We start from the raw sequence: 925,076 nt of genomic DNA, 5'->3' as shown, positions 1-925,076 counted from the left end.
TCACACACCCCCCAACATCAACACACACCCCCAACATCAACACACACCCTCAACATCAACACACACCCCCAACATCCACACACACCCCCAACATCAACACACACCCCCAACATCCACACACACCCCCAACATCACACCTACCCCCAACATCAACACACAGCCCAACATCAACACACACCCTCAACATCAACACACACCCTCAACATCACACACACCCCCAACATCAACACACACCCAACATCAACACACACCCTCAACATCAACACACACCACATCCAACACTCCCAACATCCACACACCCCAACATCAACACACACCCCCAACATCACACACACCCCCAACATCAACACACACCCCCAACATCCACACACACCCCCAACATCAACACATACCCCCAACATCAACACACACCCTCAACATCAACACACACCCTCAACATCCACACACACCCCAACATCACACCCCCAACATCAACACACACCCTCAACATCAACACACACCCCCACTCACACACACCTCACATCACACCCCCAACATCCACACACACCCCCAACATCAACACACACCCCAACATCAACACACACCCTCAACATCAACACACACCTCAACATCAACACACACCCCCAACCTCAACACACCCCCAACATCACACACACCCAACATCAACACACACCCCCAACATCAACACACACCCCAACATCCACACCCCCACACCACACACCCCCAACATCACACACACCCCAACATCACACACACCCCACTCACACACCCCAACATCAACACACCCTCACATCCCACACACCTCCACCTCAACACACACCCCCACATCCACACACACCCCAACATCACACACCCCACCACCCACCCCAACATCCACACCACCCCCAACATCCACACACCCCCCAACAGCACACACACCCCCAACATCCACACACACCCCTCACATCCACACACACCCCCAACATCACACACACACATCAACCACCCAACATCCACACACCCCCAACATCACACACACCCCCAACATCCACACACACCCCACAACACACCCCCCACTCCCACACCCCCATCAACACACACCCCCAACATCCACACACACCCTCACATCACACCCCCAACACCCACCCCCAACATCAACACACACCCCAACATCACACCCCAACACACACACCCCCCAACATCCACACACCCCCAACATCCACACACACCCCAACATCAACACACACCCCCAACATCCACACACACCACCCCCCAACATCACACACACCCCAACATCCACACACTCCCACATCCCACACTCCAACATCCACACCTCACCCCATCACCACCACACCCCCCAACATCCACACACACCCAACACACACTCCCCAACATCAACACACACCCCCAACATCACACACCACTCCACCCCAACATCAACACACACCCCCAACATCAACACACACCCCAACATCAACACACACCCCCAACATCCACACACACCCCCAACATCCACACACACCCCCAACATCAACACACACCCCAACATCCACACACACCCCCAACATCAACACACACCCCCAACATCCACACACACCCCCAACATCACACACACCCCCAACATCCACACACACCCCCAACATCAACACACACCCCTCAACATCAACACACACCCCAACATCAACGACACACCCCCAACATCAACACACACCCCCAACATCAACACACACCCCCAACATCAACACACACCCTCAACATCAACACACACCCTCAACATCAACACACACCCCAACATCAACACACACCCCAACATCACACACACCCCCAACATCAACACACACCCCCAACATCCACACACACCCTCAACATCACACACACCCCCAACATCAACACACACCCCAACATCAACACACCCCCCAACATCAACACACACCCCCAACATCAACACACACCCCAACATCAACACACACCCTCAACATCAACACACACCCTCAACATCAACACACACCCCAACATCAAGCACACCCAACATCAACACACTCCCCAACATCAACACACACCTCAACATCAACACACACCCCCAACATCAACACACACCCCACATCACACTCTCACATCACAACCAACACAACACACACCCAACATCAACACACACCCTCAACATCAACTTACACACCCCAACATCAACACACACCCCAACATCAACACACACCACACTTCATCACACACACCCTCAACATCAACACACACCCTCAACATCTACACACACCCTCAACTTCAACACACACCCATCATCCACACACACCCTCTACATCAACACACACCCCAACATCAACACACACCCTCAACATCAACACACACCCCAACATCAACACACCCCCATCATCATCACACACCCTCAACATCAACACACACCCTCAACATCAACACACACCCCAACATCAACACACACCCTCAACATCAACACACACCCTCAACATCAACACACACCCCCAACATCCACACACACCTCACATCAACACACACCCCCAACATCACACACCCCCAACATCAAACACACACCCCATCAACTACCTCTACTCAACACACCCCAACATCAACACACACCCACATCTCACACACTCCCCTACATCACACACACCCCAACATCAACACACACCCCCAACAGCAACACACACCCCCAACATGCAATCACACCCCCAACATCAACACACACCCCAACAGCACTCACCAACAGCAACACACACCTCTCAACATCAACACAACACCCCAACATCAACACACACCCCAACATCAACACACACCCCAACTTAAATCAACACACCCCCAACATCACACACACCCCCTCAACCCCATCACACACACCCCAACATCAACACACCCCCAACATCTACACACCCCCAACATCAACACACCCCCAACATCAACACACACCCCCAACATCAACACACACCCCCAACATCAACACACCCACCTACAACACTCACACTCACACCCAAGCAACTCTCACACCCACTCAACACACACACACACTCCCAACATCAACACACACCCCCAACATCAACACACACCCCAACAGCAACACACACCCCCAACATCAACACACACCCCAACATCAACACACACCCCCAACATCAACACACCCCCCAACATCAACTCACCCCAACATCAACACACACCCCCATCATCACACACACCCCAACATCAACACACACCCCAACATCAACACACTCCCCAACATCACACACCCAACATCACACACCCCGCAACAGCAACACACACCCCCATCATCATCACACACCCCAACAGCAACACACACCCCAACATCAACACACACCCCAACAGCACTCACACCCAACATCAACACACACCCCCAACATCACACTCCACATCACTCACACCTCAATCAACACACACCCAACATCAACACACACCCAACATCCACACACACCCCCAACATCCACACACACCCTCACATCAACACACACCCCAACATCAACACACACCCCAACATCAACACACACCCCCAACATCAACACACACCCCCAACATCAACACACCCCAACATCCACACACACCTCACATCACACACACCCCAACATCACACACCCCCACATCAACACACACCCCCAACATCAACACACACCCCACATCAACACACCCCCAACATCAACACACACCCCAACATCCACACACACCCCAACATCAACACACACCCTCAACATCAACACACACCCCCAACATCCACACACACCCCCAACATCCACACACACCCTCAACATCAACACACACCCCCAACATCAACACACACCCCAACTTCAACACACACCCTCAACATCACACACACCCCAACATCCACACACACCCCCACATCAACACACACCCCCAACATCAACACACACCCCCAACATCCACACACACCCCCAACTTCCACACACACCCTCAGCATCCACACACACCCCCAACATCCACACACACCCCCAACATCAACACACACCCCCAACATCAACACACACCCCCAACATCCACACACACCCCCAACTTCCACACACACCCTCAACATCAACACACACCCCCAACATCAACACACACCCCCAACATCCACACACACCCCCAACTCACACACACCCCAACATCCACACACACCCCAACGCCACACACACCCTCAACAGCACACACTCCCCAACATCAAACACTCACATCCACACACTCTCACATCACACACACCCCAACATCAACACACACCCCCAACATCAACACACACCCCCAACATCACACACACCCCCAACATCAACACACACCCCCAACATCACACACACACCCCAACATCAACACACACCCCCAACATCAACACACACCCTCCAACATCCACACACACCCCCAACATCAACACACACCCCAACATCAACACACACCCCAACATCAACACACACCCTCAACATCAACACACACCCCCAACATCAACACACACCCCCAACATCAACACACACCCCCAACATCAACACACCCCCCAACATCAACACACACCCCCAACATAAACACACCCCAACATCAACACACACCCAACATCAACACACACCCCCAACATACACACACACCCAACATCAACACACACCCCCAACATCACACACACCCCCAACATCCACGCACACCCCCAACATACACACACCCCCAACATCAACACACACCCAACATCAACACACACCCTCAACATCACACACCCAACATCAACACACACCCCCACATCACCACACACCAACATCACACACCCCCAACATCCACACACACCTCAACATCAACACACACCCCCAACATCAACACACCCCCAACATCAACACACCCCCAACATCAACACACACCCCCAACATCAACACACACCCTCAACATCAACACACACCCCAACATCAACACACACCCTCAACATCAACACACACCCCCAACATCCACACACACCCAACATCCACACACACCCCCAACATCAACACACCCCCAACATCAACACACACCCTCAACATCAACACACACCCTCAACATCAACACACACCCCCAACATCAACACACACCCTCAACATCAACACGCACCCCCAACATCACACACACCCCAACATCCACACACACCCTCACATCAACACACACCCTCAACATCAACACACACCCTCAACATCAACACACACCCCAACATCAACACACACCCTCAACATCAACACACACCCTCAACATCACATCAACACACCCTCAACATCAACACACACCCCCAACATCAACACACACCCTCAACATCAACACACACCCTCAACATCCACACACACCTCAACTTCACACACACCCCCAACTCAACACACACCCTCAACATCAACACACACCCTCAACATCCACACACACCCCAACATCAACACACACCCTCAACATCACACACACCCCCAACATCCACACACACCCCCAACATCAACACACACCCCCAACATCAACACACACCCCAACATCAACACACACCCCCAACATCAACACACACCCTCAACATCCACACACACCCCAACATCAACACACACCCTCAACATCCACACACACCCCAACATCCACACACACCCCCAACATCAACACACACCCCCAACATCAACACACACCCTCAACATCCACACACACCCCAACATCAACACACACCCTCAACATCCACACACACCCAACATCAACACACACCCTCAACATCAACACACACCCCCAACATCAACACACACCCCCAACATCACACACACCCAACATCAACACACACCCTCAACATCAACACACACCCCAACATCAACACACACCCCCAACATCCACACACACCCTCAACATCAACACACACCCTCAACATCAACACACACCCAACATCAACACACCCCCAACATCAACACACACCCCCAACATCAACACACACCCCCAACATCAACACACACCCCCAACATCAACACACACCCTCAACATCAACACACACCCCCAACATCAACACACACCCCCAACATCAACACACACCCCAACATCCACACACACCCTCAACATCAACACACACCCTCAACATCAACACACACCCCAACATCAACACACACCCCAACATCAACACACACCCCCAACATCAACACACACCCCCAACATCAACACACCCCCAACATCAACACACACCCCCAACATCAACACACACCCCCAACATCAACACACACCCCCAACATCAACACACACCCCCAACATCAACACACACCCCCAACATCAACACACACCCCCAACATCAACACACCCCCAACATCAACACACACCCTCAACATCAACACACACCCTCAACATCCACACACACCCTCAACATCCACACACACCCAACATCAACACACACCCTCAACATCAACACACACCCTCAACATCCACACACACCCTCAACATCAACACACACCCTCAACATCAACACACACCCTCAACATCCACACACACCCTCAACATCAACACACACCCTCAACATCAACACACACCCTCAACATCAACACACACCCTCAACATCAACACACACCCCAACATCAACACACACCCTCAACATCAACACACACCCTCAACATCCACACACACCCTCAACATCAACACACACCCTCAACATCAACACACACCCTCAACATCAACACACACCCTCAACATCAACACACACCCTCAACATCAACACACACCCCCAACATCAACACACACCCCCAACATCCACACACACCCTCAACATCAACACACACCCTCAACATCAAAACGCACCCCCAACATCAACACACACCCTCAACATCAACACACACCCCCAACATCCACACACACCCCCAACATCAACACACCCCAACATCAACACACACCCTCAACATCAACACACACCCCCAACATCAACACACACCCCAACATCCACACACACCCCCAACATCAACACACCCCCAACATCAACACACACCCTCAACATCAACACACACCCCCAACATCAACACACACCCCCAACATCAACACACACCCTCAACATCCACACACACCCTCAACATCCACACACACCCTCAACATCAACACACACCCAACATCAACACACACCCCCAACATCAACACACACCCCCAACATCACACACACCCTCAACATCAACACACACCCCCAACATCAACACACACCCCAACATCAACACACACCCCCAACATCAACACACACCCCCAACATCAACACACACACCCCCAACATCAACACACACCCCCAACATCAACACACACCCCCAACATCAACACACACCCTCAACATCAACACACACCCCAACATCAACACACACCCTCAACATCAACACACACCCCAACATCAACACACACCCTCAACATCCACACACACCCCCAACATCAACACACACCCCCAACATCAACACACACCCTCAACATCAACACACACCCCCAACATCAACACACACCCTCAACATCAACACACACCCTCAACATCAACACACACCCTCAACATCAACACACACCCCAACATCAACACACACCCCCAACATCCACACACACCCTCAACATCAACACACACCCTCAACATCAAAACGCACCCCCAACATCAACACACACCCTCAACATCAACACACACCCCCAACATCCACACACACCCCCAACATCAACACACCCCCAACATCAACACACACCCTCAACATCAACACACACCCCCAACATCAACACACACCCCCAACATCCACACACACCCCCAACATCAACACACACCCCAACATCAACACGCACCCTCAACATCAACACACACCCCCAACATCAACACACACCCCCAACATCAACACACACCCTCAACATCCACACACACCCTCAACATCCACACACACCTCACATCAACACACACCCAACATCAACACACACCCCCAACATCAACACACACCCCAACATCAACACACACCCTCACATCAACACCACCCACATCACACACCCCAACATCAACACACACCCCCAACATCAACACACACCCCCAACATCAACACACACCCCCAACATCAACACACACCCCCAACATCAACACACACCCCAACATCAACACACACCCTCAACATCACACACACCCCAACATCAACACACACCCTCAACATCAACACACACCCCCAACATCAACACACACCCCCAACATCACACACACCCTCAACATCAACACACACCCCCAACATCAACACACACCCTCAACATCAACACACACCCTCAACATCAACACACACCCCCAACATCAACACACACCCCCAACAGCCACACACACCCTCAACATCCACACACCCCTCAACATCCACACACACCCTCAACATCAACACACACCCAACATCCACACACCCCCAACATCCACACACACCCCCAACATCTCACTCACACCCCCAACATCAACACACACCCCCAACATCAACACACACCCCAACATCACACACACCCCCAACATCAACACGCACCCCCAACATCAACACACACCCTCAACATCAACACACACACCCCCAACATCCACACACACCCTCAACATCCACACACACCCTCACATCAACACACACCCAACATCAACACACACCCCCAACATCACACACACCCCCAACATCCACACACACACCCCAACATCCACACACACCCTCAACATCCACACACACCCTCAACATCAACACACCCCCAACATCAACACACACCCCAACATCAACACACACCCCCAACATCCACACACACCCCCAACATCACACACACCCCAACATCAACACACACCCCAACATCAACACACACCCCAACATCAACACACACCCCAACATCCACACACACCCCAACATCCACACACACCCTCAACATCAACACACACCCTCAACATCAACACACCCCCAACATCAACACACACCCCCAACATCAACACACACCCCCAACATCAACCCCCCCCCAACATCAACACACACACCCAACATCCACACACACCCCCAACATCAACACACCCCCAACATCAACACACACCCTCAACATCAACACACACCCTCAACATCCACACACACCCCAACATCAACACACACACCCAACATCCACACACACACCCCCAACAAACACACACACACCCAACATCCACACACACCCCCAACATCCACACACACCCCCAACATCAACACACACCCCCCAACATCAACACACACCCCCAACATCCACACACACACCCCCAACATACACACACACACCCAACATCCACACACACCCCCAACATCCACACACACCCCCAACATCAACACACACCCCCAACATCAACACACACCCCCACATCAACACACACCCCCAACATCAACACACACCCCCAACATCCACACACACCCCCAACATCCACACACACCCTCAACATCAACACACACCCTCAACATCAACACACCCCCAACATCAACACACACCCCCAACATCAACACACACCCCCAACATCACACACCCCCAACATCAACACACACACCCAACATCCACACACACCCCCAACATCAACACACCCCCAACATCAACACACACCCTCAACATCAACACACACCCTCAACATCCACACACACCCCCAACATCAACACACACCCCAACATCCACACACACCCCCAACATCAACACACCCCCAACATCAACACACACCTCAACATCAACACACACCCCCAACATCAACACACACCCCAACATCAACACACACCCTCAACATCCACACACACCCTCACATCAACACACACCCAACATCAACACACACCCCCAACATCAACACACACCCCCAACATCAACACACACCCTCAACATCCACACACACCCTCAACATCCACACACACCCTCAACATCAACACACACCCAACATCCACACACACCCCCAACATCCACACACACCCCAACATCTACACACACCCCCAACATCAACACACACCCCCCAACATCAACACACACCCCAACATCAACACACACCCCCACATCAACACGCACCCCCAACATCAACACACACCCTCAACATCAACACACACACCCCCAACCTCCACACACACCTCAACATCCACACACACCCTCAACATCAACACACACCCAACATCAACACACACCCCCAACATCAACACGCACCCCCAACATCAACACACACCCTCAACATCAACACACACACCCCAACATCCACACACACCCTCAACTTCCACACACACCTCAACATCAACACACACCCAACATCAACACACACCCCAACATCCACACACACACCCCCAACATACACACACACACCCAACATCCACACACACACCCCCACAAACACACACACACCCAACATCCACACACACCCCCAACATCCACACACACCCCCAACATCAACACACACCCCCAACATCAACACACACCCCCAACATCAACACACACCCTCAACATCAACACACACCCTCAACATACACACACACCCCCAACATCAACACACACCCTCAACATCAACACACCCCCAACATCCACACACACCCCCAACATCAACACACACCCCCAACATCAACACACACCCCCAACATCAACACACACCCCCAACATCAACACACACCCTCAACATCAACACACCCCCAACATCCACACACACCCCCAACATCAACATACACCCCCAACATCCACACACACACCCCCAACATACACACACACACCCAACATCCACACACACCCCAACATCCACACCACCCCACATCAACACACACCCCCAACATCAACACACACCCCCAACATCACACACACCCCCACATCAACACACACCCCCAACATCAACACACACCCCCAACATCAACACACACCCCCAACATCAAAACACACACCCAACATCAACACACACCCCCAACATCAACACACACCCCCAACATCCACACACACCCCCAACATCCACACACACCCCCAACATCCAACACACCCCCAACATCAACACACACCCCCAACATCAACACACACCCCCCAACATCAACACACACCCCCAACATCAACACACACACCCCCAACATCCACACACACCCAACATCCACACACACCCCAACATCAACACACACACCCAACATCAACACACACACCCCCAACATCCACACACACCCTCAACATCAACACACACCCTCAACATCAACACACACCCTCAACATCAACACACACACCCAACATCAACACACACCCCCAACATCAACACACCCCAACATCAACACACCCCAACATCAACACACACCCCAACATCAACACACACCCTCAACATCAACACACCCCCAACATCAACACACACCCCCAACATCAACACACACCCCCACATCAACACACACCCTCAACATCAACACACCCTCAACATCACACACACCCCCAACATCAACACACACCCTCAACATCAACACACCCTCAACATCAACACACACCCCCAACATCAACACACCCCCAACATCAACACACACCCCCAACATCAACACACACCCTCAACATCAACACACACCCCCAACATCAACACACACACCCCCAACATCAACACACACCCTCAAGATCCACACACACCCCCAACATCAACACACCCCCAACATCAACACACACCCCCAACATCAACACACCCCAACATCAACACACACCCCCAACATCAACACACACCCCCAACATCCACACACACCCTCAACATCAACACACACCCCAACATCAACACACACACCCAACATCAACACACACACCCCAACATCCACACACCCCCAACATCAACACACACCCCCAACATCAACACACACCCCCAACATCAACACACACCCTCAACATCAACACACACCCCCAACATCAACACACACCCTCAACATCAACACACACCCTCAACATCAACACACACCCCCAACATCCACACACCCCCAACATCAACACACACCCCCAACATCAACACACACCCCCAACATCAACACACACCCCCAACATCAACACACACCCTCAACATCAACACACACCCTCAACATCCACACACACCCTCAACATCCACACACACCCCAACATCAACACACACCTCAACATCAACACACACACCCTCAACATCAACACACACCCCCAACATCAACACACACCCTCAACATCAACACACACCCCCAACATCCACACACACCCTCAACATCAACACACACCCTCAACATCAACACACACCCCCAACATCAACACACACCCTCAACATCAACACACACCCCCAACATCCACACACACCCCCAACATGAACACACACCCGCAACATCCACACACACACCCTCAACATCAACACACACCCCCAACATCAACACACACCCCCAACATCAACACACACCCTCAACATCAACACACATCCCCAACATCAACACACACCCTCAACATCAACACACACCCCCAACATCAACACACACCCTCAACATCAACACACACCCCCAACATCAACACACACCCTCAACATCAACACACACCCTCAACATCAACACACACCCCCAACATCCACACACCCCCAACATCAACACACACCCCCAACATGAACACACACCCGCAACATCAACACACACCCTCAACATCCACACACACCCTCAACATCAACACACATCCCCAACATCAACACACACCCTCAACATCAACACACACCCCAACATCAACACACAACCTCAACATACACACACACCCCCAACATGAACACACACCCGCAACATCAACACACATCCCCAACATCAACACACACCCCCAACATCAACACACACCCCCAACATCAACATACACCCCCAACATCAACACACACCCCCAACATCAACACACACCCCCAACATCCACACACACCCCCAACATCAACACACACCCTCACATCAACACACACCCCCAACATCAACACACACCCAACATCCACACACACCCCCAACATCCACAGCACACCTCAACATCAACACACACCCCCAACATCAACACACACCCCCAACATCAACACACACCCCCAACATCAACACACACCCCCAACATCCACACACACCCCCAACATCCACACACACCCTCAACATCAACACACACCCGCAACATCAACACACACCCTCAACATCCACACACACCCTCAACATCAACACACATCCCCAACATCAACACACACCCTCAACATCAACACACACCCCCAACATCAACACACAACCTCAACATACACACACACCCCCAACATGAACACACACCCGCAACATCAACACACATCCCCAACATCAACACACACCCCCAACATCAACACACACCCCCAACATCAACATACACCCCCAACATCAACACACACCCCCAACATCAACACACACCCCCAACATCCACACACACCCCCAACATCAACACACACCCTCAACATCAACACACACCCCAACATCAACACACACCCAACATCCACACACACCCCCAACATCCACACACACCCTCAACATCAACACACACCCCCAACATCAACACACACCCCAACATCAACACACACCCCCAACATCAACACACACCCCCAACATCCACACACACCCCCAACATCCACACACACCCTCAACATCAACACACACCCTCAACATCAACACACCCCCAACATCAACACACACCCCCAACATCAACACACACCCCCAACATCAACACACCCCCAACATCAACACACACACCCAAAATCCACACACCCCCAACATACACACACCCCCAACATCAACACACACCCCCAACATCAACACACACCCTCAACATCAACATACTCCCCAACAGCAACACACACCCCCAACATCAACACACACCCCAACATCAACACACACCCCCAACATCCACACACACCCCCAACTTCCACACACACCCTCAACATCCACACACACCCCCAACATCAACACACACCCCCAACATCAACACACACCCCCAACATCAACACACACCCTCAACATCCACACACACCCTCAACATCAACACACACCCCCAACATCAACACACACCCCCAACATCAACACACACCCCCAACATCAACACACACACCCCAACATCAACACACACCCCCAACATCAACACACACACCCCAACATCAACACACACCCCCAACATCAACACACACACCTCCAACATCCACACACACCCCAACATCAACACACACCCCCAACATCACACGCACCCCCAACATCAACACACACCCTCAACATCAACGCACACCCCAACATCAACACACACCCCCAACATCAACACACACCCCCAACATCAACACACACCCCCAACATCAACACACACCCCAACATCAACACACCCCCAACATCAACACACACCCCAACATCAACACACACCCCAACATACACACACACCCCCAACATCAACACACACCCCAACATACACACACACCCCCAACATCCACGCACACCCCCAACATACACACACCCCCAACATCAACACACACCCAACATCAACACACACCCTCAACATCCACACACCCCAACATCAACACACACCCCCAACATCCACACACACACCCAACATCAACACACCCCCAACATCCACACACACCCTCAACATCAACACACACCCCCAACATCAACACACCCCCAACATCAACACACCCCCAACATCAACACACACCCCCAACATCAACACACACCCTCAACATCAACACACACCCCCAACATCAACACACACCCTCAACATCAACACACACCCCCAACATCCACACACACCCAACATCCACACACACCCCCAACATCAACACACCCCCAACATCAACACACACCCTCAACATCAACACACACCCTCAACATCAACACACACCCCCAACATCAACACACACCCTCAACATCAACACGCACCCCCAACATCAACACACACCCCCAACATCAACACACACCCTCAACATCAACACACACCCTCAACATCAACACACACCCTCAACATCAACACACACCCTCAACATCAACACACACCCCCAACATCAACACACACCCTCAACATCAACACACACCCTCAACATCAACACACACCCTCAACATCAACACACACCCTCAACATCAACACACACCCTCAACATCAACACACACCCTCAACATCAACACACACCCCCAACATCAACACACACCCTCAACATCAACACACACCCCCAACATCAACACACACCCCCAACATCAACACACACCCTCAACATCCACACACACCCCCAACATCAACACACACCCTCAACATCCACACACACCCCCAACATCACACACACCCCCAACATCAACACACACCCCCAACATCAACACACACCCTCAACATCCACACACACCCCAAACATCAACACACACCCTCAACATCCACAGACACCCAACATCAACACACACCCTCAACATCAACACACACCCCAACATCAACACACACCCCCAACATCCACACACACCCAACATCAACACACACCCTCAACATCAACACACACCCCCAACATCAACACACACCCCCAACATCCACACACACCCTCAACATCAACACACACCCTCAACATCAACACACACCCAACATCAACACACCCCCAACATCAACACACACCCCCAACATCAACACACACCCCCAACATCAACACACACCCCCAACATCAACACACACCCTCAACATCAACACACACCCCCAACATCAACACACACCCCCAACATCAACACACACCCCCAACATCCACACACACCCTCAACATCAACACACACCCTCAACATCAACACACACCCAACATCAACACACCCCCAACATCAACACACACCCCCAACATCAACACACACCCCAACATCAACACACACCCCCAACATCAACACACACCCCCAACATCAACACACACACCCAACATCAACACACACCCTCAACATCAACACACACCCTCAACATCCACACACACCCTCAACATCAACACACACCCTCAACATCAACACACACCCTCAACATCCACACACACCCTCAACATCAACACACACCCTCAACATCAACACACACCCTCAACATCAACACACACCCTCAACATCAACACACACCCCCAACATCAACACACACCCTCAACATCAACACACACCCTCAACATCCACACACACCCTCAACATCAACACACACCCTCAACATCAACACACACCCTCAACATCAACACACACCCTCTACATCAACACACACCCTCAACATCAACACACACCCCCCAATCATCAACCACACACCCCCAACATCCACACACACCCTCAACATCAACACACACCCTCAACATCAACACGCACCCCCAACATCAACACACACCCTCAACATCAACACACACCCCAACATCCACACACACCCCCAACATCAACACACCCCCAACATCAACACACACCCTCAACATCAACACACACCCCCAACATCAACACACACCCCCAACATCCACACACACCCCCAACATCAACACACCCCCAACATCAACACACACCCTCAACATCAACACACACCCCAACATCAACACACACCCCAACATCAACACACACCCTCAACATCCACACACACCCTCAACATCCACACACACCCTCAACATCAACACACACCCAACATCAACACACACCCCCAACATCAACACACACCCCCAACATCAACACACACCCCCAACATCAACACACACCCCCAACATCAACACACACCCCCAACATCAACACACACCCCCAACATCAACACACACACCCCCAACATCAACACACACCCCCAACATCAACACACACCCCCAACATCAACACACACCCTCAACATCAACACACACCCCCAACATCAACACACACCCTCAACATCAACACACACCCCCAACATCAACACACACCCCCAACATCAACACACACCCTCAACATCAACACACACCCCAACATCAACACACACCCTCAACATCAACACACACCCTCAACATCAACACACACCCCCAACATCAACACACACCCCAACATCCACACACACCCTCAACATCCACACACACCCTCAACATCCACACACACCCTCAACATCAACACACACCCAACATCCACACACACCCCCAACATCCACACACACCCCCAACATCTACACACACCCCCAACATCAACACACACCCCAACATCAACACACACCCCCAACATCAACACGCACCCCCAACATCAACACACACCCCAACATCCACACACACCCTCAACATCAACACACACCCTCAACATCAACACACCCCCAACATCAACACACACCCCCAACATCAACACACACCCCCAACATCAACACACCCCCAACATCAACACACACACCCAACATCCACACACACCCCCAACATCAACACACCCCCAACATCAACACACACCCTCAACATCAACACACACCTCAAAATCCACACACACCCCCAACATCAACACACACCCCCAACATCCACACACACCCCCAACATCAACACACCCCAACATCAACACACACCCTCAACATCAACACACACCCCCAACATCAACACACACCCCCAACATCAACACACACCCTCAACATCCACACACACCCTCAACATCAACACACACCCAACATCAACACACACCCCCAACATCAACACACACCCCCAACATCAACACACACCCTCAACATCCACACACACCCTCAACATCACACACACCCTCAACATCAACACACACCCAACATCCACACACACCCCCAACATCCACACACACCCCCAACATCTACACACACCCCAACATCAACACACACCCCCAACATCAACACACACCCCCAACATCAACACACACCCCCAACATCAACACGCACCCCCAACATCAACACACACCCTCAACATCAACACACACCCCCAACATCCACACACACCCTCAACATCCACACACACCCTCAACATCAACACACACCCACATCAACACACACCCCCAACATCAACACACACCCCCAACATCAACACACACCCCCAACATCAACACGCACCCCCAACATCAACACGCACCCTCAACATCAACACACACACCCCCAACATCCACACACACCCTCAACATCCACACACACCCTCAACATCAACACACACCCAACATCAACACACACCCCAACATCCACACACACACCCCAACATACACACACACACCCAACATCCACACACACACCCAACAAACACACACACACCCAACATCCACACACACCCCCAACATCCACACACACCCCCAACATCAACACACACCCCAACATCAACACACACCCCCAACATCCACACACACACCCCCAACATACACACACACACCCAACATCCACACACACCCCCAACATCCACACACACCCCCAACATCAACACACACCCCAACATCAACACACACCCCCAACATCAACACACACCCCCAACATCAAAACACACACCCAACATCAACACACACCCCCAACATCCACACACACCCCAACATCCACACACACCCCCAACATCAACACACACCCCCAACATCCACACACACCCCCAACATCCACACACACCCCCAACATCCACACACACCCCCAACATCAACACACACCCCAACATCAACACACACCCCAACATCAACACACACCCCCAACATCCACACACACCCAACATCCACACACACCCCCAACATCAACACACACACCCAACATCAACACACACACCCCCAATATCCACACACACCCTCAACATCAACACACACCCTCAACATCAACACACACCCTCAACATCAACACACACACCAACATCAACACACACCCCCAACATCAACACACCCCAACATCAACACACCCCCAACATCAACACACACCCCCAACATCAACACACACCCTCAACATCAACACACCCCCAACATCAACACACACCCCCAACATCAACACACACCCCCAACATCAACACACACCCTCAACATCAACACACCCTCAACATCAACACACACCCTCAACATCAACACACCCTCAACATCAACACACCCTCAACATCACACACACCCCCAACATCAACACACACCCCCAACATCAACACACACCCTCAACATCAACACACACCCCCAACATCAACACACACACCCCCAACATCAACACACACCCTCAAGATCCACACACACCCCCAACATCAACACACCCCCAACATCAACACACACCCCCAACATCAACACACCCCCAACATCAACACACACCCCCAACATCAACACACACCCCCAACATCCACACACACCCTCAACATCAACACACACCCCCAACATCCACACACACCCCAACATCAACACACACACCCAACATCAACACACACACCCCCAACATCCACACACCCCCAACATCAACACACACCCCCAACATCAACACACACCCCCAACATCAACACACACCCTCAACATCAACACACACCCCCAACATCAACACACACCCTCAACATCAACACACACCCTCAACATCAACACACACCCCCAACATCCACACACCCCAACATCAACACACACCCCCAACATCAACACACACCCCCAACATCAACACACACCCCCAACATCAACACACACCCTCAACATCAACACACACCCTCAACATCCACACACACCCTCAACATCCACACACACCCCAACATCAACACACACCCTCAACATCAACACACACACCCTCAACATCAACACACACCCCCAACATCAACACACACCCTCAACATCAACACACACCCCCAACATCCACACACACCCTCAACATCAACACACACCCTCAACATCAACACACACCCCCAACATCAACACACACCCTCAACATCAACACACACCCCCAACATCCACACACACCCCCAACATGAACACACACCCGCAACATCCACACACACACCCTCAACATCAACACACACCCCCAACATCAACACACACCCCCAACATCAACACACACCCTCAACATCAACACACATCCCCAACATCAACACACACCCTCAACATCAACACACACCCCCAACATCAACACACACCCTCAACATCAACACACACCCCCAACATCAACACACACCCTCAACATCAACACACACCCTCAACATCAACACACACCCCCAACATCCACACACCCCCAACATCAACACACACCCCCAACATGAACACACACCCGCAACATCAACACACACCTCAACATCCACACACACCCTCAACATCAACACACATCCCCAACATCAACACACACCCTCAACATCAACACACACCCCCAACATCAACACACAACCTCAACATACACACACACCCCAACATGAACACACACCCGCAACATCAACACACATCCCCAACATCAACACACACCCAACATCCACACACACACCCAACATCAACACACACCCTCAACATCCACACACACCCCCAACATCAACACACACCCTCAACATCAACACACACCCCCAACATCCACACACACCCCCAACATGAACACACACCCGCAACATCAACACACATCCCCAACATCAACACACACCCAACATCCACACACACACCCAACATCAACACACACCCTCAACATCAACACACACCCAACATCAACACACACCCTCAACATCAACACACACCCTCAACATCAACACACACCCCCAACATCCGCACACACCCTCAACATCCACACACACCCAACATCAACACACACCCCCAACATCAACACACACCCCCAACATCCACACACACCCCAACATCCACACACACCCTCAACATCCACACACACCCAACATCCACACACACCCTCAACATCAACACACACCCAACATCAACACACACCCCCAACATCAACACACACCCCCAACATCAACACACACCCCCAACATCAACACACCCCCAACATCAACACACACCCTCAACATCAACACACACCCTCAACATCCACACACACCCCCAACATCCACACACACACTCAACATCAACACACACCCAACATCAACACACACCAACATCCACACACACCCCCAACATCCACACACACCCTCAACATCAACACACACCCAACATCAACACACACCCCCAACATCCACACACACCCTCAACATCCACACACACCCCCAACATCAACACACACCCAACATCAACACACACCCCCAACATCCACACACACCAACATCCACACACACCCTCAACATCCACACACACCCCCAACATCCACACACACCCTCAACATCAACACACACCCCCAACATCAACACACACCAACATCAACACACACACCCAACATCAACACACACCCCCAACATCAACACACACCCCCAACATCCACACACACCCAACATCCACACACACCCTCAACATCCACACACACCCCAACATCAACACACACCCTCAACATCAACACACACCCCCAACATCCACACACACCCCCAACATCCACACACACCCCAACATCAACACACACACCCAACATCCACACACACCCCCAACATCAACACACACACCCAACATCCACACACACCCCCAACATCCACACACACCCCCAACATCCACACACACCCCAACATCAACACACACACCCAACATCCACACACACCCCCAACATCAACACACACACCCAACATCCACACACACCCCCAACATCCACACACACCCCCAACATCAACACACACCCCAACATCAACACACACCCTCAACATCCACACACACCCCAACATCAACACACACAGTCAACATCAACACACACCCCCAACATCCACACACACCCCCAACATCAACACACACAGTCAACATCAACACACACCCTCAACATCCACACACACCCCAACATCAACACACACACCCAACATCCACACACACCCCCAACATCCACACACACCCCCAACATCAACACACACCCCCAACATCAACACACACCCTCAACATCCACACACACCCCCAACATCAACACACACACCAACATCCACACACACCCCCAACATCCACACACACCCTCAACATCAACACACACCCAACATCAACACACACACCCAACATCAACACACACCCCCAACATCCACACACACCCTCAACATCCACACACACCCCCAACATCAACACACACCCAACATCAACACACACCCCCAACATCAACACACACCCTCAACATCCACACACACCCCCAACATCAACACACACCCCCAACATCAGCACACACCCCCAACATCCAACACAACCCCAACATACACACACACCCCAACATCAACACACACCCCCAACATCCACACACACCCCCAACATCAACACACACCCTCAACATCCACACACACCCCAAAATCCACACACACCCCCAACATCCAAACACACCCCCAACATCAACACACACCCCCAACATCAACACACACCCAACATCAACACACACCCAACATCAACACACACCCCCAACATCAACACACACCCAACATCAACACACACCCAACATCAACACACCCCCAACATCAACACACACCCCCAACATCAACACACACCCAACATCAACACACACCCTCAACATCAACACACACCCTCAACATCCACACACACCCTCAACATCAACACACATCCCCAACATCAACACACCCCCAACATCAACACACACCCCCAACATCAACACACACCCAACATCAACACACACCCTCAACATCAACACACACCCTCAACATCACACACACCCTCAACATCAACACACACCCTCAACATCAACACACACCCTCAACATCCACACACACCCTCAACATCAACACACACCCCCAACATCAACACACACCCCCAACATCAACACACACCCTCAACATCAACACACACCCTCAACATCCACACACACCTCAACATCAACACACATCCCAACATCAACACACACCCCCAACATCAACACACACCCCAACATCCACACACGCCCCCAACATGAACACACGCCCGCAACATCAACACACATCCCCAACATCAACACACACCCAACATCCACACACACACCCAACATCAACACACACCCTCAACATCAACACACACCCAACTCAACACCCACATCCTCAACTCAACACACACCTCAACATCTACACACTCAACATCATCACACACCCTCAACATCACACACACCCTCAACATCAACACACACCCTCAACATCACACACACACCCTCAACATCAACACACACCCAACATCAACACACACCCTCTACATCAACACACACCCTCATCATCACACACCCTCAACATCAACACACACCCCCAACATCAACACACACCCCAACAACACACACACCCCAACATCAACACACACCCCTCAACATCAACACACCCCAACATCAACACACACCCCCAACATACACACACACCCCCAACATCCACACACACCCCCAACATCAACACACCCCCAACATCAACACACACCCCCTACATCAACACACACCCTCAACATCAACACACACCCCCAACATCCACACACACCCCCAACATCAACACACACCCCCAACATCAACACACACCCCCAACATCAACACACACCCTCAACATCACACACACCCCCAACATCAACACACACCCCAACATTCAACACACACCCCCAACATCAACACACACCCTCAACATCCACACACACCCCAACATCAACACACACCCTCAACATCAACACACACCCCCAACATCAACACACCCCCAACATCAACACACACCCCCAACATCAACACACACCCCCAACATCAACACACACCCCAACATCAACACACACCCTCAACATCAACATACACCCCCAACATCAACACACACCCTCAACATCAACACACACCCTCAACATCACACACACCCCCAACATCCACACACACCCTCAACATCAACACACACCCAACATCAACACACACCCTCAACATCCACACACACCCTCAACATCAACACACACCCTCAACATCAACACACACCCTCAACATCAACACACACCCTCAACATCCACACACACCCCAACATCAACACACACCCTCAACATCCACACACACCCCCAACATCAACACACCCCCAACATCAACACACACCCCAACATCAACACACACCCCCAACATCAACACACACCCCCAACATCAACACACACCCCCAACATCAACACACACCCCAACATCAACACACACCCCCAACATCAACACACACCCTCAACATCCACACACCACTCCCCAACATCAACACACACCCCAACATCAACACACACCCCCAACATCAACACACACCCTCTACATCACACACACCCTCACATCACACACACCCCCAACATCAACACACACCCCAACATCAACACACACCCTCAACATCAACACACACCCCCAACATCCACACACACCCCCAACATCCACACACACCCCCAACATCAACACACACCCTCAACATCAACACACACCCCCAACATCAACACACACCCCCAACATCACACACACCCTCAACATCAACACACACCCCAACATCAACACACACCCCAACATCAACACACCCCCAACATCAACACACACCCCCAACATCCACACACACCCCCAACAGCAACACACACCCCAACATCAATACACACCCCCAACATCACACACACCCCCAACATCTACACACACCCCAACATCACACACACCCCCAACATCAACACACACCCTCAACATCCACACACACCCCCAACATCAACACACACCCCAACATCAACACACACCCTCAACATCCACACACACCCCCAACATCAACACACACCCCCAACATCCACACACACCCCAACATCAACACACACCCCCAACATCAACACACACCCTCAACATCCACACACACCCCCAACATCAACACACACCCCCAACATCAACACACACCCTCAACATCACACACACCCCAACATCAACACACACCCTCAACATCCACACACACCCCAACATCAACACACACCCCCAACATCAACACACACCCTCAACATCACACACACCCTCAACATCCACACACACCCTCAACATCAACACACACCCCCAACATCAACACACACACCCCAACATCAACACACACCCCCAACATCAACACACACCCTCAACATCCACACACACCCCAACATCCACACACACCCTCAACATCACACACACCCCAACATCAACACACACCCCCAACATCTAACACACACCCTCAACATCAACACACACCCTCACATCACACACACCTCAACATCAACACACACCCCCAACATCAACTCACACCCCCAACATCAACACACACCCCCAACATCCACACACACCCCTACATCCACACACACCCCAACATCAACACACACCCCCAACATCACACACACACCCCCAACATCAACACACACCCCCAACATCACACACACCCTCAACATCAACACACACCCCCAACATCCACACACACCCCAACATCAACACACACCCTCAACATCAACACACACCCTCAACATCCACACACACCCCCAACATCAACACACACCCTCAACATCCACACACACCCCTCAACATCAACACACACCCTCAACATCCACACACACCCTCAACATCAACACACACCCCCAACATCAACACACACCCTCAACATCAACACACACCCCCAACATCCACACACACACCCCAACATCCACACACACCCTCAACATCAACACACACCCTCAACATCAACACACACCCTCAACATCCACACACACCCTCAACATCCACACACACCCCAACATCAACACACACCCTCACATCCACACACACCCTCAACATCAACACACACCCTCAACATCAACACACACCCCCAACATCAACACACACCCCCAACATCAACACACACCCCCAACATCAACACACACCCCAACATCCACACACACCCTCAACATCAACACACACCCAACATCAACACACACCCCCAACATCAACACACACCCCCAACATCAACACACACCCCCAACATCAACACACACCCCAACATCCACACACACCCTCAACATCAACACACACCCCCAACATCAACACACACCCCCAACATCAACACACACCCCAACATCAACACACACCCCCAACATCAACACACACCCTCAACATTCAACACACACCCTCAACATCAACACACACCCTCAACATCAACACACCCCCCAACATCAACACACACCCCCAACATCAACACACCCCCAACATCAACACACACCCTCAACATCATCACACCCTCACATCAACACACCCCCAACATCAACACACACCCTCAACATCAACACACACCCCCAACATCAACACACCCCAACATCAACACACACCCTCAACATCAACACACACCCCAACATCAACACACCCCAACATCAACACACACCCTCAACATCCACACACACCCCAACATCAACACACCCCCAACATCAACACACCCCCAACATCAACACACACCCCCAACATCAACACACACCCCAACATCAACACACACCCCCAACATCAACACACACCCTCAACATCACACACACCCCAACATCAACACACACCCTCACATCAACACACACCCCCAACATCAACACACACCCCCAACATCAACACACACCCCAACATCAACACACACACCCAACATCACACACACCCTCAACATCAACACACACCCCCAACATCAACACACACCCCCAACATCAACACACACCCCCAACATCAACACACACCCTCAACATCCACACACACCCCACATCACACACCCCCCAACATCCACACACACCCCAACATCAACACACACCCCAACATCAACACACACCCCCAACATCAACACACACCCTCAACATCCACACACACCCCCAACATCAACACACACCCTCAACATCACACACACCCCCAACATCAACACACCCCCAACATCAACACACACCCCCAACATCCACACACCCCAACATCAACACACACCCCCAACATCAACACACACCCCCAACATCAACACACACCCCCAACATCAACACACACCCCCAACATCAACACACACCCCAACATCCACACACACCCTCAACATCCACACACACCCCAACATACACACACACCCCAACATCAACACACACCCTCAACATCAACACAAACCCCCAACATCAACACACACCCTCAACATACACACACACCCCCAACATCAACACACACCCCAACATCAACACACACCCCCAACATCAACACACACCCCCAACATCAACACACACCCCCAACATCAACACACACCCTCAACATCCACACACACCCTCCAACATACACACACACCCCCAACATCAACACACACCCTCAACATCAACACAAACCCCCAACATCAACACACACCCTCAACATACACACACACCCTCAACATCAATACAAACCCTCAACATCAACACACACCCTCAACATACACACACACCCTCAACATCAACACAAACCCACCAACATCAACTCACAACCCCAACAATCAACACAAACCCCAACATCAACACACACACCCTCAACATCAACACACACCCTCAACATCAACACACACCCCAACATCAACACACACCCCCAACATCAACACACACCCTCAACATCAACACACACCCTCAACATCAACACACACCCACATCAACACACACCCTCAACATCAACACACACACCCAACATCCACACACACCCCCAACATCAACACACACCCTCAACATCCACACACACCCTCAACATCAACACACACCCCAACATCAACACACACCCTCAACATCAACACACACACCCAACATCCACACACACCCCAACATCAACACACACCCCCTACATCAACACACACCCTCAACATCAACACACACCCCCAACATCAACACACACCCCCAACATCCACACACACCCTCAACATCAACACACACCCTCAACATCAACACACACACCCAACATCAACACACACCCAACATCAACACACACCCCAACATCAACACACCCCCAACATCAACACACACACCCAACATCCACACACACCCTCAACATCAACAACACCCTCAACATCAACACACACACCCAACATCAACACACACCCAACATCAACACACACCCCAACATCAACACACCCCAACATCTACTACACACACCCCAACATCATCAACACTCACCGCAACATCAACACACACCCCAACATCAACACACACCCCAACATCAACACACACCCCTCAACATCAACACACACCCTCAACATCAACACACACACCCAACATCAACACACACCCCAACATCAACACACACACCCAACATCAACACACACCCCAACATCAACACACACCCTCAACATCAACACACACCCCCAACATCAACACACACCCCAACATCAACACACACCCTCAACTTCAACACACACACCCAACATCAACACACACCCTCAACATCAACACACACCCTCAACATCAACACACACCCCAACATCAACACACACACCCAACATCACACACACCCCCAACATCCACACACACCCTCAACATCAACACACACACCCAACATCAACACACACCCCAACATCAACACACACCCCCAACATCAACACACACCCTCAACATCAACACACACCCCAACATCAACACACACACCCAACATCAACACACCCCCAACATCAACACACACCCCTCAACATCAACACACACACCCAACATCAACACACCCCCAACATCAACACACACCCTCAACATCAACACACACACCCAACATCAACACACACCCTCAACATCAACACACCCTCAACATCAACATCACACCCCCAACATCAACACACACCCTAACATCAACACACCCCCAACATCAACACACACCCCAACATCAACACACACCCTCAACATCAACACACACCCCAACATCACACACACCCTCACATCAACACACACCCAACATCCACACACACACCCAACATCAACACACCCCCAACATCAACACACACCCTCAACATCAACACACACACACCCAACATCAACACACCCCCCCAACATCAACACACACCCTCAACATCAACACACACCCCCAACATCAACACACCCCCAACATCAACACACACCCTCAACATCAACACACACCCCCAACATCAACACACCCCCAACATCAACACACACCCTCAACATCCACACACACCCCAACATCAACACACCCCCAACATCAACACACACCCTCAACATCAACACACACCCCCAACATCAACACACACCCCCAACATCAACACACACCCCCAACATCAACACACACCCTCAACATCCACACACACCCCCAACATCAACACACACCCTCAACATCAACACACACCCCCAACATCAACACACACCCCAACATCAACACACACCCCCAACATCAACACACACACCCAACATCCACACACACCCTCAACATCAACACACACCCCAACATCAACACACACCCCCAACATCAACACACACCCCCAACATCAACACACACCCTCACATCCACACACACCCCAACATCAACACACACCCTCAACATCCACACACACCCCAACATCAACACACACCCCCAACATCAACACACACCCCCAACATCAACACACACCCTCAACATCCACACACACCCCCAACATCAACACACACCCTCAACATCCACACACACCCCCAACATCAACACACACCCCCAACATCAACACACACCCCCAACATCCACACACACCCCCAACATCAACACACACCCCCAACATCAACACACACCCCCAACATCAACACACACCCCCACATCAACACACACCCCCAACATCAACACACACCCCAACATCCACACACACCCTCAACATCCACACACACCCCCAACATACACACACACCCCCAACATCAACACACACCCTCAACATCAACACAAACCCCAACATCAACACACACCCTCAACATACACACACACCCCAACATCAACACACACCCCCAACATCAACACACACCCCAACATCAACACACACCCCAACATCAACACACACCCCCAACATCAACACACACCCTCAACATCCACACACACCCCAACATACACACACACCCCCAACATCAACACACACCTCAACATCAACACAAACCCCCAACATCAACACACACCCTCAACATACACACACACCCTCAACATCAATACAAACCCCAACATCAACACACACCCTCAACATACACACACACCCTCAACATCAACACAAACCCCCAACATCAACACAAACCCCCAACATCAACACAAACCCCCAACATCAACACACACCCTCAACATCCACACACACCCCCAACATCAACACACACCCTCAACATCAACACACACCCCCAACATCAACACACACCCTCAACATCAACACACACCCTCAACATCCACACACACCCTCAACATCAACACACACCCTCAACATCAACACACACACCCAACATCCACACACACCCCCAACATCAACACACACCCTCAACATCCACACACACCCTCAACATCAACACACACCCCCAACATCAACACACACCCTCAACATCAACACACACACCCAACATCCACACACACCCCCAACATCAACACACACCCCCTACATCAACACACACCCTCAACATCAACACACACCCCCAACATCAACACACACCCCCAACATCCACACACACCCTCAACATCAACACACACCCTCAACATCAACACACACACCCAACATCAACACACACCCAACATCAACACACACCCCAACATCAACACACCCCCAACATCAACACACACACCCAACATCCACACACACCCTCAACATCAACACACACCCTCAACATCAACACACACACCCAACATCAACACACACCCAACATCAACACACACCCCCAACATCAACACACCCCCAACATCACACACACACCCAACATCAACACACACCCTCAACATCAACACACACACCCAACATCAACACACACCCAACATCAACACACACCCTCAACATCAACACACACCCTCAACATCAACACACACACCCAACATCAACACACCCCCAACATCAACACACACACCCAACATCAACACACACCCAACATCAACACACACCCTCAACATCAACACACACCCCCAACATCAACACACACCCTCAACATCAACACACACCTCAACTTCAACACACACACCCAACATCAACACACACCCTCAACATCCACACACACCCTCAACATCAACACACACACCCAACATCAACACACACACCCAACATCAACACACACCCCCAACATCCACACACACCCTCAACATCAACACACACACCCAACATCAACACACACACCCAACATCAACACACACACCCAACATCAACACACACCCTCAACATCAACACACACCCTCAACATCAACACACACACCCAACATCAACACACCCCCAACATCAACACACACCCCCAACATCAACACACACACCCAACATCAACACACCCCCAACATCAACACACACCCTCAACATCAACACACACACACCCAACATCAACACACACCCTCAACATCAACACACACCCTCAACATCAACACACACCCCCAACATCAACACACACCCCTAACATCAACACACACCCCCAACATCAACACACACCCCCAACATCAACACACACCCTCAACATCAACACACACCCCCAACATCCACACACACCCTCAACATCAACACACACCCAACATCCACACACACACCCAACATCCACACACACCCCCAACATCCACACACACCCCCAACATCCACACACACCCCAACATCACACACACCCCCAACATCCACACACACCCTCAACATCAACACACACCCAACATCAACACACACCCCCAACATCAACACACACCCCCAACATCAACACACACCCCCAACATCAACACACACCCTCAACATCAACACACACCCTCAACATCCACACACACCCCCAACATCAACACACACCCAACATCAACACACACACCCAACATCAACACACCCCCAACATCAACACACACCCTCAACATCAACACACACCTCAACATCAACACACACCCTCAACATCAACACACACACCCAACATCAACACACCCCCAACATCAACACACACCCTCAACATCAACACACACACCCAACATCAACACACACCCAACATCAACACACACCCCCAACATCAACACACACCCCCAACATCAACACACACACCCAACATCAACACACACACCCTCAACATCAACACACACCCCCAACATCCACACACACCCCCAACATCCACACACACCCTCACATCAACACACACACCCCCAACATCAACACACACCCAACATCAACACACACCCCCAACATCAACACACCCCCAACATCTACACACCCTCAACATCAACACACACCCTCAACATCAACACACACCCCCAACATCCACACACACCCCCAACATCCACACACACCCTCAACATCAACACACACCCCTAACATCAACACACACCCCCAACATCAACACACACCCCCAACATCAACACACACCCTCAACATCAACACACACCCCAACATCACACACACCCTCAACATCAACACACACCCTCAACATCAACACACACCCCCAACATCAACACACACCCCCAACATCAACACACACCCCAACATCAACACACACCCCCAACATCAACACACACCCCAACATCAACACACACCCTCAACATCAACACACACCCCCAACATCACACACACCCCCAACATCCACACACACCCCCAACATCCACACACACCCCCAACATCCACACACACCCCCAACATCAACACGCACCCCCAACATCCACACACACCCCCAACATCCACACACCCTAAACATCAACACACACCCCCAACATCCACACACACACAACACCCACAGAAAATGCACACAAACGGCATTACCATCGCCAAATCCCCACCATCAACATACTGGGGGTCACCATTGACCAGAAACTTAACTGGACCACCCACATAAATATTGTGGCTACAAGAGCAGATCAGAGGCTGGTTATTCTGCGGCAAATGACTCACCTCCTGATTCCCCAACGCCTTTCCACCATCGTCAAGGCACAAGTCAGGAGTGTGATGGAATACTCGCCACTTGCCTGGATGAGTGCAGTTCTCAAAATACTCATGAAGCTTGACACCATCCAGGATAAATGAGCCCGCTTGATTGGCACCCCATCCACCACCCTAAACATTCACTCCCTTCACCACCGGCGCACAGTGGCTGCAGTGAGTACCATCCACAGGATGCACTGCACCAACTTGCCAAGGTTTCTTCGACAGCACCTCCCAAACCCGTGACCTCTACCAACTGGAAGAACAAGGGTAGCAGGCACTTGGGAACACCACCACCTGCACGTTCCCCTCCATGTCACACACCATCCTGACTTGGAAATATATCGCCATTCCTGCATCATCGCTGTGTCAAAATCCTGGAAGTTCCTACCTAACAGCACTGTGGGAGAACCTTCACCACACGGACTGCAGCGGTTCAAGAAGGCGGCTCACCACCACCTTCTCAAGGGCAATTAGGGATGGGCAATAAATGCCGGCCTTGCCAGCGACACCCACATCCCATGAATGAATAAAAGGAAACACACACACACACACATCCACACACACCCCCAACATCCACACACACAATATCCACACACAGAACAGCACACTCACCCTATGTCCACATTTGTAATACACACACACACACACACACACACACACACATAAAAACATTAAAGGCTGCCAGCCTTCAGATGTCAGTGGAGGCATCCTTCGTGCCAAAAAGATAAGCAAAGTCCTGCGAAAGTGCCCTCAGAACGCAGCCATGCACAGGTGTCATGGAAAGATCAAGTTCTTAGTCGAATTTTATTTTCCAACCTCTAAGGTATTAAATATTTGGGTTTATTTTGTGAAATAAAATACAGCACTGTGAGTAAAATACCACATGAGGGCAGCCTGAAACAGTTTGTGCTTTCACTGACTGCTGAGTCTGATCGCCTCTGAGCATTTAATCACATTTAAATCAAATTCAGTTTTCTTCTTTCATTTCTAATTTGTTTCACATATCAAATGTTTTCTTTTAAGCTTGAACTGGTTGAAAACTTCGGGTCCTCCCCCAAACAGGCATGATTCCCAGGTGGAGATGCTTGGGAGCCCACATCTTGTACGTTAATGACCTTTGGACCAGAAATGTGCCCAAGGTCATAAGGGCATCTTAACGGAAGACAGAAGTCCTAGCCCTAGTGGTGATATGCCCCAGTCAGGGCAAGGTGGCAGTGGTAGAAAGTCCCGTTCATCATTTGTTGCCGAGGTTATATTTTACAAGTGCAATTCTTTGTGTGTTTTAGGTCCAGGTATTGCATTTGTTGTGTATCCAGAGGCTTTAACCAGGCTTCCTTTATCTCCGTTCTGGGCTATCATTTTCTTTTTGATGCTTCTTACACTCGGACTGGACACGATGGTAAGTCACAGCCCACCTATGACTGACCTGCAGTCATTTTGTTTACCCAAGATGTGCATGAATTGTTATTTTGTCCTTTCGGAGTCTCGGGTCAGGTGTTAAGTGAAGACAGCATCATCCACATGCACTAGCACCCTGCTCACAGATCTCATGGTTATCTCTGTTCTATTTTTTTCCTCTTTACTGATTAATTTGCATTTTGGGGTGATTTATTTTGTGCTCATACATCGCAAGATGAAAGGCATCATTACAGCACTGGGGGTTGGAATATCTTTTCCACTTCTGATACTCAATCTTAATACCCAGGTCATGGAAACATGGGCTAACTGTGGGGTAAACTATTCTGTACCCTGTTAACAGAGTGCCTAAACCACCAACCGCAGAAAAACACTCTCTCATGCATCCCTGTCACACTTCCATTTCGCTCACCAACCATTCTTGTGGCCTTTCTGAATTAAATTTCCAGTTAATGCCAAATTCTCGGCAATTTGTGGTACAGTGTTATAACCACTAGAATCTCACCTCACACCACTCAAACTTACAGATAAGAGACTTTGGAATAAATTTATCAATGCAACAGTCCCAGTGAGGAGCCATGTTTGAAGGGAGTGTGAATTGGAGACAGGCAACTATTCTCTGACTTGTGCTCCCTTCGAACGCAAGCCGTTGCTGAGAGTGCAGAATCAGCTAATTCACCCTTTTGATCTCAGCTTTTGGATTACATTTAAATTCAGACCATAGAGATGAAGGGGCATTGTTTTGACTCATTGCACCACCGGTTGTATTAATATGGAACTATAACTAATATAATATAATAAATATATATAATATAATTTAATATAATCAATATATTTTAATTTAATTAATATGATAATATATCACACTAATAGTAATCTAATTCTTCAAATCAAAAAGTAAATGAAAAGCACATTTAATATCCTGGTAAATTGCTAATTAATGTCACATTCTGGGCAATTTGAGGTACTTGTGGCCTTATCACCATTAGAAATCTGTAACATTGCTGATGGGACATACTAGGACCTGGAATGTGGTTTTGATGTGTACTCCCTAAATGTGATGATGGCTCACCCATTATTGCAATTCAGCAAGCTTACTGAAGGAATACATCACATGACTGAGTTGAGGTAAAAATATTATATAACCACTGATATTACATAACTACTGATACTGAAAGGTACATGCCTCGCAGATTTACTGGTTATAACGCTCTTTAACTACCAAAATTTACAAAATTTGTTTCAGGTGCAAGTAACTGTTATTCTCGTCCTATCACAACAACAACTTGCATTTATATAATGCCTTTAAAGTAGGAAAACATCTCAAGGCCCTTCACAGGAGCGTAATCAGACAAAAATTGACACCGAACCATAGAAGGAGATACTGCACAGTGGATGTGCAGACGTTTGTAGGAGACAAAATAGGAGCAATTTTAACCTAACCTGCCTGGCAGGAAGCACACAGGTTCAGGTCGAAAACTTGCTTTACACCTCGCAAATCGAGTGTAAAATCGGGCAGGGTGTAAAATGAGTTTCCGATCCAAACTTGTTCACTTCCTGCCAGGGGGGTTAAGCTCAGATGATCCCCAATATCTTTTAAAAACATATAAATAACTAAGAAAAATAAGCAAGGCTTTGGAGAGGGAGGAGCAAGAATAACCAAATAATTATGGTGGTTCTTTGGTTCTTACTGGAGATGTTGTTGGTGTAGCACTGTCCAGGGATGGTTTCTCCAGTGTCTGGTCTTCAGTGACCAGTATTGGAACAGATGGGCAATTGTTTTGGTCCAGGTCTGGCTGACTGACTGACTCCAGTCAGAGCCAGAGGGCAATATCCATGAGGGAGTATCGGAAGTCAGTATCAAAGCTTCATAACCATTCCCTTCTGGCTCTGGTGTAAACATCAGCCACCCTCAATGATGCCAAAAAACATTATCCCACACACGCAGCCAGCTCAGAATTTTTACTCGACAGCGTAGAGGGAAAGAAATTAAATTTTTTTTAGTTTTGGAGTTTTTTCCCGCACCATTCACACTTCACGGTGGCGGTTTGTAAATTTTCTGCTTGATTGTCACAGTGCACTCCATGTATTGTAGTACCACAGGAGCACTGTGAAAACTACAACTCCGATGATACATATCTCCCTTCCTCGTGTGCACATATATATATTCATACACATACATACAGAACTTATCCACAGCAAGTAGAGCTGCTGATACTTTCCTACCCGATGAGTGTGTCACTTGGGTTGTAACGGTGCACTCAGGGTATTGTAGTTCAACAGCAGCAGGGCGACAATTACAATTCACATGATGCATCTCTCTCACGCATACAGAATTTGTCCACGGCAGCTGGAAACCTCAGCATCCAAACCCCCAGGTGAAATTTCAACTCAAGCCCCAGGCTCCAGACAAAAGGGCAGGCCAATGTGTGGAGAACTTATTGCAGCTGTTTATAACATTAAATAAGCAATTTTATGGATAATTTTGTTGATTGTTTTTCAGAATTTTTAAAGTTTTTGTTGTGGACCAAATGTTATTCTGTTTTATATGCACTTACTCACCAAAGTGAAAAAGGAAAATAGTGGCTGGAAACAGTGTGAAGAAATAATTTGAGAAAGTTGATTGTTTGGTTTTGTGGTGCTTAGTGGTTATTAAAAATAGTGTTGAAAAAATAGAGGGTTTTGATTACTCGGTTTTCTGTTGGTTACTCGCATTCCTCATTGGTTCTACTTGCTACTTGCAATTTAATTGTTCACGTTGAGTCAATCCAACATCAGATAAGTTGGCTGAACTGAGCTTCTGACCCTATATCCTCTCCATCACCAAGGCAGTCTACTTCCACCTCCATAACATCGCCCATCTCCACCCCTGCCTCAGCTCATTTTCTGCTGAAACCCTCATCTCCACCTTCATTACCTCTAGAATCGACTATTCCAATGCTCTCCTGGCCGGCCTCCCACCTTGCACCCTCTATAAACTTGAGCTCATCCCAAACTCTGCTGCCTATATCCTAACTCGCATCAAGTCCTGTTCACCCATAACCCCTGTGCTCACTGACCTACATTGGCTCCCAGTCCAGTAATACCTTGATTTTAAAATTTTCATCCTTGTTTTCAAATCCCTTCATGGCCTGGCCCCTCCCTATCTCTGTAACCTCTTCCAGCCCTACAAACCTCTGAGATCTCTGCACTCCTCCAATTTTGGCCTCTTGTGCATCCACGATTTTCTTCGCTCCAGCATTGGCGGCCGTGCCTTCAGCTGCCTAGGCCGTAAGCTCTCAATTCCCTTCCTAAACCTCTCTGCCTCTCTCTCTCTCCTCCTTTAAGATGCTCCTTAAAATCTACCTCTTTGATCAAGCTTTTGGTCACCTGTCCTAATATCTCCTTATGTGGCTCGGTGTCAAATTTTGTTTGATAATCGCTCCTGTGCAGCGCCTTGGGACATTTTACGAAGTTAAAGGCGCTATATAAATGCAAGTTGTTGTTATTGTTGTTGTTGTTGAGCTGTCACAGATTGTTTGCACTGTGTGATGCTTTGGGTGCCCTGATGTGCTACAGTTTTGAGGTATGGCATTACTGAAACTATACTTTCAGATTTAATGCAAAGAATGCATTCTATGGGCAAGACTTCCAATTATGTAGATATATTATAGTTTGGAAAAACCTCTTTGTCGTGCTCAGTGAGTAAGTGCAACATATTGTGTGGTCCTGTGCCTTACAGACCAGGAAGCTTAATCCTGTCTCTGAGTTTGAATGGATACTGTATTGTTATGGTTATGGTACTGGACTAGCAACCCAGAGGTTGTGAGTTCAAATCCCACCATTGCAAGTTATGAAATTGAATTCAATAGATCTGGTAATCTATGGGCTCACAAATGTTTTTCTGTCACCCCCGGCCTACATATGATTCCAGTCCACAATATATGATTAACTCTTAATGCCCTAGCGGCCTAGCAAGCCACTACAGCGGCTCAAGGAAAAGGGCAGTAGAAATAGCAATAAACGTGGCCTTGTCAGCATCGCCCTTATTCTGATGCTGTCAATGCACTTGAGCTGGAGGGGATAAAGAATCTTGTAGCTCCCACTCCTAAATCACTATCAACTGATTCCTGTTACAATGTGTGTGTGTGTATAGACGTTAGGATCTGGCTGGCTGTGATGCCCCATGCATCAATAGCCTACACATGAAGATTAACCCCTTGGACGATGTGCAACTGCTCACGAAGACCTATCCCATCATTCGTCACTGTTGGCGTGAGAGGTGGGAGAAATTGAATAATTTTTGAAGGTTTCCTAGAAGGTGACAGTTACATTACAGAAAGCTAATAGTGTTGAGTTTGAATGTAGAATTCATGTACTGATACCATCTGTTCCTCCCGATAGCCAAATTGAATTACTAACTTGAAGAGAGCACATAAAACACAGCCAGGTTGCCTATTGTTGAGTTTTGCCTGCTTTGTGAATGTTTAAAGTCAAAAGGTTTTACATCATGACATCCAGAATAGTTAAAAGTTTTGCTCCAAACCAATATTTATAAGCTCTATATCTCATTAAATTAGAATGATACAGTATAAGAAAAAACTCAAAATATTGTCATGTTGTCAACAACTGCAAATTCCTCCAAAATCTACAATCTTCTTTGTGTCTCTCCTCCAGTCAAGGGAAATAAAAGCACCTTAGCAACACATTTTTTTCTGATAACTGAGGTTTTGTATAGCGACTCAGAAAATTCACCTTTAAGACAACAAACCATTCAATTGACGGGCAGCACTCTCAGTAAAAATGTAATCTTCAGATCGGGTTCAGGCCCTTCTCACATGGAGGAGGTTGATAGTTTCTGATGTGTATCGAAGGTTTGAAGGGGAGTTAGCACATTTATAATCACAGTTCAATGTTAATCAAAAGCAAAATGCCACGGATGCTGGAAATTGGAAACAAAAACCAGAAAATGCCGGAAGCACTCAGCAGCTCAGGCAGCGTTCAACTACTCATCAGTAATATCTTCCTGTTTGGACAAAGGGTCCACACATCTGAATTTCAACAACTCTCTTCTCTCCACGGAGGCTGCCTGACCTGCAGAAGTGTTCCCAGCATTTTGTGTCTTTTTGTTCCAGCTCTATGTTGCCCTCACCACAAAAGTTGAGTTTGAACTGCATATATAAAGAAGGAAAAAGTGACTTGCATTTATTTCGCACCTTTCATGACCTCGAGATGTCCCAAAGCGCTTTACAGCCAATGAAGTACTTTTGAAGTGTTGTAGTCACTGTTGTAATGTAGGAAAATATATCACAAAAAGACTGGGGTAGATTTTCAACATGCCACTTGGGCGTAAACCTGGGGTGGCAGATCAGCCACCCGTTACAGCAACTGCCCGATTTTCATTTCCACTAATTTCAATCTGAAATTGAAAATCTACCTCACACTTTCATGTAGCTTTACTTCAAACATTAAAAATGTCACCGTCTAAGATTATGGTCTAAAGAGGGTGTTGTCTTTAAATGTTTACTTTTATGAGTACAGGCGCATTGGTAGATTTGAATAGCTCCAACCAGGAAGAAAAAATTCAAAAGTGAATAACAGTAAAGGTCAGCATTTTACAATTAAATGTATATTTATAACATATCTTTTTTTTCCCACTTAAATCCAAGTTTGCAACCATTGAGACCATTGTGACTTCAGTAGTGGATGAATTCCCTGGATACCTGCGGCCTAAGAAGCCACTGTTCACATTAGCCTGCTGTGTGGTTTTCTTTTTCATGGGCATTCCAATGGTAACCCAGGTAAGGTATTGTTCCAATTTAAGCAAATAATATTGTTTACACCACAGCTAGAAATTCCTCCATTTGTTGCTTTTGAGCACAAACGAAATGAGAACATTTTGCGAGGGCAGGGAAGGCTAGCATGTCATCCCCATCTCCCTTTCCTCCCTGCCCACTCTGGGCACCACCACACTCTTCACCCTCTGGAAGCAACACTACACTCTGGGTAAGGGCTCCTACATCTCTCCTAACGCACACCAACTGCCTTGCAGATGCCCAAAACACATTCCTCCATACTAACATCCACTCACATCTCTCACTTCTCTTCTCCCATCACAATTGCCACACACTCCTGAACTGACAGCCTTATCTTCACACATAACCTTCACCCCCTTAGCTTGCAATAAAAGACATTTTCACTTTGAATCACACTGGGCGCTTGTCTCGTGATTTGTTGGTTGTGAACGTTACAGTAAGTCAGGAAACAGACCATTCAGTAGGTTTGGGCTTCTTCACAAAGGTGGGGGTTCCAGGCAAAGTGCTGCTGGGCCAGAGAGTTGTGTTTTGGTGTCATCTGGTATAAGGATTTTTTTTTGAACTCTCTCTTTACCCTTTAGGGTAATCCAGAAGTAAGATCAACCAAGGCTTTAAACTTTTATAGCAATTGGTTTTATTAACATTAAAACGCAACAGTTTTGCAGATAGAGGTGCTTACATCCTTAGTCAGTCATGCAACTCAAAGCTCAGGATGGTCAAAGACTTCTGGTTGGGGAGACTGAGGGGTTAATTCTTCATCACTGTCCTTCTTGATCTTTTTCTGGTCTGTCTCATGGACTGCCTCTTCCTTTCACTTTAGAATGGCTGCTTTTGTACCATTCATGCTGGCAAACAAGCCGCTGGTAGTTTTCCTCTCTGTCTTTCCCATGATTCAAATAGGCTAATGCTACAATCTGTTTACAACAGATTCTCACAGACTTTCAAGGCTTAGCTCGGCAGCTGTCTTATCTTTAAGACATACAGGCCCCTTATCTCCGCAAAAGTACATCGTCTCAATTAGCCTTCAACAGTCTGAAGCAATAATAATACCTTTCGAACTTGGTCAAGCGCCCCAGAATGCTGTCTTGAGCAGTCAAGTTGAACAGTTCTGTGTTCTATCCTTTGTTGTTAATACTTTTAACCAAATTCTGCTCTTTAAGCAATTCAGGGTTTCTAGCCCATCCTTTTAGTTTCATTAAAACTGGTATCAAAAATCTATATTGAAAAGTTCAAAATCCTTCCAGTGTATTGAAGGAGCTAAGGTGGAGATGCTGCCATGGCAGTCAATCAATTGATGAAGACATCCTGCAGAATCTACCCTTTGATGTCCCTTGCAGAGACAAGTGAGGACGCGACCTGGTTTGCATCACAGATGAGTTGGATGTCCTGGGAGTAAAATGAAGTGTAGGTGTCAGTGATTTTAAAAAAAATCTGAAGGAACAGGTTTAAAAAAGCTTGTCAGAAGCCTGTAATCAGTAAATGAAGTTGGTGCACTCTTCTGCTCAGCAACTCCTCACTTATACTTGTCTGAGCTGTTGGACTGTTTTTTTTCGGGTGTAACTTTACACTGGGTGCAGGAGCTGCATAAACGCAATGAGTTTCCATGTATTTGACGAGTACATTACCCCGTGCAAATTACCCCGTGAAGGGCTTCGAGGGGTGTAAGGGTTGTACTGTTAAAAAGATTGAGAAAACTTGCATTCAGCACAATAATGGTGTAAATGCACCCAAATGCATTAAAATGCAAATTTTCTCCACCTTTTTTACCATACTAACAGTGTAACCATGGTGAAAATAGCAAGGAAATTCAAGGCCCTTATTGCCTGTCTGTGAAGAATGTCGGATTATAACGACAGTGAATCGTTTCTCTGTATTCCCTTGTCCAATGAATATGATACAACAGTTGACATTTGTTCATGAGGGAAAGGCTTGATGGGTAAAGTGGCCTTTTTTCTCTACAGACTTTCTTATGTTCTAAGAACTATAGGGAAGAATTGTTCTGGTTACAGTGTCACTATACATTGGCAACCACAGCACTGCTTTCCTTATATTGTTCAGGATTCAAACATATCTGTATAGTTCGATTGATTACTGATTATTTTTAAGCTGACTGAAGACGTTCTGAGGATGAATACAAACAGTCTTGGGGGTGGATGCTGAAACTTTCAGCCCTCCTTCCTATGGTTAAAAGGCTTTAGGACTCAGAGATAACATGCTCTTATCTGAGGGACCTAAAGATCTAGTAAGTCAAATGATTAGCAATTGCATGAAAAATCTAACCCTAGTCTCCAGTTCTGATATTCACTGAAATTTAGGAATGGATAGTAAATGCTATGATGGATGAAAATCCCAAATGTTTGCTTTCAGTAGGCTCAAGGATCAGTTGTTATCATGATCAAAAGCTGCTTTCATATTGCACTGTCTGAAATTAAATGAAAGAAACAAGGAAAAGCATCTGCAGAGCTAGGAGCAAAAAGGAGCTGTGTACTTGTGTACGTACTGTACAAGGGAACTGAGGCTAGTGCGTCTTGTTCTGACCCGTCTCATGTTATTCCTTTATTCCAAAGGACGGTATATTTGCATGTGCATTGTGGTTTAACCTTGTTCCCTGCCCTCTCCACCCCCTTCATTTTACCGCAGTTGTTTTAAAGTGATTATTTTTGAGACTGAAATGATGGATGTTTACAAAAACTTGCATAGATTAATTTTAGCACTGTAGTTAAACATTTGCACAATCCAAAATGTTTACTGATTTATTTTGTAATATTAGAGTGGGATCTACATGCTGCAGCTGGTAGACACATATGCAGCCTCCTATTCCCTTGTCATCATTGCAATATTTGAACTAGTTGGAGTTTCATATATATACGGTAAGACCAATCTATTTAATTGAGTTTTATTTTTAGTTGGTGCGGTTCCTGCAAAACCATTAAGTATATTGAATCAATATTTTGTGACATCCATAACAATATTTGTATAAATCTGTTGACACAAGGATAATTGAATTGAGCATAATTCCATAACATAATGCAAAGTAAGTCGATTCATCTCTTTACTCAGAGTTTTTCCTTTTGCCAGCATGAGTGGCATATCCCGTGCTAGCTAATTAGTTACTTTGATAACTTTTCCGTCCTATTATGGGAGAAATCTACATTAAAAAGCCAACTAATGACACATGGCCCCAGATAATGTCTGCTTTCCTGTTTAACATTATAATTATAATAAACCAACCCACACACTTTCACATAATCCTCTGTCTCAGACAAAGCAGTTTTGCCTTTTGACAGCTGATTGCTGGAATCATGTTTTGCATAATTTAATGGTTGTGGTGAATAATCACACCGCATATCTTATGCTCTGAGCTGTAGCTGAGAAGATGTTTCTGTAAGTGTCAGCTTGGCTCGGTGGTAACACCCTTACCTCTGAGCCAGAAGGACTTGTGTTCAAGCCCCACTTTAGGACTTGATCACATAATCTGGGCTGATACTTCAGTGCAGTATTGAAGAAGAGTTGCATTGTTAGATAAGACATTAAACTGAAGACCTGTTTAGGTGGACATAAAAGATTGCATGGCCGTGTGTGAAGATAAGCAGGCATGTGGTGCTGGTCAACAGTTATTTTATTACTACACCACCAAAATAGATAACTGGTCATTTATCCCATTTGCTGTTTGTGGGGTTTCACTGTGTGCAACTTGGTGCTGTGTTTGCCTACATAACAACAGTGACTACACTTCAAAAGTAATTAATTGACTGTGAAGCGCTCTGCAACATCCTGAAGACATGAAAGGCACTAAATGAAATGTCTTTCTTATCTGTTTACCATTATATTAGTGTTAAAAATATATGCCATGTTAACATGTTGTTGTGATTTAAATAAAGTAAGGTGGAAGTGCATAAACAGAGAATATTATAATATATAAGCCTCAATTTTAACTCTGGGTGGGAATCAGGAGTGCGGGGGCTGAGACGGGCAGAAAACCTTCTAGCACCCGGGCCTCATTACCATTTTTCGACACTGACCCCCGCTCAAAGCTGGTGGGAAAGATGTCACCGCCGGCAGGCGAGAATCAAAATTTGTGAGGAAAAGAGGTCTCTGCTGGGGCTCATGGAAATGGTCCTTGGCAAAATAAGTAAGGAATGGGGAGGAAATGGGAATGTCCATGACTGAGGACGGGTTTGGGGTGGGGAGGTGGGGAAGTGAAGCCTGAGGCAGGCCAGGCCCAAGGTATGCCTGAAGAGCACTCCTGTCCCTGCTGGCCTACAAAGAACGTTTAAATATTAAAAAAAGGTTCAATTTGTGTGCACCTCCTGTGGAAAGGACTCTGGTTACCGCCAGCTTTTGCTGATGGGTTGGAGATCGTGCAGTCCTTTGTTGGGCGCACGTTTAAAATGCATTCCAATGAAATCATCAGGATGAGACTTTCCAATTTAAATTAGGCTCCGCTCCTCTAGAGCTAATTCAAATGGTTGGGGGAGCGGCTGGAAAAGAACTTGGAGCATGAGGGGGAGGATCCAGTTGTCGTGGTCCATGTAGCAACCAACGACATGGGTAGAACTAAGAATGAGGTTCTGCTGAGACAGTTAGTTTGAGGAGCTAAGGACTAAATTAATATGCAGAACTTCAAAGGTAATAATCTCTGGCTTACTACCTGAACATTGCGCAAATTGGGATAGGGACAAACAGATCAGAGAGTTAAGTGCATGGCTCAAAGAGTCGTGTGGCAGGAAGGGTTTTTGATTCATGGAGCACTGGCACCAGTGCTGGGAAAGAGGGAGCTGTTCCTACAGGATGGGCTGGGACCAGCGTCCTGGTGACTTGAATAACTAGGGCTATAGACAGGGTTTTAAACTAAAAGGGGGGTGGGGGGGAGGGGTCAGGTGAGGGGAAATTTAGAAACCTAATGAGAAAAGTTAAGACAATAGAACAGTGTAGTGACTTGGGTAAAGATAAGCAGAGTGTGGCAGGAAGGAATAGAACGTTTACCAATAATAATTCAACAACAAGTAAGGTCAAAGCAGGAAAAAAAGGTAAAAAGTCAAAATTAAAGGCTCTTTATCTGAATGCAGGGAGCATTCGTAACAAGATAGATGAATTAATTGCACAAATAGAGATAAATGGGTTTGACCAAATAGCCTTTACAGAAACATGGTTGCAAAATGACCACGGTTGGGAACTAAATATTCCAGGGTACATGACATTTAGAAAAGACAGGCAGAATGGAAAAGGAGGGGGTGTAGCCCTAATAATAAAGGATGACATAACGACAGTGGTGAGAAAGGATCTTGGCTCAGAAGATCAGGAAGTAGAATCAGTATGGGTGGAAATTAGAAATAACAAGGGGCAGTATTAATCATGAAATAATAGGAGATTGTAACAAAGGAAATGCAGTCATCATGGGGGACTTTAATCTGCATATAGACTGGGCAAATCAAATTGGCAAATGCAGCTTGGAAGACTGGTGGGAGTAGTTTATAGGCCCCCTAATACCATTGGACAGAGTATTAATCATGAAATAATAGGAGATTGTAACAAAGGAAATGCAGTCATCATGGGGGACTTTAATCTGCATATAGACTGGGCAAATCAAATTGGCAAATGCAGCTTGGAAGATGAGTTCATGGAATGTATTCGAGATGGTTTCCTAGAGCAATACATCATGGAACCACCAGGGAACAGGCTATTTTAGATCTTGTATTATGTAATGAGATAGGGTTAATTAGTAATCTCACAGTAAAAGAACCTTTGGGGAAGAGTGATCATAATATGATAGAATTTCACATTGAGCTTGAAAGCAACGTACTTAAGTCAGAAACTAGAGTCTTAAACTTAAATAAAGCCAATTACATGGGTATGAGGGATGAGTTGTCAAAGGTAGATTGGGAAATTAAATTAAAGGGTTTGACAGTTGAAAAGCAATGGCAAACAGTTAAAGAAATATTTCAATATTCTCAACAAATATACATTCCATTGAGAAACAAAAACTCCACGGGAAAAGTGATCCACCCGTGGCTAACTAAAGAAGCTAAAGAGAGTATTAGATTGAAAGAAGAGACTTATAATGTTGCCAAGAAGAGTAATAAGCCTGGGGATTGGGAGAGTTTTAGAAATCAACAAAGGATGACCAAAAAATTGATAAAGAGGGAGAAAATAGAATATGAAAGTAAACTAGCAAGAAATATAAAAACGGATTGTAAGAGCTTCTACAAATATGTAAAAAGGAAGAGTGCAGCAAAAGTAAATGTTGGTCCCTTAGAGGCTGAGACAGGAAAAATTATAATGGGGAATCAGGAAATGGCAGATGCGTTAAACAAATATTTTGTATCTGTCTTCACAGTCGAAGACACAAAAAGCATACCAAAAATAGTGAGGAACTTAAAACAATTAATATCACTCGAGAAAAAGTACTGGACAAACTAATGGGACTAAAAGCCAACAAATCCCCTGGACCTGATGGCCTACATCCTAGGGTTCTAAAAGCGGTGGCTGCAGAGATAGTGGATGTATTGGTTATGGTCTTCCAAAATTTTCTAGATTCTGTAATAGTCCCAGTGGACTGGAAAGTTGCAAATGTTACCCCGCTATTCAAGAAGGAAAGGAGAGAGAAAAGAGGGAACTACAGGCCAGTTAGCCTGACATCAGTTGTCGGGAAAATGCTGGAATCCATTATTAAGGAAGTGGTAACAAAACACTTGGAAAATCATAATATGATTAGGCAGAGTCAATATAGTTTTATGAAAAGGAAATCGTGTTTGACAAATTTATTTGTGTTTTTTGAGGATGTAATTGGCAGGGTAGACAAAGGGGAACCAGTGGATGTAGTATATTTGGATTTTCAAAAGACATTCGATAAGGTGCCACATAAAAGGTTGTTACACAAGGTAAGGGCTCATGGGTTTGGGGGTAATATATTAGTATGGATAGAGGATTGGCTAAAGGACAGAAAACAGAGTGTAGGGATAAACGGGTCAGTCTCAGGTTGGCAGGCTGTAAATAGTGGGGTGCCGCAAGGATCGGTGCTTGGGTCTTAGCTATTTACAATCTATATTAATGAGTTAGATGGAGGGACCGAGTGTAATGTATCCAAGTTTGCTGATGATAAAAAGCTAGGCAGCAAAACAAGCTGTGAGGAGGACACCAAGAGTCTGCAAAGGGATATGGACAGATTAAATGAGTGGGCAAGAAGGTGGCAAATAGAATATAATGTGGGGAAATGTGAGGTTATTCACTTTGGTAGGAAAAATAGAAAAACAGAATATTGTTTATATGGTGAGAAACTATTAAATGTTGGCATTCAGAGAGACTTGGATGTCCTCATACAAGAAACACAAAAAGTTAGTATGCAGGTACAGCAAGCAATGAGGAAAGCAAATGGCATGTTGGCTTTTATTGCAAGGGGGTTGGAGTACAAGAATAAGGAAGTCTTATAACAGTTGTACAGGGCTTTAGTGAGATCTCACCTGGAGTACTGCGTATAGTTTTGGTCTCCTTATCTAAGGAAGGATATACTTGCCTTGGAGGCGGTACATCGAATGTTCATTGGATTAATTCCTGGGATGAGAGGGTTGTCCTATGAAGAGAGGTTGAGTAGAATGGGCCTATATTCTCTGGAGTTTAGAAGAACGAGAGGTGTTCTCATTGAAACATATAAGATTATGAGGGGGCTTAATAAGGTAGATACTGAGAGATTGTTTCCCCTGGCTAGAGAGTCTAGAATTAGGGGGCATAGTCGCAGGATATGGGGTCGGCCATTTAAGACTGAGATAAGGAGGAATTTCTTCACGCAGAGGGTTGTGAATCTTTGGAATTCTCTACCCCAGTGGGCTGTGGATGCTGAGTCATTGACTATATTCAAGGCTGAGATAGATAGATTTTTGGACGCTAGGGAAACCAAGGGATATGGGGATCGGGCAGGAAGGTGGAGTTGAGGTTGAGGTTGAAGATCAGCCATGATTTGATTGAACGGCAGAGCAGGCTCGATGGGCCATATGGCCTACTCCTGCTCCCATTTCTTATGTTCTTATGACATCAGGAATGTGGCGCAATCCCTTCCGCCATCTTAACCAGCATCCCCCCTCCCGTCTGTCCACACCATTTACGCCCTGTGTGTGTGTGTTGGGGGGGGGGGGGGTGAGCGAGGTTAAAGTACCCCCTATCATTTCTAGCAGAAACTGTATTAGCTTACAATGCCTGTTTATTCAACATTGTAAGTCAATAAGACATGCCGCTGTCCACCACAGGATGGCGCTGTTTCTGCAAACATCTATCCTGAACAGCAAAAACTGGAGAACAGGGAAATTATGATGGGCCAGAAATCGCTCCAAGCGGAGAGACAATGCTCACCGCAGCTCCTGCGAATTTAATTAACAAAAATACTTACTGGTGGCTTTGTGACGTCCAATTGCTTGAATATGAATTTTAAACGAAATGTGCGCTATCAACCAGCCTCTGAGCAGCGTGAGTTGTCGCACGGCTGGAAGCGTCTGTGAGGACAAGACACGCCCACAGGTTCAGGCTGCATTGCTCAAGCAGGCAAGCAGACTTCATTCATTTAAAGTTAGTATTCTGGATATCAATGTAAATAAAAACTTTAATTTTTTTTATAAAAGGCCAAAGAAATAATTGAATTAAATTTAAGAGACAGAAGGGAAAAGTAAAAAAAAATGTTTTAATTTTTTAATTTTTAATTTTTTAATGACCAAAAACTATTAAAATAAGGAGTAATATGAGACTCCACATTTTTAAAAGTTAATTTTTAGTTGTTTGGCAATCATCAAGACTAACCGCACTTTTAAAACTTAGTTTAGACCTGGTATTTTTTAGCGAACCTGTTTGGTGGCATATTTAGTTACTTTCCAGCTGGGCAGATAAACAAGTTTGCACTTTTTGAATGTTTTGTCTGATTGCAGCGTGCGATGTCCCTTTAATTCAAAGCTGTCATATCGCTGGCGAACCACTGGGAGCAAGTTCACGATTTCCACGTTTTGCTGCTCATATGCAAATGCAGGAACTTGCTCCTTCAATTCACCACTAAAAACTGAGAGCGCTGTTGGGCTCCTCCATTATTTCAGGAGCGATTTCTGGCCCAATGAATCTGTAATAAACTGACATTTACAACCAAAAGCCTAGATATTTAAATAGGTTTTTACAGTCTATAATAACTTCACCCTATATTATGTGCACGAGTTATTTTTACAGACCCGATCACTGATAGCAAAAATAAAAATGAATTTACATATATGTGAAAATCCCAATCAGTATTACTGCACTCTCTGCATGGACCACTATCATTGTGAAAGCAACTGCACCATGATCAAGATATTTATATCTCAGAGTATAATAGCATTGAGCAACTCTTCAAAAGGCATTGAAAAATGTACAGAATTAGAGCTCAATCCAGGACAAGCTTCTGAAAGATGAAGAGAGAAATAATCATATTTGCAGCTCTGAATCAGGAATCTAAAGTTATCATATTAGCAGTGTAAGAACCGACCACTAGTCTTGTCATTGAAAACATAAGAATCTTGCTTTTCACACGTTTTAAACAAATGTTTAATCGATAGATATTGGTCTGCTGCTGAATTTATTTAACCCCTGAGAAAGAACTCACAACTGCAACACAATGAATTATGAGTTTTTCACACTAGTGAAATAAAGCTAGTAAGACACCACACATGGAGCAATATCCTCCATTCTCTATATTAGAAATGTAATAAGTGCAGTCACACACCTATAGATACAGCAGGCTTATGTTCCAGTTATACTGCATATACCAGCACTTGCCTATAGAAGCATTGAAAAGGAACAGCACCAAGTTACACTGACAGAGGGAAGTCGGGCTTTGCTGATCCGTACTTAAATGCACACACAGAACTCTGCTCATTGACCTGTGAATTTTTAAAAATAATATAAATGAACAAACTGTCTAATCAGCTCTTTTATGACATTTAAAAACATAATTGCACTCCAGTGGACTGCTTGGTTTTTTTTTTAGACCTCAGTTCTAGAGCTTCAAAAGTTGCCTTTAAACTGGTTGGAATTATGTTGCAGCAAGAACAACGATGAAATTATGTGACACTGCTTCTTGGAAGTGGTCTTGTACCTGACACCAAATCCAAGATTGACTCCAGTTTGACTGCAGTTATACTGAAGTTTTGCACTGCTTTGAAGCTGCAACTATTTTGCAGCAACCCAAAGTGGGCAGTGTAGCTTTCCTATTTGAATGCATGTAAGTTGTTTGAATTTTATACAGGTGGACAATTTTTGTTTCCAGCTAAAGCTGTCCCCTCGTTACGTTATCCTCCTGCTAAGCAGAGAGCAGTTCAGAGAGGTGGGAATACATGAAAAAGTAATGACTAAAAATTACTTTAACCCCCCTCGACCACCCCCCCCCAAAGAACGTCAGTTAATATTGTATTTTTGTGCTAACAGGATTGAACCGATTTTGTGAAGATATCGAGATGATGATTGGATTTCAGCCTAGGTATTTCTGGAGAATTTGCTGGGCCTTTGTCACCCCTACAATTCTTACAGTATGTATCTTATCTTCTAATACTGCTATGTGTTTCATTAGCCAATGTTAATACTAGACACTGAGAAATAACTGCAGCTATGTTGCACCCTCTGTATAGTGGATACAAGTCTATAATATATAGGGACATAGTAATTACTAGACAAAAAAGACCAAGGTCCATCTAATTTATCTTCTACCATCCTGGTTGTTGCATGATAAAATGATGATGGAGTTGTCGACTAATCATAGCAATCAATCCTTATCAATTAGTCTACAGCAAACCCAGAAACGATGTCAGGAAAACCCCAGTGGTGGAGAACTTTGGGAAACATAGGCCCAAAATCACCTGTTCCTCCCAAGCATGTTACACTTCAGGTTAGGGTTATTGGTCCATACTTTAGTGATGGAATAAGTAACATGTCAGATGCTGGGCAATTTAATTTTATTTTTCAGTATTTAGTACTCCACATATTCTCCTTTTAGATCTTTAATGTTATCTTCTATTATCATGCTTCCTTTTTCAATTTACAAGGATATAACATTTCTACAACAACAACTTGCATTTATATAGCGCCTTTAACGTAGTAAAATGTCCCAAGGTGCTTCACAGAAGTGTAATCAGGCAAAAATTGACAACGAGCCAAAGAAGCAGACATTAGGATACGTGGTCAAAGAGGTAGATTTTAAGCAGCATCTTAAAGGAGGAGAGAGAGGCGGAGAGGTGAAGATGTTTGGGAAGGATTCCAGGGCTTGGGGCCTAGATAGACAGAACAGTGTGACACATGACCTTGAGTATATTGAATCATAAGGCTACAATATCATCAAAACAGGTTTCAATTATGTCATGAACCACCAAAGCAAAACTGAATTGGTTTGAGACGTAACAAACTCTGAGATTGTGTTATAACCTTTTGACATACCTCATCCAGCTGCTATTTTATATAATTTACATCACAAGGGATGAGTTTTAGCAATGGAGCATAAACTGATCATTCAGTATCCATAATTAAGCTGACACTATTTTCATGATGTCATGATAAATGGCCTGATATCATTGTAGCTTCTCATCATAGGGCAATTATCCACCTTCAACATTTAAAACATCAAACCTATTAAAGTAATGGTTTACAAAAATCATTAATTTACACTCAAGCTCCACTCCAGAGCCTTGAGCACATAATCTAGGCTGATACTCCAGTGCAGTACTGAGGAGGAGCGCTGCACTGTCAGAGGTATCATCTTTCAGACAGGATGTTAAACCAAGGCCTTGCCCGCCCTCTCAGGTGGATGTAACAGATCCCACGGCACTAATCAAAGAAGAAAAAGGGAGCTCTGCTGGTGTTCTGACCAACATTAATCCCTCAACCAATATCACTAAAACAGTTTATCTGGTCATTTATCTCATTGCTGTTTGTGGGACCTTGCTGTGCACAAATTGACTGCTGCATTTGCTTACATTATAACAGTGACTACAATTCATAAGTACTTCATTGGCTTTGAAATGTTCTAAGGTTGTGGAAGATGCCATATAAATATCAATTGTTTTTTCTTTATTGATGCAAATTGAATAGGTGATGAATAAGTGCATCACATACCTTATGAAGTTATCCTCACCACTGAAATATAAATAGGCATTTCATACTTATTACACTCCTCTCCATGTATAGTCTAATATATTTTCTTATATCTATAAACATGATCTACTACTGTATTGTCCTCTGGTATATATGATGTTACCTGTGAACTGTGGCATGGTGAAGGAGTATAAGTACATTCGCTGTGGGTAGGGGGTGTTGAGGTAAGAAGTTTACTGCCTTATGTGAAGCCCAATAGGATGAGCATAGAGGGTCCTGATGGTCTTTTCTCACTTCAGTTTGTATGTTTATAAGTTGGAGTTTCTGTTGCCTATACATTTGTTGGATTATAGGTACAATAATTACGATGACTTGTATAGTTTCTAAATCATAAACATATATATTTTATTTCATTTTCTAGTTCATCCTCTGCTTCAGCTTTTATCAATGGGAACCCTTGACATATGAAAACTACAAATACCCGGCCTGGTCGATGGTGATGGGATGGTTAATGTTGGCCTGCTCTGTCATATGGATCCCTATCATGTTCGTGATTAAGATGCACCTGGCCCCTGGTAGCTTTATAGAGGTACAATGATCGGATCCGCATCTTGAATGTTGAGTTTTGTGCACTTAAATGAATGATTCTACTGCAATGAACATTATGTGAATGTTTCTTTTTTCTGAAATTGTGTTCTGTATTTTCAGAGGCTTAAGCTGGTGTGCAGCCCTCAACCCGACTGGGGTCCTTTCTTAACTCAGCACCGTGGAGAGCGCTACAAGAATATGATAGACCCTCTCGGGACCTCTTCTCTTGGACTCAAACTGCCCCCCAAAGACATGGAATTAGGATCGCAGTTCTAGTATTACCTATTTCTCTGCATAAATATATGGGCTTAACATATTTTCTTATTTATGTATTCCTTGTTCCTTTTTAACATATATTTGGCTGTCCTCTCACATTATGATCTCTTCTCTTTTAAAATAATTTTATTTTTTTTCCAATTCGCATTTCCCTGTTGTACTGTCATTCCTTTCCCTCAGATTTTGACCGTTCACTTATATCTTCCTCTCAGCTCTCCATACTCTCGTTTTCCATTTCTTTAGCTCACTCTCTCTTGCTTCCATCTCTACCTCCCCCCTTGATTCTCCTCCGGTGCTCATCGGCTCTAACGATCCTTCTCATCTCTCCCTCTTTACTTTGTCTTTCCATTTATCACATACTTTAGTCTCTTTCCCCTCATCCCGCCCATTTATCTCCTATCCCACCTCTTTTGGCTGTCTTCCGATTCCAAGTTTCGCCCGCCGCCTTTATTCACTCCCTTTTCCTCCCACTCACTAACACGTGTTTCTCCGACAAAATCTGTCCTGTGATTCGTGCCTAACCGTAGTCTGAGTCTGAACGTTCTAGTTTCCCCATTTACTTTATCTACAGCTGAAAAAATAATAATTGTGCAATTCTACTTATTATATCCCCAAATACTGGAAGAACTTGTAAAAGTAATGCATTGTTTAGTCTTGCTGTTCTATTTCTTTTCGATGGATGTTGGGGTTAATAAGATCACCCCAAGCCTCTGCAACACCAAGACAATGTTGGTTGTTCCCGCTCCCCATAATTGGCCAAACCGTATTTCTCTCATTCTATGATGTAACCTTTAAGTATTCATGCTTTTAAAAAGTGAGCAGTGTTCATATAGTGCGTGTTAGTGGTGTCACGTCCCTCTAAGTATCTTATGAAAATGTAGAGATGGTGAGTATAGCGTAGTTTAGCCAAAAAAAAAATTCTTAAAACAGTTTAGTCTGAAATTTACAGTAGTTGACTTCCGGGGATTTTTTGTCAATATTTCTGTCTGTCTGTCTTCGTGTTAAGAGGGTCTCAGGTAAATTTTACGTTCAATTTTTTTTGTTCCCTTTTTAGATATGACTAATCCTCGTCATGTAAATGATTTCATTAATTTCCATATAGCGTATAGATGTGCCTCAATGCTGAAACCCATCAAAGTCCATTTATATATTTGTTTCCCCTGGTATTTGGTGTGGAAACGTTAATTATGATTTAACCAGTCACTGCATCCTGATACTTAAAACCTTTTTTTAAAATAAAAGTAATTTTAGCACCTTAAAGTTAATCGCGATACTTTTTCCCAGTTTTTCTATCCTCCTATAAGCCATCTTCAGGCAGTGGGTACCAAAGACAGATTGTTTGTGATAGCCGAGCGAAGGTTGCTGAAAGCTGCCGAAGTACATTTTATTATTAAGTTTGCACATTGTCTTTCAACACATCAGGTTGACCATTGGCCTTAATGATGTGTTCCAGTGTCAGAAATACAAGGTGTATTTGATGAAACGTATATAGATTAACCTGTACTTTGCCATATATAATAAGTCACTTGTATGTAACATACAAGCACTTTAAGTGGACCTATCTCTGTATAGGTTAATTCCTAATTACTTACGTAATGTCATGTATGTTTATGCATTCTAAATGGGGTACTGCTGCCTATGGATATAGATATGTGCCTCAAATCAGGTCATCAGAATCATCTACTGATCACACACACACATACATCTAAGTTAATGTGAGTGTTGCATCACCTATGCTCGGTGGATATCTTGCATACGTAATGTACATGATTCATTTAAAAGATCATCATTCTTGAGGCCCTACCTCAGATTTTGTATCTATGTGTATAAAATACGATTTAATGCATTATATATTTGCCTATATGATGTTCAAATTAGAGATGATCCTATAATGTAACTTTAAGAAACACGAAATAAATGTTAATGTTTTAAATGTCACATGTTGGCTAATCAATACAGAAACGGTGTGTTTATTTTAAGAAGGTGAATGCAAATACACTGTGCTCAGAACTGCACCCAATTGTATTGTCGTCCAAAGCAACCCCCACCCCCCACGCCTTGCCTTCACTATTTATGACATGATCACTTGATTATATTCACTAATGCTCTTGGAACGAAGCTTAGTATTAACACAGATGGGAAATCACAGTGTGGAGAAACATTCATTCACACGAGTGGATTTGCTGGGGTGCAGCGTTGCTTGTGCCTTTCCTCCAATGTATCCTTTTTTGCCTGTTCGCAGCGAGCTTCTCATTACTCGACTGCTCGACTGATCCATAGGGGGTGCCCGGCAAATCCAGAGGCGACGTTATATCGCGAAATGACAAAAATCCAGGGTCCGCAAAAAAAAATACTCGACGCTAAATTACACGTTGATCTCCAATCGTCCGCGCGTTGAACATTTCACACACGCCTGCAGGGTTACATTTTTTGAAAAAATTGTGTATGAATCAAACCTTCGACAAACCCCTCCTTATTTTCCCATCGAGGGTGGACTGCTCCTGGGAGAAAGATCCAACGCGAGTGAAGCACACAAGTCACAACAGCCTGAGCCGGATTGCCAAGTTTGTGCACGTTATTAAACAAAGTAAATAAGGTCGCGCTGCCGAGAGAAATTTATTTTTAAAACAAAAAAATGCCGCAGAAGCAAATGGATATAATTCCGGTGATTTTAGCTTTCATGATCTCCGCAAAACCAGGTAAGGTGATAATTATTCTATTGCATAGAATACAAAAATAAGGGGGGGGGGATGCACTGACTTGGTGGATCCAGTACAGTTTAAAGAGATAGCTGATTTTTTTTCAAGTTGCAGTTTTCAAGGTACCGCCTTGTGGCTTTGGGACAGTGAAAGAGGCGATGGAACACGCGCATTAATGCACAATCTCCCTTTTGAGATTTTATGGGTTTCTAAAGGAGCTTGTTACAGTGCGCCGTTACAATTATTTTAAACCAAAGGGCGAATTTATTTTTTTCTCTTGGTAGAATTAAATTATTTTGCTTGTACGACTTGCACTGCACGGGTCAGTTACTTGCAAGCTTAATGGTGCTTGACTTGATTCCTTGAGTATGTTTGAAAACAAGCTCTAATAACAATCCGACTGGAGACTTGTTATAAATACAAAGCTCACGCTTTTCTTTTCTCCATCTGGACCCTTATTATTTCATCTATTAATTTAGCCGTGCGGATTGAGAGATACCACCGTGTGCTCAAATGCTGTCAGAACACAGTGCTTCCATTGCACTATACGCTAGTCATTGCGAAAATATGAATTTAATTCAGCCCGTCAGCGGTTCTATTGTTAAGTAAAATTAAAGTTGAGGAACTATTTATAATGTTGGGATTTAACGTTGATTGGAGTCGAGGTCAGTTTTCCTCGTGTTAAGATTTGAAACGAGTTGAGTCGTAGGTCGATTTTAATAACTTAAAAAAAATCAACTTCGTGTAAATTTGCAGCATCTCGGTTTGCGAATCTACTGCGGGAACATTCATTTTTAAAGGATATAAGGGTACGGTTCATTCATTAACATATGCAAGCGGCACACGATGCAATCCTTCAGTAAAATATAAGTATCGAATTCATAAATGGGGCAAAAGATAGTGTGGAACGTGAACACCGCACTCCCAATGTCAGATAACTGATAACACAGCGTGTGACGAGCAGGCTGGGTTATATACAGTGGAGCGCCGCTATATGTGACAGCTTTAACCGTTTGTCGTCACACTTTCTGCTGGAGGTTGAACAGGACAAGATTTTCGATTTTTATTTTGAGGAGTGACCCGATGGAGGTCTTTAAGATTATGAAAAGATTTGATAAGGTGAAGGTAGAGATGATGTTTCCACTTGTGGGGAATCCAAAACCATGGGCCATAAATATAAGATAGTCACTAATAAATCAAATAGGGAACTTCTTTACCCAGAGAGTGGTTAGAATATGGAACTCGCTACCACAAGGAGTAGTTGAGGCGAATAGCATAGATGCATTTAAGAGGAATCTAGATAAACTGGTGAGATAGAAAGGAATAGAAGGACATGCTGATAGGGTTAGATGAAGTAGGGAGGGAGGAGGCTCGTGTGGAGCATAAACACCGGCACAGATCAGTTGGATCAAATGGCCTGTTGCCGTGCTGTACATTCTATGTAATTGGAAAGTATTAGGATTGCAAAACTATACCAGGTGCATTCAAATCGAGTTTATATTAAACTTCCCGCTAACTTATCGTTTAATTGTTTTGAAAGCTGCAACAACTATTCATTGATAAAAGGAACGAGTGATTCGCGGGGTAGTGCAGTTTAAGGAATAAAGCTAGAAATTGGACTATTTACATTAGTTGTGCATACTTAGTATTTTCAGCGGGTACACTTACAAACTGATACTGTTGGAAAATTGGACTTTATTAATAGCTGAAAAAATATTTCGCTTTATTTAATCTTTACTCTTTGTAGCGCGGAGAATGCTGCAGCCGTTTTGTTAAGACTGTTTTGTTTCTGTAGTCTTAGGGTTTGGAATGGACCCTGACTTGCAAATTGATGTCATCACAGAACTGGACCTTGATAATACAACTACGGGAGTTGCTCAGGTACCGGGATTATATAATAACAGCAAAGCATATTTGTTTCAAGGTAAATGGGACAACGAAATCAATCATTTTCCTTCACTTCCTTAGTGTTATCACCACCATCCCATACAGCCGGTCTCTCTCTCCTCAGTCAGTACAAATAAACCTCTTCTAGCTAGTTTGCTGTTCTAGCGGAAGGTTAAGCAACAAAAGGGATACATGTGGCACGGATATTCAGACAAAAACACACACACACAAACATCTCAGAAACAAAGGGGGAGTGGGGCCATTAGCTTCCAAAGCACGTCGGTGGTCACGGACGAAACCTCTGTAATGAATGCTATCAAAGTCGTCATATTTTATTCATGACTTTTGTGATGTTCCGCTGAAGCGAGCAAAAAGCAGAGAGTTAAAAAAAATCACCATTGTGTGAAAGAGTAAAGAATTACAATGTGTGTGTGATTTAAAGAGTTATTGCGAACTTAACTAAACGATAAGAAAGTTGCTGAGGCTGTTGAACCTTTCCGTCTTATTCTTTGGCCGTGTGATTATTAACGATTTGATTGTTTAACTGGGAATGTTCTGCCCTGTCAACAGCACGTGGAAGTGTGACCAACTTTCTGTTTGCTTATACAGTTTTCTTGCTCTTTTCGAATTTACAGTGGATCTGATAACATTGACATTCTGTCATTATTTATGGATCGCTCTATACCATAACTTTTGACATTTCATATGTGTAACATAGGCCAGCCCATGTCAAAAGCACATTGCACAGAAACTGTGTAGATTTTACATTTCCCGCCTGGCAGATTGGACCCAGTTTAATTCAAGGTCCAATTCTTGTCCAAAATACCGCATCATGGACAGGTACAAGAGCTGATTTGACTTTGATTGGCTGCTTAACTCCGGTTCATGTTGTGCTATGGGTCTAGGGGAAAGCAGGTAGCTATTATTACGTGCTATGATCATTCGGAATATTTTGTTCATGTAAATAAATGATAAACCCAATACAAAACGAGGCGTGTAATTGCATTAACTCCCAAGATTTGTGATGGAACCTCCACTCAGGAAAGCCTTTGGTGGCATTTTAAGGTCTTCCCATTACAATAATTAGCCATAGCTGCAGTCTTTGGGTTTTCTTTCGTTACCTTCTGACATTTGTAGGATTTTAATTAAGTACATTAGACTGACGTTCTCACGATCTGAGATATGTGTGTGCGACGTTTAAACTCATGAATGCACGGGACTGTTTTAAACAGGCTGGAAATGTTCCAACAGTGCAGTGGCCTCACTCAGTTGGGAGGGCCTCGATTTATACAGTGCAAGGAGAACATGGATGCCCTTTGAACCCGATGCACTCGGTCATTTGCATTGATTGCACTTCCCCAGGGTGTGAGGACAAGACACTAGGAACTCATCGCCCTTCAGCTAATTATAATATTCACCCAGTAGGCTTATATTAATACAATACGTTTGAAGACTAAAAGATAAATCCTCTCTTTAATTTATCAGAACAGATTTTCAATAATCTAGATTGGAGTTATTATTAGCAGTAGACATTAAGTGTGATTGAACAGATGTGAAGGCCATCTTCCAGTTGAACACTTGGTCTTTACTCTCTGTGTTGATTTCACGTCAAAGTGAGCCATGCAAGCATGAGAGAACAACTGAGAAAACCCTCTTGTGACAATGCTGATCGCAGGTGCTGAATATCTAAAATGTAATTGGCAATACACTGCAAAGGACATCTACTCTTCAAAGGATTTAGTTCCTTTTCTCATTCATCAGCTTGTATTGATGACACAGTAAACAGTCGATGGGTCTGAATTTCACAGTCATCCCTCCATCCTGACATGGATGAGAATCTGGCATGTCATCTTTAAGCAAGTGAATGTAAGTTGCATAAAACAGTTCAAACTAAACCCAATTACAAAGTTTGCCTAAGGAATTCTTGATTTCAAAATGGAAACGACTGGTCCCTGGCATGGGCAGGGTAGGAATCAGATTTGACGCGGAACTATTTGTGAAAAATACACTTACTGGCCTTGACGTGACAGCAACACATGAAATGAAAGTCCAAACTTCCTGACAATATTAATGAAAGATATAAATATTCCTCCATCATGTATTCTATGATGGCCTGAATTTCACCACGAGAGCCGATTCATCGATTCATCTCATTCTGTGCACCTGCTTTATAGATTTATGCAAAAGTTTTTGCGGTTTAATATTCTAACTCGAGGCCGCTGAGCTGCGCACAATATTTCCACAAATGTGCTGTTGTCTAACGAAGGCACATATTGATGCTTCCCAAATTGAGATGGTAAAATAAACAGAGAGTGAACATTACTCAGTGACTTCTGAGGAGATCAGCAGTGGGGGATGTCAGGGGAATGGTATTTGGAAGATTGTGTCTTATGGCTTCTGTCGTGACTGATTGTGCTTGTTTTCCTCAGATGTGGAGAGACAAATACAGGCGGCTCCACACATGGCCGAGAAAGTGATTCAACTGCTTAGAAATAAAAGCGAGTTCACAATTGTAGCCACGGTCCAACAAAAGAGTTTAACCTCTGGGGTCATCTTGTCCATTCATGAGTCTGATCTCAGGTAGAGTAATGTGCAGCGCGCCCGGTGAATGAACGAGTAAGAATTTTATACAAGCAAGCCTGCAACCAATTGGTTAACACCGTGCGAGTTTCTTCACATGGGGTTTAAATTTGGGCTGAAATGGGTTGTTGGAAACTTTTCCACGGTTTAAGCACCCAAGTAATTTGTTAGCCCTGGCTTTAACAAGGTAAGCCTTTTGATACATCCATAACTCACTGGATTGGTTTTATATTTTATTTAACAATGTGTATGGATTTACAGAATAACGGGGTGCCTTTGGGAGGATTGCAAGGTAGTAATCCAATGGAGGTTGCAGACGCTGCCATAAACTGCACGAGTATAGCTCCAGCCATTCATCATTCCCATCTAAGTCCTGAGACCAGATTGCCACTGAAATTGCTCCCGTCTATTTTCTTTAATGATTGTTTATATATCTGTAGCGTTGAGGGGTGCTTTCTTTTTCATTTTCAGTCTGTTAATTTCCTGCTGATGGATGACCTAGCAGAATCACCTGCTCCATAGGGTGCATGTATATTCAATGTTTCAGGTTGCTGAATAGTGACATCCGCAGTTATAGTGCTGAAGTGTGGTCCCCTTATCCAGATGGCAAAATCATAGAAAGAAAGAAGAAGTAAGACTTGCATTCATATAGCGCCTTTCGTAATCTCGGGGCATCCCAAATCGCTTTAGAACTTAGTACTTTTGAAGTGTGGTCACTGTTGTAACGTAGGAAATACGGCAGCCAATTTACGTGCAGCAAGGCCCCACGAACAGCAATGTGATAATGACCAGATAATCTGTTTTAATGATGTTGGTTGAGAGATAAATATTGGCCAGGACACCGGGGAGAATTCCCTATGCTTTTCTTCAAAATAGTGCCATGGAATCTTTTATGTCCACCTGAGAGGGCAAATGTCTCATCCAAAGGACAGCACCTCTGACAGTGCAGCACTCCCTCAGTAGTGGCACTGGAGTATCAGCCTAGATTTTCTGCTCAAGCCTCTGGAGTCAGACTTGAACCCACAATCGGAGGTTAGAGTACTACCACTGAGCCACGGCTGACAAAAATAGAACCATATTTTTATTCTGCTATCTGGATAAGGTAGCTGATCTTAGCGATGCAAATTCCGGGGGTTGGCACACGGACGTCACTGATTTGCGATGTAGATTGTAGAAGCATCAGGTGTACAAGGCACACATTTCTGCCTGGGCACTGGGAGAGCAGCTTGACCTCCTGGTGCTGCTTTCCTCTTTTTATATGCACCAGTGCACTACCAGTGACTGGAGGGCCAATGAATGGGGAGGGGAAGCACTTGTTTCCTGTGCTACTGATCTCTGCTCAGAGATCCCAGGAAAATGTGAGTCCCCAGTGCCATAAGGGTCACTGATGTTAGGTCATTTCTTTTGGAGTGCACAGTCAGTGGTGGGAGTACTATACATCTGCCATTGATTGTGTTCTATCAATATGGAAGTGCCTACAGTGGATGAGTGGTTGCGTCCAGACTTGAAGGACTATGGATTGTGTTGTAAACACTGACTGATGCCAAGTGATGAATGACAGATAATTACTTGTCATTATTTGTTAGTAACAAGGTAGGTGTGAACATTGCAGAATATTTATCCTGGTATAGCAAATTGACAGAAAGAAAGTTTTACAATTCATACATGAAAATCAGAACTTTTTAAGGAAGGCTGGGAGAATTGACTGTGGACATCTGAAGCCTGGTAGGTGGTTATGGATAGTAATATACTGAGGCAAGTTAGTCAAACTCTGCTCTGATGGTATCATTGACTATTTGATGGATTAATAAAATGGCCTCTCATGTGTGACTGACTCTTAGTTTCATGCAGTGCTTACTGCACTTGAGACATACGTCCTGGGAGTTTGACTGTTGGGACTTTGGTGTGGATACACAGGCCTGAATCATAGCTACCGGCAGATCAGGGTGCAGTCAGAGACATGTCAAAGATCTGGCCGTTCCAGAATATTTGAAATCATCTCCATTTTCAGAAAGTAGTCAAGCTTGATTCTTCTTCAATTTAGATTAAAATTCGGTCCTCTTTTACGTAACAAGCCTGGTTGCGCCACAGTGGCGTCCCCCATTACCTGACTACATGCCTGTCTAGAATTACTTGTAGGTCACACAACTATGCATTTCCAAGGGACCAAGTCTGGATGCACTGAAGCAACAAATCATTTCCAACAGATGTGATTATTCAGTCCAATCCAGAGTTTGTACTTTCGATGCATATACATAGAGTTTATCATTATAAACTTCTGATTTGAGTCTGCCCTCGCCTTTAACAGGGCTTTAGATGCAAGTGTGGTGCTTTGTTCCTCAGAATATATTGCTCAACTAGTGTATTAACTGAGAAATGTGAAACGTGTTATTTATGAATTGTTGGGATTGAAACTACATACTACCAGGTACTGTTGTGCTCTTAATACCATGGATTTTGATTGTGTTACTAAGAAGACACTTATTTTTGAAGGGGCGGATTTTAACCTCACTCACTTGGTGGGACACTGACAGGATCGGATCGACTGCCTGTTTTTACACCCTGCCCAAAAGGAAAATCAGATGGGGTATAAAACGGGCAGCCGATCTAATCCCGTCAGTTTTCTGCTGGGCGGGTTATGTTAAAATGGCACCCTTTGTGTGTGTAGAATCTTTCTAGATTTGCGCATCTTCCAGCTGGGAAAAATCACTGGGATGTTTGCTCTTTCAAAAGATTTCAGTCCAGAAACCACCCAGTTTGCCCTTCTGGGATCAGGTAAAAGAGTTCTTTTTCCTTCCTGCCCTCCTCCACCTCCACCCCTGCCACCCCCCCACATCCGCCAGCAACTGTTTTAGTCACAAATGAGACTGAATTAAGTTAGTTTTGTCCTTATTTGGCACATGGCTGTACCTAAAACAAAATGTCACAAACTCACTGAGATGAAAGAGTTTGTAAAATGTCTGACAACAAGTTTCTATCTTTTTTCACCTGGAGAGAAGCAGAGGCTCTGTATATAGTACTCAGTCAGAAAAGAGTCCAATTAGAGTTTGGCAGACAAATAGCAACAGAACAGGAGGGAAGACATAATTAAATAAAATATCTGCCAGATTTCACAAGGGTGTGTAGAAGCTGCTGAGGTCAAGCAAATTGATCGGCAAACCTTGTCCCTAGATTTTATACCATTTGGAACCTTTCCGGGCTGAAAAAGAAACTTAATGAAGATAGAGATTTATGTGATTGGGACTGGAAGTGTTGGTAGTAAAAGAAATTGTGATGGAAAGAGAAGGCAAGCTAACATGTGTTTGGCCATTACTTTCTAGTTGGCTAATAACTGTGTGGGGAGAGATGAAATGGCACATTGAGTTATTTCACTGCCCCCTTCACCCCTGGAGTTCTGGTTTAAAATCAACAACAACGCAACAACCTGTATTTATATAATGCCTTTAATATGGTAAAACGTCCCAAGGCGCTTCACAGGAGTGATTATCAAACAAAATTTGACACCGAGCCACATAAGGAGATATTAGGACAGGTGACCAAAAGCTTGGTCAAAGAGATAGGTTTTAAGGAGTGTCTTAAAGGAGGAGAGGGAGGTTGAGAGGTTTAGGGAGTTAATTCCAGACCTAGGCAGCTGAAGGCACAGCCGCCTATGGTGGAGCGATGAAAATTGGCGACATGCAAGAGGTCAGAATTAGAGGAGCGCAGAGATCTCTGAGGGTTGTAGGGCTGGAGGAAGAAACAGAGATAGGGAGGGGTGAGGCCATGGAGGGATTTGAAAACAAGGATGAGAATTTTAAATTTGAGGATTTGCCAGAGCGGGAGCCAATGTAGGTCAGCGAGCACTGGGGCAATCAAACACAAAATGCTGGCACTTTCTCCTGACTGTAAGGTTTTAATTGTATTAACCTGGTTTCTAGTGAGCATTTTCAGGGCTGGATTTGAAGGGTGACAATTGGGACACATGTCCAGGCTAATTTTATGAAAAGGGCAGTCAGTTGTAAGACAGCCATGGTGTGATGATGGTAGTTTGTTTGCATATTGCAAAGTGCAGGGAAATCTTAAGTTCTGAAGCTTGCTGCTGTGCATTATGGGGACAAGGGATTGGCAATTATACTGGTTCAGTGTTACACGGTACATGCACAGATAGCTTGACTGTAGCTATCACTGTGGCAGCCCTTTAGTTCCAGTCACAAAAATAATTCTTGAAGTCAATGTGATTAGTGGGGTATGGTCACATGAACAAGACTGACATGCCATGTGACCGTTTTGCGAGCCCACAGCATTTTTTTTGAATGCCCATCTCCTTTTCACTTAGGAGTGAAGGCTCTGCTACAGAGACTAATTATACTCAGCAGTTGTTCAGAATTAATGGTATTTATTTACAGAATTGTGCAAATTGATTTTTATTATTTTGGTTAACGCTGCGATAGGGATCCGAATGTTTAAATCGAATAGCCAACCTTGGAAAATGTATTCTGAAGTTTCCATTACCACAGTTTGCCCAAATTCTGAATGCAGTTAGTCAAATTCCTTAACCTCATACCCAGTACATTTCTTTTGTTGAGCTAATATCCAAGCTAAAGTATCTCACTTATTTTCTTTTAAAGAAGTGGCCATATTTACCTCTTTTTTTAAGAAAAGACCTGGCAAGTAGGATAATACTGGCATGGCACTAAGAGGTGATCAGAGAATGAACAATCTGTGAGTGACCACTACTGTCCGAAGACTCAACTTTAGGTTTCAACCTTATTTACTGAGCAGGAAGAGGAGGAGGAGGAGGAAAGAAGGGTTCACCCTCCTGAGGAGATATTACAGGTTTTTGTCTGGGTTTTGGAGAAACCATGATGGTCTTTTTGGAAGGATGATTAACAGAGGATACCTCAGCACCATGTAAATAGAAAATGAGTGGTGAGAGATAATTTCTTGCCTAATGACCCAGGGCCTACAGCGACTCAAATTTAGACATAGCAATAATCAATGATCTTATTTAGACAGGCAATAAGGATGGTTGCTGTCGATTTTTAAAAAATTCTCACTGGTGCAGTAGAAGAGGTTAGGGTTAAGGTATGCCAGTGGGGCAGAGCACGGAGAATTTTGTTTTACAGCTGGTTCTGCTTTACCTGAACTAAGGGTATTGATGTTTGTTCTAGATTCTAAATTTGAAGGTCGCCTCCGATATTCTCGGGTTCATTGGTGCTGGTCACTCCTGTAAGCATCCCTTACGTCTTATGTTCAAGATTATGCCCGAACTGTCCAATATCTAGTTATGCAATTGTGTGAATTAGAGGCATAACAATGGAACCTCTTGTGATTTGAACTGGACATCTTTCATAAATGCCCTCGTGTGCACTGCTCCAATCTTTCAGTTGGCGGACTGAAAGCACTTTAATGAGACAAGGCTCAATGCAAGTTGTTTCAGTTACTTTGTCTCCTAGAAAGCAAGTGAATGTACAAAGTAATAGTGATAATTAAATCTCACCTTAATCCACTTAACTTCAGATCCCTTCTCATGAACCAGAAAAGTAATGAAAATGCACCACACTATCCCTGTCAGTGGGTTTAACTTTTCCTGGTTCTGACCAGGTCTGGGCTTGAGAGGAATGCGTTTTCCCTTGTGAGGCCAGGTTCCCTTTCCAGACCTAATTGGACTGATTGACATTATATGAGTCTTCATTGGAAAATTGGATAGGGCCTATTATTGGGTGGGGGTAGCGCGATGCGCTATTACCCAATACCCAATGCCCCCTGCACAGGCAGGACGAGACTTTCGTCAGGCCTGAGGAATTACCTGCAAGCAGCGTTCCAAATCAGTGTTGAATGAGGATTCAATGCAATTCAGTCTTTCCACCAGCAGAGGGAGCTCCAATTTCTTAAAGGCAGGCTGTCTATTAAAAATCTCTTAAAGGTAGCTGGTACCTGTTATTTGCTGAAAATAACTGTCCGCTTCTGCATGGAGTCTGAACAGAGATCAGACATAGCACATGCAAATCACAGATGCAGCTCACATCCCTATGTTTACAAACTGATGAGTTAAAACATTGAATAAAGGTTGCTCACTACTAAATCCCACATCCTTCAGTCTGCATGCCAGACCTCACCAATCTGCCAATCTGAGTTTATACCAGGCCTGTGAGAGTGTGTGCACCAAGGTTCTCTGCTGATGCACTGGAGGCCTTGTGCAAGAGGTGGACAGAAGGAGGGATATCCTATATCCCCAGGGAGGTGGGAGGGGGGCAAGAGGTCCTCCAGACATATACCCAAAAGGCCATGGGAGGCAGCGGGGGACGAAGTCAATGCCAGACGCACAGCATCATGAACATGGATGCAGTGCAGGAAGAAGTTCGATGCTTTGATATGAGTGGCCAACTTGAGTGAGGTCTACTGTCAAATGGTGTCTCCAATGAACTGCGCTATGCACTACACCCCCCATCCCCCACATACCACAAACTCTTTCCATCAGTACTCAACTCTTCCAATCAGATGCTTCCTCCCACCCTTACACATTACCAATGTTGCAAGCCGCCCACCTACAACTCACGGGCCACACATGCTGGCAGCTATTCAACCATGACAGGCACATCACCCAGACACACGTCTCGCTTTCTTGCAGGAGAAGTTGGCGCATATCAGGAGGCAGCAAGTGACAGTGGCATTTAGCCCCTCGAGCCTGTTCTGCCATTCAATGAGATCATGGTGGACCTGTGACCTAACTCCATATAGCCTCCTTAGCCCCATATCCCTAAATACTCTTGGTTCACAGAAATCTATCAATCTCAGATTTAGAATTGACAATTGAGCTTGCATCAACTGCCATTTGCAGAAGAGCATTCCAAACTTACTCCCATCCTTTGCGTGTAGAAGCATTTCCAAACTTCGCTCTTGGCTCTAAACGGTAGGCTATATCCCCACCTCCTAGAATTCAAGTATAGGAGACCTCCAAAAACAGTTACAAATGTCTCAGCAGCCAGAAGCAATAATCCAGCCATTAACCTGTAAATCTTGCATGGCCCCTTTAAATAGCATTTGTGGGGGCCCTCCAGTCATCATAAGAAACATTCAGATGGTCGGGGTTAAGACTGTGCATTGAGTTGAGCGTTAAGTCTCATGCACACTGATTGTATTCATTTTCTCCTTACTTTACATGCTTCCGGCGTTTGGTATTTGCGCCTGCGCTAACTTCTATACCAAGCTGGTGTCTGGCGCACATCACGCTGGGAACGTGCATGTGCAGCCAAGACGCCATCTTGGATGTTGGAGAGGCCGTGCAGCACAGAAACAATGAGCGGTACATGGCCCAGTTTAGCGCCCTTGTCTTTTTTTCTGCCTGTGTATGTAGGAAGTGGGAGGATTGTCTTCCTGTCAACTTCCCCCTTCAGGGATACGCCAGTAGGCCTGACAATAAAACTGGCTATCTTCCCCTCTAGAGTGGATTCTTGGCGGAAACTTCATGCTAAGCTCAAATGAACAGGTCATTCCAATGGTAAACGCTGTGAATGTTCATTGTACCCTCAAAACTAACTTCTATTTTCTAAAGTGTTCTGGTTCAGATGCTTCGTCTGAATCTTAACCGATATTTCCCAGATCTGCTGTTTGGTGAATTTAACCCCTTAGGAGGTACAATGAACTTAACAGCATTTTTAACATGAATTATACCAAGATCCTTCTGTGGAGGCATAGTCAGAAATCCTGAAAGTTGACAGTGATATTGGAAAAAGAAAGAAAGGTTTGCTTTTATGAAGCACCTTATAATGTCTCACAGAAATATCTCACAGTGCATCACATTCAATGACTTCTGGGCATCCAAAGTAGAAGAGAGTTTCATTCTGTGGAAGTAGCATTCAGCCTATTGATTACACAAAAGTTCACTAAATATGAAATTCCAAGTAGATCTCCGATGGCATTGCCCGCAGGTAATTCAGGCAAGAAAATAAAGCAGCCAGGCACGGAAGGACCATGGGATTAGGGACCACAGCAATCAGGCAGGGAATGAGGTACAAGTCTGGGGATTGGGCTGGGTGGGGAGTTGAAATGGGGTGCAAGACCCAACTGCAAAAATGATGGAGCAGGTTTGTTTTCCTGTTGTCTAGCAACAAGGAGTGATAAGGTGCATGGCTTGGCTAGACCTGGGAAAGTATGAAGTTGGGCTCAGAGGCTGTCAGTGAGGCTCACCCAAGTGGCTAGGTTCATTTAGCTGATGCTTGTATTATAAACAGGAGCAGTTGCAGGTTTTTGGTGGTTTGCCACTTGAGGTTGTGGAGGCCTTTCTAATAAAAAGCAGTGTGGCTCTTGTGTCAATTGTGGCATTGCAAAAATATAAATTTCAAGGGAGCATTTTAGTGTTTACCTTCACAAAAGATAATCTCAAATGTTCCTGAAACATTTCCAAACCTGTTTGAACACTGACTGGCAAATTTGCTCCCATGAAAATTGTACCAAGAAATCTATTCAGAACTGTTGATGACCCATGTCCAGGGAGGTGAGGAGGGTAGAATATCTACTTGAACAATATCAGAATACCCAAAACATTCATAGTCTAATTTTCCTTCACCTGGGTCTATTGAATTAATGTCTCATAACAGCGTTTTTTGTATATTGTCATCTACTGCCCTAAGAAACATGTATCTTGATTATTTGAATGTATTTGTAACATGGAGTAGGTAAATTCATATTTTTATTTGCAGAATTGTTATTTTTTACATCCTATTCTGTGATAAATGTCAATGTTAGGGCATGTTATAGAATGGAAAGGAACCAATAGTACTACTGAAAGAAGTTCGGGGGGGGAAATAAAGGAATTTAATTGGTTGATTTTGTGATAGTTGCTGGTAGCTTTTTAGAATAAAAAAGTTTTCTAAAAAGATTGTGATTTTTTTTAGCACAGGTCGTTTTTATTGAATTTGATATTTAATCTTAGCCTGCTTAAACTTTCTGCTCTTTGGATGCATGCCAAATAGAAGGTTTTTAATTATATTGATAAATTGTCATCCAATTATGATTAACATATGTACAATTTCAGACACTTGGAAGGGTTATGCCTTCTTGCCAACCTTGACATTGCATTGTGCAAATCTTGTCATCACTTCCAGCTGAGGAAACAGGAATAAAAGAAAGGCCCCAAAACCTTTACTCTTTATCAGAGGTAGAAATGCCAGATAACAATTTGTCAAGAAATGGAAAGTAATAATTGATCTAATGAAAAGAACACGATGTGCATCTAGAATCTAGACTTCCTTGGTTAAGTCTGCTTCTGACCAGGATGCAGAATAAGCTCTTTGGTTCCTCATCCTTTCGAGCAATTCAACATGCCTCCGAGATCACAGAGAGCCACTTCCCGATAAGCTACTGTCCAATGAATATCTTTTCAGTATGAAGTAGTGAGGAGATCCTCTGGATTGAAAGATCTTAGGAATTCGAACAGAGACATCCTTGCCTTGCCATACATATAAAAATAAAACTTTCTCATGGTTGGAGGACATTTTGAACTCCTTTTTACAGTCAAAACTTCTGTGGATTATGCCCTGGGCCAAGTTCAGTACTTGGCGGGGTAAATCTTCCATTGATTTAAATGGACTGAAAATTGGTTGGTTTCTATAACTTGCAGGCGAACACTCTCAGAATTTCACTCATGTAGTGAAGACAAAAATTTATCCTGGTGTTCCTGCATGGAATGACCAATTCTTCTTAGCTAATATTTGCTCTTCACAATGACTTACAGCTGTGAGTGGGCACTGCCATGACTTGGACCAGTGATCATTGGATGTATATTCCAGTGCACCGATAGGGTGTAATCCTACGGCAAGCTCATCTAGTGTTCTCATCTTTTAAAAGTGATAACATATAACAACAAATGCTGTACTTGGGAAACAGTAGCATTAGGATGGAGCCAAATCCCCCAGTTTCGAGGCATCCCAGCTTTGACCCTATTAAGGGAGCCATATCAACTTGGATTGTAATTTAAACACGGTTAGAAGGCCTGATGTGCTGCTAAATTGTTGTGATGCCTTTGGGAGAAGAGAAGAGATCTTACTTTTTTGAAATTGTATTCTTTTCCAGTGTTCCTTTTGTACCCAAGAAATTGGAACAAATTCTCAAAAAGGTACAATTTAAGATGGTCATTCTATCTGTCATCACTCTCTGGGATGTGGGCGTCGCTGGCAAGGGCGGCATTTAATGCCCATCCTTAGTTGCCTTTGAGAGGGTGGTGGTGGGCCTTCCTCTGGAAACACCACAGTCCATGTGGTGAAGGAACGCCTACAATTCTGTTAGGTAGGGAGTTTCAGGATTTCGACCCAATGACAATGAAGGAACGGTGATATATGTCCAAGTCAGGATGCTGTGTGACTTGAAGGGAAACTTGGAGATGATGGTGGTCCCATGCACCTACTGCCCTTGTCCTTCTGGGTTCGAGAGGTGCTGCCGACGAAGCCTTGGCGAGTTGCTGCTGTGCATCCTGTAAATGGTACACACTGCAGCCACGGTTTGCCGGTGGTGGATAGTGCCTTGAATTCTTGAGTGTTGTCGGAGCTGCACCCATCCAGGCAAATGTAGAGTATTCCATCAAACTCCTGACTTATACCTTGTAGGTGGTGGAGCAGTTTTGGGGAGCTGCTCTCTGCGGAGTACTCAGTCTCTGAGTTTCTGGTAAATGGCGGCCCCCAGGATGTTGATGGTAGGTTATTCGGGGTTGGTAGTGCCATTGAATGTCATGGGGAGGTGGTTAGCCTCTCACTTGTTGGATATGGTCATTGCCTGGCGCTTGTGTGGTGCGAATGTTACTTGCCACTTACCAGCCCAAGCCTGAATGTTACATAAGAACATAAGAACATAAGAAATTGGAGCAGGAGTAGGCCAATCGGCCCCTCGAGCCTGCTCCGCCATTCAATAAGATCATGGCTGATCTGATCCCAACCACAAATCTAAAGAACACAAGAAGTCGGAGCAGGACCCGGCCACATAGCCCCTGGGCCCTCTCCGCCACCCACAGGGCATTGACCGATCCGAACTCAGCTTTATGTCCAATTTCCTGCCCGCTCCCCATAACCCCTAATTCCCTTTACTTCTAGGAAACTGTCTATTTCTGTTTTAAATTTATTTAATGATGTAGCTTCCACAGCTTCCTGGGGCAGCAAATTCCACAGACCGACCACCCTCTGAGTGAAGAAGTTTCTCCTCATCTCAGTTTTGAAAGAGCAGCCCCTTATTCTAAGATTATGCCCCCTAGTTCTAGTTTCACCCATCTTTGGGAACATCCTTACTGCATCCACCCGATCAAGACCCTTCACAATCTTATATGTTTCAATAAGATCGCCTCTCATTCTTCTGAACTCCAATGAGTAGAGTCCCAATCGACTCAACCTCTCCTCATATGTCCGCCCCCTCATCCCCGGGATTAACCGAGTGAACCTTCTTTGTACTGCCTCGAGAGCAAGTATGTCTTTTCTTAAGTATGGAGACCAAAACTGTATGCAGTATTCCAGGTGCGGTCTCACCAATACCTTATATAACTGCAGCAATACCTCCTTGTTTTTATATTCTATCCCCCTAGTAATAAAAGCCAACATTCCGTTGGCTTTCTTGATCACCTGCTGCACCTGCATACCAACTTTTAGATTTTCTTGCACTAGGACCCCCAGATCCCTTTGTACTGCAGTACTTTCCAGTCTCTCGCCATTAAGAAAATAACTTGCTCTCTGATTTTTCCTGCCAAAGTGCATAACCTCACATTTTCCAATATTATATTGCATCTGCCAAATCTCCGCCCACTCACCCAGCCTGTCTATATCCCCTTGCAGGTTTTTTATGTCCTCCTCACTCTCTACTTTCCCTCCCATCTTTGTATCATCTGCAAATTTTGATATGTTGCACTCGGTCCCCTCCTCCAAATCGTTAATATAGATTGTAAAGAGTTGGGGACCCAGCACCGACCCCTGTGGAACACCACTGGTTACTGGTTGCCAGTCCAAAAATGAACCATTTATCCCAACTCTCTGCTTCCTGTTCGATAACCAATCCTCCACCCATGCCAGAATATTACCCCCAATCCCGTGATTTTTTATCTTAAGTAATAATCTTTTATGTGGCACCTTGTCGAATGCCTTCTGGAAGTCTAAATACACTATGTCCACTGGTTCCCCTTTATCCACCCTATACGTTATATCCTCGAAGAACTCAAGCAAATTTGTCAGACATGTCCAGGTCTTGCTGTATGCGGGCATGGACTGTTTCATTATCTGAGGAATTGTGAATGGAGCTGAACACTGCATTCATCAGCAAACAGCCCCACTTCTGATTTTATGATGAAAGAAATGTCATTGATGATGCAGCTTAAGATAGTTGGGCTTGGAACGCTGCCCTGAGGAACTCTTACAGCAATGTCCTAAAGTTGAGATGATTGGCCTCCAACAACCACAACCATCTTCCTTTGTGCCAACCACGACTCCAGCCACTGGAAAGTTTTCCCCCTGATTCCCATTGACTTCAGTTTACTAGGGCTCCTTGGTGCCACATTCGGTCAAATGCTGCCTTGATATCAAGAACAGTCACTCGCACTTTACCTCTGGAATTCAGGTCTTGTGTCCCTATTTGGACCAAGGCTGTAATGAAGTCTGGAGTTGAGTAGACCTGGCAGAACCCAAACCAATCATCGGTGAGCAGGTTCTTGGTGAGTAAGTGCTGCTCGATCGCACTGTTGACGACTCCTTCCACCACGTTGCTGGTGATTGGGAGTAGTCTGATGGGGTGGTAATGGGCTGGGGTGGTAATGGGCTGGGGTGGTAATGGGCTGGGTTAGATTTGTCCTGCTTTTTGTGGACAGGACATACATGGACAATTTTCACAATGTCGGGTAGATGCTGGTATTGTAGCTTAGCTTAGCAAGGGGCGTGGCTGGTTCTGGTGCACAGATCGTCAGCACTATATGCTTCAGCCTTGTCTTTTGAACTGAAGTGTTGGGCTCCACCATTGCTGAAGATAGGGACGTTGACAGATCCTCCTCCTCCCATTAGTTGTTTAATTGCCCACCACCACTTACAACTGGATGTGGTAAGTTTGCAGAGCTTTGACCTGATCTGTTAGTTGTAGGATTCCTCAGCTCTGTCTATAGCGTGCTGTTTTCTCTGTTTATCATGCAGGTAGTGTTGTGTTGTAGCTTTACCAGGTTGGCACCTCATTTTCAGATATGCCTGCTGCTGCTCTTGGCATGCTCTTCCACACTCCTCATTGAACCTGGATTGGTCACCTGGATTGTTGGTGACGGAGGAGTTTACGCAATTGAAGTCCCAAAGTGACACAACAGGTTTCATAGATCAAATTCATTTTGGAGCAAGCTGGATATCTGGGTAAATCCTGAGTCATTTTTGCCATGCATTTGATCAGGAAAGGATAACAGGAACAGCTGAATTGAGTAGATCTCTGTCACTGGTGAAGGAGGTTTAACAGACAATATAATAGTTGAGTAATACAGGTATAGAGTCCAACTCTTAATTGGGCAGAAGAGTAATAAATTATGTATTGTATGGTATAAGGCACCTGTCCTTATAAAATAGTGCTGTTCAATACATTAGCCACTAGCCACATGTGGTTAATTGGGAATCCAGATGTGACGAATTGCACTTCTGATTATCATAGAATCATAGAATGGTTACAGCACGGAAGGAGGCCATTCGGCCCATCGAGTCCGTGCCGCAAATAAAAAATGAGTAATAGACACAGTCATTGGTCATGTGATCTCAATGCACATATTCGCACAGTGTATGGAGGTGTACTTACCCTTTTTGTGCTTTTGTTGGTAAAATGGTAAGCCGAAAAGCAGAGTGTGTTTGTGTCTTTCGATCATTGTGGGTACTTTACTCCCTTGGTTACTGAATGGTGATGGATGTTCATTAAAGGAAAAAACACACATGAAGTGCATTTACATGTATTGTGTGTATGTAGGTGACTTCTACTAAAATTAGTACGTGCGGCTAAAACGGTGTCGCTGTAGCCACAGCTGTGGCTAGTCAACGATTTCTGTTAGACAACCCTATTCTAAAACAACCTATAGTGAGCAGTGCCACGGACAATCTGCTTATAAAGGCAGACCTCCAGTGGCATTGCTCACGGTGAGTTTGATGTTATGCTGTGATGGGGAGGGCTGCAATTTGCTATTGAAAGAATTTAGACAGAAGTTTGAAAGAGACATTGAAGTAAATGTTTATTAATTGGTTCCTGGAAAATAAATAAACCATGCTCTCCTTACTAACTGCATGTTTTCCCCTCAAGTAAAATATAGCTGTGTCTATTAGACTCAGAAGAAAGGTGGTTTTAGTGGATACTGGAGGCTTTCTCCACATATGACTCACAGAGATTGGTGCATGCTGTAATCTGCTACCTTGCCAGGTCTTCCTTTGAGATAAGATGACAGCCCCATTAACTCAAACCTCCAGCTTCTTAGACAGGGACTGGCTTCCAATAGAAAACATAATTAGAGACATTCCAGTTCTGGCCTCCAGCGCATCCCCGCGTTTAATCGCTCCAGCATTGGCAGCCATGCCTTCTGCTGCCTAGGCCCTGAACTCTGGAATTCCCTCCCTAAACCTCTCTGCCTCTCTACCTCTTTCCCCTCCTTAAAATCACCTCTTTGACCAAGCTTTTGGTCACCTGTCCTAATATCTTCTTTTGTGGCTTGTTGTCAAATTTTGTTTGATAACCGCTCCTGTGAAGCGCCATGGTACGTTTTATTATGTTAAAGGCGCTATATAAATGCAAGTTGTTGTTGATGTTGTTGTTGTATAAGAGGCAATATTTCAGTAAATGTAATTATTTATTTGTAAAGTTTGTAATTTTTGTATGTCTTATATTGTGTTGCAAACTTTACTCCCAGTTCCCAGTTTCTCAGCGTGAAACTAAAATGGTGGCTGAATGGGTTTTCAGACATTATTCTCAGTGGTTTCATTGGTTTGCCTTTTTATTGGTTAATTTCACTGACATTCTGAATTAGTTGCTTTTGTTCATTTAATTTTTCATTGATGTATTTACCTGCTTTTCTCACATTCAAGTGTTGTTGGGATTTATCACGGTTTTATAAATGATGAAGATTGAATCAATAAGGTACTGATGTGACACAAAATTTGAGTTTAAAAAGTTGAAAAAGCTATTACGCTGTTGTGTGGCAGACAACATTTAAAATAAAATTAGATGATCCCCAGTGGCACTGCTCATGGGTAGTCTGGAACCTGGTGGATGGTTGTAATGCTTGGCCTGTCTCTTTAATGCCACTGTTCAAGACGTCTTTGTGGGAAAGAGGTCTAAATAGGCAAATGCAATTAATTGTATGTGCTTGCAAACTAGAGTTCGTTCAGAGGGCAATTGTTAACTGCATTGTAAACTTCAGTATCCGTTTTATTTTTCTGGAATATGACAGTGAGTGCTAGATCATAGCATTAAGAAATATATCTATCTCCTTCTTGAATACATCTAATGACTTGGCCTCCACTGCCTTCTGTGGTAGAGAATTCCACAGGTTCACCACCCTCTGAGTGAAGAAATTTCTCCTCATCTCGGTTCTAAATGGCACACCCCATATCCTGAGACTGTGACCCCTGGTTCTGGACTCTCCAGCCATTGGGAACATCCTCCCTGCATCTAGTCTGTCTAGACCTGTTAGAATTTTATATGTTTCGATGAGATCACCTCTCATTCTTCTAAACTGTAGTGAATATAGGCCTAGTCGACCTAATCTCTCCTCATACGTCAGTCCTGCCATCCCAAGAATCAGTCTGGTAAACCCTCATTGCATTCCCTCCATGGCAAGGACATCCTTCCTCAGATAAGGAGACCAAAACTGCACACAATACTCCAGATATGGTCTCACCAAGGCCCTGTATAACTGCAGTAAGACACCCCTGTTCCTGTACTCAAATCTTCTTGCAATGAACGCCAACATACCATTCGCCTTCCTAACCGCTTGCTGCACCTGAATGCTCGCTTTCAGCGACTGGTATACAAGGACACCCAGGTCTCGTTGCACCTCCCCTTTTCCCAATCTATCACCATTCAGATAATAATCTGTCTTTCTGTTTTTACAACCCAAGTGGATAACCTCACATTTATCCATCTTATACTGCAACTGCCATGTTCTTGCCCACTCACCCAACTTGTCTAAATCACATTGGAGCCTCTTTGCATCCTCCTCACAGCTTACATTCCACCCCAGCTTTGTGTCGTCTGCAAACTTGGAAATGTTACATTCAGTTCCCTCATCCAAATCATTGATATATATTGTGAATAGCTGGGGCCCAAGCACTGATCCCTGCGTTACCCCACTAGTCACTGCCTGCCACCCGGCAAAAGACCCGTTTATTCCTACTCTCTGTTTCCTGTCTGTCAACCAATTCTCAATCCATGCCAGTATATTCCCTCCAATCCCATGTGCTTTAATTTTGCAGACTAACTTCTTGTGTGGGACCTTATCAAAAGCCTTCTGAAAATCCAAGTTCACACATCCACTGTTTCTCCCCGATCTATTCTATCAGTTACTTCCTCAAAAAACTCCAGCAGATATGTTAAGCATGATTTCCCTTTCATAAACCCATGCCTACTTTGTCCAATCCCATTAATGCCTTCCAAGTGTTCTGTTATCACATCCTTTATAATAGACTCTGGCATTTTCCCCACTACTGATATTAGGCTAACTGGTCTGTAATTCCATGTTTTTCCTCTCCCTCCTTTTTTAAATAGTGGTGTTATATTTGCCACCCTCCAATCTGTAGGAACTGTTCCAGAATCTATAGAATTTTGGAAGATGACCACCAATGCATCCACTATTTCCTTTAGTACTCTGGGATGTAGATTATCAGCCCCTGGGGATTTGTCAGCCTTTAGCCCCATTAATTTCCCGAGCACTATTTTTTTACTGATACTTGGAGCTCTTTGATATCCCTTTCATTTAAGTACTGTTTGCATCACTGATTTTTTTTACCAGTGTGACTTTATGACTATCACTCAGCCTGAATTTAGTAAGGATAATTGAACATTATTAAATGACTATTGTAAAACACACACTTGACTTTTAAAATGCCTTGCATGAAATTTTATAGATGAGGATATTCCTATTGCAAATAATGTGATTGGATAGGAACATTTAGAAAACAGCTCTAATGTTTATCATTACTCCCCTCTTTTAATCCATTAATGCACCTTTAATTTTCTTCGTATCTACGTTCAGATCCTAGCTTCTCCTTTGCGAAGCAGGATATGGAAATACACCTAACCCATGTTCCGTAGTGTAGGTGAAGCTATTCTCTAAGATATGGAGCAAGTACCATCAAGGGAAGAAAGTTAGATTTTAATAAATATTCAAAAGCGATATGTGGGGTACATTTTATGCAGCAGGCTAGACAAAAATAGCTATAATTGATTGGTCAGTAGAGGGAGATACTATAGTCCAATCTGATTTGCATCAGTTTGTTTTTTATATTTATTTGGATCTTCCTGCTCATATATAACGGAGATTTCACACGACAGTGCTGAAATGTAATCAGGATACTATCTGATATTGAACATATTCATCAAGAAGCAGGAAGGTCAGTGGTACTACTGTGGTATAGGTCACCAATCGTATGTGGGGTAGAGCAGATGAAGAAATTTGAATCACTGACTGCTAACTGTAACATTCCTTACTTTCAGAATGAAAATATACTCTCTGCCATGCCTCATGCTCTCCTTCTCCTTGGACAATCTTCAATTGTGACCTGGCTAGAATAGTTTGAATCTGCTTCATCTACTGTTAGAGGTCCTTTCAATTATGAAAACACCAGTTGTCCCTCTTTCAAAAAAAGTAAATAAGGATTTCTGGGGTGGATACAGTATGCACTTGTACTATTACATAAAAAGTACACACTGAAGGATATGTTTTACTCTTCTTCTTAAGGAGAATGTCGTGTCTTGACACTCATGTAAGCTCGATGCTTGGTCTGGTTGATAGGAACTGAAGATTAGCACTTAGTGAAGAGGTTTTATTTGAGGGAGGAAAGTAAGATCATTTGGGTCTGGCCTGAAATTTCTTAAACAGACATGTCATTATTTTCCTGGTTGCAAGTTAGGCCCGAATGCGGAATTTGCAAAGGCAATCGAACTGTTCACAAGTCAATTAATAGAGTAAGTCCAGTATAATATGTGTTTTAATAATTACATTGTGACTGTGATGCTTTTATGTTGATACAGTTTGCACTAAATCTTTGTCCTTAATGTTGAATAGTTTTCCCCTTATTTTTTGTTGCACTGAACGCAGGTATTTTGAACTGGAGAGCAGCGGCCAAAGGGATGAGATAAGATATCACTACCGTTTCGACGGTAAACCCCGCACCGAAGTATTCCCATATCGACTGGCTGATGGGCTGTGGCACCGGATTGCACTCTCGGTCAGTGCTTCTCATCTCTTATTACATGTGGACTGCAACAGGTAAGACTTAGAATACGGCATCTATGGTTAGGGGCGTATATTTAGCATTGTGCACGTGGAATCTTTGACATTGAATGCGGTGAAGTCCACAACCTCCAACTCTCTTGAATCACATTACTTGGCTTTAATTTTTTAATAATATTGAGTACCTTCCTCTTTCTGAGAGAATTATTAACTGTTGGTACCAGAGAACCGATTTACTGAAATCAATAATGGGATGAGGATGATAAATAAGAACTATAAGTCACGTGAAGGCAAAATGATCCTGAAATCAGAGGACAGACTGTGTTTTTCACTTTTGCTATGTTTTAGGCGATATAACGCTCACCAAAAACAGTTACTTAAACACGAACCATTTCTGTGCTGTCGGTGGGAATGCAGGGATTAAGGTTTGACCAATGATTTAATGCAGGAATCAGTATTACTACTAGTTTAATCAATGATTTAATGCAGGATTCAATATTAATATTAGTTTAATCAATGATTTAATGCAGGAATCAGTATTAATATTAGTTTAATCAATGATTTAATGCAGGAATCAGTATTAATACTAGTTTAATCAATGATTTAATGCAGGATTCAATATTAATATTAGTTTAATCAATGATTTAATGCAGGAATCAGTATTAATATTAGTTTAATCAATGATTTAATGCAGGATTCAGTATTAATACTAGTTTAATCAATGATTTAATGCAGGATTCAGTATTAATATTAGTTTAATCAATGATTTAATGCAGGAATCAGTATTAACACCAGTTTGACCAATCATTAAAAAAAATGCCAAATTTGAAATTTTACCTGAACTGAATTTAACAAGAAGCTTGAGTGATTTCTTAATCTAACCTTTCAATGTAATATTTAGCCTGCTTGTCTTTCAGTATGTTTTCACAGTTTATAAGTTTATTCTGTTTGTTTTAATAAAGCTTCACATATGCCAGTTAAAGGGTACAGCGAATACTAACCCTTGACTAGCTAATATATATCCTTTTGTTCAGTCAGTGCATAACCTGTGAAATTTGTTTTTTTCTGAACATGGAAAGATCATTAAACTTGACCAAAAATCCTTTAGAAAACACACAGCCCAACATCGATACATGTTAACTTCTAAGTGCTTGGGTGGGTCTCCTGTTTATTTGAATGACTTTACATGTCAATAGTAAAGTAAACTTTTTTTCCAAGATTTTCTGACCCGAGGAATTTGGGAGAGCTAATAAACATTCTTGGTAAAACCTGACCCAGCATATTTTCCCTGCAGTTTCATGTCTGATAATGCAGCATACTTTTTGAGTTGAAACTTTTTCTTTAGCAGCAGTGCACTGTTAATCTCATAATATAACTGATGCTTTGGTTTAACATCTCATCCAAAGGACAGCATCTTCAATACTGCATTGAAATGCTACCTTAGATTATGAGCTCAGCTTCTCGAGTGGTACTTGAGTTCACAATCTTCTGACCCAGAGGCAAAAGTGCTCCCAACTGAGCCAAGCTGACATTAATAGGATACAGTGCAGTTCTTACCAACAATGTGGCTGAGGTTCCGGTGTTAGCAGAAAATATTTCTCTGACATACATTTTTTTAAAGCATGTTATTTTACTATGTGTGTTTACAAGAGATATAATTTTACCCTGCAAAATCACATAGCATTTTTTTTTGTTCTTGGGTGTGGGCAACACTAGCAAGGCCATATTTATTGCTTATCTCTAGTTGCCCTGAGAAGGTTATTGCTGGCCCACCTCCTTGATTTGTAGCATTGTACAGCTAAGCAACCACATAGTGTGGGCTAGAGTCACATGTTGGCCAGACCTGGTAGGGGATTATAGGTTCCCTCCCTGAGGAACCTTAGCTAGATTTTTAAGACAAGCTTTTCTGATGCCAGACATCAAATTATCAGATTTATTATGTCTAACATCACAATTTGCCATTAGGGATTCTGAACCCATGACTCTGGGCTGTTAGCCGAGTAACATAGTACACCACTCCACTTGTATTGCAATTAGAGCTTTCCTGGAGGTTGTGAAGCTATTTGCAGACCAGACTGGTCTTTGGAGAGTCTGTTCAAATAAACCTTTTTTGCAAACAAATATTGATGCCTTTAAAGGATGGGTGAGAAACTTGCAGACAGTCATTGTCCAAAGATTAAGGGCCAGTAGATTGTTTAGCTGGACTGAGAGGACAGCTGTTAGTAATCTGAGCCCCGAATATATACATTGTTGTCATTAATTAAGTTTACATGGCTTCTAAAACTGTGTTTGAAATTATCTGAATTGTACTGGAATGTATTTCCACCTTGACTGGAGTTTTGGCAATAGACAATTGCTGCAAATTGGAAGGCATGATCTCATGATGCGCTGCCTGATTTACACACTACCTTTGAAATGAGTAAGTTGGAGCCATGTGCATGGTATTATAAACATAATTAAGTTATAGAAGGATGTGTATTGGCTACCACTTTCCAATGATGAGGTTAGCCAAAAGCATTGGTCTATAAGGACTCTATAAATTAGGACTCAATCCAAATCATTGTCAGACTCATCATGGGGAGAATGTAGTTTGATGGTATTTAATTTGAAATGGAGACCACTCCAGATTAGCAATCTGATTTTGTGTCAGATTGCTCTGTCTGAAAGAAAGCAGTCAGCATAGTTCTCAATGGAGTTTTTACTCCTTGGTCAACATATGTATAAATGTTACAAATGATAAATCTATCTTCTAATCTGGCTATGAAAAGTAAGTAACAGTGAGTCAGCTGGAAAAAGATTCTACCTATTGTGTGACAGAGCCCTCTTTTGATATTTTTATCATGAAAGGGTAGAAATTTGTTCCAACTATTATACTACAATTTAGACCTGATAGTTCCTAGCGTATGCAATGGAAAGCAGTCAATAAGTGTCAACACAGCTGAAAGTATAACAATGTGTTTTAAAATTGTTCCTCTAAATATAGTGTGCAATTTCAGTGAAGAGCAACTAAAGGCTATAATCTAGTTGACAGATTTATAAGTTGCTCAAGCTGCCCTCTGTTTGAACAAAATAAACCCCATGATTGTAACTCCTTGGGTGTTTATTCTGGTTTGCATATTTGCCACCCTAGTAGATTTAAAGTATTAACTCTTTATGTACAGAATATCTGCTGTAGATTTTTATTGTGGCATACAGTACTCCAGCTTGGCTGTGACTAGTGCAGAGGGTTATGAAACACTTCTTTATATATCTTTGCTGATACAAAGTACTGCATGGAGGCTTCAGCTTTGGTTAAGTTGGTAACACTCTTCCCATCTGAGTCAGTTGTGAGTTCAAGCCCCCACTCCAGTGACCTAAGCCCATAATCTAGGCTAACACTCCAGTAGAGTTCTGCGTTCTTGGACGTATAGCCTTTCAGGTGAGATGTTAAACTGAGGTGCAGTCAGGTGGACATAAAAGATCCCATGCCACTATTTGAAGAATAGCAGAGGAGTTTGCCTCAGTGTCCTGGCCAATATATATCCCTCAACCAACATCACTTAAAAATGATTACCTGGTCATTATCACATTGCTGTTTGTGGGACCTTGCTGTGTGCAAACTGGTTGCTGTATTTCCCTATATTACAACAGTGCCTACACTTCAAAAGTTATTTAATTGACTGTGAAGTGGTTTGGGATGTCCTGAGGTCTTGAAAGTTGCTATATAAATGCAGGTTCCTTCTTTCTATATTATTTGCCATTTGACTGCAGAAATATCCCGCATGAAGGAATTGAATGTTTGTTTATAACAAATTCCTTCTCTGATCACTTGTCATGTCCCATTATGCCACGTCTTTCAAAGACATCACACCTGAAAGTGGCCCTAGTCTTCATGCCTCAGAAGTGGCCCACTTATCATAGAATGGTTATAGCACAGAGGCCATTTGGCCCATCGAGCCTATGCTGGCTCTTTGTAAGAGCAATCCAGTTAGTCCCATTCCCATGCTCTTATCGAATCACCTTCAGGGCATCACATCTCAAGTGTCACATATCCTTTGGGCAACAATCAGTGAATTGCTGAAATTGGCACTCTCCTGTTAAAATACCAATTAAATATTGGATTGACGATATATGAATAAATCGAAAGCAGTTTCTTTCAGTCGGTAAGTACCAGTGGGGAAGGATTAGGCAGAAATCTGAACAATGAAATGCCCGACATATTGTTTTTCAAATCTATCAATCCTGGAGTAGCAGAAACCAACCAAGATTATCTGGTCATTATTTTGTGGTTTCTGGGACCTTGCTGTGCATCATTTTGTTGCTGTGTGTCCCTACATTACAATAGTGACTCCACTTCAAAAGTAGTTGGGACATCCTGAAGTCGCAAGTTTGTTTCTTATTTAAAAGTCTTAAATATTGATGAGGTGGCAGAATGCCCTGATATTTCAATATCTTGTGCCCTAAGAATTCCCCCCTACCTGATGGGTTCCTGATCTCAGCTGACATGCTAAGCAATGGCCAGGTAATTCCTAATAAGGATGGAAAATTGGAGGAATGACCCCATGGCACACCCATTTATACATTCAAGTGACAGCTTAAGAGATTGCTGGTCGTGATCTGGTGGCAGTGACAGGTTTAAAGGTGCATTGGTAGAGATCTCGCAGTAGTGAGCTTTTTTTTCTTTTTTTTACTATAGCTAGCGTGCAGCACAGGAGCCCAACTGTTTTGTGGGGGAGGAAGATAGTTCTGTTTTGTAACTAGTACCATCTCCAGCCCTGCAACCCTCTGAGAACTCTGCATTCCTCCAACTCTGATCTCTTGCCCATCCCCCACTCTTTTCGCCCACCATTGGTGGCCATTCCTCCAGCTATCTAGGCCCTATTTTCTCGAATTCCCTCCCTAAACCCCTCTGCCTCTCTGACTACCTCTCCTCCTTTAAGACCCTCCTTAAAGCCCACCTCTTTGACCAAGCTTTAGGTCACCCTTCTTTGGCTCGTCTTCAAATTTCATCTGATTACACTTGAAGTGCCTTGAGACTTTTTTCTATGTTGAAGTGTTATATAAATTCAAGTTGTTGTTGTTGTAACTAATATTAGCCTTTTCGAAATCAAGCTCACCTTATAATTTCAAAACATTTATATTCGTTGCATTCTTGGGATGAAGCTGTAGAATTTTTTTTTGTTTGTTGAAACTTGTCAGCATTCAGATGATTAATTAAAAAAAAATGAGAATCTATCATATTTCGCTCATTATAATTAGGGGGGAAAGGTCCATCAAATTGTTGGCTGAAACAGTGGAACTGAAGAACTCTGCCTCGCTGCAATGCTAGATTGGGTAATAAGCTGGACAGTATGTACACTTTGTTAGAGAGAGGTTATATAGTGCAAGTATAGTTTCCTGCCAATTCTAACTCTCATGGAGTTACGTAGCTCACAACTAATGTACCTTGCACAATGAATTATTGTTCCTTAATGGGATTGTGACTGCAGGGCATCAAATGGAAAGATCTGGGGCTAATGCCAACTAGGGTACAGATGCCATTTAAAGGAAATCTAAACCCAAATGGTGGCGCAGATGCAATTTAAAGGAAGAGTAAACCCAAATGGACAAAAAATAATTTATTGTGTGACTTGCAGTTGAGTTCATTTAATTGTAGGTGTCTTTTCTCTGCTGAGTCTTATTCTTTGTGTCAGAGCATGCTGTGCTCACTTAATTGAGCCTTGTGGGTTGCCATGACATATGTTCTTGCAAAGAACTGTGAGTAAATATTGCTGAGGACTAGTTTGCCATGTAGAATTTATACCAAGATTCTGTCCTTGGGATTAAGTAGTGAAGGCAATGTCTGAAATGGTGGGCTTCAGCAATATCACTTTCTTACAGGACTATTGAGAATAGCAGAATAAATGCAACGGTTGTGTTTATAGGTACGGTAGTATAGCGGTTGTCTTACTGGACTAGCAATCCAGAGTCCTGGACCAATAAACCAGAGAATGTGAGTTCAAATCCCACCATGTCAATTTGAGAATTTGAATTGAATTGCTTAATAATACAAATCAGATATCAGTAAAGTGACCACGAAGCCATCAGATTGTCTTAAAAACCCAACTGGTTCACTAATATCCTTTTTAGGGAAGGAAACCTACCATCCTTGCCCGGTCTGGCCTATATGTGACTCCAGACAAGCACCCACGTGGTTGGCTACTAACTGCTCTCTGAAATGGCCTCGCAAGCCACTCAGTTGTATCAAGCCACTACAAAGAAGAAGGCCCACAACCACCTTCTTAGAGCAAACAGGGATGGGCATGAAACTGTAAGCAATATAAAAACACTATCAAAATATCACAATTAGCAACTTCAGGCACAAATACATGCAAACGCTGTATTTCCAAGTTTTTTTTTGGCTTGAACCAATTTGCTGTCATATAAATTTATTCAGTTTGGCCAAAACAGTGTTGGGTCACAAATCTGGGTTTATTTAAGTTTCAGCCTTGCCAGCGACGCCCACACCCGAGAAAGAATGAAAAAAATTTCTAATTTTGGAAACTTTTTTCAGAATATCATGAAATATCGTCTTTTGCTCTGTAATTCCTTTTAATTCTCTTTTCAAATCTAAGTGCAAATTACAGCCCTGGAAAGCTGCAATGAATTATTATTCAAAGTCAATCATGATATTTTACTAATGGGCCTAGAATAGAAATGGCTGTTAATTGGTTCTGTTTTCCATTTTTGAATAGCCTTTCAGTGTTTTGGTTAATGACACTTTATATTCTGACTACTAAGGCCTAGGGCGTTTTCTCTGTTAGGATTTTTCCCCCATTTGAATTTCTAGACATCCCTTCTCCTGAAGGTTGGTGACTTTCAGGATCACTAGGTTATGTGATCTACTACTGGTTAATCTGATACCAGTTGTGCTTTGCTGCTTCATAACCGTTAGGTGAAAGAATGGCATTGACAGTTGAAAATGTATGAGGACTATTTAAAAAAAATGAAGTAGATATACTTCAGCCTGGAAAACGTTTCAAGCAGCTTTCCTATTGAAATTCTGAAAAATTTGGCAGTACTTGAGTCCTGTCCAAGTAATTTACTCAAAGTTTGAACTTGATAACACTGAAGCCCTGAAAGAATCTCATCATATGCTCACCTACACTGGCTGTAGAAAGATTGCATTTGAGCAGCTGTGAAAAATGGATAGAGATTTTTTTTAAAAAAGGAGATTGATTGATTGAAAAGATGATATCTCCACATTGAACCTTACAATCTTTCTGTGCTGTTGAAATGGGTGAATAAAAATCAACTTGTCAATCACCTGTTCATGTGGAATATTAATGACTCAATAATTTATTATCATAGGGTGGTTTGTTAAAACTTTTGACACCGACTGTTAAACTGAGAAAAATATGTGCTCTTTTCCATAGGATTTATGAACGTGTCATCGATCCTCCGCAGACCAATCTCAATCCAGGAATCAGTTTATGGCTCGGTCAACGGAACAGTCGACATGGGCTATTTAAGGTAAGCAGTGCTAATAGAACCAATTTAATTGAGCTAAATAACTGGGTTGCAATCGAATTCTGAAGTCCATTTACACGCATCAATTACAGTGCAGCAGCATGGATGTATTAAAATACCAGTGTTAATATACAATGCCGTTAAATGCTGATGATTATTTGATTAAGGATATGTTTATTCCACATGTCGTAATATTTCATGGCACTTATTGCAAATATTCAAGGGGTTGTCCTCTCGGTTGGAAACAATGTCTACCATTTGAGCAACCAACAGAAATATTATCATCCAAAATAATATAATTGGAATCAGAGGAATGAGTTCTGGACTGTAAAATAATTTATCTGGCATCGTTAGATAATCTTGTGTTTTACAGCAGTGAGACAGTTGATATAATTTTTCTTCCTTGGTATTGCGCTATTGCTTTCCCATGTCTCTTATAATCACAGTACTTTCAAAAATAGAAGATGCTGATTCGTTGGGGGAGGGAGTGAGGGGGAATGTATGCATTCATGCCAAGTTTTTCTATTGGCGAGAAACATGCTGCTGTAATCTCGAATCTCAATGCTGGGTTTTGTCAGTTAATGGTTGCAAACTTGTCAAAGGGTACAGATTAAACATTGCAAAATTCACAATGTATTGGAAATGTGCAACAGGAAAACTAGAATATGATTCTGCCTCTAAAAGCAATCTAGAAATTGCTGTTTAACTGAACTTAAAAAAAGTTGAAAGTAAGAATTTTGATGTGTGCACTGAATATAGAGATTTTAAGTAATAAGAGGTTTTGAAGCCATGCAAAAAGTTGAAGATATCCACCTTTTGAAGCCCAAAGAAAACTGTGGAAATTGCGGCAAAATCGTTGGAAACTCAATGGGAAAACTACATTTTATAATGGCCTTGTTCCCTATGACTTTTATTTGTCAACTGTTATTTTGAAAGGATTGAGTAATAAGGAATTAGATTCTCTGTACGTTGGCAAAGCTGCGTTTATTGCCCATCCCCTGGCTGGCTGATGGAGGGGCACTGAGGTCTTTGTTGTGATGGTGCGATTGTACAACTGAGTAGCTTGTTAGGCCAAATTAGAATATATGCAGGTTAGACCACATAGGGGAGGGGTGGCACATTCTCTTTCCTGAGGGACATTAGTGAATTAGTTGGATATTTGCAGCCAACTCACAAGTTAACAGATATAATGATATAATATAATTTTCCAACTTGCCTTGGCAGGATTCAAACTTTCAATCTCTGGGTTGCAAGCCCAGTATCATAACTACCACACTATCATACTCTGATGCTTTCAACTTGCAATATCAAGTAACTATTGTTTGGGTAGGCAGCTTGACCCTGTTCTTTCAATCACAGCATTTACTACATTTTGGAAATAATCATATTTTTGCTTTAATTCCCATTTTGGAGCCCTGCTTTAATTTCTTTTTCTTCTGCAATGTACTGATGTGAGGCTGTGTGTCTATGACAACTGCCCTTGTCGAGGTAGATGTGGTTGTGGCTGCAGACTTCGTAGGTTGCTGCTTACGTCACTGTCTGACTGGTTAACAGGAGATGCACTTGTAGAGTGAGGTGAACATTTCAATTTGTCAGCTCTGTAAGAGCCAATTTTTCTCTTGACAGAAGGAGCTCTTCCTGGCAATCTGGCCAAGCTCTGATCTAAGTTATAGCTATGTTGACCTATGTGCATGTCCCGTAGACCTGTGACTTACAGAATTTTACAGCACAGAGACAGGCCATTCAGCTCGACGGGTCGATTCTACTCGAGATCCTCCATGCTCCTTTTTTCTCCACTCGAGCCTCCTTCCACCTTGCTTCATCTCACCCTGTCAACATAGAAACATAGAAAATAGGAGCAAGAGTAGGCCATTCGGCCCTTCGGGCCTGCTCCGCCATTCAAAATGATCGTGGCTGATCGTCTAACTCAGTACCCTGTTCCCACTTTTTCCCCATATCCCTTAATCCATTTAGCATTAAGAAATATATCTATCTCCTTCCTGAATACATCTAATGACTTGGCCTGCACTGCCTTCTGTGGTAGAGAATTCGACAGGTTCACCACCCTCTGAGAGAAGAAATTTCTCCTCATCTCGGTTCTAAATGGCACACCCCATATCCTGAGACTGTGACCCCTGGTTCTGGACTCCCCAGCCATCGGGAACATCCTCCCTGCATCTAGTCTGTCTAGTCCTGTTAGAATTTTATATGTTTCGATGAGATCACCTCTCATTCTTTTAAACTCTAGTGAATATAGGCCCAGTCGACCCAATCTCTCCTCATACGTCAGTCCTGCCATCCCAAGAATCAGTCTGGTAAACCTTCGTTGCACTCCCTCCATGGCAAGGACATCCTTCCTCAGATAGGGAAACCAAAACTGCACACAATACTCCAGATATGGTCTCACCAAGGCCCTGTATAACTGCAGTAAGACATCCCTGCTCCTGTACTCAAATCCTCTTGCAATGAATGCCAACATACCATTCGCCTTCCTAACTGCTTGCTGCACCTGAATGCTCGCTTTCAGCGACTGGTGTACAAGGACACCCAGGTCTCGTTGCACCTCCCCTTTTCCCAATCTATCACCATTCAGATAATAATCTGTCTTTCTGTTTTTACAACCAAAGTGGATAACCTCACATTTATCCACATTATACTGCATCTGCCATGTTCTTGCCCACTCACCCATCTTGTCTAAATCACATTGGAGCCTCTTTGCATCCTCCTCACAGCTCACATTCCATCCCAGCTTTGTGTCATCTGCAAACTTGGACATGTTACATTCAGTTCCCTCATCCAAATCATTGATATATATTGTGAATAGCTGGGGCCCAAGCATTGATCCCTGCGTTACCCCACTCGTCACTGCCTGCCACCCGGCAAAAGACCCGTTTATTCCTACTCTCTGTTTCCTGTCTGTCAACCAATTCTCAATCCATGCCAGTATATTCCCTCCAATCCCATGTGCTTTAATTTTGCAGACTAACTTCTTGTGTGGGACCTTATCAAAAGCCTTCTGAAAATCCAAGTACACCTTATCCATATCCTTCTATTCCTTTCTCCCTCATGTACTTATCTAGCTTCCCCTTAAATGCATCTAAGCTAATCGTCTCATCACCATCTGGAAGTTAGTCTGCTGCTCTTTACTTGTGTATTTTTTCTGAATTGTGATAGGATAGCGTAATCGCACAATGTTTAGTTTTGTAATGGGTGCATGTTGATAAATTTGAGACAAGTATTTTGCAGTTACCCAATGGTGCTTACCTTTTAAGCTGTGCAGTCAGTGACAACTCCAAAAGGACGTGATGGTTTCAAATCCAGTTATCTTCACTGGCACTGCGCCAGCTACGTTAATGTTTTGAAGGAGCACTGGTTGGCTATTGTACAGAAATATCTGAAAAATACAAACTATTGAATGAAGAACGGCTAAAATAAAAGTCTTAAGAGCCCAAACGAAGAATGGTCAGCAGTACTTGATGCATAACTGCACCACCATATAGCGACCATGTTATGCAGGCCTGACATTTGCAGGTTCCTCAGGAAACCAAAGAGTTCTGTCTGTTGTCATCCTAATGTTGACTGTTTTTCAGCATGTTTTCCAAATTTTTAATGAAACACTTGTGTATGCTGCGTGTGGAAGACTGGAATTGCAACCCATTGTAGCTTAAGGGGAGTCAAGGAGGTGGGAATCAGGGATGGGGGAGCAACTGCTGCTGAAGATATTGCCATTAGTATTCAGTACTTATGTGATGCAAATTAATTTTAAATTTCTGCGTGTGTGCTTGTGATGCTTCGGTAAGTCTAATTAAGAGAAATGTTGTTACCTGCTACAGTAAGGCAGCTTGATATCTGATGAATTGATCGAAGTCTGATACTGTGAGGTGTTCATTTGACTGAACTGTTCCAACAGATTATTATGAGACAGCAATCTGTGTGAATGCTATAAACTGATTATAAATGAATGAATGGAGGATCTCCTCAAGTAGTGTTTTTTAACTGCACTTAGTAATTACCCTTATACCTAGATGCAATCAAACCTGTGCATCAAGCTCTAAACCCATGTATGATAAACACTTCCATGAATAGAGAAGAGTCAAGCATGTAAATGCACTGAAAATTAACCATATTTTTGAGCCGAATTTGAGCTTGCAGTAACGGCCTTTAATAGTATTACGGAAACAGTTGTTGCATTGTCTCTTGCAGAGGGATCAGTACAGTGCTGAATAGCCAATTACCATAATCCACAACTTCAAAATATGCCAGGACAAAATATCTCTACCTGGAATCTGTTTCTAATTGTGCTAGCTCAGCTGTCAGTTAGAAGGAAAATTGATGATATTGTTCTTCAAAACATCTGTTATTTATACTGAGACTGGCTCTGGTACTCCCACAGATGGTTACCATATGTTTAAGGTCATAGATAAAACACAATATTAAATATTCAAAACTGTTGTAATTTATGCGCAGTATTAAATTAGAAATGCAATTTGATATTTTAAGGGAAAATTCTGAAGTAGTTTTACTTTATACTTTTAAGAACGCCTGGTTGCCTGCATATCTGACTTGAATAGAATGGCACTTATTAATGTTGATGTTTGACAAATGGTTATGTTTATTTAATAAAAATCTTCCTGTACCTTTTGCCTATCAAAGTCTTGCACAATGAAGTGAACTAGTTTCTAATTAAATCCTGCATTCTGAATTTACCTACTGTCACCCATGTCCTACCTCTGTGTGTCTGTTCACTGTTGTTTGTGTGTAGATGTTTGTGCGTTTATTTTTGAAGTACTCAAACAAAAGCTGTTAGCTATTTGTTTTTCTCTATATACTCTATAGAGGCTGCAAGTTCAAGCTGCTAGTCTGCACAGTTAGTTATTTCCAATTACAGAGAGGTGCAAGGGCCATAGAGTTGTGATGGGGACGTCAACTATCTGAATATAGATAATATTAATAGATAATAATAGTGTAAAGGGCAAAGAGGGGGAGGAATTTTTGAAGTGTGTTCAGGAGAACTTTCTTGACCAGTACGTTTCCGGCCCAACGAGGAAGGAGGCATTGCTGGATCTGGTTCTGGGAAATGAGGTGGAGCAAGTGTCAGTGGGGGGAGCATTTACGGAACAGTGATCATAGTATCATAAGGTATGGATCAGCTATGGAAAAGGACAAGGAGCACTCTAGAGTAAAAATACTCATTTGGAGGAGGGCCAATTTCAGTGGGATGAGAACGGATCTGGCCCGGGTAAATTGGAATCAAAAATTGGCAGGCAAAAACTGTAATTGAACACTGGGCGGCCTTTAAAGAGAAGATGGTTTGGGTGCAGTCTAGGCACATTCCCACGAAGGGGAAAGGTAGGGCAACTAAAGCCAGAGCTCCCTGGATGACGAAAGAGATAGAGAGTAAGATGAAGCAGAAAAAGGGGTCATATGACAGATGTCAGGTTGATAATACAAGTGAAAAAGAGGCTGAATATAGAAAGTACAGAGGGGAAGTGAAAAAGGAAATAAGAGGGGCAAAGATAGAGAATGAGAATAGACTGGTGGCCAACATAAAAGGGAATCCAGAAGTCTTCTAAAGGCATATAAATACTAAACGGGTAGTAAGAGGAGGGGTGGGACCGATTAGGGACCAAAAAGGTGGCATGGAGGCAAAGGGCATGGCTGAGGTACTAAATGAGTACTTTGCATCTGTCTTTACCAAGGAAGAAGATGCTTCCAAAGTCACAGTAAAAGAAGAGGCAGTTGAGATACTGGATGGGATAAAAATTGATAAAAAGGAGGTACTAGAAATGCTGGTTGTACTTAAAGTAGATAAATCACCCGGTCCGGATGGGATGCATCCTAGGTTGCTAAGGGAAGTAAGGGTGGAAATTGTGGAGGTACTGGCCATAAACTTCCAATCATCCTTAGATACGGGGCGGGGGGATGCCAGAAGACTGGAGAATTACTAATGTTACACCCTTGTTCAAAAAAGTGCGTAAGGATAAACCCGGCAACTACAGACCAGTCAGTTTAACCTCGGTGGTGGGGAAACTGTTAGAAATGATAATCCAGGACAAAATTAGTTAGTATGCAGGTGCAGCAGGTGATCAAGAAGGCCAACGGAATGTTGGCTTTTATTGCTAGGGGGGTAGAATATAAAAACAGGGAGGTATTGCTGCAGTTATATAAGGTATTGGTGAGACCGCACCTGGAATACTGCATACAGTTTTGGTGTCCATACTTAAGAAAAGACATACTTGCTCTCGAAGCAGTACAAAGAAGGTTCACTCGGTTAATCCCGGGGATGAGGGGGCGGACATATGAGGAGAGGTTGAGTAGATTGGGACTCTACTCATTGGAGTTCAGAAGAATGAGAGGCGATCTTATTGAAACATATAAGATTGTGAAGGGGCTTGATCGGGTGGATGCGGTAAGGATGTTCCCAAGGATGGGTGAAACTAGAACTAGGGGGCATAATCTTAGAATAAGGGGCTGCTCTTTCAAAACTGAGATGAGGAGAAACTTCTTCACTCAGAGGGTAGTAGGTCTGTGGAATTTGCTGCCCCAGGAAGCTGTGGAAGCTACATCATTAAATAAATTTAAAACAGAAATCGACAGTTTCCTCGAAGTGAAGGGAATTAGGGGTTACGGGGAGCGGGCAGGAAATTGGACATGAATTTAGATTTGAGGTTAGGATCAGATCAGCCATGATCTTATTGAATGGCGGAGCAGGCTCGAGAGGCCGATTGGCCTACTCCTGCTCCTATTTCTTATGTTCTTAAAATTAACAGTCACTTGAATAAGTGTGGATTAATTAAGGAAATCCAGCATGGATTTGTGAAAGGCAAATCGTGTTTAACTAATTTAATTGAGTTTTTTGAAGAGGTAACAGAAAGTGTTAATGAGGGCAATACGGTTGATATAGTGTATATGGACTTCCAAAAGGCGATTGATAAAGTGCCACATAATAGGCTTGTCATCAAAGTTGAAGCCCATGGAATAAAAGGCCAGTGGCAGAATGGATACGAAATTGGCTAAGTGACAGGAGACAGAGAGTAGTGGTGAACGGTTGTTTATCAGACTGGAGGAAGGTGTACAGGGTGTTCCCCAGGGGTCGGTACTCGGACCAGTGTTTTTCTTGGTATATATTAATGATGTACAGGGCACAATTTCAAAATTTGCAGATGACACAAAACTTGGAAGTGTAGTGAACAGTGAAGAGGATAGTGATAAACTTCAAGAGGACATCGACATGCTGGTGGAATGGGCAGGCACGTGGTAGATGAAATTTGACGCAGAGAAGTGTGAAGTGATACATTTTGATAGGAAGAATGAGGAGAGGCAATATAAACTAAGGGGTGCAGGAACAGAGAGATCGGGGGGTATATGTGCACAAATCGTCGAAGGTGGCAGGGCAGGTTGAGAAAGCGGTTAAAAAAGCTTACAGAATCCTGGGCTTTATAAATAGTGGCATAGAGTACAAAAGCAAGGAAGTTATGATGAACCTTTATCAAACACTGGTTTGGCCACAGCTGGAGTATTGTGTCCAATTCTGGGCGCCGCACTTTTGGAAGGATGTCAAGGCTGCAGAAGAGATTTACTAGAATGGTTCCAGGGATGAAGGAATTCAGTTACGTGGATAGATTGGAGAAGCTGGGGTTGTTCTCTTCAGAGCAGAGAAGGTTGAGAGGAGATTTAATAGACGTATTCAGAATCACGAAGGGTCTGGACAGAGTAGTTAGAAAGAAACTGTCCCCATTGGCGGAAGGGTCAAGAACCAGAGGACATAGATTTAAGGTGATTGGTTCTTTTGCCAAAGGCAACCTGAGGAAAGGGTGGGGGTGTGGCACTAGCTGGATTGCTCTTGGGGAGAGCCGGCATGGACTCGATGGGCCAAATTGCCTCCTTCGGTCCTGTAACCATTCTACGATTCTGTAATAATTAAAATAAACAAGAAATTCAAATAGGAACAGTGAATTGGAGTGTCAACATCAGATTTGGATTCCTTCATGGGTCAAATGATCTTTTAATAAGAACATAAGGAATAGGGGCAGGAGTAGGCCCCTCGAACCTGCTCCGCCATTCAGTAAGATCATGGCTGATCTTCAACCTCAACTCTACTTTTCTGCCCGATCCCAATATTCCTTGGTTTGCCTAGAGTCCAAACATCTGTGGATCTCAGCCTTGAATATACTCAACAACTGAGCATCCACAGCTCTCTGGGGTAGAGAATTCCAAAGATTCACAACCCTCCGAGTGATGAAATGTCTTCTCTACTCAGTCCTAAATGGCCGACCCCACATCCTGAGTCTATGCCCCCTAGTTCTCGACTCTCCAGCCAGGGGAAACAGCCTCTTTTCATGGTGCTTCAAATTTTTTAAAGTCAAAATGTCTAGACTTACTACACTTTCCCAGGGGAATTTATTTACCTCAGTTGGCCGTGTGTGTGGCCTTAATTGTAAGAAATGAAACCCGCTACATCACAAGGGGATGAGATAGCTGGGACAGGGCATGAGTCTCCAGCATACCAGTGAAACCTGGCAGGGAAAAGACCTCAGGTGAGGTGTAGGGGCGTTTAAAAATCCTACACAATTTCAAGGCAAGTGAGTTAGGCCTTTAAAGGCCATTCTTGTAGTTTTAAAAAAATATTTGTTCTCAGCTGGCACTTCGGCAGTCATTTATTTAATTTGCCCTCTGTTTTATTTTATTGGCATCAGAGGGTTTGCCATCAGGAATCTTGTGAGGTGATATGTTCGAAGGAAAAGGTGACCAGCAGAAGGATGCCAGGTAGATGACTCTGCCCAAGAGGTGCTCTGGGCCCTCCTGCCTGCACCCACAAATGCAGAGAAGTAGCAAACTTCACTTTGGCAGAAATTGTTAGTGGAGGCTTCTCTTCTCAATGATGAATGTGCCAACAGATCCCTGGTGGCATTACTATGAGATATGAATGCCCATCCAACTGTTACGCTGGAAGGTTCTCCAGAAGCCTCCTGATCACAGCAGGTCATGTTTTACACGGTATTGCACGAAAGAAGACATGCTCAGGTAAACAGAATCCTGCTTAGCCACACCTGTCAAGATGCCACAGTCATTTCTGCGAGCCTAGCAAACTCCCGCGTGGTAACCTGCCTTCTCAGTAGAGGGGACGATGCCAGCTTGGATACCAGTGGCTATCAAGCAGCATGGAGCTTGCAATGTGTAGGTACAGTAATGGGCGGTTGTGGCCTGAAGCTTGGCCGCACTTTCTTGCAGGGGCATGTTGCTGTGTTGACCTACGGGATGGTGTTGTAGAGTGATACAGAGGGAAAACCCTCCTTGCATGCATCTGATGCAGCATCAACCCAACTTCAGCAGCCATCAAAGAGGAAGCCCACTGCTGGTCCGTACTGTCACTTGTCTGAAGATTTGTATCTGCACCTACTGGTCCCTTTCCTTCTATCTGACCTGCCACTTCTTAATGCCGTACTCCTTCAAACTTGGCAGAGAGATGCCTTTTAGTGCTCTCCAGAAGCTGTCTTAAATTTTAGTCCCTTTCCTTGTGACACTCCCCATTACCTTTTGGCCCCATTCTTCTAAATTTGACTTGCATGCAGTTTTGACCTTTTAACCAGTGTGGGACCAGTGGAGATTGAACCTAAAATTGATTATATAAATAAGGTTAGACACAAAAATTTGCATGTTATTAGCACTTGGGATTCTAACAGGACTTGAGACAGTGCAAGCTGGAATAGAACTGTTCTGAAGCTAAAGATGAAAATCATTGCCGTAGGGTGAAATGGAAAAAGAAGCCACACATCCAGTTTGTAGATCTACTTCATTATTTGTTATATTAGTCAATAAAATCAAAATGTATTTAATGCTTCATTGTCTGAGGGGAACTAGAAATAAATGTTAAAGCAAGTTTATTGAATAAAGCACACCACAGCAATGTTCAGAGTGCACAACAAGAATCCTCAGGTACTGATCCACAAAATACCTCATTGACTTTGATAGACCTGTATCAGCCTAAGTCTAACCTCCAACTGATAGACTAAACTTACTGAAATCTGTCCTCCAAATTGACATAAATTGAAAAATACATCTTTAAGCCTGGGGCAGATTTCATATTTGAACCAATTTGGAGACAGTCCAATATAAACGACAGTCAGTTTTGCTGCTGTATTTATCCCATTCTGTTTGCCACATCCATTCTGTTCTGGTCATTATATTAACAATTGCATTTATTTAGTCTGCGAGTATACAACATTGTATTTGCCACAAATCTGATCCACTCAGTGATGGGGTTGCTTCCTTGTGAAGTAGCAATGTAAGTTCAATCCACCAATGTGGATTCACATACTGAGCACTGATTAAGAATTGCTGATGTATGAGAATTTTATCTTAAAGAAAAATGTAATGATTGGTTTCAATTGCGTGTGCCAAATGCTACTGATTACATTTGAAATTTCATCCTAAATTGGAGAATAATAGTACAATCCAATTCCGACTCCTTCCCACCATACACATTTGATATACTTAAAACCCACTAATTACATTGCAAAATGTTTGAAGGTTATAAGTGCAGAGCAACACTCCTCCAAATTTGACACAATCTTGCTCAGCGATGTCACAAACTTTTAAAATGGAAATCTCACACTGCTGTAATTTTCTGAAGTAGAAGGCAGAGTATGTGAGCTGTAATGTGCACCTAAACTATACTAAAGTACCCTGTTAAGTCACTTTTTATCAGCAGTATAAAATCCTGTGTTTTTTCAGATTTTATTATTAGAGGAAAAAAAAGGAGAAAATAATGGGGGACAAAATGGTCCCTAAAAATTTTTTTATGGAAAATCAGTAAAACACAGTTTTTATTTTGAACATCACTGCAACTGCAGAAAACAAGGAAGGGTCTTAAATAAAAAGTGCAGTGACGCTAAATGACAACTCACAATTATTTACACTGTTCAAGGACACTACTTTCTGGGGCTCACCCTCACTCAATCCCTTGATAATGTTTTTACTGTGAAGAATTTCACTGTGCTGTGCCTCTAGTCATTTATCTGCCATTATGATAACGGGATATTAAAAATTTGGTGGACATTATGTACAGGGGAACAGCTGATCTTGCCGTTTTCATTTAGACATGTGAACTGAGTCAGCCTTCAATGATCTCAGTCTTCAATCAGTGTGGTAAATGTGTCAATGAACTGCTGCTCTTGCTCCATACCTCACTAGGAATGAAAGACTGACTTTTGCTATAGTACAAAGAAGATAGTTCTCCCTGCAGGAATTGAAGGTGATCCAGGTCCCTGTAAAAAAAAGTACAACATTCATTTGTTTTCCTGCCAAAAACTGGGTCGACAGATGTACATGCATCTCATCAGTGACCTCAGCATTGCACAAACAGTGTGTGCTGATGTCACCAATGCAATTCACACGGACACGTGCACTTCCAGACCAGATTTATGGTAAGAAAATGCCTCATCTCATCTGCTGCTGAAACCTTCATCCATGCCTTTGTTACCTCTAGATTTGACTATCACAATGCTCTCCTGGCTGGCCTTCCATCTTCCACCCTCCATAAACTTGAGCTCATCCAAAACTCTGTCGCCCATATCCTAACTCGTACTAAGTCCTGTTCACCCATCAGCCCTGTGCTCACTGACCTACACTGGCTCCCGGTCAGGGAATGCCTCGATTTTAAAGTTCCTATCCTTGTTTTCAAATCCCTCCATGGCCTCACCCCTCCCTATTTCCATAATCTCCTCCAGCCTGACAACCCTCCGCAATCTCTGTGCTCCAACAATTCTTGCCTCTAGCGCATTCCCAATTTTCATCGCTCCACCATTGGTGGCTGTGCCTTCAGCTGCCTAGGCCCAATGCATTACAATTCCTTCCCTAAACCTCTCTGCCCGTCTACCTCTCTCTCTCTCTCTCTCTCTCCTCCTTCAAGATGTTCCTGAAAACCTACCTCACCTGCCCTAATATCTCCTTACGTGGCTTGGTGTCAAATTTTGTTTGATGATGTTCCTGTGAAGTGCCTTGAGACATTTTACTACATTAAGGGTGTTACATAAATGCAAATAGTTGTTGTTGTTGTAATTGTGTTGTCTCACATGCGTAAGTTCCAAATCATGAATTGTTTATTTTCTAGAGGTAATCGCTATCCTAGTGTGCATTTTCTTTCAACTCACACAATTGTGCACCTAAATTGTACTTAAGTATCTTGTAAAGTCAGTTTTTAATGCCAATATAAAAGCTTGTTTTTGTCAGGGTTTATTTTCAGTGTGAAAAAAAACAGGAGAAAATAGTGTGGGAAAAATGGACCCCAAAAACATTTGTAAATGTTACTTGGTAAGTTGCTTATTTAATTGAAAAGTAATTGTGTTATCCTTTATTGTGCAGAGGTTTGAGATTGTTGGCAGTTGTTTCAGTTCAGTGGATGTCAGTGCTTTTGGAAGCTCTTTGTGGTTATTGATCCCATGACTTACATTGGGAAGCTCTGCAAAATGAAACCAGAATAGACACGAGCAGTAAAGTTGGAACCCCAAGAGAGTAATGAGAATGGGGTGAGATTAGAATTGAGAATTGGATCTGAGGCAAGATCACTGCATGCTGGAAAGAAATTGGAAAAAGGTTTGACGAAGACTGGTAAGAAAGTAATTAATGTTTAGTTGGTAAGCAAGTAGGAGGGATTTGGGGCTTGTATGCAGAATTGAAGAGCATACATACCAACTATCAGCTTTTTAATCCATCTGTCAGAATGTCAGAGCTTTAAAAGAGAAATTCGCCTTTGTCACTGGGTTTGAAGGGTGTCGGTATCAATCAATCAGACTGATTGGGTGGTGGGATTGAAGGCTATTGGAAGCAATCAATCAATCAGATGGTTCTTCTCGTCTGTTAATTATGCATAATATTAAGGCAGAATTGTTTTTAGAGGAGCCGACAGTTTGAGAGTTGCGATTATGGACGTGTTTGTTCCCGAAGAAGATATATGTAACAAGTAGGCTTGCTAAACTGCAGCTTTTAAAAGACTTTAGTATTCTTCAAAAGAACTTTCTGGAACATTTCCAGCAGCTGTCTAATGTGAAGCTTTATTTTTTTCAAGACAAGTTGCAGATGCTTTTTTGAGATGAAGCTGCTTGGAATAAATAAATGAACTAGTTCTATTTGAGCATTTCTGTCACTGCATAGTTGAAGATTTGGAAATAAAATAGGGAGTGGGCTTTGAATGCTGAGGAGTTTAACTCATTTAAAGAATTACAGTGCAATCTCCATATTTTGGATTTTCCTACAGTGTTGCTACTGTGATGCACGATGCAGACTGTTGGCCTGTTTGTGAATGAATTGTGGTGCCTGGCTGTGTTCTGTAACTTTGAAAATGGCTTTCAGTCTGTTTACATGCTCATAGTGGAGGAAGTCCCTCTTCTTATGATGCAGTAACCAAAGAGAGTGCCGACACCGTTCATATTAGAGCAGTCACCATTCACAGGGAAATGTGAGGAGCGACATTAATAACCAAGAAGAGTATACTAGATAGTACACTCCAGACTGAAGGCAGCTGGTGACGGCCATTTTGAGAGCACAAAATTCAGCTCCCCCCACCGCCCCCCCCCATTCCTGCAAACCATGCTTTTGTGCAATATATTTATTTTGTAATGATTGCACTGTGTAATGGCTTGTTATTTCCGATAGAAGAAAATAAACCTTTTTGATAATCAAAAGAGCAATATAAGACAGTCACATTTTGAATGACTTTCCTTTATCATTTTAATAGGCAGCACAACCCATTTATCTTAAATGAGTGAACCCCTCTGTTGAAGTGGTGGACAGAGGCTTGTTTTGTGAGTATGTTGAGCATTGACCAACATTAATTTCTAGAAATGGGCAAAAAGGTTTGTTAGCATCTCAAAGGTGAGAAAGCAGGTAAATATTTTAGATGTGATCCTTCAACAGAATTCCGTTCTACAATTTTGTTTCCATGATTATTTAAAATAGTTAGGTCAGCATACCTTCAATTCATGCAATCCCACACCTGCCCCTAGGCTGCCATGGGGGTCTGGTGTGGAGATGCCGGTGATGGACTGGGGTGGACAAATGTAAGGAATCTTACAACACCAGGTTATAGTCCAACATTCTCTCTCTCTCTCTCTCTCTCTCTCTGCCTTTTGGGTCTCTTTCTCTCTCTGGCTTTGTAATCTGACCCATTGTGTATTCAGTATACTGGGATGTAATGTTTTCCGTGGCTGACCTGTCTGAACACCAACGACACCTTTGATTGGTGTGATCGTGTCCCAGCCTAATATATGCGATGCGATTTGAGAACCTTTCACTCACTCACCTGACGAAGGAGGTAAGCTCCGAAAGCTTGTGATTTTCAAATAAAACTGTTGGACTATAACCTGGTGTTGTAAGACTCCTTACATGGGGGTCTGGAGCAGGGACAGGTGCTCATGTTGGTATGTTTTATGTAGAATGTATTGCTGCTTGGGATTACTGCAGGTGTGTGTTGTCAAAAGTTTTCAGTTGACATGATCCAGATTTACTGGACCTGTACAGCTGCTCTTATTTTCGTTTTCACCACATTTCAAATTTCTGTAACCCCTCCAGAAGAAATTATTTTTGGCTTGAAAGGCAGAATTACAGTCGGCACAAAATGCCAGAAAATGCACCAAACGAAGTATCTGAATCAAATATTTTCTGGGGATGTGTCCAAGTGCCCCTAGAAAATAAGTCTTATTTCGCATTCCCATCTCCTTTCAGTAAATTCTAAATCCTCCATGCTGCAAATCACACTTTTGTGTACTTGAGATTCAAATTGGACATACCTACAGCTTAAGTTACGACACTCCACTACATTTCAGACACTCCACTACATTTCAGTCTAACACCTCATCTTCCCATGTCGTAAGGCCTATACCTATAGTTGTTTTTTGGTCTGAAATCTTTTATGGGGCTGGATTAGCTGTTCACAAGCTATCCATCTGTTTTTTGCTGGTTTTATTGGTTGGCGTGTATGGAACAGTAGGTGTAGCAAGGCGCATGGGGAGCACACTGCTGCTATAAACCACAGATATGCGGCATGATGAGGATGTGTCTGATGTACTGAGGAATAGACTGACTTGGTTCCATTGTTTTTTTTTATTCGTTCACGGGATGGAAAGTTTCAGAAACAAAGGTAAAAGAAAAGTTCACAAAATAGACTTTGATTGTGTATTAAAGGTCCTACCCAGTTCTTTCGGGCAAATGAACATTTCATTGGCCAGTTTAGAAAGAATAAAAGACACAAAGCAGGCTGTTACAAGGCCAGTGCTTTACTTGAATTAAATTTGATGGTGCTAATAATAGGCCCCTCTGAACAGGATCTGTTCCTCACACAGCTGAACAAAGTAATTCAAATGAAATACTTCGTGTTGAGCACAGTTGCATCTTAATTAACATTTTAATGAACAGGCTGCCTTGTTACTTATTATAGAAGTTACTGCACATCATTGAAGCGACTATCAATGAACATCTTCTGGCCTGCAGCTAGGTCTCGGGCCTCATGCATAATCCCCTCAATACCCTGTAACAGCCAGAGATTGTATGAGAATCTTGAATTAGAAAAAGTCTCTGAAATTCTTATCAGAATTCCTGCATGGATATTTTCTTCCTTTACACCTGCGACTCCGAATGCCAACTGCGATAAGAGAATGGGGGGACCTCCAGAATAAACAGCTCCTGGAAATCTTGGCATTGGCAACAAAAGATCTCCAATCGGCTTTTTCATTAACCGTGGCTGGAGGGCTTTCCCCTTGTGACTTGCTTAATGGGTTATTTCATACTTTGTTTTCTGGTGTTTCCTTTCATCTGTTTTAAAGCCATGTGGGAGTGGGGGAGGGTGAATTTCTGTAAGGGTTGTCTTGCTTGTCTATTGTAACTGGAGGGAGGGTTGTGGAAACCCCAGAATAATGGCGTGCTCTTTTTCTGGAGTTTCCGTGGCTCCCCCACTGAAGTTATGGTGCCGGGGTCCGATGGTGGGTGGGGGTCGTGGGGGAGGGGGAGAGGGGAGGAGAAACCCTCACCTCTGTAAATTCAACCCCCTTGGAGTCTTTATAGTCATGATGTGGAGATGCCGGTGATGGACTGGGAGATGCCGGTGATGGACTTCGTCAGGTGACGAAGGAGAAAGCCTCCGAAAGCTTGTGATTTTCAAATAAAACTGTTGGACTATAACCTGGTGTTGTAAGATTCCTTACAGGAGTCTTTATAGGAAAGAGATTTGTTCCCTTTTTCCAGAGGGCAGTTCTGCACTATATTGAATTTCTTGCCATTTCTTAATTAATAAAAGGCTGGGGCTCTTTTCTCTAGTAAAGAGGAAGCTGATGGGTGACTTAATCGAGGTCAATAAGATTATGAAGGGGTTTGATAGGGTAAACGTAGAGAAAATGTTTCCACTTGCGGGAGAATCCAAAGTTAGGGATGATAAATATAAGATAGTTAATAAATCCAATAAGGAATTCAGGAGAAACCTATTTAAAAACCTGGTTAAAATGTGGAACTTGTTACCACATGGAGTAGTTGAGGCGAATAGCATAGATGTCTTCAAGGGGAAGCTAGATAAGTGCTTGAGGGAGAAAGGAATAGAAAGTAATGGTGGTAGTTCGATGAAGTAGTGTGGGAAGAGGCTCGTGTGGAGCATGAACACCGGTGTAGACCAGTTGGGCCGAATGGCCTGTTTCTCTGCTGTAAATTCTATGTAATTTCAACATTTTAAATTTTATTTTGAAGGCACCATGTTTGTAGATGGAAGGATGGCACATGTACATTTTCTAGCTGGTGTTCTGTCTCACAATTCCCACTTACCTTGGTGACAAAAAAAACTACAAGAAAAATAAAAGCAAAATTTGCCTTAAATAATTGGAATAACTACTTTTCCTGTGATGTGACCCTCTTGGCCAACCCTGTGCTCAGGATTGTGCATTGGCCAAGCACTGAGTACAGATACATGGCAGAGACTGAAGTTTTCAATTACAGCACATGTTACAGTTTGTGAAATATAAACATTTGCTGCTAGGCACAAAATGATGACTGCTGATGCAAAGTCTATAAACCATTTTACAAGGGAGTTACATTGTTGGTTGAGAAAAAGAAATATTAAAGGCTGGCAGGAAGCCAGCAGAACTGTCCCTGTGCTGGAACAGGCTGGTAAGACCAATTGCAGGATTGTGCACAGTTTTGCAATGGCGTTCTTCAGGAATCTTAGCCTGCACGAGCTGGTGTCTTTGGACAGGTTCATATACAAGGGTTTAACCCTGTATGTGAGTGCTGACACAATAGTGTGTTCAAATAAAGTCTAAGTTCCAAATGCACCTTTCTGGTATACTTCCTCTGATGCTCATCCTCTGTCTCCTCCACAACTTTGCCCATAGGGATATGCATAGGCAGCAAGCAGGTGAACTCATTAGCAGCTTCAATGGTGCAAACAGTGACAGATAAGAGATGCAGTAGAGTTTTAAACAGCTGTCAAGAAGGCTCCAAAAAGTTCCCGGAATGTATTTTGTCCAGAATAGTGAGGAAACCGTTAGTTGCTAAGAGATACAGAAAGAACAGAATTATACTTTTAACAACAACAACTTGCATTTATATAGTGCCTTCAACATAGTAAAACATCCCAAGGCGCTTCACAGGAGCAAACAAAATTTGACATCGAGTCACATGAGTAGATATTAGGACAGGTAGGTTTTAAGGAGTGTCTTAAAGGAGGGGAGAGAGGCAGAGAGGTTTAGGGAGGGAATTCCAGAGCTCAGGGCCTAGGCAGCTGAAGGCACGGCTGCCAATGCTATAGCATTGAAAATCTGTGATGCAAGGACACGGTGAAACTCTGTCCTAACATGGCTGAAGTAATTTTTTAATTTGAACAGTGGTGTGGGAAAGTTTGAGATTTGTGAAGGCCCATTTTATATGGATACTCAGATGAACCAGTGCTGTTTAAGCTTCCAGATCACATTATTTGAATCCCCCCTCAGCTGCATTGTATTCAGCCTTTTAAAGAGCCTTACGCATGGTCTGTATGGAGGCTCCGAGCATTCAAAGTGCTCCTACTGCACATCATTATGCATTGAGTGCAGAGTAGGCCTCAGGGTTCCATGTTTTATGATACAGGTCTCTCGTGCCCAAAGCACTGCAGCGTTTCAGGTACATCTGACTGCATTATCAGTGCCTGTGTGTTCATTTTCTCAAATCTTAAAATGTCACACACCGCTATCTAAATTGGAAAATTCTTTCAGTTACTTTAGGGCTGAATGTGACTTGCTGATGCTTCAACATTCCACTCAAAAAGGCCTTTAGAAGCCAGTATGGAGAACTGTATGTACCCTCCTATCTAATCCATTTAACATTTTAAGCACCTCTATCAGTTCACTCCTCAATTTTCTATACTAAAGGTAATATAAGCCAAGTTTATGGAACCAAAATTAAAAACTTTGGTTTCTGCCATGCGTCTGTAGTCAGTGCTTGCTCCAAGCACACATTGGCCAAGACGGTCACGTTCCAGGAAAGGTAATTATTTCAATTATTAAAGGCAAATTCTGCTTTGGCATTTTTATTTTTCTTGTATTTTTTTTTGATCAAGTCTGTAGCTGTGTTGAATTTTTATGCAGCCGGTTCCAACCACCTCAGCGCAAGAGATCTTTGCCACACTTTCCAAATTTCAGCGCACACTTGCAGCAAGCAGATCGGTGACGCATTGTTTGCCAAGGCCAGTGATTTGATTAATTTTCCTCTAGAAAGCAGTCGGCAACAAGGAAAAGCTTCCCTTCAACAGTGTGTCACAGGATTCCCAGGGCTTAATTTACTGCACTCGTGGCCGTACATACAACTGCATTCATGAATAGAAAGAGTTACCATTCCATGAATAAAATTATGCATGTGAACGCTCGTTGCTTGGCAGCTCCCTTGACTTCTTTATCTTGCTGCAGTCGACGGTGCCAGCATTATCTGAACGGGCCAAGCAGATTGCAGAAATGGCTGCTGGGGGGCCAAGAATATGCCCTGCAGCTCAGGCACCACTGCGTCACCCAAGAACCAGGCCTGAGGAAAAGTAAAATGCAACTCGCGCTTCTGAAAAGGGGGTCACAGTGGAACACATCCTTGGCAAGTTTGAACAGCAAGCCTGTTGCTTGGACACATCAGGATGTATTACAGCTCAGCCCAACAAGACCTCTGAGATTATCGTCTGCTGTGTCCTGTCCCGCTTTGATTTGCAAAGGGACCTAACCATGGAGCAGTCAGGAGAAGAAAGGCAGCAAAATGCAGACGTTGATAAGAAATTGCCTGTAGAACAAGAAGCTCAGTTGGAACAAAATCGTTTTTATACCTCCACCGCGTAACAATTATCTCCACATCTGCCTACTGCCCTTGCCATTGGGTCCAGCTGCACATCAACACCCATGAATACCACATTATTTCTCCCCAAATGGACTTCATACCAAATGAATTAGCAGGTTACATTCCAGTACTGGTCACATCAACTTTTATTAACCCTTGACAGTGTATGGTGCAGGTGTATTTTGCCATGGCACTTTTCCTTAGCGTAAGTGTGTGGTGTGTATCTTCCATTTTCTGATTGCTCCTAAGTTTTCCCATGTGGGAGGAAGAATCGAAGTCAAGTGAATGGCTGCTGGGTGTCATCGTCTTGTAGGGCTGGAGGTGACCCAGTACCTCTTTGTACTGAAGCAAAATACTGCAGATGTTGGAAATCTGAAATAAAAACAGAAAATGCTGGAAAAGCTCATTAAGTGAGGCAGCTTCTGTGGAGAAAGAAACAGAGTTAACGTTTCAGGTCGAAGACCTTTCATCAGAACTGGAACTGGATCAATTTGTACAGGGTCAGTTCATGACTCTGCAAGGCACTACAGTAAATGATCCAGTGACTGCATGAGCCAATATGTTTGGAAGGACAAATCCAGCAATTTGAGTGGGGTGGCAAGGAGATTTGGTTCTGGTAATGCGCTGAGAGACATCATCGGCCATGCCAGCTCCTGTCATTTCCCTGCTCTTGGACACACTCTTTCAGTATGCCTGCACATTGATGTCAGAACAGACTGGTGTGTAACAATGAGATTGGTGAATCCCTTTGTGATGGCTTTCTCGACATGCTGAATCCAGACAAGACTGACTGCTGTAGATTGGAGTCTTAAGATCTGTAAAGGTCCAGTTATAGCACTTGTTATGGTAGTTATGCCTGTGGTTATGATTTGGCCAGTGGAGGCTGCAGTGTAGAAGGCTCTAAAGTGGCCACATTCTGTCTGTAGCTCACTCAGATGGCTATGCAGCACCACACAGATGTGGGTTGTGGACTGATTGATGGATATCCCCAAATACAGGCTGCTTAGCACCCTTCAAATGCCTCCATAAAGTACTTTGGTAGCTCAACATCAATGCATTTGTAAGCAGACCCCATGAGGTACATATCCATAGGCTCGGATAGGCTGGCAGCAGGCTGGATTTTTTTTTTATGCGCCCAGGAGGAGCACTCCTGCTCCTCGTTGCCCCACCCAAAAAAAATGGACCATTTCTTGGACTGTTTTCTGAGCGGCCTCCGACAGCACCTTTTTAGGACCACTGGTTAGGCTGCACCTCACCTGTTACAAATGGGCGGAGCATGCGCGGTATATGCTCCACCCATTTGTACCTCGAAATTTTAATTGGAGACCTAGGTATGTCCTAGTACCTCTAGTTGCATATTTAAAGTGGCCTCCTGTCTGAAACAGGTGGGGGCTCCAGCCACCCATTTTGGCACCCTACCCATGATGGCGGCATACATGGGATTGTAAGTGACCCGACGCCATTTTTTGGGCCGCTACCACCTATTTTGCAACAGGTAGAGAGAGTTAAAATTGGCCCTTATTTGTCATGACTGTCACAAATCATGAAATTTGTGGTTATTTATTTAAAAGATTAATTTTGGCAGTATTTTGCTGAACAAGGGTTCAGACAATGACTGTGTATTCTTTCAGTTCGAAGGGTTTTAGTTCGCTTCATTCTTGTGAATTAGATTAGTTGGGCTAAATCTTCAGTGTAAATACCAGGTCATGTGTTAGTTGGATGGGCCTCTGTAAATTGGTCCCAGCTATTCACTTTGGAATCCTAAATTGTTTTCTAAGTATTTCATCATTGCGCAATGTTAGACTTGAATGTGGTGATGGTGGTTTTATGTTAAAACTGGCTAACTGGGGTGCGTGTGAAAATGGCCCATAATAAAGCTACAAAGTGTTACTGTATTGTATTTTTGTTTGTAAAAGCTTTTAAAAAAATCATCTACTTCCCTTCTTCAAAAAAAAATGTTTCATGGATAAAAATATGGTCTAGCTGCAGATTGTCTAGTCGTTGCATTCTGAAGGGTTAATCCGACTAAGAAGCTGAGCAGTTGGCTTGTATATCCTGTATGGAAATCCCTACCTGAGAGCAAATGGCTTGAGACCACATCCTGTAAAGAGTGGAGAACTAGAGGACTGAACAGTTGGCATTCACTGTGCCAGGACTTTGTTTCATTCCAAGAGACCGTCCTAACTCCTGGGACCGGGCCAGTGACAGCCTTATATAACTGTACAGTGGAACGATACACACTCTATGTTTATCTGCAAAAAAAATTTCACCAGTCGGGAGACTAGTGAGGGGTGGAGTTTAATTTTGCTTAAACCAACTAAAATGCAATTGCTGAATTTTAATTGATTTTTCACAAACTCTGGCTCTTCGATCCACCAGGATAATTATTTGGTGTCCGGTTTAACACTGGGTTGATGTTTGGGATGACTATAAATTCAGCCATAAGAACATAAGAAATAGGAGCAGGAGTAGGCCGTACAGCCCCTCAAGCCTGCTCCGCCATTCAATAAGATCATGGCTGAACTTCTACCTCAACTCCACTTTCCCGCCCAATCCCATATCCCTTGATTCCCTTCGTGTCCAAAAAACTATCGATCTCAGTCTTGAATATACTCAACGACTCAGCATCCACAGTCCTCTGGGGTAGAAAATTCCAAAGATTCATAACCATCTGAATGAAGAAATCTTTCCTCATCTTGGTTCTAAATGGCCGACCCCTAGTTCTAGACTGTCCAGCCAGGGGAAGTAGCCTCTCAGCATCCACCCTGTCAAGCCCTCTTAAAAAAATTTTTATGTTTCAATACGATCACCTCTCATTCTTCTAAACTCCAGAGAATATAGATCCATTCTACTTAATCTCTCCTCATAGGACAACCTTCTCATCTCAGGAATCAATCTAGTAAACCTTCGTTTCACCCCCCCCCCCCCCCCACCCGAAGGTAAGCATATCCTTCCTTAGTTAAGGAGACAAAAACTGTACACAGTACTCCAGGTGTGGTCTCACCAGAGCCCTATATAATTGCAGCAAGACCTCACTCTTGTATCCAACCCCCTTGCAATAAAGGCTAACATACCATTTGTCTTCCTAATTGCTTGCTGGACTTGCATGTTAACTTTCTGTGATTCGTGTACAAGGACACCCAAATCCCTCTGGATGCCAACATTACCTTTTAAAAAATATTCTGCTTTTCTATTCTTCCTACCAAAGTGCATAATTTCATATTTCCCCACTTTATACTCCATCTACCACCTTCTCGCCCACTCACTTAATCTGTCTCTATCCCTTTGCAGCCTCTTTGTGTCCTCCTCACAGCTTACTTTCCCAACTAGCTTTGTATCACCAGCAAACCTGGATACATTACACTTGGTCCCCTCATCTAAGTCATTGATATACATTGTAAACAGCTGAGGCCCAAGCACTGATCCTTGTACTAGTTACTATCTGCCAACCCGAAAATGACCCGTTTATCCCTACACTCTGTTTTCTGTCCGGTTACCAATCCTCAATCCATGCTAATATATTACCCCCAATCCCATGAGCCCTAATCTTGCGTAGCAACCTCTTGTGTGACACCTTATCGAATGCTTTTTGAAAATCCAAATATACTACATCCACTGGTTTCCCCCTTATCTACCTGGTTGGGAATAGGTCGGGTGTTTGACGCTAGCAATTCTGCACTTGCTCTTTCCACTTGTTCGCTCTCCTACTAAAGAATTCAAAGTTCAGAAATTTTGCAAAAAGAAGTAACCATAAATTTGAGTCTGTGTTTGGTTGAGGGCTGGTGGGAGAATTTATAATGCAACTAATTTGCAACTTCGGTGGTTTGTAAAGCCAGGTCATCTGTTAAATGCTGCAAAGTGGTTACTCAATGGAATGATATTCTTTCTCCTGTCCCCACCCCCAAAATATTGTACAATACAGCTTTAAATTTTTGCCTTCATTGTAGTAGGAACCAAGTTGGCATAGGATTGTATTTTGCTCAGGCCAGGTCTGCTGAACAAATTCTGATGTATTTGATTCTTTGGCCTGGTTTGATGCTAAAAATATATATCTTGAACAACAACTGTGAAGACACCTATTGATTATCTTTAATAAGCATATCAAACATTTGAAATAATTTAAACCTGATTGATAACTGCTGATATTGATTTTATACATAGTAACAGTATTTTGCAATAGCTTGTGAATTCATTCACAAAACAAAAATTAACAGGTCTGTAAAAGTTTCTCAATTAGTGATTGAATCATTCACATTATCAAATGTTCATCGTGCATTTAACATAATGATTGCACTCTGACCTTGTTACAAAATAGGCACACCATAAAGCCATGTGAATAGCCCAATCCTGATAGAGAGGCTTGTCAACTAGCCGTATACATTAGTAAAGAACACTATGATATGGAACCTTACAATGAGTGCTAGGGTAATACTTTTTGATTTTAAAAATGGATAAAAGCCTTCCATGAGACTTAAGTGGCTAATTACTGTTAAGACACTGCTCCCCATCGTACTGTGAACCAAAATGTATTCCTGACACGTCTGACTGTTCTTTCTAAGAAATTGTTCAAGCCATTTGTGAGTGACTCCAGCCACATGAATACTAATGTTCTAAATTTGTGTCACTTATGCTCATTTTCCCCTATTTATGATTTTTTTAGGGCATTCTGCAAGATGTCAAAATCATCTTGATGCCTAATGGATATATAATACAGTGCCCAAATCTTAATCGCAGTAAGTACCAAGTATATTCCTGCTATAATAATACCCGTCAAGCGCGGCACATTACCAAGCACATTAACCTTATGGGAACGTGAGTGAGTGTAGGAAAGCCAATTTGAATTCACTTTTCTTGGGCTTTGTACAAAGAAAGAGTAAATATTAAAATAAGAAATCTGCAGTATGTTTCTCCAAAGAGCTTTAATTGCAGTTTTTTTCTATTGGGATTTCCTGCTGTGTCTACTGAGTAGAAATACCAACTGAGCAGTTTAGTTTCTGACCGTAATACATGTCAAGTGCTGTACATGACCAAGATTATTGAATTCTGAATTTCTATAAATGTTTTTGATCTTGGCATCAGCTTGGTTCAGTTGGTAACACTCTCGGCCACCTCCCCACCCCAAAACCCATTCAGAAGGTTGTAGGTTCAAGCATTCACTATGGACTTGAGCGAAGCTGACAATTCAGTGTAGTACTGAAGGAGTTGTGCATTGTTCGAGATGCCTTCTTTCAAACGTAACTTTAAACTGAGAGCCTGTCTGCCAGCTCCAGTGGGCTTTAAGATCCCAGGGCACTATTTTTGGAAGAGCAGGAAGTTCTGGCCAATATTCATCCCTCAACCAACACTGCTAAAAAGAGATGAATGAGTCATTTCATTCATGTGCTGTTTGTAGGACTTTGCTGTGCTCAAATTGGCTGCAGCGTTTTCTTACATAACAACAGTGACTGTACTTCTAAAAGCAATTCATTGGTTATGATGTGCTTTGGGGCATCCTGAAGATATGATAGGGTGCTATATAAATGCAAGTTTGTTCTTTCTTTCCTTCCTCATAGAGTGGATTTATTTACCCTTCTGAAGATGGTTCCATTCAAATAAAATGTTCATTCTTGTCACTTTCTTGAAAAACTTAAATGTCAGTTATGTGCAGTGCCCAGCACTTTCCTCTAGGCACCCTGAGCTTCTGGTAGCTTGAAAGATATGAAGAACTTTTTATTTAGATTACCATACACTCCTGACATCAGTGGTAGTGCTGACAAGATCAAACAAATGAGCTGAGCTACAAAGAGAATGAAGTAGATCATTAACTTTCGAGAGGCTGAAGCTATATTTTCACAGGAAATAACAAAAATAATTTGAAAAGACACTGGACCTAAATTTTAAAAATTATGAAGGGAATTGATAAGGTGGATATGGATAGAAGCAAGGGATTATGCTGATGTGCAAAAACAAGCCAAACTTATAAAGATTTTTTTTTACCCCTCTTGAGTTGGATGAAACATGTTGCCACCAAATCAAACAATGATTGTGAAGGGAATTTGACAGATCCTACAGTTTTGAGAGAAATATGAAGTTGTTAGATTGTGTCCCAAAGGAAAAACTGGACTGGATGGTCTTTTCTTATCCCTGAGTTCTTCTAGCTAATTGAAGCGCTGTAAAGCATATCTTTCCAGGGCTCATCAAAGTGCCTGCAAAACTAAAGCATAGGGTATAGTTTTTAACACATCATGAGTTTTTACTTGTGGTTTTCCCTTCCTTGAATTAACATCATTGTCACAATCTGAGCTAAGATTTGGAGAGCTTGATAGGAAGGGACAGGCGTGTGGAAAAAGAGAACCTCACTTGAGAAAATAGGCACTTTTGCCTGCTCCACAGCTCCGTACCTGGAGAGAGTGGCTCCAAAGTTATGGTATTGATTGCTGGAGTACTAATGTTCATCTGAAGTTCTCTATTTTAGTGGAGCCCTTAGCTAATTTATTTGAACAGGTTAATGCCTGTGTTGAACAAGCACCTGTCAACCATGCCAACCATCAGTGTTTTGGGGGTTAGTCCGCATGCCAGGGTTAGCTGTCAAAATATGTCATGGTTTCGGCCCCTTCCCCTCAGTGCTGATGGAAGTGATTCTGGCTCTGCATACTGTAGATGGGAATTCTCACAAGAACAGGAATTTTCACCTACAGTGTTCAGTTTTCAGTGTCGCTCCCATTAGCAACATGACTCTGGTGGGAGTGGTGTTAAGGGGAGAACTGCTGGAGAAATGGATGGCCATGAAGGGGAAAAAAGAAGGGGGCAATAAAAAGGAGATGGAACGGGAGGAAATGGTTGGCAGTGAATGGGAGAGGGCAGGGAGCAGAAGCTGGCAGTAGTGCTTTGGGGAGATGGCAGAAACTGGGCATGGCTCTCAGGGGTGGGGAGGAAGGAGAGTGCCAACATCAACTGAAAAATCTGGGTGCGAGAGTGCCAGAATGAACTGAGGAATGGGGTGGGGAAGAATCACAATACGAACTAGGGGTGGAAAAAGTAACAGCTTGAACCAGGGGTTGGAAGACTGTCAGCTTAAATTGGGAGGGTTGAAGGAGGATATTGTGTCACTGTAAAAGAGTACGGAGTTGGGGTACAGTGACTCTGAAATGGGTCTGGGCGGGGTGGGGGTGGCGGCAGAGTGACTCTCTGACCTGGAGGGAGTGGTTTTGGACGTGGGAGAGTGACTGTTGAGGAATCTCTTGGGGAAGTGATGGTCTGATGCTAACACTTAGTTTAATCTTGTTAAAGAGAAAAGGAAAAACAAGCAATTATGAAACATTCAAATATTTAACATTAACCAGATTGCATCATTTTTAATGTGAAATTGCATCATTTTCTGGGAGAGTGTTTTCCTGAACTCCCTTGGAATTCAGTATCAAATGTTTTGCCTGCATCATTTCTATTGCCTCCTTCAGACTTTCATGTCCTTAAGACCCCCGCCGCCCTAACCAATGCAAGGGAAGGAATGCTTTGCATGCCCACAGCTTAAGCTACAAAGCCCAAGTAACTGCTTGTTTGCACATCATAATCACGTCCTTAAATTGACAGCTTTCTTTTTTAAGGAAGGGGAGGAGCCATGCCAGTTAATTTAAAGCTGTTGGGCAGCTTTTGCTGGTTTTCTAGGTTGACGTGTATGCACAACTTATTTTCAAGGCCAGTGGTTCCTAACTTGCGAAGCTGAATTGAGTGAATTAAGCTGCGGAACCAATTTTGGCTTTGCTAGAAATTTCCAGCAGTCATACGGAAGATGGTTGAATTGGTACCAAATCAGTAGAACATGATCTTGGATTCAGTTACCCTGCAGGCTTTGAAGTGACCCTTGACATCTTTCCTGCTCGTTGTGAAACAAATGAGAAGTGGTGGGAGTTTTGTGACTGTTAAGAATTCGTAATTACTAATTATAGTAATTGTAGTATGGTGTAGTGCCAATATTCATCAGATCCTGAGTCCTGGCAGTGATTAAGCAGGTCACCCAGTGGAAAATATTTTGCGGCCAAACAGTAAGATAGCAATGCACGTTGAACCCAAACAAAACACAAGTGTCACTACTATTTCCTCTGGTGGGGGCATAACCTTAAAATTAGAGCTAGGCCATTCAACGGAGATGTCAGGAAGCACTTCTTCACATCAAGGGTAGTGGAAATCTGGAACACTCCCCCCCCCAAAAAGCTATTGAGGCTGGGGGTCAATTGAAAATTTCAGAACTGAGATTAATACATTTTTGTTAGGCAAGGGTATTAATACAGAACCAAGGCGGGTAAGAACAGAACGTAAGAAATAGGAGCAGGAGTAGGCCATTTGGCCCCTCAAGCCTGCTCTGCCATTCAACAAGATCATGGTTGATCTTCTACCTCAATGCCATTTTCCTGCACTATCCCCATATCCCTTGATGCCTTTAATATCGAGAAATCTATCCATCTCTCTTTTGAATGTACTCAATGACTGAGCCTCCACAGCCCTCTGGGGTAGAGAATTCCAAAGATTCACCACCCTCTGAGTGAAGAAATTTCTCCTCATCTCAGTCCTAAATGGCCTACCCCGTATCCTGAGACTGTGACCCCTGGTTCTAGATTAACCTAGCCAGGGGAAACATCCTCCCTGCATCTACTCTGTCGAGCCCTGTAAGAATTTTGTATGTTTCAATGAGATCACCTCTCATTCTTCTAAACTCTAGAGAATACAGGCCTAGTCTACTCACTCTCTCCTCTTATGACAATCCCGCCATCTCTGGAATCAATCTGGTGAACCTTCGTTGCACTCCCTCAATGGCAAGTAAATCCTTTCTTAGGTAAGGAGACCAAAATTGTACACAATATTCCAGGTGCGGTCTCACCAAGGCCCTATATAATTGCTGTAAGACATCTTTACTCCTATACTTGAATCCTCTTGTAATTAAGGCCAACATACCATTTGCCTTCCTAATTGCTTGCTGCACCTGCATGTTAGCTTTCAGTGACTCATGTACAAGGACACGCAGGTCCCTTTGAACATCAACATTTCCCAGCCTCTCACTATTTAAAAAATACTCTGCATTTCTGTTTTTCCTATCCAAGTGGATAACTTCACATTTTTCCACATTATATTCCATCTGCCGTGTTCTTGCCCACTCACTTAGCCTGTCTATATCCCCTTGAAGCCTCTTTGCATCCTCCTCACAACTCACATTCCCACCTAGTTTTGTGTCATCAGCAAACTTGGAAATATTACATTTGGTCCCCTCATCCAAATCATTGATATAGATTGTGAATGTTAAGGTACAGATCAGACATGGGCTGAATGGCCCACTCTTGTTCATATGTACAGGCTGTGTGGCAGTGTGGGGGAAGGAAACTTCATATGCCTACAAAGAGAGGGCCTCTGTGACTCTCTCAAAACGATTTATCCAAAAGTCATCCCTCTGATCAGTTATTTTATACTAGAATATAGAAATTAAGGAACAATAGTGCTCTATGTATTCTGACTTTCAAAACAAGGACTGAAGGACAATATCAAAAGCTGTCTGTTCGTTTTAGGAAACATGTTCAGTTTGGTCATGCAGTACCTGCAAAATTGGACGTGCCTTGAAGATTTCTACATTTTTATTTCTAACTGTTGTTCCCTTCCAGTAACGATGCAGTCCTTGACTTGAGTGATTCAAATGATTGTGACATTCCACAGCCATTATGACTGTCAATGTATACTTGGTTAAACTCTGCTATCCTTGCTCCACTGCTTATACTTAAAATACCTTTCAATCAGCTTGCTTCCGGTAGTCAAACTGAGTGTGATTGATGTTTTCTGAATGCTCAAACTAAAATGTAGAAGGTGTGCCAATCATGGAGACATTGTCTCCTAACCTAATGCCTCTTACAGCACTTTAAGCTGCCATCATTAAGGTGCCTGCAGCTGGTTTTGACAGCTAGTTTTTGGTTGGGTTGGAGGATTGAAAATAATGTAGTGTGTATTACAAAAAAAAAATCATAGAATCCTTCAGCACAGCAGGAGGCCATTTGGCCCATCGTGCCTGTGTCGGCTCTCTGAAAGAGCTACCAATTAGTCCCATTCCCCTGCTCTTTCCCCATAGCCCTGCAAATTTTTCCTTTTTAAGTTTATATCTAATTCCCTTTTGAAAGTTATTCTTGAATCTCCCTCTCTAACCCTTTCAGGCAATGCATTCCAGATCATAAGAATTCACTGAGTTTAAAAAAAAATGTTTCCTTATCCCCATGGCTTTTTTTGCCAATTATTTTAAATCTGTGTCCTCTCGTTATCGACCCTCCTGCCTGTGGAAACTGTTTCTCCTTATCTACTCAACAAAAACCCTCATAATTTTGAACACCTCTATTAAATCTCCCCTTAACCTTCTTTGCTCGAAGGAGAACCATCCCAGCTTCTCTAGTCACTCCACATAACTGAATTCGCTTATCCTTGATACTATTCTGGTAAATATGCTCTGCACCCTCTCCAAGGCCTTGACATCCTTCCTAAAGTGTGGTGCCCAGAATTGGACACAATACTTTAACTGAGGTCTAACCAGTGATTTGTCTTTGTTCTATTTCTATTTCTTTTCCCTTTCTCCACACGTACACTGTCCTTGGTGGTGAGGTTGGAGCAGTCAAGCCCTTAGAGATCTTCATGGGCCCTGTCAATGCTTTGGTATTCCTTGGTCAGGACAAACATTTGAGTGTCCTTCTTCCTTCCTCCTTCCATGTGGTTTGGTCAAAATGAACAGACTCACATGTTTTAATGGACCAGACTGCAGTGCGTTCCTTCATTTCCTTTAATGCCCGTTTAACCTCTGTTTCATGTTGCATCCCCTCAAGTGGCAGCTCATGCATTCTCGTGTTGTAATTGCATCAATGTTGTCCAATGCAAATTGCTGACGAGCCACAAGCTTTGCTATGGCGACACCTTTTCAGCCACAGGCACTAATTTTAGTGGACACGCCTTACACACAATACAAGTAAATGTTTTTAACATGTGCATATTTATTTAACAAACCTCTATTACTATTCAGTAACCAAGGAAATAAAGCACCTCCAATGAAAAAAAACACTTGCACACCCTGCTTTTGGTCTTACCATTTTACCAACCAACAAAACAAAAAGTAAAAGTACACCTGTGAATGAGTATTGAGATCATGTGACCAATGACTGTGTCTATTACTCATTTTTTATTTACTAATTAGAAATGCAATTCACCACATTTGGATTTTCAATTTGCCGCATGTGGCTAGTAGCTAATGTTTTCAACAGCACTATATTATGCACTTAATTATTCCTCCCCAGACTGATAGAAAATAACAAAGTTGTATCTGCTGCGCTAAACTTTAATTTGAACTGTACCTGGTGCATGGTCCTTCAATATTTAACCTTCCATGATGGTTATAGTTTGCCGCTGACCTTCCATGGAAATCTCTCTGGACTATTATTATCTCGCTGAGTTCAGATGGACTACTGAATTGGAACAAGACGGGCTGAGATATTCTTTCAAAATCTGACTGGTACAAAGAAAACTTAAAATATGTATTTTCTAAAACTGAAAGAGAGCTGCCAATAAACATATATCCAAACAATACTCATAAGATGCTTGTACTTGAATTGAATGGCTTGGCCTATCCCTCAGTTACCTGTAACAGAGGTAACATCTGTTGTGTATCAAAACAAACTCAGTCATTTTCTGTGAGTGAACCTGTTTTTAACTCTGTCTTTACAGTAACAGAAGGAAAGATGCCATCAACATGATGCTTAATATCATAGACAAAAATGTTTAATTTTTGTCACAGCGAGCATCATCAGCAAACCTGATCTGGGGCAGGAGGGCAGCAGAGAGGACAGTACTGTGCAAGGGAGCATACAGTGTTAGGGCTGTTAATAAGGGTGTAAAGGTAGCCCTATTCCGATCACCACCACCACCACCCCCCGCCCCCCGCCCCTTGGCTGCTGGAACTCTCACCTGATGTGTTTTGGCTTCCTGCTGCTTTCTCAGCATTGAGCCAAGCAATCGGCATTAACTCGTCTCAAAGCATTTAACTTGTGCAAATACACATCTGTTTCCTCAATGCTCAAACAGGCTTTTGCTTTTCTAAAGCTTTAAGTTTTGGGTAAGTGGGGAGAGTGCACGGGGCACAGAGGAATCAAGGGGGAACACATGCAACCATAGAGGAAGCTGTGAGCTGGTACGGCTGGTGGAAGAAGACTTGGAGCTGGAAGAATGATATTGCACAAGGCGATGTACAGGGTAAGGGACTTCTAGTGTGGGGATAGGGGCAATAGGGAAAAGGGTTTAATGTTCATTGTGGAGCAAACCTTAGGCCAGATAAAGCACTGGGGTAGATTTTCATCTTGGCGACCTGGGCTTTAATCATCGCGTGTGGACAGCACTGAAAGGAAATTCCTGTAGGGAGTGTTGCACACATGTTGACATTTTAAATGAATGGAACGCAATCTGGATGGTTCTGTAAGAGGCATGCAATACTCTGCACCAGATTTTCCTCTCTGCGCTCTGCTCAGGCAATGCTCAATGCCCAGGCTGTGAAGATGAAAATCTACCCCACTATCCTCTCCATCTCGCTGTGAGCAAAGCCACGGAAGATCAATAATTCTGAGCCATGTATAATCCACACTGAATACGTGCTGGAAAACTGACAGCGTTATTCAAAGGTCGCAGCTGTTCATTTATGATCTAAAACAACTACTTGCATTAATAGAGCACCTTTAACGTAGTAAAACCTTTCACGCTTCAGGAGCGTTATCAAACAAAATTTGACACCGAGCCACATAAGGAGCTATTAGGACGGGTGACCATAAGCTTGGTGAAAGAGGTAGGTTAAGGAGCAGCTTATGGAGGAGAGAGAGAGGTGGAGAGGTTTAGGGAGGGAAGTTCAGAGCTTAGGGCCTGGACAGCTGAAGGCACGGAAATGTATTGCCTTTAAAAAATTGACTGAACCACCTGAAAGATGTTTTCCCCTCTCAGTAATAAGGAAATGTGCTCAAACCAAGTTTGAAATATTGCTGGTTCTTAAAAGCCAATACAGTTCCCTGACATTGACCATGTCATGTTCTTTGTTGGGTCTGTGCAGGAGATGTAACGACCATTGTTTTGTGATTGGTGGCAGTAGCTCAGACCTGTGTTTTCGTGCACCACTCGCATGACTGAAATGAATCCAATTTTTTTTGGGCAACATACGAACATACGTACATACGAACATACGAAATAAGAGCAGGAGTAGGCCATTCGGCCCCTCGAGCCTGCTCTGCCATTTGATAAGATCATGGCTGATCTGATTGTGACCTCAACCCTACTTTCCCGTCTACCTACTATAACCTTTGACTCCCTTGTTAATCAGGAATCTGTTTAACTCAGCCTTAAAAATATTCAATGACCCTGCCTCCACCGCTCTCTGGGGAAGGCAGTTCCACAGACTCACGACCCTCTGAGAGAAAAAATTTCTCCTCATCTCCGTCTTAAATGGGAGACCCCTTATTTTTTAAACTCTGTCCCTGAGTTCTAGTCTCTCCCACAAGGGGAAGGCAAATGACCTTCTCTTCCCTGTGTGAGTGCTTGACTTTGACCAGCCTTCTCCTCGTGCTAATGCCTGCTTATCAGACCATAACAGCAATAACTTCATTTAAACCTCACTGCCACACTATGTTGGAGGCAAAGGAGAGAAGCTCTTTGAGCGTAATCCTTAAAGCACTACTCACAGCATAGTTTAAATCCATCATTTATTCAGCATCTGTTCGTGTCTGTCGAGCAGCGAATGGGTTAATCCTGCCACATTTCACATTTTATTTTCATTCAAGGGGAAGATGACTAGGTGAGGCACAGTGGGGTTTGGACATTTTCCATTTTTAGCTTTTAAATTGGCTGGTTGCTGTTGGGTGCATTTCAATAGCAGGTAAAAGGGCAGCGCATCTTTTATCAAGCTCTCTGGAGGCACCTGCCAGACTACTCTGGGTCCAGGGATCTAATTAGCACCAACTTCAGTGTATAGAAGTGAACAGTGTGTTGGTTTGATTTTTATTTATTTTAATTCAAGCAACTGTTAGCCTTTGAATGAACATTTCTCTCAAGTTTTTGTTTTCTTGCTATGTGAAACAGATTGCGTACCTAAATAGACCTCCAAATTCTGTCTTGCTACAAGCTGTCTGCTCACATTAATCTCCAGCAACTCCTTTACAGTTACTGAAGCAAAATCTGGCTTTGCAATACTTGTGTATTTTTGGAAAATGTGAGAAATGTGCCTCGAGTTCCCATGGAGATACTATGACCCTCCTCTCAGGAAAATGGCTTTGTCAGTGTAGTAGATTGCTGCTATTAGGAATTTCAAAAATAAAATGGGAGGGGATTTTGAGGCCTCCTGCACGGTGGAAATGAGGCTCCATCGCCCCAAATATGATGGTGAATGACTTATCACCCTGTAGCGATGTTGTTTTCAAATCCCTCCATGGCCTCCCCCCTCCCTGTCTCTGTAACCTCCTCCAGCCCTGCAACCCTCTGAGATCTCTGCACTCCTCCAATTCTTGCCTCTTGTGATTTTAATCACTCCACCATTGGTGGCCGTGCCTTCAGCTGCCTCGGCCTTAAGCTCTGGAATTTCCTCCCGAAACCACTCTGCCTCTCTTCCTCTCTCTCCTCTTTTAAGACGCTCAATAAAACCTACCTCTTTGACCAAGCTTTTGATCACCTGTCCAAATATCGCCTTATGTGACATGGTGTCATATTTTGTTTGATAACGCTCCTGTGAAGTGACTTGGGATGTTTTACTACGTTAAAGGCGTGATATAAATGCAAGTTGTTGTTGTTACTATGGCTGCTGCAATCTTCCCCTGGACTTACTACTGGACGGCTCACTTGAATCAAGCGGTTGGTCCTCTTAATATGCAAATCGTGGTGCCATAACATGCATGGGACCCTGTTTGGCATTTTAGGACAGTAGTGGTGTGGAGCGTGCACTGTGAATGCTCCGCCCAGTACCAGCTGGCACTTCAGCTCAAGAGAACCCCAAAGGTAAGTTTTTAACTATTTTTGTGGGACTGGGAGGAGCAGGAGTATTCCTCCGGGCTCCACATAACCAGTCTGGGCAGCGGCCACTCCGGGTCCCCTCACCAAAGACCTTGCTTCCTCTGGCTGGGCCATCTGATATTGCAGCAGCCAGAGCTTCCCCAGGGCACTGGCTGGCTGAATGAATGTTAATGGGGCCCGGCCCTCAAAATGCTTCCCGCTGGGACTATGGGATAGCCGGTGGATGCGCTCTGCCGCAGGCCATCTGAAGTCTGCACCGAGGGTGGGGGTGGGGGGAGGGAAAGCAGGTGCGCTTCTGACTTCATTTGGATAGTTTCGAGCTGTCCAATTAATAATGTTGCAGAACCCACTCATGAATATAGTCCAGCACCAAAATTGCTCCTTCTGTATCTCTACTACTGACGAACTGGGTGCAACATTTACACAAAATTGTGTACATTTTAAAGGACCTCACCATGAATGATTTTATTGAGTGAATTGTGATGCTGATTCCCAAGGACTTGTTGTTTTAAAAAAAACATATGACCAGCAAAACCAAAGTAAATGGAAATACATACATAGGTTTTGCACCTCCTATTTTTGTTGTTCTTTCCCCTCACAAGTGGTAATGTAAATATCAGCTGTGGCTGAGTGGTAGCACTCTCGCCTCTGAGTCAGAAGGTTGTGGGTTTAAGTTCCACTCCACTGACTTGAGCACAAAATCTCAGCAGACACTCCGGTGCAGTATTGAGGAAGTGCTGCATTGTCAGAGGTGCTGTTTTTCCGATGAGACGTTAAAATGAGGCGCTGTCTACTCTCTCAGGTGGACGTAAAAAATGTCTTGGCACTATTTTGAAGAAGAGCAGATTATCTGGTCATTATCACATAGAAAATAGGAGCAGGAGAAGGCAATTCGGCCCTTCGAGCCTGCTCCTCCATTTAATATGATCATGGCTGATCCTTTATCTCAATACCATATTCCCACTCTCTCCCCATACCCCTTGATGCCTTCTGTATCTAGAAATGAATCTATCTCCTTCTTAAATATATTCAGTGACTTGGCTTCCACAGCCTACTGTGGTAGAGAATTCCACAGGATCACCACCTTCTGAGTGAATAAATTTCTCCTCATCTCAGTCCTAAATGTCCTACCCTGTATCCTGAGACTGACCCCTCGTTCTGGACCCTCCAGCCAGGGGAAACATCCTCCCTGCATCCAGTCTGTCTAGCCCTGCCAGAATTTTATACGTTTCAATGAGATCCCCTCTCATTCTCCTAAACTCGAGTGAATACAGGCCTAGTCGACCCAATCTCTCCTCATTCTACAGTCCTGCCATCCCAGGAATCAGACTGGTGAACCTTCGCTGCACTCTCTCTATGGCAAGTATATCCTTTCTTAGGTAAGCAGACCAAAACTGCACACGATACTCAAGGTGTGGTCTCACCAAGGCCCTCTATAACTGCAGTAAGACATCCTCTTGCAATGAAGGCCAATATACCATTTTCCTTCCTAACTGCTTGCTGCACCTGTATGTTTGCTTTCAATGACTGGTGTACAAGAATACCCAGGTCCCTTTGTACATCAACATTTCCCAATCTATCACCATTTAAATAATACTCTGCCTTTCTGTTTTTCCTTCCGAAGTGGATAACTTCACATTTATCCACATTATACTGCATCTGCCATGTATTTGCCCACTCACTCAACTTGTCTGAATTTCCTTGAAGCCTCTTTGCATCCTCTTCACAACTCACAATCCCACCTAGTTTTGTGTCGTCAGCCAACTTGGAAATATTACATTTGGTTCCCTCATCCAAGCACTGATCCCTGCGGTACCCCACTAGTCACTGCCTGCCACCCTGAAAAAGACCCATTTATTCCTGCACTCTGTTTCCTGTCTATTAACCAATTTTCAATCCATGCCAGTATATTATCCCCAATCCCATGTGTTTTAATTTTGCACACTAACCTCTTATGTGGGACTTTATCAAAGGCCTTCTGAAAATCCAAATACACCACATCCACTGGTTCTCCCTTATCTATTCTACCAGTTACATCCTCAAAAAACTCCAGTATGTTTGTCAAACACGATTTCCCTTTCATATTTGTCCAATATTTTCTAAGTGTCCTGTTGTCACATCATTTATAATAGACTCTCTAACATTTTCCCTACTACTGATGTTAGGCTAACTGGTCTGTAGTTCCCTGTTTTCTCTCTCCCTCCTTTTTTAAATAGTGGTGTTATATTTGCCATCCTCCAATCTGCAAGAACTGTTTCATAATGTATAGAATTTTGGAAGATGACAACCAATGCATCCACTATTTCCATGGCTACCTCTTTTAGTACTCTGGGATGCAGATTATCAGGCCCTGGGGATTTATCAGCATTCAATCCCATTAATTTCTCCAGCACTTTTTTTACTAATACTAATTTCCTTTAATTCCTCCTTCTCTCTAGTCCCTTGGTTCTCTCGCATTTCTGGGAAGTTATTTGTGTCCTCTTCTGTGAAGACACAACCAAAGTATTTGTTTAATTGCTCTGCCATTTCCCTGTTCCCCATTATAAATTCTCCCATTTCTAAGAGATCTACATTTGTCTTCACTAATCTTTTTACATACTTGTAGAAGCTTTTACAGTTCACTTTTATGTTCCTTGCAATCACATTGCTGTTTGTGGGACTTTGCTGTGTGCAAATTGGCTGCCACATTTCCTACTCTTCAAAAGGACTTCATTGGCTGTGAAGCGCTTTGGGGTGTGCTGAGGTCATGAAAGGCTTCATATAAATGCAAGTTCTTTCTTTACTACACTGTAAACTTGTAACATTGAACTTTCAGGCAGGCCTTCCAAAACTCTCTCAAGCTCCTGGCCTTTTTAAAGATGCTGTATTCTGCAAAAAGAGCTTGCAAGGCAAAGACTTATCTGGTTCAGGTCGCAGATACCCCAAGCTGGAGTAGGTTACTGACTCTGCTGTTATTTTTGACCAGTTTTGAGATGGGAATGTCAAAGGTGTAGAAAATCCTCTTGTGTGCTATCTTAAAAATATCATTTAGTGTGTTTGGGTAAAATTTCTCCACATTGTTGACAAAATAATTGACCCATGGGTTAAATACTTTGTTAAAATAGTGAACAAGGGAATTTCACTGGAATGTGTTAACCAATTTGTTAGAAATACCAGAAAATTCTACCCCAATTGTCTGAGCTACCAATATCTAAGCACATCCTTGTTTTTGATCGGTTCCTTGATGGTGGCCACGAAGTGACCTTGGAAAATTTTCCATTTTCCAAAGTGTTCTATTTTTTGCCAGAGGATTGCAATAGTTTAATGCGCTAATGGTCAATGTTGCAACAAATTATGTGATTTTAAACAGTTTTTTGACATCAGTAGACAAAGTGTAACTTTGTTTTTGTGACTCTCTGATAAGCTCGATTTTCCCGGGAAATTGCCGGGGCAGGGGGGCTCCGAAAATCAGGGGATATTCCGTTCGGGTTCGGAAGCTGGCTCCGACCTGCCGACTTCAGAGTTCCCCACGGGCGCGCCTGTGTATACGCGAGAGCCCCGAATCCGGAAGTCCCGCCAGCAATTAAAGCCGGCGGGATGATAGTTAAAGAGCCAAATGTACCTCACTGAGGTAGTTAAGGCACTTTACTTGTGATATGTTAAGTCGTTAGAATGATTTTTAACTTACTTGGGCAGCTTTCCCACTGCTTCTGATTCACGCCTGGTGAAACCTGACATGAAGGGCAGGATCAGGCAAAAAGAAACAAAATAAGTTAAATAAAAAACCATTGCACGAAGTTAAAACACAAAATCAACATACCTTTCCACCCTGCTCTGATGTCTGATGTCTCCCTCTCCGATCTCCCCCTCTTCACCCCCCCCCCCCGATGTCTCCGCCCTCTTTGTCTCCCCCCCCCCCCGATGTCTCCGCCCTCTTTGTCTCCCCCCCCACCTCATGTTGCAGCTCCTGACGACAGCCAGCCTATCAATCAGGCTGGCTGCCGGGCACACAACCCAGAGAGCACGTTAATCATCATCAATTATGATGCAATCGCATCAGAAATGGTAAGTTTTGTTTATTCGGGTTTGCGCACCTTCACACCCCCCCCCACTGCCATCCCGCCACCATTTCAAAATTGAGCTCAGTAGCTCTGAAATTTTTGGTGTGTCTTTAATGTAAAATTAGAGCTTTTGTTTTCCTGGGCATGCAGATTAATGGAGAACCCATTTCCACCCCAAAATCTTTTATTCCCCTCTCACCGCCCCCCCCTTTATTCCCCTCTCACCGCCCCCCCCCCCCCCCCATCCCCCCTTCCCCTCACTAAGTTTCCAAACGTTTTTTGGTGCTTCCCGCAATACCTCTGCCTCATCCCCTGGTGCCTTATTAACACATTTTAATGAGGGCATTGGTGCTTCAGTCCTGAATTTCCTGGTTTTACGCTGGCAATGCACTTGGAGTAAGTTAGAATGAGAGATGCAAAGAGCAGCTGTTGCCAGCATCAGCTGAGACGTGCGCAAGAGTGTTTTTGAGCCTGAAGACTGCTGAAAGTTTGAGTAATGATTACTGCCACTGGGAATGACTTTTATCAGCGATTGATTTTTCATTCAGCCTAGACATCTTTGGACTTGTGTCTGATTGCCTGTGGGAGTTGAAGAATACTGGGAAGTTTTAACCTCTCGCTGTCCACAGTGAAGCCTTCCCAATAGAATTCCCTATGGGAATGCCTTTTGTATGGCATTATTGCAGAGGAGGTGGAGCAGGAGAGGATGGAAGAAAGGAGGATGCACTGCAATAGATATTACACCTGCCCCCCCTCCCCCCAATAAAAAAAGAAAATACAGCCCACAATGTCCTATTAGGGCATGTATTTTTCAGGTGGCTGACAGAATTTCCTAGGTCTCCTGAAAAGTGCATCAGTTTGGATTCACGGTAAAGCAGCAGCAAGTTGGGGCTATCCAGTCTTATAAGGTTGCTGGCTTTCTGAAAATCCAGGATTATTATATGGCATCCACCTTGCATTGCGATCTCGCAACAGTCAACCTCCTCAACAGAAAGGGTTTCCACCCCCCGAATATCCAGATTGTGGAGGGTTTAGAGGTCAGGCTAACTGAAATTGTGAGCCCTTTTTCTGTTCCTCCTTGCATTGCCCTTATTCCCTTCTTCGGTTGTCGGAGCCAGATCCTGCAGTGGACGACATTCTTGAAAAGTTTGATAAAATCACACATGAACCATTCAGTGCAGCTACCTGATATGGGACTCAGTCATTGAACTACTTATCTGCTGTTCTCCTAGCCTACTTGCTGCAATCATCAGCTTAACTTGGCCTTTTAAAGGCTGCACTCTAATTTCCAAGCACCTCGAGCCACGTTACTTCCATTTTACATGGGATTTGCACTGGAGATACTCCAATGAATATACAAATGAGCTGATACAGGAAATTCGGCAGGATTCAGCTCCAGAACCAGTGCAAATCCTGGGCGACTCACCATTGGAATTTTGGGACAGTTTCTACAGTTTGCCCCCTTGGGAGTTCTTTATCCTGACTGTGTCGAACAAGGTGCTAAGATGAGGGGGGAGGGGGGAGGTGTGAGGTGTGGCGGGGGGATGCAACATGCTCTTGTATGGGAATGGAAGCAAATTGGAGGGTAGTTCACATTGTGACCTGTCCCATGCACATCCCAGTGACTGGTTACAAAGACCGAGGAGGCTGATTGTTGCCTTGTTAAAAGAAGTACAAGGTGGAAGAAACTAAAGAGGGAGGGAAGTAAATTTAAAAAAAATTATATTACAGCAAAACCATTGCAGTCGATCATTAAGATGTCTTTCATTTTAATGCAGCAGACCTTTAATATAATGCTGTGGGTGTTTCCAAACTAGGGACCATTGACTTCCATAGCTAACACCAGGGAGGGAATGTTTGAATGCGGGCACTAGCTTCCTTAATGGAACAGAAGGGAATGTTACTTGTGCAGCACAACCAAGGAGAAATGTCGAAGTCAGGCTATTTTTTATCAGCTCACATCCTGTCTCTCTTGCAGCACTGATTTCTGCTGAGGATGATGGCAACCCCCCCCACCGGCACCTTACACTTCACTCAGCCCTGGCGTATAATGAGGGGCTTTAGAGAGCCAAATTGTCGGTGATTGTAACTACATAAAGGGCTAATTGGACACTTACTGGGATCCAAAAAAAAACAACCCAGAAATAGTTCACACAAACTCTCTGATTCTCTGTAGCATGGCACAACCATGTTGCTTCACTTAAGAAAAAATAGTGTGCTCGGGTAGAGATTTCTGATCGAGCTGAGGGGGAGGGTTGTTGGTGAAACTGTGGCACGACCCCAAGGGTGGTGGCCAGAATTTGGGGTGGAATTCAGATCCGCTGAGTTTCAGTCTCTTGCAACTTCCCCATTAATTTGCTTTGCAGAAGGGGTTTCTCCTGTTTCGGCCCCCTTCTGGTCTGTTTAAATTCATCCTTGAGGGGGCGTTCCTGGACTACCACAGGAAGATTGTCCAGCTTGTCCAAATAGGCCTCGGCCTACACGAGGGATCGATTACGTTAAGAAAGCTCCGATTTCCCTATGGGTGATGAAGACTTTTTTTTGGTGCTCTAATATTTGGTCCATTTTGGGCCTTGGATACTTCCTCTTGGAGCAGAATGATACAGATCCAAGTTCCACTCCCCACAGGCCCAGATGTATGCCTCAAATATTTAAATGACCCTGGGATTTGGGACGTGGTCAGCGGTAGGCCAAAGTCCTGCTCCGCCGCACTTCGCTCCCCTTGAAAGTGTCTCCGGAGCTTTTAGGCTCTTTTCAGGATGAAACAAACAATTTTGGAAAGTTATTTAATAAAAATACAGACTATGTCGATCCAAAGTGCAGTTATTGCACAACTGTGGGGTATTACCCAGAACACACCAGATGAAGGAGAAGCAACAAACACCCTCTTCCCCAATGGGTTACCTTATCAGCTAGATGATTGGATTTGTGAGTATGAAAATGTATCTACTACTTACCGTCTTAGTTCCAGGCATGGACCTTTGTACCTACAGGCCTCAAGTACACTATTGTCTGATGCTATGACTGATTCAGTTTCCATCGACACCACAATTTAGATGAGTCATGGCAGGCTGTTCATTCTGGCTTCCTTCGTCTCATATAATCAATCTCCCTCATTTTCTTTTCTCTCCCTTGTTTTCTTTTCTCTCTCTCCCACTCCCTCTCGTGCTTTCTTTTCCCTCCTCTCCCTCTCGTGCTTTCTTTTCCCTCCTCTCCCTCTCGTGCTTTCTTTTCCCTCCTCTCCCTCTCGTGCTTTCTTTTCCCTCCTCTCCCTCGCGTGCTTTCTTTTCCCTCCTCTCCCTCTCGTGCTTTCTTTTCCCTCCTCTCCCTCTCCCGCTTTCCCTCCTCTCCCTCTCCCGCTTGCTTTCTCTTCTATTTCTTGCTTTTTCTTTGTGCCCGTGCTTTCATCTCTCTCTCTCTCTCTGTGTCTCTCTCTTCAGAGTTCTGCAGTGGTAGCATTCTTGCTGCTCAGACCAAAGTTATGGTTTCAAGCCCCACTCCAAGATTTGAGCACATAATCTACGCTGACACTTCTGTGCAGTATTGAAAGGCGTTTTCCCAGTGAACTGGCCAACATTTATCTCAGTTAACACCACCAAAAGCAGTTTAATTTGTCATTCATTTTATTGCTGTTTGTGTCCTTATATGCAAATGGCTGATGCGCTTGCCAGCAAAACACCATTGACTACACATCAAAAGTAACTCGCTGGCAGTAAAGTACTTTGTATGTGAAAGGCACGATATAAATGCCAAATTGTTTGTTCATGTTCTCTCTCTCTCGTGATTCATTCACTGGTCTCTTGGTGTGTTCTTTTTTTCCAGTTCCTTTTTCCAAGCATTCAAACTGTTAATTTTTATTCCTTTTTGAGTTCAATTGCACCTAAATATACAAATTGGTAAAATTGGGGACACAATGTACTGCAATTTCAAAGACTACAAAAATCCCATTGCAATGCTATACTCTTGATGCATCACTATAATGTAAGGAATCTTACAACACCAGGTTATAGTCCAACAATTTTATTTTAAAATCACAAGCTTTCGGAGATTATCCCCTTCGTCAGGTGAATCACCTGACGAAGGGGATAATCTCTGAAAGCTTGTGATTTTAAAATAAAATTGTTGGACTATAACCTGGTGTTGTAAGATTCCTTACATTTGTCAACCCCAGTCCATCACCGGCATCTCCACATCATCACTATAATGACAGTGATGTGTAATACAGGATGGTATACTGTCCACCCTGGATTTTTTTTTTCCTGAAACAAGTCCTTATCTGATCTCAATGAAACCAGATAAAGCTGTAGCTAGACTCGCTCTCCTCCAGGTCCCCACCCCTGCTATCATACATGTTTCCGGCTGCTCCTGATTCAATTTCTTCTAGTGCATTGCTGGCTATTATTCTTCTACTCATTTGCCCATTTTGGAAAGGTCTGTGTTTTTGTAGTAAGCGCACTCGGAACTTCAGGTTACCGCTGTGCTTATTTGTAATAATAATAATTATTAATAAAATCCTTTTTAAAAAAAAACACAGAATTTTGTGGGCCTGGAAGTTTGGGAAAGGCTTGTTCTTGCTGGTCGGTGGATAAACATCTAAATCCACCAATGAGGGCTCATACTTAAAAACAGACCTTTCTAATCCTTCAGAACCATACGATTTAAACGGACGGAACGAGTAGAATAAGAAATATAGGCAATTGGTAAGACGTATGAGCACAAATATAAACTGTTTCACCAGGACTTCTGGGCTACATGTGGTCCATGGGGTTATAGTTTGGATACTCCAGCCTTCTGGCATCAGTCAGGCATTCTACTAAACCCAAGGAAGCCTGAATTGGAGGAAATGTTTTGGTTATATATTTAGAATTTCAAGCTGTTCAGTCATTAGCTGGGAAATTCACTCCAACTAACCTAATAAACTACACAGTATTACTCCAGCAGAAAAAGCACAGTACTCGGCACAACAAGATTATTCACTGTTTAGTTTATCGATGATTGATTGCACTCCAGCCACAACCTTCACATTTTCCCATCTCCCAGTCAAATCAAGGTGGAGGAGGAGAAGCAGGAACTACTGCGTTCGCTATTGTGGTGCCTTTGCTTCCATCTGGCAGGCTGACATAACAGCGCAGCAGTAAGATCCCAGCCAGCTGTACCTGGACAGTGGAAGCTCGAGGATTGGGTTGTTGTTGGGAGAGGAAGCCCTTGAACCGCACTTTCTTCCAGGAAATTGTCTTTTTCCGCTGCTGCTGGTGCCCTTCCAGAATCAGAACAAGGTGGTCTTGTAGCACTGTCAGAGTCAGAATCATAGAGTCATAGAGAATCATAGAATGGTTACAGCACGGAAGGAGGCCATTCAGCCCATCGAGTAAGTGCTGGCTCTCTACAAGAGCAATCCAGCTGGTCCCACTCCCCCACCCTATCCCCGTAGCCCTGTAAATCTTTTCCCTTCAAGTACTTATCCAATTCCCTTTCGAAAGCCACAATTGAATCTGCCTCTGCTACTCCTTCAGGCAGTGCATTCCAGAGAACCACTTGCTGTGTAAAAAAGTTTTTCCTCATGTTGCCTTTGGTTCTTTTGTCAATCACCTTAAATCTATGTTCTCTGGTTCTCGACCCTTCCGCCAATGGAAGCAGTTTCTCTCTATCTGCTATGTCTAGACCCTTTATGATTTTGAATACCTCTGTCAAATCTCCTCTCAACCTTCTCTGTTCTCAGGAGCATAACCCCAGCTTCTCCACAGTCTATCCACATAACTGAAGTCCTTCACCCCTGTAACCATTCTGGTAAATCTCTTCTGCACCCTCTCAAAGGCCTTCACATCCTTCCTAAAGTGCGGTGCCCAGAACTGGACACAATATTCCAGTTGTGGCCGAACCAGTGTTTTATAAAGGTTCATCATAACCTCCTTGCTTTTGTACTCTATGCCTCTATTTATAAAGCCCAGGATCCCAAATGCTTTCTCAAGCGCTTTCTCAACCTGCCCTGCCACCTTCAATGATTTGTGCACATGTACCCCCAGATCTCTCTGTTTCTGCACCCCTTTTAGAATTGTACCCTTTAGTTTATATTGCCTCTCCTTGTTGTTGCTATCATAATGTATCACTTCACACTTTTCTGAGTTAAATTTCATCTGCCATGTGTCTACCCATTCCACCAGCCTGTCTATGTCCTCTTGAAGTCTATCACTATCCTCCTCACTGTTCACTATCCTTCCAAGTTTTGTGTCATCTGCGAATTTTGAAATTGTGCCCTGTACACCTAAGTCCAAGTCATTAATATATGTCAAGAAAAGCAATAGTTCTAATATCGACCCCTGGGGAACACCACTGTATACTTCCCTCCAGCTCAAAAAATAACCGTTCACTACTACACTCTTTCTTAGCCTATTTTGTATCCATGTTGCCACTGCCCCCTTTATTCCATGGGCTTCAACTTTGATGATAAGCCTATTATGCGGCACTTTATCAAACACCTTTTGGAAGTCCATATACACCACATCAACCGTATTGCCCTTATCGACCCTCTGTTACCTCATCAAAAAACTCAATCAAGTTAGTTAAACATGATTTGCCTTTAACAAATCCATGCTGGCTTTCCTTCATCAATCCACACTTGTCCAAGTGACTATTAATTTTGTTCCTGATTATCGTTTCTAAAAGTTTTCCCACCACCGAGGTTAAACTGACTGGCCTGTATTTGCTGGGTTTATCCTTACACCCTTTTTTGAACAAGGGTGTAACATTAGCAATTCTCCAGTCCTCTGGCACCACCCCTGTATCTAAGGATGATTGAAAGATTATGGCCAGTACCTCCGCAATTTCCACCCTTACTTCCCTCAGCAACCTAGGATGAATCCCATCGGGACTGGGTGTCTTATCTACTTTAAGTACAGCTAGCCTTTCTAGTACCTCCTCTTTATCAATTTTTAGCCCATCCAGTATCTCAACTATTCTTCATTTACTGTAACATTAGCAGCATCCTCTTCCTTGTTAAAGACAGATGCAAAGTACTCATTTAGTACCTCGGCCATGCCCTCTGCCTCCAAGCGTAGATTTCCTTTTTGGTCCCTAATTGGTCCCATTTCTTACTACCCGTTTACTGTTTACATGCCTATAGAAGACTTTTGGATTCCCTTTTATGTTGGCTGCTAGTCTATTCTCCTACTCTCTCTTTGCCCCTCTTATTTCCTTTTTCACTTCACTTCTGAACTTTCTATATTCAGCCTGGTTCTCACTTGTATTATCAACCTGATATCTGTCATACGCCCCCTTTTTTGACTTCATCTTACTCTCTATCTCTTATGTCATCCAGGGAGCTCTGGCTTTAGTTGCCCTACCTTTCTCCCTCATGGGGCTGTATCTAGACTGTACCTGAACCATCTCCTCTTTAAAGGCCGCCCATTGTTCAATTACTGTTTTGCCTGCCAATCTTTGATTCCAATTTACCCGGCCAAATCCTTCTTAGCCCACTGAAATTGGCCCTCTTCCAATTGATTTTTTTTTACTTTAGAGTGGTCCTTGTTCTTTTCCATAGCTATTCTAAACCTTATGATACTATGATCGCTGTTCCCTAAATGTTCCCCCAATGACACTTGCTCCACTTGGCCCGCCTCATTCCCCAGAACCAGATCCAGCAATACCTCCTTCCTCGTTGGGCTGGAAACGTACTGGTTAAGAAAGTTCTCCTTAACACATTTCAAAAATTCCTCCCCCTCTTTGTCCCCTACACTATTACTATCCCAGTCTATATTAGGATAGTTGAAGTCCCCCATTATTATGACTCTATGGCTCTTGGACATCTCTGTAATTTCCCTGCAAATTTGCTCCTTTGTATCCTTCCCACTAGTTGGTGGCCTATAGAATACACCCAGTAATGTAATGGCACCTGTATTGTTTCTTAATGCTAACCAAATAGATTCTGTCCTTGATCCCTCCAAGATATCCTCTCTCTCCAGCGCTGCAATATTCTCCTTAATCAATGCTGCCACCACCCCCTCCTCCTTTCCTTCCCTTTCTTTCCTGAACACCTTCTTTCCCAGAATATTTAGTATCCAATCCTGCCCTTTTTTGAGCCAGGTCTCCGTTATCGCCACATCGTCATATTCCCATGTGGCTATTTGCGCCTGCAGCTCACCAACCTTGTTTACCACGCTTTGTGTGTTTACACATATGCACTGCAAACCAGTCTTAGACCTTTTTGTATTCTCTCTTTATCTGATCCCACCTAATACCGTACTGTTTCTTGCTTTAGTGCTATCTTTCTCTCCCAATTCTTTGTGCACCTTGTTGCTCCTTTCTAATGCTACATCCTGGTGCCCATCCCTCTGCCAAATTAGTTTAAACCCTCCCCCACAGCACTAGCGAACCTCCCCGCAAGGACATTGGTCCCAATTCTGTTGAGGTGCAACCCGTCTGGCCTGTACAAGTCGCATTTCCCCCAGAACTGGTCCCAATGCCCCAGGAGTCTAAAGCCCTCCCTCCTGCACCATCTCTCCAGCCACACGTTCATCTGCTCTATCCTTCTATTTCTATACTCACCAGCATGTGGCATGGGAGTAATCCAGAGATGACTACCTTTTGAGGTGCTGCTTATTAATCTCTTTCCTAACTCTCTCAAATCTTCCTGCAGGACCTCATCCCTTTTTCTACCTATGTCGCTGGTGCCGATATGGACCACAACCTCTGGCTGTTCACCCTCCCCCTTCCCCTTCAGAATGTTTTGTAGCCGCTCAGTGACATTCTTGACATGGCACCAGGGAAGCAACATACCATCCTGGACTCACATCTGCAGCCGCAGAAATGCCTGCCTGTTCCCCTAACTATTGAATCCCCAATCACTATTGCCCTCCTGGCCTTTCTCCTCCCCCACTATACAGCTGAGCCACCCATGGTGTTGTGGACTCGGCTCTGGCTGCACTCCCCAGAGAAACCCTCTCCCTCACCAATACCGGTTAGAGTGTGAGATGCACTCAGGGGTCTCCTGCACTACCTGCCCGGTTCTCCTTGACTGTCTGGCGGTCACCCAGTCCCCCTCTGCCTAACTATCTTATGCTGTGGGGTGACCACCTCCTGAAACTCTTCCACGTAGCTCTCAGCTTCGCGGATGTGCTGCGGTGACGCCTGCCGCTGCCCAAGCTCCGAAACCCGTATCTCGAGCTCCTCCAGCTGGCGACACTTCCTGCACATGTGGTTGTCCAGGATAGAGGCATCCTGGAGTTCCCGCATGGCACAGGATGTGAATTCAACGGGACTGAGGTGCCCTGCCATGTCTCCACTTAGTAGATTACTAACTAAACTTACCAGAAATAAACTAAAGACTTAAAAAAAACCACTCACCAGCTACTTACCAATCAGCCACTCACCAATCAGCTCCATCCCTTGTGCTGACATCACTTTAGGTTTATTACTCACTGGGCTTTGCTTTTTATCTGCTCCGATGCTCTGCCCCCGGTCTCTCGCAGGTCCACGCTTGCTCTGGACTCCTGGCTCCCGATGAAGTTTGGAACGGCCCAAAATTGCACTCATCCCATCCTTTCTCTTGAGCCTCCATAGTTGCAGTGGAGGAGAGGCTGTGCTTAATATTTCCCAGGGCTGAGGTCAGGACACAGGTCGCATAGGAGGCGAGAAAGAGATGTTCGTTCAGATCGGCCCGTATGTGTGCAGTCAAGGGGACAGAGTGAGTGCAGAGAAGCCACATATGCAGATTAGGTGTCAGCTGTGACTCATGGGGCACTCTCACCTCCGAGCCAGACGGTTGTGGGTTCAAGCCCCACTCCAGGAACTTGAGCACATAATCCAGGTTGACATTCCAGTGCAGTAGAGAGTGAGTGCTGCACTGTCTGAGGTGCCGTCTTTCAGATGAGACGTTAAACTGAAGTTCCATCTGCTCTCTCAGTTGGATGTAAAAGATCCCATGACACTGTTTCGAAGAAGAGCAGTGGGGTTCTCCCTGGTGGCCTGACCAATATTTATCCCTCAACCAACATCACTATCTGGTCCTTATCACATTGCTGTTTGTGGGGTCTTGCTGTGCTCAAATTGGCTGCTGCGTTTCTTACATTATGACAGTGACTACACTTCAGAAGTACTTCATTGGCTGTCAAGCGCTTTGGTACATCCTGAGGTTTGTGAAAGGTGCTATATAAATGCAAGTCTTTCTCGACTGCTGGCCTACAATGCCCACTGAATTCAAAGGAAAAAATCAATGGAGCAAGAATACAAACTCACAGAGAAACTTCTATTTCAACATCACCTATTTGTACTTCAAACTTAAGTTCTAATTTATAACAGGGTGCTTACCCATGGCAGGCTACTACTACTGTTCTCTCGGGCTGTCTGCCGGTACTCCCTTTGCTGCACTCAGGCCTCCAGCTCTCTGGCACTGGGCTTTTTCTGTCTCATTCCCTTCCTGTATCCAGAGTCCTCCTCAGTCGCTGTCCTTGGCTATGTCCCCATCTGAGTTCTGCTGCCCAATAACTGCCTCTCTTGCATGCACTCTCCTATTCAGCTTCTTGCACTCTGCTTGATGTGTTGTCTCTTGAATTCTCTTGGTCATTACATGGTCCTTCTCAGCTCTTGCTGCTGCCCCAGTTATTCCATTTGTTTTCCCATGTGATGCGTCTCCTGCTCTTGATTTCCCACGCTGTAACATCCAGGTACCCAGGTAGCGTATCCTTCTCTGTTGATATCTCCCGCACTGTAAGTGGTATTTGGTGCTCAACCCAAAACTTGGACAGTCTACCAAACTGTTCTGGCTCATTCCAGCGCGGATACGATGGGCCGAATGGCCTCCTTCTGTGCCGTAAATTTTCTGTGATTCTATGATTTTAACCTCTGGATCTGACCCACTTTACTTCGGGAACATCTGGGAATCACCTGTTTATTTTTGAGAGAAAACTTATTAAATATGAATTTTTTTTTTCTTCCAATGTTTGTTTAAAGAAGCGTGCAGAATCACACGCTAAATTACTGCAAATAAAACTTTTCACCTGATCGTGTTCCTGGATGAAGCTATTCATTCATTGAGTGGCAGAATCTTTAATTGGAGAATCAGGAAACTGATTTAAATCCTGTTAATAATCAGAATCAGGAAAAAAAACGTAATTCATACAAAATGTCAATCATTATTTTTAATATACTGTACTTCGCTATGTCTGTCAGGCCGAACAGTGACGTCGATTTGCAGGTGAGGTGAAGCTTTTATATAGCATCGTTCATGACCTCAGAATACCACAAGGCACTTTACAGCCAATGAATTAGTTTTCAAGTGCTGTCGCTGTTGTAATGTAGCAAATGCAGCAGCCAATTTGCGCGCAGCAAGGTCCCACAAAAAGAAATGAGATAAATGGCCAATGTACTCAGTTTTGTTGGTGGCGTTGGTTGAGGGGTACTGGGGGAACTCCTCTGCCCTTCTTCGAATAATGCCGTGGGATCTTTTACGTCTACCTGAGAGGGCAGATTGGGCCTTGGTTTTCCGTCTCATCCAAAAGACAGCACCTCCGACAGTGCAGCACTCACTTAGTACTGCAGTGAAGCGTTGGTATTGACTTAAAGGCAAGAGTGCTACCACTGTGCCAAGGCTGACACCATTACTGGCTTGACCTGTTTTGTTTCTAACCTCAGCCAGTTGATCCCTCCTTACTGTTTCTAGGTCATGTAGACTCCTAATTGCAACTGGGTGTGGGGTACTAATTGGGTAATGGGTGTACTAAATGTATTTGTTTGGCTATGCACCTGCATGCATATCTGCACATACTTCAATCGCAGATTATGAGGAGATGGGGCAAGATAACAGGAACGAGTCCGGGATAGAGACGCTGGATAGCGATCAGGACTGGGAACTTTTGGATTTTTTAAAATTAGTTATCAATCAACTGTGGGGCCCCTGGCTATTTTTGTTTTCCCTCTTTTCCCCCTCCTTTAGTCCTAGAGGTGTTATTACCAACTGCGCAACTGGGATCAGCTAATGCACAGACCAATGCTTTCATTCTTTAGAGTCACATTTTTGCCAATGGTTCACATTGAGATTATCTGTGAAAATGTTGCTTATGACTCCTGGGCAGCCACCTACAGCTGGTGATCTAGTATTAGATTTCAACAGAATAATTTATACCCAATGTTATTTTGAGACTGTCAAGACCTAACATTTTCCTATTAAAATTTTACAACAAACTGCTAAGCTTCTTCCTGCACACTAAGCTTCACAAGATTTCAGTTTGGGAATTATTGAGAACGATAGACCCGGAGTGTGTTCATATCAAATTCCTCCTTCCACTATTTTAACCCATTTATAATAAAGGGGATAATGTCTCTGTTAAAAGTAAAAGAGAGAGGAATTTGATATGCATGCACTCAATGTGCATTCGATAACATCACTGACAGTTATTTCCAGGCGTTATAGTTGCATGTAAAATGGTCCTGCCAGTAGAATATGAAAATAAATTATATATTTCAAAAAATGACCTGAAGATATAACTGTATTTGTGAAATTCTTTTCAGAAGCATATTTGTGCACTTAAATGTACATTTGGAGACCTGCAAATTTTTTTCTTGTTTTTTTTAGTTTCTGCATCTTTTTCAAAAGGTACCGATTTTGCAGGAAATCACAGCAGAAGTGTGATAACTCTCCCCCCGCCCCCCCACCGCTCCCCCCCCCTCCCCAATCCCTTTTTCGTTCCTTACTGAGGCATTTGGCACCCTTCAGTTCCTCGCTGCAGCGGCTATTGTTCATGAATGAGCCTTGATATTGGAAGCCTATTCAACTGCAGGGTTATCACAGTTGAGGTTCAATCTGATGTTCACACACCATATCTCCAGTAGGCATCACTGGGCAGCAATCCCTTCACTAAAGCCAGCTGTAGCAACTCTACTGCAATGCTATATTGTCATCTTGCATTGAAAACTGAGCTTCCAAAGAGTTCAAATTATTTCTGCAGCTTTCTTGGCTATAGGCAAGATATGTTTATCCCAGGTCAGCTTTCTTCAAAAAAAATGATGCTGTGATCTATTTGAGCAACTGACCTAGGACCAGAGTACACAACTTGTCTAATCTGCAACTGAACATCTTTAACTGGCCTACAGACTTTTAACAATCTTAATGGGTTGTGCTAAATGCTTCTATATATAAAGAGATTAATCTCTGATGTCATATGTCACACCAGGTCATTGAAGAAGATTAAAGAAAATATCAGACCAAATACTATGCCTTGGGAGGAATCCAACATTACTGTATGTCATAATTGTTCATAGATTACTGTCAGTTGAAGTTGAAAGCTAATAGCCATTCAAGCAGTCACAATTCTATAGATATTTTGGCTTTGCTAGCAAGACTGGGCATCATGTATATTTTGAGAGTTCTGATATATTGGGAACCAGTATCCTTAATTTCTTTGCCATCTTTCACCCGATCGATTCTTTCTCCTTGTCCAGGCAAAGTTTTTAAAGAATGAGGGATATCAGTAATTCAGGTCGTACATCTTGAGTACCATCTTGAGTTTTATGTATTTAATAATGCTAAAGGTGGTACTTGGGCAGTTGTCTTTTTGTCTTATCAGAAATCATCATACCATACAAGTTACAGCACAAAAAAAAGGCCAGTCGGCCCATTGTGGCTGCGCCAGCTCTTTGCGACAGCAATCCAAAATTAATTTCAACACTCTGCTCTCTTCACAATACAGCCATAGAAACCGCCATCATCTGACTGGAACTTAGAAGTAAATATGTCGTTTTAAAAATGCTATGCCTTTGCTGTGGCATAATATTTAACATTCTGTGCATGGTAGGGATCAATACTAATTTATCAGTTTAGACATCCAAGTTTCTCCAGTAGTTACCAGTAATATTTGCAGTATAGCCTTCAGGTTGCAATAAAGGTATTGAGTTGATGTGCACCTATTTGGAGTGACATGGAGTCAACAGACCTTAATTATTCCACTGACTCTGTGTCGCTCTCTGGACCGTGGAGCTCGCTGGAATTCAGACACTGGTTAAGTTCTTAGGCTTCAAAATTCTGCAGACCTTTTGAAGAGGTGGACATGCAATGGGCCGAAAAAGAAAGACTTGCGTTTATATAGCATCCTTCTCGACCTCAGGGCGTCCCAAAGTGCTTTACAGCCAATGGAGTACTTTTGAAATGTAGTCACTGTTGTAATGTAGGAAACATGGCAGCTAATTTGTGTACAGCAAACTCCCACAAACAGCAATGAGATAATGACCAGATAATCTATTTTATTGATATTGCTCGAAGGATAAATATTGGCCAGGACACCAGGGCGAACCCTCCTGCTCCTCTTCGAAATAGTGCCGTGGGATCTTTTACGTCTATCTGAGAGGGCAGATAGGGCCTCAGTTTAATGTCTCATCCAAAAGACGGCACCTCAGACAGATGAACTTTTGCCCATCGCTTTAGCCTTCTGCTGACCCCATCCCAAACCCTGGGGATGATGTCCCGTGCCCCGTGCCTCTGGAGCTGCAACAGAGGCCACAGAAAATTTGGAGCGGCACCCTGCCTGAGGCCTTCATCCGACCAGAGATTGGAAGAATTAAAAGGAATCTTTGTTCTCCTCAGGGAATGTTAAGGCAGCATTCTGAAGGTATTAAAATCCCTCTGGGATTGATTACCTTTGGTCCTTTACTTCTCTAGGTCTTCAGGAGGCCCACGTACCATCAGTAGGCATGAGATCCGCTGGGCCTTTCAGGGATGAGCTGGGTGAAATACCAGGAAAGTCCCCCAGACGTGCCCCCAAAGTTAATGCAGGACCTAAAGGGAATGGGCTTAAGAAGCATTCATCTTTCCTTGTGCGCAATTTATGGACTATCTTGTGTTGGGAAGTTACCCGGGAGATCGGGGTTATGTCCTAAATTTCCTTCCCCATCCCCAGTGACGGGAATACCTGATTTACACCTTCTCAAACCTAAGAATTTCAGGGCCTTAAACATTGACAAAAGTCCAACGGTACAGATTAAAAATTAAGTTTTAGAATGTCGAACCAACCCTGTGAACTTTTAGTTTGCTTTGCATCAGTTGTAGCTATATTGAAACTGGTGCAAAGCCAGTTTTGTGTGAGAATAACTTCTTTAATGGTCTCACAGTGCTTATCAGAATTCAATTCTGTTGGCTTCCCTCGAGTTACCCTACACTGCTTTGCATTCACACAAACTGCATAGTATAATTGGCCTTCTGGTAACTGTTTTTAACCAGCACTCTGAGTTTGTCAGTGACCTGAGATGTTAAAATGTGCTGCAATTGAACTACTCTGAAGTATTTAGTGAAGAAATTCTTATCTTGCCCAATGATGCAAACAATTGGATGATGCTTGCTTCTTTTCATAACCGAAAAATGATTTGCTTTTCACTTGAATACAAGCATGGTCAACATTTTCAATTTAAATGTTATGCCATAGTTTTAAGATTGCATCTCCTTATTCACATACAAGAGAAATCAATGCAGATGTTATTAATCAATAAAGATGAAACTTTTTTTGTGAACTGCGTAGAAACAATCAAGTAAAATTAGCCTTGAAATAGTTTGTATCAATGTCATCTAAAGTAACCAGTTTTGAAAGCATTTGGGGCGATTTTTGTTTGTCTACTGCCCTGTTTCTCACCGTGAACACTGATTTAAGAAAAATAATTCTCAGGATGTGGGCATTGGAGGTAAGGCCGGCTGAGATCCGTGTGGTGAAGGAGCTCCCACAGTGCTGTTAGGTAGGGACCATCAACGATGAAGGAATGGTGATATATGTCCAAGTCGGGAAGACGTGTGACTTGGAGTTGATCGCGTTCCTATGCTACCCTTGTCCTTCTAGATGGTGGAGGTCGCAACCTCAGGAGGAAGCAGAGAAAGATCATTCATGTGGCACTTCTGGTTGGAAATGCTTCAGCCTTGTCTGTTGCACTCATTCGCTGGGCTCTGCCATCGTTGAGGATAGGGATATTCATGGAACCTTGTCCTCCCTATATTTCACTCCTCATTAAACCAGGGTTGGTCAACTGGCTTGATGGTGATGGAGGAGTGAGGGATATGCCGGGCCATGAGGTTACAGATTGTGGTGGAATAAAATTCTGCTGCTGCTGATGGCTCATAGCACCTCATGGATGCCCAGATTTGAGCTGCTAGATCTGTTCTGAATCTATCTCACTTATCACGGCGGTACTGCCACAAGACATAATGGACGGTGTCTTCAGTGTGAAGACAGTCCTTGGTCTCCATGAGGATTGGTCACTTATACTGGAATCAGCTTTTTTAAAATTGAATTAAAATTCTCAAACTGCTGTGGTGGGATACAAACTCGTGTTCTCTGGATCACTAGTCCGGTAACATAACCGCTACTGCATCCCGATGCCTTTATCGAGCAGACCTTGATATTAGGCGGCCAACGCTCCCATCCGAAACAGTCGGGAGCCTCGTTAAAATATTTATATCGGAGGTCCCTTGATGCGTTAAGGACCTCTGTCCAATTTTGGTCTTACGCTGGAACTGAGCGTTGAGTGGCCAAACCAGCAGTTCTTAAATGGATCGTTGTAAGCTGCTTCAAAGATACTTTACAGAAAGCTTTTCCAATGATTATCATGGATCAGAAGAGCATGGATGCACCTCCTCGCCCCACAGAAACTTTATCTTCCTTGACCTCCCGCGCCCCCCCCCCCCCCCCCCTTCATGGCACACTCCTGGCTCAGCTCTGCGGAGGTGCCACCAGATTTGATGCCGAAGCCCGATTGGTGAGCTGTCTGGCAGCTTGCTGGGCATATTAGAAATGAGGTCTGACCACAACGCCAAATAGACGCCAACATCATTGGACAGGCATAACGGACGCCCCTCCCACTCCTGTTGCGTTGTAACACGTTGAAACACAAAACACTGTGAACTAATTATTTTGTACCAGTTATTTATTTTCTAAAACCTTACCGCTACCCCTCTTGTGACTTTTGACGTTTGATTGATGACTATTGAAAACCAAATAAACGAGGAACTTTTAATGTTTGCTCAGTTTGATGACTGGATTAGGAATTCGGCACGGTGAGAATGAATGGAAAGTGATTCACAACCATTACACTTGGTTGAGTAATGCATTTGTTTGGAGACTGCTCCATTCACTCACATCTTTAGTAGTTTGTAGTCACTGCCGAAACAACACTGGACTTTTGTGTTTATTCATTTGTGGCCATCCTGAGGCACGTATCAGGTCTGTAGGTGAAAAGTTTTGTGAAGTGTCTTTTATTTGTTAATGAGCTATTTCTTGACACCTCAATTCCTGCTAACCCAACTGATTCGTGCTCCATTTTGAACAGCGCATAAAGGATACAAAATGAGATGACATATTGCAATGCAAAAGCACCTCATTAATGCAGTTGCAAAATACATTTTGTGCTGCAATTCGTATGTTAGAAATCCAAAGTACAAATGCAAACATGAATTTTTAAACAGATTATCAAAATTAAGATTTTATGATGCACAATTTTAAATAATTAATAATTGCAAAGATGCGTAGAGAGGAGAATTCTCTCTGCACATTTCCCTTCTCTCGCATTTAGATTGCTTTCCCTGTCTTTAGACCTAATTCCACACTGCCTTAAATGACGTACTTGGTTTGAAATGACACCAAATGAATCAATTCTTGTCCTCCTTCAATGATGATGTTCTGGTTTTTGGACCAGTAACAAATAGAGAGCAAGTGCATTGAAAATTTGGAATGTTTGATTTGTGCAAAAGTCATTATCTGTAATGCTTTTTTCATAGTATGACCTTGTGAATTAATGGCATTTGCAGCATACTTAACATTCCTCTCCTCTGCGCCTCTGATTTTTCTTCCCTTTCTTTTACCCTGGGGCTAAATTTGCTTGGCTCTTCCGATACATTCCTGCTGCACTCTGCAGCTGGATGGCCTGGAAATGGGCTGGGAGCCAGGATGTGTTGGGTCCCAGCCTAACTTGCTTGGCCTTGTAAGGGCTGGAGCCTCTGCCTATCCCTCTACAAGGCTAGTGAGACAAAGTAGGGTGGAGCTGGGGGGGTGGTGGAGGACTCCCTACTCCAGGAGATCCCGCTTCCCCTACCTTAGTGGGATCTGGCGTAAGGCTAAATGGCAGTGAGATTATATGTACTGGCCTCCAGAATGGTGCAGTGGGCTTCACTGACTGGGCACAGGCCGGGGAAAGGCCTGAAACCCTGAATAAAAGGTTTGTTTTTTTACAGAATATTTTAGTATTGACCCCGTTACAAAGAAATGATGGTGTTTCCATGATGCTGCTCTTGTCCTTCTTTGTGGTTCCTACATATGTACTAGAGTAAACATTAATGACTACCAACAAAACAGATTGTGCCCAGTTATTGTATTCTCATCGCCAAAATGAAATATGTCAAAGTTAAATTAATTTTAGCCAGATTACTAAACTGTTGAAAGCAACTATAGACAATAATTAGGTTTATCTCTTAATACCACTGTTGGTGATGGAGAGTTTCAATCAATTGATGAATAATTGTCATCATTAATGTTTGCCTATATTGTGGGGCCGATATAGAAAAGTAATATTGGCTAAAAAGGAGGAACGATGTTCATTTTTCTGTTCTCATGTCTTTCCAGTTTTTAAAACTTAGCATCACTTGATCAAACTTTAGGAGTATGTTTGATTTGTGTGCATAAATAACTTTTAAAAACGTCTTTGTTGAAAAGTGGATCTGAGGGGGCACGGTGTTACTGCAAATCTGATAACTAAGCTGTGTGCAAATTTAACTGCTTTGAAAATACCAAAGTTATATGAAAACTGTAAATAGTGCAACTGTGCTCCCTTCAGAAAAATACTTTTCGGGGGTATGATAGCATAATGCAACTTGCGAATAAATCAGTGGTTGCACTTAAATAAAATTCTAACGGGATGCATCGGGGAAGGAATGGAGATGATGTGGCAATGCAGATTCATGAAATGTGTGCTTTCACATAGTTGTCACTATGGAAATTGTCGTGAACCTGAAGGCTTGTTTTGTCATTGCTCTGGAAATCATGGCCATCTAAATTTAAAGAGTGGAATGTTGGGTTGTGTGTGACAATGCTACTTTTCAGTGGTTTTTTGAAGGCAGTGCAAAACAAAATAAGACCTCTTGCCATTACCATGGAAACTGTAAGCTAAATGAAAACACATTTAGTGAATCAACATGATTGCCCGTGGGGTCATTAGTATGGTATTCCGTACATTCTCTCGAGAGATTCTTACGCTTCTGTCCTTTCTTTACTTTTGCCTTTTGAAGCATGCCCGACATGCAGTGACTTCCTTAATCTGGTGCAAGGCATTATGGACCTGCAGGAGCTTCTCGCCAAAATGACGACAAAAGTGAGTTTACTGGAATACAGTCTTGCTCTTCTATTGGATTTTTAACTTTTAAACATTGGCTCCATCATATATCGTAGTCTTTCATATAGCCATAGATAAATGGATAAGCAGACGGAACCTTCCATTGCAGGATTCAAAGCAAGGGCTTGTAATTTGTTTTTTTGGTCTCAATGGATTTGTGGTTTAGTTGGGTGACTTCATAATGTTGAAAATGAACTGAAGACAGAGGGCACTGAACGAAGAAAAACTGTTTCCAAAATGAAATACATTTTGTTTTCTTGAATTGTGTCTCATGAAATCCCCTCCCCATGAAGTAATCTAACCCTATTAATAGAATAATGTGTTATGGAGTAACATAGGAACATTCAATTCAAGTGTGAAAATAAGTGGCTAGCCTGTATTATAGTATATGAACATCTATAGAGCTTCATTTCTATCATTGGAACGTGGGAACAAGAGTAGGTCATTCAGCCCCTTGAGCCTGTTCTGCCATTCAATAAGATCATGGCTGATCTGTATCTTACCTCCATCTACCAGCCTTGGTTCTGTAACCCTTAAAATTCTTGCCTAACAAAAAATCTATCAATCTCAGTTTTGAAATTTTCAGTTGACCCTTAGTCTCAACTGCTTTTTGGGGGAGAGTTCAAGATTTCCACCACCCCTTTGTGTGAAGAAGTGCTTCCTGACATCACCCCCGAAAGGCCTAGCTCTAATTTTAAGGTTATGTGCTCTTGTTCTGGGCTCCCCCACCAGTGGAAATAGTTTCTCTCTATCTACCCTATCAAATCCTTTAACCATCTTAAAAACATCTCAATTTGATCAGCCCTTAATGCTCAAGTATATCAGTTGCCAAACTCAAAGAATGCTGCATAGTTCATTGTATATTCAGTGACTTATTCCAGCTACAAAGGGCTAAATTAAATTAAACTTGACAAGAATGATGGGGAGAAAACTTGACAGGTTTGATTGTCCTTCATGTTACCTTGGAGATGTGATTTAAAAAAAAAACTAGCTGAAGTCGCAGGATTCAGTGCTGCAGAGTGACACGTTTCAAATTTTATTGATAACTACAATTCATTTTTCAGTGTGGAAAATGTTTTCAGCATAATGAAACTTATGTTATAATGGTGACTTTTTTGATCTTTTCTCAAATTGAGATCAGGATGCAGTTCAATCATCTAATCTCTTCAAGAAAATGGAACTTTCTGGGAAAGGAAGTTCAATAGTAAACTGAATTATCAAATTGGTGACCCTTTTAGTGATTTTTCTTTTAAGCAGTGAAATTCCTTCTATAGTACGTTTCGCTACCATGAGAGATTCCCAGTAATGATTAACTACTGTAGAATACAAAGGGAAAGCATGCAGTGTACAGTGTGCTTAACAATAGAGTGGCAAGTGGTAGGGTCAAGGGAAATGAAGCTAAAAATGTTGGGATTGATTTTAATTCCAGTTTGTCATAAGGTGGGTGTTGTGATTGTGTTGCCCTCCTGATGCCCTCGGCTCCAGGCCCAAGTCATTTTGAGGACCAGGCCTCATTAACATTTGATCAGCGAGCTGCAAACACTGAATCAGTCTCCACAGGCACCTTGTCACTAGGAGTGGGTGGGAAATCCAGCAGATCCTCCCTAGAGCTGAGCTGGCAATAATAAGGCAATTGCGTGGCGACATCATGAACGGGCCGAAAGATTTTTGTGGGGTCAGCAGGAGATTCTTCCTGGCCCCACAAACATCTATTTAAAAAAAAAACTTGTACTTGCCTTTTGCTGACTGGCCTGTACTGGTCCCTTTAAGGACTGCTGAGTTAAACCTCTCAATGCCTGGTCCCTGATTCACAGATTGAAAGACTGCTGCCTGAAACAGGCAGGCACCTGGGCTGCCCATGTGAAGACCCCAATGAAAATGGCCATACTTGGCGCGGGAACTGGGCAGGAAGTGATGAATTAGCCATTTTCGGCTTATTGCCGCCAGGGGTAGAGTCGATAAAAATTGGCTCCGTTATCTTTATGTTGTAATGTACCCGAGCTTTTTATTGTAATCCAAAATAAACATTGCAGTACCACATTCAACTGTTACTCTCTACAGGCACATTTTGCATTATGATGATGTTAGAATTCACTTGATCGAAAATATGTGCATTAGAAAATATTATAAATAGATTTTGTTTCCAATAATCGTTTCACGATAGCTGGTACGGTAGCATGGTGGTTATATTAGTGGACTAGTAATCCAGACGCCTGGACTAATATTCTGGAGTCATGAGTTCAAATCCCGCCACGGCAGCTGGGGAATTTAAATTCAATTAATTAAAATAAAATCTGAAATAAACAAAAACTAGTATCAGTAATAGTGGCCATGAAACTACCAGATTGTCGTAAAAACCCATCTGGTTCACTAATGTCCTTCAGGGAAGGAAACCTGCTGTCCTTACCCGGTCTGGCCAATATGTGACTCCAGACCCACAGCAAGGTGGTTGATTCTTAATTGCCCTCTGAAATGGCCTAGCAAGCCACTCAGTTGTTCAAGAAGGCAGCTCACCACCACATCTCAAGGGCAATTAGGGATGGGCAATAAATGCCGGCCTTGCCAGTGATGCCCACATCCCATGAATGAAAAAAAATAAAATATGAATGTGAAGCCATAACAATTCAGGTTTTCTCCTGACACTTTTAAATTGTGTTCCCAGCAAGAAAAATACAGTTTCCATTAACAGCTCAAGTCTCCTGTGAACCAAAACCAACAACGACTTGTATTTATATGACGCCTTTAACGTAGTAAAACATCCCACGTAGGCTCACCACTTAAGTAAAATTTGAACACGCCAGAGATGGCATAGGATGCTTACTAATTTCTCCTGTCCACTCCAAAAGTTGGTAAATATCACATGGTCAGACTGTTGTATGGTGGTAAATATCACATGGACAGACTGTTTTTAGTGGTAAATATCACATGGTCTGACTTGCATAGTGGTAAATATCACATGGTCAGACTGTTGCATAGTGGTAAATATCATGTGGACAGACTGTTGTAAGATGGTAAATATCACGTGGACAGACTGTTGTAAGGTGGTAAATATCATGTGGACAGATTGTTGTCAGATGGTAAATATCATGTGGACAGATTGTTGTCAGATGGTAAATATCACATGGTCAGACTGTTGCATTGTGGTAAATATCACTTGGACAAACTGTTGTAAGGTGGTAAATATCATGTGGACAGACTGTTGTCAGGTGGTAAATATCATGTGGACAGACTGTTGCCAGGTGGTAAATATCACGTGGACAGAATGTTGTCAGGTGGTAAATATCACGTGGACAGAATGTTGTCAGGTGGTAAATATCACGTGGACAGAATGTTGTCAGGTGGTAAATATCACATGGTCAGACTGTTGTAAGATGGAAAATAAGACATGGTCAAGCTGTTGCAAGGTGGTAAATATCACTTGGGCAGACTGTCGTATAGTGGTAAATATCACATGGACAAACCTATGGGATTTCTTTGAGGATGTAACAAGTAGAATAGATAAGGGGGAACCAGTGGCTGTGGTGTATTTTTATTTTCAGAAGGCTTTCGATAAGGTCCCACACAGGAGGTTGGTGAACAGAGTTAGAACACATAGAATTGGGGGTAATATACCGGCATGGATTGCGAATTGGTTAACAGACAGAAAACAGAGAGTAGGAATAAACAGGTCTTTTTCAGGTTGGCAGACTGTGACTAGTGGGGTACTGCAGGGATCGGTGCTTGGGCCCCAGCTATTCACAATCTATATCAATGATTTGGATGAGGGGACCAAATGTAATATTTCCAAGTTTGCTGATGACACAAAACTAGGTGGAAATGTGAGTTGTGAAGAGGGTGCAAAGAGGCTTCAAGGGGATATAGACAGGCTAAATGAGTGGGCAAGAACATGGCAGATGGAATATAATGTGGAAAAATGTGAAGTTATCCACTTTGATAGGAAAAACAGAAATGCAGAGTATTTTTTAAATAGTGAGAGATTGGGAAATGTTGATGTTCAAAGGGACCTGGGTGTCCTTGTACATGAGTCACTGAAAACTAACATGCAAGTGTAGCAAGCAATTAAGAAGGCAAATGGTATTTTGGCCTTTATTACAAGAGAATTTGAGTACAGGAGTAAAGATGTCTTACAGCAATTATATAGGGCCTTGGTGAGACCGCACCTGGAATATTGTGTACAATTTTGGTCTCCTTACCTAAGAAAGGATATACTTGCCATTGAGGGAGTGCAACGAAGGTTCACCAGACTGATTCCTGGGATGGTGGGATTGTCGTATGAGGAGAGATTGAGTAGATTAGGCCTGTATTCTCTAGAGTTTAGAAGAATGAGAGGTGATCTCATTGAAACATACAAAATTCTTACAGGGCTCGACAGGGAAGATGCAGGGAGGATGTTTCTCCTGGCTGAGGAGTCTAGAACCAGGTATCACAGTCTCAGAATAAGGGGTGGGTCATTTAGGACTGGGGTGAGGAGAAATTTCTTCACTCAGAGGGTAGTAAATCTTTGGAATTCTCTACCTCAGAGAGCTGTAGAGGCTCAGTCATTGAGTACATTCAAAACAGAAATCAATAGATTACTAGATATTCAAGGCATCAAGGGATATGGGGATAGTGCAGGAAGATGGCATTGAAGTCGAAGATCAGCCATGTTGAATGGCAGAGCAGGGTCGAGGGGCCGGATGGCCGACTCCTGCTCCTATTTCTTATGTGCTTATGTTGTAAGGTGGTACATATCACTTGGTCAGACTGTTGTAAGGTGTTAAATATCACATGGACAGACAGTTTCATTTAGTTTAAAACTAATATCCAATTCATTTGCAAGTATAATTTTGTACAGAAGCAGTAAGATGCAGCAAGATATGGCTGATACAAATTGTTTGATTCTGCCTTCATTATTTTCAAACTACAAATGCCTAAAATGCCGTTTCCTAAATCATATTTCTTGTACTGCTCTTTATACGAAAACATTTTTGGATGAAATATTCTTTCATAAAACTTCAAAAACACAATGCTGCACATGGGTAACACTGATTGATACCTCTTTATTCATCAAGTTCAACGACACTATGATGGGAATGAACAAGTCAGCTGTTAGCCAGGATTTGTTGATGTTTTAAGCAAAGCATATTTTGAACTTTCAGAGCAAAGATTCCTCAATGGTTCAACCATCTAACCATTTTGGATGTAATGCATTTCTCAGTAAGCTCTCATACTTTGATACTTGATAACACTTAAAATGTCTTGATTGTCATGGTTTGAAATATACAAATAAAATAATCCATTGTCCTTGAAAGGACCAATTATTTGATTAGTACATAGAGCCAAGCTTCTACATCCTGGCTAACCTGCCTGTATCTTGTAGAGACCTCGGTTCTGGTCTCCATTTTGAAATTTAATTGACTATGTAGTTGAGATATTGGAGATGGTAGCACGACCACATTTATTACGCATCAGTAGTTGTCCTGAGAATGTGATGGTGGACCTCCTCCTTAGAGACCTGCAGCCCTTGTGGTTCTGGGGCTGCCACACTGCCGTTTGTAGGGATTTGTTTCTGAAACATATTTATCCTTCTTATCTGTAGTCTTTTAAAGAAAATCGAGAGGTTTCCCAAATAATGACTATATCAATCTAATTTATACTATAGATTACAAGTAATATTCTGAAAGGTTATGATGAACTACAGGATAATTTTTTAGATTTAAGTGCACAGATCCCTAAGAGATTTGTGAATGGGTACCCATGCAGTTGAATTCAAATGCACATTAAAACTTGGCAACTGTTGTATATATTATAGGGCAGTTTCACATGTGCTGAGCAGCATGGGTAAAAATGACACCCATTTTGATTTCAGTTGTCACACTGGATAAACCTACCTCCCCTCATGCTACTTGACTATTGTCGACCAGACAGTTAGTTGGCAACTGCAGAGCTGCATTTCTCTTCCCCACCAACCCCCCCACCACACCGCCGGCCGTACTAACACATTTATTTGGAGTCTTTCCAAAACATACATGATATTAAATTGGGCATAATTTGTATGATAATCAAGAAACCTGAAAGCGTCAGATTCCAATGATCTACTGTTATTTTGATTCCCATCTCATTCCTAGTAGTCTCCAGAGAAACACACCTTGAATAGTATGCAGGTAGATGCAGACGAGGGAGGCAACTAGGGGCCAAATAAAATTGTGCGCAATGTTTAAGTATAATCCAACCCGAGGGAGTGACTTCAAGGCTAAAATCTAATTCTGGGGTTCAGATGATTACAAACTGTTCATGCAGAGCCTTTTACTTTAATGGTTTCTTCACTCAAAGGGTGGTGAGTGTCTGGAACGAGCTGCCAGAGGCAGTAGTAGAGGCGGGTACAATTTTGTCTTTTAAAAAGCATTTGGACAGTTACATGGGTAAGATGGGTATAGAGGGATATGGGCCAAGTGCAGGCAATTGGGACTAGCTTAGTGGTATAAACTGGGCGACATGGACATGTTGGGCCGAAGGGCCTGTTTCCATGTTGTAAACTTCTATGATTCTATGATTCTAATTAGTTGAGTAAAAATTCAGTACAAGAAGAGATGCAACAATTTTGATTATAAATCTGATCTTGAAATTTTAAAATGCTTTTTTACATATTGGAGCAAATCTACAGAAATGGAGCTGGTATCTATTTATAGTTACACACAATTTCTTTTAATTCATTTGAGTGCTTGAAACTTCTGGGGATGAATTAAGTTTTCAAAAATAACTTGCATAGTGCTTTTAAGTAGAAAAATGTCCCAAGGTTCTTCACAGAGGTGTAAGGGGAAAAAAATGGATGTGAGCCAAAGAAAGAGATATTAGGAGGTGTGATCAAAAGCTTGGTCAAAGAGATAGGTTTTAAGGAGGATCTTAAAGGAGGAGAGAGGAGGTGGAAGGGTTTAGGGAGGAACTCCCAGAGTGTGGATGAAAGCATGATTGCCAATGGTGGGGCAATGGGAGGGATGAAGCACAAGAGGCCAGAATCCGAGGAACAGAGTTTAGGTGAGGGAGTTAACACTGGAGGTAGTTATAGAGAAATGGAGGGGTGAACACATGGAAGGATTTAACCATTTTAAAATTTGACGTACTGGAGGACTGGGAACTAATGTTGCTCATTGGGGTCGGGGTGGTCGGGAAGCAAGACTTGGTATAGGATGGGGGCAGCAGAGTTTTGGAGATGAGCTGAAGTTTATGGAGGGTGGAGGATGCAATATGAGCCAAGAGTGCATCAGACACTGTCCTTTAAATTAGGTGCCTGCTCCTCTGGGGTGGGCAGCCTTCTCATGCCTGAAGACAGGGAAGTAAAAACTGTGGGAGGCGCAAATACATCAGGAATACAGCGGGAACCCACCGCTGTGCGGCGGGATTTAATGAGTGAAGAATAAGAGACTGGGAGATAAGCAGTAGAATTATGACAGGAAAAATAGAGTTTCAGTTTTTCATTTTGTTTTGTCTATGAAAACACCACAGGAGATAAACTAGTTTCACCATTTAATAATGATATTCTTTTTAAAAAAAAGTCACATCAGACTCTTAAGTGAAAAATGTTAATATTGTGATGGTGTTGACTATGTTGTAAACTCGAGTGCAACAGAAATGACTGTTCCAGAGATGATGACGAAAGGGTTAAAACTTGCATTCAACTGTGGCTGTCCCTGAAAATATCCATACACAGACTTGCTGAGCAACTTCAGATTTTCCATTAGTCTTCATCTTATTTAATGAATAAATTGCATATAGGGTGGACCAATTTATATTGTGATTAATTTGAAGAGTGGTTTCAAATCTACATGCTTCCCTCTCCCTGTTTCGCATCCCTCTGTGAAAGTGACGCATGATGATTGGATTCATCCTTTGAGTCCTAATTTGTGGTTCCAGCTTTCAGAATATGTAAAACTTGGGAGGAACGATTTTTCTGTATTATTTTTGCGATTGCACAAAGTAGAATTATTACAAAGTCCTCTGACCTTTTTTCTTTTTACTTTGTCAGAACCCGCTACAGAAAACTGCCAAATGCAATTGCATTTTTGATTTATTCTGATGTGGAAAATCCCATCTTCATCTGGAATTTTCTTCTGGCACCTCATTTTACAACCTGCTTGATTTTTTTTTCCATTGACTTCAATCGGGCGGGGTGTAAAACAGGCTACCAGTTTGCCCATTCTGAGCTTCTGCCCAAGACCAATCTCACCCCCATTGTGCTTTCCTTACCCACTGCAAGGAGATAAATAAATTTGTTCCTCTCACATACCACAGATAAATAAATAATGTCTGCATGTAACATGGGGGAAGCAGGTTTTTACCTTTTATTGTCCATCTATTTTGGGTATGGCTTTTTACAGCAATGCCAAGAAATATACAAAACTTAACACTAAAATATCTTGCATTTTTCCTTCCATTATTTAACATTACCAAAATGTTCCACTTTAACAAACATGTTCAAATTAAGGACTTTTATTCAAAACCTCCCACCAAACTTGAATAATTGTCCTTCCAGAATTTCCGCTGTTGATATTTTGTTGACATTGTCTGTGATAAACTATACATAAACAAATGCAAATGGTAACTGTTTAGAATAGTTATAATATAAAGGCTATAGAAAGCCATATTTCAAAGTACAAAGTATCATTTGTCACACACGTAAACTGTTGCATATGCTAAATAACCCCATGAATACAATAACCATATAAATTGGGCCACTCTGCATCTCTGCAGCACCCCATTCTGTTGCCCCACCACAAACACTTTCACCTCTCTACCTCTCTCGTTTTCCACAAAATTCACCTCTTTCACCAAGCGTTTGGTCAATCCTCCTTCCTAATCGCCCTGCCTTTGGCTCTGCATCCATTTTCCTCACATCCCTGTGAAGCACCTTGGAATGTTTTCCTACTTTAAAAGGTGTTACCTAAATGCAAGCTGTTGTTGCTGTTGTCGATCGTCACCGTTCAGATTGATTAGAACACGGGTGGATTTTAATGCCGCTGATGGTTGTTCCAGTTAGTCATCATGACATGGAACAATGATCTCCTAAAGTGGACGATAAAATCAGTTCTGCCATCAATAGTTGTGGATTGTGTAATGACGCAGGGCAGTGGTACAGTGAAGCTTTGTGCCCTGACGTTGTAGGATCTTACCCAGTAATTTCTGCACACAAGAAATTCATGATCTGGCCCTTGATTTCAGGAGAGGAGGCAGTCATGAACTCGGTAGTTCCAAATGGGAGGGATAAACTACAGGCAGGCTATCTTATGCTGCATTCACACAAATTGATGCAGTTGTCCATGATGTCATTTTTGGAGAAGCCTAAAAGCAGGTCACTTGCTGCTGATATCCCTGCATTATCAAAGCGAAAAGGAATAAAAATGCAATAAAAGCTTGGTCAGAAATAAAAATTAAGCTCATACCTCACACTACAGGGATGATTTTAAACCCCAAGAATGGGGGGGTTGTGGGCGGGTGGGAGTTGAAAGTACTTTTGTTGGGTCGCAACTGCAAAATTTTCGGACTTTGCATTCCCAGTGGGAAATCTGTACTTTTACATGCCGACGTTAAAGCCGGGTTGCGGTCGCGACCCAAAAAACAACTATTTTCAACTCCCACCCGCCCCCAACCCACCCGTTCTTGGGGTTTAAAATCACCCCCCACATCTCTTTCACCCAGCCCATACCTCCCTTCTTGCTGCTCTTAACTCTCACCTTCTCTTATCTCTCTGTCTCTCTGCCTCTCTTTTCTTGCTGTATCTTGCACTATTACAATTCTAGACGACAAGCCATGTCACAACACACTTCCCCTATTTTAAGCATAAAAAGGCAGAACTTTCCTGTAAATCAAATGGATTCTAGGATGGTGGAAAATCACCATAGGTACCTGCACATGAATCATTTGCTGCTGCAGCATTGGTGACTCAACATCCCTTGACTTTATGTTTCAGCATTCGATAATTCTTGCCCTCCCCAAAAGTTCTGTAAGAGACATTGCGAGGTAAAATGTCATTCCTGTTCGTAACTTAAATTCTATGGCAGAGAACAATCCTGTTGCAGGATTTCCTGGAGGTACTGTCCCCTGTTCAGGAGCTTGTAGAGATTTTGTAAAAAAAACTTTCGTCATATGGCTGACAAATGCAAGTCTTGCCAAATTGCTTCAATACCTTTTCTTGTGACAATGATAGAAAGAGAAGCATTAGAGGCCACCATCTGTCAGCTTTTGCAGCACCATTACACGAGTTATCATGTTTAATTACCTATGCCCAATCCAAATATCCAGTCTCTTGTGGCATGACTGGTTTTATTGTGTAAACTGTGTCCAATATCTCCTTGTATATTTTAGTTACAGAATTTAACTGCCTCTAATGTTACGATCAATGCTGCTATTTCTCAAGTGTGGATTTTGACTGACCATCTCACCTGAGATCAAGGGTCATTATAATATTTGACAATTGCTATCGGTGTAATTTTCTGTCGCCTTCACAGCTTTGTTTAATATTGTGAACACTGCTGTCTCAGTGACTAAACATACTTGTGCTCAATATTAATATACTTGAATTTTGGTTTAGAATCTTGACACTGGGTCCATTTGGCACTGTGGAAAATGATAGCTTAGACTGTGAAGAGAATTCCCTGGGATGGATATTTAGATCGGGACCCTTTGGGGAATAACACCGAGCTGTTCTCTGAGTGATGGAATGTGAAATCGCAGTTTCAGCTGTGCCGTTGGGCAGTGGAGAATGGAAGCCAGGTGCTTTCTCTCAGATAGACAGGAAGATCAGCACCAGTTACCCACGGCCGTGCTCATACATCTGCCAATAGTTGCCTCAGAGCACCAGGTAATGGGTTGTCTTCACCTGTCCTCTTTGGTCCGACACAGAGGGAGGTTGAGAAGGATATTAAAATGGGATGAGAAAGTTGGAAGAAAGCAGAGACGATTTGACGCAAACACAGAAAAAAAAAATGCTCCCATTGCCAGCGGTAGACGTGCAGGTTTCTCAAAACTCTGATCCAAAGGACCGGCTTAATCTCCTGGCCTTTCCTTCTAGAGACAAGCTGGTACTGGCGTATGGATCAATGGGTACTGGCAGTCCTCTGGTGACACTTCTCAAGGAGCCATTCTGCTTACTCTGAGCTTGATTCTGCGCTCACCCGAAGTCCACATGTGCGCACACTATCCAGCAGGGGTTACTGGATAGTGACCTAAAACCGGGAACTCTGGCTGATCTTCTCCTCCCATCCCACCAAGAAAAAGCCTGAGGGGCACTGAGGCCAATTGTTCCACTTTCATCACTGCCATCAGTGGAATCAGTACTGACCAGATGTATCAGCCATGGCTCTGTTGGTAGCATTATCGCCTTTGAGTCAGAAGGTTGTGGGTTCAAGTTCCACTCTGGAGATTTAACCTCTAAATCTAGGCTGACACTTCAATGCAGTACTGAGGGAGTGCTGCACTGTTGGAGGTGCCGTCTTTCAGATGAGACGTTAAACTGAGGCCCCATCTCCTTTCCTTTGGATCCCATGGCACTATTTTGAAGAAGAGCAGAGGAGTTCTCTCCAGGCTCCTGGCCAATATTTATCCCTCAACCAATATCACTAAAAAAAACAGATTATCTGTTCATCACCACATTGCTGTTTGTGGGGCCTTGCTGTGTGCAAATTGACTGCTGTGTTTTTTACATTACAACAGTGACTACACTTCAAAAAGTACTTCATTGGCTGTAAAGCACTTTGGGACATCCTGAGGTCTTGAAAGGCACTATATAAATGCAAGTCTGTCTTCCTTTTCCCTTCCTTATCTCCTTCCTAAATGTGTATTTTAATCTCGCTGTTAATCTTTCTGTTGCAGTTGAACTATGCAGAGGCCCGGCTGAGTGAGCTGGAGAGCTGTTACTGCGAGAAGACGTGTCAGGTGAACAGAGAAGTGCACCGCAGCATGGAATCATGGGTTGAAAAGTGCAAAAACTGCACCTGTAAGGTAAGTGGTTCACAGAGGCCAGGTCTCCAAATGTCTGGAACTCAGGGTGGTTTGAAAGTGCACAAGTTTATAATTGCCCTTCTCTTTCTCTTAGTGAAGGCTGAACAGAAACATTTCAATAGGATACAACATTGGTGGGGGGTGGGGGGGAATGTACCAGGTGATGTATGGTGTTTTTTCTTTCATGGTACAAGGCCCAGTTTATACTGCCAGGATCAGGCCATAGGGTTGATCAGGGTTGCTGAATTAGTTTGACTGAAGGTCCTTTCATTGGAAATGTCAGTAAGGTTAAGGTCTGGAGTCTAAGTGGACCTGTGGAAAAGTGGGAAAAATGACACTTCCTGTTGCATGTGAGGTGCCAGAAATTGGACAGTCCAAGTCTACATAGTGATTAATTCCCTGTTTGAAAGCTATTCAGCTACCAAACTGATATGAAGGTCGGTTGTACAGGAGAAGGATGAGTGTTGCGTTCTCCTATATGATGAGAAGATCAAGTAAATAACTTTTTATTAGGAAAGGTTGGCCATGATATTACCCACCCACCAATTCTAAGTGAAGGAAGCTTCTCCATCACTGTTCGGTTTTGGGCTGGGCATAAGGTGGTAGTCTCCGAAAATGGCAACATATTGGACCATCAACGTATGACGGCACAGAGTGGTGAGACGCAAATTGCACCAGTACACTAGCATCAGTGAAGGTGGATACTGATGTGGAAGGATACTAGCAGAGGATAATACGTGTGTATATTTAAATAAAATGCATATATGAAGAGCAGATAAGTATTTATTAGTGATACTGCTTACCTGCAGAGTTACCTTTACCTTTAACGTCAGCTGAACAGAAAAGAGCTGTCATTTATACTTCCCACCTGCAATTAATATAACGTTGGTTCAGTGCCTGTCAGCTGATGTGCCCATAAACCACAATGCTAATCATATCAGTGTCCATTTCTACTGTACAGACCCATTAAAATGACAGGCAAGTCACTTTTGCGGAATAGTGATGCTCCTCTGCTCTGGAACCACAAAAGTATAAGGGGTTCCCTATGCAGGTGAAGCCCAATACATGTGCAGTAGCTATAAGCTGCTGATCTCTGCTTAGCCAGTCTAGGTCAAGGTTGTGCTTCATCCTAGCTGCAGTCCGTGTTATATGCCAGCTTCAGCTGCTCTCTTTTCCCTGGACACTTTGCTTCCTGGCTCCAGTTTCGTCAAGACTGCTGTACTCAAGCCCCACTGTCCTCCGACCTTCCACAGATCTAAAGTTATTCTGGCGCTCAGCCTATCTTACACTGTTTGGATGTGAAGGTCTCATAATCCAGATATGGACTGTGGTTGACATTTGAGTGGCTCAGGTGTTTGCAGTGAATGCAACAGCATAGCCCCCACCCCCACTTTGCGCCTACTTGTCCTCTGACCAGATACAGCACACCTCGCTGACCTGGTTTCATATCAATATGATACACGTCTGATCTCAAGCTAAAAGGAGCCGTTGATCTTTCCACCTGTCTCCTGGCACCAAAAGGTACCAGTTTGCTAGTTTGAAATCATACTGTGCTGGCATCTAATCCTGCCACAAGGTTGATTGGATTTAAAATGTCCAAAGTGTGCAGCCCCTGAGCAAACTATTCCTGGAGAAAACTGAGGCTACCTATTTAGTGCAATTAAAACTCACAAACCTAAGGTTCTAACTCAATATAATGTTACAATCACTACTTATACCTAACCCGTTGTCACTAAATGCAAAAAGTGCATGGCATTGGAGACCAGGAAACAAATGCTCAAAACCCTTAGCGACTATTTACATATCTATCTTTATAGTGTATATAAAACCTGTGTAGTCTGTAAATTAGTGGATTATATGTACATGAGGCACTTCAATATATTTTATAAAACTAGTTAAATGAACCTTATGATTGTGACAGTTTGCTTAAAATGTTTTAGAAAGTAATTGTGAAATTATTTCTCGAGCAGCATTGGAGTGGAACAAAAAAACCCTTAAATTCAAGAAAGATATGACCCAATGGTTTCCAAGAATTATAGCCTATAAAACATAATTTTTTATTTCCTTCAGCAATTTTCTCAGCCAGGTTTCTCCCCTACTCTTTCAACCCTCTCCTGAAGGCTTTGACTCACTGGGGTACATTTCAATGGATGTCTCAGCCAAATGGCCAGTATTCATGTCTGTGCCTCAACAGGAAGTGTTGGCAAACTACTCGACCATTTGGGGGTGAGCGGGGGGGAGTGGTGGAAAGAGGAGCTGAATCCAATCCTGTCCTTAGCCAGTGCCTTTCCACACATTTACCGCAGGGGTTGAAGGAGAGCAATCAGGAGAAGGAATCCTGGCTGAATTTCCCAGAGGCGCTAAAGCCAATTACAGAGTTCCTATCACTTCCCTAGCATATATGCATCTAAGTCAACACATACAATGGACAGAACTTGAGTCCTTCCTGGTCTGTATGGCTCAGTTACTCATTGGATAAATTCACTGAACCATTAAGAAGTAAAAGCTAAATTCTCACTGCTGCCTTTTCTCTCCTTCAGAATGGAGCCGTTGAGTGCAGGCGACTCATGTGTCCTCCTCTAAACTGCCCGTCAGATTTTCGGCCAGTGTACAGACAGGGCAAATGCTGCAAAGAATGTAGACGTAAGTAAGGAAACTGACAACTACTTGACATTTCACTGTGTTGTACACGTGGTTTATCAAAATAGGCACAATTCTTTCATTTTTACTTTCACTTCATTACAGTTAGTAATAAAGTTATTGTATAAAAAGGGATTATAAGGTTGGAGGACTGCTTGTCACTTGAAGCCTTCATTTTGAAAATGTGAAGATTTTGGGGCAAAATGCTAAGTAGAGGATTCCCCTTCTATCGCTTTTCTTTCCTTTTGTGTTGTGTTTTGCTTTCCCTCCTATTCCCCGCTTTCAATGGACTGCAAGCCACCCTCACACCACACACCACAACAAGATTGTTGCTGAGAGCTTGTATTTTCCCAAGAGAATTTTGGGCACAAAATCTGCTTCCTGCGAAACTGCCAGCGTATGACTCTTCTGATTGCTCCTGCTGTTTTACGTTGTTTTGGTGATGATTGTGGACATATACATCACCTAGACAACAAAACTAGGCAACCGTGTGGGAAGCTGAGGGGGCAAAGACCAAAATTAGATGTACGTACGTGAATGCCAGAAATATTTGAAACGAAGTGATGGAATTAGTGGCGACTGGAAATGATGGTGTTGTGGAATTGGAGAGATGGCTAATTCAGGACAAAGGAGGTGAAGGATACACGAAGGAATGGTGGAAGGGTTATTTCATCTGTGAGGGACAGCTGAGAAATGAAGGTCGTCGAGCTAGCACCCCGGGGAGCTTTGAAATTCATTAGGTAGAAAGGGGCCAGGATAACGTTTGGGATTTGCTGCAGACTTGCAGGTTAAAATGAGCAAAATGACTCTTCACTTCATGACGATATTTGAAGAGGTACCACGAGAAGAAAGCTGGTGCTGATGGGGGACTTCAACCAGCCCAACACAAAATGCCATTTGGGAAGCACTCTGACCTTGTCAGTGTAATGTATGACTGCTCCCTGACTCAGTGCTTCAGAGAGCATATAAAAGGTTGTTGGTTCTCTTCGAGGCTCAGTTCTTGTGTGTGACCCAGATTCTGTTTAGGGAGTAGAAGTAGTTGAACAGCTAGATGATAGTGACAATAGTGCCATAAATTTCAGTCTCAATTGTTAATTAAAAATGTTCCTAAATGTATCAACAGGGAAAAGAAAGAGAGATTAGAAAAACAAAAAAAAAAGTTTTTTGAAGCTTGAAGGGAGAGTGTGATCACTGGCTGATAAGATTGTATAGAAGCAAATCAAATGCAAGATGTCAGGATGCTAAAACAGAATTAGAAAGGGACACAGCAGCAGATGCAAAACAAAATGCCAAAAAAATTTCTTCCAAGACTACATTTTGAGAGGTAGTCAGGAAGGAAGTTAAAACCTTCAGGGACCAATATGCAGTTGAACAGGAGATTGTTAACATGTTAAGTAACTACTGCTTGGAGGATTTTTTTTATAATCTGGGAGGAAACTAACAATAGTTGATCCAACATCAAACACACGTTATTTGTGCTTCAGGATTTTGACATTAGTGAAGCAGAAATGGGCTGAAGGCAGTGAAAAGCAATAAATCCCTCAGGGTACTTTGAGAAACAAGGGATTAGGTTTGTCAAGCAGTGACTGTGTCAGTTTCAGGGAGTTGGTGAAGACGGGGGAAGGATCCAACAGACTGAAAATGGGCAAATGTATTCTCGTATCGAGAACGGGAGTCAGAGTCGGACAACCTGTCAACTGCAAATTCGTTAGCCTGACCTCAGTAGTCAGAAAACTAAAGGAGTCAATAATTAGAAAAAGATGGAACCGTATCTGTATCAAAATGAGCTGAGAAGTGACCGCCAATGTGGCTTTATAAGGGATAGATATTACCTGACAAACCTCAAATTTTTTGAGGAGGTGACATTTCAAACTGATGAGAAAGGTAAGGGGGGCGGGGCTGTGGGCAAGGGAGGAGAAGTTGTATGACATTTTGGACCTAGATTTCCAAAAGACCTTTCATAAAGCACCACATGGGAGACAACTGTACAAACTAAGTGAGCATCAGGGTAAAATAAGAACATGGGAACAGAAGTAGGCCATTCAGCCCCTTCGAGCCTGTTCCACCATTCAGTTAGATCATGGCTGATCTATACCTCAATCCCATTTACCTGTCTTTGCTCCATATCCCTTTAGATAGCTAAAAAGCTATCTAAAGGGAAGGACGCAGAGGATAATGGAAGGAAAACTAGATCATAGTGGGGGAAGGTATTACTGAGGTTCCCCGGAGGTTGAGCTGGGATCCCTGCAAGGCCTAGTATCCATAAATGACCTTGAATTTCAGTATTTATGCAGGCTAGTTAAATTTTTTGAATGTCACCAAGCTACAGACTGAGAAGGTAGACAATATCTTGCAAAAGGTAATTCAATAGAGTTTGTAGTTTGCAAATGAACTTCAGACAAATGTACGGTGCTGCATGTTGGAAGTAATATGAATCACGTCTGCTCTGTGAATCGAAAGGGAAGCTGAAAGAGCCCTCAGGTGTTTGTTGACTTGTTGCTTATAATGTTGAAACAGCATGAAGTGACAATAAAGAAAGCAAATAGATTCCCTTCCCAAATCAGATGAATTCAAATCTTCAGGGTCTATGCTGAAACCGTACGCTGCTTGATCAGGCCACATGTGGATACACTGACATAGGGGAGCCACCATACCCTGGTATCAGAAGAAAGAGCTTGGAGGACTGATGTGATTAGCTAAAGGAGTTCTTCTCTCTTGAAGGGACATGGCTTAGAGGGAACCTTATAGAGGTAGACAAGATCCTGAATGGGATAGAGAAAATACATCTGTAGTAGTACTGTCAAATATGCCAGGGCAGCAGGAGAAAAATATATTGATTCATGCTGTGAAGTGCAAATTGAGGAGAGATGTCAAGAAGTATTTATTTATTTACATAGATGGCAATGAACAACTGGAATGGGATGCCAGAAAGGGTGGTTCAGGCCAGAACACTGGACCTATTTAATAAATAGCTGGAATAGAAAGACAGCAGGATTGGTATTCTGGAAGCATGAGAGCAGGTTGGCTGAAGGGCCTTCTTTATCAAAATCTTTCCATGTTGAGTGCTAGATCCTGTAAATGTGAAAATTCATCCCAGGATGTTGTGTTCTCATTTGACTCTTACTGACACTGGCATTAAGCATTAACAGTAGTGTATGATGCAAAACTGAAAACTCAAATTTGGTGGGAATTTTGCCAGCTCATATTCACTGTCAAAAACACGTTATTGCTGATGTTAACTTGTGTTTTAAAACCCCAAGTGAAAAATATAGCCCCAAGTAATTTATTTATCTCTAAAAGCAGCTTTGCATTCAGTTCTAGCAAAGGTTGTAATACTGAACTGTTTCCCCTCCCTGAGGTTACGATTGGATCTATTATACGCTAATAATAGAGGCAATGAAAAATCAACTCAAAACATTCTGTTACACTTCAGATATTCTTTTTAAAGGTAAACACAGCTTACAAAGGGTCACTGTTCTTGGTTTAATGCACAATATAATAGTAGTTTCAAGCTTTCACATTAGAAGAAAAATTGGCTTGCAGACTTCCCTTTGAGAGGGTAATGATTAATACTGGTTTGTTATAGCTTTATCAGCCCATAGTCATTTCTGACCTGTTTCAAAGTAAAGTTTAAAGTTGAGTTCAAAAGTCATACTGCAGTCATGGTGGGATCCACCCTGGCTGCTGTTGTGGTGCCACAACCTGCTTGTGTATTGGTGGGAAAGAATCAGAAGGTGTTTCTGTGCTCGTCTGGTTATTTTGAAGCCAAACTCAAATACAGTCTTCTCATTTCAATTCCTATTAAGTGTCAGCTTGGCTCACTGGTAACACTCTTGTCTTTGAGTCAGAACGTTGCAGGTTCAAGTCCTACTCCACGACTTGAGCATATAGTGTAAGCTGATACACTGGTGTAGTACTGAGGGAGTGTTGCATTGTCATAGGCGTTGTCACTTGGATGAGACATTCAGTCAAGGCCCTTTCTGCCTGTTGATGCGGATGTAAAAGATCCCACGGTACTACTTGAAGAAAAGTTCTCCCTACATTTATGCCTCAACTAACACTACCAAAAACAGATTAACTGGTCATTTATCTCAATGCTGTTGGTGGGACCTTGTGTGGAAATTAACTACCAAATTTGCCTATATAACAACGGTAATTAATCGGCTGTGACACACTTTGGGATGTCCTGAGGAGATGAAAGGCACCATATAAATGCAAGTTCTTTCTTTATCTCAAAAGTAAAATACTGCGGATTCTGGAAATCTGAAATAAAAACAGAAAATACTGGAAATACTCAAGTCAGGCAACATCTGTGGAGAAAGAAACAGAGTTAACCTTTCAGGTCAAAGACCTTGCGTCAGAACTGGAAGAAGTTGAAGATTAAACAGTTTTTAAGCAAATACAGAGTCAGGGAAAGTGGGGGGGGGGAAGTGGAGGAAAGAACAAAAAAGGTCTCTGATAGGGTGGAGGGCAGGAGTGATGATGGTGCAAGACAAGGATGGTAATGGGACAAGTAAAGAAACAAAAGATGGGTCTAGAGGAGCTGGAAATGGCAACATCAGGACTGTTACCAGCACCTGCTGTCTGAAAAAATGGGAGCAGTGGTTATGATCTGAAGTTATTGAAATCAATGTAGAACCCGGAAGATTGTAAAGTGCCTCATCAAAAGATGAGGTGATGCTCCTTGCACTTTCGTTGAGCTTCATTGGAACAGTGTAGGAGGCCGAGGTCAGAGGGCAGTGGGGCAGAGAATTAAAATGGCAAGTGACCGGAAGGTCAGAGTCATGCTCTTGGACTGATAGGATGTGTGCAGCAAAGCGATCACCCAATCTGCTTTTGGTCTCCCCAGTGTAGAGGAGACAACATTGTAAGCAGTGAATAGAGTATACTAAATTGAAAGAAGTACAAGTAAATCACTGTTTCACCTGGAAGGAATATTTGGGGCCCTGGACGGTGGGAAGGGAGGAGGTGAAAGGGCAGGTGTTGCATCTCCTGCGCTCGAACTGGAAGGTGCTGTGGGGAGGAGAGCAGGTGTTGAGGGTGTTGGAAGAGGGGACCAGGGGACCAGGGGACCAGGGTGTCGCGGAGGGAACGATTCCTTTGAATGCTGGGGAAGATGTGCTTGGTGGTGGCATTGCACTGGAAGTGGCGGAAATGGCGGAGGATGAAATGTTAATTGTGGAGGCTGGTGTGGTGGAAGGTGAGGACATGAGGGACCATATCATGGTTCTGGGAGCAAGGGGAAGGGGTGAGGGCAGAAGTGCGGGAAATAGGAAGGACACGGTCGAGGGCCCTGTCAACAAAAGCGGAAGATAATCCTTGGTTGAAGAAAAAGGAAGACATATCAGAAGCACTGGTGTGGAAGGTGGCATCTTCAGAACAGATGTGGCGGAGATGAAGAAACTGGGGGAAGGGAATAGAATCCTTATAGGAAGCGAAGTGGGAGGAAGTGTAATCAAGGTAGCTGTGGGAGTCGGTGGGCTTATGGTAGATATTGGTTGACAGCCTATCCCCAGAAATGGAGATAGAGAAGTTGAAAAAGGGAAGAGTTAGAGATGGACCATGTGAATCATAGAATCATAGAAAGTTACGGCACAGAAGGAGGCCATTTGGCCCATCGTGTCCATGCCGGCCGAGAAACAGCTAGCCAACTTAATCCCACTTTCCAGCACTTGGTCCGTAGCCCTGTGGGTTAAGGCACTTCAAGTGTGCATCCAAGTACTTTTTGAATGAGTTGAGGGTTTCTGCCTCTACGACCCTTTCAGGCAGTGAAGGCGAGGGAAGGGCGGAAATTGAAAGCAAAGTTGATGAAATTTTCCAGTTCGGGGTGAGAGCAGAAAATGGCATCAAAACAATCATCAATGTACTGGAAAAAAAGATGAGGGAGGGGACCTGAGTAGGACTGGAACAAAGAATGTTCCATGTATCCCACATACCTTTTGTGTGTGTGTGTGTGTGTCTCTCTCTCTGTCTGTGTGTGTCTCTCTCTGTCTGTGTGTGTCTCTCTCTGTCTGTGTGTGTCTCTCTCTGTCTGTATGTGTCTCTCTCTGTCTGTGTGTGTGTCTCTCTGTCTGTGTGTCTCTGTCGCTCCCCCTCTCCCGCGCTCAGTCTTCTTCCCCCTCTCCCGCGCTCAGTCCCCCTCCCCCTCTCCCGCGCTCAGTCCCCCTCCCCCTCTCCCGCGCTCAGTCCCCCTCCCCCTCTCCCGCGCTCAGTCCCCCTCCCCCTCTCCCGCGCTCAGTCCCCCTCCCCCTCTCCCGCGCTCAGTCCCCCTCCCCCTCTCCCGCGCTCAGTCCCCCTCCCCCTCTCCCGCGCTCAGTCCCCCTCCCCCTCTCCCGCGCTCAGTCCCCCTCCCCCTCTCCCGCGCTCAGCCCCCCTCCCCCTCTCCCGCGCTCAGTCCCCTTCCCCCTCCCCCTCTCCCGCGCTCAGTCCCCCTCCCCCTCTCCCGCGCTCAGTCCCCCTCCCCCTCTCCCGCGCTCAGCCCCCCTCCCCCTCCCCCTCTCCCGCGCTCAGTCCCCCTCCCCCTCTCCCACGCTCAGTCCCCCTCCCCCTCTCCCGCGCTCAGTCCCCCTCCCCCTCTCCCGCGCTCAGTCCCCCTCCCCCTCTCCCGCGCACAGTCCCCCTCCCCCTCTCCCGCGCACAGTCCCCCTCCCCCTCCCCCTCTCCCGCGCTCAGTCCCCCTCCCCCTCTCCCGCGCTCAGGCCCCCTCCCCCTCTCCCGCGCTCAGGCCCTCTCCTCCCCCCTCCCGCGCTCAGGCCCTCTCCTCCCCCCTCCCGCGCTCAGGCCCCCTCCTCCCCCCTCCCGCGCTCAGGCCCCCTCCTCCCCCCTCCCGCGCTCAGGCCCCCTCCTCCCCCCTCCCGCGCTCAGGCCCCCTCCTCCCCCCTCCCGCGCTCAGGCCCCCTCCTCCCCCCTCCCGCGCTCAGGCACCCTCCTCCCCCCTCCCGCGCTCAGGCCCCCTCCTCCCCCCTCCCGCGCTCAGGCCCCCTCCTCCCCCCTCCCGCGCTCAGGCCCCCTCCTCCCCCCGCCCGCGCTCAGGCCCCCTCCTCCCCCCTCCCGCGCTCAGGCCCCCTCCTCCCCCCTCCCGCGCTCAGGCCCCCTCCTCCCCCCTCCCGCGCTCAGGCCCCCTCCTCCCCCTCCCGCGCTCAGGCCCCCTCCTCCCCCCTCCCGCGCTCAGGCCCCCTCCTCCCCCCTCCCGCGCTCAGGCCCCCTCCTCCCCCCTCCCGCGCTCAGGCCCCCTCCTCCCCCCTCCCGCGCTCAGTCCCCCTCCTCCCCCGTCCCGCGCTCAGGCCCCCTCCTCCCCTCCGTCCCGCGCTCAGGCCCCCTCCCCCCCGTCCCGCGCTCAGGCCCCCTCCCCCCCCGTCCCGCGCTCAGGCCCCCTCCCCCCCCGTCCCGCGCTCAGGCCCCCTCCCCCCCCCGTCCCGCGCTCAGGCCCCCTCCCCCCCCCGTCCCGCGCTCAGGCCCCCTCCCCCCTCCCGCTCTCAGTCCCCCTCCCCTCGTCCCGCGCTCAGGCCCCCTCCCCCCCGTCCCGCGCTCAGGCCCCCTCCCCCCTCCCGCTCTCAGTCCCCCTCCCCCCTCCCGCTCTCAGTCCCCCTCCCCCCTCCCGCTCTCAGTCCCCCTCCCCCCTCCCGCGCTCAGGCCCCCTCCCCCCCGTCCCGCGCTCAGGCCCCCTCCCCCCCGTCCCGCGCTCAGGCCCCCTCCCCCCCGTCCCGCGCTCAGGCCCCCTCCCCCCTCCCGCTCTCAGTCCCCCTCCCCCCGTCCCGCGCTCAGGCCCCCTCCCCCCCGTCCCGCGCTCAGGCCCCCTCCCCCCCGTCCCGCGCTCAGGCCCCCTCCCCCCTCCCGCGCTCAGGCCCCCTCCCCCCTCCCGCTCTCAGTCCCCCTCCCCCCTCCCGCTCTCAGTCCCCCTCCCCCCTCCCGCTCTCAGTCCCCCTCCCCCCTCCCGCGCTCAGTCCGCCTCCCCCCTCCCGCGCTCAGGCCCCCTCCTCCCCCCGTCCCGCGCTCAGGCCCCCTCCCCCCTCCCGCTCTCAGTCCCCCTCCCCCCTCCCGCGCTCAGTCCGCCTCCCCCCTCCCGCTCTCAGTCCCCCTCCCCCCTCCCGCGCTCAGTCCGCCTCCCCCCTCCCGCGCTCAGTCCGCCTCCCCCCTCCCGCGCTCAGTCCGCCTCCCCCCTCCCGCTCTCAGTCCCCCTCCCCCCTCCCGCGCTCAGTCCCCCTCCCCCCTCCCGCGCTCAGTCCCCCTCGTCCTCGTTTCTTATATATGTCCATAATTCTAATTTTTCATTAGGCTCTTTGACAAGATGGATAGGTACTATTAATTGCTTGTATCTGAGAAGCACTTCCATCACACTCCATTTCAACAGTAATATCAAAGCTATTATCAATTTTATTTCTAATTCGCCTGTCTTGCCACATTCACTGAGGGTGTACGTACCATGCCTGAGGCTGTTACTGAAACATGGCTCACAGTATTCATCTCCAGTCTTGTTCTAGTTGAATTCTGAACATATAATTGTTGATTTTTTAAAAATCTTAGCTTGACAGCAGATCTGGGTAAATTCCAAACCTCCTGGGTCAGCCCATCATAGTTAGTTTTTATTGCTCACACTGTGATGCTGGAACAAATAGTAATATTACAGTAATAAAACATCGGGAATAGCTTTATTCTTGTAATTTAACCATGTATTCCTAAAATGTACATTTAAGATTCAATTCTGCCTACTTTTTCTGCCAATTTTTTCATTTACCCTTTTCCTGAAAGTGTTGATTCCTTGTTGGCATATAGTTCCATGTGTGATTTAATGGGGTGAATAAGAACAGACAATTTCCTCTGTTTGCGGAATAAATGATGTGGAGTCAACAATTGAAAATTGTCATTGAGTGCGAGGAGGGAGGTTAGGAGATTTTTTTTTACAATGCTGTTAAGAGCATGGAATGCTTTGCCACAGGAGTAGTTGAAGCAGAGACCTCTTTTAAGGGGAGAGTGGATGACCACTTGAAGTACTTGATGATAGAGGGCTTTGGTGGAGAGAACAAGGCATGTTATTAGTTTTATGTTGCTCTAGCAAAGAGGCAGCACAGACATGAGGGACCGGATGGCCTCATTCTGTGCTGTAAATGTCTATGATGCCCTTCAGTATCTTGCCAAGTGGCCATAAGAGTTGATCACATGAGCCTTGATGGTGAGCATCAGCAGTCTGTTTGACCCATGCGGTGGTGGTGACAAAACTGCTAAGTACAATCCTGTCCTCTTCTGACTTCTTCACACATACACTTCCACCAGGGGCAGCTGAATCGGGGTCAGGAGCAAGAACTTTACTGCCCCCCCCCCATCTTAATCCATCGGTGATGAAGCTAAATGTGCAATCTCTACCATCATCTTACCTGACCTTAGACAACCCAGCACAGATCAGGGAGTGAACCTGGGACCTTCTTGGTGTGTATAATTCAACTAATCATTCCCATAATTCAAATTTCTCGCCTTCATTTTTGAAGGATCTGATTCCCACTTTGGGATACGGTTTCTCACTCGGGTACCTTGCCTATGTGACCATTGTTCATGTGCAGGCTTTGATGTCAAGTGTCAACAGGCTATTCACCCATGGAGGATGAGATGCATCATGGCTGAGCTCAATCATGTCCTCACTTGACCTGCATTATCAGAAGGAGGCACTGGATAGTGACTCCGAGTAGCAATCCTGGCTAATTTTCTTCTTCTCAAACCCTGGGATGTATTAATTGTACCCATGTGACTTATATAAGAACATAAGAACATAAGAAATTGGAGCAGGAGTAGGCCAATCGGCCCCTCGAGCCTGCTCCGCCATTCAATAAGATCATGGCTGATCTGATCCCAACCACAAATCTAAAGAACACAAGAAGTCGGAGCAGGACCCGGCCACATAGCCCCTGGGCCCTCTCCGCCACCCACAGGGCATTGACCGATCCGAACTCAGCTTCATGTCCAATTTCCTGCCCGCTCCCCATAACCCCTAATTAGTGTTAATTGTATTCAGGTGGCACGTATCAATTGGGAACTCTTGTATCCTTTTATAAGAGAGCTGATCGAGGGTGTGATGTGGGTGTAATGTGGAACTCTGTGAATAAAGGCTTGGAAGCAACTGAAGACCAGGCTCTAGTATTCTATTCTTCACCACCTGGCTGTCCAGTTTATTACAGGATGCTGCAGCCCACTGTAACATCCCTGCTGCTGTTCCAGCTGGGATCAGCTAACTCAGCACAGACTGGAATTCAAACTTGAAACCATCCTGGTCTGCATCATTCAGAGACAGAAACTTGATCTTAAAATACAAATTTAATTAAAAATTATACTTTTCTTTTGCTTATCTCATTTTCCCATTTGTTTCAATTCTTGCTTCTACCACGTTCCATCTCTTTTCTAATTTTTACCAACAACTGCTATAACTATAGATCTTAACAAATCTTATTTTCTGTTACAAAGGTAATGTTAACATTACTTTGTCTTTTTCTGCCTAAATATCCATGGTCCAATTTAGAGGTAGGAACCATATTTAAAAACAAAATACTGGTTTATGAATGCCTGAAAAATGGCTCCAGAGGTGTTTTTTAGCCAATCAAGGAGATTGACATGACCATCTCATGCAGCCAAATCAGCTCTTGACGTGATTTTCTGGCGTTGAACAGAGAGACCTGTTGTTATTTGGCACGTTGTCTCATCAGCAGCTCCAGCAGTACGATCAGCTCCAATTGAGACTTTGTTGGGGCTTGGATGTGATTGAACCAAGGGTTAAGTGTCTAATGCCATGAGCACACTCTGTCTCTAATTAACTGAGAGAAGCCTGAAGAATAAAAGCTACACAATGCATCCTGTAGGCTTTGTGTTCCAATATAGATCTTAATAGTCACAATAGGTTTTTTGATGGGGAGGGGGAAGGGAGAAACAGGATGAATTGATTCTAATTCTCTCACTTTGCTCTGTCTGCCATGCAGTTTTATTGGATTTAAAAATTGCATAATTATTGCATTCCAGGTGAAATCATTCTAAGAGAAAAATAAGTGCAGTATAATGTGTGGTGTATGTGGATTTAATCCATTGTAATTTCCCCAATGTTGTGAAACAACTGCATTTTGTTTTTGTAATGAAGGCAATGTTTTCTGGTTATATGCTTCATTCAGATTAAAGGAGCTGTAATTTTCAGTGTGGTCTCGCTGTTTGACAGGCAGGTAACTGCAGATAAAACTGAGTATTGAAGTGGGTGAGTGGAACTAGAAGGAATGTCCCAAGAGTGTTTGTTGCAGAATTGACGACTTCTGCAAGCAGAATATCCAATGCCACATCCTTGTACAAGACTTGCATTATCAAATGTATTGCCTATTGTTAAACACATTCCAGTTTTTTTTGTGTGTCTTCAAAGCATAGTTATAATATGGCGACTTGCCAAGGGATGGAGCACCTTGTGTGGAATACGCTGTTTGTGTCACGTGGGAGGATATTGCAGGCAGTTAATCAAGCAGCAAGAAGATGTCTACGTTATTGTGCAAAACTTCATAATGGATGGGTCACAGTGCTGACTAGGAATTGTACAGAAAGATCATCAGCTCCTGCTCTTCACCCAATTCAACAACAACAACAACAACTACTCGCATTTATTTAGCGCCTTTAAAGCAGTAAAACGTCTCACGGTGCTTCACAGGAGCACTTTCAAACAAAATTTGACACAGAACCACTTAACGAAGCAGGTGACCAAAAGTTTGGTCAAAGAGGTAGGTTTTAAGGGACATTTTAAAGGAGGAGAGGTAGAGAGACGGAGAGGTTTAGGGAGGGAATTCCAGAGCTTTAGGGCCTAGGCAGCTGAAGGCACGGTGGAGCGATTAAAATCAGAGGCCAGAATTGGAGGAGCACAGAGATCTCTGCGGGTTGTAGTGCTGGAGGAGGTTACAGAGATAGGGAGGGGCAAGACCATGGAGGAATTTGAAAACAAGGATGAGAATTTTAAAATCGAGGCATTGCTGGACCGGGAGCCAATATAAAGGTCAGCGAGCACAGGGGTGATGGGTGAACGGGACTTGGTGCGAGTTAGGATACGGGCAGCAGAGTTTTGAATGAGCTCAAGTTTACAGGCTGAATCAGGCTGACTTCTCCATCTCATGGAGCTCTGCCTTTTGGTCCTTCCAGCTGACAGAAACAGTAGAACTGCTGCTGGAATTGCGGGAATTACGAAACCTCACATACGGCTCTAGCGATTTACTCAGCAGGAGTGCACTGGATTAACATGATAGCTCCGAATTCCAGCAGCGCTGCCCTGCTTCTTCAATCAGGACCTGCTGTAATGAGGATTCCTGAGACAGTGGAAGCTGTATGGCAATCCATTGCGCTCCTGCTCAGAAAGCCGGTAGTGCCGCCTGTGACTGTTTTAAACACCTACATTCTCACCGGCAGATCAGCTGCACAAGGTGCTGTCAGCGCCTCATCTCACTTGTATGGTTGTGTGATTGGTGGGGGAGCGGAAAGGACGATAGCTCATGTTAGAGCAACTGACTGATCCAGGTTCACAAAGGCTGATCCTGAAGATACCAGCCTGCTTGCCCCCACCCCTCCCTTATCCCATCCCCCACTCCCGCCGAATGATCTGCATCCTCCACAGGCACCTATTAAATCAACAACAACTTGCATTTATATAGCACCTTTAATGTAACAAAACATCCCAAGGCACTATATTTAGGAGCATTATCAAACAAAATTGGACACCAAATCAAAGAAGGAGACATTAGGATAGGTGATCAAAAGCTTGGTAGAAGAGCTTGGTTGTAAGGAACCTTCTTAAAGGAGGAGAGAGAGGTGGAAAGGTTTAAGCAGGGAATTCCAGAGCTGAATGACTAGATGGCGGAAGGCATGGCCGCCAATGGTGGGCAAAGGAAATGTGGGTGCACAAGAAGCCAGGGTTGGAGGAATGTAAAGTTTTTGGTGGATTATTGGGCTGGAGGAGGTTACAGAGATAGGGAGTTTCTCAGAGTTTTGGATGAGTTCAAGCTTATGGAGGGTGGATGATGGGAGGTTGGCCTGGAGAGCATTGAAATAGTCAAGCCTAGAGGTAAAAAAGGCATGCATGAGGTTCTCAACAGCAGATAAGCTGAGGCCGGGGCAGAGGCGGGCGATACTACTGAGGTGGAAGTAGGCGGCCTTGGTGGGTGGAGCGGATATGTGGCCGGAAGTTCATCTTGGGGTCAAATTGGACGTCAAGGTTGCGAATGGTCTGGTTCAGCCTCAGCCAGTGACCAGGGAGATGGATAGAGTTGGTGGCTAGGGAATGGAGTTTGTGGTGGGGACCGAAGACAATGGCTTCAGTCTTCTCAATATTTAGTTGGAGCAAATTTCTGCTCATCCAGTACTGGATGTCGGACAAGCAGCATGGCAAATCAGAGACATTGGAGGGGTTGAGAGAGGTGGTGATGAAGTAGAGCCGTCAGCATACATGTGGAACCTGATGCATTTTCGGATGATGTCGCTGAGGGGCAGCATGAAGATGAGAATTGGGAGGGGGCAGGGACTCCAGAAGTAACTGAGCAGGAAGAGAAGTTATTGTAGGTGATTTTCTGGCTATGACTGGATAAATAATAATGGAACCAGGCTAGGGCAGTTCAACATAGCTGGACAATGGAGGAGTGGCATTGGAGGAGGATGGTGTGGTCAACCATGTCAAAGGCTGCAGACAGTTCGAGAAGGATGAGGAGAGATAGTTTAACGTTGTCACAGTCACATAGGATGTCATTTGTGTCTTTGATAAGGGTTGTTTCAGTACTGTGGCAGGGGTGGAAACCTGATTGGAGGGGTTCAAATATGGAGTTGTGGGAAAGATGGGCATGGATTTGGGCAGCGACAACACGTTCAAGGACTTTGGAGAGGAAAGGGAGGTTTCAGATGGGGCAGTTGTTTGCAAGGACAGAAGGGTCAAGGGTGGGCTTTTTGAGGAGGGGAGTGATGGTGGCAGATTTGAAGGGGAGGGGGATGGTATATGAGGAGAGGGGACTGACAACAATATCAGATAAGATGGGGGCCAGGAAAGGAAGGTGATCAACAGTTTGGTGGGAATAGGTTCGAGGGAGCAGGAAGTGGGTTTCATGGACAAGGTGAGCTCCCTCGAACCTATTCCCACCAAACTGTTAATCACCTTCCTTTCCTGGCCCCCATCTTATCTGATATTGTTGACGGAGAGGGCATGAATGGAGATAGGAGAGAAACTAGAGAAATGTGCGAGTTCATGGCTAGGGTGGGGGGAACATTAGGGGAAGTTTGGCTTGGTGGGTTTGGGGAAGGGAGGGAAGTGGCAGAGGCAGTCGAAAAGATGGTTTCAATCTTAGTGACAAAGAAGTCCATGAACTCCTCACACTTGTTGTTGGAGGTGAGGATGGAGGAGGCAGGAGAGAGGGGCTTAAGAAGACTGTTTGTAGTGGCGAAGAGAAGCCTGGGGTTATCTTGACATTCCAGGATGATCCTGGAACAGTGAGCAGGTTTGGCAGAGGAGAGCTGGACCCGATAGTGCTTTTTGTGGTCCAGCCAGATCTGGCGATGAATGGCTGGTTCTTATAAATCCATAGGTTTTCAGTAGACTGCACAGGGAATGAATTAGCATCTGAACAAATGGTGCTTTCACATGAATATTTCTATTAACTGACATGTACTCTACCAGCAGTCCTACTTTCTGAGCTATTGCTCTGATTTTTCAAAAATGAAAATGCAATTTTCACAGAGACGCTGCTTCTCTGTTGCTCCGATTGTCATGTCCTTTACAAATGGGGATTGTTTTTTTTCCCTTCAGAAAATCAGTAGCTCATGTCCTGTTAGCTGCTAATGAGCACTTCAGACTGTTACAGCTGCATTTTGGGTATAATCCAACCTTGTTGTAACACCAACTGTTGTGTGTGTTTTATAATGAGATGTAGGCTTTACTGCTTTGTTTTTTGAAGCAAACTTGTGAAACATCAAAACTTTGATCCCCATTTATAATTATAAACCTCACGAATGTGGAGCATTTGGAATAAAATTAGACCAATCTTTTGCGAGGTTTGTTTTCTTCAAAATTCTCGAAATGCAAATGTCCCCACCGGTATCTATGCTGAGGGCTCTGCAGTCCAACCAATGGTAGCAGCCATGTTATCTTCTGCCTGTCCTTGAGTGGTTTTCACAGCGGCACTTCACCAAAGCTTTAAAAAGATCTGTGCTCTCACGTTTTATTTTATATATTTTTAATTGTGCAATTACATGAAGAAGACTTAGACTGAAGATTGGAAAATTACATGAAAGGCCATTGGAGGAGTGGTGCCATTAAGTGGAGAACTAGTGCCATTGAGTGGAGTATTAGTGCTACTGAGTGGCCTACTAACGCTATCGAGTGGTGGGATTTGCGTATGGCCATTCTCGTTATCTCCCATTGCCCTGAGCTGTCCATTTCAGCACCACTGCTATGGTGAGATAATGTGCAAATTGCCAGGCACTTCCCTTCAGGAACAGAGGGAGAATTTCAGGAAAAATCAAAACCCTACAGATTAAAAGGTCCTGGTTTCGATTCCTTGGGCGTGATTTTTACCTGGAGCAGGGATGAGAGCGGGAGGGGTTGGGGGGTGGTGGGGCAGTGGGGTGGGCGGGGGGGGGGGGGAAGAGGGAGATATTTGGGCGTGAAAGTTGGCGGGTCGGAATTTGTGATCTCGACCCAATTTTACTTCCGGGTTTCCTGCGCGATAGCCAGCCAGATTGACAAGCTGGCTGCTTGCCGGGCGGGAAAGCTGCCAGGGAGTGGATGCCAGGTAAGTTTAACCTTGAAGGGTGGGTATTGGTAATTGGGAGGAGAGGGGGGGGATCGGACATCTGAGGAGAGCTGAGGGGGCTGGAGGTCCTGGGGTGGGGGGGTTTTACAGGACATCGTGGGGAGGGGGAGGCCGATCGCTGGGATCCGATCGCAGTCGGTTGGGCCTGGAGGAAACAGTCCTGCTCCTGATGAGCCAGCCCTTCACGACTCCTCCTACCTGGCGATATTGACGAGCCCCAGGAAAGCTGTCCGAGAGGAGTTAAATTTAAAGCTCAGTTAAATTCAATTTAAAAAAAACACAACTTAACGTCTCTTAATGATGTTAATTGCCCTGCTAAATAGCTACCCCCGCCAGCACTAATTGGGGACATGACCTCCGCGAGTACGTTCCTTGGACGCATCGAGACGTGCCCGTGTTAAACCCGGAAGTGGGCGCGTTGGAGCTGGCTTGCAGTGGCGACCCAAAAAACTACAATTTTTACTATTTTCTCCTCTCACCCACCTCCAACCCACCCATTCTTGGGGGTTAAAATCCCCCCCCCCCCCTTGTCTCTGCTGTTAGTTGATCTCAGCCAGACAGCAGTTGGAGCACTACAATTGTTTGGAGCACTCTTGTTCATCATCTGGCAGCTGGTTTTATAAAGCATTGACAGAAGGGAAGGGGGGAAGAAATCAGTCTCGGTTGAGACATTACAATTTTTAGCAACAGGGAAAAGCCTTTTGGCCTTACAAAATGGTTAATTTTTCAGAGAAGATTTCCACCTACCTATCTTTCTACTCTATCGCTCGACCCCTTTTCTCTTTGGAAATATATAAATTAACCCATTTATATTGTCAGCTTCAATGATCCTTTCCTGATAACTTATTCCACAGCCATCCAATATTGATTGCTACATTGACTCCAGCATGATTTACTGTCCCCAGGAGAGAAGGAAGTTGCAGAGTTTACAAAATGTGACCCACTCAATATTATGTCTTGTTGCCTTTAAAATAATAGCAACAATTGGATTATTCCTACAACATTAAACACTCGGACAATGGATTTTAAAAAATGGAGGTGTCTAAAAATAGCATAGAATGTAAACCGAATTGATGTCACGGAGCGGCTGCAGGGCATTCTGGAGGGGGAGGGTGAACAGCCAATAGTCGTGGTCCATATTGGTACCAACGACATAGGTAAAAAAAAGGGATGAGGTCCTGCAAGGCGAATTTAAGGAGTGAGGAGATAAATTAAAAAGCAGGACTTCAAAGGTAGTGATCTCAGGATTACTACCGGTGCCACGTGCTAGTGAGTATAGGAACAGGAGAATAGACAGGATGAATGCGTGGCTGCAGGGATGGTGTAGGAGGGAGGGATTTAGATTCCTGGGACATTGGGACCGGTTCTGAGGAAGGTGGGACCTGTACAAGCGTGACGGGTTACACCCGAGCAGGACCGGGACCAATGTCCTCGCGGGGGTGTTTGCTAGTGCTGTTGGGGAAGGTTCAAACTAGAGTGGCAGGGGGATGGGAACCTGAGCGGGGAGTCAGAAGGGAATAAAATTGAGAGCAGCAAGAGAGAGGAAGACCCAGGGGAAATCTACAATACAAATAGTACAAACAGTTGTTCAAGAACAAGTGAGAGGGAAAAGCGTAGAGCAGTGGAAAGAAAGTGTACTTTAGGCACGACAGATAAAATAAAAACTAGAAAGCGTAAGGCGATTAACCCAGCATCAAAGCTGTGGCAGGGGGTTGGGAACCTGAGCAGGGAGACAGAGGAAAGCGTGTCAGGAAGGGACAGAAGGTAAGGAGTAAAAGGTAAAGTGTTAAAAAAGGAAAAAGCAGGAACTAAGTGTCACAAAACATATTTGAAAGTTCTTTATCTGAATGCACGTAGCATTCGTAACAAAATGGACGAGTTAACGGCACAAATAACTACGTATGGGTATGATCTTGTGGCCATTACAGAAACATGGCTGCAGGGTGACAATGACTGGGAACTAAATATGCCAGGGTATTTAACAATCAGGAAGGAAGGGGAGGTGGGTGGCTATGTTAATAAAGGAAGGAATCACTGTAATACAGAGAAATGATATTGGGACAAAGGATCAGGATAATGAAACAGTTTGGGTAGAGATAAGGAATAATAAGGGGAAAAAAAACATTAGTGGGCGTAGTATATAGGCCTCCTAATAATTGCAACTCTGCTGGAAGAAGTAATAACCAGGAAATAGTCCGGGCATGTAATAAGGGAACAGCTATAATTATGGGGGATTTTAACTATCATATTAACTGGACAGATCAAATTGGGCAGGGCAGCCTTGAGGAAGAGTTTATTGAGTGTATCAGGGATGGATTTCTTGAGCAATATGTAACTGATCCTACAAGGGGGCAAGCAACCTTGGACCTGGTCCTGTGTAATGAGCCAGGATTAATTAATAATGTCCTAGTTAAGGATCCCCTTGGAATGAGTGACCATAACATGGTTACGTTCCATATCCAATAAGAGGGTGAGAAGGTTGGTTCTCAAACAAGCGTACTGAGCTTGAATAAAGGAGACTATGATGGTATGAGAGCGGAATTGATTAAAGTGGACTGGGAAAATAGATTAAAGGGTAAGGCGGTACATGAGCAGTGGTGTTCATTCAAGGAGTTATTTTACAACTTTCAAAAAATATATATTCCACTGAGGAAAAAAGGGTGTAAAAGAAATGACAGCCATCCGTGGCTAAGTAATGAAATTAAGGATAGTATCCAACTAAAAACAAGGACATATAAGGTAGCCAAACTTAGTGGGAGGATAGAAGATTGGGAAGTCTTCAAAAGACAGCAAAAAGTAACTAAAGGATTGATTAAGAAAGGGAAGATAGATTATGAAAATATAAAAACAGGTAGCAAGAGTTTCTATAGTTATATAAAAAGAAAAAAGGTGGCTAAGGCAAACATAGGTCCCTTAGAGGATGAGACTGGGAAATTAATGGTGGGAAACACGGAGATGGCAAAAATGCTGAACAAATATTTTGTTTCAGTCTTTACGGTAGAGGACACGAAGAATATCCCAACACTGGACAAACAGAGGGCTCTAGCGGGGGAGGAGCTAAATACGATTAAAATCACTAAGGAATTGGTACTCAGTAAATTAATGGGACTCAAGGCGGATAAATCCCCTGGACCTGATGGCTTACATCCTCGGGTCTTGAGGGAAGTGGAAGTAGGGATTGTGGATGCTTTGGTAATAATTTTCCAAAATTCTCTGGACTCGGCAAAGGTCCCGGCAGATTGGAAAACTGCTAATGTAACACCCTTATTTAAAAAGGGTAGTAGGCAGAAGGCTGGAAATTATAGACCAGTTAGCCTAACATCTGTGGTGGGTAAAATTTTGGAGTCTATTATTAAGGTGACAGTAGCCGACCATTTGGACAAACATAATTTAATAGGACAAAGTCAGCATGGCTTTACGAAGGGGAAGTCATGTCTGACAAATTTGCTTGAGTTCTTTGAGGACATAACCTGCAGGGTGGATAAAGGGGAACCAGTGGACATAGTGTATTTCGACTTCCAGAAGGCATTCGACAAGGTGCCACATAAAAGATTATTGCTCAAGATAAAAAATCACTGGATTGGGGGTAATATTCTGGCATGGGTGGAGGATTGGTTATCTAACAGGAAGCAGAGAGTTGGGATAAATGGTTCATTCTCGGACTGGCAACCAGTAGCCAGTGGTGCTCTGCAGGGGTCGGTGCTGGGTCCCCAACTCTTTACAATCTATATTAACGATTTGGAGGAGGGGACCGAGTGCAACATATCAAAGTTTGCAGTTGATACAAAGATGGGAGGGAAAGTAGAGAGTGAGGAGGACATAAAAAACCTACAGGGGGATATAGACAGGCTGGGTGAGTGGGCGGAGATTTGGCAGATGCAATACAATATTGGAAAATGTGAGGTTATGCACTTTGGCAGGAAAAATCAGAGAGCAAGTTATTATCTTAATAGCGAGAAACTGGAAAGTACTGCAGTACAAAGGAATCTGGGGGTCCTAGTGCAAGAAAATCAAAAAGTTAGTATGCAGGTATAGCAGGTGATCAAGAAGGCCAACGGAATGTTGGCTTTTATTGCTAGGGGGGATAGAATATAAAAACAGGGAGCTATTGCTGCAGTTATATAAGGTATTGGTGAGACCGCACCTGGAATACTGCATACAGTTTTGGTGTCCATACTTAAGAAAAGACATACTTGCTCTCGAGGCAGTACAAAGAAGGTTCACTCGGTTAATCCCGGGGATGAGGGGGCGGACATATGAGGAGAGGTTGAGTCGATTGGGACTCTACTCATTGGAGTTCAGAAGAATGAGAGGCGATCTTATTGAAACATATAAGATTGTGAAGGGGCTTGATCGGGTGGATGCGATAAGGATGTTCCCAAGGATGGGTGAAACTAGAAGTAGGGGGCATAATCTTAGAATAAGGGGCTGCTCTTTCAAAACTGAGATGAGGAGAAACTTCTTCACTCAGAGGATAGTCGGCCTATGGAATTTGCTGCCCCAGGAAGCTGTGGAAGCTACATCATTAAATAAATTCAAAACAAAAATCGACAGTTTCCTCGAAGTAAAGGGAATTAGGGGTTACAGGGAGCGGGCAGGAAATTGGACATGAATTTAGATTAGAGGTTAGGATCAGATCAGCCATGATCTTATTGAATGGCGGAGCAGGCTCGAGGGGCCGATTGGCCTACTCCTGCTCCTATTTCTTATGTTCTTATTGACAAGGCACCATTGTGTTAGTCTATTTTTCTGACTTTGTTGCTACTGTTGTGACTTGATAAATATCCAGTTCAATCAAGTACCTTGTTTGCTCCTTGTCATGATACATTTATAACCCTGCTTTAAGTCAGCATGTATTTCTCAGAAAACAAATGTGTTGTGAGATTCGCCAGATGTTTATCCTTTCCCCAGCCTAAACCAATTTAAACAGTTTTTTTTTACTCACCAGTTTTTCTCCCCTCCCCTCTGTTCCGCAAGATTTTGAAATAAAGTTCCATGGGTGCTGGTTGCCCTTTGCAATTTGTCCAAGAAGCCATTATTCATCCAGAAGTTTTGATGGTAAAGGAGGCATTGCCACCTATGGGGATCTTGCCCTCATCTGATGCCCAAGTGTGCAATTCCAGCAGGGCCATATGGTTAACCAATTATCCTCCTCCTAAACCAGCAGTACTGAGTCCAATTGCAGTTTCCCTACTGCTGCCCTGGCTGAAGTCAGCTAGCTCAGCATAAAAGAGGGAACAAACCTGGGCCTTTCTTGGTCTGTGTGGCTTAGTAGCTCACTGGATAATCCTGCTGAGTCATCGGGGAAGGCCACATGAATGCATTTAAATGCACTAAAGACATTCAGAGTATCACGTCTATTTGTACTGCTGTTTGTGTTGCCTGCGCAATTAAGAACGTGAAGTACGAGGATGCAAAAAGAACATTTGGTCCGTCAAGCCTGTTGATTTGAAAAGACAATTTAAGACGACATAATAAAGTGCAATTTAATGTAGCATGTACTCGAACCAAATTATTTCACCTCTTGAAGGAGGTGAACAATCACACACATTTTTCCTCAACCCCTAAAATAATTGAGTGCAGCTGAAGGATATGCATGATGTCATCTGCATTGGCCAACTCTGGCCAGTTGGATGTCATCCATGGTGCTTTCACAGTCCCAGCAGCACAGATAAGTTGGGGACGGGTGGGAAGTTAAAATAATGGAACTTTGCAGGGCGACTGTAACCAGACTCCAACACGCCCGCTTTTGGGTTCAACGGAGGCGCGTTTGGCAACGTGCGAGCAACCTACTCATCGGAGGCAGGTCCATAATTAGTACAAGTAGGTGGGTGCTCATCAGAGTAATTTACCTCATTATCACATGTTAATGAGGCAATTTTAAAATGAATTTCACAGGCATTAGAATTTAACGCCTGCAGCACGGGTTTCCCAGACTCCGGGAATCCCGGCAGGTAAAAGGAGGTGAGAAGGGCCAGATCCATGAGGTTAGCGTCTTTATTGCACAGCTTGTGGGCCAGGATGAGTGTCTCACCAAGCTTACCTTTTAAATACCCCGCGATCGGCCAACACTCCCCCACCTCGCCTCCCCTGTCCAAACCCCGAACTCTTCCCCCGACCTCCCCTGTCCAAACCCCGAATTTTCCCCTGCCTCCCCTGTCCAAAACCCAAACTCTTTCCCCGACCTCCCCTGTCCAAACCCTGAACTCATTCCCCCGACCTCCCCTGTCCAAACCCCGAATTTTCCCCCGACCTCCCCTGTCCAAACCCCGAATTTTCCCCCGACCTCCCCTGTCCAAACCCTGAACACTTCACCCGACCTCCCCTGTCCAAAACCCAAACTCTTTCCCCGACCTCCCCTGTCCAAACCCCGAACTCTTCCCCCGACCTCCCCTGTCCAAACCCCGAATTTTCCCCTGCCTCCCCTGTCCAAAACCCAAACTCTTTCCCCGACCTCCCCTGTCCAAACCCTGAACTCATTCCCCCGACCTCCCCTGTCCAAACCCCGAATTTTCCCCCGACCTCCCCTGTCCAAACCCCGAACTCTTCCCCCGACCTCCCCTGTCCAAACCCCGAACTCTTTCCCCGACCTCCCCTGTCCAAACCCTGAACTCATTCCCCCGACCTCCCCTGTCCAAACCCCGAATTTTCCCCCGACCTCCCCTGTCCAAACCCCGAACTCTTCCCCCGACCTCCCCTGTCCAAACCCTGAACTCTTTCCCCGACCTCCCCTGTCCAAACCCCAAACTCTTCCCCCGACCTCCCCTGTCCAAACCCCGAACTCTTTCCCCGACCTCCCCTGTCCAAACACTGAACTCTTTCCCCGACCTCCCCTGTCCAAACCCCAAACTCTTCCCCCGACCTCCCCTGTCCAAACCCCGAACTCTTTCCCCGACCTCCCCTGTCCAAACCCCGAACTCTTCCCCCGACCTCCCCTGTCCAAACCCCGAACTCTTCCCCCGACCTCCCCTGTCCAAACCCCGAACTCTCTCCCCGACCTCCCCTGTCCAAACCCCGAATTTTCCCCCGACCTCCCCTGTCCAAACCCCGTATTTTCCCCTGACCTCCCCTGTCCAAACCCCGAACTCTTCCCCCGACCTCCCCTGTCCAAACCCCGAATTTTCCCCTGCCTCCCCTGTCCAAACCCCGAACTCTTTCCCCGACCTCCCCTGTCCAAACCCCGAACTCTTCCCCCGACCTCCCCTGTCCAAACCCCGAATTTTCCCCCGACCTCCCCTGTCCAAACCCCGAATTTTCCCCCGACCTCCCCTGTCCAAACCCCGAATTTTCCCCCGACCTCCCCTGTCCAAACCCCGAATTTTCCCCCGACCTCCCCTGTCCAAACCCCGAACTCTTCCCCCGACCTCCCCTGTCCAAACCCCGAATTTTCCCCCGACCTCCCCTGTCCAAACCCCGAACTCTTCCCCCGACCTCCCCTGTCCAAACCCCGAATTTTCCCCCGACCTCCCCTGTCCAAACCCCGTATTTTCCCCCGACCTTCCCTGTCCAAACCCCGAACTCTTTCCCCGACTTCCCCTGTCCAAACCCCAAACTCTTCCCCCGACCTCCCCTGTCCAAACCCCGAATTTCCCCCCGACCTCCCCTGTCCAAACCCCGAATTTTCCCCCAACCTCCCCTGTCCAAACCCCGAACTCTTTCCCCGACCTCCCCTGTCCAAACCCCGAACTTTCCCCCAACCTCCCCTGTCCAAACCCCAAACTCTTTCCCCGACCTCCCCTGTCCAAACCCCAAACTCTCCTTGGCTTTCCTGCCCGACAGGCAGCCAGCCCCCCCCCACCCCCTCCCTGCTCTCTTCCCGGCTCCGAGTTAATATCCAGGCCATGGTGGCGCATAGGGCATTTCATCAATTTTGTCTGTGCTCATTTTCACAGTCTTCAGCCCTGTTTATAGTATGTTAAGTCTGATTGTTTTTAAGGTCAACTGACATACGATTTATTCTTTTTGCTGGGAGCCTTCTACCCACACATCCATTATTTTGTTCAGGGGTAAAGGATTCTAATCTAATTCCAGACTTCCTTGAGGCTTGTTAACTTAGCATGTGCATGCTGTAGTTTTACAATTATAGTTCAAGCTAAATAATCTGCTTACATCGACATTACCCATGCCTTTTGGTATTTTGAAGACCTGGATCCCACGTTGTCTGCATTTTTAAGATAACATGTTAAGAACAATTTAGATTTCTGTAGCGTTCCTCATGAGCATAAAAGTGTTTCCGAGCGCTTTATAAAGCGGATGACAAAAATAGACACCAAATGGGGAAGAAATAACAAGGTGGCATTGGGGGAGTTGAAAACACATTGAAAGGAAGGCTTTAGGAATCTGTCAAAGGCAGGGGAAGGGGTGGATCGACCGAGGTGTGTCGGGAGGTAGTTCCAAAGGATTATGTCTCTGGTCAAGACTAGAATCATTTTCGCATTCAATCATTTTCAAAGAAAACATATTGCCATTCTTTTAGACAGCATTCTTAAGTTAGAGTTAAAATCACAGAATCAATCTTCTCTAAACCCTTGTTTGTACACCAATATCCATTTGATACTCAGAATCGCAATATTCCAAATGTGAATATCAATAAATTAGATCAATTTAAAATCGATTTCAACTTTTGGGCAAATAACCTTGAGATATGTTCCAGCAATTGGCCTTGATCACTGTTTCATGTTGACTGGATATTTTTTAAGTGAATGAATCATAGAATGATACAGCACAGAAGGAGGCCATTTGGCCCATCATGCCTGTGCCGGCTCTTTGAAAGAGCTATTCAATCAGTCCCATTTCCTTGCTCTTTCCACATGGCCCTGCAAATTTTTCCACATCAAGTGTTTATCCATTCCCTTTTGAAAGTAATTATTTAATCTGCTTCCACCGCCCTTTCAGGGAGTGCATTCCAGATCACAACAACTCACTCCGTAAATTTTTTTTTTCTCAGGTCCCTCTGGCTCTTTTGCCAATTATTGTAAATCTGTATTCTCTGGTTACTGACCCTTCTGCCACTGGAAACGGTTTCTCCTTATTTACTCTATCAAAACCCTTCATGATTTTGAACACCTCTATCAAATCTCCCTTTAACCTTCTCTGCTCTATGGAGAACAACCCCAGTTTCTCCAGTCCCTCCATGTAACTGAAGTCCCTCATCCCTGGTACCATTCTAGTAAACCTCCTCTGCATCCTCTCATCCTTCCTAAAGTGTGGTGCCCAGAATTGAACACCAGTCATTATCCCTTTAATCCCATGGGCTTCAATTTTACAAACAAGTCTATTATGTGGTACTTTGTGAAACGCCTTTTGAAAGTCCATAAACACATCAACACACGACCCTCATCAACCCTCTCTGTTACTTCATCAAAGAACTTAATCAAGTTAGTCAACTACGACCTGCTTTCAACAAATCCGTGCTTGCTTTCATTAATTAACCCATATTTTTCCAAGTGGCCATTAGTTTTGTCCCGGATTAATGTCTCTAAAAGCTTCTCCACCACCGACGTTAGGCCGACTGGTCTGTTGTTGATGGATTTATCCCTCTCTCCTTTTTTGAACAGGTGTGTAACATTTGCAACCCTCCAGTCCTCGTGCACCACTCCCATAATCTAAGGAGGATTGAAAAATTGTGGCCAGAACTTCCACAATTTCCGCCCTTACTTCCCTCAGCAACCAAGGATGCGTCCCATTCGGACTGGGTGATTTTTCTACTTTGAGTGCTGCCAACTTTTTAAATACTTCCTCTTTATCTATTTTTATCCTATCCAATATTGCTATTACCTCCTCCTTTACTGTGACAATAGCAGCATCCTCTTCTTAGTGAAGACAGATGCAGAGTACTCATTTAGGACCTCAGCCATGCCCTCTGCCTCCACAAGAAGATCTCCTTTTTTGTCCCTAATCCGTCTCATGGTTGATAATTTCCTCTCTTCCTCTTTCTAAAATCACCCAAAACTTTACTAATGGACTCCATTTCATTGTATCCACGTATCATGTTTGCTATTCCAGTGTGTGTTACCTTATATTCAATATTAATCTGATTATCTTAATCCATTTGCTTAATTGATCCATGTCCCTTTGAATGCTTTAATCTCCCTTACTCTCTCTGCTACATAGCTTGGTATCACTAGTAAATTTAACGTGAGATAAAAGCAGTAATGCGAAAGGATCTTATCTCAGAAAATCAGGATGTAGAATCAGTATGGGTGGAGCTAAGAAATAACAAGGGGCAGAAAACACAAGTAGAAGTAGTTTATAGGCCCGCTAACAGTAGTTACAGTGTTGGACAGAGTACAAATCAGGAAATTAGAAAAGCATGTAACAAGGCTAATGCAATAATTGTGGGGGACTTCAGTCTTCGCATAAACTGGACAAACCAAATTGGCAAAAGTAATTTGGAGGATGAATTCATGGAATGCATTTGAGACAGTTTTCTAGAACAATATGTTGAGGACCAAACTAGGGAACAGGCTATTTTAGATCTAGTATTGCGGAATGAGACAGGGTTAATTAGTAATCTTATAGTTAAGGATCCTCTGGGGTAGAGTGATCATAATATGATAAAATTTCATATTGAGTTTGAGAGTGATGTAGTTAAATCCAAAACTAAGGTCTTAAATTTAAACAAAGCCAATTATATTGGTATGAGGGGCGAGTTGGCTAAGGTAGATTGGGAAATTAGTTTAAACGATATGATGATAGATAAGCAATGGTGAACATTTAAAGAAATAATTCATAATTCTCAATGAATATACATTCCCTTGAGGAATAAAAATTCCAAGGGAAAAGTGATCCAACTATGCCTAACTACAGAAGTTAAGGATAGTATTAGATTATAAGAAGAGGCTTGCAATGTTGCCAAAAAGAATAGTAAGCCTGAGGATTGGGAGGGTTTTTGAAATCAGCAAAGGATGGCCAACAAATTGATAGAGGGAGAAAATTGAATATGAGAATAAACTAGCAAGAAATATAAAAATATTGTAAGAGCTTCTACAAGTATGTAAAAAGGAAGAGATTAGCGAAAGTAAACGTGTGTCCCTTAGAGGCAGAGACGGGAGAAATTATAATGGGGAATAAGGAAATGGCAGACATTAAACAAATATTTTGATCTATCTTCACAGTAGAAGACACAAAAAAATACCAGAAATAGTGGGGAACCAAGGTTCTAATGAGAGTGAGAAACTTAAAGTAATTAAAATTAGTAAAGATAAAGTACTGGAGAAATTAATAGGACTAAAAGCCGACAAATCCCCTGGACCTAATGGCCTACATCTTACGGTTTTAAAAAAGGTGGCTGCAGCGATAGTGGATGCATTGGTTTTGATCTTCCAGAATTCCCTAGATTCCAGAACAGTCCCCGTGGATTGGAAGGTAGCAAATGTAACCCTGCTATTCAAAAAAGGAAGGAGCGAGAAAACAGGGAACTATAGGTCATTAGCCTGACATCAGTAGAAGGGAAAATGCTGGAATCTATTATTAAGGATGTAGTAACAGGGCACTTAGAAAATTATCATATGATTAGGCAGTCAACACGATTTTATGAAAGGGAAATCGTGATTGACAAATCTATTAGAATTTTATCAGGGTGTAACTAGCAGGGTAGATAAGGGGGAACCAGTGGAGGTAATATATTTGAATTTTGAAAAGGCATTTGATAAAGTGCCACACAAGAGATTAGGGCTCATGGGATTGGAGGTAATATATTAGCATGGATTGAGGATTGGTTAAGGGACACAAAACAGAGAATAGGAATAAACGGGTCATTTTCGGGTTGGCAGGTTGTAACGAGTGAGGTGCCGTAAGGATCAGTGCTTTGGCCTCAACTGTTTACAATATATATCAATGACTTAGATGAGGGGTCCGAGTGTAATGTATCCAAGCATGCTGACGATACAAAACTAGGTGGGAAAGTAAGCTGTGAGGAGGACGTAAAGAGGCTGCAAAGGGATAGAGACAGATTAAGTGAATGGGCGAGAAGGTGGCAGATGGAGTATGATGTGGGCAAATGTGAAATTATCCACTTTGGTAGGAAGAATAGAAAAACAGAATATTTTTTAAAAGGTGAGAGATTAAGAAATGTTGGTATTCAGAGGGATTTGGGTATCCTTGTACACGAATTACAAAAAGGTAACATGCAGGTACAGCAAGCAATTAGGAAGGCAAATGATATGTTAGCCTTTATTGCAAGGGGGTTCGAGTATAAGAGTGAGGAGGTCTTGCTGCAGTTGTATGGGGCTCTGGTGAGGCCACACTTGGAGTACTGTGTACAATTTTGGTCTCCTTACCTAAGGAAGGATGTACTTGCCTCAGGGAGGTGCAAAGAAGGTTCCCAAGATTGATTCCTGGGATGAGAGGGTTGTCTTATGAGGAGAGATTGAGTAGAATGGGCCTATGTTCTCTGGAGTTTAGAAGAATGAGAGGTGATCTCATTGAAACGTCTAAAATTCTGAGAGGCTGTTTTCCCTGGCTGGAGAGTCTAGAACTAGGGGTCATAGTCTCAAGATCTGGGGTCAGCCATTTAGGACCGAAATAAGGAAAAATTTCTTCACTCAGAGAGTTGTGTATCTTTGGAATTCTCTACCCCAGAGGGCTGTGGATGCTCAGTCATTAATATATTCAAGACTGACATTGAAAGATTTTTGGACACTAAGGGAATCAAGGGATATGGGGATAGGGCGGGAAAGTGGAGTTGAGGTAGAAGCTCATCCATGATCTTATTGAATGGTGGAGCAGGATCGATGGGCCGTATGGCCTACTCCTGTTCCTATTTCTTATGTTCTTATGTACATTCCTCAATATCACTTACGAATAGTGTAAGCAATGATGTGATAAAAATTGAATTTTTGTCTTCGTGGGCTTGTATATCTTGTAAATAGTTTTTTTAAAAGCTGCGGCAACGCAGAGTTACGATGAATTCCACTTTGTTATAAAGCTTAACTGGCTGCTCAGGGACACTTCAGCTGGCTTACTTTTTTGATCTGTACGTGAATTGGATTATTCACATTTAATTATCGTGAACTGCGTTGTCAACAGGTGCTGTGGTGCTTGGATCCCAGTTAATGTGTGATTACCTTCTCATTAGCATTCCACTGGATGTTCTTCGGAAATAATTTATGTGCATTCATCCTGGTTTAATGGCAGACAAAAGTGCAATTTCTAATTATTGCCACACGTTAAACAGGCTGGCTGCTGGATCTGAAAGCTGCAGGTGGAGGGAAAGCGGATGTCACAAGGCATCTTTCCCTTCTCCATTAAGTGGTTAAGATTGTTAAAATTCTACTTTGCTTTACTTCATCAAAGGATATCAAAGGAAAAGATATATACAAACACAAACTAAGTTTCTGCGGTGAGGAGAGATCCTTTGAGAGTCTTTACTGAAGCACAGCCTTCTGATGGAAGCAGAATCATTATCGGAGTGTTGCACAGGAGATGGTGGAAGAAGTATTTTGCTTGGCTGTTTGACCTGAAAAAAGTCTGAAGCTTGAAGGAAAAGGAAACCAATCCTTTGCAGGCTCTTTCTAGGTTGTTTATATACATTTATTGTGCTTGGTAGTGTCTTTTGCTTCTGTAATTCGTTTGTGTGCATAAATTCAACCAGTAGCTTTAGCCTGTACCATTTGGGTCCTGAGTGTAATATTTTCCATGTTTTGAGTGACACAAGATGCAGTGGGAAATCTCCTGTTAGGTTTCTGGGTTTTTTCTAATGACCCAGATTATTTTGACGCTCTTATCTTAGATCATTTAAATGGGCGAGTTCCATTTTTCCCACCCTTTAAGAATGTCTATTGTAGAATCTTAAAATGGTTACAGCACAAGAGGAGGCTATTTGGCCAATTGAGCCCATGCCAAGATCTCGGTTAGCTTTTGGTGACAAGCCTGGAAAACGAACAGCAAACCTTGTACGGTCATTGCTTTTCGTTTCCAGACTTGTATCGCACTTCCATTAGATTTCAGTCCATTCATCAAAAGTGGTAGAACACATCAGTCCTCATTTTAATTGAAAAATATTCAACAAATTTATTAAACAAAAGGTGAACTAGTACAGATGTAACTAATAGAAATTTACAGTAAACATTTTTCCAACTAACTCCCAAGTGGTCTGAAATAGTAAAAAAGATAGCAACTCTAAAAGCTAAGCTAATTCATATATTTTATAAATAACTTTTAAGTGTTAGTGTTTCTTTTCCTTGAATTTCTTACCACTGCAGCAGCCTAATTAATTTACACTTGTTTCTTGGAAACTCAAACCAATCTTTTTCTCTTTCATAAGTTTCAAATTGACTCTGATTTGAACAAAACTGTTCTTTTATATTTCCTGGAATATTGTTAGCAGGACTTCCTAGGTTTTCCTAGACTCCCAACACACAAAACATTTTACAATTATATTAGGAAAAAGAAGGTGGTCAAGAGCAATGTGGGCTCCTTAAAAACTTATAATGGTGATATTGTAAATGAAAACAAGGAAATGGCGGACGTATTAAATAATTACTTTGCGTCAGTATTTACAGTAGAGGAAAAGGATAGCATGCTGAACACCCCAAGGAAACTAATTTTGAATTGGGGACGGGGGCTCACCATAATTAACGTAAGCAAATTGACAGTAATGAAGAAATTGGAGGCACTTAAGGAGTGACAAATCCCCAGGATCAGATGGTTTCCATCCCAGGGTTTTAAATGAAGTGATGAGAACACTGCACATGCCCTAACAATAATCTTCCAAATTTCTCTCGATTCAGGAACCGTTCCTTTAGATTGGAAAATTGCGCATGTCACTCCGCTATTTAAGAAAAGTAAGAGAGGGAAACCAGGAAATTATAGACCAGTTAGCCTAACATCTGTTGTCGGGAAATTACTAGAGTCTATAAGTAAGGAGAGAGTGACTGATCATCTTGAAAATTTTCAGCTGATCAGAGAGAGCCAGCATGGATTTGTAAAGGGTAGGTCGTGCCTGATGAACTTAATTGAATTTTTTGAAGAGGTGGCTGAAGTAGTGGACAGGATGAATGTCTATGGATATTGTTTATATGGACTTCTGGAAGGCATTCGATAAAGCCCCTCATAAGAGACTGTTAGCTAAAGTTAAATTCATGGAATTGAGGACAAATTATTGACCTGGTTAGGAAATTGGCAGAGTGGCAGGAGACAGAGAGTAGGGATAATGCGCAGGTACTCAAATTGACCATAAGACCATAGGAGATAGGAGCAGGAGTAGGCCATTGGCCCCTCGAGCCTGCTGTGCCATTCAGTGAGATCATGGCTGATCTGATTTTTACCTCCACTTTTTCCCCATATCCTTTGACTCCCTTGCTGATCAAAAATTTGTCTAACTCAGCCTTGAATGTATTCAATGACTCAGCCTCCACAGCTTTTTGGGGTAAAGAATTCCAAAGAATCACAACCCTCTGGGAGAAGAAATTCTTCCTCATTTCTGTCTTAAATGGGCGACCCCTTACTCTGAGACTATGCCCCCTAGTTTCAGATTCCCCCATGAGGGGTAACATCCTCTCAGCATCTAACCTATCGAGTCCCTTCAGAATCTTACATGTTTCAATAAGATCTCCTCTCATTCTTCTAAACTCCAATGAGTATAGACCCAACCTATTCAATCTTTCCTCATGAGGCAACCCTTCCATATTCGGAATCAATCTAGTGAACCTTCTCTGAACTGCCTCCAATGCAAGTATGATTGGCAGGATGTGACTAGTGGTGTCCCACAGGGATCTATGTTGGGGCCTCAAGCATTCATTGTATTTATTAATGATTTAGATGACAGGATAGAGAGCCATATATCCAAGTTTGCTGATGACACAAAGATAGGCAGCATTGTAAGCAGTGCAGATGGAAACATAAAATTACAGAGAGATATTAATAGATTATGTGAATGGGCAAAACTGTGGCAAATGGATTTCAACGTAGGCAAGTGTGAGGTCATCCACCTTGGATCTAAAAAGGATAGATCAGAGTACTTTCTAAATGGTGAAAAGCTCGAAACAATGGAGGTCCAAAGAAACTTAGGGGTCCATGTACATAGGCCATTAAAATGTCATGGACAGGTAGAAAGTCCTACAAGAGAGGGGGCGGTACTGGACCTAATTCTAGGGAATGTGGCCGGCCAAGTGGAAGAAGTGCTAGTAGGTGAGCACTTTGGTGACAGTGACCATAATTCGGTGAGATTTAAGGTGGTCATGGAAAAGGACAGGGAGGGGCCGGAAATAAAGGTTCTAAATTGGGGGAAGGCCGATTTTAATAGGATAAGGCAGGATCTGGCCAAAATGGACTGGGATCAGCTGCTTGTAGGAAAATCCGCATCGGAGCAATGGGAGTCTTTCAGAAGGGAGATTGAGACCATACAATGGCAACATGTTCCCGTAAAGGTCAAGGGTGGTTCCAAGAACTCCAGGGAACCTTGGATGTCAGGGGATATACGAGAATGGATTAGGAAAAAAAGGAGGGCTTTTGGCAGATACAAAAGACTAAAGACGGAGGAAGCCCTAGAGGAGTACAAAAAGTGCAGGGGGATACTTAAAAAAGAAATTAGGAGATCAAGGAGGGGCCATGAAATAACACTGGCGAGCAAAATAAAGGAAAATCCTAAGATGTTTTATAAGTATATTAAGGGTAAGAGGATGACTAGGGAAAAAATAGGGCCCATTAGGGACAAAAATGGAAATCTGTGTGTGGAGCCGGCAGATGTAGGAGGGGTTCTAAATGAATTTTTTGCATCTGTTTTCACTATGGAGAAGGACGATGTAGACATAGAAATACGGCAGGGGGACTGTGATATACTCGAACATATTAACATCGAGCGGGAGGAGGTATTGGCGGTTTTAGCAGGCCTAAAAATGGATAAATCCCCAGGCCCGGACGAAATGTATCCCAGGCTACTGTGTGAGGCAAAGGAGGAGATTGCGGGGGCTCTGACACATATATTCAGAACCTCTCTGGCCACAGGGGATGTGCCAGAGGACTGGAGAACCGCTAATGTAATACCATTATTCAAGAAGGGGAGTAGGGAAAAACCGGGGAACTACAGGCCAGTGAGCCTAACATCAGTGGTCGGAAAATTATTGGAAAAAATTCTGAAGGACAAAATTAGTCTCCACTTGGAGAAGCAAGGATTAATCAGGGATAGTCAACATGGCTTTGTCAAGGGAAGATCATGTCTGACTAATTTGATTGAATTTTTTGAGGGGGTGACTAGGCGTGTGGATGAGGGTAACGCAGTGGATGTGGTATACATGGATTTCAGTAAGGCCTTCGATAAAGTCCCCCAAAGGAGACTGGTCAAGAAGGTACGAGCCCATGGAATCCAGGGTGCCTTGGCACTTTGGATACAAAACTGGCTTAGTGGCAGAAGGCAGAGGGTGATGGTCGAAGGTTGTTTTTGTGACTGGAAGCCTGTGGCCAGTGGGGTACCACAGGGATCGGTGCTGGGTCCCTTGCTGTTTGTGGTCTACATTAATGACTTGGATATGAATGTAAAAGGTATGATCAGTAAGTTCGCTGATGATACAAAAATTGGTAGGGTGGTAAATAGCGAGGAGGATAGCCTCAGTCTGCAGGACGATATAGATGGGTTGGTCAGATGGGCGGAACAGTGGCAAATGGAATTTAACCCGGAAAAGTGCGAGGTGATGCACTTTGGAGGGACTAACAAGGCAAGGGAATACACAATGAATGGGAGGACCCTAGGCAAGACAGAGGGTCAGAGGGATCTTGGTGTGCAAGTTCACAGATCCCTGAAGGCGGCGGAACAGGTAGAAAAGGTGGTAAAGAAGGCATATGGGATACTTGCCTTTATTAGCCGAGGCATAGAATATAAGAGCAAGGAGGTTATGATGGAGCTGTATAAAACACTGGTTAGGCCACAGCTGGAGTACTGTGTGCAGTTCTGGTCGCCACACTACAGGAAGGATGTGATCGCTTTGGAGAGGGTGCAGAGGAGATTCACCAGGATGTTACCAGGGCTGGAGCGCTTCAGCTATGAAGAGAGACTGGGAAGATTGGGTTTGTTTTCCTTGGAGCAGAGGAGGCTGAGGGGGGACATGATTGAGGTGTACAAAATTATGAGGGGCACAGATAGGATGGATACTAAGGAGCTTTTTCCCTTCGTTGAGGGTACTATAACAAGGGGACATAGATTCAAGGTAAAAGGGGATTTGAGAAAGAACTTTTTCACCCAGAGGGTGGTTGGAGTCTGGAACTCACTGCCTGAAAGGGTTGTGGAGGCAGGAACCCTCACAACATTCAAGAAGCATTTGGATGAGCACTTGAAATGCCATAGCATACAAGGCTACGGACCAAATGCTGGAATATGGGATTAGAGTAGACAGGGCTGATGGCCGGCGCGGACACGATGGGCCGAAGGGCCTCTATCCGTGCTGTATAACTCTATGACTCTCTAGGTGCAGAAAATAATCAAAAAGGCTAATGGAATGCTGGCCTTTTTATCTCGAGGACTGGAATCGAAGGGGGTCGAAGTTATGCTACAGCTATACAAAGCTCTGGTTAGACCACATCTGGAGTACTGTGTTCAGTTCTGGGCACCACATCTTAGGAAGGATATATTGGCCTTGGAGGGAGTGCAGTGTAGATTTACCAGAATGATACCTGAACTCCAAGGGTTAAATTACGAGGAGAGATTACACAAACTAGGCTTGCATTCCCTGGAATTTAGAAGATTAAGGAGTGATTTGATCAAAGTTTTCAAGCTATTAAGGGGAACTGATAGTGTAGATAGAGAGAAACTATTTCCACTGGTAGGGGAGTCTAGGACTAGGGGACATTGCCTAAAAATGAGAGCCAAGACTTTCAGGAGAGAAGTTAGGAAACACTTCTACACGCAAAGGGTGGAAAAAGTTTTCTGCAATCAGCAGTTGATGCGAGCTCAATTGTTAATTTTAAATCTGAGATTGATAGATTTTTGTTTACCAAAGGTATTAAGGGATATGGGGCTAAGGCGTTTACAGATAAGCCATGACCTCACTGAATGGCGTAACAGGCTCCAGGGGCTAAATGGCCTACTCCTGTTCCTATCTTCCTGTGTTCCTGTGTTTTGAAAATCTAACCAATCAGTCATGGAGAAGCTGAACCGAACACACAGCATTGTTTAAGTTTGAATTATTTCTCACTGCGAATTGTAACCAAGAAAACTTGCAACGTTTTCTTGATACAGGCTTGGTAGATGAATTTGAACTGTCATTGGTTTTTAAAGTGCTTATTTACTGAGGCTGGGGATTTCCTCACAGCTGCTTCCACTGTGCCCTGTTGACTCCTCTGGTCCACTGGGGTTGCCAACTCTGGTTGGATGTATTCCTGGAGGTTACATCACATGATCTCTCACTTCCAACTGCCCCGCACAGTGAAACAGCCTTTTCCCCCATCTCTAATATATTTGCAAAGAATGAACAAAAAGTTTTCAAAGAATGAAAAAAACACTTTTTTTAATGTCCCCTATGATTTTTCTCCCTGGTTGCTTGCAACAGTGCCCAGGAGGTCAACCTTTGATTCTGGAGACTCCAGGACAATCCTATGGTAAACGTGTAAACGGCGTTTCTGCTGCACTTCTAGTGAGGCTATTGTGGCAGAGCAGGAGCAGCTTTTAGGAAATTCCCACCCTTTGATTGCATTTAAAGGGACAGACACGAATCAGAAGTCGACAACAATATCTCATTTTTGAGATAACTACATGAATTCAAATATTAATGCTGAAAAGGGTAACTGTTAGCATGGGACTATGACCCAGACAATCAGCTCATGAAGGGCATGTTCTTTGTCCATCAGGAATCTGATACAACCATTGAAATAGAAATATTGGGGCAATTTTAACCCATCCACCCGATTGGAATGGGCCAGCCGCGCAAGTTAAAATTGCCTTTGAACACTTACTGCCTCATTCCCATCTCGTTCCCATCCTATTCCCGCATGTTGCCACCTCAACTGATCCCTTTTTTTAAGTGACTGAGGCCTCTTCCTGACTCATGTGGGAGCCTCATTACAACTGCAGAGCTGGGTCCAATGTTGTCATTAGGACCCTGATGGCATTTTAATTGCCGACTGAGTGGGACAACAGCCCCACTCACTGAACCTGGTCAGTAGAAAGAAGAGGCCCCAGAATGTAAGTGTTAAACTTTCCATAGTGTGACCAGGAAGAGCAGGAGTTCTCCTCCGAGGACCCACAGGGAAAGTCTAGGCCTCTCTTGCCCCTATCCCACCTGTGTGACTGGGCAGAAACCTTTGCCACACGACATATCTGAGTGTCCAATCTTCGCCCACTAGCAGTCAGCTAACTGCCTCTTTTTATGCCCACTTCACACGGGCGCTGGTTGGCGGGATGCAAATAAGGCCTGGGAGTTCAAATACCTCAGGACACAAATTGATGAAATATGGTAGTGCTTCACCATTGCCTCGCTCCCCTCCCCAATTGCCCTTAAGAAGGTGGTGGTGAGCCGCTGCCTTGAACCGCTGCAGTCCGTGTGGTGAAGGTTCTCCCACAGTGCTGTTAGCAAGGGAATTCCGTGATTTTGACCCAGCGACGATAAAGGAACGGCGATATATTTCCAAGTCGGGATGATGTGCGATTTGGAGCGGAACGTGCAGGTGGTGTTATTCCCATGCGCCTGCTGCTCTTGTCCTTCTAGGTGGTAGAGGTCGCGGGTTTGGGAGGTGCTGTCGAAGAAGCCTTGGCGAGTTGCTGCAGTGCATCCTGTGGATGGTACACACTGCAGCCACTGTGCGCCAGTGGTGAAGGGAGTGAACGTTTAGGGTGGTGGATGGGGTACCAATCAAGCGGGCTGCTTTGTTTTGAATGGTGTCGAGCTTCTTGAGTGTTGTTGGAGCTGCACTCATCCAGGCAAGTGGAGAGTTTTCCCCCTGACTTCAATTTGACTAGGACTCCTTGATGCCACACTCGGTCAAATGCTGCCTTGATGTCAAGGGCAGTCACTCTGACCTCACCTCTGGAAATCAGCTCTTTTGTCCATGTTTGGACCAAGGCTGCAATGAGGTCTGGAGCCGAGTGGTCCTGGCGGACCCCAAACTGAGCATCGGTGAGCAGGTTATTGGTGAGTAAGTGCCGCTTGATAGCACTGTCGACGACACCTTCCATCACTTTGCTGATGACTGAGAGTAGACTGATGGGTGATAATTGGCTGGATTGGATTTGTCCTGCTTTTTGTGGACAGGACATACCTGGGCAATTTTCCACATTGTCAGGTAGATGCCAGTGTTGGAGATGTACTGGAACAGCTTGGCTAGAGGCACGGCTAGTTCTGGAGCACAAGTCTTCAGCACTACAGCCGGCATGTTGTCGGGGCCCGTAGCCTTTGTTGTATCCAGTGCACTCAGCCATTTCTTGATATCACGTGGAGTGAATCGAATTGGCTGAAGACTGGCTTCTGTGATGGTGGGGATATCGGGAGGAGGCCGAGATGAATCAACCACTCAACACTTCTGGCTGAAGATGGTTGCAAATGCTTCAGCCTTGTCTTTTGCACTCACGTGCTGGACTCCGCCATCATTGAGGATGGGGATGTTTACAGAGCCTCCTCCTCCCATTAGTTGTTTAATTGTCCACCACCATTCACGACTGGATGTGGCAGGACTGCAGAGCTTTGATCTGATCCATTGGTTGTGGAATCACTTGGCTCTGTGTATATCCAGCTGCCATGTTTCATCCAATAATGTGCATACTTCTTCAGTAAGTTCCAGTAAATCTGTGAAATGTCCGTGCAAGGAATTGGAGCACTTTCTCATTTTGGACACCCTAGATATTCTGCTTTTGCAAATTGGGGCCCGTCTTCAACATATCAAAACTTCTACCTGCCATGAAGATGGAGTGGAGGTGGAGGTGGAGCTGAGCAGTGGGAGGCCTGTCGCAATGTAACAGTTGATGGCAAACTCTGTGCTACCAGTGTAAGTTCAAAACTGTTTCTTTTGTTTTGAATTTGGTACCTGAGCCTGTGCAATCAATCGCAGTTCCGTAGGCTTTCAGGGCAGTTGAATTTTAAATGCCTCCGGTACTGCCCACATCAAAGCTGGTTGCCAAGGGTGACCAGGCAGACCCTGTCGTCCGTTGTTGCTATAGATTTAATGATGGAAATAACTTTGGGTGACATATATGCATCATTTGCATATTATTATAATATACCCATCCATAATTAGGTGAATATATTGTGCATCCCCATCACTTCCTGCAGGAAATCCTGGAAGTGACGAAGAAGAGTGGGGATTTGGTGGTTTGGTTCACTTCACATTTCCCCCCCCCGCCACCAAAAGTCCATTTAAGCTGGGAAGCTGGTGTAACTTGAGCAGAAAATCTCAACTCCTGTCCACATGAGCATAGCAGAGAAGGACAATGTTATTTGTCTTGATGGCGACCTCTGCAGAGCGCCCCCTGCTGCTCCGGTGTGAATTTTTATTTTTGCACATCAGCTGCCCGAGTGGTGCCGGAGTGAGATTGCCACTTCGTGCTCAATTAGGACAACATAGCATATTGAGACTGCCAAATCTCATTTTACCCAGCACGCTTATGAGAGAGAGAAACACACTTTTTTTTGGCTGACATAGATTGTAATTGAGGAAAATCAAACTTATTAGCAGACTTGACCTGGATATAGGTTTAAATAAATGTTGCTTCCATGTAGGCTTATATTGTGATTTCCAATTTTGTTGTATGAATAAAACCTCATATCAGTGTGGCATATGATGAATAGGAAACGTGTGGAATAGTTCTAATCCAATAAGGACTTAAAAAGCAATAATTTAAAAATACTCAAATGCTACATACATTCGTGTTATCACAACAATTAAGGAATCTTACAACACCAGGTTATTAAGAACAGCCATAAGCTGTTTCCATAGAGATGTTAGCTCTGCACTATCCAAGATAGAGCTAGAATATGAGCTGTCGTAGTGTGTACAACAATGTGATTTTGGAAGAGCTTCAAAATTAATTTGTCACCATCCGGGTTATAGAAATAAGAATGATTGAAGCAAGGCTTTGTGGCTTACTGGCCAGAGATTTCCAGTGATGATCCTGTTTTAAAAAGTGAACAAAACTCATCTTAGACTTCACATGTTTCTGAATATATTAGTATATTTTTTCAGCAAATACACTGAGGCCAAAAATGAAAGCTTAAAGAATTTTATGATATATTTTTCTTATAATTTCTTTAAGATTAAACTGAAACATCGCACCTGTATCATCCTCAAAGTCAAATGGTGGCCAACTTCACTCAATGTCTGTTGTTGATCAACCTCTAACTTTGAAAGTTTACCACAGAGGGGCTATGGATGCTGAGATAGATAAATTCTTGTTTGGTTAGGGTAACAAGGAATATGGAGCAAAGTCGGGAAAATTGAGTTGAGTTGCCGATCAGCCATGATCTAATTGAATGGCGGAACAGGCCCGAGGGGCTGAATGGCCTATTCATGTTCTTAATGTTCCTCTGTTCATCCACTTTGCCCGAAGAAGCCACATGCTGGCTGAGTCATGACAATTCTTAGGCTATTAACCTTCCCTTGGATCCCAGTGGTCAGAATAGGGTTGGTTAAAGCTCGGACGGAGGAAGGATATGCCCATGCCCCCAAACTATTTTCCATATCCATACCGTAGAATCGTACACAACAAGCCTATTAAATAATGCTGGTTTACAAGTGTCTGTGAAGGATTACTGAGTTGCCTGCTGCTTCTTCATTGTGTATGCATAGGGGCTGCATTAAATGTGCTTCAGTATCAGTGGTTGGAATCTTGGATGATTTTTGTTTTTCTCCGTCAGAGCCCAGTAGCTCTAAGATCAATTGTAATGCCCTTATTTCTGCTTCCACTGAGAGATCATTTAACTCAACATTGACCAGTGGTGAAATGTTGGACCATCCTCATCTGAATGACTCAGCTGCTCTGGATAAACCCTCTAAGCTGTTGAGGGAGCCTCTTACCTAACTCTTGACCGATGAAAGTGTCGTGCAACAGAGGCAGAGGAGACATGACAAGAAGTCTTAGTAAATATAAGGTCTTGGTAACCTTCAAGAAAACTCATCGAGGAAATAGATTATGTGTATCATGGGTCCTGTCCTATTTTTTTCCTTTCCACAGAGTAATAGTTCCTTTTAATATTGGATTTTGTGATTCTGTGCAAAATAGTTTGGCACTTTTGTGTCAAAATAAGTCATTCAGTAGCTTGTTATGCCACGGACATCAATGTCCTGATCAAATGCATGGTATGTAAAATGTATCCCATGTCACAGGTCAGTTTGCAGATGATTACATTTGTAAAAAGTACCAAATACTTTCTCAGTAGAGTAAGCAAGAATGGATTTTCATATAAGTAATAAAAAAAAAATCAATAAACAATGTTTATTGAGCAAATCAATTTATTTTATATTACTTTCTATTTTATCTAACTTTCTATTTTTACTAATATAAACACTATAGATATAACGAAATTAGGAAAAGAAATCGGTCGAAACATTTTGAACATTTGAGCACAAACAACGTCAATCTTTCTGACAGGGTGTTCCCAAGAAAATACAAAACAGATGGTGGTATATAAGGTTCTTGTAAATTTAAACAGGCTGGCCTAAAGGTATTCTATAGTATAGCCTGCTGGTAAAACACGGCCCCCTCTCTGGGTTTGGTGTAACTGCTGATCCAGTTATGTTGCAGTGGTCGGGATATCTGCATGTTGATGATGCAAAGCAACATTTTTATTTGATCGTTGCGAATCTCAAACCTGATTTAATCTCTAGCAATCTGCTTCCTCACCAAATTGAATCATTATGGATGAAATATTATGACACTAATATCATTGTCAGGGCATCTTTACAGTCTTCAATTAAAAGAAAGCATAACATATTTATCAATTATTCTTTCAGTTTGATTGCTTGGCATGATTTATTGTAACGATTATGATGTTTCCTGATGTAGAGAGCGTACGCCCACTATTATTAACAGCCTCACTCTTGAGTTTTCACTCTCCTTTTCCCTGCACTCTGCTTTTCTTTCCTTATGCCTTATTGGGGTGACCATTGCATGATGGGGGTTTATTTTTTGTGATTTATTGATTAAAACTTTTGTTGAATACAGTCATTCTTCTATAACACATGGATCTACATTACACATTGAGGGAGTAGGTGATCTTTCCAGAGTGGCTTGGGTCATGAATGACGTTTGAGATTGATTCCAGAAGGTGGTATTGGTGCGTACTCAATTTCTGATGCGTTTTGGTTGTGCCACTGAAGCTTTTGAGTTACCCTTTTGGAGTGAAGTAGAGCATGTATAGTCTATGACCTATTGAGGGTGTTACTGAGAAAGGCATTTTACTTCTTTCTTTCATGGAATGCTAGAAGTGTTGATCATAACAGCTGCATTTGATTACTTTGGCACTAATTGCTAAACCACGCCGTGCATGTCCTGCCGCTGCTATTAGCTATGTACAAAAATTACACCATATTTTAATTACATTTTTGTCCATGCGCAATTTTTATTTTGCCTCATTATGGAAATTATTGTTATAATATGGTGTTGGATGTGGTGGAAGAATTTTCATGGCCCACCAACCACAGCCCTGTGCCTCCATTTAGTCATATTTGAGACGGGGAGTAGTAGCACTCTGATGCCATTCGCTGTGTTCAATGTTTACACAGATAAACAACTGTATTTAGCACAATTGCTATCAAAATAAGCAGATTTCTTGTTAAAAAATGTTTGCCTTCTATAAATCACAGTAGCTTTAAAGTTTAGTTTAAACAGCAATAATTTGCTTCCTACATTTAATTTAATCTGCTCTACTTCATTAATTTACCTCATCAGAATCTGTAGGGGTGATTTGGAAAGGCTTCACTCCTGACATGGAGCCTCACTAGACAGGACTGCATGTTGAAGATAGGACTGTAGTATTATAAGACTCACTTTGTGAATCATGCTCCTGTTCAGCAATGCTGCATGGTGGGAGTGGAACTTGGCAACATTTCCCCTTTCTAAAGATCCAACTGTGTTTTTTTATTACTGAATCATTAGAATTATCTGGATTCATGTCTGTACAGAATTAAGTGAATTGTCTTTTAGTTCAGGTGCACCTTCCACTGTCCTTTCCAACTTCAGTTATCATTATTACAAAATTACAGTCACCTCCAGTGTCTCTCTTTAGCTATTGACTACAGTTGACTAATGGAATCCGTTGAGATCATTAACTGGAGCTTCCACCCTTTACTATTATTCTGGGGAAATATTGATGGCTTTCGAAGTAATCACAAAATAAATGAACTCCTCCAGTTTATAGATTGGTCCCCAGGTCTGCTTGGAGATATTATGATGTAGCCAAAATCCCAATGAAGTGACTAGACCTCACCAGTGTAATTCAAAGACAATCCAGTCAGGCACATATTTCATATTTTAACCTTGTGAGAAGTAAGCTGTCACCTCGAATTGCCAGGGCAGCACTTAGTGTGAGGCGTATATTGATTGCCAGTTTTTGTTGGAAAGCTTCATGCAGAATGAAAGTCGTGTAGAGCACTTCCATAAAAGATAAAACAGCAACCCATCTTCCATACCTCCACATCTAGCTCCCCAGCATCAATGATTTATCCCTCACCGCTTCTATATAATGTTGTTCGGGTGTAATATATGAGCGTTTATTTTAATTTGAACTCTCATTTGTGTGTACTTTTCCAGTATTAATGTTTCTATTGTATTCAACGATTATTTTTGAGTGGTGATATTGCGGTATTCTGCAATATGTTGCTTTTAAATTATGAAATGCATTGGTTTTCCAGAGCAGATGTTAGTGATTGGAAGTTTTAAATTGGAATTCGTAACAGTTGCCTTGCATACAATAATGATAGGCTGTTCCAGCTCACTTTCTCAGCGAGAAACTGATTCAGAAAATAAACTCTTCCAATTTTGTTCATCTCATTCTAAAGGCAGGTGTGAGATATCAACACCTTCTGTCTGTCCCCAAGTTAGTTTTTCTAATTTTCCAATTTTGGTCTCAATGTATCATTGAGTGTCGCATTTATGAAATTTGTCCGAGTCTCTTGCCATCGACTTTTACTTATTTATTTTTGGATAATAATAGAATTTGGATAATAGTCGAATAATATAATAGTGGAAAATTGCCACTATTAGAATCTTACAAATGTGAAACTTGTATCATTGTTTTTCTGTATATGAGCATGAAATCTCTATGATATTTCTTACAAGATTTATTGACATTCTTCTAATGTTCCAGTGACTGAAGCGTTAAATGTTGTTAAAGAAAGAAATTACATTTATATAGTGTCTTTCTTGTCTTCAGAATGTTTCACAACCAGTGAATTACTGTTGAAGTGTGGTTAGCTATGTGGGCAAATGCAGCAACCAATTTGCGAACAGTAAATGACTATTTGGTCAGTTTTGGTTGAGGGATAAGTGTTTTCCAGGACTCCAGGAGAGCTCTCTTCTCATTGAATAGTGCCGTGGTTTCTTTTACATCACCTGAACAGGCAGGCAGGCAGACAGGGTCTTGGTTTGATGTCTCATCCAAAAGACGACACCGTCCCCAGCAGCAATATACATTGTGCCACTGAGGCAGCAGTTGCAATCTCTTCATGAGATCTCAAGATATGTTTGGATGAAGATAGCCCTTTAGAATATTTGATCTCATCCTTGCAGAATACCTACACTGGAATCTTCTCATTACAGAATCTGGCTTTTTCTTAGAGGAGTCCAGTATCCTTGCCTCAAACACAATTCCTCACAACCTGGTCATAGGAACATAGGAACAGAGTAGGCCATTCAGTCCCTGTTCCGCCATTCAACTAGGTCACGGCTAGTCAAACTGTTGATCACCTTCTGTGTAAAGAAATACTATCTGTCTCTATCCTAAATTTTCGATTCACAACCCTGAACCTGTATTCTCTTGTCTTGGCCTATCTGAAAGTAATACTTCAGATTTAAGCACTGGAATTCCTTCCCCAAACGTGTCCACCTGTCTTCCTCTCTCTCCTCCTTTAAGACGCTCCTTAAAACCTACTTCTTTGACCAAGCTTTTGGTCACCTGTCCTAATATCTCCTTATATGGCTCGGTGTCAAATTTTGTTTCATAAGATTCCTGTGAAGCGCCTTTGGAGGTTTTACTATGTTAAAGGCGCTATGTAAATGCAAGTTGTTGTTGCTTACTTTATCCCACTAAGTGGCTTCTGCACATCTATAGGACCCCTCAGATGTCTCTTTTTGGGACTGAGTTGTCCTGGCTTATCAAGTTATTCCTCATACCTTTCCCCTATGACATTGTTCCCCTCTTTGCTACCTCTTGGGCCCATTATATCTCAATGAGCAGAATTGTGCTGCACCTTCAGCATGATCATCCAGTGGAGATCAGCAATGTTTTTTTTTCCACTCACTGGCTGTTATGGACCTTGCCCAATCACTGAGGGCAGCCAGAAAATCAAATCGTAAACTGAGCTTGTTTTTTTGTGTTGTTCTGGTGCTTTGGAATTGCCCTGAAATTTAACCCGGGCAGGTCCCAAAATCCATGGGCGGCATAGGCCTTATTTCAGAACTGCTTCAGGGAGAGGTGATATACATCAAGGTCTCAGTTATATCTGCCTATTGTCCTGGACTCCGGCTGAAAGAACAGGTAAAATGACTGCAGACTTGTGGTCTCTGTCAAAGCAGTTCCTCAGATAATCGTTAGGTAGGGAGTGCTGAAACATGGCCTTACTTAATGTTGTATTGTGTTTTGTAATTATATTTCCCTCCTTCTGATCTGCTAGGAGTATCTCCTCTATTCGCCGCTGTGCACCCCAGCACAGTTGAGTTTTGCAAGCCACTGTTCAGAAGAAGCCTGATGTGAATGTCCATCAAGGCTGGGATTTGAACCCAGGTCACTCAGTCGTGGCATAGTTGAATAATTTGACTTCTATTCACACACAGCACTGAAAATCTGATGTGCTGTGTTGAAACAGAGTGGGAGTATTCTTTTCTTAAATGATATCCTGTGAGAATATATTCTTATAATTATTGTTCACACTAAAGTCTTGCATTTCATTATTTTGGACACTGCAGCAGTTAACTGCTTCTTCAATACCTATAACAACCATTTCTGATGGTGTGCCAGGGTGATTATGTACAGCTCTTCCAACCTGACAGATTACATATAACAGGAATCTATTCTATTTGGTTCTGCAGCTATATGTCTCTATGGGGGTCAGAAGCTTGCTGAAGGGCAGCGAGCATTGAAATCCAACTGTCGGGAGTGCAGAGTAAGTATGAAATTGGCTTTATTTTTGTTACTGGATTCTGCATTACACAATCATCAAATTAGATGAAGCATTCACTAAAAATGGGGACAATTTGAAAATGTAAAACTAACAATCCATGATAGGGCCTGATTGTAATGAGATGCTCATTGATCACAACCAGTTTCCAGCTCCAGTCTCACAGACACAACTTGGCCATTTTTAAATTGCTTTCATGCTACAGGCATTGTTTTTACATCCACTGATGACAATATTTTGCCACCAAGCGCCAAAAAACAAATTATCGTATGTGAAATAAAATAGCCCAGCTAGCCCGCTGCTTTCTGGAACAATGCCAAACATCGGACCTGAAATGTCTAATGAGTAAACAGAATAATTACTGTGGGTGCTAATGCCTTTGACTGCTGGGAAGGACCTTTGTAACTCACTTGTACCAGCAGTCAGTGGATCTGTGACACTTGTGAAAGAACAACGGGAATGTACCATTACCAGTAATTACTTTAATAGTTCACTGCATTTTATGTTCTGGTAACTCTTGGAGGACTGGAGCTGTGTTGACTCCTAAAGTTGTACCGGTGGAATATTTTAGTTTGTTCAGTGTATTACGAACATATATTCACCTTCATGAATAGAACTCCATATACAATCCAAATAATCCATATGGAGTAAGTTGCCTTGGAATGCTGTCTCATCAAGAATTAAATGCATACTTGCTGATCCAACCTCCGCCCTCAGCATATTGCATTATTCAGGATATATCTTCAGTTCTGTCATCTGTTGTTGACAGCACAGTTAGCACTGGGTCAGTACATTAAGGATTTTGATTTCCATTGTATTCTGGTTCTACGTGCACAGTATTGGTAGTGTTTTTCTTTCATTTTCTATTGAATTTTGAAATGATCTTGGTTTGATGGATGCCCTTCACAATTTCATGCCTAAGGGGCTTCTGGTTTTGTTTAGTCTGATTTGCCTTCCTGGTTCCTATTGATGCTGGCTTCTGGATTTAAGATTTGTGTTGACTGTCTTGGATCCAGTTCAGTAACTCATACTGAGTACCTGTTTACACGGTCTTCTGATGTTGTGTGCATTTTACAAGTGCAAAGCTTGTTCCAAGGTGTAGCAAGAGGGTCAAGTGTTGCAACCTCATTTGCTGGATGTCCGAGCTTGATGGCCCCAAGTATGAGGAGGCTTTGAGAGCTACGCCAAAGAAATGTGGCCTTTCATTCCAGAACAAATGGGGAATTGATTGGAGACAGGAATTATTCATGTGAATGACCGACCAAAAATGTATCAGCTGAGCAATGCTCTATGATGACGTGGGCCGGGAGTCCTTATTGACTCAAGTCTCCTGCTTTAACGTCAGTTACAAGACTGCTAAACCTCAGAGCGGTAGCAATGATTAATGTATGTCTTGGACTTGAACCCCGTTAAGATTACAATTTCAAATTTTGGACCCAGGCACATACTAAATGCAGTGATGATTAGCTGGAAAATCCCAATAATCAATGTAAGAAATATATTAGAATTTACCCTTGTATGTCTAGGGTTTAATATGTGATGTTATTTGAGTTGACCTACATCAGCCAACATGAATAATATTAATTAAGATTATATTCTCCCAACAGCCTAAATAAAGTGCAGTATCTGTTGAAAACCATTTAACTCTTGAATCACCAGAGATCAGGAAATGAATGGCAACAGAATTGCATCTCTTAACACTACTTTATTTTCCTAAACCAAGGGCCAAGAGATTGATTAAGAAGGGAAAAATAGAGTATGAGAGTAAACTTGCAAGGAACATAAAAGTGGACTGTAAAAGCTTCTACAAGTATGTAAAAAGAAAAAGATTAGTGAAGACAAATGTAGGCCCCTTACAGTCAGAAACGGGAGAATTTATAATGGGGAACAGGGAAATGGCAGAGCAATTAAACAAATACTTTGGTTCTGACTTCACAGAAGAGGACACAAATAACTTCCCAGCAATGCTAGAGAACCAAGGGACTAGTGAGAAGGAGGAATTAAAGGAAATTAGTATTAGTAAAAAAAAAAGTGCTGGAGAAATTAATGGGATTGAAAGCCGATAAATCCCCAGAGCCTGATAATCTGCATCCCAGAGCACTAAAAGAGGTAGCCATGGAAATAGTGGATGCATTGGTTGTCATCTTCCAAAATTCTATACATTATGAAACAGTTCCTGCAGATTGGAGGGTGGGAAATATAACCCCACTATTTAAAAAGGGAGGGAGAGAGAGAACAGGGAACTACAGACCGGTTAGCCTAACATCAGTAGTAGGGAAAATGCTAGAGTCTATTATAAAGGATGTGATAACAGGACATTTAGAAAATATCAGTGGGATTACACAAAGTCAATGTGGATTTATGAAAGGGAAATCATGTTTGACAAACCTACTGGAGTTTTTTGAGGATGTAACTGGTAGACTAGATAAGGGGGAACCAGTGGATGTGGTGTATTTGGATTTTCAGAAGGCCTTTGATAAAGTCCCACATAAGAGGTTAGTGTGCAAAATTAAAGCAATGAGATTGGTGGTAATATACTGGCATGGATTGAAAATTGGTTAACAGGCAGGAAACAGAGAGTAGGAATAAATGGGTCTTTTTTGGGGTGGCAGGCACTGACCAGTGGGGTACAGCAGGGATCGGTGCTTGGGCCCCAGCTATTCACAATATATATCAATGATTTGGATGAGGGAACCAAATGTAATATTTCCAAGTTTGCTGACGACACAAAACTAGGTGGGATCATGAGTTGTGAGGAGGATGCAAAGAGGCTTCAAGGCGATTTAGATAAGTTGAGTGAGTGGGCAAATACATGGCAGATGCAGTATAACGTGGATAAATGTGAAGTTATACTGCATCTGCCATGTATTTGCCCACTCACTCAACTTGTCTAAATCGCCTTGAAGCCTCTTTGCATCCTCCTCACAACTCACAATCCCACCTAGTTTTGTGTTGTCAGCAAACTTGGAAATATTACATTTGGTTCCCTCATCCAAATCATTGATATATACTGTGAATAACTGGGGCCCAAGTACCGATCCCTGCGTTGATGTACAAAGGGACCTGGGTGTCCTTGTACACCAGTCACTGAAAGCAAACATGTTGGTGCAGCAAGCAGTTAGGAAGGCAAAGGGTATGTTGGCCTTCATTGCAAGAGGATTTGAGTACAGGAGCAAGGATGTCTTACTGCAGCTATACAGGGCCTTGGTGAGACCACACCTGGAGTATTGTGTGCAGCTTTGGTCTCCTTACCCAAGAAAGGATATACTTGCCATAGAGGGAGTGCAGCAGAGGTTCACCATACTGATACCTAGTTTGGCAGGACTGTCGTATGAGGAGAGATTGGGTCGACTCGGCCTGTATTCACTCGAGTTTAGAAGAATGAGAGGGGATCTCATTGAAACATATAAAATTCTGACAGGGCTAGACAGACTGGATGCAGGGAGGATGTTTCCTCTGGATGGAGGGTCCAGAATGAGAGGTCACAGTCTCAGGATAGGGGGTAAGACATTTAGGACTGAGATGAGAAGAAATTTCTTCACTCGGAGGGTGGTGAGCCTGTGGAATTTTCTACCGCAGAAGGCTATGGGGGCCAAGTCACTGAACATATTGAAGAAGGAGCTAGATAGATTTCGAGACACAAAAGGCATCAAGGGATAGAGGATCAGCCATGATCATATTGAATGGAGGAGCAGGCGCGAAGGGCCGAATGGCCGACTCCTGCTCCTGTTTTCTATGTTTCTATGTTAACTCTTTGGATGCAAAGATACCTTGGTTATTAGAGGAATTATTACTAATAATACGATAATAGGAAGATAGGAACAGGAGTAGGCCATTCAGCCCCTTAAGCCTGTTCTGCCATTCAATTAGATCACGGCTGATCTGTATCTTAACTCCATCTACCTGTCTTGGTTCCATATCCCTTAATAACCTTGCCTAACAAAATTCTATCAATTTCAGTTTTGAAATTTTCAATTGACCCCCAGCCAAACAGCTTTTTGGGGTAGAACGTTCCAGATTTCCACTACCCTTTGTGTGAAGAAGTGCTTCCTGACATCACCCCTGGACGACCTAGCTCTAATTTTAAGGTTGTGCCCCCTTGTTCTGCACTCCCCCACCAGAGGAAATAGTTTCTCTCTAGTCACCCTATCAACTCTTTTAATCATCTTAAACACCTCAATTAGATCACCCCTTAATCTTCTATACTCAAAGGAATACAAGCCGAGTCCATGCAACCTCTCCTCATAAATTAACCCTTTTCAGTATCATTCTGGTGAATCTGCACTGCACCCCCTCCAAGGCCAATATATCCTTCCTGAGATGCGGTGCCAGAACTGAATGCAGTATGGGGTTTAACCAGAGCTTCATACAACTGTAACATAACTTCCACCCCTTTGTATGCCAAATCCCTTGAGATAAAGGCCAACATTCCTTTTAAATTATTTTTTCTACCTGTCCACTAGCTTTTAGCGATTTCTGTACATGGACCCTAAAGCTCTCTGCTGCTCCACAGATCCTAGCTTCTCATCATTTAGAATATGCTCTGATCTATCTGCCACAGTTTTGCCCACTCATTTAATCTATCAATGTCCCTTTTCATCTTTCAGCTCCCATTGGGAGAAGGGTCGGTAACCAGCGGACACAGATTTAAGGTGATCGGCAAAAGAGCCAGAGGGGACATGAGGAAACATTTTTTTAAGCAGCGAGTTGTAACGATCTGGAAAGCACTGCCTGAAAGGGTGGTGGGAACAGATTCAATAGTAACTTTCAAAAGGGAATTGAATAAATACTTGAAGGGAAAAGATTTACAGGGCTATGGGGAAAGAGCAGGGAAATGGGACTAATTGAATAGCTCTTTCAAAGAGCTGGCACAGGCATGATGGGCCGCATGGCCTCCTGTGCTGTACCTACGATGATTTGGTTTGGTTCAAGGTTCTCTAGTAGCTAGTAAGGAGTCATTCCAGTATGAAGAACATTGGACATGCAGTGACATTATTGCAGCAATCAGTTGTATACACTATTAATGGAGGCGACAGAACAGCAGCTCAAGGGATCATCCTGTGCAGATTTTCCTGGCTGAGAAATGCATGTTTTCTTTGCAAATTGCAAAAGGGTATTTCTGTTTGAACGAGCAGGTTCTTTCCACCTTATTCAGCCAACAACAGCCCCAGTAGACATTCTGCAAAGTGCATTTTGAGCCGAGCCCAAGAGTCTTGACATTTTTCTTGGTGAGCCTGGGAAAATGAAATGACAATCCTTTTGTGCTAAGTTGTAATTATCCTGGGAATCAAGGGGTTGATGTAGCGCTGATTGGGGTAGGGAAAATGGACAAGAAGGAGCCTTCTGCATCCTCTCCAACTATCTCACAGCAATGATTTATCAACATAGCTCCCTGTTACTAGCCCATGGATCATCTGGGGTGGGGAGATGGCATCTGATGGTTATTAAGTCGTGATTTGCCTAGCCAGATGAAGGGGTAAAAGAAAAAAGGTAATAGAGGGATGGTTACTGTACATTTTTGATAATATGCTCAGACTTGGGGAGAGGGTGTAAAAATGCAGATGAACTGAGTTGCATGTTTCGTTGTGAAAAACTTTGGGTGAGGTAAAAGTAGATTGTATGCTGACCTGAAGCATTATTAATCCATACTGGTCTATGAATGGAGTACTGTCCCCTATTCTAGCATTGTTTTGGTTTACTGCTAAGTGTATATGGAGGTTTAGATAAAAAGGAAGATGATATTTTTCTCACCTTTGGTTGTAACCTTTCTCATTCATTAAATGAGATTCAGCCTTTTCGCTCCACTCGATCTATCTGTCAACTCTTGTGTATGAATTGGAATTATTATTGACATAAATAATTTTGTTGGACTGGCAATGTAATGTACTTTTTAGTCTTGTTACTGCCTGCGCTGGCTAAAGATGCTGAGGAAGTGTTGAATGGATCTATATATGCAGCTGAGTTGAGGAAGGAAGCCCGGTGTGCATGTAGCTATTAAAGGGATACTGGAGGAAGGTGTCCCTTGTGTCTCATGTGCAACAAAACTGTAAACTCATTTAAAAAGAGCAGGTTGACAATTTTTTTGCACATAGTGTACAGGGGGAACCCTCTCCCAGTGTGTCTTCGTCCATTGTGGCCAGGTGTTTATGTCAGCAGGTCGGAGGCTGTGTATTCTGCGGCGAGTGACTCACCTCCTGACTCCCCATAGCCTTTCCACCATCTACAAGGCACAGGTCAGGAGTGTGATGGAATACTCTCCACTTGCCTGGATGAGTGCAGCTCCAACAACACTCAAGAAGCTCGACACCATCCAGGGCAAAGCAGCCTGCTTGATTGGCACCCCATCCACCACCCTAAACATTCACTCCCTGCATCACTGGCGCACTGTGGCTGCAGTGTGTACCATCCACAGGATGCACTGCAGCAACTCGCCAAGGCTTCTTCGACAGCACCTCCCAAACCCGCGACCTCTACCACCTAGAAGGACAAGGGGAGCAGGCACATGGGAACAACACCACCTGCACATTCCCCTCCAAGTCATACACCATCCCGACTTGGAAATATATCGCCGTTCCTTCATCATCGCTGGGTCAAAATCCTGGAACTCCCTTCCTAACAGCACTGTGGGAGAACCGTCACCACACGGACTGCAGCGGTTCAAGAAGGTGGCTCACCACCACCTTCTCAAGGGCAATTAGGGATGGGCAATAAATGCCGGCCTCGCCAGCGACGCCCACATCCCATGAATGAATAAAAAAAATGACAAATTATAGAGCTTGTGTTTAAGGATTGAGCTTCATTTGAAGAATGGGTAAGATTGCACTGATTGGGAGGGGGGTCTGGGCATGAATTACTTTGTTTGTTACATGTAGCAAGATGGTAAATGCCTTCAAAAGGAACATATTTACGATGTCACTACACATAGCAACCAGAACAATGCTTCCCCTAGAGTAAGGAATCTACCATTTTCTATCAATCTTTGTTGCAGCCCTATATTCTATTAAAAAATCTGTTTTTACAGAATCTAACTATAGACAAAGTTATTTAGAATGTCAATCATTAACTGAAAATGGATTCAAGTTCTGAAAGGGCTAACTGTAATGACATGCCTGTAGCTCCAAATCAGCTTTACTTTAAGATACAGTAGAGGTCTGTATAGAGGTCTGTATTCATCAAAGGATCTCCACATATAACTGATTGAGACACTGCAAGAATTTTTGTTGCATACACTGTATTAAAGTTTCATAAGTAATGTTCTTCATTGTGGTGTGAAAGTAAATTGTTCTAATAATAGCTCTGATTCACGCTTGACAGAATCGAACAATGGCCATTGTTCATGAGACGTGTCCAGCTCTGGATTGCCCGCTGATTGAACGCATTCAGCCTGAAAACAGGTGCTGTAATGTATGCCGTGGTAAGTATGAATGTTTCAACTTAACACTCCAGTCACCTGTTTGAAGCTGTTTAAAATTCAGATGCTTATTAGGACCTGGTTTTTTTTGACAGCATTTGAAATGCTTTGGGCTGCAGCAGTATACAGACAGCATAACAAAGCTTCCCCAAAAACCCCCATCAAGTGTTGAGATTTCCAATGGATGCTAATTATATAGCTATGTAACACAGCAGTGCAAAGAGTTGAGCTCTAAACTGTACCACTTAAGAACATAATTCTACTTGAGAGCAAATTTACCACTACCCCCATTCTTTGTAAAATGCCTGGTAGGAAAATTTGGACAAATGCTAGATGAGCCCCAATCATCTTCACATGAACATACAGCATCTAATCTTTAGTCCACAATTCAGACTCCTTTTAAAGAAAGTACTTGCACTTATATCACACCTGTCATGTCCTCAGGACATCCAAAAGTGCTGCACAGCCAATGAAGTATAGGAGGTGAAATTCAAGTTCGGGGAACAAAACGGGTGGTAGCAGATTAGCTGCCTGACATACCACCTGCCTGATTTTTCCAAAGTCGGCCAGAGTGTATATCGGGCTGCCAGTCCACTACCACCCATTTTGTGCCCCTGCTGAGGTTGAATTTCACCTCCCAAGTCGCTGTTGTAATGTAGGTAAAAGTGACAGTCAATTTGCACACAGCAAGATTCCACAAACAGCAATGAGAAAAATGGCCGGTTCACCATTCCGGTTGTGGTAATTGACGGATAAATGTTGGCCAGGAAACTGGGTGATCTCTTCAAATGGTTTAATGACCAACAGTTATACAAAAAAAGGCAACATATACAGCGGGAGAAATTGATCCTTGATGCGCACAAAGTACCAATTTCTGGGGGCAATTCACTGCAATGCAAGGAGCCCTGAAAGATGTCTGACCCTATATTGAGCCTCTTGCATATCTGAATGAGGGACCTAATGTCCGTTTTTTTGGCCCTCTGCTAAACTGGCCACCACCCAGCAGAGCAGAATCCCCAGGCCTGCTCCGCTCAGGAATCTTCTGCGGTTGCTTCAACAAAAAAGAGCTTTATTTTATATAATGTGAGGTGGAGCCAGAAGAAGCAGACATGCACCTCCAGACTCCACAACACTCCCAAGACCTGTTGCTGGCCTGCAATCGGCTTACTTCTCATTCTGCATTCTCACAACTCTGCCATTGGTGGCTGCTCCTTCAGTCACCTTTCCCAGCTCTCTGGAACTCACTCCCTCAATGTCTCCGTCTTGCTAATCCCTGCCTGTCTTCCGAAACCTTCCATTAAACTGTGCTTTACTTTCTACTGACCCTCTTCCTTTCCGCCACCCACCCTAGACTTTTCTATCTGCTGTCCTGTAAAATGCTCAGAGATATCTCTTTATTCATGATGAGGTGGAAAGAAATGTAAGTTGCTGTTACCCTCAGGAAACTCTAAGGGCCTCCAAACTGATGGAGATGGTAAAAAATCAATAGAACACAACTCCTTGTTTAATAAGTGTTAATCATTTCACCTGGGACAGCACTTGGGCACTTCAATTGGCCTCAGTGGGTTATGTGGATAGGTAAAATCAACCAAGGTTCCTGTTCCTAATTGCTATCCAGTGCCCCTTGTTGGAAAGTGCATGTGTGCAAATGTCGAGTCCAGACTGGATTGGGATTGCCTTTTGTGCCACCCCCATGGTCAAATAGCCTGCCAACACCCACTGCCAAGGATAATGCATGAAAAATGGCCACATGGCTGAGATATTGGAATGCGATCAGCACCTGTGGAACTTAACTCTAGTAGGAGACGATCTCTTCAGGAGAGGTAGAGAGAAAATTGGGGAAGGATCATTATGGATACTTGCTGACATATAGGGGTCAATTTTAATGTGCCGCAATCGGCATTAACGAGGCGGTAATGGTCTCAAAATGGGGTCGGTAGACTTACCACCCTGTTAATGCTGGCAATCTTCCCACTGCCATTTCTGCAGGGGCCTATCGCAGGGTGGCTGAAGCAGCTGCCTGTCGCAAATCGGGGCCTTATGACGTATAGAAAAATCCAAATTTTTCTTGAGAAACAAATGAGTTCTTTTACTGTGAGGGAGGTGAAATGCCTCGACAGGGGAAATCTGTTATAAAAGCATCTGATTGTAATAGAAAACTGAAGTTGAGGACTGGAGGGGTTGCTGACAGGAGTGGCATTGCCTGTGAAGATAATGGACAATGAGTTGGACTGCGGAGAGTTCCAGAGCCTGACCGACCTGCCTTCATGGCTGAAGAAGGAAGCATGGCAGTGGATAGACAGCAATAGGAGATTTAAAAGTAAATAGCCTATTTTGTCCATATCCCTTCCTTTGTTTTAATGTTTTTTTCTGTCAAAACCTCTGCATTTTCCTTCACACAGTATCTATAAAAATGATTTTTTTTGTCTCAGTTTCTAATTACGATGAACATTCAAGAGTTTTTCCCCTTTAAAACAAAACAGCAGCCTAAATTCCAGTTTTTTAAAAATGATTTATCTCAGCGCAGTAAATAAAGTGAGTCTGACACAGGTCAGCTCAATGCTGCAAATGAGCCACTAAAGGAGTAGTCTATTCTGTGCCTCACTGCATGTTGCAGTGTGTTCAAGTAGCAAGACATTCTGGGCCATTGTTATAGCTGCATTGTATTAACGTTTTATCTATGTAAATGAGCCATTTTGCTACCAGTTGTGATTTTAATCACCATCAATGAGTTTCAAAGTCCCAATGTTCTATCATTGTTTACTGCACTCTGTCGCAGAGTAAATGATCAGACACAGTATAGAGTAGCTGGCAAATTTTCTTTTTATAATGGATTTGAAAGGGGCTAATGACTATTGCAGGTGCCAGCTTGCTTGCAACTCAGGAAAGAAAGGCACCCCTCAGGATTCACAGACGATTAGTTTTATTGATTGATCTGACAAGTGCTTTTTTTGGGAGAATTAGTTTTAATAAGAAAATGCTGCATAATGAGTTAAGAGGATTTGGAGAGTCTCGCAATTATTTCTCATTGGTGCCAATGTATGCTGCTCACCTTGTATTCACTGTGACCTTCAGACACCTGCTGGAGGAACTGGGGCTATCAGCCAGTCACTGATATCTAAAGTTATTCCTCGAAACTCGTCGCTGCCTGTGTTCAGGAGGACATGATGTCCCCGCTGCAGCAAATGGCAAACCTAAAGGACAACGTCTGCAACTGCTGACATCCCCAATGCCTTGGGTCACATTGACTGCTGTCACATATTCACCCCTGTACTTGCTGAGAATGCTGACCTCTGTGTTCACCTGACGAAGGGGGAAGCCTCCGAAAGCTTGTGAATTTAAAATAAAATTGCTGGACTATAACTTGGTGTTGTAAAATTGTTTACAATTAACAGCAAAAGACATCTATGAATGTACAAGCGGAGTGAAATGCTAACGGTATCTGTATGGGGGTAATTTTAACCGCTAAGAATGGGTGGGTTGGAGGCGGGTGGGCAGTGAAAATACTAACTTGGGAGCGGGACCGCATTCCGGCTCCAACGCGCCCATTTCTGGGCTTGACCCAGGTGCGTTTGGGTGCATGCGCAAACAGATACCTGGAAGTCCCGTCGGCACTTAAAACTAGCAGGCCGACATGTAAAGGGCCAATTAACGCTGTTGAGCCACTCAAGGCGATTAAGTCTTTGTGTGTTCAGCCAGGCAAACAATTTTAACTTTCCCTGAACGTGTTTCCCATGGCCTCTGAAACATGCCATGGAAACAGAAGTGAGTTGCAGATGACCCTCATTTGGACCTTTTAAACCAGTGATTGACACATGTGAATAAAAGATGAGCTTCTGCAGTAGGAGACACAGTTCTCTCAGATAAACCTTTGGCTGGGAGTTCTTTATGTTTAGACTGAGATTTCTTGGTTGAGACTGAGAATTCTTGTGTTCAGATAAATATAACTACATTTTGGACCCCCTCAAACTGACATCATCAGGATGGGGAGCACAATGGATCTGTTCCACAGTACATCTGAGGAGGAGGCACATCACCATCTGCGGCAGGCACGGCGTGCAGTTCTGAGAGTTGCAGGTGCACAAAACATAGGTGCACCACAAGGACCTAAAGAGCAGAGCAGTGAGGGAACCAACGGAGGGGCCGAGGTTGCAGGAGGCACTATCCATGTGAGAGGGTTTACAGCAGAGGCTGAGCTTCCTGGATCTCTCTGACGAGCAGTGCCGACACAGGCTCAGATTGAGTTGCCATATGGTCGTGGACATTTGAATGCTCCTTCATACAGAGCTGCTCCCGACTGGACCTGGTAGCATTGCCGTTTGCAGTTAAAGTCACCACTGCCCTCACTTTCTTCAGCTCCGGGTCCTTCCAGGGCACCACCAGTGACATCTCCAGGGTGTCTCAGTCGTCTGCAAGTAAGTGTATACGACAGATGATGGATGGCTTGTTTGACAGGTCATGCCACAATGTGAACTTCCCCTGCGACGACACCAGCCAGACTGTTAGCCTTTATTGCAAGAGGGTTGGAGTATAAGAGTCAGGAGGTCCTGCTGCAATTAAATAATCGGGTACAGTAGCATAGTGGTTATGTTACTGGGCTAGTAATCCGGAGGCCTGGACTAATAATCCGGAGTCATGAGTTCACATCCCACCACGGCAGCTGGGGAATTTAAATTCAATTAAATAAATAAAAATCTGGAATTTAAAAAAAACTAGTACCAGTAATGGTGGCCATGAAACTACCGGATTGTCGTATAAACCCATCTGGTTCACGGATGCCCTTTAGGGAAGGAAACCTGCCGTCCTTACCTGGTCTGTGACTCCAGACCCACTGCAATGCGGTTGATTCTTAATCACCCTCTGAAATGGCCTAACAAGCCACTCAGTTGTACAATCTTGCTACAAAAAGTCATAATAAGAATAAAACCGGACGGACCACTGGGGCACCGGAGATGACAACGGCAAACCAAGCCCAGTCGACCCTGCAAAGCCCTCTTCACTAACATCTGGGGACTTGTGCCAAAATTGGGAGAGCTGTCCCACAGACTAGTCAAGCAACAGCCTGACATAGCCATACTCACAGAATCATACCTTTCAGCCAATGTCCCAGACTCTTCCATCACCATCCCTGGGTATGTCCTGTCCCACCGGCAGGACAGACCCACCAGAGGTGGCAGTACAGTGATATACAATCAGGAGGGATTGGCCTGGGAGTTCTCAACATTGACTCTGGACCCCATGAAATCTCATGGCATCAGGTCAAACATGGGCAAGGAAACCTCCTGCTGATTACCATCTACCGTCCTCCCTCAGCTGATGAATCAGTCCTCCTCCATGTTGAGCACCACTTGGAGGAAGCACTGAGGGTAGCAAGGGCACAGAATGTACTCTGGGTGGGGGACTTCAATGTCCATCACCAAGAGTGGCTCGGTAGCACCACTACTGACCGAGCTGGCCGAGTCCTGAAGAACATAACTGCCAGACTGGGCCTGCGGCAGATGATGAGTGAATCTATTTGACCTCGTCCTCACCAATCCATCTGACGCAGATGCATCTGTCCATGACAGTATTGGTAGGAGTGACCACCGCACAATCCTCGTGGAGACGAAGTCCTGTCTTCGCATTGAGGACACCATCCAACGTGTTGTGTGGCACTACCACCGTGTTAAATGGGATAGATTCAGAATAGATCTGGCAGCTCAAAACTGGGAATCCATGAGGTGCTGTGGGCCATCAGCAGCAGCAGAATTGTATTCCAGCACAAATCTGTAATCTCATGGCCTGGCATGTTCCTCACTCTACCATACGATGACACTGGCACAACAAATATACTTTTCATGCTGGTGGCTTCAAAACAGCTGATTTATGATTTCTTGAAGCAACCAGAACTCACCTATTCTGTGTATGGGTGTTGTGTGTGTGTGTGTGTGTGTTTGTGTTTGTGAGATGATGCAGTGCATTCACAGAAGAGACGAGCCACTGTGACTCATGGGGTGACATCAGGTAGCTTAAAATCAGACTTTTCCAGCCTCCAGTGCCAAGGGAGAGTTGGCATGTCATGTACTTTTTCAAAAATTAACTTCTCTCCTATAATCTGTTTGCATTCAAGGCCAGATTGGGCAGGTAGCTGGCTGATGCACTAGAGGTTGGGTCAGCTGGGAGCTGGCAACTACAGGATCTGATTGGGAAGAAATTAGCATTAAGAAACAAAGCAAGCTGGAGGAGAGGTGCTCCAGAGCTAGCCGCGCCTCTCGCCAAGCTGTTCCAGTACAGCCAAAACACTGGCATCTACCTGACAATGTGGAAAATTGCCCAGGTGTGTCCTGCCACAAAAAGCAGGACAAATCCAATCCTGCCAATTCCTGCCCATCAGTCTACTCTCAATCATCAGCAAAGTGATGGAAGGTGTCATCGAAAGTGCTATCAAGCGGCACTTACTCATCAAAAACCTGCTCACCGATGCTCAGTTTGGGATCCGCCAGGACCACTCGGCTCCAGACCTCATTACAGCCTTGGACCAAACATGGACAAAAGAGCTGAATTCCAGAGGTGAAATGAGAATGACTGCGCTTGACATCAGGGCAGCATTTGACTGAGTGTGGCACCAAGGAGCCCTAGTAAAATTGAAGTCAATGGGAATCAGGGGGAAAACTCTCCAGTGTCTGGAGTCATACCTAGCACAAAGGAAGATGGTAGTAGTTGTTGGAGGCCAATCATCTCAGCCCCAGGGCATTGCTGCAGCAGTTCCTCAGGGCAGTGTCCTAGGCCCAACCATCTTCAGCTGCTTCATCAATGACCTTCCCTCCATCATAATGTCAGAAATGGGGATGTTCGCTGATGACTGCACAGTGTTCAGTTCCATTCGCAACCCCTCAGATAATGAAGCGGTCCGTGCCTGCATGCAGCAAGACCCGGACAACATCCAGGCTTGGGCTCATAAATGGCAAGTAACATTCGTGCCAGACAAGTGTCAGGCAATGACCATCTCCAACAAGAGAGAGTCTAACCACCTCCCCTTGACATTCAACGGCATTACCATCGCTGAATCCCCCACCATCAACATCCTGGGGGTCACCATTGACCAGAAACATAACTGGACCAGCCATATAAATACTGTGGATACAAAAGCAGGTCAGAGGCTGGGTATTCTGTGGCGAGTGACTCACCTCCTGACTCCCCAAAGCCTTTCCACCATCTACAAGGCACAAGTCAGGAGTGTGATGGAATACTCTCCACTTGCTTGAATGAGTGCAGCTCCAACAACACTCAAGAAGCTCGAAACCATCCAGGACAAAGCAGCCCACTTGATTGGCACCCCGTCCACCACCCAAAACATTCACTCCCTTCACCACCGGTACACTGTGGCTGCAGTGTGTACCATCCACAGGATGCACTGCAGCAACTCGCCAAGGCTTCTTCGACATCACCTCCCAAACCCGCGACCTCTACCACCTAGAAGGACAAGAGCAGCAGGCACATGGGAACAACACCACCTGCACATTCCCCTCCAAGTCACACACCATCCCGACTTGGAAATATATCGCCGTTCCTTCATCGTCGCTGGGTGAAAATCCTGGAACTCCCTTCCTAACAGCACTGTGGGAGAACCTTCACCACACGGACTGCAGCGGTTCAAGAAGGCGGCTCACCACCACCTTCTCAAGGGCAATTTGGGATGGGCAATAAATGCTGGCCTCGCCAGCGACGCCCACTTCCCATGAACGAATAAAAAAAGAAAATAGGGTGCTGGTGAGACCACACCTGATATACTGTGTACAGTTTTGGCCTCCTTACCTAAGGAAAGATATACTTGCCTTGGAGGGGGTGCAATGAAGGTTCACCAAACTGATTCTTGGGATGTCACATGAGGAGAGATTGAGTGGAATGGGCCTATATTCTCTGGAGTTTAGAAGAATGAGAGGTGATCTCATTGAAACGTATAAAATTGTTAGGGTGGATGCTGAAAGGCTGTTTCCCCTGGCTGGGGACTCTAGAACTAGGGTTCATAGTCTCAAGATAAGGGATCGGGCATTTAGGACCGAGAAGAGGAAAAATTTCTTCACCCTGAGGGTTGTGAATCTTTGGAATTCGCTCCCCATAGGGCTGTGGATGCTCAGTTGTTGAGTATGTTCAAGACTGAGATTGATGGATATTTGGACACTCAGGGAATCAAGGGATATGGGGATTGGATGGGAAAGTGGAGTTGAGGTAGAAGATCAGCCATGATCTTATTGAATGGTGGAATAGGATCGAGGGGCCGAATGGCTTACTCCTGCTCCTATTTCCTATGTTCTAATGAGAGGGCAGTGGGTTTCAGCACTCCGGCTAGCTTCCCACGGGTGCAGTAGCAATATGAGAATCTCCACATCAACCAAGACTGTTCATAAACTGAAAGGGATATCACTCCATCAATGCACAGCTGCTGTGCCACCATCGGAGGAGGTTTCCGCAGGTGTGTGCCAGATTCCGTGGCAGCTACCATGATTCCTTTATTCTGCGTGAGTCCAACATCCCGGACCTCTTCCATGCACAATACAGACTTAAGGGCTGGCTCCTTGGAGACCTGCAGACATGGCTAATGACACTTGTGAGAAATTCCACTCATGAGGCACAGCAACGATACGACGACAGTCACATCACCACCAGGCCTGTCATTGAACAAGCCATAGGAATGCTGAAGATGCGCTTCAGGTACCTGGATCGATCTGGGGGAGCCCTTCAGTACTCACCAGTGAGGTTATGCAGAATAATAGTCATCTGTTGTGTCCTGCACAACGTCGCTCAGCAGAGAGGGTTACAGGTGGAGGAGCTCGAATGTGCTCATGAAGCATCTGCATCTGCCGGCAACATGGAAGAAGAGGAGGGTGAAGATGGACAACACATCACCAGAGCAGCAGCGCACATGGCTGCCCGTGATGCCATGGATGCACTCATATCTAACAGGTTCTGATAATGAAATCGCAACTGAAGATCGCGAAGTACTCGGGCTGCCTGGAACAACCATCAGCACCAGCACCAGCACCAGCCCCTCCGTTTGTACAAAACAGTCCTTCAACCACGCATGCACCCATTATACACCCACCCATCACGTTTTGGCATTCATGAAAGGCCGATTTCACAAAAGGGACTCGAATGGGCAAGACGTGGCAGTGGTGATGAGAATTATAACATTTAATGTGCATTTAACAAAAACAAATATAAATGAAAAACATGACTTTCAGTCTGGCACCGTTGTGCATGCCCTTGGTAATTACAAAACATTAGTCTTTCTAGTGCTTCTATGTGGTGCATCCCCTGTGGCTTCAGCAGAGGTAGTGGCAGGTTGCTCAGATCCCTGCCCTGACTGATGAGATGCTTTCAGCCTACGACCTCTGGGTTTTGGAGCCCGTGTGGGCACCGACAAAGACTGCTCCACCTGCACCTGTGTCGGGGCAGACTCGGCCGTCGGGAGAGGAGACAGTATTGTGGGTACTGGTTGAGGGGGCCAACAGGTGAGATGTGGGAGCGCTTTGGGTGGAGTCCCCACTTCCATGTCCCCTTTTGCCATCATCCCTTTCCTGGTCCGGCACAACATCACTCCCACCGCTCTGCTGGCTAGCAGGCTGGTGAGGATATTTGGCGCTTTCTAAGGCCACGGATGAAGTTTCTGGCTGTCTGTTTAAGGCAGCAGACATGTTTGTATCCAGAGTCCACACGGCCATTGTCATGGCCTGCATGGACTCATTTGAGAGCCGTGCTTGAAGCTCAATGAGGGCTGCCATTCCCTCACTTACCTGCGACATTAAACCACTAGCGATGGATTTAGACTCCTCCATCTTATCTGCCATTGTGGAGAGTGTGTGACACCTTTTCCATTACCTCACAAAGGTGCAGCTGTACCTCTTATCATTCTCACTCTCAACGATGTCCCCCAGGGTTCAGCATCTGTATCCACTGAGCAGAGCTTGGAGAGGAGTGCACCCCCCCTGCACGGACTCTTCGCAGCTGCCCCTGCCACCTGTGTCTGCTCACTTGTGAGTGAATCACCAGGTGACAATCCAACTATCTGGCTAACAGGATGCACCGAGGTGTGAGTATCTGCGCTGGTGCATGGCTGGTGATGGTGTGCCCTCAGAGGAACTGAGCTCCTCTTCCATGGCCCCGACCTCCTCATCAATCTGTAAAGGCCCTGGAAGAGAACATAAAGCAGTATTAAAAAATCATCACAGAAGTTAGTTTCCATTGAGCATACTGGGGTGTACAACAGATCAAACATTGACAATATCAATTCATGATGTGTGTGAAGGATGTTAAAGTTCTGTCACCAGCTGTCTGCATGTTCCCAGTCTCACCATCTCCGACGGCCAGGCAGTCAACGTGTGACTGATGTCCATCGCCTCCTCCTCCGCATCTGTCAGGGGCACTATTAGTGGTGGCCCCCCTCCTGTCCTATTCTTATCCCGTGCACTTTGCTCTCTCTTCTCCTATAAGTGCAATGTAATGTGTCCAAGTTTGCTGACAATACAAAGCTAGGTGGGAAAGTAAACTGTGAGGAGGACACAAAGTCTACAAAGGGATATAGACAGGTTAAATGAGTGGGCAAGAAGATGGCAGATGGAGTATAATGTGGAGAAATGTGAGTTTATTCACTTTGGTAGGAGGAATAGAAAAACAGAATATTTTTAGAACGGTGAGAAACGATTAAATGTTGGTGTTCAGAGAGACTTGGGTGTCCTCGTACAAGAAACACAAACTGTACTCACTTTTCCTGACCTGGTTAGGTCATTAAAACACTTCCTGAGCTGCACCCATAACCTGGACACCATGCTCCTGCTGCTGAGCTCCTTTGCCACCTCCAGCCATGCCGCCTTGGTGGCAGAAGCAGGGCGCTTCCTCCGATGAGCCGGTATTGTACATCCCTCCTGCTTCTGACACCAGCCAGTCGCAACTCAAAGGAGGAGTCGCTGAAATGGGGTGCTGCCTTCGCCCATATTTGAATTTTCCTCCTTTCTCCTTCAAAATCCATGCTTGCAATGGCCCTTTAAATACTCCAGGTCACAGCACGTCGTTTGTGTGCGCAGTATGCCCACTGCGCAGCTTGGAAACGCGAAACCCGGAAGTAAAATTTAGGGCCTTCAATTAATTCGTAATCGCTCGAACCAATGCACAGAAAATTTTTCCGGGTTTCCCACGTAACTACTCACCCACCCGCTGACTTCCTGCCGCCATGTTGAAAATAATGTCCTCTTTATTAATTACAGGGGTAATACCCATATATCATTGATTCTTGGCAAATGTAGGCTCAGTGGTTGTTTTTCCTTGGGTGAGATTTGGCTTGTGGATGACTCTGTATTAAACTCTGATCATCAGTGTCTGGATATATTGTCCATAACGTAAAACGTCTGCCTCATTCTCAAATAATAAATGTAAACAATTTTACAACACCAAGTTATAGTCCAGCAATTTTATTTTAAATTCACAAGCTTTCGGAGATTTTCTCCTTCCTCAGGCAAATGTTTTTCTCCTGATGCTGCTGTCTCCAACTTGTTTACCAACCCGAATCCTAATACTGCTGCTTCTACCTGCCATCTGAGTCCTGCTGCTGCCTCCAACTCGGCCACTAAATTAAGTCTGGATACAACTTAATCCAGACTTAAGTAGTATCCACAGTTCCAGAGACAAACAGAGAAAGGTCAAGACAGAAGCACAAGAAAAAAGAAAAGAGAAAGAGACAGTATTAAAGGCAAAAAGGGAAGGAAGTAGAAACCCCTCTGGAGAGACACACAAATAAGTGAAGAAAGAAAGAAAGATTTAAGGAGGAAAGACAAATAAAAGAGGAGTGAGTTGCCTGAGGAAGGAGAAAATCTCCGAAAGCTTGTGAATTTAAAATAAAATTGCTGGACTATAACTTGGTGTTGTAAAATTGTTTACAATTGTCAACCCCAGTCCATCACCGGCATCTCCACATCATCAAATAATAAAGGTGAGGTTTTAAAACAGTGGCTCATGATTTCAGAGTCAACTGTGTGTATGGGATATGTTATCGGGTACACATACTCCTGGAGCGCACACATGGGACTTGCTATTTGCATTTCATCAGGAAAATTAGTGTGCAGCCTGGAGAAAGGCTGCTTACTCATCTTTTATATCCTGCACACTTCATGTTTGAACTTGTCAGAGTAAATATGAAGGACCGGCGGAGTTAGGAACAAGATCATTTATCTGTCTAATATGATCGCAATATCACTGCCTCTTTTAGAGCAGTGGGCCAGGTCCTTACGATACAACTAGTGAGTGGACTGTTTTTGATTGGGATCATTTACCCCACAACTTTAGCATGGGTGTGACGTAGATTCCACTTAGTGCTGATGCTGAAGTTGGACTGAAAATGAATCCTACTTGACTCACTCCTCTTTTATTTGTCTTTCCTCCTTAAATCTTTCTTTCTTTCTTCACTTATTTGTGTGTCTCTCCAGAGGGGTTTCTATTTCCTTCCCTTTTTGCCTTTAATACTGTCTCTTTCTCTTTTCTTTTTTCTTGTGCTTCTGTCTTGACCTTTCTCTGTTTGTCTCTGGAACTGTGGATACTACTTAAGTCTGGATTAAGTTGTATCCAGACTTAATTTAGTGGCCGAGTTGGAGGCAGCAGCAGGACTCAGATGGCAGGTAGAAGCAGCAGTATTAGGATGCGGGTCGGTAAACAAGTTAGAGACAGCAGCATCAGTGGCCGCTGCATTGGAGACATAATGGCAGTGGTGATATTGCTTATTCTGGGAATGGGGTGAAGGATCTCCCTATCTCTGTAACCTCCCTCCAGGTCTATAACCCTCCGATGTCTCTACGTTCCTCCAACTCTGGCCTCTTGGGCACCCACACTTCCTTTGCCCCACCATTGCTGGCCAAGCCTTCTGCCATCTAGTGACTCAGCTCTGGAATTCCCTCCTTTAACCTTTCCACCTCTCTCTCCTCCTTTAAGAAGGCTCCTTAAAACCAAGCTCTTTTACCAACCCTTTGGTAACCTGTCCTAATGTCTCTTTGGTTTGGTGTCAAATTTTGTTTGATGATTCTTTTGTTTGATATAGCACCTTGGGGTGTTTCACTACGTTAAAGGCGCTATCTAAATGCAAGTTTTTGTTGTTGATTCATAGGTGTCTATGGAGAATGCAGTTCATTCGGCAGCAGGGGGGGCGGGGGGTGCGGTTGGGGAGGGAAGGGTTGGGGTGGGGGAAGGGAAGGGGGCAAGCAGGCTGATATCTTCAGGATCAGCCTTTGTGGGCCTAGATCAGTCAGTTGCCCTAACATGAGCTATCGTCCTTTCCACTCCCCCACCAATCACACAACCACACAAGTGAGATGAGGCGCTGACAGCACCTTGTGCAGCTGATCTGCCGGTGAGAATGTAGGAATTTAAAACAGTCACAGGCGGCACTACCGGCTTTCTGAGCAGGAGCGCAATGGATTGCCATACAGCTTCCACTGTCTCAGGAATCCTCATTACAGCAGGTCCTGATTGAAGAAGCAGGGCAGCGCTGCTGGAATTCGGAGCTATCATGTTAATCCAGTGCACTCCTGCTGAGTAAATCGCTAGAGCCGTATGTGAGGTTTCGTAATTCCAGCAGCAGTTCTACTGTTTCTGTCAGCTGGAAGGACCAAAAGGCAGAGCTCCATGAGATTGAGAAGTCAGCCTGATTCAGCCTGTAAACTTGAGCTCATTCAAAACTCTGCTGCCCGTATCCTAACTTGCACCAAGTCCCGTTCACCCATCACCCCTGTACTCGCTGACCTACATTGGCTCCCGGTCTGGCACTGCCTCGATTTTAAAATTCTCATCCTTGTTTTCAAATCCTTCCATGGCCTGGCCCCTCCCTATCTCTGTAACCTCCTCCAGCACTACAACCCGCAGAGATCTCTGTGTTCCTCCAATTCTGGCCTCTTGTGCATCCCCGATTTCCATCGCTCCACCATTGGCGGATGTGCCTTCAGCTGCCTAGGCCTTAAGCTCTGGATTTCCCTCCCTAAACCTCTTTGCCTCTCTACCTCTCTACCTCTCTCTCCTCCTTTAAGAAGTTCCTTAAAACTTACCTCTGCGACCAAACCTTTGGTCAGCTTTCCTAATATTGTCTGTGTGGCTTGGTGTCAAATTTTGTTCATCAACATTCCTATGAAGCGCCTTGGGATGTTTTACTATGTTAAAGGTAATATAGAAATGCAAGTTGTTGTTGTTGTTGTTGTTGTGGGCCATGGGTTTGACACCCTTGCCTTATGCCATTATGCAAAAGTAATTAGGTGCCACTTGGATAGCCAGATACAGTACATTGTAAAGGAAAAGTGTGATAACTGTGCATGTACCTTTTTCTTATTTCTGTTACACCTTATAGGCCTCAGCTGTACCAGCTCTACTTTTTGGAACTCTCTTCCTAAACCCTGCTGTCTTGCTGCCTTTCTCCCAACCTCTAACCATGCTTCACCCTTCTCCACTGCTACTGTTTGGGATATGTTTCACCTCTGTGTAACGTCATGGGACATTTTCTTTGTTAAAAATGCAATACGAACATAAGTTGTCCGTCCTGGCATGTGTTAACATGAAAAGTGTAGAGGGGCTACAGGGGGCAAATCTAAATGAGTAGGTCTTACTCCAAATGAGTTAAACTTGAATCCCAAAATTAAGGAGTGATAGAGGAAGACAGAATAGGAGTTCAAGAAGACTTTCAACACAGAAGAAAAAATTGGTTATTTATTGCAATTTGTTGGTTCACTTTGTGTAAGTCAGCATCCTAAGAATACCCAGAAGGATATCTCTATAAATGCAGGGAATTTGGTTAATAAACTGGGGAGAATTTGTGCCTGGAGAAACAGGTACTCTAGGAGACAGCAACATAACATTCTCAAATTCTACTCCTGAAGAGCTGAAGACTGCCTGTGTAGAAGAGCACTTAAACATTCGAGGGTAGATTGTATGACTTAGTGCTGCCGGTGTGGAGCTTTGTGGCGCGGGATCACACATCGAGAATTCAGGTGTAGAGGTCAGCACACCCAACACAATTTCCTATCCATTAAAGCTGACCTCCATGGCTGAATTCCTGGTTTGAACCGTTGCATGAAGCTCTAATTCATACAATCTAACTGCATACGGCTTATGGAAGTTTAACTATCTGTTATGAATAATGCATTTAAATTGAGTTTGAGTGGAACTCCGGGGAGATAACTTTGAGGCTATTTATTTACATCTGCGTATATTTTCTGACTGTTTGCTTTGGTTGATTGGTTGTGCTACTGAACCCTGAAGAAGGTAGGAGAGTTGAGCAGTAAAGCTGAGACTTTTTGTATTGAAAAGATTCTGGATTTTATTACTGCAGTTCCAAATTTCTTTTCGCTGCAGTTGTGTAATCAATACATTGATCTTTTAAATAAGTCTTATTGGTTTCCACAGGATTGTTTGGTGTAAGATATAACACTGACAGGAAAATGATTTTGTGCATTTATATTTATATAGAACTACATAGAATCTACAGCACAGAAATAGGCCATTTGGCCCAACAGGTATATGCCTGTGTTTATACTTCACTCCAGCCTCCTCCCACTCTAATTACATCTTCCTACCCTGCCCCCATATCCCTCTTTTTCCTTCTCCCTCCCCTTAAATGCATCAATGTTATTTACTTCAACCGCTCAATGTGACAATGAGTTCCAGATTCTCACCACTCTCTAATTTCTCCTAAATTCTTCATTTGATCTGTTGGTGCCTATCTTATATTTATGCCCCTTTGTTCTGGACTCACCCACAAGTGGAAACAGTTTTTGCACATTTGCCCTAATGAACACCTTCATAATTTTAAAGACCTCCATCAGGTCTCCTCTTAATCTTCTCTTTTCCAGAGAAAAGAGCCCCAGCCTGACCTCACATTCCTGATAGTTGCACCCTCTCAATTCTGGTAACCTCCACGTGAACCGTTTCTGCACTTTCTCCATTGCTTCAGTATCCCTTTTGTAATATGGAGACCAGAACTGTACACAGTACTCCAAGTGTGGTCTAACCAAGGCTTTATTTAAATTTAACATTAACTCCCTGCTTTTGTATTCTGTTCTCCCAGAAGTGAAACTCAGTGCTTTGTTTGCACTCTTTGCAGCTTTATCAACTTGTATTGCTACTTTTAGCAATTTTTATATCTCTATTCCCAGATCTCTCTGCTCCTCTACTCCATTTAGTTTCTTATGCTATTGGAATCATTGATGTCTAGAATTACAATTGTTTTCTATTTAATTTTAATGTAGAAATTCTATGAATATCCAAAGCATTATGTTTAAAAGTGCTGTACTTGTTATTCTCATTGCATAGGCCCATCACTAGTATACTTGAACATAGGTTTAAATGAAATGTTTCTCTTCCGTTTCCTTATATCAGTCAGTGTGATGGGGATCTCCATATGTTCCATTGCAGATGTCCATTGTATATTTTAAGTTTTGCAAAACTTGTTCATCTGCAGCTGAGATTAAAGGCAGTAATGATATAATTGTAATACAAAGAAAATACAATTATTTTAATGGAAAGTTGAATTATCTACCGAGATTACAACATCTTTGAATTGCCAACCACTCAACTGCTTTGCTGGGTCTAGCAGTAACAATTGCCTAATCTTGTAAATGTCCTCAACTTTTCTTCAAGACAGAGTGGATTACAGATAATTTAAAATGACACATTTCTCAGGTCAGTAACCCAAAGTGTTGGCCTTGGAGAGCTGGCAGAAGGTTACTAATGGAAGTAAGAAAGTGAACTTTAGAAAATCATAGGAACATGAGGTATTCTTGGTTTCTCACAAAATTGTTGACACAAAGACAGAGAGGCTACTATTCCAACCTGTCTTCTCACTGAATTTTAAAGAAATTATTCCACTGCTTTAACACCCCAGCAATATCAAAACATTTGGCCCAACAGTAATTAGGGCCCTGTTGCTTCTCCATTAGCAACTGCAATTACTAATCAGAAGCTTCTATTCTCGATGTTCACACCGCCCACCATCAGGTGGCATTGGGAATAATTAGTCTCTTCAGGAATAGCCAAGAATGACCGTTACATAAAATATAGTGTCTCATACCTCCAGAGATTCCACTTTCCAGAGACTTAACAAACTAAGAATCTTGCTGAATGCATAAAAGCAATTAGCAGGAAGAGTGTTAATTCAGACACATCAGAACATTTTGAAATATGACATTTTATCCGGCCAATCCAACATCCTGTGAAGCAAATATATATATTTAGATGTCATTTAACAGAATATGCCGAATTTTCATATTTGAGTGGGCTGGAAATTTTCAAAATATTTTCTATATTTCCACAGGTGCTAGATGACAATAGTTTGATATCCTTTACTTTTCAAATACTCTAAACAAAGCATATGTAATAAATGGATTACCAAAGGCCTCCCAGTGAAATATGCAGTTTATTTTCACTCATGAAACTGTCTAACTCATTCGCAATTTTTCCAACCTAAATTATCCAGGCAGTCTCAGTCATGGAAATACAAACCCTTCTTTGATTGACGGGCACTGAATATCTTAACACAAGTCAACCAGTAGAAGGAAAATTCCAATATAAAAATGCCTGAATAGTTGCAACCTAATAGGACATTAAGACCTTTTGTGCAATTCAGTGACAGAGTTCAAAATGTTGTGAATGATTTCAGTTTGTAACACTGAATGCTGAATCTTTGGACGCTCCAATCCCGGCCTGGAGTCTTGATCACCTAAATTAATAACTGTAAAATCGGGAGTGCCACAAATCAGCTGACCTCTGTATTTGGTTCTCTAATCCTCCTTTTCTTCATGAAACTTATACTAAATCTTGAATTAATAAGTTGAACATGTTGATAGCCAAGATATCAATCACAGATGCCAGTTCTTTGATAAACACTTTGTTAACCACATATGTTTTATGTTAGGAATGGATGCATTTTGGTTTGGAATACAGAGCAGCTTGTTCATATATGTAAATAATTTAGCTTTTCTTTTGTTGCAACTCTCTTCTGCTATAACCATATTTACATTGCAGGCCATGATTTCTGTGCTGAGGGGCATCAATGCGGTGAAAATTCTGAGTGCTGGAATCTGAACACAAAAGCTATATGCATGTGCAAGAATGGCTTTGTTCCCATACAAGGCGACTCGGCATATTGTGAAGGTAGGAGGTGGTTTTCATTAGCACTTTTGACTGTTTAGGCCTTTTTGTTGTGGCTTGGAATACAGAGCGATTTGATCATGCCCTCAAACAAATGGGCGTTCTGCAGCTATTTGTGTTGTGAAAGTCAATTGTGAAAGAGGCAGTCTTTTGTTTTGGTAACTGTCTGATGGAGAAGTTGAAAAGTGGGTATCCATACTATCTCTCCACTTTTAAGAAGTGGCGTTGAGGTAGTGATTAAGTTAGTGGTTTTAAGATTTGCCAGACCACCAAGGAGACATTGTCAATTCGTTCGTACTTCATAAAAAAAATTCATTCTCAGGATATAGGCGTCGCCAACATTTATTGCCAATCCCTAGTTGTCCTCTGGAAGATGGTGGTAAGCCGCCTTCTTGAATGCAGCATAATTTTGTGACAAAATATGAAGCACCGGACCATAGCATTACGGTTTGCTGATACACCAGAACTGCATAGGATGAATACTGAATGTGTTATGAAGTATACAACATAATTTCTATTCATTATATAGTCAGTAGCATAATTAAGGTGAGTTAATACAAAAGTTAGAAACCCATTTGAAGTTGTACATCTGATACGGTTGATCAAATTATGCGTGCATGTACATTTCTGCAGTACTATTTGGCTGTCGAGAACAGTCCAGGGACTGTTTGGGAGAATTTTTCAGTGTTGACCAACTGATGTGAATCCTCAGGGGTCCTAGTACAAGAGTGCTTGAGGATAAATTTTGAACATTGTTTTGAGGTGAATTATCCAGGTATTTGCAAGTTTTGCTGCTTTGCATCAGTGATTTTCTATTTCAGATCAGAAGCTGCCGCATTGTATAATGGTACTTCTCCCCCAGAAACTGATGTACTTTTGAAATTTATGAGCCTTAGTTGTGTGTGATCCCAAGTGCTGCCTTGCATTTAAGAAGTGCACTCACTGTCAGCTATTATAAATAATGTTCTCAAAATTGAAACATGAGCAATAATGCTGCACTTAACAAACAATCAGCAACTGAGGGAATAAAAATTACAACATTTTTGTGGTAATAATAATCGTGATCTCAGACACCGTGGCACTAATTGATCGGTACTATAGAGGGAATTGGGCTCTTTCACAGATGGTCTACAGTGTTTTGAAAGCATTTTTCACGGTAGAAAAACAATCAGTGAAAGATGAGTGCTTCTTGACAAAGGTGTTTTTTTCTTAAAAAAGCAATAAAAATCTCAAGAAAGTGGAAGTTAAAAATACATAAGCAACTGGCGAGAGGCAGCACTTCGGATCCATTAATGATCAGCGGTTCGGGAAATGTAACTGAAATATTTGCACTGGCATGGCAACAACAACTCAGTGAAGGATTTTATTCCCACAGTACTGATCTTTCTAGCAATCTGTTCTACTTTGATCAAACTCTTTTATTTTTGTGCTGTGCATAAATTTTTATCAAGAAATTCCAGTCGGCAAGATAGAACGCAACTTTCTGTCTCCAGTGGTGAAATGTTATGAGCACCTGATAGGGGACATTAGGGTGATAGGGGTGGGGGGGAGGGGAGGGGAATTTAACTGTTGGCAGATTTAATTTTGCTACTGATTTCTGTATAACAATTTCATTATGACATTGTCTCCACCCTGTCACTAGGATTGTGAAAAATGGAATGGGGAAGGGGTGGTGGTGTTTGTCGATTGTGGTTTTAAAGACAATGCAGACATTTTAGTTGTCCAGCGGTCCAAAGAACTGTGCACCTGATGTTCAAGTGCCTTTGACAATTATCTTGCATTGGGCAACTGTCTTTCAATTTTCATCTACGAAAACACTGATTCACCTTGTTCGTCAACCTGGACTTTAAGGGTGGTATAGGGTTAGAACCATTCTGGTTAGTATGCACTCCTTCAAGATCAAACAATTCCTGTGAACAAGCAAAAAGTGTAAAGTAATTGTTATTTTGAATAATTGTCGCTATTTCTAGTTATACAGAAAATGACTGGTTCTTGTCACAGAGCTGCTGACTGTAAATGCTCCTGGGACCTGCCAGAAAGGAATCTTCACTTATCTTTAATAAGAGTGAGCATTGAATGAATGATTGATTGATTGAAAACCAATACTTAACTCCAAATGACTTGACTTTAATGGAGCCTGATGAACAAAGTTGGTTTTGAGAATGGATGTGACATATTTTCTTGACAATAATAGCTTCTTTCCATTACCTTCCAATTATCTCCCCTCCTGCCCTGAAGGCACTGAGTCATGCTGGGTAAGGTTCCACGGGCATGTTGCCATGGCCTTCAAGCCTCCTCCGATACCATCGCCCAAATTGCCATTCTTCATATGTTAACTAAGGCAGCAAGTGTTGGCAGGATACGTGACCATGGGAGCCTGATGATTAAACTTAATCCTGCCCTCATCCATGTACACCTTCCAGCAGGAGTAACTGGGTAGTAGCTTGGAGGGAGGGACCCTGGTTGATTTCTTCCCTCCCTCCCTGTTGCAACTTAGAACACCCTTCTTTTCATCCTGCTCAAATCAGCTAACACAGTGATTGAAATTTGTGATTCGAATAGCTCAGATTCCTGCAGAACTATAAGGGGAGCCTTGCATCGGTTTCTTTGAAGCAAAGGTTAAAAGTGTTCTTGCAATCCTTTTTGGTCTTGAAGTGAGAAGATGCTGTCAACTGCGAAGGGTTTGATTTAGTATTACAGTGAGGTCATTTGAGGGACTAATCTACACTCTTGATCTTGCAGTCCTCCAGTAAACTGAATCAAAGTATAAAATAATTCAATTGGTTCAAGAAAATAATTGCTAACAAACGGTTATATGTAAAGTACCATCTGTTAGAGACCTAGCAGCTGGCTATTAAGCATTTGTGAATCATATTTCTACATGATCTGGCTTATATTAGAAACCAACAACAATAATGATAGGAAAATAGAGGGACTAATGGATAATAAGCACTCTCATTGTAGAAATTCACTTAACAAGCAAGAGTAGTCGACAATAGATAAATGGAATCTATCAATTTAAAATCATTATTTTAGGTATTGATTAATTGCCAGTTAACCAATGATGAGAAAACATGGGCTTTCTGAAGGTGGTCCTGGGTGAAGTTGAATTCATAATTAATGATTGATTTCAATATTCCAGCTGAATGTTGAACACTAGAATGCTTAAGATAATTTTCATAGAATCATAGAAGTTACAACATGGAAACAGGCCCTTCGGCCCAACATGTCCATGTCGCCCAGTTTATACCACTAAGCTAGTCCCAATTGCCTGCACTTGGCCCATATCCCTCTATACCCATCTTCCCCATGTAACTGTCCAAATGCTTTTTAAAAGACAAAATTGTACCCGCCTCTACTACTGCCTCTGGCAGCTCGTTCCAGACACTCACCACCCTTTGAGTGAAAAAATTGCCCCTCTGGATCCTTTTGTATCTCTCCCCTCTCACCTTAAATCTGTGCCCCCTCGTTATGTCAAGGAAATAAGAGATGAGAAAACATTCCTTGCTAACCTTAATGACCACTGACCCGCACTCAACTTTTAAAAAGGGGATTCAAATATGGGATTAAATTTTGCAACTGAGAAAAATGTGAAGTAACCCTGGACAAATCCATATGTCGGTGAGGTTCCTGGGTTACTGTCCCTCAACATTTCCTGGTGAATTGCTTTTAGGAAAGATCCAATTATGTTTTTAAGGGGAAAAACATCTCAGCAAAATCTAATCAGAACATTTTCATATTAATACCTACCTCTTCCCAAAATTCATAGCCATTTTGACTATTATATTAAAATTCTATCCTGTTAACAAGGTGTCATGCAAAATCCTAAAGACAGAATTGTCTACAGATAGACTTTGTTTTATTAACAAGCTTCGTGTACAGGAAATTCAGTGCAAAGGAAAAGGAGGAAAGATGGAACACATAAAGTTCAAAAGGATCTTGGGGGGGAGGAGGGAAATAAAAGATGCAACAGAATTTGTTTAACGAGGAACCGTTTTAAAATTATAAACTAATTAGCAGCAGAAAGTAACCTCACCTGTAACCGATCAATAGATGTGCCATTCGCTTTGATCTCAACTGCCATAGCCCCACCGTCCTATTCGCTTCTTTGTTTCTCTGTCATCTTCCATTCATAGGATTACATTGAATTTACAACACAGGAACAGGCCATTCTGCCCAACTGATCTATGCCGGTATTTATGCTCCACACGAGCCTCCAACTCATTTTACTTCATGTAACCCTATCAGCAAATCCTCCTAGGATGTGCTGATAGGGTTAGATGACATATTCGTTTGTCATAGTTTCAGGGTTACAACTGTGCAAAGATAACAGTATCAACTTGTAGCTACCAAAGCTCTGGCCTTGGTCCATTCTCGATTTCCATGCCACCTATGAATGGGACTATACCGCTAGACGAATGCTGTTCCAACTTTCTCAGGCTGGGTCAGATATCTATATCCTTCAAGCCACTCCTGCCTTATTACCTGTAGATGCTGATATACTGGTAAGACTAATAGACTATGGTCAGCTGAGAGAAAAGAAGGACAAAGAATCTGACCAGGAAATGTAATCAATCTCGCCACATTTCACATTTTTTTCATTTTCTTATAATGCAATTTCGAGTGAAATCTGATAAGTGAAGTTGTATGATACAGTATGTGCAGACAATAATCTTTAAGAGGGTTTATTTTTGTTATTTTTTGCCAGCTTTATAAATTCACAGATTAGAACCAAGATGAGAGATCGGGGAAAAAGTAAACATCTTTGACCAGGAGAAGGGTACAACAGTAAAGTAATGTACAGTTTAAAAACCCATGGGAAATGTTAACGCTTGTATCTATATTTGTTTAGAACCATTAAGCACTGTAACTGATTGCTTACATTTCTAACAGATCCTCTTTTACTGCTTCTGGGTAACAATGATCTCCTTCACTTCCTCCTCCCCCTCTACCCCATCCCACTACTTTACTCTGCCGCCATCACTTTTGGTAGCTGATCCATGGCATTTATTTCCTGGAGCATGTTTTCTTTGTTCTTTCCCTCCACGCCACCAGCACCCATCCTCACCCCCTCCAACCTCCGCTGTCTCCCCTCCAGGACTACCCGACATTGACTTTAAAATTCCTGCTCACATCTTCTTTCCAACCACTCTGACATATGGTAACGTGGGTGACCTGATTGCCACCTGTCATGGACTAGCCATGGAGCTGTGGGCTTCCTAAAGGTGCCTTTACATGTGCTGCCTCCAGTAGTTCAGATTGCAGATTTCAGATTCTGTTATGCTGGCTCCCCGCATTTACATTGCTGGAACTGGCTCCTTTTCTACCAGCAACATAATCATACTTGCGACCTCCAGGATATGAGAGCCGATTTTAGCAGGACACCAGCACACAGACGTCGCTCTCTTGTGATCTGAACTGCGGAAGCAGTCAATATCAAAGAGCCTCGAACAGAAAGGCACAGTATCTGTGTCATTGTTTTGTTTCTTGCTTCCCGCCATGTCTCACCTTGGCGGGCCGCAGACTCCACCAGTGGAGCACAGTCCAAAGTGTGAGAACCGCTGCACTTGAAAGGCAATGCCATCATTGGACAGAGACAGTGCCTTAATTATGAATTGCCCTTGCTGATCTGATGAAGGACTTTGTGTTACATTTACATTTAGTACACATGGCAGCAGCATCATTTTGTTAATTTTCCTTCTTGAGCTGATGAAAGGCTTTCACCAGTTCAAAGGTAGTTAGCAAAACAAAACTGTTAACTATGTGACTCACTGCCAGTATAGAGTGTAGCTAACACTGGAATGCACAACTCTCATTGAAAGGTTGCAGCACGGAAGGAGGTCATTCGGCCCATCGAGTCCATGCCGGCTCTATGCTAGAGCAGTCCAGCTAGTCCCACTCCCCCGCCCTATCCCCGTAGCCCTGCAAATTTTTTTCCTTTTAAGTACTTATCCAGTTCCCTTTTGAAGGCCATGATTGAATCTGCCTCCACCATCCCCTCAGGCAGTGCATTCCAGATCCTAACCACTCGCTTGTAAAAAAGTTTTTCCGCATGTCACCTTTGGTTCTTTTGCCAATCACCTTAAATCTCTGTCCTCTGGTTCTTGACCCCTCCACCAATGGGAACAGTTTCTCTCTATCTACTCCGTCTAGACCCCTTACGACCCGGAATACCTCCACCAAATCTCCTCGCAACCGTCTCCGTTCCATTGGAACATGAGTAGGCCATTCTAGATTCTCGAACGGTCCCAGTGGATTGGAATGTAGCAAATGTAACACCGCTATTCAAGAAAGGAGGGAGAGAGAAAACAGGGAACTACAGGCCAGTTAGCCTGACATCAGACGTCAGGAAATGCTGCAATCCATGATTAAGGACGTGGTAACAGCGCATTTAGAAAATCATCATGTGATTAGGCAGAGTCAACATGGATTTATGAAAGGGAAATCGTGTTTGACAAATCTATTAGAGTTTTTTGTGGATGTAACTGGCAAGGTAGATAAAGGGGAACCAGTGGATGTAGTATATTTGGATTTTCAAAATGCATTCTATAAAGTGCCACATAAAAGGTTGTTACACAAGATTAGGGCTCATGGAGTTGGGGGTAATATATTAGCATGGATTGAGGATTGGTTAACGGACAGAAATCAGAGAGTCGGAATAAACGGGTCATTTTCAGGTTGGCAGGCTGTAACTAGTGGGGTGCCGCAAGGATCGGTGCTTGGGCCTCAGCTATTTACAATCTATATTAATGACTTAGATGAAGGGACTGAGTGTAATGTATCCAAGTTTGCTGACGATACAAAGCTGGGTGGGAAAGTAAGCTGTGAGGAGGACACAGAGGGTGATTTTAAGAGGCAAATGTGGGTCCGTTGGGGGCGGGAGGGGCTCCGAAAATTGCAAAAATCCCGTTCGGGTTCGGAAACCGGCTCAAACCCGAGTTTCCCAAGGGCGCGCCTGTGTGCGCGCAGGTGACCCGAAACAGGAAGTCCCGCTGGCAATTAAAGCCGGCGGGATGACAGTTAAAGAGCCAAATGTACCTAATTGAGGTACTTAAGGCACTTTACCTGTGACAGAATAAGTGATTAGAAAGATTTTTAACTTCCCTGGGCAGCTTGCCCACTGCTTCTGATTCACACCTGGTGAAACCAGGCATGAATGGTCGGATCAGGGAAAAAGAAACAAAATAAATTAAATAAAAAACCATACAAGAAAGTTAAAACACAAAATGCACCTACCTTTGAAACCTGCACCGATGTCCCCCTGATTCCCCCCCCCCCCCCCCCCGATCTTCTAGTCCAGCGCCGGATCTTCCATCCCGCCCCCCCCCCCCCACCGCTGGTCTCCTGTTCCTGCCAATCAGGCTAGCTGCCGGGTGCGAAAGCCGGAGAGGACGTTAGCCACTATCAATCAACGTGTGATCGCATCAGAAATGCTAAGTTTGGTTCATGCGGGTTTGCCATGCGCCCAATCGCCCCTCAGCTGCCACCCCGCCTCCCCATTAATATAGGGGCCACAGAGTCTGCAAAGGGATATAGACAGGTTAAGTGAGTGGGCAAGAAGGTAGCAGATGGAGTATAATGTGGGGAAATGTGAGGTTATTCACTTTGGTAGGAAGAATAGAAAAACAGAATATTTTTTAAATGGTGAGAAACTATTAAATGTTGGTGTTCAGAGGGATTTGGGTGTCCTGGTACATGAAACACAGAAAGTTAACATGCAGGTATAGCAAACAAGTAGGAAGGTAAATGGTATGTTGACCTTTATTGCAAGGGGTTTAGAGTACAAAGTAAGGAAATCTTGCTGCAATTGTACAGGGCTTTGGTGAGACCACATCTGGAGTACAGTTTTGGTCTCTTTACCTAAAGAAGGATATACTTGCCTTCGAGGCATTGCAACAAAGGTTCATTAGATTGATTTCTGGGTTGAGAGGGTCCTCCTATGAGGAGAGATTGAGTAGAATGGGCCTATACTCTCTGGAGTTTAGAAGAATGAGAGGTGATCTCATTGAAACATAAACGATTCTGAGGGGGCTTGACAGGGTAGATGCTGAGAAGCTGTTTCCCCTGGCTGGAGAGTCTAGAACTAGGGGGCATATTCTCAGGATAAGGGGTCGGCCATATATGACTGAGATGAGGAAAAATTTCTTCACTCAGATGATTGTGAATCTTTGGAATTCTCTACCCCAGAGGGCTGTGGATGCTCAGCCGTTGAGTATATCGGGATCGGGCGGGAGAATGGTGTTGAGGTTGAAGATCAGCCATGTTCTTATTGAATGGCTGAGCAGGCTCAAGGGGCTGTATGGCCTACTCCTGCTCCTATTTCTTATGTTCTTATGTTCTTATTCAGCCCCATGAGCCTGTTCCACCATTCAATTGGATCACAGCTGATCTGTATCTTAATTCCATCTACTCGCCTTGGTTCCATAATCCTTAATACCCTTGTCTAAGAAAAATCTATCAATCTCAGTTTTGAAATTTTCAGCTGACTTAGCCTCAACAGCTTTTTGGGAGAGAGAATTCCAGATTTTCACTACCCTTTGTGTGATGAAGTGCTTCCTGACTTCACCCCTGAACGGCCTAGCTCATTTTTAAGGTTATGCCCTCTTGTTCTGGACACCCCAAACCAGAGGAAATAATTTCTATCTACCTTATCAACTCCTTTAATTGTAAATACCTCAATTAGATCACCTCTTAATCTTCTATATTCAAGAGAATACAAGCCTCGTCTATGCAACCTGTCCTCATAATTTAACCCTTTTAGCCCCGGTATCATTCTGGTGATCTCATATAAATCTTAGGTTTTCAATCTAAGTACTGAAATTCCAAATTCAGTACTTTCCCCCTATTATGTTTTTTTTACGACATGACAGAACTGTAACTTCCTTTCACACATTCTTAAACCGCCCAGAAATCTGAAACTTCTTGTTGTTTTGTGCTGAGAATTTGGCCCGGAGATGTCTGGAAGGCTAAAGACAAAATGATCATATTTTACACGTGAGTTAGTGAGTAGTTCAGAAGAAATCTACGTTTTATTTTACCCATTTTTTCTTTTCAACTTCCAGCCAGAAAACCTTTCTGGTGATATTTCCAAATCTTCCCCTTGGCTATACTCCATAAGCGCAAGGAAAACCAGGAGCAAAATGTTGAAACTTTGATTGGACTGTGGAGTTGTGGAATGCTGCATGAGTTCATCATCAAGGCCTTAATAACACTGAAACTTTTTGGTCACTTTTCGTGATGTGTTTTTACCCCTTTTTTTTGGAGGGGTCTGAATTCTCACTGAACATGGACAAATCACGTGGTGATGTTCACTCCTGCTAGCGCACTACTTTTTACTTGTGTCTACTTTTCATGAAGAATAGCGAGAAGAGAGCGGCCTACATTTTCCTATGAGCGCACAAAGAAAAAGATGTCAACTAATGAACTGTTTTACCCTCCTCCCATGGTTTCAAATGGTTAGAATTTTCCTCACCCAGCTCCGGTGCAATCTAAACCGAGGTATTGAACAAGGGTGCCAGGAGAACATGAGTTCAAATCTCACCATGGCAGTTTGAGAATTTGAATTCAGTTTTAAAAAAAAAATCTGGAAATAAGAAGTTGAGATCTGTTAAAGTGACCATGAAGCTGTTGGATTTTCATACGAACCCAACTGGATCACGAATGTCCTTTAGGGAAGGAAACCTGCCGTCCTTATCTGGTCTGGCCTCCGCGTGACTCCAGTCCCACACCAACATGGTTGACTCTTAACTGCCCTCTGAGGTGACCGAGGAAGCCAGTCAATCGGCTCACAGCCACCTTCTCAGAGCAGTTTGAGAATTTGAATTCAGTTTAAAAATAAATCTGGAAATAAGAAGTTGATCTCTGATGGGCGATAAATGCCAGCCCACATCTCGAGAATGAATATAAAAAAAACCAAAGTGGTGTCTCAGTTGTCTGAAGAAAATATACGCATTTGCCCTTTTCTCAGAGAATCTCTGCAGCCTTTTTGATCATTTATTGATGGAAAATAAATCCTGTTGTAATAGCTGCTTGTAGATCCATTATTGGGTCAGGGCTCGGGTAAATTATGGGTTTGCCTCTGGAGATGAGAGGCATTGCGTGATAATGAACAGTGTGAAGAAAAATGAAAAAAGTGCAGCTGGCTAACACTCAATGGTGCCCATCATGTAATGTCTTCCAGAATCTGAAAGTACGATTGTATAATAAACAATACTGTGGTTCATTCAGTCGTGTAATTATCATCCTAAGTCCCTTGTTTTTGCATTCATATTCAATTATTCTAACGATGTCTATGGTTAAAATTTGTGGATTGGATCAGGAGTTCGCTAATTTAATTAGACTTGAATGAGCATGCGGTTTCTGTCGCCTGAACCTTGACTTCATTTCACTAACCGTGTTTAATACAAGTGCAAAGCTCGAAACAATATACCACAGGAGGTCTCCATTCAATCAAGTGTGTCATCCAGTTCTGTGTGTCACTGGTGTCCAATTAAAAAAAAACAATTTTCAAGTCTGAGTTTTTCTGTAAGAAAATACAGAAATTTACATTTTAAGCGAACCTTCTAATCACTTGAGATGTGAAAACTGGGCTATGTAATTGGGTGTTTAAACTATGCAGTCAATCAGTCCATCCTTTTTTAAAATCAAAATGTTTTCTCTCGTTTTGGAGAATTTGAAGTCTCAAATATATGAGTGTGCTGGATAATTCTGATCGTGTTATAATCTGCAAGGGTTATTAGCTGTGCAGTTGGCAGTTTTTTCTTGTTGCCTTTAGGTTTATGTCCCAAGCGATTAAAGCAGAAGCACTGACAATAGCTTCATGGATCTTCACTGAAGTGTGGAGGCTTTCCGGAGCTCAGACTTCTTTCTGGTGAAGTGTGGCTTGGTTTGAAAGAACACAAGGCGGCTCTTTGACTGTAACCTGTTCTTTCATTGTAAACGTGAGCACATGGGGGAAAGTTGGTTGCTGTTTTTCGCTGCTGGCATACATTTACAGCACGCTGCGTAGAGAAGGGCTGTGCGCTAGATGAAGGCTTGCAACGAAAGATATGGTGGAATTTTTGGTGTTCTTAGTCTGGCTTTGGACTAAATAAAATTCAAACTTGCATATCATTCTGATGGCTTGTATAGCAACATTCTTTTATTATGATTCACATTCTCATAAATGATCACCGCTTGTGAGAACACACAACTTGTTTATTCCAAACTGGTGTTGAATTATTCCTCAAGCCCATATAGCAGAAATGACCCAGTCATATGTCAAATAGCATTCAACAATAGACTGCTCATCTGGAGCAATGATCAATGAAATGCCATAATAAGTAACAGTAGAGTTGACCATTGGACTTTATCCGATTTATTACCAGTAAAAGGGAATTCATGAGCCAAAACAAGAACATACTGACCCAGTCCCATTGGGTTAAATGGCCTCCTCCTGGGTTATAATTTCTACAAGTCCATGAATAAGTAATCTCAGTTCAGTTGCTACATTTACTGTGCAGAATAACATTTTCAAAACTTCTGATTTGCCATTGTCCTCTGATCCATTGATGGACAGATGAAGGTCAAGGCGGATGATTCCAAGTACATTGATTTTTGTATTCTTGGCGTAATTCCCAATAGCACACCTGGGATGAATAGGTGTCTCGTTGCATTCCCAATATTAAGCAGTCTTTACTGATGATGCTGCTGAACCTTATTTGGTGCAAGTTTCCTTTGGTAATACAAGAGTTGCTGAGTCACTTGTTTATATCAAAGGGTAATTAACTTAAATACATGTGAGGCAGTCTGGCTTTTAGAAAGAGGACTCTGTCCAAGCAGTCAAGCAACAAAAGGCTGCAAAAGACAGCAGACTGCAGGGAAAAGAAGTTCTGCCCTGGCCTTTCGGACAGAATGCAGAGGAGTTAGTCAGCATACGTCAAGTGAGATGACCCACTGAATTGGGGTAGCATAGTATGTTCATTATTTTTATATTTTGTGGTGATAGGTAGTATTGATTGAACTCAGTGAATCTGATCTTAACTTGCTCTGTCCCTTGCTTTGAAAAAATGATTCAAACTAACCCCATCTAATGTTAACTCTTATCTGCCTTCAGAGAGATTGAAGAAATACATGTACAATAGACACACATAGCCAGTTCAGGTCACAAGGGAGCTCCATTGTTACCACCTCCCCTGCTCTCTGAATTGCATAAGTAGATAGAGAACTGTATAAGTCAACTCCTATGAAAGTAAGATGCTCAGACCATTTATGTCAGTGAATGACGCCACTGAACCCGAGAAGGTATCTGGAACCAAATTTGCAACAATGAAAGACTTCTGATAAGGTTACTTGAAGCAACACTAAGATTGATACCAGAAGATATCCTGACAGAAGTCTTTGCTTTGGCAGAAATCCCGGAGCATCTTGGTTGGTGCCATGGATGAAGGTGCTCTGGGGTTCCGCCAACACAAAGACTTCTGCCAGGATGTCTTCTGGTAGTAACCGTGTTGTTGATTTCCGGGCCATGTCACTTGCACGACTCATGCCCATTGCACGAGCCGTGGCGTTGTACGAGGGTTGGCTCCAGGTTAGGCAGCTAGAGAGTCTGATCAATTTGTTTAGTAAATACTGGGCCAGATTTTGTTGTAGCAAGCAATTAACGACATCTGCCGTTAGTTAGATTTGCCCCTTGCACCCTTCAGCTCAAAAAATCTTTTGCCCACAAAGTTGCTGAAAGTGCGAGCTGATAACGACGCAGCGAGGGAAACAGGGCATCTGGGACCAGAGTGAACAGGGCAAGCAACAGGGTATCTCCTTCACCAATGAAATTTAAGCATTGGGAAATAAACAGCGGAGGGACTGAGAAGGGGCAGTGAATTGAAGAGGGTGAATTTAACGTCAAATCAGGTAAAGAAAGAGAAGGAAATAAAGATTGGATTAAGAGAGAGAGAAAAAAGTGACAGAAAGGAAAAGTACGGAAAATAAAATTAATATTTGACAGTAAATTTTTGGTGCCAGAGAGGTTGATTGGCAGTCATCGCATCGTTAAGCGGGTACTTGTGTTTTATAATTACTTGCCCTAAATATCTGCGGTAGGTTTAGTTTGTATTTACCGCACAAATACAGCAACTTCATGATATTCAATTCCTGTCAATGGTGAGGCAGACACCGAAATGACCTTTTCTCAAAGCTAACGGCGGACAGGCGCAACTCGGACGGTAACTTTTGGATATGCGCATTTAACCGCACATCTGCTCCTCGCCTGAAGTCGCTGTACCATTTACGCATAAATAACGGCGAACGCCATGAGCCTCATTGTTATTTTGACAGCAAAATCTGGCCCAATATAAATTTGGTGGGGTTGTGGAGTTAAATTGATCACCCAGCGATCGAATCAACTGCTTGCAGGCCCCTTAAAATTCAAATCCCCCGTCCAATCGCCATACTGACATTGCACACTGGAATGCACAGATGTTCCCGGTGCCTAGCATTTCAATAGTGCAGATGATAGAAAGTACATTGGATAATCTACTTATGTCATTTGCTTAGCATCATAATAAATGCCCTCCACCCACCATATGGAGCCAGACATATTACGTAGCCCTCCGTCACACTGGGGGAAGTAGAGCAACTCCTGAACATTAATCTGCCACACTCCACTGCATTTACACTAGAGAGCCGGCGTGCGTCCAGCTGAAAGTGCAGGCTCCTTTAGACCATGCCTATTCCTGTCGATCTCTGGAATGCCTTTGCGCTGACAGCAAGTGCCACAACCCTTACTGTGCAAACTGACTGGGCGGAGTTACTCAGTCTGGCGATATGCGAGCTGAATTAACGTCGATAGACACAATCATTAAAAGCTGAGGTGCTTCAGCGACCTTGTTATTTTAATTGCGGACGTTCATTTGTCTCTGTCACACAGTTGGGCTCAAAAGCTTCGCCGAGCCAGCACTCCCGATGGTGATGGTAGGGCTCAGAAATATAGGAGAGAAAGATAAAGGATGTGAAAAATAATCACGTTAAAATGCTTTTTTTTTAAAAGGCTTATTGATGGTCAGCCCACGTCTTCAGAATAAAAAAAATGTGCACAGGAAGCTCTTTGGAAAAGTGATGTGCTTTGAATAGGAATGAAACCGAAGGATGATTTACATGTCTGCCACAATAATGACCTTGGGGAACAGTGGTAATCCAGGTCCTCTTTAATCTTGCACGTTATATGGGCATACCTGTGAATTCTCCTGCATCCAAATGCAACCTCATTTAATAAAGTGGTATTGTTAATTCTAATACGGATACCATTGATCCCAAACATTGGGTAATGATTCCTTTATAGGGAATAGATTTTCAGGCCTCAGTGTATTTGGAATCAACATGAGTTATTTTTGCTTAGCAGGGACTATGATTCAATATTCATCATCCCAATTAACAAATGGCAGCTGCAGTGCTATAAAACACTTAAATACAAGATAATCGGAATACAAGTATGGAAGTAGAAAAGTATATTGAAACCATCCAATTTGCTTCTTCCAGTACTGTACAATTTGCATGATTATGGCATCTGTCCGACCTAGTTAATTAGCACAGGCAAAGGTTTTGGGAAAAGGTCTGAGATTTTTTCCCTGCCTTCGCCCAAAGATAATGCTTTTGTGGAATCATGAGAACTATCACGCTGACTCTGTAATGGGCACTTTTGGAGAGGAGTGCTGCTCGTAGGGATTGCTGGCTTGGGAAACCACTGATCGCTGAGATCACTGCTGAGGAAACCGCAGGCCCACTGTTCAGGATTTTCCATCTGTCAATTCAAATGGGTGGAAAATAGAGATCTGCAGGCCTCTGATTTCCCAATCAGCACCCTCAGTGAGCTGGAGAATCATCTGTATGTCCATTCGTAAAAACCACCGTTGTGTTTGGAAATCAGGGGCGCTATATTGGGCAATGTAGCGCCCATTGTTTCAGCGCTATGCGGCCCCCTGAAGCGCCAAGATGGCGTCTTGACTGCATAGGCACGTTTCCAGCGTGACGTGCGCCGGATGCCCCCCATCATGGTATAGGAGTTAGCGCAGGCACAGGTAACGAACGCCGAAAGCATGTAAAGTAGAGAAAATGGATACAACCAGTGTGCAATGCTGATTTAAAGTGACAGACACCATTTTGGCACTTAACGCTCAACTCAACGCACAGTCTTAACCCCGACCATCTGAACATGTCTTAGAGTGCCAGGAGGACCCCCACCAGCGCTATTTAAAGGGGCCATGCAGGATTTACAGGTTAGTGGCTGGATTATTGCTTTTGGCTGCCGAGACATTTGTAACTGTTTTCGGAGGTCTCCTATACTTGAATACTAGGACTAGGGGACATAGCCTAACATTTAGAGCCAGGACGTGCAGGAGTGAAGTTAGGAAACACTGCTACACGCAAAGGGTGGGAGAAGTTTGGAACGCTCTTCTGCAAATGGCAGTTGATGCTAGCTCACTTGTGAATTCTAAATCTGAGATTGAGTATTAAGGGATTTGGGGCTAAGGCAGGTATATGCAGTTAGGTCACAGGTCCACCATGATCTCATTGAATAGCGGATCAGGCTTGAGGGGCTAAATACCACTGCCACTTGCTGCCTCCTGATATGTGCCACCTTCTGCAAGAAAGTGGGACGTGTCTGGGTGATGTGCCTGCCATGGTTGAACAGCTGCCAGTGTGTTTGGCCTGTGAGTTGAGGGTGAGCGGCTTGCAACAGTGGTAATGTGTAAGGGTGAGAGGAAGCGTCTGATTGGAAGTGTTGAGTACTGATTGAAAGAGTTTGTTGGCATGTGGGTGATGGGGGTGTAGTGCATGGAGCAGTGGATGCGGCTAGTGGTGCAGTTGGTAAGAGATGCCACTTGACAGTTGACCCCACCTCACCTTGACCACTCATGTCAAAGCATTGAACTGATTCCTGCACAGCATCCATGTTCACAATGCTGTGCGCCTGGCATTGACTTCATCCCCCGCAGCCTCCCACTGCCTTTTGGGTATATATCTGGAGGGCCTCTTGCCCAATGCCCACCCTCCGGATATAGGATGTCCCTCCTTCTGTCCACCTCTTATATCAAGGCCTCTCGTAAATTAGCAGAAAACCTTGGTGCACGCACTCTCGCAGGGCTGGTGCAAACTCAGATTGGCAGATTGATGAGGTCAGGTATGCAGATTGGAGGATGTGGGATTTAGTAGTGCTCAACCTTTATTCAATCCTTTAACATAACTCATCAGTTTGTAATCATAGGGACGGGAGCTGCATCTGTGTTTTGCATGTACGATGTCTGATCTTTGTTCAGACTCCGTGCAGACTGTTATTTTCAGCAAATAACAGTTACCAGCTACCTTCAAGAGATTTTTTAAAAAGACAGCCTGCCTTTAAGAGCGTGGAATGCCCCCTGCTGGTGGAAAGTGCAAATTGCATGGAATCCTCGTTCAATGCTGATTTGGAACTCTGCTTGCAGGTGAGTCCTCAGGCCTGACGAAAGTTTCGTCCTGCCTGCGCAGGGGCCATTGGACACGGGGTCATAGCGGATCGTGCTACCCCCATCCAATAACAGGCCCTATCCAATTTTTTCCCCCCAGGTGTTTATATATACACTGATCGACTTCATTTATAAGACCCATGCAGCCAGCAAAGAAAATAAATGTTCATTCTAAGCCCCATTCCTCCAGAGATGACTAGGCCATGTGCAAACAGAATATATTTTAGCATAGGGTAAGGCTATTTGAGAAATGAACTGGGTGAATTGATGCATTTCCCTACAGAGCCTCTGTATTGTATGTTCTCTCGCTTTATTTGACTTTAATGATGTTTTTATTTGATTTTAGAGAACAGAATTATCTATCCCCATAAAAAGAGGGAGAGTGACTTTAATATCGTCTGCGATCTGAAAAAGATTGTTTCTGATTTCATTGTTTTTCGATCACAGGGAATACTATATCTGTATTTCAGCGAGTTGTTGTGGAACGTATTGAAGAATTTTGGTAATGTAACCTGAATAACACTAGAACATTACCTATTTCAAAGACTAATTCCTCCAAACTTTACCTAGAAATAACGGCAAAGAGGTTTGCATCCAGTCAGTGCAAGTCAAAAAGCTGACGTGCCAATTTCTACTTTAAACAGAATGCAAGGAGTCCCTTGAGATCCAGTGTTGGTTATCCTGCCTCTTCTCATGGCTGGCACTGCTGTTGACATGGCATCGGGTTGCTGGTCCTGTGTGCGATCCCATGGTATTTTTTTGGCGGTGCAGGACCAATTAAGTTCTTGAAGTTCTGGGATAATTCACCAATGTGAGAGCGCAACTGTGTGTGGGTGGGAGGTGCAATAGTGAGACAGGAACATAGCATGTGAGTGTTTGATGGTGGGAGAGCGAATAAGAGATGCTAATTGGGATTAAATGTCTAATCTATATTTAATGTTTGCTTTTAGCTGCTGTTTGAATTGTCGTTTGTCATGCCTTTAATATAAACAGGTAAACTGGTTGCTGTGTCTATTGGCACTCTTTGTTCAGACTAAAATGGTAGGATAAGAGGCAGCTGTTCGACTCCTTTTTATAACGCTTGCATTGGTTTGCATTTTATTTCTAAATAGCATTCTGGAAAACACTGTGTAGAGATAATTACTGTGTATCATCAAGCAGAACATTGTTCACTGTAACAGTACAGGAATATGGCCCATTTCGATGACAGTTCACAAAGCTCAATACAAATGAAGGGAAGTCATGCAGCCCATCTTGGTCATTCCATAGACCTCCTAATTACAACATCTCACTGTCTCTAGAATAATTTCAAAGATTCTACCCTCATTATTTTACCCAGAGGACCAATCCTGGTTTTGGTCACATTTTGTGTGAAGAAGTACTTTCTCATATCAGTTCCAAGCCTACCATTAATACCAGTCTTCTTGTCCTGGGTTTACTTTCTCTCTTCCAACAGGCACCAATCCAGTGGAACATGCCCCATTCATGCACTCCCCAATAATACACTTCGTAGGTTTCGTCCAATCTCATGTCGGACTCTCCTGTATGTACTGTTCATGCCTGGGATCCATTTTAAGGAACTGTCTTGGCCATCACCGACCACTTTGTATCCCTCACTAACCGCATTCCCCTACCCCCTTTCAATCCAACTTCCTTCTATGTCCACTCCTGGATAAAACCCTTCCTCCAAGTCACTTATAACTGCACTTTGAAATTCCCAACTGTTTAACCTTTGACTCTCCATTCAGCACAATACTTCTGCAGCCATCAATTTGCTCAACAACTCCCTCACGTCCACTTAGCAAAATCTTTACTTTCTTCCATCCCAGTCATTTCCCTTGGTATTGGCTGCATCCACAAGACTAAGGGGCACGGATTTGAGTGCATCTGGCACACAACTGATTTAGCCATCCATTACCAACAACAACAACTTGCATTTATATAGCGCCTTTAACGTAGTATAACTTCCCAAGGTGCTTCAAAGGAGTGATTATCAAACTAAATTTGATACCGAGCCACATAAGGAGATTAAGACAGGTGACCAACAGCTTGGTCAAAGAGATAGGTTTTAAGGAGGAGAGAGAGGTAGAGAGATAGAGAGGTTTGGGGAGGGAATTCCAGAACTTAGGGCTAAGGCAGCAGAAGGCACAGCCACCAATAGTGGGGCGATGGAGTGCTGAGCTCTCGAAGGGTTGTAGGGCTGGAGGAATTTACAGACATAGGGAGGATACCACATCAAGCACTATTGGGTCTCACTCTTCTCTGCCAAAATCACCCACTACTCCAGGATCATCCAGGAGGGCAAAGATTACCCCTGGCTTTCTTTCTCCACTTCAAACAGTCTCCTTCAATCTCTCCCCTTGCCCCCTCCACACTCACCTCCAACAACAAGTCCGAGGAGTTCATGGATTTCTTTCACAAAGAATGAGACCATTTGTTCAGCTGCGTTTGCTGCTTCCCCTCTCCCCTTACCTTTGCCCACTAAGCCGAACCTCCCCTTCCTTTTCCTCTCCAAGGTTTTTGAACTTGTTATCTCCTCCCAAATCCGTGTCCATCTTTCGTGCAACTCCCTGTTTAAACCTCTTCAATCAGATTTCCACCCCTGTCACAGCACCGAAATGGCCCAACCAAAATCATAGGCCTCGATATTAACCATCCAAGCAGAGCATCTCCAGCAATAGCTTCCCTTTCCACCTCCACACCATTATCTCCAGAATCCCCCAAGGATCTATCCTTGGCCCTTTCCTCTTCCAAATCTACATGCTGCCTCTTGGCGACATGGGGTCAGCTTCCACATGTACACTGGCAGGTGGAGAGCTCTATCCCACAATCACCTCTCTTGACCCCCTCTACTGCCTTGGCGTAGTCAGACTGCTTGTCCAACATCCAGTCTTGGATGAGTCGCAGTTTCTTCCAGTTAAACTTTGTCTTCACCACCAGCAACCACCCCCCGCCCCTCCCTGACCCCGGCACAAACTCTGTACCCTTGCCATTGATTCTGGCCTCTATCGCAAGCTGAACCATACTGTTCACAACCTTCATGTCCTAGTTGACTTTGAGCTGAGCTTCTGACCCCATTTCTGGCTACTTTTACTCCTGTAACACCATCTGCCCTCACCCCTAACTCAGATCATCTGCTGCTGAAACCCTCACCTACAACTTTGTCACCTCTGGACTCATCTATTCCAGTGCTCTCCTGGCTGGGATCCCATCCTCCACCTTATGTAAACTGCATCTCATCTAAAGTTCTGCTGCCTGTGTTCTATCCCACACCAAGTCTCCTCAACCATCGCCCCTGTTCTTGGTGACCTACATTGGCTCCCGGTCCCCCAATGCCTAGAATTTTAAATTCTCATGGTCATGTTTAAATCTCTTCACATCCTCACCCCTCCTTATTTCTGTAACCCCCTCCAGCTCTACAACTTCCTCCCTTTCTCCCCCCCCCCCCCACCCTCCAAACAGACTCTTCAATCCTCCGACTCTGGTTTCTTGTGCATCCCTTTTCCCATCGCTTGGTGATTGGTGGTCGTGCCTTTGGCCCTCCAAGCCCTGCAATTTCGTCCCTAAATCTCTCTGCCTCTCCACCTGCCTCTCCTCCTTTATGACCCTGCTTTAAAACTCAACTCTTTCACCAGTATATCCTTCTTTGGCTCAGCGTCTATTTATTTCACTATGCCTTTGTGAAGCACTGTACAAGGTTTTTCTATGTTAAAAGTGCTATAAAAATGCATGTGGTTGTTGTTGAGTCATTTGAGCTAGTCAAGGACCTCTATCTTGGAGATATTGATCTTGTTGCATTTAGTTGAAGAACCTCTTGTGATGGGTGGCATTGCTAGATTCTTAGGGAATACTTTCAGGTATTGATCATCTGGTTTGCGAACAATTTTTAGTTCATCCTCAGTTTTAGAACCCCTCCCCTCCCATTTGCATCCTTAAGGTATCTTGTATATTGTTCTCAGTGGTTTTCCTCCCCTTTCTCCCTACAAAGAATCGAAAGAAAGAACTTGCATTTATATAGCGTCTTTCACGACTTCAAGGCATCTCAAAGTGCTTTACAGCCAATTAAGTACTTTTGAAATGTAGTCACTGTTGTAATGTAGGAAACATGGCGGCCAATTTGCGCACAGCAAGGACCCACAAACAGCAATGAAATTAATGACCAGATCATCTGTTGTTAGTGATGTTGGTTGAGGGATAAATGTTGGCCAGGACACTGGGAGAATTCACCTGCTTATCTTCGAATAGGGCCGTGGGACCTTTTACGTTCTCCTCAGAGGGCAGCCGAGGCCTCGGGTTTAACGTCTCATCCAAAAGATACTCCCTCAATACTGCACTGAGATATCAACTTAGGTTATGTGCTCAGGTGTCTGGAGTGGGACTTGAACCCACAACCTTCTGACTCAGAGGCGAACGTGCTGCCACTGAGCCATGTCTAACACTTTAAAAAAAAATTATATGGTGATTACCTGAAATAAACTGAAATTGTTCTGGATCTGTGGAACATAAATATTAGAAAGGAAGAACTTGCATTTATAGAACACCTTACCACCTACTCAGGATGAGCGAAAGTACTTCACAGCCAATGGATTACTCTTTGAAGTGCAGTCTCTGTTATTATGAAGGCGAATGCAGCAGCCAATTTGTGTACGGCGAGGACCCACAAACAGCAAATAAGACAAATGAATAGTGAGGGTTTTTTTGGTAATGTTGGCTGAGAAGAAAATGTCAGCTGGAACACTGGGTGAACGTCCTGCTTTTTTTCAAATTGGGTTTGTGGGATCATCTGCACTTATCTCAAAAGTCAGATGGGGCCTTGGTTATCTTCTCATCTGAAAGATGGCACCCCTGAAACAATGCAGCACTTCCGTAGTACCACACTACAATGTCCACCGAGATTGCAGGCTCAAGTCTTGAACCCTCAACCCTTTGACCGGGGTGAGGGTGCTAACAACTGTGCTGAGCTGACAGCTTGGGTAACACATGAGTCCCCTGCTTCTATAAGTACTTGGCCATCTGCAGTTTGCTCTGCTCCTGCAGGAAAAGGGGAGCTGCAAGCTGCATCCTGAATTCTGACTGGAAAGGATGTGCTAACGTAATAGTCTGCCATTTGCTTGTTAAAAAGTAGACTTTTTGCTGTAGTGTGAAAAACAATTTAAAAAAACATGTGAATAAACTGCAATTGAGATTGCTTTTTCACATCAGTGCACAGAAAATGATGCGTCATTACATTGTAAAACCCTTTCCCGTCTTAGCCAATAGTCCCTTCTTGTAGAAGCATCATTGCCCATGGACTGGATCCTTTACTTCAATTGATGAATCTTGTATTAGTCTTAGAAATTGCACAGGATTTAGGCTGAAGCGAAGCCATAGTGGCAGTGACAGAAGCTCATTTGTTTACTAGATGAATCCTGAAAAGATGCACAAAGCTGTCCTCCAGTGTTCTCTCTTCCTCTCCTTATGGTACTGGCTCTTGCTGAGCTCATGGGCGTGGCAACCCAAGTTGACCTTCTTTTTGTAAGAATCTAGACTATTGGTGTCAACAGGCTGTTTAACCATGGAAGAGACATGAAGGATTCCCGTGAAGCTGATCTCACCTGATGCCCACGCACATACATTCCAGGAGAGGTCATGGAATAGAAGTAGCCAGTGTGAATCCTGGATGATTTTCCCCAAGAGTACTGATCCCAATTGTACCACTCGTACCACTGCCGCAGCTCAAATCACCGAGCTCAGCACAGGCCAGCGACCAGATCTCAGATCAGCACAGTAAGCAAAGTGCTCCTAATATACAAGAAGAGATCTCCAAGCGATAACAGGCTGGAAGAAAATGATAGGTAATGAACAGGAGGAAAACAGATCAGAAGGATAGAATTGGGTGGAACAGTTCAAGAGAAGGCACAGTCAAGAGAAATGTTTTTAAGGAGACGGGGAGGTGGTAAGGCAGAGGGATTGGGTCGGGGTCGGGGTGAGGGCGGGGGGGGGCGGGTTTCGTATGAGTTCCAGAGGGTAGGGCAATTTTGGGTAAGATAAAAGCAGCCATTAATAGTGGATCAGAGGAAGGAGGGAACAAGGAGTAAATTGATGTCAGCATGTCTGGCTGGAGGAGATTATTACATAGAATTAAATGGAATTTACAACACAGAAACAGGCCATTCAGCCCAACTGGTCGATGCCGGTGTTTATGCTTCACACGAGCCTCCAACCACCCTACTTCTGCATCTCCTTCTATTCCTTTCCCCCTTATGTTTTTTATCTAGCTTAAATTTGCCTCAACTACTCCATGTAGCAAGTTCCACATTCTAATCACTCTCTGTTGCAGTAGCATGGGGTGAGGTCACAAAGCGGTTTGAAAGTAGTGAGTGCAAAGTGCGAGGGTACTTGAAATCAATTTGTTGAGACACCGCCAATGAAGTTTGATGAGGGTGAAGGTGTGGGACTTTATGCTGATGAGGATGGGGGCTGTGGCATGTTGAATGAGTTGTAAATTGTGAAGGATGGACAATTGTAAACAAATTTACAACACCAAGTTATAGTCCAACAATTTTATTTGAAATTCACAAGCTTTCGGAGGCTTCCTCCTTCCTCAGGTGAATGTGGAAATGAAATCCTCGAACCCTTCGCATTTATAAATCACAGAACAATACCTGGTGATTACAGATAGTCTTTCCAACTGCCCGTTGCCAAGGCAATCACAGTGTGCAGACAGAGAGGTGTTACCTACAGGGCCACCAAATGTACAAAAACAGAGAGAGAGAGGCAGAAACATAGAAACATCCGGAAGGAAGAGAAAGACAGCAAATGACCCGTTATATTAAAAACAGATAACTTTTGTTCGCTGGTGGGGTTACGTGTAGCGTGACATGAACCCAAGATCCTGGTTGAGGCCGTCCTCATGGGTACGGAACTTAGCTATCAATTTCTGCTCGACGATTTTGCGTTGTCGTGTGTCTCGAAGGCCGCCTTGGAGTACGCTTACCCGAAGGTCGGTGGCTGAACGTCCTTGACTGCTGAAGTGTTCCCCGACTGGGAGGGAACCCTCCTGTCTGGCGATTGTTGTGCGGTGTCCGTTCATCCGTTGTCGCAGCGTCTGCATGGTCTCGCCAATGTACCATGCTCTGGGGCATCCTTTCCTGCAACGTATGAGGTAGACAACATTGGCCGAGTCACAGGAGTATGAACCATGCACCTGGTGGGTGGTGTCTTCTCGTGTGATGGTGGTATCTGTGTCGATGATCTGGCATGTCTTGCAGAGGTTACCGTGGCAGGGTTGTGTGGTGTCGTGGACGCTGTTCTCCTGAAAGCTGGGTAATTTGCTGCGAACGATGGTCTGTTTGAGGTTGGGTGGCTGTTTAAAGGCGAGTAGTGGAGGTGTGGGGATGGCCATAGCGAGGTGTTCGTCATCATTGATGACATGTTGAAGGCTGCGGAGAACATGGCGTAGTTTCTCCGCTCCGGAGAAGTACTGGATGACGAAGGGTACTCTGTTGGTTGCGTCCCGTGTTAGACTTCTGAGGAGGTCTATGCGATTTTTCGCTGTGGCCCGTCGGAACTGTCGATCGATGAGTCGAGCGTCATATCCCGTTCTTACTAGGGCGTCTTTCAGCGTCTGTAGGTGTCCGTCGCGTTCCTCCTCGTCTGAGCAGACCCTGTGTATTCGCAGGGCCTGTCCATAGGGAATGGCCTCTTTGACGTGGTTAGGGTGGAAGCTGGAAAAGTGGAGCATCGTGAGGTTGTCCGTGGGATTGCGGTAGAGTGAGGTGCTGAGGTGCCCGTCTTTGATGGAGATTCGTGTGTCCAAGAAAGAAACTGATTCTGAGGAGTAGTCCATGGTGAGCTTGATGGTGGGATGGAACTTGTTGATGTTATCGTGTAGTGCACCTTAAATAACCAGTTCTTTACCCAAACACACGGAACAGCCATGGGGACCAAATTCGCACCACAATACGCCAACGTTTTCATGCACAAGTTCCAGCAGGACTTCTTCACTGCACAGGACCTCCAACCAACGCTATACACCAGATACATCGACGACATTTTCTTTCTATGGACCCACGGCGATGAATCACTAAAGAGACTACACGATAACATCAACAAGTTCCATCCCACCATCAAGCTCACCATGGACTACTCCTCAGAATCAGTTTCTTTCTTGGACACACGAATCTCCATCAAAGACGGGCACCTCAGCACCTCACTCTACCGCAAGCCCACGGACAACCTCACGATGCTCCACTTCTCCAGCTTCCACCCTAACCACGTCAAAGAGGCCATTCCCTATGGACAGGCCTTTCGAATACACAGGGTCTGCTCAGACGAGGAGGAATGCGATGGACACCTACAGACACTGAAAGACGCCCTAGTAAGAACGGGATATGACGCTCGACTCATCGATCGACAGTTCCGACGGGCCACAGCGAAAAATCGCATAGACCTCCTCAGAAGACTAACACGGGATGCAATCAACAGAGTACCCTTCGTCGTCCAGTACTTCCCCGGAGCGGAGAAACTACGCCATGTTCTCTGCAGCCTTCAACATGTCATCAATGACAACGAACACCTCGCTATGGCCATCCCCACACCTCCACTACTCGCCTTTAAACAGCCACCCAACCTCAAACAGACTATCGTTCGCAGCAAATTACCCAGCTTTCAGGAGAACAGCGTCCACGACACCACACAACCCTGCCACGGTAACCTCTGCAAGACATGCCAGATCATCGACACAGATACCACCATCACACGAGAGGACACCACCCACCAGGTGCATGGTTCATACTCCTGTTACTCGGCCAACGTTGTCTACCTCATACGTTGCAGGAAAGGATGCCCCAGAGCATGGTACATTGGCAAGACCATGCAGACGCTGCGACAACGGATGAACGGACACCGCGCAACAATCGCCAGACAGGAGGGTTCCCTCCCAGTCGGGGAACACTTCAGCAGTCAAGGACGTTCAGCCACCGACCTTCGGGTAAGCGTACTCCAAGGCGGCCTTCGAGACACACGACAACGCAAAATCGTCGAGCAGAAATTGATAGCCAAGTTCCGCATCCATGAGGACGGCCTCAACCGGGATTTTGGGTTCATGTCACGCTACACGTAACCCCACCAGCGAACAAAAGTTATCTGTTTTTAATATAACGGGTCATTTGCTGTCTTTCTCTTCCTTCCGGATGTTTCTATGTTTCTGCCTCTCTCTCTCTGTTTTTGTATATTTGGTGGCCCTGTAGGTAACACATCTCTGTCTGCACGCTGTGATTGCCTTGGCAACGGGCAGTTGGGAAAGACTATCTGTAATCACCAGGTATTGTTCTGTGATTTATAAATGCGAAGGGTTCGAGGATTTCATTTCCACATTCACCTGAGGAAGGAGGAAGCCTCCGAAAGCTTGTGAATTTCAAATAAAATTGTTGGACTATAACTTGGTGTTGTAAAATTGTTTACAATTGTCAACCCCCGTCCATCACCGGCATCTCCACATCGTGAAGGTTGGAGATATAATAGCTGGTTAGGGAAGCATTTAGAGAAGTTGATCATTGAGACGATAAATGATTTGGATTTTTGCGGCAGTAGTGGAAGGATAGGAGAGGTGGGCAATGTTATGGAGGTGTGAGAACGTGGTCTTGATAATGAATGGATATCGGGAAGAAATCTCAACTCCAAATTAAACAGTACAAAAAGTTCCTGCTCTTTTACTATAACAACAACTTGCACCTTTTCGTAGTAAAACATTCCAAGGTGCTTCACAGGAGTGTTATCAAACGAAATTTGACACCGAGCCACATGAGGTATTAGGACAGGTGACCAAAAGCTTTGTCAAAGAGGTAGGTTTTAAGGAGCGTCTTAAAGGAGGAGAGAGAGGTAAAGCGAGGGAATTACAGAGCTTTGGGCTTAGGCAGCTGAAGGCACGGTCGCCAATGGTGGAACGATTAAAATCGGGGATGCGCAAGAGGCAAGAATTGGAGTAGCTCAGAGATCTCGGAGGGATGTAGGGCTGGAGGAGGTTACAGAGATAGGGAGGGGCCAGGCCATGGAGGGAGTTGAAAGCAAGGACGAGAATTTTAAAATCGAGGCATTCCCGGACCGGGAGCCAATGTAGGTCAGTGAGCACAGGGGTAATAGGAGAATGGGACTTTGTACGAGTTAGGATATGGGCAGCAGAGTTTTGGAGGAGCGCAAGTTTATGGAGGGTGGAAGATGGGAGGCCAGCCGGGAGAGCATTGGAATAGTCCAGTCTGGAGGTAACAAAGGCATGGATAAGGGTTTCAGCAGCAGATGAGCTGAGCAGGAGCGGAAACAGGCGATGTTACGGAGGTGGAAGTAGGCGGTCTTTAGACTTGACCTGAGGTAGTGAGAGAGGTTAATGGAATCAAGGGCAGATGTATATTGTGCTGGAGGATAGCTTCAGTCTTGCCAATATTAAGTTAGAAGAAATTTTGCATCGGCCTTAATGTCAGACAGGAAACTCACAAGGAATAAAATTCTGCACTCATCCTATGGTAATGAAGAAGATTGTTCAAAACAACCTCCAAGAAATTGTTGAACTTTTTCTGAATCTCTGAAGGCCTCCCTCACCTCAGTTTCCCCACATGCAGTGTTTTTTTTTGTTGATTCCAAGTGTGGTTTATTGCTTTTCCACAGAGAATTCTGTTTACAAGTTTTTCTCTTTACCACTTTTGAAGTTCTTGCCTGAATGCAGCCTCCCGTAGCCACAAGAGTTTCCACTTCAAAGGGTGGTGGCAGGGGAGCCTCTATCCATCCTGTGTTTGTTTTGTTGGAGTGTCTACAGTTGCTTCCTAAAGCAAATTCACTGTTTCACTGAAAGTTTTGACTGCCCTGTTCTGTGCTTTGAGGTACTCACTTCAAAAGAGCCGAGTATATAGGTATTACATTGCAATTAAATCTTTCTACTAAAAAAGGAGAAAGTAAGATTTCAAAGGGCGGGAGGAGGAGAAGAGGCGCCGTATTAAACTGCTAGTACATTTGTGTTCTAAAAAAGATCACATTTGATATTCTGCTTTAAAAGATGATATAGTAATAAATATAATTTCTCGATTTCATCAGCGATTATTCGATTCCAGGTGACAGAGCTCTCTTAATCCATTCAGCCCATTCAGAGTTGCTGCAGAGTTCTAAGAGCAGATTTTGTGACACTCCTCTCGCAGCATAGATCCTTACTGAACAGAAGTGTGGGTTGCAGAATTGGACAGGGAGCTTCACGTGCTGCAAATTTTGCAACCAAGGGAGTTTTCTAATCTTTTTGAGGAGCAACGCGAGCCTCGTTACATTTTCAAAAACCATGCAGATTAGGGTCGCCAACTCTGGTTGGACATATTCCTGGAGGTGTCATCACATGACCTTTTGCATCCCGATAGCTTGGCCCCCCACGTTCCCGCCATTGGTCCCCAACAAGTCTATACTCATGGTACGCCGCCTTCCTGCGCCAATTGGAAAGCGAATAGACTCTTTATTATCCGATTGGATGTTTCTTGACTGTCAGTGCAACAGTTTTTTCCCCATGTCCAATATTTTTAGAACTAGTAAACAAAAGTGTTCAAAGAAAATTTTTGAAAAAACACTTTTTTTTAAAAGTCCCAATGGTTTTTCTCCTGGGTTGTTCTCAGCAGTGCCCTGGAGATTAGTCTTTATTTCCAGGAGACTCCAGGGCAATCCTGGAGGGTTGGCAACCCTAATGCAGATGCATTGTAATTGGTTGTTTGTCAAATCTCATGACATGGGAGAGTCTCCATGGGTGGTGGTGCTAATCTATAGGCACAAAATGGCCTGCTGTTTAAGAGCTGTATTCTTAAAATGTTGGTTAAAAAGTTTGCAATTTTGTTGCTTTTTACATTGATTTATTTGTATTTTTGGTGTTGCATTATTTCTTGTTTTGCAAGGCTTTTATTTATGGTGTCAGCTGCGGCTTAGTGGTAGCATTCTCTCCTCTGCGCCAGAAGGTTGTTGGTTCAAGTTCCACTCCAGAGACTTGAGCAGATAATCTCGGCTGACACTCCCAGTGCAGTACTGAGGGAGTGTTGGACTGTCGGAGGTGCTGGCTTTCGGATGAGACGTTAAACCGAGGCCCCGTTTGCCCTCTTTGGTGGATGTAAACAATCCCGTGGCACTATTCAAAGAAGAGTAAGGGAGTTCTCCCTGGTGTTCTGACCAATATTTATCCCTCAGTCAACATCACTAAAAAAACAGATTATCTGGTCATTATCACGTTGCTGTTTGTGGGACCTTGCTGTGGCTGCCACGTTTCCTACATTACAACAGTGACTTTGGCTTTGGGACGTCCTGAGGCCATAAAAGGCGTCGTATAAATGCAAGTCTTTGTTTTTACAAATCCTTTTTCCTACAGTTGACTTACTTCCAGCTGCTATTTCACATAGCAACTTGTTCCCTTGAAGTTTATGCTGTATTGTCACCCAAGAATGAAAGTAGTTTTGAGAGACTGTAAGTTGAAGGAGCAAATGTACAGTGATGAACATATGGCCAACCTTTGTATCAGTTAATACATTTTGCAGCTAGGTTTTGTTTCAATGCTTTGATGTGTGAGACCCATGGAAGATGTGAATGTGATGAGGTTTTTGAATTGTACCTTGGTCTTGAACACTTGCTGTGCTGAGAGAGGTTTGTGTGAGGGCTTGCATGGATAAGCAGTAAATGTGGAACAGGCTAATGGGTAAAAATTTGTGGCATGGAAGCTTGAGCCATCTGCCTCATACATGGCACTTCCATCCTCTGGGGAGGGAGCCCTCAGTGCCAAATAGGACAAACCCAACTCATACCCACGTTATGCAGCAGCATTTCCACTTTGCCAGACATCAAATGGGTACAGGCTGCTCTGCCACTTGCCCACATCATGCCTCCATTTTGACATGTCTATCCTTTCAGCCTGACCATTCATTTCGTCTCCCCCATCACCCCCCCCCACCCCCTGCCATCACCCCCCCCCATCACCCCCCCCCATCACCCCCCCCATCACCCCCCCCATCACCCCCCCCATCACCCCCCCAACTCCCACCCCAACTCCCACCCCAACTCCCACCCCAACTCCCACCCCAACTCCCACCCCAACTCCCACCCCAACTCCCACCCCAACTCCCACCCCAACTCCCACCCCAACTCCCACCCCAACTCCCACCCCAACTCCCACCCCAACTCCCACCCCAACTCCCACCCCAACTCCCACCCCAACTCCCACCCCAACTCCCACCCCAACTCCCACCCCAACTCCCACCCCAACTCCCACCCCCAACTGTCCCTCCCCAACTGTCCCTCCCCAACTGTCCCTCCCCAACTGTCCCTCCCCAACTGTCCCTCCCCAACTGTCCCTCCCCAACTGTCCCTCCCCAACTGTCCCTCCCCAACTCCCACCCCAACTCCCACCCCAACTCCCACCCCAACTCCCACCCCCAACTGTCCCTCCCCAACTGTCCCTCCCCAACTGTCCCTCCCCAACTCCCACCCCAACTCCCACCCCAACTCCCACCCCAACTCCCTCCCCAACTCCCTCCCCAACTCCCCGCAGAACATAAGAACATAACATAAGAAATAGGAGCAGGAGTAGGCCATCCAGCCCCTCGAGCCTGCTCCGCCATTCCACAAGATCATGGCTGATCTTCTACCTCAACACCATTTTCTTGCACCATCCCCATGTCCCTTGATGCCTTTGATATCTAGAAATCTATCGATCTCTGTTTCGAATGTACTCAATGACTGAGCCTCCACAGCCCTCTGGGGTAGAGAATTCCAAAGATTCACTACTCTCTGAATGAAGAAATTTCTCCTAATCTCAGTCCTAAATGACCCACCCCTTATTCTGAGACTGTGACCCCTGGTTCTGGATTCCCCAGCCAGGGGAAACATCCTCCCTGCATCTACCCTGTCGAGCCCTGTAAGAATTTTGTATGTTTCAATGAGATCACCTCTCATTCTTCTAAACTCCGGAGAATACAGGCCTATTCTACTCAATCTCTCCTCATACAACAATCCCGCCATCCCAGGAATCAGTCTGGTGAACCTTCGTTGCACTCTCTCTATGGCGAGTATATCCTTTCTTGGGTAAGGAGACCAAAATTGTACACAATACTCCAGGTGCGGTCTCACCAAGGCCCTATATAATTGCAGTTAGACAACTTTACTCTTCTCCTCAAATCCTCTTGTAATAAAGGCCAACATACCATTTGCCTTCCTAATTGCTTGCTGCACCTGCAGCAAGCAATTTCAGTCACTCATTTACAAGGACACCCAGGTCCCTTTGAACATCAACATTTCCCAATCTCTCTCCCTTTGAAAAATACTCTGCATTTCTGTTTTTCCTACCAAAGTGGATAACTTCACATTTTTCCACATTATATTCCATCTGCCATGTTCTTGCCCACTCGCTTAGCCTGTCTATATCCACTTGAAGCCTCTTTGCATCCTCCTCACAACTCACATTCCCACCTAGTTTTGTGTCATCAGCAAACTTGGAAATATTACATTTGGTCCCTTCATCCAAACCATTGATATAGATTGTGAATAGCTGGGGCCCAAGCACCGATCCCTGCAGTACCGCCTGTGCAAAGACTGCCAACATTTTGTAAAAAAGACTTGCTTTAATTTGTGGCCAGATCCACTTTTCTTTAAGTGACCACAATCCTTTCAAACTACAGCTGCAGCCTTTTAAGTTTTGCAAACTCCTGTGATTTCCTGCCACTGCTCCCATCTAATCACACACCTTGTGTGAGGCGTCAGTAGCACAGGGAGCTTATTTGATTTAAATGCAACAGCAGGTCTCGCATGATCCGATGAGCCCAGCTGCCTACTCTGTCAGCGCACACTGTAGCACAGGTGGCACTTATGTCAAGATGACATGATCGACACACTAGATAGCACATGGTTAGATGACATTCCAAGTAGATGGAGATTAAAGCATACTCAGCAGGAATTGACCCTATTTCCACGCGACTGATGTGACCAACATCGTTTGATGTGTTTGGTGCATTAAAGAACTATATTTGTGTCTACCTTGCATCAAACTAGCCTGCCATTGACTATGGACTCAAGCACAGCACAAGATACTTGCAATTTAAGCCATAAAAAGCCAAATTCCATTCTTGTAGTCAGAAACAATGGCAAACATGGGATTAATTTTTTAGATCTGATAATTAGTGAGTCTGAATGTGCCTATTGTAATCTTCTATCCAGATGAGAATGCAAACAATTAAATTCTTCCTGTAGTAGCCGCCCACTTCTATAACCCCCTACTGGATCCATCTGGAGTATCTGCCTTGGCTGGGTATCCGACTCTTGTGAAGTGTGAAGGATATGATCTAAAGACCTTGTTCTATGTTTACCTAGAATATGCAGTTGTGTTCTGACATAATCTCCAGTTCTGGAATATACTTTCCCTGCATTCTCATGTGCTAAATCTGCATTTGGGAGCTGTTATTTTACTATAATTAAATTGAAATTCAAATCACACTTTTGGCAGAAATTACAGCAAAATGCAACTCTGTGAATATGCCTTTAGAGACTTTAACGTTGACAGAGCACTAAGGGATGCTGTGTGTTGGATTCGGTGTCTATAGTGTTGTCAGCACACCTACTGTTTTGTAAGTGAAGTTGCATCAGGAACCCCTGTTGGGACTTGCTACTTGTCGAAATGTTTAAGGTGAACTGAGCTGTTTAAGAAACAATTGGTAACTCAGCGCATGCATTGAAAGTGGCTTCAAAATAGGCAGTGAACAAAAAACCTTTCTCATTCTTATAACCATTGAAACTAATTTGTTCAGATCCCCTCAGAGTACGATTAGTCACAGTGAACATTAAGTATGTGTGGTGGAGGACTGTACGCTACTGCTTAATAATTGTGTGGTTGTGCTGATGTGTGCTGAATAAACTTCAGCGGATCAATTTTGAGAGAAATGAAAAATAAATTGTAAATAATATATGGGAACAGGAGTGGGCCATTCAGCTCCTCGGGCCTGTTCTACCATTCTATTAGATCATGGCTGATCTGTGCTTTAACTCCATTTAACCGCCTTTGCTCCATATCCCATGATACCCTTACCTAAGAAAAATCTATCGATCTCATTCTTGAAAATTTCAATTGACCCAGCATCCACACCCATTTAGGGGAGAGCGTTCCAGATTTCCTCTACCCTTGGTGTGAAAAAGTACATCCTGATTTCACTCCTAAATGGTCTGGCTCTAATTTTAAGATTGGGTCCCCTTTTCGGGATTCCTCAACCAGAGAAAATCATTTCTTTGTATCTATCCTATCGATCCCATTATTATTTTAAACACCTCAATTAGCTCACCCTTCAACCTTCTAAACTCAAGGGAATACAACCCAAGTTTATGCAACCTGTGCTCATAATTTAATCCTTCAAGCTCTGGCATCATTCTGGGAATCTGTGGTTTATCCCTTATAAGGCCAATGTAGTCTTCCTGAGGTGGGGTGCCCAAAACTGAGCATAATACTCAAGATGGGGTCTGACCAAGGCTCTGTACAACTAAAGCATAACTTCCTCCCCTTTATATTCCAAACTCCTTGAGATAAAGGCCAACATTCTATTTGCCTTTTTGATTACTTTTTGCACTTCCTTTTAGTGATTTGTGTACATAGACATCAAAATCCCTTTGCTGCTCCACAGCGCCGATTAACCAGCTCACCATTAAGCATAATCCGATTTTGTCTTTCTCAGACCTAAACGAGATGACCTCACACTTCTCCACATTGAACTCCATCTGCCAAGGTTTAGTCTACTTTCCTTCCAGTTGTGGCCTAACCAATGTCTTGTGCAACTTCATTTTCTTGCTTTTACATTCAGTGCCACTTCGTTTAAAAAAAACAGAATCCCATTTGCCTTTTTTTTAATAGCCTTTTCTTTCTGCATTCCCATCTTCAACAATCTATGTATCTGCACCCCTACATCTCTCTGTTTCTACACTTTCAGAATCTTACCATTTAGGTTATACTTTAACTGTTCTTTTTCCCAAAATGTTCTACATGTTTATCTATACTGAACTGTATCTGCCCACTCTGCTAACCTAAATCCTTCTACAATCTCAATCATCCTCCCAAATTGCCATGCCTGCTAATTTGATTTCATCGACAAACTTCAATATAACTTCTCATCTGCCAATGTCTAAATCATTTACATAAATAGAAAACAAAAAAGCACACATTACCCAACTGGTTAGTGCATTTGCTATTTCCTCCCCAAGCTCCCTCGGTAATCTGGAATGCGTACCACCTGGGACTGGTGACTTTTCTATTTTTAATCACATTAATTTGAATATTTATCTCCAGGAATGGCTCTTCCACAACCTTCTCAGGTACTCCCGCAGTTTTATTTTCTCTTTTTGATGTAAAACCTGATGTGAAATATTAAGCATTCCCTCACTCTTCACTATGGCTCCCTTTGTCTCTAAGTGGTCCTACCCCTTCTTTATCACTCATGTGCTTATAAAAGTCCTTGTTATTTTTGTTTATGTTGATCTCCAGTTGTCTTTCATACACTCTGTTAGCCATCCTAATCTCCCCTTTTTTATACTTTTTATATTTCTTACAGTTTTCTGCTGTACCGTCGGCAAATATTTATCATATGTCTCCCCTTTTACCAATCTCATCTAATCTCCCTATTTACCCATAGAAACCCTGCCTTTGATGTGCCCTCTTTATTTTCAGTTGGAATGTACTTACCCTATAACTTATCCATCTTGTATTTAAATATCTCCCACTGCTAGTCTGCTGTTTGATCTGCCATTTTTTCTTCCCAACCAATTGAACTGGACTAGGTCTGCTTTCATTCAACTGTCCAACACCATTATCATGGACTCCTCTTTATCTGTTTTCAATGTAATTCTGATTAGGCTGTGGTCACTGTTTCCAAAGTGTTCTCCTACATTTAGGTTGCTCCCTGGTCCTGATTCATTACCTAGCACCAGATCTAGCATTGCATCATTCCTCGTTGGATATGTAACACGCTGATCAGAAAAGCAGTCCACAAACTTTCATCTTATCCCAGTTTCTACCTTCTAGATTTTTTGACATTATTTCTAATGCTTTAAATATTTGTATCTAAATACCCTGATTGTTTTCTTCTTTCCTTCACTATCCTCAGTACCTCCTTTGCCCTAAACTATGCCTCAATACCCTCTCGAGCTTGCAATTTAAGTCTTGCCTTTTCATGATACTTATTCTTGACCCCTCCCCTATCTGCTCTTTTTTTAAAAAGTAATTAAGCCATATTGGTCTTTTGAGGGATTTATGGGAGAAGGCTCGGTGTGTGGGTGAAATATGGCTGACTCGCTATGTCGGCCATATTTCACTTTGCACGAGTTTTAACCTATGAATACATGAGGCAGTCCTGGGAGAAGTGTGCAGCTAAAATTGCTTCAATAGAAGCAACTGCGGAAATGGTCTTGGCTAAGATTAAAGCACTTAAAGCTTATAGTGTAGCTGAACCCAATTCCATTTACTGCAGAATGCTCGAGGAAACTGGCTCACATAGTCAACAATTCATTGAGATCTGAGCTGCTCCTCATGGATTAGAGGGAGGCTCATGTGGTCCCATTATTTATGGGAAAGAAATAAGATTCTGCGATTTATAGACTCGTGAGTCTGACATTGGTTATATGGAAGCTGTTGAAAAGTATTAAATAGGATGTGATTTATGATCATTTGCAGAGTTCAGCAGTTATTGGGAATTCCCAGCATGGCTTCAGGAAATGTTGGCTCTGGCTCACTAGTCTGATTGAATGACAAGTATAGTGGATGATGGTCCTCCTGTTGATGCTAACTACCTTGATTTCCAAAAGGCATGTGATAAAGTAGCGTGTGGAAGGATATTGAATAAAATTAGGTAATATGGCATTATTGGACAGATGTTTTGCTGGATAGTTAACTGGTTGAAATCACTTTGGCAGAGGGGAATGGGAATGGATTTTAAAGGGGTCTGGTCATGAATGGAGATCTACTAAGCTTTGTGGTGGGTCCATTGTCATTCATCATTTTCATTAATGATTTAGATGAGAGCATAAATGGAACCTTCAATTTGCAGATGACATGAAAATGTGCATGGTAGGAGTAATTGAATGTGGGATGGTCACTGGTGGATGCCGTGGGGAATTCGGGAGAAACTTCTTTGCCCAGAGAGTGGTTGGAATGTGGAACTCGCTGCCACAGGGAGTGGTTGAGGCGACTAGCAGAGATGCATTTAAGAGGAGGCTAGATAAACACAAGAGGGAGAAAGGAATAGAAGAATATATTGATGGGGTTAGATGAAGTATGGAGGGAGGAGGCTCGTGTGGAGCATAAACACCGGCATGGACCTGTTGAACCGAATGACCTGTTTTTGTGCTGTACATTCGATGTAAACTATGTAATACTATGTCATTTAGACCAAATTAAGAGATTGCTAGTCAAATTAGGCGAACAGGATAAGTATCATGGGCTTGGGTTGAGAAATACCATGCAGGAGGGACTCATTAAGGGTAACAAATCAAGAACGAGATTTGGGGGTAGCAGTTGATCATTTGTTACAGTTGCAGAAGCAGTGTGAGATACCTATAGGGAAAGTAAGTAAGGGAATTGTTGGGACCATTAAATGTAAAATGAAGACAGTATACTTGGGCTGCATAAGGCTTTAGTACATCCGCTGTTGGATTATTGTCTACAGTTTTAGTCCCTACACACGGTGAAGTATATCATGGCTCTGGAGAAGGTGCAGAAGAGGATGGTCAGAATGATACCTAGTTTTAGGGCTCTGAATTATGAGGAAAGGGTCCAAGAGTTGATGTTATTTACCCAAGAGAAATGCAGAATTGGAGGGGAAATGATTGAGGATTGGATTCAGAGATGGTTTTCTTGGTTCTTTGAAATGGATGAGGATGGTAGAACTTGAATATATGGATATAAAATCTGCAGGAAAAGAGAACACGCATTGCAAGAGGTGTTACCCTGCAGCTAGAGAGGAATAGTGAGGCAGAGGGAGAAAAATGAGAGCACTTGGGTAAAGCAGGAAACCTCTCCGAGTCTCAAGTTGTCCGATCGGTATACAGTGCTAGGTACCTATAATATAAACAAGAATGGAATTGCAGAGGAGTGAAATCACAAGTAACACCACAGTACCGTGAAGCAAATCATTATCCAGTGTCCTGCCACATTGGGTGGACTTAGACTTGCGGTAAGTGAAATTTAAAGGGGAGTATCAGAATGGAGGGACAAAAATTCTCCAAGTCTTTAGAGAAGCACTGAAGGCATCACCATCCATTGGCACGCTTTGCCAAGGTTTCAGGGGAGGGCACTAAGCAACGACAGGCAAAAAAGGGAATGGAAACCGAGGATGTGGACATGAGACTGCAGACAAGTGACCGAGGAGCCGAGCGCCTGACTCCTTGTCTGATGGCTGCTGAAATAAAGTTGGTGATGCATGAGATGGTTCTGAGGAAGGTGTGCCATGAGCCATTCTACAATCCCCAGGGAACAGCATTGCCGCATAGCTGCAAGGAGCTGGAGCAAGGTTTCAGGTCGCAGCTAACTGTTGCTGTCACTGGATATGCGATCTCTATGTTGCAGGGTAGCTGCAGGTGCCTGTGTAGAAAATGGCACAGTCCGCACTCAGCTCTATGCTGGACACAAGTGAAGACATTTCCCCACAGTCAGAGCCAGCGAGGCGTGACAATACCCGCATCTATGGTCGGTGGCATTATAGTGGAGTAATAATATCTTTCAAGAATACAAGCAAAATATCCAGCATTGCAAAAAATTAATTGTGAAAATGCTGGTTCAGGCAAGCCATTTTATTCTTGTCCTTTTCTGTTTTAAATGCACACCATAAATGTTTGAGCCACCAATTTGATGTTGCTCTGTTTGACAAGTTAGGGTGACGAGCGGTTTGACTGCTCGTTATCCACCTGCCCAACTTTCTTTTCCATTGACTTCGGGCTGGGTGTATAACGGGTGGCCGATCTGCCACAGCCTATTTTCTGGCACCACCGAAAGTTACAGGAGCTTGACCAGTCCTGTCTGTTTATAGAAAAGCTTTGAGACCGTCTATTGTATGATAGTGATATGCAATGTGCACAAAACACTCTCAAATCACAACTGAACGATCTTCCTTCAAAAACCGCACACATGAAAAGAGAAAGCTCAATGGAATGAACGTCGGGTGGGTTCTGCGTCAGGCGGATTCTGAGTTCAGCGGGCGATCTGCTTTGCCCGGGCGGTGAATGGAAAAATCTTCCCGTGTCGTTCTTAGGTCTTGTTTCTCAATTTAAAAATTGAAATGCGAATTTTATTGAAAGCAAATTAGGCCAGTTTTCTTTTCGCTTTTGTAAATACAAATAAATAATTTTTCCATTCATCATGAGTCACAGCACGGGTACCAGTTTCATGCTTAATTAAGTAATGCCCCTGAGGCGATGTGAATTTTTCTGATAAAAATCGCACATCTGCGTACAAGCAGAAATGTGTTGCAACACTGTTTTCATAATATTTTCCTCCGGTGGGCAAAAATAACATTTATTTTCCCCTAGCAGGAGTGTGCAAATCCGAGAACAAAAAAGTTCAAATCATATGTCACAGTTTTATTGCATGTTCTATTTGACACCAGAATCTACTTGCAGAGTGGCATCAGTCAGCAGACAGTTCTGCTGCCCTGTTCCCGATGCATTAGGGTTGCCAACTCTAGTTCGATGTATTCCTGGAAGTTTCAGCACATGACTTCCTGCCTCCAACTGCCCCGTCCAAACAACTGTTTTTCCCATCTGCAATATTTTTATAACCATTAAACAAAAGTGTTCAAAGAAAATGAAAAAACAAACATTTATAGCACAGAAGCAGGCCATTTGGCCCAACTTCTCTGTGCTGGTGTTTGTGTTCCACACGAGCCTCCTCCCACCCTACTTCATCTCACCCTATCTGCATCCCCTTCTGTTCCTTTCTCCCTCATGTACTTATCTTGCTTCACCTTAAAGGCATCATTTTTAATACCCTGATGATTTTTCACCCGGGTTGCTTGCAGCAGTGCCCAGGAGATTAACCTTTAATTCCTGGAGGGTTGCCAATCCTACATTGCACTCTGCTGAGAGAAACTGTACTTCTGAGCATGCATATTTAAATGCGTGTGTAGAGTTCCATTCAACGGTGTTTGAATGACTGAGAGTAACAGTTTTAAAGTTAGTGAACAGTTATATATAATTAATATTAACATTAAAACTTGAAGATGGACCAGCAGATTTCCTGCCTGGAAGCTTTTAATTAAAAGGCTTGAAAAGTGAACCTTGCATCAGTTACAGTTATATAAATTAATCCATCTTCCAATTGACTAACTTACATTGAATTACATCAAAACTGCAGCACAGAATCAAGCCATTTGGCCCAACTGGTCTATGCCAGCGTTTATGCTCCACACGTGCCTCCTCCCTCCCTACTTCATCTAATGCTATCGGGATACCCTTCTATTCCTTTCCCCCCCCCATGTACTTATCTAGCTTCCCCTTAAATGCATCCATGCCATTTGCCACAACTACTTCTGGTGGCAGCACGTTCCACATTTTTATCACTCTTTGGGTGAAAAAGTTTCTCCTGAATTCCCTATTGGATTTATTAGCGACTATCTTATATTTCTGACCTCTAGTTTTGGACTTCCCCGCAAGTGGAATCATTTTCTCCACGTCTACCCTTTCAAACCAAATCATTATCTTAAATACCTCTATCAGGTCACCCCTCAGCCTACTCTTTTCTGGAGAAAAGAGCCCCAGCCTGTTGAGCCTTTCCTGATAAATATATCCTCTCAGTTCTAGTATCATCCTTGTGAATCTTTTTTGCACTCTCTCCAATGCCTCTATATCCTTTCTATAATATGGAGACCGGAACTGGGCACAGTACTCAGAGTGTGGTCTAACCAAGGCTCTCCAAGTTTAAGTTAACCTGCAATTACACCACACATTCTGCAGCAGTGTGTCAGAAATACTGATGCCAAATGATATGGAGTTAGATCACAGATCAGCCATGATCTTATCAAATGGCGGAGCAGGCACGAGGGGCTGAATGGCCTACTCCTGTTCCTCTGTTCCTATGTTCCTATGTTCCAAAGGGGTGATTTTAACATTGCCTGCTTGGTGGAAACTGGGCAGGTGCGCAGTTAAAATCACCTGCTGCCCCGATCCCACAGGCTATGATTTTAACCTGCTCTTCTGAGCAGGTGGATGGGATACTCCCCTCCTCCCTCTCCCACCAGAAACCGGCGAGGTCCTTCTTTAAATATGCAGATCGGGTTCTGATGATGTCATCCGGGCCCGACTGCTATTTTAACCATGGGCCTGAGCAGGTCCACCTAGAGGAGTCGGGCCCAAAAAATCTTTTTAGTTTTTTAAAAATTGCCTTGTGGGGCCAGAGGAAGCACGAATGCTCTTCCAGATCCCAACGGCTTCCCCTGCCCTCCTCCAATCGAGAGGCCCTCCCGAAACCCCCTCCCCACAAAATACCTGAGTATCGGGGAACAGTTCCTTCAGTCCCTGGTGGTGGCCTCCTGCCACCTGACGTTGCGCTTCTGCCCACCAGCCAGCTGCTGCCTCCCACCGGTTTCAGGCTGGAATCTGACCGGGGGCCATGGAGATGAGGGCCGGCAGTTAAAATCTCCAGGGCCTCTGCTCCCCCACCTGTCTGCCTCCCATCCCAAGTTAAAATTAGGGCTCAAATCTCACACAATGGACTTGATTTTGGAATCCAAGTGCAAGTATGTTGGGGGCGGGGGGGCTCCTAAAATTGGGGAAATCCCGAGCAGGCTCGGAACCCGGCTCCAACCTGCAGACTTCCGGGTTCCCCACTGACGCGTCAGGGTGTGCGCACGCCTCCCGAATGCGGAAGTCCCACCGGCAATTAAAGCCGGCGGGATGATAATTAAGACAGTTAGTTAGATAGTTGAAGTATTTGAAGTACTTAATTTTGTGCACATTGAGGCAGGGTCCGATTTTCAAACATCCTCAGCATGTTTCCCGTGCTGTGGGAAACACTCCATGTTCTACCAGATGTGTTTCAGCCGGCAGCCAGTTGGACATCCAAATGCCTGTTCGACATATGGGGAGAAAAGGTGAGTTATTGCTGCAGGGCACTCTGTTCTTTCAGACAAACTTTTGGCTGGGAGATCTTTGTGTTTACTTTCCACTCACAGTTCTTTTGTTCACACATATTTACCAACTTTTTGGACTCCCTCAAACTACACCATCAGGATGAGGGGGGGATGGGGTGCCATGGCTGCATTCAGTCCTGCAACTACACATACAACCACTATAAAGTGACCCACTGGGTGGCATCAAGTGTCGCCGTTCATGGTGAACCTCATGAAAGGGCCCTATCACCAAAGCCAGCAAGGAATAGCCAAGACGTGGCAGTGGTGGTGATAAACATAACATTTAATGTGAGTTTAACAAAAAACAAATATAAATGAAAAATATAACCATCTGTCAAACACCCTTGTGCATATCCTTCGCGATCACAAAACCTTAGTCTTTCTCTTCCTACTACTTCGACGTGGTGCATCCCCTATGGCTGCAGCAGAGGTAATGGCAGGTTGCTCATGTTCATTCCCTGACTGCTTAGATGCTTTCGGCCTATTCCCTCTGGGTTTTGGAGCCCGTAATGGCCCCTCCAAAGACCGCTGCACCTGCACCTGTGCAGGGGCAGACTCGGCCACCTGGAGAGGAGGCAGCATTGCAGGTATACTGGTTGAGAGGGGGGCAACAGGTGAGAGGTGGGAGCGCTTTGAGTGGTGTCCCCACTTCCATGTCCCCTTTCACCATCATCCCTCTCCCTGGACCAGGCCCACATCACTCCTACCACCCTGCTGGGCAACAGTGTGGTGGACGTGTGTGATGCCTTGGAAGGCACTTCTAAATTATTTGTCAGCCTGTTTAAGGCAGCAGAATGTTGTTCACTGTGAGTCCAAACGACAGTTGTCAGGGCCTGAATTTGCTAGCCTTCTCTCTATTGCAGACGTTCCTGCACTTACCTGCGACACTATCTCAGACATTTCAGCAGTTATGTGCGACACTATCTTAGATAGTTGCTCACGTACCTGCGACACTATCTCAGAGATTCCCTCCTGTACCTGTGCCACCATTCCACTCATGCAGGAGTTGGACTCTTCCATCCTCTGCGCTATTGTGGAGAGTTTGCGCGGCACCTGTTCCAGTACCTCGCAAATGTGCTGCTGTCCCTCGATCATTCTCCTTTTCAAGGATGGCCCCCGGGGTTCAGCATCTGCGTCCAGCTGAGCAGAGCCTGGAGAGGCGTGCGCCCACCGATGTGGACTCTCCACAGCTGCCCCTACCACCAGTGTCTGCTCGTGCTCACTTGTGTGTGGTGACTCATCAGGTGCCAACCCAACTTGGACCCACTGAGGTGTGAGTATCTGCACTGGTGGATGGCTCGCTAAGATGTGACGGTGCACCCTCAGAGGACGGCAGGTCCTCTGAGGAATCACCCTCTGCCATCCATGCAGTCGTTGAAGGGCCAGTAAGAGAACAGAAGGCGATATTAAGCATCTTCACAGATGTGTCATGTTGCGATGAGCATACTGAGGTGTTCAACATGCCAATCATTGTTAACATCAATTCATGCTGTGTGTGATGAATGTTAAAGTTGTCTCACCAGGTGTTTGTGGGGTACCAGTCTCGGCGTCCCCGACGGAAAGGCACTCAAGGGTGCGGCTGATCTTGAGCGCCTCCTCCTCTGCATTTGTGAGGAGCACTATTTGTTGTGGCCCTCCTCCATTCTTCGCCCTCTCGTGTGCATTTTGCGTTCTCTTCTCCTAGAAGGGGAGAAAATACAGACGTATGAGTGAGTGATGGTGAAATAGCTAACCAATGAATACATTGCTTTGGGTGAGGCTGACTGTAAAAGAGATGCATCAGAGGGTGAATATGAGACAGAGACATCACATTGGATGAGGATTGGGGTGAGTGGTGGGGTGACTAATGGAGAGGTGAGGAAGTGCAGGTAAGTTGAGGATGAGCCTTAAGTGGGTGTGAGGAGTGATGTGATGGAGTAGTCTTGGCAGTGCAGAATGAGTAGGGGTGGGGGGGTGGGAGTGATGTGTACCATGGAATGTAGGAGTATCAGTAAGTGTACTCACTTTTGCTGACCTAGTTAGGTCATTGAAACGATTCCTGCACTGAACTCAGGTGCGGGATATGTTGCTGCTGCTGGTGACCTCCTCTGCCACTTCGAGCCAGGCCTTCTTGGTGGCAGAGGCAGGGCCCTTTCTCCCGTCTGCGAGGTAAAACACTTCCCTCCTCCGCCTCACCCCGTCCAGTAGCTTCTGCAGTGAGACGTCATTGAACCTTGGAGCAGCCTTGACTTTGTGCTGCTCCATTGTGATTTCTGGGCCGTTGCTCCAGCAAAAGCCTTTGGAGCAATGGCCCTTTAAATAGAGCTCTTCCAGCTGACAGCCTGTGATGCCAGTGTGCAGTCCGCCCGCTGCGCAGCTTACGGACGGCAAACCCAGAAGCCACGTTTAGTGGCACCAATTCACTTGCAGTCACGTGGGAAACTGACATATATTTTATTGGTCGGGTTACCCAGGCGCCCATTCACCCCTCTGCTGCCATCCCGCCTCCATTCTAAAATCGGGGCGAATATGTAAGAGATTTTATGGGAAATTCCAATAGGTAACCTATATTAGTCAAAGCATATCAGACAAATCTTCCCCTTCTTCCCCCTTCACCAACCTCACACATCCAAAAATAATTTTTTTAAAATTCATATCTAGAGTTTCATATGATGCCTAAATTAACTTACTTCAAACCATCCCACATATTCCAGTCTAAATGATATTCATCGTTAACCAAGCCATGTGTGCACACAGCAGGACTGCTGTACAACACTGAGTGAAGTATAACTTAACTCCTACTTGCTGGAGGGATCAAAGATTGACTTGGTCACAGATACATTAAACCACACTATTTAACTGCGTCTGTTGTAATACAGTTAATACCATCAAATGTTTTAGAATTGGCGATTACAGTAAAAGTAAGCTGTTACTTAATGTCAATCAACAGAATGTAAATCATCTACATTTGGTTGCTGTCTTCAGTTCTTTGGTTTGGCTTATCTCGCATGTACTGTAATTTTCGGTTGCTGTGCTACAGTACATCTCTCTTTGCTTTGAAGCCTACACTATTTAATTAACTGTTGTGACACACTTTGTGATCTTCTAATTAAATCAAAATAACTTAACCTTTCTTAAATCCTCCAACATTTCATTCTTAAATACTCTCTCGACATCTGAATGCCTTTTTGAGCCTTTTGACCTAATTTTGGTGAATTGAGTCTGACCTTTCTTACCTTAAAAGCATCACAATGAAAATTCCTCTTCAAGGGATATGAACAGTAATGACCAATTCAGCCATATGGATAAATCTCAAAGTTGGATTTCAACTAAACATCTATGTGTCAGAAATTACATTCTCAAAGTTTAAGTAGTTTTGACAAAAGAACCAGATCTCCAATAATTTCTTCAGTTTATTTCTTTCCAGTGTCTAAATCACAATAAGGAGAAATATCCACTTATTTCCGAAGTCTCAATTCTGAATTGATGGCTGACACTTTCATGGTGTACATCTGATTTGGAAAAGAAGGATAAAATGGCAGCTCTAAACCTGCAATTATTTTCAAAGCAGTTTTTTTATTGCAGTGTTGTATTTTTTAGTTATATTTTTGACTGATATAGAGACCAACTTTGGCCATTTTCTCAAAAAAGTAGACATAAGTAAAAAGTAGTGAAATGTAGGGAGAAAAGTTATCACTAGATTATTCATCCATGTTCATTAGATATTCATCCATGTTTATCACTGATCTGAGCATTCACACCCTTCCATAAAAGGGGTTAAGAATGCTTGAGAAATGAGAGGGAAAAAGTACCAATTTTTGGTACTACAGCCATATTAAAGGTCATCGATGTTGAACTTGTGAAGCATTCCACAAATTAAAAAGGTACATATTTTAGACTGTGAGACCTAGCATTAGGTCTCAATGTGAAGAAAGATTTGGAAATATTACCACAGCAGTGTTCGGGTGAATAGTTAAAGGGGCTATATAAATGCAAGTTGCTGTTGTTGTTCTTGCATACATCTATAACAATTATGACTTTCCTTCATTATCTATATATGCTCTGTGCTGTTACTTTACTGTAATATTTATGCATTACCTTGTTGTGCCCTTCGTTGAGTTGTACAACTTCTGCACTTCCAATTAGGTTCTCTGAATTGTTGATAACTAAGGGTGCATTCATATCACAACTAAAGTGTTGGTGTGAAGTGGTTTGACTCTGCAACATCACTGCAGTTCCAGTACAAATGCAGTCAGAATCATCCCTCACAGGTCAACCTGACCCTACCACCAGTGTTGAGTGAGACTCCCTGGAAAAGACAATCTCCCGTTGCTCTGTATTGTTACATCGTGACTACAGTACAGAAACAGGCCAGTCGGCCCAACTGGTCTATGTCAGTGTTTATGCTCCACATGAGCCTCCTCCCTCCCTACTTCATCTAACCCTATCTGCATACCCTTCTATTCCTTTCTCCCTCACATGCTTATCTAGCTTCCCCTTAAATGCATCTATGTTAGTTGCCTCAACTACTCCTTGTGGTAGTGCGTTCCACATTCTTACCACTCTTTGGGTAAATAAGTTTCTCCTGAATTCCCTATTGGGTTTATTCGCAACTATTTTATATTTATGATCTCAAGTCTTGGACTCCCCACAAGTGGAAACATTTTCTCTGTTTACCCTATCAAACCCTTTCATTATCTTAAAGACCTCTAGCAGGTCACCCCTGAGCCTTCTCTTTTCTCGAGAAAAGAGCCCCAGCCTGTTCAGCCTTTCCTGATAAATATATCCTGTCCGTCTGGTATCATCCTTGTGAATCTTTTTTGCACCCTCTCCAATGCCTCTCTATCCTTTCTATAATATGGTGACCAGAACTGTGCACAATACTCCAAGTGTGGTTTAACTATTGGAGTCAGTTCAGACCTTCACATCCAATTTATATTCCACAGTTAGTGTAGGTGCCAAGTGATTTCGGCTTTGCACAGACGCTACACTTGTGGAGTGTGATATTTAGTTATTTAAGCTATCCTCCCCCATTGCAAATTTCCTCACATTGCTCCATTACAGAGATTACCAGCCTTTGGAAGGCATCATTGCTAAACTGGATTTTTCTCATTTGACACTGAGCCATTTTCACAAGGAACTGTGCACGATAGCACACTCCACAGTTGGATTACCAAACCTTTGGACAGTTATACCAGCTAAATGGCTCATTAGCTACTTGTGTTAAAGAACTGTTATTGTAGCTGTTTCATGATTGGCTGCTGATTTTTGGTTGCTAGTAACAAAATCACATTCTCAGAAACCGCACGCTTCCAAATCAGACATTCCCGCAATTTTGTTGGCTGTTTATTAATTACGGAGATTGGGCATTTCTCCCATTTTTTTGTCAAGAGGAATATTGTGCTTCACTGATTCTAAAAACTTGAAGAAAAAGCAGCTTGTATTATCAAACTGTCAATTGAGAGAGTCTTCAATTAAACTTAAATTTTGATATGTTTTGATTAAGAAGGTCTTTGAAAATCAGACAAATGAGAATCTATTCCCGACAACTCATACAAAATGGAGCAAAAAAACTAAGATGTGAAAAACACGCTGTAATCTACTGATCGCAAACATCGCACACTAACAGTCAAGATATTTTCTACATTTTTCTTCTAATTGCCCTTTGTTTACAGCACATCATGCATTAAATTTGAAGGTACAATGAGGATGTTTTGTTTAAACATGAAAATTGACCTTCACAGCACAAAGCACCAGAACCATTTTATTTAGCTTGGCAAAGCTGACTAATTCCATAACAATATTCTTTGCTTGAGCTCATCACTGCATTTGTCAGAAACATAACCCCCTTACACATGCTAACAGACTTAGGCCTTGGAAGTACATGGTGAGATAATAGTGATGTATGCTTACTGCATTCATCTTAAAATCCTCTCTCCACTATTTTAGCAGGGCACTGATCCATTTATTTTAAATGGGTTGATGAGTCCACCAAGGCAGTGGAGAGAAGAATGCCATGCAAACGCATTAAGCATTCAAACCTATAATCCCACAGCCCAGTTTCTGGACCCTAGAGCAAGCTCATCAAAACCGTTGGACGACTCCTCCAACTTGCCAAAACTGCGCTGGAATGTTATTTCTACGCAGATGGTTTCAGCTTTTGAAGAATGTCCAAAGCAATCTGACTGTCAATTATCATGGTGTTACAGTGGCAAACATCTATTTTGGCAGAGGTATTTTTTTAATGAGAATTTGCAATCAATGATAGCTAGTCAGCAATTCAACTGGCAAGGAATCTGTAATCACTCTTTAATAAAAAGGACTGTACTGATTTAGAAAAGACAAACAACATAATTTAATTTTATTGTACTCAATACTTGGGCAGCATTCTGTAGGTCAGTTTATTACCACATTACAGGGAAATAAATTAGCCAGTTGTGTTTTGAGTGCATTTATTCTTGTAGAGCTTTTTTAACCTATTGAACTAACAGCTCACTAATCAATGTTCATTGTTTAATGATTGATGTTGGAGAATCTGTTCTCACTGACCCTAAACTGCTTAATAAGGTGGACTCAGACCAATTGAAATCAAAAATATCCATTCTGATTTACATGATTTTGTAATACTTTTGCAACTTAGATCAGGGACAACATGCCACTTGCCTGCAATTTCTTTCCATCCTCTGAAAATGCACTGCAACTCTTTTCCTGGAGCTATATTATCCTATCACATTAAAAGCTCCTTAGCGTGGTATATGGGCACTTAATGGGGCAGAAATTGCTCTGAGCGGCGAACCAACAGTGCTCGCCGCTTCATAGATTTGTACTAACCCAGTAACTTACTCCGGGCACTTCCTCGAATAGGAAGCGGAGAAGAGCTCAGTGTCAGTTCAAGCGAAGCAAGGACCCTGGGAGAAGTGAGAGGATCGATCTCTCTCCTCGAACAATCAGATCGCAGCATTTTTGACAAGCTGCGTTAACTGTCTCTGCAGGCTTCCAACGTGAAAACCAAGCAGTGAACGGTACAACATTAAAATCATTGTAAAAACAGTAAGAGATGCAAAAAAAGAGAGGGTAAGAAATAATTGAATTAAATAAAAGAGACAGAAGGAAAAGTTTTTAAAAAATTATAATTTTTTTAATTTAAAAAAAAATATTTTTTAATGACCAAAAATGATTAAAATAAGGAGTTATGAGACTCCACATTTTAAAAAGTTAATTTTTGGTTGTTTGGCAGTCATTAAGACTTGCCGCACTGTTAAAACTTAGTTAAGTCCTGGTATTTTAAGTGTACCTGTTTTGTCATTACTTACTTTCCAGATGGGCAGATGAGCAAGTTGGTGCTTTTTCAATGATTTTACTGATTGCATCCGGCGATATACCTTTTAATTCTAAGCGTTTCACTGAGCATGTGCGAATGCCGGAACTTGCTCCTCCATTTCGCCACTAACAACGGTGAGCGCTGTTGAGCACACCATTCTTTTCCAAGCAATTTCTGCCCCAATATTTCTTGTTGCAGTTCTCTTTCTCAGGACAGGAGGAGAGAAAAGTTTGTCCATTTGCCATTTGTGAAATTGGAATCATAAGTATAAGGAAGACACTTACAATTCTGCTACAATGGGCAAGCACGGGAAATCTTTCCCTTGCTGTCAGATCATGTTATCGTTCAGTCTGAACTTAACATTTCAAAAAATTGACATAACCAGAAACTGAGTAATTTAAATACACTAATAAATAAAAACATAAAACAGAGGCACTCTCCTTTAGCAGATTGTCATAGAGCCTTATATGAAAAGGTCACTGACTGCATTATCTTGATTAGGAAACTGGCGCCTCATTCTCTCGCTGGCATTTCATGATGAAAGAACAGAGATGTTCTTGGGAACATTGGATCAATGCTGTGAGATAATGGACTGCTGGTTGCTCTGTTTTCTGCCTGACAGACGAGCATTGCTTTCATCCATTGTTGCAAATTGTGTTCGTTCGAAGCCAACAAATTTGCTGATCCTAGGTAAATGATTGAAATGGATCTGCATTGTAAACAAAATCAATGTAACAAAGCAAGGTCCTGCAATGAGCATTATTCTCGTCATTCCCACTGAAAGGTGTTATTATGGCAGTCTGAATAGCACCCTCTCCCACTGCATGATATAAATCACGACATAAAAAGCCTTACTCTTACTTGGCTGTCTTGTGCTGATGATATTAATGCTCTCATCTATCCTTTTTATTATGTCTCAGTCAGTCGACTGCAGGTCAGTGCACAGTAAGCTGAATACTAACCAAATGAAGGTGGGTTTCATTGAATTGATGACACTCAGTTATCCAAGTAATATGATGAACTCTGCATGAGGAGCAGCAAGAACAAAACCCATGTCCTATCTCTGAACAAGTTACGGATTTTGAGCAGCAGATAAGTAAACATGGCCCTTACATAGAGTTACATAGAAATTACAACAGGTAAACAGGCCATTTGGCCCAACCAGTCCATGTTCGTGTTTATCCTGCACTTGAGCAGCAGTCCTAATCCCATGTACCTGTTCTGTTCCCAAATCCTTTTATTCTCCTTTCCTTCAACCACCTATCTAAACTATTCTTAAATGTTGACATTGTGCTCGATATTACCAGGGCGGCGGGTTTGCGGCGGGGGGGGGGTCTATTGGGCGTGTGGGTAACGCGCCCGGTGAAATCAGTCTGTCCCGCGCGCGATCGCAGCCTAATTTGATCCATTTACCTGTTCTTCTGGGTTCCCCGCTGCTGAGCTGCGTGTCGGGCTGACTGCGCATGCGTAGTAAGGTCTGTCAGCTGGAGGAGCTCTGTTTAAAGGGGCAGTCCTCCACTGACTGATGCTGCAAGAAATAGGAAGAATTACAGCATGGAGCAGCCCAGGGGGAAGGATGCTCCCAGATTTAATGATGCCTCACTCCAGGTATCATTGGACGGGGTGAGGAGGAGGGGGAGGACAGAGATCTTCCCCCCGGCGGGCGGGAGCAAGCGGCCTGCCTCTGCCACCAAGAAGGCCCGGCTCGAGGTGGCAGAGGAGGTCACCTGCACCACCAACATATCGTCCACCTGCATACAGTGCAGGAGGCGCTGCAATGACCTAAGTAGCTCAGCAAAAGTGAGTACACTTACTCATTCCCTTACACTCCATCAGCCACATCACCGCCCCCAACCCATATCTCCTTCTGCACTGCCAACACTACTCTGTCACATCACCCCTCACACCTACTCAAAGCTCATCCTCAACTTACCTGCATTTACTCACCTCGCCAGTACTCATCCCGCCACTACCACTCAACCCAATCCTCATACAATCTCATGGCTCTATCTCATACTCACCCTCTCATGCATCTCTTTCACGGTCAGCCTCACTCAACCTGCCACTACCTGTGCTGCAGCCAGAGGGCATGCATCACATATGTGCAGTAGGAAGTGTAAGGCAAACGTGTTGTGAGCATGAAGGGGATGCACAAGGGTGTTTGAGGGTTTGTCATGGTTTTTACTTATATTTAATTTCTGACCAACTCACATCACATATTATATTGTCACCACTACTGCCACGTCTTTGCGAATCTTGTCTGGTTTGTGCAATAATGCCCTTTCCTGAGGATCACAATGAAGACCCACACCTGATGCCACCCATTGTGTCACTGCAGAGTGGGTGTAGGTGTATTTGCAGAGCTTTTTTGTGCAGACGACTGAGAGACGTCGGCGATGTCCCCGGTGGCACCCTGGAAGGATGCGGAGGAGAAGTTTTTGAGGGCAGTTGTGACTTTGACAGCGACAGGTAAGAAGATGGTGCTCAGGCCAGCCGGGAGCAGCTCGGCATGAAGGAGGTTGCAGATGTCCACGACTACATGTCGAGTGACTCTGAGCCTCTGTGTGCACTGCTGCTCAGAGAGGTCCAGGAAGTTGAGCCTCGGTCTGTGGACCTTGTGGCGAGGGTAGTGCCCTCTGCGATGCATCTCTCTCTGCGGTTGCCCTCCCTCCTGCTGTGCAGGTGGATGTGTCACAGCACTGTGTTGTGGAGCTCCACGTGTCAGAGGTGGATGGCGTGGCTGGCGAGGCTGGTGATGCTGTTCGCCCTCCGAGGAGGTCATGACTGCAGCTACGGCGGCCCCCATCCGGAAGATGTACATCTGAGGGGGTCCGCAAGGTAGGTACATGTGTCTGGACCCCGGGGTAAGTGTGCAAGTTGGTGAATTTGATTGTTAGGAGGAGGGTGTTGGAGGCCAAGCTTTGTCCAAAGTGACAGAGTGGCCTCCTGCAATGAGTGAGGGTCTCCCCCTTCCCACCTGTCAAATTGACCTTTGCAGCTGCCACAGGCTGATGGCTGCAAAACGTCCATTTCAACTGGGACGGTTTCCCCCAGTACGGGAAACAGTCCCAGTTGTTTGTAAAATCCCACCCCTCCTGAAATATTCCCTTAATCAGGTCTGTTAATGACTTGAAATACCTCAGTAAATACTGTCAAGTGGCATCCCACTGGCTTTAATTGCCTGCGGGATTCCCACATGCGGGGGCTGCGTGCGCACGTCAGCGCGTCTGTGGGGAACCCGGAAGTGGGCGGGTTGGAGCCGGGCTCCCGACCCGCTCCGGGATTCCCTGATTTTCGGAGCCCCCCTGCCAGGAATGCACCCGATAGCGGGTGCTAATATCGAGCCCATTGTCTGTTTCAAGTTCTGAGTGCATTTGATAGCCTCACAACATTCTCTGTGTGAAAAAGCTTCTCCTGAGCTGACCTCTCTCCTAATCTCTTGTATTTAGTCTTATATTTAGATCCCCTTGTTCTCGACCCCTCAGTAGCTGGAAATAGTTAGTTTCTATTTACTCTGTTGCATCCTGCCCTAATTTTAACCACCACATTCACTCATTAATCTCCTTTGTTCTAATAAAAACAGTCCCAGTTTTTCAATTCTTTCTTCATATTTGTATTTCCTCATGCCAGGCAGCATCCTAGTGAATCTTTGCTGTATCCTTGCTCTTGCCTGAACATCCTACCTTTAGTATAGAGCCCAAAACTGCACAGAGTGCTCCAACTGTGGTCTTACTATGGTTTTATATAGATTCACCATTACATCAACTTTGCCAAAGAACCCAATTTTCCTTTATCTTCTTTTATAGTCTTATCCACTTGAGGTGCTGCTTTTAATGTCTCGTGAACCTGAACCCCCAAATCCCTCTGCTCTTTTACATAACCCAGCTTTCCTCCATTCAAAATACAATACTTTATTTTTTTACCATAATGTATCACTTCACATTTACTGATATTGAATTCCATTTGCCACATTTTGTCCTTTCCACTATCTAATTCAATCTTCCCTTGCAGCTTCCTTTGGTCCTCATAATTATTTACCATGCCTCCTGTTTTAGCACCTTGTGAAAATTTGAACTCCCTTTATCCCTATATCTGGATCATTGATGTATGCAGTGAACAGATTTGTTTCAGAACAGAACCCTGTGGGACACCAGTACCCACTTCCAACCAAACCACTTTGAGAAACTGCCCTTAACTCCCACTCTCTGTTTCCTTCCTTCCAACCAGATTTTAATACGATCTTCTGTTGTCCTCCTAATTCCGCTCACCTTAATCTTTACGAATAGTCTCCTGTGTGGTACCTTGTAAAAGACTTCCCAAAATTCCACATTCACTGCATGTCCCCTTTTCGCCAAATCTGTCCCTTTGTCAAAGAACTTGATCACATTTGTCATGCACGATTTTCCATTCTGAAATCCATGTTGACTGCTTCTAATTATTTTGTCTTCATCTGGATATTTATTAATTTCATCTTTAATTAAAGATTCTAAAATTTTCCCTACCATAGATGTTCAACTAATTGCCCAGGTTAGCTCTGTCTCCTTTTTGAAAATGGCTCTTACTTTAGCTGATCTCCAGTCCTCCAACACACATCCACTCTCAATAGGACCCTGAAATGTAATTGCTGGAGCCTCCGTTATTTCTTTCCCCATTTCCCTCAGGATTCATAGAATCATAGAAAATTTACGGCACAGAAGGAGGCAATTCGGCCCACCGTGTCCACGTCGGCTGAGAAATGAGCCACCCAGCCTAATCCCACTTTTTCGCATTTGGTCTGTAACCCTGCAGGTGCACATCCAGGTATTTTTTAAATGAGTTGAGGGTTTCTGCCTCTACCACCCTCTCAGGCAGTGAGTTCCAGACCCCCACCACCTTATGGGTGAAAATTTTTTTCCTCATTTCCGCTCTAAACCTTCTACCAATCACTTTAAATCTATGCCCCCTGGTTATTGACCCCTCCGCTAAGGGAAATAGGTCCTTCCTATCCACTCTATCTAGGCCCCTCATAATTTTGTACACCTCAATCAAATCAGCCCTCAGCCTCCTCCGTTCCAAGGAAAATAACCCCAGCCTATCCAATCTGTCATCATAGCTAAAATTTTCTAGTCCTGGCAACATCCTCGTAAATCTCCTTTGCACCCTCTCTAGTGCAATTACATCCTTCCTGTGATGTGGTGACCAGATCTGTGCGCAGTACTCAAGCTGTGGCCTAACTAGTGTTTGATACAGTTCCAGCATAACATCCCTGCTTTTATATTCTATGCCTCGGCTAATAAAGAAAAGCATTCCATATGCCTTCTTAACCACCTTATCTACCTGTCCTGCTACATTCAGGGACCTGTGGACATGCACTCCAAGGTCCCTCACTTCCTCTACACCTCTCAGTATCCTCCCATTTATTGTGTATTCCATTGCCTTGTTTGCTCTCCCCAAATGTATTACCTCACACTTATCCGGATTGAACTCCATTTGCCACTTTTCTGCCCATCTGACCTGTCCATTGATATCTTCTTGCAGTCTGCAGCTTTCCACCTCACTATCAACCACACGGCCTATCTTTGTGTCATTCGCAAATTTCTTAATCATGCCCCCCCGCCACATTTAAGTCCAAATCGTTAATGTATACCACAAAAAGCAAAGGACCAAGTACCGAGCCCTGCGGCACCCCACTGCAAACAGCCTTCCAGTCGCAAAAACACCCGTCAACCATTACCCTTTGCTTTCTGCCGCTGAGCCAATTTTGGATCCAATTTGCCACATTCCCTTGGATCCCATGGGCCTTTACTTTTTTGACCAATCTGCCATGTGGGACCTTGTCGAAAGCCTTGCTAAAACCCATGTAGTCAATTGCACTACCCTCATCGATCCTCCTGGATATATCCCATCAGGTCCCAGCACTTTGTCCTCCGTTAGCTTAACTAACTTCCCGAATACTTTCCTTTTTATTTATTATAATATTTCTCATTTCACGTTTAACCAATTCAGCGTTCCACAATATCCTTCTCTTTTGTAAACACTGAAGGTAAATATCCCTGACAATTGCTGCTTATCCTCCACTAACTCACTGTTCTTTCCTTTCAGGGGTCCCAGCTCACATTTAACAATTCTCATTTTACTGATATATTTATAGGATACATGACTGACCTTAACATATTTCAGGTTCTCTTAAAATCTCTCATTGCTTTTCTTCAACCTTTCTTAACCTCTTTCCTTATTTTCTCGTATTCTCTTTTTTGTTTTTATCAGACCTAACATCTTCAATTTTAGTTTGCTCCTAATCTCTTTATTCATCCACCGCATTCTGCAACTAGATGCAGTCTCTTTTTTTTCATGCCACGTATTTATTCTGCAACTTTGCAATCTCCTTTTTACAGACATCCCACTGTTAATCTACAGTCCTGTGTGCCAGTGTCTCTTTCCACCTCATCTCAGATAGCTCATTTCTCGTCTTTTTTAAATCCGCCTTAATTCAATTGGGTGCTCTTGTTTTTGTACTAATTTTTTTACGTTTCTATTTGGAGCGTAAACCATATCATATTATGGTCATTACTCTTGAGATGCTCACCCACATTTAGCTTAACTACCTGATCTATTTCCTTCCTCAGAACTAGATCTAGCAATGCTTCTCCCTTATAGGCATACAATCATACTGCTTGAGAAAGGAGTCCTGCACATATAGGAATTCCATTCCTTTTTCTACGTTTACTCTCTCCCTGTTCCAATGGAAGAGTGTGTAATTGAAATCTGCCAGAACAACAATTTTGTTATTCCTTCTCCTCTCCCTGATCTGTCTGCCGATCTCCTCTTCCATTTCCTTTCTGATGTAACGATCCCTTTTTTACCTTTGATCCTTAACCATAACGGATTAAATTTGACCTTGGGCCACCTGGCGGAAACGGGATTGTAAATGGCTTACCACCCCGTTTACAGTGGTGCCACGGCTGCTGCCACCTTCGTTGGGCATCCAAAACACCCGCCTGTTCCAGGCAACATGTCCTTTAAATTTGCAAATTGTGGTCCTATGCCATACACAGGACCCCGATTGCCATTTTTGGACAGAGCTCGGTGGAGCGCGCTCTGTGCGCTCTCTGACTAGTTTCAGCTGGTGGTCTAACCGCAGATTATCCCAAAAGTAAGTTTTTATTGATTTTTTGAACCCAGGAGGAGCAGGAGTGCTCCACTAGGTTCTCACCCCTGCAACCCCGCCGTGGTCGGACCCTGCCCTGGACCTACCCTTTTCATAAGAACATAAGAAATAGGAGCAGGAGTAGGCCAATCGGCCCCTCGAGCCTGCTCCGCCATTCAATAAGATCATGGCTGATCTGATCCTAACCTCAAATTTAAATTCATGTCCAATTTCCTGCCCGCTCCCCGTAACCCCTAATTCCCTTTACTTCTTGGAAACTGTCTATTTCTGTTTTAAATTTATCTAATGATGTAGCTTCCACAGCTTCCTGGGGCAGCAAATTCCACAGACCTACTACCCACTGAGTGAAGAAGTTTCTCCTCATCTCAATTTTGAAAGAGCAGCCCCTTATTCTAAGATTATTCCAGGCTGGGTCAATATTGGGCTGGCCCAGAGCCCATGGGTTACCCTAGGACACAGCCTGCCGGGCCTATGGTAATGAGGCCCAGCCCTCAAAATGGACCAGGCCTCCTATCGACACAATGAGGCAGCCAGCCAGTTGGCCACCCGTTAGTCAAAATCCTCCCCCTTGATTCTGTCTGAACTTCTTTTTTTTGTGCATGTAACTCCTCCTTACAGCATATATTCCTTCCTTCAAGAATAGTACCACTGCTCCTCTTTCTTACCTATTCTGTCCCTCCTAAAGATATTGTAACCTGATATGTTTATTTTCCATTCCTGCCCAGTTTGCTGAGATATAACCTTCTCCTTGCTGCCCTAGACCTTTCAAAGTCATGGAATCTGGCAGTACAGAAGAAGGCCATTCGGCCCTTCATGTCTGAGCCAGTTCTTTGAAAGAGCTGTCCAATTTAGTCCCACACCCCAGTTCTTTCCCCATAACCCTTCAAACTAGTCCTCTTCAAGTACATGTCCAATTGCATTTTTACATGTCCAATTGCTTTTGCTTTTGCTCTGTGGAGCTGAAAGTATACTCTCCATGTAGTATCAGTGCAGTGTTATCATTGCTTGAATCTTTACTTTCCATTTTGAAGGGCAACCCAACCTAAATCTTAAAAGTACTTGTGAAAGTGAACTGAGGTATGACCACTAAGACTTGTTTCTCTTTGTAACCAACTGAATAATGATGCCAGTACTGTAAATTGCATGCAAGTCTGCGATGGTTTGGGAAGTTGGGCTCACAATCCATTAAAGCTAGAGACATATTTACTGCTCGTTCAATAGACTGAAACATTGAAGTATTTTCCTCCAATGTTTGAAGCCCTGCTTCATATTCTCTTCAAACTTTAAGGTTTGGGAAGGCATTGCATTCCAAGTGGTACAGCAAATGGAACTGGATGCTTTTAATGATCTGTAGTGGCTCAAATTCATTTTTCTACCTGATGCTTTTACAGCTTGTGTATGATGCCATTCTTGAAGCCATGTAGAAATTCATTTCTGCTGTTTCTATGGAGACAGGTTACTTCAGATGTGCTGTCCATCACAATAAGCATTTTATTTGACATTGAATAACCTTGAGATGTTGCTATACAGGCATCTCTCTCTATTAACTTCATTTATCCTCGTTTATTGGAATGGCTCATCTTCATAGCACTTGACAGGCTGAATTTACCCGAATTAAAAAAAAACCTCAATAGTCACCATCAGAAGTGCTTCTCAGATTAAGACACTGGCGGTGTTTATGACTCATATTGTACTTGATATAAAATAGCACTAGCTTTTCTGAAACGTAATGGTTTTTTGCTTCACCGTGTTGCCTTCCTCGAGCAGGTACTGCTTTCTTGTGCTCTGTTCGCTGTTCTCCCTCACGATTTGATCAAAGTATTGAAGGCACTGAAAGTAGAACAATGATGGTTTTGAAAATAAATCTTGAGGGACGTGAGCTATTCAACCAGTTTTTCTCTGATAGGAGAATGTGCTGGGCAAGCAGTTTTCAGTAATGAGGAAAATCAAATCATAGTTTTGTTTTAAATTTGTTTTTACAGTTTTGTGGATCACACGGAAACAAATATTAGAAAGGGATTACATTTTAATCATCTGAAAATGCTTGGTAGTCGTTTCACAACCCAATCCACGACTTGAAAGGCAACGTAACCGTATGGTTTTTTGTCAGTTGCTGCCAGGATGGTCAGTGCTGGGGTGCTATGGTGTACAGGCTGCAGAAACATCTCCTCAGCCGTGACACGTTAATGCAGGGCCTATTAGCAAGTTCGAATTGACGATTGGAGAAGAGAAAATTGAGAGGAGACAAGATGCAGGTGGTTGGACTGCTTCGAGGAGTGGATCCTGTGATTGAGCAGGCTACTTAACTTGGAATTTGGACCTAGATGTGGAAGACATGAAAGCTGGGGTATCTGTGCAACAATTTGTTACTGGTAATAGGATGTGCAATCTCATGGAATACATACGGAATACATCCCCATCAATAAACCTTGTTCTTTTTTAAGAAACAGCTGGTTAGGAACAGCACTGAAGATTGTTTTTTTAATTATTTTTCCCTCTTTTCCCCCCCCCCACTTTGGAAGCATTGACTTCCATCAAATGTAGGTGTCAGCCGTGGCTCAGTGGTAGCACTCTCACCTAATGAGTCAGATGGTCATGGGTTCAAGCTCCACTCCAAAGACTTGAGCACATCATCCAGGCTGACATTTCAGTGCAGTACTGAGGGAGTGCTGCATTGTGGGAGGTGTCTTTCAGATGAGGCATTAAACCCATCTGTCCTCTTAAAGGTGGCTGTAATGATCGTACGGCACTATTCAAAGAATAGCAGGAACATTCTCCCAGTGTCCTGGCCAATATTTATCCCTCAACCAGCGCCTAAAACAGATGGTATGGTCATTTATTTAATTGCTGTTTGTGGGAGCTTGCTGTGCGAAAATTGGCTGCCACGTTTCCTACATTACAACAGCGACTACTCTTCAAAAGTATTTCATTGGCTGTAAAGCACTTTGGGACATCTTGAGGTCATGAAAGGCACTAGATAAATGCAAATTTGTTCTTTTCCTACATGTCTGTGCCTCAAATATCAAGTTTTAGCAGGCTATTCAACCATGTCAATGGTAAAATATGAGCTCCTCCCAACCCACCCCCCCCCCCCCCTCCAAGTATACTTTCTGGCAGAGATTACTGGTTGGGCTTCTAGCTGGTTCTTCTCTCCCAACTGGAGGGCACAGGGCTCAGTTGTGCTTCTCCTACAATAGCCCCCCACTGAGATCAGCACAGGCCAACGATTAAACTTAGCATGTTCTGGTCTATAAGAACATAAGAAATAGGAGCAGGAGTAGGCCATACGACCCCTCGAGCCTGCTTCGCCATTCAATAAGACCATGGCTGATCTTCTACCTCAACTCCACTTTCCCGCCCTAACCTATATCCCTTGATTCCCTTAGTCATCAAAAATCTATCGATCTCAGTCTTGAATATACTCAATTTTACAACACCAACTTATAGTCCATCAATTTTATTTGAAATTCACAAGCTTTCGGAGGCTTCCTCCTTCCTCAGGTGAATGTGGAAATGAATTTACCTGAGGAAGGAGGAAGCCTCCGAAAGCTTGTGAATTTCAAATAAAATTGCTGGACTATAACTTGGTGTTGTAAAATTGTTTACAATTGTCAACCCCAGTCCATCACCGGCATCTCCGCATCTTGAATATACTCAACGACTGAGCATCCACAGCCCTCTGGGGTATTCCCAAGATTCACAACCCTCTGAGTGAAGAAATTTTTCCTCATCTCGGCCCCGAATGGCCGACCCCTTATCCTGAGACTATGCTCCCTAGTTCTAGACGCTCCCGCCAGGGGAAACAGCTGGAGGGCAATTAGGGATGGGCAATAAATGTTGGCCTTGCCAGCGACGCCCAGATCCCATGAACGAATTTTTAAAAAATCAGTTTTAACCAACTGAGCCGTTGAAGGAGCAGAACTGAGGGTCTTAAGGATTAACATGATTGGATTGACATGGTTGAATACCCAATGAATCATGATGGTTTTGGGACCAGGGATACATCGGGGGTGAAATTCAACTTCAGCAGCAGCGCAAAACGAGCGGCATCAGATCGGTCGGCCGTTATACACAGCTCCCGATTTTCCTTTCCATGTGGGGTATAAGTGGAAAATCCAATTATAGCGCTGCACACTTTGAATACTGATACGGAATTTGTTCAGAATTTGCTAATAACAATCGCTGTACGTAAATACTGGGATTACGCGTAGCTCGCTAAGGTCAGGAACAAAGTGGGAATGCTGTAAATAGGCTGTGGGGCTGTTAGTTAAATGCCAGCTTGAGGTGGACCTGCACAATTGTTTTGCAAGTTGTAAAATTCTCAACAGATATTATAAATCAGATTGATGATCCGTTGACCCAAACACACATACAGTTTGCATTGATATATTGAAATCAGTTTTGCTCAATTACACCTTGGATAAGAATACAATCCAGTGAATGGTGAGCAATGTAGGATGCAAGGTTAGATATATATGTTTAAGACCTTTTTTTTTTCATTCGTTCATGGGATGTGGGCTTCGCTGGCGAGGCTGGCATTTATTGCCCATCCCTAATTGCCCTTGAGAAGGTGGTGCTGAGCCGCCTTCTTGAACCGCTGCAGTCTGTGTGGTGAAGGTTCTCCCACAGTGCTGTTAGGAAGGGAGTTCCAGGATTTTGACCCAGTGACGATGAAGGAATGGCGATATATTTCCTTGGATTTTCAAACTCTTAGTTTCAGCTTGTTGCCCTGTATCTGACTGCACAGTCTGTTTGAGGTGTTCCTGAGAAATAATTTCTTCACAGGCAGTCCCGTATTTCACCCGTTTACTGGCACACCTGATCATTGACCACTTAAAAACTCTGGATTAAAATGGTTTACAGTTCCTTGTTAGCTAAGTCTGTTAGAATTTAGCTGGTAAAGCTTGCCATTGCGAGGAGATTAATAAACCAGAACTGGCTCAATTTGGGTCACTTAGAGTTTGCAATTTTCTAATGTTAAGGAGATATAAAATTGCTTTTGAATTGAAAAATAAAAGACAGAGAAGCATATTAATAAAAGCAGGAAATGGGGGAGGGAGAATAAAGCAAACATTCAAACAGACATAGAGAGGAAGTATCAGTGGGATGATTTTGGTTGACAATAACAGATCATCTCAGTCATATAATAGAAACGTAATAGAAATAAAGGAACAAAGGGCATGTAAATAGCAAACAACAACAAGCACTTGCATTTAATGCAGAAAAACACCCCAAGGTTTCTCACAGAGATGTATCATAATACAGCATCGAAGGAGGCCATTCGGTCCATCGTGCCTGTGTCGGCTCTTTGGTAAAGCTATCTACTTAGTCCTGCTGCCCTACTCTTTCCCCATAGTCCTATAAATGTTTCCCTTCAAGTATTTATCCAATTCCCTTTTGAAAGTTATTATTGAATCTACTAAAAATTGATAAAGAGAAGTACTGGAAAGGCTGGCTGGACTTAAAGTAGATTAGTCACTCGGTCCAGATGGGATGCACCCGAGGGAAGTCAGAGTAGAAATTGGGGAGGTACTGGCCATAATCTTCCAAACATCCTTACATACGGGGGTGGCGCCAGAGGACTGGAGAATTGCAAATGTTACACCCTTGTTCGAAAAAGGGTGTCAGGATAAACCCAGCAACTACAGGCCAGTCAGCTTAACCTTGGTGGTGGGGAAATTTTTAGAAACACTAATCCTGGACAGAATTAGCAGTCACTTGGACAAATATGGATTGATTAGGGAAAGCCAGCACGGATTTGTTAAAGGCAAATCGTGCTTAACTAACTTGATAGAGTTTTTTGATGAGGTAACAGAAAGGGTAGATGAGGGCATTGCGGTTGATGTGGTGTATGTGGACTTCCTAAAGGTGTTTAATAATGTGCCGCATAATAGGCTTGTCATCAAGATTGAAGCCCATGGAATAAAAGGGGCAGTAGCAACATGGATACAGAATTGGCTAAGTAATAGGAAACAGGGAGTAGTGGTGAACAGTTGTTTTTCAAATTGGAGGGAGGTGTGTAGTGGTGTTCCCCAGGGGTCGGTACTAGGACCATTGCTTTTCTTAATATATATTAATGACTTGGACTTGGGTGTACAGGGCACAGTTTCCAAATTTGCAAATGATACAAAACTTGGAAGTGTAGTGAACAGTGAGGAGAATAATGATAGACTTCAAGAGGATATAGACAGGCTGGTGGAATGGGCGGACATGTGGCAGGTGAAATTTCATGCAGAAAAATGCAAAGTGATACATTTCGGTAGGAAGAATGAAGAGACAATATAAACTAAAGGACACAATTCTAAAAGGGGTACAGGAACAGAGAGAGTTGGGGGTATTTGTACACAAATTGTCAAAGGTGGCAGGGCAGGTTGAGAAAGTGGTTAAAAAAGCATACGGGATCCTGGGCTTTATAAATGGAGGCATAGAGTACAAAAGTATGGAAATCATGATGAACCTTTATATAACACTGGTTCAGCCACAGCTGGGGTATTGTGTCCAGTTCTGGGCACCGCACTTTAGGAAAGATGTGAAGGCCTTGGAGAGGGTGCAGAAGAGATTTACTAGAATGATTCCAAGGATGAGGAACCTCAGTTACATGGACGGACTGGAGAAGCTGGGGTTGTTCTCCTTGGAACAGAGAAGGTTGAGAGGAGATTTGATCGAGGTGTTCAAAATCATGAAGGGTCTAGACGGCGTTGACTCAGAGAAACGGTTCCCATTGGCAGAAGGGTCAAGAACCAGAGGACATAGATTTAAGGTGATTGGCAAAAGAACCAAAGGTGACATGAGGAAAAACTTTTTACACAGTGAGTGGTTAGGATCTGGAATGTACTGCCAGAGAGGGTGGTGGAGGCAGATTCAATCTTTGCCTTCAAAAGGGAACTGGATAAGTACTTGAAAGGTAAACATTTGCAGGGCTATGGGGATAGGGTGGGGGAGTGGGACTGGCTGGATTGCTCTTGCATAGAGTCGGCACAGACTCGATGGGCCGAATGGCCTCCTTCCGTGCTGTAACCTTTCTATGATTCTACTTCAGATAAAAATGGACGCTGAATCAAAAGAAGAAGATGCAAGGAACGGTGATGAAGAATGTGGTGAAGGAGATGCCTTTTAAGAAGGGCCTCAAAGGAGGAGAGGAAAGTGGAGAGACAGAAGAATTTATGAAAGGAATTCTAGAATGTGGGGCAGTGAAAGGCCAAGGGAAATGTGAGGAAATGGGATCAGTGAGAAACATAGAAAACCTGGGCATTAGGTTGGAAACTATAAAGCTCCGATTTTAACTTGGGGTGTGAGTGCAGCTTGCAGAGGCCGGCAAGCTCGCATGGAGGCGTCGCGTGGGATTTTAACTCCCGGGCCACATTTCCATTTTGGATGTCTTATTCCTGCCCAAATCCGTCGGGAAGCACGATCTGCTGGGCGGGCAGGGGCAGGATTCGGAAAGCAGAAGGCCGTCGCTGGGGATCCAAGGGATTGGTCCCCAGCACTAAGGCGGGGGATTGGCAGGGATGTTCCAGACGAAATTGCGGTCGGGGAAGAGGAAGTATAAAGTTTCCATGTGGGGCCTGGAGGACCATTTCTGCTTCTCCTGGCCCACAAGGAAACAATAAGAAAACATTAAAATGATGTCCCTTCCTGGGCATGTTCTGGCCCTGCTCTTTCTTGCCACCAAGTTTCTTTGGCGGGTTCGGCACTGTGCGCGACTTGTGCGATTAAAAGTTAAAATTGTGCCGGGATCCTAATTGCATCATCGGACCTCGACTTTTACATAGTAATGAGCCCACAGCCAGTGTGTGGTGAACGCCTTTCCTGAATCCAAAAACTGCTCGGTTAAAATGGCAGTGGGTGGGAACGTGTTGGGGACGCAGTGGGAAGCGGATGACCGCCATTTTAACCACCCACCTGCCCTGTTCCTGACAGTCGAACAGGGTTAAAATTGGGCCTTAAAACTGGTTTGAAATTTGAGCAGAAGATGCTGGCAAAGTACAGCAGGTCCACCAAGTCTAAGAAAAGAAAGAACGGGTCAACAGGGAGAGACAGCACTATGTTCTGACGAAGGGCCTCCCTCCACCTAAACTACCAATCCATTTTCCACCAACCCCAGGTTGGGGGAGAGGGGAGGGAGTATTTTCTAGGCAATGCTTTTTCAACTCCATAACATGACCCCAAATGTCCATTAGTGTTCGTGATGAACCACTATCATCATATATTATTTTGATTTAGTATTTATTGGAACTAAATATAGCTCTTTTTGTTTTGAAAAGCTAATAATTTTTTTATTGAACTTTGTTGAGGTGAGCTGAACGATTAAGTTGTGTGCCCTTTTGTTTGAGTGTGATTTACGGAGCTGTGTATGTTTGGGGTGATCTCCATTTTAGTTCGGGATTCAAATGTGGACAAAGAAAATGTTTTGAATCATTGATGCACCAAATTCAAGATTTCCATCATTATTCTGTAATAAGGATGACTGGCGGTTTTCCAGTTCCTCAAAATAAACAACCACTGTATTCAAGTCTCAGGCCCTCTTGCTTTGTATGTCTTACTCCACATGGGCTCCTGAGCTTAATCAAAGTAGCATTCCTGAGTCGACCTGGGCTTCCCACCTGCCTCTGCCATTTTGTGTGTTTTTAAATGTAATTTATAAAGAATATAAAATAGAAGTTGCCCTTATCTAGGTTCAAAATTTAAAACAAATTTACTTTATGTATTAAAAAAAATCCTTCCTTGGGAGATTCAAACTTGATTAGCCTCAAAAAGACTTGCTCTGTATTAGATGGAGGATCGCTGGAAAAGGATGTATAAAATACGTTTATCATTGGTACCTGTATTAGACATATGCCTAGGGTATATTTTTCATTAAATATACTTAATTTTAGATCACTTGAATGCCTGATATGGTTATAACTCTATGTAAAATTGTAATTAAATATTCTCATTGTGATATTCCATCCCCAGAGTGTATTAATTAAATCTCTTTAATGTGGCGGTAATGAAATGTTAAGTCATTGACCTCGCGTCCATGACTCCCAATCCCATGTGTCTTCCCCTCCATGTCTCTTCCACTGTCTGCTTCTCATTCACATCCAATTACCCAGTCTTGCATTTTTCCACTGCCAGCCAATTTGGCCTATTACCTGAATGTAGGAGAGGAGAGGAGAAGAGAACACAAAAACTGTGTGTGAGTGTTTATTGTGTATGTAGAGAGGGAGATTGTGGAGTCTTCCTCCATTAGTGTTCGCTCTGCTGTTCACAACTTAACAGTTGCTTTTTCATGGTTAATTTACATCTTCTTTGAATTGGGTTAGAAACATTTTATTTTCTCTCAGCCACTGGTCCCCTGTAGCCATTTATTCTTCCTCACAGAAAATGTCGAATGGTCGCCTTGATTAAGTTTTTTAAAAAAACACAGCATCCGTTCTGTTCCCCTGAAGGGCAGTGCGATTATCTCCCTGATTGAAAGGCCTAAATGTGAGCGGCATAGCAATAACAAGTAATAACTCTAAATTCAATTCAGCAAACTTTCTATTTTAATATCTGAGGAATGAAATGCATTTCAATTCAGATTGTGGCTGGAACTGTTTATTTTTGTGAGCATGTTTTGATTTCATCAAAGCCATTTGTGGAGTCGTGTAGCTTGTGAAACACAGGAGAGTTCTGATCTGTCCCTGAAGATAGTGGGAACTGGAGCTTAGATTTTTCTCCATGTTTGTTCATGAAATTATGCAAGAGGCAAAGGGGCAAAGAGACATTCTTTTTGTGTTCAAATCTCTGCAACACCACCCCCCCCTCCTTCCTTTCTTTCTCTCTCTCCCTCTTTCACATACATTCCTGCAATATTTATACTGTCCATTGCCAGGATTTGTGTGAATGATTTGTTGCAGTAATTTTTTAACAAGTTATATGGACTAGAGATAATGAAATAGCACCCAACCACTGTTTAATAAAATTCTACAGCACGCAAGGAGGCTATTTGGCCTGTTCCACCCGTCTGGCTCTCTGAAAGATCTACTCACTGGGTGGTAACATTTGAGAGCTAATCTTATTTGGCATATGTCCACAAAAGTAAATAACAATGAGACAAATAGAAATCAAAGGCCACATTTTAATTGATTTCTAACAGTTGTGCACCGAGGATATAATCTTCGGTCTTCCAGCTCTAAGTTCTCTGTAGCTCATGATAGCCTTATGCTGTAGGCACATGTCTATTGAAATTGAGATTGATAATACAATACTTCATTCATCAGATGTGATTTTAAGCACCATTATGAGCTCTGAGCAAAAGAACTCATGTTTTGTTAAAGTTGAGACACTTGATTCAAATAGCCTTTGACAGAAGTCAAATTTCCTCTCCAAACTGAAGAGTCTTTAAAAGTTGTGAACTTTAAGCTTCTACGGTAATAAAGAATGTGCCAGTGCCCCATGAATTGAAACCCCAGTCTCCCACTGTACTCTTTGAGCCATGCATTTAACTCTCTGATCTGTTTGTCCCTGTGCCAATTTGCAGTGGCTCAGGTCGTAATCCAGAGATTATTACCTTTGAGGTTCTGCTTTTTAATTTAGACCCTAGCTCCTAAAACTGTCTCAGCAGAACCTTATTCTTAGTTCTACCGATGTCGTTGGTTCCTACGTGGACCACGACAACTGGATCCTCCCCGTCATGCTCCAAGTTCTTTTCCAGCCACGAGGAAGTATCTTTAACCCTGGCACTGGGCAGGCAACACAGCCTTTGGGACTCTTGGTTTTGGCTGCAGAGAACAGTATCTATCCCCCTGACTATACTGTCCCCTACCAATAACACATTCCTTTTTACTCCCCCCCCCCCCGCCATTTGAATGGCCTCCTGTACCACAGTGCCATGGTCAATTTGCTCTCAACCGCACAGGTAGCAAGTATCTCGCACCTATTGGACAAGGTCAAGGCTGTGGCTCCTCCAGCACCACATCCAGGGTCCCCATACCTGCCTGACTCTCAGTCACACTCTCCTATCCCTGACTACTAAACAAGTCTAAAGTATTACCTAATCTAAGGGGTGTGACTGCCTTCTGGATCAAAGTGTCCAGGTAACTCTCCCCTTCCCGGATGTATTGCAATGTCTGCAGTTCAGACTCCAGCTCAACAGTGCTGTTTGGAAGGGAGTTCCAGGATTTTGACCCAGTGACGATGAAGGAATGGCGATATATTTCCAAGTCGGGATGGTGTGTGACTTGGAGGGGAATGTGCAGGTGGTGTTGTTCCCATGTGCCTGCTGCCCTTGACCTTCTGGATGGTAAAGGTCGCGGGTTTGGAAGGTGCTGTCGAAGAAGCCTTTGCGAGTAGCTGCAGTGCATCCCCCCACTTTATATCACCGAATATACCCGGGGCCTCCGATCCCCGCACTTTATATCACCGAATATACCTGGGCCCTCTGACTCCCGCACTTTTTATCTCTGACTGGGGCCTCCGACCCCAACTCTTTATATCTCCGACTGGGGCCTCTGACTCTGGGAAAGAGGAAGCTGTTATGTTGGGACAGGCTCCAAATAAACCAGGCTGGGACCAGTTTCCTGTTGAATTGAATAACTAGGGCTGTCAACTAAACATGGGGCGGGAGGTGTCAGGTGAAGGGATATTTAGAAATCTAATGAGAAAAGTCACAGCAACAGAGCAGTGTAGTGATTTGGGTAAAAATAAGCAGAGTGTGGCAGGAAGGGACAGAGAGCTCATCAGTTATAGTGCATCAGCAAATAGGGTCAAAGCAGGAAAAAATGGTAAAAAGTCAAAATTAAAGGCTCTTTATCTGAATGCATGGAGCATTCGTAACAAGTTAGATGAATTAGTTGCACAAATAGAGATAAATCGGTTTGAGCTAATAGCCATTACAGAGACATGGGACTCTATTTTAAAAGTAAAAAATAGGTGGGTTAGGGGCGGGGGGCATTGAAAATTGCCTACATTTCAGACCCGCCTCCAAACCGCCCATTTCTGGTTTTCACCGGGCCGGGCGGCCAACCCACTCCCAGGAGGCTGGTCGGGCCTTAAAATTTTTCCAGGCTTCAGGCCTCCATTTTTAACTAATTCCCAATTTCAATCCCGGGCAGCCGGGATTCTCGGGCCTTCTGTTTTAAGCCTCGTGAAAGGAGGCGAGAAGGCCCGAGTCTAACAGGTACGTGCCTGGAAAGGCACAGCTTGTGGGCCCGTAGGAGCAGGAGTGCTTCCCCCAGGCCCAACAAATCTTCCTGCACCGATTCCCGCGGACCCGCCCAATCGCGGACCCCCTTGATTGACCCCCGATCCCGTCCCCCCTTGACTGACCCCCGATCCCATCTCCCATGACTCACGATCCCCATGGCCACCTGTGCCCCTTGTCCAACTATGCCCACCCCGTGCCCCCCCCCCACTCCATGCAAACAAAGGCTTACCTGCAGACGTCCTCTTCCTGGCTGGTCTCCCGTCAGACTGAGACCAGCCTGTCAATCAGCCGGTCAGTCGGACGGGAAACTGACCAAAAAAAAGATGTCCTTACGTCAAAATCGTAAGGACGTCTGGGAAACCCATACTAATGGGTTTCCCGACCTCACATTGACCCCCTCGCTCCCTTCCCGGCTCCGTTTCAAAATTGAGCTCATGGTTGCAAAGTGACCACGGTTAGGAACTAAATATTCCAGGGTACATGACATTTAGAAAAGACAGGCAGAATGGAAAAGGAGGGGATGCAGCCTTAATAATAAAGGATGACATAAGGACAGTGGTGAGAAAGGATCTTAGCTCAGAAGATCAGGAAGTAGAATCAGTATGGGTGGAAATAAGAAATAACAAGGGGCAGAAAACATTGGTAGGAGTAGTTTATAGGCTCCCTAATACCATTGGACAGAAAATTAATCATGAAATAATAGGAGCTTGTAACAAAGGTGATGCAGTGATCATGGGGGACTTAAGTCTTCATATAGACTGGGCAAATCAAATTGGCAAAGATAGTTTGTTGGAAGAGTTCATGGAATGCATTCGAGACGGTTTCCTAGAGCAATACATCATGGAACCAACCAGGGAACAGGCTATTTTAGATCTTGTATTGTGTAATGAGACTGGGTTAATTGGTAATCTCACAGTAAAGGATCCCCTGGGGAAGAGCAATCATAACATGATAGAATTTCGTATTAAATTTGAGAGTGACGTACTTAATTCAGAAACTGGAGTCTTAAACTTAAACAAAGCCAATTACATCAGTATGAGAGGTGAGCTGGCTAAGGTAGATCAGGAAATTAGATTAAAGGGTATGATGGTTGATTTAAAGAAATATCTCAGTATTCTCAACAAATATACATTCCATTGAGAAATAAAAACTCCACGAGAAAAGTGATACACATGTGGCTAATTAAAGAAGTTAAGGATAGTATTGGATTGAAAAAAGAGGCTTATAATGTTGCCAAGAAGAATAGTCAGCCTGAGGATTGGAAGAGTTTTAGAAATCAGCAAAGGACGACCAAAAAATTGATAAAATGGGAGAAAATAGACTATGAAAGTAAACTAGCAAGAAATATAAAAACGGATTGTAAGAGCTTCTACAAGTATATAAAAAGGAAGAGTGCAGCAAAAGTAAATGTTGGTCCCATAGAGGCTGAGGCAGGAGAAATTATAATGGGGAATCAGGAAATGGCAGAAACGTTAAATAAATACTTTTTATCTGTCTTCACAGTCGAAGACACAAAACGCGTACCAGAAATAGTGGGGAACCAATGGGCTAATGAGAGTGAGGAACTCAAGATAATTAATATCAGTAGAGACAAAGTACTTGAGAAACTAATGGGACTAAAAGCCGATAAATCCCCTGGGCCTGATAGCCTACATCCGAGGGTTCTAAAAGAGGTGGCTGCAGAGATAGTGGATGCATTGGTTATGATCTTCCAGAATTTCCTAGATTCTAGAACAGTCCCAGCGGATTGGAAGGTAGCAAATGTAACCCTGCTATTCAAGAAAACAAGGAACTATAGTCCAGTTAGCCTAACATCAGTCATCGGGAAAATACTGGAATCCATTATTAAGCAAGTGGTAACAGGGCACTTAGAAAATCATAATATGATTTAGGCAGGGTCAACATGGCTTTACAAAAGGGAAATCGTGTTTGACAAACTTATTAAAGTTTTTTGAGGATGTAACCAGCAGGGTAGATAAAGGGGAACCAGTGAATGTAGTATATTTGGATTTTCGAAAGGCATCCGATAAGGTGCCACATAAAAGGTTGTTACACAAGGTAAGGGCTCATGGTGTTGGGGGTAATATATTAGCATGGATAGAGGATTGGTTAAAGGACAGTAAAGAGAGTTGGGATAAACGGATCATTTTCAGGTTGGCAGGCTGTAACTAGTCGGGTGCCGCAAGGATCGGTGCTTGGGCCTCAGCTATTTACAATCTATATTAATGACTTAGATGAAGGGACCGAGTGTAATGCATCCAAGTTTGCTGATGATACAAAGCTAGGTGGGAAAGTAAGCTGTGAGGAGGACACAAAGAGTCTCCAAAGGGCCAATTACCGCCCCATCAGCCTACTCTCAATCATCAGCAAAGTGATGGAAGGTGTCGTCGACAGTGCTATCAAGCGGCACTTACTCACCAATAACCTGCTCACCGATGCTCAGTTTGGGTTCCGCCAGGACCACTCGGCTCCAGACCTCATTACAGCCTTGGTCCAAACATGGACAAAAGAGCTGAATTCCAGAGGTGAGGTGAGAGTGACTGCCCTTGACATCAAGGCAGCATTTGACCGAGTTTGGCACCAAGGAGCCCTAGTAAAATTGAAGTCAATGGGAATCAGGGGGAAAACTCTCCAGTGGCTGGAGTCATACCTAGCACAAAGGAAGATGGTAGTGGTTGTTGGAGGCCAATCATCTCAGCCCCAGGGCATTGCTGCAGGAGTTCCTCAGGGCAGTGTCCTAGGCCTAACCATCTTCAGCTGCTTCATCAATGACCTTCCCTCCATCATAAGGTCAGAAATGGGGATGTTCGCTGATGACTGCACAGTGTTCAGTTCCATTCGCAACCCCTCAGATAATGAAGCAGTCCGTGCCCGCATGCAGCAAGACCTGGACAACATCCAGGCTTGGGCTCATAAGTGGCAAGTAACATTCGCGCCAGATAAGCGCCAGGCAATGACCATCTCCAACAAGAGAAAGTCTAACCACCTCCCCTTGACATTCAACGGCATTACCATCGCCGAATCCCCCACCATCAACATCCTGGGGGTCACCATTGACCAAAAACTGAACTGGACCAGCCATATAAATACTGTGGCTACAAGAGCAGGTCAGAGGCTGGGTGTTCTGCGGCGAGTGACTCACCTCCTGACTCCCCAAAGCCTTTCCACCATCTACAAGGCACAAGTCAGGAGTGTGATGAAATACTCTCCACTTGCCTGGATGAGTGCAGCTCCAACAACACTCAAGAAGCTCGACACCATCCAAGATAAAGCAGCCCGCTTGATTGGCACCCCATCCACCACCCTAAACATTCACTCCCTTCACCACCGGCGCACTGTGGCTGCAGTGTGTACCATCCACAGGATGCACTGCAGCAACTCGCCAAGGCTTCTTCGACAGCACCTCCCAAACCCGCGACCTCTACCACCTAGAAGGACAAGAGCAGCAGGCGCATGGGAACAACACCACCTGCACGTTCCCCTCCAAGTCACACACCATCCCGACTTGGAAATATATCGCCGTTCCTTCATCGTCGCTGGGTCAAAATCCTGGAACTCCCTTCCTAACAGCACTGTGGGAGAACCTTCACCACACGGACTGCAGCGGTTCAAAAAGGCGGCTCACCACCACCTTCTCGAGGGCAATTAGGGATGGGCAATAAATGCTGGCCTCGCCAGCGACGCCCACATCCCGTGAACGAATAAAAAAAATATATAGACAGGTTAAGTGAGTGGGCAAGAAGGTGGCTGATGGCGTATAATGTGGGGAAATGTGAGGTTATTCACTTTAGTAGGAAGAATAGAAAAGCAGAATATTTTTTAAATGGTGAGAAACTATTAAATGTTGGTGCTCAGAGGGATTTGGGTGTCCTTGTACAAGAAACACAAAAAGTTAGCATGCAGGTACAGCAAGCAATTAAGCAAGCAAATGGCATGTTGGCCTTTATTGCAAGGGTTTTGGAGTACAAGAGTAAGGAAGTCTTATTACAGTTGTACACGGCTTTCGTGAGACCTCACCTGGAGTATTGTGTACAGTTTTGTTCTGCTTATCTAAGGAAGAATATACTCGCCTTAGAGGCGGTGCAACGAAAATTCACTCGATTAATTCCTGGGATGAGAGGGTTGTCTTATGAGGAGAGGTTGAGTAGAATGGGCCTATACTCTCGAGTTTAGAAGAATGAGAAGTGATCTCTTTGAAACGTATAAGACTATGAGAGGGCTTGACAGGGTAGATGCTGGGAGGTTGTTTCCTCTGGCTGGATAGTCTAGAACTAGAGGACACAGTCGCAGGATAAGGGGTCGGCCATTTAAGACTGAGATGAGGAGGAATTTCTTCACTCAGAGGATTGTGAACCTTTGGAATTCTGTACCCCAGAGAGCTTTGGATGCTGAGACGTTGAATATATTCAAGGTTGAGATGGATAGATTTTTAGACTCTAGGGGAATCAAGGGATATGGGGATTGGACAGGAAAGTGGAGTTGAGGTCGAAGATCAGCCATGATCTGATTGAATGGCGAAGCAGGCCCGAGGGGCCATATGGCCTACTCCTGCTTCTATTTCTTATGTAATGTGGGGGCATGTAACCTTTGATAACTCCTTTTTATCTTTTTAGGCTTTCACATGATACACACCATTCCCCACCCAGGAGAGTGAGGACACAACCTGCTCCTAGGTTTTGGCTACTTTTACTCTCCAGCTGGTTACACAATGGTGCTTGAATGTGCTCCAAATTTATTCTCCCTCTCCCTGTGGGTCAGTATTTCCCTCAGAACATCTTCCTGATGAGATTGGGATTTACTGTTATGTGTCTTGTATTGTGCAGCGCATCAGGTTGGCACAGCTGATAGCACTATTTCCTCTGAGTAAGACAGTTAGTTGTCGGTTCAACTCCCACTCCAGAACTTGCGAGGCTGAGCATTGTCAAATGTGCCATTACTCAGATGAGATTTTAAATTGAGGTTTCAAAGATGGACAGGGAGTTTTCCTGTTGTCCTGGCCAACATTCCTCCCTCAACCAACACCACCAAAAAAAAATCGTATTATACAGATATACCTCATTTGCTGTTTGTGCAGAGTGGCTCTGGTTTTTGCCTACATAACAGTGATTACACTTCAAAAAATAATTCTTTGGATGTGAAGAACATTCCACTTTGTGGGGGAGACCAAAACTAGGGGCCATAACTGTACGAATATCACTAATAAATCCAGTAGGGAATTCAGGAGAAACTTGTTCAGCCAGTGAGTGGTTAGAATATGGAACTCACTACCACATGGAGTAGTTGAGGCAAATACCATAGATGCATTTAAGGGGAAGCCAGATAAATACATGAGGGAGAAAGGAATAGAAGGTTGTACTGATAGGGTTAGATGAAAAGGGGTGGCAGGAAGCTCGTGTGGAGCATAAACACCGGCAGAGACCAGTTGGGCTGAATGGAATGTTTGTGCTGTACATTCTAAGTAATTCTTATAGCATGTGTTTTATGGTTAGAGAAATGCACTTCCTTTTTTGTTTTAGCCTCTGCCTGAAATTCGATTTTCTTTAGCTCTGCAAGCTGAAGTAACCAGCCTACATTTAAATATAGCTCACATTTGTTAAGAACTGAAATGCTATGTATGTTCCATTTGAAATCGTTAGTTTGAGTAACAGTTTTGGAGAAAGGATCTAGTTGTAATTTATGCGAAGAGATTCAGCTAATAGTCAAACTCTTGCACTGTGGATGATAGGTAATCAGAATTATATGATAGGACCTTAGACAACTGCCGCGTAAATTTTAATGGAATTTAAATTTACACTTTGACATTACTGGGATCCCAAAGAATGACCAGGAGGAACAAAGTTAAAGAATGATTTAATTTCACAAAATAAATCTTAACGATAATGGATGCCACACCTCATTAAGAAATTCTGTGGGATTCTACCTCATTTCCATATATAGATATATATAGATGTGTGTGTGTATATATATATATATATATATATATATATATATATGTAACATTCGTGCCACACAAGTGCCAGGCAGTGACCATTTCCAACAAGAGAGAATCTAACCACCTCCCCTTGACATTCAACGGCGCTACCATCGCCGAAACCCCCACCAACAATATCCTGGGGGTCACCATTGACTAGAAACTTAACTGGACCAGACACATAAATACTGTGGCTACAAGAGCAGGTCAGAGGCTGGGTATTCTGCGGCGAGTGACTCACCTCCTGACTCCCAAAAGCCTTTCCACCATCTACAAGGCACAAGTCAGGAGTGTGATGGAATGCTCTCCACTTGCCTGGATGAGTGCAGCTCCAACAACATTCAAGAAGCTTGGCACCATCCAGGACAAAGCAGCCCGCTTGATTGGCACCCCATCCACCACCCTAAACATTCACTCCCTTCACCACCGGTGCAACGTGCCTGCAGTGTGTACCGTCTACAGGATGCACGGCAGCAACTCGCCAAGGCTTCTTCGACGGCACCTCCCAAACCCGCGACCTCTATCATCTAGAAGGACAAGGGCAGCAGGCACATGGGAACAACACCACCTACACGTTCCCCTCCAAGTCACATACCATCCCGACTTGGAAATATATCGCCGTTCCTTCATCGTCACTGGGTCAAAATCCTGGAACTCCCTTCCTAACAGCGCGGTGGGAGAACCTTCACCACACGGACTGCAGCGGTTCAAGAAGGCGGCTGACCACCACCTTCTCAAGGGCAATTAGGGATGGGCAATAAATGCTGGCCTTGCCAACGACGTCCACATGCCATGAACGCATTTAAAAATATATACACACACACACACACACACACACACACACACACACACAGATATCATTATAAAAATAGAATGCCCTTTCCACCCTGTATGATGCCACATTCATTTTGCCGCACTATTAAGTCAACTTTTTCCCACTATAATCTCCTATGTCCACACTTATAATGGAAACCGCCTATGCAAACTTGTCATGCAGTAATTACACTTTCCCACCAGTTATGGCATTATAGCACCTCAGTGTTTTGTACAGGAGCTACTACTCCCAACTGCTGCAACTTTGATACAGTGCCTTTCACAGAATAAAACGTCCCTCGGGGCTTCACAGGAGCGTTATCAAACAAAATTCGACACCGAGCCACAAGAGATATTCGGACAGATGACCAAAAAACCTGGTCAAAGAGGCAGGTTTTAAGGAGTGTCTTAAAGGAGGAGAGAGAGGCAGAGAGGTTTAGGGAGGGAATTCCAGAGTTTATGGCCGAGGCAGCTGAAGGCACGGCCGCCAATGGTGGAGCGAATAAAATCGGGGATGCGCAAGAGGACAGAATCGGAGGAATGCAGAGATCTTGGAGGGTTGTAGGGCTGGAGGGGGTTGCAGAAATAGGGAGGGACGAGGCCATGGAGAGATTTGAAAACAAGGATGAGAATTTTAAAATCGAGGTGTTCCCGGACCAGGAGCCAATGTTGGTCAGTGAGCACAGGGGTGATGGGTGAACAGGACTTGGTGAGAGTTAGGATACAGGCTAACTGTGGAACCTGACATTGTGTTTTCGGATGATGTCGCCAAGGGGCAGCCTGCAGATGAGAAAAAGGAGGGGGGCCAAGGATAGATCCTTGGGAGACTCCAGAGGTAAAGGTGTGGGAACGGGAAGAGAAACCATTGCTCCTTGGAGAACAGAACTGCAGAGAAACACCAATGCTTCAACCAACTCTACTTCCCGAATTTCTGTAAGTTTTGCTGCTTAATTGTAAATAATAAGATGAAATTAAAATATTATAGAAAAATAAGGACAGAATGTGTGACTTTAAAATGAGGATTGAATTATGTTTACACAACATAATTCAGTTTTGGATGAGCTCAAGTTTATGGAGGGTGGAAGGTGGTAGGCTGGCCAGGAGAGCATTGGAGTAGTCAAGTCTAGTGGTAACAAAGGCATGGATGAGGGTTTCAGCAGCAGATGAGCTGAGGCAGGGGCGGTGATGGGCGATGTTATGGAGGTTGAAGTAGGCTGCCTTGGTGATGGAGCGGATATGTGTCGGAAGCTGATCTCGGGGTCAAATAGGATGCGAACAGTCTGGTTCAGCCTCAGACAGTGGCCAGGGAGAGGGATGGAGTCGGTGGCTTGGGAACGGAGTTTGTGGCGGGGACTAAAGACAATGGCTTCGGTCTTCCCAATACTGGATGTTGGACCAGCAGTATGACACATCAGAGACAGTGGAAGGGTCGAAGGAGGTGATGATGAGGTAGAGCTGGATGTCGTCAGCATACATGTGGAACCTGACATTGTGTTTTCGGATGATGTCGCCAAGGGGTAGCCTGCAGATGAGAAAAAGGAGGGGGGCCAAGGATAGATCCTTGGGAGACTCCCAGAGTTAAAGGTGTGGGAACGGGAAGAGAAACCATTGCTCCTTGGAGAATAGAACTGCAGAGAAACACCAATGCTTCAACCAACTCTACTTCCTGAACTTCTGTAAGTTTTGCTGCTTAATTGTAAATAATAAGATGAAATTAAAATATTATAGAAAAATAAGGACAGAATGTGTGACTTTAAAATGAGGATTGAATTATGTTTACATGTCCTGGCCCAATTATCCCCTGCCCTCTAACCCTGTTTCTCTTGGTGACTACATTTGGCAACACCACTGGAGATCGTCAAGCATCTGTATAAAAATAGAGCAGCATGTGGGATCTAGAATGATACCACATTTACGCAATCCCTAGACCAGACTGGATATAAAACACTGATGATTTTGTCACTCACGTCATGTGGTTCAGTATTCTTGTATCATTGTGGATTTACACTAAGATCCAGGAGGTATTCTTTTTTTTTATTGTTGAGTGAAGTTGGTGAAGGAACAATGTTCATGGTGCAGGACAGCATCAAGGTTGAGACGAGTGGAAGAAGTGAGGCTAATCAGGAAGCGGTGATTAAATGGCACTTTGAATTTAAAAGCTTGATGATTGCAGATGGAAGGATAGCAGAGGGAGGTAAATAGATGTATAGTTATACCTGGGTCTGAATAAAAAGCCTTTGAGATAAAACCATTCCCGCAAGCTCAGTGTGTAGTCATTATAGCAGAGAGAGTGGAGGCGTTTCTCCAGGATGTCAGAATAATACTTTGGGAAAATGGAATTACTTCTGTGGGATCTAATCTAATGGTATCTGACAGGATGTTGTATGGGCATAATTTTAACATAGTGCATAACTCCTGGGGCCTCTGCTGTAGTCCTGAAGATATTTTTTTAAAGGAGCTGTTCCAAACATCGAATTGCTGTACCAAAGTTGTGGACTTCACTGAAGGGTCTTTTATGTCTTTACGTGTAACATGCTGTGATTGGCATTGTATTCAAATACTATTTACTTTCAGCAGTATTCAATGCTCCCCAGGGCATTCCCATTAATATCTGAACAATAATTATAAATGAGAATTGTGACAGCAGGAATTGTCAATTTCAAATGGAATAAACTTCTGACTGCAGCATTGAGAAATATTACTTGCATTGAGTAATTATATAATGTTTCAGCCTTTGTTATAACCTTTAATAAACCAAAGCCTCCAGACACCAGAAAACTGTTCTGAAGTGACCTGAAAAGACATCATTTACTTGTGAAATATTAGGCTGGATGTAATTGACATAGGTCTTATTAATCCTTTGTCTGCACACAATAAATTTATAGCTGTAAAAATTCATGTTAATACATGTCTAAGTCCTATTGTCATAATACCGATTCCTTCAAATGAAATAATTTCACGCCATTTATAACAGCGCCACTACAGGAACTTGCTTTGAAACCCTTTTTGTCCAAATTACATTGTAAATGTAATGAGGTGGTTTACCGTTCATCAGAATTTCTCAGTCGTATTATTTCTTTCTTTTACTCCTTCTGTACACTTTATGTTGAATGGAGCTCAGCATCAAGCGTTCAAAGTCAGGCACATCAGGATTTACATGCTGAGTTAAACTCCTGTGGTTCTGTCCCAACCTCAAATACAGAACCAACAGCACCAGTCCAATTTTGAATGAGTCTTCTAATTAGTTCTGAATTATGGGTAGCTTTGTGCTGTGGTCTAGCATCCACTGGCACTCAAGGCCATGAGATTGAAACTGCCGAACTTTATTTCACTTGGGTTTATTATAGTTGGCAGAAGGCACCTGGACTGGATTCAAACTTCTAAACCCAACCATGAAGTCCAATCCACTGTATCACCAAGTTAGGTCATATTTCTAGTGCTGGCCCATTTACAGTGGCTTACTGGCCAGACGGAAGAGGAGCAGGCAGAAGACTCTCCTGCCCCGACCAGAATTTGGGATGGAGCGGGAAGCAGGGCAGAAATCCAGCGGAGCCGGGTTCTGTTCCATATTCCTTCATTTTCGGAGTTAGAAAGACAATAAATACTGAACCTAATTCCATTTACAATGTCAGATGGACAAAAAAGGTTGTAGTGCTGTCATTAGGTTATATTTCTAATACTCAACTATTTACCATGCAAATACTATGGGATGGAAGCCTTTAGATGTTCACGGTGCGGCTAAATCCATGCCTGGGTAGTTTTCTAGGTGGGTGGGAAATTGATGGCAAATCTTGGTACATTGTGCACTGTTGTGGATGGCTGACTAAAATGCTGATATAACTGCAGAGCAATTTTCTGAGCTATGGTGGCAAATTTATCGAAGTATGGCCAATGGTAAGGACAGGGTAGGACATATGCTTGAGCCATGAATAGGGGCTGGGTTGCAACAAGGGAAATTTATTTTTGTAACCCACCCAGATTGTAGTTCTTGCCCTGTTGATTATATGACTTCAGCTACATCAGAGGGATAATAAGACATATTTATCAAAAGCCTATCAGATGGATTACGCAGGTGGAATTCCCAGGGTAGCCAATGAATGGCCCAAAGTCTTTACCAGACGGAAAGGGGAGCAGGCAGATGACTCACGTTACCAGAATTGGGGATGGAGCGGAAGTACGGCAGAAACCCAGTCGATCCGGGTTCGGCTCCAAATTCCTACTTCCATCCCCCTCTCCCTGTGGGAGATCTACCATTTTACACTCTCTCCCACCCCAAACCTTTTGGTCCTCAGGAGCTGGTCAATAATTCCATCAACCCATTATTTCTTAACTGAGTGTCAAACCAATGTTAACAACTCGAAGAAAATTATTTATCCAGTGTTGTCCATTGGTACCTGAAAATTAGTCTAAAGTAAGGCAGCACAGTGATCACCAAAATGAATATCCAGCAGGGCTTTTATCGTGCCAGTGGTAAGTAGGGAGGGCAGCGACACTCGCCCAGTGAAAAGTGAACCATCTGTCTGTGTTGACTTGTGTTTCATTGCAGCTGAGAATCTTTCATGCCCTGGCATTTAATACTGGTATAAGGTAGCAGCTATTGAAACAGTACTGATATAAAACTGTCACTATAAACATATGGAGTTGGATTTGCTTCCTTCATAGTGAATAGGGGAAATCTAGGCCACAACGATAAACTCTTGTGTATGAATTCATCACTCAGTTATGACTTTATACCGACACAGAATGAATCTCTGGAGAGTGTAAAAGTAACCTGCATTTGAAATGGCCTTCCTATGTTTTCTCAGCTTCCCACATATTTTTTCATAATCCAATCAGTGTGACAATGCACAGGGATATATTATGGATTTACATTCTAATGTGTATATTTATTGTAAAGCAATTTGCTAATTTTGAAAGAAGTGCATATGAGGAGGGCACATTGGAACAAAATACCTTGCTGTGCAGTTAGTTAGGGCACCAGAGCCATGAAAAAAGCACTTGGGCACTGTGTGCATTTCATCAGAATGTAAATGGGACAGAGTATGGCTTCGGCAATGTGTTTATGCCAATGATTCAATTTAGCTGCTCCATTTTATGAAACAATTTAGATATTCCATACTGAAGTCATGGGCTCAATTTTAAAAGATTGCGATCTCGCAACCCTAATGAGGCCAATTAAAGCCTCTTCCGGGTTTCGCGCCCGGCAGCCACCCTGATTGACAAGCTAGCTGCCGACAGGAGTTTAAAATCCGAGGGGGGAGAGAGAGACCTCATTAGCCATTGCGAGAGAGAGTGGCGGGGGGTGGTAAGACAAAGATTGGCCGGGGGGGGGGAGGGGGGGGGTGTGAGACAAATATCGGCGGGGGGAGAAGACAACGGAAGGGAGGGGAGAAGACATAGGAAGCAGGTGGTGTGCAGAAGACATTGGACATCGTCGGGGGGAAGACATTGGACATCGAAGGGGGAAAGAAGACATCGGAAGGGGTGGGGGGGGGAGAAGACACAGGGTATCGAAGGGGGGCGAGAAGATATCGGACATCAGAGAGACATCGGACATTGTAGCGGGGTGGGGGGGGTGTGCAGGTGACGTCATTTGCAAGGTATGTTTATTTGTTTTTTTACAATAGGAAATGTAATTTTATTTCATTTATTTACTTTATTTTTCATTGATCCGGCCGGATTCACCAGGTTTCACCAGGCATGAATTGGAAGCCGCGGGAAAGCCGCCCAGGTAAGTTCAAAATAGTTTTAAGTGGCCAATATGCCAAAAATAAAGTACCTTTAAGTACCTCAGTGAGGTACATTTGATTGTTTAAATATCGTCCTGCCGGCTAGAATTGCCGGCTCCAGATTTCTTCGATTATTTTTTTTTGCTCTTCCCCCCCCCCCCCCCCCCCCTCCCCCCCTCCCCGCCCCTGTCCCCAACACACCCGGACTTCTATTTTAAAGTTGAGCCCCATGTCTCAGAATGCTACAATGGACCTTATTCCAGCCGTCATCAGCTGAGTGCACTGCAGTTCTTCTGTTACTTCAAATATTCCTTTTAAATTTCTGTTCCTTTAATCTTGATCTTTTTCCTTCCTTTATTTTAGTATCCTTTCACTTGCTAACGACGTGTGTCAAATTGTTTGCACTGCATCGAATTCTCTGTCTTCTGGATTTTAAGTCAGAGAATGAAAACCATCTCAAAATTGATAATGCAACTTACCTGAGTGTTTGCAACTCTTTTACAGAAGTATTTGGTCCAGCATATAAGTATAGATGGTGCTTAAAATGGCTCTAGGAAGCACACGACCATGCTATTTTCTGAAGTGCACGATTCTTAAAATTGAGCTGAATTACTTCATTATTATTCATATTTTTAAAAAAAATCCTACATTCCAGTTGGACTTTAAACTAGCTGGTCTCAAGTTGGTCAATCAAGGAGCCATTTGGTTGCTACAATTGGCAACACACTGTTGGCTTACAGATATTCCATCTTTGGGTTTGCTCTGACCACAACACCTATGTTATCACGATTGTCAATATATGGAGGCAAATTTATGTTTCAATAAAAATTGAAAGGTTTTTTTCACCTGAAGTTAGAATGACAGATTTGTGGAACAAAGATTGAGCAAAAGCAGCTGAGTTGTGTTGATTAACTGTTTCGGAAATGAACTGGATATAAAACTGTTTTAAGAATAGTTTTGGAAGTTGCAGGGATAGATATAGGCTGTGATACCCAAATATTCCATGGGGGTTGATTCTTGCAATGCTTGGGTTAAAAGTGAGGTAATGTTGGTGAAGGAAGCAAGCTAGAGTTCAATAGTGGAGATACTATAGAATATTATCAGTTAACTGTGTGGATGAGAGTTTTATGCAGAACTTTGGTTTAGGAGTGTTAATGAATAGGATTGTTCATGATGGGCTAGATTCTATATCAATTGTTGAAGGAGCAATCTTAATGGGCTGGATGGCAATTTTTCATTCCATGCTTTCTTATATTACAGCAGTCGAACTTCCGTTTGGACACCTATTATTAGTCCTTTGTACACAGCTCAAGTGATCCAGTGATTAGTAATTCTGGCCCACATTTCTAACTCTAATCTTGCCAACGCACACATTCACAGAGTAAACCCACATGCTGATCGACTATCTTGGGAAATGTCTCCATTTGATACATTGCAGCTCAAACCAAGCTGTAATAGCACTGTGTTAACATCAATCATCTTACATTCTGTCCAAAATCATGTATTAGAATCTAGAGTATTTTGTGGGGCTCAGTTAAAATGGTTCCAGTACATTTTTCGTTGTTAATCACAAGAGAGAGTAGCCACACCCCATTAAGTTTGCAGTTGTATTGCAGTATGGAGAAAGGTTGACAAAATTGTAAGGGAAAGAAAAGGGAGAAGGAAAAATGAAAATAATAAATAAGGAGAAATGAAGAAAGGAGAAAAAAGTTAGCAGAAGGAGTAAAAAAATAAGAAAAGGAGCTTAACACCATCCAGGACAAAGCAGCCCACTTGATTGGCACCTCATCCATCACCTTAAACATTCACTCCCTCCACCACCGGCACACCATGGCTACAGTGTGTACCATCTACAAAATGCACTGCAGCAACTCGCCAAGGCTTCTTCGACAGCACCTCCCAAACCCGCGACCTCTACAACCTAGAAGGACAAGGGCAGCAGCCGCATTGGAGCAACACCACCTGCACGTTCCCCTCCAAGTCACACACCATCCCGACTTGGAAATATATCGTCGTTCCTTCATCGTGGCTACATCAAAATCCTGGAAGTCCCTATCTAATAGCACTGTGGGAGAACCTTTACCACACGGACTGCGGCGGTTCAAGAAGGTGGCTCACCACCACAATCTCAAAGGCAATTATGGATGGGCAATAAATGCTGGCCTTGCCAGCGATGCCCATATCCCATTAATGAATAAAAAAAAATTAATGAAGAATGTTTTAAATTGAATTGGATCTAAATTCACCTCCCTTCACTGTTGTGCAAACATGAACAGTTTATGTTTTATGCGTGAAACTTTGAAATAAAGTCCATTTTGAACATGTAAACAATTATGGCATTGATTTACATTGAGCTCATGAGTTTTTCTGCAGTGTCTGTCTCTGCTAAAGGCAGTCCATGCAAGTAGCAAACCTGGCCATACCCTCCATTTAGGTCAAGGTCTTTGGTGTTCTGCACTGCAGTTTCAGGCTGCTGCCAATGTAAATCATTAATGTCAGCATCACGAGAGTGCTCTGGAGGTTTGAGATATACAGATCTTTGTTGTGGTTGATTGTGAACATCCTCCCAGTGGTATTTAAAACAAACACAACTTGCAGGAGAAACGAAAACAGTTTTTTAGCATTCATTTCCTATAGATTTCTAAGAGAGTGCGAGGATTATATTGTCGAGTGCACATCATCTGGGTTTTAGTAAGGGTTTAAAATGAACAGAAATCATTAATAACACAAAAAAAGTCTGCCACTTCTAGCTGTTAGGTTACAGCTAGCTTGATTACTCCACAGCTAAAGTTCTAAAGTGCTGAACTTCAGTAAGTGGAGTGATTTGTGTTTTCCTATGGCAGCGTACTTCTCAGACACATGTACATGTGAGTCTGGAAGATACTGAAGGCATGCGAGTACATAGAAGAGCTTCCCACACCACTCAGCAACCCAGCCACTGACTTCCCTGCTCACTCCCGACATTGACTTTAAGCTTTGCTATTCCCTCTCTTCCCTGCAACCACCCCGTCCCTGTCCCCCACACTTGACTGCAGCTCCATATACAAACTTGACGTTTTGCTCTGCAACAGACCCAGCCATTCTTGCTCTCAGGTGCTGGTTTAAGCTCCAATCTTTCCCAGTCCCTTCTCATCTTAGCTCCTCACTTGAGGACAACCTTTTCTCATGACTACATAAAAGACCAGTCACTCTAAAAGATTGATGGAAAATAATCTCTGTATATGCCTAAATTGGAAATTTTTGAACTAGAAATAATAGCTACAGATAAATTAACTGTATTCATGTTGTATGTCATCTCTGGTATGAGATGGTTTTTGCAGTAAACCATTCCTGATTACAAGTTGTCAGCTCTCTCTCCCTCTCCCACCCAGGCCAGGTGCACCTGCCATGCAGAAGTGTTATTTACGCTGTGCGACCGTTTCATGATAGTCCATTTTAGCAGTACCATCGCTGTTATTTATTCTAGACCCATCAGCGAACCTTGACATATTTTTCTGCAGAGTTACCTGCCTATTGCTCATTCATCAAAGTAGAGGGCACCCTCTCCTACTCAGCCTGCTCGTAAGTGGTACGTCAAAAATAAAATCCATTAAATATTATCTTTTTTCATTTAATATTATCAGAATTGTACAAATAGCATAATGAAGGCAGCTATGTGGCAAATTGTTCGACATGAAGCTTTGCAGTGCAAGTTTAAATCGTTGAAGGGCCAGAGACGCTATTTATATTTAATATATATATATACATATTTGCCAAATATATTTGACGAGGTTTATCATCCTCAGCCAGACAATGAGGACTGTGGCAATACCCATGGAACAAACTTGACATCATGCCTGATAGATGCATGGTACCTGCCAAATGATTCCTGGAAGTATCCGCAATGACCTGTTCACTTTCTGATGAACTCGCATCTTTTCACTCAAAAAGATTTAAAGCCAGTCACATTTAGGAAAACACGGGTGAAGTATTTAAGAACACAACTGCGTTGGCAAGAGAATGACAGCACAGATGCTAACACGCTAGAAAATGCGTGCTCACGTTTGGATGTCAGGACTTCAAATAAATAAATTTAACATATCTCTCCATGAGATTTTCAAGCTCCTTGTTGAATAATAAAGAGTTTATAGTTGGAGAATGAAATTTGAGGATGTCCCATGACTATTATTGAACAAGCTGCCAGTCCACTAAGAAGCCCATCTCTGCAGTTTCCATTTAAGAGTATAGGAGCGAAGGAATGAGAGATTCAGGTGCTTTTTCAGGACTCAATTTTGAGTTCCAGAGGTGAGGTGAGAGTGACTGCCATTGACATCCAGGGAACAATCGACCGATGTGGCACCAAGGAGCCCTAGTAAAACTAAAGTCAGTGGGGATCAGGTGGAAAACTCCACAGTGGCTGGAGTCATGCCTAGTATAAAGAAAGATGGGTGTGGTTGTTGGAGGCCAATCATCTCCGCTCCAGGACATCGCTGCAGGAGTTGCTCAGGACAGCGTCCTAGGCACAACTATTTACAACTGTTTCTTCAATGGTCTTCCCCCCGGACCAAACTCTACAAATTTCTGTTTGAAATATTCATCTGAACTGTTGTAATCTGGCACATTTTCAGAATTTATTTCCTCATAAAAACATTGGAATATTTGTTTATTTTTAAAAGCTTTTTTTTCTAAAAAATAGGATTGGAACGTCAACAGCCAATGGTCTGAGACTTGAAATTTTCAGCTGTGCTCGTAGCAGGTGGCAGATAACAAGTGAAGGGGGGAACAGACAAATCATAGGGAGCAAGAAACAGCTTAGGAAAGATCAAGGGTCGCAAGCAAAGAATGGAAATAAAAGCACAAAACAATTGGGATTAAAAAAAAGGGAGATGGGGAGGACGAGTAGATTGGAAACAGGTTAATGAAGACAAAATGCAAGACAAATCGGACACAGCAAACTACTGATCCTTGAGTCTTACTTTAATTTCATATAAAATAATTAATTTGATTTACCAGGGGTAAACTTGACGATTATCTGTACAATAATAACCTAGGGAACATCACTGATTCACAAGATCCTACCTGACCAACCTTTTTGACTTCTTTGAGGAAGTGACAACCCAAATGGACGATGAAAAATTCTCCAATGGTTTTAATAAGGCGCTAGACAAAGTTCCACATGAAAAGCTGTTAGTTAAACTCAAAGCTATGGGGATTCAGGATAAACCTTGGGAATTGATTTAAAAAAAAACTGAAGGGTAGAAAACAACTGATTCTTGTTAGAGCAATTATGTCAGAGTGGTGGGGGAGGGGGGGAGAACAGAGTCAGGTGACCCTGGGCTCCATTTTGGGACCACTATCATTTTTTATTCATGTTGATTCAGAAAGTTCGTGCAAAGTTGTCAAATTTGTCGATGATGCCAAACTAGGAAGGGCATTGTAATGGAAGGAAGCATCTCAGAAACAACAGAATGAGTTGGACAAAATATGTATGTGGGCAGAGCAATTGCAGATGAAATTTAATGCAGACAAATGTATTCTATGAATGGTATTGAAATGGTCTTCGGAGACTTGACACTTAGTATGCCCACTGCAGTGGAGCAATCAACAAACAATGCTGAATTACTTAGCCAAAACAGTGAGCCAATACAGGTTAGAAAAAGTTGTGCTCTGGTCAGATCGTACCTTAAGCACTGAATCCAGTTCTGATTACTAAGACACAAGGGAGACCTTCAAGTGCTGGAGACAGTGCAGAGAAGAGCCTCGATGCTGGTCGCTAGTGCCAAAAGCCTTTGTTATGAGGAAAATACAGGAGAAACATGATTTTCAGCCTGGAAAGGAGGCGTCTGAGAGGTGATCTTGTAAAGGTTTATGAGATAGTTAAGGAAATGGAAAAGGGGAATGTAGAATGCTACTTTATACTAAATTGCAAGAATCAGACAAGAAGACATAGGTTCAAGCTCGTAAAAGGTAAATTTAGGACTAATGTCATGAAATTCTTCACACAGAGTGATCAGTGAATGGAATAGATTTCCAGGAAGAGTAGTGGTGGCAAAATTTCAGAATCATTTAGGAAATAATGCAACGCTAATCCGGGGGAAACCTTCGGATCTTTCTGGATGAATTAAGATAGGCCGAATGGACTTCCTCATCGTAACTATCCTGTGAATTCCAGAGCTTGAATGTTCTCTTTCTGTCTTGGTGACCAAAACTTTACACAGTACTTGAAGTGGTTCATAAATTAATCTCTCAAGTGAGGTTTCCTTAGCTTCTCGCCACGTCCCCAGTTTAGGGCAAACAAAAGCTCTCTACACAAGATGCTTCACCTTAGTTATTTTAAACTATTAACAGGTCAACTTGGGCATCTTTCAGGCCTCATTTAAAAAAGAGAAATATGTAAGTATACCTTAGAACTCAGGGATCATTGCAGAAGGAAAGAGCACAACATTTAGCAAGCTTGGAGGGAGATGAAGTGAACATTCATCACACGAGAGAAGAACAGAATGATTCATCCTCAAAGGAATGTTAATCCTTCTATTTCTTCATCTCGTAACACTGAATGTTGGTGACTGAGAGAAAGATATTTCTATGGATTATAACAACAGTTCTATTTGAACTTGAGCAAGTACAAGGAAAAACAAATTTTTGATCATTCTATTTTACAGAGTGACCACTAAATACCTTAGCCTAGGAATTACTGTTGATGATAAGAGCAGATGATTGTGTAATGCTTTGGTATGACAGTCCTCTGTCTGCCATTTTAAGAGTTATTAACCCATTTAAAATAAGCAGAAAAATGCCAGTAGCCAATACTTTAAGCATTTGTCTGCTACAATCACCAACACTAACGTCTAGACTCTCGACCATTCCTAACCATACACAGAATGCGACAAGGGCAGACGTTAGTATCATTCGGGATGGATTAACTGAGATGGACCAAAAGGACTTCCTGATCCCTAATTATCATGTGACCTTGTAAACTATGCACTTCCATTGTTATATTAAATTTGCCACTGCCAAACCTTGGCTGGTATAGTCTTTAAAAGGTTAAAGTAATTTAGAAGAATGATTTAAAATATTTATGGCCACTGTTATTACAGTAGAAGTGGCTTGTTGAAGATAAAATTACTTTCAAGTATGAAATATCCAAAAGTTTAGCATACTTAAGTACTTTTGACACCATAACTAATTTAGGGAAAGGCAGTGCCACTTGTAATAGACTCCAGAAACCAAAGTCATTGAGTATTCTATTTTTATTAAATATTAATTTGAATATTTTATTTCATATTTGACTTTAAGTAGTGTTATTATCATACATATTTGGAATCCCGCAGTGACAATTTTGTTGATGGGTGAAGCTTACTTTGTTATGCCTAATTTTCCCGATTTTGGAATTGATGCAATCATATAACTGTGTTTATGGCTGGATTTGATTATTCGCCTCAGTTTGCAGGTAATGCGTGTGAGCAGAAAGGTTAACTGTGTGCTACAACCAGAATTGATGTTATTGGAAAAAGAACAAGTGGATTTGTGTTGCTGTTGAACGTTGAACAAGTCAAGGCTGTTTTCTTTTCCTACCGTTTGCACTTACTTGGGTCTCCCTACACCGTTAGTGTCAATGCTCTCCTGAAACCTGTTGGCTTGGAAGTACAGGAAACAACTAGGGGGTACCCCCCCCCCTTTAATTTTTCCTCTCCTCCCTCAGTGGATCACCTGCCCTCAACTTCGTATCTTCCCAATGTGACACAGTGGAGATTGGGAACTCAGCATGTGATGGACTGCAGGTATGAATCTATGGCCTACCACTTTTTGGAGCAATGAAACAGGGCTTTAGTACATCATTTGGCTACAGCTGTAACTCAGACCCATTTCTGCCTGACTCTTGGCCCATGATTTCCTGTCTGGATGTTGGAAAATTGGTGTCCATGTGTTAAAACGTGCAGAAAGATGAGTGAAAACCTGTCACAGCATCTGCTACTCCAATCATGTCAAAACAGTACTAGTTTGCATTAGTATTCTGCATGTTCAGCCTGCACCCACTGTTTATTAAGGACAATTAAGTACTATTGCCTGATCTGCCAACAATGCTGACCTGACCTACCCCAGATCCTAGAAAGCCTGAACAGCATTACATAATGCTCATTACTTATCCTAGCTAGGTGGTCTGTTAAGGTACTTGAGAAGTGTGAAATTGGTATTACCATTTCCCTCCCGGGGATGGACATATTTCTGGTACCAATAGTAATAACAAAATGAGCATAGAATTATCTCAGTGGAAAACGGGTTGATTTTCCCTCGAATTAGCTAACTGTAAAATACTCCACAAAAAGGATTATTTACGCCCATTTGTATAAGTGAAAAATGTGGCCACTGGTTGGTGTGAATCACTTTCTGTCAGGAATGCTTTGAGCTGTGTCGGAAGAACCAGTGTTCAGAATTTGTACAGTAGTTCCATTGCGCTCAATAAATAATATGGCTTTTCATTTCATATTACTGATGACAAAATATCCCCCAGCATTTAGCCTTCAACTGTCGAGATGAAAATAAGGAAAAGTGCATTATCACAGAAATACAGGCTTTAGTAATGATAGATCCAAGTATGCATTTTCAAGCTATTAGTTCCTTCAGCCATTGCATCGTTGTGGATATTAAAAAGGTTTCCTTTTGATCCCTGGAGATCTTGGACAAAAAAGATAGTTGGTGTGATGAATTGCTTTTTTTCTGAAAAAGCACATCAGTTTTAAAAAAAAAACAGCTTTCCTTGTCAGAGAACTGGAAACTTGTGCATCTTGTTTTTCTAACTGGGAAAGCAGTCAAGAGTAGAAAAGGAGATAATATGTTTAAAATTACTTCTGTCCAATAATGGTTTTCTGGGTGGACGATCCTTTAAGTAAAGCTAGTTATGTCTTCGTGGTTGAATGGGTGGATTTTTCCCAAGTGCCATTGAAAAGAGCCAGGCGGCAATAAAGGCCTTGTCTAAAAGTGCCATTCGTTTTATGAACGAGGAGCGGATTTCATTCCCTGAATGTGTAGATATTGACTGATGCAAGCCACCTCATTCTGCATGTCAAGGCATGTTACCTAGAAATGATCCTCAGGCAATCCAGGATAGTGGCACTGCTCAGCCAAAGCACTGTGTCAGGATTCCTGATAGGAGGCCAAGGGTAACCCGCTTCAGCCATGGCTGATGATTCTTTTCCGCCATCTGAGGTCAGAGACCTAGAACAGGTACAATGATGTGGAGATGCCGGTGATGGACTGGGGTTGACAAATGTAAGGAATCTTACAACACCAGGTTATAGTCCAACTGTTTTATTTGAAAATCACAAGCTTTCGGAGGCTTTCTCCTTCGTCAGGTGAGCTCACCTGACGAAGGAGAAAGCCTCCGAAAGCTTGTGATTTTCAAATAAAACAGTTGGACTATAACCTGGTGTTGTAAGATTCCTTACAGGTACAATGAAGCATTGAGTCCTACACAAATAATAGTTGAGTAGACCATTGGGAGTCTCATCTCGTTTCCATGCCTTGATATGTTGGGGGAAATCCTATAGTACAGTCCAGCAAGGGTCTCCAGAATTCTAGTGGTTTGTTGCATCCTCCATAATTTGTCCATTACAAAGTGATTGGGCCTTCCATTTGCAGATGAAGATGAAGAAGATGGAGAACATCAATTGCCTGATCAGGAAGAGGATTCGCAGGAGAGAGAGAGAGGAGGTGGCACAGGACAACCCGCTGCCAACAGCACGTCATCACCAGTGTTTTACACTAGAAAGGGTGCATTCCATCTGCATGAAACAAAAAGCCCTTGCTTATCTCTTGCCTTGCTCGCAGATAACTATTATCCAACTCTGTGGTGCTGCCAATATTCTCACGGAGAGGAAACTTGCAAAGATGAATCACCATATAAGAAAGATAATAGGAGGTCTCCATTAAAATAATGTACAAATATACTGAATTTTGAAATATTTACTTATTTACTTCCATATTGTCACTTCTTTATTATGGAATTATGACTACTGCTATTATTACTACTTCTCTCCGTGACCACCCCTTTTGCCTTAAACTCTTCTCGTGTGTGAACCTAGTCCTTTACTCCAATCTGGTGCTACCTCAGTATCTGGAGGTTGAGAGATTTGGGATAGGGCTGTACTAAAGGACTGAAATGGCAATCGTCTCAGTGATACCGATGTCCTTGCAGGTTCTGCTTCTAATGTTCACTGAGCCCAGGCCAGAAGCTCCCTCCTGTACTGGCATTGGAAGAGGCCGGATTGCTGCAGCCGCATTGTCACTATCGTGGGGAAAGTCGAGGCACAAACGCACAGAGGTGAAGGATTTGTTTTATATGAACTTATGGAAAAGGACAGGGAAAAAAACCAACTGGTCCGTCAAGCTTGTCCCATCCCACATGGTGAAACCTGCTCACAGTATTAAAATCATTCTCGTCCTTATCCTCAGAAGCCATGCAATCTCCTGGAAGAGGCAAAAAAAAAACTAGAGACAAAACCTTAGGTCAAATTAGTCAAAAAACTCTGGGAAATTCCTTTTAGACCCCTATATATAACCGAGCAATCTCCAGAAGATCATGGTGCCTGGTACCACTCTCCCCGTTAACCCACTTACCATCTATAACTCAATGTTCGCAGAAACTCATTCAGTTCCCATTTGAATATTTGCAGTGAATCCACACCTGCCACACACGCTGGCAATTTTTTTTGCAGATTGACGACTTTACGAAAAGCAGAACTTCCTGGCATCAAAACTAAATCTATGCTTTTGAAACTTGGATTGTTATTCCTCATTATCTCCCTGTATGGTGAGTTGTACTCTGTACTATTTACGCTTTCCCTGGCTGAGAGACAGGTTGAGCAAACTGTTTAGCAGCTTCTGTCAGTCGCTCTGTAATTGTCTAGCCAATGATGCCCAAGAGCAGCAGGTATGGATGAGCACTCAGACTTTTAAAATTCATTTAATTGTGTAATTTTCTACCCATCCTCTGTGGGAAACAGCTCACCTCTGTGTGGCATCTTCTCCAGACTGTACCACAATGACCTTCCTCTGCAACATTATCAGTACGCTCTTGTTAACTGGGACCAAAAAAAAACTTGTAAAATGTGATTTTGTTGTCAAGAAGCTCGACACTATTCAGGACAAAGCACTCCGCTTGATTGGCACCCCAATCGCTGGCTTATACATTTATTCTCTCCACCACCGGCGTACCGTGGCTGCAGAGTGTACTATCTACAGGATGCACTGCAACATCTCACCAAGGCTTCTTTGGCAGCACCTTCCAAACCCGCGACCTCCGTCACTGGGAAGGCCAAGGGCAGCAGGTGCATGGCAACACCATCACCTCCAAGTTTGCCTGCAAGTCACACGCCATCCCGACTTGGACATATGTCGCCGTTCCTTCATTGACATTGGGTCAAAATCCTGGAATTCCCTACCTAACAACATTGTGGGAACATTTTCACCACATGGACTGCAGAGGTTCAAGAAGAAGGCCCACCACCACCTTCTCAAGGACAACTAGGGATGGGCAGTAAATGCCGGCCTTGGAGCGATGTCCACATCCTGAGAATTAATAAAAAAATTATAATTGCAGAGTTGTCAAATAGCAGCTTAGAGTATGTCCCCATCAGTAAAATCAAGTGACAAAGAATTATGATTAACTTCGATCTGTATCAGGCTTTTTAAAATCCTTTCAAGAATGAGTGCTGATGACATATGCTTGGAAGGAAGTCCTGAGGCGAACAGTGTGAAGTGAATGAATTGACTTAACATTATTTAACCCAGACTGCTTCATCAATCATGTCATTTTAACTATCTGTTAATTCAGCTACATTTGCCGTTGGCCTCAATAATTCCCTCAAACTGCTTTCTCCAATGATATTAGCACATTAAACACCAGTAAAAAATAAAAAACAGAAATAGGAAGAAAAAGATGTTGATTGTAATTCTTACATTTGGGTTTTAAAGAGAACCTTACGATGACTATTGCTTTTTAAAATTATTTTGTAGGAACAAACTCATTGTGGGCAAACTTATTGATTAGTCTTGGTATTTTTGACTATTTCCCTGGTTGAATGGAGATGGGAACAGGGCAGGTAAATGTAGTTAGAATCATTTGCGCACATGGAGGGTAGACACCAACATAGACTGGTTGGACCGAAAGACCAGTTTCCACATTGTAACTTCGATATATTTCTATCTTTTGATGCAGTGATTTGGAGAGGTTTAAGTCTTATTATCTGATTACAAATCCTAAAAAAGCTTCTTTCATGAATTATCTGTGGATGCCTCTCCTCTTCAGACATGTGGGAGGAGCTTATGTGAGGCATCGAGGGGGCCTGCTGTTGCCTATGAACAGGTGGGCAGGATAGATCAACTGGTCCATCAAGCCTGTCCCAAACAGTCACATAACATAGCACCCTAACTACCAGTGTTCCCTCCCACTAGTAGTCATGTAAATCTCCAGAGAGAGGCAAAAACAAACCCTAGGCCAATTCAGGGGGAATCTGGAAAATTCCTCTCTAACCCCCAGTGGAATTGTATATCAGCATAAATCACTTCCTTTAATAAAGGAAATTTAAAATAAATTTGTTGGACTATAACTTGGTGTTGTAAAATTGTTTACAATTGTCAACCCCAGTCCATCACCGGCATCTCCACATCATTTAATAAAGGGTACAGCAGTGTAATGGTTATGGTACTGGACCAGTGAGATTAAATCACACCATAGCAAGTTATGACACTGAATTCAATCAATCTGGTAATTTTTGGTCCAGCACCAGAGAATTTATCTTGGAAGCTGTTGGATTGTGTTGTAAAAAAACCCAAATGGTTCACTAAAGACCTTCGGGGAAGGGATCATGCTACTCCAATCTGGCCTGATTTACGTGTGGTTGTAGTTCACACTATGTGGCTGCCTAGCAAGTCATTCTTTTACACAAAATGTGTTACTCAAGAAGGCGGCCTACCACCACCTTCTCAGGGCAGTTAAGCATGGGATGGACAATAAATGTCGTCTACAAGCATTGCTCACATCCCAAGAACAGTTTAAACAGAAGGAAGGAATAACTTGCATTTATATAGCTCCTTTCACGAGCTCAGGATGTCCCAAAACACTTGACAACCAATTAAGAACCTTTGAAGTCTAGTCACTATTGTAACGTAGGAGACGTGGCAGCCAATTTGCGTACAGCAAGGTCCCACAAACAGCAATGAGGTAATGACAAGATAATCAGTTTTGGTGATGTTGGTTGAGGGGTAAATATTGGCCAGGACACCGGGGAGAACTCCCCTGCTCTTCTTTGAATAGTGCCAATGGATCTTTTGCATCCACCTGAGAGGGCAGACGGAGCCTCGGTTTAATGTCTCATCCGAAAGACAGCACCTCCGACTGTGCAGCACTCCCTCAATACTGCACTGAGGTGTTAGCCTAGATTTTGTGCTCAAGTTCCTGTAATGGAGCTCTAACCCACAATCTTCTGACTCAGAAGGTAGAGTGCTACCACTGAGCCAAGGCTGACACTTAAAAAAAATGTTAAGAGGGGAAATTTGGAGGAGGGGGGAGGAACACAAAATTATTCAGGAAAATTTGTTGAGAAAGTGTCTGCTTGTTTTTATCCGGTGTTGATAAATTGTGGGGGAATTTTTCAAATGATGATATGAATACTATTCCATTAGCCAAGAATGATATCTTTCAGTGTCTGCCAGGTGAGCAATAATACTTTACACAAAATCAGTTAATAACATCAGCTATAAGTATGTTAAGATTTTTTTTTTGTTTAAGATGTATTGTTTGTATTCGATCCAATTGAAAACTGAAATTATGGCCTTCATGCAAAATAGGTTCATTATGAAGTTGTGATACTAAGTTGGATATATGACACTAATGAGTAAAGATTAATAGATTGTGCTGTGAAAGATGAAATGACAAGAACTTCATTGGTCATTTCTCTGTCAAACATCTTTGCAGATTTGCTGTTATTCGATTGAACTTTGTTACACCTCCAGTGCACTTTGACAGCACCTCCCAAACCCGCGACCTCTACCACCTAGATGGACAAGAGCGGCAGGCACATGGGAACAACACCACCTGCAAGTTCCCCTCCAAGTCACACACTATCCCTACTTGGAAATATATCGCCGTTCCTTCATCGTCGCTGGGTCAAAATCCTGGAACTCCCTTCCTAACAGCACTGTGGGAGAACTGTCACCACAAGGACTGCAGCGGTTCAAGAAGGCGGCTCATCACCACCTTCTCAATGGCAATTAGGGATGGGCAATAAATGCTGGCCTCGCCAGCGATGCCCGCATCCCATGAACGAATAAAAAAAAACCACCGACACTGTCTTTAGGAATGAAAACTTATCCATTGGGATGATTTTGATGTGCAGTAAAACAGATAGGATTTACGGTACATTCCTTAAAGAAATTTTAATTACAATTATTGTCATCCTAAGGCTGGTACAATTATATTGGTGTACCTTGGCATTACTTGCAATGTTTTCAACTTTAACCCCAAAGGGGGTGAGGGGTAACGAGGGCAAACTAAACCCCAGGATCAGTGCCATTCAGTATCGTCACTGAGTCAGAGAGATTTATTATTATACAGCCCATTGCGTTTCCTATTGGTTAATCTTTTGTACAAAGTATCAACAGATTTTGCCTCATAGAACTGCGGCTGTTTTTTATTTATTGGATTTAAAAAAAATGTTTAAGTGCTGTACAACTGGAACAAGCACGAGTACAGTAGTTCATTCAATAACATGATTTATTGTCACTTTCACTGGCACAAACGGAGAATTGGATTGAACAAGGTGGCTTCAGGGCATTCTAGATCACTGGAATTTTGTATCCAAATTTCTTCGAGTGATCTGAGTATGAAACCATTTGCAGAAAAATAAAATCTTTCATAGCAACCTCGATAGTAGGAGTTTTTAGAACCGAACTGTCGGAAGTAAGTAACCGTCTGAACTCGATGCAGAAATAGCAGCTTTTGTTTAAACACGGTGGTCCAATAAAGAGGGGGTGGAGGGCAGTTCCTTGTTCCTCATCAGGTAACATGTTGCGGTCTAAATGTTCTGAGATCCTGCATCACAGGCAGGGCCTTGCGTGCAGCGGGCAGCTTATCAGAAAAATCAAAGGTGCGCTGCCCAGATATTCTGCCCACAATGGATGGAAATTGGCAGTCGGTGCACCTGCACATAACTGGAAAATGTAGTCCATAAAAATACATATACAGGCAACTGTACTTTGAACCTGCATTTCCTCCACTAATTAAACAACCCTTGCAGTTAACATGACAAATGCTGCGATTAGCACTTGTGTAAACCAGATTGTTAGTATTTTCCTTCCTCTCTGTTCACTAATAGACAAGAGCGATTGTCATCATCCCTTCATCCCCCATGATGTAGCAGCTAAGTATTGCACTGGCAAAATTACCAGAGAAAATTAAATAATTTAAGGTACAAATGTTTATGAATCAGGAGTAGAAGGTTATTCAAGCTGAGAAATAAATGGCAAAAAATTGGGCCGTCAAAGTAGGCTGAAGTAAAAAAGCAAAATACTGCGGATGCTGGAAATCTGAAATAAAACCAGAAAATGTTAGAAATACTCAGCAGGTCAGGCAGCATCTGTGTAGAAAGAAACAGAGTTAACCTTTCAGGCCAGTCTGACGATCTCATTCCTTCTGAGGGTGCAATGTCACAGGACATCCAGCCACGCACCAGCGCAGATACTGGCATTTTGGTGGGTCCCGTTGGCCAGATAGTTGCGATGTCACCTGGTGATTCATTCACAAGTGAGCACGAGCAGACACTGGTGGCAGAAGCAGCTGTGGAGAGTCCGAGTCGGGAGGGCGCCCTCCTCTCCAAGCTCTGCTCAGCTGGACACAGATGTTGAACCCCGGGGGCCATCGTTGAGATTGAGACTGAAAGAGGTACAGCTCCACCTTTGCGAGGTACTGGAAAACGTGCCGCACACAGTCCACAGTAGCAGAGAGGATGGAGGCGTCACTGGTGGAGTGGTGGCGCAGGTCAGTGTGGGAATGTCTGCGATGGAGAGAATACTATCCTCCATTGAGCTTCAAGCATGGCTCTCTAATGTGTCCATGCAGGCCATGACCATGGCCGTGCGGACTCTGGATGCCAACATGTCTGCCGACTTAAACAGGTAGACAGATATTTTAGCTGTGGCCTTAGAACTGATCTGCACCAAGCTGCTCTCCGGCAGAGTGGGTAGGAGTGATGTTGCGCTGGCCCAGGAGAGGGTTGATGGTGAAAGGGGACGTGGAAGTGCTCCCACATCTCACCCGTTGCCCCCTCTCAACCAATATCCACAATGCTACCTCCTCTCCCGATGGCTGAGTCTGTCTCTGCACGGGTGCAGGTGGAGCAGTCTTTGGCGGGGCCCTCACAGGCTCCAAAACCCAGAGGTTGTAGGCTGAGAGCATCTCAGCAGTCAGGGCAGGGATTTGAGCAACCTGCCACTACCTCTGCTGAAGCCACAGGGGATGCACCATGTAGGAGCGGTAGGAAGAGAAAGGTTAAGCAATTGTAATTCACCAAGGGTATGCACAAAGGTGTTTGACAAAATGTCATGTTGTTAATTTATATATTTTTTGTTTATATCACATTAAATGTAATAATTCTCACCACCATTGCCACATCTTGCCCATTACTTTGTCCCTTTTGTGAATTTGCCCTTTCATGTGCTTCATCATGAACGCCAAGACATGATGCTACCCATTGGGCGCATGTGCACTGCGTGTATGTGTGATTGAAGGACTGTTTTATGCAAATGGAGGTGGGGGGAATTGGTGGTGATGGTTGTTCCAGGATTATTTCAAAGTCTTCAATTTGTAGATCTCATAATGAGAACCTGTTAGAGATGAGGGAATCCCTGGCATCACGGGCAGACATGTGCGCTGCTGGTCTGGCAGTGGGCTCCCCATCTTCATTTTCCTCGACCTCATCCTCATCCTCCTCTTCCTCCTCCTCCTCCTCTTCTTGGATGTTGCCGGCAGATGAGGATGCTTCACGACCGCATTCAACCTCCTCCACCTGTAACCCTCTCCGCTGAGCTATGTTATGCAGGATGCAATACATGATGATTATTCTACACACCCTCACTGACGAGTACTGAAGGGCTCCCTCAGATCGATCCAGGCACCTGAAGTGCATCTTCAACATTCCTATGGCTTGCTCAATGTCCGACCTGGTGGTGATGTGGCTCTGGTTGTACCACTGCTGTGCCTCGTTTTTGGGGTTTCTCACAGGTGTCATGAGCCATGTCCGCAGGGGGTAACCTGAGTCTCCAAGTCTATCTTCTGTATGGAACAGGTTCAGGATGTTGGACTCAAGCAAAATGAAGGAATCATGGCAGTTGCCAGGCAACCTGGCACACACCAGCAGAAATCTCCTCCGGTGGTCGCATACCAGCTGGGCATTGATTGATGGAGTGATGTGCCTTTCAGCATATGAACAGTCCTGGCTCATGTGGAGGTCCTCGGATTGCTGCGTGTGTGCAATCAATTGCGCCCTGCACCTGTGGGAAGCCAGCCAGAGAATTGAAACCCACTGTACTCTCAGTCTGGCTGATATCGTCGCGGGGGAAGTTGGCGTAGTCGGATGCTCTGGCAAACAAGCCATCCGTCATCTGTCGTGTACGCTTATGTGCAGACGGCTGAGAGACCCTGGAGATGTCATCCGTGGCGCCCTGGAAGGATCCAGAAGCAAAGAAAATTGAGGGCAGTGGTGACTTTAACTGCAACGGGCAATGCGTGGCCGCCAGGCTCAGCTGGGAGCAGCTCTGCATGAAGGAGGCTGCAGATGTCTGCAACCACCTGGCAACTCAATCTCAGCTTGCGCAGGCACTGCTCCTCAGAGAGGTCCAGGAAGCTCAGCCTCTGCCTGCAGTCCCTCCGATGTGGGTAGTGCCTCTTGAGACCTTGGCCCATCTGTTGGTCCCGTCTCTGCTCTTCTCCAGGTCCTTGATGCACCTCTGTCTTGTGCCCCTGCAGATCCCAGAAATGCATGACATGGAACAGATCCATTGCACCCCCCATCCTGACGATATCAGTTTGAGGGGCTCCAAAATATTGGTAAATTTGTTTGAACACAAGAATTCTCAGTCTCAACAAAGAAATCTCAGTCTGAACACAAATTACTCCCAGGCAAAGGTTTGTCTGAGGGAACTGAGTGCCCAGTTGCAATATCTCAACTTTTATTGAGATATGTCAATCACTGGTTTAAAGGGCCAAATGAGCTTTGGCTGCCACTCGCCTCCGTTTCTATCATGTGTTTCAGAAGCAATGGGGGACATGTTCAGGAAAAGTTTAATTAATTTCTGTTGCAGAATGGACAAAAACTTAATTGGCTAAAGTGTTTCAACTCCCTGAATTGGCCCTTTAAATATCGGCCCGCCGGATTTAAGTGGCGGCGGGACTTTCGGGTTTCTGTTGCATCCTAACGCACCTGGGTTGGAGCCGGAATGCGGTCCCACTCCAAAAAGCTGGTACTTTAACCTTCAACCCGCCCCCAACCCCCCCGTTCTTGGGGGTTAAAATGACCCCCGTTAACTCTGAAATGTTCTTTCTTTTTCTTTTTCTTTCTCCACGGATGCTGCCTGACTTGCTGAGTATTTCCAGCTTTTTCTATTTTTATTTAAGCTAAAGGAAAAGTGTTTTACAAGGGATCAAGAAAGTAAGAGGTTTTCAATATATGCACAATCCTCCCAATATAAAACAAACAACAGCTTGCCATGCTAAACAGTCATTAGGATTGCATGTATTTGTATAAATAATACCTTTAAAAGTGCTCATTTGGTACTCTTTTGCAACCTAGTTTCTAAATGAATCTGAACTCTGCTAAAATAGAAAGGTTCAGTCATCTCAGATCCAGCACTGATTACCTGATGCATTTGCTCGAATTCCCGTTGCACAAAATTCCTTCTAAACTGGCTGTGAGAATGAGGAGCTTTACAGGTGCATGCATCATGGGAGGAGGAGGAGGAGCAGCTGGGAAGTGGAGGTGGTGTGGGGAGGGAGGAGGTGGTAAGGAAACTGATGGTGATGAATCGAGGGCCTTCCAACAGGAGAAGTGGCATAACAGTTCAAAATTAATTGGTAAGACAAGCCACATATAGGGGGTAATTTTAACCCTCAAAAACCGGTGGGCTTGGGTGGGTAGTAAAAAATAGTTCAATTCTTCAGCAGGACCGCATCCCGGCTCCAACTTCCGGGTTTAACCCAGGCGCATTAGGATACGCGCGTGCAACAGAAACCCGGAAGTCCCGCCCCCCACTTAAAGGCTAACCGATACTTAAAGGCGCAACGTACCTCATTGCGATAGTTGAGGCACTTAATTTTTTGTGTATTAGAAATGTAAAACAAATTTAACCTTACCTGTTCGGGTTTCCCATCACTTCTGAATCATGTCAGGTGAAAGCAGGCGGGAAGGGCCGGATCCATGAGGTGAGTGCCTTTATTGCACTGCTTATGGGCCAGGAGGAGCAGGAGTGCTTCATCCAGGCCCAACGAGCTCACCTGGTTGACAGGACCCCCGTGATTGGCTGCCGATGGTGAATCCCCCCCCCCCTGCCCGGACGGTGGAGCCTCCTCCCCCCCCAATTTTCTCCAAGGCACACTTGATGTCATCGATGTACCCCCAGCTCCTCCCCCCCACGATTTGTTCCATGGCCCACGATCTGTCTCTCCTTCCCTCTCTCCTCTCTGATTCACGTCCCTTTCTGTCCCGACAGACAGCCAGCCTGTCAATCTGACTGCCTGGCACGTGAAAAACCCAGAAGCGCAAATACTTACCTTCAGTTGAGTTGTTATTGCAGAATGTGACGCACTCACTTGACTTCTGGGTTTCCCACGCGAGTATCCACGCACGTGCTGAGTTCCCGGCTCCGAGTTAAAATCATGCCCATAATGTAGTCTAAAATAGTAACCTGCCCACCAGCCAGGTAACGATTCCTGGGTTCAGACGGGAGTCCGACTTCCAACTTTGAAATGGGACACGGGGAGTTAAAATTTCCCATGCCTCAAGCTGCGGCGGGGTTAATGGTTTGTGCCCGCCTCAGCCCCTGCCCACACAAGTCCCACCTGGAGTTAAGATCTAGGCTGAAGTCAGTTAACTGAAGGCACTAAGTGCAATAGAGGGATATGATGTTACATCTTTGAGAAAAACTTAGCTTCAGCTAGGGCAGGATTGGGAACGGAATATTCTTGCCTATATCATTTTCAGAAGAAATAGAGAGGGGATAAACGGAAAAGGAGTGACCTTATTAATTAAGGGCTTGATTATAGCTATAGAAAGTTTTTATTATGTTGGTGCTCAGATGGACAGAGATAATGAATAATGAAGAATGTTACCATATTGGGAATGCATATATTAAAAAGATAAATAGTATGAAAGAAATTGACGATGATCTTTGAAGGCAACTTTGAGAAGTTTGCAGTTCCCCACCTCACCCCAACACCCCATTCCACCCACCACCCCACATCCCCCCACCACTCCATGCCATTGAAAAGTAAAAGCTCAGTATAAAGGAGAAAGTTATACCAGGTAATAGAGACAAGGAGGGTGATGATTAATTATATTCTGATTAGGCTGCTGTGACCAGGAAAAAAAGGCAGGGATTCATCATTGGAACCCTGCTGAACACAATATGATTAAATGATCTTGATGGTATTACAAGCCGTAATACTTAATTTAAGATAGTTTCTTTTAACAATGAATCAAACCTGTCTGTTAACCTTTTTATAAGTAGAAAAGAAACTGTATTAGAATTGAAGGCCTTATGAGCAACAATGCTTTTCAATCGGATTCTGTTGCTTTAACCAGGAGGGTGTGGGTCTCTGTTACTCAGCTTCATTTCCCCATGATTAAGAACACTGGTGGCTGTGTGTCAGCTTTATTATGTCTCAGCCAGGACAACAGAAGAGGACATATTTAGATAAGATTTTAAAAACGGAGCAGGGTGGGGGGATATTTAAAAATAACTCGTTTTTGTTGTATTTGAAGATTGAAGTGCATTCTCTAAAGACTGACCTGCATTTCCTACTAAGCAGAAAGAACTTGCATTTATATACCGCCTTTCATGATGTCCCATAGCGCTTTACAGCCAATGAAATACTTTTGAAGTGTAGTCACTGTTGTAATGTGTGAACAAATAACTTCCAACAAACAGGATCAGAATTGGGCCAAATCTTTGTGAAGCACAGTTCCAAAATAGAAACTTGTCTCTGCTTTAAGCTTCTGCTTCAGCAATGGAACAATGTGAGTTCTGTTATAAACCCAGTTCTAGTAAATTGGACAATTTGATAAAATGACAGCAAAGAGCCTCGTTGTTAGATCATTCTAATGTTCCTCGAAAAAAACTGGATGTTGGTTAACGAGTGTGAGTTAGGATCTCAAGATTTTCATTTACTCTGCATCTTGCTTTCCACAGAGAACATGTTAAAATTACAACAAAGGAATCTTATTTTTTTGTTTAGTAAGGGATTCATGAGTAGAATTCAGACAAATATAAAAACTGAGGGGGAGAAAAACTGGGAATAATTTAATCCATTCATTTGTCCTTGATCTTTCAGCTTGCTGCAAGAATATCGATAATAACATAAAGGACTTTTTAATCTGGGGTGGCACAAGATGAATAGGATCAGTTTTTGTTCAGCCTAATGGTTATAAAATGGAACATAGGAGTGTCATGGTGATGAATTTACTGCTATGTTTGGAGTTGTGTAGCACATAATTCACTGGCACAGGATAATATTGTAGCTGAAACACTTTGGAAAGGTAGATCAGTGTCAAATCTTGACTGATGGGCTAATTTACAGTCAAGGATTTCAGTAACCAAATAGGGCTTTGGTTTGTTGTTTTTGATTTTCTCTGGTTTTCTTTATTTGCTAACTTTTGACAAAGAGTTCACAACAGGTAGAGATCAAACTATCATAGCATCCATCCACTCTGTCAGTAAGTAAATGTCCATGCCACAGGTCAATTTTTTGAAAGGCTAATTTGAAAATGGGTTTAGCAGAACTCGGTGGTCACTGAGTCGTTCCCAGACTCAAATGAAAAATGATGTTTTCAATTCTCTTTGTAACAATGTGCGTTTTTACATTCAAAACTGTTTAATCTTCACATGCAGATATTCCCAAGACTCCACAAAACTCTTTCATTTCTCTATCTTTAAGAATGCAAGTGCTTCCCTAGGAATATAATACTGCAGAAAAGAGCACCAAACTGCTTTAAACTCCTTGCCCTCCGCTATTAATAAGTTACTATGATTATATAATAAATTATTATACTATCTGGCAAAGTATATAACACGTCAGGCTCATGTGTCCGTTGCCATTCTCCAGTTGTAAAGTAACAAGAATAGTATAGTACACAAAGCTATTTTTCAGCATCCATTTGAGGAAGTTTACTTTCAAAGGCCTCCATAGTCCTGCTTCCCACCTCCCCTCTCTGCTCCTTCCCTTTTATTACGAATTTCTCCCTGACACCATTATTTCCCCCTCTCTTCCTCTCCTGCAGGTGCTGCTTCCTCGCTAGGGCGTGGTTTTAGGGTGCTGGGCACCCTCTGGTACTTTGCCCAGGTGGCCATGATTCACCCGTGAGCCTTGGTGTGCTTATCATCGGGCTATTTTACCATGATAGTATCACACTTCTTCTCTCACCCAACCTCCACAGGTACACGCTTCCAGCGAGGGTTGCTGGATAGTGATTAGTCACGAAAATCCTGCCTGGTTTTCATCTCCTTAACCCAGGCTCTCTGAGCCAGTTACATGGCCCCAACACTGCTCCAGCTATAATCAGTTTACTCAGCACAAACCTGGCATACATTTAAACGTAACGAATGATGGGAAAAGACGATCGGACATATCAAGCACATCTCATGCAGGCATGTGCAAACACATACACCACTGATCGATCCCCTAGTCACACCATTTCCCTGTAAGAGGCAAAAGACCGGCAGCCAAATTCAGGGAGAACTATGGGAAATGCCTCTCTGACTCCCTAACGCGTTCAGGCAAATCTCTAGGGGACCACCATAGCCCATAACTCTTCATAATAATTAACAACTCAATCTCTATAAATTATCCTTGGCTAACTCAGCACAGAATCAGTTCAAATCTGGATCTTTCTGGCCCGTATGGCTCAGCTGATGATTAAATTCACTGAGTCATTTAATGAGCCTTCATTTCTCTTTCATTTTCAGTGCCATTTACTCAGTGGCAATTCGCAAACTACATTTATTCAAACAAAATAGATGCCTATTGCCGAGCTCCCCTCACAGTCCCCGATTTTTATCGCCCAGCAGTAGTGGCCGTGCCTTTCAGCCGTCTAGGCCCTAAACTCTGGAATTCCCTCTTTTAACCTCTCCGACTCTCTTTCCTCCTTTAAGGCGCACCTTAAAACTTACCTCTTTGACCAAGCTTTTGATCACCTGTCCTAATATCTCCTTATGTGGCTCGGTGTCAAATATTGTCCGATAACGCTCCTGTGGAGAGCCTTGGGACGTTTTACTACGTTAAAGGCTCTATATAAATGCAAGTTGTTGATGCAGTGAAAACTCAAACTCTACTAAAGTCGACTGGACTAGTTGATTTCCAACACTGCTTTGATGACTCAGTTTGTTACAATGTGAAGTAGAGACTCAAAGATTCGGATATAAAAAAAGTAACCAACAGAGCTTCTATGTTCCTGCAAATCTTGTGTGGGCAAAATGTGTAATTGTATCAGTATGAGGCTTCTAACTCAGAGGTGAGAGCACTACCACTGAGCCAAGACTGACACCTTGAAGCTGGAAGAATGAGTGGGGATGGGGTGTTGCAGAGGGGCGAAACTGAAAGGCTTCATTATTTTACAAAGGAATAGTCAATAGTTCAATAGTACCATTTTATAAATGAAAAGTATTTGACAGGATATTAAACTGACTGCGTTTTATTTCTAAAGTTGCTAAAATGTCGGTTGTTTTGTAAAACATTGTTCCAAAATCCTTGATTATTTGAAGTCATGAGCAATTGGCTACTTTACATGTACCACTGTCAATGTATAACATCCAACGATGTAATGTATTCAGTGTTGCGCCTCATTCCCTTTCACGCAATTCTTGTGACACCTATTTCCATCCTGGTTTTTCACACCATTCCTGCCATTGCCGTCGTAATTCATTGCTAAAATTTTGGCTGTGTTGATTGGGTCCTCCACTCTTGGTCTGCAAGAATAGTGGTGCTCTCCTGTGCTTTCTTTCCAGCTCAGTCTCCAAAATGGCTGGTGGCTTGATGCATTTGTCCTCAGTGCCACCTGCCTTGGAACTCTTAAGATCAGGCCTATGGCTTGATGCTGCTCTCCCATCCCTCTCTTGCGGCTGCTGTTTCCCTGTCTCCTCCCCCCCACCACTCAACGTGACTGGACTCTGACCCCATGCTGCCTGCCTACCCCACTGTGACCACACCTTAGTAGGGAATGGACCCTGACCTCAAAGCCCCCCCCTCACCCGCAGTCTCAAAAACTGCATTCTTGGCCAGCGCAGAGAATAGATTTAAAGTTCCTTAAATGCTTTATGAGCACTTTTTAAAAAAAATAATAGAGGTGCTTAAAGAAATTTAAGCAGTTCCCAGCTTTTTGGACTACGGGTGAGGACCTCAGTAGCTGAGGTTTGAGGTCAGGGCTTGGGGTCGGGAAGGACTGGGAAAACCTGTATTATCTAAAACAGTCGGTAGCATCTATTTTATATAATGTGCGTTTCCCCAGGTAACTGTTGGGGAAATGCTTTTAAGAAATTTCCCCCCTGACTGCTATCATCCAACTGCCGCAATCTGACCCTCGGTCCCGATACCCAGTTACTTAAAAGGATTTCCCCATCAGTAAGCTAGAGAAACCTGTATTATTCAAATTAAATACTCAACAATATCTATTCCTACACGCCATGTCCACTCTTGCACCACCCAATCTTCCTTTCCAATGCTGTCTGACACCCCTCCCCTATCCTTTCAAGGATTCCCTCCTGCCATGATCTTGCCCTCCCACCCTGAGGAACCTATACTTTCTACTCTCTCCTGCTGCCTTTTGCCATTCCCACTTCCCACCCTGTACAAGAATGCCTTTGACTCCCTGCTGTCCCACCCCGGGGAAAACCCCCGTCCCCGTTTTCAGTACTCCCACAGCCAGCAACCCCCAACTGCCCTGCCCAAATGCTCCCACACTCGACACAGGGCTATCCCGTGATCCCGTGGTTGTCACATCCCCTTTGCACACTTCCGCCACAGCCAATGCACAAACCCCCCCTCCGCACTGCTCCCATACCCCAGAATTCAATTTCCATTTCTCCTGAACTGAAGGGGTAGTTAACATATAATCAAAAGTAAGGAAAGCAGCTGGCAAACTATCAGCAGGAACACTTAAGGATTCATAAAAACAATTAATTTTGAATGGCCTGCCAGAAGATGGGAGATGGCAAACCAATTAAATAGTTTTTTTGCCCTCAGCCTTGGTGAATATGGGCTTAAAATAACTTTTCAAATATAAGGAAAAATTCACCGATCCTGCACTCTAAGCAGTGAGCCACATTCAGAGGGAGCACTGGTCAGAGATAGAGTTACAACCCTGAGTCCCTGTGTTATCGATTATCTGACCCACCTTCCCTACGAGTGCAGATCCCCACTGGGATTGCAAGAGTTTGCCCTGTAATAAAAATATTTAAATTGACATATTTCACAATTAAATGATTAAATTAAATATGTCTTTTGTGTTTTTGAGTGGTTCCACTAATGTTTTTACATGAAGGCCTCAGTCTCCCTGAAAAGCCTGGTCTTGAAGTTGTTGCCAGCTGAATTGCATAACCCTTGATTAACCTGCGCCCGGTCGTTACGATGCAGGCAGCACTTTACATTCGTGCTGCCTGCTGTTTTAAATGATCGCTGCGTGCAGCCAGCGCTGTTTGCGCTGTTGATTGGCTGCATGCATCAGCAGGGGGCCCCGATATTGTGCCTCTTAAAGGGGAGGTGCATTGTGGCTGCAAGAAGTGGTAGAAGTCATTTGGGAAGTGATTCAGTGCTCTAATATTTTGATGAATGGCTGAGCCTGCGAGAGAGTGTGCACCAAGGTTCTCTGATGATGTATTGGAGGCCTTGGTGCAAGAGGTAGAGAGAAGGAGGGGCATCCGTTATCCACAGTGGGGCAGGAGGCCCTCCAGAGATATGCTCAAGAGGTAGTGGGAGGAAGTAGGGGAGGAGTTAACCTTGGAGGAGATGCATTGAAGGTTCACTAGATTGATTCCTGGGATGAGAGGGTTGTCCTATGAGGAGAGATTGGGTAGAATGGGCCAATACTCTCGAGAGTTTAGAAGAATGAGAGGTGATCTAATTGAAACATATAAGATTCTGAGGGGGCTTGCCAGAGTAGATGCTGAGAGGTTGTTTCCCCTGGCTGGAGAGTCCAGTACTCGGGGGCATAGTCTTAGGATAAGGGGTCGGCCATTTAAGACTGAGAAGGGGAAGAATTTCTTCACTCAGAGGGATGTGAATCTTTGGAATTGTCTACCCAGAGGGCTATGGATACTGCATTGTTGAGTATTTTCAAGGCTAAGATAGATAGATTTTTGGACTCGAGAGGAATCAAGGGATATGGGGGTCAGGCTGGAAAGGGGAGTTGAGGTCAAAGATCAACCATGATCTTATTGAATGGTGGAGCAGGCTCGAGGGGCCGTATGGCCTACTCCTGCTCCTACTTATTATGTTCTTATACTATTATGTAATGCAGCTCATTCATGGTTTTCAAAGAAAAATGGGCCGAGCCATGGAATTTGATTCTCATAACGGTGGTTAAAAATGCCACAATTCCTTGTAATAAATATGGAATTTGACATTCAGTCAGTGTAAATCAGTGACCCAGATAACAGATTGAGTGTTACATAGCATAACATTTTCCCTCTCACCATGCACAACAGTGCAGGACATCTGCTAGTATTTTTTTTAAAAGGAAAGTGTCTGCTAGATAAACAGAGCTGCTGTATATTTGGATTCACATTTTGGTATTTATACAGAATAGATGTGCTGAACCCGGCTTTATATGTTTGTTCGAGCAAAATGTTTTAAATGTTTTTTTGAGTGTATTTTAAGTGCTTTGATAGACGAGATCTTTCTTTTCCAGCGGATAACAATGCTGGCCAATTCTAGGCCAAGGAAAGGTGGGGGAGTACAAAACTAGAAGTCATAAATATAAAATAGTCACTAATAAATCCAATAGGGAATTCAGGAGAAACTTCTTTATCCAAAGAGTGGTAAGAATGTGGAACACGCTACCACAAGGAGTAGTTGAGGCAAATAGCATAGATGCATTTAAGGGGAAGCTAGATAAGCACATGAGGCGGGGGGGGGGGAAAGGAATAGAAGAGTATGCTGATAAGGTTAGATGAAGTAGGGAGGGAGGAGGCTCATGCGGAGCATAGACACCGACATCGGCCAGTTGGGCCGAATGTTTTTGTGCTGTAGTTTCGACGTAACTCGATGAAAGATTCTGAAGCCTCCCCGAAATTTTATTTTGTGATCTTTTCTTGCGGTTTGAGTGGAAACCCCACATACTTAGTCGATCAGATGTGATGACTCTTGCTTTAATACTCAACTACACATCAAAAATATTTTTGCTGAAATCAAGAGTATCTTTGCTAGTCTCATTCTCCCATATCCAACTGGGAAGTGACTGGAATATATGATTCGATTGAAAATTCCATTGTGTTTCAGTGTGTCGCCTGACATTCTTTGGCTTAACATGGTGGCACTTCCATTTGGCAAATGTCTAAACGGTATGTAATTCAACAGGAGGGTTCGAGTTCTAAACTCTGCAAAGGTTATATTGGGGCCAAATTGCATTGAAAATACAGCACGTGCACACGTCAAATATGCTGTGAAAGGCCAGCAGAATGGAAAAGCCACTTTTGGCTGATCGTAAAATTCAAAAGAAGAACACTTTCGGCAGTGGACTAGAGCTAGGGTAATCAGGGAGAATGAAAAGTCCATACCCCTGCATGAAATCCTTTAGTACAAGTTTTGACAGTCCTAAAGGATTGTTGCAATGTGGCTGTTTCTGAGGTGATGGATTCAACACATCCTTCTTTGAGGCAAGGAGAGAAAGTCTGAAGTGCCTTGTGATCTCTGTAATGGAACAATGTGAAACTTGCACTGAACTGCAAGAATGTCAACAGGCCAGTTGGTGATGAAATATAAATAACAATGTTCTACTTTAAATATGTTGCAAAAACTCCAGTAAAGCTCCATAAATTTTTACCACTTGTATTCAATCTGGTTGTGAAAGAAGTTGATGCTTATTCTAGATTCCTACATCAATTCTGCCTTAAACTGCGCACATCTTAAGAATATTAAAGCATGGAATGAGAAAAGGTCATTCAGCCCATCAAGCCCATTCTTTCCACAAGCTGGTAATAATTTGCCCTGTCGCTAATTCTACCTAATGCATTTAGCCTGAAGGAAAGTTCTGCAGCTTTATTCTCTGATCCCCAAAGGTAATCGAGCAAAACTGCAGAATATTAATCTAACTTTATGATATAATTATTCAACACTGACTGCCTTTAATACACGGCATTTCCACCTTCCACCAACAGAGGAGCTATCAAGGACTACAGGTCATTTTTGATCCTCGGAGAGGGCGCACACTGGGCGGTAGTGGATCGGCTGCCCATTATCCACCCCGATCCACTACCCCTCGTGTTGCACCCCCTCTGAAGTTGAAAGTTCCCCTCATGTATTTGTTGAACTCGAGACGAGTCAACACAACATCTATGCGGGCGATTTCTTCCGTTACTCCTGCCACGTTGTCCTAACTTTGGCGGAAGTTCAGCAGGAACCCCACTTACAACATGTAGACAGGGTGTCTGCCGACGCTACAGCCGCGAAGCGGGAGACGGTCTGAGGAAATTCAATCCCTCCTCCCCCTCCCGCCCCCCCCCCCCCCCTACTGTTTTGCTACGATTCTGTTCCTCTTCTCTGTGGTTAAAATTTTCTTCCAATTATCTTGCCCGTAACTTGTATTTTTGTATTCATGTCCTTTATTTGACACTCACAGTCCAAAGTAAATATTTTCACTGTTGATACCTATCATTATTTTGAAGACCTCCAACTCTTGGTTGTCTGTTCTCCTATGAAACAGTTTCATATTAGTGAGTTCCTCTTCATCAGCCGTGGCATAGTGGTAGCACTGTCGTCTCTGAGTCAGAAGTTTGTAGGTTCAAGCTCTACTCCAGAGACTTGAGCACGTAATCTAGACTGACACCTCAGTGCAGTGCTGAGGGAGTGCTGCACTGTCGGCAGTGCCATCTTTCGGATGAGACGTGAAACCGAGGTCCCGTCTGCCCTCTCAGGATGTGGTCTCGTGGCCAATATTTATCCCTCAACAAACATCACTTCAAAAAAAAAATGACTATCTGGTCATTATCTCATTGCTGTTTGTGGGAGCTTGCTGTGTGCAAATTGGCTGCTGCGTTTCCTACTTACAACAGTGACATTACCACATTTTAAAAGTACTTCATTGGCTGTAAAGTGCTTTAGGACGTCCTGAGATCATGAAAGGTCCATGAAAAATGCAAGTCTTTTTTTCTTTCTTTTCCTTTCTTAAACCCTCACCAATCCATTAATGCCCTTTTCAAGGTATTGCAATCAATATTCCAGATATGGCCTCACCAGTGATCTGTACAAGGTTAAATAACTTATTTTGACTTTCCATCAAATATGCTTGAATTGCATTCAGTACTTAATCAGTCTTCCTGAAAGGCACCGTGTTGGATTTTGTTATGTAAACCAGATAAGCAGTGCCTTCTGGCTTGTGTTTCCTTGTCTATTATGGTGCATGCTTTTACCTAAAACACCCAGGTATTTTAATTTGATAGAAATTGAATTTTCTTTTGGTTGCATTTTATTTTCGGGAGTGCAGAAGAAAAATGCAAGAAGAATATTTCACCATGTGAAAGCTATAGGTTCTGTCACTTATAATACCTGACTGGCACTGAGCTTTGTTTGATATTCTGTCTCTCATTTGATGTGCCTTTTATTGACTTAACGCAGTCTACGTATGCATGATGGCCAATACACGTGAAACAGTGGCACTAGAATTTAGTGGCCTTTTCTCAAACAAGAGCCTTTGGTGGGTACACTGAATCAAATTGGGTTAGTTCAGATGAACTAGCTGTGCATCTGCATGGTCTTATTTGGAGCACTTTGGTTCACATACGATCATTCTAGACAATCTCTTACTTTGCTGGCTGATTTGCACATTAATAATGGCGTGCATCGTTATCACGCCGTTATTTTTCGAGCAAGATCCGATCCAACAAAATTTCCTTCATTGCATTTCAAGTTTTCAAAGATTTATCAAATTTCATGGAGATATTGCTTCTCTAATCTCTTCTCTGATATAGAAAGGGGGCCGGTCTGTTTTTGTGATTTCTACTGGCACAGATGATCCAGAGAAGGGTCAGCGAAGGGTCAAGTAAATGTTTGTCTAATCTCTTTGCAGTCTAGTGAGGTGGTAGAATACGATCTGTTTTTTTTTCCGGCAGACTAAGCTCATGCTCTGTTTTCTCAAATATCCAAATATTAGGCTTAATAATAAGCCAAAAACAAGTGAATGTTCATGTTAAGAGTCATTGAGCATCAAACCTCAAGCAGTAACTGGTATGGGTTCAAACTGGGCCAATTCAAATTACTTTGCTCAGTTATTAGTTGATTGGTATCTGATCAGAAGGTCAACTACCACCCTTCTTTCACCAGCTATTTCTTTAATAAGTCCAGGTTCTTGCCTCCACCATCCTACCCAGAAATCAATTCCAGTCATTGGGTAAAGAATGGCTTCCTCCTGGATCAGCCCTAAATTTACCTTTCACCGGTTTGAACTTGTGCCCCCTGCCCTCCGGTCAGTGTAGGGGCCTGTATTCACTTTGTTTTTCCTATCTGGTACCATATACTTCTAAGAAGTCCTCTCTTAGTCACTTCAGTTCAATGCTGAAGTGTTTCTGCAGTATCTCTGTAATCCAGTCCTCTGTTGCTGGGGATGAGCCTGGTTATTTTTGTCTGCAACGCTTCCAAGGCTTCACTGTATCCCTTTTTTCTATAGTGCAAAATCTGGACACTATATTCAAGATATTGTTTTACTGTATTCTTGGCTATTTTTAAAAAAATTCTCACGTCAGCTATTGGGGATGAAGGTGAAGAGCATGTACCTGATATTAATTGTTTAATATGGGTATACACCTCTCTGAAACACCTTGGGATGTTATTCTATATTAAAGGCGCGATATAATTGCACATTTTTGTTCTTGCTCATGTGGGTGGGTGCTAATCTTCTGCTTATGACTCGCTTCATTACTTAGAAATCAAAGATTCAAGGGATGCGATAAGAACATAAGAGCATAAGAAATAGGAGCAGGAGTAGGCCAATCGGCCCCTCGAACCTGCTCCGCCATTCAATAAGATCATGGCTGATCTGATCCAAACCTCAAATCTAAAGAACACAAGAAGTAGGAACAGGACTCGGCCACTCAGCCCCTGGGCCCGCTCCACCACCCACAGGGCCTTGACCGATCCGAACTCAGCTTCATGTCCAATTTCCTGCCCGCTCCCCATAACCCCGAATTCCCTTTACTTCTAGGAAACTGTCTATTTCTGTTTTAAATTTATTTAATGATGTAGCTTCCACAGCTTCCTGGGTCAGCAAATTCCACAGATCTACTACCCTCTGAGTGAAGAAGTTTCTCCTCATCTCAGTTTTGAAAGAGCAGCCCCTTATTCTAAGATTATGCCCCCTAGTTCTAGTTTCACCCATCCTTGGGAACATCCTTACTGCATCCACCCGATCAAGCCCCTTCACAATCTTATATGTTCCAATAAGATCGCTTCTCATTCTTCTGAACTCCAATGAGTAGAGTCCCAATCTACTCAACCTCTCCTCATATGTCCGCCCTCATCCCCGGGATTAACCGAGTGAACCTTCTTTGTACTGCCTCGAGAGCAAGTATGTCTTTTCTTAAGTATGGACACCAAAACTGTATGCCGTATTCCAGGTGCGGTCTCACCAATACCTTATATAACTGCAGCAATACCTCCCTGTTTTTATATTCTATCCCCCTAGCAATAAAAGCCAACATTCCGTTGGCCTTCTTGATCACCTGCTGCACCTGCATACTAACTTTTTGATTTTCTTGCACTCGGACCCCCAGATCCTTTTGTACTGCAGTACTTTCCAGTTTCTCGCTATTAAGATAATAACTTGCTCTCTGATTTTTCCTGCCAAAGTGCATAACTTCACATTTTCCAATATCGTATTGCATCTGCCAAATCTCCGCCCACTCACCCAGCCTGTCTATATCCCCTTGTTGGTTTTTTATGCCCTTCGCACTCTCTACTTTCCCTCCCATCTTTGTATCATCTGCAAACTTTGATATGTTGCACTCGGTCCCTTCCTCCAAATCATTAATATAGATTGTAAAGAGTTGGGGACCCAGCACCGACCCCCTCTCTCCCTCTTTTCCCCTCTCTCTCCCTCTTTCCCCCCTCTCTCCCTGTTTTCTCTCCCTCTTTATCCCTTTCTCTCTCCCTCTTTATCCCTTTCTCTCTCCCTCTTTATCCCTTTCTCTCTCCCTCTTTATCCCTTTCTCTCTCCCTCTTTCCCCTCCAAATCTTGAGGTTCTGACATTCGTCCTGAGCAATAATGAGATAAAGCCTTAAAATGCTAGCACTTTACAAACTCTGAGCAGGTCCTTCAGAATGCCACTGTGGCAATGCAGCCTGGAGCTGAGCCAGTGCAAATCAATTGAATGGGTAGCCTGCAATAATTTATCATTTGGAGATAGCATCTGTGTGATATTGAAAGGCAGAATTAGTCAATATCATTTGGAGAGCTGTGGAAGGACAGAGCATGGCAGGGCATTGACACTTTCAGATAAAAATAGGCCAGTCAGAGTGAAAGCATAGGGGAGGGCAGAAGGTGCATGGTGATAGGATCGGGTGTTTTAGTATAATCTTGCTGCTTTTTTTAGTGATTAATGGGTTGTTAAGAGTCATCTATTTCTGCTAAAAGAAGCTAGCTCCCAAAAGAATATTCCTGTAAAATACTTGCTAAAGTGGCAATTTTGATGTTAATGACAGTAGCGATTTCAATTGACTCTTTTATGCTGCTGATAAAACTCTTGGCCAAAAATAATTCACTCAAGTATGTTTTTTACCCTTAGCAGCTATGGAGATTGGCATTAAACAGGGTGAAAGATGAGGTAAACAGCACTAATATTGTCAGCAGGCTGTTTTAGTGCTATTCCAAGTTTCTACCCGATGGAAGAAAAGAAGTTAAGAGTACTAATGTTTTGTCGTTATTTTAGCGCTGACTGCTCAATAATGTAAATTAATGGCTTATTCCTTGCTGGTGCTATTTTCTGTTTGGAGCAATAACTTCCTTATTGGTGCCCATTGCTGCTGCCCTGACTTTCAGTTACTCTGAGTGAAGTAAGTGTACTGCTGAGTATTACAGCTGTAATATTTGTTGTCCTGCAGAGGACTGACATCGCAGAGCACCCACATAGAATACCCCCGGGCCTCTATGTACAGGTTAAGAAGCAGTTATCTCTCCCCAACTGAGGAGCAGTGCAGGTCAAGTCTGAATCTGTCCCAAGTACATGGTTACAGTCTATGCTGCCACCTGAATGACGAGCTGCCGGGCTAGTCTTCAGATGGTAATGCATTCCTATTAAGGTAATGACAACTCTCCATTGCTAGACCTCGAAAGGGAAGATCACAGTGGTAAGTAGCTATTGGGTGCACAGAAGCATAAAACGGGTTACCGAGTCTCACCAGTACATCAACTTTGGTGTGGAGATTCACCTGCAATCCCAAAGGTAGCAAGGGTTAAACTAACTTGTGCAGTCTGCTGAACTTCAGGCTGGAAAAGCCTTTGCCAATTACCTTACCCACAGGCTGCTGAAGATGTTGGACACAGACTCATTTAGAGCATCCACACCTTGCTTGCACAGAGGTCGTCGTGGATACACATTAAGTGGATGCACTATACACAAAGGCCAGCATATTCTGCCCAAAGAGGTCTACTGAGAGGCCGACATCTTCAGATATGCCGGAGGATGGTTTCTGCAATTCTGAGCTCCTCTGAACACTTCTCTGCTGACAGCCTCTTCGGAACAGTGCTGTTACCTTGCCCAAGCACCTGCCTATCTTGTGAATCATAGAAAGGTTACAGCACGGAAGGAGGCCATTCAGCCCATTGAGTCTGTGCCGGCTCTATGCGAGAGCAATCCAGCCAGTCCCACTCCCCTGCCCTATTCCCATAGCCCTCCAATTTTTTTTCCTTTCAATTACTTATCCAGTTCCCTTTTGAAGGCCATGATTGAATCTGCCTCCACCACCCCCTCGGCAGTGCATTCCAGATCCTAACCACTCGCTGTGTAAAAAAGTTTTTCCTCATATCAACTTTTGTTCTTTTGCCAGTCACCTTAAATCTATGTCCTCTGGTTCTTGACCCTTCTGCCAATAGTAACAGTTTCTCTATCTACTCTGTCTAGACCCTTCATGATTTTGAATACCTCTATCAAATCTGCTCGCAAACATCTCTGATCCAAGGAGAACAACCCCAGCTTCTCCAGTCTATCCACGTAACTAAAGTCCTTCATCCCTGGAATCATTCTAGTTAATCTCTCCTGCACCCTCTCGAAAGCCCTGCACATCTTTCCTAAAGTGTGGTGCCCAGAACAATACTCCAGTTGTGGCCAAACTAGTGTTTTATAAAGGTTCATCATGACTTCCATACCTTTGTACTCTATGCCTCTATTTATAATTATAAGACCATTCTATGCCGTTTCAGGCAGGCAGCTGGCCAGCGGGATATGAATGAGGTCCTGCCGTGAATATCAATTGTGGCCTCCCTTGGAGACTCCCGTACAGGAAGACCATCGGCTTTCCCCGGCTTCCTGCCTGGAAGCTGCAATCCACCCCTCTACCTTATTGGCCCAGGAAATGTTGGATTTTGCATTTTTCTCACACGTGGTCAATTTTAGGGGGAAATTGCGGTGCGTCGGGGGTGGGGGGGGCTCCGAAAATCACAGAAATCCCGTTCTGGTTCGGAAGCCAGCTCCAGCCCGCCGACTTCCGAGTTTCCCAGGGACCCACCTGTGTGCGCCCGGACGACCCGAAGCCAGAAGTCCCGCCGGCAATTAAAGCCGGAGGGATGACAGTTTCACCGAGGTACTTAAGGCACTTTACCTGTGACAGATTAAGTGATTGTAATGATTTTTAACTTACCTGGGAGGCTTGCCCATTGCTTCTCATTCACGCCTGGTGAAACCTGGCACGAAGGGCCGGATCAGGGAAAAAGAAACAAAATAAATTAAATAAAAAACCATAGAAAGAAGTTAAAACACAAAATGAAACTACCTTTGCACCCTGCTCCGTTGTCCGATGTCTCCTTCTCCAATCTCCCCCTCTTCACCCCCCCCGATGACCCCCTCTTCACCTCCCCCCGATGTCCCCCTCTCCCCCCCACCCCCCCCGATCTTCCATTCCAGTGCCCGTAGACGTCTCGCTCTCTCTCTTCCCACCACCCGCTCCCCCCCCCCCACCCCCCCCCCCCCCCGCCCTTGCGTTGCAGCTCCTGGTAAGCTTTGTTCATGCGGGTTTGCCATGTGCACCTTCACCCTCCCGCTGCCAACCCGCCATCATTGCAAAATCAACCCCAGTGAGATTCTGATCTTAGCTGGATTATCAGAGGAAGGCACTGAGCAGTGGATTCCCCTCAGGGAGCGAAAATGGAAAGACTGGTCTCTTCTTCCCCCACCCCACCACAATCCCCCTCCTGCGCATTCTACTGTTAAAGAGCAACATAAGGATAGGCATGTGAGTAAATCACCTGGTCTGTCGTCTTAGCTGGAGAACAGTGTATGACCTGGAGTGATCTGAGAGAGGCTACAAATGAGAAAACAAATTAAGTAAAATGGACATTGAATGGGAACCTGCCATCAAAATTGATGTTTTATGTTCTATGGTGATAGTATCACATATCTTGCACTGCATTTGGGCTGTATTATAGTGTAAGCTTTAATCTGGTATCAGGACCTGACGTGATACCAGAACCAACCTGAGTGAGATGTCCTGGAGCAGGTAGTTTCCTTATTGTTCCCTGTGGAGACAGTTCAGGCCTTGGTGCAAAGTGGTTTTGGCTTCACCCTAAGTTAAAGTGTGAGAGCACATGTAGATCATTTGAATTGGATTTCTTAATTTACTTTTCTTTTCTCCTTTATTTCTCCTGTTCCTCTCCTGAAGGCACTGACCACTGTTTGACAGGCGCTGAAGCCCTCTGATATCTCATGCGCGTGGCCATTCTCATGTATGAGCCCACACTGTTCAATCACAGAGGACATTACAGGGAGCCCAATCCTGTTCTCACCCAATATCCACAAATACACATTCTCCACCATGGTGGGTTGTGATTGTGTTGAATTGTGATTGTTGGGTGATTTTAATTTTTTCTTTTCCTCCTTGTGTAAGTGTCGAGAGACAATCGCTGCACCCCCAACTGCTCCTGTGGCAGTCAGTGAACTCTCTGAGACGGGAGTTTGATCCTGGTCTGTTTGGCCTACTCCCAAATCGTGTGGTGCACTTAACCACAATTACATAGAATTACATAGAATCTACAGCACAGAAACAGGCCATTTGGCCCAATGAGTCTATGCGATGTTTATGTTCTACATGAGCCATCCCCCCCACCCCTCTTCATCTTACCCTATCAGCATAGCCTTCTATTTCTTTCTCCTTCATGTGTTTATCTAGCTTCCCCTTAAATGCATCTATGCGGGTAGCTTAATTATATTTCTACATAAGCTTTATTGAATATAAAATGGGTATTTAATTCACAAGAGATCAAATCTAAAGCATAGTTATCAATTTTGATGAACTATTCATTCATATTTGGAGGTGCAGTGGCTTCTCTGTATGTGAAAAACTTACTTTAAGCATTCGTGACTCAACACAGAACTGGGCTATTCCATGCAGATCAGAGAGATCTCACGATATCTACCCTCATTATACGGTGTATGCACATCCCATCATATGAAATTCAGATGCATTTTCTTACAAATTGTGTATCACCTCCTGGAAAACGAATACATTTTATGATATAGTGTGCGTGTCCTGTGCAATTTATGATGACTATAACTGCTGACTTCAAGTATTAAAGTCTCTAAGAGTTCCACAGCATCCTCACAGTTGTCAGTTAACTTTGTACCTTGCTTTAGAAGAGGTCAAAACTTTGAATCCATTTTCATGCAAGTCAGGGATTCACGACAAAATGAAATATTGAAAATGGTGCTTCGAGAAATGTGTCAAGAGCAGCAAGGAAAAGTCTTCAGAAGTGGAACGGAAAATGTACTCGGTCAGCGCAAAGTTCTACGCCAACAGGTGCCTCGTGTATTGAGGTGGTGACTGCTGCCTAGGTTTTACCCGATCGGACATAGCCTCAGTCATTTGAGTGGGGCGTCTAGGTGATGTGGTGACATCCCAACAGACCTCTCTGTCACTCAGGCTCATACCTGCGATTTCCCCTGCTGCTGGGTACTGTGGGTAGATGTGGGAGCAGATCACTTGGTATCAGTAATGTTGTTGAAGCCCTCTATTTCAATCTAATTCTCCAACATGCTGAATCCAGACACGTACGACTCAGTAGATTGGAATCGAACTTAAATTGCTGTAAAGATGCATTGCAAGGCAACATATGTAAAATGAAGTACAATGTGAGCAGTATTGATCTTTGCAACTTTTCAACAAATTTTGTCCTCACCTGCTCCCAGGTTCAATAGGTGCGACAGTATTGACTCGTCTTGCCATGTCCATGAAGACTGCTTCAGCACTGCTCTCGACCTTGAGCTCCCAAAAGAGTTCCCTTCCTTCAAGGACCTCCTGCAGCATCAGATCTAAAGCAGCTTTCGTGAAAGAAGCAGTTTGAGTTCTTGAACTTGCTCCAGCTATTTCTTCCCCATGACACCTTTTATAGGGAGAGAGGCAGTACTTTAGGAACTGCTGCACCCCATATCCCGGCCTCTGACTCCTTCGTGCTCCCAATGTGTTGTCTGCTATGCGTTGGGAGTGTTACTATATTAGTTAAATTGGCTGAGCTTGCATTATGGCACAAGGTCAGCTCACTGTATCATAGGTATGTGCCCAAAGAACTGGTGCTGCTGTGCCTGTACTACATTATAATCCTCAATAACTCTCTGCACTATGAGTTTTTAACCCTTCTCCTTATTCCTCAGTAGTTTTAAAAAAAAGTCAGTGATGCTGTGACCAGAACCGTGAAGTGGTCCCTGTTCAGACAAATAAAATTCTCTCCTACAGTAAAAGTTGTTCACATCAGGAGAAAGCACAACTTGTTTGTACAATATGTAATGTACAGTGCCTTCACTGAATCAGTCAGTCACTAGTTGAAATTGTATGAGTGGTGATATCCATTGAAATAGCACAGATTGGACTTAGTGTGCAACCAAGTTGACCTTGGGCAGACTCACCAGTGTTTCTGCTTTTTTCTTTCTGGTGATGTTTCTGTGTTCAAAAAGTTAATAATTTTGTCAAGGCCAAAGAATGACCCATTCACTACTGTTGGCAAGTATTCCTTATTACTGCTTCAACATACACGTCAATGGAAGAGACCGATCATTTGGATTGCATAATATCTGGCAAAGTATTCAAAAGAGCACTGCTTTAAGTTGTTTCAATGTCTTCAGGACAGATGTTGCCAGCATCACAGTGATTTTCTTTTTTACCATCAGTATATTTAGCAATCTTGTTTTGAAATTTTCTGTTGAACGACAGGCAGAGAATCACAAAATGGTTGTACATACCAGCATATTAATTGAAAACTTGGAAGAAGGTGACGATTTGTAAAATCGTTCCGAAAGTGTTGATGTTTAGCTTTGCCTTGTGAGCAGCTTGATGGTGTTTGAGGAACTGTGCTGCTGTCTCAGAGAACTTCAGTAACATAAATATTGTACAAAACTGAATTATTTTAATGTTCAGATACAAAGACTGATGAGTGAGAATAAATAGTCTATAAGGATTCCAGATCTGGATTTTTTTTTTGGCCAGTAGAAGTGTAAACAGGTTTAACATTAATCTTTCCCTATTATTGTTTCTGAATGTAGAGATGCCGGTGATGGACTGGGGTTGACAATTGTAAACAATTTTACAACACCAAGTTATAGTCCAACAATTTTTATTTGAAATCTACAAGCTTTCGGAGGCTTCCTCCTTCCTCGGGTAAATAAAAATTGTTGGACTATAGCTTGGTGTTGTAAAATTATTTACAATTGTTTCTGAAGGCCAACACCTATCTATATTCACAAGGGTCTTATGGTAATTTTTTAAAAATCCTTTTCCATTGACCCACTATATTTCCTAGTTAAAATAACAAGTCTATTGGAAGTGACTTATGTCCAAGTTACATTACTTTAAAGCGATTTTCTAATTTCTTTCTCTTTCAAATGAACTCTTGGATTGTTGCAGTGAAAACTCAAGCTGTTTGCATTTGTTAAAGATAAATGGTGCAGGAGGAACAGAGTGGCAAGATAAATTAACGTGCTGTGCCTAAGAAGTGGCACAGAGTAAGCCACATTGTTTGTTCTTGACTGTGGCGGTTTTTGAATTAGTAGTGGTTTCAATTAACTGACCATAGTCATTGGCATCCTGTTGCATGATTATCGGTTGCTGAGTTTGCACTTTTACACTTTTGGCCGAATATCTAATGCTTGTGTCTGCAGTATAATAATGTGCTGGAAGCAATATCACGGCAGTTATCTCAGGCTGAGGCTTATTGCAGCTTAACCTTCTCAGTTCTATCCGTTTGTGTGAACTTGTCAAATATAACATCCAAATCATTGAGCAATAATTTATCTGCTGGATCCATGTGGCATTGCTAGAACTGGAAATACCCCTGAATGTTTGCTGTGCAATTTGTTTTACTAAATGTTTGAATTCACTACACCTAATGAAGTCTGTATAGATGGAGGTGTTAGATTTTAGGTTTTCTCGCCTGATGACATGGTCTGATCCAAATATCAATCTGTATATGTGGAAGACAAAGAATCCATGGAAGGTAAAATATTTTATAAAATTACAGAATATTCATTGTATTTCCATAATTCAAAATTATTTTGGAAACCATCTCTTCATAAATACTTAATGAATGCTGAAGTCTTGTAAGAGTGTGCTTTGAACATGGAGGCACCAACAGTAATACATGTGCTCCCATAATTCCTATTGATGCAGATTCCCTTATTATTAATGTCTTTGGTATATACTTTGTCTGGCAGAATGTAAAGCCTTCTTGACATTGATTGCGGCCAGATGCCAGAAATTGATATAATGTATGCAAAAAAATCACTGGTTTGTCAGGGCTATGGTTGGATTCAGGCAGACAAAAGAGATTCTGTAGCAACATTTTATCCAAGAACAGGTCCTTTCACTTAATCACATGCCTTTGTATTGATTTTCACTGTTACTCACATTTGCAACATTTTAACTGCATCATTGCTTTCCTCGATTCTGGTGCAGATGTGCATCCCTTTCATAGACTATGAAGCACTTAGTAAACTGTTTAAGATTTTCAAAGGAAATGGTGATTTTTTTTTCTTAGTTTGCATTTTGGAATTAAACATAGATATCTTGTAAATATAATAAGCCATTTAAAGATGCCATTTCGAAATCACAATTAGCTTAACTATCTGAAGCATAGCATGAGTCAGCTGCCTCATTTATTTATAACAATAGAGTCAACGAATGTCTGGAGGGGAAAATATAAATTTGTCAAGTAAAAAATAAAAGATGCTGGCAACTGATTAAATTGGATACCATATAGTGAAGACGTGTGAAAAAAATCTGTGTGTTTTGCTTTTTACAGCCCTTGATGATGCTTTACTTCTTTTTATAGAGAGTGTCCCCATCAGTGTCCCATTTGAAGAATGAATCTCTCAGTCAAATGTGAAACCTATCACCAATTTCATATGTATAAAAATGGCGAATGATGAACATCCCATTTTGGAAAATTTATTGTGTCCAAAAGTGTGGGGGAAGGTGAACTGCCATCAGGGATAATTGGATTGACCCAGCATGCTTTTCGGATCTTATTATTTGAACTGTGTGTATGTGGACTCACTTTCAGGTCCCTTGCTTTGTCAGGCTCAATAACTTTTCAGGCCAATCTGCCAGTGTGCTCAAGAGCATTCACCACTTTAAAAAAAAATGTATATTTTTATAATCTAAAAGAGACATGGTAAAAAGACAAAATTAAAGGTTCTTTATCTGAGTGCGTACAGCATTCGTAATAGGATAGATGAATTAACATCACAAATAGAAACAAATGGGTATGATCTCGTGGCCATTACAGAGACGTGGTTGCAAGGTGACCAAGGTTGTTTAACATTTTGGAAGGATAGGAAAAAAGGTAAAGATGGTGGGGTAGCTCTGTTAATAAAGGATGAAATTGGCATAATAGTGAGAAATGATCTTGGCTCAGAAGATCAAGATGTTGAATCAATTTGGGTGGAGGTAAGAAATATCAAGGGGAAGAAATCACTGGTGGGAGTAATATATAGGCCCCCTAACAGTAGCTATACTGTAGGGCAAAATATTAATCAGGAAATAAGGGGGGCTTGTAAAAAAGCTAATGCAATAATCATGGGCGATTTTAACTTTCACATGGATTGGACAAATCAAATTGGCAAAAATAGCCCTGAGGAGTTGTTCATACTGTATTAGGGACTGTTTCTTGGACTCATACGTCGGGGAACTAACCAGGGAACAGGCCATTTTGGATCTGGTAATGGATAACGAAACAGTATTAATTAGTGATCTCAAAGTAAAGGATCCCTTGGGAAGCAGTGATCATAACATGATAGAATTTCACATCCAGTTTGAGAGCGAGGATCTTGGGTCTGAAACTACTGTATCCAACTTAAATAAGGGCAATTATAAAGGAATGAGGGCGGAATTGGCTAAAGTGGACTGGGTAAACAGATTAGATGGTATGATGGTGGATAAGCAGTGGCAAACATTTAAAAAGATATTTTATGACTCGCAACAAAAATATATCCCTGTTAGGAGGAAAGACTCCACAAAAAGGGTGAACCAACCATGGCTAACTAAGGAAGTAAAGGATGGTATCAGGTTAAAAGAAAAAGCATACAACATGGCAAAGATTACTGGTGAGCCCGGAGATTGGGAAAACTTTAAAAACCAGCAAAGGAGGACTAAAAGAATAATAAAGAGGGAGAAAATAAATTACGAGAGTAAACTAGCAAGAAATATAAAAACTGACAGTAAAAGCTTCGAAAAAAAAAAGGAAGAGGGTAGCTAAGTAAACATTGGTCCCTTAGAGGATGAGACTGGGGAAATAATAATGGAAAACAAGGAAATGGCAGAGGAATTGAACAGATATTTTGTATCTGTCTTCACAGTAGAAGACACTAATAACATACCAATAATAGTAGAAAATCAAGGGGCAAAGGGGAGGGAGGAACTAAAAACAACCACTATCACTAGAGAAAAAGTACGAGGTAAACTAATGGGTCCAAAGGCTGACAAGTCCCCTGGACCGATGGCTTGCATCTGAGGGTCTTAAAGGAAGTGGCTACAGAGATAGTGGATGCATTGGTTGTAATCTTCCAGAATTCACTAGATTCTGGAAAGGTCCCAGTGGATTGGAAAACCGCAAACGTAACACCCCTATTCAAGAAGGGTGTGAGACAGAAAGCAGGTAACTATAGATCAATTAGCCTAACATCTGTCTTTGGAAAAATGCTAGAACCCATTATTAAGGAAGTAGTAGCAGGACATTTGGAGACTCATAATACAATCAAGGAGAGTCAACATGGTTTTATGAAGGGGCAGTCGTGTCTGAAGGAACAGAGTGTCTTGTGGCCAAATTTGCTGATGATACAAAGATAGGTGGAAAAGCAAGTTGCGATGAGGACACAAAGGGCGCGTTCTCGGCGGGGGGGCCTCAGAAATCGTGAAATCCAGGATCCCGACCGGATCCCGCCCACTTCCGGGTTCCCCGCTGACGCGCCGGCGTGCGCGCGCAGCCCCCGCTGGTGGGAATCCCGCAGGCAATTAAAGCCAGCGGGATGCCACTTGAGATTATTTATTTAGCTATTTCAGGTCATTAACTGACCTGATTAAGGGACTCTGTGTGATTTTGGATCAACATGGGACTGTTTCCCACACTGGGGGAAACACTCCCAGATCGAATGGACGTGTTGCAGCCGTCAGCCTGTGGCAGCTGCAAAGGTCCATTTGACAGGTTTGGGAGGGGGAGACCCTCACCCATTGCAGGAGGCCACTCTGTCACTTGGGACAAAGTTTGGCCTCCACCACCCTCCTCCTGACAATCAAAGTCACCAACCTGCACACTTACCCCGGGGTCCGGAGACATGTACCTACCTTGCGGACCCCCTCAGATGTACATCTTGCGGATGGGGGCCGCCGTAGCTGCAGTCATGACCTCCTCGGAGGGCGAACAGCATCACCAGCCTCACCAGCCTCGCCATCCACGCCGTCCACCTCTGGCACGTGGAGCTCCACAACAGAGTGCTGTGACACATCCACCTGTACAGCAGGAGGGAGGGCTACCGCAGAAAGAGATGCGTCGCAGAGGGCACTACCCTCGCCACAGGTTCCACAGACCGAGGCTCAGCCTCCTGGACCTCTCTGAGCAGCAGTGCACACGGAGGCTCAGAGTCACTCGACATGTAGCCGTGGACATCTGCAGCCTCTTTCATGCCGAGCTGCTCCTGGCTGGCCTGTGCACCATCTTCCTACCTGTCGCTGTCAAAGTCACCACTGCCCTCCCGAACCTCTCCTCCACAGCCTTCCAGGGTGCAACCGGGGACATCGCCGATGTCTCTCAGTCGTCTGCGCAGAAGAGCCCTGCAAATACACCTACACCCACTCTGCAGTGACACAATGTGTGGCATCAGTGGTGGGTCCTCATAGTGATACCCAGGAGCGGGCATTATTGCACAAACCGGACAGGATTCGCGAAGACATGGCAGTAGTGGTGCCAATATAATGTGTGATGTGAGTTGTTCTGGGTGTCCTCATACATGAAACACAAAAAGTCAACATACAGGTGCAGCAGGTAATCTGGAAGGCAAACGGAATATTGGCCTTTATTTCTAGGGGGATGGAGCATAAAAGCAGGGAAGTCATGCTACAACTGTACAGGGTGCTGGTGAGACCACACCTGGAGTACTACGTACAGTTCTGGTGCCCTTATTTAAGGAAGGACATACTTGGATTGGAGGCAGTTCAGAGAAGATTCCCTCGGTTGATTCCGGGTATGGAACGGTTGTCTTATGAGGAAAGATTGAACAGGTTGGGTCTATACTAATTGGAGTTTAGAAGAATGAGAGGAGACCTTATTGAAACATACAAGATTCTGAGGGGACTCGATAAGGTAGATGCTGAGAGGATGTTACCCCTCATGGGGGAATCTAAAACTGGGGGGCATAGTCTCAGAATAAGGGGTTGCCTGTTTAAGATGGAAATGAGGAGGAATTTCTTCTCCCAGAGGGTCGTGAATCTTTGGAATTCTTTACCCCAAAAAGCTATGGAGGCTGAGTCACTGAATACATTCAAGGCTGAGTTAGACAAATTTTTGATCAGCAAGGGAGTCAAAGGATATGGGGAAAAGGCGGGAAAGTGGAGTTGAGATAAAAATCAGATCAGCCACGATCTCATTGAATGGCGGAGCAGGCTTGAGGGGCCGAATGGCCTACTCCTGCTCCTATCTCTTATGGTCTTATAGAAATAAGAATTGAGGGTGTTGAAGTATGCTATGATTTGTCAACAACTCCATTATCATTGTAACATGGAACTATCAGGATGGTAGTCGGCAAAATAGAAGGACCTTCGTCTTTTCTCGTCCAGCAATTCCTATGTCCTCAGTAAATTCTAATTCTAAATGGTTTTACAACACAGTACTTAGAACTTAGTTCCAAAGATGTCATAGACCCAAGTGAAGCTTGAGCAGCATGTTTGATTGCCGAGATTTGATTTCAGTCTTGAAGTTATTCCTTAGTATACATTATTATGTCATAGATGAGCAGTTTAATTGTATCTGGGGGACTTGGTCAGTTTTGATAATTACCAGTGTCCACCTGCCAGCTCACGTCATGTAGCTGATGCCCGGTGGCATTCATGTAAGAGGACTGACAATTGTGGTGATGATGCGACTATCAGTGATTTGAAGAGAAAATGTCTTCAGAACTGTTTCTGTATCTCAAATGTAAAGTTCGGAAAACTTGGATTGTGTTTGTCATGGTACGGTCCATTGACACAGAATAAACCGCTTTTATATTCTTTTTAAGATCTTTTTCTTTCAAAATTGAATCAATGGTATCACTCTCGTAGGAGCTCATTATTTTACTGAGCATTCCCAATATCGAAAATCAACCTATAAATAAAATAAGTATGTTTTATGTATTATTAAAATGAAAAAAAATTCTTGGCTTCAAACGGAAAACGAATCTCTGCATATTTGTCAAAAGCTTTTCCATTACTGTATGTTCGTGAACTCTAAATTGTGACACAGTTGTAATTACTGAGATGATGGACAGCCTTTGACTAGCTGTTGAACTTTTATTTCCAGTGAGGGGGTGACAATATTTCTGAAACCATTCTAATCTTCCACTACCCCCTTCTTTCCTCAACATGTTGATTCATGCTAAGATACAGTTCCATGGGGATGGCAGCATCCCTGCAGTATGTTGCCCAATTGGCCAGTCTTCACGTGTGAGATGGATTTTCACCTCGAATGACATAGAATTTACAGCACAGAAACAGGTCAATTGGCCCAACTGATCTATGCCAGTGTTTGTGCTCCACACGAGCCTCCTCCCACCCTAATTTTAAATTCCAGAAGCGAGTTTTGCCTTGGGCCCTCACACATCATCTATACTGAAGCACTTTCCATTAGGGGCCAATGAATCGCAATCAACAGATTGAAACTTGGTTAATATTCCCATCCCTCCCCCTTGGCTGCCAACCCCAGCCTTCGAGAATTAGTTGTATCATCTCCACTACAACCCCGGCTGTGACCAATCAATTCACACAGACAAGGGATTGCATCTGGGACCTTGTTGAACTGTATGGTTCATTACCGTACTAACTGGTGCCATTACACCCAGCCATCAGTGAGCTGAAACTAATTTCGCTGAAGCACTCCAAATCATATATAGTCCTTTAGAATTCAAACTGCAGACTCTAATTCACAGAATTTGAATTTTGAATACAAAGTCTATTTAATTAGAGGTAAAATACTTGTTAAGCATCTCTGCTGCTCCTTCATTTTTTAATATAAATTTACCCTCTTCCTCCCTTAGTATGTCTTCTTTGACCATGCTCTTGATTTGGTTGTACTTATAGAACCCTTTGCTTTATGTTGATCACTAGCCATTTTTTATACTCTACGATCCCTTCAAATCTTTCTTTGCTTCTGTCTAATGCCTTTGATGTTTCTTCTGGTATTCTTTTATATTTCTAGCATTAACTTCTTAGACTTCAGTTTTGACTTAATCTCTTCATTCATCCTGGAAACTCCAGATTGGATCAACCCGGGGTTAGCTAAGTAGTACTAAAAAATTCTCTCATTCTTTTTCCAAGTCTTTCTCTCTTTATTTTGCTCTCTGGTTTATTTCCATTTCTCACTTTCCATTTTCCTGCAGCTCTCTTTCTCCATTCGCAGCCTGCCCAGTTGTGTTTCTACTTGCAGCTGTGGCGACTGGACCATCGCAGCGTCAGTTGTGTTCGTGAAAATGTCCCATTAACCTTGTGGCCTGTAAATCCGGCCATGCAGCTCCCGTGTTTCGAACGCTAAACAGCCGACCAAGCCCTCAATGTGGCAGGCAGGAAACACATGCATATTTCCAGCCGGAAGTGCACCACCTGCCATTTTGGTGAAGGAAAAGAAGTAGGCGTCCAGGGCCCATGACTGAACCGGGCTTTCGACCCTTTGCACGTGCACATAAGGGATCTAATGCTTGTTTGATGCTCCCAATGCAAGATTGGTTTGCTCTGAGGCAGCCGGTGCTGGCGCCAGCTGCATTGAATGAAACCAGACCTTGGGACCGCCTGCTAGCAAAAAGGCACATTTTTGAAATTTACTTACCTGGATTTGGAGCCGGGAGGAGCAGAAGCACTCCTCTCTACCCCGTATTTAAAGAACATGGGCCACCACCCTCTCTTCCCTTCCCCACCCACCCCCCCACCCCCACCCCCGATTGATGCCGCTCCTCCCGAACAGACCTCCAATCTCTCTTCCTGGTCCCTGAATCACGACCCCTGTCCTCCGATCCCTCTCCCCCGTCCTCCAATCCCTCACTCCCGACCTCCGATCTTCCCACCGCCCCCCCCCAGCCTCTGATCTCCTGATCCCTGGCCACCTATCCCACGACCCCCTGCCTTCACTTACCTGAGGGCCGCTGAGACATGGGCAGCGGCCCGATCTTGGTTTACTCTTCATTGGCTGTCTCTTTGCCCCACGCCGTTGGAATGAGGCCCAAAGCCCAATATCGGGGGCGCCTCGGGCCTCACCATTCAGGCACAGGGCATATGTCCTGCGCTTCCCCGCGTGCCCAAAAATGGGCTTGCCCAACTTTTTAATTGTTAACTATTTGCCATTCTTTAAGAAAACAGACACCAGGGTTAAGAAAAATGCACCAGTGGTTAATAATAATGAAATCATTGATGGTCTCTTGTTATAGACTGAAATAAATCACTTCTCTATTTTAGAATATAACCACATAAACAGCATTAGAAGCCGCAGACCATTTCTGAAAACACTAGAAATGCTGCTAGGTGGTCCTTTCTGAGTGCTGTTTGAAGGCTTGATATAAAGTGCAATTTCGGTACTTGTTGCATCTTTTAATGCATAGCACAGCCAATAAAGTTCGCTCTGCTGTCAGCTTTCATATGAAAATCCATAAGTATACCCATATAAGAAGAAAACAAACCCCTTAAGTAAAGCATAAATCATTGGTGGAACCTCCTCTATTTCATCCCAGAAGGCCAAGATGGGTCGAAATCTAATTTTTTCGAACGAAACATTTAAACCGTGTGAATAAATCACTATGTTTGGGCATATAATTTCATTTTTTTCATGCCCGTAGCTGTTAACAGTATAATGTAAAGGAAAAAAATGCCCATTTACAGGCATGGGGTTCATTTGACATTCTCTTTCTTTATTATTTTGTGTCTTAAGTCGAGAGCCAGTGCCAGAGGTACACATAAAGTCCTGTAACTGGTGGAAATTGAGGAGAATTCATGTTTCGTATCACATTTTCTTGGTCTTTTATGGCCCTATAAATGGCTTCTATAAGAAATAAAAGTCTGCTTTCATTCCTTTCATTTGCTGTAATGTTTTCCTTCCAGTCACGTGTGTGACTGACAGGCTTAGGTATGATATGAGTTGGTGCTGCAACTATGACGACATGAAGCCACCATCTTAACCCTTTTGACCTCAGTATTTAGCATTTTTGGGTTGAATCCTCTCGGCGGGAACAGAAATCATGCAATTATTATAAGATCACCGATAATTTTCCTGATACCCAGGTGTCATTTGGAGGAAATGCAATATAGAGTGTGTTTAAATTCATCTAGTTTTGTTAAAAATGGCCCCCAGTGATCCGACAGTGACCCAGTGATCTCACAGTGACCCGGTGATCTCACAGTGACCCGGTGATCTCACAGTCACCCAGTGATCCGACAGTGACCCAGTGATCTCACAGTGACCCAGTGATCCTACAGTGACCCAGTGATCTTACAGTGACCCACTGATCTCACAGTGACCCACTGATCTCACAGTGACCCAGTGATCCTACAGTGACCCAGTGATCCTACAGTGACCCCAGTGATCTCACAGTGACCCAGTGATCCTACAGTGACCCCAGTGATCTCACAGTGACCCAGTGATCTCACAGTGACCCAGTGATCCTACAGTGACCCCAGTGATCTCACAGTGACCCAGTGATCCTACAGTGACCCAGTGATCTCACAGTGACCCGGTGATCTCACAGTCACCCAGTGATCTCACAGTGACCCGGTGATCTCACAGTGACCCGGTGATCTCACAGTGACCCCAGTGATCTCACAGTGACCCCAGTGATCTCACAGTGACCCCAGTGATCTCACAGTGACCCACTGATCTCACAGTGACCCCACTGATCTCACAGTGACCCCAGTGATCTCACAGTGACCCCAGTGATCTCACAGTGACCCACTGATCTCACAGTGACCCAGTGATCTCACAGTGTCCCCACTGATCTCACAGTGACCCAGTGATCTCACAGTGACCCCAGTGATCTCACAGTGACCCCAGTGATCTCACAGTGTCCCCAGTGATCTCACAGTGACCCCAGTGATCTCAGTGACCCACTGATCTCAGTGACCCCAGTGATCTCACAGTGACCCCAGTGATCTCACAGTGACCCACTGATCTCACAGTGACCCAGTGATCTCACAGTCACCCAGTGATCTCACAGTCACCCAGTGATCTCACAGTGACCCCAGTGATCTCACAGTGACCCAGTGATCTCACAGTGACCCACTGATCTCAGTGACCCCAGTGATCTCACAGTGACCCACTGATCTCACAGTGACCCAGTGATCTCACAGTCACCCAGTGATCTCACAGTCACCCACTGATCTCACAGTGACCCCAGTGATCTCACAGTGACCCCAGTGATCTCACAGTGACCCACTGATCTCACAGTGACCCAGTGATCTCACAGTCACCCAGTGATCTCACAGTCACCCACTGATCTCACAGTGACCCCAGTGATCTCACAGTGACCCCAGTGATCTCACAGTGACCCCAGTGATCTCACAGTGACCCCAGTGATCTCACAGTGTCCCCAGTGATCTCACAGTGTCCCCAGTGATCTCACTGTGTCCCCACTGATCTCACAGTGACCCACTGATCTCACAGTGACCCCAGTGATCTCACAGTGTCCCCAGTGATCTCACAGTGACCCACTGATCTCACAGTGACCCCAGTGATCTCACAGTGACCCACTGATCTCACAGTGACCCAGACACAACTCACGTGAGCCCCATTGAGTGCAGCCTATGGTGAAGGCCTCTGTCAGTCCCCTCTGGAGAGAAAACTTTTTGTCCAAGGATTCCTCCCCCCAAAATTTCTCTTTCCACATGTTCATATCATTTCCACAAAAAATCCTCTGGAGAGAGAGAAAAGGAATTGATAAAAAAACAAAGCAAGGGATTAAAAAGGCACAGCGAGAGCCCAGAGCTCCCTCATACTCACTCACTCACTCATTCTGTTGCACAGGCAATCTCTCAGCAAACATCACTGACAAACAAAATCCCCTGTTACAAAGTAGGGAATCTTAAGAAGAGAGAGAAAGACAGAAAGACATTCAGGACAGACTGAAGAGCACATGTTATGTCTCTTTCTAATAGAAGTTTGCGAGGTTTTGTCTCCTGCTTTTGCCACTCACTCCCCCTAAAAGCTGCCGGTCTGTCTGTCCTGGCTAGTGTTTACTGCAGGGTCCAAACTGCCCCTGTGTTTGTTTTCCCTTCTGTTCCTGAGCAGGGGACAAAAAGCTTGTAGTTTGTGGTCAATTTACAGTTTGTGGCTTTTCCAATCAGCCTAAGAGTTAAAACAAATTCATGACATTTAAAAGTGCCAAAGCAAAGAACTTTCTTTTTAAAAATCAACGGCACAACAAGATCTCTCACTCAGTTACAGGGACAATCTCTCAGCAACATTCATTTACACAGAAACAAAGCCCAGTTTATAAAGCAGATGAATCGAAAGAGTAAAAGATTGAGAGACAATCTTTATGGACAACAACTTGTATTGATACATTTCAACAATTACTGCAACAACAAGACCCCATAAGGGCTGTGGGGAAAGAGAAGGAGGGAAATGGGACTAATTGGATCACCTGTGGCTGGCATCGACATGATGGGCCAAATGGCCTCCTCCTGTGCTATGATACTGTGTAAGAGTTGAGACTGTTGGGACCTCTACAAGAGAGCACTTTCCAAAAATGTTGGGCACTTTTGGCTTTATATTTTACAAGTCACGTGCTTGTGGCACCTTGGCCCGAAAGGTTAGTCGTTCTATGCCTTGCTCATTTGTGGTCATTTTGCTTTGTATAAGAATCTGACCTTGAGTTAGCATTGGCAGAGTAACTCTGCACCTTTTACTGGAACATTTACCTCATGAAATTTAATTTTCCATTCACTTACGTAAACTGGTGCATCATATTTCATTGGTAGATGGTAGCTAATATTTGAAGAAATTGTGATACAACATAAGATAGTATCTGCTGGCATCTTTCATCTAAATGGAACGTTACAGACTTAATTTTGGTTGGCAACTCAATTCAGTGTTAATGTTGCAGGTGATCTCTAAGATAAATTATCCTTGATGTGGAGATGCCGGTGATGGACTGGGGTTGACAATTGTAAACAATTTTACAACACCAAGTTATAGTCCAACAAATTTATTTTAAATTCCACAAGCTTTCGGAGGCTTCCTCCTTGGTCAGGTGAATGGTGACACCGTTCACCTGGCGAAGGAGGAAGCCTCCGAAAGCTTGTGGAATTTAAAATAAATTTGTTGGACTATAACTTGGTGTTGTAAAATTGTTTACAATAAATTATCCTGTTTCACAAACGTGGATATGGTAAAGAAAAAATTGGGTAAGGTTGTCCAGCATCTGTTGCTAAACATGAGGAATGGATGTAGGGAACTCAATGCTAAGGTAAGTAATCCACTGTTTTAAAAAAAAGCATTGTTGAGAATCCTGCCTCCATAGGAACTGCAATCTGATGTAAAAACATTTTTGAGGGGAAAGGAGGAGGACCAAATTGGAAACAAAACATTCATATTCTCAAGTAAAATGTGCTTAAAACCCTCAATGCCTCTATTTGTATATACCTGGAGGTCAGCAGTGGCTGGTGACCTTTCTAACAGGTAAAGCACAGCAATACATGTCTCTTGAAGCCAGTGTGTTACCATGGCAATGAGCCCTTCCTGTGGAATCCCACCACCAACCATAATTTAGTTTTTCTTTTATAAGAGTCCAAGTAAGTGCATAACTCAAACGCAGAATGAAAGAACTGCTCGACATTCTGTGAGCCAAATTTCCCTTGGATTCTCTTAATGTTAATTAAAGAAAGTGTTATCTGCAGAAAGGTGGAAGTTGACAAGAGGGGTCAGAACAGCAGTACTGGATACTGGCAACAAAATCCCATCCAATATTGTAGCTCAGATTTTGGTAATTACAAATTATCGTGCAGTGTAAAAGACGGTTCTGCATATCTGTGCGCTGACAGCAATGTTTACTCCCGGCCCAGTGAGGCACTGCCTCACTTGACGAGCCATCTCTCCTGGAAGTGGAGAATCAGAAACCTGGGTGCAACATACAAATGTCCACTTCAATTTCAGATGGCACAGTTCCTATCACAAGTCCACACACAAGCGTTGTTGACCCTGAACAAGAGGGAGAGCACGACAAATTTACACTCGCATTTTCAAACCTGGTTTTATGTTTGCATGGGGGGAAAAATGAACAGCCAAAGAGGCTTGCTTGTAAACAGTCAAGCCTATCCAAGGAGACGGAGAAGGAAAGTAATGCAACCATTACAATATATTAACATTTCTGAAAGATAGAAACATGATTTTTTTGCTAGCACAGAGGAAGGCCCATTCTTGCCTGTGAAGTGTTTTGTTCCTTTTTTGGATGCTGACTTTACACAGTCCCATTTTCCTCCAGAATTCGATGGAACAGCTTTCTAACAATCTCAAATCTTTTCAAAAACCTAAGTGGGGTAAAGATCTTGTCAGACTTCCATCGTTCTGCTGCCATCTTGGATAGTGGAGATCTGAGGGTACTGCTGGAGGAGCAGCTCATGCTGCTGTAAGCTGGAATCACGCTCTCTTCCCCACCATTCCCTGAAGGATCACGTCATCATTCTTGACTTGAAGTTGATGGATTAGTTCGAGGTTGTGGTTGTCTGAATTAAAGAGGTAGATTAATGAGGTGTGATTGTGTTTTTCAGTTTTTTTTTTAATATGATTTACCACCTAGCTCAGTAGGGATTCTGGATGAGCTGAGTGGAAACTTAAATTGTGCAATTGACGTATTAGCAAAGATAGTGACAGCCAGATGTTCAACTAAAGATCCTTCCTTGGGCCCACAATTACATCTTATAGTCAAAGGTTATTGCCACCTACTGATTACGACAGGCTCTGTCAGCTCTTTAACGGAACTCACGAATGCATTAGGAATTCTGCATCATAAATGAATATAATATGGCCTAAATGATACCAGTTCCTCAAAGAACACAAATAGTAAATTATATTTTTTAAGCTTTTGTATTGTATTGATTACATTTCACAGTGTTGGTACTAGTGCTTCCAGCGGAAGCAACATGCTATACACAAAGCTAAGCGATTCCACAACCAACGGATCAGATCAAAGCTCTGCAATCCTGCAACATCCAGTCGTGAATGGTGGTGGACAATTAAACATTTAATGGGAGGAGGAGGCTCTGTAAACATCCTCATCCTCAATGGATAGAGCAAAGGCTATGGGCCCCGACAACATCCCTGTTATAGTGCTGAAGACTTGTGCTCCAGAACTAGCCAAGCCTCTAGCCAAACTGTTCCAGTACAGCTACAACACTGGCATCTATCCAACAATGTGGAAAATTGCCCAGGTATGTCCTGTCCACAAAAAGCAGGACAAACCCAATCCGTCTACTCTCAATCATCAGCAAAATGATGGAAGGTGTCGCCGGCAGTATTATCAAGCGGCACTTACTCACCAATAACCTGCTCACCGATGCTCAGTTTGGGTTCCGTCAGGACCACTCGGCTCCAGACCTCATCACAGCCTTGGTCCAAACATGGATAAAAGAGCTGAATTCCAGAGGTGAGGTGAGAGTGACTGCCCTTGACATCAAGGCAGCATTTGACCGAGTATGGCACCAAGGAGCCCTAGTAAAATTGAAGTCAATGGGAATCAGGGGGAAAACTCTCCAGTGGCAGGAGTCATACCTAGTTCAAGGGAAGATGGTCGTGGTTGTTGGAGGCCAATCATCTCAGCCCCAGGACATTGCTGCAGGAGTTCCTCAGGGCAGTGTCCTAGGCCCAACCTTCTTCAGCCGCTTCATCAATGACCTTCCCTCCATCATAAGGTCAGAAATGGGGATGTTCGCTGATGATTGCACATTGTTCAGTTCCATTCGCAACCCCTCAGATAATGAAGCAGTCCGTGCCTGCATGCAGCAAGACCTGGACAACATCCAGGCTTGGGCTGATAAGTGGCAAGAAACATTCGTGCCAGGCAATGACCATCTCCAACAAGAGAGAGTCTAACCACCTCCCCTTGACATTCAACGGCATTACCATCACTGAATCCCCCACCATCAACATCCTGGGGGTCACCATTGACCAGAAACTTAACTTGACCAGCCATACAAATACTGTGGCTACAAGAGCAGGTCAGAGGCTGGGTATTCTGCAGCGAGTGACTCACCTCCTGACTCCCCAAAGCCTTTCCCCCATCTACAAGGCACAAGTCGGGAGTGTGATGGAATACTCTCCACTTGCCTGGATGAGTGCAGCTCCAACAACACTCAAGAAGTTCGACAGCATCCAGGCAAAGCAGCCCGCTTGATTGGCACCCCATCCACCACCCTAAACATTCACTCCCTTCACCATCGGCGCACAGTGGCTGCAGTGTGTACCATCCACAGGATGCATTGCAGCAACTCGCCAAGGCTTCTTCGACAGCACCTCCCAAACCCGTGACCTCTACCATCTCGAAGGACAAGAGCAGCAGGCGCATGGGAACAACACCACCTGCACGTTCCCCTCCAAGTCACACACCATCTCGACTTGGAAATATATCGCCGTTTCTTCATCGTCGCTGGGTCAAAATCCTGGAACTCCCTTCCTAACAGCACTGTGGGAGAACCTTCACCACACGGACTGCAGCAGTTGAAGAAGGCAGCTCACCACCACCTTCTCAAGGGCAATTAGGGTGGGCAATAAATGCCGGCCTCGCCAGCGACGCCCACATCCCATGAACGAATAAAAAAAAAATAGTGCTACTAACTGTCTGTACTGCATTCATTCCAATTTGTTGCATCTGGTCAGATGCACAAGTTTTTTTGAATATCTTATCACACTTAAAAAAAGAAAGACTTGCATTTATATGGTGCCTTTTACCACCTCAGGATGTCCCAAAGCGCTTTACACCCATTCAAGTCCCGAGGCCTGTGTGATGTTCATTTCATATAATGATACGTTTGTTTTTTTTTACAACTTCAGAAATATTTAAATGAAAGAGGAAAAATAAAAGCAGTTGAGAGTCTGCCTTATTTTATGTGTGTCTTTGTGGAAGAATGCCAAGGTTAAGCGGGATGATTCAGTTCAAACAGTGAGAGTTAAATTTGGGTCCATGTGGTGCGTGCACCATGTAGATTAATGAGTTAGTTTTTATAATATATATTTTCACACAGTTAACTATAGTCATACCATGGCCAAGTACCTTCATCCAGTGCAATTGGTCTCTGCCACCAACAACAATTTACTTTTACGTAGCACCTTGAGCAGAGGAAAATGTCCAAAGGCAATTCAGAGTGTGAGGAAAATAGGCAGATTAAGAGCAGTGACCAGATGCTTGGTCAAAGTGGTGGATGTTAAGGAATGTCTTCAAGGAGAATAGGGAGGTAGAGAGTTTTACGGAGGGCATTCCAGACTCTTGCAGACCCCTTCTCCTTTTGCCCCACTATTGTTAGCTGAAGGTATGTCTACCAATGGTGGGGCAAAGGAAGAGGATGATACGCAAAAGGCTGGAGTAAAAACAATAGAGAGTTTGGGGGACTGCTGTAGGGCTGGAGGAAGTTACGGAGATAGGTTAGGATACAGATTTTAAATTTGAGGCATTGGGAGACCAGGAACCAATGTAGGTTATCGAGGACAGGGGATGACTGAGCAGGATTTTGTACGGGACAGGATATGGGAAGCAGAGTTTTGTATAAGGTGGGGTTTATGGTGGATGGGTGACTGATGAGAACATTAGAGTAATCAAATCTGGAGGTAGCAAAAGTTTATTGCAGCAGATGGGCAGACATACGAGCAGAGTTGAGAGTTGTTTCAGAGCTGGAAGTAGGCATTGCAACTGTGACTGCTGCCTTGATAAGAATATTCAGCAAGGGCATCAGGTGAGTTGTTAACCCTTAACTCCTCTTCAAGAAGCCATCTGGCGTTTACCACTCAGTCTCTGCCTGAGTTAACGATGCCTGAATTTGGCTCGTCAATCTCTCTTACTTCAACCAGTTCGGAGAATATTAGCACCCACATCACTAACTTCCAATCAGGATCCGCACAAGTTACTGAGTGAACGAATTAACCCTTTCTTGACAATTATCAAAGCAGTTTGACAAAGTCATGACAAAATTTGTTAACTTTTGAATCATAGTTAGCAGCATTTAAACAAGTATGAAAACAATTGGATATGGTTAATTGACAAAATAAGTAAGAGGTTACAAAGGTAGCTCAATTATATCACAGTAATTTAGCATTAACTACTTGCTGAATACAATTTTGTAGTTGACATCGGTGTTTGAGATTGATATAAATTGCTGAGATTAATTTAGGATTCGACTGATTGGATAGCTGAAAAGTTAACAGCTTTCAATCGCCAATCTATTGTATCGATTGAAAGAAATAAAAATAGAAAGAACTTGCATTTATATAGCGCCTCTCACAACCTCGACGTCCCAAAGTGCTTCACAGCCAATGAATTAAAGTCTGCATCTTGTAGAGGGTGAACAAAGCAAGGGAATACACAATAAATGGGAGGATACTGAGAGATGTAGAGGAACAGAGGGACTTTGGAGTGCATGTCTGCAGATCCCTGAGGGTAGCAGGACAGGTGGATAAGGTGGTCAAGAAGGCAAACGGGAAACTTGACTTTATTAGCCGAGATATAGAATATAAGAGCAGGGAGGTTATGCTTGAACTGTATAAAACACTAGTTTGGCCACAGCTTGAATACTGTGTACAGTTCTTGTCACCACATTACAGGAAAGATGTGATTGCATTAGTGAGGGTACAAAGGAGATTTACAAGGATGTTGCCAGGACTGGAGAATTTTAGGTATGAGGAAAGATTGGATAGGCTGGGGTTGTTTTCTTTGGAACAGAGGAGGTTGAGGGAAGATTTAATTGAGGTGTATAAAATTGTGAGGGGCCTAGATAGAGTAGAAAGGAAGGTCTTATTTCCCTTAGCAGAGAGGTCAATAACCAGGGGACATAGATTAAAAGTAATCAGTAGAAGGATTAGAGGGGAGCTGAGGAAAAGAAGTTTTCACCAGAGGGTTGGAGGGATCTGGAACACGCTGCCTGAAAGGGTGGTAGATGCAGAAACTCTCATTGCAATTTTTTTGTTTGTAATAATAACCTGGAGACACAGGCAGACAGTCCTGTTCCAATTTTGGCCCATTTCTTTTTTCGCTGGTTGCTGGTGTTGTCGTAAATATTGACGATGCAGATACTGCATACAGTTTGAGTGATGATATCCACATTGACAAATTAATGATTGTGTGGGAGCACTGTAAATTTATTGAATGATAACGTATAGTTGATTGGAGTGAGTCTTGGCTCAGTGGTAGGATTTCCCCCTCTGAGTCAGAAGGCTATAGGTTCAAGCCCCACCCCAGACAGTCCTGAGAAGGAGAGAGTAAATTACTGGGTTGACATCCAGCGGGTTACTTGTATCCGACCAGAGGTCCGGCCTCTGACTTCTGGATTGACATCCAGTGGGGTTCTCACGTCAGAGGGGTGGGAGTAGAGTGGTGAGCCCCCCATCGCATCTAGCTGGTTCTCCTGGCAGATTGTTGCGAGTCAGGCTAATGATCCGTCAGTGTAAAAAGGGACTTAGTTACTGAAACAACCCAGAGCACAATCTACTGAATGTAAAGTAATAGAAAAATGGCCTACCTCATGTACTGTAAAGCTGATTTGTGGATAATAACAGTATAAAATAGTAACCTAGTTAATCAGATGATGAACTACAAAAATAAAAGCCATATAGTTTGTGTCCATTGTCTGAAACTAAAGATGAGATTATGGTCTTATGTATTCCATATAGATGTCACCAGTCTAATATTTATATCATAAGATTTTGTTTACTATCGAAAGAACTTGCATTTCACGACCTCAGGACGTCCCAAAGCGCTTTACAGCCAATGAAGTACTTTTGAAGTGTAGTCACTATTGTAATGTAGGAAATGCAGCAGCTAATTTGCACATCGCAATATAGTGCAGGACACCAGGAGAACTCCACTGCTCTTCTTTGAAGATTTCCATGGGATCTTTTCCATCCATCTCAGAGGGCAGACGAAGCCTCAGTTTAACGTCTCAGCTGAAAGGCAGCACCTCTGACATTGCAGCACTCTCTCATTCTTGCACTGGAGTGTCAGCCTAGATTGCAGGTAGTAAGGGTGCTAAAATTGGCTATTGTGCCCTGGGATAGAAAAAGGAGGAAAAAATAATTTCAGGTTCCGACTCATGTTTAAGTCTCATCCGAAAGACGGTGCAGCGTTCCCCCAGTGCTGCATTGGAGTGTCAGCCCAGGTTATGTGCTGAAGTCTCTCGAGTGGGACTTGAACCCACAACCTTCAGACTCAGAAGTGAGAGTGTTCCCAATGAGCCAAGGCTGACAGATGTATTCATTCATTATATATACAGGTGGTAAGGGTGCTAAAATGGCTTTTGTGCCCTGGGGTAGGAAAAGGTGGGAAAAAAATCAGCAAAAGTGTCAACTCCTACCACCTATTAAGCGACTCCTACTGGAAATTGGATGTCAGATGAGGGGAGGATACACTGGGCTGGATTTTACTGTGAAAATAACAGCGAGGCTAACAATGCTCACCGTTATTCATGTGCAAATCGGACAGCGACTTCCAGCGACCGCACGTGCGCAGATAAACGTGGAATTCCGGAAGTTGCTGTAGGAGATGCGATCCTCCTCCAAAAGCTGCGTGAATGCGGCATCTCATCGTCTGGCTGCCCGTGAACGGCGTGAAGTTCCTGTACTTACCTCATAGATACGGACTAATCTCACCAATGAAAGTTAAGTCAAGTCATTTCATGGGCTCGAATTTAGCAGGCCTGCGGGTTCCCAGCGGGTGGTCCTCCGGGAGCGTCGAAAACGCGAACGGCGAAATTAGTGGGTTGCCCACGCGATCGTAGCAGGCAATCCACTAATAGGAATCAATTACCTGCTCCTCCGGGGTCCACGGCGCTGGCCTGCGCGTCGGGCGGGCTGCGCATGCGCAGTACGATCTGTCAGCTGGAGGCTCTCTAGTTAAAGGGGCAGTCCTCCACTGACAGATGCTGCAACCAATGGGACAAATTGCAGCATGGAGCAGCCCAGGGGGAAGGCTGCTCCCAGTTTAATGATGCCTCACCCCAGGTATCATCAGATGGGGTGAGGAGGAGGGGGAGGACACAGATCTTCCCCCCGGCGGGCGGGAGGAAGCGGCCTGCCTCTGCCACCAAGAAGGCCTGGCTCGAGGTGGCAGAGGGGGTCACCTGCGCCACCAACATATCGCCCACCTGCATACAGTGCAGGAGGCGCTGCAATGACCGCAGTAGGTCAGCCACAGTGAGAACACGAAGTCTTTCCCCGACACTCCGTCTGCCACAACACTGCCCCCACCCCAAATCTCCTTCGGCACCGCCAACACTATTCTGTCACATCACCCTTCATGCCCACTCACACCCCATCCTCATCTTACCTCCACCTACTCACCTCGCCAGTACTCATCCTGCCACTAACACGCGACCCAATCCTCATACAATCTCATGGCTCCATCCCATACTCACCCTCTCGTGCATCTCCCTCACGGCCAGCCTCACTCAACCTGCCACCACCTGTGCTGCAGCCACAGGGCATGCATCACATATGTGCAGTAGGCAGGGTAAGGCAAACGTCTCGTCAGCATGAAGGGGGTGCACAAGGGTGTCTGAGGGTTTGTCATGGGTGTTACCCATATTGAATTTCAGAGCCACAAACAGCACACATTATATTGACACCACCACTGCCATGTCTCCGCGAATCCTGTCCATTGTGTCCAATAATGCCCGCTCCTGGGTATCACTATGAGGACCCACCACTGATGCCACCCATCGTGTTACTGCAGAGTAGGTGCAGGTGTATTTGCAGGGCTCGTCCGCGCAGACAACTGAGAGACATCGGCGGTGTTGCCGGCTGCACCCTGGAAGGATGCGGAGGAGAAGGTGTGGAGGACAGTGGTGACTTTGCCAGCGACAGGTAAGCAGTTGGTGCTGGGGCCAGCCAGGAGCAGCTCAGCATGAAAGAGGCTGCAGATCTCCACGACTACATGTCGAGCGAATCTGCGCCTCCCTGTGCACTGCTGCTTGGAGAGGTCCGGGGAGCTGCGCCTCGGTCTGTGGACCCTGTGGCGAGGGTAGTGCCCTCTGCGACGCGTCTCTCTCTGCGGTAGCCCTCCCTCCTGCTGTGCAGGTGGGTGTGCCGCAGCACCGTGTTGGGGGGCCCCACCTCTCCGAGGCGGACGGCGTGGACTGCGAGGCTGCTGGGGCTGGTCATCCTGTTCGTCCTCCGACGATGTCAACGCACCACCCATCTGGCAGGTGTTGGTGTGAGGGGTTGTGCAGGGTAGGTGGGTGGGTCCTCGGACTGGGGCTGCGGTTTCGTGTCGGTCTGTCCTCTGGCTTGGCGGGGGTTGGTGGAGGGCAGGGGTTGCCCTATGTGACGCGGTGGCCTCCTGCATGGGTGAGGGCTCTCCCCCGTGGAGCGCACCTTGGCACCTGCCACAGGCTGCTGGCTGCAACACGCCTGGTTTGAAGGGTCCTGTTTCCCCCAGTGTGGGAAACTGACTGCTTTGACCGTAAAATCCCACACTTCCTCTTTTGACAGCTGCTTCAGCTCATTAACTGACCACAACGAGCAAGGTAAGTACTCTCAAGTGGAACCCCGCTGGCTTTAATTGCCTGCGGGATTCCCACCAGCGGGGCTTGCGCGCGCAGCCCCGCACGTCAGCGCGGTACCCGGAAGTGGCCGGGATTTCGTCCGAATCCGGTCACGTGATCGGAGATCGGGATTTTCGGGGCCCCCCCGCTGGAAACCCGCAGGTAACCCGACCCTAAAATCGAGCCCCATGTCTCACTACCATTTTAATGGCGTGGTAAGTCTTAATTACTGCCAAACAACCTCTCTGGCACTGAGAATGAACTTTTACACGTGCGGAGTCTCATTCCTTCAGCTTTTAAATAATTTTTTTTTACTTTTTCTTTTATCTCTGTCTCTCAATCCAATCGTTCTTCCCCTCTCTTTATTTTGATGGCTGAACTTGATTTGATATTGAATTCACTATTCTAACTTACACTTCCTGGTTCCGACTCGGAGCTGTTATTAACGATGCTTCAATCTGACTGGGTAAGCAGTTACACAGCTGCTTGCCCTGTTCACACAGGTCCCAGATGCCCTGTAGAGGGCGTGTCCCGCTTTTTGGCTCTCTAATTTCCAGGAACTTGCCGTGCAAAAGCTCATAGAAAGTCGATGGGCAAGGGCAAGTCTAATGAATGGCTACCGCGTTCGTTCACCGTTCACAGCAACATCCGGCCCAATCTCCCTCGTGGTTGATTGTGTTTACAATTATACCTCGGCTCATACTTGAAAAATGTCCACTTGCTTGGGTAACTGAGGAGCTACCAGGTCATGTAGGACCATAGCCCTGAATTAGTCACAGCCTTCAGGAAAGGACACGATAAAGAGGGTACAAATGTTCTCAAACTCTAAAATGCAGTTCTTTATTCTTGAAGGAAAAATACAGTGAGCTTGTGTGCTAATGCACCAAATACATTGCAGTCTCTGTTACTATGGCCCCGATATTTACCGGGAGTCAGGGAGGGAGCGGGGGGCACACATGTTTGAGGCCGGAAATGCCGCCAACGTGGAGGAACTGCCGAGTTTAACGGCAGGACCCGTTTCATTTTTTTTTTACTGCGTTTCCTGCCCGGTAGCCAGCCAGATTGAGCGGCTGGTCGGCTGCTGGGCAGGAAAGCTAGCCGTACAAGGGGGACGGTCCCCAGCAATCGGAAAAGACCAGGGCATAGTGGAGGGGTGGCTCGGAGTGTGAAAAGGAGGGAAAGCTCGGGGCATAGTGGTGGGGGTGGGCAGATCGCAGGGGGTAAGGGGGTAGGCAGATCACGGGAAGGGTCGGAAGTTCGCGGGGTGGGGGGAAATCGGCAGATCACGGCAGGAGATTTGCTTGAGGGGTTGGGGGAAGCACTCCTGCTCCTCCTGGCCCACAAGCAATGATGGAAAAGTACTTAACAGCTGGATCCAGCAGTTTTCGCCACCTTTTATTGGATGGATTTCCCGAGCCCTGAGAACCTGGCCTGCAGCCGTTAAATTCAGATAGAATCATAGAATGGTTACAGCACAGAAGGAGGCCCTTGGGCCCATTGCGCCTATGCCAGCTCTTTGTAAGATCAATCCAGTTAGTATCAATCCGTAGCCCTGAAATTGTTTTTCCCTTCAATCATGTATCCAATTCCTTTTTGAAAGCCACGATTGAATCTGCTTCCACCATCCTTTCAGGCAGCACATTCCGGATCATAACCACTCGCTGCGTAAAAAAGTTTTTCCACATGTCGCCTTTGGTTCTCTTGCCAATCACCTTATATCCATGTCCTCTGGTTCTCAACCCTTCCGCTCTTATGTTCTTATGTTATGTTCCCTCATCCCTGGAACCATTCTAGTAAATCTTTTCTGTCGCATCCTTTCTAAAGTGCGTTTAGTATTGGACACAATATTCCAGTTGTGGCCGAACCAGTGTTTTATGAAAGTTCAACATAACTTCCTTGCTTTTGTACTTTATGCCTCTATTTATAAAGCCCAGGATCCGTATGCTTTTTTAACCGCTTTCTCAACCTGTCACCTTTCCTGCCACCTTCAAAGATTTGTGCACATATAGCCCCAGGATTCTCTGTTCCTGCACCCCTTTTAGAATTGTACCATTTAGTTTATATTGCTTCTCCTCATTCTTGCTGCCAAAATGTATCACTTCGTACTTCTTTGCCTTAAATTTCATCTGCCATGTGTCTGCCCATTCCATCAACCTGTCAATGTCCTCTTGAAGTCTATCACTATCCTCCTCACTGTTCAGTATACTTCCAAGTTTTGTGACATCTGCAAATTTTGAAAAGGTGCCCTGAACACCAAAGTCATTAATATATATCAAAAAAAGCAGTAGTCCTAGTACCAACCCCTGGGGAACACCACAGTATACTTCCCTCCAGTCTGAAAAACAGCCATTCACCACTACTCTCTGTTTCCCATCACTTAGCCAATTTTGTATCCATGCTGCCACTGCCCCTTTTATTCCATGGGCTTACAAGCACTTATGTGGCACTTTATCAACCGCCTTTTGAAAGTCCATATACACAACATCAACCGCATTGCCCGCATCGACACTCTCTGTTACCTCACCAAACAACTAAATCAAGTTAGTTAAACACGATTTGCCTTTAATAAATCCATGCTGGCTTTCCTTTATTAATCCACACTTGTCCAAGTGACTATTAATTTTGTCCTGGATTATCTTTTCTAAACGCTTTCCCACTACCGAGGTTAAACTGACTGGCCGAAAGTTGCTGGGTTTATCTTTATACCCTTTTTTGAGCAAGGGGGTAACATTTGTAATTCTCCAGTCCTCTGGCACCACCCCCATATCTAAGGATGTTTGGAAGATTATGACCAGCACCTCTTCAAGTTCCACCCTTACTTTCCTCGGCAACCTAGGATACATCCTATGTGGACCGGGTGACTTAACTACTTTAAATACAGCCAGCCTTTCTAGTACCTCCTCTTTATCAATTTATAGCCCATCCAGTGTCTCAACTACCTCCTCTTTAACTGATTTCAGCATCATCTTCTTCCATGGTAAAGACAGATGCAAGGAACTCATTTAGTACCTCAGCCTCCATGTGTAGATCCCCTTTTTGGTCCCTAATCAGCCCCACCCCTCCTCTTACTATCCGTTTACGATTTATATATGTATATAGAAGACTTTTGGATTCTTTTTTATGTTAGCCGTCAGTCTATTCTCATACTCTCTCTTTGCCCCTCTTCTTTCCTTTCTCACTTCTCCTCTGTACTTTCTATATTCAGCCTGGTTCTCACTTGTATTATCAACCTGACATCTGTCATACGCCCCCTTTTGTTAATTGTGTCCATGCGATTTATATCAATTAGTGTTAATTGTATTCAGGTGGTGGGTATCAATTGGGGACTCTCTTGTATCTGTGCATGAGAGAGCTGATGTGTGTGAATCTCTGTGAATAAAGGCCTGAAAGCAACTCAAGACCAGGCTCTAGTATTGTATCCTTCACTGCATGGCTATCCACTTTATAACATGGTAGCAGAGGATGGTTGCCTAAAGGTGAAGATTGGAAACGACGATTTTTTTTTGGACATAAAAAATTAAACTTGAAAGCCTAGTGGCCATTATGGAAAATTGCAGAAAGCAAGTTTCAATCGTCGAGGTATGATTTCCCTCCGTTGTTCTCAGAGTTTGAACCGTGTGACCAGTGGAAGAATGAGTTTGATAGGTGGACACGGGTTACTACTCTGCCAAAGAGAAAACAGGCATGATGTGGAGATGCCGGTGATGGACTGGGGTGGATAAATGTAAGGAATCTTACAACACCAGGTTATAGTCCAACAATTTTATTTTAAAATCACAATCTTTCAGAGATTATCTCCTTCGTCAGGTGAGTAGTGAAAACAGGGCATGGTCTTGGCGTTGTCGCTTCCTGAACAAAGTAAAATCAGAAATAAGGTATTTTCTGAGATAGATGCAGATCGTTTGGATAATGATGAAGGTTTCTAATAGAATTTCTGGATCAAACCTACAAGAAAGATGAACTGTTAAGTGCCTGTGAGGCCTAGTCAGCATTTGATAGATTTCGGAAAATGGACGGTCATTCAAAGAAAGAGCATATCATGGACTTGGACAAATTGTACAAAAGGTTAATGAAGTTCACATTGGGAATTCCTGGATCGGTACAAGCGTTTAAATTACTTGATTGTGCTAAGGTGTCTCATATGGACAGGCAACGGGTCCTAACTGGCGTCCAGTTCTCGGAAAAGGAGACTCTGTTGAATGAAATGTCTACTGCCTTAAAAAAAAATCCTAGGGAAACAATCTTTCCCTTCAGCCTTCATGGGACAAATGGGGCTTTCCTCTGTGACACAAAGAATAGAAGATTCGATGATTACCAGTTTTCAAAATATTTCAGATGCTAAACGCAGGCGCCAGACCAGGTTTCAAAATTTTCAAGAGACCGGATGCAGGCATCAATATGACGGGATGGTTAAAGACAGCCAGATTAGTGATGAAAGCAGGTACAGTAAATCCAGCTATAGCAACAGAAGACAAAATTAGGACAGTAATAATGGACAAATGAATCCCAGGAATGCCCAAGGAAAAATCAGTAGTTGCTTTAGATGTGACTTCAAGTATCATTGAGATGAATTGCCCAGAGCGAAAACGCAGGGCCTTTGAAGAAAGTAGTTCTGACGAAGAGGATGAAGATAAGGATGAATATGAACAGATTATACTGGTCACAAGGAGTTTTAGTCCTGTGAAGAATGTATTAGTCGCGGATTCCTTTCATTGTGCAGTGTTCGTGCATGTACATCAACTGTATGCAGGGTAGATTGGTTAAAATGTTATCTTGATTCACTAAGTAGTGAGAATTGAAGCAAGGTTAAGGAATATAAAAGTTCTAAATGTCATAAGAACATAAGAAATAGAGCAGGAGGAGGCTATACGGCCCCTCAAGCCTGCTTCGCCATTCATTCAGATCATGGCTGATCTTCAACCTCAACTTTACTTTCCTGCCTGATCCCTAAGTCCCTTGATTCCCCTAAAGACCAAAAATCTGTGTATCTCAGCCTTGAATATACTCAATGACTCAGCATCCACAGCCCTCTGGGGTAGAGAATTCCAAAGATTCACAATCCTCTGAGTGAAGAAATTTCTCCTCATCTCGGTCTTAAATGGCCGATCCCTTTATCCTGAGAATATGCCCTCTAGTTCTAAACTCTCCAGCCAGGGGAAACAACTTCTGAGCATCTACCCTGTTAAGCCCTCTCAGAATCTTACGTTATGTTTTAATGAGAAAAAGTTTTAGGTTTGGAGATGACAACACCTTGAGGTCACTCAAGAGAATGGTAATTCCACATAAAATAGCAGGAATAAGCCATTTTATAAGTACGGATGTAATCTCTAGTGAGATATCTATGCTTTTGGGTAAACCGTCCATGAAAAAGGCAAAAGTGAAACTTGACGTGGAACACGATGAGACAATCATTTTTGGGAAATTGGTTGATTTGCAGTTTACCCAGTCAGGGCATTATTGTATCCCCTTAATAAAACCTGATGTTTCTCATCAGCATGTTGGACAAGTATTAATGGCATCACGCGATAAAGGTATGAGAGAAAAAACAACAGTCTTAAAGTGAGTTACATGGACAATTTGCCCACCCTACTTGTCAACTTTTAAAAATCCAGCTAAAAGATGCAGGTGTAATTGATGAGAAGTATACAAGGCTCATAGACGAGATTAGTGAAAACTGTGAAATCTGTAATAAGTATAGGCAGACACCCCATGTCCCATTGTAAGTGTTCCATTAGCACGTGACTTAAACGAGGTAGTTGCCATGGATCTAAAGGTATGGGACAAAGACAGAAATGTTTTCATCTTACATTTTATTGACCTGGCTACGAGATTTAGTATTTCTACACTAATATATAGTAAGGAGAAGAAGATTATTCTCGATAAAATTATGGAAAAATGGATAGGGACTGGACTTGGGACAGCAACAAAGTTTTTGACCGATTAATAGAGGTGAATTCGCTAACGTGGAGTTCAGAGATATGTGTGAGAATACGAATATAATAGTCATGAATACTTCAGCTGAGAGCCCTTTCAGCAATGGTCTTTGTGAAAGGAATCATGCTGTGATTGATGGCATGGTGCATAAAATTTTGGCTAATCGAACAGAGTATAAATTGTCAATTGCCCTAGCGTGGGCAGTTCACGCAAAGAATCCTCTTCAGATGGTTGGAGGATATAGTCCTTACGAACTAGTCTTTGGGCGCAATCCCAAATTACCTTCTGTTTTTTGTGATAATCCTCCTGCTTTAGAAGGCACTACAATTAGTGTCATTTTTTCTGAGCATCTAAATGCTATGCATGGAGGGAGACGGGCTTTTATCGAGGCTGAGGCATCAGAAAAAATTCATGAAGCCCTGAGGCATTGTATTCGACCATCTGAGACAGAGTTCAATTCAGGAGAATTGGTATACTATAAAAGAGAGGGTCATAGGGAATGGAAAGTCCCTGGTAAGGTAATAGCTCATGATTGTAAGACATGATGTGGAGATGCCGGTGATGGACTGGGGTGGACAAATGTAAGGAGTCGCACAACAACAGGTTATAGTCAAACAGCTTTATTTGAAATCACAAGCTTTCGGAGCTTTCCTCCTTCGTCAGGTGAAGTTCTGACGAAGGAGCAAAGCTCCGAAAGCTTGTGATTTCAAATAAAGCTGTTGGACTATAACCTGGTGTTGTGCGACTCCTTACGATTGAAAGACAGTAATTGACCAACATGGTAATCAAACTGTTAAGGTTCATTCCTCACGTTTAATTGGAATTAATTATAAAATCTCGGACTCTGAGCAGTTGATAAAAGTAAACGAGACACCTTGTGCCTCAGAAGTTCATGATTTTTTTTGATGAGTTTCAGACTGAGGTAGATCCAGGGCTGGACAGTGGTAATGTCAGTGATCAAGAAACACTTGACGGAGCTATCACGTCCACAGAACAATTACCAAAAGTGGGTACACGGGTGACATATGTGACGGGGACTAATGAATGGAGGGATTCAACAATTTTGGGATGTGCAGGCAAAGCTACTGGTAGGTTTAAATATTGGTTGAATGTTCAGGATGATGCAGCAAGGTCCATGGACTGGCAGAATGGGGTAAAAGAGTGGAGAGTACAAAAGCGGAGTACAAGTAGTGATAGGGAGTCTGGAAGTGAATCTCGTGTCTGAAGACAATCGTGAACTGGAGAAGGAAGAGGGAGATCTCACAGTCGTAGTCCCTAGAGACATAAAAGTGGAAGTAGAAGATATAGCTGGGCTCGGTCAGACAATGAAGCTAAGACCACAGAACAGTCACATAACAGAACTAGAAGCAGAAGTCCTCATGTTTGTGAAGTTTTGATGGCTACCAATAAACTTGAGGATAAATGAGGAAGAGAGGCAAAACAAAGGGAGTGAGATAGTTGGAAAGAATTTAGAGTTTATTCGGAGGTAACAGATAAGGGTCAACCAGCTTTGTCACATAGATGGGTTTGTGCTGAAAAGTACCTTGCAGATGGGACTTATAAGGCTAAAGCGAGGTTGGTAGCTCGGGGTTTTGAAGAGAAACTGGGTGAGACAGATGTTTGAGTGGATTCTCCCACTGCTGGAAAGGTAATCTTAAAAATCTTTTTGGCTCTTTTGGCAACATATTCATGGGAGTGTCGATCAGTTGACATAAAAGCCACATTTCTGCTGGGCGATACTTTTCAGAGAGAAGTGTTTCTAAAACCGTCTAAAGAGGCAGCAGATGTGGAAGGCAAACTGTGGAAACTAAATAAATGTGTTTATAGCTTGAATGATGCTTCCAGGGTATGGTACTTTTTGGTGAGTTCCTGTTTTGCAGAAAATAGGTTGTGTTCAACTAAAATCAGATCCCACCATGTTTTATTGGTACCATAATGGAAAACTATCAGGCATCTTCATGGTACATGTTGATAGTTTCTTATGGTGTGGTACTGCGGAATTTGAGAAGTTCGTCATTGATAAGATTAGATAGAATTTCAAATTGGGAGTTAGGCCTGTGGTGCTTTTAAATATATTGGTTTAGATATTCAGCAGAATGGGTCTGGTATAACTTTAAAGCAGCCGTCCTATTTAGAGAGTGTTACTCCCATCCCAGTGAATCGTATTAGGTCATCACGGAAAGGTGATGTTATATCTAAAGAAAAGACAGAGCAATTATGAAGCTTGATTGGTCAGTTGAACTGGTTGTGCACTCAGACTAGACCAGATGGTAGTTTTGATGTGTTGGAGTTAAGTACCTCAATGAAACACCCCATAGTAGAGAATGTTTTAAGGGCAAATAAAACATGAAAATTAAATATTGATGAATGCATACTTACATTCTCATGCTTAGGTGACCCAAAGAAAATGAAGCTAGTTATCTTTAGCGATGCTTCACATACTAATCTTCCTGATGGGTATTCTAGTGCAGCTGGTTTCATAGTGTTTCTTATGAGTGAGAATGGGAAATGTTGTCCTTTAGCTTGGGAAGCTAAGAAAATAAAAAGGGTTGTTTGAAGTACTTGGGCTGCTGAAACACTGACTCTTGTCAACACAGTGGATATGGGATTCTATTTGGCAAATATTTTGAGTGACATGCTGAACAGTGGGAGTACTGAAGATAGTATACCCATTGAATGTTATATAGACAATCGTTCATTGTGGGATAATGTACATCCTACGAAAAATGTGAGTGAGAAAAGATTACAGATTGACCTCGCTGGCTTGAAACAAATACTGTAGAGAAAGGAAATCTCTAAAATTAAATGGGTGGATTCAAGCCATCAACTGTCGGATTGTTTTACTAAAAGTAATACATGTACGACGAAAGAGATCGAGAAAGTAAGATGAAGCAGAAAAGGGTGTTATAAATTGGATAGTCATGTGGTGAGGGATAGAATATTAGAGCCTGGTCTTAAGTTGCTTCAAAGCCTTTATTCACAGAGATTATTAGGGGTCCTGGAGAAGAGTCGCCTCACAATGTAATACCTTAAAAAGTATAAGTTGTACAGAGTATGGAAATTTTTCATGTTTTTTTTAATTTTTGTTTGTATTGTGTATAAATAAAAAAAATTAAACTTTTTATATGGAGAAGGGAATCTGTAAATTGTGCCCATGTGATTTGTATCAATTAGCGTTAATTGTATTCAGGTGGTGGGTATCAATTAGAGACTCTCTTGTATCGATTTATGGGAGAGCTGACCTAGCAGTGTGGTGTGTGTGAATCTCTGTGAATAAAGGCTTCGAAGCAACTTAAGACCAGGCGCTAATATTCTTTCCCTCACCACATGGCTATCCAATTCATAACACCCTTTTCTGCTTCATCTTACTCTCTCTATCTCTTTCGTCGTCTGGGGAGCTCAGGCTTTGGTTGCCCTACCTTTCCCTCTCGTGGGAATGTACCTCGACTATACCCGAACAATCTCCTCTTTAAAGGCCGCCCATTGTTCGATTACAGTTTCGCCTGCCAACCTTTGATTCCAATTTACCCGGGCCAGATCCGTTCTCAACCCACTGAAATTGGCCCTCCTTCAATTAAGTATTTTTACTCTAGATTGCTCCTTGTCCTTTTTAAGAACTAATCTTCATTCCCCAGAACTAGATCCAGCAATGCCTCCTTCCTCGTTGGAAACATACTAATCAAGAAAGTTGTCCTGAACACACTTCAGAAATTCCTCCTCCTCTTTGCCCTTTATACTATTACAATCCCAGTCTATATTAAGATAGTTGAAATCCCCCATTGTCACTACTCCATAGTTCTTGCACCACTCTGTAATCTCCCTGCAGATTTGCTCCTCTGTATCCTTCCCACTAGTTGGTGGCCTGTAGAATACACCTACGGCCTTTAAAGAGGAGATGGTTCGGGTACAGTCTAGGTACATTCTCACGAGGGGGTAAGGTAAAGCAACTATAAGTTGCATGAATTTCCTCACACAAGGTGACAGCTCCAAACTAACCAAGATCTGTTCACATCTTGAACAATAGAGCTTTTATTGAAGGGTAATAATAGCACCCCAAGTGCAACACAAACATAATTTCAGAACTGCAAACTCCTGTCTTCAGTGAAGTGACAGCAAGGTCGTACTGACATTACTTTCACCACAGTGTGTGATTTTCACCGTACAGTTGCACAAAACAAAAGTTTACTCTTTTCACTCTTAGTGACTCATATGATTCGGTGTAGGGTCCTCACATACTAGAAGCAGTAATAAGGTCACTTGAGAATTTAGCGAGAGTGGGAATTAGGTGAGGAGGGGGAAGGAGGTGTTAACTTTTTTTTAAAAAGTGAAAAAAAACAAAGCAGACTAAAAAGTAATTATCTATAAATAAGTAGGTAATTTAGCCTAGAGAAGTGGCGAGCACCAAGGGAGGAGCCTCAGTTATCAGTACAAAATGGGAGCAGAGTGGAGTTGATAGAAGTGGCGCTGAGCACCAGGGGAGGAGCCCCAGCTATCAGTACAAAGGAGGGAGCGGAACAGAGCCGAGAGAAGAGGGTTTAAACTAATTTGACAGAGGGATGGGCACCAGGGTGTAGCATTGGAAATGAACAACAAGGTACACAAAGGATTGGGAGAGATAGATAGCACTAGAGTAAGAAATAGTACAGTATTAGGTGGGATCAGACTAAGAGAGAATACGAGAAAGTCGAAGATAGGTTTGGAGTGCATGTGTATAAACGCACAAAGTGTGATAAATAAGGTTGATGAGCTGCAGGCGCAAATAGCCACATGAGAATATGATGTAGTGGTGATAACAGAGACCTGGCTCAAAAAAGGACAGGATTGGGTAATAAATATTCCTGGATACAAGGTGTTCAGGAAAGATAGGGAAGAAAAGAAAGGAGGTGGGGTGGCAGTATTGATTAAGTAGAATATTGCAGTGCTGGGGAGAGAGGATGTCCTGGACGGGTCAAGGACAGAATCTATTTGGCTAAAGTTAAGCAACAATAGAGGCACCATTATTGATTTACCTGTGTTTTAAATCATTATGACTGCCTTTAGAGATCCACAAATGCAATCCAAGTTAGATGTATTTGATAGACACACATATTGAGTTGATCTAGATTCTGTGGTATATAGTGGATTCGTTTCTTTAAATTACAGTGGTAATATTCAAAACCAAGTCTAGAATATGCCATGGTATTTTTGTTAACTTCCTCTTATCCCTACAATTACTATTTTACATTTGTTCATTATTGTGTTGTCTTAGTTATTAAATGCACAAAATCATTTCAGTTATTGTTGCCTTAAGTTTGTATCCTTCTGACGTTTCCTTGCAAACATATTGGGCCGGATTTTGCTGTGAGTGGCGAACGTACAGCACTAGCTGTTCGTTGGACTTGCACTTGCCCATCGACTTTCCATGGGGTTTTGCACTACACTGCAAGTTGCTGACAGCGGGAGATCCAAATAGCATGGCGCCCTCTACAGGGCATCTGGGCCCTTTGTGAACGGGGCAAGCAACTGTGTATCTCCTTAACCAATCAAGTTGAAGGATCCTAATTGGTCTTATATCATGATTGTAAACCATCCCACTGACGCCACTTTAGCAACTCAAGACAAACTGTTTTACGTAATGTAGCTAATGACCTCAACCTCCATCTCTGTTTACAAGCTGTTTGTTCCTCTGAGGAATGCATGGCCTTTCTTATTTGAGTACAGCCCCCTTATTTAGCCTTGCACAGCCCTACTAATGTCAGTTTCTTAGCAACCACATCTCTTGATTTGGTGTAAACCACCTTTTGACATTAATGTTGTCTACTCTATGGCCTCCCTGATGTTCTGCTGTGTGAGCTGTCCTTGTTCTCACTGAGGTGCTGAACTTGTGCCCTCTTATTTTCTATGCTTGTTTTAAACCATATTCCTACAATAGGCATCTTGGAGATGGGATTAGAGCCATACATGTGAAAGCAAAGCTTTACACTAAGCAAGAGTAGGAGACTTGCGTGAGGGTGGGCAAAGGTGAACAACAATAATAGGCAGAGACAAAAAAGGGACACATGAAGAAAAAGCGGCACTGAGTAGGTGCTGCACTGTTAGAGGTACCATATTTTGGATGAGACGTTAAACCGAGGCCGTCAGCCCTCTCGTGAACGTACAAGATCCCATAGCACTATTTTGAAGAAGAGCAGGGGAGTTCCACCTGATGTCCTGGCCAACACTTCTCCCTTAACCAACATCACTAATGTGGTGATGCCGGTGATGGACTGGGGTTGACAATTGTAAACAATTTTACAACACCAAGTTATAGTCCAACAATTTTATTTGAAATTCACAAGCTTTCGGAGGCTTCCTCCTTCCTCAGGTGAATGTTGTGGAAATGTTCAGGTGGTTCATTTCCACAACATTCACCTGAGGAAGGAGGAAGCCTCCGAAAGCTTGTGAATTTCAAATAAAATTGTTGGACTATAACTTGGTGTTGTAAAATTGTTTACAATTGTCAACATCACTAAAACAGACGAGCAGGTCATCTCATTGCTGTTTGTGGGACCTTGCTATGTGCAAATTGGCTGCCGTGTTTCTTACATCACGACAGTGACTACACTTCAAAAACTATTTCATTGTGTGGAAAATGTTTTGGGATGTCCTGAGGTCATGAAAGGCATTATCTGAACGCGAGTTCTTCACCTTCTTCTTAATGCCCTTGTTTATATAATCCAAAATTCTATTGGTCTTTTTTTCTGGTTTTATCACACTTTTGGGGAATTATGTAACTGAACCTCCAATGTTATAAGCTCTAAAAGGTATAATAAAAATACATACAATAACAAACAAACCTATAACTATCACATAAGTTAAGGATGTATAGATATTACGGCAGGTTCCATTTAAAAATGATTGTAATTGTAGAATCATAGAATGGTTACAGCACAGAAGGAGGCCATTTGGCCCGTCAAGTTTGTGCCGGCTCTTTGTAAGAGCAATCCAGTTAGTCCCAATGCGCCACGTTTCCTCGTAGCCCTGCAAATTTTTTCCCTTCAAGTATTTATCCAATTTCTTTTTGAAAGCCACGACTGAATCTGCTCCCACCACCCTTTCAGGCAGTGCATTCCAGATTATAACTACTTACTGCGTAAAAAAAAGTTTTTCCTCATGTTGCCTTTGGTTCTTTTGCCCATCACCTTAAATCTGTGTCCTCTGGTTCTCAACCCTTCCGCCAATGGAACAGTTTCTCTTTATTTACTTTATCTAAACCCTTCATGATTTTGAACACTTCTATCAAACCTCCTCTTAACCTTCTCTGCTCTAAAGAGAAGAAAACACAGTAAAATGTATTCCAGACGTAATCTCTTTTTGTACTTATTACTGAATACAACAGATACAATCTAGACAGATTTGTTCGCAGTGTGACTTTTAAAAAAAAATAATCGTTTCAGATTCTGCCTTGCGAAGTAATGTTGTCATAGCTGATGAATATATAACATCTGAAGTATTAGATGTTCTTTTCACAGCAGGCAGGATATTAATCATGTTAGTCACTGTAACCTGATTGTGCTTAACCTCATGTCTTTTAAAAAAAAGTGTTAATCATGTTAGATTAACCTTAACCATTGTAACTTGGAAACAATTATCCTGGCATCTTAAAAAGAAAATCCCATAAAATAAACCCAGTTCTTTGAGTGTGCAGTGATGTATTCACCATGTGATAGTTAATTGCAACAATAGTTATTAGGAAGGGAAAGATTCATTTGTTAATTGTATCCATGTGATTTATATCAATTAGTGTTAATTGCATTCAGGTGGTGCATATCAATTGAGAACTCTCTTGTATCCATTTATAAGAGAGCTGATCTCGGGTGTGGAGTGGGTAATGTGGATCTCTGTGAATAAAGGCTTGGAAGCAAATGAAGATCAAGCTCTAGTATTCTATTCTTCACCACCTGGCTATCCAGTTTATAACAACATTTGTCTGCAATACAAGCCATCTTGGTTTGTAAATTGTCATAGTAATATTTCAGTGAAGAGACTTTCTGCTGTTAATTGGATCTAATGGGGTGTTTGAACTAAAGATCATCAGTAAATAGTTATGAAATAAAAACAGAGAATGCTGGAGAAGCTCATCAAGTCAGGCAGCCTCTGTGGAGAAAGAAACAGAGTTAACGTTTCAGGTCAAAGACCTTTTGTCAGAACTGGAAGATGTTAAAAGAGTTAAAGTTTTTGAGCAAGTAAAGAGCCAGGGGGAGGGGAGGAAAGAACAAAAGGGAAGGTCTCTGATAGGGTGGAGGGCAGGAGTGATTAAATGACAAAAGGGATGATGGTGCAAGGCAAGGAATGTGGTAATGGGACAGGTTAAGAAACAAAAGATTGATCAGGAGTAGCTGTAAATGGCAGCAGCAGAACCATTACCAGCACTAACTGACCGAAAAAATGGGAGAGTGGTTATGATCTGAAGTTATTGAAATCAATGTTGAGTCCGGAAGGTTGTAAAGTGCCTAATCGAAAGATGAGGTGCTGTTCCTTGAGCTTATGTTGAGCTTCATTGGAACAGTGTAAGAGGCCGAGGGCAGAGAGGTCAGAGTAGGAGCGGGAAGGGGAATTAAAATGGCAAGTGACCGGCAGGTCAGGGTTTCGCTTGCGGACAGAGCGGAGGGTTTCGGCAGAGCGATCACACAGTCTGCGTTTGGACTCCCCAATGTAGGGGAGACCGCATTGAGTGCAGCGGATGCAGTACACTAACTTGAAAGAAGTACAAGTAATTCGCTGTTTCACCTGGAAGGAGTGTTTGGGGACCCGGATGGTGGGAAAGGAGGAGGTGAAGGGACAGGTGTTGCATCTCCTGCACTCGCACGGGAAAGTGCAGTGGGGAGGAGAGTGGGTGTTGGTGGTGATGGAAAAATAGAAACATAGAAAAAAGGAGAAGGAGCAGGCCATTCGGCCCTTCAGGCCTGCTCCGCCATTCAATATGATCATGGCTGATCCTCTATCTCAATACCATATTCCTGCTCTCTCCCCATACCCCTTGATGCCTTTTGTGTCTAGAAATCTATCTAGCTCCTTCTTAAATATATTCAGTGACTTGACCTCCACAGCCTTCTGTGGTAGAGAATTCCACAGGTTCACCACCATCTGAGTGAAGAAATTTCTCCTCATCTCAGTCCTAAATGTCCTTCACCCGTATCCTGAGACTGTGACTCCTCGTTCTGGACCCCCCAGCCAGGGGAAACATCCTCCCTGCATCCAGTCTGTCTCGCCCTGTCATAATTTTATACGTTTTCAATGAGATCCCCTCTCATTCTTCTGAACTCGAGTGAATACAGGCCAAGTTGACCCAATCTCTCCTCATATGACAGTCCTGCCATCCCAGGAATCAGTTTGGTTAACCTTCGCTGCACTCCCTCTAAGACAAGTATATCGTTTCTTCGGTAAGGAGACCAAAACTGCACACAACACGTCAGGTGTGGTCTCACCAAGGCCCTGTACAACTGCAGTAAGACATCCTTGCTCCTGTACTCAAATCCTCTTGCAATGAAGGCCAACATACCATTTGCCTTCCTAACTGCTTGCTACACCTGCATGTTTGCTTTCAGTAACTGGTGTACAAGGACACCCAGGTCCCTTTGTACATCAACATTTCCCAATCTATCACCAATTCTATCACTATTGACACTCTTCACCATTGGTGGAAGAGTGGCCCAGGATGTCGCGGAGGGAGTGTCCCTTCCGAATGCTGAAAGGGGAAGATGTATTTTGTGGTGGCATCGCGCTGGAGGTGACGGAAATGGTAGGGGATGATAGGTTGAATGTGGAGGCTGGTGGGGTGCAAGATAAGGACAAGGGGACCCTATCATGGTTCTGGGAGGGAATGGAAGGGGTTAGGGCAGAAGTGCGGGAAATAGGATGGACACGGTCGAGGGCCCTGTCAACTACAGTGGAGAAGGATCCTCGGTTGAGTAAAAAGGAAGACATATCAGAAGCACTGGTGCGGATGGTGATATCGTCAGAACAGATGCGACGGAGAAACTGGGAGAAGGGAATAGAGTCCTTACAGGAAGCGAGGAGGGAGGTAGTGTAATCAAGGTTGCTGTGGTAGTCGTGGGCTTATAGTAGATATTGGTTGAAGCCTATCCCCAGAAATGGAGATAGAGAAGTCGAGGAAGGGAAGAGTTAGAGATGGACCATGTGAAGGTGAGGGAAGGGTGAAAATTGGGAACAAAGTTGATGAATTTTCCAGTGCGGGGCGAGAGCAGGTAACAGCACTGATACAGTTGTCAAAAGAGGTGAGGGAGGGGACCTGAGTAGGTCTCGAACAAGGAATGTTCCACGTATCCCACAGGCATAGCTGGGACCCATATGGACCCTCATAGCGACACCTTTTATTTGGAGGAAGTGAGTGGAGTCGAAGGAGAAGTTGTTCAACGTAAGAACAAGTTCAGCCAGGCAGAGGAGGGTGGTGGTGGATGGGGACTGGTTGGGCCTCCGTTCAAGGAAGAAGTGGAGGGCCCACAAGCTGTCCTGGTGGGGGATGGAGGTGTAGAGGGACTGGACGTCCATGGTGAAAAGGAGACGGTTAGGGCCGGGGAACTGGGAACTGTTAAAGTGGTGGAGAGCGTCAGAAGAGTCGTGGATGTAGGTTGGAAGAGACTGGACAAGGGGAGAAAAAATAGAGTCAAGATAGGAAGAAATAAGTTCCATGGGGCAAGAACAGGCTGAAACGATGGGTCTACCGGGGCTGTCCTGTTTGTGGATCTTGGGAAGGAGGTAGAAGCGGGCAGTGTGGGGTTGGGGAACTATGAGGTTGGAGGTCGTGGAGGGAAGATCTCCAGAGGAGATGAGGTCAGTGATGGTCTGGGAAACTATGGCTTGATGTTCGGTGATGGGGGTCATGGTCCAGGGGGAGGTAGGAGGAGGTGTCAGAAAGTTGGCGTTCAGCCTCTGCAAGGTAGAGGTCTGTTCACCAAACAACAGCAGCACTGCCCTCGTCAACAGGTTTAATGACAATGTCAGGGTTGGACCTGAGAGAACGGAGTGCTATAAGTTTAGAGGCAGGTGGGTTGGAGTGAGTGGGGGGAGTAGAGAAATTGAGATGGCCGATGTCATGCCGGCAGTTCACAACGAAAAGATCAAGAGAGGGTAAGAGGCCAGGGTGAGGGGTCCAGGTGGACCGAGAACACTGAAGGCGGGAGAAAGAGTCCGTTGTGCGGGAGGAAGACACCTGGCCAAAGAAGTGGGCGCGGAGGCGAAGGCAACGGAAGAAGAGCTCAGCATCGTGTCGAGCTTGAAATTCATTGAGGTGGGGGTGTAAGGGGACGAAGCTGAGGCCTTTGCTGAGGACTGATCGTTCAGGGTCAGAGAGTAGGTCAGATGGGGACAGTGAAAACACGACAAAGGGTGAGATTTGAGGGAGGGATGGGGTCAGAAGAAAGCGAAGGGGAAGAAGGATCAAGAGGGGCATTGGTATCTAAGAGTTGTTGAAGCTTGCGGTCTTTGACACCTGAAAGGAAGAAAATAAGTTTTTTGTTAAAGCGCCGGATGAGGCAAAGGATGAAATGGAACTGCGGACCAGGAAAGCTCTGAAGTAGAGTGAGTCGGTGCTGCTGGAGAGAGAGGTCGAGAGTGTGCGTGCGGCAGCGCATGGCGTTGAGCGTGGATCTCAGGAAGCGGCGAGAGCAGTGGTTCGAGGAACGCTGAATATCGTGGAGATATCTGTAATCACGGGTGGATCCGAAACATTAAGGGTGGAATTTAAGTCGGAAACCACGTGGAATAAGTTGGAGCCGTAGACAGTTGCTGAGGAAAGGGATGTGGCTGTGAAAGCGAGTTTTCGAAGAAACCCGATCAAACATGAGAAGGGAAACAGAAAGCAATGAAGGTGAACAAGGTAAAAGAGACAAAGGGAAATCCCGTCGGAGAAAACAGCAGAATTTGGGCAATCCTGGAAGAGAAGCAGCAGTGAATTAAAAACTGAATCAAAAGCAAAATACTGTGGATACTGGAAATCTGAAATAAAAACAGAAAATGCTGGAGAAGCTCAGCAAGTCAGGCAACATCTGTGGAGAAAGAAACAGAGTTAACATTTCAGGTCGATGACCTTTCGTCAGAATTGGAAGATGTCAGTTTTTTAACAGATTTTAAGCAAGTACAGCGCCAGGGAAAGCGGGGGAGGAAAGAACAAAAGTGAAGGTCTGTGATAGCGTAGAGGGCACGAATGATTAAATGACAAAAGGGATGATGGTACATGGCAAGGAAGGTTAAGAAACAAAAGATTGATCAGGAGTAGCTGTAAATGGCAGCAGCAGAACCATTACCAGCACTAGCTGACCCAAAAAATGGGAGAGTGGTTATGACTTGAAGTTATTGAAATCAATGTTGAGTCCGGAAAGTTGTAAAGTGCCTAAACGAAAGATGAGGTGCTGTTCCTTGAGCTTACGTTGAGCTTCATAAATAGTTTTGGACGTTTTTGGTTGTGGCATTAAGAAAGTCAGTAGTTTTATCACTCAATGCCTGGAAAGATTCATTGTATGAAGTGTTGCTTCTTGACCCATGCCTTACTTTGGTCTGGATTTGAAGAAGATTTATACAGTCCTGCCCCGCTCAGCTCCGACCAATGTCTGTGAGGGGACCTAAAACAAGTGTTAAGCCCCTCACATACATATATAAGGGACTTAACCCTTGAAAAATGGCTTGACCGAATTTTGGATTGGATGTTTATCAGGCGTCCTTTGGGGACGCAGGATGTTAGTCCCTAAAATTGGGCCTTGTTGCGCCTGATTTGTGCCCGTAAAACTGACGCAACAAGGTACAAATTCTACTCCATCATGTTTGCTTTTTTTATTGTTTGAAGAGAAAGAAGAACTTTTGTTTTCATCGTGATGTATTTACATGCAATAAGCCGGTAGGCAGGATTTTCCTTCTTGCCTTTGTCAGCATTCTGATGGTAATGGGGTGGGCAGGGGTGGAAAATTGGGTGGGGACCCATGTGGCCGGATACTGTATCATCCAGTACTGCACACATAGAAATATTCCAGTGCCACTTTTGTCTGAGGCTGGATCGACCTGTCCAAATATGGGCAGAGGTACTCTAAAAAGGCAGCAGTGACAGAATGAGGTCAGGTGTCACGTTTTCCATCATTGCAGCCCTAATAGCACTGGACGTCAGAAACACCAGCATTCAGCAGGAATCCAGGAAAGGTGCAATGCCTGGAATAATTCAAATGCCCCAAGAAGAATCCAAAACAGAATGGAGGACAATGGATTGGCAGTTCTATGTCAATAGAATTGGCCAATACATTGGAGTCTGTAAATATATGCAATGTCTGAGGCTGACCCCCCACTCCTTTAAGCCGCCGCAGGCATCTGATTCTTACAGCAGTGACCATTTTCTGGCCACCTACCCCCCCCACCACCAACCTCCCTCAGCAGTGAATTTCTCAGTGCAGGTATGAACTTTGCTGACAAACTGAAATTAGGGCTCACCCCAGGAAGTTCACCAGGTCTGTGGTAGTTCACTTGGACAGATGGGAGTCCCGCAATCACAGCTAAAATTCTTGACTCGTGTTTTTAGGTAACCTGTGTTATTTTGTCATCTTTGTCCGACTCATTTGTTTGCAAACTTCCCCCTCCACCACCCCCCCCCCCCACCATGCCATAATGTGGTCTCCCTCTGAGAATGTGGATTGTTTCCAGTTATCTGAAAAAAAGAAAATATCAGCCATGCAGCAAATGGTCAACAGTTAGAACTGAGACTGCGAAGGTTTGAGCTCCTTGATGGAGACCTTATCTAGTCCACCACAGAACCTGGCATTGTGTGCAGATATCTGATACAAACACCTTAGGCACATAGCTGCTAAACCATTGAAGAAATCTGACAAATCTGAAAGATATGTTAACAACAACGACAACTACTCACATTTATTTATGTAGTAAAACGTCCCAAGGCGCTTCACAGGAGCATTTTCAAACAAAATTTGACATTGAGCCATGTAAGGCGATATTAGGACAGGTGACCAAAAGCTTGGTCAAAGAAGTAGGTTTTGAGGAGAGAGAGGTAACGAGGCGGAGAGGTTTAGGGAGGGAATTCCAGAGCTTGGGGCCGCAGCAGCTGAAGGCGCGGCCGCCAATGGTGGAGCGATTAAAATCGGGGATGCGCAAGAGGCCCGAATTGGAGGAGCGTAGAGATCTCTGAGGGTTGTAAGGCTGGATGATGTTATAGCGATAGAGAGGGGCGAGGCCATGGAGGGATTTGAAAACAAGGGTGAGAATTTTCAAAATCAAGGCGAAAGAATCAAGATGCAAAAGAAAAGAGTGCACAAAACATAAAAGAAAAGTGTTCACAAAATACTCCTAAGCCCCTTTCTGTCAGTTTCTTTCAGTTGCCAACAGCAAAAGCCCATGAATTATTCCTGGAAATTACTCTGAGTGATTTTATTACAAAGACACTTAATGCGCTCATATCGAATTACTTCTCCACAATTTTGGAGGAGGCATTAATCCATTTTGGAATAAACTGGTATTGCCTCTGTTAAAATCGTAGAGAGACGAATGCGATGCGAGTACATTTAATGCTGTACAATAATGTCGACGACAGTAATTTCCAGGCTATAAAATCAATCTGAGCAAAGCCAGCAAGATGTCCCACAATGCGTGCTTTCACATTATAGGCTAGATTTTCCATCCATTCCTAGTCAATGCGAGGAAAGTCCAGGCTGCGTTGTTTTCAAAGGCAAAGACTGGGGATTTAATTTGCCTTGCCTTGCGATTATACTTTAAAGGAAAACCCAATGCCACTGCACTCAAGTCTCCAGAAACTGCAGTCATGCCACCAGATCTTTAATAATTCAACTGCTAATAGCCACATGTACTAATACATTGTACCCATCTAACCTTTCAACTTGTAATCTTTAACCTTTGTCTGCTCTCCATTTTGTTACAGATAAAGATGAGTGTGCGAATGGCACACACTACTGCCATGCAAACACTGTGTGTGTGAATTTGCCTGGATCGTATCACTGTGACTGTCTCCCAGGATACACCAGAGTTGATGACTACTCCTGTACAAGTAAGAGCAGTCTAGGAAAACTAAGGGTTTGTGGAGCAGATAAGTTTCAAAACGACAAGGCATTGATTAATATGCTTTGGAAACTATCCGAGCTGGAGAGAATTCAGCATTCTCTCCAGCAGCAGCACAAGAAAGTCCAAGATAGATGGTCCCCCATTCCTGCTCTTTTGTAAATAAGGGCAGTGTGTGACCCGATGGTGGGTGAGTTGTACTCATGATAATGCTGAGAGTGTTCTGTCTGTGGTTGTCCTTCAGTTGTAATACTGAACACGTACTCGTGCTTTAGAATTTGTATTTGTCATTCTTAAGTAAATATTGGTAGAGTTTAAATGAGAAATGAGCAGTTTCAAAGTATCCTGCTGTTGGTTGGCTGTATGAGCTGTCGGATGTTTTTCAACATTGTTACGTTTTTTTCCAGGGATAGATTGTGACCCAAATTTAGTGCCGAAGTCACCTTTTAACTTCCCAAATATACCTTTTTTATTTCCATTATTGGAAGGCAGAAGAGAGCCCCCAGAGAATCATTTGCTTCCTCTCCCCATTTATCTGTTGACAGGGAAGAAGCAGAGTCTCTTGCTGCAATTTGCTGACTGTGCAATCTCAGTTAGCTGAGGAGATTACACATGGTTGGTGTCCAGTCACTCTCAGCATTTGAAAACTGATGTGTCGAACACTAAATTAAGCCTTACTCATTTTTGAAATGTAAGCTGAGCATTGCATGTTTAATGGAGTAAGATCTTAGCATTAGGAACATGTCACAAAAAGAATTTGCTACACCTGGGGAAAAAAAATGAGCAAATTGTTCCAAGTAATGGATCCTCTGTAACGCACTCTATTTGATGAGAGCCAGATAAAACTAGAAGGAAGTATTTAATGGAACGCAAAATCTTCCTGGCTGTACAGAGCTTAAAATATTTTCTTTCACAGCTTTTGCCTGCACCCTTATCACGGCACTGCGCCCCCCCACCGCCCCATTACCTTAAGTGAAGAGGGTGTAATGAGCCATAATCCTCATGAGAATTGAGACACCCCTCCTCACATACAATCTTCGAAAAATGAGGACTTGCTCACATTTTCATCCACAATCCTCCTCCCTCCATTCAACCCCATTGAAGAAATTAAAAGGAATAATATAAGAAACATTTTGTGGGCAGGTTGTTTATTGAAAATAAACCTTTAAACAACAATAGCCACAAATCTCATAAATGTCAGATGCAAGTGAGTTATATTGGCTACGATGCCAGTTTATCTTTTTCCAGTAAACCACCCATCCCTGATGTGTACTTATACAATGCTCCATGATTAATATTTACGTAAATCGTTAAAGATGTTTATAGGTAGCTCAAAATAGATTTTTAGTGCATTTAACAATCAGATTGATTAGTAACAGTGTTGCAAGGCAAGCTTCTAAATCCCATTTCAAGCTTGGACAGTGAGGTTGTACTTTAGGGCCAGTGTCCATTGTGAAGAGGATGGAAATATTATTGGTGGTTACATATTATGAGTGTATTTAATTATACCACATTTGTGCCACTACTGATTATCTGGTCATTCATTCATTTGCTGTTCGTGGCACCGTGCTGTGTACAATTGGCTGTCATGTTTGCTGCATAACAATAGTGACTACACTTCAAATGCAGTCCATTGGTTGTAAAACGTTTTACGATGTCTTTAGGTTATAAGGCACTACATAAATGCAACTTCCTTCCCTTCCCTCCCACCCACGCACCCTTTTGCAACCCTCTGTGTAAATTAGAATATAAGGCAATAAGGGAACCACAGAAGTCATGTGAAGAAAAAGGGAATAAGAAATGAAAAAATAGGCAAGAGAAAAAAAGAGTGAAAATGGGGGGGAACTCCAATTTGTGGTGTGAAGTTGATGAGACATAGTGAAGTTCTAACACACTGTGGTACAAAGTGATAGATTTCAGTTTCCCGTGTTTTCTTCTGTTTGCTAATGTTAGTGCAAAACGTCAGCATCAATATAAAGTAAGGAAAACATTTCCTGAGTACTACTCATGTAATGCATTCTCCTGATGAATGTTGAGGGAGATGGGGAATATCTGATGATGTGTTTCTATTTCAGACCTGCTTTAGCAAGAGGTTCTGCAATACTGTTTGGGTTGTGGGTGCACGAATCTTGGGTGGGGGGTGGGTGGGTGGAAGTGGGTTCCACAGCAGCTGGAACAACATAAGCACATTGACCTGTGCACTGCCCAAGTGGTTGGGAAGGTCACTGTGGGTCACATCCAACACTAAGACCCTTTGGAGTAGAAATTGCTTTGTGGGCTACTTTTAACATATTGGCAAACATATTTTGGTGAAATTCCTGTGTTCACTATTTTAATGAGGTTATTAAGACATGTAATAGAATGGAATTAATCAATGTGGATAAACAGTACACAAAGGAATTTCTACCTTAGTGTCTATACAGTGCTCTAAGTAAACTAAAGAAATAGAACCTCATTTACAGTGATTCTTCACTTTCACTTCTATCACCACATGATATTCTTTTGTTGTTTTTAAGGTTCTTAATAATCTAGCATCAAAAGATGAAAGTATAATATTTATAACAACTTTATATATGTCCTGGATAACATTTATCCCTCAACAAACATTACTAAAACAGATCATCTGGTCATTATCACATTGTTGTTTGTGGGATCTTGCTTTGTGCAAATTGGTTGCCACGTTTCCTACATTACAACAGTGAGTACATTTCAAAAGTACTTCGTTGACTGTAAAGTGCTTTGGGACATCCTGAGGTCTTGTATAAAAAAGAATTCAGCAGCTCACTGTCACCTTACAAACTCCATTTTCCAGACTGACTCATATCTCTGGTCATAATCCAATCAGTTGTTTAATTGAATCATTAACAGTTAGGCGCTCATCGCTAAATATTCATACTCAGTTCATATATTATTACAAACCTGGACTGTGTAGGTGTCGTCGTAACAGGACATAAGTAATGCTTCTCTGGCATCCTAGTATTTTGCTCTTTACGAAGCTTACCGTCCACAGCAGGAGGTTCCTTCTTATTCCTGCAAGACATGAACCCTTCTGAGTATCATCACCACAATCTGGAAAGTTTCAGACTTGTTTGCTGTTGCTCCATATTGGGGAAAGAGCAAACTGGAATGCGTGAAGAGCTCACTTGATTTAAGTGAGCATGTCAGACCCTTGGTCTTATTGTTCCTTTGCCTGATTGGTAACTATTAAGACAATTGTATTTCAGTTGGAGGGAGGTAGGGAGATGTAGAAAATGGACGTATATGCCCCAGCTGCCGACTGGCCCCTGTGGTGCTCGCAAAGAGTTGCTATGGAGACAACTGGTGGACAATTCTGTCAGATGTTGTACAGCTGCTGCCCACATGAAATAGTAGGAGGTAAATGAGCTTTGCTTTGAACAGAGCATCAATAAGTAGACTTAATACCAAGAGCTGCAGCTTGTGGCAGAGCTCCTTGGATTCATACTGCAGCTTCCTGCTTTATTCTGGGTGTCTTAAGTCCTGCCATTGCTGCTATGAAAATGCTGAAATTATTCATGAAAGATTGTGTATGTGTAATTCTTCATATTCCTTGCCTTGCTCCCTCAGCTGGGAGATGATGATAATCTGGAGCCATGGACCTCCCTGTAGTTTCCTGAAATGAGCCACTTGGTCACTGGAAGGTGCTTTCTATGACAGCTCTTCCAACAGTGGCTGAAACTCAAATCATTTGAGGTAACAGGTCAAATTTCAGTTGACGTTGCAATTTTAAACCCTTTTCTCCGTGTGAGAGTTCAGCACTCCAGAGTTAGTTAGTGGGCCTTCACATTTAGATAATTTTTAGTACACCTGGGAAATATGGGCTCCCAGAGAAATGAGAAGAATAATAGTTTAGTAGCAATTTTCCTTCCAAAGTTACTAAGTTCTTCTGAATTTAGTTTTGGCATGCACTTACTGAAAGCCACTAAATTAGAAAACCCTGAGGCTCTTCAAAATGTAATAATCTGAGCGTGACATATTGGGGAAAAAAGGCCTCATCATCTGCAATTGGTGTGTAATTTGTTGCACTGTTGCAATACATAAAGATGTAGGGGAGCTTTTCACACAGTTTACTCTCTTGGATTTTATTGCTAACTGCCTGCTGTCTTTGGTGATTGTCTATCTTTCGGTTTATTCTGTGCTGTCATGTGCTTCCTTAATTAGCCTATTTATTTCGGATAAATATTTAGGATAAAACCTTCCAAACCCGCAAACTCTACCACCTGGAAGAACAAGGGCAGCAGGTGCACGGTAACACCATCACCTCCAAGTTCCTCTCTGAGTCACACCTCACCCCGACTTAGACATTTATTGCTGTTGCTTCATCATCGCTGGGTCAAAATCCTGGAGCTCCCTACCTAACATCACTGTGGGAGAACCTTCACCACATGGACTGCAGCGGTTCAAGAAGGTGGCTCATCACCACCTTCTCAAGGGCAATTAGGGATGGGCAATAAATGCTGGCTTTGTTGAGATGCCCGTATCCCGAGAATGAGTTTAAAACAAAAAGGATGGTGATGACCATTTATTTTGCCATTGCTGTTTTGGGCTACAAATCAAGAATTGAGCAATCTTATCAAAAAAAAAACAAGGTTTAGCACAACAGCTCTTAATGGAATCAATACTGAAGGCTGAAAACCTTTAGGAATTTGTGAAGTTGTATAATGATGTACATCCTAGAGTGCCTTCTTATTGAAAGCCAGAATGTTTCCGACCAATCAATTGAAGTTGCAGAGTGGTCAGAAATTCCAGGCAGGTTTTCTCTCTTCTGTATACATGTCTGCAGTAGATACAGAAAAAAAAAACTAATTTGTTAACATAAAGGCATTCTCCTCTCTAATTTTGGGTTGATCAATACAAGCTATTGCTTTTGAAGTGGCTGTCAGGTCCTTTTTTATTAGTTTGTTTTCAAAGAAAAAGTTTATTTAATTAAACTTGTAAAGTGCTGTGATTCTGGCACTTGTCAATGCATGTCAAATTCTCCCCTTTCAGTATAATGTAGAATGGTTTTAGAAATATCTGTAACTGTATTATCAGACAAATCTTGGTCAGTGTGATTTAAATTCACCGCAGCAAATCTAGTATTGGTACTGCAAGTGCTGGACTACTGTAGCTCATTACTTGCGTGACTATTTGTTCTAGTTCGTCTTAGCAGGCAAATTAAGCATTTACACAAAGGGCTTCAGACAGTGAGGTGAAATACCCGCCACAAATAACATTGGGAGCAAATCCTATGAACTGTTGTGCCCTTTAACATTGGCTGATACGAAACAGATAAGTACCACTCCAGCAATTGGGCTGGCAAACAGAATTAACTGACCTGAGTTCAAAATAAGATCCCTGGAGCCCTAATCCAAAGGTTTTGATGAGCAAGTTGCAATTTGGCTCTTGTGTCACCCTGTTATGATGACAAGGAACCCAAAGCTATCAAGGACTGAACGGAACATAATTTGATGTACAACTGCTACTTCATTGTGCTACTTCTCCATACTTGAGGATAAGACAATTGGTTTCATAATTACAACAGAGTGTTTAGTTTAACATGGCATAGCTCAGTTCAGAATTACAGCATCAGTGCCTTACCTGAGCTCAAATAAATAAAGTATAGCAACAGTTTTCAGCTTTAAGAATTATAGCCAAACTTGGTAAAGTTGGCTCTTTTTCTGCATTTTACAATGAATTACCAGACAGCAATCATGCTCCTCCTGTTTGTCTATATCTTGGATGATTTACTGTAGGAATGTAACTATTATATCAAAATAGGTCTGTCCTCCTCTGCAAAACACTGATTCCAACCTCTGGTGTACATCTTCAGTGTGTTGTTTTCTTTCCTGGTATCGTTGTCTTCTAACTTCAGCTTATATCTCAAATGTTTGTTCACTGTTATACGACACCTTTTTAAAACTCTATTCAGAGGACTCCCAGGAGTTGTTCTGACAGTTTAAACACAAACTGATCAGCTTCTATTTCTTTTGAAAATGCTTTTGACGTCTGCTTAAACTTCAAGATAACTGAGGTTAAAAAAAAAACTATTTTTAGCAAGTTGAGAAGAATATTTTACTCCAGGTAATTTGACCTATCAGTCATTCTTCACCGATTGGAATTTATATTAAAATTATAGAAACACATTTGTGCAAATAATTATTGCCAAGCCCAGTGGTTTATTATGACTGAATACGTTAAGTTTTCTTTATATATACATGGAATTCCAGTATTTCTACTGGCATTTTGGAGATCCCATCCCTGGATTGTGTCCTTTTGCAATTGGGTCATTGATTTATAGCAGAAGCGTCCCAGCTTTTTTTTATATTTGTGGTTACTTCGGTGCATACAATGGAGTCTCACAGACCACGATTCAATATTCAATATTCCCATTCATTTGCATAAAGTGCAAATACGATGAGCTTGGTGGTCCGATTTAGGATTTATCCACCAATGAAACAGTAGCATTCGCAACTGTCCTTTCCAATCCTCCAGGCCCATGAAATTCAAAAGAACAAGCCAGCAACTAAGAAATAAAAAATAAATGGAACTGAGTTGCCTGGGTTTCTTGGGTCAAATTGCCATGGCGCGTAGCCCGTTGTTTCGACACCGCGGAGCGAATGATTAAGCTCATTTCCATTTATATTTCATGGAATTTTGAGATATTTTCTGTTGTTTTGGAGATTGCATTCTGCATGACAAGCACAAATCATGGTATAGCATTTAGTATTATAAATGAGGACATTGTGTGCTGTTGTCAGTAAGGGATTTTTGATTAAATCCCGGCTAATTGCAGTCTTCTTGGAGTCAGCATTTCAGTCACTGGTTAGACTTCTAAAATGTGAAGTTATCCATCAAGTGGTAGGTTGCCTGCAGCTTTTCCTACCAGCATTTACTAGAATGATACCAGGAATGAGGGACTCGAGATGCTGGGATAGTTCTCCAAATCTCCCATTAACCTTTCTGTTCCAAGGTTATGGGAAAATTTAATCGAGGTGTTCAAAATTATGAAGGGATTTGATAGAGTAAATACAGAGAAACTCTTTCCACTGGCAGGAGGGGTGGTAACCAGAGGATAGAGATTGAAGATAATTGGCAAAAGAACCAGAAAAGGTGGTGGAAACAGATTCAACAGTAACTTTCAAAAGGGAATTGGATAAATACTTGAAAGGGAAAAATTTGAAGGGCTATGGGAAAAGAGCAGGTGAGTGGAACTAATTGGATAGTTCTTTCAAAGAGCTGGCACAGGCACGATGGGCCAAATGACCTTCTGTGCTGTATGATTCTATGATTTTTTGGGGTCATGTACCACTGAATATATTGTTAGAATTTTCCAGAGCAGAATAAGCAGGCATTTTAAGATCCATAGGGCTAATGGAGAATTTTCTCTATGTAATGCAGCACTTTAGGTTTAGCTGCCCAGTTTAATGTATTATTTATGCCCAAGAGGTCTCTAGTATAATGCCATAAGATCATTGATTTAAAACAAAATGTTGTCTATATCCAGCATTGATTTCAACAGTGGGCTAAATACCCAGCTCAGATGTGACATGAAAATGTAAATTTAAGATGGATACTATCTATGAATATTTAATAAGGGACCCGATTAAAGAAGTTTTAAGTTGTCCTTATCTTTGCACCTTACATTTTCATTTATCTGGTGCTTGAGCTATGAATCGCTGAAAGATTCTGTTAGGCTGATGAAATCGATAGAAAAATGACTGACCACACCAGAGATTAGTTAGTGATTATAAACCTACACATGGTGCATTAACATCCAGTTTGGTTTCAGTGTCCATTTGGCATGTTTTCAGACTAGCTGTGATTATTTTTAGTCTGACAACCATCAAAAAGTTGCTGACCTGGTTATGGGATGTTCAGGGAAATCATTCCATTTCCTACAGCGCTGAATAACAGAGGGCACAGCACCTCACGAGTGAGTGAGTGCGCAGGAGATCATTGTCTTGTTTCAAATATGTTGGTTAAATTCTAAGTTGGAAGTAGAACCAAATCTTAAATTAATAGTCCCTTCCAGGTCAACTTTTAAAACAGAATTAATTGAAATAATCATTTCAAAATGCATTTAAGGGGAAGCTAGATAAGTACATGAGGGAGAAAGGAAAAGAAAGCTTTGCTGATAGGGTTAGATGAAGTAAGTGGGAGGAGGCTCGTGTGGAGCATAAACACTGGCACAGACCTGTTGGGCCAATGGCCTGTTTCCATGCTGTAAATTGTATGTAAAAATAATGTTTCCCAGCCTCAGCTTCCATTTGAACGACTGGCTCATGAAGGAATGGGGGAGATGCTGGCACCTTGATTGATTCCTACCCTCCTTGCAGTAGGTTTGCAGCACATATATAAGTGCAGACGTTTTTGAGGTGCTGGGCATATGTCTCCAAAAAAGCAGACAGAATTGATGGCAAAGAGAAAAGTGGTGACAAATTAGGTTGGACAGGTAGAAGGAATAGGGAAGTTTAGGTAACTGAGAATGTATTGGATGAAATGGACCAGACATGGTCACAAATGATGGTAACTGTTTACACTGCACCACTTCATGTTTTTCTATAATGAAGCCTTGCTTCTGCTATGCACTGAGCTGAAAATGGAGCATAAAATTCAGCATGCTTACACCGATGATTAGAAGCTAAATTTAAACAGGCTTCAGATTATCAGTGTAAACTGGACCGATGATGGTACTACTGAAACCAGTAGTGAGCTAAAAACATGGTGCATTATTCTCATTTGAGTTTTTTGATTGTCTCTGGCTGTGAATTGCTGCTTGTGTCACCAGCTGTACCCAGGCAATGCTGTTTTTCAGACAAGGGATCCTTAAACTGACAGCATCTTCAGAAGAAACTAGAGAGGAAGTGCGAGCAACAGAAAATGTATTTGGCACTTCGATCTAAATTAACATCACCTGGTCTTCCACCACAGCAATGTTTGTGCCTATCTAGATTTCTTTCAAAGCACTCTATTTGTGCTCCAGTCGATGGTTTATCCGCTGACATTTTCCATAACTCCAAGGCACTGTCCTTTTTTCCACTCTTTTGCTTCTTTACATCGGTGACCTCTTCCGTTAATTATCTGTCCCCATCCATTCTTTTGCTGATGATTCCACGTATCGATCACCTCCAGTCCTCTCGTGCTCACTGGGCTGAATCGTTAATTCTAGATCTTCTTCATGCCCATCAGCATACGCGCCAACCTACAAACCTCGCTAACGCTGAGGAAGAGCTTCAAAAAAAACATACAACCGAAAAACAGCCCCAAATAAAGGCCCACAACCAAGGTTACTAAGGTGACTTCAGGATTTTTAATTACTGTTTTGGGATCACATTTCCACAATTTCAGTTTGCTTTACTGTGAAAACCGAAGCTCAGCAATCTCACCTATGACATATGAAAAGAAGTAGTTACAGTGATTGTGCAGTAGGACATGCGCTTAGAATGACTTAAGCTATACTCATTGTTACCTCAGTTCCTTATACGAAAAACATGAAAGTACACAAAAGTGCATATTTGTTTGCAGTGGTAGATTTTGTGATTTTTGAAGGAGGAAAGTGAACACTGATGGTGCAATATTTATTACCTGGGGATGGGGTCTGGGAGCATGTTGCAACATTTTGGACTGGGCTATAATTTTGCTTTTGAAGCCAAAAATAGAATGCCTCTAAATTCCCAGGTGAGTCCAGCAACAACACAATATCATCTGTAAAGAGGAGCAAGTTGCAGAAGTGCTCAGAATACACACTTCAAGGCCCTCCCTTACAATACCGTCTAATTCATCATTGATTAAGACATCAAATAGAATGGGTGACAGCATACAACCTTGTTTCACTTCTTGTTTGAGAGAGATAAGTTCAGTGTCTCTTTTATCTTCACTTGCATGGATCATGCGGCTAGAGTGTACATCGTGAATAAAATCCAAGATTTGGCCATGAGGAGTTTTTTTTAAATTCGTTCACGGGATGTGGCGTCGCTAGCAAGGCCGGCATTTATTGCCCATCCCTAATTGCCCTCGAGAAGGTGGTGGTGAGCCGCCTTCTTGAACCGCTGCAGTCTGTGTGGTGACGGTTCTCCCACAGTGCCGTTAGGAAGGGAGTTCCAGGATTTTGACCCAGCGACAATGAAGGAACGGCGATATATTTCCAAGTTGGGATGGTGTGTGACTTGGAGGGGAACGTGCAGGTGGTGTTGTTCCCATGCGCCTGCTGCTCTTGTCCTTCTAGGTGGTAGAGGTCGCGGGTTTGGGAGGTGCTGTCGAAGAAGCCTTGGCGAGTTGCTGCAGTGCATCCTGTGAATGGTGCACACTGCAGCCACAGTGCGCCGGTGGTGAAGGGAGTGAATGTTTAGGGTGGTGGATGGGGTGCCAATCAAGCGGGCTGCTTTATCTCTCAAACAAGAAGTGAAACAAGGTTGTATGCTGTCACCCATTCTATTTGATGTCTCAATCAATGATGAATTAGACGGTATTGTAAGGGAGGGCCTTGAAGGGCTTGAGGCACATGGTCAAAAGCCGTAACAAAATGAATGAAAGCAGTGTAAATGGATTCCTCCAAGCCTTGCAATCTTCTTACACGTCCCCATGAACAAAATGTTCCTTTCCTTTGCCTCCAATGCATCTGATACGCTGTACCTGACACCTGATATGCGATGACAACCCGAGGAACCATTGTTCGAGCAAGATTCCAGGTAGCTTTCGAGCTCATTAGGATCTCCCCATGCTTGTGGATAGAAGACACAAATTATGCATGTGTCCAGCAGACACCTATTCACCGGCCTCAGAAGATTCAGGCAGCTCTAAGGTGTTTTGGTGGTTCCTGCCCCTGTTCTCCCAAGATCACTACCATTTTCCTTCTCACATAGACCAAGAACCACAGAGTATTTTTTCCCTTATTGACTCTGGGGTTTTTCTGTTTTTCGCCTCTCCCAGGAGATTACATGGCTGCGGGGGTGGGTGTGAGGATGGGAGTTCGGAGGAGGGAAGAAGTGTTTCACCACAATGGTCTGGCCATCATGGTGTGGGGCAGGCTTAATGGACCAGCTGGCCTTTTCCTGCCTGTCAATTTCGTATGGTTCGTACGCTGAGGGTTGACATTTATGCTAGTGCAAGACAGTCAAAAGACTACTTCTACATGTAATGATGAGCACCTTCAAATGTAGCCATACAGATCTATATCTCTGCTGGTTTAACTGAGTTCTAAAATTGCTGGAATGCTTGGTTTTAGCATTTCCAATGGCTAGAGACAAAATCTTAACCATGTCCAGCTGACATGCAATATTTTCCCCAAAGGTATGAAACCTGCTGTCAAATGCCACCGAGCCAGCAAGGGACCCTCATGTTCCCCAACCACCCACGAGCCAGGAAGTTGCCTGGGATCTCATTAATAATGCGGTTCTTTAGGTTAATTTGCGCAAATTTGCCAATTCACTCAAGCATGAAATAACGTTTCAGGGGCAACTTGTAAAAAAAACTTTTAAAACACTAATTTACACTAAGGGCTTTTCCTGACGGGGCTGAAGAAATGGTGTGAAACATTCATGGTTGGTGTGGATGTGGAATGCCAATTAAAAATTTCAAAGTGAAATATTTCATTAGAAAGAAATTTACAGTAAAAATAAATGAAGCAGGCAGCAGAATTAGCCCTTCCACTGACACCTGCCCTTAGTTAAGGGAGGACATCAATTATTGTTTGCACTAGATTCCTTAGTTTAAAATTAAGTATTTGAAATATATTCTGCAAATGGGCTGGCTTCCATTTAAAGGTCATTTTCGAGCTTAAGATATAAATCTCCCACATGTCTGCTGCAGACACAGTTAGGTTTGCTAACCTTCCAGGATTGTCCTGGAGTCTCTAGGAATTAAACATTAATCTCCTGGACACTTCTACAAGCAATCTGGGAGATAAATCATCGGGGCATTAAAAAAAAGTGTATTTTTTCATTTTCTTTGAACACTTTGATTTATTAGTTATAAAAATATCGGAGAAGGAAAAAAAAGCTGTTTGACTGGGTGGGGCAGTTGGAGTTGGGAGGCCATGTGATGAAACCTCCAGGAATGCATCCATCCATATCTGGCAAACCTGGACCCAGTGGGGGACCTCACGTGAGTTGAGTCCTGGTCACTCAACTTCCCCATTATGTACTTGTGCGGATCTTCGGACTAATGCACATGCTCAAATTCTCAGAGCTCTATGCATTCGTGAAGGCTGACTACTTGTGTGTGTGTGTGTGGAGTTCTGGCATGCACACAACTCTTGAGAATTCACCCCTGCACACAAAGGAATTTTTAGGGCATTCTGAGGCAAATTGAAGTAAAAGTGCCTCAGGCAACGAAAAACTGATTTCAGACGCTGACAGACCCTCAGAAACACTGACATTGTGAAATGTTGACACTTAACATGCATGCTTCAGTTCTTGTTTGTTTCAGTTCTTCTATGACCTGGTTTATTCATGTCTCTCCTAAATCTAACCAGTAACTATCAGTTTTATCTCACTTGGCTCCATCAGTTGGCCTTCAGTCATCAGTGATCTAATCTCACGGACTCCTCTGACCTTGAATGAAACTCCTGAGTCTCTTCCATTGAAACTACCACCAAGAAGCTTGGTTTCCTCTGTAGTCAGACACTTATTTTCTCGACAGCATCTCTTAACTCTCCATTATTCTAGTCCTCCCAAGGCTTAAATACTGCTCCCATCCTTGGAGAAAATCTTCTTGAAGTCTTGCCAAGAAAAAAAGTTGACATTTGATAGACGATGTTTTTTGCACCTCTAACCTCCAGTATCTCTCTCTCTATTACAACCTTTCTCATCTGTCTATATGTTATTGTTATTCTAAGTGGTTCTCTGAACTTGCTTTTCATATCTCCTATAATCTTCAGGATTTTTATGACCCACACTTAGTGTCACCTAATCACTACATTCTGATTCTTGTCTTTTACTGTTCTCAATCTTGGTGGTGCCCTGCACATTGAACCCTCGCCTCTCACTTCGGGTTCTCAACAAAAGGATTGAAAGGAAGATATTGCTCTTCTTGAAAATGAAGCTATTGTGGCGACCTTGAGCATTTATCAGGGCTTTCAGCATAAGCAACATTGCAGTGAAGGACACTAATAAATAGCTAAATTTAAATGACCTCTTTGCTCACTGATTATTTTAATTGGATCTGAGTTCTCTTTAATGCAAATTAATTTATTGTGCAGGATGCATTGATTCCATCTACAGTTTCAGGTGTCTCATTGCACTGAGATTGATGGACTTCTGAAGCGCAATCTTCACACGGAGTCCAACATTTAAGGCTTTTAAGATTGAACTGGGGACTCACATAGATTAGCACAGCTCCTGAGTCTCTTGTACTGTTGAAAGCATCTCTCAAGTCAAAGTTTGAGGAAAAACACGTTTGCGATTATTTCAACACACAGTACCTCAGTCTGTCTGTTATATTCAAGCCTACTTATTCTGAGACGATGAACACTGATTCCAAATAAACTTTATCTAATTTTAATCTTTTGTTTTTCACTACAAGCAACTATCCAAAACTCTGCTGTCCATATCCTAACTTACACAAAGTCCAGTTCACCCATCACCCCTGTGCTGGCTGACCTACATTGGCTCCCGATCCGGCAACACCTTGATTTTTAAAATTCTCCTGCTTGTTTTTTAATCCTTCCATTGCCTCGCCCTTCCCTATCTCTGAAACCTCCTCCAGCCCTACAACCCTCCGAGATTTCTGCGCTTCTCCAATTCTGGCCTCTTGCGCATCCCTGATTTTCATCACTTCACCATTGGCGGCCATGCCTTTAGCTCCCTGGGCCCTAAGCTCTGGAATTCCTTCCCTAAATCTCTCCACCTCTCCACCTCTTTCTCCTCCTTTAAAATGCCCCTTAAAACCCACTGATGTGACCAATCTGTCCTAATTAGCTGGAACTGGCTCCAACCGGCATGGCAAGGCTGTCTGCACGTTCTGCGGACAAAGACTATGAAAATACTTACCTCATGGTCTCCGACGTGCACTTGCTCCCTTTTCAATTTTTTTTCAGTTCGGCGCTGTGATTTCTGCACAGCTCCCTTCATATCGATAGAGACTGTGGGAATGGAAGCCACGTCCACAGAATCTGTCAAAAAGTGACAGGCAGGTAAGTACAAATCATACATTTGAAGTAAACTTCTGTATGTTGGTTTAAATAAAAATTTATCACATATTATAAAAAGCCAAGCAAATAATTTAATTTAATTAAACTTACAGAAATTAAAAGTAAAAAAAAATTAATTTTTTTTAAATGATCAAAAAATATCAAAATAAGAGAAATTTGACCTTCCACATTTTTAAAATTTAATTTTTTGTTGTTTCACAGTCATTAACTGTCACTGCACTTTTAAAAAGTAGTGTAGGGCTGATATTTTCCAGCGTACCTTTTGGTGGTGTAAATATCTTCGTTCCAGCTGGACAGATGGGTAAGTTTATGAAGGTTTAACGATTTCGATGATTTTTGCGAAGCATGTCTCTTTAATTCGGAACTGTCAAACCACCGGTGAACCGATGGGAGCAAGTTTGCAATTTTGAGGTTTTACTGCGCCTGTGGGCATTTGCAAACTTGCACAATCGATTCGCCGGCGGAGAGACGGGACACCATCGGAATTCGACATCCCGAGGTAAGTAATTTCTGGGCCAGTATCTCCTTATGTGGCTCGCTGTCAAATATTGTTTGATAACGCTCCTGTGAAATGCCTTTTACTACGTTAAAGACGCTTAAATAGATGTAAGTTGTTGTGTTTAAATGGTTTTCAGTTTAGGTTTTAAAGCCAGACGTTTACAGTACATCTCAGCTTAAACACAAAAGACAACAGAAACATAGTGAGAAAGCATGGTGTCGGTTCATCTGTAGTGTTTTCCATTTTCTGGTCTATTTTGGGACTGCTTGGTAATAATATAGTAAGTCAGTATCCACAAGGCAAGCAAAAGCTGATTTTATACAGTCACATGGTATTGTCATGCAGGGGATGAGCACAAAAGTCACAATCCTTCTTTTGTTACTTTGCACAAATGTTATTTGCCAAAGCATGAAGCCATCACTCAAATTAAGTCAACAAGTACCAGATGACTGTAAAATTAGAACACACATAAAAAAATTAACAAACTTTAAGTGACATTAGAGATTAGAAGATTGTATTTTACCACACAAAATATTGGATATGTGCCACAGATTCCTAGCATGAGCAATTACTGCAGTGTTGATTAACTGCTTAAAAAAATGAACAATACTTGGTTATGAATGGGATTAAAGTTTATAAGGATGCGCACAGATAGAGTGATCGAATATCTAGTAGAGCATTATAGTTTTTCTGGTGCTGGAATCATGGAAGTTTCATCTGTGGAAAGCAACTGGCAAAGAATGAATAATAAAATAACAACTTGCATTAATACAGCGCCATTAAAGTTAAAAAAAAATCCCAAAGTGCATCACTGAGGCATAATCAAAAAATGGATACCAAGCCAAAGAAGGAGATATTAGGAGGGGTGACCAAAAGCATGGTCAAAGAGGTGGGTCTTATCGGATTAGAAGGAGTTGAAGAGGTGGAGGGATTTACAAAGTGTTGGGCCTAGGTGACTGACAATGCCTCAGCAGCGGTGGGGTGGAGGGAGGGGGAATTTATCATATCTTCAGAATGTCCCAAAGTGCATCGCAAGTGTCAGCTTGGTTCAGTGGTCGCACTCTCCGCTCAGTGCTAGAAGGTTCAAGCCCTACTCCAGGACTAGGGTACATAGCCTGGGCTGACACTTCAGTGCACTACTGTCGGAGGTGCCGTCTTTTGGATGAGACATTGAATCAAGGCTCAGTTTATCCTCTCGGGTGGACGAAAAAGATTCCACAGCAATACTCAAAGAAGTGTCAGGAGTTATCGTGGTTTCCTGACCCAAATTTGTCCCTCGTGCAACGTCACCAAAATAGATCAACTGGTCGTTTTTCTCATTATTGTGAGAACTTGATGTGACCAAATTGACTGCCTGGTTTTGCCTATACGACAACAGTGATTGCACTTCAAAAGTAATTCATGGTCTGTGAAGCAATCTGGGGTGTCCCGAAGATGTGAAAGGTGCTATATAAATTCAAGTTCTTTACTTCACACGCACATTTCCCAGTTCCAGAATGGATGGCACACTGATAGAACCATGGAGGAACAGATACAATTTTGTTTTTAATAAATTGTAAGAACTTAGGTAAAAGAGAAGTTAAATTAGGAAGTATAGGTAAAAATAATATAGAATTAATGTTAAAATAATAAATATTGAATTAAACAGGAATAGGGAAAAAGATTGGTCGAGCAGAATGTTTTATTCTAATTTTTGAAGTTCATATTTTATTAATATTGCACTATGGCAGTATTAACACTGCACTTGGTACCTCAATAGCATTATTCCAGCCTCACAATGCATGAGCTGAAATCTTTAAGAAATGGCCAGTTCCAGGAGTACAGAGGCATAATCAAAAAATGGACACCATGCCAAAGAAGGAGATATTAGGAGGGGTGATCAAAAGCCTGATGATTTAATGGCTTGGCGGGGGGTGGTGGAGGGCAGGGGTTGCCCTATGTGACGCGGTGGCCTCCTGCGTGGGTGAGGGCTCTCCCCCGTGGAGTGCACCTTGGCACCTGCCACAGGCTGCTGGCTGCAACACGCCTGGTTGGAGAGAGACTGTTTCCCCCAGTGTGTGAAACTCACTGCCTTGAACCTAAATCCCACACTTCCTCTTTTGACAGCTGCTTCAGCTCATTAACTGACCTCAACAAGCAAGGTAAGTACACTCAAGTGGAACCCCGCTGGCTTTAATTGCTTGCGGGATTCCCACCAGCGGGGCTTGCGCGCGCAGCCCCGCACGTCAGCGCGGTACCCGGAAGTGGCCGGGAATTCGGCGCGATCCGGTCACGTGACCGGATATCGGGATTTTTGGGGCCCCCCCGCTGGAAACCCGCAGGTAACCCGACGCGAAAATCGAGCCCTATATGTCCAAGTCAGGATGGTGTGTGACTTGAAGGGGAACTTGGAGGTGATGGTGTTCCCCTGCACCTGCTGCCCTTGTCCTTCTAGGTGGGAGAAGTCGTGGGCTTGTGGAGGCAGTTAGCTTGATGGTCCGATTGCCTTTTCTCATTCCAACCTTTCTTATATATGTAGTGGCCAGAATATACTGGCAGAATAAATAGTTCAGAACTTGATGGATCAAAATAATGCATAAATTGACAAAATTAAGAAAAGGCTAGTTTGCTCATCAACATTTACAGTGTGTGTGCAACTGAGGTCGTTTGAGGGTTTCCGTGTGAAATGAGGGATAAGTGGATTAGAGCTGTGAGAAGGCAGTGAGCTGTGACTAAGGTAGAATTTTTGATATCGAGCTGCAAAGTAGAGAGACTCTGCATGCAAAAGATAAAATCAATAATGGATAAATTTTCACCTTTGATAAAACACTGGTTAGGCCTCATCTTGGAGTACTTCTGGGCACCACACTTCAGGAAGTATGTCAAGGCCTTAGGGAGAGTGCAGAAGAGATCTACTGGAATGATACCAGTGATGAGGGACTTCAGTTATGTGGAGAGACTGGAGAAGTTGGGGTTGTTCTCCATAGAGCAGAGCAGGTTAAGGGGAAATTTGATAGAGATGTTCAAAATCATGAAGGGTTTTGATAGAATAAATAAGGAGAAACTGTTTCCAGTAGCAGTAGGGTCGGTAACCAGAGGACACAGATTTAAGGTGATCGGCAAAAGAGCCAGAGGCGACAAGAGGAAATATTTTTTTACGCAGCGAGTTGTAATGATCTGGAATGCACTGCCTGAAAGGGTGGTGGAAGCAGATTCAATAGTAACTTTCAAAAGGGAATTTGATAAATACTTGAAGGGAAAAAATTTACAGAGCTATGAGGTAAGAGCAGGGGAATGGGACTAATTGGACAGCTCTTTCAAACAGCCAGTACAAGCACGATGGACCGACTATGCTACTTGTAGAACCCACTCGATTTTCATCAATGGAATGAAAATCAGCGGGCGATCTGCTCCACCAACTTACGCTGCCTCGGCGATGAAGGTGAAAATTTACCCCCAATATTTTTTTGTATTTACAAATGACATTTTTAAAAATATGATTAGTTATTTTGTGTCATGCACTTTATCCAGATAAATATTTTTTAAAAAGTAGATTACTTAAGAAATACTTATTAAAAATTCCAATATTTCCAATGCTGTATTAAGAACAGTTGTTATTAACTGCATAATAAATAGGAAATCGTATTCAATTGCTGCAAGCATTCGGAATGACTTAAAAATGTAATTGATTGTGGAAAGCACTTTAAGCTGTTTTGATATGAAAGACAGTATGGGGGTGATGATGCAGCCTTCACGCTATCAGTGGACTTCCCTAGATAATGTAAGGTCAGCTCATTTGCATAATCCTTGGCACACCAGGAGTGTCGGGCCCGGAATGTCGGGTGCCAGTAGCTGGGTAGTTTTCCAGGATGGGGGTAAGTACACTAGCATGGGATGTTTGGGGTTCGGGGTGGGGGGGGTGCGCAAGGCAGGTAGAGGTATTGGGGCAGGGGAACCAGGAGTTTTTTTATAATTACAATCTCCCATTCAATACCTGTTCCAAATGGGCACTGTGTGGTTGGGGCATTGCTCAGGAGCTCCAACCGCATTATGGGGTAGCTACTAATTTAAATGAAAATTGGGAAACCAACGTGCCGAGCTTATGGCTTGTGTGCAGGCTCCCAGTTCTTTGGTGCCACATTGGGGTCTGCCAGGGTCCTCAGGTAAATTGTAGCCTCAAGTATCCGTGCCTGATAATGTGGGGAGCAGTCACTCAATGCACTTCAATGGATCAAGCCCCTGCCAGTGCACTATCTGCCTATATATAAATGCAAACATTAATTATATTTCATATACGACAAACATCTTGACCAATTGCAGGAAGGGGAAAGCTACTACTTATTTACACCACCAACGTTCTAACCCACTCCAGGCCGGGGATCATTTTTGTAAATAACTTGCATTTTTCTTTCTTCGCTTAAGGGCTGCTTAAGATAATTGCATTTCTGTCCTCGTGCATCTGTCTGTAACAGATACGAAGAACTTGTGCAGTACAGTTGAGTTTGTTCCCAGACATCATGTCCCTAACCTAATTTCTAAACGTTGACATCTGTTTGTGTCTGCAAGCGGCGGCTAGATTTATTTTTTCTGAGCAATAAACTGTCAACAGCATCAGACTTTAATATGATTTAAAGTGTCCAATTGACAGCAAATGATTCTTATGGAAACAAAAAGCCATATTATTATGTTGGAGTTGCAGTTTGTGGAACTCAGCCAGACAGGAAACTTTACCGATAAAAGCTGTTTTGTTTGAAGCAAAACGGTTGAAACCTTTGTGGTCCAATTTACTAAATACCTACAGTCTTAATGTTTACTACTAATTACTTGTGACATAACATTTTCACTGGTGAAATGAATATGGCCATACCACTGATACAGTCATTGTTGAAAGATCCCCTATCTGACAATTTCACACGAATGGAAATGTTGAGTTGTTGAAATGGGTTGGGCCTGACTGTATGCACTCATTTTCCCAACTGATGGAATGCCACTGTGACTATTTGTAGTGCGTTTTTAGGTGATGAATACAAATTCACAGCTTTTCTGATTATTTCTAATTGGCATCTGAAGCAAATCACTTCAGCGAGACTTCTTCATCTTTAGGAACTAATTTAGCTCTTGCACTTCTTTCCAGTTGTATTGAGGTGGTGATATAATGTGCCGGTTTGCCTATCCTTTATTTTAAAGTATACTCTTTCTTGATTTTAGAATGTGCACTTAATGCACACTGTATTTGACATTAACTGCAAAAAGCCGATGTGGTATCAATCTGTGCCTCAAATGAACAGAAGAGAATCATAGAGACCAATGTGCAAAACTCAGAAAAGCTGACAAACAGACGCAAAAGAGATGACAACTCAAAAAAACAACATACAACAGATAAATAGCCCTAACTAAAGGCCTATGAGCAAGGCCGCAGCTTTAAGATGACCGAGTGAGTTAAATTCCTTTTTATTACATTGGATTTCAGGATTTTTATTGATGTTTTGGGATTACAATCCTCACTTCAGTTTTTCTGTCAAAACTGAAACCTAATGGCCTCACGTATGACATATGAAAAGAAGCAGTTACAATGGGTGTGCAGTGGGACATAAAACTTGCCATGACTTGCAAAGCTTGCCGGCTCCCTGGATGACTCAAGATATAAAGATTTAAAATGAAACAGAAAAAGGAGGCTTATGGTAAATGTCAGGCTCATAATACAGAGGAGAACTGAAAAAGGAAATAAGAGGGGCAAAGGGAATCAATGAGAATAGATTAGCAGGTAACATAAAATGGAATCCAAAAGTCTTTTATGAACATATAAATAGTGAAAGGGTAGTCAAAGGAAGGGTGGGATCAATTAAGGACCAAAAAGGAGATCTTCTTGTGAAGTCAGAGGGCATTGCTGAGGTACTAAATGAGTATTTTGCATTTATCCACCAAAGAAGAGGATGCTGCCAATGTCACAGTAAAGGAGGAGGTAGTAGAGACATTGGATAGGATAAAAATAGATAAAAAGGAGGTACTTAAAAGGTTGGCAGCGCTCAAAGTAGAAAAGTCACCCGGTTCGGATAGGATGCATCCAAGGTTGCTGACGGAAGTAAGGGAGGAAGATGGTGGAGGCTCTGGCCACAATCTTCCAATCTTAGATATGGGAGTGGTGCCAGAGGACTGGAGGATTGCAAATATTACACCCCTGTTCAAAAAAGGGGAGAGGGATAAACCCGGCAACTACAGGCTAGTCAGCCTAACATCTGTGGTGGGGAAACGTTTACGCTCTGAGACAAAACTAATTGTCATTGGAAAAACATGGGTTAATAAATGACAGCCAGCACGGATTTGTTAAAGGCAAATCGTGATTGGTTAATTTGATTGAGTTCCTTGATGAAGTAACGGAGACAGTTGATGAAAGTATTGTGGTTGATGTTGTGTATTTGGACTTTCAAAAAGCGTTTGATGAAGTACCACATAGTAGACTTGAAACCAACGAGATTAAAGGGACAGTAGTAGTGTGAATATGAAATTGGCTAAGAGACAGAAAGCAGAGAGTGGTGGTGAAGGGTTGTTTTCAGACTGGAGGGAAGTATACAGTGCTGTCCCCCAAGGATCGGTATTAGGACCACTGCTCTTTTTGATATATATTAATGACCTGGACTTGGGTCTACAGAGCATAATTTCAAAGTTTGCAGATGACACAAAACTCAGAAATGTAATAAACAATGTAGAGGATAGTAACAGACTTCAGGAGTACAGAGACAGACTGGTGAAATGGGCAGACACATGGCAGATGTAATTTAATGCAGAGAATTGTGAAGTGATGCACTTTGGTAGGGAGAATGAAGAGAGGCAATCTAAACTAAATGGTACAATTTTAAAGGGGTTGCAGGAACGGAGAGACCTGGGGGTATAAATAAACAAATATTTGAAGTTGACAGGACAAGTTGAGAAGGCTGTTAAAAAAGCTTTATAAACAGAGGCATAGAGTACAAAAGCAACAAAGTTATGCTCTACCTTTATAAATCACTGGTTAGGCCCCAGCTGGAGTATTGTGTTCAATTTTGGGCACCACATTTTAGGAAGGATGTGAAGGCCTTAGAGAGGGTGCAGAGACGACTTACTAGAATGGTACCAGGGAAGTGGGACGTTAGTTATGCGGAGAGACTAGAGAAGCTGGGGTTGTTCTCCTTAGAGCAGAGCAGGTTAAGGGGTTGATTTAATAGAGGTGTTCAAAATTACGAAGTATTTTGATAGAGTAAATAAGGAGAAATTGCTTCCTGTGGCAGAAGGGTCAGTAACCAAAGGACACAGATTTAAGGTAATTGGCAAAAGAACCAGAGGGGAGATGAGGAGAATTTTTTTTTGGCAGCGAGTTATGATCTAGAACGCACTGCCTGAAAGCAGATTAAATAATAACTTTCAAAAGGGAATTGGATAAATACTTGAAGGGAAAAACTTGCAGGGGAATGGTACTAATTGGATAGCTCTTTCAAAAAGCTGGCACAGGCATGATGGGCCAAATGGCCTCCTTCTGTGCTGTGTCGTTCTATGATTTTATGACTTCAGCAGCTATACCCAATATTCTATCAGTTGTATTATTGGGCGAAAATGTGCAATTTTTGTAGTACTGGATTTAGAAATTTTTGATGGGGAAATGAGCCCTTATGGTGCAAAGTTTATTTTCAAGGGGGACTTTCGGGGCATCCACCCCACCCCCTCCCCACCCCCCCAAATTTTTTTTTCGATTTTTGTCTCTTTTCTGGTGCATTTTCATTTGTCTCTGACCTTCTCCTAGGCTTTCAACAATACCTGTCGGAAGCCAGCTGCAAAGAAGTGTGCAAGGGCAACCTAGATTGAACTCTCTCCTCACCTCCCAACGAATGAGGCCGTGTCTGGTCTCCATTCAGCAATTACCTATTGCTCATTAGGTAATTCAGCAGATGGGGGAATGTACAGGTGCAAACTGTATGGCCCCAAAATACGGTCTCACCTCCTTCCTTCTCTCCACTCATTGTGAATTAAAACTAACATTTTTCAGTTAAAGTTATGCAAACATAAGATGAAATAAGAGGCATTTTAAATATTTCTAGGTCTGCTGGTTCAAACCATCATTACAGTGTTAGGACAATTGATCAAGACAGCAAGGTCTGATATGTTCACTTCAATTTATATTAGAAAGCTTTCAAAGGAATCTAGCTAGATTTCTTGAGGTGACTTACCTGCTCTATCAGATATCAAAGAAGTCATGATTTAGAATGGTGGTATTGTTTGCAGTTACTGCATAAAATAACATGTTTTATTCACGGATATTCAATAGTAATAGTACATGAAATGTAGGATGCATATCTCCTCAAATCTGAAGTAAAGGTTGATGATTCTTCAACATTATTTGATCTTTATCTTTCATCTAAATAACAGAGGTACAGGTGATTATCAGCATCACGGTGTTATAGATCAGTTTGTTATTTACGTTAATGGCAGCATTCTGTTCACAGTCAGGAAAGAATGCATCAGAAATAGATTGGACTTTTGAAGATGTATTGATAGAAGTGACAGTTAATAGCTCTTGTGAAAACCAAGCCTTATCTCCACAGTGAGAGCATCCTCAATATGTAGTGTGGCACTGCAACCATGCTAAATGGAACAGATTAAGGACAGATTTAGCAGCCCAAAAGTTGGCATCTATGATGTGCTTCAGGGAATCAAAATTGTATACTACCACAATCTGTAACCTTATTGCCCATCATATCTCTCCCTCCTCTATCACCATCGAGCTGGGAGACCTAAGTTCTGGAATTCCCTCTCTCAACCTCTCCGCCTCTCTCTCCACCTTTTGAGACGCTCCTTAAAACCTACCTCTTTGACCAAGCTTTTGGGCACCTGTCCTAATATCTCCTTATGTGGCTCGGTGTCAAATTTTGTTTGATGATGCTCCTGTGAAGCGCCTTGAGACATTTTACTACATTAAAGGTGCTGTATAAATCCAAGTTGTTGTTGTTAATGGTTATTCCAGGTGATGCAAGTGTTCCTGGTGATACCTGGGTTTCAAATTTCATGGGCATTAGTATAATGAAGCCAGATCATAGGTGGTTCGTATGCTTTCCTATTTACTGGAGTCATTGGAGAAGGGGTGGTAAACCTGCAGTAAGTGAGCGGACCAATATATTACACAGTCTCGCATTGCAACAAGTTAATTTTTGACAGTTAAATCAATGTTATTGAATCAAAATCATTCCTGTATATTGTTCAAAACTGTTAAGATGAAGTGAAAAATAAATGAATCTTGGCTAGTCTTAAGCTTGTTGTCTTGAGAATATTCTGAGCAATTTCATGGTCAAGTACCCAGCCATCTGGATCTACTTCTGAACACTTAGCCACCTTGCACCATTACAGCATTTTTGAGTCCTGTATCTTATAAATAATTGCATATAATATTGGTATTTTACTTCGCTTAAATTTACATAGAATTTACAGCAAAGAAACAGGCCATTTGGCCCAATTGGTCTATGTCGGTGTTTATGCTCCACATGAGCCTCCTTCCACCCTATTTCATCTAACTCTATCAGCACATCTTTCTATTCCTTTCTCCTCATATACTTATTGGCCTCTTAAATGCACCTATGCTATATGCCTCAACTACCCCTTGTAGCAAGTTGCACATTCTAACCACTCTCTGGGTAAAGGAAGAGCTACATACAAGTCTAAGAAATTAATAAAATGCTGTGTAACATTTTCAGTTTCAAATGGTTGCATTAAATTGTGTCAATATTACATAGAATTACATAGAATGTATAGCACAGAAACAGGCCATTCGGCCCAATAGGTCCATGCCGGTGTTTATGCTCCACTCAAGCCTTCTCCCACCCTTCTTCATCCAACCCCATCAACATATCCTTCTATTCCTTTCTCACTCATGTGTTTATCCAGCTTCCCCTTAAAAGCATCTATGCTAGTCGCCTCAACTACTCCTTGTGTTAGCGAGTTCCACATTCTAACCACTCTCTGGTTAAAGAAATTTCTCCTGAATTCCCTATTGGATTTATTAGTGACTATCTTATATTTATGGCCCATAGTTCTGATTTCCCCTGCAAATGGAAATATCTTCTCTACGTCGACCCCATGAAACCCTTTCATAATCTTTAAGACCTCTATCAGGTCACCCCTCAGTCTTCTCTTTTCTAGAGGGGTACTACTGGGTTATGGAGTTTCTTGTGTAGTCTCCCTAAATATGTACATTAATTGAAGTTTAGAGTTCGAATGATAATGACACAATATTGCCTATAGGGTATCTTAATGGCTCCACTGGCATATGGCAGGTAAGAAGCATGAGTCGGTTCAAAAGTAAATATTTTGACTGTCACACAGAGATATCTTTAACAAATAGGGAGGAGATGAGGAATGTTAATTCTCAGTATAGAGTTGTAAGAATGTCAAAGGTGCTGAAACCCTCTAAATCTAACTGGTTTCAAATAATAAATCACAACTGGTGTATGGTCAAAGCCTAACCCACAATTTGACAGAATTGGGATACTTCTGAAATGGATCAAGGCACGTCATTTTCTAAACGAGGCATTTCAGTTCCTGACATCAAAACGATAAAAATAAGTTGTCCAGATATGGGCAGTTTGGGTCTGCTTGACAATCTGTAATGCCACAAAGGGGTTAAGGCAGAAGATCCGCAGACATAACCAGCATCTGCTTCAATAATAGGACCGTGCACTGAATGCTGAACAGGTGAATGTCTTCCTAATTGGCCCAACATTCGAGTTTCAGAATGCAATGAAACATTGCAGTTCTAACTAATTTGCAATTGACACTGTTTCCATTGAATTCAGGCCTTAATTTAGATGTGGAATGGTGAAGAGGTCACCATGTAGATAGTGTGCCCTTCCAATTAAGTTTGCTCGGTAGATTGTATTAAAAGATGGGATAGGAAAAGGCATTGACAGCAATGATCTAGGGACAAACATAACCTCTGAATTATCTAATCGCAAAACTCAGTCAATCATACTACGGAGACAGTATGTTACTGTCTAGGTAGGATACTTAAAATATCAGAGCTACTGTTGGCGGAAAAAGAAAGGGAGCATCTTATATCTATCCCAGACAGTCATTTATTAATCGCTTTACATTTCAAGCGTGGGAAGGGGAGTTCACCTCTTGGAAAAGCCTTTCATTACAATATCAAGTCATAGCCATTTCTGCCTTTTTGTTCAATAGACACATTCTACAGAATATATATTTGTCCCGTTTATACTCATAAATTTGGATGCTACTGTTGGGACCAAGCCAAAAAGAACAAAGAAATAAACAATTTTCCAAAACTAACTACTCTCTGCCTCTCGCAAAATACTGTTCTGCTCGTCACTTAACAGATTTTAATGGGCCATTGTGTTTTTCTGCAGTGTTAACATGAAAGACCTGTCTAATTAGCAAGTTGGAATTTATTAACAGCAACTGTCACATTATCCGATGATTAGTATTTATGGAGGGGGTTAATCTGTTTGCTGTCATGCAAAGGTTTGAAACAGATTTTTACCATTGGGAATCCCTCCTAGTATTTTGCATAATTTCAACCACAGCTATTCTTAAAAAAAAATGTAATTTTTTTTAAAATCCTGTGCCTGTATTTTGTGGTACTCTCTCTTCTGCAAGCATCTGGTGTTAATGTTGAGTTTCTAGGCTCCAACTGGTTGAAGGGTTTCTTATTGATGGACTACTTATTCTATCTAACAAGAAATATGTCTGTTTATAATTGTAACGGGAGGTGGGGTGGGGGTTGGGGGCGACCTTTCGGTTGGGTAACGGTCGTCCAAGATCAGGGAGGGTAGAGCCCGAGATCGGGAGGGTAGCGTGGTGATTGGGGTGGATGGTGGGTGGGGAGCAGTGGCCAGCAACGACCCATGTGGTTTGAATGTGGAGATGGGAGGAACACTTCAGCTCCACATTCAGGTAATTATATTTTAAACACTTAACCTTGTTTGCAGTCCTTTTAAGTACTGCCTGTTAGGCCACATGTAGACCTGGTTTTCCTGAATGCAGCCAGCGTCAGCTGCCTTAGGGCAACCCAATGTTGGAGAGGGCGCCTCAAACAGGTATTAAGCCCCTTATTTGAATATGGAAAGGGCCTAATGCCTGTTTTAGGCATGGACCCTTGACGCCTTTTTTTTGCCTACATCAATATGGTGGGCAGCACACTTCTGGCTCATAATGAGAATGTGCTTCTTGCCCGCCATATTGGAGGCTCAGGCACCCATTTACTGCCCGAGAAACAGGACTGTCCAATTTCCAGGCCATTATTTTATAAGAGAAGTATGGATAAAGCATCTTATATTTCTGACTTTTCATAACAGCACTATCTAACGTACAGTATTTAATAAAGTTATTCATTGCCAGTTTTTTATAAGCCTGTTATAAAGCACAATCTACACTGATGCAAAATGGTTTTTGGCCTTGTATTAATGTGAGCGTAGTTTAATTGCAAAGTTCCAACTTACTCAAGTGTTGTGAGGTCACCCCCAGAAGGTAATCTTGCATCACTTCAGCTGCACATGAGCTACAGTATAACTGCAGCCTTGCATTTAATTTATGTTGGTTGGCAGCAGTAATAGGAGACCCATTGTACCCAAAAAAGAAATAGTGTTTCTCTTTCACTGCAAAGATTGTTTCAACAGGTTGAAGTGAAGGATCTCTATAATAAAGGAGGTAGATATGAGTATCTCTAATTCTAAAGCATAAAGACTATCTGCTCTGCTGTTCTCTAGGAATTCAATCCCAGGGACTGAGCTTCAGTAAACTGGGCATCCATGCTGCTATTTATTTGTACGGCACGCCTTCCAATTGATTTTTTACTCCTGTTAATACAATCTGCAGAGCTGTCGATCACAACATTTGAGCAGACTCCTTTCTCTCCTCCAGAGCACGACGAATGTGGAAGCAGACAGCACAGCTGTGACGAGACTGCAATTTGCACGAATACTGTCCGAGGACACCGATGTACCTGCAAACCTGGCTATGTGGGCAATGGAACCATCTGTCGAGGTAGGAACTGCAGCTGGTTTGGAACGAAGCGTAATTTGTATTGCATGCTCATTTAAAGACACGTACATCTAAGTCTAAGAGAACACAGTACTGAATGGCATCACAATCTCCAGGCCTAAGTAATCATCTTAAAAAATATACACAAAGTTTCAACTTCAAAACAATTTTCGGTTCAGTTCACCTTTTTTTCCATTCATTCTGTCTTGGTGCAACTGCAAAAATCCTGGAAGCTTCCAAGTTATGGAAGTTTCTGCATCGATTCTATTCCAGAAGAGCAATTTTTTTTGACCCATACGAACTTATGAAAATGACGGGCAGGAAAAGGCCAGCTGGTCCATCAAGCCTGTCCCTCACTCATGATGCCTGGAGCATCATGACTGGACACTTCCTACCTCGTCTCCGTAACCCCCCTCCCCATTGCTCCCCACCGCAGCCATGTAATCTCCTGGAAGAGGCTAAAAAAACAGGAAAAAACCCAGGGCCAATATGGGGGTGGAAAAAACTCTGTAAAATTCCTCTCCAACCCTCTCAGGTGTTCAAAACCCATCCAGGAGATCACACTGACCATGCGTATGTTAACTGTTAATCAACTTACCATCTGTATGATGCAATCTCTGCCCCAACCAAGAACTGGACCAGCTCCCTCTTGAAGGCATATGGAGAATTCAGCACACACTGCCCCCGAGCCGGCAATGCATTCCAGAGGCCCACTACTCTCTGAGAAAAGAAGCAATGCCTAACATCTAGGCTGTTCCTACTTTTGCATACCTTATATGCATCACCTGTTCCAGCTTTCATGAGGCGCTTCAGTGATCTCAGTGTTCTCTTGCGATGCTTCAGTGGTACAGAGCCTTGCTCAGACCCCCATCTGAAGTACTGTGTTCAGTATAGAACGCTGCACTTCAGGAAGGCTATTTTGGCCTTGGAGGGGGCGCAGTGCAGATTCAGCAGAATGATACCGGAGCTTAAAGGGCTAAATTATGCATAAAATGACAAGCTGCATAAATTTGTAGTCTCCTGAGTTTAGAATGTTGAGGGGCGATCTAATCAAAGTTCTTAAAATGATAAAGGCATTCGATAGGGTCGGTAGAGAGAAACATTTCCTCTGGTGGGAGAATCCAGAACAAGGGGGCACAATCTTAAAATGAGAGCTCGGCCGTTTAGCAGAGAAATTAGGAAGAAATCTGGAAAACTCTCCTCCAAAAGGGTGTTGGATGTTGGGTAAATTGAAAATTTCAAGACTGAGGTCGATGGACTTTTGATAGGTAAGGGTATCAAGGGATGTGGAGAAAAAGGTGGGTAAATGGATTTCAGGTACAGATCAGCCATGATCTAATAGAATGGTGGGAAAGACTCGAGGGGCTGAATGGCCCACTCCTGATCCTATGGTGCTGTGATGTCATTCCTTTTGTTTTATAGCCTGATATATTTTCCAGATGTGTGTGTATATATATATATATATATATATATATATAAAGAAATTATTATAGTGAGCATTGATTTTTACTTTGTTTCTTTTTAGGAACAACATAGTCAAAATGCTTGTAAGGCAGCTCTGAACAGAAATAGCACAGTGAAAGTAGAAGCTTTTACTCCCTATACATTCTGTGTTGCTTGTTGAAAAGCAATTTTGTCCCAATTGTCACAAACCAATCTTTTAAGTACCTTTCGCTGTTTTTACTTTCAGTGGATTATAGAGAAAAGGCACAGTTGCTGAACTTTCGACAGTGCCTTAAATATGTTCGTTTGTGTCAGTACCTCTGATGAATGTAATCAGAACAATGCTTTCCAAAGGAGCATATATTAAAAAAAATCTTTCAAGATACAACTAGGAACAGAGACTGGTAAAAATAAATCAAAAGCAGAACAAAACGCCTTCATCAGAGCGTTCTGTGTTAAGTGCATATTCTGTGTGATGTTTGTAATGAAAACAACATCGAGAATGTGGAAAACCTATCTTTGTTACTTGTAAGAAGTGTTACAAGTCTTGAATGTAGATGGAGCAGACGGAGAAAGAGACGCTGTCGTTCAGACACTCTTTCCCCTGTGTTCATGGGTGATCAGATGGGTATCAATAGGACTATTCATGATACTTCTGGCAGATAGCTACATGCTATTTATTTGGATCTGGTAGTTTTGTAAACGGTATTTGCATAATGCGGGGATTGCAGTCGCTGAACGCCTGGAATTATCATGTTCTGTGTAGCTGTTGGAGTTCAAGAGAGCACCAGATATGTTGGTTAAGTGCACGAATGGATTGAACTAGTTCTCAAACACAGGCTTCAAATTTCTTCAATAAGTTACATCGCTGTTGCCCCTTTTAAAAAAAAACTGCGCTCACTGGTACCCTGCTCATTTGCATTCGCATTGGTGTAAAATCCTTGTAAAATGGGTGGAAGCAGCTGAACTACCTGGAAACTTCCGTGTAGCCTTTTAAAAAGACGGTTTAGCCCGCAACCTTCAGCAGCAGACTGGAGGGCAACCAGCTAGGCGAGGGAACGCCTCCATGGAAGTACAGATTGCAGAACTAATTGGAATCTTCAGCGATGGGAGCAGGGGATGTTGCTTTGTCGCCCAGAAGCCATTACTGGATCTGATTCTCTTCCTTGAAGAGGTCAGGAAGGGCCGAATGACAAAGGATGAAAGCATCATGGCAACTTCCTACATATCGGGTGTTGACATGGAGGATCTTCTTCCTAACTCGCACCAAGTCCCTTTCACCCATCACCTCCGTGCTTGCTGACGTACATTGGCTCCCGGTCTGGCAATGCCTCGATTTTAAAATCCACATCCTTGTTTTCAAATCCCTCCATGGCCTTGCCCCTCCCTATTTCTGTAACCTCCTCCAGCCCTACATCCCTCGGAGATCTCTGCGCTCCTCTAATTCTTGCCTCTTGCGCATCCCCAATTTTCATCACCTCACCATTGGCGGCTGTACCTTCAGCTGCCTAGGCCCTGAGCTCTGGAATTCTCTCCCTAAATCTCTCCATCTCGCTAACTCTCTCTCTCCCTTTAAGATGCTCCTTAAAAACCTACCTCTTTGACCAAGCTTTTGGTCACCTGTCCTAATATCTCCTTATGTGGCCTGGTGTCAAATTTTGTTTGATAATCGCTCCTGTGATAAGAACATAAGAACATAAGAAATAGGAGCAGGAGTAGGCCAATCGGCCCCTCGAGCCTGCTCCGCCATTCAATAAGATCATGGCTGACCTGATCCCAACCACAAATCTAAAGAACACAAGAAGTAGGAGCAGGACCCGGCCACTCAGCCCCTGGGCCCTCTCCACCACCCACAGGGCATTGACCGATCCGAACTCAGCTTCATGTCCAATTTCCTGCCCGCTCCCTGTAACCCCTAATTCCCTTTACTTCTAGGAAACTGTCGATTTTTGTTTTAAATTTATCTAATGATGTAGCTTCCACAGCTTCCTGGGGCAGCAAATTCCACAGACCTACCACCCTCTGAGTGGAGAAGTTTCTCCTCATCTCAGTTTTGAAAGAGCAGCCCCTTATTCTACGATTATGCCCCCTAGTTCTAGTGCCTTGGGACATTTTACTACATTAAAGGTGCTATATAAATGCAAATTGTTGTTGTGACGCAGTATCTGGACACTGAGGGAGTGAAATCCCGTCATTTTGAGGTAACTGAGTGGATATCTGGTAGGCGCCTCAGTGCAATGTCAGGCAACTTCTGTGGAGAGAGAAACAGAGTAAATGTTTCAGGTCGATGACCTTTCATCAGAACTCACAAACGGAAATCCCGTCGGAGAGAAAAGTAGAACTTCTTCAAGGTGGGAATTCCTGGAAGAGAAGTGGCCATGAATGAAACACTAAAACAACAGAAAAATACTGTAGATGCTGGAAATCTTACCTCTGTTTTTTCTCCATCCACAGATGCTGCCTGACCGGCTGAGTGTTTTCCAGCAATATTTGTTTTTATCCCTTTCTCTCTGCTGCCTGGCAGTGATGCCAAAACATAAGAATTGGGCTGCTCTGCTGTAAAGGATGTACTGCTCCCTGGCTGATGTTGCAGAGGTCCCCTGTATCTGCCTGAAGTGACCCTGTACCATAGAAACTGGTCACCTTCACAGCCACTGAAAGAGCAGTGCAGGCACAGGAACGTGGCTGCAGGTCACAGACATGCCCCACTGCCTACTTGGTAAGATGCACTCTTCTTATGCAGAGCTCCTCAAGTGAGATCCTGAGATGCCTGGTACCTGGTGGGCTGCATCCTCCTTGAATGGTGCTTGACTCTTCCTAGTTTTATCCTTTGCTCCTCCTCCTTCTCCCCCATGATAATGGCATAGAGTGATGTACCTGTTTCTGAGAAGCCCTGACTGCGGATATGCGGAGGGGGGAGGGGACCCAAAATCTTCCAGTGGGCTTACCCTGTGCGAGAATCGAGTGCGAGCCTTTGTAGAATAAAAATGCAACAGAAGAAAGGGTTGAGGAAGCATTTCCAAACTGCAGAGATCACAACACAAAATTTTCAGACTCTTCAAGCCCACAAACACCTCACTTCCATCTTGCTAGGTGATCCTTGCAGTTGCTGAGCCTCATATTTCTCGCTCCAAGTTACCAAGAGTGCAATAGCAGCTCAAACCCAGGAAACTCGGAGCTGCCACATCACTAGCTCCTGCTCTGACATATGCAAATGTAGCCACTTGGCGGGTGGGTTGCGGGAAGGCTGAAAAAGTGCGAGGATGTTCGGGTGGGGGTGGGGGGAACGGGGTTGGGGGGAAGCAAGTGTGTTAAAGACACATAAATGACAGAAATGGCTTCCACCTGAATTTCCTCACTCAATAAATTTTCTGTACCGTTCCTGCATGGTAAGTACATCAAAAACGCCACAGAAATTCACCCCACAGTGTTGAGGTTGTATGCTTGGTGAGGTAGAAATAAAGAAATCACCAGGCAAAAAAAGATGCTCCCCGTTACGTTGTGTGGGAGTGGCATGCCGTTTGTGTGGGAGTGGCACCCTGTCATGCGGGAGTGCCACGGTATCGTATGAGAGTGGCATGGCATAACATGAACTGCTGACGGTATCTGGTGTGTTGTCTGTCTCGGAGTGACCAAATTGTGGCTTCGGGTAAATTGGGTCGAACCATTTAGTTTTATAGGTGGTCAGGGTTGGTTCAGATATAATTCAACCATGTTATTATAAAAAGAAGTAACTTTCTTATTTGAGGTTCAATTTACCAATGTTTGAGCCTCTTTATTAATTGTAATGGAGTTCCAATCAGGAAAATAATTTTGTAAATACTCATTTGTGATTAACAAGGTAGGACTGCTTTGAGTAAGTGTCACTAAAACTCAAATATAATAGCACCAGTTTGATCATGTAAAGCAAATTATTCAAATAAAAGCCTTCACAGAAAATAGATTTGGATCGTGAAAAAGAGTTGATCCTAAGGATGTGTTCCCCTCTGATACAACAGTTGGACGGTTTCTCAGCAGTGCTCTCGATACCCATTCTAAGCACCAACCCACTCCCTGCCTCACTCCTGGAAGTGCTGGTACACTCATCCTACATTACCAGCAGAAGTTTTAGACAAAGAATTCACTTCTACCTGATAGATTGGGACCTTGATAAAGATCCTAAGGATGTGATCCCATCTGACATAATACTCGGACCATTTTACTGTACTCCTAGATATAGATATTGCATTAAACCAGCAATGAATTGAAAGCTAGAAATTCTCAGCAGCACTCTCATTTATTGCTAAATGAGCTTTAAATGAAGTGCGAAAACTTGCAATACAATAGATCTGCTTGTGCTCGGGTAGATCAATGTAAATTCCACATTATCAAGTGAAAATATAGTGATTAGGTGGAGAATAGGAGATGACAGAAACAATAATAGTCTAAGACAAAAAGAGGCATGATGAGAAATTAGTGAAATAAAAGACATATATATGAGACCCAGAGAATGAGTGAATATTTAAAGCAGGACAGCTAACTGAAGAGGGAAGTGTGAAAAACTGGCAAGCTGCAGTGCCTCAGGGGTCTGGTGGAAGAAAAAGGCAAGCTGACACCAGGGGGGGTGCAGATTACCCTGCTGACAGTGTACCGATGGAGTAATCCCCAACACAACCCGCTCCCCGTCCCATTCCCGGACGTGCTGGGACACCCATCCTACGTTATCAGCAGAAGCTGCACGAAGTTTCAGACAAAATGATTCACTTCTGCTGGAATAATTAGGGACATTTTCAGAACAGTTCATCTGATAGTGGAAGAGATTGCTGTTTCCGAGATTTAAAAAAATCATCTCCAAATCAGTGACTGTCACAGAGTTCCCTGTTTCTCCCTTATTAACATCTACAAAAATTAGGAACTGAGTGGAGTTTCTGACTCCTAGTGACAATAACAACCATATTTCCCTAAATAATAAAGGCTGCAGTAATTCTCCAGAGAATTTACCCACCCTGTTCCCAAATCCCTTCAACCCCTTTTTCCTTCATCCACCTGTCCAATCAAACCTTGAATGTTGACATTGTTTCTGCCTCGACCACTAACCCTGGAATTGAATTCCACAGCTCTCTCTGTGTGAAGAAGTTTCCCTGATCTCAGTTCTACATCTCTTACATTTAATCTTGAATCTATGGCCCCTCATTCTTGAGCCCTCAACGACGGAAACAGTCTACTTCTATCTACCTTGTCCCATCTTTTCGTGATTTTAAACACTTCTATTATGTCACCCTGTAATCTTCATTGTTCTAACAAAAAAAAAACACATTTTTCAATTGTTTTGTTTTTATTAGTATTACCTCATTGGTCAGCGTATCTATATTGAACTCTGTCTAAAGCCTCAATATCCTTCCTATAGTCTGGAACCCAATACTGCAAGCAGGACTCTCACTGGGATCTTATTATAAAGCCTCATCATTACCTCTTGACTTTTACATTCTACACCTGAGATAAAACTTCAAATTCTATTTGTTTTTTTCATAGCCTATGACCCTGAGGTGCTGCCTTTAATGTTCTGTGATCCTGTATTCCCAAATCCCTCTGCTCGTACACATTGCATGTTTGGCAAAGATAACTGCTTTAATGTCGAACTAAATTAATTTCCATGAAACTTGCACAGTTCACATAGCAATAGGGATGAAATGTAAAGTTCAATTGTAATGACTTATGACTTTATATGCAGCAGTATTATCTCTTTTGTAAATCAGTAAATGCAGTGTTATACCTCTTAAAAATAATTTATGATATCTCAGTGAAATCCTTTCTTCCTGTCAGCTGACTCATATTGTACGTGTGGTGTAATGGCATAATGTTGAAAATTACACCACCTTCCTGTCATATAGTGCAAAGGCTGCCGAGAAACCTAACAGCCAAGCAGTAACAAAAGATGTGCACACTGGCAATAAAGGAAACAAAACTAAACTAAGCAGAGTACAGCTGACAATGAATCTTTGCAGCCGTGGTTTATGATACCATCCAAACCCCTTAAATGTATTTTAGCCAACATTTATTTCTCTTTCTCTAATAAGTATAATCGTTGACATATTTTGATGCTCTATTTGTTACAATATTTCAGGTATTGAGCACAACAGCCTTAAATCATTCAGACTTGGAGCCTTTCTGAAATGATTGCCATAGTAACAGGGACTGATTTATCGCATCATATAATTAGCTTTAAAACTCCACAAGTCTCGTTAGAAACTGTCAGCAGGTTAGCTTATTAAATAAAGTTGTTGCATAAATTCAGTTTCTTGGACAAATACAAACATTGCTTGAAGCCTGTAAGTAATTCAAATTGGTAAAGTGAGTTCTAATGAGGTAAAAAGATTTTCTTCATGTGTGATATTTTACAGAATGCTATGCTAAATTTGTTAACATCATGTAATTCCAGGTTGTGACTTGAAGCTGGTAAAACCCATATATCAAGTTATAATTCTCCCCCCCCCACCCCCCGCCCAGTTATTTTTGGAGTGAACACCTGAATTGCCTCGAATTATCTATTTTTGCCATTGTCCATCAACCTGAGACTGTTCATATCTTTCAACTGCTGGGCTGCAACCTCAGATTTGGTCTTATGTAAATGTCAAAGAAAGTTCTATGCCCACTTTAGGTAAGGCTGGGTTGTGGTTTCAGGTGGGTCAGGTTGGGCACATCTTTTGAAGAACTATATACTTCATTGGCTGCAAAGTGCTATGGGACATCCTGAGGTTGTGAACGGCGCTATATGAATGCAAATTCTTTTCTTTTTATATAAAAAAACTCAACTAAGACACGCTGCATAGAATTCCCCCAGGTTCACACATCCAGTTATGTGTTTATAGTATATAATCGTATACACCATGGCATTGCTCATGGCCTGAGGATGAGGCTGGGCAAATAATGGGCAAAAGATTAGGAGAGAGCAGGAATGCAGGGTTTATGTAGGCCAGAGCAAGAGAGCAAGCAGCAGGCAAGGGCCAAGGTCTGTCGGAGAGCAGAAGGCCATGAGAACAAGTGGTAGGGAAGGCCAAGACTTAGTAGTTGGAGTCACTGGAAGAAAACAACAGGGTACCTACCAGCAGTTGTTATGAAGGAGTGTTTGAACTTGCCTCTTTATTTTTGCTGGACTGGCTGCAGAATGGGGAAACTGCTATGACGGCTGAATGTCAAAGAGAACTGTGCAACAAGCCTTTTCTTAAAAAATCAAAAAGCTCAGATGTGACCTACAGACAGAAAAAAATGTTGCTTTATCCCTATCTAGAATTTAGCTTTCATTTCTGACTTTTGCTACTAGCATGTATGTCAAGTCTGGTCAAGACAGCATGAAGGGGTTTAAAGTGTAATAAGGATGATCATAGCATTGGATCAGAAGACGTATTACATCATCTGTTGATACTATACTATTGAATCATTGGGGGGCAGTGAATTACAGTGAAATAAATGATACACTGGAAGTGTTCTCTGACCATGTGTAGAAATTCCCATGTTGAGTTTGAAGTTTTAAATGAAATCCTGCCCTTGGTTCATGATTGCTATTGTTTACAGAGACCAGTTCTGATCTGTGACATTTACACATCACAGCAGCAATTGTGTCAACCAGAGACTTTCTGTGAGAAAAATACCCTCATCTAGAACATGACAAGGTCATGCTCCTAACTGATGAGGGGGAAGGGGTCTTCAGTATTAACACCTGTTTTATTTGATGCATATTTAGTTCATAAAGCACCATTTTATCAAGTATGCTATAATTTTCTTGTCTGCAGTACAGTTGGAATGGCTTATTTCTGCATGCTAATTAAATTAGCATTCACAGACTCATGGACAGGCAGATGGTTCCCAGCATGTCCATTTGTAAAAAAAAATTAATTCATACTCTGATAAAAAGAAGTCAGTTATCCCGTATGATGCAAATCCATGGCATTTTTGAAGTAACAATTTAGCATTTCTGAACATGTACACAGATAATCATACCATTCCCATTTGAATACAACTAAGAGTTTCATTAAGTCGCTGAACAACTTGGATTAAAAACACAGTTCGGAATTCCAATTCCAAATCCAAAATTCAGTGTGGCAGAAAAAATATGAAAAGGCACTGTGGGCAGGGGGAGGGCCAATCTAAACCAACCTACACATAATTTTTCAATGGATAGCATTACAGACAGGTAGAAAGGAAGCTTTGAAAAGATCGCCTCTTCGAATTCAGCATTGAAATAATACTGATACGGAGCACCCAAAATATATTTTTTAAGCTACTGATTTATTAATCATTTTTTCCAGTCACCAACAGCAGGAACTCAGTTTAACGTTTGCTACCTGACTGATTTTATGATGCACTGCCTATGTATTAAACCATTGGGATTTTATTTTCACCTGATTATTTTAAATGTAAAAAATAGACAGTTTGGAGCTCATTTCTAAATGGAGTTGAACATTTATTTCAGATTGAGGTGACATCATTATTTACATCGGCAAAAAAGGTGACTTGCATCAAAGTATCTACCTTCAAAAGGAATATTGGGGCTGTTTTTCTGACCGTTGGGTTTGGTGCTGTTAGCGCAGATCAGGTGTGAGTGTCTGGATTAACAAGTGGCCAGCTCTGTTTCACTTAACATGGCATCATGTGGCCGAGACTTGCATTGGTACTGAACACCAGTGCACCTGGTGTACACAAAACCTATAAAGGCCAGTGATGTTAGATAGACTGAAGTCCACTTCAGGTGCTCAATATGCTTATAAAGCAGGCGTTAACTGGTAGATCTGCTCGGGCATTTTAGGTCCTGCTTCCGCAAAAGGAAGCCTGCTTGGTAGGTGTGAGAATAAAGCTGCTACAAAGTCATGCAATTTATCAGTTCATGTATTTTTTTTATTTTGCTTATACCATTAATGCAATTAGTACTTTCTTAAAGCTGCACTCCATCTCCCATCTGTCGATATTTGGGAAAGGTGCTGTAATTGTCCAGAACTTCAGTAGTACCTGTACTCCACACCACTCTGTGTGTTGGTTCTGATGGAGGATCAGAGGAAGCATGCAAGACACATGTGTTTACACCTTAGGCACTCAAGATGTAGCCATCTTTACCACCCATTTATGCAGCCTAAGGATATTGCCCCAGATTTTAATACTTTCCCTGTTAAAAATAGTTAACAACATGAAAGAGCATACCATCTTGACCAATTAAAAAAAAATTATTAACATTCTGTCTCCCCCCTCCCCCCTCCCCCCCCCCAACCCATCGGTCCTCTAATTCTGGCTTGTAGTGCAACCCAATCCCTCCTCCCTTTGCCTCACCATTGGTGGCAGAATCTTCAGCTGCCTTGGTTCCCCCACTCTCTTGAACTGCCATCTAAACCCTGCTCTCCTTCATTCCTCTCCTTTAAAAGTCTTCTCAAAACCCACCAGGCTTTCCTAATCTCTCCTTCCAAGGCTTGCTATGTTTCCCTGTCTATTTCCAATTGAAGGGCTTTGGTTTTTTTCTACTTTATAGGTGCTACATCAATGCAAGTTCCTTTTGCTGTTGTTGATGTCTGTCAGGTTTCCCAAAAAGGCAGGACAGCATTGAAGGCACGCAAATGGCCATATGGGTCCATAAACCCAATGCCATCCCCCTCATGCACAGAAAAGGGTTCCATTTCATAAAAGTGCAGCTGGCCTCCGATCATAGGTGCAGAATCATACACATTAATGCCAGCTGCTCTAACCACAAGCTGCTTCTCCGTGATTCCCCCCCTGTAGAAGGCGGAGGCGAATTGGATCGCTGCTGGATGTCAAAGTCCACCTGAAAGGATGGATGTGGCCCAACACTTCCTTCAATTTATGTAGTCAGTGGTGCCCATCGTTATTTCAAGGGCCAGGAAGAACAGCTGGATGGCTGCTTAGAGACCAAGACTATCACTGGAGCCTTGACTCATGACCCCTTTGAGACAACCACAGGCAAGACCCGAAGAGAGGTGAAATGAGGTGCATGTAGTTACCATGTTTTCGGTGGAGCAAGCATTGGGTTCAGGTGCCAATCAAAGAGAGTCTTGCAATACAGCCCAGTGAAGCTCTCAAAGTTTACTGTAGTCTGCTGTGCCTTTCTCCACTTGCACCCTGCAAATAGAGCGTTTCCATGGAGCGGGTGGAGCAAGAGAGCCAGCCTCAACCAGGGACTGCAGAGAACACTGACATTGACCCAGAAGAGAAGTCTATAGAACCAACTGTTCAATCAGTAAGAGTTTTAAGGCAGGCTTTAATAGATAGCAGCTTCAGTTAAGTGTTCATGCCGTTCAGTGCACAATAGCTATCTGCCCAAGTGCAAAAAAAAACAAGATCCCCACCACTGCCCTTGGTCTTACATTAAAACCCATTGCATTTCTCCATAACGATCTAAATCTACCTCAGCATAACGAATGGTTGTGAGATATTAGTATGCCAATTAAGCCAAATTTAATTAGCTGTAAAAATGTGTGGCACAGGTGTGTTTACCCTGGTGCTTCCCCTTTGTGAAAGTGTATGCTGTTGGTTTTCTACTTTCCTGGTGCATATGTTGACACTCTTACCCCTGATTCAGAAGTTTATGGGTTCTAACCCCAGTGAGCAAATAATCTCAGCTGACACTTGGGTGCAGTACTGATGGAGTGCTGCCTTGTCGCAGGAGCCATCTTTCAGATGAGATGTTAAAACCAAAGCCTTGTGTGCTCAAGTGGACATAAACGATCCAATGGTATGATTCAGAGAAGAGCAGGAGTTACATAGAATTAAGTAGAATTTACCGCACAGTAACAGGCATTCAGCCCAACTGGTCTGTGCTGGTCTTAATGCTCCACGCGAGTCTCCTCCCACCCTACTTCATCTAACCATATCTCCCAGTATCTTAGCCAGCATGCCTTCCTCAACTAATAGCACCAAAAAAAGGTCACTCAATCATTCATTTGTGAAGAATTTGGGTCTACTCTGTAAAAAAAAATACAAGTTAAATTTACAGTCTCATGGTTTGGATAATTATATATTAATTGAACTTGCAGATTTATTCCTGAACCATACAGAGATCTCATGCTTTAGCAGGAAGCACAGATAGGAGGGTCGAGACGACAGTATTGGAACTGTAACTCCAACCTGTGCGCCATGCGAGCATGGCTTCCCTGCTGGGAGTGCAGGAGTATGAATCACCCCTCTTACATAAACTTCCACTCTATTATATGGGCTGATTTTGCAGGCCTGGCCAAGTTAGGGTATTTCTGTTCTGCTGCTGGTGTTAAGGCTAGCCAGCCAACAGTTTTCTTTGTCAGTTGATTTAACTAATTATTCATAGCTTCCTGCACTGCTTTAATCTTGTGCAGGAAGCAAATCCTTATGGGGGATGCACAGCATCTGGGCAGCAGTTCAAATTTCAAGGGATGTGCACACTTAAGGGGAGCTGGCTGCATATGGGATAAATATTGTTTCAGCTTTCAACTGAAATTTAAATATTGTTTGCCTTTTCCAAGAAGTGGCAGTCAAAAATGTGAAGTGAAAAGAAACCCAATGTGAAGGCATGAAACAGATTCTACAGGCAAGTGACAGATTGATAAAGCACTCATCCCTCTGTCTGATGGCTGGCAAAATGGTGTGCAGCTGTTAGCCTGTTCAGAACCAAAAGTCACTCTTCCCCCAGAGGACACTGCTGCAACATTCTTGGCAGCAGCTCGTGATCAGGTTCAACACTGTGTACAATATCCGTGGGACCCGGGAACAGATGCAGGATAAGATGGTACACGTTAAAGAATCTAAAGGATTTGATAGGGTTATCGAAGAGAAGATGTTTCCACTTGAGGGGGAATCCAAAACTAGGGGCCTAAATATAAGATAATCACTAATAAATCCAATAATACATTCAGGAGAAACTTCTTTACCCAGGTTAGAATGTGGAACTTGTTACCAGATGGAGTAGTTGAGACGAATACGTAGAGGCCTTTAAGGGGAAGCGAGATAAGTACATGAGGGAGAAAGGAATAAGATGATATGCTGACAGGGATAGATTAAGTCGGGTAGGAGGCGGCTTGTGTGGAGCATAAACACTGGCACAGACCAGTTGAGCCGAATGGCCTGTTTTTGTGCTGTAAATTCTATATAATCTGACACTGAGAGATTGAGTATATCGGATGGAGAGATTGAGTAGAATGGGCCTATATTCTCTGGAGTTTAGAAAAATGAGAGGTGACCTCATTGAAACATATAAAACTCTCAGAGGGCTTGACAGGATAGATGCAGAGAGGCTGTTTCCCCTGGCTGGAGAGTCTAGAATAAGGGGGCATTAGGGGTGGGCAATTTAGGACTGAGATGAGAAGGAATTTCTTCACTCAGAGGGTGGTGATTCTTTGGAATTCTCTATCCCAGAGGGCTGTGAATGCTCAGTCGTTGAGTATATCCAAGATTGAGATCGATAGATTTTTGGACACAAAGGGAATCAAGGGATATGGAGATAGGGTGGGAAAGTGGATTTGAGGTCGCAGATCAGCCATTGAATTGTGGAGCAGGCTCGAGGGGCCTATGGCCTACTCCTGCTCCTATTTCATATGTACATATATGAAATATATGGAAGACTGCCCGATCGTCCCATTTATCAGACAGTCCATGATTGCACATTACAAAATGTTACCTGTCAACCTGTTTAACTTTTACTGTTCCACGATGCAAAGCCTCCACACAAAGTTTAAATGGATTGGGCCTCCCGCTGAGACTACGAGTCCCGCAGGTCAGCCGCTCGAAGTATCACCCCCATAGTCGGTTACTGACACCTAAGTTGGCCAGCAAGTTGTGCATATGTCTGTCAATATTCTTAAGCTCCTTCAATTACAGTATTCGAAGATTATTTTTCTTGAGAAAACAATCCCAACCTAGAGAAAGGCCTCCCTGGTGAAGCATGGCTGGCAAATGCACGTCTCCTCTAACACGACCAAGTAGCTGAGGTGAGGTATGTGAACCCATCTATTTGGGTACCAGTACAACCCCTTCAGCTGCAGGCAGATTTCTCCCTGTTCTTTTTGTGCAACCACTTCTCATCCTCAAGCTCCCTGAGGCATGAGGAATTCCCAAAGGAACGTCAATCAAAATGCGTCTGGATGCTTAAAATGCGCTTTAAAGCTCCCCGAGATGTTATGGTATGTTAAAAGGATTTTAAAAAATGGAGCTAACAAAATGCAAAGAAGGGTCCCAAAAAGCAAAACAAACAATTATGAGCAAAACCATTCTGAACCGGCACAATGCATATGAACATGACAAATTGATGGGCAGGAAAAGACCAGCTGGCCCATCAAGCCTGCCCACATTCATGATGGCTGGAGCATCACGACTAGACATTTCTGCCAACCCCCCAATGCCCGCAGCTATGTAATCTTCTGGGAGAGGCAAAAAAACAGCGAGAAATCCAGGGCCAATAAGGTGGGGGAGAAAAGTGTGGAAAATTCCTCTGCGACTGCCTCTGGTGATCGAAACCAGTCCATGCTGAGTGAAAGAAAAAATAAACTCCAAAGGGCATTAAAGATCTTTGTTTGAGACTGTTTTTAAAGGGCCCCAGAGTACTACCTGTGCACTTCCTGGGCAAACCTTGGGAACTCATTGGCCGATTAAATTTAAATAATTTTTTAGAATTTAATGACACTCTTGCATGTCATCAGGGAGAGCCCAGTGCAGCCAGCCTGTTAAAAAAAAAGTAGGGGGCACAATCAGAGTGCAAAATAGGTTTCACCTTCCCCCATTGGCGCTGGCCATATGCATGTGCATAACAAGTGCATCTGACCACGAAATTACCTCATGGCTTGTTCAATTATTTTTCAAAACGCGTTTCAGCCACTGCATTACTGTGTATCATGTAGCCACACATATGCTGTGCTAATTAACATGTATTTCTCAACATTTTTGGCATATGCACTTTACAAATTTATTAAGGGGGGTGGAGTAGACCTGATAATAAAAGATGAGATAAGACAGTAGTGAGAAAGTATCTTAGGTCAGAAAATCAGGATATAGGATCAGTATGGGTGGAGCTAAGAAATAACAAGGAACAGCAATCACTGGTGGGAGTAGTTTATATACCCCTAACAGTAGTTATAGTGTTGGACAGAGTATAAATCAGGAAATTAGAGGAGCATGTATCAAGGGTATTGCAATAATCGTGGGGGACTTTAATCTTCATATAGACTGGGCAAACCAAATTGGCAAAAGTAGCTTGGAGGACGAGTTCATGGAATGCATTTGAGACAGTTTTCCAGAACAATGTGTTGAGAAACCAAATAGGGAACAGGCTATTTTTGATCTAGTATTGTGTAATGAGACAGGGTTATTTGGTAATCTTATAGTTAAGGATCCTCTGGAGGAAAGTGATTATTATATGATAGAATTTCATTTTGGGTTTGAGAATGATGTTGTTAAGTCTGAAATTAGGGTCTTAAATTTAAACAAAGCCAATTACATAGGTATGAGGGGCGAGTTGGCTAAGGTAGATTGGGAAAATTGCTTAAAATATATGACAGTAGATAAGCAGTGGTGAACATTAAAAGAAGTATTTCATAATTCTCAACAAATATACTTTCCCTTGAGGAATAAAAACTCCACGGACAAGGTGATCCAACCGTGGCTAACTAGAGAAGTTAAGGATAGTATTAGATTAAAAGAAGAGGCTTGTAATGTTGCCAAAAAGAGTAGTAAGCCTGAGGATTGTGAGCGTTTTAGAAATCAGCAAAGGATGACCAAGAAATTGATAAAGAGGAAGAAAATTGAATTTGAAAGAAAAGTAGCAAGAAATATTAAAATAGATTGTAAGAGCTTCTACAAGTATGTAAAAAGGAAGAGATTAGCGAAAGTAAATGTGGGTCCCTTAGAGGTAGAGACAGGAGAAATTATAATGGGGAATAAGGAAACGGCAGAGATGTTAAACAAATATTTTGTCTCTGTCTTCACAGTAGAAGACACAGAAAAAATACCAGAGGGTCCAATGAGAGTGAGGAACTTAAAGTAATTAAAATTAGTAAAGAAAAAGTACTGGAGAAATTAATACGACTAAAAGCCGGCAATCCCCTGGACCTAATGGCCTACATCCTAGAGGTGGCTGCAGAGATAGTGGATGCATTGGTTTTGATCTTCCAAAATTCCCTAGATTCTAAAACAGTCCCCGCAGGATTGGAAGGTAGCAAATATAACACCACTATTCAAGAAAGGAGGGAGAGAGAAAACAGGGAACTATCGGCCTGTTAGCCTGACATCAGTAGTAGGGAAAATGCTAGAATCTGTTATTAAGGATGTAGTAACAGGGCACTTAGAAAATCATAATATGATTAGGCAGAGTTAACATGGTTTTATGAAAGGGAAATCGTGTTTGACAAATCTATTAGAGCTTTTTCAGGGTGTAACTAGCAGGGTAGTTAAGGGGGAACCAGTGGATGTAATATATTTGGATTTTCAAAAGGCATTCAATAAGGTGCCACACAAGAGGTAGTTACACAAAATTAAAGCTCATGGGATTGGGGGTAATATATTAGCATGGATTGAGGTTTGGTTAACCGGACCAAAACCAGAGAGTCGGAATAAACGGGTCATTTTCAGGTTGGCAGGTTGTAACTAATGGGCTGCCGCAAGGATCAGTGCTTGGGCCTCAGCTGTTTACAATCTATATTGATCACTTTGATGAGGGGACCGAGTGTGATGTATCCAAATTTGCTGACGATACAAAGCTAGATGGGAAAGTAAACTGTGAGGAGGACTCAAAGAGGCTGCAAAGGGATATAGACAGGTTAAGTGAGTGGGCGAGAAGGTGGCAGATGGAGTATAATGTGGGGGAATGTGAAATTATCCACTTTGGTAGGAAGAATAGAAAAGCACAATATTTATTAAAAGGTGAGTGATTAAGAAATGTTGGTATTCAGAGGGATTTGGGTGTCCTTGTACACGAATCACAAAAAGTTAACATGCAGGTACAACAAACAATTAGGAAGGCAAATGGTATGTTACGGGGTTGGAGTATAAGAGTAAGGAGGTCTTGCTGCAATTGTACAGGGTTCTGGTGAGACCACACCTGGAGTACTGTGTACAGTTTTGGTCTCCTTGCCTAAGGAAGGATATACTTGCCTTAGAGGGGGTTCAACAAAGGTTCACTAGATTAATTCCTGAGATGATAGGGTTGTCCTATAAGGAGAGATTGAGTAGAATGGGCCTATACTCTCTGAAGTTTAGAAGAATGAGATGTGATCTTATTGAAATGTATAAAATTCTTCGAGGGCTTGATGGGTAGATGCTGAGGGGCTGTTTCCCCTGGCTGGTGAGTCTAGAACTAGGGGTCATAGTCTCAGGCTAAGGGGTCAGCCATTTAGGACTGAGATGAGGAGAAATTTCTTCACTCAGAGGGTTGTGAATCTTTGGAATTTTCTATCCCAGAGAGCTGTGGATGCTCAGTCGTTGATTATATTCAAGGCTGAGATCGATGGATATTTGGACACTAAGGGAATCAAGGGATATGGGGATAGGGTGGGAAAGTGGAATGGAGGTAGATCAGCCATGATCTTATTGAATGGCGGTGCAGGCTTGAGGGGCCGTATGGCCTACTCCTGCTCCTATTTCTTATGTTATTATTATTACTGATTTTTAAAAAAATTTGTACAGGGTTTCTTTTGGTTATATTTAACACACTGAATTTTAGTACGGGTTTAGGTACACTTCTCAATGAGTGACTATTAATTTCCTTTGCAATGACGGTGAACAGATCGAAATATACATTGCAATCTGAATGCAGCAAGATTTTTGAGATGTTGTAACATGGTGTTGAGTTACATTTGTTGCTGCTCAAAATCGAAACCTTCACATATGTTTAATTTCTTCATTACCGTGATGTTGCGAACTCTGGGAATTGGACTATTTTCTTCAGGCTATAAGTCTGTCAGTCCTGAAAGGTACCATAAATATCATAATATTAATCACCAGTCAAATGGTTATATATTACAGTTTGAAATCTCAATTTATTGCACTGTGGGTTTTTTTTTTGAATTTTACACATTGTATTTAAAACCTGCTTTTTCATACTCACAACTAGTTTAAATTTCGAGCTGTCTGACTTATTTACCGTATACATGTTTGTCAAAATAAGGTTAAGTGTAAGTGATATTAAAAGAGCTTCCTCAGGATGTATCCCTTCTATATAATCTCTTGAAGGAGGCATTTGCCACTTTCTAATAGGAACATAGGAACAGGAGTAGGCCATTCGGCCCCTTTAGCCTGTTCCACCTTTTAATTTCAACATCCAGGCTTGGGCACATAAGTGGCAAGTAACATTCGCGTCAGACAAGTGCCAGGCAATGACCATCTCCAACAAGAGAGAGTCTAACCACCTCCCCAAGACATTCAACGGCATTACCATCACCGAATCCCCCACCATCAACATCCTGGAGGTCACCATTGACCAGAAACTTAACTGGACCAGCCATATAAATACTGTGGCTACAAGAGCAGGTCAGAGGCTGGGTATTCTGCGGCGAGTGACTCACCTCCTGACTCCCCAAAGCCTTTCCACCATCTACAAGGCATAAGTCAGGAGTGTGATGGAATACTCTCCACTAGCCTGGATGAGTGCAGCTCCAACAACACTCAAGAAGCTCGACACCATCCAGGACAAAGCAGCCCGCTTGATTGGCACCCCATCCACCACCCTAAACATTCACTCCCTTCACCACCGGCGTACAGTGGCTGCAGTGTGTACCATCCACAGAATGCACTGCGGCAACTCGCCAAGGCTTCTTCGACAGCACCTCCCAAACCCGCGACCTCTACCACTTAGAAGGACAAGGGCAGCAGGCACATGGGAACAACACCACCTGCACGTTCCCCTCCAAGTCACACACCATCCTGATTTGGAAATATATCTCCGTTCCTTCATCGTCGCTGGGTCAAAATCCTGGAACTCCCTTCCTAACAGCACTGTGGGAGAACCTTCACCACACAGACTGCAGCGGTTCAAGAAGGCGGCTCACCACCTTCTCAAGGGCAATTAGGAATGGGCAATAAATGCCGGCCTCGCCAGCGACGCCCACATCCTATGAACAAATATTTTAAAAATTGGATCATGGCTGATTTGTATCTTAACTCCATCTACCCTTGTATAGAACCTTAGTTAGACCACAGTTCGTGTACTGTGAACAGTTCTGGTCTCCATATTATAAAATATATATAGAGGCATTGGAGAAGGTGTAAAAATGATTTACTAGGATGTACCAGAACTAAGAGGCTGAACCTGTCAGGAAAGCTGGCTGGGGCTCTTTTCTCTAGAAAAGAGAAGAGTGAGGGATGACCTGTTAATGGTCTTTAAGTTTATGAAAGGGTTTGATAGGGTAGACGTAAAGGAGATGTTTCTACTTGCATGGGAGACCAGAACTCGGGGCCATAAATATAAGATAGTCACTAATAAATCCAATAGGGAATTCAGGAGAAACTTCTTTACCCAGAGAGTGGTTGGAATGTGGAATTCGCTACACAAGGAGTTGTTGAGGTGATTAGCATAGATGCATTTAAGGGGAAGCTAGATAAACACATGAGGGAGAAAGGAATAGAAGGATATGCTGATAGGGTTTGATAAAGTAGGGAGGGAAGAGGCTCATGTGGAGCATAAAGACCGGCATAGATCTGTTGGGCTGTACATTCTATGTAATCTACATGATACACGCCTTGGTGCCATAACCCTTTGCCTAACAAAAATCTATCAATCTCAGTCTCAACAGCTTTTTTTGGAGGGCGGTGGGGGTGAAAAGTTCCAGATTTCCACCATCCTTTGTGTGAAGAAGTGCTTTCTGACATCTCCCCGGAATGGCCTAGCTCTAATTTTAAGGTTATGTCCCCTTATTCTGGACTCTCCCACCAGAGGAAATAATTTCTTTCTATTTACTCTATCAAATCCTTTAATCATCTTAAACACCTCAATTCGATCACCTCTTAATCTTTTATATTCAGGGAAATACAAGCCTAGACTATGTAACCTGTCCTCATAAATTAAGCCTTTTAGCCCAGGTATCATTCTGGTGAATCTGCACTATACCCCCTCCAAGTCCAATACAGCCTTCCTGAGTGCGGTGCCCAGAGCTGAATGCAGTTCTCCAGATGGGGTCTAACCAGAGCTTTGTACAACTGTAACTTAACTTCCTCCCCTTTGTATTTCAGCCCTCTTGAGATAACCTACATGGCATGGCAGTTGGCAGGGATTTGGACATTTCATGCACCCTTGCAACCAAAATCCTAGATTCAATTCCAGTGGATCACAAAGCCCTGCAGCACATTACGTTGCATTACATTAGGAGAGGAAGGACTGCGTAGACAGAAGTTCAGACAAGAAACATATTGAGATGGGCCTGTAGAGCTCTGAGAGGAACAGCACAATACTGACAGTCAATTAAAAATTGATTCTCAGCCCTAATATGCTCTTTGTTACATCAAGGGTTTGGCTGAAGCACAAATACCATAACATGCAGTGACTGGATTACTGTACTTCAAAGCAATCTTGAGATGGAAAATCGGGACTGCCGCTATGAACCTGAGAGGGTATAACCTTTTGTTTCTCAGTTGTTGTGCTATTTTATACCAAAATTTCACACACTACAGCTAGGCTTAACTGTCTTTCTGCTCCATTTTTAATAAGGTGACCATTCTAATATTGGCCAGAGCTTGCATATAAATGCTTTCCCAAGGCTGGGAATGGAATTACAACCAGTAAAACCACTAATTCATGTCACTAAGATTGTTATTGTCTGTTATTTTTATACCTGTTGATACAATTTTAGTGACATTCTTTTTGAACAGTATCACATTAAGCAAGAGATTTATGTCCCTGCTTTGGATGAGAAGTGAGGATGGTCATCTTAAATGTGGGTAATATCGATCATGTTGTATGGATTCAATTTTACACCTGCAGGGGGAGCATAAACTGGATTTGGGAAGGAGAGTTGCTATTTAGACATCAAAACTATGGAGGAGATAAGACAAAATGTGCTCCACTCCGAAATGGCAACTCTTCCCCTCTCTCTTCTCTTTCCCCACCCCCCAATTCACTGCTGACTCCAAACCAGAGATAGCCCATCAAGATAGAGACAGAGGATTTGACATCAGACATAAGAAACATAAGAAATAGGAGCAGCAGTAGGTCATACGGCCCCTTGAGCCTGCTCCACCATTCATTAAGGTCATGGCTGACCTTCGACCTCAACTCCACTTTCCCGCCCAATCCTCATATCCCTTGATTCCCTTAGAGTCTAAAAATCTATAGATCTCAGTCTTGAATATACTCAATGACTGAGCATCCACAGCCCTCTGGGGTAGAGAATTCCAAATATTCATGACCCTCTGAGTGAAGAAATTCCTCCTCATCTCAGTGCTAAATGTCCGACCCCTTATCCTGAGACCATGTCCCCTAGTTCTGGACTCTGCAGCGATGGGAAACATCCTCCCAGCATCCATCCTGACAAGCCCTTTTAGAATCTTGTGTTTCAATGAGATCACGTCTCATTCTTCTAAACTCCAGAGAGTATAGGCCTAATCTAGTCAATCTTTCCTCGTACTTCAACCCTCTTATCCCAGGAATCAATCTAATGAACCTTCGATGCATCGTCTCTAAGGCAAGTATGTCCTTCCTTAGGTAAGGAGACCAAAATTGCACACAGTACTCCAGGTGTGGTCTCACCAGAGCCCTATATAATTGCAGCAAAACTTCCTTACTCTTGTACTCCAAGCCTCTTGCAATAAAGACCAACATACCATTTGCCTTCCTAATTGCTTGCTGTACCTGCATGTTAACTTTCCCAGCAGGATAGATAAGTCTTCAGCCAATTTGAATTCACTCCACAGTGACAATAAGAAATAGCTGTACACAGCAAAGGCTACGGACCCTGGCAACATCCCAGCTATAGTACTGACACCTGTGCTCCAGAACTAGCTGTCCCTTAGCTAAGCGGTTCCAGTACAGCTACAGCATTGGAATTGGTGCACCGTAGCTACAGTGTGTACTATCTACAGGAAGCACTGCAGCAACTCGCCAAGTCTTCAGCAGCACCTCTACCACCTAGAAGGGCAAGGGCAGCAGCTGCAAAGGAACACTGTCACCTCCAATCACAATCCTGACTCGGACATAGATCACTGTCCCTTCATTGTTGTTGGGTCAAAATCCTGGAACTCCCTACCTAACAACATTGTGGAAGCACCTTCACCACACAGACTACAGCGGTTCAAGAAGAAGGCACATCACTACCATTTTGGTGGAAGCTTTATAATGTTGGCCTTGTCTTATCTGAGGGTTGTGGATTTTTTGGGGGTAGAATTATTTTGTTATACCAAACTGTATAATGTATGTTGGTGCATTTTACAAAAGAGACATTCACAAATGATCATTATACATAATTTCTGCAGCTTTTACATTCATACTATAACACAAGCAATATAATTTAATCCAGTTGAGATTCAGCCCCTGCAATTTTTTTCATATTTATTTTGAGATCTTGCAGCAACATTACTTTTGCAAAATTCTAGCACTCAGTGTGATGCTAATCATTCTTTCATCCTCGACACAAATTAATCCACATGGATACACAGGAATGGTGAGGATAGCATTTGAGCTTAGTATAAGGTCATTGTAAAATCAAAATCTGCCGAATTATTTTAATTTGTCTGATCTCGTCATTGCGAAAATGATTTGTTTATATCTGGTGTTGAGAGAACTTCCACGTGAGACCAGTTGGGCTGAATGGCCTGTTTCTGTGCTGTAAATTCTATGTTATTCTATGTATCTTCACTCTGTGGTTGTTCATGGGTTTCACAAAAGAAACCAATTCCCAAAGGCCAGACCATCAAATTCTTCCAGAACCTGTTTTATATGGGATATCAACATGAAAAGAATAAAAGGTTGAAAGAAGGCTCAGACTTCGTCGTGGGATCAATTTACTTGAGATCGACTTAAATTAATCGGTATAAGGAGACTTAAACTAATCGATATAAGCTGATGGTGGTAGCGAGGCCTCAAAAAACATGAGATTTTTCATGGTGCTGAATTGGATGGCTCACAAGTGGGCCTTTAAGTACAAGTTGAAATTTTAATGTACAGTGAGTGTCAGCCGATTGCTTGATTGTGCCTCATCCAGTCCTCATCTGATCATTTTGCACACAAGGTTGTTTGGACAGTTATCAAGAGCAGAAACAGTGGTGATTTTGTTTCTTTCCTACGGATACTGAGCACCCCCCCCCTCCACGACAGAAATTAGGCTGTTACATCGGGACTGGTTGGAATATGCCCCAGGAGATGGAAAGGTAGATGTCATTATAGGCATGGTACGATACAAGTGGGGAAGAGAGAGATAGTTACAAATAAGAAGAACAATTGTCTCAGCATAGCCAGCAGAGATTGAGAGTGTAAAGTCCCCATTGCCTCCAGTATGTACAGAGAGGTCTATCCATCCTAATGGATAGCAGTGAGAGATTATTGCATTCTTAAAATCGAGCAAGCATGACAGAATCCCTATCCTAAATCAAACTAGTTTAGAAAAAACAAATTGACCTTACAGTGGCAAAAGTTTTCACTTGGAAAGGAGAGTCTGGAGGCTGAACACCAAATTGTAGTTGAAAGCTAAAAGTTATCATCAAAACTTGCTTCCAGTAGTGAGTCTTACCGGAATCTTTTTTTTCAGGAAAGTAAGGGAGGACTCTCTGTTGCCATCTCTGCCCTGATTTTCCATGCCTGTTTTTCACCGTACATTAAAACTTCATCTGGCTTCTGGCACTCGCTGAAGCAACACCCTTTTATTTCAGTGGCAGAACAGTTTAACACACAGCCCACTTTGGTGCACATTTTTAGCTGGCAAAAATAATGCATATCTCAGCAGGCTTCACAGTACTACTTTCTTTCATGTGCATTTATGTCCTATGCTCCTACATTACATTAACGCTCATGCCTTTTGTTCTGCTTTAAGTCATTAAGCTTCATGTAATTCAACTTCATTTGGACTGAAGTGGCTGAAATAGTGTTGACCCTTTCTGTGATGTAATGCCATGTTTTCTACATCCTTGCCTGCTGGGAGACTGTCCTCCTCCACAAAAAAAATGCCCCATCACTGAATGCATCAGTGCTTGGTGGGCTTTGTTGCTATATAGATTTTTTCTTTGTTCCATTCGGATATTTTCTTTTAACAATTGCCCACTCTATAGCTGGATTATTGGACTTTTCCAAGTTTAGAGTGGTTAAATGGCTCATAAACTCTATTAAAAGCATTACTTTTTTTAGCGTATGCAGACTCGGCATATAATTCAGCCACTTTAGAGCATTGTCATCACCGGCATGAATGTCCAGATAGTATAATAAGTGGGCATAATTCAACGTCGTGGGACATGGCTTGTATTTGTCCGCAAGGACATTTGTCACTGTCACGGAGGCCCAATAGGTGAAGATTTGAGGTGCACTGTCCCTGTTCAGTTGACAAGTGTTCAACTGCAACATGGTCAGTTGAATCCTGGTTGGTGGTCTCTCGAGTTGGAGATGATATGGTGATTTATAAGAACATCTGCTGTCATGGGATGGTAACAATGATTTGTTCAGCAGTCTCTGTTAATTAAGTCCAATTCGCTTTCCTGAAGTTCCATTGAGCTCTCCTGGTACTTCTGATGAGTGGTAATCACAGGCCGACATGGATAAGTGATGATCGGTGTTGACTTTGTGGAAAGTCATCCAGACCAGTGCATGATGCTATTTGTGGATGACCATTGATTGATGTGACCCAGCAGATGTCAGGGGAGTAGTCTTGACCCCCATCTCACTGAGCGGAAGGTGCCACGTTGTTTAGGATCATGGGTCAGAGCAAGGTCATTTCTTGACACCCAATTTTGTAATTGATCATTGTCTATGTTGGATTGTGAGTAACCTCAGTATGTATGGAGCTGGGTGAGAAAGAGATAGAAGTTGTTTCACTTGGTGGCTTATATATGTTTGCAGTCTTGGAACCATCAGCCAGTATAACACCACAATTATTAGTAGATAAGACCTGAGTTGCATCTAAGATGTTACAGGCATATGTTGCTCGGCCATGCTTTGCATGAAGTGCATGACTTGCCAAGTCGACTCCATCGATAGCAAAGCGACCAGCTTCGTCTGTTACTATGTGGGTTTCTTCAAGGCAAAATATGTCAACCTGCTGCCAGATGGTGATGCCGTTGATGATTGAACGCTTCGCCGCTGATGATTGAACGCTTCGCCGCTGAGAGGCCATCAACATTAAGTTGTAGGATTCACAGCACTGGGCCTATAGCCTGAAAGCCACCTGTCTGGCTGGAAGAGTCATCATTGTCACTATTAGCCTTTGACTGGGTTCCGAAGATTCCCTGATTTGGGTCTGCTGGCTGCATCATTAGTTTCACCGATAAATCGATTACTTACAGGGGGCGCAACGAGAATGCTGATGCATTGTTATTCCAAGTGTGTTGTGCTAGTTTTTCACTGCGTCACTTGATCACAAATCACACCGCTGAAAGCTGCATGTTCCTGTGATTTTGTTACCAAGTTGTTAATACCGGAGAAAAATAATCACTTTTTCGTGAAACAAAGAATGTCAGACTCATAACTAATAGGAGGAATAACTAACTTGTACTTCACTGTGGCAGTTAGGTGATAGATTATGTGAGTAGCCGTTGGCCTTCATTAAAACATTATGTTTATCCTGTGGGAAACGTGAGAACATGCTGAATCTTTGCTATATGGGAAGATTAATAATTATAGAAGCTAATTCCCTTAAGGGAACTAATTAAAATAAAGTTGCTGCGTTCAGAGAGACTTAAGATGCCTTCCATAATAGGGTATAGTTAAAAGGTACAGGCGCAGCAATACCAGAACGATCATTTAAGAAATTTTAATTATTTTACATTGATTGTACAATGTAATCTAGGATGCCAGTTTGCTAAGTCATCTGACTATTTTTATGTGAGTTGCTTGTCCCTTTTGTATTCAAAAATTGGTAAAAAATGTTAATGAAAATTAGGTGTCAAAAGCACAGTCACATTAATTAGAAGACTACATTCATAGAAACAGCCGTTGAACTGTAATCCATTTTAGTTGCACCTTAGGTAATTCAGGCTGTTGATCATCAGCTGCTCTGAAGTAGTAGTTGGTTAGTGAACGTCAACTTCAATTTAGTACACACCTGTCAACCTTCCATACATACTAAATACTAACCCAATCCTTGTATTATATCAAAGGGTGAAGGTAATTATACAAACGGTTTAGAACAGGAGTTTCCAAGCACAGAGCCTGTGGAGGAACGTTGGAGTTTAAATCAATTGGATTTGCATATATAACAGACTGTGGATGCTAGCAGATCTTGTGATTCTGATTTAGGATTTACCTGTCAATGCAGCAACAGCACGCAGGACATCTGGAACTCTCTCCCTCAAAAGCTGATGAGGCTAGGTCAATTTAAAAAAATCAAAAATGAGAGATCGATAGATTTTTGTTGGATAATCGTATTAAGGGATATGAAGCAAAGGTGAGTAAATGTAGGTACATTGAATGGCGGAATAGGCTCGAATGGCTGCATGGCCTATCCCTGTTCCTATGTAAGAACAGCCCTTTCCAAACCTCAAATTCACGTATGGCCCAAAGACTGTATTTTGGACACCTCAGGATGAGAACAATGCTAGCCTACTATCAGAATAAAAGATGATTCTGTATTGGTTAAGTAATGTTTCTGCTTGAGTAATTCCTTATTATATATGTATGCCCCTGTGATAACTTTTGATTTCAAATGAACTTGTGGATTTACTCCCTCATAGGTAGAACAATGAACTATAGATCATATATTGGTGATGATTTTTTTTCACTTATTATTGAATATTAAACTTTGATTTTTGACAGTATTGAAACAGTGAGAATTTCATTCAGGAAGTCATCTTGCCACGAAGGAAAAACAGAAAGGCAGAGTATTATTTAAATGGTGATAGATTGGGAAATGTTGATGTACAAAGGGACCTGGGTGTCCTTGTACACTTGTCACTGAAAGCAAACATGCAGGTGCAGCAAGCAGTTAGGAAGGCGAATGGTATGTTGGCCTTAATTACAAGAGGATTTGAGTACAGGAGCAAGGATGTCTGACTGCAGTTATACAGGGCCTTGGTGAGACCACACCTGGAGTATTGTGTGCAGTTTTAGTCGTCTCACCTAAGAAAGGATATACTTGCCATAGAGGGAGTGCAGCGAAGGTTCACCAGACTGATTCCTGGGATGGCAAGACTGTCATATGAGGAGAGATTGGGTCGACTCGGCCTGTATTCACTAGAGTTTAGAAGAATGAGGGGATCTCATTGAAACATATAAAATTCTGACAGGGCTAGACAGACTGGATGCAGGGAGGATGTTTCCCCTGGGTGGGTCCAGAACGAGGTGGTCACAGTCTCAGGATACAGGGTAGGACATTTAGGACTGAGATGAGGAGAAATTTCTTCACTCAGAGGGTGGTGATCCTGTGGAACTCTACCACAGAAGGCTGTGGAAGCCAAGTCACTGAATATATTTAAGAAGGAGCTAGATAGATTTCTAGACACAAAAGGCATTAAGGGGTTTGGGGAGAGAGCGGGAATATGGTATTGAGATAGAGGATCAGCCATGATCATATTGAATGGTGGAGCAGGCTCAAAGGGCCGAATGGCCTACTCCTGCTCCTGTTTTCTATGTTTCTATATCTATGTTCTCTTCTTTCCTCAAAATCTGAACGTCTTTCCCTAAATGACACACAACCTCACTGGGTACTCTAGAATCTTGGTCTCGTTCCCAGTCCCCTTTTGTTGCTGCAGGGAAATCTCCATCCCAATCTTCAATGAGATTGTAAGCATCGAACAGGGTATGCTCCTGCACTGATGAGGTAGTCGATATGAACTGCCTTTGGCCTATAAATGGCACTGATTAGCTTCTTTCTTTGGTCATTGAAATTTAGGATCCTGACTGTTCCTTTAATTTCTTTTATTTATGACATATCAGGCGGCATATTAACAGGGTGCAGCTGAAACCTTCTGTAACAAATATTATGAAATCCTTCAGATTTCTGAGAACATAAAAATCCATGACAATTTATGCTATTTTGCCACAGAGCAAGTTCAGAGCCTTTTTGTGGTTTTATATCTGATCCAGAAATCCTGGTTCTGCAAGTGATGATTGCCTCTGTGTTTTACCTTCTGCCTACAAAGGACACCATTTAAGCAGGGATTTATGACACTGATGTGGTGTGACGTCTCCTGATGATTTTCTAATTCCACCCCCTCTACCCTGCAGGGATGAAAGATCATTTCTGCTCAGCGAGGCTCAGCCTGCTCTACGACCATGACACTTACCAGTCAATGATTTATTGGTATTCCTTTACCTTGGAGCACAAGATGGGCTTTTTCTTTGTCAAATCAGATGACAGTATTTCATCAATGGGCAGAGATGAGATTTGCACTGTGCCTGACGTTGCAGAGTCAGACAAAAGGAAGCAACCTTCCTTTCAAACTGTGAGCAGATTTCTCCGTTACTGTCACAACTATGGGTTGTTAATCCATCAACAATAACCTCCGCTTGATTCTAGCCCAAATGGTTATAAAATAGCAAGTTTAATAGACTGACATACAACAGAGATGCATTACAGCTTTCTTAAACATTACATTCAACAGTTATTATAGTTATAATGCAACTGTCTACAGATTACATTAATAGAATCATAGAATCATAGAAGTTTACAACATGGAAACAAGCCCTTCGGCCCAACACATCCATGTCGCCCAGTTTATACCACTAAGCTAGTCCCAATTGCCTGCACTTGGCCCATATCCCTCTATACCCATCTTACCCATGTAACTGTCCAAATGCTTTTTAAAAGACAAAATTGTACCCGCCTCTACTACTGCCTCTGGCAGCTCGTTCCAGACACTCACCACCCTTTGAGTGAAAAAATTGCCCCTCTGGACCCTTTTGTATCTCTCCCCTCTCACCTTAAATGCCCCCTCGTTATAGACTCCCCTACCTTTGGGAAAAGATTTTGACTATCTACCTTATCTATGCCCCTCATTATTTTATAGACTTCTATAAGATCACCCCTTCACCTCCTACTCTCCAGGGAAAAAAGTCCCAGTCTGTCTAACCTCTCCCTATAAGTCAAACCATCAAGTCCCGGTAGCATCCTAGTAAATCTTTTCTGCACTCTTTCTAGTTTAATAATATCCTTTCTATAATAGGGTGACCAGAACTGTACACAGTATTCCAAGTGTGGCCCTACTATTACCACCCTATTTTTCTTGCAGCTGTCTGTAATCTCCTTACATATTTGCTCCTCAATTTCCCGTTGACTATTTGGGGGTCTGTAATACAATCCTATCAAAGTGATCTCTCCCTTCTTATTTTTCAGTTCTACCCATATAGACTCAGTGGGCGAACCCTCGGATATATCCCCTCTCACTACTGCCGTGATGTTCTCCCTAATCAAGAACGCAACTCCCCCTCCTCTCTTACCTCCTGCTCTATCTTTCCTATACCCTGGAACATTGAGCTGCCAGTCCTGCCCCTCCCTTAGCCATGTTTCAGTAATAGCTATAACATCCCAGTCCCATGTACCCATCCATGCCCTGAGTTCATCTGCCTTGCCCATCAGACTTCTTGCATTGAAATAAATGCAGTTTAATCTAGACTTCCCTTGGTCTTTGCCCTGCTTTCTCAGACCATCTGTCCAGTCATGTTTTGTACACTCTCCCTTACTGCCTTTTGTTTCTGTCACCACTTTACTTCCCACTGACTTCCTGCATCGGTTCCCATCCCCCTGCCACATTAGTTTAAACCCTCCCCAACAGCACTAGCAAACACCCCCCCTAGGACATTGGTTCCAGTCCTGCCCAGATACAGACCGTCCAATTTGTACTGGTCCCACCTCCCCCAGAACCGGTTCCAATGGCCCAGGAATTTGAATCCCTCCCTCTTGCACCATCTCTCAAGCCACATATTCATCCTAGCTATCCTGTCATTCCTACTCTGACTAGCCCGTGGCACTGGTAGCAATCCTGAGATTACTACCTTTGAGGTCCTACTTTTTAGTTTAACTCCTAACGCCCTAAATTCAGCTTGTGGGACCTCATCCCATTTTTTATCTGTATCGTTGGTACCTATATGCACCACGACAACTGGCTGTTCACCCTCCCCCTCCAGAATGTCCTGCAGCCGCTCCGAGACATCCCTGACCCTTGCACCAGGGAGGCAACATACCAACCTGGAGTCTCGGTTGCGTCCGCAGAAACGCCTGTCTATTCCCCTTACAATCGAGTCCCCTATCACTATAGCTCTGCCACTCTTTTTCCTGCCCTTCTGTGCAGCAGAGCCAGCCACGGTGCCATGAACCTGACCGCTGTCACCTTCCCCTGGTGAGCCATCTCCCCCAACAGCATCCAAAACGGTATACCTGTTTGAGAGGGGGATGGCCACAGGGGACCCCTGCACGACCTGCCTGCACCTCTTACTCTGCCTGGTGGTCACCCATTCACTTCCTGCCTGTACACCCTTTACCTGCGGTGTGACCAACTCGCTAAACGTGCTATCCACGAGTTTCTCTGCATCGCGGATGCTCCACAGTGAATCCACCCGCAGCTCCAGCTCCGAGATACGATCGGTCAGTAGCTGCAGGTGGACACACTTCCCGCACACATGGTCGGCAGGGACACTGGTCGTGTCCATGACTTCCCACATCTTGCAGGAGGGGCATATCACGGGTGCGAGGTCTGCTGCCATGACTTGCCTTAGCTTAGTTACCCCTTTTAAATTACGTTGAAATTAGAAAATGTTAACGATACTCGGGACCTCGGTTCACTAAAATAACACTACCTGCTATAAAACCTGCAGAACTTAAGTTTAGTTAATTAGTTAATTATAAATGTGGTTATGTTACCTGGTTTTATGGTAACTTAGCCCACAGTTCCAAGAAAAAGAAATACTCACCACCAACCACCCTCCTGCTTTACCTGTGACGTCACTCTTTGATTTTTTTTTGATCAGAACCCGGTTGGTCCGCTCTCTCTCTGCGCTGTTTTTATCCCCACTCCGCTCTCGCTGTTTCCCGTCGCTCTGGTGAGCTCTCGCTCTGCGCTGTTTTTATCCCCGCTCCTCTCTCGCTGTTTTTATCCCCGCTCCTCTCTCGCTGTTTTTATCCCCGCTCCTCTCTCGCTGTTTTTATCCCCGCTCCTCTCTCCCTGTTTTTATCCCCGCTCCTCTCTCACTGTTTCCCGCGCTCTGGTGAGCTCTCTCTCTGCGCTGTTTTTATCTCCGCTCCGCTCTCACTGTTTCCCGCCGCTCTGGTCCGCTCTCGCTCTGCGCTGTTTTTATCCCCGCTCCGCTCTCGCTGTTTCCCGCCGCTCTGGTGAGCTCTCGCTCTGCGCTGTTTTTATCCCCGCTCCGCTCTCGCTGTTTCCCGCCGCTCTGGTCCGCTCTCGCTCTGCGCTGTTTTTATCCCCGCTCCGCTCTCGCTGTTTCCCGCCGCTCTGGTGAGCTCTCGCTCTGCGCGGTTTTTATCCCCGCTCCGCTCTCGCTGTTTCCCGCCGCTCTGGTGAGCTCTCGCTCTGCGCTGTTTTTATCCCCGCTCCGCTCTTGCTGTTTCCCGCCGCTCTGATGAGCTCTCGCTCTGCACTGTTTTTATCCCCGCTCCTCTCTCACTGTTTCCCGCCGCTCTGGTCCACTCTCGCTCTGCGCTGTTTTTATCCCCGCTCCGCTCTCGCTGTTTCCCGCCGCTCTGGTGAGCTCTCGCTCTGCGCTGTTTTTATCCCCGCTCCGCTCTCGCTGTTTCCCGCCGCTCTGGTCCGCTCTCGCTCTGCGCTGTTTTTATCCCCGCTCCGCTCTCGCTGTTTCCCGCCGCTCTGGTGAGCTCTCGCTCTGCGCTGTTTTTATCCCCGCTCCGCTCTCGCTGTTTCCCGCCGCTCTGGTGAGCTCTCGCTCTGCGCTGTTTTTATCCCCGCTCCGCTCTCGCTGTTTCCCGCCGCTCTGGTGAGCTCTCGCTCTGCGCTGTTTTTATCCCCGCTCCGCTCTCACTGTTTCCCGCCGCTCTGGTCCGCTCTCGCTCTGCGCTGTTTTTATCCCCGCTCCGCTCTCGCTGTTTCCCGCCGCTCTGGTCCGCTCTCTCTCTGCGCTGTTTTTATCCCCGCTCCGCTCTCGCTGTTTCCCGCCGCTCTGGTCCGCTCTCGCTCTGCGCTGTTTTTATCCCCGCTCCTCTCTCGCTGTTTCCCGCCGCTCTGGTGAGCTCTCGCTCTGCGCTGTTTTTATCCCCGCTCCGCTCTCGCTGTTTCCCACCGCTCTGGTCCGCTCTCGCTCTGCGCTGTTTTTATCCCCGCTCCTCTCTCACTGTTTCCCGCCGCTCTGGTGAGCTCTCTCTCTGCGCTGTTTTTATCCCCGCTCCGCTCTCGCTGTTTCCCGCCGCTCTGGTGAGCTCTCTCTCTGCGCTGTTTTTATCCCCGCTCCGCTCTCGCTGTTTCCCGCCGCTCTGATGAGCTCTCGCTCTGCGCTGTTTTTATCCCCGCTCCGCTCTCGCTGTTTCCCGTCGCTCTGGTGAGCTCTCTCTCTGCGCTGTTTTTATCCCCGCTCCTCTCTCGCTGTTTCCCGCCGCTCTGGTGAGCTCTCGCTCTGCACTGTTTTTATCCCCGCTCCGCTCTCACTGTTTCCCGCCGCTCTGGTGAGCTCTCGCTCTGCGCTGTTTTTATCCCCGCTCCTCTCTCGCTGTTTCCCGCCGCTCTGGTCCGCTCTCGCTCTGCGCTGTTTTTATCCCCGTTCCGCTCTCACTGTTTCCCGCCGCTCTGGTGAGCTCTCGCTCTGCGCTGTTTTTATCCCCGCTCCGCTCTCGCTAATGACAAGCAATCAATACAATCTGATCTGTCCAAGTATCCAGGATGATCAGACCTGACTTCCATGGACTGCCTGTGGCCCTGGACTTCAGACCATCCCCTCTTGAGAGCTCTCACTTTCGGGAAGGAGCATGTCCTATCTTTATACTATTTGGCTACGTTGTTCTGTACGTAAGCACCGCTGGTCTTTTCTCGTGGTCTTAAGTCCTCCCACTGCAACTCAAGATAAACTGTTTTACGTAACGTCGTTCATGACCTCAACTCTCATCTCTGTTTACAAGCTGTTTGTTCCTTTGAGGAACGCGTGGCTTTTCTTATCTGAGTACAGCCCCCTTATTCGGCCTTGCACGGCCCCACCAATGTCGTTTTTGTAGCAACTACATCTCTAGTTATGATGTAAACCACCTTGTGACGTTAATGTTATATATTCTATGGCCTCCCTGATGTTCTGCTGTGTGAGCTATCCTTGTTTTCACAGAGATGCTGAACTTTTGCCCCCCCCGCCCCCATTTTCTATGCTTGATTTAAACCTTATTCTTACAAAAACACCCCAAGTTAGTTTTTCCAGGAACTTTGACACATAGAGCGTAATAATGGGACTGAAATTCCAGTTTCCCAAAAATGGGAGATATGGGAGCAGTTGTACTGGTCATTTGGTTATTACATCACCCAAAAATAACGTGATATCATAAGGCGTGCTGGATTTCGGGTCTATCGCTCTTCAGCACTCAGCTAAGTGCTAACTGAAAAGAACATATCATTTTACCAGTAGACAACCAGCTCGGCTAGCAGTACTTTTACAGTTTTCAATAATAGAGGCTCACAATTATTATTTCTGTCTGGCTTCCCTGGAGCATTCTTTAAAATGTAGGTCTCGGTGCAGCGTAACCAATCCTCGCTAAAAGGGCGGCTGATGACTTACATGTACATCTTTCCCGAAATTTGTGGAACGAGTATTCGGAAATGTGTGAGATCAGCTCAGGTTGAACTGCCCTCCATAATTTTCCCTATGTCACCGTAGGTCATTGGAAATCACGGTCATGAAACCATCTCCTGCTAGTCAGTAGCACAATGCATTAGCGCACTAAGCTGTCGTTCCATGTTACTGTTTGCTGCATTTATAATGTATAGTAATGCACAGAGATTGAGTCTTTCTCCCTCTGATGACACGCAACTTATTTTTGTAACCTGTGCATTTACGGTTCGTATCAAAGGTCCTGATGTGCATTTTATTATATTTGTTATTATCCTCTGTTTTTCAGGATTGTAATGTACAGTGCATATATTTTGTCCAGTTGGAGGTGTAGATTACTAAGGGGTCGATCTTTCATATCTGGTGTACATTGGGCGGGCAACGGGCAGGGCGACTGCTCCACCCACCCGAGGACTACACGGGAGGCCTGGTCAACTTTTGTGGTGGGACCTCAGTTAAATTGGACTGCCAGTACTAATTGCACTTCTTGAAGGCCTCTTGCCATTTGGGAGGGTGGAAAATCTAGTGGTACGTAGACCGCTGTGTGGCTGCAGCAGCACCTTAAAGATGAGGCCTTTGGGGACAATGGAGTAGCAGCTTTAAATGGCAGGGAATGTAAAGAGCACACCCAGCAGCAAGGGGTTAAACTGAAGGAAGCCATTAAGATTTAAAAGTCCCAAAAAGAATGAAGAGGACGTCATTGCCATTACCGGCCATGGTTTGTGGGAAGTTTGAGGAAGCAGCAGTGGTAGCCCTGATTGACACCAAAATTGCACAGGGTCTTAACTGGGTCAGTTGACCACTATTATAATACATTAATGTGGCCCCCACCTGTTTCTGGTGGGAGTGCTGACCACCTAAATCGAGGTCCGCCTGAAAATCAGAACATTCGGGCCTCCGGTGGTAAGTCGGCAACCACCCCATTTACATCTAAAAATGGGTTGGTAGTGAGTCTAAAATCAGGCCCAAATCTCTTAATGAGAACGTAGGGATTGTGAGACGAGAAAAGACTAAGGTCCATCTCGTTCGCCTTCTACTATCCTGATAGCCACATCCTGCCAGTTGTTGACTAATCATAGCAATCAATCTCTATCAATTAGTCTGCAACAGACCCAGACATGAGGCGAGGAAAATCCCCATTGATGGAAAGCTTTGGGAACCATAGGTCCAAAGTCACCTGTTCCTCTCAAGCATGCTACACTTAGCATATGCCATGTCTCAAATTAATCATATACTGTATCCCAAAATACTATTTACTGAAAGAAATCTGAATTCATGCCTGCCTTCCCTAAATTAAAATTAAATATCATGAGGCATTGTTTACATGCTGGAAACATCTATGTATGGCATGAAAATGAGTGATTCTGCGTTCCCTAACTGTTATCCTCTTATTCAGCGTATTGGATACCAATATAATAACGTTAATAAAGAAGAATCTAACTGCAATGATGGTGTTTTGCCCATGAATCCATCCATTTTACATATCCTAGAATGTTCTTCCCACCATAAGTGTACATGAGAACATAAGAAAATCCTGAGCAAGAAAAGGCCATTCAGCCCACTCATCAGCTCTATCCAGAATCTTTGTATGATTATTCTGTCATGGGCTTCCCTCCTACACCACCTGTTGATCCTATAAGAATCGCTAAAGGGTACATTCTGCAATCCCGTGCTCCCAGCTTGGAGCTTCTCGGGGACCGCAGGTCAGAGAATCAGGGTTATAATAGGGCGGGGGAATGTGACTAGCTGGATTGCTCTTGCATAGAGCTGGCGTGGACTCGATGGGTGGAATGGCCTCCTTCTGTGCTGTAAACTTTCTATGATTCTATAGTGTTGTAAACCGGTTTCTGACCTCCACTGCCTTCAAGTGTGGCTTCTCCTCTGGGAACTTGGATTGTGGAATTTACCCTTAAATTCCTTTTCCCTACCCTACTGAGAAAAATCAAGCAGTGTTGCTAAATATCTCTATAACCCCTGACCCCTATTCTCAACAGACAATGATCCAGCCCCATTTTAAAAGTCTCAATTAACATGGAATCACCTTCTCTGGGAGTTTGTTCCACATTTCCGATTATTTGTTGGGGGGGGGTGCAGTTTTCCCTAATCTCTAACTTTGGTTGAGGCTTCTGAACCTTGTACTTGTGTCCTTCAGCCCTATGCTCATTGTCCAAGATAACAACAACAATTTGCATTTATACATTGCCTTTAACGTCATAAAATGTCCCAAGGCATTTCACAGGAGCACATATCAGTTGCACACAAAACTCAAAGTAGAATCATGGCTCTCCTTTTACGATGTGAAACCAGCCTGTCATCAAAAATCTCGGCAAGTTTCATCTGTAATACCTTAGATCCATCATACATATCAAATGACAGGACCATGTTACTAATTGCAAAGTGCTCAAACATGGAAAATTAAAGTGTTGCGATAGTGCTGATAAAAACACAGCCCACACATCAAAAATATTCACAGGGTAAGCTTTAAGGTTGTGTATTGAAGCACATCCTGGAGCTGTGTGGTTTTGACACAAAGAATTGGGGAGTGGGTGTGGCAGATCGAACAAAATGGCATTAAGTACCAACACACAGAGCAGACAACTTTGATATGTAGCAATGTCAATAACAAGAAGAAAAGCAGTTGCTGTGGAAACGGTGTCTACAGCAATGGTAGCAACATTCAGTTGACCAGAATATGGTTGCTCGTACAAATATGCTGGGGAAAATCTTGTTTTAGTACATCCTGTCATCTGCAAGCATTGCTAGTGTTAATTCTTTGTTTTGTAAAGTAGCCTAAAAAGGATGTCAAGAATAAAGTCAAAGAGGTCTTGAGCTCAGTCCTGTTGTAAAGGTACTGTCTCCAAGGACAAAGCAATTCAACGCTCGACTTTGAGTGGAAAATTATTCTTTCAAAGTCTTAATGCCACTGTTCCAGCCAATATTAATAAGTATGATAGGATCAGCTTAATCATTCCCTTTTGGCCACCTTACATTTTAATGATATTAGGTTTTAAAACGTCTGAACAAATTTCCATATTAAGTTTGTAGTATTCCTTCGGGAATGACTTTTTGGTGGCAAAATAATACAGGCTAGCAAAATAAATCATGTCGTTGTATTTATTCCACAGCCATTAGCAATAATCCCACTGTCTCCATATGATAATTTACAGCAATGAATTATCACTTAATGGGCTGCGGCATGTATCACATTCTGAGATCTCGTTGAACTAAATAGGGCCATTCTCAAAGAAACAGTGCCTTACCACAAATAACACAATGAACTTTGTTCCGTATTAAAGACGTAAAATTGATTATAGCACAAGGCGACAAACAATGTTTTAATCGACTCCTATTCCAGCAGAGTACCAGTGGGATTCTACCTGACTGCCTCGGTCATTATTTAACCCTATTTCCTTCAGTTCCTTTTCTAACTCATAATTACCAGCACATTTTTTTGAAGGAGTTTTTGCTGGGAGTTTTGTTCCAAAAAATAGATTATATTGTATATTTATGACATTTTAAAACCAATGGCTTTTAAATGTGTGATGTAGGCAAAATCGAGAGACAACTGGCCTGGAATTTCCTTGGAGCTGCTCCCACTCCACCGCCGTAACTCTGCCGGAAGTGCGACGGAAACCCTGTTTACACGCAACGAATTACAGCTAATAAATCAGTTCTGATATGGCAGGAGTGAAGTGTTAGCAGTTTTATGAGTTATGCAGCCCCTGGCACTGCATGTTTCAGTTTCCACATTCCACTATTCCCCAATTTACAGCCAGTATCTCATAGTTTGAGAAAAGACTTCATTGATGAACACAATTTGATTGTTGATTATCAGGGATTTCATGCTATGTTCTGTGGAAGATTCAGAGGTCTGTTCTACAATATCACTGGCACCTCCAAAGAACTATTTGATTTGCTTGCTCCCACCTGAGATTGTAGGTCACAAGTGTACTTTGAAGATCTCTTAGTTTAAATTTACAGTCTACTTCCGATAGTTGTATTTTGCACTTTGAATTCCAATAATTTGAATTAAGCAATGTAAATAACGCAGCCAAGTAGGAATTAGTGCGAAAAAAATTATCAGGTAATTTGAAATAGGCAACTTTGAATTAAGGCTGTAGCTATATAACTTAGTACACCTAAGTGTTATGAATGGGGAGAAAGAACAAGAAGATCTGGAGATGCAGGCACACAAATCTTTAGTTGGGCCATAGATGAAGTGCTGTGTGCAGTTTTGGGCACTCCATTATAGAAAAGTTATTGCAGCCTGATATTAGAAATAAAAAGATAAGAGTTACGATGAGAGACTTGGAAAAACTAAGGTGGTATTTATTGGAGCAAGGAAGGTTCTGGGGATCTAAAGAAGTGGTTGAAATCATTAAAGGGTTTGAGAGGATTAATAGTGAAAGATTATATACAGTAGTCTGTGAGCTGGTAACAAAGGGACATCATTTTAGGATTAGTACTAGCAGCATTGAAGGAGGAGGTTAGAATTTATTTTCACATGAAGCGTTTTTAGGAATGGGATACATTACACCCAATGGCTATTGAAGCTGAGAACTATGACATTTACGGGGAAATTAGATAAATACTTGAAGAAAAATATTAGAACCATGGAAGTTTATAGCACTTCAGCCTTCTATCTCTAGGCAGCTCTTTGCTAGAGCAATCCAAAATTAATCCTCACTCTCCCTCCCATAGCCTTTCATCTACCTCTGCATCAAATAAAGGGGAAAGAGCAAATAAATTGGATTGGAACAGATGCTGCTGATCTGGAGCAAGCACAGTCACAATGAATCAAATAGTGTCTTTCTGTGCTGAAATCTCTGTGCTTCTGTTCAATTGCAAATAAATATGTTAATTGCTTTGGTCTGTATCTCAATAACTTAAAAGTAGTTTTGTAGTTTAGTATTTAGTCCAGTAACAATATCATAGAAGCAGAAAATAAATCACATTTGTTCTATTTAGGATTGTGGATCTGGCCCAAGATACTTTGCAGGAAAAAAGTATGTCTCCATGTGCACACCCCTTCTGGTGCTGCCAGTGTCCTATTATTTAGAAATTCTATTTTCAAGCGCTGGTTTGTTATGATTTGAGGCTGCAGAATCAATCATTTGTGGATCTTTGGTTTGTTACTATAGCAACATTGTGCATGTGCTGTGTAGTAGGGGTATCCCAGCTGTCACCCCTGAGCCCTTGAAGCTGTTGGCCTTGGCACTCCTACCTCTGAGTTAGAGGTCATGGGTTCAAGGCCCACTGCAGGACTTGAGCACATAATCTAGGCTGACACCAGTGCAGTGCTGAGGGGGTGCTGCACTGTCGGAGGTTCTGTTTTTTAGATGAAAAGTCTGACCTCTCAGGTGGATGTAAAAGACCGCATGGCACTATTTAAAGAGCAAGGGAGTTCTCCCAGTGTACTGATCAACATTCATCCCTTATCCCTTATCCAGTATCAGTGTAAAATAAAACAGATTATTTATTTCATTGCTGTTTGTGGAATCTTGCTATTTGTAAATTGGCTATTGCGTTTCCCTGCATTACAACTTGGGTTGCCATCTCAGGTTGGAGGCATTTCTGGAGGTTTGATCAGGTGACATTCTGACCACATGACATTTCACCATGTGATGCCATATCACATGAGATCTGATCACATGACTCCTACAAATGTTAATGCATTTACCTTATAATGGTTGGGTCCCCTGTAATTGAATATTTTTGCTCGTGGATTCATGCCAGCCGCTGTTGTGTGACAAGTTCCAAGAGCCAGGTGGCCATCCTTGAGAAGGTGAAGACTCTAAGGGCAAAGGATATGGGGATCGGGTGGGAAAGTGGAGTTGAGGTCGAAGATCTTTTTGAATGGCGGACCAGGCTTGAGGGGCCGTATGGCCTACTCCTGCTCCTATTTCTTATGTTCCTATGAGGAGGGGAAAGCGAGGGCGGGGAAGCAGGGAAAGCGAAGGCAGGGAAGAGGGGGGAATTGTAGAGGGGAAATCAGAGATGGGAGGAACTTCAATTCCCCCAGTAAGTAATGGTAACTCACTGAAATTGCACTGGTAACTGATAGTAATTGTGGTAACATTCAGATTTACCTCATAACCAACAGTAATACAGTAACTCATTGATAGTCTATATGTAACTGGTAGTAATTGATGTAATGCCCTGATATTCTACCTGCAACGAGTAGTAATCCTATAACCCGCTGACATTCACCCTGAAACCACAGCCAGAATCCCCTCTGCACTGCACAAGGTGCGGTCGGGTTCCCCAGTCGAAGCCACTTTTAACAGGCCTGATATATCTCCCTATCTCCTTGGACCGGTTTGGACTCAGGTTCCATGTGAAAATGACAACTTGGAGACCACTCTTCCCCTCATTTCGGAGACCACACTCCACCTCCCCCCCCCCCCCGTTTCGGAGACCACTCTCTCCGCCCCCCCCTTCGTTGCGGAGACCACTCTTCCCCCCCCCCCCCCACCTCGTTTCGGAAACCACTCTTCCCCCCCCCCCCCCCGTCGTTTCGGAGACCACTCTTTCCCCCCCCCCCATTTCAAAGACCACTCTTTCCCCCCCCCCTCGTTTTGGAGACCACTCTTTTTCCCCCCTCCCCCTCGTTTCGGAGACCACTCTTTTCCCCCTCCCCCTCGTTTCGGAGACCACTCTTCCCCCCAACCTCGTTTCAAAGACCACTCTCCCCCCCCTCGTTTCGGAGACCACTCTTCCCCCCCCCCCCCCCTCGTTTCGGAGACCACTCTTCCCCCCCCCCCCCCCTCGTTTCGGAGACCACTCTTTCCCCCCCCCTCATTTCGGAGACCACTCATCCCCCCCCCTCTCGTTTTGGAGACCACTCATCCTCCCCTCTCGTTTTGGAGACCACTCGTCCCCCACCCCTCGTTTCGGAGACCACTCATCCCCCCCCCCCGCCTCGTTTCGGAGACCACTAATCCCCCCCCTCTCGTTTCGGAGACCACTCTAACCCCCCCCTCTCGTTTCGGAGACCACTCTAACCCCCCCCTCTCGTTTCGGAGACCACTCATCCCCCCCCTCTCGTTTTGGAGACCACTCATCCTCCCCTCTCGTTTTGGAGACCACTCGTCCCCCACCCCTCGTTTTGGAGACCACTCATCCTCCCCTCTCGTTTTGGAGACCACTCGTCCCCCACCCCTCGTTTCGGAGACCACTCATCCCCCCCCCCGCCTCGTTTCGGAGACCACTAATCCCCCCCCTCTCGTTTCGGAGACCACTCTAACCCCCCCCTCTCGTTTCGGAGACCACTCTAACCCCCCCCCTCTCGTTGCGGAGACCACTCTAACCCCCCCCCCCCCCCGTTTCAGAGACCACTCTAACCCCCCCCCCCCCCCGTTTCAGAGACCACTCTAACCCCCCCCCCTCGTTTCGGAGACCACTCTCCCCCCAGGGTATTCTAGAGACCCCCTCAATTCCCGACATGCGTTCCATGTGGTCACGGCTCTTTGCAGCGGCGGTCGGGTGACATCACCGAGCCAGAGGCTCCTCCCACAGCAGCCAGTGATGTCATGGAGATGGGGCGGGTCGGGATGGGGCTCACTGAGGCGAGTAATTTAAATAGTTGATCTCCCGGGCGGCTGGAGGCAGCGCTCGGGGAAGGAACACCTGATTGCGGGCAACTCCCAGTCATTCCCAGAGGGTTGTGAAGCCTAATTACAAACGGTTACTACACTTCAAATGTGTTTCATTAGTTGTGAAGCGGTTTGGGATGTCCTGAGGTGGTGAAAGATGCAGTATAAATGCAAGTTCTTTCTTTGAAGCGCAGGCAACTCAGTCCCGTTTGTGTTTCTAATTCTTAATTTGCTGATTGTTTTGAGCCTGGAGGTTTGGAACGATCTGTATGTTAGTGCTGTTGACTCATCAGTGGATAAATACTCAACCAGAATGTCAAGACCTGTTAGTAAATTGAGATATAGGCAAACTGATGGGAAGATGGATTGGATTGCCGGCGTGAGGCCCAAGCCACTTTGAGACCTGAGCATCATTTACATTCGGCTGGTGAGCTGCAGGAGCCAAACGGGTGCCCTGCTCCAGCCTGCCGATTCTGGGAGGGTGGGAAATCGGTCGGTTGAGCCAGCTGACAGTCAGAGCGTTGCGGGGCTGTGATCCAGATGTGGGGGGGGGGGGCGCATGGTGGAGGGGGTGACGTCGGATGGGCCAGCAGTGGCCCAAAGTTTTTTTGTCGGCCTAGGAGAACTCCTGCTCCTCCTGGCCCCAGCAAAAAATAAAGTGCTCCGGTTTCCTGGACCGGTTACGGAGCGTGTCCCTTTACGGACTCCTGGATAGGCCCCTCATTACCTGGTCCAAATGGGCGGAGAGTGCACGGCGCACACTCCACCGATCTGTACCTTGAACTTGCAATCGGAATCCTACATACATCGTAGAAGCCCGATTTGCGTGTTACAAGTAGCCCACTGCCTGAAACAGGTGGGTGTTCCATCTCTGGACCCTCCCCACTATGGCGGCCAGAGTGTCCGGTTAAACAAGGCTCGAAGAGTCCTGACGTCATTTGGAGGCGTTTCAGCCCCGTTTACACTGAGGGGACGGAGTGAAAATCCGCCTTTACATGTGGCTCTCGAGGCTCCGTGCTGCAGTCCTATGAAGCCACAATGACAACAAGTTGATTTCTTCAGTGTTTCCACAACCCAAGCCCTTCTTGATATTATGGCTTTACTGCTGAAATAATCAGTCTCAGTGCTATTTTATGTCTGCATGGACTGAGCTGGAGTCCTTCTCAGTCCAAACCTCAAATATAGTGGAACACTTTTAAAGTTTATGTAAGAAAAAACTTTCAGGGCTTTGGGGAAAGGGCAGTGGATTGGGACTGACTGGATAGCTCTTCAAAGAGCCAGCACAGGGCTGAATGGCCTCCTCCTCTGCTGTATGATTCTATACAGCCTATGAAAAAACTGACAGCAAAGGACCAACTGGTTCATTAAGCTTGTCCCAATCAGTTATGTTGCAACTAAGCATCATGACCCACAATGCTGCCCACCTACCAGCAGCCATATAATCTGAGGAGAGTCAAATAAAACAGATAGAAATTACCCGAGGCCAATTTGGGGAAAAAGAATTTTGGGAAATTTCTCTCCTACCCCTGAAGGTGATCAAAGTCGAGCTCCAGGAGACAACAGTGACCACGAGGCACGTACCCCAACATTCCCACCTACCTTTTTGTACGCAGCGATATCAGCCTCTCCCAGGAAGCCTCCTTTTGAACGTTTGCAGTGAATTTACGCTCACTGCATGAACTGGCAACTTATTCCTCGGGTCTCTGTGAAAAGAAAAACCTCCAGACATCTAACCAAGCTCTGTGTTTACATAACTTATACGCCTGTACCCTAGTCCTCCCGAACCCATCTATTCAAATAATCTAACCACATGGACACAGTCTAGTTTCTAGCCTGTTTTAAATTCTTCAGTCAAATATCTCTGACGTCTACCCTTTTCTTTATAACATTAAATTTTGTCTTTTTATCAGTAATATCACAGTATTTTTAGACCTATCTGTAATGAAAAATTGAAGTTGAACAATAAAGCAGAATGAGTTCTGTCTGGCAGGCTACCAGTGCTCTTTGTAGATACATTTTGGTGACGTCAAGTGAATCACTCCTTACTATATACAACGTGGAAACAGAGCCATTTGGTCCGACCAGTCCATGTCAGCATTTACACTCCATCCAAGCAAATAGCTGAATCATATTTACCCATCCTGTTCCCATATTCCTTTATACCCTTTACCCCACCAATCCAATCTAATCTTAAACGTTGTCATAGTTTCTGCCTCAACCACTAACACTGGAAGTGAATTCCACAGCTTCGCAATTCTGTGTAACGAAGTTTCTCTTGCTCTCTCTTCTGAATCTTTTACATTTAGCTTGTATCATTCTAGACCTTTCAACTACTGGAAACAATCTGCTTATATCTACCTTGTATCACCCTGTCATAATTTGAAACACATCTATCATATCGCCTCTGAACATGCGTTGTTCTAATGGAATCCTTCAAGTCTTATTGATTAGACTTTCCATAGTTAGTGATTAAATTCTGCCAGTTGTCTCCTATTCCCAGCTGCTGATATTTAATTGATTGGCATCTCCAAGAACAGACTAATGAAATAGTGACATTTCAGGTGAAAAATCTGTGTACATTTAATAATGATTAGGAACAGTTGTCATTTATGTTCAGATGTTATTTACATGAGGAAAAACCTCACCAGATCTTCTGAGCTTTTCGGTCATTAAATGTCGCTTATTCAGCGACAAAATAAAATACTCCAGAGAATTTTCAGTGTGCCAGACACCTAGTGGCAGTTAATGGATACTGCCCCACTTAATAAGTCGCTGTGTGAATAGGGTGCTAATATTAGCCAGCAACCTAAAAAAATGAGCTAAGCAGTGACAGGTGTTTCCTCACTAACATTAACTGATTGTAAGTGTTAAAAGTGCAGCTGTTCCTGAGTGAACACACAACTTAATGCCTTAAATTTTGACTGAATGCACTTTTGCGTCTTGTGCAGGTACAATGAAAATGACGCAGAGATCTTCTGATTTGCAAAACCATTAAAAAAAGATTGCCGAACACTTCATGAAAGACTGTTCAGCTCCTATTTGTGCTTATTGTCTTAACCTCGAGTATCCATCCAACAAACAGAATCATAGAAAGATATGGCACAGAAGGAGGCCTTTCGGCCCATCGTGTCCGTGCCAGCTGAAGATGAGCTATCCAGCATTATCCCACTTTCCAGTACTTGGTCCGTAGCCCTGTAGGTTACGGCACTTCAGGTACATATCCAAGTACTTTTTAAATGAGTTGAGGGTTTCTGCCTCTAGCACCCTTTCAGGCAGTGAGTTCCAAACCCCCACTATCCTCTGGGTGAAAAAATTCTCCTCAGCTCCCCTCTAATCCTTCTACCAATTACTTTCAATCTATGCCCCCTGGTCACTGACCCCTCTGCTAAGGGAAATAGGTTCTCCCTATCCACTCTATCTAGTTCTGTCATAATTTTATTCACCTCAATTAAATCTCCTCTCAGCCTCCTCTGTTCCAAAGGGAACTACCCCAGCCTATCCAATCTTTTCTCATAGCTAAAATTCTCCATCCCTGGCAACATCCTTGTAAATTTCCTCTGTACCCTCTCTAGTGCAATCACATCTTTCCTGTAATGTGGTGACCAGAACTGTATGCAGTACTCAAGCTGTGGCCTAACTAATGTTTTATACAGTTCTAGCATAACCTCCCTACTCTTACATTCTATGCCTTGGCTAATAAAGGAAAGTATCCCATATGCCTTTTTAACCACCTTATCTACCTGTCCTGCTACCTTCAGGGAGCTGTGGACATGCACTTCAAGGTCCCTTTGTTCTTCTACACCTCTCAGTATCCTCCCATTCATTGTGTACTCCCTTGCCTTGTTTGCTCTCCCCAAATTTATTACCTCACACTTCTGTGGATTGAATTCCACATGCCACTTTTCTACTTCCCCTTACTGCTCCTGGAGCAGCGCATGTAAATTGCAGGAAGTGCGAGCTGAAAATGGGTAACAGGGCATCTGGGACCTTGGTGAACAATGGGACAAACAGTGTATCTCCTTAGACAATGAGATTAAAGGATTGAGAAATAAACAGCTGAAGGGCTGAGACAGGGTGAATTAGAGTGGGTGAATTCAATGTCAAATCAGGTACAGAAAGAGAGGGAAAGAAAGATTGTATTAAGTGAGAGAAAAAAGGGACAGAAAGAAAAGTAAGAACAAGAAATTAATTTAAAATTTGACGTTTTTAACATCTCCGACAACAATTCACGACCTGAAAGAATGAGAAACCACACTTTTATTTGTTGACTTTCTGGGCCAGAGAGATTACATCGAGTTACAGCAAAACAACAACACAGAAACAGGCCATTTGGCCCAACTGGTCTATGCGATGTTTATGCTCCACATGAGCTTCCTCCCTCCCTACTTCATCTAACCCACAGCATATCCTTCTATCCCTTTCTCCCTCTTGTGCTTATCTAGTTTTCCCTTAAATGCATCTATGTTATTTGCCTCAACTATTTCTTGTGGTAGCGTGTTCCACATTCTTACCACTCTTTGGGTAAAGAAGTTTCCCCTGAATTCTCTTTTGGATTTATTAATGATTATTTTATATTTATGACCTCTAGTTTTAGACTCCCCAAAAAGTGGAAACATTTTCTTTATGCCTACCCTATCAAACCCTTTCATTATCTTAAAGACCTCTATCAGGTCACCCCTCAGTCTTCTCTTTTCTAGAGAAAAGAGCCCCAGCCTGTTCAGCCTTTCCTGGTGAGTATATCCTCTCAGTTCTGATATCGTCTTTGTGAATCTTTTTCGCACCCTCTCCAATGCCTCTATATCCTTTCTATAATATGGAGACCAGAACTGTGCACAATACTCCAAGTGTGGTCCAACCAAGGTTTTATACAAGTTCTCTGTTTTTTAATTCTGTCACTCTAGAAATGAACCCCACTGTTTGATTTGCCCTTTTTACAGCCTTATTAACCTACTACTCTTGCTGATTTGTGTATATGTACCCCGAGATCCCTTTTCTCCTCTATCCCATTTAGACTCTTATTATCCGAGTAATATGTGGCCTCCTTATTCTTTCTGCCAAAATGCACCACCTCACACTTGTCTATATTGAAATTAATTTTCCAATTACATGCACATTCTGCAAGTTTATTAATGTCCTCTTACATTTTGATGCATTCTTCCTTTGTATTAACTCCAGCTCCCAATTTGGTATTGTCAGCAAATTTTGAAATTGTAATTCCGATTCCAAATTCAAATCGTTAATATTAATGGTGATCAACAGTAGTCCCAGCACTTCCCACCTTTTGCTAGTCTGAGTGGCTACCCTTAACCACTACTCTTTGTTTTTGGTTTTGCAGCCAACTTGCTATCCATTCTGCTATCTGCCCCCTATCTCCACATGCTCTGACCTAGGTCATGATTCTATAATGCGGTACCTTATCAAAGGCCTTTTGAAAGTCCAAATATATTACATCTACTACATTACCCTTGTCTACTCTTTCTGTTAATTCTTCAAAGAATTCAGTAAGGTTGGTCAAACATGACATTCCCTTCTGAAATCTGTGCTGACTATTTTATTATATTTTCTTTCTCTAGGTGTCTTTCTATTACATCTTTGAGTAAAGATTTTATTATTTTTCCTCTACCAATGTTAAGCTAACTGGCCTATAGTTCCATAGACTTGTTCTATCTCCCTTTTTAAATATAGGTATAACATTAGCAGTCTGACAATCTTCTGGCACTATTCCCTTTTCTAATGAATTTTTATATATATGTAATAGTGCCTCTGCTATCTCTTCCCTAACATCTTTCAATATTCGTGGATACAATTCATCCGGACCAGGGGTTTTATCCTCTCTTAGTTTAATTAGTTTATCAAGTATCTCCCCCCTTTTTATCTTAAATGTTTTTATATTTTTTATGATCTCTTCGAGTGGTCCACCTTGTTAGTCTCCCTGGTAAATACTGAGGCAAAGTAACTATTCAATATTTCTGCCATTACCTGGAAGTTTATCTTGTGCATCCCTTAGTGGCCCTATCCCTATTCTGACTTTTCTTTTGTTATTTATGTGTCTGTAGAATATTTTACTATTTCTTTTTCTATTCCTTGATAATTTAATGTTGTTGTTCCTCTTTGCTTTCCTAATTGTTTTTTTGATTTCTTTCCTAATCTCTTCATATTCCCTCTGTCATCCTCTCCTTTATTGTCAATGTACTTAGAGTATGCCTTTTTCTTCAGTTTCATTGGCAGTCATTAATAATTATCCCATGTTATAAGGGTACTTAACCTATTAACTACTAGACTTAACTTTCTGTGGCGAGTTTAATGGACAATCAATGTGCAAATGCAGCAACTTCATGAAACTCACGGCGAGGTTAAGCGTGAGATGCCGTTTCCGCAAACTAACGACAGAGCGGTACAAATCGTCCAACATCTTGTGGTGATTCGCAATTCACAGGGTATCTCTTACTCGCCACAAGTTGCTGTCTGATTTGCATATTAATAAAGGCGAGCGTCGTTCACACACCGTTATTTTGGAGTCATACCTAGCACAAAGGAAGATGGTAGTGGTTGTTGGAGGCCAATCATCTCAGCCCCAGGACATTGTTGCAGGAGTTCCTCAGGGCAGTGTCCTAGGGCCAACCATCTTCAGTTGTTTCATCAATGACCTTCCCTCCATCATAAGGTCAGAAACGGGATGTTCTCTGACAATTGCACAGTGTTCATTTCCATTCGCAACCCCTCAGATAATGAAGCAGTCCATCCCCGCATGCAGCAAGACCTGGACAACATCCAGGCTGGGGTTGATATATGACAAGTAACATTCACACCAGACAAGTGCCAGGCAATGACCATCTCCAACAAGAGAGAGTCTAACCACCTCCCCAAGACATTCAACGGCATTACCATCGCCGAATCCCCCACCATCAACATCCTGGGGGTCACCATTGACCAGAAACTTAACTGGACCAGCCATATAAATACTGTGGCTACAAGAGCAGGTCAGAAGCTGGGTATTCTGCGGCGAGTGACTCACCTCCTGACTCCCCAAAGCCTTTCCACCATCTACAAGGCACAAGTCAGGAATGTGATGGAATACTCTCCACTAGCCTGGATGAGTGCAGCTCCAACAACACTCAAGAAGCTCGACACCATCCAGGACAAAGCAGCCCGCTTAATTGGCACCCCAACCACCACCCTAAATATTCACTCCCTTCACCACCGGCGTACAGTGGCTGCAGTGTGTACCATCCACAGGATGCACTGCAGCAACTCGCCAAGGCATCTTTGACATCACCTCCCAAACCCGTGACCTCTACCACCTAGAAGGACAAGAGCAGCAGGTACATGGGAATAACACCACCTGCATGTTCCCCTCCAAGTCACACACCATCCCGACTTGGAAATATATCGCCATTCCTTCACCGTCGCTGGGTCAAAATCCTGGAACTCCCTACCGAACAGCACTGTGGGAGAACCTTCACCACATGGACTGCAGCGGTTCAAGAAGGCGGCTCACCACCACCTTCTCAAGGGCAATGAGGGATGGGCAATAAATGCTGTCCGTGCCAGCGACGCCCACATCCCATGAACGAATAAAAAAAAATTCCATGAGTGAATATAAAATAAAAATTCCAGCCCAATAGCTTTTCCAAAAAAATGACAATGGCTGGCCATCTGGTTAGTAGATGAACTTAAATCACCACAGACTCAAATTATCATCTACAAGTTTTGATATTAAGTTGCGTTGATCTTATACTGGCTCATGTGTACTCACTCACCGTGCCAAAATTTGGATCATATTCAGATCGATAACTTCAAACTATATTTAGGCTGGGTTTCTGTGTAGATAGAACTAAAAAAACGTGTTGCATTGATGTATAAATGGCAGTATAATTAGTTTATTAAACACTTTTTATATCTTGCAGTGAATTAAATTGCTCTGTGAAAGAGATTTAAAAGAATCAGGATTGTGCCAGAATTTAAAAATTGAGCACTGCACTTGGTGCCTCTTATTCAACTTGGGAAAAAATAAATACCTGCAAGTAATACATCAAGAACTTGTGGGATAGTTGGGTCTTTAATGGACAAAAAAAAATCCATATTACTAAAATATTTTGTGAAAATGAAACAATGGACATGCAACCAAACATTTGTTTCAAAAAAATTACCTGTATGCCAGTTGAATTTCTTTATTTTCATAGAATCATACACCATAGAAGGAGGCCACTCAGCCCATCATGCCTGTGCCAGCTCTTTGAAAGAGCTATCCAATTAGTCCCACTCCCCTGCTTTTTCCCAGTAACCCTGCAAACTTTTCTTTTTCAAGTAGATATCCAATTCCCTTTTGAAAGTTACTATTGAATCTGGTTCCACCACCCTTTCAGGCAGTGCATTCCAGATTATAACAACTCGCTGTGTTTGTAAAAAAAAACACCTCCTCATCTCATCTCTGGTTCTTTTGCCAGTTACCTTAAATCTGCGTCCTCTGGTTACCAACCTTCCTGTCAGTGGAAACAGTTTCTCCTTATTTACTCTATCAAAATCCTTCACAATTTTGAAACCTCCATTAAATCACCTCTTAATCTTCTCTGTTTAAGGAGAACAATCCCAGCTTCTCTAGTCTCTCTGCATATCTGAAGTCCCTCATCCCTGGTGCCATTCTAGTAAATCTCTGCACCCTCTCCAAGGCTTTACTAAAGTGTGGAGCCCAGAATTAGACACAATACTCCAGCTGAGCGCTAACCAGTGATTTATAAAGTGTTTAATATAACTCCCTTGTTTTTATACTCTGTCTCTATTTATAAAGCCCAGGATCCCGTGTGCTTTTTTAACAGCCTTATTAGCTTGTTCTGCCACCTTCAAAGATTTGTGTACGTAAATCCCCAGGTCTCTCTGTTCCTGCACCCCCTTTAAAATTGTACGATTTAATTTGTTTTGCGTCTCCTCATTCTTCCTCTCAAAATGCATCACTTCATACTTCTTTTGTCATTTCTTTGGATTTTTAAAAAATCTTTCTTTGGATCCACTACATCATACTTTCTCCACAAAATAATGATGAATGCTTTATGTTGTGGCCAAATGCCCCATATAATCTGATTTTTTTTTTACAGAGAATACATTATATATACTTCAGCCATTAGAAAGTGTAGAAAGCATTTATGTCTTGTTGTAACAAAAACTCTGTTCAGCTTTGTGCTACGTTGATGCATTTCTTCCTTAACGTACCTTGAAATGTTGTATATAATCCTGTGCACCGACTGAGTCCGACAACAATGGAAACAATAGGAACCATTCAACTGATTAAAAAATAGTTGTAGTTCCACAAAAATGACCTATTCCAATACCAGATAATAGCTGCATTCATAGCGATAACATTCTCCATGGAGATTACATTTTATCACGTATCCGAATCTTCCCAATAAATTCAAAACTTTACCGATTCGCTTCATGGAGATGACTTGATCAAAGATATTTTCTGTTTACGCCAATGTGTTCTAATTAATTGTGCAGTAATGTAGCAAAGGTACACTGAATTATTCTTTGCAAATGTACCCCTTTCATCCTGATCTGTTGTTAATTTCCATTTTTTTCAATGTCCTGATTGCTTTTGATTGGAAAGAAATATGTGCCAGTTTCACTGAAAGGAGAATATTTATTGGAAGGAAGCCTGAGAATGTTCCAACCAATATTGTGTAAATGTATGTCTTTCCATATTTATCAAGTACTGCAAATTTAGGCTACGAATGACTTATAATATTTTTATGTAAATGCTAATTAAATTTGCCTGTGGGATTACGTGCACTGATTTAAACAGGGGATTTTAATTGGATGAGCATTTCATGTTGGTGGAAATGTATTTTCAAGGAACAAGATGTCCACATTTTTCTTGTGGGGAGAGAAAAAAATTATAAACCAACCCATTAAGCCAAAGTATGGAAATAAGCCCAGCAGATCAGAACAGAGCTCCATTATTAACCTTTAACCTCTGAGCCTCTTTGTGAATAAACATCAGATGCTATGGTGAAGACTGACTTGAAATGAGCACACATGACCCCTGCTAACCTCTGGCATTATTGGAGCACCTATGACATTAGACTGTATTAGTTAAATGAGTACTTTAGTTTAAAGATTCAGCAAGCAAGCATTAAGCTGCATTTTCATTGCTCTGGTATATTAGAATTTTGTAGGCCGAAAGCTATGGCAACAAACCTACCAACTTAATAAGCAACCAAAGTGCAATTGATTGGCAAAAAAAAGGCTATAGATTAGCTCCAGTCAATGCTTTTTATGGCAATAGCTTGACAAATTGAAGTACTGCTGTCAAATATAGTGCAAATCTTTCTGACATTACAGTCAAGCATTGCAAAATACTCTAGAGAGGTTTTCAGTCAGTTTGAGCATGTTTCAATAATAGCTTGCAGTATTCTGTGCAGAAAAAATAAATAAATGGCAATTTGACCTGTGACAGCTGCTCCAGCATTAAGGATGCTCAGCAATGGTAAAGAAGAATTAGGGATGGAGAAAGGCATGGTCAAAGGGGCAGGTTTGAGCAGTTTATGAAGCTGAGGAGCATAGTTGCAAGGCAGAGGGGTTTACGTCGGGAGTTCCTGAGTGTTGAATCATTACGCTTAAGGCTAGGTCGTCAAAGTTGGAGCAACTGGAGGGGTGGGCACGCCAGAGCCCAGAGGAGATACCAGAGCTGACGAGCAGAGGTGAGCACTGGCATGTCAGGCTGAAGGAATTGTAGTGGTAATGTGGAGCAAGGCTGAGGAGGAATTTGTAATGAGGATTTCAAATTTTATGCTTGGGGGACACGGAGCCAATGGAGATCAAGAAGGATTAGTTTGGCAGGGAAGTGGCACTTAGTCTTGCTGGGATCCGGGCAACAGAGTTTGTGCTGAGTTGAAACTTCTGTAGAATGTAACTCCCTTTTTTCCCCCAAAGTCCTTGAAAGTGTTGGCGCCTCCCAAATCCTTGCCTAGTTTTTCTACAGCTCCTTGTTTGAATCTCTGCAATTAGGTTTCTGTCCCTGCCATAGCACTAAAAGAGCTGCAATTTCCCCCAGTTAGGAAGAACAAAACCATTATTGCCCCACCAGTCACCGTCTCGGGTTGAACCAGACTGTTCTCAACCTCAGCGTCCTATTTGACCCTGAGCTGAGCTTCTCACCATATATCCTCTCCATCACAAAGACTGCGTACTTCCACCTTTGTAACATAGCTTAAATTATCTGCTGCTGAAACTCTCATCTATGCCTTTGGCACCTCCAGACTCGACTATTCCAATGCTCTCTTGACCAGCCTCCCATCCTCCCATCCTCCACCCTCTGTAAACTGCAGCTCATCCAAAACTCTGCTGCTTGTATCCTCTCCTGCACAAAGTCCTGCTTACTCATCACCCTTGTGCTCACTGATCTACATTGGCTGCTGGTCCCCCAACACCTCAAATTTAAAATCCTCATGTTTAAATCTCTTTATGGCCTCAACCCCTTCCTATCTCTGTAACCTCCTCCAGCCTACAACCCCCAAGGATGCTGTGTTCCTCCAAATCTGGCTCATGTGTATTCCCCACTCCCTTCATCCCACCACTGGTGGCCATGCCTTCAGCCATTTCGGCTCCACACTCTGAAATTCCCTCCCGAAACCCTCTTCGCCTTCCTCTCCTCCATTAAGATGCATCTTAAAACTCACCTCTTTGACGAAGCTTTTAGTCACCCCTCCTAATAGCTCCTTCTTTGGCCCGGTGTTCACTTTTGTCTCTTTATGCTTCTGTGAAATGCCTTGAGATATTTTTCTACATTAAAGGCACTATATAAATGCAAATTATCATCATCGTTGTTGTTGAATGGAAGTTGAGCCTGGAAGTGACAGGTGAAGGTTTAAGTGGTGATGGGGTGAGTAAGAGCAGAGAGGGGTGATATTTTTGGGGTTAAACAAGCTTTCTTGTTGATGGATAAGATATGGGATTTGCAGCTCAGGGCTGATTCAAACGAGACACCAAGTTTGCACACTGACAGCCTCAGTCTGAGTGAGCAGTTCGGGAGTGGGATACTTCGACATTATCCAGCAGAAAGGAAGGGACCAAACTGATGACACATGTTGAGTGATATATGTAAAAGAGGACAATATTTTAAGCATTTTGCCTGTTTTAATGCTTAGCGTTTTGCAGATGAATTTACTTGTCGACATTGCACTCCTATAGATGCATTGATCACCATAATCAATGATTGGCTGCCACTTCCCATCTGCACATGGGAAAACACATCCGGTCATCTATGACATGATCACGTTAGTCTTGAGATTTCTGTCACTTGGTTGAAATAATGGAGCGTTTTCTACTCTGTAGCCAACTTTCAGCTAATCAAATGCCCATGGGTCAGATTTTGCTCTGTGCAGCGAACCCTGCTGTTAGCCAGACTTGGACTGGCCCATAGACTTTTCATGGGCTTTTGTCCGGCAAGTTCCTCTCATGGGGCCCTCCATCCAGCACGGCGCCCTCTACAGGGCATCTGGGACCTATGTGAACGGGGCAAGCAACTGTGTATCTCCTTAACCAATCAGATTAAAACATGTCAATAAGTAGTGCAGAATCAGAACCAGGAAGTGTTCGTTAGAATAGTGAATTCAATGTCAAATCAGGTACAGAAAGCGAAATAAAGAGAGTGTAAGAAATATTGAATTAAAAGAGACAGAAGGAAAAAGTAAAAAAAAATGTAATTTTTTTAATATGTACCAACAACAATTAAAATCTGAAGGAATGAGACTTCACACTTGGAAAAGTAAATTTCATTGCTAGAGAGGTTGTTTGGCAGTAATTAAGACTTGCCACACCATTTGACCTAGACGTAAAAAACTTGATGTACCTTTTTTTGGCGCGATTACTTCCTTTCAATCAGGGCAGTAGAGGAACTTCTTGCTGTTGCAGTCATTTCAACGGTGAGTCAGCCAGTGAGATGCCGCTCTCGGGAAGCTTATGGAGGAGCAGGGCATCTGGTAGAGGAACTTCCGGATTTCCAAGTTTGACTGCGCATGTGCGGTTGCCGGAAGTTGCTGTACCAGATCCACTGGAATAACGGTGAGCCCTGTTGGGCTCGCCATAATTTTTAGAGCCAAATCCGGCCCATTGTTTTTAAAATGTTGCTCCCATCCTCACAATGAGGGATTAGAATGGCAGAAAAAATAAAGTGATGTAATTGCACTAAGCTTTAATAATAGATTCTAGGGCTGACTTTCAGACCAGCGCTCTGTGTTCACACCAGGAATTCCCAAGCAAGAAATCAGTCCTTATACTGATAACAAAAGATTTAAAATTAAAATAAAAAGGATAAGGAGAGAACACAGATGTGAAGATCACCATTCCAAAGAAATATTGGCTTATTTTTAAAAGCCGTACAAACATTTTAAGATGAGCAATCTGAAAGAAACAGAAGAAAAAGTGTTTAATCAATGGAGCATTAAAAAGACATGACTTTTACCCTGATGTTTTAGGGTGGATTTCATTATTTATATCTAAATAAAAGGGATGTTTTGTTAGAAACTGACAGCTGTAAGGACTGAAATGATGTCATGGGATGCTAAAATATAATTCCTCAATGCATTTGTCTAAAAAAAATTTTCTCTGCTTATTTAAGGAAAGCTTTAAACAGTTTATTTTAAAAGAGCTAATGCCTTTACTAAAATAGCAGAGGGATGAATTTGAGTCAAATCATTAAGCGTTAGTAAGTTAATATGCCACCATGTAATTTCAAGGCTTGCATCTGTTGAATGTATCCAACATGGTGGCAGCTACAGGGCTTACCATTGCTTTCTCCGTATATTTTTGACCAGTTCAAAGATGCGGTCCATTTTGCAAGTGTTGCAAAGAATATTCACTGTTCACAGGCATATCAGATAGTACTCCAGGGAAACTGGTGAGCAAGAGAGATCTGTTGGTGGCTGGAGCCAAGTCTGCCAAGCTGATGTTCTAAAATAAACACAGAAAATGCTGGAAACACTCAGCAGGTCAGGCAGCATCTGTGGAGAGAGAAACAGAGTTAACCTTTCAGGTCGATGACCTTTCATCTGAGCTGATGTTCTAGTCTGGCCGTGTGATTCCTGGCAGTGTGCGCCTCAGACCCCTGGCATCTGAAACCTGGTCATCTGATGGGTAGGCAATTGGTGCCCAGTGCTAGTGGTGCAGCTGCCCAATGCGCAGAGCACATCTTGAAATGGTGATAAAGAGCGGGTTTGGATTTGACATCGCAACCAATCCACTTTTTTGAGCCTTCGATGCTAACTTTGAATACAAATGCAGAAGAAAATTGAACTGTCACCAGTGATTTTTGTTGCAGTCTATTTTCAGAACATTATTAGCAATGAAACAGTGCAATGCAATTGAGCATTAATATTGTTTATTTCTTACCCCTGATATCAGCTGCAAAGCCTACACTGGTTCGGACACCATCACAGCTGATTAGAAAATGAAATAGTTTAGAAACTAACAATGTGAGCACTACTTGGATATATGGAATGTGTTTTAACAGCAAATGTGGAAGATTTTTATCTTTTGACCTTAAATAACCTACTTTCCTCTCAGTATTGTTGAATTATTTCCCTATAGTTTTACACAGCAGCTATCAAGCTTTTATATCAATAGATTGTTTTATTATAAGGTCTTTGAACTGTGCACCCCCATTTGGATCTTGGTGGCTTTAAAGGGGGACCTCATTATGCTTAATTCATCAAATAGAAATGTACCTAAGATTATGAAAGGGCTTGATTGGGTAGACAGAGAGAAGATGTTTCCATTTGGAGGGGAGACCAAAATTAGGAGCCATAAATATAAGATAGTTACTAACAAATCCAAGAGGAAATTCAGGAGAAACTTCTTTACCCAGAGAGTGATTAGAATGTGGAACTTGCTACCACAAGGAGTAATTGAGGCAAATTTGGACAGTTACATGGGTAAGATGGGTATAGAGGGATATGGGCCAAGTGCAGGAAATTGGGACTAGCTTAGTGGTATAAACTGGGCGACATGGACATGTTGGGCCGAAGGGCCTGTTTCCATGTTGTAACTTCTATGAAATAGCATAGATACATTTAAGGGGAAGCTAGATAACCACATGAGGGAGAAAGGAATAGAAGGGTATGCTTTTAGGGTTGGATGAAGAGGGGTTGGAGGAGGCTCCTGTGGAGTAGAAATACGGGCATACACCTGTTGGGCTGAATGGCCTTTCTGTGCTGTACATTCTATGTAATTCTATGTAAAAAAAAATCAATAATCTGTGATGACAATGTCCTTGATATTTGTTACCATGAACCCTTTGACACTTAAAAAATTTTTTTTTTTGACCTTGGATGTTCACAGCCCAGAGATCCTAACACTTAGCCACAATCGCACCTGCTGGGAAACTTTGTTGCTGATCCCCCAGTGAATTTTCTGTAGTCAGGGGAAGTTCCCCAGTTTGCCCAAAAATGGTAGGTGTCCACCATATAAACCTAGCTACAAAGTGCCAATGTAAGTGTCCATGCTGGTGGGGTGTTGCCCCTTCCCTCCTGGAAGGAAACTGTAGCTGTCCCTCGTGGCCTCCTTTTAAAGAGAGCCACTTTGAAAATTTAAAAATTGGGGAACATCTTCAGGCGTCCAGGCCACGGTTCTGGGATAGACCCCCCCCCCCCCACCACACCCCCACACCAGGTGTTCTCCACATCTGCCGCTGGCTCAGCCAGGTGTACCTGCACTGACCATAGGCTGCGTCACTTTGAAGACCGAGGTCACGATGTAGGGAGTCCTCGACCTTTCTTATGATGATGGCCTTGTAAGGGGTGGTGAGGCGTCCACACCCAAAAGGCCATCCGGCAAGTTCATTGCAAGGTTGGGACAGGATGTATTTGGGTCGCAGCCTTGTTTCTGGCTGTTCCGGGGCACGGCCATGGGTTCTCAGGACATGTTTCTGCACAGTACAATGCCATAGGACAATAACTCTGATTGCTGATAGAAATGAGGAAAAAGAGACAAATAATTTGGCAATTCAACAAATAAATGATTAAAAATCCCAATGAGGGATTACAAGTGTGATCAAGAGAACACTGGTTGAATTCTTTGATAGCTTCCCCATAAATATGAAACCTTGTTAAACCTCGGATCTGTCAGGGTTTAAACCTCTTTACAGAAAAAAAAATGAGGCAAATGCTTTACTGATGACCTGTGAAGTTATTGCAAACACACTCAGTCCCCCCACTTCCCTCTTCAACCCAAAAATACCACTGATACTCTCATAATATTTTGTCATAAAACACAACTTAACTTACTCAGTATATGTTGTAGGTTACATGTTACATGAGATTAAACAGCATATCTTCCAAGTCACCATAGAAACTCCGAGTATAATTTAAAAGTCTTCAATCCACCGTGTGCCCATTGTGTGTGCGAAAATATACATCACACTTCAGTGTCAGGTACACTTACCTGATTGACTCGAATAACTACCCTGTGTTAGTCTTGCTGATTCATTTAAATATGGAGGGGTGGGAAAAGCTACCAATCACAAACCAGCAACCCGCAAAATCCCAAACAATCAGATGGTTTTGTTGTTTTCTAAAGTTATGAAACAAGAACCAGTAACAACCACAAAACAAATCAGTGAATTGCTTGAACATTTTGTTCAAACTGATTTTGGCCCCCCCATTTTTCTTCCTCAGGGTGAGGGGAAACATGAAAAAAAAATCACTTTAACATTAACAAAAAGTACGCTATTTTGAGAAAAAAGAGTAATGAAACTTATCCGTAACATTAGTCATTTAATGTGTGAAATACCTCCTGGAAAGGTCACCTGCACATACCTGCCCCTCTCTTTGTAACACGGGTTCTGCTTCTGTTCCAGAGTTGGACCATTTCACCTGAGTCTTGGATGTTGGGACTTGGAGCACCTGTTGATAGATTTTGTGTGAGAGAGAGGGATAGGCCTCGATATTAACAGGGAGGTAGGGAGGGAGCAGGGGAGCGCAGTTACGGCAGGGGAGCATGGTTACGGTGTGGGGAGACCCGGAAATCCCAGGAACGCTGAAGTCCAGCCGTTATCTTTTTTTCTCGTTTCCTGCCCGGAAGTCGGCCAGCTGCCGAGTGGGAAAGCCAGTGGTAGAAGGTCGCAGTCGGGGACCGTTAGGGATGGTCCCTGGCAATTGGAGTAGATCAATGCATGGTTTGGGGGGGGGGGGGCGGGTGCTCAGAGCACGACAGCGAAGAGGGAGGGCAGGGGGCAAAGATCGCAGGGTCGGAAGGGGTTGGGCCAATTGCGGCAGCGAGGAGAGGTTTGCTTGAGGGGCCGGTGTGGGGAGCACTGCTGTTCCTCCTAGCTCACGAGCAGTGCTCTAAAAAGCACTTACCTGTTTGATCTGACTGCTGCCGGGTTTCCTGAACTCAGGGAAATCTGACCTGGCGGCGTTAAATTTAAATCAGACTCCTGACTGCACTGTGGGAGCCTGATTTAAATATTATAATGAGGTGTCCCGCCTCTCAAGAGCGGGACACAGACATGCCTCGCAACCCACCCCTTAAAAATGGCAGCAGGTAAATACGCGGCAGGTTGGGGTTGGATTATGCGATTTTTAATATTTTACCCTCCACCCCCCCGACCGGGTTAATACCGACCCCATAGGGAGAGACACAAGCACAGATGCATCACGGGAGTTGCTTTTCACCCTGCTCCTGTCAAACTACAATAGTCAGAAAACTGTGCAACAGCCCATATCACTTCATAACCAGGCCGAAATGTTATGAACAAAGGAAAATGATTGACAGAAAGAGATTAGCTGGTCCATCAAGCCTGCCTCGTACTGTCATGGTGCAACTCGACACCATGGCCCCCATCGCCTCCCACTCATGAAATTTCCTGGGAGAGGCAAAAAAAAACCGGAGGTCGACTCAAGGAAAAAAATCTTGGAAATTCTTCTCGGACCCCTCCACCCCCCGCCAAAAGCGATCAAACAAGTTTCGGAGATTGTAGCAAGCGAGAGACACATCACCCAATACCCCACCTACCTTTTGTACGCTGTGATGTCAGTTAAGCACTCACCAGCTCCCTTTTGAACCACACTCACTGCACAAGCTGGCAATCCAAAGGTTAATGGCGATCTGTGAAAAGAAGAACCTCCTGCTTACTTAACTTATACACATGTCCCCTGGTGCTCCGAGCTGACACAGTCTATCTGACATAGACAAGGGAGATGTTAATCCATTTAAAAGAGTGCTTTAATCCCAGTTTTTTCTCTTTCTGGTGAAGATACTGGGGATGAAATTCAAATTTGTTGGGTGTGCAAACCGGATGTTAGCAGGTCGCCCATTATACACGCTGCCCGATTAATTCAATTTTGGGAGGGGGTGTAAAACGGGCATTAGTATACTCCTGGGGGTGCATAACTGGTGGCGGATCCGCTAACACCCGTTTTGAGCCTCTGCCGGAGTTAGATTTACCCCCACTCGCTCGCCTTGGTGCACAGCTCCATGGGCACTGGCAGCTCTCCAGTGACTTGCTCAAATGGCTCTCCTTCGAGTCTGAGGCCAAGTGCTGAGTGTTGGCAGCTCGTGCCATCGTGGGGCACACCACAGCGAAGCTTGAACCCATCCTTGCCCATGTCCACGAGTTTGTATTTGTGAGAAGGGATTCTTGAATCACTGAAATTTCACAACTTCTTAACGAAGTAGTGACACTGGATTTGAGGATTCTCTGGCAGCCTTGGTCTTAAGAACAACCTGTTCCAAAAGCTCTGCTGCTGAACCACCAAGATTTGGCCGGCCAGCAGCTGCTACATCTGTCGCATCATAAAACAGATGTAATGGCATTGTTGCTGTGCCAATCATCAGTCATTGTGCCCACCGGTGTCGATAAATGTAGTAAAGTTGTATTTTACACTTTTACTGCATGAGGTCTGCAGTAAATCTGCACCATCAACAATGACCTTTCTTGCCTCAACTCATGTAGCAACAAATGTGCAATTGATTACTTTATTGACCAGTTTTCATGTTTGTGAAACTAATTATTTAAATAGCATCTTGTGGTGACAGATGATCATTTAATTGCTGTTTGGTTAACAACATCAGGAAGCCTCTGAAAATAAGTCAATAATTTGATTGTGGAAAATGTTGACTAAAAAATTGGCAGCTCATATTTACATGGTGCTAAAAGTCATTGAAACAGATTTGGTTTGCTGTACAGTGATTAGCAAGCAGCCTTCACATATAAACTAGCTGTCAGGGAATCTCTGAGTAAGTTGATATTCTCTGATTGATTGGCGAGTTAAATTTCATAAAAATTGACAAACCCTTAACTATATATGCACACATTTGTGAATGACTCATCTATATTGACTGGACTTCGTATTATCAATAGAAAGCAAGAAACTACCGCACGGGGTAAAAAAAGTAGCCACCTGGACTTCTAACCTTTCAAAATCTCTTGCAGTGAGTTTCGTTCTGATCAAGGTGAAGGATGCTAGTGTTGGGGAGTAGAACTCTTCAGTCTCCAAGTGTCAGCATCAAGGTTACATAAAGCACAGTTCAACGCCATGGCCCAGAATTTGCTGGAGTGGCGCATCCCACTGTGTGCCCCATTTGTTAGATTTTTTTCCTACCCTTCAGCTCAAAAATATTTTGCTCTGCAAATCACTGGAAGTACGAGGTCAAAGGGCCATCTGGGGCCTTGGTGAATGACGGGACCAACAGTCTATCTCCTCAATGAATGAGATTAAAGGATAGAGAAAGAAACAGAGGAACGCCAGAGAAGGAAATATGGTGAATGAGAGTCAAATTAGGTACCGAAATAGAGAGGGAAAGAAAGATTGGATAAATAGAGAGAGGAAAAAGGGATAGAAAGGAAAAGAAAGAAAATAATTTTTAAAATTTTAAATTTTACAAACCCCTACGAACAATTTGTTACCTGCAGAAATGAGACTCCACAGTTTCAGTTGTTCCCTTTATGGGCCAGAGAGATTGAGTGGCATTACAGGAACATGAATCTTGTCATTAAAAGGGTCCTTACGCCATTAGGTACCAGCCCTAACTTTCTGAGGCGAGTTTCATTCATTTTCACAGCGCAACTGCAGCAATTCCTTGAAACTCACGGGGTGGTTAACAGTGAACTTGGTTTTTGCAAGGCTAACGGCGGAGCGGTGCAAATCGCCCAGCAATTTGTGGTGTTTCACAATTCACGGCGCATGCTGGGTTATTTACACACTTATAACAGCGTGCACATTAAACTCGTCATTATTTTCCCAGCAAATTCTTGGGCCTTTATATTCTGCCTTAACAAATGTTGAATGTCAAAAGAGCAATCGTACTGCATCAGTGTGAAATTGCCTTCACCAGAATTCTTTATGCCCGCTTTGAGTGAGAGTAACTGTTCTGTTCCAGTATTATACTGTGGGCTGGTACCCAATAGGAACTGGCCGGAGACAGCCCGTACAACAGACGGACAGAGTGGACTTTCTACTCTTGCTTCGAAACTGGATTCAAAGCCAGACCAGGGCAGTAATCTGGCAGAGCACATCAACTGCCCGTTGTGCAACCCGCCTGATTTTCTTTCCATCAAAATCATTCCTGCAATGTGAAAATAATTTTATGGTTACCAAAATGTAAAGGATCCTGAAGTGATGATAAATCAAACTGGAGACGCTTCAGTGTAGTTCCCTGTGAGTATGAGTCAGGAGAGCATGCAATTTTAATTTCAACAGCAATTTCACTATCACAGAGAAAGGCCATGAGAGTAATTATTGTACGAAGTGGAAATATGCTGATGTAGTAGTGGAAGGAACCAGTTTCTTTGTAGATACTGTACACGTGGTCGTAATATCAATGAGGTTGAGCTTTGGATATGCTTTGTACTTTCTTTACTTCACCAATGAATGTTTGATACTGACTGGGAATTATTTGAGGGGAAAGTTCTGTCCTTTATCACTACAACCACTAATGTTGATGAGCAGACAAACGCAAAATACATATAAATCCTGGACCTGGCATTTTTACTCTGTATCACATGATGCCTATTAATGGGCTGGTGGAAATATTTTGACATTGTAGATCAGATATCTCTATTTTCCTAGTTGCAGGAGAATGGCGTTGTAATTTTTCTTCCTATTTTTCGTGGCATCAATTTCATATCTTGTTGCATTGACAGAAATTAGTACATTGATGGCAACTCTTCGTTTCCCAGAGACAGGTGAATAATGTCAGGCGTTTGGATTAGACAGCTAAATGTGAGGTCCCTTGTCACTGCTTTAAGATGAATAGCCAATGATTATGGCTGTGGCATGCTGGGATACCATTGATCCATTAATTTACTGGAATGAAAAAAAGAGCCCGCTGTTAATGGAAGTGACAACCCTTACCGAATTAATATTCATATAACTATATTACTAATTTACAGCATCAACATGACAAGTAAGGCTATGTGCTGGTGAAGCAAACAGGTAAGAATAGAAACAAATAAACTGATAGAAGCCATAAGAAAAGTTATTAATCCATCATGTGGAAATTCACAATGCAGAACAAATCAAGCTTTTAATTATCTAGTAATTAACTTTGAATGAAGGTATGAATTAAATTAAGAATCCAGTAATTAGCTAGTTACAATATTTAGGATCTGACATGGCCATGGTGATGTTTTGACATCATGCTTCTATGATTGAAGGATTTTAGGCATGTGGGTATACAGTAAGCCAGGGCATCCAGTCTTAGTTGCATGTTTAAGACGGAACATCTATTGCTACGGTGTACTGTGGGAAGTAATGCCATATACATCTATCTTGTCCCAGTACGAATTCATCTATGAATAGTCATTGAAAAAGGGCTTTCTATGGTTTTACATTGTTGGAGTCGTCAGGTCGAGTCATGACCCTTTTAATAATGTATGATCCTAGAGTGAACATTCCAAACATCTGGCCATTTGGATGAATAACCCACCTCACCCCTGCCCCTCCTCACCTCCCCAGAACAGCAAGTCAACAGCAACAACAACAACTTGCATTTATATAGAGCCTTTAATGTGGTAAAACGTCCCAAGGTGCTTCACAGGAGCGATTATCAAACAAAATTTGACACCGAGTCACATAAGAAGATATTAGGACAGGTGACCAAAAGCTTGGTCAAAGAGGTAGGTTTTAACGAGCGTCTTAAAGGAGGAGAGGGAGGCGGTGAGGGTTTGGGAGGGAGTTCCAGAGCTTAGGGCTGATGGTGGGGCGATTAAAATCGGGGCATTTCTGGACCGGCACCCTGTTGAGGTCAGCGAGCAAAGGGGTGATGGGTGAATGGGATTTAGTGTGAGGTAGGATACGGGCAGCAGAGTTTTGGATGAGCTCAAGTTTATGGAGGGTGGAAGATGGGAGGCCAGCCAAGAGAGCATTAGAATAGTCCAGTCTGGAGGCAACAAAGGCATGGCTATGGGTTTCAGCAGCAGATAAACTGAGGCAGGGGCTGAGACGGGTGATGTTATGGAGGTGGAAGTTGGCGGTCTTGGCGCTGGAGCGGATCTGTGGTCGGAAGCTCATCTCAGGGTCAAATAGGATGCCAAGGTTGCGAATGCTCTGGTTCAGATCAAACAGTGACCAGGGAGAGGGATGGAGTCGGTGGCTAGGGAACGGAGTTTGTGATAGGGACCGAAGATAATGACTTTGGTCTTCCCAGTATTTATTTGGAGGAAATTTTTGTTAATCCAATACTGGATGTTGGACAAGCAGCGTAATAAATCAGAGACAGTGGAGGGGTTGAGGGAGTTGGTGGTGAAGTAGAGCTGGGTGTCATCAGCGTACATGTGGAATCTGACATTGTGTTTTCCGATGATGTGTTGAGGGGCAGCATGTAGATGAGAAATAGGAAGGGGCCAAGGATAGATCCTTGGGAGGACTCCAGAGGTAACAGTGCAGGAGCAGGAAGAGAAGCCATTGTAGGTGATTCTCTGGCTACGACTGGATAGATAAGAATGGAACCAGGCGAGCGCAGTCCCACCCAGCTGGACGACGAAGGAGAGGCGTTGGACGAGGATGGTGTGGTCAACCGTGTCAAAGGCTGCAGAGGTCGAGAAGGATGAGGAGGGATAGTTTACCACAGTCACAGTCACATAGGATGTCATTTGTGACTTTGATAAGGGCCATTTCAGTACTGTGGTGGGCGGTAAGTCCTTACCAATCCACTACTAACTGGACTAACTGGCTTTTCATTTGCGTGATCTGTGGAATTCTATATTGATCGTCAATAATGTAGTTGCGCTTTTATGAAATGAGCGCTCAAAGTTATTCAGCTTTAGATCTTCTTGACTTCACACTATTTGCACGACAACCATGTAGTGATATTGAGGGGTTCAAAACTGTGAAAGGTCCTGAACAATAATGACCTCCAATTTTCAGCGTTCAGATTGTGAGCTGCAAACCCGCGACCTCTGCCATCTAGAAGGACAAGAGCAGCAGGTACATGGGAACAACACCACCTGCACGTTCCCCTCCAAGTCACACACCATCCTAACTCGGAAATATATCGCCTTTCCTTCATCGTCGCTGGGTCAAAATCCTGGAACTCCCTTCCTAACAGCACTGTGGGAGAACCGTCACCACATGGACTGCAGCGGTTCAAGAAGGTGGCTCACCACCACCTTCTCAAGGGCAATTAGGGATGGGCAATAAATGCTGGCCTCACCAGCGACGCCCACATCCCGTGAATGAATAAAAAAAAATTCTTGTTGTATTGTCGTTCCACATGGCAGCACAACATTTTAGGAAAAGGGTAAAACAAAACTGCAGTCAGTCCTTCAGCACTGCGTGTTCCACTCAAATACAGGAATGTACTTCATTACTTTTTTATTGCTTACAGTGCAAAATAATGCACACTGTTAAGTTTTTTAGGCATCCTCAATCCCGGAGGTACAACTGAGTTGCATGTACTCTCTACTGTTCAAAAATTTCCACTGCAAATTCATGATGTCTCTTGAGGCAAGTGATGCAGTTTGCTTCTTATAATTAAAGAAAAAATTAAAGGGGTTAAATTTGGGAGCGCTCACTTTTGGGCGCTCTCTACCCCGCTCCCCCGCTCCCCCTCCCCCCCTCCCCCCCCACCCCGGGCACAGCATTAATCCGAGGAGCCCTGGATATTGGGCCTCGGACCACATCATAATGAAGACGGCACTGTGGGTGGAGGCAGGTGCTCCGAGTTTGTCTCGCTGCTGGTGCTATAAGTGCTTAAGCTGGAGATATGGAGGCAAATCGGGATCGGGGCCCGGGGGTTGCGGGGGGGGGGGGGTTGTGTCGTAGCTTGGGGCCGGAGGTCAGGGATCTCGGGACCAGGAACAACGGCGATCGGGATGATGATGGTAGCTACTTATTTTTTTTTACTTTTGCGATGTTTAGGGTTTTGTGTGTGCATGCCTCCTGCCTGCCATTTTCGCACCTTCGGTGGCTGTGTAGCACCTGGGGAAAGAAAAGCGCTACCCGGGCCAGTTTTACCCCCTAAATCTCTTCTGGGAGTCAGCGGACGTGTATATTGGAACTGTTGATTAGACTGATCAAATTGATCAGAAGAAGTGTTCCCATAAACAAGAATTTTAACCCAGGATTCACTGTTGTATTGGCAAAAAGCAGAAGGCTTAAGAGAGGAACGAATATAGGGGCCTTGTGCCTTCTATTAAGAATGAAAACCACTAGAAGCTTACACAATGCATTGGCAAAGCTTGGCAGATTTCTATTTATTAAGATGGTGATAGCAACTTAACAAGTGGTTCAGCAGTGTTGTTGCAGATGTGCTTTGATTGATTTTTCAGTTGTGCCTCACCTTCTAGTGGGGATCCCTTTCAAGAAAATAGCACATTCCAGCATACGAGTTAAAATTCATAGAAATCAAAACTAACAAACAGCCTGCACATGTTTAATGCTCTGATAAAAATGTCCAGCCCTTAATTTCAAAGCCCTCTGATTTACAGTGACTGAATAAGTCAAATTCAATTTTTATTACAAAGTATACTGGTGTTGTGGGGATTACATTCTGCTAACTAAGTCAAATTCTGTTTTTATTACATGTAACTGGGATTTTTACTGGTGGTTTAAAGATTAAATTTGCGATTCTGTCATCCCTTTGCAATACAGTCATGTTGAACATTAGCACAGAGTTCCTTCAGCACAAATATGTACCCTCATTATTGGTTGTTGGAAAGAAATTTCTCCTCATTGTATACTCGTTCACCTGACTGGCTCGCTACTCCTCCTAATCCTTCCAAATGAATAGTCGACACCTGTTCTTTCTTCCCCTGAACGTTGGAGCATGACACATGAACGCAGCCCACCGTATTGGTTGTTCTGCTGGCTGGATAACTCCACTTCCACCTGCTGCCTTCTCACACGCAGTCTGCTGTAACCGGTCCCCAGTGATCAACTGCAAAGAGTATAATTAGGCAGGTGGGCTTGTTAGGGAGCAGGCCTTATGCTGGCAGGAGCTTATTTTGCGCACTCAACTCCAGCAGATTTGAACACCCTTCCCCCAAGCCCATCCTGGCTGTTGTGTGATTTCCCTCAATACCGAGCTAAGTAGGAGACAGCTTAAACCTGGCGTGCCCAATTAGACTGAACATCAGGCACGCGTTCGATGAGAAACCTACAGTTCAGTCGTTGCTGGCTGCTGAGGATTAAAAAATAAAACACCATTTTTAAAAAAACTCAAGTTCTCTGTTCTACATTGGAGGAAAAAAAATGTCTTTGACTTGCAGCGGTTAGAAATCATATTTAAGATGTCCACAGCACTTGTACCTACTCAACAAATTGTTTTTTATTAACCATCCAGCTTTTCAGCCAAGGTACCTCAGGCTGCATTTTGTGGCTGTCTGTTCCCACAATCTTTCTGTGGTGATCTGAGCTTCACGGATATCACAGCAGTGCTCAGTATCTCCAGCCAGAGATAAATGAAAAGATTCTCACTGAGGCAGCAGGTACGGTATTTATTATAGAGCTGGATTTATTCACTCTGCCTCAGGGGGAGCACTGTACATGCAGCTATCCGACGCAATACAAATCACACTGTCACTGTCTCCGCTGATCACCGGTTCATTGTTATCTAAAAGCCTCTTAAAAAGTGGCATTGTGACACTTGCCTGCATTCAATCCCAGGATCTCTTTCAAAGCAGTGTGCACCTTATTAATGTAATGATGTCAGCAAGGCAGAGATATGAAAAATGTCTGCCCAGGCTGCACTGCATTAGAATTACAATAATAATATATATTTGGATCAGGCCACTACAATAACAGGCAGGTGGTTCAGTTCTGAATGGAGAATCCGAAACTAAATATAGCATAGTCACTAATAACTCCAATAGGGAATTCAGGAGAAACATAGAAAATAGGAGAAGGAGTAGGCCATTCGGCCCTTTGAGCCTGCTCCGCCATTCAATATAATCATGGCTGATCCTTTATCTCAGTACCATATTCCTGCTCTCTCCCCATACCCCTTGATGCCTTTTGTGTCTAGAAATCTATCTAGCTGCTTCTTAAATATATTCAGAGACTTGGCTTCCACAACCTTCTGTGGTAGAGAATTCCACGGGTTCACCACCCTCTGAGTGAAGAAATTTCTCCTCATCTCAGTCCTAAATGTCCTACCCCGTATTCTGAGTCTGTAACCACTCGTTTTAGACCCCACAGCCAGGGGAAACATCCTCCCTACATCCAGTCTGTCTAGCCCTGTCAGAATTTTATATGTTTCAATGAGACCCCCTTTCTCATTTTTCTAAACTCTAGTGAATACAGGCCGAGTCGACACTATCTCTCCTCATACTATAGTCCTGCCATCCCAGGAATCAGTCTGGTGAACCTTTGCTGCATTTCCTCTCTGGCAAGTATATTGTTTCTTGGGTAAGGAGACCAAAACTGCACACAATACTCCAGGTGTGGTCTCACCAAGGCCCTGTATAACTGCAGTAAGACATCATTGCTCCTATACTCAAATCCTCTTGCAATGAAGGCCAACATACCATTTGCCTTCCTAACTGCTTGCTGCACCTGCATGTTTGCTTTCAGTGACTGGTGTACACGGACACCCAGGTCCCTTTGTATATCAACATGTCCCAATCTATCACCATTTAAAACTTCTTTACCCAAAGAGTGGTAAGAATGTGGAACAAAGCAAATAGCATGAATACAATTAAGGGAAAGCCAGATAAGCACATGAGGGAGAAAGGAATAGAAGAGCATGCTGACAGGCGAAGATGAATTAGGGAGGAAGGAGGTTTGTGTGGAGCATAAATGCCATCATAGATCAGGTTGTGGAGATGCCGGTGATGGACTGGGGTTGACAATTGTAAACAATTTTACAACACCAAGTTATAGTCCAGCAATTTTATTTTAAATTCACAAGCTTTCGGAGGCTTCCTCCTTCGTCAGGTGAACGATGTGAAAATCGTTCACCTGACGAAGGAGGAAGCCTCGGTTTCACATCGTTTTCACATCGTTCACCTGACGAAGGAGGAAGCCTCCGAAAGCTTGTGAATTTAAAATAAAATTGCTGGACTATAACTTGGTGTTGTAAAATTGTTTACAATCATAGATCAGTTGTGCTGAATGGCCTGTTTCTGCGCGGTTGCTTCGATGTAACGATGTAATTACATCTTAATTATGAGGGTAACGCTGCAAGGCCTGAAATTTTCTTTTTAAATCTACTGCTACGTTGCAAGGAAATGAAAGGAACTGTCAGGTGTAATAAATTGGATAGCCAGATGGTGAACGATTGACTACTAGAGCCTGGTCTTCAGTTGCTTCCAAGCCTTCATTCACAGAGCTCAACATTACCCACTCCACATCCAAGATAAGCTTTCATTTAAATGGATACAAGAGAGTCCCCAATTGATACGCACCACTTGAATACAATTAACACTAATTGATATAAATTATACGGTTACAATTAACATCAGGGACTGGCAGTTTACAGCAGAACATGCAGCTGCTAACTTGTGACTGCTACAGATAAACCCCGGTCCACAATTTGTAAAGCAATGGTCAGCTTTTCAATTTGAAATGAACTTTTTCTGTTTTTTCATTGATTTTGACCAGACTTATCAGTATGGAGAACAACACCATGGTTACAGGACCCTCCATCGAGCCACCTCATGAAAGGCAAAACCCTACTGCCTTTAGTTGTAAAACTTGAAAGGACACTGAATTTTCACTACTTAAATTTAAATATTGTAAACAATTTTACAACACCAAGTTATAGTCCAACAATTTTATTTGAAAATCACAAGCCTCCGAAAGCTTGTGATTTTCAAATAAAATTGTTGGACTATAACTTGGTGTTGTAAAATTGTTTACAATTGTCAACCCCAGTCCATCACCGGCATCTTCACATCATAAATTTAAATAAAAAGAGAGGGCCTACTTTGACAATACTTCACGTCAGCTATGGCTCAGTGGTAGCACCCTTGCCTCTAAGTCAGAAGGTTGTGGGTTCAAGTCCCACTTCATAGACTTGAGCGCAAAATCTAGGCTAACAGTTCAATGAAGTACCGAGGGAGTGCTGCACTGTTGGAAGTGCCATCTTTCAGATGAAACGTTAAACCGAGGCTCCGCCTGCCCTCTCAGGTGAACGTAAAAGATCCCATGGCACTATTTGAAGAAGAGCTGGGGAGTTCTCCACGGTGTCCTGGGCAATATTTATCCCTCAACCAACATCACCAAAAAACAGATGATCTGATCATCATCACTTTGCTATTTGTGGGACCTTGCTGTACAAAATTGGCTGCCGTGTTTCCTACATTACAACAATGACTAGACTTCAAAAGTGCTCCATTGGCCATCAAGTGCTTTGGGATGTCCTGAGGCCATGAAAGGTGCTATACGAATGCAAGTTCTTTCTTTCATGTCCTGCACTTTGACTTTCTAAAGTGTTCTAGCATACCCCTTACTCCATACTACTTCACTGTACACGCGTGGAAGATGGTTTGATGTGCTGGTTGATTCAAATAAGGAAAGATCGGACAGGGTGGGGGGGTGGGCCTGATCACAGAGCGGAGGAGCCTGGGGCAGCAGAGACCCACATTATTCTGGTGGTCGTGGGAGCAGAGCTCCTGCTCCTCCTGGCCCCATACAAATAATTTTAGAGTTACTCTGTGACCACCAGGTTTCACTGAGCGCAGTGTCCACGTTTCATGCTGTGCCCGGTTGACCCTTAGAACCGCAAGTAACGGGTACATTAAGTAAACCACCTCAGTTTTAACTCCATTATTGCTGGGTGGAGGGAGTAATAATTGCCCCTACCATTTCTTAAAGGGCAAACCACATCTGCCAGGTAATTGTGTCTTAAACATCTTTTCCTGAATTTTCATGCTGAATGCTTCAAATACCATCCACTGTCATCTTTGCTTTGCTCCTATATTGTAAATAATGACAAATACCCAGCGCAAAATGTAATGTGGGTGCATTGATCATGTCTGGGAAAAGAATGTTTGATTTTTTTTAAATGCTGAGAGTTTAGGTTTTCTCTCTTAATGGGAACTCTGAATAAGGACATTATTTTTATTAACCAAGTCACGACAGTTAGATCGAGTCACTGGGGTATTTACCTCAAGCGAGCATTTGACAACTTTGTGGTCGCTATAGGTCATTTGGAAGTTTTGATCATGTTTAAGTCATACAGATGCTTAAAACCTATTTTTCTTTCAAGCATTCTGTGAGGAAGGCTGCAGGAATGGCGGAAGTTGTGTTGCCCCACAAATGTGTTCCTGTCCTCCTGGGTTCACAGGAAGTGGCTGCCAGACAGGTAAGCTTAACATTCATTCACTTACTTTGTTCACACGAGCAAATTGAAGCTGGATTTTGAAGTTAAATTGACTGTGATTTATGTCAGATACAGCTTGTCACCTCCTGAGAGGGAAAAAAAGTTTAAAATAACCCTTATTATATGAATACAGTTTATTTTACCATGAGTTGGTATAACTTTACCTGCTTCTAATTACTTTCATTACTGCTGTACTTTATTTAGGTTGGCCTGCCTGATGTAATATAAGCAGGACAATGTATGGTCTAATTTTAATATTATATCTTATCTCCTGCCATTTATCAAGACTTCCCCAACCCTTCACCAAACAAGGTGTTGCTAGGATATTTTCTCTCCTCAGATCTCTTGGGAAATCTTTGGCCTTTTTTGATAGCGGCACAGCTTCCAGCCTTCCCAATATGTACCTCAATCCATCCTTTCTCCAGAATCATATCGAATTGCCCCTGTTTACTTCAATGGCCTTCTCTTTAAACTTAAGTTTATTACCCTTCATGCAATATATTTCTAGCTGAATTCCATCCGTACTCATAATTTTTAACTATGTCCGCTAGTGTTTGAAATGTTTGATAGTGTGAACAATTTTATTGGCTCAGCGATAACAATCCACCATTATTTTGAAAACTTCTCTAAGTCTCCTCTTTTCCAGTATCCACCTTTCCAACAAGAATAAACCCAACTTCCCCAGACTTTATGCATAACTTAGATTCCTGAGCCTGGGTACCTTCCTCGTCCTATGCTGCAACCTTTGAAGGGCCATAGTTTCTTTTCTATGGCATGGTGAACAAGGTTTCACACAGGGTTCCTGAAGCGGTCTGTCCAGTGTCGTATACAGTAACAATATCATCTACTTTGATATTCTATCCCTCTCGCTAAAATTAATTTAACAAAAACAATGGGCCGAAATTTCCTGGGCGCTGCTGCCATGACCTCGCCAGAACTGCAGCGGAAACCCCATTGGCATGTGTTGTTGAGGTTTCTGCCTTGCTTCCGGTGAAGTTACAGCAGCGGAGTGACAGCAGCTCTGAGGAAATTCCTGACCAATGACACCCAGGTGCGTAAAAGAAAGAGTTGCATTTATATAGCGCCTTTCACAACCTCAGGAACTCCCAAAGCACTTTGCAGCCAATTAATTATTTTTGAAGTGTAGTCACTGTTGTAATGTAGGAAAGGTATGGAGAGGTATATGAAATGCTGATCACTGAAAATCATTAAGAGTTAAGCTATCATTGATAAATAATATCAACCACTGTACACATCTATGGGTTGAAGCAAGAACCCACAATGATGGAGAAATTATGTTAATATAGTGATGTAACCATTAAAAAAACTCAAAGAATTCTAAAACAATTATTTATGGCCCTAAATATAATATTACTTTTGCATCAATGGTCACAAATTCTAAGAATGTTCATTGAAAGCCTCCAACAAGCTGTTGACTTGAAAGGTCATGATATAAACCTTTCCAAATCACAGGTTAGGCCTCAGCTGGAGTATTGTGTACAATTCTGGGCACCACACTTTAGGAAGGATGTCAAGGCCTTGGAGAGGGTACAGAGGATGTTTACCAAGATTGTACCAGGGATGAGCCGTTTCAGTTATGTGTCGAGATTGGAGAAGCTGTGATTGTTAAGCAGACAAGGTTAAGGGGAGACCCGACAGAGGTTTTCAAAATAATGAGGGATTTTGATAGAGCAAATAGGGAGAAACTGTTTCCTCTGGCAAGTGGGACGGTAACCAGAGGTCATAGATTTAAAATAATTGGCAAAAGAACTAGAGGGGAAATGAGAAATTCTTTCTCACAGAGGGTTGTTAAGATCTGGAACGCATGACCTGAAAGGGTGGTGGAAGCAGATTCCGAAGGAACTTTAAGAAGGCAATTGGACATGTATTTGAAGAGAACTAATTTGCAGGGTTATGGGGAGAAAGCTGAGGTGTGGGACTAAATTGGACAGCCTTTTCAAAGAGCTAGCACAGGCATGATGGACCGATTGGCCACCTTCTGTGTTGTAAGACTCTGTGATTCTACATTGCAAGATATTTTGACATAAAAACCCACAACAATTATGTTAACTATGTTTTAGTTATGTTAATTTTCATTGGTACCTTTTTAGATACTAAATGTATTTCATATAAAAATTACCATATGAGGTATTTTGCTTTCTTTGCTGCCGAGGAGCTCCATGTCACAGTCAGTGTCAATTATGTTAGTTGAACAGAAACAAAATGTTGGGTAGTTTTACAACTAAAACTATATAAAAAGAGATAATAGAATGAGATAAGCCCCTTGAGCCTCTAATATTTCCAAGAATAATCAAGCTTTTATGGATGGGATGTTACAGGCAAATAACCACTGAATGAACATCAGTGGCAATGGGGACAGTTAAAGAGCATGCAGTACCTATAAGACAAATAGTTTTGCAAAATTAACATTATAATTTATTGGGTAATTTCACAATTATCTGGCATGACCTATAAATTAACTTAATTATCCTGTGCTGAGGCAACTCACACATTTCTAATTAAAGGAACAAGGTTTTTTTTACCACATATGAAATACATTAAGACTGAGACACTTAAAAAAATATTATTTTTTATTGTAACTTGACTTTTTTCATTTTACCTTGATTCCTTAATCATTTCCTTCATGCCATCCTCCTTCACCCTGAAGGTGCTGACTCATACGGGCACATGGCTCTGCAGCGCTGGCAACATCTCACTAACCCAATAGGCAGTTGTGAGCCGAAACGTTGAATATTGGCAGGTAATTCACCACCGGAGCATAACAACTGAGTACGGTCCTGACCTCCATTCAGACATGTATTTTCGGCAAGGGTCACTTGATAGTGCTCAGGGCCATGCACTCAAACTGATTCTTATTTTGTGTCCCAATCCTGGATTGGTGTGTGGGTGTCACTCTGCTCTACTCTAATTCTGGCCTCTTGCACATCCCCGATTTCCATCACCCCACCATTGGCGGCCGTGCCTTCTGCTGCCCAGGTCCTAAGCTCTGGAATTCCCTCCCTAAACTTCTCCATCTGTACCTCCTATCTCCTCCTTTAAGTCACTCCTTAAAAACTATGTCTTTGACCAAGCTTTGGTCACCTGTCCTACTATCTCTTTATGTCGCTCGGTGTCAAATTTTGTCTGATAAAGCTCCTATGAAATGACGTGGGACGTTATACTATGTTGAAGGTGCTATATAAATGCAAGTTGTTGTTGTTGTATGGCCTTGGTCTTACTGGTGCCTCTTTCAACTCCTCATTCAGAATTTGGCAACGTTGAACCCAATTCCTGATTTGCCCGTTATTTAATACTCAATTAGCTATCGCATTGAGGGAGGCCTCAAGGTTAACTAATGACAAAAATGGAAACATTTATGCAGTGGATGGCAGTGTAAAGGGAGCTGGGTGAAAAAGGACAGAAATGCTTTATTGCAGCTCGTAAATCCACCTTGATTACCAGGAAATTCTTAAGTTAAAAATATGCTTCTTTAAATTCTTGCATGCAGCATATTCTGGAACAAAACTGCTGCTATCATTCTGTAAACACCAATTTGAGACCTCTGTCAGAGAGGTACAAGCCATCAACACTGAGTTATGCTGTCAACTTTAAATGGCTTTCTAATTAGGGAAAGCTCAACTCACTGGTATTCAAGCCACATTTTTTAATGTTATCAAAAAGTCAATGGGCCAGTTTGCTATTTGCGAAAACTAAGAAGTTCAAAAATGACATTTAAAAAGTTTCCAGACTTTGCACTGGTTACAGTTACAGTGCAGCTGGCCTGAAGTACAAGTAGAAAGCCATTCAAAGTTGATGGCATAACTCAGTGTTGACGGCTTGTACCACTCTAATAGAGGTCTCAAACTGGTGTTTACAGAAACTACCTCCTCTAAGAGCTCACATATCACTTGTCAGAATTCAATGCGTGATCAGATTGATGACTGCACTCTCAAATTGTGCTCCAGTTTTTGCATCAGTGCAACAGGAAAGCTACAGACTAGATGGGCCATTAAATGATAAATTAGATTTCCGTTAGACCATGATTATAACGGCAACTCAAGTGGAAATTTCTGTCCTGTTTAAAGGGAAGAACGACTCACATTTACGTGCTACTTAAGCACATTTCTCCCAAAACATCCCAAAATACTTCATCGCACAATGAATTACTTTTTGAAGTGCATTGACTTTTGGTATGTGGGCAAAATATTTTTGTTTCTCATTTAAAACATTACGAGACAACTTAACAAAGCCATTTATTGCAAAACTGCCTTCAGGCATATTAACAGCAGAACATACTATCAGGGTAAATGATTTGGCACAGTGTGATATCCCTGGATCAATCCAAGAAATTTGTACACCTGCGACGTGTTCTGTGAGTTTCTGCCTCAGTCCTGCAGTTTTGTGGAAAAGTCCCACAGGTAGTGAGAATGTTGGTATCTGAGCAATAATAAATGGTGTGCCCTACATATTATCAAAACACAGGACTGCTTTGTCACAAGGGGCTTATGGTTTATTTTCAAAAGGAAGCAACAAAATCCAATAGTATTTTGAAAACCTTTCCAGTGTCATAACCCTATCCTTTCCAGCAAATCCCTGAAGATGACCATATTTTAGTCATGAACGGAGTTGCAGGACATTTTCAAATGATTACTGGCCTTAAGAGGAAAGTGTCCACGTCTGCTTTGTTTCTGATAGCATAGCAGTCATTCTCAGGCTACCATTTGAATTTGACCTTTTTTTTTGGTCTGATTTTTGTTTTGGCTATTTGACTGTTTGAAATTGTTTGGATGTAACAACTGCTGCAGGATTCATGTCATTACAATACCATTGGTATTGAACAATATTTCAGTGATATGACAACATTCAAAGTGGCACGATCTTTGGATTGCCAGTCTACAATGTTTTTCTCAATCCACTCATAGTTACGAAGGCAGCTCTTTAACAAGATTGTTTTTAGATATCCCAAAGTTTAATAAGGCAGACATTCTTCTATGAGGTTGACTTTGGAAGACGTACAAAAGGTATCTTATAATGGGGGAATTTTATAGAGTGTTTTATTAAAATAATTTTTCTATTAGAATACTTGGCATAATGAAAAATGTATTAGTGAGGGGCTGAAACATGTTTTACAACTACCAAAGCAAGTAAGGAACATTTTTCTGTCGATAGATCCTATTAAATTGCAGGTACTGTTTCAACACTGGAGCACTATAAGCCACCAGCACAGAGTTATACTGTTGGCTTCACATCATTCTCTGGTCAGGCACAAGGGAGCTCTGTACATGTCAGTCAAATTATTAATATTAGCAAAGGCCAGATGGGATAGTTGCCTTTTTGCTAACACTTATTTTAGTATCAGAAGAAAAACCCTTGGCACACTCAGAAATTTAAGAATGTAGAAAGATGTTGTTGTCATCACATGTTAGTAAAGCTCATATAGCTTCAAGGTAGTTTATGGTACGTTTTATCATTGTCCTTTGTCAATGTTGTTAAATTGTTTTTTGTAAACAATTTTACAACACCAAGTTATAGTCCAGCAATTTTATTTTAAATTCACAAGCTTTCGGAGGCTTCCTCCTTCGTCAGGTGAACGATGTGAAGGAGGAAGCCTCCGAAAGCTTGTGAATTTAAAATAAAATTGCTGGACTATAACTTGGTGTTGTAAAATTGTTTACAATTGTCAACCCCAGTCCATCACCGGCATCTCCACATCGTTAAATTGTTTAACCTAGTAGAACAATTTGCCAGATCATGAGCCAGGAAAATTTATTACTAGAATCATAGAATGATACAGCACAGAAGGAAGCCATTCGTCCCATCGTGCCTGTGCTGGCTCTTTGAAAGAGCTATCCAACTAGTCCCTTCCCCTGCCCTTTCCCCATAACCCTGCACATTTTTCTCCTTCAAGTATTTATCCAATTCCCTTTTGAAAGTTATTATTGAATCTGTTTCCACCTCCCTTTCAGGCAGTGCATTTCAGATCATAGCAACTTGCTGCATAAAAACAATTGTCCTCATCTTGCCTCTGGTTCTTTTGCCAATTATCTTAAATTTGTGCCCTCTGGTTACTGACCCTTCTGCCACTGGAAACAGTTTCTCCTTAATTACTCTATCAAAACTCTTCATAATTTTGAACATCTGGATTAAATCTCCCCTTAATCTGCTAAGATTAAATGGCAATAATTTGCTCTGTTCTGTTACTGCTACAAGAGGAGGAAGAGGCTGAATATCTTTACTGGGGAAATTGAGATTCCTGGAAACCCCTTGCTACAATATTAGGTTGAAGTGACAGGAGGTTCTTCCTGTTGCTTGTCTGGGTAACTGCAGTACTTATGCCAGATGCTGAGGAACATAGGAGTGCAAAATTCAGTCGAGATAAACAAAGTGTCTCTAGAATTAAAGTAAACACACATGTGGCTTATTAAGCCAGGATTTTTTAGGCAATCTGCATCATGAGAAATTAAAATACTTGGCATTCGAAGTCAAAAGATTAAGGAAAGGCCTAGTATATAAAATGTTAATGGAAGTGGGGGCATAAAAGCTGAGCAGTGAGTCAGTTTGTTTATCCCCAATTAGTTAGCCATAAAAGCCAGGAAAGGCCAGACTCATCCCCTGTACTGTGCCGAGTGACCTAATCGAGTAGAACTCCCCTGCTCGTATTCAATTAGTGCCATTGGATCATTTACATCCAGCTGAAAGAGCAGACAGGGCCTCAGTTTGGGCCGCACAGGTCGTGGCGCCCATTTTAAGCCTGAAAAACGGGCACAATGCATACCAATTCCTACCCTTCTTTATTCATCAGAGGAAATTCAGATCTAGAAGTCCCTTTAACCAATCACAGACAATTTGAACAAATCACAAAGACTGGGTTTGTTGCCTTTATCAACTAAAATGATAATGTCGCTTCAACGGTTGAACTAGTCAACTCTGTCATCATAACCAGGTTGACAAGTGCCGCAAAACCATCACTGTTATGTTTTTCCTTCTGCCGCTGACCCATTGTCATTCTTCCATTGATTTGTTGTTCACATATACATTCCTACCCATCTCACCAATGCTCTCGTACAAAGCGTTTTCCCAGCTGGGACCAAATCCAAGGGTGCTAGCCTTTATCAACATGACAAACAAGACCCGCCCATTGCAATCTTCTTGTAACATACTCTGTTACTGTACATAGTATTAATTTCTGTAATGCTTCAAATCCATACTCATCGTTCCTGCAACTCCCTTTTTGAATCTCTCCAATCAGATTTCTGCCTCTACCTTACATAAGAAAGGATATACTTGCCATCGAGGGAGTGCAACGAAGGTTCACCAGACTGATTTCTGGGATGGTGGGATTGTTGTATGAGGAGAGATTGAGTAGACTAGGCCTGTATTCTCTAGAGTTTAGAAAAATGAGAGGTGATCTCATTGAAACATACAAAATTCTTACAGGGCTCGACAGGGTAGATGCAGGGAGGATGTTTCCCCTGGCTGGGGAATCTAGAACCAGGGGTCAGAGTCTCAGAATAAAGGGTAGGCCATTTAGGACTGAGATGAGGAGAAATTTCTTCACTCAGAGGGTGGTGAATCTTTGGAATTCTCTACCCCAGGGGGGTGTGGAGGCTCAGTCATTGAGTACATTCAAAACAGAGATCAATAGATTTGTAGATATTAAAGGCATCAAGGGATGTGGGGATAGTGCAGGAAAATGGTGTTGAGGTAGAAGATCAGCCATGCTCCTATTTCTTATGTTCTTATGTTCTCAGTACTGAAATGGCCCGAACCAAAATCACCAATGACATCCTGTGAATGTGACCATGGTGCACTATCCCTTTTCATTCTCCTCAACTGCTATGACTGAGTTTACCACACCGTCCTCCTCCAATGCCTCTCCTCCATTGTCCAGCTCAGTAGTACTGCCCTCTCTTGGTTCCATTCTTATCTAGCCATAGCCATAGCCAGTGCATCTCCATCAATGACTTCTCTTTGCACCAATTAACCTATGCGCCAAATTTTGCTGTAGCAGGGCATCCAACGCTATCTACCATTAGTTAGGCTTGCCCTTGCTGGTTTAGGTTTTTAAGTGTTTTGCGTGGTAAGTTGCTGAAAGTGCGAGCTGATAACGTCACAGTGAGAGAAACAGGGCATCTGGGACCTGAGTGAACAAGGCAAGCAATTGTGTCTCTCCTTAACCAATCAGATTGAAGGATTGTGAAATTAACAGCGCAAGGACTAACAAGGAAATGTAAATCAAAGTGGGTGAATTCAATGTTAAATCAGGTACAGAAAGAGAAATAAAGAGAGGGAAAGAAAGATTGGATTAAGAGAGAGAGAGAAAAAAGAGACAGAAAGGAAAAGTAAAACTTTTTTTTTAATTTTAAATTTTACATTTTAAAAATCTCCAATAATAATTGAAACCTGAAGGAATGAAACTCCACACTTGTAATAGTTAATTTTCAATGCCAGAGAGGTTGTTTGGCAGTAATGAACGTTTACGAGGTCGTTAAAAAGGAACTTAGAACGGAATAGACAAAACTTAACTTTGTGTGGCGAGTTTAGTTCATATCTACAGCGCAAATACAGCAACTTCATGCCATTTCACTGTATTTCAATGGTGAGCCAGCAGCGCGATGCCGTTTTCGCAAAGCTTAAAAGCAGATCAGAGGGAAACACGGACAGCAACTTTTGATATTTGAGTTTAACAGCACATTTGTCATTCGCCAGGAAAATCTTGGCCATTATCTTCAGACTCTCCAAAGGATCCAACTTGATCCCCTTCTCTTCCTTGTCTTTATGCTGCCTCTTGGTGACATCAGTCACAGACATTGGGTCAGCTTCCATATGTACACTGACTACAGCCAGCTTTACCTCTCCACCGCATTTCTTGACCCAACTGTGGTCTCAGTGTTGTCAGAATACTTGTTTAACAACAGAAGCTTTAGATGAGCCGCAAATGCCTTCAGCTGGTCTCCTGGACGGATGCCCATCCTCTACCCGCTGTATGCTTCAGCACATCCAAAACTATGCTGCCCGTATCTTCTCCTGTACCAAATCCGGCCCCCTACCACCAATTGCTTCTGTCATCGCTGACCTACATTACTCCCAGTACCCCAAAGCATTAAGTTTAAAATTCTCATCCTCATGTTTAAATTCGTTCATGGTATTGCCACTTCTTGTGGATCTTTACTCTAAGTCATGGAGAGCGGGAGTGGGGGTGGGGAGGGTGGTGTTGTTTGGGGTGGGGGTCGGAGACATCAGGGAGGTGGAACAACATCGTTGGGGGGGGGGAGGGGGGGGTCGGCCGATAGTGTGTGATGGACCGCGGCAGATGGGCTTGTTGGGCCTGGAGGAAACACTCCTGCTTCTCCTGGCTCACAAACAGTGAAATAAAGGCACTTACCTGTTGATCTGGGCCTTCTCGCCTCCTCTTACTTGGCGAGAATCAGAAGGTCGGGGAATCCCGGACCCCAGGAGTTAAAAAATAAAAATGATGTTAAAATGGAGGTTTGCAGCCTCCTTAAAAGATTTCACTGACTGACTCGCCTCCTGAGAGCTGATTGGTCACCTGCCGCCTGACCCTCCCTCTTAAAACCGGAAGTAGATGGGTTGGGGTCGAATTTTACACTTTGACAATTTTTACCTTGCTACCCGCCCTTAACCCACCCATCCTGTAGGGGGTGGTGGTATGTGTCAGCTTCACCTCTGACTTCTGAGCGGTTCGAATCGCTCCCACTCCCTTGGTTCTCGACCTTAGACTTATTTAGGGGTTGTGACAAAAGTGTAGCAGACAACTGGTTTTGGTGCAAGAAACTTTGATCTTTATTCAAGAGAGGAAATACAACACAACAATCTTAACACTCTAATAAAATGGGGAACACTTTGGTACACACGAGGGAAATTACAGTAGAAAGATACCTCACCCCTCCCAATCCCTTACTAGCTAAGTTGGGCTTTAAAGGACCAGAGATAATGCTCACCAAACGAATCCTTGACAGTTGAGCTGGTTCGTGATTTCGGGGTTCGCAGTATGTGTTGGTTAGTGTCTGCCGTACCCCGGACGCGGTAGAGGACTTCAACTGCGTAGCTGGTCAGTCTTCGCGAGTCCGCTGATACGGTAGGGTGAGTACCCACTTTTCTTCGTAAAGTGATAGGATTTAGATTCTTTTGAGTAGAAAACTCACCCAGGGGTAAGTCAGGAATAGATTGTAGAGTGGAAACTTTGCGGATCTTCGGTTTTCTCCCAAGTTAGTTTTCTTTGGTCGCGGTGGCTCAATATTACCCGGTTGGTTGGTGGTAATATTCGGTTGGTTGTTTCGTAAGGCCCTTGTTGCCGCGCGGTGTCTGATGGTCACTGGGGCTGTTGCTCTGGTTTCTTCTTGTGTGTCGGCCTGCTTCTAGAGCTGCTGACCTTCTCTGTTGAACTTCTTTCTGTTGCCCCCTCGCCTTGTTGAACTGTTGTCTCCCGAGCTGTCGAGCTCCTGGCTGAACTGAACTTCTTGAGAAAATGGGCCTTCAATTATACTAATTGATGTGGAGATGCCGGTGATGGACTGGGGTTGACAAATGTCAGGAATCTTACAACACCAGGTTATAGTCCAATTGTTTTATTTGAAAATCACAAGCTTTCGGAGGCTTTCTCCTTCGTCAGGTGAGTGTGGGATTCCATGGAAGGTTACCGCATTTATAGTCAGAGAACAATACCTGGTGATTACAGATAAACTTTCCAACTGCCCGTTGTCAAGGCAATCAAAGTGTTCAGACAGAGAGATGTTACCTACAGGACCACCGAATACACAAACGGCCAGAACAAAAGACAGAGAGAGAGAGAGAGAGAAACATCCGAAAGGAAGAGAAAGAGAGAGAATGACCCGTTGTATTAAAAACAGATAACTTTTTTTCACTGGTGGGGTAACGTGTAGCGTGACATGAACCCAAGATCCCGGTTGAGGCCGTCCTCATGGGTGTGGAACTTGGCTATCAATTTCTGCTCGACGATTTTGCGTTGTCATGTGTCTCGAAGGCCACCTTGGAAAACGCTTACCCGAAGATCGGTGGCTGAATGTCCTTGACTGCTGAAGTGTTCCCCGACTGGGAGGGAACCCTCCTGTCTGGCGATTTTTGCGCGGTGTCCGTTCATCCGTTGTCGCAGCGTCTGCATGGTCTCGCCAATGTACCATGCTCCGGGGCATCCTTTCCTGCAACGTATGAGGTAGACAACGTTGGCCGAGTCACAGGAGTATGAACCATGTACCTGGTGGGTGGTGTCCTCTCGTGTGATGGTGGTATCTGTGTCGATGATCTGGCATGTCTTGCAGAGGTTGCCATGGCAGGGTTGTGTGGTGTCGTGGACGCTGTTCTCCTGAAAGCTAGGTAATTTGCTGCGAACGATGGTCTGTTTGAGGTTGGGTGGCTGTTTGAAGGCGAGTAGTGGAGGTGTGGGGATGGCCATAGTGAGGTGTTCGTCGTCATCGATGACATGTTGAAGGCTGCGGAGAACATGGCGTAGTTTCTCCGCTCCGGGGAAGTACTGGACGACGAAGGGTACTCTGTTGGTTGCTTCCCGTGTTAGTCTTCTGAGGAGGTCTATGCGATTTTTCGCTGTGGCCCGTCGGAACTGTCGATCGACGAGTCGAGCGTCATATCCCGTTCTTAGAAGGGCGTCTTTCAGTGTCTGTAGGTGTCCATCGTGTTCCTCCTCGTCTGAGCAGAACCTGTGTATTCGCAGGGCCTGTCCATAGGGAATGGCCTCTTTGACGTGGTTAGGGTGGGAGCTGGAAAAGTGGAACATCGTGAGGTTGTCCGTGGGCTTGCGGTAGAGTGAGGTGCTGAGGTGCCCGTCTTTGATGGAGATTCGTGTGTCCAAGAAAGAAACCGATTCTGAGGAGTAGTCCATGGTGAGCTTGATGGTGGGATGGAACTTGTTGATGTTATCGGCAACCTCTGCAAGACATGCCAGATCATCGACACAGATACCACCATCACATGAGAGGACACCACCCACCAGGTACATGGTTCATACTCCTGTGACTCGGCCAACGTTGTCTACCTCATACGTTGGAGGAAAGGATGCCCCGGAGCTTGGTACATTGGCGAGACCATGCAGACACTGCGACAACGGATGAACGGACACCGCGCAACAATCGCCAGACAGGAGGGTTCCCTCCCAGTCGGGGAACACTTCAGCAGTCAAGGACATTCAGCCACCGATCTTTGGGTAAGCGTTCTCCAAGGTGGCCTTCGAGACACACGACAACGCAAAATCGTCGAGCAGAAATTGATAGCCAAGTTCCGCACCCATGAGGACGGCCTCAACCGGGATCTTGGGTTCATGTCACGCTACACGTTACCCCACCAGCGAAAAAAAGTTATCTGTTTTTAATACAACGGGTCATTCTCTCTCTTTCTCTTCCTTTTGGATGTTTCTCTCTCTCTCTCTGTCTTTTGTTCTGGCCGTTTGGAAATTAGGTGGTCCTGAAGGTAACATCTCTCTGTCTGAACACTTTGATTGCCTTGACAACGGGCAGTTGGAAAGTTTATCTGTAATCACCAGGTATTGTTCTCTGACTATAAATGCGGTACCTTCCATGGAATCCCACACTCACCTGACAAAGGAGAAAGCCTCCGAAAGCTTGTGATTTTCAAATAAAACAGTTGGACTATAACCTGGTGTTGTAAGATTCCTTACATATACTAATTGAAGCCTCCTTATCTGCGTGCCAAATCTGACCCGGTTTATTGTAAGATTTTGGCTGGCTCGTTAAGAGTAACTTGTTTATGAAATGTGTGAAGTGGTTTCGGGATGGTTTCATGAGTTGTTGAGCTCTTGCTTGATTGTAGTCATTGTGCTCAGGTTCTGAGTTTCCTGACTGGGCCTGAGATTTCTATGGAGTGGGCTGATTGGATTTGTTTTATGCATGTTTTGGATGGGTCCTGTAATTTGGGTGGGGACTGCTCTTCCGTGGGTCTATTGTCTGAATGTAAATGTCTGGTAGGGGCTGAGTGAGGTCACACAGTTCCCCAGACAGTTTGATTAACTCTAGTACTCAAACCGTCTATTACAGAGGTTGATCCCAACTCCTGTTGCAGCCTTTTTTTCCTTTACAAGCCCAAACATGCCGTTTTTAAAATACCAAATCTTGGTTTTTGACCTTGAATCACTCTCTGTTAGGCCCAATATTTCATCACCCTGAAATGGTTAGATAAGAGTCCATCGTCCTTTTCTTTAGGGTTTTTCTCCGAGTTTTGGGGGATCTGTGAATTTTGAGAATCTTACAGTCGTTGGGGGTTAAAATCACGCCGCTTGTGTCTGTAACTTGCTCAATGCTATGACCCCCTACCCCAGAACTCTTTGTCCCTCTAACTCTGGCCTCCACTTTCATCCCACCAATGGCGGCTGTGCCTTCAGCTACCTAAGACCCACGACATGGAATTCGCTCCCTAACCCCAGGTGAGCACCTTTTCCACCCTTCAGCGTACGGATACGTGTAACTCCATCAAGCCTACGCTGGGATCCAGCTGAGGACCAGGAAAATGGGAACTCCAAATGTAGGGCGTCCCTTGGCCCCCTGTTATGCTGCAAGCCTTGTTTGGGGCTGGCAGAATCTCTGCTCCCACGGGGCCAATTGGGAACTGCATATCTGGGTCTCAGCCTAATTTGCTGCCCTTCTGATGGATTCCGCAGGAATGTGCCTGCGGATTTTTGGGGCCACTGCCTGAATAAATTGTCTGCTCCTGTAGATTATTTTTTCTTAACTTTCTAAAGGATGTGGACTCCATTGTCCAAAGCAATGTAACTTTAAACTCTGTTGACCATGCTATGCATTTTGAGGGTGTTTAGGTATCTCCAGTCTGCCATCATTCTGTTTATCGAGACAATTCACACAATGAAATATAATAGGATGAAACATGACACACACATGAAAGTGCTTTGATTTCATCATTACGGCCATGTATTTCATCCAGATCTGAAAAGACCTCTGGGTGAGAAGCTGGTCAGTTGTCTGCTCCTTCAGAATGTCTTCTCTTGTTACCAAGACTGTGTTTCTTGGACTTGAATAAGCAGCTCATCCTTAGTTCACCTTTTCATGGAAGGAATACCACAAATTTCATTACAGTTTTTTTTATTGGTTTTGACATGCCATCGAGGTGTTGATTGTTTGTTCCCAAACACAATGTGTACACTTCATTCTGGGATGGCTTCCCATAGGTCCTTAATCCCTTTTCTTTTCATGGTCACAGCTATTAGAAAGCTGATTTTCTTTTCTGTGAAGTACCCATTTCTCAGCCTGTCACCTTTCCTCCTTTTTGCTTTTGCAAACATGGAGCTTGTGGTGTGTGTTTATATCAGATTACAGACTTGGAACAAAGAAAGGCCATTTGTTACATAGAGTTCACTCCTCCCTGACAATATACAACTCAACCTGCCATGGTGTTTCCCAGTAGGTTTAATCTATTGATTGCAGGTGACAAGTGAAACCTTCATAAAAGAGAAACTGTGAAAATTCTCCCAGACTCCTTAATTTAACTGAACAGAAACTCCAGAATATTATCGAACGTACTTTACAAAGCCCTGGCTTTTGCATTCCTTGGATGACATTTCCACAGGGCCAATAAGATTGGATTCATCGAGCATGTAATTGTCTCTACCAATTCTAGTCCATACAACTTAATTAGCATATCATTAATAGGAACATAGGACCAGTAGTAGGCCATTTAACCCCTCAAGCTTGTTCCGCCATTCAGTGAGATCATGGCTGATCTGTGACCTAACTCCATATACCCGCCTTAGCCCCATATCCCTTCATACCTTTGGTTAACAAAAATCCATCAATCTCAGATATAAAATTAACAATTGTGCTAGCATCAGCTGCCCTTTGCGGAAGAGAATTCCAAACTTCTTCCCCCCCCTTTGCATGTAGAAGTGTTTCCTAATTTCACTCCTGAAAGTCCTGGCTCTAATTTTTAGGCAATGTCCCCTAGTCCAAGACTCTTCGACCAGTGGAAATAGTGTCTCTCCATCTCGCCCATCAGTTCCCCTGAATATCTTGAAAACTTTGATCAAATCACCCCTCAATCTTCTAAATTCCGGGGAATAAAACCTTAGTTTGTGTAATCTTTCCTCGTAATTTAACCCTTGGAGTCCAGGTATCATTTGAGTAAATCTACGCTGCACTCTCTGCAAGGCCACTATTTCCTTTCTAAGGTGTGGTGCCCAGAGCTAAACACAGTACTCCAGGTGTGGTCTAACCAGGGTTTTGTATAGCTGTAGCATAACTTTTACTCCTTTGTATTCTAGTGCTCTAGATATAAAGGCCAGCATTCCACTAGCCTTTTTGATTATTTTCTGTACCTGTCCATGATATTTTAATGATCAATGTACATGGGCCCCTAAGTCTCTTTGGACCTCCACTGTTTTGAGCTTTTCACCATTTAGAAGGTATTCTGATCGATCCTTTTTAGGTCCAAAGTGGTTGACCGTTCCCGAACCCGGAAGTCCCGCCGGCAATTAAAGCTGGCGGGTCGATATTTAAACCAAGAAATCAGGTACTTAAAGTACTTGAAACGTGCATGAATGTAATTAATTATGCTGGCAAGTGATTCCAATGCTGCCTCAGCATGCTTCCCCTGCTGTGTGAAACACGCCATGGTGAAGGACATTTTATTGCCATTTGGACATTTAAATGCCTGTTTGGCAGATGGGAATAAAAGGTGAGTTACTGTAGCAGGGCACTCAGTTCTCTCAGACAAACTTTTGGCTGGGAGATCTTTGTGTTTAGACTGAGAATTCTTGGTTTCCACCCAGAAGTGTTCTGTTTACGCATATTTACCAACTTTTCAGACCCCCTCAAACTGACACCATCAGGATGTGGGGGGATGCACGATGGGTCCCGTACCTGTGCCACCATTCTACTAATGCAGGAGTTCAACTCCTCCATCATCTGCGCTATTGTGGAGAGTGTGCGTGGCACCTGTTCCAGTACCTCGCAAATGTGCTGCAGTCCCTCGATCATTCTCCTTTTAAAGGATGGCCTCTGGGGTTCAGCATCTACGTCCAGCTGAGCAGAGCCTGGAGAGGCGTGCGCCCACCGACGCGGACTCTCCACAGTTGCCCCTGCTACCAGTGTCTGCTCGTGCTCACTTGTGTGTGGTGACTCACCAGGTGCCAACCCAACTAACTGACTACTAGGACCCTATCTGCACTGGCGGATGGCTCGCTAAGATGTGATGATGCGCCGTCAGAGGCTGGGAGCTCCTCTGAGGAATCGCCCTCTGCCATCACTGCGTCGTTGAAGGGCCAGTAAGAGAACAGAAGGCAATATTTAAGCATCATCACGGATGCGTCATATTGCGATGAGCATACTGAGGTGTTCAACATGCCAATCATTGTTAACATCAATTCATGTTGTGTGTGATGTTGGGACAAACGTCTGGTGACACACGTGAGGACCACTATTTGTTGTGTCCCCCCTCCAGTCCTCGACCTCTCGTGTGCATTTTGCGTTCTCTTCTAGAAGGGGAGAAAATATAGACATGTGAGTGAGTGATGGTGAAGTGGTCAGCCGATGAATGCATTGCTTTGGGTGAGGCTGACCGTGAAAGCGGTGCGTCAGAGGGTGAATATGAGACAGAGACATCACATTGGATCAGGATTGGGGTGAGTGGTAGTGGTGGGGTCACAAATGGGGAGGTGAAGAAGTGCTCAGGAAGTGCAAGTAAGTTGAGGATGAGCCTTAAGTGGGTGTGAGGAGTGATGCGATGGAGTAGTCTTGGCAGTGCAGAATGAGTTGGGGTGGGGGGGTGGGAGTGATGTGTACCATGGAATGTAGGAGTATCAGTAAGTGTACTCACTTTTGCTGACCTAGTTAGGTCATTGAAACACACCCTGCACTGGACCCAGGTGCGGGATATGTTGCTGCTGCTGGTGACCTCCTCTGCCACCTCGAGCCAGGCCGCCTTGTTGGCAGAGGCAGGGCCCTTCCTCCATTCGGCCGGGTAAAATAGTTCCCTCCTCCTCCTCCTCACCCCAGCCGGTAGCAGCTGAAGTGAATCTTGGAGCAGCCTTGCCCCTGTGCTGCTCCATTGGGTGGTCTTGGTCTTTGCTCCGTTAAAATCCATTGGTGCAATGGCCCTTCAAATACAGACGCTCCAGCTGACAGCCTGTCATGCGGGTGCGCAGTCCGCCCACTGTGCAGCTTTCGGACGGCAAACCCGGAAACAACATTAATGGCCACCAATTAAGTCACAATCGCGTGGGGAAAGGAAAGCTTTTATTCGTCGGGGTTGCCGCGCGCCCATTGACCCCCCACCCCCCCCCACTGCCATCCTGCCGCCCTTTTAAAATCGAGCCCATTGGTGTCTGTTTTCTTGTGGCTGACCAGATTGACTATTTCTGCATTGACAGCAACACAGCAAGATTCAGTCCTTCAAAATGAAATGTGCTATGCTATTGAAAGAGTTGGGCTAAAGTGAAAACTTCGAACTTTGTTGATTGGAATTCATCTGATTCATAAATTTGATTAAATATGGATTTTCCTGATCAAAACTCTTTCCAGTTAGTTTGTTTGCATCTATTACAGCAATGCAAATTCTAGCACACTAGGTAAAACATTTTAGCTTTACAGCACATGGTCCAATTTGTTGATGAAGTTGGTAATGTTCTCTATTCTCCCTGCTATGTTTAATGGTACATAAGAAACCCGTGGGCAAAACTAAGTACTCCCCCTAGTCAACACACCAGTCAGTTCATTTGCCATATTTATTACTCCTTGGTACAAACTGTAATAGTGCACTATAAACAGCCTGTCCCATTACTACTTGTAGTGGAAAGAAGCTGATCATTGCTTTTCTGTGATAATTACACATTTTGTAAATGATCGGTAATGAAAGAAATGCATATTGACTTAAAGATCATTAAGATAATGTTAGCTTAACATGCCTTCTCTGTGCTGCTAATGCTATAAGTACACCAGTTTTATGTATTGTATTGTTTAATGGTTTATTTTGAGTTAGAAATTCATCATTCCTGCCCCTTAATGATGAAATGTAAACTCATTTATTCTCACTTGTGAAACACAAAGTGGCCTATTTTCCCCTGTGAAGAGGTAGAACAGTTCTTTTGTGAAGCTGTCATTTGCTTTTTAATAACAGTTGAGCATAAGAACCTTTCTGTAGCTTCACAGAAAAACACAAACACCGCTCCCCCCACAGAGTTCTGGGGGGCAATTTTAACCTAACCCGCCCATCGGGAAACTGACGGGATCAGGTGCAATGCTGGTTTTACACCCCGCCCGATTTTCGGCAGGGTAATATTCGGCAGGGTGTGAAACTGGCGTTCCACCCAATCCCATGGATTTCCTGCTCGTCGAGTTAGGTTAAAATTACCCCCTCGCCCCCGGTGTCTGTACCAGTTCTGAACGCTGGGGACAATACCGAAAGGATTTGTCAGTCAGCAGTCTGCAATTCTAACTTGAGATTTTCACATCTTTTGTCTCTGAGGCTCTGTCTTATTTATTGTAATTACTCACTCAGGATCATTTCTATCTACAAGCCTCTACAACAGTATTCATGAATTCAGTCAAATGGAGCATATTGCTGAAGTACAACAATGAGGATTCACTACTTTCATGCACAAATACCATTTTCAATATTTGGATATTTATGTTCTGTTTGTGTTGTTCCTGACAGAATAGATTTGCTTTATATACACACTGTTACCATAATATCCCAAATTCAGCAGTTAATCAAATAAATTAATAATGTTAGTATATTTTCAGTATTGACTAGACACAACTCACTTTGAATCATATGCCCAGGATAATTATTTTTTTGAGAAATTATGAGTTCGTAGAAGGACTATTAATAGCATATCTATGAGGGTTCAACAGTTTGTCTGTAATTCTTCAGCTGAATCCACAGATTTATTTTTTAATTAAAATGCCAATTTAGGAAATCAGATGTACAGTTACTTATGTTGTATTACAACAGATTGAAAAGGGTGAGCGAACAATTTTGTCCTGCGGAAGGTAAAGGCTTGTTGGTTAGAAGTGGCAAACATTTAATGTTTCTGCCACAGAATATTTTTCACGGACAGCAGTTTGACAGAGTTAAACATTCTGTGATTAAATCCTGCCAGAAAAGAACAGCACTGAAAAGTGAGGGAAGGTTGTCCAGCTCAAGTTTGAAGTGCAGATCAAATGTAAGCAGTAAGATTCTCATCCCTTTAAAATACTGTGTGCCTGTACCCACAACGGTGAAGTCGTTTTCGACCAAGAACACAACTGTGGAGTGTGGGAGAGCTGCGGGGGGAGGGGGGGGTGAGGGGTTTAAAAGTAATTGTCAATGTGGCAAGAAAGGTTAACTCCCAGTTGTCTTTATCACCTGTTTCAGAGAGCGATCGATTCCTCTCATGTTGGTGTGGAGCCAAGTTACTTGTGTGATTGCCAATCAAAAATGTTTCTTCTGCATGGTAAAACTACTGGATATCAGAAAGATAGGAACAGGAGTAGGCCATTCAGCCCCTTGAGCCTGTTCTGCCATTCAGTTAGATCATGGCTGATCTGTATCTTAATTCCATCTACTTGCCTTGGATCCATCTCCCTTAATACCCTTGCCTAACAAAAATCTATCAATCTCAGTTTTGAAATTTTGAATTGACCGAGCCTCAACAGCTTTTTGAGGGAGATTGTTCTGGGATTTCCATTACCGTTTGTGTGAAGAAGTGCTTTCTGACATCATCCCCGAACGACCTAGCTTTAATTTTAAAGTTATGCCTCCTTGTTTTGGACACCCCCACTAAAGGAAACAGTTTCTCTCTATCTACCCTATCAACTCTTTTAATCATTTCAAACACCTCAATTAGAACACCCCCTAATCTTCTGTACTCAAGGGAAGACAGGCCTAGTCTATGCAACTAGTCTCATAATTTAACCCTTTTAGCCCAGGTACCATTCTGGTGAATCTGTGCTGCAGTCCATCCAAGACCAATATATTCTTCCTGATGTGTGATGCCCAGAACTGAACGCAGTACTCTAAACGGGGCCTAACTAGAGCTTTATTGTAACATAACTTCCATTCCTTTGTATTTTGAAAGTGAATGTACTGCTGGTTGGAAAAAGTGAGACCTGTGGTGCTGAGGTTCTCCATTTCAGCAGACTTCGTTGTCAATGGGATACTTGATATGGACAACAATTATATGCTGCTGGGAAGTAATATATATATATTTTTTTATTCGTTCACGGGATGTGGGCGTCGCTGGCAAGGCCGGCATTTATTGCCCATCCCTAATTGCCCTCGAGAAGGTGGTGGTGAGCCGCCTTCTTGAACCGCTGCAGTCCGTGTGGTGACGGTTCTCCCACAGTGCTGTTAGGTAGGGAGTTCCAGGATTTTGACCCAGCGACAATGAAGGAACGGCGATATATTTCCAAGTCGGGATGGTGTGTGACTTGGAGGGGAACGTGCAGGTGATGTTGTTCCCATGCGCCTGCTGCTCTTGTCCTTCTAGGTGGTAGAGGTCGTGGGTTTGGGAGGTGCTGTCGAAGAAGCCTTGGCGAGTTGCTGCAGTGCATCCTGTGGATGGTACACACTGCAGCCACAGTGCGCCGGTGGTGAAGGGAGTGAATGTTTAGGGTGGTGGATGGGGTGCCAATCACGCGGGCTGCTTTATCTTGGATGGTGTCGAACTTCTTGAGTGTTGTTGGAGCTGCACTCATCCAGGCAAGTGGAGAGTATTCCATCACACTCCTGACTTGTGCCTTGTAGATGGTGGAAAGGCTTTGGGGAGTCAGGAGGTGAGTCACTCGCCACAGAATACCCAGCCTCTGACCTGCTCTTGTAGCCACAGTATTTATATGGCTGGTCCAGTTAAGTTTCTGGTGAATGGTGACCCCCGGGATGTTGATGGTGGGGGATTTGGCGATGGTAATGCCGTTGAATGTCAAGGGGAGGTGGTTAGACTCTCTCTTGTTGGAGATGGTCATTGCCTGGCACTTGTCTGGCGCGAATGTTACTTGCCACTTATCAGCCCAAGCCTGGATGTTGTCCAGGTCTTGCTGCATGCAGGCTCGGACTGCTTCATTATCTGAGGGGTGGCGAATGGAACTGAACACTGTGCAGTCATCAGTGAACATCCCCATTTCTGATCTTATGATGGAGGGAAGGTCATTGATGAAGCAGCTGAAGATGGTTGGGCCTAGGACACTGCCCTGAGGAACTCCTGCAGCAATGCCCTGGGGCTGAGATGATTGGCCTCCAACAACCACTACCATCTTCCTTTGTGCTGGGTATGACTCCAGCCACTGGAGAGTTTTCCCCCTTATTCCCATTGACTTCAATTTTACTAGGGCTCCTTGGTGCCACACTCGGTCAAATGCTGCCTTGATGTCAAGGGCAGTCACTCTCACCTCACCTCTGGAATTCAGCTCTTTTGTCCATGTTTGGACCAAGGCTGTAATGAGGTCTGGAGCTGAGTGGTCCTGACGGAACCCAAACTGAGCATCGGTGAGCAGGTTATTGGTGAGTAAGTGCCGCTTGATAGCACTGTCGACGACACCTTCCATCACTTTGCTGATGATTGAGAGTAGACTGATGGGGCGGTAATTGGCCGGATTGGATTTGTCCTGCTTTTTGTGGACAGGACATACCTGGGCAATTTTCCACATTGTCGGGTAGATGCCAGTGTTGTAGCTGTACTGGAACAGCTTGGCTAGAGGCGCAGCTAGTTCTGGAGCACAAGTCTTTTCACTACAGCTGGGATGTTGTCGGGGCCCATAGCCTTTGCTGTATCCAGTGCACTCAGCCGTTTCTTGATATCACGTGGCGTGAATCGAATTGGCCGAAGACTGGCTTCCGTGATGGTGGGGATATCGGGAGGAGGCTGAGATGGATCATCCACTCGGCACTTCTGGCTGAAGATGGTTGCAAACGCTTCAGCCTTGTCTTTTGCACTCACGTGCTGGACTCCGCCATCATTGAGAATGGGGATGTTTGCAGAGCCTCCTCCTCCCGTTAGTTGTTTAATTGTCCACCACCATTCACGACTGGATGTGGCAGGACTGCAGAGCTTTGATCTGATCCGTTGGTTGTGGAATCGTTTAGCTCTGTCTAAAGCATGTTGCTTCCGCTGTTTGGCATGCATGTAGTCCTGAGTTGTAGCTTCACCAGGTTGGCACCTCATTTTTAGGTACGCCTGGTGCTGCTCCTGGCATGCTCTTCTGCACTCCTCATTGAACCAGGGTTGATCCCCTGGCTTGTTGGTAATGGTAGAGTGAGGAATATGCCGGGCCATGAGGTTACAGATTGTGCTGGAATACAATTCTGCTGCTGCTGATGGCCCACAGCGCCTCATGGATGCCCAGTTTTGAGCTGCTAGATCCGTTCTGAATCTATCCCATTTAGCATGGTGGTAGTGCCACACAACACGTTGGATGGTGTCCTCAGTGCGAAGACGGGATTTCGTCTCCACGATGACTGTGCGTTGGTCACTCCTACCAATACTGTCATGGACAGATGCATTTGCGACAGGTAGATTGGTGAGGACGAGGTCAAGTAAGTTTTTCCCTCGTGTTGGTTCGCTCACCACCTGCCGCAGGCCCAGTCTAGCAGCTGTGTCCTTCAGGACTCGGCCAGCTCGGTCAGTAGTGGTGCTACCGAGCCACTCTTGGTGATGGACATTGAAGTCCCCCACCCAGAGTACATTCTCTGCCCTTGCTACCCTCAGTGCTTCCTCCAAGTGGTGCTCAACATGGAGGAGGACTGATTCATCAGCTGAGGGAGGACGGTAGGTGGTAATCAGCAGGAGGTTTCCTTGCCCATGTTTGACCTGATGCCATGAGATTTCATGGGGTCCAGAGTCAATGTTGAGGACTCCCAGGGCCACTCCCTCCTGACTGTATATCACTGTACCGCCACCTCTGGTGGGTCTGTCCTGCCGGTGGGACAGGACATACCCAGGGATGGTGATGGAAGAGTCTGGGACGTTAGCTGAAAGATATGATTCTGTAAGTATGGCTATGTCAGGCTGTTGCTTAACTAGTCTGTGGGACAGCTCTCCCAATTTTGGCACAAGTCCCCATATGTTAGTAAGGAGGACCTTGCAGGGTCGACTGGGCTTGGTGTTTTGCCGTTGTTGTGTCCAGTGCCTAGTGGTCCGATGCCGGGTGGTCCGTCCGGTTTTATTCTTATTATGACTTTTCGTAGCGAGATTTTACAACTGAGTGGCTTGCTCGGCCATTTCAGAGGGCAATTAAGAATCAACCACATTGCTGTGGGTCTGGAGTCACATATAGGCCAGACCGGGTAAGGGCGGCAGGCTTCCTTCCCTAAAGGACATTAGTGAACCAGATGGGTTTTTACGACAATCCGGTAGTTTCGTGGCCATCATTACTGATACTCGTATTTTAATTCCAGATTTTTATTTAATTAATTGAATTTAATTAATTAATTGAATTTAAATTCGCCAGCTGCCGTGGCGGGATTTGAACTTCTGTATAGGCTTTCTGTAACAACACTATCTTCAGTTTTGTATAAGATTTTTTAAGAATCATTATGTGAAGGATAGGTTTACATGTAAGGAAGTTGTGCTGGTGTAAACGAAACTTTACTCAAAGGTTGGACCCGCATGTGTTAAATCATCAAATAACATAATGTGGCCCGATTGAAGTGTTTTATGTGTTGATATGTCGGTATCTTTAAAAGATTAAGCCATTCAGAGTGGCCTATGCACACTCCCATTTTCCTCAAACAGCCATGACTTTTCCTCTGTCGTGTGGTCAACAAGGGGATGGTATTTTATTAAGTAGTTTCAATTGGCCTATTAAAGCATGTGATTCCTAGTGATTCATTAGCAACAGCTACACTGTATTCAAGTTGGGTTAAAGTGTAGTTGGGTGAGGAGGGTAAATGCAGGTTGGTGATCTCCAGTGCCTCAGTAAAAGAGGTCAGCCTTTAACATAAGTACCCATATTATTGAATCAGTGAAGCTGAGACCAGAACCAAAATAGCACACTCTACCTTACTGTCCTCCAACTTTTCTTTTATTGAAACTGACACCTATTTTTTCTCAAAGTAAGCTAAAATTCTGACTGAACTGTTAGTGGTGTGTTTTATATTCTGTTTCTGAGGGGTGTTACTGCTCCTGCCATTCCATCAGTCATTTTAACTGCTGTCATCATGCATATGTACCACAAGAGGATACAATACTATAGGCTGCGAAATGCTCATGTGCTGGATTAGCTAGCTGGCTTTAAATGAAAGAAGAAGAAAACAGACTTTTCAAAATCAGCTTATTACTAATAACCTAAATCCCCAAAGAGAAATCGTTTTCTTTTTCAAATGTCACTTAAAACTTCTATGTTATAATTAACTATGTGAAAAATTACTATTGGAGGTCGTAACAAAGAAAAGCTGCATTTGTTAATCCAAGTTTCTTCGCTCACTTTATCTGACTGAACAGCTCATACAAATGCATCAGCGCAGTGCTTTTGTCTGGATTCCTTGCTGATTAAGTAGTACCTTAGATGGATTATATAATGATGCACATGTTATATATCAGCTGCAAGAGTATTAACCTCCCATTGCTTGGGGAAGCAGCCAGAATAAGACACAACCTTCCAGGATTATTTTTTACAAGTCCTAGAAACATCATGGGGCTAATTTTACAGTGGATGCCAAATACTGTCTGTGTTTAGGCAAGCTAACAGAAAAAAAATATATTATTTGCCATAATTTTTGAATTTTTACTTCCTCACCACCATGGGTACTAAGAGACTATGCAGGAGGAGCAGATTGAAACAGCGCATCATATTCAAGGCCTTAGCAGACTATAATCCACACCCAGCTAGGACTCGGGGGGGGAATGAATTCTCAAGGATACAGTCGTGTGCTGCCAGAATCAGAAGCATCTATGGTTCTGTAGTCCTTCCACACAAATTTGTACACAATTCCTAACACAGCAAGAGCCTGAGGAGCTGCAGACTTTTTTCCAATGATTTTGAAAGGTATTCAGATTTTATTTTAAAAGAAGTACAAATGAACGGAATGGCATCTGGTTGTTGTCTGTGCAAAAATCTCACTTTCCATTCATTTACCTCCTACCACAATGGTCAGAATCCTGGTCACCAGCGTGAGTAAGCTAAGTGCTCATTAAAATTGATCTGCCTGGTCTTTTATTCACTGAATCATGCCTTGTGCCCACATACAACGATCAAATCAACACCTGGAAGAAAGTCAAACCAGATATATACTTTACACTCCGGAATAACCAGGGGCATGATCTCTGCTGTTTTTGTTAAGGTGGGGGATTGTAATCTTGGTTTGGCAGTTCAATCATTTATCTTCTTTATTGAGCCTCTAATAAACAGAGAGTGAGAGGCTCTTCCACTCGACAAGTATACTTCAGCTTCACTGCAGTCCAAAGAAACAACTCTTGTCTTGTTTATCACTCAGGGTCTGTACTGTTATCTTTAGTATTTTGCAGTATTTTAAAAGGCTTACATTAAGCTGATTTTTTTTCAGCTGTTTGTGATGTGATTGAGCGTTTCTATTGCGTTTCACAATGTTGTCACAAATACTGATTCTAACAGTTGATGTAAGCGATGGAGACTCTTGTTTTCTGTTACATTTTTCACAGTTGGGTGATCAAGCTCTGCAGAACTCCAGATTGGGTCTTGGTGGAGCAGCTGCTGTTTCTCCCCTCCACATGTTGCAGGTTGAATCACTGGAGACAGCCATTTTCACTGTTCTTCAAAAATCCCTAAACTTTGCAACAAAATCAATCTCCTATTCATCAATTCCTGTAATATCCAACCTTGCCTTTAATACACATGGTTAAGTACCAACCATCGTTTCTCTTGAGGGATGCGATTATCCCGATGGGCTGTCTGTAATGAATCTCAATCTGTTTACTGACTACCAGCAGGTTCCTCCAATACTGCCAGAAAGCATTGAGGAAGAGCAGCTTGGGGAAAATGTCTGATGACAATTAAAATGAAAATGGCCAGAAATAGACCAAAACAATGAAATATGTATTCAAAATTATTATAATTTTTAACTGGTGTGGCGTGATATGGCTTTTAAGGGTGCAATTACACTGCAAGTATTAGTTTGAGACCCGTACCCACTTAGAATGACTTGCAGCCAAGTTTTATGGCCTTCTCTGCCTCATTCTGTATTCAGGGAAAGTGGAGCTCCACACCTGTGTGTTCACCAAAGTTGAAATACTGGTTAAGTTTTAATGTTAGTAAATGGGTGCCAGGGCAGTCAGCTCCTTGTGAACATTAAAAAAGGCTAACTATGAAATTTAATGAGTTCCCAAAAACTATCCAAGTTCAGTTCATGTTGATTGCAGTTGTACTTCTCAAGGGGTCTCACACTACTCGCTAAAATACAAAGCGCAGTCAGTTCAACAATTTCACACCAAAGTTGAACTGCAGGTTTTGAATAGATGTAAAACAGTTTCAACTTGACGCTGACAGAAAGGGGTTGACTCTCTGCAGCGATTCTCCCAATTGCCCGGCAGGAAGGCTGTGGCGACTCCAGAAAAAAAGCATCTTTGCCGTTTCTCTGGGGTTTCTGTGGATCTTCACCAAAGCTTTGGCGGACAATTCGGATAGGCCATAAATAGTCCCTCCCAAAGCACTGAGGTGAGCAATATTGAGCCAGTTTAGCAACATCGGATGAAAGGTTCTGGGCTCACAATTCAACGGACATAGAAATGGTAATGATGTCATCATCGTCATCCTTCCCATCTCAACTTTGCATCACGTGATTTTGGGAATAGATCTGTGCAGTTATTGCATCTCTTCCACGTCAAGGTTGAGTTCGTTTCTTTCCTGGTTCTGACGTTAAGGTTGGCATTTCAATCTGAGGTCTAATTGATCTGTACAAGTGAGTGACCTGCTCACATCACTCAGCTTCCGGTCCCACATCCTCAGTCGCATCTTCCATCTCTGCCCCTACCTCAAGTTATCTGCCACTAAATCCTTCATCAATGCCTTTGTCACCTCCAGATTCAACTATTCCAATGCTCTCCTAACCAGCCTCCCATCCTCCACCCTTTCGAAACTTCAGCTAATTCAAAACTCTGCTGCCTGTATCCCATCCTGCACCAAGTCTTTCCCGCCTATCACCCCATCCTTCAAAGAATTAAGTTTAAAATTCCTATCCTCATGTTTAAATCCCTTCATGGCATTGCCAGTTGTTACCTCTGTATCCTCCTCCAGTACTACAATCTTCCTGAATCTTCTGTTTCTTTGACTCTAACCTTTTGTGCATCCTCACCTCCCTGTGCCTACAGCTGCATTGGCCCCCACTTTGGAATTCCCTCCCTGAAAAAACCCTCCACCTCTGCACTTTCCTTTACCTCTTTTTAAGACCCTCTTTGACCACTGCTAATATCTTCTCCAGTGGCTCGGGTCTTTTTTCCTTGCTCCTCTGTAAAACAAATTAGGATGCAGTTTTCCATTAAAGATGTTATATGAATGCAAGCTCTTCTTTTTGTACAGTTCCACAGACCTCAGTTGGCTACTAATATTTCCCCCATTCTTCACGTAAGTGTTGCCATTTGTCCATGGTGCATTACAGCCAAACCCAACTCTGCCCTCACCCACATCCTCAACTGCACTTTCCAGTAGGGAACCAATGGATAACAATCAGCAGCAGGAAGCATGACTAGTTTTACTCGACCTAACCTCAAAGTGTTGAGGCTAATTGTAACACCTCTTCTACCACGCCTGCTCATTACAGACCAGAAATCAAACTCGGGAACTTCCTGAACTGTATGGCACAGCTACTTAAACAGTTGCACAATCATTGGTGCCTGAAAATGTATATATCACATATAGTTTTTGGACTCATGTGAATCTTAAAACAATGTAAGTGTCCAGTGATTTCTGTGAGTTTCCTCTTTCTGCTATATTTCCCCCCTTTATTCCGTTCATTTATTGCCAGTACGTTCCTTGTGATCAGCTTATTACTTATTACTTAGTGGCACTATATGTTTTCAGTGTGCTAATGAATCTAATGAGATTTGCATCTGACATTCTCTGTAAGCCCAATGTTGGTCCGTATGACACATTGTTGGTGTCTCCATCTCTACACAATGCAGGCCAGGAAGGTTGAAGGTTCGATCCCTGGCCTGTATTAAATCAGTGGATCTCAGCTCGAGCAACTGTGGGAGAGCTGCAGTGCCGCTGGGATAGGGAAGGGAAAAAGTAGCCGTAGATCCTGCTCATGAAGCTGTAATGGAAGAAGTGCACTGAGTGAGGACAGGTTCAGGCTCAGCTGTTCTGTTCTCCACAGTTGGATGGTAATTTCAAAGCTCACAAATGAATGATGAACATTTGGATGATGTAATATTTTATGAATAGTTGGGGCCACTGGATTTTTATCCATAGCTGTGTTATTTGAGAGATAATACAAAAAGGGGTTCACTTAAAGGAGAAAAATCCTGGAAGAACCTTGTTCGTATCATGAAGTACTGTTGCAAATATATTTAGAGAAGAAGCAAAAATGGAAATTAGTTTAATTTTTTTAAAGTTTTTCTTTCGGTTCTCACTATAAAACCCTATGCCAATGCAATCGTTCATCGCAGCTGGGTCAAAATCCTGGAACTCCCTACCTAACAGCACTGTGGGAGAACGTTCACCTCACGGACTGCAGCGGTTCAAGAAGGCGGCTCACCACCACCTTCTCAAGGGCAATTAGGGATGGGCAATAAATGCTGGCCTTGTCAGCGACACCCACATCCCATGAACGAATGAAAAAATACTTATCTAATATTGTAGGTGATGCTTGCAGAATTGCATTTCTTTATTAAACTTTGAAAATAATTAGGATTTGTATTATTTTTGCTCAAAAACATGGTATGTTTGGAACAGAGGAGGCTGAGGGGTGATTTAATTGAGGTGTCTCAAACTATGAGGGGCCTAGATAGAGTGGATAGGAAGGACCTATTTCTCTTAGCAGAGAGGCCAATAACCAGGGGGTGTAGGTTTAAAGTGATTGGTAGAAGGATTAGAAGGGAGCTGAGGAAATACTTTTTGACCCGGAGGGTGGTCGGGGTCTGGAACTCACTGCCTGAAAGGGTGGAAGAGGCAGAAACTCTCAGCTCATTTAAAAAGTACCTGGATGTGCACCTGAAGTGCCGTGACCTACAAGGTTACGGACCAAGTGCTGGAAAGTGGGATTAGGCCGGGTGGCTCATTTTCGGCCGGCGCGGATACCATGGGCCGAATGGCCTCCTTCTGTGCCGTAAATTTTCTGTGATTCTATGTCGTCTCTGTTAAAAGAAAGGAAATCTGGAAAGAACTGTAAGGCAGAATATTAATAGTTAAAATTAGAATTGAAAGAAAAATTTGGTTTAAGCTGGTAGGCATAACCTGGTCCCCGTGCCTTAGTTTGTTTAATGCAGCTCAAGTAAATGCAAATTAACAGTGACTTTGAGAACAAGAGGCATGTCAATGTGCTTAAAAAAAAGAGAATGCTCATAAAAGAGCTGCAGAACCGAGCACAACGTATGTGTACGGAAATGTGCGGACTCAGAGTGGAAAGTGTGAAGGAAAATGAGAAATGCTGGTGGTTTGCGTGGAGTTGAAAGAAAGAAAAAGCTGACAATGAAGATTAGAAAGAAGTGTGCTCTGTGACCCCATTAACAATTAGTACTGATTTTATAGCTGATGCATTACAAGGTGTAAGAAATAGAAAAGACAGGGTGGGCATCATCCAACCAGCAACTTTCATGGGCCTATTGTGGAAATTGTGCTTCTGCAACATTATGAGCTACAACTCAAGTTGGCTCCCTCCTATTTCTCATCTACATGCTGTCCCTTGAGGACATCATCCGAAAACACATCAGGTTCCACACGTATGCTGACAATACCCAGGTCTACCTCACCACCACCTCCCTTGACCCCCTCCACTGTTTGATTTGTCACACTGCTTGTTCAACATCCAGTACTGGATGAGCAAAAATTTCCTCCAACTTAACATTGGGAAAACCGAAACCAGTGTCTTTGGTCCGTGCCACAAACTCCGTTCCCTAGGCCTGGCCACTATCTGAGGCTGAACCAGACCGTTCGCAACTTTGGCGTCCTATTTGACCCTGAGATGAGCTTCCAACCACATATTTGCTCCATCACCAAGACCGCCTACTTCCACCTCCCTAACATCGCATGTCTCCGCTCCTACCTCAGCTCATCTGCTGCTGAAACCCTCATCCATGCCTTTGTTACCACTAGACTTGACTATTCCACTGCTCTCCTGGCCAGTCTCCCATCTTCCACTCTCCATAAACTTGAGCTCATCCAAAACTCTGCTGCCCGTATCCTAACTCACACGCAGTCCCGTTCACCCATCACCCTTGTGCTGGCTGACCTACATTGGCTCACGGTCTCGGAGCATCTTGATTTCAAAATTCTGCTGCTTGTTTTCAAATCCCTCCAGGGCCTCGCCCCTCCCTATCTCTGCAACCTCCTTCAGCCCTACAACCCTCCGAGATCTCTGTGCTCCTCCAATTCTTGCCTCTTGCACATCCCCGATTTTAATCGCTCCACCACTGGCGGCCATGCCTTTAGCTGCCTCGGCCCTAAGCTCTGGAATTCACTCCCTAAACCTCTGTGCCTCTCTACCTCTCTTTCATCCTTAAAATCTACCTCTTTGCTTGTCCTAATATCTCCTTTTGTGGCTCAGTGTCAAATTTTGTTTGCTAATCACTCCTGTGAAGCACCTTAGGAAAAACTGTGACAAATGGATTTCATTGTAGGTAAGTGTGAGGTCATCCATTTTGCTCTTAAAAAGGATAGATCAGAGTACTTTCTAAATGGTGAAAAGCTCGAAACAGTGGAGGTCCGAAGAAACTTAAAGGTCCATGTACATAGATCATTAAAAAGTACAGAAAATAATCAAAAAGGCTAATGGAATGCTGGCCTTTATATCTAGAGGACTAGCATACAAGGGGGTAGAAGTTATGCTACTGCTATACAAAGCCCTGGTTGGACCACACCTGGTGTACTGTGTTCAGTTCTGGGCACTGCACTTTCGGAAGGATATATTGGCCTTCGTGGTAGTGCTGCATAGATTTACTAGAATGATACCTAGACTCCAAGAGTTAACTTATAAGGAGGGATTACACAAACTAGGATTGTATTCCCTAGAATTTAGAAGATTAAGGGGCGATTTGATCGAAGTTTTCCAGATATTAAGGGGAACTGATAGGGTAGATAGAAACTATTTCCGCTGGTTGGAGAGTCTAGGACTAGGGGACATAACCTAAACATTAGAGCCAGGACTTTCAGGAGAGAAGTTAGGAAACACTTCTACACGCAAAGGGTGGAAAAAGTTTTGAATTCTCTTCCAGAAATGGCAGTTGATGCTAGTTCAGTTGTTAATTTTATATCTGAGATGGATAGATTTTTGTTAACCAAAGGTATTAAGGGATATGGGGCTAAGGTGGGTATATGGAGTTAGGTCACAGATCAGCCATGATCTCATTGAATGGCGGAACAGGCTCGAGGGGCTACATGATCTACCCCTGTACCTATGTTCCTAAGAAGAAAGTATGCATTGTTTATAACAATGGATGAATTGTTTCAGGTTGTGCCCAAGCAAGAAAGGATTTCACAGCCTCTCACACCCCACTAGCTATGCTTACAGCTGAAAAAAGTCAATAGCCCCAATTCTACAACCTGGGAGTCTTTCATTTTGAGTGCACATCACATAATATGGGCAAAATTGCTGCCAAACTGTGATAAGTAATGATTTGAAGATTTAAATGCCCTCGCTAATAGTGCACAACGCCCACAATAATTTAGGTACATATTGGGGAGAGGGTTCTGTGCTCATTTTTAACAATGTAAATCTGCAAAAACAGATGGAAGTATTTGATCCATAGTCATCAACCAAATGCAATGGGGTAGAGTTTCAACTTATCACCCGGGCATAAAACCGGCAGAGCAGACCAGCCGCCCGTAATAGAAACTGCCCGATTTTAATTTCCATTGATTTCATTCTTCCATGCTGTTGCACTTGGGGAGTCAAGGCACAGTCTCGTCTTTAGGTGAAACAGGGTTAAAGGGTTGGCGATATTACCATATATATATAGTTCTGATTTGCTGTTATTATTTACAGTTATATAGCAAAACGAAAGGCAATTTGGGAAGTAGACAAGTACAGTTGGTTGGAGCTTAGGAGTTTCTCTGCAGTTTAAGCTGAAGAGCTGTGAGAAGTAAAACTGAGACACTACAGTAATACCACCACTGGTGAGGGTATAATTACAACATGCCAAATTTACATAGGCAGATTCCATTATAAACGTGGACATTAGAATTTATAATGCGAAAAGTTTACAGGAGGTTCAAGCAGACATAAGCCCTTTTTAAAATTAATCTCTGTGGCCTTGCTCACAGTTAGTCAGAGGTAGTAGTATGGAAAGAAAGAAAGACTTGCATTTATATAGCGCCTTTCACATCCTCAGGGTATCCCAATGTGCTTTACAGCCAATGAAGTACTTTTGAGGTGCAGTCAATGTTATAATGTAGGAAAATGTTTCTCAGTATGTTTAAGTAGTAGAGAAAAATTTGCAGGGCTACGGGGAAAGAGCGGGGGAGTGGGACTAGCTGGATTGCTCTTGCAGAGAGCCGGCACAGGCTCAATGGGCTGAATGGCCACCTTCTGTGCCGTAACCATTCTATGATAAGTATGTCTCTTAGCTGTGTTTGTTGTAAGAGGCCAAAATTGCAGGCAGACCAAGGAGACCGTGCCACCAGTGGTGCGAGGTCTATATATCTGACATTACAGCGTTACCTATTAAAAATAATAGAAGCAGGCTCTACTGTTATACTTTAGGTGCATGGTCACCCAGGTCTGACTGCCAATGTAACAAAAGCGTCACTAAATTGTGAGACAGGAAATAGGTATGACAAGGGGAAGTCTGAAGAAAATTGTATATATTTGTATGTGGTTATATATCCAGCAGCATGGGAGACCCTACTTGAGGGCTTGCATGCTGGTAAGAAACATGATCTCCCAATTAAAACATTAAACAGAAAGACAGAGTATGCAGTATTTTGCCTATATATGACTGATAGTACTTTTGATGCTATCTTAGTTGGGCAAGCTGGTTCTTTAACACTCAGTAGATTCACTTATTTTAGAGAAAGTATCTGTGTTTCATTTTCATGATACTCGTGTATTAGCTGTTGGCAGATGCCTGTTAAAATCCTCCTCCCAATTTTCACTCAATACATTTTGAGCATTGAGGTGAAAGTAAGAGCAGAGTTCAAGCACTATAGTCCATTTCAATCCAGCAGTTAATTACAATTTCAAATAAGCAGGCGAGTGGCAACGTAATGGAATCATCTACCAAAGGGCTGTACACAAACCTCCAGGGACAACATTAAAAGATGCCTTTAATATAGACACAAGAACTGGCAGGGCGACCTCCCCATTACATGGGTTCTGAACAGAGCAAACACGCTTCTGTGGCTTGCTGCCAACAGCTTGGAATACATTATAGCCATTTGGGGCTTTCCCATTCAGTAAGAAGGGAACAGTCAGACATCACTGAAGCGGCCAAGTTCTGATCACTCTCCACCCAAAAACATTAACCTGTCTTCTGTTCTTTTCAGTGCTTTGTGTACTTTCAGTTCTTTTTGTGCTTTCACAGTTTTTCTTTTTATCTTTCAAGTAGATGATGAAGATTTTTTTAAAAATCCTTTTGATCATGTAAGTGTGGAGTTATGTGGTGTGATGGGATAAAGTGCCCGTTACTTTCACTCCTTCCCATTATAAAACAGACAGGTAGCTAAACATCCTTACTTTTGGAATTTGCTGCCAAAATGAACCCACTTTATTGAACATTCTCCACGCTCTACCTGAGACTGTGGGCGGGATTCTCCTCATTGAGGCAGCGTAGAAGTGGGGTGGAGCTTCTGCCTATCCCTCCGACCCTGTCCTGACTCCCAACTTATTTTCGGGGCTCAGTTGGCATGCAGGACGGGCTCACCCCCCCGCGCGATTCCTGCCACCTCTTGAGGAAGCATGCCAATGCCAAACAAGAGAACATGATGGTGGTGTAGTGGGCCCTCCACTGTCGCATGCGAAGAGGCAATGAGGGACTTTAAAGAGGCACAACAGCCCCAAAAAGGAAGAAATCTCCCAGCTTTTAGGCCTCGATTGAGGCTTTCACGGGGATATGTATGAGGGGAGCTGAATTGGAGGGAGAGGAGGCTTCCACTCGAAATTTGGGGACTCGGCGTTGGTGTCCCACGCTTACTGCCAGGTCTCACCCGGTGGTCCTGGGGTGTGACGGTAAGAGTGAAATGGGCCAGGAATAAAAACAGAAAATGCTGGAAAAGCTCAGCAAGTGAGGCAGCATCTGTGGAGAAAGAAACAGAGTTAACATTTCAGGTCGAGGAGCTTTCATCAGAATGGGCTAGGAAGCTGAGTCCACTCCCCCACCTCCCCACCATCACCCCACCCACCAGCAATTACATGGACAAAGAAGGAGTGACTGGTGGCAGTCCTTGCAGGGGCGTGGGAGGAAATGGAGCCAGGCAGGGGGAGGGGGATGGGTTGGAGGTGCGGGAACAGCGATAGGCCACACCACATGATTTTGCTCTTATTTTTCACTGCCATCACACCTAATTTTGGGCAGGATGGTGGAGGAAAATTTTGCCCTGTTTGCCAGCAATTGTTTCTGATGGAACATTATTATCTTTGTCCACATTCATTGATTTGCTCCAAGGACTGCTGCTGGATTACCATCACATCTCATCACGTCAGCTCCTCACTCAGCAGCTCATGTCCTTTCTGGTGAGGGGAAACTGTGCTGACGCGCTCCACTCTTTTCATCTACCTGACTGTGCCACTCCTATCGAATTCCACTGGGTCGGTCTCAAAATGTCAAAAATCATCAGCAGTTTCACAAGAGCTGCTGATGATTTCTGACGCAGACACATACTGCAGGCACAGTAGTGAACCTCCATTGCAGTCTTGAACATCACAGCCAGCGTTTCAGTACAAAATCTTTTTTTTTCCTCCCGCTGCTGATGAATTTCAATTGGAGATTGTGACAGCAAAATGGATAAGAGGGTGGAATGATTCAAAATCAACAGCGAGCCGGAAGTGAAGTTGGAAGGGAGAGTCACCACATAAAATATATCAATGCTGGAAGAACAGAGGGGAGTAACGGCTGATAGGAGTGCCTCTACTGTGCTCACCTGGTTCCCTGTCTTTATGGCAATTTCCCAGCAGGCAGGAAACGAGCCAGGAGGAGAACTTGAGAGGATATGGCTTGGGTTTAAAATGACCTGCTTACTTTTTTTGCCCCAAGCTGGAAAATACATTTTGTGTCTTGTTTGTGAATACATGCATCCGTTCAGGAAGGCTTTATCGGAACTGGCCCCGCCTCTCAAAATGTTGACTTGCTTTTCAGATGCTGACAAACCTGCTGTACATTGCCACCATGTCAGTTTTGATTTCAAATTTCCAGCAGTCGTAATTCTTCTTTTACCTTGATTCACCAGGTATCTGACACACAGGAACCCAAACACCATATTTAAGAAATCTTACAACACCAGGTTATAGTCCAACAATTTTATTTTAAAATCACAAGCTTTCAGAGATTATCTCCTTCGTCAGGAGATTATCTCCTTCACTCACTCACCTGACGAAGGGGATAATCTCCGAAAGCTTGTGATTTTAAAATAAAACTGTTGGACTATAACCTGGTGTTGTAAGATTCCTTACATTTGTCCACCCCAGTCCATCACCGGCATCTCCACACCATATTTAAGAGTCTCTGAACCAAACTATTAAGAAGCTGACACTTACAGATTTTCTGTTCCCCCCATTAAGAGTGTGCACACTCTTTCTATAGGAATACATCCTGCTTACTTAAGTCCAGAGAATGTAGGCACAGGTTGATAGAACAATACTTAGGAATTTCGAAAGCCATTGTGATCTCCTTCACCTAGTTTTGATCACCTAAGGGGGTAGGAGAAGAATTTTCCTGTTTTTTTTTCCCCCTAATGTTAAGGTGTTTGCAAAAGAACCAAAGCCGACATGAGGAAAAACATTTTTACGCATTGAGTTGTTATAATCTGGAATGCACTGCCTGAAAGGGTGTTGGAAGCAAATTCCAATCATGGCTTTCAAAAAGGAATCGGATAAATACTTGAAGGGAAAACATTTGTCGGGCCACGGGGCAAGAGCCGGGGAATGGGACTAACTGGATTGCACTTACAAAGAGCCGGCATGGGCTCAATGGGCTGAATGGCCTCCTTCTGTGCTGTAACCATTCTATGATTCTATAAATTGGCCTCACAACTGTGTGTGGGACAGGCTGGATGGAACAGTGGGTCTTTTCCTGTCCGTCATTTTTGTATATTTGTTTCAGGCCCAATCCTAGTAGTAAGGTGGATGGTACTTATTACATTGTGAAAGTAATGAGTATTTAAAAAAGAAAGCAAATGATGATTCGTATAAAACACAGAACAAGGAAAGGCTATACAACATAATGAGACCATTCTTTCCAACAGATCATGTAGAATTTGAAGTTTAAGGGGCACTGTGTTAGTGTTAGGGTTATGTAACTTACTAGTCTCAGCTTAGTTCAGTTGGTAGCATTCTTACCTCTGAGTTAGATTGTGGATTGAAGTCCCACTCTAAGACTGAGCATAAAATCTAGTCTGGTACGTCAGTGCAGTACTGGTGCTGTATTGTCAGAGGTGCATCCTGCAGTTGAGTAGTTAAACCACGGCCTGTTGCAGTGATTCAGGTTGACATTAAAGACCCCGTGGCACTTTTCAAAGACGAGCGGGGAGTTCTCCTAGTGTCTTGGCCAACATTCTTCCATCAACTCATACCACTGAAAATAGATTAACTGGCCATTTATCTCATTACTGTTTGTGGGTATTGCTCTGCACAAAATGGCTGCAGTGTTTGTTTACATGATGGCACTTCAAAATAACTTATTGCATGTGAGAGACATGATAAGGCACTGTATAGATGCAAGTTCTCTTTTTTCTTCTTCTCTGATTTGGGTAATTAACTAACGAGAAGATAACTGAGAAGAGAAGACTAAAATTTCTTACTGACAACTGAAAGTAATGGAGTGAAGTTCATGGACAATAAGTCATATTACAATTCAACTCTGTCCAGCCTGTATCTCAACAGTCCAGACTGTAGTTTGTGTTCCACAGAGCTTTGCTTTAATATTAGACTCTCTTGAAGTTTGTCAACTTTTTGCCGATATTCTCTGGTCCTGTGGTCCCAATTAAGGTTAACTAATCTGGTTAAATCTCTATTATCTATACCTTTCAGCATTTTGAAGACCCAGATTGTGCCTTGTCTCAATGCAAACAAAGTTCAGTACTGTCCACCTATCTGCATAACTTTGAATTTTAAAACTAGAATTAAGAGCACAGAAAAATTCTAACCTGAATGCTGGGCGTCACTGGGCACTCTCACTGCAAGCCTTGGGTGTGGTTGTTCAATTTTGTGGCTTCGGAAACTGTACGAACTCTCAGATTTTGGGACTGACAGAAAGGTGAGAGAAGAAGGAAAAGATTTGTCAGAATAAAAGCAGAAAAAGGGGCCCAGTTTGCTGTTTTCAAATATACATAACCACTGAATGTTAAGATGTGCGGAGGGGTAGTGTCTTGCTTTACCAAATTTTAAACTTAAATGAAACCTATTAAAAAATGCATTGCGAAATCAAAATGTCTGTGGCACTACAAACATACTCTTGGAAACAAAATGACAGGATTCCTGTTGTTCTTTAAGAGTATTCTTGTTTTTTCAGGAAAACCAGCCTGCCAAGAAGTGCTCCCAGTACTGCAGTAGCTTTTTTTTAACTTCTTTCTGACACAAGAATCTATTGTGATGTTATCCTTGAATATGAGTGATTATATCCTTTCTTTTATTAGAGTAATGAAAATCCCCATCGACTGGTCACTCTTCAATTTGCATTTTCATGCATAGCAGTATACTTTCAACGAATTAGGGCATCTTCTTTAGATACTCTTGGTGCCTGGGGCTTAGGCCCTGACTTTTAATTATTTGTGTGCTTAAGTCATACAGTAATCTAAACTAGGCTGAGCCTTGTTGTTTCTTGGCCTAGCCAAGAGATGGAAATGAGGCAGGTCTCAGAAAATGAAGTACGCTTTTTTTTCCTTTGGTCTCTGGATGTCGGCGTCACTGGCAAAGCTGTATTTATTTCCCATCCCTAATTATGATGATCCAGGAACGTAGGAACAAGAACAGGCCATTCAGCCCCTCGAGTCTTTTTCACCATTCAGTTAGATCGTGGCTGATCTGTAACTCAATTCCATTTACCCGCCTTTGATCCATATTCCCTTGATACCCTTATCTAATAAAAATCTGACAATCTCCTGTCTTGAAAATTTTAATGGACCCAGTAACCATAGCCTTTTGGGGGAGATAATTTCACATTTCCACTACCCTTTGTGATTTCACTCCTGAATGGCCTGGCTCTAATCTTAAGAATGTGACGCGTTATTCAGAATTCCCCACCGGATGAAATAGCTTCTCTGTATCTACTCTATCGAATTCCTTTATCATTTTAAACACCCCAACCTTCTTAACTCAAGGGAATACAACCCAAGATTATGCAACCTGGCCTCATACTTTAACCCTTTATCCCCGGTATAATTCTGGTGTGTCTATGCTGTACCCACTCCTAGGCCAATATATCCTTCCTGAGGTGCAGTGCCCAGAACTGAATGCAATACTCCAGATGGGTCTGATTAAGGCTTTGTACAAATAAAACATAACATCCTCCCCTTTGTAATCCAGGCCTCTTGAGCTAAAGGCTAACATCCCATTAGCCTTTTGATTACATTTTGCACCTGTGCAGTTGCTTTTTAGTGATTTGTATACATGGACACCTAAATCCCTTTGCTCCTTCACAGTTTCTAGTCTCTCGCCATTAAGAAAACATTCCGATTTGTCTTTCTTGGATCCAAAGTGGATTACCTCGCATTACCTTTTTGTGCAGCTGGTGTACAATTGAATAGCTTGCCAGGTCACTTGAGAGGGTATTAAAAATCAACCACGTAGTGTAGAGTTGAATCACTGAATAAAGATGGTAAGTTACCTTCACTGCAGGACATTAGTGAACCAGTTGAGCTTTTACAACTGCAAATTACCTGATCTATTTAATTCAGTCTCACTGCTTGGGGGGAATTGAACACACTACTTCTGGGATGCTGGGCCAGTATAACAACCACTACAGTACCATCCTTGAATCCTTACTCCTACCAGGAGATCAGAGACTTTGGGCCTCATCTGGCCACCTTTTATCTCTTCTCTCCCCAGTATTTTGTCTCTCCCCCCCCACTCCGCCCACATCTCTACTACTACCCATCATTACTCCTCAGCTTACCTTCCCTCCTGCCACGATCTCAGGCTTGAATCTCCCCGAAGAAGGCTATGACTACCCTCTGTGCCTCCCTCTGCATTCTCTGACAGGTTCATCAAGGCATCCAACACTGCCTTTTTAAAAGGAATAACCCTACCTGCCCCATCCTCCACTCTCGCCAACCGTCTTGTCCACTGTGCTCCTCAGGGCTCAGTCATTCTGTTCCTCTTCCCATCCATTCACCCCTCATGTCACCGCCTACCCCAGACCCTGATATTGCACAAATAATTACCGCTGTCCCATACCGTTCCCTCTCCTCCAGCACCATTTCTCTCCCCTTCAAAACTAACATTATTGCCCCCTCCTCAAAAACCCATCCTCACCCATCCTCAACCATTCTCACCAATGACAGCCCCATCGCCAACTTTCTTTTCCTCTGTAAGGCCCTTGAACATTGCCTCCCAGCGTCATGCCCATCTTTCCCATAATTCTTTATTGGAATCCATCTCGTTCAGCTTCTGTCCTTCTCACATCACAGGAATCGTCTAACCAAAGTCATGAACAACATCTTATGTGACTGTGACGTTATCCCTCCTTTTCCCCTTCGACTTCTCTAGTGTTTGATGCAGTTGCCAAAGACATTCTTCTCCAACACATCTCCTCCATTGTCCAGCTCTGTGTGAAAGCCCTTAAATAAGAACAAAAGAAATAGGAGCAGGAGTAGGCCATACGGCCCTTCGAGCCTGCTCTGCCGTTCAATAAGATCATGGCTGATCTTCTACCTCAACTCCACTTTTCCGTCCTATCTCCCTATCTCTTGATTCCCTTAGTGTGCAAAAATCTATCGATCTCAGTCTTGAATATACTCAATGACTGTAATTCTCTACCCCAGAGGACTGTGGATGCTCAAAGATTCACAACCCTCTGAGTGAAGAAAATTTTCCACATCTCAGTCCGAAATGGCCGCCCACATATCTTGAGACTATGACCCCTAGTTCCAGACTCTCCAGCTAGGGGAAACAGCCTCTCAGCATCAACCCGATAAGCCCTCTAAGAATATTAGACGTTTCAATGAGATCACCTCTCATTCTTCTAAACTCCAGAGAATATAGGCCCATTCTACTCAATTTCTCTTCATTGGACAACCCTCTCATCCTAGGAATCAATCTAGTGAACCTTTGTTGCACCCCCTCTAAGGCAAGTATATCCTTCCTTAGGTAAGGAGACCAAAAATGTACACAGGTGTGGTCTCACCAGAGCTCTATATAATTGCAGCAAAACCTCCTTACACTGGAATTCCAACCCCCTTGCAATAAAGGCTAACACACCATTTGCCTTCCTAATTGCTTGCTGTACCTGCATGTTAACTTTCTGTGATTCGTGTACAAGGACATCCAAATCGCTCTGACTATCAACATTTCTTAGTCTCCCACATTTTAAAATTTTTTTCTAGTTTTCTATTCTTCCCACCAAAGTAGATAATTTCACATTTCCCCACATTATACTCCATCTGCCACCTTCTCGCCCACTCAATTAACCTGTCTCTATCCCTTTGTTGTCTCTTTGCGTCCTCCTCACAGCTTACTTTCCCACCTAGCTTTGTATTGTCAGCAAACTTGGATACATTACACTCAGCCCCCTCATCTAAGTCATTGACATATATTGTAATCAGCTGAGGCCTAAGCACTGATCCTTGCGGCAGCCCACTAGTTACAACCTGCCAACCCGAAAATGACCAGTTTATTCCTACTCTCTGTTTTCTGTCCGTTAACCAATACTCAATCCATGGTTTCACTCCTACTTACCCATGTAGCCAGAGCATCTCCAGCACAGGCTTCTCTTCCCCCCCCCCCCCGTCCTGTAGAATCACTTCTGGAGTCTCCAAGCGTTTGTCCCTGGCCTCATACTCATCGTCATCTTCATGCTGCCTCTTGGTGGCATCATCAGAATTATCTTTCAGATGGATATTGTTGACACCCAGCTCTACCTTTCTATTACCTCTCTTGATCCCATGGGCTCTGGCTGTGCAGTCAAACTGCTTTTCCAACATCCAGTCTTGGATGAGTCTTAGCTTTCTCTAATTCAGCATTGGGATGACTGAAGCCATTGTTTTAGGCTTCCATTACAAACTCTCACCCCTTGCCATGATTCCAACCTCCTATCTGGCCACTCTCTCAGGCTGGACCAAACTTTTCACATCCATCGGTTTTTGACCATGAGCTGTGCTTCAGAGCCCATATATTCTCCATCACAAAATCCCTGCCTTCCACAACATTGTCTGCTTCTGCCTGTACCTCAGACCTGTGCTGTTGAACCCCTTGTACATGTCTTTTATCACCTTCAGACTCGATTACTCCAATGCTATCCTTGGTACCTCCCATCCTCCATAGAGTTCATCTTGTTCAACTTGTTGATCATGGAAGCACCATCAGCCTAACGAGTGCAGTCATTTAAGGACAACTAAGGATGGGCAGTCAATACAGCCTTGCCACCATTACCTATGTCCCGAGAACAAATTGAACAAAACTCTGCTGCACATATCCTGTCCCGCTTGCCCATTTTCCTTGTTCTTGCTGGCTTACATTGCTTCCCCGTTCCCCAATGCATTAAAGTTAAAATCCTCATCTTCATCTTGAAAGCCCTCCTTAGCCTCAACGCACCCTATCTCTGCAAGTTCCTCCAGCCCTAGATTCTCTCCTCCCAATTTTCCATTCCTCTGGTCCCTTGTGCATTGCCCTCTCCCTTCACCCCATCATGAGTGACAGACTTCAGCTGTCTGAGTCCTGTTGTCTGTAATTCCCTCCCGAAACTCATCTGCCTCTCCACTTTTTTAGAAATCTGCTGAAAACCCATGTCTTTGACCATAGGAACAGAAAATGGGAACAGGAGGAGGCCATTCGGCCCTTCGAGCCTGCTCCGCCATTCAACATGATCATGGCTGATCCTCTATCTCAATACCATATTCCCACTCTCTCCTCATACCCCATTGATGCCTTTTGTGTCTAGAAATCTATCTAGCTCCTTCTTAAATATATTCAGTGACTTGACATCCACAGCCTTCACTGATAGGGAATTCCACAGGTTCACCACCCTCCGAGTGAACAAATTTCTCCTCATCTCAGTTCTAAATGTCCTACCCCATATCCTGAGACTATGACCCCTCGTTCTGGACCCTACAGCCAGTGGAAACATCCTCCCTGCATCCAGTCTGTCTAGCCCTGTCAGAATTTTATACGTTTCAATGAGATCCCCTCTCATTCTTCTAAACTCTAGTAAATACAGGCCTAGTCGACCCACTTTCTCCTTATACTACAGTCCTGCCATCCCAAGAATCAGTCTGGTGAACCTTCACTGCACTCCCTCTATGGCAAGTATATCCTTTCTTAGGTAAGGAGACCAAAACTGCACACAATACTCCAGGTGTGGTCTCACCAAGGCCCTGTATAACTGCAGTAAGACATCCTTGCTCCTGCACTCAAATCCTCTTGCAATGAAGGCCAACATACCATTTGCCTTCCTAACTGCTTGCTGCACCCGAATGTTTGTTTTCAGTGACTGGTGTACAAGGACACCCAGGTCCCTTTGTACATCAACATTTCCCAACCTATCGCCATTTAAATAACACTCTGCCTTTTTTTTCCTTCCGAAGTGGAGAACTTCACATTTATCCACATTATACTGCATCTGCCATGTATTTGCCCACTCACTCAACTGTCTAAATCGCCTTGAAGCCTCTTTGCATCCTCCTCACAACTCACGATCCCACCTAGTTTTTTGTCATCAGCCAACTTGGAAATATTACATTTGGTTCCCTCATCCAAATCATTGATATATACTGTGAATAACTGGGGCCCAAGCACTGATCCCTGCGGTACCCCACTAGTCACTGCCTGCCACCCTGAAAAAGACCCATTTATTCCTGCTCTCTGTTTCCTGTCTGTTAATCAATTTTCAGTCCATGCCAGTATATTCCCCCAATCCCATGTGCTTCAATTTTGCACAGTAGCCTCTTATGTGGGACTTTATCAAAGGCCTTCTGAAAATGCAAATAAATCACATCCACTGGTTCTCCCTTATCTATTCTACCAGTTACATCCTCAAAAAACTCCAGTAGGTTTGTCAAACACTATTTCCCTTTCATAAATCCATATTGACTTTGTCTAATCCCGTTAATATTTTCTAAGTGCCCTGTTATCACATCCTTTATAATAGACTGTAGCATTTTCCCTACTACTGATGTTAGGCTAACCGGTCTGTAGTTCCCTGTTTTCTCTTCCTCCTTTTTTAAATAGTGGGATTACATTTGCCACCCTCCAATCTGCAAGAACTGTTCCATAATCTATAAAATTTTGGAAGATGACAACCAATGCATCAACTATTTCCATGGCTACCTCTTTTAGTACTCTGGGATGCAGATTATCAGGCCCTGAGGATTTATTGGCTTTCAGTCCCATTAATTTCTCCAACACTTTTTTTAATGTACTAATTTCCTTTAATTCCTCCTTCGCACTCGTCACTTGGTTCCCCAGCATTTCTGGAAGTTATTTCTGTCCTCTTCCGTGAAGACAGAACCAAAGTATTTGTTTAATTGCTCTGCCATTTCCCTGTTCTCCATTATAAATTCTCCCATTTCTGATTGTAAGGGACCTACATTTATCTTCACTAATCTTTTTCTTTTTACACACTTGTAGGAGCTTTTACAGTCCACTTTTATGTTCCTTGCAAATTTACTCTCATACTCTATTTTTCCCCTCTTAATCAATCTCTTGGTCCTTTTTTGCTGAATTCTAAACTGCTCCCAATCCTCAGGCTTGCTACCTTTTCTGGCAACTTTATATGACTCCTCTTTGGATCTAATACTATCCTTAATTTCTTTTGTTAACAATGGTCGGGCCGCTTTTCATTTGTGTTTTTGCGCCAGAAAGGAATGTATAATTGTTGCAATTCATGCATTCGTTCGTTAAATGTTAGCTATTGCCTATCCACCGTCATGCCTTTTAATGAAGCTTCCCAATGTATCATAGCCAACTCACTCCTCATACCTACGTAGTTTCCTTTGATTAGAGTTGGGACCCTAGTTTCGGATTGGACGACTTCACTTTCCATCTTAATAAAGAATTCTATCATGTTATGGTCACTCTCCCCTAAAGGACCCCACACAACAAGATTATTAATTAACCCCTTATTGCACAATACCCAATCTAGGATAGCCTGTTCCCTAGTTGGCTCCTCAACATACTGGTCTAAAAAACCATCTTGTATGCACTCCAGCAATTCATCCATGTTTTGGTCATCCCTCCTCATCTCTCCGTTACTGGCTCAGCATCCACCTTCCCATATGCCTATGTGTGATGCACCGTGGAACTTTTTTTTTACATTAGAGAGCCATGTAAATGAAAGTTGTTGTTTATTCCGGCCATTTCAAGTCTGTGAGCTAAATCATCTCAGCCACTTCACTGGAGGAGGCAACATTGTTGGGAGTTTTAAGAGGGAGGAATTGAGAGCGAAACAATAAATAAAAAAGATGAAAGTAAGGATACAGTGAAATGAAAATCAACATCAAGCGACAAAGAAAGGGAAAACATTAAACCAAATATTGAGAAATACTTAGAACAGTCGCAGAAGGAAAACAATCTTATAAAAATGTAATTTAAAGAAATGCAGCCACTGCAGGAGAACAATAAGTAGCAAAATAGTCTTCCTTCTGTACCTTTATTGCTTGCTTTCTGCTATATTTTTTCTAAAATCTTCTAACATCGACAAAACATGGCTCTGGTGCTGGTCAAAGGATTGTTAATTTTATTCATAAATTTTAATAGCTTACTTCCCTTATTGCGTAGTCTTTAGTCATGTATTATTAATGTTGTTGAATATTTAATAGCATTTTCATTATGTTGCAAATGTTTTCATATTAATCTTTCCTTTTATAAATGAACTTTAAAACTGCATTTGCGTCTCTTCTCATTCAAAGTCCATGATGGGGGAGGGGGACAGCAGTGGTGGTGGGGGGTTGGAAATTTTGCACCTGAAAAAAAGGTGAGGTGAGAGTGACTGCCCTTGACATCAAGGCAGCATTTGACCGAGTGTAGCACCAAGGAGCCCTCGTAAAATTGAAGTCAATGGGAATCAGGGGGAAAACTCTCCAGTGGCTGGAGTCATACCTAGCACAAAGGAAGATGGTAGTGGTTGTTGGAGGCCAATCATCTCAGCCCCAGGGCATTGCTGCAGGAGTTCCTCAGGGCAGTGTCCTAGGCCCAACCATCTTCAGCTGCTTCATCAATGACCTTCCCTCCATCATAAGGTCAGAAATGGGGTTGTTCACTGATGATTGCACAGTGTTCAGTTCCATTCACAACCCCTCAGATAATGAAGCAGTCGGTGCCCGCATGCAGCAAGACCTGGACAACATCCAGGCTTGGGCTGATAAGTGGCAAGTAACATTCGCACCAGACAAGTGCCAGGCAATGACCATCTCCAACAAGAGAGAGTCTAACCACCTCCCCTTGACATTCACTGGCATTACCATCGCCAAATCCCCAACCATCAATATCCTGGGGGTTACCATTGACCAGAAACTTAATTGGACCGCCATATAAATACTGTGGCTACAAGAGCAGGTCAGAGGCTGGGTATTCTGCAGCGAGTGACTCACCTCCTGACTCCCCAAAGCCTTTCCACCATCTACAAGGCACAAGTGTGATGGAATACTCTCCACTTGCCTGGATGAGTGCAGCTTCAACAACACTCAAGAAGCTTGACACCATCCAAGACAAAGCAGTCCGCTTGATTGGCACCCCATCCACCGCCCTAAACATTCACTCCCTTCACCACCGGCGCACTGTGGCTGCAGTGTGTACCATCCACAGGATGCACTGCAGCAACTCGCCAAGGCTTCTTCGACAGCACCTCCCAAACCCGCGACCTCTACCACCTAGAAGGACAAGGGCAGCAGGCACATGGGAACAACACCACCTGCACGTTACCCTCCAAGTCACACACCATCCCCACTTGGAAATATATCGCCGTTCCTTCATCGTCACTGGGTCAAAATCCTGGAACTCCCTTCCTAACAGCACTGTGGGAGAACCTTCACCACATGGACTGCAGCGGTTCAAGAAGGCAGCTTACCACCACCTTCTTAAGGGCAATTAGGGATGTGCAATAAATGCTGGCCTTGCCAGCAACGCCCACATCCCATGAACGAATAAAAAGATAGACCTCAGCCGCCCTTTTGACGTCCCAGACCTGCCTAAAGCAATGTTCAGGTGGGCCTGTAAATGGGCAATGAACCCAACCACCTGAAACAAGCATCAGGCTGTTTAAATATGCAAACCAGGGTCCTACACCATCTGTCCAAATGCTCCTCTTTGGCCCACAAAACAAAACTCCAGCCCAATGCTGGCTTGTTTTACCCCCCGCCACACCCGACCAGACCTGCCAGCCAGTTGCCCTGCCGACTTGATGTCCATTTTTCTGGCGGAGGTTGAATATCTCGGACTTTATCGCTTCTTCTTTTCTTGGTTTGTTCCCTCTTATTTTTAATGATTTCTTTTTAAAAATATCTTCTGTCAAGCAGGCACATGTCACCGTTTAAGTATAGCTGCAGTGCGTGTAAGGCACAAAGGCACTGGATGTTACATCTCATGGCCTTGCACACAGTTGCAGAGGGCACAGTAATTTGCAGGATATATGATTTAAACAATGGCCTGTAGGTTTGAAAAGAATAAGAAAATGAGTTTGCTGTTGAATCATAAACTTTGTGGACAAGTCCCTGGCTGGAAGGATTCTGGAATAGTGTGCAATAATGTCATATTGATATTATGAGATGGACTTTTATGGCCCTTTTTAGACCTATTAAGAGACTCAATTACTGCCATCAGCTCTCTTTTTAGTACTGGCAGTCAGAGCAGTGATGACACACTGGAGGTCAACAGATCTTCTAACCATCCAAGAATGGAATATTTTGGCTGGTGTAAAAGAGATTGGTGTTGTGCCCAGGAATTTTATTCTTCCAATGAGTGAACTTGGTCTCCATTAGTCCAGTGCATAAAAAAACAGGTATTGCTGATTCTGTCGGCACCGATGCTCGAGTGGGAGTGTATGTGTAAGGTTATTATAACGCTGATCATGCTCCAGCGATTGTCATGGTTAAAGAATGTTCTACCTCAAAAATCACTTTTCCTTTCCCCTTCAATTCCTTTGTTTTTTGTTTTTCTGATTAATAAAATCAATGGGCACGATTTTAAAAGAAATCTGCAGGTGCATTGTGGCCGGGGTGGGGGGGAAAGAAAATCGGGTTTTTTGAAGCGGACGGGAATCCCGGCTCCAACCCGCTGAAGAACGTGCACGAGCCAGAATCATCTGGGTGCGCACGCGGTCCTGAACCCGGAGGTCCCGCCAGCAGTTAAAGCCGGTGGGACGATATTTAAACCACGAAATCAAGTACTTAAAGTACTTGAAATATCCATAAATCCAATTAACAATGAAAGCGAGCAATTTTAACGCTGCCTCATCGTGTTTCCTGTGCTGTGTGAAACACGGCTTTGGAAAGGAGTCGAGTTTCAGCCGGCAGCCAGTTGAACATTTAAATGCTTGTTTGACAGATGGGGATAAAAGGTGAGTTATTGCAGCAGGGCACTCAGTTCTCTCAGACGAACTTTTGGCTGGGAGATCTGTGAGTTTAGACTGAAAATTCTTGGTTTCCACTCAGAATTGTTAAGTTTGCACATATTTACCAACTTTCCGGACCCCCTCAAACTGACACCATCAGGATGGGGGGCGGGATGGCTGCATTCACCAGTACACCCGAGGACGCGCAACATCACCATCCTCACCAGGCACGGGGTGCACTTCCGCCACTTGGAGCTCCACAACACAGTGCTGCGCCACAGGCACCTGCACAAGAGCACAGAGGGACCGACGCTGCAGGAGGCACTACCCTCGTCAGCGGGTCTACAAACTGAGACTCAGCTTCTGGACCTCTCTGAGGAGCAGTGCATATGGAGGCTGAAAGTGAGTCACCAGGTGGTGGCAGACACCTGCAGCCTCCTTCATACCGAGCTGCTCCCGGCTGTTTCTAGCGGCATCTCATTACCCGTCGCTGTTAAAGTGACCACCGTCCTCAACTTCTTCGCCTCCGGATCATTCCAGGGTGCCACTGGGGACATCGCCGGAGCCTCTCAGTCGTCTGTACACATGTGCAAAAGGCAGGTCACCGATGGCTTGTTTCGCAGCGCCTTGCAAGAGGTCAACTTCCCCATGGACGACCTCAGCCAGACGGAGAGGGCAGTGGGATTCTATTCTGTGGCGGGCTTCCCACGTGTACAGGGTGTAATCGATTGCACGTATATGGCAATCCGAGCACCTCCACACGAGCCAGGACTGTTCAGAAAAGGGTATCACTCCATCAAGGCTCAACTCGTTTGTGACCACTGCATAAGATTTCTTCACATGAGTGCGAGATTCCCTGGCAGCTGCTACGATTCGTTCATTCTGAGGGAATCCAAAATCACGGACCTCTTCCACGCACCAAACAGCCTTAAGAGCTGGTCCTTCAGGGACAAGGGATACCCCCTGCACACGTGCTCATGACACCTGTGAAGAAGCCCATCAGCAAGCAACAGCATCAATACAACGACAGCCACATCGCCACCAGGTCTGTAATTGAACTTGCAATAGGACTGCTGAAGTTACGATTTTGGTGCCTTGATCGTTCTAGGGGAGCGATTCAATATGCACCAGCGAGAGTGGGTCGCATTATAATAGTATGTTGTGTCCTGCACAACATGGTGCAACAGAGAGAGGTACTGGTTAATGAGACCCTCATCCACCATCCACGTTGAGGAGGAGGAGGACGAACCCATGGGCAGAGCAGCAGCTCATCTGGCTGTTCGTGAGGCCAGGGAGTCACTCATACGTGAACGGTTCTCATAAGATCACAAAGTGAGAAGAGTCCAGCCCCCAGACCACCTGGAAAGAGCAGTGCCAACACCAGCCCCCCCCCCCCCCACCCCCCACCCCTGCACAAAACAGTCCTGCAACTACACATAGACCCACTGTAAAGTCACCCACTGGATGGCATCAAGTTTCGCTGTTCATGATGAAGCACATGAAAGGGCACTGTCACAAACGGCAGTCAAGAATGGGCAAGAGGTGGCAGCAATGGTGAGAATGATAACATTTAATGTGATTGCAACAAAAAAACAAATATAAATGAAAAACATGAGTCTGTCAGACACCCTTGTACAGACACTTTGTGATCACTAATCCTTAGCCTTTCTCTTCCTACTACTTCTACATGGTGCATCCCCTGTGGCTGCAGCAGAGATAGTGGCAGGTTGCTCATGTCCATGTACGGACTAGTTAAATGCTTTTGGCCCACGCCCTTTGGGTTTTGGAGCCTGTAAGGGTCCTGCCAAAGACTGCTCCACCTGCACCTGTGCAAGGGCAGACTCGGCCACCTGGAGAGGAGGCAGCATTGCGGGTACTGGTTGAGAGGGTGGCAACGTGTGAGACGTGGGAGGGCTTTGAGTGGCGTCCCCACTTCCATGTCCGCTTTCACCATCATCCCTCTCCCTGGACCAGGCCCGCATCACTCCTACCACCCTGCTGGAGAACAGATTGGAGGACATGTATGATGCCTTGGAAGCCCAGTTGTAAAGTATGTGGCTGCCTGTTTAAGACGGCAGAATGTTGTTCACTGTGAGTCCGAACGGCCATTGTCAGGGCCTGAATGGACTTAATTGTGAGTCGTGCTTGAAGCTCAGTGGAGGCTAGCTTTCTCTCCATCGCAGACATTCCCGCAGTTACCGGTGACACTATCTCAGACATTTCCAAAGTTATGTGCGACACTATCTCTGACATTTCAGCAGTTACGTGCGACACTATCTCAGACATTTCCACAGTTATGTGCGACACTATCTCTGACATTTCAGCAGTTACGTGCGACACTATCTCAGACATTTCCACAATTACCTGCGACACCATCTCAGACAGTTCCTCATGTCCCTGTGGCACTATCTCAGAAATTCCGTCCCATACCTGTGCCAATAATGCAGGAGTTGGACTCCTCCATCTTCTGCGCAATTGTAGAGAGTGTACGTGGCATCTGCTCCAGTACCTCGCAAACGTGCTGCTGTCCCTCGATCATTCTCCTTTTAAAGAATGGCCTCCGAGGTTCAGCATCTGCGTCCAGCTGAGCAGAGCCTGGAGAGGAGTGTGCCCACCGACACAGACTCTCCACAGCTGCCCCTGCCACCAGTGTCTGCTCGTGCTCATTTGTATGTGGTGATTCACCAGGTGCCAAACCAACTAACTGACCAATAGTGTGAGTATCTGCACTGGTGGATGGCTCGCTAAGATGTGACGGTGCACCCTCAGAGGCCGGGAGCTCCTCTGCAGAATCGCCCTCTCCCGTCACTGCGGTCGTTGAAGGGCCTGTAAGAGAACAGAAGGCAATATTAAGTATCTTCACATGTTGCAATGAGTTCATGCGTTAGGCCCCTCGTTAGCATATTCAAGGGACCTAATACCTGATTTAGGCGATGTCTGAAAATTGGTACGACGCAATTTCTGGTCGAATGTTTTTCAGACGTCCTTGGGACGCAGGATGTTTAGCCCCAAAATTGACTCCCCCGCTGCTATCCCGCCGCCTTATTAAAATCGTGCCCACTGTTTCAAGCACATCAGTGTTTCGTCGCTCCCTAATTGAGGGACTTGTCAGGTTTTTTATTTGTTGGTTTTGCCTGTCTATCTTAATAAAGCTTTTAAGTTTAGTTTGATAATTTGTTCATTTTATTTTGTTAACGTGAACGATTATTTTAATTTTTAAATTTACTTGCTATCATTGTGTACTAACCTTGTGATCTTCTTTTGTGGGATGGTCAAAGTTTAAAGAAATCTTACATTTTATTGTGTGAGAACATTTTACCAGAAGGTACAAGTTTCATTCTTTTTCAAGAATAGTTATATGTTTTGCTTTTCAACTGTCGAATATGTCTCTTGCTTCTACACCTTCTTCAAACCTATGGATAATCATTTGGAGATGTTTTTATCTTGAGGCCTGCTCCACTCCATCCCAGTTTCTGGAAAGGGTCCTTAAACGGGCGTTAGGCCCCTTATTAGCATATGCAAGGGGCCTAATATCTGTTTAAGGCGATGTCTGAAAATTGGCACGACGCAATTTCTGGTTGAACGTTTTTCAGGCGTCCTTGGGGTGCAGGATGTTTAGCCCCAAAATTGATCCCTTTTGCACCCATTTTACACCAGTAAGATGGGTGCAACGAGGTCCAATTTTTGCCCCTATGTGCATAATACAGCTGTTTTGGAAGTTTGGGGATGGGGAGGAGGAAGAGTGAAATACAGGAAAAATCTGAGAAACAAGAGGATACTTGGTGAGTGGCAACAGCATTCCTCCAAACTTGGCATCCCAAGTGGTACTGTTTCTCTGGGGAGTGAATTGCCTGAAGTACGGTGGGCTACCTCCTATGTGGTACCCCTCCAGGTTGGTGTAGGCAGCCTTGGATAGCAAGCGGAAGATAGTGACACATATTACAGCTACTCATTTAGCCCTTCAAACAGAATCCCTGTGAGTACAACACCTCCCTCCTCGATCTACTCGTTTACAGATGGCTTGGTCTTTGTAGTTTGTGCAGTGGGTTGGAGCAGAACTTGGAAGCACAAGGTATGAGGATGTCCCACTGCATAGGAGCCCTGCATGCAAGAGTGGTAGGGAAAGGGGGAGCTGTTGTGCTCATGCTGTATTCCTGAGAAGCCCAGGGGAGAAATAAATCAGTGTGCCAGGCCTTTCGTAGAGAAAGAGGTGGCACATGTTCAAAGGAGAGCCCTCTTACCTGGGCACTTCTGCATATACCAGAAAACATTTTAGCATTTCCTCTCAGGTTTGTCAGACCTGGGAGATGGTGTCGACCTGCGTGGAAACCGTAAATCAGTGGCCTTGGATATGCCGCACGTTAACTGCAACTAGCTTTGTCAAGAGCTGCAGGAAGCAGTAAACTGCTACATGAAAGATGGCGCTCATTCAGCTGATTAATATTCATCCCATTGAGTTTTTAAAAAAATTATTCACCACTTTCACTCAGCCTAAACTTCATTGTATAATTGGGATTGTTTCAGGGTGCCACCAAAGTTTTTTAAAAAGACAGGAATTATTGGAGGGAAAGTATTTAGAAGAACAATTGAAAAGTTAGTTTTGTAGAACCATTTTACAGTGCAATATATTATGGCAACAGAGCATGTTGTTTCTCTGTTCTCTTTGAAATAATATTTTATCTTCATTTCATGAAACAAATATAAACCCAAGTATTGAAAGGATGAAACTGTTCAAAATTAACATTCAGTCATTATGAAAGAGCATAAATTTAATAATGTGAACAATTAAGTTATTTATTCCCTTGTGAAAATACATATAGATTTGAAGCCCATATGAAAACATGTAAAGCTGAAGTCGCGCTCAAAACCCAAATGTATCTGGCATCTAAAGTGTTTCTTTCCCCTTCATTGTTGTAATACTGCCTTGAGCATTGAGCATTTGCACGCTGTCCCTCCTGATTTATCAGTTAGGACTCAGTAGTATAGCAAAGGGAATGTAATCGCCCCATAAGTAAGTACACAGCTTTCAAAACCAATAGAAACATCCCAGATTCATTTGCTTTGACACTTGAGCCTCTCGCTGAGCCTCTGGCTCAGAAGTTGCAGGGTTTGAACCCAGCTCCAGACAATCCCGACGAGTGGAGACCAGAGCTCCGACTCTAATCTTGGCTGACGAGCAGGATGCTCACGTCCTTTGGGTGTAGGTGGCCCCCTCCTAATTGTATAGGTTGTGGGTGGCCATAAATCCCACCCCCTGTATCGGACGAAGCACCCTAGGGGCTGCTATAAAGACGCTTGTAGCCATGGAAGGAGCATTCACGTCGCAAACTGTCAGACTGTTAATCGGCCTGCGAATCCTTCCACCTCTTTACATCATTCTCCAAGGGAAGCTTGTTAAGATATGAAAACAAGAACATTTTGACATCACTTAATACTAGTTACACATTGGATTTACTTGAACAAATATGGCAGATATTGTAACTTATATTCCTGATGGATATATGTTCAGCTATGTACCTCTGTTAAACTGTGTAAACATTTCCAAAGGACTCAGAGCCACATTCTGCCTATTGATTTTATTTATTTTGTTTAAAACAAAATCCATACCATTTTTCTTATAAACTTCTGGACCAGAACTGAACTCATAACGTTCTTGACTTGGAGAAGATGATAGGGAGGAAATCTAAATGGGAGTTTGTTTATATTTACTGATCTTGTGAGCTTAACTGAACACAAAGATTGAGTGATGAGAAGCCAGTTATTAGAACCTCCCAATCGATCCTCTGAGGTTATCGCCTTTTTGACCTCCAGTAATAAAGAGAAGCTGGCAGGGAAAACAAATGAGCAAAGAGGAAATCCATTTAGGTCACAGATGAGCCAACATGGAATGAAGTTGTGCTGTCAGGCTTTGTGTCTCGTTCGGCTTTGTGTTCACTGGATATTTATAATCCCCTTTCTTTCTCTGAAGAATTGATGACATCTGTAAATAAGAAGAGAATCAGATATTGGTAGGGAAATAATACTGCTTGGAATTGAGGACTGCTGTGAGGAAAATGAAGTCTGTGCAGTTGGTGGGAAAAGGAAACTTGTAATGCCCCAGAATCCACGGTGTGATTTTGTATTATGTTACCTGATTGTGTTTACAACTCGGTAGAGTACAAAAGGATTATGTTACATCACTACACTGTTTCACTCATAGGCCCAGGCCTGTATTTCCTTTTTCAGAATTCGACATGTGGAGAGATAAAGAAAATATACCTATAAAATATAGTTGAATGAGAGTTGAAAGATGTAACGGGTCTTTGTAATTCAGATGAAGTAAAGAACCTGTTTCAGCTGCATCACTGCAGTTTGAACACTAAGAAAATCAGGCGATCCGCTCTGCCACATTACCGACCATGCAGTGAAAACGAAAATTGACCCCACTGTCTTAATATATAAAAAGTCATCCACTTTTAATTCAGGGTCCAGTTCCTTTAAGCCCTGAACAAACTTAGTACCTTCGCAGACCCTCTCAGGATTCCATGCCTTTGTGGACGTTCCTAAACCAACAGTAACCACTGCACATAACTCCCATCAAGGCTTACCTGACCATGTTTATCCAGCCTTATCATGTTGAGCTAAAGTTCTCCTCTTATAAGGTTGTCCAACTTTGGTGTACATATTCTCCAGACTGTCGCTGGTGTTTCCAGACCCACCACACGTAACTCTCATCTGTATTTTTTCACTGCTTATTTTAGAATGCAATGATATCACTAATACGTCACCAGGCAAAACAGCGATTGAACAATGGGAGGCCTTCAAGGAGGAGTTGGTCCGGGTACAGAGTAGACACATTCCTGCGAGGGGGAAAGGAGGGGCATCCAAAAGCTAGAGCTCCCTGGATGACTAAAGATATCGAGATTAAAATGAAACAGAAAAAGGAGGCTTATGACGAACGTAAGGGTTATAATACAGTAGAGAACCAGGCTGAATGCAGAAAGTACAGAGGAGATCTAAAAAAGGGAATAAGAGAGACAAAGAGAGAGTATGAGAATAGATTAGCGACTAACATAAAATGGAACCCAAAAGTCTTTCGTAAGCATATAAATAGTAAAAGGGCAATCAGATGAAGAGTGGGACCGATTGGCGACAAAAAAAGGAGATCTTCTTGTGGAGGTAGAGGGCATGGCTGAGGTACTAAATGAATACTTCACATTGGTCTTCACTCGAGAAGAGGATGATGCCATTGTAGCAGTAAAGGAGGAGGTAGTAGCAATATCGGATAGCATAAAAATAGATAAAGAGGAGGTGCTTAAAAGATTGGCAGTACTCAGTGTAGAAAAGTTACTCAGTCCACATGGGTGCATCCTAGGTTTCTGAGGGAAGTAAGGGTTGAAATTGCAGAGGCTCTGGCCACAATCTTCCAATCCACCTTAGATATAGTGAGATACTGGGGGATTGCAAATGTTACACCCCTGTTCAAAAAAGGGGAGAGGGATAAACCCGGCAATTACAGGCCAATCAGCTTAACGTCGATGGTGGGGAAACTTTTCGAGACATGAACCCGGGACAAAATTAATTGCTGCTTGGCTCATAAATAAAAGTCAGCATGGATTTGTTAAAGGAAAATCGTGTTTGGCTAACTTGATTAAGTTCTTTGATGAAGTAACAGAGGGTTGATGAGGATCGTGTGATTGATGTTGTGTATATGGACTTTCAAAATATATTTGATAAAGTACCACACAATAGACTTGTTAGCAAAATTAAAGCCCATGGGATTAAAGGGACATTGGCAGCATGGATACAAAATAGGCTGAGGGACAGAAGCAGAGAGTAGTGGTGAGCGGTTGTTTTTCAGACTGGTGGGAAATATACAGTGGTGTTCCCCAGGAGTCAGTATTAGGACCACTGCTCTTTTTGATGTATGTTAATGACCTGGGCTTGGTACAGAGGGTTTAATTTCAAAGTTTGCAGATGACACGAAACTCAGAAACGTTATAAACAATGTGGAGGATAGTAACAGACATCAGGAGGACATAGGCAGACACATGGCAGATGAAATTTAATGCAGAGAAGTGTGAAGTGATACATTTTGGTAGGAAGAATGAGGAGAAGCAATATAAACCGTTACAATTTTAAAGGGAGTGCAGGAACAGAGAAAAGAAAGAAAGACTTGCAATTATATAGTGCCATTCACGACCTCAGGATGTCCCAAAGCACTTTACAATCAATGGAGTACTTTTGAAGTGTAGACACTGTTGTAATGTAGGAAACGTGGCAGCCAATTTGTGCACAGCAAGGTCCCACAAACAGCAATGTGATAATGGCCAGATAATCTGTTTTAGTGATGTTATTTGAGGGATAAATGTTGGCCAGGACACCGGTGATAAATCCTTTACTCTTCTTCGAAATAGTGCCATGAGATCTTTTACGTCCACCTGAGAGGGCAGACAGGGCCTCGGTTTAACGTCTCATCAGAAGGATGGCACCTCCGACAATGTGGTACTTCCTCAGTACTGCAATGGAGTATTAGCCTGGATTTTGTACTAAAGTCTCTGGAGTGGGACTTGTACCCACAATCTTCTGACTCAGATGTCAGTGCTACCAACTGAACCACGGCTGATGCATGTGGGAGACCTGGGGGTGTATGTACACAAATCTTTAAAGATAGCAGGACAAGTTAATAAGGCTGTTTTTTTTAAAAAAAAGCATATGGGATCCTGGGCTTTATTAATAGAGGTATAGGGCTCAATTTTAGGGGGAAATTGCGGATGTATTGGGGTGGGAGGGGCTCCTAAAATCGTGGAAAGCCCGTTCGGGTTCAGAAGCAATTAAAGCCAGTGGGATGACACGTAAAGAGCCAAATGTACCTCATTGAGGTATTTAAGCGACTTTACTTGTGACAGATTAAGTGATTATAATGATTTTTAACTCATCTGGACGACTTGCCCACCGCTTCTGATTCACGTCTGGTGAAACCAGGCATGAAGGGCCGGATCAGGGAAAAGGAAACAAAATAAATTACATAAAAAACCATAGAAGGAAGTTGAAACACAAAATCAACCTACCTTTCCAAGCTGCTCCGATGTCCGATGCCTCCCTCTCTGATGTCCCCCTCTTCACCCTCCGATGCCCTCCTCTTCACCCCCCAATGCCCCCTTCACTCCCCCGATGCTCCCCTCTTCACCCCCCGATGCCCTCCTCTTCACCCCCCGATGCCCTCCTCTTCACCCCCCGATGCCCCCCTCTTCACCCCCCCCCCGATGTCCTCCCGATCTTCCCCCCTCCCCCCATGATCTTCCCCTCTCCCTCACCCCCACCCCCACTGATCTTCCGTTCCAGCGCTGGGTGGCGTATCGCTCGCTCTTATCGCTCGCTCTCTTTCTCGCCCCTCCCCCCTCGCGTTGCAGCTCTTGACGGCAGCCAGCCTATCAATCAGGCTGGCTGCCAGGCGCGAAACCTGGCGAGCACGTTAATCATCAGCAATGACCACGCGATCGTGTTGGAAACAGTAAGTTTTTTTTATTTGGGTTAGCCACGTCCATCTTCACCCCCACCCCTGCTGCCAACCTGCCACTGTTTCAAAATTGAGCCCATAGAGTACAAAAGCAAGGAAATTATGCTATACCTTCATAAAACACTGGTTCGGCCTCAGCTGGAGTATTATGTTCAATTCTGGGCACCAAGCTTTAGCAAAGATGCCAAGGCCTTAGAGAGGGTGCAGAAGAGATTTACTAGAATGGTACCAGTGATGAGGGACTTCAGTTGTGTGGAGAGACTGGAGAAGCTGGGGTTGTTCTCCTTTGAACGGAGAAGGTTAAGTGAAGATTTGATAGAGGTGTTCAAAATCATGAACGGTTTTGATAGAGTAAATAAGGAGAACCTATTTCCAGTAGGTTGGTCACTAGAGGACACAGATTTAAGGTGATCAGCAAAAGTGCCACAGAGGCAACATGAGGAAACATTTTTTTATGCAGCGTGTTGTAATGATCTGGAATTCACTGCCTGAAAGGGTGGTGGAAGTAGATTCAATAGTAACTTTCAAAAGGGAATTGGATAAATACTTGAAGGGAAAAAAATTACAGGGCTATGGGGAAAGAGCAGGGGAATGGGACTAATTGGATAGCTCTTTCAAAGAGCCGGCACAGGCACGATGGGCCGAATGACCTCCTCCTGTGCTGTACCTACTATGATACTATGAATATCATCTCAGAGACTAAAATAAAGTCTCTAGATAGTTGCTTATTTTTAAACTAAAGATAACATTTTCAGCAGTTTCTCCTTGAAGGACCATAACATTGTTTTTAAAGCAAAACTCGTTTCCCTTCAAACCTTTTGTCTGGCTAAAATGTTTTGCTCATTCACACTTTAAACTGAACTTCCTGTCCCTAATGGCCCTTCATAGTTGTCTTATCTTTTAATAATTAGCAGATGCCTCTACCACGCAATGTTCTGCTGTACATTAATAATTCATATTCATGCTTTCAGTGTTTATATCAACATTTCTTTGAGAATGGGATCCTTTGTTGTTTGTAAATACCCATCATATAAAACATGATGTTCTTTCCAAATATAAGGATGGATATCATAAAATCTATTCAGGAGAAAATGTTAAGAATGCAATGATCATTTCTGTGATAATTGTTTTCTTTGGTTCAAGTTAAATATCAGTGAAACTGTGTTGTACCTCGAGAGGTTTTCTGGGGTTAAACCATTATAATTTTACTGTTTGCAATATTTTGCCGATGTAAATAAAATAATTTTGTGAAATCAACACTTAACTTGTCTAATGTTCAGTATATCATTAACCTCCCATTGAATATTAGACAGCCAAATCTTCAGTAAAATTAAGGCCTTTATGTATTAATGATCTGAACACAATATGCAGTGGTGAATAATAATTTTACCCTTAATCAGTTAATAACAGTCCTTGTGGTTTCAATGTATTCCCAGGTTGTGTTAAAGATAAACCAGCATTGTAGACATTTTTTTGCTTGGAAGCACAATATACAGCAATTGTTGAATAAGCATTGTTCACCTATGTTATAGGCAATCTGTACAATGATTTCCTGCATTTACTTCAATGGCACATTTATTCAAACAAATTAATGCGCAGCTAGTGTTTGATACCAATTACCTTATTCTGCACATTAATGCCAGATACCCTGGAAGCTGCCATGGATCTTCAATCATGCAGCAATCCATCAAGCCCCCTCGTGAAGGGGGGCGGGGGTGTGTGTGCTGCGATCAGGAATACTGTGGAGTCAGGGGAGTTCCTCCTAAGATTTTAATTTTAAAAACTTACCGGCTGCCATGGACGCCAGAACAAAGTATACCCGGCTCCTGCTCTGCTCTGTGATGTCCAATTTCCCAGTGGGAGCCTAAAATGGGTGTTAGTCATTTACCTGTTTAAGGCGGCCGTCAGGGACGCCTTAAAAATGACCTGACCTAATATCAGGTCGGCCGTCTTTGGGCGTGGGATGTTGGGCACCGAAATTGGTCATTGTTGCACCCGTTTTATGCCCGTCGTTGTCCAATTGCCACCTCATTGTTCTTTTTTACCATCCCCTCTTCAATTATGCAGTCAAATTAAGTGAGAAAAATAATCTTTCGATATATTATTATAAATAACAGATGGTTTGAGTTGAAGTAGACACATTTGTGGTTAGTTGTTCATTTTGGACTTTGGCAGCCTTATTAATGTTGACACAAAAATTAACTTGGGACTAGATATTCATGAACATTTCATCAGTAACCATCTGCTATACTACATCTAACGCATGAGACAGAATTCTTCACGTAGCGTAGAATTAGCAGGAGCCCACGAAGATTTGCTGAACGTGGAACCACCAAATTCAATGCCCTTGTACGTATTCACTTCATTTACAACAAAATTACAATGAGCCCTCAGTGTTGAAATGCTGCGACCATCAAAGAGTACAACATCAGATTCTCCTCACACACTCTTGACACTCGTTTACTTTGAACTGTCAAAGGTCCTGGCTTTCAGATGGAACTAGCTGCCCTGCTGGATACAGTCTTTCTCAGAATTACACAGGTGTGCTAGCTTTTTCTTGCTTCCACTTCCACGGTGGCTAGTTCAAAATTGTATATAACTAGTATATCAAAAGGATTCTTATACCCATAAAACCTTTTGAAATTGACAAGATAATTGTGAATGAGGAAGGCCATTCAGCCCATCTTGGTCCATCCATCCAGAAAGACCCTAAAGTCCCTCCATTGCATCATCCAATTTTTTCTTAAATGATTTCAGGGTTTTCGTGTCCACTACACTCCTGGAGTTTATTCCACGTATTGATCACTGTTTGTATAAAGAACTTCCTGATATAATTCCTAAATGTTCCCTTCACTGCTTCATACAAGCTTCCGAACCCATATACTCACCATCATAAAGATTGCTTACTTCCACCTCTGTAACATCGCCCACCTTAAGTTGCCTCAGTCCATCTGCCACTGAAAGCCTTATCCATTCCTTTGTCACTTCCAGACTCAGATATTCCACTGAACTCCTGGCTGGCCTCCCATTCTCCACTCTTTGTAAACTTCAGCTCATCTAAAACTCTGCTGCCCGTATCCTATGCAGCATCAAGTCCCGCTCACCTATCATTCCTGTCCTTCCTGATCTACATTGGCTCTCGGCTTACCAGCACCTCAAATTTAACATTTTCATCCTCATTACAGAATATACAGCAAAGAAACAGGCCATTCGGCCCAACAGGTCCATGGTTTATGCTCCACACGAGCCTCCTCCCTCCCTCCTTCATTTAACCCTATCCGCATATCCTTTTATTCCTTTCTCTCTCATGTGTTTATCCAGCTTCCCTTAAATGCATCTTTGCTAATCGCCTCAACTACTCCTTGTGTTAGCAAGTTCACATTCACATTCTGGATAAAGAAGTTTCTCCTGAATTCCCTATTGAATTTATTCACGACTCTCTCATATTTATGGCCCCTAATTCTGGTCTTCTCTATGTCTGTCAAACCCTTTCATAATCTTAAAGACCTCTATCAAGTCACCCCTCAGTCTTCTAATCTGCTCAAACTTTTCTGATAGGTATAACCTCTCAGTTCTGATAGGTATAACCTCTCAGTTCTGATATCATCCTAGTAAATCTTTTTTGCACCTTCTCCAGTGCCTCCATATCCTTTTTTATAATATGGAGACCAGAACTGTTCAAGGTACTCCAAGTGTGGTCTAACCAAGGTTCTACACAAGTTTAACATAACTTTGCTGCTATTTAATTCTATCCCTCTTGAAATGAACCCCAGTGCTTGGTTTGCTTTTTTTATGGCCTTATTATCCTACGTTGCTACTTTTAGTATCTGTACCCCCAAATTCCTGTGCTCCTCTACCCCATTTAGACTCTTATTGGCCAGGCAATATGTGGCTCCCTTATTCTTCTTACCAAAATGTAATGCCTCATCCTTGTCTATATTGAAATTCATTTGCCAATTACATGCCCATTCTGCAAGTTTATTAATGCGTTCACTTGTCGCAGTTCTCCTATACCCCCCAATTTAGTGTCGTCCGCAAATTTTGAAATTGTACTTCCGATTCCCGAGTCCAAATCGTTTATGTAAACGATAAACAACAGTTATCAGCAACAATCCACCTGGATCATCACTTCCCAGCTTTTGCCAGTCTGAATAACTACCTTTAACCCTACTCTCTGTTTTCTGCTTGCTATCCATTCGGCTACTTGTCCCCTGACTCTACGTGCTTTGACCTTAGTCATGAGTCTACTATGTGGTACCTTATCGAAAGCCTTTTGAAAATTCAAATGTATTACATCTACCACATTACCCTTGCCTACCCTTTCTGTTACTTTTTCAAAGAATTCAATAAGGTTGGTCAAGCATGACCTTCCCTTTTGAAATCTGTGCTGACTATTCTTTATTATATTTTCGGTTTCTAGATGTTTTTCTATCACATCTTTGAGTAAAGATTCCATTATCTTTCCTACCACCTGGACTGCTTCTATCTTCCCTTTCAAATATAGGAATCACATTAGCTGTCTGCCAATCCTCTGGCACGATTCTCTTTTTCACTCAATTTTTATATATATGTAATAGTGCCTCTGCTATCTCTTCCCTAACTTCTTTTAATATGTGCGGACACAATCCATCCGGACCAGGGTTTTTATCCTCTCTAGGTTTGATAAACTAATCAATTATCTCCCCCTTTCTATCTTAAATATCTTTACATCTTTTTTCAATTCTTCTTTCTCCATCCTCTACCCTAAACATTCACTCCCTTCACCATCGGCGCACCGTGGCTGCAGTGTGCACCATCCACAGGATGCACTGCAGCAACTCACCAAGGCTTCTTCGACAGCACCTCCCAAACCCCTGACATGTACCACCTTGAAGGACAAGGCTAGCAGGCACATGGGAACAACACCATCTGTATGTTCCCCTCCAAGTCACACACCATCCCGACTTGGAAATATATCGCCATTCCTTCATCGTCGCTGGGCCAAAATCCTGGAACTCCCTACCTAACACCACTGTGGGAGAACCTTCACCACACGGACTGCAGCGGTTCAGGAAAGCGGCTCACCATCACTTTAAGGGCAATTAGGGATGGACAATAAATGCTGGCCTCGCCAGCGACGCCCACATCCCATGAACGAATAAAAAAATGTTATGCCTGCCATGTTAGTCTCCCTGGTAAATACTGAGACAAAGTAATTATTCAATATTTCTGCCATTTCGCTATCATTACATGTGAGTTAATCATGTATATCCCTTAGTGGCCCGATCCCTATCCTGATTTTTCATTTGTTATTGATTTGTCGATAGAATACTTTATTATTTCTTTTTATATGCCTTGATAATTTAATTTTGTAGTTTTTCTTTGTCTTCCTAATTGTTTTTTTAAAATTCTTTCCTAACCTTTTCGTATTCCCTTTTGTCATCCTCTTCCTAGTTGTCTATGTACTTAGTGTATGCCTTTTTCTTTACTTTCAATTTTGCCCTTATTTCTTTATTCATCTGTGGTGTATCATTTCTAGCTAGTTTGTTTTTGCTTTTTAGTGGGATATATTTCTCCTGGAATCAATTGATCACCGTTTATCAGTAATTTTTTCCAGTTTATTTTCCCTTGTTCCATTCTCATCCCCTCAATCAACTTTTTTCCAATTCATTACTTTGTTCTTTGCTTTACTTATGTCCTTCTCAATCTTTATCTTAAACCTTATTATGTTGTGATCGCTATTGCCTAGATGTTCCCCTACGCTTACCTCTCTTATCTGTTCTGGTTCATTTCCCATTACAAAATCCAGCAGTGCTTCCTCTCTTGGGCTTTTTGCATACTGGGTAAGAAAGGAGTCCTGCACACATTGTAAAAACTCAATTCCCTGCACCCGTTTACCTACCTCTTGTTCCCAGTTTATTTGGGGGATTGTTAAAACCCTCACATGATTATTATTCTACATTCTTTACTCATAGATGTTTAATTCCCTGCATGGCCCTACCTCTGTAACCTCTTCCAGCTCCACAACCCTCCTTCTCCCACCCTCCAAAACTCTCTGTTCTTCTGACTCTGGCCTCTCATGCATCCCCTCATCCCTTTGCCCCACTATTGGCAGTCGAGCTTTCAGCTTCCCTCCCTAAATCCTTTCACCTCTCCTCCTTAAACCTATCTCTTCGACCAAGCTTTTGGTCGCCCCTCCCAATATTTCTTCCTTTGTCTAGGTGTCCATTTTTGTCTTATGCCTCTGTGAAGCCCCTTGAGATTTTTTTCTAGCTAAAGTTGCTATATAAATGCAAGTTGTTTGAACCTGGGATCCCATGTCTTATTTCACAATGTCATTGAAAGCAATATTCCATATTTACCTTTTTCAAGCTGTTTACTATCTTACTTACAACTTAGATGCCCCCTTTCAAGGCTGAAAAGCTCAAGTTTCTTCTGTTTCTTCTCATAACTTAGATCTCCAATAGTAGGAATCAGCCTCATGGATGTTCTCTTCAGTGCCTCCAGCATATAAATGTCCCCCCACATCTTGATGACCCAAACTGGACACGGTACACAAGATACGGTCTGACGAGAGTAGCATACAGTTTGAGCATGACTTCTTTTGAATTGTCCTGTTTTGGCTATATAATTCAGCATTCTGTTGACTTTGTTGGTGGCTGCATTGCTTTGGTTGGACATGTGGAGTTTGCTAAGACTCCTAGGTCTCTTTCAATTTTATCTTTAGCTATTTCAACACCGTTCATGGACTATGTCTATTGCTCATTTTTACTTCCTATGTCCAGTTCTTTTCACTGGTCCAGGTCAAATTTCATCTGCCGTTCTGCCCACTTAGATATTTTATGACTTGTCCTGTAAGTTGTGAGCCGCCTCTCCCTAATCCATTTCCCCTCTTTGTTTGGTATCATTTGCGACTTTGACCAATTTGCATTGAATTTCTGAAGCCAGGTCACTGACGTAAATTAGAAAAACAATTGTGGTCCCGACTCAGATCCCTGAAGCATCCCAACAGGAATCCTCCAATAAGCATCCATTCTTTTCTATCCTCCAGCTAGTTTCGTATCTAATGCCAAAATTTACCCTGAATCCTCACAGCTTTCAGCTTAACTCATAATCTTTCATATGGAATTTTGCCAAGTGCCTTTTGCAAGTCCAGGTACACAACGTACAATGCCATTTCCTCAAAAAAGTCAAGGACATTGACTAGTCAGGATCTTCCCTTTCTGAATCCATGTTGACTACTGTTTACTAGGTTACTATTACAGATAATCCTCGAGTTTACTTCTGATAATTGACTTGGACAACGGACAGCAAACTCCATAACAAATCTACAAAAGCATACAGTAGCCACCAGTGATGTTGTCTGCGTTAGAGCTATCCTGATTAGATTATGGCCCCAATGTTAACGGGGAGTCGGGGAGGGTGCAGGGGACCGCGTAATCGGCCGAAGAACCCTGCAAGGCCGGGGACGTGGAGGCCCTGCCGATCTTACAACGGTAGGGCCTCATTAGTATACTGTTGGGCCACCTCCCGCTCAGCAGCTGGCCAAATTGACAGCCTGGTCGGCGGGCAGGAGGGTTAACTAAGGGTAGGAGGCTGCAGCCAGGGACCTGTAGGGATGGTCCTCCAGCACTCGGAAAGGAGCATCAGGTCCGAGCTCGCGATTGAGTGGGTGGGGGATCGATGGGGTAACTGACATCTGTTATTTTAACTGCTCCCCCTGCCTGGTTTCCACCAGGTGGTGGCAGTTAAAATTGGGACCTATGCCTTTGATTGATAGTCTTGTGCTACCTGTTAAACTGTTTCTAATGCCTGCATGGGCTGTGAATTTTCTCTCACTTATTGAACTATAGAGCAATAAAGCCTGTCTACTTGTTTGACCCCAGATTTATAGATTCCCTCAAATGCAATTATTAACATCAGTGGAGAAATGGATTTCTAAGTCACTCTAGTTCAATGTTGCTGGTGAGAGTCGTGGTTCAAACTATTTCACCTAGTCAGGCTATTCCGCTTCCAGTGTAATCAATTTTAAAGTGGCTACAATGCTTGCCAATTATGAAATCCCATTAACAAATATTAAAGATAGGGATCGCCGCAGTGGTCTGGATGCAGTGACTACACCTACACTTAATAAGCTGACCTCAGTGAAAACACGAGGCCAATTCACTTAAATATTATACTGGTGCACCGTGCACTCGGAGCAGCACAGATGGATGGGGGAATGATGGGTGCCAAAAGCCAATGAAGGGCAGCTGGATGTCCAAATGCTGTCACTATTTACTTTTACTTGCAGCTGCAGGGGACCTAAGACCCCTTGATGGATTTGAATGCTGAAGGCTGAAAAAGCCATAGCGATAATGAAACATATCCCTGTATCATGGATAGGGTCACCCAGCGGGAAAATTCGAAGCACTTATTGATTGGGACACCGCTGAGGTACTCCAGTCATTTTGTGGGGAGGGCCCCTGATTTACAGGGAGTCTAAGGCCTTACTGACCCATGACTATATTTTGTGTGCAAGTTCCCAGACTGGTGTGTGCAGTTCCGCCACATTTAGTTACACACAGCACACTGGGTGCATGATAGACCTCGGGGCTCTATGATTGATGATATGGGGAGCCAGCACCCAGTGATGGCCATCGTAATATTGGCCCTTTGGAGCCTTTCATGATTGAAATATAACCGATCCTTCACAGCACCAATGACAAAATCCAGGCAAATGCCCACCAATTAAACGATTGGCAGAAGATTTAAACATGGATGTAGCGCGGGAGGGAGAATAAATGGGATAGAAAAATAAATGTTTCAATTTATATATTTTTCAACGGAGTTCAGGGATAATATCTTGGCCAAGTTTGGCTACCAGAGCAAAGGGATGGAACACGAGTATTGGCATTTTCAATACTTGAGAACACCATTCATGAAATGCTGATTAAAATGTAATGGATGGCAGTGAGAGTCAGTCAATGGCACTGCTCGCTTAACTAGCAAGAGAAACATCAGCTGAACAGAACCAGATCAGGGATAAAATATATTTGCTTGCGAGTCTATGGCAGTGATTGCTTGATTAGAGAGGGGCCGCCTCCACAGTAAACATTGTCTTACACCCAGCTCTTTTAAGTGGAGATAGAGCTGCATCACTTTTACTGGATATGAAGTTTCTTCACCCTTAATGACTTAGATGAAGGGACCAAGTCTAATTTATCCAAGTTTGCTGATGATACAAAGCTGAATGAGAAAGTAAGCTGTGAGGAGGACACAAAGAGCCTGCAAAAGGATATAGACAGGTTAAGTGAGTGGGCAAGAAAGTGGCAGATGGAATATAATGTGGGGAAATGTGAGGTTATTCACTTTGATAGGAAGAATAGAAAAACAGAATATTTTTTAAATGGTGAGAAACTGTTAAATGTTGATGTTCAGAGATATTTGGGTGTCCTCGTGCAAGAAACACAAAAAGTTAGCATGCAGGCACAGCAAGCAATTAGGAAAGCAAATGGAATGTTGGCCTTTATTGCAAAGGGGTTGGAGTACAAGAGTAAGGAAGTGTTACTATAATTGTACAAGGCTTTGTGAGACCTCACCTGGAGTACTGTGTACAGTTTTGGTCACCTTACCTAAGGAAGGATACTTAACTTAGAGGCAGTGCAGCGAAGTGTCACTAGATTGATTCCTGGGATGAGAGGGTTGTCCTATGAGGCAAGGTTGAGTTGAATGGGCCTATACTCTCTGGAGTTTAGAAGAATGAGAGGTGATCTAATTGAAATATATAAGATTATGAGGGGGCTTGACATTGTAGATGCTGAGAGGTTGTTTCCCCTGGCTGGAGAGTCTAGAACTAGGGGGCATAGTCGCAGAATAAGGGGTTGACAATTTAAGACTGAGATGAGGAAGAATTTCTTCACTCAGAGGCTTGTGAATCTTTGGAATTCTCTACCCCAGAGAGCTGTGGATGATGAGTCATTGAATATATTCAAGGCTGAGATAGACAGATTTCTGGACTCTAGGGGAATCTAAAGATATGGGGATCGGGCAGGAAAGTGGAGTTGAGGTCGAAGATCAGCCATGATCTGATTGAATGGCAGAGCAGGCTCGAGGGGCCATGTGGCCTACTCCTGCTCCTATTTCTTATGTTCTTAAAGGAGATGGTTTGAGGGTTGTGAGTTCAGTTTTTGGAAAATATTTAATGCCCTTCACGTGTTGGCGACAGCACATCTTCCTCATAAGAGTTCCATTTGATCCAGACAAACCCTGCTGACCTTATTTTGTGCAATTGGGAAATTCGTACCTTAGTCAATAGCTTTATTTGGGAGATGAATGACTGTAATATTCACTAAACCATCAATCTATCCATTTCCCAGACCAAGTAGATCAAGTCATAAGTTAGAAAATTTCAGCTGATGCCTTACTTGGCGAAAGGCATTGGAAAATGAAGGTATAAGATAGATAAGAAACGATTCGCACTGAAGCAATCAATGTGTTTTATATTGCATTGCCCAATTTTTCAACTTCAGTAGGTCTATGTGGCTGTTCCTTTTCCTCAATGCTAAGCTAGAAAAGTACTCTTTTTTAAAGGTCTCATTAAATTTCATTTCAGTTTGTATAAGCTAATATAAATGCTGCTTGAAATCCAATTATCTCTATCCTTTACCTTTTGGAGAGTACTCACATCCTTTCTGGGTGCAGGAATGACTGCCTGAAACCCTATCTTGTAAATTAAATGTGCCAACATCTTCCACATCTTTCTGCCGTAATAATCAGTGTTCCATCTTGCCCTTTTCAAAATACATTCCAGCCTTTCAATGAGAAAAGAATTGAATTTAAATTCATTGTTACCGTATTTTGATATGAGCTAAGTTGTTGCTTTTTTTTCACAGTCCACATTCTGATGCTTGATCTCTGACTCTACATCTTTTTTCCTTCGAGCTCTTTAATAGGTTAATTTTCAGAGCAAGGACTTCAGTGCTATGTTAGATACCTCTGGCTGTTTATCTCCTGTTAAATCCCTTACATGTGTCATTGTGGCAAAGCGAGTCATTGAAACTTAAATGAAAGAAATACTTACATTTAGAAATGTCCTTCCACGACCTCAGGACATGCCAAAATGGCTTTACAGCCAATTGCATCATTTATTTTTGAAGTGTAGTCACTGTTGTAATGTAGGAAACGCAGCAGCCAATTTGCGCACAGCAAGGCCCCACAAACAGGAATGAGATAATGACCAGATAATCTGTTTTAGTGATGTTTGTTGAAGGATAAATATTAGCCAGGACACTGGGGAGAATTCCCCTGCTCTTCTCTGAAATAATCCCATGGAATCTTTTACACCCACCTGACGATTTCACCCAGCCTTCATTTAAATATTACCAGGCAGTTCGTCAATCCCCATTTTTCTCAACGGTGGAGGAGCCAGAGATACAGCATTCTAGGTCTCCACTCAATTTTCCAAGTTATGCCTATTTCTTAGGCATATGTACTGTGTCTGCCTAAAATCTGCTGCATTGTACAGCCAAAGAGCATCATTTGAATCTGATAGTTTAAATATTTAAGCTACCAAAAGGACATATTTTATTTAAATGCAATATCCACCCGTAATGATTTCAAGAATCAAACATCATTGAGCACCTGTTCCACTTGGCTACATTGGCCTTTTTACCCTTTCCCTTGTAAAAGATTGATCTCCTGTAACAGAAACTAGATTGAATTTAATTGAAGACAAATCAGATGAGACTTTTTCCCTCATTCTATAGAATTATTGACCTCTCTGACATTCAGAGGTTCACTGTAATTGTCAATTTTTTCAGCAACAAGAGCTTTCTATTTTCATCAGTATATTCTCACAAAGATAAGAGGTATGATAGTGCTGGGAAATGAAAAGGACTTTACATTTCTCACATTAAATAGCAGAAATGGTTCATTGATGAGTTCTCTTCCTTTCCTAACAATGCACATTAACTCCATCCTGAAAATCATCCTCGACTACATAAAGAGGATAAGGTGCGAAGAAACCCTGCACGATGTCTCCTCCAGCGTTGCCACTTGCCACGGCCATAACTCTTCCTCTGCCCAAAATGGTCAACGTGTCTTCATAAGGGGAAAGGGTGTTCAGGCGGGCTCGGCCTCCTCCTCCTGCTGACTCTTGACTCGTGTTTTGTGTGACATTCTCCTGCATAAAAGAATGGGGTGCTTTAGTGACAGTCTTGTGAGATGTTTTGAGAATGTGCCTGTTGTGATTGAATAGTTTATATGTTGTGCGCAAGATATGAGGTGTCGGAAGTGAGGGTTGCAATAGTGGTGATAGCAGGAAATGCAGTGTGTGTGAACAGGAAGAGGAGGTGGATTGAAAAATGATGCAGTGATTGTAGGAGAGTGAAGGGAAGCAGGGGAAGGGGAGTGATGTGAATAGTGGGGCTGGAGGTGTGAGGAGAGAGTAATTGATGTGAGAGGTAAGATTCTTACTTTGACAACTCTGGTGAGGTCATTGAATTTTTTCTAGCATTGCAGTCATGACCTGGGAGCGAGGCTTCTGGCATTGACCTCCTTCATGACCTCTTCCCACTGGTGACGGACAGTGTTGCCTGAAGGGCTTTCTGCCCCCTCGGAGTGGGAACAGGATCTTCCTGTTCCTGTCCACCACCTGGACCAGGGCCTCGAAAGCGGCATGGAGAACTTGGGGTCTGTCCCACAGGTCTTGCAGCCTTTTCTGTGTTCAGGAGTGTCCCTTACTATCTGCAGCCACAGTGCATCTCCCCTCTAAACAGGTGCAAGCTAACATTAAGTGGCATCAGAAGCACACGATTCCCTCCCCTCCGCCCCCTCCAAAACAGGCATGCAGCCGGTAACCAGCACCTTACCTGTGACAATTAGGTCCGAGCATGAATTTCACGTGCTCTCTGCGCCCTACATGCCCATTTTCAGACGCGATCGGATATCTAGGACTTTATTTTTAAATTGTAAACAATTTTACAACACCAAGTTATAGTCCAGCAATTTTATTTTAAATTCACAAGCTTTCGGAGGCTACCTCCTTCCTCAGGTGAACGATGCGGAAATGAAGTCCTCGAAATGAAGTCGCATTTATAATTCACAGAACAATGCTGGTGATAACAGACAGTTTTTTCAACTGCCCGTTGCCAAGGCAATCAGTGTGCAGACAGACAGGTGTTACCTGCCAGGTCTCAGAATATACAAATCACCAAAAAAAACAACAAACAAAAAAAAACAGAGATAGAGAGGTAGAAACATAGAAAAGACAGCAACTGACCCGTTATATTAAAAACAGATAACATTTGTTCGCTGGTGGGGTAACGTGTAGCGTGACATGAACCCAAGATCCCGGTTGAGGCCGTCCTCATGGGTGCGGAACTTGGCTATCAATTTCTGCTCGACGATTTTGCGTTGTCGTGTGTCTCGAAGGCCGCCTTGGAGTACGCTTACCCGAAGGTCGGTGGCTGAATGTCCTTGACTGCTGAAGTGTTCCCCGACTGGGAGGGAACCCTCCTGTTTGGCGATTGTTGCGCGGTGTCCGTTCATCCGTTGTCGCAGTGTCTGCATGGTCTCGCCAATGTACCATGCTCCGGGGCATCCTTTCCTGCAACGTATGAGGTAGACAACGTTGGCCGAGTCACAGGAGTATGAACCATGCACCTGGTGGGTGGTGTCCTCTCGTGTGATGGTGGTATCTGTGTCGATGATCTGGCATGTCTTGCAGAGGTTACCGCGGCAGGGTTGTGTGGTGTCGTGTACGCTGTTCTCTTGAAAGCTGGGTAATTTGCTGCGAACGATGGTCTGTTTGAGGTTGGGTGGCTGTTTAAAGGCGAGTAGTGGAGGTGTGGGGATGGCCATAGCGAGGTGTTCGTCGTCATTGATGACATGTTGAAGGCTGCGGAGAACATGGCGTAGTTTCTCCGCTCCGGGGAAGTACTGGACGACAAAGGGTACTCTGTTGGTTGCGTCCTTTATTTTTAAAGGAAGTTTTGTATAAAGTCACCAAATGACCTTTGTTACAAAATGTTATGCTAGCTGGTGGTTTCTTTATTAGTGGAATGACATAAGAGTGATTAAATTTTCTGGTTAGCTGTTTTAATATTAACAGTCAAAGGTTTTATCTTATCCATGGAAAGGCTTTAGTTTGGCCTTTCCTTTCAGTTAAGGCTAAGCCCATTGCGACCTTCTAAGTAGTCACCACAGAAGTAAAAACCGAGCCAATATCTGAACTGAGCCAGCACCACGTTTTTCATTCGGCGTGGCTTTTCACACATTGCAAGATGGCTACAAAAGAGAAAAATGAGGGAAGGAATTAAGGCAAGTTTCTCAGACTGGCAGAAGTGGTGTCCTGCAGGGATCCATGCTGGGACCACTGTTGTTCACCATTGGATTCCAGAATTGGAGATATGGTGGTGAAATTTGGAGATGATACCAAATAGGGTTTTTTTTGTTAATAATGTGCAGGACTGCACTAAAATACAGGAAGATATAAACAGGCTTGCAGAGTGGGCAGATAAACGGCAAGTGAAATTAAATATAGTGAAGTGTGAGGTGGTTCTTCTTGGTAGGAGAAATAAGGAGACCACATTCCTTCAAAGGTAAGAAACTAAATGGGGTAGAGGAGCAAAGAGATCTGGGAATACAGATACATAAATGATTAAAAATAGCAAGTTGATGAGAACATAATGCTGGGGTTTATTTCCAGATAAATACAATTCAACAACAGGGAAGTAATGTTAAATTTATACAGAACCTTGGTTGGACCACACAGAGTACTGTGTGCAGTTCTGGCTTCCATACTACAAAGAAGACATTGAAGCACTGGAGAAAGTGCAGAAAGGATTCTTTTTTTATTCGTTCATGGGATGTGGGCGTCACTGGCAAGGACAGCATTTATTGCCCATCCCGAATTGCCTAACACCTTTGAGAAAGTGGTGGTGAGCCGCCTTCTTCAACCGCTACAGTCCTTGTGGTGAAGATTCTCCCACAGTGCTGTTAGGAAGGGAGTTCCAGGATTTTGACCCAGCGACGATGAAGGAACGGCGATATATTTCCAAGTCGGGATGGTGTGTGACTTGGAGGGGAACGTGCAGGTGGTGTTGTTCCCATGTACCTGCTGCTCTTGTCCTTCTAGATGGCAGAGGTCGCGGGTTTGCAGCTCACAATCTGAACGCTGAAAATTGGAGGTCATTATTGTTCAGGTCAGTGGTGACCCCCAGGATGTTGATGGTGGGGGATTCAGTGATGGTTATGCCATTGAATGTCTAGGGGAGGTGGTCATTGCCTGGCACTTGTCTGGCGCGAATGTTACTTGCCACTTGTCCAGGACTGCTTCATTATCTGCGAGGTATGAAACCAGCCACTGGAGAGTTTTCCCCTGATTCCCATTTACTTCAGTTTTACTGGGGCTCCCTGGTGCCACACTCAGTCAAATGCTGCCTTAATGTCAAGGGCAGTCACTCTCACCTCACCTCTGGATTTCAGCTCTTTTGTCCATGTTTGGACCAAGGCTGTAATGAGGTCGGGAGTCGAGTGGTCCTGGTGGAACCCAAACTGAGCATCGGTGAGCAGGTTATTGGTGAGTAAGTGCCGCCTGATAGCACTGTCGACGACACCTTCCATCACTTTGCTGATGATTGAGAGTAGACTGATGGGGCGGTAATTGGCCGGATTGGATTTGTCCTGCTTTTTGTGGACAGGACATACTTGGGCAATTATCCACATTGTCGGGTAGATGCCAGTGTTGTAGCTGTACTGGAACAGCTTGGCTAGAGGGGCAGCTAGTTCTGGAGTACAAGGCTTCAGCACTACAGCCAGGATGTTGTCGGGGCCCATAGCCTTTGCTTTTTCCAGTGCACTCAGCCGTTTCTTGATATCATGTGGAATGAATTAGGGGTTACGGGGAGCGGGCAGGAAATTGGACATGAATTTAGATTTGAGGTTAGGATCAGATCAGCCACGATCTAATTGAATGGCGGAGCAGGCTCGAGGGGCCGATTAGCCTACTCCTGCTCCTATTTCTTATGTTCTTATGTTCTTATGAATTGAATTGGCTGAAGACTGGCTTCTGTGATGGTGGGGATCTCGGGAGGAGGCCGAGATGGATCATCCACTCAGCACTTCTGGCTGAAGATGTTACTAGAATTGAGAGAACAGAGCTATCGGGAAAGATTAAGCAACCTGGGTCTCTTTTCTCTTGAAGAGAGATGACGAAGAGGAGACCTGATAGAGATCTTTAAAATTATGAAGGGTTTCAATAGGGTGGAGGTGCAGAAACTATTATTACTTGTGTGGATCAGTCCAGAACAATGGGGCATAAATATAAGATAGCAACTAACAGATCAAATAAAGAATTTAGGAGGAATTTATTTATACAGAGAATGGTGAGAATTTGGAACTCACTGCCACATGGATTGGTTGATGCAAGCAGCATTTCTGCATTTAACGGGAGGCTTGATGCATACAGGAGGGTGAAGGGAATAGAGGGATGGGGGCGGCGGCAGGGTGGGAAGACCATAAGAGATAGGAGCAGCAGTAGGCCATTCGGCCCCTCGAGCCTGCTCCGCCATTTAATGAGAAAATGGCTGATCTGATTTTTTACCTCAACTCCACTTTCCCACCCTTTCCCCATAGCCTTTGACTCCCTTGTTGATCAAAGATTTGTCTAACTCAGCCTTGAATGTATTCAGTGACTCAGTCTCTGCAGCTTTTTGGGGTGAAGAATTCCAAAGATTCACGACCCTCTGGGAGAAGAAATTCCTCCTCATTTCCGTCTTAAAGGGGCGACCCCTTATTCTGAGACTATGCCCCCCAGTTTTAGATTCCCCCATGAGGGGTAACATCCTCTCAGCATCTAACCTATCCAGTCCACTCAGAATATTGTATGTTTCAATAAGATCTCCTCTCATTCTTCTAAACTCCAATGAGTCTCGACCCAACCTGTTCAATCTTTCCTCAAAAGACAACCCTTCCATACCCGGAATCAACCCAGTGAACCTTCTCTGAACTGCCTCCAATGCAAGTACATCCTTCCTTAAATAAGGACACCAGAACTGTATGCAGTACTTCAGGTGCGGTCTCACCAGCACCCTGTACAGTTGCAGCATGACTTCCCTGCTTTTATACTCCATCCCCCTAGAAATAAAGGCCAATATTCCGTTTGCCTTCCGGATTACCTGCTGCACCTGTATGTTGACTTTTTGTGTTTCATGTACAAGGACACCCAGATCCCTCTGTACTGCAGCATTTTGTTGTATTTGTCGGAAGAGTTAATTCGAATGGGAGGAGGCTGGTGTGGAGTATAAACACCAGCAGAGACCAGTTGGGCCAAATGGCCTGTTTCTGTGTGGTGGATTTTAAGTAATTCTACGTAATATGTACTGAGCCGCATAAATTCAATTTGCATCCCAGCCTGATTTAATTGTTCAGACTTGGGATGATTTGACCTTTCAGATTGGGTAAGATAGCATAGTGGTTAGGTTACTGGACTAGTAACCCAGAGGCCTGGATTAAAATCTGGAGTTATGAGTTCAAATCCTGCCACAGCAGCTGTTGAATTTGAATTCAATTAATTAATTAAATTCAATTAATTAAATAAAAATCTGGAATTAAAATACTGGTATCAGTAATGGTGGCCATGAAACTTCTGGATTGTCATAAAAACCCATCTGGTTCACTAATGTCCTTTAGGGAAGGAAACCTGCCGTCCGTACCCGGTCTGCCCGATATGTGACTCCAGACCCACAGCAATGTGGTTGATTCTTAATCTGAAATGGCCAGCAAGCCACTCAGTTGTAAAATCTCGCTACAAAAAGTCATAATAAGAATAAAACCGGAAGGACCACCCGGCACCGGACACGACAACGGCAAACCAAGCCCAGTCGACCCTGCAAGGTCCTCCTTACTAACATCTGGGGACTTGTGCCAAAATTGGGAGAGCTGTCCAGCAACAGCCTGACATAGCCATACTCACAGAATCATACCTTTCAGCCAACGTCCCAGAATCTTCCATCACCATCCCTGGGTATGTCCTGTCCCACCAGCAGGACAGACCCACCAGAGATGGCAGTATAGTGATATACAGTCAGGAGGGAGTGGCCCTGGGAGTCCTCAACATTGACTCTGGACCCGATGAAATCTCATGGCATCAGGTCAAACATGGGTCAAGGAAACCTCCTGCTGATTACCACCTACCACCCTCCCTCAGCTGATGAATCAGTCCTCCTCCATGTTGAGCACCACTTGGAGGAAGCACTGAGGGTAGCAAGGGCACAAAACCTACTCTGGGTGGGGGACTTCAATGTCCATCACCAAGAGTGGCTCGGTAGCACCACTACTGGCCAAGTCCTGAAGGACACAGCTGCCAGACTGGGCCTGCGGCAGGTGGTGAGCGAACCAACACGAGGGAAAAACTTATTTGACCTCGTCCTCACCAATCTACCTGTTGCAAATGCATCTGTCCATGATAGTATTGGTAGGAGTGACCACCGCACAGTCCTCGTGGAGATGAAGTCCCATCTTCGCATTGAGGACACCATCCAACGTGTTGTGTGGCACTACCACCGTGCTAAATGGGATAGATTCAGAACAGATCTAGCAGCTCAAAACTGGGCATCCATGAGGCATTGTGGGCCATCCGCAGAAGCAGAATTGTATTCCAGCACAATCTGTGTCCTAGGCCCAACCATCTTCAGCTGCTTCATCAATGATCTTCCCTCCATCATAAGGTCAGAAATGGGGATGTTCGCTGATGATTGCACAGTGTTCAGTTCCATTCGTAACCCCTCAAATAATGAAGCAGTCTGAGCCCGCATGCAGCAAGACCTGGACAACATCCAGTCTTGGGCTTATAAGTGGCAAGTAATATTCGTGCCAGATAAGTGCCAGGCAATGACCATCTCCAACAAGAGAGAGTCTAACCACCTCCCCTTGACATTCAACAGCATTACCATCGCCGAATCCCCCACCATCAACATCCTGGGGGTCACCATTCACCAGAAACTTAACTGGACCAGCCATATAAATACTGTGGCTACAAGAGCAGGTCAGAGGCTGGGTATTCTGCGGCGAGTGACTCACCTCCTGACTCCCCAAAGCCTTTCCACCATCTACAAGGCACAAGTCAGGAGTGTGATGGAATACTCTCCACTTGCTTGGATGAGTGCAGCTCCAACAACACTCAAGAAGCTCGACACCATCCAAGACAAAGCAGCCCGCTTGATTGGCACTCCATCCACAACCCTAAACATTCACTCCCTTCACCACCGGCGCACTGTGGCTGCAGTGTGTACCATCCACAGGATGCACTGCAGCAACTCGCCAAGGCTTCTTCGACAGCACCTCCCAAACCCGCGACCTCTACCACCTCGATGGAGAAGAGCAGCAGGCACATGGGAACAACACCACCTGCACGTTCCCCTCCAAGTCACACACCATCCCGACTTGGAAATATATCGCCGTTCCTTCATCGTCGGTGGGTCAAAATCCTGGAACTCCCTTCCTAACAGCACTGTGGGAGAACCGTCACCATACGAACTGCAGCGGTTCAAGAAGGCGGCTCACCACCACCTTCTCAAGGGCAATTAGTGATGGGCAATAAATGTTGGCCTCGCCAGCGACGCCCACATCCCATGAACGAATAAATTTAAAAAAAAGTCTGGTCTTGTGCTAACCCCTTGACTATGGTATCAGTTTCCACTGTAGATAAACATCATGCAGGGCACCACCAAGATTGAAAGGATTCAAAGTAGTGATTAGGTGATGCCAAACTTGGGCTTTGAAAGCCTGAAGATTGTAAGAGGAAGCGGAGACTGAAGGACCTAAGGAGGCCCACAGATTTGAGATGCTGTGAAAGAAGACGTTACTTTAGGAGGCCATGTAATGATTCTTAGGGAGTAAAATTCAAGTTTGGTGGGGGCGCGTGTTGGGCAGGAGTGGAATCAGCCATTATACACCCCAGCCGATCTCCCTTTTCATTCACTTCAATTGAAAGGAAAATTGGACAGGGTGTATGTGGGGCGGTCGATCGACTTCTGCCTGTTCTGGAGCTGTCACCAAAGTTGAATTTCATTCCTTTAATGTCAACACAGATAGGACGTTAGGCTCATGAAATGAAGACGGAACTGTGTTTGTAGAACTGTAAGAGAAATGACTTGTCCCCACTGAAGGACAGGGAGGATATCAACGTGGAATGATACAGGTATTGCACTGAGAGGACTGGAAATTGTGATTTTAGGAGAGTTGACCTCTGTCACGTGGAATAATCAGCAAAAGAATGATGGGAAACGGATGATGAGTGGAAGAGGACATCGATGTGAAGAAACTGAACCTTCAACTTGTGAACAGAAAACATGTAGTTATTTACTTAACTTAGCAATTGTGATATAGGTTAATCCCTTTTATGTTTTTTTCATAAATGGATTTTTAGACCCATTTTTTTAAAAATGGGAGTCATTTTAGCCTAACCTGCCTGGCGGAAAACTGATTGGACCAGATCGGATATTCATTTTACACGCCATCCGATTTTACTTTCCATTGACTTTGTTTTTCCGCGGGGTAGGTTCGGTTGAAATTATCCCAGAAGTGTTACAGTAGAATCTGCTTATAGTGATCATCGTTTGTAATGATCATGCAGAAGTAGTGCTCAAATGGCAATATCCAAATCCTGATAGCTTTGAAGGCTTCAATTTTTATCCGGTTTGTACCAAGCAATTTCCACTGGGCTCCCCACTGTGTTAGTACAATTCACAGGTGGGTGTTTGATTATCTACTGGTTCCATTGTTACACATGGTAGCAAACTTCAAAACAACTCCAGGAAGAGGTGCAGATGAGATCAGAATAATGCCCAAATTGAGTCTAAGAGATTTACTACTGTTGATGTGTATCACACAGAAGGAGGCTATTCAGCTCGTTGTGTCTCTGCCAGCTCTTCGCTGGAGTAATTAAAGGCTAATCACACTGCTCTCTCTCCATATGCACCTCTCTTCATGGTGTTGTTTTGAAGTTTGCAACTATGTCGAACAATGAAACCAGCAGATAATCTGTGAATTTACTAACGCAGTGGGGAGCCCAGTGGAAATTGTACCATGGGACTGGAAAGTAGCCAATGTAACATTGTTGTTCAAAAAGGGAAAGAAGTATAAACCAGGTAAATATCGACCAGTTAGTCGAATGTCAAATTGTAGGTCAACTCTTAAACTCCATAAGTTGATGGGAAAAAATAGTGAGCATTTCGAAATCCATGGGTTACTGGAGGACAGCCAGCATGACTTGTTGAAGGCAAGTCATGTAATTTAATAGAGTTTTTTTGAAGAAGTGATGGATTGGATAGACTAAAGGAATTCAGTAGATGTACTATATTTGGATTTTGTAGACAGTGTTCAATAATGTGCCTCACAAGAAGCTTGTTAGAAAAATTGAGGGGTAGGAGCAGCATGGATAGAAAATTGGTTGACAGTTGAAAAATAATGACTTAAGATAAATGACTATTGCTCAAACTGGAGATGGGTTGGAGATTCTGTACTCCAGGGGTCAGTGCTGGGTCGTTTCGTTCTTTGTATGTGTATATATATATATATATAGATGATTTGGATTTGGGCATAGAGAGCACAATCTTAAAATTTCCTGACAAAATAAAGGCAGGGGATTTGACAAAGACTGTAAAAGATTTGTAAAAGAGCTTGGGAAAACATAGACAGGTGGAAGGTAGAATTTAAAGTGGATACGTGTAAAGTAATACATTTTGGGAGGAAAAACAAGGAATGGGGAGAGTACACTCAAGGGAAAGATGCTGAAGGATTTGGATGAACAGCGAGTCTAAGGGATTCAAAACATAATTCCCAAAAAAAGTGAATGCAGGCAAACAAAGCCATAAAAAAAGGCTATCATTTTGGGTTTTATAAGTGAGGGCATAGAATACAAGAGTAAAGAAGTCATCTGTACAAAACATTCGTTAAACCACAGTTAAATTAATGTGTGAAGTTTTGCAAACCCCCCCCCCACCAGGGCATTGCAGCCCCAATAAGCACACGGCGTAGATTCATGAGGATGATGGCAGCGATGTGAAACTATCGTTATGCAGAAAGACTTGAGATACTAGGACAATTTCAATTGCATCAAAAAGGCTATGAGGAGATTTGGCAGAGGTTTTTAGAGTTATGAAAGGTTTTAATAGAGAATAGAGAGACTATTTACTCAGGTGTGAGAATTAGTTTCAGGGAATCATCAATTTAAAATTGTCGTTAAGAAAGTGAGAAGAGAGATTTCTTTCCATGGCAGATTGTTGGAGCATGGAATGCTTTGCTGCAGGGAGTGGTTGAGATAGAAACCATTGCATCTTTAAAGGGAAAAGTGGTTTTATATTTGAAGCAGAGGAAGCAGTCACGGATGAATTCTAAAAAGTATTTCCCACTTTGATCACATGCGTCAGCTTTATTCCAGTCTATCTTGGACTACTTAAAATCACCCTTGTCCCTCATCTCCATTGTTTGGTGGTCTGTATCGCGCACCAAGAATTGTTCCACTTCCCTTCCTGTTCATTCTATTCCATCTGCACTCTATTTTACGTTCTAGTGCTATGATAAGATCCTTTACTAACCCCACCATCTTTTTTCCATCCCGAAATCTCTTGAAAATGTTATAACCAGGAATATTAAGTCTCAGTCCTGTCCAAACCTAAGTCATATTTCTGTTAAAGCTATTATATCATATCCCTTCACAGTTGATAATTCTAACTCTCCAAATTTATTTTGAATACTTTGTGCATTTGCACGCGTTCCACTCAATCCTGACTCCAATTTGCCTCGACTCAGACTATTTTAAACTTTTAAAACATCCTGTAAATCTTTTATGAAGGAATTGGTATCCCTAGAGCAACACAGCAGGGATTGCGAGGGAACCACACTTCTGCTATCGTGCTTAGTTAGCCACAGAGATAAAGCTAAACAAGTACATTTTTCACACACTGTGCCCTGATAATGCCCCCTCCCCTCTGTGCGACTACCCTAGTGCTCCCCATTAGCAGATAATGGGTTCAGTACTTCTATGGGGTCTGTGTGCAGTGATATTACTTATTGACTCTCAATTAACTGAATGCAAGAGGTGCCTTTCACTCTAAATGGCTCAGTAGTTTTCCAATTTTATAAGAGAGGTACTCTATGGGTGTATATTGTTGGCCTGCGGTTCTTTGATTATTTTTAATTAACTGTAAATGACAATGTACAGCATATTGACAAAGGATCCATCAGATTAGTCAGCCCTCTGTATAAGTTTCCTTTAATGCCCGCTGTTATCCCAGAGCGGGAATTGGGCAGGTAGTGATCGTCAAAACCCTGACCTTGGCCATGTGAAGCCTGAGCAATTTTAACTGCCAGGCCTCGTCTTAGTGCCCCAGGTTAGTCATCTGAGCAAAAGCCAGTGAGAAAGGGCAATTGGACGGTCGGCAGGAGCGGAATGTCGGGGGGCAGGAGGGCTGCCAGCCGGGACCAACAGAATGGTTACCGGCACGCAGGTAAATCACAGGCAGGGGAAGGTCTCACGATCGGGATGGGGGGAGCCTGGGATAGAGGGGAGGGGGGCCTAAACTGTCCTTGTTTAAAAAAAAAAAGTACCTCTTTGGGCCTCTTCTGACCCCAGCTCCTGTTCCTACTGCCATCACCTAGTGAGAAAGTCACAACGGCTTCCCTGCTCAGGCTACTGGTTAAATTAGCAGTCAGGCCCTGATTACGTCATTGGACCACAATCTGCATATTTAAAGAAGGACCCCGCCAGATCCAGGCGGATGTCCTTGCCGCCTGCTTAGAACAGCAGGTTAAACTTCTGGACTGCGGGAACGGAGCGGGACGTGGGCGGGTAAGTAACTGGGTTAAAATCACCCCTTTAGGTAGAATTTTTAATGAACTTGGTAGGAGAATTTTATCACATAGGAAAACATATACATTTATCCTCAGATGAGTTCTGCTGCATTCTTTTACATCCACCACAATCCGATGAATTTGGTGGATGTCCAGATCACCACCACGAGTTTGTTGCCAGCCTGTCAAATGTCCAGTTTTCCCCCCATGAGACCGGCAAGAATTACAACTTCATTGCATTGCAGTAGGAGATGAGGCAAAGGTGTGGAATGTTTGTGAACTTTAAACAAAATGGTGAACTTTATCCATAACAGCCTAAATTAGTACAGTGTAATCCATCGTGTGATTCAGAACTGAAACAAGAAATGAATTATGATTTGAATTTTTATCATGCTTAAAGACAATGAGGAAAAATACAGTACACAAAAATCAAAGAGCTTTAACCTTAGCTGGAGTTTTGCTGACGTTAGTTAAAGTGATTGGCACAGGTAACATTGTTTATACTAGGCAAGTGCTGTTCCTGACTGGTTATCTACATTATTATTAATGTAATAGTCACTGACCATCATACCCTCAGAGACTAAGGTATCCTATGTATTAATGTAAGTAAGTAACTACAACTTTAGGTATTCAAGGGTAGAAATTCCCAGAGTGCAAAGGTACCACCAGAAGTGTGATAGGGCAGAGCTTCTGTCTGCTGCTCTGTCTCTGCCTTGACCACGTCCCAAATCATGGTCTTTCAACCTACGAGCGACGCGTGCCCACTCCAGTAGCAGCAATACAGGGGTGACAAACCAGCAGAAATGGCAGGACGTCCGAGGGCTCCTTGCTTCTTTGTGAAAGAGAGTCAAAAGTCGGTCAGGCCGAAGAATGAAATTCAGATAAAAAATCTTCAGTGCAGTTCCCTCACTGGTGGGGCCCCAATTCTCACTCCTCCAGAATGCCATTTTAATCTGGATTTGTGGAGCTTACATGGGGCCCAGCCCAGCCCAGCATGGACACCTGGGGGGTAATTTTAACTCCAAAGAAAGGGTGGGCTGGGGGCGGGTGGGTAGTAAAAATTGTTGAAATCTTCAGCGAGACCTCATCCCAGCTCCAACGTGCCAACTTCTGGGTTTAACCCAGGCGCGTTAGGATGTGCGCGTGCAATAGAAACCCAGAAGTCCTGCCCCCACTTAAAACTGGGCCGATACTTAAAGGCACAATGTATCTCATTGCAATAGTTGAGGTACTTAATTTTTTGTGTATTGGAAATGTAGAACGAATTTAACCTTACCTGTTCGGGTTTCCCATTGCTTCTGATTCCCGTCAAGTGAAAGCAGGCGAGAAGGGCTGGATCCATGAGTGAGTGCCTTTATTGCACTGCTTGTGGGCTGAGATGCTTCATCCGGGCTCGATAGGAGTCCCGCAATCAGCCGACCTCCCTCCCCACCAAATGGAGGACCCCCCCTCACCCCCGATCTTCTCCAAGGCCCACCCGATGTCGTCCATGTCCCTCCCCCCACCGCGATTTATTCCACGGCCCACGATCTCTCCCTCCCTCCTCCCGACAGGCAGCCAGCCTGTCAATCTGGCTGCCTGGTCCATGGGAAATCCAGAAGCACATCAGTTGAGTTGTGATCACAGAATGCGACATACTCACTTGACTTGCGGGTTCCCCACGTGAATATCTACCCGTGCGCTGGGTTCCCGGCTTCGTGCTAAAATCATGCTCTTACTTTTTGCTGGCATCCTTACCACTGGTCACTACAGGGGCATATCTGGCAAGATTTGCAGGGGAGACTGGGGGCCTCCCCCTGGATGAAGGAGGAGGGGGAAGAAGCTCCCATATTTCCCTCCTTTGGAAGATATCATTCCAGCAATTAAGGGACAGAGATCTGCTGGAGACAGATTCTGACCTAAATTCTAGCCCCTAAGTTGTCACAACCCCGAAATTCTGACCCAAGAAAGAATGCAGTTTCTGGGCTTTGGCATTCTGCCGTTAATTGGATTATTAAGAGTTTCCTTTCAAATTGCTTGGGCAAATTACTATTTGGTGAGGTTTATTGGTGATCAGATCATTGCTTAATGCACAAATCACTAAAGCCTGTGGTGCTAACTCTGCGTCTGATTGCTATTTATTTATATAGGCCCATAAATTGCTCCAAGCAGCCAACCAGCAGTGCTCGCCGTTCGTTAGATTTAAATTCACCCACTAAGTTACCTCGTTATTTTTGGCGGCAACTTCCTTGAACTGCGAGTTCAAATAATATTGGCGTTCTTTCCTGGGCTGTGTGAATGGTGAAAGGATCTGTAAGGCCCCTCAACCAATCAGCTTGAAACAACTGTGAGAACCAGGAAATGCAGTTCATTGACAAGCATCGTGTGCTAAAAACCCGGATGTGCCTTTTTAAGGTCTTATAAAATGACAAAGTTACATGGAGGAAAGGATTAAAAGACTGAGATAGAAGGGACAGAAGGAAAAAGTTTTTTAAAAAATAATTTTTTAATTTCTAAAACAATTTTTTTTAAATGCCCAATAGCTATTAAAATCAGGAGTAAATGAGACTCCACATTTTTAAAAATGTGAACATTTAGTGCCAGAGCGGTTGTTTGGCAGTCATTATGACTTACCCTGCTGTTAAAACTTAATTTAGACTTAAAAAACTGAGCGCACCTGTTTTGTGACAATATTAGTTTGTTTCCAGCTGGGCAGAAGAGCAAGTTGGCGCTGGTCCATTGATCCCATTGATTTCAGCCAGAAATACCCCTTTAAGGCAAAGCTGTCACATTGCAGGCGAACTAGGACGAGCAAGTTCCAGATTTTCGCGTCTAACTGCGCACGTGCGGTTGCCAGAACTTGCTCTTCTCCTTAACAACGGTGAATGCTGTTAGGCTCACCATTATTTTGAAAGCAATTTCTGGGCCATTGTAAAAAAAAAACCTTAAAGTTCATATTAGTTTTTTGGTCACCCTTTTGGACATTGCTGACTCCACCCAGTTTCTGAGGAAGTAACATGGATCAAAATAACTATTTTGGTATTTCGTTTGAAAGATTAGAAATTTCCTGAACACAGCTTTGGGTTTCCAGGTAACATAAAATTTGAAAATTTTCTGAGGTGTTGAATTGATATTTAATGCATTCGTAGAAAAGGAAGTGAGAAAAGAGAGTTGGACGACAGAAAACAAAAGCTTTACAGTTATAGCTCAGTTCATCATGCAAAGATAGTGAAATCAGAAATGAACGGTGAGAGTTCTAATGTCACAGGGGGTCCTTTTATGGACCATTAATACTTTTAAACACATTTTGACAAATAGCCACTTAAGGCGGTATTGTCATTGTAACATCAATCATAGTTTAATGGGCCCATTTTGTCCTTTGTATCCCAACAAATTTACTCAAAGCAAATGTAGTGAAGAAATTTGTAAAGTTACGTAATTCTATTTCCATATTAAGTATACTGTTTGCAGTCAACATTTCATGCTGTGAGGGCCATGGAAATCATAAGGTGCATCAGTTATGTGTGATGTGAAATTAAAGAGCTGCCCCTCATATATGTCCTATATTTTTTGTGAGACAGATGTTGATGAGTGTGCCGAAGGCATCATACAGTGCCACAATCACGCCCGTTGTGTCAACCTACCGGGGTGGTATCACTGTGAGTGCAGGGCTGGTTACCATGACAACGGCAACTATTCATTCACCGGAGAGACCTGCATTGGTAAGCAATTAAACACAATTGCTGTCATTCCAATAGACATTTGTTCTATTTATAATGATAAATGTATTATCTTACAACTCACTGAAATTTGTGTTTTCTATAAATTACTGTTGGAATTGAGGAAACAAATGCCTTCAAGAATTTTTTTTTCTGCGGGAAAAATTAATGCAATACAGAGGGAGGTTAGTTGTAATTCATTTTAATCCAGCTGGAAAGTCATTCTGATTGTTGAGGGATTTCAATTCTTTCTCTTCCATAAGAATATGAGGGCATGGAACGAGCCTTTGTTTTATCAGATGCGAGTATGTAGACAGAAAGGCATGGGGAAATAAGCCCAACTCCCATCCATCTCCGATACACTGAAGGACCACAATATTAATATTAATGGAAAGGTTTTACATGCATCTGTTAGAGCATGTCTGGTGGTCAGTTGTGGCACATATCTCGATGTCGCGAAACCTTCTCCAGGAAATCAGCATTCAGCCAATAATCATTATAATTAAAAAGGGGATGTTTTAAAATAAATTTCAGGTCTCATTCAATGGTGGTCTGACAGGGGTGTTGATCTACACTGGATTATTAAATTGAAAACTTAGTGCGCACACAACTTGGCTCTTATTTTGCATGCAGTTGACTCATTCACCTCCTTTCGAGGCTGAATTGTCCAAGTTTCTTCTGTCTTTCCTCATAACTCAAACCTCCTAAGACTGGGTATCTCATTGACCAGAACTGGACATATTACTCGAGGTGTGATATGAGAAGATTCGAGTTCGGGCGGATTACAGATAACTTGACTCTTGATCTGGACTACGCTATAACTGATCTCGGAATATTGGATGTTGACACTATGGGGGTGATTTTTTTATCTCCCCATCACTACGTGAAAATTGCCCTCATGTGCCTGTTAATAATATTATCGAGGAGGGTCTGTGCACCTGTTTGCCCGTGTTTCGATCCCTGATACGCACCATGGAATATAAGCATTGATTCAGTGCTTTCCGTAACCACGGGTACTGAGAAAACATTGACTCTTCAGTTGGCACAACCTGCCATGGGTATATTTAAGTTTATTGATACCTATTTTCAATTTATTATTTGTACCCTCCTGTAAGGGCGCGTGTAGTTGTTTTGGTGGGTTGGGCTCCAATGCATTCTACTATCCCTAGAACAAAACAGGATATTGGCAGCCCGAAATAGAGAACATTTCCATTCATGGCACTGACATGCTTCACTTTTGACACAAAAATCAAGCAATTCAAAAAAAAAGAGAAATCTTACTATTATTCATAAGTACCAAGAAAGTAGTTCTTACCAAAGATTGACCTCACAAAGGCTTCACTGTCGAGTGAAATAGGCTAGGGGAAAAGGTAGTTTTAATGAGAAATTTGCAAGAACTGTAAAGTACTCATGAATTTGCGTTCTCCTATGATGCATCCACAGGCATGGATCCGTAACAAGTTGTAATGATCTGGTTTCTTGTGGTTAAAGTTAGAATCGTACTTTGGCTCAATTGGCGAAAAGTGTTTTAATCTTGCCTGAGCTACATGGCTGAAGTATCTCCAAATTAGGATCTGGCTGTAAAAGAGTGAGTGGTGCCTGGAAATTCTGCAAGGGGTTCTCTTGGCAAGACCCCAGGAGAAACAACGGGCCAGAAATTGCTCCAAGCGGCGAGGCAACGGTCACTGCCACTCCTGTGAATTAAATTAACAAAATTACTTACTGTGGGCGCTGTGGCGTCAAATTGCTTGAATTTGAACTTTAAAAAAAATGTGTGCTATCAACCCAGCCTCTGAGCAGCGTGAGTTGCTGCGGCTGGAGAAGTCTGTGAGAAGAGAAGACACGCCCACAAAATCCGTCAGGAAAAGAAGTCATGCTCACAGATTCAGACTTCATTCATTTAAAGTTAGTATTCTGTATGACATTATAAATAAAAATTTAAATTTTTTTTATAAAATGCCATAGAAATAATTAAATAAAAGAGACAGAAGGGAAAAGTAAAAAAAAAATAATTTTTTAATTTAAAACTTTTTTTAATGACCAAAAACTATTAAAATAAGGAGTAATATGAGACTCCACATTTAAAAAAAATAATTTTTAGTTGTTTCGCAGTCATTAAGACTTATCGCGCTGTTAAAACTTACTTTAGACCTGAATTTTTAAGCGTACCTGTTTGTTGGCATATTTAGTTACTTTCCAGCTGGGCAGATAAGCAAGTTTGCACTTTTTCAATGATTTCTCTGATTGCAGCGTGCGATGTCCCTTTAATTCAAAGCTGTCATTTCGCCAGCGATCCACGAGGAGTGAGTTCCAGATTTCCACATTTCATTGCGTATGTGCGAACGCTGGAACTTGCTCCTTCAATTCGCCACTAAAAACTGAGAGCGCTGTTGAGCTTCACCGCTATTTTGGGAACTATTTGTGCCCCATTGTAAATGGCTAAAAACAGCCATTTTAGGCCATTTTTCTGGGACTTACACTAATGTCCCACCAAAGTTATGGTGGGAGAACCCTCTGGAATTATAGGGTCTGGTTATATAATTGCATAGTGTCTTCTTTCCAAAGTTACTGAAGGAGAAAGTTTGATTTGAAAGTTTGAAATTACAGGCCAGTCAGCCTAACCTCGGTGGTGGGCAACTTATTGGAAAAAATTCTGACCAGGAGACTGGGGAGCACTCCCCTGCTCTTCTTGGAAATAGTGCAATGGGATCTTTTACATCCACCTGAGAGGGCAAATGTAGCCTTGGTTTAACGTCTCATATGAAAGACGGCACCTTCGACAGTGTAGCACTCCCTCAAGTACTGCGCTGGGAGTATCAGTCTCGATTATGTGCTCAAGTCTTTGGAGTGGGACTTGATCCAAATGAAGGCATTGGGGGAACTGTCCACAAGTTTGTGGATTTTCCAAAGTTATGTGCAGGTGTTAGGACCTTAGACGAGAAAAATACGGTTATAGGCAGATCTAGATGTGGGAATGGGCTCACGTCTGGCAGATGTCCTTTAATATAAATTATGCAGATGTTGTTTGGTACACATCTGCCCTCTCAGTTGGCTGTAAAAGATCCCACGGCACTAGAGGTCATAAATATAAAATGGTTGCTAATAAATCCAATAGGGAATAGGAGAAACTCCTTTATCCAAAGACTGGTAAGAATGTGGAACACGCTACCACAAGGAGTAGTTGAGGCAAATAGAATAGATACATTTAAGGGGAAGCGAGATAAGCACATGAGGGAGAAAGGAATAGAAGGATATGCTGATAGGGTTAGATGGAGGGAGGAGGCTCGTGTGGAGCATAAACGCCGGCATAGACCAGTTGGGCCGAATGACCTGTTTCTGTCGTTTCGACGTGACTCGATTTAAGTCTACAGCAAGCCCAGAAATAACACAGGGAAAACCCCAGTGGTGGAGAGCTGTGGGAACCACTGGTCCAAAGTTACCTTTTTCCACCAAAGCTTGCTACAGCAACACAGGTCATGTCTCGAATTACTCATATGCTGCATCCCTAACTTTTATTTTCTGAAAAAAATCTATCTGATTTGTCTAACCAGGGTCTTTGTGTTGTCAAAGTGTCTGGGGTGAGGGGGTGCAACCTTGCTATTTGTTGTGGTTGTTGGAAAGTTTCTTCAGATGATTTTTCAAACTAGACTAAGCTAACCCATGAGAAGCACACCGGGTTGTTAATACTTGGGATCTGTGCAAAGATCTTTTTGTTGGTTTTCATTTCATTTCGCCAATTTTGTCCCCTCTTCAAGCGTTGAATTTTTCGCGCACAGGTGCTGGACACTCTTCATTACCTCATCATAGTGGCTATCATCCTTTTGTGACTATGTGTGATGACTGCCCGTGTTGGAAGGCTGTTTGGCTGTAGGGGGCATGACAGCCCAGTCAGATCCTCTCCACGTCTGACATCTATATGTGTACTTCCAGCAGGGATCACTCGATGTGGATCAGGAATAAAACCCGTGGCTGATTTTCCCCTCCCGAAGCCAGAGTCCGAGGGTAGTTTCCCTTTTGCTGACCTGGCAGAGATCAGCAGACTTATCACAGACTGGGGTTCAAACTTGGAACCTATCTGGTCTTTATATCTCAGTCACTTGCAGGATTACTCCATGAACCATTGAGGGACCCACATCTTAATTCTTTTGAAAATATTCAGTTTTGAAGCTTTTGCGATTTCTTTCAGTCCAAGTAGCTCGGAGACTGGGCAATCTGAACTGCTACCTGCTGGTGAATGACCTATCCATAGCAGTGTCTGGCTAAAGTTTCTATAATGGATTTCCAACCTTAATAGAGCTACCACTACATTGCAATCTCTCACCTGCATAGTTGCAATCTGACAACTGAAAAAATAAACTTGACATCCAAAAGTGTTCTTAGTAAATATTCAAAGAATTACTTCATTACAATAAATTGGATAGAGTCTAAATGTAGAGGATGTACATTTGGTTTCTGTCCTCAAGCTCTGATTCACAGTGACTCAAGTCTAGCCGGCCTAACTTCTTACCTGTCAGACTTTATTGGGATTCAAATAGCTGCTTATTGGATGCCAGATCCCAGTGAACAATTACAGGACTGTTCATTCAGCCTAACTATATGTTAGGAAGTTCTTTCATTCATTTTGTGTAGTAAAGGTCCATTCATTTACAAGAATGTCCTATAGGAACAATGACGGACAGGAAAAGGCTCTCTGGTCTGTCCAGCTTGTCCCACGCAACTGCAATGCCTTGTGCATCACAATATATATATATAGATTCCCAACCCACCCGAAAACCATGTTTTCTTCTGCCCTCTCCCCGTTATTTTCTATGATTAGACGGGATCTGGGCCTGTTTTCTTCTTTAACAGTAGTCGAAAACACTGGAAACACTCGATAGCTCCGGCAGCATCTGTTGAGCAAATACAAGTCGACGTTTCGGGTATAGAACCCTTCCCCAGCACTGGAAGATCTCACATAATAAAAACAGAAAATGCTGGAGAAGCTCAGCAAGTCAGGCAGCATCTGTGGAGAAAGAAACAGAGTTAACGTTTCAGGTCGAAAACCTTTCGTCAGACCTTACAGATGAATAGCATTTAAAAAAGTAGCACAACGAGAGAAAGGGGTGGGGGAGGGTGGTGGTGAGGAGGGAGGGAAACACACGCAAGAAAAGAAACGGAATGACCTGTGATGTGCTTAGGTGGAGTGCAGAAGATGGTTCAATGGCAGAAATTATATGCCCGTGAGACAAAAGGAGGAACAATAAGAGAAATGAATGATACACAAAAGACACAGAGTGAGGGGGATATGCATGTAGAATGAGAAGCATGAAAAACTGGGAAAGAGCAGCAGGCCCCAAGTGGCCCAAGAGTCTGGTGGAAGAAAAAAGCAGGCCGACTCCAAGGGTGCAGACCCACCCCACCAGTATGGTGTTTCTGAAGTGGCCCCCACCCCATACACCATCCTGCTCTGCTCTCCCATCCCCAGAAATGTCGACGCATCCTACATCGCCAGCAACTACTGCCTTAATGAAAACAGAAGCCATTGTTAAGGTCTGAAGTTGTTACAGTCAATTCTTCTTTGTTGGGAATAGATTATAGAGTGATGCACTGCAAATAGAAAGAAGTGGATGAGAAAGTAAAAGTCCAATAAATAAAGGTGTCTGCCTTTTGTTTCTTTATTGCTGCCCTTTTGTTTAATTTAAATGGTTTAATCCATATGAGAAGGATTGAATGTTTCTGTGCTCCAAGTGCCAGATAACAATGAGCACACTGTGAGGAATTTACGAGTGCCTTTAAGGCACAACACAGTGAATGTGATTTTCTTTTATCTTTTTAATCTATTATTAAATCACATATGGCACTACTTTCACATAAAGCATTAACCTCCTGGAATTTGTGGCTTATTTTTGACATTCACCTCAAAGGCTCGGGTGAAATCGAACTGCTTTAATGAGTTTTACCGATCCGGGCTGTGTGAACCCGTTAACTAGGTTAAAATAAATAAGACCGATTAAATCATACTTGAAATATTTTTAAATTTTTTGCAATTTTTTTTTGGTTGGAAATAAAAGAAAAGCTAGAAAAACTTACATTTATATAGCACCTTTCACTACCTCAGGGCGTGCCAGAGTGCTTTACAGCCAATGAAGTACTGCTGAAGTGTAATGTAGGAAACATGGCTGCCAATTTGAGCACAGCAAGGCTCTGCAAATAGCAATGCGATAATGACCAGATAACCTGTTTTAGTGATGTTGGTTGAGGGATAAATATTGGCCAGGACACTGGGAGAATTCCCCTGCTCTTCTTGGAAATAGTGCAATGGGATCGTTTATATCCACCTGAGAGGGCAGACGGGGCCTTGGTTTAATGTGTCACCCGAAAGACGGCACCTCCAATAATGCAGCATTCCCTCATTACTGCACTGAAGTGTCAGCCTAGATATTGTGTTCAAGTGTCTAGAGTGGGATGTGAACCCACAACCTTCTGACTCAAAGATGAGAGTGCTACCACTGAGCCACAGCTGACATTACATGGAAAAATAGGTTACCCAGTGGTAATAAAACGGATTCTGCAAGGAGCGAGCATTCACCAATCTCAATCGAGACATTTGGGCTGTATTGAACAGACAAACTTTGCTTCCCAACCATTTCTTACTGTAAGAGAAGCATCTTACAGGGATTACCTTTTACGTTTTGATTTAGTTTTTCAGCCGCCTCTGCAGTTATGTGTAACAACTGTCAACAGATCTTTCAGAGCTAACATCACAGGTCAGTTATCAATGCATTTCCTTTGATGTTTCAGGTAATCTGTTTTGTGGTCGCTTCCCAGCAAACAGTTTGTTCCAAGAACATAATAAAAATGTACTTTTCTGTCATTCTTCAAATGGATCTTCTTGTCCCTTCTTATCTCCGCTTTGTATTTTCTTCTTTTGACTTATTGATTGTCAGTATTTTACCATAAGTTACAGGGTAGTGGTGAACGGTTGTTTCTCAGACTGGAGGGAAGTACACAGTGGTGTTCCCCAAAAGTCCGTATTAAGACCACTGCTCTTTTTGTTATTTATTAATGACCTGGAGTTGGGTATAGAGAGCATAATTTCAAAGTTTGCAGATAACACGAAACTCGGAAATGTAGTAAACAATGTGGAAGATAATAAATAGAGGCAGAGAGTACAAAAGCAAGGAAGTTATGCTAAAGCTTTATAAAACGCTGGTTAGGCCTCAGCTGAAGTATTGTGTTCAATTCTGGGCACTACACTTTAGGAAGGATGTCAAGGCCTTAGAAAGGGTGCAAAAGAGATTTACTAGAATGGTACCAGGGATGAGGGACTTCAGTTATGTGGAGAGACTGGAGAAACTGGGGTTGTTCTCCTTGGAACAGAGAAGGTTAAGGGGAGATTTGATAGAGGTTTTCAAGATCATGATCGATTTTGATAGAGTAAATAATGAGAAACTGTTTCCAATGGCAGAAGGGTCGGTAACCAGGGGACACAGATCTAAGGTGATCGTCAAAAGAGCCAGAGATGACACGAGGAAACATTTTTTACACAGTGAGTTGTAATGATCTGGATTGCACTGCCTGAAAGGGTGGTGGGAATAGATTCAATAGTAACTTTCAAAAGGGAATTGGACAAATACTTGAAGGGAAAAAATTTACAGAACTGTGGGGAAAGAGCAGGGGAATGGGAGCAATTGGACAGCACTTTCAAAGAGCCGGCACTGGCATTATGGGCTGAAAGGCCTCCTGCGCTGTACCTACTATAATACTATGATATAAGATGCTGCTGATGTTCTTGAAGGCACCCTTTTAGTATAATGCCAAAAGGTCTGATTTCCATAAGATGTTGATGAACCCTCCCCAGGTTGGGAGCAGATGGTTCTTTCAGTGGTAATTGTAAGGCCCTAATCTTTCAAGTTATCACGACCACTTGGTAACCTATTTTTCTGCAGCCATTGATGCTGCTGATAATGGTTTGACATTGCAGGGATGCAATAGAAAATCAGACTGCATCTCTACCCGTTTTTCCATTCTCAGCATTGATAAATAACCTGAGATTCAATGAGATTAGATGTCAATGCTGGTTGTGTATGTGTGTGGAGATGGGCAGAGCTCTCTTACAACAGTTAAAAATGTAAATATTTGGAAATGTCGCAGAAGAATCCGTGCTCTTCAAACATTTAAACTAAAGTCAGCTACGTTTAGGAAGTCCAAAGGTTTGTTTATATATTTATATACATATATAAAAATATTAAAAAACCTTTCCCCTCTTGGAGATGGTTGGAGACCTCAGCCATGCATTCAAATTTTGCAAAGGAGACAATTGAATTGATATTTTTGTTGCTTATAGCCTGGGTCTCTCTGAGCACCTAAGTGTTCCATCCAGCTTTTCTGGCATGAATACTATTGGGGGCTGTTGGAATATTTTAATCTGGCAGTGGCCACCAGTTCTGCAAAATATACCAAGAGGTCAGCTGGTCACTTAACCACCAGCAGAACCTATTAGGAGCTTCTAGTCTTGGACTGTCGATCTATTTTCACTATTGTTTCATTATCCTATGTTGAAAGTGTTTACTTGCATTTAAACAGCGCTGTTTTTTTGAAAAAAATTCAGAACAAGGGCGCTTTGGCAACAAATACAGATATGTAGAGCAGGTAAAAGGGATATTTTTCTGGTCGTAGAGAGCTTTTCAAGGCCACTGATTTGGAAATGAGAAGCGATGTGTCCGCAGACACCGTCCCCTGGGTGAACAGCGGGGTAAAGTTTGATAAAATGTGTAATTTGTGTTACTTGACAATGTCTGGACATGATTGAGGACCTTATTGAACTGCCCATTCTGAATGGGGAGGGTGGGATTCGGAGAAATAGATCGGCAATGGGATTTGCCCAGCTAATGAGGAAAAGAAAGTAATCAGGTGATGTGTGAGAAGTGGTACATTATTTCCGTATTGTTGAAATATTTTGTCGTACATCAGTCACTCCCAAGTGTGTGAAATATTAGTATCTTTGATGCTAAATGCCGCCATGTGTGATAAGCAACAATCAGTAGGGTAGGATGTACACTGCAACTAAAAACCAATATACAATATTTGGAACTGTCTTTGTATCAGTCGATCATTAATGGTACAGTTTTACTCTGGTGGTGTTATCTCAGTGCTTTATATTGTAAATACTCTCTTAAATTCCACTTTTTCCAATTAATAAAAATCTGTTTAAAAGAATTCCAGTTATATGTTCTGCAACATCTATGTCATAAAGTATGATAAATACTGCTTCTGTACTGGTGCTAATATTCGGACTGCATTTTGTTTTCATTTGTGTTTGCAATATATGATGGGTGACAGCATTTTACTGAGAATATAACCCAGAGTAAAGTCTGACTGACAGATTCACAGCTTTCCTAAATAAAACTGCCCATTTGCAGGGAGATCTGGCAAGTAAAATGGGTGCAGAGAGGCCTCTACCAAAACTCCGCCCTAGAAATGGCTGTCAGGATTTACCGACTGTGACCCTGATTTTCCCCTCTAGAAGCATTTAAATGAAGCAGGTGTTGTGGCCAAGTGCCCCCCGGGATTTCCCTGCGTTTCCATCCATCTACCACCCGTGAAAATCACTGCCACTGTAAAGGCAGTGACACTTTGTGAAACTTAAGAAATTGGAGCAGGAGCAGAAGTAGGCCATACGGCCCCTCGAGCCTGTTCCACCATTCAATAAAATCATGGCTGATCTTCTATCTCAACTCCACTTTCCTGCCCTATCCCCATATCCCTTGATTCCCTTAGTGTCCAATAATCTATCGATCTCAGTCTTGAATATCCTCAACAACTGAGCATCCACAGCCCTCTGGGGAAACAGCCTCTCTGCATCTACCCTGTCAAGCCCTCTAAGAATTTGATACTTTTCGATGAGATCACCTCTCATTCTTCTAAACTCCAGAGAATATCGGCCCATTCTACTCAATCTCTCAAGCAAGCTGTGCCTTGACTCTTCCTGAGAATTTAGGGGACCTCTGCACAGTGAAATAATGGATTTCCCTTTGGGATTTTTATTGTTCCTGTAATTTGGAGAAGAGGATAATTAGGACACAGAGGAGGAAGAGATGGAAGCTGGAGGAATGCAACGTCATGCAGGCAGATAACACCCGACCCACAGAAGATCCCTCCTGTGCTGGCTTTGGAGGGGCTGAATTGACGGTGACACATTTGTCACTGCCATGAGAAACAGCAACACTTTGCACCCCACTAGTGCCAAACATAGACTCAGTTGGGCTAATGGTCTGCATGAGAGCAGGTCAAATAGTCCCAATTAAGTCCCGAGCTGGGGTGCTCTTCAGGTTATCTTTGGAAGCAGTCATTGCTGCCTCTCCGAAGCTTCTTCCTGATATCTTGAGGCTGCACTGATCTCCTGGACTGTTGTAGGCACCAGGGTGTTCCTCACGTCATGCCATACCGCCTACATTGTATTACAGATGAGGGTTGTGGACTCCTTCAACTTTTACACCATCTGCAGCACATGAACATAAGAACATAAGAAATTGGAGCAGGAGTAGGCCAATCGGCCCCTCGAGCCTGCTCCGCCATTCAATAAGATCATGGCTGATCTGATCCCAACCACAAATCTAAAGAACACAAGAAGTCGGAGCAGGACCCGGCCACATAGCCCCTGGGCCCTCTCCGCCACCCACAGGGCATTGACCGATCCGAACTCAGCTTCATGTCCAATTTCCTGCCCGCTCCCCATAACCCCTAATTCCCTTTACTTCTAGGAAACTGTCTATTTCTGTTTTAAATTTATCTAATGATGTAGCTTCCACAGCTTCCTGGGGCAGCAAATTCCACAGACCTACCACCCTCTGAGTGAAGAAGTTTCTCCTCATCTCAGTTTTGAAAGAGCAGCCCCTTATTCTAAGATTATGCCCCCTAGTTCTAGTTTCACCCATCTTTGGGAACATCCTTACTGCATCCACCCGATCAAGACCCTTCACAATCTTATATGTTTCAATAAGATCGCCTCTCATTCTTCTGAACTCCAATGAGTAGAGTCCCAATCTACTCAACCTCTCCTCATATGTCCGCCCCCTCATCCCCGGGATTAACCGAGTGAACCTTCTTTGTACTGCCTCGAGAGCAAGTATGTCTTTTCTTAAGTATGAGAGGAAACTGTCTCCACTGCCTGCCCATCATGAGACCTAGGCTCCCGCATCATAGATCTTCTCAAGACTGGGCCCCTGAGATCTTGGTGCTTGAGCTCCTCAGCCAAGGACAGCTGTTTTTGCCCACTCCAGGCAGAGATGGCCATTTCCTTATTGTTCCATCACAGCTTCTTCAGTGGCTGCAACTTGGGAGGTTGAAGGCTGCTGAGTTTGGAAGTATTTTTGTCGCAAAAATAATCTGGGCCGCTGCTGCTCCGGGACTCCCCCTTCCATGATCATGCCCCCCCCCACCCCCACCCCCACCCCCACTCCCCAAAATCACCCCGAACTTCCCTAGCTGCCAGCTGAGGTGGCCCAATATTCCTAGGTCTCAATCTGGCAAACTCTATCGAGATGCCCATTTGGCACCCCGCAACTCACCAGCCTCTTGGTCAGGCAAGTCAGAATCAACCCCTTGTGCGGTAAAGGGTTATGTGCGCCAAAGCTGATGTGCAAGTAAGGATCACATAATTCCTTACTTCCTATCGCTGTGCTTCAGTGTAATGTCAGGTGAAGCAGTAGCAGAATAAAGGTGTCAGTTTATGTATGACTGCTAAACAGGAGGTCGAAGGGGGGAGAACATTTGATAAATGGGGCTGAGAAATATGAGGAAAGAAATTAAGATAGCATATAAGAACTGGAGCTGGAAAGACTTGATAAGATTAAAGCCAGAGCCTTAATATCTGGTTATCAAAAATTCTAAATGTTTCGTGCCCTCAATGGAGGCCTGTGACCAGCGGTGTGCCTCAGGGATCGGTGCTGGGTCCGCTGTTATTTGTTAATTATATTAATGATTTGGATGAGAATTTAGGAGGCATGGTTAGTAAGTTTGCAGATGACACCAAGATTGGTGGCATTGTGGACAGTGAAGAAGGTTATCTAGGATTGCAACGGGATCTTGATAAATTGGGCTAGTGGGCCGATGAATGGCAGATGGAGTTTAATTTAGATAAATGTGAGGTGATGCATTTTGGTAGATCGAATCGGGCCAGGACCTACTCCGTTAATGGTAGGGCGTTGGGGAGAGTTATAGAACGAAGAGATCTAGGAGTACAGGTTCATAGCTCCTTGAAAGTGGAGTCACAGGTGGATAGGGTGGTGAAGAAGGCATTCAGCATGCTTGGTTTCATTGGTCAGAACATTGAATACAGGAGTTGGGATGTCTTATTGAAGTTGTACAAGACATTAGTAAGGCCACACTTGGAATACTGTGTACAGTTCTGGTCACCCTATTATAGAAAGGATATTATTAAACTAGGAAGAGTGCAGAAAAGATTTACTAGGATGCTACTGGGACTTGATGGTTTGACTTATAGGGAGAGGTTGGATAGACTGAGACTTTTTTCCCTGGAGAGTAGGAGGTTTAGGGGTGATCTTATAGAAGTCTATAAAATAATGAGGGGCATAGATAAGGTAGATAGTCAAAATCTTTTCCCAAAGGTAGGGGAGTCTATAACGAGGGGGCATAGATTTAAGGTGAGAGGGGAGAGATACAAAAGGGTCCAGAGGGGCAATTTTTTCACTCAAAGGGTGGTGAGTGTCTGGAACGAGCTGCCAGAGGCAGTAGTAGAGGCGGGTACAATTTTGTCTTTTAAAAAGCATTTGGACAGTTACATGGGTAAGATGGGTATAGAGGGATATGGGCCAAGTGCAGGCAATTGGGACTAGCTTAGTGGTATAAACTGGGCGACATGGACATATTGGGCCGAAGGGCCTGTTTCCATGTTGTAAACTTCTATGATTCGATGATTCTAATGGTCGTGAAGTTCTCTGCAGATCCTAGTGACAAGCTGTCACTAGAAAGGTGTCGGTAGTGAAATGACTCACTTCTAAGTGACATTTCATTTAGTGGCCAATCAGTGAACTGTCTTAGCTCCCTTGGTTGGTGGATGTGGCTATGAATGATGGACCTCAGACACAATGCACTCTGCTTGAACTAAAGAGATAGGCTATCTTCTCTGTAACTCTGGACATCTCCATCTCATCAACTTAGCAATATTCAGTGAACAAACCCCAGTATCATAACTGCCTTTACAGATAGAGCTGCATAGTTTTATGACGCGATCACTGGACCATCTCATGTGTAGCCTTTGTGGCAGTATTGATCTCTTGTTTCTTGGAATAAAGCGTGAATGTAAATTGGATGCAGTATGTCAGAGGGGGGTGAAAGCTTCATATATCTTGAATTAGGTGTAAAAAATATTACCCGTGCAAGGCAACCTGCTCAGCTCAGAGCATTAAAAATGAGTCTCCAACAGACAGAAGAAATGTTATCTTCTTCAGTAATTATAAACATCTGGTTTTCAAGCAAACTGCACGGGGAGAATTTCATATAAACATAAATTGCTTTTCATTGCAACCAGTAAACCAATTACTTGGAACATTTCAGACTTCAGACAGTAGGAGTCTATCTTTCAAATACAGCATGAAATCCCATTATCTCAGAACAGTCAACATGCAAAAGGTTGCTTTTGGCTCCTAATCCAGGCACAGATCAAAAACAAATTGCACACTTGCAGGATCCTACTGATTTCCAATGTCCTTCATCCAAGTTGGTTCCTGGCGATTGTGCAACCAAGAAAGAGATCACATCACCAAATCAAGCAATCATAACGGAGAGCTCGCAACATGAGAATTAGCAGCACAGATTGCTTTTAAGGCACCCCGCACAGTAGACGTACACTGAAACTACAAGTACAGTGAACATGAGGCCCGAGCTATTTTGAAGCCCAGATGGCGAACTGTAGCCAGCGAACGGGTGCCTCCCCCACCCCACTGCAGCTCACCGGTTCTGAGCGGGTAAGAAATCAGCTGCATCCCACACTTAGCTGGCCGGCATGTCGGGCCTGGTTGGGCGGTTGGGCGGGGGGGAGGTGGTGGATTCGCAATTCGAGGTGGGGGCCACAGACAGGGTGGCCTTTTTTGCCGGTGGGGGGCGGGGGGCACAGGAGGAACACTCCTGTTTCTCCTGGGCCCACCAAAAAAAAATGTAACATTCCCAGGGCTGTTTTGTGAACAGCCACCAGTGGTCTCATTAAGGATGGCTGTTTAGGCCACTCAATGTCCATGTACAACAGAGCAGGGTATGCCCGGCATACAGCTCCCCCATTTGTGCCTGAAAATTGCAATTGCAACTACTATTCGCATATTTAAGATGCCATAACTCTGTTTCAGGCAGGCAGGGTGCTTGACCGTTTACAGGCCTGCGTGAAATTTGCATCTGGCAAGCCTTGGGCATCAATGGGGTGGCCGCCTCATTTTCAAATGCCGGTCGTCCATTTTTAAGGCGAGAAATTGGCACTGACTGTTAAAAATCGTCCTCATCCACTTTATGTAGCAATCAATACACTTTTGTCTGGTTTGCAATGTCTGCTTCAGGTAACTGTGAATTAAGGCACCTGAGGAGCTTTTCTGACCTGTACAGTTATGCATGTTCCTACCATTGTACATGTGGTATCCATAGTGCATCAAAGAGATCACATGAATTACAGGTCATTCTGTGCGTTAATTCGTGGGTAGGAAATCTGCTATTCAATATTAATCTGGGCCTTTCTGACAGAATTGTGATGCCCCTTTTTCCAGGTAACATTGTGATATTGATGGATTCATCTCAGGGTTCAGTTCCTCTGCTCACCATTACATTTGGCTGCAAAAGGCAGAATGAAACGAGACTCCAAAATGCTGGAATGCGCACCAAAGAAGTGTTTTTATAAAAAAATCAAATCGGCCTGGGCAGTGTTAATGTGCTCCCATACTCCTTATCAAATGAATGTCGTGCCTTCAATGCTCATGGCTTCCTTCTGAATTTTCCAAGTTCATCACTGCAAAAACTGCACTGTGGTAAACTAGAGTTTCTTTTCACTACGGAACAAATGATGGAACATTAGGTATGCTTGACAGTTAAGTTATAAAAAGCTGACATCCCCCTGCACTCTTTCTGTAACTACTTACTTCACCATTAGCAAGGCTAATTAATTTTGCAAGTTCTCTGGCTGCCAAGTAGGAACTCAGTTGTGTGAAAAACAACAGCGCTGCTGAAAGCCATTCACAAAGTACAGGTGTGGGAAGCCTCATTGAGTTCATCCATCCCCACCCTCCCAACCCCAACCCCTTGCAGAAATTAGTTTCCTTTGAGCGGAGCAGGAGCTGGGATTCATAAACGGTCACTGCGGCCTAAGCAGCGACCGCAACAGAAAGTTAAGTTCTTTAAAAGGAACATTTTTAAAAAAGTACTTGTGGAACCAGGAGGAGCAGGAATGCACCCTCTGACTCCACAGTTCTCATCATCGCCTCCCCCCACTCTGTTGCTATTCTAACCCCCCCCACTCTGTTGCTATTCCAACCCCCCCCACTCTGTTGCTATTCCAACCCCTCCCCCACTCTGTTGCTATTCCAGCCCCTCCCCCACTCTGTTGCTATTCCAACCCCTCCCCCACCCTGTTGCTATTCCAACCCCCCCCCACCATGTTGCTATTCCAACCCCTCCCCCACCCTGTTGCTATTCCAACCCCTCCCCCACTCTGTTGCTATTCCAACCCCTCCCCCACCCTGTTGCTTTTCCAACCTTCCCCCCCACTCTGTTGCTATTCCAACCCCTCCCCCACCCTGTTGCTATTCCAACCCCCCCACCCTGTTGCTATTCCAACCCTCCCCCCCACCCTGTTGCTATTCCAACCCCCCCACCCTGTTGCTATTCCAACCCCCCCACTCTGTTGCTATTCCAACCCCTCCCCCACCCTGTTGCTATTCCAACCCCCCCCACCCTGTTGCTATTCCAACCCCCCCACCCTGTTGCTATTCCAACCCCCCCACCCTGTTGCTATTCCAACCCCCCCCACCCTGTTGCTATTCCAACCCCCCCACCCTGTTGCTATTCCAACCCCCCCCACCCTGTTGCTATTCCAACCCCCCCCACCCTGTTGCTATTCCAACCCCCCCACTCTGTTGCTATTCCAACCCCCCCCACCCTGTTGCTATTCCAACCCCCCCACCCTGTTGCTATTCCAACCCCCCCACCCTGTTGCTATTCCAACCCCCCCACTCTGTTGCTATTCCAACCCCTCCCCCACCCTGTTGCTATTCCAACCCCCCCCACCCTGTTGCTATTCCAACCCCCCCACCCTGTTGCTATTCCAACCCCCCCACCCTGTTGCTATTCCAACCCCCCCACTCTGTTGCTATTCCAACCCCTCCCCCACCCTGTTGCTATTCCAACCCCCCCACTCTGTTGCTATTCCAACCCCTCCCCCACCCTGTTGCTATTCCAACCCCCCCCACCCTGTTGCTATTCCAACCCCCCCACCCTGTTGCTATTCGAACCCCTCCCCCACCCTGTTGCTATTCGAACCCCTCCCCCACCCTGTTGCTATTCCAACCCCTCCCCCACCCTGTTGCTATTCCAACCCCCCCCACCCTGTAGCTATTCCAACCCCTCCCCCACCCTGTTGCTATTCCAACCCTCCCCCCCCCACCCTGTTGCTATTCCAACACCCCCCCCCCTCCACCATTTCTCACCTCGCTGGCAAGGGCTCAATAGAGGAGGCTCATGCAAAAAAATGAGGCCCGAGGGCCAATTTTGGGCCATCCTCGGGCTTCCTGGTTTGCTGTCGGTGCGCTGCTGGGTTTGGATCCAAAATCGGGTCAGAGCCAGTTTCCACCCCTCTATATTCTATATCCTCAACCTTTTTTTACTGCCATCTATGGGGGATAAAAAAACATCCTCCACAATCAAGAAAGAAAATAATAGTAATAAATTCTCCGTATGGAAAGGACAGCAGACAGTGTTATCATGAGGGGTGGGGAGGGAGGAAGGGAAGAAAACAAATCGAAAGAATTAACTGGGAAAAGAGAATGAAAACAATTGCAATTGAAAAGAAAAGGCACAAAAAAGAAACGTTGAATCAGGAAAAGAGAATCAGAACGATTCTTAATAACTAACCAGCACTGTTTCTAGAACAAGCAAGCGGGTGAGGTAACACACTGTGCACCTATGATCGCAGGAGGGAGACTTCCCACCCCGTTCCCACTTCTGCTCGAGCAGATGCCATCCCGAAAGAGGCCTATCACTAAATGGCCAGAAAGCCCAACTGTTTCAGGCAGTCGGTCCAAATAGGGTACATAAGACCCCGGTTGCCATTTTGGGAGACTAGGGCGGAGCGCGTGCTGTGCATACTCCGCCCAGTTTTACCTGATGGTTCGGCTGAAGAGGATCGCTAATAGTACGTTTTTGTGGGACCAGGAGGTGCTCCACAAGAATAATGTGGGCTGCTGCCATCCTGGGCTCCCTCCCGGACCTACCTTGGGCCACCCGTTATTGCCAGCGGACTGCAGTGGGGCACACGCCACCTGCCTAAAGGGGCATCGCCCTCATAATGGACCAGGCCTCCAGCCGACATAGTTGGCCGGGCTTCGCGCTCCGCCAGTGGGCTGGCTGATGGTTCAAATTTACCCCATGGTCTCTGTGTTCTGAAGGGCTTGGCTGAGGACACAGCAGTAGGGCCGTAGTTTTGGAAATGCAGCGATTAAGATACTTTTGTTCGTAAATGGGCAGCAACTTCACAGGTTTTCATCAGCTGTAAGAATACCATTTTTTGACGCGTCACAATGTAATTTCCTGTCGATGGCAAGTTGAGCCATCCTGTGGAAAGGGAAATGACATTATGCAAATTTATGCCCTTAATAACTGATAATGAGCCACTTAACCTTTGTTAATGAGCATGGCTTACAGTGCACAGATGGAAACGTGCAGAACACAATATTTAAGGCCAAGGTTACAGGAAGCGATGCAATATTTTGTGGAAAGAGAATTTCATACATTGGCATAATAATTTCTAAAAGGATGGTAATCTTGAATCCCTTATCACCAGTGATACTGTTGAATATAATAGCCAACAGTGTGACCTTGAAAGAGTGACGTATGTAATAAAGGGAGCTCAAAACAAAGGCTTAAAGTGGAAGGCCAAGCCTGGAGATATATCACCGCAGGGAATAAAGAGACTGTCATTGAATGAAAAACACCACTAATTTTGAGAGTAACTGTACGAGGGAGCTGTAGACCACATGAACTGAGTCCTTTGAGTTATATCATATCATCATTCACTGTGTCAAATGTCTAGGGAAGTTCTCCTAATTTAGTCCATCAACAACACCACATGTACTGTAAGAAAAACTTGATATCGATGTTCCGTATATAGAATTTTGTAGCCCAAAGGTCATGTTCATTATGTTGCAATGTGTGCATTCTTGAAAGTTTTTTAAGTGAATAGAGCACACCGTTTTAAAATCAAATGTTTCTGAGAGAGCATATTCCAAAATCATGGCTCAACCTGTGACTGAATCTTGAGGTTAAGAATCCATCATTTTGTGTGAGGAGGAAGAATATGAGTCAGACAATTTGGAGGAACAGAAGATGGAAGAAATGGAGCCTGTCAGAATGTCCACAGCACCAACTCACAAAAGACAGATGTCGTAAAAGGATGCACCTTAAAACCGTGAAGGCATGCTTCAGTATCAGGGGTCACCTTTGTGTTCAAATCCCTCCATAGCTTCGCCCCTCCCTATCTCTGTAATCTCCTCCAGCCCAAAAACCCTCCGTAATCTCTGCGTTCCTACAATTCTGGCCTTTTGCGCATCCCCGCTTTTCTTTGCTCCACCATTGGTGGCTGTGCCTTCAGTTGCCGAGACCTTATGTGGTGCAGTGTCAAAATTTGTTTGATAATCGCTCCTGTGAAGCACTTTGGGACATTTTACTACGTTAAAGACACTGAATAAATGTAAGTTGTTGTTGTCAGGAGTTTTCCCAAGCAGCACCCCTCCCCATCCTGGATCACACTCCACATTCCAACAAAGCATTACAACAACAACTTGCCCCTTCAACATAGTAAAATGTCCCAAGGCATTTCACAGGAGTGATTTTCAAACAAAATTTGACACCAAGCCACATAAGGAGATATTAGCACAGGTCATAGAATCATACAAAGTTACGGCACAGAAGGAGGCCATTTGGCCCATCATGTCCGTGCCAGCCGAAAAAGACCTATCCAGCTTAATCCCACTTTTCAGCACTTGGTCCATAGCCCTGTAGGTTACAGCACTTCAAGTGCTCATCCAAGTACTTTTTAAATGAGTTAAGGGTTTCTGCCTCTACCACCCTTTCAGGCAGTGAGTTCCAGACCCCCACCACCCTCTGGGTGAAAACATTTCTTCTCAGCTCCCCTCTAATCCTTCTACTAGTTACTTTAAATCTATGCCCCCTGGTCACTGACCCCTCTGCTAAGGGAAATAGGTCCTCCCTATCCATTCTATCTAGTCCCGTCATAATTTTATTCACCTCAATTAAATCTCCCCTCAGCCTCCTCTATTCCAAAGAAAACAACCCCAGCCAATCCAATCTTTTCTCATAGCTAAAATTCGCCAGCCCTGGCAACATCCTTGTAAATCTCCTCTGTACCCTCTCTAGTGCAATCACATCTTTCCTGTAATGTGGTGACCAAAACTGAACGCAGTACTCAAGCTGTGGCCTAATCAATGTTTTATACAGGTCCAGCATAACCTCCCTGCTCTTATATTCTTTGCCTCGACTAATAAAGGAAAGTATCCCAAATGCCTTTTTAACCACCTTATCTACCTGTCCTGCCACCTTCAGGGATCTGTGGACATGCACTCCAAGGTCCCTTTTTTCCTGTAGACCTCTCAGTATCCTCCCATTTATTGTGTACTCCCTTGCCTTGTTTGCCCTCCCCAAATGCATTATCTCACACTTCTCTGGATTGAACTCCGTTTACCACGTTTCAGCCCTCCTGACCAGTCCATTGATATCTTCCTGCAGTCTACAGCTTTCCTCCTCACTATCCGTCTCATGGCCAATTTTTGTATCATCTGCAAACTTCTTGATCAAGCCCCCCCATATTCAAGTCCAAATCATTAATTTATACCACGAAAAGCAAGGGACCTAGTACTGAGCCTTGGGGGACCCTACTGGAAACAGCCTACCAGTCGCAAAAACACCCTTCAACCATTACCCTTTGCTTCCTGCCACTGAGCCAATTTTGGATCCAACTAGCCACTTTCCCTTGGATCCCATGAGATTTTACTTTTTTGACCTATCTGCCATGTCGGACCTTGTCAAAGCCTTGCTAAAATCCATGTACACTACATCAAATGCATTACCCTCATCGACCCTTCTTGTTACCTGCTCAAAAAAATTTTTGAGACCGAAAGCTCAGTCAAAGAGGTCGGTTTTAAGGAGCATCTTAAAGGAGGAGAGAGAGGTAGAGAGCCGGAGAGGTTTAGGGAGGGAATTCCAGAGCTTAGGGCTTAGACAGATGAAGGCACTGCCGCCAAGGCAGAGCATTCCCCAAAGACTGGGAGCGCAGATTATTATAGTGATATTGTGCAGTCTGCCTAGCTATGCACAGTTAGCTGAGCAAATCTGATTGTACCGTTAGCCCACTGACCACGCTGGTCTGCAACCAGCCACCCTCCTTTGTGTAAATTGGAAATGTTAGCACTTAGATCACTTTAGAGTCCTCTGAGGACAGCCTGCTGTGGTTTTGATCGTAGTGAGAGAGTTGAATTCTTGGGGAAATAAATGGCCAATGAACAGGAAACAGAATTCCGTGCAGCTTCTGGCAGTCCAGGAGTTGATATATGGTTGTAAGAGATTACTTCCTTAAGGTGCTTTTCTATTGCTTGGTAATTCATAAAAACTTGTGTAAAATGTAATTTCCATTGTTGTATTGAATACCGCCCTGTAGAAAGATTTGCATTTATGTAGTGTTTATCACTTTTCTAAAATATCTCAAAACGCTTTGCACACAATTACTTTATAGAGCAGTTACTGTTGCTATGTTCCAAAAATACAGGAAGCATTTTTTACACAGCATGATCACACAAACATGTCATTAATTGCTCGAGTAGAATTGGTTAATGGAGAACTATTATCCAGGACAGCAAATGAAAGAACAAACATGCATTTGTATAGCGCCTTTCACAACCTCAGGACAACCCAAAGTGCTTTACAGCCAATGAAGTACTTTAGAGGTGTAGTCACTGTTATAATGTAGGAAACATGACAGCCAATTTGCATGCAGCAAGATCCCACAAATAGCAATGAGATAATGACCAAATAATTTGTATTTTAGTGAAGCAGGAAAACTTGCTCTTTGAATAATGGCAGGGGACTTTTAATATCCTTCTGAATTATTAGAACATGTAGACATTGCCTCAAATTAGCATCTCATTCAGAGTACAGCACCTCCAAACAATGCAGCAGTCCCTCAGATTAATACATAATTTGCAACAAATATATATTCCTATTAATACATAATTTGCAACAAATATATATTCCTATTAATACATAATTTGCAACAAATATATATATTCCTTTAAGGCACAAAAACCCAACAGGAAAAGTGGTCCAACCATGGCTAACAAGAGAAATGAAAGGTCGTATTAAATTAAAGGAAGAGGCATATAAAGTTGCTAGAAAAAGCAGTAAGCCTGAGGATTGGGAGCATTTTAGAATTCAACAAAGGAGGACCAAGAAATTGATAAAGAAAGGGAAAATAGAATATGAGAGTAAACTAGCGAGAAACGTAAAAACGGACTGTAAAAGCTTCTTTAGGTATGTAAAAAAGAAAAGACTGGCAAAGGCAAATGTGGGTCCTGTACAGACAGAGACGGGAGAATTTATAATGGGGAATAAGGAAAAGGCAGGGAAATTAAACAATTACTTTGTGTCTGTCTTCACGGAGGAAGACACAAAAAACCTCCCAGAAATACTAGAGAACGAAGGGTCTGATAAGAATGAGGAACTGAAAGAAATTAGTATTCGTAAAAAAAAAAGTACAAGAGAAATTAATGGGACTGGCAGTTGATAAATCCCAAGGACCTGATGATCGATATCCCAGGGTTTTGGAAGAGGTGGCTGTAGAGAAGGTGGAGGCATTGGTTGTCATCTTCCAAAATTCCATAGATTCTGGAACGGTTCCTGCAGATTGGAGGGTGGGAAATGTAACCCCACTATTTGAAAAAGGAGGGAGAGAGAAAACAGGGAACTACAGACCTGTTAGCCTGACATCAGTAGTAGGGAAAATGCTAGAATCTATTATAAAGGATGTGATAACAGGACACTTAGAAAATAATAATAGGATTTGGCAGAGTCAACATGGATTTATAAAAGGGAAATCGTGTTTGACAAACCTATTGGAGTTTTTTGAGGATGTAACTAGTAGACTAGATAAGGGAGAACCAGTGGATGTGGTGCATTTGGATTTTCAGAGGGCTTTCAATAAGGTCCCACACAGGAGGTTGGTGAACAGAGTTAGAGCACATGGAATTGGGGGTAATATACTGGCATGTATTGCGAATTGGTTAACAGACAGAAAACAGAGAGTAGGAATAAACGGGTCTTTTTCAGGTTGGCAGACTGTGACTAGTGGGGTACTGCAGGGATCGGTGCTTGGGCCCCAGCTATTCACAATTTGTATCAATGATTTGGATGAGGGGACCAAATGTAATATTTCCAAGTTTGCTGATGACACAAAACTAGGTGGGAATGTGAGTTGTGAGGAGGATGCAAAGAGGCTTCAAGGAGATATAGACAGGCTAAGTGAGTGGGCAAGAACATGGCAGATGGAATATAATGTGGAAAAATGTGAAGTTATCCACTTTGGTCGGAAAAACAGAAATGCAGAGTATTTTTAAATGGTGAGAGATTGGGAAATGTTGATGTTCAAAGGGACCTGGGTGTCCTTGTACATGAGTCAATGAAAGCTAACATGCAGGTGCAGCAAGCAATTAGGAAAGCAAATGGTGTGTTGGCCTTTATGACAAGAGAATTTGAGTACAGGAGTAAGGATGTCTTACTGCAATTATATAGGGCCTTGGTGAGACCGGACTTAGAGTATTGTGTACAATTTTGGTCTCCTTATCTAAGAAAGGATATACTTGCCATAGAGGGAGTGCAACAAAGGTTCACCAGACCGATTCCTGGGATGGCGGGATTGTCGTATAAGGAGAGATTGAGTAGGCTAGGCCTGTATTCTCTAGAGTTTAGAAGAATGAGAGGTGATCTCATTGAAACATACAAAATTCTTACAGGGCTCAACAGGGTAGATGCAGGGAGGATGTTTCCCCTGGCTGGGGAATCCAGAACCAGGGGTCACAGACCCAGAATAGGGGGTGGGCCATTTAGGACCGAGATGAGGAGAAATTTCTTCACTCAGAGGGTGGTGAATCTTTGGAATTCTTTACCCCAGAAGGCTTTGGAGGCTCAATCATTGAATACATTCAAAACAGAGATCAATAGATTTGTAGATATTAGCGGCATCAAGGGATGTGGGGATAGTCCAGGAAAATGTATTGAGGTAGAAGATCAGCCATAATCTTGTTGAATGGCAGAGCAGGGTCGAGGGGCCTAATGGCCGACTCCTGCTCCTATTTCTTACGTTCTTATGTTCTTAGTATTGCACAGGGGTGTCGGCCAATTTAGGTCCTTGAACCCTGAAGTAGGGGTTGAATCCTTCTGAGTTTTACCAATTGAGCCAGGTCGTGAAAGGGGGAATCCAGCCCAAGTTAATTAGAGATTATTTTTCTTAATGTTCTTAATTAATGTTCTTTGATAAACAAAAGATTAATGGTGGGGGGAAAAATGGGTTAAATACAGACCAATAAAAGCCTGTGACAAAGGCTAGAATTTCATGGATGAACAAGGAGATTATTTCAAAAAGGTCTAAGGAGGGGGCATATAACAGATCAGGTGCAATACCGAAAGCTAAGAAAAAAAGCAAAAAAGATTAGCAAGGCTACGGTAATGTGAAAAGGACTTATGGTCACCAGAAGAGAATGCAGTCAATGCAGAATGTTTAGATTTTGAAAAGAGTTAACCAATGTGCGACAGAAGAGATTTGTGGATAGCTTTTCATCCTTACTACCACGCATCGCCTGAGCGCAGGGCAGAGAGGATTATGGGGCTGGGAACGTCACACGCTGGTAACAGAACCTGCATGTTTCTCTTTCTATTTATATCAATGGAAGGAAAGTCCAGCAGCTGCTGTTAGGGATATGCGATCCTCCACATCAGATTTTCCACTCTGTGCTCCACCCAGGTATCGCTTAACGCCCGGGTGATAAGGGCAAGAATCTACCCTCTCCCTTGTGAAGTTTAAAGCCTATGGTATTAAAGGTAAAGTGGTGGCATGAAATGAAGGATGGAAAGAAGAGGATGGGAGTAACTGGGTGTTTCTCAGATTAGCAAACTGGATCGAGTGGCATGTACCAGGGACCTGCGTTGTGTCATAGAAACATAGAAAATAGGAGCAAGAGTAGGCCATTCGGCCCTTCGGGCCTGCTGTGCCATTCAAAATGATCATGGCTGATGGTCTAACTAAGTACCCTGTTCCCACTTTTTCCCCATATCCCTGATCCCCTTAGCATTAAGAAATATATCCATCTCCTTCTTGAATACATCTAATGACTTGGCCTCCACTGCCTTCTGTGGTAGAGAATTTCACAAGTTCACCACCCTCTGAGTGAAGAAATTTCTCCTCATCTCGGTTCTAAATGGCACACCCCATATCCTGAGACTGTGACCCCTGGTTCTGGACTCCCCTGCATCCAGTCTGTCTAGTCCTGTCAGAATTTTATATGTTTCGATGAGATCACCTCTCATTCTTCTAAACTCTAGTGAATATAGGCCTAGTCGATCCAATCTCTCCTCATACGTCAGTCCTGCCATCACAGGAATCAGTCTGGTAAACATTCGTTGCACTCCCTCCATGGCAAGGACATCCTTCCTCAGATAAGGAGACCAAAACTGCACACAATACTACAGATGTGGTCTCACCAAGGCCCTGTATAACCGCAGTAAGATGTCCCTGCTCCTGTACTCAAATCCTCTTGCAATGAAGGCCAACATACCATTCACCTTCCTAACTGCTTGCTGCACCTGAATGCTCGCTTTCAATGACTGGTGTACAAGGACACCCAGGTCTCGTTGCACCTCCCCTTTTCCCAATCTATCACCATTCACATAATAATCTGCCTTTCTGTTTTTACAACCAAAGTGGATAACCTCACATTTATTCACGTTATACTGCATCTGCCATGTTCTTGCCCACTCACCCAACTTGTCTAAATCACATTGGAGCCTCTTTGCATCCTCCTCACAGCTCACATTCCACCCCAGCTTTGTGTCGTCTGCAAACTTGGAAATGTTACATTTAGTTCCCTCATCCAAATCATTGATATATTTATTGTGAATAGCTGGGGCCCAAGCACTGATCCCTGCGGTACCCCACTAGTCACTGCCTGCCACCCGGCAAAAGACCCGTTTATTCCTACTCTCTGTTTCCTGTCTGTCAACCAATTCTCAATCCATGCCGGTATAATCCCCCCAATCCCATGTGCTTTAATTTTGCACACTAACCTCTTGTGTGGGACCTTATTAAAAGCCTTCTGAAAATCCAAGTACACCACATCCACTGGTTCTCCCCTATCTATTCTACTGTTTACATCCTCAATAAACTCCAGTAGATTTGTTAAGCATGATTTCCCTTTCATAAACTCATGCTGACTTTGTCCAATCCCATTAATGCCCTCCAAGTGTTCTGTTATCACATCTTTTATAATGGACTCTAGCGTTTTCCCCACTACTGATGTTAGGCTAACTGGTCTGTAATTCCCTGTTTTTTCTCTCCCTCCTTTTTTAAATAGTGGGGTTACATTTGCCACCCTCCAATCTGTAGGAACTGTTCCAGAGTCTATAGAATTTTGGAAGATGATCACCAATGCATCCACTATTTCCAGGGCCACTTCCTTTAGTACCCTGGGATGTAGATTCTCTTTTCTGTGTACATAAATGGTTCAGGTACGGCTGTGGAGGGAACACTGTCAGAATATCAGGAAGAATCCAGGAGACAGGTTAGACGGAAGGGTAATATGTTGCAAAAGCAGTTTGGAAAACGTGAAATTGTTCATTTTTGAAAGAGAATGTCTTATGGAAATATATCCTAAATGGTAAAATTCTCAATGAAGTGGATGGATCAAACGATCTAAGGTTGCAGATACACAGATCATTCGGAACAGGATCCTGGATGGGAAAAGCCATAAAAGGACAAACAGGCTTCTGGATTTTATGTGTAGAAGCATTGATTACACAAGCAAGGAAACAATGACGAATCTATACAAGATACTGGTTAGGCCGATTGAAGTACTAGGTGCAATTTTGGGCATTATAGAAATGAATTGAAGCTTGGAAAAAGAGCAGTGTAAATTGATTCAAGATGATCCCAGTAATGAGAGCTAATAGTTCTGATGAGAGACTTGAAAAAACTCGGGTTATGTGCATGGGAGCAGTGAAGATAAAGGTGGATCTGGTAGAAATGTTGAAATTAGGAAAGCATTTGAGTGGAGCAAGTGGTAAAAGATTATTATAATATTTGTCTGCCTGTCTGTCTTTTCTCAGAGATCATAGCACAACAAGCTCTGTTGGTTCTGGCGTAGATGACAATTTGATAACAAGTAGAATTATTCCCAGTGTATGGATGAGAACATAGTTTTCAAGACCAATTTTTGTTGTCTTGGGAGTATGGACCAATTTGGATTCAGTAAATTGAAACATTTTCCACATTGAAAAAGGCTATGTGTCACCTGCAGTGGGAGACACAGTTGTGTTATATAAGTCATGTGTAGATATAAGTGCACATTCAGTGGCCAAATTGAGATCTACCATGGGAAAGTCTTGTGTAAGTAAACATTGCTCTTTAGTTTTTTGATATAATTTTCTTTTTGTTTAAATTCCATGCATTTTCATTTTAGAATTTCTTAGTGTGTGTGTGGAATAAAGCTCAAATGAGATACAGTTTCTGTTGCGCATAGATAAAACCGGACCAATTTTCCCACAACTGGTGCAGGAAAAGTGCCCGCGGCCTATTTAATTCAGCAAGCTTCAGGTCAACTTAAAGAAGAGTTATGTAAGCTGTGTCTTCACCGTTCTGCAAATTGGTTGACTTTGAATTCAGTGAATCTGCATCATTTCATATATTGACTATCAACCTACAGAGACAAGGCAAGAAACACTCAAATCAATACAAGTGAATGTTGTAATAAATAGAGATCCAAAAGAAGAGTGCAGGGATGACATGTTATTTACATGAGTGAATCTTTTTAACTCATGAATGATGTTGAACTAAGTGACTTGTAAAGACCTGTTTCACAAAAGTAAACAAACAGCACAGTATATTTTCTATCAAATACAAGTGAAAAATCTTTGAACAGTGGGAAGGTTATATAGGAAAGAACTTACATTTTTTAAAACTGGCTGAGGCAGTTTATTTGATGCAAATGGTTGGTGAGAAATTATGAGATATGGCACTCTGTTGCAAAGTGATCCATACTCCGGAAACAAAGGTTTGAGACCGTGGAGTTCGATCAACTTGACAAATTTTATTGAGTAATATATTCAAGCTTTATTTCTATAGACTCACCTGTAGGAGACTCATCGGGGGCAAGGAGAATCACCAATCCAGGCTGTCCCTAACGCGGAGTTCACCTAACAGGGGGTTTCATTATATATTTATATCTTCCTTGAAACACACCCACTTGCTACTTGTACTGTTTCTTTGTCTGCAACTGTCACTCATACTTACAACAAAGGTTACGTGGCTATTTTCGGCATGGCCTAGGGATGCCAATTCTTATCTATTCCAGTTCTAAAGGATGCTGAATCCTGCATTCCTTACCTTGTTTTATTGAACTCATCTTAGTATTTGTCTATATAATGTTGAATTTACTTAACTAGCTCTAGGACTATCTCTTCACATTGTTCATCATATGATAATCTAAACCTAATTCCAAGATTATCTCACATTCATTCTAGCCTTATCTAACACTTACTCTAGTTAGTTATATTTAAGTAGCTTGTTACACTTCACATCAGCTGTCGTTGTTCTGTTTTATCTTGATGTGGAGATGCCGGTGATGGACTGGGGTTGACAATTGTAAACAATTTTACAACACCAAGTTATAGTCCAGCAATTTTATTTTAAATTCACAAGCTTTCGGAGACTTCCTCCTTCCTCAGGTAAATGTTCAGGATCTCCTTGAAGCCTACGCATTTATACATGTATAAATGCGTAGGCTTCAAGGAGATCCTGAACATTTACCTGAGGAAGGAGGAAGTCTCCGAAAGCTTGTGAATTTAAAATAAAATTGCTGGACTATAACTTGGTGTTGTAAAATTGTTTACAACTGTTTTATCTTAGCCTCCATGTCAGTCAAGTTGAGCTCATCCTTTGTGCTTTACTGCACATGCACACTTGTTCCTTCACATTATGTGATAACTATCCCATCATGTTCTATGCTTAAGCCAAGCCATTTAGCCTGTCATGGTACACTATCCTACACCCTCATTCAGTCATTCAGTAGCACTACGCATAGATGTCAATGCACAGTGTAAGAACACAGTTGTCGATAGCCTGACTAGAGGGTACCTGGCAAAAGCATGAGACAAATCCTCAACCCCTTCACCTTACCTCACCTCCTCATCAAGGAATCGTCTGGGGTTTACCACCCAGTCTGTGCCAAGGAGTTAGCAATGCATAAAATTGGTTTGATGAATGTCTCACATCAACCAGTTTGGATTATAGTAGCATTTACATTGCCAACCTTCCATCACGATCCGCACAAGCTACTGAGTGAGTGAATTAAGCTTTTCTTGCCAATTATCAAAGAAGAAGTTAGACCACAAAGTCATGAACTAACGAATGTTTATTCACCTTAGAATCATAGTTAGCAGCACTTAAACATTGAATTTGCAAATAATTAGTAGATAGGTTTAATTGACAAAATAAATAACAAAGGTTACAGAAACAGTTGTTATGCCACAGTATTTCAGCACTAAAAGTTTGCAATTATGAATTTACAATTTAGACCAGTGTCTGAGATTGCTATGAATTGATGAGATTAATTTAGGATCGGCTCCATAGGCAGTCAACAACTTAACAGCATTATGTTAGCTAGATTATTAAACAGCTTAAAGTCTATATGCTCGTAGTTAGCAATGTTTCCAGAACGTATTTGACCTTATCTTTATGAGCTGGCATGGATGGAATGGTTGCCTGCTCTTCCTCTGGAAGGATGGGGCATCAAAGGGATGAACCTCTATTTGTAACGGTGCTATCCGTTTCTCCTGAATCACTGCTCCTGGGTAAATTCACCTTTCACACTAGTAGCTGTATCTGGACTAGCTGTCTTAAAACTCATTTCCCTTGATCTCAGGGAAACCTGTGACATACTTATATCTGTCCATATCTGGCTGGCATAGCCGAACAATCTTAACATATCAACATACGAAATTGACGGACAGGAAAAGACCATCTGCTCCATCAAGTCTGCCCCATACCACGATGGCCAGACCTTAATTTCTGTAATCCTTTCCCCTCTCTGTTGGAGATGCACTTATCAATTTTACGACACCATTCCGCATTTTGGGGAAAATGCTAGAGTCTATTATAAAAGATGTGATAACAGAACACTTGGAAGGCATGAATGGGATTGGACAAAGTCAACATGGGTTTATGAAAGGGAAATCATGCTTAACAAATCTACTGGAGTTTTTTGAGGATGTAACTCATAGAATAGATAGGGGATAACCTGTGGATGTGGTGTACTTGGATTTTCAGAAGGCTTTTGATAAGGTCCCACACAAGAGGTTAGTGTGCAAAATTAAAGCACATGGGATTGGGGGGAATACACTGGCATGGATTGAGAATTGGTTGACAGACAGGAAACAGAGAGTAGGAATAAACGGGTCTTTTGCCGGGTGGCAGGCAGTGACTAGTGGGGTACCGCAGGGATCAGTGCTTGGGCCCCAGCTATTCACAATATATATCAATGATTTGGATGAGGGAACTAAATGTAACATCTCCAAGTTTGCAGACGACACAAAGCTGGGGTGGAATGTGAGCTGTGAGGAGGATGCAAAGAGGCTCCAGTATGATTTGGACAAGTTGGGTGAGTGGGCAAGAACATGGCAGATGCAGTATAATGTGGATAAATGTGAGGTTATCCACTTTGGTTGTAAAAACAGAAAGGCAGATTATTATGTGAATGGTGATAGATTGGGAAAAGGGGAGGTGCAACGAGACCTGGGTGTCCTTGTACACCAGTCGCTGAAAGTGAGCATTCAGATGGAGCAAGCAGTTAGGAAGGCGAATGGTATGTTGGCCTTCATTGCAAGAGGATTTGAGTACAGGAGCAGGGATGTCTTACTGCGGTTATACAGGGCCTTGGTGAGACCACATCTGTAGTATTGTGTGCAGTTTTGGTCTCCTTATCTGAGGAAGGATGTCCTTGCCATGGAGGGAGTGCAACAAAGGTTTACCAGACTGATTCCTGTGATGGCAGGACTGACGTATGAGGAGAGATTGGGTCGACTTGGCCTATATTCACTAGAGTTTAGAAGAATGAGAGGTGATCTCATCGAAACACATAAAATTCTAATAGGACTAGTCAGACTAGATGCAGGGATGATGTTCCCGATGGCTGGGGAGTCCAGAACCAGGGGTCACAGTCTCAGGATACGGGGAACATTTTGGAGGGGGAGGGTGAACAGCCAGCTGTCGTGGTGCACATAGGCACCAACGATATAGGTAAAAAAGGGGATGAGGTCCTAAAAGCAGAATATAGGGAGTTAGGAGGTAAATTAAAAAATAGGACCTCAAAGGTAGTAATCTCAGGATTGCTGCCAGTGCCACGTGCTAGTCAGAGTAGAAATAGGAGGATATTTCAAATGAATACGTGGCTAGAGGAATGGTGCAAGGGGGAGGGATTCAAATTCCTGGGACACTGGAAACGGTTCTGGGGGAGGTGGGACCAGTACAAACCGGATGGTCTGCACCTGGGCAGGGCCGGGACCGCTGTCCTAGGAGGAGTGTTTGCTAGTGCTGTTGGGGAGGGTTTAAACTAAAGTGGCAGGGGGTTGGGAACCTGAGCAGGGAGAGAGAGGAAAGCGTAACAGGAAGGGACAGAAGGTATGGAGTAATAGGTAAAGTGTTAAAAAAGGAAAAAGCCGGAACTAAGCGTCACAAAACAGATTTGAAAGTTCTTTATCTGAATGCACGTAGCATTCGTAATAAAATGGACGAGTTAACGGCACAAATAACTACGTATGGGTATGATCTTGTGGCCATTACAGAAACATGGCTGCAGGGTGACAACGACTGGGAATTAAATATGCCAGGGTATTTAACAATCAGGAAGGACAGGCAGGAAGGAAGGGGAGGTGGGGTGGCTATGTTAATAAAGGAAGGAATCACTGTAATACAGAGAAATGATATTGGGACAAAGCATCAAGATAATGAAACAGTTTGGGTGGAGATAAGGAATAATAAGGGAAAAAAACATTAGTGGGCGTAGTATATAGGCCTCCTAATAGTTGCAACTCTGCTGGAAGAAGTATTAATCAGGAGATAGTCGGGGCATGTAATAAGGGAACAGCCATAATTATGGGGGATTTTAATTATCATATTAACTGGACAAATCAAATTGGGCAGAGCAGCCTTGAGGACGAGTTCATTGAGTGCATCAGGGATGGATTTCTTGAGCAGTATGTAACTGATCCTACAAGGGGGCAGGCAACCTTGGACCTGGTCCTGTGTAATGAGTCAGGATTAATTAATAATGTCCTAGTTAAGGATCCCCTTGGAACGAGCGACCACAACATGGTTGAATTCCATATCCAATTAGAGGGTGAGAAGGTTGATTCTCAAACAAGCGTACTGAGCTTGAATAAAGGAGACTATGATGGTATGAGAGCGGAATTGATTAAAGTGGACTGGGAAAATAGATTAAAGGGTAAGACGGTACATGAGCAGTGGTGTTCATTTAGGGAGTTATTTTACAACTTTCAAAATAAATATATTCCACTGAGGAAAAAAGGGTGTAAAAGAAATGACAGCCACCCGTGGCTAAGTAAAGAAATCAAGGATAGTATCCGACTAAAAACAAGGACATATAAGGTAGCCAAACTTAGTGGGAGGATAGAAGATTGGGAATTCTTCAAAAGACAGCAAAAAGTAACTAAAGGATTGATTAAGAAAGGGAAGTTAGATTATGAAAAGAAATTAGCAAAAAATATAAAAACAGATAGCAAGAGTTTCTATAGTTATATAAAAAGAAAAAGGGTGGCTAAGGCAAACATAGGTCCCTTAGAGGATGAGACCGGGAAATTAATGGTGGGAAACATGGAGATGGCAAAAATGCTGAACAAATATTTTGTTTCAGTCTTTACAGTAGAGGACACTAAGAATATCCCAACACTGGACAAACAGGGGACTCTCGGGGGGGAGGAGCTAAATACGATTAAAATCACTCAGGAGATGGTACTCAGTAAAATAATGGGACTCAAGGCGGATAAATCCCCTGGACCTGATGGCTTCCATCCTAGGGTCTTGAGGGAAGTGGCAGTAGGGATTGTGGATGCTTTGGTGATAGTTTTCCAAAATTCCCTGGACTCAGGAGAGGTCCCGGCAGATTGGAAAACTGCTAATGTAACACCGTTATTTAAAAAGGGTAGTAGGCAGAAGGCTGGAAATTATAGGCCAGTTAGCTTAACATCTGTGGTGGGTAAAATTTTGGAGTCTATTATTAAGGAGACAGTAACGGAACATTTAGATAAGCATAATTTAATAGGACAAAGTCAGCATGGCTTTATGAAGGGGAAGTCATGTCTGACAAATTTGCTTGAGTTCTTCGAGGATATAACGTATAGGGTGGATAAAGGGGAACCAGTGGACATAGTGTATTTAGACTTCCAGAAGGCATTCGACAAGGTGCCACATAAAAGATTATTACTTAAGATAAAAAATCACGGGATTGGGGGTAATATTCTGGCATGGGTGGAGGATTGGTTATCGAACAGGAAGCAGAGAGTTGGGATAAATGGTTCATTTTCGGACTGGCAACCAGTAACCAGTGGTGTTCCACAGGGGTCGGTGCTGGGTCCCCAACTCTTTACAATCTATATTAACGATTTGGAGGAGGGGACCGAGTGCAACATATCAAAATTTGCAGATGATACAAAGATGGGAGGGAAAGTAGAGAGTGAGGAGGACATAAAAAACCTGCAAGGGGATATAGACAGGCTGGGTGAGTGGGCGGAGATTTGGCAGATGCAATACAATATTGGAAAATGTGAGGTTATGCACTTTGGCAGGAAAAATCAGAGAGCAAGTTATTTTCTTAATGGCGAGAGACTGGAAAGTACTGCAGTACAAAGGGATCTGGGGGTCCTAGTGCAAGAAAATCAAAAAGTTGGTATGCAGGTGCAGCAGGTGATCAAGAAAGCCAACGGAATGTTGGCTTTTATTGCTAGGGGGATAGAATATAAAAACAAGGAGGTATTGCTGCAGTTATATAAGGTATTGGTGAGACCGCACCTGGAATACTGCATACAGTTTTGGTCTCCATACTTAAGAAAAGACATACTTGCTCTCGAGGCAGTACAAAGAAGGTTCACTCGGTTAATCCCGGGGATGAGGGGGTGGACATATGAGGAGAGGTTGAGTAGATTGGGACTCTACTCATTGGAGTTCAGAAGAATGAGAGGCGATCTTATTGAAACATATAAGATTGTGAAGGGTCTTGATCGGGTGGATGCAGTAAGGATGTTCCCAAAGATGGGTGAAACTAGAACTAGGGGGCATAATCTTAGAATAAGGGGCTGCTCTTTCAAAACTGAGATGAGGAGAAACTTCTTCACTCAGAGGGTAGTGGGTCTGTGGAATTTGCTGCCCCAGGAAGCTGTGGAAGCTACATCATTAGATAAATTTAAAACAGAAATAGACAGTTTCCTAGAAGTAAAGGGAATTAGGGGTTATGGGGAGCGGGCAGGAAATTGGACATGAAGCTGAGTTCGGATCGGTCAATGCCCTGTGGGTGGCGGAGAGGGCCCAGGGGCTATGTGGCCGGGTCCTGCTCCGACTTCTTGTGTTCTTTAGATTTGTGGTTGGGATCAGATCAGCCATGATCTTATTGAATGGCGGAGCAGGCTCGAGGGGCCGATTGGCCTACTCCTGCTCCAATTTCTTATGTTCTTATGTTCTTATTTAGAACCGAGATGAGGAGAAATTTCTTCACTCAGAGGGTGGTGAATCTGTGGAATTCTCTACCACAGAAGGCAGTGGAGGCCAAGTCATTAGATGTATTCAAGAAGAAGATAGATATATTTCTTAATGCTGAAGGGATCAAGGGATATGGGGAAAAAGCGGGAACATGGTACAGAGTTAGACAAACAGTCATGATCATTTTGAATGGCGGAGCAAGTCCAAAGGGCCAAATGGCCTACTCTTGCTCCTATTTTCTGTGTTTCTGTGTTTCAATATATAAGACAAAGAACCCAAACACTTCCACTATAAAGACTACAACGTAAGGAACAAGAACTAAGCTAAGGACTGAAAACTGACAACTTAATGCTTTGATGTCAAAAGCAACATTTTATAGAACCATGGAATGGTTACAGCACAGAAGGAGGCCATTCGACCCATCGAGCCCCCGTCGGTTCTTAGTAAGTGCAATCCTGTTAGTCCCATTCCCCCACTCTTTCCTCGTAGCCCTGCAAATTTTTTCCCTACAAGTATTTATCCTATTCCTTTTTGAACGCCACGATTGAATCTGCTTCCACCATCCTTTCAGGCAGCACATTCCAGACCATAATTACTCGCTGCGTAAAAAAGTTTTTCCTCGTGTCACCTTTGGTTCTTTTGCCAATCACCTTAAATCTGTGTCCTCTGGTTCTCGACCCTTCCGCCAATGGGAACAGTTTCTCTTTATTTACTTCATCTAAAGCCTTCAAGATTTTGTACACTTCTATCAAATCCTCTCTTAACCTTCTCTGCTCTGAGGAGAACAACCCCAGCTTCTCCAGTCTATCCACGTAACTGAAGTTCCTCATCCCTGGAACCATTCTAGTAAATCTTTTCTGCACCCTATTACATCTTTTGTACTCTGCCTCTATTTATAATCCCCAGGATCCCGTATGCTTTTTTAACCACTTTCTCAAGCTCTCCTGCAACCTTCAAAGATTTGTGCAAATATACGCCCACATATATCCTTAATTTCTAAAGAAACTGCCTCAATTCTACTGACCAATCTGAATGATACATATTCGAAGAGTTCAGCCCTTTTGGTGCCAATCACTTTACACAGCCATACTCCCTGATAACCTTCAAATCAATGCAGCACTGGCACCTAGTCATGCCATGTGTCTCATTTACTCCTTAGCTTCTCAAGTCTTTACCAACAAAGGGGTCGCACATGGTCCAACTTAGGCAGGACATATTTATGGCTCCCTTAATGAGCCATCTCCGGGCCTGTGGTCTTAAAGGCTTATCTTCTATCCCTGGGAAGGAATGTTTTGTTTGTATAAGCCTTTGTGGTTTAGTTAGTATTCGCCTTTCCTTTCCGAACACTTAGTTTGACTACTAACTCCATTTTAAGGTCACATTTAAGGCAATTCGTAGGGCCTACAGCAGAACAGGCCTCGTCATGTTGGCGCATAAGAACGCTGTTGGGGCTGGAAGACTGAGTACAGTTTGAAACCTTGTACGTTCAAACTCTGAATCCTGCTCTGGGGAAACAGCATTTGGCTATTTTGCCTGAAAGAGGAATCCTCCTTCAAAATACTGTTCATTGAAAATATACAGAAAGAAAAATACTTTTTACTTGGTATTTATGTTTGTTCCCATCAGCGAGGAATTGATGAGAAGGAACTAAGCTTTAAGAAATAGTAGCTGTCGTTGCCAATGAGGTTTTGTACAGACTACACCAACAGAATGCAATAGATATTTAAACCCAGATGAATTGAAATGAAAGACCAAAGTCTCATCACGGTGTTGTAATTTGGAAGAAGTTTTCTGGAGTGGCCCATGTTTTCTGGAATTGCAAACATTTTCTTTTGGAATGGTTATCTCATTATGTATTGCTGTTGAAGTGCTGTCAAATGCAGACACATAATCAAAAGAAGAACTCAGGAGAACAAGAGCTTGCATTTCAAGCAGCACCTCAGGGCAAAAGTACATTGTTTACTCGTGACACATTTAAAGCTACAGCATTGTTTTTTGTTAGTCTACACCGGCTAAATCTCAAAAATCCATTAAAATCTAATCTAAACAACCTTAAAGGTGACAGCTCCAAAATAACCAAGAGCTGTTCACATCTTGAACTATACAGGTTTTATTGAAGGGTAATAATAGCGCCCCTATGTGCAACACAAACATAATTTCAGAACTACAAACTCCTGTCTTCAGTGAAGTGACAGCAAGGTCGTACTGACATTACTTTCACCACAGATTTTCACCGTACAGTTGCACAAAACAAAAGTTTACTCTTTTCACTCTTGGAAGCGACTCATGTGTGATTTGTGTAGGGGCCTCATACACTACAAGCAGGAGTAAGGTCATTTTGTTTTTCAAAAGAAAAAGACGTCACATGCCGCTGGCTGTTGTAAATGGCTCTCAGACTCTAAAATATCTATTGCAGCAGTTCAAAAGTAAATCTCATGCTGATTGGAATAAGTCACTCTTAACCTGCAGCTATGGCCATATCTGTAACAAAGCAGAAATGAAACTCAAGGAGTCCCTTGCCTTGCATTGCCAAGTTTGCCACGTTCAGTTGAGCAGTCTGGGCTCATTAGACTTCCTTGCTGACTGTTCTCAGTGAACATTATTTTCTAATCACTGTGCCACTTCTGCTTTGCACTGAGAGTAAAAAGAGAATAAAAAGCAAAATACCAGTCTCACAAATAGGAACATAGGAACAGAAGTAGGCCATTCAGTCCCTTGAACATGTTCTGCCATTCAGTTAGATCATGGCTGATCTATACTTACATTAACCTGCCTTGGTTCCATATCCCTTCATACCCTTGCCTAACAAAAAGCTGTCAACATCAGTTTTGCAATTTTCAATTGACCCCCAGCCTCAACAACTTTTTGGGGAAGAGAGTTCCAGATTTCCACTTTGTATGAAGAAGTGCTTCCTGACATCACCCCTGAACGGCCTAGCTCTAATTTTAAAGTTATGCCTCCTTGTTCTGGACTCTCTCACCAGGGGAAATAGTTTCTCTCTATCTATTCGATCAACTCCTTTAATCATCTTAAATACCTCAATTAGATCACCCCTTAATCTTCTGTACTCAAGGGAATGTAAGCCTAGTCTATACAACCTGTCCTCATAATTTAACCCTTTTAGCTTCGGTATCATTCTGGTGAATCTGCACCGAACCATTCCTTTGTATTCCAGTCCCTTTGAGATAAAGGTCAACATTCCATTAGCCCTTTAAATTATTTATTCCACCTGTTCACTCGCATTTTGTGATTTCTCTGCTTGGACCCCTAAATCTCTCTGCTCCTTCACTGTTCCTAGCTTCTCGCCAAATTATTGATGAATATGTGGTATGCATGTTAGAATCATGCTTCCTCTCACTTTTTATGACATCGTTGCAAAACTTTCTTCAGGTTACTCCACAGAGCCTAATGTGTGAAGAAATTCATGCAAACTTTAGTTGATGTACCTTTCCCCTCATGGGAATATACCTAGACTGTACCCGAATCATCTCCTCTTTAAAGGCCGTAGGTGTATTCTATAGGCCACCAACTGGTGGGAAGGATATAGAGGAGCAAATCTGCAGGGAAATTACAGAGAGGTGCAAGAACTATAGGGTAGTAATAATGGGGGACTTCAACTATCCTAATATTGACTGGGATAGTAATAGTGTAAAGGGCAAAGAGGCAGAGGAATTTTTGAAGTGTGTTCAGGAGAACTTTCTTGACCAGTACATTTCCAGCCCAACGAGGAAGGAGGCATTGCTGGATCTGGTTCTGGGGAATGAGGTACGTCAAGTGGAGCAAGTGTCAGTGGGGGAACATTTAGGGAACAGTGATCATAGTATCATAAGGTTTAGATTAGCTATGGAAGAGGACAAGGAGCAATCTGGAGTAAAAATACTCAATTGGAGGAGGGTCAATTTAAGTGGGTTGAGAAGGATCTGACCCGGGTAAATTGGAATCAAAGATTGGCAGGCAAAACTGTAATCGAGCAATGTGCGACCTTTAAAGAAGAGATGGTTTGTGTACAGTCTAGGTACATTCCCACAAGGGGGAAGGGTACGGCAACAAATGGCAGAGCTCTCTGAATGATTAAAGAGATAGAGAGTAAGATGAAGCAGAAAAAGGGGGCGTATGACAGATGTCAGATTGATAATACAAGTGAGAACCAGGCTGAATATAGAAAGTTCAGAGGGGAAGTGAAAAAGGAAATAAGAGGGGCAAAGAGAGAGTATGAGAATAGACTGGCAGCTAATATAAAAGGGAATCCAAAAATCTTCTCTAGGCATGTCAACAGTAAATGGGTAGTAAGAGGAGGGGAGGAGTGGCAATTTGGGACCAAAAAGGAGATCTACACATGGAAGTGGAGGGCATGGCTGAGGTACTAAATGAGTACACTGCATCTGTCTTTACCAAGGAAGAAGATGCTGCCAAAATCACAGTTAAAGTGAAGGTAGTTGAGATACTGGATGGGCTAAAAATTGATAAAGAGGAGGTACTAGAAAAACTGGCTGTACTTGAAGTAGATAAATCACCTGGTCTGGATGGGATGCTGAGATTGCTGAGGGAAGTAAGGGTAGAATTGTGGAGGTACTGGCCATAATCTTCCAGATGTCCTTAGATACGGGGGTGGTGCCAGAGGACTGGAGAATTTCAAATGTTACACCCTTGTTTAAAAAAGGATTTAAGGATAAACCCGGCAACTACAGGTGAGTCAGTTTAACCTCGGTGGTGGAGAAACTAATAGAAACAATAATCCGGGACAAAATTAACAGTCACTTGGACTAGTATGGATTAATTAAGGAAAGCCAGCATGGATTTGTTAAAGGTAAATTGTGTTTAACTAACTTGATTGAGTTTTTTGATGAGGTAACAGAGAGGGTTGAAGAGGGCAGTGCGGTTGATGTGGTGTATATGGACTTTCAAAAGGTGTTTGATAAAGTGCCGCATAATAGGCTTGTCATCAAAGATGAAGCCCATGGAATAATAGGAGCAGTGGCAGCAATGGATACGAAATTGGCTAAGTGACAGGAAACAGAGAGTAATGGTGAACGGTTGTTTTTTGGACTGGAGGAAGGTGTACAGTGGTGTTCCCCAGGACCACTGCTTTTCTTGATATATATTAATGACTTGAACTTGTGTACAGGGCACAATTTCAAAATTTGCAGATAAATCAAAACTTGGAAGTGTAGTGTACAGTGAGGAGGATAGTGATAGACTTCAAGAGGAAATAAACAGGCTGCTGGAATGGGCGGACCCATGGCAGATGAAATTTAATGCAGAGAAGTGCGAAGCGATACATTTTGGTAGAAAGAATGAGGAGAGGAATTATAAACTAAAGGGTACAATTCTAATGGAGGTACAGGAACAGGGAGACCTGGATGTCCATGTGCAAAAAAATTTGAAGGTGGTAGGGCAGATTGAGAATGTATTTAAAAAGGCATACGGGATCCTAGGCTTTATAAATAGAGGCATGGAGTACAAAAGCAAGGAAGTTATGATGAACCTTTATAAAAGGTTCGGCCACAACTGGAGTATTGTCTCCAATTCTGGGCACCGCACTTTAGGAAGGATGTGAAGGCCTTCGAGAGGTGCAGAAAAGATTTACTAGAATGGTTCCAGGGATGAGGGACTTCAGTTACGTGGATAGATTGGAGAAGCTGGTGTTGTTCTCCTTAGAGCAGAGAAGGTTGAGAGGAGATTTGATAGAGGTATTCAAAATCATGAAAGGTCAAGACAGGGTAGATAGAGAGAAACTATTCCCATGGACGGAAGGGTCAAAAACCGATGGACATAGATTTAAGGTGATTGGCAAAGGAACCAAGGGCGACATGAGGAAAAGCTTTTTAAAACAGAGAGTGGTTATGATCTAGAATGCACTGCCTGAGGGGGTGGTGGAGGCAGACTCAATCGTGGCTTTCAAAAGGGAATTGGACAAGTACATAAAGGCAAAAATTTGCAGAGCGATGGGGAAAGGGTGGGGGAGTGGAACTAGCTGCATTGCTCTTGCAGAGAGCCAGCATGGGCTCTACGGGCCAAATGGCGGCCTCCTGTGCTGTAACCATTCTATGATTGTATGATTTATTTGATTACTGATGGATCTCCCATGGCGCTGCTCACAGCAGTCAGAGGATACACCGGGGGTGCATTTCCATGGGGGTCCTCCTGCTCTTGTGCTGTAACTTTGCTGGAAGAGCGTTCCTGAGTTTTTCACAGCTCTTCTGCCGAAGTTACAGCGGATGAATGAGAGAATCTTTGCAGAAATTCATCCCCACTGTTCACAGCAAATGAAGTATTCTACCAACTAACAAACAACATATTATACAATACAATGGAACAACATCAACAACTTGCATTTATATAGCCCCTTTAACGGAGTCAAATGTCCCAAGATGCTTCACAGGAGCGTTATCAAACAAAATTTGACACCGAGGCACATAAAGAGATATTAGGACAGGTGAAGTGATAGATTTTAATGGTCTGATGTTGCTCAAGGAGCAGCCAGGGCCTGCTTTGGATTGGGAGATGCAGCCAAAGGACTTGGGTCAGCCCTCTCTGGACTGGGAGCATAATGAGAGGGCTTGGGCAGGCTGGCTGTCTGAGCTGATTGCAAAGCAGGAGGACTTGGGGTGTCACCTGGGCTGACAGCAGGGCAGGCAAACTTGAGGGCAGGCCTTGTCTGTGGCAGGAACAGAATCAGAACTGGTGGGGCAGACCCCAGAATACATATTTAACAGTTTAGTACCAAGCTGGAGAGGCGTGCTGCAGGGCTGGCACTGCTCTAAGTGCTGAATTCACAGGTGTGGAGAGGCCTGAAATTTTATCAGATCAGATAAGAAAATCTCAAGCCTCATCTCCCTGACAGAATGTAAGCCTCCAGGGGCAAAAATGGAAAAATCTATTGTTTTTTCAAAAAGATTTTTTGTGATTATAGAATCATAGAATACCCAGCATAGAAGGTGCCCATTGTATCTATGGTGGTGCTACCTCTTCAACTGTTCACTCTAATCCCAATTCCCTGCTCTTTTCCCGAATCCTTTTACATTTTTTCTTTTCAAATCCTTAACAATTTCCATGTAAATGATGTTATGATGTCTGCATCAATGGTTAGTTGGGGTAAACATTACAGGGTTAAATTGGATAACCCCTGAAAACGGGCATGGGGATCGCGGAACGCAATTAACCGGTGCCCGTTCATAACGATGCAGGCAGCACATTAGATTCGTGCTGCCTGCTGTTTTAAATGATTGCTGCGTGCAGCCAGCGCAACCTGCGCTGTTGATTGGCTGCACGCAGCAATCATTTAAAACAGCAGGCAGCACGAATCTAATATGCGAGTAGCTCGCGCTTCTTAAATGCAGCCTGCACCTCTTAAAGGGGATGTGCATTGTGGCTGGAAGAAGTGGTGGGAGTTGTTTCAAAACTGAATCTGTGTTGTGATACTTTGAAGAATGGCTATGCCTGAGAGAAAGAGTGCACCAAGGTTTTCTGATGACGCACTGGAGGCCTTGGTGCAAGAGGTGGAGGGAAGGAGGGGCATCCTGTGCCCGCAGAGGGGCAGGAGGCACTCCAGACATAAACTGAAGAGGCAGAGGGAGGAAATAGGGTTGAAGGTAAATGCCAGGAGCATTGCTCCAAGAACATGAATGCAGTGCAGGAAGAAGTTCAATAATTTAACACGAATTGTCAAGTTGAGTGACTTTAAGCTTCAAGTGGCATATCGTACCAACTGCACCACTAGCCTCATCCACTGCTCAATTCACTACACCCCCATCACCCACCTACCAACAATCTCTTTCAGTCAGTACTCAACCGTTCAAATCATATGCTTTATCTCACCCTTACACACTTAGCACTGTGCCAAGCCTCACACCCACAACTCACAGGTCACGCACACTAGTAGCTATTTAACCGTGACAGCCACATCACCAAAACATCTTGCAGGACACTCACTGACACACCTCCCTCTTTCTCGCAGGAGAAGGTGACACATAACAGGAGGCAGCAGCAAGTGGCAGTGGCTCCATGGAACACGAACCTGCTGTCCTCTCTCAGGATGACAGCATTCTTGCTCCCACCCCTGTCGTTCTGCCAGTGCCCTTGCTGTTGCCTGTCAGCCAGCCAGCCCACTCCCTGTAGAGTATTGAAACTTTATCCAAGTGTAGGAAACCTCCAAAAACACATACAAATGCACCAGCAACCAGAAGAAATAATCCAGCAAATAACCTGTAACTCCTGCATGATCCAGTTCAGCTGTGGGAGGTTAAGACTGTGCGTTGGCTGGAGCATGGTGTCCCAAAAGAGCAGCGGTCCCATTAAATCAGCATTGCACATTGATTCGCATCATAAACTCCCTACCCTGCATGCTGCCGGCGGCCGTTAGGTGCGCGTGCAAACCCCTTTCCCAAGATGGCGTCCTGCGCAAGTCCCGTCGGAAGTGTCACATCCATCACGGACCCTAATTTTGAGGCTTAGTTGGCTGCGTAGTACCTAAAAACAAAACAGCTCAATTTCACCCCCTGCATGTTCTCATTAATGAATGAATGAATTCCGATAATGTCCCCTTAGTCTCCTGACTGTCTGGGGGTGGTTTTAAACCCCAAGAACAGGTGGGTTGGGGACGGGTGGAAGTTGAAAATAGTTGTTTTTTTGGGTCGCAACCGCAAAATTTTCGGACTTTGCATTCCCAGTGGGAAGCCTTTACTTTTACACGCCGACGTTAAACCCGGAAAAAAGCCGGGTTGCAGTTGTGACCCAAAAAACAACTATTTTCAACTCCAACCCACCCGTTCTTGGGGTTTAAAATCACCCCCTCTGTGTGGAAACATTTCTTCTAACCTCTTTATTTCTTCTCAGGGTGATAATCCTCAATCCATGCCCTCTTGTTACCAATTCCATACTTCAGAAAAGACGTACTTGCTCCCGAGGCCGTACAAAGAAGGTTCACTCGGTTAATCCCGGGGATGAGGGGGTGGACGTATGAGGAGAGGTTGAGTAGATTGGGACTCTAGTCATTGGAGTTCAGAAGAATGAGAGACGATCTTATTGAAACATATAAGATTGTGAAGGGGCTTGATCGGGTGGATGCGGAAAGGATGTTCCCAAGGATGGGTGAAACTTGAACTAGGGGGCATAATCTTAGAATAAGGGGCTGCTCTTTCAAAACTGAGATGAGGAGAAACTTCTTCACTCAGAGGGTAGTGGGTCTGTGGAATTTGCTGCCCCAGGAAGCTGTGGAAGCTACATCATTAAATAAATTTAAAACAGAAATAGACAGTTTCCTAGAAGTAAAGGGAATTAGGGGTTACGGGGAGCGGGCAGGAAATTGGACATGAATTTAAATTTGAGGTTAGGATTAGATCAGCCATGATCTTATTGAATGGCGGAGCAGGCTCGAGGGGCCGATTGGCCTACTCCTGCTCCTATTTCTTATGTTCTTATGTTCTTATAATTCGCCAATCATTGGAATCAGATTTTCACTATTCACCCTCTCAAAATCGTTCATAATTATGAAATTCTCTATTAGATCCTCATTTAACATTCTCTGTTCCTGTGAAAATGACCTAATTATTCCTGGTATAATTCTCGTGAATTTCCAGTATCTTTTCACTCACTTTAATATCCTTCCTGTAATATGTAAGAAAGCTGTTTTTTGGTATCCCGATAACTGTATGCCGAGGAATCAGATAAATCCTGTCTGGGGTTTTACCTTCCAGCATAGGTCTATCATTGAATGACGCCTGACTCGGCTCCTGGACTGTCTTATACTCCACCCAGTTCGGATCAAAATGAATTTATTTTGCTAATCCTCAGTTAGGTTACGTTCAAGCTGCTTTCTTGCCAAATCATCAAGGAAGAAGCCAGACCACAAGTCATGCACTAAACACTATTTATTGGTTACCGACCACAGCTGAAAGTTAAAGTTGGGTACATGAACGCTTAATAGACATGCATAAATATATTCAGAGTTATCTAGCAATTGAGCAATCCGGGAGACGCTGAGATTTTTTTTTAGGCAGCGAATTGTTATGATCTGGAATGCACTGCTTGAAAGAGTGGTGGAAGCAGATTCAATAATACCTGTCAAAAGGGAATTGAATAAATCCTCGAAGAGGAAAAATTTGCAGGGCTATGGGGAAAGAGCAGGGGCGTGGGATTAATTGGATAGCTCTTTCAAAGAGCTGGCACAGGCACAATAGGCCTAATGGATATATAAAAATTATTTGCTCAGAGAAGAAAGTAGACATTCTGAACAGAATTATCAACAGTCTCCTGAGAGCTGTTGTTCAAAAATGCTAAAAACTTTAACATATCAGCCTCGGCTCAGTGGTAGCACCCTCCCCTCTGAGTCACAAGGTTGTGGGTTCAAGACCGACTCCAGAGACTTGAGCGTAAGATCCAGGGTACTGTGGGAGTGCTACACTGTCACAGATGCTGCATTTCGGATGAGTTATCAAACCAAGGTCCTGTGCACCTTCTCAGGTGGATGTAATACATCCCAGAACGCAGGCAGAAAGAAAGGGTGCAACAGCTAATGAAAGCACATGACACTCTGAGCAAACCTTGGCAGAAAGCTGGAACCGATATATTGGATATTTATTTGTCAATATTTAATCATTATAGACTTTTAAATTTTGTTTTGAATTCAATAACATGTGACAAGAAGGGTGTGTAAAGATTTCCCAGGCCCTCAACATGGTGCGACCACATGCATCATTGGTCCTCCCCCCCCCCCCCCCCCGCCGATCATGCAATCTCCTGGGAGAGGAAAAAAAAAAACTGCCACCAATACAGGAACAATTCTGAGAAATTCTTCCCCAACTTCCTAAGGCACCAAGCAAAGCACTTCGGAGACTATCAGCGATTTTCAAGTAGCACCCAAAATGGGCACGATGTCAACAGAGCAGCCATTCCGCCTGCCCATTCGGCTGGCAGGAGGCCCAAGCCATTATGAGGTCCAGGCCTAGTTACCATGCCGTTGGCAAGCTGCGGGTGTCTAGCAGGTGCCCTGATGCAGCTCATTGGTTCTGTGTGGACAGGAAATCGGACAGCTTCCGGCCAGAAGGTCCAGTTTGGGGGAGGAGAGGCGATCCTGAGGGGGGCCTTCAACAGGCCGGTAGAAGTTGGAGTTTTTGGGGGGGCTTAGGAGGAGCATGGGTTGGCCAAAGTGTGTCGTCCCTGCCCCCCCAATTTTCAGTTGCTGGCCGCCTGTCTTTTAGGTGAGAAACAGGCAGCCAGTAGTTGAAAATCGCCCCTATGATTCGCAAAAATCATCAAAATTGCATTAAATTATTCCATTCCAAGAGTTCAAATGTCATTGCTCCTTGCGAGCAGCAACTTGCTAGGTATGGTATCCAAGATGAAGTCATTTCACATCATGGACTCGTGGACAGTTTGTCCAGTCTGGAGTTCAGAAGATGTAACAAAGGCTAATGTTCAAAGGCACAACTTCTCATCAAAGCACTCACATTCCAATGAATAATCTGTTCACATTTCAAAAGAACTTGCTGAAGAAAGCAAATGGTCAAGGTGTACACCCAGTCCTGCTTGATTATTGTAACATGCCTGGAGTTGATACAGCACCATGAGCACAATTTGTGATGATCTCCTAGAACAAAAACAACCTTTCCCACTTCAGAATAATAAGGCCCAGGCCTCGTTTCCATGCCATTGGCAAGCTGCCACTTCCTAACCACACTTTAGGAAAGATGTCCAGGCCTTAGAGAGAGTGCAGAGGAGATTTACTAGAATGGTACCTGGGATGAAAAACTTCAGTTACATGGAAAGACTAGAGAGACTTGGGTTGTTCTCCTTAGATCAGAGAAAGTTAAGGAGAGATTTGATAGAAGTGTTCAAAATCATGAAGGGTTTTGATAGAGTAAATAAGGAGAAATTGTTTCCAGTGGTAGAAGGGTCAGTAACCAGAGGACACATTTAAGGTATTAGCTAAAGAGGCGACATGAGGAATCTTTTTTTTTTACACAGCGAGTTGTTATGATCTGGAATGCACTGCCTGAAAGGGTGGTGGAAGAAGATTCAATAATCACTTTCAAAAGGGAATTGGATAAATACTTGAAGTGGAAAAAATTGCAGGGCTATGGGGAAAGAGCAGAGGAGTGGGACTAATTGGATAGCTCTTTCAAAGAGCCGGCACAGGCACGATGGGCCGAATAGCCTCCTTCTGTGTTATAACATTCTATGATTCAAACCAAAAATCACCAGAAGAGGGCAGAGGGATGGGACTAACAGCTGGTACAGATGTGATTGGCCAAAAGGCCTCCTTCTATGATGTCGGATTCCAAAATTCTAGAAGGGGCTAATATTTGCTCAGAGAAGAAAGCAAGCAGGCATTTTAAATCAAATTTGAGGCATACTGCGGACAGTCCCCTGAAAAAAAGTTGTTCAAATTGGATTCGAACCTTTGCAGACAGTGCTTCCTATTTTTTTTTCAATTGCCATGTTACAGTTTTTTACTGGCATGCTCATTATACAGTTGCACTCCGTGGACCAGTTGGGCAGGACAGTTTGGACTGCCGAATTCCCCCTGGCTGCTGTCAATCTAATTTCACACTGGGAGCAGAAGGTATTTTTAACAGGATGCGAAAAATCCCTCTGAGCTGCTTCCACTTCCTGATGCAGAGCTTCTCATAACCAGCAAAGCGCTCGTTTTGCAAAACTAGTCCGGATACGATAGCTGCGTGTAAAGAACAGTCAATGTTGGGATTAAAACGTGTACTGTCAGAACAGCTGTCTGAAATTCTACTGCCAGAAGTTCTGCTTGCATTTTTGACCCTAATTCCATCAAGAGATACTGCATAAAACTGACTATTAGTCTATGGTGCTGCATTGATGAAAACTTTTTGCTGAAACAGTACCGTATTCCCCTCAGAAGCAACAAAGAAGCCCATGCAATCTCAAGCACCAAGGGAAGATAGTGTGCAGGAGATTGGCTAAAAATGGAACTAAATGAGGGAAATTTTCATTTATATATTTGATGGTTCCTACATGACATCCTGAAAGGCAATTTTACACACTGTGTATAGAGATGTGTAGGTCAATAAGGGAGAATAAACCAGCAATTTCACTCTAATCTGCTCAGTATTTATTTCTGCAGTATATTTACTCAGCGGCAGCTGAGCACCTATCATAGCTTGAACCTTGTGCCCTAAACTTCTCACTGAGTTGAATTGCGTTTTTTGCACAATTATCTGCTCATACAAGCAACCCTACCCGTCTTCACTCTAACACCAACTCATTTGCACTTGATTAAGAACGGCCAGTGAGTGCACTAATTTCTGAATGTCATCTCCTGTGTCATTTCAGTGTTGACTTACTCACTGCTGTGCCAGCACTGTGAGTGTTTTGGGCTCTGCAAACCAATTAAAATTCATGATTGAAATAATAAATTGATTATTCAGATATACTAAATGGTTCTAAAACTTCCTATTTTAATGTTTTTCAGTCCCTTGCATAATAAGGTGAGACTGTCACACTCGGTGAACCCACGTTCATTCAAATCGTACTTTATTAGCCAACATGCAGAATGTTTAATTATTTGAAGCAGGGCCTGAAGAATTAAATCAAATCTGTAAAGTTGTGTGCCATACCTGTTCTAGCTGGTTCTTGAAAAGACACTGATTAATTGATATCATTTGTAATTCATTACAATTTGTCCTTGACTTATTGATTGTAATGTGTTAATTAACAAAGCCAGAGGACAAATTAATGGTCTGAGTTTGTCCTTTCCACACATCGGAACTTGTTCTCATTCACAAAACCGAGAACGTGCACATAACACGATCTGAGGAAAAGTGAAAGTTGTCTGATGGCAGCATTATAAGAGATCTGTTGACAATGTCAGTTGTAAAACATTTCCATCTACAAGACCATAGCATAAACCAACGTGAAATCCCATATCTGATTCTTCACAGACATCGATGAATGTGCCACTGGAATACACAGTTGCTGGAATGACTCAGTCTGTGTGAATCTCGAAGGAGGATTTGACTGCCGATGTCCTTTTGGTGAGCATTGTACTGGAGACTGTCCCCATGATGAAGGGCTAAAACATAATGGACAGGTCTGGACCTTGAGAGATGATCGGTGTTCTGTCTGCTCATGTCAGGTGAGTGCGTACAAAGTTACGGTAGTGGTCACTTGAGAAATGTTTCACTGTGACTTGAGAAAACCTCCCAAACTCATGGTCATCATGAATAGTGCCATAATTTGGTGGGCCATTTTGCAAGATGAATAAGGTCTGCTTATTGTAAAAATTACTTTTGGAGAAGTTTTGTGAATTTTTAATATATTTTAAATTTTAACTTCAAATTGTAGAACTTGTGATATAAGGCTCTCAGTTTACAGGCATCCATGTGTTAAGCAAGTGGCAGAAACATTCCTGGGGCCCAAAATTCCCAAACTGGTTCAAGGTGGAAACCCATCGGATCAGAGAGCAGAAAATGGAGCAGAACCAAGTTCCTCCTCCCTCCCTACTTCATCTAACCCATTCAGGATCCCTATTATTCCTTTCTCCCTCGTGTTCATCTAGCTTCCCCTTAAATGCATCTATGCTATTTATCTCAGCTACTCCTTGTGGTAGCGCGTTCCACATTCTTACCACTCTTTGGGTAAGGAAGTTTCCCCTGAATTCCCTATTGGATTTATGACCTCTAGTTTTGGACTCCCCCACAAGTGGAAACATTTTCTCTACCTCTACCCTATCAAACCCTAAAACCCAAATCTTGAAGACCTCCATCAGGTCTCTCCTCAGCCTTTTTTCTGGAGTTCAGCCTAGAGTTAAGTCTATCCTCTCAGTTCTGGTATCATCCTTGTCAATCCTTATTTCCTGCCATTTTCAGATAAGGGAGCATAGGCACATCTCCCATATGTCTGGAGGAGATCCCAATTCTCCCGATAATTCTGCCCTTATATGGCCTATGGGGAATTATTGCCAGCTGAGAGCTGTCATAAATCTCACTGAGGCCGTAGCCAGAGGTAATCGATCATCTGTGAGATTGACTACCTAAAAAAAATGCTCCCTGCTCCATTGGGAGCTGCATATAGACAAGACTCGCTTTTTCATTGGGCCCTTCCCGGACGTCCACTTCTCCATCAGAGTGGCATGGCACTGCCCCGACATTCTAGCCAGCAGTTCAGGGCGGGTGCTGTTGAAGTGCCCTTACTGGTGCAATGCACCCTCCCCATTTATTGAAATGACCCTATCTCCATGATTAAGATGGGGGTCTGAGCTTGTTCTCTTGGGCAGACTTAGGGTCCATTACATGATTCTACTGATGTTGTGGTCCTACAGGAGTTGCATCTTACAACCTCAGCTTCTAAGACGGCAACACTGCACAGCTATCCCTGGAAATTATGTTGTATGCAAATTGCCGTTGGTGCGTCTTTGCTTTTGGTTTCCTTTTGAAGCATAGGGATTGCAGAGCCTTGCAAACTTGTGAGAGTTCTGGCCATGAGGAGGGGTGAGAGCATGTATATCAAGCTTAATATAAGGCATTTCTAAACATGCTGATATAGTAAATACCACAAAGGTACAGCTAGATTTCTAACAATTTTGAGATGAATGAGATGGCTCGCTTTATTTCTCTTCCATGTTCCTGTGTCCTGCACAGGGTCACGGCAACATTGAAAAAACGTTTAGTTTCCCAAGCCGGCATAGTTTTCTGCCAGTCTTAAATCCCTGATGGTAATGAAAATTTTGCAAGTAATGAGCATATTCAGCGCACCTGAGGTTTAAAAATAAATATTTGATGAATATTGAGATAATACAAAGGAAGCAGTGAGAAATATACAAAGATTAAAAGGGAAGCAAAAAGGATATTCGGAGGACAAAGAAAGAGTATGAGAGAAGATTAGCAGTTAACAAAATGAGAAATAGCAATGCCTTTTATTAATACATCAGAAATAAAAGGATAATCAAAGAAAACAGCATACTGCCAAAAGAAATCATACTTATCTAATAGTCCAGCTCACGTTAGCCCCGATTCGGGGAACAGCGAGCATCAAGTTTGCCCCGGCTAGCTGATATGAGGCCCGGACCAAGTTAACTCTTATTTAAATACACTAGCCCTGACTGATTCCCCTCCTCTCCCTGTAACCCCCCCACCCCTCACGCCAGAAAACTGGGACAACTCCCTGCTCTTCTTCAAATCGTGCCATGGGATCATTTATGTCCACCTGAGAGGGCAGGTGGATCCTTGGTTTAACGCCTCATCTGAAAGACAGTACCTCCAACAGTGCCAGTACTCATAACCTCGAACTCAGTGGCGAGAGAGCTACCGCTGAGCAAAGGCTGACAATGATACAAAAATAGTCCATTTCTAATGTTGCAAATTGTTGTATTCTAAAGGGGCACTGTCATCTTGTAACTGATCTTACCAACCAACTTACCAAATCACTAAGCAGAGACAAGACAGTAACACAAGGACATCATCACATCAACAACCGCATATGCCACAAAAATATAAAAAGAAAGCCAATAACACAAAAAGTGCACAGTGCAGCAGGAACAGCATGTGGTTTAGTGAGCAACATGCTAACATTAGAGCAGAATTGTCAGCGTCAATTGTTGTTGACATAAGAACATAAGAAATAGGAGCAGGAGTAGGCCATCCGGCCCCTCGAGCCTGCTCCGCCATTCAACAAGATCATGGCTGATCTTCTCCCTCAACGCCATCTTCCTGCACTATCCCCACATCCCTTGATGCCTTTAATATCTAGAAATCTGTCGATCTCTGTTTTGAATGTACTCAATGATTGAGCCTCCACAGCCCTCTGGGGTAGAGAATTCCAAAGATTCAACACCCTCTGAGTGAAGAAATTTCTCCTCATCTCAGTCCTAAATGGCCTACCGCTATTCTGAGACTGTGACCCCTGGTTCTAGATTTCCCCAGCCAGGGGAAACATCCTCCCTGCATCTACCCTGTCGAGCCCTGTATGTTTTTTTGTATGTTTCAATGAGGATCACCTCTCATTCTTCTAAACTCCAGAGAATACAGGGCTAATCTACTCAATCTCTCCTCATACAACAATCCCGCCATCCCAGGAATCAGTCTGGTGAACCTTCATTGCACTCCCTCAATGGCAAGTATATCCTTTCTTAGGTAAGGAGACCAAAATTGTACATAATACTCCAGGTGCGGTCTCACCAAGGCCCTATATAATTGCAGTAAGACATCTTTACTCCTGTACTCAAATCCTCTTGTAATAAAGGCCAATATACCATTTGCCTTCCTAATTGCTTGCTGCACCTGCATGTTAGTTTTCAGTGACTCATGTACAAGGACACCCAGGTCCCTTTGAACATCAACATTTCCCAATCTCTCACCATTTAAAAAATACTCTGCATTTCTGTTTTTCCGACCAAAGTGGATAACTTCACATTTTTCCACATTATATTCCATCTGCCATGTTCTTGCCCACTCACTTAGCCTATCTATATCCCCTTGAAGCCTCTTTGCATCCTCCTCACAACTCACATTTCCACCTAGTTTTGTGTCATCAGCAAACTTGGAAATATTACATTTGGTCCCCTCATCCAAATCATTGATATAGATTGTGAATAGCTGGGGCCCAAGCACCGATCCCTGCAGTACCCCACTAGTCATAGTCTGCCAACCTGAAAAAGACCTGTTTATTCCTTCTCTCTGTTTTCTGTCTGTTTTCATGCCAGTATATTACCCCCAATTCCACGTGCTCTAACTTTGTTCACCAACCTCCTGTGTGGGACCTTATCGAAAGCCTGAAAATCCACTGGTTCCCCCTTATCTATTCTACTGGTTACATCCTCAAAGAACTCCGATAGGTTTGTCAAACATGATTTCCCTTTCATAAATCCATGTTGACTCTGCCAGATCCTATTATTATTTTCTAAGTGTCCTGTTATCACATTCTTTGTAATAGATTCTAGTGTTTTCCCTACTACTGATGTCAGGCTAACAGGTCTGTAGTTCCCTGTTTTCTCTCTCCCTCCTTTCTTAAATAGTGGGGGCACATTTGCTACCCTCCAATCTGCAGGAACCATTTCAGAATCTATAGAATTTTGGAAGATGACAAGCAATGCATCCACTATCTCTATAGCCACCTCTTTCAAAACCCTGGGATTTAGATACTGGATGGGCTAAAAATTGAAAAAGAGGAGGTACTAGAAAGACTGGCTGTACTTCAAGTAGATAAGTCAAGTCACCTGGTCCGGATGGGGTGCATCCTTGGTTGCTGAGGGAAGTAGGGGTAGAAATTGCAGAGCTGCTGGCCATAATCTTCCAATCCTCCTTAGAAATGGAGGTGGTGCCAGAGGGCTGGAGAATTGCAAATGTTACACCCTTGTTCAAAAAAGGGTGTAAGGATAAACCGGCAACTGCAGGCCAGTCAGTTTAACCTCGGTGGTGGGGAAACTTTTAGAAACGATAATCCGGGACAAAATTAATAGTCACTTGGACAAGTGTGGATTAACAAAAGAAAGCCAGCATGGATTTGTTAAAGGCAAAGCGTGTTTAACTAACTTGATTGAGTTTTTTGATAAGGTAACAGAAAGGGTTGATGAGGGCAATGCGGTTGGTGTTGTGTTTTTGGACTTTCAAACGGTGTTTAATAAAGTGCCACATATAGACTTGTTCGCAAAATTGAAGCCTATGGAAGAAAAAGGACAGTGCCAGCATGGATACGAAATTGGCTAAGTGACAGGAGACAGAGAGCAGTGGTGAACAGTTGTTTTTCGGACTGGGGGAAAGTGGTGTTCCCCAGGAATCGGTACTAGGACCACTGCTTTTCGTGATATATATTATTGACTTGGACTTGGGTGTACAGGGCACAATTTCAAAATTTGCAGATGACCCAAATCTTGGAAGTGTAGTGAACAGTGCGGAGGATCGTAATCGACTTCAAGAGGACATGGACAGGGCGCTGGTGGAATGGGCAGACCCGTGGCAGATGAAATTTAATGCAGAGAAGTGCGAAGTGATTCATTTTGGCAGGAAGAATGAGGAGAGGCAATACAATCTAAATGGTACAATTCTAAAGGGGGTGCAGGAACAGAGAGACTTGAGGATGTTTGTGCACAAATCTTCAAAGGTGGCGTATGGGATCCAGGGCTTTATAAATAGAGGCATAGAGTACAAAAGCAAGGAAATTATGTTCAACTTTATAAAACACTATTTCGGCCACAACTAGAGAATTGTGTCAAATTCTGGGCATCACATTTTAGGAAGGATGTGAAGGCCTTACAGATGGTGCAGAAAAGATTTACTAGAATAGTTCCAGGGATGAGGGACTTCAGTTACATGGATAGACTGAAGAAGCTGGGGTTGTTCTCCTTAGAGCAGAGAAGGCTAAGGGGATATTTGATAGAAGCGTTCAAAATCATGAAGTGTTTAGATAAAGGAAATAAAGAGAAACTGTTCCCATTGGCGGAAGGGTTGACAACCAGAGGACACAGATTTAAGGTGATTGGCAAAAGAACCAAAGGCGACATGAGGAAAATGTATTTACATAGCGAGTAGTTATGATCTGGAATGCGTTGACTGAAAGGGTGGTGGAAGCAGATTCAATCATGGCTTTCAAAAAGGAATTGGATAAATACTTGAAGGGGAAAGATTTGCAGGGCTACAGGGGAAGAGCGGTGGAATGGGACGAATTGAATTGCTCTTACAAAGAGCCGGTACGGGCTCGATGGGCCGAATGTCCTCCTTCTGTGCTGTAACCATTCTGTGATTCTATGATTCCATGAGTACCATTCTCATACTGATTTCCAGAAGAGTATTGTAACAGCAGGAAGGAGAGTATGATTGAAACTTTTCAGTCTGGACTTCAGCGAATCTTTCATTTAACTTTGTGACGTGGCATAGTCTAAGCATCAATGTCTTTGCTTTGGCACAAGTCTACTGTTAATACCTGTCTGTTACTAATTTATTTAAAAGGTATCAATTGGAGTTTGTTTTTATAGTAGCCTGAAATCTGGTGACGCCTCTTCAGAGTGATAGTTTTTCTCACCCTTCTAATAGGATGGGAAGACTTTCTGCAGGAGGACAGTTTGTGACTGTCGCAATCCGAATGTGGACCTCTTCTGCTGTTCAGAATGTGACACCAGAGTGACCAGCCAGTGTTTGCATCAGAATGGACACCTGGTCTATCGCAGTGGAGACCTCTGGATCTATAGCTGCCAGCAATGCCGATGTCTGGTATGTGCATGAATTTCCTGGAGGAAAGCCCATATGCTCCTAAATAAAGAAAGACTTGCATTTATATAGCACCTTTCATGACCTCAGGACATCCCAAAGCACTTTATAGCCAATTAAGTACTTCTACTTCAGTGTAGTCACTGTTGTAATGTAGGAAACTCGGCTGCCAATTTGCATACAGAAAGGTCCCACAAACAGCAATGTGATAATGACTGGATAATCTATTTTAGCGATGTGGGTTGAGGGATAAATATTGGCCAAGACACCGGAGAACTCCCCTGCTCGTCTTCAAAATAGCGGCATGGGATCTTTTACGTCAACCTGTGAGGGCAGACGGGGTCTTGATTTGATGTCTCGTCCGAAAGACGGCACCTCCGACAGTGCAGCACTCGCTCAGTACTGCACTGGAGTATCAGTCTAGATTTTGTGCTTAACTTGCCATGTCTGGTATGATGGATCAGCCACAAAAAAAATCTGTTCGACAAAAGAAATGAATGCACACAAAGTGTATGAGAGGAGTCCCACCTGACATTGTAATTGCCATTCTTTTGCCACAACTCAGCATGGGGCCATGTCAGGAGAACATATCCATGTCCTTTCTGTGAAAAATTGGCCAAAGAATCCCAAACTGTGACAGACACCAAGAGTGGAGAAATCAGCTCCTGATCTACTTCTGAGCTTTGTAAACTCAAAAGATCCCTGATCACTGCAGAGTTAGCTGACCTCAGCTAGGGAACTAATGATCTAAGATATAATTCTGTAAGATTGTCCATGCATTACATGCACACACATGGTGTAGGCCGAAACGCTGTATTGGAAAAACCCGAAACATTGCGCCTAAGGATTTCTGTAAATACTTGAAATGACTTCGAAGGCTGACCTGGTGATTTGTCACTTGGATATGGTTATCAGACACCAATCCAGCTGTGAGAAGAGAATGTTTGTTTGGCTTAGGGTGGGGGCAGGATACAGAATATATAGCAGACTAACATAAAGAAGCAACAGATTCCAAAACTGGATTAAAAGTCAAGAATAAAATAGCTGTTAATAAAAATCTCTAATTGAAAAATAATTGAAATGGTCCAGAATGTGAAATGCTTATTTTGCAAGACAATGAATTTATCCATCTCAAACTGGAAAAAAAAATCTGATGTGATGTTTTTATTACAGTTCCTTGCAATGAATACATTTATTTCAGATGATTTATTTTATGACCGCAGTTAGCTAAAACCTTGACAGTGGTACATGGAATGGCTTCTGTCTTGAAATATACTTCATGATCTGTGTATTTTGGGGTACAGGAAAGAAGCAATAGAATGAAAATTAGAGAAATTATCTAAGTAGGAACCTCGGTATCCAGTTATATGTTAAATAGATAGAAACACTATACTTTCTGCTCTGTGTAGATCGGGGAGACATTTGTATTGTTAAAACTAACGTCTTCAGGGAATTTGACTTTTTAGATCTTAATGAGTCAGGATTTAACTCTTTAAAGTCTTGAGGGGATTTCTGTCCCTAATGTAAAATATGTGGAAGACCATAAATACTAACTGTGATGGCTGTTAGTGCAACATGATTTTCTAAGTGCTTACCAAATAGTCAGTTGCTAAGGAGTTCTATTAATCAAGCTGAATTTATCGCCACAGTCTTGTGATCATTAAAAGCCACATACTTTGCTGGTGAAAAATTGATCTGCTAAATTGTTCTCTGGGCGTCGTGTTACTGCATACTTATTGATGAATTGGGTATGATGCTGTTGGCGGTGAAGTGCCACTTGCAATAGTTATCCTACTCATTAATGTCCTTGTAAGCTTTCTATATCTATGTTCAGAGAAGTCTCGGCTGAATGAGGCATTCATTTTGGTCACTGATGTTGTGCAGCATAAAAATATTGATGGAAGACCGTGTTAAGGAGGAGAAGGACTCTTGTTGACAGCAAAGTAGTTAGTCCTCATCATACAGATCTTTTCACCGAGCACTTGTTCGTCTAACGGTTCTGCCTTCCTTGAGATGCCATTGCAAATATCTGCCATTTAGTGGATGAAAATGACTCGCCATCCCTGACTAGTAATGCCCTAAAATCAAGTGAGTGCAACAATCAGCTTCTTGCCACGAGCTATTCCCAGAGGAGATCATTCTAGCATTGCACAGTCTACAGCGTTCAGTTACATTGATAAAGTAATGGGTACACTTTCACTAAGAAGAGAAAGATAGAAACACTTCCCAATCCAGTAGAGGCCGGGCAGCAAGGTTTCCATACATTATTCTGTTAATGTGCAAAACTGTCTGCAGTGCAAACCATGAAATCACGTACGTACATACATACAACACAATGCTTTGGGACCACGGCTTATGGTGCAAGAAATGGATGTTTTATGTCTGCACACAAGCTGCAGACCACAATTGAGCACAGCCAGAATGAAAAAATATGGAACAGAATTAATAGAAGATTTGGGATTCTAAAGCTTGAGGCTCTTCTTCAAAAGGTATCAGCTTGGCTCAATTGGTAGCTCTCTTGACTCTGAGGAGCCTTCTGCGTATGTCTAAAGATGTACTAGGTTTCCACAGTGTACTGCATGATTCACAACCTCACATACACAGAAGGGATCCTGAGTGTGCTGGTCATTGAAGACTCTGAACTTCAGCAATCTTGAATCATAGTATCATAAAAAATTTACAGTGCAGAAAGGGGCCATTCGGTCCATCGTGTCTGTTCCAGCTGAGAAAGAGCTATCCAGCCTAATCTCACTTTCCAGCTCTTGATCCGTAGCTTGTAGATTACGGCACTTCAAGTGCACATCCATTCACCTTTTAAATCCAATGAGGGTTTCTGCCTCTACCACCCTTTCAGGCAGTGAGTTCCACACCCCTACCACCCGCTGGGTGAAAAAATTTTTCCTCAGCTCCCCTCTAATCCTTCTACCAGTTACATTAAATCTATGCCCCCTGGTTATTGACCCCTCCGCTAAGGGAAATTGGTTCTTCCTATCCATTCTATCTCGACCCCTCATAGTTTTATACACCTCAATTAAATCTCCCCTCAGCCTCCTTTGTTCCAAAGAAAACAACCCCAGCCTATCCAATCTTTCCTCATAGCTAAAATTCTCCAGTCCTGGCAACATCCTCGTAACTCTCCTCTGCACCCTCTCTAGTGCAATCACATATTTTCTGTAATGTGGTGACCAAAACTGTACGCAGTACTCTAGCTGTGGCCTAACCAATGTTTTATACAGTTCCAGCATAACCTCCCTGCTCTTATATTCTATGCCTCGACTAATAAAGGAAAGTATCAAAAATGCCATTTTAACCACCTTATCTACCTGTCCTGCTACCTTCAGGGATCTGTGGACATGCACTCCAAGGTCCCTCATTTTCTCTACACCTCTCAGTATCCTCCCATTTATTATGTATTCCTTTGCCTTGTTTGCCTCCCCAAATGCATTACCTCACACTTCTCTGGATTGAATTCCATTTGCCACTTTTCTGCCCACTTGACCAGTCCATTGATATCTTCCTGCGGTCTACAGCTTTCCTCCTCACTATCAACGACACGGCCAATTTTAGTATCATCTGCAAACTTCTTAATCATGCCCCCTACATTTAAGTCTAAAACATTGAAATATACCACAAAAAGCAAGGGACCTAGTACTGAGCCCTGCGGAACCCCACTGGAAACAGCCTTTCAGTCACAAAAACAGAGAACAGCTTGAAGAGAAAAGGAACTTGCATTTATATAGCACCTTATCAAATCTCATAAATTTCCTGAAGTACTTAACATACAATGACTAACTTTGAGGTGCAGTCACAATTGTGTGAGTGGTTTGGGGGTCACTTTGCAAACAGCAAGATCCACAGAAATAGATGACTAGTTCATCTATTTTTAGAGCCGCTGGTTCATGGAAGAATGTCGTTGAGTATACCAGGAAAACTCTCTATTCTTTGAATATTGCCATAGGATCTTTAATGTCCACCTGAATCATTTGAATAGGCAGATGGGCCCTCATTTTATTGTCTTGTCTCTGACAACATCTCTGACAATGCAGCATTCTCTCACCATTACACTGAAGTGCTGAAGTCCTGGAGTGAAGTTTGAACCCACAATCATTGGTGATAGTGCGACCAACTAAACCAAGCTGACACTCTTTCTAAAGGACAAGATAGCATAGCCAATCTCAGCAGGGAGTATTTCAATGAAAAGCATATTGGTTGCTGCTTAAATCTTATTGCAGAAGATATTTCTGCTCTTGCAGCAAGCTAATGCACTCTGACGTGAAGTTTGGAAATCCAAAGGAAAATTGCTTCCCACAACTGAAATTCTTGTTGCATGGCCGAGAGAAGGCGAAATCCTGTGGACAACTAGCAAATCTGTACCAGCTCCTAAAGCAAGAAATGCAACCTTAGACTTTGGATGAATTGGTTTGAAATGTCATTGTTTGTGCAATCATAAAGTTGGAATGGAATTAATATTAAAGGTTAATCGAAAATGGTGGATGTGGAAAGGAGGTCAGACAACATCGGAAAGGAAAAAGCAGACTGATGTTTCAGATAAAAGCCTTTATCAGAGACGGGGGAATACAGAGAAAATCGATTGGGAAAGGAATAACACAGATTGTGGTCAAGTTACATTTCTTCAGCATTCCTCATGTATCGAGAGATAACTCAAAGAGATGGAAATATCTCCCTCGGCAAAGGCCTTAGGTTCAGCCCCTTAGGCCCCCACCTCAATGAATTTCGAGCTCGACACGATGCTGAGCTCTTCTTCTGTTGCCTTCACCTCCAAGCCCACTCCTTTGGCCAGGAGTCTTCCTCCCGCACAGCGGACCCATTCTCCTGTCTTCAGAATTCTCAGTCCACCTGAACTCCTCCCTCTGGCCTCTTACCCTCTCTTGATCTTTTGATTGTGAACTGCCGGCGTGACATCGGCTGTCTCAATTTCTCTACTCCCCTCACTCACTCTAACCTACCTCCCTCTGAACTTGCAGCACTCCTTTCTCTCAGGTCCAACCCTGACATTGTCATTAAACCTGCTGACAAGGGCGGTGCTGCTGTTGTGTGGCAAACGGACCTCTACTTCGCAGATGCTGAATGCCAACTCTTCGCCTCCTCCTACCTCCCCCTGGACCAAAACCCCACTGCCAAACATCAAGCCATAATTTCCCAGACCATCACTGACCTCATCTCCTCCGCAACTTATTTCCTCCTATCTTGACTCTTTTTTCTTCCCTTGGCCAGTCTCTTCTGACCTGCATCTGCAACTCTCATGATGCCCTCCGCCACTTTAACAGTTTCCAGTTCTCCAGCCCGAACCGTCTCCTTTTCACCATGGACGTCCAGTCTCTCTGCACCCCCATCCCCCACCAGGACGGCCTACGGGCCCTCTGCTTCTTCCTTGAACAGAGCCCAACCAATCCCCATCCATCACCACCCTCTTCCGCCTGGCTGAACTTGTTCTTGCATTGAACAACTTCTCCTTTGACTCCACTCACTGCCTCCAAGTAAAAGGCGTTGCTATGGGAACCCATATGGGTCCCAGCTATGCCCCCTTTTTTGTGGGATACGTGGAACATTCCTTCTTCCAGTCCTACTCACCTCTTTTTCTGGTACATTGATGACTGTATCGGTGCCGTTTCCTGCTCTCGCTCCAAACTGGAAAATTTCATCAACTTTGCTTCCAATTTCCACCCTTCTCTCACCTTCACATGGTCCATCTCTGACTCTTCCCTTCCTCGACTTTTCTATCTCCATTGCTGGGGATAGGCTATCAACCAATATCTACCATAAGCCCACCAGCTACCTTGATTACACTTCCTCCCACCTTGCTTCCTGTAAGGACTCTTCTCTTCTCCCAATTTCTCCGTCTCCATCGCATCTGTTCTGATGATGCCACCTTCCACACCAGTGCTTCCAATATGTCTTCCTCTTTCCTCAACCGAGGATTCCCCTCCACTATAGTTGACCGGGCCCTCGACAGTGTCCGTCCTATTTCCCACACTTCTGCCCTCATCCATTCCCTTCCCTCCCAGAACCATGATAGGTTCCCCCTTGTCCTCACCTTTCATCCCACCAGCCTCCACATTCAATGTATCGTCCTACGCCATTTCCTCCACCTCCACCACAAACCCACCACCAAACACATCTTCCCCTCTCCTCCCCTCCGCTTTCAGCATTCTTTGGGGACCGCTCCCTCCAGGACACCCTGGTCCATTCTTCCAACAGCTGCTCTGCTCCCCCACGGCATCTTATCGTGAGAGCACAGGAGATGCAACACCTGCCCTTTCACCTCCTCCCTTCTACTGTCCAAGGCCCCAAACACTCTTTCCAGGTGAAACAGTGGTTTACTTGTACTTCTTTCAAGTTAATATACCGTATGCGCTGCTCACAATGTTGTCTCCTCTACACTGGGGAGACCAAACACAGATTGGGTGATTGCTGAACACCTCCGCTCAGTTTGCAATCGTGACCCTGACCTGCCGGTTGCTTGCTATTTTAATTCCCTGTCCCACTCCCACTCTGACCTCCCTGTCCTCTGCCTCTTACACTGCTCCAATGAAGCTCAATAGAAGCTCGAGGAACAGCACCTCATCTTTCGTTCAGGCACTTGACAACCTTCCGGACTCAACACTGATTTCAGTAACTTGAGATCATAACCACTGCTCACATTTTTTCAGACATCAAGTGCTGGTAATAGTTTTGCTGACCCATCTTTTGTTTCTTAACTTGTCCCATTACCACCCTCCTTGCCTTGCACATCATACCTTTTGTCATTTAATCACTCTTGCCCTCTACCCTTCACAGATCTTCCCTTTTGTTCTTTCCTCCCCTCCCTCCCACCTCCCTCCCTTTCTCTGGCTCTGTACTTGCTTAAAACTTTAACTCCTTAACATCTTCCAGTTCTGATAAAAGATCTTTGACCTGAAACGTTAACTCTGTTTGTTTCTCCACAGATGCTGCCTGGCAGATGTAGGAGGGGTTCTAAATGAATTTTTTGCATCTGTTTTCACTATGGAGAAGGACGATGTAGACATAGAAATACGGCAGGGGGACTGTGATATACTCGAACATATTAACATCGAGCGGGAGGAGGTATTGGCGGTTTTAGCAGGCCTAAAAATGGATAAATCCCCAGGCCCGGACGAAATGTATCCCAGGCTACTGTGTGAGGCAAAGGAGGAGATTGCGGGGGCTCTAACACATATATTCAGAACCTCTCTGGCCACAGGGGATGTGCCAGACGACTGGAGAACTGCTAATGTAGTACCATTATTCAAGAAGGGGAGTAGGGAAAAACCGGGGAACTACAGGCCAGTGAGCCTAACATCAGTGGTAGGAAAATTATTGGAAAAAATTCTGAAGGACAAAATTAGTCTCCACTTGGAGAAGCAAGGATTAATCAGGGATAGTCAACATGGCTTTGTCAAGGGAAGATCATGTCTGACTAATTTGATTGAATTTTTTGAGGGGGTGACTAGGCGTGTGGATGAGGGTAACGCAATGGATGTGGTATACATGGATTTCAGTAAGGCCTTCGATAAAGTCCCCCACAGGAGACTGGTCAAGAAGGTACGAGCCCATGGAATCCAGGGTGCCTTGGCACTTTGGATACAAAACTGGCTTAGTGGCAGAAGGCAGAGGGTGATGGTCGAAGGTTGTTTTTGTGACTGGAAGCCTGTGGCCAGTGGGGTACCACAGGGATCGGTGCTGGGTCCCTTGCTGTTTGTGGTCTACATTAATAACTTGGATATGAATGTAAAAGGTATGATCAGTAAGTTCGCTGATGATACAAAAATTGGTAGGGTGGTAAATAGCGAGGAGGATAGCCTCAGTCTGCAGGACGATATAGATGGGTTGGTCAGATGGGCGGAGCAGTGGCAAATGGAATTTAACCCGGAAAAGTGCGAGGTGATGCACTTTGGAGGGACTAACAAGGCAAGGGAATACACAATGAATGGGAGGACCCTAGGCAAGACAGAGGGTCAGAGGGATCTTGGTGTGCAAGTTCACAGATCCCTGAAGGTGGCGGAACAGGTAGATAAGGTGGTAAAGAAGGCATATGGGATACTTGCCTTTATTAGCCGAGGCATAGAATATAAGAGCAAGGAGGTTATGATGGAGCTGTATAAAACACTGGTTAGGCCACAGCTGGAGTACTGTGTGCAGTTCTGGTCGCCACACTACAGGAAGGATGTGATCGCTTTGGAGAGGGTGCAGAGGTGATTCACCAGGATGTTACCAGGGCTGGAGCGCTTCAGCTATGAAGAGAGACTGGGAAGATTGGGTTTGTTTTCCTTGGAGCAGAGGAGGCTGAGGGGGGACATGATTGAGGTGTACAAAATTATGAGGGGCACAGATAGGATGGATACTAAGGAGCTTTTTCCCTTCGTTGAGGGTTCTATAACAAGGGGACATAGATTCAAGGTAAAAGGCGGGAGGTTTAGAGGGGATTTGAGAAAGAACTTTTTCACCCAGAGGGTGGTTGGAGTCTGGAACTCACTGCCTGAAAGGGTTGTGGAGGCAGGAACCCTCACAACATTCAAGAAGCATTTGGATGAGCACTTGAAATGCAGTGGCATACAAGGCTACGGACCAAATGCTGGAATATGGGATTAGAGTGGACAGGGCTTGATGGCTGGCGCGGACACGATGGGCCGAAGGGCCTCTATCCGTGCTGTATAACTCTATGACTCTATGACTCTATGACTTGCTGAGCTTCTCCAGCATTTTCTGTTTTTATTTCAGATTTCCAGCATCCTCAGTATTTTGCTTTCGATTTGGAAATAGTCGGTGTTGAGTAGGAGGGAAGAGGGGGATGACTTCAGCTCGAGGAACTTCAGCTCAGAGTTGTTGAGCTGGAGTCTGAGCTGCAGACATTGTGATGCATCAGGAAGGGGGAGAGTTACCTGGACACTTTGATCCAGGAGGCAGACACACCCCTTAGATTAAGTAATAGTTTAGATTCGTTCAGTAGTTAGGGACAGGAGGGTGTGACTACGGGTCAGGTAGGTATGGGGACCCAGGATATAGTGCTGGAGGAGCCACAGCCCTTGACCTTGTCCAACAGATATGAGATACTTGCTACCTGTGTGGATGAGAGCAAAGACTGCAGGGAGGATTGGCCAACTGACCACGGCACTGAGGTACAGGAGGCCATTCAAGTGGGGGGAGTAAAAAGGTATGTGCTAGTGGTAGGGGATAGTATAGTCAGGGGGATAGGTACTGTTCTCTGCAGCCAAAACCGAGAGTCCTGAAGGCTGTGTTACCTGCCCTGTGCCAGGGTTAAGGATATTTCTCGAGGCTGGAAAATAACTTGGAGCATGAGGGGGAGGATCCAGTTGTCGTGGTCCATGTAGGAACCAACAACATAGGTAGAACTAGGAATGATGTTCTGCTGAGACAGTTTGAGGAGCTGGGGTCTAAATTAATAAGCAAAACCTCAAAGGTAATAATCTCTGGATTACTACCTGAATATTGCACAAATTGGGATAGGGACAAACAGATCAGAGAGTTAAATGCATGGCTCAAAGAGTACTGTGGGAGACAGGGGTTTCAATTCATGGGCCAATGGCATCAGTACTGGGGAAAGAGGGAGCTGTTCCATTGGGAAGGGCTCCACTTAAACCGGGCTGGGACCAGCGTCCTAGCGCATCGCATAACTCGGGCTGTAGATCGGGCTTTAAACTAAACATGGGGCGGGAGGTGTCAGGTGAAGGGAAATTTAGAAATCTAATGAGAAAAGTCAAGGCAACAGAGCAGTGTAGTGATTTGGGTAAAGATAAGCAGAGTGTGGCAGGAAGGGACAGAGAGCTCATCAGTTATAGTGCATCAACAAATAGGGTCAAAGCAGGAAAAAATGGTAAAAAGTCAAAATTAAAGGCTCTTTATCTGAATGCATGGAGCATTTGTAACAAGTTAGATGAATTAATTGCACAAATAGAGATAAATGGGTTTGATCGAATAGCCATTACAGAGACATTGCAAAGTGACCAAGATTGGGAACTAAATATTCCAGGGTGCATGATATTTCGAAAAAACAGGAAGAATGGAAAAGGAGGGGGTGTGGCCCTAATAATAAAGGATGACATAAGGACAGTGGTGAGAAAGGATCTTGGCTCAGAAGATCAGGAAGTTGAATCAGTATGGGTGGAAATAAGAAATAACAAGGGGCAGAAAACATTGGTAGGAGTAGTTTATAGTAGCAATACCATTGGACAGAGTATTAATCATGAAATAATCGGAGCTTGTAACAAAGATAATCCAGTAATCATGGGGGACTTTAATCTGCATATAGACTGGGCAAATCAAATTGGAAAAGGTAGTTTGGAGGAAGAGTTCATGGAATGCATTTGAGACGGTTTCCTAGAGCAATATGTCATTGAACCAACCAGGAAACAGGCTATTTTACATCTTGTATTGTGTAAAGAGACAGGGTTAGTTAGTAATCTTACAGTAAAGGATCCTCTGGGGAAGAGTGATCATAATATGATAGAATTTCACATTGAGTTTAATTCAGAAACTAGAGTCTTAAACTTAAACAAAGCCAATTACGGAGGTATGAGGGACGTGCTGGCTAATGTAGATTGGGAAATTAGATTAAAGGGCATGACGGTTGATAAGCAATGGCAAACATTTAAAGAAATATTTCAATATTCTCAACAAATATACATTCCATTGAGAAATAAAAACTCCATGAGAAAAGTGATCCATCCATGGCTAACTGAAGAAGTTAAGGATAGTATTATATTGAAAGAAAAAGCCTATAATGTTATCAAGAAGAGTAGTAGTAAGCCTGAGGATTGTGAGAATTTTAGAATCCAGCAAAGGACGACCAATAAATTGATAAAAAGGGAGAAAATAGACTTTGAAAGTAAACTAACACGAAATATAAAAACGGATTGTAAGAGATTCTACAAGTATGTAAAAAGGAAGCGTAGCATAAGTAAATGTTGGTCCGTTAGAGGCTGAGACAGGAGAAATTATAATTGGGAATCAAGAAATGGCAGAGACGTTAAATAAATATTTTGTATGTATCTTCACAGTAGAAGACACAAAAAGCATAGCAGAAATAGTAGGGAACCAATGGGCTAATGAGAGTGAGGAACTTAAAGTAATTAATATCAGTAGAGAAACTAATGAGACTAAAAGTTGATAAATCCCCTGAGCCTGATGGACTACATCCTAGGGTTCTAAAAGAGGTGGCTGCAGAGATAGTGGATGCATTGGTTATGATCTTCCAGAATTCCCTAGATTCTAGAACAGTCCCAGCGGATTGGAAGGTAGCAAATATAACACCGTAATTCAAGAAAGGAGGGAGAGAGAAAACAGGGAATTAGAGGCCAGTTAGCCTGACATCAGTCGTCAAGAAAATGCTGGAATCCATCATTAAGGAAGTGGTAACAGGGCACTTAGAACATCATAATGTGATTAGGCAGAGTCAACATGGTTTTATGGAAGGGAAATCATGTTTGACAAATTTATTAGACTTTTTTGAGGATGTAACTAGCAGGGTCGATAAAGGGGAACCAGTGGATGTAGGTCACTTCGATTTTCAAAAGGCATTCGGTGCCACATAAAAGGTTGTTGCACAAGATAAGGGCTCATGGGGTTGGGGATAACATTAGCATGGATAGAGGATTGGTTAACAGACAGAAAACAGAGAGTAGGGATAAACAGGTCATTTTCAGGTTGGCAGGCTGTAACTAGTGGGGTGCCGCAAGGATTGGTGCTTGGGCCTCAGCTATTTACAATTAGTGACTTAGATGAAGGAACCAAGTGTAATGTATCCAAGTTTGTTGACGATACAAAGCTAGGTGGGAAAGTAAGCTGTGAGGAGGACACAGAGTCTGCAAAGGGATATAGACAAGTTATGTGAATGGGCAAGAAGGTGGCAGATGGAGTATAATGTGGGGAAATGTGAGGTTATTCACTTTGGTATGAAGAATAGAGAAACAGGATTTTTTTAATTGGTGAGAAACTATTAAATGTTGGTATTCAGAAGGATTTGGGTGTCCTCGTACAAGAAACACAAAAAGTTAGCATGCAGGTACAGCAAGCAATTAGGAAAGCAAATGGCATGTTGGCCTTTATTGCAAGGGGGTTGGAGTACAAGAGTAAGGAAGTGTTACTGCAAATGTACAGGGCTTTCATGAGACCTCACCTGGAGTACTGCATACAGTTTTGGTCTCCTTATCTAAGTAAGGATATACTTGCCTTAGAGGCGGTGCAACGAAGGTTCACTAGATTAATTCCTGGGATGAGAGGGTTGTCTTATGAGGAGAGGTTGAGTAAAATGGGCCTATGCTCTCTGGAATTTAGAAGAATGAGAGGTGATCTCATTGAAGGGATATCAGATTGTGAGAGGGCTTGACAGGGTAGATGCTGAGAGGTTATTTCTCCTAGTTGGAGAGTCTAGACCTAGAAGACTGAGATGAGGAGGAATTTCTTCACTCGGGGGGTTGTGAATCTTTGGAATTCTCCACCCCAGGGGGCTGTAGATGCTTAGTCATTGAATATATTCAAGGCTGAGATAGATAGATTTTTGGACTCTAGGGGAATCAAGGAATATGGGGATCGGGCAGGAAAGTGGAGTTGAGGTCGAAGATCAGCCATGATCTGATTGAATGGTGGAGCTGGCTCGAGTGGCCATATGGCCTACTCCTGCTCCTATTTCTTATGTTCTTATGACAGAAATGTTTGGGGCCCAAAAGGGTGCAGTCAAAGCATTTGACCTTTGGGTAGATTTTGAAAGTAGGAATGTAGGTGGCAAAGTATTGAATCAAGAATCCATCCTTTCCAAATAATATGATAGCAAATAAACCACTCGTTTCTTGAGGTTCTGTGTATATAGGAGAGGATAATTAACCTTGACAATAATCTTTCCCTTTTCAAAGTCATATGCATTCTACTCATGCTAGTTTTTTTTGCCATTTTTCTGGAAAATACATAATAGGCAATAATTAATTATTTGTTTGACTGCCATATCTTTTAAAAAAAATAGTAGAGTTCATTGTAGGATTCCTAAACTATTTCAGTTTAACGGGCTAAAAATTGCATAACGTCGGCTGAATATTCAAGCCTCCCACCTGATGGAAGCAGGACAGTAGCTACCTGAAAACACAGTGTAGGAACTGACTGCCTCCTTGCCGCCGTCGCCATTTTGCTGGGGTCCTCCCAGTAGGCAGCCCGAGCGGCCGCCTGTTGAGGGCATCCAGCTGATTGAGACATTTAAAATCCGGGTCCTCTGATGTCAGTAGGACCCCGATGCCACTTTTGGACTAAACTGGGCGGAATGGGCAAAGAGGAGCCGGGAGGTAAGTTCGACTTTATTTCTATGGGGCTGGAAGAAATCTGGGCTACTGCCACTTGGGCTTCCTCACCCTCCCCCTCCACAGAGATTGTGGGCCCTCTTCCCACTTCCTCGGGGCCTCCTGATATTGCAACAGCCTGGTGTTGGTGGGCTGCCTCCAGTGCCACTCAGTGTCCAACCGCAGGCCGCCAGCCCGATGCTAAAGAGGCCTGGGCCCACAAAATGGACCAGTTCTGCCGGTAGCCTCTCGAAGTCCGTTTAGAGGGAGGGGGTATTCATCCACCCTCTAATGCCTCTAATGTGTTATGTTGTTTCACCACAGAGTTAAGTTGTACTGGTTATGCACAATCAAAGCGCAGCATACTGCCAAAAGTGTGAAAGAGCAATTACCTCATTACTGAGGAACATGGTACGGTGGACAGTGCTGGTATGTCGGCAGTGCTTGTCAGCATTCACCTCTTAACCAGATGTCACAGATTTGCATACCTAAGACTTATGTATCTGGTTGCCACCAAAAGGACAAATTTATTCAGCTTTCAGCTGGCTGTTGTGCCTGGATGGTGAAGAAGAAAATAGCTAAAAGTAGACAGCAGGGATTTCAAAAGGGATGATTGTGCTTTAAGGTGTCCTCCATGGCTCAGTGGAAGCATTCTCGTCTTTGAGACAGAAGGATGTAGATTCAAGCTCCACTCCAGAAACTTGAGCATATATTCTAGGCTGGTGCAATACTGAGGGAGTGCTGCACTGTTGGAGGTGTGCCATCTTTTGGATGAGACATTAAACCAAGACCCCTCTCAGGTAGATGTAAAGGATTCCATGGCACTGTTTTGAAGAAGAGCAAGGGAGTTCTCTCTGGTGTCCTGACCAATATTCATCCCTCAACCAGCATCAATAAAACAGGTTATCCGGTCATGTATCTCATTGCTGTTTGTGGGACCTTCCTGAGGGCAAATTGGCTGCGCATTTCCTACATTACAACAGTACAACAGTCACTATACTTCAAAAGTACTTCATGCGCTGTAAAGTGCTTTGGAACGTCCTGAGGTCATGAAATGCGCTACAGAAATGGAAGTTAATTCTTTCTTGACAAACCTCGTAGAATTCTTTGAGAAAGTAACAGACATGGTAGATGGAGGAAACACAATAGATGTACTGTACTTGGACTTTAGGAAAGGCTTTGACAAGATGCCACATGGGAGAACACTAGAGAAGGTTATGGGGTGTGGAATTAGGAGGAAATAGCAAACTGGATTAAAAATTAGTTAGAAGGGAGAAAGCAGAGAGTTGGAGTTAGGGCAGTTTTTCAGAGTGGTTGGAAGTGGGTAGTGGTGTCTCTAAGGGTTCAGTTCTGGGGTCACTTCCATTCACTGTGTATATCAACAATTTGGATATAGGCCTAAAGGGAGCGGTGTCAAAATTTGCAGATGATACCAAAATCTGAGGTATAGTTAATTCTTTAGAAGACCAAAAGAAACTGCAAAGTGATATTGATAAGATGGGAAAATGGGCTAAAAAGTGGCAGATGGAATTCACTCTTAGTCAGTGTGAGGTGTTGCATTTCGGTAAAATAAATAACAGCAGTAATTATGCTCTTAATAGAAGTAGGCTCGGTGCTGTGGAAGAGAAGAGGGACCGAACATTAAAGGCTGTAAAAAAGGTAATAGAATTATAGGTTTCATCTCAGAAAATAAAAACCAAGAGGTAATGATGAGTCTGTATAAAACCTAAAGAAGGCTTCAGTTAGAATGCAGTGTGCAGTATTCGGACCAAGACTGTTGGAAGGATATTGAAGGTTTTGAGAGGGAACAATGCAGATTCTCTCGGATGCCGCCTGTTATGAGAAAAGACTTGAAAAGTTGGGTTGTTCTTCATTCGAACAAGGCAGTTTACGGGGCAACATAATAGAAGTGTTTAAAATTATGAAAGGTTGGGACAGGATAGATATAAGCAGACTGTTTTCAGTAGTTGAGGGGGCAAGAATGAGGGGCTATAGATATAAGATTAAATGAAAGAGGTTTAGAAGAGAGGGCATGAGAAACTTCTTCACACATATAGTTGTGAGATTGTGGAATTCACATCTAGGGTTAGTGGTTGAGGTAGAAACTATGTCAACATTTAAGGTTAAATTGGATAGATGGATGAAGGAAAAGAGGTTGAAGGGATATGGGTACAGGGTGGGTAAACACTGACACGGACTGGTTGGGCCGAGTGTTATATCTTTTATGTATTTCTATGTATAAAATGTTTAAAAATGGCATAGCTTCTCTGCTCTTTCACAAGTAAATTGTAGAAGTCTTTTACTTTGTGTTCCTGATATTAGATCAAGATGATTTTCACTGCAGAGCTAACATTTGTAATGCTCTAATGTCGGTCAGAATGTTCAACGCTGGTGTTTCTTTTGTTATTAAGCTGAGTGACGGACGCAAACAGAAACAAGGACATTGTACCACAGAGTCCTTTTGGGCCTGCCTGAAAATGTGTAGATAGGAATACACAGAGGAAATGTGTTTTAGTTGTAAAGAATTGTATCATTTAACCTTGAACGCGCGTATCTGCCATCGGGGTTTCTCAGGGGACATGTGATTTGCAGGTTTTCATTCGCCTTCCAACCCAGTATAACAATGGAAGTTTCACTTGAGGTTTTCTAGTAATCCTGACCACGTACATTCTGTTTGTGCAGCAGGGAGAAGTGGATTGCTGGCCTTTAACCTGTCCAACTCTCAGCTGTGAGTATACGATCATTCCAGAGGGAGAGTGTTGCCCACACTGTGTGAGTGATCCCTGCTTAGCTGACAACGTGGCCTATGATATCCGACAGACGTGTATAGACAACCATGGAATAACGCGGCTGAGTGGCTCCATATGGACCATGGCTGGATCTCCCTGCACGACTTGCAAGTGCAAGGTATTGTACTCTGTGAGCATTTTGTGCTGTCTTGTCACATCTCACCTAAGATACCACTGTACTGCTGCTCTGTACAATTTTCATCTCATTACTGATGTAGAAATCTCTTGTCAAAGTGCGTTTGTAGGAAAATTGCAGAAAATCATTAAATGTGAGGGAATAGACCCATCATCTTTTTATTACTGTTTTTAATCTATTTATTAAATAATTGTTTGAATAAAATTCAGACAACCAATAACATTAAGGCTATCTAGAATGCGTATCTGCTTATCCAAAGGATCCTAAACTACATGAGATTCATAATTTTTTATTCACATTTTGTTTGGCAAAGAAGGTATGAAAATGACAGGAATTTGTTTTTTTGTTTATTATGTCTTAATCAGAATAACAGATCAAAAAGCTTTCCCCTAGAGCACAGTTTGTATTTAGCACAGACAATCTTCTGAAACATTATTTGCTGGGTAAAATGGTGTGCACAGATGGAGTTTATATTGTAGCTGATTAGGGCTGTATTTTTCATAAATTGATGCGCTGATGAACTTGGCCATTAGATAATAAACTTGAACGGTAATTAATGCAGTTCTCAATTAAAATGAGCACAAGGCGGCGCATTATTTTCAAGCTGATGCTGCCATGCAGTCATTAAGCGCACTTTTCTACTTGTTATGATTTAATTGTTCTATTTTGTCAGTGAGAACTTTGGCTCGCCTTTTGGACCTTCCAGAGTCTGTCATCAACTGAAGCCTAGCACAGCAACAATCACTTTCTGTTTGGTTTTCATTATATGTCAATCAGTGTATCATTAAAATCAACAATCCATATACTTAGACTGCAGCCATGACCAGAGGTTCCGTAATGAATATAAGGTCCATGTGGGGCTTGCAATTACTGGCACTCTAATACATTGATGTTGATCATCATAAATCCATTATAAATCAGATACACGTGGTGTGAGAATGTATCATTTTCTCTAAAACAATCATTTGAATCCCTGAAAAAAATAGCATGTTCCCCCAGCTGCATTGCAATAAGGAGTCAAATTTGCAATTAAATTACTGTTATCTTTCTGTGAATGTTTGTGCCCATCAAGGCTCAGAATATTAGCACTTAGGCATGGAAAACTGTCCCATTTCAGGCAGAGTATCAAGCACTTCAAGCTCAGTTATAGTACAGGACCGCCGGAGAGGAAAGCTGTCCCTTTACTGCGGCCTAACAAATATGCCTGAGCCCCTTAGCAATAGAAAAACATTAACCTACTGGGCCATTGCGTTATTTCTATTTCTCGTTGAGCAAACGTGCTCACCAGAAACTAGGTTGAAAATGCTGTTACAGCCAGCAGAGTAGACGGACTGGGTTGGATTCAAACTCCGGGGGTTAAATTGGATCACCTCCAAATCCGGGCGCGGGGATCGTGGTGCGCAATTAACCTGGTCGTTGAGATGCAGGCAGCACGTGAGATTCGTGCTGCCGGATCATTTCCATGATTTCTGCATGCAGCCATGCTGTTGAGTGGTTGCATGCACCAGCAGGAGTCCCGATATGGGGCGTGGCCAGCACTAATTAAAGGCAGTCTGCAACTCTTAAAGAGGAGGTGCACTGTCAATGCAATTGGCGTTGGAAGGCAAGTGTAATGGCTGGACTTGCAAGAGAGCGTGCACTGAGGCTCTCCGATGGCGCACTGGAGGCTTTGATGGAGGAGATGGACGCACAGAGGGCCATCCTGTATCCGCAGGGTGGCAGGAGACCCTCCAGACACCAGCTGCGGAGGCAGTATGAGGAAATGGCGCTGGAAGTGAATGCCAGGAGCATTGCACCACGCACATAGATGCAGTGCAGGAAAAAGTTCAATGATTTGACATGTGTGGTCAAGGTGAGTGAATTCAAGTGTCAAGTGGCACATCCTACCAAATGCACCACTGCTCCACACAGGACACCCCCCCCGTCACCCACCCTCCAACAAACACTGCCGATCCTTACGCAATGCTGCACTTGGCATGCTGCATCTCACCCGCACATAGTACCACACTTGCAATCCACACATCCACAAATCACAGATCACACACACTGGCAGCTCTTCAACCACGACAGGCACAAGACCCAAACATCTTGAAGGACACTCACTGACACACTTCCCTCTGTCTTGCAGGATAAGTTGGCGCGTAACAGCCATCAGCAGGAAAGAATGGACGGAGGACAGGCACGCCTACACATCCTCACCCCCGTGGTGGAGACAGTGCTGGGGATCATTGCCCGGGCCGTCGCTGCGGCCGTGGCCACTGGTGGCGCTGGAAGTATCGACGATGAGGGTCTCTGCATACCTAATCCTCCTTCTCACTTCCCACATCTCCCTCATCCCACAATCTTTTTTGACTCACATGCTGTAGATGGTGTCAGCATGCACATCTTACTTTCTCCTCTCCCCGCTCCACAACTCAACCCAACTCCCTTTATCGTTGCAGATACCCAAGATCTGGTACTGTCCGAGGTGGAGGTGGAGGTGGAGGAGGAGGAGGAAGTCATCGATAATGAAGCCACGCCATCACTTGATCTGACACTCGCAGCCACCAGCTCAGATACTGACACTGCGCGTAGTGTAGAGGCTAGGTTAGAGGAGGGATTTGCACGTGGTGAGACACCGGGCACAAGTGCGCAGGAGCTGGGGCGGGGGGAACAGATACCACCAGTGCCAGCTCGCCAGAGGTCGAGGTCGAACACTAGTTCTGCTGCCGAGGAGTCGGATGATGACTTCGATGGACCAGGTTACGTAAGAAGGCTGAAGGGTGTACACCACCAAATGCTTGGTGCACTGGAAAGCCTGCCAGAAAGCCTGCGCACAATGTCAAGGGGCATGGAGGAGTCCAGCTCGAACTTGGCACAGTACCTTGCGCAGAGCTTGGAGCCCATCCTTTCCCACGTGGAACAGGTGGTCACCTCCATCAGCACATCTGTGGAACCCACCATGATGCAGCATCTGATGACTGATGTCTCAGCTTCCATTGTAGCACAAACGGATGCCATCAAAGGTCTGCCTGCTTCATTTGGAGCTCAGTCTGCTGTTTTGGAAGCTCAGACTGCTGCGTTACAGGTTCAGACTATTACTATCATGGCTCAAGGTTCCACTGTGGAACGGGGCTTCCAGTGCATCACAGCACTCCAGCAATCTGTTCTCCAGCAGATCACCAGGATTACTGAGGCTCCGCTCTGTGCGAGTGGCAGTGGTGCCATGGCAGTCGAACCTGCTGTCCTCTCTGAGGATGACAGCGTTACTGCTCCCACTCCTGCCACTCCGCCAGTGCCATTGCTGTTGTCTGTCAGCCAGCCAGGCCAGGCTACTGCGGCCCAGGTCGAGGTGGTGCAGTCTGAAGCTGGGCCCTCCCGGCCCAGAGCTGCTCGAGATCATCCTCCAAGGCCATCTGCAGTCTCCTCAATTGGAGGTCAGCAGCCTCCCACCACCCATGCTCCAGCCACTGGAAATGCGCCTCGTCGGAGCACTAGGAAAGGAAGAAACACACGAATGTCAGGCACTAAGGGAATGCACATGGGTCAATAGTGTAATGTTGTATAGATGATTTCATGTGTTGGTTTATAAATTTGTACTTGATGTCGCAGTTGGTGGTGATTTTTATTTATGCGATGAGCTGTGGGAGGAAGCAATATGTAATCATAAGGAGGACGATTTGATGATCGTGTGGGAGAGGAAAGGTGGGGAGTGTAGGACTGTTGGTGACTTGAGAGGTGTCATTGAGGTTACTGATATCACTCATGAATAGGGTGAGGACACAGAGACCTGGCAGACGAGGCCCGTGCACTTTGTTGCCTCCTTGCCTCTTGCGCCACTTCCTCCTCCATCTCCTCCTCAGCCTCTTCCTCCTTTTCCTCTGCCTCTTGCTCAGGGTCTTGCCGGAGAGGTGACAGCAAGGGCTGCTCCCTCATAAGGGCGAAGGTGCGCAGCTTGCAGCATACCACGACGAAGTACTGCAAGGCTCCACCAGAATGGTCCAGGCAGCTGAAGTGTTGCTTTAGGAGGCCTATGGTGTGCTCAACGATGTTCCGTGTGGCTGTGTGGCTCTCTTTTTATAGGCTTGCTGTGCATGTGTATGTGCATTCCTGACCAGAGTCATGAGCCACCTCATGAGGGGATAGCCCTTTTCGCCCAGTAGCCAGCCTTTGACTTGCCGTGCCGGTTGAAAGATAGTTGGGACGTTGGACTGCTGCATAATGAAGGCGTCATGACCGCTGCCAGGGTAGCAGGCGTTGACCTGCATGATGCGCTGCGTATGGTCACAGACCAGCTGCACATTGTGGGAGTGGAACCCCTTTCTGTTCATGAAGAATGGCCGAGTTGAGATGTGGAGCACGCATGGTATTATGCATGCAGTCAATGGCACCCTGCACCATAGGGAAGCCTACAATGCGAGCAAACCCTCGTGCTCACTCGCTCTGCTTCTCACTGTCAAGAGGGAACATCATGAATCTGTTGCACAGCTCGTACAGACCCTCAGGGACCTCCCTTATGCAGCAGTGCACTGCACACTGCACATATCGCCAGCAGAGGCCTGAAAGGTTCCAAAGCTGTAAAAGTTCAGCGCCACGGTTACCTTCACAGCCACAGGCAATGGTGTCCTTGTCCTGCTCTGAGGCTGCAGTTGTGGCTGCAGCAGTTGACATATCTCCGTCACAACCTCTTTCGTGAACCGCAGCCGTCAGATGCACTGATCTTCACTCATGTTGAGGTAAGAGTTTTGTTCCCTGAAGGGCCCGCATTGGGTATGGCCTCCTGCTCAGTGCCCTGTGCCGCCTCCTCCTCCTCCTCCCTCTCCTCGCAGCTTGACCTGCTCTGCGTGGCCTCTCCGCATGCTCCTAGTCATGTTCACTGCACAGCGGGAGCTCTAGCAGGCCACCCATGGTTGGCAGCAACCTTGTTCAGCACACTGTTTTAAATACTACCAACAGTAACGCAGAACCTGTCAGACCACTCTCTATATAAAATTGCAACTCTCTCCAAGCATGGGAAGCTTTAACAAACACATACAATTGTACCAGCAGCCAGAAGCAATAATCCAGCAACTAACCTGCTATACCTGCATGATCCCTTTAAATAACGCTAGTCTGGGTCCTCCAGGCCGTCTATATCCTGTTCAGCTAAGTATCGCATCTGTCCCTTTAAATCAACGTTGCACACTGATCTACCGCATATTCTCCCTACTTTACATGGTGCCAGCATTCGTTATCTGTGTGTGCACAAACGCCTTTACCAAGATGGCGTCCGGCGCATGTCATGCTGGAAGCATGTGGGGGCATTCCAGATGCCATTTTGGGTCCTACGCGGCTCACTTTATAGCCCCCCCCCCCCGTGTCCAGAGGTGAAAGGACAGTATGTTAATCCTCTTTGTCTAGAGTTGCCAAGCCTCCAGGATTGACCAGGAATTAAAGATTAATTTTCAGGACATTGCTGCGAGCAATCCCGGGAGAAAAATCATAGGGCCATTAAAAAAAAATTGTCTTTTTATCTTTTTCTTTGAACACTTTTGTTTATTAGTTATAAAAATATTGGAGATGGTTATTGACTGAGAGTCAAGAATTATCCAATCGGGTAACAAAGAGTCTGTTCCCTTTCCAATTGACTTGGGAAGGCGGTGCACCGCGAGGATGGACGATCAATGGCGGGGGCGCGGGGGCGGTGCACCGCGAGGATGGACGATCAATGGCGGGGGCGCGGGGGCGGGGCAGTTGGTTAAAATCTCCAGGAATATGTCCAATCAGAGTTGGCAACGCTATCTGCATCGTTGCCCATATATGTAGAGGGGTCTATAGTGTGTTCCAGTGTTGATCAGTGTCGAAACCTTACCAAGTTTCCCACAAATTGACCCTGCATGCATACAACAACAACTTGCACGTTTATAGCGCCTTTAACATAGTAAAACATCCCAAAGCGCTTCACAGGAGCGTCATCAGACAAAATTTGATGCTGAGCCACATAAGGCAATATTAGGACAGATGAAAGAGATAGATTTTAAGGAGGGTCTAAAAGGGGGAGAGAGAGATGGAGAGGTTTAGGGAGGGAATTCCAGAGCTTAGGGCCTAAGCAGCTGAAGGCATGGCTGCCGATGGTGGAGCGATTAAAATTGGGGATGCGCAAGAGGCAAGAATTGGAGGAGTGCAGAGATCTCGGATGGTTGTAGGGCTGGAGGAGGTTACAGAGATGGTGTTAGCCTTGATTTTCCACAGTTTTTATAGCAGTATACTTGATGTTTGATTGAACCTGCAGTGTGGCTGCACACGTAGACGATGTGATTAGTCACCATCAGCTGGCTTGTACGCAGGAAGTGGCTCACGGCCTGCAGAAATTCAGGCGGCACTCAAGTAAGTGTGGGGACGGTGGTTCCTGCTCCTCGTGGCCCCACAAAAGGAAAGTAAAAAAAAACTTACCGTGAGTGGCCTCTTCTGCTCTCGATCCTCATCTCCCGTGACTTCAGCTGGTGGGAAAGCTGCGGCGGCTTACCCTGCTCGAGTTGTGGTTAAAATTGGGGTCACGGCCCAATGACATGGTCAGACACTGCATACTTGAAAGAAGGACCCCGCTGGCTTCAAGGCGGTGTCTTTGCCACCTGCTCAGATGATTTGACGACGGTGGGATTCTGGCGGGACATCGGTGGGTAAGTTACCCGGCCGATTTTAACTGCCTACTTGCCCGGTTTCTGCCCGGCAGGTGGGGGTTAAAACTGACCTTCTAAATTTAGGGGTATAAATTCCGCTGTGCTGCACCGGCAGTGCATATCGCAAAACTGCACACTTCCAATCCACAATTTTGCATCGATTGAAATTAATAAAATGCATAATTTTACAATTTACGCTCCCGGCCTTATACCACCAATTAATAATGAATTATAGGACTTTGTGTGCTCGAGGCCCATAGCTACAGGAACTAAGCTGAAACTGTTCAAAACTCAATTCATGTAGGACAGTTTTAGCCAACATTGAAAGGGAGCTTTCATTCCGTCAGTTTGAGCTTGATTCAAACCGAGGTCCAAGAAGTGAAAGGGGCAGTGTGCACATCGACTAAATCACTTAATCCTCAATGCTGGATTTCTGAACACAAATGGAGAAAACAAGCACAGGTTTATATTCTTAAATATGCTTCTGCAACTATATCACATATATAGTTCGTATGTGGAACTCGTTATCACTCGATGGGAACAACACCACCTGCACTTTCCCAATTTGGAAATATATTACCGTTCCTTCATCATCGCTGGGTCAAAATCCTGGAACTCCCTACTTAACAGCACTGTGGGAGAACTTCACCACACGGACTGCAGCGGTTCAAGAAGGCGGCTCACCACCACCTTCTCAAGGGTAATTAGGGATGGGCAATAAATGCTGGCCTTGCCAGCGACGCCCACATCCCATGAACTAGTAAAAAAGGAGTGGTTGAGGCGACTCGCATAGATGCATTTAAGGGGACGCTAGATAAACACATGAAGGAAACCGGAATTGAAGGGTATGTTGATAGGGTTAGATGAAGGTTAGAAGGGGGCTCGAGTGGAGCATAAACACCGGCATGGACCTGTTGGGCTGAATGGCCTGCTTCTCTGCTGTACATTCTGTGTAATAGTGATTAGATTAGCTCAGACATTCTAATATATAATTACCAATGAAATATTGAAGCATACCATTATAATGTTTTCATTGTTTTAACTGGTTTTCCTCTTTCACTGAGTTTATTATCACCAGATTTTACTGAATTTAGGGAGAGTATATTGCTTATTCTGCAGGAGTCACATGTTGACATTTGAATCAACCAGGAATTGCATTTGAAATCTCAACTCTAGTTTGAAATGTGACTCATTTCTAACCGAATATCTTGTAACTGACACAAATTTCAAGGTGTGATCTTTGTGATTTACCATCTTACAAATGTATGCATTGTGCTTGTAAATGTGTAAAGCTGGTACAAAGTCAAAGATCAGAAATAATGAATAATAATCCTGATGTAATCAACTCCAATTCATTTTGTGGATTTCCAAACTGTTACTGTGATGATTATAACCTGCAATGATTTATAGTTAATGACTATGCAAATGCTATTTGCGTCTGTGTCACAGTTCGAACATATTTCCATCCACAGATGGTGGCAGATCCCAAGTCTTGTTACAGAAGGTATTCTAGTTTATGGAGCATTTGCAGACATATTTCTTTAAAAAAAATGTTTTGGTAGATGTATTCATAATTTGCATATAAAAACAGAAAATGCTGAAGCACTCAGCAGGTCAGGCAGCATCTGTGGAGAGAGAAACAGTTAAAGTTTCAGATCGATGCCCTTTCATCAGAACTGGATGAAGTTAGAGAAGTCCATAACTTGAATATATATAATGGTACACTACATACATAACAACATGAAAGATATGCAATATATACCTGTCCTACATTAGAAATTTTGGTACATTGTCGAATGGTTTAAGATGCACAGTACATGGTAAAATTGTTCATGTAAATTCACAATGTTGACAGTAGGGAAAATGAAACATTAAATTGGTTGAAGCATTTCACTTCTCAACTACCCATAGCACTCATGTTCTGAACCTGACATAATGACTTCTCCAATGTGGACATTGCAGTTTAAGGAGAAGCATGTGTGATGCCAGGTATCTTATATCTAATGTTCTGGTTGTACTATACCAAACTGTCAAGTATCTGGATTACTAAGGACATCTCTGTTGAGCCTGGAAATGTAGGGCAGGGATGAAGCTGTAATCGCTGACAACTAGTAAAGTTTCTAATAAGTAAAAAAATAGCGGCTTGGGATGTCAAATCTTATCATTTGTAAATTGAGGAATAACAGGGCACTTGAGCTTTTTCTTAACCTTCCAAAATTAACTTTTACAAAAGTAAAGTTTAAAATGCAGCTCCATTTGTACAGATGTCAATGGTAGTGTTCTCACCTCTGAGTCAGAAGGTTGTGTAAGGGATTTTGTTTCCGGGGCTTATTGTAGGTCAGTTATGTTTTCCTGAGCTGCCCTGCCCGCTGTGTGGTTTCGAATCGCTTTCCCCTTCCCCTGAGCTCAGGACTTATCGAGCGGTAATAAGGACAGATGAACAGACCAGTGGATTGGTGCAAGGAAAACCAATGTTTATTAATAAGAAAACTACAAGGTAAACAGTATTATACAGAAGATAAAAGGAATCGCTATGGATGCAATACAGTCTTACACTTAATGGGGTGGAAGAAACGGACACATCGAGGGAAGATTCTAAAATCACAATTTTAGCAATACCCCGTTAACTCCCACCCTTACACCTAGCTAGGTTGTCTTGTGACGGCCAGAAAAAACAATAATGCTCACCGATGAAACAGATGAAAAGGCCTGGCCCCTGTGTCCTGCTGCTGCCGTCGACACGTGGTTGCGATGTTTACTGGACGGCCTTCCTTCTTGGTTGCTAGCAGGCAAGCAGGACGCTGGACCGAGGCAAAGGGAAAAAAAGAGAGAGGTTCTGGGATGCTCCAGTTATACCCTCCCGGTAATGGGTTATTTTCGCGCCTCATCAGTTTGCTCCATTGTCCGATTTGGGCGTGAAAACGTAAGACAAAAGGGGTCCCGATCTTGGCCCATTTACATTAATGGCCGGTACCTGTACTGATCTGTTCTATAACTGCTTTCCATTGTTCCGAATGTTCCTTAATGGGTCACCTGAGTCCTGGGATTATTCCTGTTCGAATTTTGATGTGTCGGCCGGCAACGTTGATGGCTTGCCTCAGGGCGTGAATGCAACTGCATTGTTCAAAGAGCCCTGTCTGAAACACAGAGCCTGCCAAGCTGTTGGAGAATCCAATTTCAAATGCTGCAGGCCCTTGGCCATGTGTCTGACCGCAGCCATTTTGAAAGACCCTGGATTTTTTAAAACACGGTCACAACAGGGTTTCTTCAATAACTCCAATAAATCTTCGGGGGGCGGGAACATGTGAAATTTTGCGAATCCCTTCAGTTGTGGGTTCAAGTCCCACTCCAGAAACCTGATCCCGTAACTTAGCCTGATTCCTCAGTGTAATTTTTTTAACATTTTTTTTATTCGTTCACGGGATGTGGGCGTCGCTGGCAAGGCCGGCATTTATTGCCCTTCCCTAAGAGGGCAATTAAGAATCAACCACATTGCTGTGGGTCTGGAGTCACATATAGGCCAGACCGGGTCAGGACGGCAGGTTTCCTTCCCTAAAGGACATTAGTGAACCAGATGGGTTTTTACGACAATCCGGTAGTTTCATGGCTATCATTACTGATACTAGTATTTTAATTCCAGATTTTTTATTTAATTAATTGAATTTAAATTCACCAGCCGCCGTGGCGGGATTTGAACTCATGACTCTGGATTTTAGTCCAGGCCTCTGGATTACTAGCCCAGTAACATAACCACTACGCTACCGTAATATTAAGGCTGATTCCTCAGTCCAGTATTGCACTGTTCTGGTGCTTTGTTTCAGTTGAGACACATACACTGAGGTCCCATTTGTCCTCTCATGTGAACTTAAAAGATCCCATGGCACTATTTGAAGAGCAGGAATGTTCTCCCGATGTCCTGGCCAATAATTATCCCTCAAACAACATCACGAAAACAGGTTATCTAGTTATTTGTCTTGTTGCTTTTGTGGGAGCTTGCTGCATGCAAACTGGCTGCCATGTTTCCTACATTACAGCAGTGACTACACTTCAAAAGTACTTCATTGGCTATGAAGCACTTTGGGATGTCCTGAGATCGGGAAAGGGACTATATAAGTGCAAATTCTTTCTTCTTTATTGTAGTTGATGTACAACTCTGATGGAGTAGGACCATATTATCCAGGTGATGTACAACACTAGCAGAGCAAGACCAGCCTTCCAGGGGATGTACTTACCAATGTTAAACTTTGTATTTTTAAAAAATTGTTGCTGCTACATTGCACACTTGGTACGAGTGATGTTTTACAAACATTTGCACTGTATGAATGCCAATGATGCGATCTCACGGTGATACCTGTGGTTAAAAGATTAACTGTGTAAGCTTCTAGTACCTAGTGATGCAGGTTCTATAGTTGATATTTTACTTTTTCTGCTGAATTAATTTTTTACTGAGAACTTCAAATTAGATTTAATGATCGCCTTTTTTAATTTCCAAATTTTTACTTTAGGTATTTAAGCGAAAAGGTCAGAATTATCCCGAAATCTAATACTGTTGCCATACACCATAAAACATTGATATTGATGATATTTGTCTTATTCTATGGCAACCTTTTCTCAACTAATAATGAAGTCTAGTCATTGGTACACAACATTGAGTCACACACAATAGGTCCATGTCAATTAGCACTTACCACTCCACAGTAAATTCATCAGACCTGTTATTGCATAAATGCTTTTGAATATTTATTATTCATCCAATATATTTTTTGAATTAAGATTGGAAAGATCGTACTGTGATGGAATATTTGAAAGATATTACAAAAACTGTCTGTTTTAATAATGTTAGTAATACTAAGCAGGCTTTAGCAAGAACTGAAACAGTCAGCAATAAATTAACAAAGCTTATCTCCTGCCCTCTACCTTATCTTGCCAGCCAGTTATTTTATGTTGAACTAAAGTGTGGATCTGAATTTCGAACGACAAAACACAAATTCATGTCTGGAATTAATTGCTATGGGTTGTTAATCTGTCAAGCCCTACGCGCACATTTGGGAGTCTCTAAGAGCTGGCTTTTGCTTACCAGCACCTAAGCCACCTGACTTATTTAAGTAGAAAAAAGCGAAATACCGCAGATGCTGGAAATCTGAAATAAAAACAGAACATGTTGGAAACAGTCAGCAGGTCAGGCAGCATCTGTGGAGAGAGAAACAGAATTAACGTTTCAGGTTGATGACCATGCATCAGAACTGGAAGAAATTAGAGATTTAACAATTTATAAGCAAGTGCAGAGCCAGGGAGAAGGGGAGGGGGGAGGAAAGAACAAAAGGGAGGGTGGGGGCGTGGGAGTGATTAAATGACAAAAGGGATGATGGCGCTAGGCAAAAGGGGGTGGTAATGGGAAAATAAAGAAACAAAAGATGGGTCCAGAGGAGGTGTAAATGGTACAGCAGCACCCAGTATGAGAAAATGATCTGATGTTGTTGAACTCAAGGTTGAGGCTGTAAGGCTGTAAATTGCCAAATCGAAAGACGAGGTGCTGTTCCTTGAGTTTGCATTGAATTTCATTGGAACAGTGAATCATAGAATCATGGAAAGTTACGGCACAGAAGGAGGCCTTTCGGCCCATTGTGTCCCTGCCGGCCGAAAAAGAGCTATCCAGCTTAATCCCACTTTCCAGCACTTGGTCCATAGCCCTGTAGGTTACGGCACTTCAAGTGCACATCCAAGTATTTTTTAAATGAGTTGAGGGTTTCTGCCTCTACCACCCTTTCAGGCAGTGAGTTCCAGACCCCCACCACCCTCTGGGTGAAAAAATTCTCCTCAGTTCCCCTCTTATCCTTCTATCAATTACTTTAAATCTATGCCCCCGGTCACTGACCCCTCTACGAAGGGAAATAGGTCCTCCCTATCGACTCTATCTAGTCCCGTCATAATTTTATATACCTCAGTTATCTCCCCTCAGTCTCCTTTGTTCCAATGAAAACAACCCCAGCCTATCCAATCTTTTCTCATAGCTGAAATTCTCCAGCCCTGGTAACATCCTTGTAAATCTGCTCTGTACCCTCTCTAGTGCAATCACATCTTTCCTGTAATGTGGTGACCAGAACTGTACGCAGTACTCAAGCTGTGGCCTAACCAATGTTTTATACAGTTCTAGCATAACCTCTCTGCTCTTATATTCTATGCCTCGGCTAATAAAGGAAAGTATCCCCTATGCCTTCTTAACCACCTTAATTACATGTCCTGCTACCTTCAGGGACCTGTGGACTCCAAGGTCCCTTTGTTCCTGTAGACCTCTGAGTATCCTCCCATTTATTGTGTACTCCCTTGCCTTGTTTGCCCTCCCCAAAAGTATTATATCTCACTTCTCTGGATTGAATTCCATTTGCCACTTTTCTGCCCACCTGACTAGTCCATTGGTATCTTCCTGCAGTCTACGGCTTTCCTCCTCATTATCAGCCACAGAACCAATTTTTGTATTATCTGCAATTGATTTTTGTTGTCCCTTAGAATTAATTCCAATAATTTGCCCACCACCAAGGTTAGACTGACTGACCTATAATTACTCGGTCTATCTCTTTCTCCCTTTTTAAACGACGGTACAACATTAGCAGTCCTCCAATCCTCCAGCACCACGCCTGTAGCCAGGGAGGATTGGAAAATGATGGTCAGAGCCTCCGTTACTCCCTCCTTTGCTTCTCTTAGCAGCCTAGGATACATTTCATCTGGGCCTGGCGATTAATCTATTTTCAAAGATGCTAAACCCCTTAATACTTCCTCTCGCACTATGTTTATCCCGTCCAATATTTCACACTCCTCCTCCTTAACTACAATCTCTGCATCGTCCCCCTCTTTTGTGAAGACCGACGTAAAGTATTCATTAAGAATCATACCCAGATCTTCCGCCTCCACACATAGGTTACCTTTTTGGTCTCTAATCGGCCCTACTCTTTCCTTAGTTATCCTCTTGCTCTTTATGTATTTATAAAATATTTTTGGGTTTAGGAGTCCGAGGACAGAGAGGTCAGAGTGGGAGTGGGATGGAGAATTAAAGTGGCAAGCGACTGGAAGCTCAGGGTCACACATGCGGACTGATCCAATGTGTTCAGCAAAGTGATCACCCAATCTGCATTTGGTCTCCCCAGTGCAGAGGAGACCGCATCGTGAGCACCAAATACAGTGTACTAAGTTGAAAGAAGTACAAGTAAGTCGCTGTTTCACCTGGAACGAGTGTTTGGGGCCCTGGACGGTGGGAAGGGAGGAGGTGAAAGGGCAGGTGTTGCATCTCCTGCGCTCACACGGGAAGGTGCCGGGGGAAGGGGAGTGGGTGTTGGGGGTGACTGAAGAATGGACCAGATTGTCACGGAGGGAGCGGTTCCTTCGGAATACTGAAAGGGAAGGGAAGGGGAAGATGTGTTTGATGTTGGCATTGCGCTGGAATATGCCTTCCATATTGGGTACAAAGGGGACACTGTAGGTGAAATTGGTTTTGGACGGTAGCACAAAACATGAGATAGCGAATTGGCTGCCCGATTTACGCGCTGCCCGTTTTACACGCCGCCCGATTTTATTTTCCAGTGTCAATAAGAAAATTGGATGGCCTGCAAAACCGGCTGTTGATTCACTATTGCCCATTTCACGCTAAGATCCAAAAACAATTTCACCTGCAATTTGTGGATTTCTCAGTAGGTTTGGAGACTCTTAAGAATAGTTACATCGAAACTACAGCACAGAAACAGTGCATTCGGCCCAACTGGTCTATGCCGGCGTTTATGCTCCACACGAGCCTCTTCCCTCCCTATGTCATCTAACCCTATCAGCATATCCTTCTACTCTTTTCTCCCTCATGTGCTTATCTAGCATCCCCTTAAATGCATTATGTTATTTGCCTCAACTACTCCTTGTGGTACCATGTTCCACATTCTCACCACTCTTTGGGTAAAGAGATTTCTCCTGAGGTCGCTATTGGATTTATTCGTGACTATTTTATATTTATGAATCTCTAGTTTTGGACTCCCCCACAAGTGGAAACATTTTCTCTTCGTCTACCCTATCAAATCCTTTCATTATCTTAAAGACCTCTATCAGGTCACCCCTCAGCCTTCTCTTTTCTAGAGAAGAGATTCCCAGCCTGTTCAACCTTTCCTGATAAGCATATCCTTTCAGTTCTGCTATCATCCTTGTGAATTTTTTTGCACCCTCTCCAATGCCTCTATACCCTTTCTATAACGTGGAGGTCGGCATTGTGCGCAGTACTCCAAGTGTGGAGAGATGGGTTTCTGTGCATATCGGTTACACAGCTTACAAAAAACTGTGATTTATCTCCTTACATGCTGTGTACATGTTCTCAGTTTGTTTCATTATATAATTCCTTGCATAGTACATTATTGATCTAAATAATCTGCACAATTTATTCCATAAAATGTTTTGAATACAGTTCTCTATAAGGAAAAGGAGAACAATTTTTTTGGTGGGTGGGGGGAGGGGAGGATGAAGATTGTTTTTTCAACTGTGACTTTGTGGAAATTTCTTTCCTTGTCTAGAATGGGAATATTTGCTGCTCGGTCGATGTGGAGTGCCTCTACAATAACTGAAGCTCTTTCTGTGAACTGGTCTACATCCTGTGCAGACAGTGTAGGTAATTCGCTAAAACACACGGCAAGAAGGCCCTCACATTGTAGATCCAAAAGTTACCAAATGGAGCAAGATTTCCAAGAGCTTGTGTGTCGTTGGACTACCCTGCACTTTTGTGGCTGTCCAGTTCAAAATCTTTCACTTTCAACGCAATGTTGGGAGCTTCCATCACCATGCTGTTAGAAAACAACACTTCTATATTTTTTACAGCATTTTGGCAGCTGTAAGTGGAAAACTGGATTGTTTTATCTGACCTTACAGTTAAATATGTGTCCAGATTTGTTGTCCTGTTTTTATGTAAATCAATTATATGTAATATTGTGTATTAACCCTTTGAGTACTGAATGTCCTTTGCTGCTTTTAAAATTCATACATTTCCCTGTCAAACAACCCAACAAGTCGCCTTCCGTTCAACTCCAATGCTGAACATGATGAAGAAAAAAGTTACACAAGATAAGGAACTATAGAACATGTATTTTAATTGTATTTTTTTTTGAAGGTTGCAGTGTAACAATTTTACATTTTTAATTTTGGGTTGCAAAAATACAATGGCAGATGCTCGCTAGGTTTTGAGTTCTGCTGTCCTTTATACGTGGAATAATCTGCAGCTTCAGTACGAAATGAAAGATACACGCTGCCTTTTAGCGCAACGGGAAGGTAGAATGAGCCTAAAAATGGCACTGCAATCTCTTTTTCTAATGATTTTGTGATCAAGGCTAATCGTAACAAACGTTTAAAGAGGCAGTGAGTGTCCTTTTGTATTCCGCTGACCCACTGAATCACAATTAAACAACTGACCATAAGCTTGTGCATAAGTTGTTAGATTTTTCAAAGATAATGTTGTTTGTTGAAATTATACTTGCTGTACTTTTTCTGTTAATGTATTCCTAGTTCTAATTTTGGATATTCGCAAGATCTAACTGATATGTCACAGATGCATGCAAGAATATAACTGCTTGATTTAGTTAATATATTTGTCAGTCCAATTGAAAAATAGCAAAAATCCTAAAGACAATGTCTATGTAATATGCGCCCGGAATTTCCACGGGGCTTCTCCAATGGGAGATGGGCAGAAACCCTGGAAAAATGGCATAAACAGCTAAAACAGCCATGTATGCTGTTTTTTCAGGTTTTCCGCCGAAGTTACAGCGGGAGATTGGGAGAACCTCGTGGAAATTCAGGGCCATCGTATCCTTTCATTGCCTCAGTCTGCATCTGAATCCGATCCAGAAGTTACCTATTTGCTAGGCATTAAGGAATAAATAATTTCAGTTCAGGGAGTCTTAAACCAATTTCCAACAATTATGAAACAACAAGAACAAAAAAAAATACTAAGAATACAAATTATCTTATGAGTCACAACCAGTATAATTTAAAATAGAAGAACTAAATCCTTTAAAACGATTTGAAAATGTACAGGTGTTAGCCTGTGGTAGTGCTCTTGGAGTCAGAAGGTCGTGTGTTCAAGCCCACTCCTGAGACTCGAGCACATAATCCGGGCTGACACTTCAGTACAGTACAGAGGGAGTGCTACACTGTTGGAGGTGCCGTCTTTTGGATGAGATGTTAAACCAAGGCCCTATCTGCTCTCTCAGATGGACGTAAATGATCCCATGGCACTATTCGAAGAAGAGCAGGGGAGTTCTCCCAGTGACCTGGCCAATACTTATCCCTCAAGCAACTCCTTAAACAGATGATTTGGTCATTGCTGTTTGTAGGAACCTTGCTGTGAGAAAATTGGCTGCCACCTTTCCCTACATTGCAACAGTGACTACACTTCAAAAGTACCTCATTGGCTGTTGAGTGTTTTGGGATGTCCTGAGGTCATGAATGCTGCTATATAAATGCAAATTCTTTCTGCTTCGCTTTTGTAATAAAATAAACCAATAATGAAAGAACCTCACGTAGTTTTCAGTGAAACAGATATAAATATAAGTCACTCTCCAAATACTTTAGTTCTACCATTGCTGCTGTGTTGATACAAAGTGGTTTCAGATGCAAAACCAGCAGTTTAACTTGGGAGTCAGGTCGACCATTTGCCTCCCCACTCACATTAAAGAAAGAGATGTGAGATCACTTCCAGAAGATAGTCTTGCACCTTATGGTCTTTGCACCGGCTGCGACTTAGTGAGAAGCCAAGGGTATTTTAATATTCTCAGGCAACCTGTTGGCTCCTGGGATTTTTAAAAAACTTAATAGTGAGCTAATGACCCTCATCAGCTCGATCTTATCATTAAAATTTAACTGGCATTCAGTAGCTGTGAGAGCTGAGTGCAATGGAAGGGGTGACAGTGGAACTCAGGTCTGCCAACTGCCCATCACCGCCTGGATATTACTGAACATATATACACATTTTTCAAACTAGTTGTATCTACGCTCTGCTTTAAAACTTATTCATCAGAAATATATCACCATGTTACAAATTATGGGGTGGAGCAATGTTCTCTTTTTATTCCTTTTGCTGGCATTACAGTTCTTGTGAGCCTTTGTTCCTTTGTTTTAATTCTTTTATTGGCCTCCCCCTAGCATCGTTACTGGCACCGATGAGTTTGCCAATGGGAATTCTCCTATCTGAGGAGCAGAAGAACCACCAAAGGGAAACTGCACAAAACATGCTTTGTGTGCACCTGTCAAGTCTCCACGTCTGCAGATGATTAGTGCAAGCGGTGGTTCCAACATTCAAAGTAGATCAGGACAAAAGATCCGATGGAACAGATACAGATGAAGGCCTGACCAAGCATGGTTCCTTATATGGCTCTTCAGAAGCACCTCACTCTCAGCACGTCACACTTTACATGCTACTGCATAAAAGACGACGTGTCAGAGCGATTATCAGCCAGCACAGACTGGCCGCACCTGACAAGACGCCATCAAGCATATTTCTCGGCATTGTCGCACCTAGCGGGCAAAGACTGCTGGCCTGGACCCTGTGAAGACAGTTCTCCACAGAGAAGCCAGAAGCAGAGCTGTGCCAACAGCTAAAAGGACATCTGCTGCTAACATGCGCCATAGAGCTGGCACAGTGCAGGTCAGCTGTGTAGCCTCAAGTCTGCTTCCACTCCTGCCAGGCATGCTGTAACAATGGCATATGTTCATTGGCTGTAAAGCGCTTTGGGACATCCTGAGGTAGCGAAAGGCGCTTTACAAATACAAGTCTTCCTTCCTTCCTTCTTTCCTTCCTCGATTCCTTCCTTCCACACAGAAAGCAACTCTCCTTGCAACCATCTCTTGCAGCACCACCTCCATATCAGCAGCCATTAAACAAGAGGTCGAGAGTTGGGCTACATTATTATGTGACTGCAGACTCATGCCTGCATCTTGGGTTTCCTTAAACATCATTTTTACCCGGCACTTCTTAATCTTAGGAATTTAGTAATTGCTGGATGAAAAAAGACCAAGGTCCATCTAGTTTGGCTTCCACCATCCTGGTAGTCGCACGATACAATGAAACCTTATGCCCCTTCAGCCTTGGCAAAGGCTGCTAATGGGTTCAGATGCTTTTTGGACGTTAAGAGTTTTCAGAGTTTTTGGCACCATATTATGGCACTTCCCCATCCCTTGTCCCCCCCCCCCCCCCCACCATTCCTTTAAATTTCACTTACATTAAATTTTCCATTCCCGCCACCGGTGTGCTTCTTACTCCTGCCGAAACTTGCACCTGGATCTGTGAAGAATTATGCAAATAAGCTGCCCGTGAATTTTGAGCACTGCTGGCATGTTAACATTCTTCACACGCTGAGCACCCGTTCTTAACCATTTGGAACTGACTTACACCAGCAGATGTGAATTGTCTCTGTGTGTCCTGACAGCACGTTGGCCCGGAATTTCCTCGGAGGTGCCACTATTCCACCGGCGTAACATCGCCGGAAGTGCAGCAGAAACCCGGTTTGTGCAGGTAAACGGAGTTTCCGCCACACTTCTGGTGATGTCACTGCAGCAGCACCTCCGAGAAAATTCCGGGCCATTCCGGGACATCATCTTGAAGTTAACGGGATTCAAAATGGCTGCTTGATAGTTCAGCAAATGGAACGTGCGTTTTACTATTTCATGTGGATAGTCTGGCAATACATATGTCCATTAACACCTTTCTCCACATGCTAATGTTAGTGCTCCCAGCTTTAAAAAATATATCATTACACCACAATAAATGCGCCACATTTTTTATGCTGTGATCTACTCTTTCTTGGCCTGAAATAGATGAGGGGGCGAGGTAATCGGAACTATCTGAACTCCAGCACATTCACTCGCCAGCAACGGATTTGAATTGACTTGCTTTACATTTTCTTTAATGGGACAGGTTTTTTTTTATTTCCAAATGTTATGATTTAATAACGACACAGTTCATTAGGAGGCCAGCGTACGAACATTGAAGAATTTCCCCTGGCACTCTGTTAATGCTTTAGCCTGCAGCCTTGGCATATCTCCAGTGTGTGCTGTGTTGTTTTATACAGACTTAGTATCATCGTCTGGTTCAGCAAAGAAGGAGGCCATTTGACCCATCGTGCCTGTGCCGGCTCTTTTGAAAGAGCTATCCGATTAGTCCCACTCCCCTGCTCTTTCCCCATACATAGCCCAGTACATTTTTTCCCTTCAAATATTTATCCAATCCCCTTCGAGAGTTACTATTGAATCTGTTTCCACCACCCTTTCAGCAGTGCATTCCAGATTATTGCTGCATAAAAAGATGTTTCCTCTTCTCCCCTCTGGTTCTTTTGCCAATGACCTTAAATCTGTGTCCTCTGGTTACCGACCCTCCTGTCAGTGGAAACAGTTTCATCTTATTTACTCTATTAAAACCGTTCATGATTTTGAACACTTCTATCAAACCTCCTCTTAACTTGCTCTAAGGAGAACAACCCCAGCTTCTCCAGTCTCTCTACTTACTAGGATAATTAATACAAAATGAAAAAAACAAAGAGCTGCAACAGAGCTCTGTACAATATATCTTTAATACAACTCGGGTCAACGACCTGCACTTAAAATTTAAATTAAATGAAATGCTGCAGAAAATTGCAATGGGCTGATTATTTTAATAATGAGAGAAGCAATGGGCCCTGATTGTTATCATGTAATAGCTCACTGCTATTTTATCGCTGGGGCCGCAATTCAAATCTATGTCTGACTCATGGGATGAAAGTTCCCTCACTCTGCTGCCTATAAAGGTCTTAACTGAAATGAACTTTGGTAGCTTTCTAACAGTTCCTAGTGCACTTAGGTCCGCATCACAGAATTGTCAGCAATTCAGCACAGACTGATGATCTCACTCAGACAGCGCCTTTCGGAAAGATGCTAACATCTGCTGCTCTTTGTTATAATGCCATTTCAGTCAAGACCACTGATTGTACACAGCTATGTCCATGACAATGAAAGGACGATGTGTTTTTGAAGCTTGGTAAAGTGAAAGCTTTATGGCAACTCTTGAAATCCATAATACAGCTTCAAAGAAAATTAGCGATGACTAAATGAAAGTTATAGCTCAACTAGAAATGGATCATGTTCAGTGTTAAAGTGGAGGCCTCTGGTTTATTGACTATTGTCTAAAACGTGAAGCTTTTTTTTAGATTTACTGCCATATTTTTATTTCACTTTTATTAACGACGATTGCATGAAATTCTTTACAAAATGTTTTTGTTTTAATTTGTTTTTTGGATGGGGACAACACATATATTGCCAATGCCTAGATGATCTTCTCTTGAACTGCTGCAGTTTTTGTGCTATTGGGGCAGAAATTGCTCGGAGTGGCCAATTTCCAACAGTGCTCGCCGCTCCATAGACTTATACTAACCCCTTAACTTACCACGGACTTTACTTTGGGCACTTCCTCGAGTAGGAAGTGGAGAAGAGCCCAGCGTCAGTTCAAGCAAAGCTAGGACCCTGGGAGAAGTGAGAGGATCGATCTATCCCCTCGTACAATAAGATCACAGCATTTTTGACTAGCTGCGAAACTCTGTTGGCTTCCAATGTGCAAACCAGGAAGTGAAAGGTACAACATTAAAATCATTGTAAAAACAGTTATAGACAGCAAAAAATAATTAAAAGGGTAAAAAATAATTGAATTAAATAAAAGAGACAGAAGGGAAAAGTAAAGAAAATTTTTAAAAATTTCTAAAGTTTTTTTTCAACGACCTGTTAAAAAAATGGTATAACGAGACTCCACGTTTTTAAAAGTTAATTTTTAGTTGTTTGGCAGTCATTAAAACTTAGTTTCGACCTGGTATTTTTAAGCGTACTTGTTTTGTGGCAAAATTAGTTACTTTCCAGCTGGGCAGATGAGCAAGTTGGCGCTTTTTTAATGATTTCACTGATTGCAGCGGGCAATATACCTTTAATTCCAAGCTGTCATATCGCCGGCGAACCAGTAGGAGCAAGTTCCGGATTTCTGCGTTTCATTGCGCATGTGCGAACGCCATTTAGCCCCCCATTCTTTTCCAAGCAATTTCTGCCCCATTGTGTTCCCACAATAGCGTCAGGCAGGGGATTCTAGTATTTTGACCCAGCAATTATGAAGGAATAAAAGGAATAGTAATATAAATGCTAGGTTTCTTTGCTTTTGCTTAAATTTGTTTCCATCTGTAAAAGAGCAGGCTTTGGGCCTGAGAAGTTACTTGCATAGCTGAGAAAAGTTGAGAAGTTTTTAACTGCATTGATCACAAGTAGCGATGAGGTAATTTGATATTCAGAGCAAGAAACTTGTGCTCATGTCTTGTGGTAAATTTCCAATTTTCACGAGTCTTTTTAGTTTCAACTTGTACTCAATAACTGGCTTAACAAGCCTGAGTGTCTCGCACCACAATAACTAGAGAATAACACACAAATGCAGCAACAGTGAGACAGCAACTGCGAAAGTGAAGCTCAAGGGAGTTTGTAAATCTCAGCTGAACCCTCAAATGTGTTACATCCAGAAGATACATTGCAGCGTGTGTTCTTTGTAATAAATACAGTTGTGGTTCACGGGGTTATCTTTTAACTGCTTTTGATTATTTTTGTGCAAGCAGTGAGTGCTGAGTGGGAACCTCAGTTGATTTGAACTAAAGTGATATTGCACCACATGACTTGAAACACAGTGTCAGAATCTTATTGATCTATATGTTGCATGCCTATTTGTGTATTAAAGCGGTGGTTATTTTCATAACATCCTGTTAATACTTTTCGACCAAATAGATTATTAATTCACTCTTTTGAAGCAGTCTGTTATTTTACATCAATCAGCCGTGTAGGAATTCTGACCTTGGGGTCCCATTTTGCTGGTATCTTGTGTTTAAGATCCCTTCGATCACTTGTACAAGATCCATAGAAGATGCAGAGCGACAGACACTTTTCATATTCCAAGAGTGAGGAAAATCTTATATAATGAGAGAATTCACAAAAGTGCTAATGGTGGAATGTAAGCAGAAAGTGCTAAAGGATATTTGTTGCCTTTGACTATTCGTCTAATCCCAAAATAGGCTAACTAACATTCTCCCAAAAAAGCTTATTTTTGCTTGATGAGGTTGTTAATGGTGAACTCATAGATTCACGCAGCACAGAAGGAGGCCATTTGGCCCACCGTGCCTGTGCCAGCTCTTTGAACAAGCAATCCAATTAGTCCCACTCCCCCGCTCTTTCCCCATAGCCCTGCTCGTGCAACATTCTGCAGCTGCACAGTCAAATTGAAAAGTGAGTATTTTATTCGAGGTCGGACCAGATGTTAGTGAGGCTCACAAATTTTCAATATCTGCATGGAAGTAAAGCAAATGGTACAAAGCAGTATTTAGTCAGAGAGCCTGAAAGGGCTGTGTGTAGTCTTGGCTAGGTTAATTATAGTGGAAGAGAGAGCAAGTGGGAGTGCAAAAGATGTAGGAGATGCACTATTCACTGTGGGTACTACCCCAAGCAATGGGTGCACAGTAGTAGTCAGCGACATGCTCAGATTCACTTACGAGGCTATGTCTCAAGTATGCAATTTAGTCCATGAAGACTACCATCCACAAAGTACTATCAGTGGAGTACATATCACCTTTCCCTTTTGTGTATTGTGAACTCCTCCATGCTGGTTGTACTACTAGGTGCTTCCCCTAGTTGAAGGTGTAGTGGGTGGCTGCATAGCCAACTATATATCCAGCTGCAGGGGACATAGAAGGTTTACTGTCTCAGGTTTTCTTTGCTAGAGTAGCTGTGGACTACATTTAGAGGCAGTGCCACTGTCACTTGTGCAAGGATATGTAATGCCACAGAGCTACTACTGACATAAGTGCCAACCATCTACACCCCAGTGCTCCTCTAAAAATGCCATGCTGGAAGATGTTTGCTCAGTAAGCCCACTGTTCAATCTGAATATAGAACAGTGGACATCAATGAGGTGGAATCCCTCCCTGCGTTTAACTGTTCTTCAAGCGAGTTGACTCTAATTTGAACTTTGGACTTCAAAGCCCCAGTAATAACTAAGAGCATTCATGGAGGATGCTCTTACAGTACCAATGGCCTGCGTATCTGAGGGCTCCCTTACAGATGTCACTGTTGTTACTATATGCTCAATGGTCGACTGCAGTGCAAGTGACCGCTGTTCTGCAACATCATTCTTGTGAGGAAGATGGCAATGCATATTCGGGTGTAGGACTCCACCGCAATCCCCAGACCGCTTTCACTGTTGCGCTAGTAGATAATTGCCTCACTCCAGATGGATTTGCTGCTGTACCAGCTCCGATTCAAAGTCGAGTCACTAAGATCTATATCTCCAAATAACTCAGTAGGAGCATTCTGCACCTTGGATCTTGACCCTGCACCCAATTCTCACTTATCACCCAATATCATTCCGGCCCCTACCATAGCTTAGTGCATCACCCTGTGATGCCTCCTGAACATCACAATATATCTCCGCTGGTGATGGTTGGTTCTCTGGTGATTGTACTGTTTGGATTCAGCTCGAGGCAACCATTTGCCTCCTTATTTTGTAAAGGGTCGAAATAGTACATTACAATTAAATAAGCACATTTATATGGGTACAGCATTGTCCTTACTTGCTCTGTTATGTACTTGGGCAAAATCATTTTGTGTGGACAGATTGATGAAACATTTCATCCAAATCTTAGAATATCTGAATCAATCTTCACAGACCGCCATGCATTCCAAACTATTCCTCCTGTGTCCTCCTTTTATGTAGAAGTTTTGCTTTTCAACATGAGATCATTGTAAGCAGACATAATGATTTGGCCAATAAAAATTGCTTCCTGCAGAACATTTTTTTCCCCTCTCATACCATGTATCATGCAATTTGCATAACCCTGTCTATTTCACGTTAAGTACCTTTCTTTCTACAACAACAACTTGCATTTATATAGCACCTTTAACGTAGTAAAATGTCCCAAGGCGCTTCACAGAACCGATTATCAAACAAAATTTGATACCGAGCCACATGAGGAGATATTAGGACAGGTGACCAAAAGCTTGGTCAAAGAGGTAGGTTTTAAGGAGCATCTTAAAAGAAGAGTAGAGAGGCGGAAAGGTTTAGGGGAGGGAATTCCGGAGCCTAGGGATGAGGCAGCTGAATACATTCAGAATACAGTTTCTTTGTATTTTTTTACAACCACCACTTTACATCGTGTGCATACACGTTCTGTGCTGTTTCTTTTCAGTAATCCCCACGTCTAACTCAGTCTTGCCCAGATCTGTCACAGAATTCACCTTCATTGCCATATGCTCCCACATTTGCTGCCTCTTCTGCATATTACGGCGTCACCGTCCCTCATCAGAAATGTGGTAGTGATGCTTCGTAACAGAGTTCACCAAGACCTGCAGGATCTATTTGGTAAAATGTGATTTTTCTCATGCTGATCTTTAGCTACTTTTCCAATACGATTGCTCACTTCACAGCTGATCTGTCTGACTTCAATCGTAGCTTGTTAGGTCCTGAGAAATGATAAAGGATTGTTATTGCAGGTGTGTCATGGTTTTTTTGGCAAGTATAAATCAATTGTGTTTTCAGGAAGTGCGTGTTTCAAAAAAAAACCCAACCATTGTGATTTCATTATCAGTTAATTTATCTCGTCAATTCACTCCATTTTCTTAACCAAGGAAATTCAGCTCCAAAATTAGTTGTTCTTCATGACGGGGGGGGGGGGGGGGAATGGTAATTCAGCAGTTCCTGCTGTGTCTTTTTATGGCAAAAGTAAAATTGAAAACAGTTGAGTTGTTTTATTGCACAATGTGACTTCAATTAAAATGACATTGTAAAAAAAATATTATTTTTGCTGCATTGTAAATTATGGAATGTAGAGGAAAAATCACATTACATGCGAGGAAAAGAAAGGATCCAATTTAACTTGCTCCATGGTGGCATAAACAACTTAACGGCTACTTTTATGAACAATAAAACAGAAATATCTATTTGTTATGTTAATTTGTGACTATAATCTAAATAATGTAATTATTGAGGATTGTTCTAAAATATAACTGCATATTGCAGCTCAGGTTCCAGCGCATGGTTTATTTTACTTTGGAAACCAGTAGTAATGACTTGTGGAATTATTAGAAATTGTAACACTCTGCTGGATCCCCTTTACACTGCTCAATGAATGAACAGCTGGTAAAGTAAGGTTTTGTGCTACGTATTATGAAGTGGAATGACTGGCATTAAAGAATATTGGGTCATTGACAATAATTGTTCTGAGCAAGCTGAAATTATTTTGTATTCATTTTTATTTTTGTGCAAACGTTCTACAGTAATCCTCCGACATTTAATTTACTATAAATAACATTCTTTCACACACCTGTAATGTTGAGGCCAAATCCATACCCAAGTATCTGCTTATATTTCAAAACTTTAGACAAGATTTATATATACATGTAAAATCTTTCAAGGATATTATTTAACATAATTTTGATGTTTTTGTGTTATTGGTTTTAAACTTTATGATAGAAAAGAGCAGGTATGTTATGAATAGCAGGAGTGTTGACTCCTCACATGGAGATTAGCTTGCTGTTGTGTTTATACGTCATTCGTGATCAAACATTTGTTTTATGTTTGGAACGTTGGTACGGTTTAATTTTCCTTTCGGTGTAAATTTAAATGTCACATGCAATATGTTTTCCTGATGGCTCTTCAGGTTTTGGTTGAAGCACTGTGTTTTGTTTTTATTTCCAGCAAGTTGGCATTGTACACTTTATATGGCAAAGCTGTCCATCATGTGATTCTCGGAATGTTCCATTTTTCACGAATGTAAATTGTATTTCATATCAGAAGTGTTGCATCCTAACGAGAAGAATATTGAGAATTAATTTGGAAATGTCTTAAACTGTCTCGCGTTATCATCAACTTAACCCCTCGTGTAGGGCAGTTTCAAGTAAGTTATGAATAGAAGTTTAGAAGATCCCAGCATGACAATATAAGTGACTTAATTCAGCTGTTCAGCACTGCCTAGGTTTTAATTTGTTATTTGCGTAATTCATTAAAGCATTAGCTGTGATCTCGCAATCTTAATTTAAGTTTTAAGTCTGAATCATTTGATGTACATAAAAGGTTAAGTGGTGTTGGTAGAATTGTGCTGTAATGAAGAGCTTCTATCTGTACATCGAGGGAACGTTCCCATTTCAAAATATTTAAAGGTTATTTACTTTGATACCTGCCTTTGATGGGATATTAAAAAATGGTGCATTTTAATCTGCTTTGTTGCATATCTAACAATAAATGTGGATTTTTGTATCGCGGCAATTGTATTTTTGTAAATATACATAGACTGGCCACACTGCCACTGCACTACCATTCTGCCTATGAACAGCTGTTGAGCTTTATATTAAGTAAGAAACTCCAGCTTGTAAATCTCTTCTTCTCACCGCAGAGCAGGTTACCCAAATAAACCTCCAGAACTGAGATGGAAAAACTAAAGACAATAAGTAAAGAAAAATATTCAAAGAAGGGAGAAAAAAAAACTTATAATTCATTTCTGAATGTGTTCACACCCTGGCCTCAAACCCCTGTTAACACTGTGCTTTGATGGAGAATTTCCAACTCAAATTTCAAAATGCCTCTCCTTCCCCCTGATACTGACAGACCCTCCGCACATTGCAAGCACCCACTGCTGTGAAGAAAATAGAGGTTGTGGCTAAAGCTTGAAGTTACTGAAGTCATTGTTGAGATCAGAGGGCTCCAGGGTGTCCATCAAGAAGAGGAGATACTGTTCTTGAAGCTTGCATTGTGCTGTAATGGAACAGAGTAGGAGACATAGGAACAGGGGTAGGCCATTCAGCCTCTCAAGCCTGTTCCGCCATTCAATTAAATCATGGCTGATCTGTATCTTCACTCCATCTACCTGCCTTGGTTCCATAACCCTTAATACCCTTGCCTAACAAAAATCTCAGTTTTGAAATTTTCAATTGACCCCCAGCCAAACAGCTTTTTGGTGGGGGGGTGGGGGGAGAAAGAGAGGAGAATTCCAGATATCCACTACTCTTTGTGTGAAGAAGTGCTTTCTGACATCATCCCTGAATGGCCTAGCTCCAATTTTAAGGTTATGCCCCCTTGTTCTGGACTCCCCCACCAGAGGAAATAATCTCTCTCTATCTACCCTTTGATCAACTTAAATATCTCCATTAGATCACCTCATAATCTTCTATACTCGAGGGAAAACCAGAGGTGAAATTCAAAATCTAGATCAGGACACCTAGGATTTAGAAGCCTGCAGCAATGTAAGGTGGTAGCAGCTTCCTTGAGGGCTGGCAGCTAAGTGTTTTCCTCCAGCTTTTGTCTGTATGTTTAATTGCAGTGAATTCTTACCAAGTAGCACAGTCATGTCAAGGCACCTTCATCATCTAAATATCCCAGCAACCGCAAGCCCATGGTTTGTCACCAAAAAGGCCAAAGCACAGAGTGCACAATTGTTTGAAAGCAGGCCTTGGAGATGAAATGAGGATGTTGTGGGGAAGTGGGACAGAGAGGTCAACAGGCCAGTGCCAACTGTTATAAATTGGATAGCCTGGCGTTGAAGGATAGAAGCCTGAAGCTTTCAAGCCTTTATTCACTGAGATCCGCACAACCCACAACTTCGATAAGCTCTCTTATAAATGGGTACAAGAGAGTCCCCAAGTGATGTGCACCACCTGAATACAATTAACGCTAATTGATGTAAATCACAGGTACAATTAACACCAACTGCAGGTGAGTAAAGGCTTGCAATTGCTGCAGCACCTGAATGAACCAAGCTGCCCAGAAAGTCCAGAAGCATTGTTATCTCTACCTCGTCACTCTCTTTAGGTGCTGCACATCCATTCTTAGATCCTTTCTTCTTACATAGATCAGTCACAGTCAAGGGGGCCAGATGACGATGAAGAGCCTGGTCTCTCTACCTCTGGCCAAGGCCAATTTCTTTCACTACCTGAGGCACTTGCCCTCTCTTTTCCAGTGTCAGAGATTTTGACAGGCATATCCCATTGTCCTGAGAGAAATGAAGCATCATGTTGGATGAATCCACTGGGACTGGGCACAGGTTACCAGGCGACCACTGATCAGTGGGATGGCAGGAAGCAAAGCCAGGCTGCCCAAGTAGTCACACAAGAGATGCAGCCCACAGTGGGTCTTTCCCAGGATTAAGCTGTCATGAAATGAGGACCACCTCAGTCCCAAGAGGCTCTTGTTCCAAGCCAACTACCTCTCAGAACATTCACCCTCAGGTTACACCTAGAAGAAGCATCAGATTGATCGAAGGAAAGCAGAAACCATCGATTTTCATCAGAAACACGCACCTTTCTGTACCTTAAGATTTATTTTTTCTCAAAACCTTTGATGTTTTCTCAAATGGAAAACTGTGTTCTCCTGAATCAGGTAGATAAAACCAGATGGGCAAGTGCCGGAGGCTGAGGGATTAGGCCGTGGGAGTATTTTAGAAATTACATTCCAATTTTGAAGTAAAAGAACGTGAAACAGTTTCATTTGTTTCGTTACTTGGGTTGAAAATGTGTTCCCATCTCTACAATATTAAAGGTTACAGAACCAAGGTGGGTGGATGGAGTTAGGATACAGATCAGCCATGATCTAGTTGAATGGTGGAACAGACTGGAAGGGCTGAATGACCTACTCCTGTTCCTATATCCCTAATATAACTTTCCTGTAGTAACAAATCCAATAACACAGACTGGGTACATTTTGCATTCTATCAAAGTCTCCTTTCCACTACATAACTCCATGCATGGATTTAGAGATTCAATATAATTTCTGGTAGACACCACCTCGGGCACTTGTAATATGTACACTGCAGGACTGATGAAGTAAGACAGAAACAGTCTATCATGTAAAATCTGGTTAATACAATCACATAGCAAAAGATGTGGCTTCTATAAAGATCTCTTTCACCAGCCAGAGAGTTTTAACTGCAACACTATGTGAGGGAAAATAAGCTTTATGAACTTAATATCCTCAGACATGATTTCAACAGAATCATCTATTAATTTTTGTTTGATATTGCTGATATTTGGCTTACAAAATTAAGGTCAAAATAATGAATAATTGTAATTGAGGCAGATGAGGAATATTCATTTGAAAGAGAAAGGGGGGAAAATTGGGCGTAGGTGGCATGACCCGCTGTTAACCAGTGCCCAATGGCCCCTGCGCAGACAGGATGAGAACTTCGTCCTGCCTCAGTACTCACTGTCAATCAGCGTACCTTTCCAGGCCTTGCACGTCGATTCAACGCAATTCACACTTGCCACCAGCAGGGGGAGCCTCAATCTCTTAAAGGGAGGATGTCTCTTCAAATCTTCTAAAGGTAGCCGGTACCTGTTATTTATTAAAGTAACAGTCTGCTGTCTGCACGGAGTCTGAACAGAGATCAGACATTGCACATGTAAAACACAGATGCAGGTCCCGTCCCTATGTTTACACACTGGTGAGTTATGTTTAAACATTGAATAAAGGTTGTGCACTACTTAATCCCACATCCGCCAATCTGCATGCCAGACCTCACCGATCTGAGTTGGTACCAGGCATGCGAGATTGCATGCACTAAGGTTCTCTGCTGATGCACAATAGGCCTTGGTGCAAGAGGTGAACAGAAGGAGGGACAGCCTATATCTGCAGGTGTGGGAGGGAGGGCAAGAGGCCCTCCAGACATATGGCCAGAAGGCAGCGGGGGATGAAGTCAATGCCAGGTGCACAGCATCATGAACATGGATGCAGTGCAGGAAGATGTTCAATCCTTTGACATGAGCGGTCAAGGTGAGTAAGGTCAACTGTCAAGTGGCGTCGCCTACCAATTGCACCATTAGCCGCATCCACTGCTTCACGTACTACACCACCATCACCCACATACCAACAAACTCTTTCTATCAGTACTCAACTCTTCCAATCAGATGCTTCCTCTCACCCTTACACATTACCACTGTTGCAAGGCGCCCACCCACAACTCACAGGCCACACACACTGGCAGCTATTCAACAATGACAGGCACATCACACAGACACATGTCCCGCTTTCTTGCAGAAGAAGCTGGCACATAACAGGAGGCAGCAAGTGGCAGTGGCATTTAGCCCCTCGAGCCTGTTCCGCCATTCAATGAGATCAGGGTGGACCTGTGTCCTTACTCCATACTCCCGCCTTAGCCCCATATCCCTTAATACCCTTTGTTCACAGAAATCTATCAATCTCAGATTTAGAATTCACAAGTGAGCTAGCATCAACTGTCGTTTGCAGAAGAGCGTTCCAAACTTCTCCCACCCTTTGCGTGTAGAAGCGTTTCCGAACTTCACTCCTGCATGTCCTGGCTCTAAATGTTAGGCTATGTCCCCTCGCCCCAATATTCAAGAACAGGAGACCTCCAAAAACAGTTACAAATGTATCGGGAGCCAGAAGCGATAATCCAGCCACTAACCTGTAAATCCTGCATGTTGCCTTTATATAGCGCTGGTGGGGGTCCTCCAGGCACTCGAAGACACACACTGATAGCATCCATTTCTCCTTACTTTTCATGCTTCCTGCGTTCGGTATTTGCACATGCGCTAACTCCTATACCAAGATGTCGTCCAGCGCAAATTCCGCTGGAAACGTGGGTGCGCAGCCAAGACGTAACAACGCACGCTACACGGCACACTTTAGCGCCCAAACAGTTTTAAAGTAGTAGCAATTAAATGAATATGTGCAACTTTCTTGAGGGGATCCCAAACTTGAAATTATGTCAGTTGTAATATTTAAATGGAACAAAACTCCACAAAACTGCCCGTTGCCAAGGCAATCACCGTGTTCAGACCACGGTGATTGCCTTGGCAACGGGCAGTTGCAGGGGCAGTCTGTAAACACCATGTATTGTTCTATATGTATAAATGCGTAGGCTTCAAGGAGCTCTTGAAACATTTGCCTGAGGAAGGAGGAAATCTCCGAAAGCTTGTGAATTTAAAATAAAATTGCTGGACTATAACTTGGTGTTGTAAAATTGTTTACAATTGTCAACCCCAGTCCATCACCGGCATCTCCACATCATCATCTCCCCTTAACCTTCTCTGCTCTAAGGTGAACAATCCCATCTTCTCCAGTCTCTCCACATAACTGAAGTCTCACATCCCTGGTACCATTCTAGTAAATCTCCTCTGCACCCTCTCTAAGACCTTGACATCCTTCCTAAAGTGTGGTGTCCAGAATTGGAAACACTACTCCAGCTGATGCCTAACCAATTTATAAAGGCTTATAAAGGTTCAGTATAACTTCCTTGCTTTTGTACCCAAGTCTCGATTTATAAAACCCAGGATCCTGTATCAGTGCAACACTACTTTTGCACCTCACCCAGTTTCACTCTCCATTGAAGTCAGTGGAGAGTAATATGGGCAGGGCATAAACCTGGGGTTCCACCAGATCACATAGGTTAAAATTACCCCCATTATTTCAGTTTCACAGATTGGGGAGGACCAGGAGACATGCATTTAAATTATGCTAAAGAACGAATAGGTTAGATGTTTTTCATTTCCCAGGGAGTAGTGAACCTCTGGCATGCGTTGCCGGCTTGTGAGGTGGGTGCTGACTCTCTGTACGCCTTCAACAGGGAGCTGAACCAGTTCTCAGCTGGGGCAGAGATCACTTCATATGGAAGATAAGTGGATTAACAGTTAACGTACACATGGCCACTGTGATCGACTGGACTGGTTTCGATCGCCTGAGAAGGTCGGAAAGGAATTTTCCAGGGTTTTTTTCCCCTTATTGGCCCTTTTTTTTCTGGTTGTTTCCCTCTCCCGGGAGATTACATGGCTACAGGGATGGGAGACAGGTTAAGGAAGTGTTCAGTCAAGATGCTCCAGATATTATGACTGTGGGGCAGGCTTGATGGACCCGTTGGTCTTTTCTTGCCTGTCATTTTCATACGTATGTAACTGAAATAAGGATAAAAGGCACCAAAAAGTAGTAAATGGTTAGCCTATGTTATTTGTTTATGCCATTCAGTTCTGATTAATTGTTAATTTATGGCAAACACAATATAAGCTGGTGACAAGTGTGGGACGTTCTAAAATTAAATGGCTTGCCAATAATTGTGAGTGCTTTGTTAAAATTTTGTCCTGACATTTTCTACAGGCCTATAAATCAAGGCTATTGAATATATTGTGGCATTTGATGAAAACATTAAAAAATGGCCAACTCATATCGAACACTTCAATCATTTTTAATTTAAAAAATGCAAATGCTGAAAATCTGAAGCAAAAACAGTGACTACTGGAAATGTACAGCAGGTCAGTCAACATCTGGAAAGAGAGAAGATAGGTTAACGTTTGAAATGTAACGCTTCACTAGATCATTTTGTCACGCAAGTAATTGTCTGGAGGAAAGGCACAAAGCTACTTTACCGGCTCTTATGGGACAAAAGCCTATCTATTATAAAGCCTAGTGCTTCCAGGTAAGTTTTATGAGAAGTAGTGGCAGTGATCCAAGTATATTTTTTCACTAAGTCCCTGAATCAACAAAAAGCTTTATCCATAAGAGGGGAAGTCCATTGCACAGAATGTGGCACTGCTGATGAAAGTGGCTAAACATTGTGAGTTTGACACAAGCTTTAACGATTGAGACAGAAGCCCCGAATTTAGCCTGCATTAAGCCCCCAATAATCAGATGATAATGTGGAGAAGTGTGAGGTAATGCAATCTGAAAAGAAAAATAAGCAATGAGAGAATACATGGAGTATACATGGAAAGATGCTGAAGTGTGAGAACTGATCGATAAAGCCATGAAAAAGCTAATAGCATTTTGTTTGTTATGACGGGGTAGAGAGTGCAAGAGCAAAGAAATAATGATAAATTTGTACAAAGAAATGGTTAGGTCACAGTTAAGTGGCGGATGCAGTGCTGCATTATGGAAAGGACACATAGCCCTGAAATCCCTGCAGCATGATTTTAGCTTGGAGTCGGGAACCCAGCGCCCGTGTAGATATTTGTGTGGGGAAGCCGGAAGTCAAGTGAGTGCATTGCAACCTGCGATCGTAACTCAATTGAAGGTAAGTATCTGTGCTTCCTGGCTGCCTGTCGAGAGGAAAAGGGGCCCCGAACCGGAGAGGGGGTAGGGAGGGAGAGCTCGATCGTGGGCAATGGAAGAAATGGGTGGGGGTGAAGGTGGGAGGACATGGACAACATCGGGTGGGCCTTGGAGTAGATCGTGGGGTCTTCCATCAGGGGTCCACCATCTCATGGGTCCACCAGCAAGGGAGGGGTTCGGCTCATCGCGGGGGGCCTGTCACGCCAGGTGAGCTTGTTGGCCCTGGATAAAGCTCCTCCTGGCCCATAAGCAGTGAAATAAAGGCGCTCACCTCATGGATCTGGTCCTTCCCACCTGCTTTCACGTGACGTGATTCAGAAACGATGGGAAACCCGAACAGCGAAGGTTAAAATTGGTTTGACATTTGTAATACACAAAAAATTAAGTGCCTCAACTATCACAATGAGGTACGTTGCCCCTTTAAATATCGGCCCGCCAGCTTTAATTGGGGGTGGGACTTCTGGGTTTCTGTTGGGCGGCGCTTCCAAACACTCCTGGGTTAAACCCGGAAGTGGACCCGTTGGAGCTTGGATGCGGTCCTGCTCCAAAACCAAACTATTTTTACTGCCCACCTGCCCCCAACCCACCCGTTCTTGGGGGTTAAAATTATTTTCTGGTCTCTGGGAGCGTGCGTTAGTGGAGGTTTCTGCATGGGGCGGAGGGGGGGCAGGAATTTGGGGGGCAAGACACAAATATGTGGATGGCAGGAAGAAGCGCTCACCCAATAAGAAGTGCAAGCATGTAAATAACGGATGTAGGATAGGATTTTGTCATTTCTTCTTGAACTCTGGCCTTTGTAGAACTGCCTGTAAAAATAGACATGTCTGACAGGATTGGGTGATGGAGGAATTAGTGAAATCACAAAGGGATACTACAATAGCTTTGTGGTAGGAAAATGCTTTTGCTTATGATATAGCTTTACCATCTTTCTAGAAAGTGCGTTTTGCCCTTATCATCTGAAGCCTTTGGCTTTAAATTTAGGTCCTCCTGGAGAGGATTGTCAGCCAGGAAAATTTAGCTTATCATCTCTGGAGAGCAAAATAGGGATCCCATTACTTCTTTAAAATTAATTCTCGGGATGTGGGCACTGCTAGCATGGCCAGCATTTGTTACCCATTGAGAAAGCAGTGGTGGGCTTTCTCCTTGAACCGCTAGTAGTGGGATTTGATACAACTGAGTGGCTCGCTAGGCCACTTCAGTGGGCAGTAAAGAGTCAACCACAATCTGTATGGGGACTGGAGTCACGTATAGGTCAGACAGGGTAAGGTTGGCAGGTTTCATTCCCTAATGATGCTTTACAACCCAACAGATTCAAGGTTACTTTTACTGATACCAGCTTTTTATTTCCAGAATTTATAATCTTCAAATTTTCAAATGGTGGGATTTGAACTCATGTGTTTTGGATTACTAGTCCAGGGCCTCTGGATTACCATTCCAATAACATAACCACCACACTACCATACCCCTTCTAGTAAACGGAATAAGAAAAGAAATGAAGGATGGTTTTATATGAAAAATGTCATTCCTTCATTAGCAACAGCCAGGAAGCATCATTAGATTCCATTGTTGTCTGCCCATCAATATAATATTGAATACAAAATACTGCTCTCCCTGGGAATGCTGCCTGTATTTCGAGATTACCCCTGGAAGTTACACATGAAGAAAAGACTGACACAGTTGACTTGTTTTCTCTCAGTCAAATGGAACAGTTGCTGGTAAAGAAATCAGGGAGGTGCCATACTATCACAGGTTCTGGATTTCATTTTAGAGCATTGACATAGAAACATAGAAAATAGGAGCAGGAGTAGGCCATTCGGCCCTTCGAGCCTGCTTCGCCATTCAATATGATCATGGTTGATCCTCTATCTCAATACCATATTCCCACTCTTTCCCCATACCCCTTGATGCCTTTTGTGTCTAGAAATCTATCTAGCTCCTTCTTAAATATATTCAGTTATATATTGACTAGAAAATAATCTGACTCAAATAGTATGTTGAAACCATTTTATGCCCGAAGGATTAAATTAACAGTGCACCAAGGATATATAATATGGTGGATCAATATCACAATTCCTGGATAGACTCCAAAAGGTTCTGCTACATGATGGGCATCCAAGAATTAAAAGAATGCATTTGATGGCATAAAGTTGTATTTGGTGGGCTGAAATTGATCTGTGACTCAAGCAGAAAGCTTCCTGTCAGAATATGCTAACCTTGCATCACTTCACCACTTCACCTGTGGACTTGGTTGAATCTATGTGGATTTTACGAGATGCTTTGAAGTTACACATATCCGGAAAAGTGGTTAATGCACTCTCTAAGTGACGAGAAGTGCATGTAATGGAATATACTACTAGGAATAAGACTATTCAAGGTTAAAGAGGATTAATTAGCCATTATGGAACACCAGACCTATTTGTAAATGATAATGGTCCTCAATTTATTTCTGGTGCATTTGATACATTCTTAAAAGCCAATCGTGCCAAATAATGTTCAATCTGCACAGTATCATCGAGCAATAAATGGACTGACTAAGCAGTTTGTTGAAGTCATGAAGTTTGCACTGGTGTCAGCAGAAGGAAGTACCATGTCCAGTAAAATTTGGAGAACATTTTACTTCTCCACTGGAATATTCCACATGGAACAATGAATGAGTCTTTTGTGCAGAAGCTTCACTCAGGGCTATGTCCACCAAAATCAAACACAATGGCCCAGAAATTGCTGGAGCGGCACATCTCGCCACGAGCGCCGTGAATTGTATTTTTTCCCCACTATTCAGATCGTATTATTTTTGCGCTGCAAATTGCTGGAAATGTGAATTGATAATAGCGTGGGGATGTCGACAGGGAATCTGGGATCATGTGAACATCGGATTCAATGGACTTTCAAACAGACCAACCACATGGCACCAAAAATAAATGAAAACAGATGCCATCAACTCAGTTAAGGTGTGGCACTGAGAGGTGAGTGACCTGTAACTTTTGAAATGACCTAAAACTAACTTTGAAAAGTTACTAAAATTTAAGAAAACTTTTCTAAAACCAATCTCACATGCAGTGGAGCAGCAGAAGACTCAAGTGTTCTGCCGACAAGGTGAGGCTAAAGAACACAGTCCTACAATGTTCACTCATGAGTATCAATGGGGAGAAGTGACCTGTTCTGTATGCAGTAGGTGTAGGTTCTGTTAACATCCAATTTCTGGGTTGAATTGTAAGTGATGGTAGGAGTATAGAGTCATCTGCAAGAAGTGAACCAATCTCATCTGAGTCACCCTCATAGCCATTACATCTCCAGTTGGTGGCAACTTCACTAGTTGCGATTGTAACCCCTAGTATGGATACAAAAGCAGAAACCAGGATGCACAAAACTATGATATCTATTTCCACTACACTTAGAGACTATCATCTATAGCTCCTGTTGTAAGTCAGTACCCTGTTTGGATTTGGAACCCTCCAGATGGCCTGATGTCATTGAAAATTTAATCAGTTCAAAAACCATGAACAGTAAATAAAGTTGATAATGTGAATATTTCTTGTTAGATAATGAGCTAGCCAAAAGTAGAGACAGAATATTCCCTTGGCTAGCTCTCAGTATGGATGGTTTATTGCCCCATTGAGAGCTTGAGGATACATTTGTTTAGATGATGACTGCAGAGGTAAACAGTGTATTTGTGCTGTTATATGTTTGGCCATCTGTATTTATTTGGGGTGTTATTTTGCTTGGCCATTACTATATAAATATCTGAATTATCTAAAGTTGGAACACATTAAAAGCAGTAATGATGAGTAAAGTGGGGTGAATCTACTTTATTTGTTTAAGCTGTTCTTCAGTGCTTAATTTTTGATAAATACAGTAATTTCCATCTCTTCAATTTTTACTCCTGTTGGAGTATAACTCGCTGGAAACTGCAGCCCTCAAAAGTCTCTCATCCAAATGACTATTCTTACATGCGAGATTGTACAGTGATTGTAAAAAAAACAGTATTTTTACCATTGGATGCAACACAGCTGAATCTGGCCCCAACCTGACACACATGAACTTCCACCAGGGTTCTGGATAGTAACCAATAGTGGGAACCCTGGATTTGACCCCCCTCCTCCACGCCCCCCACCCTCCTGCCAGTCAAGAGACATTCAAAACAACTGTAACATTTGTCATTGTTCCAGCTGAGATTGTCCAGTTCAGCACCGACCAGGGACTATCCAAGTCTGCATGGCTCGGTATCCCACCATAAGGGTGCATTTTGTCTTTTTTTCATTTGTTCTTCGGTGTGGGCAGCATCACCAGTTGCCCTGAGGGCCATAAGAGTCAACCCACATAATGTATGATTGGTGTTACATGTAGGCCAGATCTGGTAAAGATTGCAGGTTCCCTTCCCCCAATGACCTTAGAGAACCAGTTGGGTTTTTATGATAAAACTGCAACTTTCATTTTTTTTCTGGCACTGTCCCATAAATTATCAGAGATTTTTGAATTCAATTTCATAATTTGCCATGGTCGGCTTTGAACTCTAAACCTCTGGATTGCTAGTCCAGCACAATTACCACTTAGACTGCCACACGCATTGCAGCTATTAAATCATGTATCTATTTTTAAATGCAAAATTGCACAGTCATCCAACTAGCACCATGATTTTCCCTTACAGTCAGCAGTAGCATCACTGTCCCATATCATAGTAAGAACTGATTGACTGAATTATGTATAGTTGCTGCACAAATTAAAAATACCTTAGTGAGTAAAAGGCATTAATTACATTTCAGACTTTGCATATCTTCCTAAGTAAGGAAAGGAAATATTCCTCATTCACGGGGTGATTTGAATCTGTCAATTAAAGTATCTCATCAAACCTGACTGCTGAGATGTATATTTTATATGTGCAATAAAAAGGGACAATAGAAAGGATACTAGAAAACTGGCTTCAAAACAAAAATAAATTGAACTCTTTTGTAAAGACCAAGGGCTTTAGAAAGAAGTGATGCCAGGCAGGAAATACGTTGTTCTTTGCTGCAATGGGCTCACAGACCTACTGAGGCATGGATACCGAGATGAAAGTTAAAAGATGCGTTTAGGCTTTCTTCTCATGCACAGCATGTTCCGCTAAATATTTTATGTTGATAAGCAATCACCCAACTAATTGACTGACTTACTCTTTGAATAAGTTATGCTTCAACAAGAGCATCTGCCTCTTCCAGACTCAATGGTAATGACAATAGGAAACTTTCTTTGTGACTTTTTGACATTGAACGCCATTTTAAAGCCATATGACTGTGCTGTAGAATGTAAAAAGGTTTTATTTTGCAGTTACGATACTTTTTGAAGCATATCCATTACTTTTTTGAAAGGGTGGTGGAAGCAGATTGAATAATAACTTTCAAAAGGTAATTGGATAAATACTCGAAAGGGAAAAACTTGCAGGGCTATGGGGAAAGAGCAGGGGGGCTGAGACGAATTGGATAGCTCTTTCAAGGAGCCAGCACAGGCACGATGGGCTGAATGGCCTCCTTCTGAGCTGTAATATTCTATAAGAGTGCTGTCTATTTGCTTTGATATTATGGAGCTGGTTTATCAGACTTGAGATATTCCAAGAACATTTCGGGTATGTAGTAATATGACAGTGTAGCATCCTCCTATATTGATTCCAATTAAGAACACACCTGCATAGCAACTCTCTGTATGCTGTGGCATGATACTTTTAAATATTTTTCATGGTTGGTCGGAGACATCATAACAAAACATTGGTTCAAAATTTGCTGGGAAAATAATGGCGAGTTAAATACGCACGCCGTTATTAGTGTGTAAATAACCCAGCAATTTGTGGCGAAAATAGGTGTGTCTTGAGTTGCGAATCGCTTGAGTTTCAAATTACTGGACGATTTGCGCCGCTCTGCCTTTAGCCTCATGAAAATGGAAGCTCGCTGTCAACGTCTACGTGGGTTTCAAGAAATTGCTGCATTTGCACTGTTAAAATGAATGAAACTCTTGCAGAAAGTTAGGGCTGGTACTTAACAACGTAAGGACCCTTTTAATGATGAGGTTTATGTTCCTGCAATGCCATTCGACTTCAGAGGCCCAGAAAGGGAACATATGAAACTGTGGAATCTCACTTCTGCAGGCAGTAAATTGTTCCTAGAACAATTTAAATCTAAATTTAAAATTATTTTTTTCTTATTTTTCCAATCTGTCTCTTTTTTCTCTCTCTTTTAATCCGATCTTTCTTTCCCTCTCTTTATTTCTCTTTCTGTATCTAATTTGACTCTAATTCTCCACCATTCCTCTGTTTCTTTCTCTATCCTTAAATCTCATCGGTTAAGGAGGTAGTCTATTGTTCCTGTCATTCACTAAGGTCCCAAATGGCCCATTACCAGCTCGCACTTCCAGCAATTTGCGGCACAAACATTTTACGAGCTGAAGGGCGAAGAAAAAAATCCAACTCACAGCGCATGGCCCGAGATGCCCTGCCGCAGCAAATTCTGGCCTATTATTCCTGTGTGAGTTTTTTTAATTATTATGTTGAGATAGGGGGAGGGTCACACTGATAGTTCCTCACCCTGAAAATTCACTATCTTGGTCAGGTTGTCGAGAAAGACGATGCAAAGGGAGCACAAAACAGGAAATCTAAAACTGAAGGGGCTGTCAATCTGGATGACTCAGTGTACTTCTTGTCAATTGGTTATAAAGCGGCATAGGCAGAGAACTGTCAGCAAGCCCTAAGATAGAAAATTGTTTGGAGAGGACTAAGTAGAGATAGATTAAATTCAAAATTGGAGGGGATGTTTTAGCCTCCAGAGCTCCACTGATGAGTTATTTTGATGCAGCAAAATAGAGCTGTTTGGGTTGACAATGAGATAAATTATAGGAATTTCACCTGCAAAAAGGATGATGGGCAGAGAAATGCAAACATTTAAACCACATTAAAACCTCTAAAAATATTAGAATAGACATTGTAATTTAGAACTAAAAATAGAAGAGTTCAGAAGAACGGAGGGATAAAGGAAGACAAGAAGAGTCAATGAAGATCAGGACGATGTTATCACCACAGAAGCCCTCAAGCAGGTGAGGGCTGGGGGTCGAGAGATCAGAGGCTGGAGTTGGGGGATAGGAGGTCAGAGTTGGGGGATAGGAGGCCGGAGAGGGTGATCTGAAGCCGGGGGTGGGGAGATAAGAGGCCAGCGAGGGGGATCGGAAGCCAGGGAGGGGATTGGAGGCCAGGTTGGGGGGAATGACAGCGATTGGGGAGGGGGGAGAGCAGCAGCCCGCGTTATTTAAATACAGGGTTGGGAGGAGCACTTCTGCTCCCCCCAGCTCCACGTTCTGGTAAGTAAATTTCTTTTTAAGTAAAGGTTTGGTCAAACTGAGTTCAGCTGGCACTCACACTGGCACCGACTGCCTCGAGGCAAACCAACCAGCAGTGGGGGAGTTAAACAGGCGTTAGGCCATTTATTTGCATATGCAAAGGGCCTAATGCCTGTCGCAGGCGTGGGCAATGCACGGCATTTTTTTCCCCTTTCTGAATATTGGGGGCTTAGTGGGTCAATCAGCACCCAAAAATTGGGGGCTACGCGGCCGAATTTATAGGTCAGTATATCCAGCATAATAACGGGGTAAAGTAGCATAGTGGTTATGTTACTAGACTAGTAATGCAGAGGCCGAGACGAAGAATCCGGAGTCATGAGTTTAAATCTCCGCCACGGCAGCTGGGGAATTTAAATTCAATGAATCAAATAAAAGTTTGGATTAAAATATTAGTATCAGCAATGGTGACCATGAAACTACCGGATTGTCGTAAAAACCCATCTGGTTCACTAGTGTCCTTTAGGGAAGGAAACCTGCCGTCCATACCCGGTATGGCCGATATGTGACTCCAGACCCACAGCAATGTGGTTGATTCTTAATTGCCCTCTGAAATGGCCGAGCAAGCCACTCAGTTATAAAATCTCACCAAAAAAAGTCACAATAAGAATAAAACCGGTCAGACCACCTGGCATCAGACCACTAGGCACCAGACACGACAAAAGCAAACCAAGCCCAGTCGACCCTGCAAAGTCCTCCTCACTAACATCTGGGGACTTGTGCCAAAATTGGGAGAGCTGTCCCACAGACTAGTCAAGAAACAGCCTGACATAGCCATACTCACAGAATCATACCTTTCAGCCAACGTCCCAGACTCTTCCATCACCATCCCTGGGTATGTCCTGTCCCACCAGCAGTCAGATCGACCAGAGGTGGCGGTACAGTGATATACAGTCAGGAGGCAGTGGCCCTGGCAGTCCTCAACATTGACTCTGGACCCCATAAAATCTCTTGGCATCAGGTCAAACATGGGCAAGGAAACCTCCTGCTGATTACCACCTACCGCCCTCCCTCAGCTGATGAATCAGTCCCCCTCCATGTTGGACACCACTTGGAGGAAGCACTGAGGGTAGCAAGGGCACAGAATTTACTCTGGGTGGGGAACTTCAATGTCCATCACCAAGAGTGGCTCGGTAGCACCACTAGTGACCGAGCTGGCCGAGTCCTGAAGGACATAATTGTCAGACTGGGCCTGCAGCAGGTGGTGAGCGAACCAACACGAGGGAAAAACTTACTTGACCTCGTCCTCATCAATCTACCTGTCGCAAATGCATCTGTCCATGACAGTATTGGTAGGAGTGACCACCGCACAGTCCTTGTGGAGACGAAGTCCCATCTTCGTATTGAGGACACCATCCAACATGTTGTGTGGCACTATCACCGTGCTAAATGGGATAGATTCAGAACGGATCTAGCAGCTCAAAACTGGGGATCCATGAGGCATTGTGGGCCATCAGCAGCAGCAGAATTGTATTCCAGCACAATCTGTAACCTCATGGCCTGGCATATTCCTCAATCTACCATTACCAACAAGCCAGGGGATCAACCCTGGCTCAATGAAGAGTGTAGAAGAGCATGCCAGGAGCAGCACCAGGGGTACCTAAAAATGAGGTGCCAACCTGGTGAAGCTACAACTCAGGACTACATGTATGCTAAACAGCGGAAGCAACATGCGATAGACAGAGCTAAGCGATTCCACAACCAACGGATCAGATCAAAGCTCTGCAGTCCTGTCACATCCAGTCATGAATGGTGGTGGACAATTAAACAACTAACGGGAGGAGGAGGCTCTGCAAACATCCCCATCCTCAATGATGGCGGAGTCCAGCATGTGAGTGCAAAAGACAAGGCTGAAGCGTTTACAACCATCTTCAGCCAGAAGTGCCGAGTAGATGATCCATCTCAGCCTCCTCCCGATATCCCCACCATCACAGAAGCCAGTCTTCAGCCAACTCGATTCACTCCACGTGATATCAAGAAACGGCTGAGTGCACTGGATAGAGCAAAGGCTATGGGCCGCGACAACATTCCGGCTGTGGTTCAGAGGACTTGTGCTCCAGAACTAGCTGCGCCTCTAGCCAAGCTGTTCCAGTACAGCTACAACACTGGCATCTACCCGACAATGTGGAAAATTGCCCAGGTATGTCCTGACCACAAAAATCAGGACAAATCCAATCCGGCCAATTACCGTCCCATCAGTCTACTCTCAATCATCAGCAAAGTGATGGAAGGTGTCGTCGACAGTGCTATCAGGCGGCACTTACTCACCAATAACCTGCTCACCGATGCTCAGTTTGGGTTCCGCCAGGACCACTCGGCTCCAGACCTCATCACAGCCTTGGTCCAAACATAGACCAAAGAGCTGAATTCCAGAGGTGAGGTGAGAGTGACTGCCTTTGACATCAAGGCAGCATTTGACCGAGTGTGGCACCAAGGAGCCCTAGTAAAATAGAAGTCAATGAGAAGCAGGGGGAAAACTCTCCAGTGGCTGGAGTCATACCTAGCACAAAGGAAGATGGTAGTGGTTGTTGGAGGCCAATCATCTCAGCCCCGGGACATTGCTGCAGGAGTTCCTCAGGGCAGTGTCCTAGGCCCAACCATCTTCAGCTGCTTCATCAATGACCTTCCCTCCATCATAAGGTCAGAAATGGGGATGTTCGCTGATGATTGCACAGTGTTCCGTTCCATTCGCAACCCCTCAGGTAATGAAGCAGTCCGAGCCCGCATGCAGCAAGACCTGGACAACATCCGGTCTTGGGCTCATAAGTGGCAAGTAACATTCGCGCCAGTCAAGTGCCAGGCAATGACCATCTGCAACAAGAAAGAGTCTAACCACCTCCCCTTGACATTCAACGGCATTACCATCGCCGAATCCCCCATCATCAACATCCTGGGGGTCACCATTGACCAGAAACTTAACTGGACCAGCCATATAAATACTGTGGCTCAAGAGCAGGTCAGAGGCTGGGTATTCTGTGGTGAGTGACTCACCTCCTGACTCCCCAAAGCCCTTCCACCATCTACAAGGCACAAGTCAGGAGTGTGATGGAATACTCTCCACTTGCCTGGATGAGTGCAGCTCCAACAACACTCAAGAAGCTCAACACCATCCAGGACAAAGCAACCCGCTTGTTTGGCACCCCATCCACCACCCCAAACATTCACTCCCTTCACCACCGGCGCACTGTGGCTGCAGTGTGCACCATCCACAGGATGCACAGCAGCAACTCGCCAAGGCTTCTTCGACACCACCTCCCAAACCCGCCACCTCTACCACCTAGAAGGACAAGAGCAGCAGGCACATGGGAACAACACCACCTGCACGTTCCCCTCCAAGTCACACACCATCCCAACTTGGAAATATATCTCCGTTCCTTCATCGTCGCTGGGTCAAAATCCTGGAACTCCCTTCCTAACAGCGCTGTGGGAGAACCTTCACCACACGGACTGCAGCGGTTCAAGAAGGCGGCTCACCAACACCTTCTCAAGGGCAATTAGGGATGGGCAATAAATGCCGGCCTCGCCAGCGACGCCCACATCCCATGAATGAATTAAAAAAAACAGATACTGGTGGGGTTAATTTGTCAGTGAAATGGTGTAAAGTAATAAATCACACCTCCCACAATGAAGATGGACAATTTATAAGCCTGCAATGCTAACGATGATAAAGAAATCCTAAGAATGAGAGAAAGTAAGTGGAGGTCCATTTCCTCCACACACCAGGTACAGTATTCCTTGTCGTGAACTCTTCCCAATTTATTCAATCTCCAGAGGGAACGTTCTGCAAACATTTCTCTCACCTGAAAAGTGCTAAAGCAAAACACCAGAATCACTTTCTAACCTTCCAACCCATAACATTCGACCCTGGCTGGTTGCTTTTCACTGATGATATTTTCATCCATCCATTAGCAAAGGAATGACCATATTCCATGGAGTTTTTGATCATTTCTCTCTCTGCTTATCTCAATAATCTTCAGTGACCTTCCCAACCTATCCAGCTCTGATAATTGAAGCAGTATTAAACGCTTTTAATGCAGACTTCTCAGCATTATCGAGAAATGGCGTGTTCAGAGCGAGTTTGTACTGTTATAACAGCAACTCACGTTCATATCGTGTCCTTACCATAGAAAATAATCCAGGCACATAGGCGAAAACTGATGTCAATCAGCGGTGAGAGAGTTGCTCAAATAAATAGGTTTTAAGAAGGGTTTTTTTTTAACAGGGAGGAGAGCAATAGTCGGGTGGGTGGATTCATGGAGGGAGTCCGAAGGAGGCTGAGATGGCTGAAGACTCTGCCATTAGTGGTGGAGTTGAAGAAGAGGCAGAGGAGTGAAGGGCGTGGGGATGACTTGATTTTGTAGTTGAACAGTTGCCACATTAGCTGGCAAGTGCCACAATTTCTAAAGCTAAAAGCTCAACAAGCTAAGTGTAAAAGATTCCAGAAACCAGAAAACTCTGGAGAAGCAAGGTTAAGGGCAGTGGACAGATTGTCCAATGTTTAAATTATTAATTCAGACAGAAACATTCAAAACATTTTGTTAGGGATAAGGAAAGCAATACATATTTTATGATTATTTAAAACTGTGTCTCAGTATTCTTGAGTGAGCATTTCATTGGAACATGTATAATTGTTACAAACTATTATGAGAAATGAGAATGACAGAGCAGGAAGTCAGCATGGACCTTTTTAAAATTGGATGTTCATTGACTTACTTTTTTAATAGTTTAATTTCATGATGCCGAGATTTGTTTCAGCTCAGGGACAGGAGGTTGAAATGCTTACATTAATTTTTCTTTGCCCTGGGAAATCAGGTTTAGATACAGAAATGGGTTCTGACAGTCTTGTTGCCTTTATTAGTAACTGTGAATGCAGCATTTACTGTGACAGCATCTGTCTACTCTGAGAGGAAGTATGGAAAATGGGCAAGACATATTGATAATAGAATCGTAGCATTCACAACACAGAAAGAAGCCATTGTTGGCATTACTATATTGGAGTCAGTTTAAGTCCCAATACATGGAGGTGTTCTTTCCTATTAATAAAAGTGAACCATTTTAGTATTTGAGAAGGAGAGGGAGAAAATGACCCACAAATGTTGTAGATTAGGGCTATATTTTATCTTTTTATTTTCTCAAACAGGTGAGATGCCTGTTTCTCATTGTAATTTATGACCCACTGACAAAATCATGGGAGCACATGGTTATTAAATGCACACTTCCTGAGAACAGAATTTTGTTCCTGGGATCAAAAAAAAGCAGTCAATCAGGACAGACCTGCAGTAATGATCCCTGATACTGCTCATGTATCTATCAACAACAACAACTTGCATTTATATAGTGCCTTTAACATCGTAAAATGTCCCAAGGCGCTTGTTAAACAAAATTTGACACCAAGTCACATAAGGAGATATTAGGACAGGTGACCGAAAGCTTGGTCAAAGAGGTAGGTTTTAAGGAGCATCTTAAAGGAAGAGAGAGAGGTAGAGAGGCGGAGAGGTTTAGGGAGGGAATTCCAGAGCTTAGGGTCTAGGCAGCTGAAGGCATGGCCACCAATGGTGGAGCGATTAAAATCGGGAATGTGCAAGAGGCAAGATTTGGAGGAGCACAGAGTTCTCGGAGGGTTGTAGGGCTGGAGGAGGTTATAGAAATAGGGAGGGGCGAGTCCATGGAGGGATTTGAAAACAAGGATGAGAATTTTAAAATGGAGGCGTTCCCAGACTGGGAGCCAATGTTGGTCAGCGAGCACAGGGGTGAAGGGAAAATGGGACTTGGTGCGAAATATATGATTATATAATTGTCAGAAAGTTTGTTAATCCAGCTGTGACATGCAGACTTTTAGTGGGAAATAGCTCAACAACAACTCTTTTTAACAAAAGGAACATAAAAGTTTAATGTTTGCCAAATGTATTGATACAAGATGACTGTATTCCATGTGAACACACAAGTATAACATTAGTTTGATTTTATGTTTCTTCAACATTTCAAGCATTTGCCTGGCTCCAGATAAAGATCAATGACCAGATACAACATGGACCTACGTTAGTAAGTGCAAGTTTAGTATACATTCCATCTTATTATATGTTGGTAAAATATAAGTGACATTATTGACAGATGTTAGACCTTCGTGACTTGATGGCTTTGGTGTAACTATTGATTTGTGTGAAAAATTGCTGCAAAGTCTTTGATTTTTAGATTTCACTTCGGAGTTTTATTAATTGCTGCTCCACTTTATTGATGCCGTGTGATTGACAACTACGGTACTTTAAAAAAAAGGTATAATTTCCTGATGAAACAGAAATTAATTTAAATTACAGGAAGCACAGTTTTTGGTAATAGACAGATCAGATTCACATACGGGGGGTAATTTTAACCCCAAAGAACGGGTGGATTGGGGGCGGGTGGGAGGTTAGGGCTCATGGGATTGGGGGTAATATATTCACATGGATTGAAGATTGCTTAATGGACAGAAAGCAGAGGATATGAATAAACGGGTCATTTTCAGGTTGGCAGGTTGTAACTAGTGGGCTGCCACAAGGATAAGTGCTTAGGCCTCAGCTGTTTACAATATATACCAATGACTTAGATGAGAGGACCGAGTGTAATGTATTCAAGTTTGCTGACAATACAAAGCAAGGTGGGAATGTAAGCTGTGAGGAGGATGCAAAGAGGCTGCGAAGGGATAGAGGCAGGTTAAGTGAGTGGGCGAGAAGGTGACAGTTAGAATATAATGTGGGGAATTGTGAAATTATCCACTTTGATAGGAAGAGTAGAAAAGCAGAATACTTTTAAAAGGTGAGAGATTAAAAAATGTTTGTATTCAGAGGGATTTGGGTATCCTTGTACACCAATCACAGAAAGCTAACATGCAGGTACAGCAAGCAATTAGGAAGGCAAATGGTAAGTTAGCCTTTATGGCAAAGGGATTGGAGTATAAGAGTAAGGAGGTCTTGCTGCAATTATATACGGCTCTGGTGAGACCATACCTGGAGTACTGTGTACAGTTTTGGCCTCCTTACCTAAGTAAGGATATATATGCCTTGGATGGGGTGCAACGAAGGTTCACTAGATTGATTTCTGGGATGAGAGAATTGTTCTACGAAGAGAGGTTGAGTAAAATGGGCCTATGTTCTCTGGAGTTTAGAAGAATGAGAGGTGATCTCATTGAAACATCTAAAATTCTTAAAGGGCTTGACAAGGTAGATGCTGAGAGGCTGTTTCCCCTGGCTGGAGAGTCTAGAACTAGGGGACATAGCCTCAAGATAGGAGGTTGGCCTTTTAGGGCTGAAATAAGGAAATGTTTCTTCGCTCAGATGGTTGTGAATCTTTGGAATTCTCTACCCCAGGGGGCTGTGGATGCTCAGTCATTGAGTATATTCAAGATTGAGCTCAATAGATTTTTGATGACTAAGGGAATCAAGGGATATGGGGATAGGGCAGGAAAGTGGAGTTGAGGTAGAAGACCAGCCATGATCTTACTGAATGGCAGAACAGGCTCGAGGGGCCGTATGGCCTACTCCTGCTCCTATTTTTTCTGTTCTTATGTTAAAATAACAGCTTTTCGGAGCGGGACCGCATCCCGTCTCCAACATGCCCACTTCCAGGTTTGACCAAGGTGTGTTTGGATGCATGCGCAGAACAGACACCCAGAAGTCCCAGCCCACTTAAATCCAGCGGGCTGATACTTAAAGGGGCAATGTACCTCATTGAAATAGTTGAGGTACTTAATTTTTTGTGTATTGCAAAAGTTAAATTAATTTTTTCGTGTTTCCCATCGCTTCCACTTCACGTCAGGCGAAAGCACCGGATCCATGAGGTGAGTGCATTTTTTCCACTGCTCGTCGGCCCGGAAGAGCAGGAGTGTTTCATCCAGGCCCAAGAAGCTCACCTGACCGACAGAACCCCCGCGATAGGCTGCTCCCCACCCCCGATGCAGGACACCTCCGATCCCAATGCTGGACCTCCCCAATTCCCGATGCAAGTTGACCCCCTCCCCCCCCTTCTGATGCTGGTAGAACACCTCCCGATCCCCCATGCTGGCTAAACCAGCCCCCCCACGATTCCCGATGCTGGCCCTGAACCCCCTCCACCCCAATCCCGAGATGTTGTCCATGTCTCCTCACCTCCCCAACATCCCCTCCGATTTGTTCCAGGGCCCATGATCTCTCTGTCTCTCTCTCTCTCTCTCTCTCTCCCTTCCACCCTCCTCTCTGATTCACAGCTCCTTTCCCTTCCGACAGAGAGCCAGCCTTTTAATCTGGTTGCCTGGCGTGTGGGAAACCCCGAAGCACAAATAGTCACCTTCAATTGAGTTGCGATCGCAGATTGCGATGCATTCATTTGGCTTCCGGGTTCCCCACACAAATATCTAGGGATGGGCTGGGTTCCCGGCTCCAAGTTAAAATCATGCCCACACCGTTAGTTGTGGCTCAGTGGGTAGCACTCTCGTCTCTGGGTAAGAAGGTTATGGGCTCAGATCCCACTCCCAAGACTTGAGCACATAATCTAGGCTGATACTTCAGTGCAGTATTGAGGGAGGCCTGCATGGCACAAAACCTGCCAGCAAAACCTGGCAGGAAGCAGCAGAGTGGCCAGAAGAGGCCAAGGTAAGTAATTTTTAAATCTTTTGGTGAGGATTCCTTGTGGACCAGGAGGAGCAGACGTGTTTACTTGGGCCTCCTCAGCCCAGGAGGTCACTCTCACTCCCACCACCAGCAGCTCCTTTTAGCACCCCCCCCCCCCCCTCCCACCAGTAACACTTATGTCATTCTCTTGGGTTGCTTTGGAGGAGATCCAGAAACCTCAGCAGTACCAACTTATAGGGTGCCAAAACTCGAATCCTACCCAGGAAATCTTGATATGAACAAAGCTCTGATCAACGATGATGATTTGAACTTGTATTATTGTTTTCCCTCTCACCCACTGAACTCTAACCAATGATAAAGATTAAAATGAACACCAATAACAGAAAATGAAATTATTCATGATAGATAAGTAACAGGTATCAATGGTGTTCTGCAGGCTTCTCATTATCTTGTTCAATCTTTTGTACCAATGTCACAGAGTTAGGACACTCAGTTCCAACCCTTGTGGATTCCACTTCTAATACAGCTGAACACAACACCAGTCAGTGAAACCTTCATGATATTCTTTAGCCGCATCAGTGAAGCAATGTATTCGTATTGATCAGAAATATCAATAAAACTTGTCAAATAGTAGGTCAAATGGGAGATGTGTACCACATAAGATAAATGAAAAGCATACAACATTCCACATTAAACCTGCTGACTAGGTTTAAAGTCAATAGAAAGATAACTCAGTCAGCAGCTTTCGAGGAACATTTTTCTGATTTGATACTATATTCTATTATCTGCATATTCTAAACTAAATTAAATCTCTCCAGCTTCAGATTTATAGTCTAACAAGTGACCCCCAAAGCTACTGATGATGTTATCTTTATAATAACTTCAAAAACAGTGAGCAGCTTTTCCTTTGATTTCAGCTTTGATTTCTCATAAAACATAAGTTACTGTTACTGTCAGTCCTTTGCTATAATCAATTTAGGTACTGTTAAGTTTCTCTCATTCTCTGAGGGGTGTGCCATTGGTAAGTATGTTTTAACAGGTGGCACTTCAGAAAATATCCTAACATTTTGCAGGTACAAATTAAATCTTAATTGATGCCATGGAGACAAAAAAAATTATGTTGTTTGTGTTTCTGGTGAAATGGGACAATATTTTCATCACTCACTGTCCCATTATAAAAATAAATTTCACGAGAAGTGAAATTAAGTTTTCTCGCTGCTTTGCAGATTGAAAGGTATTTTATACAGTACAATTGAAGTACGTTATATTGTTTACCTCCAGACTGCATATTTCTGGAATGCTTCAAGTGACTCTTTGAAGACTGTTGTGTGGTTATCACCAACTCTCCCTATATGAAGCATACACCACTGACTATGGTGTCTAATGAAACTGCACTCTTTCCATGTGTTTTTACATATAAATTCAAGCCGTCAGGAAACCGGGCATTGACTTAATGGAAATGAAATTCGGGAGAGACATATAACAGGCGGCTGATCCGATATTGTCCATTTTACACTATAACCCAAAGTCAATATTACCTTTCACTCTCTCTTAAACACACATACACACATAGCCACACAAATACTACACCAGATGTTGCTGGATAGCATTAGGAGTGGTAACACTGAATGATTATTTTCCCCTTTCTGTTTTTCTGTCTCTCTGTTGCTCGCCAAATGTTAAATGGGACTTTTACCAACAAAATCCCCTTTAAATATCAAAACATAATTTAAATATCAAATTAAAAATGAATCATATTTATTCCCCATTCTAATGATGTTAATTTATTTCTCTAAGTAATTAATCACCAGGATACATGGCTTATGAGGGTTGTTAAGCCCAGGAGTGCTGTGGAGCTGAAATAGATACAGCCACTAACCCAGGTCACTGCAGCAGTGTTTGCTATTTCCAATGTATGAGCTCAATTCTATTGTTTTTCTCCGTGCTGGCGCACAACTATGGTGCATATTTATGAAGCTGACTGTTGTGCATTTGCAGTATGTGCTGTTTTTATTTCCTGGTTTGGTAGACACAGCACTGAAGCAGTAGCATATACAATAACGCATATACATTCAAAAAACCCTGCTAAAAGCATATAAATCTCCTCACTACAAATATTTGGCAGGATGTGATCACAAACCATTGTTAACCATAAGCTAAATTCAATCTCTGAAACTCCGAGCATTATTCTCAATGTTTTACTTGTGCGTGTTTTTCAAAGCTTAAAAAAAGATGACGACTATGAGTGAAAAGGACAAATATTAAATTGTTGATTTTTCTAAAAAAAAAACAGATTTCCTGAAATATATGCAAATCTAAATGGGCCAGAAATTGCTTTTAAAATAACGGTGAGCCTAACAGTGCTCACCGTTATTAGTGGCGAAATTGAAGAGCAAATTCTGGCGACCGCACATGCGCAGTCAAATGCAGAATTCCAGAACTTGCTCTTCCTGGTTCACTGGTGATCTGTCAGCTTCGCGTTAAAAGGATCTCACTGCTCCAATCAATAGAATCAATGGACCAGCGCCAACTTGCTGCACTTCCCAGCTGGAAAAGAAATAATCTCGCCACAATATAGGTACGCTGAGTTTTTTTCGGTCTAAACTAAGTTTTAACAGCGTGATAAGTATTAATGATTGCCAAACAATTTCCCTGGCTCTAATATTTAATTTTTTTAAATGTGGAGTGTCATTACTCCTGATTTTAGTAGTTTTTGGACAATTACAAAAAAACATTTTTTTGAATTAAAAAATGTTAGTTCTTTTTAACTTTTTCTTTCTGTCTGTTTTACCTCAGTCTTTTAATCGTATCCTCTCTTTATTTTGCTTTCTCTGTCATTTTATAATACTTTAACGGGCACATCCGGGCTTTTAGACCGTGTGGTTTGTCTGTTAACTGCACTTCCTGGAAGCATGGCTTGCTTCAAGCTGATTGGTTGAGGGGAGAGATCAATCCTTTCCCTTCTCAAACTGGGCCTAGTTTCCTGGGAGTTAACGCTGGACTGTTTTTGGTTCACCATTCAAGGAAGTTGCCGCACAAAAGCCCACGGTAAGTTTGTGTGTGAGTATAAATCTATGGAGCGATTTACAGGCCAATGTTGTCAGATACTAGCGGAAGAATATTGACTATGATGTAGATTTTGAATTGAAGGTGTAGCAAAGACAAAAGGTTTGAGTGGTCAAGTCTTTTTGGGATCTGCTTGAGCTCCCAAAACTGGATCTTGGCTAATTATATTTTATTCCCGCATTCTGTCGAATACTTGTAAGACCAAGCCATGAGTTTCAAAGTATCAGCTTTTACAGTTTTTAGGGGTTAGAAATTTTTGAATTGGTCGACTTATCCTGCGTGTAATTGAAAGCCAGCATCCATCGAGCAAAAATGCAAGTTTCCTGCCTCGTACTTTTTCTGTGATCAGAAAATGAGCTATCAAAGTAAATGCACAAAGGCACTCACAATAACGACTCCTGATTCTTCTTATTGCCTCTCACTGATTAATCACTCTTCAGTATTTTCTCATTTCAAAATTCTCTTCACCGCAGCTCCCCTATATCAACTTCCCCTGCTGGCTCCTCATAATTGCAGGTTTCCTTGGTTCATAGATAGCAATGATCTTTTATGCATGCCATTTTTTTTAATGAAGTTGGAAGCTGTGTGTTGGAGGTGTGCACATAAAAATAATATTTCAGTCTGAGCAGGGAAGTATATGTGGCAGGGAGCCTCTAAGGAGAAAAGAATATATTTTAAGGACAAAGCAAAAATGTATCATAGCCGTAGTGAGGAAATGTGAATACATTTACAAATGAAACAACATCAAAATTACAAAAAGTTTTTTTTTTCTTTTTCGACCAAAGACACTGAACCAGATAAAGTGGCTTCCTATTAAACAGACCAGTCTGGACAAGAACTGTCAGATATCATAAAATTCTGATTAAAAATTGAATCACTGTAAATGCCACTCCTGTGGATATAGAGGATATAAAAGCATGAATCAGTGAAATGGGCCTTTAGATAGGTAAAGGAGTAGGGTGCCATTACCAGACACAGGGACAAATCTCATTCAGATTATATGGGGTAATCTAAAATAATAATTTCAATAGCAGATGAAAAGAAATAAACTATACTTTATGTAAGTGTGTTCCATTATAATGGTCTACTTCAGGTATGTTCTGGAGATAGTGGCCAAATCTTGCTGGAGCAGGGCATCTCGCAGTGTGTACCGTTAGTTCGACTTTTTCCTGCACTCTTCAGCTTGACTACAATTTGCGCCGTAACTTGCTGGAAGTGAGAGCTGATAACGGCCTGGCGAGGGCAACAGGGCGATGGGATCAACAGTTTATCTCCTTAACAAATGAGATTTAAGGAGTGAGAAAGTAAATAAGAATGACGGAGAAAGGGGGTAAATTAGAGTCAAATCAGGTACAGACAGAAAAATAAACAGAAGGCAGGAAAAATTGGATTAAGAGAGAGAGAGAAATGAGACAGAAAGGAAAAGTAAGAAAAAAATTCAAGAATTTAAAATTTAAAATTTTTGAAATCTCTTAAGAAGAATTTATTGCAGTAATGACGCTCAACTGTTGAAATTGTTCCCTTTCTGTGTCGGAGAGATTAATTGGCATTGCATTAACAATTATCATGTCATTAAAAGGATACTTAGACTGTTAATTATGAGCCCTAAATTTCTGCAGTGAGTTTAATTGGCAATTAATGTACAAATCCAGCACGTTCTTAAAAATAACAGAGGGGCTAAGGGCAAGATGGTGTTTGTGCGGTCAAACAGTGGAGGATCGTAGGTCAATCAGCAAGTTCTGGAGATTCCCAACTCATGGCGCATCTCTTCTTCTGGCTGATTTGCGCATTAATAACGACGTGCGTCATGAACTCGCTGTTATTTTTCCAGGAAGACGCCATGCCTTCCTGCAAATTGCATTGGGTTTGTCCTTGTCGTGAAACAGTCTGTCAACACTCACTGTTAAAAGCTCAGATATTTAGGTGAGGGGAGCAGAGAGTGACTGGTGCCTATGGAACTGTACTCCAGCGAGGAGTCAACACTTTGAGGAGAATTGGGGAGGGAAGAAAATTGGCAAGAAAATGCAACAAAAAAGTGCAGGCATGGGGGAATGGAGCTAGTGAAGTCCATAGTGGAGTTGCAGTCAGAGAATAAAGCAAAGCATCATGTTCTCCCTGTTCAAAACTGCAGGGCGATTTTGACATGGACATCGAGGAGAAATGTTCTTATGAAAATTGCTGATTAATTAGTGTTTTTTTCTTCTTTCCCTCTTGTTTTGATCCCCCACCTCCACCAGCATTGCTGTCCAACTGAGAGAGGAGGCAGGAAATCGGCTTCTTGGCTTCTGTAAATGTTAAATGTTCCTTTGTAATTAGGAGGTGCATTAGAGAGACTCGGGAGAGGACGGGGTGAGGGGGGGATTGAATGGCTTCCTATTTTTCCTCTCTGTGGGAAAATATCTAATCTCGATGATGCAACTAAAATTGGGAAATTTCCAAGTTAGGAATTGAGAGGTTAACTCAAAGCTTTATCACTGCATTACATGTATTAGTGCAACAATTGTTACACTTGTCAGCTGCCATTTACTCAGCGAATTCTTGTTTGAAAACGTGACCTCTTGTAAAACAAGTTCAAATAATTTTGAGGAGGAATCTTGGGTCCAAAGCGCTTAGAAATAAACACGATCAGTGAAATCGGCCAGGACTTCAAGAAGCTTAAACCATTTGGGGATGATAATGAATGAAAAACATCAGATTGTGTTGACAGCAAGATTATCACCCTCCATGTAATTGACTCATCGGAAAAGGCGCAGAAGGCAGCAACAGATGATTCTTCAACTTCAAGTACAGGGTATGTAGACTAAGTAAAATTAAAACAAATAGTAAAAGGAGGCAGGATAGAGGGCTTAAAAGCAATGAGGAGAGTACAAAAGAAAAACAGAAGGTAGCAAATTCTTTGGAGTCACTTGGACAAGTGTGGATTGATTAGGGAAAGCCAGCACGGATTTGTTAAGGGCAAATCGTGTTTCAGTAACTTGATAGAGTTTTTTGATGAGGTAACAGAGAGGGTAGATGAGGGCAATGCGGTTGATGTGGTATATATGGACTTTCAAAAGGAAGATAAAGTGCTGCATAATAGGCTTGTCATCAAGATTGAAGCCCATGGAATAAAGGGGGCAGTAGCAGCATGGATACAAAATTGGCTAAGTAACTGGAAGCAGAGAGTAGTGGCGAACAATTGTTTTTCAGACTGCAGGGAGGGGAACAGGTGTGTTCCCCAGGGGTCGGTACTAGGACCACTGCTTTTCTGATTAAAAAATTAATGACTTGGACTTGGGTGTACAGAGCACAATTTCCAAATTCACAGATGACACAAAACTTGGAAGTATAGCGAACAGTGAGGAAGATAGTGATAGACTTCAAGAGGATATAGACAGGCTGGTGAAATGGGCGGACATGTGGCAGATGAAATTTAATGCAGAAAAATGTGAAATGATACATTTCGGTACGAAGAATGAGGAGAGGCAATATAAACTAGAGGGGAAAATTCTAAAAGGTGTACAGGAACAGAGAGATCTGGGGGTATATGTGCACAAATCGATGAAGGTGGCAGGACAGGTTGAGAAAACAGTTAAGAAAGCAAACAGAATTCTGAGCTTTATAAATAGAGGCATAGAGTACAAAAGCAAGGAAGTCATGATGAACCTTTATAAAACACTGGTTCAACCACAGCTCGAGAATTGTGTCCAGTTCTGGGCACTGCACTTTAGGAAGGATGTGAAGGCCTTAGAAAAGGTGCAAAAAAGATTTACTAGAATGATTCCAGGGATGAGGGACTTTAGTTACGTAGATAGACTGGAGAAGCTAGGGTTGTTCTCCTTGAAACAGAGAAGATTGAGAGGAGATTTGATAGAGGTATTTAAAATCATGAAGGATCTAGACAGAATAGATAGAGAGATAGATTTAAGGTGATTGGCAAAAGAACCAAAGGTGATAGGAGGGAAAACCTTTTTACACAGCAAATGGTTAGAATCTGGAATGCACTGCCGGGGGGTTTGGTTGAGGCAGATTCAATCATAGCCTTCAAAAGGAAACTGGATAAGTACTTGAAAGGAAAAAAATTGCAAGGCTACAGGGGTAGGGTGGGGGAGTGGTACTAGCTGGATTGCTCTTGCATAGAGCCGGCACAGACTCGATGGGCCAAATGGCCTCCTTCCGTGCTGTAACCTTTCTATGACTCTATGATTCTTTGATATTATAACCAATGAGCACAAAAACTCAAATTGTCTTGGTGTCATGAAGTACCTGCAGTTGTAGCATGATTGTCTCTATATTGGTATATGATCACCATGTTTACAATTGTAATTCTGTACAAATAAAGAAATAGCTGGTATTTGGGGTTTATACTATATTGGTCTTATTTGGCTTTTGCCAATTCCCCATACTCTTGCCCTGACTACACTACTCAGAATGAATCAGATTGGTTGCACGCTTAGTGTCCTGTTTGATCATAAGATGAGCTTCAAACCCAATGTCCTATCCATCACCAAGATTGCTTCTACCTCTTCAATATTGCTCATCTCCACCCTTACCTCAACTTCACTGTCACTGATACCCTTATCCATAACTTTGTTATTTCAGGATTAGACTTCTCTTGCACTCTTCTCACTATCCTTCTAATCTCCACCCTACAAAATCTACAAAACTCTCCCACACTAAGTCCTGCTTGCTCATTACCCCTGTACCTGCTTGCTCATTACCCCTGTACTCACCAACTATCACTGGCCCCTGACCTCCAACTCACTGAATTCAAAATCGTTCTCCTTGACTTCAGATCCCATCACGGTCTTATGCCAAACTTCTCCAACCCTATATGCCAGCCCATGCCTTTTTGTCCTCTGATTTTTACATTCTGTGCCTGCCCCCTCTTCTGTTATGCCTCCAACAAAGGCAGAGTTTTCAGCTACTTCTCTTCTGCCTCTGAAACTCCTTTCCTAAACCTCTGTGCCTTGCTGCTCAAAACCTATCTTTAGTGCTTTCAATCATCTCTCCTAACTTTATTATGTGAAAGGCCCTGTATAAATATAAGGCATTGTTACATGGAAGATGTCACAACAGTACTGCTGCATTATGGAAGTACGTCCTCAACTCAGGAGTGCCACATACACGAATGAATCATGACTCTCTGAGAATGCAGCATTCATTTTGTTGTATGTATTTATTCTTAGAGTTTACTTGTAAACACACTCCAGGATCCTTCACTCAGTATGAAAGGATAAGCCAATTAACTAAGCTTAATTATCATCTTTATTTTCCCTGCATTTAATTCTAACATTGCTGGGCTGAAGCACCATCAATCTCAGCAGCATAAATTACAGCAGAGTGAAGATTACACCAGAATGAACTAGTTTTGCTTTGTTAACACTTCGCCCTTTGATTCTAGCAGGGGCAGCTACTTTTAGATTTAGATTGGTATTTAGCAGCAAAATGTTCCCTTCTGTTTAAATCATCTGACTGGAAATGTACAGCAGTACACTAACGACCTGCGGCTGTGTGACTGTTCATTGCACATGCTAGAATGCCTCAAACATTGCAACAAAAGAATACTTGTTCTGCTGTGTGTTCACTGCATGATGTCAAAAATTAAAAGTTTTTTCTAGTATAATTAGCAAATATATATATGGGGTACAGTGGTGTAGTGATTATGTTACTGGACTAGGAATCCAGAGGCCTGGACTAGTAATCTCACCATAGCAGTTTTGAGAATTTGTATTCAGTTTAAAGAACCTGGAAAAAAAAAGCATATATCAGTAAAAGTGATCATGAAGCTGATGGATTGTTGTAAAAATTCAATTGGTTCACAAATGTCCTTTAGGGAAGGAAACCTGCCGTCCTTACCCGGTCTGGTCTACATGTGACTCCAATCCAACACCAATATGGTTAACTGCTCTCTGAAGTGGCCTAGCCAGCCACTCGGTTGTATCAAAGTCACTACAAGTGGTTCAAGGAGAAGACCCAACACCACCATCAAAGGGAAACTAGGGATGGGCAATAAATGCCAACCTTGCCAGGGCCATGCATGTCCTGAGAATGAATATTAAAAAAAAACCTGACCCTGAGTATAACTTTTCCAAAAATATCTAATGGCCCAGATTTTCCTGTCACAATAACGGTGAGACTAATGGCGCTCACCGTTATTTATGTGCGAATGATACAACAACTTCAGGTGAGGGGCAGATGCGCGGTTAAACACAGAAATCCAAAAGTTGCTGTCCAAGATGCAGCGCTCTGCCATTAGCTTCGCAAAAACGGCATCTCACTGACTGACTCACCATTGAAATGCTTTGAACAGCGTAAAGTTGCTGTATCTGCGTGGTAGATACAGACTAAACTCATCACAGAAAGTTAAATCTTGTTCATTTCAGTCCAACTACCCTTTTAACGATGTGGTAAGTATTAATTGTTGTCAATCAACCTTTCTGGCACTGAAATTAACTATTAGACATGCAGAGTCTCATTCCTTAAGGTGTTTGTGGGAGATTTTAAAAATGTAAAATTGAAAATTAAATTTAAAAAAAAATTTAATTCTGCCTTTTTCTCTCTCTCTTAACCCAATCTTTCTTTCCCTCTCTTTATTTCTCTTTCTGTACCTGATTTGACATTGAATTCACCCATTCTAATTTACACTTCCTTCTCAGTCCTTGCGCTGTTTATTTTCACAATCCTTCAATCTGATTGGTTAAGGAGATACCCAGTTCCTTGCCCTGTTCACTCAGGTCCCAGATGCCCTGTTTTCCTCGCTGTGACGTTATCAGCTCGAACTTTCAGCAACTTGCCACACAAAAAGCGTAAAAACCTAAACCTGCAAGGGCAAGTCTAATTAACGGCAGGCGCCGTTAGACGCCCTGCTATAGGAAAATCTGGGCCAATGTATATGAAAATAAATTATGATTAAAAATACAGTGAGCATCTGAAGTTATACATATTATGAACAAATAAAAATTGATATAGAGAAACATTTCCTGATTTAACGGAAAGAAATAATTCTAAAACAATCTACTTTAAAAATCTAATACAGAGACTAACTTTAAGCATGGCTATATTCCCTGCAGAGAAGCATAAAGGCCTGTTGTAATACAGCTTGTGGGTTTGCCAGAATTCACTACATTTTAGATTACATAGAATTACATAGAAAGTACAGCACAGAAACAGGCCATTCGGCCCAACAGGTCCATGCCGGTGTTTATACTCCACACGAGCCTCCTCCCATCCTTCTTCATCCAACCCCATCAACATATCCTGCTATTCTTTTCTCCCTCATGTGTTTATGTAGCTTCCCCTTAAATGCATCTATGCGAGTCACCTCAACTACTCCTTGTGTTAGTGAGTTCCACATTCTAACCATCCTCTGGGTAAAGAAGTTTGTCCTGAATTCCCTATTGGATTTATTAGTGACTATTTTATATTTATGGCCCCTAGTGCTGGTCTGCCCCACAAGTGGAAACATCTTCTCTATGTCTACTCTAGCAAACCCTTTCATAATCTTTAAGACCTCTATCAAGTCACCCCTCAGTCTTCTCTTTTCTAGCCTGCTCAATCTTTCCTGGTAGGTATAACCACTCAGTTCTGGTATCATCGCAGTAAATCTTTATTGCACCTTCTCCAGTGTCTCTATATCCTTCTTATAATATAGAGACCAGAACTGTTCACTGTACTGCAAGTTCTACACAAATTTAACATAATTTCCCTGCTTCTCAATTCTAACCAAAGGTATTAAGGGATATGGGGCTAAGGAGGGTAAAAGGAGTTAGGTCACAGATCAGCCATGATCTCATTGAATGGCGGAACAGGCTTGAGGGGCTAAGTGGCCTACTCCTGTTCCTATGTTCCCATGTTCCTATCCCTCTAGAAATGAACCCCAGTGCTTCATTTGTTTTTTTTAACGTTCTAGTCAACAGGGAAATCCTTGGTACAGAGAGCTGTCCTCTTCTCACATCTTTGTACTTAGAGAGCTGTCAGCTAGAAAAGATTTTTTTTCTACTGGGAAAATATTTTTCTGTGAGCACTGAATAATCTTTGTAGTTCACTTAAAAAATACATCGTTTTTTTTAAATGAAGTTTTTTTTAAATTTAAAATTCAGATATAGCTGGAATGTAGCCCTGAAGAGGGGAAAGATGATCTTTGACATGTGAAATGAAGTTAAACAACTAACTCTTTGTGAAACAAAAGCAAAATACTGCGGATGCTGGAAATCTGAAATGAAAACAGAAAATGCTGGAAAACACTCAGCAGGTCAGGCAGCATCTGTGGAGAGAGAAACAGAGTTAACGTTTCAGGTTGATGACCTTTCATCTCTCAGTGAGCTGGATTCATGTCTGTATGTCTTTTGGGATTGTCCATTATTCATAGGTGATGTATTTTGTTGTCCGTCTCAGTTTTTAAAAAAAGCAAAACATATTGATACATTCCCCCCTCCCCAAAAAAAGTCCGAAGGTACCAATCTTAATTATAGGTCATAATTTCAACATCACCAACTTGCTTTCAGGAATTTTTATACAGGTAAGCTTTTAACCTAAGATACAATAAAAAAAAATTGCTTTTATTTTTTTTAACCACCTTACATTTTCTGACATCAAATTCTATCTGCCACTTTTTTGACCATTGCACCATCTTGTCCCTATCCCCTTGCAGCTTCCTTTGATGCTCAGAATTATTCACTATTCTTGCATTGTTTGGACACCAATCCCTTTATTTAAATATCCAAATTGTTGATGTACACTGTGAACTCAGAAGCGATTTCAGAACAGAACCCCTTTTACACCATTAATCTCGAACCTGGACAGTTTCTTTGAGATTCTTCTGTAGTGAAGCAGGGGTCAAAAAATTCTGTTGTGTGTTCCAATGCGTTTCCTACAGTTTGTGGAAATGTTGAGAGATTTTCTGGTTTAAAAAATAGTTCAGTTACTGTGTGTTCTAATATGACCTTTAGTTATGTTACTCCAACTTGCTAAAACGATCTATAAAATGAATGTTATTATAATTGTGATAAACACACGACAGTCTGAAAGCTAAATTCAATCTAATCTGCTGAAAGATGTGAACCTATAGTTACGATATAACTGGAGTGGTATTTCTACAATCAAGTCCGAGCTTTACATTCCCTTAAAGCAGCTAATTTTATAATGCTCCCTTACAGTACTATTAATCTATTAATATTAATGTGAGTAATCGCATCCCAGAGATTTAGTGAAAACTAATATGCAAACATAATTGAAGAAGTAACTGAAGGACGTTGTATAAATAATAATGCCACTGTAATATAGCAGGATTTTTATGTTGAATTGACAACAGTAGCATTGCAAATTCAGCACTCAAGCACTAGTTTTAGGTATCTAATTAAAAGTGCAAACAAGACCATTTAGTGGTTAAAACAAATGCACCATCCTAACTCCAATATGATAGCCAGCACAGCACCCAATAACCTGCTCACCGATGCTCAGTTCGGGTTCCGCCAGGACCACTCGGCTCCAGACCTCATTACAGCCTTGGTCCAAACATGGACAAAAGAGCTGAATTCCAGAGGTGAGGTGAGAGTGACTGCCTTTGACATCAAGGCAGCATTTGACCGAGTGTGGCACCAAGAGCCCTAGTAAAATTGAAGTCAATGGGAATCAGGGGGAAAATTCTCCAGTGGCTGGAGTCATACCTAGCGCAAAGGAAGATGGTAGTGGTTGTTGGAGGCCAATCATCTCAGCCCCAGGACATTGCTGCAGGAGTTCCTCAGGGCAGTGTCCTAGGCCCAACCATCTTCAGCTGCTTCATCAATGACCTTCCCTCCATCATAAGGTCAGAAATGGGGATGTTCGCTGATGATTGCACAGTGTTCAGTTCCATTCGCAACCCCTCAAATAATGAAGCAGTCCGAGCCCGCATGCAGCAAGACCTGGACAACATCCAGGCTTGGGCTCATAAGTGGCAAGTAACATTCGCGCCAGATAAGTGCCAGGCAATGACCATCTCCAACAAGAGAGAGTCTAATCACCACCCCTTGACATTCAACGGCATTAACATCACCGAATCCCCCACCATCAACATCCTGGGGGTCACCATTGACCAGAAACTTAACAGCCATATAAATACTGTGGCTACGAGAGCAGGTCAGAGGCTGGGTATTCTGTGGCGAGTGACTCACCTCCTGACTCCCCAAAGTCTTTCCACCATCTACAAGGCACAAGTCAGGAGTGTGATGGAATACTCTCCACTTGCTTGGATGAGTGCAGCTCCAACAACACTCAAGAAGCTCGACACCATCCAGGACAAAGCAGCCCGCTTGATTGGCACCCCATCCACCACCCTAAACATTCACTCCCTTCACCACCGGTGCACTGTGGTTGCAGTGTGTACCATCCACAGGATGCACTGCAGCAACTCGCCAAGGCTTCTTCGACAGCACCTCCCAAACCTGCGACCTCTACCACCTAGAAGGACAAGGGCAGCAGGTACATGGGAACAACACCACCTGCACGTTCCACTCCAAGTCGCGCACCATCCTGACTTGGAAATATATCGCCGTTCCTTCATTGTCGCTGGGTCAAAATCCTGGAACTCCCTTTCTAACAGCACTGTGGGAGAACCGTCACCACACGGACTGCAGCGGTTCAAGAAGGCAGCTCACCACCACCTTCTCAACGGCAATTAGGGATGGGCAATAAATGCCGGCCTCGCCAGCGACGCCCACATCCCATGAACGAATAAAAAAAAAGAAACTGAAATGTGTCATTGTTGTGTTGATGCTAGTCTAAGTACCAACTAGCATCAGTCCGACTGTCCCTACTTTCCATTCCCACTCACATGTCGGTATATTTGTGTGAATATGTAGATCTAAGTCTATCTGCAGGTAAAATGAACTTGTGCATTGAGTTTCAGAGCTAACTAGATCTGCACTGACTCGAAGGGTAATCTTGCCAGTGTGATTGAGGTGACATTGCTTATGCACCTTACTCAAACCAGCAACCTTGATATAACCAGGGCATAATGCACAGTGAAGCACATAATCCTTTCTGCCTAATTAATGTACTTGCAATAGTTTTTACAGCAACATGAATAATTCAGGCTGGTGAAACTGAAACTTAGACTTAGTTGGTTAATTTATTGATGGGGTGAAATTGTGCTATGTAATTTTAGCATACAATGCTTTCTGTATCAACTACCTCTGTTTCTGTTAGTGCCTCCCTTAAAATAGCGGCCAGAGGAATTGCACACAAGCACTTGACACCATTCAGGACAAAGCAATCTGCTTGATCGGCAGTCCATTCACCCCCTTAAACATCCATTCCCTCCACCACTAGCACGTGGTGGCTGCAGTGTGTACTATCTACAAGATTGGCACCGCAGCAACTCGCCAAGGCTTCTTCGACAGCACCTCTCAATCCCGCAACTTCTACCACCTAGAAGGACAAGGACAGCAGGTGTATGGGAACACCATCACCTCCAAGTTCCGCTCCAAGTCAGACACCATCCCGACTTAGACATTTTTTGCCATTCCTTCATTGTTGCTGGATCAACAACTGTGGGAGAACCTTCACCACATGGACTGCAGCGGTTCAAGAAAGCAGCTCACCGCCACCTTCTCAAGGGCATCTAGGGATGGGCAAAAATGCTGGTCGTATTAGCAAGAATGGAAAAAAAACGTAAGCATTAATACGCTAATATCGCATATCGGAATTTCACCTCTCTAATTACAGTTATGTGCAATCTTCAAGCTGCTCCCAGCAAAGAACAACCCTGAACATAGGCAAAATATTTCACAGATTTGTCAATTACAAATGCGCAGCTATGTAACAAGTTTTTTATTTGCTACATAAGAAAAACAGCAAACAGAAACACTAGAGTGGTTAAACATCTGGCTCACCTTACCATAATGAGCTCGTCTAATCTGGTTTTGTTGCTGCACAGCTTAGTGCTGAGTGACTGCTCTGGTTTTCTGCTTCCTTTAATGTACTTTATCAAAAGAGTACAAGCATTCTGGAATATGTTTGAATACATTTCTTTCTCTTCAATAATTAGCATTCTAATAGAAGGGCTAATACATCGATAAAGTAACTTGCACTCAATTAAAATTAACATTCTATCAGAAGTAATTGCTGTATTTCGCTTTAATATTACTAAAGGCTGCGTAGAAATGGTGCATGAAACTTAAATTTGTCAAAGCGAAAATGCAATCGGGGTGTCTAGGTTGCTGTAATGGGGATTTCCAGTAGGCATCATGCATCTCACTTCAAGGGAAGGCTGTTTCTGAGGAAAGATGGATGAAAACAGATTCAATGTTATTGCAGTTGGAAGGGATCAGGTTCCTTCAGCCCAGATGAAGCATGGACCTATGATTTCAGATCCCTTTATTTACGGGTTATTTTCTGGCACATTTGATTTATTTATGTTATTGACACTTGAAGTGACAGATCAACCCATTTCTGTCATTTAGTTGGATCAAGTGCATTTGGACAATATTTTACCAAGCAATGCCTGTATTGAGTACTGATGTAGACTGGCTAGTATTCTGTTTGCCGATTTGAGTGGCTTTAATGTCAGTAGTGGCGATGCCCTTGGCTCAGGTGAAGCAAGAACCATGAAGATGGAAATTTAGGAAAGAATGTAATGAATTAGATTTGTAGCTCCAATGACACAGGTCAAATATGATGCAAAAGTGCTGCTAAAATTTCTATCTAAACCTTAAAAAGCCTTTATAGCATGCTTGACCATTTTGAATCCACAGCTTTAAGGTCTGAATATTAATAGTCTCTCTTCACAAATTTAAGAGGAAAGTCTACTTTAATGGAATCATATGAAATATCAATCCATTTATGACTGACCTATTTCACATCTAATTTAAAATGTAATTGAAGTGTAGATAGCAGCGGGCGACTTGTAATGGGTGATGGTTATGGTATCAATTTAAGGACTGCATCCTTGAAGGGGGTTAAAAGCCACTCTTTACAGCCTGCTCCTTCTGGAATAAAACATGAGTGATGAGTCACTCACTTTAATATTCCAGCTCAAGGCTCAAGGATTGCATGGAATAAAAGCAAATAACGGCTGTTAATAATCTTTGAAAAGTCAGGCAATTCTCGACACATTCCATTGCACCCAAGCGTAAGAATCACCTGCCTAATGTCAATAAAGGAATAAAAATTTTAAAAAGGCACATTTTATCTGCATACGCCTTCTTCCTTCACGCTAATGGCAATCTGAAGCTATAATCGTGTCACAGGCTGAATATTTTCCCATTATTCTGTTTCTTGCTCAAATTAAGTGCACAGTTCTGCTTCACAGCATGTGTTGGTGCAGCAGTCAGATGCTTTTTTATGTTTTACTTATCACAAGAACTACAGCAGGTTGAATTTTTTTTTTATTTATTCGTTCATGGGATGTGGGCGTCCCTGGCGAGGCCAGCATTTATTGCCCATCCCTAATTGCCCTCGAGAAGGTGGTGGTGAGCCGCCTTCTTGAACCGCTGCAGTCCGTGTGGTGACGGTTCTCCCACAGTGCTGTTAGGAAGGGAGTTCCAGGATTTTGACCCAGCGACAATGAAGGAACGGCGATATATTTCCAAGTGGGGATGGTGTGTGACTTGGAGGGGAACGTGCAGGTGGTGTTGTTCCCATGTACCTGCTGCCCTTGTCCTTCTAGGTGGTAGAGGTCGCGGGTTTGGGAGGTGCTGTCGAAGAAGCCTTGGTGAGTTGCTGCAGTGCATCCCGTGGATGGTACACACTGCAGCCACAGTGCGCCGGTGGTGAAGGGAGTGAATGTTTAGGGTGGTGGATGGGGTGCCAATCAAGCGGGCTGCTTTATGAAAGATATGATTCTGTGAGTATGGCTATGTCAGGCTGTTGCTTGACTAGTCTGTGGGACAGCTCTCCCAATTTTGGCACAAGTCCCCAGATGTTAGTAAGGAGGACCTTGCAGGGTCGACTGGGCTTGGTGTTTTGCCGTTGTCGTGTCCGGTGCCTAGTGGTCCGATGCCGGGTGATCCGTCCGGTTTTATTCTTATTATGACTTTTCGTAGCGAGATTTTACAACTGAGTGGCTTGCTAGGCCATTTCAGAGGGCAATTAAGAATCAACCACATTGCTGTGGGTCTGGAGTCACATATAGGCCAGACCGGGTAAGGGCGGCAGGCTTCCTTCCCTAAAGGACATTAGTGAACCAGATGGGTTTTTACGACAATCCGGTAGTTTCATGGCCACCATTACTGATACTCGTATTTTAATTCCAGATTTTTATTTAATTAATTGAATTAATTGAATTGGGATAAGATCCTAAAATAATTTAGCAGGTCTTTTCATTGCAGTCAAATGTGCATTATAAATCAGGGTGCAATCTTCAGCCACTCATATTTCAGTCATAGTGATTATGATTTACTCTATAATCCATTCTAGAGTGTGGGCTCTTTACCGTCCCTGGATGGAAATAACTGCTTGCACTAGAGGGGATTATACCAACATTACCACTTTAAAATTTGTTTCAATGTGTTTTGGAATTAATAACATATTACTCATCATGATTTATAGCCAGCTAAATGTTACTTGCCATTCTATTCTGACTTTCCAGTGAGCTGCTTTGGACCATTGTCTCATTAGTATTCAACATCCTGCACCTCCCATTGCAACAAACAAAGGTAGATGGTAAACTGAGCATTTCATCGGCACATACAACAAGGACTATAATCCTATGGCATTGCACATGAAGAGTCAAGATCAGATGCAGACATCAGATGAAGCAGCATTAGAAGGCAGGGATAATTGGACAAAGGAATGCAAACATAATTCAGTCCCCATTCTAAGGCCCTACATTCTGTCCTTATTTTTATATTTCTATTATAAACTCCGATGTCCACCTTTATAATGGAAACTGCCTATGGGAACTTGTCACGCTGTAATTATACCCTCCTGCCAGTATCGACATAGAAATTTATAATGGAAAAAAATTGACACGGACTATGGGCAGAAGATTTTTAATACAGAACTACTGCAGGTTAAATTGGGATAAGATCCTAAAATAATTTAACAGGTCCTTTCATTGCAGTCAAACGTGCGTTATAAATCAATGTACAATCTTCAGCCACTCATATCTCAGTCATAGTCCAACTCCAACTTTGATTTTTTTGCTGGTAAAATTTGCGAATGTCAGAATTTCAAATATTGGGCGATCAGTTCGACCGTTGTGTGGGCACTATGCAGTCTCCTGAGGTGCCAAAATGGCATCCTGAATGCGCGCACATGCTTATAGTATTTGGCAGACACAGATAACGTACACCTCTAACAGGAGGAGGAGGCTCTGTGAACAGCCCCATCCTCAATGATGGCGGAGTCCAATATGTGAGTGCAAAAGAAAAGGCTGAAGCGTTTGCAACCATCTTCAACCAGAAGTGCCGAGTGGATGATCCATCTCGGCCTCCTCCCGATATCCCCACCATCACAGAAGCCAGTCTTCAGCCAATTCGATTCACTCCACGTGATATCAAGAAATGGCTGAGTGCACTGGATACAGCAAAGGTTATGGGCCCCGACAACATCCCGGCTGTAGTGCTGAAGACTTGTGCTCCAGAACTAGCCGCGCCTCTAGCCAAACTGTTCCAGTACAGCTACAACACTGGCATCTACCCAACAATGTGGAAAATTGTCCAGGTATGTCCTGTACAGAAAAAGCAGGACAAATTCAATCCGGCCAATTACCGCCCCATCAGTCTACTCTCAATCATCAGCAAAGTGATGGAAGGTATCGTCGACAGTGCTATCAAGCGGCACTTACTCACCAATAACCTGCTCACCGATGCTCAGTTTGGGTTCCGCCAGGACCACTCAGCTTCAGACCTCATTACAGTCTTGGTCCAAACATGGACAAAAGAGCTGAATTCTAGAGGTGAGGTGAGAGTGACTGCCTTTGACATCAAGGCAGCATTTGACTGAGTGTGGCACCAAGAGCCCTAGTAAAATTGAAGTCAATGGGAATCAGGGGGAAAACTCTCCAGTGGCTGGAGTCATACCTAGCGCAAAGGAAGATGGTAGTGGTTGTTGGAGGCCAATCATCTCAGCCCCAGGACATTGCTGCAGGAGTTCCTCAGGGCAGTGTCCTAGGCCCAACCATCTTCAGCTGCTTCATCAATGACCTTCCCTCCATCATAAGGTCAGAAATGGAGATGTTCGCTGATGATTGCACAGTGTTCAGTTCCATTCGCAACCCCTCAGATAATGAAGCAGTCCGTGCCCGCATGCAGCAAGACCTGGACAACATCCAGGCTTGGGCTCATAAGTGGCAAGTAACATTCGCGCCAGATAAGTGCCAGGCAATGACCATCTCCAACAAGAGAGAGTCTAACCACCTCCCCTTGACATTCAACGACATTACCATCGCCAAATCCCCCACCATCAACATCCTGGGGGTCATCATTGACCAGAAACTTAACTGGACCAGCCATATAAATACTGCGGCTACAAGAGCAGATCAGAGGCTGGGTATTCTGCGGCGAGCGACTCACCTCCTGACTCCTCAAAGTCTTTCCACCATCTACAAGGCACAAGTCAGGAGTGTGATGGAATACTCTCCACTTGCCTGGATGAGTGCAACTCCAACAAGACTCAAGAAGCTCGACACCATCCAGGACAAAGCAGCCCGCTTGATTGGCACCCCATCCACCACCCTAAACATTCACTCCCTTCACCACCGGCGCACAGTGGCTGCAGTGTGTACCATCCACAGGATGCACTGCAGCAACTCGCCAAGGCTTCTTCGACAGCTCCTCCCAAACCCATGGCCTCTACAAGAGCAGCAGGCACCTGGGAACAACACGTTCCCCTCCAAGTCACACACCATCCCGACTTGGAAATATATCGCCGTTCCTTCATCGTTGCTGGGTCAGAATCCTGGAACTCCCTTCCTAACAACAGCACTGTGGGAGAACCTTCACCACACGAACTGCAGCGGTTCAAGAAGGCGGCTCACCACCACCTTCTCAAGGGTGTTAGCTAATTAGGGATGGGCAATAAATGCTGGCCTCGCCAATGACGCCCACATCCCATGAACGAATAAATAAAAAAGGGACCATGCAGGATTTACAGGAGGCAGCAAGTGGTAGTGGCTTTTACTTCAAGCCTGTTCTGCCATTCGTTGAGATCATTTGCTGGATTAGTGCTTATGGTTGCTGATGTATTTGTATTTGTTTTTGCAAGTCTCCTGTACTTAAATACTATGACTAGGGCACATAGCCTAACATTTAGAGCCAGGATGTGCAGCAGTGAAGTTAGGAAAAGCTTCTACATGTAAAGGGTGGTCGAAGTTTGGAATGCTCTTCTGCAAATGACAGTTGATGCTAGCTCAATTGTTAATTTTAAAACTGAGATTGGTAGATTTTTATTAACCAAAGGTATTAAGGGATATGGGGCGAAGGCGGGTTTATGGAGTTAGGTCACAGATAAGCCATGATCTCATCGAATGGCAGAACAGGCTTGAAGTAAAAGCCACTACCACTTGCTGCCTCCTGTTATGCGCCACCTTCTCCTGCAAGAAAGCGGGACCTGTGCCAGTGATTGACCTGCAGGATGTTTGGGTGCTGTGCCTGTCATGGTTGAATAGCTGCCAGTGTGTGTGTGACCTGTGAGTTGTGGGCGTGTGGCTTGCAACAGTTGTAATTTGTGAGGGTGAGAGGAAGCATCTGATCAGAAGAGTTGATTACTGATTGAAAGAGTTTGTTGGTATGTGGGTGATGGGGGGTGTAGTGCATGGTGCAGTTGGTAGGAGACGCCACTTGACAGTTGACCTCAATCACCTTGACCACTCGTGTCAAAGCATTGAACTTCTTCCTGCACTGCATCCATGTTCGTGGTGCTATGTGGCTGGCATTGACTTCATCCCTTACTGCCTCCCACTGCCTCTTGAGCATATGTCTGGAGGGCCTCTTGCCCCTCTGCGGATATAGGATGCCCCTTCTTCTGTCACCTCTTTCACCAAGGCTTCTAGTGCATCAGCAGAGTACCTTGGTGCACGCTCTCTCGCAGGCCTGGTACAAATCAGATCGACAGATTGGTGAGGTCTGGCATGCAGATTGGAGGATGGGGATTTCGTAGTGCGCAACCTTTATTCAATGTTTTAACATAACTCATCAGTTTGTAAACATAGGGATGGGACCTGCATCTGTATTTTATATGTGCGATACCTGATCCCCGTTCGGACTCCGTGCAGACCTGTATTTTATATTTTGCATATAAAAGATGCAGGCTGCCTTTAAAAGCTGCAAATTGTAAACAATTTTACAACACCAAGTTATAGTCCAGCAATTTTATTTTAAATTCACAAGCTTTCGGAGATTTTCTCCTTCCTCAGGCAAATGTTTCAAGATCTCCTTGAAGCCTACGCATTTATACATATTGAACAATAATAAATGGTGTTTACAGACTGCCCCTGCAACTGCCCGTTGCCAAGGCAATCACCGTGTTCAGACAGAGAGGTGTTACCTGCAGAACCTCCGAATACACATTCAATAAAAAAACAAACAGGGAAAAAAAAACAGAGAAAAAAAAACACAGAGAGAGGCAGAAACATCCGGAAGGCAGAGAGAGCCAGCAAATGACCCATTATATTAAAAACAGATAACATTTGTTCGCTGGTGGGGTAACGTGTAGCGTGACATGAACCCAAGATCCCGGTTGAGGCCGTCCTCATGGGTGCGGAACTTGGCTATCAATTTCTGCTCGACGATTTTGCGTTGTCGTGTGTCTCGAAGGCCGCCTTGGAGTACGCTTACCCGAAGGTCGGTGGATGAATGTCCATGACTGCTGAAGTGTTCCCCGACTGGGAGGGAACCCTCCTGTTTGGCGATTGTTGCGCGGTGTCCGTTCATCCGTTGTCGCAGCGTCTGCATGGTCTCGCCAATGTACCATGCTCTGGGGCATCCTTTCCTGCAACGTATGAGGTAGACAACGTTGGCTGAGTCACAGGAGTATGAACCATGCACCTGGTGGGTGGTGTCATCTCGTGTGATGGTGGTATCTGTGTCGATGATCTGGCATGTCTTGCAGAGGTTACCGTGGCAGGGTTGTGTGGCGTCGTGGACGCTGTTCTCTTGAAAGCTAGGTAGTTTGCTGCGAACGATGGTCTGTTTGAGGTTGGGTGGCTGTTTAAAGGCGAGTAGTGGAGGTGTGGGGATGGCCATAGCGAGGTGTTTGTCCTCATTGATGACATGTTGAAGGCTGCGGAGAACATGGCGTAGTTTCTCCGCTCCGGGGAAGTACTGGACGACAAAGGGTACTCTGTTGGTTGCGTCCCGTGTTAGTCTCCTGAGGAGGTCTATGCGATTTTTTGCTGTGGCCCGTCGGAACTGTCGATCGATGAGTCGAGCGTCATATCCCGTTCTTACTAGGGCGTCTTTCAGCGTCTGTAGGTGTCCATCGCGTTCCTCCTCGTCTGAGCAGACCCTGTGTATTCGCAGGGCCTGTCCATAGGGGATGGCCTCTTTGACGTGGTTAGGGTGGAAGCTGGAAAAGTGGAGCATCGTGAGGTTGTCCGTGGGCTTGCGGTAGAGTGAGGTGCTGAGGTGCCCGTCTTTGATGGAGATTCGTGTGTCCAAGAAAGAAACTGATTCTGAGGAGTAGTCCATGGTGAGCTTGATGGTGGGATGGAACTTGTTGATGTTATCGTGTAGTCTCTTTAGTGATTCCTTGCCGTGGGTCCATAGAAAGAAAATGTCGTCGATGTATCTGGTGTATAGTGTTGGTTGGAGGTCTTGTGCAGTGAAGAAGTCCTGCTCGAACTTGTGCATGAAAATGTTGGCGTATTGGGGTGCGAATTTGGTCCCCATGGCTGTTCCGTGTGTTTGGGTAAAGAACTGGTTATCGAAGGTGAAGACATTGTGATCCAGGATGAAGCGGATGAGTTGTAGGATGGCTTCCGGAGATTGGCTGTTGTTGGTGTTGAGTATTGATGCTGTCGCAGCGATGCCGTCATCGTGGGGGATACTGGTGTAAAGCTGCAGGCTGCCTTTAAGAGGTGCAGGCTGCCTTGAAGAGGTGCGAGCAACTCACGCGATATCTTGGCCCCCCCTGCTGGTGAGAAGTGAGAAGATGGTGAGAAAAGTGCAGACAGGGCTGGCTGCTGTGCTCCGATCAGGTAAATGAGGAGGCAGCACGACTCTCATGCACTGCCTGTATCGGAACCACCAGGCGAGGGATAATCATGCACTGCGAAGCACATGGCCGGAATCAGTGGTTGACCAATTTAACCCCCATTATTTCTTACTGGCAATACAGATCTAATACTTTGCACTGAGGACTAAGTGCAAATCTTCCCACAATACATGTGCAACTAATGCTCCTGATAGATTATGTGTATAATGTGGTGCATTAACCAGGGTAAAGTACCTGCTTTTAAAAGCAGAGGCTACTCACCAAAGCCTCTTTGCAATGGGAAATGAAGGCAGCCTGAGCTGTCAATGCTACTTTATAAACAGCTGTCAAAAAGTGTAATTGTAATACATTAAATTGTCAGTTTATTCTTACCTTCTACGCTGAATTGGATCCTCCCATGATGCTCCGTCTTACTAAAAATTCTCAACAGGAATAGATAGTGCTAGGAATCAGATCTACGATCATGTGATTGGGATAGAGTCACTCTTCCTCCTACAACAATTAGCTCTTTTAACTGGGAAAAGGATTTATATAGACATCTGCAAGCTGGGAGATGATGTTATAACTTTCCAAAACTCAGCTCCACATCTAATGTGAAGGGTGACTTGTCAAGAATTGCTCTAACAGATAGAAGCTTGCAGTTTGTGCCAGTGGATGCCTTTCGTCATGGTGATGCCCTGATAACTGATATAACAGAAGACTAAATAGAAGACAGAACACTAGATTAGGGGTCTGAGATGCTGTTTACGCAGCTAATGAGCTTAGTGAGTTGTCTCCGATTGTAAAATGTTCAGATAGTAAAGAATAAAAACATCCGACCCACATTATAATAAAATATATATATGAGAGTTAGAAATGGAGGCGATTTAATTGGGTTTGTGATTCCTCTTTTGTTTCCCAACTAGCAATTTGGCTGAACAGAAGTGAGTGAAGTATTTTTGAATGCGGACCATTATTTTTATGCTACCATAGGTGGCAGTGGGTGACGTCAGCATCCGCAACGCCAACACCAAGGTCATTTTCATCCTGAGCTTGAATACGGCAGGTGATTTTATTTTTCTTGTCTATGCATCTAACTGACAGAATGAAAAATCTGACAGTTTCTTTTCTTGATGATGTAGTGTGGGATAGAGAGGCTGCAATAGTGTTTCCTCTGGTTGTCAACTTGTGGTAGTTAATTGGTCTTGGACTTCAAAATGCTCATGGTTTGGTCTTACAAAAAATGAATTCATGAGCCAAATGAACCAATATCAATATAGATCACCAATGTGAATTAGTGCAGCTTATATATTCTCCAAAAGAATTTTATAATAATCAGAAAAAGAAAAATGAAACAATTGTAATAGAATTACACAGAAATTACAACATGGAAACAGACCATGTTTATCGTCCACATGAGCAGTGGTCCTAATCCCATGTATCTGCCGTGTTCCCTTGTCTATTTGTTCCCTTTTTCTTCATGTAACCATCTATTTAACCTACTCTTAAATGTAAACAATTTTACAACACCAAGTTATAGTCTAGCAATTTTATTTTAAATTCACAAGCTTTCGGAGGCTTCCTCCTTCCTCAGGTGAACGTTGTTGGAAATCTTAAATGTTTATACTCTTAAATGTTTATATCGTCTCTGCTTAGATCATAACTCTGGTAATGCATTCCACTGCCTCATTGCTGTCTATATAAAAGATTTCTCCTGCTCTCTGCCCTAAATCTCTGAATTTAATCTTATATCTATGGCCTCTTGTTCCAGACCCCTCAATCACTGGAAATCGTTGTTTCTATCTACTCTGTCCCATCCTCTCATAATTTTGAACATCTCTATCAAATCATCCCATAATCCCCTCTGTTCTAACCTTAACATTCTTTCTATGGCGTGGAGCCCAAAATTTCACACAGTACTTCAACGGTGGACTTACTCAGATTTTAGATAGATTCACCATTAGATCTCGACTTTTATATTCTAAACCTCTTGCCATAAAACCCAGTTTTATGGCAAGTAGCTTTTTTTTGTCTTTAGTGACTTGCGACGATGCTTTGGAAATGGATCCTTATCAAAAGCGCTAATGCCCAGCACAGTAAGGTTAAAGATTCTGAAAGCAGACTTCTATTCTGAGGCCCTTGTCCAATTATCTAGAGCCTAACACTTTGTACTGTAAAGCAAAAAAATAAAAAAAGTGGTTATCATATTCTGCTACTAGATATCTTTAGTATGACTTGTAAATATGAAGCAGGGTTATATTTTCTACATGTTCCAATAAGATATGATGGCAGAACATCAATACTGTAATGTGTATATTTTTATTATATTGACAGGCTGTCCAGTTTGCACACTTTTGATCCTTTCTTTGTGGTTGCTAGATTTGGAATGCCAGCATTCCATTGGACACTTAGGAATACAGGAATTTTAGGAACAGGAAAAGGCCATTTGGGCCTACAAAACTCCCTCTTTGTTAATGGATCCCCTTCCTGTCATACCCTCTATCTATCCCCTATTTCTCCAGAAAAACATCCAATTGTCTCCAGAACCCATTTGCATTATTTACTTCAACCGTACAGTCCTGGTCACCATATTATAGAAAGGATATAGAGGCATTGGAGAGGGTGCAAAAAAGATTCACAAGGATGATACCAGGACTGGGAGGATATACTTCTTCGGAAAGGCTGAACAGACTGAGGCTCTTTTCTCTAGAAAAGAGAAAGCTAAGGGGTGACCTGATAGAGGTCTTTAAGATAATGTAAGGGTTTGATAAGGTAGACGTAGAGAAAATGTTTCCACTTGTGGGGGAGTCCAAAACTCGAGGTCGTTAATATAAAATAGTCGCTAATAAATCCAATAGGGAATTCAGGAGAAACTTCTTTATCCAAAGAGTGGTAAGAATGTGGGTCCTAATCCCATGTATCTACCCTGTTCCCATGTCTATTTGTTCCCTTTTCTGCTCTAACCTCAACATTCTTTCTATGGCGTAGAGCCCAAAATTTCACACAGTACTTCAACGATGGACTCACTAAGATTTTAGATAGATTCACCATTAGATCTCAACTTTTATATTCTAAACCTCTTGCCATAAAACGCAGTAGCATTTTTTGTCTTTATTGACTTGCGACGATGCTTTGGAAATGGATCCTTATCATAAGCACTTATGCCCAGCACAATAAGGCTAAAGATTCTGAAAGCAGACCACTATTCTGAGGTCCTTGTCCAATTATCTAGAGCCGAACACTTTGTACTGTAAAGCAAAAAAATTTTAAAAGTTGTTATCGTATTCTGCTATAGATATCTTGAGTATGACTTGTAAATATGAAGCAGTGTTATATTTTCTACATGTTCCAATAAGGTATGATGGCTGAACCTGGAATGATTTGATAGAGATGTTCAAAATTATGAGGGGATGGGACGGAGTAGATAGAAACAGTGATTTCTAGTGATTGAGATGTCTAGAACAAGAGGCCATAGAGTAGTTGAGGCAAATAGCATAGAGGCATTTCAGGGGAAGCTACATAAGCACATGAGAGAGAAAGGAATAGAAGGGTATGCTGATAGGGATGAAAAAGGGAGGGAGGAGGCTCGTGTGGAGCATAAACGCCAGCATAGACCAGTTGGGCTGACTGGCCTGTTTCTGTGCTGTAGTATAGGTGTAACTCGATGTAACTTAATTCATATGTCTGCTTGAGATTCCAATTTACTTGTGATTTCCTACATTTTAAATTATAGGGTGAATTCACTGATCCCTTGTTCCAGGCAGTGACCGACATGTAAAGGGAACACAGGGTCAGAATTCAGGCTCCAACACAATAGCACAGATTCTCTGCCTCAAACTCCCTTCAAGCGCAGCTCGCTCGGTAGCAGTGTGGGATCCGAACATTTACTTTAATGTCATTCCAAAGTACTTTACAGCAGTGAAGTACTTTTGAAGTGCAGTCACTGTTGTAATGTAGGAAATGTGGCAGCCAATTTGTACACTGCAAGATCTCACAAACAGCAATGAAATAAATGACCAGCTAATCTGTTTTAGTGACGTTGGCTGAGGGATAAATGTTGGCCAGGACACCAGAGGAACGCCCCATCTCTTTGAGATTAGTGCTGTGAGATCTTTTACGTCCACTTGAGAGGGCAGATGGGGCCTCGATTTAATGTCTCATTCAAAAGATGGCACCTTTGACAGTGTAGCACTCCCTCAGCACTTTGTTGAAATGCCACCCTGTATTATACGCTCAAGTTTCTGGAGTGGGACTTGAACTCACCACCTAATGACTCAGAGGCGAGAGTGCTACCACTGAGCCAAGGCTGACACTTAAGCTCAGAAATTGGGCCGCATAGAACCTGTTTATCAGGCGCTACCTGGTCTCCCAAGTCCCCAAAATGGTGGGCAGGAAGCACACGCACACTTCCGACAGGAAATGTGCCGTCCGCCATATTGGATAAGAACAAACAAGTTCTGAAGCAAACGTTAGGCCCTTTTGCATATGCAAATAAGGGGCCTAATGCCTGCTTTTGCTCCCCGCTGAATGATTGGTTTGCCCTAAGGCAGCCAGCGCCATTATAGGCTGCACTCGGCGAAACCAGCCCTGCAGAATGCCTGCAACAAAAAAGGTAAGTTACTCACCTGAATGTGGAGCTGGGAGGAGCAGGTTTGCTGACCCCATGTTAAATCACCCTCCCGGTCGTAGTCACTCCCACAACCCTTTACCTTATTTTTATAACTTAAAACAAATGGCCAGGTCTAACATTGGTGTTCAGTACATTCCATAAAAGCTAGTTGGGTGCAGTAAGAAAACATGAAAATGTGACTGCCAGTTGATCAAATTTGTTACGAATCATGAATCTATTTTGGAAGATGTAAAGATAATTCCTCCACTCGGATACGTTGATTATTTATGAGCTTTCAATCTTTTGCTGCGAGCATACTTAGTCGCGACAAATTAAGAATGTGCACTGAAGTTAAGGTAATGTATTTTGAGGCAAATTTCAGAAGACAAGAATTGAATAATCAGCCAATGTCAGCAGTAGGTGAGGATAGGGTCACTTGGGGATTAATTGTTTGGACAGGTTAAACACAGGTTAAAATTTTTAAATGCTGCCAGAATCCAAACAGTGAGTGGGTTTGGAAGTAAGATATTCTGTAGTTTAATAGATTCAGTCCCATAATTGATGATTATTTTTCTTTAAATTACAGGGACATAGATACAAAAAGGTGTATGCATGTGTGTGTATTTTGTATATATATATTGGGGCATAATTTGCTGTAGCATCTAATGGCCTCTGCCGTGAGCTAGACTTGCCTTTGCACATTTAGGTTTTTAAATTTTTTGCGTGGCAAGTTGCTGAAAGTGCAAGCTGATAACGTCACAGCGAGGGAAACAGGGCATCTTAGACCTGAGTGAACAGGGCAAGCAACTGTGTATCTTCTTAACAAATCAGATCGAAGGATAGTGAAATAAACGTTGCAAGGACTGAGAAGGAAATGTAAGTTAGAGTGGGTGAGTTCAATGTCAAATCAGGTACAGAAAGAGAAATAAAGAGAGGGAAAGAAAGATTGGATGGAGAGAGACAGAAAAAAAGGGACAAATGGGAAAAGTTTAAAAAAAAGTTAAATTTTTTATTTGACATTTTTTAAATCTCCAACAATTAAAATCTGAAGGAATGAGACTCCACACTTGTAATAATGAATTTTCAGTGCCAGAGAGGTTGACTGGCAGTAATTAACACTTGTCATGTTGTTAAAAGGGTACTAAGACTGAAATGGACGGGACTTAACTTTCTGTGGCGAGTTTAGTTCGTATCTACCGAGCAAATACAGCAACGTCACGCCATTCAATGTGTTTCAACGGCGAGGCAGACAGCGAGATGCTGTTTTTGCAAAGTTAATGGTGGAGCAGCACATCTCGGACAGCAACTTTTGGATTTCCACGTTTAATCGCATATTTGCCCCTCGCCTGAAGTTGCTGTATCATTTGTGCATAAATAACGACTAGCCCAATAGCCTCACCGTTATTTTGACAGCAAATTCTGGCCCAATATGTATATCTCTTATAAAATATATGTGTCGATGTATTTATATTCTATACACTAAATAATACATACAATCCTTGGAGACCCTTGGCACATCTCATGTTGCTCCATATATTTGATCGTTGTTTTCAAAATGTCCCCAGCGGCCCTTTGTCCCAGTCCAGATTCTCTCTCCAGTCCTCAGGATCTTAATATTTATGGACCAGCAGCAGAGAAATAACAAGGAAAGCTTCCAGATTTTCATAAAAACCAACGGGTTCACTAATTTCTTTCAGGGAAGGGAGCCTGCCATCCCCACCCAGTCTGGCCTACATGTAACTCCAATCCCACACTACATCACTGACTCTTAATGTCCTCTGAAGTGGCCTAGCAAAGCCACCCAGATTGTAAACAACTGCTAAAAAAAATGTTAGAAGATCCCTACCTAATACCATTGTGGGAACACAAGATCAGCAGTGGTTCAAGGAGAAGGCCCACCACCACCTTCTCAGGGCAACTAGAGATGGACAATAAATGCTGGCCCACATCGCTCAAATCCCGAAAACAATTTAACATTTTTTTTTACAAAGAAGCATTATGTTGTCAGATTTGGAACCTGTGAAATGGCTAGTACTAGGCAGAGCAGGCAACATCTTAAGAATTTTCCGCAAAGGATTCATTGCCTTCCCATATGCAATATATGAGTGAGGGAGATTGGATTTTATGGAAGAAAAGTCGGAAACACTTTTATTTGTTAAAGAGGATTGCATAAGGTGCCAACTGAACTTTGTGTTTGCTGCAGATATTTCCTAGTAATGAAGGTCAGTGAAAAGATTCTGGAAAATGGATGTCGGTAGATGTGTAGCTAGGATTTGAGCTGCAGTGGGCAGTTGACAGTAATGTAGACACATTTGCAGTGTTAAATGGTCTGGGTGCACTGCAGGCACCTGCCCCACTCTGCCCATTCAGGGTGCAATGGATCACTGGCTCCCTTTCCTCTTCGTTGCACGGAGGAACTGAGCATTCTGCAGTAGCAAAGGAGAGGACAATAATACCTTTTTGTTTTTAATTTTGTTATATTCACTGTGTTGTCTGGAAGCTGAGTTTGGTGATAGCAGTGTTCAATGGTTGTACATGCACGGCATAGACTTTTCTGATTCTGGCAGGGGTGGGGAAAAAGTTGAGAGGTTAGAGGTAATGCTTCAAGGGTGGAAGGTGCACACAATCAAAATCATGAAGCGCTTGTAATGCAACAAGTTATCACTGCGGTCATCTCCCTCCAAAACAGGTATACCGTTTTGGATACTGTTGGCGGAGATGGCTCACCAGGGGAAGGTGGCAGTGGCCAGGTTCATGGCACCGTGGCTGGCTCTGCTGCACAGGAGGGCAGGAAAAAGAGTGGCAGAGCTATAGTGATAGGGGACTCGATTGTAAGGGGAATAGACAGGCGTTTCTGCGGACGCAACCGAGACTCCAGGATGGTATGTTGCCTCCCTGGTGCAAGGGTCAAGGATGTCTCGGAGCGGCTGCAGGACATTCTGGAGGGGGAGGGTGAACAGCCAGTTGTCGTGGTGCATATAGGCACCAACGATATAGGTAAAAAACAGGATGAGGTCCTACAAGCTGAATTTAGGGAGTTAGGAGTTAAACTAAAGAGTAGGACCTCAAAGGTAGTAATCTCAGGATTGCTACCAGTGCCACGGGCTAGTCAGAGTAGGAATGACAGGATAGCTAAGATGAATACGTGGCTTGAGAGATGGTGCAAGAGGGAGGGATTCAAATTCCTGGGCCATTGGAACCGGTTCTGGGGGAGGTGGGACCAGTACAAATTGGACGGTCTGCATCTGGGCAGGACTGGAACCAATGTCCTAGGGGGAGTGTTTGCTAGTGCTGTTGGGGAGGGTTTAAACTAATGTGGCAGGGGGATGGGAACCGATGCAGGAAGTCAGTGGGAAATAAAGTGGTGACAGAAACAAAAGGCAGGAAGGGAGAGTGTACAGAACATGACCGGACAGATGGTCTGAGAAAGCAGGGCAAAGACCAAGGGAAGACTAGATTAAACTGCATTTATTTCAATGCAAGAAGTCTGATGGGCAAGGCAGATGAACTCAGGGCATGGATGGGTACATGGGACTGGGATGTTATAGCTATTACTGAAACATGGCGAAGGGAGGGGCAGGACTGGCAGCTCAATGTTCCAGGGTACAGATGCTATAGGAAAGATAGAGCAGGAGGTAAGAGAGGAGGGGGAGTTGCGTTCTTGATTAGGGAGAACATCACGGCAGTAGTGAGAGGGGATATATCCGAGGGTTCGCCCACTGAGTCCATATGGGTAGAACTGAAAAATAAGAAGGGAGAGATCACTTTGATAGGATTGTACTACAGACCCCCAAATAGTCAACGGGAAATTGAGGAGCAAATATGTAAGGAAATTACAGACAGCTGCAAGAAAAATAGGGTGGTAATAGTAGGGGACTTTAACTTTCCCAACATTGACTGGGACAGCCATAGCATTAGGGGCTTGGATGGAGAGAAATTTGTTGAGTGTATTCAGGAGGAATTTCTCATTCAGTATGTGGATGGCCCGACTAGAGAGGGGGCAAAACTTGACCTCCTCTTGGGAAATAAGGAAGGGCAGGTGACAGAAGTGTTAGTGAGGGATCACTTTGGGACCAGTGATCATAATTCCATTAGTTTTAAGATAGCTATGGAGAAGGATAGGTCTGGCCCAAAAGTTAAAATTCTAAATTGGGGAAAGGCCAATTTTGATGGTATTAGACAGGAACTTTCAGAAGTTGATTGGGAGAGTCTGTTGGCAGGCAAAGGGACGTCTGGTAAGTGGGAGGCTTTCAAAAGTGTGTTAACCAGGGTTCAGTGTAAGCACATTCCTTATAAAGTGAAGGGCAAGGCTGGTAGAAGTAGGGAACCTTGGATGACTCGGGAGATTGAGGCACTAGTCAAAAATAAGAAGGAGGCATATGACATGCATAGGCAGCTGGGATCAAGTGGATCCCTTGAAGAGTATAGAGATTACCGGAGTAGAGTTAAGAGAGAAATCAGGAGGGCAAAAAGGGGATATGAGATTGCTTTGGCAGATCAGGCAAAGGTGAATCCAAAGAGCTTCTACAAATACATAAAGGGCAAAAGGGTAACAAGGGAGAGAGTAGGGCCTCTTAAGGATCAACAAGGTCATCTATGTGCGGAACCACAAGAGATGGGTGAGATCCTGAATGAATATTTCACATCGGTATTTACGGTTGAGAAAGGCATGGATGTTAGGGAACTTGGGGAAATAAATAGTGATGTCTTGAGGAGTGTACATATTACAGAGAGGGAGGTGCTGGAAGTCTTAACGCGCATCAAGGTAGATAAATCTCCGGGACCTGATGAAATGTATCCCAGGACGTTATGGGAGGTTAGGGAGGAAATTGCGGGTCCCCTAGCAGAGATATTTGAATCATCCACCGCTACAGGTGAGGTGCCTGAAGATTGGAGGGTAGCAAATGTTGTGCCTTTGTTTAAGAAGGGCGGCAGGGAAAAGCCTGGGAACTACAGACCAGTGAGCCTGACATCTGTAGTGGGTAAGTTGTTAGAGGGTATTCTGAGGGACAGAATCTACAGGCATTTGGAGAGGCAGGGACTAATTAGGAACAGTCAGCATGGTTTTGTGAGAGGAAAATCATGTCTCACGAATTTGATTGAGTTTTTTGAAGGGGTAACCAAGAAGATAGATGAGGGCTGTGCAGTAGACGTGGTCTACATGGACTTCAGCAAAGCATTTGACAAGGTACCGCATGGTAGGTTGTTACATAAGGTTAAATCTCATGGGATCCAAGGTGAGGTAGCCAATTGGATACAAAATTGGCTTGACGACAGAAGACAGAGGGTGGTTGTCGAGGGTTGTTTTTCAAACTGGATGCCTGTGTCCAGCGGTGTGCCTCAGGGATCGGTGCTGGGTCCGCTGTTATTTGTTATTTATATTAATGATTTGGATGAGAATTTAGGAGGCATGGTTAGTAAGTTTGCAGATGACACCAAGATTGGTGGCATTGTGGACAGTGAAGAAGGTTATCTAGGATTGCAACGGGATCTTGATAAATTGGGCCAGTGGGCCGATGAATGGCAGATGGAGTTTAATTTAGATAAATGTGAGGTGATGCATTTTGGTAGATCGAATCGGGCCAGGACCTACTCCGTTAATGGTAGGGCGTTGGGGAGAGTTATAGAACAAAGAGATCTAGGAGTACAGATTCATAGCTCCTTGAAAGTGGAGTCACAGGTGGATAGGGTGGTGAAGAAGGCATTCAGCATGCTTGGTTTCATTGGTCAGAACATTGAATGCAGGAGTTGGGATGTCTTGTTGAAGTTGTACAGGGCATTGGTGAGGCCACACTTGGAGTACTGTGTACAGTTCTGGTCACCCTATTATAGAAAGGATATTATTAAACTAGAAAGAGTGCAGAAAAGATTTACTAGGATGCTACCGGGACTTGATGGTTTGACTTACAGGGAGAGGTTAGACAGACTGGGACTTTATTCCCTGGAGAGTAGGAGGTTAAGGGATGATCTTATAGAAGTCTATAAAATAATGAGGGGCATAGATAAGGTCGATAGTCAAAATCTTTTCCCAAAGGTAGGGGAGTCTATAACGAGGGGGCACAGATTTAAGGTGAGAGGGGAGAGATACAAAAGGATCCAGAGGGGCAATTTTTTCACTCAAAGGGTGGTGAGTGTCTGGAACGAGCTGCCAGAGGCAGTAGTAGAGGCGGGTACAATTTTGTCTTTTAAAAAGCATTTGGACAGTTACATGGGGAAGATGGGTATCGAGGGATATGGGCCAAGTGCAGGCAATTGGGACTAGCTTAGTGGTATAAACTGGGCGACATGGACATGTTGGGCCGAAGGGCCTGTTTCCATGTTGTAACTTCTATGATTCTATGATTCTATGATTCTAAATTCCTCCATTTACCCCATGAGCAAAATCATGTGTTTTGACTTTACCCGCAGGATAGATAAAATGCAGGGAGGAATTTCTAGCCATTAGTTCTGTGTAATTCAATGCACCTTATTAATGCAGTTGTATGATCAAATTTAAAATACATCTGAATCAAGGTCAAAAGATCTTTGATTAGAACATTATATCAAAATGGTGAATAATACATTTTTAAAAGTCTACTGTAATAATAATTTCATTTCATGTTTTGCTAACTGCATTGATATTACCAAAAACTCACTGATACTCAGTTGCTTTAAAAGATTTGATTTGGATCACGGGGGTAACTAATGTCCTGTTTCATCAATTGTCAACATACATCAAGTTAAACAGTGGCATATAGCATCACCTAAAGAAACAGACCCAATTATTCCAATCATGTGACATTCCCTGCCTACAAAGCACAATTGATTGCACCCATGTTATTTGTGCACTTTTAGACAGTTTTATCTACAGAAAGAGCTATTGCTGCCTGAATTTTCATAGAATTACATTACATAGATATTACAGCACAGAAGATTCGGCCCAACTGGTCTATACCGGTATTTATGCTCCACACAAGCCTCCCCCTACTCTACTTCATCCAATCCTATCAGCATAACCTTCTATTCCTTTCTTCCTCATGTACTTATCTAACCTGCCCTTAAGAAGCTAGGCAAATTAATACTTGTTTTCTGAGGAGTACTCATGACACACAGCATTTCCCCAGCTGTTCAACAGGGAAGAAGGAATATCAAATTGTTTCCTGAGAGGCCTGGATTACTCATAGGAAGATAGGAACAGGAGTAGGCCATTTAGCTTCTCAAGCGTGTTCCACCATTCAATGAGACCATGGCTGATCGGTATCCTAACTCCATTTACCCGCCTTGGCTCCATATCCCTTAATACCCTTGGCTAGCAAAAATCTATTGATCTCAGATTTTAAAATATTAATTGAGCTAGCATCAACTGCGTTTTGTGTGAGAGAGTTCCACACTTCTATTACCCTTAGCATAAAGAAGTGTTTCCTAACTTCTTTCCTGAATAGCCTGGCTCTGATTTGAAGGTTATGTCCCCTGGTCCGAGACTCCCCCACCAGCGGAAAAGATTTCTCTCTACCCTATCAATTCCTTTAAAAATCCTGAAAACCTCAATCAAATCACCCGCAACCTTCTACATTGCAGGGAATGCAAGCCTAATTTATGTAATCTCTCCTCATAATTGAAGCCCTTGGAGTCTTCCACATACTCACTCTACAGATGATTGTTGACCAGACCCCAAATGAAAGGGTCTATGACACATATTTGTGAAGTAGAAATATAATAGGCCAAACCTTTAGGTGGTTAAAACCGGACTGGACCACTTTAGTGATGCCTTGCAGTATAAACCAGAGCAAGTTGGCAGAATGATTGTCGCATGTTTCCTATTGCACAATATTGCCATTGAATGAAGCATATGCGTGTTTGACAAAGGGGAGCTCAGGTGCCAGGAGGAGGATGAGAGGGAAATGAAGCCCTGGGGCAACACTGCACCCATGGTTGCAGTGACACAGATGCAAAGATCATTGATCATAGAATCATAGAAGTTACAACATGGAAACAGGCCCTTCGGCCCAACATGTCCATGTCGCCCAGTTTATACCACTAAGCTAGTCCCAATTTCCTATAGATCAACAACATTTTTCCTCGAGACCTGCACACGCAGCTTTCTACAAACAAAAGCACAGATTGCAGAACTTTGTAAACATATTTGAGCTAATTTTTTTATTCCATGAGGCTAAATGCTTTTTTAATTTTTTGCTTTGCAATGTACCCAAATTTATTTTTATTGTAAATGACGAAAGAATGACTGGTATCTTTAGAGTGCGAGCACTTGCTTTTAACAATGCAAGAGTCCATGTGCATATTGTGTTTCTGTGACATGCTGTTGTGCTGTCTCCTCGTGATTCATGTACTAATGCACCATGTTTTTTTCCGTGTACTGCTGCCAAGTGATGGCGTTTGGAAGAAGTAGGTCTGGAGGATTCCTCAGAGATCTCCTGAGATTCCGCTTGCAATTCTGTTAGCCTCCTGCCTTTTGTGTTGAAAACTCAGATGGTCCTGCTTACACTTGCCAGGAATGGACATTTGTCATTTGCCCAGAGGCATGCATTATCAAGGGACTGGCAGCAACTTGTAAGCCATCTGGCTGCTCCTGTGTTTCTGTGTGCATGCCAATGTTTGCTTTGTTGACTTAAACCTCAACATTTCAACATCATCAGTAGAAGTATTCCTGAGAGATGTTCTAACTGTGCTTGAGTCTGACGTCTCCCTGTAAATGCCACAGATATTGCATGCTGCTGAATATGAGTCTGCAAACCAGAGAACTTTTGTTCCGTGGCACTGAGTGGTAGAATGTACAAATCTCGACGGACCAGCTTCCAACATCTCATGAAATGAGACAAGTGACTTACTCACTGGTTCACACGCTTGAAGGTCATCCATTTCATCAGTGGTCCCATGAGGTCAGAATCACAAAGTGAATCAGCAAGTCTTAGATCAAGCTTTACCTCCTTCTTCAAAGACTATATCTGTCCCTTTCTCATCCATGATAAGTGACATGGATAACATAGGGTGCTGAGGCTTTAACTGTCGCACAGTACCAGCTTCTCCCTCTTGGGCTCATGGTCTTTCTAAAACAAAAGGAACATTATAGACAATGGGCCATAATTTGCTGTGGAAGGGGCCTCTAACGACGTCTGCTGTTAGTTGGACTTGCCCTTGCACATTTAGGTTTTAAAATTTTTTGTGTGGCAAGTTGCTGAAAGTGCGAGCCGATAACGTTACAGCGAGGGGAACAGGGCAAGGAACTGGGTATCTCCTTAAACAATCAGATTGAAGGATTATGAAATTAGCAGTGCATGGACTGAGAAGGAAGTGTAAATTAGAGTGGGTGAATTCAATGTCAAATCAGGTACAGAAAGAGAAATAAAGAGAAAGAAAGAAAGATTGGGTTAAGAGACAGAGAAAAGAGAGACAGAAAGGAAAAAAAAAATTCAATTTAAAATGTTACATTTTTAAAATCTCCAACAACAATTAAAACCTGAAGGAATGGGACTCTACACTTGTAATAGTTAATTTTCAGTGCCAGAGAGGTTGACTGGCAGTAATTGACACTTATCATGTCGTTAAAAGGGTAGTTAGATTGAATTGGATAAGACTTAACTTTCTGTGGTGGGTTTAGTTCATATCTGCTGCATAAATACAGCAGGGGAAAAATTGGAGAAGGGCGGTTTTCGGGCGGGGGTAGTGTGATGCGCTAGTACCCCATGCACGATGGACCCTATTCAGGCAGCATGTGAACTTCATGCTGCCTGTTAATTTTCATGATATCTCTGTGCAGCCAGCGCTACCCGCACTGCTGAGAGGCTGCATGGAGAATGAGGAAGTCGGAAATGGGGCGTGCACAGCGCACGTCATCAGCAGCCTGCATCTCTTAAAAGTGCAGGTGTACATTTCAAATGGCAGGTACACAGTTCACTAGGAGGAGGAATAGATGGCCACGAGGATAGGAGGACCAGCATGAGAGAGGGCTCCATGCTTCTCCAATGATGCAATGGAGGCACTGGTGGAATGGGTGGACGAAAGGAGGGCCAACATGTGCCTGCAGGGTGACAAGAGACCCTCCAAACTGCAGCTCCGCAGGTATTGGCAGGCTATGGCACAGGAAGTCAACGCCAGGAGCATTACGCCATGCACATGCGTGCAGTGCCGAAAGAAGTTCAATGATTTGATACGAGTGGTCAAGGTAAGTGAATGCAAGTGTCAAGTGGCACATCCTACCAACTGCACCACTGCTCCACGCATCACACCCCCCCGTCAACAAACACTGCCCATCCATACACAGTGCTGCACTCGGCATGCTGCATCTCACCCCCACATATTACCACACTTGTAGGCCACACAACCACAACTCACAGGTCACACAAACTGGCAGCTATTTGACCAAGACAGGCACATCACCCACACACCTTGCAGGATACTCACTGACACACTGTCCTCTGTCTTGCAGGAGAAGGTGGCGCATAACAGCTGGCAGCAGGAGGGACCTGAGGGTGGACGGGCACACTTAAACGTCCTCACCGCCCTAGAGGAGACAGTGCCTCAGATCATTGGGCAGGCCGTTGCTGCAGCCATGACAACATGCCGCACTGGAGGTCCATGAAAGGGGGTCTCTGCATATCTAATGCTCCTTCTCCTTTCCCACATCTCCCTCCTCCCATAATCTTTTCTGACTCATGTGATGCAGATGCTGTTGGCACGCACATCTTACGTGCTCCTCTCCCCATTCCACAACTCAACCTGTTTCCCTTTGTCATTGCAGATAGCCAAGAACATGTGGCGGCACTGTCTGAGGAGGAGGAGGGGGACACTGAAGCGACACAGTCACTCGATCTGACACTTGCTTCCACCAGCTCAGAGACTGACATTGCGCGTCCTTTAGAGGGTCGGTTAGAGGAGGAATCTGCACATGGTGAGACACCGAGCACAAGTGCTTAGGAGCCGGGGCGGGGGGTGCGGATACCACAGGTGCCAGCTCGCCAGAGGGCAAGGTCGCTCACTCGTTCTGCTGCAGAGGAATCAGATGAGGACTTCGATGGGCCAGGCTACAGAAGACGGCTGATGGGCAAACACCACCAAATGCTTGGTGCACTGGAAAAACTGCCAGAAAGCCTGTGTACAATGAGAAGGGGCATGGAGGAGCCCAGCTCCAACTTGGCACTGGGCTTCGCGCAGAGCTTGGAGCCCATCCTTTCCAACATGGAATGGGTGGTCACCTCCATCAGCACATGATACAGTGTCTGGTGACTGATGTCACAACTTCCATTGCAGCACAAACATATGCCATCCAAGCTCTGACTGCTGCATTTGGAGCTCAGACTGCTGTCTTGGAAGCTCAGACTGCTGCTATCATAGGTCTGGGGACCACTGTTGAACAGGGCTTCATGGGCGTTACAGCACTCCATCAATCCATTCTCCAGCTGATCACCAGGATTGCTGAGGCGTCACCCCATGTGAGTGGCAGTGGTGCCATGGCAGTTGGACCTGCTATCCTCTCGCAGGACAAACAGCCTTCCTGCTCCTACCCCTGCCACTCCGCCAGTGCCCCTATTATTGCCTATTGGCCAGCCAGGCCAGACTGCTACAGCCCATGCTGAGATGGTGCAGTCTGAAGCTGGGTTCTCACGGCCCAGAGCTGCTCAAGGTCGTCCTCCAAGGCCATCTGCACGCTCCTCCATTGAAGGCCAGCAGCCTCACACCACCCAGGCTCCAGCCACTGGGGAAGCACCTTGTAGGAGCACTAGGATAGATAAAGGCATACGGACAACAGGCACTAAGGCAATGCACAGGGGTGAATAGTTCTGTTCTGTTTGCATAATTTCATCTGGTGGTGGTTTTTATTTGTGTGATGAGCTGAGGGGGAAACCAACGTGTAATCAGATGGAGGGCGATTTGATTGTCTTGTGGGGGTGGAAAGGTGGGGAGTGTAGGACTGTTGCTGAGTTGGGGAATGTAGTTGATATTATTGATAGCAGGCACGGATCAGGCGAGCATGCAGAGCCCTTGCGTATGGTTCCTGCTGCACCCTTGCGTCTTCCTCCACTTCCTCTTCCGGTTGCACCCCTTCCTCCTCCTCCTCCTCCTCAGCCTCTTCCTCCTCCTCCTCCTCAGCTTCTTCCTCTTCAGCCTCCTCCTCCTCCAACCCTGGCTCAATCATTGGTGGCAAAGGCTGGTCCCTCATGATGGCGAGGTTGTGCAGCATGCAGCAGACCACCACGAATCTGCCCACTCGCTCAGGGGAGTACTGCAGGGCTCCTCCAGACCGGTCCAGGCAGCGGAAGCGTCATTTGAGTGTGTTCCACGATTTTGCGTGTGGCAGCATGTATCTCATTATAGGCCTGCTGTGCACATGTGCTTGGGTTCCTGACCAGAATCATGAGCCACGGTGTGAGAGAATAACCCTTGTCGCCCAATAGTCAGCCTTTGACTTGCTGAGACGGGTGAAAGATAGCTGGTACGTAGGACTGCCGCATGACGAAGGCATCATGACTGCTCCCAGGGTAGTGGGCATCGACTGCCATGATTCGACGCATGTGGTCGCACACCAGCTGCACGTTCAGGGAGTTGCAGCCCTTTCGGTTGACGAAGACGGCCGAGTTGATATGCGGGGCAAGCACAGCAATATGCGGCAGTCAATGGCACCCTGCACCATGGCGAAGCCAACAATGCGAGTGAACCCCCGTGCTCACTCGTTCTGCTTGTCTCCATCAAGAGGGAAGGTGATGAACCTGTTCCTCATCTGGTACAGTGCTTCTGTGACCTCCCTTATGCAGCAGTGCACTGCACACTGCGAGATGTTGCACATGTCGCCAGCAGAGGCCTGAAATGATCCTGAACCGTAGAAATTTAGTGCCACGGTGACCTTCACAGCCACAGGCAATGCTGTCCTCGCCCTGCTCTGAGGCTACAGTTGTGGCTGCACCAGTTGACAGATCTCGGTCACAGCTTCCTTGGTGAACCTCAGGCGTCGGATGCAATCCTCTTCGGTCATGTTGAGGTAAGAGAATTGGCCCCAGAAGGCCCTCATTGGGTAGGGCCTCCTGCTCAGTGCCCTGTGCCTCCTTGTCCTCTGTCTCCTCGCAGCTTCAACTGCTATGTTTGGCCTCTCTGCATGCTCCCAGTCGTGCTCAATGCCCAGCGGGAGCCCTAGCAGACCGCCCATGGTTGCCAGGAATGTTGTTCAACCACGATTGTAACTTTCCGAACCATAAGGCAGTACCTGCCAAACCACTCTCAAATGTACTCTAGGAACTCTCAGTAATAATAGGGAGCTTCAAAAAACACTTCCTACTCCACCAGCAGCCAGAAACAATGATCCAGCAACTCACCTGCAACACCTGCAAGGCCCCTTTAAATAGTGCTGGTGGGGGGTCCTCCAGGCACTGTAAGACACGTTCAGATGGTCGGGGTTAAGACTGTACATTGAGTTGAGCATTAAGGTCCAAAATGGTGTCTATCACTTTAAATCAGCGTTGCACACTGATTGCACACATTTTCCCCCTACTTTACATGCTTCCAGCGTTTGGTATTTATGCACGCGCTAACTCCTATACCAAGATGGCTTCCGGCACACATCACGCTGGAAACGTGCGTGCACATCCAAGACGCCATCTTGGATGTCAGAGAGGCCGTCTAGCGCCGAAACAACGGGCGCTACACGGCCCAATTTAGCGTCCAGCAACTTCACACCATTGAATGCATTCCAATGGTGAGTCAGTCAGTGTGATGCCGTTTTCACGAAGCTAACAGCGGAGCGGCACATCTGGGCAGCAACTTTTGGATTTCCACATTTAACCATGCATCTGCCCCTCACCTGAAGTTGCTGTATCATTTGCGCATTAATAACGCTGAAAGCCATTAGCCTCACCATTATTTTTGTCAGCAAATTCTGGCCCAATAACCTTGATTTCACCAGGGACCAGGAAATGAGGACTGCTTGCCCAATGCATTTTGCAGCAAAGAAAATCTACAGATAAAGGGAAGCTTTGCTCATGGACAGCGCTAGCCTCATTATAATATGCTAATTATGGTAATCAGGTCCCATGCCACAATTTGCTTGACTGGCTCGCTACAGCACCAATGCTGCCATAAAAAATGAATGCAGGGTTAATTTACTGGCGTAGCTTGCTGAAAATATATAGTTAACACTCGGATTCTGTTAGAAAAATTGCTATAAATCATAAATTCTGTTTGGAAGAAATATTGATGTTTAGTTACATTTTACTTTCTATGTTAGCTTTTGTTGCTGTAAAGGATGTGATTTTCTATATTAAATTTCTTTATAAGGCTTTCCTCCAGTATGCTCACTGCTGCATTTCAAGTTACAGCAAGCAAATTGATAAAATGGGAATTTCTTTGCGAGTTCTGAGAGAACCCCACAATGTAGATTAGGAAATAAAGCAAGAAGGAATTTGCATTTAAAAGAAGTTAGGGAAGAGATAGCAGAGGCACTAATACATATATATAAAAATTCATTAGGAAAGGGAATAGTGCCAGAGGATTGGTGGACAGCTAATATGATTCCTATATTTAAAAAGGGAGATAGAACAAGTCCAGGGAACTATAGACCAATTAACTTAACGTCGGTGGTAGGAAAGATAACGGAATCCTTATTCAAAGATGTAATAGAAAAACTCATAGAAACCGAAAATATAACAAAGAATAGTCAGTACGGATTTCAAATGAGAAGGTCATGCTTGACCAACATGACTGAAATCTTTGAAGAAGTAACAGAAAGGGTAGACAAGGGTAATGTGGTAGATGTATTATATTTGGATTTTCAAAAGGCCTTTGATAAGGTACCACATAGTAAACTCATGACCAAGGTCAGAGCATGTGGAGTCAGGGAACAAGTAGATGAATGGATAGCAAGCTGGCTAGAAAACAGAAAACAGGAGGGTGAGAAGGTTGGTTCTCAAACAAGCGTACTGAGCTTGAATAAAGGAGACTATGATGGTATGAGAGCGGAATTGATTAAAGTGGACTGGGAAAATAGATTAAAGGGTAAGACGGTACATGAGCAGTGGTGCTCATTTAAGGAGTTATTTTACAAATTTCAGAAAATATATATTCCACTGAGGAAAAAAGGGTGTAAAAGAAATGACAGCCATCCGTGGCTAAGTAAGGAAATTAAGGATAGTATCCGACTAAAAACAAGGACATATAAGGTAGCCAAACTTAATGGGAGGATAGAAGATTGGGAAGTCTTCAAAAGACAGCAAAAAGTAACGAAAGGATTGATTAAGAAAGGGAAGATAGATTATGAAAATAAATTAGCAAAAAATATAAAAACAGATAGCAAGAGTTTCTACAGTTATATAAAAAGAAAAAGGGTGGCTAAGGCAAACGTAGGTCCTTTAGAGGATGAGACCGGGAAATTAATGGTGGGAAACATGGAGATGGCAAAAATGCTGAACAAATATTTTGTTTCAGTCTTTACGGTAGAGGACACTAAGAATATCCCAACACTGGACAAACAGGGGGCTCTGGGGGGGGAGGAGCTAAATACGATTAAAATCACTAAGGAATTGGTACTCAGTAAATTAATGGGACTCAAGGCGGATAAATCCCCTGGACCTGATGGCTTACATCCTCGGGTCTTGAGGGAAGTGGCAGTGGGGATTGTGGATGCTTTGGTAATAATTTTCCAAAATTCTCTGGACTCGGCAAAGGTCCCGGCAGATTGGAAAACTGCCAATGTAACACCCTTATTTAAAAAGGGTAGTAGGCAGAAGGCGGAACATTTGGATAAACATAATTTAATAGGACAAAGTCAGCATGGCTTTACAAAGGGGAAGTGATGTCTGACAAATTTGCTTGAGTTCTTTGAGGATATAACGTACAGGGTGGATAAAGGGGAACAAGTGGACGTAGTGTATTTGGACTTCCAGAAGGCATTCGACAAGGTGCCACATAAAAGATTATTGCTCAAGATAAAGAATCACTGGATTGGGGGTAATATTCTGGCATGGGTGGAGGATTGGTTATCTAACAGGAAGCAGAGAGTTGGGATAAATGGTACATTCTCGGACTGGCAGCCTGTAGCCAGTGGTGTTCCGTAGGGGTCGGTGCTGGGTCCCCAACTCTTTACAATCTATATTAACGATTTGGAGGAGGGGACCGAGTGTAACATATCAAAGTTTGCAGATGATACAAAGATGGGAGGGAAAGTAGAGAGTGAGGAGGACATAAAAAACCTACAAGGGGATATAGACAGGCTGGGTGAGTGGGCGGAGATTTGGCAGATGCAATACAATATTGGAAAATGTGAGGTTATGCACTTTGGCAGGAAAAATCGGAGAGCAAGTTATTATCTTAATGGCGAGAAACTGGAAAGTACTGCAGTACAAAGGGATCTGGGGGTCCTCGTGCAAGAAAATCAAAAAGTTAGTTTGCAGGTGCAGCAGGTGATCAAGAAGGCCAACGGAATGTTGGCTTTTATTGCTAGGGGGATAGAATATAAAAACAGGGAGGTATTGCTGCAGTTATATAAGGTATTGGTGAGACCGCACCTGGAATACTGCATACAGTTTTGGTGTCCATACTTAAGAAAAGACATACTTGCCCTCGAGGCAGTACAAAGAAGGTTCACTCGGTTAATCCCGGGGATGAGGGGGTGGACATATGAGGAGAGGTTGAGTAGATTGGGACTCTACTCATTGGAGTTCAGAAGAATGAGAGGCGATCTTATTGAAACATATAAGATTGTGAAGGGGCTTGATCGGGTGGATGCGGTAAGGATGTTCCCAAGGATGGGTGAAACTAGAACTAGGGGGCATAATCTTAGAATAAGGGGCTGCTCTTTCAAAACTGAGATGAGGAGAAACTTCTTCACTCAGAGGGTGGTAGGTCTGTGGAATTTGCTGCCCCAGGAAGCTGTGGAAGCTACATCATTAAATAAATTTAAAACAGAAATCGACAGTTTCCTAGAAGTAAAGGGAATTAGGGGTTACAGGGAGCGGGCAGAAAATTGGACATGAATTTAGATTTGAGGTTAGGATCAGATCAGCCATAATCTTATTGAATGGCGGAGCAGGCTCGAGGGGCCGATTGGCCTACTCCTGCTCCTATTTCTTATGTTCTCATAAGTAGGGTTAAAGGTAGTTATTCAGATTGGCAAATGCTGGGAAGTGATGAACCATGTGGATTGTTGCTGGGACAACTGTTGTTCACCATTTACATAAACGATTTGGGCTCGGGAATCGGAAGTACAACTTCAAAACTTGCGGATGATACCAAGTTGGTGGGTATAGTTAATACTGAGGAGGACTGCAACAAAATACAGGAAAACATTAATAAACTTGCAGAATGGGCGTGTAATTGGCAAATGAATTTCAAAATAGATAAATGTGAGGTGTACATTTTGGTCGGAAAAATAAGGAGGCACATTGGAAAATAAGTGTCTAAATGGGGTAGAAGAGCAGAGGGATCTGGGGGTACAGATACACAAATCACTAAAAGTAGCGATGCAGGTTAATAAGGCTTCAAAAAAAAGCAAACAAAGCACTGGGGTTCATTTTTAGGGGGTTAGAATTGAAAAGCAGGGAAGTTATGTTAAACTTGTATAGCACCTTGGTTAGATCACACTTGGAGTACTGTGAACAATTCTGGTCTCCACATTATAAAAAGGATGGCATTGGAATCGGTGCAAAAAAGATTTACTAGGATGACACCAGAACTGAGAGGTTATACTTATCAGGAAAGATTGATCAGGCTGGGGCTCTTTTCTCTAGAAAAGAGAAGACTGAAGGGTGACCTGATCGAGGTCTTTAAGATTATGGAAGGGTTTGATAGGGTAGACGTAGAGAAGATGTTTCCACTTGCGGGGGAGACCAGAACTCAGGTCCATAAATATAAGATAGCCACCAATAAATCCAATAGGGAATTCAAGACAAACCTCTTTACCCAGAAAATAGTTAGAATGTGGAACTTACTAACACAAGAAATATTTGAGGCGACAACCAGAGACCCATTTCAGGGGAAGCTAGATAAACACATGAGGGAGAAAGTAATAGAAGGATATATTGATGGGGTTAGATGAAGAAAGGTGGGAGGAGGCTCGTGTGGAGCATAAACACCGTCATGGACCTGTTGGGCTGAATGGCCTGTGCTGTACATTCTATGTAATTTATATGGTGCTTATCACATCCTCAGGGCATCTCAAAGTGCTTCCCAACCAATGGATCACTTTTGAACTGCAGTCACTTTTTTTTGTTCATTCATGGGATGTGGTTGCCGCTGGCAAGGCCAGCATTTATTGCCCATCCATAATTGCCCTTGAGAAGGTGGTGGTGAGCCGCCTTCTTGAACCGTTGCAGTCCGTGTGTTGAAGGTTCTCCCACAGTGCTGTTAGGTAGGGAGTTCCAGGATTTTGACCCACCGACGATGAAGGAATGGCGAGTCGGGATGGTGTGTGACTTGGAAGGGAATGTGCAGGTGGTTTTGTTCCCATGTGGTTATGCCTTCTGCAATCACAGCAGCCAGTATACATAAAGCATGGAGCCACAAAGAGCAAATGAATGAATAACTAGATAATTTTTTGATGGTATTGTTGGAGAGAGAATGTTGCCCACAGTAGAACTCTCTGCTGTTTTACAAATAGTGCCACAAGATGTTGTTTGTCCATCTGAGCAGGCAGACAAAAGTCAGCTTAATGAAAGATACCACCTTCGATTCTGCCACACTCCGTCAATGTTGTAGTGTAGTGTCAGTTCTATCTAAGTGCCTGGGGTGCTTGGATCTGTGATGGTGCTTGCACCAGGTGGAGTGACCTGCCATGATGTACTCAGGTTCTGACTGCCATCACAAAAACTGGGTGCCCTGTCTGTCCAAACTCCAAACCCCCTCCCCCCACCATATACCTTACCGTGATTCTAGAACTAATAACCCAGTCTCTGATCATTTCATAAATTCATAAGAGCGGGTGTTTCAGTTGAATGTCAGATTCAGCCAAATTAGCATTCAAATCAAACATCTGTTTGAACTGGGTGTTGGATGCATTCCATCTGGGCCTGATATCTTATGAGTATTCAAGTCCTCCAGTTTTTTATTGTCACTTCATTACAAGAATGTTTATGCAAGGGTGCATTAGCAATCACATCATCTGTGACTTAATTGAGCTCTTGGTAATTTGTTTCAGACAGCACAAACATCTAAAAGAAATTCCACAAGTTTATCCAAAGTATAATTATAAATATAAACAAAACTGATTGGGGGGCTGGGTGGTGGAGTTAGTAAACGCAATGATCAATCACCTTTATGACGTGGATTTAAATGCAACTCAGACTGGAACAGGGACTTGACACCTCCTGTCACGCCACTGATTCTGGTGAGTGTTATTTAACAGATCAGGTTCTGCTTCTTCGTGTATTGCACATTTTAAAAAAATCATTATTGGGATGTGGGCGTCACTGCCAAGGCCGCCATTTATTGCCCATCCCTAATTGTCCCGAGAAGGTGATTGTGGGCCTTTTTCTAGCCGTTTTATGCAACTGAGTGGCATCCTAGACCACTTCAGAGGGTAGTTAAGAGTCAACCACATTGGCGTGGGACTAGGAATGTATAGAAACAAACAAACATAAAAACAAGATTAGGCCATTCAGCCCTTTGAGCCTTTTCAGCCATTCAATTCGATCATGGCATCTGTACCTCAACTCCAGTTGCCTGCCTTTGTTCCATTTCCTTTCATACCCTTACATAGAAACATAGAAAATAAGAGCGGGAGTAGGCCATTCGGCCCTTTGAGCCTGCTCCACCATTCAATATGATCATGGCTGATCCTCTATCTCAATACCATATTCCCACTCTCTCCCCATACCCCTTGATGCCTTTTGTGTCTAGAAATCTATCCAGCTCCTTCTTAAATATATTCAGTGACTTGGCCTCCACAGCCTTCTGTGGTAGAGAATTCCACAGGTTCACCACCCTCTGAGTGAAGAAATTTCTCCTCATCTCAGTCCTAAATATCCTACCCTGTGTCCTGAGACTGTGACCCCTCGTTCTGGAACCCCCCGCCAGTGGAAACGTCCTCCCTGCATACAGTCTGTTTAGCCCTGTCAGAATTTTATATGTTTCAATGAGATCCCCTCTCAATCTTCTAAACTCGAGTGAATACAGGCCAAGTCGACCCAATCTCTCCTCATACAACAGTCCTGCCAAACCAGGAATCAGTCTAGTGAACATTCGCTGCACTCCCTCTATGGCAAGTATATCCTTTCTTAGGTAAGGAGACCAAATCTGCACACAATACTCCAGGTGTGGTCTCACCAAGGCCCTGGATAATTGCAGTAAGACATCTTTGCTCCTATACTCAAATCCTCTTGCAATGAAGGCCAACAGACCATTTTCCTTCCTAACTGCTGCAACTGTATGTTTGCTTTCAGTGACTGGTGTACAAGGACACCCAGATCCCTTTGTACATCAACATTTCCCAATCTATCACCATTTAAATAATACTCTGCCTTTCTGTTTTTCCTTCCGAAGTGGATAACTTCACATTTATCCACATTATACTGCAACTGCCATGTATTTGCCCACTCACTCAACTTGTCTAAATCACCTTGAAACCTCTTTGCATCCTGCTCACAACTCATGATCCCACCTAGTTTTGTGTCATCAGCAAACTTGGAAATATTACATTTGCTTCCCTCATCCAAATCATTGATATATATTGTGAATACCGACAAAGATCTATCAATCTCAGTTTTGAAAATTTCAACTGACCCAACAACCACAACCTTTTGGGGAACGATTTTTTGATTTCCACCACTGTTTGTGTAAAAAAAATGCTTCCTGATTTCACTCCAAAATGGCCTAGCTCTAAATTTAAGATTATGAGTGCTTGTTCTGGATTCCCCTACCAGAGTCTGCCCTCTCAGGTGGACGTAAAAGATCCCATGGCACTATTCAAAGAACAGCAGCAGAGTTCCCAGTGTCCTGGCCAATATTTATCCTTCAACCAACATCACTAAAACAGATTATCTGGTCATTATCACATTGCTATTTCGGGACCTTGCTGTGCGCAAATTGACTGCTGCATTTTCTACATTACAACAGTGACTACACTTCATAAGTACCTCATTGGCTATAAAGCACTTTGGGACGTCCTGAGGTTGTGAAAGGTGTGATATAAATCCAAGTTCTTTCTTTCTTATCAAAATCAACCATATTATGGTCACTATTTGCAAGATGCTCTTTTACCATCAGATTGTTATCTCATTCTGGTTCATTACTCATCACTAAATCCAGTATGGCCTGTTCCCTTGTCAATACCAAAACATATTGTTCTGGAAAATGTCCCGAATACATTCTGGACATTCATTGGTTTTACTACTTGAGCTGTACGGCTTCTCTCAGTCTACGTGAAAATTAAAATCTCCCATTGTAACCACATTATTTTTGCTACATGCTTCCCTGATCTCTATATTTATACATCCACCTACCTCATCATTACTATCAGGAGGTCTACAGACATCTCCTACCAGAGTCTTGCATCCTTTGCTGTTCGTTAACTGTACCCATATTGTTTCCACCGCCTGATCACCCTTACTGAGATCCCTTCTTTCTACTGTGGGAATTATATGTTATCAATAATGCTCCCTCTCCTTTCCCAATTTCTCTGTCCTTTCGAAAGATCCTGTAGCCTGGAATATGTATCTCCCAATCGAGCTCAGGTTGTAGCCAGGTTTCTGTACTGGTTACTACATCATATCCTTTTGTCTGAATTTGCGTTTCTAAACTCACTTGTTTTATTTCTTATGCTACGTGCATTCGTGAACAGAACTCTTATTGGGGTAACTGTTCCCATCATGCACATATGTCCGGCTGGTCTTGTTCTCATAGTTTTTGACTCACAGTGTGGATTTTCTGGTCCAAATCTTTTCCCACTGCCCTATTTACCCTTTCTGCAAGGACATGGGTGTCTCTCCAGTTTAGGTGAAGGTGATCCCCTCCATACCCAGTGTCCCAGGAATTTGAAAATTTCCCTTCTACATCGTCCTTCCAGCCACTTGTTGACAATCCTAATATTTCTCTCTCTATGTGGTCCAGCATGTGGCATTAGATGTAATCTAGAGATTACTGCCATGGAGGTTCTGCTACTTAATCTATAACTTAGCTCCTTGAAATCCCTTTGCAGAACTTTGAAGTTGCTCTTATCTAGGTTGTTGGTTCCCACATGAATCACGACCTCTGGCTGTTTGCTGTCCCATTCCAGAATCTTTTGTACTTGCTCTGTTGTGTCCCGAACTCTGGCACCTGGGAAGCAACATACCATTTCGGACTCTGGATCACGCATACAAAAGAAACCATCTCCCCTGTGCCCCCCGCCTCTCCCCCTGACAATAGAATCTTCCATCACCACTCGCCTATTCTTACTACCTGTACTATTTCTCCCATGGGTAACCACTCGATCCACAGTGCCTTGTAGTCGCTCATCTGTGGAGTCACATATAGGCCAGACTGGGTAAAGACAGCAGGTTTCTTTCCCCAAAGGACATTCGTGAACCAGTTGGGATTTTACGACAATCCAACAGCTTCATTGTCATTTTTACTGATACCAACTTTTTTTTATTTCCAGATTTTTAAAACTGAGTTCAAATTCTCAAACTGCCATGGTGGGATTTGAACTCATGCTCTCTGAATTATTAGTCCAGACCTCTTGATTACTTGTCCAATTATATAACCACTGCATGGCTGTACTCATTTTCTGATACAGCACCCGTTCTACTGCTCATGTGGATTGAATGATCATTGAGTGAGTGTTCGACCGACTGAACAAGCCAATCATTCTAGTGAAATTAGTTTATGCCAGCAAGAATAAACACTTGGCACAATTCTCTCCACAAAAAGATAATGTCAGCACCATTTACAGCCCTGACATAAAGGATGTAGATAACAGAGCTGTGAACCAGTGTGATTTTATTTCTAGCAGCATAAAGATGTCAAACTGAGAAAAGAAAATAGGAAAAAAGAGTCAAACTGAGTTAAAAACAGTAATACAAAAGGTGCAGAATGAAAACAGAAAATCGCTGGGCAGGAGAGGCCCACAATGTGTGTTCATCCACAGCAGGAACATGTGCACGTACGAACATACAAAATTGAGATGCAGGATAAAGCCAGCTGGTCCATCAAACCTGCCCCACACACTTGTAGCGAAACACTTCTTCCCCCCACACTGTCTACCTCCCCCCCCCCCACCAGCTCATACCCACCCCCCCAGCCATGTAACCTCCTGGGAGAGGCAAAAAACAGTAAAAAAAACGGGGCCAATAAGGGAAAAAATACTCTGTAAAATTCCTCTCCAAACCCCCTCTGCCGATCGAAACCAGTCCAGCAGATCACAAGGGCCAAGTGTTATCTATTAAGGTACTTACCTTCTATATGATGCAACCTCTGCCCCAGTCGAGAACCGGTCCAGCTACCTCTTGATGACAGAGAGTCAGCACCCACCACACCAGCCGGCAATGTATTCCAGAGGCTCACAATTCTCTGGGAAAAGGAGAATCGCCTAACATCCAGTCTATTCCTATTCTGGAATAGTTTAAACTCGTGTCCACTGGTCCTCCCCAATCTGTTAAACTGGAATAATCTCTCAATAGGGACGCTTTCCAGCCCTTCAATTATTTTATAGACTTCTATCAGGTCACCTCTAAGTCCACACTGCTCTAAATAGACCAAGGTCCTTGAGCATATCTAAGTAGCTAAGGTTCTTTAAGCTAGGAATCGTTTTTGTAGCTCTCCTCTGGACCTTTTCCAAGGTTGCTATATCACCCACCATGTGGGGGAACCAAAATTGGGCACCAGTACTCGAGATGCTGTCTGACCAGAGACCTGTATAGTGTCAAAATGGTGTGATTTGATTTATACTGAATGATTTTATTAATACAACCCTGTACCTTGTAAGCTTTAGCTACAATTTCTCTATATTGATCATGAACCTTTAGTGATCTGTGCACAATAACACCAAGATCTTTTTGTCGCTCAACCTCTTTCAGTATTGTTCCTTGCAAATGATACATGTATTCTGTGTTGGCCTTACCAATGTGCATAACACCACATTTATCTAAATTAAACACAATTTGCCAATATGTGACCCGCTACGCTAGCACATCTAAATCTTTTTGGATTTGATCGCACTTATCAAAGGCTTTCTGAAAGTCCAAGTAGACAATGTCGACCAGAAAACCCTCAACTGCACTGTCTTTGTAATGGGACACCTTACTCCATCTTTTATCCACTCACTCAGAGGGTAAATATCTGGAGTAAAAGCAAAGGTCACCTGTCCAGGCCTGATGTACTGGGCAGCATTGATGGTGACATTGGACAGCTCTGTCAGATTATTCATTGGGAGAAGAGATGAAAGTGCAGGCCATACTGACTGGTACACCAGATATCTGTTTAACTTCCTAAACGCATGACCTCCACCACCTAGAAGGACAAGGGCAGCAGGCGCATGGTAACACCCTCAGCCCCAAATTCCACTCCAAGTCACGCACTATCCCATTGGGTCTAAATTCTGGAACTCCCTATCTAACAGCACCTTCACCACATGGACTGCAGTGGTTCATGAAAAAGACTCAACACTACCTTCTCAAGGGCAACTAGGGATGAGCAATAAATGCTGACTTTGCTAGTACCATCCATATCTTGACATCTCATATCCTCTCCATCGTAAAGACTGCCTACTTCCACTCCATAACATCGCCCGCCTCCGCATCTACCTCAGCCCATACTTTGTCACCTCCAGATTAGAGCTTTCCAATGGCCTTCTGACTAGCCTCCCATCCTCCACTCTCTGTCAAACTGAGCTCAGCCAAAACTCTGCTGCCTGTATCCTATCCTGCACCACGTCATGTTCACCCATTCCAACAGTGACTGCACTTCAAAACAAAAGTACTTCATTGGCTGTAAAATGCTTTGGGACATGCTAAGGTGGTGAAAGGTTCTATAAAAATGAAAGTTCTTCTTCCTTTATGTAGTTCGATACACATAAAGAAAAGAACTGACCAACTACTTGGAACGTATCAATAAATAAACATAGTACAAAATTCAATGTGCCTCACACATGCACAATGATATGCTTAGTAATTCGCTCTCTCTGGAGTTTCCCTTGTCACTTTGCCCTATTATGTTACCATTTCTTTGTGATGAAATATTTAGGTAAACTTTGAAAAATTCCCACACGACCGATGAGGCCTTACATACAGTCAGCGCACATCAGGAAGTCACAAGCATGCTGCCTACTATTTTCTAATATACATTGACTGCATGCAAGGCCTCACAAAATTTATCCCAATGGGGAAAGGGCAGTTAAAATGGAGCCCGTTGTTGCACGGTATGAAGTGCAGCTGAGAAGGCCCCTGTTGTATTGCTGGGCTCCGAATCATACTCTAGTTGTCAAGAGAGAGCTCTGTGCACGCACACTTACACACATTCACAGAACTCAGCTGCAGCAGGTAAATCTTTTAGCATTGCGAGAGTGAGTGGAAACATCTCAAAATATTAATAGAGACGCTGGTAGTAATTTTATAAGGTGCCCAATAATGCCCAAAGAATAGCTTAGCACTTTTTCTCAATCAGGCTCAACTCCATAAGGTGTCAGGACCATGTAGTGCGTGACAGCCTCTCTGAGCGAGTCTCACACTGTTTTGTTCAAAGGTCATAGGTTCAAACCCAACTCCAGAACTTCAGCACATAATCTAGGTTGACAGTTCAGTACAGTACTCAGGGAGTATTGCAGTTCTAGAGGTACTGTTGTTGGATGAGATGCTAAACCAAGTTCCTGTCATCCTATATAGGTGGACATAAAAGATCCTATGGCACTATTCGAAGAAGACTAGATAGTTCTCCCAGTGTCCTGGCCAACATTTATCCTCAGCCATTAGCAGCAAAAAAAAATTAACTCATCATTCATCCCATTGCTGTGTGCAAATTGGCTGTCTCATTTCCCTACGTAACAACAGTGACTACACTTCAAAAGAAATTCATTGTCTATGAAGCTGAGGTTGCGATAGGCACTCTATCAATGAAAACTCTTTTCTTTTCCAGAGTCAAATCTGAACCGGAGTTATGCTGCCAATTTCATGTTGTCACGCAATGAAAACTGCACCATGTATCAGTGTAACTGCAGCCTCTGATTTAAATCTGTATCTCCTTGTTGAGTCAGCACTCATGTGGTATAGCTACAGGGTCACCTCTGACCTGAGCATGGTTTGCATTGTCACCCAAGATTTACTTCTCCAATATTGATGGAATTCATCTTATCAATAGCAACTAAGATGATGACAATTAACAAAACATCATTTACGATAAAGGGGATTAAATTCATGCCCGGTGCTTCCTGCGCAGGCAGGACGAGACATTCGTCTGGCCTGAACATTTACCTGCAAGCAACGTTAAAAACCAGGCCCAACACGAGGATTCAAGGAAACACGCACCTTTCACCAGCAGGGGAGCCTGAATCTCTCAATGTGAGGCTGTCTCTCTGACAGGCAGCCAAAATCTCTTAACGATACCTGTTATTTGCTGAAAATAACAGTCTGCTGACTGTACAGAGTCTGAACGGAGATCAGACATCGCACAAGTAAAACACAGATGCAGGTCCTGTACCTAAGTTTACAAACTGATTAAAACATTGGATAAAGGTTCCGCATTACTAAATCCCACATCCTCCAATCTGCATGCCAGACCTCACCAATCTGCTGATCTGAGTTTGTACCAGGCCTGCGAGAGAGCGTGCACCAAGTTTCTCTGCTAATGCACTAGAGGCTTTGGTGCAAGAGATGGACAGACGGAAGCTCATCCTACATCCGCAGTGGGGAGGAGGGGGCAAGAGGCCCTCCAGACATATGCCCAAAAGGCAGTGAGAGGCAGCAGGGGACGCAGTCAATGCCAGCCACATAGCACCACGAACATGGATGCAGTGCAGGAAGAAGTTCAATGCTTTGATACGAGTGGTCAAGGTGAGTGAGATCAACTGTCAAGTGGCATCTCTTACCAACTGCAGCACTAGCCCCATCCACTGCTCCATGCACTACACCCCCCATCACCCACACACCAACAAGCTCTTTCCATCAGTACTCAACTCTGCCAATCAGATGCATCCTCTCACCCTTGCACATTACCACTGTTGCAAGCCGCCCACCTACAACTCACAGGCCACACACACTGGCAGCTATTCAACCATAACAGGCACATGACCCAGACACACGTCCTGCTTTCTTTTTTTTATTCGTTCATGGGATGTGGGCGTCGCTGGTGAGGCCGGCATTTATTGCCCATCCCTAATTGCCCTCGAGAAGGTGGTGGTGAGCCGCCTTGAACCGCTGCAGTCCGTGTGGTGACGGTTCTCCCACAGTGCTGTTAGGAAGGGAGTTCCAGGATTTTGACCCAGCGACGATGAAGGAACGATGATATATTTCCAAGTCGGGATGGTGTGTGACTTGAAGGGGAACGTGCAGGTGGTGTTGTTCCCATGTGCCTGCTGCTCTTGTCCTTATGGGTGGTAGAGGTCGTGGGTTTGGGAGGTAATGTCGAAGAAGCCTTGGCGAGTTGCTGCAGTGCATCCTGTGGATGGTACACACTGCAGCCACTGTGCGCCGGTGGTGAAGGGAGTGAATGTTTAGGGTGGTGGATGGGGTGCCAATCAAGCTGGCTGCTATGTCCTGGATGGTGTTGAGCTTCTTGAGTGTTGTTGGAGCTGCACTCATCCAGGCAAGTGGAGAGTATTCCATCACACTCCTGACTTGTGCCTTGTAGATGGTGGAAAGGCTTTGGGGAGTCAGGAGGTGAGTCACTCGCCACAGAATACCCAGCCTCTGACCTGCTCTCATAGCCACAGTATTTATATGGTTGGTCCAGTTAAGTTTCTGGTCAATGGTGACCCCCAGGATGTTGATGGTGGGGGATTCGGCAATGGTAATACCGTTGAATGTCTTGGGGAGGTGGTTAGACACTCTCTTGTTGGAGCTGGTCATTGCCTGGCACTTATCTGAATGTTACTTGCCACTTATGAGCCCAAGCCTGCATGTTGTCCAGGTCTTGCTGCATGTGGGCACGGACTGCTTCATTATCTGAGGGGTTGCGAATGGAACGGAACACTGTGCAATCATCAGCGAACATCCCCATTTCTGACCTTATGATGGAGGGAAGGTCATTGATGAAGCAGCTGAAGATGGTTGGGCCTAGGACACTGCCCTGAGGAACTCCTGCAGCAATGTCCTGGGGCTGAGATGATTGGCCTCCAACAACCACTATCATCTTCCTTTGTGCTAGGTATGACTCCAGCCACTGGAGAGTTTTCCCCCTGATTCTCAGAAATCTATCAATCTCAGATTTAAAATTAACAATTGAGCTAGCGTCAACTGTCATCTGCAGAAGAACGTTCCAAACTTCTCCCACCTTTTGCGTGTTGAAGCATTTCCTGACTTCACTCCTGCACATCCTGGCTCTAAATGTTAGGCTCGGTCCCCTCGTCCTAGTAGTCAAGTGTAGGAGACTTCCGAAAACGGTTACAAATGCATCAGCAGCCAGAAGCAATAATCCAGCAACTAATCTGTAAATCCTGTATGGTCCCTTTAAATAGGGCTGGTGGGGGGGCCCTCTGGGCATTCTAAGACATGTTCAGATGGTCGAGGTTAAGATTGTACATTGATTGGAGTATTGAGTTCCAAAATGGTGTCTATCACTTTATATCAGTGTTGCACACTAATTGTATGCATTTCCTCAGTATGTTACATGCTGCCGGGGTATGTTATTTGTGCATGCGCTACTACCTTTACCAAGGTGGCATTCGGCATGCTAGAAACTTGCGTGTGCAGCCAAGACGCCATCTTGGCATTCTGGGAGGTCACGTAGCACCGAAAGGAGGGCGCTAGATGGCCCAACTTCTCGCCCAAAATGTTTACAATCATGAATTCAAAATCATGACGTGTCTAGACAGAGTAGATAGAGAGAACCTGTTCTCATTGGCAAAAGGGTCAAGAACCAGAGGACATCGATTTAAGGTGATTGGCAAAAGAACCAAAAGTGGTATGAGAACAAACTTTTTTACGCAGCGAGTGGTTAGGATCTGGAATGCACTGCCCGAGGGGGTGGTGGAGGCAGATTCAATCATGGCCTTCAAAAGGGAACTGGATAAGTACTTGAAAGAAAAAAATTTGCAGGGCTACGGAGATAGGGCGGAGGAGTGGGTCTAGCTGGATTGCTCTTGCATAGAGCTGGCGCGGACTCGATGGGCCAAATGGCCTCCTTTCATGATGTAACCTTTCTATGATTCTATGATTACCTGCAGTACTCATTTCATTGGGTGCACAGACAGCAGTTGTGGTTTCACTCCAGCTAAACATTGTTTGGTTTTTTTCTTTTGAGACAAAGCCATATGGGCCATAATTCAAGCAGTCATTGACGTGTATTGCTTGTCAAAAATGGCAAAGCGTCACAGCTTGTTACAGTTAATGTGCGTCTAAATAGTTTAAAAACAGGCCCAGAAGGCCTTGATGTAGAAGGGACTGTTGGTCCTATACACCATTTATCATTGTAAATGATCAGAGGGAACAAAATACATTTTGTTCCAACCTTGGGAAAATTGTGCTTGTGTGTGCCAGCATTTCCACACCTATCACTTACAATTATGTAGATGGTGCCTGAGTTAAAATAATATTTGTGTGGACCTGCCATTGCCTGATTTTGCGAATCAAGAGACCAGGGGAGAAAGGTAGTTTAGGCTTTTGTATGTGGACACTCACTTCCATTGTTTTTAAATGGGAAAGAAAAGTATCAAAGCCTGTTTGACATAATAGCCCAGATTTTGCAATAACAACATAATTGGGGCTGTACTTGCCTGTGATGCAGACTAGACTGGTACCAGCAGCAGAAGGACTGGCCTCACTGAATTTTGCAAGACAATGTCCTCCCTTTCATTTTCGTATGCTGCCTTGTGCATGTTTTCCATGTGCACATAGGAAGGCCTGTTGCATGATTGGCAAGCCAGCAGCTCTTAAAGGGCTACTGCTCATTATTAAAAGAGAGTGAACTGGTTTTTTGATTGACCTGAGGAGATGTGCCCACCTAGTTTGCCTAAAAAATGTGTGCAACAGGGCAATGGGGAAGACAATCTCCTTTTCAGATGAATTGTCGGAGGTCCTGCAGTCCCTGGAGGTGCAGCAAAGTCTGAGAGCTTGCTTTGGAGATGAAGGCTGCCTTCCTGTTAAATCACCAGTCCAAGCTGGGTGACAGTTGCAGAGCAAGTTAATGCATTCTCCCAGATCCAAGCTGCAGGCCTCATTGTTTGCCAAATCGCCCCCTGGAAATTTGGGCACCTTGTGAATTGGTCAAACGAGGTTGGATGACTGACTTTCTGACTTATGCCTGCTGGAGTCTCATTGTGAAGGAGGAGGAGGGAGAAAATTGCATGGACTGGAATGTTATTTCCTGTCCCATTCAAAAGCATCTCCCAGCAGAAGCAACACTTAAAAAAGATCTGGACAAATGTAATAGCTGGATTAACCTCTGGCCAACCAAGAGAATAGCATAGATGCAAGACCCAATTTAGGAAAGGAGAAAAAAATGTCAGGTGAGGAATGGGTACAAGAAGCTACAAGGGTATCGGTTCTTAAGAGACCTCTTGGAGAAGATCAAACCTGGAGTCCTGCATATGGTGTGAGATTGCCTACAGGCTGAGGGTCTCGCAAGGCTTGACTTTCATGCTCCTGAATTATATTGCCACTGCACACCTAAAACCACTTCATGTCAATATGAAAGTGACAGTCTAACAATGGCCTAAAAATTACAGATTTAATTTTGATAAACCAATTATTTTCTATTTAATCTAGTTTTCAGGTCAGTTGAAGTTTTATTACTGACCACATCCTACACACTACAAGCCGAGTATGTGAAGATATTTTCAAATAGTTGGTAATGCTCAGGTCATAGAAAAGTCTTTTTATCAGAATGTCCCTGACAGTATTACTACACAAACTGACAAGGTCTTCATTGTAGTTTTGAACTAATTGCTGTTGTGGTCTTAACTGGGAAGCGACCAGAATAAACTTGTTTTGGAATCAAAAACAAGAATAATATTTTGCAAAACACAGGAAAGCATTTTTTCATTTGGTTTTTGCAGACCACGGAAGCTTTAAATGCTTCACTTCAGGTAGCGTTTCGCATAATGATTTGGAAAATTCTCCTTTTCATTTAATTAGTTTTATTCCACTGCTCATTAAGCCCCACCAACTGGTCAGTGAACTGGTGAATGTAAAATTGACAAAATGACAGCTGTGAAAAATTACTTTTGCCTGAGTTTGTGTTTTTAATTTGTACTAGGTTGCGAATTGTTTAGGTAATAGATCAGTCTGTATTTTTGCAGCTTCCTCAACAGTAGTTGCTCTGCCTTGCTGCCTTTGTACTGCAGTTGACACTGCTGGTCAATTTACACCATGAAAGCTGAAAACATTGAGTTGAGGTGCTTTTACCCTCCCCTTATAAAATTGCTCTTGTTTCAGGAGAGTCAGCTCTGCATGCCACTCTCCTCATTTCAACACTTGCATTGGGTGTTGGGTCCCTGTAGTGTTTTTTTTCATTCATTCATGGGATGTGGGCATCGCTGGCGAGGCCGGCATTTATTGCCCAACCCTAATTGCCATTGAGAAGGTGGTGGTGAGCCGCCGCCTTGAACCGCTGCAGTCCGTGTGGTGAAGGTTCTCCCACAGTGCTGTTAGGAAGGGAGTTCCAGGATTTTGACCCAGCGACGATGAAGGAACAGCGATATATTTCCAAGTCGGGATGGTGTGTGACTTGGAGGGGAACGTACAGGTGATGTTGTTCCCATGTGCCTGCTGCTCTTGTCCTTCTAGGTGATAGAGGTCGTGGGTTTGGGAGGTGATGTCGAAGAAGCCTTGGCGAGTTGCTGCAGTGCATCCTGTGGATGGTACACACTGCAGCCACTGTGCGCCGGTGGTGAAGGGAGTGAATGTTTAGGGTGGTGGATGGGGTGCCAATCAAGCGAGCTGCTTTGTCCTGGATGGTGTCGAGATTCTTGAGTGTTGTTGGAGTTGCACTCATCCAGGCAAGTGGAGAGATTTCCATCACACTCCTGACTTGTGATTGTAGATGGTGGAAAGGCTTTTGAGAGTCAGGAGGTGAGTCCCTCGCCGCAGAATACCCAGCCTCTGACCTGCTCTCATAGCCACAGTATTTATATGGTTGGTCCAGTTAAGTTTCTGGTCAATGGTGACCCCCAGGATGTTGATGGTGGGGGATTCGGCGATGGTAATGCCGTTGAATGTCAAGGGGAGGTGGTTAGACTCTCTCTTGTTGGAGATGGTCATTGCCTGGCACTTTTCTGGCGCGAATGTTACTTGCCACTTATGAGCCCAAGCCTGGACGTTGTCCAGGTCTTGCTGCATGCGGGCTCGGACTGCTGCATTATCTGAGGGGTTGCGAATGGAACTGAACACTGTGCAATCATCAGCGAACATCCCCATTTCTGACTTTATGATGGAGGGAAGGTCATTGATGAAGCAGCTGAAGATGGTTGGGCCTAGGACACTGCCCTGAGGAACTCCTGCAGCAATGCCCTGGGGCTGAGATGATTGGCCACCAACAACCACTACCATCTTCCTTTGTGCTAGGTATGACTCCAGCCACTGGAGAGTTTTCCCCCTGATTCCCATTGACTTCAATTTTACTCGGGCTTTTTGGTGCCATACTCGGTCAAATGCTGCCTTGATGTCAAGGGCAGTCACTGTCACCTCACCTCTGGAATTCAGCTCTTTTGTCCATGTTTGAACCAAGGCTGTAATGAGGCCTGGAGCCGAGTGGTCCTGGCGGAACCCAAACTGAGCATCGGTGAGCAGGTTATTAGTGAGTAAGTGCCCCTTTTTGCAATCTTCATGGAGAAAGAGGAGTTGATGAACAATGGAGAAAAAAGGAGAATGAAGCTACATAAAAATAGAATGACACTAATCTGACATTCCACCCACAAAAGGTACATCGGCCCTGAAGAATTTATGATGGACTGAGTGAGGAGCTGTGCCTCATTAAGGAAGCCTTGGATGAACTATGCCACTGTCTGTACCATAACCTCCAGCCCGGATCAAGCAACTGAATATCTCTGCCAGTGGCCGTCAAAGTCAATATAACTATCAACTTTTTTGCTGCCATCTCCTTCAAGGCTGCAACTGGAAACTTTTACAACATCACCAAGGGCGCTGCCTGTCTCTATATACAACAAGTCATTGATACCATCTTCACGATACCTGGGAAATCCATCCATTTTGGGTTGACATCTAGGCAGCAGCATGAAAGGACCACTCAGTTCTATCGTGTTGCTGGTCTACCCAAAATTCAAAAGACAACAGATGGCACCCTCATTGCATTGTGGGTTCTTATTGCAAACCCATTGAATTTCTTGAACAGGAAGGGATTCCATGCCCTCAATTATCAAATTGTCTGTAATCAGCTACAACAACTCCTCCATGTCACTATTAATGCCAAATTTTCAGGGAATTGTAATGACACTCCATTCACAGAAGATAATGAAGTGTCGGGATGACTTCTGGGCAACAAGGTAAAGTCTTTGTTTCTGTGGCTCCCAGAGCCACAAGTACTAGAAGGAGCCTGTGACATGAAAGGTTGAAGTTGTAATGGGGCCATAAGCAAGAAGGGCTTGTGCAGGGAGTTCCCAACACTGCTTGCAAGTGGAAGAGTTAGAGAGCTATTGAACCACAGTGCACTGTGAATTAAGACTTTTTATTCCATCTAAGGAGTGAGGATGTTCAGTGGAGGGTGGGGGGGGGGGTCCCATGTTGCCAAAGTCAAAAGGGAAAGGTTGCTGTTTCTTACCTTGTCTGCCCTTGTCAGGTCATTAAACTTTATCTTGCACTGATCTGTTGTCCTGGGGGTGAGAGAGGTGGCACTCAAGACCACCGTTACCTCTTTCCAAATGGCTGTGGTATGTGCCCTCGGTGGCCTCCTTCCTCGTGAGCCCAGCAGGATGTTTCTTCTCTGGCAGATCTCATCAGACGAATCTGTAAGTCAACATTAGAAAAATTCTGTGCTTTTTTTTCTGTCGCTACTTGCCTCGGCCCTTCCTTGGGATCCTCCAGTGCCTGATGTGAACATCATGAAGCCTTGAGAAAGCAGAAAAGAATCCTCATAGAATAATACAGCACAGAAGGAGGCCATTCAGTCCATCATGCCAGCTCTTTGAAAGAGGTATCTGATTAGTCCCACTCCCCTATTCTTTCCCCATAGCCCTGCTGGTAAGCCCATCATGCTCTGGTATGAAATCACTGCAGTTGACCATTCTTGCCAAAAGCCAGAGGGGGAAACATGCCACTTTCCTGCTGTACCTCCAGAAATCTGCTGCCATCTTAAGTTGCTGCAGGTTTTTAGATCCTGCAATTACAAGTTCCTCACCCCCCTCTCCAGCCCCCCACCCCAACTCCAGTAATTTACTCCCATGTTACATCGGAGTTGCGCTAATGAACTGACCTTGTGAATTTTGGTGGGGTCAGTGGTACACTTCACCAGCAGGAGCAAGTCCTGCACTGCCTGCGTTCCTACAGTGTAAATGGGGCCCTGGTATCTTTTATTTTAATCCTTCAAGTCAATGACTTTGATGTGAGGCATAAGGTTGCTTCAGAATGTAATCTGCAAGCACTGCATTCATGACGAAGTTAGATCTAATTTATACCCTAATGAATTTGTCCCAGCTAAAGCTGCAACTCTATGAGGCTGAATTGAATGATGTTATTTTATCAGAAACAACTGTGTTGCTGCAATTTTGAAAACAAACTTTTGTAAATGTTGTGATGGTTACTTTGCTAACCCTATTCTCTTTACCTGTGTAGAAGCAGGTTTATGTAGTGTTAGAGTTTCATTCATGACATTTCTGGTAAGTCAATAGTTAATTGTCAATTAATGTTCATTTTACTCATGCTGTTGGTAGAATTTTTTTTTAATTAGTGTTATTCAAAATTGATTCAATGTAAGATAACTCAAAATTAGTGAAATATGGCATCATGTATAGAACTCTAGACGTAGAACAGGAAATTCCAACACATAGATTTCCTACATAATAGTGGGCATTGCCATATTCCAATTTTTCAGCTCGTCTTTCCTACGTTGGTGAATGCTCAGATCCAGGATATGAATTTGCCAATCTTAATAATGGGGGATAAGATCCAAAATATACATTAATCATTCCTGTAAGGCCAAATGATATAAGGTTAGTTTGGATAATTTTATTTTGATGAAATATATGTCATATATAGTACAAGTTGTCAAAAGTATTTAATATACGTATCACTCTGTGTTACAGAAAGGTATTACAATGCTTAAATGCTTTACACAGAAGCTGTAGCTGTCCTTGTTGCTTTTTCTAGCCCAATCAATTCAACACAGAATTGATCTCTTGCTTTCAAAATCTGGTCTTATTCCAATTTACAGTGCTTCAGTACAAAAATTGGGCTTGGAATTATTTTTAGAACACATGCCTTGTCATTTAATTATACTTTCAGTCTTTGTCATGTATATAATTCCTGTCATTGGAAAATTCTCAATAATGCATTCTTCCAAGATTACATCTGCTTATATTGAAGCCTTGGACCATTGCATCGTATCGTGTAACATGGAAGCAAGGTGCAGGGACACAAAATTGCAAGAAAAGACAAACAGATGAGGTTTCAAAAAATTTATCTTTTAATACAATGCAGTGTTGTTTTTTAAATTAATTTTCCAGTGGATAGTTAGGTGAGGAAAAATGCTGCTTTATAAAATTTTCAAGCTTGCTGGATTCTGCAAACTTATCAGCAGTATTCAGTTAATATATTTGTTCAGAGCTATGAACCAACGTGTAACTAAATGCTCTTGCCCTCTACTGATCGAATTTGGTTTCCACTGTATTTGCAACCAACTGTTCTTTTATCATATTTTCATGGAACAACTGCAGGCACTAAATTATTGAATACTAGTTGATCTCTTGTGGTATTGCACATCAAAAGAAACCACACAATATTGTCTCCCTTCTTGCAACTGTCTCTCAATATTTCCTACTCTCTAATTCTTTTTGTGTTGGTCTCTCTGCCTCGGTGTTCCATTTTCTCTCTCTCTCTTTGGTTATCATTTCCATTTCACATTGTGATGTCTAACTTTCTATTTGACTGACATTTTTTCCTCACTCTTTCTCTTGTTCTTTGTATAAATCTTGCTTTCTCTGTGTCTCCTCTCTTTTCTGTATATCTTCCAATGTTGTAAGAACACTGGGATATATTCCCTGACAATAATATCCGACAATGGCACCAATTGCAATTTTAACTTGGCTGCCTGAGCGGCAAGCAGCAGAGGAAGCAGGTCAGAGCCAGGAGAGGCAATAAAAAATAAAAACTTTTTTTTAACGTTTCTCATGGGGCCGAGGAGCTGGAGTACTCTTCCAAGCCCAATAAGGAAAGCTTAGGCCGTCCATGTCGCGGACCCGCCCCGCCCCCCCTTTAGATTGTGAGATACCCGCGGGACGGTCTCAGCAGCCAGTCCTGCCACGTACCTGGTCTCAACGGGCAGCCTCCGGGCCGTGTGATTTTCCGTCACTTCTCACTTGGAGTGGGTGGGGAGTCAGCTGTTGGGATTTAAATAAGGTTCAGGAGTTAAAATATCCCAGGCCTCATTTCTGGAGCAGTGGGTGAGTTTCTAATTCACATTGCTGTTCACCCATTGAAAACTGGACCGGAGTTAAAATCAGGATGCAAGTCTGTAAATTTCACTTAATGCAAGGAACCAACACTGGCATACACACCGATAATGAAGAATGTGTATGTGTTTGTCTGTGTGTAAGCGTGATGAATGGGTAATCATGTCTTCAAAAGTGGAACAAAATCACATAAACAGTGCAAATAATTAGTGATTAAATTAGGTGAATGCCTATATATATATATAAATGTGATCACTAATTACTGCCTATGGCAGAACATGTAATTACAAAATGCCCCAATCTGATATCAAATGTAAAACTAAAATTGCCTCACTGGTAATTCTTTAATGTATTATGTGTGGAATTCCAGTGATAACAAGAGCGAAATCCTGTTTAAATTAAACATAACCAATTATTTTTTGAGAATTGGACAAGCGTCTTTTTGGTTTTCAGCAGCAGTAGATTTATTTGGACTATCTTCTGATGTGTCTGTTTATTTGAAATGATAACATACACTTGTTCTTCGTCGCTGCCATGCTGATCAAATATTTATTTTATTTCTCGTAACAAAATATTCAAGTCTATTTTGTTTTTAATTTTCAAACATCCTGACCAGTTGTTTAATGTTTTGGTATTGCAAGTACATTATTGAAAAGAATCAGGCATTTTGCTTCATGAAAGGGATCTGTTATCTGTTGGTTTCTCATCCCTTTTGTTATAGGTATGTAATTCAGCAATGTTTCCAGTCAAACTGTAACAAGAGCAGTCGTGATTTACCATGACATTTTATTTGGCTGGATTAATTTGACAAAGTCTAAGTTCAAAGAATACAGCTTGTTCTGTCACTTTCCTTCTTGTTTTTAATTTGTTTTCTCCAAAAATAACAGCCAACTTAAGTACATCAATTTTGCAAGGAAAAATCTATTTGATCTGTGCCATGAAGTTACCCTAAGACATTGGTGTATGAACGGTTAACACATTCATATGAAATTCGTTGATCTACTATTTAAACTGAGATGTTACTCCATTTAAAATAAACAGGCTGATGCCTCTGTTAGAATAGCATACGAGGAGATTTCATATGAATGCATTAAGTGTTCTTACGTTGATGTTGCACAGTGTAACAAAATGTCAGGTTCCACATGTATGCTGACAACGCCCAGCTCTACCTCACCACCTCCTCCTTCAACCCCTCCACTGCCTCTCATTTGTCACACTGCTTGTCTGACATCCACTACTCCTCCAACAAAATATTGGGAAGATTGAAGCCATTGTCTTCGGTCCCCGCCACAAACTCTGTTCCCTAGCCACCGATTCCGTCCCTCTCCTTGGCCACTGCTCTCCTGGCTGGCCTTTCACCTTCCACAGACTTGAGCTCATCCAAAACTCTGCTGCCCATATCCTAACTCGCACCAAGTCCTGTTCTCCCATCAGCCCTGTGCTCACTGACCTACACTGGCTCCTGGTCCGGGAACACCTCGATTTTAAAATTCTCATCCTAGTTTTCAAATCCCTGCATGGCCTCACCCCTCCCTATCTCTGTAACCTGCTCCAGCCCTACAACCCTCTGAGATCTCTACGTTCCTCCAATTCTGTCCTTTTGCGCATCCCCGATTTTAATCTCTCCACCATTGGCAGCCGTGCCTTCAGCTGCCTAGGCCCCAAACTCTGTAATTCCCTCCCTAAACCTCTCTGTTTCCCCATCCTCCTTTAACACACTCCTTAAAACCTACCTCTTTGACCAAGCTTTTGGTCACCTGTCCTAATACCTCCTTATGTGGCTCGGTGTCAAATTTTGTTTGATAACGCTCCTGTGAAACGCCTTGGGATGTTTAGAGCCAGGACGTGGATGAGTGAAGTTAGGAAATGCTTCTACACACCAAGAGTGGGAGATGTTTGGAACGCTCTTCTGCAAATGGCAGTTGATGCTAGCTCAATTGTGAATCCTAAAACTGAGATTGAACCAAAGGTATTAAGGGATATGGAGTTAGGTCACAGATCCGCCCTGGTCTCATTGAATGGCGGAACAGGCTCGAGGGGCTAAATGCCACAGCCACTTGCTGCCTCCTGATATGTGCCACCTTCTCCTGTAAGAAAGCGGGATGTGTGTCTGGGTGATGTGCCTGTCATGGTTGAATAGCTGCCAGAGAGTGTGGCCTTTGAGTTGTGGGTTGGCAGCTTGCAACAGTGGTGATGTGTAAGGGTGAGAGGAAGCATCTGATTGAAAGAGTTTGTTGATATGTGGGGGATGGGGGTGTAGTGCGTGGTGCAGTTGGTAGGAGACGCCACTTGACAGTTGACCTCACTCACCTTGATCACTCATGTCAAAGCATTGAACTTCTTCCTGCACTGCATCCATGTTCATGATGCTGTGCGTCTGGCATTGACTTCATCCCCTGCTGCCTCCCACTGCTTTTTGGGTATATGTCTGGAGGGCCTCTTGCCCCCCTCCCACCCTGTATGGTTATTGGACGTCTCTCCTTCTGTCCACCTCTTGCACCAAGGCGTCTAGTGCATCAGCAGAGAACCTTGGTGCACGGACTCTCGCAGGCCTGGTACAAACTCAGATCGGCAGATTGGTGAGGTCTTGCATGCAGATTGGAAGATGTGGGATTTAGTCGTGCGCAACCTTTATTCAATGTTTTAACATAACTCATCAGTGTGTAAACATAGGGATGGGACCTGCATCTGTGTTTTACATGTGGAATGTCTGATCTCCGTTCAGACTCCGTGCAGACAATAGACTGTTATTTTCAGCAAAAGGATACCTTTAAGAGATTTTGAAGAGACAGCCTGCCTTTAAGAGATCGGAGCTCCCCCTGCTGGTGGGAAGTGCGAATTGCATGGAATCCTTGTTCAACGCTGATTTCCAACGCATATTGTAGGTAAGTCCTCAGGCCTGACGAAAATCTCGTCCTGCCTGCGCAGGGGCCATTGGGTGTGGGGTTATAGCGGATCGCACTACCCCTGCCCAATAAAAGGCCCTATCCAATTATTTTGCCCCTCAGTCTCTATGCCCATTGTATGCACTCCAGGGAGCTTCCCACACTGGAGCAGGCTTCAAATATCACATTAATGAGGTGGGGGTAACGTCAATGTGCCCCTTCCCTCGTTTTGTGGGGTCTCCACCTAGCAGAAGCCTAAATGCAGTTGTGCCCATTAAGAGTGGGCCTTGGAAGTTGTGCCCAGACTGCTCAGATTACAGGATCTCAGAAAGTTCCTTCCACCTCGAAACAAGTAAGTGCTATTTTTCCCAGGTCTAGCAAAGAAGATCTTTGGGGCTTGAGTCCTTCTGGCTGTTGTTTTTAGACAGCAGCTAGAATGCCTGAAGCTGGCAATCATGAAAGAAAGAAAGACTTGCATTTATATCGCGCCTTTCATGAGCCAGGACGTCCCAAAGCGCTTTACAGCCAATGACGTGTAGTCACTGTCATAATGTAGGAAATGCAGCAGCCAATTTGCGCACAGCAAGCTCCCACAAACAGTGATAATGACCAGATCATCTGTTTTTGGTGGTGTTAATTGAGTGACAAATATTGGCCAGGGCATCGGGGAGAATTCCCCTGCTCTTCTTCAAAATAGCACCATGGGATCTTTTATGTCCACCTGAGAGGGCAGATGGAGCTTCAGTTTAACATCTCATCTGAAAGATGACATCTTCAACAGTGCAGCACTCTCTCAGTGCCACACAGGAGTGTCAGCTTAGATTATGTGCTCAAGTGGGGCTTAGAAACCACGACCTTTTGACTCAGGGGCAAGAGCGACACACTGTGGATCGTGGGATGAGTGGTGCTGCCTCGAGGTCTACAACATCTGTACACTTTTATCCCTCTACTTTTGGGCACAAGCCCCTTCCAAGCGGCGTTTCTGCACTGGGGAAAGTTGGGGCCAAATTTATTTTCCAGTAATTTATTTACATTGATGATTGGCTGTGAACAAGACTGAGAGTAATATTAATAGAGGATGTAAAGTCCATGGGGGGCCAAATTGGGCAATGTGGCGCCCGTTTTGTATGCACTACGCAGACACCTAAGCCCCGAAAATGGAGTCCAAAATGCGCGCGCATACTTCCGATGTGAAATGCGCAGGACGCCATCTTGGTAAAGGGGTTTGGGCACGCGCACTTAACGAACGCCGGCAGCATGTAAAGTAGGGAGATTATGATGTGAATCAGTGTGCAATGCTGATTTAAAGGGACCACTGCTATTTTAGAACTGTAAGGGGTTTCTTTTTTTTACTGTTTCTCGGGCTTATAATAGGTCAGCCAGTTATGTTTTCCTGAGCTGCCCTGCCCGCAGTGCGGTTGCGAATCGCTTACCCCTTCCTGATTCTGAGCTGAGGACTTATCGAGTGGTAACAAAGACAGACAAACAGACCAGTGGATTGGTACAAGGAAAACCAATGTTTATTAATAAGAAAACTAAAACTACAAAGTAAACAGTATAATACAGAAGATAAAAAGAAATCGCTATGGATGTAATACAGTCTTACGCTTATCGGGGTGAAAGAAACGGACACATCGAGGGAAAATTCTAAAATCACAAGTTTAGCAATATCCCCTTTAATCCCCACCCTTACACTTATGCTAGGTTGTCTTGTGGCGGCCAGAAAATTAATGCTCACCGGTGAAACAGATGAAAAGGCCTGGCCTCTGATGCCCTGCTGCTGCCGTCGACATGTGGTTGCGAGGTTTACTGGATGGCCTTCCTTCTTAGGTGCTAGCAGACAGCAGGACGGGGCGAAGAGAGAAGAGAGAAGAGAGGAGAGATACTGGGCAGCCCCAGTTATACCCTCTTGGTAACAGGTTTTTTCCATACCTCATCAGCTTGCTTCATTGTTTGATTTAAGCACGAAACGTAAGACAAAGGACCCCATCTCTGGCCCATTTACATTAATGGCCAATTCCTGTATTTATCTGTTCGCTAACTGCTTTACCATTGTTCCGAATGTACCTTGATGGTTCACCTTTTGTCCTGCGATCACTTCCTGCTCGAATTTTGATGTGTTGGCCGGCCATGTTGATAGCTTGCCTCAGGGCTAGAATGCAGCTGCATTGTTTAAAGAAACCTGTCTGAGACACGAAGCCTGCCAAGTTGTTGAGAATGCAATTTCAAATCTGCCGGTCCTCGGCTATGTGTCTGACTGCAGCCATTTTGAGAGATCTTGGATTTTTTAAAACAGTCACACCAGGGTTTCTTTAATAACTCCAATAAATCTTCGGGGTGGGGGGAACATGTGAAATTTTGCGAATCCCTTCAAGAACTCAACATTCCAGCCAACGCACAGTCTTAACCTCGCACAGCTGAACTGGACTTAAACGGCATGGACGACCCCCCACCAGTGCTATTTAAAGGGATCATGCAGGAGTTACAGGTTAGTTAATGGATTATTTCTCCTGGCTGCTGATGCATCCAGAGATTTTGGACGTTTCCTATACTTGAATAAGGTTTCAATAGTCTTCAGGGAGTAGACTGGCTGGCTGACAGGCAACAACAAGGGCACTGGCAGAGTGGCAGAGGTGGGAGCAGGAATGCTGTCATTCTGAGAAGACAGCAGGTTCATGTTCCATGGAGCCAATGTCACTTGCTGCCTCCTGTTATGCACTACCTTCTCCTTCAAGGAAGTGGGAAGTGCGTTATTGAGTGTCCTGCAAGATGTTTGGGCAATGTGGCTGTCATGGTTGAATAGCTGCCAGTGCGTGTGACCTGTGAGTTGTGGATGTGCGGCTTTCAACAGTGATAATGTATGAGGGTGACTTGAAGCATCTTATTTGAAGAGTTGTGTAACGATTGAAAGAGTTTGTTGGTAGTTGGGTGACAGGGGATGTGGTGCGTGCAGCAGTGGATGAGGCTAACGGTGCAGTTGATAGGATGTGTCACTTGACAGTTGAACGCACTCATTTTGACCACTCGTGCCAAATCATTGAACTTCTTCCTGCACTGCATTCAAGTTCTTGGCGCTATGCTCCTGGCATTGACCTCCACAACTATGTCCTCCCACCGCCTCTTGAGCATAGATCTGGAGGGCCTCCTGCACCCGCCCCTTGCTGATACAGGATGTCCCTCTTTCTCTCCACCTCTTACACCAAGGCCTCCAGTGCATAATCAGAAAACCTTGACGCACGCTCTCGTGCAGTTTGAAACATCTTCACAAAACGTCTTCCAAAGCAATCCACTTCCTGACACCAATTCCATCAGTAACAGTGCACCTCCCCTTTAAGAGGTGCAGGCTGCCTTTAAGTAGCGCTAGCTTTGTATATCCCAGTCATATTTGGAATGGTATTTTCGGAAAGATCTTGGGGCATAGCCTATTACCTTCTTCCTCAATTGTACTCATAAATGATCATAAATAAAGTACAAATTAGCAGATTTGATTTTAAGAACTGTTTTCATTGTGTAGTTCAGCGGTATGTTCATGCATTAAGTGGAGACATGGCCATATCTCTTGATTCACACTGCACATCCATCATTCATAGTGGAATGCAATGTTCAGCAACTGATGGGACAGGTCAGTTTATTGGTTGACTAGTTGGTGTTATTTTAAAACGCACCATAGTTTTTACTCATATACACCGGGAAATATGTCGGAACCCCTGCTGATGTGTGCAGGCAATGAACTTTGCAGGTAGCGCTGGCTGCACGCAGCAATCATTTTAATCAGCAGGCAGCACAAATTTTACATGCTGCCTGCATTGCCACAAAGTGGTGTGGTTTAATCGCACACCGCGATCTCAGTGCCCGTTTTTGGGGGTTATCCAATATAACCCCTCATGTTCTTTTCCACCGATCTTGCCCATCTGTTCACTCATGCTTACTTTTTCATTTACAGTAATATCCAGAGGACCATTCTATAAGAGTCAATCATTTATCTGACCCTTACTTTGCACAGAAGGATTCTTTAGTGGTGAAGATAATTTAATTTTAATTGTCCTAACAGTCAGAGTAGAAATTCCAATTGGCAAAATTTGTACATGAACGCTTCATTTGTTTCATAGAACCTTACAGCACTGAAGAATCCATTTGGCCCATCGTGCCTGTGCTGGCTCTTTGAAAGAGCTATCCAATTGGTCCCACTCTCCTGCTCTTTCCCCATAGCCCTGCAAATTTTTCCTTTTCAAATATATATACAATTCTCTTTTGAAAGTTACTATCAAATCTGCTTCCACCCACCCTTTCAGGCAGTGCATTCCAGATCATAACAACTTGCTGCGTAAAAGAATTTCTCCTCACCTCCCCCATGTTTCAAAACCCTTCATAATTTTGACCACCTCTATTAAATCTTCCCTTAATCTTTTCTGCTCTAATGAGAACAATTCCAACTTCTCTAGCCTCTCCATCTGATTAAGATCACTCATCTCTTGTATCATTATGGTAAATTTCCTCTGTACCCTCTCCAAGGACCTACATTCCTGTAGATGTTATTTTTATGGTGTTAACCCATTTAAAATAATCATCTATGTGAAACACAGGAATGTAGTACAAGCTAATTAAGCATTCGGACATCAGCTTTGCTAATGGGACATTCTACCTTGCAGGGCCTTTATTCATAACAGCTGGGAAATTACCAAAACTACAAGTTAAAAAACAATGTTCATCTGCCTAGGCCCTAAACTCTGTAATTCCCTCACTAAACCTCTCTGCCTCTCTACCTCTCTCTCCTCCTTTAAGATGCTTCTTTGACCAAGCTTTTAGTCACATATCTCCTTATGTGGATCGGTGTCAAATTCTGTTTGATAACGCTCCTGCGAAGCGCCTTGGGATGTTTTACGTCATTAAAGGCATTATATAAATGCAAGTTGTTGTGTTGTTGTTTGATGCAGTGAAATGCTGGGGAGTTTGCATTCTTTTACTCAATTTCTGAGTTAAAGGATGAGTGCCCCTTGTGAATAACAAGATGTATGAATTTGCTTTGGTTGGACAGCCAGACCAAGCTAATATCATTTCACTATAGATGCAGCTTAAAAAAGAGCTTTAAGAAACAGCATGTTACAGCTGCAAACATCTGTTCAAAACCAACATTTCTTGTCCTTTGTGAAACCTTGGACTTGAATTTATAGGGCCAGTCCCCAACACTTGCTGGATGCTTTCAAATTTCAACATGTTTTGGAATTTATCCAAGAACGTTTGGTGGCTTTGTTCCTTCAGAGTGTTTTTTTCCAGAAGCAGTGACTCTCAGTCAACCATAAACCCACAAAAAGAACCTTCTAAACTTTCAGTGTACACATGTACATTTTCATAAATGTTATTTATAAAAGAAATGCAACGCAACATAAGTAGGCTAATTGTAATATTTTATTCTTTACTACAGATAGGAGCCTTCAGGATACAGCACACAGACAGTACCCTATTAGTCACCATTACAGAGTTACATTATTCTTTGTGCTCTATTCTCCTGTGGTTCAAAGACACTGTGTTATTTGAGGCAGGCTGAAAAAGATTTGAAATGACCGACAGTCGAGATGGGAGATACAGAGAAATGGTAAGTTGGAAATTGCAGAAGGACTGAGCAAAGATAGTGAGAAATTTCCTGTGGGATCTTCATATACATTTTGTATTTCTGGTTGTTAATTCTCCGGAATCTTAGGTTTGCCAACACTCTCTGTCTTCCTGGCTACTATTAAAATGACAGGCTCTGCTATTAGAAAGTCAAACTTCCACTATTGAAAATACTGTCTGGCACCCAGAGTTGAACACAGAACCACAAAATCAGAAAATAATTTTGTACCTGCAAACCTTACATATGAGTATATGTGGTAACTGCACTTTGAAGTTGTCAATCTCAGGGCAAATCAAATTTTGGCAAGGAGTGAATGTTGACAATGAATGAATTGATCATTAAATGTGATTACTAATTACTGCCTATAGAAGAACATATAATGACAAAATGTTACAATTGGATGTTATCAAATGCTAATTATCAAGAAAATAGTATCACATCCCTTAAGCTTCACGCTGGCTGTAGTATAACTGCAATCAGTACAAAGCCATCTTTTTCATTTTATTTTTAAAGTTTAAAAAGGTCCAGCAGACTGCCTTTCTGTTTTTAATGTTAAAACAGCTGACGGGGCAATTGCTTTATCGCTAATACTAAAGTTTCAAAGCTGTACCTGGAACATAAAAGCACCATTCATCCTTGGGTAGAGTGTTATTACAGAACATTGCAGGAGATTTTGTGATAGTAGCATGTGGGGGTAAAGAGATAACTGTTAAAAGTTGTCATTACTAATCCACAAATTCAATTTTCCTGCAAAATGCAGAATTGAATTGTATCAGTTCTGTGCCTGTCTTCACATTCAAAAAAATGCACACATTAAAACAGCTTTTACCATTATTGCACTATTTTCGCTCACATAAGCCAAAAAACTACAAAATTAATCACTTCAAAACGGAATTGATGGTCTGTGCTGCACTATTTTGAACTTTTGTTCCTGCTATTCTTACTGTTCTATAACCAATCAGTTCTGAGAGCCTGATTTTTTTTGTAATAAATCATAAGCTGGTCTTCCTTTGACCTCCAACGTTCCAGCCTGCCACCCTTCCAGCTAATACATATTTTATGTTGCAACAATTTCCATTCATAAATGTCTGAAAGTAGTTCAACATCTTCTGTGTTTAAAGTGTTTTAATGTTTTCCCATTTTTACGTGATGCGCAATGGGAGATTTCCACTGCCCAAAAAAGCTAACAATGGCTATTGCATATCCTTGGCAAGTGATATCCAGCCAAATAAGAGTGACATCTCTTTCATTAAAACAAAAACAGATTAGGACTAGAGGGGGAGATGAGGATAATGTTTTTATGCAGTGAGTTTGTTATGATCTGGAATGCACCACCTGAAAAGGTGGTGGAAACAGATTTAATAGTAACTTTCAAAAGAGAATTGGATATATACATGAATAGGAAAAAATTGCAAAGGTATGGGGAAAGAGCAGGAGAGCGGGACCAATTGGATAGCTTTTTCAAAGAGCTGGCATAGGCACAATGGGCCGAATGGCCTCCTTCTATGCTGTAAAATTCTATAATTCTATCATGACTATCAAACCTCTATTGTTCTCAATCATGCAGGTTTTACTTATTAAAGAGGGCTAAGAATGTGTGTACCTTACAGAGTAGAGTCAAATGGAGAGTGATTGAATCTATCACCTGTGTGCCCCCTCCCATTTCTAGTTTTTCTTTAATTTAAAACTGAAAGATGTTAAACCTTCAAACTGCAGTAAAATAGTTTTTAGTCTTTGTTTTATAGACCTATCTCCATGTAGATGTGTGACTTATGTATCAGTATTCCTGAAATATTCTTGGACTATGTTGTCAATTATCTCCATCTTTTTTATTGTATCATATCTTTGCTGTGGTGCTTTAATGTAGGGGAAAAAACAGCCGTACTCTTTCTATCAGCAAAAAAATGTTGCTGTCATATTTGTTTAATATTGGAGACTCCCAACTATTGTGTACTTTTTAATCTTTGCAAATCAGTTTTTGCTTTTGAAAGATCATCTAATGCATTAAGATTGATGGCCTCTGGAGCACGCAGAATGTATTATAGCAGCAAAGCAGGAGTCGAACTTGTTTAATATCACTGTGCTTGTATACATTATTCAAGCCTTGTTCCATTCTGTGAAACCATCATGACTCATGTGTTGTCTGTCTGAACAGAACATTACTCAGTGCACAGAGTTTTACCAACCTCAGTCTGAAAGGAATGGTACTGATGACATTTAAAGTGAATTGAGTCTTTTTAATTAATTAGTGTGTTGTTGTGCATATGATGCTTGTATTTTTATAGCTCACTCTTGACCCACTTCAATTCAGTCTGATAAAATTTCCTTCATCAAAGGCGGAAGATAATCTGACAGACCATGCAATGAAATATAATGGTAAGCTTCTCCACAAATATGCTTAAAAATGTTTTGAATGATGTTTTAATGCAAAGCACATCAGCTCATCGCCACCATCAAAGACTTGATGTTGATATCTTAAAGCCATATTAAACATTGGTCCTTGGGTTTGAAATATCTGTGAAGTTATAGGGCATGTCTAGATGTGCTCGATCCTGACTCTGTGGATTTCACTTACTGTGCGCTTTCAATGTCATGTCCCACTTTTAGGTTTTGCCCTACAGCATCAAACTGATGCTGTGTGAGTGTGTGCCTGGAAATACCTGATCTGAAGAGCCAAGAGAGCACTGGGATTGCAAATGGATTCTTCCACCAAATGCTGATGTTTGGGAAAAACAAAACAACAATTAAAAGAAACATAAACACAAATGTAGGATTGATGATTCTAAAGTGCACAATGTTGCCTGGATTTTTTGTATTTCAATATTAAACAAAATCCTCAGAGTTACTTGCAGGCGTAACACTAGTAACACAGCTGACTCTGAGAGGATTAATTGTCTTATGCTGTTCCCCCCCATCCTTTTTATAATATTTTTGCATTTTATTTTTGATCAGAGATGTAAGGATTACCCGGTAAGATTCATGTAAAAGCTATAGTTATTTAAAAGAATATGGAAAGAAATCCTGAAATATTCCCAGAGAACATTATAGTAACATAAAAAACAATAGCAGAGAATGCTGGTAATACACAGCGATCAATCAGCATCTCCCCCAATTTCCAGTTCTGAGGAAGTGTCCGCACCCAAAACATTAGCCTGCAACAGCAATGACCAGCAATTTCTGTTTGATATCACACATACATTGTTCAATTGAGTTTTCCACATATTGTATGTCTCTGTAAACTGTCTGCTTACAACCTTCATCATTGAGGAATAAAACTCCATCATCGGATTTTTAAATGTTGTTTTTTCACTAAAGTAAAAGCATAATTTAATGGCCGTAAATTAGTGTGATGGCAAGGAGCATGTAGCAATGCAGAGATTGCCCTGGAACTCATTTTTGCTTCATGTTAAAAGGATTGCTGCTGTGGTGATATGCCTGATATGCATATGCTTCTTATTGCCTTATAAGAAAATAAGAAATAGGAGCAGAAGCAGGCCATATGGCCCCTCAAACCTGCTCTGCCATTCAATAAGATCATGGCTGATCTTCGACCTCAACTCTATTTTCCTGCCCGATCCCCATATCCCTTGATTCCCTAAGTGTCCAAAAATCTATCATTTTCAGTCTTGAACATACTCAATGACTGAGCAGCCACAGCCCTCTGGGGCAGAGAATTTCAAAGATTCACAACCCTCTGAGTGAAGAATTTTTTCCTTATCTCAATCCTAAATGGCTGACCCTTTATCTTGAAACTATGACCCCAAGTTCTAGATTCTCCAGCCAGGAGAAACAGTCTCTCAGCATCTACCCTGTCTACCCTGTAGGGTACGGTAGCATAGTGGTTATGTTACTGGACTAGTAATCTAGCGGCTTGGACTAATAATCCAGGGTCATGAGTTCAAATCCTGCCCTGGTAGCTGGGGAATTTAAATTCAATTAATTAAATAAAATCTGGGATTAAAAAAATACTAGTATCAGTAATGGTGGCCATGAAACTACCAGATTGTTCACTAATGCCCTTTAGGGAAGGAAACTTGCCATCCTTACCTGGTCCATATGTGACTCCAGACCAACGGCAATAGTGGTTGATTCTTAATCGTCCTCTGAAATGGCCAAACAAACCACTCAGTTGTACAATCTCACTGGAAAAAAAAGTCATAATAAGAATAAAACTAGATGGACCAATAGGTACCAGACACGACAAAGGCTAAACCAAGCCCAGTCGACCCTTCAAAGTCCTCTTCACTAACATCTGAGGACTTGTGCCAAAATTGGGAGAGCTGTCCCACCAGCAGGACAGACCAACCAGAGGTGGCAGTACAGTGATATACAGTCAGGAAGGACTGGCCGTGGGAGTCCTCAACATAGACTCCGGATCTCATGGCATCATGGGCAAGGAAACCTCCTGCTGATGAATCAGTCCTCCTCCATGTTGAGGAGCACTGAGGGTAGCAAGGGCACAGAATGTACTCTGGGTGGGGGACTTCAATGTCCATCACCAAGAGTGGCTCGGTAGCACCACCACTGACCGATTCCTGAAGGACATAGCTGCCAGACTGGGCCTGCGGCAGGTGGTGAGCGAACCAACACGAGGGAAAAACTTACTTGACCTCGTCCTCGCCAATCTACCAGTCGCAAATACATTTGTCCGTGACAGTATTGGTAGGAGTGACCATTGCACAGTCCTCGTGGAGATGAAGTCCCGTCTTCGCATCTGAGGACACCATCCAATGGACACCAGCACCAGGTGTAACTAAAAATGAGGTGCCAACCTGGTGAAGCTACAACTCAGGACTACATGCATGCTAAACAGCGGAAGCAACATGCTATTGACAGAGCGAAGCGATTCCACAACCAACGGGATCAGATCAAAGCTCTGCAGTCCTGCCACATCCAGTCGTGAATGGTGGTGGACAATTAAACAACTAACAGGAGGAGGCTCTGCAAACATCCCCATTCTCAATGATGGCGGAGTCCAGCACGTGAGTGCAAAAGACAAGGCTGAAGCGTTTGCAACCATCTTCAGCCAGAAGTGCCGAGGAGATGATCCATCTCGGCCTCCTCCCGATATCCCCACCATCAGAGACGCCAGTCTTCAGCCATATTCGATTCACTCCATGTGATATCAAGAAACGGCAGAGTGCGACTGGATACAGCAAAGACTATGGGCCCCGACAGCATCCCGGCTGTAGTGCTGAAGACTTGTGCTCCAGAACTAGCTGCTCCTTTAGCCAAACTGTTCCAGTACAGCTACAACACTGCCCTTGATATCAAGGAGCCCGAGTAAAATTGAAGTCAATGGGAATCAAGGGGAAAACTCTCCAGTGGCTGGAGACATACCAAGCACAAAGGAAGATGGTAGTGGCTGTTGGAGGCCAATCATCTCAGCCCCAGGACATTGCTGCAGGAGTTCCTCATGGAAGTGTCTTAGGCCCAACCATCTTCAGCTGCTTCATCAATGACCTTCCCTCCATCATAAGGTCAGAAATGGGAATGTTCGCTGAAGATTGCACTGTGTTCAGTTGCATTCGCAACCCATCAGATAATGAAGCAGTCCGAGCCCGCATGCAGTAAAACCCTGACAACATCCAGGCTTGGGCTAATAGGTGGCAAGTAACATTCGTGCCAGACAAGTGCCAGGCAATGACCATCTCCAACAAGAGAGAGTCTAACCACCTTCCCTTGACATTCAACAGCATTACCATCGCTGAATCCCCCACCATCAACATCCTGGGGGTCACCATTGACCAGAAACTTAACTGGATCAGCCACATAAATACTGTGGCTACGAGAGCAGGTCAGAGGCTGGGTATTCTGTGGCGAGTGACTCACCTCCTGACTCCCCAAAGCCTTTCCACCATCTACAAGGCACAGGTCAGGAGTGTGATGGAATACTCTCCACTTACCTGGTTGAGTGCAGCTCCAACAACACTCAAGAAGCTTGACACCATCCAGGACAAAGCAGCCCGCTTGATTGGCACCCCATCCACCACCCTAAACATTCACTCCCTTCACCACCGGCGCACTGTGGCTGCAGTGTGTACCATCCACAGGATGCACTGCAGCAACTCGCCAAGGCTTCTTCGAGAGAACCTCCCAAACCCGCGATCTCTACAACCTAGAAGGAAAACGGCAGCAGGCACATGGGAACAACACCACCTGCACGTTCCCCTCCAAGTCACACACCATCCTGACTTGGAAATATATCGCCGTTCCTTCATCGTCGCTGGGTCAAAATCCTGGAACTCCCTTCTTAACAGCACTGTGGGAGAACCTTCACCACACGGACTGCAGCGGTTCAAGAAGGCGGCTCACCACCACCTTCTCAAGTGTGTTAGCCAATTAGGGATGGGCAATAAATGCTGGCCTCGCCAGTGATGCCCAAATCCCATGAACAAATTTTTAAAAAGCCCTCTAAGAATTTTAGACGTTTCAATGAGATCATCTCTCATTCTTCTAAACTCCAGAGAATATAAGCCCATTCTACTCAATCTCTCCTCATATGACAACCCTCTGCTCCGAGGAATCAATCTAGTGAACTTTCGTTGCACTCTTTCTAAGGCAAGTATATCCTTCCTTTGACTAAAACAGTACACAGTTCTCCAGTTGTGGTCTCACCAGAGCCCTATACAATCGATGCAAGACCTCCTTATTCTTATATTCCAACCCCCTTGCAATAATGACTAACATACTATTTGCCTTCCTAATTGCTTGCTGTATCTGCTTGTTAACTTTCTTTGAATCGTGTACAAGGACACTCAAATCCCTTTGACAACCAACATTCGTAGTCTCTCACCTATTAAAAAATGTTCTGCTTCTCTATTCTTCCTACCAAAGTGTATAATTTCACATTTCTCCACATTATATCCGATCTGCCAACTTCTCACCCACTCAGAGGGCTATATATCCCTTTACAGCCTCTTCACGGCCTCCTCACAGCTTGCTTTCCCACCTAGCTTTGTATCGGCAGCAATTATACTCGGTCCCCTCATCGAAGTCATTGATATATATTGTAAACAGCTGAGGCCCAAGCACTGATCCTTGCGGCAACACACTAGTTGCAACCTGCCAACCCGAAAATGACCCTTTTATTCCGACGCTCTGTTTTCTGTCCGTGAACCAATCCTCAATCCATTCTAATATATTAACCCAATCCCATGAGCCCTAATCTTGAGGAACAACCTCTTGTGTGGCACCTTATTGAAAGCCTTTTGAAAATTCAAATCGACTACATCCACTGGTTCCCCTTTATGGATAAGGGTACGGTAGCATAGTGGTTATGTTACTGGGCTAGTAATCCAGAGGCCTGGACTAAAATCCAGAGTCATGAGTTCAAATCCTGCCACGGCAGCTGGCGAATTTAAATTCAATTAATTAAATAAAAATTTGGAATTAAAATACTAGTATCAGTGATGATGGCCATGAAACTACCGGATTGTCGTAAAAACCCATCTGGTCCTTTGGGGAAGGAAACCTGCCGTCCTTACCCGGTCTGGCCGATATGTGACTCCAGACCCACAACAATGTGGTTGATTCTTAATTGCCCTCTGAAATGGCCTAGCAAGCCACTCAGTTGTAAAATCTCGCTACGAAAAGTCATGATAAGAATAAAACCGGACGGACCACCCGGCATCGGACCACGAGGTACCGGACACGATAACGGCAAAACACCAAGCCCAGTCGACCCTGCAAGGTCCTCCTTACTAACATCTTGGGACTTGTGCCAAAATTGGGAGAGCTGTCCCACAGACTAGTCAAGCAACAGCCTGACATAGCCATACTCTCAGAATCATACCTTTCAGCCAACGTCCCAGACTCTTCCATCACCATCCCTGGGTATGTCCTGTCCCACCGGCAGGACAGACCCACCAGAGGTGGCGGTACAGTGATATACAGTCAGGAGGGAGTGGCCCTGGGAGTCCTCAACATTGACTCTGGACCCCATGAAATCTCATGGCATCAGGTCAAACATGGGCAAGGAAACCTCCTGCTGATTACCACCTACCGTCCTCCCTCAGCTGATGAATCAGTCCTCCTCCATGTTGAGCACCACTTGGAGGAAGCACTGAGGGTAGCAAGGGCACACAATGTACTCTGGGTGGGGGACTTCAATGTCCATCACCAAGAGTGGCTCGGTAGCACCACTACTGACCGAGCTGGCCGAGTCCTGAAGGACACAGCTGCCAGACTGGGCCTGCGGCAGGTGGTGAGCGAACGAACACGAGGGAAAAACTTACTTGACCTTGTCCTCACCAATCTCCCTGTCGCAAATGCATCTGTCCATGACAGTATTGGTAGGAGTGACCACCGCACAGTCCTCGTGGAGATGAAGTCCCGTCTTCGCACTGAGGACACCATCCAACGTGTTGTGTGGCACTACCACCGTGCTAAATGGGATAGATTCAGAACGGATCTAGCAGCTCAAAATTGGGCATCCATGAGGCGCTGTGGGCCATCAGCAGCAGCAGAATTGTATTCCAGCACAATCTGTAACCTCATGGCCCAGCATATTCCTCACTCTACCATTACCAACAAGCCAGGGGATCAACCCTGGTTCAATGAGGAGTGTAGAAGAGCATGCCAGGAGCAGCACCAGGCGTACCTAAAAATGAGGTGCCAACCTGGTGAAGCTACAACTCAGGACTACATGCATGCTAAACAGCGGAAGCAACATGCTATACACAGAGCTAAGCGATTCCACAACCAACGGATCAGATCAAAGCTCTGCAGTCCTGCCACATCCAGTCGTGAATGGTGGTGGATAATTAAACAACTAACGGGAGGAGGAGGCTCTGCAAACATCCCCATTCTCAATGATGGCGGAGTCCAGCACATGAGTGCAAAAGACAAGGCTGAAGCGTTTGCAACCATCTTCAGCCAGAAGTGCCAAGTGGATGATCCATCTCAGCCTCCTCCCAATATCCCCACCATCACGGAAGCCAGTCTTCGGCCAATTCGATTCACTCCACGTGATATCAAGAAACGGCTGAGTGCACTGGATACAGCAAAGGCTATGGGCCCCGACAACATCCCAGCTGTAGTGCTGAAGACTTGTACTCCAGAACTAGCTGCGCCTCTAGCCAAGCTGTTCCAGTACAGCTACAACACTGGCATCTACCCGACAATGTGGAAAATTGCCCAGGTGTGTCCCGTCCACAAAAAGCAGGATAAATCCAATCCGGCCAATTACCGCCCCATCAGTCTACTCTCAATCATCAGCAAAGTGATGGAAGGTGTCGTCGACAGTGCTATCAAGCGGCACTTACTCACCAATAACCTGCTCACCGATGCTCAGTTTGGGTTCCGCCAGGACCACTCGGCTCCAGACCTCATTACAGCCTTGGTCCAAACATGGACAAAAGAGCTGAATTCCAGAGGTGAGGTGAGAGTGACTGCCCTTGACATCAAGGCAGCATTTGACCGAGTGTGGCACCAAGGAGCCCTAGTAAAATTGAAGTCCATGGGAATCAGGGGGAAAACTCTCCAGTGGCTGGAGTCATACCTAGCACAAAGGAAGATGGTAGTGGTTGTTGGAGGCCAATCATCTCAGCCCCAGGGCATTGCTGCAGGAGTTCCTCAGGGCAGTGTCCTAGGCCCAACCATCTTCAGCTGCTTCATCAATGACCTTCCCTCCATCATAAGGTCAGAAATGGGGATGTTCGCTGATGACTGCACAGTGTTCAGTTCCATTCGCAACCCCTCAGATAATGAAGCAGTCCGAGTCCGCATGCAGCAAGACCTGGACAACATCCAGGCTTGGGCTCATAAGTGGCAAGTAACATTCACGCCAGATAAGTGCCAGGCAATGACCATCTCCAACAAGAGAAAGTCTAACCACCTCCCCTTGACATTCAACGGCATTACCATCGCCGAATCCGACACCATCAACATCCTGGGGGTCACCATTGACCAGAAACTGAACTGGACCAGCCATATAAATACTGTGGCTACAAGAGCAGGTCAGAGGCTGGGTGTTCTGTGGCGAGTGACTCACCTCCTGACTCCCCAAAGCCTTTCCACCATCTACAAGGCACAAGTCAGGAGTGTGATGGAATACTCTCCACTTGCCTGGATGAGTGCAGCTCCAACAACACTCAAGAAGCTCGACACCATCCAAGATAAAGCAGCCCGCTTGATTGGCACCCCATCCATCACCCTAAACATTCACTCCCTTCACCACCGGCGCACTGTGGCTGCAGTGTGTACCATCCACAGGATGCACTGCAGCAACTCGCCAAGGCTTCTTCGACAGCACCTCCCAAACCCGCGACCTCTACCACCTTGAAGGACAAGAGCAGCAGGCACATGGGAACAACACCACCTGCATGTTCCCCTCCAAGTCACACACCATCCCGACTTGGAAATATATCGCCGTTCCTTCATCGTCGCTGGGTCAAAATCCTGGAACTCCCTTCCTAACAGCACTGTGGGAGAACCGTCACCACACGGACTGCAGCGGTTCAAGAAGGCGGCTCACCACCACCTTCTCGAGGGCAATTAGGGATGGGCAATAAATGCTGGCCTCGCCAGCGACGCCCACATCCCGTGAACGAATTTAAAAAAAACAAAATCCTTCTAGTTGCACCCTCAAAACCTCTAATAGATTTGTCAAACACGATTTCCCTTTCATAAAACCATGTTGACTCTGCCTAATCATATTATGATTTTCTAAGTGCCCTGTTACTACATCCTTAATAATAGATTCTAGCATCTTCCCCACTTCTGATGTCAGGCTAACTGGCCTATAATTCCCTGTTTTCTCTCTCCCTCCTTTCTTGAATAGTGGGGTTACATTTGCTACATTCCAATCCATGGGAACCATTTTAGAATCTAGGGAATTCTGAAAGATCAAAACCAATGCATCCACTATCTCTGCAGCCACTTCTTTTAAAACCACAGGAAGTAGACCATCTGGTCCGGGGGATTTGTTGGCTTTTAGTCCCATTAATTTCTATTATGATGTGTTAGCTTGGCTCAGTTGATAGTGCTCCCACTTCTGAGTCAGAAAGTTGTGAGTTCTAAGCCCCATTGTCAGTTGGAACATGTCTCTTAGGCAACGCTTCAGTGCAGTATTGAGAGAAGGCAGCATTATCAGAGGACTGTGTTTTGGATGAGAGGTTAAACTGGGGCCCTAGCTGTCTGCTCAGGTGGATGTAAAAGATGCCAGGGTCACAGAAACATTGGGGAGAAATTTTAACCTAACCCATCAGTAAACTGACAAGATCGGGTGCAATGCTGGTTTTACACCCCACCCGATTTTACTCTCCATTGGGCGGGGAGTAAAGCCGGTGTTCCACCCAATCCTGTGGGTTTCCCGCAAGCGAGTTAGGCAAAAATCACCTCCAATTGGGTCTATTCCCCTGACTATAGAAGTTCTCCAAAAACAGATGAACTGGTTATTTATCTCGTTTGCTGTTTGCTGCACCTTGCACTGCGCAACTTGGCTGCTGTGTTTGCTGATGCAGTAACTACAATAACTACATAGTAACTACAGTTCATAACTAATCCGTTCACTAGAAAGTACTTTGGCCTGTTTGGAGGACATGGTAAGGCGCTATATAAATGTAAGGTTTTTTTTAATTGATTACATAACAAGTGACTGCACTTCAAAACTAATTCATTGTGTGAAGTGCCAAAAGAAAGTTCAATGTGTTAAATAAATGGAAGTATTATTTATAATTTCATTAACATGCATTTTATTATTTTCTTGTGATACTAATCAGGTACAAATGTTTACATTGGCCATAATCTTCACAATATTGCCATGGCTGACCTAGCAATAGTAACTTATTGCAAAATCGTTCATTTTGAATGTTTGAATAGGGGGGAGGTAGGGGGTTGTCTAGTCATGATGCTTCACCCCAGCCTGTGTGGGGCAGGCTTGATGGACCAGATGGCCTTTTCCTGCCCCGTCATTTGTGTATGTTTCTCTGACAGGAAACAGCATCACATTAGAGAAAAGCCCCACTGGCACTTTTTTTAGCTGCCAAAAGGAAAGTGACAATCAGAATTCCACGTTCTATTATGATCTGCACAATATAGTCCCTGGCATGAAATATTTATCATTTCAGTTACTCATCCCTCTGTCAGTAGATTCCTGCAGTTTTCCCATCAACCTAATCATGCAGATTATAAGGCAACTGGCAGGGAGCATTCACAACTATTAGGTTAGCACTGAGCAGAAAATACTTCATGTCTGCAATACAAAGCATACCTTGCCTGCTGGACAATGGCATACCCCACTGAACAGCTGGTTGGAAACCAAAACAAACTCATTTTATATACCAATTGACTTCCAATCTGATTTCTTGCTGAATTCAATTTGTTTTACAAAGGTGCTACCTTCAAAGAAAAAAAGTAAGTTGACAAATTCCAAGTCTGTTTGTTCAACATACAAATCACAAAATATGTGAATTATGCCGATTATCTGAAACAAGTCTTTTAAGGGCTCAAGCCAGATCACCTCTTCCCCCTCGTCCCCCCCCTCCCCCACCCCCCACGATGGTTAAGCTAGTTGAGACAGTGAGGGGGTAAAATTGGTTCACCCCCGAATCCAGACGCGGGCATTGCGGTGCACGATTAGCCCGCACCTGGTGGTACCGACGTAGCCAGCTGTTTAGATTGGTGCTGCAACTTCATTTACCTGATAGATGTGCAGCGTGGAGCCCTAGCTGCGTTCATCTCTCCATTTTCTCCGTTCCCTCTCCACTTTTCACCGGGGGTGGGGGGCCAAATCTCGGGTGAGTTGCTTGCACCTCTTAAAGGCAGCATGCACCTCTTATTTGCAAAAAATAAAATACAGGTCCACACAGAGTCTGAACGGAGATTAGACATTGCACAGGTAAAACACAGATGCAGGTCCCGCTCCTATGTTTACAAACTGTTGAGTTATATTAAAACATTGAATAAAGGTTGCACAAAAATAAATCCCACATCCTCCAATCTGCACACCAGACCTCACCAATCTGCCGATCTGAATTTGTACCCTGCCTGCGAGAAAGCGTGCACCGAGGTTCTCTGATGATGCACTAGAGGCCTTGGTGCAGGAGATGGACAGCAGGAGGGGCATCCTATACCCGCATGCGGGCAAGAGGCCCTCTAGACATATGCTCCTGAGGCAGTGGGAGGCAGTAGGGAATGAAGTCAATGCCAGGCGCGTAGCACCACGAACATGGATGCAGTGCAGGAAGAAGTTCAATGCTTTGACACAATTTGTCAAGGTGAGTGAGGTCAACTGTCAAGTGGCATCTCCTACCAATTGTACCACTAGCCACATCCATTGGTCCACGCACTACACTCCCCATCACCCACCTATCAGCAAACCTTTCCAATCAGATGCTTCTTCTTACCCTCACACATTACCAATGTTGCAAGCCGCACACCAACAGCTCACAGGTCACACGCAGGCAGCTATTCAATCATGACAGGCACATCACCCAAACATCCTGCAGAACACTTACCGACACACGTCCCACTTTCTTGCACGAGAAGGTGGCGCATAACAGGAGGTCGCGAGTGGCAGTGGCATTTAGCCCCTCGAGCCTGTTCCGCCATTCAATAAGATCATGGATAATCTGTGACCTAAATCCATATACTCGTCTTAGCCCCATATCCCTCAATACCCTTGGTTAACAACATCTAGCAACCTCAGACTTAAATTAACAATTGAGCTAGTATCACCTTCTGTTTGTGGAAGAGCGTTCCAAACTTCTCACATCCTTTGCGTGTAGTAGCGTTTCCTAGCTTCATTCCTGCAAGTCCTGGCTCTAAATGTTAGGCTATGTCTCCTAGTCCTAGCATTCAAGTATAGGAGACCTCCAAAAACAGGTACAAATGCAATCAGCAGTCAAAAGCAATAATCCAGCAACTAGACTGTAAATCCTGCATGGTCCCTTTAAATAGTGCTGGTAGGGGGTTCCCCCAGGCTGTCTAGGACATGTTTAGCTGGTCATGGTTAAGACAGTGAATTGGCATCTGCATTAAGTGCCAAAATGTGTCTATGCCTTTAAATCAGCATTGCATACTGATCTAATGCATATTCTCCTTACTTTACATGCTGCTGGCGTTCGTTATCTGCGCCTGCGCAAACCCCTTTACCAAGATGGAGACCTGCGCATGTCACACTAGAAGCATGCATGTGCAACCCGGATGCCATTTTGGAACATCAGGAGGCCGTGTACCGCCGAAACAATGGGCGCTACACGGCCCAATTTCTAGCCCTGAGTATCCAAAGCATTCAAATCAGGAAGAACTTGATATCAGTTGACACTCTGTGCTGAGTTAGCTGACCTCAGCTCATATTTTGAATATGTTGTAACTTTCTTTCCAATCCAAGATTGAATGAAATGGAATAACTTTCTGAAGATTCAAAACTAACATTAAATTCAACAAGCTCCATTCGTAACCCCTCAGATAACGAAGCAGTCCGTGCCCGCATGTAGCAAGACCTGGACAACGTTCAGTCTTGGACTGAGAAGTGGCAAGTAACATTCGCACCACACAAGTGCCAGGCAATGACCGTCTTCAACAAGAGAGAGTCTAACTAGCTCCCCTTAACATTCAACGGCATTACCATCACTAAATTCCCCGCCAGAAGCTTAACTGGACCAGCCACATAAATACTGTGGCTACAAAAGCAGGTCAGAGGCTGGTTAGTGCGCGGCTCACCTCCTGACTGCCCAAAGCCTTTCCACCATCTACAAGGCACAAGTCAGGAGTGTGATGGAATACTCTCCACTTGACTGGATGAGTGCAGCTCCAACAACAATCAAGAAGATCGACACCATCCAGGACAAAGCAGCTCACCTGATTGGCACCCCATCCACCACCTTAAACATTCACTGCCTCCACCATTGGCACACCGTGGCTGCAGTGTGTACCATCTACAAGATGCACTGCAGCAACTCGCCAAGGCTTCTTCGACAGCACCTCCCAAACCTGCGACCTCTACCACCTGGAAAGACAAGGACAGCAGGCGCATGGGAACAACACCACCTGCACGTTCCCCTCCAAGTCACTCACCATCCTGACTTGGAAATATATTGGCATTCCTTCATCGTCACTGGGTCAAAATCCTGGAACTCCCTTCCTAACAGCACTGTGGGAGAACCGTCACCACACGGACTGCAGCGGTTCAAGAAGGCGGCTCACCACCACCTTCTCAAGGGTAATTAGGGATGGGCAATAAATACTGGCCTTGCCAGCGACGCCCACATCCCATGAATGAATGAAAAGAAAGAGCTCAGTCTCTGCTAACGAGCTCCATTTTGCTGGCTTTCTGGCTCAGGAATTCTGCTTCAAACCGGTTGCTAATTCTTAAATTGTTAAAGGATGAACTCAAACTGCTATGAAATATTGATACTTGCTGAAGTCAGAATTGCAGTTTAAACTATCTCACTAACATGTATTTTTTATTTGAACAGTCCTTCTGGTATTTATTAGTAGTGTCCTCATTACTGGAGGTAGGGGGGTGCAATTTGAAGTTGCTCTGCCTTGCCCAATGCCAGCCCCATCAGCCTGAATAAAAGAGGTCATTTACTGAAGTCTGTCGGAGAAGAAGGCAGACAAAAGACGTTAAGCAGTGAAAAGAAAGAACTTGTATTTATGCAGCACCTTTCACATCCTCAGGATATTCCAAAACACTTCATAACCGAGGAGGTACTTTTGAGGTGTAGTCACTGTTGTAATGTAGGCAAATGCAGCACCAAGTTGTCTCACAAATAACAATGAGATAAATGACCAGATAATCTGTTTTTAGTAATGTTGGGTGAGGGAGAAATGTTGGCCAGCACACTGGAAGAACTCCCCTACTCTTTGAATCGTGCCATAGGATTATTTATATCCTCTTGAACAGGCAGATAGGGCCATGGTTTAACATCTTAACACGGATTGCAGCGGTTCCAAGAAGGCGGCTCACCACCACCTTCTCAAGGGCAATTAGGGATGGGCAATAAATGCTGGCCTCACCAGCGATGCCCACATCCCATGAGCGAATAAAAAAAAATCTCATCTGAAAGATGCCACCTCTGACAGTCCAGCTCTTCTTCTGTGCTACACTCTACACTGAAGCATCGGCTAAAAGACTTGAGCTGCAAGAGACCAATAGAATGTAAAGGACAAGCAGATGTGGAATTTGGCTGCAGCGAGCATTCACCTTTGAAGTGCAGGAGACTTAAAATTATATTTGACAGGTTAAATCACTAAGTTGTTATGTTAGATTTTATTTAATTTTTAAGGGAAAAACAGGACCTAATTTTAACATCTCATCCAAAGGATGGCACGTCCGACAGTACAGCACTCCCTCAGTTAAACGTGCTCAAATCTCTGGAGTGAGGCATGAACCCATGACTTTCTGATTCAGAAGCAGGAGTGCTATCACTGAGCTAAGTTTGATACAAAACAGTTTACTTTAAATATGGACTTCCACTTCCATGTCTTCTATCAGGAACATGCAAGGCAGGAATGAGAAGTTGGTTGCAGAAGGACGTCCTTGATCTAGATTCTCATTGGCCATTACCATTGTAGATCTTTCCCTGCAGGAGGCATATGAAAGAAGAAGGATGCAATGAAAGGCCTGCAAGATTAATCATGTCTCTGGACCATGTCTTGTCCTTTTTCTACTCTCTGGAAAAGAGGCTTTGGAAAAGAAGATTCATAAGCAACTCATTGGGGTGCCAGCCAATGATGGATCCTTTGTTATCGATCTGGGGAGATTACCAGCATGCCCTTTTATCTCCAGATTCAGCCCGTAATGACATTCATAAAGTTTTGTGGGAGATTTGCCAAGGTAAAGCTGGAGGGCAGTGAACGACTTGAGGCACCGTTAACCTGCAATGAAATGTCCATCATCCTCCAACAGATTTTTTTTTTATTCGTTCATGGGATGTGGGCATCGCTGGCGAGGCCGGCATTTATTGCCCATCCCTAATTGCCCTTGAGAAGGTGGTGGTGAGATTCCCCATAATATTGCTACATGCACTGATAGGTTGATTGTGAGGTTCTACAAAGTATTCTGGGATGTTTTGGGGGAAGGACTGGGAGATGCCACTTTTTGGAACATGGCATTAATTGTCCTGGTGCCCATGAAGGTAAACCTACATAACTTAAAGAACTGGTGCCAGGTCTCCTTCCTCAACATAGATTATAAAATCATTGTGAAAGCCTGGACTGCTTAGTTTTTCTCTATGCTGGCCAACATTAGCCACTCTGACTAGTCCTACCAGCATCTACAATTAGATCGATCTGGATTGGGACTTGATCCACCAGTCCCACACTGTTGGAAGAGCACCTTCCTTTTCATAGATCAGGAGAAGGCATTCAACAGAGTGTATCATGAACGCCCGTTCAGGGCACCTGGGTTCAGGATGCAGTTTGTTGCCTTGATCTGACTTCTGTACACCTCCATTAAGTAGGTGAAGCCCCAAAATGATTTGGAAAAGGAATATGTCAGGAAAGTACCAAGTCCAGCTAAATGTATTCTATCTTCACCTCTTGTGCAAGAAACTGGGCTTGGTGGTTATCCTTTCGGCTTATGACAATAACATATTCATAATGCAAGGGATCCAGTTGACCTGCAGAGAATCTGCCAGTGTCAACAAGTGTACTCTGCCAGTGCTCCGAAGCATCAGTTGGGATAAGTGCTTTTGGTAGATCAATCGCAAGTGAACTGGAGGAGCCCCATGTTTTCAGCTGGAACATCACCCACTAGTCACACTTCGGAGTCTATCTAAGCCCCACCCAGGATGCTTGACCAGTGAACTGAACTGAGCTGGGTTGGATATTGGACAGGATTGCTCCAAGTGCTTTCCTACAGGGGGAGAGACTTGATCATAGATCAGTTGGTAGCTGCCTTGCCCTGATCCCTCCTCCTAAATTTGTTGTCAAGGTCCAAACTAACTGATTTCTCCTGGGACAAAGGAAAGCACTGGGTCTGGGTTGGAGGCCCCGAGTCTCTCACCTAGGGAAGCACCCAGTTGGGAATGTATATCTTTCAGACACTTTGGAGATGACGAAACATCGAGAATCCTCTGAAATGGTCAGCCCTGGTGATGTTTTTGTTCCACAGTTAATTGGCCAGAACTGTGAAAGACGGCTCTTTTACATTAGCTTCTGATGGATTTCTCTGATCTACTGAAAGCCTGGGTCCTGGTTTCTTTCTGTTACATAAGAAATAGGAGCAGGAGTATGCCAATTGGCCCCTCGAGCCTGCTCCGCCATTCAATAAGATCATGGCTGATCTGATCCTAACTTCAAATTTAAATTCATGTCCAATTTCCTGCCCGCTCCCCATAACTCTTAATTCCCTTTACTTCTAGGAAACTGTCTATTTCTGTTTTAAATTTATTTTGTCTCTCCTGACTAAATAGGCAGCAATACTCACTGAGCCACTCTTCTGGAATCTTCACTTGTATGTGCCCTGCTTTACAAGCAAATGTGCGAGAGATAGATGAACCCTTGTGGCGAGGGTTACTGAGTCAAAGAGGTGCTGGGTGGTGGCAGGACAGCTGGATGTCGCCAGGGATGTTGGCCACCTGGATATCCTGTCATTACATCTGTTCTGCCACCAAATCCCACCCACAAATTAAAATCCGCATTTAGCCCTAACTCTGTTTGGTGTATCAAGATGACTCAAAGAACTACAGAAGGACTGTTCGATCTCACCCCTATTCAGACAGAGCTGCTCACCAGCAGGAGATCCTGAACCTTCTCTTGGGCACCTCCAGTTCATAACTTGAGCCATCTCTCAGAAGTTCCATGCTGTGTCATTCCATTCTGTATGGAGGGATTTCCTTTTTATTCTATACTGCTGCGCACTTTCAACTTCCTTGCCTCTGCTTCTACCAAGATCGCCCTGGCGGAAGATTTTATCAGTTGTGGTGGGTGAGCATCCCCAGTGGAAGGCACTGTATTTAGGAATCCTTGGTACCATTGGAGACCTGGGTAAGTCAGTACTGCATGGCACAATGGTTTTAAATCAGTACTTTAGCCACTTTAAATCAATTCTTGATATCCTGTCTGCATGTCCATTCTGTGGCCCAGAAAAAAAATCATTTTTCACGCAGTGCGCACCTGGGTGACCATGGAGTATGACCACATTATGTCTATTGGTTCCCTTTAAGACTTCCAGTGGGCACTGTAGAATATAGATAGTTTCACTAATTAGTGGCTACAGGCAAAACCCTGTTTATGCTGTTGAGTGACTTGAATTCTACTGCCCAGGAGAAAGGTACTATCCTAATGATTCAGGTAGTAGCATTCAAACCCTCTAAACTTTTAAATTTACTGAAGACAGGTATAAAATATGTTCCAGAGGTTCAAGGTACCCTCTGGATGTTTTCATCACAGAATCATAGAATGATACAGTACAGGAGGAGGCCGTTCAGCCCATCGTGCCTGTGTCGGCTCTTTGAAAGAGCTATCCATTTAGTCCCACACCCCTGCTCTTTCCCCATAGCTCTGCACATTTTTCCACTTCAAATATTTATTCAATTCCCTTTTGAAAGTTATTATTGTATCTGCTTCCACCGCCCTTTCAGGCAGTGCATTCCAGATCATAACAACTCGCTGCGTAAACATTTTTTTCCTCATGTGCCTTTGGTTCTTTTGCCGCTCAGCTTAAATCTTTGTCCTCTGTTACTGACTCTTTTGCCTTAGGAAACAGTTTCTCCATATTTACCTCTATCAAAACCCTTCATGATTGTGAATCCCGCTATCAAATCTCCCCTTAGCCTTCTCCGCTCTAAGGAGAACAACCCCAGTTTCTCCAGTCTCTACATAAAAGAATTCTTTCATCTCTGACACCATTCTTGAACAAAGGAGACGATGATGGTATGAGAGCGGAATTCATTAAAGTGGATTGGGAAAATAGATTAAAGGGTAAGACGGTACATGAGCAGTGGTGCTCATTTAAGGAGTTATTTTACAACTTTCAAAAATTAGATATTCCACTGAGGAAAAAAGGGTGTAAAAGAAATGACAGCCATCCGTAGCTAAGTAAAGAAATTAAGGATAGTATCCGACTAAAAACAAGGACATATAAGGTAGCCAAACTTAGTGGGAGGATAGAAGATTGGGAAGTCTTCAAAAGACAGCAAAAAGTAACGAAAGGATTGATTAAGAAAGGGAAGATAGATTATGAAAATAAATTAGCAAAAAATATAAAAACAGATAGCAAGAGTTTCTATCGTTGTATAAAAAGAAAAAGGGTGGCTAAGGCAAATGTAGGTCCCTTAGAGGATGAGACCAGGAAATTAATGGTGGGAAACATGGAGATGCTGAACAAATATTTTGTTTCAGTCTTTACGGTAGAGGACACGAAGAATATCCCAACACTGGACAAACAGGGGGCTCTAGGGGGGGAGGAGCTAAATACGATTAAAATCACTAAGGAATTGGTACTCAGTAAAATAATGGGACTCAAGGCGGATAAATCCCCTGGACCTGATGGCTTACATCCTAGGGTCTTGAGGGAAGTGGCAGTAGGGATTGTGGGTGCTTTGATAATAATTTTCCAAAATTCTCTGGACTCAGCAAAGGTCCCGGCAGATTGGAAAACTGCTAATGTAACACCCTTATTTAAAAAGGGTAGTAGGCAGAAGACTGGAAATTATAAACCAGTTAGCTTAACATCTGTGGTGGGTAAAATTTTGGAGTCTATTATTAAGGAGACAGTAGCAGAACATTTGGATAAACATAATTTAATAGGACAAAGTCAGCGTGGCTTTATGAAGGGGAAGTCATGTCTGACAAATTTGCTTGAGTTCTTTGAGGACATAACGTACAGGGTGGATAAAGGGGAACCAGTGGACGTAGTGTATTTGGACTTCCAGAAGGCATTCGACAAGGTGCCACATAAAAGATTATTGCTCAAGATAAAGAATCACTAGATTGGGGGTAATATTCTGGCATGGGTGGAGGATTGGTTATCTAACAGGAAGCAGAGAGTTGGGATAAATGGTTCATTCTCAGACTGGCAACCAGTAGCCAGTGGTGTTCCACAAGGGGCGGTGCTGGGTCCCCAACTCTTTACAATCTATATTAACGATTTGGAGGAGGGGACCGAGTGTAACATATCAAAGTTTGCAGATGATACAAAGATGGGAGGGAAAGTAGAGAGTGAGGAGGACATAAAAAACCTACAAGGGGATATAGACAGGCTGGGTGAGTGGGCGGAGATTTGGCAGATGCAATACAATATTGGAAAATGTGAGGTTATGCACTTTGGCAGGAAAAATCAGAGAGCAAGTTATTATCTTAATGGCGAGAAACTGGAAAGTACTGCAGTACAAAGGGATCTGGGGGTCTTGGTGCAAGAAAATCAAAAAGTTAGTATGTAGGTGCAGCAGGTGATCAAGAAGGCCAATGGAATGTTGGCTTTTATTGCTAGGGGGATAGAATATAAAAACAGGGAGGTATTACTGCAGTTATATAAGGTATTGGTAAGACCGCACCTGGAATACTGCATACAGTTTTGGTCTCCATACTTAAGAAAAGACATACTTGCTCTCGAGGCAGTACAAAGAAGGTTCACTCGGCTAATCCCGGGGATGAGGGGGTGGACATATGAGGAGAGGTTGAGTAGATTGGGACTCTACTCATTGGAGTTCAGAAGAATGAGAGGCGATCTTATTGAAACATACAAGATTGTGAAGGGGCTTGATCGGGTGGATGCGGTAAGGATGTTCCCAAGGATGGGTGAAACTAGAACTAGGGGGCATAATCTTAGAATAAGGGGCTGCTCTTTCAAAACTGAGATGAGGAGAAACTTCTTCACTCAGAGGGTAGTAGGTCTGTGGAATTTGCTGCCCCAGGAAGCTGTGGAAGCTACATCATTAAATAAATTTAAAACAGAAATAGACAGTTTCCTCGAAGTAAAGGGAATTAGGGGTTACAGGGAGCGGGCAGGAAATTGGACATGAAGCTGAGTTCGGATCGGTCAAGGCCCTGTGGGTGGCGGAGTGGGCCCAGGGGCTGAGTGGCCGGGCCCTGTTCCTACTTCTTGTGTTCTTTAGATTTGAGGTTAGGATCAGATCAGCCATGATCTTATTGAATGGCGGACCAGGCTCGAGGGGCCGATTGGCCTACTCCGGCTCCTATTTCTTATGTTCTTATGTTCATTCTAGTAAATCTCCTCTGCACCATCCCTAAGGCCTTGACATCCTTCTTGAAGTGTGGTGCCCAGAATTGGCCACAGTACTCCAGCTGGGGCCTAACCAGTGTTTTATAAATGTTCAGCATAACTTCCTTGCTTTTGTACTCTATGCCTCTATTTATAAAGCCAAGCATCCCGTACGCCTTTTTAACAGTGTTCTCAACTTGCCCTGCCACCTTCAAAGACTTGTATACGTACACCCCCAAATCTGTCTGTTCCTACACCCCTTTTAAAATTGTACCATTTAGTTTATATTGCTTCTCCTCACTCTTCCTACCAAAATGAATCACATCACACTTCCCTGCATTAACTTTGATCTGCCATATGTCTGCCATTTCACCAGTCTGTCCATGTCCTCCTGAAGTTTGTTACTATCCCCCTCACTGTTTACCACATTTCTGAGTTTTGTGTCACCTCCAAACTTTGAAATGAAGCCCTGTATACCCAAGTCCAGGTCATTAATATATATCAAAAAGAGCAGTGGTCCCAACACTGTCCCCGGGGGACACCGCTGGGCACTTCCCTCCAGTCTGAAAAGTAATTGCTCACCACTACTCTCTGCTTTGTGTCCCTTAGCCAATTTCGTATTCATGCAGCCACTGCCCCTTTAATCCCATGGGCTTCAATTTTGCTAACAAGTCTATTTTAACACTTGGTTTGACACCACACTGGCTTTAGACTCCATGCAGTGTCAAATAGAAATGGAGTGAGACTTCCACTTCCAAGTATCTCGATTCACTTCGTTCCAGAGCCAGATTGGATTTACACCAGAACTTCAGCATGGTGTGTAGCAGCTTCCACTACGCTAAAGTTGCAGTGTAAATGCACCCGAATACAGCACTGTGACATTCTTCATGGTATGTTACTGTTCTTTGGGCAGCACCAAGTACTTATAAACACTTTGTGTGATTTTTAAGACTCACTAAACCAACTGATGCTCAAAATGTCAGGTTATCTGCACCTCCTTAGTTATGTTTAAAAAGTTGTCAGAATTCCAGTGATATCCTTTCTCATAGCGTGGATCTCAAAATCAGCTTCAACTGTTACAATAACATTAGTTTCCTACTGACAATGGATGGAATAAGACGGGTCTGTGATATCTCCAGATAGGACATTAATTATTTCATATATATTAATTAGGACTCTTTATATTCAGCAGGTTGGGTACATGAGTAAACAAACTGGATGAGTTCCCCAAGGAGGCTATGGAAAGATAATGATCTCCTTTTGATTACGGTAAGGGAGAATTTCGTTCAATCATGGAGTAATTAGGGAAGAAAACGAGGTAGCATTGAATGCATGCACAGGTGTCAGCTAGACATGAGATGATAGTTTCTTTGAGCAGGTAATCTAATAAAGCGAGACAGCTCTAGAATTAATGAGCATGGCATCTTGTGTGGAAAAATAGAGCTACTGCAGCAAATCAAACAACTGGATGCACTGCAGTAGCATGCTAAGACTTCTTTGGCAGCACCTCCCAAATCCATGATATTTTAGTGCTCAGACAGTGGTGTAGATGGATTGGTACATTTCAGTAGTTGGACCTGTAACCTAGGAAAATGTCACAAATGAAAGAGAGAGTCAAAGGCCTGTTTGTGTGGATGGAAATTCTAAACAGCTGTTAACAACTGTCAGTTGGAGAACCAGGCCACTAACTACATACATCAAGCCTTCTATGGGGGACAATGTTATTTGTTTTTTATATGTACACTGAGTGGAGATGTATAAGGTATATGTCAGGGCCCTGAAAATCCATGTTATCATTTGTGCTGCAGGACCACCAGTAGAGTAAGACTTCGGCCTTGCTGGAATTCACAGGGTCTGCTTATTGAAATATTGAATGGTGGGCCAGGAGTGCAACTCCAATGTAACATGGGAGTAAATTATAGAGGGAGGGTGGGGGGGTGGTGGCAGAGAAACTTGTTGCTGCCGGATTTAAAAACTTGCAGCAACTTAATTAGATTCTTGGGATACATCAGGTAAGTGCTGTGTGTTTTTTCCTCCAGCTTTTGTAAGAATTTTCAACTGCAGGGATTACTCCGGGTGCTGCAAGCTCACACTTACCTCATTTCCTCATATTCCACAGGTGTTGTACAATAAGGGGATGAGGCGTAGAGGATGTTGCAGATGAGGATGATAGTGAGGTGGTGGAAGGAAGTACCTTTGTGTTGCTGAATAATTCTGATCATGGCCATCCTGCCCCTTGTACGTCTGGCACCTCTGCCCTCTCTCCCTCCATTACGTCACCTTCGTCAAGTGCCTTATTTGTCCTATAGACCAGCTCAGAAACTTTCACTCTGGGGGATCTAGACTGAGGAGATCACAGATTTAAAATAATTAGCAAAAGAACCAGAGGGGAGATGAGGAGAATTTTTTTAACACAGTGAGTTGTTATGATCTGGCATGCACTGCCTGAAAGGGTATTGGAAGCAGATTCAATAGTAACTTTCAAAAGGGAATTGGATAAATACTTGAAAAGGAAACATTTGTGAGGCTATGGGGAAAGAGCAGGGGAATGAGACTGATTGGATAGCTCTTTCATAGAGCCGGCACAAGCGTGATGGGCCAAATGGCCTCCTTCTGTGCTGTATTATTCTATGATGATTCTATGAATAATAATAAACTCCACTGTACAACTGAAGTTTTTGAAATACTTATTTCATAGTCCTACTGTCTTTTTTCACAATGTGCTGTCTGGGTTCGGGAGCTGTGATGAACTGTAAATGTTATTCATATATTTAAGAGTTCTGAAAATGAGAACCTTCTGCTTCTTTATGGCCTTTAAGCCAAAACTTAGATCCTAACATGGGTTTATTCAGGTCATTACTGAGGGGGCAAAAAAGCCTCGCTAAGCGTGTCTTGAGAGCACAAACTATGATTATTGTTTGAAGGAAATGGATGCTGAAGTGCAACTAGATTGAATGTCAGAGGGTGACCCAGATATATCAGAAGCAAGGCAAGATCGAAAGAACTTTGTTAATGAGGATTTGTAGTGGATAGTAATGAAGATCAATTTTAAGATTTTGAGAAATGGCATGTTTCAAAATGGTAAAGTGTCACAGCTTGAACTTGGGTATTTGGTTTCGCAGAGATGGCATTTAAAAGGCCATTGAACAGATAGCCCAGAAAAAAAAGTTTTTGCAACCAATATGGGGCTAGGACCCAAATAGAGACTTTTGTTTTGAGCACTGGTTCCTGGTTCTGCTGTCTTCCCAAATTCATTGGGCTGAATTTTCCTCCGCTATCATAGTGGGGAGAATGACAGGAAAATGGGACAATGAGGCTACGTTAATAATCCAAGTGGTATTGCAGCGGATGGAACCAGGGAGCAAATGTTGGAAGAAATTCGCCTGTAGCAAAGTAAAATGGCAATAAATGAGTTGCGCATGAATTTGCCCAGAAAAAACAACGCAACTCCACACTTGCACCATACTTACATCTGAACTTTCCAGGAAATTTTCGGCCATAATCTACATCTAATAAATCCCATATCCTGAATTATGTACCATACCATCTAATTCAAAAACATTCTTTGTGAACAACTTAGATGCATACAAATCCTGATCAATTTGTACCAGTTTCCAGAGTTAATTTGTACCAGTTGCTTTCTTCTACGCCTCGACATTTTCCTCAATCACCTGGTGATGTTTCTCTGCACTATCCAAGTAAAACTGTTTGTAGTTCTTACCCATGCTACTGAAACTAATTCGAGCCACTGTACTATGAATTAACTTCAGTATTTTGAATATGGATAAATACTTTCACTAATGCAATGATGACTCATTCGATATAAGAAGAGTGTGATAAAGCGAGAGGAAGGCAGGAACTAAGGCAAGGAACAGCAAGTAGAAGGAGCTAATGAAATGTAAAATTAAGCAAATTGAAAAAAGAAACATGCAGGCACAGTGACGAATATAGCATTGTTGGTTTTCATGTGTTCTCCTAAACCTAGCGGAGTGGGGTGGGCCGGGGGGGGGAGTTGATCTTCCAAGCATTTGCTGATGACTGGGAATCTCATCATTCTATACCTTTCTGTACAGGTGCACTCTCTTTATTCTTTCCTATCCCTCCCCTTCATGTTCTTTGTTTCTACAATGCCGTGTAAGCATTGCTCTGCATTGCATGCTCACTTAATTATCATGTTGGTTTGAAGCAGCATTGCATGAGTTTGTGGCTGTATCATTATTCTTGCTTTCAGTAATATATGAAAGAAAATACATGAGCTTTACCTGTGCAAACTACACAGGTTTCTCATTCAGTCGGTCTGCATTCAGGTTTACTTTTTTAAATGAACTGTAATGTGGAAATTATATAATAGTACAAGAGCCAGACCTTTAAACTAGCCTCAGTATACATGTTAAAACTGCAGACTGAATATAAAGATAATACAAAGTGAGTATCCACAATGGCAGGTGGGTATATATGACATGTAATTTATTCTTGGATTGTTTGCTTGTTAAATTGCTCAATAGCAGTTTCATACTTTTTCAGTGATTAACAACTGTGCAGAATGTAATGGACTGAGAACATATCACTGAGCTCATTATTTCTGCTATTTCAGGGCATGGTGGAGCTAGATTCACAGAAATGTTACAGGTCCTGATGGCTTGATTTTTTCGAGAACCAGTTTCAGTATTAAAACTGACCTAAGTACCAAATAATGGTATAGAACAAACCTATTAATATTGTTCAGGAAATTAAATAATCAATCCTATAGATATAATAAAAATAGTCACTGATTCAGAAAATCTTCTTTGGATGCTTTATTCTCTTACTTCATACTAAAGGAGTTGGTGCATGAAATTGTCCTGCATTTTAAACCAGAACTTTTGTCAAACTGGAACTACATGTACCGAATTGTGGAGATATGAGACATGTAAGAGGATCATACATATTTATAAGTGAGCAACAAGGCAGCAAGGCAGCAATCCAATCCAATGGTTCAGATAATGTTGTAATCCCTGAGAGCAAAACACAAGTCTTTTCTTATCAGCATCCTGAGCGTGGATTACTTGCCTTACATTCACATACAGGTAGCTGCAATTATTTATAATGTGGCAGACTGTGAATTTATATTGAACTGTTTTTCTTACCATTATGATGGTGTGTTTCTTTGATAGTAATCTGTCTTAATGCAGTTTGAATTAGAATACAGTGCTGAATGATGAAGACTAAAGGATATTGCCAATATTTTGATATACAAGACCTGATTCAAATGACGTAATAACAACACGTTAAATTTGGTTCCATAATTAATTTTCTGGTAACTTACTATTTGGTACATAAAATAATATTTGTTATGCATTCTAGAGTAAATTTTCTTTATGATATTACAGCAATAGGTTGGAAGTTACAGCAGCTATCTAAGGACTTCATGTTAAGGTCAGTATTCACTTTTGGCATTTGAACCTAATAGTTAAGCACCAAATCTCCATATCCCACTTGTTACTTTGTAACTGCTTGGCATGCAGTTTTCACTCATGGAATAAGCACTCGATACTCAGTATCCAGAGTGTTAGAGAACAAGGACATATTTAAATCAGTCGACTATGTACATTAGGGTCGATGATTTGAATGTGTACTGACACTGTGAGCCTCGACTGCCTGGATGCACAGTTTGGGAGATTGCTGGACTGCTTTGTCCATTTGGGGCAAGTGGGCTTGCGATTGCCTGATTTAATTTTAATGGAAAATTGTGAGGAGTGGCTGCATGCTGGGAGCATGCATGTGGGAAATCAACCTTCGCATGTAAACTTTATGAAAAACGCCATTCATTTTGAAATCTGGAGCTTTTATGAAACCATTAAATCCAGACGGGAAAAGTAGCTTTTCAGATCTTGTGTAACAGATAACCCGCAAAGGGAACTCTCCAGTACTCAAAGTGTTACTTTCATTTCAGAATGTATAAATCAATTATATATAATATATCCTGGAAATCTGCCACATGCAATGAATGTAATTTCCTCTCCTTCAAAATGAAATGGACTACAGTAAAAGAAACTGCATTTGAGGAATGATTTAAGTTCTCATGAAACTGACACATGTGGTGCGAATTATATTAATTGTTGTAATGCTGGACTTTGATGGATTTCTTCTCACAAAACTAATAGGCATGATTTTTTTAGCCCTTCCTTTTACTTCGATAGACTATAATGCATTTTACCGGTCCCTTGGTTTCATTCAATGTCACTTGTATTGACTTATTGAGACTGTTTTCAGGCTTGATTAACTTTACAAGAACTCATTTTAATGTCCTTTTTATAAGTTGACACCTCTGACAATGCAGCAAACACTATGCTCAATATATTGCAGCACCAGTGCAGCCCTAAGGGCGTACTGCATTGCTGGAGATTCTGGGCTATGAATTGGGCTGTGTAGTGCCCATTTTTTAGGCGCTATGCTGCCTCCTAAGGCCCCAAAATGGCATCCGGAAAGCGTGTGCACGCTTCGACGTGCGCTGGACATCACCTTGGTAAAAGCGGTTGCACACGCGCAGTTAACGAACACCGCACCGGCAGCATGTAAAGTAAGGAGAATATGCATTGGATCAGTATACAACACTGATTTAAAGAGATAGGTACTGTTTTGGCACTCAACGCTCCAGCCAATGCACTGTCAGAACCACGAACAGCTGAAAATGTCTTAGGCGGCCTGGAGAGCCCCACACCAGTGCTATTTAAAGGGACCATGCAGGTGTTGCAGGTTAGTTGCTGGATTATTGCTTCTGGCTGCTGGTACAATTGTACGTGTTTGTTAAAGCTTCCTAAACTTGGAGAGAGTTGCTATAGTATATAAAGAGTAGTTTGGCACGTCCTGCATTACTGTTGGTGTCATTTACAACAGTGTGCTGAACAAGATTCATGGCAACCAGGGGTGGCCTGCTAGGGCTCCCGCTGGGCATTGAACATGACTAAGAGCATGCGGCGAGGCCACGCAGAGCAGATCAAGCTGCGAGGAGGAGGAGGAGGTGCAAGGCAGTGAGCAGGAGGCCATATCCCATGAGGGCCTTCAGGGAACAATACTCTTACCTCAACATGAGTGAAGGTCAGTGCATCTGATGGCTGCGGTTCACCAAAGAGGTCGTGATAGAGATATGTCAATTGCTGCAGCCACAACTACAGCCTCAGAGCAGGGCAAGGACAGCCTCCCAAGTCACCAACAGCCCTACACTCCCCACCTGTCCACTCCCACATGACCATCAAATCGCCCTCCGTATGATTGCACATTGCTTCCTCCCCCAGCTCATTACTTAAATAAAAACCACCACCAAACACAAATTTATAAAGTAACACACTAACTCAAGTATACAACATTACACTATTCACCTTTGTGCATTCCCTCAGTGCCTGTCGTTCGTGTGCCTTTTCCTTTCCTAGTGCTCCTACGAGATGCATCCCCAATGGCTGGAGCATGGCTGGGGGAAGGCTGCTGGCCTTCAATTGTGGAGCATGCAGGTGGCCTTGGAGGACAACCTCGAGCAGCTCTGGGCCGGGAGGGCCCGGCTTCAGACTGCACCGTCTCGGCATGGGCTACAGCAGTCTGGCCTGGCTGGCTGACAGGCAACAGCAATGGCACTGGCGGAGTGGCAGGGGTGGGTGCAGGAATGCTGTTGGTCGGAGAAAGAACAGCAGGTTCGATTGCCGTGGAGCCACTGCCACTTGCACGGGTCAGTGCATCAGCGCTCCAGGTGATCAGCTGGAGAACAGATTGCTGGAGTGCTGTGATGCCCTGGAAGCCCCGTTCCACAGCGGTACCCAGAGTCACGATAGCATCAGCCTGAGCTTCCAAAGAAGCAGCCTGAGCTTCCGTAGCAGCAGCCTGAGCTTCCGTAGCATCAGTCTGAGCTTCCGTAGCATCAGTCTGAGCTTCCGTTGCAGCAGTCTGAGCTTCAGCTGAAACATGCAGATCTTTGATGACATTGGTTTGTGCTGCAATGGAAGCAGCAACATTAGTCATCAGATGTTGCATCATGGTGGGTTCCACAGGAGTGCTGATGGAGGTGACCACCCATTCCATGTGGGTAAGGATGGGCTTCAAGCTTTGCGCAAAGCCCTGTGCCAAGTTCAAGGTGGACTCCTCCATGCTCCTTGACATTGTGTGCAGGCTTTCTGGCAGGCTTTCCAGTGCACCAAGCATTTGGTGGTGTACGCCCATCAGCCTTCTTCAGTAGCCTGGCCCATCGAAGTCAACATCTGACGCCTCGGCAGCAGAACCATTGTGCAACTTTGCCCTCTGGTGAGCTGGCACCTGTGGTATCCATTTCTTCTGCCCAGTCTCCTGTGCACTTGTGCCTGGTGCCTCACCACATGCAGATCTCTCCTGTGACCTAACCTCTAAAGGATGCGCAGTGTCAGTGTCTGAGCTGGTGGATGCGAGTGTCAGATCGAGTGACGGTGTGGCTTCATTATCAGATTCTTCCTCCTCCTCCTCCACCACCTCGGATGGTGTCGGCTTCAGTTCTTGGATATCTGCAATGACAAAGGGAGATGGGTTGAGTTGTGGAGCGGGGACAGGAGCAAGTGACATGTGCATGCTGACATCATCTGCAGCACATGAGTCAGAAAAGATTGTGGGATGAGGGAGATGTGAGAAGCGAGAAGGAGGATTAGGTATGCAGCGACCCCCATCGTCGGGACCTCCAGCAGCACCAATGGCCAAGGCCGCAGCGACGGCCCGGGCAATAATCCACAGCACGGTTTCCTCCATGGGGGTGTGGGCGTGTAGGCATGCCTGTCCTCCCTCGCGTCTTTCCTGCTGCCAGCTGTTATGCACTGCCTTCTCGTGAAAGACAGAGGGAAGTGTGTCATTGAGTGTCCTGCAAGATGTTTGGGTGATGTGCCTGTCATGGTCGAATAGTGCCAGTGTGTGTGACCTGTGAGTTGTGGGTGTGTGGATTGCAAGTGTGGTACTATGTGAGAGTGAGATGCAGCATGTAAAGTGCAGCGTTGCGTATGGATGGGCAACGTTTGTTGGTGGGTGGGTGACGGGGGTGCCGTGCGTGCAGCAATGTTGCGGTTGGTAGAATGTGTCATTTAACATTTGGAATCACTTACCTTGACCACTTTTGTTAAATCATTGAACTTTTTCCTGTGTTGACTTGTGTTGCAGATGGCATTCACGTGTGTGGTGCAACGCTCCTGGCATTCACCTCCAGGGCCACTTCATCCCCCTACTTCCGCAGTTGGTGTCTGGAGGGTCTCCTGCCACCCTGCAGGTACAAGTTGGCTCTTCATTAACCCATCCCTCCTCCAAGGCCTCCAGTGCGTTGTAGGAGAACCTCGGTGCACGCTGTCCTGCTGGTCCAGCCAGTCTACTTGTCATCCTCCACTGCTTGCATTGACAGTGCACCTCCCTTTAAGAGGTGCAGGTTGCCTTTAACTAGTGCTGGCCACACCCCATACTGGGCATCCTGCTGGTGCATGCAGCCACTCAACAGCGCGGGTAGCGCTGGCTGCACGCACAAATCATGGAAATGAGTTGGCAGCAAGAATCTCACGTGCTGCCTGCTTCGGAAACACCGGGCGCGGGATAATCGTGCACCTCGACCCCCGCGCCCGGATTCGGTGGTTATCGAATTTAACTCCCTCTGTCTTTCAGGTGAGGTGTTAAAACAGACCTTCACCAATCTGTTGCGGTAATTCAGGCAGATGTAAAAGATCCCATGGCACTTTACAAAAAGAGCAGGTAATTCTCCTAGTGACCAATCATCTGTCAACCAACACCACCAAAAGCAGATTAGCTGTTCGTTGATCGCATTTGCTGTTAATGTAGCCTTGCTGTGTGTAAATTGGTTGCCATGTTTGCCTACATAATACAGTGATTGCATTTCAAAAGTTCCCAAAAGCAAAATACTGCGGATGTTGGAAATCTGAAATAAAAACAGCAAGTGAGGCAGCATCTGTGAAGGGAGAAACAGAGTTAACATTTCAGATCGATGATCTCTCATCAAAACTGTTCTCATGATAGGTCATCAACCTGAAACGTCAACTCTGTTTCTCTCTCCACAGATGTTGCCTGACCTGCTGAGTGTTTCCAGCATTTTCTGCTTTTATTTCAAAAGTTTCCCATTGTTTGTGATGTGCTTTGAGATGTCTTAAGAATGTAATAAGATTGTGTTTTGGATCGGACTGTGCCTGCGCCCCCAAAAAGTGGCTCCATGACCCTAGAAAGTCTGCCACAGAGGTTCCCTGCGGGCACATCTCAGCACTTATGCCAGGATGTGTCTCCATGTGGACTTTTGGAGCCCAATATGTTTAACATCTATGTAGAAGAGACCTGGCGGGTGAACACTTGGAAAAGCCTAAGTTGTTAAAGGAGAGTCAGGAAAGGCAAGTCATGTTTAACTAACCTGCTGAAATTTTTCTAAAAATCGACTGACATGTTAATGCAGTTGATACTACTTGGAATGTTATAACATTTTTGATGAGGTTCCATGTCATTGTATGGAATAAGAGGTAAAGAATGGCACAGGATGGGAAACTGGATTAAACAGGAAACATAGGGAAGCCATAAATGGCTTTCCAGGCTGCAAAGTTACTCCAAAGATGTGTTTTTAAATTTGTTTTTGGGATGTGGGTGATGCTGGCCCTGAAAAGGTGGTGGTGGGCCTTCTCCTTGAACCCCTGTAGTTCTTGCAGTGATGGTGCTCCCACAATGGTGTCAGGTAGGGAATTCCTGGGTATTGACCCAACAGCAGTGAAGGAATGGCAATATATGTCCAAGTCAGGATGATGTATGACTTGGAGAGAGCTTGGAGGTGATGGTGTTCCAACAACAATGCTGCTCTTGTCCTTTGTGGTGGTAAAGGTCTCAGGGGAACAAGATGCTGTCAAAGTAACCTTACTGTGTTGCTGCAGTGCATCCTGTACATCATGTAGACTTCAGCCACAGGTGGAGGGGGTGTATTTTGAGTCCAGGGGCAATCAAACGTACTGTTCTGTCCTGGATGATGTTGAGCTTCATGAGTGTTTTTGTAGCTGCGCTCATCCAGACAAGTGGATCTTGGGACCCTTGCTATTTTTTAATCCTAGCAGATCTGCTATGGCACTGTTTATAGTGTGTCTGATAGTTCACTAAATTTCTAGTCCTATCTCCAATCAGCACTCCCATCTTGATCGGGCTTTAAACCAGGAGTGGAGCCTCATAAGATCACTCCTATCTTCTACAAAGCTGCAGTTTACTTTTAACAAATCTTAAACTGTTAATCAACTGGTGGTTAATCTCTGTGTGTTCAGCCCTGAAATTTAAATGAGCCTGCCAGTAAATCAATTGCTAGAATTAAAATTAAACATCTTCCAAAAATTTTAATTAATGTAAGGTGCTACCAAATAGAAATTAATTTCCTTAAGGGCAATTTCTCCATTAAAGAACTCCTTTTGCAAATTTGACAAAAGCATATATAGTTATATTCTTCATATTAATTCATTTAAAAAGCATGAAAATTGATGTCCCATGTAACTAGTTCAGTATCGGTACTGCAGTTAAGTGTTGCTTTCCATAAAGAATAAATGCCTGGAAGATACACCATGTAATATTATCATATCAATTCTTAACACATAAAATTCCTCTGCCTACCATTTTAATAGAAAAATTTACTGGAGTCACATATAAGCCAGACCAGGTAAGGACAGCAAATTTCCTTCCCTAAAAGACATTCGTGAACAAGTTAGGTTTTTATGACAGTCCGACAGCTTCATGGTCACTTTTTTATAATTGCCAGCACTACCATGGTGGGATTGGATCTCGTGTTCTCTCGATAATTAGTCCACTTACAGAACCACTGCACTGCCACACCCTTGGTGTCAACCTGCTTTTTTCTATGAGGCTCCTGAGCCACTGTAGCCTGTTCTGCGTTGCCAGTTTTTCATGCTTCCCATTCATCCTACCTATCCCCCACCTCCTGTAGCTATTCACACACTCTCTGTATCTTGTATGTCTTTTGTTTCTTTGATTTTCTCATTATGCTTCCTATTGTCTCATATTCATATCACTTTTACTATTTAACCTTCTCCTACTCTCTAGTTAAGCACTTTACAGAAATTTCTATTTCAATTTGTGTATTTTTTTTTACCTCTTTCTCTTATTCTGTTCCTTTTTTAAATGCTGTTTGTCGGTAATACCTTTCCGTTGTGATGAAGGATCCATACACAATGTGTTCCCTCCACAGATGTTGCCTGATCTGCTAAGTGGATCCATCATTTTCTGTTTTTGTGGCCAGTTTTGTGCCAAATTATGGGCAGTTCTGTTCATTTAGGAAATGGAATAGACGAACGCCTATACTTGTTTCACCTGTGACTAAGATGAGGGAATCCCAGAAATGACAGGGCAGCCACAAGGGAAATCAGGAAATAGATCAGACAGACCCAAGAAATTTCCCATGCAGAATAAACATAAAGGTTTAGGACACAGAGAGCTGTAATGAATGACAACCATTGGGTTATATCACTATTTTGATTCAATTTTCTGGAAAGTATCTATGATGATTCTATGGTGTCCAATATAGATGCATTACTATGGACCTTATCCCATCTAGCAGGCTAACATTTCACTGGTCAGGCTTCCATAATGGAAGCAACTTGAGCAGGAATTGCATGTTGGCATAAAGATGATCTGTTGACTGTGCACAGCTACAATGGACCAACCTCAACAATGAAGACACTAAATGAGAGCCAGAAACCGATATTTTCATTGGTTGGTGATTATTTTTTTGTTGAAAATTGCACTCTTGGGGAAGAGAGGGGAAGAAAAAAATCACATTACACACCATGGCCTTCATGGCAGAGGATTACACCCCATCAGCGCTCGTTTGAATCAGATCCCAAATTAGAAAAACATAAAGTAACAGTGACTGTATCGCTTCTTACTCACATTGGAAGTCATCAGTGAAAGCTTCATGAATGCTGTTACAGCCTTACTCCTCCCCATCTGACCAATCTTCTCCCAGAGAAAAGCAGGTTACCACCAGTGGACCTTGGAACACTTGCTACGCCCTCTGTTCCTTTGACTCAGGGCTACTGCTTATTCCCTGTTTTCTTTGCTCCACCATCAGAGTCCGATCTTTCATTCACCACACCTCCGCCCTCTGGAATTCTTTCCCAATTATTTCAGAAGTTCAGCAGAAGAGTTTTCAAGTTCTAAAAATACCTCAGGTGCACTGAAGGGGAGGAGAGGGTGATCGGTGCCTTGACAGGTTGCCAATTCAGCTGCTATTGTTCAGGAGAAAACAAATGAAGAGCTATTGCATTTAATGGAACAGGTATAGACCGAAGAACCAGAGTGCACAGAGCACTTATGAACCATTGTCCCACCTGAGTGCAAGTAATCTAAAAGTTAATTTACAGTTTAATGTGAGTTGCTGCTTTCAGCAATCTTCAGGTATTCAACACCCTGCTACCTGACAATTTAAATGGCTGAGCAGTGTTCTGCTCAAAGTGCGAGCCTTTGGGTCGACAGCTAAACCGCAGGGCATCTTAAAGTTACCAGCATCTTGTCCCAAAAGTAACAGCTTCTGATCCAGACTTCTAACACTAATTGATCAGTGAAACCAATCGAGAGAAGTGAACCAGTGGGGTTTTTATGACAATCCGACATCTTCATGGTCACTTTTATTGATTCAGGTTTTGTATTTCCAGATTTTTTTTTTAAACTGAATTCAAATTCTCAAACTGCCATAGTGGGATTTGAATTTGCATTTTCTGGATTATTGGTCCTGGCCTCTGGATTACCAATAATATAACCACTACATTACTGTACTCAAAAGAAAAATAGTGCGGATGCTGGAAATTTGAAATAAAAACAGAAAATGCTGGAAATACTCAGCAGGTCAGGCAGCATCTGTGGAGAAAGAAACAGAGTTAACGTTGATGACCTTTCATCAGAACTGGAAGAAGTTAAAGATTTAACAGTTTTTAAGCAAGTTAATAACAGAGCCAGGCAAAGGGGGGATGGGGGGAGGAGGGAAGGAAAGAACAAAAGGGAAGGTCTCTGATAGGGTGGAGGGCAGGAGTGATCAAATGACAAAAGGGATGATGGTGCAAGGCAAGGAGGATGATAATGGGACAAGTAAAGAAACAAAAGATAGGTCTAGAGGAGCTGTAAATGGCAACATCAGAACCATTACCAGCACCTGCTGTCCAAAAAAAATGGGAGCAGTGGTTATGATCTGAAGTTATTGAAATCAATGTTGAGTCCGGAAAGTTGTAAAGTGCCTAATCGAAAGATGAGGTTCTGTTCCTCGAGCTTCCATTTAGCTTCATTGGAACAGTGTAAGAGGCCGAGGACAGAGAGGTCAGAGTGGGCGTGGGATGGAGAATTAAAATGGCAAGCGACCGGCAGATCAGGGTCACCCTTGCGGACTGAGCGGAGCCTGGAGACGAGTGCGCCTGCTGACGCGGACACTCCAAAGCTGCCCCTACCACCAGTGTCTGCTCGTGCTCACTTGTATGTGGTGACTCATCAGGTGCCAATCCAACTAACTGACTACTAGGACCCACCACGGTGTGAGTATCTGCACTGGTGGATGGCTCGCTAAGATGTGACGGTGCGTCCTCAGAGGCTGGCAGGCCCTCTGCTGTCACTGCAGTCGTTGAAGGGCGTGTAAGAGAACAGAAGGCAATATTAAGTATCATCACAGATGTGTCCTGTTGCGATGAGCATACTGAGGTGTTCAACATGCCAATCATTGTTAACATCAATTCACGTTGTGTGTGATGAATGTTAAAGTTGTGTCACCAGACATTTGTGTGGTGCCAGTCTCGGCGTCCCCGACAGACAGGCGCTCGAGGGTGCAGCTGATCTCCAGGGCCTCCTCCTGCCTGTCTGTGAGGACCACTATTTGTTGTGGCCCCACTTCCAGTCCGCGCCCTCTTGCGTGCATTTTGCGTTCTCTTCTCCTAGAAGGGGAGAAAGTATAGACCTGAGTGAGTGATGGTGAAGTGCTCAGCCAATGAATGCATTGCTTTGGGTGAGGCTGACCGTGAAAGAGGTGCACCAGAGGGTGAGTATGAGTCAGAGGCATCACATTGGATCAGGTTTGGCGTGAGTGGTAGTGGTGGGGTCACAAATGGGGAGGTGAGGAAGTGCAGGTAAGTTGAGGATGAGCCTTAAGTGGGTGTGAGGAGTGATGTGATGGAGTAGTCTTGGCAGTGCAGAATGAGTTGGGGTGGGGGGGTGGGAGTGATGTGTACCATGGAATGTAGGAGTATCAGTAAGTGTACTCACTTTTGCTGACCTAGTTAGGTCATTGAAACAATTCCTGCACTGGACTCAGGTGCGGGATATGTTGCTGCTGCTGGTGACCTCCTCTGTCACCTTGAGCCAGGCCTTCTCGGTGGCAGAGGCAGGGCGCTTCCTCCTGTTGGCCGGGTAAAATAGTTCCCTCCTCCTCCTCACCCCGGCCAGTAGCAGCTGAACTGAGGCATCGCTGAATCTTGGAGCGGCCTTGCCCCTGTGCTGCTCCATTGGGTCTTCTTGCTCTTTACTCCAGAAAAACCTATTGGATCAATGGCCCTTTAAATCCAGACACTCCAGTGACAGCCTGTCATGCAGGTCCGCAGTCCACCCACTGCGCAGCTTTCAGATGGAAACCCGGAAACAAGATTAAGGGGCACCAATTAAGTCGCAATCGCGTGGGGAACGGTAAGTTTTTATTAGTCGGGTTTGCCGCGCGCCCATTGACCCCGCCCCCCCCCCTCCTATGAGGCTTATAGTAGAGCGATCGCCCAATCTGCGTTTGGTCTCCCCAGTGTAGAAGTGACCGCATTGTGAGCAGTGGACACAGTATACTAAAGTGAAACAAGTACAAGTAAATCGCTGTTTCACCTGGAAGGAGTTTTTGGGGCCCTGGACAGTGGGAAGGGAGGGGGTGAAAGGACAGGTGTTGCACCTCCAGGACTCACTTGGAAGAGGAACGGGTGTTGGGGGTGTTGGGGGTGATGGAAGAGTGGACCCATCTTTTGTTTCTTTACTTGTCCCATTACCACCCTCCTTGTCTTGCACCATCATCCCTTTTGTCATTTAATCACTTCTGCCCTCCACCCCATCACAGACCTTCCCTTTCATTCTTTCCTCCCCTCCCCCCTTTCCTTGGACCCTGTACTTGCTTAAAAAGCTCTGCACGTGTAATTATAGATGTTTTCATCTATCTGTTAATTTGAACAAAGCAATAGATGATGGTTAAAAATTATTACTACTTTGTATTCATGTTTACTTTTCAGTTGGAGGGAAGTACGCTCCTATCTTATTAAAAACTGAGGTGCACTAGTCACTATGGTGCTCGCGTTCAAGGGAAGTGTTTTTTGAATACTATTACCACAAAGCTAAATTTGGCACTGTTAATTAATTCCAGGCATTAAGCATCACTGCCAAATTGCAGTGCCACCAATTAAGCCTATAATTAAGAGATAGAATGAATTAATTAAGACCATGAACCATTTCACATCACTTTTCTGAATGCTGAATATGCGTAATTAAGATACATATGAAGTGGAATCAGAATTCATCCGTTGTGTCGGAGAATTGTTTAGCAACAAACCAGCGATATAGCTCTGTGCGTATGAAAATTCTGTTATCTTCTGAACTCTTATTATTCATCAATACCAGCTGTGATCCTGGTCACAGAGTAGTTTTAGGTTTTCTCCAAACAGACTGAGATGTTTGTGGACATGACTATGTAGCAGTAAAGTTCTTAGACAAAAGGATCATGAATTTCTAATGCAAAATTGGTATAAGAAGCCTGTGATCTCGGTGGCAAAGGACGGAAATTCCTGTCCCGTTCCCACCTGTTGTAATTTGAATTTTGGGTGGGCGCGTAATACGTCAGTGCACAAATGGATGTGGTATTAAAATGCCATGCAAATAAGCGAAATACATCAGGCAATGTACTAACCGCATTCTACGCCACGTTAGTGTTGAAAATTTGCTGCAGCACAAGTGGCTGGCTGGACCGACCAAGGAATTTGAAAAAAAATTAATAAGTGTGCCCTGTTTTCAAATAGGCTGGTGTCTGTGCTGCAAGGGTTGTTGCTAGGCCCGAAATTGAAATATTCTTCACGGCGAGCCACCTGGGGACGCCCAATAGACACCTGCAGCTCAACGGTCTCAAGTAAATGAGGCCCCAGGCCCAATATTGGGTGTGCATTGGGCCTACTCGTTCCGGCGGAAGGAATCGCAAGTTGGTGCAAACCAATTTCTAAAACCAATAACTCCACATGGTTGAAGCATTAATGAGCACACCTCATTAACCACATGTGGCACCTCAACAATTCATTATCTCTCCCATCTTTCTTTGCGTTCTTAACTTCCCTTGCATTCATGTTGTTTTCTGTGTAAAATGCAAAATATTTTGTAGATAAGCACTGACCTCATTTCTTGCAAATTTTGTCCCACATATGTACTTTAGAATTATTTGACCCTACGCTATATAATTTAGAAATTTAGTAAGCTGTCATTAGCAAAAGAAAACTCATATGAAAATTGCCAGAGGAGAAAGCGCAGCCATTTAAACCTACGTATTAAAGTACATTATTATACGGATATAAGAGGTCTAAAGGGTGAATAGTGTGAATTATATGTCATTGTTTTTTTTCCAAAATATCTCTTAACAGCATCGTTAATTAACTTCTATAAAATATTACATTGAATTACATCGAATCTACAGCACAGAAACAGGCCATTTGGCCCAACTGGTCTATGCCGCCATTTATGCTCCACACAAGCCTCCTCCCATCCCTACTCCATCTATCCCGATCAGCATACCCTTCTATTCCTTTCTCCCTCATGTGCTTATCTAGCTTCCCCTTAAATGCATCTGTGCTATTTGCCTCAACTACAACTTGCAGTAGCGTGATCCACATTCTTACCACTTTTTGGGTAAAGAATGTTCTCCTGAATTCCCTAATGGATTTATTAGCAACTATTTTATATTTATGACCTCTAGCTTTGGACTTCCCCAAAAGTGGAAACATTTTCTCTATGTCTACCGTATCAAATCCTTTCATTATCTTAAAGACCTCTATCAGGTCACCCCTCAGCCTTTTCTTTTCTAGAGAAAATAGTACCAGCCTGTTCAGCCTTTCCTGATAAGGATATCCTCTCAGTTCTGGTATCATCCTTGTGAATCTTTTTTTCACCCTCTCCAATGTCTCTATATCCTTTCTATAATATGGAGACCAGAACTGTGCACAATACTCCAAGTGTGGTCTAACCAAGGTTCTGTACAAGTTTAACATAACTTCTCTGCTTTTCAAGTCTATCCCTTTAGAAATGAACCCCAGTGCTTGGTTTGCTTTTTTTATGGCCTTATTAATCTGTGTCACTACTTTTAGTGATTTGTGTATCTGTACCCTTATATCCCTCTGCTCCTCTATCCCATTTAGACTCTATTTATCCAAGCAGTGTGTGACCTCCTTATTCCTCTTACCAAAATGCACCACCTCATACTTATCTGTATTGAAATTCATTTGCCAATTACACACCCATTCTGCAAGTTTATTAATGTCCTCTTACATTTTGATGCATTCTTCCTTTGTATTAACTACACCCCCAATTTGGTGTCATCCTCAAATATTGAAATTGTACTTCTGATTCCCGAATCCAAATCGTTAATGTATATTGTGAACAACAGTGGTCCCAGCGCCAATCCCTGTGGAACACCACGTCCCAACTTTTGTCAGTCTGAGTAGCTACCGTAACCCCACTCTCTGTTTTCTATTTTGTAGCCAACTTGTTATCCATTCTGCTACCTGTCCCCTGATTCACAGAAATCTCTCAATCTCAGATTTAGAATTCACAAGTGAGCTAGCATCAACTGTTGTTTGCAGAAGAGCGTTCCAAACTTCTCCCACCCTTTGCGTGTAGCAGCGTTTCCTAACTTCACTCCTGAACGTCCTGGCTCTAAATGTTGGGCTATGTCCCCTAGTCCTAGTATTCAAGTATAGGAGACCTCCCAAAACAGTTACAAATGCATCAGCAGCCAAAAGCAATAATCCAGTCACTGACCTGCAAATCATGCATGGTCTCTTTGAATAACTTTTAGTGGTGGGGGGTCCTCCAGGCACTCTAAGACATGTTCAGATGGTCATGGTTAAGACTGCATTGAGTTGAGCATTAAGTTCCAAAATGGTCTCTATCACTTCGAAATCAGCGTTGCACACTGTATCCATTTTCTCCTTACTTCACATGCTGCCGGCGTTCAGTATTTGCACTTGCTAATACCTATACCAAGATGGCATCCCGCGCATGTCACGCTGGAAATGTGCATGCGCAGCCAAGATGTCACCTTGGCCCTTCGAGAGGCTGTGTAGCGCTGAAACAACGGGCACCACACAGCCCAATTTCTAGCGCTTGGACTTGACACCAATTTGGTTGTAAATAACTTTTGTTGTGTTCAACTGAGTCTTGGCACACTCAATGTCTTAAACAGTAATCATACAGAGAAATAAATGAAATTACCCGCTTTCGTTCTGGATAGTGAATGTAACCTTTGTCGATTCTTTCATCCTTGTCTCTCTCTACGAATTGTGAAGGAAAGCTTAAGACCTTTATAGGGCTCTAGTCACGCACAGCCATTGCTTAAAAGGCATTGTTTTTCACTTAACTCCTAAACTCTATAGAGTTACAGGGGCCGATATTCAATCTGGGCAGAAATCAGGCCGAAGTGTGCCCACTGCCTGCTCGATGGTACAAGCAAGAAGCCGGCCAATTCTTCTGAACCTGATGCTGGCGAGCCACCAGTGTGTTTGAAGCATGGGCAGGTAGTTCATCAATCGAGGACGGGATGGGGGGGGGTGGAGTGAGATCCGGCAGCTCCTCCGTGGAGCCGAGTGGGCCGAATTCCGTTACATGGGCAGGAGACGAGGTGATAGTGATGGGGTGGGGGTGGGAGGGGTGCAGAATGGAGGGACCAACAGCGGGCAGGATGGTTATTGTGGAGCAATGGTTCGGTTTTCAGAGCAGCCTCAGTGGTGGGTCCCTTTGAGGATTGCTGGTTAGCCGCTCAGTGTACACTTCCATTCGACGGGGCTTGTTCAGAATGTACTCCGCCAATTTGCATGGACTAATGAGGTGACTGCCTGTTTTTGTTGGGTGCCTGGGCAGCCCATATGAAGGACCCCACAGAAATGGCCCGAGTCCCGGACATCAGCAGAAGTGGAGCAGTAAGTGCTACACTGCGATTTTCAGCGCGCTGCCACCTCACTCCTGCTAAAATGGGGTTGAAAATCAGCACACTAACTTTAGGAATTATCAGGCTTTTCCGTGTGATGTGTTGCACCGCTGTTACACCATTAAAAAAAGATTTACGTCCTCCAGTAGTCAGGAGAAGTATTTACACGTGAATTTCCTGGGTCAGCTCACTTGCATACCCTTTGGAGTAGTCATTGGTGTAAATCCCGTGTGAAACAGGTGTAAGTTGCTGGGGTGCTTGGAAACTGGAATGTGGCCTTTTAAAAAGACAGTTCAGCCAAACACTTCAGCAGCAGACTCGGTTACAACCAGGTAAATAAGGATTCTGAGAGGTCTTGACAGGGTAGATGCTGAGAGGCTGTTTCCCCTGGTTGGAGAGTCTAGAACTAGGGGGCATAGTCTCAGGATAAGGGGTCAGCCATTTAGGACCAAAATGAGGAAAAATTTCTTCACTCAGAGGGTTGTGAATCTTTAGAATTCTCTGCCCACAGAGGGTTGTGGATGCTCAGTCATTGAGTATATTCAAGACTGAGTTTGCTATATTTTTGCACTCTAAGGGAATCAAGGGATTTGGGGATAGGGCAGGAAAGTGGAGTTGAGGTCGAAGATCAGCCATGATCTTATTGAATGGTGGAGCAGGCTCGAGGGGCTGTATGGCCTACTCCTGCTCCTATTTCTTATGTTCTTATGAACAATGCTTGGCTCACTCACTCGCATGAGGAGTGTAAAACCAGGAATCTAGGAACCGCTGCAATACTGACTCTCATTTTGACGTGCAAATAAGGTCAGGCGGGTGGATCGCAGGAAGGTTCAAAAAGCACAAGGGCTCTAGGGTCAGTATTTTAATGGCAAAAAATGAGTGGAAGTGGCTTTGGCTCGATTTTGCTGCCTGAAAAACTTTCCTGCACCATTTGTGCACCGCTAATGTGCTGAAAACAGCAAGGAGATTTACTCTCCATTTATAGGCTCCGCGTGGATTAAATTAAAAATCTTCATCCTTATCTTTAAATTCCCAAAAGGTCTCACCCCAATCTATTTTTGCAGTTTCCCCTCCCCCCCCCCCCCCCACCCGCACACCGCATTCCTCTAATTCTGGCCTTTTCTGAATCCTTCCCTCCCTTTATCACTCTATTAGCTTTCATCTGTCTGGGACCTACTGTCTGGAATTCCTTCCCTAAACCTTTCTACCTCTCCATCCCTTCTCCTTCTTTCAAGACCTTATGGTATAACAGCCAAATCACAAATGTCTATCTAAGGTTATATTTGGAAAGATACAACCAACAAGCTAAAGATAGGAACACTGTCAAAAAGGCAATGAACAGTCATATGGAATATATCTCGTTTTGTGGTTTATTGAAAAAGGTTATTTCTATTATTTGAGGAAATGAAACTGAAATACTGCTAGGGAACCCAAAAAGTTCATCTGGATCAATCTCACACAACCTAAAGGAGTTTATGGTGATGTAACTAGAAGAGATTTTACATGATCTTTATATTATTTTCACGAGGGTTTTGTGGTCACATTTTCCTAAAGATTTTTTTTTAAATAATTCTCCTTTACCTTTCCATTACAGTTACTGAATAATTTACCCAAATCTGGGTGACAGTTTATCAGACTGGTATACCATAGCCATCTACATGATTTGCCTAACTATAAATGGGAGATCAGGATAATTCAGATTATATAGATTTTTCAGCCACCACTCTGAATATTGCTTCATAATCAACAGACATACTTGTAGCTAGACAAAACTGGCAGTGTCTGTTCTCTTTTCCTTTCACATACAATAGTTCAGCACAGAGGTTTTCAACCTGAAGTGAATGGGTGCTACAGGTTCCAAGTGGGGATTCCAGGGGGTTCATGAGATCTTTAGATTTCTCTACATCCGTCTTTCTGATGAGATGTTAAACCGAGGCCCTGTCTGCCCTTTTATGTGCACCTAAAGGATCCCATTGCACTATTTTGGAGAAGAGCAGGGGTCTTCTCCCCGGTGCCCTGGCCAATTTTTATCCCTCAACATCACTAAAAAAAGCAGATTACCTGGTCTTTATTTCATTGCTGTTTGTGGGATCTTGCTGTGCGCAAATTGTCTGCTGTGTTTCCTACATTACAACAGTGACTACACTTCAAAAAGTATTTCATTGGTTGTAAAGCACTTTGGGACATCCTGAGGATGTGAAAGGCACTATAAAAATGTAAGTTCTTTCTTTTTTCACTCCGATGAGAAAGAAAATCTGCAGAAGGGAAGAAATCATCTTGGCCTTTAGTGGCCACAAACAAATTTGGAAGGGTGGATTTTTTTTCTTATTTCTTTATCCTTCAGACTCTTTTGCTCTCCTTTGAGTTTGCCTGTAGCTTCCATGATTTCTTTTACTCCTTTCCTTCATTTGTTTTTTAACAGGGAGTAATTTTTCCATTAACCTCCGAGTCTACTGCTGCGTTTCCGACAATGCAACAGTGACTACACTTCAAAAAGTACTTCATTGGCTGTCGAGCACTTTGGGATGTCCTGAGCTTGTGAAAGGCGCTATATAAATGCAAGTTCTTCTTCTTCATCTACATCTGTCATCAGATTTCTATGTTGACTTACTGTTCCTATTACTGTGTAGCAACTAAAAAGTTTTTGTCACTGATGGCACGTTTTTCCATTGTGTATGTGATACTGTCTTTTGGAAGTTAATTCAGGTGATCGCTAGAAGCATCTCAATGTTCACAGTCGGGGGGTGGGTCCCTGGGATTGTGTTCATGTTTACATGGCGTCCCCCAAACAGAGAAGTTTGAAAACCATTGGTCTAAAACTGGTATAAGTTCTGTCCATCAACTTAGCCAGAGAACTGACAAAACTCAATACAACTGTAATAAAAACAGAAAATGCTGGAGAAGCTCAGCAAGTGAGGCAGCATCTGTGGAGAAAGAAACAGAGTTAACATTTCCAGCATCCGCAGTATTTTGCATTTGATTTAGAATGAAACGTTAACTCTGTTTCTTTCTCCACAGATGCTGCCTCAATTGCTGAGCTTCTCCAGCATTTCCTGATTTTATTACAGATTTCTAGCATCCGCAGTATTTTGCTTTCAATACAGCTGTATCTGGCAGAATGGCACACTAACTAGCCTCCTTATTGTGACGATGTTACAGACTGCCCACTTTTCCCATGTACATCTGATTTGACCATCCAGCATAAGTTAATTCAGTATGTTTGATTTTAAAGCACTATTGTGTCAGAAAATTTTAAACTCATGTTAAACATCCATACAAGAAAAGAAGTTGGAAACACACAGCTGAAAATGAGGTAAGATTCCAGAATCTGTGTTGCTCATGAATTTTAATAGCATTTGGGTGAGTGATATTTTTTAAAGGTTGTAGGAATAAAATTCAATTCATTTTTATGGAATTGTGATGACAATGGATTATATCATGACATCTTACAGTGTCCTTGCCTTTCAATATAGTATCTATGTAGGTCAAACGGGACACATAGACATAGAAAAGTGTCTTCATGGATGACAAATTGTCTTCATTAATTCAACCATTCTGAATCTCACTTCTCTTCTGCCATTGACTCTCTGCAGGAGATTCTTACTTTCAAACTGAACAGGCCAAGGAGACCGAAACATAGACTATCTAAAGGTTGGTAATAATGACAAATAGCACGTTGTTGTAAAATTGTACAATGCCTCTGTTAGAATTCCATGCTGTTAAACTTATTTTACAAGTCATCCCTGTAGGCATCTTGCACATGAACTCAAACCAGCTCAAGCTGTTAAAGACAAAATTAATCAGCTACTAATGACACGACAGTTATGTACATACAGTAATTCATTAATCATTGATCACAGCAGCATTTATTATTTAGATGTTATGCAAATATATAATCATTCCCTATTTACTGTGGGGTTCATTACTGCTTTTGGTTTATATCTGTATCTTCCTGCCATTTTTCCCTGCTAATTAAGTCAAATTAAATTGGGGCACTGGGTGGGCCATTGTGTCAGAATAGTATCTATTTATCTGTGGCTTGGGGTTTAGATTGAGGCCAGCTGAATATGAGGAAGATTCGTACACTCTGAAGGATGATGATGATCATATGAACAATAATTTTGGAAGTCTCAATCTTATATCCTGTGTCCATGAGTCGAGAGACCAAACTGCTTCTCCATTGGCACAATAAATTAATTATATCCTGCATCGATGAGTCATTCTCCAATCTAAATACATTAGACTTCTCATTCTATGTCATTAAAATCATCGCAGTGGGGATAATGCAATGGATGGCTGAGATGGGAACGCGATCATTTAAGGATGCTGACTCCCATAGTGCTCATTTTTCAGCAATATACTCCAATCTCTTACATTACAACAGTGACTACACTTCAAAAGTATATGGCTGTAAAGCACTTTGGTACATCCTGAGATTGTGAAAGGCGCTATATAAATGCAAGATCGATCTTTCCTTCTTTCTTTAGTACTCTATTGGCAATAAGTCACTAAAAGTGAAGTGGTGACTTTTGGACCTTATGATTCTGTTGTTTTGTAGCCGAGGTTTTGAGACTCTCTCTGGTAGTTAGCCTCACGTCACCTGGAGTTATACTGTACCTGCCGTAAAGTCTATACTAGTGGTCCAATGGACCTATTGAGAACTTTTTGCACTTGGTATGGAATCCTATTACAGTTAGGAGATATCGAATGCTGCCACCCGCTCTCAGATAACATAAAAAATTTGCCACCCAAAGAGCAGAGCACTGCACGAGTGTGCTTTGTTGCTGAGTTCAGTGCAGTGTGCAGCAGAGGGCAGCCAGCAGTGTAACTCAGGTCTGCTGGATACATATTTCACTTTATAGATACCAGCCTCAGACCAGTAATAGGACAGCCTAAGACTCAAGATTTCTTAATCATTTAAGTCCATACTTATTTCTATGACCTTCAAGTTTTTTCACAACCAGATATTTTCAAATTTTGTTGAAGAGTTCATCAACAAAGCATTAACTCATTTTACAGGAGTCTCGCTCCTAAACAACCATTGAGTGGAGAGTACAATCCTCTCCCGTCTCTAGGCTTGCCAGACGTTTGCCAATGTTATGCTCATATTTTCCTGTTTTGTGATCTCAGTTCTCATTAAGTTACCTGCTTGCATCCTCATTATCTGTATCTTTCATTACTTTATGTTTCCCCTTTGATCATTTCTCTAATAAGAATAAAATTCAAATCTTTTAGCCTTTCTTCTTAAGTTTGCATCAATAATTAGTTGGGTGGTAAAAGAAAAGTAGAGATAAAGGATTGATGAGATGTGATAAGTGGTATTCCCTAGGGATCTGTATTGGGGCCTTAGCTTTTCACCATGGGGCAGAAATTGCTCGGAGCAGCGAATCAACACTGCTCGCCATTCCGTAGATATACACTAACCCACTAACTTACCGCGTCTTTTCGTCGGCCACTTCCTCGAATAGGAAGCGGAGAAGAGACCAACGTCAGGTCAAGCGAAGCTAGGACCCTGGAAGAAGCGAGAGGATCGATCTCTCCCCTCGAACAATCAAATCAAAGCATTTTTGACAAGCTGGGTTAACTGTCTTTGCCGGCATGAATTGTTAAACCAGGAATTGAAATGTACAACATTAAAATCAATGTAAAAACAGTTATAGACAACGAGAAAAGAGAGGGCAAGAAATAATTGAATTAAATGAAAGTGACAGAAGGGAAAAGTAAAAATAAAATTTTAATATAAAAAAACATTTTTTAATGACCAAAAACTATTAAAATAAGGAGTAACGAGACTCCACATTTTTAAAAGTTAATTTTTAGTTGTTTGTCAAGCAATAAGACAATCATTAAACTGTTAAAACTTAGTTTAAACCTGTATTTTTAAGCGTATCTGTTTTGTGGCGTAATTAGTTACTTTCCAGCTGGGCAGATGAGCAAGTTGGCACTTTTTCAATGATTTCACTGATTGTAGCGTGCGATATACCTTTAATTCGAAGCTAACATATTGCCGGCGAACCAGCAGGAACCAGTTCATGATTTCCGCGTTTCACTGCGCATGTGTGAGCGCCGGAACTTGCTCCTCCATTTTGCCACGAACAACGGTGAGCGCTGTACATCCAAGTTTGCAGATGACACTAAGCTCGGAGCCATAGTAAGTAATGCAGATGGGAACAGGAAGCTACAAAGGGTCATAGACAAACGAAGTGAGTAGGCAAAACTATGACAGATGCAGTTCAACGTCAGGAAGTATGAGGTTATCCATTTTAGATCTGAGAAAGACAATTCGCAATATTTTCTTTGTGCTGAGAGACTAGGAACTGTGGAGAAGCAAAGGGATCTAGGTGTCAATGCACAAAAATCACTAAAAGCTACACAGGTGCAAAATGTAATCAGAAAAGTTAATGCAATGTTAGCCTTCATCTCAAGGGGAATTCAAAAGTGAGGAAATGATGCTTCAGTTGTACAAAGCCTTGGTCAGACCCCATCTGGAGTACTGCTTTCATTTTTACACACCAAACCTCAGGAAAGATATACTCGCCTTGGAGGGGGTACAGTGCAGATTCGCCAGGATGATACCGGGGATTAAAGGGCTAAACCTGGCTTATATTCCCTTGAGTTTAAAACGTTGAAGGGTGATTTGATTGCGGTCTTTAAAATGATAAAGGGTTTTGATAGGGTAGATACAGAGGAACTATTTCGTCTGGTGGCAGAATCCGGAACAAGAATTGAATGTTTGGATATTGGATCAATTGAAGTTTTCTAGATTGAGATCGATAGATTTTTGTTAGGTATCAAGGGATATGGAACTGAGGTAGGTAAATGATGTTGAGGTATAGATCAGCCATGATCTAATTGAATGGTGCAACAGGCTCGGGGGGCTTGATGGCCTTCTCCTGTTCCTATGTTCCCATGTTCTCTGAACTTCCTTCAATGTCCATATAAAAGCACTGTGTCCAAGTAGCAGTAAACTTTTGCCATGGGAGGGGTATAGAAGACACCAACTCTAACCTTTAAATTTAAAATGAACTATCCATACATTTTCTCACACTCTGAGGAAATATCTCTTGTCAATTATTGCACTGTTTATCTAAATTGCATGTTTTTTGTAAGGAACATTTTCAGCCACTTTAGTGGGTATTGAGGCAGGCTGTAAACTTTACTGTGTGACAATAGAAAGAAACTTTTCCTGTAGGCATCACTCACAGAAGACTAGTGACATCAGTTTGTAAACAATAATGAAATTTGTTTTTTAATGGGTGAGTCAGACAGTTCCATTGACTTTTCGCATTTGACATTGAAGCACCTTATCCTTAACTCTTTTTGACAGTGAAATGTAGGAATTTGACCAAAATTGAACATCAAAGTAATCTATTGTAGTTTTTTGTTCAAGTAATGCTTTAGCTATCGTGTCAAACAGCTGAAGTATGTAAGATTCTTCTCAAACAAAATGACACGAGATTGTACCTTGCATTTGGCAGGCTTCTTTTCTCTGGGGAGATTACATCAATGCTTTGATATGAAAATCTAAAATCCAATTTAATTGTGTGGAGGGAAAGACTAGATGAACAAGGGGATGATGGTGAAGAGTAGTTACATTCAAACTTCCTTATTTATGCCAACTGTTGTCTCTTTAGATTTGGAGTCGAGTATCTCTGAATAGCAGACAAGGGCCGTATTTGAGTTCAACAACTCAACAACAAATATTTATGAAAAGTTCACATCTGTCTCTGTAATGATTGTCAGAATATTTAAGCCTCATTCGTTCATAGCTAATATGAAAACAGAAAATGCTGGAAATACTCAGCAGGTCAGGCAGCATCTGTGGAGGGAGAAACAAAGTTAACGTTTCAGATCGATTACCTTTCATCTGAACTGGAAGAAGTTAAAGATTTAGCAGGTTTTAAGCAAGTACAGAGCCAGGCAAAGTCGGGGAGGAAGGGGAGGAAGGAACAAAAGGGAAAGTCTGTGGAAGGTGGAGGGCAGGAGTGATTAAGTGACAAAAGGGATGATGGTGCAAGGCAAGGAGGGTGGTAATGGGACAAGTAAAGAAACAAAAGATGGGTTTGGAGGAGCTGTAAATGGCAACATCAGAACCATTACCAGCACCTGTTGTCTGTAAAAATGGGAGTAGTGGTTATGATCTGAACTTATTGTAATCAATGTTGAACCCAGAAGCTTGTAAAGTGCCTAATCGAAAGATGAGGTTCTGTTCCTTGAGCTTCCACTGAACTTCATTGGAACAGTGTAGGAGGCCGAGGACAGAGAGGTCAGAGTGGGAGTTGGATGGAGAATTAAAATGGCAAGGCGACCGAAAGGTCAGGGTCATGCTTGCAGATTGAATGGAGGTGTTCAGCAAAGCGATCACTCAATCTGCATTTGGCCTCCCCTATGTAGAGGAGACCGCATCGTGAGCATCAAATACAATATATTAAATTGAAAGAAGTACAAGTCAATCGCTGTTTAACCTGGAAGGACCTGAGGCCCTGGACAGTGGGAAGGGAGGAGGTTAAAGGGCAGGTGTTGTATCTCCTGCGCTCGCACGGGAAGGTGCTGCGGGAACAGGACTGGGTGTTGGGGTAATTGGACCAGGGTGTCGCGGAGGGAAAGGTCCCTTTGGAATGCTGAAAGGGGAGGCGAAGTTGTGTTTGGTGGTGGCATCATGCTGAAGGTGGCGGAAATGGCGGTGGATGATCCGTTGAATGTGGAGACTGGTGGGGTGGAAGATGAGGACAAGGGGGACACTATCATAATTCTGGGAGCGAGGGAAAGGGGTGAGGGTTGAAGTCCAGGAAATGGGACGGACACGGTCGAAGGCCCTGTCAACAATAGTGGAGGGACATCCTTGGTTGAGGAAAAAGGAAGACATATCGGAAGCACTGGTGTGGAAGGCGGCATTGTTTGAACAAATGTGACGGAGATGGAGAAACTGGGAGAATGGAATAGAGTCCTTACAGGAAGTGGGGTGGGAGGAAATGTAATCAAGGTAGATGTAGGAGTCAGTGGGCTGATAGTGGATATTGAAGTAGACCTCAGTTGCGTGGATAGACTGGAGAAACTGGGGTTGTTCTCCTTCGAGGAAAGAAGGTTAAGAGGAGATTTGATAGAAGTGTTCAAAATTATGAAGGGTTTATATAAAGTAAATAAAGAGAAACTGATCCCATCGACGGAAGGGACGAGAACCAGAGGACATGGATATAAGGTGATTGGCAAGAGAACCAAAGGTGACATGAGGGGAAACTTTTTTACGCAGCGAGTAGTTCTGATCTGGAATGTACGGCCTGAAAGGGTGGTGGAAGCAGATTCAAGCGTGGCTTTCAAAAAGGAATTGGATAAATACCTGAAGGGAAAAAATTTACAGGGCTATGGGGAAAGAGCGGGGGAACGGGACTAACTGGATTGCTTTTACAAAGCTCTGTGGGCCAAATGGCCTCTTTCTGTGCTGTAACCATTCTATGATTCTATGATGGCCTGTCCCCAGAAATGGAGATAGAGAAGTCAAGGAAGGGAAGGGAAGAGTCGGAGATGGACCATGTGAAGGCGAGGGAGGGATAGAAATTGGAAGCGAAGTTGATGAAATTTTCCAGTTCGGAGCGAGAGCAGGTAACAGCACCGATACAGTCATCAAAAGAGTGAGGGAGGAGACCTGAGTAGAACTGGAACAAGGAATGTTCCACGTATCCCACAAAATGGCAGGCATAGCTGGGACCCACATGGACTCCCACAGCGACACCTTTTATTTGGAGGAAGTGAGTGGAGTCAAAGGAGAAGTTGTTCAATGCAAGAACAAGTTCAGCCAGCCAGATGGAGAAGGTTGGTGGTGGATGGGGATTGGTTGGGCCTCTATTCAAGGAGAAATCGGAGGACCCACAGGCCATCCTGGTGGGGGATGGAGGTGTAGAGGGACTGGACGTCCATGGAGAAAAGGAGACGGTTAGGGCCAGAAAACTGGAAACTGTTAAAGTGGTGGAGAGTGTCGGAAGAGCCGTGGATGTAGGTCAGAAGAGACTGGACAAGTGGAAAAAAAATAGAGTTGGGAAAGAAATAAATAAGTTCAGTGGTGCAAGAACGGGCTGTAACAATTGGTTTACCAAGGCAGTCCGTTCAGTCCGCAAGTGTGACCTTGCCCTGCCGGTCACTTGCCATTTTAATTTCCCGTCCAACTCCAACTTTGCCCTCTCTGTCCTCGGCCTCTTACATCGTTCCAATGAAGCTCAATGGAAACTCGAGGAACAGAACCTCATCTTTCAGTTAGGCACTTTACAATCTTCCGGACTCAACACTGATTTCAATGACTTCAGATCATAACTACTGCTCCCATTTTCTCGGACAGCAAGTGCTGGTAATGGTTTTGATGCTGTCATTTACAGCTCCTCTAGACCTATCTTTTTTTTTCTTAACTTGTCCCATTACCACTCTCCTTGTCTTACACCATCATCCCTTTTGTCATTTAATCACTCCTGCCCTCCACAACTTCCTCTACCCCTTTGCCTGACCGTGTACCTGCTTAAAAACTGTTAAATCTCTAACTTCTTCCAGATCTGACGAAAGGTCATCGACCTGAAATGTTAACTCTGTTTCTCTCTCCACAGATGCTGCCTGACTTGCTGAGCATCTCCAGCATTTTCTGTTTTTATTTCATATTTCCAGCATCGGCAGTATTTTGCTTTTGTTCGTAACTATCTCGGTTGGTATTATTTAAGCTCTCAGTTGGGTTTTTTTAAGCTCTTGAATCCATTTTTAGCAAACCAGTTGTGTAACAACAGGAATGAAAGCTTCATATATTATTATGGAGTTTTAAATTTTTTAAAATCAGATCTTTCTGCTCTCACTTCCTCTTTGCTGGGCCTGGGACCTATTTTTGATCAACAGGAGGAAACTCGCCTCCTTCCTTGTTTGTATTACCGCCTTATAAAAACACCCTCGGTCATTTTTTATTCTCTGTGCCACATTGTTTTAAACCACTCACAAAAATAATTGCCGGGAATTTCCTCGGGGCTGGTCCCATTCCACTGCCATAACTCTGTTTACACCGGTGGAGTGGGATTAGCTTCGAAGAAATTCCTGACCAGTAAGTTTTATTACACTTGATTGTTATTTCTAATTTGCTGCTGCCTCTAACATTCAATCTGTTTCTATGAGATCACAAGACAGTGATGTAGAATCATAAAAGTTACAGCTTAGGAGGAGGTCATTCAGTCAATTGCTCCCCAACTGGAGCCTTCTACTGTAATCCTATCTCTCTGACCTTTCTCGATACTCTTTTATAATGTTCCTTTTCAAATACTTATCCATTTCCTTTTGAATGTTGTCGTCATCTCTGCCTCAATAGCCGTTTTTAGTAAAGCATCCCATGAAGTAAAGACCTTCTGTAAAAAAATGTTGCTTCTAACTTTCCCCTGCATTCTTCTAGTGATAATCCTGAGTCTATACCTCATTGTTACTGATTTGTAAACTAGTAAAAGCAATGTTTCACTATTTACCCTCTCAAAACCTTTCATAATCTCACAAAATCTTTCATAAGCCTCCATTGGATCTCCCCTTAACTTCACTGTTTCATCGAAAAAAGATCCATCCGTGAGTTAGCTTTTAATGACTTGGACATCTGGACCTCTAAATCCCTGTGTTCATCAATCCCACCTCTCCCCGAGTACTTTCCCACTGATTGGATGTAAGGACGGAGATAGAATGCAAAGTGCACGGCTTTCATGAGCAAATTGCGAAACATGGATATAAATCAAACATAGAATTGTTTTAAAAATTGCGAAGCAGGTAGAATTCACCTCACTGCATTGTCATGTGTGGAGATTTGTACAATGCATACTTTAAAAGAAAACTGAGTTTACATGCACACTGATTTTTGTTGATCCTATTTATCGCTGGTTATCTGTTTATTTCCAAAGGAACTTTCTCAAAAGCAAAATTTTGTTGGACGAGTTCAATTAGCAGAGAATAATGTTGATATATTGATAGCTATTTCCTCAGTCATTATTTTGTTGATTCAACCATTTAGTTTCAGGGACATGGCAAACTTTAGGACCAGAAAAGCCTAAAGATGACATCCCCCATCCCCACTTTTTGGTTCTTCAGAATTCCCCACCATTTTTTCTTATGAACACTATTTGCTTCAATGGCCTTACCCTGGTAACTTATTCCATTGGGCCAATTTTAACTCTGAGCCAGTTTTTAAAATTCATTCTCGGGATGTGGGTGCTGCTGGCAAGCCCAGCATTTATTGCCCATCCCTGGTTGCCCTTGAGATGGTGGTGGTGGGCTTTCTTCTTGAACCACTGCGGTCTGTGTGGTGAAGGTTGTCCCACAATGCTGTTATGTAGGGAGTTCCAGGATTTTGACCCAGGGACAATGAAGGAACGGCGATATATGTCCAAGTTAGGATGGTGTGTGACTTGGAGGGGATTTTGGAGATGATGGTGTTCTCATGCACTTGCCCTTCTAGGTGGTGGAGGGTTTTCAGTGGGTGAGCAATGGTGTGAATTAGAAACTAACCCACTGCTCCAGAAATGAGGCTCGGGGTATTTTACCTCCCGAGCATCGTTTAAATCCCACCAGTAGACTTCCCACCCAGTCCGAGCGGGTAAGTAACCTGGGTGATTTTAACTGCCCAGTTTCCACCGAAGGTAGAGTTAAAATCGACCACCCGTATGTCCATTATCGCCCCCCTATATGTCCATCATCCTTTGTGTGAAATATTTCAGTTCCAATTCTCTGTTTGCACCTAATTTCTAATTGATGCCTGTATTCAAGTCAAATCACAAACAGAAACCAATTTTTTGTACTTGAAGTTAATGGCTCTGTAGAAAATTAAAATGCAGAACTTGAAAAGTAAACTCCTCAGATATTGTTGCTACACTTTGTATATTATTCTCTATGAGAACCTTTTGAAAAGGGGTCAAAAAACTGGAATAGGTAATGCATTTTAACAATCACTGAATGTGGATTCACTGTACTTCAATAGACTTTCCAGCCAGCAAAGCTCAGTAAGAAAAAAAACCAATACATACCATCTATCATTTAAATGCCTAATGTCAAGATATTTCCAGGAGGCAAAATATTTCACACAGAAAAGCTATTCATGTAAACAGGAAAAGATGTAATGTCAGGCAATACTGAACTTTAAAAAACATCGAGTGTTCAAATCAATGTCTACCAATGTCATTTAAATGGCCTCAGTGATAACATTGTGCTTCAGAGACTACAGCAACCCTTTGATAAAGGTAACTTGTTGTCACAGCAAGGACAAAAACAGTGGGATGTTTAATTGACTTTGAAGTAGAGGCATTGTTAGCGTGTGGGAGAACAGACTCAGAGAAGCATATTGTGACCTACAGCCAACCTAGCAGTCCCCTGTGAAGGAAGATTTGTGTAGTTTCCATTTGCAATGCTGAAGACAGTATTATGTATGTAACACTCAGAGAGATTAAATAGGCTATTGCTGTTACAAGTAGATGGTATCCCACTCTTGGGCCTCGATATTAGAATGGAGGCGGGATAGCAGAGGGGGAGTGAATGGGCGCGTGGGTAACCCGACCAATAAAAAATGTCCGTTTCCCACGCGATCGCAATTCAATTGGTGCCGCTTAACGTGGCTTCCGGGTTTGCTGTCCGAAAGCTGAGCAGCGGGCGGACTGCACACCCGCATCACAGGCTGTCAGCTGCAGGAGCTCTATTTAAAGGGCCATTGCTCCAAAGGCCCTTTAAATAGAGCTGGAGCAAACACCCACAGATCACAGTGGAGCAGCACAGGGGCAAGGCTGCTCCAAGGTTTAACAATGCCTCACTCCAGGTGCTACTGGATGGGGTGAGGAGGAGGAGGGATGTGTTTTACCCGGCGGATGGGAGGAAGTGGCCTGCTTCTGCCACCAAGAAGGCCTGGCTCGAGGTGGCAGAGGAGCTCACCAGCAATAGCAACATATCCTACACCTGGGTCCAGTGCAGGAAGCGTTTCAATGACCTAACTAGGTCAGCAAAAGAGAGTACACTGACTGATTCTCCTACATTCCGTCTTCCAAATCACCCCCACACCCCCCAACTCATTCTGCACTGCCAAGACTATTCCATCACATCACTCATCACACCCACTTAAGGCTCATCCTCAACTTACCTGTACTTCCTCAGCACTTCCTCACCTCCCATTAGTCACCCTACCACTATCACTCACACCAATCCTCATACAAAGTCATGTCTCTGTCTCATACTCACCCTCTGATGCACCTCTTTCACGGTCAGCCTCACTCAAAGCAATGCATTCATCGATTGGCTAACTCACCATCACTCGCTCACTCGTCTGTTCTTTGTCCCCTTCTAAGAGAAGAGAGCGCAAAATGAACGCAAGAGGGTGAGGACCAGCGGGGAGGGCCATAACAAAAAGTGGCCCTCACAGACGCAGAGCAGGAGGTGCTGGAGCTCAGCCGCACCCTCAAGTGCCTGTCCGTCGGGGATGCCGAGACTTTTTTTTTATTCGTTCATGGGATGTGGGCGTCGCTGCAAGGCCGGCATTTATTGCCCATCCCTAATTGCCCTTGAGAAGGTGGTGGTGAGCCGCCTTCTTGAACCGTTGCAGTCCGTGTGGTGAAGGTTCTCCCACAGTGCTGTTAGGAAGGGAGTTCCAGGATTTTGACCCAACAACGATGAAGGAACGGCGATATATTTCCAAGTCGGGATGGTGTGTGATTTAGAGGGGAACGTGCAGGTGGTGTTGTTCCCATGTGCCTGCTGCTCTTGTCCTTCTGGGTGGTAGAGGTCGTGGGTTTGGGAGGTGCTGTCGAAGAAGCCTTGGCGAGTTGCTGCAGTGCATCTTATGGATGGTACACACTGCAGCCACTGTGCGCCGGTGGTGAAGGGAGTGAATGTTTAGGGTGGTGGATGGGGTGCCAATCAAGCGGGCTGTTTTGTCCTGGATGGTGTCGAGCTTCTTGAGTGTTGTTGGAGCTGCTCTCATCCAGGCAAGTGGAGAGTATTCCATCACACTCCTGACTTGTGCCTTTTAGATGGTGGAAAGGCTTTGGGGAGTCAGGAGGTGAGTCACTCGCTGCGGAATACCCAGCCTCTGACCTGCTCTTGTAGCCACAGTATTTATGTGGCTGGTCCAGTTAAGTTTCTGGCACCCACAAACATCTGGTGACACAACTTTAACATTCATCACACACAATATGAATTGATGTTAACATGCCTTGCCATCTTAAACACCTCAGTATGCTCATCACAACATGACTCATCTGTGATGTTGCTCAATATTGCTTTCTGTTCTCTTACAGGGCTTTCAGTGACCGCATGACAGGAGAGGGCGATTCCTCAGAGGACCTGCCGGCCTCTGAGGGTGCACCTGCACATCTTAGTGAGCCATCCACCAGTGCCTCGGTGATACTCACACCTCGGTGAGTCCTGGTGCTCAGTTAGTTGGGTTGACACCTGTTGAGTCACACACAAGTGAGCAGGAGCAGACACTGGTGGCAGGGGCAGCTGTGGAGAGTCCGCGTCGATGGAAGCACTCCTCTCCAGGCTCTGCTCAGCTGGATTCAGATGCTGAAACCCGAGGTACTAGAATAGGTACAACATGCAATCTCTGCGATATTGCATAGGATGGAGGAGTCCAACTGCTGCATGTGTGGAATGGTGACACAGGTGGACAATGAAACAACTAACGGGAGGAGGAGGCTCTGCAAACATCCCCATCCTCAATGATGGCGGAGTCCAGCACGTGAGTCCAAAAGACAAGGCTGAAGCGTTTGCAACCATCTTCAGCCAGTAGTGCCGAGTGGATGATCCATCTCGGCCGCCTCCCGATATCCCCACCATCACAGAAGCCAGTCTTCAGCCAATTGAATTCACTCCACATGATATCAAGAATCGACTGAGTGCACTGGATACAGCAAAGGCCATGGGCCCCGACAACATCCTGGTTATAGCGCTGAAGACTTGTGCTCCAGAAGTAGCCGCATCTCTTGCCAAACTGTTCCAGTACAGCTACAACACTGGCATCTACCCGACAATGTGGAAAATTGCCCAGGTATGTCCTGTCCGCAGAAAGCAGGACAAATCCAATCCGGCCAATTACCACCCCATCAGTCTACTCTCAATCATCAGCAAAATGATGAAAGGTGTCGTCGACAGTGCTATCAGGCGGCACTTACTCACCAATAACCTGCTCACCGATGCTCAGTTTGGGTTCCGCCAGGACCACTCGGCTCCAGACCTCATTACAGCCTTGGTCCAAACATGGACTAAAGAGCTGAATTCCAGAGGTGGGGTGAGAGTATATGCCCTTGACATCAGGGCAGCATTTGACCGAGTGTGGCACCAAGGAGCCCTGGTAAAATTGAAGTCAATGGGAATCAGGGGGAAAACTCTCCAGTGGCTGGAGTCATACCTAGCACAAAGGAAGATGGTAGTGGTTGTTGGAGGCCAATCATCTCAGCCCCAGGACATTGCTGCAGGAGTTCCTCAGGGCAATGTCCTAGGCCCAACCATCTTCAGCTGCTTCATCAATGACCTTCCCTCCATCATAAGGTCAGAAATGGGGATGTTCGCTGATGATTGCACAGTGTTCAGTTCCATGCACAACCCCTCAGATAATAAAGCAGTCCGTGTCCGCGTGCAGCAAGACCTGGGCAACATCCAGGCTTGGGCTCATAAGTGGCAAATAACATTCCCACCAGACAAGTGCCAGGCAATAACCATCTGCAACAAGAGAGAGTCTAAACACCTCCCCTTGACATTCAACGACATTACCATCGCCGAATCCCCCACCATCAACATCCTGGGGGTGACCAATGACCAGAAACTTAACTGGACCAGCCACATAAATGTTGTGACTACAAGAGCAGGTCAGAGGCTGGTTATTCTGTGGCGAGTGACTCACCTCCTGACTCCCCAAAGCCTTTCCACCATCTACAAGGCACAAGTCAGGAGTGTGATGGAATACTCTCCACTTGCCTGGATGAGAGCAGCTCCAACAACACTCAAGAAGCTTGACACCATCCAGGACAAAGCAGCCCACTTGATTGGCACCCCATCTACCACCCTAAACATTCACTCCCTTCACCACCGGCGCACCGTGGCTACAGTGTGTACCATCCACAGGATGCACTGCAGCAACTCACCAAGACTTCTTCAACAGCACCTCCCAAACCCGCGACCTCTACCACCTAGATGGACAAGGGCAGCAGGCACATGGGAACAACACCACCAGCACGTTTCCCTCCAAGTCACACACTATCCTGACTTGGAAATATATCGCTGTTCCTTCATCGTCGCTGGGTCAAAATCCTGGAACTTCCTTCCTAACAGCACTGTGGGAGAACCTTCACCACACGGACTGCAGTGGTTCAAGAAGGCGGCTCATCACCACCTTCTCAAGGGCAATTAGGGATGGGCAATAAATGCTGGCCTCGCCAGCGACGCCCACATCCCGTGAACGAATGAAAAAAAAGGTACGGAAGGGAATCTCTGAGATTCTGTCACAGGGACGTGAGCAATTATCTGAGATGGTGTCACAGGTAAGTGCTGGAATGTTTGCGATGGGGAGAAGGCTAACCTCCGTTGAGCTTCAAGCACGGCTCTACTGAGGCCCTAACAACGGTCATTCGGACTCAGGGTGAACAACATTCTGCCGCCTTAAACAGGCAGACAGATACACTAGCCCTGGCCTTACAAGGCAACACACATGCTCTCCAAACTGTTGTCCAGCAGAATGGTAGAAGTGATGTGGCCCTGGCCCAGGGGAGGGATGATGGCAAAAGGGGACATGGAAGTGGGGACGCCACTCAAAGAGCTCCCACGTCTCATCCGTTGCTCCCCTCTGAACCAGTACCTGCAATACTGCCTCTTCACCAGGTGGCCGAGTCTGCCCCTCCACAGGTGCAGGTGGAGCAGTCTTTGGAGGGGCCCTCATTGGCTCCAAAACCCGGAGGTCGTGGACCCAAAGCATCTGAGCACTCAGGGCATGAACATGAGCACCCTACCAGTACCTCTGCTGCAGCCACAGGGAATGCACGACGTAGAAGTGGTTTTATGAGAAATGCAAAGGTTTTGTGAGCACGAAGGGTATGCACAAGGGTGTTTGACAGACTGTCATGTTTTTCATTTATATTTGCTTTTTGGTAAAGTCACATTAAATGTTATGATTGTCTCCACTACTGCCACGTCTTGCCCATTCTTGACTGGCTTTTTATAGGGCCCTTTCATGAGGTTCACCATGCATGGCGACCCTTGATGCCACCCATTGGGTCACTTTAGAATGCGTGTATGTATAGTTGCAGGACTGTTATGGGCAGCCTGGTTTGGGGGCTGCTCTTTCCAGGTGGTGTGACAAGTGGACTCTTCACACTTTCTGATGTTGGCTGAACCGTTCACATATTAGTGACTCCCTAATCTCACGAGCAGCCAGGTGAGCCACTGCTCTGCACCTCCTCCTCCTCCTCGTCAATGTGGGTGACAGATGTGGATGGGGCCTCCTCAAGCAGCATCCCTCTCTGTTCTGCTATGTTGTGCAGGGCACAACAAACCACTATAATGCGTCTCACTCTGTCTGGTGCATATTGAAGCACTCCTCCAGAACAATCAAGGGACCTAAATTGCATCTTGAGCAGCCCTATAGCATGCTGAATTGTAGACCTGGTGGCGATGTGGCCGTCGTTATATCGAAGCTGTTGCTCAGTGATGGGGTTCCTTGGAGGTGTCATGAGCCACGTGTGGTGGGGGTATCCCTTGTCCCCGAGGAGCCAGCCCTTAAGGGTGTTTGGTGTGTGGAAGAGGGGAGGGATATTGGATTCCCTCGGGATGAAGGAATCGTGGCAGCTGCCAGGGAATCTGGCGCACACGTGAAGGAATCTCTTGCGGTGGTCACAAACGAGCTGAATGTTGATGGAGTGATACCCCTTTCTGTTGATGAATAGTCCTGGCTCGTGTGGAGGTCCTCGTATTGCTATATGGGTGCTATCCATTACGCCTTGCACCCGTGGGAAGCCAGCCACAGACCGGAATCCCACTGCCCTATCCTTCTGGCTGAGGTTGTCCATAGGGAAGTTGAAGTACTGCCAGGCTCTGCGAAACAAGCCGTCGGTGACCTGCCTTATGCACTTGTGTGCAGACAACTGAGAGACCCCAGTGATGACCTCGGTGGCACCCTGGAATGATCCGGAGGCGAAGAATTTGAGGGCAGTGATGACTTTGACAGCGACGGGTAATGAGATGCCGCTCAGCCCAGCTGGGTGCAACTCGGCATGAACGAGGCTGCAGATGTCTGCAACTACCTGGCGACTCAGTCTGAGCCTCTGTTCCTCAGAGAGGTCCAGGAAGCTGAGCCTCGGTCTGTGGCGAGGGTAGTGCCTCCTGCGACGTTGCTCTCTCTGTTGTTGCCCTCTTTGCTCTTGTGCAGGTGCCTGTTGCACAGCACTGTGTTGTGGAGCTCCATGTGGTGACGAGGATGGTGATGTTGCTCGTCCTCAGATGTGATGTGGAGATGCCGGTGATGTACTGGGGTAGAAAAATGTAAGGACTTGCACAACACCAGGTTATAGTCCAACAGTTTTATTTTAAATCACAAGCTTTCGGAGCTTACCTCCTTCGTCAGGTGAGTGAAGGGCTCTAAAAATGCATAGCATATATAGTCAGAGAACAATGCCTGGTGATTACAGATAACCTTTCCAACTGCCCCCTATCACATCTCGGCTGGGAGACGATCACAGCAATCAAAGGTGTCGTTGGTGTTCAGACAGGTTCGCCATGAGGACGGCCTCAACCGGGATCTTGGGTTCATGTCACACTACATGTAACCCCACCAGCGGAAAAAAGTTATCTGTTTATAATACAACTGAACATTCTCTCTCTCTCTCTCTCTGCCTTTTGGGTCTCTTTCTCTCTCTGTCTTTGTAATCTGACCCATTGTGTATTCAGTATACTGGGATGTAATGTTTTCCATGGCTAACCTGTCTGAACACCAACGACACCTTTGATTGCTGTGATCGTCTCCCAGCCGAGATGTGATGGGGGCAGTTGGAAAGATTATCTTTAATCACCAGGCATTGTTCTCTGACTATATATGTATGCGTTTTTAGAACGCTTCACTCACCTGACGAAGGAGGTAAGCTCCAAAAGCTTGTGATTTAAAATAAAACTGTTGGACTATAACCTGGTGTTGTGCAAGTCCTCACATTTGTCCTCAGATGTAGCGGTGAATGCAGCCATGGCGCCCCCCCATCCTGATGGTTTGAGTTTGAGGGGGTCCGAAAAGTTGTTAAATATGTGTGAACAGAAGAATTGTGAGTGGAAAGTAAGAATTTTCAGTGAAAACACAAAGATCTTGCAGCCAAATGTTTGTCTGAAAGAATTGAGTGCGCTGCAGCAAGAACTCGCCTTTTCTCCCCATCAAACAAACATTTGGATGTCCAACTGGCTGCTGGCTGAAACATGTCTGGTAGAACATGGAGTGTTTCCCCCAGCACGGGAAACACGCTGAGGATGTTTAAAAATCGGACTCTGCCTCAATGTGGACAAAATTAAGAACTTCAAGTACTTCAAGTACATACATAAGTCTCTTAAGTAACATCCCGTCCGCGTTAATTGCCAGTGGGACTTCCACATTTGGGAGGCGCGCGCTCACCCAGACGCATCAGTGGGAAACCTGGAAGTCAGCAGGTTGGAGCCAGGTTCCGAACCCACTCAGAATTGCCACGATTTTCGGAGCCCCCCCACCCCCAACGCACCCGCTACTTCACTTGAAAATCGACCCCTTGGTACCTCCCTCTATACTGCACCAGAATTTTCCACACTAACAAAAGACCTGAACATATCGAGATAATAGTCTCATCTCCAGAAAAATCGGGCTATAAGTTTGAAAACTACAAAACTATTTTAAACATTCCTTCCAAGTGAAACAACAATTTAATTGTACTTTCAATTTAGTGTACTGTATTCACTGCTCACGCTGTGGTCTCCTCTACATTGGGGAGACCAAACGCAGATTGGGTGATTGCTTTGCTGAACACATCGGTTCAGTTCGCAAATGGAACCCTGTCCTTCTGGTCACTTGCCATTTTAATTCTCCATCCCACTCCCACTCTGACCTCTCTGTTCTTGGCCTCTTACACTGTTCCAATGATGCTAAACGGAAGCTCGAGAAACAGCACCTCATCTTTCGATTAGGCACTTTACAACTTTCTGGACTCAATACTGATTTCAATAACTTCAGATCATAACCACCGCTCCCATTTTTTCGGACAGCAGGTGCTGGTAATGGTTCTGCTGTTGCCATTTACAGCTCCTCTAGTCCCATCTTTTGTTTCTTAACCTGTCCCATTACCTTTGCCTTGCACCATCATCCCTTTTGTCATTTAATCACTCCTGCTCTCCACCCTATCGGAGACCTTCCCTTTTGTTCTTTCCTCCCCTCCCCTCCCCCCATTTTCCTGGCTCCGTACTTAAAACTGTTAAGTCTTTAGTTCTTTCAGTTCTGACGTAAGGTCATTGACCTGAGACGTTAATTCTTTCACTCTCCACAGATGCTGCCTGACCTGCTGAGTATTTCCACCATTTTCTGTTTTTATAAAATATTTTAAATGTTGACCCTTTCTGTTAGACTAATATGGAGTCTGACCGTTGCTGATCAAGATTCAGAATTTGCGTGAAGTATTTAAATACATGGCCAGGTGTCCAAAGAAGTCAATATTTTTTACAAATAAGTAGTTTCTACATCCAAATAAATTAAACTAAATAGATTATGTTTGCATAAAAATGAAGGGAGAGGAGCAAAGCAAAAATTTGGCAGGGGGAGGGGCACCAGGACACAGCAGCAGAGGGGAGAGACAAAGTGCATAGAAAACTAGGAGGGACAAACAGCAACAGAACAAGGAATAGAGTAGAAAGAGCAGGAATTAGATGGAGGAAAAAGCAAAGCCAACTAGCATGGTGTTGGAACGCATGTGTGTTAATGCAAGGTGTGTTACAAATAAGGTTGACTCAAATTGCCACATGGCGGTATGAATTAATGATTATAATGGAGACTTGGCTTAAACATGGGCAGGAATGGGAACTAAACATCCCTAGCCACAATATATTCAGGAGGGATAGAGAAGGGAAAAAGACAATAGAGGGGTTGGCATTACTCATCAAGGATAATATTACAGTTCAACAGAGGGACAATATACTCGAGGGTTCAAAGACTGAAGCTATTTCGTTAGAGTTAAGAAACAGAAAAAGAACTGTTCTATTGCTGGGTGTTTATTATGGACCCCCAAATAGTGAGAAAAAGAAAGAGGAACAAATCTGTAGGCAGATTTCAGAGAAATGTAAAAATAATTAAGCAGTAATAGTAGGGAATTTCAATTACCCTGATATAGATAGGGAAAAAAATAGTGAAAAGGGCAAGGAGGGTGAAGAATTCCTAAAATGTGTACAGGAGAACTTTCTTAATCAGTATGTTTCTAGCCCAACGAGGAAAGAAGTAGCGCTGGATTTAGTTCTGGGGGAAGAAGTAGGGCAAGTGGAATGTGTTTCAGTCGGAGAATATCTGGGTAATAGTGGTAATAATGTAATACTGCAGCAAACATTCTGTATGTCTTCCAAAAATAGCATCACCGAGGAACCCATGTCAGACAACATGTACCTTTCTCTTTGGAACACTTTACTTGATATTGTAGACTCTTCCCCCTCCCCTATTCATGGTCAATGAGTGAGAAATCCAGCACTATGCGCCTAAGCGTTGATATATTTTAACAATTGATATTTGCAGTCCCAACGTGTCATTGGGGGAGGTGCTGAATGGAGATTTGGGGCTCGATTTTACCGGCGGGTTTCCTGTGCGTTTCCAGTGGGGGGGCCCCGAAAATCCCGATATCCAGGCAGGTGACCGGATCGCGCCACGATCCCGCCCACTTCCGGGTTCCCCGATGACGTGCGGGGGTGCGTGCGTGGCCCCCGCTGGTGGGAATCCCGCAGGCAATTAAAGCCAGCAGGATGCCACTTGAGTGTATTTATTTTGCTTGTTCAGGTCATTAACTGACCTGATTAAGGGACTGTGTGTGATTTTGGAGAAACATGGGACTGTTTCACACACTGGGGGAAACAGTCCTAGTTGAACTGGACGTGTTGCAGCCGTCAGCCTGTGGCAGCTGCAAAGGTCCATTTGACAGGTTGGGGGGGGGGGAGACCCTCACCCATTGCAGGAGGCCGCTCTGTCACTTGGGACAAAGTTTGGCCTCCACCACCCCACTCCTGACGATCAAAGTCACCAACCTGCACACTCACCCCGGGGTCCGGAGACATGTGCCTACCTTGCGGACCCCCTCAGATGTACATATTGCGGATGGGGGCCACCGTAGCTGCAGTCATGACCTCCTCGGAGGGCGCACAACATCGCCAGCCTCACCAGCCACGCCGTCCACCTCTGACACGTGGAGCTCCACAACAGAGTGCTGTGACACATCCACCTGTTCAGCAGGAGGGAGGGCTACCGATGGTAGTGCCCTCTACGCGTCGCAGAGGGCACTACCATCGCCACAGGATCCACAGACCGAGGCGCAGCTCCCCGGACCTCTCCAAGCAGCAGTGCACACGGAGACGCAGATTCACTCGACATGTAGTCGTGGAGATCTGCAGCCTCTTTCATGCCGAGCTGCTCCTGGCTGGCCCCAGCACCATCTGCTTACCTGTCGCTGCCAAAGTCACCACTGACCTCCACAATTTCTCCACCGCATCCTTCCAGGGTGCAGCCAGGTACACCGCCGATGTCTCTCAGTCGTCTGCGCGGAAGAGCCCTGCAAATACACCTGCACCTACTCTGCAGTAACACAATGGGTGGCATCAGTGGTGGGTCCTCATAGTGATACCCAGGAGCGGGCATTATTGCACAAAACAGACAGGATTCGCGGAGACATGGCAGTGGTGGTGCCAATATAATGTGTGATGTGAGTTGTTCTGAAATTCAATATAGGTAACACCCATGACACACCCTCAAACACCCTTGTGCATCCCCTTCATGCTCACGACACGTTTGCCTTACGCTGCCTACTGCACACATGTGATGCATGCCCTGTGGCTGCATCACAGGTGGTGGCAGGTTGAGTGAGGCTGGCCGTGAGGGAGATGCACGAGAGGGTGAGTATGGGATAGAGCCATGAGATTGTATGAGGATTGGGTTGCGTGTTAGTGGCGGGGTGAGTACTCGTGAGGTGAGTAGGTGCAGGTAAGATGAGGATGGGGTTTGAGTGGGTATGAGGGGTGATGTGACAGAGTAGTGTTGGCGGTGCCGAAGGAGATGTGGGTTGGGGGCAGTGTTGTGGCAGACGGAGTGTAGGGGAAAGACTACGTGTTCTCACTGTGGCTGACCCACTGAGGTCATTGGAGCGCCTCCTGCACTGTATGCAGGTGGGCGATATGTTGGTGGTGCAGGTGACCTCCTCTGCCACCTCGAGCCAGGCCTTCTTGGTGGCAGAGGCAGGCCGCTTCCTCCCGCCCGCCGGGTGGAAGAGCTCTGTCCTCCCCCTCCTCCTCACCCCATCTGATGATACTTGGGGTGAGGCATCATTAAACTGGGAGCAGCCTTCCCCCTGGGCTGCTCCATGCTGTAATTTGTTCTATTGGTTGCAGCATCTGTCAGTGGAGGACTGCCCCTTTAACTAGAGAGCCTCCAGCTGACAGATCGTACTGCGCATGCGCAGCCCGCCCGACACGCAGACCAGCAGCGCGGAGCCCGGAAGAGCAGGTAAGTGGCTCCAATTAGTGGTTTGCCTGCTACAATCGCGCGGGCAACCCACTAATTTCATCGAGCGTGTTGACCACGCTCCCGAAACCCAACCCGCCGGAAACCCGCAGGCCTGCTAAAATCGAGCCCCTGATGTTTAATTAGCAGGCAGGGAAAGAAAATCCAAAGAATTCTAACACTGGCCGATTTCTGTGCACTTGCTACTGGCTGTGTCATTGGCAGATGGTTATGACAAGGTTTCCTACCCTCCAGAGATTAGAGGGGGTGGGAGGAAATACCAAGTAACTTACAAAAAAAATTCAATATTTCCAAATTGTTCATCTCTCCATTGTTTAACAAGATAAGAATGAAATAAAGTCATTTGGCTCATCAAGCCTGCTTCATCAAGAGGCAATGCATGATAATTCTTTAATGGGCTCCTCCCACCCCACACCATCCCCATAACCAATTGATTCCCTAATATAAAGAACAGAGGTAAAAATTCTGTTCCTGTTTGCTGGCATCTGAAGTGCATGCCAGGTGTGCTGGGGGAGCAGAAAATCGAGCAGAGACCTTGTGCTGGATATGTGCTGCGGACAATCTGCCCAGAAATTTCTGCCGAGCCACCACTAGGGGATGGAGGAGACTCACGCTGCTCCAGAGTACAAGCTTCCTTAATCCTTAAAAAATTACTGAAATGAAGGCGTGCCACGCATGCTCCAGTGGTTTGCACCACCAGTGCTCCATTACACACATGGGCTGGTCCAAAGGCTCCAACAGGGCACTCATCACAGGAGCTTGATGAGGCCTTTCTCCAGGCTGGAATTGTGCTGCTCAGAGGCCGTTCTGTTGTACCTGAAGAAAAGTAATCTTGAGAGATTGGAAATTGAAGGAGCACCCGGAAAATGAAAGACACTGGGCATGATCTTAACTTGGAAAAACAGGTGGGTTGGGGGCAGGGGTGTGGCAGTAAAAAAATTTTAAAATCTAAAACCTGCCCCCACCCCACCTCCAACCCACCTATTTCCGGTTTTAACAGAGGCAGGATGAAGGGCGGGCGACCAACCCGCTCTTAGGAGGCGGGTCGGTCAGTGAAAGTTTTCAAGGAAGCTGCGGGCTTCCATGGAATCATAGAATGGTTGCAGCACAGAAGGAGGCCATTCGGCTCGTCAAGCCCATGCTGCTCTCTGCAAGAGCAATCCAGTTAGTCCCACTCCCCCGTCCTTTCCTTGTTGCTCTGCAGATTTTATTCCCTTTAAGTACTTATCCAATTCCCTTTTGAGTGCCACGATTGAATCTGCCTCCATCACCCTTTCAGGCAGCACATTAGAACCATAGAACCATAGAAAAGATACAGCACAGAAAGGGGCCATTCGGTCCATCGTGTCCGCACCGGCTTGAAGAGCAACCAGGCGCCCATTCTAATTCCACCTTCCAGCACCCGGGTCCGTAGCCCTGCAGCTTACAGCACTTTAGGTGCAGGTCCAGATACTTTTTAAAAGAGTTGAGGGTCCCTGCCTCTACCACCAATTCGGGCAGCAAATTCCATACACCCACCACCCTCTGGGTAAAAAAGTTTTACCTCATGTCCCCTCTAATCCTTCCGCTAAACAGATTAAATCTATGTTTGTTTTTTATTCGTTCATGGGATGTGGGCGTCGCTGGCGAGGCCAGCATTTATTGCCCATCCCTAATTGCCCTTGAGAAGGTGGTGGTGAGCCGCCTTCTTGAACCGCTGCAGTCCGTGTGGTGAAGGTTCTCTCACAGTGCTGTTAGGAAGGGAGTTCCAGGATTTTGACCCAGTGACGATGAAGGAACGTCGATAAATTTCCAAGTCGGGATGGTGTGTGACTTGGAGGGGAACGTGCAGGTGGTGTTGTTCCCATGTACCTGCTGCTCTTGTCCTTCTAGGTGGTAGAGGTCGCGGGTTTGGGAGGTGCTGTCGAAGAAGTCTTGGTAGTTGCTGCAGTGCATCCTGTGAATGGTGCACACTGCAGCCACTGTGCGCCGGTGGAGAAGGGAGTGAATTTTCAGGGTGGTGGATGGGGTGCCAATCAAGCGGGCTGCTTTGTCCTGGATGGTGTTGAGCTTCTTGAGTGTTGTTGGAGCTGCAATCATCCAGGCAAGTGGAGAGTATTCCATCACACTCCTGACTTGTGCCTTGTAGATGGTGGAAAGGCTTTGGGGAGTCAGGAGGTGAGTCATGTCGCCGCAGAATACCCAGCCTCTGACCTGCTCTTGTAGCCACAGTATTTATATGGCTGGTCCAGTTAAGTTTCTGGTCAATGGTGACCCCCAGGATGTTGATGGTGGGGGATTCGGTGATGGTAATACCGTTGAATGTCAAGCGGAGGTGGTTAGACTCTCTCTTGTTGGAAATGGTGATTGCCTGGCACTAGTCGACGCAAATGTTAGTTGCCACTTATGAGCCCAAGCCTGGATGTTGTCCAGATCTTGCTGCATGCGGGCTCAGACTGCTTCATTATTTGAGGGGTTGAGATTGGAACTGAACACTGTGCAATCATCAGCGAACATCCCCATTTCTGACGTTATGATGGAGGGAAGGTCATTGATGAAGCAGCTGAAGATGGTTGGGCCTAGGACACTGCCCTGAGGAACTCCAGTCCTTGAACTCTCCGCTAGTTCTTGGACTCTCCGCTAGGGGAAACAGGCACTTCCTGTCTACTCTATCTGGGCCTCTCAGAATTTTGTACACCTCAATCAAGTCTCCCCTCATCCTCCTCTGCCCCAAGGAAAACAACCCCAGCCTATCCAATCTCTCCTCGTAGCTGCAATTTTCAAGCCCTGGCAACATTCTTGTAAATTTTCTCTGCACTGTCTCCAGAGCAATTACATCCTTCCTGTAATATGGTGACCAGAACTGTGCACAATACTCCAGCTGTGGCCTTACCAGCGTTTTATACAGTTCCATCATTACATCCCTGCTTTTGTATTCTATACCTCGGCTAATAATGGACAGCATTCCGTATGCTTTTTCACAACCTTATCGACCTGTACTGCCACCTTCAGGGACCTGTGCACATGCACTCCAAGGTCTCTCACTTCCTCTACCCCTCTCAATATATTCCCGTTTACTGCGTATTCCCTTTTACTGTTTGCCCTCCATAAGTGCATTACCTCACACTTCTCCAGGTTGAACTCCATTTGCCACTTTTCCGCCCACTCCACCAACCCATTGATATCTTCTTGGAGTCTACAGCTATCCTCTTCACTATCAACCGCAAGGCCAATTTTTGTGTCGTCTGCAAATTTGCCAATCATGCCCCCTACATTCAAGTCCAATTCATTAATATATACTACAAACAGCAAGGGACCCAACACTGAGCCCTGTGGCACACCACTGGAAACAGATTTCCATTTGCAAAGACATCCATCGACTTTTACCGTTTGTTTCCTGTCACTGAGCCAATTTTGGATCCAATTCGCCACATTTCCCTGTATCCCATGGGCTTTTACCTTTCTGACTAGCCTGCCATGTGGGACCTTGTCAAATGCCTTACTAAAATCCATATGGACAACATCCACTGCACTACCCTCATCAATCCTCCTTGTCACTTCCTCAAGGAATTCAATCAGATTTGTAAGGCATGACCTTCCCTGAACAAATCCATGCTGACAATCCCTGATTAAAACATGCCTTTCCAAGTGACAGTTTATCCTATCTTTCAGTATTGATTCTAATAGTTTGCCCACCACCGAGGTAAGACTGACCGGCTTATAATTGTTCGGCCTTTCCCTTGTACCCTTTTAAACAATGGTACTACGTTTGCAGTCTTCCAGTCCTCCGGTACCTCCCCTGTATCTAGTGAGGATTGGAAAATGATCCTCAGAGCATCCGCTCTTTCCTCCCTGGCTTCCTTCATTGGCTTGGAAACAATCCATCTGGCCCTGGTGACTTATCAACTTTCAAGGATTCCAGTCCCTCTAGTACTTCCTCTCTCGTAATGTTTATCTTATCTAATATTTCACACCTCTCCTCTTTAACTACTACGTCCGGATCATCCCTTTCCCTTGTGAATATGGAGACAAAATATTCACTTAAAACCCTACCCACATCCTTTGCTTCAACACACACCTTATCATCCCTGATAGGTCCCACCTTTTCTGTAGCTATCCTCTTGTTCTTAATGTACTGATAAAACATCTTTGGGTTTTCTTTAATCTTACCAGCTAATATCTTTTCATGCCCTCTCTTTGCTTTCCTTATTTCCTTTTTTAATGCCATCCCTGTACTTTCTATAATCCTCTATGCTTTCTGCAGTATTTAGTTTTCTGTGACAGTCATAAGCTTTCTTTTTCTGCTTTATCTTGCCCCATATACTTCTACACAACCAGGGGGCTCTAAATTTGGCAGTGCTACCCTTTTTCTTTGAGGGGACGTGTCTGCATTGTCCCTTTAGAATTTCACCTTTTAGTGCCTTCCACTGGCTTGCCACTGATTTCTCCTCAAGTAGTTGTGTCCAGTCCACTTCTGCCAAATCACCTCTTCGTTCTGTAAAATTTGCCTTCCCCCAATTTAAAACGTTTACTCCTGATTTAATTCTGTCCTCTTCCATAATAATGCTAAAACTAACTGAATTGTGGTCACTATCCCCAATATGGTCACCCGCTGTCACTTCACCCACTTGCCCATCTTCATTTCCCAGGACTAAATCTAGAATTGCATCCCCTCTTGTTGGGCTTGACACGTACTGGCTAAAAAAGTTCTCCTGGACACCGATCAAGAATTTTGCACCCTCTGTGCCCCTCACGCTGTTTGAATCCCAGTTGATGTTAGGGTAGTTGAAGTCCCCTACTATTATTGCCCTCTTATTTTTGCATTCAGAAATTTGCCTACATATTTGTTCTTCTATCTCCCTGAAAACTCTATATTCAGGGGTCTATAGTACACTCCTAGAAGTGTGACTGCCCCTTTTTTATTTCTTAACTCATCCCATATGGCCTCGATTGATGATCCATTTCGCATATCATCCCTTCTCACAACTGTAATTGATTCTTTAACCAATAATGCTACCCACCCCCCCTCCTTTTTTATCACCCAAACTATCCTGCCTGAAAACTCTATATCCAGGGATATTGAGCTGCCAATTATCCCCCTCTTTAAGTCAGGTTTCTGTTATTGCAATGATATCATGCTGTCATGTGTCTATCTGTGCCCTTAGCTCATCTGCTTTGTTTGTAATTTTCCTTGCATTGAAATATATACCCTTTAACCCCGTCAAATTCCTGTGCTGAACACATTCCAGATCATAACCACTCACTGCGTAAAAAAGTTTTTCCTCATGTCGCCTTTGGTTCTTTTGCCAATCACCTTCAATCTGTGTCTATTGGTTCTCGACCCTTCTGCCAATGGGAAGAGTTTCTCTCTATCTACTCTGTCTAGACCCTTCATGATTCTGTACACCTCTATCAATCTCCTCTCAACCTTCTCTGATCTAAGGAGAACAATCCCACCTTCTCCAGTCTATCCATGTAACTGAAGATCCCCATGACCATTCTTGAAAATCTTTTCTGCTCCCTCTCTAAGGCCTTCACATCCTCCCTAAAGTGCAGTGCCCAGAATTTGACACAATACTCCAATTGTGGCCGAACCAGTGTTTTATAAAGGTTCATCATAACCTCCTTGCTTTTGTACTCTATGCCTCTTATTTATAAAGCCCAGGTTCCCATATGCTTTTTTAATTGCTTTCTCAACCTGCCCTGCCATCTTCAATGACCTGTGTGCATATACCCCCAGGTCTTTCTGTTCCTGCATCCCCTTTAGAATTGTACTCTTTAATTTATATTGTCTCTCCTTGTTCTTCCAACCAAAATGTATTACTTTGCACTTCTCTGCATTAAATTTCATCTGCCACGTGTCTGCCCATTCCACCAGCCTATCTATGTCCTTTTGAAGTCTATCACTATCATCCGCACTGTTCACTACACTTCCAAGTTTTGTGTCATCTGCAAATTTTGAAATTGTGATCTGTACACCCAAGTCCAAATCATTAACATGTATCAAGAAAAGCAATGGTCCTAGTACCGACCCCTGGGGAACACCACTGTATACCTTCCTCCAGTCTGAAAAACCACCAATCACCACTACTCTCTGTTTCCTGTCTCTTAGCCAATTTTGTATCCTTGCTGCCACTGTCCCTTTTATTCCATGGGCTTCAATTTTGCTGACAAGCCTATTATGTTGCACTTTATCAAACGCCTTTTGGACGTCCATATACACATCAACCGCATTGCCCTCATCAACCCTTTCTATTACCTCATCAAAAAACACAATCAAGTTAGTTATGAATTGCCGTTAACAAATCCGTGCTGACTTTCCTTAATTAATCCACACTTGTCCAAGTGACTGTTAATTTTGTCCCAGATTATAATTTCTAAAAGCTTCCCCACCACCAAGGTTAAACTGACTGGCCTGTAGTTGCCGGGTTTATCCTTACACCCTTTTTGGAACAAGGGTTTAACATTTGCAATTCTCCAGTCCTCTGGCACCACCCCCGTATCTAAGGAGGATTGGAAGATTATGGCCAGTACCTCCACAATTTCCACCCTTACTATCCCACCTGGATCGGGTGACTTATCCACTTTAAATGCATGCGAGGAGTCTTACAACACCAGGTTATAGTCCAAGAGTTTTATTTTTTTTCAAATAAAACTGTTGGACTATAACCTGGTGTTGTAAGACTCCTTACATTTGTCCACCCCAGTCCATCACCGGCATCTCCACAACATGGCCACTTTAAATGCAGCCAGCCTTTCTATTATCTCCTCTTTAGCAATTTTAGCCCATCCAGTGTCTCAACTACCTCCTCTTTTACTGTGACTTTGACAGCATCTTCTTCCTTGGTAAAGACAGATGCAAAGTACTCATTTTGTACCTCAGCCATGCCTTCTGCCTCCATGAGTAGGTCTCCTTTTTGGTCCTTAATTGGCCCCACCCCTCCTCATACTACCGTTTTACAATTTGTATACCTATAGAAGACTTTTGGATTCCCTTTTATATTAGCCACCAGTCTATTCTCATATTCTCTCTTTGCCCCTCTTATTTCCTTTTTCTCCTCAGAACTTTTTATATTCAGCCTGGTTCTCACTTGTATCTGTCATTTTTCTGCTTCATCCTGCTCTCTATTTCTTTCGTCATCCAGGGAGCTCTGGCTTTGTTTTCTTTTATTCGTTCATGGAATGTGGGCTTCGCTGGCAAGACCAGCATTTATTGCCCATCCCTAATTGCCCTTGAGAAGGTGGTGGTGAGCCGCCTTCTTGAACCGCTGCAGTCCGTGTGGTGAAGGATCTCCCACAGTGCTGTTAGGCAGGGAGTTCCAGGATTTTGACTCAGCGACGATGAAAGAATGGTGATATATTTCCAAGTCGGGATGTTGTGTGACTTGGAGGGGAACGTGCAGGTGGTGATGTGCCTGCTGCTCTTGTCCTTCTAGGTGGTAGAGGTCGCGGGTTTGGGAGGTGCTGTCGAAGAAGCCTTGGTGAGCCTGTGGATGGTACTCACTGTAACCACTGTGCGCCGGTGGTGGAGGGGGTGAATGTTTAGGGTGGTGGATGGGGTGCCAATCAAGCAGGCTGCTTTGTCCTGGATGGTGTCGAGCTTCTTGAGTGTTGTTGGTGCTGCACTCATCCAGGCAAGTGGAGAGTATTCCATCACACTCCTGACTTGTGCCTTGTAGATGGTGGAAAGGCTTTGGGGAGTCAGGAGGGGAGTCATTCGCCGCAGAATACCCAGCCTCTGACCTGCTTTTGTAGCCACAGTATTTATATGGCTGGTCCAGTTAAGTTTCTGGTCAATGGTGACCCCCAGGATGTTGATGGTGGGGGATTCGGTGATGGTAATACCGTTGAATGTCAAGCGGAGGTGGTTAGATTCTCTTTTGTTGGAGATGGTCATTGCCTGGCACTTGTCTGGCCTGAATGTTACTTGCTACTTATCAGCCCGAGCCAGGTTGTTGTCCAGGTCTTTCTGCATGCGGGCATGGACTGCTTCATTATCTGAGCGGCTGCGAATGGAACTGAACACTGTGCAATCATCAGCGAACATCCCCATTTCTGACGTTATGATGGAGGGAAGATCATCAGCTGAAGATAGTTGGGCCTAGGACACTACCTTGAGGAACTCCTGCAGCAATGTCCTACCTTTCCCCCTCGTGGGAATGTACCTAGACTGTACCCGAACCATCTCCTCTTAAAAGGCTTCCCATTGTTCAATTACAGTTTTACCTGACAATCTTTGATTCCAATTTACCCGGGCCAGATCCTTTCTCAACCCACTGAAATTGGCCCTCCTCCAATTAAGCATTTTTACTCTAGATTGCTCCTTATCCTTTTCCATATCTAATCTAAACCTTATGAAACTATGCCTGCTAAATTGGGCCGTGTAGCGCCCATTGTTTTGGAGCTCCGCGGCCTCTCGAACATCCAAGATGGCGTCTTGGCTGCGCATGCACGTTTCCAGCGTGACGTGTGCCAGACGCCATCTTGGTATGGGTATTAGCACATGCACAAATACCGAACGCCGGCAGCATGTAAAGTAAGGAGAAAATAGATACAATTAGTGTGCAATGCTGATTTAAAGTGATAGACACCATTTTGGCACCTAACTTTCAACTCAACACACAGTCTTAACCACGACCATCTGAACATGTCTTGGAGTACCTGGAGGACCCCCACCAGTGCTATTTAAAGGGACCATGCAGGATTTACAGGTTATTGGCTGAATTATTGCTCCTGGCTCCATGTTCGTGGTGCTATGTGCCTGGCATTGACTTAATCCTCCGCTGCCTCCCATTGCCTTTTGGGCATATGTCTGGAGGGCCTCTTCCCCCCTGCCCCTCCCTCTGTCCACCACTTGCACCAAGGCCTCTCGTGCATCATCTGAGAACCTTGATGCACGCACTCTCGCAGGCCTGGTGCCAACTGTTATCAGCAGATTGGTGAAGTCTGGCTTGCAGATTGGAGGATGTGGAATTTATTAGCGTGCAACCTTTATTCAATGTTTTAACATAATTCATCAGTGTGTAAACATAGGGATATGGCCTGCATCTGTGTTTTATGTGTACGATGCCTGATCTCCATTCAGACTCCGTGCAGACAGCAAACTGTTATTTTTAGCAAATAGCAGGTACCGGATACCTTTAAGCGATTTTAAGAGACATCCTCCCTTTAAGAGATTGGGGCTCTCCATGCTGGTGGAAAGTGCGAATTGCATTGAATCATGTCAAGGCTGATTTCCAACGCAGCTTGCAGGCAAGTCCTTGGGCCTCATGAAAGTCTTGTCCTCCCTGCACAGGGGCCATTGGGCACGGGTTAATAGCGGATCACGCTACCCGCGCCCAATAATAGGCCTTATTGAATGCCCCCCCCCCGCCCATGATCTGTTCGACTTTCACTGTTCCCTAAATGTTCCCCTACTGACATTTGCTCCACTTGATCCACCTCATTCCCCAGAACCAGATCCAGCATTGCCTCCTTGCTTGTTGGGCCGGAAACATATTGATCAAGGACGTTCTCCTTCATGTGGGAGGAGGCGAGAAGACCCGAAACAGCAGGTAAGAGCATTAATATCACAGCTTGTGGGCTCGTAGGAGCAGGAGTACTTCCCCCAGGCCCAACAAGCCTACCTGCAGTGACCCCCTCCCATGATCTCCGACCCCCCCCTATCGATCTCTGACCCACCGATCTCCAACCTCCCTCACGATCTAACCCCCACGATCTCCAATCCTCCCACGACCACTGACCCCACTATGACCCCCTGACCCAGATCCCCCCAATGACTGAGTCCCCCGTTGACTGATCCCCTCACCGATGACCCCCCCCCCCCACCTCAGATAGCCTCCGGTGACTGAGCATCCCCCAATGACCACCACCACCCACCCCGCGATTTAAGACTTTCCTTCTCGTATCCACGACCTTCCTCTTCTCCCGTCCGACAGAGACTGGCCTGTCAATCAGGCTAGCCTGTTGGGTGGGAAATGGTAAAAAAAAAAAGACGGTCTTGCATCAAAATCGTAAGGACGTCCAGGAAACCTCTACTTCCGGGTTTCTCATCAGGATTTCCATTCCCCACCCCCTTCCCGGCTCCCTGATAAAATCATGCCCATTGTGTGCACAACCTGTACTCCAACTCTGATGTCAGTAAGTTACGGTGCATCATATCAGTTTGGTTTCTTCACAATGAGTTGAGGCATTGTGGCCTTTTGGGATGTGAGTGTGACAAGCTTTTCAGCTGTAAAGTCTTGAAAGTGTGCCTTCCTGAGGAACAGGAATGCATAAAATGTAAAGAATGAGCTGTAAGGTTGTGTGAGCACATAACAGGGATGAAGAATACATGTGGAATGAGCAACATTGTGCAGCAAGCAATCTTTGGTTAAAGTATTAAAACCTCTATCTATGCAGCTATGTAACTGTATTATCCACCCCGACCTCTGCACTTTTGTTTTTACAATTTACTAATACATTGACATATATCAGTTGTTCTAAACTTCCTTCATCATTAAGTATGTCATGAAACCACCTAACAAAGTTTCAGCAGTTCAAGCTAAAGCATTATTGGACATTACATACTCCTCTGATAACTTTGTTACTTCCTGTCCTGTTTGTTTCTTTGGTCTTGTTCTGTAGAGATTAGTTTTGTATAAAGTTTATTTGAATAGTTCAAAGCATGTCAAATAGCTTTCATAGAAAATCAAGGTTTCAAGGAATTAGTTTCCATATTTACTTGTGAGCTTGTAACAGTAAATTAAACAATGTTTCATTGGCATTTTAAAATGAATGTAACTATTGGCCCTTACCAAGCAAATAGTCCATCAATTTTCAGTCCAGGTTTTACTAGAAATACTGGGATATTCAGACTTCCACCGACTTGTTAGCAAAATTGAAGCTCATGGGATTAAAGGGGCAGTGGCTGTGTTGTTATGAAATTGGCTAAGGGACACAAAGTGGAGAGTAGTGGTGAACATTTGTTTTTCAGACTGGAGGGAAGTGTGCAGTGGTGTTCCCCAGGGGTTAGTGTTGGAACCACAGCTCTTTTTGATATATATTAATGACGTGGACTTGGATATACAGGGTATAATTCCGAAGTTTGCAGATGACACGAAACTTGGAAATGTAGTAAACAATAAGGAGGATTTTTTTTCATTCGTTCATGGGATGTGGGCGTCGCTGGCCAGGTCAGCATTTATTGCCCATCCTTGATTGCCCTTGAGAAGGTGGTGGTGAGCCGCCTTCTTGAACCGCTGCAGTCCATGAGATGACGGTTCTCCCACAGTGCTATTAGGTAGGGAGTTCCAGGATTTTGACCCAGCGACGATGAAGGAACGTCGATATATTTCCAAGTCGGGATGGTGTGTGACTTGGAGGGGAACGTGCAGGTGGTGGTGTTCCCATGATCCTAGGATAATAACAGACCTCAGGAGGACATACTGGTGAAATGGGCAAACGCATGGCAGATGAAATATAATGCAAAGAAGTGTGAAGTGATTCATTTTGGTAGGAAGAATGAGGAGAGGCAATATAAACTAAATGGTACAATTTTAAAGGGGTGCAGGAACAGACAGATTTGCGGGTGTACACACATAAATCTTTGAAGTTGGCAGGACAAGTTGAAAAGACATATAGGGTCCTTGGCTATATAAATAGAGGCATAGAGTACAAAAGCAAGGAAGTTATGCTAAACCTTTATAAAACACTGGTTAGGCCCCAGCTGGAGTATTGTAGCCAATTTTGGGCAGCACATTTTAGGACTTAGAGAGGGTGCAGAAGAAATTTACTAGAATGGCACCAATGATGCGGGACTTCATTTACGTGGAGAGACTAGAGATACTGGAGTTGTTATCCTTAGAGCGGAGAAGGTTAAATGGAGATTTGATAGAGGTGTTCAAAATCATGAAGGGTTTTGATGGAGCAAATAAGGAGAAACTGTTTCCAGTGGCAGAATGGTCAGTAACCAAAGGACACAGATTTAAGGTAATTGGCAAATAAAACAGACGACTTGAAGAAAAACAAATTATGCAGTGAGTTATTATGATCTGGAATGCACTGCCTGAAAGGGTGGTGGAAGCAGATTCAAAGATTAACTTTCAAAAGAGAATTGGATAAATACTTGAAGGAAAAATTTGCAGGACTCTGGGGAAAGAGCAGGGTAATGGGACTAATTGGATAGCTCTTTCAAAGAGCCAGCACAGGCACGAATGGCCTCCTTCTGTGCTGCATCATCCTATGATTCTATGATCTTTTGCAGATCATCTCTGAAGTGGATTAAAAATGCATAAATCCACCCCAATTTCTAGTACGGAGATTATCCATTTTGGGATTAACATTTCCTAAATAGACTTACTGTTTACATTTCCCCCTAAGATTCTATCTTCATGGTTTTCCTTGGGGTCATTAAGTGCTCTTAGATTTATTCACCTCTGATTAACTATGCAAGTGAGATGCTTCATACAACTGATGAATGCAGTACCTCCTCATTTGTAATCTATAAGTAAGGAGCTGGGAATTTAGATTACACTGGCATTTAAAGTCAATTATCACCACACAATAAGTGATTTCTCCCATCTCTAACTTCAAGGTATAAACAGTCAAGCTAGATTTTGAAAATGGTTTGGTAAGATAAATAACTCCCAACAATATCAGTGTTTCTTTTAATAACTGAATTCTTTGAAACTATTTCCTCTTTGACCAAGCTTTTGGTCACCTGTCCTAATGTCTCCTTATGTGGCTCGGTGTCAAATTTTGTTCGATAATCGCTCTTGTGAAGCGCCTTGGGATGTGTTACTACGTTAAAGGTGCTATACAAGTTGTTGTTATTGTAGTGGTAGCTGACATTGCATAAGCACAGCACTGTGCTAGACAATGGACTAAGCAAGAAAGCAATACTGCAGATGTTGGACATCTGAAATAAAATACAGAAAATGCTGGAGGCACCCAGCAGGCCAGGCTCTCTGTGGAGAGAGGGAGGTAGGGTTAACATTTCAGGTCGATGAATGTTTCCAGCATTTTCTATTTTTAATTGACTAGGTTTGAATCCTAGTATCAGCTGACATTTGCAATCTGGCTGTCTTCCAACTGCCGAATTCCCTTCATTGTTCAGGATGTCAAGTGGAGCACTAATCCGAGGATAGCGGCCTAACTCGCAAGAGGAATTCGAAGTCAGCCAGAGCTCTTTTTTTTTGAGTTATACGCTTATGGCCAGCGTAGAACTACTGCCTATGGATAAGTAGCAGGGCTGACGAGGAGATGGACTCAGTTGGTCATCATTCTCTCAGCCGGTTCCCAGTTGGCAGGGATAAGTGGAAATACTATACATAAAACAAATGTTTTAAAATAAGAATTGTCTACTCATATAAATTCTACCTGTAGAATTGGTTGTTTTGATACCAGTATATTACCCATCAAGAGCATAGTTTATGCCAGGTAGAAAGAATTAATGCCTTGCACCACCCCCATAAGAGGAACAGCCCATTTTTATCTCCCTTACGTCAAACTATATTTTCTCATGTTGATACCTACACTGCTGTCTGTCATCATAGAATCATGGAAAGTCACGGCACAGAGGAGACCATTCGTCCCATTGTGTCCGTGCCAGACGATAAAGAGCTATCCAGCTTAATCCCACTTTCCAGCACTTGGTCCATAGCCCTGTAGGTTACGGCACTTCAGGTGCACATCCAAGTACTTGTTAAATGAGTTGAGGGTTTCTGCCTCTACCACCCTTTCAGGCAGTGAGTTCCAGACCCCACCACCCCCTGGATGAAAAAAAATCTCCTCAGCTCCTGTCTAATCCTTCTACCAATTACTTAAATCTATGCCCCCTGGTCACTGACCCCTCTGCTGAGGGAAATAGGTTCTCCCTATCCAATCCATCTCGTCCTGTCATAATTTTATATACCTTAATTAAATCTCCTCTCAGCCTCCTTTGTTCCAATGAAAACAACCCCGGCCTGTCCAATCTATTCTCACAGCTAAAATTCTCCAGCCCTGGCAACACCCTCGTAAATCTCCTCTGTACCCTCTCTAGTGCAATCACATATATCCCTGTAATGTGGTAACCAGAACTGTATGCAGTACTCAAGCTGTGGGCCTAGCAAATATTTTAAACAGTTCCAGCATAACCTCCCTCCTCTTATATTTATTTGTACATTCCACATTTTGTCCATTAGCACTTGCTATTTTTAGTTGAATATCATGCAACATGCTTGAATGAAGTATTCTCGTGCTGATGTTTATGGTTTGACTACAGCAATGCTGCAGGTAAATAATTGATAAACTGTAAAATATTAATAGATGGAGAATAATATTGTCTCTCAAAATATTACTTTAAAAGAGCACTATTTCTAACTTAACTACGATAATTCTCTTTGATTATGTGATAGCCTTTCAGATCTTCCTAAAGTAATAGGTTGAATAGCAATACAACCGACTCCATTATTCTGGACATCTGACCGAAGTTAGTTCCTAATATGAGCAGGCTTTTACAAAGTCCCTTTTTTTTCTCTCCTAATTGAGTTCATATTGATAGTTCCTTTTGCAGAAGCAGTTCTAGTTAAAAGCAATTTTTGACTGTACCAGCTCAATTGCAGAGAAGGATTCGATTACAACAAGTCCCTAGCCTATTCTCCTGTTGAAGAACGCAGGATTCAAAGTAAATCTCCCAGATCACCAAGTCTGAACTCACTCACTCGCTGACTCTTACATTCATGAGTAGCTTCTTTGATACAATTGCTGTTTGAACAATTGCTCCTGCAATTTATAACAGGACAAATGAAAGTGACTGAATTAAAAAATCAAATACATCTTCCTTCATAGGATTTAGGATGTGTTGCTACATATGATATTGATGTTATTCCTTAGTGCCAGAATTAGAACCATGACTATTTATCCTCAGTTTTCATTTTCAGTTCTGCTTTAGTCATAAATCCCCATATTGGTCAATAACCTATAATGAAAGGTAATATAAAATGAATGGGCTTTTATAAAATTGTCAATTACTCCATACTCCACTAGTGAATACTGAATCAGTCAAGTTAAAAAGAAACATAATATATTTATAATTTAATCCTTGGTTTACGCTGATGTGCAGCACTGCTCAATTGAATTATTATGTTGTAGCTCCCTCTTAGCCGCGTATAATCCTATATTTAATTCATGTGGAAGATGCTTATTATTTTTTCAAAATCAAATCACTCCTAAAAAAAAAACTTCAAAACTTTAGTCATGGAAGGGATAGTATCCAGATGGAGGAGAAATGAGGCACAAAGATAAAAATAAGCCTATTAAAAACATAATGTATATCCCTGTAGGTGGTCCTTAACTATAAGAAACACAGTCATTTTTTTTGCTCAAAGTCCTTCTGAGAATTTAACTCATCAAGATGAAGTACGGAATTCTTACTGCAACTTTCTAATATTAATGATTATGCAACTATGTAAAATGATAGTCCTTTGAGGGAGTGTAAGTGAAACAGTGCCAATATCGGTTAAGTATGGGGGAATCAAGAATACAGCCCTATGACAGGTGTCAGCTGTGGCTCAGTTGTAGCAATCTTGCCTCTGAGTTAGAAGGCTATGGGTACAAATCCCACTCCAGAGACTGGCACTTAAAATCTAGGCTGATACTCCAGTGCAATATCAAGGGAGTGCTGCACTGTTGAAGGTGCTGTCTTTCAGACAAGACTTTAGACTGAGGCCCTGATTGCCCACTCAGGTGGATGTAAAATAACAAATGTTACTCCTTCAAAGAGGAGCAGGGAAATAAATCATCCCTGGTGTCTTGGCCAATATTTACCCCTCAACCACCATCATTAAAAAAACAATTTTACAACACCAAGTTATAGTCCAGCAATTTTATTTTAAATTCACAAGCTTTCGGAGGCTACCTCCTTCCTCAGGTGAACGATGTGGAAGGAGGTAGCCTGAGGAAGGAGGTAGCCTCCGAAAGCTTGTGAATTTAAAATAAAATTGCTGGACTATAACTTGGTGTTGTAAAATTGTTTACAATTGTCAACCCCAGTCCATCACCGGCATCTCCACATCATTAAAAAAACAGATTAACTGGTCATTATCACATTGCTTTTTTTGGGACCTTACTGAGCACAAATTGGCTGCCACATTTCCTTTTTTACAATGGTGACTGCACTTCAAAACTACTTCATTGGCTATAAAGCACTTTGGGATGGTCCTGAGGTTGTGAAAGACACTATATAAATGCAAACACCATGGCCCCTGGATTCTAACATCGAGAGGGGAACTCAGTGGGTGAGTGGAGTTGCGCGTGGAGGAACCCGGAAGCAAAGTTTAATTCTGCCGTCGCATCTCGATTGTAGTCAATTATCTTTGCTTCAGGGTTTCGCGTCTCCAAGCTGCGCAGCGGGCATACTGTGCACCCGGATGATGCGATCAGAACTGCATTATTGAAAGGGCCAGATCAACAATGGATTTTGAAGGAGAAATGGAGTCCAGGCAACGGCAGTGCCTAGATTTAGTGATGCCTCTCTAGATGTACTACTGCCTGTAGTGAGAGCCAGGAGGCAGGTTATTTTTCCAAGGGATGGCAGGATGAAACCTGGTTCTGTAGGAGCATGGTGCCCAGGTCTTGGGTGAAGTACAGGAAGCAATTCAATGACCTGAACAGGTCTGGAAAAGTGAGGACATTAGCATGTTATCATAGAATCATAGAATGGTTACAACATGGAAGGAGGCCATTTGGCTCATTGAGTCCATGCCAGCTCTCTGCAAGAACAATCCGTAGCCCTGCAAATTGTTTCCCTTCTAGTACTAATCCAGTTTCCTTTCGAAAGCCATGATTGAATTTGCCTCCACCACCGCTGCCCTCCCCATCCCCCCCCCCTGCCCTGCCCCCGGCAGTGCATTCCAGATCATAACCACTCGCTGTGAAAAAAGCTTTTCCTCATATCACTTTTGTTTTTCTTGCCAATCATCTTAAATCTATGTCCTCTGGTTCTTGACCTTCCACCAATGGAAACAATTTCTCTCTATCTATTCTGTCTGGACCCTTCATGATTTTAAATACCTCTATCAAATCTCCTCTCAACCTTCTCTGTTCCAAGGAGAACAACCCCAACTTCTCCAGTCTATCCACGTAACTAAAGTCCCTCATCCCTGGAATCAATTTAGTAAATCTTTTCTGCACCCTCTCTAAGGCCTTCACATCTTTCCTAAAGTGCGGTGCCCAGAACTGGACACAATACTCCACTTTTGGTCGAACCAATGTTTTATGAAGGTTCATCATGACTTCCTTGCTTTTGTACTCTACGCCTCCATTTATAAAGCCCAGGATCCCACATGCTTTTTTAACCGCTTTCTCAACCTGCCCTGCCACCTTCAACGATTTGTGCACATATACCCCCAGATCTCTCTGTTCCTGTACCCCTTTTAGAATTGTGCCCTCTAGTTAATATTGCCTCTCCTCGTTCTTCCTATTGAAATGTATCACTTCACATTTTTCTATGTTAAATTTCATCTGCCCCCTGTCCGCCTATTTCACCAGCCTGACTATATCCTCCTGAAGTCTATCACTATCCTACTCACTATTCACTACACTTCCAAGTTTCACCCACACCCTGTTGTGTACAACACCTCTCCCCATTCATCACTCTGTCTTGGTACGTGTACTCCATCACAACCCACTTAAGTGTCACCAGCCACTTTCTATGCACTTGCTCACCTCCCCATTTATGAACCCAACATTGTCACTTACCCCAATTCTTATGCAATGTGATGCATCTGTGTGACATTTAACGTCTGATGCACCTGTACGATAGCCATCCTCATCCAATGCACTGCATCCATCGGGTGAATACAGCCCTTAAGTCTGTCTCCTGTCTGGAAGAGGTCTGGAATGTTCGACTGGCACAAAATGAAGGCATCATGACAGCTGCCAGGGAATCTGGCGCACACCTGCAGAAATCTCTTGTTGTGGTCACACACCAGCTGTGCATTGATAGAGTGATAACCCTTTTGGTTAATGAATGCTGCTGTTTCATGTAGTGGTCCTCAGATTTCCATGTGTGTGCAATTGATTGCACCCTGCACCCATGGAAAGCCAGCCAAAGAGGAAAAACCCACTGCCCGCTTATTCTGGCTGTTGTCGTCGTGGGGGAAGTTCACATAATCGGATGCCCTGGCAAATAACCCATCCATCACCTGCCCCATACGCTTATGTGCTGATGATTGAGAGACCCCACAGATGTCGCCGGTGGAGCCGTGGAAGGAACCAGAGGCAAAGAAATTCAGGGCCGTGGTTACTTTCAATGTGACTGGAAATGCGTGGCCACCAGGTCCAGCAAGGAGCAACTCTTCTTGAAGATGTCTGCGAGCGCCTGTTGACACAACCTGAGCTTGCATAGGCACTGCTCCTCAGAGAGGTCCAGGAAGCTCAGCCTCAACCTGTATACTCTCTCACGTGGGTAGTGTCTCCTGTGACCTCGGCCCCTCCGCTGGTCCCCTCTCTGCTGTTCTTCAGATCCTTGTGCACCTGCAGATCCCAGAACTGTACGACATGCCTGGATGGTTATTTTCCTCCTCCTCAGATGTACTGTGGAATACATCCATTGTGCCCCTCCCCCCAGCTTCATACTGATTTTGTCAGTTTGAGAGGCTCCAAAATGTTGTAAATATGTCTAAACACAAGAATTCTCAGTTTCAACAAAGAATTCTCAGTCTAAACACAAAGAACTCCCAGCCAAATGATTGCCTGAGAGAGCTGAGTGACCAGTTGCAATACCTGACCTCTTATTGCGATATCTCAATCACAGGTCTAAAGGGCCGAATGAGCATCTGCTGCATCTCGCCTTCATTTCAATGGCGTCTTTCTGAAGCCATGGGGAACACATGCAGAAGTTAAATCTGTTTCTGTTGCAGAATCCACAAAAAAATAAGTACCTCAAGTGTTTCAATTACCCACATTGCCCCTTTAACAATTGGTCTGCTGGCTTTAAGTGGGGACAGGACTTCCGGGTTTTGGATGCACGCATCCAAACATGCTTGGGTTAAACTCGGAAACCGCGATCCGGTCCCGCTTCCAACTTCTGTCATTTTGACCTCACGCCCGTCCCCGACCCACCCGTTCTTGGGGGTTAAAATTCCCCCCCAAGCCTCCCAAGTGGAAAAGAAACTAACTGAAAGTAATAGGGTCACTCCAGCTTTCCTGATCTGCATTACTCTTCTCATCCTTTTACAAAGTAAGTCCAACCATTCTGTTGAAATGATTTGTTGATGTACTTATTGCAGAGTTCTGTAACACTGCTACTTTAACATAAAAACTCTGACACAGTTGACATATTGGGCCATATTTTCCTGTGGCAGGGCATCTCACGGCATCTGCTGTTAGCTAGCCTTGCCCTTGCGCGTTTAGGTTTTTAAATTTTTTGCGTGGCAAGTTGCTGAAAGTGCGAGCTGATAATGTCGCAAAGAGGGAAACAGGGCATCTGGGACCTGAGTGAACAGGGCAAGCAACTGGGTATCTCCTTAACCAATCAGAGTGAAGAACTGTCAAATAAACAGCGCAAGGACTGAGAAGGAAGTGTGAGTTAGAGTGGGTGAATTCAATGTCAAATCAGGTACAGAAAGAGAAATAAAGAGGGAAAGAAAGATTGGATTAAGAGAGAAAGAAAAAAGAGACAGAAAGGAAAATTGAGAAAAAAATTAAAAATTAAAAATTTTACATTTTTAAAATCACCAACAACAATTAAAACCTGTAATAGTTGTTTACGGTGCCAGGGAGGTTGACTGGCAGTAATTAACACTTGTCATGTCGTTAAAAGGGTATTTAGACTGAAATGGACAAGACTTAACTTTCTGTGGCGAGCTTCGTTCATATCTACTGCCCAAATACGGCAACTTCACTCCGTTCAATGCATCTCAATGGTAAGGCAGGTGGCGAGAAGCTGTTTTTGCGAAGCTAATGGTGGAGCAGTGCATCTCGGACAGCAACTTTTGGATTTCCGCATTTAACCGCGCATTTGCCCCTCGCCTGAAGTTGCTGCCGCATTTGCGTATAAATAACGGCAAGTGCCATTAGCTTCACTGTTATTTTGACAGCAAATTCTGGCCTATTGTAAATCCAAGTCATGTCTAAAAAAAGGATGTCACGGTGATTGACAGTGGGCCCATCTTGATGCAAAAAGTACCTTCAAGGTTATCTCTTATTTTTGAAATAACTACATCAGACCCACACAAATACATCCCATTTTCATGTGGAGCGAGGTTGGGCTAAAAGTGCAGAGTGATCACGTTTACTGGAATGATTCCTTCACATTTTCAGATTTTCCAATTGCTGAAATTCCATAGATTTTAATCAAAAAATAGTCCTGCTCTCAAATGAATCGTGATTCTCAGTTCAATGAGGTAATCACAAAATTACTGCCAATATCTGAAACAACCTTGTCTTAAGATTGAAGGAAGCATTTCAAATAAGTCTTACAATTGAACTATTCAAATGAAAGTTAGGCAGCAACTGAGTAACATAGAAACATAGAAAATAGGAGCAAGAGTAGGCCATTCGGCCCTTTGGGCCTGCTCCGCCATTCAAAATGATCATGGCTGATCGTCTAACTCAGTACCCTGTTCCCGCTTTTTCCCCATATTCCTTGATCCCTTTAGCATTAAGAAATATATCTATCTCCTTCTTGAATACATCTAATGACTTGGCCTCCACTGCCTTCTGTTGTAGAGAATTCCACAGGTTCACCACCCTCTGAATGAAGAAATTTCTCCTCATCTCAGTTCTAAATGGCATACCCCGTATCCTGAGACTGTGACCCCTGGTTCTGGACTCCCCAGCCATCGGGAACATCCTCCCTGCATCTAGTCTGTCTAGTCCTGTTAGAATTTGATATGTTTGAGTAAATGGTTGAAACCTGGCTGAGATGTTTCCCAAATTGCCTCCCCTACCATAAAGCAAAAATGATACAACCCATACGATTTAGTCATTTGGTCAGAATTTTAACTGAAGTTGCAAGCAAAAATCTCAAGCACATCAAGACAATCTAAGACTCCTCAGTGGGAATGTGGGAATCTGAATGATGAAGTTGAGTTTCTTGACCGACCTTCCATGGGCCTGCTTCAGATATTTGATTTTGGTTTGAAACTTCTACCTGAAAACCCAGTTACTTGCACTGGTTAACTGTCTCAATATCTGAAGGTGCTGGGTTTAGAGGTAACTGAATTGCTCTAATTTGAATCAGGAACAACTTCAGACCTTAACCTTAGTGAGAGAAATTCTTCGGGAGTTTGGGAAATAACAATAGATAGAATAACAGATTTTATTTTAAATCACCAGACAAAAGGAACAGCATCAAAGAAAGTTGGCTCCATGTGACAGATATATTGAGACAAAAGCTAAGTTATTTGCAATGAAAAGAATATTTGTAAGGGAGAGCAAGATAGGGAAAATTGAATAGAGTTATAGCTGAGATAATAAAAATGAGATCAAAATGTAATTTGACTTTTGATTGTGTTATTGGAGAAATGGGGGTGTAGAAAAAGTCGTATATCTCAGTATTTCAATGTGACTGTCCATCAAATATAGTTTGACATCCTGACTTGATTATTGAATTGTCTTTGGTGAGCTTCAGTAATGTTACTGGAAAAAGAAACTAATACCAGACTGTATTAGATTCAAATCAACCCCAGCTAATGTTGAATCCAGGCGATTCTTCACATCATGAATTTAAATTAACCCTGCCCACATCAACACAAGCAGTTCATCTTTCATTCCGTACAGCAAACATCTCAAATAGCATCATAACCTCTGGGTTTTGAAAAATTTCTAAATAACCAAGATTTTCTGTGTTTTTAATTGAAAATCCATTTAGCAAAATTCACTTTCATCTTCTACATTGTCACCTTTCTTAAACTTTTATTATTTACCTATTATCAGTGCATCATAGAGGACATTAATGAAAGCCAGTAGTGATAGAGATAAACAGAAAAAAACTGCAAATGTTGGAAATCTGAAAAATACAAAATGCTGAAAAAACACAGAGAATTCATCAACATCTGAAAAGGGAGCTTAATTGTTAATGTCAGCTTGTATCAGGCTAATGTTTGGAGTGGAGAAATATTCTGACAGAGCGACTATATAGTGTTAGTGTTAATGTGTCTGTTTTTGCGGTTTTAACTTAGCAGTTTGTTTGATACCATGGGGAATAAAATTATTTTCTTCCTGTTTTTGGCTAGAGTAATCCAAAACTAATCCCATTGTCCTGCTCTCTCTCCACAGCCCTGTATCTTCCTCTGCTTCAAATATTTATCCAATTTTCTTTTAAAAGAAACAATGATCTCAGCCTCAAACACTCCCTGTGGCAAGTCATTCCACAGTCCAATTATCCTCCATTTTTTCAACCTCACATCACCATGGACTATATTTTTCTCCCCTTTGAAAAAGGGGTTAATTCGGCTAATTGTGTGGCTAGTGTTTGCTCAGTTTTTAGATGATTTACACCCCTTGTAAAGAGTATTTATCCATGTCGCCATTATATCACCACCAGAAACCTCTTTGAAGAAAGAAGAAAGAAAAATCTTGCATTTATATAGCGCCTTTCACAACCTCAGGGTGTCGCAAAGCGCTTTACAGCCAATCAAGCACTTTTGAAGGGTAGTTACTGTAGTAATATAGGAGAGGGAGAGTGTAACCATCTTTATCCCTTCTGCAGAGGGAGTATCACCATCAGAGTGCTTAATAAAGATGGAGGGGGTAATTTCAACCTATTTCACCTGGCGGACAGCTAACTTGATCAGGTCGAGCGACCGATTTTAGACCCTATTGACTTCAATGGAGAGTAAAATTGGGTGGGGTATAAAACGGGCAGCCGACCCGCACCCACCACTTTTCCGCCTGGCGAGTCAGGTCAAAATTAGCCCAGTACTGTCACCATCAGTCTGTTTAAAAAGTAAGTGTCATCATCAGTATCACTTTAAAGAAAGAATACGGCTGCCAGTGCCCCTTTAAAAAGCGTGCCGCTTACAACTTCTGCAGCACCATTCCACCACCGGAGATGCAGAGGGACAGAACCTCCACCCACCATCCAGCTCACACCATGCCAACTCTCGGGGAACAGAGGCATTTAAATAATGGGGGCGAGCGCCTACATCTGCAGTGGCGCAACAGGGGAATGTGCCCCATGGAGAGGCACTTGGAGGAGGATCTAAGAGGCTAATCGGGCCCAAGATATAAAGGCGCTTCATTTTTTTCATCTGAATTGTAGGCCCCTATAGCATCAGCAAGTGGTCCACTGGGATTGATTGCATTTTGCCTTTAAGATCTATCAGTCCCATGCCTGCTCTCAGTAGATGTGGGTCCCACTGGGCTTATTAGGGGGAGTAGGGAGCATTCCTTGAATAGCCCCAAAATACCTCCAAACATGTCTCCACAGCATGTGCCACAATGTAAGTGGGGTAGGCAGAGAAAGACCCCCATCAAAATTTGCAGGGTATTTTTGAATGAGGCAGAAAGTCGGAAGATGCAGCTTCTGGTTTTCTGACCTCGTGCCACCCACCAGAGTTACAATGAAATGGGACGATTTTGTTCTGAGAGTTTTGGTGCTTTCCAAAGGACTGATGACATGCTTACGGAAAGTGACTTGGTGAGACTGCTTATGCAGACAGCATAAAATTATTAAATTAACATATGCATAGTCGAAATGGCACTATTAATGTAAATTCCTAGCACTGTTGGGCATTGAAATTCCTTTAAACCAGTTTCCCCAATGATTTCATTTGCACTCAGTTTGTAATATTACTGATGATGAGATGCTTTTGATTAAAGGGGGTAATTCTGCTGGCATTCCCTCTTTAAAAGGGATACTGATAGCAAGACACTCTGGGGTAACTTGTCACCTGGCTATTAAACTGGCATTGCGGATCAGCCACCCGTTAGAAACTGCTCAATTTTCATTCCCATTGATTTCAACGGAAATAAAAATCAGATGGTTTCTATAATGGGAAACTGACCTGGAACAGTTTAATGGCTCAGCAGCAAGTTTAAAATCTGCCCTCCCAATTAAGGCTTTTGGATGTAAACACTCAAATGCATACAATATAAATATGATTTGTATGATTATAATTCTGCTAATATATAAGATTACACTCGTGTTCTTGTCTGTCATCTGCTGGCCAATAATGGATTTTCAGATGCCTAAAGGTATTGATAAAATGGCTTGTACCCTAGAACAGTGGGTATCACTGTAGTTTTTCTCACCGTATCTGTGATAGTAAGCACTAAAATTAATTTCTGTGTTTATTTAAAAGGGAATTGTATTGCTCTGAATTGTTATATGATCCTAAAATGTTATGACCTAAAATGTTATGAAGGGAGGTATCTTTGTACTTATCAGTGTCTGAATAGTTTCTTGTTACTGCTGTGTTTTTGAACAGCTGTGTAGATACTGAAAATTGACATTTTTTGTAAACTACTCCTATTGTGACACCATGATGTTATGTTCCAGTATTATGGTGAATGGATTGTGCTGCACTTAATCTATTTTCCCCAGTCATTAGAACAAGGTTCTATGTCACTGCTCTCCAATTCTACACAAATATCTGTTCCTGTCCTGTCTCCAGTCAACAATGTTAAAAAGAAAAATTAAAATGTGATTGAGACACAACAGTATATATAGAGAAAGACTCCCTTTGCAACATTTGACATGTGACAGGTCAGTCAGTAGAAGATACTTTTCATTTAAGGTAGTGGGTAGCTGACTAAAATGCAGGAATATTTTCTTTAGCTAATAGCATAGATGTCAGCGTGAACATTGATTAGGAGACATTCTCATTGAAAATGAAAGCTGAGATAGGGGCACAAGGTACAAAAGGCAACAGGGGGATACATAAGGTATTTAGTAGGCAGCTGTTGTTAAAATTGTTGGCAGCACCATTGTGTATATTAGTGATTGTGGAAAGACTCTGTATTTTAGTGCTGAGAATGTGCTAGGATACTGAAATCAGAAGGTTCATTTGACAGATTTTATTTTCATCAAAATCATAGCAATTACAGCACAGAAAGAGGCCCTTTTGGTCCATCATGCCAATACGAGTTCTTCAACTAGAGCTATCTATTCCAGTCCCATTTCTCTGCCTTGCGGTGAAGGAGGCATACCCCCTTTAACCAGAATTCATTGTGACAGGTTAGTTGTATAGCTGTTACATTTAGAGGATGAAGACTGCACTAGCACCCAGGATGCCCAAGGAAGAAAAAAGAGAGTAGTCGATGTGTTACCTTGCCTGCCCTGGTCTAGCCATTGAAATTCTTGTGGCACTTCGTTTCAGAATTGGAGATGAAAGAGTTGACAATCAGTGCCTGTACCATCTCCCGCCAGGTGGCACAAGTGACATTTCAGGCAGGTTTCCTGCCACAGACACCCATCAATACTTGTCTCCTGATCTCAGTTTCATTGAGGAGGGCTTGGCCCTGATTTTCAAAGGAAATTGCAGGTGCAATGGGGGCATGGGGTCAGCAAAAATTGGGGAAATCCTGAGCAGGTGAGGAAGCCGGCTCCAACCCTCCGACTTCCGGGTTCCTCACAGACGTGTCTGTGTGCATGCGCACCTCATGAATGCGGAAGTCCCGCCAGCAATTAAAGCCGACAGGATGATAGTTAAAGATTCAAATGTACCTCACTGAGGTACTTAAGGTACTTTATTTCTGATGTAGTAGATAGTTAAAATGATTTTAAACTTACCTAGGTGGCTTTCCCACTGCTTCTGATTCATGCCCTGATCTTCCCCTCTCCCCCACCCCGATCTTCCCCTCTCCCCCCTGATCTTCCCCTCTCCCCCTCGATCTTCCCCTCTACCCACCGCCCCCCCCCCCCCCACCGATCTTCAGCGCCCTCCACTCTCTGTTCCAGCTGGATAACATCTTGCTCTTTCTCTTTCTCTCCCCCCTCCCCCTCGGCGTTGCAGCTCCTGTCGGCAGCCAGCCTGTCAACCTGGCTGCCGGGCGTGAAACCTGGAAATAACTTTAATCACCATCAATTACATCGCGAACAGGTCGGAAAAGGTAAGTTTTTTTAATTCGGATTTGCCTCGCACACCTTCACCACAACCACCACCCCCCCGCCCGCTGCCATCCTGCCACCCTTTTAAAATTGAGCCCCATGAAACTGTGGCATCATCTTCTCTTCCTGTGGGCCATGCCCTGGTGCTTTGTTTGCCTGTGTGTGCCAGTTGCTCCTACGTTAGAGATTCTTGAACAATGGAACAAAAACAATCATGAGACATGCAGTCACGCTATCTGACAGCCAAGTGCATGAGCCAAGCACTGTTCCTTACTTACCTGCTGCTCCCCCAGCTTGCTGCTGCAATGTACAGCCAGAATTGGCTTTTTTAAAGGCTGCACTATAATTTCCATGGACCCAGACAGATTACTCTCATTTTACATGGGATTTATGCCAATCACTATGCCAATGGATATGCAAATGAGCTGATCCAGCAAACGCTCATGGAAGTACCTCTCCAGATCATCGGCTGGCACAAGTGTTTTTCACTGGCATAACAACAACAATTTGCATTTATATAGTGCCTTTAACGTAGTAAAACATCCTAGGTGTTTTACAGGAGCATTATCAAACAAAATTTGAACCACATAAGGAGATATTAGGAAAGGTGGCCAATAGCTTGGTCAAAGAGATAGGTTTTAAGGAGCGTCTTAAAGGAGGAGAGAGAGGTAGAGAGGCGGTGAGGTTACAGAAATAGGGAGGGGCGAGGCCATGGAGGGACTTGAAAACAAGGATGGAAATTTTTAAATCTTGACATTGCCGGACCGGGAGCCAATGTAGGTCACCAAGCACAGGGGTGATGGGTGAACGGGACTTGGTGCGAGTAAGGATATAAAAGCCATGTAACTCACCGCGTGGAAATTCTTCCTCCTCCCATACATGAATTTTTATTCCGTTAATGTAAATGTTAATGTGACAGCGATTAAACCGGAAAAATAAATGTCTTTCAAACTTTTGAATAAAACAGTCAATTCTAATGAGCCATACACTTCCAAATGGTATAAATTTTAATATATAAATACCTCAGAAATGTGCAATATCTGAATATGTTTAAAACCATTTGAAAATGTCAAATAACTGTAATAACCTTGGAAAAAGCCTTGTTTCATGGTCAGTTGTTAAATAAGTATTTGTTTTTAGAAAAGTAAATGCCAAAAGATAAAACACCGTAAAGCACAAAATGGTTAAAGCCCACTGATCAATGGTAAGAAACACATGGTTTTGAATCAAGGTGATGGTATAACTTGGTTACTATCGCCAGCAATTTCTTCTGAGATGCTCCTGCCCGCTGCCGTAATTTTGCCAGTTGTGTGGCGGAAAGCCCATTTGTGTGTCTAAAGGGGGTTTGCTCTGCGCCCACGGCAAAGTTAGGGCGGTGGAGTGGGAGTGGCTGTGAGGAATTCCCAGCCTATCTCTCACCTGGTATTTATCCCAGAGCACTGAAAGAGACCAGATCGGAGATTTGGAGGAACGACAATTGTTATGAGGGAGTCAATGGACAGGGGTGGAGGGGGGGGCGGGTACCAGTAGATTGGAAGCAGGAAATTTTGATGCTCATATTCAAAAAGGGGAGGGGGTGGGCGAAACAGACACAGGCAATTACAGGCCCATTAGTCTTCCATACTGGGTAAAATTGATTATCAGGAGTAAACTTGGGAATCATTTGTACAATAATAAAATAATTAATACCTGTCAGCATGGATTCAGAAGGGAAAGATCCTGCTTGACGAACTTCCTTGATTTCTTTGAGGAAATGACAACCACAAGTGAACTGCGGGAAGCCTAGTGCACCTGACTTCCAAAGGCAACTCAGAGATCACAGAATGAGTTGGACAAAATATGCAACCAGAACAATGGCAGAGAAAATTTAACACAGACAAATGTAAAGTGTGGCACGTAGAAGGAAAAATAGATGGTAAGCACACTCCATGAATGGTGCTGAAAGAGCTAAAGATGAAAGTTGAAAGGGAACTAGGAGTCTTAGTAGACTCAACACCAAACATGTCCAATCAACTGTAGAGCATCAATCAACACAGCTAAGAGGATGTGAAGCACATAGCCTGAACAGTAGGATACAAGTCAAGCTGTACAGTGCTGTGGTCAGACCGCAATTTGAATATTGTGTCCGACAAAACAAGAGAGACATTCAGGTGCTGTGGGCAGTGCTGAGATGAGCCACAAGGTTGATCCCCTGTTTCAGGGGTCAGAATTATGAGGAAACATTGGAGGAACTTGGGCTTTTCAGCTTGGAGAGGAGGCTTCTGAGAGATGATCTTATAGAGGTATATAAGATTGTTAAGGGTATAGAGTTAACCTGAATATTACCTTAAATTAAATTTTGGGAGTAGAACTATGGGACACAGGTTCAAACTAGTAAAATGTCATTTTAGGACACATACCAGGAAATTCTTCACACAAAGAGTGAAATAAACTTCCAGATGGAGTAGTGGAGGTAAACACTCTGCAAGCATTTAAGAAACAATTGGATAGTACAATGGAGGGATGTTAAGATCTCTCTGGATGGATGAATTAAGATAGGTCGAATGGACTTCCTCGTCTCTAATTATCTTGTGATAAGCCCTTCTTACTAAAAGAAGAGGGGTGGGGGAGGGGGGTCGCAGGGAAGGGTCACTATGACACAGTACTCAAACTCAATAGAAATAAAAATTGGGAGAGATGTAAAACTGGCTGCCGATTCACTGTCACCCGTTTTACACTATCACGCAAAGTCAAAATTACCCTCTACATGTTTAATTATAAAATAAACATGCATTTTTGCTTAGTTTCAGCATATCTAGCATTTCTGTTGAACTGCCAGGAAACATAACTGACACAAACTACTGCTGACTTTGCAGAACTAGCTATTTCTAGCCGTCCAAAGAATCCAACCATGCGTCACACCATCTTTCTGTAGGTAGCTCGTCAGTCATTCCAAACCATTTACCAGCCTAGCGAGTATCATGCCAAAGCCTGGCAGGCTTCCTAAAGTCATGATCAAACATACTGCCAGTCATTAGTTTTGATGTTATGCCTCCTGTCAGTGCCCCCTTAACTGATTCAACAACAAACTACCACCACAGCAAAAACAGTCATCCTGCTAATGAAAACAGAGCCAGTAAATATACACTTGCACCACAGCATTGTCAGTAATCACATACAAAAAGGAGCATTCATTGAGCTGTAGGACGGCATCTCTCTTCACTGAGAATTTCCCATTGCTGATTGCACATGTAGTTGCTGTTTTCAGTGGACACTCATCCTCCACAGTGAATGTCTTACTAAAAAAGCTGTTAGATGATGTTTCAGATGATCTTTAACTATATATGTATTTATTATAGAGTACTTGATGATCTGATATAGAATTTGAAGCACTTCAGCATTCATGTATTTGTCTTCAGCAGAAATAAAACAATGTCAGTTTCTGAATTTTTTTAAAAAATCATTCTTGGGATGTGGGTGTCGCTAACAAGGTCAGCATTTATTGCCCATCCCTAATAATTCGATGCTTCTCAACAAATTGAGTACAAAATTACTTTTGCAATGTTTTGCTTAACAATTTCCCTCTCCAGTAACCCCTTCTCCGGCCTCCCTTCCCCCCCTCCACCCCCCCCCCCACCCCACCCTGCCCTCATATGTACAATTAATGTCATTCTGAGGCAAATTGCATTTTGCCTGGGTTGCCCGAGCTCGATTTTTAAAAACTTATATTACTGTAATGCTAGATCCAGCATCAATTCTCAATTAAAAGCTAGCAGCCTAGAGCCAAGCTGGTTATAATGGTGATTTAAAGTGTTAATTAGTTATTCAAATGAAGGAGCGTTATGTACAACAAACATTTCAAGATATTGCAAGAAGATGGCTCCTTGTGAAATCTGAGGGTCCAGGTGTTCTTCCATTCCATTGACACAGCAGGGGGCTTAGCTCAGCAAATGCAGATGAGCCATATTAAGGGCTAGCTGTTCATTGCAGGGTAGTATGTGATAGGCAGTTTGGTAGACTAACCCCCATGTCATCAACTTAAGGGGAGGGGGTCACAGACAAGAGTCTCTCTCTCTCTCTCTCTTTTTGACAAGGGACGGTCTGTATTTTTGCAGCAGCAGTAAGTAGCTGCCTGTGCTTTAAAAGCCTGAACCAATTTTGCTTTGGAAGCTTAAGTTAGAGAGGGTGAAACTATGTTTTGAGAATTTGTAAGAATGTGTCTTTATTATTTTTGAAACCAAGGAATTAAGGAAATTGATTTTTCTCACTGCAAAGTCTGGAATCTGTTCATCCATACATATTGTTTAAATAAAACAGTTGATGGTCTGAAGCTATGCTTCCTCTCAGTAAACCATCATTTCAGTCCATCTTCCATAAAGAGAGGAGAATTCATGTGGCCGTACATCATAGTTCAGTAGCCAGTATAATGAACAAGGGACCTGTGTTATCACCTCTGCACTCTGTTATTATTTATCTACATATGGGATAGAGAAAGATCCACTTCAGATCATCGGGGAAGCGAGGGCCACATATGGGAGTTCCCTGAGCAGAATATCAAACATAAAAACACAAAAATTGTAACACGTCCAACAATCAACTTGTCAATATTCCAGTTTCAAGACATTGAAAGGATTCTCAACTCAATATCCCCATTCTGTAAATTACTTCTCATGACATGCTCTTCTACACTCCTCATTGAACCAGGGTTGGTCACCTGGCTCGATGGTGATAGAAGAGTGAGGGATATGCCAGGCCATAAGGTTACAGATTGTGGTAGTACACAATTCTGCTGCTGTTGTTGGCCCACAGTGCTTCATGGATGCCGAGTTTTGAGCTGCAAGATCTGTTCTTAATCTATCCCACTTAGTATAGTGGCAGTGCCACACAATATGATGGAAGGCATCTTCAGTGTAAAGGTGAGGACTGTGATGTGGTCACTCCTACCAATGTTGTCATCGGACAGGCGGATTGGTGAGGATGACGTCAAGTAGGTTATTCGCTCTTGTTGATTCTCTCACTACCTGCCGCAGTCCCAGTCTGACAGTTATATCCTTCAGGATTCGGCCAGCTTGGTCATTGGTGGTACTACTGAGCCATTCTTGGTGGTGGACATTGAAGACCCCACATGGAATATATTCTGTGTCCTTGCTACTTTCAGTGCTTCCTCCAAGTGGTGTTCAACATGGAGAAGCACTGATTCATCAGCAGGGGGAGGCCAGTAGGTGGTAATCAGCAGGAGGCTTCCTTGCTGGTGTTTGACCTGAGGCCATGAAACTTCGTGGGGTCTGGAGTCAATGATGAGGACTCCCAAGGCCACTCCTCCCCTAACTGTTTACCACAGTGACCCCACCTCTGGTGGTTCTGGCCTGCCGGTGGTAAAGGACATAAGCAAGGATGGTGATGGAGGATTCTGGGATGTTGGGTGATAGGCAGGATTCTGTGAGTTTGACTATGTCAGGCTGTGGCTTGACTAGTCTGTGGGTCAGTTCTCTAGATATTAGTGAGGAGGGCTTTGCAGGGTTGACTGGGCTGGGTATTCCTTTGCTGTGTCCTGATTCGATGCCTAAGTCGCAGCTAAGTTGTATGTCTGGCTTAATACTTGTTTTTCTTTGTAACAGTTTGATACAACTGAGTGGCTTGCCACGCCACTTGAATTGGCAGTTAAGAGTCAACCACGTTAGTGTGAGACTGGAGTCACGTATAGGCCAGACCGGGTAAGTTTCCTTCTCTAAAGGATATTAACTTGATGCAGTTTTTACAAAAAAGAATAGATGGTCCATATTTTAACTGCATTCAGAAGAGTCGAGATGTTGTAACTATTGTGTAGTTTAATTTTATTTTTTGTGCTTTCTTTTCACACACTTTCACCAGCTTCTTAAAAGATGCTGCTCTTTTCCATTTCTGGTTCATAATTTGTTTTGAAATTCTGGTTCTGAGCAATGATATTTAGTTGCATAGGTTTGTGCAGTGAACTGCTGCAGGTCACGTTCTCAGCTTAACTTCAACGCTTTCTGCGTCTTTTCCTGGTATCGTCACCCCTTTGTTGTTTATTTTGCCAACACCTTAATCTTCAGCCAATGCTGTTTCCACATCCATCAAAAGCATCTCTCTTGTGTATTTCCCTTGCATTCCCTGCCAGCTGGAAATTTCATCAGCAAAGTTCAAATCTTCGAGTCATTGACTTCTGATCCACTTACCCTTACTTGAGTTCTTTTTTTATCTGATGCCGTCTTCGTTACTGGTGTGATAAACCATTCTGTCAGCCTATTTCCCACTTTGATGCAGCATTGCGCTCAAGTATACAGCTCTTGATGACATTGATATATTTCTCCAAAATATCACAGACTGTCATTATTTTCTCCCACATTGCTTCACTGTTCATTGCGTTGAATGGATTTTCAGAGTCGATGAAGCTGAACGTAACAGGGAATTCTTGTAGTAGTGTTTTCTCAGTGTTACAATATGATGTTAAACACTTTTCCTGGGATTGATGAGAATGTCAACATTATACTACATGGAACTAATCTGGCAGCACCAAAATGCACTGTTAGAGTACTTCCAGAATGGCATTTCAGGTACATGCTGTACAGCTTTGAGCATGTACATGGAAATTTGTGAGGCCAACACGGACATTTTGATGAAACTCAAAAATCTGAAGGTGAGAGAATGGGTCACCACCAGGGAAGGATACATAAACACACAAAGAGGGAGGGAATGTAGACTTTTTGACACCGAGAGCATGTGAGTGAAAGAGAATGAAGATAGATGGCTCATATACTGTAGTGCATAGATGTAGTAGAGCAATCACATTACGAAGAATAAATTATTTTGTTTAATGGTTTCCATTGATTTTTTTGCTGAGCGTCTGCACTTTCTTCGGTTAATTTTGTACTCGCACTGGATATCCATTTGCAATATCAAAAACTACTGAAGCATTCCTTTCATATTATTGATGAATGGAAATTATGGACTGTCACAAAATGTCATTTGAAGTATTATTTCTAATATCTAAATCCCGAGCCAAAAGATAATCAGTTATTTCGTGTTTCCCATTTTGAGTTAATCAGAAAGTACATTGTTCAATATAAAAAAGAACGGACTGTTTTGGAAAAAAATGGAGCCCCGATTTTAACTCAGGGCATGATTCGGGCGGGCGGGGCGAGGGGAGGGCAGCAAGCCTGAGGCTCAGACAATTTTAATGCCCAGGACTCATTTCTACTTGACTGATGGTCTGGTTTCCTGATGGCATTGGGAATTGGGCAGCCCGCCCAAATGATGCTCACAATTTCTGGCGTGCCTCCCAAGGCCTACTTAAGGTAGGATGCATCTCTTTTGCTGGAAGAACGCTTCAAAAGAAACTTCTGCGTCAGTAGCCTTTGCAGCTTTGGTGGAAGCTTGAACAGCTGCCACGCAAACTCTGGGCTCGAACCCAGAAAGCTGCATCTTTGACAGAGTGGTGGAGAAAATGGATAAGGGCTTTCAAGGCATCATTCATCTTCTGCAGTCTGCTCTCCTGCAGATCAGAGGAAGTGATGAGCCCCAGCCCTACGGTGGTGGGGGGTGGGGGGTGGTGGCGGCAGTGGTGCTATGGGAGCAGTATGTGTTGCCCTCACTCAGGATGTCAGCACGTTTACTCCTTCGCCACCTCGTCAACCAATCCCGGACATGGTGCCAGCAAGTCAGATGGGCCAGACTGCCACATTCCTTAGAGTGTCGAATATTGGGGGGAAAGGTAGACTGGCGCAAGATAAATGCAAAGTGACAGCTGCCTGGATACCTTGTAGAAACTCGCATGATCCTGTTTCTATGATTGGACCCTAGCTGGACATTAATGGAGTGGGAGCCTTTCCCTATAATGAATGCTGCTGGTTGGTGTTGTGGTGCCCTGATCACAGCATGTGTGCAGTCAGTGACAACCTGGAGGAAAGCGAATCCAGCCACTGACACAAATCCCTGAGCTCTCTCTAGTTGATAATTGAGGTCAATGGAGAAGGTGATACATTGCTGGTAACCTCTTAATGCAGCTATGTACTGCAGACTAGGAGATGTGGCTGATGTCTGCTGCAGCAGACTAAAAGGAGCCAGCAGCAAAGAATTTAAGGGCTGTAGTGATTTTGAGAGCCACTGGCAAAGCGTGAGCTCTCTGGTCCAGCAGGGAGCAGGTCCTGTTGCAGGAGGCTGCAGAAGCCTGCCTGGAGAAGCACAGTCTCCTGATGCACTGCTCTTCAGATAGATCCAAGAAAGTGACCCTTGACCTGTACCCCATGTGTGCTGGGTAAGGCCTCTTACGAGTAGACCCCCTTCACCTGCTATCTTCTGGTAGGCCCAGCTGGCTGCTGCTGCTCCTCTTCCTCCAAATGTTCCTCCATCCAAATGAAACCAGCAATAATAGCATCCATGATAAGCAAAGAAAGCTTACTGAGGCTGATGATGCAAATTAAAGTGCTAAAGAAGCGACCTGGAAGCTGAAACCTCTCTTGGAAAATCAGACAGCAAAAAGATCCTATGATCCGCTTACTTGCAGCTGAATGCCTCTTTAGATACTCTGGCTCTGAGACACCAACACCACCAGGAGGGTCAGGCATTGGAAGGGACCTTTGTTAAAATGGCACTGTGGTCCTAATTGTGTCACAGGACCCCAATTTTAATATATTTCATAAGGACCCTTCCTATCTATGGCGGATGCCTGTCCTGAATCCAAAATCTGCACGATTAAATGGCGGCGGGCAGAAATGCAGCGGTGGACACACTACTGCTGTTTTAACCACCCGCCTGCTCCGTTCCCGAAGGGCAGGCAGGGTCCAAATCGGACCTATAGATCTTCATAATTTTATAAAAGTGCGCTGTACCACACTGTATGCACTTAAAATTATGCAACAAAAATAGACCCTACAGAAACTGAATAAACAAATTATAATGAAAAAGTTGGAGAATGCAAAACACAAGAAATTATGCACTTGTTAATTCCGGATGGCCACAAGCAATGAACTTTTAGTCAAAAAATAGATAAGTAGTTATCCACTGCCTCCAGTTGTCATTATAGTAGACTGGACATGAATATCAAGTCACTGCTTACACTTTCTGTGTTGGGGATTGAAGAGTGCCATCTTGTGGCAATATTTCTACAATATTTCCAGTACAAATGGTAAACCTTATTGTGGGTCTCTGCATCTTGTTGTAGTTTTGAGAAAGCGATTTTTAAATTTTCATTAATACATGCACTGTGCAAACTACCCCGAAATAAACTCGAGGAGCATTAGACATATGAATGCTTTTTTAATTACAGTAATAAAGACTTGATTTATATAGCGCTTCTCACGATTTCAGGATGTCCCAAAGTGCTTTACAGCCAATGAAGTACTTTAAAAGTGTGGTCACTGTTGTAACGTAGAAAACACGGTAGCCAATTTGCACACAGCAAGATCCCACAAACAGCAATGGGGTAATGAACAAATAATCTGTTTTTTTTAGTGTGACGTTGGTTGACAGATAAATATTGGCCAGGACACCATTGAGAACTCCCCTGCTCTTCTTCGAAATAGTGCCATGGGATCTTTTACGTCAACCTGAGGGGAGAGACGGGGCCTCAATTTAACGTCTCATCCGAAAGACGGCAACTTTGATGGTGCAGCACTCCCTCAGTACTGCACTGAAGTGTCAGCCTAAATCTTTGTGCTCAAGTCTCTGAAGTGAGATTTGAACATAAGAACGTAAGAAATAGGAGCAGGAGTAGGCCATATGGCCCCTCGAACCTGCTCCCTCATTCAATAAGAGCATGGCTTATCTTTGACCTCAACTCCACTTTCCCGCCCGATCCCCATATCCCTGGAATCCCTTAGAGTCCAAAAATTTGTCAATCTCTTGAATATACTCAACAGCTGAGCATCCACAGCCCTCTGGGGTAGAGTATTCCAAGGATTCACAATCCTCTGAGTGAAGAAATTTCTCATTATCTCAGTCCTAAATGGCCAACCCCTTATCTTGAGACTATGCCCTCTAGTCCTAGACTCTCCAGCCAGGGGAAACAACCTCTCAGCATCTACCCTGTCAGAAACTTATAAGTTTCAATTAGATCACCTCTCATTCTTCTGAACTCCAGAGAGTATAGGCCCATTCTACTCAATCTCTCCTCATGGGATAACCCTCTCCTCCCAGGAATCACATCCTTCATCACTCAGAGGCAAGAGTGCTACCCACTGAGCCATGGCTGACAAGAGGTCAAAGAGAGTTCACCAAGGCCTCATTTCACTGCTAGGTTTTTCGGCCAATCGGAAATTGCCATAGATGCTAATCCAAGCAGAGATAATGCAAAATTTAGGTGGCACCAGCAATTGCTGTTATCGATGGACGTTCACTTTCTTTATTGGTTCCAAACTGAAGTTAAAATCTAGCAAGAATTTTTTTCTTGTCAGCTTCAAGCTTGTTAAGAGCTGTTCGTTGCATCATTAGTTCCACTAATACTTAAATACTCAGTGTCAGTCTTTGCCATTACTGTGATCTGGAGTTAAAGTAATGGGAGTATAAAAACTGCTGCTCTTACAGGTAGCAGTTAAGCATTTCTGGCGTCTTTTGACTACTTAATGAGACACAACGCATTTTCCTAATTTTCCAATGTTCTTTTAAAGGTTTTTCAATTGCTGGCTAGATTACTTGCCGTCTGTAGTTTTGCTGGGTCGGTACATGTTTAAAAGTAGGTTGCAGAAATGAACAGTGTTCCCAATGCATAACATTTCAATTTTCTGTTTTAAAATGACTTTTTTGGTTGATATAGTCACATAGAGTAGAATGCAATTAAACACAAAATAATATCGGATATAGATTTTATCAGTTAGTGTGCTGAGTTGTAAAGCACATAGAGCAGGAGGAAGCTGGTTTCCCTGGCTTCAAGTTATTCTCCTTCTTCTGTAACTCCTTTCAAAATATTCTGGCAGATTCAGAGTGAGCCATTTCCAGCCTGATACCACTTTTAAATGGAGACTGAGTCTGCGCATCCTGGTACAATTTGTACCCACCTTCTAACTTCGCTTCACAAGAAAACTACACTTGGTCTCGATTGATCCCAGTATGCAACACCATCAAAGAGCGACTGGTATATTATTAAACATCTTGCATAGAGCTTGTACTTCCTGTTAACAATCCTTGTGACACAGTTAGTAATTGGCTGGGAGGTAAAAGGCAGAGAGTAGGGATGTGGGAAATGTTCTGTGATTGGCGGGATGTGACACGTGATATTCCTCAGGGATTCCCTCAGCTTTTCACTATATATATTGTAGATTTGGATGAAGGAATTGAGGGTTGTGTATCCAAGTTTGTAGATGACACTAATTTATGAGGCACAGTAAGTTGTGTAGATAGGAGCAGGAAGTTACAAAGGGACATAGACAGACTACGTTAGTAAATTGTGGCAGATAGAGTTCAATGTGGGGAAGTGTGAGGTCGTCCACTTTGCATTTGATAAAGACAAATTGGAATATTTTCTTCATGGCAAGAGACTAGGAGTTGTGGAGGAGCAAAGGAATTTAGGTGTCCATATACACAAATCACTAAGAGCTAGTTTACAATAAGGCTAATGGAATATTAGTTAGCCTTTAACTCAGGGTTGGAATGCAAAAGTGAGGAAGTGATGCTTCAGTTGTACAGAACCTTGGTCAAACCCCACCTGGAGTACTGCATTCAGTTTTGGGCACTGAATCTCAGGAAAAATATATTGGCTTTGGAGGGGGCACAACACAGATTTATCAGAATGGTATTAGGGTTTAAAGGGTTAAATTATGAGGACAGGTTGCAAATATTTGGCTTATATTCCTTTGAGTTTAGAAGATTAAGGGAGGATCTAATTGATAAAGGGATTAAGTAGAGTAGATACAGAGAAACTATTTCCTCTGATGTGAGAATCTAAAACAAAGGGGCATTATCTTAAAATTAGATCTAGGCCATTTAGGAGTGAAATTGGAAGCACTTTTTCATACAAAGGGCAGTGGAAATCTGGAACTCTCTCCCCTAAAAGGCTGTGGATGCAGAATCAATTGAAATTTTCAAAACTGAGATCGCTAGATTTTTGTTTGCTGGGGTTTCTAGGGATATTGGGCAAAGGCAGGCAAATGAAGTTGAGGTACAGCTCAGCCATGATCTAATAGAATGGCGGAACAGACATGAGGGGCTGAATGGAATACTTCTGTACTCCTGTTCCTATAGTCCTTATTTTCTCTTGGCACAATTTTTGGTCACACTTTTCCATTGTAAATTGCTAGGCCAACATTTCCCATTCGGTTTTGCTATGTTTAACTGACATGATGGAGTTGCAGGGTATGTGCAATAGGTGGTTCCATGGAAAGAGTTTCTGAAGACTCTCTCACAACTCCATCGCCATCTGGAGAATAAAGAAAATGTATATTCATCAAATGAAAGTGGGCACTGCCACAGGCAAATTACTAGTATTATATTTAAAAAGTGATTTACTTTCCAAGTTATGGGAGAGTTTAAGGTTTGACAAGGCATTAAAAAAAGTGACAGCAAATAAATCTAAGAATTTAATTCCCCTCTTATCTCCTGGCTTTCATTGTAATGACTACCGAACAATTTGGAATAATGGGTTATGCTGTAATTTAAATCTTACAGAAACAATAGCAGGAGGAAGAAGTCTGTAATTGCTTGAATGCATCATCTTGCTGCATTCAAACAGGGATGGGAGGCTTTCTGCAGGTCACACACAATATTGTCAGCTACGTAACAGATCCAGACTGAAGAAGTATGGTATAAGTAGATCTTGCTGTAATAAACGCTAAAATGTTTGCAAAGATTTTGTATTTCTTAATGCCATATTGTTTCTGTTACAGTTAGGAAGGTATTTTGAAGGAACAGGCCATTCGGCCCAACTCGTCTATTCTGGCGTTCATGTTCCACACGAGCCTCCTCCCTCCCTACTTCATCTAACCCTATCAGCATACCCTTCTATTCCTTTCTCCCATGTGTGCTTATCCAGCTGCCCCTTAAATGCATCTATGATATTCACCTCAACCACTCTTATCACTCTTTGGGTAAAGAGGTTGCTCCTGAATTCCCTATTGGATTTATTAGTGACTATCTTATATTTATGACTCAGAGTTTTTGTCTTCCATACAAGTGGAAACATCTTCTCTATGTCTACCCTAACAAACCCTTTCAGAATCTCAAAGACCTCCATAAGGTCACCCCTCAGCCTCTCTTCTCTGGAGAAAAGATCCTCAGCCTGTTCAGCATTTTTTTAAATTTCAAAATATACTTTCTTTCATTGAACTGTGTGTACCTTTAAATTCTATGTAAATATCATAATTTCAAATATCACATGTACAATTCAAACCAAAACACTACAGATTGTACACAAAGGGATCTCATTATTACAATTTAAACACCGGATTTCTGATGATTCATGGGGCACGATATTAGGAGGGTTCACAGTGGGGGGTCGACTGGGTGCGTGGGTAACGTGCCCAGTGAAATCGGGGTGCTCCGCATGTGATTGCAGCTTGATTGGAGCCACTTACCTTGGCTTCCGGGTTTCGCGCTGGAAAGCTGCGCGGCGGGCGGACTGCACATGCGCAGTAAGGTCTGTCAGCTGGAGGAGCCCTATTTAAAGGGGCAGTCCTCCACTGACTGATGCTGCAGAAAATAGGCAAAATTACAGCATGGAGCAGCCCAGGGGGAAGGCTGCTCCCAGGTTTAATGATGCCTCACTCCAGCTCTTATTGGATGGGGTGAGGAGAAGGGGGAGGACTGAGATCTTCCCCCCGGCAGGCGGGAGGAAACGGCCTGCCTCTGCCACCAAGAAGGCCTGGCTCGAGGTGGCAGAAGAGGTCACCTGCACCACCAACATATCGCCCACCTGCATACAGTGCAGGAGACGCTTCAATCACCGAAGTAGGTCAGCCGAAGTGAGTACACTTACTCATTCCCCTACACTCCGTCTGCCACATCACCGCCCCCACCCCACATCTCCTTCTGTACTGCCAACACTACTCCATCACATCACTCCTCACACCCACTCAAAGCTCATCCTCATCTTACCTGCACTTACTCACCTCGCCAGTACTCATCCCGCCACTACCACTCAACCCAATCCTCATACAATCTCATGGCTCTACCTCATACTCATCCTCTCATGCATCTCTCTCACGGTCAGCCTCACTCAACCTGCCACTACCTGTGCTGCAGTCATAAACCCATGACTTCACCATTCCCCAGTACTTACCTGTTAAACATCTTCCCTAACATCTTGCTATATATTTTGATGCTTGAACAAGGTGACAGATAATATTGAGTAGATAGTTAAATGGACATATAGTAATAATCAAGGCCATGAAAATATAGACGAAATCACGGAATTTGAGCCTGAAAATAATAGTCCTTTACCTAGTGCTGTCGGAAGTGCAACAATGTCATGGCAGACATATACCGCAAATCTGGAACAGAGCAACAGCACCTTAGAAATACAGCAGCACACTGACCCCCACAGCAAACTGGGAACACATTCATGTCACATAAGATGCTAAAATATCTGCAGCAAATCGTTATTCATTTTCTCCCTCTCCTCTTTGACATTCTCAGTGAGAGTCAAGCTGCACATTCAATGGTCACAATGTCAACTAATCCAGGTAGAATGTATTGAAATCCCTTCAAATTAATCCTGCAAACTTCAGCTGACTAAATAAAATGTACCACAGCAACGAGGTCCTCAGAAACATTAACAAGAAATTCAAAGTAACAATTTATCATTAATTCAATCAATAAACACTTGTCAAAGTATCTCACTGTAATTATCCAGTTTCCTCCCAGGTTGGTTATTTATCATTTTTGCCGAATTGTGAATTTCTTGTATTTCATTAGAAACTCCTGATCCTCAACATTCTTAAAATTACACTCAATATATAATTCCTCTTTCATGGACCAATTTAGTCCCTTATTTGAAAATGGCTGGACTTCATCCTCTTCAGTTTTTCTTACCTTGGATAGACTGTTGTGGGAAAATCACCACTCGGAGTCAAACTTAAAGATTCAACATGCAGTTTATTGGACAAAGTACTTTGGGAGAAGAACTGGACGCTCCGCAGCATGCGCAACTACCTTCTCAACTTCAAAATGGTTGTCATGCTTTTTTATACCTTTGAAATACAGATTTTCAGTAGCTATTACATTATTAGTCTTTATTAGTTTACACATTAGCCAATTAAGCCCGCACAGCAACCGCGGACCTCCAATCACATTAAAACAACTGTTATCACCTTAAGACAGTCTGGTCTTTGTCTATTCAGTCTGGTTCTGTAGTTTTTATCAGCTCGTTGTGAAATGTCTTTTGTATTCCCAGACTGTAAGTCAGTTTTCGGAATATACAAACTCAGCACTTTAACTGTCTTTCCCACAGTCACAGAATTTTGTTTAGTAGAGTCCATTTTGTTAGTAGTCAAGTGTTATGTTTAAGCTTTTAATTAGGGTTAGTCTGATCTACACAAAGCGCATTTCGGTGTGGTTTTAGGGCAATGACCGCCGCCATGCACACAATAGTCACTTCATCTTTGCCTTAAACCCAACAGCCCAAATTTTACCCTAACAGATCCTCCTGTTGGTCATGATTATGGCTTAATAATCATTGAGACCAATACCGATAAAGTCCATGTAACATTGGTCCGGCACTTAATACATAGCCTTTTGGGTATTTATCTTCCGTGATGTTCTGTGCGTATGCCTAACCCGTAACTTACAGGTTACATGTTACAGATTTTGGGTGCAAAGTGCCCTATCTTTATGCTGTTCGGCTGTTGGGGCGGCACATACGCATTTCTGTTGTAAATTATCTCACCCTGTGCTTCTGGGCTGTGTCCAACACTATGTGGACATACAGTGACAGCATGTCTAGTAACACATCCCTTTAATTTTGTTCCAGCCAAATTCCCTTTAAAAAAATTTTTCAGCATATGGTAACATATTGTGATGGGATATGTGCATTCCGTCCTTCACTACCCCAATATTCTGTACTTGTTACACCTCTCGTCCCTGGGTTTCGGGTGCCATCACCAGTATTACTAGTACCAACCCGAGGAGCCCTCCTCCGTCAGGTTTACACTCCACTTGAGTGGGGTACACTCGCACCATTGCCCTGAATTGGCAAGGGGTGATGTTCTTGTTTGGTAACAGCCACTTGGAGGTACCACCTCCATCATGCCCACAGGTCAGGCTCACCCTCAGTTTGTTGATTCGTTATTCATAAGGGTACTTCCCCTGCCTGTATCTGGGCTAGGTTCTCTTGTGTCTGTTCCACAATCCAGTTACCATATGTACTGCAGATGTCATTAGCAGCTACCTGCTAAGATACGTTATATTCCTCTTTTATTAATTTATTAATGGTTCGGGCATGTGTTTCTAGCACGATAGCTATCCTGTGCAAGTGTATGATCAGTATTTGATCCTTAGACAATTCCTTATCTGTATTTTCATTTATTTTTAAATATATCTTTAATGCGAGGCCCTAAATCTCTGACCTTTTGATCTAATATTGCCAAATCAATGTTACTGTCCGATACAATATTTACAGTCAGCTCCAATATCCCAAAATTTATTTATTTTACGTAATTTCTTCTTGAACCGCTTTTCATTTCCCAAAATATCCCACTACATTGTGCCCGAGTCCCTTCTATCATTTCACAATTATCCCAACTTGAGAGCAGTATTGTTGGACTGACAGGACTTGTCAATGTAAAATTTTTCTTCCCTCCCGAAAATAATTCTTGATACACAGCATTCAATAGGAACCATTTAGACTGGACTTCTTTTATTTTAAAATATAATTTGATTATCCCCTTAAATTACAAGTAAATTTTCTCCCTCGAGTGCTTGAATAGCAACTCATATAAATTTTCTTATCAATTCCAATTTCAGAAACAAATTATGTCCAGGCTTTGTGGTTTTTATAGTAGAGATGAAGTGCTCATAATTTTTTTTTTGGATGTAACTCCCATATTTTCCCACCTCGAGCACTCTGTCTCAGAAGACAATAAATGGGTTAAAACAAAACAAATCAAAATGTTTTCAAAGGAAGAGGATCAGGTTGATATCACCACGCTGTGACATTTGGTATCTGCTGATGTCTGCAGCTAAAGTCTTAAATCTTTAACATCACTGGATCGTTTCATGCACCAAATTTGTCCAGCAAAGGTTGCATCGTAACTTTGTAATTACTCTTGGTAACCAGGGTCACCTGTTTTAAAAGAAACAGAGAAAATCCATTGCGGCTCTTCTTGAGAGCCCAAGGGGTTAATTTGTCAAATCATCATTTATTATTTATTTTGTCCAAAGGAATAATCCCTTTACCTGAAACAAATCCAGAAAATAAAACAGGAGAGAGAATTTGCCTAGTCCCTCTCTCTCTCTCTGGAGCACGCAGCCTGTCTGAAATAAACACTGTCTCTCCCACATACAGATGTACGTAGGACTGCAGATTGGAATTCCCAACTCCAAGTCCTAATCTCTGTGTTTTCAAGATGTACAAATCTATCTCTTTTACGATGTCCACCTCCATTCCATGTCTCGCTTTGTTTTAACACTTGAATTAGGAGGTGTTGATATAATTGTTGAATTTTCTTAGCATTCTCAATGTGAGTTATATAATTTGTCAGGGAAGGTCTCCCCTCTTTGGTCAGATCTTGGTGAATTGTATCTACTATTCGTGAATAGCCCCCGAACTTGTCGAACTTCCTTATCGTACTGTGGCGGAGTAAAACTGATAGGCGTTTAGTACCCTGTGTCAGTACATAGCTCAAGTAATCTTCCAATTGTCTAACCTATGCTTTCTTTTGATACGATTTGTTTTACATTTCTTTCTTATCAATTTTTTTTTTCACTGTAGCATTGTCTGGGTGCCTTTGGCATTTCCGAGTAATTGGGTCAACTTTAATAATATAACCTATACCAATTGTTACCTCATGTTCAACCTGTGTTCTGGGCAAGCCTCAGACAGTTCTCAACCGACTGGGTCATTTCTATCTGTTTGAACTGCTTGGCATGACAGTCTGGCTTCTTGGGATGGAAGGGGTTAACATTAACTTCACACAGCTTTGACTGAATTTTTTTTTCACTTCTCACATTTGTGGATTGCTTTCACTTTATCTTTTTCACACTATTTTTTGAGATTTATTTTAATCAATCACAATAGCACAAAATGCTTCGAAGATCAGTTTAATTTATAACTAGAGATCATCCTGCAATTGTAACTTGTAATTCTTTAAATCTGCACTTTATCTTTCTTTACAATTAAAACCTCATTTTGTCTTGGTGAATTGGAAACAGATATCGGTGTCCTTGGGAAGGTTAAACTTTTCTAAGCATACGTCAACGTAATTTTCACATAAATTCTTTTTAAAAAAAAATTCATACCGGGAAACAACATCTCCCATCGTACATTTTAGTTTATGACTTAGTCTTCGTAAGTTTTATAATTTGCTCATCATACACAACTATAGCTTTCCAATTCATTTTTTTTTTACATACTTTTAGTGGATATGATTAAATGATTGTGACCAACTCTCCGAGCTGTTCCAGCTTTCCAACGTTTCCCTATCACGGTGATACCAGATAGCTTTTTTTTATATCTGTCCCGTTATTTTTTTTTAACCTTTTTTTTTTAACCACAGCCAATCACAAGATAAAAATTCAAAATGCCAATTTTTAGAAGATCCCATGTCTGGAATTTGACATGCTCACGTTTTTTTTTTTAACCAGAATTTAATCGGTCACTTAACCTCAATAACTCCAATTTTAATTCAGCAATATCAGAATTAAACACAAGACAAAACACACACAAAAGAAGAAAACACGTAAGACGCAGTAAGGGGGCGTGGCCCACAACACCGAAAAAAAACCCACTGACAATCAGGACAGGCTTTTTAAAGAGACAGTATACCCTTTCTTTTCCGGGTCTCTGTCTTTTAAACATTTTAATTGATTCTTTTTTTCTAATTCCCTTATCCTAGTTTCTAATTCCCTAATTTTATCCTTATCTTCGCTCCACTTTCTAGTGGAGGTGCCTACTTGTCCTATTAGTCCAGCTAGTTGGTGGACTAGTAATACTCCTGCCTTTTTTTGTTCTATCCTTCTTTTCCCTATCTATCTGCTTTCTCTGTTGTTCTAGTTGTTCTAAGGTCTGAGAAACATCCCAGCCATCCTTTTGCATCTGCTTAATCAACGAGTGTCTATCTGTCATATACTTCTCAATAAGGGAACCCGCAGGTCCCCATCTAGGTTGTTCACTTGTCATCTTTAATTGTCGTGCTCTGATCTCGCTATATCCTTCGGGTCCCGGTCTACCCACCGGGTTTTCTTTTCTCAAACTTTCGGGTCCCGGTCTCTCACCGGATTTTCTTTTCTCTCAAACTTTCGGGTCCTGGCCCCGGAACTCAGCCGGATCTAATCACCGATCACTGTCGGTATTGCTGGCGTACGCCCAGCCTTAATCACCGGACACTGCCGGTCTCACCAGACTTACTTTTCCCTCCCAAACTTTCTAAAACTTTCTGAAATCCCAGCCCGAACTCCACTCCAGATTTTACTTTCAGTTGCAACTATACACTCACGGCCACAATTACCAGTTTGGTAATGTGCTTCCTCGCATGGAGTTCGGCTCCAGGTTAATATGATCAGACAGTACACATCGTAAATTAACTTATGCTCTAATCTCTGCGTTTGTTCGCCACCACAGAGTTTGATACCGGATCAGCACAAGCAACCAGTTCCTGTTTATACCGAACAGTCCCATAAATTCTCTTAACTTACCCCCCCGTTTTTAACTGCACTGTTGGCTCAGTCTGACTCCCACAGTTCAATAATCTCTACTCCAGTTCGCTGATCGAGGCCAACCGATCAACTCACCAGCAGTGAGATCCTGCCAACTATGCCAATTTGTTGTGGGAAAATCACCACTCGGAGTCAAACTTTAAGATTCAACATGCAGTTTATTGGACAAAGTACTTTGGGAGAAGAACTGGACGCTCCGCAGCGTGCGCAACTACCTTCTCAACTTCAAAATGGTTGTCATGCTTTTTTATACCTTTGAAATACAGATTTTCAGTAGCTATTACATTATTAGTCTTTATTAGTTTACACATTAGCCAATTAAGCCCGCACAGCAACCGCGGACCTCCAATCACATTAAAACAACTGTTATCACCTTAAGACAGTATGGTCTTTGTCTATTCAGTCTGGTTCTGTAGTTTTTATCAGCTCGTTGTGAAATGTCTTTTGTATTCCCAGACTGTAAGTCAGTTTTCGGAATATACAAACTCAGCACTTTAACTGTCTTTCCCACAGTCACAGAATCCATTTTGTTTAGTAGAGTCCATTTTGTTAGTAGTCAAGTGTTATGTTTAAACTTTTAATTAGGGTTAGTCTGATCTACACAAAGCGCATTTCGGTGTGGTTTTAGGGCAATGACCGCCGCCATGCACACAATAGTCACTTCATCTTTGCCTTTAACCCAACAGCCAAATTTTACCCTAACATAGACCACACTTGGAGTACTGTGCTCAGCTCTGGTCACCATACTATAAAAACTGGAGAAGGTGCAAATAAGATTCACAAGGATGATACCAGAGCTGAGAGGATATACTTATCAGAACATGTTAAGTTTCTACCTGTCCAACACAATGAGAAGGCTGGGTCTGGCCACGGTGGCCGAGCAGGCAGGACATCCTGTCCAGCTGAACCGTCCCCCCCAACTTGTTCCAGGTGGAGAAGGTCCTGAGGAGGAACCCCTTCGACCATGAGGCCGTCAGACAGTGGTCGACATGGAACATTCTCAGAGTCCTGTAAGGAAGTAAGAGGGTGGACCCGATCGGTTTCTTCCCCGACCAGGTGGTCGATGCCATTTGGCAGAACGTCTCATCACAGGAACTGACCAACAGGCAGCAGGATGTAGCCTGGATAGTGGTGAGAAAGGCACTCCCAGTGCGGTCCTTCCAACATGCACGGAACCTCAGTGCCACTGCGAGCTGCCCTCAAGGCTGCGGTGGGCACGAGACTGTCTTCCACCTCCGAGCTTAGCTTTCAACCCCACATCCTATCCATCACAAAAATCTCTACTTCTACCGACATAACATCACCCGCCTCCACCCCAACCTTATCCCATCTGCTGCTGAAACCTTCACCTGTGCTCTGTCACCTCTGGACTTGACTATTCCAGTGCTCTTCTAGCTGGCCTCCAATCCTCCATGCTCAGTAAACTTCAGTTCATTGAAAATTCTGCAGCCCATATCCTATCGCGAACCGTGTCCTGCTCACCTGTGACTCCTGTCCTTAGTGACCTATATTGGCTCCCGATGCGCCAAAGCTTCCAATTTAAAATTCTCATCCCTTCATGGCCTCATCCCTCCCCATCTCTGTAACCTCCTCCAGCCCTACAACCATCTTCAGAAATCTGCATTCCTCCAATACTGGTCCATTGTGCAGCCGCCCCTTCCCTTCACCCCCACCAGTGATGGCCGTGCTTTGAGTCAACTAGGCCCCACGTTCTGGAATTCCTTCCCAAAGCTCCTACATTTCTCCATCTCCCTCTTCTCCTTTAAAGCCCTCTTTAAAACTCCAGCCCTTTGACCAAACTTTTGGTCACCCCTCCTAATATCTTAATCTTTGGTTCAGTGTCCATTTTTGTCTGATTACGCCTCTATGAAGCACCTTGGGATGTCTTTCTGCATTAAAGGTGCTATAGAAATGCAATTTATTGTTACTGTTATAACAATTTTTAAAGTTATTTTGACTGTTCAGCAGGTATAATTTCTCAGAAATTCAGACTTGGCTTTTGTTTCTGATCATATAACACTCGCGAATCCAATAAAAGTCGTTGAAAACTTACAGCTACTCTCAGCTTTAGTTGCAGATGTACCGAAATAGATATTATCACTGTAATGATAAAGACTGGGTTACAAAGGGTCATGAAAGAGGCAGAGAGACTCGAATGAAAGTAGAGTCAGGAAGGATGTTGCAGATGTGCAGCAGGACCAACAAGAAAAAACCAAAAATGTCTCGAAGAAAAATCATTGGAAGAGAAGAGTAGATGAGTACTGTGCAGTTGGAGCATAAGAAGACTATAGTCAGGGAACATAGGGGATGAATTTCTTTAGGGTTTTTCCCACCCGACCATGGTAACTTCAGCAGAAGAGCTACGGAAACCCTAGCAAAGTGGGGTAAACGGTGTCTACGTCATTTTTCAGGGGTTTTCGCATCTCTTCCGTCCAAGGTAGGTGGACAATGGGGAGAACCCTCGCAGAAATTGATCCCCACAAATGATTTCCATTTGGAGCACTGGACCTGTCTTTTTTTATTCGTTCATGGGATGTGGGCGTCGCTGGCAAGGCCAGCATTTATTGCCCATCCCTAATTGCCCTTGAGAAGGTGGTGGTGAGTCAACTTCTTCAACCGCTGCAGTCTGTGTGGTGAAGGTTCTCCCACAGTGCTGTTAGGTAGGGGGTTCCAGGATTTTGACCCACCGACGATGAAGGAATGGAGATGTTTTTCCAAGTTGGGATAATGTGTGACTTGGAGGGGAACGTGTAGGTGGTGTTGTTCCCATGTGCCTGCTGCTCTTGTCCTTCTAGGTGGTAGAGGTCGCGGGTTTGGGAGGTGGTGTCGAAGAAGCCTTGGCGAGTTGCTGCAGTGCATCCTGTAGATGGTACACACTGCAGCCACTGTGCGCCAGTGGTGAAGGCAGTGAATGTTTAGGGTGGTGAATGGGGTGCCAATCAAGTGGGCTGCTTTATCTTGGATAGTGTCGAGCTTCTTGAGTGTTGTTGGAGCTGCACTCATCCAGGCAAGTGGAGAGTATTCCATCACACTCCTGACTTTTGCCTTGTAGATGGTGGAAAGGCTTTGGGGAGTCAGGAGGTGAGTCACTCACCAGAGAAAACCCAGCATCTGACCTGCTCTTGTAGCCACAGTATTTATATGGCTGGTCCAGATAAGTTTCTGGTCAATGGTGACCCCCAGGATGATGTTGGTGGGGGATTCGGCGATGCTAATGCCGTTGAATGTCAGGGGGAGGTGGTTAGGCTCTCTCTTGTTGGAGATGATCATTGCCTGGCACTTGTCTGGCGCGAATTTTACTTGCCACTTATGAGCCCAAGCCTGGATGTTGTCCAGGTCTTACTGCATGCGGGCTCGGACTGCTTCATTATCTGAGGGATTGCGAATGGAACTGAACATTGCGCAATCGTCAGCAAACATCCCTACTTCCGACCTTATGATGGAGGGAAGGTCATTGGTGGAGCAGCTGAAGATGGTTAGGCCGAGGACATTGCCCTGAGGAACTCCTGCAGCAATGTCCTGGGGCTGAGATGATTGGCCTCCAACAACCACTACCATCTTCCTTTATGCTTGGTATGACTCCAGCCATTGGAGAGTTTTCCCCTGATTCCCATTGACTTCAATTTTACAGGGCTCCTTGGTGCCACACTCGATCAAATGCTGCCTCAATGTCAAGAGCAGTCACTCTCACCTCACCTCTGGAATTCAGCTCTTTTGTCCATGTTTGGACCAAGGCTGTAATGAGGTCTGGAGCCGAGTGGTCCTGGCGGAACCCAAACTGAGCATCGGTGAGCAGGTTATTGGTGAGTAAGTGCCGCTTGATAGCATTGTCGACGATACCTTCCATCACTTTGCTGATGATTGAGAGTAGACTGATGGGGCGGTAATTGGCCGGATTGGATTTTTCCTGCTTTTTGTGGACAGGACATACCTGGGCAATTTTCCACATTGTCGGGTAGATGCCAGTGTTGTTGCTGTACTGGAACGGTTTGGCTAGAGGTGCGGCTAGTTCTGGAGCACAAGTCTTCAACACTACAGCCGGGATGTTGTCGGGGCCCATAGCCTTTGCTGTATCCAGTGCGCTCAGCCGTTTCTTGATATCACGTGGAGTGACTTGAATTGGCTGAAGAGTGGCTTCTCTGATGGTGGGGATATCGGGAGGAGGCCAAGATGGATCATCTACTTGGCACTTCTGGCTGAAGATGGTTGCAAACGCTTCAGCCTTGTCTTTTGCACTCACATGCTGGACTCCGCCATCATTGAGGATGGGGATGTTTACAGAGCCTCCTCCTCCCATTAGTTGTTTAATTGTCCACCACAATTCATGATTGGATCTGGCAGGACTGCAGAGCTTTGATCTGATCCGTTGGTTGTGGAATCGCTTAGCTCTGTCTATAGCATGTTGCTTCCGCTGTTTAGCATGCATGTAGTCCTGAGTTGTAGCTTCACCAGGTTGGCACCTCATTTTTAGGTACACCTGGTGCTGCTCCTGGCATGCTCTTCTACACTCCTCATTGAACCAGGGTTGATCCCCTGGCTTGTTGGTAATGGTAGAGTGAGGAATATGGCGGTTCATGAGGTTACAGATTGTGCTGGAATACAATTCTGCTGATACTGATGGCCCACAGTGCCTCATGGATGCCCAGTTTTGAGCTGCTAGATCTGTTCTGAATCTATCCCATTTAGCCCAGTGGTAGTGCCACACAACACGTTGGAGGGTGTCCTCAGTGTGAAGACGGGACTTCGTGGTCACACCTGTCATGGACAGATGCATCTGCGTCTGGTAGATTGGTAAGGACAAGGTCAAGTAAGCTTTTCCCTCGTGTTGGTTCGCTCACCACCTACCGTTGGCCCAGTCTGGCAGCCTTCAGGACTCGGCCAACTTGGTCAGTAGTGGTGCTACCAAGCCACTCTTGGTGATGGACATTGAAGTCTCCCACCCAGAGTACATTCTGTGTCCTTGCTACTCTCAGTGCTTCCTCCAAGTGATGCTCAACATGGAGGAGATCTGATTCATCAGCTGAGGCAGGGTGGTAGGTGGTAATAAGCAGGAGGTTTCCTTGCCTGTGTTTGACCTGATGCCATGAGATTTCTTGGGGTCTGGAGTCAATGTTGAGGACTCCCAGGGCCACTCCCTCCTGACTGTATATCACTGTACCGCCACCTCTGGTGGGTCTGTCCTGCCGGTAGGAAAGGACATACCCAGGAATGGTGATTGAAGAGTCTGGGACGTTGGCTGAAAGGTATGATTCTGTGAGTATGGCTATGTCAGGCTGTTGCTTGACTAGTCTGTCGGACAGCTCTCCCAATTTTGGCACAAGTCCCCAGATGTTAGTGAGGAGGGCTTTGCAGGGTCGACTGGGCTTGGTTTGCCTTTGTCATGTCCGGTGTCTCGTGGTCCATCCGGTTTTATTTTTATTATGACTTTTTTTTGTGTCGAGATTGTACAACTGAGTGGCTTGCTAGGCCATTTCAGAATCAACCACATTGCTGTGGGTCTGGAGTCACATATAGGCGAGACCGGGTAAGGACGGCAGGTTTCCTTCCCTGATTAGTGAACCAGATGGGTTTTTACGACAATCTGGTAGTTTCATGGCCTCTATTATTGATACTAGTTTTTTTTTTAATTCCAGATTTTACTTAAAATTTAAATTCCCCAGCTACCATAGCAAGATTTGAACTCATGACCTCCAGATTATTAGTCCAGGCTTCTCGGATTACTAGTCCAGTAACATAAGCACTATGCTACCATACCTGCTTGTTGAGGCAATAAGGTTCATCTATTTTTTATATTTTTTTTAATGTAAAACTTGAACGTGCAAGGACACAGCTGGGTTGAGCATCAGATGCCAAGTGGGAGTGGAGGAAAAGTCAACCGAAGGACATCCCACTAGTAGCTTCTTGCAGCTGGCCAAATGTGGGCATTAGCTGAAGTCTGGCAGAAGGATGCCAGAGTGAGTTTAGATGAACTTAATGAGTAGGAGACACCCTCACCAAGATGAAAAGTAATCTTAAAAATATATATGTTTGCCACACCTTCCCTTTCTGCAGTTGATTTTTTTTCTCCTTGCTAGTCGCTGGCACACGTCTTTCTTTGTGGACTCAGTGTTCCTTTAGCCACTATCAATACCACTTCTTGATGAACAAATAGGCAACATAATTCAGGTAGGTCAAGCTGTGCCTGGTGAGGATTTTCTCCTCCCCTCTACCCCTATGACATATTTTACACAGAAGATCGATAGGTCATGGGAATTTTCTACCAGAAACAGGGGTGGAAAGCAGAATCCATAATAGCTTTTAAAAGGGAAGTGGACAAATATTTGCAAAAGAAAACATTTGAAAGGGTATAAGGAACTGTAGGGGATTGGGACTAAGCGCATCGCTCTTTCAGAAAGCCAGTACAGACGCCACGGGCAATATTTCCTCCTTCTGTGCTGCAAAATTCTAGGATTCTATTATTCTGTTTGCTAGTTGGCAATGTGAAAATACTGCACTGTTTGTACTGTGTCAAAGAGCAAATTGTTTGACATATTGTATTACACATCAGCACAGTGTGGTGTAGGTTCAAATTTTGACAAAGGGGTCTGTGTTTTGAGGAGCTCGGATATGGAGTTGTCACTTTCAGAACTAACAGTTGACAAATTGTATATTGATTCTGCCACTGTGACTACCTGTTCTGTCAAATAGAAAATTTGACAATTGGCTCTAAATGTTGTTAGGAGATGGATTCACTGCAGTTCTGAACAAAGATGTGCAATCAATGTGAAATATTTGTGTAATAGTCTTAGTTCATAATGTAACATGCATATTTAGTATCCCAGCACTATATGATTAATCTAGCGTTACTTTAAGAATCATGGATTAGGATACTGGAAACCAGAATAACAGCAATTGATGAAAGTTTAAAGTTACATTTTTTTGAGAGTTTTGCCCTTTGATGGACAGCTTGCAAGGTCTCCTATATCGATCCCATAACACCCACCATTCAATATAATTGTACCTTGGGTTGATTTTTAAAATGATTTTCCCTGGTACAAATAATGGCTGGTTTTGCGAGGCCTGACTTGCTGTGCAGAACTTTTTGTGGCGGTCGGTTTAGGTGGAGGAAATTAAACTGTGCCACTAACATAAGCTTCCTGATTTAAATAACAATATTTATTAAAATAAGGTCCCTCACTGAATCTTCGGGCAAAGTTGTGCTCACAACATGTATCTCTCCCGTAAGATATTAACCGCCACCACTCCCACCTCAGGACAGACAGGAGAGGGTCGGGGGGGGTTAAAAAGAGAAATGCACGAAATGTGACCTCAAGCCTTCACGCATGCATTCACCATCATTTTTACGGTGGCAGATATCAGTGCGTCCGAGTGTCCCTTGTTGCTACGGTTTCAGTCATGAGTTCTGTTTTCTGGAGTTCGTAGAAACGCTTTTTAAATAGACTCTGTAAATAAACTTTGTTTGCTTTGCTGTTTGCTTTGATCACTGTAAAATATATACGTCTTTGCTACAAGTCCAAGTCCTGCCGTAAGTCCCACCCCACCTCCAACTCATTGACTGACACGTTGGTGTCAATAGACACTCCCATACTTCACTGCAGTACTGAGGGAGTGCTGCATTGTCAGAGATGTGATCTTTTGGATGAGATGTCCTGCCATGGAGCCATAGAAGTTTACAGCACAGAAGGTGGCCATTCAGCCCATCATGTCTGCACTGGTCTTTGCTACAACAATCCAAAGCCAATTCCACTGCTCTGCTTTCTCCCCATTGCTCTGGCTGTTCCTCTGCTTCAAATATTTATCCATTTTTTTCTTAAAAGGTACAATCTGTGCCTCAACTGTTCTCTGTGGCAAAGCATGCCATTTTCCAACAACATTCTGCATGAAGACATTTCTCCTAGCCTCTCTCCTCACTGTCTTAGTGACAATTTTAAATTGATTATCCCCACCAGAGGAAATAGTCTTTGCCCATTCACCCTGTCAAGCTCCTTCATAACTTTAAAGGCCTCTATTAAATCTCCTCTCGGACCTCTTGCAATTTGTGGTACCTTGCTCAGAGCAAATTGGCCACTGTGTATGCCTTTGTGACAAACATGAATGCACGTCAAATGTAATTTGTTGGTTGTAAATATTTAAGCAAGTTCTTTCTCCCAAACGGTTCAAGGAATCTCCATTGTCTTGAAATGCATTTTGCTTTGGGTCTGATTTGCACCGAAAGGGTTAACTGTCAATGGTCGTTCCATTAAGGATTTGTGGCTGGATTTCTGAAATACCAGCTGGGATGCTTTACATTTCCAGATGCAGTTGCCAAATCTGACTGATGTTCTGTCTCAGTAGATGGCAAGATAAATAAATGAAGTAGAATTGGATGTGCATGGTTGATGTCTTTGCAAACAGGCCAAATGATTGACGAATGATACTAGAGGTCAAAGCCGTCAGTCTTTCAGGCCATCCACATTTTGGAAAGACTATGTGTACGCAAGCTCCCTCCCCAACTCAGCACTATTTAAGTTTTGTCCTCATAGCTTTTTATGAGGTATTTTTTAGACACTGGATGCAGTTCCAAGCACCTATCTGATATTGTAGCATTACCAAGGCATATCATTGAGTGAAACTTATATATTCTAGGCTGACACTCCAGTACTAAGGGATTGCTGCACTGTCGGAGTTGCCGTCTGTTGATTGAGATGCTAAACCGAGGACCTGTCTGCCCTCTCAGGTGGATATAAAGGATCCCATGGCACTATTTTGAAGAAGAACAGGGAAAGGTTGGATAAGTTGAGCCTGTATACATTGGAGTTTAGAAGAATGAAAGGTGATCTTATTGAAAGATATAAGATCCTGAAGGGACTTGAAGGATTAGATGCTGAGAGGATGTTTCCCCTTATAGGAAAGCCTAGAACTAGGGGGCCACAGTTTAAAAATAAGGGGTCACCCATTTAAGACGGAGATGAGGAGAAATTTTTTCTCTCAGAGGGTCGTGAGTTTGTGGAACTGCCTTCCCCAGAGAGCAGTGGAGGCAGGGTCATTGAATATTTTTAAGGCTGAGTTAGATAGATTCCTGATTAACAAGGGAGTCAAAGGTTATAGTACGTAGATAGGAAAGTAGGGTTGAGGTCACAATCAGATCAGCCATAATCTTATCAAATGGCAGAGCAGGCTCGAGGGGCCGAATGGCCTATTCCTGCTTTTAGTTCATATATTCATATGCTCGTATGACTTCTCTTCGGTGTCCTGGCCAATATTTACCCCTCAAACAAATTACTAAAGAAACAGATTATCTGGTCATTAACACATTGTTGTTTGTGGGACCTTGCTGTGCACAAATTAGCTGCTGCGTTTCCTACATTACAACAATAACTACACTTCAAAAGTACTTCATTGGTTGCAAAGCGCTTTGGGACATCCTGAAGATGTGAAAGGCACTATAAAAATGCAAGTTCTTTCTTTTTTCACTTCAATGAAGAAGAAAATCTGCAGAAGGGAAAAAATCATCTTGGCCTTTAGTGGCCACAAACAAATTTGGATGGATGGATTTTCTTTCCTATTTCTTTTTCCTTCAGACTCTTTTGTTCCCCTTTGAGTTTTTCTACAGCTGCCATAATTTCCTTTACACCTTTCCTTCATTTGGATTTTAACAGGTTTTTTTTTCTATGAACCTTCTAGCTTACAAGAAGTACAATTATATAATTTGATAAATAAACAATTAGGTCGATATCATTTTTAGTTAAATATCAATTATAGAAACAGATGGCATAGATTTTTATTGCCCGACGGTTACTTTCAGTGCTTCAACAAATAAAGAGCACTCTAAAGCTTGACAGGCCTGCTCTTAAATTAGTAACGAAGTCATTATCTCAAAGCACTTAGTGTTCAATGGCTGCAGTCATGAGGGAAGATTGAGAGTTTCTTTTAATCAGGGATCGTGGCGAAATTCGACAAGAGTTTTCTCTTCTCGAAACTGTTATCTGCAGCTAGACCCCTCCCTTGGGACAATAAATAAGTTGGGAGTGCACGCTGCACATAGCTTGAACTCGTCTATATTTTATGTTCTGAGAAGCATTTGTTTGGTATATAGGTTGCTGTTGTTGCAGTAGTTACAGTGGGGCTGAATTTAACACTTTAAACTCACTAGCCTCTCCATGTGGCCAAAAAGTGTCATTGCATCTGTAGGCAAAATTTACTGTTGTGATATTTTAGCAAAATAGAAGAAATGACAAACATAGAAATGGTTTATGGTTATTGTTCCTGCAGCAACAATATTCTGGTTAGGATGTTTTCTGCATATCAATTTCCTCCTCTCCCTATCATTTTCTACTGAACTCATTGATGTCTTTCTTGTGTATGAGTTCCAAAGGTACCAATTAGAAAGAAAGACTTGCATTTATATAATACCTTTCATAGAAACATTGGAACAGGACTAGGCCATTCAGCCCCTCAAGCCTGTTCTGCCATTCAATTAGATCATGGCTGATCTGTATCCTAACTTCATTTCCCTTGGCTCCATAATCCCTTAATAAGCTTGACTAGAAAAAATATATCGATATCAGATTAAATTATTAATTGAGCTAGCATCTACTGCTTTTTGTGGGAGAGAGTTCCACACTTCTACCACCCTTTGCGTGAAGAAGTGTTTTCTAACTTCTCTCTTGAATGGCCTGGCTCTGATTTTAAGGTTATGTCCCCTTGTCCTAGACTCCCCCACCAGCGGATAAAAATTCTCTCTATCTCCCGCATCAATTCCTTTCAAAGTCCTAAAAACCTTAACCTTCTATATTCTAGGGAATACAAGCCTAGTTTATGTAATCTCTCTTTATAATTTAACCCTTGGAGCCCTGGTAAAATTCTGGTGAATTTGCGTTGCATTCCTTCCAAAGCCAATATATCTTTTCTAAGGTTTGGTGCCTAGAACTGAACACAGTGCTCCAGATGTGGTCTAAGCAGAGCTTTATATAGCTGTAGTGAAATTTCCTCCCCTTTATATTCTAGCCCTCTAAATATAAAGGCTAACATTCCATTAGCATTTTTGATTTTTTTGTATCTGACTACTACATTTTAGTGATCTGTGTACATGGACCCCTAAATCTCTTTGGACCTCCACTATTCCTAGCTTTTCACCATTCAAAAAATACTTGGATCTATCCTTTTTTGGTCCAAAATGGATGACTTCACACTTATCGGCATTGAAATCCATCTGCCACAGTTTTGCCCTTACTTAATCACTTAATCTATCAATGTCTCTTTGTAATTTTAGGCTCCTGGCTATACTACTTACTATGCCACCAATCTTTGTGTCATCGGCAAACTTGGATATATGGCTCTCTATTTTCTTATCTACGTCATTGATAAATATAGTGAATAGTTGAGGCCCCAGCACAGATCCTTGTGGGACACCACTCGTCACTTCCTTCCAATTCTATTACATGCCCATTATCCCTACTTTCTGTCTTCTACTGCCTAACCAATCTCCTAATCAGGTCAATAATTTGCCTTCAATTCCATGAGCTTTCATTTTAGCTAACAGTCTCTTATGCAGAACCTTATTGAATGCCTTCTGGAAGTCCATATAAACTACCTCCATTGACATTCCCCTGTCTACTTCTTTAGTTACTTTCTCAAAAAAATCAATTAGGCTTGTTAGACATGACCTACCGTTTACAAATCCATGTTGGCTCTCTCTAATCAGCTCACGACCTCAGGATGTCACAAAGTGCTTTACAGCCAAAGAAGTACTTTTGAAGTGTAGCCACTGTTGTAATATAGAAATCACCTTCCAATACCTCACCCAATTGCCCATTATTCACATGTGAGCCTAGACAACGTCAACAGGATATTCCAGCATGGGCAGCATCACAACTAAGCCCAGTCATGTCCTATTTTCTCCCCCTCAATGACCCAGTGCTGCTGAGATCAGTTGTAGCATCCATACAGCCACCCTAGGCTGAGGTCAACCAACTCAACACAGACTGGGGATCGAACCTGGGCCCTCTCTAATCTCTAGGGCTCAGTTTCTCACTGGTTAAACTCACTGGGCCAGGGAGGGAACATGATTACTTAATTGTTGATTATATTAATTCACAACAGGATTAGGGATATGATAAAGTCACTCTTGCATAATATTATTTTCCCATTTGGTGAGGTGTATTTGTGAAACACATAAACTTATTGGCAAATAATTAATTACATAGAATTACATAGAAGGTACAGCACAGAAACAGGCCATTCGGCCTAACAGGTGTTTCCGCTGGTGGTTATGCTCCACACGAGCCTCCTCCCACCCCTCTTCATCTAACCATATCAGCATATCATTCTACTCCTCTCTCCCTCATGTGTTTATCTAGCTTTCCCTTAAATACATCTATACTAGTCGCCTCAACTATTCTTTGTGGTAGCGAGTTCCACATTCTAACCACTCTCTGGGTAAAGAAGTTTCTCCTTAATTCCCTATTGGATTTATCAATGACAATCTTATATTTATGGCCCCTAGTTCTGGTCTCCCCTGCAAGTGGAAACAAGATCTCTATGTCATATTTATATTGTGAATATAAATTACTTTTGCAACCCAGTGAGCAGTTTATCAGAAAAATGCAGATGCACTGCCGGCTATTTTCCATCCACAATTTTCTGATAAGCCATCGCTTACGAGCGAGGCCTTACCGTTGAAGTGGGGCCTCTGAAAGTTTCACCCTTAGTATATTCCATCTGCGTACATTGTATTGTGAAGCCTCAGTTCTATTATAATGATCTACTTTTTTCACGTTAAAGGGGCAGTATTTGCAGGGGGAGTACATTCGATCACTCTCCTTTATTTGGGGAGGATGGATACTGCAAAAGAGCCTTGCATCCCGATGATGTCAAATACAAGTGTTGCAGTGATGCATTTTCGACAAGATTTGCCTCCTTGCGTCATGTGTTTGCAAACAAACACAAAAAAGAGTGAGCCAAATTCTCTTTTGTAAAGATGGGTGGACCTATATTACATCACCCTCCTACATGTTCATCTTTTTTTCTTCCTTACACTGGTCCCATGCTCTCTCAAAAGAATATTCATGGGGTGGGGGGAACGGGGGAAATTACATGGAATTACATAGAATGTTCAGCATAGAAACAGGCCATTCGGCCCAACAGATCCATGCCGGTTTTTATGCTCCACACGAGCCTCCTCCCACCCCTCTTCATCTAACTCCATCAACATATCCTTCTATTCCTTTCTCCCTCATGTGTTTATGTAACTTCCCCTTAAATGCCTCTATGCTATTCGCCTCATCTACTCCTTGTGGTAGAGAGTTCCACATTCTAACCACTCTCTTGGTAAAGAAGTTTATCCTGAATCCCCTAGTGGATTTATTGGTGACCATCTTATATTTATGTCATATAAAACCTGTTATAAAGCCTGTGTACATTACTTAGGTCACTGCCACAACCAAAGGTGTCTCCTTTACTCATATATAACAATCCAGGTTTAATCGAGCAAGAAAAGACAATTGCTATGCAAACGTAAGAAAGCTATCTGGTGATACAGTTTAAATGATCGTGATATCTCACATGCTGGTATTCATTTTCAGCAGCAAATTGTAACAAATAAATGCGATTACTCACCTGACAAATTATTATAATAACAATGAGCTGCACAATGAAAAGATGTGGCAGTGTTTGGCTTGTGACTGCACTTGGCTTTGTGTTCTCACTGCTGTTGAAAGCTGCCAATGAATTGCCATTCTCTATTACCTGTAAGGTTTCTGATTTGCATGTATTTTTGATTTCTGCCTATTCTGTGCCCAGTGGGAGATCCTTCAAGCCAATTTAAGATTTCTTGTTCCTTTTGAAATAATTTGATCTTTCAATGCAGTGGATAATCAATTCAAGTAGTATTTGTGCGCAGGTGAAATAAGAGATCAGCATATCTTATTCAGCAGGCAGCTGGAGTCTTCCGCTAGGCTTCTATTTCATTTAGGGTAATGGAAGTTGTAGATTTGTACCACTTAAGTGAAGTTCTCTGTCTCACTACCTTTCGAAGTAAGGCCAAAGATGTATGTTCTAAATGATTTCTCTATTATTGAGGGAGTTGTATACAAGGTGTGTTATCAGGATTTCTGAGTATTGCTGTGCAGGCTAAGTTGTGTATGTTTTATTGTAATGAATTCTGGATGTGGGTTTATTGCATTTTTCCACAATTGCAGGCAAAGGCCGCTCTAGTTTTATTTGCCCCCTCCACCCCTATCCTGGATCTGATGAGTTATATTGGGGGTGCAGTCCTACAGATTCTGGCAGCTCTCTGGTACCTTGCAGAAGTGGTCACTCATTGTAAGTGACTCCAGATGGAGAATTTTCCTTCTGGTTGGCAGGCTCAACCTCATGGGCCACAAGGCTAACATTTTCTACAGCTTTACAGGTGTCAGTGCTATTATGGAACACTACCTAAAATTCCATTGCAGAAAACTGCGTCCATACTGTGTCCAGGAAGCCTTCTATGACGGTAGAATATTCACGGATCTAGGGCAATATTGACAGTTCATGCTCAACCAATTAACAACAACAACTTGCATTTATATAGCGCCTTTAACGTAGTAAAAATGTTCCAATGTGCTTCACAGGAGCATTATCAGATAAAATTTGAGCCACATAAAGAAATATTAAGACAGATGACCAAAAGCTTGGTCAAAGAGGTCGATTTTAAGGAGCGACTGAAAGGAGGAGGGAGAGGTGGAGACACAAAGGAGTTTAGGGAGAGAATTCCAGAGTTTAGGGCCTAGGCAGCTGAAGGCATGGCCGCCAATTGTGGAATGATGAAAACCAGAGATGCACGAGAGGCTAGAATTGGAGGCGTGCAGAGGTCTCGGTGGGCGGGGTCGGGGGGAGGGAGGTTGTCAGGCTGGAGGAGGTTACAGAGTTAGGAAGTAAATGCTTCCATGTGCAGTAGTTTTACACAGGACTTAACCTGATTGTTTTAAATGGGTTACCACCTATTTAAAAACATTGCACACAGGAGTGTAGTACAAAAGTATGGAACAGTCAGAAGTAAACTGTGCCGATCGAAATTCCTGCCCTCATATGTACAGCTGTAGCAATGAGGCTGGTTGCCAAATCACACAAAAATCAGCTTGCTCACCGACAACTGGAAGTTTGTTTTTTTTAACTAGAAGACAAACCAAGACCACCAGCAAGGTCCTTCAGTAAAACCAACAAAAATAAAACAGAGTGTTTAAAAGTCAGAACAATTATATTGCTATATCAAAAAAGGGAACTGTCACAATACAATGATCTCCCTCACTTCACACTGACAATGAAATATTTGTGCGGTCCTTTGGGTCCCACAATCCCAGTACCAGATCTGGGGACAAAAATCCCACAACAATGATTCATGATAACAATAAATCCCTTGAATAGCCTCAGAGAGTCAGTACAGCTCTATAAAGTGCCCCACCTTCCCCTCCCCCTCACCCGCCCCCCACCCCCCCCGGCCCTTATCATTTTAGATTTACTGGCTCCAATGTTCCAGTTTCAGCACAGAATTTAAAGACAAAATTAATGGCCTGTGTTAATACACATAGCAATATTTTGAAAACTACTTATACAGTTCTGACAAAGGGTTATACCCAAAATGTTAACCAACCTTTTATTTTTGCAGATGCTGTGTACTTCCATCAAATTGGGAGAGCTGTACCACAGACTAGTCAAGCAACAGCCTGACATAGCCACACTCACAGAATCATACCTTTCAGCCAACGTCCCAGAATCCTCCATCACCATCCCTGGGTATGTCCTGTCCCACCGGCAAGACAGACCCACCAGAGGTGGCAGTACAGTGATATACAATCAGGAGGGAGTGGCCCTGGGAGTCCTCAACATTGATTCTGGACCCCATGAAATCTCATGGCATCAGGTCAAACATGGGCAAGGAAACCTCCTGCTGATTACCACCTACCGCCCTCCTTCAGCTGATGAATCAGTCCTCCTCCATGTTGAGCACCACTTGGAGGAAGCACTGAGGATTACAAGGGCACAGAATGTACTCTGGATGGCGGACTTCAATGTCCATCACCAAGAGTGGCTCGGTAACACCACGGCTGACCGAGCTGGCCGAGTCCTGAAGGACATAGCTGCCAGACTGGGCCTGCGGCAGGTGGTGAGCGAACACAACATGAAGGAAAAACTTACTTGACCTCGTCCTCTCCAATCTACCTGTCGGAAATGCATCTGTCCATGACAGTATTGGTAGGAGTGACCAATGCACAGTCCTCGTGGAGACGAAGTCCCATCTTCGCACTGAGGACACCATCCGACGTGTTGTGTGGCACTACCACCGTGCTAAATGGAATAGATTCACAACACATCTAGCAGCTCAAAACTGGGCATCCATGAGGCGCTGTGGGCCATCAGCAGCAGCAGAACTTTATTATAGCACAATCTGTAACCTCATGGCCCGGCATATTCCTCACTCTACCATTACCAACAAACCAGGGGATCAACCCTGGTTCAATGAGGAGTGTAGAAGAGCATGCCAGGAGCAGCACCAGGCATACCTAAAAATGAGGTGCCAACCTGGCGAAGCTACAACTTAGGACCACATGCATGCATTAACAGCGGAAGCAACATGCCATAGACAGAGCTAAGTGATTCCACAACCAACGGATCAGATCAAAGCTCTGCAGTCCTGTCACATCCAGTCGTGAATGGTGGTGGACAATTAAACAACTAACGGGAGGAGGAGGCTCTGTAAACATCCCCATCCTCAATGATGGCGGTGTCCAGCATGTGAGTGCAAAAGACAAGGCTGAAATGTTTGCAACCATCTTCAGCCAGAAATGCTGAGTGGATGATCCATCTCGGCCTCCTCCCGATATCCCCACCATCACAGAAGCCAGTCTTCAGCCAATTCGATTCACTCCATGTGATATCAAGAAACGGCTGAGTGCACTGGATACAGCAAAGGCTATGGGCCCCGACAACATCCCAGCAGTAGTGCTGAAGACATGTGCTCCAGAACTAGCTGCGCCTCTAGCCAAACTGTTCCAGTACAGCTACAACACTGGCATCTACCCGACAATGTGGAAAATTGCCCAGGAATGTCCTGTCCACAAAAAGCAGGACAAATCCAATCCGGCCAATTACCGCACCATCAGTCTACTCTCAATCATCAGCAAAGTGATGGAAGGTGTCGTCGACAATGCTATCATGCGGCACTTACTCACCAATAACCTGCTCACCGATGCTCAGTTTGGGTTCCGCCAGGACCAGCTGGCTCCAAACCTCATTACAGCCTTGGTCCAAACATGGACAAAAGAGTTGAATTCCACAGGTGAGGTGAGAGTGACTGCCCTTGACATCAAGGCAGCATTTGACCGAGTGTGGCACCAAGGAGCCATAGTAAAATTGAAGTAAATGGGAATCGGGGGGAAAACTCTCCAGTGGCTGGAGTCATACCTAGCACAAAGGAAGATGGTAGTGGTTGTTGGAGGCCAATCATCTCAGCCCCAGGACATTGCTGCAGGAGTTCCTCAGGGCAGTGTCTTAGGCCCAACCATCTACAGCTGCTTCATCAATGACCTTCCCTCCATCATAAGGTCAGAAATGGGGATGTTCGCTGATGATAGCACAGTGTTCAGTTCCATTCGCTATCCCTCAAATAATGAAGCAGTCCGAGCTTGCATGCAGCAAGACCTGGACAACATCCAGGCTTGGGCTCATAAGTGGCAAGCGACATTCGCGCCAGACAAGTGCCAGGCAATGACCATCTCCAACAAGAGAGAGTCTAACCACCTCCCCTTGACATTCAACGGCATTACCATCACCGAATCCCCCACCATCAACATCCTGGGAGTCACCATTGATCAGAAACTTAACTGGACCAGCCATATAAATACTGTGGCTACAAGAGCAGGTCAGAGGCTGGGTATTCTGCGGCGAGTGACTCACCTCTTGACTCCCCAAAGCCTTTCCACCATCTACAAGGCACAAGTCAGGAGTGTGATGGAATACTCTCCACTTGCCTGGATGAGTGCAGCTCCAACAACACTCAAGAAGCTCGACACCATCCAGGACAAAGCAGCCCGCTTGATTGGCATCCCATCCACCACCCTAAACATTCACTCCCTTCACCACCGGCGCACAGTGGCTGCAGTGTGTACCATCCACAGGATGCACTGCAGCAACTCACCAAGGCTTCTTCGACAGCACCTCCCAAACCCGCGAGCTCTACCACCTAGAAGGACAAGAGCAGCAGGCGCATGGGAACAACACCACCTGCACCTTCCCCTCCAAGTCACACACCATCCCAACTTGGAAATATATCTCCGTTCCTTCATCGTCGCTGGGTCAAAATCCTGGAACTCCCTTCCTAACAGCACTGTGGGAGAACCGTCACCACACGGACTGCAGCGTTTCAAGAAGGCGGCTCACCACCACCTTCTCAAGGGCAATTAGGGATGGGCAATAAATGCTGGCCTCGTCAGCGATGCCCACATCCCATGAACGAATAAAAAAAAATTTTCCTTTATATTTCATATTTTCACAAAATGCAGTGTTTTCTTTTCCTTTGTATCTATATAGTGCCTTTAATGTAGACAAATGTCCCAAAGTGCTTCTCAGAGCAAGAGATGAACAGATGCCAAGCCTTTGTGGGGTAGTTAAGAGAAGTGACTGAAAACTTGGTCAATGAGATGAGTTTAAACGAGGCTTTTATGGGCTGGGAAAGAAGTGAAGAAAGTGGAAGGGTTTAGGGAGGGATTTCCAGAGAGTAGGACCAAGATAGCTGAAGGCTCTGCCACCAATGTTGGAGTGGAGGGAGAGGAAGATACGCTGAAGCCTAAAGTCAATGGATACAAGGCATGTAAGACTGGAGAAGGTTGCAGAGGTAGAGTGAGCAAGGCTATGGAGAGAACTATGGATGATGTACTGGGAGACAGGAAGCCAGTGCAGGTCAGCAAGGATGGGGATGATGCAAGACTTAATGTAAGTTAAGATGCATATGGCTGAGTTCTGGAAAAGATATTGTTTATGGAGATGGAGGTTGGAAGAGTGAGGAGGATATTGGAGACCTTCCACCCCATCAGCCTTCACATTCAATGTATCATCCTCCACCATTGCCGTCACCTCCAGCGCAATCCCACCACCTAACACATCTTCCACTCCCCTCCCATTTCAGCATTCTGGATGGATCCGTTCCCTCCGCGACACCCTGGTCCATTCTTCCATCACCCCCAAAACCCACTCTCCTCCCCTTCCCATGCGAGCGCAGGAGATACAACACCTGCCCTTTCACCTCCTTCCTTCCCACCATCCAGGGCCCCAAACACTCCTTCCAGGTGAAACAGCAGTTTACTTGTACATCTTTCAATTTAATATACTGTATTCACTGCTCACAATGTTGTCTCCTCTACACTGGGGAGACCAAACGCAGATTGGGTGATTGCTGAACACCTCCGCTCAGTCCGCAAGCATGAGCCTGACCTGCCGGTCGCAGGCCAATTTAATTCCCCGTCCCTCTCCCACTCTGACCTCTCTGTCCTTGGCCTCTTACACTGTTCCAATGAAGCTGAATGGAAACTCGAGGAACATCACCTCAATTTTCAATTAGGCACTTTACAACCTTTCGGACTCAACACTGATTTCAATAATTTCAGATCATAACCACTGATCCCATTTATTTATTTTTACATTTTTTTTGTGAAACTGCAGATGCTGGTAATGGTTCTGCTGTTGCCATTTACAGCTCCTCTAGACCCATCTTTTGTTTCTTTACTTGTCCCATTACCACCCTCCTTGCCTTGCACCGTCATCCCTTTTGTCATTTAATCACTTTTGCCCACCATTCTATCACAGAACTTCCCTTTTGTTCTTCCCTCCCCTCCCGTCCCTCCCCACTTTCCCTGGTCTTCGACCTGAAACGTTAACTCTGTTTCTTTCTCTGCAGATATTGCCTGACTTGCTGAATATTTCATGCACTTTCTGTTTTTATTTCAGGATATTGGAGAAATTGATTCTAGAGGTAACAAAAGCACGGATAAAGCTTTCAGCATTGGTACTGGTCAGAGTAGAGGCAGGCAATGTTGCAAAGATGGAAGTAAGCAGCCTTGGTGATGGATAGAATATGGGAATGAAGCTCAGCTCTGGGTCAAACAGGACACTGATGTGGCACATAGTCTAGTTCAACCTGAGCAAACAACCAGGGAAGGGGTTGGTTCCAGTGGCATCGGAGTGGAGGTTTTGGCAGAGATCAAAAATGATGGCTTTAGTCTTCCCGACATTCAGTTGGAGAAAATTATGGCTGATCCATGACTTCATGTTAGACAGACAGACTGGTAACATAGAGATGGTAAATTTTTTAATTCATTCTCAGGATGTGGGTATCGCAGGCAGAGCAGGCATGTATCTCCCTTGATGACTAAGTGGGCCACATTTCCCATGAAATGATCAGTTCCTGAGTGCAAAGGAGACGAAAAAGGGGCAGAAATCCACATCGATGGATTTTTGCCCTCTTTACGTTGCTGAGAGATTTCCTGGGAGACCCCACAAGTTGTCACAAGGTGTTTCACAGGCATACAAGGAAAAATTGTAGGCCAAGCTAAAGAAGGAGCTATTCGGAGCGCTGGCCAAATGCTTTGTCAAAGAGATGGATTTTAAGGAGGCACTTAAAGAAGGAGAGGGAGGTGAACAAGTGGAGGAGTTTAGGGAGGAAATTCCAGATCATGCGATCTAGGTGACTGAAGGCACGGCTGCCAATGACGGGCAAAGGGGGGATGCACAAAAGGCTAGAGTAGGAGGAAAGGAGAGTTCTGGGGAGCTGTCGGGTTGGAGGAGTTACAGAGATGGAGTATGGGGTATAAAAGCAGGGAAATCATGCTACATCTGTACAGGGTACTGGTGAGACCACACCTGGAGTACTGCGTACAGTTCTGAAGCCCTTATTTAAGGAAGGACATACTTGCATTGGAGGCAGTTCAGAGAAGGTTCCCTAGGTTGGTTCTGGGTATGGAAGGGTTGTCTTATGAGGAAAGATTGAACAGGTTGGGTCTATACTCATTGGAGTTTGGAAGAATGAGAGGAGATCTTATTGAAACATACAAGATTCTGAGGGGACTGGATAGGGTAGATGCTGAGAGGATGTTACCCCTCATGGGGGAATCTAAAACTATTGGGCATAGTCTCAGAATAAGGGGTCGCCCATTTAAGACGGAAATGAGGAGGAATTTCTTCTCCCAAAGGGTCGTGAATCTTTAGAATTCTTTACCCCAAAAAGCTGTGGAGGCTGAGTCATTGAATACATTCAAGGCTGAGTTAGACAAATTTTTGATCAGCAAGGGAGTCAAAGGATTTGGGGAAAAGGCGGGAAAGTGGAGTTGAGGCAAAAATCAGATCAGCCATGATCTCATTGAATGGCGGAGCAGGCTCGAGGGGCCGAATGGCCTACTCCTGCTCCTATCTCTTATGGTCTTATGGTCTTATGGAGATAGGAGGGTCAAGGCCATGAAGAGATTTAAACATAAGAATGTGGTGTTGAGGGACCATGACCCAGTGTAGGTCAAAGAGCACAGAAATGATGGGCGAGCAGAACTTGATAAGAGATAGAATAGGGGCAACAGAGGTTTGGATGAGCTAAAGTTTACAGAGGGTGGAGGATGGAAGGCTGGCCCGAAGCACATTGGAATAGTCGAGTTTGGAGGTAACAATGGCATAGATGAGGGTTTCAGCAGCAGATGGGCTGAGGTGGGAGTGGAGGTGTAGGCGGATGTAGGTGGATTTTATAATTGAGAAGATATGGGGTCAGAAGCTCAGCTCGGAGTCGAGTAAGATGGCAAGGTTATGAACAGTTTGATTCTTGTTATTACTCACACGCTTGCTACATATTCTCTCTCACTCACTCTCTCTTTCACGCGCTCTTTTCCCATACACTTAATCACTCCCAGTCTTTTTCTTATTTTCTCTCGAAACCGTCTTACTCAGTCTCCACATTCCTATATTTACTTTTTCTGTTTCTCTCATCCTCCAATCACCCCCCTCCCCCAACAGACATACACATGCTTCACATTTTCTTTTCCTGGACGCATGAGCCTGGAGATTGGATTGTCTCCAAATCGTACACTGCACGCGCCGAATCAGGCCTACGGTAGAACCACAGAAAATTGGTCCACCGGACTCATTAGTCTCGTGCCAGCCAGCTGCAGGCACTAGTCGGGGCCTAAAAGGCAGCTTGCCAGTCGCGGGTGGAGTGAGTATGGCTGGCTGGGATAGTCAGGGGGGGGGGTTGGGGAGGAAATCGAGATGGGGGGGGTGTAATCAAAATATATCCCAGTATCTAGATTCTTGGAAACTGATGTTTCTGACAACTGGGGGGTAATTTTAACCCTAGGACGGGTGGGTAGGAGGCGGGTGGGAAGGTAAAAGATGTAAAACCCGACCTCAACTTGCCTCCAACCCGCCCACTTCTGGCTTTAAGGGAGGCGGGTCAGGAGGCAGGCGACCAATCTGCTTTCAGGAGGCGGGACAATCAGTAAAATCTTTTAAGGAGGCTGCTTGCCTCCATTTTAATAACTTTTTTATTTTTAACTCCTGGGAGCCAGGATTCCCAGGGCACATGATTCTTGCCAGGTAAGAGGAGGCGAGAACGGTCGGTTCATCAGCTAAGTGCCTTTATTGCACTGCCTGTGCGCGAGGAGTTGCAGGAGTGTTTCCTCCAGGCCCAACAAGCTTACCTGCCGTGATTGGACTTCCGCGATCGGCCAATTCCCCCCCACCCAATGTCCGACCCCCCAATGTCTCTGACCACCCCCCACCCCCCGACCCGCCATGATGTCCGACCCCCCTGATCTATCTAACCTGTCAATCTGGCTAGCTGTCAGGCGGGAAACCTGCTGAAAAAATTTAAAAGATGTCCTGAAGTCAAAATTGGCAAGGCATCTGGGAAACACATTCTTCCGGGTTCCCCATCTGGAAATCCTCCCCCACCCGCTGATGTCGCCAAGGCTCGGAGTAAAAATCCAGACCCAGGTGTCTGCAGCTTGTTGATCTCATGTAAATGAGGCCCGAGGCCCAATATTGGGTGTGCCTTGGGCCCACCCATTCCAGCACGCAAAACAATTTCTTGGCCATTATCATCTTTCTGTTTTCTGAGGTGTTGGAAATGTGACCTCAGCCGGAAGATTGTAATCATTGGTAAATCCGTTAACTATGTCATCAATATTAATCAAAGGATATCAGGCAAACCTTTGTCCCCCTTTCAACACCTTGGAGAATTGGGTTGGAGTTTATTATTCACTTCTAAAATTTATAAGATATCAGATTTAGCTCATCTTTGATTCATCGTACATAATCCAATCCAAATTATATTAACATTTCCATAAACCAACCCAATCACTACTTGCCAGGATTCACAGATGAAGATGGATGCACTGACTAACACGACTTGATTTAGAACATTAATAAAGGGTTAAATTTTTAGGACAGGCTGCACAAACTTGGCTTCTATTCCCTTAAATAAAGAAAATTGAGGGGTAATCTGATTGAGGTCTTTAAAATGTTAATAGGATTTTGTAGGGTCGATAGGGAGAATCTATTTCCTCTGGTGGGGGAATCAACAACGAGGGGACATAATCTTATAATTAGAGCTAGGTCATTCAGGAGTGAAATCAGGAAGCATTTTTTCGCACAAAGGTTAATAGAAATCTGGAACTCTCTTCCTTCTCTTGCTGGGTCAATTGGAGCTTTCAAGGTTGAGAGCGATAGATTTTTGTTAGGTATGAAGGGATAAGGAGCAAAGACGGTCAAATGGAGTTGAGGCGCATGATTTAATTGAATGGCGGAGCAGGCTCGAGGGGCTGAATGGCCTATGCCTGTAAACACATGGATCCTTTCCAAGAAGTCATGGGCACGTGTCAGAAACTATGATTGCCGGATGTTAATTAGTTTGATGAAAGCCAATTGTTCTACTTCTCTTTGCTAGTTCAAAATCAGGACGATCAGGCTCTGATCCCAGTTGCTTCAGGACTCTTTCTACTCATTAGTTTTCTTGTTGCAAAACCCACAGCACATTACTGAGCTCATTATTCCTGAGCTTTAAGCGATCTTGTTCAGACCCAGCCAAGCAGGCACTATCTTCATTGACCTTCTCATAATACCAAGATGTATAAGTACTTTGAGTTTCAGTTTTGCAGAACTCAAGGATTAACCTTTTGTTTTATAGAATGTCTGTTCCATGGTTTGCAATGGCCAGCTTTCCTGCACAGCGAATCTGGAATTTCTGAGAAACATGTATTTTAATCTCTCATTAAAGAAACACTCCACTGGTATTGAAACCTGGAATATTCTTCAAAGAGCTGAACTAATCAAGCTAAGTATAAGGAAATCTAAATCATAAAAAATTCTTTTATCTCGTCAAGCCCACTCCACTCAGAGTCCATGTATGATTATTCTATCAGGGACTTCCCTCCCACATCTCTTGTTGGCACACTACCTTATGCAATAATTCCTTCCCCAAATCTTTTTGAAAAATTTTGAAAAATCAAGAATTTTTTTTTAATTCATGCATGGGATGTGGGCGTCGCTGGCAAGGCCAGCATTTATTGCCCATCCCTAATTGCCCTTGAGAAGGTAATGGTGAGCCGTCTTCTTGAACCGCTGCAGTCCGTGTGGTGACGGTTCTCCCACAGTGCTGTTAGGAAGGGAGTTCCAAGATTTTGACCCAGCGACGATGAAGGAACAGCGATATATTTCCAAGTCGGGATGGTGTGTGACTTGGAGGGGAACGTGCAGGTGGTGTTGTTCCCATGTGCCTGCTGCTCTTGTCCTTCCAGGTGGTAGAGGTCGCGGATTTTGGAGGTGCTGTCGAAGAAGCCTTGGCGAGTTGCTGCAGTGCAGTGGTGAAGGGAGTGAATGTTTAGGGTGGTGGATGGGGTGCCAATCAAGCGGGCTGCTTTGTCCTGGATGGTGTCGAGCTTCTTGCGTGTTGTTGGAGCTGCACTCATCCAGGCAAGTGGAGAGTATTCCATCACACTCCTGACTTGTGCCTTGTAGATGGTGGAAAGGCTTTGGGGAGTCAGGAGGTGAGTCACTCGCCGCAGAATACCCAGCCTCTGACCTGTTCTTGTAGCCACAGTATTTATATGGCTGGTCCAGTTAAGTTTCTGGTCAATGGTGACCCCCAGGATGTTGATGGTGGGGGATTCGGCGATGGTAATGATCGCTTATTTCACATTCTCTGGACATCCCAAAGCACTTTACAGCCAATGAAATGTAGTCCCTGTCAATTTATAGGCAAATGTAACAGACAATTTGCCTACAAACAGCAATGAAATGAATGAGCAGTTAATCTGATTTTTGTAGTGTTAGTTAAGGGATGAATGTTAGCCAGGACACGAAGAAACTCCCTGCCCCTCTTCAAAAAAAAGGCTTCTTTTACATGCACCTGAATAGCTTAGTTTAACATCGCACCCAGAAGACAGCACCTCTGACAATGGAGCACACCCTTAGCACTGCAATGAAGTGTCAGACCATATTATGTGCGCAAGTCTTTGGTTGGGAATTGAACCCACAATCTTCTGACTCAGAGACAAAGGTGGGAATTTTAACCCCTAACAACGGGTGGGTTGGGGGTGGTGGAAGTTAAAATAATAGAAATTTGAAGCCCGACCGCAACCCGGTTCCAACGTACCCACTTACAGATTTAACGGAGGCGCGTTTGGCTGCGTGCGAGTAAGAGGCGGGTCTATAATTAATATGGGCGGGTCAGTAATTATCGGAGCAATTTTGATGATTATCAGGTGTTAATGAGGCACTTTTATTTTGAATTCAACAGGCATTAGAATTTAACGCCTCCAGCACGGGTTTCCCAGGCCGCGGGAATTCCGGCAGGTAAATGGAGGCGAGAAGGGCCGGATCCATGAAGTAAGTGCCGTTATTGCACTGCTTGTGCACCAGGAGGAGCAGGAGTGCACCTTCTAACCCCCATGCAAACCCTGAAGACCCCGATTTCTCCTCGTCTGCTTTCCCGCCGGACAGGCAAAAATTAACATCCTAATGTCAAAATCATCACAACGTGCGGGAAACCCTTACATCCGGGATTCCCGTCCGAAAATCCTCCCCCTCCCCAGCTCACTCCCTGGCTCCGAGTTAATATCCAGCCCAAAATTTCTATCATAGAGCCAAGCCAATACTTTGTAACATAGCACTGTAACACTTCTCAACAGATATTGATGTGGCTGTTTCTTAAAAAAAAACAGTGCTATTTGATCCCAAATCAACCATCCCTGCCAGTTATGATAAATTATTTAATATCAATGCCCCCCATCTTGACTCCAAGGAAAATCTTGACGTTATTTGCAAAATTACTTTGGCAAGAACAGGTCTGCTAAAAACAGAAAGAGAAAGGGAGGAGATGGTTTAGATTTAACCAAGCAAATTATTCACTTAGACAAACAATTCAAATACCAAGGGCAGCAAATTAGCATGAGTAAGTTAAAAGAAGGAAAGAGCTTTCATTAATATTGTGCTTTTCATGTCTTCACGCTTCACATCCAATTAATAACTTTTTAAAGTGTAGTCCCTGTTGTTTTGTACGCAACTGTGGCAGCCAATTTGCACACAGCAAGGTCTCACAAACAGTAATAAGATAAAGAACCAGTCAGCCTGTTTTGCTGATGATGGTTGGGGGGTGAATATTGGCCAGCACACCAGAAGAACTCTACTGCTCTTCTCCGAATCGTGCCATGGGATCTTTTACAGCTTCCTGAATATGCAGACTGCATCTCGGTTTAATATTTCATCCAAAAGATTTCACCTCCGACAATGCAGTATCCCCTTAGTGCTGCACTGAAATGTCAGTCTGGATTACACGCTCAAGTCTTCAAGTGAGACTTGAATCCACAACCCGTGAGAATAAAAGTCAGATGTAACATTTTACACAGAGAACTAGTGGAATAAGTTACGAGGGAAGTTTTTTGAAATTGTTAATATATAAACAGACAGCTGGGGAGCTGAAATTTCTGCTTCTACTTCTGGCATTCTATCCCTTTTTACCCGCCTAGAATTTTGCTAAAATTAGCAAACACAGCAACAGCTACCCCTGGAGATGTTTCTGGAGAGAGAAGGGATTGAGTGAAATGGTGAGTAGATGGGCTTGAGATCAATCAAGAATGGAAGAGTTTGTTGGACCAAATGGCCATATTCCTTAAAATTATGACCCCAAATGAAATGGTATCACGGATCTTTCCAAATTGGAGCTGCCCTGTGGTGGTAAAATCTGAATGAGGAACTGCCTGCTTGAGCTGTTTTAGAGAGACATATTATTCCTATGACCCTAATATTGGCGCAGGTTATATAGATTTTCTTCCTGGATGTACAACATCAGTAGTGAGATTTACAGCTAAGTTATTTCACAAGTATAATATGAAATTAAGGAATGAAACTAATTGTTTTTTTGTTCTCAGCGTTGCAGCATTGCAGCAACTTTTTAATTACTGGGCAAGTAATAAGATTTCTCCTGTGGGAGCCGGCAAACATCATAACCTGGGAAGATTTGTTTTATGAGGCATTTTTAAGCTCTTTTGAAAGACTGCAAAAACAATTTGCTCTTCCACCATTACAGATATGTAAATATAGATAATTAAAAACAGCCCCTGATAAAATACTATGAAGGATTCTTTCTCCCCGGAGGATGTGTCAGCCATGCAGAATATTTGTGGCAGAAAAGGCAGGCAAACTTTAATTTGTTTTCATCTTGTCTGGGAGTGTAGAAAAGGATCTGGCTCCTCCTAGTGTCCAAGCAATGAGGAGAAACGATCTGCAGTCTGATTTTATTTCGGGAACACCACAGTGTGGTCTACGATTGACACATTAAAAAACTTTTTGCAATATTTATTAATGCACCAACATTTATGTAACACATCAGTAATATATAATGCAATCAGACTAAGTGTTCTTCATGCTGACGTACTATTTACGTGGGTATTCTTTTATGCTTACTTCAGGAATTCCTGAAAACATAGCTAACCCTGAACTCTAGTAAAAGGACTTATCCCTGACTACTAAACCCCTATAGAAAATGGCCCCTGATCACCATTTTTGAATGGGCAGCTCTCTACACAATGCCACCACCATCACCACCTCCCCGCCCCCCCACAACCCGCCGTCTACATACACAGACATGGGTATACCAGCATTAATTAGATGTCTTTAATGTCATGCTTCTCATTCTCCTCAGTTTGAAAAGCTGAGCTCCCATTCCAGTTGATAAATAGTACATTGATTTGACTAGTCAAAAAATGCAGAATACTTCAGCATGTCCTCAAACACAACAACAGATTCCAAATATCTTTTGACTAATTTGCTGTGATATTCCCACTGTAAGTGTGAGAAATAGTTTTCACTTTATGAGGTGATTTAAAAAGATTTTAATTTAGAATGAAGATGTGGCTTTAAATCTGATTTCTCATTATTATTTCTCCATTATATTTATTCAGGATACTTAAATTCAATTGTGTCCTATATGTTGCAATGAATTGGTGGCCTAGGAGTTAATGTTGCATGCTGCAGTATCCAAGTTACTTACAACTGCAACTTCAATAATTAATGGAGCAAATATGTAAGTATAGGAAGGATGAGCAAATGGTTTGGATTTGACAAATCCTTTGAGGCTCTTTGCTGCCACAAGGTACTTCTCTTAAATGTTTATGTATGTTACATTAAGATTGGACCAGAACTGCTATTTGGACACAACGCGCTGACCTTGCTCAATACAATGGGACGCTCTCCGGCACGAAGGCCACCTCGCTATTTAAAGGAATCACGCAGTACTCACAGGTTAGTTGTCAGTTCACTACTTCTGGCTATTTTTTGACTTCTAGGTGTTTTTTTTAATCAGGTGTTATTATCTCAAAAAGAATCCAAAGACTGAGTACAGAAAGACATTAATAAACTTGCAGAATGGGTGTGTAATTGGCAAATGAATTTCAATATAGATATGTTTGAGGGATGCATTTTGGTAGGAAGAATAAGGAGGCCACATACTGCTTGGATAATAAGAGTCTAAATGGGGTAGAGGAGCAAAGGAATCTAGGGGTACAGACACACAAGTCACTAAATGTAGCGACACAGATAATAAAGCCATAAAAAAGCAAACTAAGCACTGGGGTTCGTTTCTAGAGGGAAAGAATTGAAAAGCAGAGAAGTTATCTGAAACTTGTATGGAACTTTGGTTAGACCACACTTGGAGTACTGTGCACAGTTCTGGTCTTCATATTATAAAAAGAATATCGAAGCACTGGAGAAGGTGCAAAAAAGATCCACAAGGATGATACCAGAACTGAGAGGATATATTTATCAGGAAAGACTGAACAGGCTGGGGCTCTTTTCTCTAGAAAAGAGAAGGCTGAGGGGTGACCTGATAGAGGTCTTTAAGATAATGAAAGGGTTTAATAGGGTAGACGTAGAGGAAATGTTTCCACTTGTGTTGGTATCCAAAACTCGAGGTCATAACTATAAGATAGTTGCTAATAAATCCAATTGGGAATTACCCAAAGAGTGGTAGGAATGTGGAACGTGCTACCACAAGGAGTACTTGAGGCAAATAGCACAGATGCATTTAAGGGGAAGCTAAATCAGCACATGAGGGAGAAAGGAATAGAAGGATATGCTGATAGGGTTAGATGAAGAAGGTTGGGAGGAGGCTTGAGTGCAGCATAAATGCCAGCATAACAAGTTGGGCCAAATGGCCTGGTTCTGTGCTGTAGACTCTGTGTAACTCTATGTAACTTGTCAATAAAATTCCAATTTCATCTATACAGCTTCCTTCTGGTATTTGTCAGCCAACAGAATTTGTAACATGTAACATATAACTTCATCAATCTTTCTTGGCAACACCTTCGCTTTTTGCAGCATTAACTTTCCTATTAGAATACACAGAATCCTAATACATGTAGTACAAACAGCAGCCAATGTTGTTATAGAAATACTGCCAGTAAAAGAACACAACCCACAAATGTGTCAGCCTTTTCTACCAAATGGTTGAATCCACTTTTACAGAATGACGACTGTGTCATAACTGTATAAATAGTTCCATTCACCAACCCCATCCCTTTCTAGTCGGAGTGACTCTTCAATGGATAAAGAACGAATCGATTCCAAAGTGAGCTTCCCAGGAGCAGAAGTGCAATTTCCAACGCACTCGTTGTAGGCCTGCTGCCAATTGCAGTGTTTCTTTTGCTGTTTGTGGAACTTCATTGTGCGTAAATTGGCTGTTGTATTTGCCTCCTTATAGCAACAGTAGCTGCACTGCAAAAGTAATGTTTGTTCTGAAGCACTTAGGAATGCCCTTAGGGCATGGAAAGGCACCATATGAAGGTCAGAACTTTCTCTTTGTTATCAGTATAATGCTGCAACACACACAGTTCCTAAATTACAGTTGTCTCCATCTAAATTTGTAGGCAAGTGTTATTGAACAGACAACTTTAAAAAAAACTATTTCACAATTTTAAGAGATGTGAATAATATGTCTGTACTCCATGTACATAAACTTAATTAAAAACAGAAAATGCTGGAAACACTCAGCAGGTCAGGCAACATCTGTGGAAAGAGAAACAGAGTTTAAATTTCAGGTTGAAGACTTTTCATCAGTACATCTGTACATAAACATATCGGTTTTCTTTAATTCGATGGATAATAAAAATAGAAGCAAATGTTCCTTTTCCACATTGATACCAGGTGATGGAAAATACTGCAGTTTACAGTTGCAGTAAGTATTTTAAAAATTATTTTACATTGGATTTCAGCTTCATTTTTATGTTTACGTGTGGCTTCAACATGAAAACAATAATAGGTTTGCAGACAGTTTGCCTCATTCCTTATTTTTCAGGATGTATGAGGAGAGCATGAAGCATCATATTCCCTTAAAATCCTTATCCTGCCACTATCCACCAGGAGGCACACAAGAGGCAGCACAGTGGAGACCTCCCATCTTCCCCTTTGACTCGTCCCCTTTGTGGAGTGGCTACTGGTCTGGACTAACAGACACCGGCAGTGACCTCCCAGCCTGGTCCCTTGGTGTCAGCTCATTCGCAGCGCTAATGGTTAAAAAGTGTACACATTGGCATGCAATACGTACACACCTTCCTGCATCCTGGTGCTGAGAAGAATTAACGCTTCCCCCACAGAGAGGGAAGAAAAAATAAAAATGCAGTCACTTATCCAGTCGTTCCTTCAGTGAATGTGAGTGATGTGTAGCACAAGAGGACTCAAAAACAGAAATTAAAGCAATTGGAGTTGCTTTGTACAAATCGTCAAATACAAGCCCTTCAGTGCACCTGTCCGACCTGGGCCTTGGCTGATTTTTAAAAAATAAAATAGCCTCTTAAAAATCAGATAACTTAGGCCAATGAACATAGCTCCCAGTTCTAAAACTGACACATCTTTGTAAAAATACCCTGAAAATGAACGTTTGCCTCATTGTCTGCAGGAGGTTAAATTGTAAAGTGAAACTTTCACCAATTTGTCCATTGATTGTGTTCACTTCTTTCTCCATGAGGTGGTGTGAGAGAGTTCAGATTCTGAAAGCAGTTTCAGTTCCCTTCTTTGAATATACAGAGGAAAAATGTAACCGTGTTTTCAATAAAGGGTATCTATCTCCTTCCAAAAAACATCCAGGAGATTTGGGTGAGTCATGAACAGATGGAAGCTCCTGTGATGTGACCTTAGGTGACCTTGTCGCTACCAACTTTGTGGCTTGTGAACCCCCACAAATGTGCTGAAGTTTAGGATCAGATGTATCAGAAATGATGTGCCGTACGAGCAATCAACCTTTCTAGTTAGTTGCTTTATCCATATTTTCCCCACTTTCATTGTTTTTACCCATTCATTAGACCCTCTGTGAGATGCTGCATTCTCCATTTGAACCTCGCTGAGCTCTCAACACTCGGGGATAAGTATCACCTACTTCTGGAGATTAATTTGTTGTGAGTTCATTTAGCCTGTCTAGAGTATCTATCTTACATATGATATAGTAACTGGTTATACTTAGGATATCTTTGTTTGGAGAGGGCATGTTGCTCATGTCTTCCCTTGTGACTACTTGGAAGAAGTAATCATTTTGGAATATTTGTTGTTTTGTGCTTATCTTCAGTTTCATGTCCATTTGCATCTTTTATGGTTTTGCACCTCTTCTTTGATTGCCCTCTTACTGTTGTGGTTCTTATACTTATTCTTATACTTAGCCTCAGCGACAGTGTCTTTTTCCAGGTGTCTCTTTGCTCCTCTGACCACTGTTTTAACATGTTTGTGGATTTTCTCATTTTCCTCCCAAAGAACCTCTTCCCCGTTCTCCCTGCAGGATTTGTACAGGCCGTTTTTTCTTTATCTCACTTCTAATTTGTTTGTTAATCCATTTAGGGTCACGTTTATTTAGCCAGAGCTTGTTGGTTTTGGATTTGCTGCATGAAGGCCAGTAGGTAGGGAGGAAAGATTCATGCTGAGTCTCCTCCTTCCTCTGGTCATACACAATGTCTAGGCTCAGTATAAGGAAACGTTGCTCGGGTGAGTTACTGGAGGGCTGCCAGCACGTATATCATCACCCTTAGGAAAAAAGAGGAGGGAATTAAAGGAGGTTGAGGGGGGGAATAAATAAACAGAATTTGGCCAGAGAAATGAATAGGGCAGAAAACTTCTGTATATTGACTGGTAGCAATAGAATCTATTTGAGCCAACAGGGCCTTGTTTCCCCTGCTTGGCTCTCAGTTAAATTATCTTGACTAAGGGAGAGCTCTTTGTATGTGTACTTATACAAATGGGCATCTGCTGATGGCCATTAAATTTGAAATATTTTGAACAACTCTGTGTAGGTTGAGGAGCTATTAAACCAGATTTCACACCACACTGAAGTCGCACTCCATGCAATGTCCATTCTAAGCGGTGGGAGATGGCCTCTTCTGGGAGTTTCACACCACTCCCATTACTTTGTTAAAACTATTGAGGAAGGAGGAAGTCTCCGAAAGCTTGTGAATTTAAAATAAAATTGCTGGACTATAACTTGGTGTTGTAAAATTGTTTACAATTTAAAACTATTGGGCACAGAACACTTCCACCGAATGAACCAATGGTCTCATAAGATAATTTGCTTCAAACTGAATGGGTAAAGTGAGAGCTACTTCCTAATTCCAGTGTGAATCAAAAGGGGAAGCTAATTAGAAATGAGAGGGAAAGGTCCAATGTTAAAAAAGCATAATTCTGGGTCTAAAAACAGAGCTGCTGGAACTGAAAGATGTTCGGTAGCAATTTCAAGAGACTGGTGGGGAGGAGATCTGAAACCTCTGTGGCTTCGATTTAGTGCTGTCACTGTTCCAGAAGAATAATGCAGTTGAGCTATAGTCCATAGAACCAAAGAAATTTACATACAGAAGGAGACTATTCGACCCACCATGTCTATGCTGGCTCTTTGCCATGTAATCCCTTTGCCCTGTTCTCTCCACGTGGCCCTGTATCTTACTCTGCTTCAAATGTTTATCCATCTTTTCCTTAAAAGATACAATGGTCTCGGCCTTAACTTGTGGCAATTCATTCCATGCTCTATAATTCTCCTAACCTTTCTCCTCACTCTCTTGGTTCCAAATTCAAATTGATAACTTCACATCACTGACTCTCCAACCAGAGGAAATAGTCTTCCCTTATTCACCCTGCCAAAGTCCTACATTGTTTTAAAAACCTCCATTAAACCTCCTCTTAGCCTTCTTTGTTCTAGCCCACTAACCCAATAACTACTTTTCGAAAGGTGCAGAATTTTAAACTTGACCAAAAAAGTTAAGATTTGTCTAAAACATAGCCACTACATACCATTAAGTTCCTGCAAGCATCAAATTCCACTTACTTACTCTGTAGCTGCCTCATTTCATTCAGCCTCATCTCTCCTGCTCACATTCAACCTTTACATGACTTCAGTGTTCAGAAAAAATAATAGTTCACTTCAAAAAGAAGCAGATGGTATCAACCAAAGAAGGACATCTCTTTGGGTCAAATGGCCTGGGGCCTTGGATAAGACAGTCTTATGTCTGAAGGCATTCCACACTGATTCTTCTGAACTCTGTTTTCAATGCTGCATGTTATCTTGTTGAAGTTCTGCTGCTTACGACTTTCATCGACGTCTGCTTACTTTTGAGTTACACCTTAGAAAGGGATTTATGCAACCAAACTGCCCATTGATTAGTTGGGTCATCCCAAGTGGGACTCTCTTTACAGTGGTTTAAGATATTTAAAGTCAGGCTTCATCCGATGGAGCTTTTCAGAATGGTGTAGAAGGTGTTGATAGTTGAAGCTTTTATGAAGCTTTTCTGGAAGTGTCCACAGGTTTCATTTGCTTTAGAAGCTTTCAAAGGAATTTAAAAGTTCGAACAAAAACGGGGTAATTTTAACCTAACCCTGCTGACAGGAAACTGTCAGGATCAGATCCGCCGCTCATTTTACCTATCCGGGGGAGTTGATATTGACTTATGGGCAACCGACCGACGGAACATACTGGTCTGCGCCCGCCCACCCAGTTCTGGCGACAAAAAGAGCCTGTGATTTTGAGGCCCCAGCCTCATGTAAATTTGGCAGGTGAGCTGCAGGGCATCAAACAGGCATCCCGATGCAGCTCACCAGTTTTCCGAAGCCCACAAAAGTAATTCAACACTTACCTTTGGCCAGGCCTCGACAGTTCTATAGCCTGTGGAACTGGTCGGAGTGTGCATGGTGCAGGGTCCAACCAGTTCTGACCTAAAATGGCAATTAAGGTCCTATTTACGTCATGGGACTCTGATTTCCATATTAAAAGAGGCTTAGCGCCTGAAATAGGCAGGCACTTTGTACACCAAGCAGTAAGCCCTTTGGAAATGGAGCCGACCGCATCGCCAGTGTTAATGCGGCAGTAAGGTTACCGACCCCAATTTGAGGCTGTTACCATCCCTTTAGCGCCAGGCGAAGGCAGTGAATGTCGATCCCTGCGGGGGTGTAAAACGGGCGGCCGATCCGATCCAGTCAGTTTCCCGGCGGACGGATTAGGTTAAAATTGCCCCCTGGATGTTGTTTTTTGTCTAAGTTAAAGTAGAAAATATAAAGTGTTTTCCAAAAGTTCATTCATTAGCCTACATTTCCACGATGTGACTCTGCAGCCAAGTGAGTTAAAATACAATGTAGTAGAGAAACAAAGAAAAGTTACAGTATGTGCACAGCAAGCTAAATTAGGAAGAAAGAATAGAACAGCTCACCACAGACATAATCCAGAGCAAACGCCAGAACATCAGCCAGCCACTACTCAAGGAGAGGTTCTATGAATTTATGTCACATCTCTAAATGACAGCACTAACATCGGGCCTACCAGTGATACACTGAATATAGACTGTGGGGTGAATTTTAACCCCCCATAGCGGGCGGGAGAGAGGCAGGGGGAGGAGGTTAAATTGTTAAAATGTTAAACCCGACCCCAGCCTGCCATGAGTGTGCCCACTTTCAGTTTAACCAGGGCAGGTTGGGAGGGTGGGGCGGGTGATTAACCTGCTCTCAAGAGATAGGTCAGTAATTTAAATACCAGGGGTATGGTAGCATAGTGGTTATGTTACTGGACCTAGTAATCCAGAGTCATGAGTTCAAATCCCACCACAGTAGCTGGGGAATTTAAATTCAATTAATCAAAAAAAATCTGGAATTTTAAAAAAACTAGTATCAGTAATAGTGGCCATGGAACTACCGGATTGTCATAAAAACCCATCTGGTTCATTAATGTCCTTTAGGGAAGGAAACCTGCCATCCTTACCTGGTCTGGCCTATATGTGACTCCAGACCCAAATGTGGTTGATTCTTCATCCCCCTCTGAAATGGCCTAGCAAGGCGCTCAATTGCCAAGAAGGCGGCTCATCACCACCTTCTCAAGGGCAATTAAGGATGGGCAATAAATGCCGGCCTTGCCAGTGACGCCCACATCCCATGAACGAATAATAAAAGAAAATGTTAATGAGGCTGCATGCCTCAGGTTTTAGCAGCCATTTGGATTTAATGGCTGCGGGTCGGGTTTCCCAGGGCTCAGGAAACTGAAGGGAGGCAAGAACTGTCAGATCCAGCAGCTAAGTGCTTTTTATAGCATTGCTTGTGGGCCAGGAGCAGTAGGAGTGCTTTCACCCGGCCCCCTAAGCTAACCTGCTGTGATCGGCCGCATTCGAACGCCACCCCTCGCACGATCTCCAGGCCGATCTGCAACCTCCCCGCCCCCCCCCCCCCACTGTGATCTCCATCCGCCATCTCTTCCCCCCTCCGCGATCTCACCCCCCCCCGCAAATCTCTTCCACCCTCCTCCACCGCCGCGATCTCTCCCTCCCTCCTCTCCGTTCCCGTCAATCTGGCCAGCTGCCAGCCGGGATACAGAGAAAAAAAATTCAAATGAGGTACTGCCGTTAAATTCGGCAGGACCTCCGCGTCCCCCGTACTTCCTGGTATCCTGGCCGCTAAAAGTCGCTCTCGCTCCCTCCCTGCCTCCCTGTAAATATCAGGGCCTATGAGTTCAGAAAGTTGTGAGTTCAAGTCCCACTACCGAGACTTGAGCGTATAATCCAGGCTGACACTCCAGTGAAGTACTGAGGGAATGCTGCACTGTCGGAGGTGCCGTCTTTTGGATAAGACGTTAAACCGAAGCCCTGACTGCCCTTTCAGGCGGATGTAAAAGATCCCAGGGCACTATTTCGAAGAAGATTGGGAAGCTTTCCTCGGTGTCCTGGCCAATATTTATCCCTCAGCCAACATCACTAGAACAGATTATCTGGTCATTATCACATTGCTGTCTGTGGGGCCTTGCTGTGTACAAATTGGCTGCCGGGTTTCCTCCATTACAACAGTGATTGCACTTCAAAAGTACTTCATTGGCCGTGAAGTGCTTTGGGACGTCCTGAGGTCGTGAAAGGTGCTATATAAATGCAAGTTCTTTCTTTTAAAAACTTAAACTTGCAAAGTCCGTACCATAATCGAAGATATGGAGCATAATTATGTAATACTGTTACTAATCAAACCCATTTAAAGCTGAGATATTTTGAAGATCACAGTTAAATTATTGATGAGCTTATGATGATTTAGATTCTGGTGGTTGATATGAACTATCAGTTTACTTTTATCACCTATCCTTAACCTTTTGTGATATATTAATTGTATCATTGCAGATTTAGTTACATAGTGTTGGTGAAGAAAGGACTTGCATTTATCAATCACTGTTCACATCCTCAGGACATCTGAAAGCTTTTCACTGCCAATGAATTCCTTTTTAGGTCACTGTTATTTTATATGCAACTATGACGGCCAATTTGCACACAGCAAACAGCAAAAGAGATTAATGACCATATAATCAGTTTTGGCAGTGATGTTTGAGAGATGAATGATGGGAGAACTCTCTGTTCTTCCTTGAATAATGTCATGAGATCTTTTACATCCACCTGAACAGTTCATATCAACCACCAGAATCTAAATCGTCAAAATCACATCACGTATCATCCAAAAGACAGCATCTCTGACAATGCAGCTCTACTCTCAAGTGTCAAACTAAATCATGTGAATAAGTCCGAAGGAAAGACTTGAACCCACTCTGGCAAGTTAGAGTTAAGTTGCATTGTGATCCTGCTGTTGACTGTCTGATCTTTCAGGCTAGGTTGTGTAGGACAATTTCAAGCAAGCCAATATAGACATGTTATATAAACCCTAGACATAAATGGTAAATCCAACCTTATTTTCCAATGTGTTGGTGAAAGGGAGGATAATTTGTGTGAGACACTTCAACTAATATGGGTTACATTTTGTAATTTTGGGATACATTCAGCCCACTTCTAAGAGTCCCATTAAATCCCATATGTACCTATTTTTGGCTTGATCCGAGCCCACTTGCACACCACCAGATGTTACAGGCAGGTCGGGTATGTCTGAAAGAAGCTCCCTTCTGAAACAGGCTCCATTTCATGACCAACGTGTATGCTGAACTCCAAGTACAAACCATGTCCGGGAAACCTGGCCTCAAGGGTTGTTGGGCTGTACCTTCAAGCGGAAAGCCATTTAAAGGCCACAGATTTAAAAGATATGGGCCGCTAAATTGGGCCGTGTAGCGCCCGTTGTTTCGGCACTACACGGCCCCTCCGACGTCCAAGATGGCATGCACGTTTCCTGCGTGACGTGCGCCAGACGCCATCTTGGTATAGGAGTTAGCGCATGGCTAACCCCGAACGCTGGAATCATGTAAAGTAGGGTGAAAATGGCTTCAATCAGTGTGCAATGCTGATTTAAAGTGATAGACACCATTTTGGGACTTAACGCTCAACTCAATGCACAGTCTTAACCCCAACCATCTGAACATGTCTTAGAGTGCCTGGAGGATCCCCACCAGCGCTATTTAAAGGGACCATGCAGGATTTACAGGTTAGTGGCTGGATTATTGCCTCTGGCTGCCGAGACTGTTTTTGGAGGTCTCCTAGACTTGAATACTAGGACGCGGGGACATAGCCTAACATTTAGAGCCAGGATGTGCAGTAGTGAAGTTAGGAAATGCTTCAACACGCAAAGGGTGAGAGATGTTTGGAATGCTCTTCTGCAGACGGCAGTTGATGCTAGCTCAATTGTGAATGTTAAATCTGAGATTGATAGATATCTGTGAACCAAGGGTATTAGGAGATAGGGGGTTAAGGTGGGTATATGGAGTTAGGTCACAGGTCCACCATGATCTCACTGAATGGTGGAACAGGCTCGAGGGACTAAATGCCACTGACACTTGCTGCTTCTTGATATGCTCCACCTTCTCCTGCAAGAAAGCGGGACGTGTATCTGTGTGATATGCCTGTCATGGTTGAATAGCTGCCAGTATGTGTGGCCTGTAAGTCATGGGTGGGCAGCTTGAAACAATGGTAATGTGTAAGGGCGGGAGGAAGCATCTGATTGGAAGAGTTGAGTACTGATGGAAAGAGTTTGTTGGTATGTGGGGGATGGGGGTGTAGTGTAGTGCAGTTGGTAGGAGACGCCACTTGACAATTGACCTCACTCACCTTGATCACTCATGTCAGAGCATTGAACTTCTTCCTGCACTGTATCCATGTTCATGATGCTGTGCGCCTGCCATTGACTTCGTCCCCCGCTGCCTCCCACTGTCTTTTGAGTATATGTCTGGAGGGCCTCTTGCCCCCCCCCGCCCCGCCCCCCCGCCACTGCGGATATAGGATGTCCCTCCTTCTGTCCACCTCTTGCATCCAAGGTCTCTAGTGCATCAGCAGAGAACCTTGGGGCATGCACTCTCGCAGGCCTAGTAAAAACTCAGATCGGCAGATTGGTGAGGTCTGGTGTGCAGATTGGAGGATGTGGGATTTAGTAATGCGCAACATTTATTCAATGTTTTAACATAACTCATCAATGTGTAAACATAGGGGTGGGATCTGCATCTGTGTTTTACGTGTGTGATGTCTGATCTCTGTTCAGACTCCATGCAGACAGTAGACTGTTATTTTCAGCAAATAACAGGTACAAGCTACCTTTAAGAAATTTCTAAAAAACATCCTCCCTTTAAGAGATGGAGCTCCCTCTGGTGGTGGAAAGTGCAAATTGCATTCATTCCACCTGCAAGGCCTGGAATGGAACACCGATTGCAGGTAAGTGCTCCCTGGTGACCAAACTTGCGTCTTGTTTGCCCAGGGTCCGTTCGGTGCGGGGTGGTAGCGCATCACGCCACCATCGCCCAGAATGAACCCTTATCCAATTTTTCCCCCATGGTGTTTTAGGCCATATGTGGACCATTATTATAATTTTTTTGTCTTACTGGCACTTTGGCTTTCATTAGCCTTTGTGCCACTTGTCCTTAGTTGCTATTTATTTCCCCCCCCCCTCCCCCGCATCCCCCGGATCCCATTACTGGCACCAATGGGTTTCCCCAGTGGAAATCCTCCAAGAGGACACGTTTGGAAGAAGAACAACATCTATGGAAGGATGCCAGGCAGGTCAGATGCTCTGTGCCCTCCTGCCCACACTGCACATCAATGTCTGCAGAGTTGGATGGCACCACCTTGCTTTGGCTAACATAGTGCTGATGGAATTTCTTCTTCTCAAAGGAAGCTGAGCCATTAAGAACCTTTATCAAGGCTATTGAGGACAGCAATTATGATATGGCAGGCAAAAATGAAGGAAACGGAATACTAGGTATTCCCCCCATGATGTCACTAAGATATGCAAATATCTGACTAATCATTTTGCTAGATCCTTCTTCAGAAGCACCCCTCTCATTCAGAGGTACTGCGTGGGCCAGAAATGACTAATTGGCTGTACCCTTGGAGATGCCACCAACCATTTCCACAGCCCCTGGCACACTTACCTGGTAGAGACCATGGGGTCCTGTCTTCTCATGGCCTGGTTCGGCATAGAAGAAGATGCAGTGTTGTTCCATCTGCAAGGTTGCCAGTAGCTACGATGCCAGTATAAGGCTGGCACAAGTAGGGGAGGAGTTACAATCTGCTGTGGTTTGAAATTTGGCCATCATCTCCTTTGCAACGTTAATTTATGGGTACAGTAGCATGGAATAGCACAGAGGGCAACATCTCCTCATTGGCATCTCATGCAGCTTCACTTTGACGTCAGTCTGCTATGTAACCTATCTGCAAAATCATACCTAATATTCCGTTTCCTTCATTTTTGCCTGCCACATCGTAATTGCCTACCCCTACAGCCTTGATAAAGGCTCCTAACGGGCTCAGATGCCTTTTGAGGCTCTCGAAAGGCTTTCCTTTTATTGTAACGCTCTCCATAATTGTTCCCATCCCTTTAAATTTCACTTGCACACGACTTTCTTCTCCCATCACTAGTGTCCCCTCTAAGCCTGTTTGGGTCGACACCTGTTGCAGTGAATGATTATGCAAATTGCTAGCACCAAAAAATTGAGTGCGATTTGCACTTGATCTTTTGGGCATGTACTGTCGGCAGAAGTGACCCAATAGATTTTCAATGGCACTTGAGGAATATGCTAAACTGCCATTTACTAATTAACTTGGAATTAAAAATTCAGAAAATACATTTAAAAATCAGAATGTTGTTTCACTCTCGATTTAAATACAGAAATTATTCTGCAGTCCAGTCTTTTACAAAACGTCTTTGGTAGAATACAATGTTCAAGTCGGGTTCACAAGGAGAGGAAATGGTTAGTCAGTTTGCAGATGTCTCTCTTCCCCTTGTTAACCCCCTCTCCAGTTTTGTTTTGTTTACTTGAGTTCTTTTTTTCTCTCACCTTCAGCTGGCTGATGCAATTTAGGCAACCGTACATAATTGATCCTAATCACCATGACTGCCTTATAGGGGCCCAACTGCCTGAGGGACAGGTCCTGCTCATGCTATCAGTTCCCGAGCCTGTAGACACAAGCATAGTAAATTGTGCATAAACACAAACTAAACCTGGCAAAACTGGATGGCATGAGAAAAACAAAGTTGCTGTAAGTTGATTCATGTTACTCTCTGAACATTAGCCATAGAATTACATAGAATTTACAGCACAGATGCAGGCCATTCGGCCCAACTGGTCTATGCCGGTGTTTATGCTCCACACGAGCCACCTCCCACCCTATTTCATCTCACCCAATCTGCATTTGCTTCTATTCCTTACTCCCTCATGTACTTATCTGGCTTCCCCTCAAAGGCATTTATGCTATTCGCCTCAACTACTCCATGTGGCAGCAAGTTTCACATTCTAACCACTCTCTGGTTAAAGATTCAACTATTGGAAACAGACCTGGTTCAGAAAACACTGCCATAAATCACAGCCACTTTGAGATGAATGGAGCTTGAATTATATATTTTTTGTGTATAAGACACACATAAGATGATTCCATTATCATAAATTTCGCAAACTGTGATTGTCACTGGAAATAAGTGAGACATGACAGGTTTGGTAACATAACATCCCCCCACCCCCATACTACACTGAAGGGAGCATTGTGTTGAACAAATGTTTTCACAGTAATCTGGGGAGCATGAGAAGTGGCCTTGTGACAAGCACCTGCTTCAAGTGGCTTATCCCAGTTACAGAAGGGACTGTGTTTGTGTTGCTCCAGCTCCTGTTGGGTTCTTGTACAATATTTTGGGTTATTTTAAATTATATTTTCTGGTGATTTTGTTTTGTGCTCATCATAGTCAACAACAACAACAACTTGCATTTATACAGCGCCTTTAATGTAGTAAAACATCCCAAGGCGCTTCACAGGAGCGATTATCAAACAAAATTTGACACCAAGCCACAAAAGGAGATATTAGGACAGGTGACCAAAAGCTTGATCAAAGAGGTAGGTTTTAAGGAGCGTCTTAAAGGAGGAGAGATAAGAGGCGGAGAGGTGGAGAGGTTTAGGGAGGGAATTCCAGAGCTTAGGGCCTAGGCAGCTGAAGGCACAGCCGCTAAAGGTGGAACGATATAATCGGGGATCTGCAAGAGGCAAGAATTGAAGGAGTGCAGAGATCTCAGAGGATTGTAGGGCCGAAAGAATTTACAGAGACATGGAGGGGGAAGCCATGGAGGGATTTGAAAACAAGGATGAGAATTTTAATGATGAATGTCAGTGCTGACCTGGTTGGAGATGAGAAATTTAAAGCGATGATCTCCCGGTCTGCTAGAGGTAGTGCTCGGGAGAGGAATCGCCAATTTCAGGAGACTCCCGCCAAAAGTGGGAGGGTTGGAAACCCTATCACCCAGGTCTTTAAGTCAAAAGCAGTGTGTTTATACCATCTTGTTACTGTCAGAGCTGCCAGCAGAGGGAGCACCCTGATACAATCTTCTATATTGCTGTGAAACCAAGATTAAAGGAGGTGAAATTGATCTTCGGTGGTTTGGAAAGCGGGCGATGATGAATTGGAAGCTGACTGTACACCCCGCCCGATTTCCTTTAAGATACTCCCGCGGGGTGTAAAACAGGATGCCCATTCCCTATCAGCCATTTTGTGCTACCGTCAAAGATCAATTTCGCCCCCAAAGTCTTTAAAAGGTTCACAGTCTTAATGAAAAAAAAATTTTGAGGGGAAGAGATGGGTGAAGGGTGTCATTTTCATGAAAAATGGCATTACCTAAAATTAAAGCAGTTATACATTTCAATGCAGTTTACATCATATTGTTTGTTGGCAAACAAAGAGAGGTTTGCTAAACATTTTTCATGAAGACAACATTCCTTTAAGCTCATTCCCATCCACAATGTGGAGCTTTGTCAGTGGGTAAATTAGGGATTAATGGGACATAAATCTGTAGGATGCCTTTCAGAAAGAAAATAAGATCGAAGCACGTCCAGAGGAGGTTAAGCTCAATTATCCTCTACTTGCCATGTCACCAGAACATATCTGAGGTTTATGCTTCCAGCAAGGCAGTTGTGCTAAAAGATATATGCCGCAGTTGACAATAGTCTGACCTGATAGTAGCCAGGCATTGGAGATAGCTATCTAAATGCTGAAAGATAACATGATAGTCATGTTTTTAGATTTTCCCTTAAGGACAGTGGACTGACAAAGGTGAAACTCTAAACTAAGCAAGAGCCCAGCTTTTATTTTTGTATCAACATCCTGTATTGTCTAATGACAGGGCACAGATTCACCTCTATCAGTTCCCAGATGACAAGTTCCTGATCAGTCAGCTGGAGCAACCAGGATGGGAAAGAGTAAGGGTTTTGCTGAGGACAAGGGCATCAAAGTCAAGGGTGAAGGGCTGAGGAAGCCGATTGAAAACTGCAGAAGGAAGTTATGTTGAACCTTTATAAAACACTGGTTAGGCCACAGCTGGAGTCAGTTCTGGGCACCGCACTTTAGGAAGGATGTGAAGGCCTTAGAGTGGGTGCAGAAAAGATTTACTAGAATGGTTTCAGGGATGAGGGACTTCAGTTACATGGATTGACTGGAGAAGCTGGGGTTGTTCTCCTTTGAGCAGAGAAGGTTAAAAGGAGATTTGATAGAAGTGTTCAAAATCATGAAGGGTTTATATAAAGTAAATAAAGAGAAACTGTTCCATTGGCAGAATGGTCGAGAATCAGAGGA

General features: G+C 43.6%; 2 protein-coding genes across 6 annotated transcripts in view; both read left to right on the top strand.

Annotated features, from left to right (window-relative positions):
* The window catches only part of slc6a5 (solute carrier family 6 member 5), an 85,420-nt gene extending 32,509 nt beyond the window's left edge, over positions 1–52,911 (top strand). Inside the window, exons 8-13 of the mRNA XM_067993538.1 lie at positions 34,006–34,118; positions 39,784–39,915; positions 42,701–42,800; positions 50,362–50,462; positions 52,439–52,606; positions 52,726–52,911. Of these exons, the coding sequence (XP_067849639.1) occupies positions 34,006–34,118; positions 39,784–39,915; positions 42,701–42,800; positions 50,362–50,462; positions 52,439–52,606; positions 52,726–52,881 (770 nt within the window). The 3' untranslated portion in view covers positions 52,882–52,911. The remainder of the gene's footprint in view (positions 1–34,005; positions 34,119–39,783; positions 39,916–42,700; positions 42,801–50,361; positions 50,463–52,438; positions 52,607–52,725) is intronic.
* Positions 52,912–55,413: 2,502 nt separating this feature from the next.
* On the top strand, positions 55,414–672,593 carry LOC137328029 (protein kinase C-binding protein NELL1-like). 5 transcript variants are annotated; one of them, XM_067994099.1, is made up of 20 exons: positions 55,414–55,580; positions 57,376–57,504; positions 59,897–60,047; positions 78,316–78,486; positions 85,845–85,941; positions 109,925–109,997; positions 143,575–143,657; positions 155,523–155,651; positions 158,192–158,294; positions 203,247–203,320; positions 210,650–210,749; positions 228,771–228,899; positions 390,576–390,701; positions 418,237–418,359; positions 489,865–489,960; positions 574,820–574,960; positions 623,159–623,352; positions 629,243–629,419; positions 645,400–645,624; positions 660,821–672,593. In XM_067994099.1, exons 1-20 carry the CDS (start codon positions 55,517–55,519, stop codon positions 660,869–660,871), a joined length of 2,436 nt encoding a protein of 811 aa, XP_067850200.1. In that variant the 5' UTR covers positions 55,414–55,516; the 3' UTR covers positions 660,872–672,593. The 5 variants fall into 5 exon arrangements, with proteins under 5 accessions (XP_067850200.1, XP_067850201.1, XP_067850202.1 ...); XM_067994100.1 differs by lacking the exon at positions 390,576–390,701; XM_067994101.1 differs by lacking the exon at positions 574,820–574,960.
* Positions 672,594–925,076: the final 252,483 nt, after the last annotated feature.

The sequence above is a fragment of the Heptranchias perlo genome, chromosome 12, assembly GCF_035084215.1.
Source record: "Heptranchias perlo isolate sHepPer1 chromosome 12, sHepPer1.hap1, whole genome shotgun sequence".
NCBI lineage: Eukaryota > Metazoa > Chordata > Chondrichthyes > Hexanchiformes > Hexanchidae > Heptranchias > Heptranchias perlo.
Note: the sequence above shows the minus strand (reverse complement) of the source record. Positions and strands in the feature narration are given on the sequence as shown.

Excerpts from the sequence above, each read along its gene's own strand:
- LOC137328029 (XM_067994099.1), top strand. The coding sequence starts at position 55,517 with ATGCCGCAGAAGCAAATGGATATAATTCCGGTGATTTTAGCTTTCATG. Across the intron at positions 390,702-418,236 it reads TGATGACTACTCCTGTACAA|AGCACGACGAATGTGGAAGC; the intron begins GTAAGAGCAGTC and ends TCTCTCCTCCAG. Across the intron at positions 418,360-489,864 it reads CAATGGAACCATCTGTCGAG|CATTCTGTGAGGAAGGCTGC; the intron begins GTAGGAACTGCA and ends TTTTCTTTCAAG.